Below are 1,153,433 nucleotides of genomic sequence, written 5' to 3'. Positions count from 1 at the left end.
TCATGTCATGAACTGCATCGATATTTTCGGGGACTGACACAGAAACTGGCCTTCCGGTGGACATCTTTTTTCTTTTAATTTAACTGCGTGTAACTCTGGTTTACTTTTTGACGTCAAAATTCACACTGACACTTTCTAATAAAGTATTGTTCGTTGCTATGGAAACGCAATATTTTGTTTATGCATGGAACTGGACTAGGCTTACTAGATATATACATTTCTCTAATTTCTTATTTCTTGGACCTTTTAATATATTAATGCTTCTAAATGTTCTCGATTTTAGGTCTCTTTTGTGTTAAAATTAGTTTTATCCAATAATTTTCTGAGGAAAGATAAAATTTGACGTTTCGACTTTTTTAAAAGTCTTTATCAAAATATTTTGATAATGCCTCTATTCAGAAGAAAATATATCATGTGGCATCCCTGATCGACCGTCATGCGAATATTTAGTTTTTTGTATTTCACTAGGCATTTCAGATATCGAAATTCTATTGTGATTTGCAACTTTTCAATAGATAACCCGCTACTATTTCCATATTATTTTCACAAGAGGTTTCAGTCTCTTTCCAAATAATATTAATGCGAATTTTGTTTCCTTTCAAATAAGTTGAATATTTCTTCAACTTTTCTTTATTTCCAGTAAGTTAATCATTTTGGAGAAAGGTATTTAGGATTAGTTTCATTTCTTTGAATTCTCTATTGTTTTGAATAATTTTTTCAAAAAGGTAATGGTGTTTAATTTTATACTAATTGTCAATTCATTGAGAGAATAGGAATCATAAAATTGATATTCCAATAGCTTTCAGTTTAAAGTCGGTCGCAAAATTATTGCCTCAGTTCACTGTTTCTGAACTAATTGAAATAGAGCAGATGTTCTTTAAATTCTACTCAAAACCATAACTATACCAATATCCAAATGAGCAACTATTATCCTTCCAGATTTTTCATGTCTCCCAAAAGCGCTGATTATATTATATATTCTATTCGACGTATTTCGATCGAGATAATTTTCCCCAAAACCCTTTGCTGGTGCTGTACTATATACTCGGAATTCTCACTGAACTTATAGATATTTATCTGGATCTTTGTTACAGCCTCACTCTTAAAATGCACAATAACCCAAAATTGCGATTATCAGTATGTAATTATTGAATCAACTTTAAATTTTTTATAAATAAGAAATTTTTGCGAATAATAAGAAAGATGTCAATGAATACTGCGTTTTCCAAAAGGTGGTGCAAATTATGTATTCAATTTATTATAAATGCTGAAATGTCGTAAAAAATAGTCTTTTGTACATTCCAATGGCTGTGTCGGCACATTTGCATTAAGTTATTTTCAATCAGGGGTATCTGGGACCTACCATAAATAGTAAACTTTTCTGGAACAAACACGAAAAGTAGATAACCACTAAATGATAACACACCATGTTCTAGCATAAGACACTACACAGTAGCGACAGAACTTAGAGCTGAGAAATAAAATTTGATAGGGAAGAATTTGGCGCATCAGAGTACGCTTACGTTTAAGAACAGACTAGTGTCTTCAGTATAAAAGAAGCTGGGAAGAATCGTGACGAAAATGTAAGAATGGTATTACGCCAGATGAAGTATTTGCGCCCTTTGTTGATACAAAATTGACAAAAAATCAGTATCTACGGAAGCTTAGGATACCTGTGTGATTTCTATGCAGTTCTTCCTAAAGGGCAACTATTTAATGAAGCACAAGAATCCAGAAATAAAGATTTGAAAGCATATCTGAGAAGCCACACTAGAAAATCATCAAGGCAATTTACTAATGTAGATCTTTTTAGTATTTTACTAGTGTCATCCGATCCAGTTAATACTAGCCAAGGAAATTGCGACAGAATCGAAGGAAAGCATCATCGCCGCAAACTCTAACGCTTTTAGTGACACCTGATGGGGAATAAAATATCTGTGAATCAATTATTCTCTTCTCGGAAGAAGAAAGTTTAACTGAAATCACAACGAGTGATAGTGACGAAGTTTCTAATGTTTATTTAAAAAACACAAACAAGTTATAATTCATTATTGTTATTTCGATATATTTCAATAAACTAAATCAGGTTCTAAAAATGAAAACGTTACATCTACAGGAGTGTACTGGTCCAGAACAGAACACTCCTGGGTAACACACCAATTATTTTCAAGCAGAAGTTGAAAATGTATTCAGTTCAATCTAGAGAGAAGCTATCACAAACAGGAGATCATCATCCTGTCCGATAGCCAAGCAGCCATTGAAGCTTTAAGCTCTAATATCATAAGATTCAAACTCGTTTGAGATTACCTAGAAGACATGCCCTTTATTGGACCTGAATGTTATCAACTACAGAACAAAACAAGCATTAGAAAACCTAAGTAAGAACAATGTACGAATACCAACAGGAGTCATATCGGGGCACTGTCGTCTTAATGGTCACCTGAAGACGTTAGACTTAGCAGATAATATGGCGTGCAGATTCTGTTGCATATAGGACGAAACACATCTATCCACATTCACACGAAGTTTAAGGCACTATGGAGTTCCAGAGCACTACACCTGGGAGCGTATGAAAAAGAAGACTAAGATCTTTGGTATCTACAGCCAACACAATAGATCCTTTGGATTGCATTGTACATGACACCCCAATATCTACATACGATTACATACATAAAATTGGGTTATTTTTAATCACAGAACATGCGATTCCATTTATAATCAAACTCTTCAAAATATACCGTATACGTTACTTAATCAAAAGAGAAAATACTAAAAATCCATTCCACCGATATTAATGTTGATTATGAAGCTTTGCAAATGATAAATTGTGACTTATGATATGCGGGCAGAATATTGTAGTAGACACTGATAATATTTCATGATAAAACAAGATTGATGATTAAACTAAGGAAAATAATGAAAATATTAAACTCATAGATAATATATATCTGAAAGATCTAAAAAGGTATTAAACAACTCATAACAATTCAAACGTAAATTGAAGATGAGCCAATCGGTAATAACTAAACCAAATCTGTTACTAGATTTTTATTTTGGATGAGAATCTCTTGAATCAGCCTGAAAATAAATATCTATTTAATCACTTGTGGTTGTGACAGAGATATTAACATAACATTTTGTGGGCGCTTTCTAGCTATATTCAGAACTTTTCCAATCTATTAGATCTTACTACATGCTTTGCGGAATTTTTCATTTATCATTTTAAGGTCAAGAATTGACTTAGATCCATGCTCATTACAAAATTCTGATGCCCTATCCTAGGAAGTAAAGCTCGATAAACATGCAAAATTCCTTTTCATCCATTTTTTCAGAAGCTGTTTCGCTCAAAATACTATAACTTACAAATTGATAGTTGAGAGCTGTCAAATTTATACACGTCTTTTATGAAAATTAGAACTGAGTGAAAATCATACTGATTTAATACTAGTAAAGCCATCTATGTGTCAACTTTTTAGTTTTTCATTTGCAAGAAAACCAAACTGAACATTTATTAACGTATCAAGATAGAAACAATTTAATTTGTACTATGAGGTTTAGAATTCCGAGAACTAGTCTTAAATATTCGCAAATTTAATATCAGCAAATTTGTGTCTAATTCATTACGAGAAAATAAATTCAAGGTAATCCCCCCAGTTTTGATTCGACAATATATCAAGTACATAAAAATAAGGAAACATTTACCTTCTTAATATTTTCAGCTCATAGACTCCTTTTTGAAAGAGCATTCATTTAGATTTTAGCAAGAAAACCATTATTCCGAGCTCTGAATTCTTGCAGGAGGGCTTTCTATAATCAGTGTTGGTACCAATAGTATACCCATAATATAGTGTTACGGAAAATTTTGAACTAGTTACATTTGCTGACGACACTACAATACATGCTGGAGAATCAATTGGAGAGTTGGCCAGAAATCTTTAAAATTAAAAAAAATAGATGTCTGTATTAACCAATGGCAATCATGTAGGGAAAATCTGCCTTTCAACTTTAGATATAAGAAGATTAAATCATCTCTAAGTTCCACTGAACAATAAGATTATACCATATGAGAAAACGTGAAAAAATTCTAGGACTAAATCTGGATATGAAATTAGTGGCAAGAGCATATAATAAAGACAACAGAGAAACTAAAACTCTGGTGTAAAAAACTGATTGGTTATTAGGAAAGAGCTCACAACTTACTATTAAAAATAAGGTGCTAGTATACCAATAAATACTCAAATCAGCATGGACTCATGGCTTACAACTTTGCTCTATTAGAACTATTAGAAATTAGATAAAACGGGAATATATATGAAAAATAGAAGAGCTGGGAAGAACTCCGTAATGACAGGTTCTGCGTTTTTAATTGTTTGTACAATTGTATAACAAAGTATTCTAGTTGTTATGAGATAAATTTTCGTGAATATACGACCCTAGAGTAGTAATTATTACCTCATTCGTTCATTTTGTGCGATTAGCTTGCAGATAGTGAAAACTTTTGACATTCTATATTGCAGCGCCAAATTCTTGATAAAAAAGACAATAACATTGAAAGAAACAAAAGTTTATAGTATTTTATAGAGAAAAAAACTTCACAATATCCTTAGCAAATGTGTGTGACATTATAGGAACAAGATAAAGGTGCATTTTTGCATTATAAATTAACAAATCAAAAATCTTTTAATTAAGGCACATATCACATATTTGGTTTGATTCTTTGAAAGGGCATCTGAAATAATCTATCAAATGTAAGAGAATTTATATTGTACTTGTTAACATCGACGATAAGAAAGAAGGCGACTAAAGAGATGAGGATTTTTCGTCTCGACTCTAATTCTTGTTTTCAAAGTTCATAATATTTGAAACAGAATGATCTCATAGATATAAATATTCTTACCCTAGGAAATAAGATAAAATCTAATATACTTTGACGATTTTATGTATTATGTAATCGACGTTTTGGTGGAAAATATTTGACGAATTCTTCAAATATGATCGATTAATTGATCAAAATTACTCCTACATTAAACTAATCATGAATACTGGTTTTCATTAATTAAATACAACGAACACGAATATCTGTTGTAAACAGATTTGGGCTTCAATAGTTTCAATATTAATGAATTTTGTTATCAAAATTGCCGCACACATCGTTTATCATGAGCCTTTGACGTTCACGAAAAAATCTTCAAAAGCCGGACAGTAAAAATTAATTTACATACCTCCCCATGTTGGAAAAAATTGAAATGACCGCGAGTTTAATATCGAAAACGATTATTTTCAACAGCGACTTGTTTTATATTCCACGTACCTTGCAGGCTTACGAACATGTATTCTCCACGTATGATGAGTCTAAATATTGTTTGTCATTCAAGTTTATGAAGGACTAACGACCGTTATGAAAATCCCTGCACCAATTAGTAGAGACACAAAGAGTTGCTTACGGTGAATACATAATAAAATCGCGTTAGAAGTTCAGCAGCGGGTATATGTGAAATTTTAATACATATTTTTCTTCACAAAAATGTTTCACCATTACTTCCCGTCTTATTCCATTCCATCCTGCTTCTTTCATCCGTCATCTTAACTTCCTCACTCCAAGATTCCTTACTTGTTTTTGTTTATTTTCCCTGTTATTTCTTCGTATAATCTCTTAACCAATTTGTCTTCTCCCATCTTTGTAACATGCTCAAATAATTTCAGCTGCGCCGCTGTTATTTTAGTATATGTTTTTCTAATTCTGTTCAATCAATCAATTAATCTCGTTTCATCTGTTCCTAAGATAACTCATACCCATGCTCTGTATCTTATTTTATTTGGTATTGTGATGTGGGCCATGTTTTCGCCTCAAAAGTGAATACTCTTTCAAAAAATTTGGTGTTCATCTATTTCTGTATCTGACTGGACGGTATATTTGATGCTCCTAAAGAGTTTTCCTGATGTTCTTGCTCTCTTCTCTATTTCATCCTCTAATTTTCATATTTTTGAAAATTTTTACATATCTTCAACCATCAGTATCAAGTCGACTTTAAAGTCTATTTTCAATATTTTGCCCCATTCATATCCCCATGTCTCACCTTGTGAAGCGTTGCTTGTTTTTTGACTATTTTACATTTTCTTTAAAAACAACCGAGAAGAACAGTGGGTTTGGTATACACTTCTTGTTCTCATAGCATTCTGTTTTTTGGAATCCTTCATATGTCGCGATTTTTATGTTAATTTAAACTTTGCATCCATTATCCCTTTTTCCAACTATCCTCGCCAATAGCTTTCCAACTCTGCTAATGTCTAAATAATTTCCGCATTTTCTAGTGTATATTCTATATTTGAACAAATATGTCAGTTTACCGGTCTTCTAGTGCCACCTCAATTATTATTAGTTCTTCATTCATCATAGTTCTTAAGTAGTTTATCATCAAGGCATTTTCTACTTTCAGTATGTCATGGCTTACCTCCTTCTGGTGTTTTGCATGCCTCAAATTTTTTTCACCGTCTATTTCATTCATTTCATCAGTAATAGAATATGATCACTTCGAGTTCATTGCTGACCAAGAAATACTCTAAAATCGATTATCTGCAAGGAATTAATAATTAAGTGTGTGTTTTTGACTATTGAGTCGTTTTCTATTGGAAGACTTATTATTCTGTCTTCAGCTACACCCAATACCTTTGCGATTTCTTCCCAACCACAAATTATTATTTCTAGTTCTTTGAGTGGTTTCGAGATGATTGCATCTCATCAAAGTAGTACAACATCATTTTGTTCAAGTCTCTAATCCGAACCGCTCCAATACAATGCCCCAAGTATTTCAATATTTGTATACCCATCCTCATTTTTCGCTACTCTCTGTTTTTCCATATCTCATTATGTTTGTTTTCTACGATTTGAATATTAGTCCTAGCATAATTACTGAATCTATAATCTGCTGTAGCTCTAACTCTATTTTTTTCACTAATACTATGTCAATTGCATAGGTCATTAGCTGAATCACAGCTCTTATCAGATTTCTCTTCCGTAATTTTCTTAAAAGTAATTGAAGAAAATGGTTGAATTACATAAGTGATACTAAGTCTTCTTCTTCTTCAATTCTTGTATTAAAATACCCGCTTATCGAAAAAATATGCGTGTCCCTACATTTGCGCTGAAAATTAGAAAACAGATTCTAGCCTATATACGTTCATAGCAGACTCCAATATCGAAAATAATTTCTTATTGGTGTTAGTTTTAAAATCTACGGGAAAGAGTTTCAACTAACATTTCAACCATCGACTACATTGTTCTACATATTTTTGTAGATCCCTCAACAACAAATTTGTATTCAATTGCTTTTCGTCATTCAATATGAATCGATCATAACTAGAAATATTATTTATCTTCATTCTCAGTGTTTACTTTGGAGAAAATTATTTTGAAAATATATTCAGAACCGCATCCAAACTGTTGTTTTTCTTTTAACGCATTATGTTCTCCAGTTATTGCTTCTGCATCTCGCCCCAAATAGAAGCACCCAGTATATAATTGCGTCAATAATCTTTTTGGGATTGGAACAAAATTTTTGTAACTAAGTTTTTTCTTCATTTTGGTAGTATTCAGCAAAGTAAGTACATATTCTCAATGTTTGAATCTGTTGACTTCCAGCTAAAAATTTCATTTGAGTTGCTATTCTAATGTTATTGAACCCCAGTTTTATATTAGCTCTGAATATTTTACATTTTCGAAGTAAATGGATATTCTGATAAACTTCTACTTCCTAACTCCATTTCGAAAGACCAATTATGTATTCTTAATATCCACTTCAAACTCTTAATATCATCTGTTTTAATTTTCAAAAACTGTTCAAAATACATGATATTAAAATTATTTCTCAGTAATATCTCAACCAATATCTCGTTTCTTCGGTAAAATATACACATTTTTGTCGTTAAATAACTTAATCAACTGGTTCTGTATCTAATCTGCATATGCGAATTTCGTATTCTTTATCAATTTACGTACATAAGACAACTTCTATTTGATAAAATCACGTTCGTATCCGTTCTATGGAAAAGTGCAGCTAAGAATTTTCTTTATCATCTTTCACTTTCTCTTCGATTATCTTGGACTAACTCCATTCTCCCTAGATTTGATGTTTTTCTTTTAATTTTATAGTAACCATACACATTACGTCGTATTTCTCATGGCAGTTACATTTAATCTGATAATGAATGGAGACAATTTTGACATACATTTGTATTATACACCGATATATCGTTAGAAAATAATATTTTTATAATTTACATAAACATTTTTTTATACTTCATCTTACATATTCATTTGTACTATAATCACAAAGACTTGCATTTCGAAGTTCATTTTTCACGAAAAATTTTGGTATATTAATTCCTCATAAGTATTTAAAAGTATGAATTAAGTCAGCATTGAAAAAACCATAGATAATAAAAATCGTAAGAAGAAAGTATTTGGTAACTGAATTTATTGGGAGAAAAAGGAGAAACTTATCTATGAGACTTATATACTCAGTCCTTCCTTCCATTCCAATCAATTCTTTGTTATTTGTTTGATTTAGCTGCAATTCGGCTTTCTTTTTTATAAGTTAACCATTTTTTTCACATTCCATTTTCTCTTTAAGCAATTTCTGCTGCTTTTGAGGTTAATTTCTCTTCCTATGTAGCAAAAGATTCTCCATAACTCTTATTATCCTACTTTTATTGTCATCTCTTAAGGTGAGATGAATCATACTTCTATTGAGGATTCTGAAAGGTCCTATCCATAAGCCAAAACTCTCATCTCCAGTAAAAACAGACGAGATATTAATTCCATGCAAATTGAATTAATTGAACAATGAAGAAATTTGCTCTCATCTGTAAATGATCTGTTCTTAAGCCCAATACGAAGGAGATTTCAAACTCTTCTTCGAATAGTCGATTCAAACAAAAAGTTTGTCCACTATTTGTACATTTTTATCTATTTTTTAGGTTCCTCAATACTCTTTTCTGACCCATTTGTGATTTTAATATCGCTCTTACAGCTTTTTCATATTCTTTAGAGTGACTTATATCACAATAGGCAGATTTAAGCATTAGGTAAGCTGTTGTAGCACATTTTTTAAAGTAAAAGACAACTAGTTGTTCATATTTCATGCTGGACACTGTATAAAGCTAACTGTAGACCAACAAGTAGGATACTATTGAAAGTTGTTTGTGAAATAATGCAAATAATTTCTACTATAGAAATTCATTTACCTTATTCTTGATCTCACCTCGTATTTTTTCGTGCATGTTTTGGTCCTTGTTTATAAGACTTATGAGTTGGCAGCATTATGCTACGTTGTCGAGCTCGAAAATGATTTATTAGAGAATTTGAATCATATTTTGAAACAAGTTAGTATTTATGAATTTTATGTTCCATAAAAGGGGTTATAAACTTTGTCATAAATTTTGCTTTGACTCGTTCTCTCCAGATATGTGAAAGAATTTTAGGCTTGGCATGTATTAGGAATCTACATTGTATTGGTTATCAATAATTACAAAGCAAAATTGTATCTTCAAAATTTGAATTTCTATATGATATTTCTCATTTTTTCATTCAATCTGTACCTTATTTGTTGTCTATTACAATCATAATTAAGTTTACAACTTTATATTTAGTTGAAAACAATTAGATTTCAGAAATAACATTTCAATAATTTAGTGAACACAATATTGATCAGGCAGCAGGAATATAACTAGGACTAATAAATACTACAACATTATCTTCCAGTAGTTACATAAGTGGTCGCAATTATAAAAGATTTTTCCATGTTCTAAACACAGACGCTTCCAAATTAGTGTTGACTAAATATATATTTCCAATTCATTATTATACTTGGTGATATTTTCTGGAACTAAGTCAATAAATAGATCCTTAGATAGATAGATAGACCCAACTGGTTCATTCTATTCTACATATAACATCAATCGATAAGTCATCCAATCACAAAGTTTGGTATGTTTACCTTGAAGTACCATCTTGTACATAAAACCTGTATGAACTGATTTCTTTCAACAGTTTGTTCGTTATAATCTCCTGCCTCTTATATAATTCATAAACAATTAAAACAATTCGTATTTTGATTAAGCATTTTTACAATTTAGGAAAAGGCTTGATTTGAAAAGTAATATTGTAACTATTCCATCTCCATTTGACTTTCACAATAATAAAACTCGTACACATTTTGATTTAAAAGTATTTACAAAAAAATGTTGGATATAATATGTACAGGTACAATAACGGCCGTTGTTGGCGGTAGCTCATTTCACGTATTTATTATCATGAGAGTAAAAACTGTCTCCTCAGTTATTGATAAATTGTGAATGAATAATTATTACACTAGAAATAATGATAAAGTTACGATGAGAGTAAAATTAAGATGAGAGTTGCACAGAAAATTGGAATGATACATATAACAGTAACTGCTATGATCGATACAAAAATAAAAAGAAAAAAAATGGCTGAAAAATTTATAGTGAGTAAGACCGGCTTCGAACTCATCCTTCTTCCGTGATGTTTGCTGGATGAGAGGTCAGAACGGTACACACCTGGCGAGTATAACAGATCGATTGATAGTTGATCAGTTATCGACCGGCGAAGATGAAATATCAAATTAAATTGAAAAAAAGAACTACAATCGATATATTTTATCTTTTTTTTATACAAGGTCCTATTTTGAATTTATGACCCTGATATTCAGACATTCAGACCACATGATATCCACAGTATTTACGTCTGACCCATCTGAAAATATCCCATATGTCCTATTTCGTTGTTCTTCTGATGGTACGGTTGGATTAACCTCTTATCTCCTAAACTAGTTTCATCTCAGCTGTTTGGCTGAGTCATCTCGAAACTAATGTTTCGTTTTTATTACTTCAGCATAAGTTTTGTCTCATGTAAATTTACATTTTTCCAAATGTATTAAGTGGGCAACGAACAAAGGCCGTTGGTCATATCTCAGGAACGGATTATATTATAGCTTCGGGGGAACAAAAGTGGCCCCGAAGAATAAGTGGAAATTATTTTCAGAATATTTAATCCGCCACTAGAAGCCGTAGTTGAAAATATAGAATTGCTTCCCAGAAATATATATTCAGATTGAACTTCTTTGCTAATTACCTGAATTTGTGCGGTAGTCTCTGTAGGCAGTCCTCGTTCTCGAATATAAGGAAAGCGACGTAAGCTTAGCATGATTCACAGCCTGGTGTTCTAAAGATTATGCTTTTCTCGTGGTTTTAACTTGACATTGATTCTTTCGTTTTTCATCGGCCTAATACCTATTAGTGGTAATCCGAAATTTGAGTTTTATTATACTCGTGCCGGTGCTCAAATCTCCAAGTTGCTTATAATTCATAATTAAAGACGGCATGTCATAAGTAGTTCTAGAGCCTTCCAGTCCTAATATATCCAAAGCTTGCATGAGGTTCACAAACACATGAAAGCAGGTTCGTTATATTCAATGCTTTTCTCCGGTCACAAAATCTATTGTGTCTGATAGAAAATAAAACAAACAAGAATTTTTTTAATCTTTGGTTTTTTTGCTCTGGATGATTGATCGAAGTATATTATACTCGTATGTATTATAACAGTAATAAATAATAATAATAATAATAAATAATTTATTGTTACTTACCATTGATAACAAAATCTTGATATTTTACATAGAAAGGTAAATGAAAGGTTTATGTTAGGTCGATTAACCAATTCTTCCATACTAATCAGCTCAAGTTATTCATACAAAAGTACTATCGTAACAAACAAACACAAAATTCAGTGGATACTGAAGGTAAAGCACAACATATTTTGCTTCCCTGTTGCTTAAGAAGCAGTCGTTTATATTTATTTTCAAATGCATTGCAAGACAAAAGGTAATTGGGAGTATCGAAATATTTACTTGGGACCCTTGATTAATGTGTAAGTATATGTATTACATTACATTTACAATACATAGGTAATTCTTATGTACAAATATTGGTATGGTAATTTTTTCTAGAAACTTTGTAGTAAAAATTCAGACAATGCAGCTTTCTTCTGTTGTAAATACTATGCCAACCCGCGTCTTTTAGTTTGTACAAAAAAATTACACTAGATTTATTTTAGTGAAGCATAAGCTTTACTCAGTTTTTCAGTTCTTTGTTTCTTAAATCATAATTGTCGATTGTCAAACCCGTATATTTACCGTATTCACTAAAAGTAAGTATGTTATTTTCAAATCGCACTTGCCTCCTATTGAGTGCCTCTGCCTTGTGCTTCATGGTCAAAAATGCACTAGACTTACTTTTTATCAGATAGGTTTTGATTTATTTTGTATGAAGTGTACATTAGGTGTGAATGAATGATAAATGTAAGATAAGTATGGAAGTTGGAAGTTTATAATGTATATGAGAGAGGATCCTGATGCTACCTTGTTGTACTAGACCGTCATTACAATTAATGACATCAAAAATAAAATACTTACTACTCATCAATTTGGGTTTTTGAAGTAACAAATGCACAAATGATGCTTTATCCTCTCTCCTAAATAATGTTTAGTTTAGCTCTAACAGCCATCACTCCACTGCAACAACTTTGTGTTTTTAATCATAATATTTTAATTAACAAACTACAGTACTACGGTTTCAGGGAAACACCTCTCGCATGGTTTAAGTCATACCTTACCAACAGAAATCAGCTTGTAAGGGTTGACACAACGATGTCTTATTGCAAGCTAATAGAATGTGCCCCAAGGCTCAATGGTAGGCCCTATTTTGTTTCTTCTGTTTATAAACTACATCGCCAATATAGACATCAGTGATAAAATATGTCTATTTGCAGACGATACTAGTTTCTCTTGGAGCAACCCTGATCTCACGGCACTTCATAGGACCATATCCAGTGATCTAATCACCCAGTCAAGGTACGATTCTAATCTTCTCTGTCCCAACGCTTCTAAAACTAAAATTTTATCATATAAAAATACATTGCTGCCTTTTTCATCAAATAACACCACCATAGACGTCGATGAATCAGGAAAATTCTTAGGGATTGTTGTGGACAATTTCTTGAAATGGGATTTACATATTCCCGCCTTATCTAAAAAATTAAATTCCTCCTGTTGCGCTGACAACATTTTCCAAAGAACTGAACTTATCCACTTAATTAACAGTTTACTATGCTCATATTGAGTCGCTTCTTCGATATGCTCTTTGTGCGACTTTATTTGCACGTATCTTCAAACTAAAAATGAGAGCTGTTAGATATTTACTCAAATTAAACAGCAGGGATCACTACAGGGACTTCTTTCAAAGATTAAAAATGCAAACTCTTCCTTCCTTATTCATATTTGAATCCGTTTGCCTAATTCGTAAATATGCTTATCCAATTTCAGAAAGGTCATTGCACGGCTATCCATTTAGGAAAGCGGAGCACGACCTTTACCTACCTACTCCACGTTCATAATTTATTAGGTGTTCAATATTTGACAATGAAAAAAATCATCATCTTCTTCATCAATAATTTGAGGGCATATTTACTGGAAAGTGCCTTCTACTCTGTAAACGACTTTTATTCTAATAATAATATTTAATTCCAGACATGCTGCATACTATTTTAATATTTGCTATGGGGCTTTAAACCAATGATTACCTATAATTTTGTTATTTATTGTAGTTTTCTTCTGCATATTGAAATTTTATTTGTGTCTTTATTTAATTATTTTTTTTTTGTTTATTTGTTAGTTTTTCCGTCTCTGTTGATTAAAGTGCAAACTCAATTCTGAATTTTTCTCACCACTCGAATGTAATTTCGAAAGTTGTGGAAATATTCATATGTTAAGAGATAGTATTTTATATTACATCAAATTGTGCGATCCAAGAGTTGAATATCTATCCGTTGAGAATTTCCAACATTCTAGCTTGGAAACGAATAAAAAATCAGCGTTTGGAAAGTTTTATTAAGCAATATTTTCCAACATACTTGCCGAACATACAAAGTTAAAAGTAAGATATATACACCATCTTCGAACACGTTTTATGTCGTAAACTGGTTTTTATTTTCTCAGATTATAACATGAGAGTTTCGGAATACGATTAATATGTGTCTCAAAGGCTTTGTTATTCCCAGGCGTCAATTTATATGTTCACAATTGATAAACTTCACCTTTATGTAACTTTATAATGAATAGACATAGAAAAGATTATACTAAAGAAACATAAAGTCAACTATTCCATCAAATGAATATTACACAGGATGGAAAGTATATTGAATTTAACTATTGTAATGATATTTTAACTTGTCTGTTATATTTATTATTTTAACCTCCGGCTCCGGTGCATTTACTCCGTTTTTGGTATTATATTACTTGACGACGAATATGTTGAAGCCATTTTACTTACGGAGCGTTTGAGGTACGGAGTCAGATAAGAAAGCGAATCAACGGTTAAACACAATATCCTTCATTTGAAATCTGCTCCGGGTCTTGTCTTCGCTGTAGACTTCGTGGCGGATGAGCTGCTGATTCTTGGCTTCTTCTTATTGGCTTCCTGTGGAAATGAAGACGTCGTAACAACTTCGCTTTTCGATTTGGTACCATTTCTTTGATTGCTGTAAACGCTTCTATTTCTCTAGTAGTGCGAAAGGTGGGATCGACTGGCTATGGTTCCTTGAGTTTCGGAGCGTTGGGAGAATAACACACTTGTAAACAGTAATTTTGGGAAAGAACTATATTTCACATCAAAACCGAGCTATTTTTTTGGTTATACTCGAAAAAGAATTAAATTTTTATGTTGAATTTACATTTAGAATCGGTAATATCGTTGTTTTTACGTTTTAGAAAAAGTTTAACTTTGTTGCAGAAAATAGTAATTTCGTTACACATTCACATATAACTGCTCTTTTTATTGGTACCAATAAATAAAATTCACCAACATTCATGCTGTATGCTCCATATAGAATTTCCAAATTTTTTCTCTCAGAAAACCAGCAAACTGCAATAGTCCATATAACTCCAATCTCAGGAACAAACTGCTGAATTTTGTATTCCAATACTCAAATATTTGAGCGTATTGAACGTTATATCCTGACATTTTCTCAAAATTTTCTTGAATGTTCTAAAAATTCATAAAATAATTTTCCCCAAAACGATATCCACTGTTTCTCCGTTCTCAATCAATCCCCAACCGTTTTTTTTTACAACAAACGTATCCAAAATTATAAGTTCTCCTAATTTGTTGTTTCTCTCGATAGTTTGCGTATTGAACCACCAATGAATTTTTATGTTTTCAATAGCTAATTCAATAAATACTATATACTTTTTTATTGATTTCATATTTATTCTAAAAACTAAGTTTCTATAACCTAAATTCTTAATGTTTGACTTTTAGAATAAACAAGAAAAATATTCATTCTTTAAGGTTACAATAATAAATAAATATGCTATTGAGGAATCAAACAAATGTATTTCATGTGGTTTGTAAAGTTATTTTGTCCAATTTGAGACCCTATTATTTCCAGTTTTATTGCGAAATTATTTCTTAAAGAGTTGCTACCGGAAAATGTGCAAAATTTTCTCCTAGAAACGTGGAATTCTTGTCTTTTTACCAATGCAGTGTTTTGGTTTGTGTCGGCTAGCAGGAAATAAAGTATATTGGAAACTTGTGGAAACTGAGCAGGACTTTAACTAAAGACATATATGTCCTAAATTGCTTAAGGCCGCTTGACATGATGCAATACAATGTGCAAGAAATTGCATGCAATTCCTCGCAAGTTCGAAATAATGCATAGATTAATATTGCACGTCGCTTGACATTATACAAGTCTCTTGCTATTACATCATGGCTGCCAGTTATTAGAATTCCATAAGTAACAAACAACATGACTAAGCATCACGGAAGTCAGCTGATCTAAGACTGTAATTTGGTGGTTGTTGAGCCAAAAGTAACTAAATTTCTTCCTAGAATTACAGCTTGCACGCAATAAAAATATCATAAAACTTATAATGTTGCAAATGCTGGATCTAGCATGAAACGATCAGCTAAACTTGCGCGAATCTGCGCATACTTTTGATCAAGAAATATTGGAACTTGCATTGCATTGCACTTTGTATTGCACTATGCCATTGAAGCCGCTTGACATGATGCATAACAACGTGCAATGCAATGCAAATTCAATACCAAAAAATCGAGAAAAGCTAAAACGGGTACATACAAGAAAATGCATTGCTTACCCCACGACCGTCAATTTAATGTAGATCAGCTGTTTTGCTAGATTGCCTAATTATACTTAACAACAAATATGATGACAGAGATTCATTCATTATTTTAATGACTATCCACTTCAATAATTCCATAATGATATTTAAATGTTTTCTAGTATCTTTAGTTAGCTAATCTATAGTGTCTCTTAACTTGTATCATCACAGTATATATTTTCAACCAGCGCTTAAACTCGATTTTCCACTTTTAAGGATTCTTAAAATTTGAAATATGACACGCAACACAGTTAGATAATTAGAATTTAGAATATAGAAGTTAGACACATTAAGTGCTCAATTTTGAAATATATTCAAATTGCCTATCATCGAGTACTTGAAATTTTCAATAATATTGGATACATTTAGAGTTCTTTGGAAACCATACATTCAAAATATGAAGTTAGTAGGCAGCCCATTTTCCCGAATAGTTAATTATTATAATTGTACTTATTCAACACTTCGTTCTATATAATTTATAATAATAATTTATAATAAATAATGTATCCTCATGTATTCTTCCAAAGAGCTCAAGAATATACTCGTATAAGTTTATTTTATTAATTGAAAGCTTTATTGATGTGGAAATGTATGTTAAAAATAATTATATCGATTCCATATAACTGGTTCCTAGTCAGATATGTCTTAACAAGAATAACAGTTGAATCCAGCAATAAACAAAAATAAAAAAAATATTCTTGATCCCAAACATCAAATTTTGTTGTGAAATTAGCCATTTTTTAGGCAATTATATAAAATTTTATAGTGTTAGGGGGTGAGCTTTAGAGTTCTTTAACAGCTTCATAAATTTAGTCTTTGTTCCATATCTGACAAAATAATTAAACGTATTTATGTATCGTATAACTGCAATAAAATTTAGCTTTGACAATTTATCTTTACATTCACAGTCTTATCGTACTAGCGGTTTCCGAGCGGCTGCAGAGCGGAGCGGGCACGCAACGAATACGTCTAGAACACGCCTCGTGGCAGAGATGCACGTTTTCGACGCGTGTTTGTACAATCATTAAGAAAATAGATAGAAGGCTATAGGTGCCAGGATATAGGAAATTACTATTCATTATAAATTATTCCGGGGTGGATTTGGACTGGTAAAATATCCTGGATAGTTTGGTGCAGAGCTGTTAGACATATGCTTGTATTTTTTCAAAACACCCTTGATCTCCATTTTGGCATCCATTTTGTAGTTTAGATGAGTTGATTTTGAATCTACCCTAACCTAAACTTACCTAACCAGAGACAACACAAGTTTGTATTCGGCTTCACTTTCAGCACTTTTTCTGTCTTTATTCAACCTCTCGTCTGTCCTTTGCATTAACTTTATAATCATTTTATCTTCTTCCCATGCCTTTTTTTTTAATTATGATCACTAATTTTTCTGCTTTTTTGGTCCCATATTACGTAACGATTTTGAATTTCATTTATAAATAACTCAATATCAATATCGGAATCTCCCAATGATGCCATGATGATACGAGTTGGCGTTTGTACGCGACCGTACAAAATGGCGTCCGCGCTGCTATTCGCAGCGATCACGTTGCGCATCCGTGATGAATAAACTGCGTTTGCGCGGCGTTATCGTTTCGCGCCCGCTCCGCTTTGAAGACGCTCACAATCCGCTAGTATGATTAGGCCCTTTTGATATGTTTTGGATGTAGTTAGTATAGTGTTGAAGGTTGACGGTGAACCACAAGAAGTTGGAGTAATGCAAACATTTGGAGTAATTCAGGGAGCAGTGGAAGAGTATTATTCCAAGCTTCTAAAGGCAAAAATATAATATATATATATATATATATATATATATATATATATATATATATATATATATATGTCGCTGAAAAATGTCGGAAAACAAGGTGTGTACAACAACACCTAGCCAGGGACGCGAAATTGTACATAACGTTGGTAACGTTATGACAAAAAATACAGAGGACTTTCTTTAAAGATGTAAATGTAAGTAACACCTAGATTTTTTTAAATAAGCAGGCCTTTCGCATAAGGTTGAAACCCTGAAATATATTACCTATTTTCCTTTTTACTTGCATTCTAAAAAAACAGGACACGTTTCCACTACTACTTGGCCAACTTAAGTGGCCTTTTAAAACTGGTTTTGGTATATTTTGCGCTTTTTCAATAGCAAAGCTATCAAGAGGTGTTTTAAGTTTTATATTAACAAATTTTACACTTTACATTACTTTTGTTAAAAAAATATGAAATAATTTTCCAGAGAAAGGACACTAGAGTGGCCAAGTATGTCATTTAAATCGCCGAAGAAGACTAATGAGGATAAGATTGACACCAGCCATATTTCCAGCAGTGACCATAAATTCGCGAATAACGTGTGTTTTGCTTTCTGGTATTGAATTTCAAAAAGGTACCTTTATTAAATACGGTTTTCTTCAATTTTCCAAATCGTACTATTTTTCAAATTTTTGGTTAACCTGGGTGTATATACTTCTTGATTTTTCAGGTATTAAACTACTCACTGCAGCATTTGCAGACTCTCTTACTTCACTCACAGACAATACCGCTGTACTGTACAACTTATTAGAAAACATGCATTTAGAAACATATCCTGTATTATCGCAAAATACAGGGTCTCTTATGAAAGTAGTTTTCTCCTAAGTAACCATGCAAATGAGAGGCGGTCTGCGCGCCCACGATTGGAGAATAGGGATATTGGGAACGCGGGAAATAATCAGCAGTCAACTCCCGACTGTTGAAAAGAGCAAATCGCTTGTACTATAAACCCCTGTCAAAACGAATCACCACAAAAAATCTTTTACTGGAACAGGGATACGCGATCACATTTTGTGGAAAGCTTATTAAAATGGGCAAATAGACTCACATCATGATAAACGAGGCCTACGATAATGCTGCTATGGTTACGTTGGGTATTTTTGAGCTGTTCCGAAACGGTACAGAAAGATTGGAAGACGACGACAGCTCTGGACGCCCATCGACCAGCAAGACCGATGAAAATGTATCAAGAGTGAAAAATTCATATGACATTGATCATAGGATGAGCATCAGAATGATTATTGATAAATTAAGCATTCGTGAAACTCAATTTTTTGAGATATTGGTAAAAAAGTTACCATGAAGAAAGTGTGCGCAAATTTCGTGCCGTTAGTGGAGAAAAAGGCCAATCGGATAGCTATTTCCAATTATCTTCTTAGCCTCATTAGGCGTTTTTCTATTTCCAAAAATCAAATCGACAATGAAGGGGACGCATCACAGATCGGTAAAGGTGGTCCAACAGGCCGTGAAGAAGACGCAGAGCAGCACTCCGTTCTAGGCGCTCTTGAAGGGTGTATTAAAAATGGACAACTCGTTGGCAACAGTGTATAGATGTGGAAGGGTATTATATTGGAAAATTACAATCTTTTGTACTATTTTATGACTGAATATTAAAGGAAAAAAATGTTTCTAATATTTTCAGAATCCTGTATATATATTTGAATAACCCCGAAAACACTGCTGAAACAAATATGGTTACGCTGCTGCGCCATAGTGCATAGAATAGTACCACATCTGCTGGCAGATGTACTTACAGAAACTAGAGGACTAGACAATGAAACATAAGTCAACTTTTCCTTTAGTGATCAGTAGAGTTTGCAGAATTACCAATTCTATGTAAATACAACAAAATGATGTATGAACCTGGGTTTATATATTGTTTGTGCAGAATAAGCTAATCACAAGCTGTTTTTTGACCTTAGTGCCTGTACGGGTTTAAGGTAACTAATAATATATCTAAGGTATGAAAACACAATAATTATAATGTTGTGTATACATGATTTGTATATTTAAATAAACTTTGTGAGATGTTGATTTCTCGAATAAGCTACATTGTATATATCTGCACAAATTTCTAGATTCTTGAAATTTATATAACATGTTTGATATTTAAACCCCTTTAATGTTTCTTCACACTCAGATTAATCCACAATTTGAACATGAAACGATTAGAACTCCAATTAAATCAAACAACGGAAACGAAAATAAACACATAATGTACAAGACATGAAGACTGAGCAGCTGACAAGTATATTCAGAGTATTAGTGCCAGTGCCTTAACTCCTTTATAATCGCCCACACTAAGATGGAATGCGAATGTTTGTTATGTTACATTTTCGACGTTTCGAAGAGACAAGCGTGAGTTGAACCATTCTTCTCTTATTCTCAATAGACTTAAGAAAATCAACATATCTACTCAGTGTTGTAGTCAGATCTACAAATATTCCAAATCTAGATGAAGATTTGTTGACCAGTTCTATATAATTCATGTTTAAAGTCGTAGAAAAAAATATAAATTTCATACAATGTATATTCGATAAAAAACTATGCGACACATTTGGTAAATGATACAACTTCACGTCATATATAACAAGAAATAATCAGTTTAAATATCACAAGAGCTTTGGAATTAATAGATTATTTTCCGAATAAGGAGAAGAAAAATCAAGAGAGCATCACTTGAGTAGTTTTTTCAGGATTTACGATTGAAAAATAATGGATTATTTTAGATAGGTAAAGTAGTATTCGAGAAGCTTATGTAATTAATGATTTTAAAACGCTTTACGACTTGAGGAACTTCAAAAGTTGATTACTATCTCAACAAACATTGTTGAACCAACTGCAAAACCAAAGTGATTCAATAACATTGCCAAGCGTATAATCGTTTATTCATTCGCCATTACTAATATCAATGTGTAAACGAATTTCCTAATTTTTAGTATTTGCTAAAGGTACAGATAACATTGATCATTACAATATAGAGCTTTCTCCAATCATAGTTTTTTAACGCTGAAATTGTAATTTTAAATTACTGCAGTACACCAAAGATTCAACTATTTATTTCAGAAATCAAGGTTCATAAACTTTTCTGATATTTCTAGATTTATGAATTCCATAGTTCAACAAAACCCAGGAAACACTACTGTTCTATAGAACAAATCTAAAATATGAATAGGACACTTAAAAATCGTCTAAAATATGCGTCGATTGCTTAATCGTATATACGAAATCCCTTTTTCTTAGAATCTTTCGGAAATCACATTACGACAAAAACACTTCTAAATGAACTTATCTAGGCCGGTATCGTCCTCATCACGACTACAGTGTATGATGATTACGATGTATTTTATTTTCCTACGTAAAAAATACGACAATTGACGTCGGTTCCTTACAGTATGCAGTATCTTTACCGTGCTTTCATCTAATAAACATGGTCTATTGTGAAATATCCAAGAAATAGGGTCTCTCATCTTGCAGCTTTTTACAAAGTCCTCGGTACTCTCATTTTACAAACAAAACATTCCTTTGCGTTTCCTGTAATTTTCCTTTGTCCTTTCTGGAATTTTCATCGCTATTAAAACGAAATAGTCATCGAGATAACAAAGATCTCTGAAACCATGCTCTCCAATAATCGTCATGGAACTATAATTCATACTTAATCCACTGGCTGTAATACGCATCGTATTTCTTATAAATACAGCTTGTAATGGAACATCGTTTTCCCTTGCTTCATTCTAATTTTTTGTGAAAGAGTCGACATTATTGTCCTTAGACTGTACGCAAACTAATCTCAAAATCAACTCTCAATGTGTTTTAATTAGTAACAACGATCAATATAATTTGCATAACTGACATCTAATTGTTAGGAAAACGGCATCCATTGGTATCTTTGCATTCAACTCATGATTTCTTGCTGGGCATTTTTGCTTTGTTAAAGAAAAACAACTCCATACTGGACACTTCGAACAATTCAATGATTTCACAAAAATCATTATTATTATAACTCCATATCAAAATTGTATTAATGGACAAAAACAAAATTTGTATCTAATTTGTTAGTTCTGATTTCATAAAAATATGTCAGGTGACTATAGTCTGGGTCATTTGTTTTTTGTACCAAATGTATTTTGTAAGGAGGAAATTGATATTCCAAACCAAGAAAGAGTAAAGAACCAGATTATTCGGGCAATTTACTTGTGGTTCTAAAATTTAGCTTAACATCTCAAAATGGCTACTTCTACCTCGTTACTATTTCTATAGAAATGTGGGCACGAGCCACAAATACTTTAATACCTAAGATTTCCATAAAAACATCAACGGAACTCAAGACCACCGAGGAAAATGTCAATCTTAGGAAGCTAAAAGCCGCCTTCCTAAAGGTTGCAAAACACTATCTGAAGAGGCATGGAAATCTCGAAATATGTTCAGGTCAGATCTCGGTAGATCCAGGACTGATATGCCAACATAATATGATCCCGTGTCGTATGTGTCCACCCACCTGCACATATTTTCTTTTTTCCGTTTCTCCGTAAATACTTTCTAATGATTCGCTACAGATTTAGATAACAAAGGTATGGGAAATGGATGAGAGATAGATATTAAATAACGTATTGTTACGATTGGTCCACAGGTGTAGACCGTGAACCTGATCCTGTTCCAATATGTTTTCGAAGCTAAATTTTGGTGAAAGTACTTGTTATACGGCGGATATTTCTTTGTGTTGCTTTTATGACCTGCTTAAATGTAGTTGTTATTGTGACTATTTTTATATAAAGAATTTCTGGAAATGTTATTTATTATTTATATATATTATTTGTTTACGGCAAATAGAGATAGTAAAAATTAAACCAAACAGCGAAATTAGATAATAAGTGCACAGAAATAAGTGTCAGTTAAAAATTCAGTAATACGAATATGTGATTAGTTCAATCTAAATGTTAGAGTATAAATAAATTACGTTATTAAAATACACCATGTTTATAAATTCATCCCACCTTTTCGTAACTAAAAATTATCGAAATAAATAAGAAGAATATTAGAGAATTGTGAAAATATTGTCAGTTGACCTACAATCTATATAATGACTCACTAGGAATCTCCTTGGCTGATGCGGCTAATTTCTATTAAGATGATTGTATGATTATATAAGTACATAGTTATTATAATGTCAAAATGCTCATAGCTGTTGCAAGTTCAGAAGTCTATCTTTGATTCATTCAGTTCAACATGTTTGAAGTAATAGTAATAAATTTCCAAAAACCAAATGGCGGAGGTAGGGAAGGCTATCTTTATAATGAGTCAGCTTTACAAATTCGATAGGATATAAAAAACTAGGCTAGATATTTAAACAGAAGACAGAATGGAACCAATAATATATCAACTGCTGTCAATATGATAAATGACTACTTTAGAATAGAAAGCTATTTCTTATATTCTATTTTTTTAAATAATTTTAATCCATATGGAATTATACCAGAAATCGCTATTCTTTCAGAAACCATAACAATATTATATTTTCCATTATGACAATGTTGATCCGATCATGATATGAATGTTCGGAAACTAATCCGGATAACCGGATCACGTTCATTTTCGTTCGGAACTCATCGAGTTATTCATAATATAGTCTTATGTTTATGTTGGAAGTATTCAAATCTAACGAACATTGTCTCTCATTGGTTTGCATCCTTTGCATCCAGTTGTATGATATTACGATTGTCAAATGTTGCTGGGACATAAGTTTTTGTCAGAAATGTATTCTTATAAATAAGTTTTGCTTGCAGTCCGAGGCAATTTTATTATCGACCATGTGAAGTAACCCAGATAAGGATTTTGAGACAATCAATGAGGACTATATATGGTAATCCTGATAAGGACCCTTTAAGGTGAGCCTGATCAGGACCTCTCATTACTGATTTGCGTTACATTCTCATCAGGTGCACTAGGTTGCGAAATTACCTGATAAGGTCCTTTTTGGGTCCTCACAAAAAATTCTAGTCGGGAAGTTTCAGATTTGAAATTTCCACCGAAAATCCTATAGTTAACAAATTCGCGGCGTAAACGAGATACCCCACTTGAGAGGTTTCTCTTGGTGAGATAGGTGTACCCTGTTTATCCATCGTGCTTTCTATCGCTACAGACATTGTAGAGTACATTGGATTTAGTTCTAGTGTCAAGCATAAAATTTTCAATGTGTTATTTTTATGGACATGTACACATACAGCTACCATGTAGAAATTGGAGGTATGATATAGGTAACATACGTAAAGGTATTGGGATATGAGGGTAAAACTTTCAGTGAGACATAATGATATATGTTTATTTTTTTCACATTTGTGAGGTTACTACTCTATAGCTGAGCGTGCAATGGTGACAGTGACAGTGACAGCTGTTCTCTCTGTTTCTTCATTATGGTCTTGTTCCATATAATGTACTTGGAAATCACCCATTCCATGTCTCCTTTCTTCTTCATCTGATTCTCCTTCTGCTCTTATTTGTTTGCCATCTCTGAGTGTCATTCCTTTTTCCATTTTTCTTGTTTAAATTTGTTATTACTGTAAACTCTTCAATGCCAAATTTTGTTATGTCCAATTTTTTTTATGCCCAATTTTTATATATGCCCCACGTTGGGCGCCATATTGTTATGGTATTAATAGTGTGTGTAATGTTTATTTTTATACATTTTATTTTAAATAAAATCAGATTTTAATTTGGGCGCCATTAATAATTATTTGAATTTCTTTATTTTATTATGTTATTATTATTTTTTTTATTCTCAGGGTATTATATTGTGAGGTCAAATTAAAAAATTTTATTGCGATAAATTATTATGGTTATAAGGTCAGATTATGATAGTTTTAAGACCGGGTCTGTTCTTTATAATGAATAAAATTTCAAAATATACAATTTCTTAACTAGGTATTACAATTATTTTATTTTACAAACATTCATTCATTCATTCATACTCATAATTACACTCATAAAACTAAATTATATGGAAATGTGAACTCAAATATTATATACTAAAGGAAATACTTAAACTTAATAGAACAGTACCTTAAGTGTTTGTTATGTTGTATTTTCAATTTTTTTTTTTTTGAATTGGAAATTGTTACGGCGTTGCAGAATAAACAGATACTCCCCTGTAGTTCCACTCCTGATCTTTTCCTTTTCACAACTTCTTTATCTTGGAAATTGTTCCTTTGTGAATATTCTCACTTATTTCACTTTATTTAATTGTTTTCACTAATTTCTTATTACTACACTTATACAATTATTAATTATCAATCCTTTGAATATTTTATGCCTTTTTTATCAAGATTTAAATTTCAATTAAAATTATTTTACTCTATTTTCTCTTGCCAAAAAAATTTTTTTTTCCCTGTTGATTTTTTTCTTCATTCTTTTTTTTTAAACAAACTTTTTTTTTCTTTTAACCAATGATATTTATTTTAAAAGTTAGTTACTAAATTGTCATTTCTAAATTTTTAAATTATTGTGACTTTATTCAAATAATATTATTCTATAATTTCTTTGTTGTATTTATTTCATTCCTATGTTATTAATTTTATCATTGCAGTTGTCAAAATTTTTATATTTTATCATTTATAACCTTAAAATTTATGTTGGTATGTCACACAAATTTTTGAAGTTGGTGCTCCTGTTTTTATCTGTCAATTTATGGATTAAATTCTTTGATTATACAGGATTTGTCAAAATTAAATAATAATTTAGAATATAGTGTTGGCCAAAACTTAATATAAAGAATGTTATTTATTTTATTGTGATAAACTGCTCTAAATAACCGAATAACAGAACTGAACTTATTGCTTTATTTATATCTTATTATTATTTAATAATTTATTTTGAATATATTCATACCATAACAACATTCCCAAAATTTGTTTTCTTGATTTATTTTATTTATAAAAGAAATAAGAAAACCAAATTTTAATTCTTCTTTATATTTCTTGCACCTAAACAAAGTCTCAATTCTCCATTCTTTTTTAATATCACAACAATAGGGTTAATGTATTGTGAGTTGCTTCTTTCTATTATTTTATTTTCCAATAGTTCTTTTATGCATTTTCTCACTTGATCTTTATACTTGTATGGAATAGGATAAGTTTTAGCTTTGAAATTCTTAATATCTTCATTGACTTCTATTTTATGTACATAATCTTGCGCAATTCTATTTTCCTTTGAAAATAAATTATTATATTTATTCATTAACATTTTTATTTCTTCTTTTCTGTCCTCTGAACAATCCATTATAACTTCATCTTCCCCTTCTTCTTCATCATCATATTTTTTTTTCAATTCTTCCTTGTACATATTATTAACTACTTTACCTTCTTCATTCAAAGCTATTATTTCAAAGTTAATCCATGTTCCATCCAATTTTAATCTTCTTTCTTCAATATCTATTATGGCTTTATGTTTTTCTAGCTCATCATATCCTATTATTATTTCTGTCTCAATATCTGGAGCAATTAATACTTGTAAATTAAATTCTTTTCCCTTAATATTAGCATTTATATTTATTAATCTATTAAGTTCACATATTTTCTTTGAATTAGCACCTATTAAATTTATTTTTGGGATTTTAATAATTTTATTTGTAGGAATATTTAATTTATCAACAAAATTTTGATTAATCATTGATGCTTCTGATCCAGTATCAATAAGTAATTTACCTTCTAAATTGTTAATTAGCCCATTTATAATAATTAAACTATTATTCCCATCTGTGTCTATATTTTCATTTATTTTTATAAATTCATTTGGATTTTCATATTTACAAATATATAGATTTTGTTTATTTGATGTGTGCATATTTAAAAATTTTCATTGTCATTTATTTGTTCAGTTGTCTTTTATTCCAATAATTATTTTGTGATAATATATATATATATATATATATATATATATATATATATATATATATATATATAATATTTCAGTATCCTACTCCAGCACTGGATGTAGATTATCACTGCCTAAGCTTCTTGTCTTATAATCTACGTACTCGACTCAACAAAACAATATCTCTATTGTTTTAACACGCTCAAATTAGTTTACTGTTGAATAGATCGATTACAATATTACTTTAAAGACTTGTGAAAGGCACTTCTCTAAAACTGTCAAAGTTTGTGACTTTGTGGATTTAATAAATTCATTTGCAAACAGAATTATTATGTATACCAGGGTTGCTACTTAAGCTTTGAAATAAGTAGATAATTAAAAACAAATATTTATAATTGTGATTGAACATCAAACCGCTTCTTCGGGCGTAGAAAAACTTGCTCTCGCAGTTTATTTTTGATCTGCAAATAAGAAGAAATCATTAGGTGCCAAAGAAGTACTACATGACGGATAATTTAAACAGTTCGATGCTTTGATTGATATGTGAGAGCTTGCATTGTCGTGATAGGGAATGATTTCTCTTCTGAATCGACCGTTCTAAGCTGCCCCAATAGAAGATGGCGACATGTCCAATTATTCGAAAGGATAAAATCAGGCGACCATTTGCTTCGAAGTTATTCGTGCATGAAAAATTTTGTTGGATATGGCACGTCTTAAAAGGCTCATACCCTCGATTGTTCTTCAGCTTGGGTTCATGTGTGTAGATTTATGATTCCTTACTTGTTACGATCTTATAGTCGTCTTTTGAAGAACATCGATTGAATGTTTTCTAGAGACTTTGCACCATTCGTCACGAGCTTTCTTTTGAGCTATTGTCAAATTATGCGGTATCTAACGCAAACAAATATTTTTGACAGCCAAATGTTCATGCAATATTGAATGTATCGAACTTGAACTGATCTTCAAGTTTGCCTCAATCTCATCTCACGGTGTGTCACACGAGGATCTTGCAGCATCAGTTTACGCACAGCAACGATGTTTTCTGGCACAACAGCTGATTTTGAACGACCTTCAACGAAATTCATCCTGTAGCAAAGTGCGACCAGCACTCAATTATACTTTATCATGTCTTAAACAGACATTTTCTGGAATGAAAGTGTATAAAACGATATTTTTCTAGCCTTCATACATGAAAGTAAAAGCAGGGTACTTACTTACTTGATTCAAAAGAAAGATTCAAGCAACAGAAATTGAAAAGCATCAACCTAGACAGTTTGAATACCTTTGTAGAATGAATACATCGTCAAAAGTCATTTGGAAGGTTGAAAAAGTAGATGAGAGAAAACGAGGGTGCCCAAAGAAAACAGACTTGCCGAAATTTTGGGAGAATAACAAAAAAAAATGATCAGAACCCGGCACCTACAGCAGATAAACCCGGATTTATGATTGGAAAATGTGACATTTTTTCTTTCACTATATTACATAATATTGATTAAAATTTCGACAATTTTATTATAAAAAATTGACAACTTAATTGGTCTTCATATCAATATGGTTCTAATGCGTACTGGATTTCCCTTTGAAATAATTGATATATATATATTTAATCTACGTTTGCTAAAAAATGAGTACAAACCGTGTACAATTTTAAAAAATACATTAAGTGAGTTAAAAATATAATGTGATTCGTATTTGATAACAATTACATCGAATTCATTTCATTATTAAACTTTTTGGTATGAAAAAGATAATAGCAATAAGAAAGAACTCAGTAAGTGCCTAAACTAAATCAAATCTTTATATATCTACTGTTTGAGTTTGTCACTGAACCCCTCAGTCCATTGAAATGTTACATGAGCTTTGCAATTTTTAGAGGAGTCAATTTTATTTTTGGCACATGTGTCGGGGGTCAATAGAACTTAACTTCAACTTTGTGGGGTCGTCACCTTTGTCCCTCGGTCGCCATCTTTTAAAAGGGGTGCACACACCTTTTTCGCGATATCTCGGGAACTATTAATCTTACAAAAAAATTATAGAGATCTAATTTGTTTCAAATTATTTCACCCACAAATATGTTTATATAACTTTTTGTCCCTAATTTGAAATTAAAAAAGTTATAAGCATAAAAGTAAGAAAATTTTTATAAATTTTTATAAATCAGATCCATCTTGTAGATGATATTTTGAAGAAAATTTTTCTCCGTGGCTTCTTTTTTTAATTTCATTCATTTAAAACGCTGTTACAGTGCTCCAAAGTTGACCGAGTGCATCACTGCTCATGAGAATACGATCAAAACGAAAAGTTTAAATTATTATTGATTTTTTTTATTGTAAATATATTCTTGAAAATTTTTATTGCATTCGTAAAACTTCACTTATTCATTGCTAACTTTTTTCCCCGACACCTATGAGGTAGAGTCTGTAGGCGCGTTTTTTTACGTGGTATCCCTAGTAGGCCTACTCCACGGATATCTTGCTTATAAGCTAATCCTCGACACTTATTAGCTAGCCACTATAATCTACTTTTCTTCGATGGTCCAGGTTGTGGCTAAGAATCTAAATCGACGCAAATGTGAAAGTTTGAGGAATGACAGGAGTTAGAATTGGAGTCATAGCTTCGAATTCATTTCCTTATATACACTTTGACATTTCCATGATGATGCACCATGTTTCGCCATGTGGCTTGCTTTTCTGAAGCCACACATGCTTCCACAGTTTCCTTTGCATCTGCAGAAAATTAATTTCATGAGAACAGGGGGTGCTGGAGGCTTGGAAGCTTGTATTGGCATCCAAATGTTTGCATGCTTTTTCCAGTCCCAATCTTACAGTATATACTCGGAGACTGTGAGAACGAACTGATAAATGAAATGAATTTTTAGTCACTGTCGTCGCAAATAGCAAGCTGTCTAGTCTTTGTCACCGCCATATAAAGCTACGAAAAAACGTACGCCAAAAAGAGTGAGCAAAAGAATTTGCAACAAATAATGTCGTCTTCATGAATTTTTTGTAAGACACATAGTTTCCGAAAAAGGTGTTTGCACCCCTTTTTCCAAGATGACCACCCCAAAAACTTAAGTTAAGCTTCTGTTGACCCCCACACATGTCTAAAAAATAAAATTCGTCCTCTAAAAAATGCAATATTCGGTACTTAAATTGTAACATATCAATGGACTACCTTCTAAACTGCTGGACCGATTTTTTTTGTATGCGTTCGGGTGGAGCCCTGGATTGTTTAGATTCATAAATCAGCCCGGTGGATAGTGACCAAAAGTGGAAGTGAGTTGATCGGCACACTGTTATTGGTTTCATCCACGTCGAAATTCATAGAAAATTATCCTACGAACATGTTCGTAAATTATTTCCATTTTTTGACCAATATGAGTATTTCAAGTTTCTGTAAACAACTCAAATAGCACTTATATGACATATTTTGAATAAGCTGAATAAGTTCACTATTAAAAATGTCAAACTTTATGATGACAATGTCAGATTTGATTTGTTGATATCAGTGTTGCCATATCTCAAAATTTAAGTAGCAAAACTCGTATGAGAATTACCATTGTATAGAATTTATTTCGCTGGCCTACCTTATGTTAGATTTCTGAAATATCGGAGGAAATATTCATATAGATTTACAGGTTGGCAAATCTTTAGAGATCAAAGAACATATTCCATATCAAACTAGTGATCCGAGTCTAATTGTATGTCCTTCAGGTGTTTAGTTAAATTTTGTTACCCTACTCGAATCGTTTCCAAGCGGAAATTGCTTTGACAAGTCGCTGCTTTTGAACCGTAAAAAATGAGCTCCTTTGAATGAATGGAAACGAATGAAATGTGGCTATAATAGTATAAGAGTTTATAATGATGACTATTCCCCACGAAAATGAAATTGGAACATCAGCCTGTGACGACTATTGCAAAATCTCATTAGGTGATATTTATATACTAGGTCATGTTTTCCATTGTTGTATTAAAGAATTTTAATTTGATCAAACTTTAATTGTTCAAAATTCAATCGGCTAGCATAATTTAAATCTCATATATACATACTTTCACCTCACCTGCGCTTGACATGGTACAAAACAACTTGCACGCAATTTTTTCAAAATTCATAGATTAATATTCCTCGTCGTTTGACATTACCACACTTGTGACAGGTATAAAAATGAAAATAATAGAGCTAAGTAGAATGGTCAAGAAAAAAGTGTTCAATGAATAATTAGCAATAATGATATCTGCCGCTACCTCGCTTTTGCAGCCTGATTAAAAGGTTGGTTTTTCAGGGAAAAGAAACTAGACTTCTCCCTAGAATTGCAGCTTGCACGCAACAAAAATAGCATCAAATCGATGATGTTGCAAAGGCAAGATTTTGTATGAAACAATCAGCTAAAATGCCTTTGATCAAGAAATATTGCATCTTGCATTATATCAAGCAGCCCTCATGAATAAGAAAAAACTAGAGACCCCTACCTGAAGAATATATTAATACATTAAAGTGAAACATTGAAAGTTCCCTTATTCTATAATATTCAACAGATTATTTTAATATATATCTAAAATATTAATTTATATGAATGGATCTTTCAAAAGTAATAATTATTTATGATATTTCAGGAAAGAGCATTCACAAACGATATTAGAAAACATATTCTGCACTCCATTGTATTGAGATGCAAGAAGTTCCTATTAATGAAAATTGTACAAAATCATTTGAGGTTATAATGCTATTATTAATACAAGGAATGGAGAAGGGTTATTATATCTGTTTATCCCACCACAAAACGTAAGAAATACGGTTTAGCTTGCTCCCTGTTTTTGGCTTAACGAGGTAATTCATCTCCAACTATTTGTTAATAGATACGGAAGGTTATTTCAAATCCTATTCCATCATTAGTCTACCACTTCAACAGTGACGATTTGTGTGAACGTTTAGTTTTTCGGTAGAAGTATTTGTGTTTTTGAGTAGTGGAAAATGCTGAATGACATTTCATACCTGGTTAATTTCTGGATCAGAAGCTATTACGATATTGCTTATATCAATTGAAAATCATTCAGTGAAGCCAGTAGTGAATGATAGGTTCTTAAGATTGATTTTTCCTTCCGTTTTAGTAAATTTCCTTCGTTGTCGAATATTCCAAGTTTAGAGAGTTTGAAAAAGTGCATTTTCTTCTTCTAGAAACCCAACTCAATGGAAATTATTGGTGATGAAAATGTCGAAAAAAAATCAAGTAGACTTAGACAGTAGACCATCAATCATGACTTCATCCCATGAACAACAAGAATTAAATGCTGAATCATTAGCATGTTACGTTGACTAAAAATATAAATAGTAAGACTTGCTATAAACTGATAATATGTAGATGGAACAATGGTATATTTTACAGCCATTCTGCACCGAAACCTTGAATATATTTTGTACAAAACTACCACCACTGCACCACTTCCTTAGGTGTTTTACTTCTTTACTTCTTACTTGAGACTTTTAACAAAATGGCTTTGAGTTGTCGGCCTCTGCCATGTTAATCGTCTTAAGGTGGTTTTTGACGGAGCAATGACCTGCCAAAAGACCGACCACCAGTTTCATGTCGTGTCTGGTCATCACAAGAAGTTCTTCAAACTTCTTAGCTGATATAGTAATGAATCTTTTTGATTATATTAGGCGTAGAATTTTCCCCAATAAGATCCATCTGATTCTCGAGCCATTAATTCGGTTATTTATTGATGTTACAGGTCGTGATTCCACAGGTTCTGATACGAAGTCGTTGCTCATATTTTGGCAAGGCTACCCGCGTCCTCTTTTTCTGGTATACCCTGGTGGCCTGGAAGCCACACTGGGTCTACTTGTATTAATATACATCTCGGAAATCTAGCAAATTCTATTGTCAAAAGTCTCTAGGTGCCTTACATTTAAAGTGAAGAAGATTGTAGAATATAAAAAGTTAGAGTTAGCAGAGTTAGAGAAAACTGATCATTTGAGTACTTTAAGATCTGTTCATGCATGTTTTGCACCTAACACATGTAGTTCCTACTAAAAAAATTTACCTATTGTATCATATTCGACCCTAACATAGTTAAAGATGAAGAACAACTTAAAATATTTCATCCAAATCTAGTTCACGTGACTTGCTCCTTTCATGGGTACAACAAAGTAACGAAGCATGTTAGATATGAATTGTGTGATGTAAGTTCATCAATTACTAGCATCAAGGAAGTATTTGTCAAAATTCTTTCATGGATTTAATTCTACAGGGAAAGATTGCAGACTGTACTTTTACTTCTCGAAACAGTGTTGACGAGGTGGGGAGTTTGGTTGCAAGCGACGATCTTTTATGCTGAACATTTCGTAGCAATTAAAGAATTGCTTTTAGAGTTTAATGCAGAAGACAGCACTGTTATTGGAACATGGAAAAATATCGTAAGAAAAGTTCTACTGACTAATCAATTAACCTTTAACCAAATTAGTTACTGTTTTGTAGTAAAGACTAGAAACAATTCAAAAATTTCTTCAATAGATACCAGTAAATTATAGAATTTAAAGAAAATATTACAAAAGTATCCTGGACTATCTATATATCAGTAAATAGAATATATTTGAATAATTCAGTGACTGAAAAATATTGAAAAAATAAAAAAACCTTTAAGAAATTTTTAATGAAAACTTTGAAATTGATCTAGGTATAGAATTATGTCACTTCAAATATGCTACGCTAACGTCGGTAGATGTTGAAAGGAGCATTTTGAATTATGAAAATATATTATTAGATCAAAGACAGAATTTCCCGATACTCCTCATTTGTAGTTATCGGAAAATTCTAAATAAATATGAATAGTTCAATTGTTCTGAGTAAAAAATATACAAAATGTGCATTTTTTAAATTTTGTTCAAAATGAGGTTTTTTGTATGGGAAAGTGTAAAACAAAAACACAATAACTCACTCAGTTTGATAAATTACCAGACAACAAGTACAGTCAGTTTCTGGACGTATTGAAATGTGCCAAGTTATAAAATGGGAATTGATGGAGCCTAAGATTCAATGAGAAAGAACTAATTGGAGATAATTTAGTAATTTAAAGTCAAGTGCAAAATTTTCATTATAATGAATTTTGCAAATTATACTTTACAACTAATTTCAAAATTTGGTATATGGGCCTAGACATTGACCTTGAACAAATTTTCTCAATAACGTTTTCAGCAAAGCTAATTTTAAAAAATCAAATTTGAACTTGTCTAGATAGTCTGTCAAATACACGTTAAATTTTATATCAGATAATCAGGAATCTCTTTGGGGTGTCCGATAATAGATTAAATCCACATAAATTGACTTAATATGGATGGATATCTGCAGCGAAATGATAGATGCTTTTTGTAGCATCCTATTTTCTACTATCCAAATCAACTTCCAGAACTGTAAATATTAACCACTGAAGTAATATTATTATATGAGAAAATATTTTCCGGAGTATAAATTCAAGCAACCGCGTTTAGGAAAACATTAGAAATTGATTTGTTTATAGCGTTGAAATATGTATTCTGACGCAGTGGAATCAAACATACCGAAGTTTAATGTTTAAATCTAGCCGGATAACTCGATTATAATTCAAGAAGTCATCGAAATATTGAGAGGCAACAATTTATGCCGATGGATTTTTGTATAGGATATACCAGAGGTGGGGAACCGTTTTACCATTAGAGGCCACATTTAAATTAGGCAGCAATAAGAGAGGCGGCATAAGCTGATTGACCTAAGAAAGTGACTTTTGTGAAATTATTATAGTTTTTCTATAGATTTAACAATTTATTGCATTATATAAAAAGAATAAAATATAATACTACAAAATTTTGAAAACAATATACATATAAAATAATATAAAAATATTATAAAAAAATACAATAAAAGATATTTTTTTATTCGCTAAGTTAGTGACTTATTTGGCTTTGTTTTTTGTTTGACAGTAATTGTATATTTGGATCAAGCTTCGTAACACACAGCTTAGCTTTAATTGATCTTCTAAATGTGCATCTGTAATTTGCGTTCTTATTTTTTTTTTATTTTTGACATGAGAGAAAATGTTGTCTCACAACAGTAGAAACTTCCGAAGCAGGAAAGTAAACGACGAGCATGTTCTCGAAGGCATGGATATTCAACAGCATTTTTCCAGATTTCTAGGGGATAGTTTTTAGCGTTAAAAAGGGATTTGATGATACTATCTTCCTCTAAATCAATTAACTCCATTTGTAGTTCTGCAGGAGCCTCGGATATATCTATTGAGTGTGGTTCAAATGCCAGTTTTATAGCAGGAGTGTGCTCGTCAAAATCAGAAAATTAGTATACTCTTTATTTTCACAGTTCTGCTCATTTAACATTTTAGCTAGCTCCGGGAAGTGTTGTGCAGATATTTCCGATCGACAAAGCAATATTTCGAAAAATGATAAATTTTTTCTAAACGCTTGGATCTTTTGCCACATTTCATAAATATACCTCGTTTCACCTTGCAGGCAAATATTTAAATTGTTTTGTTTTGACATCATATCAGACAAAAATGCAAGGTTTCTGAGAAATACTTCATCTGATAGATCACAATGTTTTCCTTGTTGTTGATAAAAGTTTGTCAAAGACAAAACCTGACCTGTTGATAGCCAGCGAACCTTGTAGTAGTATGATAGGTCAACACCATACATTTCCTCATCTAAAGAGATCATGACAATGACAACGGTTCTATCCAGAGTGTCTTGCGAAATGGTAGATTTTGCGCAAAGATTTTGCTGATGCAAAATGCAGTGAAATGATATCAATTTTTTCAAGTTTAAATTTTCCTTTTTTAACAAAGCAACGAATCCTTTTTTGCCTCTCATGGAAGGTGCGCCATCGGTGCAGACACTGACTAAATTACTGACATTCCATTGTAATTTATTACATACTTCTTCGAAGTTTTCGAAAATATCGGCTCCGCGAGTTCTTCCAGTTAGTGTACCCAACGCAAGTAGTTCTTCGTAACATTGAAAATCTTTAGTTATAGCACGAATAAAATATAAAACTTGTGCCGAATCTGTTTTATCAGTGCTTTCATCTGAACCATTCGAAAAATAAACATCCTCATTTTGTATAATTGTATGAAGTTGTTCATTACATTACATTACACATATTACATTTTGCGCTAATTCGTGCAGTCGATCTGTTACAGTTCTTCTGGAAAGAGGTAATTGTTTGTATTTGTCGACATTTCTTGTATCTAACATACTCACGGCTCCAACAATACATTCTTTGCTACGGAATTTTGATTTACAAAGACACTAAAAGATGCTTGCTGATGATGCTTCTCATTTTTAAACTTTTGAAGAACAGCTTTTCGTGATTCACCTTCTAAAGCGAAATATTTATGTTCGAGTCAAGTAGTGTTTATTTGTATTCGCTTTTTTTAAAGTACTTAAATCTGTATTGCACAACAAACACATCATTTTATCTTTCTCAGCAGTTAAGAAAAAATCTAACTCCTGTTCTACATTAAATGTTCTGTTTTCATCACCTAATTTTCTTCTCTTGCTATTTGACATGATGGATAAAAAAACGAATATCAAATAATATCTTTAACAAAGTGTATACTTTCTAGAAATACAATAAAACCGTGTAACTGTTATAAGCACGCACTGTCAACTACAGTTTGCTGAAGATCGCAACAGGGAAGCGTTGAGAGATGCGAGTCAGAGAAGTCAAAGCAAGGTGTGACACTCAAATGGGAGATCTGAAACCGAGTTTTGTTTACTTCTTAGACAAGGTAGTTGGCGCTGTTAGTGCTACTTTAATTTTTTTTGCAAAAACAATCAGCTGACTAATGAATCGCTCTGTGTAATCAATGATGCAACCGATCAGTATCGATGTAAACTTATCTTCTGCTAGCTTGTGGCTGCTCTGTATGACAAATTTTGTAAATAGTATTTTGTAATTTCACTTTATTTTCAAATAAATATTACATAGAACATGATTTTCAGTAAAGTGTAAAATTATTTATTTGGATATAAAGCCAACATTTCGGCAATACTCTGAAAAAAGTATAATTGATTTCTGAAATTCTGAAATATCCGAATAAATAATTTTTCAATTACCTGACAATTCTACAATTTTTTAATTCCCAATATTTCTTCTAAATGAAAAAAGAAAAAACACTCTACCATTTTGTACTAGGTGGCAAAGAGCCGCACAAGAATCTCGCGGAGGCCGCAGGTTTCCCACCTATGGGATATACTACTTTATGAAATGTTGAATATATATAAAGAAAAACAGAAGTTTATTGATTCTCACAGTACTGGAAACAACATTATAGAATCGAAGAGGTTTATTATATCATAACATTAATGCTCACCATTCGGGTATTATTATTATCTTAATGCTAATTGATTATGAAGGAAAATTTATAAACCATTTACTAAATTGTTATTCAGACCTGATTAGGCCTTAGGAACGGAAATTGAATTTTAATTTTTCACTCTCTTATTAAATCCAGCTTTATTAAGAGAGAAGGATCGTGGTAGGAAATTTAAAGCTAATTTTACTGAAATAATAAACATGAGTATAATCTTCACAACAGACATATTATTCTTGAATCTAAGTTTCCATATAATATTTCTTGTTAACAATATTTGTTGAACTAAAATATAAGCAGTACACTTCTAGGAAAACATCTTCATAAGTAAGTTACACTGCCTGACACATGTTTCGGTAAAAGAGACCGAAGATGAAGTTAGTTCCTGGAGACGATAACTTGCTTATCAGAATAATTGGCCAGTAGTTACTGAGTCGATAAAAGGTGTTGATCATATTTCACTTGACCTAAAATAGTTTTAGATAACAAACCTAATAAAGGTGGAAAAATGTTTCTAGAGATTGCTACAATTAGCGAAGATATACTTGTGGTGTTAGTACACCATAGCAAAAATTACAGCAGTATGCAGCATGTCCAGAATTAAATATTATTATTAGAATAGAAGTTGTTTACAGAGTAGAAGGCACTTTCCAGTAAATAGGCTCTTAAATTATGCGGGGAAAGATGATAATGATTTAATTTCAATTGGAAAGTGATTGTGTATTTTTTTGCATTGTAAAATATTGAGCACTCAACTAATTCTGAAAGTGGAGTGGGTAGGTAAAGGTGGATAGTCTTGCGACGATCTTCTGAAATTGGAGATGCGACTCAATAGAGGCATAATAAACTATTAAGGAGGTGGATAAGTTTAGTTCTTTGGAAACTGATCTCTGCGCAAAAGAGGAGGAACTTAATTTTTTCAAAGAAATTGTCCACAGCAATCCCTAAAAATTTTACAGGTTCAACAACGTCAACGGTGGTGTTACTTCATAAAAAAGGCTGTAATGTATTTATAGGATAAAACTTGGGTTTTAGAAACATTGATACAGAGAAGGTTAGAATCGCACCATGATTTAAGGCTGATTAGGTCACTAGATATGAAGTGCCTTGTGTTCAGGACTGCTCTAAGAGAAACTAGTATCGTCATTATATATTTCTGATAAAAATACGAACAACCATGTAACGATTTCATAGCGACATCAATAAACATATAAGCAACTTCAAAAGAGATTTTTGACCTAACCATTCAACTGCATACATATATCTGCAATGATTGGAAAAAAAAGACACCAACGACATTCGTACACCCGATGACGTATAAACGGGTTAGAGAAAATTACGAACTGTTAATAGAAGCTTATGGACAAAGAACAACGAATAAAATAGAATATAAAGCCTTGGTTTAAACAAAAATTTAAGTTGTCAGATCAGAAAATTGTATAATATATATCAATGCTATAACATATATTTATTGTAAAACTGTAAGATCTAAGTGACTTAAGTTATGAACAGAGTCTTAGAAACTGGAAAAAACAAATGAAGAAGTAAAAATTACGTCCGAAGATTTTTTAAAAAGCTTTATAATTAATCGGATACCAGCTTTCGAATACATTGAAGACATAATGGGAAAGAAAATTTTACCCAATTCCAGTTTTCATATATTCATAAAAAGAAAATAAAAAAATAAGAGATAAAGTTAGTAGCATACGAGTACCATTCGAGTACTAAAAATTGAATAACACAAACCAGAATTTGTGAAGAATAGGGAGAATTTAGAAGAATCCCAACTGCAATTTATGTCCTATTAACCCACGAGAAATAACCGAATTTATAGAACCTATATAATTTTATGACATAATAAAATCCATTTAACTGATGCGGGAAACCTATGTGGGAAAGAAAGTAGGAAAGGGTTGAATATCGAGAACGTACATGAGAGCGGCTATTAAGCAATAAAACCAATATCAGACAAGATGACAGCCTTAGCCTAATCCTATTTAACATTGTAATGGACGAAAATATAAGTGAAGGAAAGTAGTCTGATAGAGGATATCTATTGGGATACGAAGATATAAAATAACAGGCATAAGTCGATAATTGTCTATTAATTTCAACAACGTGCGTGAAAAATAAATTGAGAATTAATAATAGTCATATGGGACCTATGGGACGTACATGATAGAACCAGAGATGAAAACACAATAAAAACCAGTTTCTGGAAACAAAAGAATAGTAGAATGGTTACAAAATATACCTATAGAATGTGGTGAATAGACATGAGACAAGAGAAGGGAGACTTAGTCCTAATGAGGAAGAGATTGTATGAAGTAGTTGTTTCCCAGACCATCCACCAGTACTGAAAATGTTTCTATTGACTACATCTTTGGAAATAATAAGTTAGAGAAATCATGGAAATTCAATTATACGCTGGTTTTTAAATAAATTAACCCTGTTGAGGATGCGACGGTCGTTAAGTTTAATTATTATATATAATTTTGTTCTATAGTTATTATTAAGGGGTTTATGATCTCATTTATACGATTGCCCTTGATAAATGGAGAGTAATTATCATGCAAAATACTTTATTTGGCAAAAACTGTTATTTAAGGGATTAACGGTGATAATTGTTAAAAGAAGTATGTTAATGTCCAGTTTAAAGAGCACTTAGCTCGTTTAAAATATGGACGGCCCAAACAACAGATATTGCCTAGCACGCTGTCAGTCATAATCATGAAATAAATATAAATGAAGAGATAACAACAATATATTTTTGGAAGTATTTGAAAGCATTGAGACAGTTATTTGTGAAAGTATTTTGAATAGGGACGTAGTGCCTATTCATTACATCTCAATCTATAGTTAATAAATTGAGTATTGAATGTGAAATGTAGTTCTTCGCGGGAAGCAGTTCTTTGGTGGAAAAATTTACTGACTGACTGACTTGGGTCAGATTATCAGGTTGACCTTCAATCTCTGAAGATGATAACTTGGTTATTGAAATGCGCTTCAGTGTTATTGTGAATATTGGTGTATTGGTAGTGTGAACAGTGTGTTCTGTATGAATATTACCAACGTTTTCAGGAATTCCAAGTCGAAGATGCAACCGCTAAATAGTTCCTTACTAAATTCAATATACTCTCCGATAATTAAGGAGCTAGAAGAAGAGGGTAATAAACCACACTAACATATTTGAGTTATTTCAAATTTTATCATACATACACAAAAATTGCAGTATATATAAATATTCGAACAAAATAGAAAAAATATCACTAGGTAACAAAAAAATTTTTGGAAAAAATGAGGCTTATTGCTATTTTCAACTTAAAAGTTAGGCCCTGTTATAAAGTATCGTAAGTGAATATTCTCTCAGAATCACACAAAATGAACAACAAATAAACTCTCCTCCTCCGTCATCGTTAAGACCCATCATGTTCTATATAACATGGAAAATTATTTTTCGAAGCCACATTACCAAGGGATATAATATGAAATAACCAGTGGTAGCAACCACATTTAAAGACAAAATCTACTGTTTCAACCATTTTTAATGTTACTGAATAGCTTCAAAATAAAAAACTAGTAAAAAGTGAGATGATGAGCCAATATTCACTTGAAAAAATTACTACTCTCTTGCTTAAAATTAGTCAAATGTTTTTATCGCACACCATAAAATCACTTCTTTCGCTAAATACACTATCATTACTTTATTCCACATAATCTTCATCCTTTACACTAAAATCTGATCCGAAATCCGATACAGAACTATCACTGTTTTGACATTTTTCGAATTGCAGCTTGTTACCCTTTTCCTTCAAGCCCTTCAATGGCAGTTTTATCCCAAATCATCATCATATAACATCAACAGAACCAGTTCCAAGAGGAAGGAGGAATTCCAGGACATAATCAAATTATTATTTGGATGTTTTTCATTTAAAATGGTTAACGTTCTTCTTAGGTATCTTCCACATGCCACATATATGATATTAGTTCTTTGTTGAAGTGTTGCAACACCATTTAAAAAAACTCTTTTCACAATAGTAATGTAATATAATAGTAATGTTTGCGACAATAAATTTTTATATTTAAAAGTATAAATACTCCAACAATTCAACATTATAGACTTTGAGTTATTTTAATTTATCGTAACTAACTATAGTGTTTTTAATACGTGAAATTTGTTACAGCTTCTATGAAATATTTTGTGAAGTGTTAGAAATAAGTTCATGTATTCAATGTAGTATGTGAGAACACCATCGCCATCCAAAAGACAAGCTTGTATTGGTTGATTCTAGAATATATTCGAAGAACTTCTGATTTTTATTTGGAGTGTAAAAAGATTCGAGATCTATTGATGTATGTGCAATGAAAACCGAGATATTCATAATAAACGAAAAAATAATTATCATTCAGCCTAGTACCATATCAAAAATTTGCACAAAATGGCACAAAAAACCATAATGTTATACAATTGGATGTAAACCAGTGAGAGAGAACATTCGTTAGATCCGATCGCTTCCAATGTAAATACTGATTAGATAATAGAAGCGATATATTATGATGTTAACTATATTCAAAAATTCCTATTCACTCAAAGATCTAGATATGTTTAGATTGATATCAATTTATCTTCATATTATTGACGAACTTCTTCTCTTGGAGTAGTTTACACTTTAGTTTGATATCCAATTCAACAGTCGAATGAATGAACAATTCCTAAAAGTAGAGTACTTTTGTATTGAAATTCCTAGGAGAAATTCATAGAAAAATATAATTATTCCAGTAATGTAAACTTGAGAGACTCCTTGTACATACATAATCAGAAAAACCTGGTAAAAAATAATTTAGGGTCAACATTAGAAGGTGATTCTAAGAGATTTCTTGTATGGACATGAATAGGAAAACCTGATGGAAAATCGATTTATTTTAAATAGACCTGATACGCTTTTAGCGTGGACATCATCCGGTTTGCTCAAATGAGTTTGGCCTTCTTTTAACCTAATAGATCATTATAATGTTTCAAAAAATTGAGAAACAATTGCTTGCAAGTACGTGAAAAGCGGAGAAGATTTTTTGTAAAATTTCATTTTCCACATTTTTGTCTCTTATATCTTCTCACGGTTCACAGATATTTCCAAAAAGTACCTTGTCTCCTCCCATTGACAAGTGGAAATTGAAATGGAAGCTTTACTTGTGAATAGCAATTTATATCTTCATTTCATCAGATTTTTAACATTTTATGGGTTATACTTGCACCCACTAAAGGGTTCATTGTATTTAGATGGGAGCTTGCCTACAAATTTGTGTATCGTAGCATTGCACATTTTAGAATTTTCTATAAGGCCCTAAATATAGAGGGTGGTACATTTTCATCTCGATATCCAGTATACAGGTTGTTGTATACTGGATATGGAAACCTTTTTGTTTTAGTCAACAGCAATATCGGGAATAACTGATAAACAAATAATAAACAACGAAAAATATCAGTTCTATAACAAATATATTTCGTAAAGTATTGGCTGCTGTATTTCTGATAATATGACACTATCAGCAGCTGAAGTAACTCTTGCATAGTTGGCTCTACATATTTGATACACTCTTGATAAACAAAACGTGATTGGAGATTTTCAAATAGGGTGTGTGAAAGTACTTTTCGCTAAAATTAGCTCCGACCATATTTTCCTGTATAATCTAATTAAGTATATTAATGTTTATAATCTAAGAGTTGGTCGCCACCTCGACTAAGGTACTCGCCACAAAGTTACAATTTTTTGTATGATTGATTCAAATGCCTGGGTGGCGCGGTTGCAAGAATACCCCGTTATTTTTTTTAAATATTGCTTCACACGTCTGCCGTTGATATATGTTTTAATTTATATTATCTGGAATCTATGGGAAAATTAACAGAGGACTCTCGTGGTGGTCACCAGGTGAGTTCGAAATTGTGAACGTATTTAATAGTATACTTTAACAAGTCTACTCTACTTTCTTGATTGTAAATACTTCTAAAATTAATCTGAAAAGTATACATTCGTGTTCGAACTCCACATACATACTCTTATATGTTAAAGCAGTACAATAGAAGGGTATGTAAAATAGATTTTTTATCATTTACAAATTTCATATTATTAATTTTTTAATGATAATAACCAAATCTATACATTTGTATTAAAACTGATTACTCAACGGTAACCATAACATAGACGATGTCATCTTCTGAATTGAGTGCATCTTAATCTATTGTACCTTAACTGTCTGAAAAATGTAAATGTACAATTAAAGTTTTATTATGTATGGTTATGTATAGATGTTTATACAATACATCACATTGATTTTCAACATTTTTCACCTGCAACAGAAGCTTCTGATTGATTTGATTTCAACAATACATCGTAAATAGATGATAATACGATATATAAGTTATATTTATTTTCATCCATTACCCATCCATTATCTTCTGGTGTCAGTGTTGTGGGATACTTTAAATTTGCATTTCGCCATATACTTACAATATACGAGTCCGTAGAAGCTGTTGTATAAATTCCGCTTCACAGAGTGGTGAATTTGATGCATCATAATCAACATATTTTTTGTAAAAATGTTCATTTAAATTTTTTGCATAATATTCATACATTATCAGCTGTAATTCTATGTATTTGGCATATGAACTATGAATTTCATTACTACGTCCTGTTATGTGAGCAATTGAAATGTCCGTTAACGCTTTCTGATAAGCTGGCGTTTTTTTAAATTTCAAAAGGCTTCTTCTTTGCTCGTCTGAAAAAATAAGGATTACAATCGCAGCCTGTCAGCGCATGGAACCCCGGAAGGCTTGATAATAGTGATGATCCTTATTGAGCATACAATTCCGATATGTTGATGTGTCTTTTCTTGTTCTCGGTGCTGTATTCCATGAACATTTCTAATGATCAGCTCGACAAATGGTCCACGTTTCTCAGCATTATCATAAATAATAATAAAAATATTGGTTGATTGATCATTTTCAATTTGACATATATGTGGACGATTTTGGTGTCAGCTTCTTCATGATCATGATCAAATGTTGCTATTAGAAAATTATTTCGCATTACATAATTATGGCAATGTAAATAATTTAAGTTAATTTCTGCAGTTGCGATGAGAGGTATTACTTCATTGGTGCTCCCATGCTGAATTAAAAAGTCTACAAGAGCTTTTTTGCCGAAATATTGTTTAATTCCTTGCCAAAATCGACGGATCGTACTTGTTCGGGGCCAGTAATGATGTAAGGAATACTTCCGCTTTCTTGACGTTGTTGACGTTCGTAGTCCTTTATTGATGGAGATCGAAGATAATATCAATCCACGATGCTTTCGTAGCTGTGATAGTTGACATTATTTTTTTGATATATTTCCAAATGTATTAGGAATATTTTGCATTAAATACAGTAAATAATATCCATCGAAAACAACAATACAAAAATGTTTGGGTGATTCTGTATCTGTTATGTATTTCTCCAAAACAAAATATATCTGCAATTTTTTTACAGTATGAATAGTATATGTGGGGTTCGAATGCATCCCCTCCAGATACTTCTTTAATATATTTATGTGTGTGGAGTTCGAACATGAATGCATACTCATTAGATTAATTTTAGAAGTATTTACAACCGAGAAAACCTTAAAATAATATTAATTAAAACATACGTAAACAGCAGACTTGTTAAAGTATATTATAAAAGGCGTGCGTTTGTAACAATTTCAAACGCACCTATAGCCTATAGCCTATAGCAGGTACTTGCAACCGCGAGAATCATCTATGAATTTTTTTATGGATTCCAGGTAATATAAATTAAAACATGTGTCATTGGCAGACGTGTGAAACAACATTTAAAAAAATTACAATTATAAAAATAAAGGGGGTATTCTTGCAACCACGCCATCCAGGCAGAAGTTCGTTTTGACACTTAACTATAATTAAATCAATTATACAAAAAATTGTAGCTTTGTGGCGATTACCTTAGTCAAGGTGACGATCAGCTCTCCGACTATTATTGACGAGACTTCATTTCAAGTACTGCAAATATTTAATAAGTTTTGTTAGCTTACATTGTTTCTAGTAATATATAGTTGAGGAGAGTATTTATATATTTCCGCTAATTCAAGCAATTATATATTTATTTAACAGAATTGTTCAATTTCCACTTTAAATTAAACGACACTTTCCACTTCAGTCGACAATAATATTGAAACAGGGAAAGTAAATCGATTTTCAATAATATCTAAAGCATCCTCTGAATAAAAGTTAAATCCCATTTATAAACTTCATTATCAGCTTCTACCCCATTAGTTTTAATATTTAATCAAGCGATGTGTACGAAGATAATGGAGAGGCCGCTAAATACCCTTCGAACACCGCCACAATTTTTAAAAAGGTGTATAATTGATGACGATCCGGTTATGTCGTCATTGGCCTAGCCGGCATTGTATTCTTATCGGTGTGCTTTCCACTCAATAAACCGATTACTGGACTATTAGCAACGGGGTGTGTACGAGATACGACGTTATAGATTAGGGTGTTTTCATCTCGGTGTGCATTGGCGGATGATCCAGAATGCTGTCAAAAGGAATACAAATTTGAAGATTTATTTCACAAAACTTTCGCGTTTCCATTATACAGAAATGAGTATTATGAAAATACAAATCTTTTACCGAAAATTTTTTCAATACAAACTATCAAATAATGAAATGATTTTCTCCAGAAAAATTAATCTTAGTTTTGAATTTCATCAATAAGCTTATTCGTCTCGATGTATGTAATAATTGCAGCATAACTATCTGTAGACAAGAATGTTTTAGTTCAAGCTTTAGCTCAAATCTAATTTGGATGGATTTCAGAGTACCACAGAGCAATTTTCTCCCATATACACTACAGCATTTACATAGCGGTCATCCCCAATATGTGCAACATACTAACGACTCTCTAAGCAGACACACCAGGTACATATAACTACCTATGTTAGCATGAATGGTTCAGGTCTTAAACCAAATCTACTACTGGTATTGGATGCAAAAAATCCGCTTCAACGTAGAGATGGCCCTATGTTCTTTGGAAAAAAAACAAAGCGGATATCTCTGGAGAAAGATGTGGAGTCTCATGGGAAACGAATTGAAGACAAAAGCTTCACTTCACCATAGCCATTTTCATTCCCGTTATTTTGTTCGCATCACAGCATGGACATACACTGCGATGAGCCATCGAAAGGTGGCTAGCAAAACATCACCTTGAGGCAACCAGTGAGCATCAGTATCTCGCCAGCCTACCGAGATATGAGTCAGAAAAATATCATGGACTATAGGAGAATTACGGCTAAGAACGTATCTGCACTACTGGTAACATTAATAACATAAGAAGAACAAAAAACAGAGGCATAACCTATTAGAGGCCCTGTTAACCTATGATGTGTAGTTTTTTTAGTAGAGAGATCTCTAGTCTATCTACTCTTCAATCAATAATAGTAGCTGAGAGTTTATCCCTTCTAGAGGCTGCGAAAAACACTCAAGTAACAAGTACCATCCTGAAGAAAGCCCTATATCCCTGGAAGTGAAAAAATAGAGGGAGCAGTGAAGAATACTGATGTTGCCATTGTATGAGTTGAGGAAGACGTTTTTCCTAGAATAAGAAAGGGACGAATTAGGTCAAGTATGTGAAGTAAAGCACATAAGGACATAAAATAAAGAAGATAAAGCTCACCTGTATATGATTTTAGGTATTTGGGTGGGAGAAAGAAATCTGTTTTTTACAGTGAGGAGAAGGAGTTGAGGCATTTCTCTCAAATATCGTTTTTAGAGTTGAATAGAGTAAGTTAGACTCAATCCTTAGCTTTTCGTATAACTTAAATTGATTGATTTTCCAAAATATAAGACAAACATTGAATTTTTGATTAAAAAATCTGCAATTTAGAAAGAAATAGGAAATCATACGAATCCAAAGATTGTAAACAATTTTTTGGTACGAGCATTGATAATATTAACAAATTTATTACTGAAATAGGTAACATGGAAATGGTGATGAGTAGAAAACAGAACTGGAGGTAACTAGGAAAAATGAAACTAATCAATACCAATGAGAAATATAATTATTTGAACGATAAAAAATAGGAACAAAGAAATAGGGAAGATTGATTACATAGATTTAGAAAAAAGCACCTCAAATGAAATGGAATAAATTGGAATAAATACAGAGAACTTAAAAAAATTCAATTACAAATGGAAAAAAGAACAGAGAAAGAGAAAACGAGATAGGAGATTGAAAAACGAAGTATGTGTTCCGAAAATAAACAGTTTGGAGCTGAGCCACCCACAGAAAGCTGATGTTTTATGTAGAAATCATTTGAAATATCGAAGAATGAGTAGTTCAGAATGATTTCATTGAAATTAATTGAGATACGGCTAGCCAAGTCTATCCAATGTATGAATGAATTCCTGTGGATTATCTCTGAGCTTTTCTATATTCCATCCCTTTTAATTTGCTCTGGTTTCTTTTTCTGTTGTTATAGTTTCAATTTAGTTATGATCAGAAAATGGTCTGAATCGACATTGCACCTCGAAATGTCATGTATTAGTTTCACTTTTTTTTATATCAAAACGTGGTCTATTTGATTTCTTTCGTTTGTCCTGGGATCATCCGTGTTGTCTTATATTCCGTTTTATGTTTGAACTTGCTGCTAACTAACTGCATATTCAAATCTTTGGCCATATAACAACCTTTATGTCCACTGTCATTTGTTCCATGTAGAGATTCTTTCTTTCTGTCGTCATAAAATGCATCTTTGTCTTCTTCTGTAAGCGCATATACATTTATAATTGTAATATTAGATACTATGGATTTCAGTGTTATATATGAAGTTCTGCCATACACTTTCTTGTACTCCAGTATATTATATCTTATTCTTCAGGTGATTATGAATCCTGTTCCATTTCTTTCTTATTTCTTCCATCCTGCATATAATAATGTAAATCCTTCTTTATCAATTCTTTCTTCATCCTTCCACTTTAGCTCCTTTAATGCTAATATTTCTAAGTTCTGATTAATCATTTCTTAAGCTGTGTTCTCCATTTTCATGGTCATAAAAGTTGATATTCTATAAGTATATAATTGATAAATATGTTTTATCAATCTTTGGAAATAGATATAAAATTATTTTGAATTATAAAGGTCTTAAATATTACGATATTATACATACATAAAGAGGAGTTCACTAAAAACAGAATAAATGTTTTTTGAAAACCCAATTATTTAGATAATAACCTGGTACGATTATGTCATTTTCTCAATTTTTTAATCCTAAAAATGTATTTGATGATATTCTAGAATCAGTTATGTATAACATGTAATTTATCTCAATATATTTATAAATCTGAGAATTTCACAACAACCTCTGAAGATGAACTATTTCAGAAATAATAATTTGTTTTGTGTTTAGAGTTATTATTTGATTCTACTATCTCCCATCATTCGAAATGATAAGATATGCCTTTAGAGACTTATCAGCACTAGGATTTAATCTCTTGGTCATTGTCTCTAATCTAAATAGAAGATAACTTGATCAAATATATATCAAGTCGGGTAGTCACGTATTTCTACTCCATATCAAGTCCACCAACTTCGATGTGTTGAAATGTATCTAAATATTTGTGGATAAGGTATTTCTACTAATGATTATATTTCAATTTACACAACTATTTCAGATACTTCAAAATATTTCATCCAAAATTTGATGATAGTACAAATAATAATATAATTTTTTTTCTGCTTAACAAGTCATTGATTGTGACTTGATTGAGATGATCTCTCGAGATCATCTTATTTGTTTACTAGAAAACTATTGATACTTTATTGACATATTGTGACCATACATATTTTTTTTAAACTAACCCGAGGAATAGTAATATGAAGATAGTATCTTTGGATAGTTGCAGCTAAAAAAATCTATCGATCGAACCAAAATTGCCTGGAATTATTTCAAAAATAATTTAATTTTATTAGTATCCTAGAAGCTTTTCATATGAACTCATGAAATAATTACAATACAACTTTGTACATTTATTAGTCAGAAGTACACCTGGAAAATTATTATTCATAAATATAATATCTTGAGTTTGACCAAATCCAATATATTAAAACTTTCGCTGACGAAAGGAAGTTCAGAGTTATGTTTTATGGTAAACCACCCAGTGATTGGCCTTTTCGCATTTAGCTTCTAGTTATTGGTCGTTCCACTAAAACAGGGGTCTCCAAACTACAGCCCGAGGGCCACATCCAGCCCGCGGACAGATTTTGTCCGGCCCGCGGGGAGCTGGCATACTTGAAAACTCCTATTAGAGAAGATATTTTTTATAGCAAATTAAATTTAGCTTAGTAAAGTATCCTAATTTTATGTTGAATAATTATTAATATGACATCTACATTGATATGGTCATGGGCTAACTACTTATAACATTGTTGTAGGCTTATTCTTATTGTTTTTGTGATAAGTTGGATAAAGGAACACAGAATTCTATTGAGTAAAGACATGTACAATAATATGCAGAAATTTAACTTCAGTATATAATAACTAACAAATTATTGAAATGAATCCAACTAACATTTTATACATTTTAAATAAAAACATAACTTATAACAAGCATAATGATATATGAAATACTAATGAGATTTATGTAATTGAGATTTTCCACTGGCAATAGTTTGTAGTTGTGGACTAATTTTACTTGTACCAATTATTAAAAACGATTTAAGATGCTCATCAGTTAATTTAGATCTGTAAACATTTTTTGTGTACTTCATTTTGGAGAAGGTCTTCTCACACAGAAAACGAGCAAATTTATGCAAATTATCAGAATGTGTCAGTGGAAGACTCTTATAAAATTCCAACAAAGATGAGTTTTGATATTTGTTTTTAATTATATCACTGCACTGTAGATCAGTCATTTTCATTTGAAGTTCCGGGGCTAGGGTTTCAATGTCAGTATCAAAAGGATTCTGAAAAATCTCAGTCTCAATGGTGTGGCTCAATATTTCACATGTTTTAAAATGTGAAAAACATTTATTTCGTAGTTGTGATTGAAACAGTATCAATTTATTCCGGAATGATTTGATATTAGCGTATAAATCAGGAAGATGTTCGTTTTCTCCTTGCAATCTCAAATTCGGTGCGTTGACATGTTTTGTCAAATCAACATAGAATGCTAACTTCCACAGACATGTGTTGTTTTGTAATTTAGTAAGAGGGCGATGCTTTTCATTCAAAACAATTTCGATCACTCCTCGAAGTTCAAAAAAGCGCTGAAGGACTTACCCACAACTAAGCTAACGTACGGCAGTATGATAAGGTAAGTCATTTTCTCCAATCTCTTCAATAAATTGTCGGAATTGTCGGTGATTCAGCCCAAAAGATCTGATAAAATTAACAGTTGATATGAGTGGCTTCAGAACTTCAGACATATCTAAACATTTTGCCTTTGACACAAGAGAGACCACTCCTTCATCTTTCCCACTCATGTTTTTGCCTCCATCAGTTGTAATACAGTTGTTCAAGTTTTTTCATCGAAGGCTCTTTTGATTAATGGCCATTTCAATTCCTTTAAAAATATCTGTACCAGTAGTTGTGCCATGAATACTATACATATCAAGAAGTTCTTTATGCACTTCATAGCTTTTATCTACTCCTAAAATATAAATCAACACCTGAGCAGTATCTGACACATCCATTGACTCATCCAAGGCCAAAGAAAACCACTCAAAATGTTCATTTTTGTCGAACAGTTGAGAGGATATATTTTCAGCGATGAAATCTACCCGTCAAGACACAGTGTTTGCTGACATACTGACAGTTTTTAATAAATTTACCTTTTCAGCGCACATTTCTTCGGCTACTGCAATTATGCATTCTTTGATCATTTCTCCATCGGTGAATTGTTTTCCACGTTTTGCAATTTCAAGAGCCACAAGAAAGCTGGCACGAGTTGCAGCCTCTTTTTCAGTTTTGAGTTTTGTAAATGAAGATTGCTGCGATTTCAATCCGCGCTTCAAAGCTTCGAATTTTTCTGTTCGCAAACTTCTGTTACTCCTCATGGCTCGTACTCTACGACTAATCTAGAAATTACAAATAATGACAGGAAAATTAATAATATGCAGTGTTATATGCAGTGTTGCCATTTTGCGGACTTCAGTCTGATTTGCAGCCTTTTTTAAACGTTGCGTACTTTTTGGGATCAGTGGACTATTTCACTTTTTACCGCCGGCAACAATGATAATATGGTTTTGGCCCTCGGAACTTACTGGAGTAATCAGTTTGGCCCTAAGGCTGGAAAGTTTGGAGACCCCTACATTAAAACACAAATTATCGGGAATTTTTCAATATTATTCTTGTATCTGCACAATCCGGCAACAATACTTACATCAAGTGCCAAACGGTCTAAGAATTCTCCCGACACTAATCTATGAATTTTCTAGCTGATCGGACTAAATTAATTTTATAGTATGCGTACTATTGCCTAATGTTGGATAATACTATCAAAAAAAATAGTCAATAAGTGCCTTATATTCAGTGACGGGCCGGGGCCAATAACTAAATTTGATTACCGAACAATCACTAAAACTTTTTTAAGTGTTTTTAAGTGGAGACAATACCAAAAATTTTTCAGGGTGAAAAATATTGTAATAAATACACTAAAAACGATATACAAAAAGCTATTGATTTATTTTTTCTTGCTTGCTTGCATTCTGTGACTGATAACTGGAAAATCCGAGTCTTCAAATCTACTTATTACATTGGGAGGTAATCAATGTGTGGTTTTTCCTATAATTATTATATTATAAATACGTCTCATGTTTTTTCAGGTGATATTTGTAAAAAATCGTTATTTGGTGATGACGCATAATCGCGTCACTAGCCCCTGAGGTGTCATCTTATACACTGATGCAGAGTGACGCACATTTGCGTCAAGACTATTTATTTTTCAAATTGAACGAAGAAATCTATTCTTGACTGTTTTATATCGTTATTTCTTCAAATAAATTTTGGCGTGATTATACATCTAAAAAAAAAACAAAAAAAAATCAAATGGCAAGATAAACATAAATTCAAAATCTTTGGAGCATAGGAAACGTATACTCTCCCCAAGCCAAATGTCCATACAATATTTGACTTTCCACGATTATTACTAGTTCAAATGAAATATAAATCATTCAAAAGGAATATCAAAAATAAAGCTTTTTCAGAACTATCACTATCCATCAGGTCTAATATAAAGTTTCAGACATAAGACAAATGTAGATAATACATGCCAGTATTATATTAAAAAATAAGTCTTGAATTGTAAATCGAATTGAGAAGAATCGCAAAAAGCAATGAATTCAACTCTGTTTAGTCTACCAAGCAACAAAAAAAAAATAACTTGATAAACATTTGAGACTTTTTTGTTTTCATTGTATGCATCTTGAATTATTTCTGAAGACATTCGAGTTAAGTTAATGATTGCAAGATGACATGGCAATATAGACAAGAATCTAGTGATCTTCTTTCCAAATCAAACAAGTCACAGACTAACCCCTCCAGGTATCGTTATAACAGGCTGAATATCGAAAAATGTAGAAGGAGACAATAAATAAAATAGGAATATTCAAAAGAGACCATGATCGTCATGACTGAGGAAACGGGCAGAGAGAGAGAGAGAGAAAGAGACAGAGAAAATTACAATTTAATAATTTCTAATACATTGTGAAAGTTTACTTCTCTTGGCATACTGCAGAACAGATAACAGAGCAAAAATATTGTAACGAAGTATACCGATTGTAGATTTCTATTTCCTTCATTTTTCAAAGCAAAAATGTATTTTTTCCCTGAAACCAAATAAATAGCCTAGTTCAAAAGTAAAATACAGCTCTTCCGCGTATTATTTTCAAGGGTTGTATTTTTTGCGCTGTAGTCAAGGCGCCACCACGTTACGTACCATTAGAGAAAGGAAAAGAGTAACAGCAATAAAAATGGTACCGATTCGAAAAGGGAAATTAAACCGCCGCGCCGTACTCATCGAAGCAAGAATCCATCCAAGAACCCAAGCACACCGTTGTGAAAAGATTTGTCTATGTCTCAGGTGGAATCCCTAAGTTCCGGCTATTTGGTAGAAGGGTTAGCCGTCTCAACATTTGAAAGAGTGAAGGCAGTTCTCAAAGAACCAGTCAATAGCAAGGTTAAGAGTAAGTATCTTAAGTTTTACTATGTCCGCTAAAGGGTTTTTATCCAAGTCCGTCTGAACTTGTATGGAAGAAATCCGGATAATCCAATATAATTGTGAAAGGTAGGTTTATAGTTGTGTCTTAGAGCAGAAGACCAAACAACATGGCTGAATAGTGACTGGAACTAGTAATAAGAATGTATGCGCATTCAATATTCCTGTCAAGTCAGATTATTCCATCATCTTTAAATGTACGAATTTTGATTTTAAATTAACAAATTGCTCGGCTCTACTACTTGAATACCTGAATCGGAATAATAATTCCGATTTTATAATTTATGATTGTTTCGTTTATTGCACGAGAATGTTGTTTAGCCATATTTAGCCACTTAGAGCAGTGTGATTAATGAGCGGCATTCCTGTACCTTATAATACCACAAATTACGCATAGGGACGAGTTATACTCTACCTGGATTCTAGCTACGAAAGGGAAATCTATATATTACCCAGATGAAATTCAATTTTGACAGTAGGTGTAGGGAAAGGTTAAATCTGTAGATTCGATTATATCCCTTATATTTATATTACTAATCGCGATTTTCAACATAATAGAGTTATTTCAATTTAGAAATATGACATGATCGTTGATTTGGTTAAATGGAAACAATGTCATCTCTACTATTTTATAGGGTGTCCAAAGTAGTATGTAAAAAAACATCTCATATTTTTCTTAGCAATTACAAGATCACCGATAATAAAAATGACAAATTAATAAATTAAGCGGTTTCTTATTGGGTACATGGCAATGAGACTAATATATTCTCCGAGGTTTCGAATACTTATATGTTCATCGAAATAATTAATTAAGATTTTCGGTGGTTTTGAATTGATAGGTTTCAAAATTCAAATTGACGTTGATTGATTAATTGAAATATATTTAATAAAGAAAAGTCGAAAAGTCAATTTTATTTATCTTTCAAAAACTATTGAAAAATCTAATTTTGAAACAGAAGAGACCTAAAATCAAGAAGATTTAGAAACATAAACATATCAAAAGGTTAAGAAATTGAAGAAATTACAGCAAGGAGTCGTCTTAGTCTTTTTTGTTTATACTAGACATAGATAGGATGTTGAAGACAATAAAATGCGAGAACCATGAAGTGAAGATGATAATTGACTATAGAAACCTAAAATCTGTGAAAAAAGAAAAATTATTATATGCAGTGATGGTAGCAGATATATTTAAGAGAAGAGATGAAAAAGAAGACACATAAATGAAGACAGTAGATGACCTGACAATGGGAGTACATATGTACATATTCCTTATCAGTCACAAATTCCTTAAAATATGCTTTCAACAGACGTCATTTAGTTCGAGACTAAGTTCAAGTCATGACATATACGAACTACTGATAATTCAAAATATTTCGGACACCTATACGAGGCTTGCTAATTATGTTTTGAGATAGACAAATAAAGACAAACATTTATAATTGGATATGGCTTAATTGTTTATCAAATCATTTACCATAGAGATCAACACACTTCTGCATGCGTTTTTACCAATTTTTCAGGCGTAGAAAAACGTTGGCCTCTCACTTTATTTTTGATATGCGGGAATAAGAGAGAATTATTGGGTTCCAAACAAGGACTGTACAGTGGATGACCCATTAATTATGTGCTTTGACTGTTCAAAAACATTTTTGTTGGAACTGATGTATGAGATCTTGCATTGTCGTGGTGGAGAATGATCATTCTTCTGCGATTGGTGTCCCTGTTTTTTTCCAACGCTTCTGGTAAACAAATGCTGGTGTACTATTCAGAATTGACCGTTCTACGTTGCTCTAATGGGAAGATGGCAACATGTCCAGATATTCCGAAGAAACAGACAACCATTTGCTTAGAAGTGCTTCGTGCGTAAACAATTTTTGTTGAATTTGGCTCATCTTGAAAGACCCATACAGTTAATTGTTTTTTAATTTCTGGTTAATATGAAAAGATCTATGATTCGTCGACTGTAACGATTTTATAGATCGCTTCTGAAACACCCTACTGTATTATTGCTGCATTTCTCTGTACCAATCCACAAAGGCTTTTTTGGAACGATTGTCAAATTATGCGATATCCAACGCGAACAAATATTTTTTAAAGCCAAATATTCATGCAATATTGAGTGTATGCGAATGAAACTAATGCATAAGTATGCCTCAATCTTTACTTATGTCACATGACGATCTTGCAATATCGGTTTACTCTCTCCATAAATGATTCCTGCTCAACAGCCAATTTTGGACAAACTTCACGAAAAAAACATCAAGACGAGTTGATCGGCATACCGATGTTGGTTTAATATACGTCGAAATTCATAGAAAATATCGCACGAAAATGCTCGCGATTCAATTACATTTTTTGAACATCGTGAATGATATATGTAAACAACTTAAACAGCACTCGTATGACAACATGTTCTAAGTACGTTCACCATTAAACATGTCAAATTTTGTAATGGCAATGACTTATTCACATCAGTCTTGCCACATCTCAAAACTTAAGTAGCAACCCTCGAAGATAGGTCTCTTCTCATATTGAAATTGTAGGTAACTAAAACCGACTGTCTCGCTAAAGAAACCATTCTCTAGCCACCTTGATTGATTTTCAAATGTCTGAAGACGTGCATACTTATTGTCGTGCCGCATAACATAACCTAACCTAACCTAACCTAACCTAACCAACAGTAAATCAATTCACCAGTTTTGGTTTGCCAGACGAAATATGACTGTTAGTCACTAGACGTCATCAGTTTTATTTAAAAGCCTAGCATAATTTAAGTAAACAGAGTAATTCAATACTTGAACAAATCACAATATTATCTAGTAAGCACGTATTATTTTATCTGATAATTCCCTTAACAAAACTGTTTTAATTATTCTTGTTTATATTATTGTTATATTCTGTATTACTAGAGAAGCCTCAAAAATCAGGAACGAATACAACATCCTACAGACCTACAGGGAAAGCTTCTCTAACATCTTATTTCGTCAAGACTTATAATGGAAATAGAGAAAGTGGGAGTTTTTTCCAAACTGCAGTTTGTTTGTTTATGCTGATGATCTTGCCGAGGTGGTCACAGAACTTATGTGTAAAGATATATTGAGCACCTGTAGAAAAGCTGAGGCATCTGCGATGGCTTAGAGCAGCTTGAAAAATCTCAATGGTCCTACTTCTGTAAAACAAAAACTTCTGAGTACGGTCACACAATAAATCATATTATATGCATCTCCGTGATAGTTTTATCAACTCAGATTCCAAAAGTACAGCAAAACGCTTAAGAAAATTTAAAGAAAACTAGTCATTAGGATCTGTAGCGCATTTCGAACAGTATCAACGATAGTAGTAGTACTACTAGCTGACAAGATATCTATAGACTTGTTGCTGAGGGAAAGAAGATTGACCTAGAGTGAAGATAATATACTAAAGCAAAGGAGAAAGATATCCGTGTAAAAACGATGAGACAGTATAACAGACGAGGTAGTTGGACAACAAGATCAATTCTTAATATTAAAATTGCGCACAATAGAAAACACGGATATATAAATCATCACCTGACACAACTACTCACAGGACATGGATGTTTCATGGCTTATTGGTACCATTAAAAAAATACTTCCTAATTTGTATTCACTGTTCTGAAGTGGAAGATACTGTGGAGTAGTGTGGAGTATACCTTTTTTGCATGTCAAAAATTGCAGGAGGAATGTAGAGCAAACATACGAAAAATCTGATGCTCACTGTCTAGACTAGACTAACTTTAATATATTTTCCTAGCTTTCGAATACTTATATATTCATGGTCTTTTCGGCTCCCGGTTTGAAGCCATTACCAAGAGAAGGGTGGGGATAGGGTGGTTATTCGTTCATTGTTAAGAAGTGATCTTATTCCGTGGTCTTAATCTACCTACTCCACGCAACGAATCAACCCTTTTTTTGGTTGATTCCGTGGTCTTCAACTGCTTATCCACGCAACGAATTATCCCTTTTTTGGTTGATTTCAAGGCCTCAATCTGCCTACTTCTTTGAATTCCACGGATGAAATGAAAAGCTGAAACAAAAAAATATAATATGATTATAGGAAATAATATGCTTACCATCAAGAACACCGTTGACACTAACACTCTCACTGTCGGTCTTGATATTTTGTTTTAGTTTTTCATTTCAGATTGAGACCTTAGAATCAATTATTATTTATAAGTAAAAAATTATGATGAGAAGTACTAATTGACGAATTTGAAGCTTTTACAGGATAATTGGAATGATTCCATTATTTATCAAGTCTACACTAAATTTGTTATTCAAGAAACTTTTTGCGTTTTGGGTATTGGCGAATATTATTTCTCATTTAGTATCCTCAAAAAGAAAAAAAATTTATGAATCATTGAAGGTTTTCTAGAATGATTTGAAGTGAATTTTACTGGAATTCATGTTTTAAATCGAATTGATGATGCGACATCTGACAGAAGACTGGATCGCGTTTAGCGAAATATGAAAGATACTAAACCCTTTACTGCAAATACTGACTCTTCTGGATTTGAATTAAAAAAATTGATTACAGTAATTTTGTGTTTTTATTTTTCACAAATCTCGATGCAACCGTTGCGAGAAGTTGAAGATAAATGGAGGGGAGGAGAAAATATGTCAATAAACTTATGGTGGAATAATTTCATTACTATCTCACTCTAGAATGCATACGACCAAGGTTTATTGAAATCTCTACTGCCGAATACAAAATCATATGATTTCGTGATATCACTATTATTATCTTCTTCATACACCTGAAGAAAAAAGTACTAAATGCAAATTTGGGAGTAAGGTGGAACATTGAGAATAAATGATCATTAAACTTCTGAAAATACTGGAATAGACTATATCACGATGGAAACTCTACAAAGGATTTGGTTATATACATCTTAGAACTAACATTGCCCAATCTAGCTCAATTATTGAGTGTGATTTGATGGTGAGTGTGTTTTCAATAGAACAATTAGATTACTGTGAAAAAAATATCTCATTTGTTAACATAATCTATTATATTTAGCCCAGAGAATTACCAATTTTTAGGAACCATCCAATATGGAAAATCAGGGAACGTAATTTATAAGGAGAACTTTGAAAATATATAGTTTTTTACTGGCACATTCTTACAGTGGTTTATTCGGAAAACATTTATCTAACATAACGAATATAATGAAGTGCGAAAATTGTTCTCATCCGAATTTCATCAATTCCACTACATTGACTTTTACGTAGTCGATTTTTTGTTATCCAAACGGATATTTCTTCCTGCTCATATGACAGAATCTAGCATGATAAATCATGCGGAGAAAGCTGAATTTGCCACGCATATTCGTTGTCACTAAATTGATATCCATTAGGTCTCATTGAAAAACAGTGACGTAGGTGAATTATGTTCAAGACGTAACGTATAAATTAATTATTAGCTTAGTAACTATTGAAATGAGAAAATACCAAAATATTCAATATATTTTAACAATTAAAAAATGGTTTAAAGAATAATTCATAAATGTGACTGTAACTCATAAGCACAAAGAAACAAGGTGACTCCAACTCTGGATCACTGGTTGGGTTGATTCACGTTTTATAAACATAACGACCTAGTGGTGTACTTTAGTCTTTTTCTAGAATGCAAAAAATTCCTTAGTAAGCTGTTGAGTCTTGGCTACAAGCCGCAGCTCGTTTCCCTTGTCATATCTGGCATCAGGAAAACCACCAATATGTTCAAATCCTATGTTTGGTTTAACCAAAAGTATAACATTTCTCAGTAGACTGTTGAAAGCGGATGGAGGCAATTTTGGTGCTCTATCCACACAAAACTGGTTTCAAAACTTAAACTTAGTATACTATACTATTATATACATGAAGTGAAGGAAAACTTATGAAAAACATTCCTATAGAAAACAAAATAAACCAAAAGGGGGATACGACGCATGAGTCAACCACATATGGCACAAATAGAACGTCATCACTTTTTATTCTTCAAACCGTTTTCAACAAGTGATGTGGCGACTTTCTTTTTCCGTTGGGCACATCCATGTTAATGGGCAACCTATCCTTAATCAATCTTGGAATATACTATATCTCTGGATAGAGGGAACGATTCTTCTGGAAGATGGAAAAGTCTATTAAAATCTCAATTTGTAGAGTAAGGCCTGCTTGGTTATTATCAGCGACTACGCGTTGTCTTCAAATTTGGGTCTCAAGCCTGAACGAGAGTTGTTGAATAACTTCTCTGATGAGACGTAATGGCGTCGAAACTAGTCAGTAGTTACATTATCTCCCACAATTGCGAGCCATTGGGGATATTTAGGTTGATTGGCATCAAGCTCTTCAGAGGAGATGTAATTCAATATTTGTCGAGGCATTAGCCAGGAAATTTGTTGTTTTCTCCTTTGAAGAACGGCAAAATACATTTTCGAAATATTGAATTTCAAATTCATTTCAGAGGCCAATGAACATTTTACACAATTCATTTACCATTGGGAAGGAATATATATTATTTCTTTTTGCAACGTATTAATGAAACACCAAAGTGGACTAACTTAAATATATTTCCGAGCTTTAGAATACTTATGTATTGATCGTCTAGGAAATAATTAATGTATTATATATTTGTAATTGTAATCAATTCCCACTCATTAGTGATGAGCAGTAATGTGCAAGTATTAAAAATAAAAGATACTTGACTTTAAAACCAAAAAAAATAGACTTTCCTATGCATAATATATTTTTCAAAATTCAAACTATGCTATTTTATGCTAAGGAATTCGTAGAATGTCAAGACGGACTAAACCTTAAAATAATTGTTATGTTAAATCATTTCTCCTATCCGGGAAAACATTCTAGATGGTCAAACGAATCAATTGCTCTAATCAAACGGGAATAAAATACGACTGGTAAACAGTATTTTAACCGAACAAAACAATCCAAGACGCTATCTCAAAGATATAGACATCATGGAAGATTAGAAATTCTGCTGGTAAAAGAAGCAGGAAGAAACTGGAAACGGTGAGTGCCCAAAACTTGTGCAAGGTTCAAACACATGTTCAAACTTCACAATTTTCCCAGTGACTTCAAAAATGTATGTACGCAAAGGTTGTTGACCGGCCACTGTTTTAAATATGAACGATAAATCTAAAAAAAGCTAGGATGAAATCCATGACTCAATCGAGTTTGGCATTCTTATCCGCATATTTCAGTGAATAACACCTAACCACGAAGCACTTGAATTCATTCTATGGAGGTGATTATTGATTATTGAGACCAAAAAATTGTATTTTTATATATTAATCGTTTAGTATAATAACGAAATCACATATCTTTTTTCTAATTCATATTATAATCAATTCATCACAACAACAATCACAATCGAAAATATTCCAACCTTCTCGCGGTCCAGAATATAGTCTAGTATTCTGAGGTTAATTCAGTATTCAGAAAATTTGCCGTATGGATGTGGATCTTGATTAGAGGTAGATCTTGTCTGTGAGAGTAATCGTATTGAAAAAAAAAATAGATTTTTTCTGAATATTTGGTATACTGCGCTTAGATTCTGATGATCATAAAAATTTTTTATTCTATAATTCCAACTATTCGTTGTTTAACTGCTAATTTTGTAGATTCTAGCCACTACATTCTCTACACCACTGACGTTGTCCACAAACTTTATAGTCAATTTTACCTTTTTACATTTCAGTGTTCAAGAAATTACCTCAGAAAAAAAGAGATCTTAGGAACATAAAATAAAAAACGGAGGATAATGATGCGAAAGCCATTTAGAAAAAAAATTCACTTTATTTATTCGGGTAAATTCAACACGTTTCGCTGACTTTTTAAACAATCAAAGAAGTTGAGCTTTTCGCACACCAAAAAACATTTTTTGGTCTTGATGAATTGTGCTTGAAGTGCGTGAGATAAGAGCAATTCCACAGGTTGAAATTTTTTCTAGATTCATTGCTTCTTTGTGAAAAATAAGTTGAAGAAAAGTATATTGTATATAGCTGGAGCAATACAACGATGTAAATTGTTAGTTGAGACGTTGAGCCAAGAAATATTGAAGTCCGGAAAGGTGTTTTTATAACAAAGCACAATATCTGGAATTTGATTCGACAATATGATTATTTTAATCTTAATCCGTGGTACTACCTACTCTTTTCTTAACAGTGATACGTAGGCTAATGACATTTAGAGCGTGAAAAGGAACTATCGTGAGCTTCTTTACTAGTTGTAGAAGATGACGAGGCATAGTTGATTTCATCAGGTAATTGAAACCTATAATATTAAATGAGAACTTAAGACAAGTAACACCTCGTTTCTAAGGTATTTAGAATATCTATTCAATCATACTAATTAGATTTTTTATTCACGATATTTTTTATGGTTAAAATAAGTAAAAACAGAAATTTGAGTATCACTATTAATTTATAAAGATTTAAGAACAAGTTCTTATTATAATTATAACTCCTACCGGACTCGATAAATTGCCCTACATTCATGAACAATTCGTTGTTTTAAAACCTCAACACTGTAAGGTGCTGTAGCGTAAACTTTGGGTTTGACATATCTTCACAGAAAAGAATTTGAAGGAGTTAGGTCCGGTGACCGAGCTGGCTAATCTAGTAGACCACGACGTCCAATACATGTATAAGAATATTTATATAAGTATATAATATTTCTTATCTAGATAACGTCTTAATGCAAAGTAATAGAGAGAAAGAGAGAGATTCGTTGGAAAAATTTTTTGGTAGATAAGGAAAGTTTGGTATACGAGGAAGGTTTGTTGGAGTTGGCCCTGATATGGGAGTTTTTCCCTCTGCAGGGAAGCAAAGTAATAGTTCGCAGAGGCACCTTCTTGTTGGAACGTTATTTTCAAGTTACCAAATTCATCTGGATTATTTTCCAGAATTTGAAGAACTAACTGTTCAATTGCGTTTTCTAATATCTCGAGAGATACTTCACCAGTTAAGCTAGGGTTCAAAAAATGAGACCCGACTATGTGGTTTACCAAAATACCTACCCATACATTTACTTCTAATGGGAATATGTATGAGTATGGGAATTTAAGATTTTATGTCACTAAGATACTCCAATTTTGTGTATTTAACATTTTCATCAAGACAAAAGTACTTACTAGAACAAATTACCCTTGCATAGTCTGGCCGTTTGAAAATATTTGGTGGACATATTTTCACAGAATTGCAGCCTTCGGTCGGGGTCGTCAACTGAAATTTGATGCACCATTTTTAATTTGTATGGGTGAAATTTGTTTTTGACTACTACTAACTATAAATACTACTTATGCTGAAGAAGGTCAAAGGGTCAACTACAATTTCTGTAACGATATAAATTTGTTTATCATATTATCTCATTGAATCTCATTAAAAATGAATTTACCAACAATTAAGAGGTTACTTTTTCAGCTATAACTCGTACCATTCTGTTTATGTAGATACTTAAATATTAAACAATTATCAAACTAAAAATTAAAGATATTACAGCATATAAAAACATTAAATAAAAAAACTTTTTGACAATTAATCGTAGACGTACTTTTGAATCTTTATCAATCAAAAGCGAAGCATACATTTAACTGTTTATGTTAATCGTCAAAAATATCGTAAATCCACAAAAAAGATAGTATAATTGAAAAATCCTTTATATACTTTTCAAATGAGTTTAATAGTATTGGTTTTAGGTATCCGTTGACATCAACGATGCCTATTACGTCCCCACTAGTAGAGAAGCTTATTGAAGAAGACTAAGGGTAAACTACAATTTCTGTAACGATTTGATTTGGTTTATCAAAATTGATCAACTCGATCGATTGGCATCCTGAATACTACCTGTTTGTTAAAAACTATATGGCGATTGATATATTTCATTGAAAATGCGTTAACCAATCATTAAGATAGCTGTTATTATTGTAAGCTAGACTGTTTGTATTAACCATAAAAAACATCGTGAATCCAAACAAAATTAGTATGATTGAATAGCTATTCTAATTAACTTTCAAACCAGTTTAATATTAGAGAATCTTTCAATAGTTCATTTTCACGATCCAAATTTCATCTGACTAAGTATCATCGTTCAAAAAAGAAGAGGGGTGAACTTTCGAGAATCACTGAATACATTGCATGCATTTTCCACCAGCCTAGAAATATATAAGCATTTCCCTTGAAGCATTTATTCTAATTCTGTGGAAAGATTTCCATTAAATAAAGTTTTATTTCTTCCTATCTATGTATACAACTGTCGTACTATTATGGGCTACTTTAGAATATTGTATTTGCATTATTAGAATAAGTCATCATTATACTCAATCGGTAGTTTTTTATTTCTAATATTGTTCATCTCGATTATCCATTTACCGTGTTATAGTTCTTATTTTACAAGCAAAATTCTGGAATAATAAATGTGACCCATCTAAGCCCGTTTGGGCTCTCAGTCCCGCTACTGATCTAAATATTTTTCCAGCTTTTACTCTCCGCTGAAATGGTAAAATACACGTTATTACATATAAAAAACGTTGTATTTAATCTTTTATATGCATGGTCCGTTCAAAGAAGCCAAATACAAAGGGTTGACATTAAATTATTTGATAAAAATATGTTCCTCTTTGCTTTGGAACGCACGTTGTTTAAATGGCTAATAAATTGTTTTTAAACGTTATGCATACCAAACGAAAATATTTTGTTTCAAAAAAGATGAACGCGTATCATTTCATTTTGAATATACGGGATAAAGTTTCCAGGAAATAATTTCAAACAAACGTTAACGAGAGCCCACAAGCATTTCAACCCCTTATAGCAATGTTTTATATTTTGGGTTCTTAAGATCCTTGTAGAATAAATCGTTATTCTGATATATCAATGATTAATAATAGTAGCCAAATAATATAGTACCTATTAACTATTTGTGGATCAAGCATACCCAACTATTGAAGTTTTTCTTCATCACTGGCAAATCGAAATAGTTATTACTATACAATATGCACTATTATCTATTATCTACCCTTATTTGAAAAGTTAAAAAACTCATTCATAACTATGCAGTTGGTTATTGAAATATTGAAATATTATATATTTTTATTCAAAGTAGGTTACCTATCCAAGAAATAGGTAAATTGCACTTTCTTTTGATAAATGGGAAGCTGATCATTAATCCTGGTGGACTTGATCAGAGTCCTAACACGAATTTATGTAATTGGTGTTTATTTTTTAGTATTTAATAAGTGTGCAAAATTTCAAATGAATCCCACGTTTTCAAGTGCTCAAAAATGAACTTCAAAAATTCATTACATACATACGAGTATATACTAATCGTATTAATACATTCAGTGATAACTTAACTATTTTTTTTAACGAATGGTTTCCATTAAGAAACTTTATAGTTGAATATTTACATTTTCAAAGCTGATTTCCAGAATTAACAATTCATTTGAGAGGTATTTTTTATGTCAAAATCCTCATTACTAATTCTTTCACTATAATGAACAATATAAGTTGATGAAACCTCTTCTAATATATTTTATTAACTTGGATGAACCGAAGTAATAAAACAATTAACTGAATTTTTTTGGAAACGAAGATATCTCAGGAAGATATTAAAACGGGGCCTGGGCAGATTAAGTCATAAATGGTTATCAACTTGTGATGGTTATCAACCCCGAAGGTCAAAAAAACCAATATGAAGACAAGGTTGATAGTTATACCCACAAAAAGAAGTCTAGTGGATTTAGGGCCGAGCAAATTCCACAAATCTTCCTAATTCTCATCCATTAAAAGTTTGCAGTAAATATTCTCGAACATTTCTGGTACTATGACATGGTGTCCCATCATGTTGGTACCATATACGTCGTCTTTCTATTATTGGTAGGTTATCAATAAAATAGGAAATTTTATCATTCAAAAATTCTAAGTTTAGAATTCATAGTATTCCTGAAATGAAAGCTAGTCCAGCTATATTGTCCTTAAATATTTCACACCATACATTTGTTTTAAAACAATATTGGTTGCGACATTCGAGAGTAAAATATGGATTAGTGTCATTCCTCCAGGGGCAATGGTGTGCACTAACTGTCCCATTAGAAGTAAATGTTCCTTAGTCCGAAAAAAGTATGTACCGTTCCATATAATGATTATCTTCTAGCTCCCCTTGGCACCAAGCACAAAATCCAAACCTTTTATTAAAATCTCCGGGTTTCAGAGCATGGATGAACTGCGGTTTATGAGGTTTAAATTTGCTAGTTTTTGAAATCTTCTCAACTACATCTTTACTTACATCAAATGTGGCCGACCTTTTCCTTATCTAATCTTTGGGATTTTTTACTGTTGACAGCATTATTTGGTTTTGAATTTCTTCAGTTCCATCTCTCCTAAATTTTTTCATTATTTCACTAATTGTTACGAAATGTACATTTTTATCGTGATGTCTATTATTGAATATTACTGCAGCTTCCCTATAGGTTTTGTAGTAGGCAATTAGACAATGTCAATTTATTCATCCTGAGCCAATTTCAACGACATTTTTGCTGCTTCTTGAAGTACAATTCACACACACTGACGTTATCACTTTTGTTTACATTAGTTACAATTACAGTTCAATTTCAATGCACATTAAGTAGATGTATGTATGCATTATATCTTTCTCGAAAGCTTTTACTAGACTGACATTCGGTAAGAAATGTCATTGTCAGAGCCACCAAATATTATAAATATTTCAAATCAACGAATGAAGATTCAAGATGGTTTCATTTGTTAAATAAGATAAAGGTTGACGTGTTTCACAACTAAAATTCGCAAAATTTGAGTTAAAATTGAAGTGGTGAAAATATTCCTATTAATATTTTGTAATTTAGGGACATCTGACGTCAAATGTAAATACCTGAATAAAATTATTTTTGAAAGCAGAAATTTTCATGAAGAATTAACTTTTTTCGTAAAACTAAAAGTTTGTTTTTTTTTGTTGCCAACTTTTTCAGGCATATTGTGTATAAAATATCCAGAAAACTATCTCATTTTTCAGTACAGTGCCCATTATTTCTCATAACGAAAGGGGAATCACTATTTCCATGTTAAAATATAAAAAATATACAAAACACGAAAATTTAAAACTGACCTAAATTTCATAAACCAATTGGTGAATGTCAATGAAAGTAATGAGCTTATTAGCAGAGTAAATTTAATGTTGTCCTTTAAGTGTTTCTTAAAACTCTTCGCCCTTAATTCAATCATAGACACATACAAAATGTTCTGCCCTAGCTGTTGCTAACATCATTCTTTTAATACTATACATGCAAATACAGTACACCGTTGTTCATTTTCACGTTATAATTAAAAACATAGAACATTAAATGTTTTTCTTGACAATTCAAAAATAACTATTCTTTGACGTTATGAATGCTATGAGCAGTCGCTTATATAAATAACTCCTTTCTTAAACTTGAAAGTATATTTTCATTGTGGAAACTCTTTAATCGCCCTAATGGATTAAAAATTTTAAATGAAAGTGCTTCAACGTAAGCCTGCAATTAGAACATAATGCATGTCTGTTGTTCCCCTACAAACAGTTCATTATGTATTATTGTGCTACTGCTTGTAGATTTTTCTCAAATTAACTAGCATAACGAATTATTCTAGGAACTTTTCATCAATGGGTAAGATTTATTAATGATCATTTCCTATTTCTCAAGATCTCTTCATCTTTAATATGCATATAATCATAATATGTAGAATAAAGTGAAGTGAATCAAAATACAAAATAAGGGACTTTACCATTGCTTTGGCATTATGTCTCGGGATAGGTAAAACGGCTTAGTCCAAGAGTCGGTAACACTGAAAGTCCCATCATAGCAAAATTTTTATTCAAATAAATAGAACATAAATATAGGAATAAATTAAGCTCGGTATGCCTGGATTCTTATTGCCGAAACAATGTAAAAACATGAAATTATTTAAAAAATGAAAAAATGTTTTACCGTCATCGACAGTCAATTGTATTGGCTTTTAGAAAAAAATCATGAAAACCAATTTTTTGCCGGAAGGGTCTGGCATACCTCTTTGAAGTGTGTGATGGAGGCTAAAATTTCCCTATCATGGCGGATACTTTTTTTTCATTTTATTTATTTTTACATAATTGTCAAAAATATTTTTGTGCACTCCAAAATTGCCGGAAAAATTTCTCATATCATCTTGAAGTGCTTAAACTATATTAGCATCTACTCCAAAAAGTACGATGTTCAATGAATTTATTTTGGAGTTATATACATTCAAAAAAATTAATATCCGCGATTACAGTACAACATTTTATCATTTTTTAAATAATTTTTCTACATTGTTTCTGAAATAGGAATCCACGCATACCGAGCTTGATTTATTCCTATACTTATGTTGTATTTATTAAACTAAAAATTTTTTGATTCCTCTATGACGGGACTTTCAGTGTTACCGGCTCCCCGCCTAGCTCCCGAAATAAAAAATTCTCGGTTCAAATCAAAATTATTGTAAGGTCTGATTATCTAGCAGACAACCATGTCTTATAAATCATCTTTCTTCAAATTGATTGTCATAAAAAAAGAGTCGAATATTTCAAGGCAGCTTCTTAATAAACTTTACAGATTTTGTAAGAGGGTATGCTAATCAAACGTTCCTTCAGTAAAGAAAAGTCCCAGGATACCTAGCTCTTATGACACTGCAAATAATCACTTTTCTGAAATACCGCTTTCTTACTTAAATTACATATTAGAGATTGCCAGAACGCCATTTGTGGTAAAAGCTAATTCGTCAAAACAAATCATTAAACCATTAGTTCGTTTAGAGACAAAACAGAACTACGATTACCTTGCTTCGTCATTTTAACTTTTCACAGATAAATGTTGCTTGCTTCATAAATTCTTTGTGAAAATATTTCAGTCATGATTGTAATTACGCTTAAATATCTGAAAGACATTTTGAGATTTGTATCTATTGAATAGCTAAAGTGACTGCATAATTTTCATCAGAAGCTTTAAAATGAATGTTTTCTGGTATGAGAAATCTTATGATCAAACACGAAGCCTCGAAGCAGTACCTTGTAATTTTGGATATTTGGATAACTGCAGATAACAATAAACATATTCATGGTTTTTACATTGGTTTCATAAAAGTGTTTGACGGTTCGTTTCATATATTTTATATATTAGATTTATATTGTTATGGATCCAACATTGTTTTTTCATTTTTTGTTACAAATGTTAGTCTTTGATCTGTGAAATAAACATAAAAAAATTCTTAAGATGAGTAGTAAAAAATTTGGTATTGGGATCTAGAGAAAAACGGGTTAACCAAAAATACTATGGAGTATTCTAGAATCTTATGACCGTATCAGAAGAACGTACTAAAACATTCAAAAAAACGCCACCAAACGTTAATGTTTCTTGGAATATAATTTTAACTATCAATTGACGATAGCCACTATTATGATCACATTAATTCGCCTCCTTTGACAACTTATATCTTCACGTTTCATTCTTACTGAATACGTATTCGATCAACCTGAATATTTAATTAAACATTTCATACGAGTCTGACTAATATTCCAATCTCAAATTCAATAAATCAAAGCAGAAGTGTGGATGAGACACAACGTCGCCTGTAGGACACTTAAAGAGCATTTAGATTATGCGCTCATAACTTAGGGACGAAGAAGAGAGACATGAATAGTGGAAATATCTCCGGTCTTGTTATCGAGTCAAGTATTATGTGAGAGACAAAAGTTCAGAGGGTGTGAGACAATCGGTACGTTGAATGGGGTTCACTTTGGCGGAGAAGCGAGGGTGTAAAAATGCTGAGAATTCCGATTTTCTCTGCTACATGTTTGCTTTGCATTGGTAGTTTGCATATTTTACGCTTTAGAACGTAGTCTATTGCAATGCGAGGTATTGAGAGAACTTATTTGTTCATGTTCTTAATAAGACGATGGAAAATTATCATTCATGTCAACTTTCATATAATTTATTCAAAAAGAAAATAATGAATGTACTTGCGGTGAAAGCATTTTTATGTAAAATATTTTCCGTTGCATGAAGAAAATGAACTACTAGAGCGATATAATTGAGAAATAGATTTTTTAGAGAGTGAGGGAGAGAGAGAAATATGCTTTATACGCTTTATTCATTAGAAAATATATTTATCTAATTAGAAAAAATATTTTCTCAGAAAGTATTATTACAAGTTATTGCAAGTTTATATGGGAAATTGCTATTTTCTGACTCTGCGCCCGAACCCGATGTGCTTCGGACGAATCAACTATGATTTATTGAACGACAAATTAAGCGGCAATTATTGATGTATTCAAATATAATTGCCGTACGTAGGGAAGCGCTTTTTAATGGTGTGGTTCGCTAAGTTTATATGAAAAAATGCCATTTCCCAACTTTGCACCCGAACCCGATGTGCTCCGGATAAATCAACGATGATTTCTTTAACGGCAAATTAAGCGGCAATCATTGATGTGGTCAAATTTAATTGCCGTACGTAGGGTAGCCATTCTTCAGGGCGTGGCTCGCTAAGTTTAATTGGAAAATTGCATTTCCCAGCTTTGCACCCGACCCCGATGTGCTCCGGATAAGTCAATGATGATTTCTTGAATGGCAATTATTGATGTGTTCAAATATAATCGCCGTACGTAGGGAAGCGATTTTTCAAGCAGTGGCTCGCTAACTTATGTGTTAAGATAGCGGACCATAGTTTTTTTAAAAAAATAACTAACGGCAGATTCTTGTAGTTTCACGGCAAAAAAGCGGCAAAAATCGGCAATTATTAAGCTAATCAAAAGTGATTTTCGAAAAAATAGGTCTGCTAGGTTAACGTACGTTTGCTTGTGGTAGAATATAATAATAATAGTAATAATATAATAAAGTGAATTTACTAGTTGTTTTTAGATAGCTAGGGAACAGCCCCTTCTCAAAAGTTTGTATACTTTCTCGTAAACTTCAATTTTTTATGAATGCTTTTTGTGAAGAATGCCAAAGTTTCTCAAAATACTAACCAATAGAATAGTAGATAATAGTTTGATCGTGCTGAATGCAAAAACTAATTCCTTTTTGTCATATATTATATCGTCACGTATTCTGACAGTATAGATATTTATGTTACATAAATTATCATCTCAGATTATGAGATAAAATACTGAAATAAAAATGTATAATTGCCTAACAAACCTTATGTTTTCTGTCTAAAATACATGAGTTAAGAAAAATACAACAAATATTTTTTCCAGTAAGCCTCATTTCAAAATATTTTCGCCTGAGGATAGCATCTAGAATATTACTCTGAAGGATTTAACAGTAATTTTGTTTCATTTTCCTCTATATCTGAAATATAGTGAAATCGTTCACCTTACTATTCAATCACATCTCAATTCTAGGATAAAATGAAGAAATAGCACTTTCTCTGGACAATTCGTTTGTATTTATAGTCTTTGTTGCTATTTGAAATTTTTTTAGAGGCAATCCACCCCTCCCTTTGAGGCTTCGTTAAGGTGGTGATGAATTGTGGACCAATCAGCCACCTAAAATCTAGTCAACATAAATACATTCCTTCAACTTTGCTCTCGAGAGACCTGGAAAGTATTTAGAGCAATTCCCATCTCTTGGCAGTGATTTGAATCACCGCACACTTACCATACGTTGTCTTCATTTTTTAATTTGGAAAGGACCTATTCCAAGTTCTTGTCGCCATTATAAAGTAGAATTACTTTATGGTTGCTTTTCAAGAATCTATTTTCGGGTAATAACAGTTTCTCAACCTTTTAGGAAGATTTGGGCCTGTTACTTAATCATTTATCTCACCTTTGGGAAACAATTTCATCTGTCATCTTCAAATTCAAAACTTTATCCATTCTCAGGTTCAGGTATAGCACCATCTTCGTTAGAGCTTGGAATCACTTTCAAGATAATAGGGGGCTTGGGAAATGGTAGTTCTGTCCTAAGAGGAATTGGAAGAATAGCTGATTGCTGATTTAGGTATGAAATTGCGCTAATTCAAGTTAAAATACGTTTATGTACGTTAATGTAGCTCAAATAACTAGAATGTGATGATGTTATGGCCTGTACAATATGAAAATAGTAATAAAATATATTGATATTATTATACATGATTTGTCCCAAAAACTTCGCCTTTGGTAAAATAGCTTGCCGTCCTGGAATGTTTCAAGTATTTTCAAAACATCAAAGTATATAGAGATAAGTTAAAAAACATCCACGCAGTCCGGTGATGTCTATTAATTAAGATTTCCACCAATTCAGGATATGGTAGTATTTTTGTCATAGCTCGAGTTTGAATTTAGGTAAGATGGTCAGCGCCCATAAAAGTTGATGACGTATTTTGAGCAAACTTCTTCCAAAGGACAACAAAGAAAATATTATTTCATACATTGTACTTAAAGTCAGATTGTACCCATAAAAATTCATAATTTCTCATATCCAGAGTGAATAAACAACAATTCCTTATACACAATTGAATAGCAATCAAACGAATTGAAAATGGAACCAAAATAATGATTAGAATACACCAAATGGATTGAACGATGTGTGACACAAAATTATTTAGGTAGCCCATAACAACAATGGGTTTAGATTGAAAATCCAGCATTCAAGATGTACTATAACACTTCTCACGACCTCATCAATAAAAACTTGTACAATAAAACTAACAGGTCTGATAGTCTAGGAGAAAAAGTTCTTCCCAATCGATAATTCATACTATAAATACTTGTGACCGTCGGCGACTCCGTGGGTGGGGCGGTTAGTGGCAGCCTCCCAGACATGAAGAAGCAAAGTTTTTTTAGTCATTTCATCCTATTTGAAACTTTGCCAGATTATACCTTACACTAGCAATACCTGTCACGGATTCGCCCGCGGTTTATTAAACCTCGCGTAATATAGAGATAATTCAATGAGAAATGACTTATGTATTCTATACATTAATTCAATTTGGAAGTGTTATAAAGAAAAGATCAAATCGATTCCTGCCACTTTCAAAGATTGGCCTTGTGATTTATTGATTGTCATAACAAAACAGACTCTAATAGGGAATTGCATTCTTTTAAATTGGCAAGGGTAGTCTAAAGGTAGAGAGAGAGAGAGAGAGAGAGATTCGTTGGGTAGAATTTGGAAGGAAGGTTTTTTTTGGGTAATTTAGGTAGGTTTGCTAGGCCCTGATATAGGAATTTTCTCCTCTGCAGGGCTGGGTTTGTGTATTTTTTATTTATTTTATTTATTTTATTTATTTTATATATTTTATTTATTTTATTTATTTTATTTATTTTATTTATTTTATTTATTTTATTTATTTTATTTATTTTATTTATTTTATTTATTTTATTTATTTTATTTATTTTATTTATTTTATTTATTTTATTAGTTTATTTATTTATCTTTTTTTTGGGTTTTTTTATATATATTTTTTGTTTATTATTTGTTTTTTCTTAATCTAATTGGGGGTGGGCGGGTACAGCTGCGGCTGTATTATTCCCTATCGTCGGACATTTGTCTGCAGAATCCGTTCTCCAGGTTGCAGGGAAACCGCAGAAAACCTGCAACTCCGACGATGAATGACAGTGAGGGTGTGTGTTGGGGGTAGGAATTTATCTGATTGATATGGGGGTCTAAAGGTATAAGAGGTATGCGTGATATAAAGACTGATTTCCCTCTGGCACATCCGGTTATAATTGTAGCCTCGATTACGTTTTTCTGAAGAGCGTTCACACGTTGTCTCGTACCATTGCACAATTTAGGAGGATTGAGATTTCGAAACAACTTTATCGGTGTTCCAACCTTTAGAATAAGTCTATGTGCCGAGAAACCTGGAGGATTGAGCGTGTTTAGGGGTATAACTCTGATGGGTATTGCACAGCAATATCAACTTGTAACACAGAATCTATAGATTGAAACTCCATGCATTCTCCATCAAATGAATTTAACCCTTTTTAAAGAACAATGGACCTCTAGCGTTGTTTATATTAACCCATTAAGACCATACACCTGACAAGCAATCTTTTGAATTTTGCCAAATAAATGTTCTTCATTTGTCGATGGCTCTGTTTATTGCAATGTTAAATCTTTTAAATCACAATCTTAATGTGATGTTGTTTGTGCTAGTATCTAATATTCTGATACTTGGTCAATCTTCAATTTTGTTTTTACAATAAAAGAAAAAAAGAAAAACTATCTACTATATATTTATTGTAAGTAGGGACATATTTTATTTTATTGCAAACAACTCTACACTTCCATCTGGATGATAATAAATACGGGCAAAAACCATGAAATATAATAGAAGATGCTTGTTCAAGCTGACGCATACTTTTTGGTATGACGCTTTGCAACCGAACCGAACTATTAATCCTATAACAAGACCCAAGATTTGCTATGAGTGATTCTTAACCGCAATCGGTGTTACCCACGAACGGGGAACTGTTTATACAAATTCAGAACTCATTGACCCGCAAACAACAATTTTGAAAGTTCGCATGCGATCGGTCCCTAAACTGATTCGGAATCATCCCGCAGATAGATACTCGATTCGAATCTGATTGGTTTTCTTGTACTCAGTTACCAAAGTTGTTTGAGGTGATAACCATTCAGCTTGAATAATGTATCAAATCTTTTTTCTATTAAAATTTTTTCACATGATTATGTTTTACTATACACGCGGACTAATAATTTTTGTTTTCATTTCTTAACAGATGATGTAACTCTGACAGTGAAACAGAGAAGAAGAAAAGCGACTCAAGTCAAAAGCGGCAATAGGAATTATTAATTTTCGTTGTTATTTTTAATCAATTCATTGAAATAAGAGTGAATTAATTGAAAAAAATATGAGAGGTTTGTTAACATGCTCTTGTGATTAATGAGAAAATCAGCTAGCTCTAAGTGAAGGAAAAAGCCGACGATAAGATTCAGTAGGTGTTGAATAGATACCAGCTGACAAACTTTCCATCGAGATACAAAAAGCTGACATCAATTTTCATTTATAGTTGCATATAAACGATCTACAGATATATTTTTTGTTGAGAGGAAATCATTGGAAATGTAAATTTCATATTCAAGCAGCTTGCTGATGCATAATTCCCTATGTTTTGGTCAGCTGACTTTTACCTTAAAAAAATTCGGTAAACTATAATCTGACAAATTTTCAAAGAGGAAAAAATGAAAAACAAAACTTTCCGTTTCTTCATGCGTGGGAGGCTTCCACTGACTGTCCCACCCACGGAGTCGCAGCTAACGATCGTGAGTATTCATACTATAAATCTCTAAATTTTACGAAGTTTCGCTCCAGAAAAAATAATTGACCAAATTTGTACCTGGCTCCTAGATGATATTTCTATTCCATTTCATCATTTTCAACAGTACTCTACAGATTCGACGATCCTCAGGCAAACAGTTTTTACCCCAATATACAATTTTGCACTATGCATTCACAGATAGTTGAGAAGAAACTGAAAGTATTGTTTATTATTGAGACTTTCTTCATTTTCAGTACAACAAACCTCACTCAGGTTCCAAAGCCCGAATTATTCTAATCAAATTTTGATATCTCATAAATTGCTCATTGAAATTTTTTTTATATAACAGGAGTTTATTGATAAACTAACATAACTTGCCAATATTTCAATTGATGTCATAGCCTAAAATTGTTAAGCAAAAGTTTCCTGAAATTAATTTAAACTAAACCAATGCTTGGTAATAAAATGAATATGAATAGTATATGTTGTATATTTAACAGACCGCATCATTTTATATCCATAAAGAACAGGGTAGAAATCTTGTAAAATGTGGGTGATTTCACAGAATCATTTTCATTTTAATTTTTGTACGAGCATTACTTTATACCAGTGCACTTATTATTTAATATTATTACAGGTGCATCCTCGACGAATGGCATATTGTACTTCTGCATAAAGTTTCACTATGCCTCCTTTTGTGAGAATTTGGATGTGATTTAGATTCGTATGATTGAATAAGTTGTAATTTTTTCCGTTTCAACCTCAAATGACTCGAGCTCAATCGGCCTTGACGTTTGTATTTGTGATTCAATAGTTTCTCAAAAACTGGAGACATGTTATACAAGTTGCAATCTTTGGAAAAGATGTGGCTAAATTATTTTTGATACCCTATATATTTCGAATCCACTTATGCAACTGTTGCAATCGGTGTTACCCACGAACAGGGAACTGTTTCTACAAATTCAGAACTCATTGACCCGCAAACAACAATTTTGAAAGTTCGCATGCGATCGGTCCCTAAACTGATTCGGAATCATCCCGCAGATAGATACCCGATTCGAATCTGATTGGTTTTCTTGTACTCAGTTACCAAAGTTGTTTGAGGTGATAACCATTCAGCTTGAATAATGTATCAAATCTTTTTTCTATTAAAATTTTTTCACATGATTATGTTTTACTATACACGCGGACTAATAATTTTTGTTTTCATTTCTTCACAGATGATGTAACTCTGACAGTGAAACAGAGAAGAAGAAAAGCGACTCAAGTCAAAAGCGGCAATAGGAATTATTAATTTTCGTTGTTATTTTTAATCAATTCATTGAAATAAGAGTGAATTAATTGAAAAAAATATGAGAGGTTTGTTAACATGCTCTTGTGATTAATGAGAAAATCAGCTAGCTCTAAGTGAAGGAAAAAGCCGACGATAAGATTCAGTAGGTGTTGAATAGATACCAGCTGACAAACTTTCCATCGAGATACAAAAAGCTGACATCAATTTTCATTTATAGTTGCATATAAACGATCTACAGATATATTTTTTGTTGAGAGGAAATCATTGGAAATGTAAATTTCATATTCAAGCAGCTTGCTGATGCATAATTCCCTATGTTTTGGTCAGCTGACTTTTACCTTAAAAAAATTCGGTAAACTATAATCTGACAAATTTTCAAAGAGGAAAAAATGAAAAACAAAACTTTCCGTTTCTTCATGCGTGGGAGGCTTCCACTGACTGTCCCACCCACGGAGTCGCAGCTAACGATCGTGAGTATTCATACTATAAATCTCTAAATTTTACGAAGTTTCGCTCCAGAAAAAATAATTGACCAAATTTGTACCTGGCTCCTAGATGATATTTCTATTCCATTTCATCATTTTCAACAGTACTCTACAGATTCGACGATCCTCAGGCAAACAGTTTTTACCCCAATATACAATTTTGCACTATGCATTCACAGATAGTTGAGAAGAAACTGAAAGTATTGTTTATTATTGAGACTTTCTTCATTTTCAGTACAACAAACCTCACTCAGGTTCCAAAGCCCGAATTATTCTAATCAAATTTTGATATCTCATAAATTGCTCATTGAAATTTTTTTTATATAACAGGAGTTTATTGATAAACTAACATAACTTGCCAATATTTCAATTGATGTCATAGCCTAAAATTGTTAAGCAAAAGTTTCCTGAAATTAATTTAAACTAAACCAATGCTTGGTAATAAAATGAATATGAATAGTATATGTTGTATATTTAACAGACCGCATCATTTTATATCCATAAAGAACAGGGTAGAAATCTTGTAAAATGTGGGTGATTTCACAGAATCATTTTCATTTTAATTTTTGTACGAGCATTACTTTATACCAGTGCACTTATTATTTAATATTATTACAGGTGCATCCTCGACGAATGGCATATTGTACTTCTGCATAAAGTTTCACTATGCCTCCTTTTGTGAGAATTTGGATGTGATTTAGATTCGTATGATTGAATAAGTTGTAATTTTTTCCGTTTCAACCTCAAATGACTCGAGCTCAATCGGCCTTGACGTTTGTATTTGTGATTCAATAGTTTCTCAAAAACTGGAGACATGTTATACAAGTTGCAATCTTTGGAAAAGATGTGGCTAAATTATTTTTGATACCCTATATATTTCGAATCCACTTATGCAACTGTTGCAATCGGTGTTACCCACGAACAGGGAACTGTTTCTACAAATTCAGAACTCATTGACCCGCAAACAACAATTTTGAAAGTTCGCATGCGATCGGTCCCTAAACTGATTCGGAATCATCCCGCAGATAGATACCCGATTCGAATCTGATTGGTTTTCTTGTACTCAGTTACCAAAGTTGTTTGAGGTGATAACCATTCAGCTTGAATAATGTATCAAATCTTTTTTCTATTAAAATTTTTTCACATGATTATGTTTTACTATACACGCGGACTAATAATTTTTGTTTTCATTTCTTCACAGATGATGTAACTCTGACAGTGAAACAGAGAAGAAGAAAAGCGACTCAAGTCAAAAGCGGCAATAGGAAGTTTCACTATGCCTCCTTTTGTGAGAATTTGGATGTGATTTAGATTCGTATGATTGAATAAGTTGTAATTTTTTCCGTTTCAACCTCAAATGACTCGAGCTCAATCGGTCTTGACGTTTGTATTTGTGATTCAATAGTTTCTCAAAAACTGGAGACATGTTATACAAGTTGCAATCTTTGGAAAAGATGTGGCTAAATTATTTTTGATACCCTATATATTTCGAATCCACTTATGCAACTGGCATATTTAGTAAACTAAACGGAATAAGATATGTAGCAAGTATATTGACTAACAAAGTATGAGTTCTCACAATATCATTACACACATTTCATAGACTAGCACCAAACAATAACCTCAAAGCATGAAAATATTCCGAATATCGTAAACTTATGCTGTATTGAACTTAGTCGAGACAAGCGTCAACTTTACACCTGTCAATAACGTACCTACTACATACTGAATAAATTTATATTGCACTTTCTTCTTCATCGTACGCTAGGGCTTAGTCCTGTGTTTTCATCAATGGTTGCCTTGCTGCAGATGGGATAATGATGACCAGCTTTCATATCATCTTGTAGGTGGTCGTCCTGGTGATCGGGATGTATTCGGTTTTTCTTCCTCTGCAATATTGGCAACCTGTCCCCTGACATTTCACTACATCTTTGATGTCACATATCTCCCTTATTTCATCATTTATCTTGTGGTCAAATAATGTGTGTCCCGCTATTAATCTCAGAGTTCGCATTTCAGTAGTTCTTAAAAACCGCTTAGTATTAGTGTTTTCTGCTCTGTTGTCTATCGTTATTACTGGTCTCTCACAGGTCTTGTATATTCTGACTTTGCTCCTGGTAGTCATATATTCATTCCGCCAAATTATATCTCTCAGATATACTGATATTAATGACGCCTTTGTTGTTTGAGCTTTCACTTCATTCTTTAGATTTCTATTACTTGTTATGTTCGCTCCTAGATATTTGAATGACATCACTTGTCCTACAATCTGATCGTATATTGCGAGTCCACATCTTCTCCGTTCTCTGGATACTCTAAAAGAATTGGTTTTCTTCAGGGATATTTGCATGTTAAATGCTTTCGCTATTTGTTCAAACCTATACAGTAGCCTTTGTGAGTTATCTTCCTCACTGCGTCATCAACATCACATACTATTTTTATTTCTCTTTTTTCCATCCGGTATCCTCTTCCAGCGTGATATTGATATTGTACTGTAACTTTATATAAAAATCAAATTATTTAAGTTGAAATAACTTTTGTCTAAGAACAGGGATATGACTGCGATGGAAGTCGAAATCTTTCTCTATTAATCTTAACTCACTTCATTTCTGACCACCCTATGATACCTGGATAAGTTATTTCCAATAAGTGAATACAAAATTTTCGTGTAACATGCTGATAGGTATCAAAATTCGTCATGGAATTTGTGAAGCCAACATATAAAAAAGGTTGAGAATTAATTTATTTTATCTTAAAAAATGTTAAATTCCGAAGAAATTTTCGGAAAATCCTCTGATTATGGAAGATAATCATATCAAAGTTTGTCTTAAACGAAAATTTTCTTTGAATCCACACAAATATTTATCTGAAGAACACAGTAGGAATAAATCTGAAAACATTTTCAGTTTGATTAAATATCTTCTTTTCCATATAAATTTTCCTTCAGCTTTAAGATCCGTGAAATATCTTTATCTATACAGTTAAAAGGGAGCTTTTGAAGTGGGTTTATAGGGCAAATAACCTAAATTAATCAAGAGCAGGCACAAACCATACAAACACATATATATTAAATATTATTAGATCGGGTGATAAATGAAATTCTCACTTTCATGAAAAATTATTCTCTGTATCCTATCAAATAGTGTTTTGGGATATGATATTGCTCAATTCACTTATACGTCACCTTTATAGACATATGTCAAAGCTTTCTTAAGGTATGGTACCGAGGTCCGTTGTACAAGATTTGCTATTCTATTTTTGACATAGACAAATGAAAACAAATATTAATAATTTGATATCGCTTTATTTTTTTCAAAATATTTTTCATTGAGATCTCAATAAACGTACGGCGAATGACTCAACATTCAGAATTGACCGTTCTACGCGACTCTAATGGAACAGTGGTGACATGTCCAATTATTCCGAAAAAACTTCGAAGTGCTACTTACGCGAATAACTTGTGTACATTAAACTATCATAAGCCTATTTGGATAAATAGCATACAGTAATGAGACCTCCAAATCTAATCTAGAAATAATACAAAAATTATGTTTCGAATATCTCAGTTAGTATATAATATATAAGATGTAGCTTGAAATAAAATACTCATTAAAATAATTTTAGTAGGTTTCACTTAAATGGATATTTCGCGGTGATGATACAAAAACTGATTAATTGTTTGGACTCTCCAAACAAACGTTGTCAAATAATATTATGTCAATCGCGGCATTTTTGATTCTCTGTCCATATGATATTCTGTGCAGAAAAATACGGTGACAAGTTTCGCCAGAAACCATAAAAATGTAATGAATAGTCCAAGTGTGTTCGCTCATGTTTTTTGTACAAATCATTTTCATACTTTGCATTGTTAAAAATGCGGGTAATTTGTTAATGTCGAATATAAAGCACCGGCTCCAGTGTGTAAGATTTGAGTCGAAGTAAAGTTTTTTATTTTATTGTTTTTCAAAATATTATCCAAGAAGATCAATACACTTTTGCATGGAACCAATTGTCGAAACATTTTTCCCATTTCTATTGAGGTACCTCCAAAGCATATGATTTGAACGCATCTTCAGATGTAGAAAAACGTTGACTTCGCAATTTATATTTGATCTGCAGGAATAAGAAGGAATTATTTGTTGCCAAACAAGAACTGTAAGGCAGTTATCTTGACTGTTCAGAAACGTTTTTGTTTAAACTGATGAGTGATGGCCTGCATTGTCGTTGTAGAGAATGATTCCTCTTCTGCGATTGGTTTCCCTAATTTTTTCGAACACATCTGAGAAACAACTGTATCATTCAGAATTGACCATTTTACGTTGCTCTAATGGATCAGTGGCGATATGTCCAGTTACTCCGAAAACACAGGCGACCATTTGCTGTTCCAAGTGAGCGACACAACTTTTGCTGGATTTGGCTCGTCTCGAAAGGCCTACATAATCGATTATTGTTTAGTTCAGATTTATATGCATAGATCCATAATTCGTCATCTGTCCCACATACATTCAATAAAAACGTCTATAAATTTTTATTGAATATATCTCAGTAGAACTAATGCCCAAGTATACCTCCATCTAACGGTATATCACATGACGATCTTGCAATATTCAGTTTACGAAATCGATCCTGTAGCAAAGTGTCACCATGATTGAATTCAATAAACCAGCTAAACACGGTAGCTGGTGATGTACGTCATTCCTTAAAGTCGAAGTGAGTTGCTGTTGGTTTAATCTACGTCAAAAGGTATAGAAAATCATTACAAGAAAATGTTCGCGATTTAATTTAATTTTTTAGCCAATTTTCTGGGTATATTCACCATTAAAAATATCAAACTTCAGGATAGCAATCCTCGTAATAGTAAGTTGTGTTAAATTTATATATGCAAAAAATTGTTCATTGATTCTATTACCATTTTGGCTTAATTCGGCCCTTAGTACAAAGTTTATGCAGTGATTCTATAGCTGCGGCATCGAAGGTAGCATACAAAAGATTGTATGCCCATTATTATACAAAAGAGTGTTGGGAAAACGTGCGTTATCTAAACTTCGAACTCTCAACCCGCTCTTCCACATCAACATATTGGTTTTCAGTTTAAAATTACCTACACACCAGCTTGTTTTCATGCATATCTATTATATTAGACTATAGACTATATAGAAGTTTCTATTAAATTTATAATAAAAAACACGTTTTTTATTCATAGAATGATGTAGCAGCTAACGGGTATTTGATATTTTACATAGAAGTTTACATATACAAAGCTTTTCTAAGGTTATATTTAAAAGAAATCAAAATGAAATTTTCAGCCAATACGCAATAGAGAAAAGTTAAGTGTACCATTATACCTTCAGAAGATAAGATAAAGTCGAAAAAATAGATGTCCTCGAAACATAGCAAAAATCGCTTTATCGGCCAATAATCTCATGGACATAATGTTTTGAGAATCTGAACTCTGATCTATATCGATCATTGTGGATAAGGTTGAATGAAAATGCCGAACTTGAGCAGAAACTACCGCATTTGTTGAAAAGAGAGTTTTGTTTCATTACGACATACGTCAGCTATTGTTACAGAAAAATTAGTCGGAGTGCGTGATGTATTACCTCCTTTGTTACGGTAAGTTGGGTGCCAAAATATTTGCAACAATATTCTTTTTGAATACAAACTTCTACCAGTTATGTTGTAGCAGCTACTTAGCTAATAGACAATCTCAGGTTGAGTTATATGACTATTAATTTAGGAGTATATCTCATCGCAAGATACTACTTTTATTTGAGAGAAAAGAAAGAAATATTAGTTCCGAGTGGTTCCGAGAATATGTTTTGGGTTTGGATGTGAAGATCATTTCAAGGCAATTGAATTTTTAATGAATAAGGTACCTGATGTTAAATTAATGTTAAATCTTACCTTGTGAATTTTGTGATCTTATAATTACATAAAGATAAAGAAGAAGTTACGAAAGTATAATCTCAGTGTATTACACAGACATCGTAGAAGATCATAATTGAAAAATGTGACAATCGTTGAAAAGAGCTATAAAAGCGGGGAAAAAAGGTTACCAAAAGTAAATGAGAAATTCTGAAGTATAGGTAGTCACTGGCAAATCCAAACGGAGAGTTACAGAAAGTGGATGAAGGAAACTCTGTAAATGTATACAGTGATTGAAAGAATATAAACGGTTGATTGCATTAACGAAAAAAAAATAATATTAAAAAAAATTCTGAAGTGTGATTAAGTCCCAAAGCTAAAGATCCAATACGATTTATCAAAGTTAAATAGTAAATATAAACATTAGTTATTTTACATTATCATAACGTAAAGTAGGAGGCAATATTCTAGAGATCTTTTAGAAGGATATAAACGAAACATAGAACAAGAAGACCACAGATTAACAGAAACCCAAACAACCAAAGAAATAAGTTCAAAAGAAATACACCAGGCAATATAGAAACTGAAACAAGGAAATGGCACTAGGAATAGACTACGTACAATACACAAGAAGCTGAAACAATTATAGAGAAATCAAATTACGAAGTACGGTGAACAATATGATATATATACAAGAATAATAGGAAACAGAGGAATAAACGATCCAGGAAGAACTATAGAAGACAAGGATTTAGAACAAAGAGAGGAACGGCAGATACAAACTTCATAATTAGACAAATATCGCAAAAAGCAATAAGAGAATACAGAGAGGTACACCTACACATAGATGTTGAAAAAGAACACAAAAACAAATTGGACAGTATAAAGTCGAACATTGGAAAATGGAAGACATTATAACATGGTAATAATGGCCAAAGATGAGAAAACTTTGAACTCAAATTTAAAAATATACAATGTCATTCTTAAGATAATGAATATGAGAATAAACGAACAAAGAACTAAATCGATCATAATAAGCTGAAAAGCACAGGAGATGAAATTAGAAGGATCACATATAGAGCAGATCAAAAGTTTCAAATACCTTGGCACGACACTAATACAAGATGGAAGAACGGAACAAGAGAAAAGAGAGCTGGAGCAACTATTCAATGCAATCAAGACACATTTTCTGCCAAAAAGGCAATATCATAACAAATAAAAACAGAAATATATAAAAAAGTAGCCACACCCATATTTACATTAGGATTTGAGACAAGGATACTCGCACAGAAACAAAAAAGTAAAATTCAAAGTACATAAAAGAGATTTCTGAGGAAAATAGATAATACATCAAAATACGACAAAATAAGGAATAACATTATAAGTGAAAATTTCAATTAAAAACCAATTCAAAACCAAAGGACAATTGAGATGGTTTGGCCATATTATGAGAATGGGAGGAGAACGATTAATAAAGAAGATATATGAAGCACTAACAAAGAAAAAGAAAGGAAGACCGGGGAGAAGCTGGACAGAATAAATTAAGATAGCAGGGGAAAATCGAGGAATAGATGGCAGGAAATTGAACAAAAGACACAGGATAGGAGAGAATGGAAATTGCTGTGGAATAAAGAAGCCCACGTAAAGACTCAACTCCAACATTCGTTACACTTGAAAAAGTAGGAAAGCGTTAGGATTGAGTAAGTATTTTAAATTTTCATAATAAGATGTCTAATTAAACACAATCACAAATAGTCATTATTTTAAGCATTTATAACTAATCAAATAATACTAGCATATTTGTCAAAATTCAATTTTAATTTTCAACATCTGTCATAAATGACAGTGGTTGTATTTTAGCAGGATTGTGAAATTGTAGGATTTTGTGAAACGTTTCACAATTATATCCTTATGAGTCAATCTAGCTGAAATTTGTTCAATTCACTTAAACATTATTTACTATTTGAATAATAAATCAAATGGAATTCATACATATTAAACTTACTATGGTACCATTATAATAGCGTGTGATGCTATGACAATAGATGGAACTAAAAATATGTATAATGCCCTACATGAAATTAAATACATAAAATACATGAAGTCGATTTAAAACCTAAATCTACTTTTTTCTCAATTTGGTTCAACACAGTTTTGCTTCTTTCCAGAGCCATTTCTCGAAACTACCATAGACACAAACATTAATAGCATCATTGAATATGTTTTTTCTAATACCTTTAAAGATAGTTACATTTGAAATTATTTGTCACAATGACCTTGTGACATCATCTTTGACGAATAAGTAATGTATCACCACTAGTGGGGAGATTTGCAACATTTATCATTCGCTTCTACTAATCATCACGAATACAAGCTGTAACTAGGCACTCTTTCAAGGGAAGCATCAAAGCTTCGGTACAGTTTGAGGGACGTGCCGAAATTGAAGGAAGACAACTAAATAGTCGCCCAAAGTCTAAAGGGTCATTATAGAATAAAATAGAGCGGCATAAGACACGCAAAGGTGATACCACACAAGAAATGGCCTTTCCTTTTATGTCACCCATTTGTGTATAATACGCAATGTCAATACCGTTTCGAAAGAAATCTATCACCTTCTTGGAACAAAGTTAAGTTACTATATTTTGTAAGAAGAAGAAAATGGGAGGCACTGAATTATTGAAAAACTTAGAAATTAGTTTTAAGCTTTGCTACTCATATAGTTAGTTATTTAGTGTGCCATCGGTAAATATTGCATGTATATTTTCAGTTGGAGAAAAAGAAATCTAATGCTTTTGTGAAATTTCTATATAAACGATTGAATGGTATTCTTAGTTCTTTCTTCAGTTATCAGTAATTACGCGTTTAAGTATACTTGTAGTATATATTTTCTATTCATATACAACATTTATATTCAATTTATTCTCAAAAAAGATATCGTCTTCTAACAAGAGAAGATTACATTTATTTAACAGGGTAAGTAATTAACTGCAACAGTTTTTTTGTTAACGTTAAGCTGTTCTAAAATGTACTTATATTATTAACTTTCTGAAACATATTCAAACTCAATTTTAATTTTCAATACTTCTAACTGATATAATAGGGAACTGCGAAGTTATTTTAGTTTATCATTGCTGGAATATCAAAGTAGGCTTCACATATGATAGTAGAAGGGAGTGCAAAACTCCCTAAAAACGCGTTGCACAGAAGATATAAATGTGTCTACAATAACACCACCGCAAACGCAGCGAGCAAATATATTTCCAGAAACTCCTGAAGAATATTTCAGAAGGTTTGTTTACGTCCCACTTCTAGAAAATATAAGACATGAGTCATTTTATTTAAACGTTCCAGTCGTTTCAGAATATAACTTATGGAATGCGAGGAGACAAAGTAAAGCCAGAGCAACACATGGAACAGCATCTATGGAAGGAAAACACTTCACAAGACTTACCTATTCAAATATTCATAGATATATTCATGTTGAAGCAGTAATAGGCAGATTTTCAAAATACTCAAAGAGAAGACTGGAATTTGTATTATAATGAAATAGCCCATTTGATCATTGATTCATATAAATAGTATATTATATTCGTCTTTATAAGTATTTGTTGGTTTTCAGTCAGGAAAATTTATCTATAAAAAGTTTTGACCACACTTTTAGCTTCTCTTTCCCTTCCTTCTTTTTTCATCTTAATTCGTGACCCCCCCAAACTGAAAAGAGAAACCGCACCTGGCTGTAACTGCCATACTTTTGGAAATTTCGTGTGAATTATAAACTACATTTTTTCCACGGCTATTACTAATTAACATAAAGGGCATTAATTGAATATGAACTAAATAAAAATATATAAACAATCAATTATAAATTTTATTAACAATTATATTGCTATAACTGTAAATCACAATTTGTGGTGATTTTTGAAAAAGAAATTGAAAAATTTTCCCAGTTGTAACAAATAGATGGCAAATTACCATTTTTGCGGATCCAAGGTTTATATTTTATATTCGACGTTACACAGTATACTTGTTTTATTATAACTGTGATGTAGACATTATCCGATACAGCAATGAAATTCTAATAACACAATGTGTTACTATACAACCAAAATAATATTTTTTTTGCAGGAGAAGAAAAAATTGCTTTGTGATTATTTGGTGTAATATTCATAACAATATGTAAGTAATGCTGATAACAAGAGATCAAGTGATCAGAATATATAACTGATAATACAATGAGAAGTTGGCGAGAATGAAAATTATATTTGTTGGCTTGAAACCAGATACATGACCAATAACTTTCTATATCGATCTCAATATGTCCGCGCATTTTCGTGTAACTGGACACCAACCAAAATTTTTGATTCAACAGACATTGAATCTGAACTACTATGAAATAATTCCTTAACCTTCATTGTGAGAAACTGTGATTTATTTTCAATCAATATTATTCCATAAAGTTCGACATATTTTCTTTACGTGATGCGAAGTGTACGGATGTAAAACATAAGATGACTCATATCCTTGATTCTTATTTTTATACGCGTTCTATTAAGGGTATAATATACACGGTGTGCCGTTTAAAAAAAATGAAATTTTGTTATTTATAAAATTCGAATAATAGGTCATGTTCAAGGGATAATAGATGAATGAACTTATAGATTCACATAAATAAGAGTCAGACTTACATTAACTAAGAAGGTGTATAATTGAAAAGGCACATAGTAAAGAAGAACTACAAATAAATACAACCTTAGAAGTATCTAAGGCTCTTCTATCTTCTATCTATCAACAAAAGATGCATAATCACAAAATAATAATTTTGTTAACGATTTTAGATATCTCGTTTTACATTCTAGATACTTTTCTACAAGTAAAATCTATGGAAACATGTATTAAGTTCCAAGAAGACATCGGTGAAAGCCAATTTGAATCCAGAACTGGAAAAGACGAAGAAATAATAAGTATCCTGAATTTCCTAATACAAATGTGAGATGTAATCTTGTCTTCTGTTTTGTGAATTAAAACAAAGCAAGACAAGACGACAGACCTATCGTGAGAAACATAATGAAACGACAATGAATACAATTATTATACTAGAGCCTTGCTTTGAGAGACGAATTGGAGATATCTAGAAAAAATTACTTAAAGACTCTACCTGTAGAAAAATATGGAAGAAGAAATAGTTAATAAGAATAGACGGTAATCTAATATACAATAAAGTATCAGCAACCTATTATCAAAATCGATTATACCTTTGAAGAAGCTGATCTTACAATAAATATTCAAACAAAGATACCATCATGAACGAGACTAGAGGAACAAGACCTATAATAGGTGAAGCTGAATTTACATAAGATAATAATTCTACTTTTCTTTTTTAGGTTCTCGAAATGTTAGTATGAAGACTCACATTTAGCGTTATTTTGACTGAGAGAAAACTACAGATGTATTGATGAACTTGGAGTACTTTTTACGAGAAATTATAACGATTGATATTGACCAACTTACGCTTTCGGAACTTATTATTTCTTAGTATTTTTGCATTTTTCTTTGAATAAGGTAAGAATAAAAGAACGGTTTAAGTTCAAACTTTGTTTTAGAATAATTTCAGCACATGTTCCGTATAAACGAGAATGTACAAAAGTAAACGTTTTATAGAAGCAATTATTTGGAGACATATACCAATATAGCCTAGACGGAATTAACATTGGCGAAATGGGTAAAATCACAAATATTTACTAAAAAATGTCAACTAAAAGTATCCGAAAAACGATTAGTAGAAGAAGAAAGAGGACCAACAAAGAAGTAGTATAATGGATAATGTCAACAAGACAAGAAGGGAGCTAAAAGAGCTGGCAATATTGGGATGGTTGTATATAAGCATTACATTAGACAAAAATTGAGAAGAGACAAGGAAACCATGCAAAATTTGAATGAAATACAGAAAAAGGGTGGATTGATAATAAACTAAAAAATATTGAGATTGAGAGGATAATGATACAATAGCATTTATAAAAATCAGTTTAAAAATATCTAGAATGAGCATTTTCAACAACTGTTGGAATTAGGAATATATGGTTACGGATTTGTCTCCGCCTTAGAGCCGGTCCTGCCTAGATGTATTGAAATTATAAAATGCGGCAAAGGCACACGCAGCGCTTTTGCATAAATCGCAGAATCCTTTTGATGTTTATTTTTTATATCCGTTTTCATGGCAAGCGGTTTATTTACATTGTTTGTTTTGAATAATTTCTGGGAAGGTCTATTTGTTTTTTTGTTTTATTTCATTATTTTTGTAAAATTCTTGAGAACTTCCTTTGGATATATAAGCGGGTTCCTTTAGCGCAGTTTAGTTCGGTATAATAAATAGTCGTAGTGATCAGTTCTAAGTAGTGAAGTAATCGAAGAATTTAAATAAATTTTTTAAGTCAGTTAAGTGATAGTGATAGGTAAATTATTAAAAATTAGTTAAGTGTAGTGTATGGTATTAAAATGAATTAGGAACGTAAGAGGCAGTGATTATCAATTAACCCCACGGATATAAATTGTATGATGAAGGAGAAATTAACAAGAAACCAACGAAAAATGAGATAATGGAAGTCATTAGAAAGGGTGATAATGGGAGAACACGAAGACTAAATTTTGTGAAACAAAAATGCCAGAAGTTTGAGAAAATGAACAAATTGTTCCGATACATATGAAAAGATATGAACAACAGAGGAATTAAGCTGAAGCTTGAAAAATAATGTATACTGTGAAACAGAGACGCCTGGCGAATGCAGCAAAATATAAAGAAAATACCAGTGTGTATTCCCGCAAATTGAATCCACAATAGATACAACATACAAGATGCTGCTTATTTCCAACAAGCGTTTTACTCAATCAATAGAAAAACATTGATGAAAGGTCTAGAAGACCAAAATATATAAACACAATTGAGAAGACCCATCGCAATTTCTACGAATGGATCAAAAGTGAATGTATTGATCATCAAAAGAGAAACTTAAGCCTTCCAAATTAATAAAGGAGTGAGACAAGTGACTACATCATTATTCAATCTATGGATAGAGTATGTACTGATAAATATAAATAAAAAAAACTTAGTGATAGGGGCAGTTTAGCAGAAGGAGAAAAAAAGGTTGTTTCAACAAATGAGAATAAAACAAAAATTTTGGTTTCATTAAGCTTTATATATGAAGTGTAAAATTATCAAGAGTAATAGTAAAAAGATCAAAATCGAAAGAAAAAATACTGGCGACTAATAGAAAGTATCATGCAAATAAGATGCTACCAAATAAGGAGACCAGAATGAATATTTGGAAAACTATGATAGAAATGACACCAATGTACAGAAAAGTTGATAATAGCGTAAATAAAGATAAATATTAAATACGGACATATTATATACTAAAAGAAATACTTAAACTTAATAGAACAGTACCTTAAGTGTTTGTTATGTTGTATTTTTAATTTTTTTTTTAATTGGAAATTGTTACGGCCTTGCAGAATAAACAGATACTCCGCTGTAGTTCCACTCCTGTTCTTTTCCTTTTCACAACTTATTTATCTTGGAAATTGTCCCTTTGTGAGTATTCTCACTTATTTCACTTTATTTAATTGTTTTCACTAATTTCTTATTACTACACTTATACAATTATTAATTATCACTCCTTTGAATATTTTATGCCTTTTTTTTATCAAGATTTTAATTTTCTTAAATTTCAATTAAAATTGTTTTACTCTATTTTTCTTGCCAAAAAAAAATTTCTTTCTTTTTTCGTTGTTGATTCTCTTCATAATTGTTTTTTTTTTTTAACCAATGATATTTATTTTAAAAGTTAGTTACTAAATTGTCATTTCTAAATTTTTAAATTATTGTGACTTTATTCAAATAATATTATTCTATAATTTCTTTGTTGTATTTATTTCATTCCTATGTTATTAATTTTATCATTGCAGTTGTCAAAATTTTTATATTTTATCATTTATAACCTTATAACTTATGTTGGTATGTCACACAAATTTTTGAAGTTGGTGCTCCTGTTTCTATCTGTCAATTTATGGATTAAAGTCTTTGATTATACAGGATATGTCAAAATTAAATAATAATTTAGAATATAGCGTTGGCCAAAACTTAATATAAAGAATGTTATTTATTTTATTGTGATAAACTGCTCTAAGTAACCGAATAACAGAACTGAACTTATTGCTTTATTTATATCTTATTATTATTTAATAATTTATTTTGGATATATTCATACCATAACAATATATATATATATATATATATATATATATATATATATATATATATATATATATATATATATATATATATACAGTGCTTTTCAGATAAAAGTATCCACCTTTAATAACTTTTGTAATACTGGTATTTAGAAAAAATCCAAAAACACGTCAATTTATATTGGAAGGGGCAAGCATTATGGCTTATTTAAACTTACTGTAAAAGCCACCCCCTCACCCCTAGCAGCATCCCCTTTATTTTTTTAAATTACTTGTCATATTTTTTATGTAAAACTTGGATACTCCTCTTTGAGCTGATTTCAAAAATGTATAATACTTGTAGGTTAAAGTGGTTAGTTTATGAGATAAACAATTTTTCTTTTAAGAGCACAAATTTTACTTATTATTTACTTTCACCTTATTTGCCTTTACTAAAATGGGTTGTACAACAGTTCAAACTCTTTAATCTTTTTAACTGTGCTATTTATTATGAAGTTACAATAAGTATTCAAAATGAGTACCATTCACTTCCATACAATGGTATAATCTATTTTGAAATGCCTCTCTGACATTGCTTAATACGGCTGGATTTAATTGTCGACATTCATTTTCTATCCTCTCTCGTAAATCATCCAGAGATTCTGGTTGGGTAGCATAAACTTTTGTTTTTAAATACCCCCATAAAAAGAAGTCTAGGGGTGTTAAATCCGGTGACCTAGGTGGCCACTCCATCATCTGCCCCCTTCTACCTATCCAACGAGCGGGGAATGTTTCGTTTAAAAATTGTCGGACAGGCATAGCATAGTGTGGGGGAGCTCCGTCTTGTTGAAATACCAGTAAATCTTCGGAAAGGTTATCATCATTTTCTATTATTGTTGTAATACGTGGGTCAACCCCTTCCCTGAGTAACTCAAGATATGATTCACCATTTTAATTTCCGTTGATGAAGAAAGGTCCGACAATGTGGTCACCTAGGATACCACACCAAACGTTTAACTTTTGGGGATGTTGTGTATAGAATTCACGCATAATATGTGGATCACTTTCAGCCCAATATCTACAATTATGCCTACTTACTAAGCCATTTAATGACCATGAGCATTCATCAGAATAGCAAATATTGTTTAACAATTGTGGATTGTTATTGATAATTTGCGTCATTGATTCGCAAAACTCTAGACGACGATCAAAATCATCTTCATTCAACATGTGCACCAACTTAACTTTGTATGGGTGGTACTTGAATTTATGTAGAACTCGGAAAACTCTAGAAGATGAAACACCGATCGCTCTACTTATTGTTGACAACGATTGGGGTTGTTGAGCCTCTAAGCTGACTTGCCCTAAAATTGCCACTTGGATTGCTTCGTTATTTACGAGTCCCTCTCGCTTATGCACTTTATTGCAAACAGACCCTGTTGTGGTAAATTTCTCCATCAGTTGAATTACATACTTATGAGTTGCATGTCTTCCGTCATGTAATTCGTTAAATATTCTAGCAGCAGCTCTTGCACAATTATTTTTTTGGTAGTATAAACCTACAATTTCAATTCTTTCTTGCAAAGAGTAAACCATTTCAGAGAAACAAAATAAATAATGTATCAAATTACACTATCAATAGTGACTACAAATTCTAGTTGACAATGTCAAACTTTAATAAAAAGTAGAGTTTTTTGTTGTCTGGATTTTTTAAGTAGAATAAATAGCACAGTTAAAAAGATTAAAGAGTTTGAACTGTTGTACAACCCATTTTAGTACAGGCAAATAAGGTGAAAGTAAATAATAAGTAAAATTTGTGCTCTTAAAAGAAAAATTGTTTATCTCATAAACTAACCACTTTAACCTGCAAGTATCAAGTATTATACATTTTTGAAATCAGCTCAAAGAGGAGTATCCAAATTTTACATAAAAAATATAAAAAGTAATTTAAAAAAATAAAGGGGATGCTGCTAGGGGTGAGGGGGTGGCTTTTCCAGTAAAATTAAATAAGCCATAATGCTTGCCCCTTCCAATATAAATTGACGTGTTTTTGGATTTTTTCTAAATACCAGTATTACAAAAGTTATTAAAGGTGGATACTTTTATCTGAAAAGCACTGTATATATATATATATATATATATATATATATATATATATATATATATATATATATATATATATATATATATATATATATATATATATTGGAGCATGCAGCTCCACACAATCAATCAAAAGTATATGAAGTGCTTCCACCACAACTGAATAACAAAAATTTATTGTCCGCCCTTTAGAAAATTTGAGAACCAGAATCACTAATGTGGAATTGTCTTCGTCCTCTCGGCTTCAGATGGAGTGAAGAATGAGTAACTTGCTCTGTTGGCCAGCAAAAAAATTTTTTATTTGGACTAACAACAATATTGTGAATCAACAAAAATAAAAATAATGATTTCCACATTAGGAAACAACAACTCAACTTTATTCTCTATTGGTTTAATAAAATACGTATTTTTTTGTTACATTCGCTTCGAAAAATTTATCGTCGCCCGAAACTTTCCTTTTTCAAACAAGGAAAAATCATTCGGCAACAAACGGAAATCTACCAGTAATAAGAAAAGCAATAACCAAAATTTTCACGGATGGGAGATCGCGGTTGGCGATCCGTTAAAGAAAAATCTCCGGCTGTCAAAAACATTTACTAGAAAAGTGCATGACATCTCGGCGACCGTCGCTGTTCACGGGATAAATTCTTTCACTGATACTGTTTTTATATTTTCATGTTTTCGTATCGTTAGTCATTTATTTTTCGGGTTAGTAGCCCTGTACTGCTTGTTGGTGACAGGCACGTCGTCCTTCTAGCTCCTTCTTATTTTTCACAGCATTAAGGGTTGTTGGTTGAAGAAAATTCAATTCACGAGGACTATATATAAGTAATTGTCAAGATATAATCACTACGTGTATGAAACCTTACCTACTTGAATGGTTTTGAAATGAATGGTTATGTGGAATTAAGTGGAATGAAATTATGAATTTATAATAACAGTTTAAGATTGAAAGTAACAGTTTTAATTTATGTCATAGTCTAATTATCCTATTTTTTTAATGAATGCTATTAAATATTTTTAAGAAATTCTTAGTTAAATATTTTAAATTTGTAGAAAAACATGAAATCGTGAGCTAATTGTAAAAGTAATCCCAATCAATGTTGATAACTTGGTTAGTACTCAATCAACGTTAGAAGTAAGAGAATATTTCTTTTTTGGAAGCACCTATTCGTGCTCTCCTATCAGATTTTTATAAAAATTTTGTTACACAATAAAAAAAAAACAAATGCTTGGATTGATCCATGCGAATTTTATGTAGAGTCTAGATTAAGATGGAGGGATCTTCACGAGTCTCGTTATTGATTGTTTTCAGGCAGTGGAAAGGTAGAAAAATTTTTAATGACTGTACTGAGTTGATTACAAATTGTATCCCAAAATTCCCAAGTGAAATTAGCAGATATACTGAGAAATAAGCATTCAACATAAATCGTGCGAAGAGTATAAAGAGAATATGATGCTACAACTAAACATTTGAACTCAAAAATTCAACAGTTCACAAAATTAGTGCAAGTAAAGGCCGTTTCATAAACTCGACTTTCCGTTTGCCGTTGCCGTTCACGGGTGACGTTGGCCGTTTGACGTTCGTAGCTACCACTGACTTAAAAGTTTGATTATTCTTTTTGACGTGTGTACTGCTATTTGTTCTCGTGATATATCTGGGTTTTTGTTCGTAATCTGGTATTAATATACGGAGAGTTTTTTATTGGTATAAACACGACTTTCAAACGGATGTGATTGGCTCTATTCTATAGCTACGAACGGCTACGGGAAAAAATAAAATTCTTCTATGTTGAAAGTCACCAAGCGCAGACCGATCTGCAAACAACTACGTCAAACGGCAACTATGTCTTATGCATTTCAATGATTTTGTAACAGCAATCGTCAACGGCAGCGGCAAACCAAAAGTTTATGAATCAGCCATAAGACATGAGCAGTTAAAATAAGAGAAAGCCAGCTAAGCAATTTATATTGACTATAAAATTACTTCAACTTCCAGTGATAAAACACCAGATGAAAATTGAACATATCTGTGGATTGAAACCAGCGTGGAGAGGAAACAGCGTTTTGTTTAGAGAGAGAAAGAGAAATGCTTTATTGTCAAAAATTTGTTACAATTTGTAGACTTGTGGAAACTGAAATACAATTATAAAAAAATAACAAATAAAATAAAATTTCAATATACGGAAGAAATTCACATTGAGTAATAATATTATAGGTAATGAGCTCACAGCAAAATTAGACCAGTATGCAGCATTTCCGGAATTAAATATTATTATTTGAATAGAAGGCAGAGTAGAAGGCACTTTCCAGTAAATATGGTCTCAAATTATTGCGGAATGTGGGAAAAGATGATATCGACTTGATTTCCATTGGCAAGTGATTGTGCATTTTTTTGCATTGTAAAATATTCAGCCCTAAACTGATTCTGAACGTAGAGTGGGTAGGTAAAGGTCGTGCTCCGCGTTCCTAAATGGATAACCCTGCAACGATCTTTCTGTAATTGGGGTATCAGGCTTACGAATTAAGCAAACGGATTCAAAAATGAATAAGTTTCGAAGATTCAAATTGAGTCGCACCACACGTTCCCTAGAATGGAAATTTCCACAACAATCTATAAGAATTTTTAGAAACAAAGACGTCAATGGTGGTGTTATTTAATAAAAAAGGTTATGTACTGTTACCAAAATAACGAATTTGATAAACTACTTTTGTTCTCTTTTGATCTACATTCGATAGTTAACAGATATATACTTTTTCAAATAACATCAAATTCTTCCGATTCAGCTTTCTAAAACGGAGTTAATTGATATCCACGATTTCTTACATACAAGAGTTAGAATAAACATATATTTTTTTTCCGAGTGGTATTGTTGATAATGCTGGAGGTAGATGAGCCATATAATTATTTTCGAATTAATTTATCTATAGTGCTCGTCAGTAAGTTTCAGATGTGATTAGAGAGATAGATGATACGTGGTCAATTATTTAACAATGTGTTATAAGTTTGTTCTCAAGTGTGCCAAGGTACACTGGATGAACGATTCTGCAGTAGATTCACACATTCACAGATTCAAGACAAATGTTGTGTCATTTTCATTTTTTCTTTTCTTTTTTTTTCGGAATTAGTTTCTAGCTTTCTTCCTATAACTTCTCACGTTCTATTTACAATTTTATGAAGGAAATATTTAAATGAATTTAGAACTTGGTTGATTTTTGAGTTAAAACGTTCAGCGCAGCACTATACTTTCTCTATATTTTGTGCTTTCTGCAAGTTTTATGATAAATGCCCATTTTTTAGTATAGATACTAGTTTTTAACTGGAAATTTCAGGACAGTTTGTATTGTGGATGATCAAAGAAGTACACAAAATGTTTTCTAACATTCTCATATATTTCTTCAGAATTTTCTTATATGAAATTTCAACTTCTTACTGGAACCATATCTAAAGCGTTGCATATTGCAAAATCATCAACATTTAACTGAGCTTGACACTATTTTTTTGTATTTTGGTTGCTTGTCTTCAAGTCGTCAAGATTATGAACCGGAAGAAAAAATGATCATGCATGTGATGTTCGATTATGATTAACAGGCCTTTTCGTCGCGGATTCAGCTACTTTTTCATTGAGAGCTTCAGGTATCATTTAAGGTGGACAAACCTAGATCCAATTTTCAACTCTTGTATATGTCAAATAAATTACTTCTAATAATCGATCACATGTTTGAACTCTTCTGCACATTTTCATCTATTGGTAAGGTTGAAGTTGGGATTGTTTCTCGTTATTAAGTGACATACTTCTTAAACAGATGCATGGCAATTGCTGCTATAAATATTTCTTGATCGTAATCCAAATTAATAGATATATTAATAAAATTTTTAAGAATAGTGTGAGGTCTATGAAAATAGAATTTGATATTCCTTCAGTGACGGTACCTGTATTTAAAATCCTATCTATTTCCATGTTTCAAGTAAAGTCTCAATAATCCTGATTTGAGGTGATCCTAAATGATTGAATAGGCAATCTTAATGTTAATATTTCGAATTATTTACAAAGTCATGCATATACTAAAATTCCTTCAATGGGCCTTAATAGTAGAGATTCATAAGATTCTGTAGTCATTTGATTCGAAGGAAGGGTTGAATATTTCCAAAAAAACATTATTGATAATGTCTTCGGGGTCAGAGGTGCGTGTCTTTCTAATTCTAAAATAAATTTTTTTTTTCGAAGCTATACAATTTTGATTAATGCCATTGGGCATATCACCAACTTTCACAAGGTATTTATGAAAATAAAAACGTGATCTTGTAATAACAAGTAAAAAAAATTTCACGGTTATTAATCAAATGAATATTATATATTTGTTTGAATTGCGTGATAAATACTGGTCATAAATTATTTTGATTTACAATCTCAAATGAATTTCAATTGGGAATCGCCATGTAATTATGTTAAGCGATAACAATTACATCAGTCTTAATACGATAATCACGGATATGTTTTGATTACCGATAACGACTTTGATACAGAACGGGATAGTTCAAAACTTCAAGATTGTCCTATGATTAAAAACTAATTTTCAATTAATAGAAACCTCAAATCAAGATGATGATATATTGGAGTAAGTACACTTTGGTGTTTGATTTTTCCGGAATCCCACCACAAAAAAAATACTAGGTTCACAGGTTGAACCGCGTTGGAATTTAAAAAATTCTTGACGTTTCGTCTCCCGCTTTGAAGCAATATCAAGAGAAAGGTAGGGAAAGGGTGGATATTTGTGAGAAGTGATCCGATTCTGTGGTCTCAATATGCCTACTTCACGAAATGATTCATTTTTTATTGATTCCAAGGCCTCAATCTGCCTACAAGTTGGAATTCCACCAAGCAAAAAAAAGCTGAAAAAAAAATAAATTTTAATAGCAATATGCTTGTACGCATATATGTATGGATTTGGGGTCTCGTATATACTGCGACCTAAAGGATATGTTGTGTTTCCCTTTCTTGCTGCGACAGAGTCCTGTGTTTACAGCTGATCCATTAATTCCACTCTTTAAAATTCTAGAATGTAGGATGGCTTTAATTTCCAGAGATCTTCGTCTTATATTTCATACGCTCTCGGGTGTAGTGCTCTGGAGTTCCTTAGTGTTTCACACTTCGGAAGAATGTGGATAGATGTTTCGTTCTCTATACAACAAAATATGCACGCCACATTATCTGCTAGGTCTAGCATCTTGAGATGTTTGTTGAGGCCCTGATAGTATTATTGTCAGTATTTGTAGATTGTTCTCATTTAGATACTCTTACATAGATTTCCAGAAGAGTATTTGCCTGTCTAAGCCCTTGAGGCTTGGCCCAATAATTGCTCCTATCTACTTTCTTTCCAGTGCTTTTTTCATTATTCTGTAGATGATACCACAAAACAGTTCGGATCCCATGAAGGGTTTGTCTGCTCCCGCTTTAGCGAGCTTATCCAGTGTGTTCCGGAATCCATTGTAGGGTAATTTTATTCTTCTTGCCAGGCTCGTTTAATTTTTCTGGGTAGTCCCAAACGCGATTGGATTTTATGATATTGGAGCTTAGAACTCTAATAGCTGCTTGACTATCGGACAGAATGACGATCTTCTGTTTGCGATTGAACCAAACAATTGCATGAATTTCTGATTGATAAATGCTTGGTGCACTGCCTAGACTTTCAGTTTGGTTGGTTCTGTGCCTGTAAACTCCTATTCCAGTTCCATCTGCTGTTTTTGATCCATCCTTTTAATGGCATTTCTGTTCATTTCTTGTATGGTGTTTTGACCCCACATGCTTTGATAGTTTACTATTAAGGTGAAGTTTTTCTCAAAGCTAAACTTTTTCGATGTAAATATCCTGAGGCGTGTCCCGGGGTTAGTCATAATTTGGGAACGAGTTTTCTTGGATAATTCCGTCTTTGAACATTCTAAGTGATGTTTTCTCTACCACACTTTCCAGAACCATGTGGAGAGGTGGGAGATTTAGAATCACTTCTAGTGGAGCTGTTTCCATGGCTCCAGTTTCACATAAGTAAGACAGTCTTTGTAACTTTGAGAGATTACTGCTCGTAATATCCAGTATCTCAAACCACTGCCCCATTTGTGATAATTGGTCTCACAATTGCCATGTACAGCCACCGTAGGATCTTCGGGTTATAAATCCTCCCTGCAAAGTTTCTGCACACTATCATGGCTTTTGTGGCTTTGGTGATTATCTCTTTTTTATATTTGTTCCAAATAAAATTATTGTCTAATGTCAGTCCCAGATTTTTCCCCTCTGTTTTCCACTCGATTACTTTCCCGTCTAGCTTGATGGGCATCTCCTGTTTGCAGGGATTGAAATGGTGTCTTTCTTTACTTTGGTTTCTGCTGTTCTAGTAGATAGTAGTTGTGCCATCCATCTAGAGGTTGTCCTATCTACTTCTCTCGCATCTAATACTATTTTGACCTCGTCGTGTGGAATATTGTTAAAGGCGCCTTCTATGTCTAAGAAGGCATATACTTCGTTTTCTTTATTCGTCAGAATGTTCTGAATTTCAGTTGTCAATTTTACCAATGCAGTCTCCGTAGATTTGCCTGTTTGGTATGCAAATTGACATGGATGGAAAGGTTTCCACATAATCTCTGGTCGAGGTGAGGCTGATTGGTCTGAATGGTTTGGGATGTGTGGTGTCTTTCTTCCATACTTTTGGTATGAATGTTACTTTGATCCTTCTGTATGGCTCTGGTGGCTCTAGTATGTAACCCAGCGCTAAGCTGCTCCTACTGAGGCGGATCAAGTGTGGCAATATATCCTCCTGTCACCTTTGGAGCAGAGCTGGGAAGATTTCGTCCACTCCAGGTTACTAGAACGGTTCATAGGTCTATTTTGTCATATTCTATCCCTTTGTGTACTGAGGTTGGATTGCCGCTTCCTGGAAAGTGAGTCTTCAGCAAGAGCTGTGCTCTGTCCTCTTCACTCTCCGTGAAGCTGCCATCTGGTTTCATCGGTGCCATGGTTGCTCTTCGCCCAGACTTTGTCTTGAAGCGCCGCAGGAGTCAATTTTCTCGCAGAATTTTCAGAAGCTTTGTCGCTTTCTTTTTCTTATTTCTTTGTTGTAGGCAATGAGTTTTCTGGTGTAACTCAGCCAGTTCTCAGAACACTTTGCTCTCTTAAAGAACTTTCGTGTTTCGGTTCTTAACTTGAGCGGATTATTTCACCAGGAAGCATCGCTACCTTTTTGCTTTTTTGTATAGGCAAACTCGATTCGTATGCATCGAGTATGGCCTCATTCACTTCTCTAAGATCTTGCTCCACACTCATATGGTGTCTAGCTTTACTGGTCTGGATATGCCCCAAGTATATATAGCATAGATTAGTTTTGTATGTTTCCCAATCGGTTTTTCTTGGATTCCTACTTATTTCTGGCTAAATGGAATCTGTCTTTAGTCCGAACATGATTACTCTATGATCAGAGCGAGAGACGATTCATGATAACCTGTAGTTTTTTACCCGTTTTTTAAGAAGATATACTCAATGTTTTGTCTAAAACTTCCCTACATTGTGTATGTAAAGTATATTAGTTAAAATATATGCTAAACGTAACTCCTCAGCTGACTATGATGTTTTACAGTCATCCAGAATAAGTTCCGGCCGAAAGTGGATGCCCCTGAAATGGATCTTATGCTCCCATCCAGAAAAAATCTCATCCACTAGTGCCTCCACCCCCGAAGTTTCGAAGTTTGCTCGTCTGCGCTGAGAACAGTCTCGGGTAATGCCATAGGCAGAATAGCATCTCTGCCGAGGTAGGTAGCAGCCGGCGTAAGTGCCCTCCTTAGAGTTTGAGACGGCTTCTTCTCTTTTCTTTTTTTTTTTTAGCTCAGCAACTCTCTCTTCACAGCGTTTCTCTTTCTCGTGAGATATTCTCACTTGAGAGGTGGAGGGTTTCTCTATTTTTTCGGTATGTTCTCGCTGTTTTTTGCTTATCTTTAATTTTTTACTGTCTCTATGGTTGTTCTCAGGATTAGCAGGTAAAGATTAGTCCATTCCAGCAGAACTCCGCATGGCGGAATAAGGTCTGGATACAATGGGGTGCGGCCCGGCGTACTAGGGGAATCATTCGAGACAGCAATAGCCCTGCTGCCATTTATCCGTCGCCACGATGTCTTCCAACTTGGATTCGGGGGATGTTTATTGACAACCCAGTCTAGATCAGCTAGATTTAGTTTCAATAGGGTCTCCATAAGAAGGATGCGACCGTTAAATACTCCCACTCGTTTTGGGAGTATTTAACGGTCTTGGTGGCCAGTTTAGGGAGGTGCAAAGTCCTAAGGCTCTCCGTACACAACTTGACTACCCTGGGATGGTTCTCCTTATCATCGAGAGCCGTGGGCACTAACCTATCACTGCTGGTCTTAAGCTATTTGCTGAGATAGCCGGCTGGACCTTGTAATTATAGGGGACCTATTGGCCGGTTTTGTCTTTTTAGCGCGTGAAGACTATATTATTGACGGAAAGGGTTATAAATATGTGAAGCTTGGCTTTTCGTAGGATTTTAGAAGAAATGTTTCTGTTGGCAGAAGTGGTATTGGAAAGAAATGGATGAAGAAGGTGTTTCCAGGTTGACGGTAATTTATAACTATGGTCTCTTGAATTTGGTTATATTGAGATCGACTAGGTTTCTGATATGGACAGGATGTAGGGCAAGGGTGTAGAAAATATCGGAATTAGTGACAAACAACAAATATTCCTTTGCCCTGATGAAAATATATCGATTCGGCTGGCAAACGTAGGAACGGGAACAATCTGAGCCGGAGTTTTCATACACTTCATGGTGTTCATTGTATATTTTATTTTTTAAGGATATGATCTTTATTTCATATCAAAACTTTTTTAATATGAAGTTTTATGACCTAAAATTATAACTTATAATCCTTGTTTTATTTGAAAATATTTTTCAATCATCCTTTTTTCGCAAAACCAGTAGCTGTATAAGAAAAAAATAAGCATCATAATTTATAATTTTTTCAATAAATTGAGTGGAAAACAGTAAAAATATGAAATGTAATACGATCTATAATAAATGCAGGAAATACCACCTCTAGCCAAAATAAATGAACGTAGCCTACGTGTCCTGGTTTCCTGTATACGTTTGGAAAATATAGAAACCAATTTTAGTCACCACCCTTTAAGAGTAATATTTTGGGAGGCAATTTTGTTATAAGAGAGACACATCTAAATTTCATACGAGTAATCACGTCCTGAATTTTATACATGATATAAATGAAAGTTATAATATAAATAAATAAATGAAAGTTATGATGTTTAGTGTATGAGAAAGTATTGTAAATGACAATAAAAATAAGCAATAAGGTATGGGGCGAATAAACTTGGAGCATATAATAACAAAAATGTTGAAGTAGGGTTTCCAATTCAATGGGTCTGATTTTAACGTATCAATAGCCATTTTACCAAGTGGAACATAATAAGAAAAATGATACCAGGGTACTTTGTTTGACAATAACACTTTCTATTCATATCAATTTCTTAGACGTTGAATATAGTAGGGGGTTTTCATTTTCATATGTTATAAGCTCTTTGTTGTAAGTAAGTGTAACAGCAGCAGTATTTTTTGATCAAGTTGATCCTGCTGGACATCAGAACATTTTCAGCTTGTTGTAAGTTTATGAATGTTTCCACTTGAACAGGTTAAAATCAGGGTTTGTACTTGAAGCAATTCGTAAAAATATAAAGGAATGCTTCAATTTTTACAGTAAAATTATCTTTTTTGTAAAAAAATCTCATAATATTCTGGTACTGGGTCATTGTTGAGTTAAGAATTGATCGTCACATTGTTACTTGATGCAGATTTTTTATACATTTTATTTTACATTTTATATTATCGTTCAATCACTACGCGTTAATAATCATTTTAACTTATGCAGTCATGGCCGAGCGGTTAAGGCGTCTGACTAGAAATCAGATTCCCTCTGGGAGCGTAGGTTCGAATCCTACTGACTGCGTAAATTTTTGAAATCATAAATTTTTTTTAAAAATCGCTCATACAATTTTATAATCAGAATTTACCGTACAGTATTGTTATATAGTTCTACAATTTTGTCCGAAGTATTTTTTCTAATTACATTATTGTATATTACTATAGTTCTTCCAATATCAATTGCAGAAGAAAGTTATGCGAGGAACAATCAATATTTCATAATTTCGCACGGCACGCATACCAAATTAAGAAATTAAACATAATGTATACTCCCCATATAAAATTTGGTAGACATCTAACAAACCGTCAGTCCACGTGGACTCTGTTTAACAAGGAAAACATAGAATCGTAAACATAAATGCATTCCTATTGGCCGAAGCTGTCGGAAGTTCTAATAGACACATAATTTATCTAGATGAAACATATTTTGACAGTTATGATGTAGTAAATTTCGGTTGGGTTGACAATAGTAAAATTTGCTGTTTGAATGTGCCATGTTCTAAAGGGAAATGCGATATATTACATGCTGGAAGCGAAGACGGTTTCGTGCCTAATGCTTTATTAATATCTGCTAAACGAAATTAAAAACTGTGCAGCTGATTATTATGAAGATATGACAGCAGAATTATTTGAAAAGTCAACTCCTTAAGATACCAAATAGTAGTAGTAACAAAGCTCAAATGTTAGCATTTATGTCTAAAAAAATTATTCCTATTTATGTCAGCGATCGTAAAAAAGGCCCAACAAACAAAGAATTACTAACTGTTATTACAGGTCAAAAGTTAGAGGAAATTTATTATATTGACAAGCTGTGCCAAGAACATGGTCATATTCTTCTCAGACTAACTCCTTACTATTGCATATTTAATCCTATAGAGTTTATTTGGGCAAACATAAAATCAGGAATTACGAAAATGTAATCAGTCCCCAGAACTGAGTAAAGAGGTTGTAAAACTCGTAAAGAAAATTTCTAGCAGCAGACCGCCAAAAGCTTTGGAAAAACTGTGTTAAACGAGTTATCAAAGAAGAAGATGAGTATATGCAACCCATATTAATTCAATCAAATAATGATTCTAGTTCAGATGATTCTGAATACTATTATTATTTATAAAGATACTTTGGAATTGAAATGTTTTTTTTTTGTTTTATTTGCAAAGAATTCTTGTTCCTTTATGGTTTTTGCTTTGAAATTTGGTTTCCACAAAAAAGGAATGAAGTACAAAAAGGGCTCAGTTCACGTCCAGTACTCTGTTTAAGCGAACTCCTTACAGGCAGGTACATTTTACTTGTCCATTTACGTTTTATAATTCAATATTCAGTTGTAGCAAGTTAACGAGATATAATTATGATTTTTTCTAAGTTCCAAGTAGGACTACAATTAAGTGCATCTGTCTAAATAACGGCGTATAATGCCGTCCAATTTATAATGATTCGATTGCCTTTTAATGAATACTTAACGATATAAAAATAATAAATTTATAAAATGCGGTATCTACGCTTATGGTAGATCAAACAAAATTGTCGCCAAGATTTTCTATATAAGTTTTCATAATCTGCAATTGATATTGGAAGAACTGTACTGAATTTTATCATTGCGGAGTCCAATCCTGGTTTTTTAGTATATCCCATCAATATAGATACACATAATAGTAATTCAACCTTTTGATCCAAATAAAAAAAATAAGAAATTTCACCACTCAAGCAGGCAGCATCATCAACATTAAGATTTCATGTATAAGCTGCCTTCTCCACAAATTTTGCTATCAGAATAGGAAAAGTAAGATAAAAGAAATATAACAATGGACGACCACATTTGCACTCGGAGCAATGGGGCATGCTTATTTTGATTTTTCAATAACTATTCCAAAGTCAGGCAATACATAAAAAATTTTGACTGATAAAATTAGATACGGTCTGCTGTAGAGCTGCTGAGATTGGACATGCGACAACGTATACCTTATACGAGAAGGTTTAATGTGTTTTCAAATACGTTTGACAATAAATCATTTTTATGTGATCATCAAACATTCAGTACATAAGGTATGATTAAGGTTTTTGGAGTACACTTAAATATAAAAAGCTAATTTTAATTCTAGAATGTTTGTTAGTAATAATTATTTCCAGACATTCAAGCAACTATGTATACTTTCAAATATGTTTTCTACGCCCTTGCTAGTGAACGTCAAAAATTGTATCGTGGATAGTTCTTGCAAGTGATATTCAACAATAACATGTACGTAATGAGATTGCAATAAAAATTTTATCTATGTACGAATTTATAAGGTTTGTTTACATACATTGAGTCCATTGAAAGACATGGCCCTAGCATTATTAAGACACCTTTTGTATTAAAAGAAGGATGTCCTTGAATGCCTAAACACATTACACATCAGCACATCTCAGAAAGGCACGTTTTTTGTTATTATTTTAGAAAATAAAAGCAGTGTTATTTATATTATGAGCTTTTGCATGAAAATATTACGGTAGCCGAACATTAGGAGGCGTAGAAAAAGTAGAGTACGTTACATACGTTTAAGCTGAATACGCTCTAGTGAAATTTCGCACACGTTACGTTACGTTTTTTTTTTCAAAGAAGTCAATTTTGATTTATTTATTCTAACGTTACAGCTTTTGAGCAATTAATTTGTTATATATTTTCAACTCCATTGGAAAAATTAAATAAAACCATAGCTTCGTTGCTAAAATGTACTCTATCTCTGACTACAATTGTGAAGTCAAAATAAATTTAGTAAAATTTGTGGCGATATTATTCTTTACAATAGCTGGTGAATTTTTCCAATATCTTTTTAAATTTTGCCTTTTATACACAGTGCATACAAAATTCGCGTTAACTTCAATAATTTTCTTTTGTTTTAAGCGAATCTTTTAAATTTATTTCATGGTTAATTCGTACTTCCTATTTATTTAGGGCTCGGAACGAATAGAATGGAAGAGATTCATTTAGGTTATATTTAAAAAAATGTAAATTCAGTTTTTTCACATGTTAGAGCATAAACTACGAGGCATAGCAACGAACAATAACTCATTAGAAGTGTCAGAAGTTTGGCGTCAAAAAAGTGAACCAGAGTTACGTATTAAATTAAAAGAAAAATGAAAATCCAAAAAATTGGAGTATCGAACAACCGTGAAAAATTGGACTGCAAGCTTCAAAAGAGGTAAATGTTCCATTGAAAATGATGTGTCAGTCCCAGAAAATATCGATGCAGTTTATGACATGATTTTATCACACCGTCGAATTGGGCTAAAACAGATATCTGAAGCACTGAATATTTCATAAAAACGCGTTCATCACATAGTACACGTCAATTTGGACATTGCTGCAAAATGGATCCCTAAATGTTTAAATGTTGACCAAAATCGTGCAAGGGTAGAAGCATCGCTTTCGATGTGTGCTCGATGTGAACACCATGTAGAATTCTTAAACCGAATTTACTATCATGGATGAGACTTGGGTACACGATCCAGAAACAAACCAACAATTGATGGAATGGCGACCCTTTGGTTCTCCAAGACCTAGGAAGCTTCGTGTGCAAAAATCTGCTGGAAAAGTTCTTGCTTTAGTTTATTGGGATTACCATGGAATAATCATGATTGATTTTTTGGATAAGGGTAGAACAATAACTGGTTATTACTATTCGGCATTACTTACCACTTTACGGGAAAAAGTTAAAGAGAAAAGACGCGGAAAGCTATCCAAAGGTGTTTTGTTTTTGCAGGACAACGCCCCTGCACACAAATCTCAAGTTTAAAATGTAGTAAATTTTCTTCTAACGAGGACATAATAAAAGCTGTGGTGATGAAACGTTTTTTTTTTAATGTCTACAAACGTTGCACGTTCCCTTGGAAAGCTGGTGGTGTCCAATTTAGTATTAATTGTTAAAAGAATGAGTTATTTATATACTTCAACTAAGGCCTAATACCATTTTCAGAAGAAAAGTCTCCAGCTGGTGAAGAAAGTTTACAAACTTATTTGGGTTTTCTATGTAAAGATTTAGTGTAACTCCTAACTTCGAGAACCATTCACTTAATCAATAATAAAACACTTTTTGCAGCCACATGACGTAAAAGTTGTATTACTTTCCTTAATTTTCTGATTATAAAAATCGTAAAGGTTTGTAAATAAGTTAAAAATATATTTGAACCAAAAACGTTCGCAGTCAGTAGGATTCGAACCTACGCTCCCAGAGGGAATCTGATTTCTAGTCAGACGCCTTAACCGCTCGGCCATGACTGCATGCATAAGGTGTAACCATCAATACTTTATAAATTGATTGTTGAATAAGAAATAATCTTCATATAAACAATATAAAATCAGTAGGAAGTCCATTTTTCTGTCATAATTGAACATTTACTAATTTTGTTATTAAACTTTGAACCAGTATGATTTTTTTCCTGCAAGCGTATAATAATATCTATATTTTTGTATACTTTGTAAGATTATTTTATTGTTTGGAACTGTCTTTTTAACGTACATTATACAGATGAATGATAGTTTCATCTAATAAATGGGCATGGAAATAATTGTAAACACATGATCAAACACAAGAATTTCACCGTATAAAACTTCAATGTCTACTCATTAGTGATTCTGATGTGGCCTTAATTGGAAACTCAATATCCAAAAAATCAAAAATCAATTATATAATTAGCGATTTGCGTCGACTTCAAGACGTATGTCTCCCGAAGAAATTGTGGTATATGCCTTGTTCTGAAATTTTTATTGTTTACACATAGAAGTGAATCAACAAAGATTTCCTCTCGCACATTTCGAGAATTCTTTTCGTCTCCAATGCAACAATTTATACTTCCATGATGAGGTGGGGATTTTAATCAAATTTCCACATCATTATATGCATTCCCTCGGTCGATATATTAGTTTTTTTAGATAATATCATTTCAGACGCGGTTCTTTTCATTGTCATTTATGAGATGGTAGTTCTTATTTTTTTTTTTAATAGAGACCACCAGGTCATAGGTTACCAGTGCAGGGATACCAAAGTTTTGGAAAATATATGTATTAATGGACTCATGGCATTTATGACCTCAAATAGATATTATTCATTTCAGAATGTCCATAGAAAACAGAAAATTAGAGATGGGCAGGGTATTGTGCTAATCATGAATACTTATTGTGCTAAACTAATCACGAATACTTAAAAAATGAAAAGTACTTAAAAGTATTCGGGTAAGACTACTTCTATAAGAAGTTCTCGAATAAGAGAGTACTTTTTCAATGTAAGATAGTACTCATGATAAAATAGTAATGAGTGAGAGTACTTCAAAACATTTTAAACTAAAGGACAAGTCAGTAAGAAAAGAATAATTTATAGTAGTAAAATAATAGAATTTTAAAATGACACAGAGACTATCCTCTAAATTTGATAGAGATTAAAAACAGAAGAACCAAAGATAGAGTGAAAGTTTCAATTCTTTCTAAAAATCATCGTCAGAAGAAATTACTTAAAAGCTGAATTGAAAATTAAAAAATGTTCAAAAATATAATGTCCAATGTAAAAACGTCAAAACTGTAAAATAATAAAAATATAAAGGTCACTTCAATGTAAAACATGAATATCGCTGAAGAATGAAGTAAATTTAACTAAGACATGTTTGATATTTAACATTTCAAAAATTTAAATTTAGGTTCTGTTGGAATCTGCTATCTGACGACAGACGATGATTTATGAACAGAAATATAAATCTTATCGTTGGTTTTGTGAATAAGTTTATAATCTCAATTTTAAATTAAGAAGCGTAAATCATAACGCTTTGTCAGGTAAGTTTTTACACTTTTCACTCGTAATTAATTATTTCACATACCACAAAGAAACAAGACACCATATTTTTTGACGATATATACACTGCACGTATGCGATTGATTCGTGTTCTATGACTGCACTCTCCAAACAAAATAGAAGACAAAACAAGCGAGTTGAAGAGACAAACTGAGAATTGTTCCGACATTTGTACATGAGTGTCGATGTCGCTGTCGACTCGTCCTCGCTACTCGTCAACTGTAGAAATTATGAGTACTGTGTACTGTGAAATAAAAAGGACTCGAAAGAACATCAAAATAAAAGTATTTATGAGTATCGATATTGAGTACTTTGAGCACTTGAGTTTTACTTTGAGTGAAATTTGAGTACTACACAACATATAATGTAATCAAAAAAGAGTTATTCAATTTTAAAACATATTTTTGGCTAGTCTGAATAATTATAAGAGTTCTAACTCACACAAAATTTCGAAACAATAAACTTTTTATATATAGTAGAGAAAATACTTCTAGAAAACGATTAGCGTGAAAGAAAATTTCGCCAATCCTATCAAGCGAACATTTCAAGTCAGCAGTTTGCAGTAATTTCTCGATTGTGTTATTTATTTGCCGTTAAACATTGTCCATTATTCATTATTGACAGATATTGATTGGTAAAAAGAATAAATAGCATCCTTATCCTTTGAAAATAATTCTGAATTAAATGTTATTCCGGTCGCGTATATATTTATTATCATTTAAGCTGAATTGTTAAAATAGACCAGTTCCAGTAATATTTATTTGGTGATAAATTTTATGCACAAATACCTATAGGGTTACCCATTCTCCAGAACTTCATCCGTATTTAAGAAAAAGGGCTTTGAAAAAAAATATTTATTCATGTTCTACGAAACTAGTGGCAACATTGTAATGAAATTTCAAGCCAAAATATTTTGAATCAATTAATTCACAATACTTGATACCAGCATCGATGTTTTATTTCATTATTTCAAATCAAAATGAAAACTATGCACTCTATAGAGTATACTAAGATTATTGTTTTGGTGTAAAATTAAGTTATGTTTTCGTTCACCCAAAATATTGATTAACAAATCTAACCTCAAAAAATTTATGTTGGTGAGAAACGGATATTAAAACCAATTTACAGGATGCCATAATATAGTTGTGTAAAATTTCATCACGAAATTGCCATTAGTTTTAGCAAAATATTGAAAATGTTTTTCAGCGCCAAATAATTCTCAAATTTTCTACCAATCTAGAAACAAAATCACTTCTCTGAAACACCCTTAACAAAAGCTTCTTTGACATGTTTAGAACTGTTTCTCATTACTACTTTGAGATTGTTATTTTCAACATTTTTATTCGAATAACTATTTTTATATGGTTTGTAAAGTTGTTTCTCCCTTGGCAATATAAAATTTTCAATCTCTATCAATTACAAGATAATGCAAAGTGAATGTATACAGGGCGCTTCAAAAGCTGAGCCCGGATAGATAGAAAACTGAACAATATTTGGGGTTTGCGTCAGTAAAACCTTTACCTAACGTGAATATGTTTTTATGTCTGACTCTCATAGAGGGCGCATAAACTTTTCCTTCTAGATTTGTCTGTGTAATTCAAGTTATTAAAATCGTATGACCAAGGAGGACGAAGTATCGAAGCTTCTGTACCTCTACCAATCCATAGATTCTGAAAATTGTTACTAAACCAATTACGACAGTTCGAGCTCAAACGTGCATAGAAAAAGAGATCTTTGCTCGTTTAGCGTTAAATCCTCTAATATCTCGAATAACTGATTTCTTAAAAAATCCAGGTACATATCACCATTTAAATGAGTGTTGGTAATGTAGATTCTAATCACACCAGTAGTGTGCATTATGGAAGTTGAACATATCTTGTTGCATAAAAGTGGCCTCGTCCGTAAAGAGTTTATTTTAAAAAATTTTTTTGAGGGCTGTCCTTTTTTGTAATGTTGTACTCCAACCAGTAGATCGTCTGGCAAGAGCTTTTCAAATTGTCTATATGGTAAGGTTGTAGCTGTTGCTTTTTAAGTATCCTCCAAGTATTTCAAAAAGAGGTATTTGTGTCTTTCCACATTCCTTACGCTAACCGTGTAACTAGCGCCCTCTATGAGAGTCAGATATAAAATCAAATTTATTCGCTGTATCAGCTTTCGAAACAAATTGGTATAAAATTTCAATACAGTGTTGCTAGTAGTTGAGGCAAAATCGTAAAAATTGTGTATATTTGTATTGTATTTGTATTTTTTACTGAGCTAACCCCAAATATTTTTCAGTTTTCCATCTATCCTAGAGACGATATCACCTTTTTTGGAATACCCTGTATATTTATATCCTAAACGCAATCGAAAGTCATTTAATTGCAGTGATAATTTATTCTTCTTGCAATAGTTCTAAATAACATATTCAATAGGTTACAAGCAATATTTTTATTTTTCATTCCATTTTAAAGAGTTTTATTTAATTATCCATACTAATTTATCGGAAAAAAACCGTTTTCAATTTTCACGCGAAATAAGACCTTTGGTTCAAATGACCCGTCATTCTTCTTTGTCACTGGTTGTGATTTTTCGTCGCAGCTTTCAATAATTTGTATAGTTTGTTGGATTTTCGAGATATTTTTTTGAAAATATATGAATTGCACTAATCATATGATCAAAACAATACCACTATCATTGTAACAAAAAATGTGAAAATCACTTTGACGTAAACAGGAAATATACTTGTTATCGCTTTCATTTTACAGTTGAAAAACAGTTGCGAACGATATTGAAAATTCAATAAAGTTTAGAATTTGCGGAGAAAAATTTTCTCTGAAAAAAGACATGATAATTAACATATTTGGATGCCAAAATATAAAGATGACACTGAAAACCACAGCAGTAATAATGAAAAGAGCAATGAAAATTCACTTGGTAACTATAATTTTGATGGCACGAGTATGGTTTCCGTGGCGCCTGGATTTGACTATGACATTTTGTAAATCTTCGTTTTTTTTATTTGTATATATCAACCTAATCTAACCTAACCTTTTAGAGGTGTACTTTGAGTGTGAAAAATTGACTAAAAAAACTTTCTGCGCGTGAGGATATTTTAGTTTTATTTTATTATTTTTTTTTTCTGACGAGGGGCCTCGCAAAAATGGCTCATTTTGCTTTAGAAATCTATTTAAATAATTTTGGAGTTTGAGAATAAATAAAATGAAAACTAAATAAAAAATCTTTTATTTATACAAGATAAAATACGAAGTATTGAACGCCATCTTTATCCACCCATTCTTTATTTTCAATTTATTTTGTCCTAATTTAGCCAAATAAATCCAAAAAAGTAACATATCAACACTAACTGTTGGTAAATTAGTGAAGTCTGCTGTAATAAACACTACCTTTTTTATCAAAACACTTCTGATATATGTTCTGTTTCAAGCCATCTTCAATTGGCACTTATTTATTCAAACTATTTCTACTATTTCACTATTTCACCCCGGTGGGGTGAATTCATACACACTGTCTTTTACTTACTTCATTTATTTATACATATAAACCAGACACTATAGAATTAATTATCACTAGTTATATAATTCACCGACTTGACTATAAAGAAACAGGAATTTATATCAGAAAGGTATTCTTAGAATCCTAAAACGTAAACAAACAAAAAAACCTTCCTAAAAAATAGTTAAAGAAAAACAATATAAACACATCGCCGCTATGATAAAAACACGTAAACAGCCTTTCTAAGAACTTTTTTGCGTCCAGTGCGTTCAATAAATTCAAATCTCATTTTAATTGACCAGGGCCGGCCACAAGGTCCATTTCGTGGGCAAGTTCGTAATATGTAAAATGAAATACCAGCAGTGTTTCTAACTATGAAAGTTTCATCATTATCATATTTGTATCTTTCCTATTAATAGACCAAAATATTGGTTTGAAATCTTGATTTCCTACATTCCATGTTTTATATCCCAGTGTTTCCTGAAAAAGGAATACTTCATACTACTGACTCTTTTCAACATAATTAGATATTTGATTGGTAAATATTTTAGTGTGTTTCTAGACAAGATAACAGAACATTTATTATCTTCTATAGGATCGCTAAGCCGATGAGTACTGATTTATTCTACATGTACCATTTCCCTAAATTCTTTCTACATTATTCTTTCAGTATTTTTGTTCTGTTGAGGCACGTAACTCAATTGTAAAATTTTAATATTGCGCGCTTCAAGTGAGTCAACCATTTTCGAGTATTCTTCAATTGAATTTTCTAATAATCAGTTCATATTCTACGGGTCAACTCAGTGTAGTCAAACCTAGATTTACCATGGTAAACTTCAGAATTCCCCGGAAACAAAGGTAAAGTTTGAATATTACTGAAATTGTATATGTTTCAGGCTTTACCCAGGTAAACCGCGCTCTATCCGATTTCCTTTGGATAAAGTTAACAGTACCAAAAAATAACAAGGTCATAAGTATTTGAAAAACATATTTAACGGAATAAGCAAATTTAACAAATAAAAGTGAGAACATCAAATCTTATATATAATTACATCATTAATAGCCCTAACCTCCTAAAAGTGAATCTTCTTCTTTCAAGTTCTCGTAAACTTTTTTTTCCGATTATGAAATTTTCTAGCCCTTCGACTTGTTACGTTTTTTTTCAATTATTCTATTGATAGCAAAATACTGTGAATCGTATAAAAATAGTCAATATATTAACATTAAAACAATTATTATATCGGTAGCTTTAAAGTTATAGCTTTGATTAATCTCAATGTTAATCTGATGATACCAAAATGCTGTAAATCGTATAACAATGACTGTCAATAGTTTAACATTACGACTATTATTATATCGATAACTTTAAAGTCGTAACTTTAATTGGAAAAGCAGCTTTTCTTCCACTGCTCTTATTATTTCATATTTCATACTCTTCAATGCCACTCGGCTTGTTACGATTATTTTATTTTTCGAAAGAAATGAGGAAAGGAACAGAAAATATTTTTTAAAATATAACCAAATAGGATTTATTGTATTCTATTCATTCTTTTCCACAAATAAATAGAAAATACGAATTTATATATGAAAACTATCATACAACATTTGCTTAAAACAAAAGGAAATCCATAAATTCATCGTTTGTTTTGTGAAATTTTATGCTAGAATCATCTGATGATGCACGGGTAATTAACTTTTAAATGCCACTAACAGAGAATATGTCAAATATTCTAGTCATGAAATTTTCTAATTTTATTTTATATAAAACATATCAAAAATGAAAATTTGATATATTTGTAGGTAATGTACAAATTTACAATTAGCTTTAAGAGAAAAAAATGCAGCATAAAGTGAATTTATTAGCAGAAATTCGAAAAAAAGTTGCTGTAAGTGTTCAAATTGACCCCATCTTCAGAAATGTATTAACGGCAACGTTCCTTAACGAAAAAGCACGGCTAGTGACGCATGTTAAGCTGCTCGCGAATAATTTGAGATTCTTCAATTGTACTTCGGAAGGCAGGAAGGATGTGTGGTCCTCCTGCAAAAACGCGGTCCTTAAGAAGGCCTCATAGGAAGAGATCACAGAGCGTCAAGTCACATGAACGGGTGAGCCACTCAACGAATCCTCGTCTGCCTATTTGCTCTCCAAAATAAATTGTAGGGTAATCCCGCAAACATACACCCCAGGCAGGTTTAATTCTTCTTCAATGAAGACTTGAGGATTCTGGTCGTTCCAGTACACGCAGTTATGCCGATTGATCGTAACGTTCAGCTTGAAGGTTGCTTCATGCGACGACAAATTGGAATGCCGGAAGGAATCATTCTGAATGCATCCGAGGTATCACCCGCAAAATTCGAATTTGCGATCGAAATTTGCGTGTGAAGTGCGTAGAGAAGACATGGACGGTAAACTCGATAGTGCATGCGTTTCGGCATTCGTCTTAGAGAACGATCGTATATTTGAAGTTTTGAACTTACGCCATCGCCACTGTTTCGATATTTTCGCTAGTTATTACAAATACCGGTCATCCACAACGTGGCGTGTCGGTACCAGAGCCCGTTTTTAAGAATATCTGATAAGTATTTCACACTGTTCATCGATTTGGTAGCACTCTCTCTTGAAGGGTGAACTTGTATCGAAAAATCATTTTTAAAACGTATCTACTCGACGAGCACGTGTTATCATGACACAGACACAACTGTCTGAAGCACCAACATGCTTCGTTTCAATCTTTTTCGGCAGCGTTACCAGAATTATGAGCGTTGCCGGACTTATGTCGATTTTTGGAGAGCATTGCTTGACTTATGACGATCTCTGTATTATAACTAACATTATAAACGAATATATTTACTTTTCCACTTGTTATACAAAAGTTACATTTTGATCTCAACTTTTCTAAAATACCCTTAAATTATATTTTTTTGGGTTAATTTAGGCACATTAACACTCCAATGAATAGCACTTGGATCAATTAGTTTTGGATTGGCTTATAGAACTTAGAACTGTATACATAAAATAAAATTTGATGTAAATCAAGACTCTTTCAAATTCTTGTATCCGAAGTTTACATTCCTCGCTCAGACGTAAAATATTATACTGCCATGACCCAAATTCATTCGTATCATTTATGAAAGCGAACCGAGCCGATTTTTCATGTATATTCCCTTTCAATTATTACTTTAAAATTCACAGATCCTGAGAGTATCATAAGTCATACCAACAGATTATTTTTTAAACATCTCTGAATAACTGGCTTTTTGGGTTGTTTATCATTAATTACAAGAAAGAGAACATTAGATTTATTTTGTGTTAGGATAAGTAAAATTATGAAATGAAAAGTACACGTTAGTGAGAGACTTCTCAGCCAAATATCAACAGTAATTGGTAATATGAAATAGAATGAAAACGAAACTACAGTATAATTACAGTGAAGTACAGTACGATTGTCTTTTTATAGAATAAATATATTATAGATATATAGATTTTAACTACTCAATTTTTTTTATGATATCGTCTGTGATTCAAAAAAGATAATGTATCATTAAACTGATAATCACTATCTATATTCAAAGAAACATGGTGTAATATCTTAGAGACTCTCTGGTTTGCTCATATTGAAACAAAGCTTCTTGTTTCAGATACCCCTGAGCAAAGTGCAGTGAATGGCACATTAAAACACCAAAAAATAATTACATTATCTTCGCCAAAAAGCCGTTGCAGAATTTGAATTGTAGACTTAAAGATGGAATGTACTCAAATGTATTACTGTTCTTTTTGTTTTGTGAGTAATTCCTACTTGGCGACCCACACTGTGGAGTGATGTGAAGGGTTCGCCATTAAAAATAAGTGAAACTATTCTGCTGCATAAAAAACCGCTGATTATTCTATATTGATTCAAATTACTTTGCGGATAAGTTTCAATCAAAATTGTTGACGTTTTTTCTCCACAATCCTCATGAGTAAAAATGATTTCCGTTCTTTCTAAACACAATTTATTAGTGATTTATATATTGAAAGCTATAATCTTTTCATTTCAATTAGGAAATTTCTTCTCTCATCTCACTTATTCTTTTGTCTAGATTACCATTATTTCCATTCTCTTCTAACCTACAATGTTTTGTTTTTTTCTCTTATCGTTATCAATATTCAATCTATTGTTAAAATACTTATACTAATTGTATTCTATTCTATCCCATGTAATTTATTGAATTCTACTATTAGTACATCCACTTTTTCCAATTTACCTATATCTATTATATTCTATATATGTCTCATCAACTCTTATGAATTTCAGTGTTCTGTTTCCTATTCTAGAATTGCATTATCCTCGATGCTTTTCTAAAGGATTTCATTTATCTCTATTCTTCAATACTTCGTCATTATTCATGTTCGTTTTCTTCTTATTTCTGTACTCTTTCTCTTATGATACACTACACCTCCGTTTTATTATAGGCTGATATATAACTTTTGGCTTTTCAATTTTTCAGCTTGCTTTTACTTTGCATCAATTTATTTTTGTCTTTATTCATTTATCTCCACTTTTTCGTGGATCTCTTGTTCGTTTTAATTGAATCTAGCACTTCTAATTATCCAATACTTTCTGTAGTTCTTATTTTTGATATCTTCATCTACTTTCCTAATATTTTCATTTGCTTCTTAGATTTTTGTTTAATATTAATTAATATCATGGAACTAAAACTATATGATATATACATAAAAATTGTTATAAAACAGATTTTAGAATTAAAGGACTATTTTCCCCAATATATTCAACAGAAAAAATTTATAACTATCCATAGGAAACTTCGGATATACTTCAACAAGATCTTTCGAGTTACAATAATAATAAATAAGGTTGAAAATATCAAAACTTTTCCTCATATTTTATCAAGAGAATTGAGAAAGTTCTTTTGAAAAATGTACTTCCACTCGACAACGCTGGACAATCTCTAATATTCTATTACATTACAACTGGATAGTAACGGTCTAGATTCCTTCTATTGTGCGAAGTGTTCATGGTATGTGAAATTTCCCATGAATTTATGATTTATAGTTTGAGATATTTAATATAGGTGGTTTGGTTAGCTCGAGTATAACAAAGATATATTGTTTCTGCATACAAAATCAATAAAGTGGATAATTGAAAAGTCTTTCAGCTTTGTGAACTTATGTCATGAAAGTTTGATAGTTCAAATAATACATTGTTGAAGTTTGGCTCCAATGTTGAGTATTTAGTAGAATAATTTATGAATTTGGTGAAACTAGTGCATATAATTTCTTTCAATAGGTAGCGTTGTCATACATTTTTCTCCAACTGATATCTTGATTGCAACAAAGTAAAACTCGAAAAAGAAATGCTCTTAAGATCAGCCATAAGAGAAAATATAAATCTCAGTAAAACAATTTATCTGTGTTAATTTCGATTGAAAAACTTTTCACCAAAATATCCATAATATTGGTTGTTTTGTGTACAATCTAGTTAGTTTACAAACTATACATATACAAATTTCACAAATTTTCAAAACTTTCTCAGTAATTAAATGAAGTTGATATTGCTAAATATATAATAAAGAACATGTTGGTGATTACATAAACCAATCAATCTATTTTGTTTATTCAAGTTTGGATAGGAATTTCTGAGTCTACAAATACTACCAATAGATGCTAAGCTACTTATATACCTTTCTTTATTATCAGTGCATTTAATCTGACGTTTTTGGTAAAATTTCGTTTATAAACAGCAATAAACTATTGTATATTCTGAACCAATTATAACATATATGGGAGCTAGTCTAAGTGTCAAGGTAGTGAGAGGTAGCACAATAAGCAAAGTTCAATAACTTAAACTTCCTATTATACATCAACTCACACACAACATAGACACAATTATACAAGAAAGGATTGAACTACGTCGAGCGAATTAAGTCTCGGCAAACGTCGCAACATCGCTGAGCGTTCGATATCGATCGCTTCGCTGTCTCGAGAAAAAGCGGTACCTCCATAGTTTGGTTGAAGTAGTGTAATTTTTTGATTGGTATACGTTATTATCACTTCAAGAATATCGTCTTTACAAAGCAGAGACCATGCATCTAAAGGTGAACCTGGTTTGTTTACAGCAGCATTACCTTTGAGACCTGGTAGTTTCGTTATAATATTTTCTTTTCGTGTTCTAGAAGTTCAAAAGTATCTCGAGGTCCACCTCATTGTCACTCAAGCTTTCCAAGTTATTAGCAATGTCTTCCATTTCTTTATCACTGGTTGGGTCAAAATTGACCCGCAACGATTACACAACTTGAACGATAAACGGGAACTGAACTTCTAGTGTACTGCTCGGCAGAGCAACGAATAGTAGGGGAATACGTTCACGCGTGATATCGAGTGATGCCTACTCAGGAACAAAATACATGCTTGAAGTTGCTCTAGGTCATCATTGACCCAACCATACCAGTTGAGGATTGAAGAAATTATTTTGTTGTCGATCTCCCATTCCATTCGAAAAGCTCACTAAAGGCTCAGTCTCGATTTTAAAACGTCCTCTATCTACAGCGCCTACCAGATGTAGAATTTCAATCAAAATTTAGCACAAAAGTTCTTTTTTTTGGGTGATTTTATGATTTCCTTCAAAACGTATTTTGAGCAAATTTCTGAGCTCAAAAAATAAATAACCTAAACTTATTACTAAACCTAAAAATAAAGTTTGGGTATGTTAGAGCATAAACTCCTTTTTATCTGTTCCACATACTCGTTTCTCATTTAGTAGTTTCCAACCGTTTTTCTGTTTTCTTTCTAATCTTTTTGCAGCTGAAAAGCTAACAGGTTGAAGTATAAACGCAATAAAAAACTAAACCACGAACTACTACACCACTATACCATGAACGGCGTCATATTCACAACCAGGATCACATTTGATGGCTTTCTTTAGACCAAACTTTTTTCTTTCGAAGTAGTTTCTAGTTCATAACTGCTTGTATTCGTTTTGCTCTTTTGATTCTGCTCTCTTGAAAACGTTGTTAATGCAAATTTATGTTTTTAATAAACTTTTTCACGTTTTTTTATTTTTAATTCGTTTCATTATAAAGCTGGTGGGGTTCAATTCAATTATATATATATATTATATATTATATATATATATATATATATATATATATATATATATATATATTTATATATATATATATATATATATATATATATATATATATATATATATATATATATACCCTCGCATCTCGGATAATCGTATAAATAATGCATTGAAATATTTCGATACTATTAGAATTTCAAAGTACATTCATAACCATCCAGAATTCATTATCTAGAATAGCACTATTATTTCATTTATTGACTAAAATAACTTGAAATACAATTTCTCCTCTATTCCATTAATCCATCGACAGTTTATTGGACCCATAAATTTCAGGGCTCATACCGGTTCCAAGGAATAGTTGCATTTATGTGTAACAGAATATTGGTTGGTCATAATTTGTGCTGTAGGCAAACGTATTGGATTACACCTACTCTGTCTTTTGTTTATATCATTATATAGATTCTAATTTTCCAAGAAGTTATTTTAAATGATTATTGCGAACATTGATGTATATAGTTTATATAAAAAATTTGTTTGAACTTTTTGTTAAATTACCAACAACAAAATTCAAAATAAATGTACTTTAATGGATTTTGGTAACGACCGTGTTCCAATAACAATGGTTCTCGGCCATATATCAGAAATTGTTCTGGAAATTTTTTTTAAGTTTGTGTTCCTTTACCTTGAATGCAATAAAATATGAAAAGACAAATTTTACAAGAACAATCATAACAGAAACAATTATTGCATACTTAAAAAAATTCTACGCGTGTTTCATATCAGAAGTTTCATTCTAACTAATAAAATGATGATTGAGGAAAAGTGGGAATACCCAGAACAACGGTTCTACTCCACTTATTTCACCTTTATGTCATTCAAACGCCTCCAAATCATCCCCTAATCATAAGAAAAGTTAAAAAATAATTTCAACGATTCTTTTATAATTAAAAATTATTCAAAATTGCTTTTATATTGACTTGAGAATATTTTTTCAATATTTTTAAGAAGTGCTGCTATTTAAATATTTTATCCCTTATGAAACCCACCTTCAATGACCAAAAAATATAAAAAACAATTATGGATAATTATATTTCATTATCACTAATATCTTCTTCCTCTTCTCATTCGTACCTCCATTTTACGCTCCATGTTTCTCTTTTTTCAATGCTCCAATGAAAAAAAAACAGTTGATTTCTCGACAATAACTCGCTCAATTTTCAGGCTATCAATATAAAATCATTTTGTAGGAGTTCAAGTACTTCAACGTCATATCAATTAAAACTTTTTCAAGCCCACGGTTTCGAAAAGGGTGTAGCTCAAAGAGATCGCATAAGCCACATTTGGTACGTAAATGCAAACTTACAGCTAATGTATCTCTTTCAATTTTTATGATACATATATTTAAAAAAGCTCGAAATTTTTGGCACGAAAAACCCTACAACTAATTTTTGCAACATTTTCTCATAAAATGAATAGTTTTTGGTTTATTAAAAAAATTATTTTTCTAAAGTAAGCATTAAAAATTGGTTCAATCACATGAATCGTATCATGTCATGAATAAAATTAATTGCGAATGGATTACGATTAATTTCAATGAGGGTGGTAATGACGATGGTACTATTATTACATTTGTTGAAAAAAGAAAAAAAAAGAAACCTTGTTTTTGTTATAAATCAGTCAACTCTTATGCAAACGAATTTTGACTGTGCTCATTTTTAAGGTTGTTCAATGGGCTTTGAAAATATATATAAATATTTAGAGTTTTTTCTAAAAATGTCGTCAATTTCAAGTTATTTGAGGTTAAAGTTTTCAATTTCGGGATTCTCCAAAAATAGCCATCCTTCAACGAGCAATAACTCAGTTATTATTGAATTTATAGAGGTCCTTAAAAAATGAATCTCTTCGTTTTTTATTAACTACATGAAAACTCTCAGTTCAGTTAATAACTCTATAAGTACACACTTTAGAAAAAAACTTGTAGAATAAAAGTTACTTAGAATCAATATATCGATCCACGAGATTATTTTTATTAAGTAACTTTCCATCTTTCATAAATTTATAGTCAATATTAGCATCAAATTTTATTGAAGTAGTATTACTATTGTAGTGAACATAATTCCTATTCCAATATTTACCTCAAAAAGTTTTAATTTCCTTTAGAAAATAGATTATCTATTATGGTTTTAGGTTTAGGTTTGAAAATTTACTATTTAAAGTTGACTGTCTCTACTCCATTTATAATAATTTCAATGATGAATCCTATGTTTTATTTATTTTATTCCCTTCGGTTGCAATCGTTATATTTCATATCATAAAGTGGCCACACTTGGAGAATTTACCTGTTTATAATATCAACATTATGATCTGGCGGTACTTTTACCTAAACTCCATGGTCTGAATCTGGCAAAATACCTCTTCCGTTTATCTCTTCACCATATCCATTTTTTTTAGTAAATTCAGTTATATGTCAGATACTCCTTCATACGACATACACATTCTAATCCACTAGTTGTTTAGGTCTTCCAACTATACCACCAATACATCCTCCTTCGTATGGCTTTCCACTGACTACACGACTTATAAATCTCGGTTAATGCTGTCTTTGTAGCAATACGTGATCTTCATTTTTTCGATAAGTTAATGTTTACGCAGCGGAGATGAGATTCAATCTATTGGAAACTATAAGCCCAATGAGAGCCTACTATATTAAACAATATTTAGTAAGATATATTATTGGTTGTGAGGATCACATGATAAAATAATTTAGCAGAAACACGTGTGAAAGATCACTAAACCCATTGATTTGGGTCGACCGCGGTCATTTTCTTCAGCCGCTACCATTCGTGTTGCAGCATTAGGACTCTAACTTGAGTAGGAGAATAACACAATTTATTAATATATCATACTGAAAAAAAAATTATATTACATAGTCACGTCAATTTCATGCTCGGCAGTGTATGTTTGGGAGAAATATATTAAGAAATAATATGAAATAATAAATTAACGATAATTATATTTGATATTAAATTATCTTAATTCATATGCTAAAAAAATTTGAATTGAGTGCCTCTCTTTAAGGCCATTGAATGGATGGCCATGCTTAGGAAATAGCCAGAAGTAACGATATTTTAACTACCTCTAGATATCAAACTACGAAATATTGGATATACAATCCGTGGATAGAGTAACTGCGATCTTATAAAGTTATATGGAATCTGTAAAACTGCTTACCATAGATAAACATATTTTGGAATGCGGTTTTTCTAAACCCAAGATTTAAATTTGTCGCCTGCTATGCAGTAATGTGTTGACAAACCTACCAAAACAGAAATTGACAGATGAAAGTTCAGGGTTAGTAAAAATGGAGCGTTACACGATAGAACAACTTGCCTCCGTTATTAAACATTTTTTCAAAAATAATGAAAGTTTGGCCGTCGCAGATCGAAAATTTCACACAAAATGTGGTCGGAATAGTGATTTAACTTCATTAACTGTGAAGAGATTAGCTTAAAATCGATAGTTAAAAATACTAAACACACTGGTCGTCTAAAAACAAGTCGTTAAAACGCCAATATCTGAGTAATGCGGGAGAGTGTCAGTGACAATCCAGGAACCTTAATTCGGCCTCGTGAACAAGAATTGCAAATTTTCTGAAGCTCTACAGTGTATACTTACTGGAGATCTGTGTCTCCATGTTTACAAAATTCAGTTAACTCGATAACTGAAACCTAATGATCATGCACAGTCTAGAGAGTTTGCTAAAAAATAGATGCTGATTTTTCGGCAAAAATCATCCTAAGCGTAAAAACTTATTTTCACCTTGATGGGTTTGTTAATCCCAGAAATTCCCGCTGCTGGGATTTTAAAAACCCACATGTGATTTTCGAAAACCAAAGGCATTCACAACATGTCACTTTTTTGTGTGTATTTTGGCTGGAGGTATAATGGCACCATAATTTTTTTTAAAAAAAAAGGCTGGTCAAGCAGTGACTAGTGCTCGATATTGCGACATATTAACAGTTTCTGCTGAAATTGGATGATATTGATGTGGCCAATATGTAGTTTTAACAAGTGGGTGCTACACGCTATTGCCCATTAAACCCTCTAATTACTAAATGAAATATTTCCGGATGGTGCACTCACTCGTTTCATTCATCAACTTTGGGCTTCTAGCTCATATGATTTAACGCCAATATATTACATATATAACCCTATCCTATCTACTGTATGATTCAATCAAAAAATACAATTAAACAACTAAAAACTCATATTTAACCCAACTCATGCGTCAATTTGATGCTTATTTTGAATACAAGATATACATTACCAAGTTTGCACATTTTATTGTTACCGAACAACAGGAATTCGACTAGGTGACAGTCTGAACCAATTCTTGTTCAATTCAATTATGGATAAAATAATTAATAGCGTAAAAGAAGTTCCTGGAGAATACAAGACATCTGGACATCTACAGAGACAAGACTATTTCTTGAGAAAAGAGAAAGAAGAGGAGAAGACATCTAAGCTGGAATTTTGGTAATTGTTGGTGATACTCATACTGAACACACTGTTTGTACTACCAACACACCAACATTCACAATTACGCTGTCTGACGCGCGTTTCGATAACCAAGTTATCGTCTTCAGAGATTGAAGATAAAATTTTTAACTTCAGTTTACTTTCAGTTATCGAAGCGCCCGTCAGATAGTGTAATTGTGAGTGTTGGTGTAGTGATAGTGTAAACATTGTGTGCAGTAACCGTGATATCGTAGAAACAAAGTCTTGCGAACGTCTGCGTCGCACAACAAAACATCAATCTAAAGAAATTAAGTTAGATAAAACGCTGAACCAACAATACGTCGAAAAAAATTTCTTGGGAATGAAAAAAAAATACGAATATAACTTAATAGATCTTCTCAAAACTGCTTTTTCAGAAGTGGGTCTTCGTGTCGACCAAGCTGAATAGGATGCAGATTGAATCAATCTTTTGCGCGTGATTATTGTGCCAGAGGACATTGACATTCTTGTGTTGCTCATGACATTAGGTAGACAGTTCAACATTTACTTTTTAAAACCTTCAGAAGTCCATGCATCAGATCAGTTATATATGTGGATGCCAATATAAGCTTCCAAGCCTCCAGCACCATTCTTCTGGTAACAACATCATGGAAATATCAAAGTTAATAGAAGAAACTGAATTACAAGATGAATATCCTACTATGACTATATGACTATAACTCATTTCCCAAATCTTCACTTTTGACATTGATTCAGATCTTGAACAACAGCCTGGACCATCAAAAAGAAGTAAAACAGATTAGCTAGTGACAAATAGTTGAAAAATGTCATCATACCCAAAACTATCTTATCTACAAGTTATCTGTGGATTAGGACTACTGGGGATACTACGTAAAAAAAGTAAATAAAAAAATGCATAATAAAAGAATGTTGCAAAAAAATCTAAAAAAGTAAGTTGAAAAAAATATACAATTAAAGCAAACGCTTCGTTTTCCCCGCAATGTTGAGTATTTAATGTGAGTATTTTTGGAGTGCTCTATGAACCACAAAAATTAGCCAAATTCAAAAAAATTATAGGTAAAATTATTTCACAAAAGACTATATGAGAGATTGTTTTGAAGTATTTTTTTTGCAAAATCAAAAGAAAAAAGTTATAGAGCAAAAAAGGAATTTTTTTTAAAAATTTTTGCACTTTTCAGCTCTTACGTTTTAAATTTGCGACAAAAAGTTGCATAAACATAATTGTGGACAACGCCATTTGCCACAAATTATGTTCTTACAAATTTTTTATACTATGAATAGTTAATAGTATAACGAAAAAGATGGTTGCAACCCTAAAAACTTGAGGTTGAGCTTCCACACATCAAATAAAATTGCGTCCTGGAAGAAATGTCTATAAATGTTCCAATCTTCTCATGGGCCAAGGTGAAAGATGAGTTTGAATCAGGTGTAAGTATTCCAAGGTTTGGGTAGCTCTACGATGCCGAGAGCTATCTCGCTAAAAAGTTGGGTTTTGAAGTGTCCTAATATGAGGAATCAGATCAGTTTCTTATTTTTCCTATTGTCTCCATTGAACATTGTAGGCGAACATCCATACCATAAATCTAACAGTGTACATGCTGCTCAGCAAAAAAATGGGGGTTATAACTTCGCCTCAACTTCTTCTCACGAAACTAGAGTCATTAACATTCAGTAGCCCACTCTGTATATATTTTTGGATTTTAACTAATAAAAAATATGTTAATTTAGGTGTAATTTTTTCCAATCGACTAATGCTAATATAAAAAACTTTTTTTTGTTGTCAACTGAAATCGTAATATTATAAAATTAAGTTACTTTATTCACACTGTATAGAACATTCATGGTTCGTTATAATTTTGACCGTGTAATAAATATTGAAACGAATTATATAATTTCAGAAAACTGAATAATAATTCACTGTGATCGATGATAAGGCTTTTTCTCGAGGTAATGTAAGGCTTGAATTGAAAATTTTGAACAAGGTGTTCTGGGCTCAGATGCTGATTAAGTGAAGGGATTTCTACTTTGACACATTTTTCATCATTTATCTATGTAACTAAGACCTACTCCAGAAAGAGAGGACAGTGTGCCGGAGAAAAGTTTTTAATTATATTTACAAGTCTCGGGATCTTGAGAGTCATTAATCTTCAGAAGTTCGTTCTGAGTCCAACAAGAAAAATTTGGTAGGTTTGTGTTCAATTAAGCGTTATTTATTTATCAAAACTGGAAATATGATTAATTCAAACAATATTCATATTTTGCTCGATCAACTAAAATTTGAATTGTTAATTGTATTATTTATCGCTTGAGAAAAGTTACTTAAAAAAGAATTTATATATATATATATATATATATATATATATATATATATATATATATATATATATATATATATTAAATAATGAGCAGTTTCTTCTTGATTCCAGATGGTCTACTGTACTGGATTCGTCAGTCAGCGAGATGGATGGGATGATTACTCGTTTATTGGTAAGAAGTGATCCTATTCCGAGGTTTCAATCTGCATACTCTACGCAACGAATTACTCCTGTATCTAATTGATTCCAATATCTCAATATGCCTACTCCTTGGAATTTTACTGAGGAAAGAAAAGCTACAACAAACAAATTTGAAATTAGATTAGAATAAAAAATAAAAATAATATACTTACCATCACGAACACTGTTGACAAGAGAAGTCATCTCTGCCATTCCTTGACGTCATAATCAGAAAACTTTCATCACACGATTTCTCTCACTCTGTCTATCGCAAACCCACTTATACCAATCGATTCCTCATCGCTCAATCCCATCATTATCCGGCCCAACTTAACTTTGTCATTGATACACTCGTATCACGATCTATCTCACTGACTGACAAATCCAGTCGACCATCTGAAATCACTTTTTTAAGACAAACATTGATTCAGAATGGTTACCAAGCCAAATTTCTAAGAGCATCCACAAATTTTCATCTCCAGCTCCTTCATCCTCCTCCACTGGTTTGAAAGATTAACTGAGGGTATCCTTTTCTCACATCAAAGATGTAACAGACAAAATTGGCAGAATCTTTGAACCCAACCAGAAACTCTCAATCCGCCCACTCAGACCTGTCAAAAGAACAAAATATCTACTGAACACCATGGAGTGTATGAAATCCCCTGCTCAAATTACCCCCACTACTATATTGGCCAGAAAAACCGTATTTCCGTCTGTCTGTCACCAATTCCAATATTTCCTCCACCCTTACTCAACATCGTGTTCATACCAGACGCACAATCGATTTCAATGGAAGCAAAACTATCGCCCCACTCCACTCTTTCAAGTTCAGGGTTATTCGAGAAGTTATCGAACTAGATAAACGTCCAAACTATTTGAAATCAAGGGACGATAGCCAGAGATTGCCAGCAACGTCGATAATTTTTAAAATTCTAAACTGTTACCATTCCAAGGATCCTTCCATTCTCTGCAAGTCGCCGGGTTGTCCTTAAAAAATTTTAGCCCTCTATAGTCCTGATATCTAATCCTGTGCTTCAGGACAACGGAATAATAGAATTATCTGAAAGACAGTCTGAAATGTGATGTTGGTTTCCCTCAATGCACCGACTTCTTCAGAACATATTTTCATAACAAGAGTAAAATACAATGAAATACTCTAAAAATATTGTTCGTTCTATTTTTCACTCATCTTTACAAGTATCAGATTTCTTTCTCTCATTCGAATCGCAAATATATGCGATCTAGGAATTTCACATTTCGGATAGCCAAACAGAAAAAGTTAATAATTCGTATAATTTCTCATTTCAAACTTCTGTTATGTCTGTCATCCCTCCTTAGCAAAAAGATCTACGTCGTCAAGAAAATTTGGAGTTAGAGAAGAACGGACGACAATTATGCAAATGTCTTTGTTTCATGTCGAACTTTCACAAAAACTAAGTAAATTTCAAGTTAATGGAAATTACATTTTACTGAAGTTTCAGAAGTTGCTGGAGGACTTTAAGAAGATTTCACACACCATTAGCTATTCACTAAATGGAGATTCTTTTCTGTCTGTAATTATTTTCCAATGTAGTATTCTGGCATTTGCATCAAATATTTGATCTATATTTGAAAACAGAGAATGGATTAGTGTAATTAGAACAGAGATGCGAGGAATTTTAACAATTTGTTCAATTTTGTCTTTTATTGTCGTTTTTTTTTTAATTAGGATGAATCGAACAAATTTGCTATATCCGGAGGCTTCCAGTATAATCACTGATGAAATGATAGAAGCGATATATTATACAGGGTGTCCCACGACGAGTTAAAACTATCTGTATACAACAAAATCATGAAAATTTCTACGTTTAGGTTTTAGGATACGATCTTTTTAACTACAATATTTTCAAAGATGGCTGACTTCCGATTCTACCGCAAGTCGACTGTAACTTTGTTATTTTAAATGAAACACCCCATATATTAATACATTTTTGAAATCCATGTAAAATTTTAGTATACTTTTGTTTGAAAACTTTTTTAGAAAAAATGCATAATTTGTGGGTGTGTATAAGAACTATTCAAAGTTTAACTTTATATATATCAAATTTCTTTATTTTTTAGAACTACTTAATTAAACTTTGAACTAAAACTTTTAAAGTTTTAGTAAGCCAAATTATCTATTATGTGCAGTCTACGTTAAAAGACAGATAGATACTGATTAACGATAGATCTATAAGTTCTATAATATATAATATATAATGTGTAGCTGCATTGAAAAATCAATATATTGTACTTACTTGATATTGTTACGAATTGCATATGCGATTTAGGTATCTGGCGTCATCTTTTGACGTGATATGAAACTATTATTTTTGAGACTGGGATTTTAACATTTCGTCAAAAGGTTAGAGAATCTGTCATCATTCCAGAAATGTCTATTTTTACATTTATAGCCCAAAAAAACATGACAGATCTCTCTAACATTTTGGATCTGATCATTATTACGATCAATGAACAATTTTGTTCTATCCTAAATTACTATAAGTGTCTGTAAACTAAGGGTCTTACTGAGTAGAAGCTCCTTCAATAATTATAACTACAATTATTATTGTCTACACTAACACTAATATGTGAAATTGGGTACTTTGAGTACTTTACACTAAGCATTTCTTCATTTTAAAATCGTTGGATTATTTGGGTATTGTTTTCGCTGGCATGAAAATTCCAGAAGAGTAAATTACCTATATTAAGCTGTTCAGTCAGTCCACATTTTGTTTTGTAGACCTAAACTAAATAAGGTAAGGCCTATTAACTTCACTCTCTTATTATCCAGCAAATTTGTATATTATGCCGTTGCAAATGCATTGTATGTTAATAACTTTACCTAAATTTGGGAAAAAAGTAATATTGCTCATCAAAATTATGGCAAAACTGCTTAACAATTTCATTACATTCTCCGTCAATAATAATAAAATTTAAAAAATCTTTAGATAATAAACTCAGAAGGCTTCTCTGTTCGCGACTTTTTCCGAATTCAGTGGATACCTGGCTTACTGTGCCTATCTCCAGGTATCGATGAAGATCGTTATTTCGAAAGTACCAGAGTGCATCAACGATGATCCTTAGTACTTCATTTTTTGAAATATTTGGATTATTTTGCTGGCATGAAAATTCCATATGAGACGATTACTTATATTAATATTGAAAATAGACCGGTAATTTTGCCATTGCGATTACATTCTATGTATGTAGTATTCACAGTATTATAAGATTAGTAATAAAATGGCGACATTTACACCAACGAAAAGATATTCCAATAATTCTCCACTATCACTGAATGAAAAACTTATTATTTTAATGTACACGATTGCATAAAATACGATTACCCGATTTACTGTACAAGAAACTGTCGATGGATGTACCTGAATGACTGGAGTTGGAAATTCCACCGTTTTTGATTTATTGCGGGGGAAAAAGATAGCAGGCCAAGTGGAACCTCCCAAGAAAAGTCCAGGCAGACCAGTAAAAGTCCTTGATGAAGATACCAAAAGTGTAATTCGGAGAAAAGTTTGCTTTTTTTAAAAAAAAAGAAATACCCACCCTAGATAAGATTCGAGATATATAGATTTTGCCTGGGAAAAGCATAACCGTAAAGCACTTTTACTGGAAAGCAATGAAATTGTTTGTTGGTTACGAAAATTCTTAAGAAGTATAAAGCAGTACAGAATAGAGCAGAAGAAAATCTTTTATCTTGATGAGACGTGAATTAATGAAGGTTCTACAGTACCAAAAATATGGCAAGACAAAAATATAAGCAGTGTTCGACAAGCTTTCATGGAATGCCTGACAACAGGTATTAAGGTGCCTTCAGGTAAAGGGAAAAGATGTTCATTTATATTGGAAGCGAAGAGGGATTTTTAAAAGAAGGTTTGCTAACTTTTCTGTCGTGCCATACGGGAGATTATCACGAGGACAAGGATTCGGATGTTTTTGAAGACTATTTTGGTGAAATGATAAAATATCTTTTGGCTGATTCAGTAATAGTTATGGATAACGCAATTTATCATTCTCGACGCATAGAGAAGACTCTAACTTCATCTTGGAGAAAACAAGAAATTATTGACTGGTTAACCATCAAAAGTATTGAATTTAAAGACAATTTGATAGAAAAAAAAAAACTATTACTAAAGCAAATTTACACAAACATCGTTTTATGAAATACGCCGTGGAAGATATAGCAGAAAAACATAGTGCAACTGTGCTGCGCACATCGCCATACCATTGTGAACTAAATCCTATAGAACTTATATGGGCGCAAGTGAAATAATTTGTAGCAGGACACAACACGATATTCAAAATGAAAGACGTTGAGCTACTGTTTGATCAAGCCATTAAGGAGGTGATACCAGAGAACTGGCGAAAAGCAGTCCAGCATGTCATTAAAGAAGATGAGAAAATGTGGGATCTTGACTAATTGATCGACTGGACCGTCGCGTCGACCCGTTAATTATAACGTCAAGAGGAGATGACAGTTCCTCAGATGACGAAGAATGTTATGATTTTTTATAGTTCACTTTCTGTTTAATGTATTTTTTGTATAAGGTTCAATGAAAATAAGTATTCCTAATACCATGTACATAATGCCTAATTTTTATTCTGTTAAAATAAAATTGGCACACTATTTTCAGTGTTTGTGAATAGATAACAATAGGCTAAACCCATGTATTGACCCAAGCCCGGGTGGTACGTCCTGCATTTGATAAAAAAAAATTACAATGAAATCAATGCCAAGCTATGAAAGTGGCTTGAATATTCGTTGGGTCTTTCTGTGGTCCCTTTGCATACCTAATGAGATTTTATTACTCTATAACTTCCTGAAATAAACTATAGTGGGCAAACCCTTGTTCTTTAATATTTACAAATTAACAAGAATAGCTCCTTCATTAATGGAGATATCTTTATTCAATATAGATTAGGATTTTTTCATAATTTTGATAAAAATCGAATTAATTCAAAAATACTTTTATTTGATATAAAATATGTGTCGGAAGTTCCATTTCGAATTGTAGAATAAAATAAAGAATATTAAATTCAATTTGAAATAACGAAGTTAACTTCTATTTCCAGTAAAACCGGAAGTGCAAAATACAAGACATTATATTTGAACATCATCCAAATTCCATAGCTTCGTAATTTCATATTTTTAACATAACTGTTTCCACAATTACTTTTAATCAAAACTTTTTTTCCCACTTCTTGTATAATGTTACTTATATATTGGTAATGCTTTCTTCTCTTTTCTATATTATACCTTGCCTGACAAAATCACATCCCTTATAAACTTATTTATACGTTTCCACAATATAATGGATAGAAAAGAATACTGTTCCTACACCCACAAGGATAAAGCCCGAAGCCTACATTTCAGTGTATGTAAGCTTTCTTATCACCGACTTGTTACTATGGTGGCACACTGCGAAATGTGTTAGTTTATTACCTGCATATTTCAGAACTCCTAAGGAGACAAACGTATAACTGTATATCACTTTGGATTTGCTCAATTCTTCATAGGCCAGTTCAAGTTTATTTTGTAAACAGGCAACTAAGACGTCATAGATATCAGTAGAGCTTATTGTTTGAGAATATAAACAAGAATTTGATAATGCATAGGCGGTCAAATCTTTTGGAAACACATTGTTTTTGTTGCTTCTTAGAACGCCGTCTTCAGTGAAACATACAAATTGAGTAGAAAATTTACTATAAACAAAATATATTCAAATCTAGGTGAATTTTGTTTGGCTAAATCGTGGTTTAACTCAAGTAGAAATAAAGAATTTTGCCAACTATGAATAAATAGCAAATTAAAAAACTAGTCGACACACAAATTTAGTAATCAGTACTTTCAGTTGGTCATTGTTTACGAGTGATTGGTAAACTACGAGACTAACTTGTTGGTTTAATATTGCTTGCAATATTTCCAAAATTTATAGTTTGATACAATAATTACTCATATTTCTTTTATTTCTCATCCTGTGAGTTCTAAGAAACTATATTGAATATCCCGGTAACGTCTCACAATACAAAGTCACACAAAAAATGATGTAACTGACTAATGTTTAGATTTCGCATGATTAACGTTTGGTCCGGAAGAGTAAGAAAACCTTCATCAGTTTTTTCCTATAAGGGAAATCTCAGGAAATCTCACGCGGTACATATTATCTATTAAGGTACAGCTCTTACATTATCGATTGCAGTAAACTACACCTCAAAACTGTAAACATTTAATACAACACACAACGTTTAAAGTATATGTTACTAATTCCATTTTATTAATTTGTACGTAAGTGGAAACAATACTTGTTTATTGTTATTGGGCATACGATTTTCTATTATGTTTCATGCATACATACAAGAAAGAGTTATCAGCGTAAAAACCTCATGCGTGCGCTAAGCTATACTTGTAATCTGCAACGCAAGCTCCAAAGGAATTCAGTGGAGAATTTAGGAAAATGATCGTGGATAGATTTATCAATAAAATACATAATATTCCTTGTGGAAAAAATTTGTTTTTGGATTTTATTTCCAAGTACTAATTTAATTGTTCCAGTCATTACTTTCATTTGAAATTTAAATTATTAGAATGTTGCATGAGTAGAAGAAGTGGCAATAGCTGTTATTTATTGTGTTCAAACCTCGGGAATTATTTCCTTTGGTCATTAGTGCAAGATGTTATCAAGTTTTTTAAAAGCTTAACTATGTTTACCGAACAGAAAATATGAGATGTTACTATCAACTTTAAAGAACTGTGATGAGATATATCACACTTATTTCGTTCGTAGAATTATGAAAATTTGGAGGATACGGCTCAAGTAAAAGTCACATTGAGCGACCAGAGACCATAAATTGGTGATAATAATGGAAAGTCAATGGACGTTATGTAAAATTTTGTATATTCATTTGAAAAACTGAATACAAAATTATACTAACGTAAGTTTCATCGTCATGAAGTAGAACACAGTGAAAATTTGTGTAACGATTTTATCCGATTTCTCGTTTTTCAATTTTTTTCGAGAGATATTGTGTGTAAGACAAAATTTTATAATCAGAACTGAGAAACAGAATCGCATAATAAATCAGCAATTTTATATCTTTTTTTATCCAAATAGGAGGGAAATATGCATTCTCACCATCAGTGTTTATACGAGACTGGTATGTAGAAATGACCTATTAAAACCCTTCTTCCATGGTTGAATTAGCATTCCACAGAATGGTCGTTTTACGTTTGCTTTGTTTATTTGTCGTTCTGTTACCTCCAGTGATTTATTCATAGACCCAATTGTCCCGTTTGTTCCTCAGTAAGATTCTTCCTACGTATTCAATCACGGCATCTCAGATCTCTTCGTCCGTGATCATAATCTGTATGCTATTCTCAGGAGTGAATTAAATGTCATGCAGCCTTATGTTAAGACTGGTGCCATTAAATGGTGTGCGGCTATCTACCTGGTGAAATAATAATAGAAATGTTTATTCAAAATCAATATATACATAAAAACATGATATGAGTAAAAGTTGTATATGAAACTGTAGTGTTTTCATAATACCTGAAGGAAGTGTTTCCCAAATTTTTCAAAATTTTTTGAAAAAAGTAAAGGGTCGAATGAACTTAAGAGCTTGCAGAAACAAAATGTTATGCGTGTTACTAATAATACTTAGAAAATAATATCTAGGACAAGATGACAAAAACATTTATAGGTTTCGCGAGCAAAACAACTCGCGAAATAACCTTGGTACTACATCAAGACTTATTGAGTTGATTTGTTGGTAAATTATTTTCTCCGCATACGCTTTCCAGCAATAACTTCTAAAGAACAATAAGTATTACTAATTAAGTTTTGACTTTTCAAGTATTCTATATATAAGTTTTTAGACTGCTTATTTGATCACTTTGCCATCGTTAGATGTGCTGAATTCTGTATAGTCAGGTAAATGATTTATGTATACTGCAAATGGATAATGGACTTGAACACCATCAAATAGAAAGAGATAGACGATTTAAATATTTTCCCAAAGTGGGATCCCAGAGGTCCACGGGAGACTCGACGTGGATCAACGTTAAGTGTAACAAAAAATGAAGGTCCGCAATCGTAAGCAGGGGTATATATTACATATTCAGAGTGAAAATATTTAATCTTAGCTTCCATAATCATATTGTTTTGAAATAGCCATATCCTGTTAAGTTAAATGGCCTTCAGATTATTAAAACTAGATTTTTTTTCTTATTTACAGAGAGGCCGAACATATGTGTCGTCAGTAGAGTGTTGAAATTTGGTTTCCTTCCATCAAAGGTAGATAAACGATTGCCCACATGCCTCACATGCAGCAAAGTTTTGAGCAATAACTATGGAACCATCAAAGCTGGAAGATCATCAAAGACAGTGTCGTACTGATTAAATATGAAAAGAGATCCACCGTGCACTGTGTGTTCGCTTCGACTGAAAGCAATGATGATGGCTTACGGGCATCTTACAATATCTTAATACTTATATCATAATCTGGAAAACATCATAATATCGGAGAACAATTAATTTCATCTGCTGATGAATAGGTTTTAAAAACTGTTCTGCACAAATATTCATTTAACATACTCAAAAGAATACCTCTGAGTAACAACACTGTACAAACACGTATCGATGGAATGATCTCTGATGTTGAAAGTTCCTTATGTGATTATCTGCAAACAACTCATTGTCATTTGTCTATTCCACTGGACGAGTTAACTTTATCTGGCAATTATTGGCATATGTTCGATTTGTTCTAGGCGAAGAAATTCATGAAGAACTACTATTCGAGAAAATCACAAGGTAAATCAATATTTATTGTCTTGGGTGATTTTTTAAGGAAAAATCGATCCCTTTCGCAAACGTTATTTCGGAGGCGACAGATGAAGCTCCTACCATGGTCAGGCGATATAATGGGTTTATAAGCATTTTTAAATTTAATTTTACCAGAGGTAACTGCAATTTATTGTGTTATCCACCGACAACATCTAGTAGCGTAAAATTTTAGTGATAGATTGCACCAATCCCTTCAATTTGTGATTAATGCAGATAATAAAATAATAAGCGATGCATGGAAATTGCACCTATTTGCACAATTGCGCGATGAAAATGATGAAGACTTCCAAAGATTGCTGTTAGATTTTCAAGATTTTATTCACGTTTTGACTCAGTTTTAAAGTTTCTTGAAAGTAAAAATTCTAATATGAAAGAGCTGATTAATTTTAAAGAAGACATTGCGTATTTCACAAATTTGTTCAAAATATTAATGACCTCAACTTACAATTATAAGGGGACGGCCTCAATATAATAGAAATAGAGAGTGTAATTTCAGCTTTTCTTGTAAATATGGAATTTACAAATAAAATATTGATAGAATGCCTTGATGAAGTTAGTAGAGTTGAAGATATTCTGTCGATATAAATACCATTGTGGAGAAATCCATTTTATTGAACTAGTGGAGAATGTGATATTACAAGACAATCTAGAACCTAGAAATACCCCAACAATATCCTGGACTGTAGAGAATTGAGCAAAAGCTTTAGATCGAATTTTTCTCGTGATATGTTGTCGAAGAAAAGTTTTGGTGCTATTAAAAACTTATTAACAAAAAAAGGATTGAATATCACAGAATATGGAGATTTGCGGTTATCCCTCAAACCAAATATTATTAATCTGCTGTCAATCCATCAAGTACATCCCTCTCATTAAAATTATTTTTTTTAAATTATAATTTTAGAAGTTACATTACTTTATAAGTGTTTAATTTTTATTACATTACGACTGTTTTAATAATAATAATTGATAGTGTAATAATTCATATATTTGAATAAATACCTATAACATAAGAAAACATATTATATTTCTTTTTAGCCCTCCGAATGGGAGGTTTCTGAATAAAGTTTGTGACAATTGATTGGTTCTTGTGCTGTAGATTTCAAAAAAATTAAGTAAACTTTTTCGATTGGCCAACTTTGCTTTTTAAATATCAACTCACAGCACGATCAATTGAAAATTAATTGGAAATTTGTTAACTTATCAACCCTATTAAGCAATCAATTCTATCTTATTTTATCTATAACTGTTAATTTGTTGTTGAAACTCAAACAACGCAATATAAATATATCTAATTTTTTTACGATATTTGAAAAATTGTTAGTAATGTAGCTGCAAGAGGTCTATCGAAATCAGCAAAATTTTGAATGTGGTCTTTGATATAAAAAAAGTTTGAGAAACAATGATCTAATTTAATAAAACTGATAACTTTTTTGTTTCTGTTAATTATTTTTTCAGTAACTGTGGAATAGAGCTAGAACAACGACGACCTTAGAATATTCATTACTGATTAGATTTTGGAAAACGCAAGAAATATAAAATAATCTAAAGAAGAGATTGGGAGGTTACTTTGGACTAACGGTGCATCCTGTGTGTGACTTATATCGATGGTCTGATTTATTTACAACATATTTTATTCAACGTTTTTTTGTAAACCACACAATATATTTCGAACATATTTATGAAATCACCCCGCTCAAATTTCACTTGAATTCACGTCAATTCAAGTATCGAATAAAGGAATCAAACATACATTTCCATCTGGCCTAATAAATTCGAAACATATATACCGTCAAAGCAGTAATAAAGTTTGTCGTAGGTTTCTGTACTTTCTACAAATTTATGTCAAATGGAATGGAGTTTAGAACTCCAACAATTGTTCTATTTTACATTTAGCTGTCCTTATTCTGAACATGCGAAGTTAACGAGTTTTCTATAGGAAACAAGCATTTATATTAGGAAAAATAAAAAATGTTCAATTTATTCCTTCACAATAGAAAATAACAGAATATATTCATAACATTTCATGGCAGATTTACTAGAAAAAATAACGTATGTAAATATAACTGTGTAAGTATGAGTTTCATTCATGAAGTTAATAGTGGGAAGAAACATTATTTTTTAAACTATTCTTTTGTTTAAATCTTTTGTTGTGTTTTATCATTATCTCGTATTAGTTGTTTTCTTCATTGACGATAGACTGAAATTTTCCTTTGCCAATGGAATATCATTTGTGAAATATCTGAGAATTTCATGTTATGTTAATGCGATGCGCTCGAAACGTAGAAGGGAGTGTGGAAAACTTCACCAAAACTTCAATCAGGGATTAGTGTTGAAGTTTCAGAAAATATTCAATCACGTAAAGTCACAAACTCATGGAGCCTATTAATAGTGATAAGACAATATCATTCATTTGGGGAAATTAGAGAAAATTATTTTTAAAACAAAAAACTTATAACTGTCTTTTTTCTGCTATGTATAAGTGAGGTTAAAAAATATCCACCCTATACCTACTTGGTAAATTTTCAGTCGATATGAAAACCTGATAAAGATAGGTCAGCTTGAATTTGAAATTAGTTATATTTTCAGTACAATTGAATTTTATGAAATTAATGAAGTATTATCTTTGGAACAGGAAATTGTCAAGACTTGGAGATATGGAGAGAGAAAGTGTGAAGTTTGAGTGAATGAAGCCATATTTCGATTCAATGGAGTCAGGAAATCCACACTAAATATGGATATTCCTTAAGCAGCGTCCTCAGAAAGCATATGTACAAACAGATATCATCATCAACAAAAGATTATGTGAATTATTTTTGGATAAAACTTTACAGCTGAACGAGACGTATATTTTTGTATAATTGCAGTAAAATATCTCGATAAGATTTATTAGGATATCAGACAGAAAGACAATTTCTTACAATTACAATACGTAGTCTAAGCTGGAAATTCTGGAAATGCACACTACACAACACTCACAATTACACTGTCTAACCCACGTTTGGATAATTGGAGAGCAACGTGCGGGAGTCGGAGGCATCTGTTGTTGGGTCTTCACTCTCGAATACCAAGTAATACACTGCTTAGTATTTTATTACCAAATTATTTAATACATCTTGGTTGTTTTAGGAGCTTCAAGACATACGTTAGTCGTTTAATAGGTCCACAAATACCGTTTTTTGCATCGTTGATCCACAGAAGCTGCTTTCTAGCTAGAACTACGAGGTCTGGCTTTTAAATAACGAGACTGCGCGCTTGTAAGGCGCCCTTAACATGTAGGGAAAGAAACGAGTAGTGCATTGGGTATCTAGATATCTTGTCTATGCACGTCCCAGAACACGTTTCCATACCTATTAAAGTATTTGTGCAGTAGCGGTTTAAAAGGAACGTGTTTTTTTCTCGTGCCGAAAACCATGTGTGAGGAAAAACAGGAGCAATGAATCAATCTCAAATGTCTTGTTAAATTGAAAAAAACTCCAACTATGTGCTATAAATTGATGAAAGAGACCAATGGGGACAATTCCCTATATATAATATTTTTCTATTTGTTTAGAACTAAAAGTCATTAACCTTCCATTAGGCGCGCGGATATTTCTAAAGTAGTTGGTCGCGTTGTATCTAGCAGATACATCTATCACATATATCCACTTCTAATGTAACATTTTTGCAAGTAAAAAAAAATAATTATTTTATATGTAAAATGTGTAAAATTTTAATTAGATTATCGCCAGAACTAGATTTAAAGTTACATTATTTATTCAAAATATTTTACAAACTTATAAAATTAATCGGAGTAATCACCCTCTTCAAATTCTTTATTATAACATTTATTACAAATCATATTTGTATGGAGTTTTATATATAAATGAATTCCACATTTTTTACAACAATATGCAGACGGTAAACGGTAAAAAATTACCATAGGCCACCTCTTAGTTGATCTAGCAACATTATAAGTAGCGCAAAGCTTGTCGACCACATCAATGCCGGATTTTGTGTTGTTATAAAATGATATTATTTCTGGCTTTTTTGAAGCATCTTCTTCCACTTCGTTCGACGCCACATGCAAACTGGAAATAAGGATTATGGTTTTTCCTTTTCTTTTTCGGGACATATGAAACTAACGTTTCATTTTTTGCATATCCAAATAAACACTTAAAAACAATAAAATTTACGTTTGAATAATTACAAAACGTCAAAATAAACGAGAACTTATCCCAACTAAATCTGAATATAAACTGCCGCTTTTGGTCGCGCTGTATCTAGCAGATACAAATCCGGCGGTCAAACGGATTTAGGGTGGCCAGGGGTTGTAAAAGTGAAATCATCAGATTGTACTTCTAGGAAAGGCTGCGAGATACATCTGTCGAGAACTACTGCAAATCTCCATTTTCTAGAATTACATAAATAAATATTTAGGGAAAAGTTAGCCATGTATCTCGTAGATACACGCGCGACTAATGGAAGTTTAACAGCTTCAAAACTTTTATTTTCCTTTTTGGATAAATTATACAAATGGTTGAATTCGCTAACATTCAATTGGGGGTTGTCTTTTTTCAAATTATCTTTCACAGTAAAGTGGATTTTGTTGATAAATTTTGGTGACAGAATAATCTTCAACGTTTCATGATCAATATATCTCTTCCACAGACGCCATGATACACATAAACGAAAAAAGTGATTTTCTTGAATATTATATTATGCACCTTATACAGCTTTTAGCTTGTAACTTTCTCGAATTATGAGTAAAGAGCGGTAAATTTTTTTCTTCACTGATATAATATAATTAACGTAGCTCAATGTAATTGTCGGTCGAGTAAAATAGTCCTATTCCTATTCAAATGAACAAGAGTTATTTGAATATTGTTTGAACGTTTTTCTAACTATTTTGAGTATCATTCAGCTTTCGAAAATAGTTATGTAAGCTAATAAAACTAGTTGTATTATTTGGGATGTGTGTTATGTAGATATATTTCTTTTAACATGGGCACAAAAATGTTTTCTTCGTAAGTACACATCATATTGTGGTGATTACCATGGAGAAGACAGAGACAATGTTGGTATTAACAACAAATATCGTAATTTTGAACCCACTTTTTACACTACCACTACAGCAATACTCACAATTACACTGTTTGACGCGCTATAATCCGATGACCAAGTTGTCTTCAGAGGCTGAACGTTGAATCGTAAACTATTCACTTCAGTCTCTGAACACGATAACTTGGTTATAGAAACTCGCGTCAGACTGTAAAAGTGGGTGTAGTGTAAACAGTGTGTATAAGTACAATATTTCAGATCTTAGAATTCTATGGACGGGCTTCACCATCACCAACACAGAATCAGTCAACTATAAAAACTAGGAAATTATTTGTAACTTTTTATGTTTTTAAAAATATTTCTCCACATTCTCCAACAAGATGTTGGAACTGGTTTAACAGCAATAATGTTTTCCAATACTTTCACGAATTTCATCAAGTTATTTGTGTTTACGTTTTGTTTGCAAGCACTTGTCTACAAATTGTAAACAATTTTTGAGGATAAAGCGTTCTTCTCTCTCTCTCTCTCTTTCTCTCTCTTTAATGACAAAAAAGAAAAAAAATTATTGAATAAATTCGTTTAATTTGAATATTCTTTAATAATTTATACGCTAATACAAATCTCGTAACAAGGTGTAGTGTCGCCTGTTATTCCAGCTAATCCATCAGTTTTTTGGGATATTGGGTGTGGGATTCACGCATCCAACGAGGATTATTACGTGACCAGTATCTACAATTATGCCGATTTATGTTTGTGGCCTCAACGCAAAACATAACATTACTTAAAAAATTGGATCCTTTTGATTTTTCCATAATACGGTCTGCAAACTCTTCACGTCTATCAAAATTGTCATCTGACAACTCTTGAACCAACGTTACTTTAAATTTGTTGCAGTCCATCTAATAAAATTTAAACCTTTTCTAACTTTTTGTAGCATTTTTAATTTTTTGAAAATATAAAATAATACAGATATTTTTATATAACCATGTAATTGTTACTAAAACGTCGAAGTTGTTCAAAACGTCTTGAAAGTGACCGAATAAGTGCAATCTTCTTCTAAATTAAACCACATTAAACCGAATCCGATACCATAATATTAATGGATTTATCCGACGAAGAACTTCCCGAAGCCATTTTGAAGGCTTCAAATGAAACTAATTCTTAGCTGTTACCTGCCAAATGACTTAAAACCGTTGCCGTTACCGTCATCTTTATGCGACCTGCAACCGATGCCATCCTCATCAACGTTATCTACCTTCCAGTTGAAACCAAATAACTCCCCTGGACCAACAACTATTACTAGTCTACAGAATACAACAAATTGTGTTTTCAATATTAATATTTATAATAATTGAAGTCCTAATCGGTAGGTGAATATCAAAAGTCGTCTAAAAATCAGCTCTCGTCGATTAATCATCTTACAAGTGTAAATATAATTATTTAGTGAAAAAAAAACTACAACCATTATCGCAATCATCACCCCCATATATATCATCTCAAAGTAAGCAAATTTAAAATCTTCATAACGAATTTAACATTTGAATGCTAACAATCAAACACGATTGTTGTTAGTCAAGGTACAAAACCTGTTGCCGCTTATCAGCAAAACAACATTAAGAAACCAGTACCGGTTTAAGTACCAATATGTTAATTAGATTCAAAGAAGATGGATGAAAACAGCACAAACAATTTTACTTTTACCCTACCTAATAACCCTCCACAATCTTATTCATCCATTAAAAGCCAAGAAAAAACAATTTTTCCAACGAAACAACAAGCAATAGTAATTAGCTCACTAAATGGAGTAAAATTAGAAGAATACCTGATAGCCGTAGGCACTATTATCAATCCCAGCAAAATTATATTTTCATCAAGAATAACCAATAATAGAATATGCATATATCTAACTAAAAAAGAAGACGTGGACGAATTCTTAACAAAATGCAATGGAAAAATCAAAGTGAATAACGAAATTCTTTCTGTACGTCGACTTATAACACCTAGTGAAAGATTACTACTATCGAACATCTGTCCAACTATACCTCATCCAATTATCGAAAAGGAACTCAGACAATTGGGCCTCCATCTGTCGTCTTCCATAACATTTCTCAAAATCGGTACTTCTAACCCAAACTTTAAACACATTCTAAGCTTTCGCCGTATTGTTTACATACCTCCCACACAAATTACAATACCTACCTCGATTCTTATTAATTTTGAAGATACTACATACCGAATCTTCTTAACGCATGATAGCCATTTGTGTTCTTTATGCAACGGATCCGGACATAACTCTAATAATTGTCAGAACACATCAATAAGCACTACATCCGACAATACATCATTACCAATGGACACTAATACAACAAGATCAACAAACATCGTCAATCAAATCTACAACAAACCTTCAGATTAGAACTCGACCACAACAAACCTAACAAATGTGAATAATCAAAGAGAAGACATACCATCACATATAGCTCCTACCAACCTCAAACATACCACTCAATCCACAACCGATAGCAGAAATTCTAAAAAACTAACCATATCAGCAGAAATACACATGGATACAGATACAACGAATACAAAACGCACCTTATCTGAGATCACAACTCCACCTTCACCTACACCACAAACAAAGGATACATTTAATAAACCAAACGAACAAACAATTAAGAAAGCGAAAAAGATAGTAAACAACAAATCAAATACACAAACAAGTACTTTCTACAAATTAATGGAGTCAGCACAACAAATATTGGAAGACGAAAGCCAAATCTTAACTTTCGCGGAAGCCGTTGATTTCTTCGAAAATGCAATAGGAACAAAAGATCAATTAAGTATATCAAAAATATATACAGAAGATACAAAAAGCTTCTTAAAACTACTCGCACACATGCATCCATGAATGAAAGCATCAGTACAAGAATCAGGAAAAAAATCATGGGACAGCTAAATTTACACCCGTCAACTATCGCACAAGAAATAGAAGACTACTCTGAATCATCAATTGAATCATCGCAGGAATAATGACTAATAATAACTCAATTTTACAGTGGAATCTAAGAGGATTCTACAGAAGATTCGAAATGCTTAAGAACCTACTCTCCGAACTATCACCAAACATAATATGCTTACAAAAAACCAATTTTGAAAATCAACATTATTACAACTTAAAAAACTAAACCTGCTTCTACAAAAATAGAACGTACAATGGAAAGGCTGGAGGTGTAGCAATATACGTCCACAATAAATATAACACACAACAAATCATTTCTATAGCAAACAATATTGAATTAATAACTGTAGCAGCTGATATACCACAAAGAATATATATATCCACTCTATACATACCCCCAGACCAAAATATCGATACGTCAGAACTTGAACAAGTTCTAAAAACTATTCCAAGTCCTCGATTGATTTTAGGTGATTTTAACGCTCACAATAAACTATGGGGATCAAACTATATCACAGCCCGAGGCAAAACAATTGACAACATGATAAATTCCCTAAATCTTAACATCTTAAATGACGGAAGACCAACAAGAATTGACATACACACAGGAACATGCTCAGCCATTGATATCACTCTGTGTGAACCAGTCCTGACTCCCACATTAACTTGGGATGTAATACCATATTTATTTGGAAGCGATCATTATCCTAAAAAGATTTCATATACATCAAAACTCTCTGAGAATCATAGTTTAGCAAACCCAAAATGGAATCTAAAAAATGCTAATTGAGAAAAATTTAGCGAAACAGTTGAAACGAAGATTAACATTACAAAAGACCAGCCAATTTTAAATGTAGAAAATCTCGTAGAAACCTTCACATATATAATCGTAGATGCTGCCAAAACACATATAGGATATACTTAAATATTATTAAACCATCAACCACTACCTTGGTGGAACAAAGACTGTCAAAACGCAATCAGAATTTATAAGTCCCCTTTTAACAAGTTTAAACGGAAGAATACTGTAGAAAATTTAATTGAATATAAAAAACAAAGAGCCCGAGCGAGATATATTATGAAGAAGAGTAGACAGGAGTCATGGATTAAATTCGTATCTACAATAACATCCTCAACTCCACCATCCTTAGTTTGGCAAAATATTCGGAAGATGTCTGGAATAAAACAATCCCCAAGAATTCCATTTTTAGTTAAAAATAACACTCTGATCACAAATTCAAGCGAAATAGCGGAAGCATTAGCTTCACAATACGAATATAACTCTAATGATTCAAACTATGATGCAAAGTTCATAAAGAATATAAAAAATATCGAAGAAGAAATTTTGGAAGATTTTAGTGAAGAACAATCAAATCCTATTAACTGCGCGTTCAGCCAAATAGAACTTTATGAAGCTCTGAAATCACAAAAACATACTGCCCCTGGTCCAGATCAAATACCAGTAGTATTCTTACAAAAACTTTCAGATAGCACCAAAAACTACCTATTAAAACTGTATAACTACATTTGGACTAATAAAGTCTTTCCTTCAAGCAGGCGCGAAGCTGTGTTAATCCCGCTTTTGAAACCTGACAAAATAAGAACAAAACCAGAGTCTTACCGGCCAATATCCTTAACGACCGTCCTATGCAAGATTATGGAGAAAATGGTTAATCGTAGACTACTCTGTGTACTAGAACAAAATAATTTATTGCCACCAGAACAAAGCGGATTTCGCCAAAATAGGTGCACAGCTGATAACCTGATAGACCTAGAATCCGAAATAAGCGAAGGTTTTGCCAATAAACAAGAATGCATAGCCGTATATATGGATATCACCAAGGCATATGACATGGTTTGGAAACACAATATAACCTCAAAACTACAAAAGTGGGGTCTAGGAGGGAACATTCTACACTTCATAAAAAATTTCCTGATAGACAGATACTTCCAAGTGAGAGTAGACAGAAGCCTATCAGCTAAAAAACTACAGAAGAATGGGATTCCACAAGGGTCTACAATAAGTACCACTCTATTCCTGATTGCTATCACCGATATTCTTGACAAATGCTCTCCGCTAGTCAAAGGAAGATTATACGCCGATGATTTAGTACTATTTGCAAAAGAGAAAAATATAACCAGTATCCAAATGCATTTACAAACAGCACTCGATAACCTAAGCAACTGGTCTAACACCAACGGACTGAAATTCTCGGAAACTAAAACAAAATGTATTCTCTTCTCCAGAAAGTACATACAAGAAAAACCTATATTAATCTTGAATAGTCAAAATTTAGAGTTCGTAGAATATATAAAATTTTTGGGCATAACTTTTGATAAAAAACTCACCAGGAAACAACATATTGACTACCTTAAGAAAGTCTGTCAAAATGGCCTGAATCTATTGAAAACAATTGCCAGCCATAAATGGGGCGCGGATTCCACCTGTCTGATACATCTATATAACGCTCTTATAAGATCAAGGATCGACTATGGCTCCATAGTTTATGCATCATGCGAGAAAACACACCTCAAGCAACTTGACGTATTAGAAAACACTGCACTAAGAATCGCCACCGGCGCATTTCGAACAACACCGATAGAGACTCTCCACTGTCTAACTGGAGAACCACCCCTTCGACTGCGAAGAATGCAACTTAGCATAACCTACGCAACATCATTATTATCAAATAGAAATAATCCAGTTAATTACAACATCAAAACAGATCGCTTTAAAAATTTATTCGGAAACAAACAAACAACGATTCCCTTCTACGAAAGAATTCGCCAATACATAAACATCTTGACAATCGAACTACCAGTTTTCTTTCCAACCAATATAAAAACTCCTCCCCCTTGGATAATCCCTATTCCTACCATCAACGTTAATTTGAGGTACTACAAAAAAGAGGAAACAAACCACCCCCTGATAGTTCAATCATTTCGCACCCTCGTTGAAGAAAACCTCAAAGAATACCATCTTATGTACACTGACGCATCCAAAACACCTAATGGCGTAGGAGCAGCAGTTATACTAGCAAACGAAAATTTTGCATTTAAGCTATCTCCTCACAATAGCGTCCACACTGGCGAACTTTATGCCATATTTCAGGCATTAACAATCGCCAGTAGATATGAATATAAAAAATTGCAGTAATTACTGATTCTATGAGCTCCATCAACACCATTAAACAACTCTTTCCCAAACATTCACTAGGTTCCCACATTAAAACCCAACTATACCTCCTCCACCAATCCAAAGCGTGCGTCCAAATTATCTGGGTCCCATCGCACACCAATATCCCAGGAAACGAAAAAGCGGAACAATACGCCAGAGAAGCAGCAGATAACAACAAAGCAACAATTGTGCGCGAAGTGATGGTCAGTGACTTCAAAGCGGTAATAAAAGCGAAAGCTCAGTGTAAATGGCAAAGTGACCATACGTTAAACCATGGAAAGGTAGCCCAAAAAGTCGCGCAGATCAAATAAAAATCGATCGCTTAAGGCTGGGTCAGACTAAAGCAACACACTCCCATCTATTTAATAGAGAAAACCCACCGATATGTGAAACTTGTAACGAGAACCTTAATGTTGAACATTTATTGTTAAACTGTCGAAAGTACAGAAATGAAAGAATACTTAACAATTTTCCAGACAATATAACCACCTTACTCAATGAAAATTGTAATAATGCAAACATAATTAAGTATTTGAAAGACACCAAATTATATCACAAACTATAATTGACATGTCGCTAATAACCTTTGTAGTTGATGTAGTTAAAGTTTTGTATATTATTATGTTAGTTGGAATAAAATAATTTTAGAAAAATGGGTTCGTATACTTTTTTGTATATTCGGTCGTAAAAAATAATGTTCCTAACTCATGCGTAAAGTGTCTTTGACCGCTTGCCCGAACTCTGCCTCCGCGTCGTTCGGGACAACTGCAGTCGCGTGCGGGAAAGTTTCACTTTCCGCATTTAGGAAAATAACTATTCTGATTTTAGTCCACATATGGGTGCGAACACACTTTTTAGAAAATCCAAGTACAGATCTTCATTATCAGGTGAAAATTATTATTATTAAAAATTTGACCCCAATTGAGGAAATATTAAATTCCAAGCAGATGCATCATTTTTTACAGTTAGTATATTATTGATAGAATATTAATTAAGAAATAATCGAAAGTATACTGATTATTTATGTTCATCTTAATAAATTTATTGAATGTAATGTTCTGCTGTAGTCTTGTATCTTACTTACCTACAGGACTTACTTACACACTCTCCCACAGTTTCTGGTATCTTTGTTTTCATATTATTTTTCTAACCTATTATAATCAGCACATACTTTGAGGATTTTCTACAATTTAATCAAAAGTTATTCTAGCTTTCTGTACGACCCTACGACCCCCTTTCTTATTTAAAATTTTCGAGGAAGTGATAATAAGAGGGGATGCTGGAGAGGGATACTATTTTCATACTGTAAAACGTCAATTAAAGAATAGAAATCGACTTTTTTCAGATTTTTTTGCAGTAGATAATAACGCTGAAATTGAATTTATTCCATACAAATATTGTTTATTTCTTTCATATATTGTATGAAATGAACTTTGTCAACTTGATTCCATCTGGTGTATGTTATTATTTTTTATTTCTGATACAATTATCTATTCGACCATATTTTTTGTATGTATACGAAAAGAGATGATAAATATGGTGGCATCATCTTTATATCTTCTGCGGGAATGTACGGAATTTCCACCCCTCTTTAGCAATTTGAAGTTCATGCATTTTATAGCCGGCAAAGCAAAACAATAGTCTAGTATTAATAAATTTTCTCAAATATGTATCTGCTTATGACAGTTTTGCAACGCTCGAATGTTTTACCACCACGGGTATAATCTGCGGTAACGAATTAAAAGTTTTTGCGGTTCGGATGTTAAATGCACTTTCTGCTGGTTTAGAGTAATTACAGAAAAAGTAGTTCACGTTTTATCGTTTAATTTATAATGAGTAAAATAATGAACACCATTTTCATGCAACTACGGTTCTAGAAGCTGTAGTAGCTACATAAAATCACGTTCTTTGCCATGGAACACTTGAGTCAGAAAACTTCAATGAGATTGAAGGTATCACAAAATATGGAACACAAAAATACAGAGTGGTTGACGTTCGACGAGACTAATAGCAAAACTCACTTTAGTATGATTGCAAATGCCAAAGGATGTCACAAATAAGAAATATATAAAGTTAAATCATAAAAATACAATGTCAGATCAAAGCAATTAAATACCCATTATTAGCAATACAAAAAATGTACGTATGAAATGAAAATTTCTCTTGTTAGTTTATTAATTGTTTTGAAATTCTATAATATTAATCAAAAATTCATAGTAATGATACATCATTATATTATAATTACTATGTTAACCAAAATAGATGACGCTGTATTTTATAACTTATAGAAAAAAAACTTTTTACAATGCTATGTTATTTCAATATAAGTTAATTTTAATTTTTTGTTATTTTTCAGAATTTATTGAAACAAGGCACTGAAGCTTTTTCTTAGTTAATACGTTATATAAATTTTGAACAAAAGACATTGAAAACCAAGAATTAATAGACCTTTATTGAATAAAATACTGAGAAACTATTTTGAAATAATGAAAATCGGAGCACATACACTGTTAAAAAAATATACTAAAAAAATTGAACCGCCCTCCAATAAAACTTATGAAACACCAAAAATATAAAGATAATTATTGCAAATAGTGTCGAACAATAAATTAAGTTGACTTTTTGCATGATAAGAACATCGAGAGCAGCAAAAATCAAAGTAGTTTTATCACAACATTATCTTGCATTTATGATAAAAAAATCTAGTATTCGAGACTTTTTTGTTAAAGTCGCATTTTTTTCTTTGTCTAGAGGGATTTTTTGATTTTCCTGAATATTTGATGTGTTAGCAGGCTCTTGCCTTCGGATTTATCGGTGAAAGAAGAAAATTAAAGACAGCAAACTTAGGTTTATTAGGGCTATCTTAATATTAATAATTACATACGCCTTAGTAGCATTGGGATACACAAGTGATAAGAAGAAATATATGACGAAATGGGATCAAAAGAAGTAGAGCTGAAGAGCTATTCGAAAAGACGAAAAAACATCTGAGCGAAAAATTGAGGGAATTCAACTACAAAACACGGGAGAACGAGGGGATAATTGATTCAATGGGTTAAGTTATTACCAAAATTTGAAAAATACAAAACAATACATAAAACCACACACCACCCAAAACACACAAATTAAAAAAAAAACAGAAAAAAAATATAAAACAATTCAAAAGCCCAAAAGAAAAGATCATAGGGCTCGAGTAAATTCAGAAGTCGACAGTCGCGATACAGTAACTCCGTTCTTCCATAAACAATAGTTGGAAAGATAGATAGAGGACAGCCTCAGAGAAGGCGAAGGTCTAGTCGACTTTCAGATTTTCTTACCGAAGAAGTTATGAAGCGTTCTAATCTAATTCACATACACACATATTGCTACTCTCTCATAACCAATATGGCTTCCGAAAAAACCGCTCTACTCTGGAAGCTATTAACTTCGTTGTCAACACGGCTAAGTACTCCATTGCAGGAAGTAGATGAATAGAAAAAATTAAGAAGTATTGCTTGGTGACAATCCTTGATATCAAGATCAATTTCACTAAGTTGATTTGTATCTTAAGAGCCCTCAGTGGCATGAACGTACCGAGATTCTAAAATACGACACCAAAACGATCCAAAAAGTACAAGATCACTGGACGGCTACCTCAAGGCTCCGTTCCAGGTCCGCTACTGTGGAATATCCAAGTTGGAAATTCCGAGAGATGTCTAGCTTGTGGCGTACGCCGACGATGTTGCCGTGGTAATCGTAGCAAAAAATTTACTTAGTATTTGACATTACCTTCAAGAAGAATAGTCAATGGATGGACCAGGTTGGCTTGAAATTGGTTGAACACGAGATTGATGCAATGCTCATTATTACTTGAAAAAAGCTGGAAATACTTACGCTGCAAGTCAGGGCGCTGATATTAGCTATCTAGATGTGATGATTTCCCGCTTGGATCAGCTTTAAATAGCAGACACAGTACTTGAGGGATAAATCGGCGATAATCAGAGCAACATAACAGATCCTAAGCAGAAAGAAGAAACTAATATCATTTGTAATGGCCTCCATATTAACTTATGCATTCCTATATGAGCTGAAAGAAATAAGAGGAAACTACTATCATCTGTAATGACCTTCATACACACTTATGGCATTCCTATATAGGCTGATACTTTAAAAACATAGAATCCATGGAGGCAGATAATGCCAGAATATCGATTGATAATAGAGGCAGGCGCTTTCCGCACTGTGTCTCAAGACGCAGTTTGCATTATAGCCGGAAAGCTGTCAGGGAGCTTACTTGCTGAAGAGGGAAGTGCCTTTTATAGGACTATGAGCAGAACTCATGAATGAAGTATGGCAAAACAGTCTACAACGATGAGAAAATCATTGGAATTCCTTGTAAACTGGCCGATGGACTTATTCCTCAAAAAGACACCTGGGTAAACCGTGATCATGGAGAGATCAAATACCTGTATCGTTTTAATTATGTCACGTCTCTGACTATCCGTCTTGCGCTGGTTTCAGCAAAGATGCTGAGCATAAATTTTTTGCGTGTTTCGAGTCTTCCCGCAGTAGTTGAGAAACTTTGTTGAAGCAGAAGCTTCATTCAAAGACCTTAGTTATCACCATGCTCTTATCATAGGTAGCCTAGGAATATAAAAGATATTTTGTAACTAAAGTCCTCAAAAATCTCCGCTATTTAGAAAGGGATTGACTAGCTAGTAAATCAGGCAGTTGAAGAAGAAGCTGTGGAGTTCAAGGACCTGAAGGAAGAGTATGATTAACAGATCCTCACCCCACGAAATAATGCTTAGCGGCGGAGCTGCGGGAGAAACAGAGGTCTAAGAGGAAGGAGAAGGTTTTAGTCTTGTCCTAAAAAATATTTTTCGCACACCTAAAAAGCACATATACTAGCATACACTTTACGATGGAAAATTAACCAGGAAGACAAGGTTGTATATCTACCCACATAACATTGAATGTGAATTATGACTTCTTTTTGGAATGACGAAATGGTTGAATGTTCTGTTTCGAATCCATTCGTGGACATTGTTGGAACGGGCTTTATCATCTGCGCATTTGCTTGTGTACAATTAACTTTATACATGGTTAAATTGACTCATGACCCAAACTAATTTTGCTGGTCCTTCCTATTACTATCATTTTCTTTTGGAGGAAAGTGTATCAGCCTGTATATACTTGGAATGTACTGGGATTCCAGGTTTACAAATATTAATCAGCGTTTACAAATTACGATTCAATGGATTATTCAAAAACAATTCACCTGTTTACGTACAATTAACGAATCGAATAGCAAGGATTTAAAGTTTCACATATTAGTATCGACTATGTATAACTTGCACAAACAATTCAGATTTAACGCCGGTTGCAAATCAAATTGAAATTCTGCAGTAGTGTGTGACCACTAAATGCAAAACCACAAAATTATAATACAACAGAATTGTATTTCGTTGAATGTTACTGTATACAGCCTATGAGACTGGCAGGTTCGCATTATGAGGTTTCAGCAAAATATATCTTAACAACAAAATCAAATCAATTATAATCCAGATTAGATTAGTTGCAACAAACGATAGAGAAACAAATTGTTGATAATTTATTATACGTTATATTGATATTGAACGTGATCTGTTGAAAACATATATACATATATTTATTTCAATGGAAAAAATGTTGTTATGGATTTCTAACAGGAGAGAAAATGATTTCTAACAGGTTGGGCAATAAAAGAGAACAGGTTGTATTCAAAAGGAATATATTTGAGATAGGAAATAACTGACAGTGTAATTATGAGTGTTTGTGTAGTGGTGGTGTAAACAGTGTATTCAGTTTGGATAAATGGAAAAACTTGCACTCGTATTTTCGGTGAAATTGAAATAAAACAAAAATTTCTAGCCTTGATTGTCAATGACATCCTATGATACGGCTCGGTAATCTTCTATTACAGAGGTTTTTAAACTTTCCAAACCTTTTTCTATTGTTCTGTACAGCTTATGGGTATGAAAGATCAATGACATACTGAATGAATCTTCAATTAATTCATGTACCCACATTCACGAATATTTTTGGAAATACTCAAATTATATATTTATTTATATTATTTATATAATATTTAAAATGACCCTTTTTCATTAGAAATTAAGTTTTATTACTCTTTAGTTCATAAAAACAAATTATTGTCCTGAAATATCATTTGTGTATATTCTGTCGAGGACAGGTTCCTCAATTCCTTGTCTTCCAGAACATATATTATCTCGAATAAATAATAAATAAAAGCGGGTTACCCAGCAAAATCAAAATGAGAGCGAAGTGAAATTCAGAAAAATAGCCAATTCTTTACCAAATCAAAATTGAAATAATACTTGCAAAGACTAAACGTAGGAATTAATATTTTCCTAATTATACTAAGTGAAGTGCTGTTCATAACATTGATCTAAGAAATTTTAATTTCTCGGAAACTGATGGTGTGAACGTGAAAGTATGACCTCAATAAACTTAAAAAAGAGAATTACTAACGAAAACAAACTTATAAAAGTCAATTTTTTTCTAATTAAACTCTAAAAATTTTATTTAGAATAGCTAATTTTCGACAAAGTGGAACTAGTGAAGCCAATTTTATATCATATTTAACTATAAAATACATATTTTTATCAATATTGACTTAAAATATATAGTAGTATAATTTTACTTGGAGAAGACAAATTGAGCTTTGCATACGAACAATAAAATTTGATTAAATAAACTGAAAAAGCCAATTTTTAACTCATTGAAATATATATATAGGCCATTTTTGAAGAAAAAAATCAAATCAAATAAATAACATTATTCGATAAACTAAATTTAGGTAAGCTGAATTTTGACAGAATTGAGCTTAGAAAATAGATTTTCTGATCAACTTCAACTAAGAAGAGCTAATTCATCAGCACTCACAATAAGAAAATTTGATTTTTGACTAAATTAAACTAGAAAAAGTCAATTCTTGATATAATTGATCTTGTACAACTATTGAAATTAGAAACGTATTTTTTCCATCACATTAAACTGGAATATGCAAATTTCTATAAAATGGAATTTACTGTAACTAACTTCAGGTGTAAATAAATAGATAAAAACCAAATTGTGGTCAAGTGAATATTAATGACCAACTTTTAATCATAATAAACTAATAACATCCAATTTTCTGTTATAATATCATGATTATCGGTCAAATTAAAATCAATAACGCTTCATCGAGCATGATAACCGAATATGTGAATGTAGCCAAATATTCATCAAACTCCTTCTCGTGATTTACTATTATATATCCTTGATATTGATGTGAATGTACACAGTTTCTTCTTTATGCCCCACGACCTTCACCTACTTATTCCATGTTCAGAATGAGTTAAGAGCTCAATATTTTACAATGCAAAAAAATGCGCAATCACTTGCCAATTGAAATCAAATCGATATCATCTTTTCCCGCATTCCGTAATAATTTGAGAGCATATTTACTGGAAAGTGCCTTCTACTCTTTAAAAGACTTATATTCTAATAACATTTATTTCTGGGCATACTGGTTTAATTTTGCTGTTGACTTATATACGTCTTATATAGTAATTATTGCTCTTTACTATAACCTATAATTTTGTTACTCATTGTGGTTTTCTTCTGTATATTGAAAATTTCTCCTATTTTTATTCTTATTTCCTAAGCTTTTGTCTATGAATTGTATAATTTTTTGACAATAAAGCATTTCTCTCTCTTTCTCAATTTTTTTTGAGAGATTCAATTTAATTAAGCAAATATTTTGACAAAATTTAATTTAACAAGGGACATGATTGCTATAAAATATGAAACAAGATTTCTAATATTGATCGAATTGAAACAAGAAGTACAGTTTTCACAAAATTCAGCCTACTGAAGCTAATTTTCATCACATCAACAATAAAAAAACGTATGAGGAATAACTGTATTTGGTGAGCTTCAATTTTGTTGCTCCTTGCTCTCATTTTATTTATCTAACGAATACTTCATTATTTGGTTGTCTTTTTCATAATACCTTCAATATTTATAACCTCAGAGTATTTGACGTGGTATGCACAAAATATCTGAATTGATAATTCAAAAAGAATTAACATTTCTGTTCATGAGTAAGAAATTACTCAGGGAATTGTGATAATGAATAAATAAATTATCACCTTTTATAACTGCCTGAATAAGTTACAAAAATTAAGATCTAACAGTCCGAATGTCTTAAGTTTACGAACAAACCTGAGTTACTAAACGAGAACTGTTTGTTTTATTAATCCTGCCCATAAAACTGAGAGGAAAGTTTTAGATTAACCTAAATTATTCTCACTGGATAAGAAATTAAAGTTTAACTTACTTATCATTGAATCATACCTTCTTTTTCTTACAAATACATTCGTTAAGTAATTTTAATCGATATTTTTATCAAATTACCACTATTCAATCGGTTTTTAAATTTTTTATCTCCGTAAACATAGAAGTTAATAATTTCCAGTTTCCAGATTTCATAGGATCTACATTGTTACCGATAACTTTAGTGAGAAGTGTGAAAAATATACAAATATATATCATTCATCAAAAAGATTGCGAATGAATAAATATTTCCGTTCGAAATGTGCAGACTGAATTTCAGGTCATTTTTTATTGTCAAATTCATTCTACGCTTTTCAGTTTCTAATAAAAAGCTGCGGGGACTTAAATTATATTGGAAATATCATTTTCAAACCCCTTAGAAATAAATGTGTTCTATCATTTGAGACAGAATAATCAGAAAATAATTAGTATTATTCTGATGCCTATCCGGGACCAAGCTATTAACACTAATAACTACAAGAATCCGAAAAATCAAGTAGACAAATGAAGAAAGTGTCAACAAACAAGAGAGACCATTCAACATATAACATCTGTAGGGTGTTAGCTATAACTGACTATATGCACCGGCATAATCAAGTCTGCGAGATCATCCAATAGAAACTCACCAATATGGTCTAACATCATGGTGGTGGTTAAAAAAAAAGAATTACTTCTCCTCGACGTAGCCATACCGAATACTCATAATATTCTCATAAAATGCCAGGAGGAGGCCAAGTAAGCGGATCTTGTCATTGAGATTAAGCAGATGTGGCTCAACCACCAATCTGATTCTTTTCTAAGACATGATACCATCGCTAAAATGTGATTACCAAAAAGCACTTTCGCCGACATTCAGAAGGCTCTGATGCTGATTACTTGCCACACAGTGTGAGTTTATCATGAAAACTGGGCCCACTCCTGTTGATACTTTGTATCCGGGATAGGTGAGTGATACCAGCTCTAAGCTAAGTAGTCTTTCGAATGATGTTAACTAAAAAATCTCGGTTCAAGTTTCTTCGAATCAGATGGTCTATCGTCCCACTTGTCACCCCCAGCACAGTCTGAAAAAAAATCACACATCCCGAATCCTGTGAGGTGCGTTGTCTACCTTGATGGCAATTATTGCAGTTCGTAACTATCCCATCGGTAATTTAGTATTTCAAACCTTATATTTATTTGTTGGGAATACCTACTTTGCTGTTTACTATCCAGATGGGGTTATCAGCTGCTGAAAATATACATTTTTGTTGTAATATTATTTCATCTAACACTGCACATAACTTTATTGATGAACATTTTCGTTTACGTAGGATGCATATGTAAGTGTTTCGAAATAATAACCACTGAATATTTTCATTACTTTGTTCATTACAACAATTCACAAGTCTTGCACTAAATATTCTAAACTTCTGTTATTTGATCATCTTTACATTGATTAAGCAATAAAAAAATGTAATGGACATAAATGATGCTATCGATAATATTATCCATAATATATAATATCACTGTCAAAATTGTCAATCGGCAACGTAATTTCCATGGCAACTACGCTTTGAATGGAAGGTTCTACCAGTGACTTCATTGTGTGCAGTTATAAAAGTATTTAGGTTCTTCTATTGAATATAGATATCACATTATAGTATATGGAAGTATTACAAGCGGATATTAAGGTCTTTTAGTCGGAGTTCGGGAATATACGTTATAAGTCCGAAAAGTGATTAAGTATGGTACGAGTTAGATCAGCGTTGTCCAACTGGCAGCCCGCGGGCCGGATGCCATTCATTGTGGCCCGCGAAATGTTTTACGGAGAGGATTATATTTTCTTTATCTTTACATAACTTACAACATGAAAATGCCGTGTCGCTTGAGCTAGCAAAGGTAAAAACACCTTTTACTGATAGCAATTTAAAAAAAGTGTGCTGTTGAAATTGCCAAAGCTTTTGAAGCTTCTAAAATGGCGGAGAAATTTCAATTAGTGTCACTTTCACATCAAACCATACAAAGAAGGATAGTTGCTATGGGTGAGCAAGTAGAAAAGTCTATGCTTAGCCTAGTTCATATTTCTCACTTTGTCTGGATGAAAGCACTGATCAATCAGATGTTAGTTAGCTCCTAATATTTGTGCGTACTACTTTTGACGATTTTACCAGTAAAGAGGAGTTATTTGATATCTACCCTCTTTATGGGACGACTAAAGGAAAAGAATCTATGAGGCTGTGAAGAAAGCAGTTGATAGAATTGGAGGTTTCGATAAATGTTCAGCCATAGCAACAGACGGGGCCCCATCAATGACAGGTAAAAAAACTGGATTAGTGGGTCTGCTTCGAGAGAATGGTGTTACTTGTCATGCAATCCATTGTATTATACATCAGGGAGCTTTATGTGGAAAATCACTCAAGCAAAATCAAGTTTTTCAAACCGTGAATAAGATTATAAATAAGATTAGAGGTGGAAATCGATCCCTTCTACACAGGCAACTTAGGCAGTTTTTAGTGGAAAAAGAGGCTGAGTATAGTGACTTGCTAATATACAACCATGTAAGGTGGCCGAGTGCAGGAAAATGCACATAAGGAAGGAAATCCCTGCATTCCTCAATGATTACGTTTCATCGGACACAACTGAACTGGAATGAAAGCTTGAAGATCCAGAATTCTTAATAGAGTTAGCTTTTTTAAAAGATCTGACTAATCATCTTAACAGTTTATACTTGACTCTTCAATGAAGAAACCAGACGGTTTCAGATTTAATCGGAAAAATAAACGGATTTCGGAATAAGCTGAGCGTGTTTAAACATGCTTTGGAAAAGAACAACCTGACATACTTCCCTAGCTGTCTGCAACTAGCAGAAGAATTCAATAGTGCAGTTCACAAATTCAACAAGTAATTGATGAATTCAATATAAGATTTGAAGAAATCCAAAGTCTCAAAAGCAGTTTACTGCTTTATAATAATCCTTTTGGAGCAATCATTGAAGATCAACCACCCGACTTACAAATTGAATGTGACCTTCAAGCTGACATGTTCCTAATCACCAGACAAGAATGGGGACCTGTATTTTTCAAATTACTGTCTAAAGAGAAATTTCCAAATCTGCGAGATTTTGGACTGAAGATTACATCAATGTTCGGAAGCACATATACATGTGAAAGTGCCTTTTTCTCCATGAAGTACATTAAAAACCACAACAGAAGCAGCCTCACCGATTCTTCCTTACGTCATCTCCTGAGACTGTCTACAACTGAACTGGAGGTGGACATTCCCTCATTGGTGGATGAAGCCGATCGACCACAGTCTTCACATTAGATATAACTTTTCATTACTATTGCAATGTTTCTCTTAGCTCTCAAAAAAAAATATGTATAAATTTTCCATTCATTTACAAAAACGTACTCGATGAGCAACAAAAGAAATAATACTCTATTTTTGTTTTAATTATTCTTATACCTTACATTATTTTGTTATTACTTTAACAAAATTATTATATGGCCCGCAACCACATCAAAGGTTTTAGTTTTGGCCCTTGGTGCCTTGCAAGTTGGACATCCCTGAGATATATGTTTATGGACAAGGCGACGGAGGAGCCAAGAATATCTTCTAATCGAGTACCGTAATAATTTTACTGAGAAATAGCTCCTTTGATTATATTTGGAAGAAATGGAAATAAAATTTATAATGTAGAATTGTTAAACTGGAGATAAGTAAACAGAAACTATTTTGTAATCACTAGAACTTATTTTTTGTGTCTGCAGTTTGTGATGAGTGTCATAATATCAAGAAAAAAGCGTATCACTATCCGACCTTTTAATACCGTTTTACTGTATCATATGTAATGTAATGGATTCAAGGGAGTAGTTCTGTGTGTATCATGTCTCTCATAATTATTTTGTAATTTTATTTCACGTTATTGCCTGTCAGATAAATCGTTGGAATGACAGTTATAATTATAATAACGGGCTGGAAACTCCGCTGTCACGAGTCTGTGACTTCGTGACACAATTTTTGTTATCATCGTCACCACTGTAACAATTGGTCACCACTGTGAAGGTTTTCGATTTGAGCCTGTAAAGCAATAAAATCTATTTCCTTCCTGATTAGGAGGATAGCTACTATCACCGGTGCCTGATCGGCACAAGAGTAAATCAATTAGCTGTTGCCTTTTTAGTTAAAATTGGGCCGTTGGTCTCAGCGGAAGGGGAATCGTTAGGGGGCTACTACGCTCGTAACGAAAAGGCCGTGGTTATATGTGTGGACAGTTCCTAAGATACACCCGCTCATAAACACGGTATTTGACAATATGATAATAAAAAAATTGGAGCGTTATTCGTTTGAGGTGGTTCTTACATTTTCTGATGCCTGTTATATTTTTTTCTTAGCACCATTTTGTGTAGCTTCGGCCTTTCTGAAGTCGGTCTTTCCATTAAATAGCGGTGATTTTTTTCAGCGATGCTTCCATTTATTTATTTTCGAATTTCAGGTGTGGTGAAATGACTAGAATAAATGATTTTCCGCAAACAGGACCACTAGTGAGGGATTTACAAATAACATTTTTATTTTACATTTGACAAAATCACGGATACTGTATTCTCAAAAAGCATTCAAAATACACATTTCATTCGATTTTTATTAGTTTTAGAAATATAAACAAAAGAAATGTCAGATTAATATCTCAAGTCCATAAAATATCTAGAAAAAAATAACTTAATTGGTGAATAATTATTATTTTCTCCACTCATAGCTTTCCTGAAAATTAGATAGTAATGAATATCTTGTTTAATTTTCCATAACTATTATTAATAAATACGCTGAGAGCAGAAATCGTAACTTAAAAATTGGAATAAATATTTTTGTAGATGCTTAATTCATTGACATGTGAAAAAATCGCTTAAAATCATATTTTACATGCCTTTTCCTAAGAAAAATGAGTCGTACTGTATCGAAGAACTATTTCCAATATCACATTTAAGAAATGTATCTACAAAACAAATTATCTAACAACGTCTTTTCAAATCTGGAAGAAATCCAATTTGCAAATCAACATTCTCGAGAAAATTGTTTCATCATACTTTGAATTCACTCTAGAAACATTTTGTTGAAATTAAAAAAGGACGTAATCTGCAATATGTATGTACCCGAATAATAATGAACAAACCTCGCGGATGACAAAATATAGTGAACAAGTAGCAAACAATTATATCAAGTTTACAGCACTCAAGAAATTAGCTCGCGGGGCTAACAATCAATTAACGCAGGTGCCACGATGTCTCTAGAGAGCTAGAAATGCTAGCACAGAAAATAAATTGCTCCTATATTACAACAATGCGAAAATGCTTTTTAATAACTTTTGCATATAAATCTAACGATAAGTCCTATTCCGAAGTGAATATAATGAACCGCTTTATTTATCGAATGGAATGCGGGATACTTTTCATTAAAGTGGCATAGTTTGGGTCGTGCAGGGTCGTCTCACACAGTCGATGGAAAGAAAGAGTTCATATTTATTTGTAAGCAGATTCTGATAACAGAATATAATTTACACAACTGGGATAAAATTGAAGTATAATGCTAGTCATCAAATATCGAAAGTCTCATCTTTGAAAAAGAGATAAGAGACGCCCCACTAGGAACTGATTAGTAAACAATTTTTCCAGGTCCGAACTACAATATTTGATTCTCAGAATCCGTGAATGGTTAAAAAAATATAGATAAACAACATTACACAAAAAATTTATATCTTGAATAAAACTGGTTTACTAAAACGAATAATGATGGGATCGTAAAAAGAGATTTGAAATATATTTTTCTATAATTATCAGAAAGGTACTTTTAGTAGGATTTTCGGTTCACAGTGAGCAGTTAGCTGTTGGGTGTGCAAGTCGACCATCAACAAGTCGATTTGCAGAGTATGATTTTACGGTTATGAAATATTCACTGCATAGTAGAAGATAGAAGATACTTTAGAGGACTCATACTGTGAAATTTACAAATAGACAATAAATCAATAGATAAAGGTAAACAATTCATTTATGTTTCATAGATTTGCATAGATTGCATCCATTAAGGAGTCAAAATATATTTAAAATAATTAAAATCATAATATAGAACAGAAGAAAATAACAAGGATAAAACAATGTACAAAAATAATAAAAATGTGGTACGAGCAAACCACTAAGAATCATTGGAATTTAACACAAAGTTGGGTGTTGAACAAGGATGTTCAATCAAATAAAAAAATTCTATATAGAGAGTGGAGCCAACATATATAACAATTGAGATATTCACAAATGATTTGGTATTGGTAGCGAGATCAGAAGAAAATCTGTGACATGATCTGTAAATATTAGATACGGAAATGATTGAAATGAATATGAAACTGAATATAAACAGAACTTAGAGCATGATAATAGCAAGAGAAAATAAGTACATTACATTCAAATAAAGGAAAAACAAAATAAACAAGTAAAAAGATGCTAGGTGCAATAATAGCAAGCAACTTAGAGCAATAAATAAATGAAAAAATACGAAAGTAAGTGACACAATAAAAACATCATTCTGTAGGTGAAAAAGAATAACATAATCATAAAAATAAAAATAGTGATAAAGGTAGTGACGCATACCATGCTTTACAGCTATGCGACATGGACATTGTATCAAAATCAAACCCGTATATACGCAATGGAAATGATAGTCTTCAGAGAAATACAAAATAAAATGGAAAAGATAGAATAAGAGATAAAACATATAGATAAATACCACAGATAAAATCAGTTAGAGAAAATGAAGCACAATTGTGGTGGTTTGGACGGTTTGCATGTCCGAAAACAGAGTACCAAAATAAACCTTCGAATCCAAACTAGCAAGTGTGAAAATTATAGAGAGATACCAAGGAGAACATAAATTGAAAGTGTGAAAGAGGCTGCTGAGATGAAGGGGATAAAAATGGTAAAGAATAGAACAGCAAACGAAAAATAGAAAGGCATGGAGAAAAAAGTATATGTCGTGATCCCCAGTCAAAGAGCCGTACACCGCACGGAAAATATGTTTAATTGGTAAAAAAGTTTATCAATTCTAATAGAGTTTCTCTATGAGTTTCACAATTCTCACTTATACCATTCCATCAGAAAGTTTTGGTAGATATCATTCATATCAAACTATAAAGTATCTTCTTATTTATTTATTTATATGTATTTCAAACTTCCAATAATTAAGTATTCATCTTTAAAGAATTAATTAAACGAGAATTTCCGTGAAATGCGTTTTTCTTAAAATTTTAGACACAACTTTCAAAGTCACAGTCCGATAAATATGAAATCCATATTTATGTCTTATTGCTAAACACTTTGCTGTTGATTGCCACAGTCCCATTAATAAAAGTCTATTTGGGCATCAGTATATTTAGTTTTTCACAATGACGAATATACATAATCATTCAACTTGAGCATTTCATATGGGTTGTCAATATACAAATAATAAATCTATTATGCATGAAGGGACTGATTTTTAAATCAGAAGTTGCATCAACCCCCAGCAGATTCAGATACAAGATGTTCAATGATCAAACATTTCGAGAAGCTTCTGCTAGAATCCCTTTTCACCTATAATTTTCATGTTCCACTTATAGAGGATGTTTAATGAAAAATCGATTTCAGATCCCCCAAAAACGTATGACTATGAAAAACTCACTAATCGTGTTTATGATCATTGTCTCAATATTTTGTTCCATGTTTAGAATCTATTTGTGTGAGTCTCTAGTATTCGAAACAGTTGGTACTGTTAGTCTAATGATCGGTCTTTCTATTCGTATCTTTGGTTATTTAGAGAGTACTTTCGATTTCAATGAATTGCTGGGAGCTGCTACTCTTTATTTATTTCATATCTTTCGGTATTTTATTGTTAATTGCTAACCCCGGGTTATCAAAACTGTTACTGTGTTACTCGAAATTACTTTGTTTCTTCTTTTATCTCCACATATTTCGTTTTTTTTTGTGTAATAAGCGTCTTCACTATAATTCCCATTTTACTAATTAGAGCTTTCGTTTCCATCCAGTATCCAAAATATTTTGTTATTATCACCATTTAAAGTGTGTTTCAATTCGCTTGTATTCAGCTTATTTCATGTTTTTCTTTGTTTTTACTGATCTGGATACCACTCCGACTAATTATCATGTTTGTTGTCTGTTTCTAAAAATCGATTTTACTGATTTTCACATAAACTAAAACATACGATTTCATACATACAGCAATTCTCTTAACAAAATACAGCTTTTGAATTACGATATCATATTTATAGCATGGGAGTTTTCCGTTTTCCCCGGATTCCCGAGGCAGCGGATTCCATTTCCGTTTTTGTTGGTTAGGTCCAGATATATGGAGGCTATTCATTCTAATATTGCCCACAGTTTTTGTACTCTCCTGAGTTTATTTTTGGTATGTATATTTTATTAATTTGATTAATAGAGAAGATGAGATTGCTGATATAGAGAAGTTTGAAATTTCCAAACAACATTGAAGGAAAATATTTAAATTATTTTGATTATCAACTTTCTTCATACCTAAATCGGAAGTACGTATTTTCGTACAGGGGTGAAAGTTTCACATCTACTTCCTTAGAAGTAGGGCAAAAATTGAGCTTTGTGCCCTTGCAGTGTAAAGCGCGCATGAACTTTTCACAGGGAGTAAATATTGAACTTTCGTCCTTGCTATTAGAGACGAAAGTACGTACTCTCGACCGAAGTATATTTAAAGTCTCAAATCTTGATGGTTATCTCAATGGAAAGCACATTCTTCTTGCTAACTATCATCATGGAGCTCACAATTTTCTTGTCTGAAAATTGAGTAGCAATTTTGGTGAAGCTCAAGAGTTTTATCAACACTCCATTCATCTCTGAAATGGTTTAAAATCAGTGTAGTCACGCTTCTCTCCTTTTGTGTCGCTTACACGGCTTCATGATGGATTTTGCTTTACCTAAATCTGATTTATGATTTACTTTGCCTCTACCTTACATTTAGAAAGAATGAACGTTTTTGATGGATTCAAATAGAAATGCAATTATCTAGGATTCTTGAACATATTCGAGGTTGCAGTTTTCCGCACAATTTGACATTATTTGCTCCTGAATAATCCAAAAACCCTATCTTATTGTACATCACAATACGTCCTACCATGTCGTTAGCTAAATGGTTCTTATACTTTCTTGAGCCTTTTTTAAAAGCCAGACGCAAAGCATTAAGTTTCGTCTATAGAGTCACCAATTATAGTACAGGAAAGAGCGGTGAAAAGTGCCAAAGATATTACTGGAATTCTTTGATAAATCTAGATCAGTTCACAACTCGGCCCAAACATAATAGATCCTTTGGGTCGCAGTGTCTATGATACCCCAATATCTACATACATGCATACAACAAACAACTTTAATTTTAAGAGTTCCACAACTTATAGTTTCTATTAAAATTTGTATGGAAATAGCTATCTTCTACGTTCAGTCCGTTCATTATACAATTTTGCAAGTCTTTTAGTATTAAAATAACATGGTAAGTATGTTCTAATAGCTATTGTACTTCGTAGGTAGTGAGACTCTACATTTCTTATATCATTATATTATTTTTTTCCTTTAGCCTATTCTTCCATAACTTCTTAGATGCGATCCTTTTTCACACCTTAAATATCACAAAATACTTCTCTGCAAACATAAATGCTTACCATCGACAGTAGAAAGTGAATATTTTATGAAAATGTTGTTGTTTGTTGTTTGCGTGACGTTTTGGTGCCTTCCGATCGTCGTTGATTCACGGTATACTTGAAAAAACGAATCTTGATTAACTTTTTTGAATGAAAATCTTGGTGAATTTTCAACAAATCGTTCATTTTGAGACTGTTGCACATTAAAGTCTGCGTGTTATTATCATTGCATCTTGTTTCTTTTACATTCAAGGGAAATACCTAAAATATCTAATTGTAATGAATAAAAAATTTATTTTCAAACTAAATAATTCATTTTGCAGTTTTCGACTTGGTTTTTCTGTTTGAAACTACTTTTTTCTACTCAGATTGGAGGATGTTTTTTGAATGTTACTACGTATTTACCTCGAAATGATCTTCACAACAAAACCGATTACTTGTACTTGATAAAACAGTACTCGTTTTACTGTACTTTTACATGGCTTCACACCATTTTTTTCTTCCTTAGGGATACTTAAAGAAACTTTATTTGGTGCAGTAATAGTGGGGTTGGTACATTTTGGTACCATCAACATTTTGGTAATATTTATAAAGAACCTTTATCGATCCAGGCTTCGACATTATACAACTAATACGACGCGAAAGGATGGTTAAACAAAATAACGTCGTGTGGATGCTGCTGCAGCTTGTATGGCGAAACACGATCGGCGCTGGTGACGCAAGCAAGCATCTGGCGCGTTGCAAAATTTTAGTCCAATCATTTGAACAATTGAAACCCATATCGTTTTCAGACCCAATAAACTGTTATATTTGAACTAGTAGATCGCCTGACTGCGTTTAACAGTCACTCAATATTATTTCTTATTGGCTGTCATAGACACGAAACTAAGCATACATTGGAGATGATGGGTTTAGAAAATTGTTTTCAATATTGTACAATGTATAATTTATAAGGAGAAATATGAATAACTGAGCTAGTAAAACACTCAGAGAATCCTTAAGAGAATATTCTGACAAGCTCATTTCAAATTATCATAAAAATAGAGATGACGAATTAGCATCAAAAGCAGTTATATTCCAATATGTTCCTTAACACAAAGGAACGTGATATTTAATTTCAAAAACTAATATCGAATAAAATAGAACATTTCATCATTTCAAGATGAATTTTTTTATGGCACACAATGCTGATCTGGAGTCAAATAACCCCCATTTTTTTATTTGATCTCTACTTGGAAAGATCGCGGATTTGAATATGTAGTGTTTCAACAAAATTTCATTGCGAAATGTAAAAATGATTGAATGTATTTGGCAAGAGTTAGTTTATTTTGAGGATGATATCGATATTTCCATTAAAAATATTTCATTTATACTTTTCTATTGAGTATATTTCTTTCAGACAATAAACGACGATTGACCTTGGCAGAAATTTTATATACAACAATAAACAGTTTTCTAATTTGTTACATAAATAACTATTAATCTATCTTCAAGTTCTCAGCCATTAAATATATATTTGAATTCTATATTCATTTATTTATTTATATTTATATATTTATTTTCGAAAACGGCTTTTCTTCTATTATATGTAATAAAATCACCCATAATCAAATAATTTAAGAGATGAATCACTTTCGTATATCGTAGGGACGGTTCTGAGTGAAAGAAGTAGGCGGTAATTAGGGACATGACATTCTGGTTTTTATCGTTATCTCTGAGATTCTAATCTTAATAGGGGTTGCTAGAAAACTGCGGTCATATATTGAATCGGGGTGCAAGGGAAGTGATGAAAAAGACATTTATATTCTTTTTCCTGATGCGATCTATCATTTCATTAAACGTTATTTTAGAAAAAGTCATGCTATTAAATTTATGGTCAAAATTTATTGTTTCAGGTCTTGCAATTTTTGAACTCACAATCTGTGAAATATTAGTTATTGTTTTTTCTCCATTTATAGATAATATAACTGTCAATCATACTAGTGAATCAGCTTAATAGTTTGCATCAAATACATTTTTCATGGATGAGCTTTTCAGACGATATCTTTCAATAAATACGTGTCTCGTTTTGTCCCTGAATTACAAAACATCATGTACGGTTTTTTACAGGCTCCACAATCTTTTATCAGTTCATGTTCACCCATAAGAATAAACAAAGTTATTGTTGTATTGTATTTTGTTAGACTTTTGGTACAATAAGGAGTCTCATACAATCCATTACTCAATCCCAAAAAAGGACGTACGTAAAAAGGAGAAGATGATAACTTTAAAGAATGGTATTTTTTTGTAACCTATGATAAATGAAATTATTTTTATCATGGTTCAATGCATGGGACTAGTTTGATTGTAGATCTTATACTATTTATAATTGTCATATCTAATGAGTTACTACATTATCAATTTTCATAAATATAATAGAGTTGGAATGAAAATGTTGATGTCGTACGAATTCTTGAAATTATTCGGATGGAAAGTCGTGAACAATTTTGTTCATAGAAATGACAAAACTGATGTGAGTATGTCAAATCTAACGTCGCAATCATAAAGTTTGACATTTTTAACGATAAACGTAGTCAGAATGTGTTGTTTACTGATACTTGAAACCTTAATCTTGATAAGAAAATGGAAATAAACCGAGAAACAAAAATTCCATCGTGGTCACACTTCACTACAAGATGAATTTCGTGAAGTTCGCCCAAATCGGCTGTTTTGCCAGAAAAATTCGATACTCTGCCTAAACTGATATAGTAAGATTGTCATGTGTTATACCGTGAAATTGAGGCAAACTTGGGCATTCGTTTCACTTGTATACAAAAATATTTATTCGCATGTATACTGCATAGTTTGATAATTGCCAACTCTCATACATCAGTTCAAACATTCAAAACATCGAATAGTTGGGTCATGCGCCACACAGTTCTTGTTTGACATCTAATAATTTCTTATTATTCCGGCAGTTCAAAAATAAAATGCGGGGTCAACGTTTTCCTGCACTTGAAGAAGCGTTTCGTACGTTCTAATTACAGTGTGATGATCTTATTAGGGAAAATTTTGGAAAACAATGGAACCATATCCAAGTATATACATAAATATTTGTTTTTAGTTATCTATCTCGAAGCTAAAATAGCAATAATCGTATTTGGTAATATAAGTATTTATTATGTGTGTCAAACTTCCAGCTCAACCAGACGTTACAATATATACTATTATTGTTGTTCATATATCTAAAAAGTATCATATATGAATAAATTTAGTATTGCGACTCGTTTCTTATAAAATTTTCTGCGAAGTAATTAAACTAATAGATCTTATGTTCCCTTTTAAGCATTATCATAAGACTTCAATTTATAAAATTAAGAATCAATTTTTTCCATAATTCGGACACTCTTTATAAATAAACACCTCTGCAAACTAAATTAAAATATATTGTTTGAGCAAATCATGAATTCCATCTGAGGTATTACGAAAAAATCTTTCCAATAAATAATAAAATTAACTGAAACTATGGACACATTTTTAACACGTGTCAAAACGACACGTCATAATGCGACACATCAGATAGGCTGGACACATATCAGTGTTGTAAAATGTGTGTGCCAGCTGACATTTTGATGTTTTTAAATTGTTGAAGTAGAATCCTCGACCTTCACGTTCACACAACACACATTCACAATCCTCCGGCGCTTATAATAGAATAATGATTAGTTGAATGAAGAAAAGGAAATAGTTGCGGTTACTGCAGCATTGCTTGTGCTACAAGATGAATTCAGGGAGTACTAGCTTTATCCAATAAACCGACGTAGACACAAATGTGGTGAATATTATGTTCTGTGGCCCGCAATTAGTATTAACATAAATAAAAATATAGATATATCACGAAAACGAATATAGTTAATGAAGCACTTTTTCGTCCTCAGAATATACAATTTAAGATAACTAAACTCGGCACAGGGGGTGAATATAACCTACAGCAATTTGTAACCCTTCTGAAGAAAATCTGGCCAACGTAGATATTGAAAACACGCGCTATGACGTGTTAAAGAGTGCTGTCAGTCTCGCACAATAATATGCATAGATTTATTTAAAATAGCGTGATAGATATGTATATAACACCTGTTGATGCGTGTTAAGACGACACGTGTTGAAAATGTGTCCTTAGCTCCCTTAGATTTTTTCGCTGTGCACCCAATGCTTTGTTTTGATATGTTAACGTGTTTATCAATGGCTAATGAGAATTTTAGCTTTAGATTGTATTGACCATAACATTGATAACTTCTAACAAAATATTTTCAGAGAGCTTTTCGATATCATTCCTACAGTTAGTTCTGGCATGTGTTGTATTGATTGTGTCAACGTTGTGATTTCTGCAGCTGCTTTGAAGAATGGTTAACCTTATGACTATCATACTTTTTTTAATCATGAGTGTCAATGTACGCTACTATTATTACGAATAGTCGCGTGGCGATAGATCAAATCCAACGAAGTCGTAATAGGTAGCTGTGGCTACTAGTCACGTCAAAGAGAATACTAGTAATTAAAAAATGAAACATCATTAGGAATGTCATTTGCGGAATTGCAACCTCATGGATTTTCGAAAATGGTGGCAGTAATAAGCATTTCTTCTGACTTAAGAAGCCGTTTATTACGATGAGTGATATATTTGCATATGCTTTGAGAGATTCTCACTATTAAGCTAATTTTTTCAAAAATGACTTAGAAATTAGCTTAATAATTGCCGTTTTTTACCCGTTTTTTGACGTGAAATATAGCAATTTCCCATATACGCTCGTGACACACATTAATCTAGCGGACAAATTTTTTCAAAAATGACTTTTAATTAGTTTAATAATTGCCGTTTTTAGCCGCTTTTCCTTTCGTGAAATTCCAAGAATTTGTCGTAAGTTAATTAATAATTGCCGCTTAATTTGCCGTTCAAGAAATCATCGTTGATTCATCTGGAGCACATCGGGATCGAGCGCAAAGTTGGAAAATAGCAATTTTCCCATAAACTTGCAATAATATGTTTTCAAGGCCACTTGAATGTGATTTTCTTTAATATAAGTAAAACAACTGATATATAAAAAAAAAATAAAAAGTTGAACGTTAACTGCACATTTTTTATCAGCACCACTGATGAATTTAATTATGTACTAAATTCCATGTCAAATCTCACGAATATATATAATTAATTTCAAAAATTCAATGTATAACCTACAATAAATAAATACTGAATACTACGGTCAGCTTTTCAATGTCGTCCAAACGGATTAGTATAATATAAGTAAATCGACCAATAATTTTTAAAATTTCTTGAGCTTTTGGGTTTTTAATTCCTAGTTCTTGAGTGAACTAAGTGATAAAATGAATTATAATTGCCGCTAACTTATGTGTTAAATAACTAACGGCAAATTCACTTTCACGGCAAAAAACGGCAATTATTAAGCTAATCAGAAGTCATTTTTGAAAAAATTGGTCTACTTAGTTAATGTACGTCTGAACAAATAGAAGAGGAGTAAATTTTTGGGCAGTAAAATCCAAACTAGAAGATCCCGTAATAACACCAAAAGTTCACCAAATATTACGGGACGACCTTCGGACTTAAGTAAAAGAGACAGAAGAGCTTATCGCCATATATACTATCCAAAGAATTATTCGTGCGTGAGTGGGTGCCACGTTTGTTAAGTTTGAAAGAAAAGGGCATTCAAATGAACATCTACCAGTCACGACAATGGATTTCAAACATTTTTTAGTATCTAATTGTATTCGACGTTACAAACGATCTCTACTTCTGTCTTCACGTTCAAAATAAACATTTATTAGTCTGTTGATGTAATGAGAAATTCAAAATACACACGTTTTTAACTATGAACAAGCAAAAACGCAGACAACGTGTTATTACTCATTTGTAAACAATACTAATGGACTTCCATTTTACGAATATGGAATAGGAATAATTTTTTAGGCTATAAATTCGCGTTTTTATCATTATTTGTACCATTATTGACAGACTAAATGAAAATGGATGTAATACTGACAATGCATACTAACTTTTCAAGCTCAATAGCATCAATTGAGTTTAATACATTACGGTGTCTGCGACAACGAATGAAGAGTGTGGGAATAGATGCATAAACTACCTGTCACAATTGACAACGGTAAATATACTATATTAAGAGACTTATTAAGGCGAAGACCAGAAAAAAGAATGAAAGGAAAGGGAAGGGAAGAGAAAAACATAAAACCAGGTTTATAGACAATTTTATTCATTTCTGATTGAATATTTTAGCAAAAAAATAAAGCATATATAACCAGAATTTTTAGATTCTCAATTCTATACACAGATCGAAAATTTATACGTCATGTCTAATTGGCATATTATTATAATGCGTTGGCAATAAGGAATTTTTTCTTAAGTGTCACTGTGAAGTGTCATCGTGAGAATAGTAGTGTTAAGTGGTATTCAAAAGGAAATTATTATCAACAAAAATATTTAACAGAGGTAACTGAATTAGCTTTTTATACATAACATTTGTTCACTACAATTGGAAATTATGACTATAATAGTATCTAAAAATCAATTACACTTTCTGTATATTAAATAAAATGACGATGTTTCTAAAAGTTGTCCCAGATATGAGAGCAGAATTATAAATTTTTTTCACTGAAATACGCATTTATGAACACAGTGAAGTCTTAAAGTAGAGTATAAATTAATTTTTCACGCAATTATAAATGGGGTTGGAAAATCTTGAAACATTTGATTATCTAAGTAAAATGTTCCTTTAACCTCCTAGAGGTAATAAGTTCCCCTAGAAAAACCTGTTTAAAAGGGATTTCAAAACTCATTACAGCAATAAAACACTTGTCAATTTTTCAATTTGTACAGTATTGGTGGATACCATAGAGCAGTGATTGGCAAACTTATTAGCCTAAGAGCCAAAATATGAAATTACAAGAATTTAAAAAAAATGGGAGCCAAATCTGCTTGTTTGTTTAACTTATTTACACTAAATGAAACTAAATTTTAGTTTGAGTAAGTCAGGTTTGTATGTTGTTGTTTTTAATGGCATGATAATGGCATGATTGCAAGTTCTCATCAATAATGTCTTCCTTTTCCAGGTCATTCAAAGCAAACCACTTGTGGTGTGAACTAAGATCACATTTTTCCTTCTCCAATGTTTCCACTTCAACACAAAGACATTCGTATTTAGAGTGCCATATTTCCTTATTTTAAAATCCACCTGTCAATTTCGAGATAAGAAAATTTCAACTCGGTTGTTGCAGCATTTGGATTATTTATGTCAAATACTAAAGTTGCTTTACTGTTTTCAAATTTCTGAAACCTGCTGAGAAATGCCGTCATATTCAAAATTCTTGTTATAAAATGGTGTTTAGCAATACAGAAATGTTTTTCTTGGGATTCTTCCGCATGGTCGGAGAGTGAAACAATGCTTCATTCCAAAATCCTGATGAAAATGAATAATTTCATATCGAATGTTATTACTTCTTCTAGCATCGAAATCATTAGGTTTCCTTTGTCTACCTATCTTTTAACTTGAAGAAAAAATTACGTATAATCTTGATTTATAGAGGAATTTTAATTTATCAAAATAAGATGTAATTTTGTTCCCAGCAAGTTTTTTTGAATAAAAATGTTATTGCACCTTACGAAGATATTTGTATCAGAGCCACACTTAAGGGGCCAAAGATCCACATGCTGCTCAGGAGCCGCACTACCATAGAAGATACTAATATCAGTTTGTTGTAATTCAGATCAGTGCTACTACACCTAATGATCTATCGATGCAGCTCTATCTGGTTGAACCATACTTAAGCTGATTATTATGGCCTATATTTACTCGTTTTCATTGTTTTTGGCCATTAAATCGTCAAAATAATTTACTTCTCACTATATAACTAATAAGTTATAGCGAAATGGAGCTAGTGAGAAGGAATTTTCAGAGGAATAAGTTCATGGGCAGCGTAGAGAGAACGTGTGTACTGAGGTTTAGGAATATTGATATTGTAAGAGAAAGTGATAGTTTATACTATAAAAATTGTGGAATTAACATACGTGGGTAAGAAATAGGAATACGGAAAGCAGATCTGATTGCCTAATAACAAAGTAAGAAAGTGAAATCGCGATGAAAATCATGAAGATGGGCTCTCAATTATAATTGTAATTCTAATTTCACGGAATTCTAACTTACAATCAATATCATTCTCTGTTTTGCAAATCCTTCACACCAACATCTCGACAAGATAAAATGAATAAAATCATGAAAAGTTAGGTGTGGTCGAACTATTCAGATCGAAGATATATGAAATAAGGTATAGATATTGGGAAATTTTTGAAATTTCAGGCGTTTTTAAAAAATTGCTCCAGATGACGTATTTTAAATATCGGAAATAGAAATTCTGTTCTCCGATGATCCATCAGTGAAAATTTCACGTATCTCTGCAGAACTATCGGTTTTTACACTTATGTAAAGAAAAAAGAGTTTGGATTGTTAAGTGAATATTTCTGTGTACGAGGAGAAATAATTGAAGAAACCCAAGAAATGTTACGTAAATATAATTCTAAATGTGCTCCGTTGCATGGATGGATTCTTAAGTAGTTCTGAATGAATGAGAAAGATTTTGATTGACATGGATCGTCATCAAGTTTGAATACTCCAGATATGATTAATGAAATCCGTGCCATTATATTCTCGAATAAAAATACATGAGAATGATTGAGATGAATATTTTAATAAAAAGTTATTTTGTGCATAATAGGGTTTCATATTAAAAAGGTGATGGTGACCGCGTTATCTGAAAAGTTACCCAACAAAGGTACAAGCTAATTTTTTTCATAATAATTTCTTCTTTCTATACTTTTTTAGCGGCTTTTTATCCTTTTCAACTCTTCCAAAAATATTTTTCGTCTTCTCCTCGAAGCAGGCGTTTATGTATGCGATAACACCTTCGCATGATGAAAATATCTCTAGTATAAGGGAAACTTCAAGGGTAGGAAAAAGGAAAAAGTCACTTGGAGGCATATCTTGTGCATACGCTGGTTTGTCAACCAATTAGAACTGAAATTTCTGAATTTTAGCTATGATGGTCACCGATTTGTGAAAAGGTGCGTTATCCTGATGGAAAAGCAATTTCTTTTTCTTGAAAAACAGTTGCTTTTTCACAATTTCTCCCTTCACCTAATCAAACAATGATACGTCACACTCTCCTGTTATTGCTTAACTTTTTTTAAGGAAGTCGATGAACAAAATCCTATAACCACATAACAAAAACGGTTGCTACACTTTTATGGCCATTAAACCGTCCTTATCTTCCTCAGAGCAGGTTTGCTCTTGGCAAGGCACTGTCTTGATTTTCATTCTTCCGCTTCAGTAGTATAGTGATGGATCCAATTTCCATCTACAGTTTTGTATCGGTCATTTTGCTCAATTTACATCAATATAGACTGGAAAATGTTTATTTACATTAGCTTTATGTCCTAACCTGCATCGAACGTACGTATAGCTTACCCTTACATAATTCTTCTTAAAGTATATGACAAATGTGTTCTTTGATATACCGATAGTCTCTTCTAATCTTGATTAAAAGGACATCCAGTACCATTTGGTGAAATGTTTTGATGATAATGCTGGTGCTCGCAGTTTTTTGCCGTTACGAGCGCTTATTATCAATCAAGCTGATACAGCCACATTTAAATTTAGCTGTCCATTATTTTACGGTCATAAATGATAAGGCACAGTCCAGCTTCTCTTTTATTTGCCTGGTCTGATTGGCTTCCAAAAACAAACAGATAGATGGATACTCACTTATTTGATTGTCAAACAGAAAATAAGCGTCTGGAATAGAAGTTTAGAGAGAATCTCTCAATCTATTCAGATTGAGGTCGAAAACTTTCCACACCGCCCTCGATTCAAACATAAAGACATTGATTCAATTCACTTTCATTGGATAATATATATATATATATATATATACTTAGTTTAGTATAAAAAAATGAAACGGGCATAGAAAGCTCAAAACCGGAAGGGGTTCCAATTTGCTTAATCGAATTTTACCTTGATAAAGAGATGGACAGTCCACACAAAAAACAATAAGAAAGCAATTTGGTGTTAGTACGTAAGCACCGTCAATCAGTTGGGCAATAAATTGATCTGCGTGATTGAGCAAATAAGCAGAGTTGTATCCCACATTTTGTATAGGTTAATGTTAGAGTTTGGTAATTATTTGATATAAATCCGCAATACGATGAAAAAAGACATTTGTCACTACCATAACTTTGGTTTTATTTGTTATCGGCCTCTCACTCCATTCGAGGAATTCAATAAAACCGCGGAACATCTCTAATAGTACTCAAAAAAAATTATGTGATATTTGTACGATAATTTGGAATTAAAGGGCTGAATAAAAGTTGAAAAAGGAAGATAAAAGACATAGGTAAAAGGTAATTTTGGAGGTGTAAATAAATTATACCATTAACTGTATTAGAACAGCCTCGGGAGTGGTCTCAATTCCCGCCATTGTTAACTATCCCCACAATCAACTTTACATCAGTTTATAATATCCGAAGTGCAGGTATGAGCCATAAGGAAACCAAGTCCTTACTAACAAAAATAAATGGATTTACGGAAAGTGGAAGAATCCTATCTAATGAATTTTCTAGCAAGCTCAGACAATTAACGATCCCAACAAAAAGAAGAAACGCCCTAACTAAAATGGAAAAATACAAAAGATGAAAATGGCTGGTTCCCTAGATCTATAACCCCGTGGTACAATGCATATGTGACACATCCTTTCATTGTGATGCCATGATAAGTCATCAAACCATTTTTTCGGACAACTTCCCGTAGATACGATACGTTCATGTAATTATAATACATCATGATAAAATTCCGGAATTTTTGTTTTCCATTTAAGATGTTACAGGACTAGTACCCCGTCCGTCATAGAACTAGACTTCAACAAAAATACAAAATTCACGGCAAGCATTAATAGGAAAGCGAAAACCTCGAAAAATTCCGTTATGGGAATACTATTGCGAAACATTGATAAAATAAAAAAGCGGTAAAATAATTCAATTTCTTACGAGACTAAAAATATGTATGCTTGCACAAATACTTTTTCAAGAAAAATAAAAACAGGGAATGGTCTTTCCTCCCCCTTTTTCCAACAGGAGAGTGTGGTAAAAAAAAGTACAAGCCAAGACAAAACCAAGTGCCAACAATTAGTGATAGACAAAAAAATGCGCTCTAGTAGACGATATCCAGTAGAGTGGTTCCTATCTACGACCCTAATTGATAACATTACTTTTGTGTTTTGGACGTCTCTGATTTCTGTTTATCACTTCATTTGCAGTTTCTTTGTACATGTTAATTTGCTACTAACATTTCTTGTTTGCAAGTTCTTCCATATTTTCGATCGAAGGGCTTTAATTAAAAGCTTTTTCCATATCTAGGAATAAACTGGAAAGAAGCAAAAAACCTACCTCATAATAAAACGAATGGAGGAAATTTGCACAAGCCAAAGTGGTAGAATGGCTTACAGATTATATTTGTTTTATTTCATTCTAAATGTAAAAAAACTTCAAGATCTATTTTATTACTAATATGATTATAATATTGGTTCATCTCTCCTGTGAATGTTTTATTCATTATTTCTTAAGATAAATACTTTCGCTCAATGCATTTTGAAATACATTTTTATTTGTTAGGGAAACAGATCTTTTATCATTAGTCGTGAATTTTAGATATGTTTGCATGCATCGAAATAATGTCCAGATGTGAGAGATTTTTATTGAATACAGTACCGTGCTAGCATTGTTTGATAAACGGTTTTTGTTCGTAAATACAAACAAGCTTCTGAAAATATTATCATTATGATTGGAAATTCAAAATAATTTACCAACAAAATAAAGAATTGAAAACTGCTATAACAGCAAAGTACCTTCTTCAGAATCCAAGCTCCTGGGATAGCCTTTCATACTCACAGAATTTTCATTTAGAAGCTGCCCACCTGCATATTATCTTTTCAATTATATTTATTCTCCGTATAAATTTCAGAATCACAAACTTTTGATGAAGTTTGACTTTCTAAGTTGTATTGAAGAAGAAAATTTATATATTTTCCAACTCCAATAGTGTCGAATGAACAAAAAGTTCAAAAAACAATACTAAACTAGAAGAACGTAGCAGCGGAGACCTAAGTAACAAAGATACATAAAATACATTTAGGACGTGAAAACCTAAACTTGATTTAATGAGATTGATAGAGCAAACAGTACATAATTGTTGGGTGAATTTGGACTGTCAACAAGCGAATTCAACGAAGTAATTCCCAAGAAAAGTCTTTAAATCTTACGCATTTACAAACCTTTGCTAAAGCATCACATAAAATCGGCATTGACAGAAAATCAAAAAATAATCATCAAGTAATGAGAAAATGAGCAGTCGAGAAACACTTGTTGAAGATTTATTGTTAGGTCATCTAGCACCAATAGATAAAAGGTAGCAGATTATACTCAAATGAACAGTGAATTTATGGAGGAAATCGTCGTAGATAAATTCGATTTGTGGTTAAATTCCATGCTGCTATTATTGTAATGTATATTAATTTCTTCCATAGTTACCGGAATGGACGATTGCTAGTCGAAAAGCTGAAATTCAAAATAACTAAATTAATAAGAAATGGAATATGACGGAACGTCAATTAAAACAATAGAAGGTATTAGAAGGTAATGGCAGTTATGAACCAATATCAAGCCAATTAAATTTAGTAAATTGTTGATGGAATTCATATGTTTGTCATACGATTGTCATCTTATTAAAGACTTTGAATCAGTAGTTACCGATAAAAATTCCAGTAATTTACAAATTAATATATTGATAGAAGTTGTCTGACTGGTAGATGTAACAAGAACACATTCTGAGGTATGCAGAATACTATCATGAGGTTATCTCGACCTAACGAGACTTGTTCATAGTCGGCAATGTCTTAGTGACTTCCCAAGCCATTAGTGATAAAAAGCTGCAAACAAATTAAATTTGCACTATGTTATAAGTATAACCTTGCTTTTTGATATAAAATCGGGAATATATTGTTTAATTATAGAGTCTCAATATTAGTCACAGATCTAACCTTCCACTTTAAATATCACTTCTTCACTTCTCTTTACCTTCCTTGGATCGTTCCTATCGTAGAAACTTCTGTGTAGCTAGAGACAACTTTTTTTTCGAGAAAAATGACCAAACATTACTTTATTACCGGCGCCATCAGATAGTGTCCACTTCTAAACCAATCACAATATTTATTATCGACGTCATGAAATCATCAAGTGTTATTTGCTGAATAGAGAATTAAAAACCTTTCTAAACGCAATATCATGCACTAGCTGTGATACTTCACTAGGTGGTTTATTGAAAAAACATTTGAGGAGTAACAAATAGTGAAAGAAGAGAAGTTACAATTGGTACAACAAGTTTACTCTATTTTTGACGTACTTCACAAGTTTCATATATAAAAGTAGCACCTCTTGAATTACATAGGTTGGATAATGTTTATTGCTGTTCTGAATAATCTCCAAAAATTCACATGTATCACAATAGTGTAGCTCCTATCGTGGTTTTTTGATTATTCAGTATCTGAAAAAACTTTATCTTCAGTATTATTACATATTTCTGCTGCAACTTTATACTACGTAGTTCTTGGGACTATTTTTTCACGTCTTCTTATCTGTAAAACAATTCACTTTACTCTCTAGATATTTTGAATACAGTAAAATAAAAGATGTTAGATCGATATAGGCAATCATTGAAACTACGACACTGAGTGACATCAAAATTCATTATAAATTCATCAACCAGGCGATATCCAACGAGACAATTTTGCTTTAATTAGAACTTCTACCATTCCATTTGACACTTATTCTTCCTGAATTATTGTTTCAAATTAAACCTCATTAATTTTGTGGAATTACATTTTGACTCCGCATTATTATGTCATGAGAAAGCTATAGCTCTATAGGTCTCCGTAAACAACCAGAAGGAGAGTGACGAATTACACAAAATTAAAATTACTCATTATTCTGGTAAAGATGATTAATGTTAACGAAATATAATACAAGCGATTGCTTCGATATCTGTGGAAAGACTTAAGAGTGTATAGAAAAATAAAAAAATTCCATATTTCTGTTCATCTAATGTACATTAATTAGTACCTAGCAGACAGAAAAGCAAAAAGTTTATAACCTCAATTCCCCAGCAAAAGACTCTTCCTCAGTAAACGGTATTTAGCGTCAGTTAAATTATTTAAATAACTAGTACACAGATAAGGTGAATGATTGATATTGAATTAGACACCACCAGCTGGAAGCATCTTATTATTTAATTTAATAATAAAAACTAAACAATCCAGAACTATCTCCGTACACGATTATCCAAATTAAGATTTATTGGTAATGACAATGAAAAGGGTTTCAGCAACAAATAAATTTATTTAAAAAAATAATAAATTCGCATCACTGCGTATCCAAAAGAGCACAACGAATGAAAGCAGTTATAAATTAAGAACAGCTCTGGGACTTATCTATGGAAATCCGGGATGATTGCACCCTTGAACTGAATTCCTAGTTGTTGGAATTAAGTTGAATTTGTTTGTTTGTGGTGTACGGGTTGAGCCCTTTGGGTGTAGTTGAAACTCCAATCTAGCAGCTGTAGAACTGCGCTAAATGAGGAAGAAAATAGGAACATACTCGTAGATCGAAATTACTGAAGAAGGAATGAGTATAAAGAACATAAAAGGAGCTTATTCTATTCATTCTGCTCCCGAAATAAATAGGAAATACGAATTTATATGAAAACTCTCATATTTTGCTTCAAACAAAAGGAAATCCACGATGATAACTGGAATTTTTGTGAGCACAATAATAAAAAAAAGGAAAGAAAAACTTACTAGCGAAAATAAAGAATAAAATCCTCACAAATTTACTAAAATTTAGGTTGATTAATTTCTTCAAAAACTCGATTGTTAGAATAAATAAATCAGTAGAGACTGTGTCACAATATGAGAACAAAGTAATATTCTAAATTCAAAAAAGAATATTTTTAAACTCGTGCGAAGAAACAAAATTTGGCATCAAAAAATATGCCCTATCCGTATGAAAACTGATAACGATTGATGCAGAAAACTTTTGCTTCTAGGTGATGTTATTTCCAAAATATACAGTTTTGATTAACTTCTGCCTACATTCTGCAGTGGGATTAATATACGTAGATTTACAAAGTAACATAATATATTTTTATCATATTACAATATATTGAAGCACAAATACATTGGTAACGTAAAGTTTTGTACATAACTTATGAAAATTTCAAACTACATTGAATCGTGTTGTTACAGTAGCATAATGCAGGAGCCGCACATTTAAATTTTGCGAAACTATATGCAAAATATAGATGAAGCTCATTTTTCTAGAGTTATATGGTCGTTTCAAATTCACATTAATGTTAAATAATAACATCAATATAGGTATCGTGGTGATGCTAATGTTTGGCTGATTTTTTTTTATATAAAAGGCAAGCACGCAAGCAAGAGGGTGAACCCTATTACACTCGAGTATTTCGAATGGTGCCTGCCGTGTGGAGATGCCTGTGTATATTAATCTTGAAGTTTTGTAGGTTGTATTGTTCGTGAAAGATGTGCCTTGGTAGTGGATTCCACAGGCTTGCACTTCTCCAAAAAAAAAAAAGTCTTGATAAAATGGCGTTTTAGAGTACTACAGGTAAACTCGGTATTCATGAGCCACATTTGTCTGTCGAGTAGGTCTTGCAAATACTACTTGAGGTGAGATTTTGTTGGACAGCAGAAGTGTAGAATCGATAAAACAGAGTCAAGTTAGGGACCTTTTTTCTATGCTCTAAGTTAGTTAAATCTGAATTCCTTTAAGTCGAATTTTTCTTTTCTGTATTGAATCGGGCATCCTAAATGTAAGCTTGGGATCCGAGCTCCAAATGTGTGAATATGGACGAATCAGGGCCTTGTAAAGGATTTGAATTTGTTATATATATATATATATATATATATATATATATATATAAATATAAATACCTTTAATTTCTTATTTTCTTTCAATACAGATGCAGATCTATCAGCCAAACTTATTATCATTGATCTTTTTTGTGACATAGGAATATACAAATACATATTCCTATTATCATTGTGAATAATATATTGATAAAAAAATGGGACAAAATTAAAGAATATACAGAAATACCTCAAAACGAATTTATAAAAGCTATAGAACTCACACTCACAACATATTTCAAATATGAAAATGAAATATACAAACAAATTGATGTTTATGTTATGGGGGTTTCCATTTCAGGTGTTATAGCACAATTGGTAATGGAAGATCTTGAGGAAACGGTCCTAAGCAATATTGATATAAATATTCCATTCTTTTTTCGATATGTAGATGATTGCATTACTGCTGTACCAAAGAATTAAATTTTTAATAAAAAAAAAAACATAAATAAAAAATTCAATTCTTATCATAAAAAACTTCAATTCACAATCGAGGTTGAGCAAAATAATAAAATCAATTTTCTTGATCCCACATTATATAAAATTAACCATAACATAAGAACAGAATGCTATGGTCCTCAAGATATTTAAACTTAAAGATCAGTGATAATAAGTTTGACTGATAGAGAAAATAATTATCAGGAAAAAATGATAAATAACATATTCAAGAAAAGGATAAACAAGTACTAAAATCAATTTAAAAACAAAACAGAAACGAAAAATCAAAACATAAAACATTTTCCCTTACCATAGGTACAAGGACTTTCCCAACAATAATTGAAATATTTCATTAAATTGAAATCTAAAACACCAAAAACCAAAAGAAGTAATATTATATATCAAGTGCCTTGTACTAATTGTGTCTTCATAGGGCAAACCTCTCAGTATTCTAAAAAAGGGAATTTTTAGAAATGATTCACATTTATGAGAACGAAAAAGCTATAAATAATAAAAATGATCTAAATAATTTAAGTAAAATTCATAGTTTTATTTTGTAAATTCTAATAAAACTACAAATAATTTGATTAATTACTGTTATATATTTGAAATATAAGGACCAAGGAAGAATTTATTTTTCTTATTGAACTAATTTAATTTCATCCTTATTTTGATATTCATGATGAAGGTCATCTATAAATCAATATAAATAACCAAATTGTCAGTGCCAATATCATATTTTGATAAAGATTTAAAGAAAAGTCGAAACGTCGAAACGTCGAATTTTATATTTTTTTAAAAAATTATCAGGAACATTTGGATGCATTAATATATCAAAAGTTCTAAGAAATAATAAATTTATATATATATATATATATATATACAGATTTGTCAAGAAATCAACCAGCTACTGCGATAAGAAATGCAGTTGGCAACAATTTTGATGAAATTCAGGTTTACCAGTATCCATCAACACATACTTGCTTATCGAAATTATTTGAATTTCATAGTTTCATAACAAGTGAATCGAAAGGAAGACACAATTGAGACGTCAGCGTGATTTCCCGATTTATTTCTTATAGAATAATTTTTAGTAAAATTATCTTAAAACCATCATTTTCAAGACTTATTCTGATGATTGAAATATCGAGAAATAGAGTTTTATACTAAAAGATATACATGGATACTGTTAATTGGACGAAAGAAGCTAATACATCAAGCCAATACATCTAATCAAATAAGATCAATAGGTTATTTTGTTTCTGTTAATTATTTTTCTAATGAGAATGTTTCCAGTGAATAATCATATTTTTCCATAAGCTGTAAAGTTGTTATATACTACAGAGTAACAATAAATTTGTAAACTTCATGTTCACTTATGCAGTTGGCTGAAATTATTTGGAAAGACTTTTCCAAATGTTTTTTCCTCTAGTTACGTTACTTTAAAAATAAGTTGTATAAATTTTAACAAATCCTCCATTGTGACCTCAATCATTATATCGATTATTAATTAAAAATTGGTTAACTGCCCCCAATTTGCGCTGCAATATAAGGGTTACTATTTTTTATTGTGGTCAACCAATTTACTTTAGCTCTAGATGATGAATCCTACTCCGTTTGAGTTGATTAACCAAAGTTGAATAAAAATGGTAGTGGGAAAGTTAGTTTCAACGTAGTGTATTAAATTTTCTACGGATGAATAGGAGTTGGATTATATCAAGTTTGATAGAAAAAAAGTAAAACTGGGTGGAAACTGCTCAAAGGGTTTCCTTCAACAGGAATTTCTCTATCAAACTCTTTCAATATAAGATAGTCGATGTTCTTTCCAAAATTCCTTCTGTTACATTTTAGTTTATCATTTACTTCCTTACTATCTTCAAATTTTTTTCAGCTTAGTACAATGATATTTTTTAACGCTAGAATGAATATAATTATCAAGAATAACAGAAATTTTTCAGCTCGGATTTCATTCCGTTGTTTTGTTCATTTTATCTAGAGAAATATTTTTATTTGTTCCAAATCTTATTACAAACGTAGTCTGCGAGAATTTCTCTCAATAACTGAAGGCTAGAGGGTAAATAGCTGCTCGCCCTTATATGGAGTAAGGATATAAATTGAAAATTATGTAATAGCAGATTCTGAATTTGGTTTTTATTTAAAAAACGCGCATTGATAAATATCAAACAATTCATATTTTTTGTGTAGATACTAATTACATGTTATTTTTACTCTTGTCATATGTGAATAATCCATGACTTTTTACCAATTATATCAAAAATAAATATGAAATGATGTTATACTCTTCATTTTATCGATTTTTTCAGGTATCACCTTGATATAATTTCAAGACAAAAATAATTTTGAATATGGTTTTAAGTATAAAATAATATTATTAATGAAAATATGGAAAATTCAAATGAGAAGAAATATAACTATTATCACCCATTGAACAGCAACTTTATCTCTAAGTTATTTTTTTGGTAAGTTTTCTTCGACCAAAATGGACTCTTTTAATTTATTTATATGAATAAGTATCTCCGATAAAAATAATGTTCATATCATGTTTTTAAATGTTATAGTACAAAGTACCTATATTCAATTACCCAAGTTGTGAACAAGATTGAACAGGGAGTGGCAGTTGTTGGAATTTTGGAAAAGAATATATTATCTATCTTACAACTGCACTTTTTAATCATAAGAATACAGATGTTGATCACGATGATTACGGTAGTCATTTAGATGTGAGGAAACGTTTCATTCCTGATATAGTTGTTTTAGTAGAGATAGTTTTATCCTAATTTAATTGCATGCGGTTTTGTCTGATCAAAATTTTCCTATATTAGTCTTTGGGTGTGTTTGAGTGCTTCAAGAGGTATAATTTATCAAAAGTTGAAATATCTCCCTGTAGCCAGAAGGGATATTCATATCTTACAGATTCTTACTTCTTCAAGATGATCACCATCAAGAGGTTAGTATTTTTGATTAAACAAGTGGATATTTCAATTGGCGAAAGAAAAATTCTGATTTAAATTAATGTAGTGATTGTTTAAATCAATGTGTTATTTTATGTCTGAACCTATAATCAACATGGTTTTCCTTGAGACATTTGAATATTTAGTTGATGCATAATTCAGATCAGAAATTGGTGAGGAATTCAAGACGTTTTTTAAACTTTATTTAGATATTATAGAAGTATAGAAATTAAATGTGAGTGAAGAGAGTACAATTGTAGTTGTTTATGGATATAAATGAGCAATTAACTTGTAATAACAAAAAACAGTTCCATATTAGTGCAAGGAATTCCGTTCCACAAAGTATTACTATTGATATCTTTTATGGTGCTGAAGCATTATGTAGGGAATAGACGTTATTCCTTTTCTGTTCTATATATTGGCTATCAATTCAAACGAAATCGTTTAATACTTTCAACATTTTGGGACCTGAATAGAAATTGTCCAGTCCGCATTACAATATTTAATTCTCACAATTAATGAATGGCTAATAAAATATAGATGAACAACAACACAAAAAATTTATCCCTTGGAGTTATTGAATCGAATAATGAGCGTAAATAGGGCATTATACATAATTCGGATTATTTTTGTGTTAGGTATATTATGGGTCAAACTGTTCTTGAATAAATTTTTGTGAACAATAGATGGTGTATTAACCGTGGCTTTAAGATCAAGAAATTTGCAAATTCGGTAAACGTCTTACTAGAGCCTAAAAAATAATTGAAACGAGGCAGTAATATGCAACATATACTCAAAAAGTAATTTTATCTGTTTATAACCGACTGGTAGTCGAGAAATGTTCAGCTTCTATCCAGGGAATAATAATTTTGACAATTATTTCTCAGACAACAATCTTCAAAATTGCGTTCAGATCATCCTTAATGCCATATCTTGGAAATATAACTATATATATATATATATATATATATATATATATATATATATATATATATATATATATATATATATATGTATATATATAGTTATATTATATATTATTATATAATATAGTTATATATAATATATATATATATATATATATATATATATATATATATAATATATCTTTGAGGTATATTCGGTACGATCACTGGTAAGACTTTTAGAAAACATGGTTTTAGATATAAAACAGTAAATAAAAGGCAATGAGCCATGAAAAGTAGAGTGGAGAAACTAAAATATAAAAATTCGAGAGCCTGGACGAATGATAATTGTAAATATATAACTCTAAATACCAGAGGTAAATGCAAATGTATATTACACTGCGTTGGGGAGCAAGATTGGGTGAATAATGAATTATTATTATGTATGAAGCATGTTAAGGATAGCTCCTTAGATTACCACCAGGATATTAAAGAGGCCCTTTTCGAGTCTTGGTTCAAATATAACGCCTCGTATCATTCAAGGCAAATTTCGAAAATTCCAACTCAATATTTTTCCAAAACAGGAGTTTCTACTTGAACTAGATTTATATTTCCACGAGCATTGTACAAACGAACAACTCATAGGGGTTTTAGAAACAAAAATAATTTCCAAGCAATATGCTGTAGACGAAATGACCTAGAACAATGGTCACATTGTTTTAAGATTGCATTCGTGCTACTAGGATTTAAATGCGAATCGAATTAATACCTTTCCAACTAAAAAGACAGACAAGAACTAATTACACTTCACTCAAAAATTCCTCCTCCGTTGTGGAACTGATAATGGAAGAATGTTCAAACATTAGCACCGAGAATTGGAAGAAATACCATGAATCACAAAAAAAGGAAACCAATATATGCAATGTACCTACCTGTTTGAAATAACCTTCTAACTGATTTAAACGACAGTGACTCTGAAGAAGATGGATGTGATGCTAGTGATTTCGAATAATTGTATTGTTGTATATGTATTATAAATAAAGACTGTAGATGAGAAACTTCAAATGAGTTATAATTTTCCAGGAAATTGACATAGCTATGAAGTTAAAAGGTTATTATTCAATATTTTACTGTTATATCACTGTATTGTATCTATATTATGGGAACAAACAAATTAACAACAAAAAATAGTTTCAAAAACTCTTTCTGCCGAATATTATTTTTTAGCTCTATAAGTAACTCTCATCAATAAGTGCTATATAATCTTTACTCTAGATTTTAAGTTATAAATAGAACTTTAAAAAAACAAATTTATCTTTGTATTTAATTTTACTGCCATTATCTTTGCTTGTTATATTAAGTATAACTTTGTACAATTCTTAATATTTCCTCATCTACGTTTGTGAGCCCATTATGGTTTTACAAACTCAGAACATTTTTGATAACATTTTCGCTATTTGATGACCTACATTTTATATCAACCTTCCGCGATCAATCGTCCATAACTGTATTCAATTCCTCTACTTTCTTCAGCTATCGATTTCGTTAGCTACTTAATGTATTAGTTTGACCGAAATTTAGTTAGTTAGATAGCTTTATCAAAATGTATTGCTTAAATTTTGGAGCAAGGCTTTATTATTTGAGACTGTGATATCAAACATATTTTCAAAATTAGAGATTTTCTGTCAAGTACTATACAATCAAACGCAAAATTCGCATATTTTGAAGTAAATTTAATTCTAACTTTGCTCGTGTCCAGCTCAGTCTTCATTTCTTCAGGTGTTTTGCTATTTGTCCATTCCATTTTCTTCTGAGTCTGCTTCTTCTCTTCTTTTTGTTTATTTATATTTCCCATATCACTTTAATTGTTCTGTACTCCTTCATTCTCACTATTTCTCTAAGCCATCTATATCGTTCTTTCTTTTATCGAGACTCTTCACTCCCGATATTTTTCTCAATATCTTCATTTCACATGTTCACTTTTTTTATTAGCACTCAGAATTTGCAGCCATTGATCAGCATTGGTAGTAGTACTGATTCGGAGATTCTCGCTTTTTGTACGTTTGGTTTTTTTTCAAGAATACTCTGTACAGAGCTACATATTTAGATATCGTGTTATTTACCCTATTGACTACCTCTTCGTCAATTCTTCCACCTCATCTTACGATTGTCTCTAGATACAGCTGTTTTTTTCTAGTGCAGCATTTTCACAGTTATCTCTTCTGGTTTAATAGATATTTCCATTATTTCTTCTTTTTTTATGTTTATCTGCAGTCTGTATTGTTCCATTTCATCACTCCAGTACTGTATTCTATTTTGTAGTTCTTCTTTGTGAGTATTACTAGGTCGTTTGCATACATAGTTCCTTTCTGTAGGTTGGACTTAATTTGTTGTATTCTATGTCTGTTTTTTTCTTCTTTGTTCACTTCTTTAACTATTTTGTCTACGACTAGAAGAAACAATAACGGGATAAAACGCGTCCTTGTCTCACTCCTCTGTAAGCTATAAAACTACTCTTATATATTCTCAACTATGTTAATTAGTTGTCACTAACTTTTCCTTTCCTCGTTACTTCCCATATATTTTGTCCGTTCATACTATCGAAGGCTTCCTCTAAATCGACTGCAGCAACATTTGTATCTGTTATTTGCCTCAAAGTGAATATCCAAGCTTGCGTTGATTTATTGATTCTAAATGCTGTTTGTGCGTCATTTTATGCGTTATCCACTTCCTGTCTCAGTATATCTTCAATTATACGTTCAAAAAGCTTGTATGTAGTACAGAGTAGCGATATCCCTCGATAATTTTTGCAATCGTTATAACTAATTTTTAGTTTTTCTATCGCCTTTATCACCTCTCTATTTCTGGTCTTGGTTCTGTACATATTGCGCTTGTTTCTATTGTATATTAATCTTCTTTTTCTGACTGTCGTTAATCTCTTTTTGCCTCTATATGTCCCACTGTTTGTAATTCTTTGAAGTGTTCCTTTCATCTGTCTAATATTCTGTTTTCTTCATTTATAATTTAAACATTTGTCATTTTTATATTGCTTATTGGATTTTTCTCTTTTCTGTTTGATCTCAGTATATGATACAATATTTTAGCTTTTCCTTCTGCGTTTTTCTCCAACCTTTCACCGAATTCCTCCCAAGATATGGGCTTACATTGTCTTACTAGGTTTTTCAATTCATCTCTCCGTTTTTTGTCGATTCCGTTATCTTCATTCTTTCTATTATTGCTCTTCCATAATATTTTTTCCTCTTTTATCCCCATCTTCATTTCTTCATTCCACCAGTGTGTTAGCTCCTTTTGGTTTGTTGTTTCACTTGTTTCACGTACCTCAGTAGCTACATTTCCGAGTATAGTTTTAAATGTCCTCCAAGCTTCTTCGAGATTCATTTTAGGGATCTTGTTTTCTAATATAATTATTCCTTCATCAGTTATCCCGTTGTATTGTTTCTGTCTTCCCTCCCTTTATCGATTCTTATAGTCTTGAATTCTATGGTTTTTTCCTCAATATTCGTATTTGTTTGTAAATTTAAACATAAGATAAGAACTTTGAAATAAAGTACATCTTGTTACCTGGTTATACGAGCATAACTAAATTTCTCTCTAGCATTAGTACAGCCAAATTGTCTATTTGAGTATTACCAAGCGGTTAATTGGTTGACTAGCTATGAAATAATGTTCCATTTAGTGTGCAACTCTTGATATTAGTAGTAGCCATACTGTTTTTCTTTTCGCATAATAACATTCGGTACAAACAGTGAGAAATATGGTAATAAAAGTGTGACAAAATATTTTTGGTATGTTTCCTGAGTTGATATTTTTGTTTACTTTATCATATGATGAATAAACTAATTCTGAGTAGTTGTAAACATGTCGTTGGTTAGCCTGAGCGAAGACCTCACATTTCTATAGATAATATAGAAAATATGCATTATTTTTAGTTAGAGTTAACTTGTCTACCATAATTCAGCCACAATAAAAACCTGTTCATCATATTTCCAACTACTACAAGAACTTTTTTTATTATTATGGAAATCATCATTGATCTGTTAAAAAATATGCACAATCATTGAAAGAAATCATTCGGAGCGAAAAGAACATTACAAATTATGAGATTTCCTAATAAGAAACGGAAGAGTTACCTTCATACCTCTATAAAATCCCAACCATAATTACACCCTATTTACCCCACTACTGTATTTAGACTATATCAGCCAATTTCTCAAGAAATAGTATGATCAGTGTTTGCTTAATTTTCAATATCATAACATAATTTGAAGCAATGAACATTTCACATTATTTTTTCGTTATTAATCAAAATAACCGTTTGGTGTTCAAATAGCAGAATTCCAACTCTACATGATATTCTCATGCTATTGAATATGCATTTAACCTTTGCTTTATAAATGTTAATTCGACAGAAAGCATTTGGTTGTTGAATCTTTGTAATGACGAGAACATAATATATGTTTTATTTATTGTTTTATCCTTTCTTGTATATAGAACGTTATGTGGAGTCAGTTTAGATTCATATAGGAATTTGTCTAAGTAAAGCCAGAGTTATCAATTTTCAACAGAATTTGCTATTGAAACTTACTTAAGAAATTTCTCTCTTTTCGATAGCTTGACTGATACATTCTATGTGGAGCACAGTTTATTCTACAAAAAAAAAATGTGGAGACATGAAAATATCACGATGTATTCTGACAAGTTTTACCTTATAAAAAGTTTGTCTGTAGCTTCACGAATTATTCATTTTAACTGATCCTATTTGATTTGCCGTATGTTAGATGGTTTTATACCGTCCAAACCAAGTGTGTTCGTCGAATTCAATAAAAGTATCCAACTCTTTTCATGTGTATGTATTAGAATTTTTATTGTGTCATATACACTGCGATCTAAAGGATTCACTTGTCCTCCATTTTCTGCACCATGGAACTTTACAGTTGACCTTTTATTCCTATTCCTTTCAGAGATTTCAGGATATGGGATATGCATTGTCTGTTAAAACGAACACGTCCAGGTGTTCGTGAATTGTTTTTACTTAGGTTGATACACTCAATAAATCTTTTTCGGTTATACGTTTTTAGGTGTATCTTCGCTTGGCTCGACTCTTGTAGATTGTATAAGTAACTGATTTTTTCCCATAAACCTCCTTTTTATTGTTTTCTCTGTAGGCGATTCCACTAGAAGAGTCAGTTACTATAACGGGTTGGTTCTATCCTATTTTAGCAAGTTTGTCTGTTTAGCACTGTTCTTATAACATTGTTCAATTTGTCTTTTTATCGATAAGGAGGTACCATAAGTGTAGTATCATTAGAATTTCAGAATAAGGCTTAATAAGTTCTGAAGCGGTCATTGTGAAACCGTGACCTTGGAAAAGTGAAATAGTCTTCAGTTTTCCTTGACGTTTTTAACAGGACTCACATATGCAATTTTGTTTATTCACAAAGATAAGAGTGCGCTTTTTCGTTGAATAAGATACTGCCAAAAGATCCGATATTGCTTGTAGTTTATTTTCAATTTTCAAGATCAATATTGTTGAACAAGGTCGTGGTTTTTTCACCGAGAAACATGATATTTGCAGAATTTCATGCAGTTCTCGGTCGATATATAGGTTTGGTATTTATTTGAATGCCTTATCGTTCATATTTGATTATCTACTTTCAGATTAACTTCGCTAAATATATAGGAAACTATTACGAAAGAAGGATTGTTCTCGTCGAACGATCAAAGAGACATAGGACACTGATTTTTAGTAAATTGCTACATTGTAATTGATGTCTTCTATTCTTAATGGGAGCAACGAATCTTTCTTCTTTTATTTTCCTAATATTTGACAAATGAGTGAAGAAAACTCCTTTGGACACGTATTTTACTCATTTCTGATAATATAGACCAAAATATTTTCACTATTAGAAACGATATTTCTGGCAACATGATCAAGATTCATGATGTTTCCACATGTAAAAATTGAATTTTTCTTTCAATAATTTTATTTGGAAAATTTGTTGACAAAGAAGGATTAATTTTTAGGTATTCTGTTACTCTACCAATATTCTGAAATATTGCTATTTCATACTCGGAGGATATGTATGTCTCCTTCAAACCTATCTAACACTTTTATTATGGTACCTTAGAATACGTACAATTTTTTTTGTCTTAATTTTTTAGGTATATTACACAATGTAATGATAACTGTTTGTTAATAATGTTATCAATAGTATATAGTAGAATTTACAGTGTAACTAGAATTTATAATTACTGTCACACAGTAATTCTGATTCTATGGAAAATGATATTTACATGCAAATATTGGATCTTATCATCTACTCAATGAAATGTAATTTGGTACCACTTTAAATGTTTTCCCTATTAGCTCACTTTAAAAGTTAAAAAAAATATAACATAATTTTAATGTCAATAGGGATAAATATTATTTCTAAATGTATGTTTCCAATATAGTCCAGGCATCTTATTCAAAATCAAGTCTCCGAGACACCCAGCTGAATATTTGTATTTTTTGCATTTTAAACGTTTTCTCAGAATCTGCTTATGATAGTTTTGTGAGTGTCTATTAAAATTTAAGGTGAATGGCCACAAAAAAGGATTTTTCACATATTTTGGGAAATATCACATGGATTTTCTACTATTTGTATTCGTTATCAATATTGTAAAAAACAATATTCTCTACAAATATTGTTTCGAATATTCGATATAGAGGGCGGAAAGCACGTGGCTAGAGTATAATGTAAGGCTAACAAGCTATATGAAACTCTTTTAAAAAAGATAAGAAAACTTTCTAAAGGCATTAGAGAAATTGCCGAATTTGGAGCAACTTGCAGTAGCATTTGAACAAGAAAACTTTTCGGTTCAAAGGTAACTTAAGAATGGAGTTTAAGTCTTCAAAATCTGTTGACGGTATTACACAAGTCTACGTTAAGGCTACGAAACTGAATGAACCTGTCCAGTTAACAAATATTTCCTCAACAATTGCAGCTACTTGCTAGCATTCCAATTGTGTTTATTATTGATTATAAATTTTGTAAGGGAATCATTTGGGGCTCCAGCACTTGGAGCTCTTCTACGCCTGCAAAAGTGATTGTGGTTCGTGATAAGGAAGCAGTTTATCATGGTTACAGTGCTCTTTAGCTTGTGGTCAGTGTAATGGACAAGCTTTCCCAAATCTTTACCATGTCAAACCGATGTCAATGAAAACAGATCCTTTGATTCAGAACCCATGGAATGGAAATAAATGTCATCGAATATTATATGGAATAAGAAATACTACTGCAGTTGAGGGACAAGACTGAAGAAGAAGATAATTAGGGTGCAGTTATCACTCTGAACAAAATAGAATGGTACGATTTTTAAAATTATTTGAGAAGTTATCAATAAAAAATTGAAATAAAATTGTAAGTGTTAATGAATAAACTAATACTTTATTACAAATAAATACGATAGTAGAAAATTATTAAATATTCGATTACAAATGGAAATTATTATCAAAAATTGATAAACCTTAAATGGCGTGTTTTGATCAGGACTATACCGGTTAGGTATAGTAGGTTTTGGTACAACTGGGTATCTAAATTCCGAGGTGAACTCACTGAGATGATTGGACTAATATAAATAATTAACGCTATAGTTACAAATACTGAGAATATATTTTCAGTTGGTTCCCACCTTATATATGGCAAGGTCTAAAAACAGAAGTAGATGAAGATAACCCCTATATTATAAGTAAAACACATACGTCTGAATACCTAGGAAATAATTTAGAGTCGGCTTGGAATAAAGAATTAGAAAAACCTAGACCATCTTTATTAAAAGCTTTGTTTGCAGTCTTCAAGTACGAAATTATCGCAGCCGCATTTCTAAGGTTTTTTCTTGACTCCATCAAGTAAGTTTCATGTGTTGTAATAATAATTAGAAGGTATAATGTTTCATATTGATAAACTATATTTACTTACATACAATGATACTTTCTTAACACTCACTAGTTGAGAATTAATTGGCGACTAATTTGTGCCAGTATATGATGAAGTTAGAAAAAGCTTAGAGCTAAACTTGTACTAATTAGTCTAAGTATAATGATGTGGAATTACTGGAAAAAAGAACTGACTATATTATCTCAAAGAAATTAGGTATCTTCTGTAAATTGCATCTATATGCATAAAATTAGAGATTTTGGATAAAGACCTATTTCGTTTTGAAGGGCCAAACGTAAAGCCAAAATAGAGATATGTACTTATATTTTACTGGGATGATTTATGGCCTGTTTTATTGCGATCTGTAATATGTATAGTGTCCGTCTAAATATTAATTAGATATTCCAATTTCATTCTTCTTAAGAAGCTTATCAGTTACAGAATAATGAATTCTGTATGTAGTTTATAATTATTAGCTGTCCTAAGCCAAGTACGGTGAACTTGCTGCTCTACTATGCTCCTTTATTCTGATCGACAAAATTTCGTTGTCAATTCTTATTTCAAGATGTACAGGGTGGTCCCGTGTCTAGAATAGATAGAAAACTGAAAAATATTGGGTTGCTCAGTAACGCCATCCGTATTCAAGATGAAGAGCGTGGAAGAAAAAAAAATACACACTTTCAAAGATTAAGTCTGACTCTCATAGAGGGCGCTATTGAACATAAATTTCTCAATATTAGATTTATTAAGCAAAATTTCAATCAAACTTGAATGAACATCATTTTATTTTACACCAAAAAGGTCCTCTTGCTAAAACTAGATACTGTATTCGGAATTTGAAAATTATGAAGTAATAACTGATGGCGGTATAAAGTATTGATAAATTTATTAATTATTTATTATTATTAATTTTTAAGCATTATGTGAATTGAAAATTTTTTGTCACGTAAATGATAAAACGGATACATTTAAATAAATTGGGGCTGAGGGCTTTCTATTTTTTATGTAGTTAACTCTCCGTCTATTCGTTTCTTGTAAAGTTTCACAAAAATCCAGTCTAATCAGTGTAGGATCTTGTTTTTCAAAATCAAATAATATGGGCACTGAGTTATTGGAGGTCCTAGTATGAAACAAACAATTTGATGATCATGTATAGCGGTTCTGGGACTCAAACTGTTGTTTGTTTCATACAATAGCTGACAACCCATAATTATTTCACTTTGGATTTATTTGCCATCGAAAACTGTCATTCATTGATAGTTATGACGTTGAGTCAATAATAATTACATTGCTGAAACATTATTATTTGTTACTTAAATTACATATTGTTAGTCAAAATGTACTCAAATTTTGAATATACTAACATGTTATTAATCTTAGGCGAGTGTTTAGGAAATTCTAGTGTAGCTGTTACGCGTAAATAAATTCTGGTAGACCAAGAACAAAAAGAGCCAATAATATTAATGTAAATTCAGTTTATAAAAATCCAACAGCTAGCGTAAGGAATGTGTCAAGACAAACAAATACGTTTTCCTCAAGTACTTGGAGGAACTTAAAGAGCAAAATCCACATCTTTATCATTATAGACAAGTCCGAGAGCTCTTGTCAGACGATCTACCAGTTAGAATGGATTTTTGTTAAACATCATAAAAAAGAACAGCCCCCAATACAAATTTTTTTTAATGTATTCTTTTTACGGACGTGTACACTTTCGCGCGACAAATTATGTTAAATTCCCATACTGCACACTACTGGTGTGATGAGAATCCAAATATCAAAAATGAATCACATTATCAACCCTCATTTATAGAAAATGTTTTGACAGCAACTTTAGGTAATAAATGAATATGTTATCACATCCTCCTCACTTCCATAGAAGGTGTCATAATTGATTGAGTAACTATTTTCCGAATCGATGGATTGGTAGAGGTGCAGAAGCTCCGAAGCTCCGATTCACTACCCTCCTCGGTCATGCGATATAAACCCTTGGATTACACAGTTTGGTCGTGTCTCAAAGAAAAAGTTTATGCTACAGAGGAAAATTCACCTCAAGAATTCAAAGACAGAATTCAACGTCTCATTAATGACCTTAGTAGGATAGATAGATAGATAGATAGTAGTAATAGACCTTATTAGTAAATTATTGGATTCTTTAGAAAAAAGAATAGACTTGTGAAAACTGAGACCACTTTGAACAGCTACTCTAATTGATTTCTATTTTATCTTATTAGCTTTTTTTAGCTTTTCATCTTTTGATTCTTTGTTTAATTAATACATTTATCATTACTTCATACCAGCATCGGTTATTAGTTCATAATTTTCAATTAAAAATACTCCGAAAACGGTACACAGTATCGAGTTTTAGCAAGACTACCTTTTTGGTTTACGATAAGATGATGTTTAAGTTCACTTGGTACGAACCGTGTAACTCACGCCCTCTATGAGAGTCAGGCATAAAAACAAATTCATTGGATGTATGACCTTCCAAAACATATTCGTATGAAATTTAAATACAATGTTGCCAGTAGTTGCGGTAAAATCGTAAAAAACCCAAAATATTTTTCAGTTTTCAATCTATCCTACAGACTTGTTCATTCTTCTACAATAGAACAGACTTGTACTAAACCCTGTTTTCCCCTGTTGCAATGTCAAAGGAGGATTCTGGTACAAAGATTGGTATTTACGCAATTGGTATAAAACCAAGTGATGATAATATATTAGTTAATATCCCAAGTAAGCACTGAAAATAATATCCCATAGAAAATTTCATATTCAAATTATCTTTTTTTCAATTCATTGTATTAAAGAAATATATGTATCTTTCAGGATTACTCAGCCTATTCTAATATCAACTCTGGTTTCCTATTTTCGAGCCCAAGCTGACGACGTGGTTCAATCACATATTTATATATGTGCTTGCTTGTTAGTTCTCTCATCATTCATACAAGTAATTTGTATCCATCAAAATATGTTATTGGTATTAACGCTAGGCATGAAAATTAGGATAGCAGCATGTGCTCTAGTGTACAGAAAGGCACTCAAATTAACTAAAAGTGCAATCGGAGTAACTACTGTAGGTAAGAAGATATATAAATATTTTTGCTCCATACTTTACACTAAATAATATTCTTGACATCAGTCAAATTGCAAATTGGTTTATCTACTCAATGATATCAGTTTACAGAAACATTTGTTTTTGAATTTTTATTAAAAAAAACTTTCTTATCGAATACAAGTAGTACAAGTGTTGTTAGTCAGTTTGAGTATATCTACTTGTGATAACCGCTTCAGTCACTTAGCTCTGCTAGTTCCTTTCGCATCTATGACTAAGTTTTCGATCGGTATTCGTACTTTTATGCATGCAGTATATCACTATATTGGAAGCCTTGGTTCTTTTTCATACCATCCACCATTAGCGCCCCTTGGACCAACTTCAACAATAACAATGTCATAATCTCGTATTCGGAGGCAGTAGAAGGTAAGACACCGTCGTAGAGAGCTGTTGAAAGAAATATGCATGCTTAAGTATTGTTTTGGGGGCTATTGATTTTTGTAGCCGATAAATACTGGTATTTATTTGAGGTAGTATATATATATATATATATATATATATATATATATATATATATATATATATATATATATATATATATATATACCTTCCCTTTTACTGTTTTATCCAACTAACTTACACAAGTCATTTTTTGGCGAGATAATGAAAATATTTCGAGGCGGCATTTTAGACAAATATTTATGTGTCTAAATATTTTAGCCATTGAAATAAATCGAATTTTTCGAATAAATATTTGTTTACTCGATCAAATTGTTCACAATCGAGATCTGTATTATAGTCCAGTGAACAACGGTAAAATTATGGTGTCACCTCAAAATTCCATGAAGACGCATGGATTTCTGTAAAATTTTGGATTTAAGTTCTATTCACCCTTCCCTTCAAAATATACCCTATACCAATATGTGCAATTCATTGTGAGGGGTGAAAACTACCCCTTATTGTCAAAATCCAATAAAATTAATGTTAAAGCATTTAGAAAAGTTAAAAAAACATTTCAAGGATCAAAATAAAGATCGAATGATATTTTAGTATACTATTTATGTTTGTGAAACCATAATCAACGTATTTTAGTCTTCCTAAACGAACTCCTCTTATGATAAAATCGACAAAATCAATTATAATACTTTAACTTACTTAATTTATATTAAAATTGTCCTTTTTATTGTATTCAACTGCAATGTACCTTTCTTACAAATTATCACCCTTAAGACATCTTCCCTTATTAAAAAAATTTGAAAACAACATTTATATTCTTATAAATAGAATTTAAAATATTATTAATTTTAGATTGATATTTTTGTCATGATTGATTTGTGAATTATTATTTTGCATATCTTCATCCCTTGGAAACTACCCCTTTGAAAATTGTGGAGATTGTGGTTTGAAAAGAATACTTTGAAATAATTTTTTCAAGTGTTCAATGTTCAATGAGAGGAATAAAATTTTTATTAGAATATTTGAAAAAATAATTTTTTGTTCTCTAGCAGTTTTAACGAATCTCATATTCTTCAAATTATTTTTAATGAAAGTTAATGTAATAATAATCTATTTTTCAGAATCAAGGTCTCCAAAACATTAAACCTCCTTGATCCCCTTATTATTATCCAATTGAAGTGATTTGCAAATTAATAACATTTTATTTTGATTAGGGTGGAAATATTAAAATTTCAAGGGTAGAAATAACGTTTTTTTTAATGATATAAAGGAATTCTATCTTGTTTTTGTTATAACTCCCTAAAAGATTCTGTACATTTTTTTAGTAAAATTGACTGCTTTACACTATTCAATTTTCAAAATTTTCGGTTTACTAAATAAGTTCTACATTCAATAAATCATAACATGGTTTGTATTAGGTCTATAATCAAAATTATTTTCATTTTTAAAAGCTCTATTATATCTCCAAACAGTTTTTTTGATTAAATTCAAAGTTTTTGGGTTATTTGTGAAGAATCGTTTGAAAATATGCTTTTTTAGAAACAAAAATTCAAAATTTCAATCACGAATGAGTCAAAATATATTGATTTTTCGAGTAGAATTTACTTTTTAAGGTTTTTACTATTGAGATTTCAAGCCAATCGATGTGTCTTCATGGAAATCTTAGATAAAAATCGTTGTTCACTGTAACAATTTCTTCAATTCTTCAATTCTTCACGAAAAATAGAGAACTATTTTTTTGGAATGTAAGCTCGGTTTCGGATTCGTTTGAAAAAAAAACTTTTGCATCTTAGATTAAAACATAAGTGACTTTTCATCATGCTCTCAATGGTGAAGCAATCGAAACCGTTCCACTAAGGTGCCGTTGAAATAATACTTTGTATGCGATAGATCGGTTGGATTTGTTATATTTGGATAGATTATAGGAGATCTAGCTACTTGCTCTGCTTAGTTCTCTAATCTGCTGCAAATGTTCTTGGATGATAGAGCAAGGTTTTTCAAAGGACTTTAAGAGTTTCTCGATTATCTGCATGGTGCCCGTAACATCTAGGTTTCCAATGTTGCTGGTCTTCATGGTCGATAGGAATAAGAAAGATCAAAATTACCGGATTTTAAACATTTGAATAAACAACACAAATGTTTTTGATTGTTATTGTTGTATCACAATAACCTCAAAATCTCCAAATCAATTTCCAATTATCAATGTCAGAAATTGTGAATTATATTTAGTTACCATTTTTCTTGTAGTATTTGGTACGTTAAGTATGATGATAATGATAATTCTCACATACTTAAGAGAATATGTAATGAATTTATTACACACATTCCTTCAAATAAAATATTCTATTTGTTACAGGACAGATGGTTAATTTATTGTCAAATGATGTTGAAAGATTCGACTTCTGTTGTCAATTCATTCATCTTTTATGGCTTGCACCTTCTGAAATTATTATAGCCATGGTTTTACTGTATATTTTAGTTGGACCTACTGGACTAGTAGGATGTATTTTCCTTTTAGCGTTCGTGCCCTTCCAGCGTAAGTTTGGAAATATTACCGTATAACAAACAAAAAACGTAATTAGTCAGTTATATTATTTTATATATTCAAATTTCTCTATATTTTTAATTACAAATTCAATATAAAACTTGACAAAAACATCAAATTCTCTCACATATAAATAATTTTATTGACTAATCTCTGATTCCCCCTCCAAAATATATGAAATTATCAAATGTTAAATATTGTTTGAGACAATCTTCTAATTCAATTATTTCACATTCTGTAGCTTACATGGCAAAACTAGTCTCTCAATACAGATTAAAAACTGCAATTTGTACAGACGAGAGGATGAGATTAATGAACGACATTATAGCTGGAATTCAAGTAATTAAAATGTACACATGGGAAAAACCTTTTACTAAATTAGTAGAGTCTGTTAGAAGGTAAGTCTTAGTCGAGTATCATATTTACTTACGTGATTTAATTACGATGTCTCAATTGCAGTGTCTATAAGCGAATTGATGAATTCATCGATATTATTATTGTAAAAAGGATATTTAAAATTATTTTTTTTGAGTCAACAAGACTACATTCAATGCAATGTTCTAATCATCTCGACTTGAATATCGTTGTGGAACAAAATCCAAACTTTATTTTTTAGTTTTTTCTTTAAATATAATTAATTTTTTACTTTTTAGTATAATTGAATCTAAAAGCATGTTTGTCAGTGTTCGTGAATTGTCTTTCAAATTAACTATAATTAATATTTTCCTATTTATCATAATTATCCCAAAAAGTATGTTTCTTAGGGTTTTCAAACTTTATTTTATATTTTTACTCCAAATTGCTATTTTCAGTCCGTCTTTAATGTGTACAGATGTGTTGATGGTTACATCAGAGCTGCGCGCTTACGTACTTCGCTTTTCTTCTTTACTCTAGATCAATGGATACAAAAATAAATTTATGAATCCTAGCGAATCTAATCAGGATAATTAGATATTTTCATCAAATTAGTACATTGCCGTCAGTCTTTGACAAGTTTGCGAAGTTTAATTATGTCAATTTAGTTTCAAAATTACATGCGTCAATAAAAGAAAACCTCCAAGGAAGTTGCGCAAAGGTTGTCTGTTAACAGATAATATACCCGGTGCAATGGATCATAAAGGCTTCGAATTATTTAAGCATTGACTATATTTAACCAACAACGGTTACCGGTTGTTTTGAAAATTAAAACCACACTTGTGTTGTAAATGACTCTCTTCAGATAATGAAGTCATATGGGTGATATATCAGTGGTTTACAGAAGTGGAACAATTTTTCTTTTATTGGACTATATCGAAGGGTGGAAATTAAAATTTTTGGCATAGTACACGATTAACAAAAAACGTAGAATTTGAATCATATATTGACATTTATTAAGTAAGAATAGGATTGCTTCTTTCAATTCTCATTTAATGATAGTTGGAATTCTAGTTTTTTAAAAAAAAGGAAATACGTTGATTACGCTTTCGTTAATTTGGGAAGTAATTCCAAGTCCTTGATCTCTCAATTCTTTCGAATCAGTTCTACCAAAAAAAGGAAGCTTCAACACTTGAAATAAATATTGAAATTCATACTTCAATATGTAATTTAGTTAAAAAAATATTGTATGTTTTCATTTGAGAATGTTTTATTATCTAAATGTGTAACATATATAAAACATGCTTCAGTTTAATTATTACCAGCACAAACGTTAACTGAAAATTTGCTTTGAAATCCTAGTTCACTGAGCAAATATGACTCAAATGTTCTCTTCCTCAATTTCATGCGAAACATTTGAAAGATATATAAATCCATCTCAGTAGGCAACTTTCACGAACGTATAACTGTTCTCAAATAGTTACAGTAATTACCTTTAGATTCATAATTATTCTCAGAAATTTATATAATTTTCGATGAAAAATTTCCATGGTAGGAATATTATTCTGTTTGCATGAATCATCAATCTGCTGTTGAATCAATACTGACAACTTCATTACTCTTATTTAACTTGGTATTACCTTTCTCTTTTCACACTATGATCTGCCATTAATTTTTCCAACATTGAATTTATGAGGCAATCAAAAGCATTTAAAGTTCCTTGTTACTATTCGTTGCGCTTTTGAGTTGTTAACAGATACTTGAAACATACATTTTGCTCAAAAAATTGAATCAAATCGCGACAATTATTGTGCGATGAGTTTTTATTTTGACACCCAATGGTTTCTTCTTATTCCAGTAAATCAAAAATTGATTGTGATGTTAACATTTTCATACATTTTGATCTCAATGAAGAATATTTTAAAAAACAATAAATCCATATCCAATTTGAATCTATGTGAATACTTGAATATATAATTTTCCAAAGAGGAAATTTCCAGCTCCATATGAAATATTTATGAGATTCATACCTTTTTATAATATGATTGTACGTGGATTTCAATGAAATGAGAAAATTATGTAGACAGTATCTTAATCATAAGGGACTTTATAAGTAACGCTCCCTCTTACAGTACGTTATTGAATGAATTATTAAAAAACTAACTCATTACTTAAGTTTTGAAGGATTGGTCAAGGGCTTTGACATACAACTCGTCAGTCGAATATTGAAGCAACACATTCTTATTTATGAAGTTGTTACGGAAGCGCTTTATTTCATAATAAATTCTAAAATGATTAATTGATTTGTTCAAGTAACGGAGGCTTGGAAAAATCAATTATGACCAATTGATATTAGAAATCAATTTCAATCATCGTTATCTGTTCCAGGAGAGAAATCGAACAAATAAGGCTGATTTCGTCAGTGCGCGCAATTATGTTGGCTTTAAGTATGACTTTAGGACGACTTTCCATGTTATTGTGTGTATTAACTTACGTACTCTCTGGCAACACTTTAAATGCTTATTATGTATTCACTGTAGCATCATTCTATGGGTTTTTAAGGAATTCTGTCATTTTATTGTTTCCTCAAGCCGTTATACAAGTAGCAGAAGCTAGGGTTTCCATATCAAGGATTCAGTCATTTCTATTACACGAAGAAGTTGATGCAAATAATGATCAAGATGCAATAAAAAATATAATAAATGATGTTATGGAAGATGCAGAAGCCAGTAAGGGAGAGGGTGATGTGGGAATTCTGATTAAAAACGCTGCTGTGAAATGGGAGCTTTCATCAACAGAGCATTTACTGAAAGATGTAAACTTTGAAGCCACTTCCAATCAACTAGTTGCTCTAGTTGGACCAGTAGGTGGAGGCAAGTCAACGCTCCTTCAAGTTATTTTGAGAGAGATTATACCTTATCGAGGTACAGTTAAAGTAAATGGAACTATGTCGTATGCATCACAAGAACCCTGGATATTTGGTGGAAGTATAAAGCAAAATATACTCTTTGGACAGCCTTTTGATCGAATAAAATACGAAGAGGTCATTAGGGTATGTGCTCTAGAAAGAGACTTCGTATACCTACCCTATGGAGATAACACTTTTGTTGGAGAAAGAGGCTGTAATTTAAGCGGGGGACAAAAAGCTCGATTAAACTTAGCAAGAGCAGTATACAAAGATGCAGATATTTATCTGCTTGACGATCCGTTGTCGGCAGTTGATAGTGCAGTAGGCAAGCAATTATTCAATAATTGTATCAACGGATATTTGAGGAATAAATGTGTTGTGTTAGTAACGCATCAAGTGCAATACCTACATTCCACCAATTATATTTATTTATTAGAAGAGGGGACACTTAGATCACCAAGTACGTATCATATTATGAAAGCTAGTGACAGAACATTCATCAAATTACTGGAAACTGCGAAAATGGAAGAAAAAAGAGATCACTCTTTACAAACACAAGAAACTGAACCGCAAGTTATTCAGATTTCGAAAGAAGAAAGAGCTACTGGAGCAATTTCCAGCAGAGTTTATACAAGTTATTTCAGAGCAGGCGGACATTGGACGAAAACTTTGGCGTTGTTATGCGCTTTCATTGCTGCACAAGTTTTTTCTAGTTTAACCGATGTCTTCTTAACAATATGGTTAGTATATTATGTGAATATTTTGAGCATTAACTTCTTAAGTTTCATAATCCCTCTAATGTCATTTAGCAAAAATTGTCAATTCAATACAATAAGTTGATAAAAAATGAGAAGCGGAACTATGAAACTACTAAAGTGTTTATCTTATTAATCTCATATTTAAATTGCGTACTTAAATTAAAACTAGAAGAAACTACTGGTGGAAGTCGTCGACCATTAGCGAGTTGTATTTTCTATGATTTAACATTTGACCTAAGTTGGCACATTGGCTGGAAACCTCTTCCATATATGCACCGCATAAATGCTTCTAAATTCACGACGATTGAACCCATGATTTGAATCCTATTATCGGTTTTTCTTCCTAAATAACGATCTTTATCATTTTAAACACCCCTGTACACGTTTTCAACAAATCTCTAAGCATGTACTTTTCTGCATTAATTTGACTCTGCAACATTATTTTGTAGAAATTGTTAGATATGAATTGATCAACAAAAAAATACATTACGTACGAAGGTTGTATCAAAAGTTTCCGATCTCAACCTGAATGTCAGCACTTATCAATACAATTTGAGAAATATATTTGCGCATGCGTTGTGAGGTTAGTAATAGAACTTCAGTTATTTTGAAAGACAAGTTTCTGTTTGACAATCGTTTAAATGAGTCGCTGTGAAGACTTTTCTGAAAATGAGAAAAGAAATCAGTTTCGAAAATATTTGTTATTGTAAGGCAATTCGCATATGCAAATGGAAAAGGAGTTTAAAGAGATTCTGTATCATCATTCACGGCCACAAAATTTTTGGTCAGCTAAATTGGGTGGATTAGGTTTAGTTTAGAGATAGAAGGTAGTATCGGGAAAATAAGAACTTATTTGTCATATATACTGACTGAAAAATTAGACATACGTAAGCTACCCGTGCATTGGGTACCGCGTTTGCTCACTTTGACCAGAAGCCCATTCAAACTCACATTTTTCTGGCCTTATTGAGGTCGTGTAAGCAAAATGAACCAGATTTTTGCATACATTTGCAGATGAAAACACACTTCTTATACAAAAAGGAAGTTATGGCGGTGGATTGTACAAGACGAAGCTGCTCTAAAAAGGCAAAGATTGCTTGGTAGTGTAAAAGACAAATTGTGAAGAAGTAACCGTATTTAAAGAAAAAAAAGTACTTTTCTATCGAGACAAAGTACTATCTCACTTCGGGATCGCTGCGGCTTAAACTCCACAAATTGTACTTGATTGACTATCCAAATATTCACCAAATCTGGCCTACAGAGACTATTTCCTGTTTACTAACCGCAAAGTTTCACTTGCGCTTTATTACATACGCATACGCCAATTTTCAGGAAAAAGATTTGTATATACTTAAATATGTTGAAAAATAAAGATGATTACAGAAAAAATTACTTTGTTGATTCAGACACTTTCCAGAAAACTCTTTCTCTCGTGACTTGAATTCATTTCAGGACTGTATGCACAGTATGTACATAAAACGCAAATTTCTATGCCCAATACTCCCTTATACCTCTTGTATATTTATTTCAATAGAGAATAATATTTTTTTTCCTATTGTAGGGTTAATACTGAACAATCTAGAGCGGAAGAAAAAATTAAACATGAATTTTGGAATCGATTACTCAGCATTGAAATATCATTGTTCATATATATTTCGTTGATAGTTTTTACAGTGATATTCTCAATAATTAGATCTATAGCTTTCTTCAATTATTGCATAAAAGCTTCTATCAGATTACACAGCACTATGTTTACGAAAGTAATTCATTCTCCGATGTCTTTTCATAATTCGAATCCATCTGGAAGGATATTGAATAGGTTTTCGAAAGATATTGGATCTTTGGATGAAACATTACCGACGTGCATGCTTGATACACTAGGCGTAAGTAATTCCTAAACTCAATATTTGCCTTACATAGTTAACAACTTGTAGAAACCTTATCTTGATAAGTGTAAGTAATATACAACTTCAAGTAAGTCATACAAATTGCATTGCAGAGAAATGACATTATGTTCATCGTTCTGACTGTAATTTGACAGTTGTATAATTATCTGTTACTGTTATTTGAGAAACACGTATATATACTGATCTTTACAACGTATCCAACGTATTCTGACTTCTGACTTATACAGTGTGTCTACTTAAGTTTTTTGTATAGTGGTTTTATGAAAAAAAGTTCTGCATGGTCCAAAAGTTAAAATGCAGCCATCAGGTATCAATTTTTAAAGCAGTACAAGAGGTTTTTAAAAAATTTTTAATTTTGTGCAAGGGTAAAGTATCTTTATTTTTTACAATTCAGAACAATGTTATGAAGTAAAGTTGTTTCGAATTGAAAGTTATATTCAACTATGCAATTACAGACATTTATTATGAAAATTCAGGTTGTGTGATTATTTACTAATCATTTCGTATTAATTATTCTGGCGGGCTAAAATTTAATGCAATCGAGGATGCCCTGACATGAAGTGAATATCAGATTGAGTTGCTGTTTATAACATTGCAATAAAAATGGCAAATTTACTGAATCGTGAAGAGAAAATAGAACTTGTATTAATTGTTGGAGACAATTACAAAACACATAGAGAGGCTGCAAATATTTTTAATAATTGACATCCGCATAGAAACATTAGACATTCAAAGATTACGAAAATTTTAAATAAATTTAAGGCTAGTGGAAGTATAGAAAATAAATTTAAGAATAAACGCCGAAAACGGGTTGCGAATTAAGATACTGAAGTGATGCTTTCTGTCGTAGAAGACCCAAAAATTTCATTCAGAAAAGTGGCATCTGCAATACTACTTCAGTGAGTGAAAATACAGTGGCAAATATTTTGAAAGATAATAAATATCATGCATACAAACCGCAATTTGTACATATGTTACTACGAAGGAATTATTCGTTGTGAATTTTGCGCTCTGATCCAAGGAAAGCTGGATGAAGATCCGTTTTTTTACAAGAACTATAATATTTTTCGATTAGGCAACATGTTCTTCAAACGGAACCGTCTCATCACAAAATTGTCACTGGTGGTCTAACAGTAATCCACACTTTGTAATAAAAACTCGGAACCAATATTCTTTTAAAACGAACGTATGGTGTATATAAAAATAAATTAGTTCGACCTTTTTCTTTTCGGAATACCTTAAATGCCACACATTACTTACAGTTATTAGAAAATCAAGTAAGTGATTTTTTGCACGATCTTCCCTTACAAGAACGTATGATAATTTGGTTCCAGCAAGTGCTTCCTTTCATGCAGAACTTTTTATCAAGAATAACTATTTTCCATAAAACTACTGATAAAAAAGTTTCCCATATGGTTCCAGCTTAAGTAGACACACTGTATATATCGCAGAGAATGTAATATAAATTTTATTGAAAACCTCCTTTTAAGCGTTAAACTGTTTTTGAGATAGAGTGTGTAGTGCGAATTTCATTCTATACTGTTCCTTTCGTTATATAATACGGTGCTATATATATAATGGAAAATTTCCATTTTCTATCAAGTATTAAAATACTTTTAATGGATAAGTTCAATAATCAATTATATGTTTGTATATCGTTCACAGTTTTGGTAATAAAAAATTGTAAGCAGACGTTGAAGATTGATTTTCTTTAAACTTATTGTTTCTTAATTACATTTTAGGTCGAAAACAATCAGCACTACTTGTTGCCCTTCGCGATTTGAAAAACTTACACTTTTCTCTTATCTTCTACTCCATTGTATGTTCTTCCTCTGCTGAAGTATCAATTCTTAATCGATCGTATTTATATAGTGGATGTTAATCAATAATGAACATTCGAAATGTTCTACTTGCCGGGAGCGGCTTAGTATAAAATCAAATGTAGGAAAATGTATCCGAAGATGAGTCATAGTAAAATTAAACAATTTTCAAGTTCAAAAGATACACAAAGAGTTCCTATATCAAAGAAAAAAAAATGCATAATATGATTGGGAAGCATGTTAACTACCTACTCCTATTAAACTAGTGGTCGAGCTTCTGACAGGTCACTGCTCCGTCAAATACTAACTTAAGATGATTTGGTAGGGCAGAGAACGACAACTGTACATTCTGCAAGCAAGTCATGGAAACAGGAAATAAGTTGCTGCTCATTTCATTAAGAGGTTAAGTGTCTTGCAGAAATATTACTAACACCCAGGGGACAGAAAAAGCGCAGAAAAGTAGCCTCTTTTGGGAGGAGTCTATGAAGTTTTGAAGTCGAACAATATCATGAAGTCTTGTACAAAACATCTTCTATGTATTGGTGCAGAGTGGTTGCAAAGCTAAAACGAATCCCCAAACAATCTACGACTTATCGCTGAAGAATAATGGATCTATAACCACATTTTATAAATATTTTGTTGTGATCTCTTCTGAAGAAAAACAGTGAAAAAAGAAAAAAATAGTCCACAATATTAGGTACTGAATATTTGTTCATTTTGTTTTGTTGGTTTTTAGATTGGCTTGATAGTTTTGGCAATAATTATTGTGATTGGTGCCATAAATCCCTATATCCTCTTCCCAACATTGATTTTATTAGCGATGATGTATTATATTAAACAAGCCTTTTTAGTGTCAAGTAGAAACATCAAACGCCTGGAAGCTGTAAGTAAGTGTTTTTATATATTCCTTACAATGTTATATGAATATGATAATAAAATATATATAGCTCTTCATAATAATCGTACTCACACCTAGGAGTTTGAAGGGCTTTATATGTTTCAATGACTTATAAGCAAGTTTCCATTTATAATCTGCTGTTTATATTAATGAAAATTAATATAAAACAAGCTGACACGGTAAACTTCGTACCGCCTAACAGTCGATTCTTTGGTGAACAGGTAACATACAATTAACCATGCGGTTTTCTAAATTAATACCATAAACACTTAATGAGTGCCGCTGGGACTTGCTTATAGTTATAGAGAAATCAAGCCGTACTGAAAACTACAGTCGTTTAAACTCAATTGGTACGTCAGTCGGAATAATTGGGATGCGGGGTATCACAACGTTTTCTCCTTTAAACTTTCCTTACAATATGATTGCTCCTATTACGTTATTCAGTAATTTTTTAAGTAAGTAAGTCACGGTTGGTTATTATTTCGCAATATTTCGTTGTATTTCGGCTTCTTCTGCCCAAATTTGTTCCCCGCCCTGTGGGAGGCATGACTCACAAACATACAACACTTTTTGAATTGGATTCTGTAGTTCAAATACACAACGTGAAAATTTTTAATATATTCTTCTTTCATTGGCTCATTCGTTGCGAACGATGGCTATTAAGAAGGCTAGTCTTGATTTAACCCTATGCTTCTACATATCATTTCAATAGATTCATTAGTTCCTTGCAAAAAAATCAATAAGTTGATGTTGGTAAAAGATTGTTGCTTCAGCATTAATGTTTCTGCAAATATTGATATTTGAAATATTTTCCAGAAAGTAACAATTGCACATATCCTTTTTATAATTTGTGAGCATTGTAATATCAGTTAGTGAAATTCACGCATTCAATGAAGAGAGAGAATTACTGCTCTACACAATTTAAGGTATTTATTTCAACCATAGGATTTCGGAAGTTTCCTTAAATCATTTCTTGTATGGATATTTAACAGATATCCCGAACTCAATACATAAACAGATAAACAGATTACTAGGTGAATGTCCCCGAATGTCAAGAAAGGTTTTTTGGTGCAATGTGCCTGGGCTAAAACGTATTTGGTGTGATTTGATTTAGACCTCCATATGAACAGAAATTCCTAATATTCTTGAAAATAGCATATTGGGATTTTATGGAGCATATTCCTTCAAATATCATAGCAAAGATGTGGCTGCACATTTTCAATCAGCTGAATCGATGGATAGGGAAATTCGTAGATCCCAAGACCTGACATTAATGAATATTTAAGAGGGAAGGCACTTGAAAAAGTTTCTGTATAGTACTCTATTAACTCCTCCCGATGATATAGAAAGTCCAATTGTTTGTATTGTTGCTCAATTCGAGCAAATGTTGTCATTTATTGTTTAATATTGTTTCAACTATCTCAATATTTAATGAATTGATTGACTATCAATTTTATTATTACACAGAAGTTTAATAATTCGTAATATATAGCATCTGCAACACGATGGAAAACAAAGAGAGCCGTGCAATGCATTGAAACTCTACAGAGTTTGGAGTATTGAGTTAGTTGCCACCATATTATGAAAAACTAAAACAAGAAATATCGAAAATGTGATAAAATATTGGGCGATATATTCAAATGGTCATTTGAGTGATTCAACTATTATTGAGACGTCTATACAAGACGTACATACAGGCTGAAAATAATTGTAGATGGTGTCGTAATTGATGTTCAATGGTTACGAGAAAAAAATTTTGGCAATTGTCACAGTTTGCAGGTATAAATAGCCTGTATGTTCTCAGTTTCTATTGTTTCTCACTTGAGAAATTGAATGGACCACCAATACACTTGTTACACTTTTGCAAATTTAGTTTTATGTTATTATATCTGTAGTTTTTCATTTCAGCTCGCAGCCCTATATACAGTCACCTAACAGCCACTCTGCAAGGAATAACAACGATTAGAGCTTTTGGAGCAGAGGCAATCTTAGTCCAGCAGTTTGATAAGTTACAAGACAAATTCACTTCAGCTTTTTATATGTTTCTAACGGCTAGTAGGGGATTTGGATTTTGGTTAGATGTACATTGTGTCGTGTATATGGCTTTGATTATTATTAGTTTACTTTTTATTCAAAAAGGTATTTATACTATTAATAACTAGTTGGTTAATACATATTCATGAAACGGAGTATAGTGGAGAATATCATCAAATTTGGAAATGTGTATGAATTCAAGTGATGCAATTTTTGTATTTGAATAGAGTTAATTCAAATTTCCATCACACAATTGTGAATCAAATTTATCTGGCCGGTCAAACAGTTTATTCTTAAATAAGGATTTCATTTAAATCCTTATATAAAACTATAAAACAGATTGTTCGTAATTCTGCACCATTATCAATATATATATATATATATATATATATATATATATATATATATATATATATATATATATATATATATATGAAATATATAAAATTACCTTTGCATCAATTACCATCGCAAATTCAAAACTATGAGAAAAATGTGAAATATAAAATTAAATTGATTTTTAAAATGTGATTATGATCAGTTCATATTGAGAATTAATGGTGACTAAATTGGTAACAGAGGTTTCTTCTTAGGAAGAGACATATTCTTCCATTCAGCATCCCAGAGCTGGACTGTATTAATAACATGTTAATATAAAATAATGAATATCTATTCCACGGAATTGTAATGAAGAAATAGGGCCTCAAAATTGGACTAAACATTTCGGAAAAAATTAATTCCTTCAGAACTTTTTAACTGATAGATACTGAATTTGGTACTCTGAATAATGTAAGATAACCCCCTAATCAATTCTCCAGAATGGTTTGATCCCCTTTTCTTACCATTTATTGAAACTCTTGACAGTTTTTCGAAGTGTATCCAAATTTGCTACTTGTCAATTAAAGAATGACAAAGAAATAAATTTTTTTCCCTATAAACCTTAACGTCGGAACGCGGAGAAGGGCGAATTATCAGAATATACAGAACATTTTTATTTACATACATATTATTTTAGATTATTTTAGAAATATATTATATTATACATTACTTAGAAAAAAGTCCGATATAGATTTTTGTTTTGAAAATGAGATTATACACTTAGCCGCAGTAGTCCTCCATTTCTTGATACACTAAATGTCCAAAAGTATTGAGGCTAAATTTTTATCTATATACTAAAGAAAATGAGATACGTAAAACTGAATAAAACCGATAATAACCCTACAGATGTGACCAATCTCGAGGTTTAATATAACCATCTTTTGAATGTTTATAAGTCAACAGACACTGACTTGAATAGTACCTGATAGTAATAATTATAATAATTCCAATTGTATTGGTTTCTTCAAAAACTTGTTCCATTGTTTTTGTGTTTTATACAACAATGTCCTGATTTTTTATTTTATTTAGTTTGTCTTAGATGCAGTATGTCCTATTCATTTATATATACATGTATAGATATTTATATTGTTACACTATCTGATTATTGTTTTACTTCTAATTTCCCAATTTTTTGTTTACTTGTTTATCTTCATCAACGTTTAAGTTGAAATCTACCATATATCTTAGTCCTGATAGAGATGAAATAAAAGATCGAAACGTTAGTATTTTAAAAGCTTTTGGTCGGTTCTATTTTCAATCCTCAACCCGCAACATCATTCGAAATTACATACTAGGGAGGAAAATAATTTCAACAACATAAAAAAATAATTAGAACCTCACTGTATATGCGGTGTCCAATGTAATAGTATTCACCTCATATAAGATCAATCTACGTTTTCTGAAATCTCCTTCTCTCGAGTACGTTTTTCTATTTGAGTTTGAGTTTCCTTTTGAAACTGTATACACATTTTATCAATGATTTCTATTGGAATCTCTGGAATATTTTCACTATAATATTCAAAAATGGTATTTCTGTTCATTCTTCTTGTTACTATTATTTATCTGACTAATTATTTTAAAATCCTGAATACTCTAATTGAAGATATTTTCTGACAATATTTGTTAAAAACAAACAAAAAATCAAATTTAAATCTTCAAACGTTATTAAAAGCGTTAATTCAAAATTGCCATGATAATAATGACATAATTTCAGTTAGACATACGAGTACCTATGCAGTAAAACACTGGAATCGGCGGTATCGCGTATAGATAAAATAAAAATGACCAGAAACGGTTAATTTAAATGTTCGTGGAAATCAGGGCAGAAAGTTTCTAACAATCAACAATAGATCTTTTGGTTCGCAGTGTAAATGATACATAGGTACATATCCACAGTTTACACTTAATGTTGACCTAAAAAATTCAATCTTATATTGAACATAAACCAAGTAAAAATCCAATTCTTTCTATTATACTCGTACATACAAATATAGATTAATCGATTAACTAATAATGTGTATAAGCATAGAAACAATAATTTTTTTTCAGAAACATTTGGAGGCAATGTTGGTCTATCTTTGACACAAGCTATAACCTTGGCAGGTTTATTTCAATGGGGGATCAGACAATGGAGCGAATTGGAAAACCAAATGACGTCAGTGGAAAGAGTACAAGAATATGCTGACCTTCCCACTGAGCAAGATTCCCTCAGAATTGATCCGCGGAAGTATTGGCCTGAAAGAGGTCAAATTAAATTCGAGAACGTTTTCCTCAAATATGCACCTGATGAGTCTTGTGTACTCAATAATCTGAATTTTGATGTCAAATCATCAGAAAAAGTTGGCATTGTAGGAAGAACTGGAGCGGGAAAATCAAGTATAATTCAAGCACTTTTCCGATTAGCTCATATAGATGGAAAAATCTTAATCGATAATATAGATACGGGTGTTATTAAATTAGAAAAGTTGAGATCAAAAATATCTATCATTCCTCAAGAGCCCATATTATTTTCAGGTACATTAAGGAAAAATCTAGATCCTTTCGATGAGTATTCTGATGAGGTGAGTAAATTTTTTGTTCTTACTGTATGTATTATCTAAAAGAATATATCATTTTTTTCCTAAACATTAATTGATGATATTTTCTTGATATGCAATAAACATGTAAAAAACGTTATTGCATTTTGGGAGCGAGAGACTATAGCACGTTTACTTGAAAAAGAAAATATGTTTGTCCTCATTATTTCTTGAGAATTCTCATGATAATTGGTGTATGAAATTTATATATTTATATATATTTATAAATAGAATCAATTTTGTGAGCAATTATTTTGCAAAGACTTCATTGATAATTGTATTTGCTATAGCTTCTCTAAGGAACTAAATCTATGTTATATGTGGCTTCAAAGAGTTTCAGCTTGAGTGGTTCCTGAGAGATCTATAATTTCAAATAAAAAGTATGCCATTATCGTGGATTACCAAATTTTTGTGTTGATCTTTAGCATCTTCAAATAAAATTTCATTATTTGGAAAAAATTAGATTTTGGTTTATTCAATCAATAATGCTCTGCTATATATGCTCCCTAAGAGGAAATAATTTTCTTATAAAAATAGCGCTTAAAAACTGACAAAGAGTAGTTTAATTGATTACTAATTACAGTCAATTCTGTGTGTTCATTCAAGTTGAAGCTAAATTTCACTTAATAAGAGGTACTTCTGAATGTCATCGTTCTAAATCCAGTGAAAAAGCCTTTCTTTTAGAATCGCTGAAATAACAAAAATTTTGACGATCAAAAACCCATTGACTGAATTTAAACGATTTTCGCAGTGTTGAGAGTTAGAAACTGGATAACTGATGTCACAGCTTACAAGACTGCGATCAATATCTTGGTCCTCTTTGAATTATAGTGCTATTGATAGTTATAACGATGTATATATTCATAGAAATTCTCAAACACTACAAATTTAAAATTGGCTTTAAGCAGCATGAATCCCTCTGTATATACACAGAGGTCAGCATACGTCAGGCAACAAATTTGTTTTAAGAGAAAAAATGCAGCGTCGAAACGAATTTATTAAAAGAAATTACAAGAGGGATGCGGAAAAGGGTAACTGTAACCGTTCAGATTGATGCTAATCTTCATCAATGCATTTACGGCAACGTTTCTAAATAAAGAGGCAGGTCTGGCGAAGCATATCAAGCTATCCGCGAGGAGTATCAAATTCTTCTTCAATTGTAGTTCGGAGGTCGCGAAAGGTGCGTAGTCCTATTGCAAAAACGTCGTCCTTGAAAGGGCCCCACAGAAAAAATCACAGGGTGTCAGGTCATAGGACCGTGCAGGCCACGAATTCTCGTCTGCCTATTCATTCTCCAAATGAGCAATAAGGTGAAATGCGTAGATGAGACGCGGACGGAAAACGTGCGTTTCAGCATATAGCTGCCGTTAGCTACACTGCAGAACTCTTGAACGATTTGGTAGCGGCGAGTTGGATATGACACAGACAAAACTATCTGAAGTACGAACATGCTTCATTTTTCTGACTGCGTTGTCAGACTTATTAGCTCTGCCGGACTTATGCCGATTTTTCAAGAACATTTCCTGATTTATGTAGACCTCTGTAAAAAAAATTAGATCACGGGATTTTCAAAATATAATTTTTTTGTTACAAATTTGGTTAATATATACAATTATTTTGTTACTTTTTCCAATAGGGCTCAAAATGAAAAAGTTCTTGAATGGAAAATGAACTGATGTATCACAAGCTCACACCTTGACCTGCAGATGTCTGCACTCACCGATATAAATTAAATTGGGAAACATATTTGCGCATGTATTAAGGGAAAATTTAGCTATTTCCGACACTTAGTTTCTGTTTAACTATCGTATAAGTAAGTCGTTGTCAAAAATTTTCGGGAAATGGAAAGAACGATCGAACTGTTTTTGATTTTGAAAGCTGATACGTCCTATTCATTCATTACCATCCACTCTTGTCCATTCCTTCTCTTGAAGTTTCACTTGCAGGCGGGATATTCTCTTCAGACGAGACGTTATGGCGTACCTGAACAAATATAGAATAATATAATATATAATAATTATTATGATAAGACGGCAACTATTATTTGGAAAGGTTAGAGAGATTGGAGTATGTGAACCACAAACATCAGAAATTGCAGGCTACGAAGTGGTAAACAATTTTAACTATCCTGGTTCCTTAATGACCAACACTGAGAAATGCGAAAGGGAAATACGCCGCTTTCGGTATTTGGGTTTATAGGCTACTCTTACAATTATCATGAACAGAACACCGAACCAACGTATTACTAGAAATGGGTCCACGTACTAGGCTGCTAACCAGAATAAACCGCATGTATCTATCTGCAGTACCTGGGAGATATATCTAGAAGATCAGGAAGGGGAAGTAGAAGGCAAACGCCCAAGAGGTAGATCTCCAACTAGACCAAACAAAACCCTTAATAAATATGAGACTTCATCATACCGATAACATTGCACAGGGTAGACAAACATGGAAACAAACAACTATAGAATCAAATATAAATGGTGTCACTTCATTCTTTGGAGATGTTTCTTTGTTAGGTCGAAAACTTTTCAGCAACTCTCGTACAATAACCGGGATAATACCATTCCATTTGGCTTCATCACACAGTATACGCTTCAAGTAATTTTTATCAATTTGTGCCGTTGTCACTGAAATTATAATGGCGCAAACACATTACCATCGTGTCACTTAAAACAACGCTGCTACAGCGTCTCAAGTTACGCGTAAAAAGTCTTTGCCCATAGAAAATAGAATTTTCGTTTATCGATTAAAAGTATTCAGGCTGAACCGTTAATCTAAAATAACTTATTTATATATATTTTTTTAAATAACGACCAGATATATCTTACTAATCTGTTTCATCAGAAATTTTGACTTGAAAAATAGGGATATCCACCTCTCCTTACCATTGTGTTTTCACAGAATTCTACTCTGAGGTTATGTTCTTCAAACATGTCATATGGAACACAATTAGTGACAAAAATATGTAGTGAAACACTAGTATTGGCATATCTGTCACATTTTTCAAATAAAATCTCCTGCAAACGATTTGTTAACAAATTGTTTTATTAGAATTAACGCAACACCTCATTCAACACGAAACACATATAATTTAATAATTTCACTGTCTACTACACTTGTACTGTGAACACACTGAAACAGTTAGCACGTACACCTTTAAACAGTTAAACTAATAAAATATCGTACTCAAAATACATGATTTAGGGCGTTGCAGCGTTGTCGTGGAATTCTCGTCGAGATTGAATATACGAGTTGCGTCAGCAAAAGATGGATGCCTCTTCATCATGTTAAGCAAATTGTCAATAAATGCATCCTCAATAGCACTATCAAACGAAGTTCAGGTGACCTCAATAAAATATCTAGTACTAAAAGATCTCAGCCAAATTTGTTCTTTGACCAAAAAATAGGTGTTATTATATCATTATTCTCGGTCGTTTCGCAGGATATCTTTCTGCAATCTAAGTTTGTTGCTCATAAAACGTGTACGTGCATCGAACCACCTAATCAATTAAGGATGATTCCTGTTCTGACGTGAAAACTGTATTTATTTAATAATTTAGTGTTTATTCAATTGCATTTCCTAGTCTCTGCTCTGTTGCTTTCAAAACTAGCGCCTCTTTTTCCTCTTTGTTCCTCTTTTTCTGCTTCTCTTAAACCATGAAATGTTAGATCAAGCGCCTCTCTCATTTGGTCTTCGGAATTTTTGCCGAAAAATAAAAAGGAAAAAGAGATTATATAAAGTGGTACTCACCTATTCAGTGTGTACTGGTTCACTATTAAATCCGCCATATCAGATATAAATAGAAAACGAAATAATTTCAGACGATTCATACCTGTCGCTTGACCGTTTTCTTCCACTAAAGTAATCAACTAACTAAGTGCCATAAAAAACTCGCAATTTCAGGACAAACTAATTGAGTCTTCAAGAGAAATGGAAGCGAGAAATATCAAATGATTCACTGGGTATATCGGTTCACTGTGTAACAGTACTTTTTTGACAGAAAATTTTGTTACTTGACAGTATATATGCTTATTTAATCGACGGATGACCTAAATTAATTGAAAACCCTTTCATCCAACTAAAATTTTTTTATCTAAAAAATTTGGGAATATGAGTGTTTGTTCAAAAAAATGGTTGGTCAAAGAAACAGTTAGTCTCTCCTCAATGCTCTACGAAATTGAGTAATTGTATGGAAATGTCACGGATATTCCCGTAGCTTATAAACTTATAGATAAAATTGTCATCGTTTTCTCATTTTAACCACCATTCTCTCTTGAATAATCAAAATGTATTACGAGAACTTTTAATAATTTTATTATAATTAGATAACTTATTATTCTATATTCAGAAATATTAACAATCAAAATATAGAATACGGAACTTGATGCAAAAAATTCGGGGGTGAGTAAATGACGACCCGTCGTTTCTGAGTAATAAACTTTTGAAATTGAGAAATCAGATTAAGATTAAGGCTCCGCAGCTTTTACAGGAAGAAATTGTACAATCTAAACATAGCAAAAATGGATTTTTCGATCGATTTTTTAACAAAAAGGTACTCTCTTTTTAAACCGGATAAAATTTATGGTCTAGGAGATTTGTAGATTTTTAGATCGTTGTACATGCCAAGAAAACCGACATAAAGAAACATTCTAAAGAAAATTATCATAAATTGTAATTATTCATTGAAACTAATTATGGAAGATATTAAAACATAATCAAACATTTCTGAGTGAACTGCATATCGTAGAATATCGTTTTACTCACTGTTTGATGAAGAATCGATTGAAAAATTCATTTTTTTATCTTAAGATTGTCCTTAAAAGTTTCGGATTGTTAGCCATTGGGAATGAGCCACCCCTCGTCTTTAGATAGTAGTGTAGAATTATTTATTCCATCACATACTACATGGATACACCTAATAATCCATTAAAAATAATATAATCTAATAACCGTATAATGTATCAATAATAATCAACACAAAAATGTATGTATTCGGTTTTCATGTATCTAATGTATTTATTCATAGTAATGCATCTTAATGTTCTTGATCTTCTGTTTTAAAAGAAGTATTTTTTATAATTTTTTGGAGAAGATGAGATTTGACGTTTCGACTTTTCTTTAAGTCTTTATCACAAAATGATATTGATAAACCCTTAAAGAAAAGTCGAAACGTCAAATTTTAAAACAGACGAGACCTGAAATCAAGAACATCCTTTTTGTATACAAGACTAAATTGAAAATATTTAGTAGTGTGTCACAAGACAAAATTATAAAAACCAATATAATATAGCTAAATCAAGAATGATGGGTATTATTAAGGTCGAGCAAGCAGACACATCATGGGTACATTTAACAACAGATAAAATTATTTTTGAACAATTAACAATGGGAAATTTGACTAGTGTAAACAATTCCAATATCATCAAATAATGAAAGTATATAACAAAACTATTAATGAATTCTCCTCTGTATAGTACAACAGACTATGTTAACTTAACTCCATAAGTGAACAGAATTCAAACTACTGTTCACATTCAATAAAATATCAGAATTACCAACCAACGAAACCTTTTATGGTTTTTTGAAATTGACTAAAAAAATAACTATTTATTTGTTGAACGATTTAAGCCTGCAGTTATTTATATCTGATAAATTTTTAAGCTGTTACTTATTTCTTGGAGAGTGAAATACTTCTTTTCACTTCTAGGGTTTATTTGCTATAGTATATGGACAAATATTTTAGGAGCTGTGGCAGGTGTTAGAGAAAGTGGAATTAAGAAATGCTGTGGATGAACTTCCGTCAGGTTTGGAAAGTAAAATAGCAGAAGGTGGAATCAACTTTAGCTTAGGTCAGAGACAATTACTATGCCTAGCCAGAGCTATTATAAGAAACAATAAGATATTAGGTATTTATTTCCATTACTATATGTTAAGTGTATTACAAAGATTACCTATTATCAAGTAAGATACTCGATTTCAAGTGAGAAATTTTTTTGATTACAAATACACCATTCATTTGTTTACCTAAAAGGAGGATCGAAAAGTAATGTCGTTTTCTTGAATTAAAATTGAATGAATAAATGCTCAACAGTATTTTTTTTAATTAATTATGTGATAACCTCCGTTATCAATAACATTTTGCTAACTAGTGTGTATTTTTTGTCACTGATAGAATGCTATATTAATCAGAATAAATGGTAATTCCAGAGTGCGATATCGAGTGAGTATGGTTAACAAGGTAGTACCCCGCCCCCTTCAAATCATCAATTTTTCCAAATATCCGTTTAATACAGGGGTCGACAAACTTTTAAGCTAGGAGATCCAACACTTACAATTCACAAAACTTTAAAGTTTTTAAAGAGCCAAAAAATTTCTTGTTCTCATAATAAATAATACTCGCAAAAGTTTTTTCATCTTCATAGTCATGATTCTAAATTTTCATTTGTTTGCTAGTTTCTTATTCTTACTTTTAATCATATTCAAGCAAGAGAACTCTTTCTCGCACGTATATATCGATAAAAAGATATCCAGCACTCCAAATGCCAACTTCTTCACCTCACTGTAGCCATCTTGAAGTCTACTCTATGCTCCGAATATAAGAGCTTCAAATAGCGGCTTTTCAACTCTGCAAATTTTCCACTCCACAAAGCTTTACTTCTTAAATCATTACATTTCTAGAGATCCAGTTTCAGTCCAAATGCCTTAACATAGATTTCCTTACTATTTGTGTGGAGAGGATTTACTATAAATGGTTTGTTGGTTTTGATTTGCTCAAATTTTCAGCAAATTCATGTCCAATTTTTTGTAATGAAGTAATTCGTGTTAATAATTGTACTGGTTTTATCGCGATATGATTTTAAAAATTGAAAATGAAGTAATATATCCAGAACGGCTATCTTCTACAAAAATATTGAATTTTATTTAAAACAAACCAATATTTTTACCAAAAGATAGGCTGGGTTCTCCTCTCCTTACATTTTTAGACTTAGTTCATTTAAGTTTGCTGTGAGATCCACCATAAAGAAAAATCTTTGTAATTATTTATGGCTCTTTAATCCAAGGTGATTAATGCCTTTCCAATTTTATTTCATTTAAGCACAAAGCAAAACGTTCAACACCTTACCTTAGGAAAGTAATCGCATATTATCATGAAGAAGAATGTCGGAATTCTGAATCTCTATTTCTTTTAACAATTCTTTAAACTGGTAGTGCTTTTGACAAGATACTATTAACAATTTTAATTACTAAATCCGTAACCTCAGCTATTTTCGCCGGAAATATTTGAGCACAAAGCGCTTCTTAGAGTATAATGCTGTGAAAATTCAGTATTCGCTGGTTGATTTTACTCCGAAGAATCGTTGTTCGTAGCGATCCTAGAATTTCTTCTTTTGGACCTTGAGAAGATATATATCTGGTGGTATCTATTATATCATCGGTGGCAAGTGATAAGGCAGAAAAAAGTTGAATATCTTCCACCAGCAAATATGTTACATTTGAACACATCTGGTTTGATTTTGAAATCACGAAATAGTTCTTCAGATGAACGTATGTGTTACGGAAGAGGAGACGATAAAAAGCGAGTTCAAGTCGTGCCTAGTCGTCATTAATATAGTCAGAACGATTTCTTTTATAAAACCAATTATATTTGAGTATAGAAATAGAGAGCCTCAGCTTCACATCTAAAAAACTGTATGTAGCTCGCGAGCCGCAGGTGTCAATCCATGTAGTAAACTGCGGTATTGCTTTTTCGTGTTCCAGAATAACGTATTTTCTGGATAGCTTTTAGCTGGCTTCACTCGATCTATAATTGTTAATAATAAAGATGTGTATTAGCAGTTTGTTTAGTTTTCAGTAAGAAATGTGTATATGTCATCCTACCTTCCTTGATCCTAAAAGTATCAGCAGACATACTCTATTATGTTTTCTACAACCAAAACATTCCTATCAACTACCCCACATGTTCACAGAAGATTAATATATGTTAATTCTAATCAACCTTCAAATTCAAATTTCAAATTTACGAGTAGTTGAAATGTTTAGTAGAAAGTATGTTTGTGGATAGTTTAGAAAATACAATTCTTCAGTTTGTCGGACTTTCCAAGATTACCACGTGTTTTTTGGGAAAACTGTTGTTTCACCAAAATGGCACTTGGATATTATATATACATTCTAGTCGGTTACAATTAAATGCTTTCACCAAATATTTACAAGTAATAAGCTCTAGAGCAGATCTTCTTCAGAACTCTAGAGATAACAATGGAAGTATGAAGAATGTTAATGAAAAGTGTGCAGCAACCTCAAATTCATCGGTTTGTTAATGGGTTTACTAGTTACAAATACTCTCGTTTCCTTTGTCTATGGAACAGCAAGTTGGAGAGCATCATTCTGTAAAAAAGGAATGACCTATTCGAAAACCTATTTTACTCCACTAATAGATCTTATAGAAGATTATAGAAGATCCTTATTTTCAAAATCTCCTATCTTCTAACGAAAAGTTCAATTAAGGGTCAACCAAAAAAGTTGACGAAGGGTTTTTGATATTGTAGCTAATTTATTAAAAAATTACAATAGATAGGAGTGAATATGTAATTGAAGACGCATTTTATATATTCACATCTAACATTTCACCCTAAAAACGTAAGTGATGGAGAGAGAGAGAGAGCGTTTTCTATATATATTCAAAGATTTTGGAAGAGCATTCAACAGGAATTCTGAAGAAGAAAATACATTAGGGGATTACTGTAGGTCTGACCCGAAAAACTATAGAGTCCAAATTTTATCATTTTCAATTACTTTGTTACTCGTATTCAGTTTTTCTAAAACAAGACGTGACAAAATATTTCTATCATTCTTTATAGCCTAAATTGTAAATAAATAATAACTTTAAGCGGAGGTATGAAAGCTTAAGGTGTGAGCTAGAGTTTTCCATCTGATATGGATTTGCTTTCATTTTTAACCTTACCATTTCGTTGTTAATGCTGTTGGTCTTCTAGTATTTGGCTATCCACTTTATCTCAAACTACAGAAAACGCTACATATTTTATCATTTAGGAGTGAAAAAGTCGTAATAAAACTTCAAAATATATTTGACACGAATTCAAAGTACACAATAAGCTTCCAAATGACAATCAAATAGCATATGCCGACCAACATCACTTCCAGTCCCTCTAAAATTTGAGAATTTCTGAGTGAATTCTATCTGAAGGTTATTCTCACGAATTAAAAAAACAGTTTTATAGAAACAACCACTAATTCTATGTCCTAATCTCAAAAAATGGATTAAAATTGATTGAAATTAAACCATTTAACTACATTTTTAAATGGTCTGAGAATTCAATAGAAATTAAACCTTTCATAATTTTTTTTAAAATCCAAAATAAGCTTTATAATACGAAAGGATTTGTAATTAGGATTATTCTCAATTGATGGAGATATTTCTAGTGAATGGTTGAATAATAATCTGTCGAAAGATTGAAGGAAATCAGTATCTTCCTTAGTCTATAACTGAGCAGAAATAATATTAAGAAACAAAAGAAAAAAATTCCTCAAAGACGAAAAAACGAAACGATATAGTTGCGTGTACAAATATGAAATTAGAGTTGGAATAAAAATAATGTATCTATAATTGCTATAATACAATGAAGAATATTAATTGGGATAAAAAATCGCTTAAAGACCAAATATCAATGAATTTACGGACATTTCTAATTCTCGTAAATTTCACGGTCCGTAGCAGATTGTGACGTTACCACACAACTCCGCGCCTGCTGAGAACTTACTAGATATCTTGATTGTGTTATTATTGCAGGGTTTTACATTGTTTCGTCTGTACTTACCCTCCGTACGTTAAGAAATAATAAATTTAATTAGTGTATATTGGTAGTCTAATATCAGTATATATTGTAATGTCTTTCTTATTTATTTACACTCTTTTTATTCGTGGGATGAATTAATAAACACTGTCTCTCACGTTCTTAATTTAGTTAAACACTTTTCACTACACTTAAATAACTTATAATAATTTACTTATCACTAACACTTAGCTAACTTTTGTAATTTATTTAAATTCTACGGCTACTTTTCTATTTCCTTCTGTCCACTATAAATATGTATTATAAATGAGCTAACTCCGTTGAAGGAAATCGTATACCAAAAAAGAATTTCTAAAAAGTTCTAGAAACAAATAAATAAAAATACCTTCCTAGAAATTACTTCAAAATAAACAATGTAAACACATCGCTTTCTATGATAAAAAATTATATGGAAAAAAACTACTAACGGGCCGCGACTTCGCCAAATCTCAGAATTCCATTATAACTCGACTGGGCCGGTTTTATGTTGGAAACAAGTTATGACAATATTGTAATTAATGTAAAGAATCTCTATCAGGGTTATACATTTCATCTGTGGAGAGATTAGTAGATGGTTCACTCATACTACAAACTGATCTGTATCTATACATAATATTATTTTTCTCCCTTGCTTAAATTAATTTATATCAGTCTTGGTTGATTTATGAATACCTTTATTTCTTAGCTTCAATTTTCTTTGTTATTTTCAAACACTGGTTATACATTTTTAAGCTTAGTGGATCTTATATTACTATTTTGTTCAAGCAAGAAATACCTCATCTGGTTTTTTGGTTGCCTCTGAGGTCGAAGTAATCAGTTCTTTGTCTTTGCTCAAGAGTTTCAAAATATTTTATTTTATTTCGTTATGGTACTTCAGATCTTTCGGGTATATCTACCTTTTCTTGTTGACATTGAAATTTGTGAGGAACTGTCCCCTTTTTAAGTCTTCCTCCAGCTCATACTTAAAATAGCTCTCCATATCAGACTAATCTGAAAAATAAAAAAATCTTAGAAGATATCTATTATGATTTTTATGCTAGCAAATAAGTACGTGGAAAATAGAATTGGACTCTGTAGTTTTCAGGATAAATACCTGTAATAATAAGAACCTTGTTAATTTTTAACATTAAAGGTTTGGCACCTAAGACCTGATAATGTGTATAACTATACTATAAAAATTCAAACTACTGAGGACGTATAATAGATACAAATATGTAATGGAGTATAAAGATAGAAGATACTCAAAGAATCACTTCAAAATGATCTTGGATCTTGGACTAGCCGAGTGCTGCGATCTACTATGACGTCATCGAGTCGAGCGCCAAGTTGGAGAGATCCCGAATCGCGCACGTATTTTGAAATTAAATATCTCAGAAACTACATGACTTATTATAATAATTATTTCACTCATATTTTTTATTTCCAGCCCAGTTTACAGAGAGCTAAAAAATAAAATTAATGAATATTCTTCATTGTAGCCCTTGAACCATTGGAGTTTTGCTCTAATACTTCAACCTTTATTCCCCTTTATACCATTTTTACAAAGTGATGTATCAATAATATTCCGATAGATTGAAGGCAATATTTGTATTTGCCTAAGTAGAGATAATATTGTGACACGTATTTTATTAGACTGTGGAATCTATAGCGACATGATCAATTCAGACTTACTTTTTGAACTGATGATTAATTCGTAGCCCATATTCTTGGTAATAATTTTAGTCTTTGTAATTATAAATGATATAAAGCAAAATACCTTCCAGTTGTTGCTCAATTTCCCATAAAAAAGTGTAATTTGTGCTTCAGAAAGGGGCAAACCTTCTAAAGAGTTTTAGAAGAAATGAAAAAATGTGTTTGGGGGTGTGTGTATCGAACCCTTCTCACCATAATTACGCAGACACCTTAACGGATGGACTGTTTGACTGCTTTTGAGTAATGGTAAATGTTGGTATGTACACTTCATTCAATGTTCAATTAGAAAATTAGAAAAAACTGGAAAAATTGATTTTAGTTGTTGCTAAAACCAATATTTTTCTGGAAAAGTACTGTTTCCGATGATACTAGGTGCATTTTTCTCAAATTCGACCAATGCTTCCAACAATTATGGGTTGCGAGTTGTGGTTCGTGTTCATGAAGATATTGGATGCAATGCTGCTGATATATATGGCAAAATAAGTGCAGTGCAGAAAGAGAAGTTAAGACCAAGGTCATCAAAGACGCAAGTCTGTCACTTAAGTTTGGTTTTTCGAGTAAACCAAGGGATCCTGAAAACACAGGTTCATGATTAGTAATTGGAAGTACATATAATAGTCAAATTAATGGATGGACAGTTCTACAAAAATCTCAGAAATTCATTGTTTGACAAAGAAATCACTAGTGACTATGGGGTTTTTGAACTAAAAAACTTCATATAAAAGAGGACTAGAAGTCTATTGACCTTGAGTTTCTAGAAGAATGTGCTGCCGCGGTTGTGGTTTTACACAGTAAGAGAAAAAGAAGATTTTGTGACCATAAAATCAACAAAAATCGTGAAAAGCATGGTGCTTTTCATGTATTAATCCGAAAACTGGAAGCGGATCTCAATCAGTAACCACAGACTGGCATACAAAAGCATTGACACATCTTAACACGCGTCGGTTACATCTGAGAATTTTGAATCCACCCACGTAGGATGGCGTGGTATATGGTGGGCTGAGTGTGTACTCAGAAAATTGAATTAAATGAAGAACATACTTTTATGAACAGATTCGAGACGTGGCGCAGGGTGGCGTGTTGCTAGTGGGGGCCTTTTTTCTCATCTGGTGTGGTTCTTTGATTGTAAAATTACTACCTGGGTTGATGGACAATATTCATGGTGATTTGTGGAAAAATAAATATGCCTGTACAAATTTATGGGCCAAAACAACATACTTTCATCTCAATCATCTTTTGTTGCAATTTTGTTAATCATAACGGCTCTATGTTCTGAACGTACTATGTTGCATTGAGGTCGGATACAAACTAATTAATAGGGAATAGAAGTGTCGTGGTGTTTTTGAATAAATGGCCAATTCCGAGAGAAATATTCAATTTTAATTATCTAATATTATTTTCTTAGTTTTAGACGAAGCAACCGCAAATGTAGATCCAATGACAGATGAGATTATTCAAAGTACGATTAAAGAGAAATTTGAAAATTGTACTGTTCTCACCATTGCTCATAGACTACATACTATTATGGACTCTGATAAAATTTTAGTAATGGAAGGTGGTGAAGCAGTAGAATTTGGACATCCATATTCATTATTATTAAAAAAAGGAACGTTTTATGATTTAGTTAGAGAAACTGGTAGTACGACAGCTCTAAATTTAGAAGCTATAGCTAGAGAAAGCTTTTCTAAAAATAATAACTGAGAGATAATTTCAATTTGTTTTATCAATGATACATTTCAATAATTTTTAGTTTTATGAATTTAGAATATGCATCAAACTGTTTTAAATGTTATTGTATATATATATATATATATATATATATATATATATATATGTATATATATATATATATATATATATATATATATATATATCAAATATTGTTTTCTTTCATAATAAAATGTACTGTTTTAACTTATTATTGAAGACTTATTTTCATTTGACACGATTTGCTTTAATTATGTTCATTATTTCTAGTATTAATGACACAAGCTCAAATTACAAAGGAGGCTTTAGATAATCAGGATAATCAGGTTATGGGACAAATAGAAACTGTACGGATGAATAATTGATTTCAAACGTTAAAATTTTATAAACATCGCTTCACATTCTTGCCATAATATAAAAAGTTGAGAGTGAACCGCCCTTAGAAACATTGATTATTATTCTAAGAACGCAACTGTGATTTCGGGAACATGTGATCATATCCAGGAACGTTTCCGAAATAACCGTAGGCGTTATTTATATAGCAGCCTTCTTAAATACAACCTGACTTTGTCAATACTTTGTTATGTAAAAGAGAATTTTATAAATAAATAGAGTAAACATTTTCATGAGTTGACAAACTATTGATTAACGCTCTACGAATAATGAATTGAAAGGTTCTTACCACTTAGATAAAATTTATGCCGAAAAATAGACTGACAGCCAGTTTTGTTATTGTTCGCTTCGTCTGGCATTTGACACGAAATGGCTGTTTCATTATTTTTTTTATTTTTAGATTTTCGATGCATTCAATGAAATGGCTTATGCGCTATCGGACAAGCTATTTTTGAATTTCTATAAATAAAAAAATATATTTCGTTTGAACAAAACGGTATGTGTGTGATAAAGGGGTTGCATCCAATTCTGCACCTTGGTGATTTTGAGCCATAAACATAGACACAAAGTCACGTTACGTGGAAGTATATCAGTACCTTAATGCAATTACTCATAGAGAAATGAGAAACCACAAGAAATCGTTATTATCAAGCTACAGAGGATATACAGTTAAAGACATACATGTCCTCATTAGCTAGGTAGCATGTTTCTGGTAGTAATTCTATTGGTTTTTCGAAAATCCGAAATTTTTTCTTCAATATATCAGAAGTATTTTCAACTCAATCCGTATTCTAAACGATGTCTGGTTGAAGTTTCGATTTGGTAATTACAAGTTTTCATTTCCAGAATAGGTCCCCATAACATTTTCCAAGAATGCTAAAGCACTGTCTCCCAAGTTACTTCTGCGTCCATTTTCGTCGATCATGAGTACTATATTGAGAACGTTTACCTGATAGATTCTCGCTAATTTTCTTTCCTAGATTATGGGTTGAGGATTTCTCGTGAATATGGAGCGCCCAATAATGATCGAAATAGCGTACCCTATGACGAGCTTCCCTAGCAAAAATTTCTTATGCGATACGTTAGATAGCGCAACTCACCAATTGAGTGCATTATGTGACGTCAACACAGTAAAAATGGTTATTGTTAAAAACATCTTACAAAGAAAACACTTTGGTAAAAACTGAAGTTTACGAATGGTGAGCTGGGTGTAATAATATCGAATATCGATTAATGACAAATTCGTTGTAGACGCCTAAAATTGTTGTGCATTGAGGAAGTGTTATGATCCGCTTGACCTTGTCCCTTGACTTGTCGAATTTCCACGCGTGAAAAAAAGCACCAAAGGACCCCAATTTCATAACATAGAAGAGGTTAGAGAAAAAACGAAGGACTTTTTAGGTGTTTCTATAGATAAGTATAAATATATTTCAACACTGAAAGCACCAGTGGAACAAATATATTAGTTGAAATGGATACAGAAAGAAATGACGTCGTTTCGTTCAAAATTTGGAATTAAATATTCGGCTCAACTCTAAAAGTGAAATCTTATGTATCAGAAATGACTAAAGAACCTGCAACAGCTTCTCCTAAGCTTGACGTCTGATATAATGAATATCTAAACCCAGCTAATAATACCCCACATATAACTGAACTTTAGTTAAGGACAATGAATAATTGAAAGGGAAAAAATGTTTAATACCTATACTTTATTAATAGTTCCTAGTGGTAATAGATTATGTATCGAGCATTTGGCAGAAGTATAGGCTAAAAAATTCGATATCAAATTATGAATATATGTATGAGATACTCCCGTGGAAGCAAAAAAATATGTAAAAAAATCTTTTCCTCCCCCTGCTACGATATTTTAATTTAACCCTTCTAGTCAAAATATACTGGAAGATTTTATATCTATTGAATATAATAACGTGCCGCTGCAAAAATTTCACATGTGTGATACATAATAAGTAATTTTTCTAATCACTTATATGAGATGGGTAGCTGTATAATTACAATTGTCATTTCTTTTTTCTTCTGTATTCTCCGGAAGTGATACTTATTTAGCAAAGAAAGTAATAGAATGCAGAGGGATTAAACAACACGACGTATCCAGCACTTACTGTACTTAGTTATATCTAGGAAATATTTTTCTAGTTCAATAAAAATAACTAACTTACTATAAGTGTATAGGTATGTACTTATAATCGAAAGTGTCATAGACAATGGAAGTATACTTTCTATAGGTTAATAAAGTAATCTTTATTAAAATAACGAATATATTTCAAATAAAAATTCTCGATAGCTATCTAAATAACAAAAATAATCATTCATATTTTTATTATTGATTATGCGAGAACATGCCACATAGAGTAGACCAATAACCACTTTAGAATGAGCGAAATATTTAACATCAAGCTTATACTGGAATGCTAGTCGAAGAATTAAATCTGATGTTAATACTCGAAGAACTTGTTGGAGTTGTTGGTCAATTCCTCTACGTCTGTTGACTATGAATTTGCGCGTTATATCTTGCAAGACTCTAGATTTGATTGTTTGATAACTCAAATTGGTCTATTTGCGTGTTGCTGGCATTGCTGACTATACATATAACCTATTAATAGTTATAATATATATAATAATTATATTCCTTTACTTATTTGTTGACTCAACTTTCACAATTATAAAACACGTACACGTTTCTTTTTTGAATTACAACTATTTGCAAAAAATGTTAAATACAATATGTACAGGTACGATAACTGCCGATGTTGGCGGGAGTTCAAAACACTTGTTTATTTACATGAGAATAAAAACTGTATTTTCAGTCATTAATTGTGAATAAATAATTATTGCGCTGAAAATTATTGATACATTTACGATGAGACTAAAATTAACATGAGAGTTGCACAGAAAAATCAAAATGATAAATACAACAGGAGACCGGCTTCGTTCTCATTCCTACTCTGTGATGTTTGCTGGATGAGAGGTGAGAACGGTAGACACCTGGAGGGGATAACTGATCGAGAGATAGTTGATCAATTATTGAACAGCGAGGGTGAAATATCAAATTTAATGGAGAAAAAAAACATTATTAAAGAAAATTGAAATTATGAATTCTGAATAATTATCTACAATTTTTTCATTCGATTACTATGAATTTTTTTCATATTTAACATGTGGAAAATATATGTTGATCGCTCGTTAAATGGACCATCGAACCAATTCGAACCAGAGATTAGCGCGTTCAAAGAAATAAACTCTTCAGTTTTATATTAGTATAGATGTCTGTACTTCACATAAGAAATTGTGTGGATAGCATCATAATTGTTATTTACCAATATTTCTGTTTGTAATAATGAATAAGAAAATCATTGATCTAAGTCAACTTCTTCATTCTTAGTTTCATTATATCGAAAATAACTTCAGATGTTGCCAATATATTAAAACTTGCACATTTTAAAAGTTTTGTCTCTTTACAAGATATATCCAATTTGTAATCTTCTCATTAACCATATTTTTCATTGTCGAATTGTTCCTTTCGACTAATTGGTTTTTGGTTTTATTGTTGTGTTTGTCCTTTTTGAACCATGTATCAATAAATATTGAACCGAATTAATAGTCCTGTTTGAGATATATATCAATAAATATTAATACGAATGGATAGTTGGAGCTTTTATCATCCAAAATCCTTTTACTATCATCCTTATTTCATAGTTTTATAGTAAAATTGTACGCTAGCTCATTATCTTTCTATATTTTTTAAGTTAACAGATTCACTAATCAGAGAATAATTAATACAAACATTATCATTTATTCCTAGAATGGCAAATTAGGACATGTGAGTTACAGAGTAAATGCATTGTTCCCTTGTTTAATTAAATTTTACCTGAGTTGTCGTGCTGCATTATCTATGTCGTTTGATTCGAACACCGGAGAATTGTCTGCTCTTAACCAAAATGAGATTTTCACTATTACCGTATAACATTCACAGAAAATTTTAATCAATTCGCTGTCAGATGGTTTTTTACTCCTTTATTCTACCACTGGGAGTAGAACAAATCAGATTTTACGTCTCGTTTTATCTTAGACTAACAATTGCTTAGAGCTCTCTTTTGCATACATAACTTGTGGTAAATGAAAATACGCATATGGAATTAATTTCCAATTCCTCATTAACAATACAACAAATCAAAGGTAAACTCTCATTTAATACATGAACTAGTACAAGTATTGAAACAAGTATCATCAAAGATATCCCAATGAGATTCGAATTCAGCGCGGTTACAGAAATATGATAACAGACTTCTCATAATCAAAGGATTTCAGAAACATGTTATGGCAACATAAAGTCTCCACCTGTTTAGCTTAGATAAAAGAGTTATAAACTGTCTAGAATGCATTTTGTCCATTACAACAGTTAAAAAGTTAAAAAGTACAAGAACCAAACGTAATTGTTTGGATGTGGATGAATGAGCTCAAACAGCAAACCAACTAATCAAATGACAAGATATAATCTATTCTGATGTACTTATTATTGTTACTGTTACGAAATTTTCCTCTTTAATCACTATGGAAATATTTCATTTGATAATTTTTCTTAATTAATGAAACGTTGCTTATGGTCGATCTCAACATTGTGTTGGCAAACTTCTTAAAGTTCCACAATTCTCAAAAACTCAATTTTCCGTTCGATAGCCAAGAGTAAATCGCTATAAATTATCATTTCCCTTATTAAAAATAACGATGATACTGACAATGCTAGTTTTTCGCCCTAAAGAAGCTCTAGCAGCCACTCTCTATGTCTGAGAAGTGCAATGAAAAAGTACTATATATACGGCAGGCTACCATTGTCGTGTTTATTGAAAGATTAGAAAGTGAAACCAAGTATTCTACAAAGATGATTTCAAGTTTCACTCACGAGCTTCAGATAATCGCAACAAAAATTGTTAGAAATATCAACGGCTTCCTCACTGTAACACCTTTCAGGGATTCCCAGACATATTTCTACGAACGAACCTTAAAAATAACTAGTATACACTACACATTGGAGAGATTATGGTGGCCTTCCTGAATCGTGACTCAAATTCTATCCAGCACGTTTATATTATAGGAAGAGGAGCTAGACTCTTATCTTACACGAATTGTTTCTCGATTTCAGGAATAATAAAAGAATATTGAAAATCATGTCATATTGAACTTGATTCAGTTATTGTGTTATGAATGCGTGGGTGCTATTATAGCCACTAATTCAGGACAGCTTCTAATGCAAGCATTTTTGTTTTGCCATAATTCGTGTCAATCTTTTTTAAAATCTTCTTCGATTCTACCAAATATTTTATCATTTTATGTTCTTCAGAAGATACAAATTTCAATTATAATTATAAATAAAATAAAGTCTGTAGTTTAACTATATTTGGACTAAAACGATCCACTTAAAATCACAAAAATCACTTTTTTTGGACTGAGAATAATTTCTTTCTTATGGAATGGCCTTTATCTAGTTATCTATTACACATCACATACTACTTGAGATGTTTGAATAAAAGACTTGTCAATACCTTAACGTGAAGTTAGTGTCTCCGTTTTTTGCTCAAATCTTATATAATTGATATTGATTGATTGAATCTAACCCTAATATCCTGTTTACAAAAAAGCAACATACCGTGTAAAATCGCAAAATATAATAGAATATTCCAGTTCTCAAAGGAACAATCGATATGAACCCTATATTTGATCACTTTCGAATAACAGATACCAAATCTAATTTTTTCCGTTTTTTCATACACCATTCTAGAAGTTTAGTTTAGTTAGAAAGATATCTGATGAGCACTGTAGACGAAGTTATTCAAGCATCTAAATATTTCAAAAACTGAAAAAATAATCTACTAAAATGTGTTTCTTACTAGGCAACAGCCACGCGGACCAAACCTGTTGTGGTAGCGCCTCAAAAGTTAAAAGAAAAATATAATTTTTTGTCATACACGTCTAAAATCATCCAATTTTTTTTATATCATTGTCACTTTTTTATTAAATTCTTTGAGTAACTCAGAGTTATCATCAATTATTTTCGCGAAATCATCTTTGAAAGTTAGGTGACAGTTGAATCGTGTAAGATGTGTTAATTCTCACGACTTGTTTTGTTATATTTGCTGTGAATATACACCTTGAAGCCAAAAAAGGCTATCTCACATTTTATTAAGTGCTATCTTGCATATTTCAACATATTCGCAACAAGGATAAATATTAGGTGCCACACATCTGCTGTATCTCATGTCACAAAAATTTAACCGGTTGGTTCAATGAACAATATTCAACAATGTCTTGATAAACTAGTAGAATAACGCGAATCTACGAATCACATAAACGACTGTTTTTTGCTTGACCAATATCAATGGTTTTTAGAGAAAATCGAATCATACAATGAAATACACGAGGAAGTCTTCTGTAATAAAAACAATCCCTCAGTCAGAAGACTGTGCCTTCTCCAGTTTAATCAGTTCTATAATCTAAAAAAAAATCACAGCTTGGAATTTGCACAAAGAAAAAATTGTTATATTCCAACTGAAACAGTGGAATCCGTAGTTACAGTATACCGTGAATGTCATAGTTCATATGTTGATTTGTTTTCTTATGAGAACGACTTAGTGTACTATAATGACATTGAGAGCTTCATAGTAAAACTGGGTTGAGACAATAGGTCTGAAAAATGAAGAATGTTTATTGATTCCTCAAAATAAAATCTGAAGGCTGTACTGCTCCATTACGGAAATAAGATAACATCACTACCTTTTGCTTAAGTAGCTCATTTCAAAGAAATATACGACATTATAAAACTAGTATTAGAGAAGATAGAATATAGCAAACACCATTGGTTAATCTGTGCAGATTTGGAAGTTGCTTTGATTTCAGGACTACAAACTGGCTACAGGAAATATTGTTGCTCCTTGTGCAAGCAGAATAGCCGAGACAGAAATGAACACTATGTAAGAGCAATATGGCCGCCAAAAAATTTCTGTGTACAAAACTGTGAAAAATGAACTTTTAGTCAATCTCAGAAAGATAATATTTCCATCTCAGCACATCAAATTAAGGCTAATCAAAAATTTTGTGAAATCCATGGAAAAGATAGAACTGGTTTCTAATTTTTAAAACAAAAATTTCTTCCTTTGACTGAAGATGAAATAAAGGAAAGTGTACTTGTTGGACCCGATGACAAAAAATTAATCTAGCATTCAGTATCACCTTAAGTGATAAAAAAAGAGAAGCTAGCATTGCGTTTGTCTAACTTATTCAAAACTTTTTGTGTAACTACAGATCATCTCAATATTCTGACCTCTTCAGAAAAACGCTCAATGCATATTATAAATTGAGATGTAATATATCCTTGAAAATACAATTTTTATATTGCCAAAATATGGATGCTTTGAGTAACGAGCGCCTTCATCAAGATAACGCCAAAATTAAAAAGCGTAAAATAGGAACCATCCACAAGACTACTGTTGGTCTTTGATTAGAGACACTCCGGACTCCGAACATAGGAGACACATGAAACATGTTTTTTGTGAGCTTTTAGTGTTGTTAATAAAGCCGGAGTTTCATGATTACATAAGATTTTTCAAAACTATAAATTTTTCCATAAGAATTACGAATCACATAATCTTATTCACAAGGAAAAAATTAATAATCTACCTAGTTGTCTAGTGTATTGGACGACGTTATACGAAAGTAGATCAAATACATTCCAATTGTAAAGAGTTCTACGTACAAACTCTTGCGTAATTTTTATTTTATAGACATTCTTCTATCGAGATACTGCTAAATGTTTTCCTTTTCAAGAAAATCAAATAACTTGTCAAGTTTGCACTCGTTTGTGGCAGGTAGTTGAAGTTAAATTCATATGTTGATCCCACTTATCTTAATTACTACTTTGTGAAATTTCATTTTTCTGCTGTCGAAACAAAGTCATATTTCCGAAAAATCTACAATATAATAATATTCCAATTTGCGTGTTCTCAAGCAAATTCCAATCTTTGCTACTCGATGTTCTCTGGTAAGATGTGGACCTTTAACTGGCACTCTGGCTCATATACCTGCTTCTCTCAGCCTATTTCGAACTATTTGTAGGCTTATTCGGACATTACGAGCAGCCAACAGATCTGTTTGCAGCCTTCGAGCGGTGGGATGTCTAATTCTTAACGTCGGTAACCTCAAATAACTATCATCTACTACTGAAGTTACTTGTTTCTTGGTAGCGAATAACAATTCTGGATATGGTGCTTTGTTGAACTCCAATCACCCCGGCGACGTATCTTTGACTGCGTCCGTATGTGATGATGATTCTAGCGGCTTCTTCATTCGCAACATCTCTTGTTAAAAGTTGAGGCACATCCCTTGTTAACAAATAAATATAAATTTTCACTATACAATAACACCATTTCCTTAAAAAGTTTTCGATCTCAATGCATTTTCCAAGACAGAAATGATTTACTCGAGCATTTTTGCTTCCAAAAAAATTTGTAAGAAATTGTGATATTTTTTTGTCCATGATAAGAATCCAGAAATATCTATTAAGTTAATACATATACAGATTGTCCCAAAAAACGAAAATTAAGTATTAAAAATATCCTAAAATACCAGTGATGCGATAATTTTTGTCCGGAGTTTATAATTTATTACTTAGCTGAATTAGCAAGTACACTTGGACTATACTATCTCATTATTATTAGTTCGACAAATTGAATCGCCTCTATAGAAAAAACTCACGATCATAAATTCTGAACATTTTTGTTTGGTCAAATCTATTAAGAGAAAAAAATACGTCGAAGGGGCTCATGAAAAGTAGTTCATGAAAAAAATACTGTTATCGAGACCGAATTAATCGCCAACATGGAACTGAGAGGATCATTAAATTTCGCTAAATATTGCAGTTGATAATCTGTGTTTGTTGAAATAACTACAAATAGAAGTTTCACGACATTCATTTGTTCTGTTCATATTACTTCCAATACTTCTCATTTCACCCCATTTTCGAAGAAGTTTTGTTAAGAGTAAGCCACCCCACAACGATCATCATGAAACTATACATAGACTATTGATGATACGAGAAATAGATTTATCATGTCTATTTTATGCGGAAACATTCATTTCCAGAGAAACCGGAAGTGGCCATTATCTCAGGAAGGCTAACATATATCAAGACATGGATAACTTTTTCGATAGATCTCATCAAGATCTTTATGTCTGTTAAAAGCCATTATGATTGACGCTTGACGCATAATTCATACAGATGGCTGGCTAGCCTATCGTTGCCTCAACCAATGAAGGCTACCTTCATGAGTGGGTCAATAACAAAGAAAGATTTGTTTCTGATAGCGGGGCTCATACCCAAAGAATTGGGGCCAGTCGGAGACCTCTGAGAACATTCTTCCATGATAGGCATGTACCTTCAGAAGATTGGGAGGACAGAATCTTAGAATATACATGGCGACGAGAATGTCTTAAATCTTAACCAAAGATGAACCCATCAATAGAAAAAATCAAAAACAATTTTAAACGTAAAAGTTATAGATTCAAGTCCAATTAAAATATTTGATTGAGAAAAATTATTTTTGTTTACCTTTATTTCAGTCTCTAACACAACCTAACCTAACCTAATCACCTAACCTTACAAAAATTACTAAATTTTATCTATTGATTTTTCGTGAAAATAAAACATTTGTATACTTTTTCCACAGAAACTCTTCTGCGCAAGCGTCAATCATAATGACTTCTAACAGACATAAAGATCTTGATGAGGTCTATGGAACAAAGTTATTCATGGTTTGATATATGTTAGCCTCCCTGAAATAAAGGCCAATTCCGGTATCTCCATAAGTGAATTTTTGCGCATAAAATAGATATGATAAATCGATGTCTCGTAATATCAATAGTCTATGTGTAGAGTTTCATGATGATCATTGTGGGGTGGCTTATCATATTTGTGCCGAAGTTTTATTTTTAGAATTGCGTTTCTAAAATAAATCCAAATTCTGAGCCAACGATTGTAGAAGTATTATTATAATAATTATCTTGTGGAGAATAATTGTGAATAATTCCTGTTTTTTGCTCTTCAACCATTTATCTCTTTTCCTTTTGTATAATTTTTGTTGAAAAATCATCTTTTTGTCTGTTCTGGATGAACAGACTCGGATCGTGAACATCTGCCGGAAAGAAATTGGTTTTCAGTCAACTAAATGAATAATCCGCATAATGAGACCAGATAAACAATAGTTGCAGTAAATTGTAAATTATAATTGGAATACATTTAACTACGACCTTCAAAGACTATAAAATTCAATGCATATTTTTGGAAACATCCGTACACTGGAAAAATCCGATATAATTTGTTAACCAAGATTTATTGACATTATATGGAACAAATAGTGAAGTCATTCTTTATTTCTAAATATAAATGAATTGATAATGTCACATCATCTTAAATTGATATTTTGTTGACTATATTCATTATCCTTGCTTATATGCGCCAACGTCCTCGTCTGAAAAAAAATCACTCGCCTGCAAGTGAAATTTTACGGTGAGAAAACAGGATAAATCACTGGAAACTAGATCTGGTGAATTACGTGGATCCTCAATCAGTTTGAAATGCCATAAGTATGATAAGGAGAGTTGTCCTAATGAAAAAGCACTTCCTGCTTTTCCAAATTCGATCGTTTTTTAGCAAGTGCTTCCTTTGCCTTATCAAGTAATGCTGTGTGATTATATCCTGTTATTGTTTTACCTTCTTTGAAGATAGTCGAACAACATAATTTTATTACTATCCCAAAAAACGATTGCAATTCATTTTCCGGCCGATAAAATCGTTTCAGGTGAATAGTGGTGGATCAAGAATTAATTTACTATTATTGATCGACGCAAAAATTACTACTCATTTTGTTCAAGCCGCGTCAATAAGGCCTTTCAAATTCATATTCAATGCGCGGATATCTTATGTATGTACTAGATTTTTTTATGAGAACCTGATAAAGACCACATCAGGTTATGACACCACGGCAAGGTAAAAGATCAGGATAACCTGACAAGGACCTGATGAGGATGTAACGCAGATCACTGATGAGGTTCTGATCAGGTTTACCTTATATGGTAATAATTATTTTTCATCTAATGTTCTCTCTTCTTAAATGCCATAATTTCGGAGTTATAGCTACATTTGCTGATCAGAAGTGCCTCATAAGATCCTTATCAGGATTTCCTCATAAGATCCTTATCAGGATTTCCTCATAAGATCCTTATCAGGAGCAATAGCCCGGTCACCAACACACTAAAAGTATTATTTTTTAATCACCACAATTAAATGTTTTTTTTTTTATTTATTTCAATGTTTCTTTAGGTAGCTATACACACTCCCAATATATTCCCAGGATATTGATTAGAACAACATAATGGTTTAAACACCCACTCATCGCTATAAGGTTCTTCATATTGTTCTGAATAAAATGAACTTGATTTTGTATGGTTTCTATCTCGGAAACCGCTTATACGATTTTTAAAAATTTTTATGTACAAGGGTCTAATGATACGGCCGGTATTATGGTAGTATCTACATTGTTGTCAGATCTTTCTTTTTTCTGGGAAAATAATGAACTTTGTTAATTCAAATGGATCACCCTGTATATTTTTCGAAATCTCCATTATTTTTCATCTAATGTTCCCTTTTTCTAAATGCCATAATTTCGAAGTTACAGCTACATTTGCTTTATCTCCACCGAAGTTGAAATAATAGATTTAGGTGGCTACGACTGCTACAATAACAAATTTAACGTTTCAATAAATTATTATTAAGTTTATTGGAAGTCACAATGGATCTGAAAAAGAACGAATTTATATTTTAATGACATTAGGATATGGTGATAGGCGTAGAATTCAACAAGAAACGTGTGATATTAATAACTTATATCCTAACCGAAACTCCATAATAAGATCTATTATCAGTAAATTAGTAATAAGCTCAACAAAACTGGTTCAACAAAAGATTTATCCAAATCGGAACGCAGAAAAACTGCATCAGTTGAAAACAATCTCTAGATGTTGTGTCCTGTTAGAAGACTAATAAAAATTTCTAAAAATCGTATAAGCCATTTCCGAAATAATTGAGGCGTTCCATATATAAAACCCATTCTGTATTATACAAACGGTCCATAAATAAATGGAATAAATTCAATTTAAGAGTTATTATGTACTATGTGAAGAAAACCTGAAACAGGTCGATTTTTATTCTCAAATTATCAATTTAGCCCTTCTAGCACCTTCTCTGAATTATATGCACCCTCTCGAAAATTTTATATAAAATAGGGAATTCTGTGTGCCACCTTATTGGAAAGGGCTTTTATTCCTCTATTCAGCAGTATAAAGTTTTTTTTTTAATTTGATACAATCATAACTGAGAAAATTAATTTTTAAGATATAGAATTTTGATAATCTTCTAGCTTCTAGCGTTGACCTCGCCAGGTTTGCCTTAACAGTCTTCAGTGATTATATAGATAGTAAATGCTTTTTTATACGGCCATAGCCTATTTCTCTAACTTTCGGATGAGGTCATCCAATACCATTTAGTGAACTGTTTCGATGATATCTGTAGGTGATTTCTAGATCCATCAATACACTCCTGAAACAATAAAATACTCAAGACAATGGATTGCAAAAGACAAAGCTGCACAAAAAACGGCATAGTTAGTTTTTGGGTTAGTCATGCTCATCAAATATCTTCAAAAAGGTGAAACAAGAAACAGGAGAGATTCACGCATCATTACTTGCTGCAGTGAAAGAAGAAATTGCAAATCATCGACCAAATTTGAAGGAGAATAAAGTGCTTCTCCATAAGGACAACGCACCTTCCACACTTCAGTGACCACCATAGGTTAATATGTATTAATTTGTTCACGAATTATTTAACTACTCATCGTATTGAGCCTAGTTAACCCCCAGTGGCTTGCTTATTTATAGATATAAAACGGCACTATAGTGACAAATAATTATGATTACAGAAATAAATATCTTGTTTCTATGTTATGTAATAGATTTTGGAGACATTCCCCGCAAAAGAATTGATTATCATAGGAAATCATTGTCAGATATTCAATATTATGCATTCGTCATGGAAAGTAACTTTAGGTGTAGATAAAATACATATATATATATATATATATATATATATATATATATATATATATATATATATATATATATATAAATGAGTAAGCAGCTCGGTCTATTATTGAATTATGTAACAATCCCCATTGCAATTGTAGAATTAATACATACATATCATATTATTGTGCTTTGCAAATGAGAACATGAACGAATTAATACATATCAATCAACAGTCATAATAATATATAGAAAATAAATGATTATTTTACTCCTATTGACTTTCTAACGAGCAAAACCGTATATCAAAATTCATGTCTTTCAATGTATCAACAAACTTAGATGTGAACTTTTTAAAATGTTTACTATTCTACCTCTACTTACGTCTTAGAATTAAAAGAAATATTTTCTCTGTGACATGTTAGGGTGTTCTACTACATATAGCAACACTTTTAGTTCCATGCCTTCTGTTACTGGCGTTAATTCATTCGCAAAAAATTCAATTGTCGATTACTGATTTTTATTCAGATACTTATTGTTGAACATAGTTACGGCTTCTTCATGAGTCATAATTGCCTCCAAACTATTCAAACTCGCTCCTCTCAACTTAATTCAACAGTCATTTTTTTCTTATTAAATGTCTAATGTTAATACAGTACCTATAAGTTTACCTTCAGTCTCTGAAGAGGATAACTTTGTTATAGAAACGGGCGTCAGACAGTGTAATTGTGAGTGTTGCTGTTGTGGCTGTGAACACTGTGTAATCATCACAAGAATTTAATGGAAATAAAAACATTCTCTTGATGCAAATAGATAATTTTCTAATATGATCTCCTTTTTGTAATATAAATTATCAATATCCTCAGAAATAAAGTTGATTTCATCTCAAGTAATATTCATATTTTATAACATATCTTTCATACGGTTCGATTCCAAATTTGTGGGAAACACATAATTTTGATTACTATTAAATTTGCTTCAAAAAAATAGGAATTACAATATTTTCATTGGGTTCTATCTTAATTAGACACAGTTTATATCTTCTTATCTAGATGGTAAATTGATGGGTCAACCACTGTATAGTCCTTGTTTGGCACATAATGATTTCTTCTTATTTCCGTTGACAAAAGAGAAATAACGCTTTTCTACACCCGAGGAAGCGATTATTACGTTCAAATCACGTGTTTGGAGATACCCCAATCGGAAAGGAAAAAAGGCTTTCACTACCAATTGTTTGAAATAAATTTCAACAATAGTTAAGTAAGCATTAGTTATTGAATTGTTTTAAATCTTTCAGCTTTATACAGCTTGAGTACGTGAGTAGTCATATTGTTAATTGAGATGACGTTCTATATCTCTCCCTAAAGCATGGTTATTCGAGAAGTAGATGTATACCCATTCCATTTACTGGTCATAGAGCAAGTAATAATAATTTTGTTGTTTTTGTTTTCTGTTTTAACGGTGTACTTGTAAGACAGTGCTATTATTCCCTTTTCTATAACGTGCTTGAAATCTGTCTTAATATTCATTAATTTCTTGAAATTAAATCAGAAGGAATGGAAGCGCTACAGACGATTAAATTAAAACAAATTTCTAGAAGTTATTGGATAAAATTTGAATTTTCTGAAATGAAAGAAACTAGAAAATATTTATTAATAAAAGTACGATACAATAATATGATTTTCTCTTTTCATATTTGCTAATTATGCTCAAATTATATTCTATGTTTTATAGTAATTACATGAAAGCGTTGAAGAGATCTCCGCTGATCGTATTTCCTAGAGAATTTACAAATGGTTAGGGGGCTATTCAGCTTTTGTACCCTAGTTCACAATCATGTCAATTATATTGTCATTGAAATTGCAACTTTCCGATTCTCGTTATATAGACCTTATTAATAGTCCCAGAGCTAGCTACAAAAAATAGAGGCAATGAGGTGCGCGTTGTTTCAGCTTGTAAACAGGAAAAAAACTTAGTACATCATCAAACAGCAGCAGCTCTGTAATTTAAAGTTTGAACTTCAAATAAGAGTGCTGTAATAGCGCATAAAATTTTGTAGGCTGGAAAACCCTCGCAAGAAGTGATAGTAACAGCCGAAAAATTCATGTGATAAACCCCATAAGGTATGTGCCCAACACCTACTGTAACGAAGTACGTACCTCCAATAAGTGCGCTGGAACAATGGCAGAAGTTTTGCAAGACAGAAAACCCTTGCAAGAAGTGATTGAGAGTGCCGAAAAATTCATGTGAAAAACAACCTGAACTAATAGCGGTATAATAGTGCAATAAATTTTGCAGGCCGGAAAACCTCCGAAGAAAATCGACTTATATTTAAAATGAAAACTTTGGCATTTGGCTAACTGGAAAATTATTTTTGATGGCTTTATTCAAAATGTTCGTTTGTGCTACTCAAAATTTGAAAAAAATCATCAAGATACGATGGAAACTCACTAAAATATAATCATTTTTATCTTACGCGCGATTTTATAGCGCTTACTAATTTTCCGCCTATTCGAGGCACCGCTAGTAACGAAAACGACGGACATCGATCGTTTTTCAGGATTTAGGCGACCAAAATTATTTTATGTGATATTTATATTACAAAATAGTTACATAAAAAGAATTCTGTGTTTGGAATAACTTATCGAAATTATTTGTTGGTACACGGTGGTTAGGTACTTGTGATTTTTTATCAAAAAATATTTTATTCGAGATCGTAGTTGATTTTAAAGTGTTTTTTAATATTATATTGAACATACATATGACATACTCACGGCTTTCCCCAAGGAGGGATAGCTGTCTACGTTTTAGTAGTACTTTTAGGTATGGATTATTAAATAAAACAAAGTTTATTTTGTTCTAATAAGTAAGTAAATATATTATATTATTAAAAGGATCTTTACATTCGTTATACAATATTAAAGTTACATAAGTTAAATAGATAATCACTAAAAATAATCAATCAATCAATAATCTCAGGCAAAAATAATTTTGAAGCGGTTGTTTTGGTCTTTCTCATGGAACTAATAAATGGGTCGGACGTTAATAGTAACCTATGATAAATATCTAAGTTGCATTCTTCCCTCGAAAACTTGCGAGCAAACTTTAGGCGATAAGACCTAAAAACAACGAATTTTCTATTATTGAAGCTCTATGAATTAAGACCTTATGCACCGTTGGAGTCATAGGATGCCAGCCATATAACTCAACATGTTGTTTCGCAGTTTCCATGGCGTATTTATCATATTTTGCTACGTCAATCTTATGGCCGCTTGATATGGCTTCTAATATCACTTTTAATCTAATAATCAAGTCATAACTTATCCCAGTGATTTCTGCAGCCAATTCAAGGTTCTCGAAGAATCTTCTGCTAGTATTTCCATCGTTTGTGTTTCCGAAGTTACTTTTTGGCATATCGACTAAGAGACTTGTCTCCTCCCTAATTATTTGCTGAATATCAAGTTTCTTCTGCTTTCCTAGATTTTTTTCTTCTTCGGTTCGTCTCTCGCGATATTTTTTCACGGGCAATTTATATGCAGCACACTTTCGAATATCCGGATTATTGCATGTAATACGGAAAGGCCAAATTCAAGAGCTTCAGGGCATACATCATTAAAATCTTTTGATGTAGCTCCACATATATAACATCTGCTGGTCGATTTGGAGTCTGTAGCTGCATTGCAGACCTTCCCGTCAACCATAGTCATTTTAAAACTATGTTGAAAAAAAAATTTGTACTTTTTAATATGTTGCTCCTTAATGATTACCGGCCTATGGGACCTGACCAAGAAACTTGTCTCGGCCAAGATGGTCTCGGCACTCGCTTCTCTCAGTGTAAAAATACGTTTACCTATTTAATCATCCAACGCGCGCATTTCATTTTTAGTTGATTGTGATACTTTTTAGATGCAATATTTGAATAAAAGGGGTATGATTCAGCTGTATGATCAAATAAAATTTAATAACATCACAAACGTGAAACAATATAGAATAAACCATCATAGTTAGTAATAATTATTTATTAAATCATCCCTCTCGTTCTTCAGGTCATCATCGCTTTTGTCAGTATCGCTCGCAGCATGTAATGGAATATTTTCGTCTCCTCTTCTTCAGGTATTTTATCTAGAAAAGAGAAATAATTCGATTGATGTAAAGCTCTAATAATCCATTAATTAGTGAAAAATATAATCGCGTACCATCACTTTCTGCAATTTGTTCTAATACCAAATCTTAGGTGGCCAGTTGTCACCATCAAACCAATTGAATTCATAGGCAGAATTCCCCTTCTTACAGCTCCATTCTTCAGGTGTCAATTCGATTGGAGTTACTTTTTCACCGTTTCCCTATGACAAAGCTATATAATGGCAAAGCTATCGTTTGCAAGATGGCATCATTCTGGACTCAATGTTCAAATAACTGAAACTTTTTAAAACATTCATTCGTATTTTTGAATTTAAATTATGCATGCGACATAAAAAATTTTAATTCAAGGAAAAAACATAGTTTCTTGGGGTACCATGTGCGGGTAATCATTACTGAGCAATTTTATCAAAAAAAATCAGAAATTAAAAAAAAAATAAATCAAAATCGGTAGACAATTAACGCAGCAAATGAATTTAAAAAAAAACTGAAGCTCGTTTTTTTGCGTCTTTCTCGTTTCCAGTGGCGGCTCGAAGAGGCGGAAAATAACGGCTATAAAAACGCGCGCGAGTTAAAAAATGATTGTGAGATTCCATCGAATCCTGTTGATTTTTTAAATTTTGAGTAGCACTATCAGACTTTTTGAATGGAGCCATTAAAAATAATTTTCAATTCAGTTACAGCGCTCTTATTTCAGGTTCAAACTTCAAGTTACAAAAGGTTTGACGTGCGTACCACATGAGGTTTTTCCGCCCATTTTTTTGTCCGGGAAATTAGGCTGGCATTTTCATATTGCCGTTTGGAGATGTACTAAATTCGTTCTTCCGGTTTACAAGCTGAAACAGCGCGCATCTTGTCGACCCTATTTTTTGTAGCTAGGCTCTTGGGCTATTAATAAGGATGATATAATATAAATTGGAAAGCTGCCAATATCGAGATGTCGAGTATTGCCATTGTATAGACTATTTTTTTATTCTGATATAATATATGCCACCCTATGTTATCCGTCTATCAGAGAAGTGAAATTACTGTGCAAATGCTTGTTTTTGAGTACCAATGTTAGAATTTTTGGTACGTAATGTAAACACAATTTCCATTTAAACCTTCATTTTAGACATTAAGAACGAAAAAAATGTGGTACTGGCGTCTATGCGAATTCGCGGAATGTCAACCGCAAAATTGTAGATGCTGGATTTTCAAATGGTACTCACTCAAAAAATATGCCTCGTATTCTTAAAATTCTGCTGGAAATAGTAAAATACCTAAAATCTAAAAGGTGTGCTTAGGAGAGAGAACAGAGACAGACACAGAAAGAGCCACATGTTTAAGTTTAATTTAATCAAATATATCGTTACTCTGCCTTTACAAGGTTTATTATTTACAATTATTGTAATATTTCATAGAATAGTGTTTCTTCATGAATAAATGTGAAAGTTGGTCAAGTTGTATATGTTGCATTCGCATCCTGAATGAACTAGTGTAAACACTCCTGGAAACGAGAAGCTCAATAAAGCTGCGAGCATCGTAATACACATAAATTTGGTATTTGGTATTTGGTGGCTCTCTGTTTTTAGATTATTATTTCGCAGTTATTGCTGAAAAAAATCATTCTTCGAATTTCGTCGTTTTTCTACTGGGCACAAACATTTAGTGATATGTAACATATTAATGGGCAAATATATAAACCAGCGTTTTCCAGATGTGTCATCATTCATCGAAAATATTTAAGTTTTTAAAGAAGAGAAATTCAGTAAAATAAGAACACTTTTTAACTTCTGGGAAAACATGCCGCAAGGATACGTCCAGAACCTGTTTAGAAGCCTTCCAAGATGAATGGAAGCTATAATTAGAGCGAGGGGCGGCAACACACTCTATTAGAAATTCTTGGGTTGGTTTTAGTTTAAGCACCGTTCATTTTTTTGTATAGATGTTTTGTACAACTTTTTTGATATTTTCCATGTTTTGGTAAATAAAACTTTTTGTTTGTAGATTAAACTGATATAAAATAAATATCACAAAAGGCGAATCTATTAGTGTTTTAATTCGTAATAATAATAAAATTCGAAAAACAGGCAACACATTTAAAATATTTGAATAATAATGAGTGATGCGATAATTTTTGTGTGGTGTATATATCAATGGGTTACTTTTAGTATATCTGAGAGCAGTAATTATGAGAGAAAGTCCAATCTATTAGAACATTAATCAAAATCAAACATATTTGATAAAAACGTTACTAAAAGTACTCTGTTTCATTTTATACATTCTAAAAGCTCTTACTTTATAATTTCGATCACCCCACTAATTGTAAAACAAAAATAGATACAAAATAATCTCAGCAAAACTCCAGATTGAAAATTCTGCTTCCCTAGACATTTTCATTATAATCATACAAACATGAAATAGGAAAAAGTAGAATATTTCCCATTTGAAATTGTAATGGAAATGAAAATACTTATAGAAAGGAATTACTTCAGAAGCTGCAATTTTTAAAAATAAGTATCTCAAATTTCACATTATACGTGATTTCAATTCTCATTTTCCCTTTTTTGTGTTCTCATCTTACAGCATATTCTATAATACTCCAAAAATACAATCTTTTTTAAAAATAATCAATTTTCTATATCAAATGCAGCAATTTCCTTCAGTATCTTATTGAATGTATCAACATTTATGTGGTTAAAAAAAAATTTGCGTAATTGACTTAAACCCAAAATAACGTATATCAAATTTAAAAAAAAACTTCGCACGTTTCTATATACTTCCTTTTTTAACATTGTATTTTCTTTTCAAAAAACGCTAATCATGAAATTGCACGGATTTTCAACACCTCCAATTTTTTTGGGCTCTCGCAACAATTTTTTGGCTCTCGCAACAAGTTTTGGGCTCACACTTTCCTTAAATGATTTTTCCTGTCCCCTTAATTATAACACAGGTAAATGTTATCATTAATCCCAAGCGTTTACCACCAATCCCTGTACTAAAGTCAGTTTTCTACGGATGGTGTACGTGTACTGTTTTTTTGTGTGGATTTAAAGCTATATTTCCATAGTTTCTATTTGAATTTCCACACAGAACCTTCTACTTTAGGTACGTAGCAACATTTTAATAAAATTATATCCGCAGAAAAGTTTATGTATTTAGTTGAGTTATTTAAAACAAAGAACAAAATAAAACAATATTATTTTAACATTTTCCAAAATATATGTAAGCTTTTAGTTGGGTTCCAAAAAAGTTTTCAAATATAATTTTTATAATTGGTATTATTTTAGCTTTTCAAAATTGTTTAGTTTGCTTGCACTTTTCTTTAAAAAATTTTTTTTGTCTGTGTACTGAAGAAATGAGATAGTGTAAGAATAATGTTTTAATTTTATCATTATTTTATTTGAGGAACGAAATCAAACACCATGTTTATTTCAAACAGAGAACTTTTCATTATTTCAAATAAAAATGAATTTGATGAACAATTTGATTATTTAAAAGATGAACTAATGAAGCGACCGAAATGTGGACGTGAAGAACTTCTAAAGCTTTCCAAAGGTTTCTCAAAAATAATGCTGAATGGCTTGATACATCAATTTTATTTACAATAAAAGAATATCTAGAGACTCTTAAAAGGAAAAAAGGTCGCCCAGGAATTCCATTGGAATCTAGTCCCGAGTGAACGAAACGACTAAAAACAAAACAGTTGAAAGAGTCTTCATCAATAAATGTATTTAATTATGCCGCTCAAATGAGTTTAAGAGCTACTGGACAAACGCAAGCATCAAAAGTGTTGATATTGATGTTATTACTATAGGCCAATCAACAGAAGAAGCTTAAGAAGCCAGAAGCAAATATTTTAAAAAATATCGGGAGTATTTTTCAAGAAAGTATAGTCGTAAGAAAACAACGCGGATATTTTTAATTCATTTTTACTGAGTTTCGACCCCGTAATAACCAGTAAAAGAAAATTTCAAAAGAAGAAAATTGGGCGCCTTCCGAAAGAAGCAAGGGATTTATTAAAACCGGGACTTCCGCAACACTGTGGTTTTGACAACATTAATGATTCCAACGATGGTAGTTAGAACGATGACAAGAATAGCTCTTTTGATTCTGAAGTTGATGAAACATAATAGCTGTATCTTTTTGTATGGATATGTAATCACGTAAATAAATAACTAGAAGAAAATATTTATATCTTGCGATAGTGTCTTTTTGAATTAAAATAAAACTTAAAATTTTAACTATGTGTTTTATTTGTAGTAATAACACAATATATTTATAGAGTTCCTGATTTATTGCCAGGTATAGGACCTTTTTGCCCCAGTGTGACGCGCCTTAATTTACTATTTTTACTATAATGTTTTTTCTTGCACCGTTTACTACTGAATTAATACTACTCATTTAAAAAGTTCTACCGAATTTTTTATCGTCGAAGCTGCTTCTTTCAAAAAAAGTAAATAACCAATATTTTTAGGTTGACTATCAGAACACTATCCTTAGACATCATTACAAACAAATGTCTACGATAATACTAAGAAAATATTAGTCGATCGACAAAACCACATTTCAAACTCCAACACTTATTAAGAATTTCCAAAATCTCTAATACTCATTAAAATTAGTAATTCCCTATTCTTTTCTTTTCAGATTTATAGTTTATTCCAACGCATCGCTATAAATCTCTTGGTTCGACATCTGTGAGAAAATCACAAAACTATTATGTGGAGCAGAATAATTTGACTCCAGTTTACTTTAAAATTCATAGATGACGCTTGTTAATTTTGTTCGTTTCGTTTGATCCGAATGATTATTTTTCTCTCTCAATTCATACTAATCACTATTGTTCGTTTTGTAATATGTGTAAAGTATATCTTTTTAACGCAGCTATTAAAAAATATAACCTAACTTTGGATTGTCATCATTGAATTCGATTTCTGTTGACTAATTTGCAAGTAATCGTATAGTAACCATGGCTTCAGAGCGCTATAGCTTTTCTTTAACAACTTTCAGGTAACCCGATTAATTAATGAAGTGGGTAATTCATATAATTTTATATATTTTCAGCCCGTCTGGAAAGTTGGTGCAAATTGAATATGCTCTTGCAGCAGTAGCGGCAGGAGCTCCCTCAGTAGGCATCAAGGGTTTGTATTATACGTTTTTTAATACTCTAAATCAATTTTAAACTGAAACTATTCAATGTTTTATGTTTTCTTTATCTCTAACAGGTTAGTGTAAAGTAGTTCTAAATTTGTAAGTATAAAATTTATTATGAATAAAATAATTTTCCTTTTTTAGCTTCAAATGGTGTTGTAATAGCAACTGAGAATAAGCACAAATCTATTTTATATGATGAGCATAGTGTCCACAAGGTAGAAATGATAACCAAACATATAGGTATGATTTATTCAGGTATGGGCCCTGATTATCGTCTGTTAGTCAAACAAGCTCGTAAAATGGCTCAACAGTATTTCCTTGTTTACCATGAACCTATACCCACTGTTCAATTAGTTCAAAGGGTTGCAGCAGTGATGCAAGAATATACACAGTCTGGAGGCGTGAGACCTTTTGGGGTATCTTTGCTCATATGTGGATGGGACAACAATAGACCATATCTATTCCAATGTGATCCATCTGGTGCCTATTTCGCTTGGAAAGCCACTGCCATGGGCAAAAACTATGTCAATGGGAAAACTTTCTTAGAAAAAAGGTATTTAATATTTTACAATTTTCCATGTAGCAATGTAACTTAATTTGAATAGAATAAGTTTTGAAATCTGTTTGATTTCATTAGATTTAGTAATAACCTTTTATCTCACTCACCATGTCCTGTAGATTCTCTACTAATATGCCAAAATATTGTTCATTGGGTAATTATTATATTATTGGTTGATTATCTGAGCACTAGATGTTGAGTATTTGTTCAGCCATTTTTTGTAATTTAGCTATTATTGGTGGCAACTGAACATCTAAAACTGTTTCTTTTTTTCATTTTGATGCAATTTTTTCTAATTTATTTTGTGCATATCCATATTTGGAGTTTTCATTTAATGCATATAACTTAAAAAGTAAATACCTGACATCCCTTAAAGAGGAATTTAGGGAATCCATAGGCTCTTCTTTTTGTAACTGAGTTTCAGTTTCAGTCGGCAGTGTAAAGAAATCATCCTATGATTCTGAGAAAAGAAATGCACTATTAAAATTTTTACTAATTTTATGTTATGTAATTATAATAAGTACTGACAAGCACAATAGATTAGAAACATTCATTTTGGATTTTCTATCTATTACATATTTCAGAAAATTCCAAATAAAAGTCATTGTGTTGTACTAACTATGACTTATACAATCTCTTTTTTAGAAATTACAGATTATAAACATGTATTAAAAATATTTCGAAGGGTCATAACATTTTTTTTAATTACAAAGTCCAAATTATTCAGTTCATCACATATTTAGGCTTTCAGCTGAAGGTAATGAGTTTTTTTTTCAAATTTAGTTTTGAGTTATGGAGATTCCACTGCTGTACGAAGTTCTAGAACAATGATTGCGAACCTTTTTATTTTGATCACAATTTTTTTTTTTAATTTCAGCACTTGGTCACCAAGTATATAATTGAAGAAGGAATAAAGAAAATTACATACAATATATATTTTATGTATACCTATATATAGCTATAAATTAAGACTATTCGACTTTTTTTGAGTCTTTATAAATTTTCAAAATATTTTGATAAAGACTTAGAGAATATATATATATATATATATATATATATATATATATATATATATATATATATATATACAAATGCATCTAAATGTTCTTGATTCATTTTAGGTCTCTTCTGTTTCAAAATTAGTTTTTTTTTGATAGTTTTTAAAAGAAAGATAAATTTTGACGTTTGGACTTTTCTTTAAGTCTTTATCAAAATATTTTGAATATTTATAAAGACTCAAAAAAAGTCGAATTGTCTTAATTTATCTTTTTTTAAAAATCATCAAAAACAAACTAATTTTAAAACAGGAGAGACCTGAAATCAAGAACATTTAGATGTATTAATATATCAAAAGGTCAAATAAATAAGAAATTAAAGAAATTTATATATATATATATATATATATATATATATATATATATATATATATATATATATATATATACATATATATGTAAATTAAATTCAACAAAACAATATTGGATTGAATTTATAATATAATAATAAAAATAATTTCAGATACAGTGAAGACTTGGAACTGGATGATGCCGTTCATACTGCCATACTAACACTCAAAGAAAGTTTCGAAGGACAGATGACTTCTGACAATATTGAAGTTGGCATTTGTGATGCTAATGGATTCAAGAGATTTGATCCCGCTACAGTTAAAGATTTTCTAGCCAATATTCCATAAGTTTCTTATAGTTTGAATATGTATTCTTTTTTTTTGATACATTACTATACAGAGTATTTGAACTATTACATTTATATATGTAGAAATTTGTATCATTGATCACCTCAAATAATTACTGTCAGTTTGTTTTTTGCGTTCAAGGAAAATGTGCCTCATTGTATTATCTGCCGAACCATCATCCCTTTTTTATGCAATATTACATTATTTTGTCAAATAAGTTGTAAAAACATAGAATGTAATGTTTGTGTCATTGTCAGTAACTGTCAAAATTATGTATCCTCGCATGTAGCCTTTTTACTCTTTTTTCAATGTTATCAAGGATCGCAGTTAATTAGAACCTAATAGTACATTGTGGTAGATTTATTAATTATTTCACATTTAAAATTATCTTCAAATTCTGATAAACTACATAATTTTTTTACAGTTATACTTTTAATAATAAATACCCAAATCTTTTAGGGTATGTCAATTTTGTTACTAATAGCTTCTTCTATATATCCTTCTGTGACACTGGAATATTTTCTTCAGCTAGTAATACTCAGTTTTTTATGTTATCTTGAATCAAAATTTTAGCTTTTTTGGCTCTGTATTATGTTAGATTATAATAGGAGTGGATTATGATTTAAGATAGAGACTCTCGTGACATTTGATGACATTGCAATTTTGGATTCAGAAAGATTCAAGATTCTTTCATTACTAAACATTGGAAATTTGGTTGAACAACAACGGAGACAAGATGAACCCAAATCTATTAGAGAATATCAACTTTTTTACTAATAAATTCTTCTATATATCCTTCTGCAACACTTGAGCTTTTCTAGTCCCTATGTCATTTCAATTAGATCAAATTGGCGCCTGAATTACTTAAAAGAGTAGCTGATGTTCGCTTGAAGGAATGACCAGTGTGTGATTCAGAGCTTGTTAAATTTACATATGTTCCTGTAGCCATAGGAATTTTTGCAGCAAAATTTGACTGCTGAAGAGCTGCAGTCGCTTCCTGTAGTATGATGAATAATCTAGAGCCAGTATTAATTATTCTAAGATGCGGTTTCTTATCATTTTCAAATTTAGAATTTTAACAATAATCATCCTGAATATTTTAAGTTGGTCTTGTTGGCACCCTCCAACAATTCCAAAATTTATATTTTCTTTAACTGATAATATTCATGAGGCGCTTCATTCAAGAATTTTATCTTGGATCAAAATTTTTTTATTTTTGTACCTCACCATTCTGCCACTCTTTCCAATATGCAAAAAGTTTCTAGTATCTAAATTGGTCGATTTTAACATTGAGTAAATAAACCAAAATGTAGGTGGCTTCTGTACTTTTGTTTTTTTTCTGACAAATACGCTAGCAACATTTCAAAAAGTCTACTACGGTTTTTTTTGATGTCCCAAGTTTTAAATAGGCGGTATTGTTTTTCATATATAGTTGAGGATTGGGAGCTGCTTTAGAAATATCAGGGGAAGTGCTGGAATGATTGTCATTTTCACTATCCACCATTCTTTTCTTTCTTTAACCGGTGCTACGATCCTTTTAGAACCAGGTTCTTCTCAACAATTGACTGCTAATCCTTTCTGTCCTGAGCGTGGTACCTCCAACGTCGAAACTTAGCTGTCTCTCCTCGTCCTCAGATGTCAACAATGATTTGAAATTTACACCATAATTTCTTTTAAATTATAATGATTTCGATTAAAACACTCATTATTATCTGGTAACGCCTTCATTTTTTGTTTAGGGTCGTCGTAGAAAATCCAATCAAATTTTATGGAATAAGCAATCGAAAAAAAAAGTTCTTTTTTGCTCTAGTGCAGGAGTCTCCAAACTTTGAAGCCTTGGCGTCAGAATAATTTTTCTGATATGTTCCAAAGGCCAAAATAATTTTAATTTTTCGGCCCTTCCTACCCCTAAGCAAACATAGGCATTTTCAATTATTATTGTGTATTGTGACACGTAAGGACATCTAGTGGTGAGTAGTGATGCCATGTACTGGCTAGGTAATTTCCGACAAAGACAAAGTTTAGCGGCGCCCGGACGCCATTGCAAGTGAGTTTGCGTGGAAAAGGCTAAGGAAGCGAATGTGCCTGTGCAGTAATAAGGCGCTATGTATAATTTGTAATAAAACCATAGCTGTCCTCAATGACTATAACATTAAATGTCACTATGAATCGAATCATCAAAATATTTAGAAAGTTTGCGGACGGAAAAATTTGAAGCTTTGAAGCGCGAACTGAAATTGCAGCAAACTTTGTTTACCAACGCAAAAATCGGAAAAACATTCACTGATGAAGAAATGCTAAAATTATGCTTGATTGCAGTAGCTGAAGAAATATGCCCTAAAAAGTTTAATTTATTGAAAGGTGTCAGTTTGTCAGTAAATACCGTGGCTCGGAGGGTGCAAGACATCGCAGAAAATATATCATATTTTTCTCTAGCCTTGGATAAGTTAACTGATGTGTCAGAAACTGCTCAGATGTTGATTTTTATTAGTAGAATAGATAAAAGTTATGAAGTATATGAAGAACTTCTTGATATTGATAGTATTCACGGCACGATAACTGAGGCAGATATTTTCAAAAGAGATGAAAATGCTATTAATAAAAAGAGCTCTCGATGGAAAACTTGAAATCTCTCACCACCGATGGTGGCAAAAATATGTGTGGTAAAAAAATAAAGGAGTAGTCGCACTTATGTCAAGGGTTGTAAAAATTATGATAGTTCAAAACCATTAGTCTTACATTGTATCATTCATCAAAAGTCCTTGTACGGAAAATGTTTGAATTTGTCTGAATTTCTAAAACCAATCATATCAGTTAACTTCATCAAATGCACAGGGCTAAAACACCCATAAGTTCGAGAGTTTATTCAAGAGATTGGAGAAAATGACTTGTCAGATCATACTCCCGTAAGTTGGCTTAGTTGCGGAAAAGTCGTTAAGCCCTTCTTGAACTTCGAGCAGAGATTGAATTAGAAGCATCGCTCTTGTGCCGATTTAGGACATAGTGAATGGCTGTGGAAATTAGTAATTATGTCGATTTGACCAATATGAATTTGAGGTTGCAACGAGAAAATAAGCTTTTAATTCTATTTGAATCGCAATTACGCTAAAAAAATGTTTCACACATTTTAAAACATGTGATACATTCAGCCACGCCACTGAGTCTGAGTTTCCTATCGATTTTGCAGTCGAAACTTTGAGTGCTTTAAAGGTACAGTTCGATACTTTGATGTAATGTCGAATGAAATTAAGCTTTTTTAAAATCCTTTTGATTGTGACATTAAAACCCTGCTCCGGAACTCCAAATGAAACTTAATGATTTAAAGAAAAGTGCTATGCTTAAGAACTAATATCAAAATTCATCTTTGTTTGAATTTTCTAAAAGAGAGAGAGAGAGAAATGCTTTATTGTCAAAAAATTGTTATAATTTGTAAACAAAAGCTTGTAAAAACTAAAAAGCAAACATAAAAATAACTAAATAAAAATAAAATAAAATTTCAATATTGAAAATTGAACCAGTGTGTAGAATGTCCGAAATTAAAATTATTATTATTAGAATAAAAGTCGTTTACAGAGTAAAAGGCACTTTCCAGTAATTTTCTCAAATTATTGCGGAAAGATGAAATCGATTTGATTTCAATTGACAAGTGACTGTGCTTTTTTTGCATTGTAAAATATTGTGTCCTGAACGTGGAGTAGGTTCATAAAGGTCGTGCTTCGCGTTCTTAATTGGATAGTCGTGCGACGATCTTTCTGAAATTGGAGAAGCGTGCTTACTAATTAGACAAACGGATTCAAAGATGAATAAGGAAGGAACAGTCAGAATGTTTAATCTTTTAAAGATGTCGCTGTAGTCAGCCCTGCTGTTTAGTCTGGGTAAATATCTAACAGCTCTCTTTTGTCATTTATAGATTCGCTTAAATTGAATCGCACCACACGTACCCATATCGGAGATGCGACTCAAAAAGGGCATAATAAACTGTTAAAGAGGTGGATAAGTTCAGTTCTTGGGGAACTGATCTCAGCTCAAAACAAGGGAAACTTAATTTTTTAGATAAGGCAGCAATATGTAACTCCCATTTCAAGGAATTGTCCACAACAGCCCCTAAAAATTTTCCAGATTCAACGACGTCGATGGTGGTGTTGTTTAATATAAAAGGCTGCAATGTATTTTTATATGAGAGAACTTAGGTTTAAGAAACTTTCGAGACCGAGAAGATTAAAATCGCACCATGATTTAAGGGTGATTACGTCACTAGATATGATCCTAAGAAGTGCCGTGTGAACAGGGTTGCTCCAAGACAAACTGGTATCGTCTGCAAAAAGACATATTTTACCATTAATGTCCAAATAGACAAATAGCCTAGTACTGAGCCTTTAGACGCTCAAGGTACTATTGGCTTGCAAGAAGACATCGTTGTATCAACCCAAGCTGATTTCTGTTGGTAAGGTATGACTTAAACCGTGCAAGAGGTGTTCCTCTGAAACCGTAGTACTGCAATTTATTAATTAAAATATTATGATTAACACAATCGAAAGGGAGAATATACCATCATTTGTGCATTTGTTTGACGCAATTGATGGGTAGTAAGTATTTTATATTTAAATAGTAATGATGAAAACCTCTTTTTGACTAATCTTCCTATGATCTTACATAACGTGGGAAGGGCGTATATAATTTACAATGGACCATGTTTCTTCAGAAACATTACGAGAATTGGCGAGTCTCCTATTATAATAAATATCTTTTGCAGCTTTTATTGTCTTATGATACATTTTTCTGTATAGTTTCACGTAATTTTTGAATCCGAGAATTTCATTAGTTGAAATAAAGATCGCATGTTCTTTGCAGACATACATAAACCTTTAGTTGACCAGGGTTTATTTTGTTCATTTTTAATACGCATGAAGGAAAAAGAATTGGATGCCAGACTAGTTACCTTTTTTATAAATCTAGAAAATTCGAAGTCCACATCACCAGACAGCATGTTCCAGTCAGTTGTTTGACAACTGTGTTTGAAGTTTTTAAAACTTATTACTACAAAGATACGGCATAATTTGAGAGAAGCATTAGAAATATTGGGTTTTACCGAAAATTTTGTCAACACTGCTTTATGATCGGAGAGACAGAATTAAAGACAGTACAGTCGGTGGATTCTGAATATAAGATGATTTTACATAATCTATAATACTAGAACTACTCTTAGTTATTTTGGTTGGTGCCGTAATATGCATGTTCATACCAAAAGAAACAAAAATTGACTAAACACATTCTTGATCAGCACACACAATAGAATAAGCAATATTGAGATCGCCACATAGAACTAGTTCGCTTTTTAAAAGTAAGGACTCCAGTAAGGTCAGTAGTTTTTGACAGAAAGTATGCACGTCAATGTCAGGTTCTATATAAATACAAACAATATAAAGGTCATAAGTCTTGTAGTAGACGATAGATAAATTTTCTCATGGGTTGTTTTTGTTTTTGGTACGACGTAAATGTGTGAGAAAACCTTTTCCTAGATGAAGTACACAAAGAATGTTTACAGATCTAAATTGACCGATTATCATCTTAAATTTCTTTTAATAATTGGTACAAGTAAAATTAATCCACAACTACAAATAATTGTCGGTGAAAAATCACGATTCGGTAAATCTTATTAGTGTATTTTTTGTTTTATTAGTTGGGATTCTATTTAATATTTGTTTGTTATTTGTTAGTTATATATGCTTGAGCCTAGATTCTTTAGATGAGTTTTCTGCGTCATCATAGTTTTACCTTGCCAGTAAATAAAACTGAGTAATTATCATTCACTTCCATTCAACTTATCACAGCAAAAGTAACAGTAGTAAAACATTGGCTGTAGCGAGCCAAATTGATGGCATTAGTCTTAAGTTGTCGCGGTTTGGATTGATGGCACTGCCGGGCTATAGTTTGTAGATCTCTGCATTAGAGAATAAAGTAACAATCTGTATTTGTCAAATTTACGATCTCATTTGAATACAATAGGAGTCTCCTCAGACTCAATCAATTTACTCATATCTCCAATGAAATGGCTTGATTTACTGATTGTTCTTATACCAAAACGAACAACTTACCTCAATTAGAACTCGAGATATGGAAGAAGAAACCTATAAAAACATCGGAATTTGAAAAGAGTCATGTTTGAAAGGGGAAAAGTTGAGTGAGTTTGATTCAGCCGAATAAAACAGTTGCACTGACTTCCATTGAAATTTAATGATTTTTCTGAATATGTAGTTATCCTATTGTACAAAAAAACATTTTTTAATCGCGCTTTCAGGAATCTACTCACTAGATTGTAATATATCTTCAATCTGTTGAAACTGATTTGGGAAATGGTTGGTAAGTATCACATGGAATATGGATACAGGACATGTTAGGAGTTTGTTGATTTTCAGTAAGGAATGGTTGCGCCTTTGGAAAATTAGGGATAACAAGGACACAGTTCTTCTCATAGCTCCTATGATTCCTGGTGCTGTTATCTTCTGATCTTTCGTGAGATTTTTTTTCTAGGTTTCTTTATTCATAGATTCCCACCACACTATTAAGCCATAGAATTATGATAGGCTTATGGTTGATGTATACAACCTTCGGTTGCAGTCCCCATTTTTCCCAAACATCTTCGAACATGTGAAGAAAGTGTTGATTACTTTTTTTCTAATCCTTTCCTCTACGTTTTCATTCCGGAGACTAGTTTGTAACAATATGAAAGTTTTAAAACCGTGAAAAAGTCTTTGGATAATAAAATACTATTAGCTGAACAAGCATTCTTTCAGTCCTTATCAAAAGAACTACAGCCATTTTCAGGTTTGATTTTTCTTCCTTCTAGTGTTTTAAGAATCTTTTAACCACTATTAACTGTTATAAGGATGATATCACTGCTGCTTTTGGCTTTCCTCTAGTAGTTCTTTTCGCAGTCTTGTGTCTTTCTGAACTGATTATTCTTCTTAGAATTGCTATAATACAATTTATTACTATCGTTTTTACTTCTAGATCTTCCAGTGCACCAATTATCGACTCTGTTTTTTCGTTGTTAAAGGCTCTTTTTATATCATGTAAATGTATGCCCTTCCAATGAATTACACTCACTACTTAATGCAGTGCTGACTCAACTGATTTGCCATTAAATAGGCCTGTTCAGTTTTCTAATCCCTTTCTATAGTTGTGTTTTTTTATATGTAAATTCAATAGCCCTTCCATTACTTTCAGAATGAAAGAACAGATTATACAGTCTTTTGGTTTTGGGTTAATTTGTTTACCTGTATTAGTTATAAAAGCAGCTCACACTTCTATTCACACACTTCTATTGTTTTGGACTATAGCTCAATTTTATACTTTGTTTTAAAATAACCTCAAAATCATCTGTTATCTGATTTTTGAACTATAATTGGTATCTCTCCGATTGTACACGCCATTAATTAAATGTCAATTATTATTTTACATTTTGATTAATTTTAAAGTTCATTTGCAAGGTCTTGTTTTAAATAAACTGCTCCAAACATCATGGATGGACCTCATGTGAATTTCATGTTATCACGTCTTCTATAGGCAGAGTTGTAAGAGACCGAAGTTTCTCAATATGCATTTTTTAATATTGATTTGGTTGCTTTCTTATGTAATCTTTTTCAGATGTGTCATCAAAAACAAGGGCGGAAATTAACAATATAATCACCGAAGTGAAAGGGTTGTTAACCTATGACACGTCAGTCATCCCTCAAACTCCACTCGTATTTTGTTGTATCAACAAAATGTTCATTATTTATTTGTCCACATACTGGAAAATGGAAGGGTTAAAAAGATATAGACAAAAACATGTAATACATATTTATTTCCCATCTTTTGGACCCTATACAATGTTTATTTTAAATCTAAGTACGTTGTCAGGTAAATTACAATCTTTGTATGGAATGCTTCTTTCAGAATAAGAGAGGGGGCAAGATGGTGGGGTGGGTATTAATACGATTAATCTGACTAGTATCAACAATATAACAGACCCGGGAAACAAGGTCATGCGGTACCCAATATATTGTTCAATTGTACTTAAAATTCTAGACCAACAATTTTTCCACACATTTTACATATAACTAAGTTTATTTACGCCTACAGATTTCATTATATTAATATAAAGATATGCATTCCCTGGTCGATACAGGACTACTAAGGCTAAGGTTAGAGGACACTTTTTGACAGTCCTCAACTCCATTCATTGGACCACTATGTAGATTAGTGAATATAATTTAAATTAATGCCATTATTCAAATTATTCAAAGGGAAAGTATAAATATAATATATTACTAAAATGTTTTTTTGTTATACGATAGGAACTCAATCAATATTTTTTAAATAAATTTCATCAAATCTGCAGTTTTTTACTTCACACATCATTTATTTTCTTAACAATCAATAATTACATTCAATTGATGAATTTAGTATGAATGCTTTCTCATTTGTGGACATAATCTAATTTTCATTTTTTTACAATATATGCTTATACTAGCTTTACACATTTTTATCATCATTACCACGGAGTTGTGTCTAAAACCTAACTTGCAACCAACACATAATAAAATTCCTCAGTATTGTGCGAGTGTTGTTAAAACGTATTTAGCTAGAAAGGTAAGTATCTTCAATTTCTTTAATATCAGAGAGTGTTATCAAGATTTATTTAAAATTGTGAACTATATTCAAATATACTATAATTCTTACAAAATGTAAGTAAAAACCATGGAACTTATTAGTAAGCAGCAAAAATATTCAAAAGCAGACATCAAGAAAAAAGTACACAATACAACAATAATAAGATGTCAAAAATAAAATATGAAGCAAGTTGCAAGAGAGGCGATGAAATTAGATTCAATACTATAGGGTAGCATGCCGAAGTCTTCTATCTGGAAATCAGGCATATAGCCAAGTTAATCCATCGTTCCATAGAGTTTAAGGAAGAAGAGATTAGTTCAAAAAAGAATTACAATGGTCCTATGTTGGCTTAAATGTGAGAGCCCGCCATTTTAACTCACCTACCTAGTAATTCAAAAATTTTTTGGTCTTCCAGATGTAACCCTGTTTTTTGAATGATAATGTATACTAACAAGAGTCATTTACCAATGACATTTCAACATACAATAACACGTGAGCTAAATGTTAATTATATATAGTTCATAATTTTTATTAATTTTTTATAACAACTTTCGATATAATGAAAAATGAAGGTACTGTACTTTTGGAAATAAGTGATATTTTTTATACTGCCTCGTTTCCGACAAAAACATTAATATCCAATACTTACATTTAGTTTAACGTAATGCTGAAGATAACTATCTTCATATTAATTATGAAAAAATCTACCATATATGTTCTGCATAGGTACTATTATGAAATGTACACAGCGAAATTCATACAGAGAACAGTTGTAAATGAAATATTGGTAAAGACCGTTTGACATGATGAAAGACAACGTACAATGCAATGCAAAATGCAATATTTCTCGATCAAAAGCATGGGCGAATGAATTTCAGCTGATTGTTTCATGCAAGATCTCGCACTTGCAACATTATTGGTTCAGTTCTATTTTTATTACTCTTCTAGGGAAAAATGAGTTTCTGTTCGGCTGATATTACGTCTCTCGCCAAGGATTTCTTAGTTATCATATTGTTTTATTTTCAAGTTTTTCAAATGTTTCTTCATTCTCATATAATTTTTGTATGTTTTCTCATCCAATTCTATAGCTAAACTCATGTTTCTCTATGTTCTATCTGCCTTGGTCTGGCCCACCATCGCCTGAGTGTTCTTTTCTGTCCATCAGACTCCAAAAGCAAGGCAGAAGCAGATATAATTATTTCCAGTAATGCACTGACCACTTTTTGTTGTTTACTTAACGTAACTTTGTTATTTTCATTTTTTAAACTCCCACTAAATATTAAATAAATTGAGCTTAGTAGAATGTTTACTTTTACTTAAGAAATTTTGATTAGTGGCATTCATGATGCAATGGTAAGAAACTTGCATAATCTCAAGCAACGCGCAATATTCGTTCATGCAATATTTTGATCTTTCAAAGGCCGCTTGACATGATGCAAGACAATTTGTAACAAATTGCATGCAATTTCTTGTAAATGTCGCTTGACATAATGCAATATAACGTGCAATCCAATGAAAGTCGCAATATTTCTTGACCAAAAGCATTCGCAAATGAAGTTCAGCTGATTGTTTAATGCAAGATCTCGCAATTGTGACCTTATCGATATGGTTCCATTTTTATTATGTGCAAGCTGTAATTCTAGGAAGATATCTAGTTACGTTTGGCTTAACCCACCGAATGTCAGTGTTAGATCAGCTGACTTTCGTAAAACTAATCATTTCGACCTCGAGGTAATTTTAACCTTATTTCGATTTTGTTTTTGCTCATATTTGTTATCATGGTTGAAATAATTAGTTTTACGAAAGTCAGCTGATCTAAGACTGACATTTGGTTGGTTGTTATGCCAAAAGTAACTAGATTTCTCCCTAGAATTGCATCTTGCACGCAATAAAAATGGTACAAAACCGATAAAGCTGCAAGTGCGAGATCTTGCATGAAACAATTGAAAGAAATATGCATTGCACGTTGTATTGCTTCATGACAAGCGGCCTTAATGTCAAGAAATGGGAAATAATAGTCTATGCACTATTTTGATCTTGCAAGAAATTCCATGCAACTTCTTGCACGTTTCATTGCATCATGTCAAGCGGCGTTAAGAATTTTCATGCAATTTCTTGCACGTTCTCCTGCATCATTTCAAGCGGCCTACATAAGAATAATGAAACAAAATTAGTAACTGCAACCGTCTATTTATATTATAGAATATTTTAGCTCTCGGTACCATCTTTGAAGATATTCCATATTTTTGGTTCAAATAAGTATTGAGAAGTTACAGAATTCAAAATTTATTTGATATGTGCAATTGAACTTGTTCCATTAATATTTTGCGTGTTTTTTGAGAATATATCTGTACTTAGTTAAACAAAAATATATATTCAAATGGTGATAATTTTATCACCAATTTATGCTAATTGTATATGGATATATACCATATGATATATATAATAATGCTGAAAAGTCATATTATGTTCAAGAAATTGTAAACGATTTCCAAACACAACTTTTTTACATTCAATTTTAGATCCAAAGCATTGGTTTATATCAGAAATTCATGTTTTCTTTGAATAGTTAATTTACTATGGTATTCATAAATAAAATATCTATTGAACAATTTTAAAAAATTGTGTGTTTTCTGGAATCATTCTCAACCAGCAATAAAAATAAATTATTAACTATTTGGAGTATATTGAATATTTGCTGAAATAATTAAATTCCATCCGAATCTTAAGATTTGTTTTAAACATTCAGGGATCAAAAGAATTACCAAATCTTCATATATCCCTAATAGAAATTTGAGAAATACCAATTATATAGCCAATAATATATTGGCTATATATTTATAATATTATACCAATTATATCTGAAATTATATACATAAACTATTTTAAATATTATTCATCGATTTTTGGAAATTTATAATTTACTTTTACACCAGTAAAATGTGACTTTTTACACACTTCAATCTATATACTGACAGATGTTGCCTTGGATTACATTTTTTTCTCAATTAAATTTGAACTAACTGTACTCGTTATTGAAATGAAATATTTCTTATTAATCCACATCCAATCTATATAGTGGCCGGTAATGACTGCTTATATAAAACATACTATAATATTAGCAGCTGTTTAGCTTGTAACACAACCACCAGCACTAGATAAGCTAGCAGGTGGTTAGCACAGCGGATGTAATAGGAACTGCAACAAAATTATACAGTAAAATAAACAATTTGTTTTTTATTGAAGTTCCTTATGAAATGAGAGGTTCAATTTAATGTTGAATATTGTTAAGCTGCATTAATATTGTAAATAATATACATTTGTACAACTTTATATAGGTTATATAGTTTTTCGGCGAAAGAAAATGTTATCTAACATATTTAACTGGATATATTCTATTATGAATTTGAAATGTCTACTTTATTCAAATGAATAGTGTTTTATGTAATTGCAAGATGAATACCTCGAAGTATCATAGAAAGTTATGAATAAGAATATTTGTTTTAAAATGAGTTTCCGTTTCAATAATTGAACACGTAATTAGAAAAGTTGAATTTAGAAGATTCTGACAAAGAAACTAATGAAATTAGAAATATATTCAGCTGCCACACATATATATTGACTGTGGGTTTGGGTTAGGTAAGCCCACCGATGCAGAGCCTCTGATTAACTGATATTGGTTCAACAACCAGAGTCTGAATAAACAACGAAACCAAAATTATAAGTTGTTTTTCAAACATTAGAAAAATACTAATGTTCAAATTTCGAAATTACATAATTGGAGAGTCGATTGAGTGTGTCTATTTTAGTTTTGAGTTTTGAGAGATTTTTTTCATGACAGTCAAAAGGGAAATGAGGTATGGAAACGTGAGTATGTAAAGTGAAGTAAAGGATATAATTTTTTCTTCTTGAGACGAATAAAAAGATGGTATTTATTAAAAAAATAGGCTATATGGAATAACCATTACTAACACTCATCCGGATATTAAGGTAAACGGAAGAATTCAGTTTTAAAAACACGAATTGAAATGTTTATTGTTGGAATTTTGAATTTTTGTTTTTGTTTGTTTGGTCAATCTCATATTTATTATCGTTAATTCATTCTAGTTATTCTCAGTATATTCACATACCAGAAGTATGTAAATTGTATATTAGAACAATAACTTCATCAAGTTTTGTCGTTTTCAGTTTGAATCATTTATAAGAATTGTGGGGTTGTATTTTATTCATCTAATCACACTTTAATCCTTCTAATTTATATTATTCTTCACTGATTCAGATGTTCTTAGAATATTTGCAAAGAGTGGCCAAAGGTATGAACTTTTTTTTCCATAAACTATCATTTTATAAAGTTTTTCTTATATTGTGTTATTCAAAGTTTGTTGTTTAAAATAATTATCGAATTGATTAATTCAATTATTAAAACTATTCCTTATTGATTATACAAATCTTACCCGTTGGTAATGGATATGTTACAGTTAAAGCCCGTTTTCAATTTTAGTTTTGACCTCACCAACCTCTCCAGTTGAAACTAGTTTTTACTAATCCAACTAGAGGTAACTTCATCTTTTTATTGGGTAGTGTAATCTAGAGTCAATTGAAAGAAAATTTTTAGTCCGTATTATAGTTCTAAATACACTGTAAGTACGGAGTTATTTCTACCGTTGGATGGAGTCCCAGATACAATTTTATCTTTTAGCAAATTATCCACCGACTTAGGTGGATGGCAAGGTTTCATAAGATACTTCTGGAAAAAATCTTGAGTTACTAATCGCGGTTTGTACAAAGAAAAATAATATGCTCCGTAAAAATTCTAACTTTTTAGTGTTCTATAAGAATAAAAATTCAAAACAATGAATTTTGCTATTGGAAACACTATTTTCCATTAGTAAAATTCTCCAATGAAAACTAGTTTCAACTGAGAAACTAGTAAATTTTAGTATTTCCTAGTGAAAAATGTAAATAACTAGTCTTAACGCCGAGGGTACTAGTCAACACTAGTTTTGACTAGTGAAAACAAGTCTTAACGGAATGGGTTTGTGAAAACTAATCTTCTTTTGTCAAAACTAGAATTAACTGAAAACGGATTTTAATTGTAACATATATACTTCAATTTTTAATAAAATATATTATAAAGAACCTTATGAAGAACCAATAAATTCCGAAAATACATCGTACAATTTTTTGGAACTTATCATTTAAGCATAACAATATTTTATGTTAACAACTCAACGTGTGTAATATTCAACATTAATTTAATTTATTTATAATATTTTGCTGTTATTGATCATGAAGTGAATAGTGAGTTAAGCTTTTTCAAGTCGGCTGTTAAAATAATTTTTCTGCGGTTAGTTGATTTTTCAATTTATTCCATTCACTGCATTATCACGTTTTTAAGAAAATGCTATTACGTATTTTCAAGCATTAAGATTGCGGTTTTATTGCCCATTTAATTGACTAATTCCTTTATTAAATAATAATAGTATATTTGAATTTACCTTCATTATCTTCAAAATTTCTAAATGTTTCTGGGTGAACACAAGATTATACTTTGATATATAAATCTCACGTCCGAAAATATAAGTTTTTTTTTATAAAAGTATTCCTAGATGTTATGAGTTTTCTGATTCTCATAAAGTACTTCCACAAGACATCTTTATTTATTATAGGGTTGTCTCAGATATTATATTAATCAACTCAACCTGATCTGTTTTTGTTTGTATAATGAAATTCGTATTTCTCTAGATCAATACTGTAATAGATGTTATTGACTTTGATTTGATTCTTTTCACGTTCATTTCATTTTAATGGGTTCCTAAGTGTCTTAATTTGGTTACTCTGATGTATACAAGCTTCTTAACAGCTGCTTAATGAGATGCACTATGTTGTTTTATTCCATTTGATGATCATTGACGTTTTTATGTTGTTCAACATTTATTTACATCAATAATTGAGGTCTGTCTTGTTGTAGGATTAGCCAGACTCATGATGAACCCCACTAAATATGGATCTTAATGAGATGCACTATGTTGTTTTATTCCATTTGATGATCATTGACGTTTTTATGTTGTTCAACATTTATTTACATCAATAATTGAGGTCTGTCTTGTTGTAGGATTAGCCAGACTCATGATGAACCCCACTAAATATGGATTCTAGATTTTTCTAGTAGCATACTAATAATATTTCTTAAATTGAGTCTATGTATATCTAACCATAAAATGATACCTTAAAACCTAGAAAAACATTTGGTTACCACGTTGAATTAGTTTAAGTGAGTTTTGTAACTGGATCTAATACACACCAACGCAAAATCCATGTATATTGTAGCTAAGCTGGAGAAAATCGGTAAAGGCCATCTATTTCACCTCGGAATATAAATCAAAACACGTCAATGGGTACTGTCTCCTTTACTGCTATTGTTCGTTGTCACCACTGGTTGATTTCATTAGATTTTACAGTTTGTGAAAGTCACTGTTAGAAATGAGGGAATGAATGCATTTTACTCACGATGAAATGACGCGGGCTATAGGTGTCTCTTATTCGGGACAAGACCTTATTTGTAATTGATAGCTAAGAGAAGTCATAATGTTTCTGTTTCTTAGATTCACATTAAACACCAAATGAAGTATCAGCTGAGACAGTACATCGAACATTACATGCAAGCAAATTTAGTGAAAATATGAAAATGCTATTTGAGAGCTGGAAGGGAAATTGAGGAACACGCTTAGTTTGAACATAAGAACACATTCTATGGACAAACGAAAGTTGGTCTAGCAGGAATCTCGATTTGAAATTTATTAAGGATAGATATGAGTGCGTGTTCGAAGAGAACCAGGCCCTATAAACTTTTCATCAAGTCGATACGATCATAATTTTGGGAGGTATCAGTATTGGTGCGATAACTGATTTCATTTTACTGGACGGTTCCTTAGCAGGTATGTCGTACCATGATAACATCCTACAGCCAATTGTCATTCCATATCTAGTAACTATCGGTTATCACTTGATTATGTATGATTATCTTCAAACTACTACGATACTAATGTGTTGTTATAACCGGGTCGTTCCAGGATCTCGTTAAACATGAATGGGATATGTTGCCAGATGTACTATACAGTATAGACATAAATAAGTTATGAATTCTATTTTTAGTGCATATGTACGCCTTGAGAAAAGTCATTCCGTTATCAAATTAACAGTTTAATTGTAAATATTCCAGACAAACGACGCTCTAATCTGAAAGCTCTAGTAGAACATATGAATTACTACAACTGTTTTATTCTTTTTTGTTTAAAGAAGATAAGTACTTTTCACAGAGTTGAATTACTCAATTGTAATAAAAGTAATTTTACATCGAACTAGTTGTGATGAACAAATTGAGTTGGATAAATATTAGACAATATGTCTAGATTTTGCGCAGTGTGTACATAGGCAATAGTTTTCGTCAATAGTAATGAAAAATAAAATGTTATTGTAGCTGATTAATATTTAAATCTTGTTAAGACCTAGTAGAAATATATTTATTATTTTCTTCTATACGCAATAAAACTGAGAGATAAATTAGCAAAAATAAAGCAATATTCCTGCACTAGTTAAAGTTTGCAGTAAACGTATTTTAAACAAGTTTCATACATTACGCCGAACATCAAATAGAACGGAAATGAGAACATTAGGGCGGTCTCAAAAGATATTTTGCAACTCGTAACAGTTTTTTAATCCAATATCAAAGGAAAATCAGGCGAAAGCTTTTGTAAATTTGGACAGGTCAAGGCAAACCGGCGAACAGATCTGTTTTTATCTATCAGATTTTAATGCTTTGTTTATACAAAATTAAGTGTAAAGAATATTATTTGATTGATATTGAGAGAGTTGTGGGGAAGGATTCACAAAATTATAATAAAATTAAGAGCAAAATGCACGTGAGAAAAATTTATTGCAATTTTTTCTTCTCAGTTAACGAACAATAAATATAAATACCTACATGCTACTGCTCCTGTAAGTTTTTTTTTATTTTATTACTCTTTGAAAAATAAGGAAGCAGCATGAACGTTCTGTTGGTTGTTAGGTTGATCGTAATCAAAACTGTTTGATGCTCGGTTCGTTTTACTGACTGTTGATCAGTACTGTATGTAGCTTTATATTCTTATACCAATAATTTTTATAAATCATTGTGGTGAAACCGTTTATCGGATCACAAATATTGGCATAAAAAATTATTATTCAAATATTTATTTTATACTAATAACAGATTTAGCTATGTTCATTCTCTAGAAATTTTCCCAAGCGCTGCTAAGTAGAGGCAATATAGTTTCTATATAATTCTCATATGTCTTCGAGTATAAATGAAATTAGTATTAAGTGATTTCTTATCATCAACTTTTCATTTGCCAATTTGAGAAGATTGGCTCTTAAAAAAAGATCTATTGGGATATAGATCTCCAAACCTTCTCAAGTCAACATCTAGTCATGCAGTTTTATATTTTTTTCACTTAAATAACTACGTTCAATGAAATTCGAATATACTTTATGTTAAGTAACGCATTTTCTTAAAATTTCCTCAAAATAGGATACAGCTAGTTTTAAAAGTTTTGTTTTATCATAACTTTAAATTGTAAATTCATAATCATATCTTAAATATTATCAAATCTTTTTTTATATTTATTAATTGCTAAAATTTAAGACGTCACTTGACAAAGGGGCACAGATCATGATATGTTTAGAAAGTGGTTTTTTTATAAACCTATTACCTAAAGCAGAGAAGGCGATTGTGGCTAGTTATAAAACCGTTGATAATTTTATCACATCATTTAGCCCTAATTGTATAACCTTAACATATCGTCAATTAAGCAATTGACTTTGAAATAATTATTTATTTATATAGAAATCCATATAATTTAATTTTAGAACTGGACATAGTGAAATAACATAAATAAATTAGGTAATAATATAGGCGAAATAAAAAATAATAATGAAACCAAGCACAACTTCTACACCAATAAATCACCTACATTAGAGGTGGTTGGTGTTGGTGATGGTGCAAAATATATTTTATTTAATAAATTATATAAAAGATGAAATATTCACCCAACTGTCACTTTGTACCAGCTTTTTTATTTGAATTCGCATAAATCGTATCGATCTGAAGCCTGGTTGTTTGAATTAATGAGATGGCGACCAAGATTGCATCTTCTATTTTGTTAATTAAGATTTATATCATGATGTACATGTAAATCACGATTCTGGAGGGTTTGAGCGGTCACCAATAATTAGACTCTTAATGATTTCGTTAATGAGTACTACTAGTATTGAATGCATTGCAACTGAATTGGTTAGCTTATTATGTTTGGTAGTATTGATTTTTTTACAAAGTTATGTATTGGTCGTATCTTGGAGTTGTTAAGGTTTTACATCAAGGTTACAAAATATTTCCCACAATATATTTGACAAGAACATATAATTTTACACTTAACTCTGAAGATAAAAAACACAGTTACAAGACGACATTTAATAAAGGTCGGATTGCATATTAACAGGTATTATAATTTATCAATAATTAAGCTGATATGTTTTATAATAGTCCCCGAAAGCGGCCGGTAAACATAAATACAGTATGTTTTTTTGGCCTGATCACCCGCGATCCGCACCCACCATACCCATTATAGCTCGTTTTGAGCTGCACATGCGCCAGAATTGGACATGTTTGGACGGAAATTCAACGCAGAACAATCGCTACTCGCATCTCAATATTTTACCTACAGGGTTGTCTTAGCACTAACGATAAAACTTGTTTTTATCCAAAGTGTTGTAAACGTATTGGTATATAGAAAGATAGGGGTAGATTGAATCATTTTTCAACTATTGAAGCACTAAAATTGGTTAAAAATGTTAACTCGAATAATAATTCTTATTATTTGTGATTGTTGATAACTTTTGTATACCTTTACAATGCCAGGGTTACCACAAATATTTTTTTAGTAAAAGCTATGTCTTAATTGAGAAGGGAAAGTAAATAAAATAGTTAGATGTATGTTATGATGGAAAATATTTCTATTTAAATTAGATCTTCAACAGCTTATGGCAACTGGAAAAGGAACATGACATATTATAGCTTGGAAAACATAATTGTAAAGCTTTAGTAAAATAACTGGGAAAAGTATTTTTTAAGTTTAATTCTCATTCTCATTTTCTGCTCAATAGATAGTACAGTTGCAGGAGTAGTAAGTAAGCATATTATATAGCCCATTCGCAGTCTTCTAACAATGAATTTTTAGAACTGTATTCTTGTAGCTTCATGTCATCCTTATACTGGACCAAAAAAACCAAAATCTTTTCTAAACGGCACTCTGAAAATTTTATTAAGGAAAGAAAAAAAGAGGTCTGTATATTGCCGTGAAACAAGCCGTTTTCAAGAGAGTGAACATTCAACCATTTTTTCAATTTTTTACTTTAAAATTTTGTAACTGCAATTGATGAATATGTGAGTTGATTAAATACTTTTGAAGAAATTGAATGGTTCTCATAGTTCGCAAAATTCACTGCTTTAAAAGTTCTTCTACGTTTATGTTGAATTCAATGGTCTCTGCTGATGTAACCTCAAACTTTCGAGGTCATTTTCAGACTATCTGCACTAACGAGCGTAACTAAGAAGAAGAAGTATTTTCAACTGTTGGTAAAACTATAATGAAGACGGGAGCGTGGAAACACAAGTTCATATAAGAAATACCTATTTTCCATACATTGAAGCCCCAAACTTTCTGCTAAGAAGTGTAGAAACTATTGCGTATAATCAGTAAAAATAGAAATTTGTTAATGTAAATTGCAGACATATTTAAAGCTTTGAGGACCTCCGAACATCTCCTCAATAAGTATGTATCATAAAACGAGCAACTATATGAAATGGGCAACCAAGTAATACTATTAATATGATGCATTTTAGTGATAACATAGTTAGTTTTAGCCTCTGTGTGAAAGACTAAATTAAAATATTTTAATAGTTATATTTATAGAAACTTATCCATCATAAGAGCAGGAGGAATTATAAATGAATTATAAATAAATAGAGCGGTGTTGAATCTTGAAAATAAGTCTGCTTAATAAATATAATGAGAAGGAAGATATTTATTATCCGAGGAAAACAGTCATTGGCATAAAGATTAGACAAAAAGGTAATATTGCACCAGATAGAATATCAGAAAAAGGATAAAGAGTAAGATATCTCTTGCATATCCAAGTATATTAGCAAAGCCCCTTCTGGGAGACTATTAATCTATAATATTAGATTCAACAAGTTGTTGGTATTCAAATCAAGGACCTTTATTTGATAATTGATAATCATAATAATGCATTATGGAAACATATAGAAACTTTTAATAATTAAATATTTTTTCATCTGATCAAGAAGGTTTACTATTTGCATTATTATATATATTTTTAATTATGATTAAAATTGTTTTGATCTACCCTTTCATTCCATATAAGAAAAATACGTTTGAAGGTAAAAAACAACCCTGTCTGGAACCAGAGAATCAAAATATTTGTCAAACAATCCTTTCATTGTCGAAACACAAATCGAATTTTTGGATAAATTGTTTCCCATAATTTTTACTCCACCGTACTCTTGATTATATTCACCAAAATTGGTAACTTCTGTTTCCATCAACGAGATCAAAATACAAAAATATTTTGAGACACCTGGCAGAGATATCTGTTTTAGTAAAAATGATATGGGAGAGCGACATGTTTTTTATCTGCAGTTATAACCACGGTACGCTATCTATAATTAATTATATAAAAAGAGTAATTTATATCTAATTTTAGCCTACATGACTACTTATAAGTTTCATTAATAACTAGATGAAAAAACGAGGTAGAACTATAATAAAATAGAAAGAAACATTAATTACATCGTCATTAACAGTTCAAGAGGTTTAGTTGGTTAAAACTTCCAAGAAATACTAATTTGTTTATTATAACTTTCGGTATTTCCATTATACCAATTATTCAAAATGTAAATATTCCTTACTCTTCCGTGCCAACATGTTATAAGTGGCTTTACTGTTATGAAAATAGATGTGTTTAAGCCTAATTTGTTTTAAAAATATTATTAATAACCTTTTTTTCAATCCATTAAGTATTCAATATTTCGTACAATGAAACAGAAGCGTTATAAGAAGCTGTATACGAAAATTATTATGGTTATAAATTAATCCATAATCGATCAAAAAGTTTCTACGCAATGTCTCTCTCAGCCGATTTGTTCCGGAAGATTGGTCATTTTTTTAAATGGTATTTTCGAAAGTGGCAGAGACGTACTACCGAGGTGGCAGTGTTCTCACGAATCTGTTGGTTATAGGGAAAAATGCACTTGCGGAGCCTGTATCTTATTTTATAACTTTATTCAAGTTCGATTCTTTAAACACAAATACGCTGTTTCAAAAATTTATAGGGGATAGAAATTGAAATATATTTCGTATTGTTTTGGTAGTAAATTTAATTTCGTTTGTGCTTGAGGACGTGACAGCGTATTATTGTATGTTTCAAAATTTGAGCAAAAATTTTTTTCCAAGCTTTGAATATTGATGTAAATGTTATTCGTTTTATATAACTTTCTCAAAATAAATGATACAATGTACAGTTCGGTCAGATTAGTTCTAAAAACTGCAGGGAAGCTAAAAGAATTTTCTGAACACGAATATAAATAAATTAAGAATTAAGAATTAAGTTCCTGTAATTGAAAAGGAAGTTATTCAAGGTCAAATATTAGTATATATCATAAAATTAGATATTATCATAAAACGAGATAAGACACAAATTGTAATTCATATACTTAACTATAAAAAACGTATCAATCTCTTAGAGCCACTGATTCTGAGATATATCTAACAGTCTAAAAACTTGTAATGTTCGTAATACGCCACGTATACAAATCCAAGCTTTATTACAAGTTAAATAAACGAAATGAGAATGCGTAAAAAACAAGAATCAGATTTTCCTGATTATTTCCAAATAGTGAATATTGATACCAATATTATTATTAAGATATACAGCATTATTTGAAAAGGCACCGCCTTCTGTGGTGTAATGAAGAAGCATTCCACGTTATTTTAGACGAATATGGTATAATAATAAAATACTGAGACGTCAAAGTTTTCGAATAAAATAATAACTGATATTTATTCGCTAAATTTATGGTACTTTCATGTTAATGGAAAAAATTACTGCTCGAAATGATTGAAACAACAGGATATCAGTGCAACAATGTAACTTAACAAATACTAGAATTGTTGTTAATGGGGATGAAACTCAGTGGTATTACTACTCGAACTCCAACCAAAAAAGTGATATTTCTTATAAAGCCTTTCGTCAAATGTACGCAGCTCTTAAAAAACTAGCTACTTAGATAAATTGTAATACAAATCGTAAATACTGGGATTGAGACTTGATCGAAATAACATTGAAACCCAAGGCATATCAACAACCCCTCACAAAATTTTATGTAATTGTGAAAAGGGATGTATTATTGAACGAGGCTGCACAAAAGTTTTAATCTCTTGCATATACAGCAGATCTTCATTTATTCGAACGTCAATCCAAACGTTCGATTATCGGAACCGGTTTTTGTTATTTTGAATAAATTTAAATAAAAATAAGATTATTTTTCTCAGAACGTCTATAACGAAAACCATTAAATATTTATCAGAAACTGCTTCTTTACATATTTGTATCTGGTTCAAGTATGTGTCTGTTCAATGAAATTATTGTATTTGTTTACTTAGAACTCTGTATCTAATTTCTTCATTGCATTTGATTCTGCGAAACCCTCTCCGTTCATGTGACTGTTTGCGGATAGATTACAAGTAAATACATATTTTTGTTCTTTTAATTATGTACATGTAGCTAAATTAAACAATTTGTAAGTGTGTTATTGTTTCATAACTTCTTTTTCTTTATTATATATAAAAAAATTAATAAACTAAAATTTCGATTTTCCGATATTTTTTATTATGCAAACCACCTCTGACAACATTAGTTCGGATTATCGACACTCTACTGTACTAGCTCTGAATGCGACTATTCATTCAATATTGAATCAGCAATAGAGTTGAATTCGTTCGATACAGGGCCGGATTAAGCTAGGGGCTTGGGGGGGCTATAGCCCCGAGCCCTAGGTCCAAGAGGGCCACATCATTTGGAAATCATTCTGTATTTTTTGATGTGTTGATACCACAAATCTAACGTATTGATACTATTTTGTGAATTTTTCCGGGTTTTCCAATTCCTTAAGGGGGCCCCGTCATTATTTTAGCCCCGGGCCTTATAAATCTTAAGCCGGCCCTGGTTCGATACTATCGAGAAGACATATGTTGGAACTTTACTTGTTATTATTCAATAGTTTGAAATTAAAAACTATCACAATAGACCGTGATATAAACCTACCATCTAACACGATAGAAGCCATGTATTCCACATGGTGGTCTGCAGACTTGTCTATATGATGTAGGTTACAATTTTTTCATACGTTATATCTTAGAAACGGTGGCCATTGTTGAAAACTACTTTTTTAACAACTTTTATTTGACGCAACTATTTCATCAATTCCAGCATAAAACCCATTCGTCGGACAATAAATAAAAATTTTTCTAGGTAACTTCAATTGATATAAAAATCATGGAAGTAAGTCAAAGAATGAATAATAACTGTTGACATTCGGCTGCAAAGATATTGCGGGTAACAACACTCCTAACATTACATACCTTGTTGTAAAGTTGAATGAAATGTTTTCAGATCATTCAATGTGATTTTAATTAAAACTATTGAAGGAGATTTTTCTATCCCCAATTTAAAACGTTCTCTATCTGTGAAGCGTTGGAACTGTAATTTTTTTTATTAATGTATGTAAAAAGTATATTTCCTCATTTTAGCACCTTATCTTTACCCCTGCAAGAGTAGGCTTCCCTACTTTTAGAGAAATGAATATGAAATAAATAATTTAATGTAGGATGAAAATGATTTCCGTGCCGTTTAGGTTGATAGTAAATCTAGAGATTTAAATTATATTTTTATGATAGTAATAACCAGATGATAGATACTTCCAAAATTATTTATGGTTATTTTTCATCGTTTCTTTAGCTGTTTTATAAACATAGTTCAAAACCTCGTTTTTAATTTTTTACATAAAAATAGATTGCTTACCGTGGAGATTACCTATTAAGGGATATAAATCCCATTCTAAAAATACACCTATAATGATAGTAATAGATATATCACATAAACTTCACACAAAAAGCACTATGCTACCATAGAATATAAACTACTTATTATTATTATATGTACACAGCGAATCAGTAAAGAAAACGAACGATAAGAAGAATCACTGTTTACATTTATTTCTTTAAGTAAAAATAGAGATTGTAATTTTTTGTTTATGAATATCTGAATCGCCATGTACAAAATATTCAACATTATACATTTTTTGACTGATGTACCAGTTGTAAAAAATTATAAAATTATACAAAAATAATACATTCAAACTATTAGTAAATATAAAATACAACTTGTCTTAAATAAATATATATTAAAGTTATTCTAACTTAAACTTTGGTTAACCAAGGGTTATGTACCCATATTAAATATAAAGCACATTTTCAGGTCGGATTCAGTTTTTAATTTAGATATTTTATTTTGTTATCACGATAATTGACAGAAAAATATCGTTAGTGTTATCGTTTATTCGAAATATAATGTGCTCTATCATGGGTAAGCAAAAGTTATCCAATTTTAAACTGTGATGTCTTATAGCATTAGAGATATTTTTTAACTATATATATTTTTTTCGATATATATCTGCCACTGGAAGCAATACAATTGATATTTCAAAATATGTTGCAGTGCGTGAACTTTTCATTCATTAGAGTTTAATTACGTATAGATATTCACGATATGCACGATATTATATTCAATATAAATTGGAAATACGATCTCCTGGTAAGTAGTATAGGAGATTGAATATTGAATGTAGATATAGACTAGAAGTAAGCAAAAACAGTATATAGAACATTTCAAATTACTTCAAGAGATTCTATATCGAGTCAAAATATAATATCATCTAGACAACTTATGGTGTAGTTTTCTACAAAGCAAACATTTGAAATTCAACTTATATGTAAAAATTGTACTTATCACTCCTTAATAAATTATTTAAAAAAACTTCAAGTGACATGTTGGAGACCACTATTGGATCTTTTTGAAAGTGTCAAACTGAGACTCGGACTAATTCTTTTTCTTCACAGTATATTCTATTTTCTCTAACAGGTCAACCTTCTTGATTATATTATTTACTTTTTCCTTGGTTTATCCACCTCCCCTATTGTTCTGGTCATTCCATGTCTCATCATATGTTATTAACAGTTCAAATATTTGCCACTTCATTACCTTCATGTGTTTGTTTCTGAATCAGTCGCATTCTATTTTTCTTGCTATTTTTTCCAAATAATTTATTTCAATTGCTTCAATTTTAGTTGTGTATATTTTCTATATAACGTGCATTATTGTATTGTATTCTTTCTTCCAAATTCATATTATTATGTAGCACTATCAAACTTATTTATGTTTCTGGAACACCTACATCTTTTTTTATATGGTTGTAGTCATCTATTATTGTATTTACTAATTGTATTTCAATCTTCAGATACTTGTAAAAAAACACCTGTTATCTAGTTTTGGTAGGCATATATTATTTCTACAGCTTTTTTAAAATCTTCTGTGTCTGCTACATCGATTTATCCATATCTTGTGTTTTAATTTGTATCCTTTTATCTCAATCTATCTAATTCTAAGCAGTATTAACACGATTAAAGCGTAATTGATGCTATTAAAATGAAACAATTTAGAAAAAAAGGAGGCAAAATAATATAGGACAGCATCAGAAATCTACAGATTTGCATATAGGGCAATGATATGACAAACATTCATATTATAAAGAGCTTTAAATTGGTATGGTCATATGATAAGAATGAATCAACTAAGGTGGCTGGTAGAATAATATAAGAAATAGTGCGAACTATAGGCAAATCTATGGAGAAAATAGTGTTCACGTGAAAGAAGATCATGAAAAAACGAGTAGAGAGAAAATACATTCCAATCTTAAACTTGTAATGACATAATGATGCAATATTAAAATTTATATTAGGAATTCTGTTAATTTTAGATATGTATTGTTTCCAGTGTCGATATGTATTGTTATAAGTGGACAATTTTTTATATATACAATTAAGTGACAGAGTTATTAATAACTTTTGTTCATCTCTCGTGTTATAATAAAGGTACATACATCCTGTGAAAAGGTACAAAAATGAACATATTCAGTAGAACAAAAATGATAGTTTCTTGCTGTTAACCGTTTATTGTTTTGTTATTGTATTGAAAAAAGCGATTGATGAAATAATCAGAACAATGATAGTTTGTTTTCTAGAAGCTAACGAAGATTAGTATCATATTTTTTGAGCCTTCAAAATCAAAGGATATTTCGATAAATTTATAAGAAATTTTTCTCTGATTCTTGAGCTACATGTACCTCAAGTTAAAAATTTGTCTTTCTCATTTTTACGCGAGGAAATAAAAATTATAATTGCGTTAGTAATTTTTTTTAGTCCAAACTTGTTGACTTGGGATGAGTGCCAAAACACACACGCCGTCTATCCACCAGGTGCTTATCGGTTTTAGCAAAATCAACAAATACATTGATTACATAGAAAACGATGCGTGACATATTTTTTATATGATATGAGTTTTTTTGTTATGAAAACAATGAAACTTCATTTTCCACTGTTAACTGTCAAGTAATCAGATTAAGAAAATGATTTAATTATACAAATGACAAAATGATATTCATTAATTGTTGTCATGTGCTGGATACAAAACAATAGCGAACGGCTCATTTACAAAATTCAATGATAGAGTGTGTGTGTGTGTGTGTGTGTGTGTGTGTGTGTGTGTGTGTGTGTGTGTGTGTGTGTGTGTGTGTGTGTGTGTGTGTGTGTCAGTAGATGTGGGATAGAATAGAACAAATTTTTAAGAAAAATATTAAGCTGATGAAACTATCAGCGTTGCTTTACTGTTACATCTCACAAACTAAAAGCTGAGATATCAATAATTTTATTCACTTAAAAACTATAAAACTTCTAAGTTTTCTCTTAAATATAACTTCATGCATTATCCATGTTTGAGATTGCAAGATAACAAATGCTCAATATTACTAATAAAGATCTCTAGAAGTAAGCAAAAGCTTTATCTATATTTAATATTATCAAAAATTAAATTTCGAAAACGAGAGTTTATTCATATTAATTTATCGTGCCATTTAGATGGAAAAGGCAGAAATTTTCAGGAAACTTATTACTTTGTTTTGTTTAAAATCAAAAAACAATGTACTCACTAGAACTAACTTCGCAGATTTATTTTTTTTTGTTTTTTTATGTAGTATCTAGAAAAAATTCTATCAATTTTTCAATTCAAGCCATAGCATGAAAAAATTAAAAAAGAACAATAACCGTCTATATCAAGTTCACTATTTTTTGATACTAGACAAGGAAATTTTCCTACACGAGGCAGGTGCGGTACGCTTAAATTAATGATATGTCTGCTTTTTTATTAAGCTTTTTTCACCTGCCATGTACGTGTTATGCTGGCTTGGTTTTACTTTAGTCATTGGTTTATTGCTACAAATTTAAAAACAGAAATATATTAAAAAGTATAAATACTATTCTGAGATGATTATCAATAGGTTCTACTAGTAAAGAAAGCTCGAGAAACAATCCTTGGTGTAAGGAAAGTACTATATATTCATTTTTCGAAACTTATGTAATTATTGTTTATACAAGTTAGCTCGAAATAACGAGCACATCTTGATATGTTAAAAAATCAGACCAAATATACTTCTGGATAAATATGATATTTTCTTTCTTCTACCACCCTATATTCAACAAGAATAGTGTATTGACTATTCTAGTATTGAAAAAATAGAACTTCCCTTACACCTTGGAAAAATCTAATAAAATATAAAACTTAACTTTTAGGGCACCTTTGGTTTAGCTTAATTTCATTTTATATATTAAGAAAATGAAGTATTGAAGCAACCTGCTCAAATAGTTTGATGCAGTTCACTTATACTTATCACGTATATCAAGTAGGTTCGCAAGTATTCCATGACAGGAATGTTGGAAAGATCCAAACAGCTTTAAAATGAAAATATCATTAAAATTCACTCAAACGGTTTTGATCTCAAACACCGTCAATATTCAAGTTTGATTCACTTGCGAACCATTTGGATTACTGTAAGATATTTTTTAATTCTAAATATAACTACAACGGTCAACAGAGATAGATTTGAGGATTCTCTATAAGAGTGTTGCAACAACAGCCGGTTCTGTTTTTTTTATTATATTTTCTTGGACTCCTTCAGCAGTGTCCCGTGATCACCATCATGTTTTGTTGCTGTCAAGTAGTTAGAGGCATGTACGAATTAAGATTGTCCAGTTTCTTCTCCTTTTGTTCCCTAAAAAGAGAAAATATTGAAAAAAATGAGGTTTTTCAAGTGAATAAACTTCTGAAGAGGAACACTTGGTGAAAAAAGAATTTGTTGTATCGAGTGATGTCAAACATTTCAGTTACTTATATATTTTTTTAAATTTTTTTACATCCACCAGTGACGTAAGGTGTGGGTGTAAAGTGAGAAGCTATTGATATGTGCAAAAAAATTTTTCTATATCATTCCATTATGAAAAAATTTACAAAAAAATATTATATGAAAGTATGTTTATAAAGTGATATAACTTGCTGATATTTCGGTTTCTTTTAGAGTTACAATCTAGACTATTTAAATTATCTTCAGAAGTCTAATAGAAGTATACCTATTGCACCTTTATTACAAAAACCTTTTTTCTTTATCGTACATTTGTATATATTCAGCTTTTGATAACTACGTAATTGAAAATACAATAGTTGGAGCCGTATAATTAATTCTACATTAAATAATTCCAAAGTTACATTGAACAAGCCCGACAGGCGTTCTTGAAGTTTCGAAGACTCCTTACTTGTCCCGATTTTGATCTTAACCTACGACTGAGGTTCATGAAGTGCTACGTTTGGTCGGTATTTCTATTCGGCATGGAAGACTGGACACTTTCGAGATGTGGCTGCACCGCACAATCCTTAAGGTGCCGCTACAGTGAAAAATCGAAAAAATCCTAGAACGCATCGGCAAACAAAGTGAATTATTTGAATAAATTAAGAAGATAAAAACGACGTACCTAGGACACATTATGCGAAACAACAAATATCAATTTTTGCACCTACTGATCGAAGGTAAAATTGAAGGAAAGAGAGGGATCAGATGGAAGAAAATATCTTGGCTGCGAAACATCAGGCAATGGATAGGACTACACGATATACAATCCTTAATACACACCGCAAGCAATGGAAAATGTTATCGCGAACATCCATTAGTGGATATGCATTGAAAGAAGAAGAAAGTTACATTCAAATGAAGTGAAAGTATATAAATTTTTATTTAACTGGCAATTCTCCGAAATTTCATATGAAATAGGGAAAAGAAAACTTTTCTGAAGTATGTTATGTCTTTTATCCAAGAACTACAACAAAAGTAGAACTTATTCTTGGTGTAGTTTCACAAAAAAGATTTAACAGTATGGTTCATGACTCGTTTCCACACTGTTTCTTAAAAAGCTAAAGTAAATTATCTTTCCTAATCATTTGTCAACACAATACTTGTAAACATATCTTAGCTTTCAAAAAATAGTTTTAATTCCTAAACTAACTTTCGAGACAAGTGACGAATGTTCGAAGTTTGTAATTAGTTCGTTAAAGTATTGAAAAAAAGACATCATTATTTCAACTACACTATTTACAACCACTACATCAAGTTATCGAACACCGAAAAACTATGAATATTGGATAAACGTAAAAAATTGAATATGCAACTTAATCTTTATTTGATTCATATTTAATTTAAGAGAATTGCAGGTCTTAAGATATTGGTGTTCTTGAGACATCACTAACAGAAAAAGAAAATATCGAAATTTGAGAAGATAAATAACGAACAAATATAAATATTGAGAAACAAAGTTTTGGCGTCTATTATGATAATTGATTTTTTTACTCTAAAATATCTATTCACTAGCTCACTAATCAGAATCAGAAATGGAAGGTGAAAAAATTTAGATACAAATTTTAGAAGGCTCTAATATATAGTGATTTCATAATATCTAATTATCCCCCGAATATATTAGAATTGTTACTATGAAAAAAATTGTTCTAAGGACCTTGGTCCAAATCTTGTATCTAAAATATAGAACAGAGTTCTTTTTAGACTATAATGAACCTGTCATTATGTAAGCAATGTCGAATTTACCTTCAGAAACTTTTAAATAGTATACAAGAAAGATAAAACCCGACATGGTCAATATTCTACTTTTGAAATTGATTTGAAATCTTTTCAGTCTAGCACTCGATTCTCTGGTAGTTTACAAATTCCACAACACTAAACAAAATTGGAAAGTAGTTAGGAATTGAAAGAAGCTATTTATTCTGGGAATGTTCATGCTTCCCCCAATTTCTATGGATATGTTGCTCCAAATTCAAAAGTTTTTTACTATCTTGAAGTTTACAAAATGTGGCTGCCATTTCTATCATAAAAAAAATAATGTAAACTTATTTCAGACGAAGTAATTTAAAAACTGTGAGATGTGAATAACTACTCTCTTAATATAGTCTAATTAGTAAAAGAAAACAAATATAAAAAGAATTATTTCCAGTATCATTTCCTCTAGATTCTGTTAGAAAATAAAATAACATTGTAGGTTGAATTAGGAAAAAATTTCTTGATTTCCATACTTCTAGATCTATTCTATAAAACATATTATTTTCATAATTTTGAGAGTTCAACTATACTACCACTTCCGTATTGTTTGTGATTTTCTAAAATTATAACTGGAAAATTCATGCATATAGATGTTTCAAAAATATTCTTAGTAACAAAATGTTTAACAGAAACTCTGACGAATATTTCAAGTTCTGAAGCTGTTTTAAGTTCATCTGCCTAAAAAGTTAAATTACCTGATACAGAAATTCCTCTTCATCTTGCTTACTCACTGATACTAAACTTAATAAAATTATAATTTAATAGTGCATGAGTGTACAAAATCTAATAACAAAAAACCAACCAAATCCATCTAAAAGCGAAAACGTGTGAGGAGCTGTTCAAGGTACAACAAATAATTTATTATCGCGAAATAGCTATAAATTATCCTTCTACTATTTAATTGGTATTAATAATTTTATTGAAAAAACTTTATCACTTTCAATAACGCAATATTCTCTTTTCCTAATCACCATCTACTTCACGCTCTAAAACGCAAAATAATTTTGGTTGACGTTACGCTGGGTTTATCATTCAACCGTTAATTGAACATTCAACTGTAGAAATTTAAGAATAATTAGATCTTTATGATTACTTGAAAGGAACTAGAGAAAATACTCTTCTTAATACTGAACTAAGTATTCCGCATTCATGTGAAAAACAATGATTGACGAGCATCTTGCCACTCACTGTTGATTATTATTATTTATCTATAGTTAAATCAATAGAAACAACAATTTATGGCATTATGTCTGTACAAACAGTTGTGGCGACTGTATAATAACTTTGAGTAGAGGAATACAAACTGACAATTGACTTCTTATATGATTTTTCATTTTACCTTTCGTTTCGTTTTGGTTGTTTAGCAATAGAAAGCAGAACACATATTTTTGAAATTGTTTTCACCCTCAATCACAGTGCATCCTCTATTATTAATTTCTATAGTTTATTAACGTGTTTTGTTTTCTTTAACTTTCCAGAAGTAATCAATGAGAATCTCATTGTACGACATCATGAATCTTGACGGAATCTCACGCATGTATCCAGGTAACAGTGGTCAGCATGTGTTCAAAGTTGCCACAGTGGAATAAACGAACTTATATATGTTTGAGAACGCCAATAGTTATGATTTGTGAATACATAAAATCAAATAATGAGTTTCTGAAAAAGTTTTTTGGTAAGCGCAGAATTTATTATTATTCCATAACCAAGAGCTAAGAAATATTTAGAATTAATTTGAAAAATTATTAGTTCATGTTAAAGAAATGATTTGATACGTGAGAATAATACTTTGAGTGTTGGATTGATCATTAACCAGAATTATAAGTTTTGTTGATTTCGTGCAAAAAGAATAATTGATTTCATGTTATTTAATTAGAATATAAAACGATTTCAAAAACCTTATAATTCAAAAACCAGTTTTAAGATTGGATAGTTAATCTATACAGAGGAAAATTTTTATTTTTCTAACACAAAGTATAGTGTGATATGATACAAGACTATAAAGAATATACCCAGTGATATCAGGAGTGCCATACCCGAAATAAATAATTTATTGCCGTCGATTATTGTAACTGACCAAAAACTCAAAGCTATAACATGATGAAAAAATTAATAACTAACCCCTAGCTAAATGAGATACTCCTGTCCGCGGAGGCGTCTAATTCGTACACGATATTATGCTATTTTGTCTCCTCCTACTTCCTTTATCTGCACTCAAACGTTTACGACCGCGGTTTCCAGTGAAGGGAAGAACTTATGAACTGTATAAAAGAGTTCAGAAGCTCAAATGTAGTGATACAGTATATCATAGTAACAAATACACTTCCCTTTCCAAACGTTACGGTTAGTTTGTAGTAAAACGGTCGAGCAGAGCTAGATTCTTGATGAGCCTGTTTTGATGTTCGGTGATACGTTGCGCTACTGTACCTGTTTACACACGTATACAATGTGCAAGCATAAATATGATTGTAGTGCAGGTAACCAAACGCGAAATTTCGTTATAAAATTGACAGCTTGGAACTTGAGGTACTTTATAGCGCCCACACATATGAATAAAGTCAGTTATTACCAATATCTGTACGATATATCTTTCGTAAACAGGTTTTATGTTAATTTGATTATGGTGTTAAAAAGTCAAGGCCAAGAAATTATTTCTCTAGGATGTAACTCTTGTAATATCCCTGGGTATAAAAGATGAAACACCCATTTAAGTCGTATGTTATTTCTTGTCACAATATGCAAACATAAGTTGTGAGTTTGGGTTTTGAGATAAGAGCAAAAACAAACTTCTGAAGCATACATATTAATATTATTATAGATTATTTCTAAATGATCAAATAAATTTATTGTATCTTGAAAAGCACCTCAAGGACAGGAAAACCGACCTCTGCTGCCATTTTGCTTTTGGCGTATTCAATTCGGATGGGTCCGCGGTCCGAAGAAAGGAGAAACGAGCCTTGGAGCGCAGCCATTACGTGCGCTGCACATCTCACGTCTTGGTATTCCATGAAGGCGACGGGAGATCCACCTTTCGTGTGCATGCGCAGGCGACAGAAGCCAGGGAAGCTGTGCACAAGAATATAACAGAGGTGCTGCTCAATGTGTAATTACGTGATTTTTGAGCACACAACATAGTGAGGAGTGTACTTATTTGACGTGTGGGACGCTAAACTGCTGTGTTGCCAGGTATAAAGGTCTGGTTTTATAAATTTATTCTTAACCACCAAGTTTATAAATGATTATTCACTAAATAGACCAGTTATTTCGAATTTTTTAAAACTAAGTGATATGTTTCAAATTATTAATTAAATCATATTTGAGTGAGATATGAATCTACCTGTACTCCTTAACGAAAGGAATTTATAGAAATGGAATTGGAAGTGAATTTTCAATCCAAGATATATCCTGATTTTTTTTTATTTTGTTTATAATTTTTCATTTCTTACATTGACAAAACTTTTGTAAGAGAATAATAACAAACCAGAAGCGTTGCTTAACTGGAATTTTAATTCTTATCATTTATAGAGATAAATTATTTCAAGTTATGTACAACACACGGAAATAATTCAATAGTTTTAATAGTATTCTTTGATGAGTGATTTTATGGAATATATTTATGAATGTAAGTTTATGTTTATAGTAATATTATTCCACACAATGTATATCTACCTATTTACCAGCTTGATATACATTTCAATTTGATAGATGCATTAAATTAATTTGTTTATTCGACTTTTGTCATTTATAGAAATTTATTACAAACGTTCCCGTATAATTTGTTAGCTATACTCACGTGTAAATGTATCTGCATATTGAAATGTGCACTATAATTGAAGTTGTAAAGTGCGGTTTACGGTGGATGTGGAAAGTATGGAAAAAACTTATAAAGAAAAGTACCGTCTATAAAGGGTAGATTCAGTCTAAATGGCCGAACCAAAAACTAGAAGAGCGGACGCTTGAGTACTGTGAATATAAGTTAGGATTGATTAAAAACTTTGTACAACTTTTAAGGGAGTAGTTTAAAATATGCAGCGAGAAATCTTGATATAAACTTTTTGTTTTTGTGTGACAATATATACTCATTCGGCCAAGCGCACTCAGTTCATTCAAATGGGAGGTTTACTTCAATTCACTCTATAGTCTTGTTTTTGCATCAGGTGATTTTCGTTTATTTTCCAGAAGGAAACATATCACAGCGTGTTGACGACGGCGACGAGGAGCTGAAGTTTGGCATCATTGGGTCAATAATTCTGCTTATTCATCGCAGTAAGAAGTAACATAATATTTATTCATATTCAATGTTTCTTTTTCTCTCAATAAGCACAATGATGCTATTTTTGCCATTATTCTAAAGGCGTAATGAGAGATTGGCGTTCTTTGAACATAGATCACTGGAAAAGATGCTCTAACCAAGTTTTCTTCCTTTGACTAAATTCATGTTCTATTGACTGTTGTATTCTCAAACCAAAGTTGATGAGTAATCTACAAGAATTTGAGTCCCATAACTAAAGCAAACAAGTCTTCAATTTTATTGACGTGTAGTGATTAGGAAGTATTTTCCTTCCAATTGCAAGATTCTTGTTAGTTAAAGAACATCTATTTATACTTTGCAATTCAATTTCATACTATAATAATGTATTCAATGATTGCAGTAAAGGGTGATGCTACTTTTTGTAAGAATAAGGACACTATATTGTCATCACGTTTCCATATGATTTTACAAGTCATTTCCTGCAAACAAATCGAAAAATAAGTACCACACTCCTTACTAATTGACTTTCGATATTTTAAAGTAATGCAATATGACCTGCTTTCTCGATGAAACGAGAAATCATTAGTTTTGACACGCTTTGATGTGATTATGATCAATTTGGCTATCAATATATATTTTGTAGGAAAATTCAAGATTAAGAATAATTTCTCGTAATAAAAAAATCCTTCTCTTAATCGAATCCGATCAGTCAACAAGCGCCACATCTCTAACAATTCCACAAAGTTGATTGATTACTTTCGAAAATAATCTTTTGAGCAGTTCGCACAATAGTCGCTGAATTTATGTTTATTTGAACTGAGAATCACAAGAAAACTATAGTGAATATTCTACCTTATGAGATACAGACTAAAAAAAATCATCATGCGAAAATATCTATGTTTATGTTTGACTCATAAATACATATATACCAAATTGTCGTTGTAACAAAATAGCGGCCATACGCTTTCATCGAAGCCAAAATTCAATTTGGGAAAATTATTTATTCCATTATAAATACACAATGACCGAAATCGAGCCCATTAAATTTATTTCACAGTAAACTGTTTACATTGATAGAAATGTTTTCCAAATGGAACATTAAACTAGAATAATGGGTATTGAAATATATAAAGGTTTTATTTTAGAATAAACAAAAAAAAATCTTTCAAGTAAAATTGGTCGATATTGGGGAGGTTTTTGATATTACGTGCTTCTTCTTAATGAGTCAATTTGAGCAATTTGATTTTCTATAGAATATAGTTGAATAATATTTGGTTTTATATAAATAACGTGGTTCATCGAAATCATTTCTGCCTCGAAGGTATCCGATCTTCAGCACTATTAGTTTGCAATTTCTATGGCTAAAAAATAATTAATTGTCCCTTCTAATATTTAGGACCACTGCTTAATATATAAGCCTATTTCAATGCTTCCCTTTTTTATATTGGGTTTCTTTTCTACCATTTATGTTATAGTATGGTATAAAGCATAACGAATGTATAATCTTGATTTTTCTTTCAATTTAAGTTTTAATAATTTAAAGTTTTTGTTAATCCTGTATAATTATACAGGTTTTAGATCTCACAGACCTTTCTAAACCATAGAAAAAACTTCTTTTTGTCTCTATTTTTATTGAAAACAGTATCATGATAATTTTGTATATTGATTAATTTTTTCTGTGTAAATATTGTCTTTTTTTATCATAAATTATTAACTTGTGTATTAAATGAATTACATTTTAACGCGTTTCTGCTACTTTCAGTATAAACTATTATTTCACAATTGATTAAAAAAGCAATCTTCTTTTTATTAACCGTAACTGCTTCTAACCACAAGATTCATTACAGCTTCCTTTTAATGTTTTTATAGGAAATACTATGATACTTAAAAAGCCTTGAGAACATTTGTCTGTGAAACACTTTTATTTTTATTGTATACTTTTCTCCCGTAAATTGTGATTTTTGATTCTTGAAATAGTTCACACTTTTTAATGAGAACTTGAGAATTTTTATAATTTCACTATATTATTTTGATAAAGACTTAAGTAGAAGTCGAAACGTCCTTATTTGTTTTTGTTACTCTAAAATATGGCATACTCCCTCCCTCCATTTCACTCATCGAGGATTTTCCTTTCACAGATATATCTAGCTTTTCTTCCCCTGCTTTGTTTGTTAAGAATTTACGTTGGGCTTCTTATTGTTGTTTTGAACTGTAGCTTCGTCTTTCTACTGATTTTATCGCAAACAGTGCTACCAACTTTTTACTTCCCCTCGTCATCCTTGGTGCGCCTCTCATCACCGTCGTCATTAATAACCACCCCAGAGATAGATCAGTTGTATTGAGAAACTTTTCATTACCATTTTTCTTTGTGCTGTTGTATTTATCACGAGCTCTTATTTTTATTCGTTGACTCAATTCACTGTCTCTGCTGTTTCTATGAAGGATCTGCAAATTTCATTAAGCTCATTTTCCGATGTTCAAAGGATTACTACATCATCTGCATCTGCCAGTAGTTGCGTTTTCCTTGTGTTTAATGTCCCTGTTCTGTTCAAAGCGATTTTAGTTACTATCCATTCCAATCCTACATCAAACACCGTAGAGGATAAGGTGATCTCCCTGTTTCAATCCTCTGTTGGTCCGGAACCATATTGATAATGTTAGGTTTGCCTTTATTTTCGTTTTCCTACTTTCAAGTGTCATTATGGTATGACTTATTAGCTTTTTTGAAATATTAAGATCGTTCATAATGCTGTATAAATCATTTTTGTTCACAGTATCGTAAATTTTTTAGAAATCCGTGGAAAAATAAGTAAATTTGCAAATTATATCCATATCCCATTCTTTGCGTTTGTCCCAGAGTGAAAGTTTTCTCCATATTTTCTCAAACTTCTATCTATTGTTTTAGCCATTATTTTGCAGGCTGTATCTATTATTTATTCTATACCTCTGTAGTTTATGTACTCATCTTTTTTTCCTTTCTTGTATATTGGTAGCATTTTTGCTATTTTACACGCTTCTGGTATTGTCTCTTGTTCCCATATATTATTTATTAAATGATAGATTATCGTCTTTAATGTAATTCAACCGTATTCGATTATTATGGTTCTATTTCGTTTTCTTCCGGGGTTTTACAGATTCCTAGTATCTCCTCCCTCGATAGTGGCAATATATTTTAGTTATTATTCCAATCTTGAGTCATAAACTCCTCCCATTGTCCACTATCGTTTTGTGCATTGGAGCTAACCATGATCCTTTGTGTTCGAAACTTCGTGCTGGCAATAACGAGTATCACCTCAGATAATAGCAATAATCATTTGATTTAAAGGAAATGATGAAGGACGTCGATTTTTTTTCGATTTTTAAAAAGGGAATATATCATGTCTGGCACATCATTGGAGAGCATTCGATTGAAGTATTCAGATGCAATAATCCTTCACGATCTATTCAATCTTTACACCGCCTTTGCAAAAAAGTATCAATTAAAAAAAAATCTCTCAAAAATTAAACACAACGTCTTTAGCTTGCTATCGTGTAATCTTCTTTGTGACATCACAAGTGAATCAAGCAAAATAATGTAATAAATTTTCAATTAATTGAAATGTTGAATGTCGGAAAACAATTCAGATGACGTTCACTTCTACAATAACATACAAGAGGGAAAATCAGCTGAAAGCTGAAAGATCTTTTTTGGAACTGTAAAAATTACTGATTCATTTAATATTGTGACGAGGACACAACTGACGGCGCCGATCATAAGTTACTGTAGTGGGAAAAATTGTGAGTAGCTCTATCAAAATGAGAACTATTAAACTATATTTAGATGTATGTGGAAAAAGTTGGCTGTTAAAAGAAACTTTTCTAACGAGTTCTAGAGTCTCACAAAAGCAAATAGAAGGCAGGAGTTCGCAGTATAAGAGTATTGGATATTAAAGATACGTTACGAGCGATAGAAGACCACTCGGAGGTTATGAAGTGGTAAATGTTAGGGAGGGGTAATTACGAAATTTTTAAAAATGTAAATGTATAATGAAAATAAAAGAAATGATAAATTAACTTGTACAATTTTAATAGTCGAATCTTACCTGCTAAAGGTTACAATATGGTTATCTATAACTAATTGTTATGAGTAGCTAACTGACTGATAACTGAGACTTGAGGTTTCTGTACTTTTTTAATTTCCTAGATAAAAATAGAAGAATGGTATTAAATTTAATTTGAAATCTGTGTGAGTTGATAGATTGTTTATAATAATTAATGACCTACTTTACAATAGAATTAGGATCCATGAACAAAAATAAAAACTATAGATATGTAAATATTAAATATCATGAAATGAAATTAACGCACACAACTGAAGTGATGAATTGAAAGGTTTTTGTTGGGTGACGTTCAAAACTGCCACAGAAATCTTGATCTGGACTAGTATTAAGAATTAGCCGATAGGTGTTAAATCTGGGTAATTTTTTTATGGAACCAAAGTGTACGTTCATTACTCTTTGATTGCCCTTACATATTTATTCATTAATTGATCTTCATTTTATCTCAAACAGAGTGATTTCTTCTATATTTTTTTCATAAATTAGTCGGATAAATGAATCAATAAATTGGGAAAATTCCATAGGCGTACGTAAATGAGTTCAAGAATGAGTTTTTATTTAATTTTTATTGCCCATTAATTATTGATGCAAATTACCTTAAAATAGTGTCATTTCAAAACTTCATTCAATTTCATTGTACTATAATAATATATCAATGATTCCTACACACAAATGATTTCCTTTTTGTACAATAAGTATAACTTATAAATACTTGCTCAACATGACTTGACTGTTTTATATCTAAAATAAAAATAAAAATCGGCATATTCGGTTGTGTGCATGAGGTAAGCCAGAAGAGAGATGATAACTCATTATTTTATTGGCAATAGGAAAGACCCTAAATTTGGCTTTATATGGGGCGAAACTAAATAATCAATACATAAATTGAAGAAACATATTTGAATATAATTGGTTGGTTCATTCTGTATTAGTTTTATAGACGTCGAGAATTTTTATTACGCTTTAAAGAGAAAGTATAGACATACATCTTATGCATATCATATGTGTTCCTAGATATGGCCAAGATATATATTTTCTATCTGTATGGACTTCTTTCATTTCTTGAAACGAAATAAACTACTGGTCAAAAGTTTCTGCTCACCCCATAATCCATTTATGGAATTTTAAAATATTAAACTTTAACACAGTTCCCTTTGTTTACTTTATACGAACGCTTGTTTATGTTTTGTGGGTAAGTGCGAAGTACCGGCTAATTTGTTGATTATTCTTTAATTGTGAATTATTTCTTTGTCATTCAATCCCAGTTAGCTCTACGAGGATGCTATTATATTGATCAGTAAACGTTATCGACGACTCATAGGCGCAAAAATAGCAGCTCAGATCAAAGAATCTTCTACAGCAAAAAGGAGATAGAGAGACCTGACCTTTTTGGAAGGGCAGCAGTGAAGAAATATCTTTTAATAAAACTAAGAGTTTGCAGTGGGCTAAGAAACATTAATATTTGATGCACGAAGAGTGGAAAGAGGTTTATTGAGTGATCAGTCAAAGTTTGGATGTTGAGAGAAGAATATGTGTGCGCAGGTCCAAAGAAGAATAGACATGAAATCCATGTGCAATACCGACTGTGAAACACGGCGGAAGCTCGGAGATGGTTTAAGGATATTTTGGAGCAAGGGAGACTATAGATTGGGTAAAATTTGAAACGATGTTGAATAAAGAATTCTATAAAAATGAGAGAGATATAGAATGTACTGAAAGTAACGATTTGGCTAGGACAATCGCCCGACCACAATACGTTTCAGTTGTTGGGACAAATTGAACAGGGAAGTCAGAAAGCAATGTCCTACTTGTACCTCACGCCTTTTGAATCTTCTGGAAACGAATGGAACCAAATAGACGTCGATTATTAGCCGAAATTGTTACAGATAATGCCAAAATTGTGCATCGAAATAATTGTTGAATTGAAAATTTAAATATGTGATAATGACAAACTGTACTTTTTATATTACTACATTTTTATGTATATCAGCATCGGAGGTTTTGTTCTTATTTGTTTTGTATCACATAATACCGGGCAAAAACTTTTGACCGGTAGTTAAATTCGTAGAGGGGTTATTAATGTTTACCTCAAACTTGAACGAATTGTTTGATGTGACTATGAATATAAAAACATTCCTTTAAGTTCTTAATAATCTCCATTTCAAGATGTGATGAGATTTTGAAAGATATTGATTTGCTATATAAAAGTACATTACGCAAGTGACGTTGTTTTAAGAATATAGAGCTTTCATCTATCATCTTTCTACAGTGTACTCTCAAATTTGTCAAAATTATTTCCAATTTTTTAAATATTTTTTTCTTACAACTATTTGCTTGTAAACCTGTAGTGACTCAAGCATTTTATTCTTGGCCTGTATATAGTGAGTCAGTTTGGTAGTTTTTTCACTAGTCGTTTGTTCAGCCTGCTGATTAATATTCTAATCTGGGTGCTCATTTTGCGTTCTTTCGATTTCGAATCGAACCACTTACCACAATCTCTTATGCAGTAGACAGAGTTAATGCGAACATAACGCGCTGTAGACGTTCATAAATATCAAAGTTAGTTCGCCTTGTTGAAAAACCGTGAAAATGCAGACAATTATCGCGCTTGTGATGTTGAAGTTATCCAAATCTTTTTTCAAGGTGCTGAACGTCACAGAATGTCAAAAATATAACCTTACTTTTGTAGAGTAGCTTCTAGTTAAACGTAGTAATTTAATAATTATAAATAAAATAAGTCGAAAAATGAAAAATGACTTCTCTGAGTGAAGGGCTGATAGAATTTGTTCGTGTTCATGAGTTTTTATATAAGCCGGCTCCAGTATCGCATACATACACACATAAGACGGCTGATTACAAGAAAGTTATAAAGAATATCCAGCCTATTTGAAAACTCCATGACACGAACTGGTGACTAACTCCCTGAGACAAATATCTGAGATCATTTGCTAGAACCAACGGCATTTTTGCTTCGAAAACAGAATGGTATTTACGACACGCTAAAGCTAATCGACACTCTAAATGTACAGGTTTCCTTATTGAATTATTGTTTTGTTAAGACTTTTTTCAAAAAGTTTAAGAATTGATCATATAAACTTCGATTCATTCTAGTTTGTTTAAAAAATTCGTGTGGATCTATTTCTTTAATTTTAGATATATTGTAGTAAAGTAACTATTTCTTTTAAAATTGAGGGGTCTCACCCTACCAACGCCATGTCAAATGTCGGTTTCATACAGTAAAGTGAGTATATAATACTCTTACGAACTCATTTCCGCTCTGGAGCCGGTCCTGCTGGGATATAAAGGAATTCTGACATTCAGCGAAGACGCCGCGTTTGATGAAAACCCGGAATTCTTTTGATCTTTGTTTTTGCCTAAGTTTTTGTAGCAAGCGGTTTATTTACATTGTTTATTTTGAAGAATTCCTAGAAATGTTGTCGTAGTGAACTGAACGAATTAGCAAAGTAATCGAAGATAAATTATAAGTCTGTTAAGTCATAGTTATAAGTGAATTATGATAAGTTAGTTATGTGTAGTATTTCATTTAATTAAGATCCTAGGAGACAGTGTTTATTAATTAACCGCACGAATAGAAATAGTGTATTTAAGGTAGAAAAACATTACAATACATTATCAATAATTCAAAATTGTCCATGACCGTTTAAAAATCTTTCTCACCTTCAAATCACTGAAGGATATCGCGCTCACAACAACCGCACTATCTGTTTCTAATGCTTTTTTTGCCTATTGCTGTGATTTTTTATTACCTATGATAACAATATGGAATGTGATCCACATAAATTTCACATTTAGAATTCTTGTAGCTGAAATTGCCATTTTATCTCTATTTTATATAAAGATTTTGAGAGCTTTCACATAGTTTGACAATTATACGGCTGGTAAAACAAAATGCCAGATTGTCATTTTCGTAATTAATTTTTTATGGACTACTGTTGATAAAAAAATTTTGGGAGTGTTAAAACCTGGCAACACATTTTTCCTGCTACAAACTACGGGACTGTGCGAGGGTACATACGTCTCATTTTAGTGCGTGTAGAGCAAACCCTCTCCACTTAATTAATAAAGTTAGTCTAAGTGTTAGTGAATAACATGCGTCATCAAAAACTTTTATGATACTACGAGGGTGCTCGCGTTTGTTAATCACAACAACTATCAAAGAAAAAGTATGTTAACCCTCTAACAATTATGGTTTTGAAAGAAATGCAAAGCCGTTATATAAAATCTATTAATAATGTGCCAATTATATGTTATTAGAATAAATAGATGAACAACAAAGATTTCATCCTCAGCAACAGTTCACTAGATCTGACAGGATATCTTGAAACTGATATGAATAAAAACCATATAGAAATAAATATATCGATTTTTTCTTGTTAATACGTTAATTGTATAAATGAAACTCGCCTCAAATTAAAAGTCATTCGAGTATATCATTTATGTATATTACGTGTCAAATTTAGAAGACTCAAGCCTCAAAAGTAAGTATTTGTGCATAAAATATACTTTTCCACTTGGAAATTATAGCCCTCTTTTCAATTAAGTACTGTTTCTAAAGTGATTATTTTTGAAGTCAAAATAGAATAATCTTTCAATCAATTCAAGTTATTTAAGTTTAAATTAATCAAAAGTATTCAGGTGATTCACAATTGTGTCGCGGGATTATGGATTTAACCATAAACACACAATTAAGGAAGCATACTTAAGAAAAGAATATAGATAATTTCATTATAGAATACGTTTAGGAGATGTTAATAAACAATTGTACAAACTTCATTTCAAGATCTAAAGATACCAAAATAACACATTATGTAATGAATTAATTTTGTTAGTATTAATTACATTTTTTTATGTGGTACCCGGCGTAAATGTTGTGTAGTGCCGTACTCTGACCGACTGAAACCCCCCTGAGCTCTCGCCCTGCAATGGTATCAGCTTTTGCATTACTTCGTTGCAAAAGCTATCTAGTTCCTACTTTCTTTCTCTTTGGTTTCTATTATAACTCGTATCTACTCACAAGTGTACTTCCAAGACTTCTCCGATTCTAATGTTCCATCATATTGGCAATAGTGGAACTTAATTCACGTTCCTGGATATACAAGTTTCTTATTTCTTCCCATCTGAAGCAGTGGAAGAACGTATGCTCAGCTCATTGCAAAAGGTGCATTGGTGCATCCATGGTGCATCCACGGCCTGTGAGTACTTGTATTAAGTAGTTTACCCACACTTCGATAGCAGGTATGAGTCGGTGGGTTCATCAGTCATATGTTCCCTTGTCCCATTTCACTTGCCTCATTTGGATGAGATTTCATCTTGCGTCAGCTTCCGACACTTCGTTGTACCTGTCTTTTCACTCTTTTACTTGCAAACAAGGAATCACATTAAAACATAATAGAGGTTTCTACATAAATTGCGATCTCTTTGCTAGAGATAGGCTCGACATGTAGGCTTCAGCTCTTTCTGCCGTGTCAAGACAATTATTAATACTATTATTTGAGCCGGTTTCAGGGTGTTTATTTCTCCACCTACGATTTCGGTCAATTGAGTAACTTTAAATATTTATTTGAAGGTTGAGTAATTAGCTCAAAATGTATATTGGAATAAAAAATTACTATCATGCATTCAAATCGGCTAATAAACTTATATAATTTATGAAGAAAGAAGTTTTTTTGGATTCCTGAAATTATATAATATAAATTACGTTGGTTAGTGGTATATAATACGTGTTTGATATCATTAGGAAAATAAACTGTATCTTAACTAACCAAAGATAGTTTATCCAGAAAATTCAAAATAACGGCGATTTTTTATAAGCCATGCGTTTAAAGATTTGGATCAATTTTCAATATGTTTTAGTTCAAATTGAAACTCTGTTTATGTTGGAATTTAATCAACTGTGATTTATATGATTTTTATATTCAATTATTTCTTATAATCATTTTTATAACTGTATTTTCCTGAAAAATCGCTTTTTGATTTATATCTAATTTTCAATGTGTGAACTATCAAATTAAATAAATACCACGTGAAAAATAGAATCTATAAGCTTTTATAAACGAGCATTTGAGTTCTGTTGGACAAATATTTCTGCTGATGATTTTTTATCATAATCATTTCCAAATATAATACCTTTATAAGTTTCCAGTTATTAGTTGTTTTATTCAAAAACTTCCAAAGATTAATTAATATTATGGACATGGTAGTTTTGTATACAAACCTTGAAAGTAGAAGTACACTTCTGCTCACTGAAAAAGCATACAGTTACATTTTACTCGTGTAAATCAGACTTCCTACTTAATGTTACTGTCATTGTCGGTGACAGATAATTCAATAATTAATTTGCGTTCAGTTGAAGTCAAAGTATAAATAATGTCTCCTCAGTTAACTGGAATTCAGAAAGTTGCCTTTATTGTCAAATTGGAGAATGGCTGATCAATCAGAAGAGTGGCAACTCATCTATGTCTTAATGCGAGTAGTACCGTAGTAAGAGTGAAGAAGCGATGGGAACAAAACGGAACCTTGCGTCGAATGTTTGGGTCTGGAGGAAGGAAAATTTCAAATGAAGCAAAAGATGGTGCACTGATTAATTTTTCAAACAAACATCCTTTTGAATTGGTTGCTAGTGCTTCATACGCAAAAAACTTACCAAGATACTGTCCTAAGGCATGTAGACGAATTAAAATTGCTTGCTTTCACATGCACGTGCAAGCAATCCAGAGTTGTGTTTGTACTTGATAATTATCTCACAGATGAAAAGACATTCAAATCGTTTACATATCACCAAATTCAAAATTTGAAGACCAATATATTTACGGAAGTGATAAATCCGGTAAATTTTCATTAAATGTTTGTGCTTGGATTAATATCAATGGGCTTGGAGTTTGTTGAAGAATCGATACAAGGTGCAACTATGAATTTACCTCAAGATTCTAGACATTATTTTGCCATCGGTAAATCATACTTATGATGAAAACGATTTTATTTACCAGCATGATGATTTCCCTGCGCGCATAACTCAACAATGGTTTCGACAAAACAATATTCAGACTTTACTTTGGCCGGCAAATAGTCCCATTGAAAATTAGTAGGCGTGGTTGATATAAACCAAACAAATTTTAGTTCTAGAAATCAAGAATATCTATTGGAAGCAATCGAAACAGCTTGGAAAGGGCTTAAATTGAATAAGAACCTTTGTTGGAATTTAATTGACTTGCCAAGAATATTACAAAAAATTATTGAAACGAATGGAGTTCTAATTGATTACTAACAAATTTGTTTTCCAATTCAATTATTTATTGTCAATTATTCTAAGTATCTAATGTTTTATCATCTTTTTAAATATTTCTTCTATCTTGTATTTTCATGTTTTATTTTGGATTCTTTCAATTATTATGCGGTTTGTGATATAACAGATCGTGGGAAGCTATCTTAATCCTTCCAATTCGGAAAACGTATCTATGAGTATTTGCCAAATTATTGCCTGGGTCTTTACTGAAATCAAACCGAAAATCAACCGAATTCACTGTTCTACTCTGAACCAATGCGATTTATTTCAATGTTTCCATTCTGTAGCTCTGCTTGGTGATAACTTCGGAAGAGTTCTTCATTCTACTTTCTTTGTTCCATTACACATCACTATGAACCTTTTTCCCTAAAGCACATGGAACACAGTTTTTTCCCAGGTGTCCATATCAACTTAAGGTCTTCTAGGTCTATTCAAAAAGATGATGTAAAAAGAGTAATTGTTGTTATAAATACAGTGACAGAAAAATATTTTTCAGTATCAGCAAGTGATGCATTGCACATTAGTAGTCTTCAGAAGATATTACGCTGTAATTATCAAGCATACCTTGAAACGAATAAATAGGTTTTAATGGTAAGGATTCACCCGAATTGGCTGGACTGTGCAGAAATCTGTTCCAAGACTTGTTTACTATTTCAAAGAGCAGAAGTGTATATCGCACTCCTATTTCAATAGTGTCATGTCCCAATATAATTTAAAATTGACATTTTCCATCCAATGTATACTTCAACAAGATGTTGACAAAAATCAAAGCTGGAGTGTCATAACCCACACTGATTTTTAAAATATAAAGAATATTTTAGAGGCAGATCGGCAACAACTTTAACAGAGATATGAATGGAATGCAAGTCTTATCTTCAAATATAAAAGTCGTGAGATACGAGAAGGAAAAACCATCGTCTTTGTTTTATATTTGTTTCGAGCTTTTGAGTCATCTTCTTGTGAACATCCAAGTTTACTTGAGTTTCTTCATACCCATCTTTTTGTCCGCATAGTGGAGCTGCTCAACTTTTTTCAGCATTTCTGTAAATGATACATTTAATGTCAACTCAAATAATAATAGATTTTTTCTAATGGGATTCTAATTGATTCTGATCTCTCCAGTTTAACTTAATTGGATGTTCATATATACTTTGCATTACTTTCAAAAGTTTCTTCTATATCCTATACCTTTCTGTCTCTTTTCACCAAGTGAAAAGCCGTTTGACAATGATGCAATACAAAGTTCAGTTGATTGTTCCATGAAAGATTTCGCACTTACAATTTTATCGATTAGGTGCCATTTTGCTTCAATTTTAGAGAGAAATGAGTTCCTATACTTCTTGTATTACGTTTTATTTTCATTAGGAAAATAAATGTTCCTTCAACCACTATCTACTAATTTTTAATAGAGTGAGAGAAATCAGTTCACTAAAATAATGGTAGTCCAATAAGGAGTAAAGTTTCTTATAAATATTTCTTCATTATTTTTAATGTTTATTGCTATTTTCTTTATATGTATTTGACAGGAATAGTAGAATAGTAATTGACAAAGTGACAGTAAACACCAGAGGAAGACTTAATATTGACAAAATAAATGTTCCGACTAATTTCTAGAATGGTATAATTAAAACTTGAAACTCGAAGTTTTGTATAATCTAGCATTTTCACCTGTAGCTTGAACAAAATATGAATATAAATTTTAAATGAGTAAATATCGTGAATTATGAAATTGATCAATTATTCAAAATATTATAAAAGCAGCTCATAGCGTTCGAACGATTGGATAGTATGAAAACAAAATGAAATAAATTATTTACTGAATGCATCAAGAGATTAAAAATACTACAACGAAGCTTTTCATATAGTCTCTATGCTTATTGAAGCGTTCCATTTTTTTCAAAACCATTCTGTGAATTATTAATAAAATCAATACTAAATGAAATAGATTGAAATGTATTGTACTAACCTTGCAAAAATCTCTTTGAGCTCGTGTTCAGACACGAATTGGCCCAAATTGGCCACGAATAGTGTGGAACAAGGCGGGTTGCTAACTCCCATTCCAGGTTGTGAAGATGACGAACCTACAGGAGAAGCCAAGGCAGGACTCGGTAGAAAATGTGGTAACGAAGCCGCGTGTACCGATGTTAGAGCAGTTGGATGCGGCATCGTCATTGAAGGCTGGAACGTTGAAATTTTTAGTCAACAAAAATATGTATATCAGTGATTTATATTGAAAAAACAGTAGTTCAAGAGATTTGGTTTATTAATGCGAATACACTATAAGTTACCTAGGATTGATCGAAATACATATATCAAGGATACGTGATTTATCTGATTTTTATATAAACCGTAAAAGTTAGAATGAAAAACTTAAAATTAAAGTTTGATTTTATAACGTTGAGGTAACAGAGCTATGGGTATTATTATTCCAGTTTTAAAAAATCATACCTCATTTTCAAATTCAATTTCAGAGAATTTGATTCTGAAAAAAGTATTTGAATTAGATTGAAGGTGGTTTGGGAAGTCCGTCCGGTACGTTTATCTAAAAGATATTTCGTAGAAGACTATACATCTTATTCTTGTGTTACTAAAATATCTATGCTCCTCCTAAAGGAGGTAATTTCTTCGGGGAGTATGTGTCCCATTTTTCAAGTTAATAATACTACTCAGAGAAATTCCTTCAACTTCTTAGCTGATATAGTTATGAGTCTCTGAAATTGTTTTAAGTCTGGAGGGTTTCCTCAGTAATAATCTTCAACCATCCGTTCAGTTATCTCATGCGACCGCATCTCATGAAGCCACAGTAGGGCTCTGGTCCTAAATAAGGAGTTATATTAGGGTAACTTTGTATCTGTTAGCTAGTGCTTTTAGAGGGCAAAGTCGCTTGACTATCGGATAAAATATGAATGTGCTTTCTGGGGAGGTTTCTAATTAATTCAAATACTCAAAAGCACCTTAACAAAGAGTTTGAAATGGACAGTTCTCTGAAATTATAATTCATAACTTTTTGAATATTTTGAATATTTTTTAAATAAGTTCCTATTTTTCAACGAAGCTGATCATTTTTATCCATTAAGCACTTGTCACCGTCACATGTCAAACATCAGTAAAAGCAAAATATTTCGAATGGTTATTTTAAGGTATAATTTGAGGATCTAAATTTTTGATTAGAATTTTCATTTTTGCAAAATTCAGACACTTCAAAGTAGCTCATATTCAAAATTGAGGAGCTTGGATAAAGAAAACTTGCTTTATGGACTATTTACAAAAGTTAAAAATCACTGTGCTAAACTGACTGAGACTGAGATTCAGAAGTAGAAAACAATCGACACTATGTGTAAAGGAGGAAAATTCCCTTTCATCAATACAATGCACCACAAAAACGATAAAAACGATTGTCGAATTCAATTATATCTTCTAATTTAAGCACCAAAATGCCATATGAATGTTGTATCGATTTTTACACTTAAGAAGAAAACTATTTTGATTAAAAAAATTAAATTTGGCTCTTTTAGTAAACCGGGTGATCATCTAACCAAGTTTCTAAACGATGGTGTTGATCATAAGAATAAATATTGAGTTGACCAATAAATTGAAATAAAGTATACTTACATGATGGTGAACTGTAGCTCCTGTGGGCTGCAGTTGGGAGTCCAGAGTCTTATCAGTAGATAGTCAAAGGTAAGAGCGTACCGGCACTTGTGGATGAAGTGCCGGATGGACCAGAGTGGCATGCTGAAGGGCTGCTCCTGGTAACTCTGCAGCTGCTGCAGCGCTGTATGCCAACGGATGATGCCATAATTCTGGGCCGCCAGGAAAGAATGGCGTACCCAAATCTGAAAAGTACACTGCCTTTTAGAGTGACAATCAGCTCTTGGTCAGAACGAAAGCGATTGGTAGATGATGAGAATGAATTGAAAATAGTTTCTAACGTTAGTAAGCTCAAAAAACTTATTGTGTCTCTAAGAAACCTTCTTCTCTTATTTTACCATTTTCCAACATCAGAGGTACTGTAAGGATGATTTCCATATGATATTCACTGCATTCTTCATAATTTTTTTTCATGATGCTTGCTTGATTTCTTGTGTATTCATATCATTTCAAAAGTTTTCTATAATTATGAATATCGAGTCAGTATAAGAGACTCCATTTTTTCCATCATTCATCACGTTGTTATTTGTTTCTATTTATTGTAGTTTATATTCACTTTCAATTATGTTTGGTATGGTTATTTGTTGTTCCATCTCTTTCATCTATGATACTATAACTTAATGGCATTCTTTCACCAATTATATCGTTATTTTTTCAGTACCGCAAATTTTATCTATTTTATTAGATTGATGAAGAACAGATCTGAAAATCTCTTGAAAAATATACGAAAATATTGAAAAAATCACGTAGGTAATGCGTATAAAACCAAATATTCACCAATATTTGAAATATAAAATACAATATAAATACACGTATACAAGGCTAAGTAAAATTTCGCAAATATAGTCAATTTAGGTGAATATTATGTTGTCCTATCAGTCATAATTTTTGATATGGATTTAGTTCAAATAACATATTGTATACTATTTTTCAAAACTATAACAAAACCAAATTTTTGTTTTTTGGTATTAAGCCCTGTATAAGAAATAAATTGAGGAATTTGTAAGAATTCATAAATATTTGATATGAATTAACCAAGAAAAGTTCGTTCAAAATATTTCCGCATCATTCTTTAATCATTGAATTCATTTCTCCTCCATAACAGTTTTCTGTTTTTTGGTTTCCTCTAAACATACACCAGAGGGCCACCATCAGATATCCTTGTGCTTCCAATATGTTAAAAAATTAACAATACTTCCCACAAGGAATATCGAGCCTGTAGATCCCTTCCTTAAATGCTTGAAAGGAATATTTTATGATCTTGTGACCTATCTTCATCCACTCGGCTCCAAACAAATGATAAATTTTCTATTTTTCTTTGTGAAATTTTAATATTGTTGAAATGTATTTTCTACGCCAAGAAATACTTTTATACTTTTCTCTTAACATAGTATTCCTAACCACCTTGTTATAGTAAAAGTTTGAACTACATTGGATTCTCCAAATTTCTATTTCGCTCATATTACCAATACCTAGTCTAGTTGTTTATGTAATGTGAAATGTTGCTTGGACTTTATACTACACATTATTGCTATATCAGATATTTCACGAATCCCAAATTTTTATTATGGAAAATTGATTAAATCATCTTATTACACGGTTTTGTCCGCGTCTCTTTTAATGTTCCTATCGTGTCCCACTGTACGCAAATTCTTCCATGCTAATGAGGTAGCTTCATCCATTGTAGTACGCAATGAACGCTTATGCAATTTTCGATTCTATATTGCCATTTATATATAATTAAGCTCGCAATAGTTGGGTGGTAGTAAGAAAACTTTGATAACATATCTACGAGCTATTTCATCGACAATATATTGAGTTCATGTCTTTGCATTTTAGACTTGTTAGAGTAGGAATACGTCGATATGTATCAGTTTTTCAGCTGCAGAAGTCATGTTACTGTCTTCTAAAAACCCACTTCCCATATGAGCGTTTTTCTAGAGAATGAAAATACGAAATACCAGTTACAGTTGCACCTATAGCTCCAGGTAATGATTTTTTGAGCCTGGCATCTTCGTGCTATAAGACTTCACATGCCAACCAGCGCGCTGCTGCGTGGAAGGTTGATTCATCACTTCGTTAAGAAAGTCTGCACGTATACCAAAAGGGCGTCTCCGTATAATTCTCCACACAGTCGTCACATAAATTTCTTACTTATGACTAGCACTCCGAATGAATTTTTTTGTGTAACGCTTGAACGACTTTCGCTCCTGTTTATCGGTGGTTTCAACCACTCTTGGTTGTCACGTACTCCTCTCTTAGAAAAGACATCATCAACGTGATGATAGCATCACGATTGTTGTTATTACATTGAAGATTATAATCTAATTAAATACGAAACGCACATTGCATGGCAGTTACAGATTGTGTCTATGCAAACTGAAAAATACAAACAGTTGTGATCTATGTTACTAGCTTTTCTATGGGTGGGAAGCGTAAACATTGCGTGCACATGCTTACAAATAAGAGTTGTTCTACTGTTTAATATAACTTTCAAACTGTAAGTTCAATGTAATAAATATTTCCATTATCACTGCTTACTGCTTGTATTTGGTTGACGCTTAACGAATAGCACTTGAACAAATATCAAATTATCAATAAATCTTTAAACAAAGCATTATCTTTGTCTAGTAATTCATTGATCACACTAATTGTTGCGAATCTTTTCCAACTTGTTGTTGTTTTTGTACCGATAATGTAGCTACTTTCGAGTGTAATTTTCGAGAGCTTAATCGTGGGCAATTCTATGGGTACTTTCAGGTATTTTTTCATTATTTTGTCAATCACATATTTCAAAAGCTTCATAAAATTCGTTTCATCTGAGGTATTTGCTGTTTTTATTAATTCTATATTATTTCTGTTACATCTTCTTTAATTGGTTACGCTGGTATTTTTTCTTCATTTTGTGGTATGAGATTGGCGATTTCATATATTTCTTCCTTATTATTTGCTGTACTTAAAATTTCTTGGAAGTACTCCTTCTATCTTTCCAAAGTTTCGTCTTCATCTATTATCATGTTGCCTTGTTTGCTTCTAATGGTAAATATTTTTTGTTACCCCGTTCCTATAGTCCTTTTAAATTTTTGATAGAATTTCTTCATTTCATTATTTACAAATCTAACTTTAATGCATTTTATCCTGTCTCCATTTCCTGTTTCTTCTTTACTCTGTATCTCTTTTTTATTATTCTTCTTTGCTTTTCATACTATCTCTTATTTTCATCAGCACCTGTTTTCGGAATTTTCTTTTTAATACGTTTTCTCTTTTCTATTTTTTCTCACATTTTTTTACAAACCATCTTTCCTTTATTGCACTGTTTGATATTATTTTATCTGCCGCTTTCTTTATGGTTTTCATTCATTGTTTATATTATATCTAGTTGGCTTAGCATTTTTCCAAATTTCCTCTGCATGTATTGTTTTCATTGCTCTATTTTCTGTGAATATGTTTTCATATAAAACTTCTAGCTTTGGGAACGTGTTATATACACTTCCCATTTCTTCGTAATACCTGTACTTGATTTCTCTTTTTTCGTTCTCGCTTCGTGTATGTACATTAAAAATGCTCACGTCTTTCTTTTCTACTTTAATTTTGCCTTAAAATTTTTCAATATTGCTAGATTTTCTTTGGTGACGCAAAATTTCAATATTTATAATTTAAAGTGAAAAGGGCAGTATAGAAACACTACTAGTATTCCATAAATATGTTGAGTGCAGTATTCTACAAATTTGTTATTTGTATTTCTGTATTTTTGATTCGGTTAGGTTTGAAAAATAGTATATTTAAAAATATTTGTGGTATCATAATTATTTGCGAAAGCTACTGTAAATTTTACTTTCTTATCTTGTATATTCGGGGTTTTTGAATGTATATTATTTGATAGGAATCACAGAGAAATAGTATATCTAGATATTTCGAAGCATGGTGTTAACAAGGTAAAGTTTCAAATTCAATCTAGGGTCTTGATGTAAGGTAACTATTCGGATATACGTCCCCTTGTCTCTGAATTTCCATTAATTATCTTGTTGCCTCGTGCTCTTGTACACGTGTACTTAATATTATAATTTCTCAGTGTTTCTAATCATTTTATGTTAATACTGCTAAAAAAAACTGATTCGACTATAATATCATGACCTTATCAACTTACCTAAATCCGTTATTTATCAAGTTAACTATTGTGTGGCTGAACTAGGTAAATACAATAGGAAAAATGAGGCTTCAATAATATTGCCATGATTGGTTTTCCACGGTTTTACGAAATATACTTTACCCAGGAACATGCAAAGTTACGGAATTTTAACTTTAGATTGAATTATTGACTGATAGTTATCGTGCAGCTACGAGATTCTGATAGTGGAAATGGGAAAACGCTCATAAAAAATGCATATATTGTAAAGTGTACATAAAACAGGAATTGACCTATTTCTCTTGAAATTTACAAATGTATTTATTATGTATAAATATATAGTTTTGCTTACTGAATCTATTTTTAGATCACGATCAGTTTGCTTTTGCATTTTGAAATAATAAATCCATATTCAAAACAAATAATTAAAAAATGTTTTGAGTATCTACGACACACTGAAAACTTATTTCCTGCTTGGTTTTTGTACACACAAAACAAAAGTAAAAAATTTTTAGAAGAAGATAATATAACACACGAAGAAGTAAATGAGGCACTCGCAAAATTGGCAATCTGGAAGGGCCCTGGTCCTGAACGAATCGTTAACGAAATACATAAGTACGGAGGACCTGATCTGGAAACGCGATCACAATTCCATTATACAAAAAGGTAAAGAAAAATGATACAAAAAATTATAGAATGATATTTTTGCTAAACAGCGTAACCTACTGATCAAAATTATAACAACAAAAGTGATGAATAAAATTGAAGAAAAAAGATCGACAATAGACGCAATTTTCAGCCTCGGACAAATTATTGGAAAATCTTAAATAGCCGACATCATTGATAAACAAACAATAAATCACATATCAAAACACATCAGTGGTTTACCGAACAACCTCCAATACTAACAGAAATTTCTGGAGGATACAATATGTGACGAAGACAAATGAATATATTATGCTAAGCCGACGACAGAATCTTGATAGCCGACAACGAGGATGACCTGCAGCGTTTGCTATATCGGTTACGAACAAAGCCAAAAACCTTAATATGCAGATATTTGTAGAATGGTAATAGCAAAAGAGCCTACAACATTCAAACATGCTGTGAACAACTCCATTCACAAGTGTATGTAATGTATTTGAGAGTCGAGGTTAAAATCGCAAAAAACTTACAAAAAGAGGTACGAACCCAAGTAAATAAGACCTCAATAATCTCTGGCTAACTGTGGAAAAACAAATATATATCCACCGATAGTTTAATCCGCATATACAAAACAATAGTAAGAACTAAACTTACGTATGCAGTGGAAACTCGAGCTGATACAAAAAAAATGAAGAACATGATGAGTGCAGCAGAGATGAAAACATTGAGAACTATTAAAGGAGTGAGCCAAAGGAATCAAATAAGAAGGAGAATAAGAAATAATTTAAAAATTCAGCATATAGTACGATTTCCGATATCGAGACGATGATATTGAAGAGGTACTTTGACAGAATGATGGAATATCTATGGGATAAATAGGCAAAGTATGATAAACATCTCCCGGCTGGATATCTACTTCTCAAGAGCCTGATTAGTAGAAGAAATAAGAAGTGTCCAAAATATACTGAAGATCAGTTGCATAGTATTCCGATATGCTACCGTGGATTAAGAAGACGTCACAAAGAACAGAGTTGTGGTCATGGACGACGAAAAATATTTCATCTCATCACATCCAGAAATTAGAGACAATGATGATTTTACAAGGATGATATTGAATATTGTCCCAATTATGTGAAATCCAAAAAGAAGTGTAAAAATAAAGTTTTGGTCTAGTGTATCATATACGAAGCAGGCATTTCACGTCTTTATACCTGTGTGTGGTGAGACGTTGGATGCACATATTTATACAAGGAGATGTTTACCAAAATTGGCCATTTCCTTGATGGCAAATTAGCCCAATGATGAAGTAATATTTTGACCGGATCTAGCCTCTTGAGAATAAGAGATTGGTTAAATGCTAATGACATACTATTTGTACCGAAAAACGGTAAACCCCTTAAGTATTCCCCAACCTCGCCTCGCCTCGCCAACAATAAAAAATTGTTTAATAAATGAATTGCTAATATTTTTTGTTGTTTCACACCTGGAACTTAATTTTTTTCCGAAAACTTCACCTAACAAGCGTTAGGTAAAAGTGATACTCGTATTTGATGAAATAATTATATAATTTTCTCCTTTTATTGATTTATTGACTATAAAATTTTTCAATACGTTCCCGAAATTTTAAAGAGAAATAATTATTGCTAAAAATTGATTAAGTGAACAATTTGCAATATATACAGGGTGATTGAGTAGTATTATCAAAATCCAGATCATATCAATCATTCCATTTCTAGTGAAATTCATTTTTGCCCTAGTTCAAACTCTTCAGGACACTAAAAAATTTTGTCACTATTGTCATGTCACTGTCAAACATAATTTTTTGACAAATATATCATAGTCAACTCACAATTAAACGTTAAATGATTAGATATATGGCACAGCATTCTGAACCACCCTGTAAGATTATGAATAATTTTAAACTAATGATGGCTATAATACCTCAATTTCATACTAATCAATCTTTTTGTATATTCATTTGTTGTATCTCTATATAAATCGAATAATTGTTTCTATATATCAACTATTCAAGTGTAGTTAAGAAGGAAAAAGATTTAAATGGATGAATTTTTCGAATGATATGGTAACGTCAATATTTTTTTAAGCAATAATGGAATAGAACTTTGGAATTACTATGACATCACCTTCGTCGAATTATTGTAGAATTTTTATTCAACGTGATTCAAAATGTTCTGCTTCAGTGACACAACAACGGAAGTTCTGTACTGGAAAAAATTATTGCCCCATACGTTCATGGTTTTTACAAAGTGTCGCAGGAAGTGCAATTACCTCTTTGTATTTTATTTCCTCCTATTTCATAATTGTTTTAATGACCAAAAAAAAAGGAAACTATTTAAAACGGTTTCACTTTTGTGCTTATTTCTATTCTTGATGACATATTTGATGTCATTTATATTTAACTGTGCATGACCTGAAGATAAATGGAGTGTACTTGCCATATAATTAGTTCACAGTTATTTTGATTAGCTTTTGTTACACAAAAATGGTTACGCGAGACTAATCATAGTTCTAAAAACTTGTTTTTACAGACGCTGGACTAAGTGAAATAATAATTTCGAATATGTATTTTCGCAATTCATGTTGGTATGCGTAATTTTAAGCGGATGTCTAATGAAAACTGAATCAAACAAAAACAATTTTATTTCAGAATTCTAAGGTATAAAAGAATATATCAAAAAGATTCTGTGTACCGTTTTTGTTATGGAAAAATTTCCACAAAGCTGATCAATGTACCAATACAATTATCACATTGTTCAATAGAGTTGCCTTATTATTAATTTCGCTTCAATAAAAACTAAGCTTCGCGTAATAAAGAAATTTATATAATTAGAAAAAGACTTGCTCTAAAATAATAACGAAATTATGAAAAATTATCTAGAATTGACCGTGAAAGTAATATGCCAGTCATCAAATATTGGAAAGATTATCTTCATAAAAAGAACCCACTGCGAAGTGAATAGTAAACAACTTCTCCAGGTCCGAACTACAATATTTGAATTTCAGAATTAGTAAAACATTCAAACAATCAAATCCTTGGAATTCTAAATCGAATAATACTAAGAAAATGATGAAAGTGGATTAGATAGTATACATAATTCGAAGTATTTTTTCGGTTTTCCAGTTCACACTCAGTAGTTAGTTGTGAGCTGTTTTGAAATTTCTTCCGTACTACTGTGTTTTAAATCCAATCGAATTAATATGGTCCCAACTCAAAAGAGAAACTAGAACTAATAAAACTTCATACAAAAATTCGCACCGAGAATTGGAGTAATGCCATAGATCACGTAAAAAGAGTCATTTAGGATAATTGTATTGTATAGTAGTATAAATAACATACATAACAGTTACAATTTTAGAATTTTCTAGGAATTGTCATAGGTATGAAGTTAAAAAGTTACTCTCCAGTATAATTTCACTGTTATAAAATATTAAATGTGTTGGCTACAAAAAACTAGAATAAAACGTTAAAAGGTCCTAAGAACTTTTTCTGTCAAATATTTCTTGGCTCTATGAGTAAATTTTATTGAAAAGTACAATCATAAGTAACAAATAAAACTGAAGCAATAAATTCATTTTGTATTTAATTTTACTGGAGTTATCTTCACTTTTCACATTAAGTACATCTATGTAGAATTTTAATGATAGGTTTCTTATCAACATTTGTAAGCCGATTAAAGTTTTAGAAAGTGAGAAAATATGTTATAACATTTTCGCTATTTGAAGACCGGCATAATTTAGATTGTTGCATGTTTGATGTTGTAAGCATTGTGTTATTTATCATTCTGTTAACCAATTAATGGCACCAGATTCGATTTGCATCAAGTAACATGTGTTTAAAGTTATGGATTGTTCAAAATTTTACACTTTTTGCATGTTGTCCCAAATAACACAATAAATGTTTGTAATTCAATTATCCATCATGACGAATCCGTTTACATTAAAGGAAAGTCGTTGTGAACTTATTTTGTTTTATTTAATGAGAAAAAAATAGAAAGAATCTGAAATAATTAGATTTCTAAGAACCGTTTCTATCGTTTGATATTATTTTCACATCAGTGCTCAGTAAAATTGTTTGTTATGGATTTCTGAGATTTCCTCGATCTTAATTCGTATTTATTACGGTATTTGTAGTTTCAATTAGATAAAATCAAACTTTATATTGATCCATATCTCCAATTTTTATTTTTATTGAAAAATATTCCACCATGTGTGGAACAATTCGAAATATTACTTTTTATAAAGTAAGTTTGTATTCGTTTTCAACTTATTAATCCCAAATATTAGATACAAATTGTGTTCCGGTTTTTCAACAGAGTTTTTTTATAACCATTATCACTTTTCAACACAGTTTTCTCTTTAGTCTTTACACTTTTCCAATGCCGCTCTTCTTTTTTTAACCCTTCTAAATAATAATTGCTGTATTTATCCTGAAAGGAGGCTTCTACATATCTATGTATGATGAAAATATTGTTTGAAATTTCGAGATGAGAAAACATGAGGTCAGATCTGGTTAATACGATGGATAGTCAGCCAATTTGATCTGAAATCCGTTAATTATAGCCATGTCGTTAACATAAGTGTGAGAAGCTGCGTTGCCCTGATGGAAAAGCAGTTTTTTCTTTATATGCCGTCCCTTTTTTGTATTTCCTCCCTTTATTCTATCGAGCGATGATCCTGTTATTGCTCCACCTTTTAGAATAGAGTCGATGAACAAAAACCATAACTATCCCAAACACGGTAGCAATCACTATTCCAGTTAGTAAAACTGTTTATTAATATAAAAAACATGATTTAATAACATCGAGTTAAAAAACATTCACTTCAAAGAACATATGATGAAACCGACTTTGTCTTCATCTCTCTAAACTCCATCCGACGGTCGTTCATTATGGTTTGATAAATTTTTTCGCGAATACCGCTGGTTATCGCAGGTTTTGGCCATTCCGATGGCTTACATTTGATTTCGGCTACCAATAATAATTTGTTCGTAAATAATGGTGCAAAGTCACCGTAGACAGTGTCTAACTTGTATTGCCTTTGAAAAACAAATATCTAATGACACTTATGCGATTTTCAAACAGAAATCTAGTGTCCAAAATAACTGAAATTTCAGTGAGAGTCTCTCAGCACATGTGCAACTATATCTCCTAACTCAAAAGTAGTAAAAGCATTTTCAAGCTATCGTCGGGAATTTGTCAGATAACTCCCATACATAATAAGTTGTGAAATACTACCCTTCATATTTTGGCATGTTTTAGAGTAAATTATAACAATCCTCTAGCGAGGGCAGAGATATTGTCTAAAATCTTAAATGGAGAAAAGGGCTGATTTATATCTCACTTTAAAATTCGTTCACCTACCTTTCCAAAAATACCACATACTCGACCTTTATTTTAGCAGTTCGCCTTTGATCTGAAAAAAACTGTAAACAAATTTAAGGTATCACAAATATATAAGATACCAAAGTCTCGTTGCACAACGGTGAATAAGTGATTATGTAAGAATGTACCATGTACGTTTTGTACTCCTACACGTAGAGAAAGAGGGGCAAGTTACAGCATTCTTAATTTTGCGAAAATATATCAATATTTAATGTGCGTCTATTGATTTGTTTCATGATGTCCAATAAAATATTTAGGAATAGTAATTTAACTTATAAATATGTCCTAGAATTAAGTTTAGTGAGAGTGGAGCTTAGCGAACCTGTTTTTTTGCTAACAAGAAAAGATATATCATAGTGTTTTTGGAGAAGTGTTAAGTAAAATTGTCGATATACGGGTAATGAAAATTAACAATGTTTTATTCAAATGAAGTGAACGTTTCAGTTGGTATCCCTACAAATAGTATTATTAATCCTTAACCATTACCATAAACCTACCTACTACTGGAGTTTGTTTTAAGAAATAGTGGACTCGTTGGTAACCACTATTTTGGAACATCAAATTGATGCGGTTGATAATATGATTTGGCAAGAAAATCTTATTCTCTTCCAACAAGATAGAGCTCCACTGTATATTGTTGGAGAGTAGCTAATTGATATGTTCACTAGCAGATAGATTAGTGAAAGAGGAGCAGCAAGATGGTCACTATGATCATCGAACATTTCTATAGAACGGTCACGAGATTTGAACTATTTGAGAAGACAGATAATAGTGGCGTGCGGAGAGTTTTGCGTACAATTGTTCGAATAAAAACTTAGGAGCAGATGTTTCCACTGTCTGGAAAATATAGGTAACATTTCGAAAATGTAATGAAATAAGTTATAACTTTTCATGCTCAATAGCAAAAAAAGGAATATATAAAATGAGTCCACGTGTTACTTGATTTCTCCGAAAATATTACAGAATCAAAGTTTGAAAAAACTCGCTTCAATAGCAAACTCAGCTAAAAGTTAACGTATGTTGATTGGTATTGTTATAAGTAGAGCCATCACAAAATTATTCAAGAAATACCCCTCTCTAAATTAAAATGATATGTTTATCACTTACTCTATTCTTGTTTGAAGTGTAAAAAAATTTTTTTCTGATTTTTTGTTTGGTGTACTACAGATTGTTTTCTTTTATTTCTCTAAACTATTGTTAAATTTCATTAAATGTCGGTAACTAATTGAAGAAGTAAGTAAATTGTGCACTAGCTGCACTGTTTTAATAAGTAGACCTTAAGCTTTTTCGAAAATACCGTGTTCTTTTGACAAATTGAGTATTGAATATGTTTGAGCACATTGCTTGGTAGTTCGCACAAAATACTACCAGAAATCGGATATAAAAAATTGGTAAACCTGGTGAATTTGTGCAGGATCATGGTACGAATTTTTTTTATTATTTCGTTGTCGTGGGCTTTCAATAAATTTCCAATTTATCAATTTCAAATATTCCTCCACATACATACATTCATATCAAGCTGATACAAGCCTGTTCCAAAGGTAATGAGCTCGCTACATTTGAATAGGTAGTTGAACGACCTTAAAAATGGGGTATCTCCCAATTCCATATGACATTTTAGGGGTTGTATCCGCTTTCGCTATACGGTTCATGTAATTAAATTGAGAACTAGCTTTTAAACTTTCACCCTTAAAAATAAGTGTGACGTAGCATTTTTTCAAATTTTATGTGGGCATTCTTTATACCACACTATTCTTTGATTCATATCATCTTTATTTTTATGAATTTATTATTTCCAGAAAAGTTGTTTTAGAATAATGAGTGTTGTGATTTTAGTTAGCTTCTAGAATAACATATAAAGAAACAAAATCTTTCAAATTATACATTCGACTTACTCGTATGTTTTGAATAGTAATCAACAGCTGTTACTCTTAGTACTCATCCATTAACGTTTCCTATTTAAATTTCACCGTTTTTGTTCCGTTAACCTACATATTTTCAATATTCGTTCCACGCTTACAACAATATTATAATTAAAATCTCAATATCTGACAATAGGTTGTTTCTTTATGGCAAAGTTTGTTGATTTATTTATGGTTAATTGGATAACGGGAAGAAAAACATAATTTTTGTGAATCCATTGTGTCATCTGGCGTAAATTCTATCTTCACTTACAGTAGCGGTAATATATTATCGAATTGCTTCCTTCTTGACACAAATATAAGTTTAACAAAACTTAACGTTGGATAATAAACAAATTAGGGATTAGAAGAATTGTTTTATGATATTGTTGGTTAAGTTTTAGTTGAGATCTCAGTTTATCTTGAAAAGCTCGTTCTTACTGATTTTCTGTCAAAATCAATCTCTCACATGTCTTGTAATTTCTCAAGTGTAGTATTTTCTATAGCCAATCCTGTGGTTAAGCATTTACTCTTTCTTCTCTGTAACTCACTCATACTCATTTCTGTATTATAGAGTATTCCAATCCCGAAACTTGTATCAATCTTTATTAATAGGCCTATGTCGGTAATAAATTGTAGAATACTAAGACTCGAACTTCTCTCAACGCCCCAAGATTTGATATATGGAACTTGAACAAGCTGTTAATGTGAAAAAATAGAAATTTTTGTCAAGATACCTAAACCTTCAGAACGAAAGTGAAAAAGGAAGTTACAATAAATACGGAGGTTGCTACTAAAATTTTAGGATAGATAAATAAAAACCAATATTCATGATAGATTATAGCTCTATCGTTTTCCAAAATATTCTCCATTAAGATCACTTTTGCACGTGTTTGAACCAATTGTCGAAGCATTTTTTCCATTCCGATTAATGTACCTCCAAAACAAGTGATTCGAAGGCATCAACGGCTTCTTCAGGTGTACTAAAACGTCGATTTCGCAAATTTTTGATAATCGGGAATACCATGTTTTGACTGTTCAAAAACGTTTTAGATTGAACTGATGGGTGAGAGCTCGTATTGTCGTGGTGGAGAATAACTCGTCTTCTGCGATTGGTTTCCCTGATTTTTTCGAATACTTCTGACAAAAAAATGCTGATATATCATTCTTACATAGTTGTTCTTATGAAACGACATTGCAATTGCTTCGAGGTGCGCGAATAACTTTTGTTGGATTTGACGCGTCTTGAAAGACCTTTACAGTTGTTTAGTTCCGATTTCATATGCATACATCCTTAATTATTCGCTTGTCACGATTTTCTAAATGTCTTTTGAAGCACGGCGATTGAATTTTTTCATAATTTCTTTGCACCAGTTGACACGAGCTTTTTTGAGCAATTGTCAAATTATGAGGTATCCAATGCGAAAAATCTTTGTGACAACCAAATGTTCATGCAATATTGAATGTTTACGGGTGAAACTAATGTCCAATTATACCTCAATTGCACGGTATGTTACCTGACGATCTTGCAACATCAGTTTACGCAGAGGATAGTGTTTTCTGGCATAGATGTCGATTTTGGACGACCTTACGAAATGGTGCTCCATCACCAAGAGAATTGATGGACACACTGATGTTCAATCCACATCGAAAAACGTGGAAAATCATCGTACGAAAATTTACGCGATTTAATCCTATTTTTTTACCAAAATGAATGTTTCAAGTATTTGTTAATAACTTTACTAGGACTCGTATGACAATACGTTCTTTTGTCAGACTTGATAATAAACCACGCCTTATCGATTCGCATACAAATTTATGGGATCAAATTGATAAAGAATAGTCAAAAAATTCAGACACAAAAAAGGGAACTAATGGGACAAATAAAAATTTTCTACTTATTGAGGACACCTATATAACATTAGTGGTTATCAAGAGAAAATATGAGAGACGAATAAATGCAATTAAAACACCAAATCGAAAAGTAGAGAAAACATTATGTTATAGAAAAAGAAAGAATAAATTGTAACCAGTAACTAACAAGAACAAAAAATAGGAAAATTAAACAAGATACACCAATTAATGGGGACAAATCGTGAGAATGAACACAGTTAAAATTAACACACTAGAAAACAAGATAGAGATTAATTAAGAAAAAACCTTAAAGAAATTCTGAAAGACATAAATAGGTGAAACCTTGACCTTAATCCCTAACTTTTAAATAGGAAAGCGAAAATCATGAGAAAAATATATTACTTTGGAGAATAATAACTTCTAGGAACTTTTTGTTTCTATTAAAAAAAATTGATTGGTAGGAAGAATCTTGGGAAGGAGAAATCCTACCTATATAAAATCAATTGACTTATTTGATTATATTCTTTGGTATATCGTATAGGAATCATAGCGAACATTGATCTGAGAAACATACACAATATATTAAGAATAAGAATAAAGTTGATTCCATAGAAATCGATGAGTATATTACGCAACCAAAAAGTTCTTGATTATGTGCTACTCTGAGCTATTTATTGCAGAATTAATGTTGTAGAACTTAATAAAAAATATTGTGAAACTTGAACTAATTTTCCAATCGCAACCGTTACTGAATTGAATGTATAAGTAAGTATAGCATGGAGCAACAAATCTAATTCGGTTTGATAAAAGCATATGATATGCTATCGAGCCAATCCCCAAAAAAATCGTTATTTATATAAGCTGCGTTATCACCTGTTTTGGAACTGCAATTTCTTAACCTTCAGGATAAGCTCAATCTTCGCTTTCTACACAAAAATATAACACTCTGGATTTACCGATTGTTATGTAAGAAATAGATAACTGTAAAAGAATTCACATACACCAAATTTGAATGAATCTTATAATTATTAATAAACAAATGTTAGATAAAATCCTACTACTTTATCAGTAAGTGTAATATAAAAATTATCTTGATATAGTCATTCAATTAATTTTTACTTTGGTGTGATTGAGTATAGGAAATTTTCTGTCAGTGAATTAATTACGAACTGATTGCAGAATTCCAGTAAAACAGACAAACAGAAGTGTTTTAAAATTAGTTAGTGTTTTCCCTATTTCTTCCTGAGTATATTTTTCAATGAAGTGTCGCGTCTAAAATTAAAATGTAGTATTTAATTTCAGAAGTTTGTTTTAGAAGGGTATACGAACCGAAAGTATAATTTATAGGTTGAATTCTCTACCTCATACAACGTATCATAGCCTCACAGAAGTTTTAAACAGCGCCATTTTGGATTCGTGACACTTAGAAGTTTTCTCGCACATTTTACTTTCATTTATCTCAAGGCGTGTAACGGGAACTTTTGAATGAATTATACATTCTCAAACTTTTTTGCGTAACGTTTGAAACGGTTTAGGTTTCATTCACCTTTCTATAGACAGATTTTTAAACAAACATTATTTTCAACATTAAAACCAGGATTATATAGGGAGAGCATCACAATGGAAACTATCCACCCCATATAAATCTGAGGAAGTCACTTTAATGTGGAAATAAAAAATACATCTAAAATTATATGTAGGTGAATGTTATATGGTCCATATGTTCGCATTATACTTGTACCTCTTTATCTGTGTGGTCTCTATACAATTTTTTTTAAATGGCACCCAGTACAGTCTTGTTTTTCGTATTCTCCTAACTACAAAATTGAATAATAACTATACACAATTTTTTCTATCGCCCCAAAATTTTTCGTTCATGTATGGCATGTTGATGTATAACTAAATAACGAAATAAAGTAAATAGTAAAGCAGAGCAGATAAGTTGGTCCCAAAAGTACCTAACCCAACTAACAAACAGAAAAATTTTGGAAAAAAACGTAATCTCCTTTTGGCTCCATACACTTTTCTTAGCGATGTTCAAGTTTTATATTCTCTTTGTGATAAGAATCGTCATGCTCCTCAAAATAGTCATATACTGCCGACATGACCTTTTCAATTTGAACTTTAATTCATTAATTTCATTCTTCTCAGTCAAATGCGGTCTTTTTTGCTCGATTCTCCTCAAATTTTTCCTTCCTCAAGATAGTCAATGATCCTACGCCGTGACCTTGTCTGGAGATAAAACGGTCTTTGCCTTCTTTGGAGCCGATTCTCCCTTTTCAGTCCATTGTTTTGATTGATCTTTTATTTCGGGTGTAAAGTTATTGATCCACGTTTCATTCATGGTTATGAAACAGCACAATAATTAGATTTTCTTTTTGTGAAACATTGAAAAAAACTTGATGAAATCATCTTCCCGGCGCTGGTTTTGTTCCATTGTGGGCAAACGCGGGACCCACCTTGCACACAGCTTTCTCATCGCACTCTTATTCGACGATCATCCAGTACAGCTTTGTAGATTTTGATTTGATCTACCACTGCTATGCTGGTCTTCGCAGGCATCTTCGTACGGCCTCGTTTAAACTATGCTACCAAATATTTTAATGTTGGTAACGAAGGAGCAGTCTCACCCAGAATACGATCTAATTCCACTTTTATATTGGTTGGGATGAGGCCTTCCAAAAAAAAGTATTATATCACATAACGATGACCAATTTTTTCCATGTTTACAAATTCATTGAAACCTTCATTATTGATGGCTGCCAAACAAATACTAAACAACGTGGCGTCATCAAACTTGAAATATATGCTGTATATATTGTGTAATTTCTAATTCAGTGATATTTTTTAAGAAGCTACCACCATCTCTAGGATAGGCCAGGTACTTGGACCTTCCTCGTAGGAGCGCTGATAGCCTACATGAACTGACCATGTAGCATTTATATTTTCATTTATTTCTTTAAGTTTTCTACGGTATTTTCATGTTTTGATCTGTGGATCAATGTAAATGTTTTTAGTCACTTCATTGTGATTGTCGACGATTGAGCAAGTTAGTCCAATAGATCAGTCAAACGAAAAAAAAAAAAAAATAAGAATAGTGCGAAAAGATTCGACGAGACTTTTACGCCGTTAGAGACAAAATACTGAGAGATTCATTCAAAATACTTGATTATATATATATATATATATATATATATATATATATATATATATATATATATATATATATATATATGCCTTCAATAATCTTTACAAGCCGAACTACACTCTAAGCCACCAGAAAAATTAGTACACTGCCGACAGATCTCGTCCAGAGTACTAGTAGGGGTCTAGCATCGAATTTCAATAACTTGAATCGAATAATCGAAAACGAAAAAATATTCAGTTAAATACTTACAAACCAAAAAAGTTTCATTTGCATATTGGTTCCACAAATCCACACAAAAATTTTTTACTACGACTTAATCTGTATAAATTTTGTGATTAATGGAGAAAAAATGTTTACTAAAATTGTTGGAATCAACTGATGTTCTTCACAATGTTTCCATATAAAACTCATTTACATACTTACCCCATCACAGAGTCTCCAAGATATTAACAAATGATAAGTTTTACATTTTGTTATTAAGAATATGTTTGAAATGATTAGAATAAATTTTTTTTTTATCAATATAATAATACCATAGTCGAATCAGCTGTTTCTGCAAAAAAAAAACAATTAATACATAAATTCGAGTAAATATTCAATACTAATTCTGAAAACATATCTTAATATTTACATAAACTCATTATTATCAAGCATCTACAAGTTATCTACATTAAATTAAGATTGTGACTAATAACTTATAAAGAAAATTCAAAATATATTTGTGGATATGAATACTATGACTTCTTTATGGCAATTATTTCAAATTCAAATAATCCTCTCTATATTCTATTCTGTATTCTATGTAAATAAAACTGGTAATCTAGGTGCCTAAATCAGCCGAACTGAAAAAATTTTTAAAAATATATGAAAGGAAAACTATATCCAAATTCACTCACAGTGTTGCCTTAATCGGACTTTGAAGCAGGAAATGAACTGTTGAGAAGTGGATTGCTAAATTTTAACTAGGATAAATGAGCACCGAGGACGATGCATGCACTGGACGCCCCATAGATGCTGTCATCGACGAAACCATCAAAATTATTTCGTATAACCGGAAAATGAAGACGACTGTGGTGGCAAATGCCTTAAAAATATCATGGAAATGTGTGGCACATATCGTGAATGTATATTTGGATATGCGACAGTTCAGGTCAAAGTGTGTGCCGCGCGAGATCACAATCGAGCAAAACCAACGAGGTGATGACTGTTCAGTGTTTAAAGTTGTTTAATCGTAATAAACCATTATCATTGCGTTACAATGGGTAACGAAAACTATAGCACAGGAATTTTAGCTACAAAACCACTGCAAGTTTGAAAATATCGTAACAAAAATACAGTGTTTGTTTAGAATTTCCTGTTCTTTCAAAAAATTACAAAATTAGTAAAATCGCACCACAATCAAATTTTTCCGGTTGTCGTCAGTAGGTGTCTTTAGATTAGGTAGTTGGCTTTATAGAACCCCGATGGACGACTTCAGGAGGGTTCCCGACCCGGAAAGCGACAGCCAAGTGTAAAGTGGTGTAAAAATTTTAAAAATTTGTACTCCGTTGAAATTCTGGTCAAACGTGCACATTTTTGTCTCAAGTCTTCTGCAGTTGGAGTTGTATGCAACCTCTAACTTCATAAGAGTTCGTCGCATACGTATTTATGGCTAGTACTGTCAAATTTTTTCGAGAAAAACAACAAAAAAACCTTATATTGGCATGATGCCGAACACAAATGCCTTCGAAGTGTGCTAAAGCTGCTGTATATTCACAGAACTATATGAGATTACATATACGTTTTGAAATCGACAGTGACATATCCGCCACTATTTTGAAAAAGGCATGGCAAAAGTATATTGATGACTGGGGCAGGACTGTCAAGGATAGGATCAGTAGTGTACTGCCTGGAAGCTCAGTATGCTTGTTATCATGACTACTCCCGAATAAAATTATATCTTAGTGAATCCCATCATCTTGTACACTATGGGGAAGACGTAGGGGCGAAAAAAAAGTGTTGCTTTCGAAACATTTTGCTCTTAGTTATAATAATTTCTTTTTTTATGTTGTAGGAGAAGGGAATGCTTATAACGTTAAATATCTAAAGGAAAATTGAAAATGAGTTTTGCTTCAAAGGCAGGGCCGATCGGTTTGTGTATGATAATTGGCACGCACGAAGAGAATATCGTTGACTACCGAACTAGAGTCTTGAAAGAAGGCGAGTTAGTTCTAGAAAATTTGAAAGCATTCTGTATTATATTAATGGCATCAAAGAGTGAAAGAAATGATTACAGAAGCTCTTATGCAAGCATTTCGGTCTAGAAGATTTATTTTCCATATCCTTATTGCTACTGAAGTGTATCTCCACAGAAACACAGAAAATAAAACTTTTATAGAATTATTGCACAATGTTGGAAAGGGAAAACTTTCGTTTTCTTAGCAGTTATCCTATAAGAAAAGATAGACCAGAATGTAAGACCAAATACAAGTTATTCTGTATCGTAAAACTGATTACAACACTCGGCTTGTACGAATATCGCTAATAAAACACTTTGGTGCCAAACAAAGATTGGGAATTGTTTCTGGATATCATTCTCGATGAATTAATAATAATGATAATATGATGGAAATTATTGTGATTAGGAAAAACTATGTTTCAAATGAGCTATCAAACCAGAATTCACAAGAAATTGAATGCACTCCATTATATGTAAACTGCTTCTCTTTATTACCAAGTCAAGCTAGGATGTTCGAGTTATAAATGTTCCACAATACTCGTACGTCGATCATGAGTGATATTTTGTTCGTTTAATATAATTGGTTCATCTATTTCCGTGAGAATATATTTCTGTATAAAGTACGTCAAATATTCGTCATATAATTTAGGGCTATTTGACACAAAAACACATCTAGCTAGTGTTGTTTATTTCAGAATAACTGTTCGACCAACAAATCATGGTTAGAAGTTTATTTTAATACTCTGAGAATGGGAAAACATCAAAGAATTAATTTCATAATTATGTTGTTTGAATACTCCTAGATGCTTAGATGTCACATCTTGAATTTATGTTCATAATGTAGTCTATTTTAATGAACGTATTGGATCTTTTTCAATAGTTTCATAACTGTGTCAGTATAGAAGTTGCAAACCTTTGTTTTAAGAGTTCATTAAGAGAATTTTTTTGCAATAAAATATGAATGAAAGACGTATATTGTTTGTTTAACTCTGTATTTTGAGAGACAGATGTCAGAAACAGAAAAAAGAAAATAAATATTGGATACTTTTGAATCTAGAACTGACTAATATTTACCTTAAAGTATGAAAATGTATTTATAAAATCGTAATCGATTTATTTATACTAGATTTTTATTGAAGTCCACTTTTGGAGTCCTATCAAATTGCTGTTATATTTTTCGATGATCGTTGAGAATAAAAATACATCCAAGCTTTTATAAATATCTTATTGGAATCAGAAGCTCTAGGATTTCAGTAAAATAAAACAAAACTACATTAGTTCATCGTCTAGAAAGATAACAAAATTGCATCTTGTTATTTTAAAAATGATATGAAAAGGATAAAGCAACATTTCCTAGAAGTGGATGACTTAGTTTAATTAATTATTAATTCCTAATACATATGTACACGGTAAAACATCGAAAAATGTCTACTTAGGATTCGACAAGCTGGTATTGTCTATACATAAGTCATACTCGAAATTAATTTGATGAAAACGTATTAGGGAAGTACGACAAAATCTCTTAGCTCAAGATAGTAATATATAAGAAAAAAACGTAACCTAAAGTGTGACATTGATTTGGTTTTAACAAGAATCCATTGTTGTTCTAATAAGAGTTTCCTCAATAGAGCAATCAGCAACTTCTCAAATTTGTCAATAACGAGCTTTCTCTCGGTATTCATCCATAACAAAACTTCAAGATTGTTTATTATTGTGTGTTTTCTCACAATTATGTATGCCTCCAATGTTTCCTATTGTTCTTGTTTTACTGAATACATTCTGATTCTTTCACTGATGTTTTCATAAATAATATAATCATCTTGAAACAGTGCAGTTAATACGGCGTTTCTTTTCAGGGGATATTGACCTATCTTATATCAATCTGTTCAACTTGGTTCTTCTATTTCACAACTAGTTGTGATATGTCTCATGCCTGCCTGTTCTTGGTAGAATCTAGAAATGTCTTTCACATCACGTTTTTAACTATACAGCCCAGTTGACAATTGTCTTTAGCCAGCTTTTCAAATTCAACCAGATTCATGAGTCATCAAAAAAACAAGCTATCAATAACTACTTATTGTTTGCTTCACAATTCATCAATAGAGATTATATCAACCGAAGTTATTATTAGGTTGATTGAAAGAAACGTAGCTGTATTGCCTCACATCATTTCCAATTGAAGTATTTCTTGAATTTCCTTTCGCAAAGTTATTATCCTAATGCCATATATGGAGATCGGTTCTCAGTACCTGGATGCCTTGGACAATATGGAACAAGAATCAGAAACACAAATAAGGATGTATTCGTATAGGAATTTTCACATTATAACTCTTTAACATGAAACACGTAATCAGAATTGCGAAAATTGGATTTGGTCATGAATAAATATACCATTCACATTTCCATACAATGTATACCAGAATTGATCACAGGTATCTTAGAATAAACAAAAGTATATAAGCTGTAAAATCGAACTAAAAGCAATAGTTTTATGCTATTTATGATTACGATGTATGGAAAATAACAAACCAAAACGAAAAGCGATTACTGGAGAAGCCTTGAAACGAAGACACTATAGCTTTTTCGGGCATCTATTTCTAGTAAACATAATATAGTCTAAAAAACTCTAGTGAATTTGTCTTATCAGAAGAATCCCTGACCAAAAAATAACAAGACACGGAGTTCTAACTAATAAATTTTGAATTATTCCAATTTCGTTTCCAAGAAAATATAACAGAAGATCCTGAGCTATGGGCATCGAAGTTTAGATTAACCTTTCAAGGCATTGAGACAGAATCGCGCAAGCTTACACCCAAGGATTCGAAGGCCATACATACGTAATAACTATGTATGAGGTTATTTCATTATATTTTAACTTCCACATTTTGCATAATATTTTGTTTTTTATACAGCAAATTGGTAGTAGAATAACCTTTATTTTTAATTTCAAAAACTAATACAGTTTTAATTTCAATTAATCATCAACTGCTAACTTATTTTGTTTGGAGATTACTGATTGAAGTATATTTTTATACTTATGGTTAATTCTCAATTTCATATTAATCATACGGAATTCTTAATTTTTTATAAATTATTAGTCACATTCCCTGTATTATTTAGTAGGCTACAAGTGATGCTTGGAGGTTGTGGAAAACTGTGGGCGGAAAGGATGTGCGGAAGGGTATAGCAAACTGTCCCTTTGTTCTAAGGGCAGTGATTTACAAAAGAAAATGAAGTGACCAAAAGATCGATCATCAAAAACATTGAGGTATACATTTTTTTTAAATAGTTTTTATTGATTGATATTTGTATTAATTGATATTTAACAAGTAACGTATCAATATGGAGAATAGAAAATAATTTTTTTTGTTCACAATGCATGAACCCTAAAAAAGGATGTACATGTCCAAATACTATTCCATTTAGCATAACAGAAGAATAAAAATTTAATTATCATAAATATCGAATGCTCAGGAGCATACATACCTACTATATGTTAACACATATTTTTTGGTTGTTTGTTTATTCAGAGGTGAAACAGATGCCATTTAATGATACGCTTTTTAATGAAATATCGGTATTTGTAGCGAATGAAACGTACAATTAGTATTTTGATTTTTTAAAAATTTTAGTCAGTTTAGAATTTTGATAACGTAAGGTTAGGGACTGTCATTCTTTGTATAATTGCAGAGCGCTGTTTTGGTTCAAAAGCTATTTTTAATTAGGTACTTGAAATATATGAATTTCAAGTACCTAATTAAAAATAATTTTTTTATCTAATAATGGAATCAGTTACAAAATAAATCGTAAAAGATGAAATACAAGAAATGTCTTTATCACAGCCATTGATTTTGAGAAGAAGACAAAAATATTTACGATTTCTCTATGTTTTCAGTCGGATTGAGATTCTAGTTAAGATTGTATTTGTATCCATTGCTCCAGTCCACTCCCTTGCTCGTCACCGTTTTATTTCTTTGAATAAATTCGGTGCACCTACTTGAAGTCTCAGTCCTCCTTTTTTGATTAACCGTTTTTCGCCTGGTCTTTTTTAGGAAAGAGTTGGTTTTTTTGTACTGTCAGTATCACTGCAAAAAATATTTTTAACTTTTCGAAATACAGGATGTTACCATGTGGTAACGCTAAGGACTTTGACTACATACTTGTTGAGATTTAAAAAAAATACATATGATTAATTCATAACTCTTGTTTATCGATTTTGGCCAAAAAATTGAAATGAATTCGGTTAAAGTGAATAAACTTATTTTGTATGTATATAGAGGCTTTGTACTTTTGATACATTGATCTATCTCAAGAGAAACAACCTTCCCCAGCACACCAATGCTGCTTATTATTATACAGAAGCTTCGTTCATGCACCTCATTTTAAAACCAAAAAGCGCTAGTTTATCTCGAATAAATTGCTTACAGTTATGTTTTCCAAAGTAACATGTTTTCGTCATAACTAAAGTGCTCTTAACGTTGAAAGTAAGTCGTAAAAATTCGTTTCATTTTGTCTATTAGATGGCAGAATTCCCAAATTTGGTCTTATGGATCTGATTTTAAATGATCAGCAAAGTAAATAAAACGTGAAATTCTCAAATAACGGTCCCTGCGCATGAATTTTCGTCATAAAAGTATTTAGGTCAAGAGAATTTCTGGAACAACGTATATTTCGATGCCTTCTCAATTAGCATACATAAAACATCATTATCTATAGAAAATTTTGAAGGCACCCGAGGAAAAGTTCTCGATTGTGACGGTTCTGTTTATTAATTTTGTGATAAAGGGACAAGAATATTTGGTTCATCATTTGCAATAATTTCTTCCACTCTGTTTTTTTACGAAAGCTTAATTTCAGCTGGTGCTCGAAGCTGAGCTCTTGAAACGTTTTCCACAAAACTACCTCTATCTTCGTCCCCACAATTATCGTCGGTTAGATTGCCGGTATCTGGTGGTTCAATATATATCTTATAAATGTTCTCGCTGCAAGCAAGCACTTTTATTGGTAGTTCTAGAGCCTAGCGTTACCGAATCGTAACGGACTGATAACACCTGACGGGGCTTCGCCATGAGACCATATTTTATAGCTCTAACATAACGACTAATGAATTTTACATCTTTGTTTATTAGCTAAAAACTTACGGTCACAATATTTTCAAAATAAGAAGGTATATACTAGCTCCATGTCACTTGGAACTTGGAAGTAACAAAAACTATCAGGTAAATAACGCTCGTACTTGCTTGATGCAAAGTCTATACTACATGGTTTTGTTTTGATTGTTTTTTTATCTGTTTTACATAGAAAATGAGCGCCATCTCGATAATATGCTTTAAAATATGTCTGCAACCAAAAGATCTTTGAAGATCTACATTCGTATCCGAATGATATTGCTAGGTGTCGATAGGTTAAGGTTCCAACATAATTTTTTTTCTCAATTAAATATCTATAGGCTCTTGTTTTCATTTTTTTTCTTTGAAATTATTTTTTCGGATACTTTCTTAGATACATCATTTTATAACTTTTATATATTTTCATATTTTCCCTTTATTAGTAATTTCCGTTTTCATATATGATTATTGAAATTGTATTGGATTGGATCTGAGATCTGTCTGTTGGTTAAAATCCATTCGTATACCAGTTAATGGCATTTCTATCCATTGAGAGTATCGTGATATTTTATCCTGGAGTATATCTCACATTCAACCATTCAACCATTTTTTAGGGACTGATGTGAGATTTTCAGTATTATTCGTAGGTATAGTTTAGTTCTTTAAGGTAGGAATCTCCTTTCACAAGAGAGCTCCATTCTTTAGATTGGATTTATATTATCTTATTTCCATTATTTCCAATGAAGTGCACCAATATTCCATCTTTCCAACCCATTTACGGTTTCAAATTATTTTCAATTGGGGTTTCCTATAACTAAGATCTCAGCCTTGTACTTAAAAATAGTACAGAACAGATTTAACGTTATTTCTTATAGGAGGTAAATAAATTGAATATTTATTCTGATCTCTCTTGTGTCCTTAAATATTGGATTTAACATGGCACGCAAAGAGTAATATTTAGCATGGATAATTCCATAAACTCAAAAGTTTTCAAATATGATACTGAAACCATTGATAAAATATTTGATGTATGTATCTTTTTCATTTTCTGGTCTCAGTGGTCTAGAATTATGTACAGTGATTTCTAGAGCTCAAAAATGAACCGATTGAGTACATTTTTTCTAAAACTTCAAAATAAGAGAGAAACAATATTTGGGACAAATTGAGGAGTTTATTTCTTCCAATATCTGACAAATAATATTAGTTTTTGAGTGCACATTTTGAAAAAGATCATAAAAAAGTAAATAAATTTCCTATCTCATTCTACACAGATATAGGGTAGTAAATACAAGAACTAGATTATGTGTCTAAAATTAGCACTTCAACTGTCGGTTTGATATATCTCCTTTTTATATATCTAGCCATATTTGGCTTTTCTTTTCTAATTTACCATTTTCAGCTACTTTATATTTTATATAAATACTTATCAAACAATATATTTACCTTCAGTCTCTGAAAACGAAGACTTGATTATCACAACGCCCGTTAGACAGTATAATTCCAAGTTTTGGTTAAGTGGTAATGTAAACAGTGTATTAATATATTTTTGTGATTCAAATGTATCGGTTGAATGAATAATCCCTTTATTTCTTTACTGCTTCAACTTAACTATATTTAACCTATTTTTTTCTCTTTCGGGTAGTATTTTGTATTTTCAAAAACCATTATCACTACAGATCTTATTACCGACTGTTTATTCTCACTTTACCACTTTACCACGAAATTCTAATTAGTAGGCTGTTACGTATTTCTTTTTTATGTATATATTTGGCGTTCTAGAGAAAACTGCGCTAAGTTCTAGGCTTTTTGGAATTCTGATATTTTCTATTTTTGTTTAAAATTTCCTTCCTCTATCTATCTCAACTTAAAACTATATTGAAAACTTCGTTTCGTTACTTGGAAGTCCCATTTTTTCTAAATTCAATGCTAATCGTGTAACTGCTGTTTCAATTCTTGCTTACATCTCGACATTCTTGTCATCTGTGAATGACAGGCACTGAGGTCTTCCCTCATATACTTATACTATTCGGATTATATTAGCTTTCCTACAATATAATACGATTACGAAAATAGGCAGATATCTCCATTAATATGGAAATTATGCTTACTGGAAACTGTACTTATACTTATAGTGGGAACAATCGCTGATACCCCATATATTTCTCCTTATTTATATGTCTCCTATGATTCTTATTTATGCAAAAAGCATTTTCACCAAATTATACAGTGTACTTCAAAAGATATGACAAATCGTACCTACATCGAAATAGCTACGAAAGAAAAAGTCTGTAAATGAAATACTAGAAAATATGGAACATGAAATACGAATGTTTGCTCTGTGTCTCAGCTATTAAGTCATACTCTACTTAACAGAGTATTTTCTAGGTAGGCACTTTGTGCCCTATCATTTTTGTCGATAACTTTTTCTAATAATCTCATTAATAACTTATAACCTATAATATACCTTTGATTTTAAAAGAAAAAACCATATGAATCTATCGAATTATAAATTTCTATGCATATATGCATATATATTTTTTAGATCAAACATACCTTGATAGGTGGATAGGACGTGGATGTTTATTTATTCGGCCCCTCAGATACCCAGAATTGCAATAGAAGAAACTGATAGAGCTGTCCTATCCATCCATCAGTGACTCATTTCATGTATAGAAAATAAGGTGCCACTAATTACTTAATTAGTTATCCAAGTTGTTAATTGTAATATGAGCTTTACATTTAGATAACGTCATCTAGCAGCAATAGTAAGATTAGTATGGAAACAGTTAAAATTGGACGAACAGACCAATAGATGTTTGAAGAAAAATACTTACCAGCAATACATTTCTTAAGATATATCGAAACAAAAAAGATATCGACATGAAGTTGTTGCTATTTAAATCTTACTTAAGGTTACTTAAGACTTAAGACCTACTTAAATTTATAAGCTTTTATTCGAATATGTGTCTAGCATTCAAGTTGCTGAATAAATTGTTTAGAATTTATAATGTATTGCTGAACAAAAGCTCTTTCGTACAAAATCAAGTCCATAAAAATAGGCTCAACAAAACCGGTTCTACAGGCATTTTTCCATAATAAGGTTGTCACTCCTCCCGCCCCATATTTGTAGAGATAGACTAAAACTTAATTGGGTAAATTTTGAAAAAATTTGCTTTTTTAATTTTTATTTCAAAAATACGACCACTAGTGATGGACCTGAAATTTTGAGAGTAATTTCCATGTATTTGTCGGGGCATGTTTTGTTATATATTTATTTTCTGAAGATGTAAAATATCTCAAGATAAAACCAACGGCCGTTCTTAGTTGCCAGCCTGGTTCTTTCGTTTGAAGTACTGTCATCTCTAGAAATTATTGTACATAATCCTCGATTACTTTGTATATTAGTTTACACTGATTAACCAGTCTATCTGTTGGACAGTTTTCAAACTCAAAACCAAATTTTGATAGTTTTCGCTTCGGGAAATATATCAAACTATTTAACGCTCTTATATAATCGATATAGCGGAAGTGAAATCTATTATATCAAATGCAAATGTAAATTTAATAACGGCATAAAACTAGTTCCGATGGTAAAGTTGATATCGTTAGTTTTCAACGACACAATGAAATTATGAAAATAATATATTAAATTCAAACCACGTTTTAGATTCCCAGTTAAAGTAGTTGACACGCTAGTTTGTTACAAAGAGAAAGAACAATTTCTACACACAACCAATGCAAATGGAGAAACACTTTTCAAAACATTACTTGGTCAACGTTCACTATTTATTGTGCAATATCTACTCTTATGCTAAAATGTGTATAGTATTTAAATACGTAATATACATTCAGTGTCGCTGCTATACTATTAATTTATAATTAAACTGAACATATTGATACTAATAATAATAATAATCGATCTGTTGGTACCTTCAGAATCAAGTGCCGTGTACTTACGTCCGGTGAGGGGGTGCATCAAAGTTGGGTGCGTGTTGGCGGCGTTAGCAGCTTGCTGTTTGGGTTTGCTAACCTTCGTATTACTTTTAGCAAACTCGAGTCGGATGGTCTGTGGCATGTCGGGGTCAAACCTTACGCCCTGCTGCAAAATTGCCCACAAAAAATTGTGATTTGTGTGATTCGATATATGCTACTGGACCAGATCATACAAAAAATATTTTAATGAAATTTGTATTTGAAAATTTCATCATTTTGAAATTTTTATTCTCATAAAAATTGTTAAATATAACTAATTCATATTTGTGTCCGAACTAAAATTATATACAATTAGAGATATTATTTCATTTTAACTTTGGTGGACTTAAGTGAGCTTTGAAAGCTTCAGCTACGTTTTTAAATATTACTTTTGAAATGCTTTTTGGTTATTAATTCTTAGCTTTATGAAAGTGTTTTTGGAAAAAGTCACTATCTAGTTTGGCTTGTAGCTGTTGAATCGCCACGTAATTCAATTTCAAGAATATATAGTGAAATATCATTGGTGAACAGTGAATAGAAATGAGAGAAAACTTTTACCAGGGCAGAAGTGAAAATAGGAAAACACTAACAATTGTGGTAATATTATTATTGTTTCAATTGGTAGTAACAGTGTTCTATCATAAATGTTTCTATGAAGAATTCTATGTTACCAGAAGAGAAAGAAAGCTTGACAGATTTTAATAATTACACAACTGAAGCGTAGAGATTGTGAAACACAATTAAAATATGACTAAAAGAATTCTGTAGAATTCTTTGGGATGTATTGAGACTGATAAATAGAGAACTGAGTAATTATGCTACAAATCGTAAGCTAGGTGCATCAGACAGGAGCTTTGGATAGTAAATGTAGGATCCAACAAAGGAATATCTGATAATATGAAATATATCAGTTCCAAATTCAAAGACAATATCTACTTATTTGCGGATCAATAGCAAATGATAATTGAATGAATAAACAGGCTTCATATGAAGATGAAAGCTAAGTAGCATACTTTGGACGCGGGACAGAATGATTATACGGTACATGGTTGAGCGCTAAGAGAAAGAAATTACAAAATAGTTGTACTAAGAGTTATCGGCCTACTTGATTGGGTACAAACACTGAATAAAAAAAATATAGGCATTCATCATGTGAACATTAAGGTGATAGTTAATATAAGCGAAATCCTAAATAATGTACATTAAAGAAGTAGAATGTCCAGAAAAACCAAAAAGCAGAAATTAAAATTTGCTCAGTATATATTTGGCAGAAAACAACGAATATTGGGAAGAAATAATAGAGAAAAGTAGAAGAAGACTCTAATTACAAATGTGACAAATCACAAATCACAAAATTAATGCTCTAGACTATTATAATAGTAGTGGAAAACTAGGCTATTATATTGGAGAAAAAAAGAGGAATATTTTATAATAAAAGAATTTGGTACATTGACTCAAATTGCGGACTAGTTGATATACCAGTGGAGAGTAACCGCAGAGAAAAAAATTGACAAATCGATACGAATTGAAGTCTATGTAATCCCCATTAAATCTACTAAAAAGGTTAATGTTAATGTAAACATAAGATACTCAAGTATTAATAAATTAATGGGGGTAGATTAACTGAGATTGGAAAAGTATAGATTATTTAAGTTTGTCACAAAATGAAAATTAAATTTCTCTTTCAATAGCCCCGAAACAAATGCTGAATTATTTTAAATTAACTTTCAAAATGATGTTTTGATTTTTATACAGTGTTTTAACGCCTATACAGCTCATTACTTTTTGTATAAAAAATCTAGCAATTTTTCAGAATGAACTTGAATCATAAATTGATTGGGCTTCTAATTATTAATTTAATAAATCTTTTTTTTTTCTAAATCTTATCATTTTCAAGTTCAGTCCAAAAATGAATTTAAAATATTGAAACTGGTATGTTGAAATATATTCAAACATCGACTTTATTGACATTAATAGATTAACTTTTTCTTCACATCTAAATTCGAGTCTTTCAATGTATTGTAGAAACTTTTGGTAACCAATTTGTTCCATTTATTTTGCTGTGTTAATTTCTGTAATAAACTCGTGGAAGATAAAATTTTTAAACAGAAGAAAAAATACATGTCAAATAATCAACATTTTATTTGAATTCGTTATATTGTACTATTGAATCTATTGTAATTAATAAATTTAATAACTTTATATGAATCAATTATATTTTTTTTATCAAAACTCAATTATATTGGGTATATTGTTTTCATGGTATATTAATGAATACTACAGAAACTCACAAAAGAAATTTATGACCAATATATTTCTGAATTGATTTGAGATGAAAATTAATGCTTAGAATATGATGTAAGTATTGAATAACAAATTAAGCACATAGTGATCGATACTACTTTAAAATATATTCATCATGTAAATAATTGAAACTCTTATTCAAATTTCAAAATAATTTATCGAAATTAAAAGCAATCTCTAGTATGATCTGGTCCAGATACATTATCGATAATGTTTCAAAAATGCATGATTTGTTTTTAGTAGGTGGTTTTGGTTTGTGATTGTAGTAGGAAATAAGAAGGAAGGGAAACACTACATACTGAGCTGAATATGAAGTTTAGTCTATAGATACCCCATAATTTAAAGTTTTTTTTTTAATACACCGAATGAAATGGGAGAATATAGTTTGGTGAAGGCTGATAAACTACAAAATTTGAAATTAGTAATCTGCGAACAGTTCAAATCGTACTATGAGTCTATCAGAGTCAGATATATACAAAATTCATAAGAATATTCCAAATTAATCTTTGTTACACTATAACAAAGCAATATAAGCATGTTTTAGTAATTTTAAGTAATAAATAGAAATTTGTAATACAGAAAAATTTAAAACAAAAGTTCAGATAATGTTTAGTAATAAATAGTGGATAACATCCAAGCATATAATTATATATGCCAAACAAATTGCCATGAATCATTCTCTCATCTTAATCATATTAATAAATTTAAATATTGTAAGAGGTATCTTTTTCCACATTATTTTATAAAATGAGTTCACAATTTTGTGGAAAAGAATGTCGTTCTGTAAGAAAAAACGTAGAATTGATGATCTGTGATATTGAAGTTGTAATATCAATAAAAGTAACATTTTTAACAAACTCTCAATATTTTTTGGGGTCCAATTGTAATTTCCATACTTGTTCGATATTATTTCTATGAGTCTTAAAATAAGTGAGTTAAATGATTGATTAGTAATAATAAAAATATTGTTTTGTATCCAGCATTTCAATAATTATCCTCAATAGATAGTTGTCAATATGATAAATGTATGAAAATCGTGACTGAAGAGAAAAAAAAATGATGAATAATTTCCGTTATTGATGCTAGCACAATAAAATTAACAGTTAAAATGTATGAATGGATTTAAATACTCGTTTCATAAGAATTAACTAACAGAATGCTTCAATAACGAACAAAATCTGCCAAAAAGGAACTAAAGTATTATTATAGAATATTTAATATCAAGATGTTGAAATATAATGATGTCTACAACTAGATTTCTAGTCTTTTATACGTCTATCTTATATGTTCGTAGTCTCGAAACGAATGTTAGTTGCTCAGCAAGATACATTTGAGTTTCTAACTCGTCTTGTCATTGTAACATTCGTACACGACTTCCTGACATAACTATAATTTATTTTAAAGAAAATAGTAGCTATAATTAATTATTCTTGAAGTTTTTCCAGGCATATTTTAAGATGGTAATATGGTATTCAGGAAAAAGTAGCAGTAGAATAGTTCTTATATAACTCACCAGCTAACTCTCTACAATTTGAGTTCACATTTCAATGACAACTGGTGAGAATCTTCTTATTCTCAAAGCACCATGAACCGTAAAAAGTTCATCAAAAATCGCTACTATACTACGGCCTGAAGTAGATCTTCGGTTAATATTCATTATATAAAAAAATTATTATCAGTTCACGGTAATCAATTCAATTATTTGGTATCACCAAGAAACCATGTGACGAAATTCAACACATAGTAGTTACGAAAAAACAACACAGACAGACTATTTCAAATAACAATTGGACGCGAAACGAGGTTGTAGAAAACGTTGATGTAAAAATAGCTTAGAAAATAAATAAATTAAGATATTCTATGTGCAAAAGAAGCCACATAGATAAGAACAGTAGACAGCATCGGAAACAGAAACACCAAACTCAGTACACTAATAAAGTTAAGGAATTAGCTAAACAGAATAATGAAGACCGAAAAATGAAGGTACAAAAAGTATCAGAAATCAAATGAACAACTATACATGAAAACCAAAAAAGAAATACTTGAAACATCAGAAATTGAAGATACGATGGCCAGAAGAATATCTGGTACTTGCTATGTAACAGAAAAAAGTTACAGAGGGAGTAAAAGTAAATGATATTAAGGATGGATTTAATACATTGAAATGATCACCAGAAATTACACTAGAGGAAATTGAATCAATAACAACATTTAAATGAAAAAGCAACATAACATTCCGATGTAACACCGTATGAATGGAAGCTACATAAAAAAAGGAATGAGCGATTGCTATTTTATAAATTATAAGCACAACTGCAATCAATGTTAAAAGTTTTTACTAAAATCATAGACTTAGAAGGAAGGTTCCAGCGTCGACAGAAAAACAGGGGGTTCAGACATAACAGGTCGAGTGTGGACGAAAATACATCAATGGTTAGAAAAATCAATAGAGTTCGACAAGCGCATATTTATATTTTGAATCACATTATTTATATGTTTTTTAGACCTTATTTAAGCCTTTGATGAAGTACGATTGATATTAAAATATTAGTCGAGAAATAAACTCCGGAAATATAACAAGGACCAAAATCAGAACGGAGCTGTCAGTAGTACGGATTATGACTTGTTTAAACAGGAAGACGGTTTTGGCCCTACACTATTTAATATTATCATGGTCAGAATCACATGATGCGTCAATAAGATTAACGAAGGTTACAGGATAATTCAAAAAATTTTATGCAGATGAAGATAACATCCAGATCCTACCAAATAAGACAAAGAAGACGCAATAGCTGAACATACCTAAAGATCCGATTAGATTTAAACTGGCTGTCAACTACATTGTAGTAGCAATATGAAGTGAGAGAAATTTGATAGAGAAAACACGAATTTAAGCATCAAGGGTCAGTGGATATTTTAGATAAATAATATTGGAAACAATAAGATTAGTACACGAAGCAAAATGAGAATATGAAAAACTTGCGTGAAAAGTATTCTTATGTGTTCAATAAAAACAAGAATCGATTCATCAACAAAAATAATAATGAGGACAGCTAAAATGAAAACGCTGATATCTAGAGACTCAGAGATAGAATGATAAGTCAGAATATTTTAGAAGATAAGTGGTATATATTAGAGAATGTAAACAAGATGACAAACAGGATGTTAAAAGAATTCCAGAAAACAGATTGACAAAATAATCAAAAAATCAGAAGCAAACAGATGGTCACTACACGGCAGATCACCAAAAAAATATGAGAGCCGGAGCTAGGCGTCTCGAGGAGAACTCAGGAGGAGGCTATGTAATCGAAATTGAACTGGAGAGGGTACTTGTGATACAATATAACAATCACAACAAATACAAATCTCCACAGAACAATTAAACAATGAGAACCAAAAATATCATTGATAAAATTAAAGTTATTTGCATGAAGGGAAAATTCTTTATGTGATCCGCATACATTGCAGTTAATCAATTTAGCAGTACATGTAATAAATGAAATTATTACAAATGATTGACTAGAAAATGTGATATAACCAATTATCTCACAAAGATCATTTTTAAACTGATTGATAAATGATTTCCCTTAATAATCAATTATGTTCAGTAGCAGGAGATAGATAGAAGATTAAATAGTTTTTTGACTGTTTTATAATTGAAAAATCAAGTACAAATTCCGAAAATATTTCCACAAATCTGAAAAGGAGGATTCATTCCCTTTGCAAATCTATTGATTCTCTCTAGAAATTATAGTCAGAAATAATCTTCCAAATGATACTCAAACATTTAGAAAAATTAAGACGTACAATAGTCAGGGGTCTTAATAAAATATTTAAGAGGCGTTCAAATACTCTATTGAGGGGTTTTATCAATACTTTATACCAACAAGTAGAAGAGAAACAGCAATAAGACCTTGAAGTGATTGAAACTGGAAGATATTTAGTAAGTATCAATAATATATCTTAGGAGTCTGGAAATAAGGATTTTTCCGTGTACGCTTGACAAATTATAGGTATATGGAAAAATCCATTTCTGGACGTGTAATAAGCAAAATTTTTTATTATATTTAACTGAACACAACGCAAGATAATGAGAATTAAATTTAGAACATTTTATTTTTAAAGTAATCAGAATACATCGTAATAGTACTAATCATGTATTTTAATATTAACAATATATTTATTAACGGCATTGTTTTAATTTCTGTCAGCTCAATTCAAGTTAGGTCTGACAAATGTATTCGGAAGAAAATCCAGATATTCCTAAGAACACACAACACGGCACAGTCTCACGGCACACTTTGTTACCGGCAAAATCCAGGTCACGATATAAACACGAGTATCAACTTTTTTTGGAATGGCGGGATCCCAGAAAAGTTGAAACTATAAGTAATGTATTCTTCTAGTTTATTCTTTCGAAAAAGGAAATTTGTAGAATAATTCACGTTACGGAGTTAGTTCTCAATGCTGAAGCTATGACCTTCTCACTGGGATGCCGGTCAGGTCAGTGGAACTTTCCCGGATTTCCCCATTTTAGTAAACTTCTATTTCTTATCCACCTGCCAGTATAATGATTATTCACAAACTGACGGATCGTTACATGTGTTTGAGCAACATCTTTTTGAAAGAGGAATTCGTGCTTTGATAGTTCGATGTTGTCTTCATGACCTCAAGTAATCATTGATAAAATGTAATTTTCACTAATTTCATCAAAGATATGAAGAGCTGTCGCTGTCGCTGGTTTATCACGAATAAATAACATCCCGACAATGTCGTCACCCAAAATATTACAACAAATCTAATATCTGATGCCTACTTTACCATTTAGATAAAAATATTTTTTCCTGAAAATCATGTAGATCAGATTGGCATTATCCTTAGCTCTGTGGAATTGTAGCAGAAGTCAATCCAACAGATGAGATCATCTTCGTTCAAATCTGGTACCGACTGTATTCGAAAAAGATGAAATTTCGTCAATTTTAAAATGATTGAAATACCATGAGTTTGAATCACTTTTTCCGCTTGGATATTGTCAGCAACTCGTTTACATCAATCCATTAATAAAGTTTCTGACATTCTGATGAACAATTTAGTAATTTGAATTGGAAATTGAGCATGCTCGCCTATTTTGTGCCTTTCATTTGAAAATTAAATATTCTTCATTTCTTTCCTGGAAAATCACGAAATTCGTGGTAGACAATATTTTCTTCATCTTCTGATGATAGTACCCATTCATTAAATTATCTACGAGTACGTCACACGATCGTCTAATGGTCTCGCTTTATCTCGGATTCTTTGTTTTTCCCGAGATCCGCTTGAGAATTTTTATTACTGAGGTCTGTAAGAGTTGTTCCGTTTTTGATGTTTTTGGCATTGTCTAATGTTCATGTCATCATAGGTCTGATGATTGTTTTGTGTGAATTCGCACTTATATTTTTTGTTTTAGGTGTTGGTCTCGCCATACTACGTTCTGAAAACATCACACGACCTTATTAACTCTGATTACCTCTCACACCATCTTCTACGTCTCCTTAACTGGTCATGTCAATTCCAAGGTACTTGAATTTCAGTTCCTTTTGTATTATTTGATCTTATAGCTCTAATTTGCATCTAATGGGTTCTTTTTGGAAGTAGTCATAGTATACTGTCGAAGTCGATATTTCGAAATAAATGAACTAATACATATTGCATTAAAAACAACAAATCTTACATCAAAAAAATTGTACCATGTTATACGATTAGAACCTGATTTACAAAAATACACAACCAAATAAAAAAAAATTGCAAAGAAAACATTTTGTAGCGTGGATTGCGGTCCAAAGAAAGTGGGGTATATACGAGCTCCTCGTTCAAACTAAAAGAAGTCGAAATATGCTTTAATTTTTGAAAAAACTAAAATTAATCATTTTAGCCGCATGTATTATAAGCCATAGGCATGCACCATATATGTATTTTTTAAAAATTGAATTTCTGTCCAACAAAGACCATTCTTATCAACATATATGAAAAGAAAAACTGCTATTCAAACGATATACGTACAATATATCTATTTTAAACAGCACAGGACTACAAATCCAGTAAGAACAGGACATAACAGGGAATATCTGAAGATTAATCAATAATAACAATGGATGAGATATATTGAAATATAGACGTAGACTAGGATGGTATGGATATAAACGTAAGAAAAGTGAAAAGAAGTCACTGGGAAAACTTTTAGAAAGAAAATTAGCTCCAGACTCTTTTATAATAAAAATCGTCAAGTTCCTTCATTAAGTGCCGACATTACCTCTTCATTGTTGGAAAATCTTTGACCACGGAGACATTTTTTCAAGTCTGGGAGCGGAAAATAATCCGAGGGAGCCGAATCTGGCGAATAGGGTATATAAACAAAGAGTGAAATTAATAATGAATAAAATTCAAATAACTCTTATATACTGGTATAATACTAATATTTCTCAGTTTAAATTATATACAATGCTAAAGTGTACGGAGATAATCTTCAATTGTATTATCCGAATGTTACTTCCATCCCGTATAGTGATGCCGTGAAATTCAACTATATTATTTCATTTTCACTAATATTGTTAGTTTTTGTCTATAAACCTTTTAGGATGGGCTGGAGTAATCATCAGATTATTTCCAAGTTCTCTGCGATTTATATAGACAATAGAGAAGAAAATCTGGTGGTCCACCAATTTCAATGTGACCAAAATTAGAGAGTAGTTACATTCTTACGCATTTTTGGTATTGTGATAAATAATTATCTTTGAAATATCATTTCTACGGTGTTTTTCATATGAATTGTTAATAACGTAACCAAAAGCTTTCAAGTCCAGATCTCACTCATAAAGAGCAGACATCCAACCCGAAATTTCCACTCGCCTGGGTATAGCAATGAGCTTTCTGTTCCTCTCCACTCGATCGTTTCCTGTCACCACTCCATTTGGTTACAGTATATTCGTTTTTAACTATTTACTATTTAGTTCGATTATACTATTTCCAATTTATTCCGTAACACGGTGATAGCTGCTGCTTGTGTGGTAATCATTTGATGTCCTTATCAAGGAAGGTACAATTTGGCACTAGAAAGTACAGAAGCTGAAAAATTAATAAGCTTATCTGAAAAATATTCCAACAGTTTCAGTTGTGATAACTGTGAACTCTTAACTATATTCTACTCTTATGTTAGGTTTAGAGCCCGAAGGAGTTAGTTATATATAGGAGATAAAAACAAATATATCCTCAAAAATAAATCTGATCATTTCTCTTTGGCGTAGCAAATAAATGCTTTATTGTTATTGAATTTAGTGTTAAAAAACTTGGATTTGTGCTAATGTGAAGTAACTGACATCGCCAATTGAGTTAAAATTCAAGAATCAACTTCATTACTTCAAAATGAGACTGTAAATTATCGTCTTCCCTATTGTTGGCAGAAATCATGACGACTGGATAAAATTGCACATCGGGAGAAACTCAATCTCTGACTGAAACATTAATTTAAGCCGTGTAGAACATGGAAACCTCAGAACAAGCTGGTATAGCTGAATCTCAGGACGGATTTAAATAAACTATTCTGCTGTCCAGATAATCTATGATTTACATCGCCACTGAATTAGTCCTAAAATGAGCTTGGGCTACAATAGTACATTATGAAACAACGAGTAATTAATACTAGTACATTATAACTATTGAGTAGTTAAAAGTTGCATAAATAAAATACTTTTTCTACAACGTACAATCTTTCAGTAAAATATGTCCAAATAAAATATTGCTTTAAAAAAATATCCGAGAATTGTTTGTGATAATGACATATATTTTCTTTGATTGTTGTGAAATTTTAAATTCATCACGTTTGAAAAACAATATTCCAAATGCCAATAAGACATAAATATGGAGTTTATTAATTTTAGACTAGTAGTCAATTGTGTTTCTAAATCAATTCAGTTGAGAGATATATTAGTACTGTAATTGAGAAACAAAACAGAAATTAGACATCAAAACGTTGTTAAACATTTTTCCTTACCAGGATTTTCCCGGCAATTATAGAATTTTTTCCAATAACTATGATAGTGAAGTCATGAAGGTTATGATATATTATCGACATATTCTACTCAAAAACAAAAGATATAATAATATTACCTCAAATACCTAGTATTGATTGTGACGTTATTTACATTGGACAGATATTTATTTATTAAAAAGTAATTGATACAATATGAAAATATTACATTAACAAATTTTAAAATGACAAAAAAATATTCAATTATATAAAATAAAAAATTCTTCAAACGGAATAAAATACTTACATAGGAACGAGAAAGCTCTCAATGATAGGAAAGACCCGAACGATTCGAATAAACTTCGAATAAAATTGTATTTTATAAATTTCTTTGCAACTACAAATAATTCAATTGACTGCTACTTATTCTTAGTGTCACAGCAAAAGAAAAATAATTTTTTGTGGTTTTATCATATTTTTATTTTGATAAGCATATTGTAGGTGGTCTGTTGATATAATTACGAAAGTAATGAAACAAAATATAGGTCTAAATAAATAGATTTAAAGATGCTTATGACAACTTGTTACTAACGGTTATTATTGTGGTGTTGTAGCACAACAATAACATTTATGTTTCTCGTTTTACCAATTTCAACATATTTTTTCTGTCTACCCTTCTGTGCAAGGTTCAATATTTATAAGTAAAAAAGATATTCAGTTATATTGTACCCTTCTTAAAATCATCATGATTTTGACAATGATGAATGATGACGTTACGTGTTTATTATATCTTATCTATTATTAGTATTAGCAGCAGCGAACGAAATAAACCAAGGGGATTGAATGTTCCAAGACCACACATCTACCTAACTGTCGTCCGACCATATGTTTCGGCACATGACTTCTACCCTCGTCTAGATAAAGCTTCAACTTGCGCCAACCAAATGTTCACCTTCGCTAGGTAAATAATAGTGGATCACTAACACGTTATTTGAAAACAGACCTGTCTAGTTGGAAACAAGAAAAAGTATCATTGTCTGACAGCTAAAATGAAAATATAATGGTTCAGAATCAATTTTCCTATTTGAAGAAAGGAAATATCAAGAAATATAACGAATGATTCAAACAATTATATGTACAAATATGGCAAAATGTAAATTTGGAAAAAAATTCTTTTCCATTTCAAGATTGATTTTCATGGTAAGAACATTTCCGTCTACTAATCCTAATATTGATCTAGAGCATTGTCGATTTAGAGAAAATGACATTTATTATTAGTTACAGATGCCATAGACCTTTTTTATATCTGAATGTTTCTGTAAACTTAAACCTAAAAGTTAACTTATTTTGGATCTAGAAGAAATTTTTTGAATTTTATGAGATAAGTATAAGTGTCAAATATTAGAAACCGTTTCTTTGAGACTTTTTTTTTAAATTTTCACTTTTTAAATAAATTGTAATTTTTATCAGTCACATTAACTTGGAGTACAGACAAAATCAATTTAAAACAAAACTATTGCTACGAAGGTCGCTACTTGAGTTTTGAGATATGGCAACACTGATGAAAATATATGAAATCTAACATTGCCATTATAAAATTTGACATTTTTAAAGGTGAACGTACTAAGAATGGGTTGTCATACGAGTACTTACTATTTGCATACAGTCAATATTGCAGGAACATTTGTCTGTTGAAAATATTTGTTCACATTCAAACCCGCATAATTTGACAATCGCTCATAAAAGGCTCGTGTCGATTATTGAAAAGGAATGCTGAAAAATTCAATCCCGGTGCTTCAGAAGACGTGATAAATCGTGATAAATCATGAAACTAAACAACATTTGACCGTAAAGTTCTTTCAAGGCGAGCCAAATCCAACAGAATCACTTCGAAACAAAAGATTACCTGATTTTTTGAAATAACTCATACCGATCCATTAAAGCAACGTAAAATTGTCAATTCTGAATGATACATCAGCATTTCTTTTCCAGAAATATTCGAAAAAATCAAGGAATTTAATCGCAAAAGACAAATCATTCTCCACCACATAAATGCGAGCTCTCATACATCAGGTCAAACGAAAACGTTTTTAAATAGTCAAAACATCGATTTAATGGGTAATCCGCCATAGATTCCTTGTTTGGCACTCAATGATTCCTTTTTATTCCCCCAAATAAGAAATAAATTACGAGGTCAACGTTTTTCTACACAAAAAGAAACGGTTGATACGTTCAAATCACATGTTATGGAAGTACCTCAATAGGAATGGATAAAATGCTTTGATAATTGATTCAAATGCATGCAAAAGTGTATTCATCTTAATAGAGAATATTCTGAAAAATAATAAAGCTATATTCAGTTACAAATATTTTTCTATCTCAAAACCTAAGTAGCAATCCTCGTATTAGAACTATCGAAGCAATCTCTTAAGTATATACTGGATATTTTCTGTACCAAATTTCCAATTCAGAACTTTTGGGTTCACTAAGTGAAAAAAGGGGAAAATAGAGGATTTAAATTTGAATTTGAAATGAAGGAGATATACAATCTATTGCTACAAATCCCATGAAAAATCAGTCAATGATGAAATTACTAAAAGTCAGAGGGAATATATGGAATACAGCTTTTTCTCTCAAAATTAAGATCAAGATGTATTTCCTCTAATCCAAAGCTGTGCAAGGTCTCCAGAATACTCAACTTAAGTAAGGAAAAAAATGATTTAAAAATAATTCCACAATTTATGAAGAGGTCTTTGAATAATGAGAGTTAACACGTCTTGTATTGTGAAAAAAACAATTCTCAAAGTAACGTCGTATTATAATTTTTTTTTTAAATATGTGATAATAATTTAAAATAATAACCCATAATGCGTATCATTATGTTTTCTAAAGTCGGGCTTAGTTTCTGCTATGAAAATTACTAAAAAAATATCTTCCAGTTCATTTTAAACCTTAGTGATGAATTAACCTAGGAAAGCTGGAATTCATTGATTCATATTAAATAATAACTCAAAACACAATCAAAATAGGACAAATGTACAATAATTTTGACTCTAAAGATAGTTTAGTGTACTCCAACTAAATTACCATATAACTGTGCTTATGCTGGGATTGTTGCAGTAAGTGGTACCCACACAGCCTCGAGGCAACTAACATATATCTTAGTTTAATGACTAATACATACATTAATAGAATTTGTCCTCATTATTGGGATTGAAAGAGAAGGGTTACCAATCAGATATGTCAATCCAATACTATTTCCTCACAAATCCTTCACGTTTTTTAAATAAATTATCAATTTAAGAATGTATTATCTTTTATATTTCAACTCAACGAAAAATATTCAGAAATATACAACGCCACGTCATGCTAATGGATAGATAGTTATTAAGCTTGCCTTTAATTTCATTGTATCAGAACTTCATGGGGATGGACACAACCCCTTAAATCCAATTTGATATTGTTGTTAACCGTATTTGAATGTACCTTAACTACTATTTTAAAAAATTGTTAATACTTGATGCTTGACGTCTGATCATAGAGGGTAATACTTTTTCAAAATGACAACCTTTTGTGTGGTTAGTAAGCTTAATGGTTCCAAAGCAAACCTAAAAATTCTGTAACGGTTCACTTTTAAGATTCAGGAGATTGTTAACAATAATAATTCGAAAATGAAATTAGATCTATTTATAGAACGATAAACGAATTCATTTATAAATTATTACAGTTCTAAGCTTCCAATTAAATAAGTGTGTTGACTCAAGCGTCAGAACCTGCTCTCTAACATATTGAGGATTCATTCTCCCGTCAGTAACATTGTATACTGTTATACATACCCAGCGGATATTCAGGAGCATAATTGAGTCGGCGAGGAGGTCCTAAATCCTAATTAGCAACGAATAATTGCTCCTAAATATTTCAGCTCAGTATTTGTCTAGGTTCATACAAGTGGGACACCAGAATGGATGTTTCACAATTAGGCAAGTTGTTTAAGCAATTGACTAGAGAATTCCGACCACACGATTATAGCAAAAAGTAGCTGGGAAGTTTAGTGGGTACAGGGATAAATGCAATATGGTAGTGCGTAATAAATTGCTTGGGTGCATATTACTATTCAAAGTTATTTTAGCGTTAATTTGAATCATTACTGACTAAATAGTAAATGGATGATTTAATAGTTAGAAATAAATTTTGAACTTCCAAATGTTTCATTAGGCTATCTTCGTCGTCAACAGAAGTTCTTTGAGTTTAATATTGAACTCGACAATATACATTATCCTTAATTGAAGTTACCTGTTAGTTTCATATAATATAATTATTATTTTAACTTGAGGGCTGGTTTTTTGAACTAATGGACTGAAAGATTATACATAAATACATCAACCAGACATTAGATTTCAGTTGAAAAGTATAAATTTTTTAGTATTTTGTATTCAATTTTCATTTCATTTGATTTACAAAAGTTAATAAAATGCGAATATATTCAATTTAAATTTATGGCTTGATCCAGTCAGGCCCCTTTATGAGAAATAATCGTTTTCAAACATATTTAGTTAATTGCTTCATTACTTCTGTTTATAGCGGTTGAAAAAATATTTTTAAGATGGTATTTCCAACTCACTTTTGTTTCTGATCACCACTTTTCTCTTTTTATAGCGAAAAAATAATAACTTTGGAAAGGGAATCTTCGTCAAAAAGTAAAACTAATAACCATGAACGCATACCGCGACTTCTTAACCGAAAATACCGTTCAGAAATTCAATACTGTTCAAGTTAACAATTTTTATAATTAAATTCTAATCAATAAAGTATCGAATGATATTAATTTATTCATATATTCATTTATTATTTATTCATTTCGTCGACTTAATTTTAATCCGTTTAAATCTAATATAAGTTGATGATTAAAAACAATTTCTAAAAAGGACATGAATATAATCTGTCCAATGTATTTAGGACATCTCAAAAAGTATACTACCAAGAAAGAAAAATAGCGATAGATATAAACGAAAAAAAAAAGCAATAGTATTATAATTGGTTATGATGAAGACACTGTTTACATTTCCGCTACACTAACACTCACAATTACACTGTCTGACGCGTGTATCGATAACCAAGTTATCTTCAAAGAATGAAGGTAAACTAAAGTTGTGAATATTGGTGTAGTGGTAAATAGTGTATTCAGTATGAATATTACCAACTATTCCAAAAATTCCAAATTAATATGATTGGTGACAGAAAATACTGAGAAAATGGAAAAGATCATTGATATAAAATAGCGTACAAACAACTAAAATGACAAGAGAATCAGCACAAAAAGAAAGCAACACTGCAAATATATCAGTAAAAATATATGAAACCCGAAGAAAAATACCCACCAATGGTTCTGCTGCTTTGAAATATTTTAGATTTTCGCAAGCAGAACGATTATTGAAAGGAAAAGTTTCCACATAACTCCAAGTTGCTTATATTGACTCGATAAAATATTTGTTAAATAATATGAATCAATCATCAATTATTTGAGGCTGCATTGTACAGTTGGCGAATAATACATTTGTCAATCAAACATTTGATTTGTAACAAAGGTAATTTCTATGAATACATTGTAACGATACCAAAAATACATTAATAAAGCAGAATACTAACTAGTGTTTCAAAAAAACGACATGTTTGTTTTTTCTTAAAATATCTCGAAAATGTGAATATTTTCTTGTAAAGTGAGGTAAAGTTTGTATTGAATATTATACACTTTTGCAATTTATCATTCCGATTGAGGTACTTCCAATACTTGTGATTTGAACGGATCAACTGCTTCATCAGGTGTAAAAAAACGACGACCTTGGAATTTATTTTTGATCTGCGGGAATTAAAAGAAGAAATTGGGTATCAAGCACGGTGGACGACCCATTAATTCGTTGTTTTAACTGTTTAAGAAAATGTTTGTTTGAACTGATGTGAGAGAGCTCACATTGTCATGGTGGAGATTCGTCTTTTGCCATTCGTTTTCCTGATTTTTTCCATCGAACATTTCTGGCAAAGAAATCCCGATGTATCATTCAGAATTAACTAATTTATTTTGCTCTGATAGAATGGTAGCGACATGTCCAGTTATTTCGAAAAAACAGGTAACCATTTGTTTTGAAATGCTTCGTGCTCGAACAACTTTTTTGCATTTGGCTCGTCCAGAAAGATTGATACCGTCGATTGTTCCGGGTTCATATGCATATATCCATGATTTGACAACTGTCACGTCTTTTGAAATACCGCATTTGAATTTTCGCAGCATTTATTTGCATCAACCAACCCAAGCTTTTTTTGTCATATTATGGGTATCCAACTCGAACAAATCTTATTGACAGCAAATTCTCATGAAATATTGAATGTATGCGAGTGGAATTAATGCTCAAGTAGGCCTCAATCTCAAGGTTTGTCAGTTCACGCAGAACTGATATGTTTTTTAATAAAACTTCACGAAATTTATCACGTTGAAGTTAAAGTGAATCCACTGTTGATGATAGTCTGCTGTCTATTAATTGGCAATACATACGGTTTTCTGTGTCGCTTTTTCAAATATTTTGGAATATACGCGGAACACCCAATGTCCTGACAAAAATTATCAGTTGTGAGGTGTTCACAGTCTACCCATTCTAGAATATTATCTATTAAGCGTATTGTCCACTATGCTGTCGTTGCCTTCTTTTCGAATCCTACTTGCCATGTGCTTAGAGTTTTTTCCCTGGCTCCTCTTTTCCTAATGTTTGTTGGTTCTCAGTGTCCTCATGAATGTAGCTTCTTTTGGTAATCATATTGGTCTATCGATCTGATTCTCGTTATTAACTGCAGTGCAGCTCCCGAAGTTGTTCTCAATGCTGACGCTATCCGCAATAGTATGTTTCTTTGTGATCGACTTGGTATTGTATTAGTTCTTCTAGTGACAACAGCCTTCTTCCACACTGGTGACCTACACAAAAGCATAATCACTCCTTTGCAACAGGTTGGTTCACCCACACGTTCGAGAGAATCATTATTAGTTTTACCATTTTCTTCTCTGCCTTGTGTCCTATATATTTGATGCGTTTTTGGATGCTCAGCCAGTTTTCAATTAGAATTCTTAGGTATTTGATGATAAGCGGGGACTATTGTAACTCTTTCCAGTGTGAAGCTAATATTGGCTCTTAAAAGCGTTTCTTGTGGGGAGCTAGTTTGAGTCTATTCTCTTTCTCGAAAAAAAAAATAATTTGATTCTAACTCTTTTTATTTCATCATTCGAACTTTCATCATAAAGTTTGTGATTTCAAAGCAAACAAAACTGCGTGAACTGTTTCTCAACATATGTGTTTTGTTGTATCTTCTTGTGTTGAAATCTCCATTTCTAACTCAATTAAAGACTATTAGCATAATTAAAGCGCTGCATATTGAACTATCCACGAAATTCCACTAAGCTGGATTCTTTATTTTCATTTCGAGCGTCAGAGAAACGTCACTTTTGGAAAATTCACATTTTGTCTAGAATCGAAATACCAAAATGATTTTATAACATCATCAAGTCTAGATGCAATTATCAATATGTGCGATTTTACGGTATCCTGCATCTTAGTAATGCCGTTCTCTGCTTCAGGTGAGATATTGACGATAGTAGTTTGCAGACAAAAGAAGCACTAATCGTAAACGGTATGAGAAGAGAATGGATATTATAATGTACGCATAGTATACTCTGAGATCTATCCTGACGTTCGAAGATATGATAGTTGGCAAGATGGGAACGCTAAAACATTATCATCATTATCATCTAAATATGGACCTGATGCTCATGAAAGAATTAATATTAAGAAATTATTACTTCTGAATGCAGCGCTGAAAATAATCATAAGTGCAGTTTATTGAATGAAATTCCTAAAATCCTCAAATTCAATCGAACAGAAATTGCTTAGAAGCTATTTTAAGAAAATGAGTTCTTTTCTTGAAAAATAGTTGAACGTGAAAGTGTCCATTTTTCTAGCTTTTTTCGTCTACTAACTTTATTTTCGAGTTGATTGATTAAGTGGATGTGAAAAACTAGCTCCAGATTTCGTCTGACTTTCTCATTATTTTTATGGATTTTGTCTCTTTTATCTTTGACATAAAAAGTTGTGAATTAGATAGTTTAATTAAAACTAACTCTGTTGATTCGACTTACTTTTAACGCTCATTCTATAAGGCAACAATCAAAAATAATTGATTCTTACATTTATCTGTAAGAAATTTCATATCTCAATTTGCGATATGGAAAGCAAACAACCAGAGCAAGTGTTTTTAAAATGAAGAATACTGTGAAAGAGCAACTATACACGAAAAGTTAGATACTGATAAATCAGCTACTATCAAAAATGTCAACTAGGAATAAGTATTTAATATAATGATAATGATTCCACTGTTTTTATTTATTGATAAATAATTTTTCACAAAGCTCTAATCTCAATGTGTGATCACTGCCATCTATAACATCCAAATTCGACATCTCATAAAAATTATCTTCAGGTTTTTTCAATGATTATCCGAAATAATATACAGTGTCTCATAAATAATGCAGAAGTATTCCATTGTATTCTATGATTTTAACCCAAAGTTCATCAAGCTCTTTTCAACATCATCTTTGGAATGAAATTTTTTCCCACACAAGAACTTCGCCATGGATTTGAATAAATAGTAATCTGAAGGGTTAAGATTCGAAATGAGTGCTGGATGTGGTAGGAGGGTAGTACCACCAAGTTCTTCGATCTCATTCGAGGTAAATTTCGAAGTGTGTGGCTTAGCATTGTCTTATTACGAGAGAACTCACTCTCAGTAAACTAATCCTGGATATTTCTCTTATAAAACCTCATCGATCACATCCGTCCAATAAATAACTCGGCATTTTGGCATTTATAGCTTGACCATCTGGAATGCTTTTGAAATAAACTAAACCTTCATAATTTAATCAGACACAACAAGGACTTTACGCTCGATTCGACCTCTCTTTGTGACGGGTTCTGATAATTATCCCTTGTCTAACCACTGATTTCACATGTACGGATTATTGAGATGAACCCATTTTTCAGCAAAAGTAACAATGCGTCTAGTGAAACGATCATCTTTCGGCTGGGCTCGATTAATTAGTGTGGCCCTATTTGGCAACATTTATAGATAATTTTTAATAATTTTGAATGGCGATATATGGTATCTTTAGAAGGTCTAAGGTTCGGCAAGTGCTGGTACTAGGTTAGTTTTCTACCGCTTCTCTTGTAACCTCAATAACCCACCACTTATCAACTGTGCTTTTATCTCCAATTATTCCACTTATTCTCTTTGTCACGGTTGCTTTAAACTTTCGTTTTCAATAATGTTTTAACAATATACAAAGTTCATATTTATCGCACCCCGTACTATTCATTATAAAATGTCTGCTCTGTCCAATAAATAGAGAATGATTAAGAGAAAGCAAGGCAATGTTACTCTTCATAGAATTAAAGATTAGTCTCAATAAGTTACCACTCTGTATAATGTGATGCATTATAGTTCTCAATCTTAGAATAATTTTTGTAAATTATTTTTTTATCTATTATCGAATTTATTTTATAGTCGTATTGCATATGTGGATTGTAGCATCTCATAAAGATTAGTTAGAGAATCTTAAAAAATTTCTAAAGCTACTCCTTCAGTTTGTTTGAAATTATGTACAGCCTGAAATGAGAAAGTGATAACTACATCAAAAAAGCTTTGTTGAGCGGGCAAATTCATGTATTAAATTGGTAGTACGTTCTGAAATAAAAGTACTTCTGTACATTTTTTCAATCTAAAGATAAGGGATGAATTGAGAACATTATCTTAAATGTTTACCATTCCATAACGGAATTTGAATTATGGGTTTGATCATAAGATATTGGAGAAAGTAATTTCTTTAGAGTAATTAAGTAAAAGGAATAAATTATGTCTCAAATACAGAGATGGACATTTTCAAAATTTCTTGTGAAAAACTTGTATCACTACCGATTACTTTGGAAACACTCTGTGTACAATTAATGTATGCATCAAGGAAACTGTGGCTGTTATAATTTTCTATTTTCGAATATATTTGAGAGGATGATCTATTCTAATATTATCGACCAGTTATTAAGTAACTACATGTTATATCTCTAATTGACATGAATATTTATAATCTCATAAATTGATGAGCAGTGATCATCAAGAAATATAAGAAAAACAAAAAACGGAATCTAATTTAACAAACCCCGTAACTGGAAAGGAATATGTGAGTATTTTTGATCAAATATACGAAGCAATATATTTACATTTCAACAGGTTCGATACCCTTTTTACACTAAAAAATGTCTTTACTTCGTAATTAACAAAAACCCACGCCTTAATACATTAATTACCGATTGAGCTGGTGCAATTAAGAAATAATCGATATCCAACGAGCATCCCAAAGAAGCAAGCATGTATCCTCTTCAGATGAACTATTTTCACATTCTTTCAATCGAGTCTAGGTGGTTTTGATTGTTTTATTATCTCGGGCGTGGTGTGGTGGATCTATGTTTTTCAGAAGGATAAAAAACGGAGCAAAAATTCTGCTTTATTGCTATGAAACTTGTGCACTCAATTTAAACATCGTCACCTGACTATTTTCACTCGAGTGTATGTAACCACGTAACTAATTTTGTACACAACTTTTCATGTCAAAATTTTTAAATAATATTAGATGTATTGTATTTTTTGAAATATCTACCCACTAGGTCTCTCAACTCGCACACATTTTTCGTCATTTCTAAAGTTCCACATCATTTGATTGTAAAGAAAGAAGTAAACTTATCCAGAGTAGAATCGAGTGCAGCTTTTATATTGAAAAGTATTCTGCCTATCATAAAAGTATTGCATCACACAAATAAAACAATTTTCTCTATTTCCACTTATTAATTGAAAATGTTCACTCTTAACAGCGTTCATACTTCTAACAATTATCGATATCTCTACGTTAGGCCGGATATTTCGAAAAACATCCAGTTATGGAATATATATAAACTAAGCTAAGTTACGTGAGAAAAAATAATAACCTATCTAACTTTGTTAACTATGTTAAACGTTAATCAAAAAGAGTCTACCTAACTGGAGAGTTTATTTAGCTTATATGCAAAATTAACACCATAACAAAGTTGTATATAGTCAAATGAAATGATAATATTAATAATTATTATTGAGAAAACAATCAATATAAGAATGGAACAAAAGTGGTGAAAGCAATGTTAAAGTGAGTGGAAATATACATTGTTGAGCAAATGAGAATTTTGAGATAGGCAATAGGAAGTTGGTAAAATATCTACATATAATACAGCAGCCGTTTTTTAAATTCACCGGCTAGAAGTTTTAAGATTATTCCAAGTAATCAAGCGCAAAGATAAAGGAGCGTTCAGCATTATAGATTTCTAAAGTGTGATGCATGAAAGAAGAGAGAGAGAAAAGAAAAAATTTTAGATGGTGATTATTTCAATTAATATTGAATAATTTCCTAACCCAACCTAACCTAATATAAATTAGGAGGCCAACTTTACGAAATTATGAAATAATAGCATTTATTTAATATTAATTTCTTTTTTATTTCAGTTTAACGTGCCTCGACAGCGCTGGTCATTGGCACACAAAAACAATCATGAGTTAAATACATTCGAATTAAATAAAAATAAAATTAAAGTTAAATACAGTTACGTACAAAAAATAAAATCTGTTACAATGTATAAATTAAATTATATTTTCTTGTACAACTTTAAGGAACTGCACGATTTTCCTTATTTCCGTCGGGTAGTTAAGTGTCTCCTGGAGGATGGTTTTCATATCAAACTGTTGATATGCGGTGGAATATTCTCTGCAGTCGGTGAGGATGTGCTTAACAGTCACAGGAACTTGACAAGTTCGGCAGACAGGACGACTTTCTGACGACATCAAATAGCCGTGAGTAAGTTTCGTGTGGTTGATGCGAAGTCTTCTTATTGTCACAGCTTCTCTCCTATTCAGAAAGTTTAGGGAAATGTGAGAAGTGGTTGGGTGGATTTGATGTAGTGCTGTAGTGCTCTTGCTCAATGTATCGTGCCAAGATTTTTTAGTGAGGTGTTTGAAAGTAATCTTCAGATCATTGTCCAGCTGTACTGGGATTTCAAGATGATTTTTTGTGGCTTCTTTGGCATGGCGATGGGCACATTCGTTTTCAGCAATTTCAGTGTGCGATGGAAGCCAGATGAGAGAGACTGTTATATCAAGAGCAACGAGTTGATATAACATAATATTAATTGAAATAATCAATCTCTGAAAATTTTTCTTTCCTCTTTTACTTTTTCTATAACAATCGAAAAAATTAAACGTTCAATTAACTTTACAACATCAGGGAGTCAACTTCACACAATGAAATCGTTTTTATATGAAAACTAATAACTCTCTAACAATTTTTCCCTTCTTATCCTCTCTAACGATTAATATTAAAGAAATTTCGAAATAATTAAATCAGGGGTCAACTACAAGGAGGTTGTAATGACGCATATTGATATTAATAATAGTTAAAATACTTTTCTATCGATTTATATCGATTTATGTCGAGAAATTCGAGAATAAATCTAGTAATTAATCAGATCTTACAATGTTTTGAGTTTAGTAGATTATAGTTTAGTAGATTATGACGCAGCACAATTATTCACTAAACATTTGGAAGTTAATTTTATTTTTGAAAAGTCATAGTTTAGGTTTTTGTTTCTTCTGATTCATTTTCTTTACTGATAAACTTTTACACACTATTGGTCTTATTTTGTACAAAAATTTAACAGTGCTGTTAATTTTCAAGATCGATAGATGTTACGAAAATGCTATTCTGTATAATTTCAATGATGTATTGATATATAATAACATTTTCACAGTTAAAATAAAGACGACCATAACGTCCGATTGTTCAGAACACGATTTTCAACGGCGACGTTAATTTTGATTCAACATTGATGTGAAATTTGCAGCTGTTACGAATAGAGAAATTTATCAACATAGAGTCGTATTTTGACGCATCACTTATTTTCTTATACAGTTTAAAATTTACCTTAAGCTTGTATCTTATTATGGGTAAGTTTATACTTTCGCGGTCCCCTCTTTTTCTGGCTATAAAAAATCGAAAAATCATCCGATTTCGAGATTTTTTTTAAATTTTCGTTTTTACAGCGGATTTATGGAGAATAAAATATGGGAAATATCTCACCTGGAGATTTCATATAGTTTTATGACTTTAAACGTGATCATAAACGCATATAATCGTTCATAATTTTTTTTACATAGCATCAAACGCAGTTCATATATTTTCTTGTTAATCTGCACAAAAAAAATTTTAGAAAAAAAACTGAAAAACCTTTGTTTATTCATTTTTTCTAATAGTCAACTTTAGTGAGATACCATTTATTTAAAGATGAAAATTTTCAATTTTTCAAAGTTGACTTTTAATACTGCACACTTGATTAGAATAAGTGATTTTAAAATTATTTTTGTATAATAATAATAATAATATAATATAACTTTAATGATTACTAATAAAAAGGTACAAACGATTATATGTTATAAAAGGTCAAGTTCAAGAGAAATTGTAATTATTTTTAATTGTAAAAACGGGATAAATCAATATTTTTGTACATTTTTTTCAATTTGTTCGTTGTTTTTGTGTAGATTATATATATATATATATATATATATATATATATATATATATATATATATATATACATCAACTTCATTTGATTATTTGTAAAAAGTTATCAACAATTATACATGAATGAGTGCATTTTCATGAACATATGAAGCCCTGAAACCAATAGAAATTATTATTTTTTTATTCCTATATTTTTTTCGTAAATTCGAAATCGGATGATTTTTAGATTTTCTAGAGCCAAAAAACGAGGCGAAGGCGAAAGTATAAAATAAAGTTTTGAAATTTTGAAATTTGAAATAAAGTTATATAACATGTTTTTAATATTGTGATGCTTTTTTTAAAAATCTTTTTAATAATAATTTAATTAAGTCAAATGTGACCATTTGAGATTTTCACCATATATTTTATTATACCTTATAAATCTTGAATATTCTATTAATGACACTTGTATATGCGTCCCGTGATATATAATTTTTCTTCATTCAATTCAATTACTGTATCATATTCATTAACATCATAAGGTCGTAATTCTCGTGACTCTGCACCTGCTTGTCGTTACATATCTCCAGACACCCTTCATCGCACGGGTCTTTCATGTGTACGCCTGACGCGAATTGTGTAATGCAAAAGGGAATTACACATGAGAGGACATGTAAGTATAGGGGGACCGGTAGTGGCGCCGGTAAAAAGAAGTGGGGAAAGGGAAAAACAAGGGAGGTTAATACATACACCACTAATGCTGTTTTGAAAGCAGGTAATCTGCTAATAGCAGTGGCGTGACCGGAAAATAATATTCTTTCGACTTAATAACTCATATATTCGACCATATTTCATGAATAAATCTATTTTAATTATTATAATTTATTATAGAGAATATTTTCGACATTTGGACCTACTTTAATTTTTCATATAAATATTACCTGACATAACTCTGATATGTGAATTAATAGATCATCTATAACATGAATATCAAAAAACCGTCTGTAATAAGCATTTTCCATTCTTGTCTGTTTTACATCTTTAATCCGAATTTACATATAAGACTTCAAGCTTCTCGGGCAAAACCAAGCTAACTCCAAGCATGATAGGATCACCTTTGGAAAAAGCACCAGCGGCTATTAGGGTAGGCCCTTATTTGCGTAAACGTTTCATTAAAATTAACATTGATCTGGTAGTTTACACTACACTAGACTTGATGTGTGATTTTTTTTTGTTATATATCTGTTGATTAATACAAGTAATATTGGAAAATTATACAAAATATAGTAGTTCGGAACAAATAATAACTATGATTACAATTTATATATATATATATATATATATATATATATATATATATATATATATATATATATATATATATATATATATATTTGGGTAGTAATTTATCACACATCAATACATATACAATACAATATATAATAATAGTCAATATATAGGTAATTGCTCAGATTGATTAAATACAGTGAATAACAGAAGAAATTCTCACATACTGGTGAGTTACTTAACTCAATTTGTCAATAATACCATTACAAGAATACTCCCTCCTCTTTAAGAAACAGGCCTTTTTGTCATAGAATATGTCTTAGGATTATTCTAAAAATAACGAAAAAAAGTTCAAGTTTCAAAAACTTGCCTGAATAATTTTCACAAATCATAAACACAACAGTTGCTCAGGTGGGGCTAGTTAATGCATAGGATATGAGTGCAGTGAATGATAAGTGATTACACCAATTATGTCTAGCCCATAAATGAACCGAAGGACGAGAAAATAAAATAGGAAAGACTTGTTAGGTAAACAAATTAAACTAAGCGTTGCAATGCGAAAAAGACAAAACAGGGTTAAAGGAACGGCAGGAGTTGTTCATATCTCAGTATTTGAAAACCACCATTCCTTGAATATCACTTTAATTTATATCGTGTATAAGATATAATAATTTACCAGAAATAAGAAGCGGTATTTTTCGTAATTGTTTTTAATTATGCAATATTTCCAGAAAAGAACTAACTCCTTGCTTTTCTAAATAAGCTTGCAGGAAAGAAATTACTAGAGACTTTTAGATTTTGGCATATTGATAATAGAGAATAAAAGTTAATATTAAAGAATTTATACCCGATACTAAAAAATTATTATTAATTGGCTCATGTACATATTAAATAAAAATTTAAGAAATAGGATTATACATTTTTTCCAATTCTTTGTGTACTTGTTATCATTTTTGGTTTGGGAGCTTTTCTTTTTAACGATATTGATAAATCTATCAAGAGTCAACTCAACATCACTATTAACTTTTTTTTCTGTTATATAGCTTTATTTATAAATTCAAAAAATAAAGCGAACAATATGATCAATTTTCTTTATATAGCATTATAAAATCAACGATAATATAAAAAAATAGTATTAACAACTAGCTGGGTCCACAAGATATTCAAAACTTTAATTCCAGAAAGATCAATGATTGGAAGTGTGGCTTATACAGCTGTGTAACCATTTAACTCAGAATATAAAGATATACCCTTCTCTTGCTGAGTCTATTGGTACATCGGTGGTTTCGGATATGTCTAAGCTTCGCTTTACAACTTCGGAAGTCGAATAAAGCTGCTGAAATTGATCCGCGACATTCATTCAGTAAACGAAGGAGCTTGTTTTCTAAGTCAATCAAAGTTCGTTTCCCTTTTGCTATGGCAGTAACCAATTCATATTTTTGTTCTTCCAACTGAGGTTTTTCCTTTCTAACTACAATAACCAGCAGTTGACCTTCTAATCCTTGTTCTTTCACGGTGAAATTCACTAATGTTGCTTTCGTGCATACATCCGGAGGGTAATGGGGATTGGTCAGTTTCATCGTTATGAAAAACTTGACATTCATATTGTAATACACCATTTTGTCTTCTAACTTCATCAAAATTTCTCCTCCGGATATAACAATAACTCTTGATAGAATCGGTTCCAAGAAGGGGTCTATCGTTTCCCCGATGTTTTGGAGTAGCACTCTAAAAGCCGAATCCCACACATTTATTACCACTTTCGCTAATAATTTACTTCCTACGCGCGCCAAAAAGACAAAACCCGCCAATTAGCTCAAGACTAGCAGTGTCAACGTTATTCTCGATGGTAAGTATATTATTTTTTATTTCTGTTTCAATCGATTTATATTTTTTTTGTTTCAGCTTTTCATTTCCTCGGTGAAATTATGAGAAGTAGGAAGATTGAGACCAGGAATTAGATCACTTCTTACCAATAAACTAATAACCACCCTATCTTCACAATTTTCTTGATAGTGGCCCAAAGTGGGATCCGAAACGTCGTGAATTTTCAAAGTTTCAATACACAAATACTTAAAATGTACGCTAATAACAAATAGTGACGGAATTCATGTTTTCAAAGCGTTAAGGACTGTATCAACTGAAACTGTCCAGGTACTGGCCAGCGTAGTACTTATCGATCTGCAGGCTCAAGAAATAAGAATAAGTATGTGGCAAACAAGGTGGTGTGATATCACCTATAAGTGTTAATGAACTAAAAGGTTGATACCTAACATAAAGCTAATTGACCTATCATTTGACACAAATGACGGTTTATAATTCACTACACACCACATTGCACAATATGTAGCATGCAAATAGACGCGTTTACCACACCTTTTTTGAGTGTCCCATGTCCGCAAAAATGGAAAGTAATTGCAAATTTCACTAAGAGTATATTAACACGAAACGCAGAAAGGAATTAGCCAATGCAGGAATGTTGAAGTAATACCTTAGGGTGATTCCAACATTTTTTAGCTATTTTTGCAATCAACATTCATATTAATATGTAACATCCATAGCCGAACTTTCAATTTTTACCATCATATTCTCAAATTTTTAGAAAAAATTCAAAATTCATCTTAATTTAGAATTTATTCCATATTAGTGGAAGTTATGAAATATTTCTTTTATGTCACAGCATTATTTTCACGTCATCTACTCACTGCCGAATTTTTTGCATCAAGTACCGTAACACCCTGTATATAAACGTTTTCGTAGTGGCATTGTGGCAAAATTAAACATCGAAGTGTATTTACTTTTCGGAGCTTCTAAATACTCAAGTATTCATCGTCTGGGACTGAAATTATATCCTAGTATAATATTAAATATGTATAAAAGTATAATAATGATAAAAATTATTTGCATTAATTATTTGAGAGTTTCAGTGTGTTTATTATTATTATTTTTATTATTATTATACTTTTATATATATTTTTATATTTTACTTACCATAATTTAAGTCTCAGACGATGAATACATAAGTAGAACACTTTGGTGACCAATTTAGCCACAATCCCACAACAAAAACACTCATAATCCAACTGGCAAAGGCTTCGTTCCATTTCATGAAATCAATTGAAATAATTTGAGATTATTTTTAAAAACAAAGAAATGATATAGCAATTATAAAGGATGGTGTTCACAACTCCTTGTCACAATTCCGATGTATAGATAAATAAACTCTGGAATTAAACTTTGAAAATGCGCTATTAAACCGTTATATACTCTCGTTTATAGATTATTTTTCAAGATTCAGTTATAAACTGAAACCATAATTTTAGAACTTTTAAGTTAAAATTGAATAAGAAACGTGTCCAGATTTCTTGAGAAAAAATGAGATATTTTCAAATAGAACTAATGCCCCCTTAACTGTTAGAAAGTTGCAGCCGCTCAAGCGCTGATATTACAGGAGCTTCAATTTCTGGTCTTGACAGGCTACGAATGGCCTTTCATATTCGTATTTTCGCGTTGTCTCTTGTTTTTGGCAGACTTTGTTGAACAATACCTCAATCAAACCGACAGAAATATAGCATCATATAGAAAATTCACTTGTGCGAATTCACGAAATTTATGTAAAATAATTGAAAATATCATCAAATACAATGTGTCATCTTCACTAGTATGTGAACATGTTCGAGATATTTAGCATTATATAATTTATATTCGTATATATTTGTATTTATATTTGTCATCACTTAGAATATAGTGTCAACGATAGACGTATAGCAATTAATGTACAAGTTTTAAGTTATTGTTGCAATCATATTTATATGGAAATTTTTAAAAATTTGATATGTTTTACGCGGCTAAATGAATTATAATATATATGTTATTATTAAAGCCCAATATTGATCAAAGCCAGATGTAGACGATTGAATTCAGTTGTAACCTTTACATCTGACAAAAATGATGGATTTCGAGCTTTAACTGGCTAAAACTACCATTTGTCAAACACAAACAATTGAAAAAACTTATGATTTTTCTATTTAAATGAAAGTTCTGTAAAATTCTTCATTTCCGAATTGGGGCTACTGTCAGACTACTAATACCCGAAAAGACTTAAAGAATGTTCTAATGATTGTAACTGTAGATGATGGATATTTGTCAATGGTGAAGGTACGTGAACAAAAAATTTAGGAAACAACTTATACCGTGCTCGTCCATTTCTTCAGATGTATAAGGATGAATAAAAACTTTAGGAAAACTTGCTTAAATTGAGTCCCATACAAGATATCAAGAGCATACGAGGTATCACTGCAAACAAGATTGCAACACAAAAAGAAGCGGACGTAAATTGATAAACGTTATTTTCAATTCCCATCAAACTTTATCCTGCATAAAAAAATGAAATTATGGTGTTAAGAGATATAGGTGAACATTTATGTATTTGGATATTGTCAAAATTTATACAATATAATACATAAAACTATTTTGAAATAGTTATTTGAAATTTGAAAAGTTATTATAACTTTAGCTTTATGCATATAAATTTGCATGAAGTTTAGACGGTTAAAGCCTCAAATTAATTATACCTACGTATTCAATCAGTTTCCAGTTCAAAACGTTGGATACACCTAGCTTTATCTGCCTAAACTTATTATCCAGAAATTGGGCTCGATTGTATATCGGCTTGCTTTTAGGTCTATTCTAATTTAAAATTAGTTTTTGTTATGATTTTTTGAGGATAAATGAAAATTCGACGTTACGACTACTTCGTTTCTTTATCAAAATATGATTTGCAACTGACAATTTGCGTATTTATATTAATCAATTGATCACCCACATCATGAATACTAAAATACTATTAAAATAGAAATATATTTTAACGAAAAAAATTGATTTTTCCTCAGTTTTTAGGTATATCTCAAAAATATGTAGCATTCATTTATTATTCTGACTTGCATTAAAATTTATAAATTAACACTATGAATTTTCCTTATATTATATAGATCATATATCATTGATAGCTTTCTCGTTTTTATGTATGTGAACCATCTCTGAAAATTCTCTTTTCCATGTAATTGATTTCGTTCCTAGAATTTTTCAATCTCTATAATTGAATGTTTGTTTTTTTTAATACTTTAGGGTTCAATGATGATTTTTTAATCGTACATGATGAACTTTCAGTATATTTTATAAGTACTGAGATGTCTGTACATATGGTTTTATATTTTTATGTATAGTTTGTGATTCTCAATTGATTATAGTATCATTTAATTATCCTCTCCTTGAATATATTCATTTTTTCGGATAATTATTTTCTTGTTGATGCTTAGCTAAGCATCTAAATTCAGGATATGATAGTTGGTTAGATCTATCATGCAAACTAATTATTACTAATCTTTTTTGAGGACAAAGTTGGTTTTGTATAACATTCTGTTATTGTTAATTTTATATAATGTCAAACTAACTAATTTCATTATTTTATTTCGATTTCAAATGCGAAATGAAGATTTAAATGATAAAATTTATGATATGAGTTTTCCTTTTTATTGTTTTTTAATAGCAATCATCTACATAACGGAAAATTAATGTCTAAAGCAGTTTCCTCAAGATCTTCCATTACTAATTGTGCTATAACACTTGATATAGAAGCTCCCATAGCACAACCATCAAGTTATCTATACCCGTACATGTCATTTCCATATTTTCACTATGATGTTTTGATGTTTAAGTGTTATTTCTATAGCTTTGATGAATCCATTTTAAGTGTCTCTGTTTTCTACATATAATGAAATAAGTACATATTCGTCAAGAATGTTTATGTCTTTAAATAATATTTTCCTTCAAATTCTATGTGTTCTCAATATAGTATTTGACTTGGTTGATTGATATATATATATATATATATATATATATATATATATATATATATATATATATTTCTAAATGTTCTTAATTTTAGGTTTTTTTATTTTAAAATTAGAAATAAAAATTATATATAATATGATATACTTTAATAAAGACTTTTATCTTTTTTTAAAAACTTATTAAAAAAGAAGTCTTCACCAAATTAAGTTTATCTATCTTTCAAAAATAATTAAAAAACCTACCTTTTGATATATTAATGCATCTAAGTGTTCTTGATTTTAGGTCTCTTCTGTTTTAGAATTAGTTTTTTTTTGATAGGTTTCAAAAGAAAGATAAATTAGCTTATTTATATCGATTGATAAATCACTTTCATCAAAAATATCAAAATAAGGATAAAATCAACTTAGAACTTTGTTCCAATAAGAAAAATAAATTTTTTCTTTGGTCCCCAGCAATTATCGTATTATTTCAATACATATGATACTAATATTAGTCATAGAGGACATAATACATCAACCAAATATTTCACTAAACTAAAATCTAAACAACAAAGTTGTAAGTTCATTTTATACTTATTTTGATATTCATGATGAAGGTGATCTATAGATCATAAAAATAAGCAAATTTTCAGTGTCAATATCATATTTTGATAAAGACCTAAAACAGAAGAGACCTAAAATTAAAAACATTTTAAGAAAATTTTATAATCTAATCGTTTCTACTTATCAAATTCGATCAACAAATTTCCGGTTACGCCACTGCTAATGGGTGGGGTTTTGGTAGTGACACACGGTAGTGCGATGGTTTGGCAGTTTATGGCATGCTTCGCTAAGGGATATGTTACAGAGGAATTTATCATTAGGGAATGTTTAAAAACGGAGGAAAACTTTTAATTTATCTCGAAACATATTTCTAGAGTTTATTTTAAATATTCAAGTAAACTCTAAATCTACAAGTTAATATTAAAACTTGCCCAGCTTTATTAAAGATCCAACTTTAGTACAAGTAAATCCTTCCTACCCAGACAACTAAATTTAAACAATAAATTGCATTCTATTGCTTTTACCAGAGTTAATTCTTTAATATAAGCAAAATTATTGACCTCTTGCTTTTCTTCGTGTTTTGTGAGTTTATTAAGTAATCATATTTTCCTCTATTTTTAAATTTTTATCTGTAATATAGGGAGTGTATATAAATGTGTGTGGAAATTTGTGTTGATTTTGTTATACTAGATTCTATGGTTAGAGATTAGGTAAAAAAAAAGGAATAAAAATGTACGAGGTGACTCAAAAAAGAATCTGTTTCCCTAATTATTTCCCTAGTTTAAAAGGAATATACTTGACATTGTCTTTGTCGATACTTAAGCATATTTTTTTATATATAATGTTGTGTTCGACTTATTTGTCATAACCTATGTTTTTCGTGCTTTAACATACGAAATCAATCAATCAAAAAATGATTGAAAATAAAATTGCTACTTCCTTTGATGAGTGAAAGCATTCCATTTGAATGAACTTTCCAAATTTCATCACAAGAAAAATATATGGATTTGTAAGTTTTCTCAATATCTTTTACAAAGTATAAGAATACAGTGAATTTTTCTAATGAACACAAAGTACGAAGGTAACAGATAATTTGAATCAATCTCCTTCAAAATACTATCATTGGTATCAATGCCCTTAACACCACATTCAATCTATTTCCGCCATTATTTCTTTCAGAATGGTTCAAAGATGGAGTATTTTTAGTAGCCGAAAATTCGCATAATGATGATGAAGAAGAATATGTTGGTTAAGTGTTCATGTTTGTATTTACCCATACGGAATTCTTTACATGAATAATCATTAACCTCCATGAACCAACAAATCGTCCATGTGTTTTATATTATTTAATCTATGTTTGGGGATGAAAACCGTACAGGTTTTTGACATGTCCACCTTTCAATTAATTACATTACAACATGAAAATTGATTACATTTCCATTGCAGACATCTTCATTGAAATTTAATGTTCATATGTTATTCAACATCATATTCCATGACAGACATTATAATACTTTCACTAATGAGAACAGTCATTTTGATGAATAACTCGAGAAGTGTATACATTTATACATCAAAGAGCAGAGAATAAGATTGTTGAGTTATACGAACATATTAAAAGAAGGATAGTTAACAAAAGAAACAACGTGGATAATGATCTGAATGAAATGAATATAAAGTGAGAAGAAAAAGTAGAACTGCTGAAAATAAAAAAATATACACTCAAATAAGAGGAGTAATAGAAGTTGTAATCATTATTTTTGAAATAATGTGAATGAAAAATGATCCTGATCAAATTTTTAAGTATCTTGGCCCTTCAAAATTCTCAATTATTATTAATGATTATCTATTTCACTCAATTCTCTCTCAATAAAATCACTTCGCCCTGGAACGTGGTCAATAATAATAGTTGGAATTGAGGTGAACTATCCATTGAAGAACTAACTATTCAATTCAAGTAGTATCTTACAAATATTTTGTGCGTTATATTTTCATATGGGTATTTAATAATTGAAAATTATTGAAATGAATTTAAGAAAATTTGTACCACTGATCTTTTTGATACCAATCATGTTTTTTTTCTTTGTTACAATTCCGTTTTATAAAGAAAAATACTAGTTATATAAATAATTTCTCCTCAGCCTTATTATTCCATGAACCAAATAGAAACAAATTCTTTTCTTATACACCTCGTACGACTAACCGCCTTAAACTATTATACAAAATTTGACCCACCTGCAGGTCTTGCTTGGCTGCTTCCGCTCCTGCCCTGGTATTGAACGTCACGAAGCCCACTGGCTGAAAAAGGTAAAAAAAAATGTAGAGATACAACTAACAGGGTGTCACTATTTCGTTTATATTTATTCTATTACAAAATATACAATTGGAAGTATTTATAAAGTAATAAAATATGTTTGATTATGAAAACATCAGAATATGGTTATGAAAACATAAAAGTCATTTTCCAATTATCACGTATAGTACAGCAATAAAACCATTAGACACAAGTAGAATAATACCCTATTTGTACAGCTATAAAATGAAAAAAATTTGGAGAAACATTTTGAATTAAATGTTGATTAATCCATTTTTTTGTAAAATATAAACATTTCAATTATGATAATTTATAATAATAGAACAATAACAATAAAGGTGGTCGGTCATATTTAAAATAATAAATACTCTAATTGCAACTTTTCTCAATATCTACAATGAGAAAAATTGGAACGAGTTTCTAGAAATTGTGCGAGGGGAATAAATTGGAATATTGAATTTAAGGTGGAAAACGATAGTTGTATTTTTATAGATTCCATTGGCCTCAAAGTATATATTTGAATTTAAGTGCTGTATTAAAAAAATTAGCAAATTTACAGAGTACCCATTCAAGACTTCGATGAATATGATCTTGACTGATACCAAGAAAAACACGAATTGATAATAGATTTGTAGTTCGAACTATCAACGATTTGTATTCACTGTTTTTCTGATTGAAGTTTTATGTGAATAGAAAGGTTGGTAAACGACTATAAATATTGTAGTAATTGAAATATTCTTTGGATTTGGTTCTTTCTCAGTGCCCTACCAAAGTAGTGTAGTGCACGTATTAAAAAAAATTCCGCAACACGAAAAGCTTGATTTTTTAATGTAAACATCCCATTCTTACCTATCATACTCTTTGAATTAGAGGTATAACATGTAATACTTATATAGGGGGGATGGGCTTATTATAGACGATTTCTTGTGCTCTATGGCTGTTTCCTAATTTAGCTTTTGACAGTGACTTACTAGTATGATATTATATATGTGTAATTAAGGGTGTCATATTATCCACTGTGTTCCAAAGAATCTATTGTTTCAGCATCGTGGGATGCTCAGTATTTGTAGTTGACCTACTAGCCTTACTTTAATGCTATATAGAACTTCAAGAAAATATAGATAGAGGTGTCGTAGAATCTGCTCGTTGCATTCTTGGCTAATTATAATGTCCTCTACGATCAATTGAGGTGACAATACTCCGAAAAGATACCTTATAATATTCATAGAAAATTCTTACTTAAATGGATACTTTCCATATATCTTCAGTTGTAGTTTTCCAAGAATGTCTTTGCCTGTGTCAGCCTCTGTAGATTATTTCAGTTCCTATCTACATTCCTTTCTACTGGTTTTTCTATTTTCTTGTATATTATGTTATGGTCAATTTAGGTCATTCGCTACTTCATTCCCCTCTACTTCAGTGTGTCAGGGATATATTAAAGTATTCTTTCAGCCTAGATTATTTAACTTAATCATGTGTTCCTAAACAAGCTTAGATCTTATGACACTAGAGCTCAGAGCACAAAGTGTTTAGTTTTAGGCCCTTGAAATCCTATTCCAGTTCTGTCTGCTATTTTGGAGCCATACTCTTGATGGAATTTTTGTTTAATATGATGTTTTAATATCCTTAATACTCTCAGCTTCGTTTTGAGGGTATTATTAGAAGTGATTAATAAAATATGTGCTCTTGTACGAGATCGTCGAATGAAATTACGCTAGACCGTCCAATAAGTAAATATTCCAATCAAACGGGTATAAAATATTTTGCAAAAAAGGTCAAGAAGTAGGTCGAGTAAAGGTATCTGCATGATGAGCACCGCTATTGCATGATGCTAATCAAAATTTCGTAAGCATGAAAAGTTATACGTTACCCAAGTAAATTTCTCCATCGATTTGCCACAATAGATGAGACTCGGATACAACATTATGCTCTAGAAAGACGAATACAGGAGAAAGCATCTGCAAGACGGGCTTGCAAGGAAGCGAAAACAGTTTTTGTTTTGTTTAATAGGGCTTAAAAAGAGTGCGACTGTCCATTCTTCTACTACTGGTGCAGGAAAACTAGCCAAACAGCGCTACTATTTATTGCCTCATCTGATCTGACTCCTTCCGATTACTTGAAAATTGGGTTATTGGAAAGTGTTTTGAGACAAACAGGGATGTAGGGATGATGATCGATTATTTTTTGATGCTTTGAGAGAAGTAAAAGCTTGTTGGACTAAGTGTGTTGAGATTATGTTGCAAAGTTGAATATATTTTAACATTTATAAGTCAATCTTCTATCAAAGCCCCCGTAGATGACGAATAGCATTGTTGGAGAAGTCACGTTTGAATTGTTTAATGTTTTTATTTGAAATTAGGTTGTTGGGATAAGCACCGCAAATATCTACAACACGTCAAAATTGCAATTTCTTGAAATATTTGAAATATTATTCTCAATTTTCATAGTTTAAGACATTACTATCACACCCCGTAATTACGATTACCACCCAATACCATAGGTGAATAATATACGTCATATAATTGATGAAATTCATGAATAATGTATATACCGTATGATGGACGTGCATTAAAGTGATAATAATATAATAATAGTGGTTAATGTTCAATTGAGCGTGAGTTTAATTTTCTTGGCAAACAATTTTTTCTATTACAATCAAAATATTCTAATTGACGAATGTCTAAAATAGGCATAGAAATAGAACATACACAATTAACAGTAATCTCCTCTAGAAGTAGTGGCAATTGCTACTACACAGTCTGCAGTTTAGCGCGGATTCTACACTAATCAATAGTAAAGTCTTTCAAGGATTATATTGAAACTACAATATATTAATGATTCAATGATGAATTTGAGTAGATAGACAACGTTTAACTACAAATCTAAGACAGGTAATGTAGACTCCAAATAAATGACCTGGAATCAAATAGGATAATATAAACTAAAGACCCCTAGGTACGCCACTGTCATAGTATTGTTTGTTGCATTTTATATCAAATTACTTTTATTGTCCGTTTATGATAAAAAACGTCGGAAACGGCAAGTTAAATTGTTAAATCATCTTAAGTAAATTTTATGCATAGGACACACGGTCCGGGTATAAACCCGGTATAGTTTTTGTGTCGAGGTGTTCACCCGGGTATTCTCTACTCCTCCGGACCGGGTTTTTGACAGGTAGTTGGCCAGTGTACTAAATGTAAATGGATAGACGACTAGAATCTTCGTATGGCGCTCATACAATACTTCTTTCTCTCTTCAATCTTCATACGTCTATGGAAATTGAAGTAAAGTTCGTAGTGGGATCTGAGCTTTGAGACAGTAGATAGAAACAAAACCAGAAAGGTTGGAGAATTATCTACAAATAATTTCCCATGATGATAGCTTGTCTTTTAATATATATCTTTCTTTTCTCTAGTAATCTGACATAGTTGAAAAACTTATTTTCATCATCTTTCAATTCTAAAAATAATGAGCAAAATGCGCCATAAAGTTGTATTCTTCCGTCAATGGGAGTCAATTCATGCGTGTTTTCTTCCTTTGGTGCAGAAAAAACAACTAATAGCTAGATTCTTTGGTCTTGTATGATTTTTTAGCTTCAAATATTTTCAATAAGCTTTGTTACTCTTTATCCAGCCCGATTAAGGAGCAACAATTTACCTTCGACCTGAAATGAGAGAAATTAGAGAAAGGGGAAAAATTTACTAATTCTTTGAAGAAAAGTTGTAGTCCAGTATTGAAATAACAATTTCAAGAGTATAACTCCAAGTTATAAAAACAAAGCAATTGTTTTGTTTTGAATCAATCTGATTATAATTAAAGTAGAAGAAGAAACACAATTAGAGAAAATTATCGAAAAGAAAAAGAAATGAAGACTTGCTTGGATGTGGATTTACAATGGAAGCAATAGAAAATGTAGGTATATATCTCAAGAACCAATACCAATGCGACTTAACTGTTGATCACATTTTTATCACTTTATCCAAATTATCAAGCCAGTGTATGATTAGTTCATAAGATGATTTCAGTTCACTAAATCTCATCTAATGTCACATTTATTTTTTGTTTATCAATTCACTAGAAATTTCGTCGTTTTTAAATTGTCTTGATTTAAAGTCTCTTCTGATCGAAAATTTCTATCAAAAACAGGTCGAAACGTCAATTTTTAACTTGTTTAAAGATCTGGCTCAATCAGAAGAGACCTAAAATCAAGACAAATTCGTAACTTTAACATCAAAAAGGTTTTTAGAAATGTATAATTGAAGGAATTTACCAAACAAAGCCAGTCGGTTTCGATTAATCATCATCAAGTTTATTCAGGTTATAATTGTATTATATATTTCAAATATTTATTTATTAGTATAAAAGAGTCTGTTGAAAGAACTTATAGACAACCAATCATTGAAAAATCTCCTCTCCTAATTTTTATTACTTTTAAACTACAATCATAATTGTTTTTTCATCATGGAATAAACTAACACAAGCTCACCACAATATTTGCGTCAATACAGTGTTCAATCAACAAAATAAAAATCGTAAGCATGTTAAGTACTCAAAATAAATCTCCAAAATTAGAATGTATTTGGTACTTTACTCACTATATTAATATTTTCTATGCAGCTCAACAAACGTTCAATGGAATAATATTAAATTGACTTTTTTTAAATGCAATATAAACAAGGAAGTTTAATTTTAATTGCTTAATTTCTTGATATTAAAGCCGTAATTTCAAAGAGTTCTGAAGCTATTCACTCACTCATATTACGAAGATCCAGATTGTTTGTTTATCAAACATGGTTTTACGAAAATATTTCTTCTAGGTAAGTTTTGATTTGTAATTGAAATGAAGCAACTAGCTCCTTTGAAGTATTTTTTACAAAATTAACTCATAGGAACTATCATTTATAAGTGTGATATAAACGACTCGTAATCTGATGTATATCTTACAGTTGATCTATTTTGGATTTAAGAAATATCTTTTCTTCATTTATGTTGTGCCAAGGCACGAAGCAAGAACCAATTTGGAAACACAATCAATGTGCTCTACTATACAAGTGTATAAAATAAAAATTAAGAGGTTATACTGAAGTATCCAACATTATTTTTTGATTAAAATTGACTGTTCGAAGAGGAATTCAATCAATTTGCGGAATGACTCTTTAATTAGGAGTATCTTCCAGGTCTCGGTGAATCATTCATTAAAAAACACTTTATCAAAATTTATATTTACATAGTTATCGAATAAGTAAATGCGTAAACCAAAACCAATCATCCTTATCCTCATCCTTAAACATTTTCCAATATTGTGAAATTGATTACATACGAGAGCTGTTAGAGATAGAGATAGAGAAATAAAAACAAATATTTATTATTTGTTATGGTTTTTCAACATATTCTCCGTTAAGATCAATACACTTTTGCTTGCGTTTGAACCAATTGTTCATTCCCATTGAGGTACTTCCAAACATGTGATTTGAACGCACCAATCGCTTCTTCAGATGTGGATGAACAAATACTGGTAAATCAATCAGAATTGATTATTCTACGACATGTTCAGCTATTGCAGGAAACAGACAACTATTTGTTTCGAAGTGCATCGTGCGTGAACAACTTTTGTTGGACTTGGCGCGTCTTGAAAGACCTATACAGTCGATGGTGTTCAGTTTAGGGTTTTGTGAAGCACCGCGAATGTATTTTTTTCAGCATTTCTTAGCACTAATCGAAACGAGCTTTTTTCTAGCGAAATGCAATATCACTTCTGCCATATCACCGATTTTGGATAACCTTCACGAAATTCATCCAGTAACGCACGATTACATTCGGAAAACCAGCGGAACACGGTTGCTCGAGATGGTGCCCCATCCTCACAAGTCAACGAGAGTTGATCGGCATACTGCTATTAGTTTGATCATCGAACGAAAATGTTCGCCATTTAATTGCATTTATTGACCAAGATGAATGTTCCATATATCTGTGAATAATTCAAATAGCACTCGTATGACATGTTCTGAGTAAAGATTAAAAATGTCAAACTTGGTGATAGCAATGTCAGATTTGATATATTCATATCAGTATTGCCATATCTTAAAACTTTAGTAGCAACCCCCGTATCAAAAGATATGGGTTATAATTTTCATAATAAAAATGATGTTTCTGGGATTTGATAGGAAAATAAGTTTGCCATATTTATTCTATTATATAAACTATTCTTTATAATTCTCTATTGATGCTATTTGCTCATAAGCAGCCGTCTTATCTAGGATTTTCATCGTTATACTTAATAAGGGTACCAGATATTAGAGATAAAGCTTTAAGCAGCAGTTTATACTAACCTTATAATAGCTTTTATTATAAGAAGAATTTCTGAATAAACTCAATAAAGGACAACTAGTTTATTCATTGTAGACCTTAGTTTTTATAAAAAAGTTAGTTATGTACCCTAGTGATATAGAAACAGAATTAGTTCAAAAATGCGTACACACCAGTGTCATATTAATCTGGTGAGAAAAGCTGTTCTTGCCTGAAAAGTGAGAACTTTTCTCAATCAAAAACATGCTGAACGCTTTAGTTGTTTTATGAATAAATAAATTTTTGTACGAAAATATGATAAATGATTTAGCGAATTCAAAGGCCCACAAAAATGTATTGCTTTTACAATCATAGACATTGAAATTATATTTGTTTATAATAATGTCTTAACAATTCTTTGCCCTGAAATAAGAATCAAGGATCTTACACGAAACCTTAGTTTTCAAATTATAATGCTGAAATTTTATTGATAAAAAATGTAATTTGAAAGATTGTGAACAGAAGTATTAAATTTAAAAGGTCAGTGGAGGTGGGCGAAATATGAATAGCGTACTGGCCGCAAATATGTAAACCACTAAATTTGATTATCTATGAGTAACGGTGAAATCTACAAATCTAGAATAAAATTCTGAAAAGTTACAGAACTTGAAGAAATACTGACTCTTTAAAGGGTAGTAGAAATGAGAGAGTATGGAAATATGGAAAATGACAAAGAAAGATGTGAAAAAACGGGAAGTATGATGAATAAAAGACCCTAAGGAATTTATATGCTTCTTTCCAAATAACAAAAGTTATCTTGAGAAGAGACATACGAACAAAATAAAAGAAGCCGGAAACAACACAAATAGTTAAAGCACAAAGAGCTAGATGGTTAGAATGCCACAGCAGACAACTGTAAGAAAGGAAACTGGAGGGAAAGGAAAGGAACTGTAAGGAAAGGTGAAAAAATTATAGAAGTACGCAAACAGTATGAATGACTGCAAGAGCCCAAGATATGGATGAGGTAAGAACAGTCGAGTGGAAAGAAGTGGCAAAAGGGCTAATCAAAATGGAGAATAATAGTGAAAAATTTTGGAGCCAGAGTCTTAGATCTTAGCTATATAATATTTCTAGAGCGACCATTTTGAAAAATATTTCTGCTTTGAAATAATGAGTTTAATTAAAAGTTTTGGACAAAACCTACGTTTACCAACAATATAAATGTTTTTCGTAGATAACTTATATCTGTTACAACTGACAGCATGCTGATTATTACATTGTCTTCTTCAATTTTCCTCAAAAGTTTTCACAGAGAAAACACCTACTTAAAATAGATATATTGTTCTATTTTGAATAAAAAGCTCACTTTTCATATTTTTTGTACAAATAAATACTTTGAGGCGTCATATTTAGCAGTAAATATGTTTGGATTTGATTTTACTTTGCGACGACTTTCTTTCAATACATCAGATGAATAAATTAAAGGGTGTTGAAAACTCATTTTTAGTGTTATTATAAATATTCTTATTTTTTTTTCCAGAAGTGGTTACAGATTGTCAAACTTACTTTTTTTTAAAATAGAATTGAACACTTTTTTTATTTACATAAGAATCGGTCACTTTCCTATGTACTTAACACAGTCTATAAAATTTCTACTACATCATCAGCATGTTAACTGAAGGGTGAAAGTGATTAAAGGGATAAGCACATATGCCATTTTATTTTAATTTTCTTAGAAAACAGAGCATAATGGGCTAGGCAAATTTGAGAAATGTATTTTCTGTTTTAACGAAAATAAATGCAAATTAATTTTACAAGAATAATGGTGTGTATTTCTAGTCAACATGATTAGTCTTAATAAACTTACAAAGTTTCGAAGTTTGTATATATTTTATACCGCCTAAAATCTCTTCTAAATAGGTACAACGTCATCAGCGCCCTTTATGTAGGAGAGTAGCTGATCTGTTTGACAAAATACTACAGATTAACGACAAAGAGTTTTTTAGACAACTTGCCCCAAATAGATTTCCTTGCAATCGCTTGTTATATTACCAGCAATAACAATTTTTAGACTGCTAAAATCAGCGAGATGAACCAGATGAACGAACAGAACGATAGAATGACATATTCATGCGGCAAAAACAAGATTTTATGTGCACGGAACCTCTTAGTTTTGAGATACCAATTGTTAAAGTTTATACAAATATATTACACTCAGTTTGAAGCAAATTCGACTTCTATTTTGTTGGACTTATGGTATTCGAGTAAAGAAGTGTCTAATTTTCATCAAAACATAATTAAAATAAGATAGGGAAATACTGTTTTTTACGTGTTATAGTATTCTAAACTGCTAAATAGCACAAGGTATCGGTCAACTTTATGTAGTTTTATAAAAGTTTTTATGAAAAAAGAATATGTCCGTAGCACATTGTAACCGATTTCATTTTCAAATTAAAAAAATATTCTAGCAAATTTACTCTATGTTGAACGTGAATTATTAGTTCTGAAAAACCGGTGGTGTTCCTTTTTTTCTCGGATGCCACCCCAATGCAAAAATGTTAAATTACCTATACCTTAAAACACTACATTATTGGTACAATAATACATCAAGCTATCTGTATCGTTTTGTTTTAAGTTTTGAATAGCCATTAAAAAAATCAAAATACCTATTTACCTCGAAAAGATCCTCAAAACAAAAGCGATTAAATACTTGTATTTAATAGAACAGAATTCCTACTACTGTCCTTTTAGATTGCCTCACACTATTTTTTCATATTTTTTCTTCCTTGGGATACTCAAAAATACTTTATTTGGGGCAGTAATAGTGGTGCTGGTACATAGATACAATATAATATTTATAATGAAACTTTGTCGGTACAGGCTTCGACATCGTAACAAAAAATACAACAAATTCGACGTGATAGGATAGTAAAATAAAACAACGTTCTGATTATGTTGCTGTAGCTTGTGAGTCGGAGCTCAATCGGCGCTGGTGACGTAAGCAAGCGGTAACTACTGGTGATAAACTCTGAGGAGGTAATTGAAAACCTGAACTATTAGTACAAATATATACTTGGAACTCTCTGAAAGTCTTATCAATTGAATAATTTTTACAGTCCTCAATGATTATGTCAATAACATATTACCATATATTCTTGTTCAAAAAATCTTCTTCTGTAAAAGTGGTTACAAAAAAAGATACAAAAAACGAAAAAATCATGTAATTAAAAAAATATTAGTTAAATAGAAATATTGACCCTTTGGCTATTAACCTGGATGAGAACAGGGATACTTAAGTGGTCATTGAATGAAAATTCATAAATAATTCTATGATTGTTTTTATCAACTTTCGATTTAATCTTGTTATAAATATTGAGAATAATGAATTATATATGGAATATATCAATATGATTGTACACAAGACAGAAGGACGAAATATTTACCTATTATTGTATACTATTTCCAATGAACAACTCTCGGAGATTTTATCTCGGAACGAAGTATACAAGACAGCGAAAATATCAAACATTTATTACCTCGAGACAAGTGATGATGAAAATTGAATTTGATATTTTGATATTCACATAGAGGGGAGTAATATTAAAACAGCTCCTCACTTTCAAGTTCCTGCTGTTGGAGAAATAAGACTAATCACTTAAACATATTCATATGGTTATAAAATAGGAATAGTCCATAATTCTAAAAAGATTTTATATATAAATATAAAACTTCAAAAGTTGTTACATACTTATATTTATCCTTCTGAAATAGACCCATTTATAAATTATATATATATATATATATATATATATATATATATATATCTCCTTGTATAGTGCCTGTATAAGAAGCACAACTCAGTATCAAAATGGATCGTGCTAAGCAACGCTCGGTGATTACAGAGATGCGTTTTAGCTCAGATACACAAAGGTTTGGTGGATCAATTAGGAAAGCCTATAGATTTATATGGTATAGTGAACAGGTGAACTGTTAGATGCAGACCAGTAAACTTGAAAAGATGTGTGTAGTCGTCTTTCAACGCAGTTAAAATAAAATTGATAACAATAATGAGTCAGGTATCCATCACTATAAATTACTGCACAATTTCAGTGGATTACCTGAAAAATTGAACTACAGTTCTATTTGAGCTTCTCTCAAATTCAGAATTGTAAGATTAAGAACAGGAAATATCAAGGAACCATCGGTTGAAACTCTGGTATGAATCTCTTCATAATCTAGGCAAAAGTAACCAGGAGATTTGGTGATAATAAACATTTGGGACGACCACAAAAAACCACAACCGCTGAAGATAAACGTATTGTACCGATCAGTTAACGTGATCGACGACAATCGGAGATAGCAGTTAAGATTAATGAATCTGTGGATCTGCATTCGAGTACTTCTATAGTGAAATGAGATTCAGAGAAGCTGACCTTTTCTGAAGGAAGCCAGAGAAGAAACCTCTTTTAAGACATCAAAATGAAATTAATTGGGTTGAAGAACATAATATTGCACGCATGAACAGTGGAGGAGAGTTTTATGGCGTGAAGTTTGAAATTCTTGGGTCTAAGACAAGAGTTTTTGTGCACAGGTCAAAAGGAGAACGGTTATTAGTTCCATGTAAAACATGGTAGAGGCTCGGTAATGGTTTGGGGATATTTTGGAGAAATAGTGACAGGATACATGGTATAACTTGGAGGGATTTTGAGAAGAGAAGGCTATATAGGATATTAAAGCAAAAAATGTGGTACGTTTTGACCAGCGCCTGATCGACAGAAAATTTATCTTACTGGATGACAACGAAACCAAGCATTCCTTAAAGCTGGGCAAAGAGTATTTGAAAGAATTGGATGGGAAAAATGTGCTTAAAGTAAATATTTAACCCTCATAGTCACTCGATTTCAACCCTATTGACTTTTTGTGGAACAAATTTTTACAAGAAGCAGTAACATACTTCCACTTCACATCTTTGGAATGTCCTGAAAACGAATGGAATAAAATAGAAGACAATTATTTGTCGAAATTGTTACAGAGGTTACCAAAATTATGCACCGAAATAATAAGTAAAATTACAATTACAGACTGATTCTTGCCATTCAAGCTTTTGTTCAAATAAATAATTTTTTGAAATTAATAGGATGAAGTATTATCTTCAATAGGTAACGAATTTCTCCTTTTCGAACTGACCCCACAGACGAGATCGACGGTAGCTACTACAGTTGTCCAACGTACAGTACAATTTTGAACTAGTTCACTGTAGTTCTAGCTATGGAAACTTCGTAAGTGGGGTGTCTGTAGATTGCGTGTCACAAACAAAGAATTGTGATTAAATTTTATACCAAACAAGTGGAAAAGCTATTGTGAATCCTGCGAAAATTGGAAAAAATGTGTGGAGGGGAATATTTATCCACTCTGACTGAACGGCCGGAATTACAGAGAATGGCTATGTACTAGTGCGTGTGTAGTCAGAGCTTCGATAAGGGTGGATTCACCATAACGACAAGCCGTGCAGTCTTCTTTAAGTATCCAGCAGTTTTTGTAATCGTTTAGAACAAATTTCGTTATTTAATGACCACGCCTCGTTTATTACACAAATAATGATTTCAATTTCGTTTTATTCGGATGTTAAGTAATTATTACACAAAAAAGCAGAATTACTGCTGGTCATTAAAAAATGTACAGAAATAGTTTTGTATATTTCAATCTGTGCAGAACTTGTTCTGCTTATTTTGTAATGCTAGATAACCGTATGAAATTGAAATTTCATTGAATTTGGGAAATACTGGTTACTCACAACTACTTCTATTTTTTTACTCATATATTAAGCGCGATAATTATAAAGTCTTTTAAATAAGTTAAACAAGAATGGTTTAAGTTTTTCACAATTGATTATAGTTCAGTAACCCACGATGAAAATATAGTATTTTTTTTTCACAACCCAACAATACCGTTTGGCATGAAAATTTGGACAGATAAATTGTTAGCTTTATAAATCATATGCAAACATTATTTGCCCAGTATTATTTCATTTATCTATTTACACAATAAAAAATGGATGGAATTGACCCTTAAGTACAATATAACTTTTGAGCCATGACGTATTTAATACTTCTTTACCGAATTTCTGTGTTATTCGAAAGAATTGCTAGTCAAAAACCTTTGGTGACAGATTTATTATGATATTCTATTATTCAGTTTTGTAGATAATCTGGTGGTTTTCTAAAAAAATTATATTAGTTACTGTGAGGACATAATAGCATCTTATTTTTAAAGCAATTGCAATATAACTTTGTATATATCTGAAAGTTTTATAAGACATTTTCGAAAGAACTATGCTGTGGGAATAAATTACTTTGCAAAGCTAGATACCCACAGATATGAACACCCTTTGTGCGATCGGAGTAAATCTTTAATATTATTCAAAGTATCAAATAATTCCTAATTTACATACCAGTTTCCTTCATGCCATAATTTTGTCGTTTACGATATATTTTAGGGTTGCTTAAAACTCTAGAGATAGTTGAGAATAAATTAACGTTAATTCTGAATGCCAAGTACATTTTGAAGTTGTACTCAAATTTTTTCAAAACTAGAAATTTTGAAAGTTAATACTTGATAAATTTACGAAAGCAAACTTTTTATTATGAGATCCATACATATATATGTCGTTGCACCCTGTACAAAAAACCGTATTTTCACCCTCATAAATAAAATCAACTTGCTACCGATATGGACGAAGGGGTGGATATATTCACGAATGATTCATTTATTTCGAATGGGCGGGTAGAGCACCATATCATTTTCCGAGTTATTTGAATCATGGAAATTTAAATAAAGTATCTACGGCTGTTTGACTTTTTGAATTATTACTTTTTGGAAATTTATAGAATTTGATAGGACCTCTCTGGAAATTCAAGTCATTTTTAAGCGATATTTATCATTATTTATTTTTAAAGGTAAAATTGAAATACACCTAGTAATCTACCGAAAAAGGTAAAGTCAGTAAACTTCTTCAGATTATTTTGATATTCACTAATATTTACGAATATCATAAAAATTAAATTAGTAGGTACTAAGACGAAGCACATATTCTAAAGAAAACCGATCGAACCTGACCAAAATGTAGTCTCTTGAACATACGTAATTTTAGTGAAGTTTTACAATAGAAATAAATATGGTTTTCCAGTAGTGAAAAGGTTATTTGTATCTATTTCAGCGAAATCCCTTCTTATGGTAGCCAAAGAGATGTTTTCCGCCAAAGCAACTCCTGGCAGTGTATATGAAGTGAATTTGGAGAAAATTATTAAACCGGATAATCAAAAATAGGTATACCAAAAGACAGTGAGTTGAACTAAATATTGTGGGGTCTGAAATAACTGGATTCAATTATTATAACTTGTCATATAAATGTGCACAATTGAAAGTGACAGGCTCTTCAAAGTACGATATGAAAATCGATTCATTTCAATATTTCATAAACACAAATATACTATAAAAATATAACGAAAGTTATAGAATTTGTTTTGGACCTTTATACCCCCCAAATTTTTATGTGTGTACTAGTATTGTGAGATGTCTGTGAATAAGAGTTATGTGATTACAGAAAAATAGTTCCCATCACTGTACTGTAACGTTTTGACCTTAAAAAGAAGTGCTTCTCAAAAAGGGCACATTTTCCAGGCCTCAGAATAGGAAGGAGAAAAGCACGTTTCATGGTGAGGGTGCGAGAAAAATATTTCTGGAGACTGTGCCGTGTAGGATTCGACTTACAATGAAGTTCTTTGATGATTTAGAATATAGAGCTTTATTTTAAAAACTACGGTAGAAAACCTAAGCAGAGTGATCATTTCTGATGTGATATAGAGTGCTGCCAGAGCGCCGTCGAGTGCCACCAGTCTCACTATAATTACTTATCCTCTCGCCGAGATATTGATTTTATCATTTCGCGAGATGCCAAACTGTGTCAAGTTACGTAGGTATGACTTCCCTCGGGACTGCGAGTTTCAAGGTTCACTTCTGGTGTACTGCTGAGTGCTACAAGGAGAACCCCAAATCTTTCAGTTTCCGAAAGAAGTCATAAATGGCTTGACGCGTCGTTTTGAAAAACTGGATGCCATCGAATTAACAATCCTTTTCTGACCCTCAGATTTTTAGAACCTAGCACTCAAGTATATTCATCAATCAATCAATCAATACTCATAATCACTGGGGAGGTGTGAATCACTGTGATTCAGTTGCAGAGCTTAATGCGGGTAAATATCCACATCGAAATACATCAGACAGAAAGGGGAAGATAGTGGGGGAAAACCCTAGGAGCAATAGTATTAGCTTCCTAATTTGATGTTTGTCATATAATTGTCTGGAGCACAATCCTTATCACTTAACAACTCTTTAATTATCGCAAGATGAAGATTACCTCAGAGACAGAGATTTTATGAATGGATATCAAACAACAAAATGAAAATATCGATTTCATGAAACATATTTTTTGTTAACCAAACTCCTTTCGATCTTAAAAGCATCGTGATCAATATAACGCACAAGTATGGGCTGAAACAGAAAACCACTAATTACCAAAGGGATTTTGAATGTTTGTGAAGACATGTGAAAGATAGTACATGACCACACTCAATTGTTCCAGTATATTGCTTTCGAAAAAAATTACTTTTTAGCAATTGCCAGAAAATTGATTATATTGTTCGAATAATATCCCACTACCCCCTCAATTTCCAGAAATCCTTATTAAATGGGTTATTGTACGTTGTTCCAAATTTTTACTATATTTTAGCGGTGATCATAATTTGTTTCAGAATAGCACAGGTATGAGATTGTAACTTTCTGAGAAAATTGACAAAAAATCCGATATGGGTCCTTTTTAAGGTGCCGTGATTTTGGCGTTCCAATTATCAGAAAATTGATTAAAGTATATAACCACAATCCAACTACCAAATCAATTTAGAGAAATGGTTATTATATTGGTAGTGATGATATGTTCTATTTTTTTATCAATTTTTCGAGACTTCTCTACCGTCTTCTACAATAGCTGGTTCGAGAGAAATTGATTCTCCAGAAATTTGGTGAAAATTCAATTTTGTGCTGCAGTTTTTGAGACATCGCAGTTTTGGCGGTTGATCTACATTTTTCCAAGATATCTTATTAGAAATAAAAGTTATTCCAGCTCAAAAATGATATATTTTTCTATAAATTTTTTCAAAAATCAACTTATGTCGTTCTGGAACGAAATAGAACCTATCTAGGAAAACCGCTAAAATCTATGAAAAAGTTGAATGAAAAGAACAACTCAAGTCGGCTCATATAATAACTATCACTCGATATTTAAGTACCAGTGAGATATTAGTTGAATTGAGCTTAAGAAATGAGAGAATTTGTGAAAAGCATTAACAGAAACGAATGGGAGACGAAATACTTGAGATATGTCAACAGTCTATAACAATTCAAACATTTTATTTAGGCAAATGATGAAACGAGTTCTTTGAAATAATCCGCCGTTTTTTTTATCTTACACTTTTAGGAGCACATGATATATGACGAGAGTTCGATGTATTACCGGGGTTACTAATAACACAACTGGTATAATTCGCTAATTATTTAAACTGGCCTTGGTTTTACGGGCTGAATTCTTTAATACTTTGTTCTTCATGTAAGAATGGATAAAGAATACATTACTGTTAATTGTTCACCGGAACAATACTTGAATTTATTTCTAAAATTAGCGTAGTAAATAATATATTTGTTGAAAAATAATAATTCTGTTCTTTTAATTATCACCTCTCTCCCTCACAAAGCTTTAACGTATGATCCCCTTTAATTTGGAATTACTCATACAATCAACGTGTTGAATAATTTAACTATTATTAGGAATGACCTAATTTTTAAATCAATTAATCTAGATTCTTCAGTCGATGTTTGTCAACAATTTTTACAAAATATACGTAGCTATGAGTTTAGGTGTGTACCACATCATGAAAATCAACATTGAAAGTAGCTTTTTGTGGATTACAGTTATTGACGAGAATGTTATAAAAGCTTATTTCCAATGCAAATGTTATTACTGTTATTCAAATATTCTTACAGAATTTTCTGTCTTTTATTAAATAAGCGATATTATGATATGGGGAACTAATTACCCAAGGACTTTAAATCCAAAAAAAAATATATTCTATTCAGATGAAACATGGATCGTCGAGGGACATACACCAAATACATGTTTGCAAGACGACTGTCAAAGGCAAACTTTTTTAAATAATTTATCAACTGGTTTAAATTCACCATCAGGAAAGGCGCTCAGACTGATAGTAATTTGGTAATTCAAACCATTTTGTTTAAGGTGTTTTATAGACTATTCATACTATAAAGCCGTTCATTTCATTCTCGATCCAATCTGGGTTATATAAAATATTATGAATTAAAAAATATATGTATGCATTCATACTATCCGTAACAGTCAAGTTTTGCTCGAATCCTAGTCCAATCACGATTAGGTTCGAACAAATTTTGTTTGAGCGAGATCGAACTTGTACCGATAATGTGAATATTGTTTTATTCCAAGTATATTTTACTTTTCATTAAATTTTAATTATATTTGAATTATGTTGTAGTTAAAGTAATAATTTTTCTTCATCATCAATTAAATGGGGTTAGTGAGTGTAATATTCTCCTTCTTTTTTCGTTGCAATAAACTTGGATGCAGCTACATTCTTCTCATTGCTTTATATTTTCTTCTTGTCTTTATAATATTAACTTCTTCATCAAGAAGAAAGACTATAATCGCTAATTCTTCAAATGAAAAGTTTAATGACATTTTTCCTAATATTATTAATTATCTACGAACTAAATCCATCCGACTTTGATTATTGACAATTCAAGACTGAATCGTGACCTGAGTCAGATTGTATAACGTGAACATGATACGACTTTACCAGACCAAAACAAACTGTGAACGGTATTATAGTGAAGATCGGCCCTTAATCTACACGTACCGGTGACTACCATTAGGGCATGGATGCTGTTATCTTTGAAGAATGGTTAGAATGGGGTTTTTAGAAAAATTGGTTACAACCGATTATAAGAAGATGTACTGATAAATTAAAAGTTTCAACACGGTAGTCTTTTATTTTTTACTTAAAAAGTGAAATTCAAAAAATATTACAATGATGGAATTTCAGGAAATCGTGGAAAGACGTTAGTTAGATCCGCACGATATCTTTGTGAACTGAACTCGATTTAGCAGAGATCAAAGGAGAAGTTTCAAAAGAAAATAATTTTTTAAATTGGTGATGTTGACCAGTTGTTTTGAAGGCTGTAAATAATGTGATGTTTGAAAACTGGCAAAAGGCAGCAATTCATACAATTGAAGAAGAAGAGAAAATGTACAATATTGTTAATGGAATGATAGCGTCAGTTATTGTAATTTTGGTTTTGACAGTTCATTTTCTGATTCCAATTATAATTTGGATTTGTAATGAGTGGGTCTACTTCTACTGGTGAGTTTTTACATTAAAATAATTACTTATGAACGTAACGTTGTTATGTGAGTCAAAGAATGAACTCTTATACCCATATAACCAGTAAGACATGACGTTTTTATATTTTAGAAAAAAACTTTTTTACCGTCCGCTATTTAAAAGATATAGGCAGGTTAATTAGGGAAAAATATAACTACACTCGATATATTCATTTATATTCATACTCGAGGTATATTTTCAAAAAATATATTAACTGTCTACTTAATTAAAGAAAAGACTTATAATACTTTATTATTTTAATAATCTCTAATGCATAGAAATAGACTATAGAATACGTTCAATAGAATTGACATTTCCTAAAATTTGTTCGAGAGAGAGTAAGTAAGTAATTTATGGGTAATAGTAAAAGGTAATAATTATTAAATAATTCCTTAGCAAAAATTGATGCAGTATGCAGCATGTGTAATTCTGAACGTGAAGTATGTAGGTAAAGGTCGTGCAAAGCGTTCCTGAGTGGATAGCCGTGCAAACGGATTCAAATACAAAGAAGGAAAGAAGAGGCAGAATTTTCAGTCTTTTAAAGAAGTCCCTGCAGTGAGACCTGCTGAGTGAATATCTAACAGCTCCCTTTTGTAGTTTGAAGATTCGCTCAAATTGAGACTCACCACATGTACCTCAGAAGGAAAGGGCATATCGAAGATGCGGCTCAATAAGGGAATGATAGACTGTTAAGGAGGTTTCAATTCTTTGGAAACTGAACCCAGCACAAAACAGGAGGAACTCAATAAGGCGGCAATAAGTAACTCCCACTTCAAGGAATTGTCCACAACAACCCCTAAGAATTTTACAAATTCAATCACGTCATTGGTGGAGTTACTTAATAAAAAGGGCTGCAATGTATTTTTATAGGATAAGACTTTGGTTTCAGAGACAATGAGATAGAGAAGCTTAGAATCGCACCATTATTTAAGGGTGATTAGGTCTCTAGATATACTCCTAGGAAGTGCCAGAAGATCAGGGCTGCTTCAAGAGAAACTAGTGTCGTCTGCAAATTGACATATTTCACCACTGATGTCTGCATAGACGATGTGGTTTATAAACAGAAAAAACAAAATAGGGCCTACCACTGAGCCTTGGGGCATTTTTTTAATTTCAGACCTTTTTACATTTATAATCCTAAATAACAACACTTCATTTAAAATCTCTAAAGAAATAACGTTTTTGACGAGTAGACCTGACGATCAAGTCAAAATAATCCTTTTTGTTCTTTAATTACAATTTACTAATTAAAAATAAGATATAGTCATTGTTCGCGGGCCCCAAATATGAAAAATTCATGTTTCTAGTTAATTTTTTATACTATTATTATTACAAACATTCCACGATATGGCTCGTGAGGCCTTATCTTATCCAATTATAATATAAATTTAAAATTTGGTGAATAGTTTGTTGTTTCTCGGAGCCTTTCATGTTTTTTGTTAACAGCGGTGAGTTGTTTACCTTATTTTTTTAAACTAATTTTTAGGAAGATTTTTTATTTATTTATTTTTTCAGTTAAGCCTCTAGAATTCTAAAAATGACCATTCTCATATATATTCGAGCTTCATTAACTCCAAAAAATAGTTTATAATTAAAAGTCATAATGAACTAAACGACATAGAAAAGTAACCACTGAATTGAAAAAAAATTATTAGTTAGTTTGGTATTGGTGATCAGTTTATTACTATATAAGTTAGGTAAGTTTGCATAAATTGAATAAATAAGAGACAATGTTTATGAATTCACTTCATCAATAGAAATGGAATAAATAAATGAGAAACAGATTAAATTATATATTGTTGTCTTATATTTGTTAAATATTCTAAATTCAACCATTTACGGACTCTTAATCAGGAAAAAACAGTTGAGTGTAATCAATTTTCACACTAACACTTCTTGGTATTGCGCATGACAAACGAATAGATAAGTTGGTGCTAACCAAAATCACTTTAATCATTTGTCTCATATCGTTATTATGATTTTTTCCCACATATTTCTCAAAAGAAAAATAAAAAATAAATGCTTGTATTTGCAATTGAGAAAGTTTTAAATTGAAAAATTGCCCAATCTGTTTTAAGCTTTGCGGACTGCTAAAACATAGTAGAAAAACTTTTTTGTAGTATACTCCGTAGAAGATAAAATTAAATGCGTTTTAGAAATGTTGCGACAAATCTTTGTTTATTAAATCACACAATTTGTTCCAGTTAAACTTTCTTCTCAGTATAAGATAAAAACGAAACTGAAAATACTTGTAAAGAGATCGAACATAAACAAACATACTAAAAGTAATATCTTGACCTCCTGGGGATTTTGTTTGCAACATATGGGTAAACAATATCAGATATAAAAAAACTATTTAATTAGGATACTTAAGCTCGAACTAGTTGATTTAAAACTGATATTGATTAGCACATTAATATCTGAATACTGGAAAATAGCAAAGGAAACAAACAATTTTTGAGAGAATATAGGTTAATGTTTTAAGCAATTGCTTTAATAGCGAATCAGAAATATAGTTTAATCTGATTCCTGGATAAATTTCTACACCTTTCATTATACAACTTATTGGTAGAACAACATTAATCGTAATAAATACTCTTTTATAATAATAGTACCTGGTTATTTCGTTAAATAGGTATTTCTGATTGTTATTTTGCAATTACTTATTGCATATTAACAATAATAAATAATAACTCCATTAAAACCCAACCACAATTTCAATTATTCTAATTGTCTCAATAGTTACTGGTTCAGTTTTATAATTATTGATTTTCAATTTATTTTATTATTACAATCAAGATAAATTTATAATCATTATCAATTCTATTATTGAGTTAAATTGAAAAGTAATTACTTACCGAAGCAGTTTTTCCATTTTTACTTGTGACCTTGAGCAATGATCCTTCATAACCCTGAAAAAGTAAGTATATAATAGTCATTAATCTATAATACCGTTAACGTCATCAACTGGTATTTAAATAGATGAAATAAAACAATTTATTAAAATCAAATGAAATAATTAACAAAAATATCTAATGACTGTTATCACATTACAGTTAACAGAAAGTTATAAAAGTAGTCAAATGAAATTTGAGTAACAAGTTCATATTAGTTGATTCTTCTTCTCTGGTACTGTGATTTTTCTATTTGCAATAAATTTGTTCCTATAATTATTAATTAATGTAAAATTTATTTTAGTTTACCCACATTGGTGGCTTTGTCATTAATTTTTTTAATATTGTTCTCACTATTTTGCACCTATAACATAGTCAGTACATACGATACTCAAACGGGTGTCGTATTGAGCTCCAGTAGATAATAGATGCAGCCGGCAACGAGTGAGCAATCACGAAATTCGAAAGCTTTAAATACAACCTCAAAGTTTCAGCTGTGACTGTGTATTTTTTCGTAAATGTATGATCAATTATTGTAAATGTGAATCGGGTATTTGAAATAAATGTTGTTTTATTTAATCGAAGACATACATAGTGTCTAATTAAATGAATAACTCAACGAAACAAAGAACGGAAACCAAGCTACGTCCAGCATATCAATTGTGAATGGTACAGTTGGTGAAAACTTCGATGGTAACATTTTGAATTCACAGTTATATTTGGTTGACTTTCAGTTAACAAGTTTTGTCCAACGTTTTGGTCATCTCTGGGATGATGATTTGTTTGATAATGTTGATGGTTGAGATTTCTCTGAAGAAAACATTTCAGGTATCTTCAATTGTTTTAATAGACTTTTTAATACAGGCCACTGCAACAAATAAGGATCTCCTACCTCATTGACGTTTTATTGAAATTAAGTCACCGCCAAAAACGTAAAAAAGTATGGCAATTTCAGATATTGGGCATATTTCCAATGGTATTTATGCTAATTGGACTATTAACACAATAGCTGCTGCGATAAGTTAATATTAAGCCTAAATGTGTTTAGGTAGTGGGTCTCAGGTTAATATATTTTATTATAATTCCAATTTATGACTTATCTGTAATGGTGAATAGTCTTAACAAACTATTTTTCGTTTTAACTATAAAAACCATCATAACATCATATTTTATTTCAACGTATTATTTATTTATCATCTATAGACATCATAGTGAGCTCTTCTCTTTGACAAGCACCAATATAATCGATAGAAAATCAATCTAAAGTAGATGAAGTAGTTGTAAGAATTTACATAATGTGTAAATCCATTTCTAATTGAATACTTACTCTCATTGCCAAATGCACGTTATCATCGGATTCAGCAATGAAACGATAATGTCATCAAATTTCGAAACTTTGAACTTTTTAGGTTCATAACCTTGCGAAAATGTTTTCAGGCGATCGTGAATACTTAATGATTTAAATATATCACAATATTTATCTACACGCAATCAAGCCTTCAACATCGAATATATGGTATAATTTTTTCTTTCAAAATAAGCGTCACGTCATTATTCGCCCATTTTCTTGTATTTTTGAGAATTATTTTATATTTATAGTGCCAACAAATAAAATTTCAAAACTTCCAATTATTCATCGAGTTTGTTTATTAGTGTCATCACCCAATAATAGTTACCATATTTTTCCAAGTATAATGTTCGAACAACTATGAAATAGAAATGAATAGAAAATACGGGCAAAATAGAGAAAATTTGATATATATATTCATAATAATGAATAATTTATTTTATATTAATATTGGATTTCTGAAACATTTTTTAACGATGTTAAGATGATGTTCATTACTTAGATTTAGACATGGCTTCAGAGACCTAATCAAAGAATTACCAGTAATTGCAATAACTTCTCGAACGTTTGTCAATTACTTACAGATTAGATGCGGTGGTAAGGTATACATTGCTCCTATTAAAAGGTCCTGTAGATTCACCATAAATGTCAATTCCTTTCTTACGAAACTCTACGGGGAATCAGATTGCTTGTCATCGAAAATAATGTATTCAAATGGGTCTATTTTCTAAGTAAAATTTTGGTTAGGTTAGGTTTTTAGGAAAAAAATTTCCGGAGATGCTCCACACCACTTTCGTTATTTCCTTATAATCTGTATCAGCCTATAGAACAATTGCCAAGTGTTTATTCAAACATAACGCGAAAAATTCATATTTTCTTTTTTAACAGAAATCCGAAAACTGCTTCTACATGGATTTCTCTATTTTTAGCGTGTTCAAATGCGTTGTCGATACAGTTTCTTCACTCTTCACTTCCAAAACTAGAAGCTATTCAGGAGCGATTTTTTGCGAGAGAGTTATCATCAATTACCTGGGGCTCGTAGAAAAAATCCCTTAAAGATTATTTTTATAGAGACATTGGTTAATATAAAAATCGGTGATCTTAAATATGACTGTACTTGTACTAAGAGAATATGTTCATTTGTAACCGAAAGGTCCATATTTATCGATTCGTCATCAGTCAAGAGGCTCTGCCTGTAACTACTTTAAAAATTCTGATTCACCTGGTGCAAGAATTATTGCCACGACACCATATTATGGATTGGTATTTTGTAGATTGCCATTTCCACGCAGCTGGAAGCTGATGCTATGAGCAATGAGGCTTGTTTTACCTTAATGGTTTCATAAATATACAAAATTGTCGCATATTAAGTGACACAAAATCACAAAAGATTCAACTGTAATACAACCGGAAAAATGCACTTTCAGGTAAAAAAAAAATATATATAAAATGGAAGTAATTGCAGAAAATCGTGAGCAACAGAGCCTAGATCATCATTATATCATTTTGAACTCGATTGAATTGGTATAGGCACAGACAAAGGGAGACGTATTGAGAAATAATTCTTTTAAAATGAAGGATCTTAGGTAATGGATTTTGAGGGCTGTGAATAACGTGTATCCTGAAAACAGGGAAAATACAGTGAATAATACAATTAAATAAGTGCCCATTTTGATTTGGAGTTGTGAGAAGTAGTTCTACTTGTACTGATGAGTTTTTATATTAAAATTTTTATTTAAATTGTTTAAAGTCAAAGTTTAAACCCTCATACCCAAATAACAAGAATTACTTTTTTTACCCTAAACTGTTTAAAACTTATATAGGTATATTAGATGGAAATATAAGTGTTGGCCCTATATATTCATTATATTTTATACGAAAATACTCGAGGTGTTCCTTAAAAAAATATTTTAACTGTGTACTAGAACAAGTGATATGCCTAAGGATTATGAATGCCTTATTATTTTAATAGTCTCTTATTCATTGAAATAGACTTTAACAAAGAAAAATTGATATTACCCGCATAAATGTTATTTTTATTTTGGACAATATTTTTTTCAGGATGATATTTGAGAACTATATATCCAAAAGAGTCTTAAACAAATATATTCATTTTATATGCAAACATTTTCATTCAAAAACTAAAAGTAGGAGTTTTTGTAGAAGAAGTTACTATCCTTAGCATCATACACATGGCCTGAATTATTTGAAATAATTCATTATAAAACTTTATGCATAGAAATTGGAGGTTAAATAGGTATTTTATAATCAAATATCGACTGTTTTCCACGACTATTATTCTCATTCATTGTTTTTAATTTTCACAATCCATGTGAAGTTATTGAGAAAATGTTATACTAAAAGTTTCTTTCTATGAATTAATAGTGAGGGTCAAATTAGAACATAGATAACAACAACATATCAAACAAAGAAAGCAGACAATATAATGTGGAAACACATTGAGAAGATATAGTTTTAACAGCAAATTCTGAAAAACTAGACTAATTAGTGAAGAAGAAGGAATGTGCATTGATATAGGTAGAAACAATCCTGTCTACAGAGGGTCCAAAAGAGTCGAGAAGAAAAAAAAGTAGTAACAACAAAGAAAATGAAGAACACAACAAACAACAATTATTTCAGGTGGAAATGACGATTGTAATAAAAAGGCGAGAGTCGATAATTAATAAACGTCACGATGGTTGAGTAATATGGATTTAAGGATCACTAGAGTATCGAAGAATTTTAAGAAATAGTCCTACAAGCTACGTAAATGTCATCGTATGTTCCTTATCCTTCTGCAGCGTTCTAATATCAATAACTGAAGGTCAAAAAAATGGTTAAAGTCCAACTGGGATATTATAGAGGAATTCATAAGGTCAAAGCTCAACAAGCATCTAAAATTGGTGGTATTGTTTACGTCGATTTTAGAAAGAGATTATGAATAGTATTTTGGTAGTAGGTATTCGGAAGCAATTGGTAGAGAACTACACGGAAGATCTAGTTTCCATGTTAATGGAATCAATTAATGGCCTTTTTGGTCAAAATTCATCATTAACATTCACAAATACAAATTATAATGATAACATTTTAGCATATTATTCATAAACGCAACTAGAAATGGGTTTACAAGTAAATGTACAAAATATATTGGTTCTTACCTCATATGCTCTAAATAAAAGGTACAATTCCCGAGGCTTGGCATCCATTGGTAGGCCACTCACAAATAACGTCCTCACCTGGAACAGAATACATTTTTCAATCTCTAGCTAATTGCCAAAATATAACGCTGCGTTGTAAAATAAACAGGTGGGTATGTAATAACCCGCAGTATCGACATAATTAAATCAACACGTCTAGCGTGAAATAAATAATTAATGATTATATTAGCCTCCGTGAGTGTGTGGAAAGATTAATTTCTATCATGACTCCATTTAGGATGCCACTATTGTGTATCTTTTCAAAATTATTACATTTCACGATTTAAGCCAAACAAAAATTTATTAATTCCATAAATCGACTTATTTTTAGCCGTTAAAATATTTGATGCTGTTCATAATTCGTTAATAAATTTTGTATTTGATGAAATAATCCTTCTCAATAAACAGGATTGTATCAGTGCTAAATGGAATTGCCTATTTTTCTTCTTATAACTGTTAAAAGATGCAAATACTCTTTTGTTGTTAAACAAACCAGAATAAATAATTTTTACTCAATATCACCTTACACCTCTCAATAAGTTGTGTAACTAACTAAGAAAAACATATTTTTTGCCAAAAATCGATTTTATTCATCACTGTAATCTCCTTCAAGAGCAATACAATCATTCCAACGTTTGTCTACCTTTTCGATGCTGTGCTTGTAGAAGGATTTGACTTCTGCCTCAAAATAGGCTTCAGTTTTAGCAATTGCTTGTTCATTTGAGCTGAATTTATTACCGGCGAGAACTTTTTTGACTTTAGCAAATTATTTTGTGTTACATAAATCATCGTTAAACTATAGTATTTGTGAACAAATAACTAAGAGGTTTGTTTTAGTATGTCCGCCATTGATGCTGTCGACAAGTGTGAATTGCGAAGTGTGATTTGTTTTCTACAGACTAAAGGCCATAGTGATACAAAAATCTATCGAAGAATGATTTGTGTGTATGGGGAAAACTTCATGTGTAATGGTGTTGTGCTTGGTACGTGTCGAAAGTTTAAAGATAGCCGTGCATGATGAAGAGGGCCAAGGATGCAAAACTGTCGTTCCATATGATCTGGTTCAATGAGTTGACTGAATGGTTAAAGAAAACCGCAGTTTCCCCATTACTGCTTTGTCTATGGTGTTTCCAGTAGTTTCATGGTCTGTTTTGTACTCTATTATTACTAAACTGTTACATTGTCGGCAACTTTCTTTGAAGAGAGTATTGAAAAACTTGTCTACAGATATGACAAATGCCTCAATCTCTTCGGTTATTATGTCGAAAAGTAACTGTAATTATACCAATCTTTTGGTGATAAAATTATTGGTTTATATGAACTTGTTATTCATTTATAGCCTATCGGAAGTTATGTTCTCTTATAATTGGATATAACAAGTGATTTGAACACATCAGCCGCTTGTTCAGGAGAAGAAAAACGTTGCCTTTGAAATTTATTTATTGTGTAAGAGCTCGCATTGTCTTCTGGCAAACCATTCAGAATTGACCGTTCTGCAAGCGACTATTTGCTTCGATGTGCTTCGTCCGCGAACAAATTTTGTTAGATTTGTCTCGTCTTGAAAGATCCTAACAGTCGATTGTTGTTTAGTTTGAATTTCATATACAAAGATCCATGTGATTCGTCGCATATCACGTTCTTTGAATTGTTTCAGCGTTTCTTTGCACCAATCGACGCGAGCTTTTTGTATGCTGAGTTTGGTGAAATATATGCCTTGTTAATATGTACAAAAAAATAACAAAGAAGAAGGTTTACGTTCGGATATGTAGTTTCATGTTTGTCTTTTTTATGTTTTTTGAAAAAGTTGGATGTGAAATGTAATTAAGTATGCGGTTTAATAAAAACCAAAAATATATACTATGGTATCAATGAATCTAAATAATTAAGTCTAAGTAGATAATTATGAGGACAGAATCAAAAGAGTTGTAGTTGCCGTGGCCACCTGTGTACTTGATTCAAATGTACTGGAGATTACTAGTAATAGCAAATGGTTGCTTATTTGCCAAGTAATTTTGTGCGAATACTGTGACTAAAAGAAATATTTTTCCTCACGCGAATATTTTTGTTAAACTACTTTGTACGAGCTTGAATGGAAGGTATTTCTTTTATGGATCTCCGTCTACAAGAACCAACTATTATTATTTATTCATTTTATTGGTAGCGTCTCAGAAGTAAACAAAAAAATAACAGTTTCTGTCATTCACTAAATTCATTTCAATATTTTTTCAACCAATTTGTCACTTTTCCGTTAAATTCTTTAAGTAGCTCAGATTCCACATCAAGTCAGCTTCGGAAGTTAATGGACAGCTGAATCGTACAAAATATAAAGCAATTAAGTTGATTCTCCCGACTCATTTTCCGATATTTGCGGTAAATATACACCTTAAACTCAAGTTAATTGAGAATTGCTATCGAGCATATTCACAACCAAGATAAATATTTAGTACCACACATCACAGAATTTTGATCCAATGGTTCAATGGACAATATTCAGAAGTGCCTTTTGGTACACCATTAATATGACGCGAATCTACCAATCACATAGGCGACTGTTATTTTTACTTGACCGAAATCAGAGTCTTTTCGGGGAAATCGAATCATACTGTGAGATATGCAGAGGTGTCTTCTTTAACGAAAACAATCTCTCATTTGGCGCCTCCAATAATAGTGTTGTTCAAGCAGTTCTGAAAACGAAAAAATTGAAACAGAATTTACAGCTCCTGTCAGTCCTCAAGTACTAGATTTGATTAACCAATTGGAGTTTAATAATTTCTCAAGAGGTTTGGATTTGTCCAAAGAAAAAGCTGAAATGTGAAGTTCAAGATTGAAACAGTTGGATGTGCTGAAAACGGGCGTTAAAGTTACCGTGTACCATAAAGATTACAGTTAATGTTGATTTGTTTTCTTAAGAGAACGATTTAGCGTACTGTAATGACATTGAGGGCTTTTGTTTTAGGTTTAAAAATACGCTACACGAGTGCTGATAATAATATTGGAGTTACATAAATACTTGTAATGTATTTCTCACAAAAATATGACGTGACTCGACTTTCATCTTTCTTATTGATTTTTTCTATAAGAATTACGAAACTTATAATTTTATCCACGAGAAAAAAAATTATTAAATTTTTTGTTGCCTAGTGTAATAGAATACAAGTTTTTTGTTGAAATATCAATTTGAGTATGTTATGGGTGAAATAACAAATCATTTTTTAATAGTTATTCTCATTGTATGTTACTCTCATTTCCAGATTTTAATAGAGATATTTTGTTTTTCTAATGAATGTATTTCAAATTTTATGTCAATCAAGTTGTCTTTCGAGAACACTGAATTTCTGTGCGAAACATATCAGCTTAATTTGAATCGCCACCATACTTTTTGACAGTTTTGCAATTTGCGTCTTCTTTCATGTGGGAAACAATAGTTTAGATTCCATTGGTATGAAATTGAAGCTTAGTATTATCTAAAATAAATGATATTAATTATTGTCCGCTTTCTCACACTCATTTGTAATTTATTCTTTCCTCAATATGTAATATTGTGTTTCAAGCCAAAACATTAGTCGGTATTAGAAAAATGCGAGACTGATTTTGCCACATAATCATGTGATTATGGAAAGTGAGTCAATGTGACAAGCCCCCTGAAGTGAATAGGATACCATAATCGTTTTTGTTTCAATATTACTCATTTATGATCATATGAATTGTGAACAAACATTTTCCAAAAAAAGCTAGTTCATTGCTTACATTGCAAAACATAATATATATGCTTCTAGCATAGCAATCAAACCGCTAAATTTTAAAATATTATTTACCTTTTTTCTCCAAAAAAAAAATTAATTCTTTCTCATGTTTCCTCCAAGTTATAATGTTTCATTTTTCACTGTTAGTTTCAGTGAATTATTCAGTGTTACAAAACCTTTTATTCAAATTAAACATCAGTTATGATACGGGAATCTAAACAGTATTCACTCAAATGTATATGAAATATTGATAAGGCTAAGTCGGAGGATTATTTGATGGAAAAAGAGTTGATAATTTCATATTTGTGTATCTTGAATATAGGAATATATATTTATAAATTGAAAAAAGAAAATAAAGTTCCACAGCTTCTATTTATTGAAAACTGATAGATCATTCAGGCGTGGTTGTGACGGTTCTCAGTTTCAATGGTAAATAAGAACTTGTTTGTTTTGTGACATTGAACTACGGATATATGAAAATAGAATCAGGAAATTGTGTGTTAGATTTTAGAAATATACATTAATGTATATTAATTTAACAAAATGTTTTATTACGTAATGGATATGAACAAATATGTCTAAAAGCAATTCCATCTAAAAACTTTTCAGATACATCAACAATAATACTCTAATTGTAATTCTATTATTATTATTATTGATAGGAAGTCTTATTAAAAAATCTTAAAAGTTGAGATATTGTTACAGTTAGTAGTGACCCCAATTATTTTTCATTTGTTTATGGCAAATATGGCTTCTATAAATACTGTTAATGACAATTTTAATAGTAATTTGTATGCGTAAGCATTTTTTTCACATTGAAATTGGTTTTGTTTAGAAATAATCACTAATCGTGATATGAATTTGAGCACTAAGCAATACTTCTTTTCTCCATCTATCTTATCCAGCTTGTTTCATTTTGTTTGCATTTCGTGGATGATAACCAATTCATTCCCATGTTTCCATTCTTTTGTTAATCTTTCTATATCACTTTCCATTGAAAATATACAATGTTTGCAGTTATTATTCTGTCCAATATTCTTGTTGAGTGGATGGGAGTAAGTGGGATAAGAAGAAGAAAACTTTATTCTACCCAATAGCTAACATAAACAGAGTGACATTCTTGAACCTAGATACAATGAGGGTCTATGGTTAAGTTTTTCTGTATATGTGGGAATACTTGAGCTGAATATTGTCCGCGATATTGGCCGTGGAGCCGCTCCTGTCCGATTGTAGTGGAATTCTAAAATTCGGCGAAAACGCGTCGTTGTTGGTATACGTTTGATATACTGCGGAATTCGTTTGATGTTTGTTTTTTTTGAGAACTCCTTTTTGGGTTTAAAAACGAGTTTGTTTAGCGGAGATAGTTATAATGAACAGTAGAACCTAGAAAAGCAACCAGTCAATTTAAATGAATTATATAAGTTAGTTTAATATCAGTGATAAGTTAATTATTATATAAGCCTATATTCTCATTAATTCAATCTTTGATTTTTTATGAAAAAATCTGTATATTTAATTTTCAAATGATAGTTTTTTTTCCTTCCCAATGAAATCTCGGTTGAAAAACAGTTGGTACATTTCTAAATTTCGTATTAATTATATACATGCGAAAATTACAAACAACGATTTCACCATACAAACAACGAGTATATATAAATGATTAGTGAATTAAACAACGCATTACAAAAGTTTTACGTGCTATTAGGGTAGTTATTATAGAAGGATTGACTCAATTCTATAAAAAAATATAACTATATAATGAATTTTTGTTACATTCCCCCAACATCACTGTTGTACTGCAAAAGTTACTGAATATATTCTGATGATGTATGTGTTGATCTTTTCTGATGAAGGATAATATAAAAACTTCTTAGGTTCGATTCTTAGATTCGAAAAGGGAGTTGCCATTTTAAGATCATCAAAAAACTTTTTTCCATTATAAATGTTGTTTCCAACAGAATATTTTGCAATGAGAAAGAGATGATATCCCTCAGGTTTTCCAGTCCCATCTCGATTTTTACAACCTAATTGTGGAGCTGTAGATATTTCTGCGACGGATCGAAGATATAAGGGTCGCTGCAATACTTGCAGGTTATAGTTTTTTATTTGAAAATAAATGATATTCAATTATTACTAACTCTACAGGTAGAAAATATTTACAATTCAAGAACAATTTCTAGTCAGCAAAAAGTGTTTGCAGATTGTTAATAATTTGAGTAAATATTCTTATATCTGTATAATCTAGTTAATGTAACACGCTGAATAGTCAGTTCTGGAGCTGAAAAGCGGTATTAATCAATTTAATTTGTGTGGTGAAAATGACACAGACGTCTAATTTTATTATAGCAGAGTAGAGAAGAAATTTAATCATATATGGAAAAGTACATACCGTTCTTGTACATTAACATTCACACCCAACCCATTCATGTACTAAGAGGTACTATGAATCATCTAATCCTAAGAAAATTGACTAGTACCTAGGCTGTAAAACCTTTTGTAGTAAACAATGGATATGAACTTTTTCAAATATTAGAAGATATGAATTGTGAAAGACTTCACATGAATTACACGTTTCTCATAGAGAAATATTAAATTATTTGTTGTAGGAAAACATATTTGAACAAAATTAGAAAAGAGGACAAAGATATTTCTAGGTTCCATAAAACATTTACTAACGATCTTGTAGAAAATTCTGATAACATGAACTGGTGTTTCAATGACCATCAGGTTTGTATACTGAATGAAAATTTCGAAATAATAAAAATCCTGAAAATCGCCGTTAGATAAATTCATTACACATCAATCAACGATAGACATAGACAATGCCAATAACCCTTTAAGATTAAAAGAACTATTACCAAAGGTAACTGAAAAAGAAAAAACCCTCCGATTGGCTATTAATCAAAGAAATATTGGAACAAAACGAAATACCAAAATAATATGGAATTGAGTTATTTCAGCTTCTACCTCATAACTATGAAATAAACCCCATTGAGCTAATTTTAGCTCAAATGGAAGGATATGTAAGGAGAAACATTCCAAGATTCCAAGATGTTCGTCAACTATTATTTGACTTCATTTCACTAGGCAATTAGCTAAACGATATGATAAATTCGATAGCAAAGGAATAAAAATTATGGAAACTTGATAGAGGACTAGAGGAAACAGTAGATCCAATTATGATTTCCAATCCAGTAGATCTAATGAGAAAACTGATTATGATGACTTCCTATCGGGAGAAAAAAACTTATTCATTTCGGCAAGTAACTATTTATACAAATTCCATATATGTAATTATAACATACAATAAAAAGGAGTTTTTAACAATTTTTTTAGTAATACGGGCGATTCTCTATGGTGGTGTGTATTTATTATTAAATTTAAAGGAAATATCATTACCCAATCTTTTGTTTTCCTATTCAACATTAAGAGTTTACTATTTTCTATATTGGAGTATTTTCGTGTTCCCCGTCACCAAATTAATGGTTTATTTATTATATATTATTATTATCTCCATTATGTCATACATTGTAAACAATATTTTTTGAAGGTATCATAATAAAATCTAGGGAAATTTCGGATGACAATAAAAAAATATTCATTCCACAACTCTGTTTGAATAACTCAGCTATGGAAACTGTACGTAATTGTATGGAAACTGTATGTAACCATAGTGGTGGTTTAAATGTAAGAATGCTAACAAATCTCCCTTACAAGAGAACAGCCAAAGGAATTCATAGAGTGGTATCGAAACAGTGCCAAAAAAAGCGAAAGTCACTAACACCTAGCAAGTCGAAACAATATTTTGGGACAGCGAGGGTATCCTTTTGATAGACTATAAGGAATTAGGTACAACGGCGAACGCGGCATATTACTCTGACTTACTAGAGCGATTGCATCAAAAATTTATCAGAAAAAGGCGCGAAAATAAGCCGAGATGTGCGGTTGTTTCATGACAATATTCCACTGCTTCGCTTTCCAACGCTACTTTACACGAGTGAAACTTCACAGAGGTTGAAAACCCACCATATATTACTGATGTGGTCCCGTTAGACTATATTTTGTTTGCAAAACTGAATCTGAATCTAACAGACGGTGTACGAACATTTTGACTCTAAAGTTGCATCATATTTTTATAGTGGCTTAGAAGCTTGGATCGGAGGTTCTGAGAAGTGTGTGGAAGTAAAGGCAGAATATGTTAAAAAATAATCACAATTTTTTCATTCATGACCTTTTATTATATGTTAAGCTAAGAACTTATGGACCGAACTACGTAATTACAATCTTAAGTAAAAAATTTAAAACGAATTTTGTGATATGTTTTTTGGTTTTGGATATTGTTTTGAAGAAATGAAAACGACACTTCCGTATAAAGGTAAGAAAAAGACATATTTTTCCCTTACTAGATTTTCGTTCGGAAAAAATATGTAATTACTCTCATTTTTGCAATGTACTAGTCCTTATTTCAATCAAAACTCTTAATTAATTTTGCAAACAAAATCCGTAGTACAAACGAATATTTCGATTATCCCTCGTATATTCACATTGCTTATTACAAGGTCGATTGAAAGACACCCTCATGTGTTACCTAATTATCTATTAACCTTTGGGTCAAGTAATAATGGACCTTAATAAATCTATTGACCTTAGTAGTGTATGCCATTGCTATTTCTTCACTATTTTTGATTGTCCCGTTATTTGGTTCATTTCAATATGAATTTACGTTATACAATTTATCTACCCTAATATAATTATATTTCATATTATTGATTAATTGGAACATTTATTCAATCTAATTATTCGGCTGGTTTATCGCTGTCATGAAAACGAATTATGCAGAGTATAGATATTATTCCAATAGATATCCACTCTGTTCATAATAAAGGCATATTTCCAAAAAAGTAATTTGAATCACCATTATTTATCCTCAATTGGGCTGTATTTGGAGTTTATATAATATCCACATTCTCAAATGGGTATAAATATTTTTCAATTCTTTCAATTTGCTTTAGAAATATGACACCTCTTATTTTTAATTGTATACTTATCTTTGTGGGCATTTAGTATGCTATTTTAGATTATTCTAATTTTTGAAACTATACAAATTGTGATAAAGATATGTGTAAATCGTAATAATTTCTCTCGATTTCAGATCTCTTTTTTATGAAAATCAGTTTAATATAACATGTAAAAATTGACGTTTCGACCTACTTCAGACTTTATCAAAATATGACTTGACACAGAAAATTTGCATATTAATATTGATCAATAGATCACCTACATCATGAATATCAAATTAAAAATAAAATCAAAATAGAAATCTGTTTTAAAAAGAATAGTTAATTTTTCCTTAGTTTTTCATCTCAAAATATGTAGCAGCCAGAAATTTTACTTAAATTAGTCAGTTCATTTTTATAATTGATAGCTTTCTTCAACACTTCAAGAATATTTGAATCTTTATAATTCAAAGTATGTTTTTCCGATATTTCGTGGTTCGTTAATATTCTTTTATTTTTTATCGTATTGATGACCTTTCAATCTATCTTTCAAATACCGATATGTTTGTCCTATGTAGGTGATCTATTGATTAATATAAATATTGTCAGTATAAAGTCATATTTTGAGAAATAGGTCGAAACCACAATTTTTACATGTTATTTTAAACTAATTTTCATAAAGAAGAGACCTTAAATCAAGACAAAAACATTATAAAATGGTCTAAGAAGTGAAAGGTTGAAAAAAAGTTATATTATTATCAATTTATTGATCAATATTTCTCGTGAGTTGCAATGGAATACAAAAAAAATAAAGGTTGTATTTGAACGAGGAGAATTTTAAATTAGTTTAGTTGATTATTATTTCGTCTTACTATGATTATGACCGATGATGACAAAAGAAATTCCTGAAAAACCGAAAGATTCAATTAATCCAATAACGTGATGCTTTTATCTTAAATATTTGGAATCTAAGTGTAGAATAAACCTTGCTTCAACGTTCCTTTGATTATAACCAGTATATACAGGATTTGAGTTTAAATATATAGCCCACATCTGTAAGAAATCCAATTTATTTTTGTAAGAACTTCTAGAGATTGCGATGAAATCGTTGAAGAGATCCTCCACAGTACCTAATTAATTTCGTTAATGATGCTTTGGATAAATAAATTTCATTCTCAATTTATATTATAGTCTTTTTTTACAACAGTAATTTGAAAAATATTTCAAATTTATTAGTTAAATAATGTATGGGTATACTTTGATTTAGAGGAGTCCATTTCTATCTAATAATCAGTTGTTTCAAATTTTTTCTTATTAATTTTGTTACACAATAATTTCGTAAGTTATCCACTATATTGTTTAAGGAATTATACTCGAAGAAAGTATAGAATAAATTATATTAAAATAACTTAAAACACTCCCTTTTAGCAATAAGCAAACTAAAAAATAAAAGTAATTTATAGTTTAAGCATAAAATGAATTACGAGAAAATAACTACCTTTATGCAAGCAAGGGGTGCTCAATATAAATCGTTTGAATTTCTTTATTCCGAAATGCAGACTAAGTTGAGGAAATGTACGTTTCTAGAACAGTGACATAAATTTCTTATCACTGATTTTATACTTACATCAAAAACTATAGTTTTAATTATTCATAACCGCGAGTTCTTCATGTTCATGTTACTAAAATTTGTTTTTTAAATATATGCCTCAAATGTCACCATCCAGGAACTGTAAGTACTACAACTGTAAGTTTGTCCAGCGACCAACAGCCGATAACCTTAATAAACACAGCATAATTGATAGTTTATATCTGCAACTAGTGGACGTCATATTGTCACTTTTCATCGGCAAATGTTTTTATAAGTCAAATTATCGACAAGAGAGAGAAGGTACAATGTATGAAATTAGTGTATCGGTAACATTTTTCTCCCAAATCAGTACAATTTTATGAAGTCATATATCAATTACCATTATTTGTCAGTTATTCGTTTAAGAGGGCGAAAAGTTTGTCTGGTGATGGTGACTATGAAAAAAAGTTTCCGATTGGCTTACGTCTTATCAATGTTTTGTGGAGTGTGGATCACGAACGCAAGTATTCGATTGACACAAACAAATCAGTGAAGGTAATGAAGTCGATAAATACTTGCCACATGGAAGTCGCCCTCTGTTAACGATGGTAACATGAAAAAGGTTTAGGAAATGGTGCTGGGAAATCATCGTGTCGATATCCGAGAGATAGCTAATGCTCTTCTAAACACCTCTTAAGGGTCGACTCAACATTTTATTGATATTTCAGGTACGAAGTGTTTCAATGCTTATCTCATACCAGAAAAACCTGAATCCACTGCAAAAAGAACGTAGGTACAAATATCGAATCTGCCCAACTGCCAAGTAAATGTTACTGTAAAAGTGAGCTAGAATCGAAAAAACTACTTCTAAATAGGTCGGAAATCAAGGTCGAGCTTATCATCTTCTAAGACTACCGTGGTAAGATCAACAATGAATTTGTTTCAACGTCCAACCAGTTAATAAGGAGTACTTCTTGGCTGTTTTGGGGATTCTACATGAAGTAGTTCATCGTTAACAACCTGATTTGTGAGCAGATAATTTATATATTATATTTTTTTCCGCGTTAATGCGGAGTCACGCTCTAGGATGACTTCTACTGATTTTTTTGCAAAATATGGAAGTTTATCGTTCAGCCTCTGTGTACGCTAGGCTTGACTTCCTGTGATTTTTCCCTCGTTTTGAAACTCAAAAATTAGCCTCAGGGTAAAGCGCCATGAATTCATTGAAGCGATAAAAAGTTTTCGATCAAGATACTGCGTTGAAATATCGAAACACGTGAAAATATTGTCTTAGCTTTTTTGTTCAATCCGGTTTAAATTCGATTACAAGGAGAAGCTAAGTTACAAGGAGAAGCTAAGATAATATGTGTTTGATGTAAAATATATTAGTATGCAGGAGCTTTGTTTTTTTAGTGAGCACCTGTTACGAGGATATTTGAAGAATTTGTAGTATATATCTTTATCATTTTCCTGAATTAGATATATGTCATGTACGTTGATTAAATATTTCAAACAGAAAATTCTGATACTGGAATATGAAAATATTTGAACTAGTAAATAGAATAATGTATCGATCTCTTCTGAGAGTTTTCGAATAATATATGTTTTGCTTCTGTCTTCAGTGATACTTGATATTTTTATTTCATACTTGTGTAATGAATTTACGCATATGGAAATTAAATAAATTTTTTTAAGATGTAGCGTCGGTCTATGGCTAAGAGAGTACTTCATTGTGATTTTATCAAAAAAATCGTCGGACGAGACCAAGTCAAGGCTATATGTTTCCAATTTTTGTGAAGCCACATTCCTGTATATAACATTTGAAAGCGGAGCACTGAAGACTGAAGTATTATTATGAATCAAGCACATCGGCTGATTTTACTGAGTCTTTCTATATAATTTTTCAACTATTAACTATTAATAAATAGTTGAAAATGTTGTTTATTTGTTAAGACTTGTCACTAACGTGTTCATATAGATTTTTGCGAACGTACTCTATTTACTATATGAGGCTAAAAACTTATGGATCCCACGGAGATGAAGACTATCCATCTGACTGAGAAGTGGAATAACTGATGATAATGATCTTTGATTCATTTTACATCTGTTTGTAAGCTTCTTTTCAAAAGATCTCTTTTCAATATTGCACGTTATTTGGAAAAATAGTTTCGAAGATTCTAAAGATATTATTGAAACGACAAGTTCGCCAAAGGTATAGAATTTAGCTTTTCTACTAATTCTCGGATAGTGGGCGAATATTGGATCTATTGTATGAACTAGGAGAACAATTTTTTGTTTGAAACATCCTGTATCTCAGAACTATTATTTCTTTGTAAAATATCAACAACCATAAATGAATCATCCATTTAGACAAACGGTATGATTCCTGTAATTATAAATTAATGTTATTACATCAAATAATATTGTTATTGTTATGATAAAAAGGAATTTTCAATACTATAAAGTGACTTATATTGAAAATAATTCTTTCTAAACTGGTTCAGGTATCAAAATGAACTATAATTTCCAGATAGAATACTCTCAATTCACTTTTATACTAACCATATACATAGTTAGTATTTCTGAACCTCTAGTAAATAATACACACGTATAATCCTCTCAAATTAGACGAAAAATTGCTATTTTGAAGGAATTTTACCCACAGCAACGATACCAATCAATTTTGATGTGTTTTGGCCGTGTGCACTTATTGCACTAATTTGCGAGAAATCTATGCGTCTTTGCGAAAAATTTAAACCACCAGAAGAGTTGTAGATAATTAAATTTTCTACAACTTTCCATAAAACATTGAGTCGCACGTTGCATAGTTAACCCACTTCTTGAATTTTCTGAAAAACTATGCTTTTCTATGCTCTAAGGAGCGCGGAAGATTTTTAAAAATCAGTTTTTTCGGGAAAAGCACGTGGCCCAGGGAAAAAAGCCTTGTAGAGGTTAAAATTTTGCACAACTTTTGTCTGAAACATTTTTTTCTGCTGTATAAGCCATATTGTATATAGATGCTTCTGGGAGTTGTTTCTGCGCACACTGCATGCCGGTAACCAGCAGATTCATTATCAAGCAGAAGACAGCTGATAGGTCCCAGACATCCTCAAATCTTTTGAAATGAGGCGGAATATCTGTCCATTTCTTCCCTGTGTGAATGTCTGTTTCTTGTATGAGTGAGGATTGAGATATTTTTCTATCTTCTACATCACAGTCCCATGTAGACGTTAGAGCAAAGATTCCGTTTGGAGGATTCACTATTTGAATCATAGTTCAAGTGTGTGAAATTCTGTGTCTGGAATTATGTACTATACAACTTTTCAATCTACTTTTCCGGAAAATTGGGCAGGAAGAAACGCAAAGACCCAATTACACGATTTTTCCACGCCCTCTAGCAGGGAAACTAAGCAAAACAGGTAAAAATATTTCAGGCAAAAGTTGTGCGAAATCTTATGCTGTATTAAGCTATCATCTAACTTTTTTCCCTAGGACGCATAGTTTTCCCGAAAATTTTTTCACGCCACCTAGCGGCGAAAATATGCGTTATTCAGAAAAAAGTTTCAGTCAAAAGTTGTTGGGAATTTTATATGCTTCAACTTTGCTATGTATTATTTTCCCCGAAAAAGCACAGTTTTCTAGAAAATTTAAGAAATGAGTTAATGTTCAATGGCTAAATTGGAGGAAATTATCTACAACTCGTCTAAGTTAAGTTTTTTTCTAGAACGCATAGCTTTTTTGCAAAATAGGTAAATAAGTGAAAAAACAGTGATATTGGTATATATTTATGTCAATATCTCCGCCCCCCCCCCATTTTTGAGATTGCGGTAACTCAAATTCGATTTCAGACGGCCAAAATATATCGGAAGTGACTGGTCTTGTTGTTGTGGGGAAAATTTCTTTGGAAAATGTCTAATTTGAGTCTGAAGGTTTCGATAATTAAACTCACGTCTTCGTAAACATTCTATATAAATTCATGAATTCGAAAACTGCAGCTTTCCACACAACTCCCCTATTACGATTTTTATTATATATTAACATAATTGTTGGGTTATAATAAGGACGCCGAATGATTAGTAGTGAGGCAGGTGCGTATAACATATGCTCTAGCGATCAGCTGGTGTGTTTCTATTTAATTTTCGAATAAAAATATGTCAACCGTGGGCTTGTAGAAGTTAAAATTTAGCTACTTAACAAATGACGCGTGGGAAATCTCATCGTTGTTAATTTACGGAAACATTTGACAAAATTGTCTACAATTTATAAAGATACCCAACAAGATAATGCAGTGTCTGAGAAAATGACTTTTATTTTTCAAATTCTAGGATTTATATTATATATATGTATATATATATATATATATATATATATATATATATATATATATATATGATTATGTGAAACTATTAATAACAACGTGAAATGTAAACAAAAATAAGCTGTGGGTAACCAAAAATTTAGAAAATATCCAATGGTTAGTTGTATGTAATTTATGAGATATTTTTAGGAAGATTTTTTTATTTAATAATAATTAAGATATTATACCATCACCGTTCCATAATCATGGATGGAACGAGGGTCCATTAGTTCGCACCCTAAGCAAAAGAATAATCAAAAACAATATACTGAAAATGAAGAACCGGCTCCAAAGAAAGCAAAGACCGTTACATCTGCAAACAGGTCGTGGTGTTGGTTTCTTGGAATGCTTGTGGGATAATTTCCATTGACTATCTTGAAAAAGGAAAAACTATCAAATGCGAGTTATAGTAATTGTCAAAATTAGCGAAGTTTGAATTGCTACCTCTTGCATCCTATTCGCCGACGATTTTTTTCTGTTTACAGACTAGAAATAATGGCTCTGTGGTCAAAGATTCTCTAACAATGAAGAAGTGATATCAGCAGTTAATGGCTATTTCGAGGAGCTTGACGATTCTTATTATGAAAAGAGTATCGAACTTATTGAACATCGCTGGGAAAAGTATATGGAGCTAAAAGCCAAAATTTTTGTGTCTTCCCTGTTGGGCCAGATACTGGCTGAAGTTGAAACATATAATTACATATATTTGCGTGTATGATGACAAATACAGCGAAGAAAGAGAGATCGATTTCAAACTTGCTGAAGTTGGGATATGCTTAGGAGGTCTACATCAAATCCTTAAGTCCAAAATTTCGAGAATATCAACAATGAAACTAAATAAAATATTTATAAAACCTTCAGTACTCAGTAAAAGTGAAGCCTGGGCTTTGATTAAGCAGGACAAAAACTCGGCAACAAGATATTCAGAAACGGAAAATGCTATGTTTGATCTATAAGAAATGAAAATAGAAGACAAGAGATGGGTAAAGCGTACAAATAATAAAATATATTCATTCCAATTAGCAGCAATAACGGATGTAGTTAGAACAAAAAGATAATGTTTGGACAATCTGGTAAAATTGGATTCAAAGAAGGATGTCGAGAACACATCGTGGAAGAAAAGAAGAAAAAGAAAAAAGACCAAGACATAAATGGCTGCGGCACATTATGTTACCGACAAATAAATAAATAAATGGAGTATTGTCAGTGAAAATAGTAAATAAAACATTATTTTAAAAAATTTGGATGTCATATATTGTTAACTTGTATATATTTAATTTAATTTATTAGAAAACCTTGTTTTATTGGAATAGTATATGTTTTGACAAAGTACCATATAATTATTGGAAGAAAGAAAGAAAGAAAAGCAGTTCCAATATTCATTAATTAGCACTTTTTTTAGTTAACATATTTCTTCAGCAACCCGAGACTTGTGTTCAAAATATATTTTTTAATTTTGAATTGTATTCAAATTAACTGTGCTCAAATAGTTGGTAAATTTTAATATCACTTTAGTATCATTTTAAGATTTCTTGCAAAGTATAAAGAGTAGAGATTACGACTAAAGTATGTATGCAGTTTGGCTTATTCTTATTAGGTTTAGTGAGTACATTTCCGTTTATTTAGTTTGTTGCTTTTAGTATTATAGAACTTACTCGAATAAGCTCTATACACATTTTTTGAGAAATTGTAGATGAAACTGCTTTTAGGTACATGAAATAATACTAAACTATTCTCTTTGTTATTCCAATTATATTCTTCATAATTTCCGGTTCTTTGGATGATATTCATAAAATCTCTTTCACTTTGCCGTTTTGATATCAAAGATTGTTTTTATTCATAACTCACAAATGAAAAGTAGTCAATTTTCTAAGAGCTTCTCGTTTGAATATAACATACGACTTATACGGTAATCACAGATTATCAAAAACGTTGAGTGAATTAATCTTATTTGATAATATGTTTCAGAAAAATTGTATTGTAAGTTTGAAGCACACATTGAAGTTTTTTATTATTCTATCGAATGTACCTTGCTAGTAATATGAGTTAGAACGCGACTATAGTTAGTGCTTTAGAGGTAAGCCACTTTGAACTGCTTAATGCAATAACAAGATATAATAGAATATTCGTTAATCTGGTAGTCAGGATAGAAATTTGATATATTTTGATTAAGCTGTGTGAGTGGGAATTTTAACTTGCTGAATGATAAAACAAGAAATACTTAATATTTTGATCATATATAAATTAATAAAGTTGATCTTGCCCCAGGATTTCTTAATATCTTATTACTTTAATTAAAGGCTTCATGGGTTTCACTAGAATAAATACAAGTTGAAAAAAATATTTCGGATTTAGAATCATCACATATATATATTCTTAAATCCTATACATTTTTAGTATTTCTTAACTGCTTTCTTGTTTGTGTTATGAATATTTCTATTTTATTATGTAGGTAGTCTTATTTCTTCCACTATATCCAAAGTCTATGTTTCTAGTTTCTTGAAATATAATTAGTTCTATAGAAAATATGTTTCCTCTTCTTTATTTTTGAATATGTATAACCAATCCATCCATTTATATTTATTATTTTGAGTTTTTAGTTTCATTTGAGCCTAGGAGGCAGTGGTTTTCTCGGTCATTATTCGATTTCTTCCAATTCTCTAAACATTATTTTCTGACACAAAGATGGAACGGGGGTACGGATTTACAAATATTGTAATTTCGTTAAATTAACTGAAGATATTTTGAATGCAAACGTATACCATATATTGAAGGAATAACAACAATGGAATGCCAGCTTCAACAAATATGTACACGGTAGAATAAGAAAATACGGGGAATTAATGTCTGGCTGATAAGATTACTACTATAGCCACTTTAGAAAAATCGTTTTTATAGTTTCGTGAAATATGGATGTTGAACAATTCTAACAGATTGAAAAGAGTGCCAAAAAAGGTGGAAGAATATTTGTTTATAGTAATAATACAAGTACTATAAGGGATTGATTTAAAATAGAAGAGAAGTCAGTCAGAAGATAAGGAAACGTTAGAGACGTCCATTGAGCTCAAAAGCAGATGGGTAGATGCAAATTGTAGACAAATCTTACAACAATTTGTAAAGAACTTACAATCATGAGCGAGTTCGTGCATAGCATATTAACTAACAGATAACTTGCAAATAAATCCAGATCAATTTCTTCGGAGATCAAAATTGTTACGAGAGATGAATTTTGATTTTCTACAGTTAAATTCTAGAAGAGAAATTGAGAATTTCAATGGAAAGCACGTGAATCTAATGGGCTTGAAAATTACTGTAATTCAAAATCGTACATGGAGATAATCAAATTTACGAAAACAATACATTATCTTATGTATAACAATATATTGCAAAGATACCGAGATTTAATCGAATTCTTCGAATGGAGATCGAGAGCAAATTAATTTCTTAAAAAACTTCAGCATTATACTTAAAATAGAGGTGACTGGTGAGCTACGTTATGTTAAAAAAGGGATATTGACAATCTTTGATAACAAGCAGAATGGCATGTTACAATATGTAAATTAGTTCTACATTATTGTAGTATATAAATATATTAGTTTTTTGATTTTTCTATTGGATATATTTATTTGGAAATACGAAATCGAATAGATATTATTATATACATTAAATTTTCTTATATTCAGTTTTTACAGATCTCTTTAATATGATTTTGTTATATGATATTTCAACTAATCTGATCATGACGTACGTATCAATCAGATCGTCATATTTCTGGATAATTGCTACTCCTATGGCTACTCACGTTCTCTCATTAACAGATGAGAATGTTTATGGGGCTTTCAAGACTTGCCAGATTTTTTCACTAAACTTATAATCGTCATCTAATATTTTCTCTAGTTCGGTTAACATTGTGTGCATTTATTATGTTGGAACGGAATATATTTATTAGATGGTTACTTTTTCTGAAGTAAATTTCATTATATTAGAAACGAGAGAATGCATCAGTATAGAGCTAATTTCATTAAAATATAGAAATTAACGTAATGGAGATTTCCGCCAAATAATTCTGCTGTTTCAAGTTGTTGCTTTTGATCAGTTCTTTATTAAAGACTTGTTTGAAGTTGTTTCCTCTCCACGAGCAGTCTACCCCAGGCAAAATATCTTATCACACAAGTCTTTTCCGTTAATATATTCAATTTATGATCTTTTTCTCCACATTGATACAGAGAATATGTGCCCGTAAAATCTCATATAATTAGGAAAATTGTATTGATTCCATAGAGGACGTGAAAATGATGCTGTGATAAGAAAGAAATTTTCTCATCCGTTAGGGACCTTCAAAGTTGCGAAATCAGAATTCATTTATAAGAATATATTCTAAATTATACATTATGAATGGTCAATTGATGATAATGTATGTCCATGTAGTATGTTTGGCGGAATAAATAATTCTAAACTCGTATCTGAAGGCCATTCGGCTCATACCCAATGGTTAACAATTCGTAACTTTTATGGGTACAATTGAAAAATCGCAAAATGAATGGAACCTTTCGCCATAAAGAGACTTTCTACAGAAAATTATCATACATTGTAAGTATTGTGGACAGTAGTTTAGAATTGTTCATTCCGTCAATCACACTACAAGGACATAATCATCCATCAAAAATTCATAATGTTCGAATGTATAATTTAGAAAATATACTCAAATATAAGTTCTGATTCTGTAACTTTGAAGGACTATAACGCATGAGAAAATTTTTTTGAGTCATAGCATTCTTTTCACATTATCTACTCACTTCTGTTTTTTGCAGTCCCGGAACACCCTATATACTGATTTCTGTATATCTTAAGGTTTCCCATTCATAATATTCATAGATTTTTTAATTTTTCAATTACTTAATTGAAGCAGTAACAGATTTTCTTTATCAATGTTATTTACTTCTCAGTAAAATGTTAATCGAATTTCACTCACTGTTCATTTTCGATATTTCTAACAACAAACGATACATATACCATTGACCAACATGTACTTTGAAACATTAAACAATTTAATATTCTTGTAAGCAATCCTAAGGTAGTCTTCTATGATGCAACTACCCATTTAAACTAATTTTAAACGCAACGCAATGCTCATTGTTCATTAAAATTCCAAATGCGTAATATAATAATTCATTATTAAGCAGTAGGTGGATATCAGTTTATATATTTGGCCCTAATGACTAGTACATCTTAGAATGTGGCTTATAAGGAGGGCTATTCCATATTCTTCACCGTAATAAGTAGACTCGAAAAACGTGACTTTTTTCTCACTATAGGGACAATTCAATATATCATGTTGATTTGGATGGGAAACACAGAAAACATTTAAACAAAGTTTAAATGTAGCTATATACTCACTGCTAGCACCACCAGCGACAATTTTTAAAGTAGCTTCCTATTACATATCAGAACTATACGAGAAAATTGCTAAGAAAAAATTGAATAAAATTTGGACTTTCCCCATAGTGAAGTCAACTCGATATTTTCAACAATTTCATTTACGTTTACAAAGTTGTGAATTATATCAGTCTAGATTGAAAACTTATTACCTAAATCAAATTGTTACAGATCAATAATATTGGAATTTGTAACCATAGATTTGGATACAGTCATCTTGAAAACCACGTTCTGGTTGAGACTAGGTTTTTTCCATATACTATATGGATGAATATGAATGATGTTAATATCTTCTTAAAACTGAATTTCCATCAGTTTCACACATTTAATTCATGTTCGATAAATTCTCCAGCTAATAAATTTGCAGATAAAATGACTTTTAATTTTACAGATTTGGTAACGACAATAAAGTAAAAAAGATAAACGAAATGACGTTATAAAGTTATTCGGTCTAAATAGGAGATTAATGAAAGACTTGAACAACAGTTTTTTTAATTTGTTTAACAAATAACTTCGTCCGCTTATTATCGCTCTTATAGTTAAATTTAAAATTGTGAGAGAATGAAATATCTTGAAACAAAGAAGCTCAAGGAATCAAACAGCTTTTGGAGAATGTTGAACAGGAATTGTGCCTGAGTAATTACGGATACGGGTGTATAATCACCTGTCGTCGGCCATTTGGCTTATGAACAAGTCACCTGGTTACAAACGAGCCCTAGAAAACTATTAATATCAACCAGTGGCGAGGTTGGGTTGAGGAATGTAAGGAATAATTTTCGAAGTTTACTGCGTAGGCTGTGGTTAATAGCCAACATTTTAAGGAAAAGATCTGGTAGTAACCAAGCTTGTTATAAGACTGTTTTGGGATAGGACATTGCTTAGTTCGATGGTACGAATTAGGTATTGAGAAGATGATTGGGTAAGGTAAAGTAGGCATTTGTTCTATATTATACTATTAGTTGGAGGTGAATTTCAAAGGTATTAATTATATTGAATAGAATAAGTAACGTCGAGGGTTGAAGTGAGAGTGTGAGTAAATCTTCCTTTCAAATGAACGCCTTTCCTGTGCATCTCGAGACGTTTTCCCAAGATATCAAGTGGAGATTACGTAGGAGGAGTCTTACGCTCAGTTTGGTGAGATATTTAAAAACTACCCCTTAGGTTTTTTGTATATTAACAGTCACAAAGATTAATTCAGGAGATTTGAAAGTCCGGAGTTGAAGGAACATATGTCTGGTGCGGAATCATCCGCATATAATATATATATATATATATATATATATATATATATATATATATATACATATATATATATATATATATATATATATATATATATATATATATATATATATATATATATATATATATATATATATATATATGGAGCCTTATTGGAAGCTAGTCAATAGAGTGAATGGTTGAGATGAGTAAGTAATAACCGATTTAGACACTTATAGAACTGTTAGAAAGATATGAATATATAAATTTTATTATAAGATATGGCAGACGGATACTCAGAAGCTTTTTAATAATCTTTCTGGAAATCTATGAGAATTGAGTGAGTTGGTGATCCCATTGTGGCTTGAGAGTTGGAGTCTGGGCTAAAAAACTTTACCTAGAATACTGATGAAAGTCCTAGTCAACAAGCGAATGCATAATCTATCTCTTTATGAATGGTACCCCAACCACGCTCTACTCTAACGCAGCTGGTGTATAGACCATTCTTTTAGAAATTGATAACCCTTATTCAACGAAATACGAAAATACACGTTGTGCTTTGATAATTCACTGATCATAAAAAACTTTGTTTGCATAACATAATCACACTCAGTCCAAGAATTTGACAATCTCTATAAACAAGTCTTATAAATGAATAATTCAAGATAAAGAATTGACTGTATACAGTGATTTACTTGTTGATAAATTTAGAAAGGTATTATTTGATTTCAATGAATAAATTTTCCTAATTTCCAATGACCTCATAAGTTAAATAAATTAAACAGGAATGATATGATTTAATTCCATTTCGACGAGATTGTTTGACTATTCAAAAAACTTTTGCTTTGAAAAAATGTTCGATAGGGCTGCATATATAAAGGAGTGAAAAAAAATTCCTTTAATTGGCAACCAATACGATCAACTTAAAATCAATTCACATATTTCAGCGTTTTATTAAATTCTCTTTGGTTCGTTCTTTGTGTCTTTGTAAGTGAATCCGCAATCTCGGGACACAATTTTATTTGAACTTTGGGGATCTTCAGAATCTCAAATCCTTTTTATACATACATAAAATGGCTGAATCTATTGTTCCTAATGTTTCATTTTGATTTGTTTTAATCAAAAAAGCTGATTTCAGCTACGATAATTGATTAAGATCAGTACTATATTCTTTATGTGAAAATGATATTTTTGCACAAAATAATTCTTTTAGGTCTTGAGCTTAAGCCTCGCTCATTTCACCCTCATTATATATCATATATTCAGGATTAATGTTGCCTTAATTTTCCACTGATCTCATTCAATTTCGTTTTGACTACGAAAACAAAACGAATTAGACTTATAGTTTTTACAAAAAATAAACAATTAAGTTGCATACTTCTTATCTGATATTTTGGTTGGAAATAGGTTAGAATTACTCTGTATTCAGTAATTCCGTTTGTACTATGATTAGAACTATTCTGGCCAATAATACGATATTATCAATAAATTTTCTAAGCAAAGTGAAAACTAATTTATCTATCTGAAGTATTGACAAAGGAAGTAGTTCAAAAATTGATTATATACGGTAATAATTTTCAAGTACCAGTTGCACAATAATATTTTAAACTCCCGGCCGACTCTATATATCTCTAGAAAGACGAAAGACGACTCGTTGACTCACTGCGGTATACGTTTATTTTTTATTATTTTTAATTCTAAGGAAACACTGGGACAAGTTAGAAAAGTTTCGAATTATACAAATATTTATTGAAGTAGAAACAAACAAAGTTTATTGTGAAACATAATAGTTTCTAAAGAACATGCAAGTCATTACTTATTTTGAGCAGTCATCACGATTACTGAAGTTCCTAAAGTACCTCTTGTACAATTTTATTCCGACAGAATTCAAATCATAGAAAATGACCTTAATTTATTTGAACGATAATTCTTTATTCGCTTTGAAATAGATTCACAAAAAATTTACCGCTCGAGAAATATAAAGAAAATACTTAATTTATACAAAATGCTATAAATGACGATCCGCTAAGGTTAGCAGACTGCAGCGAAAGTATTTAGTTTAATATACTCATAAATTATATAACAGGTCATTGAAATGGAAGTTTAAGAATTGTTTGGGAACAGAAAAGTAATTTATATTGTAATACATTACAAACGGGTTAGATGGTGAATTTTTTGTTAAATATCCGTTATTAGCTGAAAAAATATGTAGTAGGTGATATGAACCTAATAAATATATGAAAGTAGATTTTTGTATAAATGGAATTATTGAATATATATGCTAAAATATAAATATCAGTTGGTCAGAGCTTTTACTATTCCATATTATTGGAATGAAACCAAGAAAAAGAAGCAAATATATGAAATATCATTATTAATTATCTATTTTAGGACTAATACCAGCCAATGAGGATTTACGATTCCCATTCATGCAATAATATTTTTTCCTGCATTTTAATTATTGAAAGAAAATGGAAAAGTCCCTTTATTATTTGATTAGCATCTATAAATCTATCTCTATTTCTTGAAAGAAAAATAGAAATCATTTATGATTGCCCTGAAACAATTCAAATGGTTTCCAATCTGTAGAAACGTAAAATCCTTTTCAAACCATAAAAGCATTAAAAACGCCCCGAGCTTCTTTTGCAGTAATTAAAAGGATCCAAGGGAATATAGAATTACGGATATTGTTGCAAAATATTTTTCACATTAGTCCTTTAAGATGTTTTGTCACTTTTTCGACCAATGTAGCAGTCCAGGTAACTGTACGCTGTCCAGAGTAAAGATGCATGATATTTTTAGTTTTAAAATTATTTCAGAATAATAAAGAGGTATACGTCAACACAAGTTGCTTTTTTGCTCATGTTCAATGTTTTCTCATTAATATAAATTTTAAAAAAGTTATTAAAATAGTTCAAATTATGGAAAATTTTGTATTTGAGTAGTTAACCTAATCTCAATCTCATAATTATTTGGTATCGAAATAAGGACAACTCAAACAATCAAAAACAGGATAATGGAACAGAATATGGAAATAAAAACAAAAAAGTGGAAATATTTGCAAAGTAGCAGAGTGGTGTAAGATTGAAGGAATTGAAGATGAATTTCGAAGCAAAGAAATGTTCTACAAAGGTTTAAAAAAATGGAAAAGAGTCTAACAGAGAAAGGAATTGAAAGCATATTAAGTTAACTAGATAAGTTACAGTTCAGGAAGTAGTCAAATATCTTGGAATTCATTTGGATAGGAGACTTTTTTGGAAGAAACACCTAATCAGAGGAAAAGAAAAGACAGCTTGGAATTAAACTATGTTGAATATTTGGGAAATCACAACTATCTACCGAGGATAGAATATTGGTATACACAATAATTCTTGCACCTATTATGACATACGGAATCTATTTGTAGGGCTCGGCGTATTCATTCAACATAAATATTATCAAGAGATTAAATCAAAAGTTTTGAGGATGATAACATATGCTCTGTAGTATGAGTCCAATAAAATTATTCCAGGGATTCTAGAAGTTCTCTCGGGTGGAGGATAAATTAAAGTAAGTAGTACAAAAAGATAAAAGATAAAAGACTTCATTTTCAGCCCAATCAACTGGCCAAAAAGCTAGTGTCACGACCTATTGTTCGACATAAACTCAAAAGTTTTACCCATACGGTAGTGCTATCAAATAATAACATATTGTTACAAACTAATCTCCACCCTGGACCCGGTCCTGCTTGGATATAGTGGAATTCTAAAATTCGGCGAAGTGCCGCCTTTGATGAAATACTCAGAATTCGTTTGATTTTTGTTTTTTACATCAAGTGGTTTATTCACATTGTTTCTTTTGAATAATTTTTGGGAAGCTCTATTTATTTATTTGTCTTGTTTCTTAATTTGTCCAGAATTCTGTTGGGATATATAGAAGTTTGTGTAGTTTATAATAAATGTTCATAGCAAACAGGAAGAATATAGATAAATCAATAGTGATAGTGAATTATTATAAGTTAATTAAGTGTAGTGTATAATAATCAAATATATTAAGAACGTAAGAGACAATGTTTATTAATTAACCCCACGAATATAAATCGAATAAATAAAAAAGTAAAACATTGCAATATTTATAGTTCTCCTCAAATAATGTCCTATATTGACTCTTAGATCTCACCATATTTCATTTTTAATTTGTAGTTATGTAATGCCCCCTATGTTAACTGTTATATTTCATACTGATATCCCTTTTTGTCAACTTCTTCGTTATGCATGTTTTCTGATACTGGCGGTCAAGTAGGAAATATTCTTTTTATACTACAATTATTACCTTACTAGAATATTGAATTCTATGTGATTTATATCTAATTGTGAGTACAAAGAAAAATAAATTGATTCTTTTATTACGACCATGTTTAATTCAATCTTTGCAATTCAGAGTTTTCGCAGATTATTTTCGCTTCAATGGTAGTAATTCAAGACGAAATATACAGGGTGTTCCGGGACTTGTGGCAAAAAATTCGGGAGTGAGTAGATGACGTGAAAATGTTGTAACATAAAAAAACTATAAGCTTTTGAAGATGCGAAATCAGAACTTATATTCAAATATATTTTATAAATTATACATTCGAATTTTTGATGGATGATTACGTACGTCCATGTGATGTGTTTGGCGGAATAAAATTATACACTACTATCTGAAGGCCAGGGGGGCTCATGTCTGATGGTTGACAATCCGTAACTTTGACAGGGACAACCTGTGTAATCTAAAGGTAGCAAACATTAGTTTTTAATGGATTTTTCATCAAAAAGGTAATTTTTGATTAACGATAAAATTGATGGTTTAGGAGACAGGTAGATTCTTAGATCGTTGCTCATGCCAACCGTTGGCCATAAAGAGACATTCTGAAGAAAATTATCATGAATTATAATTATTTATTAAAAATACAATCAAATATTTCTAATTATACTACATATTGTCGAACATCTTGTTACTTGAATAAGAAAAAAATTATCAAATAAAACTAAGAGAAACTATAATAAATATTCTAGGCACCTTGCACTTCTACTTAATTCCAGAGTCTAGGGAGGATATTTCTTTGAACATGGAAGAACATTCCAAGAGACGGCCTTATAGATTCAAAGTGGAAGTTTATTCTATCTATCATTTCGTTCCTTGGCTGTTGCATACACCAAGCTTTTAAAATATCCCCAAAAAATGAATCCTGTGTATTCAATTCAGGGGAACGTGGTGGCCATGCGAATGGACCTCATCCACCAAATCCACTTATTAAGAAAAATGTTATTAATATGATTTTTTACATCTTTTAGGAAGTGGGGAGGGGCTCCATCGTGCATATGTTTCTGCGAATGTTTAGAGGAATATCACATAACATGAGTGGGAAAACATTTTAAAGAAATTCAAAGCATCTCTGACGTTTCCAACAAATGTATTATCAACTCTTTGTTTATCTAGAAACCAACGAGCGTAGGCCAGTCATGCTGGATAATCCTCTACTTTCAAAGCATGCACTTTCTGGATGTGAAAGGAATTAAGAAATTGATCCTGGAGTATCCTAAGAGTAGTTCCTACGTTAAATTGTAGTGACATTTTGCGTACGCTAGTTGTGGGATGAGCATTAACTGCATCTAATGAATTTTGCTCTAAAGCCGGTGTTCGTATAGTAAATATAAATAATGGAAACTAGTTTACTTAATTTATGTAGACAAACCTGTTTCTCTTAAACTGCGATCAACCCATACAAAAGTTCTCCAGTTGGGTATAATTCTGTCCGGAAAGCCTTTGGTATATAACCTTCTGGCTTCTGACTTGTTACTTTAAATACGATATGTTCACAATAAATAATTATGATAATTTTCTTCACAATGAATATATTTCCTAAGCTATAGAATTGTAGAGGTTGTCCTCGTGAAAGTAACGAATTGTTAACAATTGGTAGGAGCCGCTCTCGGCCTTCAGAGAGTAGTGCAGAATTATTTATTCCATCACACTACATGGACATGGATAATCATCCACTGAAAATTCATAATGTTGGAATGTATAATTTAGAAAATATACTTAAATATAGGAGTAAGTTCTGTTTTCGCAACTTTAAAGGCCTATAATTCAGACACGAGGGGTCGAATAAAAATTTTTTCATATCACAGAATTTTTACGTCATCTAATTTTTTGCATCAAGAACCGGAACACCCTGTATATTTGTGTCTTGATTTACTACCAGTGAAGCGACAATTATGTCCGAAAACTATGAAAGATCAAAATAATCAATAATTCGTAATGGAATAATTAATTTATTCTTATATCGTACTAACAAAAATTCACTCCCGAATTTTTAGCATTAAGTCCCCGAACACCCTGTATAACAACAATCCATGGTTAGGTAAGAGGAGCATTATTAAAAAAACATTATTACTAATTGGGTAATGATCAAAATGATTGAGTTATCAATTTGGATAAGAGTGAATCATTCCTCATTATCTTGATAGTGTCACATTTCAAATAAGCAAACCAACAATACAAAAAATATTGGTTTTTCTGTAATACACCTTTGAAATTTCCCCCTTGTATATTAATATTTACATAGTATTGTTGGCCGGATATGAGTTCGTTTCAAAATAGAAACCGATTTTTTTTAATGTTGACAGGTGTTTAATTCAACGAACAATATGATTGTGTTGACGGTTGATTTAAAATGGAATGAAACAATGTGTATATGATATATGTGTGAATGTTTGTACGAAATAGACGCGAAACTAGAGCTCGGGTGTATTTCGACACACTATTCAAATGTTAAATTTGTTGCAACTACAAATGGATTACGATTCAAATAGACTTTAGATACAACATTGTTTTATTTCAAAAGAAGTCGAGTCACTGTCCGTTCAAAAATGATTTAATACTTCCACTGACAGAGATTGAGGTGTAACTTACCGCGCAAAGTTCCTTTACCTTGCGTATCAACAAAGAACAAAAGAAATAATTATTACGTAACTTATGTCCGAGAAACTAGCGCAAGAGTATATTGAGTCATCCAAGTTTGTTAATTACGAAAAAAGTAACAAATACACTATTTCAGCATTCGACGTAATACACTAATAAACTGAATTTTATTTCGTAAACGATTTTATGAGCCATAATTGACTATTTTTAGCTTTTATTTCAATAAAAAAACTTTTATATTGGAAATAGGAACTCGCAAGCATATTCTACAGGGTTAGTTTTCTGTACCACGGATTAGTATTGAAATGTCTATCAAGTAGTCTATATTGCCTTTTGTTAAACAAGATAATTTTCTATACGGACCACTTTCATGTTTTGAATCATTCATTATATGACAAATATTCTTGAATTTATTCTTTGTAATTGTTTCATTTCGGTGTGGAATGTGAAAATGTGCAATGTTTATAACACTGTTTTCTGGTTACGAAGCGAAGGCTGTTTGCCGAACTATTAACGGAACAAGAGATCATAATTACTTTACATAACATCCACCCATCTACTTCTCACGTGCCCCTAAACTTTTTGAGCAGGAGAGAATCTGTGACAATAAGAAGACTCCGCATCATCCACACAAAACTTACTCACGGATATATGATGTTGTCAGAAAGTCGTTCACTCTGCCAAAGTTGTCAGGTTCCTGTGTCAGAACACATACCAGCAGTTTGATATGAAAACCAACCCTAAGGAGACACTTAACTACCCGACAGAATTGAAGGAAAATCATACAGTTTCTTAAAGTCACCAAGCTGTATGAGAAAATATAATTAATTTATGTATCGTAATAGATTTTTGTAACAGCTGTTTTTTAACTTATGTATCAAATGATGGTTTTTGTGTGCCAATGACCAGCGCTGTCGAGGCACATTAAAATGAAATAAAAAAAAAATATTTCAAATGTCTCGTTTGCAAGGGAAACTTTGAATTGAGGAAAAAGGAATTAGATCTTGTGAATAAAGTGGATGGTAAAACAATTCGAAGTACAATACATAACCATGACAATCACCGAAGTGTGAGAAGATGTGTTAATGTGATGGAGAAGAAATTTATATTACTGCGGAATACTCTCCTATTATGGTTTTGCCTTTTTGAAGATATATAAACAAAATCCCATGGCTATCTCAACAAAACGGCCGGTCCCCATCACTTTTCCGGCCGACGAAACCTTCTTTACCTTTTTCATAGCGGGATTGCCCTTTGCAATCGACTGTCTTGACTTTTTACTGTTTTAGAAGTGTAGTGTAAATATTTAATGTATTATAAACTGGAATATTTAATGCTTTTTGCTGACCAGAGCAAATTTGGATTCCCAGATTATTTAGATTCCTCAGGAATGATTGAAATGCGTTAACCCATATGTGATAATACTTTGGTTCGAGTTCTTCATATAGATTTTCACTTTTTTGTCTCACTCCATTATTCCATATCTATTAGCAATTTCATACTACTTAAACCTCATCTGCGAGAAAAATTACCAAATACTTCTACGGCCACACTGTAAGTTAGTTCACGACGTTTTACAATGGATATTGTTATTATCGTTAATTTATGGATTCCTTAAATTGTACTTGTTTCAAAATTCTACACTAGACACATATTCTTGATATTTCAAGCCAATGTTTAGGTATTTTCTACCATAATATTATATGAAAATCAATTCGGACCACCATTTAGGACAATCAGAGATCAGGATATCGGAAAAAAGTGATATAGAATATATAAATATAGGTGTATATTACCGATTAGTGATTCATTCCTTTGTTCTCAACAATTTGTTTTTGTATTGCCGTTGTAACAACTAATTCATAGAGATAATGCAACTTTTATGCATCACGAGTATGTTACATGGTAAGCAAGCTCAAAGAGCACTGAAGTTAATTCGTTGAGATCTACGGTTATCATTTTCTCACCTACTCTATTTCACCCAAATAAGTTCCTTTGGTGTGTAACTATATTATGGAAAAAAGGTGCAATGTCTTCAATTTGGAGTGGATTCAGCATTGTTGTAATGAAATTTCATTTGATTCTTTTCCAAAATGAATTATGAAAGGGTCTTGAATGTATAGTATAGTATAGTCGTGGTGCAAGATTCTGTCTGTATTACTAAGTTTGTACACAAAGAACGCGTGGTCCTCAGAAACAGAAGATAGTGTGTAAATTAAAAAAAAAACGATCAACATTTATGTCATCTGCAATTTTTTGCTGAAAAAGTATTTATTAACAACTATTAATAGTTGTATATTTTGTATATATTCCAGTATAATAGTTCTCCTCTTCCTCTGTCTTATAGGTCCGATAAGCGGCCGGTTTCAGCCTAGCCGGGCAAAGGCAATGGTTTTTAATTTTATTTATAATTAAAGTTGACATTTGCATGTATTCTAGTTTCAAATTTTGATTTGAAGTACAGACTTTGTTAAATTATTCATAAACTCTGACGTTGAAAGTAAAAATTTTACTAGTAATGACGATGATATTTTATCAGACTTTAGTAAAACTTCATCTGTTGATGACGATCCACCTGCATGGAATATGATAGGCGATTCATTTGGGTATACCTGATAATGTGCCAAAATTCTTTGGAATTGCAGGTCCAAATCCTGATGTGTTACCTGATGAAGACGTATCTTTTACAAGGTGTGTGGATGCCTTTTTGCCAAATGAATTGTTTAATTTTATTGTGCAATGTACGAATACGAAAAATCAATTATATTTTGCAAATCAACCACATCTAGATTTTGAAATTCATGGTTTACAATAGCGCGATGTTACCACAAAAGAAATTTAATTATTTTTTGGATATGTACTAAAGATGGGCCTCAATAAAAAACCGCAAGTTTCCATGTATTGGAGTACGAGCTATAATCTTAATACTTCCATGGTTTCGGGAGAAAGGTTTGAGTCGAAACAGATTTTTATCAATGTTAAAATTCTTAAGATTTATTTACCAAAACGCTCTACAAGCAAATGATAGATTATGCCGTATAATAACATTTACAAAATGAGAGAATTTTCCAACATAACTATCAACCAAATAAGATTCGTTGATGTTACATAAAAGTAGCTTGCGTTTCCGACAATATATAAAGTCAAAGAGTTCCAAATTCGGTGTGAAAATTTTAACTCTACGCATCTCTGATGGATATAAGTACATATAAGTACTTTGAAATTTATACTGGATAAGGTCAGCAGCAGTTTCTTCTTCCTGACGATGTTGATAATGCTAGGTTATCGCTTTCAGAAAGTTACTAAACTTGGGGTATTTTTTCAATACAGATAATTGGTACAGAAACACTCCGCTTGCTAAATATTCATTAAAAAGAGGAACGCTACTTACTGGTACGATATGATCGGATCGAGAGGTTCTAAATGTATTAAAAAATACAATAGTTGATAAAAGAGACGTGTAAGTTCTTTTCACAGAATTTAGTGCGGAACTTACTGAAAGAGAGAGATATGTTATAGGTGGTCAGGGAGAATTTTTTAGGAAGCCCGCAGTAATTCAACAATACACTCAGTGTATGCAAGCCGTCGATAAAATCGATCAATTATTGCATGCCTATAAGTGTTGCCGTAAATCATACACCTGGTTCAATAAATTAGGAATACTATGTGCAATATTGAATCCACATTATGTTTACAAATAATTACAGAGACCAAAATATGACATAATTGACCTACTCAAATTAAGTAATTGACTATTTTGTGGAAATGCGTTCAGAAGAAATCGAAAATTGGATGCAAATGACACTTCCTAGACAACGTCAATAAATTGAAGTTCGTGATTAACCTGTTGTTCATACTCTTTCAACATTTCAACCTACTCGTTCTCGTCAGCGTCCAAAACGAAGATGTGTTATGTGTTCGTCAAATAACATCAGACGCCATACTAGATACTTTTGTAATTTGTACAAGACCTGCATTTTGTATGCCAAACTGCTTCAACCGTTATAATCATTTAGCTTAAATCTTATGTGAAATCAATAACGTATAACGAATTTTAAGAAAATATTATTTTGTTTTGTATACCTAAGTTATTACAGCTTCTAGTGTAGATTCATGTACAGCGGAAGTTCGTTGGTATAAGTATGAAAACGTAGGACGACGTCCGAAATTAAAATCGCTGGGATTATTTACAACCCAGATAGGCTTGATTTATTATTATGATTATATTTCATAAATAATATAGAAAATATATAAATATCAAGTGACATGTAATCATGAAAATATAAACGATCAAAATCCATTGTCGTTTCGAAAATTATCTAAATAATTCCTTTCACTCGAAAATCTTAAATTAGAATGTAATAAATTCAACTACTCGGGAGAGAGTAGTTGATAATATATTCTCCACCTGCTCAAAACAGTTGCCTCTGTAATCGCATAATTTGTTTAGTGGTGGTAAAAGCTTAAATTATAATTAGATTTCATTACATAACATAAAATTGGAGACTAAATAAAGTGACAGTAATATTTATACCGACTATCATGGAGTGGGTGCTGTACATCATACTCAAAAATTATTTTTAATGTCCAGGAAATTTTTCGTTTAAAAGATAAATGTACCAGCTTCACATAAAATATACAGAGTGTTTCGTCCAGAATTATCCACATAGTGAATAGGTAAACTTTAGTACAAATTTAGATTTGACCTAAAACTTTTGAATTGAATATTATATGATATTTTAGTGTTTTTTTTAAAGGATTGACGCATGTTACGATGAACTGTTCTCTCTAGAGATATGTTGTATATTATTGTAGGGTTCTAATTTAGTTCGTGTTGTCTAGGGTATTATTTAGATTGAAACAGTTAGTAGGTTAGATGAAAAGTTTATATCAACAAAAACGGTACCGATATAAAGTTTAAAACAACAGAAATAATGGAAATATGAACGCAACAAAATAAAATAATGATTTATCACACGTCTAAACTTGAGATTCAAGCAATTTGTCGTCTTCTAAGTATTTAAAACAAAGTAATGTCTTTTTCAGAAATTTTTGAAAAAAAGGACGATATTAGTTTCTGAGAAAAAGAAAAATGTGAAAGAAATGATTCGTAGGAACAATTTCACCCCTTCGAATTCCTAAATAGATGAATGAATTGGAATAATTGTTATTTTTGACAACAAATCTTCAAAAAAAAGTCTAACAACAGAGCTTTGTATTATCATATACAGTTGTAATCACTAAGGAAATTGGAAGCTAGAGAGGGATGGTTAAAAAAAGAGTATCATATGCGTAGTCAATGTAGATGAAAAACGCTATCGATAACTACGATGGTTTTTGTAGTATTCACTACAGCTGAACTAACAAGTCCGCTAAGCAAACTATTTTCTCTATCATATAAAAGAGGGCTATTCCCTGCATTCCCTGGAAACTTTCTAACAACTATCGTCCGACTGTTTTAGCTCCAGCCATTGACATGGAGAAAGTCGTTAACCAGCGAATCTTGAGTCAGTTGGAGATCTCCTGGCCTATTGGATTAAAGCTATAAAAAATATATGGAATCCAGAGCAATCGCATTGAACATATCGAAGATTTTTGACAGGGTTTGACATGTCAACCTTCTAAATAAGTTAAGAACATACAGATTGTTATCTTTACTGATTGACTGGCTTAGACTTATCCATCCAGGTGGCTATCAATGGACCAACATAGAGAGGTTCAAGGTCATCACTAGTGGATGCGTCTCGTCACCTAGTCTCTTCCTTCTGTACATCAACGATCTAGAAGAGAGCAACAGATAATATTCAGAAGTGTGGTGGAAGCAATCTAATTGAGGTTAATGCAGCAAAGACTCAGGTTGCTGATTTTAGAAAGAATGCTAGCACTGCAGCTGAGGATTTGATCCTGCGAGGACATGAAATATCACCATCATAGCAAATTCTCTTGTTGGGTGTTGGGGTTTGGCGCAATATATCCTAGCACAGTCTCGTGACCCAATTGGCTAAAGCAGCTTTACCCCGCAACAGCTTTTAGTCATCTACAAGGCCCAAATTCATTCCACTTTGGAGCATTGCTCACATATTTAGTCCAGAAACTTAGACAGCTTAGAACATTGAAGAAATATTGCTGACCCAAGTAAGTTTTACCGATACTACAACGGCAGATGCTCTTCTGAGCCATCCTACATGATCCCACTAGAAGAGTATTTGCGATCTAGTGGACAGGCAGACTTGCCTCATTAATAACAAGTTCGACTGCAAACGCCCAGAACTCGGAACTCCTTTTATCGGAGAAGTGTCTCTGTGCAATTAGCTACCTAGACACGTCTTACTCGAGCACTACAGCTACGGAAGTTCAAGAACAATATCTCCACTGCCATCTCCACTCGGCCGACACCACTCGAACTACTCCAGGTTTACCTTCTTGTCATTAAAAAACGGATTATCTATTAAATGTCAAAAATGGTTGGACTTATAATCAACAATTATTTCGAATAAACTGTTTATAATCAACATTAACCTTCGTGCAAGAAAAAATTAGAATAAATATATGGAATAAATTATTTGCCAATGAGTTCTATAATTGTTGAAAAGAAAAGAACAAAATATATGAATTTCATTTAATACAATAAATAAAATGAGATTTTAGCAATTAGATCATTTCCTTCATAACGAAAGTTTATAGGAAAATTTGATTTGTGCTAGATATAAAATTAACAACTACCTTAATCGTTTTCTCAGTCTTTTAAACTATATTGTATAATAGCTACAGTATTTTTTCAATTTATCTTCATAAAAATCAACCATAGGAATCATTGTATATAAGCTAGAAAGTAGCTAACTGGACATTCTGTATCAATTATCTAACGGTTATATAAATGGTTTACCAATAACAAGTACAACATTAAAAACACACTTATTTATTTCGTTGCCACTAACAGTACTGTGACCGTAATGCATACTCTATATCCAATTAAGTTGTGATATTTAACTAAAAAATTTATAAAATGTATGCACTAAATCATTTATTATATTATTTTATAAGCTACTTTTAAATCTTAGTGGCTCTCGATCCCCAATTTCAGTTAAAAACAAATACAAATAGCATTTAGGGGTAATATACCTTAGAATAATAAGAAAGTAGGAAGTATCTTTGAGAGAATTGATTCTGGCATTCATATATACATTTCTCAAATGATATCATAGAAAGACTAGATGGAAAGATTTGTTGTCTCACACTAATTTTATAATACCAGAAAACTTTTTCTAGGCTCACTAATAACTTGCTTTTGGCAAAATTTATGCTATTTTTTCTTCAAGCGGATTTAAGCTGGGAATCATTCAATAGTAATACTTAGAGTGGTTTTTACAAGCAGAAGATATTTGTCTTAGATATACGATTTTCAACTTTTATCTCTTATTATACACTAGAGGCGAATGTGTCCATTCTAATTGTATAGTATTATAATGATAAAGAAAAAAGTTACTACGATATCAATATAAATAGTAATAAAATAAATTGAAACCCTATTAGTTTGAATTTAGGACAACTTGGCTTGAGTCAGTTGATAATCGTAAACTCAGTCAACAACCTTCATCATATGTGTGTGAAATTTGTGGGACCCTAGTAATTATAATATTAATATTGAAAGAAATTGTCGTGATCCGGAGTATTTAATCGATGATATTCAAGGAAAAAGTAGCTTTTTGTCGTTTATGAAGATTTAAAATATTTCATTTTCCAATAAAATTTGAAAAGCTTTTTCTCTCGCAAGTGGAAAGAGCTGTATTCTTTGTTTGCGTCATTAATTTCACCCCTGTCTTGTTTCATATCTGACACTTTATATAAAAGGTGAAATTGCCATTAAATAAATAATTTAGTTTCGTTTTAACAACAGAGAGTATAGAGACAATAAGTATTAATTATGTAATAGAGAAAAATGAGTCGAATAATCCACAATTTTTGTTATATATGCTAGATAATTTATCTAAATTAATTGGCCTTTTCAGGAAAAAAGGAAAGGTTTTTGATAAATTAGTTTCTTAGTTTCTTACACGTTGGATTAGTGGCTAATAACAATTATACAAGCTTTCAAAATTATTGCACGTTCATTTATATTTGAGGTAAGGAAAATTAGCTTAAGGAGCTGGATAGAAAACAGGAGAACAATAAATAAAATTCAAAGAAGCAGATCATTGATTCGTCACAAACAAAAATATAAACACATTAAATCGAAGGTGGATATCTTGTTTGATGTATCTTCATTCTTGAATAAAGTCTCCAAACGTTCTGCATTCTACGAACTACAAGAGTTTTACGAGCTACTCGTCCATACTATACACTTCCAGGGCAATTAGCACTCAAAAAATCATTGATTCAGGCCCGCATACAATCCACACACATTCAGAAAATCTCACCAATTTTTGAAGACTGTCTATGGTATACACATATTTGCAACATGGTATTCCCTTCAAGCTATACCGTCGAAACGTTCGATTAACGATTCTAGACCTAAATCTGAAAAAACAGATAATAGTTTATCCGCAATTACTAGTTCCCTGATAACAACATTAATTAGTACAATAGTTGGATGACGTTTGTGTGTAGATCTCATATAGTCAATGATGTAATATTATCTGGTTCGAGACGTCATTTTTCATTCATATTGATGGAATTATATTATTAAGCTCCAATATTAAATCATCTGTTCTATCTTCTTAATACACATCTATACATCATTCAAGAGATACGGTGTCGAAATTGGTAAGTAAATGGAATAAAATTACCTGATAATTGCAGTAACTTGACTCCCGAAGTTTCATCTAGAGTAGACTTGAAAATCTCCTTCTTAATACTAAGTGGTAAACAAGTGTCAATTATTCTATATATCTTTCGCTTCTTTCTACTCCAAATTCTAGGAAATAATTATATTTCAATTGTTATCGATCAATGACCTGGTGTTATTTGAGACATTGGAGACATAGGTCTCAAATGAATTCAGTCAACAGGAATCGGGCTAGCGATTCATATTATTTTCCAAAATAGAGAATCAGTTGCCGCCAAAAAATAATTCAAATAGACGACTAAAATAAATGAATATAGTAATCAACGGAAGTTTATAACGATACGATGTCGTGAAAGCTATATAAGCTTTGCTAACATATATCAATGAGTAATTTGGAATATTTCCGTCGTTAACGGTGAAAACAGCAGTTATTAGATTTTGTTGCCATCTTGATGTAATATGTTTATCATAACAAGTAATATACATGCATTTACAGCATCGTTGTTTGTACTCAAGTTGTATATTGTTCATTATACCGGTTTTATTGAATGATGATAATTTTTTACATACAATATTGAATATTGTTCTATTCACCAGACTAATTCACACGAGAATTCAATAACGAACAAACATTCAAGTAAAAGCGAGAACAAAGTTACTTCGTTATAAAACTTGACTGCTATTAAAACTGAATGTGTTATCAACTCCTCTCAAATTTGTCGTAGTTTTCAACTTTTGTGAGATTTTTGAACTTTCCAAGATTTTCTCTAACTCATTCTTTAGAAAAAGTTTTCGAAATTTTATCAATTATCCTGGCTTTAGATATTTTGTTTTAGCTAAGAAGTATCCACGTAGCTTATATTGTTTGGTGACTGTTGTTTTGCAAATAGATTGAAAGTAATTACTAGAGAGCTTATAAAATTTGACTAGTTTCAAAAACATTCAAGTCAAATTTGGAAACAGGTATATTGAATCGAATATTGATATTCTCAGTAAGAGATTATGTGAATCTGGACTGTGGAAAGGATATCCCAGCTTGCTAAAAATTTGTGTTTTGTCGTATTTAGAAATCAATTGCTATGTAACTTGTAAAAGAATGATCTTGGTCTTTTATTCTTTTGAATTTCAGCAAATTTACTGAGAATAAGTATCTAAAACAAGCAACGGGCAATGATAACATATTTTGGTTTGAAAGAGTTGGCCTTACCGCAAATTCACAAAGATTTGGGGGATACATTAGAGCAGGGGTGTCCAACTTGCAAGGCACCAAGGGCCAAAACCTTTGATGTGGTTGCGGGCCGTATAATAATTTTGTTAAAGTAATAACAAAATAATGTAAGGTATAAAAAGAATTAAAACAGAAAAAGAAAGGAAATGAAAGGAAAATTTATACAAATTTTTTTTTAGAGCTAAGAGAAACATTGCAATAGTAATAAAACGTTATATCTAATGTGAAGACTGTGGTCGATCGGCTTCACCACCAATGAGGAAATGTCCACCTCCAGTTCAGTTGTAGATAGTCTCATGAGATGATGTAAGGAAGAATCGGTGAGGTTGCTTCTGTTGTGGTTTTTAATGTACTTCATCTTCAATGATTGCTCCAAAAGGATTATTATAAAGTTGTAAACTGCTATTGAGACTTTCGATTTCTTCAAATCTTGTATTGAATTCATCAATAACTTGTTGAATTTGTTAACTGCAGCATGAAAACTCAATATTTTCCTCACTATTGAATTCTTCTGCTAGTTGCAGACAGCTAGGGAAGCATGTCAGGTTGGTCTTTTCCAAAGGATGTTTAAACACGCTCAGCTTATTCCGAAATCCGATTAAATCTGAAACCGTCTGGTCTTGAAGACACAAGTATAAACTGTTAAGATGATTAGTCAGATCTGTTAAAAAAGCTAACTGTCTTAAGAATTCTTGATCCTTAAGCTTTCTTTCAAGTTCAGTTGTGTCCGATGAAACGTATTCATTGAGGAATGCAGAGATTTCCTTCCTTATGGCAAAAAACGTTCCATGCACTTCCCTGCACTCAACCACCTTACATGGTTGTACATTAGCAAGTCTCCAAACTCAGCCTCTGTTTCCGCTAAAAACTGCCTAAGTTGCCTGTGTAGAAGGGATCGATTTCCACCTCTAATCTTATTTATAATCTTACTCACGGTTTGTAAAGCTTGATTTTGCTTGACTGATCTTCCACATAAAACTCCTTTATGTATAATACAATGGATTGCATGACAAGTAACACCATTCTCTCGAAGCAGACCCACTAATCCAGTTTTTTTACCCGTTATTGATGGGGCCCCGTCTGTTGCTATGGCTGAACATTTATCGAAACCTCCAATTCCCTCAACTGCTTTCTTCACAGCCTCTTAGATGTCTTTTCCTTTAGTCGTTCCATAAAGTGGACAGATATCAGATAGCTCCTCTTTACTGGTAAATCGTCAAAAGTAGTACGCACAAATATTAGGAGCTGACTAACATCTGATTGATCAGTGCTTTCATCCAGACAAAGTGAGAAATATGAACTTTTTTTAACTAGGCTAAGCATAGACTTTTCTACTTGCTCACCCATAGCAACTATCCTTCTTTATATGGTTTGATGTGAAAGTGGCACTGATTGAAATTTCTCCGCCATTTTAGAATTTTCAGAAGCTTTGGCCATTTCAACGGCACACTTTTTAATTAAATTGCCATCTGTAAAAGGTTTTTTTGCCTTTGCTAGCTCAAGCGACACGACATTTTCATGTTGTAAGGTATGTAAGGATAAAGAAAATATAATCCTCTCCGTAAAACATTTCGCGAGCCACAACGAATGGCGGGCCGCCAGTTGGACAATGCTGCATTAGAGGAAGCTGTATTAATGACATTATGAAGTGCCTGCACTATGGATACTAACAGAGCCAACGACACACTTAAACAAACTCCGACAACATATTTATATTGTCTTTTAACGCAGACAAGAGAACAAAAATTTTTTACAAGATTATTAACTTAAATCCAAAGTAAGAAGTGCAAATATCGAGGTTTACCACCTACGAAATATTGCAAGATAAGATCTTTAGCATGGAAGACCGTAGTAAACGTATTTGAGTTGCTTAAAACGTAAATTTGATAGATGTAAGGAAAAGTCAGAGGAAGTTGCCCAAAAGTGTCTTGTATCACATCTTCTCTCAAATTCGCCGTTATAATAACCACAATAGCTCAGATGGGTTGGAATTAGTTTAGCTTGAGCAACATTTTCTAGGTTTGGACAGATGTTTCCAAAACTTGAAGGAGACTTCATGGTAAATTATTTTCTTCGGATCATGTGCGGCAATTAAGAAAATGGTAGAACATAATTAAATTAAACTTAGTGGAGACTGTTTTGAAAAATAAACATGATAGCTATGTTTCATTTTAAGTGAGTCAAAATCAAAGGATCATTCGTCGTATATTGTGTCCCTACTTGAATTTTAATTGAATAGATAATTTTTTGTTTATAACATTTATAAAGAAAATCACTATTGTTCCAGACTGGAAATATATGAGATAACAAATCTCATATATTTCTAAAAAGAGCAATTTTACTTCTGAAAGGCGTAATTATTGTTAAAAAATATTTTTAATTTATCCTGAATTAGTTATATATATCTATAGAATCACAAATTTTAACTCATTACTTTTTGGTTTGCTGATTATTTACTAATGATTTAGTATTAGTTATTCGGGTATGATATAATTTTACGTCATCAAAGACTTACTAACATTTGATTTGATTATATCAAAATAGATAAGAGTTTATAAAATTTCAACAAAAATGTAAATTTTCTAAATCTTCAATAAAAAATATATTAATAAATTCTTATTGAAAATCACAACGCACATAGAGAGAAAACAAGTATTTTTAATAATAAACATTAGGCATTTAGTATTGCTAAAGAAGAGACTTAATTTGAAGTACTACTTTCCGCCGAAAAAAAATTAAAACTGTAATAGAACAAGGTATGTAGATTCCAATAAGGCGTTACCTTAAATAAAACTACAGTAAAAAATAGAGCATTCATTTATAAGTATTTTGAAAAGATAAAGGTCAGTCCATCTCTAGGACAAATAGAAAACAGGGAAATATTTGCTCAGTAAAAATATTTGTCGTAACGCCATCCGTATTCAAGATAAGAAGCGTAATAAAGAAAAAGTCCACATTTTTTGCCACAACTGGAACATAGTATTGAGAATGAATTTATTTTTATGTCTGACTCTCATATGGGGTCGCTAGTTACACGGTGCGAAGTATTATTGAAGATAACTTTCTCAATATTAGATTAATTGAGCAGGATTTCAAATGAACTTAAAATTTAATTTTACACCAAAAAGGTACTCTTCATAAAACTCTATACTATGTAGCGTTTGCGGAAAATTTTAATTTATAAATTATGAAGTAATAACCGATGCTGTTATAAGTAATGATAAATGTATTAATTAAACAATAAATCACAATATGAAGATTTGAAAAGATGCTAATAACTTAAAATAGGATTCAATTAGAGTAGTTGTTCAAAATGTACTCCGTTTTCGCAATAAACATCATTTTTTCTAAAGAATCCATTAATCTTCTAACTAGATGGGAGTCAGCAATGAGGTCTTCAAAGTAAAGTTGAATTCGATCGTTCAATTCTTGAGCTGAATTTCCCCCTGTAGCATAAACTTTTTCTTTAAGATATGATCAAGGGATTAAAATCGCATGACCGAGGAAGCCAATGATTCGGAGCTTCTACACCTGTACCAATCCATCGATTCAGAAAATGGTTACCTAACGAATTACGACATATTCTATCAAAGTGCAGTGGATATGCTTAAAAATTGAGATCTTCCCTCGTTTAGCGTTAAATCTTCTAATATCTCGAATAAGTGATTGCTTAAATAATCCAGTTATATCACCATTTAACTTTCCAGGTAAAATGTGATAACCTATAAATTTGTTACCTAAAGTTGCTGTCCAAACATTAACTTTAAATTAGTGTTGGTAATGTGATGCCCTTTTGATATGTGGAATGTCAACACACCAGTAGTATGCATTATATGGGAGTTAAACGTACCTTGTCGCGTAAAAAGAATACATTTTACAAAATTGAATCAAGGGCTGTCTTTTCTTGTAATGTTTGACAATAATCCAAATCCAAACCAGTAGATCATCTGGCAAGAGCTCTTGGACTTGTCTGAGATGATAAAGCTGTTGCTCTTTAAGTATCCTTTAAGTACTTGAAGAAGACGTATTTGTTTGTCTTGCCACATTCCTTTCGCTAACAGCTGGATTTTGATCAACTAAATTTGAAATTATATTTTCTTTATTAATAGTTCTTGTTGTCCTTGGCCTACCAAATTTTTTTTTGGTCTCTCTGATTAGAGTGGATTTTTGTGAAACGTTAGAAGAAACGAAAGCCCTCAGTCCCAATTTTTTGAATGACAAAAAATTTCCAATTCACATAATGCTTACTAATTAGTAATAAAAATAATATTAATTATTAATAGCTTCTCAATACTTAATAGCAGCATCGGTTATTACTTCATAATTTTCAAATCAAAATATTGTGAAAACGGTACACAGTATTAAGTTTTATCAAGAGTATCTTTTTGGTGTTGAATCAAATGATGTTTACTTGGAATTTTGCTCAATAAATCTAATATTGAAAAAGTTATATTCAATACTACCTGGCACGAACCGTATAACTAGCACCCTCTATGAAAGTCAGACGTACAAAAAAATTCATATTCGTATAAAATTTTAATACAATGTTGCCAATAGTTGCGGTTAAAAAATGTGTACATTTTCTTTCCTCAACGCCTTTTTCCTATCTTGAATACGGATGCTGTTACCAAAAAGGTTTAACTAAGCAAACCCCAAATATTTTTAATTTTTCTATCTATGCTAGAGACGGGATTTTTTTTTAAACATCCCATATATTCAAATACAATTAAGTCTCCCTGGTCTGTTCATTCATTTCGCATTGACAGTTTTTTGTAGTAACTTGAATCAGAAGATGTTATTTTGAAAACCTCATTAAAGGTGTGAAACAATTTTTAACTGATGGTTCAACATTAACTATTGGACACACACAATTTGTATCAGGAACAAATTTTTGTCATGAAATCATTAATTATATTTTATCGTTCCAATTTGTATACATTATTATTCGAACCAAATAAATAATGAAATAAATCATACAAAGAATTACAATTTGTTGTATTTACATTTATAAGTAGGTGATCAGTTCATGCGTTTAGTTGGCAGTATTGGGTTACATTCAGAAAAATGCCGAGGATGTATTTGGATGAAAATAAAATGAAGTCGCGTTGTGAAGTTGTTATTTTTTATGCCTTTGCTTTCAATTTCTGATTTCTAATTATTCAAAAACCTCAATAGGTCTATTCCTTGGAATTCGTCTAAAACATTGTGGATACTCACTACTGGCTGTATACTGGCAAGATTCCAATTGTGTAATAATTCATGAAGTTGATTCTTTCTACCTGACTGTGTAGTAATTATCAAAATTAAATTTTGTATGTATTAGCTACCACATACCTATTAGCATTTCCAGTTTTGATAGACGTTACTTAGTTACGAGTCATAAATGCTTTGTATTTGTCATTATATAGAATATATTCAAAGAATGATTCATTTGCATTTTTACATTTTTTTTAATTTTTCTTCGTTGTTTGTTTGTAAGCGAGTTCGCAATCTCACAACATCATTTTAATTTGAAATATGAGGTAAATAAACACCCCAAATCCTTCTTCAAGTTACTCATAATGAATGTAATTTTTGTTTCTAATATTCTATTTAGGTTAAAAAATCTTATTTCAACCGTAAAAATTGAATAAAAAACACTTTAATTTCCAAGTGAAACTCAATATTTTGTGAACTTGACTTTTGATGCTTGAAATCAAGCCTTTTACATCAGACATTTGAGACACTTAAGTTTAGGAATTGTTCTATCCAAATTTCTTCCTTTTCTACTAAATTTTATTTCGTTGCCGAAAGAAAACAGAGCCCAATGATAATTTCTATATCAAGTGATTAAGCTGTAAATTTATGACCTAATATTTAAATTAAATAATAATTAAGTTAATAAGAATCATCAATAAATTTTCTAAGAATGTGAAAGGCAAAATTGAATTATTTCACTGACGGATTGGAAGAAAACAATGTTTTAAGTGCGTTTAACTGCAGTAGGCAGAATTATAGTGAATGAAAACTAAGAAGCAGAATATTCAGCAGCATCAAGTAGAAAAATGATTATGTCGTGAGTTTGTCTAGAATCCGAAGTTCAATATACAAGACTGTAGTTAGATGAAAAAGGAATGTCTGAACTGTCTATACAAATGAATACTTTTGAGCGGACTTTGATATTTTTATCTTTATTTTCTTTGTACAAAAAATTAGCGGCGATTCTTGTGAATGTTTTTGTTTATATCTACGTCTATCCTATATTCTAGAAATTATCCAATGCATCAATAGATGTTCGGTGACCCTGGTAGCTTTTTCGTACGTACTAAATTGAGCACATAATGGATTGTTTCGTGGTTGCAATTTGTTCGGATTGTAAATAAGATAATTGTTTGCAAATATCTCGTTTTTGAAATGTATGATATAGCTCTAGATTGATATACAGGGTCTGTTTTAAAAGTAGAAGGACTTGTTTTTTTCTGATCAAACGTGCGGACGAGAGGCAGTCTACACGCGCACGATTGGTGGTCAGCTCCCGGCAGATAGCTTCTACCGTGAATCCTTGTTGAAGCGCCTCATCTTGGAGAATCATGGAACATTTACTGAGGCAACGATTCGCGAGCAAATTTTGTGTTGAGCTACGTAAAACGGATAAAGAGACTCGCAACATGATTAAGGAGGCCTACGGTAATACTACCATGGCTAGATCGGGTGTTTTTATGTGGTACACGCTGTTCCGAGAAGGTAGGGAAAGAATGGGAGACGACGACCTTCGACCAGCAAGACCAACGAGAATGTGTCGCCTGTGAGAAACTCCTTAAGAAGTGATCGTAAGATTAGTACCAGAATGATTGCTTATAAAATGGATCATTCCTCAAACTCAGTTTTTTGAGATCGTACTAGAAAACTTGTTGGTGCCACGAGTGTTGCCAGAAGAGTGAAATTTCAATCGGAAAGCGATGTGCTAGGATTTTCTTGCTCATACCAGACTTTTTTCTATTCCTGAAAAAAAAAATTGACAATCAAGAGGAAGTATTACGGCTCGGTGGAGGCGGTCCAACAGGCCGTGATGCAGGGGGTGAACAGCATACCAGGACCGTTTTTGGGGGTGCACGAGAACTGTAAAACTTATTGAGAGCAATGTGGTGCTAGTACTTTCAGAACAAACCTTGTAGTCATAGTCCCAAAACTAACAAATCATTCATAGATAAAAATGATCATTCAAGAGCAGTGGTCCATAATCAAAGTGAAGCTTAATTGCTCTATTGAACAGTCAAATGTTGGCCACTTTGGTGTTGATGTCCTCAGAATATCCATTGCGCTAAACTTCAGCGCGATGAGTCATCGCAGCTGCAACGAAGCAACACCGATATTCTTATTTTGCATCTCTGAGAAATTTCGATATATTCATTCGAGATAAGAAAAATTTCAAATCTTCACGCATCTTGACAGGTTTGTAGTTGGGATGGAAAATCTCTAATTCTACGAACTACGAACTTATGTGATGTTTCAAGATCCAGAGCAGCTTCCAATAGATCGAATTAACTTTTGTCCTGATAATAGTAGATCAAAAGCTTCAATTCATCTGCATGTACGAGGAAGCGTATATCGAACATTAAGGCCGATCGGAATTCATCTGATCGACATACACGAAACATACTGCTTTACAGCTTCTAGTATTTATAACCTAATCGAAAAAAATTAATACGAATAATGCAGGATTTTCTCGTTATATATACATCTACTGACAAATTAAGTACACTTCAACTTTCATGTTACAAACTGAGTGGGTGGATTTCGTCGAAGTTTATAACCTTTTTGTTACGTGTTTTGTTATTGAAATGAAGTGGACGAAAAACAAAATAGAAAGTTCTAGAAATTTCATATATAGAAAATGAATACGTGTGAGAGATTTTTGTTATTTGTATATATACCGATAATAATAAAATTTGACCTTGATCCGTTATAAAAAATGTCATGGTATTGATAACTTGGAGTATGTGAAAATAAATCATGAGTGAAAGTGATCGATATCTGATACAATATGTACGGTGTTTACAATGTGAGAGCTCAAAATATTCATATAGTTGGAACAGTTCGCATAATATTAAAAAAAAACAGATATAGAGAGCTGATATTTTCTAATGTGAGTACCTAGTGCACTTAAATACAATGGCTAGTTCTAGTTATCTCAGTTATTATATATAAAGTGTTAAATTGCATTTCGCAACTCAAAAATATGTTAATCCACGTTACGTTCATTTTTAAGGCGGACGATATATACCAGCCGAAAAACAATTCTCAAGAAATCACAAGAGGGACAGGACTCCAAAACATCAAAAGATGGAATGAGTACACGAATAATACAACAAGTGAAACCAAAATTAAAAGCCAGGAAAAGAACAAGAAATAGACCAAATATCGACAGGCATGGTAAAAGAACATTATCAAATCACTATGAACAAAATATGTGACACATAAGAAACAAAAAACATAATTGGACATATAACTGACAAACCAATAAAGGAAAAAGGTGAGAAATAAATATTAAAAAAACCTCCGACAGGGCAATAGGAATATATTAAATAAATATAATATATTAAAAATCTTAGAATAAAGCCATCAATTATTATTCACCATATTAATAGATGAAGGAATGTAAAGAGCACACAGATAAAACAGTATAAAGTCAGTATAATGGATATAAAAATAAGCGAATACGAGATATCAAACATAGAATAGGTTAAAAGTAATCGAAAAAATACAACTGCAATATTAATCAACGTAATTTAGATACAGTTTCTAGTAGTGATGTTAAGAAGATTATGCTCCGATTTCAAAAAATCAGAAATTCCGATTGATATTAGATCTTCGGTTGGGATATTCTAAAATCGAAGGCTAAAACCGAAAGGCGAAATAGGCAGTGCGTTGAGTATGAATAGGTTTATACTTGTCACGCGGAGAATCGCGCCTCGTGCTTTCTGTTTATTACTTTTTCACTTGTCATTTCGGTCTTGAGTAAGACTGTTAGTTTATTAGTATGAAATCAAAAACAACCGTTTCTTCAATAGTTTCCGTGAATTCCGCAAAATGTAAGCTTTGAAATAATATGTATTCACGAAAAGGAAACACGACTACATCGTTAAAAGGTCATTTTAAGTGTGTTAATCTTTCTGAATACGAAGAATTGAGTAAACAAGAAAGAGAGAAGAAAAGTGCAGTACAGATCTCCAAGCAGTCAATAAACAAATTACTTTCACAGATACTCTGATGACGAATTAAAAATTGTAAATTTGTAATCCTGAATCAATAGTAATAGATATACTGATTTCCGGAATGGTTTCTTTCCTTTCAATTTCATAGAAGGCATTGGATTTAAACATCTCATGCAGTTCTTGGTGCCAAATGATCATTTAAGGAGAAGATAGTTTTTTGCAGAATATACTTGTGGAGAGAACAAAGTTAAAACGTATCATTATATTAGTATCAATGTTAACGGAATGGGAAATCACGAAAGAGAAAATTCCCTGTTTTGTTTTTAAATTATGATTTGCTTCTTCAGGAATCACTACATGTGATTTAATTTACAATTTGCATTGTATAAGATTCAATTTTTCATTTATTTCTGAGTTGTGTACTGAAATTGGCGAGGCTAAAATGCCCCTGTATATATTATTTTATTAAACCAGCTCTTAAATGTATAATGAAGGAAAATGATCGTAGCAGTTTAATATTATTTTCAAATATATCGTGTTACTATTTCCCGATAGTATTAAAACTTTTTGATGGATTTTGTAGTTATAAATTTGTAGTACTACAATAGGAACAAATGATGTGGACGATTAAACTGCTAAGCCTCTATTTTCCTCAACTGCACTTTACCCATTTGTTCATTCACTTGTTGATAGGTTGAAAACAAAATTTACATTCCGAGGAAACTGTCAAAAACATGAGCGAATAGACAAAGGACAGCATATGTCTCATCTGCCTCCGCCTCCGATTCCGGTTTCGACTCCGACAACTCAAATTTAAAAAAATCGACTCCGACTTCGCTTCCGAATAACCACTTCCGTTCCATCCCTGGATTCTAGCAAAAAAGAGAATACCAAAACAAATATAAACAGAATAAATAAATAAGAGTAGTCACACTCATATTGACAAATAGATCAGAAACATAGACCGTTACCCAGAAAAAAAAGAGCAAAATGCCGAGTGCAGTTATGAGATTTTTAATGAAATTAGAGAAGAAAACAAGATACCATTAAATCAGGTATAACTTTATGAGAAAAACTTTGAACTTAAAACAAATTCAAAACAAAACCAAACGAGTAAGATATTTGAAGCACCAACATACAAAAACAAGAAAGGAAGACCGGGAAGGAATTGAACAAAAAAAATGAAGATGCAAGAGAAAAACGAAGAATAATATTGAAAAAGACACAGTAGAGGAAAAGATGAAATCAGCTGTGAAAAAAACACGTAATGACCCAACTGTAACAAGCCTGATAAGGTAGAAAGGCATCAGGATTAAGAAACTTATGATAAGTAATTGGGAATTAGAAAAATGGATAGATAGGGTTGATAACATGATTTTGCGACACAATCCTATTCATTTCCAATAAGATATAAGATAGAACTCTCCCTCATATACTGGAGATGGATTGAACGAAACGGGCAAAAAACAACCACCACGATCTGCCGACTTAGCTTACTTTCTAGAAGGCATATAAAAGCGATTAATTGTAGAATACATATTTGAGATTTGGTAAACTTTAATAAAAGACTAGCAGTTGCGTAGATTTCCAGACATTTGTTATTTGTTGTTGGAAATACTAGAGAATAGATGGAGAACATCAAATAATAATCAATTTTTTTAATGTTTCCTTTTAACACACTACATACATGCAATCACAGTTTTAGTTGGTTTCTTCAAATGTACTATAAATAGGAATTTGAATATTTTTCATCAACATATAGGGGCGGTGTGTTCTTAAATTGACTCCTTCAACTAGTTATTAGGAAAATAAACTTGACGCTATCAATTTTTGGAATTAACAGAAGTACATATATGCAGGTACGATACACAATAGCCATTCATTCGTTAAACCCTATTTTAAATTAATATAATACGAATACTTCTATAAAAGAAGCCACGATATAATTGTATTCTGACTAAAATACGGGATAGTATCGCATACTGCAATTATCCTCAATAAATTCAATTCAGTTTTTCTTAAAATAAACACAAAGAGAGAGAAGATTTCCACGTCCTGAAATAATTGCTTAATTTCTATTATAGCGGCGCGGAAAAGATCCATGGGTATTTTACTCGCATGATGACCTCCCATATTGGCGAGAATAGCTTCGATTTCTTCACGTTTTTGCTGAAATGCGCGAGGTTTTAAGGAAAGACGATTCACTGACTGTCCACAGAAACAAGCCACTGGTTCATTGTCTCTTACAAGGTTTTTATCTAGTTTGCTATTGTTAGGCCATCCGTATTATTCGAAGAGCAATAATATTTGAGTCCTTTAAAGCTATAAGAGGATCGTATACTGGAGAAACGAAACTTCCAGCATTGTTTCAAATAACGATAGATTCTTATGGAGTCCTGAAAGGGTAAAGAACGTGCATATATTGAAAGTGAGTAAGGGTACTGTCAGAATTTATTATAAAATATTTTACATCAGTTTTGCTATTTTACAGTCACAATTCTTATGTATAGGGAATGTATAGTTATTTGTGGCAATTTGGGATAACTCTGACCTGATCAGCTGACTCGCAACCTTCACGTTCTTGTTAAGATGTGTGAAGTTTTATGGACAAAATAAACTACGCTATGTTAAGACAATTAACGGATGTCCACCAAAACAAGCCAATGACTCATTCCGCAGTGACTCTTAAAGAGTTTTTATCTAGGTTTAGTTTTCCAGTGCTGGAACATTCGCCTTATTCACAGAGCAAAAATATTTGAGTCGGTTAAAGATGTAAAAAAGACCGAATTCCGGAGAAATAACAATAAGGTTCTTATGGAGCACTGTAGGACTAAAGAAGGTGCTTATAATTGATATGAGTAAGAAGAATGACAGAATATATAATAACATATTTTACATCAGTTTTGCTTTTTCATAGTTACACCTTTGATATATTTAGGATGTATAGTTATTTGTGCTAATATTGGGTAACTGAATGTAGAATTTAATTTCAATTAACATAGGAAAAATCCACGACGTATACTGAAATAAAATGGCAAATATTTGACGAGATCAAAGTAAGTAGGGGACCCCAGAATTAAAAATACGAGTGAGGAAATCAATAATGCATAAGTATCCTGGGATTTATGAAGTTATATAAATTTTTACAAAGGTATAGACTATTATTATGAATCAATCAGACTTGCTGGAAATTGAGTTAAATTAAATTCATTCAGGTTATTGACAACACACTAAATATACGATTGATTCATTATAAGAAACTGTTATTTCAAGATTACGATACTATGGGTAGATGAAGTTATCCTTTATATATCAATTCACAGTTGTGATTTAGTATGCAGTATTTATTATTAATCTTGCAATTACTTTTCATTGCAAGAGTTTCTCCATCTTCCGGACTGTGGGCGATGTCCAAATATAGATTGAGATCATCATTTATAATCTAATTGAATGAACTATCATAATTCCTATATATTGAGCTTTTATAAAAACTAAGTTCAAAAATTATTACAAGCACGTTGATGGAATGTAAAATAATTGTAATTTAGTAGAAAATAGCTAATATTTAACAACAATTTAAATTAACTATCAATTTCTTGATTTGTTCCATTCAATAAGATAATATAAAATTTCAAGAAGAAATATGATATTTTAAAAAAATTGTAATACAGTTTTGTGATGAGAGAAAAGTTAATTCGGCACATAATATTTTATAAATTATAATTTCGCCTTAATAATCCATCAAACGGTCTGAATAGATGGATAATGAAATTCAAAAACGCTTCTGAAAAGTTAAATTTCGATTCATTCATCAATTTTACAAATCTTATTTGCATTTAATATCAATGAAAAGTTATTCGAAAATTCACTTTAGGTAAAATGTAAAGTAGTAAATTTTATTTGACTAAAAGAAGTAAATTGATATTTTTTAATTAAAACGATTTATAATATAATTAACGACTGTTGAATATAACTATTTTCCAAGAAACTGATGAAATAACCTCAAATAGTCTTTTTTTATTTCAGTAACATATATATCAACTTATTCTATATAGTACAATAAAAAAATGAAACATACTTCGTTCTCAGGACAAATATCCATGCAATCCATTTTCAAAACTTTCCTAACAACAACTCCAGAAAAAACACTCACTGACAACACAAAAACTTTTAAATTACGACACTTCTACACAATATTAGTTGAAGAATAACCGGCGATGATCGTCTAGCCACAAAGACTCGTGGTCTAGTGAGGAGTAAACAGATCGCGGCTAACTTTGTCTTTGTAGGAGGATCCGACAGCAACTGTCACCGTTCGTAGCGGATGATACCTATTTGGTTGGTTGAAAACCTACTGCGATCGTCGCCACCGCCACCGACGTCGTTTTAAGAAGCATGGGGGTGCGCCGCGCCGTGAAACTCGTGGAACAGGTAGAGGTGGGAAGGAAGAATCGCTTCACGAGCGATCAGTATTGGCGCATTCGCCGAATATTAATATATATTTATACACTCTTCTTATATAAAATATGGGTTTAGCGAAAAACGTAATATATTTCCTATTTAAAAATTATCTATCAATAAAGATATGAAATCAGGATGATTTATTTGCGACACTTGTGGATACTTAACTAAGAATATACAGAGTGTTTCGGAACTTAATGCAAAAAAATTGTAAAATAACATAACTTATGTTCAAGTTTATGAACTGATCGAGTTAATCGGATCATTGTCATATGATATGACCCTTACTACCCTTGTATGACTACGATCCGATTAATTCTATCAGTTTCCGAACAACAATAAACGTGATCTGTGTTAATTCCCCAACATACAGATCATGACAAGGGTTAATCCGTTCATATTGTCCGAAAAGTCTTACAATATAATATACAGGGTGTTTCGAGACTTCATGCAAAAAAATTGAGAGGGTGTAGACGACGTGAAAATATTGCTGTGACATTCTCTCATACGACCCCTCATTTCTGAGTTATAGGCATTCAAGTTGCGAAATCAGAATTTATATTTAAGAATATTTTCTAAATTATACATTTGAACGTTATGAATTTTCAATGGATAATTGCATATGTCCATGTTTGATGAAATAAATAATTACTTACTACTATCTGACGGCCATGTCCGGCTCAAGCCGATTTTATTTATTCAGTGGGTAAATGCGATCAGCAGTAGGGCTACTTCATTTATCTATGGTTTTTTAAATTTTAAAAATTACTTATTCCTTTTAAATGGTTGTCTAGTATCAATAGTTGTCTAGTATAGTATCAAAATAGTGTGAGAGGGTAAATCGTTGATAACTGCTCAATAACAAATATTAAACACCTAGAATACAATCTAATACAACTTAATAGATATCATTGAATAGACAACATACAAAAACTACCAAGAATCGAAAGTTTTTGTAGATTATGTCCTACATTTGGAATGTACATCGAAATTGAACGCAACTTTCGGAAACTTCGATCTAGATATGGTTGTGAGTTTGGATCGATCTGCAATCTCCTGATAGGTGATGTAGGTTAATCTAGGCTGAAGTTTCTCAAAAGTTCGTGATATTTTCAAAGCTTCAAAATAATTATACCAAAACATTTTACAATGCGACTTAGTAGTATATACTGATGAATTTGATTTTTGTATTTTTATATTCTTCAAGTATTGACTTATAATATTTATAAGGAAAACTTATCTCAATTATTTTCGTAATTATTGAATTTGATACATTAAGATTCATCACGTTAGCCCCAATAGTATAGGAATAGATAGGAATTAAAAACATATTGAATTTTCAAGTTCACACAGGTCTCAAATACTATATAAATACCAAAGGTAACAAAATGAGCTATTGTCATAATAAGGAGCGATGATATATATGAAACACCTCACTCTATCAAATCATTATAAAACTTGAAGCTTGTCAAATGTACCGAATAAATTAATTACTTTTATGAATTTCATTGTTATCGGTGGTTAGCTTCATAATATAGAGATTACTTTGAAGTAAAATATACACATATTAAATATTATCCTCCTTTATTATAATTATTGAAAAAAAAAGCTTATCCCTGTCAATACCAGAAATCATGTCAATGGAACCCAATTTTAAATTTGCAGAACTGATCGATTTGAAACGTGGGTATGTTCTTAGTTTACTATCATTTCAAAATTCAAAACACGTGTTATATCACTAAATTTATTCTATAACCTTCAAAGTTACACTCAAGACAAAAAGCATTTGGTTTTGAGTTACAGCTTCAATAATAATGATATTTTTATTTCTAAAAAAAAACTACAGCGCCAAATTATCAGAAATTGCGTAGTATCTATGGTAACAAGTGTTTAAGTCGACAACTCAACAATTGGTTTGATGTTACTTGATCTTAAAGATTCGCCTAGGTCGGCCAAATGTTAAGATATTTGTTTTCACTCCAAACGTGTGCCATAAACCAATTTTAAACAATTTGAGTAAGTCTATGTATTAAAAAAGAAATTCCATTCTTCGGTTCCACATAAATCCACATAAAAAATTCAATGGACCAAGTTTCCATATGTGATTACTTATTGGAACGGAGTAAGAACGATTAATTTTTCAAAAAAAGTATTAAAATCGTGGATTAGCTTTACAATTAATTATGAACCGCGTAAGGATGAGAAGGAAGATGAAGTGTTTGGTAGCGATTATTCTGACTTATCCACTGTCAACAACTTATACTAATAATTCAGGATATCAGCAAAGAAACCGACAGATTTGAGAAGGCACATATTTTTAGTTTTGGCTAGGAAATTTCAATACATCTATCGTATAGTTTCGCTCTTGCCACCTGCGACACTATTATTTATTCCGGTGTCAGCAAAATTCTCTTTATGTTAACGAGCTGAATTCAAGAGAGGCTTGTGAAAAGCACTTGGTTCAGTATTTTGCATTCAAAAATCAGGAGTTCTACAGTGACAAAATTGTAGATTCCCTAAGAAAATGTCGATAGGTCATCGATAAAATGACACATATAATTGATTAGTTCTCAAACTTCATATTATTAAATTAATATTAATTGAAATGATTAATATATTCCAATATGAATGTCATTTTTGGCGGTACAAATAGAAAAAAAATGTATAGCAGAAGCATTCACATACACATTTTTCAAATTATTTCTATTAGCATGTGGATGTTGTTACATGAAAAATAAAATACTTTTGTTAACTTAAATTATATATTGATTAATGCGAACAGAACGATCATATTTGTGAAACTAAACATTTTCAATAAGCTCACGTCTTTTCATATTTTGGTCCAGATCAGTTTCTTGTGAGTTGATAATTTACGAGATCAGCTTGACCAGGAATTAAAGTTTCATTGACAGGCTTCCTCGCCGTAAAAATATTCTATTCTCAGCTTCACACCCTCATTATAGGGTCCCAAATATTTATAATCATCCAAACAATGCATTTGCTGCCATTGATTTGTTCTTACTTTGCAAAAGTTGTAGACGGATCGGTCGTTTTCTCTTATCGTTTGGTAACAAAACGTGTCAACATATCAATATAATATCGACAATTTATCCTTATTCCTTCTCTGAATAATCAACAAACATCAAGCCTCTAAAAAACAACTACGGCTGTTTTAGTGTCGCGTTTAAAGTCCGTTGAATCGAATATATTTCTATTTCAGAGAAATAATTGTGTACAAAAATTTACAAAAATACAAATATTTCAAGCGAGAAAGTTTCTTATAGGCATTAAGAAACCCATGGACCCATCTTGCAAATGATTTTTTGTATTAAAACTTCGGTGCAGAATATTGCTTATACATTTGGTTTGAATATGCACCTCATTATCTATTCCTATTAACATTTCTGATGTAGCTACCTCAAATGATAATTGAGGAAGGAGAAATTGGGTTACAAATTGATAAAAACGATACAAGAATTATGTGGTATGTATGGCAATTAAAAAAAAATAACAGAAGTAGGTTTCTAGTGATAGGATTAAGATAATGAAAGCAAAGTACGAAATAAGATCAATGGAAATGAGAATGACGAAAAGTAAAAACGAGCAGTTAAAGATAGTGGAACAATTTGGATTTATAAAAACTGATCCGAATTAATATTGGAAGATGATACAGTTAAAAGAATTAAAAACAAAGAATAAAATGACTGCGAAGGGCAGGAGAAGGCAGCGTAGCCTTGTTTATGTGACAGTGGTTTGAAAAAGTAGAGGAGTAGAATGGGAATCAAGTAATGGTGAGCAAATACCAATAACAGGATTGCATGAAGAATAATTTATAGTCGATTAGAATAGAAACAAATTGAGATTCATCCAGCCCGCGTTAACAATTTAGAATTATTATTACTCGGCTCAACTCTATAAAGGATGTGTCGTCTTATAAATATAATTCAGTTATTTCAATCCAAGAAGCTTATTATCGCCAATTTTTCTATGAATCTAACATCTTATGACAGCGAATATTTAGTAACTGATTCATTCATCGCAGTATAGTGAGATAATTGTGTGCTTATATGAAATTATTGTATCATTAAGGCCGCTTGGCATGATGCAATACAATGTGCAATGCAATGCAAGAAGCAATATTTTTTGATCAAAAGCATGCGCATGTGTAGTTCATCTGATTGTATCATGCAAGATCTTGACATTATCGGTTTTATGCCATTTTTATTGCATGCAAGCTGCAATCTAATTACTTTTGGCTTAACAGATCAGTGGACTTCCATAAAATTTAGCTTCGTTATTTTTCATTGTTAAACTATGTACAAAATATTACATAAAATTTGAGGTTGGGAATTTGTTTACTTTTACTGTCTACAGATACTTGCATGCAATTTACTACACGCTGTATTGCATTATGTCAAGCCGCCTTTATCTGCCCTTGAGAAGTACACAAAATTTAACTATCCATTTGATGTGGGTGAAAAAAGATCATCTCGATCCTGGTAATTAGTACAAATGAAATTATTGTATTTCCATCGGTCCTTCATAATCATGAGAAATTTCGAATCAATACACCTTTTTGATTTGGGTAACATAATACACAATTAAGTTTAAATATACAGGAAAAACAGTTATATACAATTTCATATTCCAATCGGTAATGAAATTGAGGGAAATTTTTTATTGAATAGACGTCATCACTTAATAGAGCTGATCTGGGAAAACAAAGCCAGACAGATGAAACAGAGAAACTATATGGCCCATATTGAAAATAGAAAACTGAAAAACTTGCTGCTATCACAAACCTGTCTACTAAATACGGTTTACCAGATTTTTACTTTGAGAATGTCAATATGGATTGAGGTCCGTAGGATCAACAATATTCATATTTTAAATCAAATTATAGAAAAATGTTGCGATCAAGACATGAATAGCTTTCGACAGTTGAAGAGAGACATTCTATTGAAAGACATATCAAAATTACAGGTCCCAAAACATTGATATTCCTCACCAGAATTATGATTACTGAGTGTATATCAGATGTAATTGTGAGGAACGGTAAAATTCGATGGAAATCGTGAGGGCAGATAGTGTGACGGTTTATAGGATATATCACTCGACGGGGTAATGGAAGACTACAAGCTGACAGGTGAAATTAGTACTAAAAACGTCCAAATAATGGCATAATAACAATAAGTGTGAAACTTGAGAAATATTCTTTAAGATTAAGCAAGAAGCTAGTAAAAGCGGCCTAGCAATAAAAGAAGAAAAGAAAAGTATTTGGAGTAGAATATAGCGGTATATTCAAGGCGGTTAACAATTTTAACTAATTGTGAGTAACAGCTGAAAGTCACAATGAACGAGGGGAGTAAATTATTCAGAAGATTCAAAGAGACTATCGAGCATACCAAAACTAAAACCTACAGAATAGGGCCAACAGGAACATATGAAGGAGAAACTATTAAACTAATTAAAGCTGACGAAGAAAATCTTAACCCCTCGAAAGGAAAAGGATAAGAAAAATATATGGGTCAAATCGAAAAAAATCACGTGACAGACATTATAGATTTCTTATGAACGCTGAAATTAGAGAAATCTTGAATAGATTGCCACCAGATTCATGAAATTGCGGCGAATACGACAGCTAGGACACATAAAACGAATGAAAAGTAAAAGTATAGCTGAAAAAGTAACAGAATGAGGGCTCTTAGGAACTGGTCCAGAGGAGGACCAAAAAGCCAATGGAAAAATCAAGTAACAAATGATCTGAAGAAAATGGAATTCCGCGGAGGGAGGAAAAATGGAGAAAGATATCGGAAACAGCCAAAACACGCAAGGAATTGAGTTTAAGGAAGAAAAATGGTTATGTAGATATATGAATAGATTCACCTCAAGAAATGAGGCAAAGAGCTCTTGATTGAGCGGTTACTATTACTATTGGAATGGATAATGATTTATGTGTTCATCCTTTTGGCATACAGCCGTTTTAGAACAGAATTCCACTTTTTAAGTTTAAAACGCTACTCTATCAATGAACTAAACATTTGCGGTTCGTTACTTTGCATATAGGCTAGTGTTAGCAAACTGAGTTTTGGATCTTCCCTCATAAAAACAACTCTCGAAGAAAGACCTATAGCAATTCTTGATATATGGAAATTTAGACTAAAAATTCTTTGAGAGTAGTAATAAACACAAATCAAGAAAACATCAGGAATTTATTCAGTTCCCGTATTTTTTGAAAAACCAAATTTTGATCACAAAGGTAGTCCAAAATAACATAAAAAGAAAACATCAATGGTCGAATGAAAATAACCACATATTTTTATATCAATTATTTGAACAACAAATAAGTCAGAGATAATATCTTAAGGGAGTTTCCTGGGGATATCGATTGTTTAAGTACACAAGGCATAACCCAGAGTAATCGTTAGGATTCACATTACAACAGTTCGTTATGTTCAAATTTGACACTACTTAAAAATATAATCGATACAATGCTTATTATGAGATTCAAACTTACTTGAACTGTAGAGAATGAAATCAGGAAGAATGAATTTGCAAATTGCAAATATAATAATATAATAGAAGTATAATAGCATATTATCCGCAGGATTCAATTCATTGATAATATTTTAGTTTATTCTCACGGCAGGGTCCTTTTAATTGTCCATTCTAAGAAAATTGGTTAGATCTCAAAGGGACCATTGTCTTCTAGTGATTAGGAAGCTTCTCCCTGCTTTCAAACTTAACACTCAACCTATGACTTATGGAACATTGGATGTCATTCGCTTTACCGAATATTTCAATTAAAAAAAAGTTTATCACCATTTTTCCGCGTGATAAACTTCATCATATACCCTGATAATGATTTTTTTCCAACAGAAACAACTTATTTCTTGATAATTGTTTTTGAGTAACTTTAACGTGTTGAAGAAAACAGAATTGATGATAGTAACATATTTTCACCAATATTCTTCTACTCAGTCATAAATAGGAACACATTTCGATGAAAAATTACTCATAAATAATTCATTTTAAATAATATCAGTAGAATTAGAAGTATTATACTTAGAAAGAGTAATTTGGTGACTTAGATTTTTTGAAGACATCATGACCATATCGGGAGCAAGCTAGCAATGTCAATAATTACAGAAACAATTTCTTTTTTTTCAAAAAATCTATTTAGGAAAACCGAAAGGTAGAGAAATTGATAGAAACTGCGCCTTCGTCTATTTTTAACTGTAACTAAACATCTCAAACTTAAAATTTTGTCAAGGAGGTAATTATGGTTCTTGGAAATGATTTTTCATCATGTGGCGACATTGCAAGTCATATAATTCTATGACGTGAGCAGAAGGAGGTAGATGAAAATAAATAAAAACTGATCAACCGATGCGTACAATCGAGTGGAACGTATACACTAGTCGACTGAAGTCGCAAAAAATCCGTATCTTCAATATTGTAATTGAGTTTTTTTGGTAAAGAAAAAATATCAAAAGAAAAGAAATCTCAAACAATGGAAAAGGGTTATAATTAACAGTCAAGAAAATAAGAACTCAATTTATCAAATTATCAATTCATTTCAAATAAACCCATCAATATTTAGTATTACTATCTTCCTAACGTTTTCCTATAAATCGAATAAGTTTCTTTAATTGATCATGTTCAATGCCTACCCATTTTTCAGTGAATGCCGTTTTGAGGTCCAATTTCGTATCTGGTGCAGGATTTCTAGCCCGAACTTTTGTTTTGGGTCCATCTCATGAATGCTTGAGAGAATTTAAGTCCTGGCTACACGCTGGCCAATGTAAATGGCCTGTAAATACTGCTGCATGGAACCAGCAGTATGTGAACGAGCATTGTCCTGCGTAAGGTTGAAATTATCTCCGATGGAACTGGTGAAGGGAACTACGTGATCTCCTCAAATGTATTGGTTCAACGTTAAATTTCCTTGCTCCACTGCTATTTTCAATAAAAATCAACTAGGTTTTAGCTTCCATTGAAATACCTGCCCAATGTACCCGAGAATCTTCTCCAAAAGCCACGTCAACACTGCACGAAATTTTTTCCAGGTCTTTTGTAGATTTGTCCTCTTCTAACGCTACCATGCAGGCACACTCTGATTCCAGCTGAGAAGAGGACAAATCCCCACTGTTCGCCAATCCAATTAACGTATTCTCTGGCAAACCATAGACGGGCTGCTTGGTGGTCTGGTGCTAATTTGGAGTCAGTCACTTCCCATTTTGGTTGAAAGTTAGAGGCCTTAAGTCTTCTTCTGACTGTCCAGTCATTCACTGAGGCGCCCCGCGTTTCTATGCGTTTATGTTAAACTTAAACAACAGTGAGGCTGGATTTATCAGCGATGTACTGACAAAGAATCGATCATCTCTCTCAGTTGTGCGCCATTTTCTTCCGGAGCCGCGTCCTCGATGAAAGTTGGCAGTCTCTTGGTAATGACAGAAATATCAGTCTAACTCAGGTTCAGCACACTGACCACTTCTCGCTGACTCTGACCGCTTGAGTTGCTTTATTATTGTCGTCTCCAACAACCTTTTATAAAGGTTATTTACCTTTAAGTAGCACTATTGAAACAAGCATAAAAAGAGTTGTTACCGATCATAACATATTGTTTGACAGTGAAAGCATTACCATATTTTATATCATTTTGAAGCTAATATCATTAACTTTAGGATTTTACTAAGAGAAATTCAATTTCGATTGCAATTTTTTTGCCAGGTACTTGCGATTGCAGGAATGTCATCTGAGTCGATTTTGTCCCTCATGAGGGGATATATTATGACTCTGCATACGGTGTCTTCAAATACATTATTAATTTTTATATGAGTAGATTTTGATAAAATTCCTTGCAAATATTATTTTCACCTCACTTATTTATTACCTGAATTCTTTAGGTTACTGAGCATACTGCTTCCTTATTTATATTGAGTACTTAGCAAAATTCTTCATAAATTCTAATGAAATATGAATATTACAATGCATAGTTCAGATAAATATGTCCCACTTCTTAGACTTTTTGTATATTTGTTTTGTATATGAAATATTAATGAAGTATTTAAACATATTTCAATAAAATTTGATCCAAAACATCAAAAAATGTAAGAAATATATATTTGAAGTAACAATTGTGATTCTGTTAACATAGGCCACGGAACTCAATATTTAGAAAGTGGATTGGAGGGTCATAAAAATGTTGAAGAATAGTAATTCCATAATTAAAATTAGATTAGATCCTTGGTTCTTCTCAGTGATACATGTAAAAACTAAGGATACATTATTTCACTTTGGTTAAAACAGTTTTCATATTGGCAAACATGTTTGATATGACAATATGACATCTAACAATCAACATAATTATAAAAATTGTCAATATCAAATTCTATTTTTATAAAAACCAGAATTAGGTAGAATATTTTCTATTAGGTAATCTAAGAAAACAGCCGATCTACGTCAAACTGGCCACCGTGGGGTCATCAATAGGTTTTCTCAGATGTACCCGTGTTAGCTTTTTAAATCTGTTTCAGTGAAACTAATAGATCTGAAACTAAGTAATTTTACATTTTTTCAATTAGTTAGAACAAAGTGGATTTGGAAGAAACTTGGCTCATTTCCTTTTTTAGATAGTTAGTTTAGTTAGAAATCGGAAAAACCTTAAGTACGGTGACAGAAATATCTTTTTTTTTTTAATTTTCACCTTTTATAGCAACGAACATCCTCCAAACTATGAAAGTTGCTGATTACATAATTTGAAAGTTGTATATTTTTGATATTGATAAATATTTCTTTAAATCAATCTTCTCGATCTATTAAGAATTATAATTTTGAGAGAAGAAGTTAATTTAAACAAAAAAAGATTCATAGGCATTTGAGCTCATAAAAAAGATATCATTTTTTTGGTTTGGGTGTTAAAATTATCAGCAAAAATAAATCTGACAGTACATGCTTGCAAATCACACCTCTTTGGAATGATAGAGGAAAAGTGTTTATGAGGAGGTCGACAATTTAGTTTGTATATCTACATCGACGATCATTGGGTTGATCGGTTCTAAGTAACTTTGTTTTAATAGTTGAATCTCTGAAATTTCTTTGAATGAGATGTTGGCAAATTGTTATTAAATCGAGGAAAAAGAAAAAAAATCTCAATTCGGTTTACATATATCGTTACCCAGAGAGTATTTACGTATTGAAACGTATTAATATGATTCCCAAAATTATTTTCTAGAAATTATGGACGAAAATGAGAATGGTTGCAATCAAACGTTTACTGGAAATACTGAAATCTTATATAGTTCGTGAAGTAGATACATGAATATATGTAGGTTGTTCCAAAGTAACGTAAAACGAATAACGTAATCTTACTCGTCGTTCTGTTACAACACATCCGTTACAATCCACTGTTTGCCTTGTCGTCGTGAGCTCCGATAGATCCAAAACATGCTATTGTTTGGGGAGCTTCATGCAACGTTGCCAAGTAAAAGTAATTCTTCACCAACAATATACATTGATCGGAAACTATCCACCGACATAATTTCAAAATTATATATTTAGTGATACTGCAAAATAGATTAGTTCTGCAGAATGGTTAAATCAAAGCATTCCGTGAAATCGACAAATTGTATTATATATGCAGTTGTGCACAAATTACTTTTGTTTCAGGCACGAAAGTTAAATTATATTATTTATATATGTTTTAGAATGAATTCTGTATATCAGGATTGTAGCAAAATATATAATTGCAGAAATTGTTTGCTAATTAGTATTTATACTACAATGTTTGGAATACAATATAAAATCACATAAATAATTTGATAACAAGTGAATCTATTGCAAAAATATCATATTCGAACTTCTTCACCTGTGGAACATTAGGATATTTGGTTACTTGTATTGAGCTCAACAAAAACCTAGATCATTTGTCATAAAAATTCTTTCTTTTCAGCTTTCATCATCTTTCCGTAGCGATAGTGCCGGAACACACATGACATTTTTTCCAATAGGATCTTTTTCAACCACCTCCAAACGAAATTGGTGGTCTATGTGACTCAATGCACAGTTGCACTCTGAAGATCCGCTTTTGTGTTTATATGAAGAATGGTTCGGGTATATTTAACGATGAGCTACAATTGCTGAGGAACATTTTCGAGAAAAGTAAAACTGAAGAATATTATTATAATGAGAATAAAAACAATAACATCGGAGAACTGAGTATCTGAGGCAATGAGTACAGTTGCAGAAATAACCCAAGTAGTTGTTTCGGAAGTGAAATAGCCTACAAGGCAAAATAAAGAAATGGATAGAATGGACTTGAAAATTACAAATGCATCAAATACAACTGTCATTTTTAGGAATAGCAAAAGAAATTTGATCAAGTAATTCCGCACATCAAATTAATAATCACTTTATAGCAAAAAATACCCAAAATATCCATCAATTCAATGAACCATCAAATATTATATTTACAAAACATTTTAATATTCCCCGAATACATAACTAAGCATTTACAATTGATACACATTCACGGGAATTGAAAGTAAAGTTGAAATTCCATCACCACAACTAGTAATGTGCAAACAATTTCAAGCGTACCGAAGAAAAATTGTGCTGTCCGGCATTTCGAAAATTATTCTCAAGTGATCAGAGATGAAAATGTTGGAAATTGAAGCTCTTTAGTATTTTCATCTTCTTCAAAAAATACTGTTAATTTTACTGAGTTTTAATTAGGAAAGATCATAGAAGTAATGAAAGATTGTAACTTGTTGTGTACACATAAATGAGATTTGTGGTCTAGAAATTGTGTACTAATAATTAATTTAAGTTTCTCATTTTTACTTTTCCTTTTCCCAGTATTTTTTTCTCTGAATAGAAATCTATTTTCTTCATCGATTATTACATAGGAAACACAGTGTGTAAATCTTCAACTTCTCCTTTTATCAATCAGATTGACTCAAAGAAGTAAACGATAATGAAATAAACTCTTGATGCATGGTGCCAGATATGTATTCGCGTCGGTAATGTTTACTGCCCACTGTTTAAACACAAACATACAAAGTGTGTTTGTAGCCTTATATTAATTCACGAATTCCTTAAGCTAAATAAAAAATTTATTTGGGTGATCGAAGATTTCATATAGGTCGTATCCTAAAATACCTAGGGTACATTGTCCAAGGAAATACAAATGCTAACGCCACATCGCTAAGCAACTACAAAAAGTTAAGATTGTAATGGGCAGACTTTAGCCTCTCATTGGTAAACACAGTAAACTCACCAAACAAAACAAAATTTTCGCAAGCTGCAGTTGGTAAAAAACAAGTGCCTTCGTATAGCTATATAACATAGCCGACATACCCATTATCAAAGATTTCGTAACAAAAATTTCAACAAACTTATTGTCTGCCAAAAGATCTTAGAGAAAAACTGAAAGTAGCAAATCGCGCAGGATATATCCACGACAGTGGGTGTAGGCTTCTGTAAAAAATTTTCCCAAATTTAAATAATACCAAAATCATTGTAAACGAAAACTTCCACGTATTAATACGAATTATAGTCAACGTCAGTCATGTTGCCTTCTCGAAAACTAAAACCCCGATCGATATTTGAAGCCCTGTATTACAGAGGGATATTTCAGCCGAAAGATTCTGGGAGTCACAACTATATTCCAGGGACAGAGTAATTGTATCTACATCAAACTTGTGGATAATGCCCTGTTGCAAGGAATCACATTGTATCTAGACGTACACATGACATCTACGGGTCGTTAGAGCATTGGCCAACGTATATAGGTATTTGTTAATCTATTAGATGAAATGTAACCAGAGAATTAAAACAGAAATAAAGACATTTTTAATAATAAAAGATAATTTTTTCTTCATCCATTGCCTTATCCGTTGCGAAAGTTGATTATTAACATGGCTATTCTTATCTTGTTTACTATGTTTCTAAGCAGATCAACAGATGACAATCCAAACCACTGGCGTAGGTTGTGCAACTATGAATGTCGTCTTCTTCCTGGTCCTCTCTTACTATTCACTTTATCTTGGACAATCAACTACAAAATACGGTATTTTTGTCATGTCTAAGTATGTGGCGAAAATACTCAGTTTCGGTTTTTTACTGTAAAGACAACTTCCGTTTCTTTCCATAGTCTCTTTATAATTTTCCATGTTGGTGATATGCTACGTCCAGGACATTTTAAAAATACGCCGATATATCCATATTTCGAAAGATTCCGGCGTTTTTGATGTAGCTTCGGTTGATATTTTTTACATTCAAAATATCTAGAGAAATGTTCTTTATTCATATTTAATACCATTTATTCGACATTTTTGGTAATGCTACTGAAATCCATTTCCATATTAAAATGTATTGAATTCTAGAAATAGACAACTAAAAAAATAATTCAATTAATTTTCTAGAGTCCATTAAAATAATTGAAGTCGTTTATAACAGATTCACAAACGCTTGTTGTAAAGTAAATTACATCGTGAATTGTGGCAACGTGGGGCAGGTTGGTAATGTAGGCATGTGCTCAGTCGGGCATTCCAACTGAACACCGGTCGACCGCGATCAACTGGCAGCCAGGTTGAAATCGAACCGTGAAACACATGTTCGTATCGAGGAAGGCGGAAGAAGGCTATAAGGGCAGATAGGAAAAAGATAAATCATTATCAAACGCTAACATTATTTTTTATCGTTATTTGGTGTGTCTACAGAAAGAGTAGAAAGCAAAAAAAGGGGGATCATTTTTATATCAGAAATTGGGTCATATTATCAATGGATTTCATAGCGGTGGGATAATAATGAAAAAGATTCAATTGTGATGATGAGATATACGATTATTATGTTGGAACCAATTCCATTAAACGCCTTATTAAGTTGCATATGAAGTTGATCTACGGTCATGAAATACCACTTAGCAGTAACAATGAAGTTCATTGAATTCTTTTATCCTTACTCATTTGCATAATATGAGGAAATTAAATTCACTCGACGCCTACCCTCATTTCCCTCGAAGGTTTTATAGCGTCCAACGAGTTTAGCTTCACCTTGTATAAATTAATAAAATATGCTTTCGTTTTTTTCTGAATATTCACGGATTTCCACATGGGCACTAATAAACTTCTATTCACTATATCTTTTTTTTAATATTAAACGTAAAGCTGAATTTAGTTACAGGGGCAGCCAAGTTGGTGATTTCCATTCCTACTAAATGAATATCGTGGGAAAAGACTGACTTCTCCGTTCTGGTTTCAACAATCACACTATCACATCCATATAGATAATTGATGTATCATCATCGTCGAGGATACAATCATATTTGTTTTCTTAGGTGGGTACATGAGATTCAGTTACATCGTTAGCAATATCTTAAGTTATTGCATTATTATTTAGTAGTCTAGGAAGAGAATTCTAATTGATCAAACCCAATGATTCAATAATTTTTAGTAAGAAGAACCGAAAAGAATTACTTATCTATTATACAGAGTCCTGAAAAACTCTACATATTTCACTATATGTATTTTATCAACTTACAGGTTGATTTGTGAAATGGGCCATTAATTTGAATAAGGTTTAGGGTTCATGCAGCTCATTTGTTTTTTTAAATTTTTTCTTAACCTTTATGTTTGTCGAGCAAAAGGGCAGAGTCGGAGTGTTTTGAGCACCAGTTATTTATAAAAAAAATTATACTTTTTCTATTTATACCTATCCTTTAAAATCATGAACGATAATAGAAAAAATTAGAATAAGAACTACCAATATAAGACGGTTATTTTGGTGGTTTGATATCAGTAAGACTTCATTAAAATTTAAAAATGTGAAGTGTGATCAACAACCGGTTACTTCTTCTATTATTAAACACTCATTCAAACACTTCTATTATTAAGTATATTGAAATCTGATCATAAAGTGACCAATGAGCTATTTGATTCTGACTTAATATAATATACTTTGGAATTCTAAGCTGAGCTATATTGTATATGTGGTATAGACTAAAACTTAACGTGCACCAAGAAGCTTTGCTTTTACATCAAAAATAGTAAACTAACCCAAAGAGCTTGATCCTCTTAAGTCTTCTTTCTAGCCCAGTATTACCATTGAGCTGGATGGATTTGACATTCAAGGAATCGTTCCTTATGATTCTTGCCTGATTTCTGGATGGTATCGTCAATAGTGTCCATGTTCAAGTCCCTACTGAGATCACTATTGCGAATGTACCAAGGAGCATCTACTGTGTTCCCTATTAATCTATTTTGGAATCTGTAGATAATTGTTACTTTAACTATCCAATATATAAATAATAAAAAAAAACACATAAATGTATTGCCGAGAAATTAAATATCTGCCATTTATTAGGATTCATGTTAAAGAAGTTGACCAGCTCCATAGATAGACTGAAGTAACAAAATACGTTCAATTCGTGTACTATTAAGAGGACTATAAGTCTTGCATGGATCGGTGATTAAAGCTTGATCATGTCTTGCTCGACAAAGTTTATCTTTTTATATAAGCATATCATTTTTTCTATAAAATGTTTATAGTAAGGAGAGCTTAGGTCAAAAATGAAAAGTAAGTACAGATGTAGCAGAAGTTGTGAATACAAGCATACTTGGAAAATAATATATTGAAAAAAAGTGAAATAAAGTTTGATATTTTCATATCAATATTAACAAACGTGGAAACAACAACTAATACTATGAAATGGTGACTTTAATATTCTATACGTCACTTAGAATTAATGTTTGCAACCACAGAACGACCGTGTTCATACCACCAAAATAATTCATTAAATCGGTGGTAGAGCAAAAGATAACAGATACAATAACTGCAGTGAGCAAGTGTGACTGTTCACCTTTAGAAAATATCGGAGGAGTAGAAGTTGTCGTCTGTGTGGGCTATTCATTTTAAATATAACCTAAGAGATCAATATGACATCATTTCTAAATGCGCATTCACTCACACTTGCAAAAAAGACGTAGCCAAGAAGAAATATGTATGAAAGGAAGACAATATGCTGAAGTATTTTATTTGCAAAAAACATTTAGTAAAAGTTGAAGGTTTCTCACAAATACCTCTATATTAAGATGATCTATATATGATTTCATTAAACAAAAGCTAACGCAATTGATTCAACATACAATTGAGTGAAGACCACTTGAAATTTTTCAAACACATATCTCCAGCACTAAGAACTAAATAATCATTGCATAATGCCCACGAGCGAATATATCGTTATCATTTGTTCATGATAAACTTGAAAAAATAATGAAATTAATTGGTTGGTTTCTAGGCAGGCATCTTTCAATGAAATTCATAATTCTAATGATTAACCAAGTGTCAGTTGCTTTGTTGTACGATCAGCTTTACCCCATTCCACCCTAATTTCAGGGAAATGAAACAGGCAACGTCATTTTGAGAAGGCTCTCAGTGACATGACAAGGACTCTTGTTGTCGACCCGGCGACGGAACTTGAAGTAGATTTCTGACAAGAACTTAAAAAATGCGAAGGAAATTTAGAAAGAGAGCAAAAGTAGGACCAATGCAAATGAATTCTACATCGAGAGAAAAGTCTCAATAGTTTTTACAAGATTTTGAAAGAAATATAATATAAAGTATGAGTTTTGTGAGTTAGAATAGCATCAATAGTTCGAATGATCATGATCGTACCTTTCGATTATTGTTTCGAAATCGTACAAAAAAAACGTTCAATAAAGTTTATTCATTTGAAATGCACAATATGGAAATTTTACAGATGATAATTGTGCATTATTTACTCTTATTTCAGTAGGTGTTCTCAGAATTAACATTAATTCAAAAATTGTCCAGGAAATTCCGAAAAATTGAAAAATGACTTTTTTGCAAATATCGAAATGCTTGAATAGTGTAATCAAAACGTAGACTTCCACTTGAAACAACAGAGGTCGAAAAACTTTTTTTCCAAAAAATGAAAGTGGCCATATTCTTTAGAATTGCATATAGAATGATATCCCAATGTTTGAAAGAAATCGAAGACATCAATATTTTTTTGCTGGTTGAATTCGTTTATAATGGGCCTATTGTAAATGCTTACAAGTTGATTTTTCGAAAATTCAATCCAATTTAGTTGGCATGGCAATTACTGATAATGGATCGTATACATGTAGTATGACTAAATGTCAGCAACCGACAGCTGTTATCGGAAAGCTTTTTACTTTGAATGCAATGCGTCTTGCTTACTGTAGATCTACAAATGAATATCAAATTTCACGTGTTACTTTGAGAATCGCAATTAAAACTATTTTTATTAAAAAAAAAATTTTGGCATTGAATCTTTATCGTGTGGATGGATTTTTGAGTTGAGTTCTTTAAGTATTCTCAAGATTACCAATAAAACAATTCCCAGTTCAAGAACGGATAACATTGTCGATAAAATTGGTGAATTGATTAAATTTGAGCGCTCGTAAGGTGTTCTTACGATTATTGAAACATTCGGAATTAATAAAGAGCTGTAAGCAAATTTCAATTTTCAATTTCAATACACCAAAAGTGTGTTCCTGTAATTCTCAGCTTTGAACAACATAAATGTTTATACTGATTCTCTGAATGCCATTGGAAAGGAAATTCCTTATGACAAATCATTACCTGTTACTCATAATTTTAGAACGAAGCGTTATTTCATGTAATGCTCTAATCTCTCATCAAAATGCGTCAATTTTCATAAGCTTTTATTTAGATTCACCTGTCCCGTTGTCTGTAATCATCAAATTCGTTTTGACGAGTACTTTTATAATAGATGATCACCAGGGTCTGATGATAGAACTTGACGGTGGCCATAGGAAATAAGTAACTAAACGACGCAGCCTCATCGAGTTTGGGCTTGGGTGAATAGGCAATTTCAGCAAATTTGGGAAATAATTTTGATGGTATAAGTAAGATTATTTAGCACTTTCTTTTTACTCTTGCTATCACAATGTAACTCGCCTTTATTAATAAAATTGGGACTTTGATAGAAACGGAAAGATTCAATAATTGAGGTGTAAAGTTTTGTTGTTAAAAATATATATATATATATATATATTTATATAAAAATTGTTATATTTCTTATTAGAGTTAGTTTATTTTCAACTTTTTAGTTCATTTATTAACAAATAATAGAGGTTTGTTTTGAAAAGAGGTTTATTTTTCTAAATTGTATATTATGGATTGTATATTCTAAATTGTATATTACTTTATATATAAGAAAGAATATTTAAGAGAATTTCAATACAAACACTCTGTTTCAAATTGCTAGTGGCAATTTCGTCTCTATATTCTCAATAGAGTTATAAATTATTTGGCAAAGCTTCTACTAAACCGAGAACAAGCTTTACTCAACGCTCCAAATCCATGTTCATCCCTTAATAGATATGTACATTCATATTCTCTGCCAATTACTAGAATCGCGTATTATCTCGCACTATTTACTCACCTTATGGATCCCAGATTCTTTGACAAAGAAGAGAAAAGTTGGAAATGAAACCATGCACGAGAACGTTACGCTAAAGTGAAACTCAAACTAAACGTTGTATACATGAGTAGGTCGGTACTTGTTCAGCTTTTGAAAATTCGCTGTTTTATCAAAGTGAATGACCTCATTAATATAAACGACTTAGAATGAGGTAGTGCTTTATAGTAGGGCCCTTTGGTATTATCCCTCCTAGATTATGAGATATAACATTTGAAATATGCATTGCATACGTTGGCGAGTATTTGGATGGATATCAAAAGACTGACTTTCCTCGCAACAGAGCAAATGTTCCTTTGTAACTTACACAGTAAGTAAGGCCGGAGAAGAAAATGTAGGAATTACAAGTTGAAATGAAAACATAAGAGACTGTAGTACTGAGAGTAATTGTGAAGTTAAAATATTTTCACGACATAAATGTCGATTTGTTAACATGATTTTAATAATACTAATTGATACTCGTTCGCTACAATTATATTTTTAAAGAAAGATCACGAGGACATCAGCTCTAACTCACGATTCGTAGAATAGTCACAATGAAGTAGTATTGGTATGTACAATGAACGTGTATGTATTTTCTTAAGCCGGTGGTCACTTTTCAAGTGCTGCAGAAAAGGACAAATTGTACAGTACAGTAGTGAAATGGAAAGACCATTATACCTCGCCATTCATCAGGTATTCTGAGGTATGTAAATATATTTCTAATCAGTTTGGTTAGTTGTTGGGTAAGTTGTTGATCACCGTGCTTAAGCACATTAAAGTTCATTGGGAATGTTGTCAGGTCCAGGGCTTTTTCTGTTTTTTAATTGTCGGATCGCCGATTCTATGTCTCTGCTCTCTATTTGTATATCCTCATTTGTGTTTATATCTGGAGTGTTGCGCTCGATAGCATCTTCCTCTTTATTTTAAAATTTTGTGAGATATTCGACCCAGGTTTTCTTTGTTATATGTTTAGGTACAATTAGATCGTTGGTATCTTTTCTCTAATTTCTGTTAAATCGCCAGATTTGGAACACTTACAAGTCGCTCTCCATTCTTTTTGAGAAAGTTTCCCCGTCTTAGTTTGTCTTACGATTAATTTCGTCTCCTTACGGTTTGTTTTATATTGTTCGTACGATTCTTGTGTCCCCATCGTTCGATATTTTAGATAAGCTTTTATCTTCTCTTCGCTCTTGTTTTTGATTTCTTGAGAGAATCATGGCCTTTTACTGGATTTTTTGTTGGATATGTTTATTATGCGGGTACCAAGCGCTCGTCCCCGGCTTCCTTGATGTTATTCCTCGATTACATGAATATGTATTTTCAGAGTATTATTTAAATAGTTTTCAATCTAACAATATACACAGTTATTCAATTCTCGATTATATAAATGGTATCAATAATAGAAATTGCATGGGTTGGCTTGTGACACGGAAATTAGAACATAAAATCTGTAAATATAATTGGCTTTTGAAAGGATTCTGAAGAATGTGCACGTTTCTTCTATTAGTTATCGTTAATTTAGTAAAGTGTATTCATGGAATGCCTAATAGTTTTAAGAACAAGGACATGGAGAGAGAATATCTTAAGTAATTTCAATTGTTATAGGAGATAAAAAGTTCACGAGGTCAAATTTTGATATGTTCCCATTATTTCAGTTGATTGCATCAATATTACATTTTTGCTCGTGAATGAGAGATAACTTTTCTTTCAGAAGTTAGTAGAAACTTGAACTACATCTACAAGTTTTTTTTTTAATTTTATTAGTGAAACTGGCCGTTATGCACTGATTACTGATATATTGAGGAATCCAAAAAAGATTTATTTGTAGGTAAATTAAAATCAAAAGAAAAAGAAGAAAACTTGTGCTTACAATTTATTTTAGTTTCTCCAATGAACAGATTTCGTGAATGTGATTTGAAATACAACGACATTTCGAATCTTTCCACCAGGAAAATAGGGTAAAAATACTTGGTTTTCTTCTTCTTCTTGCCTTTCTTGTCTTCTTCTTTCGCTTAACTTTTTTTTTCTTCATACCGTCTTCAAGTTCATGATCATCATCTTCGTCCTATTTTTATTAAATGGAATTTTTTTCAAACTTTCACGCAATATAAAGAATTGCATCATACAAATATTATTTTTAATCCTATATTGTGAAAAACCAATAAAACTACCAATCGAAAAGTACGTTCCATAGAAAACTATTGCTAAAACATCAAAATCACGTTCGCATATACATCAAAGGGTTTATCAAAACTATGTGTACATATTAAAGAAATAATTATAATAAAAATTCGAGTTTTACCCCTCCTTTCGGCATGACATCTTCGGAATTTGGATAAATTTATAATTGCTGCTCCTTTCCACAAACGATCATTTTTCAGGAAAAGTTCATATATTATAAAGAGCCAAAGTAGATTAAGAAGTGTCAATTCTTTTTTCAAATTGTATGTAATTATAGAATTTTTAGTCTTGATTTTGAAACATGTCAAAACGTTGAAATAATTTGAAATTTTGCACATTTATGAGGAAATAACGGGATTACTGTTATTGCGTAAATTTGCATCATTAATTCTAGATAGACGATGTTCCACATTATTTCAATCGATCTTGGATGCACTCATATGCACATGTTCATACATTACATACTTCCAAGGTTTCACATCAAATAATAAATTCTCCTCTTTGATTTATATTTCTGAGAACTCTCCTTGTGATACTGTTTGCAAGACATTACCAAATTTTATACATGTGATCGGATATTGGGAATATTATAAACATTTTCATAATTTCTTTAAAACAGTACCCGCTTTATAGAAATCAATAATTTCAACCTACGCTATAGTAGCTGCAATTCACAATATAGTTATTTGACATAAAATTGTTGTTGAGACGCAACATCATTGCCTTTACATTATGAACAAAAACAGAAAACGGAACGTAAAGAGAAAATCAGTACACAATATGTGGCAGTAAATGATTAATCAGCAATTTCTTTAAGGCACTTCGTCCGACACCGCAGTGCAATCAAAGGAGATGGTAAAACAATAGTTATCCGGTAATAATTATTAGTTCGCATCAACCCCCGTAGTCTGCTCTATAACGTAACGTGTGTTATCTGCAGCATCGCATTGAAAAGCGTACGGTGACTGGGTCCCTTTGAAAGGGACTACAAGACGAACATTATGTGGACGAAAGCGTATTATGTTTTCCAGACGGCAAGAAGTTAAATAGATTTATAATTACAATTTTCCGTAAAACACAGAGAGTAATATTGAAATATAAGCAATAGTCAACATTTTTCTAAAAATAATCTTTATTGGTATTATTATCTACAATATAGCAATTAACGAAACAAGAACTAAAAACATTTTTATACATTCGGTCTGATAGACATAAATAATAAGTTGTATTTCCAAAACAATAAAAAATAATATGTAATTGGTCGGTATAAAAAGTAACATAATACAAAACAGCAGGCAATGACTAATAAGATTTTCTAGGATTTTGATAAAAGCAGCGGAGTACATGAACTAGAAATGACTGGAAATATTAGTACATTGTCGTAGACAATATAACAATGAGCTAGGAAACGATATTTTGATTATTTTAATATAGAAAGGAGCAATTCATAACATAAATTGAGCAATCTATTCGGCTTCTCCGGCATCTATAATTACTTCACAATTAATTCGAATAAATACTTTTTTCCTTGTAACTCGGCCGATAAGCTCCGTCATTAGTGCCTATAGCCTAACTAGAAAATTAGTTAACGCAGAAAGTATTCTAATTACGCCTTTACTGTTATATGAGTTTTTTAAAATTTCAAAAGGTTCAATATAATTTTTGTGTTTGTGTCTGTACCAAAATGTACAAATACGACAATAACTATATCAAAAGAAGTATTTATTAGTGCACCAAAAGTTGACAAAGTAGGGTAAAAGTAGTGTAAATTTCATAAAGTGGGACAAAAATAAAGTTCTATCGAGTACATCGGTTTTAGAGGAAAAACCAGTGACCAATTTCAGGTGGTCATATCAAAAGTCACGAAACTTTCCACAGTAAATCCTCTATATCTATTGAAAATGGAAAGCCACTTCTGACAGCCCTGTGTTGTCGGGGTAGACTAACTTAAAATTATAAGGAAAGTAAGAAATAAGATTTATTTTAGTTAAAGTATCACTCATAAAATTTTAGGAAATTACTTTCGATAGGATTTTGTCTTCATGGAATTTTTGCCAGAGCATTTACATCTCTCCTAATTGTTGACAGAACGCTATAAATATTTATTATAAAAATCCATTTTTGTCATATCATCAGTATCTAAATTTTAAGAGAATAAATAAAATAAATGAACAATTGATAATATACAATGCCAGAATGAAATTCCATCACTAACAGTCTGCCCAAATGAAAAACGTGGTCCGTGCGAGTGCAAGTAAGACAATAATATGAAAACTTGAGGGTTAGAGTGAGAGCGCTTATTGGGCATAAGTGGACTTCATTAGACGTAGTATCCTTGACAATGACGTAGAGTATATTTGCACCAAAGGTGCAGAAAAATCTTTCAAAAGTGATGTTTCAACAAGATTAAGAAAAATCTACTGAATTATGTATCATTTCAAATCTACATTTATAGTCCACAGATACCCAATAAGCACATTCCAATACGTATTTCGCTCTGGCAAACTGTTGATGATGGAATTTCGTTCTGGCATTGTATATTCTTAATTGTTTATTTATTCCGTTGAAATTTGAATACTGATGAAATGACAAAAATGGATTTTTTTTTATAAATATTCATAAGATTCTGTCAACAATTAGGAGAGATGCCAATGATCTGGGAAAAATTCCATTAAGACAAAATACTGTCGAAATTAATTTCCTAAAATTTTATGACTCATACTTTAAAAAAATTAATCTTATTTCTTACTTCCCTTAAAATTTCAGGGTAGTCTACCCCGACCCCACAGGGCGGCCAGGAGTGGCTTTTCATTTTCAGTAAGTATAGAGGATTTACTGTAGAAAGTTTCGTGACTTTTAAAATGACCAACTAAAACATGCTCTTGGTCAATTTCGAGGTAAGTTAATTTATAATTAATTCAAAAGAGTATTTTTAGTTACGAGTATATTAGCACATTATGTGTGGCCTACTAAATTAAAATGAAATAATGAAAAGTCTCTTTTTTTCTAATAATTCTAGAAATGAAAACAAAGAGAAATGGAATAGGTACTCTATTTATATATTATAAAAGCCATCAAAAGACAGACGAATTTTCCAAACTTTATATATTTTCTCATAAGTACTATAAAATATATCAGTACACAATATGTTTTAAGTGAGCCTGTATTTTCAATAAAATAGAAATATGTAGATAAATCCTTCAAAAGTAGTGGAGTGGATTAATTAGAGTGTGGTAGTGGTAGTGGTGCAAACTGATAATACCACAAACACATCTTATGTATCATATTCACCAACAACAAAAGCAAAAAGTTTTACATATAAGTACTTTTCCTATCAAATACCTTGAGTATAACTGATATACAACTCAAACTAATTACCTTGATGTTTTTATGTCGTGGTTTTGAACAGACATAAAATCGTTATTTTTATTAACAAATCATCCCTTTATCGTCAAAATAGCTACAAGTCACTCTAGCATATTGTCAAATATACCGGCTGCTTTCTTATTTGGAATGGATCTCGGGCACGATATTATTTTTCTGAAATTAAGTTGTTCCATTCTCTTTAAAAAAATATACTTATCTAAATTTTACAAGCTTGAAGAGCTGACAGAAATAAATGGTGGTAGAAAAGAGATTTTACAGCTTTGACATAAGCCCGAAAATTTTATAAAGAATAGAAAATCAGGTATCATAGAGTCTACAAAAAATGTCTTAAAATCTAACCTATTGTTGGTAAATATACTCGTAGTACTTGAGCCCGAGTTACAGAGAAGAAGAATGTTAAGAAACTTATTTACAGTTACAGACAATGAAAGGCAAAGAAAGAATCATTTATCATAATGAAAAAAGCAGCGTAACGAGTAATTTATTATACTAATAAGCAGCGTTGCTTATTTTATTATTTTAGTGGTTACCTATGATTTCGATGACTTTTATTGCTATCAATTTTTTTATAAATTTCACCTTTGTAAAGAGAATATTAAGTTTCAAAAGTGATTTCAATCATTACAAAAACAAAAGGGATTATCTAATCGCTAATACAATGAAGAAAGTCCTTAGAAACGATTTTATGTGTACTACTGAGTAGACCACAAAAACATTCCACCCCTGAATTGGAATTTTTGTTCTACGGGAGCAGCAAAGGAACATAAAGACTTCTCTCGCTATCTCTGTTCCATCTACTTACACAAACTTTTTTATATGGGATATACCATGAATGGTGAATCATTAAAAGGCGTTTAATAGGTTAGAGACGTGGAGAACAGGTTGAAGAGTAGAAATATTTCCCTATCGGAACAAAAATTTTCAGTATCCTGGATCTTTGAAATAATAATCATAATAATAATAATGAATAGGAAGTATTTATACATACTGTAAACTGTTTACATTCAGTGTTTGATAACGCGAAACGCGCGTCAGGCAGTGTAATTGTGAGTGTTGTTGTAGTCCTACTGTAAACAGTATGTTCAGTACATTTAATAGTTCAAAAAGGCTAGCAGGATTAATTATAACTCTTCGTAAATAATGATTTTCACACAAATGTCTTGCTGATTTGTCGTAGAAGTAAAGGAAATATATCACTCAAAACTAGGAATATGGAATAACTAATATTATTATTATTAATATTAATAACGTTAGGGATTCCTAGTGCTCGCTTCCAAAGCCGTTCAAATTTGTCGTACTATTTGAAATAGTTCATGATACCAATATTTTTTGAAATCACTGAGGAATTGGTGTTTTTTGTTATACCAAGCAAAAAGATGTCGTTTAATCTTAGCAAAACATTTGTTAAAACTTTTCAGATAGTTTCATATTTCAAAAATTACGATCTAATTTTTATTAATCTAAATATGTTTAGCTATTAAAAATGTTCAGAGCTATTTGATTTAACTAACGTAACCTAACCTAACCATCTGTCATTAGACTACGAGAACGGTAACTATATAGGTGAAAAATGTTTGGTACAGTAATTACCTTGTTAGTTTTCTCTATGTTCCTAGAAATTTAGATCAAAATTTTGAGAATATAACCTACCATTCAGCTTGTTACGTTTTTCTTCAAACATTTTAAATATTCCTTTGTTCACGTATTGTGGCGTAGTAGTCACTTCTGATTTATTTATTCTTACATTCGAGCTTTTGAAGAAATTGATTTGTTATCGACTTTCCACTTCATTCGAGCAATTTTATAAATCCTCGAAATTGATTTGAAATCGACCTCTACCTATCTACACTCCAGTTCCAATCTTTATTAATTTTGTTTTGGTCAAATTTTGTGATGGTTTCCGTGTAAATTAGTATTTTTTATTTATTTGGAGAACAGAACGAATAGAATAGATTCCTGTTGGGTTATAATTTAAAAAATTAGAAATCAAGTTTTTTTATATGCTAGAGCCTAAATTGCTTTCATTCAAATCTCTTCTTTCTCCTCGTTCTTTCTTGAGTTATATCCATCTGTGTTTCCGTTTCCATCCTTATTTTATTTTTTCCCGCAGTTCTACAGCTGCCAGGTTGGAGTTTGATCCACAACACGTAATTCAACCGGTGCACCACCACTAGCATCAAATATGCCTACAACACCTGGGAATCCAGTTGAGGGCTGCAAACATCCCGGATTTTCTTTAATATGTAAACTGAGTTTGTTTTTAAATTATAACTACTTTTTATTTGTTGTACTATTTAAGATACTCAGTTAATACGAATTCATAATTTTTTCAATAAATTTATTTAATGCTGTTTACCAGTTATTTAAATACTTTAACTGAGGTTGAATATCACTATTTGAGGAAGAGTCTCTTGTCAGGGAAGTAATATTATAATATAAATCAAGGATCGGCACTTTTCGTTATGTCAAGAAAAATTCTCGTATAATTTAAGTAAAATATTTATTGAAATTTTTCAGTTAGTTTCATATTTTAATAATTTTAATGAAATTACCGAATTTCAGAATCAGTTGATATAGTCATCTGTTATTAGACTACGAGGGCGGTTTGAATGAAGAATAAATTACAAGTAAAACATGTTCGTTACAGTGATTATATTCTTACTTCACTCCATGTTTCTGGAAATTTATCAAAAGTTTATTTATAAATATGACTGATAAATTAGATTTGATACTTCTGATAAACTGTTAACTGAAAATTGATAAATATGAAGAAGAAATAAATTTGTGAGTTATCTTGTCTCATGAAATCATTTGTGAGTATGGAAACGGACAATGTTGAAAGTCGGAGACCTTCTTTTACTATAATAGTTTTGGAAATGATTCATAAAATTTGTATCCTCGTACTTAACTATAGTCGAATGAACGTGAGATAACTGATAAAATAAAATATTCCAACCAAATAGCTATACAACATTTTGCAAGAAACTTTAAATATAAAAAGGATATCGACATTGAAAATTCTGTCGAATATTTGAAATTCAATAGAAATCGATTCCTCGATTGTTGAATCACAATAAATAAAACTTGGGTATACCATTGTACCAAACAAAAATAAATACAATCGCAACAATGTACTGGTCAGAAAACTTTACACATCAGGAAGTCCAGAAAAGATAAATAAAAAACAACAAAACAGAAAATGTTTCCTGACAAATAGAGTAAAAGCATTGAAAAGAGAAGAAAATCTCCTCCCCTATTTATGATAATATTCTAAAGTAAAGAAGATAAGTAAAGTATTTGGTATAACTGATATAACACAAGAAATGAAAACTGTAGAATAATCATTAAAATAAAAAATAGTAGCATAATGCACCATTAGATACTGCAGAAGAGAGCTCTAGTAAGTCCTCTGTTAAACGTTAACACATAAAGTGCAAAAAAATACAGCTACTAAGTGTATGAACTATGGCAATTGACGAACAAAAAAAGTTAATATAATATAATGAAAAAGATTTAAAGCTGTAGGAACAGAGGTACAAAATAAATGGGAACATCTAAGAATACCAACTTGGAATGTAAATGGAATTAGAAGGGGACTAGAAGTATTCTTAACTACAAAATAAATTGATATGTTTCTAATCTAATTGCACAAATGATAATAAGAGGATATGTAATCTATCACATGATGCATGAGGAGTAAGAGCATAATTAATTCAAGAAATCATTATGAGAATTACATGAAAATGAACATGTTCAGGTAACCAATGTAGATATTGAAAGTGGTCAATTCAACCTTGACGTCAACGCCAATAACACGATATGGGATTCTAGCCTAACCAGAACTAAATGTTGAAAGCTACTACTAGCAGCATCTAGTCTAGTATGCTGAGCGACCAAAATAATGGATAGATGGATGGATAGATCCAAATAAAAAACCCAACAGGCTAAACTTTCTTATATCCAAAAATATGTCTACCAATCACATAAAATTGGAGGAAGCCTATGCCGTAACCTCTGATTTTTCCACTGTAATAATGAAAGTTGAAGAAAATATAACTAAGCAGAATTGTATTCAATATTAACACATATATCAACAGACTGGAATCGTTTCAAAGAAAAACTGATGTCCAATTAAAAACAATATAACAACTAGAATAGGAACTAGAAAAGTTTGTATCTAACAATTAGACTGGAATCATTGAGGTAATGAAAGCCCAATTGATATAGATAATTTGAGAAATTATTGAAAGAAGAGGGGCTAGAAAGAAACGACAATTTTATAAGAACGATAATAACAAAACAGATCTAATTGACTCGATCAAAAGCTGAAAAACGAGAGATACAGAAAATAAAGTTAGTCTATACTTACACAGATAATAACTATACAGATTAGTCGCCCTTAAGAGTAGCAAGAGCACTTAAAAGGCCAATCATATAAAGCCCAGCAGTTTGGTGAAAAATATTATACAGAAATCTTTAAACCTAATCAACTAGCCAACAACAATAAGAGAAACACAAATAGCCAAAGAAAATGAGTTAGATTAGTTACTCCGAAAGAATTAGTCGATGGAATACGAACAAACCTAAGCATGGTGCTTTATAATAATATATTAATGATAGCGAAATAGTAGTCAATGTATGTTTTCTTCTTCATTCTTCTGTCAAACCTCCGTGGTATTTATTAAATATAGAATAGTTGAATAGTTGACATTTTGTCATTTTGTCCCTATGAAAAATTAGATCAGTTCTTTTCTATCGTTATTGGAAAAGTTCTTTTATTTTGTTTTGTACAATTTTCGTAATTACAAGAGTTTTTTTAATTCAATTCCTGATTTGAAAACAAGTATAATCTATTTACTAACTAATAAAATTTCGAAAATCAGCTTCAATAGAAAGCTTCGGTTTAATAATAGAGTAATACTGGTAGACCTTTTCATCAGTGCGGTATCATATTAACCGTAATCCGGTACATACTTTCATCTAAAATCTACATTAAATTCTAGATCAAAGCGCAAATCAATTATAGCTGTTATTCCATTCCTTTCAAACCTCACTTTTAGTAAACCAGTTTTATTAACCTCAATAAAACACCATCAACATGAACCGCTATTTCTATCGCTTTGAAGGGTTTTGGAATATTTTTTATGCCCCAGCCTTTGGTTGCTGTAATACATGTTTGATTTAGTGAGAACCAACACAGTTCATTGGAATCTATTTAGCGCAAACACATTTGATTTAGCAACCTATTCAATAGCGTTGCTATACCACATACCATAAACTCACAAACGAAATGCAATTTTAGAGAGAATCTGAAATTAGTTGAAGCACCTCGTTTCACCCAATTAAAAAAATGAATAGACCAGAATGGTCTGTGATTAGTAAAAGAAAGAATAGTTTAACAAACTAAAAGGGTAATTAGTCATCTACATTATACATAAGAGATATTGAATCTGAATCAATTATAATAATTACTTCCTGAATATTGACGCAAAGTTCCTGAATAAATGGATTTATTTCACGTTTAGCAGCTTTGCTACTATTATTGGTCCCATTATGACGAATGGTTCAAAAATATTATCCACTTGAAAATCTAATTCTCTTGTGCATTTATCCTTGTTCCGAACAAGTTTTTAATCTAATGGAATAAATTCACTATTGCAGTACACAGCTAGAGTTTGCTATATAGAATTTCACTTTGTGATGCGCTGAACTACTATTTGCTTTGGCTTGGATTAGTTTTAGGTTCCAATGATACCATGGACACACAAGTCCATAGTCTGCAGAGTTGGGTAAAAAGACCCAAAGTAGATAATAATTTCCATGATAAGAGAAACAGTGGGATGAATCTTCGGGTCTTACATCTATAGCATAAATACTTGATATTAAAGCTAGAAAGCCGCCAATATCAGGTATCAATGGTACTAAACATGCGATTTTGCCTTGTTTTCCTTAAATACACAGACAAAAAAAAACGATCGCGAAATTGACCGAGGGAATTGTAAGAAATATGAATACATGAGAAATACCCAGGTCAAGGACGTCATAGACTTAAAAAAAAAGTTTTTTTCTTCTCTGCTTACTGGTCATTTCGAATGGAGCGAGAAGAGAAGATGTTCAGTGGATAAATGTAGAAAGGGGATTCGATACTCTGTAGTAAAAGCAACCTGTCTCGAGATACCGTGATAATACTATGAGACTTTTCTAGGTTTCTAGGTCTGGGTGAGACCCTATTCAATTATTTTGATTATATTTTTTTATGTTATAGATGTCAAAATGTTATAAATTGTTGACTGGTCAAGCAATATTTTACCACACGTTCAAATAATATAAATGGCTAAATGAATTGCAGGCTCGGGGTGTTTCTCCAGTATAACTCCATCTGATTTTTCAGCCATTTGTTCAGTTCTTTATTGATATAGCATCTCGTGAGTCACAGTAGGGTTCTGGTCCACGGTATGGAGTCGCTGCCTTTTTTTGACAAGACTGTTTGCTTCTTAAATTTCCTGGTATAACCTGGTGGCCTGGAAGCCATATTAGAGTTACTTTGTTTTTGTTAAATAGTACTTTTAGAGCTTATTCACACTCCCACTCTGGTTCGGATGTGCACGCAATAGCTATCAGGATCTTCAAGACTGCTTGTCTGTGCGAGAGAATGTAGATGTGCTTTCTAGAGATATTTCTATCCAAACACTCATGAGCACATTTGTTTATTACTAGCTACTCTACCTGATAAATTATGAGTGGTGTTTTTCTGTCTGGATTAGCCTGTGGGCGTCGCTAAATGCCTGTTTCTTCACTATCAGGAGATGGATTTGGTCTACACACACGTACATATGAACATTAGGTTTTATATGAAGGAGAATTGAATCTTGAAATTCTCAAAAAGTATATGAGTGATTTTTTATTTCTACTTTTTCTCTGAGGCCTCGGTAGTGAAGATAAGAAGAAAAAATGGACAAATTGTAATCACTAGAAACACTTCATCTTTTTTTGAAACTAAAAATTTTGGGTTTGGTTTATTGGGTGATACTTTATATCAAAAAAATTCAAGGTATTCAATATCAATAGTAAATTAAATAATTCGTTATTCATTTACAGGTACTTCCGGAAGTCCTATTAAACTGTAATTGTCTTATGTAAGCTTATATTATTTCACAAAAAAAATAGACCACTAATTTCAATTATAGAGGTCTAAATATTGAGTTAACGACTCACAGTTATAAGGAATATGACTTTGAGATTTTTGTGCTGTCCTTCACTCTCTATAGCAGGGCGTAGAATTAAGCACGCGGAAAACGCTTAATGTGTATCCGCTGTGATTGACCTAACACTTAATATAGATAAAGAATCAATAAAAAAAGCCAAGATAGAGAAACTGAAAATATGCACCTCTAATGTGCAGGAAATATACGACATGAAAATAAAACAAACATTTTCACATACATCTTACAAAGAAAAATGAAATAGTACAAAAATATAAGAATTTACATGAGAATGTTTTTTATGCAATACCAAATTTTGAGATTGTTGAGAATAGTACCACTCTGAGTTAGAGCAATACTCAACTTTTTTAGTCACTTACAAAAGGCAATGTGACAATTAGAGGTTTCTACATCGATTCAAACACGAGTCGCTATAAAGATTAGAGATGAACAAATAAATGGAGAATATAAATACTGATGGTGCAGGGGTACAGAAAAACAAGAAATGAAAAATAACGCAATCGATTTGCACACTTTGATTTATATCCCAATTGAAAACAGTGTGTGGTAATATAGACATTTCATTATGAATATACATTAAGGAAACAGTAGGTAATATTGTGAACCTTTGTCAATGGGAAGTAATAAACGAATTATAATGAATTTTATCGATGAAATATTAGTTGGAATCGACGAACAATTTATTCTCCTAGTGAGTTTAGTGAATATTTATATGTAATATATGAGAACGGCTTCGCATTTCCTTCAAGCTTACACGTCTTAGAAGTAAATATCCTGCATGTTATACACAAACTCATTCGAAACAGAAACGTACTATAATATAGAAGCTGTCAAGGGAGACCCATTTCTTGCTATACCTATTAAAATATTCATTCAATGACTTGAGGGCCATGTTTCCATTAAATATTGAAGAGCTGCCAACCTTTCACGGCACTTACTTCACTTCTCACTCGTAGAACTTGGAGCATGACCTGCACAGACTGGAACAATAAGGAAACTCTTTCAATTGTTACTTTACATAATTTTATACAAGTTTCTCACATATTTGTTTAGGTTGAGTCGATAATTTTAGTGAGATCACAAAATTAACTCTTATAATCTCTATTGTTTTTCTGTCTGTTTATCTCTTAATCCTCAGACACTGAAATTCGTTCACCATTACAAATATTGTGAAGATTGCTGAGAGTTGATGGGAAATGTCTATGCATCAATATGCAATAATCAAAATAAAGCAACAGCTCATTTCTCTTCTTACCTATTATTGTTAATTATCAGTTGTGTACATTACCTGAAACAAAGAGAAATACATTATCAATACATATTTTATATGAGATATATATTTCTTCCACAGCAACTATCATCACTACATCAATAGCACCAGTGTTAATTTAGTGATTAAGCATAAGCATACATAATGTGATAAAAATTAAATTTTATGGTAATCTTATACAAAAAATGAAGTATGCAGAAGACAGTTATGCGAGGAACAATCAATATTTCATAAATACGCACGGCACTCGTACCAAATTAAAAAATGAAAAATAATGTTTACTCCCTGTATAAAACTTAATAAGTATGTCACAAACCGTTAGTCCACGTGGACTCCACTAATTACCAATGAGAACATAGAATCGTGAACATAAATGTATTTCTATTTACCGAAGCAGCATTTTTTTAAACAAATAGAAATATAGGGTTCTTCAAACCATAAGCCAATGAAGACAATGAAATTGTACAGTGTTGTGAGAATGAAAACAGTTATAAATTTAATAATTTAGATATACAAACAGCATTCTAATAATAATCATAATAAGAATTGCTGAATTAACTAGAGTAAATAAATTTTCAATTTACCGAGTAGTCACGAAAGGGATTGATGTGGATCATTCACAGAACCGAAAAACATTTAAAGAAAAAATGATGTTCTGATAGACACATAATTTATTTAGATGAAACATCTTGCACTTTTGAGCTTGGTACGCTCTCAGTATGCGCTGTTTTATATTCGGGATTCTTGGTATTGCCCAAAAATTTCTGCACTACATTTTTCAAAGAATCCCATGCTTCTTTTTCGATATCTCCTATTGATTCAGGAAAGAGGGGATCTGACAAAAGTTTTCCTATGTCGGAGCCTGTCAAAACTCCTTCTTTTAACTTTGCTTCAAACAATTTCGGAAGCTTGGAACATATATCTTTAAAATGATCCAGTAATTTTACAAACTACTTAATTAGCTCCAGTTTAATATGAAGGGGTGGCAATAAAACCTGCTGCTCAATCAGTGTAGATCTATGACTCTACTACTACTCTACTACAAACACAGAAAAAAAGATATTTTTGTATAACCTCACTGTTGACCTAACAACATTGTTAGCACTTAAAAATCTCCACGAATCATCCATGTTCTTGATATTTGATTTTCTCAGGAATACTAGATAAGTAATAGTAATTTTCTTCTATATGAACTGAGCTAGTTGTGGATGAATTAATGGATAAATGCCATTTTGATGAATAATATTCTATTACAAAGCATTTCGTGAGCCCAAGAACTATTGAAGTGTTTAAAAAGCATCACTGACTAGCGTGTCGGCATTTTTAGGCTGACATACGAGTTTTTTGTAATCGATACATTTGTTGACCGTTTTTATATCTACTGGTTTAGTTTTTCGTTTATGTGTATGTTTTGCTAACGATAAGAATGACGCTCTGTTCTTGTTTAAAGAGGTCTAAAAAGTGTATCGTATTTTTACTAGAGTCAGTCGGTTATTTGCTTTACTTGTAAACGTTCGAGTTACGAGTTTTAATTAAAGTATTCAGTTTTCACGAGTTTATTATTTACTTCACCTGATCCACAAAAATTCTACAACAGGTTATGGGCCCAGGTGTGTAGTGGAAGTAAATAATTGTTCGGTTTTTTTCGGTGTAACGGAAAAGTGAAGTGCGGGTGCGACTGAGTAAAAACTAAGTGCATTCGGCTATCGTTCGCCGGTCAAGTTTGCCATAATGGAAATTGACAAACCGAAAATAGATAAACTGCGTGATGCTGACAACTGGTCGCAGTGGCGGTTTGTGATGCAAACGCTATTGGACAGTGACGACTCGTTAGAAATTTGTGAAGGGCAGAACAACGGCCAACTGAAGGATTTACGGACTACCAGAATATACTTAAAAAATGGATCAAAAGAGAGAAACTTGCCCGTAAGTTGATTGTCACAACAATTGAAACAAAACCCTTGCAGTTAATTATGAATTGTACAACGGCTCATGAAATGTGGTCAAAACTGCACAGTGTTTACGATCTTAAATCCGAAGAGAGCCTTGCGTTGGTACAAAAGCAATTTTTTGAATTTAAGTGGAGTCATGATGGTGGTATTGCGCATCACATATCAAGTTTTGAGCAGCTGGCAAACAAGATGGATAAGTTGGGTGGTAAGATACCGGAATCTATGTTGATAACGAGAATACTCTCCACATTACCACCTAAATTCAACTTCTTTCACAGTGCTTGGGATTCCACAGAACAAAGCAAACGTACTTTAGAAAATTTGACAACAAGACTACTAACTGAAGAACTAAGATTTGGCAGTCAAGAAAATGTTGAAGATGAGTCTAAAGTAGCGTTAGTTTCAGGAAAGTTTGCTGGAAAGAAAAATCGTTTCGGGAAGTCATCTTCAGCTGATTCTGAGACGCGTTGTTCGTTATGCCGCAAAAACAACCACACGTTTAAAGACTGTCGGGGTTGTTTTTCGTGTGGCTCCAAAAAACATCTATTAAAGGACTGTCCAAATAAAAGTGAAGGCTCGTCAAGTAAAAAGAGAGAAGCCTTTGTTGGGAATACTACCGGGAGTGGACAAAATCATTGGCTCATTGATTCTGGAGCTTCGCAGCAGATGACAAATCGACGGACCTGGTTTGTAAATTTTAAAGAATTTGCAAAATCAACTATGGTTTATGTAGGTAATGGTGCCGCCGTGGAAGCTTTTGGAAGTGGTGACATTGATATGGAGACATTTGTAAACGGTGAGTGGTGCCCAGGAACTTTATGTGACGTCCTCTATACTCCGGAAATGTCGAAAAATTTGTTTTCGGTTCGCGTAGCCGCTAAAAAGGGTATCGATTTCACTCTGACGCATAATGGTACTCAATGTACATTTCGTAGAGGTAAAAAATTGGTGGCTGTCGGGATCGAAGCGGGTAACTTATATCGACTTTTAATGCGAGTGGTTTCGCCGGATAATGCTTCTGCCGCGTCAGTGGATGATCAACTGCAACTTTGGCATGAACGGTTATGTCATCAAAATAAACGACACGTGCAGATGGTTATGAAAAATCGCGGAGTTGAACTTAAGTTAAACAATGAGTTGTGGAATGCGTGCGCGTTCGGTAAACATCACAGACTCAAGTTCGGTACACGTGAGAATATTGCATCACAACCGCGTGCAATTATTCATTCGGACGTGTGCGGACCGATCCAAGTGGAAAGTCCAGGTAAGAAAAGATATTATGTACTTTTCAAAGACGATTACAGTAATTATCGGACTGTTTATTTTCTTCGTGAAAAATCGGAGGTCAAAGACAAAATTGAACTTTTTTGCGCGGAAATTAAAACACGCTTTGGTAGAGACATCATTGAAATGCGTACAGATGGTGGGGGCGAATATGTGAATAAGGAGGTTGAAGATTTCCTGAACAAACGAGGTATTAAACATACAATAACAACTCCTTACTGCCCGGAGCAAAATGGAAGTGCCGAACGAGAAAATCGTACCTTAATGGAAGCAGCACGTTCTATGCTACATGCAAAGCCACATTTGCCGCAGTTTCTTTGGGCCGAAGCTGTAAATACTGCTGTATTTGTTTTGAATAGAACAGGACCAACCAAAATCAAAGATCAAAGCCCATATGAATTATGGTTTGCTGAGAAACCCAGAATTGGTAACCTAAAAGTTTTTGGTACGGATTGTTTTGTCCACATACCTGTACAAAAACGTAGAAAACTGGACAAAAAGGCATTGAAAGGCATATTTGTCGGATATCTTGAACATCTTGATGGGTATCGTATTTGGGTTTCGGAAAAACATGAGTGGTATTAAGTCATGATGTGATTTTTAAGGAGGAGAAAATAGTTTTAAAATCAACTCAATTTGAGAATACATCAGAAGAAAATCACGATGAAGATCAGATACCAGAAATGCTGCAAGAGCCAAAAGAAGTTTTGGGAGAGGTGTCTTCAGAAACTACAACACGTCAGTTACGTCCCAGGGATAAAATCAATGCTCCAGATTATTACGGTATTCCTGTAGCGTGGGTTGCTCAGAGTGAGCCAGAAAGCTTCGAGAAGGCAGTTTCATCAGAACATTCGACTGAATGGTTACGTGCTATGCAAGAAGAAATGAGCTCCCTGCAACAAAATGACTCGTGGTTGTTAGTTGAAAGACCTCCTGACAAAAAGGTAATTGGAAATCGTTGGGTTTTTCGTATCAAGTATAAAGACAATGGTGAAATTGAGCGGTTTAAGGCGCGTCTTGTCGTAAAAGGTTGTGCGCAGAAAACCGGGATAGACTTTAATGAAACTTTCAGTCCCGTGGCTCGTTTTGAGACTATTCGTGTTGTGTTAAGTTTTGCTGCTATGGAGAAGCTTCATCTACGACAGTTCGACATCAAGACAGCTTTCTTGTATGGAGATCTTGAGGAGGAAATTTTCAAGGAACATCTTAAGGTCTACTGTGATGCGGATTTCGCGAGTGACGTAAATACGCGAAAGTCAACTTCGGGAGTAATTTGTAAGTTCGGGGGTGCGGCTGTAACGTGGTTCAGTAAAAAACAACAATGTATCGCGCAATCAACGACTGAATCCGAATACGTGAGTGCGGCTATGGCGGTAAAAGACTTAATTTGGTTAAAGCGCATCATCAGTGAAGTAGGTTTAGAAAATGTAAAAAATCCATTGTTATGTATCGATAATCAAAGCGCACTTAAGTTGATAAAGAACCCAGAATTTCATGCTCGTTCAAAACATATTGATGTTAAGTATCATTTTGTTAGGGATGTATATGCTAAGGACGAATTTGACGTCATTTATGTATCTAGTGACGAACAGGTTGCTGATATTATGACGGAGCCTTTACCAAAACCTAAATTTGTGAAGTTGTTTTCGGAAATTGGTTTAGTTCGAAATAATAGCTGATAGACTGGGTGAGTTGGTTAGTCAGTTATACTTTTAGGGAGAGTATTGAAGTGTTTAAAAGCATCACTGACTAGCGTGTCGGCATTTTTAGGCTGACATACGAGTTTTTTGTAATCGATACATTTGTTGACCGTTTTTATATCTACTGGTTTAGTTTTTCGTTTATGTGTATGTTTTGCTAACGATAAGAATGACGCTCTGTTCTTGTTTAAAGAGGTCTAAAAAGTGTATCGTATTTTTACTAGAGTCAGTCGGTTATTTGCTTTACTTGTAAACGTTCGAGTTACGAGTTTTAATTAGAGTATTCAGTTTTCACGAGTTTATTATTTACTTCACCTGATCCACAAAAATTCTACAACAAGAACATCATTGCAATAAACCAGATTGCCCTCTTGAGTGAAATACTGAGTAAATTCTTTCTCTCGATGTCTGTACCAGCAAAATAAGGTATCAGATGATACCATATTTTTTTACGCCTTATACCTAGTAATCTACTGCATCTTTTGAAAGAGCCAAGTCTCTGACTGGGTCATTGAGCTCAATCTTAGAACAAAGTTTAAGCTCCTTGTCAACTGAAAAATCTGAGCTCTATGAGTTCTGGGCAGCAAACACTTGTTAAGATGGAATTTTTGAAATTTTTTTTAGGTTTTAGGATTTAGGATACCAAAATCGGCAAGAAGATGTATAAAAGACCTATGCAGTTTTTTAATCGAGACCTGTGTAATGGTGCAAGTTTGTATCAAGCTGTTTTCTGTTACGGTGTCAATTGATTATAGTGCCTACAACTGTGTTGCTATTAACTCAGTTTTCCAATATTGAGGTTACGGCACACGATAATTTGATATTGAAACGCGCGTCAGACAGTGTAATTGTCATTGTTGGTGTAGTGGTGGTGTAAGCAGTGTATCGGTATGAATATGGCCAACGGTTCCAGAAATTCCAGCTTAGATGAGAGAGGTGTGATTGGAGAATGACATAACTTTTGGTACGGAGATAAAATTGTTAATTTACACAATGTTTGGGATGTCATCTGTCAAAATTTTTCACAAACCTGACAGATAGAATCGTTTTAATACTTATATAAAGAAACAATGCATTTTTCTGACGACCAATATAAAACATGACATATTCCATACAGTTTCCCCTCATTGAAAATTTTAAATTGCAAACAATCTCAACACGGACACGGAACGATATAACCGAGTGAAATTGACATTTTAACTTTAACATTTGAATTCTTGGCATTGAATTAAGAGATTTATATGATTAACGTCAGTGGTTCGGTTAGACAACTATTTCACTCTTCCGAGCTGCAGTGAACGAAATGATCGCCAACATCCGATAACGGACTCGGAACTATAAGAAGAAGAAGAAGAAGATATAATTCTCTGTTTGTTGGAATAAAGTAATATATAGTATTAAATAATAAAATAGATTAGTTCATTGCTGTGAAATTTGACGATATCGACCAGGGGATCCTAGCTTCTGAAAGCTACCAAAAGCAGTGAACATTTATTACCATTGATGTCAAGGTAACGATATGAACATGCATACAGACAATTCATGGAATGGCAAGTGAAAAACAAAGTGAAATTATTTTTTGAAAACGTGTTAATAACTTATTTTTGTGAACTCTGTAACGAATACAAATCCAGTACCTTACGGAACATTGCTATTTATTGCAAATTAAAAGCTCGGTTGAAGGAAGAATCATTTAATTATATCGCAGAAAAATCCAATGTCCTAACCAGTGACAACATTAAAGCATTTCTTGAAACAGCTTTTTAAGAATTCTACTTGTTAACGAAAGTTTGTAAACATGACGTGCAACTTTAATTCTTCCACCTAAAATTTAGATTTTTATGCCGAAATTGTGGATAAATGCGGAAAAGTGAACTTCACATCACATGTTAAACTTGGTGATATCATAGACGTGAAGTATTGATCGTCGATGTTCCTTTTACTAAAACTTAACAGCCACAACAAATTGTTATTACTAACAACTTGTCTATGATTTTTAAAAAATATATCAATCTTCGACCTATAGGAATAACTGACAAAGAACATCAGCAACAATTGTCGCCAACAAAACTGATCTTCTGGCTCTGAAACGCTATGGTGGATGCCAATCCAGCGTAATTATTGAAAGTTATGTAAAACATTCGATCAGTAAGAAGATGGGAACATATTGTAGAAGCTATAGGATCCTCTCATGTATCCTTCTCAAGCCAACGGCCGCCATTTTGTGAAACTACATTTGCAACAACCGAAAAGAATTGTCAGTCAATAGACGTCTGCAGGTACTAAATTATTTTTAAAACTCTAGTTACTTTATCATGAATTTCTATTGAAAAAATTAATAGTAATTGCGTTTTTTATTTCTGTGGAAAAATATCATGTACAACTCGTGTTGATTATTCTTTTTCGCACGAGTTCACACAACAAACGAGCAAAAATCCATGTCGAAAACTTTTTATACAATATACTATTATTGCTGGATAAATATGATGAAAAATAATTGATTTGAACATTATTATTTACGTGGAAAAACAAGGAAAATTCACGTGAATATTATATTATCGTTAAGTAGCTCATGCACATGGAATAATGTAGGTGATTTTATGCATATACTCCAGAAATGTTATTAGAAATTGTGCTAATTTACTGAAAGTGTATCAAATAGATCTACGTGAGGTAGCTAATGGAATGGATATTCCAAATGTACCTTTGATTGACACAATTATTTAATGCATACCGTTCAAAAGATGGACTCCTAAGAAAGAAAAACCATTTCAGCGCTACAGTGTTTCACGATGAAAGTGGAATTATTTCTTATCCAGAAAAAGGAAATAATTACTGACCGATATTGATAAGAAAGAATCATCATAACTATATACGAATAATCACCCGAATTTATTTAGATTTGTGATAGTAAATAATCAGTAAATAAAAATGTCATTAATAAATATATTTAATATACGTTTGTTACAAAATTAAAGATTCACACAAACTATTTTGAGAATATTGAGAATATATTAGAGATGTTAATTATGATATCGTAGAGTTATCTCGTTCCAGCTGTAAACGTGTAGTATATATGGACTCAATTAGTAATTAGAATTAGATCCTTTGAATCTGATGTCAAGAAGCTTCACCAAATTCACAATCCATTCACATAATTCTCATATGTCTATAACAAATTTCATGCAATTTTTCCAGTATCATCAGCTTCAATTGGTATATCCAAAGAATTCTCAGTATTTACGTATATAAAACGAAACAACACAAGATACAAGTAGAGTATATAGGGTGTGAGTTAGAAATACCAGGTCTGGCTATTAAATAAAGAGACTGCGCGCCTAAAGGGCGCCCTAGACGGGTGGGGTAAAAACGAGTAGTGTGTTGGGTGTCTAGATATCTTGTCTATGCATGTCCCAGAATACGTTTCCGTCACTATTATAGTATTTGTGCGACGAAAAACAGGAGCAACGTATTAATCTCAAATTTCTCGGTAAATTGAAAAAATTTCGGCTGAGTGCTGTAAACTATTGCAAGAGATGAGAACAATTCTCTAACTCGTGCGCGAGTTTTTTAGTACTGTAAGCGCTTTAGTGAGGGCCGACAGAGCACTGAAGATGACCAGCGCCCAGGTCCCTTGTGACTGTTTAAACTCCGGAAACAGTGACCAAAATCAAATAGATTGTGCATGCGGATCGTCGAATGTGCATCCGGACAATTGCCGAGGCTGTAAACGCCGATAAAGAAACGCTTCGAATAATTTTCCACGAGGAATTACACATGACAAAAGTCTGTGCGAAGCCAAAAAATTTGATTCCTAACCAAAAGCTCTTGCGTCAACGAGTCTGCTCATATTTCCTTGAAATGCTAGAAAACGTTCTGCTTTGAAAGGGACCCGATTTGAATCGATGGAAGCGGTTAAGCAAAAAACGGTAGAGCTCCTAAAGGCACTAACCAAAGCAAACTTCGTATGGAAAACGTATGGAAAGGTGTGTTAAGAGAGGAGGGGAGTATATTGAAGGGGAGCATTCGAATGTAGAATAATTTCTATAAATAAAACTCAATATCGTAACCAGTCTCGTTATTTAATAGACAGACCTCGTATATAACAAGAATTATAAGATTTTTAAACATTATTCTCCTATTTTCACAGGCTGCTATTCATTTATAGTTGAAAATCTCATACATTCCAACGGAATAACTCTACGATATATCATAATTCTGTAATTTCGTATTTCTACAAAAACTGTAATATTAATATTGGATAATAAAAAAATAGAAATTTCAATCCAAAGTTGAGTTTTGGAGCGAACTACCTACGTTTTGTTACTGGGTTTCCATTTCATCTGCAGAAGATGTAAAAGATCTCTAAGATAAATTTGGTAATATGAGAGGAATTCAATTTCGAAGTGAAATATGCATCTGACATATCAACACAAACATATTCAAATACAAAAATTTAATGAGCTACAGAGCTAAAATGCGCAGTATTGTCATCATAAAACCGCAGTTTATACTTAGGCAACGCCATTTGCTAACACATTGCGTTTTGCACGGCATGCGTGTAACTTGTCCACTCCATTTCTTCCTTAAGGGATCAAATTGGAGTTGTCACTTTCGGAAATATAGATGTTCATATATCATTCTCAATGTTATTAAATATGTATATCGTAAAAGCTTCCGCAATTCATTTTTTGAGCGAAGTTACCTGTCGTTATAGTGAATGAAACTGATACCATTTCACTAATAAAAATTCAGAGGCGTAGGTGGTGAAGGAAAACATTAACAATATGAATAAAAATATTTTTTAATTTCAAATATCAAACAAAGTATAATACTACATATACAACATAAATATTTTTTGACAACGAAGTAGAAAAAAGTTCAAAAGTTTACAGTTGAAAAATAACACATTATATCAATAGAAGTTATCACATTTCCATTAAACATATTCAGTAACATCAATATTTTACACTCTTTGAAAGATTAGGTAGAAACAAAGTTTAGCTAATTCTTAACACTACTTCCCAACTTTGAGTTTTTGTTTCAATTAAGGAATATCTTCAGGGAAACATGATGTCAATTGAAGTACAGTCAGTTGTAATTTTTTTACCCAATTAATAACTCACCAATTTAGACCCAATTCAAAACTTGGAGGAATAGAATAACGATGAAACCGAAAATAACGTTGTAGATCGTTTCGAGGGGTTCGAGCATGCGCAGATCAGATAAACACAATAATTCATAATTCCAAGGGACTGGACCAAGCGTAGTTGAGAACACATGCGGAAGGAAGACGTATAAATGGTTTTCTACACAGTAGGTTCCATTCGTAATGAGGATTGTAATCCGAACACACTTCATTTTATTTTATTTACTATTTCTTCGATCTAATCCATCATCTCATTCGTTACATGCATAGTAGTCCTTACGTTTGCGATTCCTTGGTTCTTAAGAGGTGATTACTTCACATGCATGTCAAATTTTTTAATAAAGCTCATTTATCTCCATTGAGCGAATAGGGTACTTGCATGGATTGAGAAAAAAGTAGTTTTACATAGCTTACATACAACTTTTATTATATAGTTTTTTAATTGTTACATAATATGTGAAGAGAAAAAAATTATTGGAAATTCAAAAACGTTGTAAGTAGTTTGAAAATTTCAGTGAGGCCACCATATTGTGTGACGTCTCAGGTATGAAATAAACACTGAAGATATGATACAAAATAGATATGACAGTTATTCTCTCGGTTATTCTAGAATAAGCGTTATTATTAAGTTTTGATTTATCTGAAATATGATATATAAATCTTGTTTACTACCAGGATGTAGAAATAACACGACTAAAATACCTGATATGATGCCAAGAATTTCGAATATACAACAAAAATGGTTTTAAAGTGTTGGTCGTTTTGACGATCCTGTGAGATTAATTATTTTTGTTGCCAGGTTCATTTCAATGTAAGTAAGATTCAACTTCAACTTATTCCAATATTACATAGTAATTAAGTTTATTATGCTTCCAATTTTTTAAGTGATTTTATGATAATGTAAGAACATAACCTGTAAAAGATTTATTCACTTTAATCTTATATATGAGAAAATGTTCTATTTATACGTAACTAATAAACGAACACTGTATTATAACAGAATATGCTACGTTGTCGGCAACGAAAGCCTCGTGATCATCAAGCAGATAATTGCTCAATGTTTTTATTAAACCTATGACGTCACAATTAAAAACCAATGAGAATCGTTTTTTTTATTCTTATTTCCAATTAAATATTTCTGACATTATTTCATATCAAGTATTTAAGAAAATAAACAAAAAATACATAATTCTAAAAAAATGCAAGTACCCTATTGTGCAAAACCACTACCTAGGACAAGAATATTATTATATCTGGAGATCTGGGATCTAGCAATAGAATACCACAGTTTGGACGATTTTCTGCCATTGCTTCAAGGCTTTATTTTAAAGAAATGAATATTAATTTTACTCTAGAAGTATATATAATCGTTCTTTATCCAGTTACTTATTGATTATATACTACTAAACTTTATCTAAAATCCTTTTTATCAACAAATTAATGTTACGAACTCATTTACGACATGGACCGTGAGTACGGTCCTGTTCGGTTATGATGTAAGACTATAAAGTTTTGCTAATGTTCTAGCTCTTGTAAATCGTTTGATATTATTTTTCTCATTTGTTTATAAAGCAACGATTTGTTTATACTGTTTTTAGAACCAATTTCTAGGAAGGGCTTATTATTTGTTTGTATGTTTGTTTACTTTTTAGAAATATTTGAAAAATTCTTTTTGATGTCAATAGGTGTTTATTTATCAGGGAGAAATAAGTATGATATTGAATGTCATAGTGAACGGACCGGAAGAGTAGCTAGTGAATTCAAATAAATCATATAAGTAGTGGATATTCGATTATTATAAATAACTATAAGTCAAGTGTGAGCGTCTGAATAAATTTGTAAGTGATAGACAGATGACACCGTTACAAATAGTTTGAATAAATAAGAAAAAGTATTACATTGAAGACTACTAAATCCTACTAATCGGTTGATTATTTCGAAAATAGTCGCGTCTAGATTTTATTACTAAATATCAATATCAATTCATGAGTAGACATTGCGGCTTCTACGGTAAATAAAATATTTTAGCGAAATTTCTGTTTTTCAAATATTCTCAATAAACAATATTTCAAACGCGCATCCTTGACACTTTCCCGAAAATTGTAAAAAAATGGATTTGAACGATCTAATCTTGTTTATTTTGTGACGTCAGTTTTCAAGATGATTCCTAAAATAATTCAGAATAAGTTATTCGGTTCGGCTTCTCTTCCGCATAAGGTAAATGTGGAATTAAATACCTTATTTTGATACAGCACTGCTAATATTAGAAAGATGTATTTATCTTGCATTGAATAAAATACAAAAATGTTGAAGTCCGCAAATAACTTCCACTTCTATATGTGTTTTAAATGGTTGGATATTTTTGAATTCCTATACTTTATTTACAAGAAATGATAGAAACAATGTTTGTTCACGGTGAGGCAAAAGTTTTGACGTATTCAGATATAAAAATGTGTGGAAGTACATAATCAAAAACATATATCCGAGAAAATCAATTCAGTAGGGCAAACAGGGATAGCCCAAACCGTTTTTCAATTATGATTAAATTTTTTTATGTGTATAATAAAATGTTTCTAGTACTAAACTTGGATTTCAATGTTCTTGTGTACATTCACGTTTTATCAACTTTTTCCAATTTGTCGCGTTTTGATCACCAGCTTTCAATATGATATACATGTATAGGCATCAAGATCAAAATTTATCTATTGAATTTTTTTCAACTTATCACTGATTAATTAGTCCTTCAGTTGAAATCTATTGATAAAATTTGGTTAGTAGGTGCTTCAAATGCTCTAAATAAAGAACTAAAGCTTATAATTCATTAGTTTTGAATTTTAATTCATAGAAAATCTTTACATGGATTGAATTTTTTCTGGGATAAGCAGAATCGTAGATCAGTACTAATAGAAAACGTAATTATAGTTCATTGGAGATAGAAATACGGATGTTATGAAAGATCAGAAACGAATATTCTATTTAGATGAAATCTAACTAAATGAAGGTCTCTTGTACAAATGTCTGGCCAGGCTAATCAACAAAATAGACAAACTTCTCTAGAAAATTTATTAAAGAGTTTACAGAATTCAATAACCAGTTTTTTTGAATTTTTGTCAAAATTTATCAACAATAACCACTAAGAAAAGAATTTTTTTACTAGTATTTTTATCAGATGATAGATTCTTATCAGTTCTGTCATAACTTAGGAAAAAGTTTCAATGTTGAAAGAACCCACGGCTAACAGTGAGAAACGTTGTATAAAATTCTGGGTAATTAAGAATGGAACTACAACAAAGGGTAAAATGTTTGAGACAGAACTTTTAGTGTGGGTTAGGTACTATAAAATACTTAATACTTAATAATAGAAGAAAGGATACGTTGCTTGTTACAAAATTTATACTTGATCTTCGGTAATTTTTAATGCAATAATTAACAAAATTTGAAAAATCAAATTGACAAGAAGCTATGAATCTGTTATTATTTTTGAAAATAGTATTGAATCGAGTTGTAAGTTCGATAAACGAGACATTTTATTATCCGTGACTATTTTGTATATAATTATAACCGATTTTCAAACATTTTATGTTTCCGATTATATGCCTAAAATGTTACAAATTAATAAAAATACAAGATCAAGTGAAAATACCATCAAATTATACGGAGTTACGAGGAAGGTTTCATCCTGTTTGGTTATATGTTCTTGGTATAAACAGTTACATTTAAATATAGGGGGTAAAAAAATTCGAAGATAAGAGTTAAACAAAAGACAGATGTTTGTACCGTGAAACTATTTCCGCTTTTGGAAACCAAAAACCAACTAGTTTCTTAAAATTCAATGGAAACTGCTAAATATCCGTACGAACTGTCTGTTTTCTGACACTCACTCTGTACAATCAGTTGAATGCGAGTGTTTATTTGTTATAGATATAACTACTACTAATATTATTGCATTTAACAGTGTAATATTCTTTTCCGGCTAAACGAATGGACTATTATATTGGTTAGTACTACTACTAGACTTATAGCGGTTGATTTTATTAATACACTTGCTGGCAACTCCGATTGAGTTTGGCTACATATTTTCGTCTAGTTTTTGCTCCATGTTTTTCTTAAGAAACTTGATTTGTTCATATTTCTACCGTTGAATTCTAGTTGTCTACAAGATTTGTCTGAAAAGTTGCCGACCACAACCGGAATATGCCAGACATATATTTGTACGTTCGTCAAAGTTACTGGACAATCGTCGGATTGAGGTTAGAGAGATAAAAGAGGTTATCGGCATATCAGAAGGACTCATTTGCCATATACGGATTGAATAATTATGCATACACCAGCTATCTGCGCATTGTGTGTTGCGTTTGCTCACTTGTGAGTAAAAGTGCATTCGAATGAACATTCCCTAGGCCTTATTAATGCGACTTCAGCAAACTAGTCGACTTCTAAAAAGGAAAAAAAGTCGAAATAGTGGGTGACGAGGGGCGAACTTGCTCAGAAAAAAGCAATTCATGAATTGCACATCAAATAGAGTAACAGCCTACCATTTTCACCGTATTTGGACCTAAGCTACTTTCGCCTGTTTCCTAGCCTTGAGGTTAGTAAAACTATTATTTGAAAGGAACATGCTCTTTTCTTTGTTAGATGGAAATATTTTCTAGTAACTCTCATATATAAACTCGAAAAGTAGATATTCAATTAATATAATTTATAATACATTAATATCCATTAGTTTTGGTGACTTTTGTTCACAACCACTATCTTTATTTATTGTGGCAAATGAAAATATTATCAACCATAGTTAGCAAAAAGGTCTTATTCTCTGTTCTTCCATATGTAGGATACAGTCTTAATATATTCACTGTTCTCTTTCACAGTTTACTTTAGGTTTCAATTGCATGTTAACAATATATCAGTATCAAGTCTAGCGATTGAATATTTCAAAATGGTCTAATATTAATTGAAGATCAGTTATTATTTAGCGGATTTGAGAGTATGTCATCCAGACTGTTCAGCTCTTTTATGCACTGTGTTGTTAACGTTATTTCCTAATATTTCGATTTCTGCTATGTTTACAAACAAATGTCAAACGAAATTATTTGGGAAATTTGCAGGCAGATTAGGAGCATATAAGGTGCATATGTTTTTCAAAGAGGACGTCCTGTATATATTTCCAATTTTTAATGATATATTCAATTGGAAATTCAACTGTCGATACCAATGGTTATTTAATAACCACAAAGTTATGTCAGTGTTATTTAATTTTTTATTTTCTGATAAACAGTAGGTTTTGAAATTAACTAATCACAATAAAACACCTTGTAGTAGTGCAAATGAAAATTGATTCATGGTATTTGAACACAATTAATGACCTACTAGTTTTTTTACAAATCATTTCAACTTATATACATAATTTTAATATGAAAATTATAGTAAATTTGGAATTTTCCAATGTACAATTATATAATCTTGAATATAGTATCTTGAGTATATTATTGAAAACAGAAAATAAAAACAGGGTGAACTATTTTGTTAACCAACGGTGTAACATGCATATTTCTAACCAATTCTTTCAGATGGCCAAAATTAGTTGAATGAATTTTTTTATGAATAAATCAAATAGAATCTACTAAATTATTAATTGTTGCTGTTTACATTTATACATTTACATGACAAATTACCCATTTCGCTTATCAATGAAATTTATAGAAAACGTATAAGAAGCGTTCAAGGTGTTGGATGTCTTATAATGAACTTTTTCCGAATGTAGGGGCAATTCATTTTCTCTAAGAAAACAGCTAATTTGTCAAGTAACGATTATTAAAATACTGATCCCATTATAACAGTACTTCTATTCTTGTTTGAACCCAATTAGCAACGATTCTTGTGGTTAGTGATACTCAAATTATTTGAGTGCACATTTGTATGAGTCGGTAGATAATAATGCTTCAATAGCTCCAATAGCAAACACTTCTAGAAGCTGCTTATCTTGTTCACAAATGTTCTCTCAGTCATATAATTTATTGCAAGTCGTTGCAACTCTTCCTTCATCAGCTGAGATTAGATGACACAAAAATATACCTAATAACTCCTTTCAATTATGACGATTTTTGGGAAACATATTAGAAGTTATATTATAAGATCGTTGGGAAGAAACTATCGTATCACTAGTGAGCACCATATCACTACACCAACAGTCATAATTTCCCTGACTCACGCGCGTTTCTATAACCACGTTATTGTCTTCATAGACTGGAGTTAAACTAAAATCTATTAACTTACGTGTACTAAATTTATCTGCTTGGCGGGAATTTACACATTTATTCCTTAACTACTAAATTATAGAGTGGGCTTTAAGAAATAGGTACTTTGTTCCTATTTAACCTGTTCTTACAACAATTTATGATTATATAATTTGATCAGCGTTACTTGATTACTCGGTTCGTTCATATTTTAAAGCTCTTTCAACCGGATATAAACATATATCTTAGTTTGCCAAATATACTTTTCGTCACAATTGCTACAGCTAATTTCATATATACCACTCTTTTCCAAATTTGGTATTTTATCCTTAGGATTTCCCAACAACCTATCAACAATTATCTCATCATAATCTCAATGAAGGTCCTTTCCTCATTGTACCTCTCGATTTTAAGTGGAAAGTGAATTATACGATTTAACAGGAAATGGAGACCATCTTATGTGGTATACAATGAAAAGAATCAGCCGTGATGTACCTTCACGTAACGGTGTTTTTCTTAAATACATCAAATTCTAGCTTATTACTATTCTTAATTGCTGAAGTGTCTAAAAAATAGAAATTTCTACCATTTCCAGCCCACTCTATAGCTTAGTAGTTAAGCAATAAATTTCCGCCAAGGAGGTTTCCCCGCTGGAATTATTTTTCGTTGGAGAGGAATATTTATACCAAAAATTTAGTACAAAACAGGTAATTTGTGTTAATAGGTTTCAGTTTACCTCTAGTCTCTAAAGACGATAACTCGGTTACCGAAACGTGCGTCAGAAAGTGTAATTGTGAGTGTTAGTGTAGAGGTAGTGTACACCGTGTGTTCAGTTTGAGTTCAGTTTTTTTTTATTAATTACAATTCCAAGATATTTATTCATGTTTTTATTTGTTCACTTTTGTAATCCCATATTTTGGAAATGTTATAACATAAAAAAATATTTAAAAACATTTTGAAATGATTTGATCGAATGAGCTGGAAATGCTATACAGCCTTCTGCATTATCCACATTTTCACTCAAATAAAAAAATGTTTAAATATTTCTTAGGAAAAGTAAAACTGCTTTTCGCAGTTTTAGTACATTTTACAATGAATTTTTAATAGAAAACTTCCCTTCACAGCTTTTTTATCTACTATCATGGCATATTGTATATTTTTTATAGGTTTCAGTCTACTTTTGAGAATAAGATATCACATTATTCGTTGTTTTTGTGCTTTGTTTGTGTATTGATTTTATCGCTACTTTTGTAAAGGTCGCTCGGAGCGCGGAACAGGTAGGCAGGTGCGCACTCCGACACAAAAGACCCCGTCGAGTAGGGTCTAACAGCTGGGCAGAGCAAACGTTTCTCGAGTTTGAGTTAGCTGAAGAAAATGAAGCTTTTGAGGAAGCAGAAGGAATCCTTTATGCTGCAGGAATAGCCGACTAACTGAAAAAAATTATGTGACACGTAAGTATAGACTGAAAGCTTATTTTCATGTATATGATTTTATCATACCTTCGAATTGGGCTGAAACGGATATCTGAAGTACTGAGTATTTCATAGGAACACGTTCATCATATAGTTCACGTCAATTTGAACATGACAAAAATTGCTGCAAAATGGATCCCTAAATGTTTGAATGTTGATTGTTGTTTTTTGGGATTGGATTGGAGTAATCATGATTTTTTGGATAAGGATAGAACAATAACTGGAGATTACTATTCGACATTACTTTCCACTCTACGGGAAAACATTAAAGAGAAAAGACACGAAAAGCTATACATAGGTGTTTTGTTTTTGCAGGACAATGCCCCTGCACACAAATATCACGTTGCCATGCAAAAAATTCGTGATTTAGGGTTTGAATTACTAGAACACCTCCTTTATTCACCAGATTTGGCTCCGTCCGACTATTATTTCTTTCCTCAACTGAAAAAAAGTTTAAAGGGTCGTGAATTTACTTCGAAGGAGGAGGTAATAAAAGCTGTGGAGGTCTGGTTTGTAGAGCAAGAAGAAACATTTTTTTTGAAAGGTCTAGAGACGTTGCAAGTTGGCTGTAATAAATGTATCCAATAAAGAGGAGAATATTATGAGTAATATAATATTTTGACATTGGAATTTTGTTTGGTGCTATAGTAGGCTAAGAATTTTTCAATATATCCTCGTATTAAGATACAAGGCTCTACATTCTATGTAGAATTGTAGCCATTGAAATTGAGCTTTCTTGATCCTATATTCTGTGAGAGGTCAACCTACATTCCATCCCTACTTATTAACAATTTATTACATGTTTTGGCAGCATCGAATATTGTTTCCCATTTCTTCCAGACCCGCATCTGTCTGTTTCAATACATTCTCCTAGACTGAGTATCCTCTACAATCATATTTTCTTCTTATCTTCTCAGTGTTCCTGGCATTATTTTTTCGTTCGGTCTCCACTTTGTTATTTCCCTTATCCCCTGTTGTATTTCAGTTCATACCATAATAATATTTTTTATTTTATTTTGTTTATTATATCTCATTCTCTAGAATATTCTTGATTTCATCGTTTGTAAGTCTCCCTTCTCAGTCTCATTTCAGCTTTCAATGTTTCATGAATTCTCCTAATTATTCCCCTTTCATATAACCTCACTTGTTCTTCGTCCATATTTATGTTTTTATTTTGTGTACTCTTAATGTGGTTGCTAGACATATTCTCTTACTCTGCATAATAATTTTTCTTGTAGCCACTGTAAGCCTTATATTCTCCATGAATTATTTGTCTTATATTATTCTTTGTGTCATTTTTGTTGCTTATCATTGTTTCTCGGTAATAAAACTTCGAAGCTGAAATCATTTATTATAACTATTTCTGGTTTGTGAACTTTCTCCTTTACATTTTCATATATTGTGTGCTCTTTTGATTAATTTTAGATGTTTTTTGCCTCATTTAAAAATTTTTCTAACGTTTCTTTAGACTTTTTTGGTCGCTTCACTGAAACTATTAGAGTTAAATCAATAATATATGCTCTTATTTGTTTAATTTATTAATGATACTTCTATCGATATTACATGTTCCTATTATATCAACTACTACAATATTGAACAATATCACTCAGTCCAATACTTTCCCTTATCGCAGCATTTATTTAAAATTCCTTGAATATTTGTTTGTCATTACCCATTTCCTAGAATTTAACTTTAACATAGTTACTTACATTAATAGTTTAACCTTCTGGGGTATTTCCACTTTTTTGCGTCCTATATAATTGACCTTCTCTTCAAACTGTCGAATACTTACTTCAGGAATAGAATTCGTATTCCAATGTTGAGCTTATCGTATTTTTCCACCACTAGATTCATCATATGATTGACATCCACTGTTGGTTTTCTCTGTCTCAAGCCTTTTTTATACCCTGTTATTTCTGGTTCCACCAACTTTTTCATCCGTTTCCGTAGTTAGCATTTTATATAGGGTGCTAAGCAAACTGAGATACTTTATCAAATATACAACAACTTTCATCAGTAGAAAGTTATGAAAACTTTTATAATTTCAATAAAAAAATTAAGAGCGTTTTACTTTTCTCTACAAGTACTAACTATTGCAGTATTCTGTCTTCTACAGCGTAGAATTATTTCATCATATCCTCAGAATATTCTTGGTTTTACCTTGTTGACCGGTTTACTTGAGTCATCAGCTATCGTTGTCCATCACGATTAAGTGAATAACGACATTCACATCTGCACACTGTTCAAAAAACATAAATACCGTGAAGCACTTGCAAATATAAATGTTACCAGGTCAGCTAATGCTATCTTCTTTTACTTTACCGCCAGTATGCAGATGGCTGTAATGCGATAAAGGGTGGAAAACATTTGAAGCGAAACAACTTTTTGAGTTTATTCAACTTATATGTCATGATTGACATATTGAAGCGTTATTTATTCTTTCAAGTACTCCATAAATGGGCTCGTTTTTCTATACAGTTCTCTCCAAATATTCTCATATAAAGAAGATAAGATCAGGTAATAGCGCTGGCTATTTCATCGATTTAGGTTGGCGTTGAGGTAATGACGTACATTCACATTTCCAAATACAAATAGAAGAGATTTCTTAAGCGACATAATGTGGCATTCGAAGACATTGGAAAACATTGACATTGAAGCAGTTCAATCCGTTCAAATTTGATATATTATGGGTCTTTCTATAAACAGGTGTATTAACTAAAATGATGGATGCATTCCATTTGGTTTAACCACACTGTATAAAGTTTAGGCAATAGAATAGAATGTTTCCTTTGTTAAGGGTTATTTGGATCTAGTGGTCTACATCTGCTCGTATGTATGTTTCTTCATCACTGCTCTTTTTTGCTTTCACTCACACATCTTTATTCATCTTGGCATCAGTAGCTGCATCTTTTTCTTTCTCACAGCCCATATATTTATCAATTAAATGAAAAGGGAGGCTTAGGCCGACTTTATAATATTTGAATTTCCAGCTCATACGAAGGTAAAGTCGAATCGGAGGAAGAAATCGAACATGATAACCTAAGATCGATTGTATTCTTCTCAAGTTCAACTACAAGACATACGTAATAGTTTCAGTGGATTCACAGTATTATTCGTTGAAAGAGACAACAATATAATTCACGTAACGTGATAACTGACCTTACTAAAAGTTGATTTTGACGTGAGATTTGTCTACTGTGTTGTTTTTAGGGAATTATTGGAATGAACGCGTATTTATTATTAAAATCAGTTCTTTCAAGAACTTTTTATTCAATTTTACAAATAAAATACAAACATAATACATCATCAACTTTTGAAATTCTATAATACCTAAAATGCCTTAAGACCGGAGGATTACAATGCTTATGTTAGTAGTAAATAGTGTTAGTAATTCTGTACAATCCGTAAATCTCTGTAGAATTTTCACAATTGCGTCTTATTATTCTTGTAACGGAATACTAATCAACAATTATTTTAAAAATATGATTGAAAAACAGCTTAATTCATAAGAATATGAGTTGGTTATCAATTTAATGGAATTTTTGAAATAGAACAAAGTTCTATTTAAAGACATTTCTATTTATATTATATATTTTTCGGAGACTGGCAACTGCGCTAAAATAGCGGTAGAAGGGTGTGTTCCGTTAAAATAAGGAAGGACAATAATCAAAATTTTCCAACACCATTTAGTCGGATACCTCGATTAAAACTAAACACATGAGGTTATACCCGAGGCAACCAAAATGGCAGTACGGAATAACTTATATAACATATATGAACAAAGTAAGGGAATAAACATGTGAAACAATAATATGATACCGTCTCATGTTCTTAACCATCAGATTAAAGTTAGCTCACACTTTGAATTAACTTATGGAAAATTGGGATTACACATTATAGTGCAAGTAGTATTATCTATTCACCAGCTGCTTTTAGTGTGGTAACTGAAATTATTAGAAAACTAGTAATAAATATAAATATATAATAATAAATATTGCTAGCCAAACAGCATTTTTTTCTTAAATATAGAGAAAATCGTGTATTTTCAAGGCAAGTTATATTTGTACATGAAACATGCATATATATAAAAGGAAACAAATTAAGTTCTTGGCAGGACAATAATGTTGAAAGCGTACATAAACCAGGAGGTTATGAGGGTAAACGTTTTACCATTGTTCACGCAGGATCATCAAAGGAATTCATAGAAAGTGCTGGTTTAGTATTTTCCGTCAAATCATCGTCGTTAGATTACCATGATAAAATGAACGTTGAATATTTACAGAGTGGATTACGACACAGTTGATTCCTAATTTATAAGAGCTGTCATTAATAGTGGACAATGCGCCTTATCATAGTATACTTGCAGAAAAGCAGCCTGCTTCTTCGTCAAAAAATATGAAATCATCACTTGGTTAGAAGCCAATAATATTGAAGTTAATGAAAACTTCCAAGACCTGAACTATCACAAATTACTAAAATTGATCGAAAATGAAATGTATATGTCATTGATTAATTATTCCAGAAACATGGTCATGAAGTCTTAAGGTTATCACCCCACCATTTCGAATTCAATGCCATTGAACTTATTTAGGCCAACTGAAAGCCATATTATAATAAGTATATTGGTATAAACGGATACGGTTTAGAGTATGTGGAAATAGGCATTGGAAAATGTAGTTCAAATGTTTGGAATAATTATGTTCGATACACCGAAAAAATAATTGAAGAGTGGTTTAATTGAAAACGAAATTTGGTGAATATAGATATTGAACGTCTCATAAAAGGCATGACGTGAAAATAGCTCAGATATCGATTCATGAACTCTGAAGCAAGGTTTTTTTGCTGCAATTCCACAGCCTCAGTCAAATGTGTGAATCTACTAACGCCCCTAATGTTGATAGTAACCATATAAATAGAACACATACAATTCAAAAAGTTGAATACCTTTTTTAACTAGCAATTGATAAAATCCGACCTTTAAAATATTATTCACAAGGATTATTTCTACTAAGTACAAAGAAATTTCAATTGGATTCAGATGAATATTGGTGCTGACGTATTAGTCATGTGATGGAAGACTATAACGTAGTTTGCACCTTCCTTGTTATAACTTCTATAATTTTATATTTTGGCCACAAACTTCTTTTCTATTAACCCGATCAAGTGCATTGTCAGATGACCGAAAGTCAAGTAAAAGGAAAATTTTAAATTTTATAACGAATTTCTGAGATATTAGTATATAATATAATATAATATAATATATAATATAAGTATATAATAAATGGTTAAGTCAAACTAATTAAGTAAACAATGGTTTGTCCAACCCTTTCACCTGTTACCGACAAGTTAATATACCACATGTATTATGTATATGTATGTATATCATGTGCATGCGATTTGATATATATGTTGTCCAGAGAATTCCAGAGAGGTATTATCGCGAGAGAAACACTAACCATAAATGCACTAATTACATTAATTATGTTGCATCAGATTCCCAAACACAAACTTATTTCCCTTGCGACATTCTCGTTCATCCATATAACAAGCATTAATAACTAAGATTGCAATTGAGTAAGTTCAAGGCTTGGGTATGTGGGCTGACCATTTTCATTACTCTCAATTGTGTACTAGTGTACTTGTATACTAGCAACATCCATATTTGTGTCAGTAAGGAACCAATAGATTATTGCAACTGATAATATAATATCTATTGAAATCATCTGACAAACGTCATTGCGTGAAACACAGAAATTACCTCTATTTGAAAATATTTTTGGCCAACTCTATCAATGCTAGGGTTTTGAATAAAGAGAATACTTCTATACAAACAAGAAATTTAGTTTGATTATCATTCAGTATTTAAGATTTGAAATATTTATAGTCAACCAGTTGTATATTTACAAAGAACACCTCCTAGATCGCGTTAGAACGTCGGTTATAATTCAAAACAACAATTAACAGTTGATAGTCAATAACATGGCCGTTTGTTAAAATGATATGTACCCCATTCGAATTAATCTACTTAAAACAAATTCTATTCGGAGAAGGCCATAGAACGATGGAAGATATGCTACACACCGACAAAGAAATAAATGCAATATCAACTCATTGAACAAACATAAAACTTTCATGAATAATTTATTTTTCTAATTATTAATTTTCATCACCCCACAGCCCAATGGTCGATTAATCGGTAGGAAAAACATGTATACGTGCACAAGTGTTTGAACCTTCTATGTTTGAGTACTGGACCCTTACCGATGAAGTGGTTCAAAAACACAGCCTCACAGTTTGTCTCAGTTTGTCTACTGACATCAAAAGCTTCAAGGCAAAGTGCCTGATTGGTTTTTGGAGTTTTAAGAGAATGTATCAGAATGTTTATGTGTTTTTTGGCCACCCAAAATCCAACTATGAACTATAAATATATATATTTATGTTACTATATGTTCTGTTTCAAAATTAGTTTTTTTCAAATCATTTTTTGAAAGAAAGATAAATTTTGACATATCGACCAATTTTAAGTCTTTATCCAAATATGATATTGACACTGACAATTTACGTATTTATATTAATCAATAGATCACCTCATCTTAAATATCCAAATAAGAATGGAATCAACTTTGTTCAAAAAAGAAAAATCAATTTAAACTTCAATTCGTGCCATCATATGTCACAAAACATATTAGTAATAATGAGTTAGGATGATATATCTATTCAATTATCAAATCCTAAATTTAGATTCTTAGCTATTCAAAAAGCGAAAACTGCATTGAAAGAAAATAAATATCTGAAAGAAAAAATGATGAAAAAGAAAAAGGATAAACAGATACTACAATCATATATCAAATACCTTAAACTAATTGTGATGCTGTCTACATAGGGCTGACATCTCAGTATTTAGAAAATAGACTAGGAGGCCAACAATACGATAAAATAAGTAGAATAAGGACGAAAAAGCTATAAATGAAAAAAAAGACCTAAATGATCTAAGTAAAATTTATAGTAAATTCTAATAAACCTACAAATAATTTAATTCATTACTGCTACATGTTTGAGATGTAAGGACTAAGGAAAAATTAATCTTTATTATTAGAACAAAGTTCCAGTTCTTATTTTGATATTCATGATGAAGGTGATCTATTGATTAATATAAATAAGCAAATTGTCAGTGTCAATATCATATTTTGATAAACACTTAAAATTGGTCGAAACGTCAATATTTATCTTTTCTTTTAAAAAATGATTTGAAAAAACCTAATTTTGAAACACAAGAAACTAACATCAAGAATATTTAGAAACATAAACATATCAAAATGAGAAATGAGAAATAAATAAAATAAAAAAACGAATTTTGAATCACCTTAAATCAATACTAGCTTCCATGGAATGTATATTAATGTTAACAATTGAATAGTTGAATAAATAGTGTTAGATGGAATGTTAATAATATAGTGAACACAAGGAATTTCATGATAACTCGGTCAAATAAGAATAATATAAAAATTACAAACCGGGAAAAAGTTTCTTCAATGTTTAGGTAGTGCTACAAAAAATATAAGAGAGAGAGAGAGAGAGAGAGAGAGAGAGAGAGAGTTCTACATGTATTGTTGTGTTATTGGTTTATTCTATATAAAGGTGCAACCAGTACATTTCTTCTAGCAACTGCAAAATAGAATGAAAATTGGGACCTGAGATGTATTTATTCTCAAAACACCTATCGATTCTTGACAGTAAATTTTATTCATCATAATTTTGAGAAAGAAGATCAAGGAAGAACATATATGGCTAGTCGCTAGATGTGTTTTGAGGTGGTTATTGAAGTGGATAAATATTGTCAGACTTAAGCCGCATAAGTTTAACATATTTTCTTCGTATATCACATTTTGGTCCTGTATCAGAAAGAGAAAATTTAGTTTTCGAAAAACGAATGAATTTAAAATTGAAGATAAAATTTTAGTTCCGTTATATAGCCTAGAGTTTCTCTTTACGAAGCCAAAGGCTCCACTAAGGATAATATTATAACCTTTGTTCGCAGGTCTAATTCCGATTCATCTTAGGATTATTTTAAGACCGATCGTATGCGCACTTTCAAAATTGTCGTTTTCGGGGCGTGAAGTCCAACGGTGCTAAATTCATGTTGTGTTGAGCACATTGATTTCACATAGTCGAAAACAACGTAACGCAGGCAGAGTGTTCAATAATTCAGAAAAGATGAAGATGATTAGGATGGGGTGATAGTTCTCGATAACAATCTCACTACCCTTTTTTTTAAATGGACTCGTTCAGTATAGTCAAATATGACAAAAGATTCCTATTTGAATCAATATTGTTATAATTAGGTGTAGATAAGGTAATACATCCTCTCTGATTATAATAAGGAAAAGCATTTACTATGACGTCCGGCCGGTCAAGAGTTTCACTTTCATAGAAAATGCTGTCAGTACTTTTCCTATTAATATTAGGAAAAGTCCAACATTTCTCAGAATCAATTTCTTGCTGTCCTACATTTCTCATGTAGTAACAATGACTTATATCTCTTCTGATATATTCCTCAGTGTTGGTTTTGTTAAATATTTGTTAAATAGACGTTGTTTCATTTTTAGGTTCCGATTAATACCGTTAAATCATAAAAAGTGAATATTTTCATTGGTCTGGAAATTATTTGAGAGCACGGGCAGATACTGTATCATTAATTCCACTTTAAAAATATTTGCAAATTTATTTTGGAAATTCACAGAGATGCAAAACATTTGAATCAATGTACTTATATAAGTGTGTACATGTCCCTGAAATTATCCAAACTTCTCTTTATCGAATTAAATTATGTTCTCTACATAATTTGCTGATACCTAAACTTTATAGGGTCGAATGAGACAGTAGAAACTGAAGTAATGCATAAAAATGCTGGGAAAAGGGTCGATGATTGTAAATTATCCACGGTGTTTGAACGACACTTTTAGTGACTTAATTATGGTTCAGCAACACGTTGTCAAAACATATTACTATAAAGGCTACTAAATTGGAAATGTTATTTGCAGTTACCTTTGCTTGTACCTTATTCCACTGTGAACTATCGAGATTATTGTGGTCCTCGTATTAGAGATTTATTCTTCTATATTTCTCTCCAATATCATAGTACTTGTTACGACCAAAGAAACATAGCTCAATTACTTATGATAAAATACTTCAAACTAATTGTGTCTTGCACAAAAAAAATTTATCAAATTACTTTCAAATTTAAATAGGAAAATTCGCGAATACAAACGGCAAATCTCTTGAGAAATGTATGGATGGATTTTATGAACCGGCTGTTTCCTATAGGGCCATTTATATTAATACCTTTCATCACAAAAATACGAGTTTCAATGCAATACCTTTCCTTCTACATAAATAACTAAATTATTCTATTTGCAGTAGCACTATAACTCACACAAATCTAATATTTACACACACGATTTGTAAAATCTGAGAAAAGGGACACAAGAAATATATTACCACATCGCAAGTATATCTACAATACAGTCGTAAAGTTCAATGGTATTCAATATGAACTTCAGAATAGTATATTACGTAACAAGAGTTGTAAGTAACCCATTACGCACGAAGTGAAAAATTTTATGCATAAATTTCATGAGTGCCTAATGGGCTTACAACTAGTGTAACGTACTATACTTTTTCTACGCACATTCATTTTCTTCAATTAAATTGTGCTGATTGTTACATCAGAAAGCGAAGATTGATAATTGGTAATTCCTTCCGATATTCGTAATGCATTGTCCTTTTTTATTTTTTAGAGATTGATTCACATAGTCTTCCGATACTATAGAAGATTGCCAGCCATCAAGTTGTTTTAATGATAGCATATCACCTCTTGCATCAACTAACATAGTGGCTGATGATCTCCTGAAACAATGGCCGTTATATTGCTTTGGTTACGGCAGCTCAAGATATTCAGCAATTTTGTGTATTACCGATTTTGTTTATCCCCACAACCTGTTTTATGCATATTTCATTCCTGTAATTAAGAAATAAGCATTCTCCGAAAAGAATTTGACGTTATGCTTGTGTCGCCAATCCATAAATATTCGGTAGGTAATTTCGTACCTTTCTTTGGATTTTAGCGGTAATAAGTTATGTGTGGCAGCTTGAGCTTTTTCTAAAATCTCCGGTAGAGTTCTCATAATTTCATCACTCTCACTACTATCAGATATATTCGTAAATAAACCTCAGAAAATGTTCGGATACAATCATATTTTGTTCAAGAAATTCACAATATAAATGACATGACATTTATTTTCATAGCATGCTACTTAAGAAAAAGTGTACTATTTACTAAAAGTTTTATTGTTTTTTAATTGACTCAATTTGTGTAAATAGACCAAGTAAAGTCTCACGCAAATAGAAATTTGATTGTAATTTAATTAAACCAAGAAGTCTAAGTTTCCCTCTCAAAACGCACGTGTATGTTATGAGATCTTAATTCGTGTATGTCATTGTTAAATGTCATTTACAAGGAATGTTGACAGTGTGATTTTTGACGTTTACAGACATGAGTGTAGAAAAAATCGTTCATTTTAGTGTAGTAGTTCAAGTTTCCGAGAATTATTGTCTTCCAAAGCGCGTACAATTCTTATATTTCAACAGATTTTTCGTATAAATGTGGTATCAAATTGATTGATATGAATGCTACCAAAAATGTTTCTCAATGGTTTTTTTTGGGTTTTCCAAATACAGATTCGTGCTTAATAGCGAAATATAATTATACATTTGGAAACTCTTCGCGTGGTTTTATTGAGTTGCGAAATTGGATATTAGAATTTATATAACCAAGTTTGATACTAGGATTGTCATGATACATGAAAGAGTTTGTTGTTGTTTTTTATTATGACTCGAAATCCCAAGAAAATTCCATGAAGTGGCGTCGGAAACGAGAACCCGTACCAAAAAAAGTAATGGTAACGAAAAGTACCAAGAATCAACTTTCATAATTTCATAAGTGAAAACTGAAATGATTTTTTATGGTCGAACAATGTATACGTAAAAGTTAAACTGATACGCGTTTCAATAACCAAGTTGTCGTCTTCAGAGACTGACTGTAACTCCATTAAACTTTTAAGACAATAACTTTTTATCGAAACGCGCATAAGATACCGTTTCTGTGAAGGTAGTGTAAACAGTGGATAAATATGAAGAATTTCACCAACAGTTTCAGAAATTTCAATTTAGTTATTTATAAAAGTTGTCAAATCATTGATGGTTTGATGAAATATCGTATAATTGTGGTAATTTCATCTTTGATGGAGTACTACTTAGCGCTCTCACTATCCGATAACAAAAAATAAGCACATGTTATTATTCCCAAGAAGATAAAATATATTTTATCGTATTACAACTTTATGATGGGCATGTAATGATTCACAGAAGAGTCAATCAATGATAACTTCAATTAACTAGTAATCCCTCGACGCAACATCTAGTAAAGTTCAGAATAAAGCAATTCAATATAAAAGTTTTCTAATTCGAAGGAGGATATCAAGTACTTAGTTGAAACCGATCTCTTCTTTGGATAGAAGTACGAAAAACTTGAAATTTGATCTTTAATAATTAGAACTAAGAAGTTTTTATGTTCAAGCGTGGTTATTCTGTTATATACTTCGTTATTGGAAATAAAAATAAATGATAATGAAAACACTCACACAACACCAATACTAATAAAACTATATACTATCATACTGGTTTCAAAGTATTGAAATTCAAGTACATATACACAATACTCCCAATTTCACGGTTATCAAAGCAGAAGGTTCAATTTTATTGTTTTCTGGAAGTAATTGATCCCCTTCAGCAATTTTTCCATTATATAATGCTATATAAATCAGATGAAAATTCTGAATCATTTAAAATCATTTATTTTTCTGAAAAAGTTATGTTTGAGTGTACTTAACCATCTATACATATTGTGGTAATATCCTGTTAAATAACTAACTAGAAATTTGACTGAATGTCCTGGAGCCCTCCGTGGTATTATATTATCATATAATTTAACCAGGCATATTTGACTGTTTCCCAGGAATTCTGATAACTCAAATTAATAAGAAACCACATGTCGTTTCTTACTGAGTGATGATAACACTAGCGGTATGATAGACAGACAATAATCATTATTAAAACACCTTACGCATTGGTAAAGTTGAAATATACTCATATAGTTAAATACTCTAAAACTAACACGTGGGAGAATTCATGTGATTCTTATCTGAATGGCGGGCATAAATTGTACTTCTCAACATTTATTGTCGTTCATAAGAATTCCTTCTCTGTCCCACGTTTAGTTACCATAATTTCGCATTTGATAACCGATTACAAAATTACTCAAAAACTCAAACCCAATCACTGTGCCATTCGCTTCATTTTCTTTCATAATTTTTGGAACACGTTTCGAAGCTGTATGATGAAGTTGGTATAATGAATTTTCTCGTTAATTTTTTCTGTCAAGATTGCATGTCAATATGAAGCTTTGTCCTACCTGCATTGAAAATCATAAGCCATTTACACAAATTTCCATAGTGTCCACTGTTTTTGAAGGGTGCCATATTCTGAAATTGAGTACGCGCACCTCAAGATTTTAGTCTCTCGTCAGTAATTTTTTTTTCTTATTCATAACTGTTTTTATCACGCTTATATCAGCTTCACATGTACGAGGGCGAGTGAGCTTGTTTGTTTATTTTGTTTGTCCGTAACTCTCCTTTGTGGCTTATTACTGTAGTATATCCCACCACTGTAATTGCGTTCGTTAGCCGAGCAAGCTAAGTGGCAACTTTTCAACTTTTTCATACAAATTATCATATTTTTTTCTCTTTACACCGAAACAAATTTTATGACCGTCCACCCTCTGCTGGAGATTTACTATACTGCTTGTATCAGTACCACTTTAGAATTCAACAGCTTAAATTTTATTATGATGTTCGAGAATAATCTTACATTCGAGTACCCTTTGTTGTAAATTTACAATATTTAAGACTGGAACTTGCAAAAAACACGCCTTTGACAACATCAAACTGAGAAGTTGAGAATAAATTAAAATAAGCCCCAAAAATTAATGTCGGGCGCTCTATCTTAAATAAATATTGAACGAAGAGCCCCACACTTTTTTCCTATAAATTTTTATTGAAGTCCATTTTCAATGATCATGTTTCGTTAATTGTTTGCCGTAAGCGAGAGGTTTCGTGTCTGAACCTTTTTCTAGTATTTCTTATTCTTCATTCGAGATATAAAATTAAATCTACATTTTTGATTTGGTTTGGACGATTTCTGTTGTTTCACATTCTTTTTCCGGTATATAAAATATTGTGATCTACTTGCTTTTATATCTGCCATATGAACAGTTTCTTTGAAATGCTTCAAAGGATGAGATTTCTTTGATAATATACAACAAATGTTTCGGCTGTACAATATAATTACTCTCTTTCAATTGAGATGTAATGTAATTTGACCGCAGTGTGGAACAAATCGGCCTTTTATATCTTATATCAGATTGCCGATTGAATTCTGTTTCATAGGACGGAATAAATTTGAAGGATATTGAAAGTAATTGACTATATTAATCGTGTTTGAAAATATATCTTTTCTTAAAATTTTAACCTCATTTTTAACTATTTGGATTATCATAATTTAACATATTAATGCAACATATTAATTATTGTTTATATTGTAGCGGCCGCATTGGCAGAAATAGGGGTTGCGACTGTTTTAATAATGACGGAATGCGTTTCACAACTCGAACCTTTCTCATACAAGAGTTTCTCATATCCTAACATTATCAATAAATTTTTTAACACATTTTTGTAGCATCAAAATAGATGATAGAATCTTAAATTGACCCTATAGTCCAATCAATGACGGTATAAAAGTGTAATCTGCGTATTTATTCCATACAGCACCGATTTGTATGAAAATTTGGATTGAGGTTCTACTTACTTCCTATTTCAAAATCTACCACCCCTTTTGATAGATATCATTAAAGAATAATAAATAATAATCATTTATTTAACTGATTAAACAGTATCGATTTGCATGAAAATTTGAATTTTGATTCTGTCTACCCTTCATTAAATTTAAGCTTTTGAATATCTTGAAGCGCTACAACCTCATTCAAATAAAACTATTTTCAGATCTTATTTTTAAAAAAGTTAATACTAAAAGACCCAAAAACCGTACTTTGTGTGAACGCACACAAACTTTAAATGGCCATATCTTACTCAATTTTCATTACACAAAAAAGAAATATAAAAAGAAAAACAAAAGACGAGTTTTCTTTGAATTTCGAAAATAATTTTCTCACTTCACGCTCAATTTTTTTCAAAAATAAGTACTTAAACGGGTCAAACGCTTAGATCATATTATCAGAACATGAATAAACCGAATTGTAAAGTGGCAACCTTTTTTTTCAAATGTGGTGGAAGAGAGGGTGGGATTATGACTATTTTTTTGCAACAAAAAATAGGAATCGAAATTATTTTCTTAATAACTCACAAGTTTTGATGCCAAGAAATTTAACAAAAAAAAGAACAAAGGTTTTTCGAACGGGGTCTGCATAAATCGTAAATACCCATTTTTTTATAAGCTACAAATTTGATCTCTACCGGTTTTTCGAATGAGTGCATATATGCCTACATATTTCCACCTATTCGCGAAAAGAAATCAAAAACGTTGTTTTTTTGCCTGAAAACTGACAATTTCAGATGAAAATTATTGACTTATGGAACAAAAGTAACTTGGAATTAGTCAATTTATCGATTTTGCTCTTTCCATGAAACAGTGGCATATACTCACAAGGAAAAAGCAAACCTTGGCACAAGGTATATTTTGAAATAGTGTTTAAATAGAACCTAATTCCAAATTTTTATGAAAACCTGTGATGTGTGGGATAAATACACGGGAAAATTGTCTTTGATTGGACTACTATCTACGTAATTGGAGACTTTAGATATGTTTCTTTCCTTGACGTTATTGAGAAGGAAATTGAGAGAAGGTTATTTTTTTCTGTTCAGATGCACTCGAAAAGACTCATAAATTATATTTGAGCATGTAATATGAAGTAGTACCTAAATACATTCCAAAAAAGTCCAATAGATAGTCCAAAGTCTATGAAAACAAAAGGATGAAAACCAGTGATAACATCGTACCTTGAAATACGGGTTAATGAACTAAAATTAAATAAAGAAAGCATAGGAGCAATTTTTAGTTTTATCGGATTATTGTCATCCATATGATTCTAGCAATGATTTTCGCATTGCAGATACTTGCATATAATACCGCCATCCTAAGCGTTACAGGTTAACGTGTAAGTGTTTTTCCAGGTATACAGTGTAAAATCTTAGCAAGACTTATTTTCTTTTCCTCTCTTGTTTAAATGGGTGAACACCTTGGAAACATATCGTCCATTGTTCTTTTGGGTGATGGCCAGTTGGAATAAACATCAAGTTGCAAACTCTGTATCGGTAGATATCGGCAAGCTTTACAAATCCAACCGTTTCACGTATTTTTTTTCTGAGCAGCTTCTGGTTTGGTAGATTCGTTATTACTTTTTTCTAAGAAAATTATTTTCTAGAAACCTTCAACTGCTATTATTTTCTGAAGATCTAGTAAATTTATGTGCTGCATTTGGTCTTGGTATCACGTCGAAAAAGTAGGTTTATCCAGCTTATTTGCATTGTAAGTACCGTTATTACTCGTGAGATGACTCTAAGTCACTTATATCAATATCATATAAGTCGGATAATACCCTTCCAGTACACTGTTTATTCCTTATGGTAGATTTTAAGGCAACTGAATTTAAGCAATAATTTCCATTCAATTTTTCATATGATGCAACTCAGATCGAAAGCGTCAGTATTTAGGAATAGACACTGGTAGACACTGAGAATTTTTTTCATAATTGAAAAAAATTTACACGAAACGTTGCTTGGTTATTATTCCCTACTGTGGCTTATCAGTTACACAGTTGTGAAATTCAGTTTATAGTCCTAGTAGGATTAAGATTCTATCCTTTAAGATGTTAAATTTCATGATCCTTTCTAAAAACCTAAGATTATACCGATCTACCTTTTTTATATATAAAAAAGGGTTCCTTATTTCATTCCTTCAGAATAAATACTATGCTTATTTTGGTTAGACAGTATCCCATTTCTGGTAGACGTAGTATTCTATGGCATCTATTCGATTCTTCATAAAGCATCTCATCATTAATGTTCTTGATGAAATTTCCAATTGAATACTAGCGTAACCATTTTTTAAGGCAGATGAAGCATTTTATATGTTGTGTATTATCATCTCTATTCTGTGATCATCTTTTTCGAAAATATTAAGAAATCTGTTCTTGATATGAAGCAGAGGCAATGGAGCCATGGCTATATTACCCCTAAAATGCTTAGGCGATATTACTTATGTGCTCAAATACTTTAGAGACTCTAGAATGTGAACGAACTTTTCAATTGAATTGAGCAAAAGAAACCACCATATAGGGATATCTATATAATCGTATAAACCTCAACTGATGTTCAATTGGAGCTTTTATCAAATGGTTGAGTTCAATATGTTCATTAATGTTATGAATACTATTCCAAGTTACCCCAAGTTAATGCTTCTTTTTTGGTCATTTCTGGTAATCAATCGATGTTTTCGAAGTTGGTAGTTTTGATTCCGATCAGGATGGCCTACACTTCCATGATAATATAAAATCAAACTGTTTTTATTTGGAATGGAACATAATGAATTCAACACCCTGTCATTATCCTATATCGAAGTTTTTGAATTTTCTTTCTACCAAAGTTTTTTAAGCTTAACAAATAATTCAGGCAATATCATAATTGATATTTCCTCTATCATTGATAAAGTATTTCCTTGTGAAATATCCATTCTATCAAACTCTATTTTTTCAAGTTTAGAAATAAAACCGAATGGACCTTTATGAATTGCTAACAAAAAACTGAAATGAAAAAACGTAACATATCAAAACTGACAAGTTCATAGCCAGTAAAACAAAACTTGGAAATTTCCTTAGCAATCCAGGATTAACTTTGAATGAACGACAGATTTCTACAATTCTCCAACACGACATTTTATTGTTTTTCCTAAAGGTTGACATATTGGATGAACATCTGTCACAAAAAACTGAGGTAGACATATTTTTGCTACGGAATTGTTTCCCAGATTAGAGATATAGGTCTTCGCGTAACTTTTTGTGAAAGCTTAACAATGTTAGGTTCACGAATAGACAGAATCCGCATCAAATTGGTTTGAACTGAATCGTAATTTACAAAGGCCAATATAATTTTTTCTCGTTACTCAAAATTTAAATTAATAATATTCTAAGAATTCATTTCATTACCTATCTACTGCTTCAATTACCGAATGAAAATTGAACATTTCACCGAAGAATAAGATATATTGTGACCGTCATTTGAGGGAAATCTAAGCAGTGGGTTTGACCCACATCACTAATGGGGTGAATTTGTATCATGTAAAGAGCATATTCCACGTATATAGCTTTTGGGAGCTTATACTCGTACAAGACTTTATGAGAATCATTCTATTTCATGGTAGAAACATAGTATACATCTTATAAATCACGAGAATTATACGAAGTTTGACAAAAAATATAGTGATTCAATCAATTATAAACAAAGTTAAATGAAAAGTATAGCATTGAAATTTACTGACATTGGCTACCAATGCTCTTATCCCAATGCTGCATCCACAACTGGAGGCATTTCTGGAAGGTCAGCCATAAAAACAAAAGTACATCAGATACTTGGGGATATAGGTCGATCCCAATTTCAGCTGGAGAGCACATATATTCACGAAGTATAAACAATCAAGATTAAGACTTAGTAAACTATATTGAATTATAGGGCACCGATCACAGATTTAAATCAACAATGAATTGTTGGTATACAAAGCAATTTTGAAACCAATAAGAGATACAGCTCTGGTCCGCAGCGTTGTACCTCCGCAGTCCAAAGTTCTTCGTAGTATTGTAAATGACTCTTGGTATTCGCTAAATAAGTAATTGCTCAAGATATTCAAGTGAACAGTACAAAAGCGAAAATATCCAATCTATTCCAAACATACTCTAACGCTTATCTATCATTATAATAATCTGGCAACGGGTTTACTGGTACCATCCAGACCTGTTCACTAATTTGCATATTATAGACCCAAAACCCAACTCAATAATTTATTTCTACTTTTCACACGCCCTTTTGTTCATTTAAACCATTTCAAAGATTGAAATAAATTGATTTATTAGAAAAGATGTGTTCATCACGTTGTTATATTGTCTAGTTCTTTTGCTAAGTTCCCTTATAACATGTTTTGTAGCAACAGTTTTCTCTACTCCCAAAAGTTCTGATTTCTCTCTTGTTGCTCTGCTTCAACTCGTTTTTTAGTATCGAATCCATGTCGGATGTATTCCAAGGGTTTTTCATGTATTGAAATTTGATTCGCTGTTCCACATTTTTCTGGATACCACTATTGGTAATTTTTCGTTCGAATGAAATGATATATCACTTTGTTAATTTTTCTCTATTCAAGTTTTATCCGAATGTTATATTAGTTTTCTCTCTTTACTTGATTCGTTGTATATTGATCTCATCTCAACAATTCAGTGTTGTTTGATACCTATTTTCCTTCATTCATTTGCCCATCAACCAATTATGAACAACTTCTCGTATGTTAATGATCCATTTATTCCATACAATCTTTCCCCATCCTCTTCTCCATTCTCTATACCATGTTTCTATTTGTGTCTACCCTCTTTGAAAACTTTTTCATCCTTCGTCATTAACACCACATACAATTTTTGTTATTTTCTGGCAACACTGTAATTAATTTGGCTGTAACTGGCTTTTGGCTCGTATTGACTTTTGTCGTTTCACTCTTCACTTTATCTGCAATATTTAGTGGATAATTTAGTTTTTTTCAGAAATTATTTTTGATTATTTTTCTATGCTTCTGGTGCTCAATTAAAATATCTGGTCACTTTTCGAAATTTATTTTGCTCTGGAACTTTAGACAATCAGATTTATTGTGGATGAAATTGAATCACGTATTTTCTGTTCAAAGTTTTAATTGATGGAATTTACTACTTTTATCGAAGTGCCTGCTGATCCGATAGGTTAAACTCCTTATTTTAGTATTTCTTACTGGAAGTTTCGATTTCTTCTGATATTGTAGAAAATGTCTTTTATATTATTTCAGACATGCCAAGGATTTTTAACTAATAATTTTAGGATGTTATTGCTCTGTGCAGTATTTCTATAAAGGAAACGTTGAAGGTTGCATACAGTTTCAAATTGCCCAGTTATTGTCATTACTTTTTTTCTCTACGGAGTTTTATATGACGGAATTCATTATTCGAGATCAAGAGATCAACTTAATTCTTCTATTTGATAGATATAATTCTAAAATTCTCATCACAAGTATTTCTAAGAGAACATCGAGGATCATATAGCATGTCCCAGCAATTTTTCACATGGAGTGCCGCATATTTGATCAAATTTTTCAAATACAGATTAGAACCATTTGTAAATGACATAGAAACATTCTTCTTGCGTCAAAGTTATATACACAAAAATGTCATACCAAATTCATAATTAATCAGGTATTCTTAAACTTTCCACAAGTTTGAAACGACATAACGTGAAAACCAACTATCCATTGAACTTTTGGTAAAACACCACGTGGTAGAACACCACGAAATAAATTGACTTAAATAGTATAGTAAATTCCTTGATTCGATTGTAAAAAAAATATATTAGACAATCTAAAAGATTACTCCATAATTGGGTTGCATCTCACAGAAGTGTTAGCAAATTATATCCTAACAGATGTTCACATGGTGAACAAGTAATTTATTACCATTCTGCCAACGTATTAACAACTACTAAAAAATAACTGTTTTTAGAAACAATAAAGTTTTGAACAGTGGTGCTAGGATTTCGTGCTATATGTAGTATTGCTTATACGAAGCAAAAGAAGAGGATGACAGTTACGACCTATAAAGATAATGAATTCTCGGTATTAGGGTCAGTAGTTGAGAATCTCAACATAAGTATATGTCAATCCAGTGTTTCTGGGACTTTTATAATCAACATAAATACAATCAACATCATACCCACTTGCAGAAATATTTAAATGCCGATAATATTCACCAAAGAATAGGCTTTTAATAATGGACCCATGATAGAATCGCAAAAGAAGAGGAATTTTCAAAATTGATAAATACCACATTAATACCTGTCAGCATCTCTAGATCTGAGTTCCTTTTAAGAAGATATATTTATATATATATATATATATATATATATATATATATATATATATATATATATATATATATATATTATATTTATTTATTATTTCTTTTTGATATATTAATGTTTCTAAATGTTCTCGATAAAGACTTGAAGAAAAGTTGGAACGTCAAATTTTCTCTTTCAAAAATTATTGAAAAATCTAATTTTAAAAATAACTACTAAACTGTCTAACGCGGATTTCGATAACAAAGGTACCGACTTCAGAGACCAAAGGTAAACAGAAAAACAGATTATCTTCGTGTACAGAGCAATTAAAGTATATTTGTCGGAGTTATTGTGAAGGTAGTTGTAAACAGTGTGTTCATTATGAATATTAGTAACGCTTGCAGAAATTCCAGCTCATTCATAATAAATGTAAACAGAGAAACATTATGCCGGCTATAGCTAACATTGACTTCCAAATATAGTAAGAATTTTAGATAATACATAGTAAGTTAAGGGGTTTCAAGAATAAAAAAGATTTTGTTGTAAAAATATGGATGCAAATGATGGAACAATTTGGTAGCTAGAAATGAGAAAATAACAGATATATGTATGATGTTTGTCTTTACTCATATTTAGTGTCACTGGGAAAACATTTTGATCGGGTGTAAAAAAGACTAAGAAAATTTTTTATAGAGTACATAGTCTTCTAAGAGAGATTTTCTGATTTTTACTTAGTTTTTGAACAATACTGGAAATCGATGTTATTTAAAAATCTACTTGCAATCATTTTCCTGGGCTTTTTGCCTTTTTTTTTGAATTCCATAATTTTATCGGAGTAGAACTTCTATAGATTAGTAACAAAAAACTTCGAGGTACAATTTCTTTGGGCTTCTTCACTGTCCAATTGTTCCCACCAAAAAAGTTTCCCGAAGACCGAAGCAAATAATAGTCAGGTGATGCAATATATAGACTATAAGGTGGTTGTATTGGAACTTTTTAACATATTTAGTTCAGTTACTTTTGGAAAAGACGTCAAAAATGTGTAGGACTTGTGCACCACCACGTTCTCGGAGATACTTTTGAATTTCTTTATGTTATCAATTGTCAATTCTTACCATGTAGTACTAAATCAATCATTTTACTAGGATCAAGAATATAGAATTCTCTTCCAGTCCCACATATATCATCGCCATTTTGTTGAATTTTGATAGAGTATCACAGACCTCAAACGGCATCCAATTATCCGGATTTTGTCAAATGATGTTAGCCTGTTTGATCATTGATGTACAGTATATAAACGATGTCTTGAAAGTTAACATGCCTATCTGTATTGATCTATTACTAAATTTTAATATGAAGCTGGCAAATCTTGCACAATCAAACTTCCATCACCAAAGAGTTCAAATCAATTATACACCGTGTCATCATTTCTATCACCCTCCCCGCAAACAAAAACTTCTCTGCATGTTTGATATGCACTGCACGCTTTTTCTAGGGGCAATGGAAGAGCATTGCAGAGTATTTATTCAAAAATTCTACCCTATTGCAAGAACCCACTTCACAAAAATGTAGGGTCAAATACCGTTTGTAGCAAATTGCCTCAATTGTAGTAGTGGTTCTAACTTTACCATTTCAATTAAAAAAAGGAAAATTGATTTTCAGATAACAAATTATAATCGAATTGTAATTTTTTTCCTTCTAATTCATTCAAATTATTAAATTACTGGGACGAATGTAATGATTTTTCACACTAAACTAGTCACTATTTATTAATCTATGCACTAAGACTTATTACTAAACACTTATCTAATTCTTAACATATTCATTTATTCAAACACACCGTTTACTTGTCTATCCCGATGTGTTCGAGATGAAATCAGATTATTTACCGACTTCGTACCTAATAGACAGGGGAGTATTCATACAAAACCAATTTCTGGATAATTCGATTCTAGCACAAACGAATAAAAGGCCTCCCTAAAAAATTATTCTATAAAAATATAAACAAATCGTCGCTTTAACTAAATCATAAGAAACAAAATAAAATTTCAAAGTGTTATTTTATTGAAATAATCAAACAGGACCAGCTTAACGATCCATCTTCTGGACGAATTCGTAACAATATGTAATTACCTATTCACAAATAAAAAATATGCCTGGTCAAAAATTTTGAATGCATAGTTCTTCCTAAATTTTCAAATATAATTTGTTCTATAAATCTCTATTTTTCACAAGATGCTATTATAAGAAAATCGTTGACTTCACACTTTTTTGGTACTAGCCTGAAAGACAAGTTGAAGGTTACGGAAAGGATGAAATTAGATCGTAACTCCTTAATCTATTGATAGTTAATGACAGTTATGTATGCAACCATATTGGATTGAAGATACCCTTGAATATGGAGTGTAGAGAAGGAGGAACGTCTCTGGGTTAAAAAATGTGAGCTGATTTTTGATGGGTAAATAGGTGGCGCTGATTATAGTGGGTATTCGCTTGAATTTTACGCGCTGATTTGAAAATAACTGTATAGTAATGCTTTAAATAATGCACCGTGATAATGAAATTAGTAGTATTAAAATAATGAAACGATTAACAAAACAGAATCTCATTAAATTAACTTTATTATTTAGCTAATTATTTGGTTTAGATAAAACATATATTCTAATATGAAAAAAAAGTAGAATCATGTAACAATAATGAAATGGTATAAAAAAAAACATTTTGGTTGATTAAAATAAAATATTGAATTTTATCCGTAACTAATATAATAATTATAGCGATATAATTAGATCAATAAAAATAATGGAATAATAAAAAAAATATTTCGGTTCATAAAAATAAAATATTGAACTTCATTAGCAATTAATATAATACTTATAGTCATATAAAAATATCAATAAGAATAATAAAATTATTGAAAATAAAACATTTTGGTTCATAGAAATAAAATATTGAACTCTATCCGCAACAAATATAATAATTATAGTTTTGTTAAAATATCATTGCTAATTAGCTTATGCAAGCAGGTACAAAAATATATCAAATTCTTAATAAAAAATAAAAATCTAATAAGATATTAAGGATTGCACAGCTTTTCACATGAATATAATCAAACGTCAGTCACAACTTTGATAATTTCTTATACAGTAAGCGTTTAACTTCAGATCTCAATCCCATAGTACAATCAACGCCACGTATTATCCCTACAGAATTCAGACCATATTTTAAACGAACCGTCCATAAGAGATGTTCCTCCTTCTCTATACTCCATATCCTTGAGAATAAATAAGTGAATTAACCTATGAGATTTCTATCTAGTGTTTTCAACTTCTTTATTTCAAGTGAAAATAGTAGTTTTAAAAATGAATTCAATACTGCTAAGAAGATTTATTCGGTTTCACGACCATACACTTTTTTTGCGAAAAATAAATACGAATACAAAACTGAAATTTGTGAAGAATATAATGAGCTCAATTAATAATGAATCATCATAAATATATCAGAATACTGCTGTGTGTGAAAGACAACAAAATAATTTTTTTTTCGCGTAAAAAGATAACTGTGGAAGGTTCTGAATTTATATCGGCAAACTTACCCTTTCGGCTCCGATTTACTCTTCCTTCTGTCAAACAGTCACCTTTATAGAGAAATTTCTCTTTTTCGTCGCGCCTGATATACCAAATTGACCTGAACACTTACATTCATTTTATATGTCAGATTTTCTTTCTGGGTTTCTGCTAGAATGGTTTGGAAAAGTGTGTAGAAAGGGAAATAAACATTCAAATTAATGACAAAAATGTAGTTTCTCGGGGAGTTTATCGAGGAAGTAATCCCTTTATAAAGCTTGAGAAGCTTCTATTGAAAATTATAAAAATAATATCAACAGATATATGATTAATTTATTACGTAAATAAACCATAGATGTTGGGTATTTAGCAAATGTTAAGATATGCGGTAGATCACAAAAGTCATTGGATCTTAGCGTTTCGTCATCATCTATATGCGTGGAGAATTTACCAATTGTTAAAAACATAATACTGCTAAAAAAAATAAAAATTGCTTAAGCTGTATCGATAACATCAGATTTTTTGAAATGATTTTTGACAAAAACCTTAACTGGAAGCAGCACATACTACACGTCAAAGAATCATGCCAAAGCCTCATGAAAACAATCACAAGCAAATCCTGAGAATCTGACTTAAATTGTTGAATGCACATATATAAAGCACATATTCGCTGAAAGTAAGACTACGGCTCTACGCCACTGCCAAGAAAACTACCTCAGACCAACTAGAAATCATTCAAAACACAGCATTAATAAAAGCAACAGCTCAATAAAAATCTCAATGAAATTGGAGAACTTCCTCTACATCTCCGAAAAAAAATACCTTGTCGCTTCATATGCGCTCTCCATCAGTACAAAACAGCAGAATCCAATTCACTTCAGCACAAAGCACAATGGCTACAAAATTCTAAATTTGACGAACATCAAAACTGATCCACCATTTCATTTCAGAGCTAGTCAAATTTTTGCAGAACTCGAAATCAAACGCTCAAACCACCTACCGAACACAATTGAAACTCCTCCTTTATGGTCGATCAATGTCTCTCCCTCTGTCACTAGACTGTGCAAATTTAACTAGTTCGAAATTCCGAATGTCCTGATAAGAAAAGAATTTGCCTCAAGACTTGATAAGTTTTCACAATTCCACTTTGCACACAAAAACACTGACGGCGTCGGCGCAGCAGTGAGAAGTACAGCACATTTCAATTCAAGCTACCTGAAACAAGCAGCGTTTGTACTGGAGAACTATACGCTATTCCGTATGCACTTGGAAACAAACAAACAGACTCTTTTGAATCAATCCATACAATTGGTCAACTTCATCCCACTCACCTAATAGCACTCCAAATTGAAAGACGAATTATGACAGTTTCAAAAAATGAATAATACTGTGGAAATACTTTGGGTTCCTTCTTATACTGGTCTACGAGGAAACGAAGAAGCCGACCACGATGCTGGACAAACAAATGGTAGTGTACAATACGAGCCCCGTTTCAGTTGGCCCAATTAGAAAAATTCGTAATTATTAAACTATATTTTGAAATGCCAAAAAGTAGCTGTTAGTAAAATGTTTCAAACTTTTAGTTTCACGTCAAAAATAGGCTTTGGATGAATATTGTCAAATATTTTGAATGATATTTAATATGATGGAAATAGATGGGTCTTGTTGATAATAATTTTTTATGCATATACAAGGGTTCATTGTTTCCAAAATAAATTGTGTTCAAAGTTTCATTAGGTCTATTAAAATACGCAAATAATAAAGTAGGTCGTGTAAGTCCTATTTTCACAAAATGTTTCTTTAAGTGACAGATAGATTTTTGAAGTAATAAGGTGAGTATAATTTTTATAATGGGTAGAGGAAAAGTTATTAATGAAGAAATTCGATTAATCATAATAAACTTATTCAAAAATGGGAAAAAGAACTCAGAAATCGCGAAAGTTGTAAACATGTCAAAATACAGTGTTCGAAATATAGTTCGCTTGTATAGAGCAAATGGTTCGATCGTCCCTAAACGCCGGTACGTAAGAAAATCGAAATTGTCAGACAAAGATAAACGAGTGTTAAAAAGAATAATTCAACAAACCAACTATGGTCAACTAAGTGTACTTTGAAGTAATGCAGTGGGTAGGCGGGATTCAAGATCCACATCTCACAGAGAGGATCAAAAATCAGGATTTCGGTCATACAAGGTGAATTTTGTAACACTTTCGTTTAATGCATATTTTTCTAAATTTAAATTAGAAAATTAGCCTTAAATGGGTCAAAGAGCATAAAATTTTGCGTGGGTGACGGTCGAAGTAGAGTTATTCGACAAAAAATGAACCATTTCATAAACGGAATTGTCAATACTGTACCAGTACCTGGATATTTTAGAAGAATCATTGTTGCCAACAAGAGAAGTAACTTTAACCGCCTAACCATAAAATGGTTCTCAGACAACTATATTCAATTTTCAGAGTGGTTTCAAGTAGTCCAGATTTATCACCAATAGAAATACTTTGGCATGGAATGAAAAGCAGTTACGTGCAAATCCAGCTAGAACTGTCATGGAATTAAAAGAAAGACTACAAGAAATTTGAGATGATTTCACTCCCGAATACTGCCAGAATTTAATAAACACCATGCCTCATAGAATTACGGCTGTTATTTAAAATAAAGGGGATGTTACGCAATGGTAACTTTTAAAAATATGTTTAATATTTATGCTTTTCTGATTACATTTGGTTTGTAATTATAACATATGTTAAGACTTGTAACTCCTGCAAAAGTATCTGAAATGTTTATAGAAAATATAAAGTGCTCAAAACGAAACAATTTGCCAGTTTTTAATAGCTGAAAAAGCAATAATTAGTGATTTTTTTCAATTAAGACAACTGAAATGGGACGGGACTCGTAATATAAAATCACTTATTGAATCGGAAGTTCAAAAACTTTGGTAAGACAGTGGCAAACATCGAAACTATACGATGAGAAGCTGGAAGTGATACCCTGGCTGCAGTCTATCAGCGAAAAATCCATCCAAGTTAAGTTAACTAGGTTAGAAATAGTCCAGACTGAGCCTACTAACAGTTATTTAATTACCGAAAGTGAATCCCCACAATGCAGGACAAACCTCACTGTGTAAGACTCAATAACTGACTCTCCAAAATTCCAGCAATGAAGACAAGACCTCAATAACATTTTAGAACAAACACTAATTATCCTAGTGGTAGATGCGACAAGCTTGGAACATGAAAAAAAAATTTCCAACATCCAATTTCTCAATAACGGGAGATAAATTCCCCTTTAAATCTCAGATATGACATATGTTCTTTTTGAAACATTGTATAATACTGCAATCGGTGTCCTAATAATTCTTACTATTTCATGGCAAGAATAATATTATCAGTGAACATAGGAGTAAATGATAGAAGTGTTTTACGACTCGTGTCTTAATACTCATAATAATATCGTAGTAAAAGTATTGTAAACTTCGGAAAATTTCCCATCTGACAAACCACCCTTGTATATTCCGTAAAACATTAATTCCACAGCTGAAAATTTAGCAATATATATATATATATATATATATATATATATATATATATATATATATATATATATATATATATATATATAATATAATCCTCGATTACTGAATGCATTTCCTCTTACATCAGGTACAGTAAGTACAATCAATATATTCCCAATTACAATTTCATAAGCATCACCTTTCAGAAAAGCAAATCCATGCATAATGTTGAGGAAGTTCAAGTGTATGTCTATATACTCTATTTCACACTCGTATTCCGTCTGTTTTCGGAATAAAAAATGAAGTAATCATGACATTCACTGAAGCGTAAATCGCTGAAGAGTCTGTCACCTTATTTACAGAATCTCTTTTCATTCTCCTACCCTTTTTCCCTTTACTTCCTTCCAAACCAAGCGTGATCAGTTAAAAAATGCTGTAGCGGCGAAATTAAATTTTCAATCCTCAGAATTGTGGTGAAGAATGATTCTTTGCGAATTTTAATGAATGTGATCGATTTTTGAGTGAAACGTCAAAGGCGCGGATTTCCTGATCCGTTAATGGTTGCTTAATTAATAATGTAGTTTCAAAGGATTGATATTTTTAGCTTCTTAGATAGAGGGAATGAATTAATGTTAGAGCAATATTACAAGAAAAAAGCGTTTGTTGATAGTGTCCACAAAATTTCGTAGAATGAATAACTTGATAGAAAGGAAATATTCTGATATCCATGTATATTAATATTGGCGACAAAGTAATTTTGTATTATGAAATAATACACTTTTTTTCAAACTAAGAATAGTTATCAGCAAAAAACAGAACAAAGTGCTACAGGTCATCATCATTTGTGCAAGTTTGACCATTCAAAGAAATTTGCAGACTTCAAAATAAATGCTAATCATCTGATGCCAGATCAGTGCTGTATTAGAGATGTGCTATCATTTCCCAGCCAAGGTCCAATAGTTTCCCATGGGTTGCCAAAGATCTGAAAGGCATTGGATTATCATGGTGGAAAACCTTTCCTATTTGACGATTCTGGTCATTATTCTTTGATTGCCTCATCCAGCAACACCTTTGTAATCCTACCAAACTGACAACATGTTTTCGAACTTTGTTGCTGTACAGGACTTATTTTTTTCATTTCGTTTAAGGTGAATATAGCAAATTTTGATTTTTGTGTTTAATGAATTTCTTTCAATTCATGAGGTACCGAAATATCAAGCTTCTTAACTAGCCCAAGATATTTTTAAGTGTTTTTATCAACTTCAGTAGGACAAACAGAACATTCCTCATCTTTGAGGGAAAAATCTCTAGAACTGAATTTTTTGAACCATTTCTGAGTCGTCCGCTTTGTTAAGACATCAGCACCATGAACTTCACATATTACTTTGTGAGCCGCAGCAGCTACGGAAATAAAAAAATAAAATATGTCATAAATTTTTGTTTCTGCACGACATTTAAAATTAATACACAAATAATAGTGTCAATAAAAATCATGCACTACTTGCTTCTAAATTTACGTGTCAAACGGCAAAGTATAATACAAGCAATATTTATTCAAAGAATAGAGCAAGGCTCTTAATCACTAAAAAGCAAAAGTACTTAGTTGCCAAACTTATATTTAGAATCAACCTTTCAAAAAGCACTTAAAATTAGTTTCAGTTTAGTGGAGTAAAGTTGGAAAATTTATAGAATGTATATTTCAACATCTTTGAGCTCTACATTTTCTTATTACTCCATTATTCCCACTCTTCTCAAATCTGATGTTACCTCTCCTATCCAATTCTCACATATAAACTTTGATCTCACTTCTATGTAAAATCAGTTTCACCAATCTTATTAGTTTTCTAGGGATACCCAAAAATTTTAACGCCTTCATGTAACCTTGTCATTTCCATTGTACGTAAGTTTGTTTATAATCTATGAACAGTAGATGTAGTTCTAGATTTTGACCTTGTTTATTGCTCTGTATTTTTTTTAGTCGAAAATCTTGTCCGCTGTGCTTCGCCCCCACTAAAGCCTCCTTCATATTCACCGACTTATTGGTTGTGAATTGATTCTTATTATCCTGGCCAAAAAAATTATAGAGCTTATATTCGTGTATGAAAGTTCTTCTACTTCTCTTCCATGTTATTGGAAATTTCTCTTTTGTAGTTTAGTAGATTATTCAATATTTCTCACCTCTTTCCTTCTATTGCTTCAATTTTCTCCTCCACGTGTCTTCTTTATTTAGGCATCCTGCTTTTGCCTTTTTTCTTGATTCATCATATCTTTTATTGCTGCTATCTGTATTATGATTCATTAGTCTTAGTCCTGCCTGGTTTCTCTTTTCCAGTCCGAGACATTCTAGTATGGATTCTATCAGTGGTGAGATTCTATTTGTTCCGATTCCTCATAAACATCCTCTATTTCTGGGTTTCCATTCAGCTTCGTTGTTTCATATAGCCCTCCCTATTACCTCATTGCTCTGTCTGTTCTTATTCATCACCTTACTCTTCGTTTTTTTATGTTTGGCACCTCCTGTCTCATTTTAGTTATAACTAGAGCATGATCCAAGTCTGCTTGAGCTCATCTGAAATTTCGGATATCCTTGTTGGAAAATAGTTTCTTTAAAAACATTCCCTAAAAATATTTTTTTCACTGAATATGTTATTCGTGTGAGAAGAGACCGAAGTTCAGAAAAAACCAATTGGTAAATTTGTTACCATAACTTATTGAGCGATAAAAAGTTTTATTAAAATTTTAATAAAAGCAGAATGACCTTATATTCGCTTCAATAAAACATTGATAGGCTTGTACATAGAAATAATCAATTGATATTTTATTGTAGAATATTACTCAATTAATAGGATTATGAATGTATTACACACACTACATGTTTTTCATTGAATTAATATCAGGAGTGTTGGCAAGCAGATCCAATGTTTCTCGTTACTGGTGCATCCTGAACCCTTTTTGAGCGATGTGGTGGACGTTTTCATCTCTAAATACAGAATTTGCTCTTGAGTCGTCAAGTATGAGATAGAAACTATTTCGATGTGAATTTGATTAGTCATGTTTTGTATTAAACAGTGGTTGAACATCATTACTCATGTTGATATAGACGACCTGATCGTCTTTACATCCCTTGTCATATTGTTATTATTATTAATTCAAATTAGTTTGTATATGTCAATAGCCCTGGTTTGTAGAGTGGAGACTCTATGATCTTGTTATAGGTGAAGTTGGTTCATGGATTCTACTTCGAACTGTAGGTGTCGATATCTCGATATAATTCGGCGACACATAATCTGATACTGAGCCTTTGAAGATTTTTTGATACACACAATTTTGATAGAACAATCCATTTCTCAATAGTTTAAATTTAAAACACTAAAAATAGTAGAAGCAATGTTATATATGAGGTTACTTGTTATTACTAAGTTTATATAAGACGAATATTTGGAAACTAGATTATGAAATCATCAGCATCAATGATCTCCATTCAGAAACCAAGATATAGCATACATTCAAATAGTTCAATTTTAAAAATCAGAAGATCCTCTCAATAGTCAGATATTATATAAAAATTTATTATAAATTGTTTCTATACAGAAAATAGGAAATTTATGAGTCATCATCAATACGAGCAACATCTCAAATTTATAAAAATTTGGAATATGATGTAAATGAAGATTATTTCTGACACAAAAGCAAATTATATATCAGAACATAGCTGTAATAAGTTCATTTTTTCACTGCAAATCAAATGTAAAAGTATTCACAAATGCAATATTCTAAGTTGAGAAATTACTTCAGATCTTTACATTTTAGAATTGATGTGAAATATGTTCGTGGCATATTGCATATTTCCAGTAAATGTCAAGTCTGAACTTTATGGTCACATAAAAACAAAAAAAAATAATAGAACATAAGCCAGAAATATAGTAAAAATTCAAATTTTCCAATTTCATGTTTGGAAGGACTTGTAATCCTTAGTCCGAAAGCTCCCTAGTATTTGAGCGAGCTTATATTTGTATACATAAAAATCCAGTACCTAATTTCAATATAATCTACCCCATATGCAGCCGTCAGCCATTCTATAGTAGGACAGGTGAATTCTACTGTATTTCGAAGAGGGCATACGAAGATATGTATATCTCTAGAGAGATATTCTTGTTAGAACTCAATAATAGAGTTTCTATATAGTTTAAAACATGAACAGTGAAATAATAGGTTTTAAATACATTTTTCTTGAAACTACTAACTAGAGCGAAAAGACAAATAAATACAATATCAGCATGTCTTAAGACAAGAAAAACGTATTTGATGAATGATAGAATAATTCAATAATGACCAACAAAAAACAGACCAAGAAAAATATTGAAATTAAATTAGAGAATCGACTAATATTTATTTCACAATTAACGAAGATGAAGGACTGGTTTGAGAGTATCGGATATACGAATATGCACTATAGTTGAAGGAGACGTGACCTTAAAGTCACATTGGAGATGCAACAATTTCCTATTTATATAGATTTTATAATATTATAGCCTTTTTTACCATTGTCAAGAGAAGTGATAAGTGGCAGATCTAAGGTGTTTCCCTCTTAGCATCGCGTCTTCATGTGTTATATAAATTGATTTTTTATAGGTGATAAGAATGGTTGTCATGCCAGATTTAAATATTTACTTTCAATGACAGTCAACAGTAAATACAAGTTAGAGTTTATGTCACATCAATGTTACTTATTGTGACAATTACTCATTCGTCTCCATTTAGATTAGTGCAAGTTTTAATATGTGTACTAATATAGAATTTCTATAGTCACTGATAACTACGTTATAAGAAAGCTACGAAATATTAATTTTCTCACGACCACTGATAGATTGCACACTCATTTTTATTTAAGAAAGTAGCTTATTTCTCACATATACTGAAAAATAACAAAACATTCATGTATTGAAATGCTTTTTCTTATGTTATATATGGTTTCGAAGGATAGAGGGAATACGCGAATACAATATGAATCTGGCTGGGTGCCGTGATCGTAGGATCTTAGGAAAAATAGTGTACACAACTCGTTGGATAGTGTATTTAGCACTGGTTAAGTTTCAGCACTCGCCGCTTCGTGGGTCGTGCAAAACAATAACTCGTCCGAAATGTATCACTTTCCAAACTTGTTATGTAATATACTATTATGCAACAAGTACGTAAAGTGGCACTTTTTTAACGAATGGATTAGTTGCATAATAGTTATTTATGCAACAAGTGAGTAAACTAATACTTTTTTCCACAAGTGGGACAGTTTGACGGCAATTCCTACGACTGAAAAAAGTTACTTTACTCAAAAGTTCCATACAAAATTTTTTCTACGTCCGTAGACTTCGGAAAGACTTCTCATTTTGTAATAGTAATATTAAAAATACCATTTTGAGCATTATTATTTTGAAGTTAAAAAGAAGTTACATTAGTACTGATACTTGAATCGGCAACACATAGTTGTATTAGTACTTATTGGATTGTTGGTAGGATCGTGAACATTTACAATGTTGCTTGAAGTCGAACTAGTTGTACCCGTTGAAGTTTTCACTGCGGAATCCATTTTATTTTTTATTGAGTCCCTCTGCAACTGTGTTGGATTTCCACCCACCGTAGATTTTTGGATTAAGTAAATCTAAATATCTTGCGATAAGCAAGGGAATCTTTAGAAAGGTGTTATACCTACAACTCGGGTTTTGAATTTTCCATCCTATACTGCAAAAACGCAAAAAGAAATGATCTGTTTTGATATTTGAGGGTCGTTGGTTTTTATATTTACAAATGTTTTCCAAGTTTAATCTATTGTCAGATATTTCATCAATAACAGTAAAACGAAGTTGAATATGAGTTTTTGTATCAGGTACTGTGATAATTAAAACATATCCGTTATTATTAATATAGTTACACTTCATTTTATATAATTCCTCTCTCCGTAGAGCTCCAGCGAATCCGAATATTAAAGCAACCTGAAAGATGTTACAAATAATATTTAAAATTAAATATAAAAATTTTTTGCTATCAAATCTTATTCATGAGATAATGATCGTCTGGAGCTTGCAACAGAAATTAATTAATACCTTCAAGGGCAAATGTTTTAGATTTTTTGGTTCTATAGCCAACTGTTTCGAGTATTTAATGATGTCTACGTCGTTATTTAAATTAGGGTGACTTTCAGTTTCGAATAAGTCGACCAAAGTATTGAAGACTTCCACATTTTGGATTTAATTTCTAAGTAAGCTAGTAACACTCTTTCCGTGAAGCTGTTTATGCCTTTTTTAGTACGCCACTCCATAAAAGAATTATATTCCTTTAAATACTGTTCCCTGGATTTCTCAGGGAGAAGATTCGTAGTCGGTGGAGTTACCGATTCAACAGCATCTTTTGGTGTGCAGTTTAAACTTTCTTCACTATTACTCTAATCACTTATAATAATACTACACTTCCTCTAATTAGACACAAAACGGATTCGTAAACGAATATCAAGAATATTATAACGGACGTAGAAAAATAACTGTTATACACGCATACTTACATAGTAACGCTTTAACGAGATTTTTCTAAAAAGAATTATGATCTTATGCTGGTATTTCATGACATAATTTCCAGAATGCAGGTCCAGAAAGCAGATAATGGGATCATTTCTGTAATCCCATAGTGCTTCCAGAATAAGCTTTATTTATACCAAGTAGTACTGTTACTGATTACAATTCTAGATATTATACGGATACGACATGAGAGAGGCATTATTAAGTGAATACTAAGGTAGATATGATAAATATTAATGAAATCGGTACTTCCTGTGATTAAGTAGGCACTAGATAGTTTGAATTCAAATGAATTTTGAATCTAATGTTTCATATTCTCGGTAAATCTTCACATTGATAGCAACAAAAAAAAGATATTGACAATATGGATAATCTGATAAATGAAATGATTATTTATGAGACAAGTTTGTTACTCAAGAAGTAACTTTGGGAGGTTACAAATTTTTCGCTATCAATTAAGACACTAAAAAGTCGAGAAACAAGATAGTTTGATAAAACTGAAAAACACGCTTTTTAAGCATATCAAACTTAAAAGTTGAGAAAATTTTTTATAATACGCTTAAAACAATAATGACTGGAAAATACTAATATAATTGTGAGAAAAGCGGGGGGCGCAATGATCCATACTTCAATTTTTTAGTTTGAAAGAAAGATATTTCCAATTCCAACTATTCTCGCAAAAAACTTCGTAAAATTTTGAAGAATTTTGCAATAATTAAATAATTTCTCGACCTCATGAAACTGAAAATCCTCTCCCTCCATCACCACCATATTATAACACTTAAGATATTTCACTTCAAATACTTATCTCCAGACTTACAGTTCAATCTCAGCGTAATTCCACAGCAGTTGCTCTCAAATTTTATAAGAAACTTCCATACTTTCATTAAGGACATTTCATAAGCAAATTCTGTAAATGCCATATTGCAGAAAATATAGTAAAAACCAACGTTTGGGTCTTTTCAAGAGCTTTTGTAATATTTTTAAACACTAAGGCATTGATATATACCTAAATTATAACTTGAATAAACATCTACAGAATCTGCTCAGCTATGTCGATGTTTTGACTTTCATTTACTGGACTATGAAGAAAATTAAATCTTTTCTCTTTACAGATTGCCAAAAACTGTCTCCAAACGGATTTCTGCATTTTTAACGTGGTACATATCCATTTGCTTCGCTTATTTTTAAGTTTGAATCTGTTCCGTTGTGATTTTTTGCGATGTCAAGCACTTTTTGACAAATTTCTGAAGGTTGTTCCTATAGCAACATACATTCTGGGACAGCCAGAGATCAAAGTGTTAGAACTGACGCTTCCAACCTCTAATTTATAAAGACTAAAATAAAATCATGAATTATATGATTGTTCCTAGTGCACTTTTTTGTTATGAAATAATATTTTTCTAATCGATACAATTAGGAGAACAAACTGTTTATTTCATCCAAAATATTGGTTATATTTCGTAAATAACCGGATATACATATATGTGGCCGGGTATATTGGAAAATGTCTGTTAACATAATTGAGTTATGTGTTCGGTTGGGCGTGGATTCATATGCGTATGTTATGAACCGACAGCGACGGTAGTCGAGGAAAAGCATGTTTTTCCAATTTTCCGCCGAGTTTCCTCACAAACAGAGGTATACGACTGCCAACACATCCTACAGCAATCGTTGTTTGACGAAAAAAAGGTTATTGGAAGCGACGACGCAGGAAGAAAAAAATATTATTTTAAATAAAAAATTAATTTGCTTTTTTTGCGTATTTGATGGAAAAGTACAAGTTGTTAGTATATAACCAATTTGTTATGTTATGTCACATGAATTTATACATACAATGGCCGTGGTAGTTGAAAAAAATTATTCATAATAAGAAATTTTTGTCTCAACAATTCATTTGGTAGTATATGAATGAATGACAGAATCAATCATTTGTTCAATACTTTCTATGGGAAAACGACATATTCACAAATATTATCATTACCAGTTTTTCTGAATATTACGAGGGTTGCTACTTAAGTTTTGAGACATGGCAATATGTGAATTGTCATCATAAAGTTCAACATTTCAATGGTGAACGTGTTGTCATACGAGTGCTACTTGAGTTGTTTACTGATACTTGAGACATTCATTCATGATTTTCTATGACTTTCAACGTTGATTGAACCAACAGCAATGTGCCGATAAATTCGCTTCGACTCATGGTGATGAACACCATCTCGAACCACCGTGCTTCACTGGTTTCCCGAATTGACTCATTGGCGCACTTCGCTACAAAATGAATTTCGTGAGGGTCGTCCAAAATCGACTGTTGTGCCAGAAAACTGATATCGCAAGATCGTTATGTGACATAACGTGAGAATGAGGCATACTTGGGCATTACTTCCAATCGCATACATTCAATATTGTATAAAGATTTGGCTGATTTTTTGCGTTGGATACCGCATAATTTGACTTGCTCAAAAAAACTCGGTTCGTTTGGTGCAGATATTTAGAAAAAATCCTGACTAGCGTCGAATTATGAATCTATGTATATTAAACCAAAACTAAACAACAATCGACTGTATGGGTCTTTCAAGATAAGTCAAATCCAACAAAAGTTGTTTGCAGTCGAAATAATGGTTGCCTATTTCTTCGGAATAACTGGACATGTCGCCACCGTTCCATTAAAGCCATGTAGAATGGTGAAGTCACAATCATTTGTTTATCAGAGGAGTTAAAAAATATCAGACAATTCAATTGTAGAAGACAAATCATTCTCCACCCTGACAATGCTAGCTCGTACACATTAGTTCAAACAAAAACGTTTTTGGAGAGTCAAAATATGGTATTTATTGGCATCTGACGTACAGTTCTCATTTGGCATCCAATATTTCTTCTTTTCCCGCAGATAAAAAACAAATTGCGAGGTCAACGTTTTTCTACAACTGAATAAGCGGTTGATGCGTTCAAATAACACCTTAACGCTAACCTACTTCTGGAATGGAATGGACAAAATGCTTTGATAATTGGTTCGAACATATGCAGGAGTGTATTGATCTTAATGGCGAATATTTTGCAAATAATAAAGCCAAATCCAATTATAAATATTTGTTTTCATTTGTCTATCTCAAAACTTAAGTAGCAATTCCCGTATAATACTTCAATAATGTCTAGGGAATCGGAATAAAAGCGATATTCATAATTTTCAGAATGCAGCTATTTAACCATAACTCAATACATCTTATAGTATTAAATAGTACTTTAGCTCCTCTTATTAAGAATAGCTATGAATTTTTCTGTCTTAGCGAATGAACTCAGGTTTTGGAATGAGAAACATTTATCAGGAGACTTTTACACCGATAGCCTTATAATATGTAATTTATCATATTAACTGAATAATAATTTGAAATCTAATTTTTTATAATATTTCTCGGAGGTAAACCATACCTTTAAGACAATATTCTATGCATATTACTGATTTCAAATTCAACTGATGGTCAAAAAGAAAAAATCTTAATCTATATAAATTTTATGATTTGCATATTTTCAGCGGTTCCTTGAACGAAGTTACATTTGGAAAGCAGACCTCAAAAAATCCATTATTGGATGCACAGAATTTACTTCACATAATCTGAAAGGATGGACGATTGACAAACTTCTGTGATTCTCTTATTATTATCATTTAAATGACATACTTTTTGACAATTTGTAACATAAACATATATATTTGATATTTGAAAATCACGGAGAGAATAGAAACATATTATTATAAATTCAATAAATTTTTCCATCCATTCAACTTTTAATAATGAATACAAAATTAAGAAGCAAAATCTAATGGGAGAACAAAATCCCATTTTTTAAATTCTACTTGGATTGGATAGCATTTCAAAACAAATCATTTAGGATTACGATCATTTTAGAGTTTCCGTTTCTCATTTAAAACGAAATAAAAGGGATCGTTATCCCGAAAGATAATATGATTTGTGTTTCTAGTAATGAAAAGTGAATATTAACTCCCAAATGAATTTCTGAATACGTGTAAAAATCAATCATCGAAAATGTTGCTTATGATCTTCAGTCGGAACAGTATTTTTGGCTTTAAAAACCTGTATACTGCATACGGAAAAAAATTATTCTTGAAAAAAAAAGAAGTTCCTAAAAAACCTCAAAGAAATATGGAGCTTAAGAATCATTGAATAAGGTTCCACAGGATGATTTATGTTCACGAAAATAATTTGAGGTTTGCTATCTTTCTACATTTTGATGTTCGGTTGTTTGTATTTTATTATGTGAGATTGGAATCATTATTTCCTTTATATTTGATTTTCAATAGCTGTGCAACCAAATTTAGGACCTTATCATTGGAAAGCTGTACAAACTAACAATTACTGTTTTCTGCGAGATGGGATGATGAAAACTTTGTATAGCAGTGCTGGTAATTTTGGGCAAATAGGCGAATATGAATCAACTGAAGTTTGAAAATATCTCCGAACGAAAAAAGTTGTAACTAACTCAATCGAGAGCCCAATATCAATTTATCAGTGAGACTGTTTGTGACAAACTATTGTCAATTACAGGAAATCATTCTTCCTCTTCTATTTTGTCGAAAAGAAGAGAGGAAAATTGAAATTCAGCACCAGACCGGTATATGATTATGTAATCATTTCAACTAATTTTGTTTACAATAATTATCTTTTTTCCATTATTCTTGTCCCTTGATAATTTAGTTTCGCAGTATATTTGGTATGCTTTATAAAATATTGTATCATTACGTTGTGAACGATGTTACGCGTATGCCTACCTTATACTAATATTTACTGGAACCGCTAATCGAGATTTTTTCCGACCGCAAAGTTTAATCTGTTATTTGTTTTCTTGGCGCTAAATATCTGAACGTGATCGACATTGTGATCGTGAGCTCTGTGCACTGAACGCAGAAAGCATCAAGACGCGTCTCTAGTTTTTTTTTTAAAGATAAAGAGGCGTGTCGGGGCTCGTAGCAGTATACGGAACATGGCGTAGAGATTCACGTTTAACACAAATAACAAATAAATCCAAAAGGAGATAAATATTAAGCAAGAAAAAAATAAAATTCAGTGTATTGAGAAATCTCAATACATACCTACATCTCAAAGTATTTTTCCTATATTTCAACAAATTATGGAATAGAAATTATTGATCAATGTTAATCTCATTAACCTATCCCAGTCGTGAAACGTTTGCCATATTTGCTTTTTCTCTTCATATTATGTATTATGCAAAATATTAATCTCATTTTAAATGCTTCTACGCTCAGTTCAGATGAGGTTTCAGTCCATCGTATTCTTATGAATTTTATTACAGTATCTCGGTTGTTATATATCTCACTAAAGTCCTTTTAACCTGAAACAGAAAAAACAGCCAACTACATCCTGTAACGTTTTCTTTGAAGTCGTTGAAGACGTTGTTCTCGAGGTTTTTGTGGCTTTTTTGCATTGTGGCATTCATTTTCACGTCAACACATAAATGCAATGTTGTTATCCACGGCGTTAGTATTGTTGCTTAGTAGGGATGTATTTTTATAAGTAGTGGACTATTTCGGATGTGCGCCAGAGCCTTGAGAATAGAAAGTTATATAAAATCTAAGCTATTGAAGATAACAACAACAAGATTCAAACTTGGTACTGAAAAATAATATCATTATGATCATTCCAGGAAAATATTGTTTTAATAGTACTGACATCTGAAATATCCCTCTGTTGAAAGTCCAGCGATATCGCTTCTAACATTTTTAGTAAATGTATGTATATTTTTCAATTTATCCTGATGGAAGAAGAATAACAAGAAATCGTTAATCATGTAGAAATGTACTGAATGTTCAATTTCATTTACCTATGAGTGACTACATTCGTAAAAATTCAAAAAGCCCGGTGTGTGATTTTTTCAATAAATTTTTCTTGTATCCCGTGAACCAATTGGATAATATGACTTTGCGCTAATGCTTCAGTCTGTATAAACTTTCTTAGGAATCTTAGGATAAATCAGATTAATCGATATATTTGCTGCGTCAAATTAATCTGACTAATTCACAAACATTTATCAAACGCAAAATTGAAATATCCATTTATAATATTAGGGGAACTGAAAAGTAATGCCGTTTCGACACATGTGTACACTGGAGTTGAGTCAAAGATATTTTGAGGTTATTCAAACTTATTCATATCGAAATTATTGAAATATTAGCTATCATTGCAATTTGGAATGTATACCATTTGTGTTTCGCAAGGATAATGACTCCACAGTGGTGATCAAAAAATTTGCAATTTTTATCCAATCGCATTAGACGTTCGTAGATGCCAAAATTGACTCTCTAGGTTTAGATCAGGTAATTTTGATTTACCAAACTTCTATCAATCATGAGGACTCAACAATCAAACCAACCCATCAACAATACACCATATAGAAATGTTTATTGATGGCTTGATTACGGCAGTGGCTCTCTTTAATTGAAATACCACGAAGTAGTACTGCGAAGCCACGTTTACATCCTTAAAGGGCACTGATTTGTTTTTGGTGGAGTAAACGCGGAAACTACTTACACCTCACCCACAATACTCGCCAGATATCGCATCTTCAGATTTTTTTTATACAAATCGCTCAAACATTTTTTTATGATAGAAATTTAGAAATTTAGATGATATCTAAAATGCAATCTCGAAATATTTTACTCAAAAGCCAATTGTATCCGCTCGACAGCAAAAATTTGCATACTAAAATGTTGTTGGAATTGTCAGAAACTTTTTCTAAAAGCAATATTTCTAAGAATATTTTATGATAAAAATAAAACAAATCAAAAAATATAGTTGTCTCGCCCATTAAGTTTGAATATTCCGAAATTAATAATTTTTATTGCCTTTTCGTCTACAAGAAGCTTTCTTCTATTAAATACCAAATATCTCATTATATTACATCACGTTTGGAAGTAACTTTTACATCTCAGCTTTTATTAAAAATTCCGTATAAACTGCGGCCATATTTCAAACAGTTTTCGATCCCACGTGAAACGTCTTTTCTGAGAAATCTCTAATTATAAACCCATTTGTAGGTTTTAGTCCCCGATCTAACTAGGTTAGGAGGAAAGCTTTTAGATTTTCTTGGATGCTTTTCCGGATGCAAGGCACGTTTTTCTCAAGAAAACTTGAGCTCTAAAAGTCGCATTCTGGAAACGATCGCTTACAAACCACGTATCTACTTACATTTTAACGTATAAGTCGTTTTTTTAATGCCAAAACGCCATCATGCCAGTTTTAAGAGTCAATTACATTATGGTCGGCAGTCGAATAGAATATTCTTGTAGAGGATATTTTAGATTTAATAAGTTCTCATAACATAACAGTGTTTTGGGACTAGAAGGAAGTCACATTCAAGTTAAATTGTGAAATTACCCTCAACATCAAGTTTTCAGAAGACAATAAATGATGAATTTCATTTATCCGACAATATAAAACTGAGAAAACTATTGCACATTTTTTCCAAATCGTTGTCTTATGTGACTTGTCTTTCCGACCTAAAAAAGAAACGATAGATGTTTCCACAATCATTTTTATTCCACAAGTTTATACATTTATTCCAGCGGTTCTCAAACCTTTTGAACCTTAATAAAAGTTGCCGCCTTTCTCCTCAAAATAACCGTTTGAGTATACAGAAACTTCCTCGTTTGATGTAGTTGTCTCTCCTGCAAACGGAAATTCCTGGTTAGAGAACAGAAAAGAGTCAATTCGAAGTGCAAATAGTGAATTTTAGACATGATGATCACCGAAGTGTTGAAAGGTGCGTTGTCTTGATGGAAAACCACTTCCTTCGTCTTCAAACATAGTAGTTTTCTTGCTATCTATTCTTTTATATAATCAAACAATGATGGGTAATACTCCCATGTTATTATGCCCATGACTATCCCATGAAACAGCCGCTATCACTTTTCCAGCCGAAGAAACCGTCTTTAAGTACCTTTATCAGGGTAAGTTTTCAATTGACTGTTTCTTTTAGGATTGTATTGATGTATCGAGGTTTCATTTAGAGATAGAGGTACGTGCAAAAATCCGACTCATTCTGCATAGTGAGCAAATGCGGTACCCAACGAGGAGATAACTCTCACTTGCACTTTTATTTAAACATGATATGTATTGTTTTTTTCATATAACGACAGCTTCTTCTATCTCTCTAGCCTTAATCCGATGTCAAATCAGTACCATTTGGTGAACTTTCTCTGATACCTGGTTATAATCACTTATATGTCAAACAGAACTAGCAGGAACTTTAGTAAGCGCATTTGCAAACGTAATAATTTCTATAGAATTCTAAGTCATGATTTTGGTAGAACATTTATATTAGGATTCTTCTTTCAAAGTTAAATCTAGCTTCTCAAGTTTTGAACTGTGTATTTCAATTGAAAGGACCCATTAGAATAATATTGAATGCGTCTAGATATATAAGTTGAAAACAAAATTTAGTCTCATCAAAGTAGTAACACTAAGCCTACCTCTATCTAACAGTAATGGCCAGTGTACGATATATATTAGAATTAAATATCCTAGAACGATTTAAATATAGAAAACTACCAGTACATATACTAAAATATATACGTGAAATGCGCTTCTATGGAATATCAGTTGAATTAGATAAGTTTGATATTAAATTGTTCAATAACATATAGCGTATCAAGAGAAAGAATTTCTTCTTTTTGTCCTCTCTAGGGAGGACCATTTTTTCCATCCTTTTCTGTGCTAGTACCATCATTTGATGTATTGTATCTTGCCTTTGTTTCCCTATATCTGCTATTTGTTAGTTCCATGTTTTTCTTGATCTGCCCCTTCTCCTTCTTCCTATATTTCTTGCTTTCCATATTCGTTTTTTTAATCTATCTTGTTTCATCCTTGTTAAATGTCCAAATCAGTTTCAGATTCTTTTATTTATTTTTTCTTTGTTTTTTTTTGTAAGTCGTTTCTCATAATTTCATTTCTCATTCTATCCATCATATTCTTTCTATTTTTGGTAGGAGCATCATGTCAATTACGTTTGCATTAGTTAAATTTTATATTAAATTGCTCAATGACATATAGCATATCAAGATAAAGAATTTCTTCTTCGTTTCATTTTTCTGTTGTTTTCCAATATTTGCTATTTGTTAGTTCCATGTCAATTACGTTTGCTTTACAATCTATTTTATTGTTAGTTACCTATGTTTCACTTCCATACGTCAGTGTTGGTATTGTTATTATATTGATCACACTCAGTTTTATTCTCTTTGACTTCTCCTTCTTATTTAAAACTGTATTATTCAATGCATCGTGTATATTTGTTGCTTTTTCTATCCTGTTTGTAACCTCAGCTTCTATTTTGCCGTCACTTGTTAGTACTAGTCCAAGTTATCCAAAAGTTTTGACTTGTTCTATTTATTGTTCTTTTGCTATTAAACTGACTTGGTGCGAAATGCGAAATTATATGTTTCTCGCTATCGCATATCAAATGGGGAGAATTATTTCATTTTCTCACGTGTACATTGTACTTTTTCAACGAATGCATTATCCTTATGGGTTCAAAACGATGTTCAGAATGAATATTATTGTATAGCATAATGTATATAATATCAGCTCAAAACTACAATTTACTGTTATAAGTAGACAGAGCATACGACTCACGCATTATGTTTTATATATAATGGTATCCCTCCAGGCTCCATTTTGGAACCAATTCGTTTATTCTTCTTTGTTAGATATTTGTCGGAAATTTTAATACTTTCTGTATTTTATTCGTAGATCACTCACCAATCTTATCATATAGTTATGAGAGGAGTTACAATACTCCTCGGTGAAAGTGGAATGAACCCTTTTTTTTAGTTTAGGCATATGGCTTAAAAAGTCAAAGCCAATCATAAAATTAAAAATTACATCACAATCACAAAATCAGGAAAGTTAAATAGATCCCATAAATAAAATTTGTTCCAAGTCATCGCATCCTTTTGATCAAATCAGATAATCAAAATATAAAATTAATACGGCACAACTTCCGCGCAATATCTACTTAAGACATAGAAACTTTTACCGATTACGACAATAGTTTTATCACTATATATTCTCATACTAAAACCATTCAGATTTGTTAGATATTCATTATAATGGAATAAGAAGGTTAAGAGTTCGAATATACATCCTCAGATATTGTTCGGAAAGTATCCGTTGGGTTTAATAATTTCCTACCAAGTCTATAAGACAAAAAATATGGAATTTCTTATAAAAATTTTATGGACTGGAGAATAAAGCCAAAGTCTATCCTGTGTCTTTTAATATTGTGTTAGTTTGATTGATTCAAAAGCTCAAACCTACGCGAAGTTCTACAATCTTTGAATGATTCATCTAATGCAAAGTATGTCCGTGATGTGATGTAATTAGAAATTGATAACATAGAAGTTTTCTCTTCGGCCCTTATAATACAATAACCCGATATTAAAAGCAACATTCCATACTCACTGGAGAATTCAGTAAAATTATTCAAATGCGAACGTGACATTCTTCATTCAATTGACAAATGTAGATTCACATAGCAACCAGCGTGAATGAATGAATTTGGCACCAGGGAAAATGATTTGGTAACATTACTAAACCTGGAATAAAACATAGACCACGTTTTGTGAAGGTCAACTGCAGGAGGATATCTTATAACTCTAAAAGGCTCAGGCTTAGAGGGTTGGAAATACAGCAATAATGTTGCTGAATCGTAATTCTGTGGCTAACAAAATGAAGATAACAGTTTAGTAAAATCTATCCAGCTCCCAGTGCCACTAGAATCTAACTATAATATTGCTGTGCAATATAAAATGATTTAGATATAAATTTTAATAACAATTTGAGTAAAATATGAAAACGAATTGCATTAATATGTTTCATTCATTCTGATTTTGAGCTTCTTTTTTGTAACACACAAAAAAACCATACCACTAGTCGTATATGAAATTATACTTCGAACAGTACTTTTGTTCATGTACAAGACACTCATGTACATTTTTCACACTAGATTTTTTTATTGACATTTGAATTGTTTTATACTTTCACAATTCAACTGGTTTTTGTATTTTTTTTTGTTGTCACAACGATTCCAACAATATCTGTAGTTCCTTCTACTGTTTCATTATTTACGTTTAAGAGTTTATTCATGGAATGCTACTCCTAGCTTTTGACCAGCAGTATTTCATAGATTATTATCCTTATTTGCGTTTATTTCTTCAAATAATTTAAATTTTTTATATTTATCCATAGGTTTTAATTTTATGTCAGTTTTATATTACGATCTTCTATAATCCATGAAATTTGCATAATAATTTGTTTTAATTCCTTAATCAGTTTTTATAAAGATAAATTTTCATAAACCAACGTGTGCGATTGATTAATTTCATTATAAATTAGTAAGATTATAATTTATAGCGGAAAATATATTTTCCAAAATATATCCTCAGACTACCCTAACCATGTTATGAATGTTAAATTATGCGCGTCGAAAGATTTTTTCTTTCCTACAATTTCTTTATTGGAATTCAGTGATCTACTACATATTCCTACTCCAGTCGTGGGCATTGTGAAGAAACATATACTTTAGCAACATGGTTGATGTGTTTACGTGGCAGGCTTTTCAGTAGCACAAATTGGATCACTTTGTAATATGCGTTGAACATCAAAAACTCCCGAACGTTTCCGGCCATATCAATATTTAACCAAACTAAATAGTGTTACATTGAATGTTTCATTATATACAATCATTTATTAAAATTTGAATAATTATGATTAAAAATGAACAAAGCAACTACCGGTTAAACCGACGTTTCAGCTCCCGCTTTGGAGCCATTATCAAAAGAAAGGTGGATTCCTTGCTCAGATTGAGACCACGCAAGTTCTTTTGTTCATTATCGTGACATTTATTCTCATGGGGAAACAGCCAATGTATGGTTTTGTTAAAGTTAAACTATTTTTTTCACTATGGCAATACTTCTAAATGGTTATTTATTTGTCGAGGCTACAAAAATTGATACAATTTAGTTGTTACTGTCATTGTTAGAAATTAAGGCAAAACTTTCTAATAGCTAAATTCCATGGAAAAATGTGAATATGAAAAACATCAATTTTGATTTTAATTTATTATGTAAGATTTTATGTGTACTCCATTTCTCTCATTTACAAGTGCAAAGCTTATTTTGTGAAATTTTAAAATTTTTTTTTTCATTTCTATGAAGCATTTCTGCCAAGATTATCAATTATAACTGTTGGTTTCAGCGTAAATGAAAATATTCTAAATTTTATAGAGTTTAGTGTGATTATTTAATTTTTTGAATTTGAATGTATATTGTTTGCTTGGAATTCGTTTTTTTGTGAAGTCATTTAGTAATTGTCAGTCCCTTTTTTGAGTTACTTTTCTTGTGAGAAATTTTGGATCGTTTGGGAGAGAAACAATTTTCCTCCTTTGTTCGCTCTCCCATTACCCAAAAGACTACTTTACTTAATTGTTTTTTTTTCCATATTGGAATGTTATCAATGTAATTATTTGAGAAAATGTTTTATTTAATATTGTGATTAGGTTGAGATGGCGATAATGTTTCCTATATTGAAATAAACAGCTATCCAAAAAAGCTACTCACAAAAATCATATGAAACATTTTCACAAATGAGGTAATCAATGACCTGCAAAGCACCAGGGAAAACACTGAATAACAAATTCTCAAAAATGAAAACAGAAAAATTTCACTCAGAAATATTTCAGCAATCAACACAATTTACCTAAAAATAAAACAAAAAGAAGAACCTTCAAAGCAAAAAAATTACATTTACAGTATTCCTTGTATGAACTGTAATAAGAAATACACAGGCCAAACCACTCGTATTTTCCAACAACCCATCACACAACACCAAAGTTATTACAGAACCATTGAACGTAATTGCGCCCTATCAGAACATGTAATTAATAACGGCCACAAAATGAACTTTGGAATAGGCAGAATTTTGGATATAGAGAATAAATACAACAAAAGGGAAATTCTAGAATCATTCTACATAAAAAGTAACCAGCCCAGCATGAACAAAATATCTGACACATAATTATGTCTTAATTTATGTAGACAAACCTGTTTCTCGTAAACTGCCATAAACCCTAACAATTCTACAGATGGGTATGATTCTACCCGGAAAACGTTTCGAATTCATCATCCTGGCTTCTGACGAGTTACCAGAAGCCTTTACAAACATTACATCAAATGCCTATCGGCACATTCACAAAAGGTAAGTTCTACCATATTGAAATACGGTGTGATAATTATTGATGACGGGTTTTGAAAAAAACCGCAAACTGACATTAGCAACTCAAGTCGCTTGCAATTTTTAATTGAATATCACGTAATAGCCTATTTGACGGTATCCTAGTAGATGAAAAATAATTATTAGAAACGAATTTCAAGAAGAATGTTTGGCAGATTATTTGTTGTTGCAAATCTAGTATTTTCCATATTTATTTATCAAATGTATACCAGTGATATATAATCATACGTCCTAGAAGAAAGCTCTAAATGGCCATGGATATTTACAGTGTGTCATTCCAACGATGAGGAAATATCTCTAGATCATCGAATAGTGTAGTGTTTGATGATTCCTGAAGACTCGTAAAACTGTCTCAGTAAATATAACACCATACATTATCATATCAAAGATGTATTGAGAATTCTGAATATTTCAACTGTTGTAGTTTTTTTAGTTGACAACTCCTTAATATGTACTAGTTGCATAGTCAGTAGAATTTGACTATTTGAATTAGAATATTTAAATATTGATAATCCACTCCAAAATTAGTAAATATTTATACCGAGGTATTGATACTCAATCAGCTCTACGAATTTTTCAGCAGACTGAATTTTTTGTAACAACTAACGTTAATCAGAGCATTCTTACAGATAGAGGCTATCAATTCACACCAGTTAACTACACAAAACGTGATCCACGATCAGCTCAATTAGCTCTATATTGCTTCAAAGGTGAAATATTCATTTTGAAATGGACGATACGATTTCTACTGGATAAGAAATAATTTCGGATATTTTTTTATTATTGGAAATATTTCTTTGATTGAGACTGTGATAAAATGATTGGATCAAGATTTATAATTGGCTTTCAAATACACAACTCATATGTTCCTTCAGAAAATGCTGTAATTGATTTCTTTGTATGTATAAAACCCAACAATATTGAATGAACAATTATTCTATTATCACTTGAGGAAGCTACACTCTTTGGCAAGTAATGCCCAGGACACGTCAAATGGTTTTAAAGTGCTGAACAAGTTATTCCTCAATTTTCAATTAATATAAACTATAACCAATTATGAGCCAAATTCTATTTAAGTCCTTTAGATTGAATCATAATATTCAAGCTCAATATTTCAGAATTGTAATATTTCAGAAAACACCAGGCTACAAATTCGTAACAAACAGATGACAAAGATTTTTCATGTTATCCAATGACTCGAAGTCTGATTTTGAATATGTGATCTTATAATGACTTTCAGAACCTGATGTTCTATCATAGATCATTTGGAACGTCTTTTTTGCTGTGGTTGTGCTTTGGAACATCTTTTTTGCTGTGGTTGTGCTTTGGAACGTGAATAATAATTTTCGGTTTTCGAAAATTATTTTTAAAGAAATTTATTTTACATAAAATTACAATATTTTTATGTAGTTGAATGAATATAATTAATCTCAAGAGCGAACTAACTATAAACATTTTTAAGTTGTTTACAATAAGTCTTATTTATTGCGTTTTTATAAAATGTCCTTCAAGAATTTTCTACATGTAACTCCTCCATCCCTAAAAATGAAAATTGTCGGAGGTATTTTTCATATCCTGTTGTCTTCCTTCTTCTAGTTCGAGGGTTTCCTTCTTCTTTTCTTCAATTTTCTGTTTTCTCACAAATTTACTTTTATATTTACAAATTAACCAAAATGTTATTCAAATTAAACAAATTATTATTAATTTTGGTAATATTATCGATTTCCCTTTTTTAATTTTTATATCGGTTGAGAAAATTTCACTTTCTATTTGGATACTACAGTTTTTTGGAATTTTTACAATTGATGGATCACTGATTTTGAAATAACGGTCTGAAACACATTTAGATATCACTTCAGTTTCTGATCTTGGAATCACTAAAAGTTCATCATTTGTTATTTGTTCTAATATAGTTTCTTGAAGATCAATTTCACTAACAACACAATTTTCATCAGAATGTCCGTTTAACAGTTCAATAGTACAATTATATTTTTAACTTGAAAATTTCTTTACAATAATATTTCTCTTCTAATTCTGGACATTCTTCTATAATAAAATTGACTTCTTCTTCCAAAGACTGAAACACCGTATTGGTGGAATGAAAACATTACTGAAAAACGGTCACTATGCAACAGATTAAGAAGGGTACAACAACGTGCGGCGAAAAGAAACAACCCAAACCGAGACTATATTGAAGCAATGAAAGAGGCGTACAAGACCAATAGAAGGGAACTCTGCTGCCTAATTAAGGAATCAAAGAAGAAACACTGGAATGACATATGCAAAGAACTTGATAATAATATATGGGGAGATGCGTATAAGCTAGTAGCAAAAAAGCTTAATACTCTAAAACCCTATGAGCTTGACATCGAAAAGAAATCCGAAATCGTGGCAGTACTGTTTCCACCCGAAAATGATAAGTGGAGATACCCTGAAAAGGAAGCTCCAGCCCCACCCTTCACAGCAGAAGAGCTAAGGAAGGTAGCCCAAGGTATCAAATGTGGAAAATCACCTGGAATTTACCAAATTCCTCCTAAGGCTATCAAAATAGTAGCAGATTGTGCCCCAAACTGGTTATTAGGCATGATGAACAAACTACTTCAAAAACAGGAATTTCCAAATGAATGGAAAGTTGCAAAGATGGTTTTAATACTAAAACCAGGAAAGCCACCTGAGTTACCTAGTTCCTACAGACCACTCTGTCTGTTAAATTCTTTGAGCAAGTTACTAGAAGCGTTCATACGGGAAAGACTACAAGATGAGCTTAAAGACAGAGGAGAGTTGCACATGTGTAAGTATGGCTTTCAAAAAGGGAAATCCACGATCCAGGCTGTAGAAGCTGGTTCTAAGACATGGTTATTAATATCTTGATCATTATAAACCGAGTACGTCTCTATTAAATTCTCGCATGTATTTATGAATTTGTTTAATGTATTTTTATTTCCATCGTATGGTTTGATATTTTCTAATTTAAGTTTGAATAGTTCCCAATTTAGGGTTTTTGGATTTGAAGTTGCCATTTTTCTATAATCTGAATTCTCTTTTAAGTTTAGATTACTAAATGTATCTAAATCGTTCATAAAATTAATTTTCAAAATTATAAGATTATCTCTTCCTTATTCAAAGTTTGATAAGGATAGATAATAAAAGGAATAAATAGGAACTTGGTACTCACAATTATTTGAAGTCCTGTCCCTCGTAGAGCTCGTGGATTTAGTACTGAGGTACTGAAGTACTTAGCCCGAACTTTTATCGCACTTTGCGTAAAACTCGCGACCGCACTATCCTACTGTGACTGCGCCAATTATAATTTTCGGTTTTCGAAAAGTATTTTTAAAGAAATTTATTTTACATAAAATTACAATATTTTTATGTAGTTGAATGAATATAATTAATCTCAAGAGCGAACAACTATAAACATTGTTAAGTTGTTTACAATAAGTCTTATTTATAATAAAATAAATGCTGATAAAGTATTTACGATATTTGATACAATTGTGTTTTTATAAAATGTCCTTCAAGAATTTTCTACATGTAACTCGTGTGAAATTGCAGAGACAAAGTTGAATGTCGAATCAAAGTATTTTTTCACATCTGTGGCTGTTAAATATTCAAAAAACGTTAGAAAATTATGAAAAATAGCCTTGAAGACAGACACATATTTGCGATAGTTGGTGTTACTGTACAATTTGTAACAACTTAGACTCCATAATTAGCAATAAAATAGATTTTGTTATAGGAGAATTTGATTTCGCCAACTGATTTAATTCGCGATTTGATTTTATCGAATCAAAATCTGAGTTAATCAAGATCATGGAACGATCTTGATCAAGATCGAATATGAAGAAATTGAGAAAATAATGACTTATACTGAATTCGGAAATTCATATCCATTATGTGACATACCTACAAAACGCGTCTCCTGTACCACTTGTGGATCTATATCACGTATCTTTTCACCCCTTCTTATCAAATATTATCCTATCAAGAACATTAAATCTCGAATAACGAGCAGAGCTTATTAAGTTCTCAAAACTGTCAACCGAAACAAAGGAAGCAGGAATAATTATCGGACATGAAATTCTGATGACCGACGTGAATGTTTAACACATTTAAATCCAGCACTCCGCTTCAAAGTTTATTGGTGAGAAATTACCTCAAGGTTCTGGCATGTTTCTTGATGCGAGCAAGTAGTGCGATTACACCAATGTATAAGAAAAATAAAAAGCGATGCAAAGGCATTTGGAATTGAGGCATGATGAGTAATTTTTTTTTAATCCTAGTGCATGAAACAGATCACAGCAGTATGAAAGACATTGTTGAACTTTTATCAAATACCTTCCAATTCAATACATGGTCGTTAATATGACAATTATTCAAATAATTCGAAAACGGGAATCAATATTATAAAACAGGCTGCCGAGTTACATGTGAAGAATTCTTGAAGGACACTTTATAAACAATGCAATTGTATCAAATATCATAAACAAGTATCAGCATTTATTTTATTTTGTATCAAATATCGTAAACATGTATCAGCATTAATTTTACTATAAATAAGATTTTTGTGAACAACTTGATGATATTTAATGTTTATAATTAGTTCGATCTTGAGATTAATTGTGTTCATTCAAATATTCAAAATAAATTTTTTAAAAATAAATTTCGAAAACCGAAATTTATAAGTGCCGATTTAGATTAATTCCCTCAATTTACCTTATGAATCATTTTTGTTTGATCGAAATCATGTATACTTGTGTTATCAATGGAACATCTTGCTACTTAGGATTTGATATATGGCAACATTGATATGAATATGTCAGATCTGATATGGCCATCAAAAAATAAAAACAATTGACATTATTAATGGTAAACGTACTCAGAACATGTTGTCACACGAGTGCTATTTGAGTTGTGTACAGATATTTGGAACATTCATCTTAGTGAAAGAATGGAATTCAACCGCGAACATATTCGTACGATGATTTTCTATCAATACCAACAGCAGTTTGCCTATTAACTCGCTTCGAAACTTTGGTAATTAAGCACCATCCCATTGGTTTCCTCAATTTAATCGTGGTAGCACATAATTTCGTGAAGGTCGGCTGTTGTACCGAAAAACGTAGTAAACTGATATTGAAAGATCGTCATGTGACATATCGTGAGATTGAGGCATAATTAGGCATTAGTTCCACTCGTGTACATTTAAGTTTGTATGACCATTTGGCTGCCAAAAATATTTGTACGCGTTGGGTACCTGATAATTTGACAATTGCTAGAAAAAAGCTCGTGACAATTGGTGCAAAGAAAAAATTCGCATTCGATGTACCTCAGAAAAAATCTATAAGATCGTGACAGGCTACGAATCATGATATGTGTATATGAATCTGAAAATAAACAACAATCGACTGTATTGGTCTTTCAAAGCTATCCAAATCCAGCAAAAGTTGTTGACTCACGAAACACTTTCATTTCACCACCGTTTTATTGGAGCAACGTAGAATGGTCAATTTTGAATGCTACCAGTAGCATTTGTTTACCAGAAGTCTCAGAAACATCTGAGATACCAATCGCAGAAGACGAATCATTCTACACCACGACAATGCGAGCAATTACACATCAGTTAGAAGAAACGTTTCTGAACAGTCAAAACGTCGAATTGGAGGTACCTCAATATATATATATATATATATATATATATATATATATATATATATATATATATATATATATATATATATATTCTAATTTGAAAACTAATACCTGATTATTAAGTGATCGTATCTTCTCGAAGGCAAGCTAAAACTGAAAAGCATGTCAAGAATGTTGTTAAATGGTATCAAAATTACTAGTACAATCTCTGTCAGACTTGATTAATTACTCGAAATAGATTCAAATGTTCTTGATAACTTTTCCATCTTTTTTGCAAGCAAGAGTATCACTACGAAAACAAATGAGAGAATGAATTCACAGCATCGTTTATGAAATACAGCACAGCAGTCAGTCGTCACCGTAGATGACAGGTCTGTTATTTCGGAAGCTGACGTCCGCAAAACGACGGACAAAAATGATTAATTTATCCTAAAACTGCGCTTGTACACACAAAAGAGTTGAGAGCGTTGAGTATTATGGTGCAACGTTCATCAAAAGCGGAGCGTATATAAAAACTTACAGCGATGTGGTTTGTTGGGTTGATATATTAAACAAAATAACATGGAGATCAAATAAAAAAGCCATTAATTTCATTAGGAAATGATTTCGTCCTATTTCAAAAAATGGTGCTCGAATTAGACTAACATTAAGTACAGTGGCATGAGGCATTGATTATATTCTTCATACTTCTTTTACAATAACTATACTGTTACTAATTTTTTTCATTAACTTTGCTTTCTTTCCTCAAAGATTTCTCTAAGCAATACGAGGTTCGCTACTTAAGTTTTGAGTTATACAAATGAGAAGGACTATTTATAATTGGATATGGCTCCATCTAGATCTAGACGCACTTTTACATGCGTTAGAACCATTTTCTTCATTCCGATTGAGGTACCTTCAAAATATGTTACTTGAACATATCAACCGCTTTCTCAGATGTAGAAAAACGTTAACCTCGTAATTCAAGTTATATCTGCGGGATAAAAAAGAAATTATTGGATGCCAAACAATGAATGTACGGCGAATGGCCTATCATTTCGATGTTTTGACTGTTCAAAAACCTTTTAGTTTAAACTACTGTGTGAGAGCTCGCATTGTCGTGGTGGAGAATGATTAGTCTTCTGCAATTGGTTATCCTGATTTTTGTGGCACGCTAGTATACTATTCCGAATTGACAGTTCAATTTTGCTCTAAGGGAACGGTGGCAACATGCCCAGTAATTTTGAAAAAACAGGCAATCATTTGCGTTAGTTACAGAATCCAAGCGATTAGAAGAAAGCTAATATACATTACGAAGAAGAAGCTGATAGGCCTCGAGTTAGTTGTTTCTCAATAACGCTAAGCGGTGAAGCCGATCAGCGAGAAATCTGCGGCACACTTGACGGTAACATGGCTCATACAGTTGATTTTTATTTAGTATTGGGTTCATATGCATAGACCCATGATTCGTTGCCAGTCTTTTAAGGCACCGCGATTGAATTTTTTCAGCATTTCTTTGTACCAATTCCATGAGTTATTTTTCAAGCGATTGTCAAATTATGCGGTATTCAAGCGAACAAATCTTTTTGAAAGCAAAATGTTCATGCAAGATTGAATGTATGAGTGTATTTAATGCCCAAGTATGCCCCAAACTCAGAGTATGTCACATGGCGATCTTACAATATCAGTTTTCTTGCAGCATCGATGTTTTTATACACAACCGATTCTGAACAACCGTCAAAAATTCATCCTAGAGCGAAGTGCGACCAAGATAAAATTCGGAGATCCACTCAAACATGGTGGTTCGAGATGGTGCTCCATCACCAAAAGTTGTAGCGAGTTGATCGGCCCACTGTTGTTGGTTTTATTTAATCCACGTCAAGACTCACAGAATTTTACGAACATGTTTGCGTTTTAATTCCATTTTATTACAAATACGAATGTTTTAATTATCTGTAAGTAATTCAAATAGTACCCGTATGACAACAGATTCTGAGTACGTTCATCATGTCAGATTTGACATATTCACGTCAGTGTTGTAACTTTCAGAACTTAAGTTGCAAACGTCGTACTGAAATGGGACGAAATTGAATAAACGAAAAATCCACAATCAATCTCTAATAAAATTGAAAATCATTAACCATGTGTTTGCTACAGGTATGATTTGCTTTACTTTATCATAATATGATAGGAATTGTTATTTCTTAAAAGCCAGAACGGCATATCTTCCTAATATACAGGAAAGGAAAAATACAATAGTCCATCCCGATAATCAAAAGTATTCACTTCAAGGGATCGCTCCTTCACTTTTTTGTAGTCCATTCTAAGGTTACACACATCAAACACTTCTCAACCCAAGCCAAATAAGACAAAAAAAATAAGAGTAAAGATACTTGTACATCACAAGCTGAAAGTGATTGTGAATTCACGTAACACGATGAAAAATATTTTAAAACGGTTCATCGTTATGGCGTACTTATGAAAAAATTTACACGTGGTCAAAGGTCAAAAAAATGGATTTTACGCGATTTTCAGCAGAGCGTGAGTTTTATCATACAATTATCTCAATAAAAAATTCTAGTTTCAAAATTATCCATATAAATGGGATATATTGATTCAAAGTCCTCTATTAAGTGAAAATATTTTTCGGTATAAATAAGTATATCTGAGACAATAATAGGTGAAATGAAACCCTCTTAATTTACACTAGCTATACAGGGCTATTGATGGAACCCACTTATATCCAAGATGTAATATTTTTTCTTATTTATTTAAACTATTTCTAACGTATGGATACCATGTTTCTTAATTACATAATCTAATCATACACTAGCCTTAAATTCTCTATGCACTAAAATATGTACTAGTTTTTAACATATGGATCTATTCAAACAGACCGCTTACTCGCCTATTCCGATATGGTTGGGATGACATAAGATTATTTACTGACTTCTTCTCTGATAAACAAGTGCCCATTTATATAAAACCGACTTCTCGATAATTCGGTGGTAGAATGTAAAAAACAAAAAAGCCTCCATAGAAATTGATTCTGTAAAAACGGCTATTACATACTGTAAATAAGTTATAAAAACAATTAGAAGGTTTGTCGTCTTTTTTCTTGGAAATTTGTACCCGGTGCGTCCCAAATTACAGATTCTATTAATATAATCGAACGCGACCGGTTTCATGGTACACGAGTTCGTAACAATATCAAGACGAACAACAAGAAGAATTATTGGAGGTTATGAATCAGCCGAATCAATTCATGTTTCTTCTAATTTCATTATGCAATAGTGCCGAATTAAACAGAATCACGGGGAACTGTGGAATAGCCCGACTGGGGTACACTACCTCATAGGTGGCGTAGAAATGGATGCATATTTTGGCAATTCTACTACTTTTTCAGCCGTATCAAAAACGGCGGCTCCGGGTAGAAAGTATTCATAAGTTTTTTGTAGATAATTTTATGATCTACAATTTTTGTTTGACAAAACCCGTAGTTTTGATAAAAATCCACTACACCCATTTTTTACATTTCACAATGAGACTATGAGACTATGAGTAAATGGAAACCTAAAGAAAACAAATAGTAACTTGATTCTTTATGTCTTAACTTAAGTAAATTGAAACAAATATTTCCACAAATTGGTAATTTGATACCAAGTATATTTATGCAACATTCTTGTTCGGTACTAAATTTTGCTATGTGAGATCCTAAATTTTTTGGAAACGGGAACTTATACTTTGCAAGAAAATTCCGTTCCAGATGGTCACTATGAATACATTCAAAAGAAATACGAAAATTTTGATCTACATTGTTGTTCATAGGATTTTAAGCTCCTTTATATTGATACACGTTACATTTGGTATGAAAAAGTCAGTAAAGATTACCGTCATAGACAACTAGAGATAAATGAAATTATTACTGACTACTAATGCGAACTTTCTATTCAATATTTATTTTCCAGATTAAATAATAAACTGAACATGTTACGAGAAGCATATCTTCTAATTTAGTTTATTTTCGACCTATTATATTCATCTTATCGTTCTTCCAAAATTCATTACAATTCACTTTTGATTTGACAGAAAAATAACAAACCATTGGCGTTTCATTTATCATTTATCATTTTTAAGAGGCGTCACACTCAATTAAGCTTTTGTATTAAAATCGCAATAAAATAGTTGACGTACATTATGAATGAGTACCATGCTTTTCTAATATCTCCTGCTAACACTACTCGAACACCAACAATTAAACTGATTTTGCCAACAAAATTAGCTGTGATATAATAAAAGAAACAGAAAAATCGAGTATGACTGAACGCTCTATCAGTCATAATCATGTGATATGAGAATATATGGATAATGTGAAACTGTCAAAAATTGAGAAAATTCAGTTTATATAAGTAAGTCAAGTAAATAAATTCCGTTTTATCTTTAATTTCCCTGAATACTTCCAAATATCGGAGGGACTGAGTTTTCTTGTCCTCTTTGTATATGATTAGCAAGCAAATAAATTTGGTATTGTGCATCGTAATAAAGATTCATTTAAGTGAAAATTGCCCAAAGCGATTCCACAATGCTAAATACCTCTGTAAATTTTATTGATAAGAACATAATTAGTTTTGAGATTTATGTTACATAACCAACAGAAGCTATATTAGTTCAAATGAGTCCTTTGAAAAATATCAAGACAACCAAAGTACGTTAACAATTGATAAATGTAATATCCTCAAAGTCTGCCACTTTCTGAATAAACCAAAACTTCATTTCCTAGAATATGCTAGAAATAACGTCGCCATTAATTCTTTGTTGGCTACATGTTATTGACCTACTTCCGTATTTTCATCATCACCTTCTTTTTAATAAAACTACTCATTTATTTTGATTTCTGCACTTGCTTTGTTGTTAAAAGGTACATTACCGTAACAATACAACGGATGTTTATGAAAATTCATTAGAAAGTTATACAATAAAACCAGACAACAAATGAGAAAATAACAAATACTGCTTTTAGTTATTTTTATTTTATACAATTCATTACCAGAGATAAACGTTAATAACTGCACTACATTTCTAGTATTTAAGTATAGTGGTGCTGTGAGAATGTGGCAGAAGGTGAAGAGAAAAAATATTGACTCAACTTTGTATTTCATTCAGAAATTATATTTGACATTTGATCGTACAGATTCCCAACTATATGTTTTGGAGCTAACTAATTTGAAAAACTCTTTGTTGTCAATTCTAAAGTAGACAAAAATAACGATCTCCCTCAACACGTTTTTCACTTAAACACTTAAAACATATATCAAACAAAATACTGAAAATACAGGGGCAGCATCTGATACAGTTACATTCAAAACAAATGACAGAAATCATTTCAATATATTTCCTTTTTCGACTGAAGGAAAAAAAATTCTCAGACTAGCTATTACATTTGATTCAATAATGCTGTATTCAACCTAACGTTAACCTTTTAAAAATCTTCATGTTTAACGAAGATTTCTTCAAATCAATACGACAGCACACAGAGCATTCTAACCGCTCTGAGGTTTCGAAATTATACCTTTTTTTCAGGTAATATAAAAATCTCGGTGTCTTCATAAAATGTACGTTCGTCTGTTTCATTAAATTTGTTTGAGGGATATTTGATTAAACAATCAAAAAATTATATTTTTTTTGCGGATTTCATATAAAACATCGTGCAATCCTGTACAAGTAATGAGAATTTCTATGTCATTATTAAAAATTTACAAAGAAATGTACAAAAAGTACACAAAGATGGTAGGTTTTCGTTTACAAACGTTTATCAAATAATTGTATTTCTTTATACAGGGTGATTCATTAAGAATGTCCAATATCTGAACTGTAGATTCTAGACCTCAAAATATGATGATTCTGCTCAACATGCCTGATGCAAATATTGCTAGTTTCCCAGATACGGGGTGTTCAAAGCTTAAATTTGTATTTTGATTTTCACTTTAATTTTTTATGTTTTCACAATTTCTCTTTAAAAATTGGAAATTTTACGTTTTTTGGCATGAAGATCATAATTTGCACATTAATTTAACATTGCTAATAGAGGGCGCTAGTTACACTTGTTTGTGTTAATTAAATCAAAGTAAACTTTTTTTAGGCTAAACTTACAACTAAAATAATAAAAAAATATTAAAAAGCGTTTAATTCTACAAAAAAAACTTACTCTTGTTTGATTCGTGAAACTCAGTCGGTTATTGAGTTATTTGCTTTAAAAAGTTTAGTAAATTTTAATTTTTTCATAAAAAAATTTTATTATTCCTTAAATATGGGACAATAACAAATTTGTAAATAAAAATAAAAAACAAGCAACTGCCCAAAATTCCCACCATTTACTTCAAATAAAACTTGTCTATTATTTTTAATTACATCCGCCGCTTCTTCTATTTTCCGTCGCAGTTGTGGAAGAGAAGTATTTTTTTTGTATAATGCCTTCATTTGGGACCAAATTGAAAAATCCAAAGAATTTAAATCAGGGCCTCTTGGTGGCCAAGCAAACTCACTAATAAGTTATGATTCCTCATGCCAAAAAACGTAAAATTATCAATTTTCAAAGAGAAATTGTGAAAACATAAAAAATTAAAGCGAAAATCAAAATTAAAATTTAAACTTTGAACACCCCACCCCGTATCTCGGAAACTAGCAATATTTGCATAAGGCATGTTGAGCAGAATCATCATATTTTGAGATCTAGAATCTACAGTTCAGAGACTGGACATTCTTACTGAATCACCCTGTATAACTTGCGAAACTGGTTAATTAAGAAAACGATCTATTTAGGATACTCAAGAATAAAAAATTCATGAGAATTCCTTGAAACATATGTTTGGTTAGCATTTGCAGAAAATTCAGTATCAAAATTCAAAGCTAGTGAGAATTATAGACTTACAGTTTGTTTTCAAATTATTTTTATCGTCAGTTTTGAGTTTTTGATAAAGATATTTTTTTATATAATTGACGGAATTGTATCCAAGACAAAGGAAGGTACATTCTCTATTTCAAAATAATTTGCGAGGTTACCTCATAATTTGGTTTTTAATTTCACCACTGGAGTACATCATTAAAATAAAACATTCCATGCTCTATCCCATTATTGAGAATACTCCACTGGGAATATTTCACCGTTACCAATATTCAACACATCTGTTTCCGCCTTTCTAATCTATTTCCGAAGTAATTCTTGAGCTGCAGCTAGAAATCTACCTCAAAGACTTGTATATTTTATTCTACCATTAAAAATAGTTTTTCCTATAAAAGAAAACAAAAACAGACTTTCGCAATTTGTTTGTACAAACATAACTATTGAAATTATGATAGTGTTCAATCACTTGAAAGTGATGATATATTGCAATTAACGATTAATAATGTTTGCTGAAGGATATGTTCGGTCATAACTCTAACGGTTTTTATACACCTCTCCTCATAAGCAAATTTGATTGGGTCAACCACTTGTATTAAAATGACGTTGAATATTACTTTTTTTTGTAGTTCTTGAGCAAAGAGTCTATTTGGAGTACGAGCAGTACGAGAAGTAGCAAACGGTTTTGAACCTGTGACTCATGCATAAGTTCTCTGCATTTGTGTACTTCCAATTATTACAAAGTCAATCATATTTTGGTTGGTATAAGTATGGCTGGCATTTATTGGTAAAGGTGAAAATCCTACTTGTTCCAGTTTTAATGCCTTGAAATTTTGTGAGTGATGAAAAATAGGCGAACCTTTAAAATGTCACTACCAGGTAATTTTTAACATAAGTTCTAACATCTAATAGTTATTTATGATACAAGTGTATGATGTGATACTTTTGCGTACGATCTAGGAAAAAGGCATGTTTTTTTAACTCAACAATCAGTTTTTTATTAATGTATTGATTAATATTTTGCAAAATGACGATGACGTTTCACAATTCTTAATGACAGTACAAAATTAGTGAAGCTTTGACAAAACACGCAATACAAAATTATCTGAGGTAGCTTGTTAAATATACGTTAAATAAAAAAAAATGTTATAATGATTATTTCATTGTAATATCTCGCACCCTTTTGGTTATTATAATGGAACTTTCATTTAAGAAGCATTGTTCTCTTGCGCACGCTTTTAGATGTATGAATAATTTGTATTTCACGTATTCATTAGAAATTTTGAATGCTTAATTTAAATGGTTGTCTTGGATGAAATATTTTTAGCCATTCCTTAAACCACGGATATCCATTTATCATTAGGCAAAGGAGATAGCAGTGCAAAACTTGAATTTTTTATATACATTATTGCCTGTGATATATCCTAAAATATTAATATGAATAAAACTAGAATCAGTAATTCATCATCCAAGAATGTGCAAATTTATTCATCATTTTGATATAAACCAAAGATGACAAATTGATGAATCATCAGCAGCACTAGCAAAAGCTTTTAAATTTTCTGAATCAAAGTTATTTCCAAATTTTTAAGAAGGAATATATCCAACAGAAATGGATTTTTCAAAATTATAGGGAAAGGCCAGGAGTAAATCAATTTTTTAAATATTTTATAACTACTTAGTAAATAACTGTACAGACACTCAGTGACCTTCATAGCTGGGAGAAAATTAAGTCTTGTGATTTAATGGATAATTAACTAATCATGAGGCTAGTGACGAAGTTATATGATTCAAAGATATTGTTCATTGAATCAAATCCAGTCGAAAATATAGGACAATATGTCTCCAAATTGTTACCAAACGAAAATTGCTGCAATGATTTACTATAAATGCATTGGAAAAGAGTACATCTATTGCTAAACATGATAAATACCTTTGTGTACAATTTGATGGCATTCTTAAATAGAATGCTCAATTTGTTGGTTGATTCGTTCATTCAGGAAATAATTTAATAGACTCTAAATTTTTCATAACCTGATCAGCTAATCTATCAATCTATTAGACTAATCTCTTTCCTAGACGATAAGTTTGTGTTCAAATACATACTCGTATAGGTGTGAGCAAAAAAATTATTTAGGAGAAAAATATCACAGTGGAAACAACCCAGATTACCATAAATAAAATAACGTAAACTAAAGTTAACTGAATATCGACCACTTCTTCAGATATACTATCGATTAGTTTAGGACCTGAGGCTGATCCTCCTTGGGTTTGTGTCGTGGAGCTTCTTCCATGAGCCATTCGAATTTATTTTTTCATGAAATCTCACTACAAAGTATCTAATAATACTTACGTGAAACTGCTTATGAATATATGACATCTTTTTGTCTCATAGCTCCACTAAGAAATTCAAATGATCACCTCCTGTGGTAAGCCTCAATTATATATAAATTTATAGGAGCGTAAACTGGTATTTTGTCAATTAGTAGCATAATATGATATGAAATTTCTTTCAATGGGCAATAGGGTGATAACGTTCGATTGTTATCCAAGCTCACAATTTTCCTGAGCGATCAACTAACAGATGCTTCAATTTACAATTACAATCTGTAGTTGCAATCTGATCCATGATTGTCAAAATATCTGACGGACACAACTGGTTATATGTTCCCAATAAAAGTAAGAATTTTGTTCCGGAATATTGATTTTATTTTTAGTGAGTTTGTTTTCATCAGGTTCTTTGTCAGCACTCACCGCTTCTCCACTTTTATGCTAATTACAACTACTGTTAAATCGGGTGCATTAGCAGTTTTGTTTGTGTTTTGATCTACAGTTTTATTCAATTATATCAGGATAATTACAAAATTCTTTCCAACTGAGCGATATTACGATGATTTTCGATAATAATCCTAAAATCAAAGATATCCAGCATCAGTATCAGTCACTGCTGAACAAAGTATGTATTTCATTCCAAAATACACACCAAACAGTGACACGTTGTGGATATCAACACTTTACTGCAAAAATGGCGGCAAATTTAAATCTTGCGTTAATTTTCAGATACCCTCAATAATTCATTCTTTCAGTTAGTTCATCAGAATCTATAATATGAAGTCGATAATAATCTTTTCCTGTTAAGCTTAAAAATTATCCATTTTTTTGTTGTGATAATTGAAGATAAATAGTTGCACCTAAAAGAGTTCCACGCGGAACACGTTCAAACTTATGAAGCGACTGACAGAGTAGGGAGCCAAAGACGATGCGGAAAGCGATCAAATAGCAAAAACTCTGAATTTGCTCAAAGCATGGTGGACTGAAGTCGAAATATCACTATATAGCTAAGTGTGGCTCCAACATCATGCCATGAGAGAATTATTATAATAGCTTCGAATATATATGACTATTTCCTTCGAAAAATTTAAGCCAACCAAAAAGCTGTAATATTTTATGTTTACCTAGCAACGATCAAATTTCAGCGATAATACTGCAATAGTGCAAATTATCGATAATTTGCACTAGTGCCAAATTTTCGTCTAGGATTAATAAACATCATTTGGTTTTAATTTTATATTTTAAGAAAAGGAACAATTATTGTTTATTTTAAATTAAATTTTTCTCAGGAAATAGTCTGCCAAAATGCCCTCTCGTGCATGTCAAATTTTCTCATAATTTCCTCTCGTGCGCATTCGCGCACTCGAGAAAATTAAATTATCGACAATTTGACATGCACTCGGGACATTGATAATTGATAATTTTTAATTTTTTCAATTTCACTATATTGATGTTAAAATATTTTATATTTAGTGGAAATATGATCCTCTTGTGCGCCTGGCCGTTACGATTTTTTCCAAATAGCTGCACTCGGGTCTTCAACAGTTGGTTCGCTCATAAAATAACAAAACTTTTCTAATAACTATCATTCGTGAATGTGTCATTGTGCACGCGACAATGAACATCTTCGCCCAAAAGAAACTATCTCCATTCCTTCTATTGTTAGATAAATTGCTTGCCAGTCGAAGATATCTCCGTTTTTTTTTATAGAATCATAATATTCTGTGGCGTACTATAATTTCAGTGAATACGCATATAATGGTGATTTGATAACGAATATCATGAATATTATTCAAAACATATTCGGTTGAAGCAAAATTATTTTCAAATAGCTGACCAACTAACTAACTACTTTTTTTTCCTGAATAATTATTAAATTGCATTATTGTTTCATTTCAGGAGGTTGATTTTGGGTATGGAAAAGAAGTACTTCAAATATACTAAATCAAATGTACCAAGAAAGTTCTGAATATTCAAAATCACCAGTTTATGTAAAACGTAACAGAGGTTTTATTCCAGAAGTATTCGAAAAGTGAGCTAAAAACGATTGTTAAAGAGATATAATATAAAATTATTTATGGATATTACTAATGGAACAAATGACACCTCAATCCAGAAATATCCTACAATCTTGTTGGTAGATAACAAATTCTTGAAATTGATGGAAAATAAGACAATAATAAGACAAATGTAGTGGAAAACGACAGACAATCACATACGAAATTCTAATGATACAGAAGAATATTTTGTTGTTTGGCCAGCCTATGATTATATAAAAGCAGGGTATCATACAATTAGTAAAGACTTTTTTTTAAATAAAAAAATGTCATTATCATCATATTTCTGTATGTGGAAACAAGACAATAACTTGATAGATAAAGGTTTTCTATTATATCAGCTCAGATAGCTCAAAATAAATATACATTGGGCTTGATACTATATTTTCAGTATACGTTTTGAAGTATTTAATGTCCTTATAACATATACCAATAATGGTAAAATTATATGATAGGTGGAATGGTATGGGAGCTTTGAAATTTATTGAATTTTCAAAAATTCTCCAACACCAGAAAAGCTACAAAGGGAAGTTTCAAAAATGAAATTAAATATGATATTTTCTGTAATCTCTTGTATCCTTTTTGAATAATGTGTGCAGTCAACAAAATCCGTTCTTCTGGAATTTTTTAAGCCTTTAGGTTCCACAAGTGAGAATGTTCATCAGTTCTGAATTAAAGTTATCAATCGGGCATATAAAACTAGGGAACTAAATAAACTAAACATTTCGAATGGAACTGGTGAATGAAACGTATATGTCGTGAAAACTGTACAGTGGAGACTCCAACAAGTCTTTAGAAATATTTATACTTGAATCTTAGTTTATCTTATCTTTGCAAATGATGTGAAGAATCGTCAACAAACACAAAAAATATTTGGTGTAGTTCAATTTACGCTACCATTTTTCTTCCAGAAATTCCCCTGTTAAGTAAAGATACAAAATATATTTTGTAAGAAAGCAAGCGACTTCTGCAGATGAATAATATAGATAGTTTTCATCGATACACAAAGAAACGAACCAGATTTCCACTTGTCTTCAAGTCACCACAACCTTTCAACATTGGAAGCGTAAATGTTTGCTAGAATTTGTTACCAAATTCTTTTCTATTCTTAAACTATTAAGTATTCTAAAAACGTGAACTCATGTTTAAATTCGCCATTTTGCACCTGTTTTGACGGTGCAACCTCCCGGAAACCATGTGTTTTAACGTGCGATCTACCACGAAATTACTGGAGAAAAGGTCACTTCGAATAAAACTACAAAGTAGCATAGCTCTGAGAAATTCAGTAAGAGGAAATCCCCACTATGCCCTCCAACAGAATTCAACTGATCTGTCGCTTAACAATAAACTTCACGTGAACCAGAATGCCTCAAGATGACGATATCTAATATCAAAGTGACCCCTCAGCCTGGGTTGCTCAGCCTCAGATGATTATGATCCCATAGCATAGGAAGCCAGATATCACAGGCAGGTATACCAATATACAATATCTGTTCTGTCTAATGAAGGAGAAAAAAACCACAAACATCTCCTTCATAACACAAAGCAAAGAGATTAACCACATAATTAAGAATGTTATTATATTTGGTTACAATAATTAATGATTTCAACGTAACATTTTCACCAAATGAAAACTAATTATCGTAAAATATTAATCCAATCATGGGTTGGAAAAATTTTGGTATCAATTTGAGTTTCACAATATGCACAAATGAATACGATTGTGTATTTAAACGACATGAATGATTCTACGCAGTTCAGTTTGTATTATGTAAATATTTTATGGAAACGATGTAAAATTGTGAATTCATATTTATAATTTTGGAAAAAGAAATCTTAATAAGTATGAAATTTGTGAGAAAGTTTGATAAACAAATTAATTTTGCAGGTCTATATAATATGAAGGTACCGGCTCTTTTGGGAAATGCTAAAAAACTTTGATATGGAAGCATTAGAGCACTGATGAAATCAAAACAAAAAAAAACCAAAAAGAGAATATATAAGTGAGTTATTAGACCCAAAACAAATGTGGGAACCAGAGTCAATGTACTTAAATTTTTATATTATATTTATCATTTGGTTTTCGCGTTCAGCAGAAGATTATTTATTCACATTTTTCTTTTCGTACTTATCCAAGTGTCTTTACTTGGTGATTTTAGTGATTTTTGTTTTAATACAAATAAAATGAGGGAAGACATGCTTTATAGGCAAAAAATTGTTATAATTTGTAGATAAAAGCTTGTAAAAACTAAAACTAGAAAATAAAATAAAAATAACTAAATAAAGATAAAACAAATGGAATAAAATTTCAATATACAGAAGAAAACCACAATGAGTAACAAAGTTATAGTATATAATTAGTATATAAGTCCATAGCAAAAATTGAACCAGTATGCAGCATGCCTGGAATTAAATATTATTATTAGAATAGTCGTTCACAGAGTAGAAGGCGTTTTCCAGTAAATATGCATTTTTAGTATAGGATTTTAACTAAAATTCTGGATCATACGATGAAACGACATAGTCTATAGTACTAGAACTGGTCTTACTCGTAGTTATTCTGGTTGGTGATGTTATATGCATGATCATACCAAAAGAATCAAAAATTGACTGAAGACATTTTTGACCATCACATACTGGAATAATCAATATTGACATCGCCACAAGGAATTAGTTTGCTTTTTAGAAGTAAGAACTCCAGTGAGGTCAGTAGTTTGTGACAGAAAGTCAGCGTCAGGTGTTATGTAAATACAAACAATATAGAGGCCATAAGTCTTGTGGTAGACGATAAAAAATTCGAATACTTTCTCATATATTATATCATTGAACTGTGTTATTTCGGAAAAGTCGTTGTTTGTGGACACGATCATAGTACCTCCATGAAATAAATTCTATTGAATCTGGGCTACTGTTGTATAGTTTTTGACAAGAACAGTAACAATTTCTGGAAAATTATGCTCCTCTATTGAAAAATACAGTTCATTTGTTTTTTGTCTTAGGGATTGAATCATGAAGAACTGAAATCAAACAAATTAGATAGAGATAGAGAATCGATGGATTCTAATTTTCCAGTAATTGGCAACTGCCTCTACCGACGTCACTGGAGTATCTTTCGACGACTATATTGTGAAAATTTTATCACAATGCTATAGGCCAACAAAAACTTCACCTACATCGTCCAATCCATTCATGCAAAAAGTTTATAGAACAATGAAAATAAATTGCAAAATATTCAGTCAACCGTCATTCTATTTTGCGTGTATCTCCACAATTTAAGCTCTAACAAAAAGTAGATTGTATTCCTGTATTATGAAAAATTACATTTTCATGACAATATTTTATAAGACGGATAAATTGGAAATGTAGTAGTATAGTAATGGGGTTTCCTTCCTTGTTGCGTTAGACATTCATGATAAAAATACACTTTTTTAATTAAAAAAGTGATAACATCATAATATTGAAGTATCGAACCGATATCATACCAATAAAATAGATTGTTTCTTACATAGAGTAGCTGAATTAATAAGGGAATTTTCAGTTTCTTTTTACCGGCACACTTGACTTCACTTTTTAGAGGTATAATTATTTTTGGGATAAATTTTTGCGATGATAGGACAATAAACCAAAATTGAGGAGTAGAAAGTAATTTGGAGCGCATTTTATAACAAAAATACGGTTTTTATAGTTTTTTGTGAGGATTGACTGATGAATTTATGTCTAAAAAATACTGAGAAAGATAATAGAATTAGATCGAATATCTGAGTCTTCTACCAATACGTTAGGAATAAATCTGATCCAAAATCAAAGCACTTTTGCAAAAAAGAATCACAGTTGTGAAAAAAACTTACCACGACAACACGTTTCGACAGGAAGGAGACAGAAGTGAAGAGCTTAACATCTGAAGAGGGTTCAGGAATCTGTAGCATCCAAGGAAACTCCAGGTTGACAGAGGAAGGTCTGAGAGGTTATCGGGTATTTTAGAAATATTTAAGAGACACATTGAAGAAGGATGGACTTGCCCCTTATGACAATTCTTATTTTATAAGAGAGGACACCTAAATGGGAGAGGGATTAATTACTGACAGACCAGGAAAACCCCTGGAATTATTTCCAAGAATATCTTTACAGTTTTAAACATGAGAGTTGACGGAAGTGCGTATGATTCATATTTCCGCACTTCTGTATGTTTCATTTTACTTGGTAAACTGTACTTTCAGAAGTTGTTACATTAATAAATATGTTGGAAGCTTGCTTACTTCATTAGAAACTGTTTGCTCACCAACAAGTACGTTTGCGGCAAAATAACTTCGCCATGGAAAGGAAAAAAGAAAATGAGAGTTTGTATTGTTTTATTCTTCTGGTAAAATAATACTCCAAACAGAAGCCAGAGACAGAATAGAATATACTATAATCATTTATTATACAAAGGAAAAAAGGACTACATTTTAGCTTGAGGTTGAATTGTCCCGACGTGCAGCGAAGGGAGACCTGACATAACCTCAAACCGAAAGCTAAAATGTAGTATTTTTTCCGAGTATGATACACAATTTTTTTCTGTGACGATGATTTGATATTATCGATGTGAAATTTGAATTTTGAAATTAATAGGATATGTTGAATTTATAGCGACAATGTAAAAGTATATAACGATCCAATAATAATGTAGACATTCCAAAATATTTCAAACAAATTACATTTGTAGGATAAAATGAGAAAAGTTACAAACCCAAGAAAGCTGCGATTTTTACGAGTATACAAATTAGTGATTTCTTAAGTAATGCTTTCCATGAAGTTTATTTAATGATCAAGGCTATTGTATTTGGAATTGCAGGTGCTTCTAGGATTTATGTAATCAGCCAGGTAACATTAGATGATTAGGGAAAGTTATTAAACTCAAGGAAACAAAGGAAACAAAGCATTATCTGAATAGGAAATTTGTAGTTATTAAAAAATATAGTGAATGTTACAGAATGTAGGTACATAGTCCTTGGTCCAGTAGCAGCAAAGGATCGCCGCCAGTTTTATACATATCACAATGGGAAATGTATCAATCAGGTTGTTGATAAAAACCAATTTTATAAGTGTTACAAACAAGTCAGCGATATGAGCCCTGGAACTGGTCCTGTCCGGTTGTAGAGAATTCTAAAATTCGGCGAAGATGTGGCAATTTCGATATACCCGGAATTCATCTGAAGTTCGATTTCATATAAGTTTTTATCATAGCAAGCAGTTTGTTTACATTGTTTCTTTTGATCTAATTTCTAGGATGGTCCATTTTTATTTATTTGTTTTCTTTTTTAATTTTTGAGAATTTTGACAACAGTGGCAAATTTTCTTCAACTTGAAAATGCTACCTCATATACACGTCATTCATTTCGAAGATTGTCTGTTACACTTTTAGTTGAATCTAGGGAAGAATTGATATCACCAAATAAACATGGTGGTTAGTTATCAAAGGTGGTTAAAGGGTATATTAATCAGGACAGAAATAGTTTAAAACGTGTGGTAGCACTCATACAACACCTGATTTGCGACCAGGCACAAAAACGGGAGCTGTGTTAGCAAGAAGAAATATAATTTCAACATATCAACGTATCATTTTGATACCTATCAACAGAGATAAAATGTCAAACTTTTTTTTATCACAGAAAAAAATTTTTTAATTACTTCAATATATATTCTCAGACAAAACGAAAAAACCATTAACTCTACCCGATTAGATTCCTTAAGTTATGCTAGGATTGAAAAGATGCTACAAATGATCCTAGTTCCCTATACGGAAAAAATATTTCCTATCTTCCATCTAAGTTAGTTGAGTTGAGGCATATTTCAACGTTATCGATTATCTCTTCATCGTTACCTTTGGAAGGTTCAACAAGAGACTTTGTTTATATCAAAATTGAACAATGTTTAATGTGTTTTCCGTTATAAAAATGATTTCAACTAAATTTTTATCGATTTCTATACTATAGTAATTATGTATATTTTTATATTATTATAGAACATATTCACTGAAGACCGAAGAGAAGGTTCTATTGTGATATTTCCCTATTTCATCAGAAATGCACAGCAAATAAACAATCCAAACATTTTGATATAAAATAAAATAATCAGTCGGTCTCAAACTGTTGTCCGGCGTAGACTGCTTTCCTGTGTATTTCTAGCATACCAGGAAAGCGGCGTTATAGCCCCATTCGGCTTTTCGTTATCATGAATAATAAACAACATATGACCAGAACTACTGCGCTTCCGAGACATTTTATAAAATGTATCCTGTGGGCTAAAAAACAGATCCGGTTTTCCGAAATACATGCTAGTGGATAAAAATGAACATAAATTTAACGTGTATAAAAGTTTAATTATCATGTTATTCACACGATAGCAATCGCAATTACAAAACCATTTATTGTTGAAAATGTAAATAACACGGATAAAGATAATTTGACAAGTTGTTGCTAATATCAAAAATGCTGCAGCTATTATTATGTCTCATATCTCTGCCTATTGAAATAATCATTGGCAGTTTTCAAAAATGGATCTACACAGTTGTCGAAGAACTGTGACTGATCTCACCCTATATAACTCGTCAAGTCTATGCTATAGTTTTCTTCAATCATGAAAGTTCATTTGAAAAGAAACATATGAGAAATCAAAATTTTACAGATGATACTAGAAAGTTAAGAAAATGATACATGTAGAAGAACGGGTCAACGGCGGAAAACGACGACGGAAAAATCGAAACTTAAATATGGATGGAAGAAAATCGTCGGCAATGAAGGCGTAATTTGTGATAGAAACAACATTGATTTATGAATTGAGGTTATGAAATTCATATATTTAGTTTTTTCCGTTATACAGTGAAGAAATATAAATTTTATAGTGTGGAGGAACGAAAAATTTTTGCATTTTGATTCATAAAATAATATAGGTAGAAAAAAACAAATTGGAGGTGACTATGGAACCAAAACCTTTTTTAGAAAGCAAATGGGAATTTACAAGAGATATCGGAATGCATAAACAGTATTGGCTGAGGAAAATAAGACATTTAATGAATATGATTGCCCCAGAATTATTCAACATAGCAAATTAAATATAAGCATTTAATGATACGTTATCAACCTCCAAATAAGGCATGAGAACAAGAATAAAGGATACATAAAGGCATTTGTGATCTCGAACATTATTTAGGAAATGAAATTCATCTGAAAAGTCATCAAATTGAATTTTTCATTTTTTTTATGATATCTGTATCCAATGAGTTGTAGATATAACAAGCAATAAAGAACATTGAGGAGAAATTAGAGTACAGAACGAGTCGCCAGTCATTCTTTGTACGATTACACATTATTTTCACACAAAAATATCCATAAAATCTGTAAAAATTACTCACAGTTGATAATGTAAAACAATTTTCATCAATTCCTTACATTGGAAGGAAAAATATTGTGATATTCTTAAAAACATAATATTCTCTTGGTACTTACTCATCTGATTTGATATATTTTAATTCCCTTACCTGAAACAAAAATATAAATTATTTTATATATGTTTTTCCGCATATTGATTTAAATATTTGAACATGTTTAAATTACTTCCATGCTTTCGAGTAATGAATATTAACTATGATAATCTTTCCATGCTAAAAGATGGAATTGCCATGGAAATATGCGCTTGCTGATGATGATATCGATTGTTAATTGCCTACAAATTTATCAGAAGTATCAATAGAAACGACACCGACTATTGATTTCGAAAGCCAACGATTTGAATAGAACTTCAAGTTTGAACAAAATTAATAAACAAAATTCCGTGTGCACATTTACACCATTTTCTTTAATGAACGCGATAGTTGCAGTTCGCTGACCAATGGTTCATACATGATATTGAACTTTGAGCCGTCATAACAAACATCATTCAACACATATTTTATCGAATTAATGATCTTCCTAATTTACATATTTTTAGTTTTTAGTTGCATTTATTATTTGCGTATAAGGTTCGCTCCAACAGTATGCTTTGATTATATTTTGAACACTGGTGCATTACGCATGTATTGACTAAGGTAGTTTTAAGGAATATGCCCACGTTAATAAGATCCCTTCCTAAAACACAAAAAAATCAACTTTTTGCTTCTGCTTGATGAAGGAATACTCTTATAGCTTTATAGAATAATTTTCTTGTAAAAAAGTTCAAGTCTAATTGTAGTAGCAAGCAAACGAGAGTAAGTTTCTAAGTATTCTTCATTTTTTTTATTTGACAAAAAACAAAATGATTTACCAGTGTTTATAACAACTATTTTTTGGTTCCTTTAAGGGAAGGTGATTGTTTTTTTAAACTGTAACCTAATTTTCTTACGACCAGTCGGGACAAACAAACTTATTATTAAGTTTGTGATAAAAATGATGAAAGTATCATTTTTGGCCCTGCGCATTAAACATAAACGTATATGAAGCAAACTGTGCACATCCTCATATCTTTTTGTTCATCTTCATCAGAAGGTTTGCAGTACCAATAGTCTTCATTCTTCCGCGTTTTTTTGATCTGTGCTAAATTGTTTCGATGACGGTTCCTTTCAGCTCTTCTATTTTGATGTTTTTTTATTTTTTCCTTGCTGAAAACATATTTTTCAACCACCAATGCTTTGCTATTGATGACCTTTTTTCTTTTGATTTCATTCCCTTGCTCCTTATAAGACCTTTCTTTGTAAAACAAGTACTTCTTCTACCTTTTCATTGCTACTTTCTTCATGTAATTTTCTCATTCTCATCTTGTTTTGTAAATTCTTTCGTTCGTTGTTTGTTTTCTGAATGTGCCATTTGTTTTAGGATTCCTTATTGAAATTCATCTTCTTATCGAGTTATTTTTTCCTTATTGTAAATATTTCCCTCTTTACCTTGTCATTCTTTCTATGATGTGAAAGTTTCACATAACGTGTCAAAGATATGTTATCACTATCGTTAATTAATGATCTCCACAGGTTTTTGTTGTTTTGGTGATTTTGCATCTTTGGTGGTATATTTTCTTTCAACCTTGTTGGTAGTTTCTTCGCTGACATGATTCTGAAGGCCCTGGTTGTGGTGAACTATCTTCAAAGTTTATTCTCCTGCTATTCATTTCAAAAAACCCTGTTTGTTCTATAGTGTTTTGTAGATGATCATCTTCGAAAAAATTTACTTCAATTGGTAATTCTGTTAAAGTACTTGGAGCAAAATCAAAATCGGATATCGCTTCGGGAATATGGATACGTCCTCCTAGCAGAACAACCAGATGTACTATTTTTTCGTGTTACAGCTAAGTCTCAAACCATCGAAAATATATCACGAAATCTCTGTTTAGTTATGCTTCTTTCTATATGACGTGTCCAGTATGAAAACACTTGCTCGTCCCATTAATATTCAAAAACTTTGAAAACAGCTTTGTCCGTGGGCTGGAGTTCGTGGGTTGTGTTACTCGGGAGGCAAATCAGTGTAATATCATATAAGTCAACTGTCTCTTCATAATCGAAAATTAGGAGACATTTTCCTGATAGTTTATACTTCTCTAAGTATTGTTATTATTTAGTGCAAATTTCAGGGGCCTTTTTGCATCATGAGAGCAAGGGTTCCTTAGTTTCACTTCTGTTTGTATTCAGTTAACAACGATGACCGTAGTTACAAGTGAGGAAATTCATATCTACTTCTACAAGAGAAAATCACGTTCTTTCAATTTATAACATTCAGTAGAGATATTAGGAAAGTAAATGTTGATATCAAACTGCGGTTCACAATATTTCAACTGAATATTTATTGTCTTCTTATTTTGCTCAACTTTTTTTTGTGTATCGAATAAATGTTTACAGATAGAGCAAAATTCACATCATGACATTCAAAATGAAAATTCACATAACAAGATTCCTACAAACCTTTTCATCACTTTTAAAATTGACAATTAGATTAATACGATTGATATAATTTCAAACATTTGATTCATTCGATATAGGAATCATATTGCGTGTTTTTTATCATCTTTATTGATCATATTAGAGCAGATATGTTATTTGTTATCGAATTCTTCCAAGTGTATTTCAACGAATAAATTGTAATATTAGAACGGAATGTATTTTATGGATAAAACCTTCCAGGTATACACTTCACTTTAAATACACCCATTTACTTATAACTTTTGCCAAAATGTTTCTTGACTATATTAAACATATTTGTGTCGCCAACAGCAAACAAAATACCTTCTCACAACACCATTCTCATTACATGGCAAGTCTGTAATGAAAATATAAATTTTATATGCTGTCTTCATGTACTAGCTTGAGAATACAGCCTCATTTTAATAGTTGTGGTCTCTAGACAAAATTGGAAAATGTTTTTAAAACTATAGCAGTAGCGTAGAACGTCACAATTTTACACATTAATAGTTCATTGAACAGGGATATCAGTTTTTAATAAAATTTTTTTTTTAATATATTTTGTGATTTTCCATGCAATTTTTTATAGTGCATGAGACTACGATATATTATGTTCCAGCTTGTACTCCATTTTGTATATCTGAACAGATACAAAGTAAGTCGTTAGTAGCCAGAGAATGGTTAAAAACATTGAAGCTCTGTGAGTATTATCACGAAGAGCTTTGAATTTTTGAACCCCTATAATCATCATTGAATCATTCATCGTCATTTCTATGTACATTTTACAATTTTTGTATTCATTTTTTTCAAATTAGTTTAACATTACTTTTGGGAAAATTATACTGATAGTATGCTTTGCGTAAATACAATCCTGTATATATCTACACTTTAACAATGTTCGATGTCTGCTCAATTCACCTTGTACCAAATAACTGTATTTTTATGTCAAAGTCTTCAGGGGGTGGTTGGCTTCTTCCTAGAAACTTTAAAAGTCTCTTATTTAGAGTCAAATGTGTATATGTTGTACTCAATTGGGGAATTCGGGCAATGATCTAAACTTATAATCACAACGCGTTGTGTAGATTTATTTCCATTATTTGTACCAACCAACGAATTAGATAGTACTACTCACAACACACAATATAACACGACTTGTCGATAAAAGTCGAGTATATACGAAAATTATCGTGTTTTGCATAATGCAAAATAATCAGATTGTATTTTGAGTATCCACATGGTATCTGCCGCTGAGCAAAGCGTAAGACTTAGACGCGACTTAGACAACGTAAATCCTCAATATGGAATACTAATTGTACTATTACGAATCAGATTATTTGGTCAATATGTATCATTAGATAATATGGTAACTATGTAGGGTATTATCTATTTTCGACCCAAATTAACAAATATATTATTACATAATATGTTACCAAATCTAAATATTATTTATTTTTCAACGTTAGTGAGCCGTAGCATTTAGGATTACACAATATTTTAGCTGTTTAAAGGAACCTTCATTGTCAGTGTAAAATCTCTTGCAGTTGCACCTGAGAAAACCTTGACCTGAGCCATTTGCGGACATATTTGCGGAAATTTGTAGAGGAATTTTTATGGTATCATAAGTTAATTGCAAAATAAACTGTCAACCGGCTTGAAGAAGCTTTTTTCTCGATAATTAGCGAGGTAGCGGCCTATTTTCTTTGTTCAATCTGTATAATCGCCATTATTAATTTTAGTTAAGATAGCCAATACATTTCTTGGAGCAATGGAGTGAGTCACTATCAACATCTGGAATTTACACTAAAATATTGGTGCATTCTGGAAATTGACTAAAATTTTTATTCGACTCCTGTAACATTTTAGTAGCTTCTTCACTACCGGTCAAAATTCTACTTTTTGGCTCTCTCTCACTAACCATAAATCGGTAACATTCATATCTATTTTACCTTTGTCACCAAATAGGTTCTGGGTGAGTTGCTAATTTGCTCAAAACGAGTTGTAAGTAGTACGCTTCGCTCAGTGGTCAAAATAAAAGGGATAAAGTTACCCAGATTGCGATCTGAATATATTGCCAAGTCCACAACGCGTTGGGAGTATAAATTGCGATTATTGTCTGAATTTGCCGTTTCAGAATCACATATACAAGATTATCAAATTAACAGTATCAGACCTTCTACGATCCTCATGTGCATTTTAGAGTTTTGAAAATCAATAGATGCACTAAGACTCTAATATAGATTTTAAATTAATTTATGTATAAAACATTATTTGTAAAAATTTGTATCTCCGAAAATGTATATTCATGCTGCCTTATGTACCTTACACGTCTGACATGGTTCAGTAGAAATTTTTGTTATTCCCACGCTTGAAAAGAGGTATGTAAGGAAACCAATTTCCCAACATTGGGTTGAGGTCAACAGTCCGCCTATGCTTTAGTTGCGATGGAGAATATTTTTAGAGGGGATGTTGTTTGGTAAAAAATTGAATATTTTCTAAAAAATAAGTCTGATTGTTTTTGGGTCTTCTCTCGTAAAAATAATTATATTATGGGGCCAGGAAAACAGTAATTGCTACTTGTTTTTTAATGTGTTCTAAATGAATTAAAAAATTTTGAGCAATGGTCAATGATATAAGCAGTCCACTGATCGATGACTTGTGGCTTTTCTGATAAGCTATAATTAAGTCGACTGAGAATATGGGCGGAAAACTGGATTAACGAGTAATTGCGAACTAACATATGTTAAGTCTCTAAAAACGCGCGATTTACAACTTATTTAAAAAGCATAATAGAATAGCTTTCACGATAAAAGTCTATATACAGTATTGTAAAATACAGAAGAAGAAAATATTGGTACTTTCTTATTCGAGTTTTAAATATCATGACGCTTTCCACAGCAGTATTGTACCACTCTAGAGCTGCCATACGTATCTAAAAAGAATAGCTATACGTCGCTAAATACTATATTACTCAATTTTGTTTTCTAGACATGTCGTTATGAGATAGTGGCATGCATCAATTGTGGACAATATGAAACGAGGAAAAGAGAGAAGATTCGAAGCAGTATGCTGTACGCATAGTGACTGTCCTATATTTTTCTCCAAATAATTGGACGAATAGAAGTAGCCATCAGAATCATAGAGTTAGTCTCCTAAACTCTTATGTTGATACAGAAAAAAATTAAGGAAGAAATGATGAATTTATTGAACTGAAAATATTGTAATTAAAAAATGATACATAGAAATATACGATAACATTTGTTTTTTTTTATTTTTTAGATTGAATCAGTTGATTCAACGACTGTTATGGAGATTTTCTTTGCCTAAGGAATGACAATTCTCTCTAAAAGTATCAGTAAATATCAACAACATATAGAAAATTAATAAATTACCTTATCTTTAATTTAATGATGCTTTTGATATTGAGAATGTGGATAAGTTCAGTTCTTTGGAAATCGATCTCAGCGCAAAAAAAGGAGGAACTTGTTTTTTTAGATAAGGTGGCAATATGTAACTAACTCCCTTCTTAAGGAAATGTCCACAACAAGTCTTAAGAATTTCACAGATTCAACGACGTCAATGGTGGTGTTATTCAATAAAAAAGACTCCAATGTTTTTTCATATAATAAAACTTCAGTTTTAGAAGCGTGGAGAGAAAGAAAATTAAAATCGCACAATTATTTAAAGGTGATTAGGTCACTAGATCATTCTAGTCACTAGTAGGAGTTTAAAGTAATAAGTGAGAGTGACAAAAACTAATAGTATAAATATAAGTCCAAAATTTGAATCAGAATTTCAGAAAATAAAAAGAAGGTTATGCATATTAATGAACAAGGATTTGACAAAAATTTTAAAATCATGGATAAAGATACCGGCTTTACAGAAGTTTAACTTGTTGGAATTATTCAGCCCAGGAACTATAATACTATAGAGAATCATATGATAAACTTACTTGTTGGTAAAATTCAGGACTAATACATTTCCTCGTCAATAACTTTCAAATGATAAATCTTACCGGCACAGATATTTATGGAGAGGTTGATAAAGTTGTTTCAAAATATTTCATCTTCATCTATTCACCTATAATCATCTATAAGTAAGTGGAATTTAATCCCAAACAACTAATACAAGTAAGTGTACCTCTACTTAGTATAATCTATTTCAATAAATATATAATTGAAAGAATGAATTTCTCCAATTTGTTATTTCTTAAACCGTTTGAAATGTTTTGTAGGCTTCTAAATATTGTTGATTTTAGGTCTCCTCAGATTTCAGTTTCTTTCTTTCTTTATAATTTTTTAGAGACAGAAGAAAATGTTACATTTCGATTTGTTTTAGTTTTTATCAAAATATGATATTTACACTGACATTTGCGTATTTATATATCAAATTCGTAGCAGTCATCATTTAAATTATTTGTAGTTATATAAGAAATAGAGTTTTATTAGAATTATTATAGTATCTTTTATCATTGATTTTCGTTCTGAATGAATGTGAACCATTTCTAAAAATTCTCTTTTTTGTATATGAGATTTCGTTCCATGAACTTTTGAATTTTTAGAATTGAATTCATGGTTTTTTAAGATTTCTTTCTTATTAAATGCAATTTTATTTTTTTCATCGTATTGATGAACTTTTAGTCTATTTTTTAAATACCAAGATGTCTGCCTTATGTGGATAGCTTCAGAAGTAGTACAAGGTCATTTATATATAATATGACGTCTTGTTTGGTGTTTTAGATTTTAATTTAGTGAAATATTTCAAGTATAAATTCAATTATTATTTACATAAAACTCTTGACTCAGAATAACTTGTAAATCCTATATTGAAATTATTCGAAGCAAAAAGTTTCGCACATTGCTTTAAAATAATCTTCAAGTAACGTTAAAATGACAAGGTTTGGAGACAAACGCCTGGTTATCTGCAATAAACGTTATCGTACAAAAATTTAATTTGAACCTAAAAAAAGTGATGAAAATTCAACCTAATCTCTGTTGTTAAATAAGTAATTAGATACATAGTTTTAGTTTTTTTACGTTATATAAGGTCTTTATGTACACGTGTCAGAAGTGTCATGTGAATTGGTCCATATGTATATCCCAAGTTGTTAAAAGCTAATGTGTCAAGTATTTGTTTACAATGAAAACCCATTGAATATAGCACAGTGGAAACATTCTTAGTTTTGAATAGTGCAGCACCAAAACAAATTAACGAACAATTGTTAAGAGTGTATAAATACTTTTCAAATTTAATTTGCATTGTGAAAAAAAAAATGAAGCATTTACAAGTAATCATATAAATTTTAATGACGATCTATGTAAATAACATTCATACCAGAGAAAATAACAATACATAATAAGCGCCTATGATACGTAGAATTGCTTAGCACATCTTTCCTCTTACCCATATAGTTCTCGACTTTGTTTTCATTTCCACAAAAGAATAAAAATAATGATCCATCGAAATTTGCCTGTGAAGTTGCTGCAGTTCTCAAACTATTATTTCTTCTTTTGTTTTGAATAATGGACCTTGGATATTTAATGAATTCAGTCAAAAACAATGTAGTCGAAAACTAACCAATTTTATAAATAAAGCGAACGAAACAAATTGGAGAAAAAATAGCTTTGATGAGAACTGCTCCAGTGATACAGTAATGATCATGGAATGAGTTTTTTTTAATATAACAAACTAACTACCATTGTTTTTGATAAATTGAAAATTTTGTATTGAAATGTTTTCATTTTATAAAAGTAGAAAAGTAGAGTAAGTCATAAAGTGTTACATGTTGCCCAATTGTACAAGGGCGGATTTATGAAAACTCACTTTGTTGTGGATTTCTAACTTTTTCAAATCTTCAAAAAATATTTTAGAAGTTCCGCGAAATACGTATTTCACGAAACCATAATCTATTCTGAAGTTACTGCCCACAAAGTTATTTCTTAAGTCTGAAGAAAAAAAGTGATGAGCCAGAATTGTACCGCAGGTAGCAAAAATAGGAAACAAATGAGCAAGTGCAATGTTATGGTAAAACACAATATTTTCCATTAAACAAATCCTTTCAATATGGTCAGTTATTGGTTTACCTTTTTTTGAATAATCAAAGAGGATAACATCTTTGCATTTTCACTGACTAAGACCTTATTGGCCGAACAAAAAATGGATTCTACCGGAAATTGGTGTTTTGAATTTCATGTTTTATGCAAGGGAGCACTTAACAATCCCGGCCTCCACCTTCCTTGCAAAATATTGCATACCCGTTTGGTTGAAGCTTTCACTCCAAAAGCCTATTGCACGAACTGCCCTGTTAGGAAATTTTTGTCAACCTCATAAAAGTCTCTTTTCCGTCAAATCGCTCTCGTAAATAAGGCACACAATTAAAATGAAATGAATGTTGAGATACTGTTTACTCTGCTGTTTGCAATTTACGTTTTTCATAAGTTATTGTGGAATATGTAGTAAATACAAATGGAACATCTTGCAACGCACTATAGCGATGTAACATCGATAACTTATTTTACAATTTGATGACTTGTAAAATAAGTTGCAGAAAATTTAATGAAACTAAATTTATTACATCATGTGGGAAAGCAGACTCTGTGATCATAAACTTTATTGGAAATTATTGGAGAAGTTGTTCCTCTGTATGGAAGATAGGAATATATATACCCCTGGCAGCAATTACAAGAGTGACTGATGGTGGATGCTCAGCTACAAAAGTTTCACACATTACAGCTATTTTATAAAAACTTTATTTCCAAACAAACTAACCATTTTTAGAAATTCTAAATTTTACTACACCTCCAAAAATGTCAATCATCTGAAGAAAAGAAATTTGGAAAAAGTCATTGTCTATTAATTAATAAGTAGGAACCATGTCCTTGAATGAAAACCAACATTGTTCAGAACAAAGTTTCAAGTGATATGAGGGATATCTGATATTTTCTTTAGCTTCTTGATATTACTTTTTCATAATTATATTCTTTATTAATCATATATAATTTGTCTTAGAAATCATTAATAAAAAATTCTGATATTTTTTTGTGACAATTTGTTTTTTCCCTATTCAGTCCTTCCCAACCATATTCCCGTTTGTTCTTGATTTTGCAGCTTCTAAGCTGGAACAAAAAAATCAAAACAAACCACCAATATCTACACCATCATCAACGGCCATATCTTTTCCAACTTACAACACAGTTGAGAGCTGCAAGCTACACACTATTCCAACTTCTCACAGATAGGTTTAATTCTTTACTTGTGACACCTATCTGTATTCGTTTTGATTTCTTGACTATGCAGCTAATGGAAATTTTTCCGCTGTTTCTATGATAACGAGAGTTGCTACTTAAGTTTTAAGATAGACAAATACAAACAAATATTTATAGTTGGATTTGGCTTTATTATTTTCCATAATATTCTTTATTAAAATCAATACGTTGCATAATTTGGAACCAATTTTCGAAGCATTTTTTCCAGTACGAATAAGGTACCTCCAAAACATGTGCTTTGAACGTATCAAATGCTTTTTTAGATGTAGAAAAAAGTTGACCTCGCAATTTATTTTTATCCGCAGGAATAAAAAGATATCCTAGGATGCCAAACAAGGACTATACGACAAATTAACCATCAATTAGATGTTTTGACTGTTAAAAAACGTTTTTGTTTGGATGTGTGAGAGGTCACATTGTCGTGGTGGAGAATGATTCGTTTTCTGCGATTAGTTTTCTGAACACTTCTGGCAAACAAATGTTCTTGTACCATTGAGAATCAATAGTTCTAAGTTACCTATATGGAACAGTGCTAACATGTTCAGATATTCCGAAAAAAGTGCTTCGTGCGCAGACAATTTTTGTTGGATTAGGCTCATTTTGAAAGCCCCAGATACGTTCGGGTTCATATGCAAAGATCCATGATCCATCGCATGTTTTTTAAAGCAACGCGATTGAAGTTTTTCAGCATTTCTTTGCATTAATCGATACAACCTTTTTTTGAGCGATAGTCAAATTATGGATATACAACGCGAACTAATCATTTCGAAAGTTTATGTAGAGCATTCATGTTTTCTATCACAACAAACTATTTTGGACAACGTTCACGAAATTCATTCTATAGCTAAGAGCGACAACGTCTGAATTCGAACAACCAGAGAAAGATGTTGGGTCGAGATGGTTCTTCATCTTAAAAAATCGAAACGAGTTGATCGGCACACTGCTGTTGGTTTAATCCCCGTCATAGAAAATCATCTCATGAGAATTTTAGCGTTTTAATTTCATTTTTTAAGTAATATGAATGTTTCAAGTATATGTAAATGTAATGTCATATCTTAAGACTTGAGTACCAACCCTCGTATGTTACTAGAAGGCTAGAAATAGGATAAAAATGAATGGTGAAAAATTTCCAATATGAAATGTTCTTCCAAATTTGCTCCTATTTTTTTATGAGAATGAACAAAATATCCCAACTCAGATAATTAATTCCAGTTCACAACGGAGATGATAAATGGAAAAATAAAGGTCGCTGATCGATTAACACATATTAAAATGTGCACGTCGGAACGAACTTCTCTACCCTTTGTAATAACTCTCTCTGTACCGGAACAATCGCCACGGTTGAAAACAATACGCAACTAACTAGTCTGAAGTTCCCGGAGTATCCTCATTTCATGCAATGCAAGTGAACTTTAAATTTATTTCCTGCGCTGCAATAAAACTAAGCGAAAGTTTTATTTGGCGCATGCAATTGCTTAAAAGGGTTGCTGGAATGTGAGAGGCAAAAACAGAAGGCTGTGGAATTGTGGATGTTCTCATGTAATTAATTACTTGGATTTGGAGCAACAATTAAATCGATGAATGTGGTAGGTGAGTAAATTACTTTAATTAGAAGGCAATTTTGTAATTAACGGTTATAATTCATTCTAGAAGGTATTTATGGAGAAAAAAGGATTATTTCCTGGCTGCTAAGAAACGGTGTTTTAAGCATCAGGTTATGTTCTGTGGAGAGTTCGGGGAGTTTAGAGAAAATGTTATTATTGACCGGACTGGTATTGGACCGAATATTATATATATATATATATATATATATATATATATATATATATATATATATATATATATATATATATATATATATATATATATATATATGAAAGTATCAAAATAAATGATTTCTACTATTTACCTCTGAAATAATTTCGAAAATCAATATTTAGGAAATGTATTCCGCCGTTCTTCAAAGGGGAGAACAATTACTTTCCTGGCTAATGCCTCGACGAATATTGAATTTCAACCCCTCTGTATAGCGTGATGTAAATCTTTTTGTCGTCTTTAATATCCCCAATGGTTCGCAATTGCAAGGAGATGTAGTAACTACTGACTAGTTTCGACGTTATTACATCTCATTAGATCACTGCTCGTACGGGCTTGTGTCCCGAACTGAAGACAACATCAAAGAGCATCGCATTTAGTACATGTAGTTAAACATTTCCCAGCGAACGCTGAGTGGCGCCACCCTCACTTCCAACTGCGAACCATTGGTCAGGTAAGAATCTAGCGTATTTGCCGATAATATAGATTTCCATGGTAAATGAGGTGTGCCAAATTTTTCAAAATAAGGGATTTCTACTATTCACCTCCGAAATAATTTCGAAAATGTATTCCACGGTTTTGCAAAAACTATTGTCCTGGTTAATGCCTTGACGAATATTGAATTACAGCCTCTCTGAAGAGCGTGATGTAATTCAATATAGTGATGATGTCTTCTCGTTACATTAAAGATGTAACATACAACATTTGCAGAATTCTAAAACCCCACAGTATCCGCACAATCTTCAAGCCTAATCAAATCCGTCAAAGATAAACTATACATTGCACACCATGGAGCGTATGGAATACCCTGCTCAGATTACCCCTGTTCTGATATTAGCCAGACAAATCGATCCATTTTCGTCAAAAGCAAATAACATTTGTTGTCTGTCATTAATTCCGCTATTTCCTCCACCCTTGCCCATCATCGTGTCCATACCGGACACAAAATCGATTTCAATAGATCCAAAATCATCGCTCCACTCCGCTGCTTCAAGTCCAGGATAATTCAAGAAACTATCGAAATAGAGAAACGTCCAAACTGTCTGAACAGAAAGGACGATAACCAGAGTTTACTGGCAACTTGGAAACACCTTCTTCATCCACTTCGCTCCAATACCACTCCGGCCAATAATTTCTTCCAAAGCACCCCGAGAAGCCGATCTCCATACATTTATTACCCCTTCCTACAACAATATACTTCTCTCATGCGCCAAAAACCCAAAACCCATCAATAGGTCCCCCATAATTACATGGTCCAGGAGTCTAGTTAACCAGCTAGCTGAAGACCAGAAGTGATTGTGTTAGTGTCAACAGTGTTCTCGATGGTAAGCATATAATTTCTATTTAAATTATTTTATATTTTTTGTTTCAACTTTTCGTTTCCTGGGTGAAGTTTTAAGTAGTAGGCGGATTGAGGCCTTGGAATCAACCAAGAAAAGGGGTGCTTCTTTGCAGGGATTAAGTGAATTGATACCACGGAATTGGAATTAGAATTGGAATTGGAAAATATGTAAACTTCTATATATTCATCTGTTATTGAGTTGGTAGAAATATCAGAAACTTGAATTTTTATTTATAGAAGAAAAGGCCAGGTTATTTTAGACGTTGACTTTTAAGTGAACCTGCCAATTTAGCATATATAAGTTTTCTAATTTATTTATGTAACAACTAAAAAGTTTCATATAAATTACATCAATCAAAATTGTAGTCTCAATCCAATCAAAAACACTTCTTAATTATTTCTCATCCAAGAAAATTCCAGTTTGAGATTATTCACTTCAAGGAAATGGACTGAAAAGTTCAATGATTTATAACTGAGTGTAAGGAAGTTAACTATTATCTACTGCAGCAAGCTAGAAGCAGCAAGCAGCAAGAAAACTTAACTTATGGAAAAGTTTGTATACGCGCTTCGTGGCTAATTTCCCGTTCATAGATCACGAACTTGAAGAGAGGCACAATAAAGGAGAAGTTTCCCTTCCAACATATAAAGCAAATAGGGGCAAAGGTCTCTGATTACTTTTTGTATGCTGTTTACATTGGCGGTGCCCTGGGAACAATTAACTTTGGAACAATTCGTCATTTTTTACCATTTGCTAATATATTCTACTAACTTACTAATATAACTCTAAAGATATTTTACAGACCTAAAATCAATTATAAGATTAGTGGAACTACCAATGTATTGTTGGAAAAGAGAATATTTCAAATCATCTATTATATGATTTTATTTTCATTTTCAATGAAGAAATTTCGTAGTATTATATAACTGGGTATGAGATATTGATGTAGAATGCCAACGTCATTTGATTTAGATTAACGAATTTGACCTTCAAATAATCCCCACGAGAAAAAATAGGCACCTTCCACAACCCAATTAGGTTAAGGATAATAATAGAACTGTATGTGGTTTTTACAATCTCAATTTTTTTTATACCACGTCTTCGACTCAAACATACAACTAATCGTGTATCTCTATACAGACAAATATAATTCAATAAAATACAACAATCATATAGCTTATGGGCAATTTAATAAAACTAACTCCGTATCCAATCTATACTATATTTTCCTTGAAAATTCACATCAGTCTTTGTGAAAATAAACACAAAGTATTTTTCATTTCTCTAGACAAGATAACGGCCTCATGGTGTTCTGTTGTTCCAATCTGCCTATCATAATTTTTTCCTACTAACACTTTTAAAGTAAGTGTCTTGAAAAATATATTGAGTGCACTTAGAAGTACTCAGAGAGATTGATTTGTTGATCTTAATTTATTGGAAATATGATAATCTCCTCTCAATAATGGAATGATCAATCATTTAAAAAAAATACGTTTGGCTACCCGTAGCTGAAAATATCTTGATGACCAGGGTGGTTATCTGTAGTTATCTTCATGGAGAAACGGCATAGTCCGATGTACAATACGTTGATGTGCGTTGTATGAAAAAATTCTGAAAGTTCATTTAGTTGAGGAAGTGGATTGATTTGAAACGAAGTGATTGACTACTATCATCAATAACCTCCTCTGTGCATTTGCTTTAAAATCCGATATTACATTACCCATGAACAGATTAGCGATCCTAGCTGAATCAAGCATCACGCCTTTTTCCCTCCTTGTGCTGCCGTTTACTAATATTGACGACAGTGGTCATAATGTCAAAAAATCCATGCCAAGAAATTATTCCTTCTTGGTAGAACAATAGAAATTTACAAATGTTAATTTATCGAAGAATCCAGAAAGCAAATTTTGGGCATCGTAGTAAAGTAGATTTTATACGTTAAATATAGTCCATATAACTCAAGTAGTGATCAGTTTCACTAAAACATTCCAAATCAATGAAAACAATCAATTATTATTAAATAATTTTCAGTTCTAGAGCTGGTCTTTCCGAAGCAATTTTACAAGAAGCTTTAGAAGATATAGAAATGGGAATGAAAGTTAATAGGATTAACAATGTCCGTTATGCGGATTATACTAATCACTGATAATATGCACAACTGGTCAATAAGATAGTAGAACAGAGCAAATCAACGGGTCTAAACATCAATATAAAAAAAAAACATTTATGATTATTTCAAGAAACATAAATATGTTTGAAAACGCCACCATAACATTTAACGCAATGCACTTAGAGAGGATAGATTCAAATATCTGGGAATATGACTCATTGAAGACTGGGCATCAGACAAAGAAATATAATGTCACATTAAACAAGCACAACGAGTATTCTTGAGGTTCAGAAGAATGCTTACTTGACCCGATTTTGATTTTAACCTACGACTAAAGTTCGTAAAGTGCTACGTTTGGTGGGTGTTTCTTCACAGCATGGAAGGCTGGACTTTAAAGACGACTGCGATTAACAAGCTGGAGGCTTTCGGGATGTGGATGCACTGCAGAATCCTTAGGGTGCCTTGGACGGCTAGATTGAAACACGAAGAAATTCTGAGACGCAGATTGAAAAACGAAGAAATTGTGAAACCCATCGGCAAACAACGTGAATTATTTAAATTAATTTAGAAGAGAAAAACGGCGTATCTAGGACACATTATGCGAAACAACAAATATCAATTTTTGCACCTACTGATCGAAGGTAAAATTGAAGGAAAGAGAGGGATCGGAGAGAAGAAAAATATCCTTGGCTGCGAAACATCAGGCAGTGGACATCCATTGATAGATATGCATTGAGAGAAGAAGAAGAGCTGGTTTCTATTTCTTTCCCACACTTATGGCATACGAGTAAAATTGAAAATGTTGTATAAAATGATCTTCAATTTCAATTCACCCACGCCACTGGAATGGTTCTCCCGAGAGATGAGACCGCTGGCGCTACAGTTGTGTTCTGTAATACAATGATCACGGTGTATTGCTGATTATTGACAGGAAGGCTTTATCCTAAGAGTAATGCTAGTTGAAAGAACAGTAACTCTATTTTTCCCTGTTCACAGGAAAAAATAGAGTACGTGTAGATCGGAACAAATTCATTAAATTTGGCCTTTGGGGAAAAAGTTCATGCATCACGATTCCATTCTTAAGATTTTGTTGAAGTTATCAATATTCGAATTATAATTAACTAATTAACCCCTGTTTAACTTGGAATATACTATTCTGATAGTACAATCGAAATGAACGAATTCCAAATTATTCAAAACTGTACTTTGAGGAATTTCATTAATAAAAGGTGAGTAATGAAAATGTAAACCTCAATTTCCCATCGTTTTTTTCTCTTTTACCTCATGGATATTCTTAGGTACCTACATTTCGCTGATGCCCAAATAACTCCCCAGATGTCACGCGCGGACTGTCAACTCATATGCAACGAATATTATTTCGTAATCCCTACTCTTGAGAAAGAGCAATAACACATTCGGCGGTTAATCTAAGAGTGTGTAGAATCAGACCAAAACCACAAAACTGTTGTTTTTAACAATGAATCAGAAGAAAATTAGGCTGATGAAGGTACTGAAAAAGATTTGGATACAGTTACTGAGCAAGAGTTTTCTGACTACGAATATGAAATAGATGAGCCAGTATTATATTTTTTGGGAAGAGACAAAATTACTGAATGAGAAAAATATGTACAACTCCAAAATGTTAGAACTCGGTCAGATAATATAATAAATTTGATAAATTCAATCGATATATGGAGCTATTTCTTGTCTGATGACATGTTGGATGTTAGTGTTGAAAATACCAACAGAAAAATTGTATTAGTTAGAGGCAGTTATTGGCGTGATCGCGGTACCTTATGCAACAATATTGTAGAGTTGAAAGCAATATTTGGACTGATTTATTTTGCTGGAGTTGATATGCCCGCATGAATTTGGAAGAGCTATGAAATATGAATGGAACTGGTAGTGAAATTTTCTGATTAATCCTTTCAATCTTAAGATTAAAATCTCTTCTGAGACATGTCATATTTGATGAGGCTGAAACTCGTGAAGAACAAAAATTAGTTGATAACCTTGCGCTCATTCGACACACTTTTGATACTTCTGTTAATGAATGCTAAGATGCATATACGCTATCTGAGAATATTGCAGTGGACGAGATACTAGAAGGGTTCACGGGATGTTGTGGGTTTCACCAATATATCCCAAGCAAGTCTAATAAATACGGGATAAAAATATCTGCCCTTTGTGTCTCCAAAATTTATCAAGTTTATGCTGATGAATAAACCGAGGTCATTTGAAATTGATAACTTCCCTGGAAAAGTAGTAGTCTGTCAGGGGATACATTCCAAAGTAAAAAAAAATGTTTCACTGGTCTCAAGTATGCACTAAGATGATGATTTGAATACATCAACGGGAAACCAGGAATGATATGATGTATAACGCAACAAAGGTGGAGTGGATATGGTAGACAAACTTTAAATGGTTCTTGATGGAGTGGATATGGTAGACAAACTTTAAATGGTTCTTGATGGGTACTATTTTCCTGCATTGATAATATAACCTGCTAATATCCTCATAATTAGGATAACTAACCCCCTCTACTACGTTGCTTCAGAGCATTATACTTGCGGACGTATCACATAGAAAATGAAGATATTTGTTAGCTTGAGCCGTTGAACATTCTCAAATTTCTGAGTGAAAGTGAAATTAATAGATAAAATAGATCATCCCTCTTGTTACAGTCGTATATGTTTAGGACTATAGGTTTTCATGTAATAAATCAGCGTATGTCGCAATATTTCTATAACAGTCGCAGATACATTGTGAAGCCTCAAGTATGCTGTAAGCTTCACCATGTGTAAGCTACACATTAAAGGGCAGCGAAAAGAACTTGTAAGTAACTTGGAGTAACTATGCGACCGACAATGAAATCAATTTTAGAGGCATCAGTATAAGACATTGTATGACAGATTTTTTATAGAATTTTTAGTAATTAGTTTCTAACAAGTGCGTTAGGGGATTCACACTTATTGCAAATGACGGATGACTAGTCGAAGGAAGGGGAAAGATTCTATAACCAATAAGAATCATCACATTTGGAATTTTTGTATCAATCCTCTAAGCGTCCAACAAACTTATAAAGACAACTACAAAGAACATTCAGGATTTTCTATATTATTTCATGATTTTCAATGTCACAAATTGTAGTAATTTGGATATAAGTATAACTATTCTGAAATATTTGACAATTTTCTATATTTATATGACTGACGTATTGAAAGGAAATGAGGTACAAAAATTCATTTTTATATTGTATTATTGTTTCTTTTTTCCCGCAACACTGATAATCAAGAAATTTTAATCATAACACGTGTATTATTTTCCGTTATGGAAAAATTTGTTATGACTAAACACAAAAAAGAAATGTTCATCATCCGCTTTCGAACTTCATGAATTGGGGTATTTGATGGAAATTTCCATAAAGTTAATTTCCGTGTCTTTCATTTGACTGGTGAGAAATCGTTTCGTGAACTTTTCACAAGGTGACAATTATTTCCATACGTCATCGTCATGGTCGTTACTCACTCAGAGAACTGTGTGTTCAATTTTGCACCCTCTGTAATATTATAATGATTCTTATTAATTCTTTTTTTTAACTAATTTCTAGAATCAATTATCAAACAAAGATACAAAATATTGTAATATGCCAATCGGCGGTTAAGTTTTTCGTAAAATATTTCTCTGAAAATTATCATTGTTATGTGGTGGTCACTTCTATTGTACAGCTCCTATAATGTTATGTAGACATTAATTTGTCAATCTCCTTCGCAATTCGATTGGTTCAGAATAGTAGTCTAAAGTTCTGAAACTTGTGTTCTCAACAACAACTACTAGAGCAACTAATCTTTATTATTTTTTAAGTGTAGTGGTTACAAAGTCACATTTTTATTCCAGTTTAGTACCGTTTTGTTAAGGAATTCCGTCAATTAAATTTTGTAAATACGTATCTTATATTTACTTGAGAAACAAAATTAATATTATAAAACAGATATCTGGTTATATGATTAGTTTCTTTTTGATATTGGAAGTGGCCATAAAATGTAGAACTGACTACTGCGTTACAATAATTTATTAACGACATAAGAAAAATATTTGAAAAATAACAATCAATAACTACTGTTTTATTAGTGTCAAACGCGATATGAAAATTAAATATAAGTCTTTTCGTAAAAAAATCCAGAAAATCCTATCCAATAAGGAGCTATTATTGAAATTTCACTATCGTGACAGATGACGATTCATTTACTTTTATCCAAAACTAACGTTCAGTTATCACAATATATAGGGTCTTTCTAAATTCATGCAACAAAATTCAGGAGGTGATTGCTCGTATGAAATTAAAGTGGGTATTTACCGTAATAAAATTTTCTCAGCCCACCTTTTTCCAAGATATTACCCTTAAAAGTTTGAATTCCTAATCATTTTCTAGAATTTCACTGAAGTAAAAAACTTGAAATTTTATATTATTCATCTACTTGCGAAGGACTACTTACGGGTATTTTTCAATATTCCTGTTACTTTATACGGGGGTGAAATTGGCAGCCCTCACTTTATTTCACATCAAAACATATTTCATAAAACTAAGTTTTATGAAATAACATAATAACTCAAAATCCTTGTTTTCTTAAGAATATTTTTTACTGTTAAATTCTTCTCCATCAAAAATATGGGTTTAAATGCTTAAAAGTAAGCGTTGCTAATTTCACGCCTGTAAAATATAACAGGAATATTGAAAAAGTTCAAGTAGTTATTTCTTTGCAAGTGCACGAAAATTACAGAATTACAAGTTTCTGGCATTGCTGTAATTATAGGGAAAAAAATAAAAACTCAATTTTAGTTACCGCCTTCTAAGGATGACATCTCGGAAAGGGGCGGGCAGTCGAAATTGTGTTATAGGAAAGACCCATCTTAATTTCATTGGAGCAATCATCTCCTTAATTTTGTCGCATGGATTTGGAAACATCTTGTATAACATTTTGTCTGTAGTAGTAGCGACAGCTTGCGATTGTGGGCTAACTATTTCAATTACATGCTAATAAATACGAGTTTTCAGAGGCACCCAAAACGATACGAGCGAACGATGACGGAAGCAAGCAGAATTTTGAATTTTTTATTTCAGAAAAACTTAAACGTACCTACATCAAGTAAAAGGAATTGTTGTAGTGGATTTTATTTATTTTGGGAGAGATATCTGAGAGTAAGAACAGTACTAAAGATATTCCTAACATAATCTGTTACTTCTCAGAAATCACAAAAAGACAAGCATACGAATAACTATTTGTTTATGCCAAATTTCAAGACTATTCAATACGATTAGGAATTAGCAATGATTCACATTTTCTCCTACTGTTTTACCTGTTCAACAGGTACAACAACTGAATCCAATTGCCAAATAGTTGCGGTAATAGCCAGTTATGTTAACATATTAAGGGCCTTGGGTTAGAAACAATTACAATCAATCTCTTGTGCGTATTTATTATCAATTATTTCTCCACCTCATTTGTCCAACATAAGTACTCAAACTTATCAACCTTATAATAACAAAAGTTATCGAGAAAAAACGTACCAAATTTTCCATAGATTGTTTTGGTTTGACCCAAAGAAAGGTATTTTTTGAGAGATTTTGTGTCCCACTTATCTAGGTATTAGTACTACTCCTTCAAGGTACTTAACCCTTTCAGCGAAATGGGCAGGACATTCGCAGAGTAGATGCTCTGCTGTTTCTATTTTTGGATTGTCTCAGGTTTGGAGAGTTTCTCCCGTAAGACTCTATCTTATTCTTCAGATGTTCAGTTTGTTTATTGATCTGGTACCTCGTGAGACTATAGTAGGGTTCTGGTCCTAGGTATGGAGTCGTTGCCTCTTTTTTGGCAAGGCTGTCTGTTTTCTCGTTTTCTGGTATACTCTGATGGTCTGAAAGCCCCATTAGGGTTACTTTGTTTCTCTAGTGCTTTTAGACTTTGTTTGAACTCCCACATTAGTTTTGACGTGCACTTAATAACTTTTATATTTAAAATATGTCAATAGTTCTTATTGATTGCTATCATAATAAATTTCATTCATTCTATTTTAGTATAGATATTAAATTATCAGATTATCGTTCCTATCATCATTGTGATTCAATGTTTTAAATATATTGTGAAGAACAACTCCGCCTGCATGATCGCTGAGTGGATTAAGTAGCTTAGCGATTGTGTTGCCGGTCCCAAGCCCGAGAAAAGGAGGAGGGTTAGTGGAACTGGTTAGCAGCCCATCCACCGTAAAATCGAATATAGCTCATAGACCCACAATTTTGCCTCGGAATAGGACTGATTTAAAGACGACGACCCATGCGAGAAAAAGACTAACGAATTGGAGGAGGAGAGATGTTCTGCGATTTGCTACCTGGAATAATAAAAACTTTTAACAACAAAGAGCAAGAAGTTACGATAGAACTAAAAGACCACCGCATCGATATCTGCGCCCTTCAAGAAACCAAAAAAAGGGAAATGGACAACGAATATACGACGATTACATGGTAATATATAGTGGAGTCAGCAAGGACAAACGTGCGAAAGAAGGAGTGACACTGGCAATACACAAGAAATATACAAACAGCATAGAAGAATGTCAATATACATCATCTCGCATACTAATCGTTAAACTGCGAACAGAAACTCAATTATTAAATATAATAATGCACCCGAAGATAATAAGCCAAAACAAGAGCGAGAAAGTTTCTATGAACAGCTTCAAAATATTACAGAATCACTACCACACAATAAATCGATAATAATCCTTGGAAATTTTAACGCACGCATTGGTAACGAAGTGATACCAGGCGTAAAACAACACTTTAACGAAAATATATTGAACGACAATGGGAAATTGCTGATGAACATATGTTCGCTATGTGATCTAAGAATCAACAACACTTTCTTTGATCTCAAACCACAGTACAAATCCACCTTCCGTAACTCCCGGGGACAACAATCAGCAATAGACTACATCGTAACCAATAGACATATACAGACCCCGCACAGATACATGAAGTAAGGACATCAAACTCCGCGAATGCAGGAAGTGACCACAGTTTGCTTCTTGGAAAAATCAAAATGAAACTTAACCTGGGAAGGAATAGAGAACCAAGACTACACACAGAAAAAATAAACATCGAATCCATGTGGGACACAACCATAAAAGAACTATATAAAAACCGTTTAAAAGGGAAAATCGATAAAAACCCGATAAAAGAAAATGATGATATTAACAACAGTTGGAAGAGATTAGAAGAAAATATCATAGAAGCAGCAAGTGAATCGCTTGTACCGTAAAAACAAGGAACGAACAAAACATCATGGTTCTCCAACAAGGTCAAAGAACAGTGCAAAAAGAAAAACAAATCGTACTTAAACTACATGTCGTCACAAACGGCAGAAGCATATGAAGAATACAAGAGAATCCGTAACGACATAAAAACACTAGTGAAACAAATGAAAGACAACTACTGGGAAACCTTCTCCAAAAGAATGGAAAGCGACTTCTATGGGTTACAAAAACAAATCTGGCGATTAATAAGAAATCAGAAGAGAAGAACAGAAGCAAATGAATTCATCAGAACCAGACACGTAGAAAGAGATACTTGGGTAAAATACTTAGAGGAACTATACAAGGAAAAAGAGACCGAAACCGAGCCAAATACACCAGAAATAGTAATAAGTGATGAGACCAATATAACAAAGGAAGATATAGAAACAACACTCCAAAAACTAAAAAACAGAAAGAGCCCAGGTCCGGATAACATCGCCAACGAATTACTTAAATATGGAGAAGAGAAGATAAACCAACAACTAACAACCCTAATCAAAAAAATATTTGCCCAGCACAGAATACCAGTGGAAAAATAGCATTACGATTCCACTATTTAAAAAGGGAGATAAGAAAATACTCGAGAACTATAGAGGAATGAATCTACAATGCACAACGCAGAAATTAACCACAAAGATAATAACAAATAAAATAAATGAATGTATCTCACTAGCAGATGAACAACAGGGTTTCAGATCGGGAAGATCCTGCACGGACGCAATATTTGTCATAAGACAAATAACGGAAAAATCGATCGAATATAATCGACCGGCCTTCATGTGTTTCATTGAAGGCCTTTGATCGAATACAATTAAAAGACAAAATACACCTTCTCTATGATAGACAGATACCATTTAATGTCATATATATTATGTCAAGATAATCGAAAATATATACTCAAAAAATACGATCCAAACAAAAATAAATGATGACCTAACTGAACAGATACCTGCAAATAGGGACATTAGGCAAGGGGACTCTCTTAGTCCGCTTCTATTTAACATAGTGATGGATGAAATCATAAAACAAGTACGCAAACTAAGAGGATACATAATGGAAAATAAAGAAGTCAAAATTCTGTGCTATGCAGACGATGCGGTACTGTTGGCGGAGAACGAAGACGATCTGCAAAGGCTTCTGTACCAATTTAACAAAACAGCAAAAAAGTTCAATATGATAATATCAGCGGCAAAGACAAAATCAATGGTTACTTCCAAGACACCGATCAGATGTAAGCTTGTGGTGGATAACAAAATAATATACCAGGAAATGAAATTTAAATATCTGGGAATCGAAATATCTGGACACGAGGACGTGGAGACGGAAGTAAGAAACCAAGCTACAAGAGCCTCAAGAGCAGCAGCATACCTAAATGACACAATCTGGCGAAATAAATGCATTCGAACTGAAGCAAAAGCCCGCATATACAAGACCGCAATCAGACCTATATTATCCTATGTAGCAGAGACCCGACCTGAGACCTCTAAAACGAAACGGATATTGGAGACTACAGAAATGAAAATAGTTAGAAGAATAGCGGGAAGAACACTAATGGATAGAGAAAGGAGTGAAAACATAAGACGAACATGCGGGATAGATAACATCAATGACTGGGTACTGGATAGAAAGATAAAATGGAATGAGCACATTGACCGCATGACGGAAGAACGAATTGTGAAGATATCAAGGGACAAATCACCAGCAGGACAAAGAAGCCTTGGAAGACCTAGGAAAAGATGGAGTGGCAACCTCCCAGGTGACTGAGCAGAGGCAATGATGTGAAGAAAAACAGGCAATGATGCCTATACACAGCAAGAAGAAGAAGAAGAAGAAGTAAAGAACATTTTTAGAACATTTTCAGACCATTATAGATATGAGGAAAATAACAGCATATATGACATATTCAGTTGTTTCATATACTTATGAAAAGAAAAGGAACTAACGAAGTTCTATAATGAGAACAACTCATATACATAAGTAATTAGAGACATTCCACCTATATGAAAGCAATCATCATATAATTAGAAATCTACAGATGACAGAAATTGTGAAACATTATAAAATTTACAAAGACCTAAGTGGTGACATATTTTGTGGAATAGGCAACCTAGATCAAGTGAAATTAAATAAGTTCCTCCATTATTCTTCATTATCTATTAGAAGATCGCAAGTACTTCCCAAATAGTGAAGAGTTCCAATAATTAGCCTTTCTTTAGTGTTGATATATTTTCGTGTAGTTAATAGAGGAGACATAAGACAAAGTTTAATATTGCTGCTTGGAGAAATGATCAAATCAAGTAATTATCGATTTGTACCGATTTGTATAATTATATGTCTTAATCATTATATTGACTTCGTGAACAAATAGTGTGGTATCATAAATAAGTTGAGAAAATATTTTCGTTGTTCTATTTTATATATTGTAGGATTCACATAGCTACTTTTAATTTTTATAAAACAACTTTCTTGATTCTTATTACTTCACTTTCACAGTTTATTAATATAACAGTTCAATTTATTATTCTCAATATCCTTTTTTATTGGAGATTTGCCTACTACTGCTACAGGTATTTTATATCTACAGAGACAATCGATCTTCAGGATTCAACCCAGGAAGATTAACGGATATGTGTTATCTATATGACCAGCTTCATTTATTTAATTTAATATTTTTATGATTATTTCCATATTGAGATCCCTTACGAGGGAACGCGCGTTAAACTGTGAATGTAGATCCGATTTGCATATTTTCTGAGGGGTCGCGTTTCGCGTTTTGACCCAAGCTAAAGAGTCTGCTAATGCGCAAAAGCGGCGTAGATATAACAAAGTCCACACGCGCGCAGTACTAAGTTGTCTGCAATCCGCTGTCAAGAACAGTTGAGTTTATACTATTTCGGTTTCATTATATATTTGAATGTACAAAATGACCGTAAATTGAACAAATGAATTAGAAATATATTATTAGAGTAAATCAAGTTTTGTTGCACATAGTTTGGAGAAACAGGAATATAAACTGGAAAATCATAATACTCGTCATCCACCATCTTCATTTCTTTTTAATTTGTTTTTTCACTTTACATCATCGGAGCACCAGCTTTGTGCATATCACTCCAGATCGCTATAGTCCCAAAGTACATTACCCGACTTAGAGATAGCGGAAGTTGCTTGAGAAATGCCACTGTATTAGAAAGTACGTAAACTATACAACATATTTTGTTTCGTATTTGTTTGGCAGCCATCAATAGTGAACGTTTTTAGTGAATTTGTAACCATCGAAAATATTGGTCATCGTTATGTGATACAATATTTGAAATGCCTTAGCCACACCAATATAAAAGCTGAACTAGATTCTCCTTTGGGTGAGCCCTGCTCTTCCGTTATCAACAGTAAAATATTGGGTAGGAGAGTTAAAACGGCCGTACGACCTGTGAAGACCAACAGTTAGCAGACATTTCAAAAAGTGCGTTACATCGCATATGGCTATTTTTAGGAGTTTTCCAATTCTTGTTATAAAAAAAAATATCGAACATCGCTAGAAAAAATATGTGGAGCTGAAAGAGATTACATTGAGAAATGAATATATTCTTTCCAAAATTTTCATGTTTTCTTTGTTGTGCCAGGTATTTCTGGAAAAATTTTTGTATTCTCTGATTTTTATTACTGCGAATGTAAAGCCACAAAAAGACTTGCGATTTTTTCCATGATCCACCCTCATGAATCGCACGTGAAGGGTAAGAGTCTAAATGGAAAATATAGTTCTCTTCGTGACCAACCAAATTTGGTGACCTAATGATTTTCATTTTCTCGTTGACTTATTATTGTATATTACGATTATATTATAAGTATATAATATTTGTTATGTTTATCACTTTTATTCATATAAGTTGTTTTGTAAACGGAATTCAATTGAACTAGCTTTTTAATTGATGGTTTAAACTTAACAATATATGGCTTTACTGAAGTAATTGAATAACCCATACCTATTTCGGTGGAAATTTGTCCTAAAAGGAATATTTATTTTTACTGCTTTTGTTTTACAATTTTTCTCCCTTTCCTTGTTGAAAGATCTTCAGCTAGTTTTGTGATGGAGAGATAGGTATTTTAATTTTTAATAAAAATAAGCTATTGCTATGTTGTGAACGTCAGTATCATTATGCCCACAAGAATCGTTCATGGACATCCATAGAATGGAAATCATTAATTGTTATGTTATCGGAGTAAAAAAAAATAACCGCATTTACCTAAGACAGACAAGAAATAAACTTACTATATTGCTAAGAGTCAATTACTTCAGTTTCCGAACATCAGTTAATGTGATTTGGATTATAGTCCGAACATTCAGATCTCGATCGTGTCAACCCAATAATAGTTTTCGAAAAGTCTTAATAGGGTTTTTCGGAAACTATGACACGGGATCAGTGGGATCAGGTGATTGCCAAAACCAGATTTGAATTAGAATTATTGAACGTCGGGTTTGATCATATTTGATCTATATGATCTCATTTTTGTCCGTCAATGCTTCCATGGTACTCCTATATTATTCCATTTTTATATTTCTATGATAAAGGACCTTTATTCATATAATGCATTAAAGCACGAACTGGACCATAATGAATCGCGTTATAACAACCACTAAAGTATTAAGAAGTGCAGGTAAAAATTCAGTCATTCCGACACAAACTCTTTCACACATGCATATATATGCATTTCACATATGTGGGCGGTCTAAAAATGTTTGAAAATGAGAAAATGCTTAAATAAGTATGTAATACGCATTTAGCATGGAATCACCTCTTCAGTCATGAGTAATCTGACATAAAATTACAACAATAGTACAGTTGTTAAGCTGTTAAAAATCTATATATCAACGAATAACTCACTTTTATACTGGAACGAGCAGTTACCAACGATACACCCACACACGGATTTTACTTATTTTCAATAACAATAAGTCATTTCTATAGTGCAAATCTTAAAACTACAGTAATCGCAAAAGTAAGCAAAAAACAACCAGTCAGCTGGTCACATTTATCCACTCTTATCTAGTGTAGAAAATATTCTTCCATATGGCTATTACAGGTTTCTTACTATAATGAACGTGATCTGGATCACTTTCGGAATGTGAAATTTTGATCCGGTTAATCCGAGCATTGCCTAAGAAAAACCCTTGTGATTGACTAAATAACTAATTTTTAATAAGTTGATTCCTTTTTTTACTTCATCAAGTTTGAATTAAAAAGTTCTTGTTATTTGAAATTTCATAACTTAAATATCAAATTAACTTCTTAAATCGATTACCTATATACTAATTCATTAGTGTTGATTTTTAATGATATCCACCGCTGTGAATTCCACATTTTATATTTTGCTTCTATAATTTTTCTGTCAGTCTTTTATGATATATTGTGAACGGATCCATACTATGAAACTAATACTACTATGAATTAGCAATCTTTTGCGGACTTCGTCCTTTTTTAATAACAAACCCACAAATATTTTAATTATTTATTCAACAAATAAAAATTATTTCTATTAATAGGGGAAGAATTTATTTTCTAGTGAAGTTTACTTTTTGATTCTATAACTTTGTTCGTTTCTAATACCAAACTATTAGATTCAACTAACGAGATTTCGTAATTATTTTCTACACTTAACCTGAGTTAATATATTTTTTTTTGCTAATCAAGTTTTCTAGGTACATCAAATCCTGCAACAGAACGACTTTGTGTGTTTGATGATGTAGGTAACTTTTTTCAATTTCTAGCAAAATTAGTATCAGTAGCAATAGCGCAATGAAATAAATTGCGCCTAAATCTCCTTATTTTCTTACATTTTTTTATGCAACTCAATTCATTATGTCTCTAAACAAAAACTTTTATTTCTCTAGTAAATTATGGTCACCATTATTTGTACCTCCTTTGTAGCTAATTCACGTTCTTGTATATTTTTTAACTGCTTTGAAAATAAAATACCGACATCCTACAAATACAGAAAAATTTCCATATCAAAGATCCAATTTCACAAAATAAACAACAAAATGCCTGAACTTCAAATACAGATGATCGTCAGAAAATATCAAAGCGTTTTATTAATTTAAAGTACATTCATGACTGAGCTTGGACAACTGAGCGACTGATAAAAAACTATAAAGGCGAAAAATAGCGTCAAAAATCATCTAGCTTCGTTTTGTTTTATTTTAATAAGTCGTTAGAGTTCTAAACACAATGAAGCCTACAACATGGAAATAATGGTTGAAATGAATGAGTTTTCCTTTATACTGATTCCATAGAAACTTATAGTATCGTATCGCGTATAAAATTCTGCATAATACAAAAGAGTTGCCTGAAAATTTTCTGACTCGTAGATGCCCATAGTTATCAATATAAGTGGTCAAAATATCATCTCTATGATTTCAGTCATTTTATATGTGAGGTTTCTATTTGACGATCGTATAAGTGACTCGTTTTGGAATTTCTCTAAAAAAGGTAGAAATTGAGAATAGAGCTATAATTGAATATTTGTTTTGAGAGGAAATACACCTACGCCAATGAAAAAGGAGATAGACACTTTATACTGAGACTCCGCATAATAATTTACGAATGTAAAATTTTGAGCAGCTGAATCCAAACGTGGATTGACTAAAAATGACCGTTGGGGTTGGGGAAGGCCGGGAATTGTGACAAACAGTGATATTATTGGTTAGGTGGTTAGGTTACCTCACTTGAATGAATAAAGAGTTAAGACAGTAGATTGCAAAGGTCTAACTTGCTCTAGAAAGACGAAGACGGTGTCGTTGACCAAAAATGAGATGACGAGTTATTTTTAGAGTAGTCATAGAATTGAGTTTAATGACTATTTATAAAAAGGTAAAACAATTACAAAGAAGTATTACACATTACTTCTTTATGAGGTAATCGCTATGGCTAAAAAAGCAGTTCGAATTGATTGACCATCCACGATATTCACCAGATCTGGCGCCCAGAGACTTCTTTCTGTTTCTTAACTTCAAATTTTCACTTTCGTAATGTAACTGCAAAATTGACGATTGGCTTCCTGATATGGTATATTCTCAATCAATGATTGTAGATAATATTGATTATCCAAATCTATATTCAAGAGAAATAAGTCTTACAGATTAACTAGAGGTCTTTCTTCAAAGATAAACTCGAGCCTTTTTTGTTATTTGATTTTGATCTGTATTGTCTCCTGGCCAGTTTAAAAGGGGATTATCCCTTTCCTGGAGATACCCTTTGATGTTGCCTTGTCCATAGGTGTTGTGATTTCCAGGGATAAACTAGTTGCACATTTTCAGATTTCATTCTTTCACAACATGTCTTCAATATATCTACCTAACTGTTATATGGTATATTCTCAATCAATGATTGTAGATAATATTGATTATCCAAATCTATATTCAAGAGAAATAAGTCTTACAGATTAACTAGAGGTCTTTCTTCAAAGATAAACTCGAGCCTTTTTTGTTATTTGATTTTGATCTGTATTGTCTCCTGGCCAGTTTAAAAGGGGATTATCCCTTTCCTGGAGATACCCTTTGATGTTGCCTTGTCCATAGGTGTTGTGATTTCCAGGGATAAACTAGTTGCACATTTTCAGATTTCATTCTTTCACAACATGTCTTCAATATATCTACCTAACTGTTAGTTATAGTCTCTCTATTAGTAATAATTCCTTACGACCACTGTATTTCATACCACTGCAAAACAGAACCTTCTCCAAATTTGTCAAATTTTCATTTATAATTTGTTAAGCTTCGTGAAGAGTTGCTGCAGTTAACAATAATCTAGTAGTAGTACATTTTAAACCAGAGGTAATTCCTGTTTAAGGATCATGTATCATGTATCATAGACGCATTTCCTGAACGGTCAAAAATCAATAATCCGTGAACGTAATTACATTCGGATGGCTATATTCACAATACGTCTGTAATAATTCTGTGTACCTATTTACTGCAAGTGGTGCTTCTAGCACTAACTCGATATACCACGTATATTGATGATGGTATCCAAGACCAGGTTAGTCTTGGTCATACTTTTGTAGGGTCCAGTGTTGGTTTCGTTTTTGGTACTATACCAAAACACTTTTTTATCAGACTTTCATTGAAGGCAATTAGTCGAAGAAAATTCATAATTTATGTGTTGATAATTATATGAAATCAACAATTTTCACAAATATTTTTCTGCTTTTATTATTGATCATTCATGTTTATGAATAATAAATTTTTTATTTATCCATCATTGTCATAGAATTAGAATAGTATGTATACAACGTTTCGAATATCTATGTGATTAGCCTAAACCAGGATAATGCCTTTATTTATCAATTCCATAAGAAATTTTCTTTCTATATTCAAAAAATTTGAGCCCTAGAATAATCAGCAATATTTGAAGAAATTCAAATTGCAAAATAAAAAAACGCATGGCCGCAAGAGTCTTGCATGCTCTTTCTTGCTCTCACGTGGATCTGGTAATACTAGAGCTGAGTATCACATAAATCTTGCACTGCTTGATCTTGGGCTTGTGAACCTAAAGCTGTATTTGGTCTCGGTCTTGCTTTTTCTGCAAAATCAAGATCAGATTTGCAAAATGGAGACCAGTGTCACTTATCACTAACCACGTACCTTCTTCAATAGAAAATATTCTTATATACACCACTATTGTAATTCAACACAAACTGTGTACTTTTTAATATACACAAAAAAATCTTTACCAATTTTTTGTTCCGCTTTTAAATTTATTAGATTCTCTGTCATGTTTACTACAAATTGATTGCGAGTATTAAAATTTAGAAAAAGTTTTAAACCGAAAGACTTCGGTTTCCCAAAGATTCTTACGAAACTTAAATATGAAAATAAACTTTAATACGTTAATAATAACGTTAAAAACAATTTTAAATTATTTGAAGAGCACATTCTATAGTGCTGTTGATTAAACGAACGCATTTTCGAATACTTATGATGAAAAGGGATTTATCAATCTCATCACTTATTTAAAAGCTATATTCAATGTAATGATAAAAACAATACAAATTATATTTACTGATTGAATTTATTCAGACATTCATTTTCTTTGCACATTGCGTACACGTCTACACATTTTTCAAATATTTTCCATCTTAAAAAGGAAACTACACCATTCATCATTAGAGTTTTCTTCGTATTCGTTCTTATATACTGAAAGGAAATTGTTCTATTCAAAACTTTTGAGAAAAGACGCTTTCATGGCATCCATTTTCACAACATTCGTGAGAGAAATGACCAACTGACAAGTGTAATTGATTCATGACTTCTATTTTCGCAAATATACCAACAACTTCTCAGTCTGAAGTGGAAAAACTGGAATCTCCAAAATGATGGGTGATTCTTTCGAATAAATGTGAATTTTGAAGTCTACATTTGATGTGCTGATGAAAAGGAAACAAGTTAAACTAAAGATAATTTTTTATCCGTCAGGAAACATTATAAATAAAATAAATGAAGATTTTTGTCATAACGAGTGAAATCATTGTTGCCAATATGGGCCGTGAACCCGGTCCTGTCCGGCTATAGTGGAATTCTGAAATTCGGCAGCTTTTTAATACACTTTTTTTAAACTGCGAAATTTGTTTGATGATTGTTTCGATTGTTTGTTTTGAACTAATTTCTAGGAAGGTCTATTTATTTATTTGTTCTGCTTCTTTATTTCCTAGAATTTTTGAGAACTTTGGATATATAAACGAAATTGTTTAGCGCAGTTTAGTTAGTTTATAATAAATGGTCATGAGTAAAAAGAGCTAAATAGAAAAGTAGCCGAAGAATTTAAATAAATTATAAGTTAGATAACTGTAGTATGAAGTGAGTAAAAAACACTGTTTATATATTCACCCCATTTATAGTATCAGTGTAAATAAACAAGAAAAACATTACATTATATATTCGGATAAGCAAAATTTTTCTTCTTTGATATTTGAATTTGGTTAGGTTGAGTTGATTTCATTTATTACTCAATTATCTTCCAGTATGTGTTTACCTCAGTTTCTCTTTGTATTCTACTTCTCTTTAGTATTTTTTAGTTCGTCTTTCAATAACTAGCTCTTTTTTACGTAATTCTTTCATGTCCACAATTTACTCTTTGTTCATGCCCTAAATATTCGAAATTATGTTGTTGTATCAACTTAAGAAATATCATTAGATATTTTTCTCTCCTCTTCAATTATCCATGGTAACTTCATCATTCATTGCAGCGCAATTGATTATGTCCATAATTGATAAAACTGAATATATATTTGTTGAGCTCATCTCTTTCAGTATGTATTATCCTGGACCATTATTTACGAAAAATTTCTTTTGAAATGAACTTCTCTACAGTGCCTCTACTATTTATTATATTTCTCAACATTTTGATAATAAGGAAAGTCCGAAGTCTCTCAAATTTACCAAATCTTTGAAAATATGCAAAACAAATTTATTTATTGTCTAGGGCTGTCATTTGAAACCTTCACCGATGACTTCATAAGAAGTATTTTGAAACCTAAAAAACATGCTTCAGTAACAAACTAAACAAAAATATATATAATTTTTCGACAATTCATTTAAGGGTAGAAATATCATTCCATTATAGGAATGTGTAGATTTCTTGATGTAAATATTTCACTTTAATGGATATTAAGATAATAGAATCATTATGAATTCATCTTGAAAAGCACTCCATGCTCTTATGCATTAATCCTTTTTTGAGTATTAAAACATTATTCTCTAATTTTCAGTTTGGTTTACAATTGCAAAAAGGCACATGAGACAAAGAGGATAAAATTAAAAGGTTCAAAAGATCAAATGGAATATAAAAAAGCATGGAGAAAAAAGGATGTATGACACAACCCTCAAACAAACAGTCATATGCGTCAAGGTTATCTGGCTTTGGGTTGGATGACAACAATCACTGAAAAAACCAGTGAATAAGCCTTTTCTAGAACTAGTTTCTCAAAGCCTACTGCAAATATTCATAAATGTAATGTCGTAATACGTCGACTTTATATCCTACAGTATATCATTTTGGGAATGTAATTAACACTAAATGAAAGCTGGAAGCAAATTAGAATAAATTCAAAGATATAGAAAGGAGTTAGGAAAATTGAAGGGGAAAAACTTCCATGAGACTTTTCAAATGTCTGCTAATGAATCATTGAATCAATGATTTGGAGAAGTTTTGAAAAGTCAATTAAAAGATTTTTAGTATGGAAATTTAGTTATATCAAATGTTAAGTCTTACATTTATGATAACCTATCAATAATAATAATTATTCAAAAAATTGAAAACAATAAGGTTGGTCAATCATTGATTATAAAATAATGATTATTAATAAGAAAAGTCTCACAATAATTATGAACGAATTCGTGAATCCAACTTTCAAAATATGAATAGTTACATCACAATGCCGTAATACATTCAACTAAAAAATAAACAATTGTAAAGCCGTCATCAATACACTATGAATATGATGTACTATACTAGTTCCTTTAGAAATGAAACATATTTACACTCCTATTGAAGTATAACCATACTTCATTATTATCCCTACTCAGAATTATACTTGCTCGACGCCGTAATTTGAAGTAAATTTTCTTGAGCACTGAAGAAGATAACGTAGTTATCGAAATGTGCGTCGGACATTATAATTTTGAGGCGTATGAATATCATAAACAACATCAGAAATTAAACTGTCCATTCTTCATAGGATTTTGGATATACCAAGTGTTTTAAGTCATTGTGTACAGATAATATCTTGCTCAATTGGCAGGAGGTTTGGAAATGAAAAAACTTCTAATGTCCATAAATACTCTTTTTATGACATATAACAAATAAAAGCACTGAGGTTGATAGCTCCCTGTTTTCCTAAATATTTGAAAATTTAATGTTATTCTATTGGTAATACAACAATACAATGGTATTATCATTCTAATAATTCTATAAACCAAGAAAAAACTACAGCAAGTGTATGAAATTATTTCCCATATAATCTACGCAAAATAAAGAACTTGTTAAATGTGGTCTTGTGTAGACTCTCTAAATCTGAAATCTATTGTAACATGCATTTTTAAAGTCAACAACGTCTTTGAGATAAATGTACAAAAAGAGTAAAAATATGTGGGATCTACAAAAAGCGAAAGCCAAGCTAGGAGTCTAGAAGTTTATACGGAAAATGTTGATGGAGGTACTCCTCAATATTGCAATATGAGATTGAGCACCGTTCACAGAATTTTATTCCATTTTATCAAAGAAATAGTTTCCATACCTACAGGTTATTTGTGAGCAAAAAAATGTAATTTGTACTTCAAATAGTATGTGAAGATTTCTCTAAAGGATAACTATAATAGGCATTAGTTGAATTCATTGCATCCATGTTATGGTTGAGTTTTTCATAATTCCAGAAGGATTCGGCACAAGAACCATTATAACACCAACTAAACGAACAAAATCAGAATTGCGTTCCGAATAAAAAGATCTAAATTCTTAAGCTTATTCTCAGAAGGAATTATTCAAAGCAATTTTTTTCATTTTCAAATAATTTTGGCAATTGAAATGATATATTGCCTGATAACATTCATACTTTCGGTAAAATGGTGTAGACAAAATTTGATCGTCAGAATGGAAACCATATTTATTCAGACTTATTTCATCAATTCCTTGTCAAAAGACCGTGGCGTTAGGAATATTTAAAAATAAAGTCAAAGAGATAGAGAGAGAGAGAGAGAGAGAGAAATGTTTTATTTTCACAAAATTGTTATACTTCGTAGACAAACGCTCATGAAAACTGAAAAACAAACATAAAAATAACTGAATCAAAATACAAATAAAAGAAAATTTGAATATACAGAATACAATCACAATGAGTAACAAAATTATAGCTAATAGTAATAGGTAATAATTAGTATATAGGTCCAGAGAAAAAATTAATCCAGTATGCAGCATGTCCGGAATTTAATATTATTATTAGAATAGAAGTCGTTTACAGAGTAGAAAGCATTTTCCAGTAAATATGCCCTCAAATTATTGCGGAATGTGGGAAAAGATGATATCGATTTTATTTCAATTGGTTAGTATTGTGCATTTTTTGCATTGTAAAATATTGAGCCCTCAACTAATTCTGAATATGGAGCAGGTAGGTAAAGATCGTGCTCCGCGTTTCTAAGTGGGTACCTGTGCAACGATCTTTCTGAAAATGGAGAAGCGTGCTCACGAATTAGGCAAACGGATTCAAAGATTTAAAATAGAAAAGGAAGAGTCAGAATTTTTAATCTTTTAAAGAAGTCTCTGTACTGAGCCTTGCTGTTTAGTCCGAGTAAATATCTAACAACTCTCTTTTATAGTTTGAAGATTCGCTCAAATTGAGTCGCACCATACGTACCCCAGAAGGGAAAGGCATATCGGAGATATTAGTGTATGATAGACTGTTAAGAAGATGGGTAAGTTCAGTTCTTTGGAAACTGATCTCAATGCAAAACAGGAGGAACTTTTTAAATGAGGCGACAATAAGTAACTCCCACTTCGAGGAATTGTCCACAACAAATCCTAAGAATTTTACAGATTCAACGACGTCATTGGTGGTGTTATTTAATAAAAAACGGCTGCAATGTATTTTTATATGATAAAACTTTGGTTTTAGAAACGTTTAGACATAGAATATTAGAATCACACCATGATTTAAGGATGATTAGATCACTAGATATGATTCTATGAAGTGCCGTGAGATCAGGGTTGCTCCAAGAGAAACTAGTGTTGTCTGCAGATAGACTGTAGCAGACTGTAGATTGTAGCACTGATTTATAGGTAGGTGATGACGTTTATAAACGGAAGAAACATAATAGGGCCTAGTACTGAGCTTTGGGGCACTCCCCATTCTATCTAGACTCCAAGGATGTGTCATACCGTTCTAGTGATTTGGAATAAATACTTTTCTCTAATAAAAATGTAAATTTTTCGATCACTAATCTCTCGTGATTAATTTTAACAAATATAATCTTACATATTGGAACGTTAAGATTTATGTCTATGAACAATAATTGTAACAATCATTGATATTAATACTTGTAGGCAGACAGACCTAATCTGATTGACAAAGAAATAAATTTGCACTCATTTCATATGTTCCTTGAGATACACAGTTTTATCTCCTTATGAACTGGACTTGACATGACATTTGTCATTTTCATTAATCTCAAATATTATATTCGAATACAAACTTTTATGAAACATGTTTGTCAATAATTCTGATTAGTGAAATTCCTAATAATTGACTTATAGTCACATACCAAATCATTACAGCATAACAGAAAACGTAAAATAGAATTCTATGGAAGACTGATGAAAAAATTTAACAAAAACAAAAGAGCCCTAGCTACAACTCTTTTTCTAATGACACGACAAACTGTAATCCTAAAGTCCTTGGCTGAAGACTGTTATTGAGGATTTTACAGTCGGAATCAATTAAAGTATATATTTCCATCTATATTGAAGTTGAATTAAAATAAATGATATATTGTAAAAAGGAACGTCAAAATAATTAACGTCACTTTCACAGAATAAAACTATATCAGAACAAGATTCTCGTAATTAATATGAATTGCTGGGAGCAATATAGTTTTAGAAAAAATTCGCATTATCTGCGTATTAAAGAATTAAAATATCAGTATTTTTTGTCCGATGGATAGTTTACGATAATTATTCATCATAATTCAAAAAATCTGGTTTTATGCTTCTTTGTCAATCAATACATTCATACAAGATACCACACCCAACGCCCGATATAAAATTAGTTGTTCCTCAAGGTTCTTTCCTGTTTTTGAGTTAGAGACCGGTTATCCCCAAAAATATACTATATTGCCAACATATAAAAGTCAATGGGAATGATTTCAAAGGCATACAGTTTTTCGAGCAGTCGAAATAGGTATTCAATTACAATGAAGGTAAGAACATGTTTTATATTTGATTACAAATAATTCTACATTTGCTCATAATGAGAGGCATTCAATTATGGTGGTATAAAAAGAAAATTGTAGGTTAAAACAAGAATATCTTTCAATATATATTATTTATTGGATATTTTATTATTATCAAACTTCACTACCTAACTAGAAAATTACAGAACAATATTTATTTTATGATTTTTCAATTCATGTTTCGTGTTCTATACGAATATTAAAATCTATACTAAATATTTTGATTTAATCGCAGAATTTTACAGTTATTTTTTTTTTCTTTTTTCCTCATTATCAACTGTAAAATGTGTTATGTTTATTTTGGCACCTTTACCAAATTATTACAAATAAAGGAATCACATGAAGTTATGAAAAATTCTCGTCAATATAATTAAAGGATACAGTACTATTCATAATTCTCTATCCTCTTTCGGAGGATTATATTCAAACTTGTGAAAACTGGAACTTGTAATTCAAGTCCCGCTTCTCTATAGTTGTTGAGTAAACTGATTATTTTCGTTTCCTATAATTCTGTATACAATAAGGTTCATTGTTCATTCAATACCTTACGATAATTTTGATATATTTGTATATTTCGTTTAATTTTTGTGAACCGGAATGGTAGGTGCCTTAGGAATTAATTCAGACATAACATTTATACAGTGAAACGTATTTTTGATGAGAGGCTTCTTCGTAAGTTTGAAATGGGTAGTATTAATGATGCAAAACTATCTGGCAACCGCGGATATTTGAGATGTATGAAATTAATATACTGGCAGAAGTCATAGTAAATTCTACTTTTTCAACGGCTCAAGTTGCACCTAACTGTGAAGTGAAGTGCAGAACATAGGTTTATGAGAGGAAAAAAAACATTTCATCTATGAAAAATGAAAATAATTCATCAAAACTCGAAGGAAATATGAACAAGAAAATTGAACAGCCTATATCAAAACGATTTACCTAAATGGAAGTGTGAAGTATTGGAGTGATGTGAATTCTCACATGTTCTGTGGAACACATACTCATTTGCTCGATGTTGGGGTGTCCCAAGAAACTAAATTGTTCCAGATGTTTTTTGCAATACTAATACAATACTAAATGACTACGTTTATCTGTTCATGTTACAAAATTCAACACAGTCGTTAATTTGCGAAATAGGGGAGATAATCTAGATGAATTTGATAGTTTAGATATAACATACTAGAAAGATAGTGCATATACACACTATTATGGAACATTAAGACGGTATGTGGGTAAGACATATCGTTGTAGATGTATTGGATGACAAGATTCCATTGAATAAACGCAAATAAGATTGGTATCTTGAATAGGATTTTTTTCGTTTGCCATTGGGTTACATTTGAAATTATTTGTTACAATGAAATTGTGATATTATTTATGATAAATACCAACCAAGTGAATAACCGTTATTATTCAGTTTCTACATTTTTCTAGTTTAGGTTCTCTCTTTCCGAAGATAGTACAGGTGAAAGAGACTTTCGAATAATACTATGTATATAAAATATATAAGTGAATAGCAACGAAGATTATTTTTTATCCTTTTATGTACCAATTTATCTAAATGCTTTATTTTAATGAACTAACTTCCTACACTTTATTTCATCTGAACATTAATCATATTACTAAAAATATAGTTTTATTGCCACAGAAACGCTTATGGTGATAATAAGAACACTAGTTTTACAAAATTTCTACCCATTCCAAAGAGAAATGTATTTTACATTTTCTCTCCCACTAACAATTTCAAAACAATACCAGTTTACAATTTTATGGGATATATGAATGAACCATTTTATCTCCATGTTGTAATGTCTTTGAATTATTGCTACTAAAATGTGAAGAATGCTTTTTTATTGCTTGTCGTAAATTAATTTTGAATAATGTACACTATGTGCATGTTATAAACGAAAGGATAGCTCGTAAAAACGAAAAATTTCGTTATAGTTTGGCAGGAATAATCAACCACGATAAATAACTGATTCTTTCTTCATTTGCGATTGATTCACAATAAAAACAAAAATCTAACTATAGTTTGATTCCGAATCAGTCTAGTGACCCATCGCATGCGCACTTTTGAAACTCTCGTTCGTGGGTCGATGAGTTCTCGGGTCTTGTTGGACGATTACACAGAAATGCAGTGAAAAAAACATGGCAGATTTTCGATGCCAGTGCCCTCGATGGTACGTGGCAGAAGCAATCTATTCTCGCGGTAATATATTATAAACAGAAGTTCAGTTAAACATATCGTACATCATTACAATGATGTAGTACTATCATCTTGGGATTCAACAGAAGTCAAGCCAAAGAACATAAAGCTGAAATATATATATATATAGCTGAGATATATATATATATATATATATATATATATATATATATATATATATATATATATATATATATATATATATATATATATATATATATCAAGGTACGTTAAAAGGTTTAAGTCGATCTGACCACCAACATAAGTCATAAATGAGAAATATGCAATATGCAAAGGTCGTTGAGACTTCTTTTTTGCATAGAAAGAGTAAAAGTTTTATCTATGAATACATAATCAATGAATCCTTTTAGTACATTATTATAAACAATTTCTCACATCTTTTCAATGTCTTCAACTGCTCTTTGTTATTCTTCAAACTGTTTTTCAATTTTGATATTTTGACTGTTGTATTCCGATGAATTTGATACATTACCATTTCCCTAGGTGTTAAATTTTTCTCACTAGTTACCAGTTACAGTCAAAAAATACGTTTTTTGTTTTTCAAAACTCATAATTTTCTCTGTAATAATATCTGAATTGAGAACTCCAATGGCTCTTCTATAGGGGTAAATTGCTGGATGTTCAGAAAAGAAAACATGGCTATCATATCAGGCTCTACAATATCTATACCACTATACCACTATGTTTACAGCATATAAATGTTCTTGGTTCACTTTACGGTCATTAACTTCGGCGTAACTGTAATCTTCATAGTAGGAATAGCTTTATACTTCAAATGTTTTCTATTAAAATTTGTAGAATCACTTTCCAGAAAATTATTATCACACAAGCAATAACGACAAAATAATTTCATATCATACATAATTAATATATAGTTTCAACACTACTTTACACCTTGGTTGTTTGTTCTTTAATTTTATTGCGATGTAGAACAAGCGTTTTCGGAAATTGAAACTAGATCGTCGTTCGATAGGTTTGCATTGTTTTCTATAAGGACATCTTTGTACAAGGGATTATCAGCCAACAACCATGCCAAAGCTTCGAATACATTATCGCGAGACATTGAAAACTTACAGGTAATAATAAAAGTCTCTAGATACTCTGTAACAATTACAATTCCACAGTTATTCTGATCTTAAGATCTTGAGAAAATAGAGCTGCTTTCAGTATATTGCCTATTTTTGCATTGACTATCGATTCGTTTTAGCTACCACTAAACTTATTTTTTCTAATCGTTGCCGCTTGTGGACATCGCTTTCATTAGCAATCTTCTCCTGTCCCTTCAATTTCGCTTTCTCTAAACATCGCTTTTTTGTGTACTAAGACAGAGTATAAGAGTATAAGACAAAAACGGTTTATCCCCTCAGAAGTCCATTGTACAGGGATAAAGGCTTCAGTACAACAGGGTTAGCCCTTGTACCCTGAGTTACAATTCTAGCGAAAGGAAAAGTTTATACAACCTTATACCATCAGTCCTTGGCACGTGGTCACTTTGAAATTTTTCTAATTAATCACATTCATATTCATAACAATCGGAACGAAATTTTTTTCCTAATTTGTTGGAGTTGCATCGTTCAATTATGGAGTTCCTATGGCCACTGTTTAGCTACATAATCAGGCCCTGGTTACCATGTAGTATCTAAGTACTCGTCAAGACGAATTAAATGAGCCCTAACTTGATGGGATTGCGTCATTTAATTACATAGTTCCTATGTCCACCTTCCAGCTGCATTATCATCCGATATATACATGCATCCAAAATTTCAGCTCAATCGAAAATCGTGGATTTAATTTAATTTGCAACATTTGATTACAGTCAACGGGACAGGCGGAACTAAATAAAAGCTAGTAAAATATATTCACACCATCTGCATGAATAATAATATCACATTCTAAGTAATCAATATGATTATGTATACATCTATCATTTTAAAAACAAGTCACTAAAAGTAATAAACTTATACTATAAAATAGGAAGATTTATTGAATCTGCGGTAATATTAGCACACATTAACACTGTCCGTTACACGATGATGGATGAGCCCATATATAACATTCCTTCTCTAAAGTTGATGAAAATGCCTTAAATTCAGATATATTTGAAAATAATAATTGCTTTTGTAAACATAAAAAGAACTTAATTAATTTTTGTCTCACCTCCTCCAGAGCTGCTCATTTTTACGTTTCCTTATGTTATATTTAATACAGGAACAACAAAAAATTCAAAAAGAAACTAAAACCAACACGATTGATCGATAAATTACTTGAGGTCCCTAAATCGTTTGCGATAAATCAGCATCCTGAATAGGTTTTTATTTGAGCATGTGCATTAAGGTTATCCTAAATTGGTCACTAATTTATTCGGAATCAGACCCGTGAATGAAGTTAATAAATGGAATTAATCAGCATCAGAAAAATAAATATTGTGAATAGTTAGTATAACTAAAACAGCAGTTTTAGTTATATTTAGACGATTTTGTCAGATGATCATGTTTCTACATACAAAGAATTTTCGATTGGATCAGTAGCAAAAATTTGGTGGAACATTGCTATAAATTACTTACTAAGGATTATTTGGTGATAATTTGTAATATAAAACTTTCGATAGAAATTATTGAAATTAATACAAATATATTTGTTTCTGATAGGTTATTTTCGTCGCACTTTTCGCCCTTGTGGCCGTTGCTTCAGGAGGAATAGTGGTTCCTTCACCACTTAGCTACTCGTATTCTCCGTTTGGATCCCTGGCATATTCTGCAGGTTTGGTTACTCCTTATTCATATAGCTATGCATCTGCACCACTGGCTTATACTGCCACCCCTGCTATCCAGTCTGGGTAAGTTTCTCTGTTTTGAAATATATCTTCAGAATTAATCAATGACAGCGGGTGAGAAATTAGACAAGCGCTGCTTTTTATATTTATATCCTCACTATAAAAAAAATTATTGAGATAAAAATTAGCACATCGTATAACAGTATATTCCGAATATTTCCAAATATCAAAAAATAACCAAATTTAGAGAAGCAACCAAACTTCTATTTTATCAAATTACAATATCAGACTCTTCTTGGTATTCTTGATTCTACAGTATATGAATTTGCAATGATATTTATTATGAGCTCACACTATGTCATTTTTCAACATTCTGCATAAATTAGATGAATGAGTTTCACTACTAATGAAGAAAGCGGTTTTTCGTTGTTGTGTAAATATGAAGCAAAAATAATTTTGAATATAATTCGTGAAAAAAAATTACAGAAACAAAAAGCTAGGCAAGCTTACGTAAATATTATCTCGAAAGTGCTCCATCTCTTAAAATGCTTTGTATGTAGTTTTCTTATTTTGAAAGTGGTTATATGATAAAGCGATTTGCAAAAAACAAACAATTATTGTTCAGTCTTGATTAGAGGCTCATATGAGAAATTGTAATGTTGAATGAAAAAATAGCAAAACTGCGCTGCGATTCATGGCCTTATCTGCCATATTTCTACGCTTTGGATCCCTTCGATTACATTCAGTCCCCAAAATTACAAAATAATTTGATTGCAAGCAGCTACTAATTATTGCAGAGCTGATCGCGTTTTTTGAGAAATCATGGGTTATCTTTGAACGATTTGGAAAAGCTTGGGATGTATGGATGTATAGTTAGGAGGAATTAATATGTTTTTACAGTGAAGCACAAAAAAGCCACTTTTCTATGCAACTGCACAAGTAAAACTATTTTTCTTAGACTACGTTGTATAGTATCACAAAATCCTTTACCAAAAAAATTAGAACAACCAGAACGATCAAGAAATTAAAAAATTATAATAATATGTTTGAAAAATTGATTTATAGAAACTTATTTATTTATTTAGGTAATGAAATTTCTATGTATTTCATTTTTCAGTTATGTAGCTGCTACCCGAGGCTCCATCCATACGGCTCCTCTTCCAGAGGGACCATTTGCTTTCAGCCATCACATTAATACTGCACCTGCTCCTGGTACATTATAAATTGATTTATTCCGTTGTTTTCAAAGAAAATTTTTCAATTACAAAGAATGGAAAATGCTGCAGATATCTTTTCAAGAAAAGTGAATTTTGTTAGTAAAACAGCTAAACTAGAACTAAATTATGTTAATATATTTACTGAACTATTATTACTTTCTTAATCAAATTCCTCAATTACTTTAAAAGTTTCACAAATAGAAATACTGGATATTCACAGGTATGGAAGTTATCGAAATAGCAAGAGAAAAGAAAAAAGCAAACTGCCGAGACTAGCCGATAAAAATATTAAGATGTCATCTGTGACCTTCGAATAAATTTTTGTAACATGCGATTAGAACAGTTCTATTGATTCAGAACGAATAATCATAAATCACACTCTACTTTATACAAGGAATTTTTCATAGTGAAAAACTTTATACCACACTTCAGCATTTTTTAGCTATATAATAAATTTTTCATCCCATAGTCTTGCAGACAATGGACAGAGAATAACATTATACATAAAAACCTAAAAGTTTATCAGTTAGTCTGTTGTATTAACTGACTTTGAAACTAACTAAAAGCGATGTTGAAATGATAATTTGATGGAATTTTTAAATAAGTACTAATTCAAAATCACACTTTTGTTGCCAGCTGAAATAAGAGGCTGAAAATAATTTTCTGCGATTAAAAAAAATTGGACGATTTAGAAAAAACTGTTAAAAATGTCTCAACGCTAATGTACTGACACCCAGGTGATACAATCAAACCAAACCAAAACATGAACTTATAAATGCAATTAATTGAAAATTTATATAGATGTAAATGTGAAAAAACTACAATTTGTATATGTTAGAATATTAATCTATAATAGTTTTCAATTGAAATATTTAGTGAATCATTTTTATTTCTTAGAGTTACATTTGGAATTACTTGGGATTTTTTTAGTTCACCACTACTGATCTTTTATCATCACATCTTATTTCAAACATTTATGACCAGTGGATTTTGAAGAAGTAGATGATTTTCTACCAGTTGCATCTGTTTTTGAAGACTGCCAAATTTTTCCTTCAACTGGTAGTTCGTCTTTCATCAATTTTTCATTGTCTCGGTAACATTTTCATACTTTTTTCTCGATTCTTTTTTACCCAGTACACTTTTTTACCCATGGTTTTAGATAATATTATTAATGTTTTTGTTATTATCTTTGATTGGGTTGTTTTCCTTTTCCTTTATTTCTGGAGTTGTAATGCGACAAATTTGGTATTACACGGCGAGAATATTTTTCTCCTTTGGATAAGTAGTGAGTAGATTCAATTTATCATTTTTCTCTAAATTTTTCTCTCTTGTTCTTTGAAGCAATATTGTTTAGGAGCATCTGGGTCTTCTCTTACTTTCTGCTGCCCAGCCCTTTCTCCTTTTCTATTCGTTTTCATCGTAATTTTTCTTTCTGCCGATTCGTGTAGTTATACATTTTTCTTACTCATTGTAATAGCTTATAACGGCCCAAGTTTTGAGCCTAAGGTATAATTCTCAGTCTTGTGCAGAGCATTAGAGCTATTTTTTAACATAAAGAACTCGAAAATAATAAATGAAAACATTGAGGAAATATAAATTAGAATCATCATTTGTTATTCGTAACTTGGTTCTGACATTCACAGCACTGACCTAAAACTGAAAATAAATTCTTGGACATAATTAAAATGATTTTCGAAATAACTTGGATTGTAGAGTATAAGATGTAATCAGTTTAATTGATCTAAACATCGTTTTTCCACGCGTAAACAACGTTGTACTGACTCGTAATTTTATGACTTGACTTTTAAAACACAAAAAAACTTATTTATGTCAAATATAGGAACTGAAAACGAACACACCTGTGAACTGAAGACATATAGTCCTTAAGTGATATGCAGTAAAACGACAAACCGAAACTGAAAGAACAATAAAACTTACACAGCAAATGTCTTAAATTTGAAAAAGATTTAAAAATATCTAAATCAATATTAATTATTCCTTTCTAAAAATCAATATTTTGGTGAAATTGCAGCATAATTTAACTGAATATACGATAGATTTTAGGTATAAATGCTTAAATGTAAATTATAATAAGAGTTTGGACTAAATTGACGTGCCACGGTACTGACATTTTAAGTATCTGTTTGTTAGTAATTTCTGATGTATGACTACTTATACTTCAATATTCAATGTCGAAATATTATCAATTGTTTCATATTGGTAAAACAAATATCATGTCGAATAATATAAAAAGGAATAGACATAAAAAGTAACAGCTCTCTAATCACCACACCCCATATTTCAATAAAATATTTACGATAATTTTTTTCCAGCAAGCCACGCATTGTTTGTTAGTTATTGTACAATTATTTCAACTTATTAAAACGGCAGCTTTTCTTTTAACTGTTGTCAATTGTCACATCATTCACACCTGAATAAAACTGAAGGCGTTAGGTAATCTCCATCTCATTAACAGTAGGTACAACTGGCATATTCGGCTCTCCAAAATAATGTGTTGTCTACCATCCAATCATAGGTAGTATAATATAATATTACCTTGCGTAATCTTCCAGAATCTGAATAGCTTGGTGAAATTAACTTCTATGTTGCAAGGAACTTTTAGATTGTTACGAACATTTTCACTTACATAGAGGGTGAAGCTGGTCCTGTTCACTTCTGTTGATAGAATTTTAAGTTTGGTAAACGTGCCAGATAGAAATTTCAAGAACAATTATAAAGCGACAAGATTTTGTACTGTTCTCACAAGATGTTTACGATTCTAAGAAGGATTTTTTGTTTGTTTAGATTCTAGAATTCGAATTATCAAGAAATCCGTTGTATATAAATATGCGCTTCTAGGTTAGCAGGTTAGAGTCAGTGAACGTGAGCATAGTTGGGTGTTACTTGTGGATAGTGAATAAGTTCAGTGCATTTAATGTTAGTGTATAAATAAAGTAATTAAGAATCACTGTAAGTTTAAATTCACCCAACCTTTTAAAAACTGAACAAAATTAAGGACACCATTACAGTATATGAAAACTTCTTCAGGCTTGGAGCACTGATCTGATTTACTTCTATGACAAATAGTCAACCAATTTATTTGTTCAATAACACAGAGACTTATGTTTGTGAGCTAAAGGCTCTTAAAGTTGCAAAATCGGAACTTAAATATATATAAGTATTTTTTCTAAATTGTATTTTTAACAAAAGAAGGAATTCTTTGTTTAACTGGATAAAATTTATGGTTTAGGAGACATGTAGATTTCTTAATCGTTGTACATGCCAAGAAAACCGTTCGTCATAAAGAGACGTTCTGAAGAAAATTATCATAAATTGTGATTATTTATTGAGAAAGAAGGTATCAAAATAAAATCAAACATTTTTTGGATGAGAAATGAATAAATAAATAAACATACTAGATACTATCTAAAAACATATTACTGATATTAGGAAAAAAGTGAGAGAGATTAATAATTATTTAAATTTCAATATGATAGAATTTACCTTTTGTGAAAATGTCGATATGCATTTTTTGTAAGGTTTGGCTTCTGATAACTCGTCTGAAGCCAGAAGGTTCGTATACTGAATGCTTTCTGGGTAGAATTATACCCGACTGTAGAACTTGTTAGGGTTGATCACAGCTAACGGAAAACAGGTTTTATTTCACATGAAATGATATTTTAGAAAATGTCCTACAAAAAAAAGTTGGCGAAGGTCGGAAACGAACTATACGAATACTAGCACAACTAACGAAATGTCACTATAATTTAACGTATCAACGACAACTATTCATTGGATTCTCCAGGAACAGCTTCTTTACCCCTTTCTAATCCAGAAAGTGCATGTCATGGAAGTAGAGGATTATCCAACAAGACTGGCCTACGCTTGTTAGTTTCTAAATATACGATTGAGCCACTCCTCACTTTCTAAAGGTAATGTAAAAAATCATTTAATAACATTTGTCCTAATAGGTGAATTGGTCGGGGAGATTCATACCATGGCCACCGCGTTCTCCTGGATTAAATACAAGGGATTCTTTAAAGTATAAAGGAAATACCCTCCGTAAACTCCGGAAGTGTGTACAAGTGCAAGGTGCCCACCTAGAACATTTATTATAGTTTTATTTTTGTTTCCATTTGATAAGTTGTAACCTAACCTAACCAACTAAATTTCTGTAAATTTCCATTTTTTCTCTATGTTCGACATTATGCAGTTCAATTAGAAATATTTGATTGTGTTTCAATACCCCCTGTCAGTATTTTCAATGAATAATTACAATTTCCTCCAGAATTTCTCTTTATCGCGAATAGTTTCCCTGGCATGTATCATGATCTAAAAATCTACATATCTCCTACATCATACAATTTTATCGAGTCCAACAAATAGTAACTGTTGAATAATGGATTGAAAAATTTAATTTTGTTATCTTTATTGTAAAGGTGTTCCCTAATAAACAGATTACTGACCATTGGGTATGTGTAGCCCCTGACCTTCAGTTACTACTATAGAATTATTTATTCTGTCAAGCACAGTAGATCATACGTAATCATTCATTAAAAATTCATAATATTTGAATATATAATTTAGAAAATATGCTTAAATATAAATTCTGATTTCCCAACTTTAAATGCCTATAACTCAGAAACGAGGTCGTATGAAAATTTTTGGCATCAAGTCACGGAACACTCTGTATACAATTCACAAAATTGTACGAATTGATAACTATCTAGAGTCGTTATATTGAAACTAGCTAAAAATACACTGAAATATCAACACTGCAAGTATTATTCCAAAACAATTACAAAAATCTATGGATAGATTGTTTCATTTTTTCCAACATTTTCCATGAATATTGGTTTGCTTCATACAATAACTAGAGAAGTTCGATAATTATTTTTAGGTATACTATTTATATTAAGAGGCAATGTTTTCTTGCGCGCAATATTTCCAAACACTATGTTAAATAGACTTAAATTTCCAGATAAAATTTCTGTGAATAATCCTGTCCATGATTCAACATAGTAGGTATATCATTACAGAACATATTTCATATGATGTGTATAATCTTTCCGATGCCCTATCTAAGTTGGACCTATGACTTGCACGTGAAATTTAATAAGGCTAGCGGATATTTTTCTGAAACGGCTTCCTACCTTCCATAATGAGAAAATTTTCAGTTAATTAAATTTTCTCGGGTTGCTGCTGTGTAAGATTTACCTAAGCAATTATTTCCAAGTTAATTAGTGATGATGATAATGAAATTTTTCAAATACTTACCTGTTTTATGGCTCCCTTCAACGAAAACATTGAGGTGAATAAAGAATCATTGTTGTTTGTTATTTACAATACCTACAATACCCGCTGCTATCTGGATTTAAAATCAGTTTATAAATTGCTTGGTTATAATATTAAAGAGATAACCGTATGAATCTATTATACATATTCCGTTTTAACTGTTATTAAGGGAGTTAATGATTGGATCGATTAAGTCGGTAATAAATTATTTTCTGCATTTTCCGCTAACTTCATTATCTCAAGGGGTATGTACAATTTAACTAGGAATATATTAACTTATTTTATAACTTAGTTATTTAATAAAGAAATAGAATATTTCGTTGTGAAGGATAATTTTGTATAAGTTCCTAATTCACTTTTCCATTATGTTAACACATAACTAGATGAAAAATGATCTTAAATCTCTTTTTTTCTTATGCCAGTAATGTTTTTCGATAGTATGTGATACAAATGTTTATTTATTTGTTCATTAGTTATCTAAGAAATGTTTGATTGTATTTTGATACCTCCTTTGAGTGTTCTCAATAAATGATAACAATTTATGATAATTTTCTTCAGAATGTCTCTTTATGGTGAACGGTTTCCTTGGAATATACAACTATCTAAAAATCTACATTCTCCTAAACCATAAATTTTATCGAGTTGAACAAAGAGTTCCTTCTTTTGTTAAAAAATCGATTAAAAAATTCATTTTTGCTATCTTCAGTTTGTACAGGTGGTTCCTGTGAAAGTTACGGATTTATAACCATTGTGCTGCTCTTGGCTTTTAGATATTAGTGTAGAATTATTAATTCCGTCAATTACACTACAAAGACATACGAAATCATTTATTAAAAATTCATAATGTTCGAATTTATGATTTAGAAAATATACTTATATATAAGTTCCGATGTTGCAACTTCAAAGTCCCTTAACTCAAAGAAGAGGGGTCGTAGAAAAATTTTTTTGTCACATAATCATTTTCACGTCATCTATTCATTCCCTCCATCATGATGCAGATATTTGAGGTCAATATCGATAGCTACCTTAGTGATACTCCTGGTCGGCTGACCTTCACAGATTAGCAGGCAACCAAGACGAAATACTGATAGAAGGAGGATAGAAGATGTCATGTCTAGATGACATGGGCCAAAGGAACATAGGACGAAGGATATGCTTATGATACTTTATCTCCAGGCAATAGCCATCGTACATACTTTATAAGAAATTCACACCTTCCCAACAGAGAGGAATCAAACCAAAATGAGGTGACATCTACTACACGGATGGTTTCCAAATAGGCGAGCAGAACTAATTAACACCGAAAGGAGAGAAGAACACATTCGTCCGGAATATACAATTTCGTTATTCAGAGCCATACTCAACCGCAGTCCGCCCACTAGTGTAATTATAATATATATAAGGTTCTTTCCAACCCATCAAAAAATCATGCTTGGTACGGTGACGAGTCTGAGAAATATTGATTATATATAGATTCAACCGGGCGCTTACCGTTATACGAATGATTCTTATTTGTGTTCAAATCGACTTAGGTATCGTTTGTGAACCGTTTCCGGAACGATTCTTGGTTGATAGTGAGTACTGTTACAAGAACCGCGCATAGCCGGAGATTCCGCAGAAAATATCTATAAACGCTTCCGATGACCGTTCCAAGTACGGTCCCGACTAGCAGGTTGGAACAAACCTATAATATCTTTTTTCAGACTTAATTGAATTATGCCATTCTATTGAGTCAGTCTATGGTAAATTGTAGAATTTGATATTTTTAATTCCGAAGGTAGCTGATTGAATAATTTTTTGGCACTGAAAATGATCGAATTTTTTACCAGATCAGAAGTGGATATACTTTAGTAAATGTCCAAATACTTTGTTCTAAAAGGGTAGACGTGAATGGATCTCTCAGTTGAGGTGTGAAACCGTTTGCGTACCAAACAAACACATTTTAAAATGAAAAGAGTTAGAATTTTGTTATATAAAATAGAATTCGTACTACGTTTTACTACTCAAACCAAAAATATAACGAATATCTCTTTTTTGCAATTTGAAGATAGATACGAAGAGTTGCAGTTATTTTTCACGCATTGCAGTTGATATAGATAGTTTTGATCTATTTAATATTGTAGTCATTGTTGAATTTTCAAATTTATATTGAAAATGTCGAACTTTACAAGTTATCATTCTTGTTTTGTACCATTATGTACGATTACCACAAAAACTTGTTTATAACACCAAACAACTTAAATTTAACAGAAGTATAAATAACCTACTGAAGCTGCACAGTCATGACATTGAACATCCTGAATTTTTCTTGACTTTTAATCTTGACTTTAGTAAAGTGAAGGCTACGAACTCGCTGTTCTGGACATACCTATCCGTTTACAATACAAATATTTTTTACCATTATATCCTATAGCTTTGTCGCCGCAACTCTTATGTTATACTATACAATTTGTGAAATAAATAGTTATATTTAATTTAATAGAAAATAAATAGTTGAAAATTTTCATTTATTACATTATTTTTTAACAGATTCCCCATGATGCCTTGGCCCCTCGAACTTCAGAAGAATTAAACCGATCGTTTTAAAAAATTTGTTACCATAAATATATCAACATCAGAAATATTATCAAACTAACCAACTAACAACTCCTTTTTTAGCAATTTTAAACATTATAACACCATAACTATGGTGATAAAACATGGCGTGTTAATAGTCACGTGATTTTTTAAAAAACTTCATCAATTTTTAGTTGTTTATAATTAAATGTTTTTGTATTAAATATCAATATTATTGATAACAAAGTTTCAAAATACATAAAGTATTTTCCAAAAACCCAATTCATCTACATTCTATCCTCTTTACAATTATATAGTAAATCTGTAGTTATAATATGGGTCTTAAGTAGATTTCAAAAATGATAAAAAATCTGATGATAGTTGTTTTAGTCTCAGTTTTATGGAACTCTACGTTTATGCTCCCAGAATACTAGTTCTGAAGCTGTGTAGTTTGGTTTTTAACATCTTTAAGCTATCATTCAATCGCCCAGATATCAATAAATATTTGGGTAGTCGGAATTTTTATTGGAAATACCAAAAATAAATATTAGCTAAATCCAAGAAACTTGTGATTAATAATTAATAACTATAAAAAATGTTTTCTAAATTTTAAATATTGTGTTGTATTCAATAAAATAATGATATAAATAATCATATTAAATGAGTTCAAAAAGTGACATAACTAAATAATATCTCTAATCCTGAGGTTTACAAACAAATTTTTAGTGAATTTGTATTCACATAATTAAGATCGTCTTATGGTTTGTTTCATAAAGTAATTTTTCTTTAGGAAACAAACCATAAGAGAAACACTATCTAGATAAAAAATTTCCGTTTTTATTTTTTTCTTCTCGGGAGTATCAGTATCAGACAATATTATCATCATCAATTAATAGTCAGTTAATCATGCTTCAGGTTCCTCTTTACGGTTTAAGTTCATGCTTCTTCATTTTCCTCTTCCATTGGTGCAATGTGGCTCCAAAAGAAACTGTTGATATTCTTTCTAATTGGTCGGACCTATTCTAATGGTAAATGGTATAAGCAGAAGAGTACATCACCACACTGTTGTTGTACTGCAAATCGTCTTGTACATTATATTCATTAGGTTCGTTCTTACCCATCAAACAAACCCGTCATATATTTTCCAGCCGGACAGTTACCATTATACGATCGATTCTAAATTTCATCTAAACGTTTTCTATAACCATTCCAAGAAAGGTCCAGACTAGCACGTTGGAATACACCCAATTTCATTTTCTCTGCCTCAAGCAGCGAGTGATGAACATATTTTTAATTTTTATTAATTATCTACTTTTCAAAGACTATTATGTTATTGCATTCAATGAAGCAATGCTCTCTAAGTAGTGATTACTCAATTGAATCTCCATCAAAAAGAAGTCTTTCAACACTCAAAATATGGCACTTAAATTTCAGATTTCTGTTACTACTACCTGTTCATTTTTCACTCAATTTATATTTTGAAATCCATATTTTTTGTACTGATAGTTGTACACTGTTATTTTCAACGCCGGGTTGTCCTGCGTGAAATTGTTTCCCGAAACTGTTTCGCGAAAATGTCTTCGGTCGACTGGACGAAACGTTCCCAGGCGAAAATATCGTGAGCCGTCAGTTTGTGCCAGACAATGACACCGAATGTAGCCTGATCCATTTTTCGTGAAAAACTCATAGTGCACGTATAGACTGTGAACAATACGGAAGGCGAAACACATTGATGCGCGATCGAAAACCGATTGGGGGTAGCTCAATTCGAAACATACTTGCGTAACAAATTTCAGGGTGAGTACGAAGGCGAGACTCGTTTCGCGAAACACTTTCGCGCAGTGACAATCTGGCTGAATAACAATATTATGGTATTAAAGAAACAAATAAAAAGAGAAATGCATTTATTCTTTTTTCAACTATTTGAAACTACTTAGAGAACAAAAAAATATGAATCGTATGTCTCTTCCACTACCAGCATATAGATAATCATCTTGGTATAATTCATTAACCATTGATAGAATTCACAAATGAAAAGTTCTAGTCCCCGCATGGATGGTAGATGAACGGGTAAATACAAAAAGCACCATAACAATTTTTCCAACGATTTTAAGGTATTGTTAATTTGGAGAATGGAAATGAGGTGAGGCACGTTACATCCTCCTTCCATCCTTCCATTGCTTTAGTTCTACCACTTGTAATTTTATTTCATTACTTTGGGAGGGAAGTGTTTTTGTTCAGTACCTCGAAAATATTCACAGTTGGGCCTATCTAATATTCACAAAATATCAATTTTTCTTCTAGGTATTGTGAAAATGCATTGGAAAATAATTTATTCTGAATAGGAAATTTTATTTTCGAGCCGGCACTTTCTTTAAAGGTTTATGCCGGAGAGTCAAAGATAAACTTATACAACAAAGTCTTATCAGCCATTCGCAAACGTTTCCCGGTTGGGGTTGGAAGGTCGAAAAAAGGAAAAATAGTCAAAATTGATTTTATCTCAGCATTCAATTGTGAACTTTACAAAAGACTGTTCTTGTTCAATGCTGAGTTAAGGAGTCTTACGACAGTTCAACATTTTTTATAATATATTCCTATGGAAACTTTCACTTGTATTAGTGCGAGGTATGGATTATTTCAGGTTTATCAAAATTTGGCGTTCCTCAGCAACCTTGCTAGGAAAAATTCTTAATAAATCTAGCGCCATCGATAAGTCGTGGATGTCTTTCACATTTGCTGCCCTGGCGTATTTTTCATTGGTATCTTGATCATCAACATACAATGAGCACGATTCTCAGGTAATCTCAATAAGAACATCTGCAGATTTTGTTCTTTTACAACTTCCGGACTGTGTGAACGATTAAAAAATGATATTAATCGAAGATGAAAATTTATATAGTATATAAATAACAAGGACGCCATCTACCCCTTGCTTGAAAATTGACCTTTTTTCGCACTAATTCAATTAATTAAATACGTATCATCAAGTTTTTTGGAATCTCATGGCTACTATTTTTTGTATCACCATATATACAGAGAAGAAATTTATGGCAAATGATAACCATTCTTATTGCATCCAATGATACACGTTAAAATATTTCAATGCACAGAACCACAATGAAGGCCTATTGGATCCATTACAGACGCTAATATTTGAACACCCTTCATATCAACAAAAATATAATGTCTTCCTCCAACAAAGATAGCAAATTCTCCTTTCTACTCCTATATCTTTCAAATGTTCTGTCAAAATCTCAGAAAGAAGAATTATTACTTCCAATCTTTGTGCAAAACTGAATGGAATTCACGTACAGGAAACAAATTTTGAAAAAATAAAAGCAAATCGAGCTTATATGCAAAGTGGATGCAATTTACCATTGAAACATTTGTTTGGGCATAAATCCAATCATTGCAATATATCTATATTGAATAATGTCAGTCATGAGCATTGATAGGTAAGGCACACATATTCTGATTAGTAAGAGGGATTGTGTTCTAGATATAAACTGAACTCTTAAATACAAGGAGGTATCTATTACTTCCTAAAGTGAGACTCATATATGTGGCGATAAATTTCTCAATCGAAATGTAGTAAATATTCAGGTATTTTACTATAACATTTATGTATGACTAAACCTGTCGATATAATATGCCAAGCATGTAAACTGGAACTTTATCATCACTTGTTGATTCAAGTGCTGTATTTCCATATATCTCAAAATAATTTAGCATGAGAATCAAAAATATGTTATGGAGACAAAATAGAGTGTAAGGAACAAGGGATCCTTAGTTTTATATTGATTCAATTGACAAAATCGTAACAGAATTTGTTGTAATGTAGGTATCAGTTGGAGCATTCTTTTCGAAGATATAATATTCAAACTTTGAGTGACGAATGATGTCAAGATGTCAAGAAATTCAAATACACAACAAAAATGATTTGAAAGTGCTGGTCGTCCTGATGATGCTGCGAGATGTATTATTTTTGCTTTAAGGATCATTCTAATATATGCTTCAAATTATTTTAATATTTTATAGTAATCATGCTTTAAAATTTTAACGTGATTATTCAATAATGTAAAGACTTAACCTATAAAAACTTCATTCACTTTGTTCTTATATATAGAAATATGTTTTATTTATACGTAGCTAATGAAAAAACACTGTATTATAACAGCACACACTTCTTGCGGCAAAGATAACCTCCTGATCATCAAGCAGATAATTGCTCAATGTTTTCATTGAACCTATGACGTCACAACTGAAAACTAATAAGAATCGTTTTCTTATGTAGTTAAAAATGTATTCTTATTTTTTGACTTTTAATTAAATATTTCACTTTTTGACATTATTCTATATCAAAAACTTTCAAAATAAAAAAATAAATACTATTTAAAAAATGTACGTACCCTGTAAACAAAGTTTCTTGCTACTATAGTTTTAATACTAACAAAATACTATATTTAGTGAACTAGACAAAGTATTGAGAAATTCAGGGGGTGCTTAATTAACAAAGAAATTCCACATTCGATAATTTTTGGAACTACTAAAAAAGTGGTGTTGTGAAATTTTAAATAAATTTGAAAATAACATTTGCATATAATTGCTTTCTCGTTTTGATTATGATGATATAGTTATATGAATGATAACATTTTTTGTAACCCAAACCAAAATGGTATGTGAGATAATAAATAAATTATCCATTATTATTCACTTACAACTTATGCTGATCAACTCGTTGATTACGTACCTGAAAAGAGAAATATTTATTTATTAATAAAGTTCAGTTAATATCATTTAGTAGATATATGGATTGAACAAAATCTTTTATGTTAGTATTGGCCAATTAACCCCGAATAAAAACAATATAACAATCTGAGGGAAACTAAATGTATTTATGAGTCTATGCCGAAGAAAGCAATGTATATAGTGAAATTCAATTAATATATGTTAAAGGCTCAAACTCTTCGATCTTCACCTTCAAATTTAAAATTGTTGGAAATTGTTCTAGAGATTGTACGAGTGAACACACTATTTATCATGACTATATCAACTATGTGATGAATGTTTTAATTACCAAGATAGCATCCTTGGAGTTCGATAGTAAATACTCAGATTTTTTTCAACTAATTTTCTATCAAAAGTGACCAAGAATCAAGAAGAACATAAAGAAAATTTGCTAAGTTTCTTCAATGTATTTTTTTGTACTAAGAAAGGCCTAAACAATTATTACGTGATGATAAGATGTAAAAGGCAATGACCAAAATAGTAGATGTTCGAAATGTTAGTCTTCTCATTAAGTCAGTTAATCAATCTGGATTATTCCAGTTTTGGACCCTACTTTTTCAATACGAAGAATCTAGCGGTGAGATTCAGGTGATCGTGCAGGTTATTCATTCCAAATGAATAGATCCTTAATCAGCCTTACGAAAGTTTGACTAGCAACAATGTCGAACATCAACTTTTTAATAATATAGAACTACATACTGTTACCAGATTTCATAACAACTGATATTGAAAACTCAATAAAACTGATGACTACTTTGTTTTTGTTTTTCGACTGTATAATAAATGATACCGTAGTTCTCTAATTGTTTTTATTTGACACAACCATTTCAGAACCTGAAATTTGACAATTTTCTTACAAGAATTAATTTTTTGGAATTTTCAGAATAATATTCAAAATAATAGCTGTTTTTTAGAGGTAATGGTAAGTCTTTCAAAATAAAGCATATCACCTCCCCATTTTAAAGTTGAAGATTCCGGGAATGCAGCTATACCTGGAGAGGTTTAATTTAAGAACGTAATGTTATATCATATTAGATTTACAAATTTGCGTATTTCTCATAAATTCTTGGTAAAATGCATAATTATGATGTTTGAGATATGATTACATATACAACACATAACTTTTTACCATATTCTTATCATCCAATATAACGACGAGTAATAGAACTACGTAAACTTGATGTATTCATTTATTTTCTTGTACTTTTTTCTGAGGAGAATTAGACAGCCACCGTTTTTTGAATAACGCATTATGTATAGTTAACATATGCAATGTGTATGTTCAATTATATTGTATTGCTCAAAAATGATGAAAACCCATTTATAACATTGGCTAATACTTCAAGCCACAAGTTTTATAATAATTCACAACCAAATGTATCCACCAAGAGCTTCTAACCAAGCAATAATTTATAATAACTAATAAATTTCACGTATATTAGTTAAATGATAATATTTAGTGAGTTTAATAGATCATCTATTTTATGCTTTTTTATGTATCATACAGCTCAATAAAATTTTTTGACAAAATATATTGATTTCTCTAAAGCGTTAATTTGAATATTGGTCTTTGAATTCGATGAATTAATGTTTTTTCAAAAGAAGCAATTAAATTTAAAACGTCGAAATTGTTATACTTTTATACATATTTTTATATTGTACTTGACCATAATTTCAGATCCAGACGATGAATACATAAGTATTGAAAAGCTTGAGTTAGTACACTAGGTTCACGGGCTGAACGGCGTTGGAATTTTGAGAATTCTCGACGTTTTGGCTTCCACTTTGGAGTAATTATCAAGAAAGAAAGGCGATAGGGTGTTTATTTATTCATTGATAAGAAATAATTCAATTCCGTGGTCTCAAACTGATACTCCATGCAACAAATCACTATTTTTTTGTTTAGGTAAGATTAGACTAGAGGTTAGGTCAAATAATCAATAAAATTTAAATGTAGACTATACCAAGTCACATAGACAGAAGAATATATCCAAATGATGCGAATTTGACAATACAAAATCACACAATAAAAACAAAATAATCATAACAAGTTGACAATTGCATTAGCAAATACAAAAATCTATAGAAAATAAGCTGTCTGGAGTAGATTTTCTCGAAAATAAGTAGCTGAATATGACAAACTTTGATTCTGAGGTACAAAACCGAATTGAAGACGACTTATGAATTAATTAATTATAGAACATTTTTTGAACCCAAAACAACCTAACGAAAAACGAGAAAGTATTGACATGGATACCAGAAATCTTATTCTGTCAGCTGTTCACAGGTCTTACAAGCATAATTTTGTCTCATCTTTGGAATTGAAATAGCCAGGAAGATAGCAAAAAAATGAAAATATTTCAAAAGAAATTTTATACACCATTAAATTAGTAGAACAGTAAGAAGTGTAGTAAATATTCTATGAATTGATTGATGTATTGGAAATTTAACTAATTAACTGCATTTTGATTGAAAGAAGAACGGGAAACTGGGATTTGAAGTTTAAGGGTGATGGAAATGCGTGTACGTGATAAAAAGGGGTGAATGGACAATTATATTTTTGTCTAACTTAATTTTATGATGAAACGCACCATTATCGTTGAATAATTTATTGTGAATATAAGATGGATGGAAAATTTATAGTATTTATTTATAACAGTGGTCCGAAACATTAATATCAATCTCAAGCTCGAATTTTTTCACTATTTTCAATGTTAATTTGACCGGACTAGTATCATAAAAACCCATTTTTTTCTTTCTCATGAATTTCTAGTGAATACTCCATTTCCCAAATCCGATTAATTATATTGACCCAGAAACTTCGATTTTGCTCAAATATAACTAATTAAATCCTTATCCCTGATTAAATAATCGAATGGTTTTGGTATTGGATAGACATTGATTTCAAATGACTGGCTAAATGAGCAATATTCAAATAAATATATTGTAACGTTCGTATGCATTCTATTTCCCATTTGAATGAAAAAAAAATTTCATAATTTTTAAATTCATAAAAGATTTCTGTACGCCATTGTATGTAGTTTCCACACTCACACACTGACTTTGCAAAACAGGTTCTTCCATAATGGTATGTCAATGACAAAGTCTAACTATAAATCGAATGATTATTCTGCCAGATTATATTCAACAGTGGTGTTTTGAATTACTCACAAATTTCCGCAATCGGCCTTACACTGGTCAATTTGTGTGTGTTGTTATCGACCGATATTCAGAAAGGCCGGTCAGTTGGATATCCACAAATCCCAGACATGATCGAATATTTTCGAGGTTTTTGTTATTTCTAGTTTCACAATTATATTCAAAGAGTTTGATTTATAAATTGAAAGAAGTTTTTAATAATATAATAGTTGCTATTTGTATGAAACATCCTGCTATGCATTTAAACTTGGAATATCACATATAAAGTAGATGAGAATACTCAAGTGAAGTATGGAAAAACATTAAATTGATAGTTTAATCTGGTTAGAAGGGCATTTCTCCCACAATAAACAGAAGCAAAACCAAGAATTTAACAACTTTGTGATCTAAAACTTAATATGTTCTTTATTCATATTCATAACATCTAGTGGTATATATTTGTTCTAATATCTCAGTTTTCTTAATATTATTCAGAATTTTTAATATAGCAAAGCATAACTATGTCATATTAATTTGAATTAACTTTTGCGACAGCCACTATACAAGTGTAAATATCTTTCCATTCCATTTACAACTACGATTTTCACCATAAAACAAATATAATCCTAGTTTATAATAACAGTGAAATATTCTCTTAAAGTCCAATATATTCAATAGACCAACGTAAAAATATGAGAAATTGAGCTGCTACCTGAAGATGCTAGTCATATACTTAGTTGCTTTAAAAACGACAAATATTTCACCTTCTTACTACAATATAGGTCTTAGTATTGAGATATTTGACTGCAATTTCTGTATCAGCTCTGGTTGATAGATATGACACATGGGTTTTTCATAATAAAACTTTTTCTAATAGCCTAATTCATTTAACATGATGTTATTCCATTGGATTTTTTCACTCATACCAAAGGCAAAGAGTAAAAAACGTTTGTGCGTTACAGAAAACTTGATGAAGAAATTTCTGTTGTAATCCTCACCCTTATCTTCACATAGAGCCCCATAATTAGCAAAAATTCTTCTTGGTGGTTGTGAAGAGGGAGAAATTGAATGCTGAGTCTTCTAAAGTGGCTCATGAGCTCACGTCGTGTTGAGAAATCCTCAAAAAAATTTCACCAGCCCATTCCATGTTTTGTTCTTACTTAATATCTGTCATAATTGCCATGAAATTGTGGCCCTGAGGTATTCCAGCTGTTACCTTTCCTGTACTCATATTTGTAAACTTTCCTGATAGGAAAAGGTAACAATCTATATTTTCCCAAAGTATTAGCTGATATAGATGAGTTCATCACCTTTATTATATAAAAAAATTAATACAAGAGAATAAGTTGTATATTCTTTTTTAACTTCCATGGCATGTGCTATTAGCAACGACCTTTTTCATCACTATTGAGCTAGAAACACATTGCAGAAACCGATTTGAATCTATGAATGAAAGCAACTTATTGAAAACATAACATTGTAAACCCATTGCAAACGACAGACCAAGATCAAATATTTGATATTTCGTGTGATGAAATTTCATTTCTCTGCAGACTAGGAATCACAATATCTGAAGCAGACTTTGACAGTCCCAGAGATTTGATGAGGTTATTAAAATCATCTAGCTTGAAGGACTTGCAGCTTTCAAGTCACATTCCAATTCACTATCACTATTGTCTATTTTTGCCTCAAAAAGCATCCCTCCAGGAGTGCTTTGAGTTTCAGGTGATATTTTTAGGCATAAAACAAGTGTGCAATACTGTATGAAGAATACGATCAATGATCGTTATTATCGCATGTTCTTTCCAGATCATATTTTTCCACAAACTCAAAACTCAGCACGTTTTGCGTACCTTTTGCGGAATAAAACTTTCTTGCCTGGAGACTCTTCCTCAGTATGTGGTATTCGGCCTCAGTTGAATTATACAAATAACTATTACTTGTACGGATGAACAATGTGTATTAAATTGACGCCACCAGCTTTTGACAAACGAAATTAGAGGTAATTGAGGAAATGGTGGGAAGCTAGAAACACTTTATAAATTAAATTGATAGAAACTAAAGAAAACATCTCCGGAGATGACTCGTCAAATTAATATTTATTGCTGAGCAAAATTGAAAAGGTTTCAGCAAATAATAAATTTCAAGTTGTTGAAGTTGAGTTTGGTCTGTTGATAGTGGTGCACCGGTTGGGTCTTTTGTGGTCGTCAAACTCCAATCTGGCTGCTGAAGTACTGCGTTAAAAAGTAGAATAGGAATGGAAACGGGAACACAGATGGAAATTACTAAAAAAGGAACAAGTAGGTAGAACAGATCCTATCCTATTCAAAAGGATGCTATGCTTCAAGATATGACAAATTAAATTCATTTTTTTTATTATAACCATACATTATGCTTATGTGTATTCAATTCGTTCTGAGTCCCAAATAAATAGAAAATAGGAATTTGTCAAAAATTTATTTATAAATAGAAAGAAAATATTAAAGATACCTGGAATTTTGTAAGCTTTATATATAAAAAGCAAAGTTTGATAAGATATTAGCAAACCTTGCCAGCGAATATTAAGAATAATATACACAAATTGCACTAAATTTACTTTGATTTTACAATTCTAGCATGTTGAATGTAGATAGAGGACGTTTTAGCAACGACACTGAGGTTTTATCGAATTCTTCGAATAAAGTGGGAGGTCGATAGCAAATTAATTTCTTCAAAAACTCGAGTATAAGAAAAAATAAAGAGATGACCACTGTGCCATAATATTTGAACGAGGGAATATTCAAAATTTATAGAGAAATGTAACAAGCCGAATGACATGTTAAAATGTATTCTCCAAATGAAATGAAAATGCACAGATTCGTCTTGCCACATCAGATTATATCAAGACATCTCTACCAATTATTATAAATTATAAGCAAATTAACTCGGTAATATGTGATTTTTTGTGGAAGCTGTAGCTAGAAAACAACAGCTGATAAAAAACGAGGGTAAATTATAAATTTCACTTCCCAAATTTCATTTTGGAATAAATATCTTTAGGAATAAAGCTGCTTGTTGAAAATAAAATACAATGATCTATATTTGAAGTTTGAAATTACAAAAAAATACCCAGGTTAAAAGAAAATTACCCGCAAAACTCATGAGTTTTTGGTTTACAGAAAATATTGAAGTAAATTTTACAACAAAAGAACTTTGATAAGTTAGACTTGGAGATCAAAAAAATAGTTAAACGATCAATGTTTCTTGATTTTGTCTCTGTACCAAATATATTTTCATTGTCATACACAATAGAATATAATGTTGATCAGAAATAATGTTCCAGACATGAATAATTGGAAGTGATCTCCAAATATTATTGCTGAGATCAATTTCTGTTTCCATAATAAAAAATGTAAATTTTTCATAAATTAAATGTATTTCCATTAAAGTCTCTAAAATGGAGGATAATCATGTTTGCATATTTTTGAATATTATGTTTCAAAAAATGGATCTTCTTACAAATGTAGTATCGCATTTCCAATTTGATTATAGAAGGAGAGGACGAAGATAAAGTTTATTCTGAATGATCTCATTCCCTGTTATTTTCAACTTAAAAAAATTTTTTTCACGAACAAGAAAATTTATTTAGAATATCTCCATCGTGATACAAAATTACAAGAATACCTAAACTTAAACTGTTCAATCTTTAGAAAAACTTCATATATATATCTTATTAATGCAGGTGCCCAAATGATAAGAGTTTTATCTATTCAGACTTCAAAGTTTCATGATCAAGTGCTATCGTTTACAAGTCTGAGTTATCTGGCAAAGAAATTAATATTGATTGGTACACTGTGTATGCGCAAATTTTTTGGACGTTCACTGACAAACATAATTTCTAAATCTAGTTTAATCCGGGTTTGAGGAAGTTTAAGGATTTATGGATTATTCGAGAAATTATGAAGTTTCTATTGCTATATTGCAACAATAAAAAAGTATTCAATTAATATTTTAACTCATTTCTATTGAATCACTTCTCATATTATAGTTCATTGTAAACATTTTGTTTAGTTTTAAAGGGTGAAAAAGTGTAATAAATTATTGAATTAATGAATATTTAATTGATATCTTCAAGCATATGAGATGAGATTTAAATCTGCTCACAGGGGTAACTACGGCAAAACATAAGCGCCAAATACTTGCAGAAATTCCATAGATCGAAGTGCAATATATAGACTAGCATTGTCCTACTGAAAAGGGAATTGTGGGGCCAGTTAAGATAAGGCAATATAGTGGTTTCAAGATAATTCCTAAATATTATATATTACCTTTATAAAATACCGGTGATGATCAGTTACTGTAATCCTCAAACCAGTACTCCAACGATACTATGTACCAGCTCAATGAGCTCAATATTACGTTAATCTCCATGATAACGTATTAAACTTCTGCGTATGTAATACTAGCTTAAGAGAAATGCTAATCATCGTTCAATGCAATAACATGTTATTGCATCTCTCAGTGTCGTTTTTGACACCAGCTTAAACAATGACAATAGTGGTCCACATCAAATTCAGCTCTAATCGTGAACGATATGGAAAGAGACCAAAGGCTAAAATGCGGCAGTATGGTTTCCATATAATAACAGTTCCACCTTTCCCCAAGTTTGCTGAAAGTTTCTGGTTCGAGAAGAAAATTTATATTATGGAGAGAGTTGGATCCATATTATTGTTATTCGATGATATTGGTTATTGGTGGAAAACAATTCAGAGTTGTGGTTTCATGTATTAACGTATAACAAAATCCAATTCTTAGCAAAGCTTTTTTTCAAGTAATTAATTGGCATTTCTGAGAATTAACAACGATATCAAGAAACACACCGTATCCTTAATTTCCGTAAAACACGCCTTTTTCACAAATTTTATTTACCATAATTCTCAGAATTTCCCGTTATAGAACAGCTATGTGGTCTTAACAACACAGAGAATTAGGACAATCCTTCCATGGCTTTATGATATTTAGTATAATGGAACAGCAAATAAGGAAATTTCCTATTGAGGGAATTGTGCAAGCTATATATTTAGAGGTATATTTCCAAACAATGAATTATGTTTAAATTGTCAATTAATTATATCATTTGAAATAATCATACTTTTTCACAATCAACAAAAAGTCATTGAATCCCATTATTCTTAAATCGTTAATAATAGCTACGAAGTTAATTGATTGATGTTAATGAACAAAACACTGAGATTTATTCAATAGTTCCATTGTTTTCTCGTAAAAAATTAATGATAAATGAAAAAACAGACTCACTTTTCTCTATTAATTTTCTGGTTTATATCACGGTACTCACCACAAAGAAGTAGACTGAAATAAATCAGTTTTTTGTATCCTTTCAATGGTTTTTTACCGCATTAACTCCGTGGCTTATGAAACTCTTTTGTTTCCATTTCAAGAATAGCTTTTAGCATTTGTCACGCAAAGTTGAACAAAATACGAGTGGTTAATGCGCTAACTCAGTGATCCTTACAATCTAATAATGCATAGTAGATGACATCATTTCGGTATATTGTTATGAATTTCTTAGACATTTTATACGTTTTTGTTGATAAATATTCTTGATTTTAGGTATCTTAGGATTGAAAATTCTTTTTTAAAAAAAGGTAATAATGATAAAATTTATTTTGGGCTGTATCAAATACAACAAATAATGAAACAGTAAAAACAAAACAAAAGCATTCAGTACTTCATTTGTGATACGAATGAATTATAGTTTACGAATACAACGCTTTTAGCAATTATCAAACTGCAGGGTGAAACGTAATTATTGGCATAAAAATAAAATTACTGATGAGAAAACTAATGTCATTATTATAAAAACGTAAGTTTTTGAACTTTTGATTTATTGGTTACAAAATGCAAAGTTGGTTTAAAATAGTTCAATTTCGGCTAAAAGCGTATTTTGTAGTTTCTTTAAACTATAATTCATATTTTAATATAAATAACTCTAAAAGCGTGTCTCTCAGTGTCTTTTAATCTAATTTCATTCTTTGCTATTCTTACAAGTCAGGGATTTTCACAATCATCAAATCTACTTCGATTCGTTTCTTGTGATATTTTTAAAATAGGTTCCCTTCTTATATGGTTGTCTAATCAGGAAAGGCATCCTTAGAACTTCATCTGGTACAACGTATTCATCTCTATTGGCTCTAGATTGGTTAACACATACTTCCATATCTCTTGCTTTGCCTAAAAGTTTGATCTCCTATCTCCAGTAACTTCAATACACTCTTCCAAATTCAACATATAACTTAACCAAGGTAGACTTTCTCAACATGTTACATTGACTTTAGGCATCTATGTACTGTTTCCACTAATAGTAGGTAGCTTCTTACAAATATTTAGGTTCTGGTTCTGATAGTTTTTTTAATTAAAACTTTGACTTTGGTCATAACTGATGTCAAATCATTTTGTGTGGTATCTTGAAATACTCCTGATCGGGGTCTTGAAACGTCATTATGCCTCCAATATTAAAAAACATATCCATATTTCTTCCATTTAGAACAAAGTGGATTGTTTTTTGTATTAGGACGTGGTAAGTAAGTACTTTCTGATATCAACTGGCTATCTACTCTATTGGTATTTTTTGAGCTTGAACTATCTTGAACGTTATTTTCCATTTTGTGTTGCTTTAATTTATATATTCTTCTCATAAATTTTTTATCCATTAATATCTTGTTGTTATTAACCTCGTTTAATGTTTAATGCATCTGTTGTAAAATATATCTTGGTCGACATAGCTTCTCACATAGATTTTAAATAGTCAATTGGATACATGTTTCCTCTATTGTGAGTCTTAAATCTGTCTATAATTGCGTTTTTTGTGAAAATATAGAATGAGATTTTCATTTTTAACTTGTACACGAGTTATCATCTTTTCAAATCAAACTACCAGGCTTTGTTTCGGGAAACACGTGGTGCTAAATTTACAGAACGCGAATTTTTTTCCAGTTGAACGAGTTTCAGTATTTTACGCCGTCTTCTAATCTAATTTTTGCCGTCTTTTTCATATAAATGTCTGGTATTTAATGTGATGCTTGTGAACCATTTAATTAGTATGTCTATAGAGGAATATCCATAAATTTGAAACTTGATCTCTTAAACTATTTATTGAAAGCTCATTTATTTTCACCGTCTAAGGTGTTTTATTGTCTAGTAAAGAGAATCGATTTCTTCAATATTGCTGCAACACTGACAAAATTGATTTTTTCCAGAATATACATCAACTCCCACTTTCACCTACGCATAATGTAAATATGAAAATTCTGATGCAAACTGGAATATTGTGAGTTTGCTTGCTTTCATTATTGACCAGATTTGAAATGAATAAACTACTTCTTGGCTTAGAAAAATTACCCCTCAAACGTTCTAACCAAATTTATCTTTTTTAGTCATGCTATTGCAATCAAATGACAGTTGCAAAAAAGATCAATACTTGATTTTTTATTGTGATTGATTTTGTGTAAAAACACATAAAAATTTTGAATTTTGTACACCCAGATTATGCCAAATTTTCAATTCATTACATTTAAATTAGTATTGTGACACTACTGGTTCCATCATTTCCCAAATTCCTTGTCTCTTATCTCTTATTTGCCAAACCAGTTTTAAGAGTTGCGACCTCTTTAGCCTTTTTTGAAATACGCTAGTACTCCGTCTCGTAGATTCAAGTATTTAGAACCAATTAAATTATTTAAGAGTAGTGGTTTAATTTGTGAATTGAATACTAAATTCAATGATACAACTCGGTCGAACCATGCTCTCAGATTCCAACAGCGTTACCTTTATGGTCCGCCGCTGTAAAAGAGAAAGTTGTTACAACAATCTCGATTTGAGTTTTTTTGAAATATTTATGAGTATTTATTAAGTTGAATCTTGATTCTCACCATTCAATAGAAAACAACAGAATTTGATTTATTATTTGAAAAGATTTTAAAATTCATCACAAAAATGATGAATTATGCGACAGTGCGTAGAAAATTGATAATTAGTCAAAATTAGCGCACCTTAACAATATGTTCTCTACATCAGTGATCAGGTGATCTAGAGTTTCATCTGATTTGGAAAATATAAGGAAATATTATTCATTCTGAGCTTACGAAGCTTTCACATAATATCATCCCAATCTATAAGCATATACCCCAAAACGAACCTACTATTTAATCTTTTCTATGGACGCAGTCAACTCAATATGCTAATTTTATGTTTTGGCTATCCATATCCTTCTGGAAGTTTGACGTCGGTTTTCCAATATATCTAATAAATCTGTCATTGGTCTTTAAAACGACAATGTCCTCGGATTATTGAATCCTTAAGATAGTCCTGCCTAGACCACATATTGAAAGAATGAAGAATGGGAATAGCAACCGAACGGTTACCGCACAAACATAGGCTTATTAAGGGCTTTTCATTGGAATGCAATTTTCGAGAATTAATTTCTAATTTAGAAGACCATATGCCACAGAAATATATCATATGGGTCTATAGATTTCATGAATCAATATACATGTTATTAATTTTTTTTATAATTTGGATGATTTCTCCAATTGGTAATATTTATACATCCTACTACAATTATATAGGGTATGTAAAAATGTTATATAAATTCCAAAAATCAATTTTCTATTCTTCAAACAGTACAAAATAATATAATTGGATCATGTCATATGCTTTTCAATGAGTCGACAAATGTTTTAATATAAAAATTCAGTGCAACCTCGATATAACAAATCGGAAGGGAACAAGTAAATATTCATTATATCAAGTAATTCGTTGAACTGAGGTTTGTTATGTTGAGGTTAGATTGGTCTAAAATTCGTTATAAAGAGGTAAAAAAATAGTTTTATTTTCCTCAACATTACGTACTTGCAGGAATCCCGAACTTATTAGCCATATCTAATTATTTCGCCATAGGATTTTTGTCAACATAGTGAATGATGTTTCGCTTTTCTGTGAGAGATAAGGAACATTTTTTACGTTTCTGAGCCATTTCAACTTGAATCTTTAACAATAGTAACAAGCTGCAGTGTTACTTTCCATCAAACAACAATGATTGTTTTACGAACAAAAGCGTGTCGAAACCTGTCGCGACATGAATCTCATACCATGAGATTAATTATACATTGGTGGGAATTTATACAAAGGTTTTGGGTTGACAAAATTCGTTAATTCGAGATATTTATACTTTTTCTTGATAGTTGAAAATTCGTTATAAAGAGGTTGTTCGCAAAAAATGTTCTTAATGTAAAGGTATATTTTACATCGACTCTTATGGACAATTTAAGGGGATTACGAAGAATTTGTTAAATCGAGGAAGTCGTTATATTGAGGTACATTATATTAAGGTTGCATTGTATATCGATTATTAGCAGTTCTCTGATAGAAACTTTGATACCGTCTAATCGATTGGAATGCACAAGATATTTCACGAATAATTGAATACGAGGATAGAGCAAAATCGAAAACAGATGTTCTATCCAGAGAAATATAATATCTAACTAACTATTTCAACAAGTACTTCTAAGTAAAATATAAAGACAATGTAGGCAGCAAGTTCTCATCGACAAACAACCCTTAGTGAATATATTATATTAAAAAAAATACTAATATCTCTATGAGGTATGTATTGCGAGCTATAAGTTATTATTATAAAGAGAAAGAATGGTCATAAATAAAAAATTGGGATTAGTTTTAATTGTATCCTCCCTTTATTTTAACACACTCTCTCGAATGTCTGACGAAAGCTTCTATTCCACGATAAATATATGATGCATATTAAGAGTCATCGTCGTGTTAAATCTTCTATCCTATATCTCAGCTTCGCGAACAAAAAAATAGTCGCACAGGGCCAGATCAGGGCTATATAATAGGTGTTCAATCTCTGATTTTGCCGCGTATTTTTTCGACATTTTTTTGACGCAACCGTCTTAGTCAGTCAGAGGAATATGGCGAATTGGAAGGATACCCTCGCAGTCTTAAAATATTGTAGTCATCACTTTTTTGTACTTGTTGTAACCTTTGCTTTTTTGGCTGGATACCACTCCAAGAAAATTTTTTTGATATCGAATCAAAGTAAACGATCATAGTTTCAATACCCATTAAAATTGATTCAGTTTTTTGGTCCTCGCAGATAAGATCTAAAAATCAATCACAAGGATCCTTAGAACACCTGTTTCGGAAATAACGGTATATGATGCAATTTTCTTTGTTTTTAAGGGCCGGTCACATGAAACAATTTCTTTCAATAATTAGTTGTTTTTTGAAGTAGTCATTATCACAAGACCTCCCGCACGGTTTAATGATTCTCGTTCCCAACGGAACAAATGCAAAAGAAATGCAGTTACTAATATATTAATGGTATTTTCTTTGTGCAGGATAATGCATCATCACACTTCAATGTTGTTAATCGGAATTATTATTTCAAATTCCTTTAGATAGATAGAAAGTTAGAACGAGAACAATGAAGTGCCAGATCTGCTAATTTATCACCTTAGATTATTTTATTCATAATCTGAATTTGTACAAGCCAAACCCTGATGGAATGGAATGAACTAGACATGGATGTTTCAAATGGAAGAGGGCAATTTGAATATCGTATTACATAATATTGATTAGTAATTTATCGCTGTTATCTATGTTTGCTAAATGAATATCCCCTTCAATTTAATTTTCAATAATGGTCTCTATAGTTATATTTATAAATCAATAAATTTGTCATAAAAAACTTGAAATCTATACAGAATTTACTATTTAAAAGAATGTTTCAACTTAATAGACATTGAAACATTAGCAACGATTTTGATTATGAACACAATCTATATATGATAAACTATTTGCAGCTTATTTCAGGGAAGTTCTGCAAAAAGCGGGTAATTAAAATTACAAAACAGTGAACATTTGTCGTTTTTCGCATCCACAAATTTCTGTATATGACAGCGGTATCAGTTATATGTAAAAGATAAAACTTTAGCAACATATAAATGTTTTATAGCAATTCTGAACAATCTATGTAGTTGTAGTTGTTCAACAATATAAAATAACTGCCAGATCAAGTGACAAAGGTATGACCACGTTTTAAGATATTCCTTCAGGTGGTTGTATTTTTAGTGAATTCTAATCATTTTATTGAGAATGCTCCAAATTTTCTTTCTAAATCGATCTGATTCAAAATCGAGATTTCTCCAAAATTGCATCTATTACTTTGGACTTTACGAAATTTTAATAAACTTCTCTCTTAATATGATATATGTAATTAATCTGAGTTTTTTATAAATTTATTATAGGTGGTCACGTGATTTGATGTCAGTATAGAGTCAAATATGTTACTGGTGATAACTTTTACGTTGATAGGGTCCAGTTATTATTTTGACTAACCTATATTGAATATATACCTTTTCCAAGATCGAACTTTTTTCACAGCAATGAAGTGGTTGAGTTCGAAGTTGCGATTATAATCAAGGACACGAAGATCATTGTCAAAGTTTCAAGTTCTCTGCAAGAGTGGGTTATTTATTGCAATATATCCGATTTGAAATTAACATACAAGAATAATCTTTAACATGTTTTTAAAAGAAATAAATCATACTTATTGCTTTAACTTTGAAACAAAGCAGTCGTTCGGTCCGTGCAGTTTCGGATAGAGTGAGTTTCCTACCTATTCAGTGAGAATAGGAATAGAGTACTGAATACGAGGATCACTACTCAAGTTTTGAGATACATCAACACTGATAAAGATGTATGGAATTCAACATTGTGATAATAAAGTTTGACATTTTTAATGATGAGTGTACTCAGAACCAACCGCTGTGTGCCGATCAACTCGCTTCAACTATTTCGCTGGTTTTCCGAATTCAATCGTACTCGCACTTCGATACAGGTTGAATTTCGTGAATATCGTTCAAATTTGGTTAATGTGCCAGAAAATATGAATGCTGTACGTGAACTGATATTGCAAGATCATTGTGTGACATACCGTGATATTGAGGCATTAGTTACACTCGCATATAATAATCATCGATCTGTTCATATGAAACTGATACTAAATAACAATCGACTGGATAGGTCTTTCAAAGCGAGCCAACTCCAACAGAAGTTCTTTGCGCACGAATCACTTCAAAGCAAATGGTCGCTTGTTTTTCAGAATGACTAGACATGTTACCACCGTTCCATCACAGCAACGTAGAATAATACACCAGCGTTTGTTTGCCAGAAGTGTTAAAAGAATCAGGGAAACTAATCACACATTTCATGATTCATTCACCATCACAACAATGCTAGCAACTTCTTTCACATCAGTGAAAACAACAATTTTTTTGAGCAATAAAAACATGGAATTGATGGGTCATCCGCCGTACCTTCCTGACTGATCCAGGAAATTCCAAGGAACTTTCTCATTGTCCTAATAGCATACAATTGAATTAATCCTCTCCAATATACCTGATTAGGGAAAACCAATAAATTTCATCCTTCCCCCTGCTCATTGTTCCATGCTTACACGAACACAGGCGAGACGTTTGGAATCGAGGGGAGAGTTCATTCTGTCTTGAGAGAGCGAAGTATCTACACCGTTGCCAATGATTCAATTCACAAATTTTAATATTTTGTTTTATATAGTTTTGTTTATATCGTTATTTTTTTGTATATATAGTAAATTCAAGTAAGCTGACGTTGTTTATTTTGATACCTCTCCACTGTCCTCGATATTAAGACTAGTGCTCATAGCCATGACTAATTATGAATATTTGTTTTCATTATTTATATCAAAACTTAAGTAGCAACCCTCGTAAATCGCAGAAACTATCTAATGAAAATTTTATTTTTACTAATAATATGAGGTAGGTTACCGAAAATATTTCACTTCTACTTCAACTACAATTGCTAATTTTTGAAACAAGTTTCTTCGAAAATTTTCATATTATAATCGCTGATTGAATACTATAAAACTTTATTTTTGTCGTTTTTAGCTGTTAATTGTGTGCTAAAACATCTGTCATTCAGTTCTCGATTAGTTGACTTATTCAAAACACCCTATACAATTTTTTCAATCTGGTTAACCCGTGAAATTTTGAATTCTCCAACTTTCATAATTCGCAGCCACCGCCCATCAAATCTGCCACTGACAGCACCTTCTCATCGATATCTATAGTTCGATTTTGAGGACATTTCGAAAGAGGTGTGTATTCGGTATGTGCCTGAATCAGAGGGATTATTCAGGAATGATAGATGGCGATTTGGATGAATGAATTTACGATCAGTGGAGGATTATATAGCGACTGTCAGTCGGTAGTGCGGGTTTTGGAACATTTTATGTAGTAAACAAAATTTATATGCACTAAATGGAAAGCGTATATTTTATATTATAATTTGGAAAATAAATCTTACACTGAGTGATTTTCAAAAAATATATTAAGCTAAATGCAAGATACGGTTTCTCTATTGATGCTATTGTATCATTTCCATATTCAAAAAATAGTCCAAATTCATCTAAACTTTGTTGTTGACTTTCAGTAGTAATCAATTTCAAGTATAATTTATGAATGATTTGTAAATGCCAATCTAATTCAATTATTGAATAGTACCTCCAAAGTCTATTTATCGGAGAGAAACAGTTAACCAAAACATATTCACACATAATGCACGGGATCATGGCTTAAAATGCCAAAGCCGAGCATATTACGGAACTGCACTTATGAAATAAAAAACGATTTCATACAGATTGATAAATTAAATCATGAATAATTATAAACAATCATTTTTATAAAGAAATACAATGTGAAGTTTGGAATGGATATGAAGTGAACGGCCAAAATGTGGAACACATTCATTTAAGAATTAGGTATTGATAGTATTTGGATTTTTACGCTAACACAAAATACGGAAATCGAAAGATAATATTGAAACGTTAAAACAAAATCTCAATTTTCTATCTCAGTAAACACATTTTCGCATTCCTCATCAGATGACATTGAGCTCCCACTTTTATCAACATTTATAATGAGAGGCTCAAATTATATGACAATGTCTAAATTCCACATCTAAGTTTCACCTTGAACCACAATCATTTGTTTTTCGCTAGCAATAAGCTTTTTAGTTCTCTTTTTAGGCAGATTATATCTAATGTCAACAGCTTTATCATCTGTCTCTATGTTAGACATATTCAACAAAATTACCTAACTAACAGTAAAATATAAACAAGTCTAAGAATAGACTAATAGAATGAGCCGTAAAGATGATATAATTCTCCAACGAAAGAAACAGATATTAGTAAGATCGATAACTTTTCGTTTACGAAACTAAAACACAAAGATCAATATAAATACATATGAAAAGTGAGAAGTCTATTTATGATATTCTTAAAAAAAACAATATTAAAAATAGGAACATGTAAATTTAGATAAGATCTAATTTATTATTGAAAAAGAAAAAGATGAAGAAATTACCAGGAAAGAAGAAAAACAAGGTCAGTTCAAAAGTATCAAAAGAAAAAATGCATAACAATTTCAAATATATATAACATACACAGCAAAAAAAGTTTGTGATGTTACCAGATTTGTGAAAAAAACTATTGAGAAGATGGAACAAACTTATTTGAAAAAACCAAATAAGATAAGTATTCACAGACAAGAAAATTAAAATTGAGAGAAAAATAGTTTAAACATTGTTATTACTGTGAGAGAAATGATGTGGCAAAATGAAGAAGTTGAATCAAATTTTTCCTTCATAGAGGAAAAATCTATAATAATAATGATAATAAAATAACAAAATCTAGTATGAAACAAGTTATGAATGAACTTGGTGAGATAGAACAATTAGTAATTGAACCTATAGAGCTAGATGTGGACATTGAAGTACACATTACAACTTTCAAAAAAAAGGACTTCAAATTCAAAATTTATGAGAATTATCATTGAATGAAACTAATAATTAGAGGAGTCAAATAAATGGATGAGAATTTGGGAAAAGGCAAAGCGGTGGGATATGACAGTATTTCCTCATAAATATTCGAAAAAATTCACGAGGAAGACACCACACTGTACTTTATTATGTAAAATGTGGCATTTTTGTAGCAGATCACGGAAAATTTTTCCCGATTTCCAATTTTTTTTTTCGTGCCGTTTTTCGACGAACATGGTTCCAGAAGAGCGCCTAGCCATGACCGTCTTTACTTGAGTGTGCAATCTATTATTTGCATAAGTGGTCCTAAGAAATACTATTGAACATACTATGACTAGACAAGGTACCTATTATAAATAGATCAATAGTACACTGATGAAAAAGATAAACATAGAGATTTTGTAATAGATTGGACCGAAGAAAAATCAACAATTATATTCTTATAGAAAATTCAATTCAACAGTTTTATCTGAGAACTGAATCGAAATGTTGAGATTCTTATTCTGCATCTCTGCATTTTATTATTTCATATAGCTCAGTCCGTTATATTACAAACGAAAGAGGATTGCATACATACCGAATAACTGCCTCCAGAAAATGTTACGTAAATATTTGAAATTTCGAGCACACGGAGGGTGTTCTTGGGAATTCAAGCTCAGAATTCTATATATAGACATGCCTTTATATATAAATATCTAGGGAGAATGGATAAAATGCGTATTTATGTTTGCTCTAAATAAGTGTTTACGTATATATATTCATGACAATATATCAGAGAATATGAGCTTGTTAAAAAGTGTATGAAACGGATTTTGAAACTAGTGAACTTAAGATAGTACATCGCAAAATTATTATGAACTATATTCAGAGCGTGGTGGATGTTCAATGTGCCCTTAATAGTATCAATATAATATCACTAGAAGACGACAACTATTTTTTTGATATGTCATCAAGTCAATATTTACTAGAATGTATTTCAATATTGGGAAAAACATGTATGTACCAGTTTGTTATTTATTACATGTTACCAGTTACTGAAATACAGTTGTCTATAACTACCAATAATTGATATGTTCATTCGTTACCTAAAATAATAAAAAAGGGGCATTTCGTGACGCCAACAGGCTAATCCAGTAAAACTAAAAACAGAAAATATGATAGGTTACCAAAGTATTCTAGAGCTAATAAAGCTAGAAAGCCGTGAAAAACCAATGGACCAAATACATGTGTGTTGGACAAAGTTGTAATTGATGAACGCAAATGATGGGTCTACAAAAATCTGCCGCAAGCTTGAAATGTATCTCTCTGGTATAAAGACGGTTTGAAACTAACACGCTAACACAAGGAGTTGTACTGGCATTTCTAGACAAAAATTCCACCCAAAAGCTCTCTATACTTCTAGAAACATCATTCACCATTTTTCAGGTAGATTTGATAGCAATAAACAAAAGTGCCCGAGAGTGTTTGGATAGAAACCTCTCTAAAAAGCACATTCATATTCTCTCAGATAGCCAAACAGCCTTGAAGATCCTGAAAGCTATCGAGTGTAAGTCCAGATTAGTGTAGGAGTGTAATAAAACTAAAACTAAAACTAAAAAGCGCTAGCTAACAAAAACAAAGTAACCCTATTGTGGCCTCCAGGACACTAGGATCTACCAGAAAATGAGAAAGCAGACAGCCTTTTCCCTACAGTTGCCTCATAAAATTCCACATCAATAACAAGCAACGAATGACTGAAAATCAGATAGAGTCTTAGTGGAGATATACTCCCAGATTAAGGCTATCCAAAATATTCATAACCATATCAGCTAAGAAGTCTGAAGAACTTCTCATAATGAGAAGAAACGACATGAAACTGGTGGTCGGTTTTTGACGGGCAAATACCACCTCAAGACGATGGGCATGACAGAGGATGACAACTACAGATTCTGCGATCAAGCCATAGAAACAGCAGAACAGAATCTACTCTGCGAATGTCCTGCGCATTTTTCCCGTGAGGGAGTAGTACTAATACCTAGCGAAGTGAGACACAAAAACCCCCAAAAATAGCCTCTTGTGGAAGGAATATATGAATTTTGGAAGCAGAGCAATGAGATGTAGAATAGAATAGAATAGAAACAATTTATCGTATTTACCGTTCATAAATGAAATTGGACACAAGGAAAATCAAATTAAAAATAACTGAATGGATGCTCTTTCCATTGGAACCATCACAATTGCAATCTTCATCGTTTACACTTCATCTTAACGATATAATGGTGTCACTCTCAACTCATTATTGGCAAGGATGATATTAGATTCTTATTTTATCGCCAGATTAAACCCTATAAAACTATCATACAGAAAAATAAGTAGGAGAATATTGGAATTTTGCATTTGAAACAATAAATGGGATTGCTGTGTTTTAATATTGTAAATACTGGGCGACAAAGAATTATCATAGAGTTATGAATTGTGATGAACAATACTTTCAGATAGTGATGTGACATTTCAGAAGATCGAATAGTTATTGATTTTCCTTTGACGAATCATTAATAATTAATCGTTTCTTGTTGGAAATAGCATAATGGGAGGTAGATTATTATGACATATTTTAAGCTATCTATTGCATACACCCATAATTGAAGAAATCATTGTCGCAGGTGAACAGGAAAGCAAAAAATAGCATTTTCTAGTTGTTTTCGCTAAGATTCTTCAACTTACGCTGCCTAATTCAAATTTTAGGGGTACAGTGAAGAATGAAGTTAATAAAACAAGGTCGAGGTATCGAGAAAAGTGTGTCAAAATAAAGTATGTTAATAATTCAAATTTTTAGAAACAACACTAGTTCAAACTAGAAAACTAAAAGCCGAAATCAATAGGAAAGACATGAAAAATATTGAATTTAAACAACAATAACCAAAATATCCATCAATAGAAATCAATCGCTAGAAGAAGAGAAGTAATTTTTAATACCATTTACAGATTCGTAAACATATGAATCCGTCAAAGGATTCTCTCAAACTCTGAAATGTATGGGTGAAATTCAAGCTGTAGGAATGTACTTTGATGTGTCAAAGGATTTATTAGAAAGTGCAGAATCAAAACTATATGTAGAAGAGAAGAATTAAAGTTCGAGCAAGTATTACAACTGCTAGAACAATGACAATTGGGTCGGTGGAGCACATACATTGAATATATAAAATGATATATGAAGTGGAACGATAGTTTAAAAAAACTGAGAAAAATTATTAGGAACAGTGAAACATACATTTTCAAAGCGCAAAGAAAAAATAGAAAATGAGATAAATCTTGGTACAAATTTAAAAATTTGTTGTGAAGATATAAATGTAAAAGAAAATTCACTTTCTAACAAATAGCGGAAAAATCTGATGATACTAACGTATATATGATTCTTCAGACCAATATTAGAAACAAAACTTTCCTACCAAAATACCTACAATATACTTCTCCTGCTTTGTCACCATTATCATTATATCAATCATTCTTAACTAGCAGTTGTAGCAATATTCAGCCCATAATTTTTAAGAATATCTTGATTGGACGAAGTTTTGTTTAGAAATGCCACAATAATGGATTGGGAAGAATATAAAGATGTTCATAGTTAGAATTTGAGCACCAAATAGATAATTATTCGAAACCATTAAAATTATTTTACCATGTATTGGCTGGAGGAAGAATATTCTGATTTTCTAGGATGTGTTTAACTTTCATCTGAGGATAATTTGAATTAGTTTATTTAATGTAACATTATGGATCCCAGAAAATAATATTTTTACCCATTATTCTCAGATTATTCCAAAACTAGAAGTCAAATATATGTAATTCATAAATATTAAACAAAACTTAATTGCTGTTGTAAATTACGAAGACCAAATTATCGCTTGGACATTGATTAACATATCGCCGATTTCATGGATTAAAGAATGTATAAAAATATACGTAGGGGCATCATGAAGTATGACATTTCTAATTGTGTACCTACTCAGTACATGTTGTCAAACGAGTGCTATTTGAGTTGTTTACAGATGTTTGAAACATTTATATTGTTCAAAAAATAGAGTTGAATCGCGAACAATTTCATCAACTAGCTTCGACTTTTGGTTGTAAAGAGCTATCTCAAGCCACCGTTTCTCGTTGTCAATCGTGGTTGCTCTTCCTTCAGGATGAATTCTGTCAAAATTGGTATGTTGTACCAGAAAACATCGATGCTGTGCGTGAATTGATATTGCAAGATCTTCATGTGAAATACCGTGAGAGAGACGCATATTTGGGTATTTTAGGTTGACTCGCATACACTCAATATTGCATGAACATTTGGCTGCCAAAAAAAAATTTGTTCGCGTTGGATACGGCATAATTCGACAATTGCTCAAAAAAACTCGTATCGATTGGTTCAAACAAATTCTGAAAAAATTCCATCGCTGTGCTTCAAAAAAACGTCTATAAGATCGTGACAGGCGACGAATCATGGATCTCTGCATATAAACCCGAAACTAAACAACAATCCACTGTACGAGTCTTTGAAGACGAGACAAATCCAACAAAAGTTGTTCGCACACGAAGCTTTTCAAAGAAAATGGTCACCCGATTTTGAAATTTTCGAAATGACTCGACATGCTGCCGCCGTAACATTAGATCAATGTAGTAGGGTCAATTCTAAATGGTATATCAGCATTTGTTTACTAGACCTGTTCAAAAGAATCAGGAAAACCAATCGTACAAGACGAATCATTCTCCACTACGATAATGAGAGCTCTTAAACATCGAATTGATGGGGCATCCAGCGTATAGTTCTTGATTGGCACCCAATGATTCCTTTTTCATTCCCTCATATCAGAAGTAAATTGTCACGTCAACGTTTTTCTACTCTTGAAGAAGCGCTTGATGCGTTCAAATCACATATTTTGGAGGTATCTCATATCCAATTATAAATATTTGTTTTTATTTGTGTCTCTCACAACTTAAGTAGCAGCCCTCGAACATCTTTTTCTCATAAAAATGAGTTAAAATTTATATACAATTAATGTAAAATGGTAATAACAATATCAGTGGAAGATTGATAAATGATGATTTTCCAAATATTCAGTGACGTAAAACATGAACAACATAAACCGAACCACCTGGCAAATTCTATGGAATTGAGTTACTTCGACGATTTGTGACATTCAACCAGCAGTAGGTAAATCAATTTACCTGTTTTGGTTTATCCAGGCAAAATATACATATCCTCCCTGAGTGTTCAATATAATCTCAATGAAAAAGATATTCGAAATCCTGTTATGCGACTATTTTTTACTGTAATTTCTGCTGATGACCATATGAAAATCAATCACGAATATCATATAAAATTGTTTCCATTTATAAAGAAATAAATCAAACAAACGATTTTTCAAATAAAAAACCTTATATTTAGCAATATTTTCGGAAATTAGGTTTAATTTCAATGAGGATTATTTTTCATCAGATATTCAATTTTTGCGCAAATGAAGACATTTGTTGATCCACTATTATGGTTAGAAAAATTTTACACGAGGAATTACACAAGTCTCTGCTCAGATTTTCTTGAAAGCTTAGAAAGGTTATAAAAAGATCTGCTTGGGAAGGGACCCGAATTGAATCGATGGAAGCGGTAAAGCAAAAAACGGCAGAGCTCCTAAGCCCTCACCAAAGGAGACTTCTAGCACTGCTTCGATTAAGGGAAAAACGAATGGAATGGTGTGTGCTGAGGGGAGGGGAGTATATTGAAGGAGAGCATTTCAATGTAGAATAATTTTTATAATAAAACCCTTTTTCGAAAACGTGAAAATTTACATCACACCATCTCTATCATTTTTACCACAAACAATGCGCACGTTTCTAGATAAAACCATTTTACTCATACTGAAATTCTTAAGATAACTTCAAGCACCCCGTCACTCCTTTTCTGAGTTGAAATTGAGGTCATTTTATTGGGAAGTTGGTTATAAACCTTTATACACTAAGTATCTCACTAATTAATAACCCATAGTAGAGTGGTATGACGGAATATTGTATTTTCAATAAAAAGTTACATCTTTTCAACATAATCTCCTAATATTTCTACACACCAAGTCCAGAAAAATAAGTTTTTTCTTTCGCAAAATAAGCAGTTCTATTTGCAAAAATTTCTTAGTTTGTTTGATATGGCATTTAACCAAACCATTTCCATAAGCTTTGGAAAATAATAAGGAGGAGCCCGATCAGGTAAATGTAGCGGGTGAGGTGATAAATCTCAACAAATAGCGGACAAATGATCAGGTGGTGGAACACTCTTCCTTCGAACAAATATATTCCTCTATTCTTAGATTGGGCTTCATAATTTAATAGTTTACTATATTTTTTTATTATTGAAAAACAATGTTAAACTCAATTTTCATATTCGTAGATTAGGTTTGAAGATATCCGAACATTTTTCAATTTGAACAAGCTTTTAATCTGCATTAATTAATTAGAACACCTCCCTTGAATATGGCTCTTTCCTATGTATTCTTTCACGGAATAAGAACTATACAAATACGTTACCAAATTAAGTTACAGCAAAAACTATGAGTATCATTACCTTCATTGCCGCTGCTTATGATTTAGGGAGTTTCATAGAAATACTAAACTGTTCTTAACCGTAAATCAAAAAAACTCCATATACTTAAATCATTATTCAAAATAAGTTTTTGATGTCAGAAAAATTAGCATTTCCGTTCTTTTCGTCAATCTTATATATATTGTTCTATTTTGAGATACTCCAACAGAAAAAAGATATTTGAGATATTAATTAACCTTTCTATAAACCAACTACACACCTAGTATGTACTTTCCCTTTCAAAGTTGGCTGTGTGGTCGATGCGATCCTGTCTTGAACCAAAAAAACTAATGACATTCATTTAGAATATAAAAAGGTTTTTTAAATTATACGGTTATAATTCCTCATACAACGAGTTTCGCCAAAATAAACACACACATTTCCTGTAAATTTATTTTGAAAAATAACAATTCCAGGAAGATAAAATCTAAGTGAGGGTGGAAACACAATTTTGATTTTAATTTATAATAAGGAGGAGGATAGGCGGTAAAAACTACACCACAAATTTCATAAAAACGGCAGGTGTACGCTTTTATTAGAAACCACATTGTGTTGCAGGAGGAAACAATTTGGTTCATAGAATTGGATGGCATGATTTTATTGGAAATTTTTTCTCCAACAAACAATATATAAAATTGAAACAGTTATTATTATCTCCTGTAAAATATGAAATATTTATCACAATTTGTAATTTAGAACAGAGTTCAATTTTAAGCTTTTGGTGATTAATTATAATTCGATAAAATCTCATATGATGAGTAAGTAGTATAACAAATGATCTATCATGTGGTGAATTCACATGGCACGTCTCATTTCTGCCACATTTTTCACAATAAAAGTCCCATGCAGAAGTGAACTAAGGACGAATGTTGATATAATAATTTTTCATCGAATTTATGTTTCGACAGGACCAAAGTGAATCGAGATATAAATGGAAAAATTCTATACAGAGTAGGTCACATAAAACAGTCCACCTTAATTTCTAATAGTATTCATTGATGAAATGGAAGAATTATTGGATGACGGACACAGATATCTGTCATCTGTCAACCCTTCCCCTTCCACCATATATTCAAATAGTAGTCCCTATTTATACGATCTGTGAAACATCATAAAAAATATATTTAGATGCAGTATATCATGAATATAAACATTTTTTTATATTTACACTGCTTTTGAAAAAAAAAACGATTAATGTAACACATTACTGGACAAGGATCGACAAAATAGAGAAAACAATGTGAACATTAAATGGTAAACTTCAAAACAGTACCCTTGATTATTAATTTTTTTCCGTTGAAGAGAAATGGCTTGCCATTGACTGCTTGGCTCTTATTATGCAGCTATTAGTGTGCGGCGCTACTCTAACTAAAGCCTCTCAAAGTTCGAGGCTATCTACTACCAGTAGGTTTTGCTTTAAAGGAGAGTAGTCCATTATATCTAATTCTTTCTTCAATATGCCTATTTATTTTCTCTTAGATAACCATGAGCTTATCTCTCTCTACCTCGTACTCATTATAGTATAAGCCTTGTTTCTTTTAATTCCAACATTTGTGTCATTGGATTATTGTAGTTTGCATTGCCTTCCATATCCCTTGCCATCATATGTCTTTCTCCGTTCCTCATCGATGATTCGAAGATTGCACGTTGATGGGTTATGCAATTTAATTCTGTGGAAAAGGAACATAAAACACCCATTACCGTATCATTACCGTGCCCTCTTTTCATCCAGGGTGCAATATTAGATATAGATCACCTTGTCCAGTCTCTGCCATTCTTCCCCGTCTCCGTATCTTCTGTCAGAATCTGTTAAATGAATCGTCTTCACCTTTTATACGCTTTCCCTTAAAGACCAGAAGAACAATTGGTATAATATGTGCTATTACCAATATCGCCTGTGTTAAAAAGTACAAAATACGCAGCACACTCGAATGGCCAGTTTACTTTGTACTTATAGGAACATCGCTTTTTATTTAATGATACATAGATCATCGCTAAACAGTGCTGCTACCTATAGAGGATGTTTCAACCTTATTGAAACTGTGCATTATGTGATTTCTCATTTTGTTTTCTTTGTCAAAATGACACGTCTAGCTGTCTCAATTTTGACTAGTAGCACTACATCTGTTACCTAATGGCATGTTCTAGTTTCATCTTTTTCATCCATTCACTGATTCTATGTATAGAAATAGCTGTTGTCACTAATGTTTCAGTCTTACCAAACAACAAGACAGCTAAGTTATACGCGTATCCTACCAGGATAATGTCCACAGGAAATTTCAGTTCCAGAACTTTCACATATTTCACATCATAGTATACATTTCAAAGTAGAGGGTCAAGCAAAGACCCTTCAGCACACTATACTTCCATGCATTCCTCTTAGATTTCTTTAAGTAAACTGGTGATCATGCGTACTAACTGTGGAGAAATACTATGTAGAGGCTCTAGGAAACCTCGCCGTAGAGTCGAATTGGAATCATTTTTGAAATCAACATTTTGTTTTTCAGGCGAAAATTCACATTTATACTGTCTAGTTGTGACACAGTTCGAACCTTCTTTTAGACTATTAGTATGAGTATTATATTGAATAACATGAATGGATTTTATAAATAATGGCTATGTTCTTAGGAAATGACGCGAAGCTCTGATTAAATCCATTTTCACCAATTATAATACCACGTTTAATTAAAACATCTTTGTGTTGTTCACAATGTTACATAATTCCCACGAGTTCACTTAAACATTACCCTCAGTATTTGTAAATGGGGATCATTAACAATTTTTTATTCTGTAGCCATCCTGTAATTATCTATTTCATCATAATATAGCTCCTCCTAGATAGGAATTCTAATGATATGTTACATATGGCTGCGTTGTGTTCTTTACGCGTTTTCGATTTTCTTGTTTCTTTTGGTTGAATTCATGGGCTGTACCTGGTAATATGTTATTATCAATGTAATATCTAGTCGAAATAACAGAAGTATTCTCGTGAAAACAACTATCTCACTACCTTGGTTTTCGATTTTAAATTTTTTCGATTACTGTAAAGGAACATTTTCTAGAATAGCAATAGACCCTTCAGTTTCTAATTGCCTGAATAAGTGGTAGGAGGAAAAAATTATAGAAGAAAACTCTGTCACAATCTATTGTCTACTGCCCAAAACATCATTTACATCGCTGGCAGGAATAAAATAAAAACAGTATTACTTATAAAACCAAAATTTTTGGTACGAATATGCTGGAATGTTTGCTTACTTCTACAATACAAAACCAAACATTTATCACGGTTACACACCATTTGAGTTAGTGTAGGGGAGACGACCGAACGAACATACCAGAACAGTTGAATACGATAATAGAGCCACGGTATGACTTTGACACCTATCACAACGAACTCAGTTACAAACTCCAATATGCTCACAAATACAACCGTACTGACAATTTTTACTAAAGCATAAGTTAGATGGGAAAAAGAAAAGTGAGCAAAACTCATCCCACCTAGATTTTAAGGTTGGAGAACTGCTGCTATAAAAACAGGGGATGGGAGAAAACTCAACTATCAATATTCAGGTCTATTTCGAATAACAAAAATAGGCGTAAAATGGGAACTTAAGAAATTCCGAATGTAATTTTTCTCTCCTACGAGAGGGTGATATGGTGGTTATAAAACCCGAAGGTCATAGAAAGCCAATATGAATTTAGTTGAGCCGAAGCGAGAGCAAGGTTGACATAAATCAAATTTGCGTTCATAATATTGTTGACACTTGACACTTGAAAGTTAGTTTAGGAATTTATGTAAACATATGATTTGTATAATTAACTACAGCGTGAATTATTTACTATTAGTCTCAAAAAATCATAAACAGAGGCTAAGAAATAAAATATATATAAATAGTTATAAGTCATATATACATAGTACTATATATTTGTATATAGGCATATAATGTGGTATACACTAGTATACAGTGGTATATAGAATTATATATATATATATATATATATATATATATATATATATATATATATATATATATATATATAATTATCGATAATTATATAATGAAGTACTATAACTCAAAATTATATTAAATAAATATAATTATAAACCCAGTGATCTAACATGCAACACATCTTCAACAATGCAGCTGAAGTGAATTAAAACAAATGATAATAAATAATTAGTTGTAATACAAGCAATCAACTAAATAAAAAAATTTGCTGGATAAAATATTTTTATCCACTACCGTTGTCTAATGTCCCCTCATAGGTCCTCTTGCCCGACCTTAATAATGCCCATTGATTATTAATTAATCAATGAATAATTAAGCACTGCTATCGGAAACTTCCTTGATTTAGCTATTTTATATTGTTTCGATACAAAAAATTTTTTATAATGTTTTCATGTAAAATATTATTAAATATTTTCTATTAAGTTCTGCACACATAAGAAACATTAGAAAAGAAAATTTTCCTAGACCAGAGTTTGAAGGTACAGAGCATTAACTCTGAGCTGTCAGCGACATGAATGTGTTAGTTGCATATCTGATTATTAACGTACCATGGATTTTTAAAGAATTAATAAATTGAAGTAGCTAATGTGTTGAATTATGTTTAAAAACCCAACTAGAAAATGATATACAAAATTAAAGCGACTTTTTTTACCACCACCAGAAATTAGAGAAGCTGCTGAAGATGCCTCATCAAATTTATTGATGAGAAAGTCAATGAAAGTATAATATGGCATATGAATTTTGAACTGGCAATAGGCATTATTGATAACAATGAATAAATACCATCTTCTTGTAACATAAGAGACACAATATTTGTTAAACCAATAATTTTTGTATTGATTATGATGGAGAAGTTATACGATTATTATAATTGTCGATAAATAGGTACTATTTACATGAATAATAATAAATTATATTAGATATTTGTTAGAATAAAATGTGTTTCTAATAAAGTAACCAAATTTGCCAACAAAAAAACTTTAACAAAAATATTTAGTAGTCGTGGAAAAAGTATAGTATTCTACTCGCGTATAATGAGTTATTATCCATTCTTATCCACGACTTCTGTATAATGTACGTGTGTTTTCTCAACACGGCATGTGATTCTATTTGAATTGGCAAAAGAAATTGTCAATAATTATCGCTCGTGGTAGGAAACTTAACCTGGTAAAAATAACATTTATTATACGATTGGGAATAATATACTATCAATTAATATTCAGTTGTCGCTATTCGACATTACGTGAAACCTTTTGAAGCAATTTGGAGCTTTTTGAACTGTACTATATTTTGTTGTAATTCTATTCGACAAAGCGTGTTCGCTTCCATAAATTCTGTTCTCCAATAACCCCATACAAAAATTCAATCAAGAAAACTTACTTGCTGCTCAAAAAAGGCTCTTCCTCTATTTGATTTTCCACTTTTTACTAATTTCATTTAGATAGTTCCCTACGTTGCATGTCTAGTAGGTAACAAAGAGATCATATTATTGCTATATCATGATTTTAGTTTATATTTTTGAAAATGCGGGATCAATAGTATTCTCTATTAATCAATGCGATAATGCGATTCAAATTTTATGGTTGTTATAACATGGATATATCATGTTAATTGATGTAACCAATAATATTCCAGTTGATAAAGCTCTAAACTTGACTTACTTTTATTAAATAAACTGCAATACCGTATCAATTATCGCCATAAATCTAATACGATAATGAACATTAGTGGCATAGAGTTAATACTAAATATAGAGAGAGCACCATGCATGTTAAAATGTACTTTTGACAGATGGAGAAAAAGCATCGGCTTATCACTCTCTATCTCTCTTAACTAGCTATCAACATCCTTCCATACCTCACTCTCTCTACGTTTAATATCAATTCTATATTCGATGGTCAGAAAAAATGTGAGGTATTGTGAATATCGTATCAATAAAAGTGTTTTATATTCTGACATATTTCTTTTCTTTACCATCAATTTCAACCAATTGAAAGTTATCTTTTTCACAAAATAAAAGTGGAATTTGGCTTGTAAATAATCAAACATATCTACCTTTGGACTACTTTTAGTGAACCAAATGACAAATAACGTTCAGTATCAATATAAGTATACTAATAAAATATTTTCAAATACGTTTAAATCACCTTGAAAAATTTTTGACGTTTCCTAACATAACAATCTGTTGATATTTTAACTGGGGGGTCTTTATAACTTCTTATGCGGATCAGATCAATGTTGTATTATTTGTAATGTATATTATTATATATAACAGCATTGAAGCAATCCTATTTTTCACTGTTTCTCAGCTTAAACAAGAATAACTGTTTTCCAATTGATGGTTGAAGGAATTTTAATGGAAATGCCGTTGGCGGAAGAACTTTATATTAGGGGAAAATGGAGAATTTCCACTAATAACCTTTCTTTGTTTGTCAGTAACTAGTTTCAAAATTGAATTTCTTGAAAGAGAAAAGATAAAAGCAACGTTTTACTTGGCTATATTTCTTCACCACTATTGAATTATCTCTTCAAAAAAGTATATATTCTCAAATAGAGAAAGGTTGCTCGTAAAATTTGAGTTTGTTGATGATATTAATATGACACCATAAAACTCACAAAAATCTAGTTTACTTGATACAGTAATGATTGTAATTTCTATTTGAAATAATAAAAGCGAAATAGCAGAGCGAATTCTTGAATATAACGTTTCCATTCAGTAATACCAATAAAATAAAAAAAAACTTTATGTCGGGATTTGACGAAGAGAATGGATCTGAATACAAAAGATTTTGGATTGTCACTAGTAACTCTCTTTTTTTGTCTATGTGACATATTTATTAAATGAATGAAAATACATCGAAAATACATTCACTTAATGCATGAATGTACTGAATATTGTTCTAGTTTAATTGATAAATAATCACCAATGTCTTTATTTCTTGGAATGTAATGACTTTCAAAAGTTGTACGAAAGCCACACTAACAATGACATGCAACTTTTTTCTAGATGCTCTTTGAGAGTATGGAATTGAAATTATTCTTGGATACTTGGATTTATCTCATTGTCTTTCTTCTCACTTTGTTCGCATTTTTAATGTACTTTGTGTATACTACCGGTTAAAAGTTATTACCCACCATATAATCCATTCATTAAATCCCAAAAAAATACACTCTAACAAATTTCTCTCTCATTTTGTCACGCAAAAGTGGAAACGGTGTCTTACACATCAAAAACAATAGTTTAGTTAAAATTTCTGGAATCTTTGGTAATATTTCCATTATTTGCTTACGTTATACAAGCGTATGTTTTGCCGGTGAGTGCGACAAGTTAAAATAGCTGATTTGTTTATAAATCTTTAACTGTGAATTATTTATTCGGTGTTTATGATTGTAGTTTAGTCCCAGTTATTCCTGTGGGACGCAATAACGTTCTGTGATTTATACTCTTTGAACCTGGACATGTTTTTTCTGTAGGTTGTATACGAATTGTTATTGTTCTCGGAAATTCAGATTTTGAATTTCAAAATAGGTAGAACCCAGAAACTATCAGTGAAACCTCGTGCATAATAGGAAGTCTTCATAGTATCAGCAAAAGTAACCGTACCATTGCGGCCAAATTTAAAATTGCTCGATGTACCATGGAATACAACGTGAAAAATAATTCTAAATTAAACAAAAAACCCAAAATGTTTAAAAGAGAAACATCAAAAACAAAAACTTATTTCAATTCTTCACATGCATTTTGAAAATATGTGAAAAAAGTGAAAAATACAAAAGTAGATCTTTTTATTACCTACAACTTTACAATTCAACTTTTTTCCATAGAAGGTTGTTTTGTCGGAAATCGAGATAAACCGTTTTCCATCTTTAAACACTCTCCCCTTGTTATGACCTGAGATCCTCATAAATTATTTTTATTATATTCTCCTCCTTTTCCAATGGGATGTATCCTTCTATTATTTTTTCTACTTTTTATCATTTTTGAAAGCTTCTACCTAAATATAAGGATATTTTGGATTTTTTTCTAATTTATGTGAATATTTTCTATTTGTTCTTCTTGTATGATCTATTCTATTCTCAAATTCACTAATTTTTTTTCCGTATTGCAGTCATTTATTTAAAAAATTATTTTTCGACGCTATGTAATATTTTCTATTCATTTCCCCGGGAATTTTTGCTTAGACACTCATATAGTATCTCTCCTTTGTCACAGAAATACTACTAGTTTCCTCCAATATAGACAAACTCATAAACGCCAACTTAATAGTTGAAACAATCGTCACTTTTTCATAATCGTACTAAATAGAATTATCCATTTCGAATCTCTAAATTGTTCTGTTTCCTTATCGTTTACTATAAAATGTTTGGAATAGTAGAAATGTAGAAAATTTGTTATTTATTTTTATGAATGGATGAGGTAAATTATCGACATAACATAGGATGAAGTGTAGTTTAATGTGTGGAAAAAATGAAATGACAAAATTTATCCTGATTAAATACTAAATACAAATACAAATCGAGACAATTATTATGGTTCGTTTGCTAGTTCGTATTGTTCGTATTTTCGTATTGCTAGAAATTGATATACACGTTTCTGCACATATTCCACTTTCAATTATTAGCAATGAAAAATCTCAAAAGTATCTGATTCTATTTGTTATACTATATTGCCGTAGTTGATGAAGCAATTAATATAAGCCTAATTAGAAGAGCTCGTTCAGTTCTCATCAGTGTTAGTATGTGAAGTGAATAGAACAGTAGAATAGCTTCCGTATTGTTTGGCTTATCTGCAAATCTGCAGGTACTTGATGTTCTTCGAGATTATATGCAGCCCTTAAGGTATAGCGTTGACGGTAGAATTATATAATCTATTATGGGAGAAGCATCAAACAATATTGACAAGATGGATTCAAAAAAATGCTTACTTGACGCTCGTCAGTTTGTTGAGAGAAGCAGTTATGGTTTGTCAAAAGATTTCAAAAATAAAAGAGTAGCCAGAAAGAAAAGGATGTTTGATTTTGAAGACAGCGATCAACCTATAGAGACTGTCAAAAGCCGGTTTGAAGTTTTTTAACACCACGATTGTTTCTATGATAAGTAACATGGAATCGAGATTTATGTCTTTAAATCAACATTTTCAAAATTTTGGTTTTTTCTGTGACGAAAAGTAAAGAAAAATCCAAAAAAGGAAATACTGAAAAAGTAGGTCCTGCAAGTAGGTGAGAGCTCCAACTCCATTAAAAACGTGAAACATTTGCTCCAATATATCATAGAGAACAATTTGAAAGAAATTTACCTTAATATTAACGTTGTCATTCCAATTTTGTTAACAATACCTGTACTGCTTCCGCTAAACGGAGCTTTTCAAAATTAAAACTAATTAAAAATTATTTAAGAAATATTATGGGTCAACAAAGATTTTCAGCTTTGGCAGTTTTATATAAAGAAGCAGTTATAGCATCTAAGATAAATTACGAACAATCATTAAGGAGTTCAGTACAATCAAAAGTAGAAAATTTCTCTTTCTTTATTTATTTTTTTATAATTATTTAATATTCCAAAGAAGTATAAGTAAAAATTAGGTTTTTTCTTAATGAATAAAAAACTATGTAATTTAAAGTGAATTTTTATTTTATATTCCCTACTTTTGCACCATCAGAGGGCCTCGCGAAATGTACACAATAAGTTCTTGTGCCGCCACTGATTATGTGTAGAGCCACGCAAGAAACGAAAAAGTCTGAACCTGTTGAAGCGTTGCAACAGTATAAGACTAAGTTCAATCTCAGTGTCAGAATGGATCGTGTCGAGTAAAGCGCGGTGACTACTTACTGTCGTTTAGAAACGATATCCTCAATACAAAATGTCCGCCAATGTAAAACCTAAGCCAGATTTCTAATTAGTTGAGAATCATCCAAATTCTTCATATTAGTTCTCAATGATAGCGGTTGTTTCCATTTGCTTGATAAACATTTTTTAACTAATGAAGTCATATGCGCAGTGTATCTGTAGTTGGTAGATGTTGCATAATCTTTGTTTCGAGATGCATTAAAACGTGTCAACCTTCATGAAGACTTGTTAAATAAAAATGCATCTAAATGTTTTTGATTTTAGGTCTCTCCTATTTCAAAATTAGTTTTTTTGATAGTTTTTAAAAGAAAGATAAATTTTGACGTTGCGATTTTTCTTAAAGTCTCTATCAAAATATGATATTGACAATTTGCTTATGTATATGATCTATATATCACCTTCATCATGAATATAATAATAAGGATAAAATCAACTTAGAACTTTGTTCCAATAAGAAAAAATAATTTTTCCTTGATTTCCGTATCTCAAATATACAGCGGTAATCAATTAAATTTATTAGAATTTACTAAATAAAGTTATAAATTTTACTTAAATTATTTAGATCTTTTTTATCAGTTACAGCTTTTTCGTTTTTATGAATGTGAACCATTTCTAAAAATTTTTGAATCTTTATAAATGAATTTATGTTTTTTTGATAATTCATGGTTCGTTAATGCAGTTCTATTTTTTTATCTTATTGATGACCTCTTAGTCTATTTTCTAAACACTGAGATGTTTGCCCGTCACAATTAGTAAAAGGCACTTGATACATAATATTACTTCTTTTGTTTTTTGGTGTTTTAGATTTTAATTTGGTGAAATATTTGGATAATGTATTATGTCCTCTATGACTTATACTAATATCATATTTATTGAAATAATTCGATAATTGTTGTACATATGGTATGGAAAAATGTTTTATGTTTTGATGTTTCGTTTCAGTTTTGTTTTTTGTAGTATCTGTTTATCCTTTTTTTGAATATGTTATTTATAATTTTTTCCGGATAATTATTTTCTTTCAATATATATATATATATATATATATATATATATATATATATATATATATATATATATATATATATATATATATATATATATTATATAATGAGTAGATTCAGTTGTTGTCCTCCCGTGTTTCCGTAAAGATATTTTATGTTTTATTGTTTCCAATTAATCTACCAAAAGTTATCGTCGTCACATTTCTTTTACTTTCTTTGGAATATATGTACAGCACTAGTCGATTTGCTCAACGTTTTATTGCCGCATTAATCTATTCTTGCCATGGATTATTGTCTACCTCTCTATTATTTCTTGTCCCTTTATATCTATAAGTTTATTAAGAAATTCTGATAGTCCCATATTACCTGCAACATGTTGTAGGGTGGTTATTAACCACGAAGGTCATAAAAAGCAAAGTTGAACATACGCGAGGACAAGGTTGATAGAAACCAAAATTACGTAAGCGAACTATCTTCATGAATAAAAAATGCGTGAATTTATTTAATATTAGTCTTAGATAATCAAAAACAGAGGCCATGGAAGAAAATACATATACAAAGTTATTTAACATCACATTGCATATGAATGTATATAGAAGTCATATAGATAGAAGTAATATATATATTAGATAGTTATAACAAATATGTTCATAGGTATTGGACGTCACCGTATAATGTGTAATTATATACCCGATGATCTAGAAGATGTCGTTCATTTTTCACCCCGTATTCCTGATTGGGGTGAATCTTTATATACATTAATCACCTGAGTCGGCATAAAACATACAGCGTTATCCTTCAACGTAACAATACTCCACAGTTGGTTGTATATCAACATTATTTTCCAATCTTATATGCACCTAGTTTTCCAAGAGATAAATTTCCATACAAAAGTCATATGCAAAATGCAAAAACTCAAGGCCTTCTTCAACTGTTCAACTTTTTTCAAAGTGAAATTTCAACAAATCAACCCACTTTCAAACAGACATTACTAGATTTGTATTTCCTCATAAAAATGGGAATCGACAGGCCAATCTTCAATGTTGTGGACAAATGGCACAAGCCTATAAATTTCAAGTGAGTAAAAATTATATTAATTCCAAAAATATGTTGATTGTATCTTGAGGAATAAGGCGCTTATTTGGAATGGTATCTTATATTTGAGAAAAAAAATTGATTTGGTATTATAAACTCTCAAGATTTGGTTTATTTTGCAGTGACAGAGGATGGCAGTGACTTGGTGAGTCATGAGAAGAATTGATTGGTATGTAACCAAGGCTTGTTTACTCACCTTCGTCGTGCTTGCCTCATTGCCGTCAACAGGGTCGATTTCAGCTGTCATTTTGCTGGCAATGTTAATCGCAACCCGACATTAATATAAGAAAACATCAAGCCAGTACACTTTTAGAAGAGAAGTACTTGGAAACTGACGTGATACAGTAATTCTGATCTAATATGTAGATCTACACAGAAGATTGGAATAAAAACGAGTATCAGAGTAAAATATTAATTATAATTTTACTAACTCAAAATCGATAAATCAATAACAAAATAAAAATATGACCCTATAATCCTCCCTAATAACATTTTTCCAATAAATTCGTAGCTAAAACTAAATTCACCTGTACAGGTGGTGTTCATATATCGATCGATTCAATATATTTACCAGTATATTGCGATAGGTATAGAAAGGGGCGCCATCATGTCGAGTAATGTCCCTCGAGGGTGCTTGGGTAGGTATCAATTGGACTGATCACTTCCGTACAGCAGTTGCCAAGTTTTTAAATATTAATCTGAAATACATGTAATTTATTTTCGGAAGGTAATTTCAAGAACGGTTCATAAAAATTTCAATGCTCGATACTCAAGAGAGGTAATTTGTGTTTGAATTTTTCTACATTTTCTATTACCCAGCAGCGTTTTATCATTCTAATTATTCCAACCCGAATTTTACTACTTAATAATATAATAACTTTGCGATTGTAACCGAAAGGGATTGAGGTTATGGAAATGTGAATAAAAAATTAGTAAAACCTGGTTGAAAAACATTTATACAAAGCACTCGTTGCGATGAAAATAATGAAAGATTTTGGTTAACTGAAACAATTTAACCAAGAGTATAGAGAACATATCTGCTTTATTTAGGTATATGAAAGAATCACATAAGGCATTTGATCCATTCCAATTACCCATGCGTAGGTAATGCTTCAAACGTATGTTCCAAACTGTCGTTTTTAGATCTTTACTTCAAACACAGATGCAATTTCTCTTTGCCAGATACCAGATAAATGTTTGGGTTTCGTGAGCTTCAAAACTGAGCTGTAAACACAAACTCTAAAATTGAGGATAAGTAAGCTTTTATTCTAAAATTATTTAGATTTACATTTATGTTTTCAAAATGGAATCACAACTGGGCTGCTGGAAACAATATTCTCTAATATTGAATGCATAAACTAATTTGGAATAAACAGGTTTACACTATTAAATTTTGACTGATGGACTAAGGACGGATGAAGATTTGACAAAGGAAATCTTCAAAAAGTGAATTATGGGGTAATGGTCCGGGTGGGAGTGGTTTCTTTCCAAGGAATTTCATCAAAACTGAGTTCAATACGGTACGCTGTAATCAAGACCGTCAGCCCGAATACCATAGTTGGGTGCCCGCATGAAAGGTGGCGGTAATCGTGAAAAAAAGTTTTTTTTAAAGCTATTTTATCGCCGTTGACATTTTTATCATATAATATTGATGTTCATTAACCACAAAAAACAACCGTCAATCGTGCAGCTGACGGAGGATCACTCGTCATTCGAATGCATTAACTTTCAAATTATCTTATCCGAATTGAAATTTTTACACTTAATTTCATACATTTATAGAAATGTAGACTTTTCCCTTAATAGACAATCAGCATTCCATACCTGCAGCCATTTTGTTCCTGTCTCCTTCCAATGTATAAGGACAAGGCTTTTGGCTTTAATTTATTGTTCGTTCTTCATCATGGGTTGAAACTAGACATTCTTAATCAGTGAACGTGAACAATAATTTGAAAATACTATTCCGTCCGTGAAAAATCATTTTGTCCATTTTCAATAAAAAGATAGAAAAACTAAACATTTCCACTCCTGATAGTTTGCAGAAATATAAGAATATCTCAAATATTTCGCAAGTTAGTAATTTAGCAAATATCAAAGATTGGGCAAATGATTACATGACAACATGGATCGGTCTAAAAACAAAAAATATTCTGATAGTCCAAACGTCAATTTTTATTAGTTTTCTAAAAATTATTGATAAAAACCTAATTTTAAAATAGAAGAGAACTAAAATCAAGAACATTTATAAGCATAAATATATTGGCCTTGACAACATCGTGCATCTGTGCATGCACTTAATCCTTTTCCAGTTCTAGAGTGTGTTTTGCTTTCAAAGAGACCATTCGCTTCTTTTTCCTTCTCAAGTAATTTTTTATTCATTGTTATTTTTTTTTATTTCTAATTATTCCTATAGAAAAGCAGTCTGGCCACCATCGAATAAGAATGGAAATAAATATTGCCCTGTAAGGTTTTGGAGTGTTCTGTTGCCCGTGGAGACGTTCAGTATCTGGAACACGTGCCGTGGCAAAAGACTTTTGGTGTAACGGATCTAGTCTAACTCCTCAAAACGAAATTATTTGTATGTATGTCAATTATTTGTATTTATTGATTATTATACTTGTGCTTTTTATGTTGCTCTATGGAGTTGTTCATAACGGAAGCTATGACCATGTAAGTGATGAATGTGTTGACATAACATTGCCACCATTTGAATAGACTATGCTTTCATATTTTAACGGTAAGTCAAGCCTCTTAGAATTGTTCTATACTAAGATTGTATTTTTAGTAATCGATTTGCGCGAGAAATGATGGTTGAGGCTTTTTCAGCTGAGCAACATTCACGTGGCAAGATTAGTGACCCTGGTATTAACGTGCAAATTGATGAGAGCAAGTTTGGTAAGCGCAAATATAACCGCGGCCGCTCGATTGAAGGGCACTAGGCTCTGGGCATTAGTTCAGAAAAAACCTAGATATTCGATATGATTATCGGCCCTGAAAACTACCACAGCACAACACAGCACTTACTCATATAATCGAGGAGCACGTCGCGCCTTGCTCGAAAATCTGGTATGACAACTGGCATGGATACTGTGACCTTGCTTCACACGACTTTGCTAGTGACTCAACGTAGACTGGTTAGTAATTCGCTTCAGTGATTAGTTCCAAATAAGTAGCTTCTTGTGTAGAAGACCTAAGTGTTACAAGTCAAATAGATCCATCGATTAAAACCCGAGATGCCAGGGTACACATTTGTAAAATTATCAATTTTTCTCATTGTAAGTAAACACAAATACATACAAAACTTTTACATTTAACACTTTAACACTAAATCAATTTATTTTATTATGAGTTTAGGATTAACTCCAGTCAAATATTTCTCTTTACTACTAAATTCAATTAGATATCTTCTGATCACGAAAACGAATCAAAATGAAGTGATAATTTTTATACAGAATACCCCTGATAATTTATTCTTATATTGTATACGTTTCTCAATTTCAGTAGATAGTAGCTAAATATATTTCCGAAATAAATGACGAATGTCAAGTTTCAAATTACACCAATATTTCATTATATTCTCGCAATTTGCACGAAGTTATGATAGGGAAATAATCAACAAATTAACACCAGCGAATCGATTTTGAGGTGAACTAAGCTATGAAGACGACAGACACGTTCGTATTCTAAACTAAACTTCCGTTTCCTCACTATACATCTAGCGTAACAGATGTTTGTTGAGCTTAATATATTCAAGATAATAGATCAGGATATAAACCCTAATTTTATACGTTAATATATTGTGAAATATAATTTGATGTTATATTTGAATTGACTGAATTGTTTGAGAAAATTAAGAATATAAGAATAAGATGTTTCTCAAATGTTTTATTCGATTCTATATACGAATTTAATAGAATTAGGTTCAAATTATTAAACTGTGTCGATAGTTAAAATATTATTGACGATAGAGGAAAATGTATAGATTTACAAAACACATAACAGTTTATTGTATAGAATGAAAGTAGAAAATACTTTTATCAATTATTCAAATACACTTACAACTCTACAGTTATTTTTATTCCTACTGTATACAGGGTTACCAGACAGAATCTACAGATACTACATATTCTTATTCAACCCTATTAATTTTAATGCAAATATGCAATAATTATTGTGCGTATTTTTGTTATTAGGTTAAATATACATAATAGGAATATTATATTATAAGGATTAAAAGTGCAAATTATTTTTAGGAGCAATATTTGCAGTTGCGAGGCGGAGCGCAGTTTAGTTGTACTTTTAGTCCTAGGATTAAAAGTGTTGCTAATCAACGAGCAAATTTTTGTACAATAAGGGAATTGATGGCTTTTACACCTGAAATAGTACAAAAATGTCGAAATTTTTTGATGGTTAGAGAAAAAATAACTTTTTATTTGTTTTTTTTATTTTATATATACCGTATATTTGATATAATCACATGCCGATAACTTTTGAAGACTAAAGTAATGAATTGTGGAGCTTTCAACGATCTTTTGTTTATCTTATAGATCCTGAAAATGTTTTCACAGAGATGGATTTATGTTCTGAAATATCTATGAAGAAATCCAATATTTCTGATGTTGTACCATGTAATATTTTCCAGCAAATATCTTTCTTATTCCGTTGATTAATTATTATAATATATAATATATATAATTATATAATTATTGTAATAGTCACTTTTGATGTATAACTCAAAACAGAAATTACAATGTCTATTTAGCTCTATTTATTTCCCAAACCTATTGGTTTGGTATCACGTACTCACAAACAGTGCAGCGGCATTAATGACTGCAAGGTATGACTACCATATCGAAGCTGATTCTGGAATGCTACAAGGCATTCAATAAGCCAAATGGTGAATGGGCGGTAAAGTTGCTCTGAATCCCAGTATTTAGGGAATCAGCTGTTATGAAATTACATCCTGGCCAAGCTTGGATCCGCCGATAGGACCCGAACCTAGTGGGAATTTCTAGTTCGCAAGGAAGACTTCAAGATGTGCAAGACGGGAGCAAGCAAGAAGACGTATATTCAATCATCTTAATGCAGATGGGGTAGGGAAAAAACCTCCCAGATAAACTGCAACTACGAAGACATAAGTAACTCTGTTAAGCCTGATCAAAGGTAATGATATTATCAGCTACAATAGAGAGACAAGGTCGCCGATTCAAACATTCTGTGAAATATAAGAGAAAACAACGACACACATCCCTTGTAACTGTCAAACTCTCATGAACACACGGAGCCAAATGATTCTGCAATTATGAAGAATCTCTATGGGCTAGAGCGAGGGCAGACAAGGGACCACTCAGACAATTAGAGTTGCCGAAACCTTTCCATTCTCATTATTATTTTGTGAATGTTTGAAAATTCGATCTATTCAGTATTATTCCATACATTCCTGGATACAGAATCTATCAGCGTATCTAACTTCGCCATAAAATTAAAGTTTTCCATTAAAATTGGATAACGTTAAGGCGCTCTACTCATTATTATGGTTGTTCTGAATAGAAGCAGAACGGAATTTGCCTTTGATGTTTTTCGATATTTTTCACAAATCCAAATGGTATTTAATCGAGAATGTACCGAACATGAATAGAAACAAATAAAAACTCATGAAACGTTAACGTTCAATTAACAATTAATCGGAATGAAATTCCTTATAGTATTCACACTCATGTCATATCAACATATTCGAGGCACACTGCTGGGAACAACCATCATTTATCATAATCCTTAATCAAGTTACACATGTAAAGTTAATACTATTTGTTTCTGTGGTACTCTCTCAAACCTATGTTACTGTTGGTCGCCACCGATAGAGGCAAACGAAGTGGTAGACGATAATCAAATAACGAGTAAATGGAATGCTGGTGAAGATAATCCTTGTCTAAATACCTTGTGTTGTTTGCGTTTGATTTTCACTTCGTGGAAACATGAGGGTATGTGAAATATAATAATTGCTTTACTGTTAGAATAATTGTTTGCGAAACTACAGAAATTGTGATATAAATAATAACAAATTATCTTATATGAAGTATTATCCTCTATTGTATTTCTTTTTGATTGGAAATAGATATAGTTCCAAAAAACCCTCCATTACACATAATGTGCTTATAGAATCTAAACGAATTATAAAAAAACTTTGAATACATCGAGTAAAATATGGAAGGTTGGAACGTACCAATGTGTTTTTTTTTTGTGTATTTAACCCATTTCTTATTTTTCCCCAAACGTCCTTCCTCGCGGAAAATAACGCTGTTAATATCTCATAGAACCTACAATCTTCAAACTTTGTTCGCAGTAAAAGTCTGTAATGATGGATTGTTCATTATAAATTTGCATTTTTATTGTTGTCACAAGCGCTCAACATGAAGAAGGCAACAGTAAATTTTATAGACACATATAATTATGAATATTAATTCAAAAGTGAACTTCTGAGTTGGAATTACTGGGACCTTTGGTGGTATTTATACTGAACAAATGTTTACAGTGTCATTGTAAGTGTTTCTATAGCAATACATGTTGTGTTTAATAGAAAGTAAACTAAATGAAAATGGATAGAAATTTTTTTTTGTAAACGGTGCATACAGTATTCAAATGAGAAAGATACTTTGTAGCCACATATTTCACTATTGAAAAAATGAAAATTCTTTTTTTCCAAATAATCTGTTGACCCTCCCACGTCTGAACGCTGGTTTATAGTAAAAAATTTATAATTGCCGGTTTACACAATGTACCAATGAAGTTAAAATATGCATGAAGCTTTTAGAAAAGCTGAATTGACCGTGTTAATTATAAACTACGCAATTTAAGGAGGGACCAGTAAATCAGAAGCTGACGACATAAGACGCAATTTGGACTAGACTCCTAACTAATGCGAATGTACATCCAATCATTCTTACACTTTCGTGGAAATCGTACACTACCGATTACCATCTATCGAATGAGGTGTCTTCTTCCTCATTAGAAGGTAATTAGATTAGAAGGAAAGAGAAGTTTTTAGTTGGGTGTTGGCAGGCGGTTTTCTCTACACACTCCGTTTATATCTTACTATTAGAGCGTTTACTATGAAAATAACAAAAATATGGTTCCACTCTTTGGAAGTTAGTTTACGATCAAGTAATTTAGAAGCAGGTATTCGTACGTGAGAACTGATGATCTTTTTCCAAATATAAAACTATTACTAGGGCGGCATAATTTGAAGCGCGGAAAAATTTGTGAAATATCATAGTTTTAGACGAAAAAAGTGAAGACAATCAATTTCAAAAATTGGTTAAAAAAATACCTCGATTTAAGAGAAAAACCTATTGCACCAAGTAAATTTTCTTGGTCTGTGCAAACAGTTTTGATAAATCAATTATAGTCTATATTGAGTAATGTTCTTGGACAATGCGTAACAGAAGCAGTCGATCTCTTTTCTATTTTAAAAGAACTATACAATTTTTTCAGTATATCTACACATCTCAGGGAGATCTTGGTGCAGCGTACAAATTTAAGGGTTAAGAGTCTTTCTCAAACTCTTTGGTCTATTCGACTTGATGCATGCTATGCATTGGAAAAATTTATTGCCAACAGCAGTGATGAAAAGGTGCCTACACGATCTGAAGCAACAAGATTGTAGCATTTAGAAACAGCAAAGCTAGTGATTGTTTGGAACGTTATTTCATATCATTTTAATTCTGCTAGTAAGAAGCTTCAAAAATCTCAAGCTGATTTATCATTCTTTGTGCAGATCTATAGTTTTCTGGCTTTATGTCTTCAAGATATAAGAATGAAATAGACAAATTTCTGTTTATGAGAAAAAAAGTCAAAACACTATCTGGAATTCACGATTATTATCATTACGATAATCTCCGCAAAAAAAAATACAGCTACATGCTCATGAATAAATGAAATAAGTACTTTCTCTGGACAAGAAAATTTTTGCACAATTGTTTCTTACCCTACTCTAGACACTCTGGGTGTACAATTAGCCGAGTTTAAAAATGCAATTTTTTTGTGATCGATCTGAAATAGATACAATGAGATGAAAAATCTTGCCATTAAACTATTCAGTAAAAATCATGACGATTTGGAAGAGATACTAGACAATGAAGATATCCATTTTCATGATCAGCTTGAAGATTCCTTAGCCAAAATGGTATGTGCTAAAAAATTGGCAATGTATTTCTTTCACGGAGTTTTCGAAATATTTATCCGAATGTTGACAAGTTTTTTGAGTTATCAAGTTACAGATTGTTCAACAGAAAGAACTTTTTCCACTCTGAGAGGAAAATAAAAACGCAAGCATGGCCAAATAAGGACTTAATGCTCTTACATTACTGTCTATTGAAGTTCAACTAGTCCTAGAATTGCAACGTTTTGCGAGGACAAACGCCAGGAAAATAAAATTCTCAAATTAATTAATATTGGGAAAAAATATTATTCATCTTTCTAAAGTTTAGAACTTTAGAATTTAGAATTTATCTCCCATATTTATTAGTTGCACTTAAAGATTATACTTCAATAGAATAAAGTTATTTTGAAGAAAAAGCCTAAATCAGTCTCTGATTGGTGCTCCTGACGAACAGTTTCATTTTGACAGCATCATTCTGTCATATGTGAGGGTGTTGGGAGGTTATTTCAAGATATTATTTACAATAAGTTTTTAGACGAAATGGATGTAGTCATAAAATATGGACAAAACTACATATCTACAGTGAATAAAGTTCTTGGAAAGAGAATTGGATAGTATTTGATACAGAGAAAAGCTTCGCAGGAGCATTCTTCAGAATTTGTGTTATCTTTTGTGGTAGTGTTGCGGTATGACAAACTGAAGCATCAGTGGGTACTCAGTCAAACTTAATAGTGTAATGAATCATTATAGATTGTGCAGTTATTATGAATTTGAACAGAAATTATGACTTTTTGGCCTCCCTTCATTGAAATACCAGATTCTTGAGAATTCAAAACATATTATGATTTTTTCAGTAGAATTAATTTTTTGATTTTTTTAAGTTGAAACATGGAGGTTTCAATAACATTGCCACCACATCAATTGGAGGCATCTACATACTCTTTAGTGACACTGGAACGTTTCCAGCCCCCATGACGTTTGAGGGTAATGTGTATGAAGCAGATGACCTTCGAAATCAGTATCCAATAAAAATTTTCAGGATCTGGTAATTGTGACTATTTGGCAATAATTCTTGGCATTTTCCCGTTTTATTAATTTCCATAATATACAACTCCCTTGTCGGTAATTCATAAAGAATAATTTTTGGTTAATATAACTTGGACTTACTGAAATATTTTCTACTACGTTCAATCAATCTTCTCCTTTTGATGTTAACTTTTGTGATAAACTCAAGATTGAAGATGGGTATAGGACATGCACATGAATTATATCTAGCATTTTCTTATAAATCCAAAAAGAGGTACTATACAGTAGGTTGCATTTGAAATAACAAAGCTGGTATTGTCCACTGCGACATGATACACTTCGTATAACTTTTTTTAAAAAAACTGCTTATTCAAAAATACAAATCCACGTGTCCAAGCTTTTGTACCAGCTCACCGTCATTTATTAACGAATTTATTCCATTTGGCTGTTCCACACCGTGTATATGTTGAATAGTAGTTTACTTGCTTGTTAATTTATCGTTTAGTAAAAAGCGTACAAATTATTTAACGATAATGTTATATATAGTGAATATTGCAAATTTATGAACAAAATCATTTTAAGATTATCAATTATAAAAAAAAGCCTGAAGCTACGAGATATCCTCATTTAATCTACTTTCATAAATATTCTTATGCTGATGGCGATAGCAGATTGATGTGTAAAATTTCCTATTTTTATCAATTTGATAACATGGAAAGTATGTAAGAGAAAATTTCCATTCTAGATTACTTTCTAATCTTTACAAAATCTTTCCCAGAGGCCAAATCATGGATATGGAGCCCGTCGGTTTACTTTTCAATGAAATATAAACTATCGACTACCATATGAAAATTACTTTCAAACATTCTTCTTTTCTTTCAATACACGTCGTTTAAATTAATTGAATTCACATTACAAGAAATCTTATTCATGATTCTTTATTATTAATCAAAACTAATTCTAGCCACAAAAGCAGAATTAATGTATCAAAATACTTCACGTTCTGTTCTCATCTTCAGATTCATTTTCTCCTGTAAATTATTCTGCTTATTTAAATTAATGATTGTGGCTAATATAGGCTTTTGATTTGATTTTAGATATTCAAGTACTTTAAAAATTGAATCAAATTTGTGTGGCGTAATTGCGGATTCACTCAAACACAAACAACGTGAAGTGAAGTGAAGAAAAGAATGTGTAACAAGTAACGAAACGAGCGGAATATGAGTTAAAGAAAAATTATCAAGTACACTTGTTCAAACTGAATAAAATTATGTCTTACTCATAATACCTACTTTAAAATGAACGAAGAGAACATTAGTTTACATGATGATATTATTTTATTTTGTAAATTTAGGGTTTACAGTGACAAGTTAACATAAAAAAGTAATTTCTATGGCCGTAAACCTTCTTGCCAAGAAGGAAAAAAATAAACAATTTTATTTCACGCTAATAGAAGTAGAGTCTATTTAAAAATTTAATTCTATCTAGAGACATAAAATCCTTCAAAGCAAAAAAGGAACACGGAGGTATTCATATTTTCTATTTATGTTTTAAAAATTTTTTAATCCCTTGAATAAAACAAACAAGATGCAATAATAGCTTTTTCATCCTGAATTAGATTATATTAGTATAAAAGGGGTGGTTTTAACGTATTGTCTTCAAATGAAAACTCGGCTCGCCAATAACAAATAGATAATAACGGACTAGAGAGAGAGAGGGAGAGAAACAGAGAGAAAAACAAGCTTTATTATTAAGTATTTGTTACAATTTGTAGACAAAAGCTTGTAAAAACTAAAAAACAAACATAAAAATAACGAAATCAAGATAAAACAAATAAAATAAAATCTCAATATACATAAGAAAGCCACAATGAGTAACAAAATTATAGGTAATAAGGAGTATATACGTCGTATCCAAGTCCATACCAAAAATTAAACCAGTACGCAGAATTAAATATTATTATTAAAATAAAAGTCGTTTATAGAGTAGAAGGCTCTTTCCAGTAAATGTGCACCCAAATTATGACTGAATACGGAAAAAGCTGATATCGATTTCATTTCAATTCGCAAGTGATTGTGCATTTTTTCTGCATTGTAAAATATTGAGCCCTAATTCTGAACGTGTTGTAGGTCGTCTTCGGTGTTCCTAAATGGATGGCCTGCATCGACCTTTCTGAAATTGGAGAAGTATGCCTACCAATTAGGCAAACGGATTCAAAGTTGAAGGAAGGAGTCAGAATTTTTGATCTTTTACAGAAGTTCTACTGTTTAGTCCGAGTAAATATCTAACAGCTGTCTTTGATAGTTTGAAGATTTGCTCAAATTGATTCGCACCTCACGTCCCCTGAAGGGAAGGACGACTCAATAATAACATGGTAAACTGTTAAAGAGGTTGATAAGTTCAGTTGTATGTCGAGTTCAGGTCAGGTGTGAAGAAGAGGACAGTTTGGGATCCGTATCATACTGAAAGATAAATTTTCTGTCTGGTCATGTGTTGGTTAGATGATACTACATTTTACAACCTTCAAGCTTATGAGTCCGTAGGGAGAATGAGATAATTTTTTTATATGTCATAGTTTAAATACATTTCGAAGAACTATTTTTAAGGGATATTAACTAGTTAAATTAATACTGACCTCTGGAATATCATTACGTAGTGTCGCTCTTGAAGATGAGATAACAGCATTTCGTAGCATCCAATCTTTAATTACTCCAAAAGCAGTGCCAGCTCGGTATAACTCGTTTTTCTTCTCCAGAACTTTTCCAATCATATTTTTGTTGTCCAAAGGCCCTCTTATTATATTTGGAACTAGTGCTGGCGAATCAACACTGATCTCATTAAATTTCTTAGATGATGTGGCTATCATTTTATCTGCTACTCTTTTTAAATTTATGTGCGACTGTTTTCTTTCTTGCATTATTTTACGTTCATTCAGACACAGATTACATACTGAGCCATAACCCTCATTTCCTTCTGAAACATATTGTGTGAACCACCTGTTTGCATTTCATACATGTATGTGCTCCAGAAGCTTCTCTATTGCAAATGTAACACTCCATATTCTTGATCTCCTCAATTCTAGGAATATAATCTATGTTAGTCAGTGTGTCAAACTTGTTAGAAATGATAATTTCACTATTTACTTGATATAGGTATTATGTGGTGAGGATTTCCTCACTAACTGCAGATATTTCTTCCTCTTCATTATCCGATTTATGTATAATATTCAAAATATCACAGGCTTCACACGTACTTCAGGCAGCATTTCAGGACTGTTAGAAATATTTTTCTTTATCTTGGACATCTCTTTGCTAGCCTAATATAGGTAATTCTTCTTGTTCATTCGCCTCTTGGTCCTTTTGTGCATTATTTCGCTTGTCATCGTTATTAATCTCCTCAAAAACTCTCTCCATGTCTTCTTCACTTTCTTATTTGGATACAATATTTTTACACAAACACGTGGACGAGAGTTCCAGTTTTGGATCCTCTCCAAACAAAACTTCATATGGTGTCCTTGCAATTGTGGAATGGTAAGACGAATTTTTCTGAAATTGAACGAAATAGCAGCCTATAGACCAATTAATAGATTTGTTATCCACCATCCAAGCTCGAATCATATTTTTTACATCTTGGTTTGAACCTTCTATACTTCCTTGGCTTTGAGGATATCTAGGCCAAAAACTAATGATTTCTTTTAATACAATTGCAGTAAACTCACGTCCATTACCACTTTGAAGAATATGTGGACAGCCAACTTCTAAAAATATCTCAAAAATTTCGACTGCCACTTCTTTTACCTGTTCGTTTTTTAATGGTCGCAAGAAACAAAATTTTATCAAATGATCCTGATACTGCAGTAACCATTTGTACTCTCCATCTGGAGATGTTTGAAAGTCCACATGATCTATATGACCTCTTCGATTAAAGTCGTCAGAAATCAACGGTTTTACAACAATCCCTGTTTTAGGAAAGCTTTTCTTTGGAACGCATGTCTTAAACAGGTCAAGAAATATTGTTATCGCAAATATTGGTACCACATACTTATTTCTCAAGACTTCAACAATTTTATCTCGTCATCCATGACCAATAGCAATATGTATGTCGAATATTATTTGGTAATATGCTTTTGTTGGAATTATTTGTACTACTGGATATGAGATCTGTTTTCTTTTTATTATTGAAACCTTTTGGTTACCAACATTCATAATATCTTATTTATTTGCGTGATGGTATTGTTTATTTGTTGGGTTCCTTCCCTGAGATTTAGCTGAATTATAGTCTTCCAACAATTTGATCACACTTTGTATTTTTTCACTTGTCCATTCCAACTTTTTACTATCTGCTCTCTGTAATAGGTTTGTAACACTCTGGTAAATTGTTCTTCATCCACAATAACTGGTGAGTTTTGCGGATATTTCAAGGTTCGTTAATGCAGTTTTATTGTTTTTATCGTATTGATGGCCTCTTAGTCTATTTTCTAAATACTGAGATGATTGACCTATATAAACAGAGGTACAATTAGTACAAGGCACTTGATATATAATATTACTTCTTTTGTTTATTGGTGTTTTAGATTTAAATTTAGTGAGATATTTGGATAATGTCCTCTATGACTTATACTAATATCATATTTATTGAAATAATTCGAAAATTGTTGGGAAGGTTCTTGAACATATGGTAAGAGAAAATGTTTTATGTTTTGATGTTTTTATGACTTGATTTTATCTTTATTTAGATATTCATGATGAAGGTGACCAATTTAAATAAGCAATTCTGTCAAATGTGTCAGTGTCAATATCATGTTTTGATAGAGACTTGAAGAAAAGTCGAAACCTTTCAAACGTATCTTTCTTTTAAAAACTATTAAAAAAAACAGAAACAGAAAAGAAACAGAAAAAGACAGAAGAGACCTAAAATCAAGATTTAAATGTATTAATATATCATAAGGTCTAAAAAATAAGAAATTGAAGAGCTTCATACCGGCATCGATGAAATAATGCCTACCTACCGTAACGTTGAACTTACATATGGAGATGTAGCCAAACAGAATCTGAAAAATTTCCAAAATATCATCCACAAAATTGCAATACTCAGATGCATTTCTAAATTTAAAATTATCCCATACAAAATTTACAAAGAATTACCTGTGACAAATATCTTATGTAATATTGAATGCAACACCAATAATCTAAATAACGAAATTCAAAATAAATTAAGATTAATAGATTAAGATCTGATATTCTAATATTATATTCAGAAATAAATTAGAAAACAAAAGACAACAAAACAATATCAAACCTCAAAATATAGCTAAAACCAAAGTATTCATAAATAGAAATCTCAAAATCTTGAAAGCAGATAAATCTAATAAAACTGTTATCATGAAATCAGAAGATTATAATAATAAAATTATGAAACTATTAAACGATAAGACAACAAATATTATACAAGACCTTATACGAATTCTTATCAAAAACAAAATAATGAACTTTTTATTTCGCTATCAGATGCAAAAAAATTGAAAATTCACAATGCCTTACCCCCTAAAATATATGGTTTACCAAAACTCCACAAACCTGACACTCTCCTCCGACCGATTGTTTCAAGTATTCAAATTCCTCTCACTCCATTATCTAATTATTTGAAACATATTTTGAAAAAAGATTTATTCCAAAACAAATACTATATCAAAAACACATGAGATTTCAAAGAGAAAATTAAAAGTACCAAAATTCCTATTGAATATGTATTTATTTCGTTAGATATGGTTTCTTTATATTCAAATATTCCTATTACCATTGTGAAAAATATATTAATGAAAAAATTGAAGAATATACAGAAATACCTTAAAATTAATTTATAAAAGCTATAGAACTCACACTTACAACAACATATTTCAAATATGAAAATGAAATATACATACAAATTGATGGTTGTGCTATGGGAGTTTTCATTTCAAGTATTATAGCACAATTGGTAATGGAAGATCTTGATGAAACGGTTCTAAGCAAACTTGGTATAAATATTCCATTCTTTTTCCGGTATGTAGATGATTGCATTACTGCTGCACCAAAGAATCAAATTGGAAATATAAGTGAAAAATTCAATTCTTATCATGAAAAACTTCAATTCACAATCGAGGTTAAGCAAAATAATATTAATCAATTTTCTTGATGTCGCATTATATAAAATTAACAATAACCTAAGAACAGTATGGTATACGAAATCACCTCGGTCCTAAAGATATTTAATCTTAAATTTGTGTCATACTATGCCACAAAAAAGATCAGTAATAATAATTTTGGCTGATAGATCTATCCTACTATCGGATCCTGAATTTGATGCTTAGCTATTCAAAAAATAAAAACTGCATTGAAAGAAAATAATTATCAGGAAAAAATGATAAATAACATATTCCAGAAAAGGATACAGATACCACATTTTTTTCGCCGTATGTCCAAATTTCCCAAAGAATTTTCCAACCGAACAGGAAATTTTGGAAAATTTTTCATGCATACATACTAATGCAAAAGTTGAGTGATGAAGTTTTTGATTTCCTTTTTCTGAATTCATAGTATTAAAAATTGAAATGCAAAGAAGTTTTGTGGAAATTTTCAGATCTTAATATGCCGTGGAAAAAAATACACAGAGATTTCAAGCTGATGGCTCTCGCGGCGCGACAAACGTAGCGGGCGCGCACATGCATGCATGAATCTTTTTCCGTTTGCCATTTATGTCGTTTAATATTTTATTATTCAATATTTTTACATCAAAATTACAAAAAAATATGTAACTTTATTCCAGAACGTAAGTTCCATATTAATTTAACATTCTTTAATAATTATTTTTTTAATGTACGTTGGAAATCATTTTCAGTAAGAATTGTGCTCTCGAATAATGAAAATAAATCAAACTTACTAAATTTTTAACGTGAATATTTAAAAGAACAGTGCGATGTTATGATTCGTAGCGATAGAAAAGTTTGTTTGGCTGGTGGATTAGAGCCACGAAAATCTACATTTGTTATTCAAAACAGCTCTACTTTCAAGATTTGAGTGTAGTCATGTTGATGCTGGCACTCGTATAATTTTTCAGTCATACTGTAGCGAATTTATTAATAACGGTGATCAACCTATTATTATTGAATCACCTGACACTGATGTATCCATTTTACTCTTGGCAAATTATCTCAATTTTAAGTCAGAACGAGAATGTTGGCTTTACAGTGGGAAAATTGTGAATCGTCTCGATCACGGACGTTATATACCGATTCACATAATTGTGAAAACACTACGCAGATCATTAATTGCTGCATTACCTGCGGCAAACGTGTTAAGTGGCTGCGAAACCTCTTCAGCGTTTTTTTTTTCACTGGAAAGAAAACTGTTTATTACGGTCTGAGTTAAATGTCAGATGATGAATTGAGTGCTTTGGCAAATTTAACCTCCATCGCAGCCAGCTTTAGAACAGCACATATTTTTAGCAAAATGGCAAATCAATGAATGGAATCAAGCAACAAAAGCAATAATCATATCAAAAGATATAAATAGTCATGGGTGGTTAGTTGAGAAATATATGACATTCACGAATTATTACGAAGGCTTTACTGCAATGGAGGTTTTACAAAAGTATTTTTGTTCCTACTCTGGAAAATCAGCAAGTAGCACAGAAGTTTGTCCTTGCAAACAATTTAATCTAGAATTTTGTGATTAATAAATCTTCTATTACCGCAATGAGCATACCAGAAATCCCAAAAAGATTTTGTAATTAACTAATAAAGTAAGAAGGTAAGCCACGAAACATTCATGCATGCATGTGCGCGTCCGCTACGTTTGTCGCGCCGCAAGAGCGCTCAGCTTGAAATCGCTGTGTTTTTTTTCACAGCATATTAAGATCTGAAAATTTCCACAAAACTTCTTTGCATTTTAATTTTTAATACTATGAATCCAGAAGAAGGAAATTAAAAACTTCATCACTCAACTTTTGCATTAGTATGTATGCATGAAAAATTTTCCAAAATTTCCTGTTTGGTTGGAAAATTCTTTGGGAAATTTGGACATATGGCAAGGAAAAATGTGGTATCTGTATCCTTTTCTTGAATATGTTATTTATCATTTTTTCCTGATAATTATTTTCTTTCAATGCAGTTTTTATTTTTTGAATAGCTAAGCATCAAATTCAGGATCCGATAGTAGGATAGATCTATCAGCCAAAATTATTATTACTGATCTTTTTTGTGGCATAGTATGACACAAATTTAAGATTAAATATCTTTAGGACCGAGGTGATTTCGTATACCATACTGTTCTTAGGTTATTGTTAATTTTATATAATGCGACATCAAGAAAATTGATTAATATTATTTTGCTCAACCTCGATTGTGAATTGAAGTTTTTCATGATAAGAATTGAATTTTTCACTTATATTTCCAATTTGATTCTTTGGTGCAGCAGTAATGCAATAATCTACATACCGGAAAAAGAATGGAATATTTATACCAAGTTTGCTTAGAACCGTTTCATCAAGATCTTCCATTACCAATTGTGCTATAACACTTGAAATGAAAACTCCCATAGCACAACCATCAATTTGTATGTATATTTCATTTTCATATTTGAAATATGTTGTTGTAAGTGTGAGTTCTATAGCTTTTATAAATTAATTTTAAGGTATTTCTGTATATTCTTCAATTTTTTCATCAATATATTTTTCACAATGGTAATAGGAATATTTGAATATAAAGAAACCATATCTAACGAAATAAATACATATTCAATAGGAATTTTGATACTTTTAATTTTTTCTTTGAAATCTCATGTTATTTTGATATAGTATTTGTTTTGGAATAAATTTTTTGCATGAAAAATTTTCCAAAATTTCCTGTTCGGTCGGAAATTTGGACTGATCTATCATTTTTTAAAATACATTCTAGTATATGACATTCAATTCTCATTAAAATATAACGATTAATTGTAAAGATAAAGCGAGTTGAACACGCGAAATCGCAAAACATATAATGAGAATAACTGGAAAAAAACCAAAGCTTGCAATATGAAGGAGACTATTGTTCCACATGAACAAAAAGCGACTTGATTCAGAGAATTTTATGTACTGGATAATAATATGAGGCAAATTTCGTATTAAATAGGGAACTTAATGGTTTGTTTTCTCATAAGTTGGGAAAGTAGAAGACAAACAACAGCTTATTTCACATAGCCAAACGGCTCAGGTGATGTGGAGAAAGAATCTAAAAAACGTTATTGCTTATTTTTGCTAAATCGAAAAGGCACATTCAAACACTTTTGAAATTGAAGATAGGAGGTAAAGTGAATATGGAAAATTTTCATCTGCAGATGAGGATCTGGACATTCGGTACATTTCTTTTTATCCAAAGAGACAAAGACAAAGAGTGATTATGGTAGGTAGAAGAGGAAGCTAGAATCCATAATCTTCGGCCCGATACCGCAACAGCAAACTTCAGCTGCACCATAAGCAAGCTGAAAATATAGTAAAAACCATAGAAAACCTCATTACCTATCCTAACTTCTTATGGATGACTCAATTTCTATTTCTGTTGATCAGCAAATGGTTTACTTTCATCAGCTCTCATAGTACAACTTTTTTAATATTATTATCAACATAAACAGTTGCAGGTTTACTGTTGTTCAGAATATTCAAATCACATTCATCCTAGGATATCTATCAATTTGAATTAGCCTTTAAACTTACTGACTTTGTGGCTTTTAAAATCACTCTATGAAATTAGTGGAGATAGAATTTGTGATAGAATATTTGTAACGTCTTGTTAGGGATCTAACGTTAAGTTTGGTATCTTCTTCACCCTAGAGCTGCAATTGTTTCATATTTATATCACTTGTTATAGTGCATTTCGTTTTTATTCAGCAGTCGAAGGTGTATGTTTGTGTTTCAGTATAGATGGGTATGAATTCTGACTGTACTGGAAGGGTCAACAAAAAGTCGGTTTTTTGTTCATTCATCTTCTTTGTATTTTACTTTTGATCAGCTGAAGTTTGTGTGATATGTTGTAGTGTTATAAGGCAGAGTTATAATTTTGGTAATATTTCTTCCTTTATTTCTTATATTTTGTATATCGGTAGCCATCGATGATGATGTTTGTGGAAAAGTTGATGTTACCACTATAGATCTTTTGTTACTTTGCGTTTTAGCTAGGTTAGTGTTATTTCAAGTTGTTGCACCTACAATTTTTTTTGTTTGTTTTTATTGTTTAGACGTGGTTGTTGTAATCTACGTGATAACTGAAATTAGAAAAGCTAGAGATAGCAAAAAAATACAATACGATCATCAAAATCTAAGAAATTTGAGTCTGGTACTTGCCTTCTGAAACTGAATATGTGTTTATAATCAGGGTTGGTTGTGACGATTCTAAAGAAGGAAATTGCAGAACACGTTCTAAAGCCGAGGATTCCAAGCTCCTTTTTTAATAGGTTATGTGGTATGGTGGATCAGATATCAGATAAAAGTAGTATTCTATTGGGTGATATAGGTCTGTATACTTGTAATATTTCGTTATTAATATTGATAAGCCCATCATGTTTCATGATAGAATCATCTACGATTCTTGAGAGATGAATTCAAATACGATTATTGGAGATTCTGGAATAGTATATTTCTTAGACTTATTGTGGAGATGATAGCCAAAAGATCTATTTCACATTGCTTAGAGAACTGAGAACGATGAAATCTAAGTGAGTATGATAGGTTGTAGAAGTTTGTTATCTACTTTGCAGTAAGTTCTCGAAGAGATTTATTGTTGGGATATAGTTGGATGTTGAGTTCAAGATGCCTGTTAGAATGAAGGTGTTGATGTTCCATTTTTTTTTTACAAAGGCAAATCATTCTTTTATAAATGAATTTATATTTGAAGAGTCATATTATTTATTCCTGCAGTGGTCACCATATTTTTGTTTCAAAGCTATTGACAGATATATATATATATATATATATATATATATATATATATATATATATATATATATGTGTGTGTGTGTGTGTGTGTGTGTAAAGCATCTGATGTTCAAATAACTTTTAACAAAGTTAAGCCGAAACCTATGTTTTGGGACATTAATTTATACCGAAGTTCATTAGAGTTTGAGTTTTCTTTGAAAAAGTTGGACATATTTTCCATTTTTTTAGCTTTTGAACACCTGATAGTATGGTATGACTTGTTCAAATACTTAAGAGCTTTTTGTAGATAATTTAGAAATTAAGCTTTCAAAGCATTTTGCATTGAGCCCAATTTGCTAATCAATATGCAACCACTCAGAGTTTGTAACTTTGATAAAATATAACAAATATTATTTTCAAGGGATTGAGCAGTCAAATAAGTTCTTGCAATGAAAATATATGGATCGATGCTGGTGGTTATAATAATACAATTTATTTTCCTGTATCAAATGTATTACAGAAAACCATTGATTTTGCTTATAAGTGGTTAGAATTCAAGTTAGGTTAGGTTCGAATCGTACAGAAGCGGCAGTACATATAAATCGAAAAAGATGTAACTTATTATCATTGCTTGGTTAGAAATTATCACAATAAGCTGGTATTATCAAGGGCTCATTTGAAATTATTAAATTGTGCATCATTTGCCGTTTATTCCATAAAGTTAATACCGAGAATTCTATCAAAATATTATAATTTCTGCCAAATACAATGTCAACTCTTCTTATGTTTCACTGCAAAAAATGTTAGATAAGTTAGTTGATAAAATGACAAGCCGATCTGAAACATTTGTTTCAGTAGAAGAGGTAGAAATAGAAAAATTTTCCTACTCTAATCATGCTAAATCTCGATCTCTTTTTTCTCGTTATTGATATGAGTTCGATACCAGGAACAATTGTGAGCAGTAAAGTCTTTATCGCTTTCTTTCTCATTTAAATCACATTTTCTGCAATCTCCAGCTTTTTTAATACTAGTTAACAAACGTTTATAGTTTTCCGTTTTCACTGAATCACCCCTTCTATCAAAAAACACAATTAATATTATTGATATAAATATTCACAAAAATTAATTGCAATGAGATACGAATTCTTTTCTATTGACTAATCCAGGCGCTATGATTCAACCAATCCGTTAGAAGGACGGGCAAAAAGGGAAGGGACCAATTCAGATGGTGGCAACATTTGTTTTTCTACTTTAAGGTCCAAGTAAAAGAATTTGATAATAGCTGCCGGTCCTCACATTTTGCGTACTCAACTATCTTTGGCGCCTGGACTATTTCTATCTGAGCCAAGCGCTAAGATCTCAGAGACAAAAGTATATCTTATCAAATTATACTTAATTTTAGACGGCGAATTTAACTCTGTAAGAAACTAATTAACTTCAATTTCTGGAAACAAGCTTCAAAATTCCAAGAAAAGAATCTAATTGGACGTAAAATAGCTGCAATTTCGTTCAAAAATTTGAGAAATAGATTTCTCAATTAGGCAATTCATTTTTATGACTTGGAATGGACCTAAATTATTGTTTGGCTATATTTATTTATCAACAGTACTGTATCTGTTAAATTTTGCGTGTCGTCAATAAATAATACTACGATAATTCTTCCTATTATCCACTGTGGTTTCCCATTTTTCCATCCATTGGGATAGATTACATTTATATTTGTTCACTTTTATTCGTTCTCGGACATTATTAATTTTTCACAAAGATTTTTTCCATACAGTTATTAATATATTTTTATCTTTCATTAATAATAATTGCAATCATAAAATTCGAAGGTATATCACAAACAAAACTAACGAACGATTATTGAAATGTGTAAAAACAAATTTAATTATAACAGTGAAAATATGAACTGCTGCATTCAAAAGTCTTCTACATGAAGGACGGGTAAAACGACAGAAAACATAGCAAAACACAGGATGTGATTATAAAATTTCGTTAAATAATAGAGAGAGAGTAGAAGCTGTAGACCTCTTATTGAGTAATGAAAACAATGATATGTTGGGTTACAAAAAGATCTTTGTAAAATTTATGTTACATTCGCTCATAACGAAATAACACTTTCTCATGCAATCTTCTTGTTCGATGCATTTTAGGAAGAATGGAAAGGACTATATAATTTCGTTGTATAACTAATTATGAGATTTAGGTCTGAATCCCGATCCTGAATCAGCATAAAAGATTGGGAATGATATAAGCCCGCTACTTTAACCCCAAAGTGTGGTAGGGTCCTTAAATACATGACAAGTGTTGGAATCAGTTCCTTTGGCTATACAAAAGCCATTTTTCTGGTATATTACCAACGTTATTGGCGAACTATTAAATGAGAAAATATCACAGCAAACATCTGGATTAACTGATTGTATATAGATCTGATTTACTCATACACTCTTTAACTCACCTTTTCACATAACTTAACAAAGTATCGCGAACAAATTCATCTATTTGCCAAATTTATCTTTCTTCGATTGCTGCCTAGTCTCAGAAACTGGATCAGTGGAAAAACATTTTCTTCGAACGGAGAGGTACTAGCATCAATGGAAATCATAATATCGTATATCCCTTATCGAATTACATAACTATCGAACAACAAGCTATACTAAGTAATAGAAAAAGAAGCATTTCTTGACCTCGATTTATTTGTAACATTACGACTATATTTATATTCGTAGCAGAATAAAGTGAAAGTAATAAAAAAATTATCTACCAAATGGTTGATTTATCAAAATGGGTACTTTATGTATCTGGCTCTACAAGATAGAGTTGCCACATTGCTATGCAATTGTTTGGATATGAAGGTTGACCTATCACTATCTATACACTGTTTCGCTGCAGTTGCGCCTTTGGTATTTTTTCCCAACATCCACAATTTGTGCTTCCTCTGATTTCCGACTAATTAGAACTGGTGCAAAGAAGGACAGCAATCGTCATGTTTGCTACATTGTGATAGTAGTGGTTTGAGGGTTATTGCTTATCATTATTTGTGTTTATTCGAGGCAGTATTGTAGCATCAACCATAGACTCTGACGCAGTGAAGTTGCTTAAAACGAGGTGCCATAAGCAAATATCCACCTCCTCCTCTTGTTCAACCTGAGACGTATACAGAATTTCGTTCAGCTACAAGCTCATTTGATGTAAGGCATTCACATCCCCAAATAGGTGGATTAATTACTATAGGTGTGAGACATGTAAATTTGAATTCATATGCTCATTAACTGTTTTTATCTTTTTAACTGCTATAATTAATATTTTGTTGCTATTAGTTAACAGGCTATAAAAGAGAGAAAAAACTGTACTATCCATTAATAAACGATATATTCGGTATAGGTAGTGAACATCAGTGAAGTTGTTGTTAGATTCTGGGTTTTTATTCATTAAACATATACTACTTCAACTGATTTACAAATGTTTCACTCCTATATAAGAATTACTCAATTCTACAAGGAAATATATAATAGAAGAAGATTGAAAATATGAAAACGTGAAAATCCTGAAGTGAATTTATAGATGTTAGGTTTGTACACAAGCATGAGTAGTAGTTGTGTTGAATTAAAAGTTGAAAAACGTGCTCTTAAAGCATATCAAACTAAAAAGTTAGCAATATTTTTTAAACTAAGCTTGAACAATAATGAATGAAAAATATTAGTATTATTGTGATGCCTAGGGCGCTCGATGTACGAGAAATATGGAGCAAAGCAATCAATGCTTTTTTCATAATAATACTAGTATTTGTTTGATGTATTTAAAAACGTGTTTCTCGAAACACTACGATCGGAGCGGGGTGAATGACATGCGAACAACTCGATTTTTTCATTTCTTGTGAAAGTCTCCAGAAGCTACGATTACTCTTCTTCACTGGAAATTGTCCAATAACTGAAAGGTATTTGGTATGATTTGGTATTTTTTCGATACTTCTCGTATAAAATACTTTCCATGTAGCGCCACTGCAACGTCATAAGCATATTTTTTATGGCCCTTCGGACCGTATTTACAGCCTGCGTTTTTTCTATTGATACCACCCTCGTATAATGGCTTTGCTGCTTATATATCTACATCTCGTCGAAACTTGTATCAAGCCGGTGTAGTGTAGTTGGTAAGGTTGTCGAATGGTTACTTTCCAATACGGAGATTCGAATCCTGTATTGAACTAAATTTTAATTAAATAAGCTACTTGCTATTGGTCCAAAGGAGAGTTACAGGCAAACTCACAAGCTCTCAAAACTCACAAACCCACATACAGGTGAAGCTAATAAAAGCGTGTTAAAAATTTATTTCAAATCCTTCGAAGTTTTAAATTGTAGCTCCAAAGTTCCAACACTAATTTATAAACAAATTGAATCCGATGTATGGAAGTGATAAAGTAAAAGTGAGAATAAATAGAAAATAACATTTTGATAATGAGTGAATTTTGTAAGGATAAAAATGTGCTCCAATCATTATTGCATTCTCCTATTGAATTAATTTATGAATAAAAATGTAGGAAAAAAATTAAAAACCTGGTGAATCAGTTAATTCTCATTTAATTGATAAAACGTCTGTTTAATAAATTATCAGTCATGAAAACAAACATGAACATATTATGATTGGTAAGAGAATTTTGTTTGACTACACTGTACCTTCTAACCACAGATTAGATTAATTTCAATACATCTATCCACTTAGTAATTCCAGTGTATAAAAGCCCAAATATCAACTGTCATGTCCCAGTCGTTGTTTCAGCAACACACAGCCGGAAAGAGCAATTAAAAGCTTAAATAAGCCGGAAAAGAGGAGTAAATCATTTTACCAGAGAAAGTAAAACCCAGAGACAACTCACTGCCAGTATTATGAAAATACACAGGAGTAATTATACTCAGACCGTAGTTATGAAGAGAATGGAAATTGTTTTGTTCGTTGCATTTGCGCAGGTAATGTATTTTGCAGTAAACACAAGAGATGCAAATGGTCTCGTTCCATCAAAGTTTTTTATCGTCCTGGTCAGATGAAATTATTGTTTAATGTGTAAAGATATTTTTGGGTCAAATAATAACAAATTATTTCGAGTTGATATAGGTTATATGAGGAAAAATCATATTAATAATCAATTATTGTTAGGATACTAACATAATGTCCCATTATGCCAACAAGTCAAACAAAAACGAAGAAGTAAAATTACTACAGGCACAGGATCGTTGAAAATCCTAAGAGGGGGGATGAAATAATAGATTGAAAAATTGAAAATAGACACTTCAATTGCAAATCAAACTAAGAATAGGAAAATAATCTTTCCATGTATCAAAAAAGGGTAGAGTGATAAATAAAATATATCATTTTATTTTGAAGTCCATCGATGTGAATATTTTATGTTTATTGTAGATATTGATATAAGTAGATGCATTGTAGAATAATTTCAAAATTCATGGATTTATTGTTTTGTCGTTTTGAAGTGCTGGGATTTCAAAGAAAAATTTAAAAGTATAAAAATTCCTAATGAATACGTATTTATTTCGTTAGATGTGGTTTCTCTATATACAAATATTCCTATTACCATTGTAAAAAGTATATTAATGAAAAAATGGGACAAAATTAAAGAATAAACAGAAATACCTCAAAATGAATTTATAAAAGCTATAGAACTCACCATTACAACAACATATTTCAAATATAAAAATGAAATATACAAACAAATTGATGGTTGTGCTATGGGAGCTATTTAAAAAGCAAAAACTACTTTGAAAGAAAATAATTATGCGGAAAAAATGATGAATAACATATTCAACAAAAGGATAAATAGATACTACAATCAATTTAAAAACAAAACTGAAACGAAACATCAAAACATAAAATATTTTTCTTACCATATGTACAAGGACCAACAATTATCGAATTATTTCAAATAAATATGATTTAAGTATAAGTCATACAGGAGATAATACATTATCCAAATATTTCACTAAATTAGAATCTAAAAGTACCTTGTACTAATTGTGACGCTGTCTACATAGGGCAAACATCTCAGTAATTAGAAAATAGACTAAGAGGTCATCAATATTATAAAAAAAATAGAACTGCATTAACGAACCATGAAATATCAAAAAACTATAAATTCAATTATAAAGATTCAAAAATTCTTGAAACGGGATCTAAACACGAAAAAGAGAATTTTTAGAAATGGTTCACATTCATAAGAACGAAAAAGCTATAAATGATATAAAAGATCTAAATAATTAAAGTAACATTAAATTTCAATTTCAATATACGAAATCAAAAAACAATGGATAACAAAATTAAAGATAATAGTATCAGGTAATAATTCGTATATAAATCGTATATAAGTCCATAGCAAAAATTAAACTAGTATGCAGCATGTCCGGAATTTAATATTATTATTAGAATAGAAGTCGTCTCAGAGTAGAAGGCACATTCCAGTAAATGTGCCCTCAAATTATGGCAGAGTGTGGAAAAAGATGAAATAGATTTGATTTCAATTGGAAAGTGCAAGCTCTCAACTAATTCTGAACGTGGAGTAGGTATATAAAGGTTGTGCTCCGCGTTCCTAAGTGGATAGCCGTGCAACGATCTTTCTGAAATTGGAGAAGCGTGCTTACACGAATTAAGCGGATTCAAAGATAAATAAGAAAGGCAGAGTCAGAATTTTTGGTCTTTTAATGAAGTCTCTACAGTCAGTCCTGCTGTTTAGTCCGATTTAATATCTAGCAACTCTCTTTTGTAGTTTGAAGATTCGCTCAAATTGAGTCACACCACACGTACCCCAGAAGAGAAAGGCATATCGGAGATGCGACTCAATAAGGGCATAATAAACTGTTAAGGAGGTGGATAAGTTTAGTTCTTTGGAAACTGATCTCAGCGCAAAACAGGAAGAACTTTTTAAATAAGGCGACAATATATAACTCCCACTTCAAGGAATTGTCCACAAGAAGCCCTAAGAATTTTACAAATTCAACGACGTTATTGGTGGTGTTATTTAATAAAAAAGCAAATAGACATACAGCTGACTTCACTTGGTAAAGTATGACTTACACCATGCGAGAGTTGTTCCCTGAAACCGTAGTACTGCAATTTGTTGATTAAAATATTATGATTAACACTATCGAAAGCCTCAGATAAATCTCGCTTTGCTTTGCTTCCATTAAAAATAATTATTACAATCAATATTTTCTGTATATTTTGTAAAATATTTAATGGTGCTTGCAGATTTTCTTTTTATATCATATTTTTTGAGATGAGATTTCATAATAATCTTGTATTTATATTTCTTTTTGTGTAGGTATGTATGTATTGCTGAATTCATTACAGTTTAACGTGAAGGAGTACAGGAAGCTAAAAATTCAATATGAAAATTCAATGATTGACGATATTAATGAGAGATCTATTAGAACGATACGATTGCAGATTTGCGAAGCAGTTATGAATGAAATTGAAGAATAATATTTATCTCCGATAAAGCAACATTTGATATGGGTGCCGGTATTTTTAGGATAATAATCTACATAGGATGGAGCAAGTTCATATATAATATCCACAAAAGCTGAACGTTCAATGTGGAATACTTAGAGGACCTTTTTTTAAGACAGACACATTGACTGGTGATAGATATTTTCAAGTTCTACGAGATCAAATACAACCTGAATTTAATCGTTTGCTTCCCAATCCTATCAATCATTTATAGTTATCAGAAGGAATGTTCCAACGAGAAGGAGTTTCACCTCATAATGTTACTAGTTTTTGAAAATATACGAACATCATTTTTCCGCAGAGATAGGTGGCCGAAGAGGTTATATTGAGTCACCGAATTTAGCAAGAATCTATCTTTGTCTGTGGGGCTTTTTTGAAGTGTATATTTCAATGGGATTTACCCCAAACTCTCCAAGAACTAGAACTGGGATAAAAGATGTTCACTGTAGACACCTATTGTAAATGTATATTGAAGTTGCACTTATAGTTAATTTTATATTAAAGAAATATTTCACCTTACCATTAAGTTTGATGTTGTTAAACTATTATCCATAAGTGAAAAACCTACCAAACCTTTTATCAGTTAATCGAGAAAAACCATAACTCAAACAAGCAAGATTTTTGTCTATTTCTGCCAAAACTATAAGTTCTACAGGAAAAAGTTGTCCTAAATCTAAATATAAATATCCTAAACCTACTAAAACACACAGTCCTAAACACACTGTAATTTTTCTGATTTGAAATATTTATTTTTTTACCCTATTTTGGATTCCAAAAGCTCTCTAATTTTCAATCGAAAAATCTCACGTAAAATATCCGATTTTTCTAAAAAGTTGGTGGATATTTTATCGTTGAAACGTCTAATTTCTTATGGCATGGAAAAATATACAATATTATGAAAATGCAAAAAAAAACGGAGATAGCTCGAAACTGAAATTTTTTTCCGTCAATATGGATAATTTTGAACTATTTATTTGAATCGACACTACTCAATGTCATACTGTTGAATTTACTTACTGATCACCTTATTCATTAAAATATTTTTAAATCCATTAATTTTGTTATTTATAATTTGCTTATATTTAATTTTAATTACTGTCCATCTCTTCGATGGCATTATTTAATCGTTAGATTCGACAAACCCGATTCCAGTACATCTTTGAAATCTTCAAGACCATCATTGACTCCGTCTCTAATATTACTCCTAATCTGCGTTGGTGATAGTTGTGATAATTTTCCATAAAAGTCATAATTAGTCATAAAAGTTATATTATACTAGTATATGAAAAAAGATGAATGGCATCATGAAAATTATTATCAAATGTAATGAATATAACAATTCGTCAACAATATTAAGTAATCCTGAATAGGATCATTGCCTCATATTTTAATAAAAACTATAATATTATAATTCTGTTAACAATCCTGAAAAGAAACTTAAAAATTATTTGATTTTGAGTGAGATATTTCCATTGAAGTAATATAGACTTATATAGACTTATAAAATAAAGTCAAATTGAAAAAGCTTGAGAATACGCTAAAATTATTATGAACTTAGGAACAATATATAAAGAATAATTCTTGATCCAAGAATAGAATGATTGACCAAAAGTAGTCACTATTCCAAATGACTGTGGTGTTCAATATTCGAGGATTGTCGGAAAAAATTCCGACCTAACAATACATTTATTTGCCCAAACTTTTTTACTCCAATTCGTGAATTTTAGCTTTGAATATGAACGAATGCCGAGGAAGTGCGTTGTCCTGATTGAAAAGCACGGTTGCTTATTTGCAATTCATCTCTTCACCCTATTAAGCAAGTGAATATTTTCTTGTCATTGTTTAGCCTTTTTGACAATAATCGATGACAATAGTTATCCAAAAAAGCAGTCGTCATCCCTTTATCGGTCGATGAGAACGTCTTTAACTATTTCGGAGCAGATTGAACCTTTGTAATCCACTGTCTCGACAGTTTTTGAGTTTAAAACTGCTTCAATAAGTTCTAGAAAATGTTCATTCGAATGCGCTTTTGGTCTGAAGTGAGCAAAAATCTAGAACACGGGTAACTTACGCATGCATATCTCTTCAGTCAGTATAAAGCAAATTGTTATTTTGATAATCTGATAAGTATCTCTTTAGCCTCAATCTGAAAGTCTTTTTATATAATTTTCGATGACGTCGCTGGTAAAAATTTTACGGTTGTAGATGATGGTGCAGAGTCTCCGTACACAGTAGCTAACTCTTCCATTTGCAGAACGCAACTATCCAAAAAGGTCATAAATTGCACTGAAAATCTCTCAATGTGTGCGCAAGCATGTTTTACAACTTATATTTTGATAACATCTTCAGGTGAGAACGAAAACTCAAACAGCCTTTGTAATTCGTTATAATTTCTCACTTGTTTTACTCTGAAATGCGATAATACAAAGTATTATACACATTTAGGGCAGTTACAGTAATTCTCTCGTCAGTTTTTTATTGCATTTTGTTTTCACTTTGGTCGTTAGGTGTCTGTTCATTGGTGGGTGAGTTCCATATCTCGTAATAATCGCGACATAATTTTGATTCGAATTTTGAGTAAGTTAAACATCTCAAATCCTTTAAAACTAGTCACACTTAAAATCGGTGTATTTCTATGAATGTGTTTCTATCGATTCAGCGCCATCATATGCCAATGATACTTATATGTTTAAACGAGCAATTCTTGTTTATATACAATCTGAATCTCGGAGACGGCTTCAATGATTTCTATGAAATTCAGAATACAGGGGGTTTCGGGGGCGATAAATCGATCTAGCTAGGATTCATTTCGTTGCCGTTAATCTCGGGTTTTCAATAATCAACTTTTAACAATAATCAACTTTAATATGAACTTTGTTATATTTGAAGAGAAATAACATAATTGGAAATAAAATACCGAGAAAAGGTAACGTTTGAGTATTAGATTAAGGTTTGATATAGAGCAAATTATTTACTGAAATTAATCAACAGCAAACTGACCCTGACTACTGTGGAAGATATTGAATTACCACCGAATAACAATCTAATTGATGAAGTATTTGGTAACTGTTTAGACAATAGATATGAAAGACAGAGCAATACAAAAATATGTTGAAAAAATTAAAGTCAATATAGAGAGTGTCAAAAAAAGGTGATCCCGTCTCTAGGATAGATAGAAAATTTTCGTAAAACCATCCGTATACAACATAAAGGGCGTTAAAGAAGAAAAATATACACATTTTCACGATTTTGCCGCAACTACTGGCAACATTGTATTGAAATTTTATATGAATATGTTTTAGAAGCTGATACATTCAATGAGTTTATTTTTATGTTTGACTCTCATAGAGGACGATAGTTACCCAGTTCGTACCAAGTAGTATTGTACATAATTTTTTCAAAAATAGAAAAGGTATTCTTGATAAAACTGGATATCTTGTACCGTTTACGGAATATTTGGTTTGAAAATTATGAAAGTAAAAAGTAATAACCGATGCTGGTATAAAGTATTGATGAAGTTATAAATAAATATTATTATTAATTAGTTAGCGTTATATCAGTATAGGATGTTGTTTTGTCAAGTTAAATAAGTATAGGCACTGAGGTATTGGAGCCCTTGGTATGAAACAAACAGCAATTTGATTATCATGTATTGTGGTTCTGGGACTCAAATAGTTATTTATTATAATTATTTAACTTTGAATTTTACACGGCAATAGCATTTTCTCTGAGTTTGTCATAGAAAACTGTCATTCATTGATAGTTATGACGTTGATTTGAAAGACAGAATTTAACGTCACTTTAATGACCTCATAGCTGACCCCCAACCGTTTAAAAGATTGATGGACTCTTTGGAAAAAAGGATAGACTTGATATTCGTGAAAATGGGGGATATTTTGAGCACCTACTCTAACTGAATCCTATTTAATGTTAGCCTTTTTACAATTTTGTGATTTATTGTTTAATTAATACATTTATCATTACTTCATACCAGCAACGGTTATTACTTCATAATTATTGTCAAATCAGAATATTCCGAAAACTGTACACAGTATCGAGTTCTATCAAGAGTACCTTTTTGGTATAAAATCAAATGATGTTTGAGTTCGCTTGAAATTTTGCTTAATAAATCTAAAATTGAAAAAGTTATGTTAAATACTACGAACCATGTAACTATGGCCCTTCTATGAGAGGCAGACATAAAAATGAATTCATTGGATGTATCAGATTCGAAAACATATTTCAATATAATGTTGCCAGCAGTTGCGACCAAATCGTAAAATATGTATATAATTTTCTTTCCTTCAACGCCATTTACCTTCAATACGGATAGCGCAACTAAAATTTTTTACTGAGCAAACCCCAATTATTTTTCAGTTTTCTATCTATTTTAGAGACAGGATCACCTTTTTTCGAAGCACCATGTAGTTGCCAAACTTCTCGAACAGTGCAAAATCTACTGTAGCCAGATCAACAAGAAGGAGCAGTTGAATTTTCGATGTCATTTATCAAAAGTGTCAACGTTTAAGACTTGAAACCACACGAACTGAAATTTAAAAACTCTCATTACTCATTACAACCAGTCTGTGGAATCATATAATAAAGGCAAAAATGTTTCCTAGTGTACAATCCGGTAAAGTACCCTTGACTCATCATAAGGTGAACTGAGATGCACCATGCAGCGTCACCAATTTCCTGTTAGATCTGTATTAGCCATGCCTGTTTACAAATTCCAAGGGTAAACTTTCTCATAAGTCCGGTCTTCATGCATGAAATGTAATATGTGGCATTTTCTTTACCTTCTTAATGAAAAATATTGAAACTTTGATGATAAAAATATATACATACTTACATAATTGGTTGACAAACTGTGAACAATTTAGTATTTGTTTCTAATATAATATTAAACTCATGAGTTTTCATTCAAATAACCAGTTTATATTTTCTTAACATTTGGATATAATTTCTACAAGACACAAAGACCCAATTTACCAAGGAAAAAAATACAGAGAGGAACTCGGTCATCCAGGTACTGTTTATTGAATTACATTAATGATATCAATTTTTCTAATAAAACAAATAGGTTCACAATCTTCTCGAATTTGTCATTTATAACACTTGAAGCAGCCCAGAGATATTTCAAAATAGGAGAACTACTACAAATTTTTTCTTAAGAATGCAGCTCTATCGAGAAGAACAAACATTGAAAATGTTACTTAACTTAACTAAATAATTAACAGAAATGGAATAAATAGCCAAGATAAGTACACGCGATGTTAGCTGCAAGAGACATCAAATCGACAGTTTGATTATTATTATTGCCAGCACAGGCGTACTGTGATTCAAATCATAAGATAAATGTTTGTAAAGGTTAGAAAGTGTCATATTACACACCTCTACTTCCCTCATTTCCCGCCCTCTAAAATATTATAATCGTAAAATTTTTTTTCATCTAGATGAATATTATTTTATATTTGAAAACCTACAATGAACTAAAATACAACAAACTACTTATTGAAATGAAGCCCACATTTGGTCGTTTTAGGAAGACCAACAGTTCACCATGTTTCGAAATATCAGTTTTTTTCTTCGATTTGTAGCATCGTTCGAATCATATTGTGCATTGTCTACAAAGTGGATGGTTTCTTTTATCTGGTTTGTTCTCTAAAGCATGCTAAGAGTACACTTTCAGAACTGGTATTCTTCACCTTTTTTTCTTCGCACCACTTCCTCTATAATTCAATAGCTTTTAGGTAGCGACTCTTACTTTTTTCTGGCACCAACCTTTGTGCTGCTGCGTCAGCAGCTTGTCGTATTTCTGTAGGGGTACAATTTATCAATTTTTCATCGGAGGACATTTTTCTCAATCTATTATTGAGAACTCAATTTCCATTCGACTTTATCTAACATTTATTTATTGGTGACAGATGTTTACCACATAGTAACAGTAACAATAAAGATACCTGCTTGATTGTTTTGAGAAAAATGCCTGGCAATTTTTTGTTAAATGTAATATTTCAGGTATGTTCAGAACGAAACAAAGATTTATTAATTTTGATCGAAATATGGATTGTTGTGAATAAAATAGTTAGGAAGCTTCATTCCTGTGCGAAATCATAGCTAACCTCGACGCTTCGCGTCTTGGTTAACTATATCTGATCTCTCAGTAATGAAATTCTTCCTCGGTGTGTAATATACTATTACATTGTCAAAGATAAATTGTGACTCAAGTTCTATTGAAAATATTTGAGTTATGAAGCTCAAATATGTGTGAAACTATGAAAAATCAAATAGAGGAGTTTATTCTATATTTCACTTAACATTTATCATATGCCTTATCAAGAATTCATTAATCAGATCATTGATTTCTCCTAGTTTTACATATAGTAATCAATTTAAAATTTTATTATTCAACTTAATTGGATTGAGTTGGATAGAGCGTGAATGAAAATTTCATTACTTTTGTAGAATTCATTATACTCTATTCTAGAATATACGTTGTTTTAGTATTAAACAAACATTTCGTCATTAATTTTCGAGAATATTACCCTAAATCACCCTCATTTAGGAGAATACCTGTTATTAACTGATTTTTCCTGATAGTTGTTAGATGGAAAACAGTTTTAATTAATATTAAATCCGAAACTAGGTTAACGACGAGAGGGAATGGACGAAGATACGGTATACATCATATATTCCTCTAATCACAAAAGTAGGAGTGAAAAAGAAAGAATAACGTTCTTGCACTCCGGTATCTTAAGTGGGGTATATAAATTCTTTATGAAGGGGAACACAAACACTCATTACTTCACCAGCTAATGATAATTATTTTTTTATGACACCATTTAGAAGGAACAGATTATTGATACTTCAAGCAAAAAATGTAATTGTGTGTTTCAAATAAAATACTTATGTGTGTGATCGGTTCACATTCTGGAATTTTATATCATCATATTAAATCGTTTTGAAATTGTAGGTGTAAAATGAAGAAGTGTTTAGATGTAAATTAAATGTTACCTGACTGCATAAAAATAAGCAAAATAACTATTAAAAGTAATAACAAAATGAAAGACGATATATGTTTGAGTAGAAGTTTGATTAGTTCAAAGTATAGAGAAATCTGAGTACATCACAAACGGAAAAATATTTTAAATGAGGTTGCATACAGGTTCTAAAATGCGTTGTGGAAAAAATTAGGGATTTTTTGAATAAATTATACTATATATTGTATCATATTATAGAATCAATTTATTTTGTTAAGAGTGCCCTCTGCTTAAATGTTACAGTTACATAAATAAAGACCCAATTATTGCAAGCCCACGGTATTGCAAATTTGAACAACGGCATACGTAAAGAAATCATTTTACAATTACTACAGGGATGCTATGGCTATAGACTAAATGATATCTTTTTCTTTATCTTTCGATATCTTTCCTGGCTCTAGGTGGTGATTCCACCTATTTCGTGGTCAACCTTTACTCCGTGTTCCATTTGGAGATATAGTCGTACACAATAATGCTATTTAAATCACATAATCGTCTGATGATCTCACTTTTTCGGTCTAATAATGTTTGTTTGTTTGTTATTTTGTTTTTAAAATTCCTGGTTTTGTTTGTGACGCATTTGTGTGTCATTATGAGTCTGATTATTACTTTGTAAATTAAGGCATTTTATTCTTGTCTTAGATGTTTGTGTCGCCATACTTATGCTCTGGAAGATATCCTGTGACCTTTCTGTCTGGTATTTTAGACTGTAGCAATATTTTGCGGATAAGATTTATGAGTTCTTGTATGAGATGTTGGACACCATACTACAGTAACTCATTATGGAGTCTATCCCTCTTGGGAGATTTCTATATTTTACGGTCTTTAAGGCTTGACCGACTTCTTGAATGGTGATCTCGTTCTTCCTGATGTACGGTATGTTGTTTTTCTTAGTATAACATTCTTTTTTGAACAGTTTTGGTAGGTAATTCATCCATTTGTCCTCTGATATTTGATTCAATTCACAGACATCAGTAATATCATTCCGGTGTTGTCTATCACATTTCATTGTTTCGAGAATTATTCTTTGTACTTTTGTTGTTGGTCAAGATACCTCAACGTCTTCCAATATTATAATTCTTTGTCTCCAGACAATGTAGCAGGAGATTCAACAATTTGTGATCCAGAGATAAGAGGGACACTCTGATTAACTATATACCAAGATAACAGCAACAAAAACCACGTGTTGATTGAAGTTAATTTCTTATGGAGCAGACCGTGTATAAAGTTCTAGTACTGATGAAGAAAAAATACCTTTTTCTACCCTACGCATGCCGAAAACATAAACATTTCATTTAGTCTCGAAAAACTTAATTCTAAGAGGCAAGTTTCGCCAAGAAAATGTATGTATTGATAAAATGGTGATGACAGTCATAATGCTGAAGTCGCTGGGGCTATTTCGAGAGGTAGATTTTCACATATAAGAGAAATCCTATACATGTGAAAACAAAGATTGGAATAAAAAATTTTGCTCAAATACTATATTGTATGATTCTGGACCGAGCCAAATTTTTTGCTATATCCGAACACTCACATAGAATAGACATTTTTAATTTACCAAAAATTTCTTTACAATCTGTGTGTACCTATCATCTCCTTAGAAGCGTCTTCTATGTTCTTTCTGTCTCAGCTCTCGTTTATGTCTTCATTAGCGTTTTCGACTTTTGTCTTTTTTGGTATAAATCTCTTGTTAATGTGTACCACAGGGTATCTATATTGAATTTTCTCATAGTCATTTTTCCTGGTTTCTTCCATATATATAATACAAATTCAAAAATATAAAAGGATGCAAATACGTGATCAATAGTAAACAAGAGCACAAAGAAAACAAAAGAAAAGAGAATAAAATGGATAAATGACGGTATGGATAACTTGGAAAATGAGAATAGAAATAATGTAAAATTATATCCACTATCCACTATCGACTGGAACATTTTGTGTCTTTTGAAAGACAATTATGAATTTATTTCCTCGCCTTTCTCACAATATTGAGAACTATTCGCCGTTCCACTTTCGTCAAAAGTGAAATATGACTCGTCTTCCATAATGATTTCAAAACCTTTTGCGAACTCGTTGATACTAAAAGTTTTAATTTTTGTTCCATTTGTTGCTTCTCTGTATATTTCGTTTGCGATTTCCTTGATTTTTGAACTACATCCTATTGCTTTCGAATGTTGTTTACATATTTCTTATCGATTTTGAATTTTCAAACCAAATTTCGAAAACTTAGTCCTAGTTTTCGGTGAGTCGCTTCAACCAAAACTGTCCGCTTCACTTTTGGAATTTTTTTCTTTTTCTGTCTGATTTTGACTTTCTTTCAAAACTCACAACAAAAATATCATAAATTGTTTCTCTGGCTATTTTCTATTATTACAAATTGATCAACCGTAAACGATATCCGCAGATACGGATTTTGCTTATAAAACTTGACAATTATTTTACGTCATTCGTTTTCTTCTAGATTTTCCATACTTGAAACAAAACTTCTAGCAGAGATGTAATGATACTTGGGACAATTGGCAGCTGTGAAATTTGGAGAAATAATTGATAACATTCTCAGTCAACGCCTAGTTTACTTGCTAAGCTATCCAAAAATGTGCCGGTTTTGTGTCCCCATACAATTATATTCAAATTTAGCACAAACCAGTGCAGCTCTCATATTATTGGTCATCAAAAATCATAGTTGGCTTCCGGAATATTGAAGAAAATGGAAAAATTGGTAATTAAATATTTTATCAATTTATGACTTTTCTTTAAAGCACCTTGATAACATTAATACTTTCACCTTAACCCTGTATAAATGTAAATTGGATAAAAAACCAAACGCTGTCTGTCCATTCCAATATAGTTTATTATTTAAGTGCATTTCTATTGTATGAGTATATCTGACGGAAAATAGGTGCATTTATAATATAAACTATAATTAAATTAGTGTGCCTGAGTTTCAAGGCACGTTGACATTTGAGGTAGTTTATAATAGAGTAGCCATAATGGCGATTCCAGATACCCGTCAATCTGATTCCGTCATATTGGAAACGCGGACAGGATTTCAGCCTTACCAAATTTTAATAATTAATTTTACAAAACAAGCTACTATAGACTGTGAACGGGCGCTGACGTAAATGGTGAAATATTTGTAACCGAAGAGCATTTTGACACCGTAGTATTAAAATATTCGTAAATGGAAATGGAAATGCAGATACTTTTGTCGCATCTTTATTGAGTATATTAGCCGTTAAAACTTCGAATCAGAGACTGAATCAAAATGAATGGCCTTGCGAACATTAGATTATCATATAGTGGACAAGTAATTTTTGTGAGGCCAACACAAATTGTTGTTCTCCATTCTATTGAAATTCTCCCATACGACCCAACGTTTCTGAGTTGAAAGCATAACTAATATTTAAGTATATTTTCTAAATCATACATTCGAACATTACAAATTTGCAATGGATGATTACGTATGTTCGTGTAGTGTGTTTGACGAAATAAATAATTCTACACTACCATATGAAGGCCAGAGGTGGCCCACGTCCAATAGTTAACAATCAATAACTTTTACAGGGACAACCTGTACAATCTAAAGATAGCAGAAATGAATTTTTCACTAAATGTTTCAACGAAAATGTTTAACTTGATGAAATTTATGGCTTAGGAGGTAAGTAGATTTTAAGAACGTTGTACATGCCAAGGACACCGTTCATCATAAAGAAGCATTCTGGAAAAACTATCATAAATTTCCATGGAAAATACTTACAGGAGGTATTAAAACAGAATCAAACATATCTAATTGAACTGCATACTGTCGAACATCGTGTTACTTAACATATGAAGAAAATTGAAATGTGGAAAAATTTAGTTGGTTAGTCGACAACTTATCGAATAAAAACGAAAAATCTACAATAAATGTTTGTATTGGTGTTTATTGGTGTTGTATATATTATAGACCAAACCCGATTCCAGAACAAACTAGTTTTGCCTAGGCTAAACTAGTTCTCCCTATACGCGATAGGATAAACCAGCTTAGCATATGCCAAACTAGTTGATCCTGATATGAATACGCACACTGTAGAATAAACTAGTGTGGCCTAGTCTAAATATTATGGTATATCTAAAGAGTCAAAATAAATGAATATAAACTGAATAAAATACTTCGAAATTGTAAAAATAATCATTTTCATTGGAACAATAACGATTCGTCGTTAAAGCAATGGATAATGGTTAGGTTAGGTCACTTTTACATGGTGAGCCCTAGTAGCACTTAGAATTGCCTCATTGATTATTTTGCCTTTCCAATGTATGCTTATTTATATCAGGATCAACTAGTTTACCCTAAGCAAAACTAGTTTGTCCTGAAATCGGGTTTGGCCGGTGACATTATACAACTTCAGCGAACACAAGGAATGAAACTATCTATAGAATAAATTTCTATTGTGATGATATAAGGCAGAATCTTGAAATACTCTTCCAAGTTCAAAGAAATATCCACTCTATAATCCGAAAGTGTGTAGAAGTGCAAGGTGTCCACTCTACAAATTTATTATCGTTTTTATTGGTTTTCATTTGATAAGTTGTGTACTAACCAACAAAATTTTTCTACAGTGAATTTTTCCCATATGACAGCCTTATTTTCACGTCATCTACTCACTCCCGAATTTTTCGCTTCAACGTCTGGAACAGCCTGTATAATCTAAACAGAGTGGCCCTACTTTGAAATAGACATTTTGGTTGAAATTTTCAAATGAAAACACTGTCATTTTGATGGCTAAAGTTATACAGTTGTATAAAATTATGGTAGACTTATTAACCTTTTAATTCCTACAAATTACAAAAAAACATTATGAAGAAGTATGATCAAGTGAATGAATTTTTAACGAAATTGTGTTCAAAATTACACACCATTTTTCTATAAAATAAAATGACTACAAAATATAATATTGAATATAGTATTGAATCAAACGCAGAAATATTTATAATAAACAAAATTTGTATTGACAGTATGGTTACTTCGCTTTTTCTAGGGTAGGTATTGACAACAGTTTAGCCCAGTCTTCTCATCTTATTGGTCTCAATAGTCATGGACCCTCCCACTCTATCTTCATCTCGACGCAAATGAAGCTGCTTTTCAGTGTAATTTGAGAAATATCCGCTTATGGTTTTTGAATTAATATGAATCTATATCCAACTTTAAGAGAACTGTTTCATTTGTTTTCTTAGTTCCTATAATTACACTTACATCCTATTGATATTACTTTTAACTGAGATCTAAATTTTTTATTCATAAGTGGGTATTAGTAATAGCAGTGATATCAAAAAATTAAATTGAATGTTTCTAGTAATAGCTGCATCTGTCCAGATATATCTTGACTTTTGATTGACGTTTATATCACTGCAATCAATTCGAGATACTAAATACTAGCTGTGATCGATAAATACGATCTATCATATTATTAAAAACAAAGTGGAGAATTAAAAAATATAAATTAATTCTTCACATAATACGGCCTATTGGTAGAAAAAATTATCGAATCTAAACCCTGATTAGGAGTATTTTTTGAAGACTTCCATCTGCGTCGTCGTGGCCTCAATCGTATCAAAAATAATATCAAAATGTATTCCTTCTAGTACAGTGCGTTTGCATTTTCACAAGGATCCATGCTGTCCTAAACTAACAACTCTAAAATGGAAAGTGAACAACAATAATTTTGTTACAGCAAAAGTGGGATCAAAAAGGGAAGTGGAAGCTACTATTTTCTCACACGGTGAAGCAAATTTATTCATTTAATTCATTAAACTGTACAGTACCACTTCAAAAGTGCCTTAATACTGATTCAAACATTGCAAAAAGTAACCTGTGTGAGAACAAAGGCATAAGCAATTTTGAAAAATGTTCTTGCGCCATATGGTTAAAAAGTTCTCTAGAGGACTTGTTTTCTCTAAAATAGATAAGCGCTTCCACTGACGCAAGCAATCATTGTGCTATTAAGTTATTCCCGCTGTCAATTCAGTATTTGACTATCAGAAAGACGGAATTCAAGTTTCCTCCTCCTAGATATTCAATCACAACAAAATAAGACATCAGCAATCGGCTGAAAATACTGCTAAAAATTTTGGTGGCAAAGACAGAGGAGGAGAAAATTATGCAAGAACAACGAAAATTCTGAACATGTGACTGCGATATTGGAAACATTTACATTATTACAGTGCAGTGTTCACAATCTTGAACTGAAAACTTATACAAAGTTACAAAACTTTTCACATAGATGATTTTAATAAATGTTCCTAAATGGAATCAAGTTTCCAAAACTATAAGTATCAAAATTGACGATAGCAAATTTTGATAAAGAGAATGGTGATTTCAAGGAGCTCTTAAAACATAGAAAATGGGTAGCCTATTTGAAATCAATGATAAGTCAAGATTGTTTTTCAGAATTCTTAAATATTCGTTAATATTGCTTTACTATCCCAGGAGATGACATAGTTTTTTCTTTGATATGTGGGCAACGGACGAAATAACGCAACAGATTACATATTGACCCTGTTGTCAAAATGTTTGTTATCGAATTTAATTTAAAACATTTGACATGTAAGGATGCTTAAAAATAGATTATGGAAGGAACTGAACTTTTAAACAGGTTTCTGCAAAACAAAAATATGAATGAATATTCAATTAATTAAGGTTTTGATTATTTTTTTTTTAGTTAAAGTCTTGTTTGTACCTTTTATTGGTGTTTAAGAAGAATTTGATGATAAATGTTTGAGTATCTTGAGTTAAATTTTGACTGAAGACATGACTATTTGATTGATTAATAATAAAGTCGCTACCTAAGACTGATTTGTCATTCGATATCATTTATTATTTCACTAGAATTTAACAACATTCATGATAATAATCAAAAAGCTTGATTTTACATAGAATTTTTTTGGCATACTTATTAATACTGAGACAAAATCCTCAATAATGTACAGTTTTCGGCCTTTGTACATAAATGTCTGACTGGTCTGACCGGCTATTAGATTTGGCGACCTGGCAACCATATGCAATATGGTTGCAATGCAACTACCATAATAAAATGACATTTATTTCATGAGGCTTCTGAATATGAGACAAAGCTCTTTCAATGGGCTTATTTTCATGAATGAGATCATTTTAGGATTGCCGGTGACGATTTATTCTCATGAATAATCTGTTGCTGTTGTTGTTTTCTATTAAAAATTTGCTTTCAGTACACATTCTTGAATCACCTTGGCAAGTCTTGCTAAATACAGGGCTATATTCAACTGGATTTGTTACAGAACTACCGTTGTTTGAATCGATAAAAAAAGTCAGTCAAGTAAGCAACAGCCTCCTCAGCTCCCCAAACTAATTCTACCGCGGCTGTGTGGGAGAATTTCCGTTGCAGCCCTTCAGGGATATTTTCATTCCAAAAATTTCTTATTTTTGTTATATCTACGGAACTTAATGCTGTCGAGCTTTATTTCTTTTACAATGATCTGATTGAAGTTTTCGTGTATAGAAATGCGGGAAGCTCGCGCTTGTTGAAATACACTTTTGAATGGGTTAAGTTTCATTTCTTCATATTTTTCTTGTGGTAGCTTACTTGTTAGGTTCCACATGGATTTGACAGTAGTTTATTTAAACTCTGTACCATCTATTCTTTTCGTGTTCATAACCCAATTATTCAAAATCAATGCCTATTCTTTCGCCTTCCAGTTTCCATCTAATTTGTAGTTTCTATCATTGAAAAAGTCCATAAATGCTTTTCATACAAGTTTTCTGTAATAAACGGTATTTTAGTTCTATAATTTCATCAATATTGTCGTCAGTACTTCAACGAAATTGTATTCAAAACATTCAAATCGAAATAAATCAATATAGATCCACTGCAACCTAATAAAGTGAAATGGGATCTGTTTTCAGAATAATGTTGTACTGATTGGTTGCCTTCAATTAGATGGAGTAAAAATTTTTCAATTAAATTATTATTTAGGGAATAGTTTAGGACAAAAACACTCAACATACAGAAAGAATACGAGTTTCATATTAGATGACAGATTAAATGACACATCTGATAAGAAGAAAGAAATATTCCAATAACATATCCAAATAACCAAAATATGAACGGAAAACAAAAAGATTATAACACAATAAAAAATGATAATCCTCAAAATTAACAGAAGAATACTACTGTGATAGTACCCAAACATGGATGAGTGATCGTGAAATCAAAACCAACAGGAATGAAAGTTAGAATGGGAGATTGAAACTTATATCTAAAGAATTAAATGATAAGGATAGGAATCAAATTGGATTAGATGGAATGGGAATTTTCATATTCATATTTTCACATAACAAAATAAGAAGAATAAGGAAAAATGATGAGATTGGAGGAGAAAACGGAATGAGTACTACTGTGATTATTATTGGAATAGGTGAAAATAGAAAAAAATGGTGGAATGTATAGAAAGTACTATTGCACAAAGCTTCTAAATGAAATCGTTTAACAATCAAGGAAATACGAACTTCGAAACAAAAGAGAAAAACCAGTAACATTATTGTGGAGATACCAATGAAAATGATGTAAAAAGATTGAGCACATAAAATACAACTGCCTGAAATATGAATAGGGATTTGGGAGAGTCATAAGAACAAGAAATAAAAACATAATCAGACGGTATATGATCGAAAATCGAAAAAAAAACAAGAAGTCTCAAAAATAGAGGTGCAATTAGAGGCAGAGACAGGTGATTACGGACAAGAGGGATTCGTGTGTACGAATAACGAATAATGGAGCTGAATATGTTCTAGTTTTATCGATTCAGATTTTATCATTAATGAGGGAATGGAATCATGAAATGGAGCAATAGCTGTCCCTCACAAATCTCAAGTATTAACCCAAATGAATCAAATTTCACTCGATTTCTCCATCTCATTGAACACATCACTACAATTTATATGCTTATTTTTTTGACTGAAAAGAAATAATTATAATAAATTTTCCCATTAAATTCTTTTCAATTACCTCCAGTAGCACCCGTTCTTCATTGAGAAGAAAATAAATTATAACTGATTTTGATACCAAATGTTTATTTAGAACTCATTTCTACTATAATAATGCAATCCAAATAATTCTATGGAGTTATTAATATCACGTTTCAATATTTATAGTTACACGGGTTTCACTTTATTTAAGCTTGTAAAAACACAAACGCATGAGACACGAAAAACATTCTAATCATACCATATATATTTGGACAAAAATTCCTGCTTTTCTCTGGAAACTCGATGATGGATGATAAAACAACAGTTTTTGAGCTGCACCGTCTATCAACTCTTACTTGTTAGCACCCAGGAGATTCATATATCTCTTGTCTTAGCCTCACTACAAGATATTTCGAAAATATAACTATATTTCATAATGAAAGTCTTATAGAATGAAGGATGGCAGAGTTTGTGCGGCCAACGATACGGGGGATTAAGAGTTGTTGGAGAACAGGCTTATTGTAAAATATATAATGCAATGACTCGGCGAAAAAGCATGCTTTATGAAGTATTTTGTGGAAATGTCTGATTTATGCAGTTATAACACTCAAAAGTTATATAATCATTGATATTCAAATTAATAAAAATTACTACGATTGATATTTCATCAAATAGCCCGAAGAAAGGGTGACAGTAACAATTATAAAGTAGATAGCAATATTTTTGGGGATGAAAGTTCAAGGAAAACAGCAAGCCAAATAAAATGGGTGATTCACAATGATAAATATAAAAACCTTCTCAACTGGCAAATGTACTTGAACAAAATGGGAAGGATTAGACAATGAAAGGTATTTTAGCTTTAATGTTACCGAACTGGTTGGGCCGATAGATCAATCAGTCTTATCTTGAATTAAATGAAAATGAAAAATACATTGTATTTGAAAAAGAAAGGGGAAATTAGATTTTTAGACCGAAATAACATTGTACATCAAATTTACAACAGAATTGTTAAGAACAACCCCTTTTTCACTGTCAGTGGTGCAGCTTGTTATCAGTAACTAATCAATTTTTGTTTAGTTTTCATTCACTACCAATCAAAAGGTAGAATGGATAGTGTAACTAAACATACTTCATTATGGTAAAATATAGATTTCTCAACAGCATTCAACAGGAAGGAATTCTGTGGAATAATTACTGTTATGAACCGCAATATATTGCAAAATATGTGCTTCACAGAAGTACGTTTTTCTCGATGCACAATTTAACAACTCAATTTTTCATGTCGGGAACTACTCCAATAAGCGATTTTTAAAGAAATGTCATAGTTACTATTAAAAAAAAGTGAAGGTTTGGTCGAGTATTCTTGAGAAAAGTATTCTTGATATTTCATAGTAGATGAACTAGCAGGAAACAAAAAATATAATATTACCTACGATAACCAAACTCAGTAACTCTAGATTTCTCCCTGAGCAGTAGTCCAGAATCGATCGTTTATGAAAAACCAGACATAAGATTTACACAATTTGAAGAGAAGAATAAGCGCTCCATTTAAAGAGTTTTTCCTAATCCCAAAGAGGAGTTTAAGTTAGAGAGTCGATTGAAATAGTTTACTTTTCACCAATTGTATATGATTTATTGTTAAACGCATGATATTACAAATTTGTTGGCTACCTTGTTATGTACTAGAAATATCAAATGTTTTAGTAAAATAACCCTACAAACTTCCCACTAAGTAAGTCTAGTAGAAGTTGTAGAGAGGCCAAAATATGAAAGATAGAATGCTTTCAATTGACGCTCCAACTATCGACCGTTTTTTATTTTGTACGTATATGTTAATATTGATAAAAATATGCTTACTAATACAGCTATTTAATTTTCCAAGACTTACCTGCAAAAAAATAAGAAATTAGAAACTTCACTTAAAAAAAGACGGAGGTTTTCCTCGCAATATCGTGATATCATAACTTTCCATCATTTAATTATAATTCACGTGAATAGTGCTAGGAGTTCCATAACAATAGTTATCTTCATTAGACAACAAAATTAGAAGTGCTCAACATCAAGTAATCGGAATAAGTTTGCAGTTTGATGTTTCTCGCATGAACTTTGAATAGGAAATTATTGAGCTGTTTCACTATCAAAGTTCAATTACTAATGTTGCACAATTACCGGGAAAATCTGAATCTGAAGTTGTGGGAACATTGGAAGTTATGAGTGAAGTATATTGTCCAAATTATTTTCTCATATTATACCATAGTGGCATACAAAATTTTAAAGTTATTTTTTGTTTTATTCTGTGTTAAATCTATCACATTTCTGAATATTTCTTAATAAGAAATGGTTTTGTTGGAATTTCTGAAACCGTTGGTGATAATCAGTTTGCCTTCAGTCGCTTAGCCGAATAAGAAATGACATGACATACTATTTACGCTACCACTACACCAACCACAACAGTCCGTATCTGAAGACGATAATTTGGTTATGAAAACAGTGTGTTTAGTATGATTATCGCCAAAATTTCCAATTATAACTCACGTATTACATATCACATATTACTATTACTCAATTAGATATAGGTTGATTTGGAAAAAACGAGACATATATCTATTAATAGAACATCTCTTCTTGGAAATAATGTCTTAAAATTTGAGTGTGAACTAGTTTCAGTGACGCGAAACAAGGATATATGAGAGGATTCTATTTAACTCCAAGATCTCGCTATTTGCGTCAAATGGATTAAACAAAATCAGCTACAAATATTTTGTAACTCAATAATTCGCAACTCACTTAATTTGAATAGCCCAATCATTTATCCGGAAAATTGTATTTCTTTATCTGATCATTCAGTTCAAATGCAAAGTTTAGTATCCTCTTAATAGAATAAACTTATAGAATTCAAATTTCAGAACATGGACATGAACAATTGTACCTTGTTCAAGTATTTTTGGCCGCTGAGCTGTGAAAACGTCTTGATCAGGCGTGTCAACAACTCTGGTAATTACCAACATAACGCCGTAAATATCGTTTCTCAATTTCTCAAAACAATAGTACATTTTGCAACGAATGTTAATATGGAACTTGAATGGAGTATTGAGCATGAGAGTTAAAATGCAAAAATAAGAAAATAGTCCCAATGCAATCAAATTCATGTCGTTGGAAATTTTAGGTAGTAAGTCATTGATTCTTCTAAGGATGATAATGAAGGAAATTGTTGCAAAAACCGGGGTATAGTGAAACATATTATGAAGCAAGGTATAAAGATTGTAAAAGGTGAAATTGCATCATTTTTCACCAATCACAATAGATGTAGAACATCAAGAAAATTAGGTAGTGATGAGAGCATTTTGCGAAAAATTATTTAGAATTTGTATGGCTTACCCAAAAAGGTTTATGAATACGAGAATTTCAGCGGTGGTAAAGACCGTTTACATGAACGAGAACAATGGGAATACGACCCGTTATCTACATAGATAAAACGTAAATCTATAGTCATAAATCATGCGAGACAAATAGATTAATGTCAATAATTCGTTTATTTTCAAAAAACGCATCAGGTGATTCTCAAGTCGACATGAACTACAACTATAAAAAAATGTTTTCAGACCAAAATCATTCCAAATTTACCATCTCCTACTGTTGTGATATTGATAATACACCGTACCAAATATACCACAATATATAGTCTGAAAAACTTCCCACATCCCTATCTCCACGGTAGTTATCTGATATAAACCTTTGAAAGCCGAGGTTTATGAATTGTGACATGTGAAAAATTTTCAGAAAAAATGGAAATTAGACTTTGGGAGATTGTCCCCATATCACTTCGATATTAATCCCCTTGAAGTTTATCGTTGCAAATAAGAAGACCACATTCTGCTTGTCAGAAGTTTAAAATTGTTGCAAAGGATTTCTCGATAATTTTCCATCATAATAACGGCAAAGTTGCCGCCAACATATCACAAGAAGGAAAGATTTCCTAAATTGAAACTAGCTATTGTGTACCGATAGGTTGAATTAATATCAATATTGATGAGAATGAAATTTTCGATGATGATGATATACTACTCATAAAGTTTATCGAAATTAGCTCTAATATATGTCATAATAATAAGTCCAAAGAAATGTTTTTCTCGTCTGATGAAGGATATAATATTTCCAAAAACTAAAATAATGTTATTTTGAAAAATCATAATCGTTTCTCATATCTTGATGCATTCGCAGCTACAAAAGTCAAATTATAAAATTATGAACATGAGAATCATTATCTTTATTACAGACAGGAAGTATTAATATCCAAAGCTTTAAGAGAAAGACTAGACTAATATATCCAAACTTTTAGTTAATATGTTTCATAAATAAAATACGTAATTGAAGAAAAAATTATTATATTTTTATCTATTTTATTCTCATGATTTTCTACTGGAAAGATAAAATATCGTATTTGTTTTCTGAGGACAGTATGTGATGTCATCGTTTGTACAGCTTCGTAACAAGAAAAAATATTAATCTTTTATAAATCTAGATCAAATCAGCGTAATGAAATCTATATTTATGACACATTTTAATAATAAAGTGAATAATTAATGAGAATTTTTTTCGATTTGAGCAAAAAACATAGTTTTAATAATGGAAATATAGTTTTTCGACACAAGCATGCCAAGGAATGCTAGAAGATATCACGTATGTGGAACCTGAAAACATAGTAAACAATTTAAACATTGTATTTCTGTTTGAATTGCCATGACATATTTATTTTCCAAAAGAATTTATGAATATGATTTGAGGTTAAACTGAGAAAAAGTTGTTTGGTCCTGCGGGATGCAGACAATATTGTGAAATGTACCCTAATAGAAAACAGCAAAATAGTGAAATATCTCCAAATATCTATCATGGATTGAAGGAAATAGGTACTTAATTAGTAATACTAACCAAAATATCAGGTATTGCCAAAATTTTTACGTCGTTACATGAAGATGGAATTTTGTTGTACGCATCATTTTCAGGAATTGTCGATTATTGCAAAATGTTGGATCATTTTACACCTGTGCAAAATTAACTTCCAAGAGATAATCGCACCAGAGTGTAATTTTGTCAGTGGTTAAAAAACATATCTGAGTACCGGCGTCAAAAGCAGGTTTCAGTTTTTCTTTGTTGCTTGGGTTGATAATAAAATGCTTCTTTTCTGTTTATTTACTTAAAATTTTTCAAAATACGTAAATACTTGGAGGGCTTGATTCAATAGAGGAAAACAGGGCATATACAATTTTTTACTGAATTTAGTAATACCATTGTTTCCACATTCTCTGAGTTTTCAAATGACGAAAAAATCATGTCTGTGAAACCGAAAATACTCGATTGAGAAGAGATCTAAGCAGTTCTAAAAATGATTTGCTGGAGGTTATTCTATTACAACTAAGAGGAATGATTAACATAAAACATCGCTCCTCCACATTTTCCACTTGCTTTACGCAGTTTATGTTGGGCTATAAATACACAAAACGAGTTATGGAATAGAATTTCAGGTGAAGTCAATACGAGGTAATCGTATCCCATATTTTTGGAGCGGATATTTAACTAAAAAGTTTGTTGTAAACGTGCTGGTTGTGACATAGACATGTTGAAAACTGTAATGATTAAGCTAGCTCACCTTTAGTTATTCCAACTTAACGACACATGTTTATTATGTAAATATCACATAAAATACCTTCGTGAGGGGTTATATATCAATTATGGTTTTCTTTTTATTAACCTTCTTATGGTGTTTCATGAATTTAGATGTAGTTTATCGTTTAATTTTCACATCATTTGAGTGAAGATGATCATTATCCTTCATCAATTACTATATCTAAAATCCTACAAAATCCTTTCAAAATGTAGGATTTGATAATTAGTGAAAACTAAAAAATTCTAATTCATATAACGTATGTGGCGACATCTACAAGTTATTTGAATTATCTCACATATTACCTGCTTGTTTTATTTAAGCTCGATAAAATCCAATTTTCAAGTTATTATCTCAAAAAATAGTTCTACTAATAAAAATCTAGTTCATTTTTTCAAAATACTATGTGGTCACCTAGTTATATAGGGTGTTTCAAAAATAGGTGATCCTGTCTCTAGAATGGACAGAAAACTGTGTGATTTGGGGTTTGCTCAATAAAAAACATTTACACATTTTTCACGATTTTTCCATAACTATTTGCTACATTTTACGGAAATTTTGTAAAAATTTGCTTTAGAAGCTGATAAATTCAATGGATTTGTTTATATGCCCGTCTCTCATAGAGGGCGCTAGTTACATGGTACGTACCAAGCAGTATTGAAGATAACTTTTTCAATATTAGATTATTAGAGGGAAATTTCAAATGAACTCAAGATTTCACACCAAAAAGGCGTTTTCGGTAAATTTTAATTTATAAATTATGAAGTAATAACCGATGCAGGTATGAAGTAAAGAAATATGTATTAATTGAACAAAAAATCACGAGATGAAAATTTAAACAAAGGGTAATTACATAAAATAGAATTCAATTAGAGTAGGTCCTCAAAATGTCCTTCGTTTTCACGAATACACAAGTCTATCCTTTATTTATAAAGAATCTATTAATCTTCTAAACGGTTGGGAGTCAGCTATGAGGTCATTCAAGTGACGTTGAATACTGTTTTTTAATTCTTGAGGTTAATTTACCTTATAGTATGAACTTTATCTTAAACATACGACGAAACTGTGTAATCCAAGAGATAAAAATGGCATGACCGAAGAGGTCAATGAATTGGACTTTCTGAACCTCTACCAATTCATCGATTCGGAAAATGGTTACTCAACCAATTACGATTACTTCTATTTAGGATTGCTTAAGAAATACAGGTACATATCACCATTTAAATTTCCAGGTAGAATGTGATAATCTATTTATTTGTCACCTAAAGTTACTGTGCAAACAATAAATTTAAATGAGTGTTGGTAATATGATACCTTTTTGACATGTGAGTTCTCATCACACCAGTAGTGTGCAAGAAACGAAAGACCTCAGTCTCAATTTTTTTAAATGTATACGTTCTACCGATTAGATCTCATTCACGTGACAAAAATTTCATACCAGCATCGGTTATCACTTCATGATTTTAAAATCAAAATATTCCGAAAACGGTACAAAGTATCGAGATTTGTCAAGAGTTCCTTTTTAGTATAAAATTGAATGATGTTCACTTGAAATTTAGCTTAATAAATTATATATTGAAAAAGTTTTGTTTATTACTACTTGGTACGAACTAATTAACTAGCGTTATCTATGAGAGTCAGGTATAAAAAACAAATCCGTTGCAGGTATCAGCTTCCAAAACATATTCCTATAAAATTTCATGCAATATGCCAGTAGTTGCGGCAAAATAGTAAAAAATGTGTATAATTTGTTTTTTTTTGAACCCCTATTATCTTGAATACGGATAGCGTAACGACATTTTTTCACTGGCTAAACCCCAAACATTCAGTTTTCTACCTATCCAAGAGAAGGGATCACCTTCTTCTGAAACACCCTGTACAGTTATGGTTCATTCTCCTATTCATTGTATTAAAGTACTTATAATTCAGATTTCCTACAAAGGCTTTCGAAGTTTTAGCTTGTATAATAAATTCCTGAATAAGATTCAAATTTTCAGTAGTTTCTAGTTGAAAATTTATAGTTTGTTACCGATTCAATCCCTTTGCATATTAATGATACGAAATAATATTTTGTTCAAGCATTATTGTTCCCATACTAGTTACAAAATAGATTTCTGCTAAAATATAATATATTGTTATATATTTTTAATTTTCTTTAGCTTACACGTGAACTCATTTGAAATACGTGCACCGACAATAAAATGGTTGTAGTTGAATTTAATTAATAGGTTCATGTTGTCATAAATGAATAACGGAATTCCATTTGTCCGACGTTTTCAGGTCAGCAAGTGTGACTTTTTAATAAAAAATTAGCCCATATTTGCATGTGAAAGGTCACTTTGATTAAATGAGAATGATAAAATTCAAATATTAGCTGTAACCACACTAACCAGCCAAAGTATATAAAGAAAACATAGTAGACTGCAAAATGAATAATAACATATATTCGCATATATATTGAAATGATCAGAAATCTAAAAGCAAGTAGGTACATAATGAAAATTTATAATTTATTGAGATTAGTTTTACTAAAGATAATAATTAAACTAAAGGCAGAAAATCGATAAAAAAAAATAAAAGGAATTGAATTGATATTTGTAAGTTAATTAATTATAGTTATTTTATATATAAGGAATTATTTATTAATAATGATATATTCTAAAAGGATTGCATATGTACAAATCATAATTTGTATCATAGAATAATGTTATTAATTATAAATTAATATAAAACTTAGTGGAAGATTGATTTTTTTTAAAAAAATATATGAAACTTTTGCCAAAATGACCCATAATAGTGAAAGTTTATTTAAAAACATAAATATAAGAACTGACAAGTGTTTGAAAAGTGAAGGACATTGTGAGGAGACAAGAGCAAAGTCTAGTCAGTCATATTATATGGTTGCTAAGAAAAAAAAAAGAAAGGATTATTTATTTTGGAAAAAGAGTATCAGCAGAAAAGAGAATGGGGAGTGCAAAGTTATAAGAAATAGAAGTTAAATTTGAATCAATTACAAAATAATTGCGAATTATTAAAGATGAATGGAAGATAAATATCTGGACTGAAGAAAATCCAATGAGTTGAAGATTTGTTACTAATCCAATGAGTTGAAGATTTGTTACTGACAATTCACAGAAGTAAATGCAAGTTTTAGATCTGATATTGCAAGATATTATCATCTCAGGTCAGTTCCTTCACGTATTATTGGCCAATAATAATAATAATAGTAAAAATATAAAATAATTTATAAAAAAAAAGGAATATTACCTATACTTACGTTGACAATGGATAAAATTCCTTATTTGTGAGGTTAAGATTCCTTTTCCTTAGAAATAATATGAATTGTGTAGTATAATTAAATTTTGTTCAATGTATCATATATAATCCTTCCACAGAAATAGAACTTCTTGATTATATCATATAAAATTAACATAATTTTTTTAGTATTCTCCTTATATTGTACATCTAAATAATGGAATATTCATCTGAGTCGATTTATAACAGAGAACTGTGTAGAATTATCAAATTAGAGGAACGGCTAACTTCAGGTTAGACTCATAGGCGTACTCAACTACATTTTATTAAACTTTATTTGAATTAAAAATAATACAATTAACTTTTAACATAAAACTTTTATTGATTTGTTAAAAGGGAAAACATCCATAAGTTACTTATTTATGCCAGAACTCAAAGAGAGAATGAGTTTCATGCCCGGCAAATAACGTGCTAGCGACAACAATAGAAAAATAAAAATAATAATAAAAACAATAATAGAGGTAGAAATAATTACAATATATAGTACAGTGCTTTTCAGATAAAAGTATCCACCTTCAATAACTTTTGTAATACCGGTATTTAGAAAAAATCGAAAAACACGTCAATTTATGTTGGAAGGGGCAAGCATTATGGCTTATTTAAACTTACTGGAAAAGCCACCCCCTCACCCCTAGCAGCATCCCCTTTATTTTTTTAAATTACTTTTCATATTTTTTATGTAAAATTTGGATACTCCTCTTTGAGCTGATTTCAAAAATGTATAATACTTGTAAGTTAAAGTGGTTAGTTTATGAGATAAACAATTTTTCTTTTAAGAGCACAAATTTTACTTATTATTTACTTTCAACTTATTTGCCTGTACTAAAATGGGTTGTACAACAGTTCAAACTCTTTAATCTTTTTAACTGTGCTATTTATTATGAAGTTACAATAAATGTTCAAAATGAGTTTCCATTCACTTCCATACAATGGTATAATCTATTTTGAAATGCCTCTCTGACATTGCTTAATACGGCTGGATTTAATTGTCGACATTCATTTTCTATCCTCTCTCGTAAATCATCCAGAGATTCTGGTTGGGTAGCATAAACTTTTGTTTTTAAATACCCCCATAAAAAGAAGTCTAGGGGTGTTAAATCCGGTGACCTAGGTGGCCACTCCATCATCTGCCCCCTTCTACCTATCCAACGAGCGGGGAATGTTTCGTTTAAAAATTGTCGGACAGGTATAGCATAGTGTGGGGGAGCTCCGTCTTGTTGAAATACCAGTAAATCTTCGGAAAGGTTATCATCATTTTCTATTATTGTTGTAATACGTGGGTCAACCCCTTCCCTGAGTAACTCAAGATATGATTCACCATTTAAATTTCCGTTGATGAAGAAAGGTCCGACAATGTGGTCACCTAGGATACCACACCAAACGTTTAACTTTTGGGGATGTTGTGTATGGAATTCGCGCATAATATGTGGATCACTTTCAGCCCAATATCTACAATTATGCCTACTTACTAAGCCATTTAATGACCATGAGCATTCATCAGAAAAGCAAATATTGTTTAACAATTGTGGATTGTTATTGATAATTTGCGTCATTGATTCGCAAAACTCTAGATGACGATCAAAATCATCTTCATTCAACTCGTGCACCAACTTAACTTTGTATGGGTGGTACTTGAATTTATGTAGAATTCGGAAAACTGTAGAAGATGAAACACCGATCGCTCTACTTATTGTTGACAACGATTGGGGTTGTTGAGCCTCTGTCAAACTTTAATAAAAAGTAGAGTTTTTTGTTGTTTGGATTTTTTAAGTAGAATAAATAGCACAGTTAAAAAAATTAAAGAGTTTGAACTGTTGGTATAAACCATTTTAGTACAGGCAAATAAGGTGAAAGTAAATAATAAGTAAAATTTGTGCTCTTAAAAGGAAAATTGTTTATCTCATAAACTAACCACTTTAACCTACAAGTATTATACATTTTTGAAATCAGCTCAAAGAGGAGTATCCAAATTTTACATAAAAAATATGACAAGTAATTTAAAAAAATAAAGGGGATGCTGCTAGGGGTGAGGGGGTGGCTTTTCCAGTAAGTTTAAATAAGCCATAATGCTTGCCCCTTCCAACATAAATTGACGTGTTTTTGGATTTTTTCTAAATATCAGTATTACAAAAGTTATTAAAGGTGGATACTTTTATCTGAAAAGCACTGTATATATATATATATATATATATATATATATATATATATATATATATATATATATATAATGTAATAATTAGAAACTACGCAGTATCCAATCAATAATTCAGTCACTCAAGCTACAACCGTCTATAATATAAATTGCAGTGGGAGATTATGCATGAGCTGAGAAGCATAGAGAGTTGAAAATTTTGAGAATTGTATTTTTTATAAAAGTCGTTTAATAACGATGTACTCACAGTCACATTCATAATAATTCTAATAGCTATGTAAACATTAGGACAAATGTTATACAATTAATTCGGAAAAATTAATTTGATCATCTCATTGACGTGTCTAATGAAGTTCTATAGATAAGGCATTGAAAGCAGTAATTCTACGTGAAGCTAGTTGTATTCTATATCTTTAGGTACTACACCCAAATAATTACAATTCTTCAAAAGATCGTTATATGGGAAGGGTTTCTGAATTCTAGATTCATGTCCATTTAGGATGGATGAATACAGTAAGATGAACTATCTGATCAAAGATAGAATTGATTGACTTTTTCTCAAAGAAATTTTATCATAATCACAAAAATTCAAATTTCTGACAACCAATATTTTTCCATTTTTTTTTCGTAATCAAAAGTTATTGAGAATCGAATTTGATACCTCCTCCAAGAAGTAACTAGGCTCCTTGTTACCTGCTAAAGTTATTTTATATGATTGTAGGATTAACATAAAATGAAAAGACATATTTTTCTAGTTTTGCGACGTTTTCTAAATTCACTTCGAAGAAGAAGTGTAGCATTCAATAGCAATATTTTTCCTTTTGGTCGAATTGAGATGTATGTGACTTAAGTTTGGCAAAATTGATATGAATATGTTGAATCTGACTTTGTCATTATGAAGTTTAAAATTTTTAATGATGAACATACTCAGAATGTGTTGTCATACGAGTGCTATTTGAGTTGTTTACAGATACCTGAAACATTCATCTTGGTCAAAAAATAGAAAGTCTCGAAAATTTGTCGAATGATGATTTTCTATGACAATCGACGTGGATTAAGCCAACAGCAGTGTTCTGTTCCTTTTTTGATGATAGAGCACCATTTTGAGTCATCGTGTTCCACTGGTTTTCCGAATTCAATCGTGATCACTACAGGATAAATTTCGTGAAAATCGTCCAAAATTGGCTGTTATGTTAAAAAGCATCAATGCTCTGCGAAACTGAAAATTCCAAGATCGTCATGTGAAATACTGTTAGATTGATACATACTTGGACGTTATTTCCACTAGCACAATGAATCCACTAGAATAATGAATCCATGCATATCAACCCGGAACTTAACATCAATCGACTATATGGGTCTTTCACAACGAGCTAAATCTAACAAAAGTTTTTCACGCAGGAAGCACTTCGAAGTAAATGGTCGCCTACGATCAGGAAACCAACCGCAGAAGACGAACCATTCTCTACCACGGCAATGCGATCTCCCACACATCAGTTCAAGAACTGTCAATAGATCTACTAGATGCGCTTGATGCGTTCATGTCACATGTTTTGGAAGTACATCAATCCGATTCAAACGCATGCAAAAGTTCATCGATCTCATATATATAGATTGGTCAATAGAACAAGAAGATGTTCAATCTTCACATTCGTTGCGGAATGCCTAATGATTTGTACAATCTGTAATTGAACGGAGTACATAGTTTTCCGCCCAATTGCAGATAAAATAATGGTCGTTCAAACGATTTTTTAGCAAACATTTCATCATTCTCAGAATACAGAATGTATACAGGCAACATCGGAAATATTATGAAAAAAGGCTAGAGGCCATCTTTCAGTAGATGTTTTTGTGGTATATCTACCAAAAATCTTATTCAATTCATTCCAGTTTTTAACTAGTGATAAAATTCATTAATATCGTCGTACTATCACTAATTTTTCCTCGATAATGCATTTATTAGTACCTTTTCTTTAGCAAAATCTGCACAAGGTTACTTCACATTTTACGTTTTCGATGCAACCATTACTTATGGTGCATATGTTTTTTTTTGTGCCCACAGTTGCCAAGCTCAATTATAGTGTAGATTTCACCAATGAAGGAGTAAAGAAATAATTAACCATCTTAATATCTCTACCAGATACCTTGTATCATGGCACCAAGTCTTTAACAATTCTCTGAACAACGTTTTTGCAACCCCCACTCGATTTTCCTATATGAAGCTGTCCAATAAGTAGATACTAATTTTTATATATTCACCATACTTTGAATATAAACTCCATTGCCGTTGGTGGTACATACAGAATGAATTTATTTCGTCCACACTATGGATAAAGTTGCTCATCGATTACTATGTATTCTTCTGGCTTGTAGTGCTTTATTAAATTACTATCAAGTTTTGACCAGGCGATTGAAACAGAGTAATACATATAATTTTCAATAATTCCAAACTATTCGATTATTCAGTAACAATATAACATATGTGATTAAAATAAATAGTATCTAGTCTCAATGGCATTTACAATGAAACGACTAGATTCGACAGAGATCGGGGAATCCCCTGCTCACAAAGTTTCTTAAGCGTCCACTATATTACTCGATTGATCAAAGTGCTCAACAAAGTTAAATAAAGTTCGTGTATCGACACATTCGTGTAATTTTCGCGGGGAAATCCGTACATTCGGCAACATGGAAGTCCAAGTGGCAACTGCAGTTGCAATGTGCACTTTCGTTTATAATGACTAATATTTGGAGAATTAGAAAATTATCACAGAATCTCATTTTCTGATTTAAATCTTCTGCTTTCCATAATAGAATACTTAATCTCCAAGACAAATTTAAAGATCGGTTTTTGTTAAAATTTATCAGTGGGGTCTTGAAGAAACTGGGTTTATCAACAACAGAGTTTGAATACTTCAATTTGAATCTAAAAATTATCTTTTGTGCATTACACTTAGTTTCTGATCTGTGTTTACTTCACTTGATCTTTCCTGGGTTGTTGTGAGCGAGATTTATAATAACAAATGGAAAATACTGATAATAAAAAAACAAGGCAGCAATTTTACTTCAAGGAAGAAAGATATTTACTGTCAAAATTTGCTGGAAGAAAAAAATAGAATGAAAAATTATAAAGTATTCGCTTACTACATAGGATTCATGAACTACTAGATAAGAAATCAGAAAAACCCAACTTTAGCTATTATACGACAGATACCTAATTACAGGATAATAATTGAAATTGAAAAACCAGCGATGGAAGAAGCAAATTAAAGTAAGCTGAGTACTCTAGCCACAGACTCAGCTTCGTCTCAATTGAGTCCTTTGATTTGGGTGCAAAAACCGACAATGATCAGAAGTCGAGCGAGGTGGGGAAAGATTGTACGAAGTAAGGTGAAATTTGTCTCTCCACTGTCTTATTTAGTTAACTTTGAATGAATTAGCGAACATTGTAGAGGACGATTCATAAAGGACTCACTCACTCAAGTAACATATTTATACGAATACTAGTATCAGAGCATTGAAGATATTTTTCAGGTATTTATTTAATCAAAAAAGTAATTAGATGTAGACACTACATCTTATACTCGTTCAAATGAAATTATTAACCATCCTAATCTTCAACGAAGCTTATAGTATTCTCAATAATGGTGGTAAATGGAATTAACTTCAACAGTCTACCAGTAATACAGTACAATCGCAGTTGCTGATGGATAGTGTTACTAGGAAATACGATGAAATCAATCGAGGCTTGATAAGTTGTAACTAAAATTGTCGTTGATGACCTGAATATTCATTAATAATAACCCTCTATGGAATCTGTCTTCACCAGGTCGATAATATCAACTAAATCAACAAACTATTGAAGAATCCTTGTGGAAGTTGATGATTTGTAAGTGGATTTGGCTTTCAATATTAATTTATTTTCGGATGGTTAGATAACATTGGAAGCTCCTTGAACTAAATGTGTAAAGTTAAAACGTAATTTGTAGAAAATCAAATATTTTTCCGTAAAATTTCTCTCCAGGATAAAGAGTGCAGTTTTTTGTGACAGGTCTATAATTCATTATGAAAATTATTTAAAAAGGTTATTATTAAAAATTGCATGAAACTACATGCTTTTTATTGTATTGCATAATAGACAGGAGGTTAATTATAAACCTTTAACATTGATTTGTTGCGCTCGTGCCTGGCACGCAGTGTTTATATTCAGTGTACATCAATAAGCCAATCAATAATAAAAACCTGATGAATCATGCCGTTATTATTCTTATATTTTAAAATCGTTTACAAGGAGTGGCTTAGGAAAAAAATATTACAAAGCGTCAACGTTTAATAAAGTTTTTAATATGATTTATTGAAAAAGTTCTTACTCAATGTTTGGAAATGAGAGGTAGTATAAAAAAATTCTAATTCGCGTTTAAAATATAATATCCCTGACAAAATTCTGATGTACCACTTTTACATTAATGTTTAACGTACATTTAAGCTATTATTTTCTCAATTGTACGTAAAAATTTCGAAATTCTACTTAGAAACGACATGAAGTGAACTTTATCAACAATACTATACCTCGTGATATTATACCCAGCTCGAATAATTTCTTGACCGTGTCAGTATTACAAAAATGTTTTCCATTCACGCATGTTTATATTCATAAACCGGTTAATACGGATATTGTATTGCGTGAGCTCAAAAAGGCATAGAATACCAAGACGTCACAATTATGTTAGCTATTGAGACCGAGATAGAATTGTGTCTTATGGAGATGTTGGTTTTTCCTTTGGTGAAATTGCCTACTCTTGTGCTTTGTTTATAGTAAAAGCAAAGCTGAACAACTTTGTCGCTCTGCTTGCTGTTGTCTTCTTCGCGTGAATTGAAAATTCTTGATATAGTGCAACTTTTGCTACACCGGCCCACGACGACTATTTGGTTACGCCAAATGTACGCTTTCGAGGCATTTTTAAAGAAGATCAGAGAAAGAATTAATACCAAAGAGCTAGATCTAAAATATAGAATAGCATATAACCATAAAAATAACACCTAACCTGAAAAATTCGGATAGTTTTATACTGCATATATAATGACAGAAAAACGAAACAATAAATATAGAAAAACGGCTAAAACTGTAACCAATTGGATATGGTGCAACGGAATCACAGTACTCTGAGTTGGAACTGGAACTCGAATGCTAAATGGCGTTGAAGAAACTAGATTCTGAAATTTTTTTATAAATAATTTCGTTATCTCTAGTAAATAATATGTTTCCTATGTTACTACTAATAACTCCAAGAATATGTGTACAAAGTTTCATGATGATCGGTTGAGTAGTTTTCGCGTGAAAGTGTAACAAACAAACTCACATTCAGATTTATTATATTAGTAAGGATCCTGTTTTTGTACACTCAGCGACCCATAAGAGCGGCTGGATATTGAACTCGCACAGAACTGTTAAAGTAATTGTTTGTTTGTGTTTCCTAAAAATCTGGAATATTTATATTTGGTAGTATTTCAATAATTGGTTTATCCTCTTCAAAAATCGAAGGCAACCGAAAACAAATCAAACTCTCCGCGTGAATTCGTTTTTACTGGCGGAATAGTTCCATCGAGAAAACCTATTTAAGTCGGAAAAATTTTACAATTCCCATTTAATTAAGTATTTAGTAAATATTTGTCTCTATTAAATCTGTCTTATAATTTGAAATTGTGATTTTTTTAAATGAATCCAACTATATGTGTATTTTTTGAGAATTTTACATCACTTATTCTTAGCTTTCTCAGCAAAACCGGAATTTTATGTACATATATATGTTATATGATTAATTCTTTTCATTTTCTCAAACATAAAATAACCAAGTTCTTTTTCTTACCTCTCCGATTGATTAATCTTCTTCTCAATCCCCTAATCAAGAAAAAATTTAATTGAGGAAATAGCTGTTCTTAACGGTTATGATAGAAAGATAGTAAATGAGTTGATTAATAGTATTGAGTTTGAAAATCCCTCCATGACCTTACATTTTTACAAAACATGGATCGAAAACAGAAGAGATTTTTTCTAGTGCCTTCCAACCCTGCTTATAAAATTTATTTATAAATCCAAGAATATTTTTGTTAGGCAATCCATGAAAAAAGTGTTTTAATTCGGGAAATTGCTGTGGTAATTGGGACAAGAATTATATTGGACAGACAGGAAGATTTATCAATTTCCGGGTTAAGGTACGCCCAGCTTGTGTTTTGAGAATAGTTAGAAAAATCGGGTATTAGCAAGTACGTTGTCAGTTACAATCATGCAATAACTTCATTATTCTGGTCACAAAGGCCATCTGGTTATTTAGTTTAGCATACATAATTTCAATTATTTTGCTCTAACCAGAGCAAATAGTATTATTTAGTATTTAGCGAATTTATTTGACGTATATAGCCTGAAACCTTAGAGACTTCTAAATTACAATGAATCATTCAAATATGGTCAAATAAAAAAAAACAATTGGTATTATTCTTCTTCTTCAGGTGCCATCTCCATTTAATGAAGGCTGGCGACAATTTCGGGACACTTATTTCGGTCTTGAGTGATGCGAATTAAAGATGATGTCCAATCGCGTATATTTTTTAACCATAAATGTTGTCTGCGACCAGGTCCACGGTTTCCTTAGATTTTTCCTTCTATTATTAATTTTAGTATATCACACTAGTTGTTACGGTATATATGTGGCCTAGATAAGCGGCCTTTCTTCTCTTTCCTTTACCATACAAAATTGCTATTATATTTGAAGATATCTCTAATTGACGCATACTTGTCCAATTAGCTGTGTTCCGGTCGATCATATATGTTTTCATCTTCATCTTACAGCTCTGCCTTACTGATTTTTTGTTAACTCAGCCTTATAAAAATTTAGATGAACGCCTTCAACTGGTCACATTCAGTTGGTTTGCATCTCTGTAACGTTAGAAATTTGTCTTTATATCTTTATTCATTTAAATTTATACATATTTATATTAGTGTAAATCACTTATATATTTTTTCATCTATGAGGAAACATATATATCTATTTTACTACTATTTCTTCATCTGCATAAATTTAAGTCTCAATAATTCTGCACGGTCTGATCCATTATTTTGTAAACGATTTCTTCCAATATTCTGGATATTCACTTTCCATATTGAAATTTGGAAATATATTTTAGAAAAGCAATTCAATTAGTAATAAATAATGATAATCAACAAACCTCAAGCTTTGAAAATGTTTGAATTGGGTATTGAAATGCCGTAGCGAGGTCGTGAAGGTAATTACTGTGACTATAAAACAATCAGAGTAATAGACGCAATTTAAATATTTCGGACGAGGAATACCTAAAGCGATATTAGACCCGGTGCACATATCACAGTGCAGGTTGTGAATGTAAGGATTTCAAAATCACTTAAATATCAATGTAGTGATTTGTGTATTTCCTAAATATTCGATTTAATCTACTAGACTCGGGCCAGCAACGATTTTGTTGAACGACAACAAATTGACCGGGAAAAATTAGCGACTATTGAAATAATTACGTAACTATGAAATAATATTATTGGAATTGCTAACAAGAGAGTTACCAAATATTTTTTATTAAGAAATTTGATCACAATTTCAATATTAGTAGCAAATATATGGAGATATCCAGACGTTGTTCTGTAGCCACCTGTTGTAATTTTCAAGTTATAAACACTTTTTAAAAAAGTATATTTATACTTTCTAAATCTAACTAGCGCTGCGAACCTTCTGTGTGGACTACACTCTTCATCAACAAATTTGAGTGGTATCCGCACTAAAAAACTTTGTGAATCAAGTGACAGCGGTAAAGAAGCTGATTCCAACCTAATTTCTCCTTCAGCGAGGAAGCTCGCAGATGATAGGTATTACATTGTGTATTGCCGTGTAGGTATTTTTCTTTAGCTGTCAACTTATTGGTTTATAATTATTTTCACTGTTGCTAAAATACTAATTTCAATTGCAATTGCATTCCAATTATCATTATATACCCAAATCCCTACAAATTAATTATCTTCATATCATAGCTATCACCTACCTTCATATGACGGTGGTTCTAAAAAGCTTATTTCTTGATACAGTCCTGAACATACTTAAATATTTTACAGATAGAACCGATAAATTATTTAATTCTCTTCTGCTAGAGCAAATCAAATCAAAACGATGAGGTCCAGATAGAGACGTTATTATAAATAAATCTTTCGATATATGGTCAGACTTATAAAACATCTCTCCTTGTGTTTTGGCGATCCTAAATCCAAAAATTATTAGTGCACCATTTGAATACTTTTATCCAAATTTCCAAATTCCAATACGAAATATCTAAGCAATTAGAAGTCCTTAAAGAAATATTTCTAATAAGAAATAATAGTCTTCGAATAATTACGGAGATAGCATGTATGAAATTTAAATATATATGAATAATTCAGAATTTGAATATTGAATTTTGAATTCTATGAGTTTAAAAATTAATCTTAATTAATTATTTCCCAGACGATAAAAACATAAATATTCGAAAGCTTATAGACTCAATATAATTTTTTCATACAAACATGACCTTCAAAACTAACAATCTCAGGAAACCCAAAAATTCATTACAAGTCTCGTCGTGGGGATGTATTCGGTTTTCTTCCTTTGCCAACCCGTCATCTGACATTCTGTCCACGTGGTCTCTCCATTCCATTCTTCGATTTCTCAACTATCTCACTACATCGTGGATGTCACCAATCTCCGTTATTTCATCATTTCTCACATAATGTGTGTCCTGCTGTTGATCTTAGCGTTCGCATTTCAGTAGTTCTTAAAAACCGCTTAGTATTAGTGTTTTCTGCTCTGGTATCTATCGCGTATGTCATTACTGATCTCACACTGGTCTTGTATATTCTGACTTTGCTTTTGGTAGTTATATATTTATTCCGCTAAATTACAACTTTCAGATATCCTGATATTATTGACGCCTTTGTTGTTTGAGCTTTCACTTCACTATTTAGATTTCATTAGTGTCTTTATGAAACATAATTTCATAGAAAAAAGTTTTGAATTAAGAACCATCTCACTAGTCCCTTACATTATGAAAGAACAATAACCGTAAACTTCATGTGTGATTTTTATTGGCGGAGTAACTTAGGACAGTAAGTCACTGATTTTGCATTGAGAACACCAAATGTTTGATCGAAAGATCATTGTCTCAGACATATTTTAACATTTGGTCAATTTTTTTGAGACTCCTTGGGACTCCCCTCAACTTGGGAGCTTTGTTCAAAATCTTCATTTCAAAACAGACAAGAATCGCTTGCAGGGGCTGTAGTTGCAGTTGATCTGGTTCCAGCTTGTTATTGCTTGTCTCAATACATGAGGGGTTTGAAGCATACTAGTGTAATAATGAGTTTCTTTTGGCTCCCACGGCACATGAAAGAGCTGAACTGATGTCCAACAGATTTCAGAGATATCATCCAGCTTTTGATATGAAAAACTATCAGGTCTTTTTCGGTCTTCTTCTTATTCTTGTGCCGAGTCCGTTAGCGGATGCTGGATATGATAATTTTGTTCACTGCAATTAGGAAGAGTGAACTTGTCTGACCGAACCACTGACGTAAATTTTTCCCATGATGTGCTTCTCCTTTTTCCCTAGATTTTTCCCTAGATGATAAGATGCAATATACTATACTTAACTATACTATTTTCTGGTCTTAACAGATCTTATAATCTCTCTTTCCTTTCTCATTTGTAACATCATCATTACGCACTCTAGCCTACTATATAATTAGGAGCATACTCCTCTATGTCCATATTTCAAAAGCTTCGAGCTTTTTAAGAGTTGCTTCCGTCAGTGTCCATGCTTCCTTACCATACAGAATAGAATAGAATAGAATAGAATAGAATAAAAAACAAGTAACGTCTTAATACCCTGACGCGAAGCTGTAAACTTAGATCGTATCTACATACGTCTTTTTAAGTCTGATGAATCCTGCTCTAGCTTTCTCAATGCGACATTTTATTTCTGTTGAGTGATCCCAGTTGTCCTTAATAGTTGATCCAAAATAGTTAATCTTTTCTGTTCGTTTTAATGCTTCATGATCAACAATGAGGTCACCCTCGTTTACTGAATTTTTGCTGATGATTATGTACTTAGTTTTTTTGGTATTAAGGTTTATTCTATATTCCTGACATTTCTCAACCATCTAATAACATTCCATCATTGGCGTACCGGAAGTTGTTTATGGTCACCCCATTTAATTTTATACCTTCTTCAACATCTTCACCGAAGGCCTCTCGTTCCGAGTATAAATTGAAAAGTAGTGGTAACAATATACAACCCTATCTGACTCCTGTCCTGATATTTATTGTTAATTTATCTTTGAGTCTCAAATTTACTTTTTCATTCCAGACTCGCTATAAAATTTATTAGTTTATGATGAGGGACCTTGTGAAATGCCTTCTCAAAATCTATAAAGCATAAATATACGTTACAGTTGACATCTCTACACCTCTGTACCAAGACCTGAATGCTGAACAAACCCTCTCTAGTTCCTAGTCCTTTTCGAAAGCCAAACTGAGTGCTGCTAATGTGTTCCTCTATTTTAGGGTATATTCTTTGATGTATAATTCGTAGGAATATTTCCAATACATGACTCATCAAACTTATAGTGCGGTGATCTTTACATTCTTTAGCGTTTGATTTTTTAGGCAGTGTGATAAAAATCGATTTTAAGCAATCCGTTGGATTTACGTCTTTGTGATAGTAATCTAAGAGAATCTAAGAGAATCTAAGAGAATTGGTTTCAATTGATTTAGCAATTCTCTAGAAATTCGATCAGGCACGGGGCTTTCCCATTTTTTTCATTTTCAATGGCTTTCCTGACTTCATCATTATTATATCTGGGCCAACCAGTGGTTCTTTTATTCTGTAAACCTCTTCTCTACCATCATGAAATAAATCTTCTATATATTCGTTCCCTCTATATCTAAGATGATTTGTCCGTTCTTATCTACAAGATTGCTATGGTTTCTTTGATCTTCTTATGAAGAAGAAATATGTCGTACCTTTTATCCAATTCCTCAATCTCTGTACATTCTCTGGAAAACCAATTGGATTCGTTAATATTTTTTGTCGTACATCCATGAGATCTAAAATCTTGTCAGTCATCCATGCCTTTTCCTTTTTTCTTCTTTATCCTGCTTTATTTGTTCTTCAGTATATTGTTGGAAATTTCTTTGAATTTTTTTGTAAGTATTGCCAATTTCTATCTCTTGATTGGGTGTGTTCAATTTCTTAACTTCATTCTCCCTTGCAGATATTATTCCTTACTGTATACCTGTATACTAAATCATGGTTAAGTCTAATTTCGAAAATTGCGAAAACTGACGGCCTTAATTAAGATGGCCTTGAAGACATACGTTTGATTGATTTGTACTTGGTAAAGATATTCATGAACGTAATAGTAGTTTTTATCGATAATATAAATTATATTACATGCTGAATTGGATATTCAAATGAGAGGAATAGGAATAAACTGATAATTGGGTAGTATTGGTGGTAATATAACAAGTTACACGAGTTAACTGTTATTTTAATGTCAATTGGAAAATTATGACTTATGTCTGGAAGCAAAGTAATAACTGTTATATTCATAATAGAAAATTGATGAGTGTGGGGGTGTATCGTATAGTAAAATTAACAAAACTGAACAATTAACTCAGCGCTATACTGCAAAAGTTATTACAACGGAAACAAGGTCATAAGCTGGAACATATTGAAATAAATTGGGACTTCGCATTAACTTGTATGACTGCGTTTAGAATTTGGCAAGCTGCTGATAAACAGTATCATAAAATTTACTATATTTAATTTCGTCTCTTGAAATTTAATGTTAATATTTTGATTCTATATTGTCACCGAATACTATTGCTGACAAAATTATACCATTTTTTTTTCAAACTACACTGAAAATTATATTGCAAGACAAATAAGTTACAATTTACTTAATAGATATTTCAGTTAAAAATAACTGAACTAAATTTTAAGTAATCATGTCTTTTCATCTGGAATAACTTTATTGGAATAATTCAACGATCAAAAAAATTTGAGAATTCATGAATATAGGAATGTGAGCTTCTAAATAAAAGCAGCAATTTGTCTATATAATTAGTGTGAAAATCATTACAAAATTTAAACTGTGATTATTGTATCGACATAAAATGATGATTTTTTTTTTTTTGGTAAGGAATATTTCATGTAAGATTTGGTATGGTCTTTATAAAGGATGTATTTTTCTCGGTAGGACTAAAATTGAGAAGTTTTGAATGGAGTGTGTTTGTCTATGTGAGGGGTTTCGTACTTAGATGGATGGTAATAATAATGGATGGTAATAATAATGGATGGTAAGAAAAAAATATATCGTGAGTATAAATGGGGTTAGATACAACTTCAGCCACTCGGCTGAAGAGCGAGGTTACAGGAAGACTGCAGAAAACCCATTACACCCAAGAATATTAAGATAGAAAAATCTTTAATTTCGTAATAGGCCGTTGCCAGTAGCTAAAGGGGCGGTGGTGAGGATGGGGGCAAAGAATGTGTCGGTTTGACTAAGGCTGTCAAAGAAATCTTCATTTGTTCATATTGTTGAGACTTAATGTTTTCTATAAGAATGTCACGTTTTGTTTTATTTTTTATCAGAATCCATTTTGTACCTAACTTTTGGTTTTTATAAGAATCTTTCTTTTTATTTTGTACCTGAATAGCATTTACGTTACCATTAAGTGTAAATTTAAATAAAGTTTTGTTGGTTATTTTCTATATTTCAGTGTTTTTAGTGGTGTTCCTAATATTGAGACTCCGTGGCAATGTTTGGACTGCATATTCCAAATATTGCCATTTTGCAATGTTTTTAAAAAATGGTAATATTAAAAAGTTTATTGAAATTACAAATAAAAATTCCTTAGGGTGGCTATAATTGGCTTAGGTACCTTAAGTTAGTTAAGTCTAATGTAAGTGTTTAAATAAATTAAGTAAATGACATTGTGTATAAATTCACCCCACCCTTGAAAAATAATTTTAAATATATGAGGAAATAAAAAAAAACGGTATATTATTCATCAACCAACAATAGAAGTAGATTTATATCTGAAATTAAAATGTTACACGATTGTTCCAAATTTACTATCAGTAATTAAAACATCCTCACACCTCGCGGAAACAAATGAACTATTTTCAATACTCCTACATGTCAAAAACATATACCGAATTTCATTCCAGCATGCAACAAAAAATAAAATTCTGGAAATTCGTGAAAAACGGAGCTCTACGAATACTAACTGCCATTGTTTTTACGAGCGTATAGCCTCGTACAAAGTTGAAATAATTAATGTGGTTAAGAAAAACAATGCAGACAACATAACGAGATTTGTATGAGTTTATGTGTAATGTGATGGGTGGAAACTCGAAAGGTAGAGGATACGGTATATCAGGAGGGTGGTGAGTAGTGTCTGCAAAGTGCTAGTGACATTTTACTTCGAATTTCCAAATACCAATTGTTTTCATTTAATTAAAACGGTGATATTTTATTATTAGAAGTTATTGTGAGTAAAAGTATTGGAAGTATTTTTTTTAAAAATAGATCGACGGAAGTTTAAAATGATATTTTCAGAGATATTGATATCATATTATAATTTTGACAAGGAATAAAAATAAATTCAAGTAGGTTGTTGACACTTGTCACACTTGGAAGACACTTGTGGCGAAAATGCTTCTCCTATAATTCCTAGTAGACGATATACCAAAAATAGATTATTCCATGTAAGAATATATATATATATATATATATATATATATATATAAATATATATATATATATATATATATATATATATATATATATTCGGTTGTACATTCCAATAGGAAGAGTATCCGCTCAACCAAGAGGGGATTGATTCATTTCTTGTGGTAACTCAATCCATTTCTAACCATATTATCTTTTTTAAACTAGAAGTTCATTGCATGTTTTGGCTTTTTCCACTATTCTTCTCCATTTTTTCCTGTCCTGGCTATTATTCCACCATCCACGGACTCCCATTTTGCTCAGATCACTTAACTTTCCCCTTAGCTGATTGGTCTTCTTTTGGGCCGGTTTTTTAAAGGTTTACATTCTCTTTTTTTTTCGACTTCACTATTATTTTCCATCCGTTTTATGTGACCTAATCATCGTATTCGCTGCGATTCTATAAATTTGGTGATAGTCGCTTCATTCAAGATTTCGCTAATTTCAGCCTTTATAAGGATTCTATTTTGTCTACTACTTAACTTTTTGGCCCATTTTTCTTGTCATTTTTTTTTCGATGGGGTTTTATTCATCAGCTGTTAGTTTCATTGCTTCTCCTCCATAAATTACTGTTGGCCTTTATTGCTGTTCTGTAGATTTTCATTCCAGTACGTCTACTGATTTTTTGTATAGGATTAGAAGCTGGAATTCATGATATGCTCGGTAGCCTGCTTGGATCCTTTAAGTAATTTCCTATCCTCGTTCATTGTTGTTGTTAACTGTTACTCCCAAGTATTTAAAATATACTTAGTCTCTACTTTATTTATTGTAGTAGCCCCCTTTTAATAGCTTCCTGTTCGATCTTCAAGAATGTTTCCTTTTAGCTCTTCACACTTCTCGTTATTATCGCCAGATCATCTGCGTTTGCCAATTTTTGGTCGTCTTTAGTAATAATTGTACCTGCCAGCTTGCAGTCTTTTATTACTCCGTCTAGTAAAATCTTAAATAGAGTTGGTGATACTCCGTCACCCTGTCTGACTCCCCGATTTATATCGAATTCTTGAGTTTTTCTATCTCTCGTAATTACATGTGATTTACACCCAGTCATTATCATTTTGGTGAGCTATGTTTTTGAGATCTGCAATTTTGATATGTTTTTTAGTAGTATGTCTCTCTTCAGGCTGTCAAAAGCTTGTTGGAAGTATATAAATATAATTTGGATATTATTATCTTGATCGTAACATTTTCTATAATTTGATGTAAATATGAATAGCATTGTTGATCTCCCGGGTCTAAATCCATATTTACATTTTCCAAGATGAGACTCCGTATACTTTTTTTATCTCGTATTAATGATGGAAGAAAAAAACCGTAACTCTTATGTCCAAATGCATCTACAAACCTTTTAGATTTCAGTCTATCTATATCTGTATCTAAGATAAGCTTTATTATCACTAGAAAATTTTTACAATTTTATGGACAAAGCTACATAATATAAAAATACAAAATAATGATTGAATTCAATAATAGTAATAGTAATAGTAGTAATAATAATGTATATAATATTTTACATCACAAATTGAATAATGCCAGTCTCTAGAATCTATGGTGAATTGTAGAATTCATAAGATGTTTCAAGCATAAATGCCTTTGTCGAACCTCGAAACTTATTAAAAGTTTTTGCTATTTTTATTTCAGAAGGTAGCTGATTGAATAATTGCTGCGCACTGAAGAAAATGGAATTTTTCTCCAGATTAGAAGAAGATATAGTCAAGTAAATGTCCAACTTCTTTCTTCTAGTAGGGTAGGTATGTATCGGTCTCTCAGTTGAGTTGTGGAAGTGTTTGCGAATCAAATAAATGGATTCTAGAATGAAAAGAGCGGAGAGAGTTAGAATTTTGTGTTTTTTTAAATATAGAATTCGCAATGCGCTCTACTAATCAAACCAAAAATATAACGAATAGCTCTTTTTTGTAATTTGAACATAGAATGGAAGAGGTACAAACTACAAGACTCCCAGAAAGGCAAACCATACCGAAGATGCGATTCGAATAACGAGTAGTAAATTGTTAAAGCAGTACGAGCTGTTCAGTCACAGATTTAATGACAAAGCTAGCAGAGGTTAATTTTTTTGTCAGGTTTTCTATATGTACAGACCATTGAAGGGCACTATCAATATGTAGACCAAGAAATTTGATCGAATTTGAGGATCGTGTTAAGTCATCGTTGGGCTTAAGAGGTTTTAAACCTCCTTTATAGGATAAGTTTTCTCAGTGTTTAAAGAGAGACCGTTTAGTTAATAGTTATGAGATCATTGCCTATGGTCGAATCTAGAGCATGTATATCTGGACCACTCCAGGTTAGACTGCTGTCATCCGTGAATAAAGTTATTCAAAATCAAAAAAAAAGAACTGGACCCAAAACTCTGAGGTACACCACTGCCAATGTATGAAATGAAACTAGAGAATAAAGTATCTGATACCGTCTAATTATGGACTCAGGGAGGCAGCTTGGCTCGGCTATTATTTAATGCTGCTCTAGAAAGCGTGATAAGGAAGACGTAAATAAATAGGAGAGCCTCTAAACTCGATGGAAGTATACAAGTCCTGGCATATTCTTATGATGTAGATATAATATCACGTATCCCGCGGAGCAGAAAACGAACCTTTTGTCACATTTACCACCGCAGCAGATAAATTGAGCTTAGAAGTTAACGAAAACAAAACAAGCACTAGATTGAAAAAACATAAAAGTTACAGTACTCGTAAATTATAATATTGGCGAATAGGGGAGAAATAGCAGAGGTTGATATAATTTACTTTGTTTTGAATAGTCACCTGATACTAAGGTATTGCTGTGATATGTAGATACTAGAACTAATGAAAATCGCCCATTCGATGTGAAACGAAAACGACTATTTTTAATAGTGTATGTGAGAATAGTATGAGACCATTGGCTTAATAGATTATTTTAGAAACATTGTTTCCTATATCAATATATATAGTATCTAAAGATAAATATCACAATTACGCAAAGTTTTCAATGTTTTTCCCATTTATTCAAGCTGTTTTTAACGTTGGATTGAAATTATACACGTGGTACTTAGGACGAGTAGAAATTGTAGTATTAATGTGCTATTAACAAAATAAAGCTTCAGCGCATTGTAACTGATAGACTTTTTCTTTTTGGGTTCCATGGAAGATGACGTGTATTCTTTTGAAATAATTGATGCATCCGATGAAATGAAAGCGCCAATTATTTTAAAGAAGCATTTGTATCCAGAATATGGAGACTATGTAGATAAAACTCCCTTTTTAGTGAAAATGCTGAAGCATCTCGAGAAACATTTTATTTTAAGCATTCAAAGCCCTCTCAAACATTTTCAAAGGCTATACAAATTTCGCGAAGAAAGAAACCTTTCGCCATTCTTCATCAGTTCAAAAATTTTTCGAAAAAATCGATTATCATGTTATACGTTCCAATGTAACTGTATCTTTCTATGAGGGTAAATTTTCATTGAAATATTTATATTCAAGCGAGTTAGTTTTGAGCCCCAAAAAATATGTTTTAATTCATGATCTGCCTTTTTGGTACATAATGTATGACGTATTGTAACTGGCTTACAATTTGCACTAACTAACGAGTTTATTATATCACATCAAATGTTACTAAGTGCTCCACTTTTTCAATTTTAAGTCAAAAAACCCCTCCTTCATTGAATTTCAGAAGTAGATTCTTTATTATACACGAAACTGCATTTATCAAGTCCAAAAACATGAATAAGTTAACGAAAAAGCTTTGTATATTTGATTAGGATAAATTAATATGCACTACAAATAACCTCCACTATATGCATGCCATCTCATGTAACCAAAAACCACTCTGCACTATATGTTATCATATTTTCCTCTTCGCTGGTCTTTAAATTTCCAATTTGAATTCATTACAGTCCTTATCGTTCCTCGAAAATGAATATTTAATAGGTTAACCCTACTAAGAGCGAAGGAAAAGTTAAAACTGAAACTTACGTCCCACATTTTGCGCTGCTATGTATACCTGTATATGATTCCTTAATACCTATTTCAAATTATAATACACATTCGAAGTTATCGATATGCATATTATTTTAAATTTGTGGTATTCGTTCCAAAATATCATACCATTATTTATACGATATATTCAGTAATTGAAAGGAACTTCATAATGTATAACTTGGAGCTCTTGCACACGTTTTTTTGGTATTTATCTCATCGTTTTGATAAATTTTGCAGGTAAAATTTTGTATATTGTGATTAGGGTGTCATGTATACTGCAGCCCAGAAGAATCTATTTTGCCACTTTGCTTGCTGTGGAGTTGGTATTTAAAGCTGATCTTTGCATCCCACTCTTATTAGAAAGCTTTGGCCTCGGCTGCCGAAGAATTTCACACGTTTTCAAATGTAGTGCTTTCGAGTTTTGTAGTTCCTCGCCCTTGAAAATAATACGAATAGAGGTTTTGAACTCTAGGTAACAGAATTTGCACGTTGCACTCTCTATTAAAACTAGCATATTCAGGAGTCCATTGAAGCGGCAATACTTCAACAGATTTCTATGGTTATAGTTACCCAGGACTATTTTCGCCTGTCTTAACTCTTGTAGTTAGCTCCAGCAACCTATTGTGGCTTTCTCTAGTGTTCTGTAGCTGATCACTCAGGAGGGTTTAGATCCTATGAAAGGTTTATCTTCAGCAAATCTGTTAGTTATCACATTTCCCTCCACTCCTGTATGTACCAAAAACCATTATAGGATAATTTCATTCTTCTTACCTGTATAGGCGTTTGCGAATTAGCTTGTTTCTTATGAAACTAGATCTTAAAGGTCTAATGACTGTTTAGCTTTCGGACAAGAATTTGTATATCAATAAATTCATTTTCTGAGTCTTCTAGAGATGCGAAAATACCAATTTGAATTAAACGTTATCTATTGATCAAAATTACGCAATAGAAAATGATGTAATGTAATTTCTAAATAAATTTTTTCCCTGTAGCAATAATAGCGATTTAGACAACCAACAAATTCGTGAAACGAACTGGTGAATTCATTAGATAGCTATGTATCTATTATCACCTTTTATTGACAAAAATGTACTCTAGGATGGAGTTTCTGGCACCGTTGATACTGCACACTGTTTACAGATACAACACCAATTCTCACAATTACATTGTCTAACGCTCGTCTTTAGAGACCGAAGGTGAACCGTTTACATTCAGTTTCTTTACTCGATAAGGCATGTTAAACGGTGTAATTGTGATGGTTCTGTATTGATAGCTGCTCGAAAAAGTACTTTTTCATTCTATTTGTAAACTTATAATATGGAAGATGATTTTCTCACATGAATGTTGAATGAATCCCCTTCTCACAATGTTAACAGAATAGAAATGATTATATAATTAGAGAGAAAGTTAAGAGAATTCACTATAACTTTATATCCCTAGAAATTTTTTGGCCTACTTCTCCGTTTTTACTATGTATATAATTATCTAGTATATTTTATTGTTTCATTTTATATTTTTGAACAAACCTATTCTACCTCAAATTTAGCTCAAAGTACTTGGAAGAATAAAAAATTCCCAATATGGAGTTTTCTATTTAAAATAATCAATGATACCTTACCTAGCTGGAAACTGGTGGTTGAAAAGGAAAAAATATCCCAGAAAATTGGATTTAAATATTTGGAAAAGAATCAAGGTACGAGAACATCTAGATTACAAAATATAGCTCAACAAATACAGTGAAACTAAAACAAAAACCCCGTTATAATAAAGCTTCAGCGCATTGTAACTGATAGACTTTTTCTTTTTGGGTTCCATGGAAGATGACGTGTATTCTTTTGAAATAATTGATGCATCCGATGAAATGAAAGCGCCAATTATTTTAAAGAAGCATTTGTATCCAGAATATGGAGACTATGTAGATAAAACTCCCTTTTTAGTGAAAATGCTGAAGCATCTCGAGAAACATTTTATTTTAAGCATTCAAAGCCCTCTCAAACATTTTCAAAGGCTATACAAATTTCGCGAAGAAAGAAACCTTTCGCCATTCTTCATCAGTTCAAAAATTTTTCGAAAAAATCGATTATCATGTTATACGTTCCAATGTAACTGTATCTTTCTATGAGGGTAAATTTTCATTGAAATATTTATATTCAAGCGAGTTAGTTTTGAGCCCCAAAAAATATGTTTTAATTCATGATCTGCCTTTTTGGTACATAATGTATGACGTATTGTAACTGGCTTACAATTTGCACTAACTAACGAGTTTATTATATCACATCAAATGTTACTAAGTGCTCCACTTTTTCAATTTTAAGTCAAAAAACCCCTCCTTCATTGAATTTCAGAAGTAGATTCTTTATTATACACGAAACTGCATTTATCAAGTCCAAAAACATGAATAAGTTAACGAAAAAGCTTTGTATATTTGATTAGGATAAATTAATATGCACTACAAATAACCTCCACTATATGCATGCCATCTCATGTAACCAAAAACCACTCTGCACTATATGTTATCATATTTTCCTCTTCGCTGGTCTTTAAATTTCCAATTTTTTGGCCTACTTCTCCGTTTTTACTATGTATATAATTATCTAGTATATTTTATTGTTTCATTTTATATTTTTGAACAAACCTATTCTACCTCAAATTTAGCTCAAAGTACTTGGAAGAATAAAAAATTCCCAATATGGAGTTTTCTATTTAAAATAATCAATGATACCTTACCTAGCTGGAAACTGGTGGTTGAAAAGGAAAATTGGATTTAAATATTTTGAAAAGAATCAAGGTACGAGAACATCTAGATTACAAAATATAGCTCAACAAATACAGTGAAACTAAAACAAAAACCCCGTTATACAGATCAGCATTTAGAGTTATATCATCTCATCAGCAGAAATTCAAAGTGCACGAGTGTTTTTTGACAAGACCATTATCTATTTATGATTATTTGATGAGAATGCTTAAAAAGAGAGTAACTAAAGTATGAATATGATCTGTTGAACAGCTTAAATATTTTTCTGTAGTTACCATCAAACAAATTATAAATAAAGCTGTCTGTCGAGATACAGCTGCATTATTTGAGTGTATTGATATGGAAAAAGCTTCCAACAGAGTTCCGAGGGTGAAGATATGGGAAAGTTTAATAAGAAGGAAAATAGATGTTGAATTACGAAATACAATCATGAGCTCATATAAAAGAAAAGTGAAACCATGTTATTACTAAAAACCTAATTGCAAAGGCTTTTCTAACCACACAACGGGTAACACAAGTTGGAGAATTGAATCCATTACTTTTCAGCATATCTATAGATGAATAATAAATATATAATAATAAATAATAAATATCTGCTCATCCAATTGAAAGAAAATGTGCGTTGGATGCAAAAACTTGCAAAAACTGAAAATATCTGAAAGAGCATACGCTAGTCCTTATTGTAGAAAACAACCAAGATCTACAGGAAAATTTTGACATTTGGAACAACACACCAAAGCAGTTTGGTATGAGAATACATGTAGAATTAGAAAATACCGGCAGCGAAGATGCAGAAATTGCCAAGAGAATTGAAAAATGTCTTATACACATATTGAAGCATAAACCACTGCTTGATGAATAAAAGAGAAGTCACAAGAAATACGGAACTAAATGTTTATAAAGCAATCTACAAACCAATATTAATGGAAACATGGATTCTCACTAATAGACAAAAGAGTGCATTGCAATCAACAGAGATGAAATATTTGAGGCGATGTAACAAATAACAAATTTTACAAGTTCAGAAAATTATGTCTCTTATGGAATTCATTGAGCAAAGACAGTTGAGTTGGTGGTTTCATACTATAACACATCAGTCTTCAAGTATTCATTTCAGATATCGAGGATATAACAAAGATTAAGATTCATAAAATTCTACTAACAATTTCTAGTTTATCTGTAACTTCTACAAACTTCTATACTACCCTAATATGTCTTGCTTGTATTGATAATCCAAGGCACCAGAATGATCTTGTGAGTTTTTACAGCATTTCAAAAGTATTTATGGAAAATTCAAAAACACTGCAAATATTCAATGAATGAGTAGTAATGCGCAGACATATTTGAGCATCCCAGTTTTTTTGTCTTCTCACTCACTCCTCCTTTGCTACAATGGTGCAAGTGAGAAAATTTTCTTCAATAGTGGATAGTGAGACATTGAGAAGCACTATTTCAGGGTAATACTATTATCATAATTTAGTTAGGTTGGCATCGAGGGAAAGAACCTGATTCACTTCAATTCTCTCACCTAACAGGAATGTGAATAAATAAAAGATAGCAAACTCATGATTTTTGTACAGTAACAACTTCTCGAAGTAAAAACCGGGAACAATAATGAGGAAATTTAAATCTGAAATGCAAATAGTACCCATCGTTGTATCAAATTGAAAGAAAACAGAATTTGAAACTTGAAGAGAAGGATTCGTTAACAACTCTAAAAAGTACTTAAACAATGGCCCGAGTTTCACATTTAAATTAACTAGGAGAGTCATAATTATTTTTTTCAAACTCTCTCAAGAGTTTATTTTATATAACTGTTCTCAGAATATTGTGGATAATTTTGCTGTGCAATCATAAAATTAACGAGAAAATTCAAATTGCATTCTAGCTCGAACAAATTCTAATAACCATGAATTATTTATTTTTTATTAGCATAAATACCTGTACAATCATAACAACTCGATTCATAAATGAAAAGTTTATAATTAAGGACGTATCCATATGGTACGGTACTGCCCGAAATATATATATATTTTGCATACTGTACGCATTTTTTAAACATATCCTTAGTAAATACCATATTAAGAATAATTGAATAAATTTGTAAGATATAGAAGTTTGACAAGCGTTTTATAAATCTGCAATTCTGAAGGAATCACTTTTATTGCAGTTTTCAAGAAACTTAAAGCAGGTAGTCAACCTGATCAATAGTTTTGTTGGGTGGTCCGCATAAGGTATAACCAATCATTGCTTCTAAAGATTTAGAAGAAACAAACGCACTGAAAGTAGACAGAATTATACAAAAAACATTTTTGTTCCTACTTCCTAGGGATAATTTTTTCTAATTTTGTCAGATGCAGCACCATACATGAAAAATGCTGGGCAAAATTTGAAAATATTTCACCCCAAATCAATACATGTAACATGTTTTCCTTAAAGTGTCTATAAAAGTTCGCTTATGAAGAAATATTATCGAACACTTCTCTTCCGTCTCAACCTATTATTACCAGATGGTACACTTGGTTTGAAGCCGCTTTTTGTTATTGCAGTAAATTTTGTCAACTGAAAGATTTAATTTCAGAATTGCCCGACGAATCTTTTCCATGCTTCACTGATGTTAAGCAATAACATAACCAGAAAAATCTAATTAGCCATTAACACGAAGTGTTAAACTGATAGTAGCTAATATTTTAGAAGGATTATTCACTGAATCCATCAGCAATTATAGAAACGCCCTTATTACATTATTGTAAATTTTTATATTCAGATAGGAGATAAATTTTTCAATTAAGAACGAAGAACATTTAGTGGTTCACTACTTTATTACTATCACGACACTAAGAAATGTAACCAGACCAGTCTCGACCATAGATGCTGATTTAGCGAGAGAGGTTAGAATCACATGCAGAGCAGGTACAAGGTGCAAGGTGTTCTCAGAATTAAAATTGAATAAAAACTTTTACGGAAAATTAGGAAAAAATAAAAAATGACTATCCTACTTCTTTGCCAAAGGTCGTTAACCAAAATAACCCAAACTGTGTTTGTACTTCATTTCCAACGCTCATAATATAGGTTTTATCGTAAAACTAACAGCTCCATCGTATTCTACAAGAAAAAATAGATGGAAAACCTATATCACTCTATTTTGAAAATGTTTTGTGGTACTCAGCTTATCCCACGAGTAACAATCGTCAGATTTACAAATCCCCGGACTTCCAAAGTAATAATTTATATTTTCGATCATTTATTTTGCAAAGAATTAATAGAAAGTAAGAAATAATAGAGTGATATGATTTCCCTGTATTGTTTCACGTAGAATACGATGGAATTGTTGGTTTTCCGATTAAACCTCCATTATGAGGGTTGGAAGTGAAATACCGAACGTATGTGAGGCTTGGATATATATTTTCCGAACGGGACATTTTGGTTAACTGCCGTTTGGCCAAAAGGTAGGTCAGGGATTCCTGAAAAACATATCTAAAATTCGCGCAAATTAAAGGTGGGGTTTTTGAAAAATCGATTTCTGCAAAAAAGTCATTTGTTTGTTTTTCGGAATTTCCCGAAAAATTTTTAATTTAATGTTAATTCTTAGAACACCAGCGGAGAGTGTAGTGAATAACGCATATTTTAAAAAAAAATGGTCCTGATAAATCAATTTAGGCTATAATGACGGCCGTTTGAAGTGACTGTACAACTTGAAATGCTTAAATAGCTTTTTCATAACGTAAATTTCCACATGACGTCACACGGTTCAAAAAACGTTATGGGAGAAAAATGAAAGTGGCCATATTCCTTCAAATTGATCATAGCATGATGTCCCAAGAAATCGATATTTTTCTGGGTTATCTATTTGGAGTGAAAAACAAATAGAATTCGTGAATTTCGCTTTGAAACTGAAACTAAAAAACCAATTGAACGGTAAAATTTTAGTAGTTTTTTCATTATAATTATTATTCATCATGTAAAGTAGCTTTTATGATTTTCTAGAAACATTATTGTAACATTCAATAATTTTAGGTTGTTTTGGCAACAGAAATAGCCGGTGCTTACCATGGTGATAAACTATGTAACTTACTACTTTCCCATGTGATAACAAAAGATAAAATCACTCTCATATTAGAACGAGCAAAAATGTCACTACACAGAAATTTGTGATTATAGATCATCTATGGATGAAAAAATTGAAATTTGAAAATTTCTAGTATGATCGCAGGTTAAAATTAGAAAATCTCACATCTTATACAGGCTGAAGTATTAGAAGGTCCTGCACTACTTTTTTGGCTGTTGGTGGTGGAAATCCTCGTCAATCAAAACCACCTAGGAGATAGAAATCAGCAGAAGACAGCATTGCTGTTTAGAAGAAAAAAATCACAAGAATGATTCTATTTTAATTACGCTGATTACATCATTAGTTGAAATACTACTTCAACTCCAGTGTCGCCATCATACCCACAACTAACCTTACTAATGCTTCCGGAAACAGATCAGGACCAGCAGTTCATATGACATGCCATAATTGTACCATCAATTGTAACTTTTATAAGTACTTCTCAATTTATACTCGGAACATATATTCCGAGAGGACTTCGGCGAAGATGTTGAAGAAGGTATAAAAATAAATGGGGTGACCGTAAAGAACTTCCGGTTCACCAATGACACCGTCCTCTTAACTGACTCAATGGAATGTTATTAGATCAAATGGTTGCGAAAAGTTAGGAGTATGGAATAAAACTTAATACCTAAAAGACTGAGTACATAATAGGATCATTAAAAAAAAAATAAATGTCGCATTGAGAAAGCTAGAGCAACATTTATTAGATTAAAAAACATCTTGTGTAGTTCACAGCTTCGCGTCAAGGTATTAAGATGTTACGTGTTTTTGACACTGACGGAAGCTCAAAGCTTTTGAAATGTGGACATTTAGGCGTATGCTCCGAATTAGCCGGCAGGATAGAGTGCAAATGGCAAAAATGGTGCAAATGAGAAAGAAGTGAGAGATTGTGAGATCTGTTAAGACCAGAAAATTATCTTAACTCGCACATGTATTCGTATAGTATACTGTTCCTTATCATCCAGTGAAAAATAGAGGGAAAACGGAGCCCTGGAAGAAGAAGCACATTATGATTGAAAAATTTAGTCAGTGGTTTGGTCAGACAACCAGTTCACTCTTCCTAGCTGCAGTGAACAAAATTGTCATTGCCAACATGATGGCCACGTCAGATAACGGACTCGGCACTATAAGAAGAAGATAAATAATAATAATTGATATACATGTATTGTTGTGAATAATAAGCAAATATTCATTTCAGTTATTTCGGTTATAAATACACAAAAACGTCTCTTCCATACTCCAAGTGACAACCAATGTAGTTTCGTGTTCTTATTTGTATTTCGTTATCAAAATTTCCTCATTCCCCACGTTGATTAGAAAATTGAGCTAAAAAATAAGGACACAGTTGATCAGTATTATATCCCAGCAGTATAGCTTCACTACCCTCATACCATCTTCATACCTCATTTTTATTTGTTACTTGACAAAAATGTGATTTCATTCTGGCTACCTGTCCATAATAATTGGAAGTCTAACTGTAGCATCACTGATACCTTGTGTGTTAATTAAAAAAAAACGATTTTCTGTTTCTGAACAGTTAAGCATGATATCCTCCTATATTTTATACCGGAAATTAGAATAAATTAACAAGAATGAAGCAGGTAATCAGTTATTTTACCTAGGACTAAAATTTTTATATATGGATAATTTAGTGCACCTAATACTCTGAAGAACCAAGCAATTCCATCAAATTTCTCAATAGTTTTTGTTTTTTCTGGGTAAGGTGATGGAAATTGTATATACCGCTATACTTAAGACATTCAATTTATTGATACCACAAAAGTCGCTAAGAACAATATAGAAACTCCCTGTCGCTAGAAATCTTGTCAATAGGTGATTCTTTAAAAGGCAAAAAAAAAACCAAAAGGAGTACAAAACTAATAGGAATATTTATTAGGATAACAATTCTTCTACTTATTTAGATTTGTAACTTATGTTCTATTTCTTGAAAAATGTGCTGAACAATATATTTTCGTAATCGGAATTGATTATACAATACCACATAGGACCATATTGTTCAATTTTATCAAATCGTTTTTATGGCATTCGCTTATTTCTCTTTTCTCTTTATCTAAATAACGATTATTTTGATAAATGAATTAGTCAAGTAAAAGTATATTGAATAAGAAACTATTATATATAATTTTGTTAATTATGATTTTACTAAATTATTCAATTGGCACTAGTGCCTACCTTATAACTTATATTGCTAATTATTTGGATTAATCAAGGGTTTCATTGATTAGAAGGGAAAAAACTGATATTTTGGTTATTCGGTGAAACACACTTAAGGGGTTTTGTATTAGGATGTGAAACTAGGCCTAAGGAAAGAATTTACTCATAGACATCAAAATACTGGTTAATACAGAGTTATCAAGGAAAAAGAGAGCTGCAGCCCTTATCTATTTCACTTTTTAACCTCACATTGGGGGGTAATTACAAGGAAATCGAAAATACAGGTACAATCTATCACCAGAAGCATCAAATTTTAGCATATACAGAAGATATTGTATTACTAGCCAGAACACCGAGAAAAGTCTATAATAGATTGGAAAAGGAATAAAAAATATTTGACTTCATGAAGAATGGCGAGAAGACTAAATACATGGAAATGCAACGAGAAAGAGAGAATCGGGTGGAGAACAGATCTTTTAAAACGAAAAACAAGAAATATTATTTTGAAAAAGTAAGTAAGTACTCCAAAAAATACTGAGATATGTGGAAATGAACAAAAAGTCGTGAAGAAGAAGAGAAAATGCTGAACTGTAAGAAATATTTTACACAAATAGTCAGATCCTGAAGAGTAAAATGAGTAGAATGAATGCAAACAGAATTGCCAAGAGATCGTAATTGGAGGGAGAGGGAATCAGAAGAAAGAGAGACCTAAAGTGCTCGATGTCAACATCAACAGTAATTATGCAGACACTTAAGAGATTTGTCAAAACAACTACAGTTTTTTGTACTTAGCAGACGACTCCATGTTACAAATAGATATTGGACAGTACTTATTAATTAATAGAAACTATTGACATTGTTCGATATTTCTGCATAACTTAAATTCATATTCAGATCGTTCCACCCAATATTGGTGCGCTGTCGAAATGCTATCTGAATCTTCTATATTCGCAAAGCTCTTTGAAGTTTATAGATGGAAAAATATTTGAATAACGATTCTACGTCAACATAAGAATCAAGAGAGTTGAAAGAATAATTTCCTCCAATTTTTTTGATAAATAATTTTTGAAAATATTGTGTCACAGTTCATTTATTCCAAAATCAATATATCCACTCCTCACTTTTACTAATATTAGAAAAATATAATATGGAAAGTTTTGAAGAATATACTACCTCTCAGGAGAACTCGAATAGTTATTCGATTCTTTTCGTGTATATAAAATGGAATATTTTCATAAACATGGAAATAGCAAATACATACAGAAACTCAGTGAAGCTAGATAGGGAAAATTCAATTTCTTCTTACCCTTAGCGAATACATTAGTGAATGTTCGTATATAACTATATTTCTTTAGAGATAACGTAGAAAAGTCACCACTGTCCGTTGAAAATATTATATACCTTCGAATTATCTCTACTTCTTCCTTTATACTTTTTTTCTTGTATACAGGGTGTTCCGGGACTTGATACAAAAAATTGGGGAGTGAGTAGATTACGTGAGAATAATGCTGTGAGATCATTTCGTTCCTGGTGTTTAACAGTATTGCATATAAGAAGATCTGAAGATATCCACTAAAAAATAAATCCCTTATAATTAAATCAGGGGTACGTAGTGGCCATACAAAAAGTAAGTAAGAAATAACCTCTGACAAACTCCGGAAGTGTGTAGAAGTGCAAGGTGTCCACTTCGAACATTCATTATATATATATATATATATATATATATATATATATATATATATATATTTGTTTTTATTTGATAAGTAGGCTACTTAACTATTAATTATTAATACTTTCTGTGAGTAGTTTTATTGAATAATTACAATCTATGATCATTTTCTTCAGAATGTTGCTCTATTGCGAACGGTATCCTTGGCATCTACGACGATCTTAAAAAAGTACCTTTTTGTTGAAAAATCTATTGAGTAAAAAATTCAGATTGTACAGGTTGTTGTTGTAAAAGTTACGGATTGTTATATTTATTTTATATATTTATGTTATAATTATTTATTCCGTTATACACACTACATGGACATACGAAATCATCTATTAAAAATTCATAATGTTCGAATGTATAATTTGGTAAGTATACTTAAATATAAGTTCTGATTTCGTAAATATGAAGGCCTGTAACTCAAAAACGATGGGTCCCTGAAGAAATTTTTTTATGTCAATCACGACACTACATGTAATCCCAGTCATGTGAGCTATGAGAAATAAAGAAGAATAAGAATAAAATGACTGACAAGACAATTCATGTCACTTAAATAAAATTCTAACACTATTGTTTTTTTTGTAGATTACCTAATTTTTCAGATTTTGGAACAAAACTACGAAAATAGAACGATCAGTATTGAGCGCCTCATGCTTTTGAAACAATGACATTAGTGAGTCTGAAATCCACGTCGGCTTTAAATTTTTAAATGATAGGGCAAGCCGTAACATAAATTTTGCAAATTGGTGCACGTCTGTATCTCTCATGATAGCGTTGATATAAATTTTTGAAAGTGTAATATTTTTACTAGGCTATAAATATTGTAATGTACCAAAATGTGCAAGACCACTAATACTGCACCAAATAAAGTATTTTCAAGTAGGTATCCCCAGGGAAGAAAAATTACGAGAATTATAGTGTGATGCAATGGAAAAGGACAGCAAAACGAAAAATGTTTTATCAAGTACAAGTTATCGGTTTTGTTGTCAATATCATTTCGAAGTAAATAGGTACTTCCATTTTCTGACTATATTATAATCAAAATATAAAACTTGGGGTAGTTTGACGTATTCTTCTAACAATAATGTAGTAGATTTAAGTTGTTATTCGTGATATGATTGTTTTGTTTTCTTTTTTGCATTGGCGTGGCGTCTAGACGGAATCTAACCTGCATATTGTTAAAGAGAAAAAGGGGTACCACCGGTTTTTCAGAAATGGCAATCTAATAATTTTTGGAATATGCAAATTTGTATCGCAAAATTAAAACGATCGGTGCACATAGAATCTTCTTGTTTTTATCCCATGAATAGGTCATTCTATCGATTTGTCTGTTCATCTGTTTCATATCGCGGATTTTAACTGTCTTAAAATCGTTATTTGTGGTAAAATAAGTAGCCATTGTAAAGGAATCTATTTAAGGGGAGTTGTCTGAACAACCACGAAAAAACTCTTGCTCCATTTTTGTCAACAAATCAAGTCTTCATAGTCGAAATACCACTATAGACATTAAAATTTTGTCCAACAGGCCAGCCACTTTCATACCCATCACATCACTAATGACGTAGTACCAATTTGGAACGGATCTCGGACGGTATAAAATAAATTCAAACTTTCAACCGTTGTAAGTTTGTTGATGCTAATCCTATCGTCTAAATAAACACCATTATTCTTGTAAAATTGAGTTCTATTTATTTTTGTCAAAGAAGAATATATATTTCTCAAATTTTCCGAGGCAATTTCTCGTTAGTTAATTTATTCTTATATCGAGATTTTCTTTGTTCTGATTAACTACAAGAGATTTTTTTGGATATTTTTACTTTAATGTTCAACATTAAGGTTCTCGTTACAAGTTTCACATATCGGTGGGTTTTCTCTATTAAATAGATGGGAGTGTGTTCCTTTAGTGTGACCCAGCTTTAAGCGATCGATTTTTATTTGATCTGCGCGACTTTTTGGGCTACCTTTCCATGGTTTAACGTATGGTTTGATGGTTTTAAATATTGACTGCGACCTGTTCCACTCACTTTGCCACTTACACTGAGCTTTCGCTTTTATTACCGCTTTGAAATCACTGACCATCACTTCGCGCACAATTGTTGCTTTGTTGTTATCTGCTGCTTCTCTGGCGTATTGATCCGCTTTTTCGTTTCCTGGGATATTGGTATGCGATGGGACCCAGATAATTTGGACACACGCTTTGGATTGGTGGAGGAGGTATAGTTGGGTTTTAATGAGGGAACCTAGTGGGTGTTTGGGAAAGAGTTGTTTAATGGTGTTGATGGAGCTCATAGAATCAGTAATTACTGCAATTTTTTTATATTCATATCTACTGGCGATTGTTAATGCCTGAAATATGGCATAAAGTTTGCCAGTGTGGACGCTATTGTGAGGAGATAGCTTAAATGCAAAATTTTCGTTTGCTAGTATAACTGCTGCTCCTACGCCATTAGGTGTTTTGGATGCGTCAGTGTACATAAGATGGTATTCTTTGAGGTTTTCTTCAACGAGGGTGCGAAATGATTGAACTATCAGGGGGTGGTTTGTTTCCTCTTTTTTGTAGTAACTCAAATTAAAGTTGATGGTAGGAATAGGGATTATCCAAGGGGGAGGAGTTTTTATATTGGTTGGAAAGAAAACTGGTAGTTCGATTGTCAAGATGTTTGTGTATTGGCGAATTCTTTCGTTGAAGGGAATCGTTGTTTGTTTGTTTCCGAATAAATTTTTGAAGCGATCTGTTTTGATGTTGTAATTAACTGGATTATTTCTATTTGATAATACTGATGTTGCGTAGGTTATGCTAAGTTGCATTCTTTGCAGTCGAAGGGGTGGTTCTCCAGTTAGACAGTGGAGACTCTCTATCGGTGTTGTTCGAAATGCGCCGGTGGCGATTCTTAGTGCAGTGTTTTCTAATACGTCAAGTTGCTTGAGGTGTTTTTTCTCGCATGATGCATAAACCATGGAGCCATCCTTGATCTTATAAGAGCCTTATATAGATTTATCTGACAGGTGGAATCCGCGCCCCATTTATGGCTGGCAATTGTTTTCAATAGATTCAGGCCATTTTGACAGACTTTCTTAAGGTAGTCAATATGTTGTTTCCAGGTGAGTTTTTTATCAAAAGTTATGCCCAAAAATTTTATATATTCTACGAACTCTAAATTTTGACTATTCAAGATTAATATAGGTTTTTCTTGTATGTACTTTCTGGAGAAGAGAATACATTTTGTTTTAGTTTCCGAGAATTTCAATCCGTTGGTGTTAGACCAGTTGCTTAGGTTATCGAGTACGGTTTGTAAATGCATTTGGATAGTGGTTATATTTTTCCCTTTTGCAAATAGTACTAAATCATCGGCGTATAATCTTCCTTTGACTAGCGGAGAGCATTTGTCAAGAATATCGGTGATAGCAATCAGGAATAGAGTGGTACTTATTGTAGACCCTTGTGGGATCCCATTCTTCTGTAGTTTTTTAGCTGATAGGCTTCTGTCTACTCTCACTTGGAAGTATCTGTCTGTCAGGAAATTTTTTATGAAGTGTAGAATGTTCCCTCCTAGACCCCACTTTTGTAGTTTTGAGGTTATATTGTGTTTCCAAACCATGTCATGCATTCTTGTTTATTGGCAAAACCTTCGCTTATTTCGGATTCTAGGTCTATCAGGTTATCAGCTGTGCACCTATTTTGGCGAAATCCGCTTTGTTCTGGTGGCAATAAATTATTTTGTTCTAGTACCCAGAGTAGTCTACGATTAACCATTTTCTCCATAATCTTGCATAGGACGTTCGTTAAGGATATTGGCCGGTAAGACTCTGGTTTTGTTCTTATTTTGTCAGGTTTCAAAAGTGGCGCCAGCTTGAAGGAAAGACTTTATTAGTCCAAATGTAGTTATACAGTTTTAATAGGTAGTTTTTGGTGCTATCTGAAAGTTTTTGTAGGAATACTACTGGTATTTGATCTGGACCAGGGGCAGTATATTTTTGTGATTTCAGAGCTTCATAAAGTTCTATTTGGCTGAACGCGCAGTTAATAGGATTTGATTGTTCTTCACTAAAATCTTCCAAATTTTCTTCTTCGATATTTTTTATATTCTTTATGAACTTTGCATCATAGTTTGAATCATTAGAGTTATATTCGTATTGTGAAGCTAATGCTTCCGCTATTTCGCTTGAATTTGTGATCAGAGTGTTATTTTTAACTAAAAATGGAATTCTTGGGGATTGTTTTATTCCAGACATCTTCCGAATATTTTGCCAAACTAAGGATGGTGGAGTTGAGGATGTTATTGTAGATACGAATTTAATCCATGACTCCTGTCTACTCTTCTTCATAATATATCTCGCTCGGGCTCTTTGTTTTTTATATTCAATTAAATTTTCTACAGTATTCTTCCGTTAAAACTTGTTAAAAGAGGACTTATAAATTCTGATTGCGTTTTGACAGTCTTTGTTCCACAAAGGTAGTGGTTTATGGTTTAATAATATTTTAGTATATCCTATGTGTGTTTTGGCAGCATCTACGATTATAGATGTGAAGGTTTCTACGAGATTTTCTACATTTAACATTGGCTGGTCTTTTGTAATGTTAATCATCGTTTCAACTGTTTCGCTAAATTTTTCCCAATTAGCATTTTTTAGATTCCATTTTGGGTTTGGTAAGCTATTATTCTCAGAGAGTTTTGATGTATATGAAATCTTTATAGGCTAATGATCGCTTCCAAATAATTATGGTATTACATCCCAAGTTAATGTGGGAGTCAGGACTGGTTCACACAGGGTGATATCAATGGCTGAGCATGTTCCTGTGTGTATGTCAATTCCTGTTGGTCTTCCGTCATTTAAGATGTTAAGATTCAGGGAATTTATCATGTTGTCAATTGTTTTGCCTCGGGCTGTGATATAGTTTGATCCCCATAGTGTATTGTGAGCGTTAAAATCACCTAAAATCAATCGAGGACTTGGAATAGTTTTTAGAACTTGTTCAAGTTCTGACGTATCGATATTTTGGTCTGGGAGTATGTATAGAGAGGGTATATATATTCTTTGTGGTATATCAGCTGCTACAGTTATTAATTCAATATTGTTTGCTATAGAAATGACTTGTTGTGTGTTATATTTATTGTGGACGTATATTGCTACACCTCCAGATGCCTTTCCATTGTACGTTCTATTTTTGTAGAAGCAGGTGTAGTTTTTCAAGTTGTAATAATGTTGATTTTTAAAATTGGTTTCTTGTAAGCATATTATGTTTGGTGATAGTTCGGAGAGTAGGTTTTTAAGCATTTCGAATCTTCTGTAGAATCCTCTTAGATTCCACTGTAAAATTGAATTATTATTAGTCATTATTCCTGCGATGATTCAATTGATGATTCAGAGTAGTCTTCTATTTCTTGTGCGATAGTTGACGAGTGTAAATTTAGCTGTCTCATGATTTTTTTCCTGATTCTTGTACTGATGCTTTTCATTCTTTTGTCTGTAAAATATGGATGCATGTGGGCGAGTAGTTTTAAGAAGCTTTTTGTATCTTCTGTATATATTTTTGATATACTTAACGGATCTTTTGTTCCTATTGCATTTTCGAAGAAATCAACGGCTTCCGCGAAAGTTAAGATTTGACTTTCGTCTTCCAATATTTGTTGTGCTGACTCCATTAATTTGTAGAAAGTACTTGTTTGTGTATTTGATTTGTTCTTTACTATCTTTTTCGCTTTCTTAATTGTTTGTTCGTTTGGTTTATTAAATGTATCCTTTGTTTGTGGTGTAGGTGAAGGTGGAGTTGTGATCTCAGATAAGGTGCGTTTTGTATTCGTTGTACCTGTATCCATGTGTATTTCTGCAGATATGGTTAGTTTTTTAGAATTTCTGCTATCGGTTGTGGATTGAGTGGTATGTTTGAGGTTGGTAGGAGCTATATGTGATGGTATGTCTTCTGTTTGATTATTCACATTTGTTAGGTTTGTTGTGGTCGAGTTCGAATCTGAAGGTTTGTTGTAGATTTGATTGACGATGTTTGTTGATCTTGTTGTATTAGTGTCCATTGGTAACGATGTATTGTCGGATGTAGTGCTTATTGATGTGTTCTGTCAATTATTAGAGTTATGTCCTGATCCGTTGCATAAAGAACACAAATGGCTATCACGCGTTAAGAAGATTCGGTATGTAGTATCTTAAAAATTAATAAGAATCGAGGTAGGTATTGTAATTTGTGTGGGAGATATGTGAACAATACGGCGAAAGCTTAGAATGTGTTTAAAGTTTGGGTTAGAAGTACCGATTTTGAGGAATGTTATGGAAGACGACAGATGGAGGCCCAATTGTCTGAGTTCCTTTTCGATAATTGTATGAGGTATAGTTGGACAGACGTTCGATAGTAGTAATCTTTCACTAGGTGTTATAAGTCGACGTACAGAAAGAATTTCGTTATTCACTTTGATTTTTCCATTGCATTTTGTTAAGAATTCGTCCACGTCTTCTTTTTTAGTTAGATATATGCATATTCTATTATTGGTTATTCTTGATGAAAATATAATTTTGCTGGGATTGATAATAGTGCCTACGGCTATCAGGTATTCTTCTAATTTTACTCCATTTAGTGAGCTAATTACTATTGCTTGTTGTTTCGTTGGAAAAATTGTTTTTTGTTGGCTTGTAATGGATGAATAAGATTGTGGAGGGTTATTAGGTAGTAATAAAAGTAAAATTGTTTGTGCTGTTTTCATCCATCTTCTTTGAATCTAATTAACATATTGGTACTTAAACCGGTACTGGTTTCTAAATTTTGTTTTGCTGATAAGCAGCAACAGGTTTTGTACCTTGACTAACAACAATCGTGTGTGATTGTTAGCATTCAAATGATAAATTCGTTATGAAGATTTTGAATTTGCTTACTTTGAGATGATATATATGGGGGTGATGATTGCGATAATGGTTGTAATTTTTTTTTTCACTAAATAACTATATTTACACTTGTAAAATGATGAATCGACGAGAGCTGATTTTTACACGACTTTCGATATTCACCTACTTCACGTTCACATCAATTCTTAATAACTTCTATTTAAATATTAGCTCTTTTTCTACTTTTACTTTTCTACCTGAACATTTAAAATTTGATTAATTATACATTACTACATTACTATTTTCTAGATTCTGTTCATTTGAAGAAGGAAGGACTTGTCTTAGAGAGTAAATTGCTATCTACCTTCCTGAGTACTGCGAAAGGCACTGGAATATCAGTAAATGTAAAACAGTTCGGCCGCGTCGCGACGTCAGTCTTTAGAAAGGACTAAAGCCGTAATATCAAGTATTATTATAGTACAGGTTTCATGATCAATATGGTTAATATAATATTCTGAATTATGAGCACATCATTTTTAAATGAAATATTTTTTCCTCGTGGTTAAGATTATGTGATCCGTAATTCTTATAGAAAAATAAACAAGGAAGATTCACGTAACTTTTCTGTGGAAAATAAATTGATTGTTGAAAAATCTTGAACATTTATAAAATTTTTATTTTATTATCAGCACTAAAACAACAGGTTTTCTTACACCGTTTCACCTGTCTTCTATATTCGGAGTACAGAGTGTCTGTAATTGAAAACCAACAGTATTCTGCAAGCATTAGTCGTTCCCATTTTTCTATGTAGCACTTTCCAATTTTAAACATATCAACATTTGAACCGTGATGTTCATGGTACACGGTATTAAGATTCCACTGTTTCAGTATTGAACTCATTACTTCTTTGTGTAAATCCAAATCTCTTATGGGCTCTTTCAGCTCCAATTGGTTAATCAAATGCGGTGCTTGAGGACTGACAGGCTCTATAAATTCTATCTTCTTTATATTTTACCGTATGATTCGATTTCCTCGAAAAGCCTTTGATCATGCAAAAAAATAATCGCTTATGTGATTGGTTACGAATATCCAGGCTGAAATACAACTGTAGATTTATACATAATATAGATATAAGAAACGTATCTGAAAAAATCCGAGATCTTCGCAGCAGTTTCCCTATGGTTTAGGGTTGGTTTAACAGAGCTATCTGTCTTAACCTGATAGTTGCAGGACAGCCATTATAAAAATACTTCCACAAATTCATCTACTATTTTGTTATTGTTGCCTCTTCAAAGCGATAGTATTTTAAATTAATAAATCAGAGCATGAAATCGACAAATTAATGTCTTTTGGATCCATATTTCTCAATATTTGCTTTATGTATATTTCTCAGTAAAACCTCTTATTAAGAACACAATTCACGTTGATTGGTTCAAACATACTTCGCTTATGTGTGAATTCAGATGTATGTATAAGAAGCAATAAAAACCCCACATACAATATTTTCTCTAAACGTTGAAAGTAATTTAAGATATAAACCCATAGTTTTCAGATAAACTGAGAATCGTGTATACACACGCCTAGAACGGATTGAAAATAAAGGGAACTTGTAAGAAACATCACATCAAAAGCTTAAATAAATACATTTTCGAAAGTATAGAATCCTGCACTTTAGAGTGATTGACTCTGAGCTCGGCGTATCTCACTTTTCCACTTGCGACTGGCATTTAGAGAATCTCTTGGGTGTTCAACTGCCGTTACGGGAAAATAGAAATGTCTACATTCTTATTTGATGTTTGCCGTTGCTTTCCCGCCATTTCTACATGCCTGGGTTGGGTTGTTTGTGTGCACTTTTTCATTTCTTCGGTTTTCTTTTCTTGTCATGAGCCTAGTTTACAATAGGGAACAAATGGATGACTTCACAATTGTTTACAGAAGTGAAAATCATGAATTATCTTCAACAGCGTTACATTATTACAAAAAATACTTACATGGCTAGATAAGTATTGATAAGTATTGAAATGAACGATTAATTATGCACGGCTTGATTAACAAAAATTAGTTAATCTATATATTATGTACTCGTATACACAGAGGGGATTGCATCTTTGGAAGGTCTCACTAATTTCTACTCGACGGAAGTGTTATGTTGATATATACTTCAGTCGACGTGATTTTCTAGTTTCTTCTAGTGAAACACGGTAGCATCAACCATGAGTTACAAATGATCTATGAGCTATTAAGTGGGGAAATAAATTTTTTATTAACAGCAAGTGGAAGGCAAAAACTTATTATCTACATTTGAACGAGCCACTAAAATTTTATATAGTCACCAAACAAATTTAGCACTTATTACAGCGGTGGATAAGATTTCATATTAGTCCACCAAATCTGCGATCTCAGCTACACAGTGACGTAGATCACATCATTTTTCTGGGTATTGTCCATGGTACCTGTATCAAAATACGTTGGGTTTTCCGCTTTCTTCTTGGAATCTTTGTTCCTTCAAAATGAAAACAGTTTTTTTAATTTGTGAAAAAACTCAACGGTTTGAAGACATTTTTTCTATCCTGTACGTCATCATGTTATATTTAAACTCTTACCCAACTTTTCGTATACCTATATTACGTGAAAATCGCCAATTTTCATCATTAATTTCACTGCATTTGTTGAATAATTGTCATTTAACAACTCATTGTATACTTCGAAGAGGTGTCAAAGAAATTGTGAGGTTATTGTAACTTATAAAATGATTAAATATTGGTGGTGAAACATTTAGGGATGAAATAGCCAGCCAAATACCAGAATAGCATATCCGGCATTGTTTACTTTTTGGGTTTCGCAGAAGTAGTAACGCTTAAGAATATTTGCGATCTTCATGCGAGAGAATATCACCTGCGTAAATGCTAAAGACGGTTCTCTAAATTCAGATTAGGTTGTTATGATTTCTCTGACTTCCTCCACAAACCTTGATCAATGACATGAGAGAATTTGCAGCAGAGTGGAAAACCAAGCAGAGCAGGTGTTTCGTTACACCATAATCTGTCTGAAGAGAACAGAGTCAAACAATCCATCACGTGCAACGTATTACATAAAAAATGAGTCTCCTATGATAATCTAGAATGTATGAGTCAGTCGCTTTCCACAAATGAATCCCCACGAAGTATGACGAAGCCAAGTTCTTCCTAACCAAAAAGTACCTTTTCAGTTTTTGATAAAGTATACGCTCAATTATTTCTTTTTATAGACAGAAGCTTTTTCAAACTGTTGAAACAGGCGCGAAAATGCAGACCTAATTTTTTTGGTGACAAAATATTTTAACATTTATATGATGCGCCTAACGTCATCCTGAGATATTCTACTTAAAAACACATATATGCACACATGTTGTTGATAACGAAGGATTGAAATTAAAAATTATTCTCTCCAATTGAATTTGAGAAAGAATTATTACTTTCCAGTCGTCCTCTGTATTCTAATTTTGGCATAAACAAAGACAAAATAATTTTTTTTAGCAACTATCAATGAAAAGAGAATATTATTCAGCTTGATCAATTTTTTTGAAATAAGTATAATTCTTCTCATTTCATATTGAAGTTATTTTCTAATTGTAGATGAATAATTTGTAAAGTTGTATGTGTATCCATCTATATTCCTCCATTCCTTCGAGAAGATTTTTTCCGACAAATGTTTGGATTTCCTGATTGATCTGATGTGCTTTGCAAAACTGTATAGTTTCCAAAATCATTCAAGTTTTCTCATTTATTCCTATATTGCAGCTATAGTATTGTGTCCAGATTTTGCTCGATATCAAACTTCATTATTGATTGCTCATTAATCACCATAATTTATTTTTACTTTCCCTTCTTACTTAGGTCCATGTTAACCGTAATGATAGCAATCACCCAAATGAATATTTACTATTTTTCACTATAGTCACTTCGTTCTTTGAAAGGAATGAATTCGTCATGAAGTTAAGGGACGAAATTAGGAATCAAATGAAGTTACAAGAATATTTCCGTAAAAATAATTTTCGATTGAATTGGTAGAAAAATTAAAATACATATGTGTTCTCTGGATTGGAAGTAGTTTTGATATCAGTACTATATTTTGCAAAATTGACTATCCAAAATTGCATATTCAACACGTGGATCCTTTTTTGCCGACATTAAATAGGAGAATAAATAGTAGCAATTTTCATGATATTGTCTTAAAGATTTAAAATAATTAGAACTCTAGCAATTATGTACCATTAAAAACTATCTAACTATAAAACCCAGACGATGATCATAAGAACAGGAACCTTATATACTTTGGCTCAATTATAGCAGGAGATGGAAAATGAGGAAACGAAATAAGAGAAAAAACCGCAAACACAGGAAAACTATTTAACGCGATGGAAACGTCTTTTCTAGGGAACAATGGAATGCCCAAGGACATAAGAGTGGAAATAAATACAAGAATAGTTACACCACCTTCGGTTATGAAACATGGACCCGATCAAAAGATACAAAAAAAATAGAATAGAAAACAGATTAGACCACATCAACAACGAAACATACAGGAAAACTTCAAATACAAAACTTGCAGAGCAATATAGAGAAAAAGTATCAATTTAATGAGAAAATTGAAAAATCAGCTGAACTATTTTTCCATCAAATTGATTTTTTCATTTCCAATATATAATAATGAAAATTAAAAGAAAACATCCTTTGAAAAAACTTTTTAAAGTAAGTCTTCATGTTTAACATATATTGTTGTTCGTTGAGAATCAATTTATTTATTGGTTTACTTTTTTAATTGAAATCTTTGTAAGTAGCTCAGTAAATCTCAAATGTTGTAGATTGTTTTCCTTTAGTTAATTTTTTCCATATTCTGGCAATGAGGGAACCATTAAAATGAAAGAAGCGTATCAATAGTACTGCAGCTGCCCTGGTGTGGTCTTGTAGAAACAAGAAAATATATAGGGGAAAACATGCTTCAAAAGTATTCAAGGGATGTAAAGACCTTTGTACCGGCAATAATAAACACTATGGAAGATGAGATTAATATGGGAGTGGAAGAATGTCTTATAGGAAGGGAATCACGGGAAGTGACATCACTTTTGTTTAAAAAGTAACCCTCATAGGGGCGATGGAATTTAAAATTTAGAGATCTGTTAAACTTCACTCAAAATAAAATACTCAAAAGCTAATTATTATCAGAGTTGCGATACAAAGAAGAGGTGAATTTGAAGATCCATGTAATTTTTCTACTCGGTAATAGTTACTACAGCTGTTCACTTCCACAATTTCAAATTTTGTGCCAGAAAAGTATGATGCCATTTGTGAAGTGTCAAAATCATTAAACATTTTCCAATGTCTATTTTCGCATGAGACCATAGTCGCCCCATAAGCATTGCTTTCATTAGAATAATTCCATTAAACAGAATAGTATGAAATGAGAGCATCTGGTAAATCATGTGGAATGTTTGGTACCACTACTGCTAAGCTGGCATCACATGTTCGTCAGTGTCAAAAATATTTTTTCAGTCGCTCTCCACAAGTGAATAAAGAGTAGGAGTTTAGAATCAATGAAACAACCACAATTTTGTTGGGAGCATATTTTGAAAAAACTTCCTCCACACAGGGGCAATTATTACTTTAATTAGAAAAGACACAACCGCAGAATACTCATGGCTGTCGTGGTCGAAAAATACTGATTCAGTTTTAAGGAGTGCAACTAAGATAACAGTATTTTGCAAAACAACGGATCTTTGAAAAGTTATTAAGCAATCCACAATCTATTTTATTTATTGGATATTTGCGACATACTGCATTTCAACTGAATACTCAGCTTATGAGGCCTTATTCTACACAAAGAATATATTTCCGAATAAATTCACAAGAGTTTAATCACCTTTCCAATAAAGCAAGTAGATTTCCTGGAATTTTATTGGGATTTTAACTGCTTTCAAACGGTAGATACAGACACCGTAAATGGAATTATTTATGTACCAGTTGCCTCACACAATTGGCTAATGGAAACGTTGAACTCCATTCTCAAATAAGCTATTATTTTTACTTCATGAACCATTTATAAACTTCATATTAATTTGAAATACGAAAACGGCATAACAAATATCGTTTTGTTTTGTTTAGATTTATTCCAATTGAATTAATTTGCCTAGACAGGTATACGTCGGTCGGAGGTGAAGCGATTTATTCGAAGAAGATTTTATTTACTTTGCACATCCACTCTACATTACCAAATCTAAGTCCAGTCTATCACAAAATTCACTATACTGATATTTTTTTCAATTTTGTTACGAGCTTATTCACTCCATCGTTCCCTATGCTTATTTATAGCACACTTAAATAACATAATAATATAATATACACAAATATCTCTCAAATAATCTTTACTTTTCTAATGAAAGAAAAATCTGATTTGGAATCAAACATTTGTTAAAAATGAAACGTGAAAAAACTCGATCAAAAGCGTTTTGGAGAATGCTGTGAATGTAGATTTATAAAGTAATCCTTCAGAGTTAACCATCTTTCTTGTAACACAGTATCAGCATTGTTCTTGTACGAATTAATCCGCACCTGATCAAGCTATGCTGAAACCCGATCAAAACGATTAAACTTTATTTCCTTTCCACTTAAAAGAGACGAAGACGGAGACAAGTAATCTCATAAAGCTTCCAAATAATTTCTAGATAATCCAGGGACAAGTGGAGTTTTCCCAGTTAATGTTTCCAACAACCACCTGATCGCCATCTGGTGGGATTATGATAAAGTGAAATGGGTTGTTATGAATAAAGAAACGAGGTATTTCAGCACTTTGTGCAAATTGTAACAAAAATCTATATCAAAAACTGATCAATTTAATATAGACATAAATTATAGACAGGAATTTCAGAAACTGGGCTTGGAAAAATTTATTTGACAGAAGAATATATTGAAGGTGATTTCAAATCGAAAGTTTGGGCATATGACAGCTATAATATTTAGAACTCAGTTACTTGTTTCAGCATATATTTTGGAACAATGGAAGAAAAAGTACTTATGGACTTCTTCTTATGTGTTTGGGCATTGTTTTCTACCAAAAAAAAAAAAATTGTGGCAAGTACTTGGTTTCAAGAGATTATGATACTCATATTCTGAGACGTAATTCATGGAAATTCTTTAAAACTTTTAGTAATTTTTTTAAATCTAAACAAAAGTCTCAACTCTCTTAATAAAACAAATATATATGGGTATGTTGCTCTAGATTAGGTTGTTGTACTTACTAGACCTCTCACAATCGTGGATAAGCTTTGTTTTTTATTTGTCCATAAACAGAAAGGTTATGGTCCGGTGAAGGGAATCTAGGTCCCCTTTTCCGCTTCTTCGTTCCACTGGACACCTCTGTGGACTGGCACCCAGATTAAAAAAACTTTATTTTTCTTTGCCTACTTCGTCATGTGTTCCTAGATATTTCATGAATACCCTCGACTTCGGAATATTTGGAATTGACCTTCATATACTCGTACCTATCCTCGTTTTTACGGGTTTGGAAGCATCTAAACATCTAATGCTGTGGTATGATTTCTGACTTAGTGAATAATTTTTATTGTCGCTGAACATTAAAAGTCGTCTCTCTTTTCAGTAAATCGTCTATTGGAAAAACTAGAAGAGAAGTTTTTGCCACGCAGTCTCTCCGTTTTCTTTTTTTGTCACCCAGCGATACTGAAGAATCATTCCATTTTTCGGACAATCGTGTATTAGCATGTCAATTTGACCCTCGTATTTGAAGATGAATAAGCATACTTCCCAGTTAGTGGCACGTTTTCTTACAGTGGAACAAAAACGAACTGATGATATAGGACTTTGTTTGATATTGATTGGGCTCAGCAAAAAGGATGTTTTGCATCGAACTGTCACAATGGATGGAACCTTGATGACGAGTAAAAATGGATGACCTTTTGTAAAGCTTTCCTCTACTAATTTACAACATCTTGTCAGCAATTAATAAAAAAGAGAGTCAAATTCAATTCCTGGCGATAGATTGGTTAAAGAAACGTTCTATTCTTTGTTTATTGATAAATAGATTATTTGTTTCCATTAATAAGATTCCCTCTTCGATGAGATATCTCTTATGTATCCTATGTTAATGCTCACAGTTATTTGTATTGAAATATGTAGTCACTCTCAAATTGGATGAAGGTTATGGAACGAAACCAAATTTGAAGTACAAAGTCTTAACAAAATTATTTGATTCTCATGTAAAATATTTAGTTAGTTGAAATGAAAGATTTTAGTCCAATATCTATAATTTTCAGATAACTCCCATATAAGATTTCAATAGAAAGAACAGATTGGAGATGATGGTGTATTATGCAAAGATTATTGCTAAGAACGGCAAACACCTAGAATAACCAGCAATGCCCTGAGAGAGGCTTAATGTATAACAAACACTTATGTTAGAAAGCTGTTGAGAATATTTAAAATGGGATGAGAACAGAAATAAACAAATTAGGCTATTATAATTTATCATTTTGCATAGAATGAGCCCTAATATTTATTAAGTTTGCTTGATATTACAAACTTAAAAATCACGGGAAATTCGATATAATTTCAGTTAAGCTTCAACTATTCACTATACTTCCTCGTAAGAAAAATGAGCATGCGAATTATATATCTCCTGAAAATGTGTTGAATAATAACCCAAAGATAAAATAAAACCGAAGAGTTGATACGCTAGCGACTTTGGTATTACTGTGAACATCCAATGGACTGAGACCCAGTTACCAATAAACGATAAATCCATCGTAAATAACCCATATAAGTGTACCTATATAGACTATATAGCTTGGTAGGCTGATGCCGTAACATATTTCATGGAATATAAGTAATAAATATTAGAGTCGCCTTCACGTGTGTAATGCGCTCGTTTTATACGGTTCCTGGGGGACAGCAAGGAGTAGCAGGGTGTGTAAGGACTAGCGGGTATCACATTTATGTTTATTACTGTCAAGTTAAGGCCACATCGCGCTCGGGTGTGACATACATCAAACTAGGAGGTACGGTTAATTATTACGTAATATAGAAAGATCACAGATATCACCACTGTAATAATATCTTGAACAAATATTATGTTTCTTATTGGGAACGTGGGCCTAACTTTAATGTATTTATGTAGTAAAAAACTACAAAAAAAGCCTACTTTTAGAAACAATATATATTGCCCAAAATGATCAATGCATTAATAATAACACTGATTTAAAAAACCTTAGTGTAATTTATGCATATTTTTTAGATTTTGAAGAAACAAATTCTATAAAAATTCAACACCATTAACAATCAACTAACCTCACTTAACCTATAAATTTCAACCTCACCTATAACGACTTGACCCATAAAATTTATTGTGATTTATATTCTAACCAATAAATATTCAGCTACATTCATAATGAGCTAACCTATTGAAATTTAATGTTATCCATAAATTAACCAATCAATATTGAACATCATTCACTATAACTTATTCTTATCTAACCTCTGAAAATTCAACGTCATTCACAATCTAATCAATTGAAAATTGATAAAAATTCCTATAGTAACCAGAATCACTATTTCTATCAACGTCAATTTAAGTATTAAATTTTGAAACCTGTGTATTTTGAAATTTTATACAAGAATACGATTCAAAACCACCGGAAATCTTAATTAATTATTGTAAGTGGACATTTTATTTTTATATATATTTCTTATATTGTATTTGACCATAATTTCAGCCGCAGACGATGAAAGCTCGGAAAATATATCAAGTTAGTCCACTTTGGTATTTCATTGCCACGTTCCCAATAAGAAACCGCTTATATATATTTATGTTTCTAAATGTTCTTGATTTTAAGTCTCTTTTATTTCAAAATTAGTTTTTCTAAAAGATAGATAAAAATTGACGGTTTTGCATAAAACTTCGACCTATGCAGAAATTCCTTCTCATGAAATTTTAATTAGATCAAACGGTTTTTGCTCATTCCTATTGTTGCGAATTTTTACCTAGTGATTTACAATTGTTTCCAAAACTAGCTAGCAGCGCAATGCTGCAATGCTTTTGTGACAGCGGGAAAATGAAAGAACTTGACATAGTGAATGAGATCGTAATTGAAAGATTCATTCAAGAAGGAGACAAATGCAGTTGCTGACTATATGGGTAAGTAAAATGCTCTGTTTAATGTGGAAAACTCATTTTTGCCCGTACGCCCGTTTTTCCAAATCATAACTCACTTAATGAGTAGCCCTCGCTTACATTCATAAATATTTTATTCAGCACTAATAAACAAATTCCTCATTAATCACCTTTCTCCATATATCTTCTACTGAACATAACAAAAACTTCCATCTTATGTTAATTTGTAACCAATTTAGTGCATTTTCTCCTACTATTGGAATGGCATACTTCTTGCATTGTTCAAAACTGGTTTTCAAAAATACTGATTGGCTTCATCCATGTGTGTTACTCACGAGTTGTGTATATAACCTACGTTGTATTTCATTTAGAATACATACATTTTTTTTAAGTAACATCTAAAATATACCAATCTCCTCTATCGCTGTAATGCTCCATATGAACCTTCCATTGTTTGAAATAATTTTCTAGGTAAGCTACTCCAGGACAGGTATTTGTTCCTGAATAGCTTCAAATGACTCAAGCCTTGTAGCATTCAATGAAGATGTCATATAAGGAAACATTTATGAATTACATGTCACAAGATCTATAAATTGAGGTGGATCTTCTAACAATGGAGTACTTAAATATGCAAGACACGTGTTAACAGATAATGTCTATAATTTTGATAATCGCTTGCATATTCCACAGAAATTCGTTGCACTATTGTTAAAATGAACAACAACAACCGAAAAACAACTTTGATGTGAAGGGTATACTGATTGTTTAACAGTAGCGAATAGCACTGTATTCTTAACTGAAAATTTCAACTGGTGTCGATTGTTTCATTTTTCCTATGCCTCTTAGGATAAAGCAAATTTTGTTCTGCTATTTTATCATGCTATCAAGCTATGAACCTACAAGTTTGTTTTGTTTTATATCGCTAAATAAATATCATTTCCAACATTTTTATCCAATTTCTAAATTTCAAATTTTCACTTTGTTCATCATCATTTTAGTTTCTATATAAAAAGGGGAGTCATGAGGAAGTTTACATACTTTTGCCATTTGTAGGGTCACTCAGAAAAGAAGTCATGAGGTTACTAAAAAGTGTCAATCCCTCTTCTTCATCCATTCACAGGAGAATTTGTGAAGTTGACCATAAACTTCAATTTTTTATTGTGCTCATAAAGCTCATTGATTCATTAAATGTTTTTATGTTGCAGTACTACAATCAAATATTAGCTTAACTTATAAATTCCAGGACCGTCTTTGGAAAAATCAGTTTAGGTATTTGTATTGAATATTTTCATTTTTCCTATGCCTCTTAGGATAAAGCAAATTTTGTTCTGCTATTTTATCATGCTATCAAGCTATGAACCTACAAGTTTGTTTTGTTTTATATCGCTAAATAAATATCATTTCCAACATTTTTATCCAATTTCTAAATTTCAAATTTTCACTTTGTTCATCATCATTTTAGTTTCTATATAAAAAGGGGAGTCATGAGGAAGTTTACATACTTTTGCCATTTGTAGGGTCACTCAGAAAAGAAGTCATGAGGTTACTAAAAAGTGTCAATCCCTCTTCTTCATCCATTCACAGGAGAATTTGTGAAGTTGACCATAAACTTCAATTTTTTATTGTGCTCATAAAGCTCATTGATTCATTAAATGTTTTTATGTTGCAGTACTACAATCAAATATTAGCTTAACTTATAAATTCCAGGACCGTCTTTGGAAAAATCAGTTTAGGTATTTGTATTGAATATTGCATTCTAAATAATACTTTTTTAATGCAAGTAATTTTCAAAGTATATAAATAATTTCTAGTGAACGATAAAATAGAACAATCATAATGAAATATAATATAATAACAAACAAACATGAACAAACATAACAAATTTTATATATACAGTTGTGATACATACATAATAATTAAATCTCGGCACCGTATGTAGAACTCTCTAATGGATTTCTCTGCAGTATATATGTTTTTGCTCTCCATTAGTCACCCTGTATATTCTGTATGTAATATAACCCCACAAAGTAAGTAAAGGCTGAGAATTTAATACCTCAATACGAAAGACAGAAAAAAGAGGACATGAAATTCAATTTGCTACTGTTTTATGTACATTTCCTTTGCAGTAAGTGGATGTTATTGTGAACAACCAGAATTCGCTTATATTAAACCATTTTCTTTGGATTGGAGAAAATAGCAAGGAGTAGAAGTATTACATTTCCTGGAAATACAGATTACTAGTGAAAGTGAACAAACAACTAAAGATGCGTCAGAAAATTGTCTTTGGTAGACCAACAAAAGAGAGTATAGTGTTTTGTAATGGAGTCGTTTGAAAATAATAATTTCAACATGTGGATAAAACTAAAATTTTTAATTATAGTGTTACCGTATGTTACTACTCTTTTTCCATTACCTAATAATTTATTTTTCTATACCATGTGAGCAAATCCAAAATAGGCTCCTTTCGAACTAATACAATTGTGCCTACGCTTAGTTTTCAATACACTTGGTGTAAGTTCCGGTTAGAGAAGCGTTGAGTACCTTAAATAAATTACTTTTTAGAGCTTCAATAGACTCATAGTGTATATTTTTGAGTACTGAAAAAAGAAAAAGTCATGGGCAGCGATTGCCGTGACTGAGTGATGACTCTCGTTTCTGGTTTGTTCAAAGAATATGTCACACTAATACTGGAATTTTAAAGTGCATTCTGGTCACCTCAAAATGACAAGGTAGTCTTTCTTATTAAAGGTTTGAGCGTTCGGGATGAATTATTGATAAATCACACCAATGTAATCAGAAAAAACTATGAGGATCACCTTGATTTTTGATCGCTTTGCCGTGATTCTTTTGGTTTTAGCTTATGTTTGAAGCGCCAGTCACAATTTGGCCGTTGGAGTCACAAACCCACGTCTTGTCTCATAAAATTACAAGTTTGATGAATATGGTGTCCTCAACTATGCTTTAAACATCTCTACTTTACGCTGTTTTTTCAAAAGATTCAAGCCTAGTGGGAATCTAGAGTAAAATAACCTAAATATTATATTGTCGAATGCCGAAAAACAATTATTTTCTCAGCTTTCTTTGACGTTTCCGATGATAACAACGGTGGATAGGCGACTCGCATTAGACAAGTTTACGAAGACTTCACGTCCTTTACTGAACACTCTGTGCCACTCATATATTTGCATTCGCAATTAAGTGAACTTTTCAAAACATTTTCAACTATTCTGTAGCCTCAGTTTCATGAGAAACAATAAATTTTGAACAAACTTGTTGCTCAACATTTTTGTCATAGTAAATATCGCAAGACAAACTTTTACAATCTTGATAAAACTGTTGACAAACACATACTAGTTGAGATATGGCGCTCATCATCAAACTAAAAAAAAGTTGTACCAATTTGAAAAACAAATGTTACCAAATCGATAAATTATAGTACGGTCCTTCATGTTGTTCGTTACTGAACTTTTCTATTTTATTATGTGCTGTAAGCTACAATTTTTGTTTCAATCAGAGGAGGCCTAGCATCTGGGATTATATTATGATATTCATCCACTATATGGATGGATGGAGAATATTAGCAAAGCTAGAGATTTGAATCAATTGATATCCCTACTCACTCTTTCTAAGAGATAACCTTCCTCTAAAACTCGGGCAGAGGTGATATTTTGTTTACTTTTTGGGCTATAACTTTCCGTTTAATCCCTAGTAATCAACGTCCGATAGAAACAATGTATTTGATGTCTGTTATAAAATTTTAGTATGCATTATAGTCAGTCAATATATTTTGAACTATGAATCGTAAATTGTTTCCGTCGTTGATTATTGTTTCTCAATAGGTACCAATTGTCTCTATGAAATTTATTGTCTGTGATTTAACAAAATATAAATTTCTTAATGCGCCCGATTGTTCATTGATAACATACATATACAAACTCATCCTATGAAAATTTGAAAACTTTTAAGCTCGGAGTAACATTTATAATTTTAATAGGAGTAGTTGTTAGCCTAGAATGTTAAAGGGAGATACAAATAATTTTATTCAGACTAAATAAATAAAATATGAATATTTCAATTATTTCATAACTTCCAAATACAAACAAAATTCTTTTATCCGGAATACTGTTGAAATAATTTTTTGTAAATAAATCAAGAATAGGAGGTACAAACGGATATGGCAAACCCATAAAAAGTATCTACGTATAAGGTTTTCCACTTCAAATTCCATAAAACTCTCACTAAAGTACTGAGTACAAAAAACTGTGATTATGTTAATAAAAGGAAAATTACTGTAAAATCGGCAATGTAATTTTATAGCATATTTATATTTTATCAACAGATGTAGCCAAACCTCGTCCAATATCGTAAAACAAGAGAAAAATAATAAAACTGATAACCTATACAAAACACTATAACATTTTATGTTATAATATAATGTCGCAAAAACATGATTCCAACAAATATGAACGTATAAAGTGAAAAAAAAATCTGAGAGGATATAATACACCTGAGGTTGTATATATTTCAGCAAACAAAGCCAATAAACTATTTTTAATGATACGGTAATGGTTTTGTTTCTAACAGTCATCGAATGAAATAAAATTTGTTGTTGTCAATAAAGTTATTTTTCTGCAATTTTATAATTTTCTTTGTTGAAATATTTTTTTGAAAAAAGGATGTTTTATTTTCCGATAAAAACAACTTTTTTGTTTTGTAATATAGATTTCAAAGTTTATTGGAATAAAATGTGATAAAACAAATGTAAAGGATAGTTTTGTTTTCATTCCCTTTTTCAATCATAAAATTGAATATTGAATTAAAAGTTGGTATTTATGAGATTGATTTAGTTGGTCTATACTTTCAGAAAATACAAGCAATTGTATAAATGAAATAATGTCTAACTCATCACGATGTATTAGAATCAGATTGTTCACACTAGAGTAAAGGCCATAAAAACCCGAAAGAAAATGTCTAACAGTGACTTTTCCCAACGTGATTGATATTTATTGAGAATAATTAATTTACACTGTATCTTTCGCAAGAGCTTTCCAATTACCACAATTTTCGTAAACATGGTTTTTAAAATATAAACTGTATACTGAGGTATGCTAAAAAGATAGATCAATGTCATCCTTAAAATTTTTGACGATCTATAGAATAAGGATACTCCACAACCTTTGTTTTCTTACATATACTTGGAATGAAATAATGCTTACGAGGGCTGCTACTAAGTTTTAAGATACGCCATCACTGATGCGAATATGTCAAATGTGACATATTCCATAATAAGGTTTGACATTCATGTGCATAGAACGGGTTGTCATACTAGTGCTATTTAAGTTTTACACAGATACTTGAAACATTCATTTTGAACAAAAAATGTGATTAAAACAGCTACGACTTTTGGTAATTAAGCACCATTTCGAACCATCATTTTTCGCTGGTTTTCCGATTTCAATCGTGGTCGCATTTCGCTGCAGGATGAACTTCGTGAAGGTCGTCCAAAATCTTCTGATGTGCCATGAAACTAATATTGCAAGATCGTCATGTGACAAACCGTGAGATACTTGGCATACTTGGGCATTCTTTCCTACATACATTCAATATTGTATGAGCATTTGGCTGTTAAGATGAATTGTTCGCTTTGGATACCGCATAATTTGGCAATCGCTCAACAAAAAGTTCGTGTCGATTGGTGCAAAGAAAAACTGAAAAAATTAGATCGCGATATTTAAAATGCGTTTAAAAGATCCTCCTGTTTTTTGGGTATAACTTGATAAATCGTCGCCGTCCTATCAGATCCAATGTAGTACGGTCATCAGTTCAAATAAAATTGTCGAATCATGGGTCTTCCGCCATTTAAACTTTGTTTGGCGCCCATTAATATCTTCTTACTTCCTCAGATCAAAAATAAATTGTGAAGTCAACGTTTTTCTATATATGAAGTAGTGGTTGATGCGTTCAACTCACTTGTTTTGGAGGTATCTCAATCGGTATGGACAAATGCGTCCACTATTGGTAAGTCTTTAGGTTTAGTTTACCTTCAGTCTCTGAAGACGATAACTCGGTTATCGAAATGCGCGTCAGATAGTGTCATTGTGAGTATTGGTGTAGTGGTTCTGGAAACAGTGTGTTCAGGATGAATATCACCAGCGGTTACAGAAATTTCAAATTACTTATGCATTTAGGCCAGTAACAATACAATATTAGTCTTATCCACCCATCAGGGTATGTTTGCACCCCATCATGTGATACTAAACCAGAGATTTTGAAATCAGGGTGGATTATTGCAACTGGCTATTGAATATGATACATACGATCCTGAAATACTTCCACGAATATTCTGGACGTATGAGGCTACGTTCTATAGTAATAGTAGGGTAAATCGGCCTTGGATACATGAGAACCAACATCATGGTCGTTCGTCTGTAAATGTGTGGACCTTAGTCTAGACCGAAAAATAAATGGGCAATTTTTTAATCAGAAAGTTGATGGAGAAAAATATTTAAACTTTTCAGAAAACGAATTGCCTCTTCCTTCAGACACACCATCTGCCATTCATTGTGACATATTCTTAGAACATTATTTCATATATGTTCGGCATTTTTCTATCAAACAAAATTTTGTAGGTGGTTAGGATGTGGAAGTATATTTATTTGGCCACGTAGATCTTCAAACTTGCTTATATTTTCATTTAAGGGGCCGAATAAATGATCTGGTTTACAACAATAATCTCATAACAAGAGATTATAAGACTGAAAGAATACTACAATAATATATGTTTCTGCTGCTATTAAACCTAACAAACTGCTTAACAAATTCTAATGATAGAATATTTTGAAACGAAATGGTTATCGTGGCTTTGAAGTTCAAACAGTTCATAAAATGTTTCTCGAGAGCAATATCAAACACATTGAAATTTATAAAATTATTATAAGCGAGCAAAATGGAAACGCTTTTTTTATAAAAAATAATCTTCACACATGAATGTATATTTTTTCACTTTAATTTCCTCTCATGGTAATTTGGTTCAATTTTGAATAATTTGTCACTTGTTTTGTCAGGAATAAGCTTTGAAATTCAATACGAAGTTCCCAAAGACTGTAAGAAAAGTCAAATTCTGGTGAATTTTTTCATAATCAAAATAAATTATGTCTACTTTATCGGCTACATTTGTACTAAAGTTTTGTAGATACGTCTAAATAGAAAAAGCAGCCTCTAAATATATTATGTATTTCCACTAGTTATTTTTTCCATTCAAAAGATATTATGAGTTATCATTTGAATATTAGAATGATGAAACTACATAAAGTATATGTTAATGATAAGTGGTTACATAAAGTTTAAAGCATTGCAGCATCCATATAATAATTAGCTGTGAACATGACAGGTAACCAAATTGCACTCTTTGTAATTTAAATTTGAAACATTATAACACTCAGAACAAGCTTTTTTTGGTTTCACAGAGCGTTTAGCACAGAATCTATCTCTCTTTTATCATATTTCAAATAAGTACCACATATACGAGAACCGATCTTTTTTATTTGCACCTGATGAATTGATGAATCATAAATCGAAACATTTATTTATTATTATTCTCTCGAGAGAGAATCTCAGTATCGAAATAAATCGGTCGAGCAACGCGCGGTGATTGAAAGCTTGAGTTCAGAATATCTGACCCTAACGCTAATATATAAAGACTTGGTGGATACACTAAGGGATTCTGAAGTATCATGTGACATAGTGAAAATGCGTTGTCGTGAGCTAAGATACGGTAGATGGTCGTATACAGACAAATATGGAGGTGGACGAGCACACATTCTCAACGCTGTTGAAAATGTTTATTTAAATCAAATATTTAAAGGTGGTGGTCCCTAATATAATATAATACATATACTAACTGTTGAACTATGATATAGAAAGTGAAGAGTGAAAAGTTATGGTAACCGTATTTTAGGATGCATTAGACTTATTTCATTAGATTACATGCAGAAAGAATCACACTTACAGGTGTTTATTACGCCAATTTCTTTTCAAAATTAAGTAACCTGATAAATGGAGAATGGCAACGGAAGTAAAGCTAAGGTGTTCTCCTGCTGCAAGATAACGTATCAAACTACGTAACTGCAGTAACCACAATAGACCATTGATGTCCGAAATTAGTTCAACATCCACCAAAAAATGCTAGACCAATGATAGAAGAAATTTGTTTACTTGCATGGAGACTATAAAAATAAAAATGGTGTATTTACCATTTTTTATCGTATGAGCGTCAAGGGAGAGGCAAAGGATATGAAAAGGTTAACAAAACACCAACAAGTTGTTTTTATGCTATTGATCTCATGACAAATACACAAATACCACTTCTCATTAACTAGTTAGATAATTAGTGATAACACAATATTTATGTGCTAGGAAATAACCAATATAACATCATATATCAGTGACGAAAAAATTCTTAAATCAAATGTCAATCATTATTTATTAATATTTATTCCTTAAATATGTGATTCTTTGGCTAAAACTGGAAAATAAATCTAATTATTCCAACTTTTCTCTAAAAAATTCTAATTATTTTCTTTGAAAAGAAAAGTCTGTAGTCTCTACAGATTCTATAAGTGGGAATTCAGAATCAGTCTAGTATCTCTTACTTTCACAAAAATAATACAAATTTCGAAAAAAATCGGGAGAACGCGTTATACAGAATGTGAATTATATTATGTAGGTGCAGATTGGTTAATCATGGGATAATGAGGATAAGCAACAATAATGTTTTATGCCATAGAAACGGCACAAATGTCTAGATACATTCTTCAGCGAAATAAAATTTAACCGCACATATCAAAACTAATGTGGAATAATGTAATAGTACCTTCCAATATAACTATTCACAGTATAATTTCTAAATATTTAAATATGACCAGTATTGGTTAATCAACAATAATTTGGTTTTAAAACAACGAAAGGATGGAAATTCTACAAAAGCAAATGAAATGTCAACTGCCGTTTCCAATCAGGCATTTTCGTTCAAAGTATGTTTCCAGCTCATGAGTCTTATATCTCTTCCATCTTCTCTATGTTTCCCTCTTTTTTTTAGTATACGTGCTTCAATCTACAATTTAACATTGATTATTGATTATTGGAAAAAGTTGCCAATCGTGCATAAATTGTGATAACCTGGTATTTAACTTCAAAAAAAGAAACGATTCTTCTCTAGCATATATGGTTAAAAAAATCTCTTGGTTAGTAAAACTGTCGTATTCTAATTCATTTTTCATTAAAATTGAAAATTCTAGCAATGTCGAATGTCGAATTGAAGTATTTCATTATTTTCAAAACTTCCTATTCTCTATTTTCATTAAACTGACTTTTTGCATTCTTAGTATGAAAGGAGAATAAAGAAATAATTCAAGTCGAATGAAATTTGAACACTTATTTATTAAAATGAAAATAGATGCTTAAAGAAAGAAAGTTTGTCTAATTGAAAAATATTTTATTCACATTTCAATACTCCTGCTAATTGGCACATTAATTTGAAACATTTTAATCAAAATTCCAAATAACAACCGACTAATTCGTAATTCCAAGTATTTGCTTTGATGTAAATTCATATTATTCAAGTTCAAATTTGTTGAAATGCAATCCAGTCCAATTTTCAAAAGCAGCTTGATGAAATAATCAAACCTCATAATAAATATCTGTAATATTGTTTTCCACATTCCCCTTTGAAATTAATAAGTTTGACATGATATTTACAAAAAATATTGGTATATATATATATATATATATATATATATATATATATATATATATATATATATATATATATATATATATATATGTCACCTACGCCATTGCCCTTAGGTGGACAGTATATTGTGCTGATTAAGAACTTATATTATTGTAGAACATATTGCTAGCAGGAAATTCTACATATTGTCAATATACAAAAATTGAAGTAATTAAGAATTACATTGAAATTATTCCGGAGATAAATCAATTTTTGGCAATATTTCCCGTAGATGAAAAATTAATCATAAAATGTAAGCAAGAAACTGAAGTGAGAACTCTTAAAGGCATTTATTTAATAGAAAATTCAGCATGTAAAATTATATTTAGGAACCAAGAGTTAATATTTCAACAAAAAATGTTTCGACAACCTTTTGTAATAAATGAATTAAATTTGAAATTAAATCAATTACACGTTTCTCCAATGAGGATTGATTTAAAAAAATTAAAATTAAAGGATATTCCAAATCAACTGGTAACGCCAATATTCACGGATAACACTAATTTTCACATTCCCAGTATTTGGACTATTCTTCTTTATATAGCATTGATATTGGCCTTCTTGTGGATTTTGTATAAGAGGAGACATTCAGGAAGGACAAGTAAGAATCACCCGCAGGCAACAGAAGATGGGATCCAGCTTCCAGGAGAAGCTTCCTTCTAAAGGGGGAGGTGTCACCTACGCCATTGCCCTTAGGTGGACAGTATATTGTGCTGATTAAGAACTTATATTATTGTAGAATTGCTTAGCTTGTGTTTACCAAAAGATTATTTAATTCACGTTTGTAATAAAAAATAGCAGTCTTGTAATTGAAGTTGTTGGTAGAATTTATGTTAGAAATAAAGTCAGTTTTTAAAAACACGGTTCCAGTAATTTAAAAGTTAAGTGGCGCAGTCAGTAGGATAGTCAATCGGAAGTTAAAGCATATAACATTCGGTTCGTTTCTACGATTTGTTGACTATTCGAACAAGTAAAGTTAAATTATTGGAACTTTTAGTTGGGCGAACTGAGTAACTCAACTAGAAGATCTGTGTTGTGCTAGAAACCGGAAGAATCAAGAGGATATTGGTTGTTCCTGTGCAGTCCGAGCCAATGGAAAGGATCTTCATTCTATTGCTGTAAGTGTTTTTAATGTCATATAGAGGAAATATTAATTATTTACTTGACACATCTGACGATTCTGACTCAAATTCTGATTCAAATAACTCAAATTCAGGCTCAAACTCTGTTAATACTAAAATAAAATTTAACTTAGCATCACCAAAACTTTTTTCTACGAACAATTTTAATAAAATGGCTACTCCACAATTACCTATTTTAAAAAAGGAGTATCTTGATATGATACCCGAATTTGATGGAAACAATGCATTACTTCCTAGGTTTATAGAAATTTCAGAGAAATTAGTAAGTAAGTTTTATAATACTGTGGATGTAGGGGATTTTCAAAATGAATATTTGATGTCCAGCATTTTAGCAAAAATAAAAGGTGAAGCAGCCATAAACATTTCTTCTTGTACGATAAGAACTTGGGAAAATCTAAAAGATGCACTTCTTAATACTTATGCTGACAAAAGAGATATTTACACTTTAAGTATAGAACTTTCAGAAATGAAACAAGGTAATGAAACGCCTTTCGAATTTTATAATAGAATTCAACATTTATTAAATCTTCAAATTTCTTATCTCACGACACATTCTAATGTTAGTGAACATTTAATTTTGGGTAATTACTTTAACAATTTGGCTCTCAGAGTATTGCTACGCGGTTTAAAAGAACCTTTAGGCACATTAATGCGTACGAAAAATCCAGAAAATTTGAATATTGCTTTAAATGTTCTTACAAATGATTTTCAAGTTTATATGACCCAGAATAATCATCCGAAAAATATTTTTTCACCCTTGAATACGCAAAATAATTCACATAAAAATAAAACCAATTTCCAAAATAATGTGGCATATAGGCAGCCACCTCCTAGGCAGAATTCTATTCCGAATTATCAATATACTAATCGAAATTCCGCATCAAACCCGCAAAATCGTTCTTCAACTTCTTACACTCCTTCTAATAGGAATAATTCAAACTTTTCTAATAATGGTCAAAACGTCTTTAAACCCAATCAGAACCAAAGATTTCCAAATCAAACTCCAATGAGTATGTCTACAAGAAATACATCTAGACCCCCTCAAAATTATCAAAATAGGTTCCAACACAATCCGAATCAACCTAGAAATTTTATCTCGGAAGAACTCCATAATATAGACGATTCTGATTGCACTAATGATGAATCCGATAATTTTTTAGAGACACCAGCCTCGGAACCAAACCAAACATTATCGAATTGTTAAACTTAAATAATTCAGAAAGCGTGTTACCCTATATAATTTTTCCAGAACAAAATCTTAAGGTTTTAATTGATACTGGTAGCACAAGATCCTTTGTGACACCAGCAGTTGCTGAGAAATATTTCAAAAAATCTTATGTCAAAAAACCCTTCCATGTAAAATCTGCCTTTGGTAGCAGTCAACAAAATTTCTGCACACTCATTCCAATCCCTAAAATGTTTAATTATAGGAAACCGATCAATTTAGAATATTGCGTTTTCAAATTTCACGATCATTTTGATTGTTTGTTAGGATTGGATAATTTAAAAATACTTAATGCAATTATCGATTTAAATAATAATTTGCTTATGACTCCTTATAGTCAAATTAAATTGAATTACTTTGACATTAAAATTGGATCCACGAATTGTATAGTAGTGCCTCCACGTTGTGAACAAGTAATTAAATTAAATATTGAAAATGTAAAAAATGGTAATGTAATTATACCATATACACGAATTGGGAAATTAGAAATCCCTGAATGTTTAACAAAAGTTGAAAATAATATAGCTTTATGTACAATTCTAAATCCTTCAGAATCCAACTTTCGAGTAGATTTAAGCCCTTCTATTAGTGTTGAGACATTCGATGAATACGAACAAACCCTCAACCCAAATTTTAATGAAACTTATTGTGAAAATGTTAAATTTGATGTTTCGAAAGTTGGAACTGAACACATGAATTCCGAAGAGAAACAATCTGTATTAAAATTAATTCAAGAGTATAGTGATATTTTTCATGTTGAAGGAAATCAGCTCACCTTCACAAGTAAAATAAAACATCACATTAAAACTTCTAATGAAATACCTATTTATTCAAAATCATACAGGTATCCTAAGATTCACCGAACGGAAATTCAAAATCAAATACGAAAAATGTTAAGTAATAATATTATTAGACCATCCAATTCTCCATGGTCTAGCAACATTTGGATAGTCCCAAAGAAGCTAGATGCTTCTCAAAAGCCGAAGTTTCGACTCGTTGTTGACTATCGAAAACTGAATGAGATCACAATTGGAGATCGATATCCATTGCCAGATATTACAACGTTACTAGATAAGCTTGGACGTTGTCAATATTTTACAACATTAGATCTCGCTTCTGGTTTCCATCAGATCGAAATGGCTGAGGAGGATATTCCGAAAACAGCCTTTAATGTAGAAAACGGGCACTATGAATATGTGCGCATGCCTATGGGTCTGAAAGGAGCTCCTGCAACCTTTCAAAGGGTCATGGACAATATCCTAATGGGTATACAGAACGAAAAATGTTTGGTGTACCTTGATGATATAATTGTGTTCAGTACCAGTTTACAAGAACACATCACAAATTTAAAAGAAGTATTCAATAGATTAAGAGAATCTAATTTTAAATTACAAATTGATAAATGCGAATTCTTGCGAAAAGAAGTAGCATATCTGGGACATATTGTCACGCCAGAAAGTGTAAAACCGAACCCAGATAAAATTTTAGCAATTCAAAAATTTCCAATACCAAAAAATTCAAAACAATTAAAAGGTTTCCTTGGACTCCTAGGATATTACCGAAAATTTATAAAAGATTTTTCAAAATTAACTAAACCATTAACTATTAGACTGAAAAAAGATGCAATTATTAATGTAAACGATTCAGATTACGTCGAATGCTTTGAAATGTGTAAAAATCTGTTAATGAATGAACCAATACTTCAATATCCAGATTTTACAAAACCCTTTAACCTTACCACAGATGCCAGCAATTATGCTTTAGGTGCTGTTCTAAGTCAAGGCAAAATAGGCTCTGATTTACCTGTGGCTTACGCCAGCAGAACCCTAAATGATTCAGAATGCAACTATTCTATAATCGAGAAAGAACTTCTTGCCATAGTGTGGGCAACCAAATACTTCCGCCCCTATCTTTTTGGCAGAAAATTTACAATAGTTACCGATCATAAACCACTCCAGTGGTTATTCTCACTTAAAGATCCAAGTTCAAAACTTGTTAGATGGCGCTTGAAACTTGAGGAATATGATTATGATATTGTATACAAAAAGGGTGCTTTAAATACCAATAGCGATTGTTTATCCCGAATTCAAATAAATATCAATGAAACTGAATTACAAGAACCTCAATGTTCTAAAAAATTACTAGTTTATATGGACAAATTTAATAAAAAACTCTCATCAACTCCCGACGATAATGTATCGCTAATAGTTGAAACAGATAACGAAAGTAATAATAATGAGAATGACGACGAAGATATAACTGTTCATACAAATGAGGAAAATCCTGTAATTGGTATACCAATTTCAGATTCAGCGATAAATGTTGATAAAAATCAATTAATATTTTCGGAAGTAAATTTCGAACCAGCCGTACCTACTATTATGAAACTATATGAAAATAAACAAAGAATTGTTGTGCAATTATCTAAAAACAATTTTGAGCAAGATGTCATTAATTTCGTAAAAGAATACATAGTACCAAAAACTAAATATTTTATTTATTTCGAAGACCCAATTTATGAAAAATTCAGTGTCGTTCTACAAAATCACTTTCAAGATTCTCAAATTGACTTTGTTAAATGTAATAAAAAATTAATAGATGTTCCCTTAAATGAAATTAAAGAAGAGATTCAAAATTACCACGAAGGTAAGACTAATCATAGAGGACTAGATGAAACTGAAAATCAATTAAAAACTTTGTATTACTGGCCAAATCAAAGAGCATCTCTTCAAACTTATATAAACAAATGTGAAGTTTGCCAGTTAAGTAAATATAATAGAGTACACTAGGAATAGTATAGAAGAAAAATTTGATATCATTAATATTCATTCTACCTTAGATAGACCAAAGAGAGGGTTAATTAACGGTCTTGGATCAATAGTAAAAACAATAACAGGAAACTTGGACTCTGAAGATGGAGAAAGAATTAATTCAATTATGGAACATTTAAAACAAAACCAAGAAAACTTGCAAAATCAAATAAGAATGCAATATTCTGTTAGTCGCCAAATAACTGATAATTTTAATAAGACAATTCAGGACATTCAGTATAATGAAAAATTATTAAAAACGAAAATATTTGAGATAAGAGATATTCTAGATTTTCAAGCAAATGCGGAAAATATTAAATATTTAAAAGAGTTATTCAACGAACTTCTTATCACATTCAATGTAATTCAAGACATTTTAGAAACGGTTGAAAATTCCTTGACCTTCTGTAAACTTAGAACATTACATCCAAGTATTATAAAATCTCACGATTTATTTGTAGAGTTGCAAAAAGTGCATTATTACTACCAAGCGGAATTACCCTTTGAATTAAAACATAAAAATATTTTAGAATTTGAAGCCGTCATAGACATAGTTTGTAAAGTAGAAAATAATCAAATTCAATATTTTTTATCGATACCCATTAACTATGATATTTTATTTAATCTTTTTTATATGTTACCTATACCTACAGAAATTGAATCAGAATACGTAACATTAATACCTAATTCAAAATTTTTACTTAAATCAAATAATGTCATTAAACCTCTAAATGACATTTGTACTCGCGGCAATATATTTCAATGTCCTAACCATTTGCAAGACAATAATAATTATGGATGCGAAGAGAACATATTGCTAGCAGGAAATTCTACATATTGTCAATATACAAAAATTGAAATAATTAAGAATCACATTAAAATTATTCCGGAGATAAATCAATTTTTGGCAATATTTCCCGTAGATGAAAAATTAATCATAAAATGTAAGCAAGAAACTGAAGTGAGAACTCTTAAAGGCATTTATTTAATAGAAAATTCAGCATGTAAAATTATATTTAGGAACCAAGAGTTAATATTTCAACAAAAAACGTTTGGACAACCTTTTGTAATAAATGAATTAAATTTGAAATTAAATCAATTACACGTTTCTCCAATGAGGATTGATTTAAAAAAATTAAAATTAAAGGACATTCCAAATCAACTGGTAACGCCAATATTCACGGATAACATTAATTTTCACATTCCCAGTATTTGGAATATTCTTCTTTATATAGCATTGATATTGGCCTTCTTGTGGATTTTGTATAAGAGGAGACATTCAGGAAGGACAAGTAAGAATCACCCGCAGGCAACAGAAGATGGGATCCAGCTTCCAGGAGAAGCTTCCTTCTAAAGGGGGAGGTGTCACCTACGCCATTGCCCTTAGGTGGACAGTATATTGTGCTGATTAAGAACTTATATTATTGTAGAATTGCTTAGCTTGTGTTTACCAAAAGATTATTTAATTCACGTTTGTAATAAAAAATAGCAGTCTTGTAATTGAAGTTGTTGGTAGAATTTATGTTAGAAATAAAGTTAGTTTTTAAAAACACGGTTCCAGTAAATTAAAAGTTAAGTTATATATATATATATATATATATATATATATATATATATATATATATATATATATATATATATTTATCATTATCAAATTCCTGTTATTTTACTCTATTATTACTAAAATAAAAATCAACACTCTTATGTATCTACAATTACCTAGCTAGGAACTTTCAGGTGAACTTTTACTCGCTCAACTCATGCGAGCAGTAACATTATCTCGTATATCAGCTCCTTCTAATAATTGGAAATCATTTGTATGTAACCACATGTCAAAATTACAAAAATTGACTTCAAAGTATCAGTGGCATTATAACAGGCCAGAGGACAACCCCACTGATATAATTTCTCTCAGTATTACTCCCGAAAACTTGATAAACTCAGCATTATGCTGGTAATGCCTAACATGGCTAAATCAAACCTCTTATTCATGGCATAAAAATATAGTTAAATCAAAGGAAGTTATACATTAAGGCAAAACTTTCTCGTTATCATATTCCCCTCTAATGGAACTGCAAAGCGTAGTAGCTCATTTTTACATATTTATGAATAACTGTGAAAATAATACAATGTCTGCAAGACGAAGTAAATCCCTTCATGCATGTCTTAGTTAGGGTAGCCCAATCAGAAGTTTTTTCGGAAGAACTAAATCGGCTTAAAGACGATGAACAAATTAATGAGAAAAACAAGCTCAGTTTATTAAGCCAAGTTCATAGATCAAAGGGGAATAATTAGAGTGGACAGTCCATTATCAATGACGCAGGTCGCTTTGGATCAAAAACAGCCTATTATTATTTCAAACAAGCATCTCTTAATTCGTCTTATTGTCGTTCACGAGCATATTTAAAATTTTCATACTGATCCTCAATCTACACTCGATTTTTTGAGACACTCATATCCTTTGGCAACTGCTTTAAGTGTATTGAGGCCAGACCGACAGGCACGTTACATCAAATGACTAAATTCACCTAAAGAGCGCGTTTAAGCAGTTAAACTATTCTTTAATACTGAAGTAAAATAGAAGGTGAAGTTAACAGATTCCCTCAGTTTTACTTATAACTAAATCAATCAATCATAATATATGTCAAAACAACAACGATAAATACAGACCATTAACCAAATCAACTTAACCATATTTGTAAATACACAGAAATAAAATAATCCTAATTACAAAATTACTTCCCAACAAATCATAACAGCCATGTATGCAGATGACACTTGTTTTGTAGCATCGGCAAAACATCCCGATCACGCACATAATATTATCCGAACACATTTAAACAACAAAATTTTACCATATTTTCAGAACAATAAACTATCTATAAATGCGTCAAGAATAGAGTACTTGTTACTCAGACGTATAGCCAGGAAAATCAGCTCAATGCAATCGCAGCTACACATTAACGGACAGTACCCTAAAATATCTAGGGTATATTGTGCAAGGAAACACGAATGCTAACACCCACATAGCCAAACAAATACAAAAAACTAAGATTGCAATGGGCAGACTCTACCCTCTCATCTGTAAACACAGTAAACTCACCACACAAAACAAACTTTTATTATACAAACAAATCATTAGACCCATTTTAACATACGCAGCTCCAGTCTACTACACAGGTACCAAACAAAATTTCCGCACCCTGCAAGTGGTACAAAACAAGTGCTTCCGTATGGCTATTAATTATTCATGCTACCCAAAACTTCCTAGAGCCTCGTGGTTACATGACATAGCCGATATACCCACTGTCAAAGACTTCGTCACCAAAATTTCAACAATCTTTCACAGTTTTTGTCTGCCAAAAGATCTTCGATAAAAACTCAGAGCCGCAGATCGCGCAGGAGATATCCACGACAGTGGTTGTAGGCTTCTGCATGGTTCACTAATCACATGGTTTGGTTGGAGAATTCCAAATTTATAAATACCGAAATCATAGTAAATAAAAACTTCAATATATTCATACGGATTATTCAATGTCAGCCACGTTGCTTTCTTGAAAACTAGAACTCCGATCGATTTTTGAAACCCTGTTTTTCAGCTGCTTTTCAGAAAGATTCTGGGAGTCACAACTATATACCAGGGACAGAGTTATTGCAGCTACTTCAAACTTGTGGATAATGCCCCGATGCAAGGAACCACAACAGTACTTCCAGACGTACACAACGTACATCTAGAGATTGCCAGAACAACGGCCAATGCATGTATTGTTAATCTTTTGGATGTATTGTAAATATGGAAACATAAAAGAAAATAAAGACATTTTTAAACAACAAACAACCAGACCGACAGGCACGTTACCTCAAATGACTAAATTCACCTAAAGAGCGCGTTTAAGCAGTTAAACTATTCTTTAATACAGAAGTAAAACAACAAAGATAAATACAGACCATTAACCAAATCAACTTAACCATATTTGTAAATACACAGAAATAAAATAAGCCTGATTACAAAAAATTTAAACGGATAATGCCAGAAGCTAATAATAGAGAAGCAGGTATTTTTAACTAATTTCAAATAAACAGAGCATATTATCTTCTTACCTATCTATCTGAAGACCATAGTCAACTCAGGAAAAGTATCAACTCTTCATGCTGACAATATCCCGATGCTAACAACATTGAGAAGCATGATTCGAAAGATAAAGACAATATACTGTATTTTTGAAAATATGGGTTCGTCTAAAAGTATTGGGAAAAAGATCAAATATCATATATTCGTCAACGGAGATTTCAGAAAAAGTATTATTTTTTAGATTGGAAATATCGTTTTTACAAAAATTCAATTTTCATGGATTTTCACGGATTTTCCCCTCGTCAATTTTTTTTTTGCGGAAACTGACAACTCTTGTCGAATCCCTATATCATTTAACCCCCATGAACGAAATTTGGTTGAAATCGGAGCCAAAAGATTAAGAAAAAAGTACAATGTTTAATCGACTCATTATTTTCAGCTCAATGGATTTATTGTATGAGTATACACTGTTACTATTATACTAAATTCGAATTTCAAATTTTTTTGTTTTATTTTCAATGGTAAAATAAGAAGAATATATTTTTTTCAAACAATATCATTGTTGTGCTTTCGGATTCTGTATATTTTTATATCATTATACCATAGACGTAGGATATATAATTTTTCAAGGGATATAATTTACAAAAAATTTAGAATCTTAATTCGAATAAAATTCAAATATTGTGGATCGTGTGATGGAAAAAATGAAACATAACGTATTTCTATACGAGGATACCAATTTTTGAGCCATTTTGTCAGAGTTGTGAAGTTGAAAAGAGAAAAAAAATATTTTCTAAAATTTCTTCGAGTAAAGTATGAGGAAAAACATTTTTTTCCCAAAATTGATGAGAACGTAGAAAGTCTTATCACGCGTGTACTCTATATTCGGAATTTCGTCCCAATCGGCAATAGTTTACTATTTTTTAAACGACAAAAACCATAATTTTCGGTGTTTTTAATTTTTTTATCCATGTTATTGGATTTTAACGTTAAAACTAATATCATCATCGGCTTCCTCATCCCCGAAAACCCCTTATCTCAAATTTTTAGCCATATCGCAGACCAAAATTTAACAACCCCTCCTTAGCCTGTCCTGATGAAATTTTCGAAGTCAATTTTAACCCCTTAAATCTAAATTTGGAAAATTTTTATGATTGGAATCGTTCTTCTGGCCAAATTTTACCCCTTCTCACAAATTTTCATCCAAATCGGAGCACCTTGAAAATTTGCCCTTTAGAGCCGGTCCTTGTACTAGTTAACGCGCAACATGAGCTGGGTTTTTGAAGGGGAAGAAGACGTCGTAGAAAAAAATAAAAAAACCGTTGTATAGAAAATCAAAAATAATTAAGATTGAGATAGCACCGGACCCCCCAAAAAAATCTTGAGGAGGGTAGGGGGGCGGCCCCCCTTTCAAAAATTTTTGGCTACTCACCTGGTTATACTTTATGATGGAGGGTCTGAATTGTTTCGACAAATATGTCATGCCCCCCTCAAGCGAAGCTTGCCCCCCTCTCGATATCAAAAATAAAAAACATAACTTTTTTAATATGTGAAATACGAAAAATATGCAATGGACAAAAAAAATTGGAAAAATAAAATTACGTACATAGGCATATAGATATTACTCACGAGATTATCCTCGAAATTTCGAGATTATGAATCAGAAAAATTACGAAAACTTTTCGAGAGCACTTTGTATATAACCAAAAAAATTCTATGTTTTTCCTCTATCGATTGATATATATAACTTCACCCATCGGTGCCAATAAATGACGTCACAAGTGACGCTAAATTTTGAGGTTAGAATTTTTTTCTCACCATGGTAGCTATATGCAGCATACTCTCATGCCTAAAAACACCATTTCGAGCCTTCCAGTGCTATTCGGAGCAACTCCTGGGAGGGTGGGGGGTTGGTGTGCCAAAAATATTTCGAGCCTATTCCAATTATAGGCGCTCAAAATCCGGAAGATTCTGCGAAAATCGCATCTCCAGGTTCAATATTTAGCGATTCCTGGCACCCTCACAAAGCGGGGGGAATTCGGTAATGATTTATACCAATGACTAGGGTATGTCAAGGCGCTTCCCGCTGGTATATTTAAATATCAAAATTCCAGAAAAACCAAATTTTCAAATCCACTTTTGGGAATTTTTTCCCACGAATTTTCCCCCCTGGATCCCCCAAAATTTTGATCGTGGGATTTTGGATATTTTTTTGTCCCCAAAACGTACTTCCCATTTTTTCGCTATCGTGTAACGTAAAAAAGTTGCACACCCCCAATCGAGGTTCTCCGAAAATTCCGACTTTTGGCTCCACCTAGACCCCCCAAAAAAGGGGCCAATTTCAAAAATTCGAATATTTTTGGATTGAGAAAAATCAGGTCTATCGAGCTAGGCTAAAATTTTCCGAAATTCGAAAAAAAAAAATTTTGGGGAATTACTTTTCAATTTTTCCCCGTAAATTTTTTCAAATGAAAAAATCGGTTTATGTATTGCATACATTGTACGGATTATTATTATTATTATTGTGTAATAATGAATAGAGAGAAATATGAACTGATGAAGCCCATTCACATTTAATTAGAAAGCGATATAACACATAATACTCCTTAGGAAAGGTTCGAGTATCTAGAAGTATCATTGCAAATCAAAGTTGAAGAATTGAAAAGAATACGTCACAAATAGAAAAAACCATATTGAATTCAATAAGAAGATTGATAGCACAATTTTTAATGAAGAAATGTTAATAACATCATCAAAGTTTGAAATATAAAAAGCAAACATAAGCGCAATAATTTAAAATATGGATTATGACACAGCATCACAAATGAAAGCTGTATAGCCGAAACAAGTATAACCTTAATACCCAGACAGGAGACTCTTCCTCAAGAAGTGGTATTAGGCCTCAGTTGAAGTATTCAAATAACTGGTACTCATATCGGGTGAACAATTAATATTAAATTGGATACCACCAGCTCTTTAACAAGCGACGTTAAAATCTAATAAAAATCAGGTGGAAATGCTGGAAATACCTTATGAATTGAATTAATAATAAGAATTGAGCAAATGTAAGCTGTCCCCGGATACGATTATCCACATTAATATTTATTGTTAAAAACAATAAAAAAAATCAGCAACAAATAAATTTATTCAAAAAATATTAAATTCTCATTAATTGCTTAACCAAAAGAGCGCAACGAATAAAAGCAGTTCAAATAAGATTGCGACATCTATAGAAATCTGGGACGGTTACATTCCTCATCTGTATTTCCAGACGTTAGAGTTGGATTGGTTTTTTTTTTGTGGTGTATCTGCTTAATTCGTGATTTGAAGTGTAGACAGGAAGAGGAATGGAGGGTCGATAACAAATTAATTTCTTCAAAAACTCAATTTTAGAATAAGTAAATCAGAAATGACTGCAGTGTCACAATACGTGAAAAAATGAATTTTCAGAAAATTTGAAGAAAAACGTAACAGCCGAATGACATGTTACAAATGGAGAAGATATACAAAAGATTATCAGCTACTGAAGAAGACCAAAAATAATAGAAGACGAGGATTAAAAAGGACGTACCAACTTCAGAAAGTAATAAAATGCACCAATGGGAACCAGAAGAAAATGACTATAAGGACGATTTGATGGAGAATAGGTAATATTCGACGAATGGTACTTCAAGTAGGAAATACTGGATGAAAACAGTAGAGATATCCAGCACCAATATGGTCTGTAACCTCCAAAGCTGGAGCTATCAATTATGTGAAATGAACTAAAACAAATATATACTACATAGTACATGCTATGAATATATTTGATGGGCAATTACTGTGTTAATTTGATATTCATTAAATTTTCATTATATTCTATTAACAATTTTCTAACTATTGCGTGAATTTGTATGAAAAAACACGCAAAAATTAGGCTCAAGGAATCAAATGCAGTGAAAACAATTCACCTATTCAAATAATATCGAGGATTAATTTTCAAAATAAATTTTTCTGTGACAAAGTGAGAAATCGTCAGAAATTTAAGAAAAGAGAAAAGAATTTAGGAGCAAACTATAAAGTACCAAATTTTTCTTGAAAAAAAAAACTCGAATCACATTATTCTGGCTAGTTAATAAACACTGTCAAGACCATACACAGTATCATTTATGTTTGGCATACGATAGGTTAAAAGGATACTGTAGGCATAAACAGGAAAGTTTATATAGAGATGGACTAAATAGACGGTTATCTTAGACTTATCATAGAACAGCGTAAATCTCCCATAAAAAGTAAAAAATTATACAATGGAGAGTGCAATATTCGATATATTGAAAGCGGTAAGAGAAAGGGTCGAAATAATATGGAATAAAAGAACATATAGTCTAACCAGGAACTCAACGTTATCCTATTTGGAATAGAGAAATTGGAAAATAAGAAAAATTATTGAGAGCATCTAATGGAGAGATACATACACAATAACTTGAATGGTAAGACAAAATACCGATCGAAGAAAGTAAAAACGATAATTAAAAGGAAGACATCATCTTTAGCAATAAATGCCCCATGACTTCACAAAGTACACAATAGTGTATGAAAAATATCAATTATAAATCTGTTAGGAAAATATATTCACTTGACTCTGGAATTGTGGAACGTTTCAGACAATGAACGTATTCATTTATTCTCTTTGCCTTTATACGCAAATGTACACCTCAGGAAATTATGGAACTCAGTGATTATTCATGGATTCGACTACGGCGTAAATCAATTGTACATTTAATGAAAATCATTCATTATGCTGCTACCCTGCGAAACATTTTTTTATTAGCAGCTAACCACGAATTAATCTGTGCGTGTCAAGAGGCCGTATAATTTTAGTAATCACCTCAACTCGAAGTGGGTGCGTCTCAATGTTCGCCGTCCAGTTACAGGGAACGTCACGATGCCAAAGAGGAGCGGTCGACGTTATGTAGAAATCATAGAATAAGGTTACTGGAAAATACTAGATATTCATGGATAAGGAAAAATTACACTCGAAATCACATGAAAGACAAAATGGGATATTAAGAAACATATCCCGCAAAGCTAGAGATGGCATAATCTCATTAATTTTTCGACTGACATAAAAATAAATACAATAAGTGAAGTGCTTTGCAAACTTTCTTCCTGCCATTGGACAATAGCCATTTCTCAATATATGAATTCCTCCATTTAAAACATTACAGGTACTTCCAGCTCCTGATCTAATAAGAATATTAATTCGAAAGAAAGCCTGATAAAAATTCGTAAAATAGCCATCTTGAAGTTAAGAAGAATATATTTTTTATATATATTCTTTCCAAAACAATATAATCGATTGTAATAGTGAATGATACATGCTTGATGATTATAGTCAAGTCAAGTTCATTTTCCTCAATCATCAATCTGAACTTATCTTCGGTATTATCACTTTCAATGATAAGAATTGGAACGCCATACAAGCTTTAAGTAAGATAATTGTGACAATTTCATGAAAGCATTCTCTATATATACATAAGTATTTGCTTGCTAACGTAGAATTAGTTCTGGATAATCTGGATAAAAAAGCGAGGAGAAAATTGACAACTCTTGGTCAAATAACTATAATAAATACGTTCACAGTTTAATTTATATAGGAACCAAAGATTTTGGAACCCCGTTGAAGTCACCAAAAATAAGCTAAGCTCATATTCTTCATAATGTTAAAAACCTGGGAACACAAATATAATGTGTATTGGAAGTAGGTGTATAAGAGAATAAGAGTATCAGGAGAGAAAGAAATGTTCGCTACTAAAAAATTCTTCGTATTTAGTTAATACATCTTGTTTAACAAAGAGCAATCGTTTCTTAGAATAACCTTCCATTAATACTAAACTTGCGGGAATGCAATTTTTGTAATTTGAAAATTCATTCTAGGACGACTGGCTGATTCCAACATTTTTAGACGTCTACCTGGTAGAAATATTGGGAAACTAGGAGCAAATGCTAATACATTATTTTGATATCTTCTTCAACAGTGGTATATCGGAAGTACGAATCTTTCCTTGTCAAATTGTATTTTTATTTTACTCCAAGCATTCAATAATAGTTGAAATCTCTCAACTTCATATTATATATATGTATATATAATATATATATATATATATATATATATATATATATATATATATATATATATATATATATATTAAATTAAATGATGATGTTTAGAAATTATCCAGGCTAGCATCAGAAAATCGATAATTCACAGTCATATGGAATTTCACAATCCCGATGAAAATATCCATTGCATAAGGATGAGTGTTGGTGTATTAAAAAATTAGTGAAACTCTTCAATTTTTTCAAATTACGTACTCATATGTTAATGACAGAAAAATGAAGCAATTTCCATGTATTCAAATTAATTATATGAATATGTTATTTTGAAACAAGTGGTAATTACACATTGCACAATATTATTGAAGTAATATCCCATTCTCTCTGTTAGTAAATTACAATACAATATCTAATGCTACTGAATGCTTTGTTGTAGCTCTCACTACTGAAATATCACTCAAGTAATGCCAATATGAAGCGTTCTGGAGATAATGTCGAAACATTTTTAAATTCAACACATAACTCATTAAAGTTTTCATTTATCGTTGCGTTGATATAAAATAGTTTAGACCGGATTTAGTGTCGTAGAAGCTATTTCTTCAAGACTCCTGTATACCGTAATTAAAATTCATGTTGCTTTCACAGTTATTGCAGAAAAATCAGATCATATTTCTCAATGATAGCAGACAAGTCTTTTAGAACGAGAGAAATTTATAATGAGCTATTATAATTTTATAATTATTTGAACTTAGATGATGTGGTTCAATGTTTCACTGTCAATAGAATATATACGTGTGGTTGACGGAATTGACACTTCGTATAATCACAAATTGGACGGCTTAAGTTTTCAGAAATAGTAAATTGATTTAATTTTAGATTGGGTGTGCATGAAAGAAACAATTTTTTGGGAATTGTTTTTTCTAGAATTGCACGATTTAATTTCTCAAATCAACAATATTAGAAATTATAATAAACGCCGTTATTAACTCATTAAATAAAAGGTCCAATAGGACTAGTAGTTGCTTAGAAGTTTGAATATACTCTGAGAGAAAAAGGGCAATAAGCGCTTAAACAAATGGATCCATGATTCCAAAAATTCATATTTTTTCAATATATGGCATTTAAAGAAATTCCTTGGTTGCGAAAAATAAATATCAGTATATTAACTACAAGCACAGTTCTCGTTAGTTTGTAGAGAATTCGACAGTTTTCGAGATCACGGGACCTAAATCTGCTCTGTATTTCTAGCTCCTGTCTCAACACAAGAAAAGCTTGTATCCCTGAATTTGTCTCAAATAGCGCTGTGGAAGACTGACATTTTAGAACCAAATCGTATGTTTTGGGATAACATGCGCGATAACGAAGAGATTGTGCTTAAGCAAAGATTAGCAAATGGAATTTAAAATTTAAAACCATCATCCTGATTACTAAATATAAGTTGCAATTGAACTATTCAGTTCCATGTTTTGATTAGTAACGAGCGATTTTGTCTGATATCCAGGATTAATCACCATAATATTATAAAAACTATGTCTAGATGTATCACTATGTTGAAAATTTTTATTTCTAACTTCCGATTTCATAATTTCCGTCACACCTTTAATACGAATTTCGAATTTTGCTTTAGGGATATGACTCTAAATATTGAATATTGTACAAAAAATATCTTTCTTTTGAACTTTTTCTTAATATCCTTATGCGAACACATATGAAATGAACTCGAAGACCATCAATTTGAAGTATTCAACAAAACCTTCAAACTAGGAATATATTAGCATCATCCCATTTCAAAAAAGCTGGATGTTTCCAATTTCCATTTTCCTCCGAATAACTACATTTAATCAAGTTATATAGTTTCTTAACAATTACAAAGAAGAATTTATTTAGATATAGTTGAATGTCAGTTCAAGAATTACAAGACCACAAATTTTCGATATGTATTGAATTCTTTCTAAACTAGAAAATATTTTTAAGAATATTGACTAGTAAATTACGATTAATAACGTTGAAACAGCATGGTGCTAAATTTGGTATTGGTCCAATTTTCAAGTCTTTTTCATCGCATATTAATTCTTACGCGTTCCTGTACCTTTTATGAGATTCTAAATTCATATTTTTTACATTGATACTAATTACTATCACCCAAACAATATAAGAAAACAACGATTTACTAATCGTTCGTCTTAGATCTTTGGTTTTTATCAAAAACTCTGAATTCTCACCTCAGGGTTATAGTCATAGATCCAATTACTATCAAATTTGGAGATGTATGTAGACGATCTTTCAATTTTATACAAATAAAAATGACGATTTTCTTATTCTACAACGGTCGAAAGATTCGGAACCAATTTGCCACTCTTTACATTTGAAAATCATATTTTAAAAAGCTTTACATGGACCTGTATAGTTCTTCTAAAATCAATTGAAGATTAAAAAAAACTTATATAAAAACCCTTGCCGAATATTTTGATTTATTTACCATAGGCGTAAATTCCTCATTTTATAAATTTGTTATTTTTATAAATACTATAATAATACAATAATAACTATAGTAATAACATGTTCGGTTTTCCAAAGCTTTTGGAGGTCAGCTGCTAGAGCTTCCTATACGTGTTCTACAACCACTTCTCTCAATTCTGGAGAGAGATTACATTTTCGTAATTCTGTTTTCACATTTGCCCATTTAAACTCTATAAGGTTAAATATTTAGAATTTTAATAACAGTGAGCAATTCTTTGTTTGTTGGGCAGTTTTTACGATAGCTGACAGGAATAGGAATATTTTTTTCAGACATAAATGCTAAAATTTGAGCTTGGTTACTACTACTATTGGGTATCTTAAGTAGTTGCTGCAAGTGGTAGTATGCGTTGCCTATAACGCTTACCGATTATGGAAGAATGTTACAGCTGTTCATTAAATTACTTTTCATATAATTCTGCTGGCATACCTTCCTGATAATCAGCTGGACAGTTATTAATTTTTTAGCAGATATTAATAAAGCTTTAGGCACGAAGCAGACTTAGCTTCCAACGTATACTATTATAATGCGTTTCCCTTCAGAACATGTCTTATTCAAACAGCAATTTTCACTATTGTCAACCCAACCGAAATTTACTACATCGTGACTCTCAAACCATGCTTTTCTAGATAAATTATATGTCTATTAGAACTTCGGTAGTCTTTTATCTGACGCCAATAATCTTTTAATAATTGTCCTACGTATAAAATCTAGAGTAGCTCTGTCAACTGAGTTTTTCTTCACATATTTTTCGGTTTTCGGTGTGAATGATCCACACTAACACAACTGGATAAATGGAAAATTTATTTACTCTAGTTAATGCAGCAATTCTTATTATAATTGCATTATCATATTGCTGAATATTTTTCTTTTTCAAACATTCGAATATATTTAAAGTAACTTTCTGTGTTTGTATATCTAAATCTTCAATATTAAATTCATACCTGTCGTTATTTTCACTACACTGTGTAATTTCATTGCCTTCATTCGCCAATGGTCTAAAGAACGCCATATTTCTATTTATTCAAAGAAATTTATTACTTAAATTTTACCAAGCGATGCTAATGTCTAGCAGGTACATTTCGAAGAAATTGTGTACATACAGCTTCGGCCAATAGAAATGCATTTATGTTTACAATTCGATGTTTTGATTGGTAAACAATGGAGATGATGAGTCCACGTGGACTGACAGTTTGATTGATGTATACCGAATTTTATACGGAATGTAAACATTATTCTTCATTTCTTAAGTTGGTATGAGCTGTGTGTATTTATGAAATATTGATTGTTCCTCGCATAACTGCAATTGATAAAGGAAGAACCATACGAATTATGGTTATTTCCACTTTGTGCATATTATTATCTATTTTTGACCTCGAATATCTAAAGTGGTTGTAATAGCATATAGACAGACTCGAATAGGTTGTAGCTAATTTTTTGACTGAAAACTATTAACTAGACATGCAATATTCAATAATTCAATGTATCAATATTCTGACATTATTACTTGTTGGAATTGTACAGTTGTGATATACACGACGCATTAGAGTGAATGATGAACATTGGAATTAATCGATACAATTCACACTCGAACATATTTTTCTAAATATTAAGTAACTACAAGACTGGACGTAGGGAAGCCAAAATAGTAATTCTAAATATATGAGTATATTGAGGGAATAAAAAACGTAGACGTGCGATAAATATGAGAAAAACTAAAATAGACGTAATTATACACAGAAATTGCATGAAATGAAACAATGACAAGAAATATGTTTATGAAGAAGAAATGGACTAACACACAGTCAACGGTATCAAATTACGGATGATGTTAGGATATGAAAGTATCGCTAGAACAAGTAGTAGTTACAAAGTACTAGCTCGGAACTGTAGAGAGGATTATATAGTTGTTTCCATTCATTTGCTTGGATTCGATTAGTCGCATGTCGGCATGATATGTCCAGATGAAGAATGATGGATTTACAAAGCATGCTACGCCTTCTATTTTGAACAGCATGACAGAGTAACCCCAATATCTTGAAATACATCGTTGAATCAATTGGGTATGTTCAAATTCTTTACTGAACATGCCGAATGTTGCCATTCCATATATCGTTATTCTAGTGTGATAAATATCAACCATTTTTAAGCGCTTCTCACCATCCGGTTTGAAAAATCTCGTCTTCTACGTTATACCATATAACAGGAATGGTACCACCCGACGCTTGATTATATATACCTTTGTCAGCATTTGTAATACCCAACGTAAACTCAGCGCTCCATAATCCAAACAGTCTGTTTGAGTTTCGTACAAAAAATTCAAAGCAACCTGAGGAATATGTGAGATGACGATCCAATTTTTCAGAATTTTTTTTTTCTTTTGTTGAATTTTCTCTACTAATACATCAGTAATTACGACGGCTACCGCGTACTTTATTGTGCATGTTAGTGCGCCAATCTATAAACGCATCAGCATATTTCGAACTATTGTATACCACAATAAATATCGATTACTTCCAGCCCTTTAACACGATGGAAACGAAGAATAGAACGTATTTCGGAGTTTACGTTACCCTTCACTGGCAGAAATAGTTTTTCGCATATAACCTTATTTACGCACCGATGTGTTTATCAATTTCTGTGCGTTGCCAACAATTCAACGAATTCTGACAAATGGGGGTAAGCGACAAAATTTCCCAAATTGAGATAATTATGTTGAATTAACCTTGAAAGTATTTCTAGTCGAAACTATCAGAAAAATTAAGTGCCAATAGTCGCGATGGCAAAATATTTAGGTTTGAAATATCATAAGCCACACACGTTGCCACTCAAACCTCGATTAAGGTGCATTAACCATCCGTCCTTAAGATAGCACGCCTTTTTATCTGGATCTTGAGAAGTGGAGTGGTGTGAATATAATAGGCGAAATAATTATTTTTTATTCCAACATTATGTCTCGTTGGCTTCTAATTCTTCGATAAAAATCACAAGTTAGATTTAAAAGTTTAACCTACTAAAATGACAGAGTATCTGCATATCTCATCTATTAAAAAACTGTCTGAGGAGTTATTGCATGATGTTATTTTTGAGGATAACGCCATGCCAGCAGCAGAATCTATAAACAGACCCATAGCTACAATATGAACCACAACAACATACCTATATAAGTAATTTGATGAAGAAGAGTTGAAGAAACTTATAAAACTGAAGTAAAGTAAACGCTGGTCGATTATAGTAGTACTGACTCAGAAGGCACTGATATTGAATGAGCAAATGAGTAAATCTGATATGAGATAAGCGACAGATAAGGTATCGAGAAGAAAGCGTAAAGAAGTTTTAACCACGATTTAACTTCTATTGCTACCAAAAAGAAAGAAAGCAAGTATATAAAAGGTGTCTGTGCCATTTCTCAAAATTGAGATTTTTTGAAAGGTAGTAATCGACAGAAACGTTAAAATTTTGCGGCTTAAACTTAATTTTTATTATAAATTACTAGAACAAGATTGATAGGAATAACGCATATCAAAAGAATGGCTGAATATGTCTAAAACATGTTTCTGCATTTACTGGAATAACAGGTTCAAGACCTCACGTCCTTTTGTCTCAACTCCTCTAAATGTAGTTATAGTTCTTCCTATATCAATTGCAGTAGACAGTTATCCGAGGATCAATTAATATTTCATAAATACGCACGACACTCATACCAAAATAAGAAATGAAAAATAATATTTAGTCCCCGTATAAAATTTAGTAAATATCTAACAAACACGTGGACTCTGTTTACCAATGAAAACATCGAATCGTAAACTTAAATGCATTTTCATTGGCTGCAGCTGTATGTACACAATTTCTTTAGACCATGGGCGAATTAAGACAATGAAATTGTACAGTGCAGTGAGAATAAAGACAGGTATGAATTTAATAATAAAGATTTAGATATACACACAGCAAGTTATTTTAAATATATTCGAATGTTTAAAAAAGGAAAATATTCAGCAATTGCTGAATTAATTAGAGTGAATAAATTTTCCATTTATCGAGTAGTCACGAAAGGGGTTGCTGTGGATCATTCACAGAACCGAAAAAGTTGACAAAGCCACTCAAGATTTTATACATAAAACAATTTATAGTTTATATAAAGAAAAACAGGTAGAGGTAATGCCACAAAAGGTAGCAGATTGTCCAGAATACAATTATACCAGTTTAGAAACATTGCGTCAAGTTTTATCAGCATGTTACAACCCATCATAATTCAATCAAATGACGATTCTGACTACCATTATTATTTATAAAGATACTCTGAAATTGAAATGTTTTTTTATTTTGTTTGGTTTGCAAAGAATTCATTTTCCTTTATGGTTTTCACTTGGAAATTTCGTTTTGCAGAAAATAAAAACAAATGTGGTACAAAAAGAGCTGGTTCACGTTTGGTACCATGTTTATACGAAACTCCCTTACAAGCAGCTATATTTTACTCAGCTATTCACGTTTTATAATTCAATATTCAGTTGTCGCAAGTTAACGAAATATAATAATGATTTTTTTCTCAATTCCAAGTTAGACTACATTTAAGTGCATCTGTCTGAATAACGGCGTATAATGTCGTCCAATTAATAAGGATTTGATTGCCTTTTAATGAATACTTTCTCGCATAGGATACAAATATTTTTAAAAGTATTCATAAAAATAATAAATTTATAAAATGAGGCATCCACGCCCATGGTAGGTCAAACAAAATTGTCGGCAAAGGTTTTTATATAAGTTTTTATATTGGAAGATATTGGAAGAACTATATACATAGCGCGTGTGTGGAACGCAGGCCGCAGCGATACAAATGCGACATCTCAAAACTGTATTTAGACAGAATCATGCACGTAGGATGCTGTATTTAAAACAAAATGAGAGATGTTAATTCACCCCTAAAAACGGAATTATTTATTTAAAAATGCAGTACATACTTGAACTACTTTTCGAATGCCCCATTGCAAGAATAAATTTAGAATCGAAAATGGAATAGACTGTTTGTTGCTCTATTATCTATTATGTTGAGCAAAATGGGACAACTAGAAATCTATATCGATCGGGATTGATCAAACGTGTTCCTCTGAAAACATCGTTTTGATAACAAACGATAAGCCAGGATGGCAAACTGTTATGCTTTAAAAACTTCTCAAGAGTGAATTTGTGAATGAATAAGGACAAAGCTAACTACACCATACACCCCGTTACAGATTCAACAACTATATATCTATACAATACATAAGTGGCATCAAAAGTATTTGGGACACCAACAAAGTTGATGAAATATGCGGCAAGGATTTCGATTAACTATCAAGTACTTGCATTGAGGTCCATTTTTATTCATTATTCTTCTATGTATTAAAATAATTAGAGTTACTTTCAACCCGAAATGTTATTATTATATTCTTTCAACAGTAAATTTTCTTCATGTTAATAACATATTTTTTTATTGTATCTAAGTCGCCTCAATATTAGACTCAACAAAACGCTTGAAAATGGTTTACATTCGCATTGATATGTTCTTTTAAAGCAGTAATTATCATTATGCTCATAAATATGAGAAGAAAGCGAGTTTTTTTACGTTGTCTTAAGGGGAATTGTATCAATAGAATGGTTGGCATTAATACATTTGCACTATGCTCCATGGCAATAGATCAAATTCAACGATAGGTACAATAGATATCAGCAGTTATGATATAACTATAATAGTTTTTAAATTATTTAAGTTACCTGAATATCATCAGTTGTAGACAAATAGAAACTTACAGCCAACTTTTGCCAACAGATTAATTGATACGTACCTGCAACAAAAAATAATATTTATTTCAATGATACATGGACAAATACAAATATATCATCTGATGAGATCTGATTGAGATTGACCAAAAATCCTTCTTACGTACATTTCAATACAAATATTTATAAAAGCCTGCAAAATAGGTCAAAACACGAAGTCGATGCTTAATTCAATCTTTCGTGCAATTATTGTAAGGATCGCCTGGGTTGGCTTTTATTACCGAATTTTGAGGTTATAAAAGAGAAGAAAGTCACAGACGAATACGGTGGCTAAGCGATAACTCTCGTTTAGTCCAAAAATCTGTCAAAATCATGCTGGAATGAAACAGCGCATTATCGTGATTCAAAAATTATTTGCCCAAATATCAAGCCCACGACGAATTGCTTCAGGTTATTTCAAGTAGTAGTCCTCATTGACCTTTTATCCCACTGAAAGTTCATAGTGATCCACAAAACGATTGTCAAAGAACACGATAAGTATAACCTCGATTTTTAACCCATTTTGCAATGTTTTTTTCTGTTTTCGCTCACTTTTGGAACACTTTTTGCTAAATATTTACGCAATTACGATGTCATATTTATAAACCTACGTCTAATCAACAGGGTTTTTGATGACTGCAGAGTCCTCAGCCACGTTATTTGCATATCTTTTGCGTCCTCTATTCGACGTTGTTATTGCAAAAAATTCAAGTCTTTTTTTATGAATAAAGTTTCCGACGACTATACGACCTTCACTGAATGCTTTGTGCCACTCAAATACTTGCGATTGTAAAAAAGTAGACCACAAACACTTCTGTCAAATTTTAAAGTAAAATTCTATTGAAAATAAAAAAATTCTAGCAAATTCGTTGCTCAATTTTTTTATCTATCGATAATATCGCCAGATAAACTAATCGCATCGTATAGCTGACAAACAAACACTAATTGAGATATGGTACTCAAACTTCAAACGAACATCAGAAAGATTCAGGTAAAAAAAATTACCAATTCCATTTACGCGCGTAGTTAAACTGAACCAGTCCGGCTTAAATTTGGTCAGATCATGTATGTATAAAAAATTTTCATTTAATAATGAACAAGTACAAAATATGCTACGGCAAACCAACAGAATGCAATGCCCAAAAAAAAACTATGCAAAATATTCATTAAAATTTCATGCCTGAGAGAAATTTCTGTTTTGTATAGTGAAAATAGAAGAAGTTCAACCATTAACTAAATAGAAAATAAATTTGAATAGATGGATATTTTTATATGGATAAATATGAATGATTTTGGAAAATTACGCTGAAATTAATTGTTTTGGAAATATTTATGAGAAACTTATCCAGAAATACTGTTAGAAGTTAAACCGCACAAAATAGAAACTGAAATATTTTGGTACGTTGAATGGCAACAACAGCTAAAACAAATTTACTACGGTGTGTGATTTCTCATAATTCACAAGAAAAAACTTAAGCGAAACATGTAATGAAGATATATTCTGAAGAATACCCAAATAAATGGAGACAACAAATGGATTGAGAAAAACTAGAGAACGAAGAATATATGTATATGGATCGATTGAAATAAACAATAAACAACATTGATTGTAGCAAAATCTGATAAGTGTAGAAATGCCAAAAAAATTAGGTAGATTGTTAATTAGAGCGATTAAAATAATTAGGTACTATGTTTGGCAAAGTGGAAAATTTCTTAAAGGCAGAGCTTGATATTATGAGAGTAACAGCAATTGAATTGAAAAAAAAATAAGAAATAGTAATATTTAACAGAAAAGTTGCTAGAAAATAAAAGAGCAATAATCGTAATACAGAAATTATAGAAATTTTAAAAGGAATAAAATTTATTCATACACAATGCAGCAGCCCCCAAACTGTTATCATTCACTGTACCGGGTGTACAAAATTAGAGGTATATCGGGGTAGTCATAGAAAGAGAAAATGTTGAATTGATGCATTGTTGCGAATTGAAGAAAACAATAATTTTACAATAAAATATAATGACATTTTCTTCCAGTTTTTCGAAGTTAAAAATAAATGAAATCGTCGTTGACAAAATATGTACTAAATTTGTCTGATTATCTGCTACTAATTTTTGAAGGATTTAGTTGTGATTGTCAATAGAATATCTACTAAAAAAAAGTTGAACATATTTTTTTAAAAGAATCAGAACAAAATGATTGTGAATCATGCAATATGTTGTATGATTTCTCTTGATTGGTTATTCACAGCATGTAATGGCGACTGTTTACAACATATCATTCTCCTAGGCAACTATACGTACTGTACCATTCTTAGCTTGGGTGAATTATTAAAATCAATTACTTAATTCTCTTTAGTACGATCCATTATTTTGTTACTATTTATATTTTGATATTCAATAAATGGGTGACATGGAACAGTACACGTCAATATTATACTGATTTACGGCACAATTTACTAAAATAGTAACATCATTTTCCTTTCCAATTTTGTTTTCTAAGGAAGACATTTATGGAGTTGAGAAATTGTACGAAGGTAGTGAGTGAAAAAATTCTTGGTCCAATTTTCGCTCATTTATGGTAGGAATCATATTAATATGACCTTAAATTGTTACTCTTGTCATTTTGTTCACTGTTTTTCAGTCTATTTATCAAAGAAAACTAGCAAACCAGAACAATTATCAGTGCGTGATCAGCACGTGAACATCCCGGGCGAAACGCGTTGCGGCATCGTTATTGTTTCAGATCAGAGGCACCATAATATACCCCAAATAAAAAGCCGCTTGGGAGATGCGAGTGCCGCATCGCTGCAGAAGCCGTCGAGTTTCTTAAATATGTTTGACAAAGAGACAGATGATGAAGTTGTTGACATTAAGTATACTCCGCCTAGGAAGAGAGCTGAAAAGCGTCATCTTAACACTAGCTAAAAACAAATGATGTGGATATGTATAATAATAAGATAAGATTAGAAAATGATAGCAAGACTGTTGATGACGTTATTTTCAAAACAGCAAATATTTTAGTACTTTCTTTAAGTATCTATCGAATTCTTTAATTAAAGTACAAAACTAATCAATCAGTGGCCGACCTAAAAAAGTATCCATGAAGAAAATAAATTAACTACAGTGAATAAAGTTCTGAATGTAGTTAATGAAGAAAAGAACTTGTCGAATTTTAAGAAATTAACATCGTATAATATAATGAAATGAAATGAGGTCTTAAGGAAAAAACGAGCAAGGAACAGTATATTAGAAAAAGCAGAAATAATTGTGTAAAAACGAGAATAACTCAAAAGAATTGGGAAATTTCGTAAAGGAAATAGAAAAGTTCACTATCTTTATGAAACATAGGTAAAAGCTGGACTGTAAACTGAGGTATAAGAGTGAGCACTACGACCTGAAAGATATATTGTGTTTCTCCTTTGCTAAAGCTAGGATGGACTTCTATGCTACCGGTATTATTTCTGTAACCAAATATACCAAATTACTTTTTAATGGTGTGTAAGACATGGTGCAATTTATGCCTATTTGAAAATAATGGGTTGGGGAAGTAGTAGAACTGGGGTTGACAACGATAGGTGTTTGTGTCTGTCGCCTCTTATAACAAATGAGAATAACTAAGGTGGAATTTCTGAAACCGTTGGCGAACACACTTATTACTTACTGTTTACACCACCACCACACCAACACTCACGATTACATTTCCTGACGCGCGTCTGAAGAACAGTTTACCTCTAGTCTCTGAAGACGATAACTTGGTTATCGAAACACGCGTTGGATAATGTAATAGTGAGTGTTTGTGTAGTGGTGGTGTAAACAGTGTATTCAAATGAGGATAAATTTTAGCATTTCTTAGAAAACTTAATGTCGGGATGGCCCATCCACATATAATATTTGGAATATCAGCAATCTAAATTCAAGGGTACGATATCACGATACTGCTACAATCAACAAAACGTATATTTCATTTTGTGTCGACAGCCTCTGGAAGCCTGTATTGTAAACTTCATGCCGGTTCCTTTCATGACCCAATTACGTACATTTGTATATTGCAAATCCAGTAGTTTTATCTTACCCCATTACCTGTAATCGTGGGGTAAAATTATTCAATGTATTTGTAGCAGCCACCAATACATTTTATTAATGTTTCATAATGGCGTTAGCCGTAATCAAACGAAAGCAAATTAGTTAACAGTAAAATCCATTACGGTATTGCGTGCGATTGTGGTTGCATGTGCAACTAACACGGGCGTGCGAGTAACTACTAATCTATATATTCCCGGTGGCGTTACAGCTGCATTATATTAAAAATTTATTATGTTTTGTATATGTAGGTACATACATTACCGTTATTATTTTTAACAGAAATTTATTTTTTTTTCACAGAACACCAGTGTTACATTGCACAATAAACTGTAAAGAAATTATTTTATAGCAATAGGATCACTATTAAATATAAAAAAAAACAGGTATGAGTCAAAATTTAGGGCTCACTCCATCAATCACGTTGTTTTAATAAAAACTTGCGTATAGTTCATTTAAAATATATGTAACAACACAAATTTTGAGGAAAAAATCTATATACAGAAATGAAATACAGAAAGAAATAAATGTTACTAACTTCTCGTCTTAATTCTTACTAGATATTAGTATGTCTATCCCAAATTTTCTTTGAATAATACACCATGAAATGTAAAAGACCAAACCATAAGAGAATAATTCTATACCTCAATGACAGTGAGCGAGAAATTAATTGAAAAACAGTAAAATTATAATATCAACTATCCACTTTTATCTTTATGAAAATAGTATACTAGATTCTAGGCTAGGATATTTTTTACAAATATAATAAATATATGTTTCACGTGAAAGACCGGAATTGGAGAATGTCAATAAACACCAAATTCGTCGGCCAAAGATCGAATATTTCCTTACATTCTTGTACATTTAAACCCTCAACGGTATATCGACAATCACAAATATGCTGGTGGAGGTCAAAAAGAGAGGAGCCAACAAAGAGGCAACTGGCTGTTTCCTGCCAAATCCTTTGTTTTGCTTTGTCAGTCTTATACAAGGTTTGATAGTGAGAGCAAAGTTTTTTCAATTTTTTGTCGATACACTAATTTATACAGGATGGACACTTCAATGAATTATGATATTTTTTTTGAGAAGTTTACTGCATTAATTGCGGGTAAGTGCATTTATTTTTTTCAAGAAAAGTACATTATAATACCTTCTGCTAAAACTAAGTGCATAACATGTTCGGATTATAGATGACAAAAATGTCTTGTCGTTTCAAAAATTAACAAAGAATAGAATATAATTGCACCATTAGAAACAGTAGAAGCGAACACCAAGGCGGAATTGTTTAGTATACTATATGAAACGCACACCCGACTAAGCCACGAAAGAAGAGCTTGAAGAGTTGAGAAATAAATACAAAAATATTACATTTGAAATTGTAACGTTGTATTTAATTTCATGAAAACATTGCTAAATGAAATACAGTGCACCTAAGAAAGATATAGTTCAGATATGATCATTTTTAAATTAAACTAAATATGTGAAGTAGATCTTAATCAAAGATAGCAAATATAAGTTTATAATGGTGTATCAACATAATTTAACTGAGTTAATCCAGCTACAAACTTTGAAAACAATTTCAATCAGATAGTGGTTAGGTTAGTAGTTTAGTCACAGTCAAATACAAGTCTCAGTTGAAACGGCCAAGGTTATACAGAATAAGCTAACTACATAGAGGAACGATAACAATACAAATAAATAGTCAGGTTTACCCTTTGCTCAATTTGCCAAGAATACTACAAACAGAGAAGAAATACACCAAAGTCCTTATGGAGCCACGTTTAGCATAGCATCGTCTTTTTTGACTAGCGAAAAAATCGCAAATATCGAAATTGAAAAATAACTTGAAAAAATTGCCAATACTTCTAAAACCAAAGAATAGCTTGAGTTCTGGTAATAGTTCTAAAAAAAATGAGTGGTACTCATAACGAAAATCATATTACAAAGAAAAATTTTGAAGAAGACTTGTAATTTACCACGTCTTCACATCAACTTCTGACTGAAAAACACGAGTACCCTCAAGTAGTTTTACACACGCAATCAGTTCTGAATTTGTGAAGAAAAGTTATTTTCTATAGATGACATTTATTTTCAAGACAGTTTGCTGAGCAATACTATACATGCTGTTATTGCAAATGGAAGTAATCCACAAATAAATGCAGTTGTAATGTAAAAACAAGTGGATGGCGCATTTCAAAGTATCATAATAGTTTAAGTTGTTGCAATGGATGAGATTTGAATCACATAATTTTATATTACTATTATTTTATTAAGAACGAACTGTATAAATGAGTAATTTTTCAACTTCTATTATTTTCTTTTATTATTTTCAATGTATTGTGTGTTTTAAGTTCTTAGTCACTCCACTCAGAAAGAGATGTGAGAAATTTATTTCCACTGGAATACGGAGAAGAAAATATAAATGTTCAACATTCACCATTGGCGAATGATGAATGTTAAGATTCACCGGGGTAAGTCAGAACTAAGGGTATTTAGCCAATATTTCGGACATATACCAAGCGACTGTGTGAATATTGACATTCACCGGTAGAAGTCGACATCGTAACATATACACATAACTAAATTCATATACCTACTATACTTATTCAAAAAAATGACTTTGCCCTTTATGTTATTATGATCTCGTCAAGAAATGAAATAGAAACCGGTTTTTAATATTTTCCTGGATATTAGGCTGATATATTATGTCGAAGAGTTTGATACTACTTTTGGAATAGATACGCAAATATCAAACTCATCTGAAACTTTTTGAAAAAAGGTTTTTAATACTCCGTTTGCAGAAAAAAATAACACATAAAGTGTGTACCAGCTGAAGTACGCCTTTGTAATAGAATTGACACCCCTAAAACATGGGTAATAATTTAATGAAATAGATACTCTATGTAAGTGAAAAACCTGGAGTTTTATCAAACGAAAGCTGATATTGACATAATATTTATGGATAGTAATATGTTCGATAAGTTAAATTTGACTTTAAATCTATTTAGCTCCCAGTATTAAACTGTTTGCGAACAAGATCGCAAAATGATTCCCTAAGCCGGCCCTGTCCAGCTAGTATAGAATTTTAAAAGCTATTCGGACGGCGTTTTTCATAGTTTTTATAAATGGCGGAACTTATTTATATTATTTGTATATAATTTCTTTAGTAGCAAGCGGTTTATTTGCAGTATTTCTGTTTTATAATTTCTAGGAAAGTCTATTTATTTATTTCTTTATATAAATGATTGGTGTGAACGCAGTTAATTAATTGTAAATAAATATTCATGATGAAAAGAACGAATTAGTGATAGTAATCGCAGAAATTATTTAAGTGATATTCATAAATTAATTTTTATAAGTTAAGTGTATTGTACAGTGTGCAAATAAATTAAGAACGTATTTATTAATTCACCCCACGAATAGAGTATAAATTTCTGTATGTATGAAGTCCAACTTATAGGCGAATGATTTCCAGCCCTATCCCCTTTTATCATTATAATGAAAAAGAACAAAATACAGGTAAATAATTTTTTGATGAGCAATATAAGGGCAAACTGAATGTATTCTGTTCAACGTTTCATTTGCAAAATACCTTTTTTCCGAAATTAAGTAATTTCAAAGCTATTATCTCCAAATCACCATATTAAGCTTTTTCTAAATTTTTAGCAGTGGTAAAAAAAGGTTTTTCAATTCAACGATTCTCCTAAAATTATGAGTAACATCAAACAGTTGTAGATATTATTTGCCAAATACCAAAATATTGTGCTGAAATTAATGCTAATAAAATATAAGATAATATAATATGCTCCATGAATATCAACCTCAATTCCCAATACGATTAATAGAATGACAAAAATATTCAGGGACAAATTTCAGGATTCTAATTCCCTTATCACTAGCCAAGTGCGGTAATTTTATTGAATAGTAACGAAGTAATTTGAGAAATTTATGGTTACTAAACTTGGTTTTTCAATATAAAGTGGACAAAATCGTGAAACTGTAAATTGGAAGGCATTCATGTTTTAAAAAAATTATGAAAACTACGAGAAATGAGTGCCAATCTACCGCCAGACTTTTTGCCTTTTGCAGAGGAAGACTTTGTATGATACCAATACATTTCAAGATTGCCCTGTTACCCTATTGCCCGATCTTACTCCCATCGAGACGGTGAAAATTGCAGCTTGAAAGACGTGTTTTCTTCCAACACTTTTTAGTGGAGCAGTAGAAATAGCCTTGTAAAAAGACAGTTTGAAATGGAACATACGATAGAATGTTTAAGGAACTGATCATAAACATCAGCATCAATTATTTGAGATCGATGTGTGACCGGGAAATATTCAGGAAATATATTCTTATCTATCATTATTCCATTAAATCAAATTAAACATTCAACAAACCAGCTTTTTTCTCATTATATATTGCAGCGTTTTTCTCCAAAATATATATATTCTGTTTACAAAGTTAAGTGAAATGAAAATATATATGAAGGTGAATACATGTAGTATATTAAACATGTTTTCCGAATTATTTGAGAAAACTAAAAAATTAACGATATACTGTATAATAACTATTATCTATTCCTAGATCGTCGATTTAGTATGAGTGTAATATTCTCTTTTCCTATTTTCACATGCCATTCGGCTTGTTACGTTGTTCTCCAAATATGTTGAATCTTCCTTTATTCTCGTATTGTGATACTGTTTCATTTATTCTAACATTCGAGTTTCTGAAGAAATTAATTCGTTATGGACATCCCTCTTCGTTCAAGAAATTCAATAAAACCTCGGAATGTGTTCGAAATTATCCTCTATCTATTAAATCGAAGGAAATCCAATAATCATTCACATAGCGATATGCAGAACTTCTGGGTTTAGGTCAATAGTGAAGTTTAGAGATACAGAAAATAGTTTCAAATATGCTCAAATGAGCACCTAATTCATTGTCATGAAATATGTCAATTGATAGGAATAGCAACAACAATCTTCCAATCAGATAAGTTACTAGAAATCGAATTAGGCGAGAAAATATGTTGATGCAAAATACAATTATTGTCAACTTTAAATAAATGTGGATACGAATCAGGATTATGAGAGACCTTTTCTATCTCATCTCATAGACCTCATCTATCAGAAGTATACCAAACATCTGATTTAAAGGTAATCACGTCAATAAAAAGCTCGGACAAAGAACGGGAGATGAATCTCTGGTATAGGGATGGAGAGAGATTCAAGGCATGAGAGGGATGGCAAAGAATAACTACACGCTACCATAATAACGAAATCATGAAGTGCAGTGTTTTAAACCACATAGATAGATATCTATGTGTCAGCAACAAAGAAGGAATATGCCAGAACAAAATACTATATTATGAGTAAGTACATTAAAATAATCCATAAATTGTCGTGTAAAATGGGAACGTGTTATATTCCTATCAAAACCAAAATAAAGCATATACTAAGAACAAAAACATTACCAAGCAAAATTTGTAGCTACTCTCATTCCCTCTTCTAAGCAACGCCATGCGCCAAACAACATCTGATGTATATTCTGAATAATAAAAGGAAAAATCATCTTTTTTCAAGACATCTATTCCAATATGTTGATATTTTCCAATCCTATTTACAAATGTTGAACCTATAAATTTTATAGAAAAAAGTTTCATCATATTTTGAAATTATCACTCAAAATAATAACTCCTGCTTATCACTATGAAGATCTCTATTCGGATATCTGATCATTTTTCTACATAAACAGTTCTTTTAAATCTTCTTTATCATTCATTTTTCGAGAAATAGTTACCTATATGAGCACAGCACCTCATTTCATTCGTGAAATGAACTGAAACTGAAATCTTTTGATTGTTTAACTTCCTTATTACTCTCTTAGGTTACTTAGAGTGTGCAGAAATGCATATAATATTACGGAGGTACTAATCTCAAAATGGATAACATCCTTTCATTCGCCCCAGTATTTTTTTGTCAATATGATAATTAACTATCCGGAAATAACATTCTGCTGAAATAAACTTTTGTAAATTGGATGAATTTACGGAAATGGATCACATCATGAGCGTCCCATATTTCCATAATTATATCATATAAATTTGAATATATAATAAGCCAATGCAAATCAATAGTAGCCTCAATTCATTTCAATTGGATAGTTTTAATTACTATTACGGAATCTCATGTTTGAATATTATATACCAACTAGTATCTTAAGAAAATGCTAAGACACATGTATTTTTTTCCTTGAAAAGCCCATCTGTTTGTCTCATATTTATGTGGTTATGTGGAGTTGAGAAACCTTCTTAGTGCTCTGGATGAGTAATTAGCGTATCAAATGCTGGAAATATCCACACCTCTCTTTTTAGTAGGCTCCCAGACGATGGTGAAAACCATCCAAGGTATGCTGAATAGCCGTAGATGGTATTTCAATTAATTCCACTCCAATACTGTTTCTTCAGCTGTTCAGTATCAGTTTGCTTATTTTGATGAACCTTGTCTTTTGAATAACCCTAAAATGGTAATTGCTCTACGTCCTTCCAACAATGTTTCGCCAAACTTTCTTCGACAAATACACCTTATATGAGTGATGTTTCTCTGTTTTCAAATATATCTTAATCGTTCGTCTAGACCCTATATGATTTGGCCAATGATGAGAAATGTGAAATTTTCCTGCAAAGTTAAGTTAGATTCCATCTTGGGTGAGCTCAAGACCAGCAGTGAGTATGTTAGTGTCAACAGTATTCTTGATGATAAGTCTTTATCAAGGACTTAAAATTAGTCGAAACGTCAATTTTTAACTATTTTTCAAAAATTATTGAAAAAAGCTAATTTTGAAACAAAAGAGACCTAACATCAAGAACATTTAGAAACATAAACATATCAAAAGGTCTAAGAAATAAGAAATTAAAGAAGACGACGAATCCTAGATCTATGTATATGAACCTGAAACAAAATAATGATCTTCTGTATGGGATTCTCAAGGCGGGCCTATCCAACAAAAATTGTTTGCACATTAAGCACTTTCAAGCAAATAGTCACCTGTTTCTTCAGAAAAACTGAACATGAAGCCACCGTCGCATTGGCATTTGTTTGCCAGAAGTTTTCGAAATAATTAGAGAATCCAATCGCAGAAGACGAATCATTCTCCACTACAACAATGCGAGCTCTCACATATCAGCTAAAAAAAAAAACGTTTTTCAACAGTCAAAAACATCGAAGTGATGGTTGATCTACGGTACAATCTTTGTTTGGCACCAAATGACGTTTTTCTTATTTCCGTAGATAAAAAATACCTTCCAAGGTTGACGTGTTTCTATACCTGAAAAAGCGATTAATACTTTCAAATTACATATTTTGGAGGTACATCAATCGTAATGAGAAGAAATGCTTCGACAATTGGTAAAAACGCATGCAAAAGTGTATCGATCTCAATGGAGAATATTTTAAAAAGCATTAAAGCCATATCCAATAATAAATATATTTGTCTTTATTTGTCTAACTCAAAACTTGAGGAGCAACCCTCGTAATATTCGTACTATACATTGAAATAAGATCTATATCATGAGAAAAATTTCATTTCACCGTCAATTATCTGTTGTGAAACTCCATGTGAAAATTCACTACAGATAATTTATTGAATATCAAGTTGATCTTTCTAATAATTATTTTGTACTTACAATATCAACTGTATTAATATACCCATTCCCTTAACAAAAGCGAAAAAAAATATGGGCCGGTAACAACTTGACAATTTTCTCTACATACCCTTATAGCTTTCACGATAAAAGATTATTCCAATAACAAAATACTTTTCAAACAAGTTGAAAAAATATTCCCTTTCTTCACTTTTAGTACTGGTTCTACCAATTCCCTATTTATTCTACCTTCATCAAAAGTTCGTGTTTTTGAATATAAAAATGGGAAGTATCTCTTCGAAGTGTTTATAATATCTTAGAAATTCTATCCTTTTTTGAAAAACATCAACTCTTTCAAACAACCTTTTATACTGTCTTCCTCTTTGAATTTATTCCCTATCTCTCTTAAGAGTCCCCAGAGATATGTTGCGAGCGAATGTTTTTGTTTTAATTTCTCTGAGCCGGGATTCAAAGAAATATGATTTTTCCACTTTTCGTCTAAATTTCTAAGGGAATGTAATTTGTGACATCTGCGGAAGTGAAAAGTCTGGATGTCGACAAGTTTTGTAATCGTTCACATTTTTGATCTCTGTTAACAGATTTTTGTCTCCAATGAACGATTCATAGAAATTTAACAGTATTTTTCTAAATTTCATAAATTGGTGTATCCACAATTGGTGCTATATGAACTATTAAAAGAATTGGAATTATTATTTATATTTCTGTAGAAATATATGAATATTGATTCCACAATATTTGACGATTAATGGCAGGTTTAATGGACGTACATGTAATCTGGTAAATACAGAATGATAAACACCTTTGACCATTTTCTCATGCTATTCCAACCAGAGGGAAAACGTATCTCTGAGAACTCGACTCAATGTATCACCAAGTAAAGGCGCCCTTCGTTGTAAGGTTTTTAAAAATTGTACAAATTCAATATATTTGTATCTCTTGAAAGTCGAAGACGACCCCTAAATACTATTTGCCGATGTTACCAGTACTCTCCTTCCGTCAGAAACAGTAAGAAGCAGCTGGCACTCATAGAAATTTAGTTGCTAGCTTTAAACTAAACATTTAGAAATTATTTATAAAAATACTGGGTACTTCTAAGCACTATACTGCAGTGATGAGGTTTTTATTGACATTTCAAATTTGTAATCCCTCCCATTTCAACTTTGTAGGGTTGTAATATGTTATATAGCATACCAAGAAAGCTATAGCATTTAAATATATTATTTTCGTGAACTGAAACAATTTTCTCAATTTTTTGTAGAAGCTGTCCGATTTGGGCTCCTGTAAGATCTTGCACATGGCTTTTGAATGATCTACTTATGTTTCTAAATATTTGTGAAGTAACATTTTGCAATATTCTTAGAAGCAATGAAAACATACTGTACATAAATGTATCGAAAACGTTTGGTAAAATTGTGCGAACAAACGTGAGCAAACACGAGGGTAATGCCACAGATGCTAGAAATTAGTTGTTTTGAATCTCATCGTCTCCTAAGTAAAGTAAAAACGCAATGCATATGAATCAAATCAAAATTCCTGTCAACTAAGTATAAATAATATGATATATGATAATAATATATTATACGACTAATATTCCAAAGGACGGCTTTTGCGAATTGGTAATTACAAGAGAAATTTAACTTATTCAAACTCAATTGTTTCAGTTTTATTAATATGGTTAACATCGACATATTTAGCAAAACTCTTATCGAAACGCGAGTCGGAACATCTAACTGAGTGGTGGTAGTGTAAACAGTCTTTCCAATATACATAATCACGTAGTTCACAAAAGTGATGTAATATTTAGTGTCCTCTTAAATGAATTAAAACTACACTTTTTAAACTGATTCATATTAGAAAGTTTTTTTGGGAAGGCTATAGGTCTTAGATAGAAGATTCCTAAACAGCTTGAAAATCGTCGTTTCGGCGAATATATTACCATCATAGGCAACACACCAATAAAAATATTCATAACAAACAAATAAATGTACTAGATACCGAAACAATACAGACAAACTTTTCAAAAAATTACCAGTCAACCATAAATGAGTGAATATTCACGAATGGTACTCAAATTAGAAATCATATGTAGAAGCTATGCACAACTTTACATCGGCAATTATTAAAAAACATGCAGTTTCACAGATATTTTCAGCGCAGTTGCCAATCTCCAAAATACAGTGCAACCTTAATATAACGTACCTCAATATAACGACTTCCTCGATTTAAGAAATTCTTCCAAATCCCCTTAAATTATCCATAAGAGTCGGTGTAAAATATACATATACATTTTTTTCGAACAACTATCAAGAAAAAGTATAAAGACCTCTAATTAATTAATTTTGTCAACCCAAAACCTTCCCACCAATGTATAACTCTTAGTCTCAAAGTATGAGATTCATGTCGCGACAGGTTTCGACACACTTTTGTTCGTAAAACAAAGAAACTATTTTTTTACCTCTTTATAACGAATTTTAAACGAAAATAACCTCAACATAACAAATCTCATTTCAACGAATTACTTGATGTAACGAATATTTACTTGTTCCCTTCCGATTTGCTACATCAAGGTTGCACTGTATATAATATCAATCTCAAAATATTCAATAAAATTCATAACAAACTACTGTGCTCGTCAATTGAGCTGTTTTCCAGCCATTTTCGAAAAATAACTCTTGGTTAATATGCAGCCACTGGGCACTATTGCTGCAATTTTGCATCAAAGAAGTTTACAAATTGTACAAAATTCTAAACACTATTTACAACTAATAAGTAGTATGTTTGTATGTATGTGGATATTGGGGTATCATATACAATGCGATCCAAAGGATCTATTTTGTCCCCCTTTCTTGCTTTGCAACAGGGGAAAGTGTTTACAGCTGATCTGTGAATCCCACTCCATAAGTAGTAACGTAATCATTGTTATTTTGCCGTCTCATGGAATTTTAGTTACTATAAAATGTTGAAAGTTGATGATCTATTATAGAGAAATGAGAGACAGAGAAAAACTTTATCGTGAAAAAATTGTTACAATTTGTAGACAAAAGCTTGTAAAAACTAAAACACAAACTAAAAAATAACTAAATGAAGATAACACAAATAAAATAAAATTTCAATATACAGAATAAAACCATAATGAGTAACTAAATCAAAGGTAATAGTAATAGGTAATAATTAGTGTATAAGTTCATAGCAAAAATTAAACCAGTATGCAGCATATACGGAATTAAATATTATTATTAGAATAGAAGTCGTTTACAGAGTGGAATGCGAGAAAAGATGATATCGAATTGATTTCAATTGGTAAATGATTGTGCATTTTTTTGTACTGTAAAATATTAAGCTTTTAACTAATTCTGACCGTGTAGTAGGTACGTAAAGGTAGTGCTTCGCGTTCTTAAGTGGATAGCCGAGCAACGATCTTTCTGAAATTGGATAAGCGTGCTTACAAATTAGGCAAACGGATTCAAATATGAATAAGGAAGGAAGAATCAGAATTTTTAATCACTCTGTCTCTCTGCAGTGAGCCTTGCTGTTTAGTCCGAGTAAATATCTAACAGCTATATTTTGTAGTTTGAATATTCGCTCACATTGAATCGCACCACACATACCCCAGAAGGGCAGGGCATATCGGTGGTGAGACTCAATAAGGGCATAATATACTGTTGTAAGGGCTATAGGTGAATAGGTCCAGTTCTTTGGAAACTGATCTTGGCGCAAAACATTGTCCACACCAAAAGGCAGCAATGTACTTTTATATGATAAAATTTTGGTTTTAGAAACGTACAGATAGACAAGATTAGAATCGCACCATGATTTAAGGGTTATTATATCACTAGATATGGTCCTATGGAGTGCCGTGAGATCAGGGTTGCTCCAAGTGTCGTCTGCAAATAGACATATTTTACCACTAATGTATAGATAGGCGATGTCGTTTATAAACAGAAGAAACAAAATAGGGCCTATTACTGAGCTTTGAGGCACACCACATTTATTGACTTGCAAGATGACATCGTTGTATCAACCCTTACAAGCTGACTTCTGTTGGTAAGGAATGACATAAGCCATGCGAGAGGTGTAGTACCGTAGCACTGAAATTTGTTGATTAAAATATTTTGATCAACGTAATCTAAAGCCTTAGAAAAATCACGAAAAATTGTTGCAGTGGAGTGATGGTTGCTTAGGCTAGAATACACATTATTAAGGAGGAGGAAAATAGCATAATTTTTTTATTTAAAAACCCAAATTAATGGGTAGTAAGTATTTTTTAATTAAACAGAAATGATAAAAGACTCTTTATGACCAATTCGTACCTACCAATGTAAAACTGAATAAAAAGTCCAATTAGCTCTTAAAAGAACAGATTTCAATTATAAATAAACAAAAAAACAAAACAGTAAACAAAACTCAAATAACCTTAAAATGCGGTAACGTCAAATTAAACTTTTAGTACGGTCAGTTATTCGTTGTTTCTTTTCACGACTAATTCTGTCAATTTAAAGAAACTATTACGTACATCTTGGAGTTGGTCTTTTGAAGGAAACAATCGATCTTATATTGTTATGTTCCATTTCTATTGCTAGTATGTGTTTGATAAATCGTAGATTGAGTCATGTGATGGAAGAGCTCGACCGTTAATTTTTTAGTGAATTCAATAGTTCTACCAATTTCCTTCAAGGGAAGGTCTTTAGTAGGGTAGAAAAAGATGTGCATTATTGTTTTAAGTAAATAAAAATTAAACACAATTTTCTTGCTGGATATGTGTTTAATACATTAAATAACATACAATTTTAACAAAGACCCCTTCGTTCTACTCCAAATAGATCTATTTACTTACCAAAATACAACGTAACAACTCATTACATTTTGTAGATGATATATGGGAAAATATAATTTTTCTATTTTACACCTATTACATAGTACGATACGTAAATGGGTGTCGCACTGAGCTCCAGTACGATATGGAAAATTTGTTATAATGTTGGTAGTGATGGCCTGCTACTGCCAGTGTCAAACAAAACGTCTTTCTCAGTGATCCCGTCAACAAAGTGTAATTATCACCAAATTAATCAAAAGTGTAATGATTTTCACAGAAATGGGTACTTTGTAGTAGTAGAGGGAGGCAACGGCAATGAGTCAGCCACCAACGAAAGTCGAAAGCTTTGAAACCTAATCTCAAGTAAAAATGAGAAAATTATCTTCATGGTTGAGATCTCTCTGAAGTAAACATTTGAGGTACTTCCATTTTTTTCTTGATAGAATTGTCAATGTAGTCTTCTGCAACAGATGAGGATCTCCAGCCTCTATGCCGTTTTATTGAAACCAAATCAACGCCTGCACTTGCCATGTTAGTTACACTGGATCACCGAAAACAGTGACCAGTATTAAGCTCAAAATTTGGCAATTTCAAATATTGGACAATAACATTTGGTATTTTTCTAATGATATTTATGCCAATTGGCCTATTATTGAAATAGCTGCTAGGATAAGTTATTAAACGTTTATGTGTTAGTAGATATCGAGTTTTTTTTTTAAATTTCAATCCATACTGTTTTGTAAGATACCATAATAACATCAGCATTCATTTGAAAATCGTTTATAGACATCTTAGACAGTGAAGATGAAGGTTTTATATAATGTGGAAATCAATATATAATTTAATATCTACTTCCATTGCCAAGTTATCACCAGCTCCAGCAATAAAACGATGAGAATGTCATCAGATTCCAAAACTTTGAACTTCTTAGGTTCAAAACCTTACGAAAATGTTTTCAGGTGAGCGGGAGACTTGAATATTTCGAAATATCAATATTTCTACTACACTTCACACATAAGCTGCCCTTCAATTTCGAATATGTGGACCAGAAGATGATTTTTCAGCTTTACTCAGAATTTCAAAATAAGCAAGCATAATATTTTCGCCTATTTCACGCGCTATAACCAAAATTTTTAATAGTCTTTCTTGTAAACGGTGCGTATATATTTGGAAGCAAATTCTTTATGACCTCTCCTGTCATTTAATGCAGCCTCGTTCATTAATTTTCTTGTATTTCCAAGAAAAACTTTGATTTATTTCATAATTGACTTTTGCTATGTTTGTTTATCCCTGTACAATGTCCAAACAATTTTTTAATTTAAAATTAAAAAAGGAGCAAACAGACAATTTTATAAGACAATTTTGTCGCATACGATAAAATAATGTCTGATAAAACTTGTATAAGAAATAACTATTGTGAAACTTTGATTTGCATAATGGTATTACGTTTGAAACTATATTATTACGATTTTTTTTTGTTTCTTATTAGGCCCATTAATATGTTTTACACACGACTCTATAATGTACTCATTATACGTCTGCTTTCTCGACCTCGAAAATACCCATTAATTACGGCAGTGATCAATGAATCATTAATCGCTGCTCAATATTTTTAATTTAAAGTAAATTTGCCTACACCAGATTCGAACCCGGGACCTTCACTTTCAACGCACGTAGCATTAAGACATTGAATGTGTTTGTCGTATATGTGTTTCTCAACGTTTTTTGGAAACAATTTATAAATTGTAAAAAGTAAATTTGCCTACACCAGATTCGAACCCGGGACCTGCACTTTCAACGCACGTAGCATTAAGACATTGAATGTGTTTGTCGTATATGTGTTTCTCAACGTTTTTTGGAAACAATTTATAAATTGATGCACCTTCCGAAATAATAAATAGAATAAACTATAAAATGAATGTACGCGATAGCTAATTTATCTGATATCAATTTTTCTTTAAAACCCGTTAAACTTATGGGAAGAAATCTGTATTGATTGCTGTGTACTAGGAATTAAATTTAATAACGATGTGAAAATTGACAGCATATACTGAGATCTTTTTTGATAGGCAGATATGAACAAGTTTGCTATGTGCTTCCTTTTTTTTGCGAAACAAAAAATTAAATGAATAAATAGGAATATTAAGGCTTGAAAAATACGTGTTTGATTAAATGATCTGTGTTTTCAAGTTAATATTATCATGTTATCCCAATTAATCATTGTAACTAGAATAAGCCAGTTTCATAAAAATAGAATATTAGGACATAAAATACATATATCTATTTATAAAACATTCTCTAATTTTGGAAAAAAATTGTTTAAATTAAGATTATGTCTCAAGAATGCTGATTCGCTAAAAAACTAACATACAAAGAAGCAAAATTGAGAAGAATGTAAAATGGAAATAATGATAAATTATTTAAAAAATGCCATTATGATAGTCATAAATTCAAGTCCTATTCGCATATTTTGAGAAAATTTTGTGAATCATCCTATATTTATTCTTTTCATTTTTTATAAAAAATCTGAAATGTGATATCTCAGCTAATTTAATGTGAATTTCACAGATCATATTTGAGGCTAGATTTATGTGAAGAAAATTATGTTTTCATTTTTACGTTGAAAGCTATAAACGTTTGAAACTGAATGAAATCACAAATATACAGAGAGCTTCCTGCTGTTTACGGTGAGGATAAAATTCTGCAACTGACAAGATGGATCAGCAGATAAGTTGTCAAAACATCACTGATGTAATAGACATAAACCGTTAACCAAAATGGAATCGAGAAAGAAAGTTAATATTATAGTGCCGTATGAGTATAACTATATATAAATATAAATTTCTTATTTCTTTATTATCCGTTATTGAAATCTAGGATACTTTATTAAAGAAAAAAATGAATAAATAATGGCACGTTTCAATCTCAGCTTAAAAAAAATCGATAAATTTAGCCCAGAATGACGAGCAGTAATGTCTGGTGGGCGTGTTCTTCTGAGATGGATTAAAAGGTCTACCTGACTACACTGCCAACTAGTACTGGTAGCGGTTTGCAGCTGGCCCCTTCCTCTCAAGTCTAGGTAGACCTGTATTCCCTTTGGAAACTACCGTCAGGCATTACTTCGCGAGAAAGGCATCAACTGATTTGCTCTCCCTTCCTCATTATTTCCCTGCATCCCTCAATCGATGCTGGTTGGTTAGAAGTTCATAATGAAGTTGGATCTTCTTCTACTACTTCATCTTCGACGATTGGACACGACCCAAGCTCATACCTTACTCTTCATTAGAGTAAGGAGCTTACTGTTACACAGCTTGACGCCTAACACTATGTGTCAGTTGTAACATGTGCTAATTCGCTCTTTGCATCGCAGGTCCTGGAGATTTTTGTGGTGAAGGTTTTGGTTGCATTCCCTTCATCTTCAGAGCTAAGCATTGACTTGACCAAGGTTTTATGTGTAATGTCTTAATTCATCGTAACTTCCAGCTCATATCGGTGTGTCTCAAATCTTTGTCATTGAAAAAATGTTCTGTGTCTTTGTTCGCTCCGTTGCAAGCTCAGCATTAGAGAAAGCAAGCTACGCGTATCTTCGATAACTTGTCAACAATTGACGAGCTTGGTTGAATTTTTATCAAATTTTTTTGATGAACTTTCTTGATGGAGAAAAATTATGTTAGATTTTTTGTCACAAAAGTTCTACATTAAGGGAATTTTGGAATTACTTAAAAAATATGAAGGATACATGTTTTTGAATAACAAATCTTATATATTAAAAAAATTGATGATTTCCATTCCGAGTCCGCTCAGGCGTTCTACCCACCGATTTGCTTAATTTTTTTTTTCAATGAAAGGTAATGATGCACAGATCAGCCATCAACCATCGGATTTCATCTAATTTTCACCATTCTTAAGTTATACTCGAATGCGATTTCCCCCTGTACATTACTTATAGGAGTTTTTCACATACACACGTTCTGTCCTTAATATCTCAGGTTCTATTCAAGACAGAGACTTCGTTTTTATTTAAGAACACTCGCTGAAATACCTTCTTTCTTTTGAGTTTTTGAACACTTAAATCGGTTGAGTTGGAGATGAGCTCGGTGCAGACATTCAATGTGGAGTTATGGATTTTTGTAGGTTTCTGGCAATTTTCCTACATTCAAAGATCTATATCTCAGGTTCTAATATAGCTACAGATTTCTCCTTGATTTAAGAACACTCGCTAAAACACCTTCTTTCTTTTGTGTTTTTGAACATTTAAATCGGTTGAGTTGGAGAGGAGCTAGGTGCGGACATTCGATGTGGAGATATGGATTTTTGTAGGTTTTTGGCAATTTTCCTACATTCAAAGATCTATATCTCAGGTTCTGATATAGCTACGGAGTTCGTTATTTTCTATTATAATGATTTCTGATACTTATGTAATGAATTCGATGCGAGCGAAGCCGCGGACAAAAGCTAGTAATGGATAAATTTAATAAAAATTGAGTGGGAATTAGAATATAGTAATCAGATGTCTAGATTTATGTGATCAATCTTATGTATCAACTGACAAGGATAATATCGAAAAAATGAAAAAATCATGAACAAGATATTAAATTTAAGACGTTCGCGTGCAGCAGTCTAGTTAACTCATCTTATATACTGATACTAAATTGTCCATACAAAATTTCACCACACTCACCGCCTAATTTTTTTGGGCACTCAACTATAGACTTATGATAGTATTTCCATAACCTGTATATGTAGTCAAATCTAATGAAAGCATATTATTTTGTCACACTGAACGTCCCCTTTCTCTCATCTCTATATCTTCCCATCAGTCATCCCCATCTTTTTAATTTCTACAATTTCTTCATATATGTGTAAGTCCTCCAAACATTAATACATCAAACGTCTCTTGGTTGACACTAAAACTAAATCCAATATACATACGAGAGAACCCTCGTTGTATACTTTGGGCTGGTGTAATGTCCACTCTGATCGCCGTAGCGCAAGAAAACATGATAGAAGAGAATATAGGATACACCACAATACGCCACCAAGAAGAACCACCCGAGTCAAGAGAAATCCCATTCCTGCTATTGCCTACTTCGTATAATTGGAAATTAACAATAAGCAGTCGATCAAAATGGTCACAAATCTTGATTGGATTTTTTGTCACAAGTTTTATGTAAAACTAAGATGTTTGTGTATTGAAAATATAACGATACGCTATTTACGCATCACGTTCTGACCATTTAACGTTTTGTCGTTTTGGCATTTGATAATCGTATGTATAAATGAAATTATTGTTCAGAAGTGATCTAAGAACATGTTGAACTTGTTATGTTATAATCACGAATCAACATTGCCACGCTATTGTAATATATGCATCCTATAATTATATGAAATTTCTACTTCTCTAGTGATCTTTTAGACTAGATGCTCAATACTATTATGCAACAGTTTGAAACATCTACAGAAAAAAGAATTATGAGAATCGGATTCATTACATATATTTAATATATATAACATGCTTTAGTATCAACTGTAATAAATAACTTCCCGATCATTTGTTGATTGTACAGGTCTTGTATTAGTATCAATTCTTTTCTCACAACCATAAAGTTTCCTGAATTGTTTGACTTGTCTTGAAGATATCATCAATGGTTCTGGTTTGATTATCCATCTGACTCCTTCAGTACAAGGAGGAAATGTAAGGGATCCCATATAAGTATAATAATCTCTTGTAAAATCGGGTGTAAGTAATGAAAGTGTAATTGGTTCGATACATATGTAGCTCATCGGTCTTTTCAAATATCTCAGAGCCGTTATCATAGGTTCAAAATAAGGATTATCAATTGGGGTTACCATGAAAAAGTAGCTCAACATAACTAATGATTTATTTGTAGCTGCTGTCAAGATATCTTCTTGGCAAGAGCTTTTTTTCACAAAAGCTGCTTGCAATTCCATAGCAAATTTAACAGAATTTATCATGTGTTCCGATCCCTCGAAATCATTTGATCCCCATCGTAAACGAAGATTCACAAAACGATATTCTTCTTCCAAGGGACCACCAACAATTGTAGGATAAGTGCAATTCGGCCATGATGCGTAAAGAACTACATTGTGACTATTATTATACAATTTCATTTCGGCTGGAACTTTGTGAAATTCTTCTGAAAATATAAGCGGACATGCTTCATCAGAATTAATCACTTCCACTCTAGTTTCTAGTATATTTATAGGAGACTGTAGATTACCGTTTGCTTTTGAAAACATTTTATTCCAGAACGACGGACCATTTCCTTCACTATAATTATAAGAAGTGAATTCCAGATTCCTCGGAGGTTGACAATTCACTTCATATATTGCATCGTATAAATACAAACAGCCCAGAACTACAACTGCTGCGATAAAAAAATAATGGTACGATTCTAAATCTAAGAAATTGAGTTCCATAATAAAAATTTTGTCCGTTGGAAAAATTTAATGGACATTCTAGCCTCATAATTACCAAAGATTCAAATTTGACACAAAAACTCAAATGAAAACTTAAAACATCAAACAGAGAGTATCTTCTCTTTCGTCACATTTTTTTGGCCTCGTTCAGTTCGACAGTTAACCAGCGCATTAACTAACTTTCCAATTGGTGAAACACCTGGGGAGTTCCAACTGAGTTTTATTGTTCATATAACATGTGATATGGTGCAATCATGAAAATAAACTTACTATAAAAGTGAAATAAGATTGAATTGGCTACTGCTTATTGATTATTTGGTAAGAATTATAAATATGAAACTGTAAAACTGTTTATAGATCATAAATCACAACAACATTGTAACAAAATTCTGAGCTTATACCTAACTATAGATTCAGATCATAAGTAAGATCGATATAATTCAGATTGATAGGATAAATATTCATTGAATATTATTTCCAAATTCCAAATTTATCTGGGAATGCTCGAAGATTTACGTGGGCAAATGGACAACGATCAAACACTCGCGAACATCCGTAATTGCATGCAAGATTGAGCTCCACAGCAGTACGCCGTTATGTGTGCGGGAATACCAATGTTAATTTTGGAGAATGATTAGGCAGACGAGGATTCGTTGAGTAGCCTGCATGATTATGTGACCTAATATCTTGTGATTTCTCCTTGTGAGGCCTTCTCAAGGACCACGTTATTGAAATGAAGAAAATTTCAAACTCTACGCGGACAGCTAGATATTCTTTACTGGAGCTGTTTATCCGTTGAGAAACGTTGCCTTGAATGTATTGATCAAGATTGGCATCAATTTGTACACTAACAGTAACCCCTTTTCAAATCACTTTTGTAATTTTTTCTAATTGTTTCATTGAAGCTTCATTTTTTTCTCATGATGCAAAATTGTTGACTTATACCTACCTCCGTTTATAACCTTTCATGCAAAATACTCCATATGCGGTCGGTTGAAATATATATTTTACTTTTAGACCATACAGTCTCATAAACTGGCGGAGAAAAATCACAATATCTTAATCGGCGCACTTCAAAATATCTTGCACGTGTGTGCAGGATTCCGTATTCCTTTGGCAGCTTTCAATGGTTTTCAAAGGATTTGAATCGAAAAATTGAAAACCATTCTAATTGTTGAAGGAGAATCGAAAATGATATCTATTCATTCGAAATAATCAAGAGGAAAAATTCTTGTGAAAGAATGGGTTATAAAGTGAGATTTCTATTTTATTTTTAAAAAAGTGTTGACGTTAGTCCTAATAGATATTTTACCACTCTCATGTTGTGGGGGAGAATTGTGGTTCATGTATATGTATGGTCTGAGAAGTGCCCGGATTTTGTCAATAATTTCTGGAGTAGTTGTAGTAAATGACCGTGAAGCTTTTACATAGGTCCTGTTCATTTGTTCAATTCTAAAAAGCGGAGAACAACTTACAAACCATTTGAAGGATTGGAACACTTCCAAAATAATATTCAAAGGAACTTTCCTCCATTCCATCTACGTAAAAAGAATATTTTATTGATACTCTAGTTCCTTTTATATCCATGAACCAATAACGAAAATAGCTTCTATATAAGTCTTGAAACACTAACATATCTGTTAATGTAAAATTTTGAAAAATTTCTACTAAAAAATGGAAACTAACAATATAATTAATGTAGCGAAAATAGTGGCACGCATGAATTTCTTCTCCAGAAACATTATTTAAAATCAGGAAAGGAAATATGACAATTCGACCTATTGAGCATGTGTTATGCATGGATCGAAATGCAAAATCTTGGAGCTTACAATCTTGAGGACGGACCGCACTGTTTTTAGCCATTGTTTCTCGTATGTCAAGCGTACATTAGGAAGGTACCCTTATACTAAAATAGCCTGGTGGTATTACGAGATCCCGTCTTAATCTGATTTACTACTAGATATTTCTCTTATGACACTAGAGGAAAGCTTCTTATATGGGAGACTCGTTGAAAAAGTGTCCAACTGTAAACGATAACAGTTCAAAAAGCTTCCAGAAAGCGCTGATGTGGACAAACAATACGGTATAATGGAGCAATTGTGGATGGATTTAATTATGCCGAGTTAAAAAATTTAATATAATGTTTAACACAAGGAGTTCATTATTGAAAATTCGAAAGACTTTATTTTTACAAAATAATGTCGTTAATATAAACTTCAATAATTATTATAAAATTTTCCCTGTTTATGTGGCACCACAAATTTCGACGGACACTTTTTCATATTCACAGATGATTCTCCCTATCTTTACCCTCCATAAATATTTCATAAAACGTTCATTTTTATTCAATTTTATATGAGAATGAAGAGCATTACTTGATAAAAGCCGCTTATTTAATAAACACATTGAATAATGATTGTCATTTCAATGTTGATCCCGGAGATAAAGTGATTCCACTACCCAGTTACATGTTATGTGCACAAATTTGTAATTTTTTACTTTACTATAAAATGGAAATCAAAATTTATAATTCATTGCTATGTTCTTCTTATTTGATTTAAGCTACTAGAGAGTAGCGTGAATTTATATACGTGGTGTATCTTACTTCCGTAATTTATTTATAAATTAACACTTACACTGAACTATTCACTAAACTAAACTTACTACCAAACACTTTTATGTTATAGTTTTATGTACTATGACATCGAAGTGTTTACTAATTTGAGACTCACTTTCCTAGAAATCTTCAACTTGCCGTAACAAAATCAAAACCCTTTTTAGAAATTGTCTCTATGAAAACAAGAAAGCAGATCTAAAAATACCAAAAAGTACCCGGTGCATCCGCCAAACATTAGATTCGATTGACATATTAAAACAGGACCGGCTTTTCTGGATTTTCTTCACGTTCCGTCTTATGAAAATAACAATTCTATTGACGAACGATAAAGATACAAATTAATATGTGGACACTGGTGTTCTGGAAAATCACCTCTGTTATGACGCCTGGCCAGACCAAGTAGTTGCTCATTATCTTAGTTGTAGCCAGTTGGAAGCTTTGAGGGACTTCCTGTACATAGCGGTAGGTGGATCGATCTCAAAATTCGTTCTTGTGAAGCACGCAGAAGACGTATCGCGAATTGTGTTAGAGTCTTGCCGGGGACTGGAGCCTGATCTATAAGTTTTTACAAGTACTCAAACTTGCAAATAGGGATGTAATTCGGTTGTCCCGGCCTCTCCATTATCAGCTTGTCACAGATTTCCTAGAACAAATGGCTCTCGAAATTTCTTAAGGTCGAAATTGATAAACTGTGATTGAGGAAACGTGGAAAGGATTTATAATTTTGTCATAAAATACAATAGATATTCATAGATATACAAGATACTTTTTTTGAATTAAAATTTTTGTTAAAATGGTAAGAAATAGTAAGAAATTATATAATAGTTTGTCAGATGTGGATTTACTTTTCATTTTATCTTTATCTATTACCTTCCTTCTGGGATCAAAGAGTTCTTTATAGCGACCAATCTGATAAATTTGATAAATTTGCGCACCATTGTTGTGAATATTGCTTTGCATTCGCAAAATTTCTCAATAAAATAACCACAACTATCTCCGGCAAAGCAAACGAAGTCCAATCCTTTTTTATGTTTTTCATAATACGCTTACATACACCTTATGAACTTATATTTTATTTCTGTTTATTTAATCAGTACATCATTAAACATCACTCTAGACTCTTAACATAGATCGTATTGTTTGTATCAGCTTTAAAAGTTAAAATGAATATTTTGAATATGGATGTGATAATGATATATTAACCTCTGATTATATACTTTATATTACAGAAAGAAATGCGAAATGAAGCCCTTTTTGAGTAAGCTCATAGAAAATCAAGTATTTCAAGTAGATCTTCGGAAAAGTATACTGTGTGTCACTAGTGCAGAAACTAGAATATTTTATATAAGATGATGAAACACGAAATGGAAGATTGTTTACTGGAATGAAATATAGCTTACATATAAACATCGTTTGAAAACGAATACATGATTGTTGAAGGAAATCATTTTTTTTTTATTGTATTGGCTGTATTCGTTGATGATATTAACTTCTTGAGGAGAATGAACATTTATTATATTAACATGTCCTCTCCGTTTGGCATTTCGTTATAAATTTTGATGGTTTGTTTGCATTCAATTAAAGTTTCAGTTTATCCTCAGATAATTGTGAATTATTGAAACTGATTGATATTTACCAGCATACGAGTTTGCTAAGAGTTTATACAGCTAGAGCTGAACAATAATTATAAACTGATTGTGAACTAATCTCGTTATATTTGTACAATATCGGAGTGTGAGGTTCCATTTACGTCTCCCTATATTGCATCAAGAAACTTTCAAGCTTATTGCAAACGTAAGGATATTCTTCAAAAATTCACAAATTCAGATTAGAAAGTATTTTGACATTAACGAGTAGTAACAATATATGATATTTGACAAAATATAAATCTGAGGAAGCTTTATCTTATTGGAGTAATCAATTTATAATCAAACTTTCCCGGATTTTCATCCTCTTGCCATTGTGTAATTAAATAAGATCATATGTTAACAACCTCTTTCAAGGGTAAAATGGAGTTTTGTATTAATTGAATTGTTTATTGAAATTAATATTAACCCTGCTTCTTATTGTATATCGAAAAATTCATATAAAAGTCTAACACATTCTGACGAGTACACAACTGCATGCTATCTAATGACGTCGGTCATAACTTAATATTATGGAAACTTTAGTATGAGGAGTACTCCATACTAAAGAGAGAAATAGATAGATAAGAGATGGTGAACAATAGCATTTAAAAAACTGGAGTTCAAAATTAATAAGTGGGTTGTGATATCTGAAGTAAAGTGTTGAGAACTCAAGAGGTAATAGTGTTGTAATTAGTATAATAATTGTGATATAAGAAAGTTTCGAGGATGAAATTAACTTTTTATTTTATTTTATCCATGAACCTCACACTAAAAACGGTACAATATAATCATATAAATTTGAAAACAAACTAATTACCTTTTCAAATAAAGCACCGATCTTAGCAATTCGCAAAATACCTGTTGAGAAGTGTAAACAAGTCTTAGGTATTATTGAAAGCACTTTGCTATATTTTAATGAGATAAAATGTATGAAACTGAAGTAGTATTGCACAAAGTTAAATTTATAAAGTAATTTCAGTCTAAATATCTAACCTTGTAATAAAAAACCATAATCTTCAGTTCGAACATATTATGAATACAGAATGTAATTTACCTACATAAAATAGACCTTTTCCAAGTCGAAGTAAGCCCAATTAAGACATTCTTCAAAGTTTTGTTGAAATACTTCGTATTCATTATGTTAACGTCGTTTAACTTTTTGAACACGTTTATATTAGCTTGGATTATATGTATATATGTGAAGGAATCTTTGAAATCGATTTTTTTCTCCGTTGAAATGTCGGATTTATTCGAAATTTCCGTCACTTATTAAGAACCGTTGACAACTGAATAATCATGATCTGGATCAATATATTTTTCCTGGATATCCATAATGTTAATAAGCAAAAATGTTGCTACTGGAGTGATGAAAATCTCCAACGTCTCAGAAACCATCGATCGTAGTTTCCAAAGGAAACAAATGTTGTGGAATGCCATTCTTAGAAATAATATTAGTAGACCTTCAATCATAAAGTTCAATTTAACTGGCGAGCTTTAAATTAGCTCCAAATTTGATAGGAGAAAAATAAAATAGCCATCACATTCGCTATAATTCAAACAGCTTCAGGAAGTAATTTTTTAAAATGGTAGATCGTACGTTGAGAGTAGACCGTATCACTGCTTTGAAATGAAGAGAACATATCGAAAGTTTCATAAAAAGGCGTATCATCACTGAATTAAATCGCAAAACACATGATACATAAAATATCTTTACGGTTTCACTTGATTTCTTCAAATACACCAAATCAGGTATTTTTTAGAATCTAAGATCTCAGAAGAGATTGCTGCATATTTACGCCTACCTAATCCAGAACGTTATAGAGGACACAGTTTCAGACGTTCTTCGAGAACGTTTCTAGCCGACTCGGGCGAAGAAATAACCAGCCTAAAGCGCCTCGGTGGCTGAAAGTCTACTACTATCGCTGAGGACTATTTGGAGGACTCCGAGAATTAGAAGAAAAAAATATCAAATGAAATTGTCTGTACTACAAATGACTTCCAATATTTTCTATAATTATTGTAGATTAATTGAAATACTAAATTCTATTCAGTTTTCCTAGACTTTATGATTTGTAATGTTGATTTTGTATAAGAAAATGACTATTTAGTTAGACAGCTTCTGATGCACAGTCACACATACAAGTCTGGAAACCAAGCCCAGTTTCTATATGGTGGCTGGTTTCAAGTTGTCCAGATTCTGAGTGATTGAAATAACTGTGGCGTAGCGCTATTATCTAGAGATGCTAGAGATGGACGTGGGACGGTTACATGTAAAACCGTTGGGTAGGATCTTATTCAAGTACCATACACTTTATAGCGTATGGGTGGTCTCTTGTTCAAAACTTCGAATCTATTATCTGAAGGCACCCCTTTTCTGCACGACGAATAATTGTTGCCGCACATGAATGCCACAACAGTCCCTTATATTCCGTAACCAGGAATGTTGTTCACGCCCTGGTCCTCTCCTTCCGTCGATCTTTCCCGTCAGTATGAGCTCAAGAGTTGAATATCTCTGTCCTCGCAGGATGTGTCTCAAATAAGATCCTTCTCGTTTTTTAATTACCGCGATCAGTTCTCTCTCCACGCCCGTTTTTCTCGGTACTTCTTCATTCGTCATGTACTCGATTCATGGGATCCGTAGAAGTCTGCGCAACTGCCACATTTCCATTGTTTCTACTTTGTTAAGGACCTCACTTTCAGGGACCACGTCTTCACACCATACAAAAAGATTGGCCAAATATAACATTTTCACCCTTAATATAAGGCTTACGCGAACTGAGAACTTTTAGGCGGATTAGGAACTTAAACTTCGTAAAAGCAGTTTTTGTAATTGCTACCCGAGTTTTTACTTACATGGCGCAATCCCATTTTTCATGTAACATACATCCAAGGTATTTAAATTTATTGACTCTCTATGTTATTTCGATTGACAAATAATTGGGCTTCGCCATGTTGTTGTCTGCTTATGACCATTAGTTTGGTTTTATGCGCGTTTATTGTGAATCCGTATTTGGTTCAAATTTCGTTGATAGAATTGATTAGCTTCTGTAGGTCTTCTACGTTGTCGTCTAATATCGCTGTACCGTCGGCATACCTAATATTATTTATGAGAATTCCATTTACTTTAATGCCTTTTTGATGGTCTTTTAATGCCAGCTGAAAAATTCGTTCTACTTATATGTTAAATAGCATGGGTGAGAGTATGTATCCCTGACGGACTCCCCTAAGTATCTGAAGGTGTTCCGTAGTTAGTGAGCCGCTAGTTCGCAGTTTCGCTTTTTTATCTGCATACAGCTTTTGTATGATCCTGATGTGTGGGGTAATGTGAAGATGAGAATTTTGGCAGCATTTTTGCAACTGCAATTATTTGTTCGTATTTAAATATTTAACTGAAACAACTAAAACGCTGACCTGGTGGCCACAGAGTGAGGTAATTTGGCGCTCGTGAAATGAACCTATGAGACTGAGAAAGTTTCTATAATTGGCAGTAGCTACGCTATTCATGCGCCAGCTTTGACTAATTTTCTCACCAAAATTTTGTGTCAAGTCCTTATTCATGACACTAGATCATCTAGATTGTTTTTTATCATAAACATTCATCTTTCCTCCAATAAAAATAGTTGAAAGGAGTCAGTCGGTGAGATTACTGATTGGCATGGCTTCAAAGCAAGAAGTCTATACACACCATCAAAACCAACAGAGACGTGGAGCGTAATGAGCAGTAGACATACTAGTTACAAGTGACTTACTTGACAATTACTCGATAAGTGGCGCAGACATGATAAGCAATCGGTTCTTTGAAAATGATCTACTTTAATGACTGGAAGTGTCATTTCACCCCGTTAGGCCGAATATTACACCAAATACTCAAATTTCAATATGCAGAAATTGTTTTTAAAGAAAATATGTTGAATTCATATAAAATACAAGGGTTGTCTGTGAAGCTTCCGATCCCCGATGTCAGCACTTAGGAATATAAGTTGGTTATTTGCATATGCATCGGATGAGTGAGTAGTTGTGAAGTTTTTGTATGAATAGAGAAAATGAAGTATTCAACTGACAATATATTTGTTTCTCAAAAGCAATGAGCTTATGCAAATTGAAGAGGTGTACAGAAACTCTGCACAACATTTACAATCTTAAACCATAGAGGAAGTGAACCATATGTAACTGCAGGATCGTCCTATTAGAAACAAAGAGATTAAATAGCATATCGATATCTTGCTTTGTACTGAATGAAGAATTAGGCATGCGAAAGCTATTCGTGCGTTGTGTACCGCGTTTGATAACTTTGGACCAAAATCATGAACACTGGACACTTCCCACACTTCCTCATTTCCTTGAAACATCATAATAACCTCATTAGGTGAAGCCATGGTTAACCTTATTAGGTCAAACCTAACGAGATCCACGCTAGGAGGGCATCGATAACCCAATTAAAAATAAATTAATTTTCTATCAGAATTCCCTCATCATGTCTATATAAGGAACCTCTGATGATCATCTTATTGAAAAGAAAGAAAAGAAGGGTATCAGGTTATCCTATGAATGAATTATTTCATATTAGGATCTCCTGATCTTGTCCATACAAGGATCTTACTGAAAAATTAACGTTTTAAACCATCTTATGAAACCTCTTATGAATTTAAATACGACAGTACTCTCATTTTACTTTTAGAAATTGCTTACTCATTTTGCTTTTCAAATGCATATTGAACTAAACTGTGAACCACTCTAATAGAACCATATATGGTATACTTGATCAGGATTTCATTAGGCAATCCTAATTAGGTTACTAGGTTACCTTACCAGGTTATGGTATGATCTGTAAAAGTCCTAATCTAGTCTTCAGAAAAAGCTCTAGCTTGGCAGACCCTATCGATGAAGTTTTTGCAAAATTATTCGGATTCTCAGCGTCCATTTATAACTGTAGATGAAAACTATATCCATCCCTACACACCTGAAACGAAAAAATATTCAGGACAGTGGAGGGAAAGGAGGAAAAGACGGTTACATCGGCTAGAAAAGTGAAGGCCACCGGTTTTTAAACTAGGCATAGAATTGAGTTCAAAGATGAAAAAATAACACCTTCTTACACTTAGGGGATTGCCATGTCTAAAATCGTGGATTGCACTTCGAAACTTCGAATTGGTTGACCACCCACGTATTATTCAGGTCTGGCCCCTATTGACTTTTCATATTCATGATCTCAAAGTTAAACTTGCTGAAGATATTTCCATCAAACCAGGGCGTTATCCCATGCGTAAACATGAGATAACGAGTATTCTGGTGAGACATACTGTAACTATTATTGAAGTGAATTGAAAAGTTGTAAAATGAAAATGATTTTGATAAAAATCTCTTGTTGCTTTGTTGGATCGGAAACTTTTCTGATAACCCTCGCAAGTACTTCAAATCAAAAGCTTGGACTAGTCATGGAGATTGGTCATTTAATTCAAAAAGCTGATGGTGACAAACATAATGACTGGGTCATCCGAGGAATGTTATTTGAAAGATCCTTCCAGCAGAATACTAAAAATAATACGGATCAACATTATGTCCATATTCGGGCAATGAATTCGAAGAAGCAAGATATTGAGGAAAAAAAAAAGAAAAAGTAAGCAGCCCCAATATATTTTTCAAATTACTCGAAGTTACCGGATTTTTTTCAAAATATGCCCAGTTTCAGCTCAAAAGATGTCAAACAGTAGTTGGTCACTAATCACAATAATTTTCGTGTATGCACAGTGAGGTTATTTAAAACTCTCGAATTTGAATACACTATTATGATACAATGAGACCAATTACTTTGTGAATTCAAATTGTTTCTGAAATGAAACTAACCTTACAAAAGCATCTCTAATGGGGTAAATGAGATCATAGAATGGAGAAAATAGGTTAGATATCCCGAAAGTACAGCGCATCAAAATGACTGAACATGCGAATGCTTTGTCATTACGTCTCTGTTTATAGTCAGATGAGAAGCATTATAAAAATTTAATAAACAACCCGAGACCTACATGTGGGATCATAACTACATGACATAAGCATTATACAAGAGTATTATTCTACTAAAACATTAATAAGATAAGATAAAATTGAGGTTCCAATCCAAAACTCGCCTAATCCATAGTGACACCTATGAATTATATTAATGGTCCCTTATGCAACCTTCCACTTTAAACGTATCAAAAGTCAATTTATCCTATATTAAAAACAGGCAAAAGTTGATGCATCATTCCATAACTTGCCTTGTCCATCTTCTGTATTCGGTGTCCAGGTGTCCAATAGAAATTCGACACATATATGGCGTAACAGCCAAATATTATACAATTGAAATCATAGGCCAGGAACCAGCAGTAAAAAACGTTAAAACTGTGAAATTTTGTTAACAAACGATGAATTTTTATGAAAATTTGGATTTAAGCTCTACTTACCCCCTTATTCAAAATATACCCTTTGCCGAAATGTGCTTTCTATTTTTTAGGAGTTGAAACTACCCCTTATAGTGAAAAATTTGGAAATCTTGAACAAGTTAATTAATCGGACTCATGCAAACCGTCAAAATACCATCCTCTGGGGGTAATAATATTGGATGCTTTTTTTAAAGACACTTATTAAAACATGATTTTCATGAAAATTTTAATTCAATTTCTACCCACGCCCTTTTACGAAATCTTCTCTGTGCCGAACCGGACTTTTCATATTATTGCAAAAAATTTAAAATCTAAGATTTTATGCATGTTTTCGGTAAAATGAAGTTGAATTATATTATTTGTGAATCTGTTGACATTTTTGAACACGTTTATTATCTATCAGATTCATACAACCCCTCCAAATAATCGCCTTATCATATGAGAAAATCTCAACGATTCTTTAATAATTGAAAACTATTTAAAAGTGTATTTATATTGAATTGAGAATATTTCGACGGTAAATTCAAGAAGTGTTGCTTTTTAAATATTTCAACCATTATGAAACCCACCTTGAATGATCAAAAATCACAAAATTGCGGAATTTTTTCACGGAAATACTAAAAAATTAGAAATTAAAATATTTCTAAACTCAATAAAATTTTTTTATGCACCAAATAAAAAGAAAATTTTAAATAATTATATCTCTTCATCACTAATATCCTCTTCTCGTTCATCCACCTACTTTACTTCTTCGTCGCTATCAACTTCTTCTTGAGTGTCTGTTAAGACAAAACTCTTCTGAGCAATTAGGACAAGCACTATCACAGTCCTACCCATCGGCACCCGCATGTCGATCCGCACTCTTCTTTGCAATTGCAAAATATAATCTTCAGTAGTTCTTCTGGTGCGGGTTGATTAGAGTTTTCTATGGGCATTCGTGCTCAGCCCCCACCACCAAAGCCATTGTAGTTTCGACAGTAACTCGCACAATTTTCAAGCTAGAAATTTTTTAAAAAAGTATTTTGTAAGTGATTTCGAGTTCCTCAACATCATATCAATTAAAACTTTTTTCAATCCCCGGTTTCGAAAACAGTGCAGCTCAAAGTGGTTACATAAGCCACATTTGATATGCAAACATTGAACTAATGTATCTACTTCAATTTTTATGATATAGATTTAAAAAAGCTCAAAATTTATGGCAAGAAAAACATGGATATTTCCAAAAATTTTCATATAACAATAATAGTTTTTGGTTTATGGTTTAGGATTATGAAAATCAATTATTTTTTCTAAAATAAGCACTAAAAACCGATCAAATCACATGGATCACTTCAATAATATATAAATAAAGTTAATTGCGAGTGGATGATGATCAATTTCTATTAGGGTGGTAATGGCAAGTGTATAATTATTACATTTTTTTAAAAAGGGAAAAACAAGAAACCTTATTTTTGTTATAAATCACTCAACTCTTATACAAAAGGCTCATTTTAAAGGTTTTTCTATGTGCTTTGAAAAATATCTCTGGGTTTTTTCCAAAAATTTGAGGTTAAAGGTATTCAATTTCGAGGTTCCCCAAAAACAGCCATCCCTCAACGAGCAATAACTCAGTTATTATTGAATTTATACAGGTCCTTAAAAACGAATCATTTTGGTTTTTTACTATATTATTTTTGTAGTAGTATGTTTAGCTAAAAAATAAGTTTTTGGTAACAATGTGGAAAATGACCTTGTAAACCTACCAGACAAGGAAAAAGAAAACTCCGTCACAGAGATCGACATATTCGCAGTTAAAATGTTAAAATAGTTTATTTACTTCTCGAACTTTTTTGTAGATATTTCAAAATTCATTCAAATACTACTGCTGCTACTGAAAATTCAATCTAATAGCAGTTGTTTTTATTCCATTTCACAGTAGTAGTAAAAATGTAGAAGGGAGAATTTAACGGAAATTAATCAGTGTCGATTTTATACATTTTAATTATGTGAATGATAGAAGAAAGCTTCTCATAGAGTGAAGTATGGAAAAAAACGACACCATATTTTTCAAATATTATTCCACTCCAAGTTTTGAAAATTCAGTTTTCTGTCATTTATTGCTAAAAATGGTTCCAAAAATTTGATGAATTCTATGACGTATACATAATTTGGGATCGAGTTCACGAAAAATGGGCACATTACAATCAAATGTATCAAAATAATTCATTTTATTGGCCTCTATCCGGTAAATATTTGATATAGTGCCAAAGCCGATACTTTTTGCTGACTACGTTCGTTCTATATTTCGCATGTGATAATTTGTAACAATATTCTATTTGAATGTAAAAAGCAATTGTTTATTTTGGATTACCCAATTTTCAGAATAATTGATGTATCCTCAGTAGAATTGCAGTATTATTAGGATATATTTACAAGTTTTGTTCATTAAATGATCGAATGTATTGTTCCTAAGAGTAATTAGCTTAAGGAATCACGTAGTTTTGGAGACAGTACTTCGATTTCTCACAACAGTGCGGGAATCGAGTTTTGGATAGCGTTAAACTTGTCGGTTACAACCTTTCGAATAACGTCCTTTCAGTTCCCAATTTAGAAAAGATGGTAAAGTCGGGCCGATTCACGTCAAATGATTTAGGACGTTGAAAAGCTACAAAAATATTTTTGTTGGATAATCTGAAGGGAAAAGTTCTATAATTCTTTCGACTCTTTAATCTGTTTCGGCTGTTGAAAGCCTTCTGCGTGGTTAATATACCATTCCCTACCTTCCTATCCATCGAAACATTGAGGATAATGACACAAATCTCCATAAGCCTGCTAAGATTTTGCGAAACTTTCTGTTGTATAATACTGATCTAAAAACTGATTTTTGCTTGAAATTGATTACATTCTTCTTTAAAACGCACTTCAAGATACGGTTTCACAGAAAACTAATATGCAAAACCTAGAGTTCAAGTTCAAACTCGTACTAAAATATACATGTCCCTTCTAGTTTGTGCCTCTAAAGTTGACGTATCCAACGTTAAGTAGAGAATGCCATAATTGTATATCTCAAACAAATTAATTAGAACCTTGGTGGTTAACTGTTCGTGACATTTGGCTGCAATCTGAATGCAAATTTGTGAATTCTGTCTTAAATTCGCTGTAAGCATAGCCCTCATACATCCCAAACTGTCCTCAATACTTGTAATACCGAAGAAATTAACTAACCAATCAGTCGGTAGTAAATACATTTGAACTACTGCTCGTTTTAGGTCGTACAAATCGGTAAAGAGCGGTACATTGTTGAACCTTATTTTGTTCTATTAATATATAAACAATTTGATTTACATAGGCTAGAAGTTCCTCATGAGTTACTAACACGCCAGCAAAGGCCCGCACCTCGATCGGGATTGGTTCTCATTACTTTTAATAAGAATATGTAAGACACATTCTCACATAGCGTGTAACAATCTCAGGACCATGTTTGGTATATTGGTTACTATGGAAGAAGCAGAAAAGGTATGGAGAAAAATAGAAGATATCCATATTTTGTGATTTTGGATCATGTCATCTTGGTAATACTTTGTGCACGTGCGATATGACCATCATATACAAAGTAGTTGTATAAACCACCATTATATTTGCATGTATATTAAGATAATACAACATGTAAATAATAGTTTTTTCTTCAAATCTAGGGTGGCAATAACTTGCAAATGATGACATTTGAAGAAGACGTAAATGCTGTTAGAAGTATGAATTTCATTTAAATGAAATGGAATGAATGTTAACATATAATAGAGTCTTTCTTAAAATATTTCTGTGAAGTTTTCTACTGGATAATATAAAAAACATTTCAAATCTTGAAATAAACGCTGCAGTGTAACATTAAATTTTCAAGACTTCATGGAGCCACATAACCCATTCCGTTTTGCTTGTTTATGTTCATACTTACGTTACCAGATGCAATATTTGACAGCCGAAATAGAAATATTTAAAATTTAATATTAACATATCAATTATTTGACATTGGTTTACATAAATCTTGTTGGAAATTTAGTGAGACATTTTAGTGTATCATAAAACTCACTATAAAAATGGTAAATGAAAATAGTATTTTGAATAAATACTATGGAGATTTCTGCTAAATATTCTGAATTGAAGGTGATTTATCCCAATAGTGTTTTTTCACAAGGGCTGCAATACGAGGGCTGCTACTCAAGTTTGGAGATCAATAAATAAATATACCTCTAAACCATGTGATTTTAACGCATTAACCGCTACTTCAGGTGTAGGAAAACATTGACGTTGCACTTTATTTTTGATCTGCAGGAGTAAGAAGAAATCATTGGGTGCCGAATGAGGACTGTAAGATAGGTGACCCATCAATTCGATGTTTTGACGGTTAAAAACATTTTTGCTTGAACTGATGTGAGAGAGCTCTCATTGTCGGGGTGGAGAATGATTCGTCTTCTGCGATTGATTTCCCCGATTTTTTAGAAATTTGACAAACAAATACTCACTTTTATAGAACGGTGGCGACATGTCCAGTTATTTCGAAAATACAGCCCACCATTTGCTTAGAAGTGCTCCATAGACAATAAACCTTTGATGGATTTGGCTCGTCTTAGAAAACCAATACAGTCGATTGTTGTTAAGTTTCGGGTTCATATACATAGATCCATAATTCGTCGACTGTCACTGTCGACTGCTATTGAATTTTTCCAGCATTTTTTTGCACAAATCGACACGAGTTTTTTTGACGGGCTGTCAAAACTTTTTGATAGTCAATTGTTCATGAAATATTGAATGTATGCAAGTGGAACTAATGCCCAAGTATACCTCCATCTCACGGTATGTCAAATGATGATCTTGCAATATCAGTTTACGTACAGCATCGATGTTTTTTGGTGAAAAAGCCAATTTTGGAAAACTGTTGGTGTAATCCTAGTCGAAAGTCATAGAAAATCATCGCTCGAAAATGTTCTCGATTTAAATTCATTTTTTGACCAAGATGAATGTTTAAGTATCTGTAATCTGACAACACGTTATAAATATTAAAAAGTCAGAGAAGTTTCTATTGATTCACGTGATGATTCGAATGCAATTGAATGAATGAAGGATCGATGTTGAGAGAAAACAATGTTTACTATACAATTGAAGAGAATCAACAAAACGCACATCGCCCATCAATACAATAATTGTGAAAAATAATTCAATTATTCAGGAATGAGTGGATTTGAACAAATTTTCTTATCTTTTCATGTTTACTGAGATTCACTGGTCTTATTCGTATAAATAATTTCATTCAAGGCATACGAGGAAAAATATTCCTCCATTACCTATACGTATTGTGACTTCAAGAAAGCAGTATCTGGCGAAGTTTACATGAACAGATCAGGGTTGTTGTTTACCAAACAAATAAAACTACCACAGCGATCGTCTATCGGTAAATATCATTAAGAAAATTTCATAAAGTACCTTGTATGTTGATAATTTAATATTATGTAATATACTTTGTCTTATTATTGAAATATAATGAAAGTCCTTATATATAGACGTAATTTTAGTGAATATGAAAGTTAATAACTAGCTGCAAGTTTTCTTTTTAATGAAAATAACTTTCACATGCAATAAAAACTTATTTTATAAATTGAAACCTCATCTAATACGTATTCTCGATTAATTAAAAATTATACAGCTATATCTACCTATAAAGGAGATCAAAATGATAAGAGTTGTCTGTTGAATTAACTGATTACACTTATATTCCAATGATATCTACTTACCACATTTCCTTCTCCCTTTCATTCATTACTATACAATAACAAATAATTAGGAAAATATGGTTTGAGGAATGGATGCCAAACGAATTGGAAAACGGAAAAACTATAAGCTATGAGCACACCAGTGCAGTAAGTATAGGGGGATTATCATATTAAACGTTCCATATAAGATCCAGAAAAGTGATCCAAAAAGGACTGGTCAGTACATCGACGGACCTGCCTTACCTATCTTTTCCGAGGTGTCAGCAAAACTGATCAAATACTAGAATTGAAATGCTACTTATTTTGGAAAATTTTAGATTGAGTACTAATCAATAATTAATATTAGTCGCTAGCGATATTCTAGTTACTTTCATTTTATTCATAATTGATATATAAATAAAGTAATAAAGGTAATTCAAATAAATATTAGTCAAATAGGTTTAAACGACAGAACTAAATAATTTCTCTTGAAATTTTGCCATTTCCTAAATCAGAAACTACGCTCATATTTCAAAGAAATATTGGCTTGATTCAGATTTTATACGAGGAGAACTCGAAAACATAAGGAGAGAAAAAAAGAAAAAAATGCGAAACTGGAGAAAAAGCCATCTCCAATAATACCAAAGTCTACACTAATGTGGACAGCACAACGAAAGCAACTAGTGCAGATGAAACTCGATGCCCAGTTAGAAATGGTAATTCACACAGGGAATATAACCATGGTAACATAAAAGGATTTCAAGAGAATGAAGATGCGTCTGAGCGAGTATGGAGAGATTAATTGGTTAGTCGTTAAAGGACTAATGAGCCGTACTCAAAAAAACGCCGACAACACCCGAAAATTATTACCGATATACCGATAGCAACACTCATTCCCCAAGTAAAGTAAAACCGAGGACAGCAGGATCACTAGGTTAAGTTAGGTTAGTAAAAGAATTTACAAATATCCCATAGAACTTAATGGGTTTGTGGAATGTCCTTCTTCGTCCCCATCCGTGGATTCATCGATTTTCAACAGACCCTTGACTCAATAAAGAAAACATTTATTAACTTAAAGACCAAGAAATAGATGAAAGATTAGTCAAGATATCTATGGGAGAAACAAGAGTTAGCATACTAAGACCTTAAAGAAAATCTGATGAGTTTGTGATTAACAAAGAAGTAAAGTAAAGCGACACGCTATCATCAAAATTATTCATCTTAAAATTAGAATATTTGAAGAGGAAAATTGAAGGAACTAGAGAAAATAGATAAATAGATCAAACGATGTACCAGCAAATGGAATCGGGCCATGGATACAATAGAAAGCGGAAAGCGGGATATAGCGGTGTGTTTCCTAAATACATCAAATACTAGCTTATTATTATCCTTAATTACTGAGGTAACTGCAAATGGTCCATTATGCACAATTTCATGAGTAAATTTCCTAGATGGGCATTTTAAATTATGTACTAATATAAAAGCTTCTACAGTTGCTTTTGCAATTATGTGGCAGATGCCGTCCACATACCTGCACCATACCCAAGAATGTCTTGATAATAAACAAAAACATTGAGGAATTACTCAGAATTACTACACTTTTATGATATATCAAAAACAATTTGGGGAAAGGTTCTATTCAAAATTATTGTCTTTCTAATGTTAGAATAAATATGTTTCTGCATAAAATATTTTTAAATGTTGTTCTTTCCCACAAATCGAGTTCCAATTATTATTATGATTGACCTCAGAAAATCGAAAATATCCAAGAGAAATTCTGGTATATACCCCGCGGCTAATAGACTTTAAAATTACATTTATTTCCAGAATTTGCTGTTTTCCATTTGATCTGATTCATAAATGGCTTTAAGCCCTTCAAAGCTATTGCGAAATGCTTTTAAGTACTGTTTATCATTGAGAGGGAATAATTCGTATTTTTTGAAGGATACAGTGAATATTCGTAAAAAAGGGTAATTGGTAAAAAAATCTGATTGTTCAAAAACTTTCAATTGAAGACATTAATCGACAAAATGAATTCCAGCTTTTTGTATCGTCCATTTACCAGGTGGCTGTAGTGGAAGATATCTAGATGTCATCGTTTGGATGAGAGGAATATTATTTATGGGTGTGATCTTCTATATCTTCAGTTTTCTGGAAATGCGACTCTTTCTTGCGGCAGTCATCCATTGAACCTGTGTATGACATTCATAAAATATTCTGAAATTTCGTTTTCGATTACTTTGGCTATTGTAGTTCTGGATTATACGTCGCTAGCGATTTAGAAACAATTGTTTCATAAAATTTTCTAGATGGATGATTAATATTCAGAGTACCTTCTAGGATCAAATGAAAAGCTCATAGTATGAACGACTTGAATTCTTGTTTAATTCAACAAAATACAGAAAGAGAATTTTTTTTGCGTTGAGTACAAACCAAATAATTTTTGTTTTGTATTGCTTTGGTATGCTATGCTAGACTTTATCAAAAGCAGTCGTACTAATTATAGTATTAATTTCTCCTCCTTGAATAGAAATTCATAAAATGCAAGCTAGGATACAATTAATATTATTAAAAGAGTGATTTATATTTGACGTAACTTTTGACATGACGATTGATTTATATGTTTCGAATTGTCACTTTATTAAATTGATAGAGTGAGAAATATATTATTAGATAGTTGTATAAAAAGCTTAGTAAACTGTAAGTTCATTTATAATGCAAATATTTAAAGCTAAGTGCGTGAGAATATATTTTAGTAGTGCCTATTGCAATATTGCCAAACCAATTTGAAATCAATTCTCTCAAATCTATCGATGCGTCACATTACTTATCTGTGAACTTATGTTATTTTATCTATTCTCCACTTGATTTTTTTGTAAAGCTACTGAATTGATTTTAATTTTTCATTAATAACACGTCGTGAGAAAAACAAACAATACGAACGATTTTTCAATATTCCTCCAATAAATTAATAGTCAAATATTTTCACCTATATCTTTTATCGAAATGTATTTTGTATAATAAATCACCCGTCACGTGCATTTACGTGTAATATTATCCGCGCAACTAAAAAAGCAATTTATTTAGTTGTTCACATCTTCACAAATAGGTCAGAAAGTATTCATTCCACAATTATCACAATTACCTATTCCGTGCCAAAATGATGTAAGTAATTTACTAATTAACTTTCCTCACATTTATCTGACATTCAAATTATTACTTCAGATTCAAAAATACGCAATTTAATTTATCATAATTAAATAATATTTACCTATTTTAAAAAATTTTCAGGAGAAAAATTATATTGTACGAGGACTCTTCAGCAAATAAGACACCTTTATAAGATTAAGATAGTAAACGAGATTCCAGAAAAAAATATTATTATCAATAAGAGCGACTATTGTCCTTATATTCTATATACAAATTGGAGCCCTTCGCAGCGCCATCATAGCGGTGGATCGTTAAAGAATGCTGCTGCCTACGATTTAATGACTTGCACTCGCATTCTGTGTTGTCATAAAAACGCTATGCTGCTAGCCCGTCCTTTATTTTTGGATATAAATAAGTCACTAGATGCAAAATTGAAGTATGAGAACCGCAGATACGTAATATTCATTAAAAACTATCATATAATTCTATAACTTTGAATTATAGAATTTTTTTGGAGTTATGAGTTTTCTTTTTACAAGTCTAGGAATTCTGAGAAGTTCACGAGAATTTGCTGAACGGCGAGGAGAATAATCTTTGGATATTCTATAACCATGTGTGCATCGAATTAGATCAAGTCTTGAAGGTTTAGATCGCTTAGACGTTAATATTAATTGATATATAAAATGCAGCTTTTCCTTTTTCAAATTAAATTGTTGCTATTACTATAAACAACTATTTTAGATCTTTCGATACTTAGAGATGTTACTTCCCAAGCATCTATATCGGTCGATTACTACATGGACTACATGGAAGGCGATGTAGTTGATTGTTAATTTGTTGTATTTTTTTTCTGAATGGCTGCTTGCATATAACTATCGAATTGATTTATGATTCTTATTGATCCAAAAAAGATCACATATTTTTATTTTGGGTTACTCACAACGTAAACTGAATCTAGATGGACTGATCCTTTGTGATCATACTATACTCACATGGTAAACGCAATATTAAATCTGTTTTTTCACATTGACAAGCATGCTCAGTAGTTATTTTTCCAATGTGTCAGTGAGTGAAACTTCTGATATTTTTGAAGTTGACAAATTCTACCAATTTCTTACAAAAGACTCTGTTCATACTGTGCTACTTCTGTTTAATTTCCGGAAATTTCAGTTCAGTTAAGAGTTACTTTAGAGAAACTATAACTGATTTCTGTCATATTCTTTTTAAAAGTTTTGTAAAATGGTGAAGTGTTATTGGCATTTACTATAGGAGTCCTTTGTATTAGTTTTAGGACAAGTTATTTTTTATACAGATTATGAGGAAGGACCAAATATTACGTTTCGTTTGACAATGATACTGATGTGATTGCAATTTTTTTCAAAGCGGTTGTTATAAACGCACCAATTATTATTATTCCTGTGCTTCATTTGAAACCTTAGATTTGCCACAAGATCAAGTGATTTCATAGATTAGAAGAATGATATTGAAACAGGCTAGACTAGTCACGGAATGCAACGTGATTTTTTGAATAACAGAAATTTTATTCAGAAATTTCCTCTAACGGGGCTAAAGTTACTATTAATTAACTGTATCGTCTCTAAACTGTGGATACTGGGCCCGAGATAGTCACGATTGTGTATTAATAGGAAAAGAGATCAACTGACAGTTGGAAAGTAAAAAGATTCATAAAAATAAGTCTAAATTGCAGATAGTCGGATTTTGAACCCAGAATATTCATCAGACTCCCTCCAATGAGTTATAGCGAGCTAGCAAGCCGATGAATACATTAGATATACATTTTTTTCACTCTGACCTATGGTATTGGTGATAAATTTCGAACGAACTTCATCATATTCAGTTCAAATCACTATAAACATAAATATACCTAATGAACATTTAGGCCTCTAAGCAAGTCGTGGCGTTTTTCATTTCGCCGAGCCTTAGCGTCAACATTTTATTTATTGAGAGATGTTGTAGAGTGTAGCACACTAAAAATTGGTTTTGTTTTTATATCTACCGTTCTTAAACATGAAAGATTACGAGGAAACAATACTTTTTCCAACCAACCAAGAAGTACAGTCCACTAAATGTTCAATAAACTATTTTTAAACACCTTGTATTATCTACTTTTACTTTTCAATTCAAATTCTGCTTCTAACTATAAAAATATAGGAATATGTGGAAAAAACCATCGGGTCAGCCATCATTATTCACATAATATCGACCGCTGGGTGACACAAATTCGTATTATGATTCCAATCGAATTTATTTGTTTGTAGTGCAAACTAGCCCTTCGCCGCCTTGGATACCAGCGACCAATTCCACTCACCGTTCATTAATGGTGGATATAGATGGAGAGACCGAATAATTCATAGACACGAAACCATTAAAGATTCAGTATGCGTGTTGAAATGCCGTGGTAGAGAGGAAACGGGGGAAGAAATAGACTAAATAACTAAGTTTGAAGGTTATATTAGGGTCAGTTTTGAGAAATACTATCATTTAATATTTTCAGTATTAGTAGTTTTACGCTTTTATATTACTTTGAAAACTCTTTATATATAGAAACCTGGCAAAATATTAATAAATTGAACTAGAAAGTATAACAGAATATAGAATAAGTTCTCAAAATGAATTAATTGAAACGATTGAAATTTGTAACAATAAAATTATATAGCTTCGACCTGGCTTCTTATAGATACTAACACGTCAATCAATCAGTAGAGACTAGCAAATTGTATAATCTGGCAATTTTTCTCTACGATCATAAAATTCCAAGAAAGAAATCTCGTATATGAATCCTATTTGATGATCTAAAAAAGTTACATCATACAATTTTATTCATTTTAGAAGAGCTTGAATAATGATGAAAATTGTAGGATCAGTGGTAGTTAAGAACTTTCGCCATTCGTCATTATATGAGAAATTTGATGATATCGATTGAATATTTTCACTTCAAGTTATCTAGGTTCATCTTTACCTATCCAATGGAGGAAGCGGATGTGGTTTGCGACATGGATATAAAACTTTATTTTTAATCTAGACAGACGCCCTAACTTTTTGTTGACGATCTACCATAGAAGAAGTTTCCCAAAGAAGACACTTAGATTTGGGTACATCAAATGTTATATTATATGAAACTCCATAACTTACTGATTTATCGTGATTTCCGTTTTTTGCGGATGTCACCAGTGTAACCAGGAGTAGTCAAGATATATAACCTTTACATGCTACCATAGGCAAGATCTCATTAAACACTGAGAAAATTCTAGTTTTATTCTACAAAAGAGTTTCACAACCACTAAAACATAAAAATGACTTAAAGGTTTCTACATGTTGAAAGTTTGGGTAAAAAATTATTCTCTGCTTCTTTTGCCGTTCAATCTTCGTCTAAACAGCTTGATTTTCGTACTGTTTTATCAACTTACTACTCATTTTTCGCATCGCATTTCCGCTATGGTGTCTTTCTGGTTTTGTTGTTTACATGTTTTCGAATATATCTTCAAATCTATTCGTTACATTTATGGTTTGGGTAATGGAACAAATTAAGAAATTCTTTTTTAAAAATACAAAATTTAACTCTTCCCATTATTTTCATTTTAAAATCTGTATATTTAGTTCGCAAATATTTTCATACAATTCAACTTTAATATCTATTCATAGTTACCATTCTAGGAGATAAAATTTGGACATTTATTTAACATCTGATCTGGTTAAATATTCCCTTACCTTCAATGTTAAGGAATTATTTAATCAGCTACCTTTAGAATTAAAAGTGGCAAATACATTTAATAAGTTCCTGAGATTGACTAAGGTATTTCAGCTCAAGAGTTTCACAATTTACCACAGAATAGCATAATTCAATATTTAGCATGGAGTGAGATATTATTGCATTATAATTATTATTATGCCAAATTGTTTTTTCATGTTATCTAATTTGAAATTTGGTTACGGATAAGAATCTGGAGTCACCTCAATATTTATCTATAGAAAGGAAGAAAAGCGAATTTTATGCCAGGAATCTATGGTGTGTTGATACAAGAAAAATGTAGTTTTTATACAAGAAAACTACATGTAAGTTCTCATAACTCTATTGAAATCTATTCAAATAATTCAAAATACGATACAGCGTACAAATTTGTCCAAAAAAACGAGAAATACACGATCACAAATATGGAAGTAAAACATTCATATATATATATATATATATATATATATATATATATATATATATATATATATATATATATATATATATATATATATATATATATATACTACACACTAGATTTCTTCTATCATTTGAGTATTTGGATAAAATAATAAAACTTCGATGAAATATCACATTTTTATGCTAGAAATGTATAACTTAACTGTTGGCTCCTTCCTTAAGAGCATTTTTAAAATAATAATTGATATATGATGATTAAAATATTTGTAGAATAGATATCTAGAGAATAGATATCTAGGAAATAACAAATTAAAGATATAAAGATATATATATATATATATATATATATATATATATATATATATAAGCAGTTATTTATTGGGAACGTGGCAATGAAACACTAAAGTGGACTAACTTTAATGTATTTTCCGAGCTTTCGAGTACTTATTTTGATCATACAACTCAATATTCAAATTGACGTTGATAGAAATATTGATTAATTGAAATATTGATTCTGGTTACTGTAGAAATTTTCATTAATTTTTAATTGGTTAGATTATAAATGATGTTGAATTTTTATACGTTAGATAAGGTAGTTAATGATGTTCGATATTGATTGGTAAATATAATAATAATCTAACATTTCAATAGGTTAGGTCGTTATGAATGTAGAATATTCATTTGCTAGATTATAAATGACCAAAAATTTTATAGGGTCGGTTGTTAGTGAAGTTGAAATTTATAGGTTAGGTGAGGTTAGTTGGTTGTTAATGACGTTGAATTTTTATAGAATTTGTTTTTTCAAAATTTAAAAGATTTGATAATGAAGGCAGAACAGATTAGAATGTTGAACTGTCCTCAATTAGAGACTTATTTGGAATTTGATTTAAGTGTAAAAAGTCCTCCATTACCTCGGAAATCTGGACTATAGATAAGAAGTTGGGAGCTGTTAGAATATATTGTACTCCTTTACAATTTATTTGTTCCAAACCCAGCAAATATTAGATAAAAATGGAAGATACCATAATATTCCATACAGAAGCTTTCGAAGTTTATGTTGAGTAACAACAGGAAAGATCCGTTTTAAATTCCTGTGTAGCAATTATTAGAACAATATGTTCTTCAATCCGTGGAACGTACAGAAATATTACTGTACTTATTGGTTCAGTTTTTATTCGATTTTTAACCTTTTTAAAGATCTGAAATGAAGCGTAATAATTAAATTGAAAAAAAAGGGAATAGGAATTCCATCAATTTTTGTGAAAGGTGAAATAACGGCGAACACTTTCATCTTTGTTTGGTTTCCAGAATGGAGTAAATGCCCTACGTCACAAAGAAATTGTGGCAGTAATTGTATTGTCCATTATGCATTACCACGAAGCCACCCTAAAATAAGTGAATTGGTCAAACCGAAGAAAGTGAAATTCAAATTCAATTCAAATCAAATGGTATTGTAGTGGAAAGTAGATTGGCTACCTTATATAATTGTGCATGAAATACAAGACATTGTTATCTTTAATTCTTCACTCAATGTAGATGGTATCAATAGCCTGTATGAAGGTAACGTTAATGTATATAAAAATTCACCCATAGGTACCGCCATTGATAATATACCAATATACCATAATTCGATAAGGAATTAAAGAAATACTTCGGGTTGATGATAACACTGAAGTGGCTGTAGACCGGTATAATAGGGGTAGCGGTGTTGAAACTGTAAACAGAGAAGACTAACAAGGTATTTTTGTATGACTTGTGATAAATCCGTGTGCGTACGACACTCACTGTCGTATTATTTTTTACAGAAAAAGTGTTTTATATACAGAGATGGAAAACAACTTCATTCTATAAGTACTTTGCACTTCTATGATCATAAGGATACTACTCGTATATTTCTTCTTCTTCTCCTTTTGGTACCGTACCTGTTTTCAAGCGTGGGCTATCCCCATGAATATATGGTTGAATTAGTCTCTCTCTGTCGTTACTCGAAATAGTTGTTCTACTTCCAGTCCGGTGCAATTTCTAATATTTGTAGCCACGACAGCTTTTGGCGACCTATCCATATTCTGCACTCAACCTTTCCCTGAATGATCAGGAGGGGGATGTGATTTTGGAAAACTTGCATTATACGCCTAAAATAACTGATTTTTTTTATTTTTATGATGTTTATTCAGTACTTCACATACACATTTACTGGAATGTGCAGACCACGGGAACTTGAGGATTCTCTGATACCACTACATCTCGAACGCTTTTATTCTAATCATGATGTGAACTTTAAGCGTCCAGCCGTACAAAAAATTGCTGCTTAAGTAACATCGGATTACTCAATTGTAATTACTCCAAGGAAATCCCAGAAAACTGAAGCAAGAAACTTTTCCAGCAGATTTTTGGACACAAAACTTCTTAGGTCTTGAAAAACCGGAGTGTCGCCATGTTGCTTTGTTTCTGGATCGTAGAAATGTACCCAAGTCACATCCATAGTAACAATTCGGTTTAAGAAGTCTACTTCGTTTTCACATCGAGCACAGATCGAACGCGTTGCTTCTACCCTTGCACGCTTTTGGTCAACATTTAAACATTTGGGGATCCAAATTTTTCTCATGTCCAGATTGACGTGAACTATATGATGAACGCGTTCGTCTGAAGTATTCAGTGCTTCAGATATCCATTTCAGCCCAATTCGACGATCTGATAAAATCATATCATGAGATGCATCGATATTTTCGGGGACTGACACAGAAACTGGCCTTCCCAATCGGTCATCATCTTCAATGGAAAATTTACCTCTTTCGAAGCTTGCAGTCCAATTTTTTACGGTCGCATACGAAGGACATTGATCACCAAAGGTATTATGCATATACATTCGTAAATCTGCTTACCTTTTAAACTATTTAAATAGAGGTACTTGATGAAGGGTGAATACTAAAATTTTTCGATTTTCATAATTTCGGTGGACATCTTTTTTCTTTTAATTTATTGCGTAACTCTAGTTGACTTTTTTGACGCCAAGCTTACACTGACACTTCTAATAAGTTATTGTTCGTTGTTATGGTAACGCAATATTTTGTTTATGCATGGAACTGGTCAAGGCTAGCTAGATATCAATACATCCTCGTGAGTGGGAAAGTAGATGGATTAATTTTTGTTATGATCAAGTGGATTTCTTTGAAAGGTTAATATAATTATTAGAATATAATTCATAATTGACTTTTTTCATAATACTGTACACATGCAAAGGAAATATTTTCTCAGATTAATTTTCCTTTCGTGATTTCAATCTTGATTTAGAAATGTTTATACTCCACCCTTGCTTGAAAGAGGATTGTGAAGCACGATATGTACTAAAGGCATTTCACCGTTAAGATGCCGCAATTAATTAACTGAGATGATTTTAAATTCGAAGGCTGAAGACGGATAACTGCTTCGCGAATTACACAGGATTAATAGAAGCATTACATCTTAAGTTAGTACTTTGACTTTGCCACAATTATTATTTGTATAGTTTCTGCATAGAAAATAAAAAGAACAAATAAATGAATACAACGATCCTAGAGTAGATAATTGAGATTGAAATATAGGCGTCTATAATAAACAAGTGATTCTTGTGAAATATGGTTTAATTCAAAAATGGCTCTGATATTGGGAGACGTTACCTCCACGTAGCTGAAATTGTGATGGTTTTTTAAAGGAAGTTACTTTTTGTAGGCATCAGCTCACCTGTGTGTCCACCTACAATCACGTGTGAAATAACTTTTGACCACAATTAAGATATGAAATGATGCTAGACGAACCAAATGGCTTATGGAATGTGGAGATATCTAGTCGTTTCAGGTTATCCACAAATGCAGCTGTATTATTCATGGTCGTCAGTCGTTTAGCTGATGAACAAATCCATCCACTCCATCCATAATTAGAATGATGTACAAATAATTAATAGGCAACAAATGAAATCACATTAGCTTGCTATGTTTGAAAAGAAATAAATTAGGGTTATGAACTGATCACAATTATGCTGGAGTACTATAGAATTACCAGACATAAAGAAATTCAGTCACACTAGTGGACGAATATTAAATATCCCCCTATTTAACGATTTTATGATGGTATCGTTCAGTTTAAAATATGAGAGCTTTCTTTTAAAATGTTTTCTAGCGTGTCATACAAATGAAACTCACAAAGCGTCTTGTCTAGACTGAAACGCGAGTGCTTAAACTGTTTCCACTTGAACTTGGCAATTATACTGTTTGTGTCCTCGAAAACAAGTAAAAACGCCTTATCGAAACACAAAATCCGTTCCTCTATGGGCAGCTGAGAACATTCACTGTTGATAGACTTCACTGGCTAAGGCTATGTTTCACAGTAGATGCCTGTGTTAATGGTTTTTTGTAATTAACAATTAAATGTTAAGAAAGACTACGAGTCTTGATAGTACCGAAATATGTATTTCATAGTCCCATACGTATTTCCTTTTGCAGTTTACTGAACATCTTAGTAATTCAATTTTGGCCCACATTATCACTACCAATACTGATCACTTCTCACCTGGTCGATGAGTTTGGGCCGTGATTATCATGTTTGACTGGCCTGGTCTCGGGTCTTCACTCAAACACCCCCAGCCTCCATCACAATGTACATTCCACTATATCACAGACTTTTACTTTTACACTGCTATACTGCTATCATCTGATGATAAATGTCCTCCTTTTTGAAACCTTTCGCGATAGAACTCTGACGTTTTGTACTTTTCATTTGTTCATACCATATTAACAACGTCTCTATTGATCGCTTGCAATATATATCGACATATATTTATTTTTCTGAACTCACTTTAATTAACTTATATTATAATAATATTCGTATGTATCGTTTTTGACATGAATTTCTAAATTTGGCATAACTCTAATCATGTTTTTCACCTATTTTCCTACGATATATTAGTTTGAAACAATAGTGTAAAGCATATTTCTTTAGCTACAAAGTTTTCATCTTCCACATGGTTGTGGATAATTTTTAGTTAAACGATACCACTGGAAAATCGATTGTAAATATTTTTCATAAGACACTCTCACTTGCTACAAATATCACAAATATCAAGTATCACAGCATGTCGGATATTAATTAGGAAGATATTAAATTTTTGATTCTAATGAAATAAACTGAAAAAAAAGGAGAATTGTTGCCAAAATCTTGTAGTCAATGTTTTTCTTCACATGCAAAAAAGATACAGAATGAATGAGGGACAGGGACATAATATTTGAGGAAGAACGGCTAACCAAAGGTCATCAAGTAACCCATGACAAAATCAAAAAGACTTGAATTGGCAGCCGCACAGACAAATATTAAGTCAACCTTCGTCTAACCAAGTGATGTGCAAAATGGATCAGCCATTGAAGATTCGGTCAAATTTATTACTGAATACATTTAATAATCAAAGTAGTAAAATCGTCTTGAACAACGTTGCAGAGAATAGATCATAGGTCAAAAAGTAGATTTCGTGCTTACTCATTATTGAAAAAAAAGGTCTTAGTTCATGATAAAAAGCAGTTATATAAAGATGATTGAACTGAAAAATCAAGAAACAGTGACTTCTGACTACAATTATTGACTTTTTTGCTAAATACGGAGTTAACTAGCTTTTGTTAAATTGTAAACGTTTCCTGTTTGATGATACCAAGAGGAAATTCAACAAATTTCCGAAGAGTGCTATTAATGTATTTTTCATACATGGTTTTCTCCATTCAACAAGTTATTAGAGAAAAAGCATACTAAATTGTGAAAAAATGATTTGAATGTTTCAAAATAATTTGGTGTTTCAGACTAAAAATGTTGATCATGATTTATTTTCACATCAGGTTTGAAAAGTATTTCATGCAATCTCATCCGCCATTAGTCGCTCGATTTTTTGATAAGTTTCCCGGCAACGGAAACTATTTGTGAAGTATAATGATATTGTCAATCTCGTTCCGGTATGACATCGAACAATAGTGGATATTTAGCGAAATTGTTCACAGGGTTCATAACGCTTTTTATGTTAACCCAGTTCACTCCATTTCACTCACTGAAAACAAGAGACTAAGAACATTTTTTTAATCGAAACGAAGCAACTAAATGGAATGATGAATTTAGATCTCTTTTGTTTTGAATAGTTTTTTTTTTTAAATAATATTTGAAAGATTGACGTTTCGACACTTAACTTGAGTCTTTATCAAAATATGATATTGACACTGACAATGTATATTCTTTCTCACATTAACAAAAGATATGAGACTTGAAGCTATTAGGTTGAACTGTTTTTACCTTGAGATTTATAAACTTTGAAATTGATCTTCGGTAACATCTAATAAATTCCATTTGATCACTCGAACCGAATGAGTTATCAATGTTTTCATTCCCTTCTAGTTTTTTTTCCATGACTAATTCACTTGGGATCGAAGATAGGACACTTCGTTCAATCTATTTCATTCATAAATTCATTGGTTCATTAAATTTCGCTATACAGGGTGTCCCACGACGACTTCCGATTCTACCGGAAGTCGACTGTAACTTTGTTATTTTAAATAGAACACCCTGTATATTAATACATTTTTGAAATTTACGTAAATTTTTTTGTATACCTTTGTCTAAAAACTGTTTTCGAAAAATGCATACATTTGAGTTATCGATTTTTATGTGAAAAATTTAACCGTTGCAGGCCCTTATAAATTATTTTTTTTACGAGGATATCCTGACAGATATGAAAATGGTTTCTGTCCTGTTGCTTTTAGCAATGTCAGATGTATTTGAATCTATGTTGAGAAATTTTTCATTTTATACAGGGTGTGCATAAAAATTATTCAAAGTTTAACCTTATAAATATCAAATTTGTTAATTTTTTTAAATAGAAGCACCCTGTTTTTTCTATTTTAATGCATTCAGGGTTAAAAAATAAGTCAAATTCATGTAAACTTTCCTATATCTAAACCTTACCGTTATCCAGTAATAAATGTTTTATGTAAATTTTTAGATATGCAGGTGTGGTCTAAATTTTATTTATTCGTTATTTAATGGAGAACTAGCCATTTTAACGATTTTCGAAAGTATCAAAAAATTAAAACTTGTTAAAAAATACAATAATAGTTTAGAACCTCAAATATCTCGGAAACGACTAAAAATTGGAATAGGATTAGTAAATACAATTTGATTTGTTTTTTTTACCTTGACAAGATAAAGATAAAGATAAATACATTTTTATTTCTTAGTGCTTGTATCAACGGGTCAAAATAAAATTTAGATTACACCTGCAACTTTAAAAATTTACAGTTTTTAGACAAAGGTATATAAAAATTTTACGTGAATTTCAAAAATGTATTAATATACAGGATGTTATATTTAAAATAACAAAGTTACAGTCGACTTCCGGTAGAATCGGAAGTCGGCCATCTTTGAAAATATTTTAGTTAAAAAGATCATATCCGAAAACCCAAACGTATAGATTTTCATGATTTTACTATAAGTATTTGGCCATATACAGATAGTTTTAACTCGTCGTGAGAAACGCTGTATATTTATATATTTTATCATGACTACTTCAAGTTATCTTAAAAGTAACTATTGGTATCGTTTTTTGATTGACGAACTATACTATACTCTGTACTTTAGAAATTACATATCCCATATATATTTTCACATCTCTAGAAACTTTTCAGAAATCGGATTCGAATAAACTCCGTAACTCCATAAATTTTATCGAAACGCAGAATTAAAAAAATAAATCAATGTTTAACGCACGATTACAAGGGAACAGCTTATTTTACAGTAATTTACTAACAGAACTTTTTTCTAGTAAATTAAATTTTCTATAAGAATACGCATCGCTAAAATTTCTCAGATTAATAATTGTTGAGTTATGCGTAAAAAATTCGATTACTGTTAAAAAATCATTAGTCGTAACGTTCCTTAATATTTTTGTTGGGAACTGAAACATTCACAATAATTTTTTTTCATCATGAATGATATTTTCACAGTATCCTTAAAAAGAAAATGAATCGTTTTTTTTTGGCCCAGTCTACTCTACATGCTAATGTCACGAAGAGAACAGCATGGAGCTGATTTTCAGTCAATGAGTGGATAGAAGGAGACTTATCAAATGATAAGGAGTTCTTAATATGAGGGTACTCGAAAAGCAATATTTTCAAGACCAAACCGTTATATGCTGGGGAGATGAGAGAACGAGTGAAAAATGATTGTTGATTGATTTGACTCAAAGTCATTAGAAATGAATTTGCTTGGTTGAAATTGAACTTAATTAATTGATTTCTCTCTTCTCTATTCCTCAAATTCCAAGTCATCGCAGTAACTCTCAAATAATATTGCCACATGAGAATGCTATGAAGAGACAACCTCTAAATTCACACAAACTCCCCTCGTCTACATAAATAACAGCCTCGTGTTCATTAAATACGACTAACGGCTAGTTTTGCCAATGAAATAGTTCACATTTTCTAGGTTAGGATAGAATGTGTAGTGATTGCAGTTGTGGCAATACCGTGGTTGATGTTTCGAGGTCTTGGTTGGATTGCGCCACCGAATAGGGTTAAATAATTCATTTCACTTTTGTGAACGGTTGCCACATCTATACGGATGTTATAACTTTTATCACAAATGAGCGTTATTGAGGAAAATAATGTTTTCTAATAACAGACAATATTTTCCATCTCTTCGTTTGAAGAAATCTAACTATTACATAGTTGATTTTATTGATGATAAATATATCATTTAGAACTTATTCGTTTCCCATACTATTCAATAAAATTATTACCTATCTTTGTTTCTAAGCATTTCAGAGTCTAGAAAAGGGAAAGATAGTTCGACATTTTCTACTTAGTATACAGAGTGTTCCGGGAGTTGTACTTGTTAATGAATGATTAGTTGAATTCTCTATTTTTATGGAGTAGAGTTAGATACTGTGAAACTGGAACCAAGTCAGTAGGTTGTATGTAGTGATCAATAAGTGACATTAATTCCTCCAACAACGGTGTTTTATCAGTATTTAGGAATCACGAGGATCAACGGTCCATTCATTCCGTTTATCAGGAAAGAATTGAATTCAAGCCAGCCCATCATCCAGCATATTGATACTGATGGGTTAGGATAACTAATATCTCTGAGTTATCTTAGGTTACGAATAGAACAAAACTCCAGAGTATATAACAGCATATACCAGATTTCCTGTGGCACAAAGAAGCAACAATAACAAACTAAATATGAAATGCTGATTTATTCCTTGGATATCCAGGGAACCGTCATTTTTGCATAATGGCAAACAGTGAATAAATTTTTTTACAGTGAAGTGCTTCTAAGCTTCCGAAAAGTTATACACGTGAAATCAAACAACGTTTTGAAAATTCGATCTGAACAGATTAATGTTATTTCAATACCTGAATTTTAGCACCACAAGTGTGTAGTGTGAAAACATAGATTATATGAATTCTCACAATCTATTAATAAAAAGAGAATCGTGACAAATGGAACGGCAAGTTGTCAGTATTGCGATGGAATCGACGTAGAAAATGGTGGAAGCAGAAGAAATTCTGGTAAAAAGAACTAGAAGGTTGTGGGATATGGCATCAACAAAAGAAAACGAAATGAGGGAATAAGAATATTTCAGGAAAAGGGAGTCGTAGTTACAATTGGTAATCATCGGAGAAAGTTCTAAATTTGAGTGAAATTGTTCATATCTTATACCTACGAGAAACTTTTGAAAAAAAGATATTTTTGCGGAGTAAATGTTGCCGTTGAAAAAATCTTGTAACATTTGGGTAAATTGAATTCATATGTTTAAGCCGCTTTGAAACAATAAAAATGAAATTGTGATAACAGAAGCCTCATAAAATAATAAAGAGTTACTTAATTTATAATTGAAGAGGAGCCTAAGCTCTAGACATTATCCTGAAACAATCCCATTGTGAAGCAAACTATGATATTTCAAATTCTGTACTAGAAGTAAAACTTTTAAACTACTGATTTATAATTCATTTAATTATGTTCGTATGTCTCCTTATTCCAATTAGAAGTAAAATCATTAATAATAAGAACATAAGTTATTAAACTACATAATTATATTCACTATGATAAATAGACAATTATACATAATTTGAATTTGGAAGGATTTGGAATAGAGGAACCCAGTTTAACAACCCTTGAATGAATGAAGCGAAGTTTGTCTTTTATTTCCTTTTGATTCTCAAAATCCAATAGTGTTTTATTTCTATTACAAAATTTTTTGCACTTTTTTATATTATCTCGTTTGACATCCTCTTTCATTATTTTCAAGACTCTCTAATATTCCGTTTGAAGAGACTTTGAAAATGTATCAAATGTATCATTGAAATAGATTATTTAAAGAGGCAAAGGTTGTTCAATTATAACACAGAATTCGGCTTTCATTACGTTTCATTACATTTCATTACGTTTCACTTCAAACATTTTGAATATTCCTTTGTTCACGTATTGTGGCACAGTAGTCACTTCTGATTAAATGATTCTAACATTCAAGTTTTTGAAGAAATTAATTTGTTATTAACATCTCACTTCATTCGAACAATTCAATGAAATCTCAATATGTATTCTAAATCGTCCTCTATATGTCTAAATTTACTAAAATGTGTGGTGATCTAATCTTCATATTCGCTGGTAAATTTTTCTCGGATCTTTTTATCGTTGCTTTTTATTTAGTGCTTCCAAAATTTCACTTATTTTCATTAATTTTCTATTGTTTCAAGTAAATACAGCTGCCACCAAACCAAGGACCAAACCGGTAAACCACCATCAGAGTCGATTCAACTCCAACAACTGGGAATTCAGTTGAGGGCTGCAGCCATTCCATATTCCAATAGATAAGTCCCAGTTTTATCTTTGATATTTAGAAATTGAAATTGTTTTTAATTTATAACTGCTTTCTAACTCGTTGTGCTCTTTTGAATACGAAGTTGAGACGAATTTATTATTATTTATTAACAATTTATTTGTTGCATTGAATTTCTTTATGTTTCACAGCAATAAATATTAATTGAAGAATCATTTCCAGGGATGGTTTGTTTATTTAATTTATAATGTGTTTCTAGCTTTTCCGAATTATTCTATTCATTTTAACGTCGATCGTTAAAAAGCTGGTAGCGTCCAATTTAATATTGACTGTTCTCTCCATCTAAGCAATAGTCCAGAGTCCTGAGTCTCCAGCCGGGGAAGAATTGGTACACAATTTATGAATGAGTTTATCAATTTCTCCCAAATTATCAGAAATATCAGAACATATGTATTCAAAATGAGTTTTTCAAAGCATTATCCTTCTGTCTATAATTAGTTTTTATCAAGAGTTTCGACATAACTCTGCCATTACGATTTATACCCTGGAAACCACTCCAAACACTTTGATATCAACCAAACATGTCTAGCTTGGAACTTTCCTCCCATGAGTCAAAATATACGAGGTTAATCCATTAGTCTTATATCTTTTATTTCTATTCAGTCACAGTTATTTTGTACGCCCCAGCTTAATGTGTAATTATGCAGAGAACTATGAAATGAAATAATATCAGATTTGATTACTTCATATCCCAACTTGGGAAAGAATATGTTTGTTGTGAGTACGTGGCAATAAAATACCAAAGTATATATTATACAGAGCTTTCGATTAAGTATGTATTAATCATCAGCGATGCAAATCAACTGTAAAAAAGACAATGAACGTATGGAGTTTGTTCAAATTCACGTTCTTTGTTATTTTAAAAGATGTATTTTATATTATATCCACGACTGTTGTATAGTAAACAAGGCTAAGATTAATTAATCGCAGCTGTCAGATGCTTCCTTGATTTAGCAATGAAATTATATTTTTCTGCTACAAAAAATCTGTTTCTAGAATTTTATTATGTAAACCACTGATAAAGTGAATATTTCTAAACCGTATTCGAAACAGGGACTCGTAGTTGAAAAACGCGGAACATCTACACTGAGTCATCAGCGACTTGAAATGTGTGTTGTACATCGTTTCTTAACATACTTTGTTTTTCTAAATCGAAGTAGCTTTTAGAACAAAAAAAATACTGTTTTATTATTGTTTGTGTGCATAGATTACTCAGTGTTCTGATATTTGATGTCAAATTGTGTTGAAAAACCGAATAAAAATGGATGTGGGAAATGGAAATGACTTTTCTTTAACACCACTAGAAATAAGAGAAAATATTGAAGTGCCTTAATAAATTTATTGGCGGAAAAGTCAAGGAAAGTATATAAGATGGTCTATAAATTTATTTAAACTGAAAAAATGAATTATTAGTAACTAGAAATAAACACCACCACCTTGTAGGATTAGATACTTAATATTTGTTGAGCCAAATACATAGATTTTTGTGTTAATTATTTTGAGATATTATACGATTATGTTCGATAACTATGTACTGTGAATAAATGAACAATTATATATCGTATGAAATGTTTGTTAGAATAAAATAATAAGTTTTCTAATAATGTAATAAAATTTTAGAATAGAAAAGCTCAAAAATATTTACTAGTCGTGGATAAAATATAGTATTCTACTCGTGTATGACTAGTTATTATTCATATATTCAATAATAACCTTCATTATATACTCGATATTGTAAATTTGATAAATAATGTACATCTTTGGAACACCATATTATTACTAATTATTGGTTATAACAGAAATCCATTAATCAATTATCACCTAGGTAGAAATCATCGGTTATTTAGTATTAAAGTTCATAGATAGATGGATATTTACTTATTAATCTAGTATACATGAAGAAAAGAATTTTAACCAAAGTTTTACAGTATTGAAATATAATGAATGGAATGAATCTACGGGAATTATTTGGTTTTCATACTAACTGTACTATATACTACTATATACTATACTACTATACATACAAATTCTTGATATTTTCTATCTAGTTGGAATATTTGATAAATTATATCTTAATGCCATGCAATACCTCAATGGAATATTTCCCAATCACTGGATAGGGATACGAGAATCGACAGAATGACAAACGCGATCAACTGATCTTAATATGTGATTAAATCTATTTCTATGGGTATATGTGAGGAGAATTGTATATAAAATAATATAAATAATATAAAATTTTCGATTTGAATCACATAAGAGAAAAAATAAAGCTTGCAAATAGATCTATTTCGCTAGATATATTAAGTAAGGTTATAAGACAGTTATTAAGCTTATGATGTTGCCAACACATTCGTAGTGAAAATTTTTAATTATATAAAAATTAGAGTTCAAAACTTCCTACGACGTTGTCTGTTGATTTTTCTCTTTCTCTTTCCCTTTGGAATCAACTCCATGATATTTTTGGCAATCTTTCTTCCCCTATTCTCTGACCGTGTCCGTACCAAGTCAACTGCTTGTCCTCAATATGTTTCAGGTTAATTGATCTTTTACTGTGTTGTTTCTGACCCGATTCAGCGTAGACGTTCTATTTGCTATTCTTAAGACATCCATTTCCGTCAATTCTATCTTTTTCTCTATTATCCACGGTTCCGATCCACATACCAACGTACTCCTAAGCATTGCATTCTAGATTCTTAGTTTTCATTGATTTTCTATTTCACAGTATACCATATAATAATCCAATTATTGCTCTTGATCTGTTGATCCTACATTTTATTTCTATATCATGTATCCTTTCTTTGGGAATAATTATACCTATATATTTATAGTTCTCACGTCTCTCTATAATTATGTTGTTTCCTATGTTGGTTGTTTCCTCTCCCATGCGAAAAAAAATTTTCAACATCTACTTTTTTCACATTCTTAATTATTTTATATGTTGTGAATTTCATTACATAGCCTATAATTCCCAATCATAAATTAAGGATTTTATCTGTCATATGAAGGGGGTTGAAGGTGTCAATTCATAATTAAAATTTGACACGTATTTAAGAATTTTCATAAATATGTAAAGTGATCGAAATAATAAATTTGGATTCCACACATTGTAAAACCATCAGACCCTCACAAACCAACATTTTAGAAAATCTTGAGAGCCATTTCGGAAATAACCTGATCACATATTTATAAGATGCTCTATGTATTATATCTAATTTCATGTTCTACCTGATATAAAAATGCAGTATATATTTTTCATCTCATCAACAGAATGATATACAGAGTAGGTTTTATGTATGGAATTCCTAAAATATCTCGGAAACAGCTTGTTCGATTTTATAATTTTTTGTGTGCAAGGGTCTTATGATACGGCCGGTATTATGATGGTATGTACATTGTTGTCAGATCTCTCCTTTTTCCGGAGAAATAACTTTGTTATTTAAAATGGATCACCCTATATATTTTGTTTTTAGAAATCCTTAAGAAATACTCATTATTTTTCATGTAATTATTTTGTGGCCCATTATTACACCCTAAACATTCAGTTTTTCGGGATATTGGGTGTGGGATTAACGCTTCCGAGGATTTTTACATGACCAGTACCAAAAATTATATCGATATACGTTTCTATTAATACAAAAAGTGACCTCATCGAAAAACATAACATTACTTGAAAAATTTGAATCGATCACTCAATCTGTCTATCTAATGCATGTTAAGACAATTCGCGATCCATAGAAACAAAGTATATAGTGTAATTCAAGGAATCATATGAATATTTGATAGAAACGAATAATGGTATTTAGACAATCTGAAAGGCTGATATTTTGAATAAATCGAATTTCAATTACAAAAATACTAGATAATACATATTTTTTATCGGGAACTGTTGAAAACAAAATCAGCAATTATAAGGATATTTATCTAAGTACTTTTTTTTTCTAAAAATAAATTGCTTATTGACAGAAAGCAGTTCTGTATCTTGTACCATTGCACCGATCACTCGCTGCCTACAACAATCCTCAGTTATGTATCCAGTCGACAATCAAGGTACCGAAAAATTTATCAGTTTATCACTATGAACACTGAATGAGTGACGATACTATTAGAGAACGTGTGTAATATACATCCATAAAAAATATGGTCAATGATGTACGCCTGGGCTTACTGCCAGTTGAGTTGACGAAGTTAACCAAACGATTCAGCAGACATGAAGGCTTACAATTAAATAAGAATTTCTAAAAATTCAATTATCTGTATCAGATTGCGACCATGCAGCTAGGATACTTTGTGCCCGTTTAGTTACTTCCTCTTGCTGTATAACAATAAGAGGAACAGTCGCTTAAATTCTATTGATTTTATGGATGAGATTTTAAAAAGAGATAAATGGAGGTGTAAGTAGTCTTCGAACAAACCAAAAAATCAAGTTTGGTTAGGAAATAAATGTCTACGCTATTTTCGGACTAAAAAGCTACTTTCCATATCCATATCTTTAGAAAGAAGTTGTCGAATGTACAAGTGAGAAGCCCTTGGACACCCATCTTAATCGTGATCAAACAACCAGTGACTAACACGTCATACTAAACATTCGAAGCCCGAAATTAAGTTATATGGATAGTGACAGATGAGTAAATTCAACATATAACCATTTCAATTATTTAAAATGCATTCAACAATCTACTGTTGGATATATTTTCCATGTTTTTCACATTACTTATATTTATTTTTCAACTGTGATATAGCTCACTCAATTTGCCCGATCGAAATTCAAATGAGCTAGGTGTTCCTTAGAACGAACGAGCACTTGAAGTCTCGATAAAAGAAACGCATTAGATTGTAATTTGAGTGATGGTGTAGTAGTAAAGTGTTCAGTGTGTATCTCACTGAAAATTCCAGAATTTAAAACATAGTTGTGATGAACCTACGATCAACGAAACTATAGATAAACATTGAAATATTAAAATTTTATTTGAGATACTGACGGTTTTTAAAATCAATTTGTAAATTGAAATCAAAGTGATGGACAGCCGTGAAATTGAAACAACTACTTACTATAATAATGAAAATAATGTATAATGGAAACGGTGGAAGTCTTACAACACATGAATCAATCTACGATTTATCGAACAAAATTATCTACATACTATCTTCTTCTATCAATAGAAACAACAACATAAGTTCGATTGCGTTCTTCATAATACCAACTACAAGACCTACCTGATGGTTTCTTTGAATTGAAAGTAGTCATTATAAAAAGTCAACGATATAATTGACGTAACGTCAACTGACCGTACTGAAAGTTCAATTTGTCGCGAGCTTTGTTTACTGTGTTGTTACTAATATAATACATCATCAACTTGGGAAAGTTTTGACATTTTATAATATATGAAATGGTTAAGATTACAATGCTTAGGTTACGATGGCGACAATATTCATTTTCTCTCTTTTTATGGACACTTTATCTAAACTGCGCATGCTTCATGCGCGCGAAAGATGCGTAGAACTAAATGAAGCGCCCAGAGGACAGAGACAACGATACACTATTTGTTTCACGTAGTCGGAATACCTTCCACTTATAGAAACTGTCCATATAGGAGATTACCTATATGATTACCTATATCAAGGGAATATCGTGTTTATAATCTATAAACAAGTGCTTGGTTAAACTTGTAACGGTATATTAACCAACAGTTATTTTCAAAAAATGGCTGGTAAATAGCTCAAAAAAGGATTTTGTTTTTTTTTCAAATTCAATCGAATATTTTGAGGTGAAGAAGCAACGGCGGACCTTTTTAACATCTTTCATCTGTATCTGTTAAATAAACATGTGAAACAATAATACAATACCGTCTCATTCTCAAAAGTTAGCTTACCCTTTTTAATAAAATTATAGTGCATGTAATACTATGAAGAAATGTAGTATTATTTATAAATTGTGATTTTCACTAGTTGCTTAGAATGTCGTACTTGATATGGTCTGATTTTGCTTTCATGGAGGAATTATTCATATCTAAACTGATAGGAAAAGCTGGCAATAAATTATTATTTTAGCCGGTTCAGTGTTGAAAATAGAACTAACTTCAAAGAATAGGTAGTTTTAAACTTTTTATTCTTTAGGCCAACATGTTTACTGTTAAAATCAAAATTTGGGTAAAATAAATATTGAACCAGTGATAATAAATACCGGATACAGATCAGATTCTAAACCAAATAAACTTTAAAGTAAGATACTCTTTGTCTCACGGTCTCAGTCAAATATTCTGCTACCAACGTTACATGAGTGTGAATCCACTAACGCTCCCATTACAAATCAGTATATAAAGTGTATTTTTAATAGTTAATAAGATTTATACACTTAACATTAAATATCTACCTACTTATATAAAATCCAAATCACTCTGCAAAAAATTAGCTCTCCAGTAATAAGACAGTATGGCTAATATTAAACTTTTAAACTTATTCACCCAGAATATTGATATTTTTATCAGAAGAGTTTTGCTAAATATGTCGATGTTGACAATATAAACAAAATACAAAAACAATAAAGAAGTTGAATTTCTGTTTTATTACCAATTTTGGAATATTAGTCACAATGATTATTTCTACTGAGTTAACAGAAATTTTGATTTAATTCATATGAATATTGTGTCTCATCATTCAATAAATCGTCTGACTAACAAAACAATTTTGTTTGCCAAAAATCCGTTTTATTAATCAATCTCCTTCAAGAGCAATACAATAATTACAACACTTCTCTAACTTCCTGATGCTGTGGTTGTAGAAGGATTTGTCTTTTGCCTCAGAAAGGCTTCAATAATTGCTTCTTCATCTGAACTGAATTTTTTACTGGCGAGTATTATTTTGATATCATCGAATAGCCAGTAGTAAGTGGGGGCCAGATCTCGACTGTATGGTGGATGAGCAAGCAATTAGAATATAATTCGTTCAACTTAACTATCGTTTGCCGTCGACTTGTGAATCGATGCTTTGTCTTGGTGAAACAGTGGTTTTCTCTTCGTTTCTGTTTGACTTTTGCATTCAAACGATTCAAAAACTCTATGTAGTATTCGCTAGTTATTGTCTCTCCCTTTTGGAGATAGCCGATGAACAATATTCCATGCGTATCCTAAAATACTGAAGCTACAACCTTCACAGCTAATCTCTGTGCCATTGGACGATTCGGACGTGGTTCACCGGGTGCAGTCCACTCAGTTGATGATCGTTTCGTTTTCAGAGTGAAGTGATGGATCTATGTTTCATCCATTGTCACATATCGTCGCAAAATATTTTAATTATCAAATGTAAACATACCCAACTATAGCTCTGAATCGTCAACATGTTTTTTTTTTCAGCGACTATGAGTAAACGCGACACCCACTTGGAAAAAAGCTTTCTCATGAACAAATGTTCATGCATAATTGTAAACACACTGCTTCTGATGTCTTTACGACCTTAGAAATCTCACGCAATTTCAATTTACGATTAGATATAACCAATTTATGGAAATTTTTGATGTTTTCTGGAGTAACCACCTCAATGGAACGACCCGATTGTTCCCCATCATCGGTGTCTGTACTACCACGTTTAAATTTAACAAACCAATCACAAATTATTTTTCTATTAAGGAGCAGAGTCCATAAAACTTTTCATCAAAAAGCAATGATAAATTAGCACACGAAATTGTTTTGAATTCAATGTTTTGAAAATAACAAAAGTGGCTTCACTTGATAGCTGTCACTTTTTTATGAATAATTAAAATGTCAGGAAATTTCACACTTTTTATGAAATTTGAATTTGAGCAATGTTCAGTAAATAATGGGAAATAATAGGAAAAAATGTGAGAATTATGATAATACCATGAAAGGTAATGTGTACTTTTGATACAGTAATGAAACTTGAAATAGAAAATAAACGATTAACACAATTTTAACATATACTGAGAATGTGAAAATGTTAAATAGGATGTGATTTATTGCTTAGAATGTCTGAAAATAACGAAGTACAATCGCAATTTTTATTTTTAGCAAATAATCATTACTTAAAAATGCCAGATATATCAACAAAGAACAAAAAGACACAACAAGCTGAATAATTAGTGAGGCTCAACTATTAAATGTTTATATGAAATAATGGATGTGAAATTTGATAGCGTACTAAGGAATGAGAACATAATATTTTTGTGAAATAACGCTCATTTGTGTTATATATTTAATTTTATTTACACATTACACCTTGATATTATAGAATAATATTAACAATAGACCATATTATTTCGATTATTCACAATGGAATCCAATTACTTTTTCTAAAAGAACTGTTTCCATTTAAGTTCTATATTTGCTTAGATAGCAACCTCCCATATTTTTGATTATGGAAGAAACTCCTAAAATATTAAATTTTATTTTCAAATATGAAGCTAGTTCTATTTTTATTCAATAGTTGAGAAGATATATCTATTTATATGATGTATAGGTATCATTAATATGGAAAGATAGATGGTTATGAATTATGATTCTTAAAATTATTCTTTTATAATCTGTTGATAGAAAAAGTAAATAATTTGTGGAGAATTATTGTTAAAAATACTGGTTACACAATCGATTTCATCATCTTGTTATAAAAAAAAAACAATATTATGGTGTGAAGTAGATTTTATTGTTCAATATGACCTTCCCCAGCTTTGATACACCCATTTCAATGAAGTTCTAATTTATTGAAAACAGCCTGGTGAGAATCTGGATGAATATCTGATAGTCAGGGGGAGCCAGACCTGGCGAATAGAGGGTATGCTACAATATTTTGTATTTCAATTCGCGAAGGTCTTATGAACAGTGTGGGAAAGTTGAGCCATGTTGCTAAGAAATATTTTTCTTTGTTGAGTCAGGTCTTGTTTAATTTTTCAAATCCGGTTGATCCAAGAGACGACAATAATATTCTATTTTTATTGTGTCTCGAAATATTGAGCTCGAACCACTTTATTGCCTTCTGATTTAATTTAGTATCATGTTAATTGAACCAAGTCTCATCCACAGTTGCGAAGTAATAATAAAAAACTCCAAATGTCGTGAAGAAAGTTGCATACGATTATTGTTCTTTTTGTTGCGGTGTAAGCGAATCCGGCACCCATTTTGTATAGATATTTCTGCAACCCAAGGCTACAGATCAAATATAACTCACACTGTCTAATGGAATAACCAAGGCTTTTCTATACTTCCTAGCTTTGTTGCACTTTTCCAATCTACTTCACTTGGATCGCATTCAAGACTTGTACTATTTTACTTCTACCATTTTAGTGAAAAGGGGAAGAATTCTTATACCCAATCGAATGAATTAATACATCTTAAAAAAAGTTCCACGTGGTCATAAATATGTTGTACTACTTCTAAAAACTGAAATGTTTGATAAACGGGTTTTTTCATTCATAACGTTTGATAATTGATCTTATGATTTGGTTGATTCAGATTTCTATCATGACTAAAGACATGATTTTACGTCTTTTTTTGTAAAAAAAATCCGTGACTATATAATTTGCTCGAATTACCTCGCAGTGCGAATATTTTCTTGACTTCCTCGAATTCGGTGATCTACCAGAGAATGAATAATTTATTCCTTTTCTACTACCTGGCCATATACACTCTCCACGTGGCTATTGAATTGACATTTTCAAAACGTCTCGTCTCATGTTTTCTTTATAAGAAATAGACAAATTCCTTGAAATGAATGCTCGCTTCCATTGTTAATTTGGTTTAGATACACATGGGAAGATGTGTATTGAATATTTGAAATTTCAATTTCCAACAAAAAACACGTTCAATATGTTGACAATACGTTTCCACAAATTGCAATAATGTCGTTTATACTTGGTAATAAACAGGAAATTTGAACCGATATTTAAAAAATACGGTATTCAATAAAATTTTGTTGAATAAGCCAAATCTATTAGTTCGAAAACAAAACCGAAACTAAAATATTTGCTATAAGCCATCATAAATTGTAAAACAAATTAAACATTTCAAATGTGGATTGAAAACTAAAATAAAATTTTTTGTTGTAAATTCTTTAATATGCCTACGGCTAAACATTGAATTGACTCTTTTAGATAAATATGACAAAATTTATGATCAAATAGAAAATTACAGCCACTATTTTTTGTTTAGGCCTTTTTCTTATATCTTCTAAAAGATAATTCAGAAAAAAAATTTTTGGGTAATTCTTAATTATCTTCATGTTCAAAGAAGAACAGTTTTCGAATGTGTATCCTTTGAATGTACGCTGAACTCCACTTGAGAAATGTAAGTGGAGTCTTCTTAATGGCAATTTGAATATTTATTTTATCAGAATATGGTGTTCCTAAAGTGGAAGATTCTGTTTCATAACAACGTTTTATGTGCTCTAGTAGAAAAATCAAACCACTTGTTGAGATAAAGGATATGCTCATTTCACCTCTGGAACTCTTTTACAGTGAAGTAATTTCTAATATAGCTTTTGGTATACGTATATTATAGTCTAACAACTTTATTATCCACCTAACACTTACTTGTTCACTCTATCGACTATTTACTTGCTCAACTAAATAGTTTTACTGTTTATAAGTAAATAAGTTTCGAAGTTTGAGGCAAGTTTCTTTCTTTTTAATTTTCAAGAATACTAAATCAGTTACTGATTCCACTTGATTCAGTGAGCTGTGATTCGAATCCCACATTTTTCTTTCACATAAGTAACTCCCTGACCTGAACTATGTATGTACGTATGCAGATATTGGGGTATCATTTACACTGCGACCCAATGGATCTATTGTGTTCCCCTTTCTTACTGTACTAAGAAACCCAGTGTTCACAGAGATCTTCGTCTTCTACTTCATTTGCTCTTAGGTGTAGTGCTCTGGAGCTCCTTAATGTTTCACACATCGAAAGAATGTGAATAGAGGTTTCGTCCTCTGTGCAACAAAATTTTAACGTCGCATTATATGCTAAGTCTAGCACATTCAAGTATCTATTGAGGTGACTGGGCCCCGATAGGGGTACAGGAGAGTTCTTGCCTGTTTCAGCCCCTGTATGTTGTCACATCATTTGGTTTTGCTCCCATCTATCTCCTTTTCCAATACTTTTTCTACTATTCTGTAGCTGATACCACAAAAGGTTTCAGATCCCATTAAAGGCTTGTCTACCCCCGCTTTAGCGAGCTTATCAGCTATTTTATTTCACTTCATTCTGATGTATCCCGGAATCCATTGTCAGGTAACTTTATTTTTCATACCTAGCTCGTTTAATTTTTCTTAGCAATCCCAAACGAATTTGCATTTTATGATATTGGAGCTTAAAGTTCTAATGGCTGCCTTGCTATCGGACAAGATGATGATCTCCTGTTTGCGATAGTTCCTCTCTAGATTGACTTAACACATTTCTCAATTACATGAATTTCTGGTTGTAAAGTGCTTGGTGTATTGCCCAGGATTTCGGAGTGTTTGGTTCCGGGCCCCTACACTCCTATACCAGTTCTGTCGGCTGCTTTAGATCCGTCCGTATACCATTTAATGACATTTCTGTTCATTTACTTTTTCGATGCATCATGCTGAGGTATATCCCAGGTTTGGTCATTATTTAGGGACGGTTTTTCTTTGGTGATTCCGTCTCCGAATATTTTAAGGCATTTTTTTTTCTGCTTCGCTTTCCAGTACTATGTAGAGAGCTAGTGCAGCTGTTGAACAGAACTAAATGAGGATGAAGTTTTTAGGATTAATAGTGTGAGTAAAAGAGAAGGTGAGGACATCTAAAACTGTCATTCTCAAGTCTCGAAAGATTCGTATACTGGAATCGAAGTTATGAAGATATTTTTGACAAATTAATAACAAAAAGTTATACATAATATGTGTATTTCGTTTATTATACGAATGGTGTCTGGGAAGTTCCTGATTTAACAAATTAACACGGCATTCATAATACAAATCAGTTCTATCTTCCAAAAGAGTTCACCTGCCAGACATTAAATATTACCTGCAAAATACATATGCTAATACTACCTTAGTCATTTACAATATCTGTCTTTCAAACCAAATGTTTATGACGATACAGTATGGGTAAGGTATAGATAATGCATTGCGTGGTTAACTAATTTGAATCAAATTTAGTAAATCCATGCGATTATTATTACTACAATATTAGCTAACTCGTTATCCTGATAGAAAAACATTCTCCAATCAAAATGCGTAAATAAGTCAAGTCTTATAGTCTCCAGTATATGTTCTACTTTTCTGGAGATAATGGGCAAGCAGAATTTCCCAACTACTTTTACACTTATCTCAGAAATGTCATGCTGAAACAAGTTATTCAGTTCATATATAAAAGCGTCTTTTAGTTGCTGGAATTTCTGGAACCGTTGGCGATATTCATACTGAATTTACTGTTTACCCCACCTCTACACCAACATTCACAATTATACTGTCTGACGCGCGTTTCCTTAACAAGTTATCGTCTTCAGAGACAGTTTACCTTCAGTCTACTAGTATTGTTATGAATAGTGTTTATACGTTTTCCCTCATTTTTGCAGTTTTCAGCCTTTTTGAAATATTATCATCAGCTATGCTAAGAAATTCTGCGAATATTTAATTATACTTCTTCAGACTATAATTTTCATTTTTGTGATAACGACTCACTACAGTAATAGTAAGACAGCAGACCAAAAAGGCTGATACTTCTATGAGTTTCATTTAATATCTGGTCCAATAATTTGGGAGCTGATTAAGAATTTTTACAATACAATAAAAAAACGGAAATATATTTGGAGCAAAATTATTTCCAGTACAAAAACGAATTGTACGAACAAAGCGAGACGAAGGAACAGCAATGGGTAATTGCCTCTCACCGTTCACGGTTGAACTGTTCATTAGTCATATTAAAAAGCGAATTAGTCAAGAGTTTCAGTATTTTCCCAGAGAATAGTATAGGTATGTGGATAATTTTTTCGCTATATTTAAGATAGAAGATTTCAATTTGGAATAAATCAAATTCTTCATGTTTAAAGTTCAACTTATGAAAAGGAAAATAACGGACAGTTACCATTTTTCTATACTCCAGTAATAAAGAATAGTGATAAGCTAGAATTTGATGTAATTAGGAAAAACATCCATACGTGTAGGTACGTGCAGGTATATCGCGGCTGATTCTTTCCATTGTATCCAACACAAGATGACCAGTCTTCGTTTCCTGGTACATCGTTTAATTCACTTTCCATTTGATATCGAAAGATACAATAAAGAAAGGATGTAGCTGTACTCAACTGTGATGATAAGAGAATTGTAAATGGGTAAATCAACCGTCTTAGGTTTGAGAAATCTCTATGTGAAACAATCTTTCTCCAAAATCATAATGAAAATTTGCTGGAGTATTTTTCAATGTTATTTAAACAAAGGTATTGGAGGTAATTTTCACCAGAATGGGTTTATAATTTGTTTATAATCCAATTACATTATATATTATGAAACAATTGTTGGGTAATCCTAAGGATTAAATACCAAATTTGGAAAAGAGTGGTATATAGAAATAAGCTGTAATGTTTGTGATGTCAAGCAGACGAAGAGATCCGTAGCTGTTCGGTTCAAAGAGCACTTAGCTCATTTAAAATATGGACGGAACGAAAAATTGAGTATTACAGATCACGCTACCAGTCATAAAAATAAATATAAATAATTTGAAATTGTTAAAAAATGTATCCAGTAATAAATTATTGGATGCATTTGAAAACATTGAAATTGTAAAAGGTAAGAACAGTTTAAATAGAGAAGAAAGGCCTACTCCTTCTAGCTCACTCTATTGTTTAGTAGGTAAGGAATAAATGTGGAGATTTCCACGAAAGAGGTTTTTCCGCTGGCTTTTAGTGTACCTTCAGTCTCTGAATTGCGAGTGTTGCTGTAATGATAGTGTCAACAAGGGTGTTCAGTATGAATATCACCAAAGATTTCAAAAATTACATCTTAACTATTATTGGAGACTTATCTAGAAGAGCTATTAGATTATTTTTGTACTAATATAACGAACGATTAGATAAATTCGATATAACGCTACAGTTATTGGAAATGTGAAAGTTTCAATAGGCGCAACATATTCCCCAACTGTTTGTTAGAACTGTTTGAGATTTCAACGAATCTGTTATATGCTTCAGCCGGCTTTAGTATGACTACGTTTATTTCTTGTATAGATAGCCAACAGCTTGGACAAACTCATGTTTCAAGCTTGATTAGTTCCATGAATAAATCATCTTGTATCTCTTACCATAATTAAATAAAGTCTATTTACACCAGTTACCTCAGTTACTATGAAAGTACTAAATAAAGTTTGAATAAAAGCGAGGCTTTTTCGAATATTCAATATTGTAATTGAAATTTTGAGCATGAATTTTAGTTCTCATTGAGGAAACAGGTAATACTCATAAACTTTTTTCAATAAAGAATATTTCAGTCATAACTTATTATCCAGAAGTTGTATAAAATTATATCATCACTGAAGTGTTTCCAGCAATTTACGAAAGTGAATTTTAAAACCATCTCTGAGTTTTTACTTTTATGGGCGAAGGATTTAAATTGATTATGGATGATAAGGCAACAAAAAAGCCTTTCTTAAAGCCATTAGAGTTTTAGAATTTTCGATCTAGATGCTAAGTAATTTGTTAAAAATTTACGATGAAAATATGCGACATCGACGCTTATGACTTTGAATTTAACGTCTTTTATCCAAATTTGGAGATAATTTATCAAGACGTAGCAAAGAAGGAGAGTGACAACGCGACTCGTGGGATATTTTAATCTTTGAATGAAGTCTACTCATAATACTGAATTTGAAAATTATATATTTCAAAATTTCAATTATATGTACAGGATGAATATATACATATATAGAGCGGTTTCTTATTGGGAACGTGGCAATGAAACACCAAACTTCAATATATTCTCCGAGCTTTCGAATACTTATGTATTCATCGTCTGGGAAATGATTAATTAAGATTTTTGGTGAAAGTTTGAAACATTTTACTAACAGCTACTTTTTTGGATTTAATTTAAGTTTAATAATTTTAAAGTTTAATTTTTAGACCTTTGCCGCGAGGTCAAATGAAATGGGTGATCAAACTATGTTCTTTTGCTATCATCCGACATCCATAAGAGATTCCATGGAGTGGAGGTGTACGCTTGCTTCATGACAATGTTCCAGTCCACATAGCTTAGCATTCCAAAGCTAATGCACACGAAAATGGCGTCACAGAGTTTGAACAGTCATCATATAGCTTGAATAAGGCCCCATCCGACCATTTTTTGTTCGAAAAGCTGAAGGCCCGGTTGAGGGGTAAAATATTTAACAGCAACAATGGAATTAAAAAGGCGGTGTACGAACATTTTGACCCTGAAGATGCATCATTTTCTATAATGGTATAGAAGCGTGGATGTGTGTGGAAATGAAGGAAGAATATATTGGAATATAATAATTTTTTTCTTTTTATGACCTTCCTTTCAATAATAGGCTAAAAACTCGGCATACACGTAAAGTAATAGTTCACTGAAATTTGTTATTATGAGCTGAGCTCAATACGAGTTCTCATTCATTGAATCAACTAATAAATGGCATGTAAAAAAATTAACAATTGTGATCTAGCAATTGCGAAAAAAAATATTTTTGCAACTGAACGAATGTAGGTATATATCCCAAGAAATGTACAAGAACATTTAGATCTATGAATGGTGGATTGGGTGAGTATAATTCCTTGGCAACCGTGATTTCCAGACATCCACAGTTTTAATTTCTATCTACGGGATTTGTTGAATCTTAATACTCACCAAATAACACTAACATTGAGAGAAGACATGAAAATTTGATCAAATGAAGTAATTTGAATCTTGCCAAGAGCAGAAATTCAGGTTGGGTCTCCGCTCTAGCATTAACCCATTTCAAAATTGATCCCATTCTAATTGAGAATACTTTTTAATGTTGAAATTGTATCTTTTATTCTTAATAAAAATGAATACTAGTGTGATTGCAGCTTTTTGAATTTATATGATGAATAAATTTCGGTTCTTCAATAAAACCACCTATCTTATTAACTAGATTCCTTTCAAAGTTCGCTCACTATAATTTGGAACAAGATCATTTAAGAATAGTAAATCAGTAATGATGATAGGATTTAAAAAAAATTAAAAGTTTTTATTCTGGATGGCTGGTTTTGACCAAATGCAGTTTTGTTTTTAGAGAAGACAGAATTTGAAGCATATATGATAGGTGAATGTGCTCAAACATGTGGGAAGTAAAACTGGGAAATACAAGAAGATATGCTATTTATACAAATAGATTATACTCTGTGTGGAAAAACGATCAATAAAGCAAATGTTATACCTAGGAATAGATATTGACAGCGATCGTGATGGTTGTGATAAACAGTTATTTCTAATGTAAACAGAAAACTACTAAATGGAAGTCCGACAATTCAACAAATGGAATGAAGCAAACAAGAAAGAAAAGACAGACTAATAGAACAAGTTTCAATAGATAAGATTGAAAGAAATATCTTCGAATGAAGAGGTATTAAGTTGAAGCAACAACAAAATAAAGGATGCCGAAGTTATAAATATAGTGAGCATAATAGATAACAAAGTACGAAAAGCTTGTAATTTGAATGAATGGCAAACAATGAATATGAGAGAAAAATATTCATATCCATATATACAGATATAAATACGTGCATTTATAACTCTATACAGTACAGTTACTTCTTGTGAATATACTGTCTTTGCTTAATTTTTCCTATAGTAACGATATAAACTAAAGTCCTCCCATTTATCAACTATTTGCACCTATATAACATTTCCAACTCGTAAATATAATCATTCAATCGGAATAAAAGTAAATTTTATAATAACACTAGTAATGTCTATAAGCTTAGCAGCATTGCTCTGGAAGATGCAATGAGGTTTGTTTATGACTCGTAAATTTAATGTGTGTGGTAGAAAATTATTTGGTTATATGTATGTATGTCTGACTGTGTCCTTTATTTTTGTTATAATACAAGGAAATCTTTAGTATTTATATCTCAAATATTAATCTGATTCCTGAACTCCCCTAGGTGTGATATTTTGAAGCTCCGTAGTCTCCCATTTGAGAGAATATGTGAAGTGCCCGTTGAAGGACGAAACTCCAACAAAATTCCTGTTAGTTGATGTAGATTGTTCTTACTGAGATTGATACATCCAATCGATCTTCAGTGGTCATAGTTCCCCGGGAGTATTTGGCCTGTCTCAATTTCTGTGGATTATTCAATCAATTGATTTTAGTACTGTCCACATCCTATTTCCATATTATCGTATAGCCGATTCCATTGAACGGGTCCTAAGAAGGACTCTAGTGTATTTTGGAAGATATTGGAGGGTAAGGATTTGTGGCCAATATTCCGTTCTCTTGGTTTCGAAATATATTGTTTAGTACCAATGCGGAAGATCCAGTAGGATCGCAAAGGCTCTTATTAAATCATACGCATGGACTCTGTGATACCCTAAACTGTGCAGGGTCACCTTACAATGGTTTCGTATGTTATAAGATGTTCTACTATATCATATCAACTATCAACTGTATATTCAGTGAAGGATCTTGAATGAGAGGCCTTTCTGCACGACCGAAGCGTGCGTGTACTGATTTCCTTGTGTTCATATAATTGTGGCTTTGGATTCAAAGTTACACGTAGATACACCACTGTTGGTGAAAAGAAGAAGTTGGGTCTGTTTTGGGTTAATTTTCAAATAAATTTTCATATAATACCATCTTATTTAGATCAGAGAGAGCTGATAGAGAATTGCCCCATCGATTCTGAATTATATTTGTTCACAGATGCTTCAAAATTTATGAAAAAACTAATGCTTAGATTTCTCTAATCATTATAGTTTCTGTTGATGGTTATTGGGTAGAATGAGAATACATTTCTAAGCTGAATTTTACACCGTTTTCAACTGAATTAAAATTGAATTATATTCTTCTATTTGAAGCCACCAAATAATAACATTATACCGATTGGTTGAATACTTCCAAATAATTACAAGTACTTGTACAGTTACTACATCACTTAGTAATTTTATGTACTATAATGAAACAAATGTCTATAGTTGTTAAAAACTTTAGAGTTATTCTTGCTATAATTCAACTTTACGACAAAATCATCTAGAAGCACCAACCTTATTATGTGTAGTTCACATTTATTTTATGGACGTGGATGCTTTACTTTAAAGCATCGGATTCTCAATGAAGTCATAGGTCCGTATAACTAAAAGCGTATTCCTGTCACACTATATAAATATAAACAAAGGAGGAGAAAATTTACACAAACTTCTCCGAGGATGTCAACGAATAGCATTCTGACCCTTTTCAGAAAGAAGTGTGAAAACATACTCTGAATTGTTCCTTTTTGCCACATACATATATACATAAACCCTCGAAAAACTTGTTTTCTGAGCAATAGGAATGTCGAAATGTCACGTTTACCTTGACTCTTTCTCTGCCCTTAAGATTCAGCCCAATACTTGGCATAACTTCCTTTTATTACTTTGTGGATGTAATGATAAACATGTTCTTCCATTGAGCATTTTGGGGAGTTTACACTTTAGAGGGTATATATCAAGAGAAATTATACATGGTAAATCGATACGAGAGACTAATGAGAAAATGAGTATATTTTGGAAACCTTACCCCTATAAATTCAGGAAAAAAAATTCACAATAACGTTCTTAATCTTGACCACAAGTGTAATTCGAATTAGATTTCAACAGCTCTTTTCATGTTTGGAACGATATAGAGAATGTGATAGAAGAAAGAACAATTTAAACGTTTGCTTCAGCGACGATGTATCATAAAAAATTCGATAAATCATTTTTCATGGGACAAATTACTTCTGACGCATCTATTTGAACTAATTCGTCTCATACCCTAATATGGTATCTCTTTGATAACATCGCGTTTGTCGTATTCGTCGTGAAATATGAATCTGAATACAGCATTAATTTTTATTACTGGTTCGAAATATATCTACTTTGATAATGTAGTAATGCGTTGAAACGAAAAACGGTCAGTCAGGACTTCCTTTAATTGATTTAATGGTGATACTGGTGAGTGTCAAATTTATTCAGGTACTTTTGACTATGTCTATGACTTCATGGAATTTCAAGGCAAAGTGCGATTGACGTACATTTCAAGAGAAACTGTAAGTTCAAATTTTTTTAAATGGGATACTGGATCGTTTGCGAGATTTGTGGAACAAAGAGATTGACATAGGCAAATTGTTTTCTTTTTATCAATAATGAAGACTCAACATTTCACAAGTGGCTTTGTATTCCAGATTTTTTTGTCCCCTAAAATTTTTTCGTTCTTTACATTTACCTCTCCAAATGAAGCACCATGGAACGTGTGACTTGTTCCCGAAAAAGAATTCGTTATCGTAGCCTTAATTACATCTAGTATATTCATTCTATTATATACGTTCTAGAAATTTACTTGTGTCTGAACCTTTATAGCAAACTTTGTTTCAATACCAATAATAATAAATGTCTGTTTCAAAATTTAAAATTGGACTCAATAATCACTATTGCAAGTGAAAACTGGTGATGACGTTTATAGCAATTAACTTTTTGATGGTTTTTGCTGAATAGTTCAAATAGAATTATGACTATCAAAGGAAAAGTGAATATTATTTCCTATTGATCTTTCAATGATACTTCTAGACTCCTCTATCATTGTCGTCAGTTTTCAAAAAGTGTGCAACATTTCAAATTATTCCCAAATTTAAAGAACTCTATAAACAAGACATCACACTTCAACTACTAAGAAACAACCTATTACATGAAATATGCTGAAAATTTGACAGCGGTTTAGAAAGACGCTAGTTCAATGAGGATATGGTTTTTGATCGAGGTATTACTTTTGGATTGGAACATATTGAACACACTATATACACTAACACTACACTAACACTTACACTGTCTAACCAAAGACTGAACGTAAACAGTCACTATTAGAAAATGAATTCAATACAATTTTTATTATTATTTTTGGTGGTCTCAGTAAATTATTTTTACTAAGAATCTAATGTCATGGAAAATGTGATAAGTTCTATCAAATATATATTATTTTATTTATTTCTGTTGTTTAATTCAATTTATAGTTAGAGAGTAATCTCACATTATTACTAATATAATTTCATATAATACACAAAATAACTCGTCGTATACAAGCCGACGTTTAATATAGTCAATAAATTTCTAATAATGTTCCTGACCTAAAATCAAAATATCTCGTCATCCGAAATTTAGAATTATTTATATCAACTTACAACGCAATGAATGTGATCAAAATATTTTTAGATATTCGACTTTGTAAACTCCTAAATCTGTATTCACACTTGTAAGCAAAGGAAAATTCGGGGATGCTCGAATGCCACTCCTTCGAATTTAAATGAAGTTAACTAGAAAGTTTCATTGCCAATTCAAGGGGTGAAATTCAATGAAGGAAATAGAATTTGGGAATTTTAAACTTGGTAAATTAAGAATATTTTTGTATGAATTTGCTTTATGTACGAGTATATAAACCAATAGCTGTATAATCGTATCATCATCCTCAATATATATTGCGGTTATGCTAATGACATCTTCTGGAGTGATTTATTATTTTGTACAACTTGTTCATCACGTATTTCCAATGTCCAACCACCTTCAGAGGAAGGATATATTGCTATTGGCATAAAACACAAACGAGGACGACCACCCAAAGTTAAAAAAGCGTTAATTGTGCTGTAAATTATTGATTCATGTTAAGATTTTTGAAATATTTATTATCAGTTTTACAAGGACTGACTTTTACGTTTCTTTTTAAGAAAGGATTATTGAAATTATAAATTTATTTTTTAACCTTTGGAGGAATAAACGTTAAAGAAATATTTTTTTGTTGTAGAGGTTAATTAATTTAAAGACATATAAGGCTGGTAGATAGAGAGTCTTGCTTTAGTTTTTGAATAATTTATGTTAGAGCTGTTTTTTACCTTTTGTCACGTGATACTGATCACATTGACGTAACTTTAGAATCAAGTAGTGGGTTAATATCAAATGGAATGCAGAAACGAAGTACCCATCAACCAACTACCTATATATACAGGGTATAACACAAAGAGAGATTATGAAGTGACCCACATTACAGAAGATATTTAACAATATATTTTTGACATAAGTATCTTTTCGAACCTATCTATCAACTTTAAATAGGCGTATGAGTCAATATTAAGAAAACACCTTTACCAAGCTCTAGCAAACCTTGGAATACCTAAGAAATTGATAGGATTGGTGAAATTTACACTAACCCAAACAAAACCGAAAACATAGTAGCCATAGAAGAAAGGTTATCTTGAAAAATTCTAAACAAAAAAAGATTAAAACAGAGCAGTCCGTTTTGATCAGTTTCGGTTAATTTCCTATTAGATATGATTCTCAGGGGTAGTGAGTTAGGATCCCAAGGAATGATTTATAATAGCAAAAGGCAAGTACTGGCATATGCAGAAGGCGTAGTTCTCATAACCAAAACAAAAATGGAAATAAAAAAAATATTTTTACTAGGGTAGCGGAGCTAAGAATTTACAAGACAGTTATACAACCTAGTAGTGAATGCTGGGTCATGAATAAGACAATAACTGGTGGGTAAAAAGATTTTTAACAAGTGGAGAAGACGCAAAAAGAAGAAAATGGAGTCCACGTGAAAAATTGCTAGGTACATGTGAGGAAGACTCACAGAGAGACTTGAAGAAATGGGCCTATACTGCCTGCTGTGGCATAATCTTCTATTAACATCTATCTTTGTGTATTGAACAGCAAAAGTCTATTTCGTATATTTTTCTAAAAGTTCTACATCATAATTCTCGGCTTCCACCCTTTATTTCACACTTAGTTATTCTTATGTACCTAATTCTTAGTTGTCCTTTCAAAAGGGACAGGACGTTAACATGATGTTGACATACAAAATCAACTAATTCAGTAATTATTATTATACCTTTCAGAATTCACAGCTGTCCTATTACTCGACCCATATGAGTTCTGCATATCCCAGTTGTCGAAATAACACACCAGACTGGAAATTTTATTTTTTACATTGTTAGGGTACTCTCCTATATTATCCTTATAAAAATAATTATATCCTGTGATTTCGGAATTGGTAAATGTGAAGTATTTTTCATCGTCCGAAACCCAATTTATTCTCCTTATTTGACGACAGCATTTTGGTATCCGCGCTAATCTTCTTACGAGAGTCCCAAAACTGTCTTTTGTTCTTCTTACCAGTCCTTCTACTTTTATTTGGATGAAAATTATTTTTTGCGAGGTTATGGTCACATTCGTCTATAGCATGTTAAATGAATCTGCTCGAAATATTTTGGTTTTTGGAAATCTCATACTTTTTCAGGCTCAGAGATCTGTCCCATCAAATTATACAAAATCTTTCTTAATTCTCAATTATAAGATGCAACTGACATGAAAAGTCTTCTCATACTGTATTATTACAACCTATCCTAAATTTTAGCCTAAATCTTTACAATATAAGTTATTTTGGAGTTGCACTGTAGACCAATTTGTAATGAAAAAGGAGAATTAACATGTTCATCACAATTTTTCCATATGATATCACGAAAGCTATATATTTCATTAAAATTTTAGAGATATTTAAGCCCCAAATTTTTGTTAATTATATTAGTATAGGGGCGTTTTCTTGTGTGGTAGACAACTCAAACAAGTAGTTTCAGTATTCGTGGTTGTCTATTAGCTCACGTTTATTGAAGTTTTAACTCCACTTTCAACCTTATAACGAGTGCAAGCAATTTTTAAAACTAGGACTTTAACTAGTAGAATCCTTGAACATACTCACAATTCTCCTTTTTCTACGGTTTTTTCGGTGAAAAGACTGGTAATAAGTGGAAGCTGTGCTGGAGAAAATTCTATGAAAGCGTTGTTGGTGGATTGTTGGAAACCTGAGCAAATCTCTCTTCGTCACTGATCTTTTTGTATACGAAGCTCTTTTGGTATTTCATCAATTAAAACCCGATTTAAAAAAAGATTTTTGGACAAATCGCACAGTCAAAAGCTTAACTCCCCGCATAGAAGCTATCAGCGTAAATATGCGTAATACTAGATCGTATATTTGATTCCACACCTATCTGTACCGTAGCAGTTAGATTCCTTGTTAGGTTGTCATGCTGGTGATCGTTGAAACGTCGCAGTAAAATTTTTTCATAATTTTTCTCTTAGTGTAGACGCTGAGGGCTTTCAACTAAGTCACATTTGCTCAAATAGGACGATTCCTTGTTAGACTGGCATGATAATGACCGTCGAAACGTCGCGCTAGAATTTTTTCCGTTACATCTTTAAAAATTATACTGCATGATACAGTATTATCCGACCTTAAGGTTCCATCAACGGCCTGAGGAAGCACAAGGCGTCGGATCAACAGCTGGTGCTTTTAAATGGTGTTTATGTTTATGAGTTACAAAACTCACATTGGCTGGTTGAATGGAAGTTCAATGGTGATTTTGAAAAAGTTTTCTAAAACTGTATATGTCAATCGTTTGTTGTCTAGTGTTTTAGATTACAAGTATTTGAACAAATCTAAAAAATTGTCTGTGTAAAATATTTGTCAAGAAAATATTAATCTATATTTTTGTTTGAAATGATTGAGTGAGAAAATATTTTTCGAAAAATTAAATTCATTTATTATCTTTTATCATCAAACGATATAATTTCTGCCTTATTATTTTTCCAACTAATTTCCTATCACATCAAATTCATTAGTCGGATATTCTAAATATTTATATCATTTTGAAAACATCTGAAACATCTAATGTGGACCAGTCGGTGGAAAAAAAAAATTTATTTCAAAGCTAATAGCATGCGGAATATTTATATTATTTTTATACATTGATGTTCAAGTTTCGAAACCGACGAAAGTTTGTGAAATGGGAAATTAAATCTGAATCTACAAGGTGCGATAAAAAAGTCAAAGATTTGATTAATTGAAAACAAATCAAAAGATGCTCCTTTTAACGAATTTTTTCCTTCAAATTCTGTGTGACCCAGAAGCCACTGAGTGTGAAATATGACGAGACCGTTGTAAGAGAATGTAGATAATGAAAAGCGTATCGTGTCAAGGCATCATGTCATGATCAAGAGGAAAATCAAACTTCAGTATTATACACTGGCTTCCATGAGTGTCGTATTTTCACATTATTTTTAACACAACGGACCTAAAGACTGAGTTATGAAGATAATTACACAAAAATAGATATATGGAGTTCAAATTCGTATAAACATTATGAAAATTGCAAGCTGATAAAACATCAAATACACGCACAAAATATTGAAAAATTGAACCAACAATTAATAGTGATTGTTTTACCCTCTACATCCAATAAAACCATCAATTATTCAGGGATATTCCCGAAGTGTAATACTTATATTCATAAACTCGTGGCTATTGACCGGTGTATTCATGTTGAGTGATATTGTCGGACAGTAAAATATTATGACACATCCAATTCCCGTATACTTCTCGTATTACTCGTAACTATTCTAGTGCATTTTTATTCATCAAAATAATTTTGCGAATGTCCCTTGTACGTGTAATAATTCTGTTTTAAAATTGAACATTTTACAGAATATTTCTGTTCCACACTGGAAAGGTGCAATTTGAACCTCAGTCCCGGAAAACTGGTAACTCAATATCCATCTTACCTCTTGGTAATAATATGAGGAATTCACTTTGATGTTTGTCTGGCCTTGCAACTGTTTTGGAAGAATATGAATTGCTTCTGTTTCTTCGTTTCCTACTTAACCTAATAGCAGTCTAATAACGTGAGAGCCTTTCTTTTCTCAAAGAAATTTTTCTTCCTCTATCGAACCAAAACTGAGGCCAAGACAACTCATTTAACAATTCACACTATACCGTATTATACACTGAGCAAAATTTTTGATGGGTACGGCGTAACATTACTCTTTTTCTCAGTATCAAGAGGTGAATGGAATTAATAATAATAAAAAAACAATATTGAAATGGATATGTATTTGATAGAGAAGATCAGCAAAGTATGATAAGAGATATATAGTTAAAAAGCTAAATAAGAATCTAAGTTCATAACCTTCATGCGAAATAATATTATATGAAAAGAAATGACGGATCAAAATATGGAAGACTCCAAGCAAACTGGAACATACTGGGGATAAAGCAGATTTATAAAAGAGTTAAAAATTACGGAACTGAAAGAAATAATGAGAAGACAAGACAAAGTTAAATATACAAAATTCGCTGAAGCACGGCAGATTAAAAAATATTTAAAACAATTGAAGAGAACTAATGAGAATAACATCTAAGTTCAAAGATACGAAAAATTTTAGGAATATGAAGAAAAATAACCGTAAAAAGCATTGTGCAGTGATTCAATGCAATTAAATAATTACGGAATCGAGGGTTGTTAGTTAAACAAATGATCAGCAATCAAACCAAATATATCCCAGTCTATAATCTATAACTGCGAATTATTATTGGGTTTTCATTGTTCCATATAGGCATATGGAAACTAGGTAATGTCCTAATGTCAAAACCTGCGTGTGCTGATGTCCTGTTGTTTAGTGTTCAAAGGATATATGTTTGTATTGCATCGATCAATGTATAACAAAACAATAAATCATATTATTCAAGTTCGTTTAATGTTCTACTACTTGTAGTGAATTGTTGAAATGATATGAAATAACCATTTGATTACATAAGTACGCGTGTGTATTTGTTTCTAGAAAATATTGATGATTATGATTGTTTTTGAATATCAAAAAAATTTACAATACCGTATTCGAACCGAATTTCAGAATCTACCCAAATTACTTCACTTTATACTTTCATTTTGAATTAATAAGATAATACTTTTATCGAAATCACAAAAACAAAATACTTATTTTGCTCAGTCTCACATCTCACAATTGAGCGCTAAATTAAGATATATTGATTAGAAAGTACAGCGCGAGAGTTTTCTTATGAGGTAAACCACTTGGACGTTATCATTCAATCCAAATTACCTCATTATATAGTGACCATAAATTTCATATTTACTATGAAAAGGTTGTTTGTAGATGGGTTTTTTTAATAAATTGATGTTTTCATTTCTTTATTTTCTTTATTTCCCAGGAAAAAAATGACATTTGATCAAATTTGGAATTGCATTTAGAGTTTTTGAGCTTCTTCTTTTCAAATATATCTTATATTTCCAGTGTGGGAATTAAAGCTGGAGCTATAACAGCTTTCCTACTCTGGGAATGGGGATGACGGAATTCTAGATAGTTCCAATTTAAATGATTCCAGTTTTTTTCCATAACCAATTATACCAAACTGAAAAATGTTGATTGATAAAATACAAAATTAATTTTGGATTTTTCAATTCCGTCATATCGCTGTTCCAGAAGAACAATGACGTAACTGAAAAATTTTGAGTAATTGAGTTTCATTTTTTAATGGTATCACGAAGCCATAAATTGTATGGTGGAACAACGACGTAATTGTATTTCGACTCGCTAGAGCGGAGTTGTGTCGTTGTTCAAACATCGGCTGTTTGCCCCCTACAGTCAGGAGGAGCGATCAGTATTATTGAGAGATCTGTTAATAGGGCGAAGAAATCGGGACCAGTAAACGTACTTGATCAATATGTTTCGTTGCTCACAAATGCGAAAAAAGGGAGAAACTTCTTCAAGTTGGAGAATAAGGAAATGAAGATTTCATAGACTTGTATAATGAGATGAAACTAAACATTTCTAAGGATCTTAAATTATCGGAAGTGAAAGTTTTATGATTTGAAAAAGTTTTTGTTTAAATACAGCTATAAGCAAAACTACAGGAGTGAAGTTATATTCAAACCAGCTAGGGATAGGCAATCAGGCGTTCAAGTATGACAAACTAAGAATATTTGTTTGAAACCTGCATATAGAAGTAAAATCACTCTGTCTAACAAAAAAAGACTTAATCAGCTCGTGTGATTGGAACATGATTTCCCACTATTATAAAACATTTTTTCAAGCTCTGTAACTTCACAAGTTTTTTTCATTTTTTTATTCAGAGGGACTATTAAATTATTAATGAGATTATTTTTATCTATTTTGTATTAATTTTCCAATGATAATTTAAAATGTACCTTTTTCTTGGAAGAATAAAATAAAGAGTTTTGTTTTATTTTTTATGTTGTCTTTATGCCCTGGTTCCGCCTATTAATCAGTTATCCATTTTATATTACATGAATCAATAAATATGTATGCATATTTTTGGAAGTTATTTAAACAAACAAGAAATAGAATGTTAACAGTTACACAACATAAAGCAAGAAAAAAATTTGAAGGAACAACGGCATAATATTTCAAATAATTTTTTTGGTCTCCTGTAAAATTTCGGTAATTTAGAATACATGATGTATTTGGTTAAGACAACGACTGATTTCTGATTTCTATGTATGCATAAATTTCGAGTTAGAAATTGAAGTTAGAAAAAAAAATATTCAGAAGATGACCTTAACTCAGCAAAAACTTTGGTGAATACGCTACAGCTCGTGACGTTTTTTTAATCCGTTCAGATATGGATGTGCCGATTCGGAACAGGAATATTTCAGGTGAACGAGAAGGTAGTCCGGGTATACGATAAAATTTGTGACGAATTCATTAAGAGTATTATCTGGAATTTAGTACCAAATCCACTATGTAAAGTTAGAAATTCTAAAAATTAAGACCTAGAATTTCCAGATCCTTTGTGTTAGGTTAAGTAACCTAACATCAATTCACAAGGAGAATATTTATTGGACAATAACTAATAACATAATTACATTGGGATTTGAAATGAATTTAAATTGCTAAATAAATACTGTCCAAAGCTCTTTTTTAAATATTTAGAACGTAAAACAATGTTTACTGAAATGTACTGTGAATATATATTTCATTTTTTGTTTAACATTCCATAATTAACATCCCGAGTGGCATAATCTTCATGACCATCACATTGGCACATTGTAACACAATTGAAAATTTTATGATTGGTATTAAAATCACAAATTGGCTCACGCCCAGCTTTAGAGTGCCCACTACACTTTCCGGCAAAATTAAATGGAAGATATAATGCCGTACACGACAAGGTGCAGACTCTATATTTCTAGACCAAGAGAAGACAATTATAATCAGCTGGATATAAAACGTACATAAGCGTGCGATTCCTGTAACCAAGGAATTATGATGATCGCCCCCAAGTACAATGGTACGAAGCGTTTATGGATCGGTATTGGAAGAATAATTAGAGATATGACGGCAAATACGACTAAGACAAACTAACATGCAGAATCCAGTGTTGAAAGAGAGGAAACATAAATTATCAAAGAGAAGTGATTAAGAAACCTATACAAGTAGATAATTATCCAAAATTGACTCCAAAACAACAAACAAGCAATAGTAAAAAGTAGATGCAAAAAGAAATTTCGGTTGAGAAGAAAACATAAACAAATGTGCAGACATGAACCTGATTGAGAAAGGTTCTGAGGTTACCACGACAATAGAATTGAATTGAAATTCACAAGAAGGATTGTGAAAACAGTATATAAGGAGAAGAAACACAGAAAAAAACATGGAAATAATCAAGAAGAATGATTATATTGTTACTGGATACAAGAAAAAACCTTACCCAGGACAAGTTATTGGGGTATGAGAGAGGCAGTATAAAATCAAATGTATGTCTTCGCTGGAAGTAGCCATAAAGAGAAGATAATGTAATATTATTTTCAATTGCCTAAAGATAAATCATATTCTGAAAATAATTCAATGTGTTAACACATGCAATGGTTGAGGTGATGTAATTCGAGTCGATTACAGTACTAGTTTTTAAAAGATTCTTTCAACAAAGTAGTTGCCTTAAAACTTGAAATTAATATAAAAAAGTTATGATGTAAAAAACTGGTATTGAAAATATTTGCAATAATTGTGGATATAAAGTATTACGACTGCCTCCATAAATGGTTTGGGGTACATCGAAAGCTGTATTCCGCGAATATAATTTTTACTTTCTTTGAGCGATGAAGCGATACGTCGAGTTATATCGAAATAATGGAAAATGGAAAATTTGTGTTGAACACACATAATCTGTTTCACCACCTGTAACGCTAATAACAATAAATCTTGACAATTCTATTTCGAATCTAATTTCCCAGATTAATACATCTGATTTTTCAATCGAATTATCTATTTCAAAAAACTATAATAGATTTTTATTGAACCAAGCCACCTTGTTAACTTAATTTTGACTTATATCCAAATTCTGCATATCTCTTAAAGAAATATCCTAGTATCTTACACTGTCTGACTCGCATTTCAATAACCAAGTTGTCGCCTTCAAAGACGGAAGGTACCTCTAGTGTACCTGACGATAACTTGGTCGTCGAAGCGTTCGTCGTCTTTAGAGACAGAAGGTAAACTCCTCCAGTTCACCATACTTAGGTAACAGAAGAATAGATTTGAGCCTTACGTATACATCCAAAGTAAAATCCAATCCTACATCCCGAAAATGCTTTTCCAATAAATTCCCAAATCTTTTTCGCATAAACCCAGAACCCCCAAACCTTTCTATGCTAGAATTAGACAATTAGAAATATCTAAACGAATTAAATTTCTTCCGTCCTGAATGTATTTCTATCGAATTTAGTTAGACTCCACCATAGACAATAAAAAGCATCAAATTCATTACTCAGCTCACCTCATTCGATAAACATCACTCCAACCATACTATAATCAAAAGAGTCTTTGGTAACATACACGATGAATACAAAAACTTAGTACTTTCACACAAACGCATCAAAATCTCAAGATACGAGTATCGCTATCATCACATCAACCTCCAAATATTAGCTAAGAGCTCCTCCGACCACATCCACTGCAGAATTATATGCAGCATATCGAGATACACACATCGCTGCTTCTTCAGACTAACTTAATCACCTAATACTCACGGGTTCCCTTAGCTCAATTCAAACTCTTTTAAAAATTCAAACCCTAAATTCCTTGGCGATAAAAATCAAGCAGTAACTGCAATACATAAAAGATAACAACAACAAAGGACCTGGTCATGAAGGAAGCTGTAAATAGTATGTGTTCTAACCAGTGCCGATATTAAATCAACCCTAAAACGTAATGTGATCGATGAATGGGAGAACAAATGGTCGACGTCCACATGCAAGCTTCGTGAAGTGAAAGTGAAAGACTCCATGAAACCATGGTCAGTGGAACCGAAAAATCGAAGAGGTGAATTTCTCCTAACGCGTCTCCGTCTGGGTCATAAGCGACTGACCCATAGCTACTTATTTGATGCAAAACCTGAACCTAAATGTGACAACTGCAATTGCAAATTGACTATAAAACACATAATCTCAGAGTGTCCATCCAAAAACAATATCTGAAATTTTAGGACCTAAATACAATATTACTAACCTCAAAAATAACATCAGACAGATCTCTATCATAAACTTAATTTAACAAATGACTGTAAATGGATACTAACATTTAACTTGTACTGTTAAAAAAATCGCCAGTAACCAGTATATGGTTGATGCGAATTTTGTAATAAGAAAACGATAACTTGGTTATCTAAACGCGTGTCAAAAAGTGTAACTGTGAGTGTTAGTGTAGTTGTAGTGTAAACAGTGTGTTCAGTATGATTATCCATATCAAACACTATATACACGATTGATCAAATATCATCATTAGAAGACTTATAATGTTAAAAAATGGGAAATGCAAATAAGATGGATACTCTTGAAATACAATTTCGAATTGTGAGATAGAGTCATTACTAGAAGCACCCAACTTCCCTGCTCGGTGAACACGATTATTTACGCCTCAGTAGTTTACATTTATGATGATAATAATTGTAACAGTGCTCAATTCCGTTAACGTATTCAAGTGTCGAAACTAAAATAGTTATGCTTCAAACTTCACATAAATCATCAAGTTTGGAAACATTTCCCGTCATTGAAATGGCGTGTTTAACTAATTAAAATACATTCAGATGCAGCACTGGTTGAATGGCTGCAGCCGAATTGTCGTCCGAGTTTGGAATGTTTACAATGTTTTGGACTTTCCTTAATTTTGAACGAAATTTCAATCGAACTGTTCATGCTGCTCGTATAATTCGACAGAAGCTAGTATTTACGGGTACACATACTTTTGTTGTGTTTTAATGAACAAATATTGAATAATGAATTTTCTATAAAATCAAACCAATTCCATTGATGCCGGAGAGAATGTATTTAGTTTTACAATGAATTTGTGAATTTAGCATTTGCAATTATAATTTTTTAATACACTAAAGATTATGAAATATCTCTAGTTATTTTCAAATTCCATAGCTTTATAATCTTATCAATCATTCAGTATTTTCCTAATAGCACTGCTTGCCGATGCAGTGTTCTAATAGAAAAATTCTTCCTGTTATGGACAAAGAAATGGATCCCTTAGAAGCAATATAAAATCAATTTTTCAACAAAATAATTCATAACTTTGTTCATTTCCTTTCATTTCCTAATGTGTTGAAAATATATTCGTCATTAATTGACATATTCAATTGAAAATTTTCCTAATAATATTTTGAAATAAAATTGAAGGATTTTTTTTACCTGTTATTACATTCTATTCCTCACTTGGTTCTTTGTTTGTTTGTGGGCGAGTCCAACACAATTTTGATTCAATCTACAATATTTAAATAAACAAACCAAAGCTGTGAAACTAAAAATAATGTATTTTGTGTTTGTTGTTAATTTACAGTGGGTTTTGGGTTCGTAGTTGCAAATAAATTTAGTCCAATCTTGATCAATGTTCGATTTATTGAACAGGATTTCAAAATGCGTTCAAATAACAATAATAACGGAAAAACAATTTCGGAGCACGTTTTTCTTTCACCTTTCTTTTCGCTTGTGTCACTATTACATGAAACTGTCAAAAGGTGCTTATCGCCTACTAATTTAATATAATCAGAATACACTAGAATACATAATTACCAACTTTGACTCTATATAAAACAAAAGTATAGTGTGAAGTTGGATAAGGTCAAGGTTGGGTTGAGTTCGGGTCAGCTGTCAATTGATCAATTCTCAACAGTGTTTCTATTATTTTATTTCATAATAAATTTTACTTCAGTCAAAAATAATTCAAATGGGCACTATAACTTTCCCGTGAAAATGATTATCTTTTCACAAACACATACTTTTGAGTCTTAACGTCAAACTTTCTACAATTGAGATATTATATACAGGTTGCTTCCAAATTTATGCGACAAATTTCTCGTATGGTATTAATATGAGTCTGTCTTATAACAAAATTTTCTCAGACCATGCCTTTCCAGGATATCACTATTATTTCTTTTTCTAAACGTGTACGGCATTCTTTGGAGCTATTGGTTATAGAAAAAAAAATTTGAGAAGAAATATTTTTAAATGAAATCAGGATTTGAAGTTATAATTTTAATTCATAAGATTTCATCTGGAAAAAAAGTTTTGATATGAAATAAAGTGAGGGCTGCTAATTTCAGCCTCGTATAATGTAATAAGAATCTTGAAAAAATATTCGTAGTTAGTCCTTTGTAAGTGCAGGAAAATTACATAATTTCAAGTTCCTAGCGTCACTGAAATTTCAGATAAAACCATATTTTATGTTTGAAATTTCTGAAAGGGATAGGCCGAGAAATTTTTGTTACAGGAAAGAACCATGTCATTTTCATACGAGAAATCACCTCATGAATTTTTTATATGTTTAGGAATAAAAATACTGTCACTTTTTGTTTTAAATTAAAATATTTTTGAATTTTGATTCAATTTCTAGCAAACGATGTAAATATTCCGGAATTTTTTTTCAACAGTTTCATTAATAACATTTAAAAGCAATAGTGGAATCAGCTAATTTTGAGTTTGTTTATATAAACATTCAGTCTTTAATTTAATAAGCATAGAGTTGAATATTAATATAGAATCATGAAAGAAATATGTGCTAAAAAATTATAATCTGTTAAATACTTAATATATAAAATATTTTCTTTTTGAATATTTTAAAAAGATTAAGACTGAAGTGAATTTAGATGATAAATATCAAGTTCCCGAAAACTTTTTATTTATCAAAGTTATATAGATTGTTGAAACAAATCTGAGGAATGAATATTTACACTAATATCAATGTTTAAGAATGTAAATTACTTTTCATTTTCTAATAAATTCGATAGAGGACTTAACTATAATAGAAAATAAATATTACACATTCAATTATTTCAGGTACAAGTTCCAAAAATTCGATATATATTTCTGGTAGCACCCGAACGATTTCAATTTACTCAGTTCTTGAGGGCATCGGTCAAATTATTGCCCAAACTTTTTTGTGTTCATTGAGCAGTAAACTTTTGAGAGATTAATCCCGAGAGTAAGAAGCCTTGATATCTAGACATCTGAGTAGCCAATCTATCAATGTAGTGCCACGATACATCCAATAATGATAATATAGATTAATAGTCCAGTCACTGATCATTATTGCGTGGAATTTTGACCAGCAGCTTTTCTTGAAAATTTGGATATAAGTAACTTTACAATTTTTCTTGTGCCTAAGTAGGCTTTACCACTGGGGATGAAAATGTTTATGGCCAATGTTACTGTGGAAATAAATAGATTAACCAGTTCTAAGCAACTTTTGTTTGCAAGTGTTTTTTTAGAGTAAATCAAGAAGAACAAAAGTTTAGTTAAGAAAAAACGGAGATATTCTTCTGTATTTTCAATAAGAACTGAGTTATTGGCCACTGACAGATGGCTATTTTTCGAGAATATTGGAAATGAAAATGTCTAAGCTTGAATATCTTGAAAAGGATGACATTTTTATGGAAATTTCAGAATATTCCAAATTAGATAGAAAGCACTTTTAAATAAGCCTTTTGTATCGGAATTAGAACTGAACCGTCTCCATTTTAGAAAAAAAAAACAGATCATTGTCATTATCGACCGAGTTGAAATTAATTGTATATCATGTAGAATAATTGAGTTCAATTCATATGTTTCATTGATAAGTCATTGGCAAACAACTCTTCCAGAAAATAAGCGTTTAAAAAATTCCTTCAGTTTTTTTTTCAAAGTTTGTAAACTGCAAATGCAGGAGCAATTGTCAAAAAATCAGCAGTATTCTTATGTGTATAGCGAAGAGAGATTATTCCATCGAAATAAAAAAAAATAATTAAAATCCTCAAAGCTTCGATCACGAGCGACTTTTGTAGTGGCTAAAATGTTTTAAAATGAACAAATTTCCCTTTGGGAATGTGGTGCTTTCAATTCAATACAAATTAACTTTTATATTATTGTTAATATAAAAAATTCATTTGAATTATTTTTTGATAAATAATTATTCATACTCTAAAGGGATGATTTTGAGAGCTGCAGTGACTCGATCATCATTAATTTCATTGTGATGAATTTGAATAATTTAAATTTTATACCACGCACCTTCATCTCAAATATAACATCAAAATTTTTCAGTTCATTTAGTAATTTGTTACCCCCAAAGGAAGTCTCTGTCAAATTAATCATAAACTTGATCAAAATTGTCAAGAAATCTGAAATCGATCGATTTCCATTTGATTATAGAACCCTAAAAAATTGAAAGCACACTTCGACAGCAGATACATTTTTAATGAGAGGGTAAATATAGTTCAAATCTAGATTTGCACAATAAAATGTGAATAATGTTACCCTCAGAATGTATTAGTTTACAGTAAAATTTATCATAATTATCAAATGGTGATATTATTTTTTTGGTTATTTTGCTAATTCAAAGTACACTGCAACGTGGGGGAACGCAGTTTCCGCAAACTAACTTGTTGTGAAGTTTTCAAAGCAAAATCCATGAAACATGATTACAAATATGAAATTTTACACTGGTATTAGTAAGTGCCTTATAACGTAAACAAAAATATTAAGAATAAGGCCAGAAGCTCTGTTCGAATGTTTAAAAATCTTAATTTTTTTCTTCGGTAGGAAAAGATGGTATTGAAATTAATATTTCTGAACTTTCTAGAGATTGCGTTTCCCACAACCAAACATTAAATGATGTGTGAAACTTTAATCCTATTACTTATACTCTTTTCAACGAAACCAGTTGCCCTTACTGCCGTTTTCCATTCTACTTATCGTTGGAAATTATATATTATCATGCTGCTATTAGCCACAGTGCTATTAAACGTATATTCCGTTGTATTTCTGGGGATGGTGCAATTTAAGGTAATGTTCAATTTGTGAATGACATAATCCGAATATATCATCATCCGCCACTTGATTGTTATACTTTCTACTATCATATTATAATAAAAAACTTCCTCCTCACATTTTGAGGGCACAATGATAACTACTACTTAACCGACATATATCTAATTCCATCACTGGATCAGTTACGTCGGTTAAGGAGATCCCAGAACGTGTAATAAATGTAAGCGATTTTCCGATTAACATCAAAAAGGAAAACATACTAAGGGTTGGATTCTGCGTAGTGGTTTTCTAATGCGCCCGCGACAATTGAAAGACTTATGGAAAATGTCTTGAGAGAGATATCTTGGAAAACACATCTGTTTTATTGGGACTAACTCATTGAATTAGAAAAGACATTGGATGAACCTCTGAAGAATTGAGAAGATGTATTCAAGTTCCACAGCTCATGTTTAACCCGAAGAAGTGTCAGTTTTTCCAAAACCAAGTCAACTTTCTAGGCCATATTGTGAGTACTGAAGGAGTGGTGGCGGATCCAGAGATAATTGCCTCCGTTCGCAACCAACCAGTAAACAATGAATTTGAGGTGTTTCTTTAGACAATGCCAGTATTATCGAAGGTTCATAAGGAAATTTGGAGATATTTCTAAACCATTAACTCGACTTACAGAAGAAGCAAGAGGTTTCCAAAAGGATGAAGACTTTCAAACGGCGTGCGAACCTGATCAACTTTTACTTAACCTCTTTCCTCTCTCTACACACTTGCTATATTCCTTATTTCAACATGTATTATATCGCTGTCTATGTATATTTTGTTCCTTCTAGCTTACTCTTATATAACATTTATTTTTTTGCTGCAACTTAGCCATCTCTACTACTATTGCCCTTTGGTTAATTTTATATGCATCTTCCTCGTATATTTTTATTTTTACTTCTCTCCTTTTTTCTTTTGTGCCTGATTTTTGTTTCACTTCGTTGTTATTGACCTCACTCAGATTGTTGCAGCTTGGAAAATATCCCTGGTTTATTAAGAAGAACACGTTGAATTAGCAAAGACATTTGATGAATATCTGAAGAAAATAGAAGACGTATTCAAACGACTGCCGAGATCATGCTAAAGCCCAAGAAGTGTCAATCTGATAGGAGATAAGAGGTAGCTCATACAAATAAGGGTATTTTTTCTAATTAGCTATAAGTATTATTCCAAGTTACTTTCTGTGAAATTAATCGAGTGTCTCAATATAAATCGCTTTGAAACTTACTGCTAGGTTAAGAATTTTACGAATAACAGTAGTCAGAGAAGCTTAGTATGAGTGTGGGGAAAAAGATCAGTACAAACTGTTTCTTTGATTTTAATTCAATTATTTGAACTCACTCTTTGTAAAATTTGTTACTACACTATAATTACACACATTTTAAGTTATTGAGTTAGCACGCAGTTGGCTCGCTTTCCTAATTTTTGTTTTTAAATGTTGCATTAATTTATGATTATTGAATCTGGCTTCTGCCGGAGTTAGATCGAAATTCTCTTTTTCAATTATTGTGTGGTTGCTTCCTAACGGATACACGTTTAGTTTTAAATTTCGCCAAAAACGTTCAATTTCCTTCAGTTGATTATGAACATTTCTAGACTTCTGAATGAATACAATACTCTACTCTACAGAAGCTCTCACAACGTTCTCTTCATAATGAACATATCTGGCCAAAACACAAAATATCCACCAGGATGCTCTTCCTTTATGAAATAATCGAAATCTATATTTTGGCAGTTACAGAGTTTCCAGAAAAACAAATGTATGATAGAGAACAACCACAAGAAAACATGGCCAATCATATTAACACTTTCGGAGAGAATTTTTTATGTCTCTTAACTCCCGAATTCAGTCCTTCGCCTTTCTGACAATAATGTCTCGCTCCTGTCAAAAGTAATATATGACTCGTCGTCGATAATGATTTCCAAACTTTTAGCTAGCGTAAACTCGTTGCCAGTTTTGATGTATTCCATGTATTGCTTGTCAAAATATTTGGATTTCGACAGTACTGATTTCTCAACTACACTCTGTTGCTTTAGAATATTGCTCACATATTACTTATCGATTTCTGATCCTGACTTCTTTTAATGGAAATATCTGTGTCAACACGTCAACAGATATCGTGAATCCCTTGGCTATTCTCATTCTCACAAAGTCTTTTTGTTCACAAGACGTTCGTTTTCTTCAATATTTTCAATACTTGAAACTTTTAACTGAAACGTAATGTTTATATTCGAAAATCACCAAATTAGGAGAAAGAATTAATAAGATTCTCAGTGAACGCCTAGTTTACTTGCTAAATTGTTTAAAAATGTACTGATTTTTTGTCCCCACGCCCAATTTTTGCGAATAAACCAATTAATCTTGTTTGTTGACCTTTTTTCAGGTTTTCAATCATCCAAAAGAGTACATAATATAAGTAATTGTTCATACTGTTAGTATAAAGGTACAGAGTTTATACGGTCTGAGTGCATTCCACTTCATGCTCACATCGATTGAACACCATTTATATAGTTCCATCGTGGTATCCTGGAGAGTTTGCTCCATGTCATAAAAGATATTATTTTTCTCTGCTGCCTTTTGCTATGAAATATCAATAGGACAGTGCGGGCTTTCTTGAAAACCTTACGACATTTCAAATAATAGCGACGAAAACATTTTCTATTATTCATGAATCGACGTTGTACTGAAAATACAATAAGTTTTGTTATTGGTGCCACCATAAATTCACGAGATCCATATTGAACTGAATTTCACCTCAGTCCATAATCAGTCCAAAATTTTTATTCTATATTACATGTGTTTACTAACCCGTCATATTATGAGCTTACGGCACTCAAGCTGTACAGTAAATGATATTAAATTTCAAATTATGTATATTTTTCTATACACCATTTATTGGCAATAAAGTAATATATTTTAACATGTTTATTGATTATATTGACTCGTGATGTATATTTAGACTACAAATAGACTTAAGCCGCGTTTACACCGGAGTTAATAACACAAGTTTTTAACAAAAAGTTATTAACTTAGCTGAATCGCCAAAAAATTTCTCTTAACAAAAGTTAATAACTCGTGTTTTCAACAGAAAATTCCATGTTATTAACAAGATTTATGTTATCCATCCAGAGTCGGTAAAGATCAAAGGAAATGTGTTATGTTTTAAACAAATGTTAATAACAAAAGTTAATGGCCTCTTTTAGCGCGTTAACTTTTGTTAACAACAGGTTCCTCTCTTCCCCGCAACCCCCACGCCCGGTATCCTGCTACACAGAGCGCGCTAGTGGCCCCTCAACAAATTACAGCAGCAGACGAAACACGTGGAGACAGAGAGGTTAGTTTGTGTGTTTCCGCGTTATTCATAACATATTCATAACATTATTCATAATGACGGTTTTGAAAATTATGTTTTTGCATGTTTCAAACTATTATGCAAAACGACAGTTTGATGCATTATGCAAAGTGACAGTACTTTCATTTTCATATTCTGGTATGTAATTACTTACCTTTACATTTTCTTTGAAGCAATCAATCAAACCATCTAGTACTTGTGGAACCATCAATGAAATTGTAGATTTTGATATTTTAAATAAATATCCTAAACTTGAAAACGAGTCCCCTGTAGCTAAAAACCGCAAGGTGACCGCAAGTCTTTCTTTCACTGGAATGGCTTTTCTGTTGTTGGTGTCCTTTTTCCAAATTCTGTGCTCCAATTGTCCGATCAACCACTCAACATCACAGCTGGTCATGCGAAGGAAATTCTTGATGCTTCCGTCGCACCTTAGCTCGCCTGAAAGAGGGTCACGATCGTCTTCTTGCAGATCATTCAACATATCACCCCCACTGTACACAGTCCTTGCTTTGAGGGACGGTTTCACCCAGTATCTCCTACGTCTCCTTTGAGCAGCGGTAGCCAAAACAACGCACGCAGCTGCAGCGAGAACCACGTCATCCTCTCGCACCATTGTCTCACCTAGAACTGCTGGCTGTGCATGAGCGTTGATAATGGCGGAGTTTTTAACTTTTGTTGATAACAAAACTAGCAGCCAAAAGAAAATGTTATTAACATATGTAAATGACTTTTGTTATTAACATCAGTTAATAACAAAAATGTTAAAAACTTGTGTTATTAACTCCGGTGTTAACGCGGCTTTATAAAACCATTTAGGTAGATAAGTTATTGATCATTAATATACGTCGTGACATTATTCGGGTTTATTCATTTGTTTTGGGTTCAATTGTTTTCGTGAATTGGTGGGATGGATACGGTGACAGGCGATGCGGATCGGTAATGTTGCTGAAAAACGGAAAAAACAAATTTGGAATAACGCATTAGTCCAAAGAGCAGCGTGGTACGGAATAAACCGCGTGTTTCCGAAAGATAATGATGCTCAAATAAAAACGTTTATCCATGCTATTGAACTAGTTTGTTTTATGATGATTTACATTCTTATGACACAAGACACGAGATAAATATATTCCATCAACGGTGATTTAGTGTCGGTTTATGAGTTTCTGAATATTTTTCAAATTTCTATGGAATTGGCATATACGTTTCCGTTATTAGAATTGATAAGTTAGAGTGTGATTATTTGGAAATTGCAATTGAACATTCGAGGAAAGCTTCACATAATTGAAATCTCAAATATTCAGGCAATTTGTTAGATATACTCAAAGAAGCTTGCTACATTTTCTAGGTTTACCGGAAACTCACTGAAAATTTATCATTTTCACATTATTTTCTTTTGTGTTTTGATTAAGATTATCTTCATTTATTCATATGATTTTTTTACTACCTTCTGCGTGTGCGTGTCCATTCGTAGCTTTCCATTTTCATAATTTTTATTTAGTACACTATGTAAATTTGATATTTACCGAATTTTCGGTTTTATGAATGGTTTCTAATTTCCTTAATGTGAAATGTATAACATTCCTCACCAAAATCAACGTATAATTTTGGTTCCCTAATTAAAAAAACTATTGTAATTAATTTGAACGAAATGTCAAGATTTGAGACTGGAATTGGAAGATCGTATAAAATCAATACATTTTAATGTCAAGCACTACTTCAAGAAATAATTAAATAAACTGGCATAAGAAAAGTTCATATTGAAATTTCTGTTTTTATTTTGCTTTAAAGAATCTCCAATTTCAAAGATAGGTCAAATAAATTTAGAAGTGTTTTAATGAAATGAAGCTCGTGAGTGACTATCAATTATATCTCCAAAGGAACTCTACTGAAATGAGACAAAGGTTATTAACTCGCCACACTATTATTTGTACCGCGATTTTTTCAAAGTAATTTGGAACTTTATTTGTGAAACATTTTCGAGGCAGAATACCAACCATTTCCTTTACTGATCCATGAGACTTTCTCAATCTGAGCTACGCTAATTCATCATTCTTTCAATCTAAATAATCGGTTCTGAATTGCATCAGATGTCTGACATCACTAAACTCCTTATCCTTTAATGTAACGACTCTAGAACCCTTTTAATTGTCTATAAATTAACAAAATGAGGATTTTATAAGTTGTACTTGTGGGAAAACTTTTTCAATCATCGCAATATATGCAGCATACTTTCCAGGGTTTCTTTTGAAAGTTGAACTGACTGATATAATTGGATGTACTGATTTCTAAATTAGTCATTTATCTCATTCTAGCATTTTCATATGTTATGCACAGAGGAAAATGAAGTCCTTTATTCGGGGTAGAAATATCAAACTAAAAATCTTGAATAAATGTATATGTTAACAAGAGTTTAGGTCTATAAAAATATCCTACAGTGTCCGTATAAACTAAAGTAAACTAATTCTAATAGCTAGATAAACGTTTCACGAGGCATAACACATAATGAATCACAATCATGTATCTGGATGGAGAGAGTCTAAGAATCTGAATTAGGAAATTTTCCTAGGGTAGTCAAATGTTTCTTCCAAAATTATGTGTTTCTTAGGATTATTTTCCAATGAAAATTATGAGCTTAATATCACACGATGGTCATCTTTGCCAAGGCGGAAGTTATCAAAATAAAACGCTATGCAAACTAGAGAATAATGAAGAATAATTCGTAATTTTGCTACCAAAATTTAAGGAGCCTATTGAAATATTATAAGAATTGCCAAAAACATCTCAAGTGTACAAGATGTGCAAATATGTTTAACGGAAAAAGTTTTCAGGGTCAATGCATTGATTAAATACATTGTTCAAATTCAATTTGAATTTAAAAGACCCATGGTTCTTAGTGTAAATGCCAACTACTATTATACAAGGGTTACTACTCAAATTTTTAATATAGACTAATAAAAACAAATATATTGTTTTCCAAAAAATTCTCCATGAGATCAATAAATTCTTGCATGCTATTAAAACGAATATCGAAGCATTTTTCACCTTCCGATTGAGGTACCTCCTAAATATCTGATTTGAACGCATCAAAAGCTTCTTTTTCTGCACGGCGGATGACCTCATCTATGTTTTCACTGTTGTTTGAACTGTGTTAGAGCTCGCATTGTCATGGCGGAGAATGATTCGTTTTGTGCGATTGTTTTCACTGATTTTTTCGAAGATTTCGAACAAATGCTGATGTACCATTTAGAATTGACCTTTCTACGCTGTTCTAATAGAACGAAGGCAATATATCCAGTTATTTCGAAAAACTTTTTTTGGATTTTGGTAGTTATGAAAAATCCATACAGTGAATTGTTGTTTAGTTTCGTGTTCACATGCATAAATCCATGATTCGTCGCCTATCACGATCTTAAGACGTCTTTTGAAGCACCGTGTTTGAATTTTTTCGGCAAGTCTTTGCCCAGATTTTTTGTGCGATTGTCAAATTATGCGGTATCCATCGCGATAAAAATATTCTAAAAACTCCAAATGTTCATGCAATATTGCGAGTGGAACTATTGTCCAAGTATGTCTCGATCTCTCGGTATGCCACATGACGATCTTGCAACAGCAGTTTACGTAGAGTATCGATGTTTTCTAGCACATCAGTCGATTTTAGACGACTTCACCACGATTGAATTGTGAAAACCAGCGAAGCATGTTTGTTCGAGATAGTGCTTCATCACCATGAGTCATAGAAGTCATAGAAGTCATAGAACATAATCGCACGTAAATTTTCGTGATTTAAATCCATTTTCTTAGTAAGATGAATGTTTCAAATATCTGTAAATAACTCAAATAGCACTGCCATATTTGAAATATTCACATCAGTGTTGCCAGATCTCAGAACTTCAAAACTATCTTTGTTACATTATGGTAATTTTAGTACCACTTAATAATTAAAATATATAATTTTATACCAATGTACATCGAATGAAAAGTTAGCTGACAAAAGGGAAATCAATAGTTCTGCTTCAAATAACTCTGAAATTCATTACGAAATGTGTTTTATGAGAGACACACCTACTGTGATATATACGCTTGGGACTGAATTACTCATTCAGTATCTGATATTAAATAATATTTCAAAAGAATGTGCTGGAAAAGAATTAATAATGTAAACACAGTATGCTACAAAATTAGAATTTGTTGGAAGCATCAGAGAATGGTTCTTTCGAGATATCACTCCAATTTTGCTGAAATTATAGCATTCTCACATTTCTGTGTGTTTTCCATATAATTAGTTTTCATAGGAGGGCCGGTTAGTAATTGTATTTTCCGTCTTTCATGGGAGGAGGTATGGGACTATGAAATAGAACTTAGTTGAAATATGTCGAAATTCTTCAGCCTCTTATGGACTGAGGGTTAGTAATACGAGATTTAAAATTGTATTAGATAACCATAGAATTAGTCCTTTCGGTTTTAAGAACATGGAATACAAGGGATAAAATGTTAAGTGTCGAGAAACTTTGATGAATTTTGAATTATATTGATTGAACTAGATTAAAATGGATATACTACTTTTCGCGCTCTCTATTATCATTGTTCGTATTTAAGCTAATATTTTGGAAAAATTCATAATTTTCAACGTATAATACTCGCTCTGGATGGTAGACATGAGTTATTTGAATTATATATATAGAAAGTACAAACTGATGATAGAGTTGCTTTTGCGCTCTTGAATCTGCCGAAAAACAATCTAATGACAAGAAGAATGAAGGTAATAATCTACAGGACATTGTTGGAGGGGAATGTTGGGTGATGATACAAAAAGAGCAATAATTATTAAGATTAGATTAGAATATTTTAGAAAAAAGATCAGAATATATGGAGGAATAAGTATGAATAAAGCAGACTGGGGAAGCTGAAATAATAGAGAAATTGATGGAATAATAAGCAAAAAAACATCATCCGATTCATTAAATCGGAGAGGTTGAGATGGTTTAGCAATATTCAAAGAATGGCGGATACCTAGAACAATCATGAATGTCAAAATGCACAGTAGTAAAAAATGAGGCAGACTCCGTATCAAATGTAATGATCAAATTCACTTACAAACAATAAATTTGAGAGGATAGGGAAAGTTGCTGAAGAACAGCCCAGTTGGAGGCGAGGAGTCTAAGGTAAGTAAGGAATAAAAAGTAGTGGAAAATACTAAAATTCAAAAGTATTTGATAATTGAAATATATTTGATATAGCAAATAATTGATATTATTCGGAGTCCACAAGTTTTTTATCGGAAAGAATGTTAAAAATCAAGAGAAATCTAAGAAAGCTGGAAACTTCATATTGATAAAGAACATTAAGGAAGCTTTGATAGTGATATATTGATTTATATGAAAGAATAATATTTGTATTGATTTCATATGTAAAAAAAATATCAAATACAAAACAACTATACAGGATGTTGCGGGATTTGATGCAAAAAATTCGGAAAAAACTATATTTATTGTGCGAAGTGGGCACCTTGCACTCCTACACACTTCCGGAGTCGACGAAGAATATTTCATTTAGCTTGGAAGAGCATTCCAAGATTCTGCCGTATAGCGTCACAATGGAAGTTTATTCTAAGGATTATTTCGTTCCATGTGTCTTCCGATCTTCGATAGTATGTAGTACAAATGTTTATTTTTTCATTCATTAGTTCTCCAAGAAATGTTCGATTGTGTTTTAATACATTTCGATTCATTAAGTATTTTTTGCATCAAGTCCCAGAACACTCTGTAAACTAGAACATAACTGGGTCGTTAAGGCTCTCAAGTACGTCTAGCAGTTAGTAGTAATGTAGCCTTGATATTGATCTTTGTGATTTCAGCTGACATGTAACAGGAATTTTTTTTTAACTTTCAGCCGTGACTTGGCAGCTGCAGAACTGATCTAATTATTAATGCTTCTTTTACGTGGTGAAGAGATATCGAATTGAGGCGAGGAATCAACAAATACCTTTTGGTTATTGATAGCGAGTATTACAATAGAAGTAACTACTGCGATGCAGCTAGTAAAAATATATCACCAAAAACGTATTTATCGGAGGCATTAATGCTCTTTTATTCAAGCAGATCATCGTATAGACGATTTGTTCTCTCAATCTGATGCATGTGATAAACTTGTTCAATTTATTCGAAAGTATTTCGATATTTCAACGATAAATTGGTGTCGTAATGCGTATTCCAAGCACAATTGTGAATGTTAAAGTCTATGATAATACTGTAAAAACTTGAAATATATTGGACCGTGTTAGAGATTACTTCAACAGATCAGAACAACTTGTTTCATTGTCATCACCTGTTAATATGCGGTAATACAATTTAAGCGTTAACGTCTTTTCCGAATAAATGATCTAATTTACTCGATTTAATTAATCATATTTTGGGTTATGTTCGGTGATTCCACATCATAGGTTGTTTTGTGTGACATTTTCATATCAGTACCAATTCCAATTAAAATTTATTCAAGATAAACTATTCTGATATTTTTTCAGTTAATCGTAGATAAACAGATATTATTAGCGACCTTTGTATAAGATAACTTGTTGCATAAGCTGTTAAATAGCGTAAAATTCAACTATCGCAAAGTTTTGATGAGTTTGTCATGGGAGTGTTTATATAGTACAAGTTCCTTAGAGGATATATTGAAACAGTTGGAACATTATTGACTTAATACTTACAAAAACAGAGATATAAAACAAACAAAAACTTTAAATTAGTTCTGTCAGTTTGAGTTTAAGTCTGCTAAATTTCTTTCCTAACGCTATAAGGTTTAAGGGAGAAAATATATTGATACGTAAACACGTTCATATAAACGTGTATGAGCTTACTTTTGAAGTAGGTAATTCGATTTCGTGCAATGTTTGATTCTCAAAGTTTTACGACGTCTGGCTCAGACTGCAGTCAGTTCAAGTAACAATATACTTATTTTCATTCGGGTGTGGCTTCACGAAAGTAAATTCATGAAGTTTAATACGAATTATGGGAAAAGTATTTATTATATTGTGTTTCACTACCAATTTTGAGTGTTTCACTCTTCTATTAAAACAACTTTAGCCGGAATAGTATAAAAAATATTGATTCTAATAATAAATTGAATATTCCGAACAAATAATTGTTAATATATAACAATATTTATAAATGCATGGAATAACAAATTTCAAAAACAAAAAATAAAAAAGAGTATTATTTCGGAACAGATGGACTAATATTTTATGTTACTGACAGTATTTATTTGAATTATCTTCTCCATATATTCGTATGTATGAACAATTCAGTTATTTTTTTTTTAATAAAAATTTTTGAATATACAGAATCAATTAGTCAATTTCTCGTGAATCTTGTCAGAAACGTATTTGCGTACACAATTTTTTGCCAGTATTGCCAAAAAAAAAATAGTTTTTCCTATCGACATCAATTACCGCATTATGTTCCACGAATGTCTTATCTCAATGCCCTGTTACTGTCTTCATAGCGACAAAATTGATATTTTTGAGAAACATAACAAGTCAATTCCGGAATTTTCAATTATTTGTTTTAAATATCATTGCAGTCGAAAAATTTAGAAACAAACAATCAGCGACCGAAATTTTGGAGAATTGTTACAGTTCCAAAGAAATATCATAGGTCAACACTGAACAGAGGAATACATAAATAAACAATATTTTGATTCATGATACTTCACAACACTCAATCAAATTTGTTTGTAGAAAAGTTATTAATAAAACAAACGCCTCAGTTATTCATGCCAGAAAATCAAACTTCTTAATCTTGTTACTCCCGAGTAAAAGTTTCACACGCAGCTAAAATCATACGAAATGTCATTATAAAATACGCATTTCCACGACAGATTCGAATTCAAAAAGAGAGGGATGGTATCAGTATAATCAGACCTAAAATATGTACACATATATTCATTGTAATTATTAATTGACGCTAATGGTAGAATGTTTGTGTTTCAAATAATCTACATAACCTCATATTAATATATTTTTTTCAACGTCCTGCTACTTTCAATGTATGGTAATGTTGTTGGCATCACAATCTTAATACGTAACATCAATTTGTATACACTATCAGGTTGTATTAATTTATACAATAGAATATATCTTTTACCATATGAAGATCTGAATGAATATAAGTGAGTCGGTATAGTTTTCTATCGCAACCCATTAACTGAACTGATTTCAATGTACTGGTAGTTTATTCAGGAATTGCAAGGTCTAATAATTAACTAGAGGGACTGTAAAAATTATTCTATTATTCCAATGAAATTATTCAGTGGCAACATAACTCCCTGCGAATAGCCCCCTTCTACAATAATACACAGCCTCCAGTGATGTTTCCAGACGCTGTAGACATTAGAAGAAATAGAAGAGCAGCAAGTCGCAAATCAAATAGTGCGGCTGTAGTAACATTGGATTTCTTTTAAAAGCTAGAAACTGCGCCACACTCAACTTAGCAACATGTCTAAGCGCACTCTGTTGATTCTTATTCGAATCTTATTATCGCGATAGATAACTTCCTTCACGGCCTTTACAGATGGAACGAACTATTTATGCTGTTGAAGAAAAAGATTATCGTCTTCAATTTCGACTTATGCTTATGCGAGCCAATGTGCTTCGTCCGATAAAACTAACTGCCATTACCTGTGATAGTGCAATCGACTATTGTAGAATCATTTTTCTGTATGTTCCATATAGATTTTCTCTCATCAAAAATTGATGTTCATTTTAATCTACTGCAAGGTTTTCGTAACTATTTTTTGAATTTAATATACGTCATATAATGACTTAGAGTTTGCCGGATATGTAGCTAATTTCCTATCATTCAAACCGTTAACCGAAAATTGGTGTGCTTACACGCTGCGTATTCGTGTCTGTACGCATTTTGTATAAAATTTGATCGCAACATGTGGAGATTTCTCGTCTTCATTAGTGAGACGAACTGAGAGAAATGATTTTTTTCTTACAATTTTGGAATATTGACTCTGGCGTTAGTTTTTATTGTTTTTGTTTTTGTACATGTGATGATAATCTGATGGCCTAAAAAAATGGTATATTCCAATTTTAATCAATCAATTTCTTCTAGTTTTCCCCATAATTAATAAATATTCTCCTTTCCAGGTTCATTATTATAATTTGTATAAATATTATATTATATCATGAACCAATTGAATAATTCATTAATTATGGAATCAAGGAATATTGTCAAATATTGAAGAAATAATAGAAGAGAGCAAACACAAAAGGGAGAAAGGAAAGCATAAAGATAAGTATAAAGAAAAGAAAAAAGACAAGGAAGGAAGATCCTAAAGTAAAACAAAATACTGATGTTTCCATCTGAAAAGAAAAGGTATGTAAAACTATATGGAAAAATTGAATTGTGAATTATATTTTAATATTTTCGTAGGAAATAGAAAAAAAAGAAAACAGAGGAAAGGAAGTAAACTTAAGATCAGAAAGCCAGAGTAACTGCAAAAATTTGTATGAATAGAGCAAGGTTATATCCTCATGCGGTTTCATTGTTCCAAGTGCACCACAAGCGCGACAAAAATTTATTATTTATTACTTAATTGTCAGAACTACACAATAATAATTATTTTATCATAAAGTGAAACATGATTTAATAGAGTTTTAAACTAGTTGAATATGCATAATATAGTTGTCTTGATTAGAAACGTATATTGAGTCTAATCACAAATTTCCACGCTTCATGGTGTTCTTAATAAATAATAGTTATAACCCACTTTAAACGATATTATAATCCGTGAACATTAATTCCACATATATTCGAGACACTAATAAGCACTTCCAATTCACTGCCTTCATTATTTAATGACTCCCTTCGTATCATTTGGATATTTGAGGATTCTAATAATTGAATGCTTCGTAGTTTAAATTATGAACAAGCGTAGCGAATAAGTACTAATGTACCATTTGAACTATTACCGTAGCTAGCATTTACTCAATTTGTCAAATGGAATTTTTGCGTTAAAGTGTGAAATTCATTAAATATAATTGGTGTTAAATGCTCCTTTTCACATGAATAAGAAATGTGTTTTAATGAATATCACAAATTAGATGATTGAAATGCAATGTGAGAATTCCAAACATCTAGCTGTCAATTTTAGATTTCTATTTTTAATAGTTCTTTGTTACTGAGGTATACGGATTGTATTCCACTATGATAAAGGAAGTCGTATACCTAAAAAAAAAATTTATATACGTACAAACCGACAATATATGAAATAGTTTCATTCATTCACAATGCTTAGTTTTTTCTTTGATATCTTATTATATAAATGAATGAATAAATCAAACAAAAGTTGTTCGCGCACAAAGCACTTAGAAGCAAATGAACGCCTGTTTCTTTGGAATAACTGAACATGTTGCATTAGAGGAACTTAGACCGGTCATTTCTGAATAGTACATCAGCATTTATTTGTCAAAAGAATTTGAAAAAAATCAGGGAAGCTAATCACAGATTCTCCACCACGATAATGTGAGCTCTAACACATTAGTTCAAATAAAAACGTTTTTGAACAGTAGAAACATTGATGGGTTATTAGCTGTACAGCCCTTATTTGGCATCCAATAATTTCTTTTTATTACCTCAGATCAAGAATAGATTGGACAGTAAATATTTTTTCTATAGCTGAAGAAGCGGTTCATACGTTCAAATCACATGTTTTGGAGGGACTTCAATCGGAATAGAAAAAATGCCTTCACAATTGGTTCAAACAAATGCAACATCCAACTATAAATATTTGTTTTAAGTAGTTTTTTTTTCCTTGAAACTTCAGTAGCAACCCTCGTATATAAAGTCGTGAACAAGTGAATATTGAACCCCCGATGAGTAAATTTATCAGTATCACTTAATAAGTCATAAACTGAGCAATTTTTTCCGCGAATTATGTAATAAATACCATCCCCATCTTTCCTCTAAAACGATTTGTCTCTGCTTAGACTTCTACCTTTACATCATATCCTAATTTTTTTATTTTTGATAACTGCAAAGAGCAAGCAATTTTTCATCGATAAATTATCTTAATGAGACAATTACATTCAATGATGGTGCTTGCATTTCTAATCGATCCAATAGCGTTATATAATTTCACAAAGACAAGAAAATTGTTGAAAGCTAAAAAAACACCATACACGTTCTGAAATACGATACCATAACCTTGTTACGCTTGCATTAATACTATCCAAAACCAACAAAAATTTCAATTAATTATTTCCCAGACGATGAAAACATAAGTATTCGAAAGCTTGGAAAATATATTTAGAATTAGTGTTTGGTGTTTCATTGCCACGTTCCGCTCATAATATAGCTGGCATATATATATATATATATATATATATATATATATATATATATATATACATATATATATATATATATATATATATATGAGTTTTGTATTCGATTTTCTTCGGCTGATATCCACTTAGACGACGATCCCTTTGATTCAGCAGAGCAGTGAGGGAACTATTTTTCATCTATCGTCATATATCTCGAAAATTCCTGTTTCCTATAAATGGTTCTACAAAAGGCTTGGAATCATTGATGCATTGTTTTTTCATTAGCAGATTAGCAGACAGCATCTCACGTTCAATTTGAATTCCCTCAAAACCACTTTGTGAACTTTTATATAATTTCGGCGGACAACAGCAAATTAGAAATTTCGAACATTCTGGATATGATAATATACAACGAGCTAACAGCCGTAGTTCGTAAATAATTGTAAATTATAGTAAACAGATCGGAATATCAAAATGTAAACCAAACCTTGGAATCAAATATACGGGTTTAGTAATAAGTTAGTGCATACTTGGGTGTTACTGGGCTAATCTAGTGAAATGATCAGTTTAGTGCATTTAATATTAGTGCATAAATAAATTGGGTAATTCACCCACTTGGATACTATTATATCTTTTCCAAAATAGATATTTGAAATGTTCGTCTGGTAAAAAAAAAATGATAAAAGTACACCCATATGATTCTACACTCTTTATACTCTCATATATTTTGAAAATAAATTGTATTCTTTTGACCATTGACATTGACCGCCAATTCCTCGGATGAATTCCATTGTTTTGGCAGTTTGCTTACTTCTGTGCTAAAATGGTGTACCCAAATTCCATACTGTGATCAAGATTTCGATCATTAATAAGTAATCACATAACCCACTTTGCAGATAGTTTTTCCATGTGTAATATTTCATGCAAAATATGTCATACTCGTTCGGTTGGAATTTTCGTCATTAGTTTCCTTACAAGTGCAAGGACAAGAATTTTATCAACTATTTCAAGAATAGTTACAGTAAATAACGATACCAGACGATTAGTATGATCCGTAGTCCTATAACCATATTTTACAGTAGACGACTATCTACAAATAATTATGTGGTGCTATGCACTGTTGGGGTAATATTAATATAACTTTTCTTCGGCTTATTAATTTCTCTTTTACATAAAACAACAATATGTGAGGATTATTGAGTTTAATAGATGAAAATGATTTTAACTACCCAATTATTTAATAGAAACAAGAATCTAATGATAGTATTTTACTATATTTAAGAGTCATTGAACTGTACTGCATACCATCGTAATATACCTGCTTCTACAAAAAATAATAATTTCCATAAATATATTCTCTCTCCTCCTTTTCTTCTATCAATCTCTTTCTTCCTATATAATTGTCTAGAGCTAATCAATTAGAAAACTGAACCGCAATTGAAACCGGAATTAAGGCCATGACGAAACGATGCAGCACAGCTCGATAATTGATCTAAACTCTATGAAATCAAGTTTGATAAAGGAATATTGGCGTAAGTATCAGCAATATCCCATAGTAAGAGGTGCGTATAATAAATAACATTTGTCGCCTACATCATCAAATTTTTAAGAATTTCGGTAGTCTTGTAATAGAAATCAGCCAACAGAAAATTACGCATATCGAAATTTACACAGAGTAACCAGATAGCTTTCAAAAACTAGTGACTATTACAATACGTATTTAATCTTAACTTGGCTTGTAAAACTACAACGAAGCCAAGTAAATAATGAAGTGTATGAGGGTTGTCTGAAAATTTTCCAAACTAAAAAAAAACAAAATATTTCTTTGAATATCATTCTCTATTTCTCAATAAACTCCTATTAAGTCTATACATTTGGTGTAGAAATGCTTGTAGCCTCTTTAAACTATTTGAATAAGTGTTACCCTCTTTGTCTTCAAAATCAGCGTTTACGTATGCGATAACATCTTCGTCTGATAAAATTTCTCTTTTTTAAGACTAAAGTAAAGAGTTACGAAATTGGGAAAAAGTTTATTGGGACCAGATCTGGTGATTGTGGTGTGTGGTCAATCGATTCGAAGTCCAATTCGTGAATTTTAGCCACTTTTCTTTTTAAATGCGAATGCTTTTCGTAAAATTTTCCTATACCTTATCCAGTAATGAGGTGTTTTACCCTGCTTTTATTATTTAAGCTCTCTCTGTCTTTCACGGAGTAGTTTTGTCTCTTGCAATCTACTGTCTTGAATGTATTTCCGTTGCAGCAGTGTAGTAGTGAATCAAAGTTCCGTCTACAGTTATGAATCTGACTCATTTTTCTCAAATTTCTCCAAAGTGAGCAAACGTGTGGACAGTTTACGGATATTGCGTTCTTTTGATATTCTGAAGCTTGAACTTTTTTGTTCGGTGAACTTTTTTGTCTGCATTTATGTCTTTTTTTCTAATCCAATAAATAACAGCGCCCGGAAGTAGCCCTCTCTACTTCTTGATGTTTTACTACTACTACTACTACTACTACCAACTCCGGAAATACATCAATAATATGGTTTATAAGAGTTATAACAATTTTTTTTTCTTTCTCAAATCTTCTCTTTCCCTTCATCTGTGAGTCTCAGATCTCCAGTAATAATTTTCTATGGCAATCTTCAGTAGCTGATTCATTTGAAAATTTTGAACTCAATAAAGTAAATGCATCCATTCCAAATATAATTCGACGTGCTGAACACACTTAATCATTTTATCAGTGGTATATATAGTATCTTTTTATTTTTAAAATGAATTATCATATCTCGTTTCAATTTGGTATCTTCTATAGAACATGCATAAGCAGAGTGTTCTGTAGAAAGTAGTAGAACTGCCTTCGATATACTGGTGATATGAAATACCAAGGTATGGCTGAGTTTTACGTAACGTACCGCAAAGTTACATTTTTCTATTTCAAGCAAGTTTAGAAGAACCCTTTATCCTCGATTTTTCTCCAGATCATTACTAATTTCTCGCAAATATTGTTGCATATGCTTTTTCAGTGCCCCACAGTATTATTGTTGATTCTTTATGAACCTGAAGGGCTCTCAAAATTATGATCATATCAATATATGCTTCAATTTCTACTACATCAGTCATTTTCCATATTTGTCTTTTCATTTCAACTGTTAAGTATCTAAAAATCAAAAATAAATAAGGTTTCACATTATTTTGTACCTGATCTGCTGTATTGTTGGTGTAGAAAACAATAAGAACTTGTAACATGCAATTCGCTAAACATTATAATATTCCTTTACACACGTAATGTGCCACAGTAGTCACTTCTATTTAAATTATAACATTCAAGTTTTTGAGAAAATTATCCACCTTCCACTCCATTCGAAGAATCCAATAAAATTTCAGTTTCGTTGCTAAATTGTCCTCCATCTATCCACATTCTAAAACTGTTTAGATCAAAGTAAATTCAGTAAAATTTGTGATGACAGTATTCTCTATATTTGCTGGTAACTTTCTCTTATCTTTTAAACTCGCAGGTTGGGAATTCAATCACACCAAAATGACTCAACTGATACACCAAAAACACTAATCTCCAACAACTGGAAATTTAGTTGAATGTTTGTGGTGTACCTGTTGAGTTCTTTTGGGTAAGTGGTTAGAACAGATTGGAACATAATAAAAAGAAGCTTATGCTCCAATGTATGAAAAAACTGAATATATTTTTTTTTCTAAAATATAACCGACAGGAATATGTAACATCCTAGCACTTCGTTAGTCAAACACAGAAGAAAGGCATCAAGCTGTAAGGATATGTTGCAGCTATACTAATTTAGTCCAGGTTTATAATAATATTCTTATTTCTATGACGATTGTTTCGAAAACGTAGTTTATTTTATATTATATTAGCTTGAGACTGGTAATTAAAATTATCTCTCTCCAAATTTACAACACGTGTTTACCCCCCAGTACTGTAGGTTTTCAGACGATCCGTCGTAATAATATCGTCTTCGTAGTTTATTACTTCTACAATCACTATCTTCACTCTTGAGTCTATACCAAGATTTAACTGTTTCTTACTCGTCATCACCCAGTTTTTTAGGATTTTGTACTTTTATATCATTTGCTGCTATAGTGTATGCGTGAAACAAACATAAATACAAGGTAAGAGCATCAGCCAATCACGCCACCAGATATATAAAATACAGTAAATGACTGAAAAATATCTTAAAAAGTTCCTAATTGACAAAAAATCAAATCGGCAATACAGAAAACTGAAAATTCACACAAATATTCTAAAAATGGTACATTTGTACACTGCGTTGTAGACAAAGTTGTTTCCCGTTCCACTTAGTCCAGAGAGTTATAATCGTAAACCCAAGTGGAAAGGCTTACCAGGCGTTTTCAGTGTCGAGATAAATATTAACGAATGGCAAAACAGAAAAAAATAGGTCGAAAACTTAGAGATCGAAAGTGTAAAGTGAAATCAAAACTTCCGCAGCGATAGTAAAAAATTTGATGGTGCGTCGCAAGAATGCTTCAAAACTATTTATAATATCCCATACCGAATCAAACAATGAGATAGATTCTTATGGTTACAATCTGTCTTGCTTAAGTTTTGAAAATTACACTAATCCTTCCAAAGCTCATTGCGACCCACCTCTTCACAAGGAGCATCGTGAAGGTTAGTCATGATCACAACGATCGTAGTCGCTATGGGGAACGCTTAGTGGAATTCACCACATATAATGTGTTAAGTTTGTAGCAATTTCCATAAAAAAGTGGTCATATTTCTTTAAATACCTCATATAATCTATAATTAAGATTTGTAAGTCTTTCCAATTTATATATTGAATTCAATAACGAAATCAGGGAAAAATGTAGGACTCAATATATTATTACTTTATGTTTATTATAACAACTAGAAAAAGTTGTATTTAAAATGTAGTTTGCGTTTAATTTAATACGAAAATGATATACTGAAAACAAATGATTGATTTTGCTGTCAGCCATTCCGGTAGCTGTTCAAGAACACAGTGCAGCAAACCAGGTGAATAAATCACAGGTTGTTATTAGTTTATTAGAGAACTTTCAATACCATATGTTCACCTAACTTTTTATGTGAAACTCAGTTTATTGTTTTGGTATACATCAAAACACAAACGAATATTTAACATAAAATCAAAATACAAGTAGTTTTCAAATATTTGGATGGGGAATTTAGGCTATTAAACGGATTCGTACAACAATTTGTATCGATATTTTCAAAAAACTATTCAAGAGTTACAATTAAAAAAGTCTGGACGATGTTAAATCAAATTGAAAAAAAGTTAGAATAAAACATGAAAAAAATATATTCTGTTATCGCTAGAATCACTTAATTCATTCTGTTTTTTAAAATAGTTTATCTATATCGAAATGTATGATGCATGTATTATTTTTATTGTGAAAATACCATTCACTTTTTCTATAATTGTAATAATCATTGTGCAAGTCATTTCACAAAAATGCTGATTTTATACTGCTTACGTATTGTTTACAATTACATTAGGGTGTGCGTTATATTATTCAGTAAGACCAGAATAAACAGCTAATCCAATTAAAAAGTGATCCCATATAACTAATTATTTATTACAATACATTGATTGTAGTTGTCAAATACTAGAGAAATGACAACAATTATATTCATTCTTCGAAGCAGTTACGATGAAAAGTGAAGATTTTTTAATTTGGAAGTACGAGGGTTGCCAGAAAAGTTTGCGACCTAACAAAGCAACAAAATATTTTTTTCATAATGATTTGTCATTTTTCAACATATTCCTTCTTACCTCAAATATTCCTTTTCAAAATAGGCATTTACATATGTGTTAAAGTCTCGTCTGATGATAATCTCCTATAAGCGAAACAGGAAAAATTCGCTGGTGGCGAGATCTGATGAATACGGAAAACGAAGCCTTTTATTTTACTTCAAATGCACAAATATGAAAAAAAACACTTTCAATTTGATCTACGTTTTAATATGAGAAGCAAGGAAATGAGAATTATCAACAATTTTTTTGATTCTGATCTTTTTGCAAACATTGCGCTATTACTGTGATTTCCGCTTTCGAAACAGATATCACGGAGATGATTCATATTATGGAACGTTTTTTGTTCGATTGTGACATTTTAAAGTGAACTTCCACTTTATTTTAAAGGATTTGTGTTTTGGGGATATATATTCATGTTATTGTAGAAATATTGTCTTTCCCTGATAAATATTATTATCAATTTTATTGGAAAACTATGGGATGAATAGAAATGGAACTAACTAATATGGAGGTAGTGACAGATTAGACAAAATAATTAATATTTGGAAGTGGTAGCAAATGAGATACCTGGAGAAAACTGGAAATTATTTGGATTGAATGGACTCATTGATAATATGAACTTAAAACGTTCACATTCAATAATAGGTTAGAAGACAAAAGCTATGAAGATCTCACTTTTTCTTCAATGAAGTATAGAACACTTGGTTTAATTCTAAGATACAGTTTTAGAGGAAAGTTATAGAATATGGTTTTTCGAATTTTAAAATGATTTTATGTTGATGATAAGATGTATGAAAGATAATAACTATCTCCTTCAAGAAAATTATTTAAAAAAAATTATGTTTCAACCTATTTCGTCCATTTTTACCTGATTGTTTTAAACTGATTTTCTATAAAAAGAAATGAAAATCACGACTATTTATGAAGATAATAATAATAATTATATATTGAAAAAATAATCTGTTGTAAAAAACAGAAAAAATAGATGCTAGGGTAATGAATGTTCTAATTAATTAAGGAATTGTGGAAATTGTTTGCAAAAAAATCAACATTATTCAAAAACCAATTAAAAAATATAGTCCAATTTTCCACTGTTTCTCCATTTTATAATCAGCGGCCTCTACTGAATGTATTTTTTATATATTTTATATTCATCTCAATACTTTTGATAATCAACGACGGATTTGGTATTACCAGAAACTATTTTTGATTTTCTCATTTACCAACTGCCAGCTGACAGACCTATTTTATCCTTTTTACACACTCAATTATCGAATTTCCTCATTCATTGGTCCCAATTAATCCCTCCATTGTTCTTATTCATCTTGTCCGTGTTCCAAATTTTGCCGTGATATGATGTTCCCTTTTTTGTGAATACCAAAGTTATAACACTATTACCACATTATCTAGAAAATATGCGGTTTGGTAGTATAGCCTAATGATAAGCGTAAAATTTTAATAACAAATCTCAAATTTGAGGTTTCTGTCATGGTAATTAGACAATCGTATCACATATCGTTAGCATAGTTATCTGTAATTTTTTGTACTTATTATCCACGTAGTTTTGCTGATAAGTTACTTCATTCACTAACTCGTTAGAATAATTTAGCATGAATTTAAATCGATTTGTATTTTTAAAACCATCAGAAACAACTTTTGAACTGCAACTTGATTACCAATATCTGTTGCAGAAAACTTTGTTTGTTTGATTCTTCATGATTTGGGTTATTAAAATAGTGTTTATTATATGCTCCATTTGGTTTTTTTAATTGCTTAGCGTCTCCAGTTCAGTCCTCTCTTCTTCGAGTTCATTGTTTCAGTATTACATTTTCTCCTGGGTTTGCCTCATCTCTTTTTGTTTGTGTCGTTTTTTAATATAACTAAATCTTCAATTTTACCATTCAGTACCTTCCAACCATGTGATTAAGTGAAGAAAAACGTTCTTCTTTTATTGTACAATTATGTGGTATCCAACGCTAACAAATCTTTTTTACGGCCAAATGTTCACCATTAAAAATATCAAACTTTTTGATGTGAATTTTAGATTTGACATATTTACATCAATGTGGTCATATCTCAAAACTTGAGTAACAAGCCTCGAATTACTATATTCTAAACCAAAACGTAGCTATCCAGATACTAGAAAACAATAGTTCCTTGTGTTGAGTAAAATTTGTTTCCTACACAAGAAAAATACCGTTAAGGTATTTTCTGTGTGCATAAGCATTAACAAAAGCTATTAAGTTAGCAAGTTAGTTAATTAGTTAGATAAGAAAGTTTTTGATATAGGTATTTGAGCAAAGAAGCTGATTTCCAAATTTCATGTTAAACTGAAAACTGAAAAAAAATCCAATGCCTTTCAAATCTTCACGACAAAATTATCGTTCAAGAAAATTGATTTGTAATGCGCAATTTTCCTTAAAATTTCATAAAAGCTGAAAAGGGAACTTAGTATGAAGTGAGTATACTAAAAATAATTTAATGGAATCAAAGTAAAGTTTTCAATATACTGATTCAAGTAATTTCGATGAAAACAAATTTGTTTGGCAATTTGTAATTCAAATATCTCCTTTCTCTAGAAAGGAGAAAAACTTATTTTAAAATTAATTATATGAAAGGTTTTGACATATTTTTACTTGCAGTCTAGTGTAAGAAATTGATGGTGTTCCAGAACTTGAACATTATGAATTTTAATTGATTATTGCTTATGTCCATGCAGTGTGTTTGACAGAATAAATAACTCTACACTACTATCCGAAGGCAATGGGCGGCTTATGCTAAATGGTTAACAATTCGTAAGATTAAAGGGAGAATCTGTACAATCTAAAAATTGCAAAAATGAATTTTCAATCGATTTTTTAGCAATAGGTACTATTTGTTTGACTTTGTACATGCCAAGGAAACGCTATCGAACATTTTTGTCGAACATCGTGTTACTTACATGAGGAAAAAATTGAAATGTAGAAAAATTTAGTTGTTTAGCCTACTTTCGCTTATTATGTTCACCGGTGTTGCATATAGCTTCTATGTATGTAGTCCAAATGTTTATTTATTTATTCATTATTTCTCCAAGAAATGTTTGATTGTTTCAATACGTATTTTCAATAAATAATTACAATTTATGATAATTTTCTCAGAATGTCTCTTTATAGCGAACGGTTTCCATGGCAAGTACAACGATAAAAAATCTACGTATCTCCTAAACCATGAATTATATTGAGTTTAACAAATAGTACCTTCTTGTTAAAAAATCGATTGAAAAATTTATTTTTTCTATCTTCAGATTCTACAGATCATCCCTCCGACTGTATAATATAGAAAATATGCTTAAATATAATTTCTGATTTCGCAGCTTTGAAGGCATATAACTTAGAAACGAGGAATCGTATGAGAAAATTAGTTCTCATATCACAGCACTATGTTCATGTCAATTACTCACTGCCGAATTTTTTGCATCAAGTCCCGGAACACCCTGTATAATATTATAACGTATTTTCTTTCAGCTATACTATATTACGCACGTAATGTGAAAGTGGTTGTAAAAGTCGTGCAGTGGAACACGTGGAAATTGACTGGTAATCGTTTAAATATAAATTCAGATCAATTCAATATTATAGAAAGTAGCCTTGAATTATATTGACAATAGTTATAATAATAATTAATTATAATAACACACTGTAATGATAAATTCCAAATATATATATATATATATATATATATATATATATATATATATATATATATATATATATATATATATATATATAGTGCATACGTTGCACACATTTTATTAAATTCAATAACACGACTTCGATTCAAGCATACGTACCATACCATAATTCGATGTACCATTTTTCGCACTATACGATGGTTATTCATTTATCTGAGGTGAACGCAGAAAAATTTTAATGTTTTCTCGAAATCCCGGTTATTTAGCTTAAAATTAATTTCTGTGAGAAACGATGACGCTTACTTTTTGTGACATAATGCGGTTTCCCAGCTGTTTTAATTGAATAAATTGATTTCTTAATCACTCCCTTTTTTGCTTTACTCCTTCTATACAGGGTGAGTCATGAGTAACTTTACATACCTTTACCATATGTATAGTCCCTCAAGGAAGATATTTAATTTTTTGAATGTCTTCAAATTAAGCGAATTGAAATTAGGGTATCTTGAATGTCATGAAATCGGACATTCACATCCACCTGCCATAAACATTCTTTAGATTTTGTCTCACTGTCAGTACTCGTAAAAAGTGAGAAGATGACACATCATAGTGAAAATACATCCCTTTGATAACAAAGTTCGTGTTAGCAAGTAAATTCAGCAAAATATTTTGTTGAAATAGACCTTTTGTTTCAAAATACCATCATTCATAACACAAATTCACAAATGGGAATTTTTTTCTACCTACATATGTGAATTACGGGAATTATTTATCCCGGCTCTTGTAAATTAGGTTACATTTGTAAATAGTGTCCTGAACAGATGATTGTCAATCCATCTACAAAATTCCAACCTATGGATTTTATTTCCAGGATGTAGTCACTGACTATACTCATTTATAATTGAGTAACATTAAGCTCTCGAATTACTTGTCCAGTACCTATTAAGGGGTTAATAGTAAGAACGTTAATAATGCCATCTTCCTGCGCTTCATCATTCTATTTTTCCACTAAGAAAAGTGCCATTGTCTAGCAGCAGTTACCACTACAGAACACATTAACAAAATTTATGTCGGCATATTCTGTAGTCGAAAACTGATATGGTTTTTTGAACGATAGTAACAAAAGCTTCACCAAAGCTAACACAATAGTACGTAACGTAGATACACATAAAAGAAATATCTATTCTTATACACATAAATAACTATTGATAAAGGAAATAATGACAATAGTTATAAAGTATCAAGAAACGTCAAACGGTTAAGTCCAATCTGGATTTTGAAACTTCTTACACTTACTGATTATTTTTACTTGTTACAGTTGGTAAAATATATTACTATTTGACATAAAAATTTTATTTAACAATCATCACACATTAATGTATACATGAGGTTTGACTTTGCAAACAATTTAATTTATTAGTTTTCGAAAATAATGTGTCAAAATTCAAAATTGAGAAACAATTGATTCTGCCCTGAGAGATAATAAAAAGTGATGATGAAAATGTAGTTGAGTTTGGACGCATATATTAGATTATGTTGTAGATACTATTTTCACTGAATTAGATCGAAATTTACGGTATGCTTTAAATTATTCCACATTATGTGATACGTTATTATGGTTGTTCTAGTTTTGGTGAGATTTGATCGTTGACTTAAAATTGAATAAAAGTGCGTTTTCTTTGCTTATTTATGCAATATGGAAATCAGATTAATGAAGAAGAGGAGTTGAAACTTTTTAGTGGCTTCCTTCCTGAGGGGCTCTACTTATTGAGAAAGTATGTAAAGTTCCTCATGGCTCCCCCTGTATATTACAAAGATTTTATAAGTCTTCTGAAACAGTTAAATATAATAAAATGATAAATAATCCTATATAGTCACCCATTTATGATTTTATAAAAATTTCTATTCACAAACTAAATAGTATCTAGACACGCGATCCATTTTGCGTGTAACACGGCACAATGTGTTCCAACTACCCGTCTAGAAAAATCTTTATTGGTGGATTATATTAATACGCAACATATTTTTCTATTTCTTTACTCACGAAAATGAGTTATCGGTCACGAACCGATATTATAATTTTCAATATAAAAAATGTGCTTTCAAAATGGTAATGAATTAATCATTTTATGGTGATCCGCATAAATATTATAAGAAATAGCGATAAATGCCAGTAATTGTTTTCAACTAGAATAAAATAATATTATGAAAATACCGTACATAAGAACAGTTTGATATGAAAAGAAAACACACGCCAAATTCCAATTGACATTCATCAACAGTGAACCAAATATCAGTTCAGCCAAAACAATTGAATTTTTTTACCTCGAGAAAATACGGAGTTGGGAGAGCTACAAAGAGTCTAAAACTACTCACAGTAACCCTCCATAATTATAAACAAACCCCGTGAACAAATTTTATCAACTATCATGTTATAAATTTCAATATAGCAATACATTTTTTTAACAAAAGATTATTGAACGCAATATCTTCTATTTCTGTTTCATTTTACTAATGTATTATAATATTATAATATTTATTGACATTATTCCACTTAATTATTAATTAAAAATAAAATTTTTTTGTAAGATCTAAAAATAGATTAAAAAATGAACTAAGTTGTTCAATGATTCATAGAGTAGGTAATAACAGCTAGGTCAAAAAATACAAATTTTTTCCGGCAGAATTATCTCATAATACAGTTTTAGAGACATATTGAAACGTAGTCGATGAAGAGTGAAATATCTAGGTGGACAAGATGGCTAAAGAAACAGTGAAAAAAGGCTCTTAGGATGGTACACCGTGGAAACGACGCTATTTAATTAGACCAACAAGAAGGTAGATATAGTCATGAGCTTCAGGATGACCAAAAAAAAAATAGGTCGAAGGCATGAGAGATAAGAAGAAATCTTAACACAGAAGACTAAAAATCAGAAAACCTTAAAATATGCTACAAAGGAAAAGCTCAAAGCTTGTTAATGGAATGTATGTATATAATTTTCCACTACGATGATGTTAGCCCACATATACAATGTGAGTCTTGAGAAGCATACTTTTACCATATGTAGATCATGGAGACTATCATGAGGCTACTAAAAAGTTTCAACTCTTCTCCTTTATAAATTTACCGATTGATTTGTGAAATTGATATAAAATTTTAATGGCCGTGGTCACACTTCACTATCTGATGAATTCCGTGGATTTCGTCAAAAATCAGCTGTTGTGCCAGAAAACATTGATGATGTGCGTAAGCTGATATCGCAAGATCTTCATGTGACACACCGTGAGATTGAGGCATTCTTGAGTATCAGTTTCACTCGCATACATACAATATTGCATGAACAATTGGTTGTCAAAAATATGTGTTCGCGTTGAATTTCGCTTAATTCGACAATCGCTTAAAAAAACTCGAGTCGAATGGTCCAAAGAAATTCTGGAAAATTTTAATCGCGATGCTTCAAAAGATGTCTAAAGAATTGCGACAGGCAATCATGGTCCCATGCATATGAACTTGAAACTAAAAACAATCGGCTTTATGGGTCTTCCAAGACGAGCCAAATTCAAAAAAATTTGGTTGTCACTTGAAGCACCTCGAAGCAAAGAATCACCTGTTTTTCGGAATAAGTGGACATATTGAAACCGTTCCAAAGGAAATCGGTCAATTTTGAATTGTACACCAGCATTTGTTTGCAAAAAGTTCTCAAAAACATCAGGGAAAGCAATCACAGAGATCGAATTATTCTCCACCACGAGAATGCGTGCTTTCACACATCAGTTCAAACAAAAACGTTTTTGAACAGTCAAAACATCGAATTGATGGGTCATCCGCTCTTTAATCCTCATTTTGGCAACAAATGATTTCATCCCATTCTTTCAAGGGTCTACATTTTTTTACACCTAAAAAAGCGATTAATGCGTTCATCACATGTTTTGGAAGTACTCAATCGGAATGTGAAGAATGCTTCGATATTTGGTTTAAACCCATGCAAAAGTGTATTGATTTCATTGGAGAATATTTTAAAAAACGATAAAGCCATATCCAATAATAAATATGTATTTTTAATTTAATGAATCAAAATTTACCATGTTGATTACCATATTTAGAACCTTTGGAAGCAACTAGTTTATAAAGAGACTATTAATAATCGACAAATACTTATTGAAAGAATTATATTTTTTGTAATACTATTAGAAACGATCCCCATAGTATCAGTATATTAATGCAGCAATAAACACTTTGGCAAAAAAAGTATGTAGAGTTCCATTGCAAAAATATATTTTAAATTATTTTTATTTTGTTTCCATCATTGTATTTTCTAATTTATGTGTCTTAACTACATAAATTTAGTTATTATATAATTATTAAAAACACTTTTTAGACAACCTGTATTTCAATTGGTCAGTCATGATGATGAATACAGACCACGTCAAGAAAAAAAACCTTCTGACGTATACGTTATTGAAGAAGTCGAAGTTCTACATAAATGACCTAAAAATAGAATAACTATAATAGCGTACAAGAATTTTGTATTTGCATCGACAAAGTTGACAATTTTAAGCGATATCAAAACAACTATTGTAATATGATTGTATATGATTTTTTTTATTTATTATTATAACTACGGGTATCTCTAATTTATTTAATTGGGTGGCATGGTTACTTTGAGTTCTAGCATTATGATGGTTATAAATAATTGATTCATATTATTATATTATATATTAATGTTGATGTTATTTAAATATGAAGTTACATCTCATACAAATAACTTAACCATATAATTCTAGTAACAACAAAAAAAACCACATTCAAATTTAACAATGTGGATAATTAATTAGTCTAATTCTAGTTTTTTATATATATCTCGATACACATTTATAATTATTCCTTTTATTGGTACCATTGGTACCAACCATCAGTTCACAAACAACTCCTCATATAATATCGAGACCTACAAACTCTCCACTTGTTACCAGCAAACAACACCACTGAATACAAATCAGGAACCAATCGACAATCTTCTTAATTCATAACTTTTATCGATTCAAGAGACAAAAGAGCTTTCCCCACTTTACTTTCTATTTTATATGTCTGCATCTTTTTCCAAGTTGTAACTATCTAATGATTCATAGAAACCACAGATATTGAAATACCTAATCATAAATTTTACAGCTTTCGAATAAATTGTAAGTGTTTTTGATTCACTGTATCTCACAATAGTTCACCAATATATTTACATAATTTGTCCATATTCTAAATATTTACAAAATTTATGATTTTAATTGATTCATAGACTATGATCCTAAATTTAACATATTTAACCCTTTGTATTTATATGTTGTTGCATTAAACATAACTTCTTCTCAATAAACTAGTTCTAATTATTTTTCTAACTATTTTTTTGGAAATTATAAACTGATGCCTTATTCTATGACAAAATCTATCAAAATTCTGACAGCTAGTAAAAGCTAGGAAAGACAGTTTTTATAAGTCGAAGAATGGCAACGATTTCTCTATCCTCCGAAGTTCCAGCTCCATAAAATAGGGACGTTTTTTCCCATCCCAACTGTCCATATTCCTGTTTCTAGGTTATGTTAATTTGACTTACTAATGTGAAAAAATTTGAAAATTATTTTTATTATTTTTAATATCATCAACTTGAGTAATTTTATAATGGCATACTGTTTATATCTAGAAAATTTACCTCACTTATCAGTTATTTGAATATTCTTTTTATATACAGTGCTTTTCAGATAAAAGTATCCACCTTTAATAACTTTTGTAATACTGGTATTTAGAAAAAATCCAAAAACACGTCAATTTATGTTGGAAGGGGCAAGCATTATGGCTTATTTAAACTTACTGGAAAAGCCACCCCCTCACCCCTAGCAGCATCCCCTTTATTTTTTTAAATTACTTTTCATATTTTTTATGTAAAATTTGGATACCCCTCTTTGAGCTGATTTCAAAAATGTATAATACTTGTAGGTTAAAGTGGTTAGTTTATGAGATAAACAATTTTTCTTTTAAGAGCACAAATTTTACTTATTATTTACTTTCACCTTATTTGCCTGTACTAAAATGGGTTGTACAACAGTTCAAACTCTTTAATCTTTTTAACTGTGCTATTTATTATGAAGTTACAATAAGTGTTCAAAATGAGTACCATTCACTTCCATACAATGGTATAATCTATTTTGAAATGCCTCTCTGACATTGCTTAATACGGCTGGATTTAATTGTCGACATTCATTTTCTATCCTCTCTCGTAAATCATCCAGAGATTCTGGTTGGGTAGCATAAACTTTTGTTTTTAAATACCCCCATAAAAAGAAGTCTAGGGATGTTAAATCCGGTGACCTAGGTGGCCACTCCATCATCTGCCCTCTTCTACCTATCCAAAGAGCGGGGAATGTTTCGTTTAAAAATTGTCGGACAGGCATAGCATAGTGTGGGGGAGCTCCGTCTTGTTGAAATAAAGAAAGAAAGGTCCGACAATGTGGTCACCTAGGATACCACACCAAACGTTTAACTTTTGGGGATGTTGTGTATGGAATTCACGCATAATATGTGGATCACTTTCAGCCCAATATCTACAATTATGCCTACTTACTAAGCCATTTAATGACCATGAGCATTCATAAGAAAAGCAAATATTTGCGTCATTGATTCGCAAAACTCTAGACGACGATCAAAATCATCTTCATTCAACTCGTGCACCAACTTAACTTTGTATGGGTGGTACTTGAATTTATGTAGAACTCGGAAAACTGTAGAAGATGAAACACCGATCGCTCTACTTATTGTTGACAACGATTGGGGTTGTTGAGCCTCTAAGCTGACTTGCCCTAAAATTGCCACTTGGATTGCTTCGTTATTTACGAGTCCCTCTCGCTTATGCACTTTATTGCAAACAGACCCTGTTGTGGTAAATTTCTCCATCAGTTGAATTATATACTTATGAGTTGCATGTCTTCCGTCATGTAATTCGTTAAATATTCTAGCAGCAGCTCTTGCACAATTATTATTTTGGTAGTATAAACCTACAATTTCAATTCTTTCTTGCAAAGAGTAAACCATTTCAGAGAAACAAAATAAATAATGTATCAAATTACACTATCAATAGTGACTACAAATTCTAGTTGACAATGTCAAACTTCAATAAAAATTAGAGTTTTTTGTTGTTTGGATTTTTAAATTAGAATAAATAGCACAGTTAAAAAGATTAAAGAGTTTAAACTGTTGTACAACCCATTTTAGTACAGGCAAATAAGGTGAAAGTAAATAATAAGTAAAATTTGTGCTCTTAAAAGAAAAATTGTTTATCTATTAAACTAACCACTTTAACCTACAAGTATTATACATTTTTGAAATCAGCTCAAAGAGGGGTATCCAAATTTTACATAAAAAATATGAAAAGTAATTTAAAAAAATAAAGGGGATGCTGCTAGGGGTGAGGGGGTGGCTTTTCTAGTAAGTTTAAATAAGCCATAATGCTTGCCCCTTCCAACATAAATTGACGTGTTTTTGGATTTTTTCTAAATACCAGTATTACAAAAGTTATTAAAGGTGGATACTTTTATCTGAAAAGCACTGTATGTACAGGTGAATATTTCATGTTCTTTTTTATAATGAAATTATTGATATATTATGTAAATATTTCCTATTATTATTAACAATACAGCAAATCTATAGATTTCAATAACCTAACACTATATTTGGTCTACATCATTATGTACCTCTATACTTTATGAACCTAATGTATATTTATTCTCTCATATAACTCATATAATAGATTGCTTTCTATATTGTCGGTTTTGAACGTGTTCTTGATTGATATTGTACATTCCGTAATTATGTAAGCCCTATAATAAGATTAGTTATTATAAGTTATTGTTAATAGCATAATATGCATAACATATATGCATAATTCCCTCTTTCGAACCGAGTCCCAACATCAAAGTTCATAAACTGGGAACTACGCTAGCGGTGTTATTCTCTGCCATCTTTCTATACACACAAAGTACAGAGAACTTAATTTGGTCCGACATTGTAATTCTCGGTAAACACTAGTAGAAGTACCAATTCAGCTTTACTTTACTAACATGGGAAAATTCATGTCGAATTGTTTCCGAAATTAATTTCAACGACTTAAATTGGAGTGAAATTGAATTCTTCATCATATTATGTCCGTGTAAAACGATAATATAGCGAAATGTTCATATTTCACTATCTTCTATCCAACGAGATGTTTGAAAAATTAGGCATGGATTAGACTAGTAATTCCCACCAAGAAATGGAGTATAGAAGTCTCACAAGAAAATTTTTAATGTTTGCCGCTTGAACTAGTCTCAAGCTATAATTCTTAATATCAACGAGTTTCCAGTTATTATATTATTTTCATTTTGCAGGGGAGCTACAATTCTGTCCATTAAGATATCATACAAGTCTTGAGACAGATTTTTGCAATTCTATTGCCATGCTCACCGATATTGAGTAATCAGGTGATTATTTACGGAAAATATTATACCATATTATACCATAATTATCAAGCCTTTCACTATAACCAACAATAATGGCAGCATTCTAAATTTCAGTTAACTGAAAAGGCATTCCATTCAAGTGAGCTCAAAATAATTATTGTATGATATGTTACTGATAATGACAGTTACATTTGATAGGAACTGTGATTTACGCAGAAAATGCTTTTTTTGTTAGCAGATATTCACTCTAATCTTTTCAACACGGTTTAATTGTAATAAAAGTGGTGGTATCTTTCTTGTCATCCTCCCCTATAATGAATCTGACGTTTGGAAATTGGATGATTATTTTGATTAGAGTACAGATTTAAAATTGGAAAATTTCATGATATCTGCAAATGTTTACATCAAATAGTGTAATAGTAAATGATTACGATCATCAATCAAGTTATTATATATTATAATTAATTGACTATTTTTAACTCAGAATTTCTGTTGCAGATATTATTTTAGTAAACTCTACCATAGTATATTTCGCTAATTAGTTACGATGTCTTACAATCAAGTAATGAGACTGATGAAGGAAAAATTATTATGATAACATTATTCAGTGACAATAATTTCCACTCAAAGTAATTCCTTTTCTGGAAGTTGCAGGCGTTGTAGCAATTGCGGAAGTCTTTGACCACATTTATTTGAATGTGCTCTATCTATTCAAAATACGTTTCTTTTACGACGTTTTTGATTTTGATGAAGAAAAATAAGTTGCAGCTCTATATGTCTCCCTAATCGAGTGTCTGTGGTAATACCGGAAATCTTTTTAGATGCTAAAAACTTCGTCAAACAGTATTACCCTCGACGTGTAGTGGCAGGGTTGCAAAATGTAGCACTCAGTTGTTAGATAATTTTGAGCGCATTCTGTTGACCATTTTTTAGGTTATACATGTGGAACAAATTCTTTATTGTTCACCTCCTGGCTGTCTAAGGATCAGATGAGCATGGTTTTCACTCACAACTAGCCCATGTGATAGGTTTTGGTCTTGAATCATTTGATGATACGCACTGTTGACTCGATTTTCTCAGAGTCATACTGAACAAACATCGTCTACTTGCTCCCTCTTCTACGATTGACATTCGATGTCCTTTTTCTATTCTAAACGGTTCATAGCTTATAGTTCATATACGGATTTTGAATGTTCTAAGACCATTGAGGACATAGGTTCCTCGTCCCCTACTTGAAATTAGATAAGACCGATGTCCTTTGAAAAGCCAATCAAGACCTTTGGCTTGTACCTTTTGAAGTCACTAGGCAAACTGTGAGGCTTTCCCAAGTATCTCAACTCTGTATATGTGTATTCTGGGCAATCACCAATAAAGTGGTCTACATTTTCTACCCCCTCCATCCACCAGCGGCGTTCGGGGTCGTCCATAATGCCCATAGTATGGAGATAGCTTCTTAGATGATATTTTTTGCTTAAAAGGCTAGTCACAATTAGTTCAATAGTCTGGTAAGAGCGACAGAAGCTCTATGTGTGTCGTAGTTTGTTTTATTCCAGATGTTTGTATCCACCTCCATAAAGTCTGCCTCGCGAGCAGATTGTTAAAAGACGTAATAGCAGCCCTTTTGTTTTCATTAAGAATGAGGGTCATTGATGGATATGCTAATTCCAATCTGGCTAACGAGCGCGCCTCGTCGTTGTCTTTGTAGCCGAATGCCATTTTCCGTAATGGCTTGTATGGCAGCTCTGCTGACTGAGTGTATTGACATGACTGTGTTTTTATAGCAACAATGCAGTATCACACATTCACATTCAATCATATCATGTTCTCCAAACCAAAAAAAAATTGCTTATTCTAAATTGGCCTCTACAGACGCCTGCTCTAGCTAAGCCATTAATCTTAGAACCATTTTTAAGTGGATCCATTATTTAGTATTGCGAGCTCATAGTCACCAGTTCATTGTTTTTTATCAGTGATCAAAGAGAAACTCTTTTTATAATTTACGGTATGTAAGTTTGATTTTTTTTATCAACCCACCGCAAGTAACATATACAATTGGAAAATTATACAATTAGATTCAAAAATGTATTATTAGTATTAGAATACCATTGACCTTTTTGTTAGAAATTAGATATTCAACGATCAACACACAATAGGGATTATTAACTGACACGTTCTATATTAGTTCACATACCTATTTTTATTTTCATGTTAGAAGTGTAGAATAATTGTAAGGAACGTATTATTGTCACATTTTTACGAATCCATTAGAATGTTCAATCAACGACATCATTAGCAATCGATATTTCAAATCATATATTTCCAAATATTTCCACACTTGATGTGTACAAAACGCAGAATTTCTTATTGAAAACCCATTATACGAAACGGACAGATAAACAATATAATGCGTTGTGAATCCTCATGTATCTAGCAGCAATGTAGCTATCGATTGCAACGTCAATAAAAATAGTTTTGAAGATATTGAAGGAGAATATATTTCACTCATAAGGAATTCAATTGGACCTAACAGAATGATCCAGACAGAGTTCTTCACATTGCAAAAATATAATAATTTTAAGACAAATTTCTACCAATTTTAAACATTACCAAATATATCAGGTCCTGTTCTAAATCCCAGTTTATTTCGTGAAGATCAAAATTCCTAAAAAGATAATGTATGGGATAGTATATTGGATAATTATCTTGTAGGTTAAGATAGCGAAAAATACCCCGATAAATTTTATTCTAAAATAACAGCAGTAATAACTGGTATAATTCATCTACAAGACCTTCAAGATGCCAATAATGACATTGTGCTCTCCAGGTATGTAATTTTTTAAATCTATACTCGACATCACCTAACTTCCACATTGGATTTTATTCTGTAAAGTGAATAAAATCAAACCAGAAATTATTGATGGATTTGGTTAGAGAATGAAATAATATCACTTAATAGTATGTTAGAGAAGGATCATAAACTAGGTTATAATACTGCTACCTGATACTTTTTAATAATTATTTAACCAACAAGCGCATATTTTTCGAAAGTGGAATTAAATTCATTAATCACCAGCAAATTCCACAATTATGAACACAAATCACCAATAATGACAGCGTTTTAGCTTGACGTTATTCTATTTTGATTTCCTTCATTATCGCCTAATTATGCGCGAGCTAAAAAATGTGGTATATCGCATATTATCTGACAATTTAATCCTGAGAAGCTTTATTCAGGATAGGTGTCGCATTTACTCATACTCGAATATAAGGAATGTACTGAAAATGCTTCAACTGCAGAATTCCACAGGAACACATCGAAATTTCTTCACTCTATCATAACTAACAACAACACTAACTCAACATTGGGAACAAACAAACAATTAAAACTATAGACTGAAAAGAGTTAATCAGCTATAAAAAAGGCTGAGGCGCTAGATCTTCTACAGGTTACTCTATGGCGTAACTTGAACAAATGATGAAATTCATAGGTCAAATATTTGTTTGGTGACGACAACAATTGATGGCTTTTTTGACGAGTTGGACAATCTTTATTATGAAAAGAGTAACGAAATGTTAAAACACAGATTATGAGAAATGGAAGGAGATGTTGTTGCCAAACTGAATTTAAAAATTGGATAACCCCGTCCCAATCGTCGTTTGAGCTGATCACGTGTTTTATTTTCCAGATTGATAAAAGTAATAAGAAATGGGAATTTTGAATAAAGGATCTAAAATCATTTCAGTTAAATGAACAAAAAGCTAGATTTTCACATGGATGCTAGGAATAAAATTATAATGAGAATGTGAACTCCAAAATTTCATCCATGTAATTTTTTTTAGGTGAAGCCAAATTTCCAAGAAATTAGTTTTTTGTATATTTTAGCGAAAAAGTTAGTTTTATAGTAAAAGTACAAATAGATCATGCAGATATTTTCCAAAATTTTTTTATCTAAAACTTTTTCTTTAACGCATATTTTTTACGTGAAACTATTAGTAGATAAGACTAATATATTTAAACAGTAACTCTACGCATATGAACTGTAATTTTAACGATGTGACCTTGTACAATTGTTCAATTGCGTATGTGGTAATGCCCGCAAACCTGCTTATTGTTTAAGGAATAGCGTTAATCTAGTAAGTTTCCTAGCAGTGAACACATTCTTATTATTTGAATTGGCGTTGTATTCAGTTCAAAAATTTTGTCACAATGGCTTCATTTGTAATAACGCACTGCATTGAAATTATTATTGATCGTCGCCTAAAAACCTTGACCCACAAGGTTACTGCAGTTTAAAGGCAACTTAAAAAGGAAAGAGCCAGTAAATTCGAAATTATTTGAAAATTATTTTTATTATCTATTTTAGAGACATGGGAGGTATGGAAAGAAATGAGAACAAACAATTTGAATCCCTAAGTCACTACACTCTGATTCAAAGAATCTGTTTTCAATGTAATTTAGTCTCGTTCTGATAATAAAGCGAAAGTTTTTCTAGTTTTCATAGGGTTTAAACAGTTGTTATTGAAGCTAGGTACCTATCATAATAATTATCCCTTTCTTGTTTTGCGTTTGAATCTGTGTATGAACAGCTCAATTCTTGTACTGCTTCAACAACTTACTACTCGTTGTTCGAATCGCATCATCGCTATGATTCACCTTCCTGGGGGTCTTGTAGTTTGCACCTCTTCGAATCAATCTCCAAATTATAGAAAATAACTATTCATTATATCTATGGTGAGAGTAGTAGAACACATAGCGAATTTTATTAAAAAAAAAAACACAAAATTCTTGCTCCCCTTGAACTTTTCCTTTTAGAATCTGTTTGTTTGGTTCGCAAACACTTTCACAACTCAACTGAGAGAACCATTCATGCCTACCCTACTCGAAGAAAGAATTTGAACATTTACTTAACTATACAGACTTCTTATCTAGTAAAACATTCCATCATCTTCAATGCCAAAAAATTATTCAATCAGCTACCTTCAGGATTAAAAATGGCAAATACATTTGATAAGTTCCGAATGTAATTTCAGACATGGTGAGGCAATGAGGGTTTAAGCATAAATCCATCAATATTTTACTGGGAGAAGCGAGTATGTTCCACAGCACCTCAAAATGAATAAAGTTAAGCTAACGCTTGAGTCGGATAATAAATATCTTCATGACTTTTAAACAGAAACTTGTTATGAGTCACGAAGTGATAAGAGGAACATGGAACCTAAAACCTCTAAAGAGCAGGATGCACAAATCTATTATTCAAAGTATCATAAGCAATGAAGTTTGCATATGAAGGCAAAGAACAGAAAAATTGAGGAAACGTCCATAGACAAGCTGCACGGGGGGGGGGCCTGAAAAACCACTAAAAGATATATTAGATTTATTTATATGGTTCCTAGTGATCTAATTGAGAAAAGTAAGGTACACATTGACATACTTGAGGATGCAATGTCTTCCAAATTATGCTTTATCGAAAACACGAGAGCAATTCGACAGCAATGAGCAAATGTAGAAATTGCTTTCTCACGAAGCTCATTAGTGTTGGGAATAGGAAATGGATAAGTCGGACAGTATTAGACGACCCGAAGTTCTAGCCAGCTAACCCAATGTGCTCAAAAACTTCCTGGCAAAAACATACGACATTCGTTTAGACGCAGCCTATTGCAAATAAAATAAAGCGACAATGGCAATGCACAGAAATCTCTGCCCAGCCTTGAAACAAAAGATTTTTTTGTTATTCTACTAACTAGACTCGAAAGGTCCTATTATCAAGTAAAGTTCATGTAAATGAATTACTACATGAATAACATCGGAAAAACTTTCGGTAACTCTTGTATTTTTCTTTAATGCGTGTGCAAGATTGTTCATCGATACAAATTACGGTACATATATTCACGTTTCTGAAAACCAGAAGTCGTAATCCAAGTAGACCCCAGACATGCAGCTCGCTTCAAAAAGTCGTGGCATTTTGATGGGTTAACAGAAAATGGCACATAATAGATCAATAGGTCAGAGTATTAGCAAAATCGATTCACGGCCTTTATGCCATAGCTCATTAATGGTATTCCTAGTATTCATATCAAAATTCAGTTATTGGGAATTTATGTAAAGGTGGAATTCTGACTACATCATGAATGCAATATCTCACTATATCTTTTTTCAGAAAAAACTACAGGGGTGTAGTTATTACCAACCAGAGGATTGAAGAGGCAGGTACAAATTTGTATTATTATAATTGAATGAAAAACATTGACTTGTCCCATTGCTTCATTCATAACAATATAGAATTTATCGGTTTTTTCATTTATGCATGTAACTCTTCATTACCAGCATTGAGTTGTTTGATTGTGAACTATTATTGGAATGAATATATTAACGCAAGTTATGATACACCATGAAATGCCGAAACAAAACAAATAATGTATTATTAAAATGAATTATTTAGTGCTTAATTTTATGGAGCGAATATAAATTTCACATCAATTTATTCGTATAGAGAGCTATAAAATACATTTTTGACATATACCTAGGGATCTAGAGACTAAGATGGATTATTAGAAAACGTTTTAATCCCATTCACTACTGTCGAAAATTACAATGGTTGTTGCAAGTTTAAGTTTATGTGAAATATAATATCAAAACAATACGAATTCCTCATCCTATCTAGCCCCATGAAATACTCACATATTTCATTCTCTAAGTGATTATATGACGACATTTGATATTATTATGATAATTATTGTGGGTAAAGTAGTACGCAAGCCAAAAGAAGAAAGAAAAACAATAACAAATGGAAATAACCGAATGGAGTATCATTAATAACATCTATAAAACAGAACATTGAATGCTCATATCAAAGCAGGCATAAAAAGGTAGAACCAATAGTACAAAACATTGACGAAGGTATAATTTTTATTTTTCGTTATACACCGCGAGCAAAAAATTCGATTCTGACAACAACCATTTCATGCTTTTTAACAATGGTGCTAAATAGAGGTAAATGTCCCCTATAAAGTTAAAGTTATCAACCTGACTCACCACTATTAGTTATTCATCAAACGTCAATCGATACAAATCTCCCTTAACAACAATTAGGAACTCTACCTGAAAATTGAGAGTACAAGTGATAAAACTACTCAAGCGGTCACCCTCTCGCAACTAAACCCAAAGTGAGCGAGAAGTGGCTGGTGCACTTAATATGAGTCAATCTGCTATTTCCAGATTTAACCGTTGTTAAAAAATTTACCTCTACACATAAAGTATTTTTTGTCTAAGTATAAACCTACCAATTAGGTAGAAAAGGAAATGTGCAGTAAATACAAGCAATTGGCATGCAATGAACATGTTCAAACAACACACATTTGTTTCACTTGCATTGAACAACTAATGGAAGAAGACTAAGACTAGGTTCATATATATTTAAGTTTAGTTGTTTTTAAAAATGTTAATTCTCTAAAATAGATTATTTTCTTTTTTACATCAGGGTTTTCGACTAATAATAACGTGTGTCGTAAAAAATACGCCAAGTTAGTACTTATGTACGAACTGACCTTCCGAAAGGTTAAATCCGTTTAAAATTTTCCAAACATAACATTAGTAGCATCAATTTCAGGGTTGAGTGGATCCCACAAATACGGTCCTGAATAAGTGCCTGAGGTTTTATATGTTAATAAAACTGTTCTGAAATTCTGTTTTAATTGGAATTTTAGAAGATAAAAAAGTAAAATAGGAGTAGGAAGTGATTTGAATGGAATATCCATCACGAGGTAATATAATTGGATTTGTGTGTAGGTATACTTTTTATATTTAATGTTAAATATTTTCAGAAGAATATATCAAATAGAAAAGTTTGATTTTATGTACAGATGAAGTAATATGAAAAGTAAACAAAAGAAACTGAACCCAAACGTCAAACTGTAAGTATGTATATGATGTTGCATTTTTCCAATTACAAATAATGATACATTTGCATGAATAACTGAATATACAGTAAGGATTTTGTGAGTGTTAATAAAAAGAGGTCCATAATAAAATAATGTATGTTCAGCTAACTTAATAAGAAAATGTTAAAACACACGAATTAATTCTATGTTGTGATGAGATGAAATTTTTTCCTTATTCGGACTGCTCTTCCGATTATATGATTATTGAGGGACGAGAAGAAAACCGGTTTATAAAAAAGTACGTTATTTAATTCCTTTCTAATTCTGATATTCCTTTTTTAAATCTTAAATATTTGCTGACCTATTCCAGTTAGACGTGTAGAAAGTGATCTGATGATGTTGAGCAAAGGAAATATGCTACAAACATTTCTTAGAGATATTACCAGCCAGCCGTTACCACACAATCTGTACTGACTAACTGATATTTATGGAATAATTCAGTCACTTGGGTAAAAACATTAACTAAATATCTCTCAAGACATATTACCAGAAAAGAAGATAAATTTTCAAGATGCTACATCAATAACGAACTGGACGAATGGCTTAAGAATCAGATGGATTATAGGAGAAACACTTCAGACCCAAGATGATTCAAAATATTCATGGACATATCAGCTAAAAACTTTTCCTGTGATGACCAGAAACGGCATCAAACTGGTGGTCGCTCTTCTGACAGGCTACTGCTTCATCAATCATCACCTTAAGACTATGGTCATGTAAGAGGACGACAACTGCAGATTCTACGATCAAGCCATGGAAATAGCAGAGCATATATTCTGCAAATGTCCTGCCCTTTTCGCTAAAAGGCTTGATTACAGCAAAGAAATGAGATATAGAGTTTCTTAAAAAATATCTTCTACCTAGAAATTATAAAGACTGATATTGAGCATTCTACGCTCTTTCAATAGTGACAATAATTTTCGCTAGTCATTTTATTTTTATATTGAATATTATTTTTAATCTTACAATTTGATTAATTGATACATTTTATTTTTCAACTACAAATTAGAAATCTGTCTATGCACCAATATCCGATAACTATTTTCTTTCGTATCTGAAACGAAAATAACACAACCATATTTATTTCTCCTGGTATCATGCTAAAAAGAATGCGTCGGTTTCCTTTTCTGAGAACTTCATGTCAACAAATTTTGAAAAGTGAAATAATTTATTCTAGTGAACATTTAATTCAACTCAGATACAAAATGTTTAGCTTTAAAAAAATAGAGTACCTATAAATATTTTAAAGTTCTATATCAATATCTAACCTCCAATTTATTCGTTTATTGTGATTCCTTAAAAATTATAATACACTAAAAAGTATTTTGTTAATCAATGTTTGTATTGTAAAATGTTATTAAACTGTTTTTAATTATTTTTCTCAGGAAATTGACGTATGATGAGTAATTAATTATCATTTACACAATGTATTATTGTTACCGGTTTCTACATATTTCTTTCACTAATGTTAGGAATTTAATTATGACGGAATTTTTCTATTCTATAATTTGACAAATTTCCTTTCCATTTGAACAGCCACATAATATGTTCAGCTACAAGACCATATTCAAGCTAAGCTCTAAGTAATATGAAACAAACTATTATTTTAAATACAAGGTGTGTTGATCTTATTACAGGGTGTTCCCGAATGTTTTGCCATATCAAAGTAACATTATTTTTTATTGAAACAAGTAGTTTAAGGGGTATTTAAAAAGTACAATATAAGAAAAGCTCAAGAATGAAGATCTGTTGCGGCCCAAGCCTACAAATAGTAGTGAAATTTCTGAAAAATGATTTATTTCCTTAATATTCATTGAATATAATATGAGGTGACTCAAAATATTAATACTATTATTTTCTCAATTTTCTTTCAAATGAATCACCCTGTATTTTATGTTAGTATCAGGGAGTACTATCAAGATACTTCTTTTTTTATCAAGCAGTGTCTATACTTGGAATTAATAGTTTTTGAGATATTTTAATATTTCTGTCCAAAACATTTTATACCTATATTTCATTAAACAATTAATTGTAAGTTGGTTATAACTTTCTGTCAAAAATTAATAATTGACAATGGCATTATTGTTTTGTATGTAGCGGTTTGTTTCAGTTGATTATGAAAAGTATGAATAATTCAAAACTGTAACAGACGAAGGTGGAATTAATGTTTTGCATGTAGTTACTGGAAATCCACACACAAGTGTTAGGCGTATTTCCAGCGAACAAAAATGCAAAATTATATTGAACAAAAACAAAATGCGTTCCTACCACATTTAATTGCAACGGGAATTAACTGAAGTTAATTTAAAAAAAAAGACTAGCCTTTTGTAGGTGGACTGAACGAAAAGTTAATCAACACAGAGACTTTTTCGACTATGTTCCATTTGGAGAAGAAGACACGTTCAATGAAAATGGTTATGTCAACAGGTAAAACTTCACATAGTGACACTCAGTCAAACTAGATGGTCGTTGAATGCGTGGAAAAGTATGGTTGGTGAATATTTAGTAGGATCATATTTTGCTGAGGAACATTTAAATGCTGAGATGCATTTAGATTTTTTATTGAACCAATTACCTCTTCTATTGGAAGAAGTCCCAATTCGTACACGTCAAAAAATGTGGTCTTTGCATGATTATGCGCATGCTCAGGCTAATCAATTAATTGATGGTGATCTTAATGAACTATTCTCTGGAAGATGACGCAATGGTTCAGAACACTGGCCAAGAAGCTCACCAGATTTCAAAAAAATGGACTAATTTTTTCTGGAATCGCCTTAAAAATGAAGTGTACAAAATATGAATGAATTTCATATGGTTTATATATAAATTATCTCTTTCAAGCATGCATATTGTCTTTGGAATAATTGTTTGCTATTTCATCACTATAATTTATTTATAGGTAATATACTAGTTTTTCTTTGTATTTCAAATACAACCTCCTCAGTACCAAACAGCAATAGTAAAATGTCAGTTTGTGACCAATAAATCATAGCCAACTCACAATTGATTGTTAAATGATTAGATATAGATACATAACCATTGTTTTTTGAAAAATCAAAATATCTCAAGAAGTAATAATTTCCAGAATTTTCAATACTACTTGAATGCTCTTGCCATAGCAGATCTTTATGTTGGAATTTCTCTTACATTGTCCTGAGTATTGAACGATTTTTATGGATAATAAGTTACAACTTTTTAAATACCTAGTAGAACACATTATATTCTTATTTTATCGTAATGGGTGATTCGAGATAATTCCCAATATGCAATCAAATATAGGGAGATCTATTGAAAATATTGTTTGATATGGCCCATAATTCTGTAACTTTTAAGATTGTGAATCATTTCAAAAATGAAGACTAATGTTGGCTATTGTCCTTCAAATTTTCAAATTAATATCTGAAAGGACAAAGGAGGCACTGAATTTAATCACTCTGTTTATTCTGAGAATGAATTTTAATACTAGAGTTTTTCGTAATGGTATTCGTTTCAAATATTGATTCTAAAACTACCTTCATAGAAATCTCACAGAACCACTCCTATCAAATTACAGAGATATCCATGTTGTACGCAATCTAAATAGTCAGGTGATGAAATTAACAAAACGACAGTATACAGAAAACTTTTGTTTTGGATTACTTACTAAGCGTTAAATTAATACATCGGACTATTGGGTGATGAATTATATTTCTCTAGTTTGATACCGAATGATTTACTTATAATATGAAGCCAATCACAGTTTGTTCAATGATGTATGTCATATAAATAACGTTCTTTTTAATCTATGGATTGGAAATACAAAGATTGATAAATATAATGTACGGAATTAGGTTTCATCGTGACTTATGGTATTGTGACCATGACTGTTCTTAGTATTTGAGCCAATTCCAAGTGTATCCCTGATTTTAGATGTCCTACACCCACCTTTACTGTAAGCTCAAGCAAAGAAGTGAATAACAAGAAAATTATTGAAAATATGAAACTGTCTTCTTCAGCATATGGAAAATGAGCAAATTTCGTCTAAAGCTTTTTGAATAGCTTTACATTTTAAGCTGTTTTATATTGTAGAATTATTTTGTCATTTCAGTTAATTTCAATTTAATCTTCTTTTAACTACTGTCAACATAATTATAGTGAATTGTGAATTATAAAATTATGATAAAACTATTTTTGGGTCTTGAATAAATGTGAAGATTCCCAAAAATATTTAAAGTTCGTCATTTAGGAAATATTATTAATAGGTAATTAATAAGTGCATACGTTCTACTGTGGTCATGAAAATAGTTTTATTGCTGCTTTTTTAGTGTTCGTGTGGTAATTGGTTCGTTGGTTCAACACTTATTTGTTATAGACTTTTTAGTAAAGTGAAAAGTGTACAGTTTGTATATTATCTTCTACTTCATTGATATTGGGTAAGTCGTCAACTTCAAATAACCATTGTATCAAACTCGTGTTGTTAGAGAAAATATATTATAGAGATATTTCCATACATAAAATGAAGTAGGCTTTATTATGTTGCCATAACTGTTTCTTTGAAGAAATTCTTGTGAAGATATTCTGACGAAAACCAACTAGAACTCAATAAAATAGCTATTTTCATATTTTCAATTAGAATTGTGAAATCAAATGTTTTGAAATAGAATTTTTTCCAAATAAAAAATTATACAGGGTGTTACTTAAATCATTTGACAAAATTAAGGATATGATTGCTCGTATGAAATCACGATGGGTCCTTCTAATAACAAAATTTCCTCAGCCCACCCGACATAACACCCTTAAAAGGTGGTGACTGAAATTAAGTTTCTATTTTTTTCTACAATTTCAGTAATACTAGAAACTTGAAATTCTGCAATTAACGTGCACTCGTAAAAGATTAAGCAGTTACCGACAAAAAAAATTAACAACCTAATTTATAATTTTATTAATAAATTGACTGGAAAAAAGTGAAGATGGTAAATGTTATACGATTCATAATAAGTGCTGGAAATGTAGGAGGAATATTGAAAAAATACCCGTAGTTAGTCTTTTGTGAGTGCAAAAAATTTCCAGCATTACTAAAATTTAAAAAAAAAATTAAACTAAATTTTAATCACCACCTTTTAAGGGTGATTTCTCGGAAAGGGGTGGTCAGAGGAAATTTTATTATGGGTAACACCCATCTTAATTTAGTGCGAGCAATCATCTCCTGAATTTTGTCGCATAAATTGAGGAACACCCTGTATATTTGGAAATCAATGGTTTCTCTTTCCTATTGTGAACAATGAAAATTTACTGAAATAGGAGTGTGAAATGACTAAATATGCCGATAGATAGAATTTCAAATGTAATACAATTTCCACCTATAAAGTAATTAAGAAATAGTTATTTTCCTAACAAGTGCGGAAAGTGATACTTTCCCGCACGCGACTGCAGTTGTCCCGAACGACGCGGAACGGAGTTCGGGCAAGCGGTCAAGTGCGGGAAAGATACTTTACGCATGAGTTGGGAACATGATTTTTTCTACGACCGTATATACAAAAAAAGTATACCAATCCATTTTTCTAGAATTATTTCATTCCAACAAACATAATAATATACAAAACTTTAACTAAAAACTACTAATTATTATAAATATTAATATTGAAAACACAATTTGTTGTATTCTGTATACTAGTAAGAATTGCCGATCCAGTGGAGTTATTTGGTTCTAACTGGAAGGTAGATGACGTCGATGAGGATGGCATCGGTTGCAGGTCGCATAAAGATAACGATGACGGTGACGGTTTTAAGTCATTTGGCAGGTAACACCTCGGAATTAGTTTCATTTGCAGCCTTCAAAATGGCTTCGGGAAGTTCTTCGTCGGATGAATCCATTAATATTATTGTATCGGATTCGGTTTAATGTGGTTTAATTTAGAAGAAGATTGCACTTATTCGGTCACTTCCAAGGCGTTTTGAACAACTTTGACGTTTTAGTAACAATTACATTACAAAAATATCTGTATTATTTTATATTTTGAAAAAATTAAGAATGCTACAAAAAGCTAGAAAAGGTTTAAATTTTATTTGATGGACTATTTCGAAAATATTTATTTACCTGTAGTAACAATAGTTATAACCTCCGAAGTAAAAAACTATCTAATAAGGTCAAAATTTGCATAATTTTACTTTCTCGCACTAGTGGTTAAAACGCACGGTCGTAGAAAAATATTTTTTCATGGCTCTAATCGAGTGATGTAAACTATTGTATTGTGGTTTGGAGCCGGTTATTGAATGGTAGCCAAGATAATACTTTTTCAAATATTCGTAAATCAAAATTTATATCCTCAATTAGATAATAAATTCATTACAACATTACTCCATTCAATTTTCTGCTGCTTCAATGGTTTAAGACTATATGGTTCGTGTTTTGTAAAAACACAATACCTACAGAAGTACCGAGAAACCACAATTACTTGATAACTGCTGGGTGGTCCCAGCGACAAGATTAAGCTTAAAATAATTTGGTAAGAGACTTTGCAAGATTTCAATACCAATGACCCACAAAGTTTGAAATCATCCCTGTTATACTTACAGATAAAATATAAGACTACTAATGTACTGAATATCTAAATTCCAAACAAAATTATAAATATCAGATAAGTGCTAGCAAATGATTGTCATTATAACAGCTTTTCCAGAGGGTATTCAAATATAGATCTGAAGAATGATGTAGTTCACAAAATTGATAAGCGTTGATTAATATATTATCCATTATTTTTATAGATTTGGCAATGTTTCCATTCCTCTTCAATAAAATATATGAATAGAAATTCTCTATGTTTTCACGTTATTTTCAATCTTCATTTTCATTATCATTCAAGTTAGAGTTCAAAATTCGGACACAATCGCGTAGCGCGAGTGACCGAAGGAACGAATGCTGGAATGGCGTCATGTTAGGAGTTTTTATAGATTCACTGATTCATGTTTGACAGTTGACTTTGGAAAAACTCATTCTGTAAGCAAAATTTCAGGTGAAGAACTTCAATTTACACCATCAGAATAGTGGGACGTGGCCTATACCACAGTAAATTTTTTAGCTCTTCAGTGTCACATAATTTCAATATCTTATTATACGATCCATTCATTTTAAGGATAGTTATTTACAAGAAATTTCACCACTGTAGATTTGTATGATTTGTCCATATTCATAACAATATTTACTTCGTCTAAAAACTCATTATAATTTATTGTGAATAATATCTTAAAATTGAAATAACCTCACATCACCCTTAAGTATGGCCGAATAGAAAATTATTCTTTTTCTCCTGATTAAGTAATTTATTTCATTCTTTGAAAGGAAAATATATATACTCCTAAGACCGATTCAATACCAACACACCATATTTAAAAAAAAATATGTATATTAATGTAACCAGGCAACTATGTTGTCATCTGAGGTCAATATCACTAATTGTTCGAAATGTGTTATCAATATTCATGGATAATTTTTGTTTTTCAAATTATAGACTTGAATAAATTAATAAATCTTATTACGTTCTACTAACAACAATAACAAAAAGTGTTTGTGCAGTTTAGTTTCATAATTTTCTGCATTTTTTGCAATTTTTGGCGTTTTAAAGAAACAGTGATTTTTAAGAAATGCTTTTTTAATGTTAAAATTAAGGAAAATAGGTGGAATCCACATTTCAACTAAAATTTCCATATTCATCTACCATTTTGGTATATGTCTTTTGTATGTTTTATCCGTTTTTATCAAAATATTTATATATTAAAAATCTTAATTGCAATTGAGAGTGAAATGGAAAGGTTTTCATCCAAAAATTCAATTTCAAGTACTTCATTTAATACCTTATAGGGATTTGAAGGATCATATTTCATTTTGATTTAAGTTGTTTTCTCCTCATCATATTTTTTCAAAAACCAATTTCTGTCTAATAAATTTCCTTTCAGTTATAATCATAATTCATAATACCTTCTGTTGATTATTGTTAAAATTATTTCCAAAATAGTAATAATATTGTGTGTAACAGTATAAATTTTTTGTCATGCTATTCAGATAAATGCTATTGGATTTGATATTGCTGAAAATTTTAGTCATAGGTAATTATTTATTAGAATTAATATTGGTACAAGATTGGAGCTGAGCGTTATATTTTAAAATAACTATCTTTATTTGGTATTTCAGTTGAATTTTTGATCCATTTTGATTCTCTGTCAATAACTTTTGTTTTCGATCTAAGGTTATTGATATACTTACATATTACATATGTTCCTTATGTTCCCAATTTCTCATCTAATTTTTTTTTCAGAGTAGTGTATTTATTGATAGAAAGTTGTATGATTATAAAAACCCCTATAAAACCGGATTTTGGTACTTACAGTTCATACAATTATCTCCACATGGACAATACAAAATTTATAAATGATGATTTATTCATCATTACTGTGAATCCCATCAACTTTTCATGGAAGGATCTCATTAGTAAATCAGTCGTGTAGTAATTATAGTCTTGTGGATTTGTGAAAATTTTATTAATTAAATTGTATTGAAATAAGTTTAAACTTATAGCTGGAAATCAAGTTTATTGATATAAATCAAAATGACAGGTGCAAAACTGAAATTTTCATTGCTGATGTGATTCGAGTTTGGCATTCGACTAATTAGAAAACTGTGAAAACTAGCAAATTCCAAATAATGCAGCTCAGGATTGCTTTATATAACAAATTCAAATAATTTTTGATTATGATTATTATGGGAATGATTTTATTGGATTCCTTATACCTGGACTGGATAAAACTTTAATTATCTTTTTGTAATAATTTGCAAAACATTTGAGTGAAGCTAGATTTTATTTTCGTAATATATGAGTGGATTATTTATGTATTTCTTCGAATAAAACATTCTTCTCTTCCTTCAAATGAGCAGAATCTATGATATATATGAGTTAAATTATTAGGTGATATATGAGGCATGCTCAGTAATTAAAGAACATAATATCTATTTACCCCTATTATTTCGAATTTCATTATTCAAAATGTTAGCTTGCCGTTCCTCAAAGGAGGAAACAACTACCTTCTTGGCTATTATCACTAAGAATATTGAATTACATCTTCTCCGAAGAACATGATGTCATCGACAATCCGCCGAAATTGACATCCCTAATGTCTCGCAATTACAAGTAGAGGGTCGTATCCCAATGGTTACTAGTTTCGATGTTGTTGCGTCTCTCGGAGTCTCTAGTCAGCCGGCGCTGCTACTTGATTCATCACATTCCTCAGTAGACGCCTTCTAGCGACATCTTCACTTCCAAACATAGAGATGGAATTTAATATCCTTCGTACCAGACGTTGAATACATAAGTATTTGGAAACTCGAGAATATATTAAAATTAGTACACATTCGTGCTCAATTTTGAGTACTGATATATAAATTGGATCTTTTCCAGCTAGGTTATGAGCGTTTTCGTAGTCATAATCATCATCATCATCATCGTGTAGTTTCGGTTTCTCTGCAGTTTCCTGTGAGGTTGATTGCCAATTGTCCCGCCATCGTTTTGGTGGTCGTCCAACAGGTCTTCTTCCGTGTGGGATGTTGTTACGCACGATTTTTGCTATTCTATCTGTTGACATGCTGGTTCCAATCTTTTCTTCTTTTTCTCACCCATCTGACAAGCATAATCGAACCAATAAATATTCAGCTCCATTATTAGCGACCTAGCCTATAAAAATTCATTCGTAATCTAGCCAATAAAAATTAAAAACGCTTTCTATAGTAACGAGGATCAATCGTCAATATGAGTATTGGAATCGATGAATTTAATATGTCTTACAAGAAATAACACAATTTGAAACCGCCACAAATATTAACTAATTATTGTAAGTGAACTTTATTATTGTTATACTTTTATACATGTTTTTGCACTGCACTTGACTATAATTTCAGTCCCAATCTATGAATACCTAAGTTTCGAAAGCTCGGAATATATTAGAGCACACTTTGATCTTTAATTTTGTCGCATTCCCACCAAGAAGACGCTCTTATTATATATTGCATCACTAACAATCATATATTTTTGTGAGGCAATTTTTTTAATCGAATCAAATCAAATTATCTACTACCCTCTGATGAAGTGGATGCAGTCGAATATGTAAAAATTAATTTTTCACAATCTGCATCAGCTCGTAAAACACACAAAAGAAATCTGTAGAAACTGTATAGCTTGTTAATTCTTTAGAACTACTAAATTAAGCAGAAAACTAGAATTTCCACTACGTCTTCAAAGTATTATATGAGGAATAGATGTTAGTTACCGTTAAAGTATGAAATCCGTTATTTTATAGAATATCTAGTTATTCTTTGAAATAACTGATCGTATCTGTTAAAGTGTGTATTATGTTATCAATTTGACACTTTAAGTGGTTATTTTATAGAATAACGATATACAGCCCGATAAAGTGTAAAATAATCCATATAATATATCTCGCTTTTTACAAGGTAAATTTCCGTTTCCATTAACAATATGGAAAGTAGCGGAAAAAACATTAATTACGAATTCAAATGAAAATAATTTTTGAAGGACGGCAAAAATACCAAAGCATAAACGAACGAGAATATTTCTTCGACAAACGCATTTACCTTCTACCCCAGGTGATACCAAATCTATTTTAGCTTTCATAGAAATAACCGAAGAAGGATTTTTTCAACTGGACACAAGAAACTGCCAAATAAAACAATTATATTGAGAACGAAGAAGAACCGGACGTAGAAATATCGCTTCGGTCGGTTGCTACAGTTCAAGTTTAGGTACCGGTCAGGGATTTAAAAAATGTTCTTATAAAACCCAGTGTGTCAACAAAAAAGCCATGAGCAGCAGAGCTCCATCACGAAAGTCGAATTTTTCGTCGAATGAAGAATTTAACTAATACACAAACAAATCTCTCTCTCTCTCTCGAATGAAAATTCATAATTTCAATAGACAATTCTTCAACATCACCCCTACTTGCATGCGAAGTTCGAACCATCTAGTTAAACTTTATCTGGTCGAAAAATAAGAAAATATAACAAAAATGACCATAAAATGGAGAGGGGTGCAGATGGAAAGTTTCGACCTTAGACAGAAAATCATCTCGCAACTAATTGAACCTACATGTGAAATTTCATTTTTCAGTCGCTTTTCGTTTGACCTGCAGAGGTGAGCAAAGGTCAGAAACCACTTTTATTGCACTGCGACCCCTCGAAATATTCATTTGTTTTCAACCAAATTCTAATAACATCAATCCGGACCCATAGCAATTGCTCGAGAGACGAAAATAAGAATTGTAGCTTAAACAGATTATATATATATATATATATATATATATATATATATATATATATATAAACTACAGACATTCGAAAAACCATCATAATCGTGTTCAGGAGGTCTCAAAACATGGGAAAAATGATGTGCCCCCCATTTTTCTTCTAGTCATGCCTACCGTAATAGTCTAATTTTTCCTTGAAAAATTCAACTAAAAATGTTTTTGTTTTGGAAATAATGTTCTTTCTAATTTCAAGTGTCATTTTAGTAATCATTGTTGTAACAAATGATTTTATGGTACGTTTCCATAAATAAATTACTTCTTTTCCATTTTAATTGTCCACTGTCTCTCATTAGTTAATTTATAGAATACCTGGTGTCAAATTAATAACATATTACACACTTTAACGGACACGATCAGTTATTTCGTGGAATAACTAGGTATTCTATGAAATAAATGCATTATATACTTTAACGGTAACATATATATTCTGGTCATTAATTCCTGCAATAATTCTGTTATTAGTTCATTAGACACATTGAGTGAGTTAACGAATGCAATTTCGTACAACTTGGATTGAGAAATGAAAGGGTATTATATATATTACAAGTTCTGTCCAATACTTAACTACATTATATTTATCACTTTCGATTATATAAGAATCATTTGGAATAATCATGTCTGGCTAGCATTCCAATTCCTATCAATTCTCTTCTCAACAAAATTTATAAGAGAAGTTCCTTGTCAATTATATGGATGTATTTTGATAAATAATAATCTTAAAGAAAATATTCAGCCTTCACATATATGAATAAATCAATACCACATGAATAATAATCGATTCTAACCATATAATGATTTTGAGCTCGTTCGTAATTGTTCAAATTCAAATATAGTTCAATGAAAAGGGAGGAAATCCAAACCATTAACAGTTACATTAAAATTCATGAATGATAATTATAAATTTTGCTCAAATATTGTTTATTATTGCGAATTCCTCATTTTTATGATTATTTCCTTCTCCTGATTTAGTATTTTATTTTGAAAAAGCTCACCTTAGCTACTACAATAATTAGTTTGAATAAGCACAACAATTTTCATATGAAAATAACTATTTTTAGCCCAAATATATACGTTTAAAGCTTTTTACATGTGTAACTTAAATCCCCTGACTATGGCTTAAAAACTATAATGAGGAAAGGGCTAAGTTCAATGAAGGAATACATTCACACTAGATTGATATGATGCTATTTTAATGAAATCCCTGACTTTTTTGGTTTATGGCTCTCTGGAATGGCGTTTTAATGCCTGTAACCTCGGTTAAGTCTTTGGGGTATATTGGTTGAAATTTAATTGAAAAATATGCCCATAATGTTATCTCTCCTATTTTTTTCAGAAAAACACGATGGTTCTTGCACCAGCTGCAAATTCATAGAACACTTTTATACATCGTATAATATTTACGAGTATCATTTTTTCATTTTTAGCCAAGAGGTCAAATCACATCAATTTATATAAATTCAGGTGAATTACTTTTGTCAAATCTTTTCAATTAACAGTCATTTGAAGCCGATTAAAGTCAATTACCACTTGATTGATTTCTTCTGATTTCTATTGATTGATACCAGAGATCAAAATGAGACACATCACCAAATAACTCACAAACCACCGACTATGAATACTGTAGGTTTGGCAACAAATTAATTTGTTAATTTGATAGAAGGATTGAATAATATTACACCGTGGAACTAACATTGTCATAATATATGGTATAACTTGATAAAAGTCGCTTAATTAATAGATGCATTAATCAATAATTTCGGGTGAAGTTTTCATTTGAGAACATTTTATGAATAAAAATTTTTGATACTTTATTCCTTCAAATTCATTTGAAAGGGAAATTCACCATTTGGTATTTGTCATAGGGTAGTAAAATATTAATGAACCTCAATACCAATTTGGTAATTTCAGACCTTGTATCTTTTTCCGCTAGAGGGTTGATGTAATTTAGTTATTAACCATAATAAAAATTCAATAAATAAGTTATCTCACCTAAAATTTGATTCATTATTTTGTGATCCATTTAATAATGATGATAAAAAACTAAGTAAGTAACGAAGTGAAATACTAGTCGGTGGTTCACTGAGATTAATTATATCTAATGCTACCTTGGTTTTGGAACCTGATGGAGAGATTGGTTGCTAAGCCGAAAGTGTCTAGATTTCTCCCTAGAATTGCAGCTTGCACCTAATAAAAATTGCACGGAACCGATGATGTTACAAGTGTGAGAAATTGCATGAAGCAATCATCCAAACTTTATGTGCTCTTGCTTTTTATCAAGAAATATTGCTCCTTGCATTGCATTGCACCTTGTATTGCATCATGTCAAGCAGCCTTTGTAAAGGTCGAAATATAGGGGTAGTGCATTTTCAAGTTGATACTCCGTACAATAAAGACACTTATCCATAGTTTTCCAGATTTTTAGATCGAATAGAAGTATTTATTTATAAAAACAATGACGTGTTTGTAGCGAGTAAACGCACTCCCTATAAGTTGTTCAGATAGCAATATGTTTCAATAATAAATGGTGCAATGCTGCCTTCTATGACTAATTTGTATACAATCTATTCGAGATTGTGTTGCGTATAAAAGATCCTGAGAAATGAATACGCTTCACCACAGATTTCCACTACTATTTGTTCCCAATTTGTGGAAGAGTCTATAGTTGTCATTTTAATCGGTATTAATTACTACTATGTAGTATCGATATAACGAATATTGTATATAGGAAAAAAATATTAAAATGGAAATAAAATTAAGAACTAAAGCTGAACTTGATACAGTAAAACCTGATGACAAGTTAAGAGAAATTAGCAAATTCGGAATTAAAAATTTAGTACCGAACGAGAAACGATTTAACGATACATACAAGAAAGGATGAAAAGAAGATAACGAAATATATCCACCCTGAATATATAACTATTTCACCATAATTCTTGTACTCGTATACGTAAGTTAACACTCTACTCTACAGTAGCTTTCCTTAACATATCTAAATTGCAAGATGGATTTCTTAAGAGATCTTCGATTTATATTCACAATCGACTCCAATTTTATATAAAATGTATCGACGGATTATAAAAAAATATCATATCTGAATAGTATCCATCCCAAAAAAGTGTTTATTCAGACATTGACGGACCAGTAGAGCATGTGGTTGTGAACCTCCTAATGAAAAATGGTTTGTACTCCAAAAATCCATATTCATCAATTTGTGTAATCATCAAATATATGTAATTTTAACAAATATAAGTGATTTTCGTCATATTGATTCCTAGGAATGGATATTGTAGCTGCAAGTATTGATTTAATTGAGAACGAATTTTAATATAAAAATAAGAGTGACTCCAATATCTGCAATATATACTTCGCTATATAATTAAAAAATATATTTTTCTGGAGAATATGTATTGTTTATTGTTATTGTACTCATCATAATTTATATAAGTGGAATTTGTGGGACTGCAATTCCATGAAAACTACTTTCCGGTACACCTGCTACTTTCCTTATCGACTAGGTATTGTCCATTTACAAATGACCCAAATATGCCACTTCCCCTAATTCATTCCTGCTCGGTAGCTGAGGTTCGTGTCGTCTATTTTCCATAAAATCCATTTCCATGAATTTGTTTATCTATTTTGTAACATGTCGAAGACGAAGATTTTCATTTAGATCATTATTACTGAATATGTAGCTTTAGCCCGTTCATAATTTTGAAAAAATTCTAACAATTTCTATTTTCTTTTGAACGCTATGCACCATTTTTAAATACGCAATGTAGCATGAAATGTACTTTGTACCATTTAAACTAAGTGGATAAGAAATTCCAATTTATTCATCGATAATCAAAATTATTTCTCAATAAGTAATATTAACAATTAATTGATTGAGAAATAAATTCTCTTTTCATATTTACTTGTGTATTTTTGTTGGTGATTCAAACATTATTAAGATCGTTATCTCCACAAACTCATTGATAAATTGTAAGGAGTATTCAAAGCTTTTTGAAGGATATCTCACTTCACCTCTCTTCCAAAATAAATATTCTAAAATGATTACTGTGTATAGTATGTGAGTGACTTATCTTCCTATCTTGTATAATGATAAGAGTTAATCTTAAAAATATCAGATCCATTGGTTTCAAGAAGATTTTTTTTGTTCTATTCCATTATAGTTAAAAATGTCGCAGGTTCACAAACACTCAATTGAAACTGCTCGTCATGTGCCTTAACAACTGTCTACAATTTCAGTCGACAATAAACGAGGTGATTCGCCGTCGTCATATTTGAATCTCCTCTGAATACTAAACTCCAAACCAGAAATGCCCTATTTCTCAAAACAAACCTTAAAGAATACAGCAGTACACATATTACTTAATGAAGCTAATAAGGGCCTATATGTTTACATCAAAGCATCAAATTTCTACCTAATTAATATAAATTTGACTTAGGTATACAAGTTTATCATTAAAAACAAGTAAATAAGTTTCCAATAAGTTCACTTCTTCATTTCTTCTGAAAACAAATTATAAAAGTTGAAAAACTCCAAGTTAAGGTGACTACAACAGCATGTAAGTTTAAGAAGAACTAAGCGTTTATCATTGCTTTGTTTATGACCATAAATTGAGCCACCCATAATTAAGAAAATCTACAATGGAAGAAAGTTCAGAAAAACATCAACTCTTCCAATTAAAATAATGTTCCAGTATACTCATGCAGAAGCTCTTATTCTCCAAATAATTCACATCAAAGTTACTAATTGATAAAACGTTATTTGAAACAAATTTATCAAAAAGAGTTGATAAAGTGATTCAAGCTTTTTTTAGCATCCTGCAACTTAACAGGACTCAATAATAAACTTCACTCACAGAATGTCATATTATTAATAAAATAATTTCATTCCTATTTAATAAATTCCATAATTTTTAAAACTGTGTCACTCATTTACATAGTAAATTGTGTCAACAAAGAGTTTCACCGCAAATAAAGTTTGAACTGGTTGGAGTCAAGGAAATTCCTTGCCGAAATAAGTAACTTACTCTTTGGTTATGTTACTTAAAAGCCATGATTACTTCCACATTTAATAAATAATCATCAAGTTACATCGAATTTATTTACAGAATGAATTGGTGGAGGTAGAGATACAATTTGAACATGCTTCAAGATGTCATCAATATCATAAACTGGATAATAACGAAATGACAGGAAAACATACATCTCTTTTTGGAATATAACGAAATGTATGTGTAATATAGAAAGTGGAAAACAGATGATAAGAGGAAACTAAAAATTTAAATGTCGTATTCTTTTTACCTATCAAACCTTAACGTTATGTTTATTTTCAGGTATGTTTTTAATTTGTATGGCCAACCGTCCTTTTAAAAAGTCTTCCTTGCGATTTATTCATTTGTATGTTTCCTCTTATGATGGACGGAACTATCTGTATTCTTTATTTTACTTACGCACACCAGTCTCTTCAATTGCAACTTCTTATATTCATATTTTCCGCATTGTTATCTTATATCTATCCTTAATCTCATTGCTCTAAGATTTTAAATGACGCCCATCATGTGGTCTATGAAGAAAAAAACACACAAAAACTAACTTACGGTGACTATAGGATTACTATCACACAATGGACGTGCAATTAAGCTGGACTTTTTAGAACCCTTTCAATATCACATTATCGTCTTCAGAGACTGAAGGTAAACGAAGGCCCATTAACTTGATACTAAATTTTCCCACCAGTCCTTTTTCCCATCGGGAAAAACTTCTTGGTGAGATATTCCTTAACCACTAAACTATAAAGTGGACTGTATAGATAGATAGACCTTTGGTTCCTATTTAAACTGCTTCCATATTCAACAATTTCAATGCTCTCAAATGCATCCAATAATTTATGATTGGATATATTCTTTAAAAATTTTAAATATAACACAAATTTTTATAGGGACGAAGTGGATATTCCACTCCATATTTTAGTAGCTAAGAAATAAAAGTCTCCCGTCAAGAAGGTTTTACCATTGGAATTATTTCTCACGGGAGAAGGTTCATTGGTGAGAAAATTCAGTATAAAATAAATAAGTCAAAGTAATACCTTCTAGCTTAACCTCATTATCTGAAGAAGATAACTTCGAAACGCGTGTTAGACAGTGTAATTGTGAGTGTTGGTGTAGTGTTAGTTTAAACTGTAAGTGGGGTAACACATTAAAGAGAAATGAAAAGCCTGGAATAAATATATAGTTCAATTGATATATTTGATAGCCAAATAGCACTGAAGGCAATTACTCTAATTTATTGAAATCTTTAAGTGAGCTGCAAAATAAATAACTGGGGCATGCAACTCATAATTGGGTGGACAACAACAGAATTATGTTAATAAGAACTTAATATTAGAAAAATCGTCCAAATTCATGTTACTGCGGCAGTTAACAAACCTGTGGTTCCCTATACAAGACTTAAATAGCCACAACATGTCTCTAGGCATATAGAGTCTATGAAAATAATACAGTTGTAGAATGTGTTGTAGATCTAGAGGACTCCAGTGAATCAGAAGACATAAAAGTAGACTACAAGTGAGATAATATATCTATACCCAGTAATTTAGCTTGAGGGATTTGTTTCTAGATTTTGTTGAATATTACTAGCACTTATCGCATTTTATATTTGGTAAAGGCTGCGAATTGAGATTTTTTTACTCTATAATACTTAGAAAGCTCTCTTTGCGCATCCTCTCTTATTTCAACGATAATTATTGCGTTGCCCGTAAACAATGTTAATTCTATTGTGACCTAAATAGTATCCATCCTTTATTCATCAATTCCACGTTCTCTATTAGCATATCCATTATGAGGTTGGATAGGATGGGAGTAAGCCAAATATATGATTCTGTTTTATAAATTTTACATTAATGTATCCTGTGCATAATTTAAATTTTCAATTGCTTGTATCATTCCTGAAAATTAAATTATTCACGTTAATTGTTTGGATATATTTCTGAGAATAATTTGAAAATTTATGACATATTTCGATTTTGAATAATTATATTTATGAATTATACTAAATCGGATATTTGCAAAATGTAAAACAAATATCTCTGAAACAAAGTTTGATTTTGGTAGCATACTAGGAAGCTATCTTTATCCTACAGGTTCTTATCCAGAGAGGCAGAGATATGAACAAAGACGAAAACTAGTGCTTTATCGATGTCTCCAAGGCTTTCGATTACCTCAAACATGAAAAACTTATCGAGGTTGTTAGGAATACTGGTAATGACGGAAAAGATATCCGTATTACGGCTAATATTTACTGGAGTCAAACTGCAAAAATAAAAGTATGTTATTGGCTCAAGGGGGCAATTACTATCAAGAAGAAAGTGCACCGTGGTTACATACTGTCTTATTTTCTATATTTACCTTGAAGAAATATTTAGAAAAGCACTGGAAGAACTATCAGATGGTATCTAAATCGACGAAGAATCAATCAACTACCTTAGATATACCGACCACACAGTAATAATAGCAAATAACAATGAAGAACTACAAATTATGCAAAAAATATACGTAGAAAGTGAAGAATATGGACTCTCCTTCAATATGTCAAACACGAAACATGATTAGTAGCAAAAGTCAACAACCAATGTCAAGACAAAGATCGAGTAGAAACATACACATATTTCGGAGTTACAATAAAAACCAAATGGGAACAGGCATCAGAAATACGATCACGGATAGAAACAGCTCGAGCTGCCATTAACAGCAATAAGGAATATAAAAGAAATGTCCGGTTGAAAAATAACAACTCCTTGCAATTGTTTAAACAATATGGTACGGGTTTGCCCCACGGCAACATGCATTTATATCATTAGTAGGGCAATTTGAAGAGACATTGTGGTGGAATAATTTTCGGTAGTAATCAGCCGCGATTCCTCCTGAACTAATATCTTTACTTATTACTTTCAATATTCCCTTCCTCTAGTTTTATAGTGCTTCTTGTGCACCTATCATTGTTTAAAACAGTGCTGGATTTATGTCAGCTTTTTCAGGACACCTACAGCCTTCTCTGAATAGACTAAAATCTCGTTTTTTTTTTCAATATAGAATCAATTCGTTATATTATCATTTTTCCAGTTGGTAAGGTTCATTTCCATTTGCATTCAAAGTATTGGTGAGAATATTTTAGCGAAATTTTTATTGAGAAAACCTGAGAACTTAACACACTTTTGCATGTTTATATTTTCATAAAAATTGACTGGCATATTCTCATTTCAATCTATTATGAGTAACATGTGATTATACAAAATTTCACAATAATACCTACTCTACTATTACACTTATTTTTTCGGTGAAACAACTATGACAAGAATAATGGATACAGTTATACTGATTTGCTTACGACAGTAAGAGGTAACAAAAGTTTTTTCGCTAAAAGCTGTCGGTTACTATGTTGTCATTTTATTTATGGTTTTATGTCATGGTATTTATGGTTTGAATAAATGCAATGATTCAAAGCTTCATAAAAATTCCAATTTGTAACAACAAAATGGGCATTAACTTTCCATTAGACGAAATTAACAATATATTCTGAATAAAAAATACAATCCGATGGAAGAGCTGAGGAAACTTAATTATTGATGTTAAATGTAAGTTTACGAAAACTGTTTGGTTTTTATATCTCACAAATAGTCTATGTAGTTCAAATCGTAAACATCGGATCATGAGATTAGGAAGTTATCAACTTGTTATGGCTTATAAACATATCCAAGTATGATGTAAGTATATATAGAATCGTGGATTGATCGATTTTAGTTGTCAGGGCAACGACACGGCACGGAAAACTCCACGTTTAACGGACATACTCCCTACACTGGAAAAATCTAGTACAGTGTTTTCTTTGAATTTAATTTAAATTTGCCAGAGGTCGGATACGGTAACTGTATTTATATTCTATGGAGTGTTTTCAATAATACTTTATATACTGAGTCATTGTTATCTCCCAAGCAGTGATACAGGTGGATCTTAGATTTGAATTTTCTGTTTTTTCGAGCGGTATTTTTTTCTGAACAGAACAGCAAATTTTTGTACCTTTCCCTCTATCATTTTTTAAATTGGGATTGGGTAGTAAAATTTATCATATCATAATTTGCAACCTTCAACGGAAAGGGGAAAGATTGAAATATGAATGAATATTGCTATTGGCGATAGGATGTAAACTAACTCAATTACAAATGTGAAGATTATTCTATCAAATTCATCAAGACCGTGAACCTGAATAACAATTTACAGTAAGCAAAATCCAGCAGAGATACAACTAATTAGAGCATGTAGCAAAACCAAACGAGGTAATACAATGGATTATTTAGCAATTTGGGTATTGTATCAAACGTTACGTACTACTCTTATAAAATAAAATTTTCCACGAATGGGCTGAATATGACTGTAAAATTGCAAGCTCCATGCCGGATTACTATACGCAATGATCAGAAAAAGCGAATGTATGAGGTAGTATTATGAGGACTAGAATAAGTTTATCGGTCTATTTTTTTATTGATAAGATAGATAAGAATCAATCCAATATCATATATTTCACAACAAGAAGATGGGACCTATTCATTTAATGGAGTAAATATATTCAAAGGTAAAAATATGTACTGATTGATTATAACAATGATTCGTCTCAGAAAGTTAAAAGTTGATCTAAATATTCACAAAATACATCATGCTAAAACATACAAATAGTCGAGGTACCTGGTGTTTTGATTAGTTATAGACCTCTTAATTAAATGAAATTTCATTTATCATAATAAAGGTTTTTCCTAACTTTATGGAAATTGGATGATCGCAAAACTATACTGAAATATGGTCCATTCCTATCTTTTATCCTGTTATCAACAATGATTAATTCGCTATTATATGAAATCATACCCAATTGATGATTTTGTTTAGCTATGAAACTATATTTTTATAAGCCCATTTTTTTGGAATTGGATAGAAAATATCATGAAAATGAATTAAAACTTCTTAAGGAATTAGGCAATTGGGAAAATAGAAACATAAGGAAAATAACAAGGTTAATTAGTTCGATGGCATACGGAAGTAAACCCGCCAGAACTAATAAACCATATCCCAAAAGCAGTATCCACTAATACTGGAAAAGTTTTTTGAAATCTCGTAACTTGGGTTTGGTTCAAATCAAATAAACAAAATTCTCGAGATATGATGTGAGTGGTTGAATTAGTAAATAAAAGAGATTTCAATTGTTTAGCAATGATCAAACTAGTCGTAACGGTACCTTCAAAAATATTAATCCAAAGGATAGTGCTGAGGATTCATTTCAGCTGGAACTGTAAATAAATAATTGTAATCTGAGTCATATATCTGAAATAATCATTTATACATTTAGTATCTGACAAGAATCTTTCCAAAGCCTTAATTTGATTGTTTCATCAAAATAAGATATTCGCAAAACTTTAGTCTATATATACCATAATTTTTTGGAATCAGATGAATTTTTAAAGAGCAAATCGAAGGAATCTTTTCTAATGTGCGTGAGCTTATTTTATATGTTAACTTAATCCTATTCCTTCCATACTCGTGCGAGGTAATTAATCTAAAATTTGAAAAAATTTATAAACGTTCTAAACTACAGCATGAAAGTATTTTCAACTAGGAGAATATATTGACTGAGAGATAGTTGATATCAGTATTCTAAATGCATGGAATACTTTGTCATAATTTTTTTTCAACACTAACCAGGCATCTCAAAGTTGATCTCAAGGTAGTAAGAAATAATAATGATTATTTGTATACCATATAAGGATCGTGTGCAGATAAGTGCATACATTCAATGTCATGCTCAGAATAAAAATCTTCAATGAATAATATTCATCTTCTACTAATTTTTCCATGCGGTAAGTAAAGTAGATTTCCAGGAGCAAACAGCTAATTTGGACTATGAGTCTATAGTATTATCATTGGTACTTGACATATGTACAAAATTTGCCATTTGGAATGGACAAAAATCGACCGCAAATATCATATTAAATGCTAACCTGATGAACCCAGCAAATAGACTGTAGGGTTTTATTGAATTGAATTTATTGAATATTTTTTAATATAGATACTGTAGATTTCTATTTTTCGATAACTTATTCAGCCATTAAACATGCGGTATCTAATAGAATAAACTAATTAACGATTTCAAATAATTTTTAGAAAAAGTTTAGTAAATGAAAAATATTCACATATTATATTATTCATATACATATTACATGTTACATTATATATAGACATATGATAGTTACAATGATAAAACTGGAATGAAGTCACTGTATATCGGTTTATATTCCATCACCGAAATTTCTACTATAACACTCCAGAACATTCAAATAGTTTTTTATTTTTCACTTGTGTAAAATAATTAATGTGAATTTATTTCTAATTGTTTACTCTTGATTACAATTGATCTTTACTCTACTGCAAACACGATTTAAATGACAGTCACCGAATTTCGGTTTATATACCATCAGACACTGAAATGTCCAGTACCAGAGTACTCTTGAATATTTAGATGTACATCAGTTCGATTTGGTTCCTTTTGATCAAAAAGAACAATTGTAAACTTTTTGGAGCTTCCCAGATCATTCCAGAAGTTTTTAGATTTTTCTACATTCTAAATCGATTATGATTGTTGAACACATTTTACAGTTTTACTGTAGACCATTCCAGAAATTTTGTGATTTTTTCAGAAGTCTTCATGCATTAGAAAAGGACATATATGTTTCCACATTTTTGCCTCCCACTTCCACCCACCTCCATTAGTCCAACTTGGAGACCAAAAGGTATTTACCACCCCAATGGGATTAGTGGTGATAGAGAAAACCTTGTGTCCTTACATCCTAACAAAGCATTATATATATGCATACAGATTCATTTGTTTTCTTCAACCTTTTAAATAAATATATAAACTTGCGTGCATAGAAATTGGCCCACTGTATACTTTTGTTTTTAATTATGTTTTCATTTAATTATTCATCATGTCAAAAAAAAGGAAAATGCTATTTGAAAGACAATTTAATACGATTTGATGTGAGTATAAATTTATCAGCAATGTTTATCGTTTATATTCGTAGCAATCTGAAACGTGTTTATGTTGTGATTGTAACGAAAATGACAAATTTGTCAAATATTGAAATTATTGTGTTTGAACAGAAATTTTCGTATTATATTTTTCTATAATCTCTACAAAAAGCCGCCCAAGCCAAAGCCAAAGCCGAAAATGGACTTGGTCAAAGAGCTGTTGCTAGACAATTGGATATAACCCACACAGCGGTTGGAAGAGTATGCCAGAATTATGAGGAAACCGGATTATTTTATAGGCGACCTGGAACAGACAGAAAGCGATTTACAACCGCTCGTGGTGACCGCTTTATTGTAACTACAGCTTTAAGGAATCGTCACCTTAATTCCTTTCGAGTGCAACGACAGCTCCCTGCGGCGCGAGGAGTGACTATTAGTCAGCTTTTTGCACAAGATCATCTAACGTTGGAAAAATTGGGATCTGTTATGTTCTCAGATAAGACCAGAATATGCTTCTATAGTTGCGACCGAAGAAGAAAAGGATACCAAAGACCAAGGGAGCGATTTGCGGGATGCTGATTTGAAGAGCAGAGTGCTTATGGAGGTGGTCCCTGCATGATCTGTGGTGCAATTTCTATAAGAGCACGTACCTATTCAGTATTCATTCGTAGGAGTGACCGTGTTCACAGAAGAGGTTTAATGGCTGATAGATATATCGAGGAAATTTTAGGTGGTACCTTACTTCTACTACATTGGAGACGAGTTTACCTTTATGCATGACAACACAAGGCCACACACCGCCAGAATCGTCCAAGATTACATTGCATAAGTCGGTTTCCGGGTTATGGACTGGCCAGCATGTCAGGAATATATGCTGACTTCGATCAGATAGAGCAGTTATGAATGATCTGAATAGAAGAATTCGAGTTAGACTTCCTGCCCCAAACTTGATCACAGAGCATTGTTGCGATAGAAGAAGAGTGGCTCAACATCCCACAAGAAACAATTCTAGCTAATAGTATGAGAGATGTTATAAAAGCAGGACGGGTTCGTGCTTTTTTTGCAAAAAATCAAATATCAAGTTTTAAATTGTCATTAACCCTATTTATGTTTATAATAAAGAAGCCTAATATGCTTCATGCATTAATTTCACTATGTTAAACAAAGGAGGTTTTCATAAATTTGTACACACATCAAAGCATATTAAATTATGTTCCAAATAGCATATTCCTTTTTTTAATATGATAAACAATTGAAAAAAAATATAATTAAAGTCAAAATTTTCAAAGTGGACCGATTTCTATCACGCAAAAATATTTTGTTTATTAAAACTTCTTGAGCTCTTAGGTTGATTTTTATTTAGATTTTATTACATTCTGATCTTGTATCAAATATATGTATATATATTTTATTTATAAATTTATTCAATTTCTTATTTCTTAGACCTTTTGATATATTAAGTTTGATTGAGTTACACGAATCAAAGAAGAGTAACTTTTTTTTGTAGAATTCAACGCTTTTTATTATTTTTTGAATATTGTAGTTGTAAGTTTAGCTCAAAAAAAGTTCACTTTGATTTAATTAACACAAACAAGTATAACTAGCGCCCTCTATTAGCAATTTTAAATTAGAGTGCAAATTATGATTCTTCATGCCAAAAAACGTGAAATTGTCAATTTTCAAAGAGAAATTGTGAAAACATAAAAATTTATTGCGAAAATCAAAATCAAATTTAAACTTTACAGTTCAGAGATTGGACATTCTTAATGAATCACTCTGTATATATATATATACAGGGTGTGTATATATATACAGAATATATATATATACAGGGTGTATATATAGTTAAAATTTTTGTTACATAGATAATTATACACCAAACGAATAAAAGCATTGTAAAATACTGGAAGCAGTATTAAAGACCCCGAAAACTAAAAATAAGAACAATGAATTTAATTTTATCTGAAACGTGGCCATATAATAATTCTGTAACAAGATAGCTATGAAAGCAAAACGATGAGATTTGATTGCAAGTGAAGATTTCGCGAAGTGGGCGTTGGCTTAAACATTAACTCCGAGGATATATTATATTATGAGGTTTTTGTGGGATCGGCCGTCGGATGTAGAATTCGTTTTAAAAGTGTATAAATATATTTCATGTCATGCCATTTATTTTATATACACTCCTTATTGTGTGTCTATATATCGATGCTTGATTGTTACATCAGATCTAATTCAGAAGGATTTATTGTGAAACGGATTCAATTCAGCATATCTTGAGTGGAAAGATAGTGAATATTAGACATCTATATCTAATGTAAAAAGGTGTAATTGTGAAAGGTTTAGATTACATTTTTGAGCAGCTAAAGAATTTGTATAATATTTCTTCAACGTCATTTGAGCAATATATCAAATATTTTTTGTTGATCATGTTATCATTATGAAACTTCATATCAGAATTGCCAAAAATCCAGATTATCAACTTAGTTGACAATTTTGTTCATTTCGTAAATATCAACAAATAGCGTTAATAAATATAATTTTGTACCAGTAAACATTTTATGTTTAATCTCTTCGTATTAGAGGCAATAGGGCGTTTAAAATTATATCATGAAGTCACATCCTGGACTACAGAATAACAAGGTGTCCCGAAACTTTCCTGTCAAATGACAAATTGCATATACTAGATGTACTTCTGTGTCAATCCAACCTAATTCACCTTTACTCACTAGTTCTTTTAGACAACGATTCTGACGTTACTCCCACGAACCAAAGCATTCTTGGTAATCGTTAATTCGTTTAGAACCACGGCTAGGTACCGCTTATTCGACCTCCTCTACGCCGCATTGATGAATTGAGGAGTGAACTCATGTGAGTGAAATAAATAAGATTAGCGGGACTATAAGATAGGTGCAGTATTGTTGGAATAACTCTTTTTCCAATAACTGTCGATTCAATGAGCAATGGGCCGGTACGTTGTGCAAGATCCTCCCTATCTAAGTGAGTTCCAGTCATATACAAAAAACAACTGCCCTTTAACGCTTCAATACGCTAATATAATTGTTCAATCACTATCCCAACAACAAGAACAAATTTAAGGTGATATCAAAATGAACGTGAAATGAACTAAAAATCATTCTTCTGTCCTCAACTGGATAATTATATTTACTTGATATATTGACTTACAAACCTCAATTTCCACTACTGACAATGACCGAGAAAATTTTATAATACCAATTTGCATAACAAAAGTAAGAATTCTAAGTCTCACCAAAATAAGATATGATTTCTATTGTACATAGTAGCTATTCGTAATATTGTATTCAATGTTTATTTTATTTCAATTTATGTTTAGGACTCTTGTTAGCAATTTCTGTATTTTAACCACTTCAAGTTCATTTTTTAAGTCGCTTCCTATATCCCAGATGACCTGAAAAATAGCTTTTTTCATTTTTTGTTGTATTCCACTGATTATGGTTGCGGTATATTAGGAAAGTATTTCTAGTTATCTTAAAAGTGAATTAGTGATTTTATCCAGTGGCGTTACTATGAGGGCCTAAATTAGTGAAGAAAAACATACTGACTATGTACAAAAATAATATATTTTTATAAATGATATGCAATCGAAATAAAAAAACACATATTTTTTCCTACTGAACAGAAAACTAAATCATACAAAACAAGCAGTGGCGTAGATGGTGAATATAAAATATGATATTACATTCTTTTAATCCTAGGTATATTCTTCTGAATAAAATTATGTTGAAATAGAAAATCAAACATTCCTTCCTACGATACATAATAGAGATTTATAAAAAAACAGTGGCGTAGCAAGTGAAATTAAAATAGGATTTATTCTTTTGACATATCTTGTGTGTAAAAAATAAATGATTGATAAAAGGTACCAGCATGTAAGTAATTTGAACACTAAATACACAGTGACGTGCAAAATAAAAAACGGAGTATATCAAACTTGATTGTAGCCATGGTATTCATCAAAATGTACCTCTGAACATATATAAATTGGTGCATTAGGGCAAATACCACACATATTAGCTATGTAAGTTTTTTTTTCTGTTGTTGGTAAAAAACTCTGCAAGTTCCTCGTTTGCGGCGAGATCTATGTTCTTTTGCAGAAGAAGTTGCTTCATAGTTGTATATGCTAGAGAATATTTTGGAAGTAAGTCGTCAATCAAACACTTATAAAACTCCAAAACACTTATATCCTTTGCCGTTAGTATGTATATATAACACTTTGACATTTAAAACCATACGCTGTACAACATGTAAGCTAATTTTCTTAAACCAGCTGTAATTTTTCCTGGCGCAGTTATACGGTTCGATGTCTTGGTCCACTGCATCTATCCCTCCCATATTGGTATTATAGTGTTCATTGGCAGATGGTTTTTGAAGTAGTAGATTAGTAAACACTGATGCCTGGTAACGATTTTTTTCAACAAATCCTGCTGTGAGCTTGGTGGACAACAGGTAAACATCTTTTTTGTCTCTATATCTAATAATGAAAAAATCAATTTTTCGTACAAAACAAGTTTGGAAATTGTTGAGACTTATTTCGGTTGGTTCTCTGCGAGTCTCAGAGACATGAACCAATTGTTGCTAATTATTTATCGACCTTGATCTAACAGTTGCTTGAACAAATATACCACAATTCTTTCAGACAGTGATAGATGTTCTGATCCGTGAATATCCTCAACATTATATACGTCCTTTCCAAAATACATGGCAAAATTATATGTGTATACCAGCAAATCAGGATAGCTAGGACAAAAGAAAACATTTTAATTCCAAAGCGTGCTCGTTTTGATTTAAAAAATTGTTTAAAATGTAGTCTTGTCTATTGCTACAGTTCATACAACGGGTTCATACAATTTTCTTTGACCCAAGAGAAAAACATAACCAAACGGGTCATGGCTTTTCGTGGTATGAAAGTTTGAGGATTGCTAAATCTTAAAAACATTAGAACAGCGTAAAACATGTTTCTACTCATTGTTTGTGAATGAAATAACATTGGACCAGAAAACAACAGCGGAACTGTGACATACTTCCAAATTATACCGTAGACTTTTTGAGTACCAATCTCTATGAGGTACCTTCCTGCACGTTCATTCGTCCAATTACATATATGCTGCATTATATTTCTAGACAGAAATGCCTCCAAATAATTTACAGGGTCTTTCATGTTCTCTAGTTTGATTACGGGCTGAACGCCTTCATAATCACCAGAAAAAGGCACTGTTGTTGTAGCTCTTTTATCCTAAAACAATATTAGATAAAAGATAAAATTAAAAAATATATATAGAAAAGATCAACATACTGAAAATGGATATGCTACAACAGTAAAATTTCCCATGATTGTAGCTACTAGGACCACTAGGTAAATATTCGGATCCCGAATCCACAAAAATATGGATGCGGACTATACATGCGTTTGACCTAAGTATCTTATTCCAGGGTTTACTATTCAACTACGATATTATTCCAACGTTTATTTTAAATATATCATTTGTTTCCACAAGTGTCATTTTGGGATACAGATCAATTTGAGCTTGTTGCCACATGTGGCAACATGGGCTTGAAGGGGTTAAATTATCAGTTTTCATTATTATTATCGATTCATATTCAGATGATGGCTTCTTGGCGATTTTTTGAGGTAGACGATACAGGGTGGTATAGTGAAAAAGGTTTAAATGAAAATAGTCAGTGGACATTTCCAATGTCGAAGAGTTATTTCGGACGTGCTTTTGATGAACTTTTCCAGTATAGAAGGCTGTTTATCACAGTATTTCTTCCAAATAATTTCTAGGAAACTCTATTCTTTTATTTCTTCTGTTTCTTTTTGTTCTAGAGCTTTGTAGAATTTTATTTGTAGTATATAAATAAGTTTATGTAGCGCAGTTAGTCCAGTTTTAAATGAATAGTCGTAGCAGAAATAACGAATTAGTAAAAGTAATCGCAGAAGTAAATTATTCTAAGTGTATTGTATAGTGTGTAAATGAATTAAGAACGTAAGAAACAGTGTTTATTAATTCATCCCACGAATAAAAAGAGTGTAAATAACAAACGTTGCACTATAAATATTTAGATACCCTTCGGTGTGCTTTAATAAAGTGTGATTTTAAACATGAAAAACTTGACAACCGAATGATTATCATAGAAGTATTGAGACATACCGAAGACACAAACAAAATGAATATGGTTCGATTGATTATTGTAAAACTCATGTCTTAAGTTCTCTTTGCTCACAGAGGAAACATATGATTACTTTACAGACTGGCAGTAAAGATGATTTATACCAAATATATTGTTTTTATCTCAAAAAACATTTTCTAATCCTAATTCTAAAGTTTATTCTACATCGGTAAACAGAAGGGATGAAGAGATCGATAGAATAAAAGTCCATTGTGACGTTATAAGGCAGAATCTTGAAATGCTCTTCCAACTTCAAAAAACTATCCTCCATCCTCCGTAGACTCCGTAAGTGTGTAAAAGTGCCTACTTCGAACATTTATTATAGTTTTTTTTTAATTTTTCTACTGCAAGCTAACCAGCTGAATTTTTATACATTTCAGTTTTTTCCTTATGTAAATAACACGATGTTCAACAGTATGCAGTTTATTTAGAAATGTTTTATTGTGTTTTTATACCTCCTGTAAGTATTCTCAATAGATAATTACAATTTATGGTAATTTTCTTGGGAATATCTATTTAAGGCGCAAGCTTTCCTTGGCATGTACAACGATCTAAAAATCTAAATATCTCCTAAATCATAAATATTATTGAGTTAAACAAAAAATACTTTTTGTTGAAAGATTGAGAAATTTATTTGTACCATCTTTAGATTGTCCCTGTAGAAGTTACATATTGTTAATCATTGGGCATGAGCCGCCCCTGGCCCTCATATATTGGTTTAGAATTATCTAATGCGTCAAACACAATATATGGACATACATAATCATTCATTTGAAATTCATAATGTTAGAATGTATAATTTAGTCATTTCTTAGGTTTCAACTTCTTATAATTTGAAGTAATTGAGTAATTTCTTTTCTATGGGAACATTAACAAATGATAATATTTCTTAATCTGGCAATGACTGATAACAGTTGATCGTTGAATTATTTTTCAAACAATGTGGCGGATTAGAAAATGTTTTCTGAGATAAAAACAATATATTTGGTATAAATCATCTTTACTGCCAGTCTGTAAAGTAATCATATGTTTCCTCTGTGAGCAAAGAGAACTTAAGACATGATGTTTACAATAATCAATCGAACCATATTCATTTTGTTTGTGTCTTCGATATGTCTCAATACTTCTATGATAATCATTCGGTTGTCAAGTTTTTCATGTTTAAAATCACACATGGACGTTTATGGACGTTTATTCTACCGATCTCTTCATCCCTTCTGTTTACCGATGTAGAATAAACTTCTATTGTGACGCTATAAGGCAGAATCTTTGAATGCTCTTCCAAGTTCAAAGAAATATTCCCCATAGACTCCGAACATTTATTATAGTTTTTTTTATTTGATGAGTTATTTATGTTACACAATGTTCGATAGTATGCAGTTTGAAATGTTCGATTGTGTTTCAATACCTCCTGTAAGTATTTCCAATAAATAATTACAATTTATGATAATTTTATTCAGAATGTCTCTTTATGGCGAACAGTTGAACAAATTGATTGAACAATTAATTTTTTATATTTTTAAATTTTAGAGGTTGTTTCTATAATAGTTACGGACTGTTAACCATTAGTCATGAGCCGCCCCTGGTATTCAGATATTAGTGTGAAATTATTTATTCTGTCAAACATACTACAGGGATATACGTAATCATTGTAAATGCTCAATGTTGGATTGTATAATTTAGAAAATATACTTAAATATAAGTTCTGATTTCGCGACTATTGCACAGCATCATTTTCACGTCAATCTACTCACATGTATCAATTCCAGGAATACCCTGTATTTCACAAACCACAACGCCAATAATAATTAATTCCGACAATAGATTGAAATTCAGTCAGCCAATTATCCTATAAAACTGTAAGCTATCCCATCTTTTTAGGATTAAAGCTATTTTAGGATTAAAGCTAGTTGTGTACATAGAGGAATACGTCTTTCTCGAATTTGCAAACTAATTTTTGACAATGTAGTCACAAAGAATTTTATTATAAGAATTATATGACAATATTGTGGAGACACCGCTGGAGACGACAGATGCTTTTCTAATTTTTCCTTTACCGTATTTTTTTACTCTTTAAATTGAGCATTGAATAAAAATATCAATTAAGAACGATGGACATTTCTCTTTTGAAAGAATAATAATGATTATAATAGTCCTTATAATATTGGAAATATATTTTTTGATGTTATATTTTTTCTGTGTATTTTATCCAGCAGTCTTAGGTATATATAAACATGCCATTATAATTACAAGAATTCAAGACAAAAAATGGAACAGATTTTGATTCTTTATATAAAAAACAAGACAATGGTTAGGCGTAAAAAAGACAACAAATTTTTACGAGGAAACTCCATGTTTCTAATAAGATCAGAAAATAATATATATTTTTTATTAAAAAACTAAAAAAGGGAATCAATATAAAGGCTCTAAATCTACAAAACAAATTGTATACACATAATTACTTTGTTACCTCGTTAGCTAAAAATATGAAAACTTCATTGTCTTTCAAGTGCAGTTTGGAAAATATTTTCCTTGATTGTAGCATGGTATCGTGGTCAATAAAACTCCATCAAATAAGTGCCTACTTACTAATAATTAATCCTGATAGTGTCACTTACCTATAACAAAAAAAGAAATTATGAGAACGATATAAATATTACAATATTAAATTTTTCTGCAAGTTTTCTGCAGATGTGGTTTGAAATACTGATTAGACAAAGTGAAATTATTAAACAATAAACATCAACTTGGTGATTCTATAATTTGGATTTGCCATATGTAGGGTGAAAACGGAATATTTCTAGAAAATTTTTATTCAAAATGTTAATTGAATATCCACAATCTACCTCTTAATAAATTGTATGCAATTATTCATTCGATGAAACAGTTCGTTGTTTTTTTTTCATTGGCCGTTATGATATCATGGTATTTGGTGAAGAACATACCTTTTCTAAAATAATTTGAACTACAAGAAGTTACTCTGAATCACAATTTAACAATTAGAAAACAATGAGGAGGATTGAATAACTTTAATTTCTTATTTGAGAAAAAAATGATAAGTATGGCTGGAGTATGAGCGGAAAGACTATTATGAGTCGAGTCGTTTTTGGACACCATTTCTCCATGTCATCGTAAACTATCAGAGATGTCACATTACAATAAATTCACAATATTATTAAAACAGAATGGTATACGAAGCCAGCTTGATCCTCAAAATATTTAAACTTCAATTCGTGTCATCCCATGTCACAAAAAAGATCAGTTAAAATAAGTTTGGTTGATAGATCTATCCAACTATCAGATCCTGAATGTAGATACCGAGTTATTCTAAATGCAAAAACTGCATTGAAAGGAATAATCATCCGTAAAAAACTAAAAACCATATATTCAACAAAAGGATGAACAGCTCCCATGTCAATTAAGAAAAAAAAAAGAAACAAAACATCAAAACATGCAACATTTCTCCTTACAATATGTAAAAGAACTTTCCCCACAATTATTGAATTATTCCAATAATATAAACGACATAATACATTATCCAAATATTTCACTAAACTAAAATCTAAAACATCAAAAAACAGCCCGTTTACTCTGCAGAAAACTAGAGACCTCTGTTATATGACAATATAAAGAAAAACTTACACATGAATCCAAATGTGTTGTCATATATTAATATTCTGTTTTATCTTCAAAAGGTTTATTCTAATATATTTAATTTCTCTTCTAAAGCATTAGTTCTTCACGTACTAATTGTTATTATGGCAAGGATTCATTTCATTATATATGTAGTGTTTACTAACAAAAAAAGAGAAAACTGGAAAATCTCAGACTTTCTGAAAGAGACTTATGACTAATATTTTGGTTTCAAACTAGATGAACCATAGGTCAAGAAGTGTGTTATATAGGCCTTGAATCCAAACGGTTGTGGAAACAATGGAAATATCCTCAATTAAACTATGGTATTCCTATGATCTGGATAGAGCCAAGGATTCATTTTAATGAAAGTTACTTTTGTATAAAGACTGCTAAAGTTGTTGATCAGAATTTAACTTAAAGATATTCAGACTTACACTCCACTCCATTTTCTGTAGTACACAATGACAGTCTTCCTTATTCTATCTAACTTTCAAAAGTAATTCACATGCCCTCACGTTGCCAAGTTTATATAAATCGGTACAATCTACCAGTAAAAGTGAATATGAGAAAGAGTTATTTCCTCGAAATTAACTCATTGATTTAGTACGTGATCTCAATTCATCAACATCAATATTACAGCATACAGAACGTGTGAAAGTGAGTTATAACTAATTAATGGAAGAAACGAAGGTTGTAGGGTAATTATTATTCTAGACATGGGTTTAATAGAATGCAAATTAACTGAGTAGTGCCTGCGTATTGATATTGTATAAGAAGTTGAAATACATCTCAGTGTAATGGACAATTTGTGTGGATTTGGAAATGGTTAACTAATCACTTGATAGAAATTGGTAAAAATAGGTTTGACTTTGCTGTAAATTCCGTAAAAGCCTATGTAATGAAAAAACCGCTGGTAAGCAGAGACAAAAGCATCCACCATTACTCACATACAATTCGGTGTAGAAAAGTTGGCAATTGATAAAAGATATAAATTCCAACATAGTTACGACTCTTTCGGAAAGTGAGGATTGAACAAGTGAATGGCTTTAATTGGAATATGGCATATATTTTCTTTATTTAATTCAACGTAGAATCATTTTTTAAAACAAAACTGATATTATAACTATATCTGTAATTCCATTCGATGTGCTACGATTCTTGTAATATCAAATTAAAATGAAAATTAAATAAACGATTTTAAAGATTAATAATGTCTCAGGTCTTAGAAAATAATGATAAATCCAATCGCGAACGCGTCCCGTTTGATAACTATAAACACAATAACTGCCATGCATTCCCCCTAACAATAAAACTTCACAAGTTTGTTGAGATCATGTTATAGCGTGTCTAAAAATTTCCAGAATAATTCTTATTTATTGTATCAAATAAGTAACGTTAATTGGATCTGATATATAAAAATAAAAAAATGTTTGATTCTATGACTGGATATAATACAAGGTAGAGTTAGCGCCGATAATTCAAACTAGTAATTAATACTATGCTAACGAGCACGTAATTTAGAAATTAAATACTATTTTAAATAATAATCAGTGAATTTCACATTAAAAATTTTTAGATATGAATATGAATAATTTTCATGAAACAAAGGTGTTTGGAGTGCGGAGTTAGAAAAAGTGCTTGGAGAAACAATATTGCCAACCTTAAAAGTAGAAGTGTGATTTAAGTTAGATAAATTTGTAGGATATACGGTTAATCTAAAAGTGGTTCCAGGTAAGTAGTTCCAACAAGGATTCATTTTCCAAAATTCTGGCTCGTGAATATGAGGTTTCTGGCCAGTGGACCAAACTGTTTTTTTCATTAATTTTTAAAAAAATTGGGAAGCAACAGCTTATTATTCTTCGTCATATAACAAATAATTGAAAAACTACTTTTTCAATAGTTATCAAGAATTCTTTAATCATGTTAAAACATGATTAATCTCCATCTAATTCACTAAAATATTATCATGATATAATAACAGTTTTCAATTCAATCATATAACAATTTAAGTGAAAATAAAAAATGCCATTTTATATACTTTCCGTCACTTTTCTGACAATTGATTTAATTGGACAACTTCAGCAACTTCTCTGATGTCTGGTGGTTATATTGTTTCAAAAGGTACTCCAATCTATAAATTGTTTCAAAAACCATGGTACGTTAAGAAACAGAAATACGAAAAACACTCTCAATATCGCTGATAACTTAGTGGTAATGCTGCAAGCATTTAAACTGGAGGTTCCGGGTTCTAATCTGGTCTAGGAAAATGTACAGAAAGCATCTGACCTCAATAATTAATACCTTGAAAAATAATATGCACCTGCAGCAACCTGTATCTTTACAACACTATACAAAATAAGTGAGTGAATTTGAGAATTCTGATACATTATAATAATTTTCCAAAGAAAAAAAGAAGCAATAATAAGTCACAAAATATATAACCATCAAACAACAATAACCATCAACTTTAACCGACAACACATTCAAAATAAACACAAATCAAAAAAATTTTGAAATCCACTGTGGTTTCCTTCACTTGTATAAGAACTTTTACACAAGTTATCCAATAAACTTATGTCTTTGGACCTCGTAGCAATGTTTTTAAATCAAAATCAAAGTTCTTCAATGACCCCAATGAATGGTAAACGGAAAGTTGGTAATCAAAAATCTATTTTTAGAAATGGATTGGATTTCAAATGTATAAATATATCTCATGAATTATCTAATTGAGGAATTGGCTATTAATTTTCAATAAATTAGTGTTCATACTATATAACACATCTTGTTAACACGTAAATTCATAATAGAATTACAAATTTCTATTGAACAAGCAGCATAGTTATGTTTTCAAACTTAAATTTGTGAGAAAAGAATTACTCAGCTCTATTTCTAGATGTCGTTGAACTATTCAATAATATAGGGTATGGAGGTCTCGTTACTTGTTTTTTGGGTTGTACAGTGACAGTATGTTGTTCAGTACTTTGTTCAACACTATGTTTCTATTTGTAACTTTTTTGTTTAATGTGTTGCTAATGGCATTCATTATTTTATTAGCAGTCATTAGTATATTAGTTGCAGAGTTATTTATGTACTGCTCAGCACGGTAGAGGATTTTCATTATTTTTTAGTACATGTGTGAAATAAGTTACTTTCTTAGGTAAAAATGAGTGTGCAATCTATCATTTTCATATGTAGTCATAGGAAAATACATTTTTTCAATGATACAGTTTAATCAACTTTTTACTTTTTATTAAGTACGAAAAAATTGGGAATTTAGAAAAAGTTCATCAAATAACATAATTCAATACATTCAATCAAACCAATGACGTTGTCCATTAACTTTTTATCAATATTCTAAGCGCGATCGACATCATCCCAGAGATACTCAAGAAAAAGTCTTGCAAAATGGAGAAGGGCACCATCTTGTTGAAACCAAATGTGTATTGGCATGTTCGAAAACATATTAACAAACAAAAGTATTTCACATATTGTAATCTGTAATTTCTCCACTTTCCGCATTTAGTATAGACAGTTTATTTTTCAAAACATACATTGTTCTTGAGTAAAATTAGGTTGGTGTCTAGTTGGTCCATTAATGGTTCACAAAATTGCAGTCTACGATCGAAATGATCTTTCAAAAATTTTTTTATTTCTTTTACACACCTGTTGTCTATAAATTGTTTCCATATTTATTTACAACTCACTTTACTTTGCGATATTGGCGAACAGGTCAAGTTATATGTAGAAAGAATTAGATTATTCTAAAAATTAAGACGTAAAAATATCATATTTTGTAAACATGTGTCAGCGTTTATTTCACTATAAAATAGGATTGTTGAAAATACCTTTTAATGAAAGTTACTTAATCCGATTGTGAAATTAATTAAGTTCATTTGCCTATAAAATTGTAATCAGTGTGTTGTTGTATTATTAACGTTTTTAAATACGAATTCTCGAAAGTTAAATTTATAAATGGCGCAGTCGCAGTAGGATTCGTGCGGTCGCGAATTGTACGCAAGTGCGGTGAGAGACTCAACTACGTATTTTAATACAGAAGCGCGAATATCTACGTTTTCTTCGAGGGACAGAAACTTCAGATCACTGTAAGTACAAAGCCTACTTATTTTTGTAATTTTCCTTTTTTACTCTATCCTTATCAATCAGTTGAGTAAGGAGGAGATAATTTATTAATATTAATTATTTTTATGAACAATTTAGATAATTTATCAAGTACATTTGATACATTAAATATGAAATAAGACAAAAACAATCCAGATTTATCAGATATGGCATCGGTAAATCTAAAACCCTTTTACTAGGATTTATTTTAACTGAATCTTGAAAATATGAAACCATACGGTGGAGATATTGATACTCAAAACAAATTCATAAATAGAAGTCAAAAATTAATTGAAACATAGGCTATTTACAATGATCATGTTATAAATATACATATGTATTAGAATGTACACGGGAAAAATTAATAGGAAAAGCAGAGGTAGGAAATAGGATGGAGTTAAATACATGGCCAAAAATTGAAGAAGCACTAACACAAAGTTTTTGCAACAGACGTTGCATATTTTACAAGAGCTAACAAGAGCAAAACCGTTTAAAAATGAAAACTTAATAACATTTGTACCGTCTACAATACGCTCGAGCGACTTCATTCACTTATTTATTATGGAACTGTTGCAGTACTCCGTCCCCATAATCAGCAAATATAAGTGACAAATATCCGTACCAATAACCCCAACAAAAAACCCTGGTGGCAACGCTGCCTAGAACATTCCATCGATACCATCAGGAGTGAGCTAGGACACCTAACGGAGTACAAGAATTGTGCACAACAGTCTAAACGCTTGAGTAACCACATCAGAAAAATATTCAAGAAAATAGGTATTCACACACATCATCCAGAGCATCAACATTTGCGTGAGTATATTGAGCTGCTTCAGCAGAAGCTGAAAGAGAAATCTCCAAACATTTATCAAGATACATTAAGTGAACAAAGAAGAAGCTACAGAATAATACTTTTCATAGCAACCAAAAAGTATTTTACAGGAAACTTGTAGCTACGCCTAATAAAAACACCAATCAACCTATACCATCGAAGTAGACATTGGAAAAATATTAATCCTCATTGAGGTCAACTCCCAATATCCACAAGAGAAATGCCAACTAGATAGCAGTTGAATAGATGCTATTAAATATTGTTCCGATGTAGTTTGATGATTTCATACTGAAAGAAATCACTGACGTAATCCAAAATATTAGTTGATAGTATCCAAAACTTCTGCTATAAGAAATTCCCGAGCGTACACGGGTAATTAACGAAGCAATTTTTTTACCCGCTACAGAACCCAGAAGATATTCCGATGTTTTTAGCACTGGGTGTCACTTATTTACTTCCAAAGAGCTCCCACACGTTTGACCCCACTCAGTACAGACCTATCAGGTCCCTACCCACTTTATATAAGATACTTACAGCTTGTATCGCTAACAGAATTTATTAGCACGTCGAGGAAAATAACAAAGGAACAGAAATATTGCAGAAGAGATCATCAAGGATGCAAAGAATAACTTATCATGGACTCTGTGATACTTCGGCAAGCACAGAGAGATTACCAAAATACACCATCTGTTGCCAATTGTAATTAAATCTAGATCTTTACCCGCATTCCGCAATAATTTGAGGGCATATTTACTTGAAAGTGCTTTCTACTCTGTGAACGACTTCTATTCTAATAATAATCTTTAATTTTTGCTATGGACTTATTTATTAATTATTACCTATTACTATTATCTATAATTTAGCAACTCATTATGGTTTTATTCTGTATATTGAAATTTTTGTTTTATCTCCATTCTGTTATTTTTATGTTTGTTCTTTAGTTTTTACAAGCTTTTGTCTACAAATTGTAACAATTTTTTGACAATAAAGCATTTCTCTCTCTATAATACGTCGATTCTCCACCGATATACATATGGAGTTTGGACTGTCTAAGTGCATTCTCTACATATCTAGAAGGGCATTGTCATGAACGGAAATGTGTAACTTCCCAACGGAGATATATATACCTAAGATTTCAACAGGCTAAGTTGCTGGACCACAAGCAGGCAAAATCCAGGATCAGTACACCATAAGAGTGGAGTCACTTATGAAATCCGAATTAAATGAAGGCAATTTAGTCCAGGCAATCAACACCTATGCCACACCTGTTTCAACGTACTCTTTTGGAATCCTGAACTGGACGAAATTAGAGCCAGAGGGTATTCAGAGGTTGACACAAACAATAATGATGAAGAACAACAACCATCACCCGTAGTCATCCACTAATAGAACGACATTACTCCGAAAAGAGTGTGAAAGAGGCTTGATTGTCCTTCTTAAGCTGCACTCTCGACAGGTAATAAAACTACGTGAATTCTTTCATACTAAATCTCCCCTCAACCCCACATCGCCAGAATCTGATTTAAATATAGTTTTGGACACCGAGAAGCTGGAACAGTGGTCACGAAAGGCGCTGCACGATTGACATCATCACGACCTCAACCAGACGCATGTTGACAAAGAAGCTTCAAACAGATGGTTTACTAGTGGTAATCTCTTTCCAGAGACAGAAGGCTTTATGATGGCTGTCCAGGATCAAGTTGTTAACAAGAATAACTACAAGAAAAATATTATTAAGACTCCGAACACTGACAAATGTAGAAAGTGCCAACAAACATCAGAGACCATCCAATATATAACATCTGCTTGTAGCGAGTCAGCTAATGATGACTATCTACACCGGCATAACCAAGTGTACAATATCATCGACCAGAAACTGCCTAACAAGTTCGGTCTTCTCAATACATATACACCGTGTTACAATTACCAGCCGCAAAAAGTGCTCCAAAATGACAATTGTAGACTCTATTACGATAGGTCCATTATCACCGATAGACAGGTGACGAATAACAGACCTGTCATCGTGGTTGTTGATAGAAGAGTCAATTCAGACCTTCTTGTCGATGTAGCTATACCGAACACTGATAACGTTCTCAACAAACACCAGAAGAAACTGTTGAAATACACGGATCTCGCAATTGAGATAAAACAGATGTACCACAGCGAAAATGTGGAAATAGTTCCAGTTATTTTTTCAGCGACTGGTGTCGTGCTTAAGACCTTGGAAAATAGCATCGGCAAACTGGAATTACCAAAAAACACCTCCGCCGATATCCAGTAGGCTGTAATATTGAATACTTGCTACACAGTGCGTAAGTTCATCATGTGAACCGAACCTAATTCTTTTTATACATTGTATCCAAGAAATGTGATTAATACCGGCTCTAAGCTGAGTAGTACATAAGTCTTTTGCATAATAAGAATAGTAAGCCATTAAATAATTATTCAAATCATCATCAGTATTATAAAAGAAATCATTTTAACTGCCCACAAAATAATAATTACAATAAATAGAATAATAATAATTACAACAATAATTTTCCCAGTCAACCAATTAATATAAACTCCATACCACAACAACGAAGAAACTATCCGATAATGCTCAGGATTTTGGTCCCATGAAAAACGTTGAAATACATTTTACTTCTACCAATTCAATACCACAAATACAAAAATTCATAGAAACGAAAGAATTGGAATTAAATCATTCTAAAAATGAAATGAAAAATTAAAACTGATCTTGGTAAATTATTTGAAGAAGATAAATTGAATGTAACGGAAAAAACCTCGGAAGAAAAGATTATGATAGAATAAGAAATTAATAGTGATACAAAAAAGGATTTAGGTACAGAGTTATTCAATAAAGCCAAGCTAGATGTAGAATTTCAATATACAGGATTAGATGAATTAAAAATTAATGGAAATAATACTGAAATTTGAGTAGAAGAAAATACAATTAATGCAATTAAATGAAAAAATAATTAAAGTGAATAATGATATAACAATGGAAGGATATAAATAATGTAATAAAAATGGATAACGAAATATTAGAAAATGAATGTTATAGAACCTAATTAAATATATATGATAATATATATTGAATATACAGAATCAAAATAATATGATACATAAAAGAGAGATGGATAGTGAGAATGAGAAAATTGAAATAAATTGTGAAAAAATTAACAAAGAATTTTGTGGGAATAATAATAAGATAAATCTAAAATATTTTAATAAATAATTTCATACTATACTAAATAAGAAAAGAATAGAAGAACTGTTTTGGAAACATAGATATTATCATTCTTTAAAGTGGTACGCAATTTGAGAAATAAAAAAATAAATTTTTATAATAAGACTTTTCTTTCTGGTTTATTATGTTATAGGAATAGGTAAGAATTAGAATCAATATAAATTATAATAAGTAAAATACATAGATTAGTTGAAATTCTTAGAATATAGAATAATAAAAAAAATATTAATTATTATTGATTAGAATAAGAAATTTAATAATATAATTCATGATTTCGTTTATTCAACTAGAAAACGAAGGAAATAATATAAAAATTATAGTCAATATAATACAAATAAAACACTTATAATTGAAACAATACAAAAAACAAATGTAAGTAAATTTATCAGAACAGATCTATCTGTTCAAAAGTCGTAGAAAATTTTGTTAATAATCGTGAAGTATGTTAAATGAATAATTGAATTTAATATAACATATCAATGTTATGTTATATAATATAAAAACGAGAAAATCCGCTTATCTCTCGGTACGGTCAACCTATATCCAGTGTAACCGGAGTTTCTATAGTTAAAAATCTATTAAATTATATTACTCATCACGGTTTACCGTATAAGATAACAGCTGATTGTGGTTCAGAGTTCAAAAATAATGACCTGTAAAACTTTATAATAATAATAATAACATAAAATTGAATTGCACTATATTACAGCAAAAAAATGGTAATTCAAATTTACTAGTCGAAAGATTTAATTCCAGTTTGATTTGACATTTTCCTTGTTTGAGAGAAATTGATAAACATATGACATCAGATCAGACATTATATCATTCATCTACCGATGTTGATCCCATTAGTATTTAATTTTTTTCTAAACATTGTTTCTCAAATAACTATTGTTTTCTATTTCTGTTGCTCCTTTTGGGTTTCCATTTTATTGCTCCCCTTCTAATATAATTGTACTTTCTTTGTATGTACAGTGTACTTTTATTCTTGATTATTTCTCCTTCAATATTTTAAAATCCTATAATGAAATAATAGGATGACGAAAACCATGATTGATACTTGAAACAGTTTTGTGACTCTACAGTTTCGCAGTACCATTATCAATGATTTACACCTTCAATTCGCCATTTTATGATAGGTCATTGGTTATATCAATTTTAAAAGTCTGCATTTTACACTATGGCTATTCCGTGTATGATGTAATCAAACCACACATTAATCGCAAACACCTTTTGAAATTGGCGAATCTTGAATTAAATACTTATTCTCAACATAAGGAATGAATTCACAGTTTATCATTAGTTTTATAGTGACTCTGTTGGACTAAAATGTCAACCAAATTTTTTCAAAATTGGTCTAGATATTGATATTTTTCAAAATAAATTATTTTCAAAGCACACAAAAAATTAATATTGTTACAATCAACTTCTACGACGACAATAAAATTTTTGTAAAATTTTTTCGCATAAACATGAATTAACACTAATCTGTTAAAATTGACTTGACTAATCATTCCGTATAATATTTTAAAATTAGCAAACAATAGATTTGTGTATAACATTGAGTCAAGTTCTAACACAAAACTCATTCTCATTTACACTGTTCTTACTATGGTTATTCCATTTTTGTAAAACGAATCTAGATTTTCATTTCAATTACACAAAGACATTTATTTAATATTTTTCAAACTTCTTACAATAATGGCTAATATACTAGAAAAAGTTCGAGATATATATATGGAGGGTTTCGGGAATTTCATAGGTAAGGGTAGACAATTTTATAAATCTATTTATGCTTATATTATTATATAACTACAAGATGTTATTGTCATAGCTATGAAGAATATTGTTCATATCTAATAGTTATTCTTTAGAAATGTTTTCAATATTCGAAATGAGTAAACACAAAAAGTTCTTTTCTTTGCTATTACTCTAATACTTTCCTCCAATTCTCCAGTTTTACTCATAACAGACTCCATGTTTTCATTGCTAATAATAATTGTGGAGAAATGGAACTTAATTATTTGTAATTTTCTACATTTTGTCCGATGGATTTAAATACTTAACAACTCAATGCAACAAAATAGATCCCATTCACGTATCAAAAAAGTGAAATTTTTGTTCCATGATTGGCAACGTATTTTCAGAAAAACTCGTTCTGTGCTAATGTAATGAATTGGTTCACTCGATATTTGTCCATTATTTTTTTGTACATATAATTTCCACTTTAGTTTACTAGTATACTGTACTAATTCCTAGATTTTGGTCAATTTCTGTTAACTTTAATGGTGAATCATGTTCTTTCCTTCCAAGTAATTGACTCAAAAAGCAGCACAAACATTGTGTTCCTACATAACATCATGTTCTCTATAATGTACAAAATCTTCTAATTCTGATTCACATAATCAGTAATCTCCTGATAATTATGTTCTTTTCAAATTAGATAAAACATATTTTTTGTTCATTGTTTTAGATCCTAGGAACGAAGATTCGTTTTTATCTACGTTTACTTTTTATATCACATTCGTAGTGTTGTACATATCTACAGTTAAATACATTGGACCGGTATTCATGAATAAAAGGCAACCTTTCAACCTCAGAAATATTTTGATTGTTTATAACTCTATTCAAATAATTGTCAACTTATATGTATTTTACGAGGTAAGTTGACCAAATTGAAATATGTACTTTCATATAGAAATTCATAAGATTTTTATAAAAGAAACTAGATGTATTTCTTCTGTTTTCTCATTTCTCTGTGTATCCATTACGTTAGTCATAATTTATATGCAGGGTAGCTGTATTGAAGTAGAAAAAATCAATTTGCTAGACAACAAATTTTGCAAAATTTTCACAAGACATGGTACACCGAATATCAACTTCATCACCCGTAAAATATATAGATAAGAGAGAAACAAAGCAATAATTAGGCTTGATCTCTGATTATTGAAGTATCTTATTAGGACTCAAGTACTGTACTTGACGGAGATTGGAGTTCTTAATTGATTTCAACTGTAATGTTTACCGGTGTCAGACTACGAAAGGCCCGTTTTTTCAACATTTCTTCCAAGCACTAGATATTTAGACTGAATGCTACTGATTATTTCAAAGAAAAAATATAGACAGACAAAGTATAATTGCTACTGTGACTTCATATTCACTATAAAATTTCAATAGTATTTCATTTTTTTTTCGAGCATCTGATAATTTCCATATTAATCCGGTTTAATATGAATGGATCATGTTTACTAATTATATTCAAAATGCATTTCATACATTGTTAAATAAACATTGTTAATTTCAAATTTATTCATTATTTATACTGGCCGACAAGATTTCCGTAATACAGGCGAGACTTTATTTTTAAAATGGAAGTACCCGTCCAATGATAGAAAAAATATTTATTAAGCCCTAACACATACCACTTTTTAATAGCTTAATTATCCCTGTTTACATTAGCAGGTTGGTAATTTTATAAAGGGGCGGTTAATATCGGTAAATTTTATGACCGAAAAAATACCTGAACTGTATTATTCACAATAATAAACATAAAAATAACATTAAAAATTATTAATCTGTTGAGTTTCATAGTGAGTGGTTCTCTGTTCATAGTGCAAAAACTGATTATCAAGACGAAGAAAATGTCTACTCATACGCGCCGCAGTTGCAAAACTGACAAATTTTGCTATATTTGTGGAAAATTTATGGTGAAATCGCAAGGCAGGCCATTTTCCAAAAATGTGATATGAGCCTATTTCAAATATTTCGGTCCTTTAATTGGAGACAAGCAGTGGGCCCCCACGCGTGCTGTATTAGTTATAGCGTGTCATTTGTACAGTGGATGAATGGGAAGAAAAAAAGCATGTCTATTACAACTCCAATGGTATAGTGGGAGCGTACTAACCATTTTGACGACTGCTATTTTTGTCTAACAAAGACAGAAGGTTATTCTAAGAAAGGAAATGACAAGATCGATAATCCAAATTTGCCATCTGCCATACGACCTGTTCCCCATAACGAAGATTTACCAATACCGATTGCGCATTTAGATCCGCAAAATATTGTTCGAGAAGATATTGGAGAAAACGTATCATCAGGAAGCTTCAAAGAACAATGCACCGACCCTATTTTTACTCCATGTACCAGTTCCGGCGAGCCACATTTAATTTTTCAAAGTGAGTTGAATGATTCAGCACGTGGGGTTATCAAAGCAACAGTCGGAACTTCTTGCTTTCCGTCTTAAAGAATGGAACTTGTCAGCCAAAGAGACAAAAATTACGACGTTTAGAAAAAGAGATGTTACATTTTCTTCATTCTACAGTACGGAAAATTCGTTGTGTGTGTGTGTTCGGATATTGATGGTCTATACCAGTTGCTCATTCTGTGAAGATGAAAGAAAAATATTCGTTTGCTTTTAGACAAAATTAACTACAACAAGTATAAGTGGCAGATATGTGGGGACCCGAAGGTGATTGGGATTTTAATGGGACTTCAGGGAGGGTTTACGAAACATTGCTGTTTTATTTGTCTATAGGACAGTCGGGAAGTGGATCAACTCTATGTAAAAAAATTGGCCAGCATGAAGTGTGTTTTAACCGGGATATCAAAATCTCAAGTTGTAGATCCCAAAAATGTCCTTCTGACCCCCTTCACATTAAACTTGGATTGATGAAAAGCTTTGTAGAGGCTATGGATAAAGAGGATGATGAATTTAAATACCTTAGAGAAGTTTTTCTCCAGTTGAATGATGCTAAATTGAAGAAAGGTATTTTCATTGGGCCACAAATAAGAAAATTAATGGACGATGACAATTTTGCAAAAATGCTCACCGGAAAGGAAATAAGAGCATGGAAGGCATTTGTTAGTGTAGTGAGGGGATTTTTGGGCAACAATATGGATCCAAACTACAACATTCCCATTGGACATTTTTCCCGACAATTTTGGAGCTACCAGTGATGAGCAGGGTGAAAGTTTCTACTAAGATATTAAAACAATGGAAATTCGGTATCAAGGACGATGAGATTCGACCATTACTGTTGGTTTTTAAAAAGAGAAAGTCCAGCCCCTCATAAAAGGAAAAACTAGAGCTAATTGATATTTAAAGTGATTTTTTTTCAAGTTTTTGTTTGTAATAGATGTGAGGCATGTTTATTAGATGTGAACTATAAAAATTATCAATATATACGATTTAAAAAACGTGAAATTATTTTTTTAATAAATATTGAATATTTTACCAATGAATGTGGATACCTTACGTGTTAAAATTATTTTTTTCATATTTTCGTCTTTGTGTAGGTCTATTTTACTACAATAAGTTATTCATATAGTTCATATTCATAAGTTTTTTAGTAACAACTTGTGTTACTAAAAAAATTTTTTTTGTCGACTAGTGTTTTTATAACTATTATCACCAGAAATACATATTGACCCAAAAACGATTGAATATCCCTATTTTTAGTCTTTTTTATTAATCAAAGGATCTCCAAGTTATATATGTATACAGTCTGGAAAACCTGAATTGTTTAACTCATGCAAGCGACATTATTTGTACCTCAAAATGTTTGACTGTACTGAAACCGTGAGTATTTTTTGTTTATTTCATGTCACTTTCATTAGACAACAGGAAAAAAATCATTAATTCTCATTTATATTATCATATATTATATTATCATTATCGCCAGTAATGTAGGATTATTTCATTGTACATTCAATTCGATCATTTGAACATTTCTAATTTTAAATATTCAAAATTCAGTACACGAAAAAAGCGATTATGATTTCAATTTATTCATAGTTTAGGGAATCTTTTTAACAAAGTATACGAAATTTCACTTTTTTTGTAAGGTAATTAGTTAATGTTTGCGTTTTTTAAATTTTTTTTGCAATATCATTATTTGTTAATCTTAATCTTTGCCCTATCTATCTTTCATCAATTGTCCCAAACAACATCAGAATTAACCTAAAAAATTACTTTCTTGATTTTTTGTTGTTCAAAATTTCATTCTAGGTGTTGGAATATCTTGATCTTATATTTTGTTCCTTGTAGATTATTTTTATTCTTCATTCTTCAAAATAATTTGCTAAAATCATTTGGAGCAAACTCATTATGAATACTTTATTACACTTTAGATATATGAATGGATATATTACTGCTGTACCAAAAAACTAGATTGCGTATTTATACAATAAATATTCAATTTAATCATTTCAATTGAATTAAATCTAATATACTGAACACACTATTTTCATCACCACTGATACACGTTTCGACCAAAAAATTTGTCGTCTGTATGTATTCTATCATTGGAAATGGTGTATAAAGATAAAATGAGATGTATAAATGAGGAAAAAATTTTAACATTCTGACCGAAAATATTCTTATTGAAGTGCTGAAACTAGACAAACTGAGGGAGAAACGCTTTAATGTAAAAAAATTTTTACAATTTGTGGACGAAAGCTTGTAAAAACTAAAAAACAAACATAAAAATAACTAAATGAAGATTCAAATACAATATGATTTTAATATAGAGAATAAAACCACAATGAGTAATAAAATTATAGATAATAGTAATAGGTGATAATTAGTATATAAGTCTTGAGTTCACAGCAAAAATTGAATCAGTATGCAGCACGCCCTGAATTAATTAATTATTATTAGAATAGAAGACGTTTACAGAGTAGAAGGCACTTTCCAGTAAATTTGCCCTCAAATTATTGCGGAATGTGGGAAAAGACGATTTGATTTCAATTAGCAAGTGATTGTGCATTTTTTTGCAATGTAAAATATTGAGCTCTTAACTAATTCTGAACATGGAGTAGGTAGGTAAAGGTCGTGTTACGCGCTCATAAGTGGATAACCGTGTAACGATCTTTCTGAAATTGGATAAGCGTGCTTACAAATTAGGCAAACGGATTCAAAGATAAATGTAACTCCCATTTCAAGGAATTGTCCACCACAAGCCCTAAAAAATTTTACAGATTCAACGCCGCCAATGGTAGTGTTATTTAATAAAAAAGGCTGCAATGTATTTTTATACGATAAAACTTTAGTTTAGAAACGTTTAGATACAGAAGTTAGAATCGCATCATGATTTAAGGGTGATTAAATCACCTATGGTCCTATGAAGTGCCGTGAGATCAGGGTTGCTCCAAGAGAAACTAGTGTCGTCTGCAAATAGACATATTCTATCACTGCCGTCTAGATAGGCGATGTCGTTTATGAACAGAAAAAGCAAAATAGGGCCTAGTACTGAGCCTTGGGGCACTTCACTGCAATTGGTTGATTGAAATATTATGATTAACACAATTGAAAGCACTAGAAAAATTACAAAAATTTGTTGCAATGAAGTGATGGCTGTTTAGGCTAGAGTACACATTATTAAGGAGATAGAATATAGCGTCATTTGTGCATTTGTTACTCAAAGCCTCTTTTTTACCAATATTTCTATGATCTTAGATAACGTGGAATGGAGTGCAATTTGGCGATAATTCGATGCTTGATTTTTAACTCCCCCTTTGTGCAGAAGCATAATTATGTCTTAAGGCAATTGGGAAAAGTACAATTTTAAATTGAAACGTTAATTAAAGTGGTAAATTGATTTAATGTGCAATCGGGCAGACTCGAAAACATTTTGAAGCATTGAAGCAATCACTTATTCGAAATAGTAGAAGATATTACGCTAAACGAGCGAAGATCTCTATTTCTTATCCACGATGGAATTCCAACGCACTTTGATAGAAGGTGTCGTAATTGGTTGAGTAACTATTTTCCGAATCGATGGATTGGTAGAGGTGCAGAAGCTCCGATTCATTGGCCTCGATTTTTATCCCTAGGATTACACAGTTTAGTCGTATCTTAAAAAAAAGTTTATGCTACAGACGTAAATTCACCTCAGGTATTAAGAGACAGAATTCAATGTCATTTTAATGACCTCATAGCTAAATTCCAACCGTTTAGAAGATTAATGGATACTTTATAAAGAAGGATGGACATGTGTATTCCTGAAAACAGCGGACATTTTGAACACTATCTTCAATTGAATTCTATTTTATGTTATGAAGCTTTTTTTAAATTATCATCTTGTGATTTTTTGTTCAATCAATACATTTATCATTACTTTATACCAGCATCGGTTATTACTTTATAATTTTTAAATCAAAATATTCCGTAAACGCTACATAGTTTATCAAGAGTACCTTTTTGCCTTTTTGGTGTAAAATTAAATAATGTGTAAGCAGTTGAAATCTTACTTAATAAATCTAATATTGATTGGTACGAATCGTGTAACTAGCGCCCTCTATGAGAATCAGACATAAAAACAAATTCATTGGATGTATGAGTTTCCAAATCATATAAAATACAATGTTGCTAGTAGTTGCGGCAACCTAGAGACGTAATCACCTTTTCTTGAAACTCACTGTATATATATATATATATATATATATATATATATATATATATATATATATATATATATATATGTATGTATATACATTGAATCCTATGAATTTGAAATTTTTGCAAGAATTTATATTTAAACTAAATCTCAACAATTAATTATTGTTATTATTATAGTTTTATTATTGTTATACATTTATACATTTCTCTTATATTGTACTTGACCATAATTAATAATATCAATATTAATAATAATATCAAAAGTACAGATACTAAATTTACTATTTTTGTTAAAGCTTCCAATCAATCTGTCCCATCCTTATTTCTTTTTCTTCCTCTTTTTTCTTTATAATATTGCTGTAATTTTTCCAGGTTTTTTTTGTACTAAGGAAAAGCTATAGGCAGATAAGTTTTCTTCACGTATATCATCACTGTATAATATTATATGCGGCGTGGTGTGGTTATACATATTACTGGGGAGATAATGTAACGATTATTCCTCTGTTGAACAGCTTTGTTCATTCATTGATGTTTGTTTATTACTTACTGACTTCTGTCAATGCCAAATGGAAAGAAAATTTGAGAATGAAAAAAACTATCACAAAAATACAAATAGTAAGTAAAAATCGATAAGTCGATCGATTTAAATCAAAAATTGTAAGATATAATAAATATAAATGAGTCTGTTGATTTTCCATGAAATCATAAAATATATTGGGATCCTACGAATCATTTTTCATTTTCGTCTACACATCCATTAGTTTCAAAATTCCAAGAGTTTTCATACTAACTTTAACTATTCTAGAGCTATTTACTACATTTTGCTTGTAATATCTATTTCATACTAATTGGATATGAATTATCTGTAAATATTTTTTATCGAAACATCTTCATACATTACATATTTATATCGGGTATTCTCTTACCAAAACAACAAGCATAAGAGGAAAAATGTTAACAGGCCAAAATATTTTTTTTTGGTCTTAGATTTACTTGTTAATTTAAACACATATGGTACTGAACTACAATAATTATACACAGCTCTCACAACTGAACTTTATGTAGTAGAATATTACTTATTAGAATATAAATTAACCTCTTAGTCGAAGTAACTTGCAAATATTCATAAAATGTTTTGAAAAGAAAGGAAACTTCAGAGCTATTCCAAGTCTTCAATCTTCTAGTTCTTCTCTTCATGTATTTTCCTCATTATTTGATGTTGTTTTTTTTGTCTTAAATCTTCGCTTGTACAGTTGTGCTACTCTATTTTCCCTGCTATTCTTCTTACGTGTTCTATCTCAATTGTGTTTATCTTCCTTTCTCAATGTTCAATTTGACTTGGTATCTACTATAAACATGTATATTTCTGTAATTTTTTGTTTCTTAGAGTTATATGTTTTTGTTGTTAAGCCTTCTTCATTTTGGGTCTCTTCTGATTAGTTTTTAAAAAAATAAAAACATTCTTCCGGTCTTTTTTTTAATACTAGCATATAGTTTATATTGTTAAATTCTTTTCTAAGCCTCTTTGTATTATTTATTCTTTCTATGCCGATTCTTCTATTCCTAAATACATTTTTCCTAGGAAAGATACTATCTTATCCACGTGCTATTCTTGTAAATATTTTATGTACTGTTTCTTCTAATTTTTCCCTGCTTATTCTGTGCTATTCTTCTATTTATATATTTTTTCGATTATATAACTTACGTAAGTTTTTGAATAATTTCTTTTTCTGTTACTGTATTATTATTATTGTATCTTCATATTATAATTATAATTATCGTTTATTCTGTTGTCCTACAGTCATCTAAATCTCTGGGACCAGAGTCAATAAAAAAATAATTCAAAGTATCATATGTATATCAATTGACGAGCGCTACAAAATTAGTAAGAAATTCACAATATAACCAGATTTGAGTGAACAATTTTCATTTACATATGCATTTTGATCAGTCTTTTAAACTATATGTGATGTGTCTTCTAAAAATGTAATTGTATTCTATTACCATACCTTTCATGAATAAAAATGTTTTACTTGGAATTATTGTTAGGAAATGTTTCAATATAATTCCAATTTAAGTCGACACCCTGTGTAAACGATCTACAGAAAACTATATAGATTCCTGTTTGTTGCAGATTCAACTAATAACAATGTGTCTACATTACGCTATCTCAATCTCACTTACCGATTGTGATGGTAGCGTAACAGTCTTACCTGGATTAATGTGGATTTTTAACAATATAATCATGGTCTACTTGTTTTTAAACTTTTATAAAAAAACCTACTTGAATAATAAGAAGAAAGAATAATGAAATAAATAAAACCTACTACTCTATAATACAAATAAAGAAATATAATTTTTAAATAATCCTTAATGTGAATAAATTATTATCGATGTTAAGTTAACTTTTAGTTTAAATTGCAATACATGCAGTAGTGATTCTGATAAATGAAGATAAACAAGAAATTGGAGGACTGCCTTTTGATATCTAATCAGTATTCAGCACAGAGAATGTGATGATCAATATAGATAATTTTCTTTCAATATTTGCCCCTTTCACCTTGTTATATTTTAATCGTGATGATTTTTCTTGATGCTAGGTCTCTTTTCCAATATATATATTATTGATTCATTAAGAGTATCCAATCACTGAACTGTAGATTCTAGACCTCAAAATATGATGATTCTGCCGTGGTTTAATTTTTCGTTCTCTTTTCAAGTAGGCTTGTGTCACTTTTCGACAGTTTGTGTAGAAGCAAAAATTGGATAATAATAAGAATAAGAATTACATTAGTATACCATTTAATAACAATTTAGTAATTAGCAAGTGTAATAGTTATTTATGAAATAATGCCTAGGCATAACGATTTTTCCAATAATAAGATGCGCGATATGATTTGTGTGTTTGTTCAGTCAAATTATAGTGGTCCAGCTGCGGCTCGAAGATAGTCACAATTATGCCCAAATCGAAGGCAACCCATTTACAAACTGTACCGAAATCTTTACAAACGCTTAGGTGAAACAGGAATTTTTACGCTCTAAAACTGAGCACGGTGCTACAAAAAAAATCACCGCCGATGAAGAAGATGAAATTTTAATTTGTGTTACGGAGAATCCAGATATCAGTACTCGCCGATTAAGTCTGCAAACAGGTATAAGCCAATCATCTATTTTTGTATCCATATCATTACACTCCTGTTCACAAACACATTTTAAGGTTAACCTTTGATGTGGTGTAATATGTGGGTATTTAATAGGTTCTTTTGAAGTGCCAAACAATTTAAATGAAGCTCTTTATTTAGATTTTCTTCAAGAACATTTACACGAATTACTAGAGTATATACCTCTCGCTTTAAGACAAAATATGTGGTTTTTGCACGACGGAGCACCACCACATTATTCTTTACAAGTTTGTCAATACTTAAACGAACAGTTTCCGCAACGATGGATTGGTCTTGGAGGTGAGTTTGCTTGGCCACCAAGAGGCCCTGATTTAAATCCTTTGGATTTTTCGATTTGAAAGAAGCCGCGCATATAATTAAAAATAATAGACAAGGATTATTTTATATTAAGAGATCTTTACGAAAGCGGATCTTAAAGTGTATTGAAGTAAATTGGTAGGCATTTTGAACATTTGATTTGAAGTTTTTTATTTTTGTATACAAATTTGTTATTGTTACATACCTATTTGAGGAATAATAAAATTTTTTTATGAAAAAATTAAAAAGATTATTTAATTAATAAAATTAATTTAATTTAAACTTTTTAGAAGCAAATAACTCGATAACCGATTGAGTTACACGAATCAAAGAGAAGTAACTTTTTTTGTAGAATTTAACGCTTTTAAATATTTCTCTATTATTTTATTTTAGTTGTTAAATTAGAGTTAAATTAGAGTGCAAATTATAATTCCTCATGACAAAAAACGTAAAATTGCCAATTTTCAAAGAGAAATTGTAAAATTATAAAAACATAAAAAATTATTGCGAAAATCAAAATTTAAATTTAAACTTGGAGACCCCGTATCTCGGAAACTAGCAATATTTGCATGAGGCATGTTGAGCAGAATCATCATGTTTTGAGGTCTAGAATCTACAGTTCAGATATTGGACAAATTGATTACTATAAATACGCAAATTGTCAGTGCCAATAAATATATTCGTCTGGGAAATAAATATTTAAAAGATATCCGCTGATTTTGATATTATTAAAGCTTGTAAAAAGAGACACAATTGAGATAGAGCACGTAAGAAGAATAGCAGGGAAAATAGAGTAGCACAATTGTAGAAGCAAAGATTTAAGACAAAAAAAAACAAAACAACATCCAATAATGAGGAAAATACATGAAGAGAAGAAGTAGGAGAATTGAGACTTGGAAATGTTCTGAAGTTTTCTTCAAAAAATGTGTTTTTCTTCCAAATATTTTCTGAATATCTCCCATACTGCAAGTAGAGAGCTATTGAACTTGTTACGCCATTAGCCATAGCAACACTCTTAGATCCACGATTTAAGAAAACTTCATTTCACTGATGCAATTGTTTGTTCTAATGCTATAGCACACAAAGAATAAAGGAGTTGTTTAATAATATCACGCAACAAGAAGGCAATTTAATGTGATCAGATTCTTCAGATACCTCAGACAGACCAGAAAAGAGCTTTAGTCTGTGGACTGACAATCACGAATTGGTCCATAAAAAAACTGGAAGGATAATAAATCAGACGACAACTTTTCAGATGAAATTTAAGTTTATTGAAAAACTCCAATTTGTATGTTAGGCGAAAATCCATTAGAAATTTGAACTGATTTGAAAATACAATTCGCAAAATATATATTGTTGCATATAAATATTTGTGAATGGTTGCCACTTCAGTACCGTCCAAAGCCGCCAAACTCTAAATCAGTAAAGAAATAGACTTGAAGGTGAACGATTAAGTAGAGCCCTATTTTTAGAAAGTTTAGAAAAAAAAGTGAGATCGATGTATTTTTTCAGTGGACATCCCTACTTTGTTATCGTTTTTTTCCGGTTGACCAATAATTTCATCAAAATATACTGATATCGACTGAAATAGGTGGAATCATCAATTTTGACCTGTTTTTGCAAACTAACTGACTGAAATCAACAGTATTATTCAAGAAAACCGTAGTTCTAAGAGAAGAAATTTAAAGAAATTCAAATATTTATATAATCACGTATATTATATAAACATTGTTTTATCCAAAACTTCATCTAAACATATGTAAACGATTAAGGTAGATTGGTGAATTGGAATAATTTCGATTTTTTAACAAATTCTCTCAATTTTCAATGTATAGATACGAAAATATCACCTTTTTTTAGAATTTTTCGTTTTAAACATTTTCAAATGATAGGTATGCCGTAACATGAATTTTCTAATTTACCACACGTCTCTAGTACTCATAATGGTGCGGATATGAATTTTCAAAAGTGTAATATTTTTACCCCGCCCGTTATTTTGTTTGACAATCCTGTTGTATTTTTTATTAAAATATCGGAGCCTGGATCGACAATGTCTCGTTATAGAAATTGTATTATATCAAAATTTACCAACAACACTATTACAAGACCAAATAAACTATTTTGAAAAATTACAGAAAAAAATAGTGTAATACATTTAAAAAGGACAGTAAAAGTAATCGGTTCTGTTGTGAAGATCATTTCGAGGTAAATAGCAACTTTCATTTTTTGAATAGCTTATTCAAAACTCAAGACTTACGATACAGGGTAGCTTCACGTATTATTCTTACAATAACGTAATAGTTTTAAGGTGTTACTTGTTATTTGATGAATAAAATCTAGGGATACTATAATATTAAACTTGAATACTTTGTGGCACTTTCTTGCAAAATAAGTAGCCAAGTTATTCTCCACATAATAATACGTTCTCGTTTAAAATGTTATTGTCAGGAACATTAGTTGTGTCAACATCTTCTTCATCCAACCATAATCTGCACAATGAAATTTTCTGGCACATCTAGCAGCAATTCTTTGAGGATGGAACTTCGGGATAGGTAAAACTTCTTACTGCCGCTTGAGTTAATTAGTGGCTTTGTATGATGCAAAATATAGTTTATGGTAAATATTACCTAAATTACTTTTTTGTTCATTGTAAACTCGTTCCAAAATCCCAAAATAATAGAATTAAGAAAGAAGTTGTTTAATCCGTGAAGATCATGGGTCAAATGGCATAGAAACCAAGGAATCATTGCTAGGCGTAATGCGTTTAGCGGCATTTATTAAAGAGCGCCTGGGCGGTCGACGCGTTACTCTAGTAGAGCGTGTAGTTGACAAAACAATTGGTATTTTATAATTACACAGATATAGTTGTATATAGTTGTTTTTGATGTATTCGTAAAGTAATAGTTTAAAGTTCGTGTTTCAATATTTAGATTATAAAAGATTTTAAAATGTAACGAAAGTTAGGACCACTCCCACCCACTTTTCACACAAGCAATTTATAAAAAATGGTTCTAATGTACTCGTATAAATTACGACAGTCTACTTCAACATAAATTTCGTATTATTACATTGTAACTATCATAATGTACTCGTTGCATAATATACTATTGCTAATAAATGGACTATTCAGCAGACGTTGATTTTTATCAACAATAAATTTATATTTAGATTTCCGCCAAGTACTGTGTCAATTTGTTACGAGAAAATGCAATTTTATGTAGTAAGTAACAATTTTTTTAATTAAATGTTTCAAATTGATGATAAATATATTCAACCATAATACGAAAAAACATTAATTTTTTGTAATCATTTTTATCGTCGTGTAAATGATAGACTTTCGATCTTAGAAACCTCTGCACCATCTTCTATATTGTCTAATTACACGATTGGATCGTGATAAACGTTTACTGTCAGAAGCATAATTTACGATTGGTGTAACTGGCATTATCATCAAACCAGTTGGAAGTATACTTTATATTTTCTTCAAGTCATCTTAAATCATCCCTTTCTCGACATCGATTAGAAGATTTCAGCACCCTCAGGGATAAGTTGAAAATTTGTCACCAAAATTTTAGCTATTTTAAACGATTAGTTGATATTTGTATGTATGAATGAGTCGCTGTGAATATTCTTTTGAAAAAGTAAACAATTGAATATGAAGCTGTCATTAAATATTTGTTTTTGAAAGACAAAGCACTTTCGCAAATCAAAGAGGAATTAGAGTCTACTTATAGAGGCTTTGCACCATCATTTACGATATCAAAGTTTTGGGTGATTCAAACGTGGCCGTATCAGCTTCACGATATCGAGCGCTTGGAACGGCAAAGAATTTCGATAACTAGTGATTTACTGACTGAATAATCATGCATGCCTTGAAAAAGGCAAGGACGGTTTCATCGACTCATAAAGGGATGGCGGCTACTTTTTCATCAGGACAACGCATTTTTTCACATTTTGGGAATCAACAAGGCTGAAATTCATAAACTGCACTTCGAACTGATTGACCCCGTAATCACGAAATCTGGCTTCCAGCGACATTGTTCTGCCTCCTTACCTTAAACTTCCACTTACAGGGAAGATATTTCATTCAGGATAGTCCTTTATCATATACGTAAATGCCTTTCTCACAGAGAAATACGGCAACTATTACTATTTCAAACGGTTAGAGCATCACATCAGTTGGAGGAGAAAAAAAAGATGAGAAAAATGTCTTGTTTCTTTGTTAGGACGGCAACTTTTCAGACAACCCTGCAAACAAATTATCTTATTGTCCAACCAGTATTTATAATATCTTTGATATATGATTCTAATTTTTTCAAAATATTCAAGTTTTTTCCTCTTCTAAGAAGCAGGATTGAAGTTTCGAACTATGTTCCAGCATTATGGATAATTGAGCACTAGTAGAGTATAGAGATTCAGCTGGCTTCCGATATGGCTCACATTTCCCAATAGTACTAATAAAATCAAATCAAACAATAATCTAAAAATAAATAATTACCATTAATAAACTTACTTTAATTAGCGTGAAGATGACTCAAAAGCAGTATCACAACAATGTTTTATTGTTAATGCAGTTGATTTTCCACAGCATTGAGTATTTCTAAAATAATTTCACACTTTTTTAGACATATATCGGTGAAATATCCATGCAGCTTTGAAACAGAACAAACATTTTGATCATTATGTTTCAATAATATAGTACAACATGAAATGTATTTAGTCGCTATCTGATGTGTAGATGGTAGCATTTCTTTTTCGTTCAAACAAACAGGGAATGGAAACAGGCATATTCCAACCTTAGAAGAGTAGACTTGCAACGATAAATTTCACCTAAAGACTTGAAGAACGGAAGATATTTTGTGATGACAATGTCAGCAATAAAGATGTTAAGATTTCTTAGTGCTGCAGTACATGAAATTCCAATTTAGATTTGTCAATATTTGAATTATTGAAATGAAGCAAACTTTTATTATTACTATGGCTACTCATTTTAAGATGCCCCGAAATAAGAGGAGCTAGAGCTGGTAGTACTGCATTCTTAATTCTCAAGTAATAAGATATGATTGCAGTTGAGTCTCCACAAACAAAGAGTAGGAGCTGGTACATACGATGTGCCATCGACTTATGCATTTTTCAAGAGAACATGGCTGCGCTACGATCAAATTTGATTACAATATCGGTTTAATTGAACAATAAAGTCTCGAACGTTCGCAAAGCGCATTTGGAGATGGATGTGATTCAAGAGCAACTATTTTTAGCTGGAATAGCGAATTTGAAAAAGGATGGATATCGCTTAGTGATTATGCTGGCGCCATTAAGAGAATGAGACGTATGATCGAAGATGATGCAAAATCCTCCAGTTAAGCAATTGAGGGATTGTTGGATCCGCAACATTAAATTCAAGTTCACATGTTCATCTTTATGTGAAAAAAAATTGTTACTCACTGGGTGCCATATGATTTCAATGATTTCCGAAAAGCAGAGCGAGTGAGCATTTTGGAAATCATATTCTTTCTTAAATAGTAATAAATTATAATCCTATTAACAAACACGGAAAAGCAAAAATCTATCAAGAAAGTTATGTACGTTATATAATGGATTAATAGAAACAAATGAAATCAAAAATCAGCATACAGTTACAGCAAACTCTCACACCACAAAATGTTTATCTGCAGTTTTTAATTTAATCAATATTCGCAGGTTGATAATGGATCACGATAATGCATCCCCACACAATGCACAGTAGAAAATTAACGCTATTTGCTTGATTTCACTGAAGAAAAATTTACGTAGTAGACGTTTCACTACGTAAAGAATGAGATAGGTGAAGCAATTTATCAAATTTCTGAGAACATCCCGAAAGATAACTGGTTTCAACGTTTTAAATTGTGAAAGGATACAAAAATGCATTGATGTATGTTATGTATTAATATTTATTAATTTGAACATAAAGACTTAGTGTCTGAAACTATGAACTCCCTTGTATTAGAATTTGAAATTATCGTCAGTTGAATATGTTTATTTGAACGATCGTCAGTCTAAGAGCTAAATCTAACTATGCAAAGTACAATTAAAACAACAGCAGACCATTGTTTTATTATCAACGACTGGTGGTGTTACCGACAATATAACTACAGCAAAAGAATATTTTTATTCTATTATTCAGTACAAAAAATCAATGTAATTATTTATTCCTTTCCTTCAAAAGAACTGATTGTTATGTTTTAGATGAAAATTTTCTGAAACGTTCCTACTTATTTCAAATAATCAGAATTTTCCAATAATTGACTGATAGGAGAAGGTATAAATATGTGCCTCAATTGATCTTTGTCATCTTTGACTGAAACAATTGACTTTTGACTCTTTATGCTTTATAAAAAGAGAAAACCGTTCAATACGATATCTTTTTTTGACAATGAAGAAAATTTAAATTCAATAGAAACATTAAACAGAAATATAGTCTACTTTTTACATTTAAGTGATGAATCTATACAAATGAACCAGGTGAGTCTGTTAAATGAAGACACAAGAATATATTTTTTCATTTCTAATGGCAGGCTAGAAAATGTCACTTTTTTCCCGAAAATTGTATGAACACATAACTTAAGGTAGGTATTCGATTCAAAAATATTATATTATAAAATAAAGTTACATATTCTTTATATCAACAGTACAATTATTAAATGTGCATTGCATGATTAATACGTTTCTTTAATTATTCGGTACATAAAGTGAATTTTATTGTGTGTGTGAAATTATATTTCTTCCTGTCATCACAACTCTCGTTGATGTACTTGGTCACAAACCCAGAGATATTTCAACACTACCACACGTTCTAGATACTTTATTAGCTATTTCTGTCCTGTATGCTATTTGATTCATCGACATACTCATACCCTTAATAACTTCCAACCGCCATGTTTCTTTAGTCTTATCAAGATTCAACTAAAAGTGTAGCAAAGTATCTTCGAAATTAGTCACTGTTTCGGAAACTTTATGAACGGGTTTTTACCTACAAACTGTTTGATATATTTTAAAACGTGATATGCATCAAACATGTGGCGTTTATTTGCTGCTGCTTGACGAAGAGATATGTGCAAACTTCAGACTCTGAAGACGATAACTTGGTTATCGAAACGCGCGTCAGACAGTATAATTGTGAGTGTTGGTGTAGTGGTGGAGTAAACAGTGATTTCGGTAAGAATATCACCATCGGTTCCAGAAAAATTGGCTAAATTGGTTCTTAGAACAATTAAAAGTAAATATTTAATTTGAGATATAGTTATACACATATATTATTCAGAATTATAAATGCGAGTTTTTATAAAAATTAAGTATCCAGATCTAGTTCATTAAAATATATTATAGAAAATAATACATTACGTTGTAGAAAAAATGACTGTTAGTGATTTTTTAGTTATTTTTTCTCTATTTTTCTTAATAAATAGTGTAACAGTATTTGTAATACGTCCATGTACAAATTTTGTTAGTTTTGAGATAATATTTAGTAAATAAAATGTGATTTTTCAAATAAACCATTTTTATTGCAACTGCGTTTCCTACACTATAAAAATTGAACAATCGATAACTTCAAAGACTGATATCATTTTCTTTTTTTTTAGAAATTAATCTAACTTCTTAACCATTGGTTATTTCAATGTCAATATATATATCCGAAATATTAAAAAAAATACTTCTACTTTTATTGAAGGCGCTAATAGCAACAAGAAGCAATCATAAAAATTATGTTATTGAATGAAAAATTGGTGAAAAACTTATTACTAAGTTCTTAGAAAAATATTGTTAAGATATATATGACTACAATATTATGTAATGCAAATAGAATTATGGCATTAATCTTATTGTGTGAGTATCATAATTTTACTTTTCCGTGATTAAAATTGATAGTTTTCTGATCAGTCAATAACTGTATTGTACGTTGATTTTTGTTTCCAATAAAAAACAAAATTTGATTTTATCCAACACATTAATAATATTGTGACCCCTATAATTCACATGATAAGCTGAGTCATGGAGTTTACGACTTCACTTTAACATAAAAGTTGAACTATTTTCGGAGAAATTTTCAGATGCCGTTATTTCTATGTATTTATTAAAAAAATATGTATTATCAGAAACAAGCAACAAGTATTAAAGTATCAATAAGCAATATCCACTTTAATCATGATCGAGAATTTTACATGTTTATAGGGAAGGTATGTGAAACTTTTCCTCCAAGATATCCACAACACTTTGCCAACTATACAACTATTTTTCATGCATTAATTGAAAAAATTTGCACAATGGAAAAGCAGAAAATCAAAGACAAAATATGGATACATTAATCAACATAAGAATGACATTTTTGTACATATTGGTTTGAAAACATATTTTAAGACAAGAATGAACAAAAAATGATAGAGGAAAGGAAAATTCAATTGTAGTAGAGTAGTGATCCTTTCTCTCCTTCTAATCGGTCAGACGCGTATCACACGACAATTTGCTAGCGCGAAACAATAAACCAATGTGATAGCTAACTGTTGAACTCAACTTCGAATGCGATAACTATAAAAAATTATATTCGGCCACCGCAATCGCCGAAGAAGTTACTACAAGAAGACAAGGATTTTTGTCGTTAACTAATAAACGGGTGATTTATTTATTTATCCTTAACTAAATAGACCACATCCACCTCGTCGTGAAGGAAATATAGGAGCTGTGGGAGAAAGTGTAGACCATACAGTATCGATTCGATGCCGTTCTCAACAGCTTGGCATGTCATATTCAACACTTTGATTTACTCGAGTCATTGTCCAAATACTACTAAAAATACTCACACGCATCATCAAAAATTGGAGCTTTAGAGTGCACCTTGTTAACCGTAGGCGTGGATACACTTTGAACAAAATTATCTGTAGAAATTAATTATAAAGAATGATTGTTCTGCATGATAATGAAGTAACATTACACGTAAAATAATATTACTCAAATTGTGTAATCCTATTTGGTGGGTGTAACGAAACTGTATTGCCATGACTTTGACTTTGCTCATTTACAAATGTAAAAGCTCGCACATTTATTAAAAAGGCAGAAGAATGAAACCAAAAATATCGAATCTTCAGTTATCTTAAAGCTGTTTTTGTTTTCGAACTGCCTGTGGATTAGTTTCATTCCAGTAATGTAAGTTACAACGCAAGAATATTTCATTAAGGAAAAATAGTAAATCGATTATAATAATGATTGTTTCTTAAAAATTTTCGTCTAACTGATATAATTTTAAAACTAGAATTTTTTTTCGATTCTTCTGGAGAATAGTCTCCAATGTTCCCAAATAAATTTCAGCATATACTAATGAATTATCTTGATACACTCAGTGGAATTATCTCTTTGCTTCGCCCATCATCCACTTTAATCAAAAACTGACAAAGATATTATATTGATTATCCATATGTTTCTTCATTATCCTCAAAAAATCTTTTACCGCGCAAGAGTTCCTCAAGTTTTGTATTCAGCCAATAATCGCTTGAAGGCAAATCTGGAGAATGTGGCTTAAATAATCCAAAACCTAAATGAGCTATTTAAGCTGTTGCATTGGTGTTATACCCATACTGGTTACCATAAATGTTAATGAAAGCACGTAAGCAAATTTAAAAAGAAATTTGCAGTCATCTTTTAACGCAGTATAGACAAGATACATAAAATTTTTACAAAATTGTTCATGTTCAACCCATAAAAACCATTGATTATCCGTACATGTCTTTATTGTCCTAAGAAAATCGATTACCATACAAGAGTTCTTGAAGTTTTGAAAACAGCCGATAATCGCTTGAGGTAAGTTTGGAAAATGTGGTAGTGGTTTGAAAAATTAAAATCTAAGTGAGCTATTTAAGCTACTGCAATGGCGCTATACTATATGTTAATTAATGAACTGGAAAAGAAATTTGCAGTCATCTTTTAACGCTGTATAGACAAAAAAATTGATAACTTTCCACTAATGGATCCCTAGCCATGATGTAGGAAACAGAATGCAGAATGTGGAGACAATTTTTCTATTATTATTCCGGCAGTGAGAAATTTAGAATATGGGATAAGAGGCCACAATCTTCGATTATTTGTCCAATAGTCACGTGTCAAACTTGAAACACTCGTCGTGAATATTTATTAACTAGTGTGCCCTATTAAGGTGCGTTCGCTCCAGAACTTAGATCTTGGTTCTAGAAGCTGCTGTTATTTTAGAACTCCATTCAAGATTACCACAAGAATAAGCACCGTACAACCTAACAATAGCTAACTTAACCTTACACTTCGATAATTTGTTTATCAGTTTGCCTCTGCTCAAATATTTGCGAGAGCAAAATATTGGTGGTACTGTTCGGGTAAACGGTTTAGAGAATTGCAATTTGCCAAACTCGAAAGACATGAAAAAAGCTGAGAAATAAGTATGTCATAAAACTTTAACCGATATTATAGCATCTAAGTGACATAATATCGTCCCCATTGCATTCAACTGCCAGAGATTTGTTCCTATAATAAAAAATGAGCAAAAATTCAGATCGATTTCCCAGCCTTCATCAATATCTACAATAAATACATTGTTGGGGTACTCCGCTTCAACGACAGTCTTGAGGGTAGTAGTTGTTTTCTCAGTTTTCTTTTGGTCTAAATTAATTTTATTAAAATGTATGACAGATCAAAAGAAGTTCGAAAACGACTGTACTCGATTTCCGGCGAAATGTGGTAACAGTCTGTGTCCCGTAATTCTGCTTGTGGAGTACCTGTGCAGATGAGACTAGAAAAATGTGTGACAAATACAATATCGGATTGCATCTAATGTATTATTCTTAGTCTTAACTTTACTATAATACCCAGTGTCGTCTGCAGCTAACTCCTCCATAAAATAATGAGAGTAGTTTACTTATTTTTTATATTTTTCTTATCTTATCCAAATGTAGCTGAACTTCAATGAAAATTAAATACAATTTTCTTTCAACCTGGACATGGAAACTGAAGAGTTAAGAAGTAAAATACACTGATGTTGGTAAAAACTGATTTAAACTTAAAGTGATTTACATAATCATAGAAATAGCCAACTTTGGCGATAATTTCTGACTACCCTATTTGATGGTTTTAAAAGTTGAAAATCTGACATAATGTATCAACTGAATGATAATAGGATTTTCATTCAAAAAACAAAATTAAGATTCATATCTGGAATAATCGGGAGTGATAGACAAATTAAGAAATTTCAATATAAACCAAGTTTTTAACAAACTTTCTTAACACGTTGACTGCCGACTACGAGATAACTCGTAGGTAGCGATCTTTTCAAGGACGCCAACTACGAGTTATCTCGTACTGTATTCACTTGCCATTCTTGTGTTGCTACGATTAAACTCGTAATATATCAGTGCTAATATCGATAGATGGCTTCTTGGGAAAGAACAAAAAATCAATGTTGGCTTGCATAAAAGACAATTTATTTGAAAACGAACATAAAAAATGTAAGTGTAAGAATTAAGTCAAATTACAGAAGTATAATAATATTTACTGTTTGTGGAACTTTTTAAAACAACCTTCCACACACAGAGCTGGCTTTTCACTACATACTGGACAGTAATAACGCGTTTCTCGGCGTTTTTTTCCTTGGTTACATATGCGACATGGTTTCGTTGGACGCTGTTTTTTTTCGGTAGGCGGTAAACTCTCTAAATAATGGATACTTTGCAATTTACTCTTTTTCGTAACGTGTTGAATTTCTTGTCCAATCAATGCGAGCACGAATTCCTCTCTGAACTTTATCAGTTTTATGTTAGAAGATGTAACTTTTTTAAAAATTTTGTGAGCATTGTGGATGTAAACCTCTATAATGTGCAATGCAACCTTTTTGGGCCATCTAATAGTCTTTCTTAGAGATGATTAATACGAAAGCATTTGATCTGATCGGTCAATGCCAGACATTCCATTGTTGTAATCTCGATTTATATTCGGTTTCATAGAAATTTTTCCATTGCGATTGGGCACTTCTATCATTTCAACAACATGCATGTTTGAAATGCAAAGGACATCTCGCTTGTCTCTCAAATCTCTAGGGTTCCCTTTTCTGTTATTTCGTAGGGTTCCACACACATACGTTTTTCGTGTATTTAACAGTTTTGTAAGTGTAACAGAATTATAAAAATTATCCATGAAAACCGTGTATCCTTTATCGAGATAGTCCTCAAGTAAATGTAAAACAACATCAGTAGTGTGGCCTACGTTATTAACAGTTTTCTCAGATTTTCCACTATAAATCTTTATTTTCATAACGAGACCATCGGACTCACAAAGTTCATACAGTTTGATCCCATATTTGTGTTTCTTATTTTTTATGCATTGGCGGAAAATCAATCTTCCCCGCCATAGCATCATAGACTCATCAATACAAATATTTTTATCTGGTACATAGTTTTCTCGCATAATATTGTTGAAATGATTTAGAATTGGTCTTACCTTGTATAATCTGTCGGTAGATGGTATTGAGTTATCAACCAAATGAAAATAACGAAGTAACAACTGGAATCGATTTCGACTCATATGTGAGCGCCAAAAGTGTACATTATATAGCTCGTTTGTGCTCCAGTAATGTTCAATTGATGGAAAAGAGCAAGGTCCCATTTGCAGCAGAAGTCCAATAAAAACTTTCATCTCAGCAACACTAACGTTTTGCCAATTTGATAACCTGTTGGTTTTCTTTATTGTTGTGTGTTTTTCAATTTCTTGCGCAGCATATAAATTAGTTTGTTCCACTAGTAAGGCAAGAAAATTGTTCGAAAAACATAAGTCCACTAGCGTTTGACCTGTAAAATTTGTCGTATCCAATTTCACACCAACCTTTTCTTTGAAAATAAATAATTCAGGACTCTGTTGAGTTTCTGTCCACAAATTATCATTCGCATTTGATGTTGTTGCTTGAGAATCATCGGCGTTATCTTCAGGTTCCGGATCATCTTCAGATTTTGAGACGACTTCATCTTCACTATCACTTGAATTCTCAGAAGGTTCATAATCGCTACTGCTATTCACGCCAGAAAGCTCATCAAATTCTGAATCACTTATATTTAAGTAGTAATAAATTTCACTTTGAGTCAATGGTCTTTTCCTATCCATATTGAGTTCTTAGTAATTCAATAATTATAAAAAGAACACACGAGAAAGACGTAAGTAATGCACTCAACAATGTCTGAGATATAACTGACGCGGGCGACGATGACGCAATGAATGATTCAGCATTAGCGAAGCGACAAGTCAGTGCAGGTGTGCCTACGAATAAACTCGTAATTGGCTTCCGAGAAGAGATTACTGTTTCCGACGCCAACTACGAGATAATTCGTACAACATTTTTTTTTAGGAAAATACGTTTTTACTCTTATTTTATAACTATGCTATAACTAGATTTGGACTTTTTAATAATATAATGTAATAAAATCAAAATTTCATTTTTGGCCAGAAATCTGAAAATTACTGTGGCAGTCAACGTGTTAACAAACATTCTTAATAAGTTTTCAAACTAATAAACAGATTAATATTGTAACACAAAACTTGTGGCATTTTTAATTATAGTATGTACTTCTTTTTATTTATAGTATGTTAATTTTTAGAATATATGAGAAGCAACAAATAGATAATAGATGACGATTTAATCAACTACTTCATAAGAGAGTCTTCCAGAACGACAGTATTCGCTTTACAACCAAACCTCCACTATGGCAGTTGCACTGAAGGAACTATCTAATTTTTTTCAAACAACTTTCGAGGATCATAGAGGTAAGTGAACTTGATTTTTCTATACATAAATTCATATTGATATATTCAGTATTCTACAGAATGAGTGGGAGGAAGACGCCAAATGTAGGAGTGTATTACACACAGAATTATTTAAAAAAAATTCATGATTATATTCGATTTTCATTTTTTCGCTAAGTACAGAGTAAAAATATACTCTTATATTTAAGGATTTTTATAATCAAATCAATCTATTATTACATTTTAAAAATTCCGCCATTGACTTAACATTTTCTGCTTCATCCACAAAGAGCGTTTATTGCTCTCCTAATTGAACTAGGTGTGCCTTTTTGAATATTTGCTTCAATATTTCGAAATTCTACAAAGCACATGTTTACAGAGAACTTATATTGAAAAATAATTTAGACTTTGAGTAGGGAGGTTTTTTTAATCTTTGGAATGTTCAACATAACAAAAAGTTATTATTTACCTATCGGTCCACAAAATTCCGTAGGTTTAGTATAATCTTCCAATTGTAGATATTTCACTTTCTGGAAAAGAACCATTACCTAACAATTCTTCGCGAAATGGTCGTTACATCTTTTCATAAAGTCAGGATGTTTTCTTCTTATTTAAAACCTTGTTGAGTAGCTTAATCATATGTTTTCCTAGCACTGGGAATCTCAAATTTTTCGAAACATTGATTTAAACCGTGATAATCATGTTTTTATTAGTATGTCTCTATGATCTGGACACCGTTGACGATACTTATGAACAGCGGCGGTAGCTACCAGAAATCATTAACAAAACACCATATTTGCATTTTCCTCCTGTAATTGATATTGCAACATCATTAGAACATTATAAGACGTAAATCAATCAAGAGGGCATCAGGATATTTACGTGATAAACTCCTGTATTCCTTTTTTTTTTCTCCACTGACTAATATTTAATTCTATTTACAATGATTTTCCAAATTATTTCTAGAATGTAATTTTATTTGATAAGCTGTTTAACATTTTTTCTGGTATATATAAATGTTTTTAAAAGTGTAAGAATTGTGATCAACTTGAACCAAAAGTATGTTTAACGAATAGTAATTCAGGGATGACTTAAAGATATTAGAAAAATATAAAAACATGTCCACAACTTTTTTCTCAAACATGCTATTATTTCGGTGAAAGACAAAAATTTAGACTAAATATCACAGAAACGGAATATGCTCTATCTATCTGCCATAAATTCGACTACCAACGCTCTAGGGGAAGTTCATTGGGTACAATTATGCTCATTGGAATAAGAACCTTAGGTACGCAAATGCATCCTTTCCAAGATACAGGGTGTTAAAGTTTTAAAAATAGAACGATTTTCAAATGGTGTGATCGATTGTTGTTGAAACTTTGGCATTCTTAAAGGACGTACTACCAGACTTTTAGAAGAAGTTACTGTTTATATACGAAATATGATATTTTAACATGTTGGAGCTTCTGTCTCAAATGTACGACTTAAATGACACTTATGGATAGAACTGGATAGGTCATGATGAGCCAATTGGTTGGCTAACTAGGTCTCCAGATCCTACTCCCCTTGATTTTTTTCTATAGAAGCATATGAAATTTCTCTTCTATTAGAGTTTACAAGGAGCAATAGAAGAAATTTCTAATATACCTCATGCTTTTCGCAACGTGCACTCATTAATGCTGCGAAGAATCGGGACTTGTGTAATCGAATGAGATGAATAATTTGAGCACTTGCATTAATTTATTGTGTTTCGCCTATTTAGTTTTTAAGACTTATTAATTAAATTAAACTAGAAGAGAACACTGTTTCAAAGAAAACATGTAGTTTAACGAACACAACGAAACTGTTTTGTATTTTTCTATATAATATAAATAGCGGTCACACTTGTTCTCTTATTCATTATCGGTTTCTCAATACATTATTATTGGTTTTATGAGGTTTTTTCTGCTACTTCTACTACCTCCAGTTGAGTTTCGTGAAATCAATTCCAGGAGATTCATCCAACAAGACAACGTGAGCTCTCGCACATTAGTTCAAACAAAAATGTTTTCGACCAGTGAAAATATCGAATTGATGGGTTATACGCTGTAAAGTTCTTGTTTGGCACCCAATGATTTGTTTGTATATGTTATATATGGTTATAAAAATATCCATTATAATAACGAAATATTAGTCAACTTTTTGATATAAATGACACTTTTGAAAATAAACTATTCTAAAAATTAAGCCGAAAACTAATAGGACGCATAAAAGAATATGATATGAAATTTTTGTGGATAAAACCACGTATTGGACTCAGTCACAACGGGCATGTTGACAAACTAGCTTAAGAAGCCATCAGAAGCAGACTGCCAATAATAACAGTATAACCATGGAAGAATGTATAAATTAAACAAAAATTGAGTTGAGATGAGATGAAAGCACTTTTGCATAAGGAAACCGATAAGATATACACAATTATATCTATAAATTCCCAGTCAATGCTGGCATAGGCACCTTCAATCCACGAAGTAGCATAGTCACTATAAGTAGACTCAAGTTTGTGCATCCATGTCATCCAGCATATCTTTATAAATTAAATTTAGCAGGTTCAAACTTGTACGAAGTTGTAACCGTATATGCGACTTGTAACAAATTTTTTTGAATGTAATAAATACATGCAGCATAAGAAGAGATTACATGTATGAGAATCTAATAAAAATTGATATCTTACCTCTATCTAACTTAAAGAGTTCATTAACATTAAACAAGCTGACTATCTTTAACATTCTATTACACCTCATTAGAGAGTGCAATTTAAAACTGTAATCTAGCTAATTTCGTCTCCTCTGTCACTCAATTTAAGAAACCGGTCCCCATCTATACCGTGGCCTTCCTTGCCTTGCCGGAACGACCCCTGGGTGTGAAATATGTACACTTAACCAATCCAATTATATAGTGATAACATGTGTGGTGATTTTGGGTTGGTTAGATACACTTGGGACACCTTTGATATATTTAACACTATAGCTCATGGCTAAATATGGACCATGTCCTTCGACCATAGAAAAATGTCTATGTCAAAACTTAAGTAGCAACCCTCGTATACATTACGCTAAAATTAGTCTAGTCATATGAATGTTAGATCTTGGATTAGATATTGAATGTGAATATAGAAATTATCGAGGATTCAAACAAAAAAAATTAGAGATATCAACATTGTTACTCGATTTGTGCGTAATATAGAGGTATATTTGTAAATTCGGTTAAAAACGTGATACTCCTTACACCTTAGGAAATAGATTTCAAATTAGAGATTTCACACTTTTGAATTTATAAACCTAACGTCGTCCATTTTATGATAATTTTATCAATAGATACTTTTATTTTCGTTTATTTCAGCTTGTGCCTAGTCGTAAGTAGTTGCATCCATTATTCGATAAAAATAACCTCTTTACTTTTATTATAGATCCAAAGAATGAAGACTTGTTTTGTTGTACATTCACCTTCATATGTACATTTATACCGGCATACTTCGCCATTGTCAAATATATTGGACCAGCCTTGATGAAAAACAGACAACCTTTCAACTTAAGGAATGTTTTAATTTTTTACAATTCTATTCAAATCATTTTAAATTTATACATATTTTATCAGGTAAGTTATATCAGTTGATTAAAACAATAGTCGCTATATATAATAGTTTTAAATAAATTCATCTTCCGCATTGGTTTGAATATGGAACATAATTAAAAAATATGATGAATAAGGCAGTTATGAATGTGAACATTACACGATTATTCCACGTATTTACATATTTCTATTTTACGCTGTTCATAATTATTAGAGTGTATGCATTTCAAGTCAAGTTTATGTTAATTCAATGCCACTTGAATGTAATAGTATCTTCATTATTCAATGAAGGAGTAATAGCCATTACTCGTGAATGGAAAGTTAAACTTTTTCTGCAGTTATCAAAAGAAAAACAATTTTTGTCAATGATAATCACAACAATTGCAGTTATTAAAGTAACAGATAAAACTTTTTTACCAGCTATATTATAAGTAGTACTTCCTGCAGCAGTTGTACTTGTAATATTGTTAACACTTTGGATGATATAAATATTCTTAGTTAATGGCTGTCACAATTTTTTTCTTTGTTCTAATTTGTTATTTGTATTGTCGTGAATACAAATTTCAGCAGCTGTGGTTAATTTCAATTCTCCTAATCTATACACATTTGTAATGTCATTACACCCGCTCACGCAAATTTTGAAAACATACCACCCATTTCTTTAATCATAACAGCTAACTTATTTATTTCATTTTTTCAAATTATGTAGCCACCATTTTATTAATTAATAGTGCGATGCTGGTGCTCTTTTGAAAAAATTATACAGTTCTTTCGGTGTAAAATTCTTGTTTTTTTGGTTCGATCGCCTTTGGACTGCTTTTTAAGAACCCTTCAAAAACTTCGTATAATTTTCTAGACGGATGTTATTATCAATGACCAGAGTATTTTTTAGCATTGAGGCGATAAATACTTCACGTTTAATTTATCAAGGTAGAGGAATGATGCATTTTCAGAAAAAAACCTGGTTTGCGTTGTTAGAATAGTAGTAGTAGTAGTAGTAGAATTCTCATTGAATCTAAGAAGCAACTATTAGACAAGCAGCAAAGTGCTTCATTATGGTAGTTGACAAACTATTGAAGCAATCGACTCCATCCTTTTTTTTATCTAAGAATAAAACACAAGAGGGTGAATACCATTAAACTCGAGTAGTTCGAGTGGTACCTACCGAAAATCAAGCATAAAAGGGTGAATACCATTAAACTCGAGAAGTTCGAGTGGTATCTACAGTATGAAGATGCCTATGGATATTGATCTAGAAATTCTGAAGGTTAAAGTAATCGGGAAAGACGTGCACTTCTCCAAAGAAAGTAGTCCCGATAAATTGACGTTCTGGGCTTCTTCAGATGAACTCAGTACTCATAAGACACGTCAGCCTGTCAAGTATTTTTTGCAAATGCTCTATGTGGGATTATGTTGGACGGCTCAGAAGAGCATCTGCCGGAGTAATATCTGGGTAGCCTTGGTATGCTTGGGAACCGAGCACCAAATGTACGAGGATTACTACTACTAATCTGGGCCTTGTAAAAGACTAGAATCTGTTGCGCGGTATATAGCACTTTAGTATTGAAATATTTTTGTTAAGCTGCCTTAGATAATTCGACCACGTGACTTTGCCAGGACATTTTGCTTCGAACCTCAACACCCAACAAGAGAATTTGCGGCGATGGTGATAAATAGCAGCCTGAGTCTTTGCCGCATTGAATTTAATCAGACTGCTTCCACACCACACCAGAATCTTTCTGAGATCAGAATTTATGGTGTGCTATTTTCGGCTATACTGTAGATCAGGTTTGTAGTTTTCTCGACTAGTTCGTTGATGTACAGGACAAGATGTATCACTGAAAATACTAGCGTTGACTTCAAACCTTTCTGAGATATGGTCATCGATAGCGAATTCGATGGTTCGGTCTTGGAAAAATCTACTAAGACTGTTGTTATGTAACGACGAGAAATTATACTTTTAATGAATCAAGAAGGTTGGCATGCCAAACCCTGTCAAAAGCCTTTTATATGTCATGATGATTGACAATAATAAAACCGTAGTTTTAGTCTAGGCTACAACTCACAAAGGCATTCTATTGAACTTACTGGGGTATAGAAAAATGCTCTTATAAGAATCGTTTCGAGAGTAACGGTTCGTGAGAATGTCGACTTTGTTGAATGTTTATTCATCATTATCAATATTTTTTAGACCATTATAGTGTATCTAGGATCTCCAGATGTGATATGTATCCAAACTACCGAAGATAAAGTATTTTCAAAGTTGAAAAGAGAATATTTCTACCTTAAAATGTTAGACTGCGTTGAAACCGTAAGTATTTTTGCAATTTTGTTATAATAGAGAAAAAATTAACGAATCCACCTTGATATAAATAATTTATTACCGGTCACAAACATAACATTGGACTATACTTGACCCAAAAACAAATAGATTTCACGGAAAAGAATAATTCAGTAGATGCCGCTACATTCATTTATTCCACTGTCCATTTATTGCCGTTTTTCCATTTCCTCTTCCCACTCCCAGTTTCTCTTTTGTATCTTCACATTTTTAGCTCATCTTATGATTGATACTATAGTCTCATTTCTACAATCATATCCTATACTTTTCTGTTCCAGTATTGATTGATCTAATTATGGTAGATATTTTTTTGTCACTTGCCTTGTCATCCATATTTTTGTCTACTGTTTTCAATTTTAAAATTATTTTATTCAATATTTATTTCCACAGGCTCTATTTCTCTATATAAAAACGTTGTTTTCTGATGTTTTTATGCTCTTGACTATCTTGTCCGAAAGAATAAATAATAATTAGCTTGGTCCATTGTGTTATTCCTCTGTCCATTTACACTTATCTGATATTTGCGGTGCTTTCTTACTTGTACATTTTATATCAAAACTGCTATTTCCTAGTTCCAATTTCAAACAGTATCTCAGTATCTTGTCATTTTCTCATTGTATTTGTTCCTTTTTCTCAGATTTGGTGTTTCTCTTATGATTTTTAGACAATTACTCATATCAAATAAAAAATTCGTACAAATTATTTCTTTAAAATTAATTATTTGCACTTCACTCTATGAAGGAATAATTACTAAAATATAATTACATACATTTTATATAACTGGTTCGGCACTAAGTCGGCTCGCTTTCCTAATTTTTGTTTTATAAATATTGCTTCAAATTATAATAAATAAATATTTTATGTGAAGTTGCTTCCAAACTATCAGAATTTCGTCAATTCTTAGACTTCTCAATAAACGAAATATTCAACTCACCAAAGGTCTAACAATGTTCTTTGCATATTCTGATAAGGAAACTTATCTGATAAAACACATAATTCCGTTTAGGTTACTTTTTCTCTATGAACTGCGATAATTCAGATTTAACGCACTTTTTTTTATATTTTGGCAGTTGTAAAATTTGCAACAACTGAAGAATAACAACTAAAAGATATCGCCAACCATACCAATATTTTCGATTGGAACTTTTTGTGTCTTTTGAAAGATACTTACTTTCGGTCGGGTCGGGTTTCCGACCATAATGAGTCTTATTAATCGCCGGTTAACTCGTCGCCTATAATGATTCCCAAACCTTGAACGAGCGAGTACTCATTGTCATTGAAACTTCTAAGTTTCGATTTTTGTTGCCTTCATTGCTTGTCAGAATATTTGAGTGCCGATTTTTTTTATTGTTGAACTACACTCTGTTCTTTTAGAATTTTGCTCGCACATTTCTTAACGATTTTGAATTTTCTGCCCAATTTCCGCAAACTGACTACCAGTTTTTCGTGTGCCACCTAAACCAAAGCTCTTCTTCTTGGTATTTTTTTTTCATTTTTCTCCCTGATTCTAACTTTCCTCAAATTGTAAGTAAGTAAAAAGTACCTGTTTCAACACGCCAACAGATATAGTGAATTGTTTTCCTGGCTAATCCCATTCCCAAGTGATTACCCGTAAACGATTTCTTCAAATTTCGATTTTCATCATAAGACTTTGCAATTATTTCACGTCGTTCGTTTTCTTTCAGAAACAAAGACTTAATGTTTATATTTGTAAGATTTGACAAACAATAACATTCTCAGTCAACCCTTACTTCAATACTTGGTGAAAGCCTTCAATATATTATACATAACAGGTCAACAGGACTTATAGGCATAAGACTTGAAGTTGTTCTACTGCTTTACTCCATCTATTTTTGTTCATGGCTGCTTTACGCCAATTCTCTATTCTTATTCTCTCTAAATCTTCTCTACAGGCTTCTATCCTTTTTTTTCGGTGGACGCCCTCTTTTTCTTTTCGCTCTTTCTCCCCTTAACAAGGATCTTTTCACCCAACTATCGTCCATTCTGGCTATGTGCCTCATCCAACGCAATCTATTTGCTCTAACAACATATCCCATCTCAGCTTGTCCATTCAGTGCTTTGATCCCTGCGTTTGTTCTTCTCCTCTATTCATTTTGCTCCCGCACTTCTCCGAAAATCCTCTTCTTTACCTTTCTCTCTGTGAAAAAATAGTACCATCTTCAAGGTAAAATTCGCAGGTATTTCTATTTAACATGGAATCTTACATTTTCCGTGTAATGAGAATGAAAAAATCTAATGAATAACTAAAAATTGTACAAAACGATTAAAAAAAAATTTGTCTCATGTTTTGCCTTATCTCAGGAAATTTACCATGGTGATGATAATATTTTTTAACACCAACAAGAAGTAGACATTCCAGCGAACAAAAATCCCACCAACCTTCTAATTCTAATTTATTTTTAAAGTCAACTCATTTTCTATTTTGCAACGAGTGTGTTCTGTCAATGCTCTGGGAAAGCTAAGCACTTACTCTCCAATAGTTGTAGGAGGAGCACAATAATAATTTTTATAATGGTATGAACTTTTATATTTATCAAGGGAATAATCAATTTTTTTTTCTTTTAGAGATATATTGGGACTAAATCTCAGATCAAAAGCTTCAAAAAGTTGCTTATAGTATATACATTTTTTTTTTGATACAGCAGAATTTACAATTATCAAAAGTTTCATTTCTACTACTTATGAATCGAATAGAAATGAATTTGCACCAGATCAATAAAAACTTGATGAAATATTTTGCAGATATAACAAAATATTATTCTAATACACAAATAAATCTGTAAAGATATAGCAAATTTTTTTTAGAATGTTGTGAATAGTAGGGTAATGTTATAATACGGTTTTTTACGAAACTCAAACAATAAAAAGCTCCAGCTACATATTAAAGACAGGTGGTCCACAACGAACAATATTAGGTCCTATTATGTTTCTCATTGATCTGAATAAGATGAATTTCGAACTTTCCTGGTGAAATTATGTTCTACGAGGACGATACAACTAATATTCTCACTGGTAAAGCTGGACAAGTCATAAACTCATATGGAAACAATACTGCGACAGATTAGTATATGACTTGATAATAATTGGAAGTATCAAAAACAAAATGCAACAATTTTGGCTCAACTATTTTTAAAGAAGCCAACAACTTTGACATAACATTCCATACTGATGTTTCTTAAAGAGTAGACTGTAATTGCTGATCAATAAATAGTGTCCAGCATAATACATGATACTTCACCAATGTCTACATTGGTCAGAACATATTCATGTCAGTAATAGACTGAGAGCCTCAATGCATATGTTTTATGTTCTTATGGATATTCTTTAACAAAAGAATCTACTTATACTTTGTAAATCATGAGCAGAATCTTCATTGAGATACTGTATAATAGCATGGGAAGAAGCAATTGAAATTACTAGTAAAAATCTAGAAACAACAAAAAATATTATTTTGAAAAAAGACAGTCTATTCACAACAGAGAAATTAGATAATGAATCAAATATACATATTTTAAAACTTTTAGCTAGCTAATTTGGTTATCGAAACGCGCGATAGACAGTGTAATTGTAAGGGTAAAGAGTAAAGTGGTAGTGTATATAGTGTGTTCAGTAGGAATATCATTGCCAAAAATCCCAGCTTAGTGAAAGAAGCTACTCCTTATATTAGGTGAAACTGCTCTCTCATCATTTCTAATTCGAATATACCTAAAAACACTTTTTAGGAACGTTTCAGTACAGCTAATACTTTTTTTTAATTACATATTATCCACAATACGTATTTTGTCGCCTATCATTTCTACTTCTTATTGTCCTGAATACATACTTTCCAAATAGATAGTATATCATTATGAAGAGAGGAGAAGGTATCTACGATATGTAGTGTCAACTCCTTTATTAATTTAGGGGGTGATTTGTGAAATTGACCTTAAATTTCAATTGGCTATATTGTTGCCAGAGCTCATTGGATTTTTAAAGTTTTATGTTAATACAGTATATTACTATCAAGGATTCGACTAGTATCATTACTACTTAATATTGTACTGTGTACAATATTTTCTAAATGCAATAAATGATTTTCAAAGTACATGAATAACCAATAAAAACGACACATGGGACAATGTTGTCGCATTTTATTCATTTTCTAGGGAACGATTAAACATAGAAAACCATGACGTATCAGATAATAAATAACAACCATAATGACATATCTGATAATAAAGTATTGATTGAAAAATTTCCAATATTTCAACCAAAATTTTAAAACAGCAACTAATAATAATAACGATAATAACTAATAGTATTACAAAAAAATATAATTCTAGCAATTAATTGTATTCGGCTATTGATATTAACGTGTAAACTAGTTACTCTAATCGTCCCCAAATATGAAAATCAACGAAATTGAAATCGGGGGATCTAGAAGGCTATGAAATAGGACCTTCACGTCTTGTGCACCTGTTGCCTTAGACATCAATTAGATGTTGTCTCTCTTCCAGCATAAAATAGGGGATGCCCCATCATGCTGAAAATATGTCGCTTGGATAAAAACGTTCTCATTGGGAAGCAAATTCGGCAAAATATTTTGTAGAAAGCCCCAATGGACCTGTTCTCTTAAGGGACCACCCTGTACATTCCAACCTTACTCATAAATTTCAATATAAATTATTAAAAAATAATTTATCTCATTATATTTATTTTTCAATTTATTTTTCAGGTGTTTTTTGTACTTAGAAAAAGCTACAGGCAGATAAGTTTTCTACATTTATACCATCATAGTATGATATTGTTTGGAGCCTGGTGCGGAAATAGATACTATTGGGGAGATTCTGTTCTCATTATTGCTTTTCTGAATAGTTTCGTTCATACAGTTATGTTTGTCTATTACCTCCTGACGTCTCTAGATCCCGAATGGAAAAAAAGCTTAATATTGAAGAAAAACATCACTTTAATACAAATAGTAAGTCATTAAATATATAGTGTATATTGTCGTATTGACAAATAAAACTAAGCTGAATATTTTTTTATTGACAAAATTCACGGTGTAGACTTATTAAATCATTTGAAAACAGCTGAAAACACCATGGTTTCTTAGTAGAAGTATAATTGCTTTTTCAACATTTTGTGACAATCTTTAAACAAACAAAGGCCCCTAGTTGTTCAAAATATTGTAAAATATCAATGAGTGAACATAATAATACAAGGCTGACAACCATAAATGATCTCATCTGATTGTTCAGATGACATTATCGAAAGCCATAATATCGACTGGGAGACAAAAGAACTAATTGAGAGAAATGTGCTGTTGATTATAAAAAGTACATGGAAGGTCATTTTGATCAATACCTATCATATTACTCGATTGTTCGTCGTAGCAAGAAATGGTCGAAAAGTTGAGATCTTTTTTCTTCAATTGTGCGCCAAAGTATGCTTCCAAAGTTTCCAAAGTATGTACTTTATAATAATGTATTACGAAAATACATTTTAAAGTCACGACAATCTAGCAAATGATAAAATCAGATACCATGTATGTTTTTTAAAAAAATAACCAAATTTAAAACGCCGCAATGCTTAGCTAATTATTTTTCAGACAATGAATAGATAAGTATTTGAAAGCTCGGAATATATTAGAGTTGGTGTTTAATTTTGTCACATTTCCACTACGGAAACGCTCATAATCTACCTGGCAAAAACTCAATTCCAATACAAAGAATATAAGCGTTTTCGTAGAAGAATTGTGGCACCAAAGTGTACTAACTTAAATATATTCCAAGCTTTCGAATATTTCGAATTTATCGTTTGGGAAATAATTAGAAATCTTGACGTGGTTACACTCGGGAAACTCTTCCTCACATCTAACAAAATTTTTATTTGTTTTAGGTTCAACTGAATATTATGTGGATATATTTCATCATAACACTTTTGAAACCAAATTGTGTTGGTAAGGTAGATACATTTGTAGCCTACTTATGGATTTTCAACAATATTTTTATGGTTATATTATTTATCCGCTTCTATATTAGAACTTACATTAACAACAAAAAAACAAAATAGAAAAATACAACAATTTATTTCTGATTATACAATTTTAGAATAAGTATCTAATATTTAATAAATGTCCACGTTTCTTGTCTTATCTTAATGAGGAAGTTGAAATATATTAAGCGATTGAAATTATTTCTTGAATAAAAGTTCTCGATTCTTGTTATAGAATTTAAAAATAAAAACAATGATATAGGTATTTTCTTCAAGACATTTTCAACAGACGGAAACGTGATCGCATATAGAAACGTCTATTTTGAGGAGAAAGCTGGCAACTAAAATTTGGAAGGGTTAAAAGGGTTAAAGCAATAATTGTATATACCTGAAGGAGACTATGTTGAAAAATATTTTGGAAAAAAGTAACTTGTTTCTATCGTTTATATTGCGTTTATATAATTTGTTTAGCAAGTAATGTATTTCGTATTTACAACTGATATAAACTGATGTATCCACATTTAGAATGAAATTGTAGGTGAAAATTTATAAAAGTTGTGTTTCTATCCAACGCATCGGAAAAAATTCATAAATATAGGTTTCTTCTAATGGAATTGTCAAGGGAGCAGGATAGTTTTCTGGGAGATCTTTGTACGCTGTCGCAAGCAGAGATAGGGAGGTTTCCTCGTAGGCTCTAAGGAATGAGGCCGTCTCGTAGGAATGCAGGTTGCGAGAAGAGTGTTTTTAATAATGAAATTGTTTGATTCGATAGTGCAAATCAGGTATCTGGCTTGTAGGTGGTTTGGATGGCTCGAAATGGGAGTTATGTAAATATCGCCATAAAGGATATTATTGGAACTGAAACAGCTGTTGTATTGGCATTACCTGAGGATGGTTGAATAAGTTGCAGCAATAGTTTGATCAAACGATTATAGGACGTTTCATCTCAATTTTCGTCCGAGTTCCTTGATGAGACCCTCTCTTCTCCACATTCTATCCAGACGAAGAGCTGGAATATCATGAATATGAATGATGATGTATAGAAAGGGGTAGGCAGGTTCATTGTGGGATATGAGGGTGAATAGTTGAGATAAGTAATAACCGACTTTTTAATGTAAGGAACGATTAGTGATATAAGAATATATCAATTTTATCATCGGATATAATAATCGAATGGTCAGAAACTTTCTAGCAAGTCTAGCAACCTAGAACTAATCGAAAGTTTTCTTGGCATCCTTGAAAACATAGGCGGTGTAGTGATGACGTTGTGACTAGAGTATTTAGGCTTGAGTCCGAATTGGAATTTCGGAATTTATGCTGGTATTCGAGTAAGAATCGTTTTTGAGCATCTCCAACATCTAAGGATGTACGAAAATGCCAAAGAGACGTTGAATAGGCCACAGAGCTAGGAAAAGGCTACTTTAGACATGGAAAACTTTGCCTTGATTGATTGATTCTATCTTATACCATTCTTTCAACGTGTCGTCTGCAAGGATCACGGCCCACTTCATCAGCCTATCATTTCTTTAGCTTTTCTGAGGGTTCCTTGTACTAGTTGAGATTCGTGTTCTAGACTCGGCGAACCACCCTGTTATTTTCATAACGTGGCTCTACTAAAGCGTTTGGCAACTTACATCCCATAATACATTTCTTTTGAAGCTTATAAATTGAGTTGTATTCATCTGATTCAAATCTTTCCAAGTTGGAAGTGTTCTATCTTTCCTACAACATCAAATTGATCATAGTGGCCAACTTAATTAGCTTTTCTACCGATACATTATCTATAAAGTAATTTGGTCAAGTTCCTAGTATATTATAGTGAACTAGGGCGTCGACATGTGATATTCACTTTGTCTAACGAATAACCAAAGGAATATTTTGATGAATGGTTAAATAGAAATTATAGATACATTCATCCTTTCAGTAATTTTAGTGAAGTTCTATCGTATAATTCCCAATAAGCGACAAAATTTTCGAAAAAGCTGTGGAGGTTAACACTATAAAATTTCATATATCATTTCATCCCATCAATATTGAACCTGAAATTAACATATTGCCGTATATCTAAGAACGAAAATTTTTCATACATCTATAAATTTTAATAACAATGGACTGTAGGAAAGTTCGAACTGCTGAAACGTGCAGAATAACGAATTCGCTTCAATAACAATATAAAACTGAACATTTATTTCAAACTACGCAATATAAAATTGCAATACCATTAAATTGAGAAACAAGAATAAAGTGTAAATACGTAAAAATATACAGGGCTTTTTATTCAATTATTTGTCTCAGTATAAGTAGCCGAACATATTTTAGAATATTTTTAAAAATGTATATTCCAATTTTGTTCTCGTATTGGAACTGAATAATTGGAGTTCTTCTCACTAATGCTGCGCTATGGAGATCTCTTGTAGCGCTGTCAAGCCAACTTCAAATAACAGAAATGGCGAGCAGCATCGTGTGTAATATTACACAAACCATTTTTAGTCACATAAGTCAATTTCTATATATTCAGCAATCACACGAATAGTCAGCCTATGGTAGATCAAACTTTTTGGACATTTTTATTCCTTTTTGACGTGGAAGGTCGACCCGAACTTGAATCTATTCAACATGTTCTCAGCCATCTTGCAAACTCTTAAGCTAATCCAAACCAAAGGGATACGACAATAATTCTTTGCTATACACGCAACGCTCTCGTATGCATTACTTTTATTGTTTAACCTACTAATTGATTACAAAAACAAAAGCAAATATTCTCATTGCTTGTTGGAATAGTTGTTATGAAATTGACGATTATTAGATCCAAATAGAAAATAGACATAATTAACGACATTCACAAAATAATAATTAGATTTTTTGTCTATAATAATCAATTAATATTTAAATTTTTACCACTATCGCAATTTTTCAACCGTGAATGTGAGTTGATTGATTTTGTCTTTGAGGTATTCGTTATTAATAGATTGAAATTTTCGAGTTTCTGCAATATACCTCACTTATCCTCTTGATTTAGTATTGGGTGATCTCCCAGACCAAGTGTTAAATTGCTTTTTTAGACGACGCCATCTGAAAGTTGTTCGTTCTGTATTCATTTGCATACCAAAAGTTTCGTTTTGGGTAGTGTAGTGGAAGTGACAGTTCTGTACTGCAAAACACGATCTGGAGTAGAAAACTTCAACTTCTTAGATGTGACTCTAGCTACTTAAATATTAACAGTTGACAGTATCACTTTGATGATTTTGCATTTTTTTAAATTTTGAATTTTCTGAAATTATTTGTTTTATCCAAAGTTTAGTCTAAATTAATGAATAACAATGAATGATGATGAAAAAGAAAACAACAGCAATGAAGAGTTACTGCAATCCACGCCACCTGATCTCACTGAACAAAGCAATGCGGCCGTTCTTAATTCGTTGCCGGATAAATCTGGTGTAAGGTACGAAACACAGTACGAGCGCTTTATGAAGTAGTGTCATATAAAAATTATAAATAAAATATTACTAATTCATAATTATTTTTTTTTATCCTCAGTATAATTGAAAAAAATTTGGATCTTATGCGTCTTTGTTGGACTCGCTTCGCTCGTCTCGCAATTTTCAGACTCGTCCAACAAAGTAGCACTTTCAGTTCTTGGTATACAAATAACTATCAATTGATATTACTCGCCTTGATAAATGATGATCCTATTAATACGATTCCAATCCGCTGCAGCTGCATTCCCACGATATTCAGACTTTGCTTTCCCTCTGTAAAAATATCAAAGCAAATACCGAATGTATGTTGCAGTTTTATTCTTCCAAAGGAGCACGTTCTCCACCTATCATTGTCATGCCTATGGTAAGTGGGACTTTTAAATTGCAAGGCGTTCATAATAGTTACGCTAAACTCAGTTTGATATGACTTATATGTTATCACCTACTCTACATTAACCTTCAAATTCATTCCTGATCACCAATAAATGAATATGGTATAAATTACAAATATACAAAAATTGTTTTATCGGATTGACAATATACTTATTTGGAATTTTATTGTTAACTGATGAGACATCCTCAAAATAGCATAAAATCATTAATACCTGAAGATCAGTACTTGTCTTCAGCAGTTTTTAAAAAAATTTTTGTTAAACGATGTTTTTCAACAACCGTCTAACCCACAATTTATTTATAGTAATACGACATATTGGCTGACGTGTAGGTTAGATGTTTTTTATAAATTTCCGTGTGCATCTTGTCAGAACAAACTCTTCTTTTTCAACACATAGAATAGATCAAGGTAAGTATATGACATATTTATTTGATATTTAACGATCTGTAAAACATAAACAATAAGAATATAATCCTATCTAATTTGATACAGTTAATTCACAGTCATACCGAGTAATATTACAAAGTAATAGTACAAATAATAATTGAATTTGCACATTACATATTTTCATGCCTGTATTGGTGTGTGTACGTTAGACCTTTTCGGCAAATCGTACTGTTAAAATAAAAATTTAAAATGAAGGCTTTTGTAAAAGTCTGAAAACTACGGTTATTTCATTGAAATTATGAACATATCGAAAGGAAAATTACTAGAAAAATAATATTTGACAATTTTAACCAGACTGTGACTCAACTGGATTTTAATAAACCGAACCTACATCATTAAGCAGTCAACGTAACCCTGAAGTAGAAGGTAAACCTAAATACTCTCCTGCTCAACCAAATATGACTCTTCATTCATACCAAATTAGATTTGTTTATTGACACCACTGAACTTATTTGAATCATATTGTCAAAAAGCACTAAACAAAATTCAAGAATTAATAATGTGTATATTTGAAAAATATCAAAGAGGAAGCAGTCAAAGCGCTCAAGCATACTTACATCCTGTATTTTGTAAGTTGGGAATATATAAATACATTCAATTGAAATATTAATAACAATAACTAATACTAATAATATATTGTTTTGTATTCATTTTACGACTGTCATCTGATAAACTAATCTACTACCGAGTCTTTTATTATTTCAAACAATTTTCTTATTCTTAATGCTTTACTGTCATATATTACATTTCAAACTATAATACAAAAATTTTTATAATGTGCACTCACATATGAACGTAATAGAAATTTAGGGTATTATTTTACATTTCCAAATTCACCAACTAATATAATCACACCTATAATAGAATATTTTTAATGAAAATATTCAAAAACACTTGAACTGTTCCAGGCTAAAAGCCCAAATATCAAAACATGAAAAAATCGTGAAGAAAACAGTGCCACTCTCTTGTTCTCTTGTTGTATAATAAAATCTAGTAGTAGCAACCTATTAGTCGTTGACAATAAAATTTTGTATTCGAATGTATTTATGTTTTGATAAAGCAGCTAAGATATACATTCACTGGTACACGCACAATTTGAGGTCACGTTGGAATGAAAATGTGGAGTATGATATTTGCTGTATATCTATTATGAAGTTTTATTCTGATTCCAAAAGTAATACTTGTTGCAAAGGCATACACACACACACACACACACACACATATATATATATATATATATATATATATATATATATATATATATATATATATATATATACAGCATGAGTATTTATATTGCATTAATAACAATACAATAATTATCGGCTGTCATTAAAGGAGAATTAAAAAAGGTATTCATGTTAGATAGAAGAAAAATCAAAATTTTGATATATATTTTGTTCGTGTCTCCTATTATATTTTTTAAAGAGAGGCTAATCATCGTTTTCTATTTGAAAAGTTAATTCTTTATAGATAAAACAAAATTTAATGATATGAATCTAAAAGTCTCGAACAAAAATGAACTTCCGATTTTGCGAAATATTAATAAAGAATTCCTTGATTATAGAAAATAATCCCATTTTTACTTACAAAGCTTTGGTTGCCCCTCAGCTCCCTCCAAAGAAAATTTTAAACAAAAAATGAAGCAGATAAAAGGAACATACAAATTTTTTATGTAAACCTATTGTTTTGGACCCAAACCCAAAAGGATAGGTTTACGTCAAAAAATATATGACCTTTTCTAAAATCAGTATTTTCAAAGATACGAGTTGTTGGTTAAATTGTTATAAACTCTGATTGGGACTAAGGGACAAATGAAGATTTTTTATTTTATGAAATATATTTACGGATTATCATTCCCAATCCAGGACAAGTTTTTAAGTTTAAGTTTGAAAATTTCAGGAAGTATTATCTTTTCTACTGCAGCCAAAACGTATTTGATATACAGGATGTTTCTAAATTAATGCAACAATATTCAGAAGATGATTGCTCGTATGAAATTGAGATGGATTTTTCTTATAACAAAATTTTTTCAGACCACCCTTCTCTTAGATATCACCATTAAAAGGTATCAAAAATTTATAATTTTCTTAGTGGAATTTGGACAAACATTAAGTGAACACGATAAATGAATTGTCGAAGTGACAGCAGCCAACTTTTCTTCTTCTTCTCATGCCGTCTTCTCTTTGAAGGTTGGCGACCTCGTTTTTAAATGCGTCTCTGTCCCTCACAACATGAAAGAATTCTCGGACGCCGAAATTTGTCCATTCTCTTATGTTAGGGAGCCAGGATTTCTTCTTCTTGCCGATGCCTTTTCTTATCTTGATAATTGTCAATAACTTTCTTTTGCAATCAATGCGTCTTAGTACTTCATCGTTAGTGATTCTGTCAGTCCAGGGTCCACGCTGTACAGGAGTACTGACCACACATAACACATAACATTCCATGAATCCTATTCTGACATGGAGATTTAAATTTTGGTTTGAAACATTGACGAGCACTTGAGAATGCCTTTCGAGCCATTTTAATTCTTGATTTTTTCCTCTGGATCCATTTGAGCGTTTATGCCTGAACCAAGATACTTGGTACTTTTCTGAAACTATGTAATTAAAAACAAGATAGAGGTGATTATTTCCAATATTCATTATGAATCGTAATAAATTTCAAATCTGTATTGTTTTCCACTCAATTTACTAAGAAAATTATAAATTATGGTGTATGTATTTTTTTTTGGTGAAAAAATTTAAGAATAAAGAATATTTTTGAATATAGCCAAGTTTGTAAGTAATAATATTGTTTCATAAAACTTCATCTCGGAAAAAAATTTTGTTATGAAATAAAATAAAAATTTTCAATTTCATCCGCGTATAACGTAACAGGAATATTAAGAAAAATCTCTGGTTAATCCTTTTCTAGTGCACGAAACTCAATGCATTTTGATTTCCAGCGATCCTGAAATTTTTTGAAAATATTAGTCACCACCTTTTAAGAGTGATATCTCGGGAAGGAGTGGGCTGAAGAAATATTGATATAGGAAAAACCCATATTAATTTCATACGTGCAATCACCTCCTGAGTTTTGTCGCATAAATTGAGAAATACTTGTATATTAGATCAAATAACTAGTTGAGAACAAGGAAAACAAAATATTTTGCGAACGAGAGAGATATATAACAATTATTACAAGAGTTATTTAATTCACATTTACATTTTATTCTCATTCAAATATATGACTGTAAAAAAACTAACATTCATTCAATACTCTCTGTTTTATAAGTTATTTGCCTTATAATTTTCATAAATTTCTTGCCTGAGATAAGTTTTATTGTTCTGCCATTTTGATATATTTCATAACTAATGTATAATCCCCGAAGACAAGCAAATTCATTCAAAGACATAAATTAAAAATTGTATCGACTTATATTGAATCGAAGTATGTATTTCTACGAACAAATTTGGTAAAAATGTGAGATAGAATAGATCTTTGAAAACTAAATAACTCAAAAATAATAAAATATAGAATATTAAGAGAAAATCAAAGTACATATTGTGTTCGAACTAATAATAACAAGAAAATACCAATTTACCGACAAATTTTCAACATTGTTGAGAAACTTAGGTGGTGTACGTTCGAGTATTCGCATATTATTGCTTTTTACCTCTATACATATACTGCGGCACAGAATTCTTTAGAAAATTCTTGACATATTTCAACTATGTGTGATTGTTTATTTGAATATTATCATTTCTAATTACCTTAGACTCAAGTTGACACACAAAATCATTCATAAAATAACTTAGTTGACTATTATATTCACAATAGTTTTCGATATGAGTGGCAAACATTTAAATATTTGAAACTACAATAATTAACTGAGAATTGTGGTTTTCTCAATTTTGTGTTAAAATGACAGTAGACGTAAAAATTGAGTTTGCTGCTGTTAAAATTGAAATCGGACCATGTTAAAGATAGGTTAGACTCACTCGTTGAAAACGACGCCCAATTTTAAGAGGTTGAGTCGTTATGAATGTCATTGTATTTTCACAGGTTAGATTAAGTTTGGTCGTAACGCATGATGTTAAGTTTTCATAAAATATAAAAAATATTCATAAGCGTATTTTGTAATTTTCTACTGATGATGTTGTGGGCGATTAATAATCCATGGAATGGCTCCTATAAAATATGTGTCGAGCCATAGAATATCTGTTACGGGTATGATATATATGATAACTTTCGAAACATATGAAAGTAATATCAATTATCATTCATTTGATCGACATAATACCAATTAATTAAATAGATTCAATTATACAGCTGAAAAATATAGAACCTGGAAATACTATAAAAACTGTTTTTAAGTGATATCCTTCGTATCTTTTGAAACTAATTCTATAGAATATTTCTAATAGTAACTTCGAAATTCGGCGAATAATTATAACAATAATAGCTTACTGAACACACTACCACTACTAACCAGCACTCACAATTACACTATATGACGCGGGCTTCGATAACCAATATCGTATTCAGAGACTGAAATTTTTACACAATATTATCGGATTACATCTTCCAAAAAAGACAGCAAATTATATCATAACAGATATTCTATGGCTGAACACGTATGTATTTTATGAAGACCATTCTATCGATTCTAAATCTTCGATAGTATTATTACCAGAAAATTACTATAAAAATGCCTATTTTTAACAGCAACATATATTCCATAAAATGTAACAACGTGATGAGTAATAATAATAAATTGATTTTAATGAACTTATTATTATTTGTGCATATCTTTAAAGTTTTTATAAGCTTAACATCATCTGTAATGACCTACAAAAATTCAAAATGATCAATGGCGACATAATCTATCCCAATCTATAAAATTTCAACGTCAATAATTAAGACTTTATCTAACCTAATCTTAAAATTGACAGATTTCAAAAGCAAAAGAAGTTAAACTTCATGTTAATTCCATATTATTAATTACAATCTATTATTTTCAATGTGAATCATATCAATCCAAAGTGTAACATGAATGTTCTCCATTTATCCCAATCTAAAATGAAATTATGAAAAAAAGCAATAACTTCTTTTGGTCGAATACCTCGATGCCTATTTTCTCCCAATAATTGTGATATAAATATATAATGTTAATATATTGTGATATAAATTGTAGATCAAATTTATTATTGTGAAGAATAAATAAATAATATGATATTGGGTACCTATATCCAACTTCACATCCCAAAAAGAAGCCATCAAAATGGCTGTTCTACCATTAAGCAAATGAAAAACCAGCGATTATACAAAAAAATCGTGATTGGAATTTCTAATCAACGAGTTCGAACACATTGAACAAATAGTATTTGATCTATTGAATTCATTCCACAGACTCATATAACTAATATTGTTTATTGAGCTATTTTTTTTGTGGAAATCCTGTTACCCTGATTCTATTCATACAAATAAATATGGTAAGATTGTGCAATGATATATCCAGTATTCTCATTATCGATTATCTCGATAGAAGAAGATACCAGGTTCAGTTTGATACTAAATTGCAATTGAGAGCAACAATCTGGCTAATTTCAGCTTAATTAGGATTATGTCATGAGCAGAAACATGAACCAGAATTGATTCGGCTAAGGGGTTATGAAATAATCTGAGTGAATGTATAAACTTTATTTACTATATTTAAATAGGAATTATAATTAATGATGTATGAAGGCTGCTACTAAAGTTTCCAGACAAATAAAAACAAAACTTTATAGTTGAATATGGCTTAATCGTTTTTCAAAATACTTTTCATTGAGATCAATACACTTTTGAAAGCATCAACCGCTTCTTCAGGTGTAGAAAAACGTTGACCTCGCAATTTATTTGTGATCTGCGGGAAGAAGAGAAAATCAATGAGTGCCAAACAAGAAATGTACGGGGTCTCACTTATCACTTCTATGATTCAATTGTTCTCTAATGGAACGGTGGCGACATGTCCAATTATTTCGAAAAAACAGACAACCATTTGCTTGGAGCGCTACGTGCGTGGATTTGGCTGTTCTTGAAAGACCCATCATACAGTTGACTGCTGTTTAATTTCGGGTTCATATGAATATATGAAAAACCGTGATTGAATATTTCTTTGCATTAATCGACACGTTTCTTATTGAGCAACTGGAAAATTATGGAGTATCCAGCGAGAATAATTAAACTATATCAGTTTACACACATCATCGATGTTATCTGGCACATGATTCGATTTTGGACGACCTTCATGAAATTGTGCGACCACTATGGGTCGGTGGCTCGAAATGGTAGGCGATTTGATCGGCACACTCCTGTTGGTTTAGTCTACGTCAAAACTCTTAAAAAATCATTGTGCAATTGAATTCCATTCTTTTATCAAGATAAATGTTTCAAGTAAACAACTAAAATAGCACTCGTATGATAACACGTACTGAGTACCTACGTCCACCATTAAAAATATCAAACTATATGATGGCAAAGTCAGATTTGACATATTCACGTCAGTGTTGCTATTTTTTTATTTTATTTGAATGTACAATAAAAACAATCGAATACGAATAATATGTGAATATAAAATGAGAAATTGTTGGTTCTAAAAGACAAATTTTCACTGCCTACACCAATCCAAAATTTTTAGCTTTTATTACTATTAGTATGACTTTCACATGTATTTTTAGTTAAACAGCTTAATGCACTTGATAATTTGGGATATTTATAATAGACGTGAAGAGGCGCAGATAGTACTGATTCTCTTGTTTTTCCTAACACGCTTTTATTAGACATTATGGATCTTCACGTTTGATAGCTCCTATAATGAAAGTTGAGTTTATAAACAAAATATTGCGTTACAATAACAAAGAACAATAACTTATTAGAAGTGTCAGTGTAAAGTTTGACGTCAAAAAAGAAAACCAGAGTTACGTAATAAATTAAAAGAAAAAAATTTCCACCGAAATTGTGAAAATCGAAAAATTGGAGTATCGAGCCATCATCTAGTACATGTATTTAAAAGGGTTTAGAGGTAAGCAGATTTACTAAGATATGCCTAATACCCTTGGTGATCAATGTCCTTCGTATGCGACCGTGAAAAATTGGATTGCGAGCTTCAAAACAGGTAAATTTTCCATTGAAGATGATCACCGATCGGGGAGGCCAGTTTCTGTGTCTGTCCTCAAAAATACCGATGCAATTCATGACATGATTTTATCAGACCGTTGAATTGGGCTAAATCTGAAGCACTGAATATTTCATATGAGTAGCTCACATCAATTTGGACATGAGAAAAATTGTTGCAAAATGGATCCCCAAATGTTTGAATGTTGACAGCGTGCAAGGGTAGAAGCATCGCGTTCGATCTGTGCTCGATTTGAAAACGATATAGACTTCTTAAACCGAATTGCTACTACGGATGAGACTTGGGTACATTTCTACGATCCAAAAACAAAGCAACGATCGATGGAATGGCGACACTTTGGTTCTCCAAGACGTAAGAAGTTTCGTGTCCAAAAATCTACTGAAAAGTGCTTGCTTCAATGTTTTGGGATTGCCATGGAGTAATCATGAATGATTTTCTGGATAAGGGTAGAACAATAACTGGAGATCACTATTCGACATTACTAACCACTCTACGGGAAAAAAGTTAAAGAGAAAAAACGCGGAAAGCTATCCAAAGGTGTTTTGTTTTTGCAGGACAACGCCCCTGGACACAAATCTCATGTTGTCATTCAAAAAATTCGTGATTCAGGGTTCAAATTACTAGAACACCCCCCTTATTCACCAGATTTGGCTCCGTCCGACTATCATCCTCAACTGGAAAAAAGTTTAAAAGATCGCGAATTTTCTCCCAACGAGGAGGTAATAAAAGCTGTAGAGGTCTGGTTTGCATAGCAAGAGGAAACATTTTTTTGAAAGGTCTAGAGACGTTGCAGGTTCGCTGTAATAAATGTATCCAATTAAGAGGAGAATATGTTGAGTAATAAAATATTTTGACATTGAAATTTTGTTTAGTTCTATAGTAGGCTAGGAATTCTTCAATATATCTACGTATTATTAAGAAAACGATAGTATTTTCCTATCTCATTTCAATTATTTTGTAATGAAAATCGGATACTTTTTCACTCGAATAAAATCGAAGTCGAATTTTTATACTTTGTATCATCTATCGATCTGTCTGTTCTTCTAGTTCATTCCGCGGTTTTAACAATCATAAATTCGTTATTTGTGGCAAAATAAGTAGCCAAATTATTCTAAATCTTCCAAATCTCCACGGAATACTGGAGAGTGTGACAAAGCTATCATCAGAATGTCAGAGACGGAATCACCAAAGAAAATCTTCCCTAAATAATCACCAAACCAAGACATGAGAAAAAATTCACCTCCATTATAAACTGTAGAAATAAATGGGTTCATAACATCGTACAAGAAATGAACAAAAATGCTATCGAATGGTATACAGACGGATCTAAAACAGCAGACAAAACCAAACATTCTGAAAGCCAGGGAATACATCAAGCATTTTTCAAGCAGAAATCTATGCAATTGAAAAATGTGTCCAGTTCAATCTAGACAGTAGCTTTCGCAAACAGACGATCATCGTCCTGTCCCTTAGTCAAGTAGCCATTAGAGCTTCAAGCCTAAATATCATCAAATTCAAAATCCAATAAAAATAAAGTTGTGTCCGTGTCCGGGACACACTGGAGTGAAGGGAAATGAAATAGCTGATAGGCTTGCTAAGCGGAAGCAGACAAGCCCTTCATGGGACTTGAAGCCTTCTGTGGTATCAGCTACAAAACAATGGAAAAGAAGGTGGATAGGAGCAAAACCAATTATTAGGACAACCCACAGGAGCGGTGACAGGCAAAGACTCTTCTGGGAAACTATAACCAGAATAGGTCTGCTGAATGTATCAACCTAAGTAAGCACAATCTACTAATACTAAAAGGAGTCCTATCGCGGCATTGTCGCCTCAACAAACACCTGAATACCCTAGACTTAGGAGATAATGCAGCGTGTTGATTTGGTTTCACAGAGGAGGACAACTCTATCCACATTCTCTTGGAGTGTGAAACACTACGGATCTTCAGAGTACTACACCTGGGAGCATATGAAATAAAAGAGGAAGATATCTGACAGCGTAAACCATCCCACATTATGGAGTTTTTAAAAGAAGTGGGATCAATTAATCAGCTGTAAACACTGTATTTCCCATTATCCAATATCCCAATAAAAGACAAACTTGAAATGAATTTGGTCACAAGTGAAGTTTTATTATACTATTTTAAGAGCTAGAAGTAAGATCAAAATCTTCATTTTCGAAAAATTATTGGAAAATATTTAATACATAATATCATTATCAATTTGGGAAGTTACTCTAGATATATATTTATTTGATGTACTCAATTTATCAACCTAACCTAAAAATAATTTTCTATAATTATTATTCGCTACTTATTTTGTTCATTTTGAATAACAAAAGAATACATTATTTTTAACGATAATGTACAAATACGAACATTTCTTAGAGAGTGACTGTCTGAAGTGAATCTATTGAAGTGATTTGTTATTTTGAATTATCATTGGTAATATCGCTATTCGTTATAAATTTTTGATATAATGTCACTGTATTTTCAAATAAGATATTAAGTCTCTACCCTCCTTTGTTGTCGAATCTATTTATCGCCTCTCCAAGTAATTAAACTATAGCCTTACAAAAAATATCTTTGGATTTGGTTAGGCGTATCTTCATTCAATGTATACACAAATTTCAATTCATTTTAGCCATAAAAAACAACTGATCTTTCTTTTTTCGGGCAAAACTGGTGAGAATAATTATCTTTTATCACTTTACCATATTTGGAGTCACACATAAATCACGTCACACGAATATCATTCATTTTGTGCCCATTATTATTAAACATATGAATTTAATAATCTTGAGTCCACTCCTTTAATTTATTTATAACTGGCATAGCAGCAACTTCGTTCTCGTTTTGAAATTTGAAAAAGGATGGATATCGCTTAGGGATTATGTTGGCGCCATTAAGAGAATGAGACGTATGATCGAAGATGATCCAAAATCCTCCAATTAAGCAATTGAGGGAGCTCTTTATGTTGGATCCGCAACATTAAATTCAAGTTCACATGTTCATCTTTATGAAAAAAGATTTTTACTCACCGAGTGCCATATGATTTCAAAGCAGAGCGAGTGAGCATTTTGGAAATCATATTCTTTCTTAAATAGTAATAAATTATAATCCTATTAACAAACACGGAAAAGCAAAAATCTATCAAGAAAGTTATGTACGTTATATAATGGATTAATAGAAGCAAATGAAATCAAAAATCAGCATACAGTTACAGCAAACTCTCACACCACAAAATGTTTATCTGCAGTTTTTAATTTAATCAATATTCGCAGGTTGATAATGGATCACGATAATGCATCCCCACACATTGCACAGTACAAAATTAACGCTATTTGCTTGATTTCACTGAAGAAAAATTTAAGTAGTAGACGTTTCACTACTTAAAGAATGAGATAGGTGAAGCAATTTATCAAATTTCTGAGAGCATCCCGAAAGATAACTGGTTTCAACGTTTTAAATTGTGAAAGGATACAAAAATGCATTGATGTATGTTATGTATTAATATGTATTAATTTGAACATAAAGACTTATTGTCTGAAACTATGAACTCCCTTGTATTAGAATTTGAAATTATCGTCAGTTGAATATATTTAGTTGAACGATCGTCAGTCTAAGAGCTAAAACTAACTATGCAAAGCGCAATTAAAATAACAGTAGACCATTGTTTTATTATCAACGACTGGTGGTGTTATCGACAATAGAACTACAACAGACGATTGTTTTTATTCCATTATTCAGTACAAATTATCACCTATGAAAATGCTGATTGTTATTTTTTAAATAAAAATTCTCTGAAACGTTTCTGCTTATTTCAAATAATCAGAATTTTTCAATAATTGACTGATAGGAAAAGGTATTAATTTGTGTTTTAATTGATCTTTGTCATCTTTGACTGAAACAATTAACTTTTGCCTCTGTGCTATAAAAATGGAAAACCATTCCATACTCATTAATATGGGAGATACGGGTTATTGTATTACAATAACATTTCTTAACAATGATGAAAATTCAAATTCAATATAAACATTGAATGGAAATATAGTCTACTTTTTGTATTTAAGTGACGAATCGATATAAATGAACCAGGTGAGTCTGATCAATAAAGACACAAAAATATCTTTTTTCATCTTTAAAGACGGGTAAGAAAATGTCACTTTAACAAAAACTAGTAAATTTTTCCAGAAATTGTATGACCACATAACCAAAGGTAGCTATTCAATTTAATAATATTTTTTTATGAAATAAAGTTACATATTCTTTATATCAACAGTACAATTATTAAATGTGCATTGCATGATTAATACGTTTCTTCAATTTTTCGGCACATAAAATGAATTTTATTGTGTTGAAATTATATTTCTTCCTGTCATCACACCTCCGGTTGATGTACTTGGTCACAAACCCAGTGATATTTCAGCACTACCACACGTTGTAGATACTTTATTAGCTATTTATATCATGTGTGCTATTTGATACATCGTCATCGTCATATCGTTGATAACTTCCAACCGCCATTTTTCTTTAGTGTCATCAAGTCTCATAAAGATTCAACTAAAAGTGTAGCAAAGTATCTTCGAAATTAGCCACTGTTTCGGAAACTTTATAAATGGGTTTTTACCCACAAACTGATTGATATATTTTAAAACATGATATGCATCAAACAGGCGGACATCATTTGCTGCTGCTGGACGAAGAGCTAAATGCAAACTTCAGACTCTGAAGACGATACTTAGTTATCGAAACACGCGTCAGACAGTGTAATTGTGAGTGTTGGTGTAGTGGTAATTTAAACAGTGTGTTCAGTAAGGATATCACCAACGGTTCCAAAAATTTCAACTAAATTGGTTCTTAGAACAATTTACAGTAAATATTTAATTTGGGATATACTTATATATGTTACGTCCCAAGCCCGATCTTGTACGGTGTCGAGCTTCGTACAAATTCATTGTCCGATCTGTACAAGCGATTTTGTACGAAGTCGAAATTGGCGGACTTCGGACAGAGATGATTGTACGAAGTCGACTCTGTACAACGCTGGTTGTACGGAGTCGGAGCATCGATACTCACTCGGTAATGAGCGCGCTATTAAGATGTTAGTAAACACAAACGTAGTTATTGTGATTGAAAGTATGTTCTCCGGCTAGTTGGCTACCATATATTGTTAGGTTAGGTTAGGTTGCGTGTACTACTTCGGAATAACGAGCTCATTACCGAGTGAGTATCGATGCTCCGACTCCGTACAACCAGCGTTGTACAGAGTCGACTTCGTACAATCATCTCTGTCCGAAGTCCGCCGATCTCGGCTTCGTACAAAATGGCTTGTACAGATCGGACAATGAATTTGTACGAAGCTCGACTCCGTACAAGATCGGGCTTGGGACGTAACATATACATATATTAATCAGAAGTATAAATGCGTGTTTTTATAAAAATTAGGTATCCGGATGTAGTTAATTAAAATATAATATAGAAAATAATACATTACATTGTAGAAAAAATGACTGATAGTGATTTTTTAGAAACTAATTTCCACGAATTTTTGGAAAATCGCTAATGTAGAATTGAATTGACTATATTAATTGTGTAAATTATTTTTTCTCTTTTTTTCTTAATAAATAGTGTAACAGTATTTGTAATACGTCCGTGTTCAAATTTTGTTAGTGCTGAGATAATATTTGGTAAATAAAATGTGATTTTTCAAATGAACCATTTTTATTCAACTTCAAAGACTGATATTATTTCCTATTTCAAAAATTTATCTACCTTTTTAATTATTAGTTATTTCAATGTCTGATAAATTAATTTTGTAATACAATAATAAATAAGAGAAATACATAAATGTGTGTTAATTACACTTATATATAGATAAATATCGTCCGAAATATTAAAAAATACTTACTTTTATTGAAGGCGCCAATAGCAACAAGAAGCAATCATAAAAACTATGTTATTGAATGAAAAATTGGTGGAAAACTTATTACTAAGTTCTTAGAAAAATGTTGTTAAGATGTATATGATTAGAATATTATGTAATGCAAATAAAATTTTGGCATTAATCTTATTGTGTGAGAATCATAAATTTACTTTTCCGAGGTTAAAATTAATAGTTTTCTGATAATGCAATAACTGTATTGTACGTTAATTTTTGTTTCCAAAAAAAAACAAAATTTGACTTGCATTTTGTTGAATTCATTCAACACATTAATAATATTGTGACCCCTATAATTCACATGATAAGCAGAGTCATGTATATCGGAAAATACACCTATTTTTCGGAAAATTAAAATACTATTTTTTTTGAGGAGTTGGCTTCAAGTAACCTATTTTATTCACACCTAAAATATATCCCAACGTTGTTTGTTTTTGAGTTTGATACTCTATTTTCTATTGCATTTCAGGTATCTGTGATGAATTTTATTATAACTAATATTTGCGATATCATATCTAAAAAGTTCCAGTCTTATTTTTTTTTAAATTCGAATAGACTTCAAATAACTCCTGAAAATTCCCGAATCTCTGGATATTTTGACAAAAAAATGGATGGAGTGCTTAGAAATTGGCACAAAATTCTGCTATCTCGACTCTCATAGAAAAGCAACACCAGTTTGTATCAACAATAATTAATTTTATGCTAAAAAATATGTGGACTTTACTAGAAATTTTCAGATAGGTACCATGATTTCTATGTATTTATCAAAAAAATATGTATTATCAGAAACAAGCAACAAATATTAAAGTATCAATAAGCAATATTCACTTTAATCAAGCACGAGAATTTTACATGATTATAGGGAAAGTCTGTGAAACGTTTCCTCTAAGATATCCACAACACTTTGCCAACTATACAACTACTTTTCATCCATTAATTAAAAAAATTTGAATACTGGAAATAGCAGATAATGAAAGACAAAATCTGGATTCATCAATCAACAACAAGAATGACATTTTCGTATATATTGGTTTAAACACATATTATAAGACAAAAATGAAAGAAAAATGATATGGAAAAGAAAAATTTAATTGTAGTAGAGTAGAAGTGATACTTTCCCTCCTTCGAATCGGTCATACGCGTATCACACGACAATTTACCAGCGCGTAACAATAAACCAATGTGCTAGCTAACTGTTAAACTCAACTTCGAATGCGATAACTATAAAAAATTATATTCAACCACCGCAATCGCCGAAGAAGTTACTACAAGAAGACAAGAATTTTTGTCGTTAACTAATAAACGGGTGATTTCTTTATGGGTTGAATTTGTCATAGGGATTTAATTCCATATCGCGTATGCTTCGTGTTAAATGAAGTGGAATATAATCCTTAACTAAATAGACCACATCCACCTCGTCGTGAAGGAAATATAAGAGCTGTGGGAGAAAGTGTAGACGAAGACCATAAAGTATCGATTCGTTGCCGTTCTCAACAACTTGCCCTGTCATATTCAACATTTTAGCTTATTTCACGTGATTATCTGTCTTTAAATTACTTATCAAATAATATCTATATTTAATACAAATTAACGCATACTGAATACAAATTGTCGAACGACCTCCTAAATTGTTTCATTTTTATTGGTCGAGCTCTTGTCAATATTGCTCATTTCGACAAAAATTTCGTTCACCGATAAGGCCCAGTTTTTCTGTTAATGGATTGATGAATAAACAGAATTCCCGTATTTGGGGTGATGAACAACTCGAAGGGATTCAAGAGCTACCATTAAATCCATACACATATAACTGGTGTGGTTTATGAGCAGTTGCAATAATAGATACATATCTCTTCAAAACAGAAGCTGGCCGAGATGTTACTGTGATTTGGTGATCGTTATAATCGCCATAATAAAATCATTTGATGCCCGAAATAGGAGCACGTGGTTTTTATGACATCCAACACATTTACTACACTTATCATACAGCCTGCGAAATCATTGCTTTGCTGTGAGATAAAGAGAGAGAGAGAGAGTTCATATGACATGCCATCTCTTGTCTTGAGAAGTCCAAAATCTACATAGATAAACGGCTGCGATTGTGGTATTGGAGGCCAATATTACTCGAGTCATTTTTTAAATACTACTAAAAATACTTACACGCCTCATTGAAAATTAAAGCTTTAGAGTGGACCTTGTTAACCGTAGGCGTGGATAGACTTTGAACAAAATTATCTTTAGAAATTAATTATAAATAATGGTTTTTCTGCATGTTAAGGAAGTAACATTACATGTAAAATAATATTACTCAAATTCAGTGTAATCCTATTTGGTGGGTGTAACGAAACTGTATTGCCATGACTTTGCTCATTTACAAATGTAAAACCTCGCACATTTATTCAAAAAGCGGATGAATCAAACCAACAATATCGAATCTTCAATTATCTTGAAGCTGTTTTTGTTTTCGAATTGCCTGTGGATTAGTTTCATCCCAGTAATGTCAGTTACAACGAAAGAATATTTCATTTTAAAATCGATTATAATAATGATATTTTTTTGTAATTTTCGCCTACCTGATATAATCTGACACCAAGTATTTTTTTCCGAATCCTCTGAATAATAGCTTCTAAAGTTCCCAAATATATTTCTGCATCTACTGATAAATTATCTGGATACACTCAGTGGAATTATCGCTTTGCTCCGCCCATCATCCCACACAATCAAAAACTGACAAAGATATTATATTTATCTTTCAACATAACCTTCATTACGATCAACAGATAATAATCATTGATTATCCATTTGTGTCTTCATTGTCGTTAAAAAATCTTTTACCACGCAAGAGTTCTTCAAGTTTTGGATACAGCCGATAATCGCTTGAGGGCAAATCTGGAAAATGTGGCTTCAATAATCCAAAACCTAAATGAGCTATTTAAGCTATTGCATTGGTGTTATACCCATATTGGTTACCATAAATGTTAATGAAAGCACGTGAGCAAATTTGGAAAGAAATTTGCAGTCATCTTTTAACGCAGTATAGACAAGATACATAAAATTTTTACAAAATTGTTCATGTTCAACCCATAAAAACCATTGATTATCCGTACATGTCTTTATTGTCCTAAGAAAATCGATTACCACACAAGAGTTCTTGAAGTTTTGAAAACAGCCGATAATCGCTTGAGGTATGTTTGGAAAATGTGGAAGTGGTTTGAAAAATTAAAATCTAAGTGAGCTATTTAAGCTACTGCATTGGCGCTATACCCATATTCGTTACCACAAATGTTAATTAGTGAACTGGAAAAGAAATTTGCTGTCGTCTTTTAAAACAAAAAAAAATTGATAACTTTCCACTAATGGATCTCTAGCCATTATGTACAAAACAGAATGCAGAATATGGAGACAATTTTTTCATGATTATTCCGGCAGTGAGTAATTTACAATATGGGATAAGAGGCCACAATCTTCGATTATTTGTCTAAAAGCACGTGTCAAACTTGAAACAGAAGATATTGTTTAGGAGGGTTGTGAGGACTTCACGTATATGGTTGTCTACTAGATTTAAACTAACTATAACACTTTTTTAGTCATATAATACTGCAGATTCTCGTAATGTAATCAACTTATCTTTGTGGATTTGAGTAGGTTTCAAGTCTTTTAAACTCAAGTATCTAATTACTGCACGCCCGCTTTAACAGTTTCATATTTCTCAGGTATCTAGCGTGAGTCATCAAATGTCCTATGTCAGGTCTATCAGGGTATGGCAAAAATAATTCCTGTGTTTCAAATTGCTCTATAGAAATAGTCAACTTCATAGTTGACATGAGAAATTTTACGATTTACAGAGAAATCACACTCTGAATGTAACTTGTGATGAAAGTGAAGAGATGAAAGTCCGAGAATGTATCAAATAACTGAATGTGAATTTCGATGCTAGCTTCTTCACACATTTCCATGTGACGAAGCTATACGGTACCAAACAATCAATAAAATTCGGTTACAAGCTCTTGTAACTCAGGATGCAGTCCGACTTGGTTCTAGGAGCTGCTGTTATTTTAGAACTCCATTCAAGATTATCACAAGAATTAGTACCATCATTTTTTTACCGGTTTGCCTGTACTCAAATATTTGAGAGAGCATAATATTGGTTGTACTGTTCGAGAAAACCGTTTAGAGAATTGCAATTTGCCAAATTCGAAGGATATGAAAAATAAAGCGGTAAAAAGAGGGAAACTATGTCATTAAGCTTCAAAAGAAATTATGATCCCATCATAATAATGGATCTGATTGGATTTGTCGGTAATAAACAAGCAAAAAGTCAGGTCGATTGCCCAGCCGTCATCAATAAATACATTGGTGGGGTACACCGCTTTAACGACAATGTTCAGGATAGCAAAAGTGGTGGTTTTCTCAGTTTTCTTTTTGCTTATTATCAGCTTGTCAAAATACATGACTGATCAAAAGACAGTTCGAAAACAACTGGAACTAATTCCCGTAATTCTGCTTGTGGCGTACCTGTGCAAATAAGAGTACCTGCCTCGGTAAGGACCGCAGCAAGTTCGTACGATCACTCGGAAGTCTATTCTCAACAACGGACTAGAAACATCTAAAGTGTGCAGCTTTCACAAAGCATATTTTTTATAATTAGTTATATGTAATAAAGAATGGTGAAAATCGCGTGTGTCTCTTATCTCATCCAAATGTAGCTTAAGTATTCTATATGAAAATAAAATTCATTTTTCTTTCAACTTGGACATGGGAACTGAAGAGTTAAGAAGTAACATAGACTGATGTTGGTAAAAACTGATGTAAAAGTGATTCACATAATCATAGGAATAGTCAAATTTGGCGACAATTTCTGAATACCCTATTTGATGGTTTTAAATATTGAAAAATACTTTAGACTTTGAGTAGGAAGGTTTCCTTAATCTTTATAATGTACAACATAACAAAATTATTATTTATCTCTCCGTCAACAAAATTTCATACGTTTATTATAATCTTCCAATTGTAGATATTTCACTTTCGGGAAAAGAACCATTACCTAACAATTCTTCGCGAAATGGTCGTTACATCTTTTTATAAAGTCAAGTTGTTTTCTTCTAATTAAAAACCTTGTTGAGTAGCTCAATCAGTTGTCTTCCTAGCACTAGGAAACTCGAAATTTTCGAAAAAATCGTGATAATCATGTTTTTATTAGGATGTCTATAATCTGGACACTGTTGACGATACTTTTGAATAGAGACAGTAGCTAGCAGAAATTGTAATTTGCCTAACTCGAAGGACGTGAAAAAAATCCAAGAAGTAAAGTATGTCATAAAGCTTTAACCGATATTATAGCAGCTAAGTGACATAATATCCTCCCCATTGCATTTAACTGCCAGAGATTTGTTCCTATAATAAAAAACGAGCAAAAATTCAGATCGATTTCCCAGCCTTCATCAATATCTACAATAAGTACATTGTTGGGGTACACCGCTTCAACGACAGTGTTGAGGGCAGTAGCAGTTTTCTCAGTTTTCTTTTGAAATAAATTAAGTTTGTCAAAATGTATAACTGATCAAAAGACAGTTTGAAAACGACTGGACTCGACTTCAGGCGAAATGTGGTAACAGTCTGTGTCCCGTAATTCTACTTGTGGAGTACCTGTGCAGATAAGACTAGAAAAATGTGTGACAAATACAATATCGGTTTGCATCTAATGTATTGTTGCAGCTTTCACAATAGATAATTGTTATATTTTTTCATAATTGGTTATGGGTAATAAAAATTATTATAAAACTGAGGCTTTATTCCTAACTCAAAGGGGAAAAATTCGCGTGTGTCATTTTGAAACTTAACTATACTATAATACCCAATGTCATCTGCAGGTAACTCCTCCATAAAATAATGAGAGTAGTTCACTTATTTTCTATATTTTTCTTATCTCATCCAAATGTAGCTGAACTTCTATGAAAATAAAATACAATTTTCTTTCAACTTGGACACGGGGACTAAAGAGTTAAGAAGTAATATACACTTATGTTGGTAAAAACTGATATAACCTTAAAGTGATTTACATAATCATAGAAATAGCCAACTTTGGCGATAATTTCTGAATACCCTATTTCATGGTTTTAGGAGATGAAAATCTGAGATAATGTATCAACTGAATGAAAATAGGATTTTCATTCAAAAAACAAAATTAAGATTCATATCTAGAATAATCGGGAGTGATAGACAAGTTAAGAGATTTCAATATAAACCAAGTTTTTGACAAACTTTCTTAATAAGTTTTCAAACTAATAAACAGATTAATATTGTAACACAAAACTTGTGGCATTTTTAATTATATTACTACTTTTCATTCATACTATGTTAATTTTTAGAATATTTCATAAACAACAAATAGACAATAGATGACGATTTAATCAACTACTTCATAAGAGAGATTTCCAGAACAACAGTATTCATTTTACAACCAAACCTCAACTATGGCAGTTGCACTGAAGGGACTATATAATTTGTTTCAAACATCTTTCGAAGATCATAGGGGTAAGTGAATTTGATTTTTCTATACATAAATTCATATTCATATATTTAGTATTTTACAGAAAGAGAGGGGAGCAATACGCCAAATTGAAGGAGTGTATTACACACAAAATTATGTAAAAAAATTAATGATTTTATTCGATTTTCATTCGTTGACTAGATAAGGGTGGAAATAAAATCTCATATTTCGAAATTTGTTCAAAACCGTGATAATCATGTTTTTATTAGGATGTCTATGATCTGGACACTTTTGAATAGAGACAGTAGCTAGCAGAAATCATAAACGATACACCATAGTTGCATTTTCCTCGTTTGTTATTCAGATTGACACATTATTAGATCATTATAAGACGTAAATCAGTCAAGAGGGCATCGGGCTATTTGCGTGATACACTCCTGTATTTCGGTTTGTGTTTCTCCACTAATCAATAATTAATTCGATTTATAATGTTAATTTAGGGGTTTTTCAAATTTTTAGAATAACGAACATATTTCTAGAATATATTTTTATTCTATGTTCATTTTTTCCATTTTTTCTGGCAGATATAAATGTATTTAAAAGTGTAAGTATTATGACTTTCGGAAAATCTACTTGAACCAAAAGTCTGTTCAACGAATAGTGATTCAAGGGATGATCAGAAGATATTAGTAGAAATCCAATTATAGATAAATATAAAAATATGTTCTTATTTCCGTAAAAGACGGAAATTTACTCGAAATATCACAGAAATGGAGAAAGCTCTATACATCTGCAGGGTGTCCCCAACTTCGATTGCCACCACTCTAGGAGATATTTCTTGGGTCACATTATGCCTATTGGGATAGGAAACTTATACCCGCAAAGACTGTAAGAGAAAGGTTTACTCATAGACATCATCCTACTTATTCCATTTTTGCCAGTATTGATAGGAGATTAAGAGAAACAGGAAGTTTAAATATCAGAAGGAATAACACCGGACGATCTCGAAATACCCGTACAGCTAATTTTTGAATAAAATAGAGAACCAACCATCTTCAAGTATGAGATCCCTCAGTCAAAGTTTAAATACAAATAAGTACTCTGTATGAATAGTTGCGAATGAACAGTTATTGCATCCTTATGAATTCATAAAGGTACAAGATGTTTTAACAACAGATTTTGCGCCTCGCATGAAATTTTCTAATTGTACTTTGGACAACATATGGAAAATGATGATTTTTGTAACTTAATACTATTTATCGATGGGGCAACGTTTACTAGAAGTGGCATGTTCAATTCCCGAGTCATGCATATTAGCAAAAATTTTCTGTAAATGTATGGGCTGGAATAGTAGATGATTATTGAACGGAGAAATTTATTTGAAATTTTTACAGTATTACCAGTACTTCTGGGGTTTCAATAACAATCGATGACACAATTTGAAATTTATTATTAAAACTTCAACACCCTGTATCCCGGGAAGGATACGTTCGCGAATATAAGTTTCCTATCTCAATAGGCATAATGTTACCCAAGAAATTTCTTCTAGAGTGGTGACAGTCCAATTTAGTTCATATTCCAACCTATTGTATTAAATAGTTCATACACTATTGCCATTTATGTTCCAGAGGAAGGTTAGAGGTATTTTAAACATTTACATATACAATAAATACCTACTACTTTCCTAGCCATATGTCGCGATAGTTATTGAATTACATCTCCTGTAAAAACTGTGACATTGGTCGGTCTCCTAGGCAATGCATGTGTCTTAGATATGGATGAGTCGATTCTCGGACGGAAAAATTATTTTCAATCCAGTTTATATTGTTATCCAAGTGAAATTATCATATTTTAAAACATCATTTGTTAAAATATTTATCTTATTTTAGACAACAGGCCTCAGTACATTTATTGTGCCGACAAACTAGTTCCATATCGTCTTTGATATATTAGGTGTAGAGTGTATTTGAAATAACTTGGATACTGATTTGGATTTTTCCTTTCAACTGCCTAAAATATACAATTTATCAAACACTCCATTTATTAAAAAATGACTTATGACCTTTTAAGATTCGGCCACAGAATTTTCCATTCACCAAATTAGAATGTACATATACCAAAACTCGACCAATGAAGTATCTATGATCATAATACTTTCTTAACACCTTACTTTTTATTGTTCACTTATTCATTATCGGTTTTTCAATACATTATTGTTGATTTTCCGCTGCTTCTGCTAACTCCAATTAAGTTAAGTAAAATCAAAATCATAATTTTCAACTTATCATATGTCTAAGAGCCTACCAGTTACGAGGCTTCGGATAATCAAGTCCGAAATATAATTATTACTATTCTACCAGTAATGCAAAAACGATGAAACACATAATTATACTTTGAAACCATTTGTTTCCATTGAAATACAAACTCTACACAACTTCTTTGTAGGGTCATTGGAAATCTCGATAAAATTAAATTTTACCATATTTTTCATTTCACTTATGTGATTTCATGGAATACGAGATGAAATTCCTTAAAAAGGAAAAACAAATATTTTTTGGTAGTAGCGGCAAATACCCTACCTAGCATTAATATGCTATCTTCAATTCCGATTGAATTTTCATCTAAAACCTGGACAGTCAGAATATGAGATTTTACTGATTTATCCTATCGAAAAATGATAACGTATTCTAGAGTCAACATTCGTTGTTATTTATATTTATAAAAGAATAAAATATGGATTCTAAGCAATTGTTGAACACATGTGCTTCAAAAAAGAAATCTTTATTGTTTTATATTTATTCAACTAAAATGTTATCTTCAGACAGGGATTATGAACTTTTTTATTATAATTAAATGTGGGTATAGACTACGAAGATAGTCAAACAGGAATGTGTGATTCATACAATAAAAATATCTGAGAAATTACATTTCCTTGGGATTTATTATAGTCAAATTTGGAGAGCATAGTACAGTGGATGATTTATTTAATATTATCCAGCCTCAAGTCCTAGACGAAGATGTTGAATTGAATAAAAGTGGAATAAATAACATATCAGTTAAGGCTTCACTAAATTGGATGGATGGATTCTACCATCTCCTGTGAGCCGGCCACGTACAAGATAGAGAACATTTCCAACACCGTTACACCTGCAGAGTTGCATCTAACGGATTGATGAAAAACATTTTTTATTGGAAATACGTCCAACATTGAATTAATTCAAATGTTTTATCACGTTTCAACAATAATAATTTTATTATAAATTTTAAATAAAATTTAAAAATATGATATATTGGTATAACACTTTAGGTCTCATTGGTCAAATTTAAGCATCACTTAATTAACGATTATCAATCTTTTAGTAAAACAAGTATTTCGATCATTTCAAAGCGCTCGGTATCAATTCCTGGCAAATATTCGGAACATAATTACCAAGTGTTCAAATTGAGCACCATTTTCTGTCACATGTTAAAATATCAGGTGTATTACAACAAACCCGTTATCAACATTGTTACTCGATTTGTGCGTAATTTAGAGGTATAATTGTAAATTCGGTTAAAAACGTGATACTCCTTACACCTTAGGAAATAGATTTCAAATTAGAGATTTCACACTTTTGAATTTATAAACCTAGCGTCGTCCATTTCATGATAATTTTATCAATAGATACTTTTATTTTCGTTTTATTTCAGCTTGTGCCTAGTCGTAAGTAGTTGCGTCCATTATTCGATAAAAATTAACCTACTTTTATTATAGATCCAAGGAATGAAGACTTGTTTTGTTGTACATTCACCTTCATATGTACATTTATACCGGCATACTTCGCAATTGTCAAATATATTGGACCAGCCTTGATGAAAAACAGACAACCTTTCAACTTAAGGAATGTTTTAATTTTTTACAATTCTATTCAAATCATTTTAAATTTGTACATATTTTATCAGGTAAGTTATATCAGTTGATTAAAACAATAGTCGCTGTATATAATAGTTTTAAATAAATTCATATTCCACATTGGTTTGAATATGAAACATAATTAAAAAAATATGATGAATAAGGCAGTTATGAATGTGAGCATTACTCGATTATGCCACGTTTATAAATATTTCTATTTTACGATGTTTATAATCATTAGAGTGTATGCATTTCAAGTCAAGTTTATGTTAATTCAATGCCACTTGAATATAATAGTATCTACATTAATCAATGAAAAAGCCATTACTCGCGAATGGAAAATTAAACTTTTTCTGCAGTTATCAAAAGAAAAACAATATAAAGCTAATTTTTGTCAATGATAATCATAATAATTGCAGTTATTAAAGTAACAGATAAAACTTATTTACCAGCTATATTATAAATAGTACTTCATGCAGCAGTTGTACTTGTAATATTATTAACACTTTTGATAGTACAAATATTCTTAGTTAATGGCTTTCATTTAATTTTTTTCATTCTAGTTTGTTATTTGTATTGTCGTCAATACAAATTTCAGCAACTGTTGTTGATTTCTACATATTTCTAATGTCATTACACCCCCTCACGCAAATTTGTTTACTAATAACAGCTAACTTATTTATTTCATTTTGTCAGATTGTGTATCCACGTTGTTAATTCGAAAATAAATAGTTTAACAGGGCATGAGCTAATCGTAGTGGAAGATATCTTCTACTAATTTCTTGAAACTCACCTGATACTGTATTGTCGTTTTCATGACAAGTATATTGATGCAACAATTTCATTTTAATCGACAAAACAACGGAAGGATCCTATTGAACATTTGATTAATGCAAGTTGAGCGAAGGCTTTTATATTGTCTAGGAAGGCATGGATGGATGATTTGGTGCTACTTTGAAGAAATTCTTTCGATGTTAAAGTTTTAGTTTTTGTTGTTTTTTTTGTTCGATCGCCTTTGGACTCATTTTTTAGAACGCTTCGTTCAATTTTTTAGACGTATATTATTATCAATAATCAGTGTATTTTTTAGAATGGAGACTATACATACTTCACGTTTAATTTAGTAAGATAGAGGGGAGTGATAGAGGAAGTAGTGATACGTTTTCAGAAAAAAACGTGGTTTTGCGTTGACTGCCAATCCATATAATTCTTGTATGTAACATAATGCTTCTCCTTTCAATTGAAGATAGCAGATTCATTTTTGCTTGCGGCTAATTCCAATATGTCAAAAGGGAGAATCATACTAATCGTGTGCTCGAAACAAACAAAAATTCATAAAATGGTGCATTTGATAGGGTAAAAACAAATATCATTGCTAAAGCAGCCTCCAAAGAAAGGAGTCCTGATAAATTAACGATCTGGGCTTCTGCAGACGAAGCTCAGTGTTCATGAGCCACATCAAGTAGTTTTTGCAAATACTGCTCCACGTGGAATTATGTTGGACAGCTCGGAAGAGCATCTAGGTAGCCTTGTTATGCTCGAGAGGCGAGCTCCAAATGTATGAACAATACTCCAAAGGTACTAATCGGATCCTTGTAGAAGACAAGAATCTGTTGCACGGATATAGATCTTTAGTATTGAAGAGTACTCCAAGTTTTTGTAGAGCTGTCTTAGCTAATTCGGCCGCGTGACTTTTCCAGGACATTTTGCTTCTAACCTCAACACCCAACAAGCGAATTTGCGGTGATGGTGATAAATAGCAGCCTGAGTCTTTGCCGCATTGAATTTAATCAGACTGCTTCCACACCACACCAGAATCTTTCTGAGATCAGAATTTATGGTGTGCTATTTTCGGCTATACTGTAGATCAGGTTTGTAGTTTTCTCGACTAGTTCGTTGGTGTCCAGGACAAGATGTATCACTGAAAATACTAGCGTTGACTTCAAACCTTTCTGAGATATGTTCATCGATAGGGAATTCGATGGTTCGGTCTTTGAAAAATCTACTAAGACTGTTGTTAAGTAACGACGAGAAATTATACTTTTAATGAATCAAGAAGGTTGGCATGCCAAACCCTATCAAAAGCCTTTTATATGTCATGATGATTGACAATAATAAAACCGTAGTTTTAGTCTAGGCTACAACTCACAAAGGCATTCTATTGAACTTACTGGGGTATAGAAAAATGCTCTTATAAGAATCGTTTCGAAAGTAACAAAAAACCGTGACAGAAGCAAAAACAATCAGCGTCATCCTACTGGCTCAGCCTCAGTAAGCTCAAATCCTGGAATTAACTAGCTTAAAAGCTGCAATACGATAAAATTCCTAATCATTTGTTTATATATTTGACAAATTTAGTTCATCATTGAAATTTTTGAATTAGATATAATTGTATTTTGTGGTAACGACACCAAAAAATTCTCACTGAAGGATATCATATGAAAAGTATTTGCGGTTTCTGTTAAATACTACAGTTCTCGTACGAAGACTGGCCAGTATTAAATATATTTGAATATGTATTTTCTTGGTTCGTGAGAATGTCGACTTTGTTGAATGTTTATTTATCATTATCAATATTTTTTAGACCATTATAGTGTATCTAGGATCTCCAGATGTGATATGTATCCAAACTACCGAAGATAAAGTATTTTCAAAGTTGAGGAGAGACTACTTATACCTTAAAATGTTAGACTGCGTTGAAACCGTAAGTATTTTTGCAATTTTGTTATAATAGAGAAAAAATTAACGAATCCACCTTGATATAAATAATTTATCACCGGTTACAATCAAAACATTGTACTATACTTGACCAAAAACAAATAGATTTCACGGAAAAGAATAATTCAGTAGATGCCGCTACATTCATTTATTCCACTGTCCATTTATTGCCGTTTTTCCATTTCCTCTTCCCACTCCCAGTTTCTCTTTTGTATCTTCACATTATTCTTTAGTCTTTTTTTGGTTTTTATTTAAAATTCTGAATTTTCAGCTCATCTTATGATTGATACTATAGTCTCATTTCTACAATCATATCCTATACTTTTCTGTTCCAGTATTGATTGATCTAATTATGGTAGATATTTTTTTGTCACTTGCCTTGTCATCCATATTTTTGTCTACTGTTTTCAATTTTAAAATTATTTTATTCAATATTTATTTCCACAGGCTCTATTTCTCTATATAAAATCGTTGTATTCTGATGTTTTCATGCTATGGCTATCTTTTCCGATTCTTGCGCTTTTTATATTAAAACTGTTTTCAATTTCAAACAGTGTTTCAGTATATTGTCATTTACTCATTGATTTGTTCCTCTTTCTCAGATTTTTTCCTCATTACTTAAGTATTTGGTGTTTCTCTCATGATTCTTAGACAATTACCCATATCAAATAAGTGTGTGGAGATAAAAAATTTCTTACAAATTATTTTTTCAAATTTAATTATTTGCACTTCACTCTATGAAACAATAATTACTACATTATAATTTCACACATTTTATATAACTGTTTCAGCACGTTTCAGCAAGTCGGCTCGCTTTCCTAATTTTTGTTTTTTAAATAATGCATCAAATTATAATGAATAAATAGTTTAAGTGAAGTTGCTTCCGAACTATCAGAATAATTAATTCTACATTTCGTCAAAAACTTTCAGTTGGCATCAGTTGAAGCACATTAGGATCATTCTTAGACTTCTCAATAAACGGAATATTTAATTCAGCAAAAGCTCTAACAATGTACTTTGCATATTCAGTAGTTTCCTTATCTGATAAAACACAAAATTTCCTTTAGGATACTTTTTTATTATGAACTGCATTAATCCCGATTTAACGCACTTTTATTTATATATTTTGGTAGTTGTAAAATTTGCAACAAGACAACTGAAGAATGACAATGAAAACATATCGCCAACCATACCAATATTTTCGATTTGAACTTTTTATGTCTTTTGCCAGATACTTCTGAATTTACTATCTCGCGTTTCCGACAATAATGAGTCTTATTAATCGCCTGTTAAATCCCATCAAAAGTAAAATATGTCTCGTCGTCTATAATGATTTCCAAACCTTGAACGAGCGAAAACTCATTGTCATTGAAACATCTAAGTGCTGATTTTTTTCATTGTTGAACTATGTTCTTTTAGAATTTTGCTCGCATATTTCTTAAAGATTTTGTATTTTCTGCCCAATTTTCGCAAACTGACTACCAGTTTTTCGTGAGTCACCTCAACTAAAGCTTTTCTCTTTTTTTGGTATTTTTTTTCACTTTTCTGCCTGATTCTGACTATTCTTGAATCGAAATATCTGTTTTAACACGCCAACAGATATAGTGAATTGTTTTCCTGGCTAATCGCATTTCCAAAGTGATTATCCGTAAACGATTTCTTAAAATTTCGATTTTCATCATAAGACTTTGCAATTATTTCACGTCGTTTGTTTTCTTTCAGAGACAAAGACTTAATGTTTTTATTTGGAAGATTTGACAACTGACAAATTGGGAGAAACAATAACATTCTCATTCAAAGCCTAACATTCTCAGTCAAAGCCTAACATTCTCAGTCAACGTCTACTTCGATTGCTGAGCTTTATGATAATGTACGGATTTTTTATACCCACATCCTTATTAGACCATGGTGAAAGCCTTTAATATATTATATATAACAGCACAACAGGCCTTATAGGCCTAAGGCTTGGAGTCGCTCTACTGCTTTCCTCTATCTATTTTTGTTCATAGCTGCTACACGCCAGTTCTCTATTCTTTCTAAATCTTCTCTACATGCTTCCATCCATTTTTTCTCAGCTTGTCCATTCAGTACTTTTATCTCTACGTTTGTTCTTCTCCTCTATTCATTTTGCTCCTGCACTCCTCAGAAAATCCTCCTCAGTACCTTTCTCTCCCATATGTTCATTTTGTTTTCTTTTTTTTCTTCACGATCCAACACTCTCTGCCATACAGCATCGTTGGTTGTATAACTGCCTTGATCTTAATAGTCCTCCTAGGACTCAAAGGAGGATATTATGATAAAAATAAAAGGGCACATAGTTTATGGGCGATCTCAGGTCAGGAAATGAAAGGGGGTGAGTTTTTAAGGGTAAAAAACAGTCCTATGGAATAAATTCAAATAGGAAAGTTGTATGTAATGAGAAGATTTACAACTTTTGTTTTTTTTTTCGCTTTTAATTTTTTTTACGAACAAAAATTTTTTATACGAAATTTGACGATAACTTTTGTTAAGTCCCAAATATACTGTAATTTATTTGAATAGAAATATTCATTTTTTCACGTTATTTTGACATCGTAAAAGCACCCTAATTTTCGAACGAGAATTCTTCCGTCCGCTTCTTTAAAAATTCGGTGAAATTTTTATTCTTTGAAATCTCTACTTTTTGATGGTATGAAAAAATAGTACAATCACCATGGTACACTTTCGCCATCGTACACGGAAATAATTCGCCATCCCAAAATTCCATTATGTACAATTTTTAGATATTTATTGAAATTTTACATTTCAATCACTTATATTTATCAATGGAACATGAAATCTTACGTTTTTCATTTAATGAGAATGGAAAAATTTAATGAATAACTAATAATTGTTATACCCAAGTCAAGCGAACAAAAATCTCACCAACTTTTTAAAAAAGCAGATTTTTTGACGGAAGAATTTTTGTTCGAAATTTAGGTTGCTTTTTCGTATTTAATTCAAAATAACGTGAAAAAATACACATTTCAAAGCAAATAAATTACAGTGGGGTATATAAAGGTAACTTTCCTCAAAATTTCGTGAAAAAATATTTTTTGGAAAAGATTAAAATTATAAACGAAAAACTTGAGAAACATGTATTTTGAGATTGTGTGAATACCAAAGATGTAGATCTTTTATTACCTACAATTTAGCTATTTGACCTTTTTTCCATGAGACTTGCAGTTTTGCCAGAAATCAAGATAAACTATTTTTTACCCTTGAAAACTCACCCCGTTTTCTTCACCGACCTTAGATCGCCCGTAAATTATTTGTCCTTTTATTTTTATCATATTCTGCTCCTTTACTAATGTGTTTCTTCCTACTATTATTTTTTTTGGTTTCAAAAATGATCGGCCCTGGTCTATATATTCTTGTTTCTGTAATGAATTATTGTGGTTTTTTTCCTCTATTACATATCATTTTGAACTACTACATTTGCAAATTATATGTTTAAATGATTCATCTGAACCAGAATGAAATTTGAAGTTCTTCACTAAGCTTGCGAATAGTCATCCTCCTGGTGAAACAAACAATTTTGTTTGCTTCTTGCACATTCCAATTTATTTTCAAAGTCATTTTATGTTTTTCAACGAATATCCTTAAGCACACATTTTAGGAACGTTTTAGTGCAGCTAATAATTACATATCCACGATACATATTTTGTCACCTATCATTTCTACTTCTTATTGTACTGAATACATACTTTCCGAATAGACTGTGTGACAGCTAGTGACATAGTGACAATTAATTGTATTCGGCTATTGATATTAACGTGTAAACTAGTTACTCCAATCGTCCCCAAATATGAAAATCAACGAAATTGAAATCGGGGGATCTAGAAGGCTATGAAATAGGACCTTCACGTCTTGTGCACCTGTTGCCTTAGACATCAATTAGATGTTGTCTTTCTGCCAGTATAAAATAGGAAGATGTCTCATCATGCTGAAAATATGTCGCTTGGATAAAAACGTTCTCGTTGGCAAGCAAAAACGGCAAAATATTTTGTAGAAAGCCAGAATGGACCTGTTTTCTTAAGGGGTCACCCTGTACATTCCAACCTTACTCATAAATTTCAATATAAATTATTAAAAAATAATTTATCTCATTATATTTATTTTTCAGGTGTTTTTTGTACTTAGAAAAAGCTACAGGCAGATAAGTTTTCTACATTTATACCATCATAGTATGATATTGTTTGGAGCGTGGTGCGGAAATAGATACTATTGGGGAGATTCTGTTATCATTATTATTTTTCTGAATAGTTTCGTTCATACAGTTATGTTTGTCTATTACCTTCTGACGTCTTTAGATCCCGAATGGAAAAAAAGCTTAATATTGAAGAAAAACATCACTTTAATACAAATAGTAAGTAATTAGATATATAGTGTATCTTGTCGTATTGACAAATGAAATTAAGCTGAATATTTTTTTATTGACAAAATTCACGGTGTAGACTTGTTGAATCATTTTAAAACAGCTGAAAACACCATGGTTTCTTAGTAGAAGTATGATTGCTTTTTCAACATTTTGTGACAATCTTTAAACAAACAAAGGCCCCTAGTTGTTCAAAATATTGTAAAATATCAATGAGTGAACATAATAATACAAGGCTGACAACCATAAATGATCTCATCTGATTCTTCAGATGACATTATCGAAAGCCATAATATCGACTGGGAGACAAAAGAACTAATTGAGAGAAATGTGCTGTTGATTATAAAAAGTACATGGAAGGTCATTTTGATCAATACCTATCATATTACTCGATTGTTCGTCGTAGCAAGAAATGGGCGAAAAGTTGAGATCTTTTTTCTTCAATTGTGCGCCATTTAATGCTTCCAAAGTTTCCAAAGTATGTACTTTGTAATGATGTATTACGAAAATACATTTTAAAGTCACGACAATCTAGCAAATGATAAAATCGGATACCATGTATGTTTTTAAAAAAAATAACCAAATTTAAAACGCCGCAATGCTTAGCTAATTATTTTTCAGACAATGAATAGATAAGTATTTGAAAGCTCGGAATATATTAGAGTTGGTGTTTAATTTTGTCACATTCCCACTACGAAAACGCTCATAATCTAACTGGCAAAAACTCAATTCCAATACAAAGATTATAAGCGTTTTCGTAAAGGAATTGTTGCACCAAAGTGTACTAACTTAAATATATTCCAAGCTTCCGAATATTTCGAATTTATAGTTTGAGAAATAATTAGAAATCTTGATGTGGTTACACTCGGGAAACTCTTCCTCAGATCTAACAAAATTTTTATTTGTTTTAGGTTCAACTGAATATGATGTGGATATATTTCATCATAACACTTTTGAAACCAAATTGTGTTGGTAAGGTAGATACATTTGTAGCCTACTTATGGATTTTCAACAATATTTTTATGGTTATATTATTTATCCGCTTCTATATTAGAACTTACATCAACAACAAAAAAACAAAATAGAAAAATACAACAATTTATTTCTGATTATACAATTTTAGAATAAGTGTCTAATATTTAATAAATGTCCACGTTTCTTGTCTGATCTTGATGAGTAAGTTGAAATATATTAAGCGACTGAAATTATTTCTTGAATAAAAGTTCTCGATTTTTGTTATAGAATTTTAAAATAAAAACAATGATATAGGTATTTTATTTTTCTCCAAAACTACTAATTTTAGGAAAAAACTTTGGCAAATTGGCTGTAAAATTCATGAACATCTATCGGGAAGACTAACAAGGTATTAATCATGGCTCTAATAATTAAATTGGAATTTTGGTGATCATTAGTAGGCAACTATAATAACGCTCACAATTGTATACTCATACAATATCACAATCCGTGGAGTAGTATTGCTGACTCACATTTTTCTTACGTGGATTATGAAAATTTGAACTTTCTACTTCAACTAGAACTAGTGCAACCATCTAATACTCAACAAATTGTTTTTTGGTCGTATCAAAAATTTCAGTTTCAACTTCGGTCTTAGACAGTTTGGTTTTGAGTATTAATGCAGTAGAATAAGATTCCAAGACTCCAGACTCTCCTTTTCTTCTCATAGACAAAATTCTAATTATATATATTATATAATTATATATAATTTATCATATTGTGGAGCTATATATGTTTTTAATGTACAAAAATAAAATCAAATTACATGAAACTTCTGTAACGACTGTAATCGATTTTTCAACATTGACATTGACGAATTAAAAGGTTTGATATGATGAATTAGAAGGATACCAGACAAAAAAATTGAGAATATTTGAAAAACACCTACATATTATTTTGAAAATATACGGAAAATTTCACAAAATTCAAAATCTGAAAAAATATATACAAACTAATCATTCTGAATCATCTTTATAATCAGATAAACAATCTACTTTTTGAAAACACCCTCAAATGATTTTCGGTAGAAGGGCTTGCTTAATCACAAGTTAGAAGGAATTAGGAACATATTCGACAAATTAATATAGCTCGCAGTTACCTCATTGAATCCAATAGAAACTCTGCTTAACAAATAGTAAACTTGCGTTTTATACTTCTCAATTTCTCCGTAACTTCTTCTAAGTTTTATTGAAAAAATGAGTCCTGAAGCAACAAATGAAATTTTAATACCTCACCTATATAGATAAAAAGCGACCGCATTTGAAGATAACGAAAATGCAATTCCAACGCACCTTCTCACACTTCAGTGACTAAAATTCACGAATTGCACTGTTATTTCGTTTACCACCCACCGTGTTTACCAGACCTGACCCTCAGCGGCTCTTTCCTGTTTCATAACCTTCAAGTTTCCTTTGCAAGAGAGACATTTTCAACAGACGGAAACGTGATCGCATATAGAAACGACTATTTTGAGGAGAAAGATGGGATCTAAAATTTGGAAGGGTTAAAAGGGTTAAAGCAATATTTGTATATACCTGAAGGAGACTATGTTGAAAAATATTTTGGAAAAAAGTATCTTGTTTCTATCGTCTATATTGCGTTTATATAGTTTGTTCAGCAAGTAATATATTTCGTATTCACAACTGATATAAACTGATGTATCCACGTTTAGAATGAAATGAATATTTATAAAAGTTCTGTTTCTATCCAACGCATCGGAAAAAATTCATAAATATAGGTTTCTTCTAATGGAATTGTCAAGGGAGCAGGATAGTTTTCTGGGAGATCTTTGTACGCTGTCGCAAGCAGAGATAGGGAGGTTTCCTCGTAGACTCTAAGGAATGAGGCCGTCTCGTAGGAATGCAGGTTGCGAGAAGAGTGTTTTTAATAATGAAATTGTTTGATTCGATAGTGCAAATCACGTATCTGGCTTGTAGGTGGTTTCGGAGGCTCGAAATGAAAGTTATATAAATATCGATATGAAGGATGTTACTGGGACTGAAACATCTCTTGTAAAGAGATTACTTGAGAATAGACTCTTCTGAGAAGATGGTTAAATAAGGTGTAGTAGTAGTTTGATCGAGCGATTATAGGACGTTTCATCTCAATTTTCGTCCGAGTAACTTGATGAGACCCTCTCTTCTCCGCATTCTATCCAGTCGAGGAGCTGGATTATGAATGATAGGAGGCTAGTATGGATCATTGTGGGTTATGAGGGCGAATAGTTAGGATAAGTAATAACTGACTCTGACATTGAAAGAACGATTAGTAGTATAGGAATATATCAATTTTATCATCGGATATAATAATCGAATGGTCAGAAACTTTCTAGCAAGTCTAGCAAGATAGACCTAATCGAAAGTTTTCTTGGCATCCATGAAAACATAGGCGGTGCAGTGATGACGTTGTGACTAGAGTATTTAGGCTTGAGTCCGAATTGGAATTTCGGAATTTATGCTCGGTGCAGAATTCCCAGATTCCTTTCTCAATCAGATGTTCGGAGACGTTTTCCAGAATGCTGATGAGCGATATGGTGTGTTAAGCTTCAGGCTCGGTGTTTCTTCGCTGGTATGGGAATAAGAACCGTTTCTGAGCATCTCCAACATCGAAGAATGTACGAAAATGCCAAAGAGACGTTGAAAAGGCCACAGAGCTAGGAAAAGGCTACTTTAGACATGAAAAACTTTGCCTTGATTGATTGATTCTATCAGTAGTTTGAAAACGCGGTTCATGTTTTTATCTTATGTCTGGTAGGTACTGTATTTTCTATAGCAAAACTGTATGAAGAGAAAAAAATATCAACAAAATTGAAATCGAAGAAACATATTCTTACTAAATTGTTCACTCAAATCATTTTTTTAGCAAGAAAAGCTCATACCTTTACATGGTTCTTCCCAACAAGAGAAAGTTTTCAAATTTACTGGCTTAATACTAGCATTATTTAGTGATAAATATAATTACATAACAAATACTGCGAGCATAGTATGAGCCCCAATTTTCATTTCCTATATTAATGCAAAAAACATTTTATAATTTTTAAATACATGCGAACCAATAAAGGATGTTACTATGAATATAAATCAATGTATATTATCTCTCACCAAATTAACGTACCCAAGGTTTGGCTATTAAATTAAAAACTGATGATATTATGTATATTTATTTTTTATCACCGCCAATGTATAACTTTCCCCTATTCCTACATCTCTCCATGCGAATCTTCCATTGCTTGAAACATTGCAAGTCTTATCCTATCAGTTCCTTCAGGACGCGTGCCGCTTTTTCTTTCACATTTTCAACAGACTGAAATCTTGCCAGTTTTCATTTATCATATGTCAATTCCTATAGATTCAGCAGTAGATCGAACTTTTTGCATATTTTTATCCCTTTTTGACGTGGAAGAGCGATCCGAACATGAATCTCTTCATCTTCTCAGCCATCTTGAAAACTCTTAAGCTAATCCAAAAGAAAGGGATGCGACAATCATTATTTGCTATACACTCATTTCATGATAGTTCCAGTCTCAGTCTTTTCAAGTTTTATGTGAAATTTCACAACAATCTCTTCCACTATTTTTATGTCGAATATTTCTATGGCAAAATAAAAAACAAGCTCCTATACAAACAAAGCCACAAATACACTGGTTTATCTACAGACGCGGTAGACATCGTAGTCAAAAGATTAGGCTTCAGAAAAAACAGCTTACAGTCGGTAACCTTTGATGCATGCGTACTTTTTCTGTAGGAGTGCTGGACTCGTTACTTAGTAGCCGCACCTTACAACTATTGCAAATTACCTCTCCTATAATGTCCTTTGCGGATGCAAAGACGCAATATTTCTTGACCAAAAGCATGCACAGAAGCTCAGCCGATTGTTCCATTCAAGATTTCATACATGCAGCTTTATCGGTTTGGTGCCATTTTTGTGCTACTAATCTGCTGATATTACATTTTATTTTCCTTTTGACTTTTCCAAATGTGTCTTTATACATTCCCAACTAACTTTTTCATGTTTTCTCGTCTGATTCTATAGCGTAACTCATATTTCCCCCTTGTTCTATCCAGCCAGGACCTGACCCACCATCGCCTGGGTAAAGTAAATGGTAAAGTATGACGCATTTAGTCTTTGGAACCTTTTTGCCTTGATCAATGTGGTTATTGTGAAATAAGGAAAATTTTTCAAAACCAAAAAAGTTACAAATACACTTTTATCGATAGATTGACAAAAGTAGCAGATGATGAAAATATCCGCAACCCTCTACTCGTAGGCTTTTACGTAATGGTATTAATACTTTTATAGAATTTCGAATAGCATCAGACAGGATGTTATATTATTTATTTTTAATTCTTATATTTAAATATGCAATATTAGCCGGCAAAAGAAACCAATCTAATGGAGTTGATCTCGAGACTTTGATGACTATTCAGTTTTACGACGTTGTCAAATACGGCATTCTGCGATTATTTCATGATAATACAGTCTTAACAGTATTTTAGCTGAAGGTTTTCTCAACAAAATACTTCTTGGTATCTTTACATAAATGTATTTTCTGAGGACACTGCTTATAAGCTTCAATATCCAATGGGGGCTTTACAAACAAGAAAAGTAGCTTCATCCGAAAGGGATTTATGAAATGGGGACCGAATATATTCATCACATCGCTTCACCAAATACTCAGAAATTTATATACACCTCCCTTAATCGACATGTGGAGATGAGATATGTTTGCTAAAATATGTGGCTACCACTTACTAACAATCTCTTTGAAATGTGCTTTCTCGAATATTTTCTATTGAATAAAGTCAACGCTTTCACTTCGCATTCTTATCTCCTCATCTAAGTAATAACAAGATAACAATTTTTCTCCTGTTTTGAAGTTTACTTCTTAACAATTGAATGAAACTGAACATATATTATGTTCGTTTTTTTTTTGGAATACGTGAATTCCAATGAATTTTGAAGATGGTTTGAGTCTTGAACGTGGTAAATCAATAAAATTTGGTATTCTGCTTGCCAAAAATCCCCTGTTTTCAACATAAACTCATTTAGATTTGGAGACCAGCCAAGTACCTAGTATAGGAGATGCTAAGGTAATTTCCCCATCGATAGCACAGAAAGATATATTAAACTTTATGTTCCAATAACAATGAAAGTAGAAATGAAAAAGGTGAGTTGTTATTATCACGAGTTTTGCATCTAAGAAATTACAGTAAAAATATTACGTTGAACGTAAAATGAAAACATGCTTCAGAATGTTTCTCTGTTCTGTTAGAATGATAATTGTTCTTTGTATATGTTTGTATATGACATCTTAGAGATGAACCCCATTTCAAGTTTCACATTTCATTAATGTGCTACTGAAACTTTCGAATGCTCACTTCACCATGACTCTACCTTGCATTGATTTGAACTTCAAGTTTCTGCAATATACCGCACTTATCCTCTCGATGTAGTATTGGGTGATCTCCCAGACCAAGTGTTAAATTGCTTTTTTAGACGACGCCATCTGAGTTTTTTAATGTTTCAAACAATTTTCTTATTTCAAAAATATATCACATTCCAAACTATAATACAAAAATTTTCATAATGTTAGAATATATTTCTGTATTAAGTAAAAACTTTTAAGATTATTTTTCAATAATGAATAATAACCTAATATAATAATAATAACTTCTTAATCCGTATCTGCACTCACATATGAACGTAATAGAAATTTAGGGTATTATTTTACATTTCCAAATTCACTAATATAATCACACCGATTTTTAATGAAAATATTCAAAAGCACTTGAACTGTTCCAAACTAAAAACCCAAATATCAAAACATGAGAAAATCGTGAAGAAAACAGTGCCACTCTCTTGTTCTCTTGTTGTTATATAATTTATTATAATTTCATACCCGTTCCGTGAAATATGAGACTCTTTAGAATATTATTATCAAAACTATGAAATTATTCAATTCAATAATATTGTTGTTGACATATAAAAATATTTTATTTATTTCTTTGAGCGAATCATATTCAAATAAATAAACATACACACAAATATTCACCGCCCGCTTTAGCTTTTTTGCCGCCCCGGACAAGAAACAAATTGCCGCCCCATTAAACAATTTTTTTGTCAGAGCAAAAGTTTGAGACAAGTAAGATATTCAGAATAATTATTTCACAGAATTTTACCAGAACTTACGAAAAATAAGTTATAATATTTTTACATTTACTGGACTTAAGCTTTTGGTCTGCAATGCATATCTTTATTTGAGAATAATAATAGTATTAATAATTTATTTCATAAGATTGATACTATAACACAAAATTAACAATACATTGATACGAAACAGTACATATAAAAAAATATCTTTTCAATACTCCTAAACAAGTATATTTTACATTACTGCATGATAAAATAAATGAAAATTATATCATATGATTAAAAGGGAACAAAAGTAACATGCCTAAAGAAACTTGCTAAAATCACAAAAATAATTTTTTTCTCACTTTAAGTTCTGCAAAATTTTTTATTAGCCAAATCGTTAAGACGATTTTGCGTGGTAGTGGATTGTAAGAGTTTTTTTATTAATTTTAATTTACAAATTGTTTTTCCCACTTGATACAGTTACTGGTAAAGTAAGCAATTCTTGAGGCGACACTAAATTTAAAGTTGTAATTCATTTCAGTATTTCGTTTATACTTTACCTCTTCCCTCCCGTAAAGAGCTCTGAAATCCTTCCCCGTAAAGTGATAGAAAGTGAAAGATTATCTTAATGCTTCAATTATTATACTTAGTCTCTATGAAACACTTCCTTGCACCCTTTAAAGAAGTTATGCAATGTTTATTTTTCCCTACTTTTTGTGAAATATCAAATTTTGAATGCATTCAGCTCTGCATCATCTAAAATGAAATACCATTTTTCCACGTTTGTGAATATCCACTAGTGTAATCGATGAACAGTTTATGAGAAAAATTTTAGGGGAAAATCTACCTAAATATTCTAAAAGTATGTGATATTTGGGATTCCCTAATCTGAATATTCTCACACCTGATCAACGATACTCAGAAGTACAACATTATTTGCGAGGGTCTTGGAATTTGATAAATTAATTAGGTAGTATACAATGTACACTTGAGAAATGCATTTATGGCATTTATGTCATTTAATTTTCTTTCTCAAACCAAACGTTATTTTTGTGTTAAAGAAAATTTCAAACCAGCTGGATTATTGAACAAATCAATATATCTCCTACTATACGCCAACAATATAAATCAGACGATAAGTATGAAAGTTAAAATTGATTTGAAATTTTAATTAGTAGTTAGTCAGCTCAAAGTTTCACCATTCGATGTTCTCGATTGCTCTCAAACTTGGTGTAGAGAATTTTTTTATTATTAAAATTGAAAACTTTGCTGAATACCACCGAATGAATATAATTTAGTTAGCAGAAAAAAAAAGCTGTGAATATATAGAACGTTCAAATCTTCCGATTTGAGAACTTATTCGTAGAAGTTGAAAGCTTGAATCCAAATCTTTTGATCCTTTCATAATAACTGAAGAGTTAACCTTATAGTGTATCGATTGTATTGACACATTTATCTCAGTAAATAGGCGAGACAATCTATTCCAATACGACGTGACGCTCAATGATCTAAAAATAAAATTTCTTCCTTTATTTTGTTCCATTGTTTGTGAGTCCGCAATCTCACGCCACAATTTCAAAGTGAAGTTTGACTTACTTAAATCCCTCAATTCATTTCCAAACTTAGAACAATTATTTGAAATTGATGTGTTTTTTATTCCTGATATTCTATTTTGATTGAAAATCTCACCACTTTAGTCACAATTATCAATTAAAATAAGTACTCTAATTATACATACAAGGATGGTCCCAGAAGCACTTTGCCCAACAAATAAAACACAACAATTTTGGGAGAAAAACATTTTATTTTTCAATTTAATCTCCTTTTAATTCCATACACATTTCCCAGCGAACTTTAAAAAGTTCGATACCAACCATTAACTGCCGACATCACGTCTTCATTGTTGAAAAATTTTTGACCACTCAGCCATTTTTTCAAGTCTGAGAACAGAAAATAATCTGAGAGTGCTGATATTATAGAATGCATGAGGTGGCAATTTAAACTTCAATTCATTAATTTTGATCATTGCAATAACGGATGTGTGAGCTGGTGCATTGTCTTGATGAAACAGCACTTTCTTCTTAGCTAAATGCGGCCGTTCATGCTTGATTTCTTCGCTCAAACGTTGCAATAAGTTCGCACAATTCTCTACTCGCCGTTGATTGTTTTTCCTTTTTCACGATAGTCAATGCAAATTATGCCACGCGCATTAAAAAAACCAATTTTGACCATGTTTGTAAATTCACTGCGAACTTTCACTATTTAAGGCTGCTTTCTAATACAGTGGTATTTTACAAGTACATACCTCCGTCTCTAGGTCTAGGTCAGCCGATGTATTTCTGAACCCAAACTGGTAGTTTTGAGGCTACAAATCAAGCCTTTTACATGTGAAACTCAGCATATATAATATGTTCAGAAATAATTATAATTCGATCCTTTCTCCTTTAAATTTTATTTTATTATGACTGAAACAAAAAATTAACAATAAACAATAATAGCTGATGTAATGTTTAACTACATGAACCAAATAGCGACGCTCTTTGACGTTATTAGCTCAAGATCATCAGTGAGTGGGTTAGTGTCGAACAGGTAAGCATATTATTTTTATTTTAATCGTTTTATATTTTTTTAATACAGCTTTTCATTTCCTCGATAAAATTCCGAGGAGTAGGCAGATTGAGACCTTGTAATCAGCCAGGAACCGATGAACAAATAACCACTCTTCTCTTGATAATGGTTCCAATGTGGGATTCGAAACGTTGAGAATTTTTTAAATTCCAGCTCGGTTTAACCTGTGAACTTAGTTCTCAATTTAATAATCACATCTGCTTAAAAACGATAGAAAAATTTTGAAATATGCAGCAGGTGTATGAAGATTACAAATGCTATGGCGAAAAAATTTGCTTGATTCTTTTATAAACTGCATTTTCTATAAAATAAAATACCTCGCGTCTTTGAAACGTTTCCATGATGCAAATATAAAACAGTGAATATATAAAGAAGGATAAGAGCATTACAGAAAACGAAAACAATGTACACAGGACAAGCTGACTCAGATTTATTTCTAAATTCATATTATAGTTACTATGAAACGTTCTATTGCAGTTTCATAAAAAAAAGTTCACATAACGTTTGCACAAACTTGTCAGCCCGTCAGTTACAGCCTTTCAATTGTTTTAGTTCTGGGAACTGATAATAAATTTTAATGGAAATAGAAAATTGATTTCTCATCACTATTTAATCGAACTACAGATGGAAATCATCAAATAAATTTGGATTCACACAATTTGAGCAACTTATGGAGATTGTCCTTAAATTGCTATTCAATATCGAAATAATTAAAACGATATGACAACAGAATATGTATCGTGGAATGCCGATTATGAGGCAAAGTAAACACTTCTATTGTTTAGCAATTTCCGATATTAGGAAGAAACCAATTTGTCAACTCCCCATTTATTTCGATTCTATTCAATGTAGGAGAATTTATTTTGCCATTTCTCATCACCAAAGAGAGAGAAACATAGTAGTCATTCTAATACACAACCTATGTATCGATATTTCTTTTTAGGTTCCTGTCAGGATACAAATTTAGGTTATAATATTTTCAATAATTACGTTTGATTGATAATTGATTCTTGGAACTGACTATTCAAAAAAATCACTCAAGTTTTATCAAACCGAGTAAAATCAATAGTTGGATTTTGGATACAAGAACTGCAATTGTCAAACGTCAATTGTGTAGACAAATAGTGCTGCAGGAGCGCACTTTGAAAGGTAAGGTCCACTGATAGGCAATGGGGCTAATCCTTTTGCAATTTGATTTTAGAAGTTAACAATCAATAGATCATGAGAAGTATTTAGAATATTGATTACAAAATTTTACTAGAACAATTACAAGAGTGAAAAGTAAAAAATAATATAGTAAAAAGAACTTTTTCAAAAAAACACTTTTAATAAGGTTTAAAAGTTTACAAAATAAGGATAGGATAAGGTTCGTGGTGGACAAGGCTGGTACGCATGTTATCAAAAGTTGGTTATAATAGTGTGGAAAAAAAATTATTTCAATAATATCAAAAGTTTGTGCGCTAAAATTTTATATAAATTTTTTCTCTTCCAAGAATAGTATATGTTTTTTTATATTCTATCATAGAGCAGCAACGCTTTTGCTATTGTTACCATAATTCTTTTTTCAGTTCTATTAACTAACGCTAGTCTTACGTACCAACATTGTCTGCCACGGTCCCTCTCCTATAATTATGTTTGGGTTTTTAAAAAAGTTTTTTATACATATCATTTTTGTCAACAATTGTGCGTGAATTGATAGCAAACAACTAGGAAGGGATAATCAAAACAATAATTCAGTACAAGTGGCAAAGTGAATGGAACTGATCGTGGTTGATATTAAAATATATAAAACCGTCCGTTCAACCAATAAAAATCAGTTTTAAAACTGTGACAACAATATGTGACTCTTGTAATGAGAATCTAAACGTGAAACACTTATTATTGACCTGTCAGGAGTACAAAAACGAAAGACTAACTAACAACTTTCCAAACAACATAATCTCTCTACTTAACAATAATTGTTAATATCTCAAACTTAATCAAATATCTACAAGACATTCAATTGTATCATATATTGTGAACTAACATGTCGCTAGTAACCTTTGAAGTTGAAGCGACAATAAATTCATAAAAAAAATTCTATCTACATTGAAATAAATGTTTATGTTAATATCAAAAACACATTTTGGGTTCATCTATATTATTCATGGTTCAACTTTAAATAAGTACTATTCATTACAATATTTTCAGGCTAGTGAAATAGTATGAGACTTCGGTATGATTTGCCTTTCTGAGGGGTCTTGTAGTTTGCACCTCTTCGAATCTATTTTCAATTTACAAAAAAGAGCTATTCGTTATATTTTTGGTTTGAGTAGTAGAGCGTATTGCGAATTCTATATTAAAAAAACACAAAATTCTAGCTCTCCCCGCTCTTTTCATTTTAGAATTTGTTTGTTTGGTGCGCAAACACTCTCACAATTCAACTGAGAGACTCGTTAATACCTACTAGAGAAAGGATTCAAACATTTACTTGACTATACTTACTTCTGTCTGGTAAAAAATTCCATCATTTTCAGTGCCAAAAAATGATTCAATCAGCTACCTTCAAAATTAAAAATGGCAGATACATTTAATACGTCCCGAAGATTGACAACAATTCTACAATTTACCATAGACTCCACCCTCAACCAACTGGAGCTAACTCCATGTATTATGATTGTGCACACGATAATCTTTTTCCATAATACATACCGGCATCCCAAGATTGTAATCATCATTAAGAATAGCCATTTAAAGTAAAAGATTGGAAATTCCTTAACGTTTCTTTCATTAACATAACTTATCCTGGTGCGAGGGATACCTCTAACCATATATTTTCTTACTATTTACACTCTTAACTGGTAAATAATTTGTATTATAAATACACTATTTATTTCGCATAACTAATTTATTTTTGCTGCTCACAATTCGAGTCTGTCCTCATTTCTCGCATCAGTTGTAATACTGAACAGTATTGAACTCTTCGCTCCTTCGTTTTCATATCGGAGAGTCTAATCTAGATAATTCGATTTTTGAGAAACCCCGGCATTCACCAAAATTTGAATATTATTTAATATAATCATCAGACAATGGCAGCTTCGAGTTCTGTGAAAGTATCCCCAAAATTTTAAACTCAAAACTGAGAACTTAATGACAACACTTAATAATGTTGAATTAGATCAAACAAGTCATACCATCATGGAAATCATTATGCTTATCATGTCCTAAGAATTTATAATACAGTTTTGTTCCCATGGAAATAATTATTTTATAATATTCCACATCCCTCAGCAGATCTGATGAACACAGATTCTGCAGAAAAATAAATGTGCAGAATTTAATATTTTCTCTATTCCCCCCCACATGCACTTATTGTGATATTCATTGAAAAATATTTAGTCAGTTGAGTCGAGTAATCGAAGCGATACGGTTGGAGAAGGATTTTAATTGTACTGCGAAGTAGTGATTGTGAAGTTATTGTGCATTTGTTTGTGTCGTGCGCGTGCGATATCCATAATACGAATACAAGTCAAAACTCGATTGTTGCCCTGAAAAAATAAGAATCGACACATTGTCAGAGAGCGAAGGTGCCCTGCCCTGAAATTAAGATTTAATATTGCATTAGAAATTGCGAAAGGATCAAAACCTTTAACTGATGGTGATTTTATTAAAGACTGTATGTTGAAGTTTACCAATATTTCATTTCCATTTTAAAAGTCGATAATTCAAAATATTTCGCTCTCAAGAAACACTGTTGCTTCAAGGATAAATGATTTATCTCGAAATTTGGTTTTTCAGCTGAAGCAGAAAATCAAGAAATTCACAAACTTTTCACTGGCTGTTGATGAGAACACTGATACAGGTCAACTTGCTGTTTTTATACGAGGCATTGACTGTAAATTTGAAATAACTGAAGAACTATTATAGTGGTACTACAGGTACTACAACAGCAAATGATATTTATTTTGCAATTGAGCATTTGATAGCATTATATGAACTTGACTGGAATAAGCTTAGCAGCACAACTACGGATGGCGCTCCTGCTATGGCTGGCTAACATTCGGGCGATGTAACTAAATTAAAACAATTAAAACAAAAAACATCAGGGAATTTTGTGGGATTTCACTGTATAATTCATCAGGAATCATTGGTATGCAAACATTTGAAAATGGATCATATCATGCATCAATAAGCTTGTCAAAAACAAGAGAAGTCAGGTATATGTATCCTCGAGCTCAGCATAATTACCTACCATCTTTTATAACTTTGGTATGATTTTTAACAACCGTAATTATATACTTATATAATTTAAAAAATAAAAAGTTATAATTCAATTCATTTTTTTTATTTTTAATCTGGACCACCTACGAATTCAAAATTTAATGTATCGCCCTCTGTAAAATTGTTCTTGACACCTCTGGGATAAACCCTATTACACTCGAATAGTTTAAGTGGTGCCTGCCGTGTGAACATGCCTGTGGATTATTGATCTTGAACTTCTGTAAATTTAGTGTTCAAAAAAGACTTTCCTGGCAGCGGATTCCACAGGCTTGCAAAACTTCAAAGAAAGAAGCCTCAATAAATTGACGTTCTTGGCGTCAGCAGGCGAAATCGATGTTCGTGAGCCACATATTCCTGTTGAGTAGGTCTTGTAGATACTGCTCGAGGATTATTTTGGATAGCTAGCAAGAGCATCTGCCGTTGTAGTATCGGTAATACAGAGTTAGGTCAGTGACCTTTCTCATATATTTTAAGCTGTCTAAGTTTCTGGTCAACTCTGTGTTGCCTATGATTCGAATTGTTCTTCTCTGTTTTGAGATTGAAGAGCCTTGTAGAGGATTAGAAGCTGTTACGGATTATATATCTGTTTGGTTTTGAAGAGGGTTCAAAGTTTTTGTTAAACTGCCCTAGCTAATTCGGCTAGGTGACTATGATATTTTGTCACCACTGTTGTTATTACCGGAAGGATCTTTTTTCTCTTCGGAACTTCTGCTTATCTCTTCCATTGAAAATTGGAAATACACTTTTTTGTTCATAACTAACAACTACAACAGAAAATCTAGAATTTGACCTAGATTTGAACCACAGGCCCACAAAATTATCAAGGTTCTAATAAATAATTTCTGTTGAAGAGATTTCGCACACCATCAGTAGTGTATGAGTATCTGATTCTACGAACTGATCAGTAAAAATCTTCATTTTCTGACATTTGTTATAACAAACTTCTTATGTATATATATATATATATATATATATAGTTATACTAGTTTTTCGTTTACACACGTGATCTGTAATGTAACTGTAAATAATCCGATCAATCAGACTATTCAAATGATTAGATTCATAGCATGTCTGCAAGTGTCTCGTTTCTCAACCACTAGATATTGGACTTTCTAAAATACATTCAATCATTGGCGTTCTGTGATACAATTCAATTGGACAAATATTCTACACGTATTTCAGCAAATACTGAATATTGAATTTGGATGTTTGATAAATTCATTTTAAAATTATATAAACTACAAACTAGTGAGGATATCATCCAATAATCAAGAAATTGATAAATCAAGTAAATGTTTCAACAAAATAAAATATGTATATGGTGAACAAAATATTAGATGGAACACCATTTTTTCTAAATTTTACCTTCAATTTTACTAAAATTTTGCTGTCTATAATATTATCCTAAAAAATTAACACTTTCATTTGAGGACCAAGGCATTTCAAATTTCAAAGTGGTAGTGGTATGATAAATTGGAAATCTGAATTGGTGACCATATGACACACGTTTGACATTTGGTATTCTTACAAAAATCCAAGATGTCTCCCGAGCGCAAAAGATTATTAATACCATCGATGGCGATTTCCGCAACTAAAGTAAAGGAGAAATATGTCATTTTTTCATGTATCTAGTACTCTGCTTTTTTCTGCAAATTCATTGTTTTCGTGTTCAAAACAAAGTTTGGTATAAAAATTTATTAAATTGACAGATTTCCATATTCCAGTTACAACAATATTTGAATATAATTTCTGGTATTAGTTTCACTTCAATACTTTACGATACGATAATTGTAATATTAGTCGATGTCGAAGTTTATGGAGAAACTTTTATATTCACTTTTTATAGGTCTGGAAGTACATTTGATTGTAATACACTTTTTGATATAAATAATAATTTTGTTAGTCACTTTTTATCGGTCTAGTCAGAAATATTGCTACAATTCTGATCCCCATGCCGTTTTTGAGTTTTTAGATCTGCTCTTGCATCCAGTAAATTAGTGATTATCTTGCTGTCAAATTATTTCATTTGTAGGAACTTTAGAATTGAGTAATTTTATTAAAATTATCGACTATGTCGACTATATCGTCTATGTCGTAAATAATTAATTTTCAAAAAAAACTCCATCTCAATACCACTAGCTAGAGCAACCTTAATCATTGAAAGAGTGTTGGATTTTTCTGGAGAGAAACTATTGGAGAACATGAGGAGTTCTGCGTATTTGAATTTTTCAATGATTAGGCACCATAATCTTACGGGGTTTCAAATACATTGGTATTAATGGAAACAGAATTCACCTTACGTTCCTCAATCCATAAAGTTAATGTATATGGTTCCATATTTTTGTCTTTATTTGCTTCTTAGCAAATTATTACAAATATCAGAGGCTTTTTGAACAATATCAGCTGGTATATATTCAAAGTCCAAACCTTTGTATCTAATTATACACAATATTGAACAAATTTAAGGTGTTCTAGTATAAAAAACCATAAATTTGTTGCACTTTGGAAATTTAACAGCAATAATAATTGTGCAGTGTTTTGATCGTGTTATTGCTTAAACGCCGGAAAATATTTTCATGTCCTAAAGAGAAAGTTCGCGCTAATCGTTGAGGTTGCGGTATTAATTCATAGTTGACTAGGGTTATCATCACTTCATGCGAGTTATGTACAATAAAAAACAATGAAGTTACAAGCAAGTCAAATTCTTAAGTCCTAACAGAAATAACCGAGGCTGCTTAAGGAATAAAAAGAAGGAGCTTCACATATTGCTTTAATTTGAAGATATTATTAATATAATCGAATGTTGATAAAAGTTTAGAACTAAACGTTATATTATAGGACATTGAAAATAATCAAGTAGCCCATATAAATTACTACCAACATATGCTACTACAACTCGAGGAAGAACTCAATTCCTTCAATTTTGTAATCTGAATGCTTGTATCTTAGTTTTGCACAGCAGACGACATTCTTTAGTTAATAAAATCTAATAGTAGCATTGTGGGGGTCTATTTTTTCTCTTTACATTAACAGCACAAACATATTAGGAAAAGATACTATCGGAGGTAAATCTACTTTTAGATCAACTGTGTTGTGCAGCTGAAAGCAACTGAGCTCCTCCGCACAGAGTTTTGATAGTTCTGGAGGGAGGGTCTATGTTTCTAAACTATAAAATGATGGTGGCCATTTTTCGAAATTTTCTCAACTCATTCAAACTCTTCCTAACTATATTCTCATTTATTTTTGAAGATATTACTGCCAAGTTAGTTCTATTTATTAGAGCAACCGCTAATAAGCAACTTAAGTATATTATATAAACTTAACATGATGTATTTGAATATATGAGAAAATTGTTTTCATATCAGTATTTTGTCGAATTGTAAGTTCAGAAACCAAAAGATATTTTCTAGCTATCAAAAATGGTTTTTATGATCTTTATTCCAGGTGGTAGAAATACGTATCTAGGAGAATTTGAAAGTCTGGCAAAAACCGAACAATTCTGCAACCAAAACTATTTTTCGCCACAAAAATGAATCAATAGTAAATTGAAATGAAGTAGTGAAAATGATGTATCTAACAAGATCACAAACTAGCTAATTCAGTTAAAAACTATCCCAATAAACGTCATGTTTGGAAAAATTAAGCTGCATCCTTTAAATTATCCCCTCCGCATGTCATCGCCTGTTGACTGAGATTGTCCACAGACATATATATAGAAACAGAAATGATGAATGAAAAAAGACTAAGTAGTTTAGCTAAGATATGACTTGATGCAAGCAGCGAGAAAGTAGACAATATGAAAAAACGTAGAGATAAATGTTAACAATTGAATGAAAAATATTCCGTCATTTGATATTCTTTAGATAATCTACTGTTGCCGGAATTATTTTCATGATTTTAAATTTGTTACGACTCTGTTTTTCTTACTGCTTTTTAAACCACTTGCGATATGCGGTTACGTACTTTATTTTATGCATTGAATAAGAAACTGGTCTAGATACGGTCCGATGCCTTCGGGCTATGCTGTTAGTTCCTATGTCTACGTCGACCCTAACTGATCGGCTTGTTAGTTACACCAACAAAGATAAAGTTGATACATTTTTCTTAGATTGAAGACCTTGGAATCGGCCGAGTAAGACTTCCGGAAGTGTGACATGCAAGACTGAGTACAATGTTGTCAAGAGCTTTATTTTTGTTTTCTGCTAAGATACTGAAGTACATTATAACAAATATGTCGTGTAAAATTGATTCTATTTATATGAACAAATCAATTCTTATAAAAAATTGGAATACGTCAAAATATATTTTGTCACGTATGAATACATTTGCTAATATTTATAATGTTGGTTTTAAGTGAGTAACAGTTGTTAGTCTAGCAAATTATAATTACAATTTCCGTATTAAATAAATGTAACTTATAAACTATTTTTTTATAGTTTTTAAAAGACTTTTCTTTAAAAAGATGTTGATATAGACTTAAGAAAAGTCGAAACGTCAAAATTGATATTTCTTTTAAAAACTATCAAAATTTTGAAACAGAAGGGGTCTGTTAGAAACTTTTAACACCAATATACAGGGTGAGTCGGGAGGAGCGCACCAAACTCTATAAGTGTATTATAACCATGAAAATGATGTCAAAAAACTCGTATGTTCTTATCCGATTTTCATTTTCTTTCAAGTTATGGTATAATTAAAAATGTTCATCTAGCTTTCCACTTATATTTGAATTTTAACATTATCAAAGTATGCCATATTCGAGGCTCAAAGGCATTTGATAATTCTGACGTTTTGATGAACTGTCAGTGTACAGTGAACAGTAACTGAACGTTTAATTTCGAATTTATGTGATTGTTAGTGTTGCAAAAGCCAGATACTTATTCAAATTTAGAATATGCAAATATGGTGTTTGTTTATGGTTTCTGTAATGGAAATGCTACAGCTCATGCCGAAGAATATCTTCAACGTTTTTCACACCAAAGATATCCTGATAAAAACGTATTTATTAGAGTTTTAAACAAATTTTGCGAGACTGGTAAGCTTCCCAGTGCTAACATATCATCTGAACGCGATACTCGACAAGGTTTGGTAGAAGTAAAAAATATTCTTCATCTAGTAGAAGAAGATGCAACAACTAGCTCACGGAGAATTGCCACTCAATTGGGAATTCCACAAAAAAGGGTGATAAACACACTCCACGAACAAGGCTATATCCTTATCACGTACAGAGAGTACAGCATCTACAACCAGAGGATTACGCTAATCGTATGGAGTTTTGTCGGTGGATAAATAATATCATCGTGTTGTACCGAGAATACTCTTTACGGATGAAGCTACATTTACCCTTGATGGCATTAAATTTAATTGTGTCAGTTATTTTGACAAAAAATTTGGAATGAAATGAAAAGGAATTAAAGAAGTTATTTTTACTTGAAAGTCTATAAAAACTATCAAAGTATTCGGACCGCAAAACTAATATTATATTAAGGCGAGTTCGTATACTCTTAGTAATCCTGATAGGAAATTAAAGTGTCACCAAACAGCACGTGCGTTCGGATATAAAAAGCCAGCTTATTATTTAAAACAGTCGTCTTATTTGCATTAGATAAAATATGAAGTTTTTTTTTTCGACTGCAGGCAGTGGCTCTTCACAATTTTGTATTCAATGCATGATATGTGTTTAATTTGCTATTTTTGTGTTAATGTTTTGCTTTAATTATTATATTCCTAATTCAGAATAAATTTCCTACGTACCCTAGCTTCAAAGGATAAGAACAGCTTGGTGTTTTTTTAAAGAGTGGTTTTAAACAAAAAAACTTGACCGCAGAATGGTTAATATAGAATCATGTAGAGTTTATTTATATAAAAATCCTTGCCGACAATTTTGTTTGAACTACCATGGGCGTAGATACCTCATTTTATAAATTCATTATTTTTATAAATACTTTTAAAAATATGTATAACTTATACGAGAAAGTTTTCGTTAAAAGGCAATAGAATCATTATTAATTGGACGGCATTATACCTCATCATAAATCATTAATATATCTCATTAACTTGCTACAACTGAATATTGAATTTTAAAACGTAGATAAATGAGTAAAATGTACCTGCCTGTGAGGGAGTTTCGTTTAAATAGCGTAAGACGTGAACTGAGCCTTTTTTTACCCCATTCGGTTTTTTTCTGCATATAAAACAAAAGAAAAAACATTTCAATTCCAAAGTATCTTTATAAAGAATAATGATAGTCCGAATCGTCTGAACTAGAGTCTTCATTGATTTGATTATGATGGGTTGTAAAGAGGGTGATACCACATACTCATCTTCTTCTTAGATGACATGTTCAACACAGCTTTTCCAACGCTTTTGGCGGTCTGCTGCTAGAACTTTCTTCACGATTACTACAACCTTTTTACTCAGTTTTGGAGTCTGATTAAATTTTCGTAATTATGATTTTAAGTTTGCCCATATTAACTCTATAGGGTTAAATATGCAACAGTAAGGAGGTAGTCTGAGAAGAGTATGACCCTGTTCTTTGCATAGCTTGTCAATATAATAAATTCAAAAACAGTAATCAATTCTTTATTTGTTGCAATTTTTTCACGATCACTGACAGGAATAGGAATATTTTTTCTACTGCTACTATTTGATATCTTAAGAAGTTGCCATGCGTGATAAGATGCGTTGTCCATAACGATTACTGATTGTGGTGGAATCTTAGTTAAAAGCTGTTTATTAAACGACTTTTAAAATAATTCTGCTGTCCTATCTTCATGATAATCAGCTGCACAGTTTTTAATTTTTTAGCAGATAGTAATAATTATAATGCGTTTCCCTTTAGAACATGGGCCATACAGCAATTTTTACTATTGTCAACCCAACCGAAATTTACTACATCGTGACTGTCAAACCATGTTTTATCTAGATAAATGATGTGTCTTTTGGAACTTCGGTAATCTTTTATCTGACGCAAATAATCTTGTCGCCATCGAACGATCCTTAACGATTCGATTATTGCCATCCGTTTATTCAGTTTTTTGTGTTTAAAACTACATGCTAACAAAACTTGACGCAATGTTTCTAAACTGGTATAATTGTATTCTAGATTCTGTTCTCCATATATAAACTATAAAGTGTTTGTATAAAATATTGAGTAGCATAGTCAACGGATTTCAGTTTTTCTTTAGATGTGTTTCGATTCTGTGAATGATACACAGCAACCTCTTCCGTGACTACTCGATAAATGGAAAATTTATTTACTCTAGTTAATTCATCAATTCTTATTATGATTGCATTATCAGAATGCTGAATATTTTCCTTTTTTAAACATTCGAATAGATTTAAAATAACTTGCTGTGTTTGTATATATAAATCTTTATTATTAAATTCATACTTGTCTTTATTCTCACTACATTGTGCAATTTCATTGACTTCATTTGCCCATGGTCTAAAAAACACCATATTTCTATTTATTCAAAGAAATTTATGAATTAAATCAATTTTACCAAGCGATACTAATGTCTAGCAGGTACATTTCGAAGAAATTGTGTACATACAGCTTCGGCCAATAGAAATGCATTTATGTTTACGATTCGATGTTTTCATTGGTAAACAGAGTCCACGTGGACTGACGGTTTGTTAGATATTTACTGAATTTTATACAGGGAGTAAACATTATTTTTCATTTCTTAATTGATATGAGTGCCGTGCGTATTTATGAAATATTTATTGATCCCCGCATAACTGTCTTCTGCAATTGATATTGGAAGAACTATACTATTGTCGGACTTCGACAAGCAGATTTATGAAGTATTAGCATGTCGCCGTCGTGGCCCAGCGAGATGCGCCCGTTCAATTTAATATTATTAGATTATTCATAACTTTTTTATCCAAATCCGTTTAACAGTTTATACATACCATAAAATTTTCAAATAAAGAACAAGTATCTTTGGAAGCATAATTGTAAAGGAACGACGTGAAAACGTCCAATCCAATTGATCCAGCTATTGACAGTGGCGTCATCTATTGACCGTTCTTCTTCCAAATATAAATCCAGCCCTAAGGAATCTTAGAGGGATCATGCCCAACAACTTTGCTAAAGATCATCACATTATCAAATACTTAGTTTACGATTCTATAAAGGAAGTAGAGACTTACTAGCTCACTTCTTCTTTTTATGTCAATATTATAATAATTTATTTATAAAAGGTTAGCAATTCTCGATTAGTTTTATGGTTTTTGTATATAAATATATATCTGTGATCGTTATATTGTTGTTTTATAGTGCTAAAGTAGATGGTTGTCAAGAGCTATTTAAAGAAATGGATAAGTGATAATCAGCTGCACAGTTTTTAATTTTTCAGAAGATATTAATAATTATAATGCGTTTCCCTTTAGAAACACCATAATGTGAAAAAATTGTCGATTTTCTTAGGTCTACAGACCTCTAAGTGGTGTGCTTATCTTGTGGTGTCTTTCGCGCTTGTACGACCTCAACCATACCCATAAATCACTTTTCACCATTGAAATTAATGGTGCAATGCCTCCTATTGTTTGTATTAAGCTCAGTTTGAGTGTTTACTGTAAAAATAACTCAACAATAACTCTGATAAAGCAAGTACTTTCTCTCATTTTCTATTTGAACCAGGATGATAGCTCTAACACACAAATTAAACGTCTCAGCTTCTTCATAATTTATGAGCAGTCAAAAAACTCTTGCCCTTTTGGTTAAGAGACGAAAAATTCAAGACTATCACCCGCGTATATTAGATATATAGATATAGTTGAGAATTTTACAATTTGAACTGAAAGTGCAGAAAATGAGAACGATCATTTGAAAGACAAATTGTTTGTATTGGAACGGAGAATCTAGGTAATAATCAGTGGGAAATTATAATTATCGAAAGGAAAAATTTAATTTTATTGAAAATAACTGGAATTAGTTACAAAATGAGAGATATTCATAACAATATGACGCTTATGGCATTCCAATAAATTTCATATATTGCCGGGACAGTTTATGCCGATGGCAACCTTCGCCTTTGAATTTTGCAGCTAAAATTGTTACCTCGATAACTTTATTCATCATTTTCTTGACTACGAATCTTGTTCCATTGCAAAGTCGTGATGTATTTATGTTTCTAAGAAGAATGAACACAATTTTCCACAGACAGTTCATGCTGATTTGGATTGAAGCAGAGACGAATTTAGATTGAAAATGGGTTTTCCCATCATGCTTATTCGAAGCATAAATACACCACTGCTTGTCTGACCGATATTGCTCTTTAGCAAATTTTTTAAAACCCGCTCTATCGCTCTCTTCCATACGCTGTAAAAAATCATTATTCATATCCGGTTGAAATTTCTTAGTTCTTATTGGACCGTCCTCGTACTTATCTTGCTGTGTACCACCTCTGTTTGTTGTTTACAGAAACGCCCTGAATGATCCTTCCTGGAAAAGATATGAACCTTGGCTATTTGAGTTTTTAATGTTAAATTAAACCTTGATATCTTTCATAGACCAGTAGAATTGAACTTTCTGTCTACAGTCTACTCATTTATGATTAATCACATTTCTGCAATTACGCAATTACAGTAGAATAAAATAATAGAAATAAAGCGGTGAGCTATAGCTGCCTCGTTCTAAACATCTAAACCAAGACTGGTATTCTCTGGTCGTCGCTTGAAGTGATATCGATGTCGTTGAATGCGAGGGGATCGAAATTCATTGTTGTCTCGATTCTCATGCTCTCTCCTCGCAATAGGAACGCTGTCGTCAAAGAGGAGTGCTTTATTTCACTCGCATTAGTATGTAAATATACAATTCTAAGGTATTATTTTTATTGAAAATTATCTAATATATAAAATTCTCGTGTCACGGTGTTTGTAGTTAAACTCGATTAAACATGATCGATTCTCATGAAATTTTGTATGCATATCGGATAGGTCTGAGAATCGGACAAAATTATCCCCCTAAATATTAAAGGTAGTCCTCCCTTATTTTTTGGATAAATTTTGTTTCATTTTTCTATGATACACCATTAAAAAATACATATAACTCTAAATTTTCAAACCTCTACGATCAACCCCTATTTTTTATTTGTTAATAAATTTTAATTTTGTTATGACTTCTACGATTAACGCCTGTTTTTCCATTTTTTTATTTTATCCACAGATCCGCAATAAGATTGCATGATGGCAATGTAATATAATTATTATATTACGATAAATTCTTATTTATATATCATTTGTTTAATAAATATACGAATTCTATTATTGTGAAAGGTAAGTCAAATAATAAGCAAACGAATACAATATTAAGTCAATGTTTTTCACAAATAAGTAATTTAACTTGATTTATTTATAGGTTACTTGTACAATCAGCAATGCCAGCAAGACCTAAAGGGGCCAATTTGAGTCGTCGAACAATCAAATCTAGAGTCAAGAAAGATATAAAAGCACGAAGATCGGGCGAACAAAACAATACAGATGTGCGTGTGATCACGGCACAGGTATGTCAATCACAATCACAAGAAGCACACGATATGAACGAAATCAACAGAGACAATTAGAAGGAAGAGAAACGCGCAGGTTCACAGTAAACAGACTTTAAGCAATTAACCAACAAGTTCCTAGAGCATTTACATCAGTTTTATTTCCTCGACTAAAATTCCAGTATGATTCTGATGTAGATTATTAGGCTCATTTCAGTGGTATTTGGACAACTATGTGGCATATTCTCGGCCAATTGATAGTAAAAATATGAATAATTATTTCTGATGTTTAGACAGCTACCAAGAATTTTAATTTGAAATATATTCGTTACTTTAATTAAGAATATTTTATTAACCTAAATAAAGCATACTTCCATTGTTTATACAACGCTTTCGATTATAAGTTCATCCCTATAGTAAATTATTTAACTAGAAAAATAGTTTATAGATATAATTTATATGGCAGAACATAGTTTGCCGGGTCAGGTAGTGATTGTATATAAATCATTTATAGTTGTAGTCTGGTTGAGTTGATTTGGTTATTAGTGGACTGGATATGTTTGATGTCTTGATTGATTAATTTAGTTATGAGTAAAATTGATCGAATGTGTTAACTTCACCTTTTATTTCACTTCTCTGTATTTCTAGACTACTATTTTACAACTACTCTTTTTTTATCGCACTCATTATCAAAAAATAATGTTATAAAAATAAAAAAGATTCCATAGGCGGGTATACAGCAGGTGTTGCTTAAATTTATATATTATACACAATCAAATTAAAAATAAAATAAACTTGAGATAGTCGTATACATATATGGAATTGTAGTAATGGATGATCTGTATATTGGACTGCTGGAAGAACTAGAAGCTAAAGAAATTGTTTCGGATCCCCATTGAGTGTTTTAAGAGATCTTCAAATACAACTCAGTGTTGACCAATTCAAAATATTCCGGCTAACCAAAGAAACTTTCAGATAAAGAGATAAAGAAACTTTCAGATAAAGAATATATTTGGACGAACCTGTAGACTACAGTAGTAAGAAATGTTTTGTTTGGTTTTAATTTATTTAAACTTATTAGAAATATGTAGTTGATAGGTATTTAATATAACATTAACATGGTAATTACCAGCAAGATGTAGGTAATAATGATTTTTTGGGTATCTCCCAATCATCAGTGAGTCGATGCATTCAGAAAATTATTGAGGTAATCAATAGACAGGATATAATGGATGCATCCATAAAATTCCCCCAAACAATTGATGAGTTGAATTATATTAGAAGAAAGTTAGGAAAAAATCATTTATGATTTATTTTCAGTTGAATATAAATTTGAAATATTTGAGACTGTTTTCAAAGTATACTGTACTTATGTTGCTCTATTTCCCGGCCCAATAACTGCTACTATTAAAAAAATGGTTTTAGGTTAGGATAAAATTCTTTGCGTTCAATTAACAGCACAAGTACAGAACTAGAAACTATTTTGACAAAATTCGCTTATATACCGGCTTGGCCATAACTAGTCGCTCGAGTTATAAATTTGCGTGCGGAGGGGCACATGAGAATCTAAAAATTTCATATCGCTGCTAATGAAATCACTCCCTTCAGTGATTGCTCGATTGTAAGAGGAGTAAGTTGAGAATACAGGTCCAGGTCTTGGTGCCCCTCCAAATTGATGTTACAATCGCATCATCTTGACTCGTATTTCCGTTCCTAACCTAAGATTATTTATTACTGTTTGGTCATTAATACGATGATATCGAAGAGTTCAATAGATAAAATAACCGTTGAAAATACGAAACTACTAGAATCTTTATATATTTGGAGACGTTTCAATTAATTATCTGTTCTAATTTATTCAAAATGTTGATTAATGTTATAAAATTTAACATGATGAAAAGTGGTTTATTTAACTTTTATAAGTAAATTTGGGAACTTAGTCGTTGATAATATATATCTATTTAATGAATGCTAAGTGATATGTTAAGCAGATCCCGAATAATAATACAGTGTGGAATGAAGTACTTTTAATAAATAACAAATATGTTGAAAGTAACGTGTATAAATAATCATCGATTTGGATAATATATGCAAGTATTTGTTGTTCTACGTGTTAGGAAGGCGCTGAAAGAGATACAGATACTATAATTATATAGAAACGTATTTCTAATCCCCATTTCAAATGAGCAGTTTCAACAAACAACGTTTTTATTACTCCTAATTCAAAGACTGTCGATGACTTGTTGGTTGTCTGATAACCGACCTGGCCAAAAAATTTACTGCAATAGGTATTGACTAAATTTAACACTTTAGTGTTGAAAACTTTTCGTTATGAAATTAAAATGCAAATTGAGGTGCAGTGCAATTAAAATTACGATTTTTTCAAATGAATTCATTAAGCAAGTTTTTTTGCAGTAGTGTACAAAATAGAAGACAAAACAAAATTTTTCAATTTGCAGTGGCGCAAAGGACCAAATTAATGCAATGGTATGTGGTAGTAACACAAGGCGAAGCAGCGTAGATCTTTGATTCTAAATGAATTAGCTCGACTTATCATATATGAGTTCTATTTTAGAGAAGACAAAAATGGATTTTAAAAGTGTGTAACGCATTATGTCAAGCAAAAATCGACAGTAATTATTAGACATTATTAATGATATAGAGTCACGCAATTACCTAGTCGGCTCATTTCCTTAACATAATTTACAGATTGTACGACAGTGTGGAAACCCCTTCAGAACATAAATTGTTTGTATCTTAGTTATATTTTTGAGTGTGGGGTATAATGATGAACTCAAGTTTCATCAACTATGACGTGTCAATGGAAAAATTCACATGTATTATGTTTGATAATATCCAAACATTGGTTTGACCTTCCAATGCAAATGAGCTTGTACCTTGCACTTTACACATAGTTTTTTCATATGCAATTTATGCAAAATATTTTATACCTGCTCCATTGTAATAATTACTTCATTACCTATGTGCTCTATTTTCATTTGACGATTGCTAAGTAAGTACAATAGCAATGATTTTATTAACCATTTTCAATAATAACCTCAAAATTGAGCTTAAGATGTGAATGGGATCAAAATAAGGACGTTCAGCATAATACATGTACAAATTGCCACTAACAATCATTGAAGGAGACGAAGACAATATTTACCTAGCTTTTTCTCGGTTTCTTCAATTGTTTTTCCAAGTAAAATGATGACTCTTTCGCATATTCACTCAACAACGAGAACAATTTCCTTATATGTTTATAACTAATATATTTGTCATATTCATGTACTATTCTAACAGTAGACATTAGAAATATGACGAAGATTGTAAATATAATCACTTAGCAAAAGTGTTGTCAATCTCTGACACTTTACTCTTGTCATATTACCATCATTGTTACGTCGAGTTAATTCGATAATATTAATTAAAGTATAAAATAAAATAGTAACACAGACCTAAGCGTGCTGTATGAATCGTCCTCTAAGATATTATTTTTGAGTATTTTATAATTGAAAGTTCGTGAATGTATAATTTTCCGTGATTTCAACAGTTTTATTAAAGTATTTTTACCTTAGCAATATAGAATATTATTTGATGAGTATCTATTGCGAAAAAACTTGGGAACAAATTTATATGTAAATATAATACTCTAACTATTGCTTCTCCCGTATACACTAGAAATTTTCTGCAGTATAGTGTTACAAAAAACAAATTAATTTTTGTTTACGCACTCTACTCTTCATGATAGTATAATACCAGCTATTAATATTCGGAATACAATCAGTTTTTGTGTCAATATCTTTGGAAATAGCAAAAATACAAAAAATTTCGAGAAAAGAGTTGATATAGATTACGTAGCAACAAACCAACTTCGATATAATATTTTTCCACTGACCCGGCATCCAGTTCTATCTTTTCACTGTTATATGTTAGCCGACAAATCATTCTAAAGAAAAGATATAAAGAGTTTACATTCACAAAAACTGAACCTTGGTATAGCAACATCTTTGAGGATTCCAAATTGCTCTGCCTTATTTTTTCTCACTATAGTTCAAAATTATAGTAACGATAATAATTTTTAGAATTATACGAAATAAATATTTGTTAAAAAAACATGGAATAAACTAAAATTGACGTATTCATTCAAAAATTAGAATAATAGCAAAAAATATCTGTGAGGCAGCACTACATATGCAAGAAGAGGAGAATAAAAGAGACGATCAATAACATGGAAATTGGAAGATAAGGTAACCACTTTGTAGCACACATAAATATTTTGTGTGCGCTAAAAGATTGAAGAGAAAAATTTTAAATTGTTTATTTGGTGGATGTTAACAAAAAGTAATAATATGTGAGAGTCATAGTTATATAAATTAAGAATAAGAATGTTGCAAATGCTAAATAGAGAAGTATTCTAATTACCGAATTATAAACACATAATACATACGTTTATCAAATGTATACCTGTTGTTCCAAATTAGTAAACAGTGGAATAAAGGTGTGAAGATATTGTACAATATTTAATTTATGTAGGGTTTTATACATTTTTTGAAGAATAACTTTGTTTTATATTTCAGTTTGGAAACTTGAGTGTAAAATAATCTCATAGACTTACATAATGACTTGAAAAATATTTACGCGGAAACTATTCACATAAAACGCACAAACTCTTGAAGTTTGGCTTCGACATTTCCGTGACAACTGAATTCATTAAAATTTTCAACAAAGGGTGTTTCTAATTGTTTGACATATTCTACGATTTATGCTCTGAACAAATAGAATCTCCTTTTTATAATGTATTTTTATCATTAAACATTATACAGCTAGTACAAGAGTGTTGCAGAATTTATGTCATTGCTGCCCGTACTTGGAATATTTATATAGTCGCATATAGAAATTTTCAAAAAGTTAATACTGGTTACTATTAGTACATCGATCTCTTTATATTTTTGTAAAATATCAGGAGTTATATTGAGCAAAGCTGTATTAATTCTTTTCGTGCAATTTGCACCATCATCCTTATCAAAATATTTCACAGTAAATAAGTGCCTACAAAATTGAATTGGGGCTCCATTTCTGGAATTTCCGAAATAATTAGACATACCGAAAAAATAATTGGACACTGGTTTACTCGAGAACGAAATTTGGTGAATATAGATATTGAATCATCGGTAATAAATACTCGTGAAATCAGCTCAGATTCCGAATCATTTGAACTATGGAATAGGATTTTAGGGTGCAAATCAACACTCATGGCAAACTAATTTTTTACTAAAAACACGATGAAGATTATCAAATGTAGGCTATTTTATCATGATTTGGGTTCTATTAACTTTTCTTACTAATACTTATATCTACTTTCATAGTACAATGGAAGGTGTTGGAACATGTTTCGATGAATATGTGGGAATAATGAAATGAAGAATTAATGCGCTGGTCTATGAATTCAGATATCCAAAAACAGATATTGAAAGTAATATAAATGTCTGCCCGTTGTAATGTGCCTCGTAACGTGACAGAATAATTATTTCCAATACTTCATACAAGAGCCTGCGTATCTTGTTTATTATCGGCAATAACAATTTTTCAACTTTATAACGAAATTTCCTAAGGTGCGTAACTATTCATTTTAATACTAATTTGCCAAATACCATGTTCAACCTAACTCAAGTCCTTTGATTCCAGTATAAATTATTTCAGAAACTCTCGTCTAAATTGACGCTATGTAAATGTTGTGTTCCGCTTCGTTATCTACAAACGTGACTTATACATGTCGTTAGATTAAATAGCCCGGTCAGTTTCCCCTGAATAATAGAAATATCCTTGTATAGATTCCCACGAAGTGGAATTTTCACTTGAAAATCGGAAATCTTATTCTATTGAATATGTAAAAAGTCTATATCAATGTGTGCAAGCTCAAGGTTCTCAAAAATTTTTGCGAAACGATTTTCATACTGAGCACACTATTTCTACACCAAAACTCACAATTACACTGATTCGGGCTTCGATAACCAAATTATCGTCTTCGGAGACTAAAGGTAAATTAAATCCTGATGACTTGACTTACCTATTTTATACTAAATTTTCCCATTAATAAACCTTCTCCCGGGAATATAAATTTCAGCGGTAAAATGTCCTTGGCGGGAATCTTCACATTTATTCCTTGACTACTAAACTATAGAATGGGCTATAAGGTATTGACCCTTTGTCACTATTTAAGTTACTCTTACATTTAGCAATTTCAATATGATTGTAAACATTTTTCAACAATTTTACATTATTAATATTTTTGTCATGATTATGTCTGGCAGCGTGATCGGAAATACTCGATTTTCCGGTCCGTCCATATTTTAAATGAGCTATGTGCTCCTTAAACCGGACAATAAAGGATCTCTTAGTCTGCCCAATATACTTACAGGCACAATCACCACAGCTTATTTCATATATACTATTTTTTCTCAAATTTGGTAACCTTATCCTTAGGATTACCCAACAATGATTTTAATGTATTTTAGGATTTATAAGCCAATTAAAAATCTACTCTTTTAAATATTTCTCCCAATCTTTTTGTATAAACAAGATTGGAAGGTATCAGAGCAAATTTTTCAGAAAAGCAGTCAAGAGTTTTAGTAATTTCCCAGGGTATGGTATAGGTATGTGGATGATATTTTCGTCATATCCAATAAGAGGAAGGCAAACGTAGACGAATTCACTTTGGAACTCAACTCAAAATATCCATCCATGAAATGAAAAATAATGGACAGTTACCATTTCTAGATACTGATTAGAAATAGTAATTAGTTAGAATTTGATGTATTTAGGAAGAACGCCGCTACGAGCAGGTACAACCGACCTGATTCTTTTCATTGTATACAACATAAGATAGCCAGTCTCCATTGCCTGGTACTTCGGTTAATTGACTTTATTGACCCTTATTGAGGATGTAGCTATACTCAACGGTTATGATAAAAGAATTGGAAATAGGTCAATAAATCTTCCTAAGTTTAAGAAATCTATGTAAAACCACTTTTTCCCAAATTCAAAACGAAAAACAAGAAAAAATTGCTCTGATTCCTTTCAATCATGTTTATACAAAAGGATTAGAAGGAATATTTAACAGAGTTCGTTTTAAATTGATTTATGAATCCAACAATACATTAAAACAATTCTTAGCAATCCTAAGGATAAAATACCAAATTTGGAAAAGAATTGTATATTTGAAATTAGCTGTGGTGCTTGTGACGGCAGGTATATTAGGCAGTCTAAGCGATGCGTTATTGTCAGGTTTGAAGAAGACAGCTCATTTAAAACATGGAAAAATCGAGTAATTGTTAAGAAATGTATTCAATAATAAATTGTTGAAAGCATTTGAGATGAATCGCTAAATGCAAGAGTAGCTTTAATAGAGACAATGGGCCAATTCCTTACAGTCCACTCTATAGTTTGGTAGTCAAGGAATGATTGTGAAGAATCCCGCCAAGGAGGAATTCCCGGAATTTATTATCGCGGAAAAGGTTTATTGGTGGGAAAATTTTGTTTGAAATAGATAAGTTAAGACATTAGGTTTTAGTTTACCTTCAGCATTTGAAATCGATAACTTGGTTATCGAAACACGCGTGTAATTGTGAGTGTTGATGTAGTGGTGGTGTAAAAAGTGTGTTCAGTAAAATATCACCAACGGTTTAAAAAGTTTCAACTTTTTATAATAAACAAAACTTGAATCAAAATCATAGATCACCTAGATTCTTACATACTCTAAAATTAAACTATTGTGTGTGTGAGATATATATTCTAAAATATACTACAGTTGTTTTCCACATAATGTGCACGACTGAATTGTCTTTGTACATCTTTTAATCCATATAATATTCAACTGAATAATTGAATAATTAAAATTGAATGATAATTTAGAGGATATGCACCGAAAAAGGAAACACAGTACTTCATTTCATGTAACCTTGTGGCGTCGAGCAGTTTCTGTCTACTATTTAATTGTGTAGTAGTGCAGTTTTTTTTAATTCAAAGTTCCTTCACTTGCAATACAAACAAATATTTCTTAATCCAATTACATTAAAAAATAATGAAATGTTTATTACAACGTCAACAACAAAGTAGTATCCACTTTGTTGTTGACAATACCCTAATAAGTTCTGAGACATTCGTAACACTCTCAGCGTTACTACTGCGTTATTATCTCTAATTGTTCGTCAAATTTTGGTTGTGTCATTAGATTAAGTGGCATAAATCTATTAGATATTTTTTTTTGTTTTATTGAAACTATATTGATCATATGAATTGTGAATAATCCCTAAAGTAGAATAGTTGAACATATTTTTTCCTTAGCAATTCCTAGAAATTGTAGGAATTTTTGTATGTGATCCAACAAAAGGCAGTTGTGCTGATTGCAGTGAACATATAATGTGAACATGTGAACCTAGCTTCATCAAAATGCATCGTGGTCAATATAATTCCAAATTTTGCAAGATATCCAACCGGTTTGCTTCTTCAATTTCATCCCTTAACTGATATCCTGATTTCGAGTTACAATTTTGTTAATTGTTAATACTTCCACTGTTAGCATGCAATTCTATACTTTTTCTCAGTATTCCATTATAAATAAGCATTTCCATATGCCGCCATATCAACTTTTCCTTTTTCCTTGCACAGTTTATTGTTAAAATTCAACATTAACATCAAGTTCAGATTCAAGTTTAAAGAGAAAGTAGGAAAGAATGTTCATATATTGAAAATTCATTTATTGAATTTTAATCAGTGGGATGAGTGACTTTGAAGTGGAAATAAGCTAAATATAAAATTCTGACTGGAGGTTCTTCGACCACAAAAATAGAATATTTTTTGTTCGCATTTGCTTTACTCACCAGACTTAGCACCTTTCAATTTATGGTTCTAATGAAAAGAATAAAGTGCAAAAAAAGAGTTAATTTCTGATATTGAAAAGACTACGACAGTGTAAATGAAAACGTTTTTGAAAAAAGCCTTCATGGAATGCTTCTATGTATTCAACAATGGAATATGTGCATTTTTAGTCAAGGGTAGTACTTTGAAAGAGTTCATTTCAAAGTATGTTCCACCATTTCCTTTTTTAATAATACAATTAATTGAGCACACCAAAATATGTCCAATAATAATTGATGAGTTTTGTTCTATTTATTGAAACTGTATAATAAAAAGCATATCCATTTCATTCCAAAAACTACCTCATTATTTTCTAATAATTACTGCAGTATCTAGTTATCGTTATCATGAATAAAAATAATACATGTAGAGATCATACCCTGAGAAGGTCCAATAAAACTAAGTTGCGAAGTTCCAAAACTACAAGTTTCCGCAGTGAATTATTGTAAACTGTTCATTCACCTAAACTTGCCAGTTTGTTCGTGTTGAATAGTTTGTCCTTCATAAAGTGAAAGTTCTATTACTCTATCTTAATGTAAGTTGTTTGAAAAAAGCTTGTGGGGGCTCCCAAGAGATAACTTGGAAATAATTATTTTATATTAAATGATATTATATACTTGATAAATATATATCATTATCAGACACTAAGGCGAAAATTGACAAGGACATACATACACATACACAGCCCAATAATTAGGAAGCACAATAAAAATAAAGAAACGATTGATAATGGGATAATTTTGCAACAGAGATGAGTCTTTTCGTTGCTTGCACTAAATTCGAATATAAAGGAACATGGCTAAGCCCAAACGGTCAATATTGTAACCAAATAGACCATTGTCTGATCAAAAGTCAGTTTATAAATAAGGTAAAAGTATACGTAGTTATCGAGGAGCAGACAAAGGCAGCGAGCATTCCTTTGTAATAACGAAAATAAAACAAAACCTACAAAAAAGCAGAAAACACAATAACGGTTCCAATAAAACGTGTCAAATGGCGAAATTTATAGAATATGAAACCAATATATACAGAAGAAGAATTGGAAAAACGCTTACCCAAATAGAGAGCCTAGATATAAACAATCAATGGAAACACATCTAAAAAACCATAAAGAGCGACAGATAATATGTCACCAAAGAGAGTAGAACAGAAAAAGGGGGAAGGATTCGACAAAGAATGTAACAAAGAAATGGAAAAGAGAAAACATTTGAACAGAAATTAGAAGGTTTCAAATAATCATATTTTTCCCTAAATCAATGTTTTGAGTGCTAAGCAAATCCACTGATAATGTTATAAATTCAATACGAAAAGAACTAATATGAATGTGAATAGAACTAATAAAAGAATGGGACATGAAAAAAGGGGGATAGTGGGAAAGTATGGTCAGCACTATGCCCAGATCATTATTCAGAAAAAAGGAATATTATCTGTGTATGCGAGTCATGCATTTTTTAGGAATAGTAAATAACGTGCATAGAGAAATTTTGGTTACAAACTTAATATCTGGTTATGAGACTTTTCTATATGGCCGATCCACACTCGCACGCAAATCGCTGCGTGAAAAGCAGCGCGAAATGCGGTACGAATCGCGAATAAGATTGCCAACAGCCTACACTCGCAGGTTCGCGCCGGGCTCACAGTATAGTTCGCGCTCTTGACGCTTATGCACGACGTGTAATCTTCTCAATCAAAGTTTATTTGTAGTAGGTATGGACAGGGCGAGTGTGGATGGACACAGTATTTAATAAAAGTGTGGGTTATTTAGTCTAGAAATGTATGATTTTCCCAATCAGCATTGCTAAACAGGTTATCCTATAAGTCTTGAACATCTGTAATGAAAAGATTACTTGTAATTTGCCTATTTTAAATAATGGCAACAGTGATAGTGATACCTTAATTCGATTCAGAATTGTAACAGTACTTATGAAATTTATTTAAAGAAATACTTATATGACATTAAGTGTTTAGAGCGCTCCAAGCTATCGAAAAAATCGGTGATTTGATATGATCTACCTGTCGACTAAGAAATCGTAGAATTAATATAAAAAAAATTACAAAGAATTCATACTGAAGAATAAGTTATGATTCATAATTCCGGTGATCACAGACGATATTCACTAGATCTTACGGTGTGCGATTTATTTCCTTAGGTGGCCTTTAGAGTGAAATGTCTACAAGATTAAAGTCCATTGAAGTCGATAAAAATAAACCGGCACGCGTCTGGGAAAAGTTGATATAAGAAGACTAAAATAATTTAAAATAAAGTATTTCACAACGTCCGTCTATTTAATATTCACACCTAGAATTATTCAAGTCATGCCTCTAAATCGGATTTAAGTGTGGGTGATGAAGTGGTGGTCATATTATATAAATCGCAGTTTGGTACATATTAAGTGAATATTGTAATTTGAAAACAAACGTGACAATTGTAATATTTGATATAATTCAGTATAAGGTTGTGAATAGATAAGTAGTGTTTGGAAATAACTGGCGTAATAAAATGGGAAAGAAAATGAAAATATAAATTATGAAAACAAGAGAAATTTAATAAATATATAGTATATGGTAAGATGCTATGGACTGATTGTAAAAAGTATTTGTAATGAATTGGAACTTGAATATTTCAATATTATTAATAGGAAGCAGAAATCACGAATAGAAGTATAGATTAGAGTGCGTATACGAAATAAATAATTCAGCATAATTCTAATAGCATGATTGTATATTATGTGAAAAGACTATAAAAAAATTGTCCAATGTTCCAACAACGAACCTAACTAAAACTAACCCAAAATAGAAGATATTGAAATAATTAAATACAGTTACTGTTGAGCCGCTCGGAAGTTAAATAAAATATTGTATTAAATTCAGAAGTTGCAGCTACGTATAGTCATGTCATGCTGTAAGAAATTTGAAAGAATTGTCACCTATAGCTTTATATTTAATCAACAGAGATAGATGCGCTAGGACAATATGATAGTGATAATGCGGATATAGATGTTTATACTTTAGACGATATAATACTCTTCATGTTATACAGATGATGAAGATTCAGGATTTATCTAGCGTTAAGGTGCATAAAGGGTTTTCCAATAAGAGGTGTTATTTTGATATTCAAAGAAAAATGCCATTTTTTGAGATAAATGATCGGATGTTTCATTTCATTATAAAGAGGAAGGTATGCCGTTAATACAACATCAGCCAAATGGCCGCCACGACTGCGCTTATAGGACCATATCCTCTTCATGAAATTTTCCGTAACCAAATTGCAAAGCGGCTGCTCTATGTCCTCGATAGCCTCACGAATTCCATCTTTGAGGTCTTGAATCGATGCTGAACTGTTGGCGTAGCCCTTATCTTTCACTTGGCACCAAAGGAAAAAGTCGCAAGGTGTTGAATCGCAAGATCTCGGTGGCCAATTGTGATCACCTCTCCACGATCCGGAAATTTTTCCCGTAAAAGATCGATGGTTTCATTGCTTGTGTGGCACGTAGCGCCGTCTTGTTGAAAGTAAACATTGTCCAAATCAATATCATCCAATTCCGGGCATAAAAAATCATTAATCATCTCTCGATAGCGCAATCCATTCACCGTAAGTGTTGTTCGAAAAAGTAAGGTCCAATGACACCGCCAGACCATAAACCGCACCAAACAGTCACACGTTGAGGATGGAGAGGATTTTCAACAATAACTCTTGGGTTTTCCGAGTCCCAGATTCGACAATTTTGTTTATTGACGTAACCACCAAGGTGGAAATGGGCCTCATCCGTAAAGATGATTTTTCGATGAAATTCCGGATCATTTTCATGCATTTCAAGGACCCAATCAGCAAAGACACGACGTTGTTGATGATCGGCCGGCTTGAGTTCTTGTGTTAACTGAACTTTATAGGTCTTAAGACCCAAGTCTTTATGCAAAATACGGTGTAATGACGTTTGTGGAATGGCTAATTCTAAAGAACGACGAGGAATGGACAAACCTTGGTTTTCTTCAACATTTTGGGCTACAGCAGCAATATTCTCAGTTGTACTTGAGCGACACATCACTAACTTGTCCCAACAGCTCAAATTTTTCCACCAATTTCTGTATTGCGGTCCGAGAAGGTGCTTCACGTCGAGCCAAAATGTTTTAGTTTTACGAACCGTCTCTGCCAAACTTTCACCATTTTTATAGTGAATTTTAATAATTCCAATGCTTTGTTGAAGCGTGTATCGTTCCATTTTCATTAATGGCATAGTTTCTACTTGTCAAATGTCAACAAATGACAGCTTCAAAAGTGACATTTACCGAAATAGCGGGCTGTTCAAAATAACACCTCTTATTAGAAAACCTTTTACAACTGAGCGCGCCACATTCTGCGCCCTATTTCTCAAGCCAGGTTGTCACTGCGAGAAATTGTTTTGCGAAACGAGTCTCGCCTTCGTACTCACCCCGAAGCCTGTTCCGCGAGTATGCTTCGAAGTGAGCCAACGCCAGTCGGTTTTCGATCGCGTTTCAAAGTGTTTAGCCTTCCGTATTAACACAGTGTATACGTGCACTATGTGTTTCAGCGAAAAATGGATCAGGCTGCACTCGGTGTCATTGTCTCGTTTCGTTCAGTCGACCGAAGACATTTTCTGTAAACAGTTTCGGGAAACTGTTTTAGAATGTGTCAAACAAATATTCAGACCAAGTGGAAAAATATTTCACAATTGTAGTAGAAATTTAAAGAAGATAAAAGTCTTACCATATTGTTTATTGTTTCCAAAAGGAATTTAGTTAATAAACTTCATAACAACGGAAAGTTGATGTTTCTAATTTTATAGGAACCATTTTCTCACAAGCTTTTGTTTTCGAGTGAATATATTTCCAAAATTTAATGAGGGATTATCTCATACTGAAAACCGAATTCTACGACAGAGAGAAGATCGCTTTAATAATAAGATACAACACTCGGAGCTATATCTTAATTACATCGCTAATTTATTTCACGAAATTTGACGTTGCAAATGCAAGTTTCGCATGTTCGACAACAGTAATGGCATAAAGAAAAATAAGAATAACGTTCGCTGTAGGGATAATTTTAATAATACTGCTCATCGTAAACTTTGGATAATGGAAAATTTACTGTGGAAATAAATTGAACGTCGGTTTTAGAATTTGCATTAATAAATCCTTTGAATTTAATTCCAGTTGAAAGCGGAAAACAGAAACATATTTAATTAATTATAGCATTCAAGTTTACGTATGCTTATTCATAGTATAAAAATAATTATAAATAATTTTTCCTCTTCAACTTTTCAATATATACAACAAAATGGTAATGTGTAACTTCGAGCGCCGTAATAACTTCCGCCTACGGAAAAAATAAAAGGAAATTGAATCATAGATATTTTAATTCGATATCATTTAAAAGGCAATACTGAAGATTCTTTCAACAATTCTTATAGACAACAATACTAAAATCTTTAATATAAATTTGTATTGATTTTATTTGCACTAGTTGAAAAACATGTTGTTTTTATTATATAACTGCTTGTGTTTTCTCAATAAATTATCGTTAAAACTTCTTATATTAAAGTAGATAATCGTAGTCTAGGATATTTATCAATTATCTGGAGTAATTCAAGAAATTTGCCGAATTGTAATTATATAATTAGGTTTTTTTCTAAGTTATAATAGTACACTTCAAAAATCAAATACCTATTAACAATGAGTTTTCCTATGTATTTCATATTGTTACGAATAAGCTCACGAAATGGGTCCTTAACCTGTCCTGTCCAGCTACATAAAATGCGGCGAATTCGCGCGGCACCTTTAATCCATTCTTTATAAATGGCAGACGCGTCTTTAATAAATTTTTTATTATAGAAGACGGTTTGTTACAGTATTTCTTTCAATTTAAGTTAATTGTATAGTATAGTGTGTAAATAAATTAGGAACGTAAGAGACAGTGTTTAATAAATTCACGCAACGAATAGGAAGAGTGTAAATAAATATGTATTATCAACTAAGTAATTAGCAGATTCGCGGATACCATAAGTTAGAGTGTGAAATTTAAATTGAAAAGCTCATATTTGTACTCTACCTAGTTAGTTTGTATAATAACGAATATTACATCATTAAATTGCGGACGACAGCGACTGAAACACTATTGTGTCGCTCCGGTCTTGGAAAACTAGACAACGTGGAAATGGATGTGTCTGAAAATACACCTTTGCAGTCCTCATTAATTCAAACTATTGAGGACTCTAGTGTAGTGTCAGTACAAGATAATCAAGATGAGATCACTAATGCTCTCACAAATTCAAAAGAGGCACTCACAAATGAACTTACTAAAGACAATAGTCTTGTTACCATTGTTCAAGATCCAGTAATCTCAGATCAATCACCTTAAAAAATCAAAAACAAGCTGAGGAGAGTATTAATTTTAATATAGCTCTAATACATAATGTTTCGAATTAGTCTTCCGTGTTGTTTGCTCTAAAGAGGCGGTGCTCATACCTGGATTAAATGTAATTAGTTTTATCATGAAGTTTGTGATGATAACGAGAAGGTTACGGCAAAAAGATTTTATGTAAAAAAATATGATCAAAAAAAACACAACGTGAAAAGTCCAAGAAAGGTTAAAGAAAACATGCCAAGAAAATGATATCCGTTTCTGATGCTAATAATCTTATAGTCGAATAAGGGACTACAGTCAAAATAAAAGACTGATTCCCGTTCAATTTTAGCCGTATTCATGAATAAGCTAATGATTGGCCCTGCAAACTAAAGACTAAAAGTGGAATTTTGAATCAATTATATTTGATGTCAGCGTTTGTCAAGAAAAATTGATAGCAAAAGCTAAACTTCGTTACATCAAATCATGACAATCAGTCAATAAGTCATGGCCAGGGCTTCAGGAACTTTGAATCTAATGAAATGAAATCTAAATATGCTTGAAAAGTCACAATCTCTAAATTGCACTAATAAGTAATTGTCTAGAGAGAAATTTTCCAATTTTATTGCCTGTCAACTTCAGTTTGTTTTTATGTTTTTTGTCTAAGTGATTAGATCTGTTATATTTTATCAATAGAGTAACATTCTTGTTGCTTCAATTTTTATTCCTTGATTTACAAGTCTCAGAAATCTAGGTACATCTGTGTAAAATGTTTTATTCAAACAAGAACCTATTTTATGCAATTTACTTTATGCATGTTCGTTAGTCTGTAAATTACATGGATATTTTGCAGATTATCTAGTTGATATAAGAATTAACAGTAACATATGATCTTATTGGTGGTTTTTTCTTGATGAGATCGAAAACTTTCTAAAATTGCTTCTATCAAAAGTGAAATAAACCTCGGTTTTCCTTTTTGATTTAGGTCGCTTAGTATTTATAACAACACCAAATCCTGTTCTTCTAGAAGGAAATCTAGTAATATATTTCTTTCCATTATAGCATCTTTATTTGACAGATTTTCATTTGAAACCAATAATTATCAACTATCTGTTCCACAGCATGCATTTCAAATGGAACACCACATTTGCACGAAACCTACAAGCGCATATAGGAAGAGTATAATAAAAATCCTGGTAATTTGTTACGTTTTAAGTTTCACTACGTCTCGAATTAATTTCCACACAGCATAACTTATATTTAGTTTTCCACAAAAATGTTGTGGGTAACAAATGAATGATACAGGAAAATAACCGAAAGTAGTTTCCAAAGTTCGTGAAAAATCTAGAGTGAAGAATTAACTAAAACCCTAACAATGAGCAATGATAGTTTTCACATTGATGTGTCTCAAACACCTTAGAGGAGCTATATTATTATGCATCGACAGAAGGAATCCTTTTGTCATCTGGACAAAGGGAAATGTATATCGTGAGGATTACACTAATGATTATTATGTAACAAGAGATGAGCAATATCAATGTTTGCTTGCTGAATTAGTACCTAAAAAGAGTGTGCAAACTCATGCTAATTATAAAATGATAAGAAGTGCTATATGCTTATAGCACTTAGATACTATTAGTCTATAAAAAATATTAAGAAGAAACAGTCTGGAAGTTTATGAGATTATAACTGAATAAATTGAGTTAAGCAGATAATTGAAAAAAAAATGTGGCCATGGATTTCGAATTTCGATTAAAAGAAATATTGCCATATTGCACTTGACAGAGATCAAGAGATTATTTGTGTTTTCTATATGCTTTTTGTAGGGTTTGAGAAGATTGAATCGCTCTAATAGAAGAAATTCTTCTATTAATTCCCCACTCAGTAGATACTAATTTTTTTAAAACCGTATTTCAATAGTTTCAAATAAACTGGTGATATTGGGATTTCTTCCTTCTGTTTGTGTTATTAGTTGTAGCAAGTTTTCATGGGTCTCCTTTTCCTTCTTTTCTTATGTATATTTGCTTCTGTTACTTCCCTTATTTGGATTTGTGGTGTTCTTTTCTTCATGTACCCATACCAGATTTCATTTCCTATTGGTTGCTGTTTCAGCTGTCAAAATATACTTTGATAAAGACCGAAGGGCCACATCGCAAACCACTAACTCTTTAACTGAATTGCTGAAGTTGTTCCCAGAAAAGGTGATTTTACGAAGATGTGATATTGAATGGCCACCTCGGAGCCCTGACTTGAGCCTTGATTTTAAGAGCGTGGTCTACGAGAATAATCTACGAAATTTTACAGATTTGAGAAGCAATATTGAAGAAAAGATTAGGAGTATTCCTCGACCACTTCTTCAAAAAGTTTTTGAAAATGAACACCATCGGGTACCGTCAACGTGATTGCCGTCATTTAAACAATTTCGTGTAAAAAATTTTGTTTCTTATCTTTTAATTCATACCAATAAATACATATAAAAATATGAAAATGATTTTGTTTTCAACTAAAGTAGTTGGGTCGTTATGAGACACCCATTACAATGCAGTATTCGTAAGCTTGGATGATATATTAGAGTTAGCACACTTTGGTGTTAATTTTGCTACATTCCCAATACGAAAACGCTCATATTCTAGCTGGCAGAATTGTTATATATTTATAAGAGATGTACATATTCTCTACTCCTTGTATACAATGTTATCTAAAGCTTCAACTGAACAGTTCCATCTACTGTATAAATACCCCTATTCAATAAATGGAAATAAAACCAATTGAGCTAAATATATAAAAAGTTACCGCCTATATTTGTTCCATATAACTGAATTTTGTATTGATTAGATTATAACAAATATGAGATAACACTCAGCTACACTGTGGTGTTGATGAATATATTACTATTCGACTTTATCTCTGTGAGCACCATATGGCTCAATTTTTTCCTCGAAATAACTATCTATTCGAAATTTATGTTGCATTAGTTGGCCGTGGGCCAACAAAAGATATACTTAGGAGGATATAAACTGTCTATCGAAACTGCACTTCACATAAATTAAAATAGTCATTCTTACTAGTTTAACAATAAATTATTAATGTCAAGACTTATATGGCTGAACAAAATATAACCAACGAGCTATCACGTAGAGCAGGGGTGCTCAAACTTGAACTGCTGGCGATCTACCTCAATATTTTTAGACTACTTACCATCGACTCTGAGAGGCTGCAAGTATGTGTGAAGCAGGGTTGACGTACATACACGATACACCCTACCTAGGTTGGTAGGGTGTACCGTAGCATATATAGATATTAGCTTTCTGCACAATATAGGTACATTATTTTAGTCAAGGTTTGGGTTAGTTTTAGTTAGGTTCTTAGGTTATTCAAAATTGCGAGTTTATTGGTTGTTACAAAACAAATGAGTTACATATGGTGTTAAACCTAACTAAAGAGTGGCTTTGGATGTTGAAGCGTGGCACTGCATGTCCTCAGCATACTTTTCATAAGATGGTACGTAACCACTGAGTGCTAATCGCAAGCATGATGACATATGATCGTCACTTAGTCGATTGCGATATTCTGACTTAATTATCTTCATTTCAGAAAATGCAGACTCGCACAAGTAAGTTGACCCAAACAATGCCGTCAGTTGAAGGGCGATTTGCCTTAGATTCGGATATTTATCTTCAGATATAAAACACCAGAAATTTGTATCAGATGCTGTAGCTTTGAGATGTATATCTGATATAATCTGCACCAACTCATTTTCAACAGAACATGAGTTCATATTAAACTGACTTGCTATTTCAGTAGCTAATTCCTCAATGTTTTCACATGAAAAAGGATAACTCATAAATGATGCTATATGATGCTCCAATTTACTGCAATCATAAAAACGTATTTCGAATTGTCCCAAAATATTTGATAATTCAGCCTCATACGTATCATAATTAAACTGAGGAATCCTTGCTTTCAAAGACGGAAAATGTTTCAGATCCTTTCTTTTCAGTTGATCTATCATAAGTTGGAATTTACTTTTGAATGCGTTTACTGCGCTAATCATCTCAATAATAGTTTTTCCTTTACCTTGAAGCTCCAAGTTAACGATGTTTAAGTGCATTGTGATGTCAGTCAAAAATGCCAAATCAGTGAGCCATTTTTCTTTTTTCAAAATCTGGGTGTCATCACCTCTTTCGTCTAGAAAAGCTGTTATTTCGGGCATTAATTATTGAAATTATTGAAACCTTTGTAGGAACTTTCCGCGACTCAACCACCTGACGTCTGTGTGAAGAACTAAATCAGTGTGTTCAGCTGACTCCCTATCTTCCAACTGCAACTGAAAGAGCCGCCGGCCGTTGCAAGCTACGTGCACGGATGGAATTCACAATTTTTGTTGCAATGCCCATAATTCCCTCCGTGTTTAAAACTTTAGAACACAAAAATTGTTGATGTATAATGCAATGGAATAAAAAAATGAAGGGAATTCTTCATTAGCTCGACACAATGCCACAAAACCGTTTTTGTTTCCAGTCATTGCTGGTGCTCCATCGGTTGTAATGCACACTAATTTATATACTGGTAGCTCGTAGTTTTTTACAAAATTAAAGAAAACTTCATATATATCTTCGCCACGGGTCTTCCCCTTCAGAGGAATGATTGACAAAAATTCTTCCTTAGCCGACATGTCATTGAATACCGTCCGAATAAAAATACACAGCTGGGCAGTATCTGTCATATCGGTGGATTCGTCGAACTGTAAAGAAAAGTATGTACATTCCATGATATCATGTTTTAGTTTGTCTGCGATGTCCTGACTCATGACTTCAATACGCCTTGTGACAGTCGGACGAGATAACTGAAGTTCTCTAATAGCAGACATGATTTCTGTTTTATTTTTAAAATCTTCAAATAAAGTCTCACCCGCTTCAATAAATGCTTCCTTCACCACCGATCCATCTTCGAATGGTTTCTTTTGTTTCGCCAATATATGAGATATTTTAAATGACGCGATCGTAGCAGCTTTGTTTGGCTGGTCTTGTGAACATGGTTTGTTCTTTTTTCATGCGAGATATAAAATCACTTACTTTTCGTTTTCTTAATTCACTCTGCGGCGGAAAATCCTTTTAATAGTTTTTATGAACCGTTTTATGATGCCTCTCTAAGTTACCACGCTTAGGTATTGCAACTGACGCACGACAAATAACACAAATGCACTTATCCTTCACCATACAAAAGAAAAATTCTTCCTCCCAATCCTTATTAAAACGATACGTTTTAGATTTCTTCACTGCACTCATTTTCCACTATTTAATAATAAACTTTGTATCGACGTAGTATCGCTATCAAGTTGCAATTCAGAATGACTCCAATTCATGCAGGCGCAACATTTATATCGGCGTGAAAGACAGTACAGTCTAGTCTAGAAACAACGCGGCTTTTCTTTGACAAGTGCCGGCGTTCCTTTGATAAAGCCGCCTTTTGCCGCAAGCAGTATTATTTTATTACGTAATACATTTTTTTTTGTTTAGTTACCTACCTACTTATTAGAAATTTTTTTCTTCTCGAGATCTACTCAAAAAGCACTCGCGATTGACCGTTTGAGCACCCCTGACGTAGAGTACATAAGTTATGAGAAAAGTTTAACTGCGAAATTTATATTGGATTTGACTCTATTTCAGTCGAATGTAATCCGTAAATGTTCCTTTCAATATTAATGTACGCCAAACTAATTCAATACTTGTATTAAAAATATCGAAAATGCTTGATTATTTATAGCTTAATTGGACGGTTCCTCCAAAATTCAAATTGTTCAAATTTTAAAATGTAAGTCATATAATTATATATCAAGCATTAAGGGAATGTGAAGATTAACTCGCGTAGCTTAAATAGTAGTGAAAAATTACACATTGTTGCAACAAAAATTTTAAAGTTTCCCGAATGCGTGAAAGCAGTTATCTGTTTTTTCTGTTAATTTTAGTGTTGTCGATTAAACTTGACTTAATAATAGAGAGCTTCCTGTAAAATGTAGTTATTTTGATTAATTAATCTCAACCTAAGCCTGCACTTGTTAATATAAGTTGGTAAATATATTTGCAGATGTAAAATTTCAGCCATTTTAGAAGCTTCATTTATGTTTGGCAGTCATATAATTGAATCGTTGTAAATATTTTTCTGAAAATGTCAAAAATTCAGTATCGAGCTATTTTGAAAAGCAATGAAAAAGGAGCTAGACACTGTGTAGGAAGACTCTGCACGATCACTTACGACCTTAAAATTTTGGCAGCTGAATTCAAACGTGACCGGATCCAAATGGAAAACCATCGATTTAAGGTCAGATAGGTGGAAAAGGTTATTGGTATATTAAAAGAACGCACCATTGAGTTAAAGACAATATCTCATAATTGAGAAATGAGAAATAGAATACTGATAACTGCCCGTCAAACAGCACATTGTAATGTGGGGTTTACCAGGTCATCTGTCAACGTTAAGGAGAAATGACAAAATACCATTAATTAGCATTTGAAGTACATCTTAAGTTACACTATGATACTTCTTACGATAATAATTATACTTCTGTATACACTACAACATTCGATAAGAGCTTCCAATGTATCATTGCTTGTCAGTTGTTTCTTTGTACATACAACAGATTAATATTTATATAACATCCATGTTAAGTTCAACCAAGTTTTTAACATTATTTTACAGACAAAAAATAACTTATGTAAATATATTTGAAAGGACAAACTCCGAATATATTCTTGTCATTTGAAAATTACTATTTACGGTAACCACTACATAATTTCATATCAGTGTTTTATAATAACCTACAATATTGCCAAATATTAGTAACATGGTATACCATTAAAGAAATAGTTCTAAACAACTTTTCTAAAGAATCAATCGAAAAATCAGAAAATTAAATTCTCAAATTCTCTTTATATTGATACTATATAATGAGAGATAAATTTCCTAGTTAAACCAACTCCATTTATATTATTTTACATAATAATTGCCCACTTTGTCCTCTAAACAAAAGTTTACGATTCTCCAAGTGAAACGTTGAGGCTAGGAAACAGAACAAAGTCGCGTCAATACGGTGGTGTTGTTCAACCAATTCGAAATGCAATTCGTGAATGGGAATCACCGAAGTCTGAGGTGTGTTTATGTAAAAAAGCGTTCACAATAATTTTTCCGGCCGATGAAACTATGTTTGTCTTTTTCGAAACAGTATCTGCAATCCACTGTCTTGACAGATTTTTCATATCAGCAGTGTAGTGGTGGTTCCAGGTTTCATCGATAGTTATGGATTGACGCAAAAGTCCTACTAATTTTGCTTAAAGCTCTAAATGAGGCCTGAGAAATCCTCGTTTGAAAAGGATTTTTCTTTAACAGGATAGTTTACATATGAGGCTTCAGTCAATACAGAATGACTGAGTCCATTTTAATTTGCGTCGGATTATTATCTATTATCTATTAAATCAAATATTTAATTACAGTTTAATACTCAATTTTAAGAATCTCTCTACACATGTTAAACAACTTATATTGATAAGTGCTAATATCTTTAGGTTTAGGTCGGAAATTTTTTGGACAACCCTCATACTTCCGTACCATACGATACTCAGAAATATTATTTATTCTATGCCTAATTCTAGTTTGTCAGTGATAATTTTTCATCATATAATCAATGATATTATCCTACCACGGTCCACTGGGGTAATTGATACTTTCATACCGAATAATTTTCAAAGTAGAATTCTATTATAACAATATGTTAGAGCAAATATTATAAAGTATAATGTAAACGAAAATTATGCTATAATAACAAGTTTACGCATCTTCTGATATTCCACTCCAATTAAATCATTAATTGAGCTCTAAGTTTGAAAAAATCAATACGTGAAGAGAATATTAATTATAAATCATATCATTATGGCAGCTATCCGTTAATTGCGTGTTCTTCATCAGTTGGTTCGATATTTGTTTACTAACTTCATAAGCTGAACATTTCACCTACTAACTTCGTATTCTACTCCAGTCTCACGATATCATAACATATTTTTTCTACAACCGTGCGTTTTAACCCACTTTCCCGCACGCATTTTAGTTTTGAAAGTGTCACTTTCCCGCACTAGTGCGGGAAAGTGACATTCTTCAAAGGAGAAACAACTATTAAACCACCCGAGTTTGATATCAGTTGCTATGACAACCCAAACGTGTAATTGTTACTAAAAAAGTGTAATATTTCTAGATTATAATAGCACATCCAAAATTTATCTACTGTGATATATCGAAAGAAAACTTTCGAGCGAGCTTGTGATCAGCATTAATCAATCGTAGCACCTAGATTTTGCATCCGTCATGTTTCATGCCAATAATTTTATGCGTATCCAGTAGAAATATTAATTTCATTATATATCTCATGTCCTTTTATTCATCGAACGGTAGTATAAGAGCACATATTTTAATTACAATTTCTGAGTAAATTACCATTCCGGATATTGAGCATCATCCGTATTCTATGTTTGATTAATACTCATTTCATCATAGTATTTTCTCTTCATATTTCAAGTATCAAAACTAATCTATTTGTCAGAGTATGGAAAATTTTAACAAATAAAGGAACATGGCAATAAAATCACCATGGTGGAAGTTTTGGCAAACCCTTCTCGTATATAGGTTAAATAAATAAGTACCTGTGGTCACTTTAACTGAAAACTGAGTTTGTAGACATAATAAAAAAAATGACCATTCGTTTCGACACACCAGATAGATTATGCTACCGAAGCAGTTTCACATAGATTGTTGTATGCTACCTCGTTTGTTTGAAATAAATCTGACAATTTAGTTTTCTGGTTGCATATGGTGTTTCTTATCCTAATATCACAGTTCACCCTCGTTTTAAATTTCTAGAAAAGGAATTAGAGTCATAAATTAGAGTCATATCGAGATTTCTTGTTTTTCTGAACACAAGCAACTGGATAAAAAGAACAACTGCTTTATTTCAGTCTAATTCGGCTGAAGCAAACAGATTATTTCCATATTAGCTTTGACTCAATTTTATAAGAGACAAGTGCTTGCAGAGCTGCTACGCTATCTGATAGAATAAATATCTTTGCATTGCAGCAGTTGAGTTGTGAGTAATAAGCTTCGCATATACGAATAGTATATTTTAAGGTCCCATTTCGAACGCTAGCTTGGTTCTCGAGCCATATATTCTTCGCTCTGCTTGTCTATTATGAATATCATAAGTGGTTTCGGATAGAATTTTTTTCTTGCCATATCCTCCAATGTATCAAAATACGCATGTATATGGTGATTCGTCATGAAATAAGGGAAAAAACCGATATGATTCTAGAGCATTTGGGAACAGTTTACTATCATGGCTTGGCTGCTATGTAGAACAAATATTATCCATCTCTTTATAGTGACCAAAGATACTAACCTGCAAGACATCATTTCTGATAGTACCCGTATTAATAACATTAAAGGTTTCACTATCAGTGTTAATCTCTGAACTCTGAACTCTGAACACCTATAGGCTAAAAAAATTCTGTGTGTAGATGGGAGTCAAGGTTTGCATAGTTTAGAATGTGACACAAAAACTTCGCATAATTTTTAAAATTGAACGTAATATTTGTGAGGGGAACTTTTATCTTAGTTTAAAAAGACAGAGGTGTGTTTTCTAAACTGTGAATTGTAGTGAATTTTTCATATCGTTTAGTTGTCAACACATTGTGAAGCAGTTATACAGATTGTAAAACGTGAACAGTAATGAAAAGAGAACCTATTCAATTCAAATCTATAACTAATTCTGCTCAGGCCTTATCAATTCTTTTATGAAAACTCTTCATTTGCAGCAATTATTTAATTGTATAAATTTAATTCCTTGTTTTTCTACAGGTTAGAGACATAGAAGAACGTCATTAAATCTAATTATCCCAAGAAATCATAATTAAAATTAGTAACATCGAGTCATTCTTCGACAAACATTCAGTCTTCGTAAACTATAAATGCAAGTAACCACGAACAAGATTGCATACCGCGAATCTTTGACCGTTTTGTAATGTGCAGTACCGTTCAATTTATATATCCTAACTATTTTAAATTATAATTATCAATCTAATAACTCAATATCAATTTATTCAGTTAATTTCGTCGATTTTATTTGAAATCCTTTTAAATTAGAAAAAAGCCGATGATTAAAAACATGACGTAAGACTGTAATGTCTAAATTAGCAAATTTCCTCACAATACTTTTAAAAGACTCCAAAGACATCAAATTCTAATCAAACAAAATTACGGCAGAGATTTTACACTTCCGCAACCTTTCTCCATATTGTATTTCAATTTTTCAGCGAATTTCCGTTCTGATTCCGTCTAAAAGTAATTCACTTCGAAAATAAATTTAACCGTACAATTAGTTTTTATTTTCCTTCATTTAATTTTTGGAATTTTGTTGATAGAACGTTAAAATATTTCAGAAGCCTTTGGTAATTTACTAAGTTGTGATATTGTTGCGAACCCAACGCTTAAGTACTTTAAGAAGTAAAATGTTTCGTACTTTGGGCGATAATACGGCACCGATCATATTATTTGGTGGAAAAGACCAAATTTTCATACCGCACAACGCAGTTTTAATGAAAAGTTTCGCAATAATTCTATTTCGAGAACTTATGTGAGAAAGCTTCTTTGTAAGTTTCATTGATGCAAAACAATAAGCTATTTTCTAAAGAATATCAAATGATGGTATCTAAAAAAATTCATTCAATAAAAAATATGAATTAAATAACTTTTTCAAATTAATTTGCATTTTCTCTTAAATGATTTAATTTCATATTTCTATAGATTTCTTACGTTCTTCGGTGATAAAATTCTACAAAATTAATGCGGCGTCAAAATAATCAAAAGTTGATTTCTATACTTTCCTAGCTAGGAATAAGTGATCGTAACGCCTTGATACGTTTACAGAATTTAAATGAAGCATCGAATAGGAAAAAGTGCGTGAATGAAACTGTATCCGAACATTGAAACGCGATATTGATCTGGTTCAAACTTTGACTGATTACCACTTATAATCATCATTCAACGTTTTAAATTTAAATTGATCGTAGAATTCAGACAGACAGTGTGAAAAAGTGATGTGAGGCTGCCGTCATTCTACGAAGTAATTTTAAAAATAGATGTCTTGAAATTAATTTAAAATATGTTAGATATAATTCGGTTTTCAGTGTGATTTATTAATTCAAATGAGTTATGTACTATATAAAGTTTGATACACATAAATATTGTTCTGGAAAAAAGTAATTTCCATTTTTGTCATTGTTTACTGATGAATAATTTATGTGACATTCTAATCGATGAGTTTTTGCCATTTCAATGGTAAAACTTTGGAAGTTTTTACACAAAAAATAAATGGCAAGTAGTCCAAAAATATACGATGCAATGAACACCTGTACTATTGATTCAATCTAACCTTTTTTTTATCAAAATAGTTATGGATGGTAGTCTAATCAATCGTTTGCACGAGTTCAAACAGCTCATAAAAAAAACCACCCTTCCAATCGCAAGTTTCATCTTCCATTGGGTCATTATAAGCTCCGCTCCGTTAGTGAATATTTTTCGGATTGCAACTACAATGCTTTTTGCACATTATTGGTACTTGATCCATTTCCCGCCGAAGTAGTCATTTGTCTAAAAAAGGCTCGATGTTCAGTCATATAGCGCTGTCTAGAGAGGAACTATTCCAGACCACCAGGCATGGTCGCTTGGATTATGACAACCTTGAATAGTCGCAAAACCAGGAGACGGATACCCACAAGGCGGCTGCCTATCCCCACTACCATAGTACTATGGTTATTAGTACGCAGTATAATTATGGAATCTGTGGATACGCCGACGACGTGGTTATAACTATGCATGTACATGCGGGTAAGCATGATGATATCGTGAGGAATCAGATGCAATCAGACCTAACAACCACTCTATCATACATATTCAAGCAGTAAGCCATTAAGACACGAAGTGCTTCATACAACAGAATGGTTGGAGGAACATAGGGCTTGAAAACTAAAATGATGAACTGGATGTTAAAATAACTTGTGCGACCCATCATAAGCTATGCAGCTTTTATTTGGTGGCCAAGAGCAACAGGAAACAACCTTAGACCAGAAGTAGTGCGTCGTTCTGGTGCTGGTATCTCTTAATTTTGGAACAAAATTGATATAATAATAACCTGTAAATTGTAACTTCTACTTACTGATAATGTTATAAAATTACGCTTTGGACATCCGAAAATTCTCAATACGTGATCTTTTCTATCGAAGGATGCATTTTCATACTTTTCATATTTTCTTTGGCACTAAGTAGTATATTAATTACAACATCGCACAATTAATTGTCTAGTAGTCACACGTCGATCTAAGCACGGGAGCATGGATTTTTTTGATATTCATTATGCGCTAACTCTTGTGGAAGCACCATACCCATATTCGTCTGTACACTACTGTACATAACATATGATACTACAGATTTTTGTGATAGATCTCTTTTAAACGGAAGCAATCATCATGTTTGATACGATCTGTGATGCAGCTCTCTCGAATAGAGACTTTTACCATAAGCACGCTACAATAGGCTAGTTCGGAATGTATGTCATCATCATTGATTGGTACTATTAAGAGTCTTTTGCGATTAAAACACAGTAAAATAATCACTAACAATAGCAACAAACCTACAAAAATGGACTACTTCTGCCAAAAAAATTTTTTTACTCCTTCCATAATTGAAACATGGGGAGAAAACTCTCTTAATGTGAATTTTCTTCATTTTAAAAATTTTAATATTGAAGTAAAGATGGAAACAGATAGGTTAAGGCAATAATATTGGAATTACAATTTACAAATCATACATGTTTCCACCAGTTTATAGTAATACTTTACTCTTCAAATTACCAAAACGTTATATCATTGATTAGCCGACCAAGCACTTTGACATGAGCTTTTTGATGTCACTAGAAAAATTGTGAAACTTGCACAAGTGTCTGAGCTGTGTCCATTCGCCTAGCACTCAGACGACGTAGTCTCCATAAGTCAGATGAACTCCCGGTCGGCCGTGATGCCCATAATGTAGAGATGGCGCGTTCACATCTTTAGTTTTAGAAGCTGATTCGAATTGAGATGTTAAACATTCTCTCTTAACAAAAAGCTGAAACGGAAAGTTTGTAGGACCGGAAGAACCAGAGACCAAAACTTATTTTTTCTCAATCAGTTGTGAATGTCATGCGGACAGACAGACATACGGAACTTCTGCACAAGCACCTACTTTTTGAATAAGTGAAAAATATATGCAATGGATGTCGAAAATTATTTAGTAAAACGTACCTGTGCTGATTAGCAACGTAATGATAATACATTCGTTTACGGATGGATCGGTTTTTCTTGATAAATCAATTTACGTATTTTATATTTCTGGTATAATAAAGAATTTTACCGTACTTGTGGTTTACGTTACATACAAATAATGTGTAATAACTAAGTAAAAAATTATTCAATAATACTTTGGATATTTAAAACTTTTGTTGAATAATTTTTCATTGCTTTTAGATGAATGCCCACTAAATATTGAGAAAAAGCTGTGGAAATTAGTTGATAAAGCTCCTTCTCAGTTTCTCCTTTATATATGGAATTATCTCAATAAATTGTTTTAATAAATGTCCGTTTTCACTGAATATATAACGAGAGCGATGCTTCCAAAAACGATTTACAAATTGAAAATTCTCTTTCATTCTATCGATTCAAATGAACTACCAACCATACTCACTCTTGAAATTACATATTGTTTATACTGGGTACAAACTGCATCCGAATGTGTAATGCAGCTTTATTAAATCTTTCTTTTCACTTTGCTTCGTAGTTTGATTGTGTAGGAATCCGCAATCTAGCGTTTGATATGAATGTTGTTACTGTAACACCTCAAATCCTTCCCAAACTCATAACGCTTACATAAAATAGACGTATTTTTCTGTTACTGATATTATATTTTAATTAAAAATAATTGATTAAAATAAGCGTTATAATTTCTATTTGAAAATATTTTTCCATAAATGTTTTATGGCTTCATATTAAGGTTTTAATTTACGACAATGTATGTCATATGCTTAAAATTATTTTACTTAAATACCTTTCTTTACCAATTAATTTAATTAATTTTTTAGCTTCATATATTTCACAATGAGCAATGAGCATATAATGAAGAATTTTGATTTTTGTCTAAAATTCTGTTAGATTTGCTGTCAATACGGATATTCTCAGGTCTTTCAAATTCAGAAAAAGTCTTATAAACAACCATCAAAACATTCCTAATTTTTTTCGTATAAGCACGGAGCAGAGATTCTTTGGATAAATGCTTTGGCGTCAAAAACGACGCAGAATATTCATATATAATACGAAACTGCATGTAATTGCATATGAATAGCGAATTTAAATTGATGCACTCGAAAAAAATGTTTTTTTCATCTGGTGTTATTTTAGTATATATACACAAAAACTATTATGAATAAATCAATATAATTTTTGGTAGCTTCAATTAAGATTGTATTATGTCAAATTATATGAACTTTTGAGGCTAGTACAGATCAGGATACAAAAGGTTGTCAGCCTGTTGGTGGCAGAATTCTTATTAGATACTACAACTTGTCTTTGGATTCATGTTGAGAGCAATGCTGGCCGTCCACTCAAAAAATAGTGTATAACTGGAAATAGGGAAGACTATTGCTGCTGGTACTGAGAGAGGGAAAAAGAGGTGGAGGTAGAGAGATTTGTTGAAACAGGAAACAAAAATTGGCGATGATTCGATGTCTGAGCCACTCTTAAACGATGGTAATTTGCTCTGCAATTTTACCAGATTAACGGTATACATTATACAAATGATGTGCATGGATAATCTTTATAATCTAAGTAAATAGATACTTTATATTAGATAGTCTATTGCTTAGAAACCTTACTGCAGATCAATACCTATTGCCATACCACCAAATTTTGTCGTGTATCCCGTCAGCTTGTTCGAGTTGTTGAGATAAATGTTGTCAACAAATGATCATTAGAAATTCTCATGCATACCATTATTAGTAATGATTTTTCCGTATTTTTTCTATTAACATCTTACAGTGTGAAACCAGTTGTATTGAAGTGGAACGCTCGTACATTGAAGGTACTATCGATGTACTTTGGCTAAATACGTTCCGGGACTTTCGAAAATTCGAAAGTGGGTAATTTCTGAGTGATAGGTCTTTAAAATTGCAAAATCCGAATATATATTTAAGTATATTTTCTAAATTACACATTAGAACATTATGAATTGTCAATGGATGATTACGTCTGTCCATGTTGTGTGTTTGAAGGAATAAATAATTCTACGCTACTAACTGAAAGCCAGGGACGGCTCATCCCCAATCCGTAACTATTACAGGGACCACCTGTACAATCTAAAGATGACAAAAATGAATTCTCAATTGACATTCTGAAGAAAATTATCATAAATTTATTGAAAGCTACATACTGTCGAACATCGTGTTACTCATATAAGGAATAAAATTGAAATTTATTTGGTTCACCTGCAACTTATCAGATAAAAACAAAAAAGCAGAATCTTCTAAGTTCAAAGAAATATCTTCAATATACTTTGCAAGTGTATAGAAATGCTAGGTACCTACTTGGAACATTTATTATAGTTTTTTTTGTTTTTATTTAATAAATTGTAAACGAACCAACTAAATTTTTCTACATTTCAATTTTTTCCTTATGTAAGCAAAACGATGTTCGACAATATGCAGTTCAATTAGAAATAGTTGATTGTGTTCTAATATCGCCTGTATTTTCAATAAATAATTGAATTTCATGATCATTTTCTTCATGTCTCTTCATGGTGAACGGTTCCTTTGTCATGTACAACGATATTAAAGTCTACAGGTCTCCTAACCATAAATTTTATCGAGTTAAACAAGAGTATTTTTTTGTCGAAAAATCGATTGGAATATTTATCTTTAGATTGTACAAGTTGTCCCTGTAAAATTTACGGGTTGTTAACCATTGAGCATGAGCCGCCTCTGGTCTTCGGATAGTAGTTTAGAATTATTTATTCCGTCACACACACTACGTGGACATACGTAATCATCAATTAAAAGTTCATAATGTTCATTCGGGAAAAAAAATTTGAATATCAGTTCTAGGTTCGCAACTTTGAAGGCCTGCAACTAAGAAACGAGGTATCGTATGAGAAATTTTTTTAATGTCACAGCATTATTTGGTTTGTACTATGACAAAAATTATTGTATTTATATACAAGACTCATGGAAATTATAGTATGAATAGTATATCACAAAAATCTGATAAAATTCTAATGTTTCATTCATAAATATGTAGAGGCTTATTATATTTCTTTAGTAATTTTTACATCGAAATCCTGGACTTTCAAACTCCCAAAATTTTCGCAAAAGGAACAAGCATTCTTAAAAGATAGCTCTTCACATGTAAATAGAATTCATTTTTCAAACTTTCTTGTTACTAAATACAAAACAAATATGGTTACATATATATATTTATAATATATATATATATATATATATATATATATATATATATATATATATATATATATATATATATATATATATATATATATTATATATATATATATATATATATATATATATATGCATTATAAAAATATGTTAGTAAAATCGAGCAATCCGCATAAAAATGGTTCGTAATAATACCTTGCATATATCACCGCGACTATATACAAATGGAATAGATGCATATACATTTTTACTGTGTACTAATTAATCTCAACTCAACAATGGTAGACCGAATTATGGAAGCTACGTAATCAGTTAGTTCGGTGAAAACGTTGCCAGTTTAATCATAAACCGTGTAAATTTATGATATCCTGTATTTCGGGTTTGTCGCCTGCGTATCTACCAATTAGTAGTAGTCGAGTTTAAAATTAACTAGTAGAAACGAAAATATCGTTCACAATTTCATTGAAGCGTTTGAGAAATCTCATTACTTATAAACAAATACACCCGTTTCATTTCCTCGTAGCGATGAAATAAATAAATAAAACATGTTTGAGAAAACAGTAAACCTACGATATAAATTTGATTTATTTTTTTTCAATACTGGTTTGAAATCAAACAATCATATTATGTCCATTCTGCTTACCTATATAATAATAAATAATAATTTATTTGTCGAAATACTTTTGATTCTGGCCTCAAAACAAAATAGGGCTAAGTGCTGAACCCTGGGTCACTCCACATTCTATTGGCTTGCAAGAAGACATCGTTGTATCAACCCTTACAAGCTGATTTCTGTTGGTAAGGTGTGACTTGAACCATGCGAGATACGTTCTGATATAATCCGCAGAAAAAGTTTGAGCTTTCGACGCTCTGCATAAAAACGTGATTGTGAGTAGTAGCAAAGTAGCAATTAATAAATTTGATGATTCTGAAATTACAATTGATGCTACCAAAAATTCTTTTATACGTGTTCATTATTTCCCAATTTCCAACTTAAAACCAAAATTAGAAGGCACTAGTATCAAAATTGTCTGTATTTCATACAAAATTTCCTCTTTCTGTTAACCTCTTTCAGTGTTAAATTTTCAAATGCTGAAATATATACTCATTTCTAAAAACACAATGACGCATTCTAATTTGCAAATTAATGGACTTTCCTGTTCACTGTTAATTACTTTGAGGGTTGAATTTCATAGCACGCTGAAATACTTATTATTTTTTAATTTTCAGCATAAACATAAAATAGGAAGATCCTTACTCCAAAACTGAAGGACTTTCATGACATTTCCATCCCCTATTTAATCTTCTTATGGACAGGAAATCCAAATACTCTTAACTTGGATTAGTGGATAGTAGTAAATAGAAGTGATGTGAAACCAGTGAAATCCTATTAGTTGATATCCATCGAGCTCTGCAGGTATTGTCAAAATAAACAACACCCTTTAGAAAATGATGATTCCAAAATAAATAGAAGTATTTACGACCGATTTTAAACAAAGTAAAATACGCCCTGTATAAGTATAACGACAATAATATGGAAAAAACTTATTTTTACTCCCAGCAAACCTATCAAAATACTTTATTATTTGATAGGAAGCAAATATTTGCGGACATCTTAGTCAAAACGAAGTACACACAACTAAAAAAGTAGTCTAGGCTAACTAAACATGTACACCTCAACTGAACACTGAGAAAATTAATACGAGGCATACCATATCCATAGAAAAGTCTTTCCCAAAGTAGGCGATAACGCCCCCTTGTGGGCGCTGCAGTTCTAGAGAGGAGCGTTAAATGATCCAGGGAAAAATGTAGTTATTATATTTTTTTAAAGTAATCAAAATTCGAATTGCACAACGAAAACAACATAATTTTTTTTAGTTAGGTTAGGTTTAGTTAAATAAAAACTAAAAATATGTAAAACCAGTGAAATTTCTGCGGATTCTTTCATTAGAAATGTTTTTCTAGATAAAAGTAGTAGGTCCGCTTCGAAATAGAGACAAATAAACAAGTAATAAGGCTTTCTCATTTTTATACGTATTAGTAACAACTGTTTGTTAAATAACGCGATTTGTGCAACACTGTATCAATGACTCATAGATACTTACTTGTTCAGTAGGATTGAGCGTCGAATGAGATAAACAAGTTTATGCATGTTAATCTCATGATTTAGTGCGGGATAATAGCAGTTCTTGAGCTCATTACTTAGGTATTTTTGAAACAACTATGTCAGAAGTAAAACTGAAGAGACGGCAACACTATGCGGAATATTTTAAATACGGATTCATTGAAAATCCTATGAGACTCTCGTTGCCTTTATGCCTTCTATGTGTAAAAACATTTTAGAATGAAGCGTTCAAGACTGCAAGATAATTTAATAAAATGCATCCAAATAAAAAAGGCAGGAATGTAGCATATTTTCAAGACCCATACATAAAGCATAATGCTCAGCCAAGTATATCAAAATTTTATTGGTGACTACAAAGCAAGATGACGACGGATTTAGAGCTTCGTACAATATATTTTTGTTAATTGCTAAAAAAGGCAAACCACACAACATCGGAGAAGAGTTAATTTGGCCAACAATAAAGGAAGTAATAACTACTGTTCTTCATAAACCGGTCGCAGATATCCGAAAAATTCCATTTAGTAATGATTCTGTGCTAAGATAAATTTATGGAATGACTGAAAACATTGAAGAATCATTGTGCAATCACCTGGAGTCCAATCACTTTTAGTCACTTCTCAATTCAGCTCGATGGAGCACTGTTGCTGTCTCACGAGAGGATTATTAAAGATGAGAAAATATGTGAAAAACAATTGTTTGCTAGAAATTTAGAGACCGATACAAAAGGCGAAACCATATTCAATACATTGCAAAAGTTTTGTGATGAGAAATAAATTCCTCCAAAGAATTTTATATCAGCCGCTACGGATGGTGCCCCCTTAATGGAAGGGTGTCATAAGGGCTTCATAGTGTTCTTAAGAAAGAAAATTCCAGACGTCCTTGCATTACATATCGACAAAATCGACAAATAATAGCTCATTGAATAATAGATTATTCCATCAGCTTTGTGTTAGTAATGACAAAGATTTCAACTGTTTGCTGTTTCATACAGAAATTCGTTGGCTATCAAGAGTTAATTATTGTCTGATTTGCGTTTAAAACATGACTCTATGATACCAAAGATACAGAATGGCGCGATAAACTCATTCCATCAAAGAATGATATAGCTTATAAGATAGAACTAAACTGTTTATCAACGAAATAAATCTCCAACTGTAAAACAATTAGCTGAATTTGATAAAAACAAAAAAAGTTGTTACTGCTTTCGCAGCCAAACTGCTGCTACACAAAAAGAATATTTGCAGAAGTGAGTTCCACAATTTACCAACTTATCACTCTGCTACAGTAACGACGATTTGTTTGCCCACTGCCGACATTTAGTAAACCTCCACATTGACTTCTCCGCACGATACCTGGACATATTGAACTTGGAAATACCTGTCTGGGAGTTGGATCCAACCATCAACTTGTTAACCTCAGTTTTGCACATGTTCAGTCGTACCGAAGTGATTTCGTTCTATTAACGTACATAATTATTTTGACACCGGATATTTGTGCGTAAAAGCGTTTAGTGTCAAATTGTAATGAGGTAATTAAAGAGGATGTAGATATATAGAAAAGAAAAGTGTTGGTTAATTATTTTAAAGTTGCACTTGTTTTAGGTTTGTTCTTCCTACTAATACCCAGTTGGTCACAGTACTAAGAAAAACCAGCTGGGAGCTGGACCAGTTCTCTAATATCAATACAGCAAAATCACCTCAACTCGATTTTTGATAGCATTCCCTTCGCCATATTTGGGTGAACGTAGATTTAATGCCGTGGTAACGCTGCTTACCAAAAAGATAATTCTTTTGCATGTTACCGATCGTAACGAGCTTGCGACTGTTCTTAAGTAAATTGGAACCTGATATCAACAAACTTATTAAACAGCATCAAATTCATCATTCTATTAGTTTATATATTAAAATAAATTGTTTGGGTTGTTTTGAATGAAAAATTATCTCTTCTCACTGGCAGGTAGGTATAGCCAACTAGTGTTGACAGAGACCTATTCCACTCAAGTCTCAAGTTAACTTTTGGGGGTTATGATGAAAGTCTCGTTTAGAATGAAGGTTCAATCTTCGCTAATATAGCTCATAATAATTTATTTCATTTGAACTTATGATTACCACAATGATTATTATATAAAAGACTCCTGTAAAATCAAAGATAATAATATGATATCACTATCGAAATATGTGTGATTACTGTCAAATTGTGTTCAGACAACTAAACGTAACGATGTAAATATTTACTAACCTATATTATCTATATTTCTATAATATTTATAGAAAAGGAAAGGTTCTGTTAGTTATGTTGAAGTTGCATTTATTTTAAGTTTGCTCTTTCTATTGATGCCCAGTTGAGAGCGTGGTTTGTATGTTTTGTTGAAACCGCCGTTCTTTTCTTACTCTGCAGTTTTGCTCAAAAGTATGAGTAGAACACATCGTTTCAAAATTACTTAAGGAATCCAGTAATCCTCAAAATAAGTAAGCTACAAAATTTTAAGATTCAAAAATAACTGAGGTACTTGGAAAAGCTGCGAGAAGAGGTAGAGGAAGACGAAGTACCAAATTATTCAGAAAGCGAAGATGAAATAGTTATAGTTATCACAATAGTAGCGAGCAAGAAACGGATAGCGAAGAATTTCTCAAAGAAAACGATACATTTACAGAAACGTTCCCAGAATCACATCGGCTTTTAGGTGGCACCGTTAGGTTAGGAAACGGAAGAAAGTAGAAGTATCGAAGGAGGACTACAAAATAAACACTTTATCCTCGGAGAAGATCGAAATAGATAAAACAAAGAATGTTTTCCTGAAAACATTAAAACTAGAAGAGATAATATAATTACTCACTTACCAGGTATAAGAATACAGTTGGAAGATTACCAAATCCACACAGGAATACTTGAAATAATTACTTCATAATAATGTACTAAATGATATTGTAAAATGAACTGATCACAAGTACATACTTTGAGAAATTAACTTAGTTCAAATTAGAGCTGTATTCACATGTCCGCTATACTATATTTGGATGCATTGATATATTGTTCTATAAAGTCTCCTTGGATTCAACAATATAGAAATAACGAAGATAAATGGATGAGTTAAAGGTTATGAGAGTATTTTTTGAAAGATTTTACTGTTGATAAAAATCTATATTCCTTCTCACACCAGATATTGACTGATATGAGAGATAATTTAATGAAACGAACGGTGGTGTTGATGTAGTATCTTGTAATACTAAGAGATCGCCTCTCACTATATTGTATCTTCCTTAACGGTGGAGTAGTGGAATCAATGCTCAAGTAATATTTACGTGGAATACTAATAATAAGGTAAAAGGAAAGAATTTTCGAAAAAATTACCATACAATTTAATCACAGATCATGCCTTAAGCCTTGAAGCCAAAATGCAGTTGAACAGAAATTTAGACATGGAACCTGCCAGGAAAAGACAAAGATTGTCTAGATGTTTCTTACACCCTCGAAATTCAGACAAGAAGGCTATCAAAAACTGTCAAAAATTGTATGTATTTATGTATGTCACACGCATCTCTTATTTGCGCAAAGTGCGTTAATGAAATTACTGGATAGTTTGATATGTTTTTCAATGTAGTAAGACTTGAAATCTTTAATTTTTGAGATCAAAATTTAGAATATGTTTGTTCAATAATTATTTTCAAACATATAACCTTAATACATAATTATACATTGCTTTTTTCAAATTTCATTATATGATAAAAAGCAACCTTCAATAATGAAGTATTTATTTTTAATAAGCTATTGTTAAAAAATCAAAAATTATATATCGAAATCAAACTCCGCCACACGAGTATAAATTTTCTTTCCGCACAGTCGGCGGGTTGATATGATGAATAAATGGACGGAGCCAACGTATTCATAAATGATAGCTCAAGTAAGGAGAAAATAGAAAGAAAATGAGATAAGAGGAAAATATGTTATTATGTAACCATCACCAGTTAGACTCGAAATGAATTAATCATATTTCATATATTGTAAGTTGATTCTATTTTGAGAAATTTTTGTTTGTAGCTGGAAACTTTCCAAATAGAGAGATGATATCCAAACACGCTCACGAACTTAATAGTTATGGTGTGTTTATCTGATTCGATAGCATTAGATCGGCTGCTTATATCAACAGAAAAATCAATACATCACTCGAGAGGAGATTCTTAACTCGGAAAAAATATGTTTCCAGCTTCAGAATGTAGAGAATTTGTTCCAACTTTTTCATGAGACGAGTAAAATTGGATCTGCTTGGAACTCAAAAGCTTTGGAGGAGAATACTTTGATGTAACAATCGAAAAATACTGAAATACCTGCTATCAATGAACTTCATTCACCCATACATAAATATATTTCTTGTAGAAGTTTCAGAAGAATATGATGGAGTTGTGTTCATACAAACAGGATATGAATGAATAAATTCATTACTAAAAATCACGTTCAACGAAAATTTAATGAAAAAATATTCTTAAAACTACTACAGTAAACAAAATAAGAGAAGGTAACTTTATTAATTAGATATTTAAAAAGTATGTAGAGTTTTAGTGGAATTCAAATAATTTCTTGCAATTATACTTCAAAAGAATCCACTGTCTCTCATTCCACTCAATGGAGTATTTTCAGAATATTTTCTCAGCAAATTATTCATTTAGTATCTCTCCTAGTATATATGTTACAGGAAAAGTGGATTCTCCGGTAAGAGTTGAATCTTCCTAGGTAAAGTCGACTCTTACTGGACTTTTTAGTAAAAGTTGATTAAAAGGGAAAAGTGATAAATTTTGAACAACATTCACTAGACAGAGTTGACTAGACCTAGGAAAAGTATACTCTTACTGCCTTGAGTTAGTGAAAGTTGACTTTTTGCAAGGGGAAAGCCGATTTGGACTAGATAAAGTCGACTCTTACTGATATTTTCTGGAAAACTTGATTAAATGGAAACAGTGATATTTTAATCAACAAGAAAGACAGTTGACTATATCTAATGAAATTATACTCTTACTACTTTGAATTAGTAAAAGTTGACTTTCCGTAAGGAAAAACAGTCTTCCTAATAAATAAATAAAAAAATATATAAAAAACGAATAAAAAAAGAAAAAACTCCTAACCTAACCTAACCTAATTCGGAGAATCATGACAATCATTAGGTAGATAACTTTACAACTTTAAACTGCTTCGTTTACTGGGCTATCAATGAAGTTTTATAACAAACTGCAACTAAATATTGAAATGTAAACACTTACTGAATCCTTGGTCGCCGTTGTTAATAGCAACAAATAGACACGGGAACGGGAAGACAACGGTAAAAACAGTAAACAACTAGAGCTGGAATAAACATAAGCAAAACAAAGATATGCGCGCGCAGTTATATCTCGGAATCAACTTTTACTAAACCACAGTAGGTATAGTTAATTCTTCCTAGGTAAAGTTGATCTGTTTATTCTCATCCAACTTTTACAGAAACTTTTAGTCAGATTTAACTCTTCCTAGGTAGAGTCAACTCTCCCTAACAATCTACTTTTCCTGTAACATATATAACTTGATCTTGGACGAATAAAAAAAGATGAACCTAGCATCATAACACATAATAAATAAACTGAGAACGATGAACTCAACTTAACGACAGTTTGTTATTGTTTTCCCGCAACCCAAACATACATGACATTATTCGAACATAGGCGTACCATGAGAGAGGTAAAAGTAAAAAAATTAATTTATGGTAGTTTCAAAGAAAATTATTTATTTCAAAATATATGTATTACGATAGTACTAAAAATAATAAACTGATTCAATATAAAAACACAATTCTAAAAGTGACATCAATAAACTAAGTCATATAAATAACGATTTAATTTAAATTTAAATGTAACAAACATTACAATAAAATTTACTTCGGAAATATCGGAAATGCTCCTTAAAAACTAAAAATTCCTTCTTCAAGCTTACATGTTTTCCCCGAATATCTTGGTGCTGTATCTGATGAACATAGTGAAGGGCTTCACCAGGATATATATTAGATAAATAAAGACGCTACAATAGAAAACGGTTTGTAGGAATGATTTTTGTCGGTCGAATTCGACGTGAAACACCAATAGATGAAGTAAAGAGTGAAAAAATGGAAAACGTTTCTTGCAATTTTGTTGCGCGAATATTTATTATCCTATTTTAAGCTCTTCAATAAGATTTTAGACAGCAAATCGATCAGATAAGAAATTTCGGAGTTTGTTTTTAAAAATCAATTCTTTTGATATCTCATGAACGACTCAAGTGATTTAGACTGGCCAAGGAAGAAATGGTGTCAAACCAATAACAAATTATACGAAAATCTTTAATTTTTTTAACGGGAAGTTGAAAACCTATATATATATATATATATATAGTAACTTTATAACGTTTCTTCGGAAACCATTTTAAAGAAAAATATTTATAAGTACAACTGCGTAATGTATATAGAGTGGACCACAGAAAAATCTCTACCCGGATTTCTATCGATTCTTTCTCTAAAAGATATCTGTCATTTATCAGCCCCTTCCCTTTCACTTACCCAACTCCCTATTTTCAATTTATACTAGTATGACATTTCATGAGAAAGGTATGTAGATTTAGTTTCTAGAAATAATGTCGCTAACTTTTTCTTAATATTTCTCAATTGATTGAGACATACAAAGCAAAACCTAAGATTGTCACAAATATTTACACACCCCAAATAATTTTGGAGCATCAAGAGTATTTTCTATTCTACTCTACATTTACATATCTAGAATTTGGAACAAACACCAGTCATTTACGTTTGTATATTTTTTAAAAGTACTTGTTGCCTGCACTCCATAATTTTCTTCTATAAAGTAGTGAAAATCAAGATGAACATTGTGAAAGTATGTACCGGGTGTCCCAATAAGAATGGCTCTCGGCCATATCTCGGGAACCGTTTATAGTACAGCTTCAGGAAAAAAAATTCATAACAAAAGTGACCTCGTTAAAAATCTGGAAATAATTTATAGAGTTGTAGGTCCACCGCCAGAGGGCGTAATTAAATACCAAAAATTATAAAATGAATAATTTACAAATTTTGCCTTATTGAGATTAATTCAAACTATGATTATCGTATTCTACAAGAAATTCAGCATATATTTGATTTTACAAGTTTTAGTCTATCTCTTCAAATAACAGGTGGGGGGAAGCGGGAACTTTATTATGAAAAAATGCCTGTAAGTCCAGTTCTACTTAACCTATCTATGCAAACTTAGTCTTTTTGAAGAGAGCTCCTTTCTACTAATGTAAGAGTTATAATTTCGAAACAACCTAATGAGTAACGTATACCCTAGAGGGCGCTATTATTTATTATTTTGAATCTAGCTACCCTTAGAAAATGTTAAATGGAAACATGCAGTTTTAATTGAGGAATATAAAAGAAGACCAAATTAGCAACAAAATAGCGAAAACCGCATGTCGATATCTTTTGCGTATTACGAGATATCCTAAGAAATGTGTGAATTGTAAGCATTTTCCTTTAAACAAAAATTACTCCGGGTTGACTGGATGTTAAAATGGAAATTTATAAAAATAAGTAGTGGGCCATGAAAAAAACAAAACAAAAAGATATGTCCTGTGTCAAATTAATAAGCCTAGTAAGCCAGGTCACCAGAATTAACCGCCTTAGATTTCTATCTCTGGAGCGGGATTAAAGACCTTGTTTGTGCAATTAGACCCACTACTAGAGATAACATGATAACAATTTACACATTTCTTAGGATATCTCGTAATACAAAAAAGATATCGACATGCGGTTTTCGCTATTTTGTTGCTGATTTGGTCTTCTTTTATATTCCTCAATTAAAACTGCATGTTTCCATTTAACATTATCCAAGGGTAGCTAGATTCAAAATAATAGATAATAGCGCCCTCTAGCGTATACGTTACTCATTAGGTTGTTTCGAAATTATATCTCTTACATTGGTAGAAAGGAGCTCTCTTCAAAAAGACTAAGTTTGCATAGATAGGTTAAGTAGAACTGGACTTACAGGCGTTTTTTCATAATAAAGTTCCCGCTTCCCTCCACCTCTTATTTGAAGAGATAGACTAAAACTTGTAAGATCAAATATACCCTGAATTTTTTGCAGAATACGGTAAATGCATCTTAATTAGGCAAAATTTGTAAATTATTCATTTTATAATTTTTGATATTTAATTACGCCCTCTAGCGGTGGTCCTACAACTCTGTAAATAATTTTCAGGCTTTTCTCAATGTCACTTTTGTTATAAATTGTTTTTTTCCGAAGCTGTACTATAAATAGTTCCCGAGTTATGGCCGAGAGCCATTCTTATTGGGACACCCGATACATATCTTTTACTAACCCCCTATACTCTTCAACAACCTCTATCTATGTAGTTGTGTGTAGACACTACATCGATTTGAACTATTTTTATATCGAAATAAAAAAATTACTTGAAAATACTCATTCAATTTCTTCTCCATTTTCAACTTTAGTTCCCTCAAAAATTTTAGGTTCCATACTTTCTTCATTAATTTGTATTTTGTTATTTCCTTTTGACTATGGAAACGCCCGCTTTTTCCTTGCAATGTCTATCTTTATTTAGTTTGTGTGTATTCAGTTTGTAATATATTCAGTAATTCATGTCTTCTATGTGTTATTTTATAACCTAATGCTGACTTTATATGGAATATATTTTTGTATTTTCCAATGGTTACCTTATCCAAATTTTTTACACAAACACATACATTTTTTGTATCTATCAAATATATCGAATAATTCACTTATACCCCTCCAAACTATCCTGAATTTGTGGTCTTGTTTTGTATTATCTGCTCTTGTGATCAAAATTTTACCAAAAATTTATATACTTTAACTCGAAATTTTGTAGGTCTGAAATAAAATGGTTCTTATTTTACCTACCGAATTTCTTCTTAAATACGTTGACTGCCAACTCATAGATTGCTTTCTTTTCTAGGACGCCAAATACGAGATAACTCGTCCGGTGTTTACTTGTTATTTTTGTGCAGCTACAATTAAAATCGGAACAAAAAAATATGATTATAAAAATTAGTTTAAATTCACGAAATAACATAATATTTTATTGTTTGCGGTACTTCTTAAAGCAATCTTCCACACAAAGGGTTGGTTTTTCTTTACATGCTGGACAGAAATAACGCGTTTCTCTACGTTTTTTTGCTTGGGTACATATACGACATGGCTTTGTCGGACGCTGCTTTTTTTCGGTAGGTTGTAGATTCTCTAAATAATGAAGCTCTTGCAATTTAATTTTTTTTTTTTTTTTCGAAACTGGTTGAATCTATTCACCAATCATAGCGCTGACGAATTCTTTTCTGAACTTTATTAGTTATATTTCAAAAGAAGTTTTAAAAATTTTGTGAGCTTTGTGTACATATATATCTCCTTAATATATAATGAAACCTTTTTGAGCCATCTAATAGTATTTCTTAGATTTGCGTAATACTCAATTTCATTATCAGTGAGTGGTCTTTTCTTATCCATATAATTATAATTATAAAACAAAACACTCAAGAAAGACGTAAATGTAATGCACTCGACAATATCACACATTTTTTATGCTTTTTATGATAACTATGTACTAGAATTTGAGTTTTTAATAATATAATGTAATTAAATCGAACTGTCATTTTAAACGGAATTCTGAACCTTGCCGTGGCAATCAAGGTGTTAACAAAAGAGAAAGTACGGTACTGTGTGAAGGACAAAGAAAAAATTACAACGGATGTCACCGGCGGCTACGGAGCAACGGTGCCGTTCGTCACGTATATGTGTGGATAGTCCTTAATCACTATCTGTGCTGTTTAATGAACCACAACTTAAAAACATGGAAAAAAAATTGGTAAACGGGATTCACAGTAATCGGTGTCACTAAAAAAATAAGTCATACAGCACAGTTTAGTATCCTTGATAAACAACCTCATACCAACCAATAAAATTGATGCTATGACGAACATTTTGAATTTAAGCGATCAACACCCTAGTTTCTCTTTTATGATTTTTGAATATTTGGATAATTTTTAATAATGGTAATTGCATACAACGCAAGCGGTTTGTAACGAGTTGTTATATTTATATATATATATATATATATATATATATATATATATATATATATATATAAATGTTCTTGATTTTAGGTCTCTTCTATTTTAAAATTAGTTTTTTTTATAGATAGACGTTTCGACTTTTCTTTATCAAAATATGATATTGACACTGACAATTTGCTTTTTTATATTAATAAGAATAAGAATAAAATCAAATTAGAACTTTGTTAAGAAAAAATTATTTTTTCTTTGGTTCAAACATCTCAAATATATAGCGGTAATCAATTAAATTTATTAGAATTTACAAAATAGAGCTATAAATTTTACTTAAATTATTTAGATCATTTATAGCTTTTTCGTTCTTATGAATGTGAACCAATTCTAAAAATTCTCTTTTTCGTGTATTACATTCCGTTTCAAGAATTTTTGAATTGAATTTATTTTTTTTTTCCTATTTCATGGTTCGTTGATGCAGTTCTATTTTCTAAATACTGAGATGTTTGCCCTATGTAGACAGCATCACAATTAGTACAGGGCACTTGATATATAATATTACTTTTTTTGTTTTTTGGTGTTTTAGATTTTAATTTAGTGAAATATTTGAATAATGTATTATGGTCCTCTATGACTTATACTAATATCATATTTATTGAAATAATTCGATAATTGTTGGTAAAGTCCTTGTACATATGGTAGGGAAAAATGTTTTATGTTTTGATATTTCGTTTCTGTTTTATTTTTAAATTGATTGTAGTATCTGTTTATTTGAAATTACTAAACGATAAGAGAACTTACAAAAAAATTAAACAAGACCATACGAATTCTTATCAAAAACAAAATAATAATCTTATTCGATATTGGGAACAACAACTTTTTATTTCGCCAAATTCACAATGCCTTGCCCCCTAAATTATATGTTTTACCAAAACTCCACAAACCCGACATTACCCTTCAACCGATTGTTTCAAGTATTCAAACTCCTTTCACCCAATTATCTAATTATGTGAAAGATATTTTGAAAAAAAATTTATATCAAAATAAATACTATATCAAAGAAAAAATGAAAAGTATCAAAATTCCTAACAAATATGTATTTATTTCGTTAGATGTGGTTTCTTTATATATAAATACTCCTTTTACCATTGTGAAAAATATATTAATGAAAAAATGGGACAAAATTAAAGAATATACAGAAATACCTCAAAATGAATTTGTAAAAGCTATAGAACTTACACTTAACAACAACATATTTCAAATATGAAAATGAAATATACAAACGTATTGATGGTTCTGCTATGGGAGTTTCCATTTCAAGTGTACAATTGGTAATGGAAGATCTTGAGCAAACTTGATATAAATATTCCAATTTTTTTACGATATGTAGATGGTTGCATTACTACTGTACCAAAGAATCAAATTGAAAACATAAGTAAAAAATTGAATTCTTATCAAGAAAAACTTATATAAAATTAACAAAATAACATAAGAACAAAATGGTATACTATACCAACTTGGTCCTCAAGATATTTAAGCTTCAATTCGTGTCATCCTATGTCAGAAAAAAGATCAGTGATAATAAGTTTGGATGATAGATCTATCCGACTATCAGATCCTGAATTTAGATGCTTGGCTATTCAAAAAGCAAAAACCGCATTGAAAGAAAATAATTATACGGAAAAAATAATAAATAACATATTCAAGAAAAGGATAAACAGATACCACAATCAATTTAAAAACAAAACTGAAATCATATGTACAAGGACTTTCCCAACAATTCTCGAATTATTTCAATAATTAATATAATATTAGTATAAGTCATACAGGATCATAATTTCAGTCCCAGACGATGAATACATAAGTATTCGAAAGATCGGAAAATATATTGAAGTTAGTCACTTTGGCGTTTTCTTGCCACGTTCCCAATAAAAAACTACTCACTTATATATTTATATATATATATATATATATATATATATATATATATATATATATATATATATATATATATATATATATATATATATATATATATATATATATATATATATATATATATAGCCAGAGGAGTGCCATTTATTAAAAATTATAAAACAACCGTTCGGCGGTAATAAAGTGTAAAGTTTAATTAATTAGGCCACAGTTCGCATATATAGTTTCCTGTGGTCATTCTCATTAATATCTAAATTAGTATAGCGGCAAAGCAATTAGTTAATGAAGTTATGAGGATATAATTTCACATGAAACTAAAAATGTATTAATTGGTGTAATGAATGATCGTGAGTATGAGACGTGAAATCTAACAGTAAAAATAAGAAATGACGCCAAGCTACAAACCCAAGGCTTAAGTCTAGACTGTTTAGAGCATCCGTGTAAAGTCACTTTGAATCAACCGACAATCATACTTTCATACGGCACATATTTTTAATATCTATTGATTCATTAGTAAGTTTTGTTAAAAACTGATAAGATTTAGGGCAAAAGTCTATATGCATATTAATGCCAAAATATAGTTTGTCAATTTGCAATTGCGGAAACTGTTTATACGAGTTTTGCATCGAGACTCGATGCAAAAACTTCGGGAGTGAGTAAATGACGTGAAAATAATGCAGACAAAAAAAATTCCCTCACGACCCCTCGTTGTTGATTTATAGGTCTTTAAAGTTGCGAAATTAGAACATATATTTTCTAAATTATACATTCAAACATAATGAATTTTTGATAAATGATTACATTTTGTCCATGTAGTGTGTTTGACGGAATAAATAATTCTACACTACTATCTGAAGGCCAGGGATGCGCATGCCCAATGGTTAACAATTTGCGTTTAATTTTTACAGGGTCAACATGTACTATCTTAAGATAGCAAAAATGAATTTTTCAACGATTTTTTGACGAAAAAGTACTCTTTGCTTAACTCGATAAAATTTATGGTTTAGGAGATATGTTGATTTTTAGATCGTAATATATACCAAAGAAACCGTTCGCCATAAAAAAACAGTTTCAAGAAAATTATCACAAATTGTATTTATTTATTGAAAGTACTTCGTATCATGTATTTTAATTATTCAATTCACAGGAGGTATTAAAACACAATAAAACATTTCTAATTGAGCTGCATCCTCTCTAGGATCGTGTTACTTACATAAGGGAAAAATTTAAATGTAGGAAAATTTAGTTTGTTAGCCTATAACTTATCTAATAAAAACAAAAAAAAACTACATTAAATGTGCCAACTGAGCATCTTGCACTTCTACACACACCGGAGTCTACGAAGAATATTTCTTTGAACTTGCAAGAGCATCCCAATATTCTGCCTTATAGCGTCACAAATGCTTTCTTTGTCCAATTTTTTTTACACAGACATGTAAATTCATTCAATTATCCCCTCCAAACTTTCCCAGATTCGTGTTTCCTGTTCTAATATTCAAAAATTTACTAAAAATCATATAATGTAACTCGAAATTTCGTAGGTATGTACTCTGAAATAAAAGCTTCGTATTTTACATACCGAATTTCTTCTTCAACAAAACAGAAGTTTAATCACTACCTGTGCTGTTTAATGGATTGATGATTTATGCTGTGGAGAGGAAATCCATCACACTCCACATATATCTGCGTGTCAATTTTTGCTAATGAAATATATGGCGGGCCAAGTTGAGGCATTACATTATTTACTAAAATAAAAAAAAGGCCATAATTTTTCTGAAATACTAATTTGTTGTGCAATATTAAAAAATAACATTTAATTAATTGAACTTTAATTAGCTGCGAAGTAGAAGGTTGAGGGGCGCTGGTCATTGTGGGAACATGTGACATGTGGAACTGTTTTTGTTTCTGCATGACATCATTTTTAACAATGAAAAAGGAGGTCCTCCGAAAGCCTACATAGCCATTATTTTCTGGGCGTGGGAAACTATATTTCGGTATTGTGTCCTAGATAAGGACTTATAAAATTCCAATTTGCTGGTGTTGAAAATAGTTGCCTCAAATTGGTAGTGCGTTCGACGATAGTCGGACATACGGGTTTTATGCCCGATGTGTACTGCCTTCACTGCCAATTCATGAGAATGTAATTTCTGATAAAAAGAAAATTGTACTTAATTTTTGTTTGCTGGTCGTGGGCCGGATTTCACCGCTTTGTTGGCCGTAGATGGCCCGCGGACCGTAGTTTCCCCATTCCTGGTTTAGAGGAACATCACATACTTCCTGTAAATATTTTCAATAAATAATCACAATTTATGATAATTTTCTGTAGAATGTCTCTTTATGACGAATAATTTCTTTGGCGTGTATAACGATCTAAAAATCTACATATCTCCTGAACCATGAAATTTATCGAGTTAAGCAAAGAGTAAGTTTCTGCCAAAAAATCAACTGAAGAATTCATTTTTGCTATTTTAAGATTATACGGATTGTTAACCATTGGGCCTCAGCCGCCGCTTCAGATAGGTAGTAGTGTAGAATTATTTATTTTGTCATACACAATACAAGAATATATGTAAATCCATCAAAAATTGATAATGTTCGAATGTATAATTTAGAAAATATACTTAAATATAAGTTCTGATTTCGCAAGTTTAAAGGCATATATAAAAGCATATAACAAGAGGTCGTATGAAAAATTTTTTTCTATGTCATAGCATTATTTTCACGTCATCTACTCACTCCCGAATTTTTTGCATAAAGTGCCCAAATACTCTATATAAGAACCATTCAAAAGCCCACAAGAGCGTATATGCGAATTACAGTAGTAATGTAGACATCATTGATAAGCGGTAGAATGCCAATTCTATTGGTGTTATTTATACCGAAAATAAAAAAACGTGTAATGAAAATTGAGAAAAAAAATGACAATTACCCAAGAGTTCAGTAGAAATAAACAGATGTTCATTCATAAAGATATCGATTGAAGTTGATTTCAGAAGCTAGAACAAAAAAAGTATTTCTTAAAAGATTTAAGTTGACTGTTGAAGGCCAAGCATGAAATCTTTCTCTAAGAGAAATGAATATAGAATACTGAATTAAGAGAATTGAATGAGGAATCTTACAAATAAATGCTTAATCGACAGCTGGTATACTGTGTGACCTACATTTGCACGTATCCCGGCAGCACATCTTCTTAGCATGTTTTCATCCAAGTTGTTCAATGAATTGTGTTCGATTTCTGTCCCAAGTTGTGGCTTCTAACTGATCTCAAGTAGGTTCTTTGAAATTCAGACCAGGCAACCTGAATGGAAGCGAGCCTTAATTTTATATTTTCTCCAAAACCACTACTGCTCAATGTCATCAATCAAATAAACTGGTACCCACAGCTTCTTGAAATTGGGGGAGTATATTTGCCACCACCTGATCCCTATATACATTTTCTCTTATGCTTCTCTCCAATACAATCAACTTAATAAGACCATTAAAACAAATTCCTGTCTAGACCATAATTCTATTACTTTGAAAAAGGTAATTTTTTTAAACAGGACGTTGAGACAAGGGCATCAATGGATTTATTCATTTTCTTCATTCTCATCCACTGTCTAAAAACAGTCTGTAACGAGATTTCAGTGCTCAAACTAATCTTTGTTACCTATGTTAAGGCATTGGTAATCTTGAGAGTCGTCTGAATCTTTCATTAGTATAACGAATTCTTCATTCTAATGTTAAGGTAGATACAGAATACCTCTAGTATTAAAAATCCGTTTTATCAGGTTTATGCAGGCATTAAAAGGAATTCTGCGATCCATGAGTCAGGAAAACATCCTTAAGGGTTGTTAATTTGGATCTTACGGATTTTCGTCTTTCGGCTGGATCCTGGAAGACGCATTGTCATGATTTTGGATTATGTCGTCCCACGGATCTCTATTAATACTAATATCAAAATAGAATTGTTGATGACTAAAGGTACAATTTAAAATCCAATTATAGGATTTTGGATAATAATCTATTTATTTTAATTGTTTTTTGATGTTATGATTTATGTAGTTGTACTTATAACCAAAGTTTATAGAACAAATCTTTTCATTATTTCACCTTCTTTTGACGTCTTGATTGACCTTTATTTTTATTTTATTTCAAGTACAGAATAAATTAGACTAAAATAAGCTCATTGAGTAAACTAAATAGAAATATCATGTCAATTTACCTTCCTCGACCGTCTTTATGATTCATTTAAGGAACCGATATTAGACGTATGTAGGCGAAGTACGTTCTATCCGCTACCACCAACTTTGCATTCTTTCCAACCACATCCATGTCATATATCGTAGTTACAATAAAAATTATTACAAACCATTTTATTGTGTTATGCGTATTGTCTGAATGTCCTTCTAGATATTATCGTAATCGTTACATAATAATAAATAATTTCCGACTTCGACATGCACTTCGTAGCCTCGATTTTACTTACTTCGTTGACGCTAAATAGTGCGCAGTTCTAAATATTTTATTACATATCGGGTAACGAATGATTCAATTCATCGGAATTGATTGAAACACGTTTTAAAAATAATAAATAATAGTCCAGTCATTATAGTAAGTTCACCTCGGAATTCGAGATACCCAGCTGTAAGTCTGTAAATACTTGTATATTGACACCCTAAAAGTTGTCTCAAAACCTACATATGGTAGGGTGTACGCAACTATTAAATTTCAAGGTCAAAGGTCACAAAAATCGGTTTTTTGTGCTTTTTTTGTAAATATCTCATTTCCTATGGTTTTTTTGCTATTTGTATTTCCTATTAATATTGTAGAATGCAAAATTCTCTACAAATTTTGCTGAAAAAAATTTTTTATATGGTGAAACGTTTTCGAGATAGAGGGCGGAGAGCACACGGTCACAGGATCACTTCAGGTCAACCGGTGCCTCCGGTCGAAAACGCGCCATATATTGTTAATGAACTATCTATAAATCAATGATTATAAATATTTGTCAATTTTTATTAACTATTATATTATATTTTATCATATTTTTCCTAACCTATCCACTTTTTATTCAGTATTAATTTATTTAACAACACTTACCTGTCAATATATGTAAATATAGAAATTATATTTGAATTTTAACCCAATTAATATTAATAACTTCTTACATGATTGAAAAAAAAACAAATAAATTATGAATTAATCCTTTTATTAAAAAATACATTTATTTTTATTAAAAGTAAAAAAATGAAATAAAGGGTACAAAAACTAAAATTTATAATGTTAATCATCTTCTTCCTCTTCATCGTCGTCTTCCGGCTGCTGGTAAATTTCAAACTGGTCTTCATTATCGTCTTCAACGACATTTGTCTCAATTTCTTCCATGATTTCGGGGTCAAAGGTTCCATCTTCGTTAATGTCGCTCGCATTGAGACAAGCTTGCCCATTACATTGGCCACAAGCTAAAGAGCATTGCAAGTCCGCTTTCCTGCATCCGCATCGCGAACCACAACCACTCTTGCAGTTGCAGAAAATTGTATTTAGCAAATCTTCTGGAGCAGGTGGTAAAATTGTAATGGTAGGCTTCATAAAATCGTTTCGCATTGCCCAACCCCATACCTGGGGTTCCAAATCATGCCCTAACCAAGTTTGAGCTTGATAATATACACGTTTGAAATGTTGATGAGCAGCTGCACTTGTTGGTGGAATATTTGAAAGCTGCACAAATTTATTAAGTTTTGTAGACTTTACGAAATGTATATAACGAAGATGATCGAGACTTTTCACAGATTTCGGAACATTATAGACTGCCAATAAGGTTTGAGTTCCACTCTCTAACATTCTTTGGGCCGAAGAATATTCTTCCAAATTTGTCAGTTTCTCGAAAACTTTTAAAAATGATTTTTTCCCGTTTTAAAAAGTGCAGAAGTTTTGTCACAGCCACTTAATGCGTCCAAAAATAAAATATGTGTTTTTGAATGAGGATAATTATCAAAACATTTAGTCGAGTATATCTCCGTTTTTACATTTCCTTTCCCAACTTTTTTAAAGAAAATTTCTTGTTCGTAAAACAGTGTATGCCCAATTAAAATGACAAGTAAATCAATATCTTGTCCTATTATAACTGCACCGGTTGACCTGAAGTGATCCTGTGACCGCGTTCACTCCGCCCTCTATCTCGAAAACGGTTAAACGTATAAAAATTTTTTTTAAACAAAATTTGTAGAGAATTTTGTATATTACAATATTAATAAGAAATACAAATAGCAAAAAACCCATAGGAAATGAGATATTTACAAAAAAAGCACAAAAAAAACCGATTTTTGTGACCTTTGACCTTGAAATTTAATAGTTGCGTACACCCTACCATATGTAGGTTTTGAGACAACTTTTAGGGCGTCAATCTTCAAGTATTTACAGACTTACAGATGGGTATCTCGAGTTCCGAGATTCTTACCAAATTTAAGCTTAAATGAGTGGACTATAAGCTGTCTAGAGAATGAAAATTATCGATACGTTAGATATATTGACGATTATCTGGAACTTTCGAATAAAAAGTATCAGTAATTATTATTCGAATCAAAATAAAACACACATTTTTGAATAAAATATTTGTAATTAATTCCAACCAAAATAATTGCGTGGGATGGATTAAATTTATCATTTTAGCTTAAAATGTAAAAACTATTTGATTGATCTGAATTCTCACTCCACTTTCTTTACGATATTATCATAATTACATTATGTCCTTCCCTATACTTCGTTGTTTGTTAGTGCGTGGATCCACAATTTTGTGACACTATTTTTATTCGATTTTGACGTACTCAAATACCACGAGTCCTTTTCAAACGTGAAATACTATTTTTCTTTCTTATCAATGGCATATTTGCTGCCTGTAGTCTATTCATCTTTAGCCATCTTTATTGACCTCTGAAATTTGATACCATATTTTTTTTGTTTTCGTAAATCGAAATTAAAAATTTTTGAACTGCTACTTAGCCTGCTACTAAATCTACCACTGTTTTTTATATTCTATTTTTATTAAAAGAACTCACTAACACCACAATTAATTGAAATCAATAATGTATTGTATAAATACATATTTTTGACGCTTGATATTTACGTTTAACTCTCAATATATTACTTAGATTTGTACTATAATAAATTTTCCAATAATGTAGAAGACTTATTTTATTTAACTGGAAGGAAAATAATGCTTAGAAAATTCTTTTTATATTATACGTTTTTTTTTAATTAACAATTAACATTTATAATCTATTGAAATAAATAAATCGTGTACTCATCGTCGAAAGGAGTTTGCCATCTTATTTCTATATTCATTATATCTTAAACATAGAGGCGGCTACAGACAACTGTACACCTCAATATTTGAGATATTATTAGATTTCAAGGAAATATTCAGAGAGTCTCTCCGATATTTACGAAGGATTTTCTCATTCAGATAAACAGCAACACCTCTTATAAATCAAAAGTGATATAAAAGAAATATTGCAAAAATTGGTAATTTACCAGTTTTTTGAACATTTATCAAAGAAAACTAGTAAATCAAAATAATGATCAGTGCGTGATCAGCACGTAAACATACTAGGCAAAACGGGGCGCGGCATCGTTACTGATCCAACTTAGAAACGTCGTAATATACAAGAAATAAAAAGCCGCGCAGGAGGGGAGAGCGCCACATCGCTTTAGAAACTGTTAGATCATGTATAGTACAGCGAAGACATCATATTATCATACTGCAGTGAGTTTATATTTGTCTGTTGGGTAATTTTATTAAACATGGATGACACGAACACATATGATGAAGTTGTTGACCTTAGCTAAACTTCGCCTAAGAAAAGAGCTAAATGGCTTCATTTTAAGGTTAGCGAAAAACAAATAATTATGAATATTTATAAAAATTAAATGTACAAAATGATGACAAGACTATTAATGAAGTTATTTCCAAAACGTCAATTGTTTACCGAATCCGTCGTGAGTACCGAGCTAATCATTTAGTGGCCGACCCAAAAAAGTATCCATTAAGAGAAAAAATTAAATTGAATTTTTAAAGATCAACATTTTATAATTTTTCAAATAAAGTAGGATTTCAATACAAGAAATGGGAAATAAGCAGATTATTATTAGAAATTCATCGAAGGCAAGATACCTCAAAGAAATTTCATCAGAAATTAGGAAAATTCACTACTTGGACGAAGTATAGGTATAAGCTGGACATTCACTTCATATCTATTTCAAGCTTCACGTTAACATTGTATATTTTTGTAATAATAAATGTGCAAAATTATTTATAATTAATATTATTAATCTGCTGTCTGAAACCGAAAATTATATCTTAAATGCGGTCCTGTTAGATGACCAGCTTTGGCGTTTTCAATTCTAATCACGTGCACTATGCGTGAATATATTTTAGTTTACTATTTTACTTCATTAAATTTAAATAATGAATTTAGCTAATATTTAGTTCTTTCATAATATTCTATTAGAAATGAGTTCAGATGATTTCAAGTTCTTCATTTGTAACTGGAGTGACGAAAATTGTAGTGTATTCTAAGAAACACATACTCAACATTCTATTGAGTTATACGTCTGGGAATTTATGCGGATGGAATGGTATGCTCGAACATTTAGAAGACACAATATCAAAGAGTTTATTGAAAATGATAATAAGCACTCAGGAGATGCTTCCTGCTTCCACAAAGACGGCGCGAATAAACCATTTCTTATGCGATTATTGAATGACCTGCATGATCCCTCGATTTGACCCACCTAAACCTTTTTTTGGGATGTTATTTGAGGAACATGAGTTATAAAACCAACCTCGCTTCGTTGGAAGAACAAAAATGACGATTACATAAATGCAATTTAATAATCACAGGAATGCTTGTGATCATTCGATGTAAATTTCAACAGTGACAACTTCATAGTCTATAGACATTCTGAACTATTAATTGGTAAATGGATATTAATAAGTATGATTTTTGTATCATAAATTATAATTAAATTAATTTAAGTTATATGACAATTATCATATATGTCTAAGAGGTGTTGTACTTCAAATTAATTGAGATTTTTTTGGCAAAGATGATATAAACATCTAAAAAAATAATTGCCGATCATTATATCTGAATTTTTCATTTGAATACATAACTTTGTATATTTTCTATTTGAAAATAAGAGGGTTTGAAAATAACGTATCTAAATATTGTAATATGTCCCCTTAGTAAAATGAATCTGTTCCATCATTTTCTTGAAATGGGGTGGAAACTCATAAGTATCTTGATGCTTTTTAGCGTCTACGTCGTACCGAAAAACTTATATCTTATTATCTAATAATCTCTTCAATTGATTTCTCACGATAGTGAAATATTTTATAATTTTTAGAGATAACATATTCCCGCACGCACACAATCAAGGTTTAGTTGTACTCGAAGAAAAAAAAGATATTTAGTCTTTACGTTTAAAATTAAAATCGTCAATGTCGTGGTGTTACTATTTGTTTGCCTGATTTAACCATTATACATTCTTAAGACGCTCCTTAAATGATTTAGATCATTATAAAATAATGAAGATTATGTGGCAACATCTGTATTCGTTCAATGAAAGAAAATAATTAGAGATGTGTGTGTGTGTGAAAGAAAATGGCTAGGACACAAGTCATCAGCCACAAAATTTTTCGATTATACTACTTAAATATTAATTTTAATATCCTTTATAGAATTTGTTGATATAAGTAGAGATGAGTATCCGTTCCATCTATCAGAGGTGCATTGAAATGAAAGTTGAATGAAATTTTATACCATGTCGTGTAATTTCTTTCATTTAATTTCTCCACTCAGCTTTTCTAAACAAATCTAATAATATCCTGAAGGTATCATCGGTTCCAATTGTACCAATATTCTATCTGAAGCTTTCCTCATGCAGCTCTTATTGTTCTCTCCAGATCTTCCCATTATCGTTTTTGTATTTAATGAACTATAAATTTTAGATACCTTCATATGCGATTAAGGAAGCCATTCTATTGCTTTTTTCCAACTAATTCATCTGCTGGGGAATCTATTCTTTAGCCACTGTCTACTGGAATAGCGTGATGCGGTGTAGCTTAATCTTGAAGTGAACAAGATAATATTGCAAAATCATGTCAGAATCAATACAATTTTCTAAACTAGATATCAATGTGTTTATTAATTCTTAAAAAAATATATATAGAACCTTCCTGCTAGGTTTCCTACAACGTATTCAATAATACTATTCATGAAAGTATTAGCCAAAACATTCACATTCTGTGGAAACTTCGTATAACCTAAAAATTTACTCATTTTCAAAGCTCCACTATTGACAATTTTGTTTCTTGACATGTCTATTAAGAAAAAAACGTATGCCCCCAAGTCCATTGTTTCACAAAATTTGATCTGTTGAAATGTTTGTCAAAATATCTGCTGTGAAGGGTTCTGCAGTAAGGGTGCTTCTATTGATAAATGATTTAAATTAAATTTAATTTAAATTAAAAATAAATATTTAAACAGTCTAATCCTATTGTTGTTATATTTCTTTCTAACGATCATTTATATTGACCCTATGTCTGTTATACATATAACAAATAATTTAGATTATATTTTGTATTATTGATATTTTTTTATCCCTCATTAGTGTTTTTTTCAATTAATGTATCTATTTTATTCAATTATCTTCACGTAGAGTTGGTCATTAATTACACAAACAACTGTTTTGCTAAACTTTCATGTTATGAAACATACTAAGGAATTATTTGTGTGATTTAATTCGAAAATGGGCCAAATTTTTGACCTCTCCACGCTTATTAAAAATGCATAAAAGCGCGGTGGAAACAAAAAGCAACCAATCTCTATAATTTATTCCCCTCGGGCTTAAGACCTCTATCGTAAACTTCTCGTTGTACGTATCTACATTAAAACTTTCAACTAAGCCGATCTCTCCATTTAATAATACCTGCTCGATCAATTTTCCATTTGTGTCATTTAATTAAGTGCAAGACTAAATTTTAAACTCAAAATTTTCCGTTATTCCATCAAGTGTACAACGTAATCGAATCATGTCATTATTATTCAACTACGGTTCAATTTAATTATTGTTATCATTTGGTTCTCAATAAATTGGGCAATATCTGAAATTTTCCAAAGCTCACTTGGCATTCATTTTCATCAAATTTTGATGTGGAGTGCTAAATTTATGATACTTTTCGTAAAATCTTGTATAGAGTAGTCTATAATTCCAGAGTTATTGTTCTGTGTGTCCCATTTTTAATAATCTATCTGTTATATTGCGTTGTTTTTTGTTTAAGAATATGTACATATAATTTCTTTAATTTAAATCACTTTTTTCAAAAATACTTGTACCAGTTGGTTGAAATTTCCAAGGAAGATATAATTTTTATTTGGAGATGTGATGCCATCGAATAATTTGTCAATGTTAATACCGTCAAATTAATGATTACTTTTATCTTTATATATATAATTCTTCTATACGCGTGTATGTCACTGAATTTGTTTGTGTGCATTTGGGTGATGCCTTGAATACTGTTGTATATGAGGTACATATCAATAGCTTGGCATTGTTTTACTATCCATCCAAATTGCCAGAAAATCTATGCACCATTGTACGCTTTCAATCAAAGCCTACGAGGATGTATTGATATCTAGTTAACCTAGACCAGTCGCATGTGCAAACAAAATATTGCGTTACCATAGCAACGAATAATAAATTATTAGAAGTGTAAGTGTAAAGTTTGACGTAAAAAAAGTAAACCAGAGTTACGCAATAAATTAAAAGAAAAAAGATGTCCACCGAAATTATGAAAATCGAAAAATTGGAGTATGGAGACATCATAAAGTACCTGTATTTAAAAGGATTAGGAGGTAAGCAGATTTACGAAGATATGCCTAATACCCTTGGTGATCAATGTCCTTCGTATGCGACCGTGAAAAATTGAACTGCAAGCTTCAAAAGAGGTGAATTTTCCATTGAAGATGATGACCGATCGAGAAGGCTAGTTTCTGTGTCAGTTCCCGAAAATATCGATGCAGTTCATGACATGATTTTATCAGATCATCGAATTGGGCTAGAACAGATCTGATCTGAAGCACTGAATATTTCATACGAATGCGTCCATAATAAAGTTCACGTCAATTTGGACATGAGAAAAATTGCTGCAAAATGGATCTCCAAATGTTTGAATGTTGACCAAAAGAGCGCAAGGGTAGAAGTATCGCTTTCGATTTGTACTCGATTTGAAAACGATATAAGAAGTTTCGTGTCCAAAATTTGCTGGAAAAGATCTTGCTTCAGTTTTTTGGCATTGCTTAGGAGTAATCATGAATGATATTTTGGATAAGGTTAGAACAATAACTGAAGATCACTATTCGACATTACTGACCACTCTACGGGAAAAAAGTTAAAGAGTAAAAAGCGGAAAGCTATCCATAGATGTTTTGTCTTTGCAGAACAAGTTTGAATTACTAAAACACCCCCTTTATTCACCAGATTTGGCTCCGTCCGGCTATCATCTCTTTTATCACCTTATAAAAAGTTTAAGAGGTCGTAAATTTTCTTCCAATGAGGAGGTAATAAAAGCTGTGGACGTCTGGTTAGCAAAGCAAGAAGAAACATTATTTTTGAAAGGTCTATAGACGTTGCAGACTTGCTGTAATAAATGTATCCAATTTAGAGGAGAATATGTTGAGTAATAAAATATTTTGACATTGAAATTTTGTTTAGTTCTTTAGTAGGATAAGAATTTTTCAATATATCCTCGTATTTCTAGATTTCCAGCTAATTATATTAGTTATATTAGTCATTCTTAACCCATGCTATCAACTTCAAAATACAACAGTTATGCCCTGTTATCAATCCCAGCGAAGCAGTCAACTATCCTGCTGAATTTTTAAATTCGCTAGATTTACCAGAAATACCACCATATAACTTGTGATTAAAAATTGTCTCACCTATCATTTTGTTCCGGAAAATAAATGTTGCTCATCGGTACAAGATAAGTCATAAAAAAATTATGGGTAACATTCTCGAAGCCACTTTTTCAAGTGGAAACTTTCAAGGTGAAGTTCTACTTCTACCATGGATCCCAATGATTCATTCAGACAATTTCCAATTTGCTTGGTATTTGCCATGACAATTAATAAGTCACAAGGTCGAACAATGCGGTGTTGCATCTAGAAAATCCGGTCTTTTAGCATGGCCAGTTATATGTAGCGTATTTTCGCGTTGGAAAATCGTCAAATTTATTCATTTGTACTCCCCAAAAATTCAATAAAAGTGTTGTTCATCAAGTCGCATTAAGATAGAATTGAACAAACATTATTAATCAGAACGAATTGTTTGTACAAAAATTGATGTTATTTTAAAATAGGGAATATGAAATTATTTTATTATTTGTTTTCCATTTGATACTTTGTTTAATCGCTTTAAATATCATGCAGGACAACGTCTGTCGGGTCCGCTAGTGGAATATAAATAAATATATATAAATTTATAAATAATTGGGAGATACCTCCTTACACTATGCCAAACTAAAAAATGTTATGTCCAGATTCTTGGACATCTTGCACAAGAATACATTATCATTTTATGAAAATATAAAAATCTAGATATTAAACAAATAAATAGAATTTGTGTGGTTTCTTGAAGTCAACAAATGTTTTAAAATATCGATTACTGGCCAAGTCAATTCTTCAACAACAGAAGTTCCGCATCGATTAAAAAATTATTCTGATCCCATATCGCAATGTACCACCGTAAGTAAAAAAAAAACAATTTCAAGAAAATCAGACATGTAAGAAAAACAAGTACTCTTCGACAAATAGCCCCTACAGTCGTCTGTAGCGTACGTTGTTAAAGAATATTAATTGCATCCTCTCAACCTTAAAAATTCTCCGGGAATTACTAGATACGAACATTCTTTTCCTCATGAATCTACATTTATTTTGAATAATAAGGGAAGATAATCGATATTGATTAAATGAAAATCTCCGCTATGTGGTGGTGAGGCCAAACCCAACGCACAGTAATAGCTTGGACAGTACTATCTGAGGAGTTATTGGAATTAGCTGATAGACTGCCAAAGACTGTACACGTTAAATATTCCCAATAGAGACAATAATTTCCAAAAGATGGTGGGTTTCCCAGTTAACAAGATATGTTCGTTAGTATCTCAAGCCTGTACATTCATGTAATTGAACAAGGTGAAAGGGGGCCATTGATGATTACAGAATCCCCAAATCTGAATTCTCTCGACATTTTTCCAAGGAGTATTACAAAAGTTAAGTTTTCATTACCAAACCGGAAGATGTTGAGAAGTTATAAGCACGGATACGAAATTAGTGTTGACCAATTTTGCCTCGATTAATTGGGTATATTTGAAAGGAATTATACATTTAGGACATTTCCGTGCAGTGGTGCCTAGAAAGTTTCCGACCTAACAGAATACAAGATCTATTGTTTCCATAATAGTCTCCATTTAGGTTTATAAACTTAGTCCAGCGGTGTTCCAAACTTTTCCAAATAATAGTTGCCGTCTTTCTTCTCAAAAAAAAGGATAGAAAACAGGAAAGTCGCTGATGATTAGATATAGTAAATACGGTAGGTGGTCGGTCGCTTTCTAAATACAATTCTTGAACTTTAGTCGTAGCTACCAAAGTGTAAGAAGGTCCTAATGGAAAAAATCTTTGTCTTCGTTCAAATGTGGTCGCTTTTTTGCAATTTCTCCTGCTTCTACCTTATCAAGCGATAATGCGTGATATTCTTCTGTTATTGTTTTCTCTTTCCAAAGATATTTGATGAGTAATCAAATAAGGCGAATGAATTATTTTGATATGTCGATATCCTTGGTTGACGAAGCTTTTTGGCTGTCGTCAGTCAAGCTAATACGTTTGAGCTGACTAACATGTTATTCCAAAAAAGATTTGAAAATAAATAAAAAAGTTAATTACACTTATTAGGGCTTATATCTCCCAAAAGAGTGTGCTGAGGAAATTTTATTATAAGAATAATATTAATAATTCTATCAGGGCAATCACCTCTCAAATGACGTCTATGAATTTAGTAGAAAGCACTATATACGACTTAATTTTTCTTTCGCTACTCTGCTTTTAACCGATTGTTTCATATTTACCCAGTAGAATGAATACGTTTGTTTATTTAAATTCTCAATTATTCCTAATCACCTGCTGCTAATTGCTTCCTAACACACACATACACATATATAATGATAAATTAGCATTTGAACTTTTGAATTTATTCCAAATTACAGACTCTGTCTGGCTGTTATTTTCTGTATTTATAAATAAAAATGCAAATGTTTTAATTTAATCGTTTTGTTTTTTATTAAAAATTTTCATTCCATCGCTTTATGATTTTTCATTAATCAAACGATATTTCTCTTTTGTGCTAATTTTGTCACTTGAAGCTGACCGACACAAATTAAAACATGTAACACCATTCAATATGTATTATAACATCTTTCCAGTTGAAACAACTTGGAGTAATGAGTAAAAATAATAATAGGTTACTATAACGGCATGAAATCGGTAGTAACATTACGGAAATTATTTAAAGTAAAGAGTTTATAACATTTCTTTGAGTATACGGTTCCAAAAAGTCTAGCAATCCTGTTTTGGAAAGAATCATAATTTAAAGATCTTAATGAATCCTTAATTGAAATTAAATTGATTACTATCAAAAATATGAGTTATTTTATTAATATCAAAAGAACGAAGAAAACATTGGCGAATGATGATAAAATTGAATGGAAATCGAATACTTGGAGTAGTCCGTGGATTAAGTAGTTTATAGAGTGTCAAAACCATATATTATATAGTATACAAAATGCCAATTTGGAAACGTACCTCCCTTTATATATTGACCTGGAAAAAATTGAAAAATATTCCAAGCTGCACATTTAATATTTAGAATTTTTGGGAATAGCATACCATAGAGAAAAATATACTAGATAATAAATAATAGACCCTTCATTAACAAGTTGTTTCCTACGAGTGTATACAAAATAGATTGATCATAAAACATAGCGTCAATACTTAGAATATTTGGTAATACGAATAACAGCTGCTTATATAGAGTTTTACAAAATAGTGAAGAGAAACTTTAATATCAATTTTATCGATGAAACAATAGACAACATTCATTCATTGTTAAAGTTTTGTTGCAAAACATTCAATACGTAAGATAATTTCACAATTTCACGTGATTTTCCATAAAAATGGAAATCAGTTATTTGCTATTATTAAGATGGTTAAACAACCTTCAAAATGAAACATTCCTTAATTTCGACTCTCATTGAATATTTTGGAAATCATTTCCACTAGAAGGTTGATGTAATTTGATTAGAAGCCAGCCTTCAAGCAGCCTCCGTAAAATAAATTATCAATATATCCAAACATGTCTTATCACATCGTTTGGTGATAGTATTTAAATATTATATTAGCATATCAGCACAATTTGGTACATAATCCTTGTAGCCCCCTATGAATAACTCACTTAATAATAAACGTCTACAGGTAATTTAATGATGTCTACATTCGTAGAATCTTATAATGAAATTAGAACAGAAACACCCATAAAGGTCTTTTATAAACTTAATCATCAACTCACCTCTTCCTCGCCGTTATTAGTGTTTACAGAATCCATACTTTGACTGTGAGAGACACCCAGGGGTGCTTCCATAATATCTATACCGACGGCCGCTTGAGATCCGGGGTCGTCGTGTCGAGACTTTTTTAATTGAGGTGGTGGAGTAGCGGCAGGCGGGGGAGACGTGTTGTCACCCAGAGGATGCCTACCTCTCTTCCTGTTTATAAAAGCAGACTCCACGGTTGTGGGGTGCTCCTTGGGGTGGCGTTGCGAAAATTCGATCTGAAAATAACAGATATTGAAGAAATGAGTTTGAGATTCGAAAGTTAAAATTTAAGTCAACCACACTAAAAATGTGACCAATAGTAAGGATATGAAAAATTGTGAGAAGACGATTGACATATTGTAACTTCCTAAATTGTATATTAAATATTCAATATCTTGAAATTATTGATTAATAATAGAGATAGTCGTCTATTTCTTATTTATCTACAATATTACTATCGGTGGGGTGAATTTATAAACACTGTCTTTTGTTTTCTTAATATAATAATTATATATAATTGACATGTGGAAACCAAAGAAAATTTTTCTTATTGGAGGAAAGTTCTAAGTTGATTTTATCCCTATTTTGATATTCATGATTAAGGTGATCTTTAAATCAATATAAATAAGCAAATTGTCAGTGTCAATATCATATTTTGATAAAGACAAAGTCGAAACGTCAAAATTTATCTTGCTTTTAAAAACTATCAAAATAAACTAATTTTAAAACAGAAGAGACTAAAAATCAAGAACATTTAGATGCATTAATAATAATTAACTTGTCACTAACACTTAACCAAATTATTTACTTAAATTCTCCGGTTACTTTCCTATTTCTTTCCTTTCACTATGACTATTTATTATAAACTGATCTAGATCCGCTTAAAAAACTCGTTTATATACCCAAAAAGAAATTCTAAGAAATTTTTGAAAGTAAACAAACAAAGCAAACAAAATGAAAGAATGTAAACACATCTCCTAGTTTGATAAAAATTATTGCAAAAAACATCCAATGGGCCATTACTTCACCAAATCTTAAAATTCCATATAACCGGACAGGGCCGGCTCATGTCGGGGACGAGTTTGTAACAAAATAAATGAATAATAAAAACTTTGGGACGTCAAACATTAACTTGGCCTTATTTAAAGATTTGATATTTGTAAATCAACATCACATTAACTAACAAAAACAAACGATTTAAATCTAATATGAGTGACCATATTAAATTATGGAATAAAATGATTATTTTGCAATTGGAAGAAATTTTGTGCATCTTTTTAGATCACGTTAACAGTATAGGTAACCTAATGAATAAAACTAAATACCATGTGACTATTATTTAAAGTGATTTTAGTTCTCTGTTCGCCAATATAGAATTTCTAGTTGAATAGTAATAGTTGTAAAGGTTGGGAAAAAATACATATCTATAAAAGTTACCCAAAATAACAAATATACTTAAAAAGAATAATTGTCACACAAGTGAAAATATATTGAATTTGTTGTTGATCGCATCTAATGAATCAATTAACTAGAAATGCTCAATACATAGGAAAAAGTTTTACATTGTCATATCATGTTTTTGACGTTATCTCATTTCCCAATTGTATTACTTACTTCAGTTTGGTTCGTTTTAGTCTAAAATTTCAGAAAGTTTTCGTTAAATAATATATATTATGAAAAAATATGGTATAATTTTTATACTATTTAATGAGTATATTACCTATTACTTTATAGTACGTATGAAACAAAAAGAATTGGAATACAGTAACTATAGATTCTGGTGTAACAGATCGTCAAGCTGCTCTGATTTTGTTTTTCAACTCATTTACATCCAGCTGAAATGTGAGGATTGACTTGGATATAAGCAAGACTATGAATACCATTAAGTTCTGTAACAATGGACTTACAGTGAGGATTTTGGAAAAGACCCATGTCTAAGCAGAAGTTGTCTCATCAGAGAAATGGTTTCAAAAGAAATATCTAGCACATCTGCTATTTCTTTCACATTCTCCACAGATGATCAGTATATGGACATACTCAAGTAAAACCTAAAGTCATGAAGTAGTCAACAAAAACTTATAAAGAACGGTTATTCATTAACCAGGATGGCTTTTGACTACGTTAACAGCTGTAACTAGTTTAATTTTTTTGTAATCTCAGCTCTCTTTATTTTTCAAATCATAAACTTTTATATATCTTAAAACTTTGTATCGTTTCTAAGTAACTAACACTAAAAATAGGTATTACCGAATAAGTATAAGACCTTTACAAAATTGGAATAATATGCAGAGTGTCTGATTTGTGAGAACCGAAATTTGAGGTAAGAAATAACTGTTTACTCAATATGTGTTATACCACCCAAGGTTCATAACCACCAAATAACAATATCATAGATCATATCTATGATATCTATGCTACCCAAAATCTTGCACTGCACACCCTGTATAAATGATGTATCTATTTAAGAAGCGGTAACATATATAAGCCTAACTTAGATAATATCGACACACCGTCTTTTCATAATTATTCAAGTTATCTCTGCAACGTGGAATTGTTCTTAGAATGAGTTTTACTAAAACATAAAGTCTGTAAAGTAAAGTCTATATACATACAGATCTAGTTACATGAAGTTTTCATTGAGACTCTTAGCTGGATACTTGACTTCTTAACGATTTAGTCATTCATGAAGTTCCTAGTCTTTTTCTACTTTTGAATTATTGATTTCTAAGAAAGTCATGTGTTATATGTAGTAGTGTTTTCGATTTAAAAAATGATCAACTATAGGTCAATCAAACCTTTATTCAGGATCGTCTATCCCATCTTCTTCATCACTTATTTTCTTGTTCAAGTCACTTTTGTTAACACCAAATAACGTGCTCTTCATTTTTAGCTTTTTTTGCAGTTTCATGGTAGTACATTTGAAAAACAACCTCTTTTGAAATATTCTGTCTGCAAATAAATCGAAATGGAATGGTTTGGATATGATATAAGAATGGAAGAAGATAAAATTTTTAGGAGAGTAAACGGAGCAAGAACAGCAAAAAAAAGATAGGGGAAGTTTAGAAAATGACAAAAGAGGTATGGAATGGAATGAAAAATAAGACGGAAAGTAATGGATAGAAAAAAGTGGAAGAAACTCTGGAGAAGTGTATCTAGACTCAACACCTGTCTTACACCTACACCTACAAGGGTAGAAAGGCTTCGAATTATTAAGTAAATGAGTACCAAAAGCATCAGCTTTGAAAAAATCCTTTTCTCAAATGAATCAAAATTTAATTGAACAAACTGCCCTATGAATTATTTGGAGACAATCTTAGGAATTGGCAGTTTGACATATTAATAAGTATATGGTTCTTTCTCATTGACTTATCCTGTATAAATCAATCGAACGCATTCTACTGTAGTATTTGTTTCCCAACATTTTCTTGTATTTTATGGATGTGTATGAAAAAGGGTTACGTATTATAATCAATACAAATTTCCACTTGCTGTTTACCCGTAGGTATTATCAACATGAACACCTGATGTTTCAGCGTTTCTTATCTACCTAGCCAGCTATCAAAAAGTACGATAATTACCATACGCTGTGACGTAAGCCCACTAAAAATAATGCTTTTTATTGTTTTCGAAGCAATTTAAATATATAATGAAAATGTGTATGTAGATACTGGATATTTATCTGTTCAATGGATAATCAACATAAAGTAAAATTTTTATCATTTCAACTATAATTTTTAAATGTTGTACATGTTTAATAGGTATTTCCTTAACATTTGACATTAAGCATAATACTCTTCAGGGTATTTTTCTTTCCATTAATCTCTATTTAGTTGAAAATTTAAATTTCATTCAATCCACTTGTAACACTAGTACTTTTCGGAAACTATAACCCAGATTCAGGTTGATCACCTATCATTTGATGGCGGATCCTAACCCAAAACGAGATTTAGATCACAATTTTCGAAATTTAAAACATAATCGACAGGAACTTCCAGTATTTATTACTTATTTCTGTCATGATATTTATTTGTATGATAGATTCTAGATGTTTAATAATTGTTAACGATTTACTGTCTCACACGGATTTTACACTGAAATTTTATGTATATCTGCAAAGAACTGATGATCTTTATATCACCTAAAGAAATTCTCGGATAGTTTATTCTTCAAAAATTACGTGAAACTATACAGAAAAATTTATCATAAGACAATAAAAGCTGCCAAAGATATTTATTATAATAAGAGACTCGCCAATTCTCGTACTGTTTCTAAAGAAATATGAACCATTGTGAATGATCTAAGAAATAAGGCTTCTTCATCGAGCATAATCTCTACTTCATTTGATAAACTTAATGACCACTTCGTGAATGTAGGCAAAAATTGATCAAATTCTATAACTCCATCTCATGATGCTTCCTGATGATGCTAGCTTACACAGTTTCTTCTTTATGCCCGTAGTTTTAGCAGAGCTTCGCAGTACAATTAATGACATCAAAAATAAATGTTTTCAAGTCTGCCCGATTGCACGTTAACGTTTCATTTGAAAATGGCACTTTTCCCAATTGCATTAAGATGGCTATAATTATATTTCTGCTTAAAGGAGGAGATAAAAATCAAGCTTCGAATTATCGCTCAATTGCACTCATTTCCACGTTATCTAAGATCATAGTAGGATTGGTCAAAAAGAGGCTTTTTCTGTTTTTATTTCTGTTTAAATATAAAATACTTACTACTTTCAATTTGGATTTTTAAGTAACAAATACACAAATGATGTTGTTTTATTCTCCCTCCTTAATAATGTGTACTCCAGCCTAAGCAGCCATCACTCCACTGCAACAACTTTTTGTGATCTTTCTAAGGCTTTCGATTGTGTTGATTATTATTTTTTAATCAACAAATTGCAATACTACGGTTTAAGGGGAACACCTCTCGTATGGTTTGAGTCATACCTTACCAACAGAAGTCAGCTTGTAGGGGTTGTTGTGGACAATTCCTTGAAATGGGAGTTACATATTGCCGCCTTATGTAAAAAATTAAATTCCTCCTGTTTTGCGCTAAGATCCGTTTCCGAAGAATTGAACTTATCCACCTCCTTAACAGTCTTATTACGCCTTTATTGATTGCATCTCCGATATGCCCTTCTGGGGTACGTGTAGTGCGACTCAATTTGAGCTAATATTCCTACAAAAGAGAGTTGCTAGACATTTACTCGGACTAAACAGCAAAGCTTCGATTCTCCCTTCCATATTCATCTTTAAATCCGTTTGCCTAATTCGTAAACACGCTTCTACAATTTCAGAAAGATCGTTGCACGACTTTCCACTTCTATTCTAATAATAATATTTGATTCTGAGCATACTATATATTGGTTTAATTTTGCTTTAGACTTATATGCTAATTATTACCTATTACTATCACCTATAATTTTATTATTCATTGTAGTTGTCTTCTGTATATTGAAATTCAAATTTTTTTGTTTCTTCATTTAATTATTTTTATGTTTGTTTGTCTACAAATTGTAACAATTTTTTCTCAATAAAACTCTCTCTCTCTCTTTCTAATACTAATAACCTATTTTTATTCTAAAATGCCAAAAAGTATAAAAACTGTAAACCTCAGTAACCTATGTTATAAATTACGCTGCTCGCGAGAATTACTAACTAGTAGACAGCCATTTAAGAGAAAAGAGAAAAATATGATTGTCAAAGTACAAAAATCCACACAGAAATGAAACAACCCGTCAGTTAATCGCATTTACCTACTATAGGTCTACCATATCATATGGCTACGACCCGATTGACTCGATCAACTTCCTTACAACAATGAACGTGATCCAGTTTAGGTTCCCAAACATTCAGATATGATGTGGGTAACCTCATCATAGTTTTCGAAATGTTCTAGTGTCAGTTTCCTAATATTTCTTGTCATGCCACAATCTTTCTCTCCGCTTTTTTAATTCTTTTCTATGAAAAAATGCCTGTCGAATGGTGTACTATGGCCGCCATTAGGAACTACTACGGTTCACTAATATAAAATAAGAATGTTTTGGATATCTGAATAGCAAAAATAAAATAAATCTTATCCAAAAATACATGGGCATAGTTTCGCAAAAAGTAGCCAAACTACATGAGAAAATTGCAGCTGTTGCAAAAATAAGATTCCTTGAAAGAAATCAGCTGTGTGTCGTATACTTTTTGGTGAACTACATTCATATAATACATTTTTTCAATACTATAATTATTTCGTATGAATAAATAAAAAATATATTGTGAAATTCAACTTTAGAGCTGAATCTAGAGAATAGCGAAAAATATAAAATACCCTGAAGAGTATAATGTAGAGCTGAATGGAAAGGTGGGAAAACAGTTTAGAGTTGATTCCAGTTGACTAGGCCGATACAGAATGAATTGAAAAAGCGGTAGCAGGTGTCGAAGGGTCGTCGACGGCTGCAATTTAGAAAGTAGCACCACTGTCAAGTACCCTTCGACGGACGCCGTCAACGTGCTAATTGATACATTTTATCACAGGAAGATGAAAAAATTATTATTGCATAAAATATTCGACAATCATGCCATCGTTTATTTCACTTTGGTTGAGAATAATCAACAAAATAGCACTAGCAACTATTCAGTAATTATGATGGATATACAATTTAGATGTTATGTTTCAGATTCCTTAAAGTGAATGAATGATTCCAATCATTTCAAACATTCTGTAAAAATTCACTATGGCGGAGGTTTTAAATCATTTAAGACAGTCGCCTAGTATTGTACAGAATCAAGGTTTATAACTGTAAATTTAACATTTTTCTCAAGTCATAAACTTATCTCTCCAATAGTGCACTTGTTTCCAATCGGATTCTTTCTAGAATATCATTTTCTTGTGAGGACTTTCCTGCATATACTATGACTGCATAATCATATACACAAACGCCAATTTATAGGATCTAGAATTAGAAATTCCTTTCTCGAAACATTTCTCCACTAAATGTAGCTTTCTCTGAGCCAATCAATAAATTATCATATACCGAATTGGTACACACATTTCTCGAAACGATACTTTCCATTTACTACATCAGATGAAAGATAGCATCTCCTGAAAATATACAGAAAACACACGTTTGAACAAAAGTTTGTACATATTCCAAAGTTAATTTGTTTTGATACAATCGTGTTAATAAGGTGATCGAAATGTGATGCACTCCAATAGAAATCACTGAATTCTAAGAGACTTTTCTGCAGTAGTGAAATGGAGTCGTTTCGATTTCCAAAAAACATAGGAAAAGAAAAATGAGACTTTTGTTTATTGGATAGATTTTCCAGAATAAAGATGTCGTCATTTTAAAATAATTTTTAGAAGAAAAGAAAGTGCTGCTTGATGTTGTATTAGTCATTCCAAAAACATATCTTGTTTTGAAATCGAAGTGAACGAGGTACAAATTAATATAGTTTTCTTGGTGTACGATACAAATAAAAAAAAGCAATAATATTCTTTCTGATCATCTAAAAAAATATCCGTGTATAAATACGTCGTGTTATTATCATAATTTATAACTACTTCAGTTATACCCTTACTATAGGAAAAGTGTAAGGAATCTGATTTTAAAATGATATCAAATAGTTCATACTTTTTCTAAGTTCATAAATTTTCTCTATCATTATCTAGCATTGTGTTTTGTTAACCAAAACTATTAAGCTGGATACCTACGTTGAGTATTATCAGTATTAAAATAAATTAATAATCAGGAAGAAACCACTTCCGTTTCAACAATAAAAAAAGATTATTGAGTAATAATTAATTAGAAAATATTGATGGAAGTAATTTCCAAGACAACAACAATAATTAACCTAATAAGGAAATACTATCAGGAAAATATCAACTAGAATTTTTCAAGGTATAATTTTATTGTTAATAAAAGTATTTAATTGAAGTACAATACCAATTGCCAACGCTACATTCAGTCATGATAATTGAGGGGAAAGCAAAAATTGAATATTTAAGTAAATGGATAAACATGAGGAAACATATTTTCCGTAACTTAAAGAACTTACTTATATACCATGAGATATACAGAAAAAGGAGACTTTCTACCATAACATGTCACCATATGAAGATGTCACCACAAGATGACTATTTGGAATAACCATGGATATTTAACACGGAATGAGAAGTTCAAAATAAATTCTAGTGAGGCATTAAATGCACTAAGGCACAGTATGCATCCCTAGAACCATGAGAATTTGAGAAACTTAAGATTATTACTTCACACGTCTTTTTCTGGTAATGTATATGGAAGGTACATGAAATTATGATATTAAAAATTCACTTTCCTCAAGTTTTAAAGACTACTATCAAATTACTAGCATCATATACACATTGTTCATGACATTGTGTTAGAGGATGTTCCAACTCGAAATGCAAACATATGGAAGACGCGTCGAAATTAGCCTGAGACGTCATTTATTCTTATTGACAAGCGGCTATAAAAATATTCAGTCATCAACCCAAAGTTTAAATTGGAGTTCCAGAGCAAATTGACCAGTTTCACAAGACTGATCACTGAGGAATAAAAAGAGAGAAAGAGGTCAATATTTTATTAGGTTTTTCCTTAGTGCAGAAAATAATGGGAAGAATTAGAAACTGGAAGAAAAACGTTATGAAAGCACCTTCCCAGTCTGAATTATTGTAAACAGCCTGTACAGGAATTTTACGGCAAAAACCAACCACACCTCACTGGCTTACTAATTAAACATTGCAGCGTGTCGAAATACTTATGAGACACTGATGAAGTGAGATTTTATGGAAAGTAGGATAAGCTCTAGTTCTATACATATATTTGGAAGGATGTGGCTCTTGTAAGAGAGTATAGGTTACCTTTACAGGATTTCAGCTGTTTCTGACTCCACTTTATGTTTATTGGAAGTTAATATTCGAATAGGAATTCATACATTGCTACTCCTATTGAGATTCAGTTTCTCGATCCAAAAACGTATGTAATTTCTATACTGTTAGCCACATATATGGTTTCTTATGAATATTTTGGAAATGTATTGCTTTTGAAAATATTTCTTCGCAAACTTACACACTGTTGGATATCTCTGAAAATATCGTAAAATGATTACTTATCTTCAGTACGTGTAAGGAACACAGTATTCATACTACCTCTATACCAACACTCACAATTATTTCCTCTAGTGAAAAACAATTCCAGTGAGAAAATTTTTTCCATTAATTCATTGACTAATAAACTATAGAAGGAGATGTAAGGAATATGCCCTTTGTCCCTGTTTAAACTGTTCTTAAATTTAACAATCTCAACACTACTAAGTAAAATTTCATTTCAAATTTCAAATTCAGGAGAAAGATGTTTGTGTCAAATAAGGAATTGAAATTGTTGAAATCCTGTCTTCCTCGACTTTTGACAGAAAATACATAGACATGTTGAATAAGGGTTTGGGTTTGCTGGGCCTGATAAAAGCGATTATTAGAAATATTGAAAGTTCTATTCAGCATCACTCTCTTGTGTTGATGTTAAAAATTCTGTCCTAGAGTTGAACTTGAAAGCACTGTGACATTTGCGGCCGAAGAGGTTCGCTCGCTTGAAGTGTTTTTAGTGGAAAGATGTTCATTGGTATAAATATGTAGGTCAAGTTCATAGGTTTTCGTTTACCTTCAGACTATAAAGACGATACCTTGGTATGGAAACGTGCCATGGTATGTTAAATAGTGCCATTGGGAGTATTGGTGTAGTGTAAACAGTGTTTTTAGTATGAATATCTTTTTCTAGAAATATATGATTATTGGTTAACACTGAGATAAAAGCTCTTAGGTTATCGTTTGAATTATTATGATTTTTTCCAAGGCCATTAAAATTTTCCGAAACATTCGAAGCCGATTATAGAGAACATTGAGCTTGATTTCATTGTGACTTTTGTCGCCAATTATTCAATAGTTTCGGACTAATTAAACTAATTGCCAAAACAAATATCACCAGTATCATTCTATTACACAGATGTGTGTGAATCATTTGAAACGGTTAATCTGTTCTCGATAACAGGTAACCATTTACTAATTAACGACACGCTGTGCTAAACTGATACCCAAAATATTGGGCATAAAAAACTTTTGTAATTAATTTATACCTTAAAAACAAATAAATTATTCTGCATCGGTATTACTAAACCAACAAAATTTCATATAGTTGAGATAAATATAAAAAAATTTAGAGTAGCTATCGAATATCGTCATATACAGAGTGGGTTAGAGAACACCACACCACACCCTCATTTTTACGATACAGTCATGTGTTATTTGTTAAACACTTCTCTAGCACTTCGTCAACCCATGGGTTTCCTTTAGCATAGTGGAGTGTTCAGACATAATTCCCTTCTATCCGATTTCAAGCTGACTAAATTAGATTCAGTAGAACAAACAAACCGACCGCAATTGCTTCTGAATATTTGGATCCACTCCAGTTGCGGCAAATGTATTTGATGGAATAGAGAATTTTATTTACAACAACAAAACATTTCTAAATATTTAGAAATATATACTACTAGAAAATGTAACGTTACTTCTGCCATAGTGTTCTGCGTAGTGTACATCCATTTGTTAGTGCTATCAACCCACCCCCTTACCCTTCTTCAAAAGCTCTTATATTTAGATCAGTAAATCCTCAGGTATTGCAATAAAAGTGTGAATTAAGCAATACCGTTTATGTCGATATTGACATAACTCCGAATCATGTCTGTCTAAATGACTAACAAGCCTGATGCTTTATTTGTATTATCAATCCAAACAATGCTATTGCTAAGAATAATCTTCTTGTTCCCTGTACTATTAGATAGAACTTCTTCAGAACCCCAAAAGGAGACTTTTTTGGTGGCTGACGACAGGGAATAATACCATACGACTTGACTACTACAGCCAGATAGCCGTTTGTTTCCAGCGAGCCATTTTATTCTATTTGTTAAATTTCTGAATCAATACAAAAAACTTCTAGTCCTGCACTTTTTATGCATCAGGACCATCATATCTCATATAAAATCCTCTAAAAACTATCTCAACGATTCCCATCGTGAAACGTAAATTCAAGAGAAGGCAAATAAGTAGTTCCCCTTCCAATTGACTAGGAAATCTTTTATTAACATAACATATTTCTTAGTTCTAAATTATTATGTCCTAAAAATGTTACCTCTTCCACTGTCTTTTCAATTTTAGTTTCTAAGAGATTTTGTGATTTTGTGATTTGAATTGAGACATCAAGACATCTGTTTTGTAAAATTCCTCCTTGAAACAAATATCGGCCCTAGTCTAATAATAAGACTACCAAATATTAGAGTGGACTGCTTTCTAGCTTTCTATAGCTGCGTATAGTAAAAAGTTATGCAAAATACCTCATCTCTCATATCGTTTGTAATCAGCAGTATATTTAAAATAATAAATCACGCACTATAGGTAATCCAATTTTATGGCCGCATGTCCTATACTATTTTCCATCTTATCTTAACCGAAATTATAATCATTGAAGCTACTAACAGAGGTTTTGAACTACATCCATACGGCGTAATGCGGTCGTGAATACCGTACTGACTATGACACCAAGAAAAATGATTCAAACAACATATTAGGTAGATACAGTGAAAATTTGATTGTACGATTATGCCCTTAATTATAAATTCATCATCATCAACATATGAAAAGCAGCCATTGATAGTACTTTGTAGGCTATCAGTTTTTTTCTACTATATTTTCAGTCTGCTTGTTCTCTCTTCAAGTTACTAATCAACAATTGATCCATTTTTTTAACTTGTCCATATATCTTGCAGTAGAGACACCTCTTCTCTTCTTTGCACATATTTCTCAAGCCATTATGGTTATTGATAGTTGTTACATCTGCTGTATATTGTATCCATATGTCTTTTTGACATATTTATTCAATAAAATGCTGATCCTATAGTTTCTTGGAAATTCCCACATTGGTACTTTTAACTGTTAGAACACTCATTTAGCTCCTTGATATATTTTGTTCCATATGATCTTTCTCGTCATTTTTCTATGTTCATATTCTTAATCGAAATTTATTTAATCATGTATTTTCGATTATATCTTTGTGAAGATGTCATGAAGTGTTTAAATTACTTCCTACTTATATTCTTTTATCTGAATTTCCCATAGATTTTTTTGCTTGAATATTATACGGGGTTGCTACTTAAGTTTTGAGATAGGCAAGTAAAAACAAATATTTAAAATTGTATATGGTTTTATTGTATTTCAAGACATTCTCCATTAAAATCAATACACATTTGCAAGCGTTCGATGCAATTGCTCTAACATGTTTTCCATTCCCATTGAGGTACCTCCAAAACATGTGATTTGAACACATCAAACGCTTCTTCAGGTGTAGAAAAACGTTGATCTCGTAATTTATCTTTTATCTCCGGGAATAGAACAAAATCATTGTATGACAAACAACAACTGTACGACGAATGACCCATCAATTCGCTGTTTTGACTGTTTTTCTTTGAACTAATGAGTGAGAGCTCGCATTGTCGTTGTGTAGAATGATTGTTTTTTTGTGATTAGTTCCCCTATTTTTTCGAACACTTCTTGCAAACAAATTCTGGTGTACTATTCAGAACTAACCGTTCTACGTTGCTCTAATGGAACGGTGGCGACATGTCTAGTTATTCCGACCATTTGCTTTAAAGTGCTTCGTGCGCACAACTTTTGTTGGTTTTTGCTCGTTTTGACAGTCGTTTTTTTATTTTCGGGTTCATATTCAAATATCCATGATTAATCGCCTGTCACGATCCTATAGACGATTGCATGGCGATTAATTTTTCTCAGTATTTCTTTGCATCAATCAACATGATGTTTTTTGAGTAATTGTCAAATCGGCACATTGCTGTTGATGTATTCTAGGTCGTAAAACATAGAAAATCGTCGCACGAAAATGTGCGCGATTTAATTTTAATTTTTTGGCCAAGATTAATGTTTCAAGTATCTGTGGACAACTCAAATAGCACATGATCTGAGTACATTCACACATCAAAACTTAAGTAACAACCCTCGTATAAGAAAACGTGACAATTATCATCATATTAGAAATATATATATTTAGAATATGTTCAAGTATATAATGTACCTTTGTTTTAATGTTAATATGGATATTAAACAGGCGCTCTAAAATCAACAGCTTTTACTCCGAGAAATCAGATTCTATTTAAACTCCCCAAACATATTTTCCTTCATTGTATAAAGCCCTTAATTGAACAAATAAACAATTTAAAACTTTATAATTGCCTAATCCTGGCAAACTCTTCAAGTTTAATTTCGTCAATCCAGCATTTGTATTCCTTTGAAGTAACGCTTCAATTACATACGAATTGAAGAAATTCATGTGGTACATTTGAATACTATTCAATACAATCATTTACAGAAACGGAAGACTGATGGATTCAAGCATGTAGCAATAACAATTAGGGGATAGTTGTAACTTATGTTAGATCTATATATGCAAAATGACAAGCTGTCGGCGTCGCAATGAATCTATGCTGAAAGAGAAAACGGTCGTTACATAATAAAACATATCGATTAAATTCAGACAAATTATGGTTTGTAACGCATATACTAATATATTGTGACAAGTTCAATGAAATATGAGGCAAATAATTTGAAGAAGTAAATCTAACAAATCTGTCGGAATTGCTAGGTTTTGTTCTCTATATAAGAATCAGCTAATAGGATACCGTCTTCAAATAAGTCAAGCTGTTCATGTGAAAATGAATGATGACAATTTTCAAGACTCAAGAGATAAGCCTTAATATAACAACAGAAATTATTGATGGATAATTTCTAATATAGAAGGATTAATATTGTTTACTCTAAAATAAAATCTCTTGTTTTCTTTATATAAAGTACAGGTCATTAGGATAATACGTGAAGCAATGAAATCCTGTATATTAGAGAGAACGTTTTTCAACAAGTTTCAAACCACAAAAATATTTCAAAAACTCAGCATTCGGCAACCATAAATTTGGGTATCAATAAAATGTTTCAGACAGAATATTAGTTCAATCTGAGAATGCTTAATGAAAAATATAAGCAAATATCGGGATTTTCTATTATTTACGCAGTTCATATTTTTTTATCATTATTCTGGTTGGAAAAGAATTATGTAGTTGGTTCCCAGTTTTTATTCCTATGAGAAAACCAACAACTTATTTTAAAGTTTGGAATTTTATTTCGTTATTCAACCAAATTGAAAAAGGTTAAGATTTATTTTCAGGAATCTTTAATTGTCTGGCTCAGAGTCTTTGTTACTGGAAGAATCTAGTACAACTACTAGGTACATATCATTAGACTGAATGAACTTATGAATCGAGTAATTTTAATATTGCTCTTACAATGTTTCTTCAAAACCATGCCCTCAATTTGACAATAGACGAATAGAAAATGTTCTATATTGTTGAATGGAAATAATGTAAGTAATATTAACGCACATCAACTATTTTCTTGGAAACAGAAAATTTCTAGACGTTTGAAAATGTTGTGTTGATCATAAATATTACATTTCTCTTTTTACAGTTTTAATGTAACACGCAAGGTTATTAGTTCTATAATGATAGGTGATAGGAAACGATATTGATCAATTGAATTTGTGAAAGAAATTTTAAAAAAGTTTAATCTAACCTAAAATACTTACAGGATATTAGACTGCTATTCTGTGTATATGAAAACTAAAGTGTTGAATGTACTATTTGCAGCACTGGCTAAGTTATTGATTCATATGTCTTCAAATGATGTCAGAATGCTACTGTCAATGATAAACGATATAGGAACATGATTAGAAATTTTTGACACCTCAATTATCTGGCATTAATCTCTCTGACATGTCATTCCAACACGATAGAGCCACATGCCTGATAAGACATGCTACAACTGATTTCCTGGTATTTTTATTATACTTATCTGAAAACACCTTGCTTTCATCTGTTGTTACAAAAAAGTAAAATCGACATTCTCAGAACTACGAACGGAAAAATTTTTCTGAACCTCTGATTCTTTCCGCGCGATAAATTCAAAGTAAACAATTGAAATTAATTATAAGGAAAACAATTATTTATTTATAATACTTTTCTGAAAACAACAACAACATAATTAGTAGGTAAATTCAGGAAGCGATGGTATGAATAGTTATATTTATTATTCAATTTGTATTACTGTAGAAGTGTAGTCCCTTCGGTAGATATTTAAGGAGACGGTTTTAATTTTCCTGATGGAATGTCGCTGAAAGGTTGTACAATTTTTGTGATATTTCTATTTTTCTTTGTATGGATTCTTATGTGTATCCTTCTACTACGTTGTAAGAACTCCATCCTCCGTGTCTTTTCAGAGTGAGCCAATCAGCGCCACTTTCTAAAAATGGTTGCCAAGAACGACTTAGCCTATTTCCGGTATATTCTTTAGGATTTTTCGATTTTAGGTATTTTGTTGCAAGTTTCTGGATTCTGTTTCTGATTAATTTTATAAAAATAAAAAGGTGCGCAGTAGAATTTACTTTTGTTAATTATTTAGTAGTTTCGTGATTCTCGTCACTAAGGTATATAATTATTGCTTATTCTGCGGTTTGATCATTCACATTTTATGTGTGTATTATATTATTGGTTTCTCGGAGCAGACCCAAATAACATCTATTTGGGATTCAGATGAGATAGTATCAATACCTCCTTTAAAATTCTGTATATAACCCTTTGCTATAATGCTTTTCAAACAAATTATTCACATATTTGACTTTTTGGATGATTATAATATGTAGTGAGGTCCAAATTCATATCTAGTAATCGTATATGATGTATGGCGTAATGAAATATCGAAATTGAATAGAAATTAATTATGTTTTGTAATCTTGAATACTCCTGTACACACCTACAATTTTTCTGTATTTAATTATTGTGATAGAAACAGATTCATAACCAAGTTTTTTTTGTTTTTTTATCAATAAATTTTTTATTTATGTCATTAGCAATCACATATATATATATATATATATATATATATATATATATATATATATATATATATATATCTACTGGGATGGCGTGGTTCAATAAATCAATCAGCTGTGGTGCCAGAAAACATCAATGCTGTGCGATAACTGATATTACAAGATCGTCATGTGGCATACAGTGAAATTGAGGCATACTTTCATCAGTTCCACTCACATACATTCAATATTGCTTGAACATTTGGCTGTTAAAAAGATTTGTTCGCGTTGGATACCGCTTAATTTGACAACGCTCACAAAAAAGTTCCTGTCGATTGATACAAAAACATGCTGGAAAAATTCAATCGCGATGCTTCTGAAGACGTCTGTGGGATCGTGACAGACAACGAGTCATGAATCTATGAATATGAATCCGAAACTAATAAAAAATCGACTCTATGTGCTTTCAAACCAAATCTAATCTGGACATGTCACTACCGTTTCGTTAGAGATTCATGGAACGATCCATTTTAAATGGTACATTAGCATTTGTTCGTCAGAAATATTTCATAAAAGAAGGAAATCCAATCGCAGAAGACCAATAATTCTCCACAACGACAATGCTATCTCTCACACATCAGTTCAAACAAAAACGTTTTTCAACAGTCAGATCCTCGAATTGATGGACATCCGCCGTAAACTCCTTGTTTGGCACCCAATGATTTCTTTTCATCTCCACAGATCAAAAATAAATTGCGAGGTTAACATTTTTTGACATCTGAAGAAGCGGATGATGCGTTCAAATCACATGTTTTGGAGGTACCTCAATCGGAATGGAATTAACGCTCGTATTGGATTAATAAATCATAAATTAGGACTTTCTTTTCGAAATAGACTTTCTCCCTCTGACTAATACAGTTTCTTGCTTCTATGTCAATTTGTTTTCTCTTTTATTCAAGTAGATTGCTAAGTATTTTTGGTATTTTTGTATTATTTATTGTAACTATTAGGTGTATCCTTGCAAAATCTGAAAATTATGAATGAGTTGTTCTCATTAACTTCAATATCCCAGTTTTGTAATTCGGTTAACTGAACTTGTGTAAAGTTTCTGATGTCATTTTTTTATTTCAATGAGTAGAAAGGATGGCTGGCTGTACCAGCGAGTGTTGTTGTGTACAGTATGTCCCATATATCTGATGCATATAGTATATAAAGTAATGGACCAAGCACGTCTCGCTCTGGTACTCCTGATTCAATTGGAAAATGATTTTGTGCTGGTTGATTTTTGTTTAAAAGGTTACATTGTTTAGGTATGGTTTCATAAACAAGAAATAATGGGAAGGAAATTTGTTTTTTATTTTGTGTTGCCTGATTACCATCGAGGAATACAGCAGACTAGTATTCTCCATTTTTTAAAGCTCTGTTCATTACTTCTGAGGCCAACAACTACATAATCATTGTTAATTTCAAATGAAGGAATGGAATAGTAATTACTAATTTACTTTTTATTTAATAAAATAAAAGCTATTTTGGTATTAACGAGACTCGCTCTTGTTGTCAGATTTCTTCTAATTATTTTGCAAGTGTAAATAATAATTAAATAATTATTGTTACTTCTGTGGCCTAGGCAATTGTCGACCTCCATTGAACTAGAATTGATTAAGATTAAATTCTTACTTTTTTTTACTTTATCGCTTACCTCAGGTAACAATAACCATTACAAAATTGATTTTTCTTTCTTCTATTATCTTTTTTATTATTTATCTTTTCTATTATTTTTTGTATATTTTGGGAACAGAACATATACAATACAAATTTAATTCTGGTTATATTTTGAAAATATAGATTCCTCTTGTGTGTGCATCAAAATGTATGCTTTATTTCCTTATCTGTTCGATGTACTCTTTCTCTCTTTAGTTGTTCCATCTGTATCTGACAGATCTAAATAAAAAAACAGCACTACTTGTACCAACAACTAAGTAACCACAAAACTATACCACAGTTGAGAGCTACAAATAACCCGGCTTTATCCTCATAAGTTTCCTTTTCTTATCTGTTGCACTTACAATATGGAGTTGTTTCATCTTAACAATTGATTCGTATCCGTTGTATATTTTTCTTTCCATAAATCTATTACTATGGAACTTCAATGAATGTTTTCAGCCATGAACATTAATTTGTAATATCGTGCTAGTTTTCTTTGTTGGAGTAACGTTAATTTTTTAGAAAGTATTTCTAACTTTTCAAATTTTCTCTCTATTTGAGTTTTCTTTCATTGAAAACTAGTGGTGGTGTCGAATTTATTATTCATTGTTCACTCAAACTGAGTACCAATTATACATATTCTAACTTAGGAATTGCGCCGAAGAAGAATTTCTATCTGGGAACAATGACAGTCTCTTTTTTACAGTTTTCTCAAGCATTGTTTGGAGATTTCAAGAAAAATAATGAATGAACTGTTTGTATGCATAAATAATTCCTGAACATTAACTGATACAAAGTTTTTGTTTAGGAAAAGTTCTGTATATCCACGTAATGACGCGATGAGATGTGTGATTTGTTTTAATTGTCGAGAGATGATTTTTTCAAGTTTGAACAATAGAAGATGTTTCGCAATTATTTTCCTCATAGTTTCAAATGGATATAGTAGAAAAGTAAGTTATTATATTACATCTATGCACATCCCTATTATAAACATGTTTCATCGGAGAATACGTTCGTATAGAACTTTATTCAGCAAATTCTAGCCTTCAGGAAATATGTAAGCAGAAATCATATATTCTCTATCGAGGTGCAAATTTTTTTACTCATAATTTTCCTAATCTGTGTGACATATTTTGAAGTAAGTTGAACTAGTTTTGATAAAAGCAACTGAGCCAACAATGTAATGAATTTAGAAGAATGAATTATGAGGTCTATCAGTTTCTATTATGTGACTTATCCATATAAGAAGTATATCGGTTTAATTAATTTCTGAACAACAAACAAAGGGACGTTTTTTTTTATTGTTATCGATTCGAAGATTTTTCAGTTCCATACAAACTACTTTCTCATCTACACTCATACATCACTGCCACCCTACGATACATTAGATCATATCAGCAATGTTGTAACCATTGTTTAGAATTAAATGAAGACTATTGTGCAGGTCGATAATAAAAATTTATATGTACTTTTATATGCTTATATTAAATTGATGCAGTTCCCAAACTTCATTCACATCTTGTATACACCATATTATTTCTATTGTGATAATATTTAGAAAATTTAGACTTTTCCAAATCACAATAAATCTTCAAAGGCGCGAGTGCCGTACAACATTTTCGATGATTTGCTGGTATTTTAGTAATGGTCATTGTTATCATGTTGAATTCATGCTTTTATCTCGAATCAATTTATTTGACTAATCGATTAAGTTCACTAGGTAATGGTGATAATTATATCAATAATTTCTAATATTGCTTTGAGCATCAACATTCACTCAGTAGTAAATAGTATAATCTGTTTACTTAAATCACCAAAACTTTCAAAATAAATCACATAATGTTCCCAATTTCACGATTTCCCACAACTTCTTCTCAGAGCTGCCTTGTTTGTAACACAAATACGTGCACTGAATAAAATTTACATTTCACGGTCCTTTAGCATACAAATTCCATAAAATTATTGGCTCTTTGACTCGCTCTATCTAAAATAAGACATCATTTATAACATCTTTATTTTTTACTACCAGCGGTACGATATACCGAGTTCAAAACGGTTTTCTCATGAAATTATCTACATTTAATTTACGAAAAGTGATCAATGAATAATTCAACATATTGCATTTCAACAGTATATGTTTTAAAATTTTTCAATATGCCTTTTCAAATCATCTAAAATGTTTATAAACATAGCATAAAGGTGTTGCTATAATCATTTATGCTGCTCAATAATATTACAAATTTTAAATGACCTGCGTGGTTGGAAAATTCCAAGCAAGTTCAAAAAACAATGCGCGTTGCCAAAAAATAGAAACACTGAACATATCGACTTCCCACCACTTCCTGTGTCGATAATTGGATTTAAAACAAAATTAAATAGTTGTTTATCAATTTAGCTGCTATTTCCATGGGCTCAATCAACTTATTAATTTTTCTGAATACCGATAAAAGAATTAATACTTATCCCAGTTGCATTAGAGCTTAATTGGGGATTTTGGGTCTAGAAAACCCAACCTGAAAATACTATGAATGAATTCATAATCAGTTCAGAGCAAAATAAAAATATTTTTCTCAATCTTAGCGTTACTTAACTGAGAAAAGACTTTTCTTAAATAGTTAAATCCTTCACCCTCTTTATTCATAGACTTCGCAAAGATTTTCATCAATTAAGTGTAATGTGCAGCAGAGATAAAATGAAATTTTTTGAATCTATAAGAGGTACTTATTTAAAATTTCGTAATACCGGTTGGAATTCGAATCTTTTCAACTAAATTTGCCCCACATTAATTGCGCGGTTGTTTCACTAACAAAGGAAACAATAATGTCGTAAAACCTTCCTAAAAACCTGAATAAATTACCAAATATCTGCTACATGTAGTAGTAATAGTTCTTTTTCACCAATAAAATGTGACTTGCCGGCACTAGAACAAGACATGAATGTGTGGAAGGTACACTTGTCCTCACAGCTTCCTGTAGAAACCGTTAATACCTCCATCATTTCTCAAAACCATATCTTGCCAATTCAAAGGCGTCGTTAATGCTGGTAATTCTGCATTGTGAAAAACATATCTTACGTTTTTTTATTCTCTTCCCTTTCATCCACTAATCCAACTACACCCTACACAATACACATAGGGCGCCCACTGGTTTCCTTGAACTCTAATCACAACACCAAAATATAAGAAATAGAGAATCAATTGCCCACTCTATATATTTGTTGCCTATGAATATAAGCCCATGCAGAAACTCTCCATAAACTTTACACACTGCGAAAAAAACAGGTTTATAGAACGTGTTTAAGTATTATCTATTAGAGTTCCATATTTCTACTATATGGAAGGTGTTAACATCAAAAAAATAATAAGTTGTGACTGCACAAATTTTTGTATAATTTGAACGTTTAGAAGTATCTGTGTCGGTTTCACCCTTTTTAAAAATGTGGAACTAGATTTCGAGACTGCACCACACCGTAACTTTAGGACTGAACAGCGGTTTTTGATGCAATTGTTGTAGATTGTGAACAGCCATTCAATCAGCATTGTCAATTGCAACGACATCACGCATTATCTAACAAAAAATTATCAAGTTCTCATTTTGATCTACTTATCTTAATCTACTAAATATGAAAATTTTAAGTTACATGTATTGTAGGAATAGGAGTGATACCCTTAAAAACGGTGAGGGCTGCAGCTCTGAAATAAGTTTACTCAACGATATATAGTATTGCCATCATTTATAGAACCGTTACGCTCCATATTAAATTATTTCCGATAGCATCTGTTAACTGTGATGATTTTAAATACTGATAGGCAAGTGATATTTTTTGGTCAACTGTGCCATTTTATTCAAACTGTACACTCTATTCTACAAAATATCATCGCTCAGTGGTAACTGACAGCTCTCCTCTACTGATACTACGCTACCTAAATCCTATTTTGAGTTGAAATAAATTCAAATGGTTAATAAATTTTCACCCACCAATTAATAAATAAATTTACTATTTGCATAGATTGTTATTATTATGATATTAGATATAACAGCAAAACAATCCAAAGTAATTATACCATCAAAGTCATATAAGCCTGTCTTACATATTAAAATGAGATTGGATTTTAAATTGTGACATATATAGTATGCCATAAGTTTGAGGAACCAATAGAAGTTGTTCACACTTAGTTTGATATTACCGTTATCTGTTCTAGCTAGAACGGCTAAATAAATTTATAACATATACTTAAATGTTTGACCTTGTGGTTCTACTTGTAAATGACAATACGATTACGAATAATAATGGTAATTTGAAAAATTTATTATGCATTGAAAAAAATATATATTTCCCATTTATGCCTACTAATGACAATAACAATATTTTGTTTTGATAAAAATGAATCAACGATAACTGAAACATAGAACAAGATTTCTTGATCCAAATTTTTTTTCATCACCTTTAAAATAGGAATATCCTACATAGTAAAAGAGGCGTGCTCAAAAACATTTTTGTAGCACTTATTACTCTTTTAGCATCTTCTTGCACCCTCGCCGTCAACCAAAGGATCGCATTATACAATAGACACATCCAATAGTTCGAAGTGAATTGTCTAAGTAGGCAATAACATCTTAATCCTATAGGATACTGAGAAGTAATCTACAAATACCTCATCTATTCTATAATGGACAGTGGTAGCATTATCGAGAATTATAAGCCTTCTTTGTGGCTAAGAAGACAACTACTCTAGTAACATTGCTCCAGAATATCTGAACAACTGCTCAATTTTGCTCATACAATACACTCAATACACGTAAGAAAATATAGTTAGACACCTTTGCTCTTCCACTTCTCCTTTCTAATATAAATTTGAGCAACATCTAATTCTTGCTCTTAAACACTTTCATGGAATAAATAAACAATCTATTATCAACCAAATCCTACAAACCCGACGAACACCAATTATAAACAGATAGCTCTAAAAACAGTTTCATTCGCATCATCTATACTGGCTAACTATTTGCTATACTTTAATCTTATAACTATGAAATGAATATAAAAAATTTGCAAAATTCATCGAGTCGGTCATATCCATCCGATACAGTACAGCGCTCCACCTCTAGTTTACAGTTGTAGAAAGAACTGCAAGTTTGGCTTAGGTCCAATCTTACATTGACTTTAATGGTAATGAGGAATTTAATTATGCAACGAAAAAGTTTTTCAAACAGAATGTGTATTCACCATAGCAATAACACAAGGGCAGACATATATTCAGATTTGGAAAACCGCCCAACCTTCCATCTTCACTAAAAGGTAGACAAAATAAATATTAGAAGACTAATTTATCACCTCACGACTTCAGACCGACCTATTTTGTGCCAATAGCACTTATCTAGAAGAAGAGAATTTCAACCACTTTGGCAGCTTAATTCACTATATGAAATTTCGTGGATATTTTAAAAAAATTAATTGTCTCAACGCTTCAAAATGTTTTCCGTATTATCGAACTATGGTAAATAAAGGTAATGTATAATGTACTTGATTTGAGATAATATACTATATAATATACTATTGAATCTATACCAGTGGCCGAGACAAACTGATTCCCCTAAAAAAATAATGTTTAACAGCCCTTAATGAGTAATACTAAGTTTGAAAACGTTTGGCTTGTCAGTATCCTACCACGTATTGCCGCTCTAGATGAAAAACAATGTTGAGAGGCTCTCGAAATGTTGAAATTTGTCTAATGACAATGTCTAGACGAAATTGTGCAATAAGTAAACAAACTCCATTCATTCTAATAGACGATCGACTATTTGAGAGAGTAAAAAATTGGAAATAAGCGAACCACTTTCTCTCTCTTTCCACATACGCCTAACTCAACAGATTTAGTAGTCTTCTGCATCCGACTCTTTCCAGAGATAAAAAAATGTTCTGAAATTAAAACATTTTGACACACTCTTGACAATGAGAAATCATAAGGGCGTGACAGAGCTGTTAAAATGGAAGCCTACCTGAAATTCTTCCACTAGAAGATTCTAAAGTGATATTTGTGCATTGCCATACGAAAGGGATACGTTCTATTCCAAATTCTTATGTCTTCAATAAATTGAGCGCACCTCGTAGTTATATTAGCGATTAATCTATTCGTCCAAACTTCATTTCAAATGCAATTTAAAGAATCCATTTTACTGCTTGAGATATGGAAAGAGGAACAATGAGAGAAAAGAAAAAAGTCTGCTGGTAATCACATCAAACAATGACCTTGGTAAACTTTTATCTCGAAATTCGTTGGATATCTTATCACATCATGCGTACATGGTCCACAAACATACGTTCCAAACAGTTGATTAGAAAGAAAGCTCTAACGGTTGAACGGTTATCTTTTGCCTGCTCGACGATTCGCATTAGCGATATTAAATTCTGTTGAAGGACGTTAATGGCTAGCTGAATCTTCTGTCATATACCAACTCCTTTTCGACCTCTACATTCGTACCATAGAATTCAAAGTTTATTGATAAATAATTCTATTTCATCATATATATGGCTGAAACTTTTAAGTAGTCATATGAATATATTTCACTGCTACATTGAAACAGTGAATTATTGAAACAAGATTTATTTATGTCAATAAAACTTGATATGAATTTTTCATAGAAAATTCACAAAATTTTGTTACTGCTGATATTAAACCAATTTATTTTCAAGTACCAAAATACCTAATATATAGAGAAACTAACTCACAATGAGTTATTCGACAATAATATATTTATTGACTAGTTTTATTTGACATGGTATAATTAAAAATAAATCATTCTACTTTTTTAGTACACTATTAAAAATAAAAATGAGTGTCGAAAGTATGAACTGATAAACAAAAAGGAATAACCCTTTAAAACGAAGTAAAAGTACGCATTGCAGTAAAACCGTTTCCTATAATTTTTTGTTTTTTCAAAATATTTTCTGTTCGTTCATATATTAAAAACACTATTTATTATTTAGGAAAAGACGACGTTAACATTTTATTTAGTTCACAGCAAAAGTATATTAGATTTAAGCAAAAAAAATTGAGAACAATATTGTGAGGACAAAACCACAACAAACAAACCAACTTGTAATGAGGGAAATGTACTTTTTGCTTTTGATAATCAAACTAACCTTCAAATCGATATTTCCGGCATCCAGAAACCCATCAGTAGCAATCCGATTAAAAATAATAAACAAAACCAACAAAAGAGAAACTGAAAAAAAACCCTTAAAAATGCACCTGAATGAACTACTGTCACAGTGTTCCAGTGTAGTTCACATGCACACGCGCGTACGCACAGCTGATGAGACCGAAAAAGAGGAAGTAGAAAACAAAAAACAACTGAAGAGCGGACAACAATTAGGTTAAATTCCGCGGTTCACGTAAAGTAAGATTACGGTTGGCTTGTCGATGATCGACTGTTGAAACAGAAAGAGTTGTATCAGTGTGTACCGCCAAAGTGCTAGGCGTCGCGACGGTCAAGTGGGGGTGGGGCACACACTCAGGTGTTTGAGGCGTCGGTAGTCGTCGAGGCGTTTGTTTCGTAGTAGGTGTGTAAGTTTTTTGGTTTATGTAGAGTACGAGAACCAAAACTGAACGCGGTGTAGGCGCCTGAGCTAGTGTCACGCCGTGGCCGGTGCTCGCCTCACACTGCTACGAATCTTGTTTCGCGAGGTTGCCACATTTCAAATTTATAACCACCAACCAAAATAATACCTACTGAAGATGGTTAATATTGAATAATAAATGGCTTTCTAATATTTTTAATCACATCAAACAATATTGTTTGATTTATTGATACAAAGACTATTACCTTGCAAACTTGTACCTGCTTAACAAGCAAGCAAACAAGCCCAAAAAATACACACAGCTGTCATAAGTATTTTGTCATATATATATATATATATATATATATATATATATATATATATATATATATATACTGAAATTAGGATTGTTAATAAATAATCAAATCTCTCTTAGTCGACATGTTGTTACAATTCAAAAACAAATACAGGTCGTTCATGGGAGAATACAAATTTATGATCAGCTAAGGCAGAAATGGATAGAAGTTATAGAAGCCAATAAACACGATATTAGTGATTATCTTGTGAAATAGAATTATAACAAAACCTGTGTGAAAACAAAGTGTATAATAATTCATATGAGGAATGCTACTTAAATTTTGTGACAAATGAAAACAAATAATTGAATATGGCAAAACACTTTTGCATGGGTTTGAACCATTTGAAGCATTCTTTCCATTCCGATTGAGTTACCTCCAAAACATGTTATTTGAAATCATCAATCGCTTCTTCTTGGTAGAAAAACGTGAAACGGGAATGAGAAGAAATCATTGAGAGCCAAACAAGGACAATACGGTGATCTATCAATTCAATGTTTGACTGTACAAAAACGTTTTATTTGAGTTGATGTGTGAGAGCTCGCATTGTTGTGGAGGAGAAACTTTTCTTGCATTTGGCTTGTCGTGAAAGACCCGTACAATCGATTGTTGCTTAATTTCGGGTTCATATGCATATATCCATGAAGTCTTCCGAAGCACAGCCATCGAATTTTTTCACCAACTCGTTTCGTAATTGATACCAGCTTTTCTTGAGCGATTGTCACATTATGCAAATCTTTTTGAAAGTTAATTGTCACGCAATATTGAATGTATGCGAATAAAACAAATGCCTCAATTTCATGGTACGCTACATGATGATCTTGCAATATCAGTTTATGAACAGCATCATTTTCTGCCACATCAGCCGACTTTGGACGACCTTCACGAAATTCATTGAAATGCGACAACGGTCAAATTTGGAAAACCAGCGATACCCTGTGGATCGAGATGGTGCTCCAAAAGTCGAAGCGAGTTGATCGGTAAATTGTTGTTGGTTTATTTAAATTCAACAGCCATAGAAAATTAAAGCTTAAAAATGTTAGCGATTTAATTCCATGTTTTCTAAGTAAATTAAATAACACTTGTATGACTACACACTCTGCCATATATCAAAACTCAAGTAGCAGTTCTCGTATATTTTTCAGTATAAATAATTCTTTGTCAAAATATTTTGTTTAAAATTCAATATGATATTTCTCACTTCCGTAAGAATTTTGTGAGATTTGGAAACACTGTACGCCGCCCCTTACTGCTCTTCTAGCCCTACCACCCGCTTTTCTGACCCCAATAATACCACCACTGACTACGACGTGCGGGACGACGACGACGTCGACAGGTAGACGCCATCATAGCGCGCGCACCTTATTAGTCGGTGTGCGCGGAATTTTGTATAGGGGAGATTGGGGTGGATATTGTAAACAATATGATTAGGTAGAATCTATGTTTTAGGGAAGTGGGGAAGACATTTCCTTTAGTGGTTTCCAATAAAATTTGTGGTTTTCATTTCGGAATCAATTCAAACTTTTAAAACCCGTAAATTTAATTTCTTCACTTAGGATTTATAAAACAATAATGCTTTGAATATATTTATATAGAGAAGGTGTAAATATGAAATATGCATGTAATATGGAATACCTCGGTTTTGACTAAACCAAATGCCGCTCCCTATCTAAAACCAATTAAACTAATGCATGTTTGCCACCTTTATTACCTACCACCTATATTAGGGGAAAATGAAATATCTTGGTCCATTAGCACTACTAATACGTTTTACAGATTTAGCGGTAGATGACACTGGAGGCTATGTTGTCCAGCCAATCACAGAAAAGCATTGACATTTGACATAATATAGTGGATGTGTAGTTGATATGTGGCAGATGCCTACCAACAAGAACGCGTTAATCTCATTGCAGCACGTGTTCAGTCGTAAAGAAACATTTTCGTTTTATTCACGTGCAGAGTGATAATTGAAATAGGTATGTAAAAGTGTTTCTGGTCAAATTGTGGTCAGAAAACCAACACGTAATCTATATAGATATAGATAATACACAGATCAACCACATCCTTTAGATAGCCAACTCGAGTTCCTATTTAAGCACATTTCTTTAGTGTATTAGCAGTAATAAACGTACATGGAAGCAACAGTTCCCTTTCTGCTTTTGGCGGCATATTTCGAAAAATAACTGGACGAAAGCTGGTTTTTAATATGATGCATCCTTTCATTTTCAATTATGGGGAAAATAAGGCTTCAGAAATGTAACAAAAATGAGGCAAACCACAGTTTTTTATAACCATCGAAAAAATAAACATATTGATAAATACATGTATATATTAGAGAATCATATACACCGCAACCCAAAGGATCTATTTGACCCTCATTCTTGCTATGATACTGGGGAACCCATGTTTACAGCTGATATATTGATCCCACTCCTCTTAGAACGTTTAGAATGTGGATTGGTTATAGCTGTCAGAGATATTCGTCTTCTATTTCATACGATTTCAGGTGTAGTGCTCTGGAATTCCGTAGTGTCTTACACACTTCGTCTCATTCTCTGCGCAACAGAATCTGCAGGCTGCATTATCTGCTAAGTCCAACGTCTTTAGGAGTCCATTGAGGCGACAGTGTCCTAGATTAATATATAATTATTAGAAAACTACCACTAAACCGTAATGTCTTAAGTATTTGCATATCATTTCAAACAAGATCTTTTAATCTTTCATCTCCCCATACGCTATTAATTTTTTTCACGACTTTGAATAAAGCTATATTTCAGTCTATTTTTCAAACCTATTATGGGTATCACAAAAAAGTAATATATGATCATCATCAATGTTTTCTGGTGTTTGAACGTTTTGTTAAAGATGTGCTGGTGGTTGAAACCAAAAGTGGAGTGAAGAGGGGCTCTGTTCACAGTTATTTTTTGTATGAGTTCGGCTGGAAACTTTGACACCAACTTAGTTATTTTTTCTAGGAAAAATATAAACAGTTCAAGAAGGGAGCTCCTTTTGAATACATAGGAGTTTCACATCCATCCGATTGTATACAATCCCATATTTTCATCACTTTATCCGGTGCACTGAACCAACAGTAGAAACCCCCCTCTTTAACGACCCTTACAGACATTATCGACCTTGCAAGGAAAAACCATGTTAACATTTTTTGTCTGCCACACAAGCTCCAGTCTTTGGATAAGTCATTTATGGGATTATTAAAAGTCTATTCTAGTGAAGAAATTCGTATTTCGATTTTTCAAAACCAACCAGCTCTTAGTGATTTAGATATAATGGTAGAGCTTACGAAAAAGTTCAGGCATAATAGCAGCTAAATGTTTTCGCACCACAGGTATTTACCCTTTCAACAGGAATGTTTTTTTTTCTGAATCTGACTTTATTGCCGAGAACAAGAAGCAGCAAAAAGAAGAATTGCCATTCAAGAAGTCAAAACAACAAAAGCTTCTAAGCCTTCATGCTATAAAACGTCATGCTAAGACAATAGACCTGTTCGAATTCAAGCTGTTGTCCAAGATCAAGATGAAGATGACTAAGACCAAGATAAAGATAATCAAGACCGTATGTTCAACCCAGAAGTTTGCTCTACCGTTCGAAATATCTCCAGTCTCAAACACAATCCTCAAGAAAACCAATTAGATCTATTATGATTACTTCGTCACCTTACGAAGACAGAAAAATGAGTCAATAAATAAAAAAAAACTAAAAAGAAGGCAAAAGCGCGTAATGTTAAAAAAGAAAAATTCTTGAAACGAAAAAAAGTACAAAATTAAACGTCAAAAGAATGCAGTTTCTATGGATGAATCTGAGGAATCAAGCAAAGATGTAAAACTTGACGATTCTGACAACGATTCGGATAATATACCGGGACAATTGAAATCGAATGTTTCATGTTTCATTTCATGGTTTGCAATGTGGGCTCATAATGAGTGTGGAGGCTCTAAAAAAGACGAATATATTTGGGAGTGTTTACAATAATATCTAGATATATAAGGTATTCCTCATTTCCTTCATCTTTTCTAAGATGTAAATTTTGTAGTTTTTTTCTAACTTCTTTTTTTTGAAATTTGCTTATACTAATTACACATTTGTTTCCACATTTTGATATATAATTATCCATTGTACCTTTTCTATAAATGGCTTGATTCTATATACTAATAAAAATTTTTATAAACCAAACAAAATGGTATTCCATATTTGCACCTATATATAGAAATGAATTTCACTAATAAGTCAAATTTCAGATGAGACGTACTATCCCTGAAAAACAAATCAGCAAGTGATAGTACTAGCAAGTAGCAAGCAGTAAACAAAGCTACTAATATTGAAAACTCAGAAAAGACACAACTCAAGATAAAAACTCTACTAATTAGCTCTTATAACGCTAGCATTTAAAATATTTGAAAAATACAATGAAAAACGGAAAATGTGCTTTGATAATTTCAAACGTAGTATAGAACGCAAATATGCAAGTAGCGAGGAGTTGTGCCGCAATCGACTCACAACTTTCATTGCAGTATAGCTGGCGAAGTTTGCATTCAATTTTGATTGTATGAGTTTTGGAATATACCAAATGTTCTCATCTCCAAGATGCCTCAAATAATTTCTGGTTTTCGAATAAATAAGAAGCATCCGAATTTTTCCGTTGCAATATCAACCATATTTTTTGCTTCGATTAGTATATTTACATTTACATATTGTGGACACGAAAAAAATGAGTCTGGCAAAAGTTGATGTTCGAGAAGCGAAAACATTCTATTTGAATTGCAAATAGCGTTAATTGTACCAATTTTCAAAACATTTGCATTTTTCACAAGACATGGAAAACGATAGAAGTGGTTTTTTGAGTTTTACTGAACAATTGAGATTTCTTCTATAATTTTTACATTTGATTGTTGGATTTTATAGTTCTATATTTGTAACTTCTTTTTCTTGTTTTCT

General features: G+C 31.6%; 6 protein-coding genes and 2 non-coding genes across 11 annotated transcripts; 6 read left to right on the top strand and 2 right to left on the bottom strand.

Annotated features, from left to right (window-relative positions):
- The first annotated feature begins 102,755 nt into the window (after positions 1-102,755).
- Positions 102,756-102,837, top strand: Trnas-aga (transfer RNA serine (anticodon AGA)). Its single transcript has one exon. It is a non-coding gene; the product is annotated as a tRNA-Ser (tRNA).
- A 4,148-nt stretch (positions 102,838-106,985) lies between these two features.
- On the bottom strand, positions 106,986-107,067 carry Trnas-aga (transfer RNA serine (anticodon AGA)). The gene has a single exon. It is a non-coding gene; the product is annotated as a tRNA-Ser (tRNA).
- Positions 107,068-191,635: 84,568 nt separating this feature from the next.
- Positions 191,636-225,610, top strand: LOC130452354 (probable multidrug resistance-associated protein lethal(2)03659). Its single transcript, XM_056791605.1, has 12 exons — positions 191,636-191,715; positions 192,421-192,648; positions 195,503-195,753; positions 198,541-198,720; positions 198,971-199,127; positions 201,472-202,731; positions 204,311-204,632; positions 207,213-207,363; positions 209,283-209,513; positions 211,836-212,347; positions 218,110-218,272; positions 225,315-225,610. Exons 1-12 carry the CDS (start codon positions 191,636-191,638, stop codon positions 225,608-225,610), a joined length of 3,831 nt encoding a protein of 1,276 aa, XP_056647583.1.
- A 22,503-nt stretch (positions 225,611-248,113) lies between these two features.
- Positions 248,114-251,035, top strand: LOC130451606 (proteasome subunit alpha type-2). The gene is made up of 4 exons (XM_056790735.1): positions 248,114-248,287; positions 248,342-248,418; positions 248,573-248,984; positions 250,509-251,035. The coding sequence occupies exons 1-4, from the start codon at positions 248,247-248,249 to the stop codon at positions 250,681-250,683; spliced, it is 705 nt and encodes a 234-aa protein (XP_056646713.1). The 5' UTR covers positions 248,114-248,246; the 3' UTR covers positions 250,684-251,035.
- Positions 251,036-258,511: 7,476 nt separating this feature from the next.
- On the bottom strand, positions 258,512-1,148,195 carry LOC130451610 (protein couch potato). Its single transcript, XM_056790748.1, has 10 exons — positions 1,147,708-1,148,195; positions 1,122,848-1,123,108; positions 387,630-387,707; positions 383,088-383,141; positions 362,341-362,403; positions 328,440-328,581; positions 300,123-300,265; positions 298,396-298,607; positions 283,663-283,843; positions 258,512-278,893 (listed from the first exon to the last, which is right to left on the bottom strand). The coding sequence occupies exons 2-10, from the start codon at positions 1,122,917-1,122,919 to the stop codon at positions 278,861-278,863; spliced, it is 978 nt and encodes a 325-aa protein (XP_056646726.1). The 5' UTR covers positions 1,122,920-1,123,108; positions 1,147,708-1,148,195; the 3' UTR covers positions 258,512-278,860.
- On the top strand, positions 921,442-1,004,259 carry LOC130451572 (elongation of very long chain fatty acids protein 7-like). Of its 4 annotated transcripts, XM_056790674.1 has the most exons (8): positions 921,442-921,500; positions 921,561-921,654; positions 982,647-982,890; positions 988,662-988,827; positions 992,255-992,442; positions 994,610-994,729; positions 999,495-999,737; positions 1,000,658-1,004,259. In XM_056790674.1, the coding sequence occupies exons 4-8, from the start codon at positions 988,767-988,769 to the stop codon at positions 1,000,829-1,000,831; spliced, it is 786 nt and encodes a 261-aa protein (XP_056646652.1). In that variant the 5' UTR covers positions 921,442-921,500; positions 921,561-921,654; positions 982,647-982,890; positions 988,662-988,766; the 3' UTR covers positions 1,000,832-1,004,259. The 4 variants fall into 4 exon arrangements, with proteins under 4 accessions (XP_056646652.1, XP_056646676.1, XP_056646666.1 ...); XM_056790698.1 differs by lacking the exons at positions 921,442-921,500; positions 921,561-921,654; positions 982,647-982,890 and adding an exon at positions 926,068-926,089; XM_056790688.1 differs by lacking the exons at positions 921,442-921,500; positions 921,561-921,654; positions 982,647-982,890 and adding an exon at positions 956,518-956,674.
- Positions 964,698-975,732, top strand: LOC130451590 (elongation of very long chain fatty acids protein AAEL008004-like). Its single transcript, XM_056790711.1, has 5 exons — positions 964,698-964,909; positions 965,621-965,808; positions 968,606-968,725; positions 971,918-972,160; positions 973,680-975,732. The coding sequence occupies exons 1-5, from the start codon at positions 964,849-964,851 to the stop codon at positions 973,851-973,853; spliced, it is 786 nt and encodes a 261-aa protein (XP_056646689.1). The 5' UTR covers positions 964,698-964,848; the 3' UTR covers positions 973,854-975,732.
- On the top strand, positions 1,024,545-1,036,883 carry LOC130451597 (elongation of very long chain fatty acids protein 7-like). The gene is made up of 5 exons (XM_056790724.1): positions 1,024,545-1,024,705; positions 1,028,416-1,028,603; positions 1,031,138-1,031,257; positions 1,035,416-1,035,658; positions 1,036,579-1,036,883. Exons 1-5 carry the CDS (start codon positions 1,024,645-1,024,647, stop codon positions 1,036,750-1,036,752), a joined length of 786 nt encoding a protein of 261 aa, XP_056646702.1. The 5' UTR covers positions 1,024,545-1,024,644; the 3' UTR covers positions 1,036,753-1,036,883.
- Positions 1,148,196-1,153,433: the final 5,238 nt, after the last annotated feature.

Source organism: Diorhabda sublineata, chromosome 1 (genome assembly GCF_026230105.1).
Source record: "Diorhabda sublineata isolate icDioSubl1.1 chromosome 1, icDioSubl1.1, whole genome shotgun sequence".
NCBI lineage: Eukaryota > Metazoa > Arthropoda > Insecta > Coleoptera > Chrysomelidae > Diorhabda > Diorhabda sublineata.
This window is presented reverse-complemented; position numbering and strand designations above follow the sequence as displayed.

Coding starts and splice junctions, on each gene's coding strand:
- LOC130451606 (XM_056790735.1), top strand. CDS start 248,247: ATGGCTTCAGAGCGCTATAGCTTTTCTTTAACAACTTTCAG. Junction 248,288..248,341: donor TTTTCTTTAACAACTTTCAG/GTAACCCGATTA, acceptor ATATATTTTCAG/CCCGTCTGGAAAGTTGGTGC. Junction 248,985..250,508: donor AAAACTTTCTTAGAAAAAAG/GTATTTAATATT, acceptor AAATAATTTCAG/ATACAGTGAAGACTTGGAAC.
- LOC130451590 (XM_056790711.1), top strand. CDS start 964,849: ATGGCTAATATACTAGAAAAAGTTCGAGATATATATATGGAGGGTTTC. Junction 965,809..968,605: donor ACTTATATGTATTTTACGAG/GTAAGTTGACCA, acceptor CCCTATTTTTAG/TCTTTTTTATTAATCAAAGG. Junction 968,726..971,917: donor TGTTTGACTGTACTGAAACC/GTGAGTATTTTT, acceptor TAATTTTTCCAG/GTTTTTTTTGTACTAAGGAA.
- LOC130451572 (XM_056790674.1), top strand. CDS start 988,767: ATGGCAGTTGCACTGAAGGAACTATCTAATTTTTTTCAAACAACTTTC. Junction 992,443..994,609: donor ATTTATACATATTTTATCAG/GTAAGTTATATC, acceptor AATATTTTTTAG/ACCATTATAGTGTATCTAGG. Junction 999,738..1,000,657: donor ACATCACTTTAATACAAATA/GTAAGTCATTAA, acceptor TATTTGTTTTAG/GTTCAACTGAATATTATGTG.
- LOC130452354 (XM_056791605.1), top strand. CDS start 191,636: ATGGAGTTTAAGTCTTCAAAATCTGTTGACGGTATTACACAAGTCTAC. Junction 192,649..195,502: donor TTTTTTCTTGACTCCATCAA/GTAAGTTTCATG, acceptor TGTATCTTTCAG/GATTACTCAGCCTATTCTAA. Junction 218,273..225,314: donor AAGAAACAATAAGATATTAG/GTATTTATTTCC, acceptor TTATTTTCTTAG/TTTTAGACGAAGCAACCGCA.
- LOC130451597 (XM_056790724.1), top strand. CDS start 1,024,645: ATGGCAGTTGCACTGAAGGGACTATATAATTTGTTTCAAACATCTTTC. Junction 1,028,604..1,031,137: donor ATTTGTACATATTTTATCAG/GTAAGTTATATC, acceptor AATATTTTTTAG/ACCATTATAGTGTATCTAGG. Junction 1,035,659..1,036,578: donor ACATCACTTTAATACAAATA/GTAAGTAATTAG, acceptor TATTTGTTTTAG/GTTCAACTGAATATGATGTG.
- LOC130451610 (XM_056790748.1), bottom strand. CDS start 1,122,919: ATGGAAGCACCCCTGGGTGTCTCTCACAGTCAAAGTATGGATTCTGTA. Junction 300,266..328,439: donor GATGCACCCCCTCACCGGAC/GTAAGTACACGG, acceptor TGTACTTTTCAG/ATTTGGGTACGCCATTCTTT. Junction 298,608..300,122: donor CACTTCATCCACAAGTGCCG/GTACGCTCTTAC, acceptor TCAACGTTCCAG/CCTTCAATGACGATGCCGCA.